The sequence below is a fragment of the Schistocerca cancellata genome, chromosome 6 (assembly GCF_023864275.1).
Source record: "Schistocerca cancellata isolate TAMUIC-IGC-003103 chromosome 6, iqSchCanc2.1, whole genome shotgun sequence".
In the NCBI taxonomy this organism is placed as follows: Eukaryota; Metazoa; Arthropoda; class Insecta; order Orthoptera; family Acrididae; genus Schistocerca; species Schistocerca cancellata.
This window is the reverse complement of record NC_064631.1, coordinates 643,606,976-644,760,408: the sequence shown is the minus strand read 5'-3', so window position 1 is coordinate 644,760,408 and position 1,153,433 is coordinate 643,606,976. Positions and strand designations below refer to the sequence as shown.

At 44.0% G+C, this 1,153,433-nt stretch overlaps 1 protein-coding gene, 1 non-coding gene and 1 pseudogene across 4 annotated transcripts; 1 reads left to right on the top strand and 2 right to left on the bottom strand.

Moving 5' to 3' along the window:
* Positions 1-303,692: 303,692 nt before the first annotated feature.
* LOC126190666 (CD109 antigen) lies at positions 303,693-1,121,840 on the top strand. 3 transcript variants are annotated; one of them, XM_049931109.1, is made up of 32 exons: positions 303,693-303,905; positions 559,620-559,654; positions 670,199-670,238; positions 895,411-895,474; positions 1,018,744-1,018,923; positions 1,037,479-1,037,659; positions 1,044,654-1,044,822; positions 1,045,205-1,045,317; positions 1,045,411-1,045,551; positions 1,045,731-1,045,919; positions 1,046,306-1,046,374; positions 1,054,079-1,054,303; positions 1,057,248-1,057,434; positions 1,057,773-1,057,948; positions 1,062,237-1,062,488; positions 1,063,427-1,063,576; positions 1,063,688-1,063,827; positions 1,067,777-1,067,940; positions 1,068,049-1,068,272; positions 1,084,722-1,084,898; positions 1,084,995-1,085,177; positions 1,085,340-1,085,576; positions 1,092,474-1,092,658; positions 1,093,511-1,093,613; positions 1,093,698-1,093,889; positions 1,094,041-1,094,227; positions 1,094,304-1,094,533; positions 1,104,318-1,104,479; positions 1,104,572-1,104,765; positions 1,104,850-1,105,024; positions 1,119,375-1,119,480; positions 1,119,699-1,121,840. In XM_049931109.1, exons 4-32 carry the CDS (start codon positions 895,467-895,469, stop codon positions 1,119,890-1,119,892), a joined length of 4,893 nt encoding a protein of 1,630 aa, XP_049787066.1. In that variant the 5' UTR covers positions 303,693-303,905; positions 559,620-559,654; positions 670,199-670,238; positions 895,411-895,466; the 3' UTR covers positions 1,119,893-1,121,840. The 3 variants fall into 3 exon arrangements, with proteins under 3 accessions (XP_049787066.1, XP_049787068.1, XP_049787067.1); XM_049931111.1 differs by lacking the exon at positions 1,046,306-1,046,374; XM_049931110.1 differs by lacking the exons at positions 303,693-303,905; positions 559,620-559,654; positions 670,199-670,238 and adding an exon at positions 791,514-791,693.
* LOC126089749 (5S ribosomal RNA) lies at positions 328,376-328,493 on the bottom strand (annotated as a pseudogene).
* Positions 834,435-834,509, bottom strand: Trnas-cga (transfer RNA serine (anticodon CGA)). The gene has a single exon. It is a non-coding gene; the product is annotated as a tRNA-Ser (tRNA).
* Positions 1,121,841-1,153,433: the final 31,593 nt, after the last annotated feature.

The following is a 1,153,433-nucleotide window of genomic DNA, read 5'->3' as shown; positions in this document are numbered from 1 at the left end:
TTGACAGGTACTGCCCAGAGAAACTTGCAGACGTCAACGACGCCTATCGACATTTCCTGATGGATGCCTACTGTCAAGCGACAGTAAATCTTGGTTCGATGTTCTCTGGTCGCTAAGGGTGGCACAAAAGAAGAGCCATTAAGTGTCATCCTTGCCCGAGAATATCAACCTGGCGTATCAAACGAGGATACCGCACGAATTTGACAATACAAACATGGAACCAAATCGAGATGTACGTGACACGAGAGAAACTTCATGAGAGGGCAGAGACGGCGGGATCGCACGCAACAGATGGACAAAAATCCCTACTGACAGCTGCGGCGACGAACCCCCCCCTCCCCCTTTCCCTTATATTGTGCCTCGGAACAGTGGAAGTACCGAGTGTGTCAGTGAACAGTGATTATACGGTTCTTAGTCCAGTGCATATACGTGTGTTTCTGTCAGAGAAACTCTGACTCGTGTGTTTTGCGGGAGTTCGATTTATTGGTGTTTATTAGACTGACTCTTGTATTTTGCAGGTGTTCTATTTATCTTTTTTTAGTCTTTGACTCTTGTTTTTTGCAGGTGTTTTATTTATAGGTGTTTTTTGTTTTAGACGTGACTATTGAACTTTGAGAGCTGTTTTATTGATCAATGTTTGTTTTTGTGTGATGTATTAGATTTGTGATATTTTGTTTCGTAAATTCATTGCTGTGGCATTGCTTCGTTTATCGGTCAGATAGCTTTTTATTCTCATTGAACTGTGATCGATTAGCCTTTGCATGGGTCATATTTACTGTGAGGAACCCCTTAAGGGTAACAATCACATAATTATTGTAGTTTCAGTATAATGACACAGTGCTCATTGTTTGCAAGCTAATTGAAATATAGTAGAGTGATTAAATGAGTGCCACATAGTTATTTTAATTCTACAAATTATTAGTTTTATACGATATAGAATTTTTTTGCGATAACCACTTTGTAAAACATGTTTTTTCTCTTATCATTTTGTTGCTGTTGCGAATTTTGCATTGTAATGTTCTGCTTTTTAATACTGATGTTATTTCATGTTCTTTTTTTTTAATTGCTGTGGCACCTTTGCTATTTTCATAAATTTTACTTGTTAATCAACAGTCATAAATTTTCCTGTGAGCAGTTGGCTCTTGCAATGAGCAAATACTGGTGAACTCCATAAGGGTAACAACCAGAAATTGTTTTCATATTAATGACACAGGAACCATTGTTTTTACTTGCTGACCGAATTAGGTCTACAATATCTTTTAAATAGGTGTCACAGATTGTTTTTTGTTTCCTCCTTGTAATTGGTAGATTCTAAAGATGTGTTGAAATTATTGTGTTTTAGCAAGTAGCTGGTGACCTTTTGCCATTTCTTTATTTTTTTTAGTTTAAGTAGGGTGTGAGAAGCCTGCTTGGGAATGTCCTAGCATGGCCAGAAAATTCCCTGCACAGTCTTTTCCCGGAGCGTTGGGGTTATGAAAGGTCTCTGTTGGATTCCTTTCATGTTTAATTTCTAAAATCTGTTGCCATTTATGGAATAAATTCCTCTTCTAAATGTACTGTGGCGTTTCTGACTATCTGGGAGGAGACTGAGCAGTGGAACGTGTTACTTTTACACATAAACAAGAACGATCTGTCACACTACTACACTTTAAAGCACAGTTTATATGTAATTCTTATATGTAATTCATGTCACACAGTCTCATACGGAACCTACATCCGCTTTCTTTTATATATTGTATATGATAAGATACTGTCATCCCCCTTCCCTTTTGTGTGAGAGGATGAATGAGCATATGTATTTCTAGTTGCATGCTTGAGGGTAGCAGACAAGGCTGTCTGCTAGAGAACAGTAGGACCAACGTCGGAACAGGTAGCTACGCTTCCTAAAAGCAAAGAGGTTTCTATCCTTAGTATGGTCCTGTCCGTCCGTTGTCATGTTGGTATAGGAAGCTGCCCCTCTGGCCACTTCCGTTGGTCTTTGTGAGACCGAGGAAGCACGCTGGGCAGTAGGGAGTTGCTGTGTGGCCGTGGCGAGCGTCTGAAGTGGTAAGATCTCCGGCTAAGCGCGTGTCTGTTAAGTCCGTAGGACAATGGATTTCTTAAGTTCAGCCTAACTGAAAATTTAATCACCTTGATTTCAGGTTTAGCTCTAAAATATCTAATGCTATCTTAAAGTGCAGCGGAGTGTAATTCTCGTGTTAAATTCAGATTATTTTGCGGTAGTTGCTTTGTTACTACTTTGTGAGTAAAGTGGAACCACGTGTTGATCAGTAACTCTAACTAAGTTCATCAATCTTAAATGCGAATGTTTGTGTGATTATAACGTCTCGTCTTGACTATATTTTCAATATAGCAACTTTTCTTTATGTTCAGCTCACGTGGGGTGTACTTTGCGAGACCAGTACCACGTGCTTATATAACTGTTTGACCCATCAGGTTAATAGTAAGACGTTAGTAACCAGTTCAAAGTTTTTCTTTTGTCAATTGCTTTTCGATCTAATGTATTTTAATTATCAAAATTATTGTGGAGTTGTACGCTTTGTGTAAACCAAGTTGACCACGTGAAGCATGTGGTGTAATCATCAAAGTAGCCCTCAGCTATTCTTTTTGCGAAGACTTCACAAAGAGTTAATATGAATTTAGTATACCAGTGTGTGGTAATTACATGACGGACAGGATTGTGGTATGAACGTAATTTCTTTGGGTAAAAACTGAATCTGTTGGTTGTGGTTAATTTCTTCTTGCTTATGTTTCAATGTTCTTCGTGTGTTATTTTATGAATGCAGTGTCGTATGCAGTCTCCCAATCTTGGCTCCATATTTTATGTGTTCCGTAAGATTACAATCTCACATTTTTTCAATCGTAAATAAGGCACCAGCTCAGTTATAACTCACGTATAATATGCTGAAATTTCAATGAACAATCTTAAAATAAATTTCCAAATATAAACTGATTTCTTTCCTTTTATTTAAATTCTCCTTTTTATATATATATATTACCGGTTTTGTCTGCTTGGTAAACCTAGACTAAATATCTGATGAAACAGTTGCCCAGTAATCCACGGTTAACGTCCCCAGACAGATCACGGCTTTTAACCCACTTTCATTGTCTATTAGCACCGATTTCAGCATAGCAAATTAAAGTTACAACCTTACACATCAGCATACCAAATTAAAGCTACAACATTACAGTGTCAATAGTTCCATCACTGTTTTTGCTAAAGGTTGTCCAGCTCCAGAATGAAGAAATGTATCCCGCACTCGAATCACACAGCATCCGAATGAGTATGCCATATTTCGTAATTTTCGACGGATTGTAAACTTTAAAATTTAAATCATTCCTTCATCAATTGAAATGTTTTGACTTAGATTAAACTTTTCTTTAAACTTTTTGGAAAAACAATCAATTGCGAATTGCACTTTGAAAAGGCTAATGGCTCTGAGCACTATGCGACTTAACTTCTGAGGTCATCAGTCGCCTAGAACTTAGAACTAATTAAACCTAACTAACCTAAGGACATCACACACATCCATGCCCGAGGCAGGATTCGAACCTGCGACCGCAGCGGTCGCTCGGCTCCAGACTGTAGCGCCTAGAACCGCACGGCCACTCCGGCCGGCACTTTGAAAAGCCTAGCGCCATTATCCGGTTAATTGTTGCTGTCGGAAAAATGTAAAAATGATCATATTTGTCTGAATAGGTTGCGCGACATCGTTTTTCGAAATATCGGTGTGTCTATCAACGGATTCGTTGACCAGTAATCATCGATCCTTGCTTTTTTTACAATTCCCACAAGGATAGCAAGCCCAAACCATTTTCTAAGTTCGGGTACCGTAACGCTGACAAATTTGGCATTTTTTTAATCCAGATTACTTCTATTGCAATTTTGACTGTAATATTTGTTGGTTTCGTTGCTAATATATTCAAACAGATTTTTCTATTCTAATCATTTCGGCCAGTTGTGCAGTGATACTCAGTGAACCACTGGGTTATCGTATTGTAGCTTTCGCTAGGTAATGTATGCCAGTCTAGGTAAACCAAACCCTACGCATCTTTTGGTGCCTTCTATCTAGTGTTGTTGAGTTAACACTGTGGTTCCTTTTTCAATCAGTGAGCGATTAAACCTGCATATTCTTGTTAATGTTGTTGCCCACAACGCAGGTTCCGAGTGCAAGAGCGTAAACTGTTTTGGGAAGTTATTTGGAGACGTACCAATCTGCTGTAAACTAGAACTGTAGTGAAATTCCGTACCCCTCGTTATATTTCTGATTTCGTGTGAATGTGTTATTTGGCAGAGACTGTGGGCACGGTTATTTCAAAGCCAACTTTCACCATTACTGAGCCGTGGGGCGGCTCCATTCGATCGTGACGGAAATCCAATATACCTGCTGTCCTCGCTGCGTGCATGTTATGGCTTCCGGCGTCACTCCTCCATGTGGAGCGAACTATTGGCTGTGGGACTGGATGGAAGTTTCTGGCCCGACTCCCTCCTGAGCGTGACGTACGCTACGCTACTGTTCGTGCAACGTAGCTGTCAAGAGAGGGCTTTGCGCTATTTCACGCTGGACTTGTGGCATCATTAACTGAATCTGGTGAGCATCTGTTCCAGGGAAAACTTCGAAACTGTGTTCAGACCGGTGTGTTCTTGTAATGCCCCTGGCCGTGCCCTGATTATTCATTTTCTGATGCAGGTTTTCTACCTCAGTGAAGTGTTGTACACACTTGAGGACTAACCAAGGAACTGTGTGTCCCGTTTTGAGTGTTGTGTGGCAGTATTCCGAGCAGTCTGTATCCTGACTTGTGTTCTGCTTCAGATAATCCTTTTTCATGCCAGTTCATTCAGAAGACTGCTAAGACTATAACTGGTTGTTGTGCTCTAGCCGTCGCGGAGCATCTTCAATGAGCTGAGATTGACATTGCGATAAATTTGATTTCTGAGTGTTAAAGTAAGCGAACTGTTTGCGTGATTCGTTGTCTGTACTAAACTGGGCCCCATTAACGTTCGGACGAGCGTTTAAGGTTCAAGTAGCGGCTACCCATTCCGGTCTCTCTTGCGGAAGACATTCCATGCGCCACCTTGAATGATGTATTATTGTTGTCAAATTTTCACTACGTGTAACAGATGCGTTTTCTTCTAAATGTATCAGAAGTTTGCTGAGTAAACTTTACCTAACATTCAATTGAAAGAAATTTTCTTCAAACTTTTTAAGTTTTATCTGATCAGTTAAGTTTTATGTAAGATTAAAATTTCAACGTTTAATGTTTAGTAGAGTCCGTTTCCATTGAGGCCGCTAGATTGTTTTTAATTCAGTCACTCGACTTTTTAAAACCTTAACTGAAACGTTTAATTTGAAATATACGATAAATGGATTAAAAATTGCAATTAGTACACTTATTTGGTAATATAATCATTGTTAGTAAGGGTTTGCTTTAATGCAAATTTTAAGTGTGCCAATTTTCATTTGCTAAAGAAGACTCTGAGAAAAAAGTATTATAGATGTAAAAAAAATCGATTGGGTGACCAATTCTTGCCATTTCCAAATCCATGCTTTTCCTATAACCTCCCCCCCTCCCATACTACTGGTAGGAAGAGCGTGATAGCGAAGATAAAGGAAATCTGGCATAATTAGTCAAATAGAATGAAAAGGTACAATTAAGAGTGAAAGGGTCCTGTAGTCCCCCTTTCGTTATCATTTTATTTGCTTTTCAGTGATACAGAACTCTCTGGCATGCATGAGTGAATGAATGTGGGCGTGTTTCATTTTGCTATACGGTGGTTTAGTCTGCTGCAGAGAATCAGCGGTAGTCGTACAGAATGGCCAACGCTTGTAGTTTTCAGGTAGGCAAAGAGGTTTGGTCCCCTTGTCTGAAAGTTACCGTAGTTAAGTTGGTGGCGGAAGCCTCATCTCTGGGTCTTCTTGACCACGGGGTCACGTGGGAGGCGTTGGAGTGTGTGAGACGGCCAGTCTGCTTCCAGCTCGCCGAGGGTCTGCAGCCGAAGTCTCTTCGAAGAAGGGTGAGTTGACTTAACCACGTGGCGCGTTGTCTCATTGCAAGATGGGAGTTTTAACTTTTGGTCTCGCGATTCATCTTATAAAGATTGATTTGCTGGGTCGCAGCAAGGAATGCAAGGGTTTTGCAGACTTCCAGTTTGATTCCTAATGCAGACTTGACTTTGATCCATAATAAGAACGTAGCACAAAGTTGTTGTATATGTTGAAGCGCCCTCGGTTCAATGTTAATGTTTGTGTGCGTGCACCTGAGTGTGTGTGCATTCTAATATTTTCCGAATCTTGGTTATTTTTGCTTCTTTGTGAATTTTCTTTGTCTCATTACTTTATGTCCAGTGGAAACCATCCACATGGGTTAATATTAGAGTTTGTTGGCCCTCTGCCATTATCATTTGTCTATTCAAATGTGACCTCTGTAAAATGTTAACGGTTCGCGACTGCGCGGTTTGATGTTAGTAAAATTTGGCCTCGGTACGTAGAAATTGTGTCTCCGCGAACCACGTGGGCACACGAGTCTGTTGTGAAACGTATAGCTTTTCACAAGCAATTGCACTTAGTTACCAGGCAACAGCAGTTCTATACATACATTACATCAATGTTTTAAGGAATAAATAATTTTGCCTCCAATCTTATCCAGTGTACCGATGTTACGTCTCCGTTACCTACGCCATTTACCTCGTAGTTTTCCTTGTTAGCCCATCCATAGCGTTTCCATGCGCACAGGTACAGTAATTAGTGTCCCTTTTTATTTAAAACAAATGCTTTGGAACAGGTATTTTTTCAGGAATGTTGCTGCAAACTGCACTTATGCACAGTATTCGCGCACTCTTTTCTTTATTCAATATTCAAATGGCTCTGAGCACTATGGGACTTAACACCTGAGGTCATTTGTCCGCTAGAACTTAGAACTACTTAAACCTAACTAACCTAAGGATATCACACACACCCATGCCCGAGGCAGGATTCGAACCTGTGACCGTAGCAGTCGCGCGGTTCCGGACTGAAGCGCCTAGAACCACTCGGCCACCGCGGCCGGCTTATTCAATATTTGATTCACGTGAACGATGCCTGGATCATATTAATAATTACAGCCCATTCTTTATCAGTTCTTTTGTGAGTTTTTCTTATGAATAAATTAAGTAATTTTCCGACTCAGCACAAGGTCTTATTTGTCGTGTGGCTAAAGTTGGTGGCGACCCAATCTTTTACGTAGATTTCAATGTCAGATAGCATTTTCTTATTCAAAGTGCGCGTGGCTCTTTTAGCCATGAGGATACATTCAAAGTGCGCTTCACGCTTCTTACACATAGCGACCTTTTATACACGCTACTTACATAGAAAAATATTTGATTCTTATTATCTGTGTTGTATTGGTAACATGTCTATTTATTGTTAATTATGGTTCAAATGGCTCTGAGCACTATGGGACTTAACATCGGAGGCCATCAGTCCCCTAGAACTTAGAATTACTGAAACCTAACTAACCTAAGGACATCACACATATCCATGCCCGAGGCAGGATTCGAACCTGCGACCGTAGCGGTCGCGTGGTTCCAGACTGAAGCGGCTAGAACCGCTCGGCCACCCCGGCCGGCTGTTAATTATGGATAACAGGGAAATGACTGGCATTCTCCGTTTAAAAAAGAAATACTGGCTGTACGAGTTAAGAGTGAGAAATCAAGTTACCGAGGAAAACGTCGCGCAACTTGTAAGCAGACTGCTTGGTGCCTTGGACGGTCCGTTGCGGCTGCTTGAACAGGCCAACAGCGAGGCTGCTGCGGCACATGCTGGTCTGTCCTCCGAATACCTTTCTGCAGTGCAAACCAGTACGGAGTTCTTGCAAGACTAGTCCCCACTCCATAAGCAAATAGCGCGTATCCAGTCACGTGCAAGTCGTTTGGAAAATGGAGTCCACGATTTATTCCAGAGTAATGTTGATAAGGAGAACGTTTCGTCACTGGAAGGGCTTCGAGACAAAGTATCGAAAATTTTAATCTTAATTGAAGGCTTGCTTGCGCGGGGAGGGCCGGAGGACGGGAATAACCACAGTGCTCAGTGCATTGTTGTGGACAAGAGTGCTGATACGGGGAGGGATGTGGCGTTATTTTAACAAGCTTCCTAAACCGAGTCTAGAGAGGAAATCACACAATTTTGTCGTTAGTTGTCAAGTTCCAGCATGAAGCGGGATTTCTTAAAAAGTCGCATCCGTCCGTGCTCCTGGCTATTTATCCCTTGACAGAGACAGATTGTATCGATTAGTTGCTCAGGTTATCCACAAACAAGGTTCCTTGGAGGGGTTACATAAACGGATCATTTGTGAGAATTTATCTAGTAGGTGCAGAAATGAGCTAGTTAATAAAAATTATTTTAGAGTTCAGGGCTACCATGAAGGTTTCGTCCGCAGCTCGTGGTCTAGTGGCTAGCGTTGCTACCTCTGTATCACAGGGTCCCGGGTTCGATTCCCGGCCAGGTCAGGTATTTTCCCTGCCTGGGGACTAGATGTTTGTGTTGTCCTCATCATTTCATTATCATTCGGAAAACTGACGAGGCTGGAAATTTGTACGGGCGCTAATAACCACGCAGTTGAGCGACCCACAAACTAAATATCATCATCATCATGAAGGTTTCATCCACTACGTGGAGGAAACTTTCAGCACTGGGCTCGCTCTGTGTTCGGAAAGCACCGAAGTGGATACTATTAATAATGCTTCACCTGGGATAAATCCCTAGGAGAGTTCACGAGTGGTTTTTGCCGGTAATCCTAATAGCTTCCGAGAACTTGATCAGCTGTTGACCACCGGGGATGGATTTCGGTTGCAGGATGGTAAAAAGAGTTGCTAGTGACCGTGAGGTGGGACCAGTAACACCTGTCAATTCGAAACAAGAAGGCAGTAGCCAGGGAGCTCGCCGTTCGGTCAACTAAGGAGGTGACGTGCAAAGACGAAAGCGTCCACCAAATGCAGTTTTTGACAGTTGACATGAAACTTATTTCAGGCATACATATGAATGACAATAACATATTGCAATGCAAACCGCTTCACATTTGCACCAAAAGACAGTTCGTAGCTGTAAATCAAATCTACAATGAAAATATTCCTTCAAAAAGTACATTTAACTATCGACATGCTCTCATTTCCGTGAACCATTTGGACATGTTCGGCTTTGGACGATTTTCAAAATCAAATACGTTGTTTTTTCTTCAAAATAACTTACAGCTTGCTGTATAATGCTTGTTATACTATATCATACTACATATTTGTAACAATTTAGTAAATGATATCACGGAAATATTATACATTGGCATTTGTAACACTGATATTCGTATTGAGTCTCTCATCGAAAGTTCTATTTTTATTCTTCCTCCACATTATTTTAAAAGTTCAGATCACCATAACAGAATACATTGATTTAACAATGGTATTAACTATTATTACACTCCTGGAAATTGAAATAAGAACACCGTGAATTCATTGTCCCAGGAAGGGGAAACTTTATTGACACATTCCTGGGGTCAGATACATCACATGATCACACTGACAGAACCACAGGCACATAGACACAGGCAACAGAGCATGCACAATGTCGGCACTAGTACAGTGTATATCCACCTTTCGCAGCAATGCAGGCTGCTATTCTCCCATGGAGACGATCGTAGAGATGCTGGATGTAGTCCTGTGGAACGGCTTGCCATGCCATTTCCACCTGGCGCCTCAGTTGGACCAGCGTTCGTGCTGGACGTGCAGACCGCGTGAGACGACGCTTCATCCAGTCCCAAACATGCTCAATGGGGGACAGATCCGGAGATCTTACTGGCCAGGGTAGTTGACTTACACCTTCTACAGCACGTTGGGTGGCACGGGATACATGCGGACGTGCATTGTCCTGTTGGAACAGCAAGTTCCTTTGCCGGTCTAGGAATGGTAGAACGATGGGTTCGATGACGGTTTGGATGTACCGTGCACTATTGAGTGTCCCCTCGACGATCAGCAGTGGTGTACGGCCAGTGTAGGAGATCGCTCCCCACACCATGATGCCGGGTGTTGGCCCTGTGTGCCTCGGTCGTATGCAGTCCCGATTGTGGCGCTCACCTGCACGGCGCCAAACACGCATACGACCATTATTGGCACCAAGGCATCGCTGAAGACGACACGTCTCGATTCGTCCCTCCATTCACGCCTGTCGCGACACCACTGGAGGCGGGCTGCACGATGTTGGGGCGTGAGCGGAAGACGGCCTAACGGTGTGCGGGACCGTAGCCCAGCTTCATGGAGACGGTTGCGAATGGTCCTCGCCGATACCCCAGGAGCAACAGTGTCCCTAATTTGCTGGGAAGTGGCGGTGCGGTCCCCTACGGCACTGCGTAGGATCCTACGGTCTTGGCGTGCATCCGTGCATCGCTGCGGTCCGGTCCCAGGTCGACGGGCACGTGCACCTTCCGCCGACCACTGGCGACAACATCGATGTACTGTGGAGACCTCACGCCCCACGTGTTGAGCAATTCGGCGGTACGTCCACCCGGCCTCCCGCATGCCCACTATACGCCCTCGCTCAAAGTCCGTCAACTGCACATACGGTTCACGTCCACGCTGTCGCGGCATGCTACCAGTGTTAAAGACTGCGATGGAGCTCCGTATGCCACGGCAAACTGGCTGACACTGACGGCGGCGGTGCACAAATGCTGCGCAGCTAGCGCCATTCGACGGCCAACACCGCGGTTCCTGGTGTGTCCGCTGTGCCGTGCGTGTGATCATTGCTTGTACAGCCCTCTCGCAGTGTCCGGAGCGAGTATGGTGGGTCTGACACACCGGTGTCAATGTGTTCTTTTTTCCATTTCCAGGAGTGTATTATACACTGGCATTTGTAACACTGATATTCGTATTGAGTCTCTCATCGAAAGTTCTGTTTTTATTCTTGCTCCACATATTTTAAAAGTTCATATCGCCATAACAGAATACATTGATTTAACAATGGTATTAACTATTATTATAAAGATTCTTTGATGAAAATGTCATGGTTAAACATATAACAGACTAATGTTATGAACATTCACAAGCAGTTCCCTCCACCTCTGCGTTCAACAACATGCTCTCACCGTCAGAGGTGGAAGTATAACAAACTTAAGTCCCCTTGATTTCTCCAGTCTTCTCCGAAACCAACGACACCTTTCTTATTGTCGTCTGATACTGTATGGCTGATAATTTCTTCAGCTCGTGGTTAAGAGAACAGTTTCGTAATGGGGTGTTTCTAAAGAGAAGTCCGCTCTCGCACAGCTTACTGGGAGCTCTACAATGCAGTTGCCTTTACATCAATATGAGTGTTTCCCGTAGCTTCCTACTCATATATGAAAATTTGTTTTATTTCACTTATGTGATCTAGATTTCGTTGGCCTTTAGATAGGAATTGCCAACAGCCTTGCCACTGTGGTAACACCGGTTCCCGTCAGGTAACCGAAGTCAAGCGCTGTCGGACTTAGCAAAAGCTTGTATGGGCCACCGTCTGGGTGTGCCGAGTGCTGTTGGTAAGTGGGATGCGTTCAGCCCTTGTGGCGCCAATTGGGGAGCTACCCGACTGTGAAGTACCGGCTCTGGTCACGAAAACTTGAAACGACCCCTTATAATAAAATTAAAAATGACAGTGCCGGAAAAACTCTTACGTTATATGATTTTCAAACAGCTGAGCAAAACAGAACGTACTCACATATTTCTCTCTTTAGTTATTCTGATCATCACTGAACTGACACACAATATTTTTTGCGGAACGCAATCTGACTTTCAATAATCCCTACAAAGAATGGCCCTGACTAACAATAACCTCTACCTTCCATGAATCACTTACAGCACAAAAATCTTCGTTACTCGAACTACTACAATACAGCGAGCGCCAGTACTGCCAGCTAAATAAAAGATTCTAACTACTGAAGGTACTAACTACTGATAGGCATAGTTAGCAAATGCAAGATTTTGATAGAGAACAGCCGTGCGGGATTAGCCGAGCGGTCTAAGGTGCTGCAGTCATGGACTGTGCGGGTGATCCCGGCGGAGGTTCGAGTCCTCCCTCGGGCATGGGTGTGTGTGTGTTTGTCCTTAGGATAATTTAGGTTAAGTAGTGTGTAAGCTTAGGGACTGATGACCTTAGCAGTTAAGTCCCATAAGATTTCACACACATTTGAACATTTTTTTGATAGAGAACAAACAATGTATTATCATAATAATGTTCAAAAGTCATCATATACAGGGTGAGTCACCTAACATTACCGCTGGATATATTTCGTAAACCACATCAAATACTGACGAATCGATTCCACAGACCGAACGTGAGGAGAGGGGCTAGTGTAATTGGTTAATACAAACCATTAAAAAATGCACGGAAGTATGTTTTTTAACACAAACCTACGTTTTTTTTAAATGGAACCCCGTTAGTTTTCTTAGCACATCTGAACATATAAACAAATACGTAATCAGTGCCGTTTGTTGCATTGTAAAATGTTAATTACCTCCGGAGATATTGTAACCTAAAGTTGACGCTTGAGTACCACTCCTCCGCTGTTCGATCGTGTGTATCGGAGAGCACCGAATTACATAGGGATCCAAAGGGAACGGTGATGGGCCTTAGGTACAGAAGAGACTGGAACAGCACATTACGTCCACATGCTAACACCTTTTTATTGGTCTTTTTCACTGACGCACATGTACATTACCATGAGGGGTGAGGTACACGTACACACGTGGTTTCCGTTTTCAATTACGGAGTGGACTAGAGTGTGTCCCGACATGTCAGGCCAATAGATTTTCAATGTGGTGGCCATCATTTGCTGCACACAATTGCAATCTCTGACGTAATGAATGTCGTACACGCCGCAGTACATCTGGTGTAATGTCGCCACAGGCTGCCACAATACGTTGTTTCATATCCTCTGGGGTTGTAGGCACATCACGGTACACATTCTCCTTTAACGTACCCCACAGAAAGTAGTCCAGAGGTGTAAGATGAGGAGAACGGGCTGGCCAATTTATACGCCCTCCACGTGCTATGAAACGCCCGTCGAACATCCTGTCAAGCGTCAACTTTAGGTCACAATATCTCCGGATGTAATTAACATTTTACAATGCAACAAACGGCACTGATTATGTTTATATGTTCAGATGTGCTAACAAAACTAACGTGGTTCCATTTCAAAAAACGTAGGTTTGTGTTAAGAAACATACTTCCGTGCATTTTTGTATGGTTTGTATTAAACAATTACACTAGCCCCTCTCCTCACGTTCGGTCTGTGGAATCGGTTCCTCAGTATTTGATGTGGTTTACGCAATATATCCAGCGGTAACGTTAGGTGATATATATATATATAATATATATATATATATATATCAATTCATGACCTCCATCTTTACAAATTTCCTTTTTCTGGTGGACACACGCCCAGATCGTCCGCTTATAGTAACCTCTCAAAACTCTGGCATCTCTCTCTCCACATCCACCACTGCTGGCGGCTCACCTCCAACTGCCCAACGCTACGTGCTGTTCGCAACCAACTGCCCAACACTACAATAGCGAATATTCCAGCAATGAGTCCATCCAGCCACAGACTGCACACAGCCAGTCAGTGATTTTCATACAGAGCGCTACGTGTCGTTACCAACATAAAAACCTAAACAGCCTACTTGGAAACTGACAACGGCAGGGAGAGCGGTGTGTTGACCACATGCCCCTCCAAATCCGCATCTGGTGAAAACTAGGGCTGAGAGTAACACGGCGGCCGATCGGTACCATTGGGCCCGTTCGGACGGTGTTTGTTTTTAGATAGGAATTTCACGTGTATCACTCTCCAATCTTCACTAGGGATTCTTACTTTACCCTCTGCTTGGTGACTGGTAGACGTCTTTGTATTTTTCTTTTGTTACAGTTATTGGTCTTTTTCGTTGAAGTTTGCCTACTCTGCCAAAAATGTGGTCAGCAGGTAAGTAACTGTGTCCTCGCAATAGCTATTATAAATATTAGTTCTGTGCAATTTTAATACAAGGGAGTACAGAAGCACAAACTGAGGCTAACAGCTGCTCTGTGTGAGAACGTCAGGCGTGACTGGAATGGAAATCATGTGATTGGAGTCAACGTCTCCTACTGGCCGTAATGGAGCAGTTCTCGTTTGCATGAAATTTGTAGGTTGACAGGTTCGTGTTTGTTCTGAATTATGTATTTTTCACAGGCTTGTATCTTGCATATGTTCGGTTTCACTTAAATTGCGTGATGTATTTTGATTTTGCGTATCCTATATGCACTATTCCATTCCATGAGCCCCCTCTCATATTTCTATCTTACTCTGAGTAATTCGATTTTCCTCTCTAATTGCATGCTATGAGAAGTTGCTATTCCTTCACACGCGGACTTCCCATGCAGCATCTCTCGTCACCCGGGTGGTCCGGTGACAGGCGAGTTCTGCTGAGCTTGAAAGGGTTAAGCCGACAGGTGTGAGGGAGTCGAGTGGATGCTTTCCAGATGCCGACAATGTCATAAGAGCGGGAGCGACACGCTCAGAGGGGCCAGAAGGGGCGGCTGGGCTAGAGATTCCGTTACTTCGCAGAAACTTTGTGAAAACACTTTCTGGCGGGCTACCAGCGAGACGTGGGAATGACGTGTGTTCCCAGGCAGTCTTGGCGGGAAAATTCCCGCGTTTTCTGCAAAACCTTAACTGTGATTGGCTTGCTCAGGGCACAGTTCCGTGACGTAGCAAAATCGGCGCAGAAATTGGCGCCAAGTATCTCACTGGTGGAATAGTACTGCGTCATCAATAGAGGGGAATTTTCCGCCAGTTTTCGATTTGCTGATTGGAACGTTTAACCACGGCCACTGTCGTGGTGGCGGGAATGTTCTGTGTCAGCTTGTACAGGTGCTCTTGAGAGGGTCGGCTCTCGCCTTTTGGTCGGAGTAGGTTACAGGACTGAGCTCTCGCTGCTCTGGACAGACTGCCATCTGTTGGCTGTCTAATATACTTTTATTTACTTGTAACTGTTTGACGAAGTTGCTGACGTTTCGACTTCAACGTAACTTTCCGAGTACAGTTGGCAATTGAGCGTTTTGCTTACAAGCGGCATTTGTTGCCTGTCTTGAGCAGTTTTGGCTAAAGTTGACTGTATCGGAGTTAATGTGTGACTTCGCTTGTTAAAATCAATCACTGTACCGTCAGTGATTGTGTGGCGGGCCTTCTTCGTCTCCCTCAGAGGCGCATTTGTATTGATAGGAGGTCTTTAGTCTGGAACAACCAGACCAGGATAATTTGTTTCGAGCTATACTCGCGACATTATCATCACCATGACGGGACGTCGAAGCAACCAGCCAACGCTTCCGGTACGCCAGATCGTGTCCTTGCAGTTAAGAAGACAGCTTGGTAATGTATGTCCAGAGCATCGGCAGATCAGGCAATTTGCTCTGTGATAATCAGAGCTCAGCAGAGCGCGCCTGTTCCCGTCTTTTCTTACTTGGTTCTGTCTTGGATGTTCATTGTCTGAGTTCTCACTACTGTAGCAGCAATTAATGTTGGGTTGGCTGGGTGTTTATCTTAAGATTTGAGGTGCAAGAAACTGGCTCCACATACCACTTCGTCATAAATGTCACAATCTAGTTTATGGACAACTTCACCTTCACAGCATTTATTTGAGTATCCGATTTGATCCAATTTGATGTATTGTAAATGTTTCATGTGTTTTGTTTATGATTTTGAGTTTAGTCATAATAAATCATATTGTTATTTTGGACAGAACTTTCATTCTGTTAATCAGTAGAGCAACCCTTTCTTTTCTCACTACGTTAATGAAACTTTCCTTTATTTAATTAATTTCTATCAAATTAAATTATTGCAGTTGCCAAACTCTTTTGTACTCCACTTGCAGGGTCGATTACAGTCAGTTCGCGTTTCTTCTTAATCCATGTGCAACAGCAAAAGTCGGAGTTAGAATAGCGGGGGGGGCTTAGAGCATCATTTACATATGAAGATTCTAGAAGAATTTAGTGTTAAATACACTGCTAGCCCCGGCACCTCGCACTGTACCTGATTCGTTTAAAATTGTGCACATATTCGTCTATACGTATCAGCTCTTGAATTGTTTTCGTTCCAACCAACCAGGGCACATCGCTAGGGACTGTAGAACTAGACGCTAACGAGGTCAACAAAGAAGTAGAGAGTTACAGAATTGCAATAAAGTCAGGACTGTGAAGCGTGGATTTCCTTTAGTTTGTGCAGTCATTAACCGTGAATGGGTTTGGAGTTTACTTGATTCAGGAAGCAGTTGCTCCTTAATGGACTATCAGTGGTATCAAAACCATAAAGTTCTGCTTTAAGTCCCTACCTTACGGCCAATCAGAGAACAATGCCGGACAGTGAATGGAGAAAATTTGCCAGTAATGGCAATGATACGAGTTGGTATGAAGAACCAGAAATTTTTCTGACCATTGGATTCCCTAGTCGTGAACAGCCTATATTAACGTCTTATTTTGTCTGGACTTCATAACGAAAACTCAATGTGTTTTGGTTTATGCTTGAAGAATTTTCTTTTATAAATTTAGGCCTGAAAGCAAGTATGGGTTGTGTGAGCACGGTATAGGTCGTGGTGTTAACGCTGTTGAAGGGTATGTGAAGGAAGCTGGATCATCTGGGAGAAGAGCAAGCCTTACGGATCTTGAATCTGTTGGAGAAGTTCCTAGATGTGCTCACTGAGCGACTGGAGGTAACCAACAAGATAGAATATGACATTCAGCTCACGGATTAGGCGCCTGTGAAGCAGTTTCCTTACTAAGATGCGGGGGTCAAAGAAAATTGTTGACCATTTGTTAGAGGAAGGTGTGAACAGGCCCTCCATATCGCTTCATGTGGTTCCTCTTTTTTTCCCCCCTTAGAGAGGAAGTCAGAGGTACCGACCAGCCATAGATTGCCGAAGGGTAAATCGTAAGGTGATGTTAGATTCAGTCCCATTTGCTGATCTGCTCAATTGGTTTTCATGTTTTTTGGAAGCCCATTACTTCACGGTAATAGATTTAAACCACGCTTACTGGCAGGTACATTTGCCGGTTAAGAAGCAGGCGCCTTGCAGCCCTCCGTACCGTTTGGAACCTTTACGAATTCACCTGAGTTCCCTTTGGTTTAGCGACCGGTGTGACTGTCCTGTCATGTCTACTAGATTCTATTTTCGGAAAGTTGAGATTTCTATTCATGTGCAATTATTTGGACGACGTTGTTGTTTGTAGTAAGACCTTGGAGGAACATCTCAACCATCTGAAGCAAGTATTACAGCGCTTGAGGGAGGCAGGGCATACCATGAAGCCTACTAAAATCGACTCAGTGTGTTGTGAGATTTTCTTTCCGGGACTTAGTGTGTTGTGATATTTTCTTTCCGGGACACCTGGTATCGGTGCAAGGTGTGAAAATCGACCAAGAAAGGAATTAGGCCATTCGTGGCTACCAAACCCCTAAGGATGAACGAGCAATAGCCAGGTTTTTCGGAATGATTAACTCTTTGACTGCCAGTCCCACCAACTGACGAAACGCAAAAATGTTGGTGGAATACCGATACCGTCAAGTGAAGGGGTGAAATTTCTCTGCTTTTGAATACGAAACCACGCATGCTGGCGGGCTCGATCCGACTTCATGTGTTGCGAGAGACGTTCACTTTCTAAAACAGTCGTTTATTGCACGAAGTCAAGCTGCTGGAGGGCGGCAGCTGGTCGCTCAGTACGTAGAGAAACGAAGGACGTGGCTTCACGAAAGTTTGCGTGAGACGGTGCAAGATTTTGCTGACAACGACAGTGAGGACGACGATATCGACGCTTCACATGATGATCCTAACCTCGCACAGGAAGAACTGTGTCAAACTTCAAGTCAGTATTCCTCCTTTTGATTTCGAAAAACGTTCGTTGACACGTTGCGTTCTTTTCTGATGTTTCTTCATTTTGTGGACTGTGAAACACATTTTTATTTGATATAGACAAACAGTAAAGGCTGCAACAAGAGACGCTACATACGAGTGCAGCAAGGGCAAAAGAGTCATGCGCAAGTAGCCTTGATTCAGAAAAGAATATCCTATGTGAAAGAAATGTTTAAGAATTTATATGTGTAATCCATAAGAAATAGTTTCACGGCGTCATCAACAGTTAATATCACATTTAAATGTTGGCTACTGTTCTTTATACAAAAATATTGCAGAACCATAAAAATGGCCGACGAAATGGCAATGTTTACGTGGCTGGTAGTATAAGTGTTAACTTCATTCCAAAATTCATTCCGTACCTTGCGTAGTTCGCCGGTCCCTTAGACTAACTTCGAAGGAACGGAATGACCTTCTGCTGAACTGAAAGCCAACAAGCGGCCTTTGACATATTCGGGGAAGCACTTAGTAATGCACTGGTGTTGTGAATTCTAGATGCGATCAGTGTTGGGGTAGCGGCGATTATTCTACAGAACGAGGTGCTTGACCGAAGTAGAGATGAAATATTGTGTCTATGAACTGAAGGCCCTCGAAGTATTGTTTGGATTAGAGAAATTCTGTTTCTGTCTCAAAGTATCAAAGTTTTAAGTTTGAGACAAACAAATAAGGCTTGAGCTGGGTCCTCGCGAGGCCTCAGATAACAGGCGGTATAGCCCGTTGGATTGTCCACATTTTCGTATTTCATTTCTCAGTCAAGCCATTAAATGCTCGGATGATGTAGTAGCCGAGGTATTGAGCTGTATGTCTGAGAGCGAACACGCCGCCCCGGAGCGTATTGAAGAGAGTGGAGAGTGTATTGTGAACGCTACTGTTTCCACCAAGATCCCTGCCTTATTTGGAAATTTATACAAGGAGCAAGATGAGGCTGCACAGGGGGAAATTAGAAGGCAGCTAAGGGGCGGTAGGTTGCTGGGCGCTGCCAGCTAAATAAAGGACTTAGCACGTCTGCCATGACCGAGCGAGGTGGCGCAGTGGTTAGCACACTGGACTCGCATTCGGGAGGACGACGGTTCAAACCCACGTCCGGCCGTCCTGATTTAGGTTTTCTGTGATTTCCCTAAATCACTTCAGGCAAATGCCGGGATGGTTCCTATGAAAGGGCACGGCCGACCTCCTTCCCAACCCTTTCCTAATCCTATGGGACCGGTGACCTCGCCGTTTGGTACCCTCCGCCAAATCACCCAACCAACCAACAGCTACCATGATGGGAGGCCAAAGGTTTGTTTGCATAGACAACTGGTCCTGGCAATATTTTCCTACTTTCACCGTGCCCTCTGTGGTGGGCGCTTGGAGACATAGAGCCACCCAAAAACGCCGCCGGCCGGTGTGGCCGAGCGATTCTAGGCGCTTCAGTCTGGAACCGCGCGACCGCTACGGTAGCAGGTTCGAATCCTGCCTCGAGCATGGATGTGTGTGATGTCCTTAGGTTAGTTAGGTTTAAGAAGAAGTTCTAAGTTCTAGGGCACTGATGACCTCAGATGTTAAGACCCATAGTGCTCAGAGCCATTTGAACCGAAAACGCCAAAGAGCACCTAATCTGGCCAACTTGGATTGGGATATGAGAAAGTTGGTAGCTGAGTGCATGTAATGCAAGACATCCAAGCCTAATGCGAACGCCCGTAGGGGTCTGTTAAGTTTGAGTTATGAGGAGAGACCATGGGCAAATTATTTGTTGTTTATTTGGGACTACTTCCGTGGACTAAAAACAGAAACTGGTATAGCTCAGTAAAATGTAAATGTCGTATGACTAGGGCCTCCTTCAGGTAGACCGTTCGCCGGGTGCACGTCTTTTGATTTGACGCCACTTCGGCGACTTGCGCGTCGATGGGGATGAAATGATGATGATGATGAGGACAACACAACACCCAGTCCCTGAACAGAGAAAATCTCCGACTCAGCCGGGAATCAAACCCAGGGCCTTAGGATTGACGTTCTGTCGCGCTGACCACTCAGCTACCATGGGCGGACTACAGCTTCGTAATGATTGAGGACTTCACTCGGTTCCAATGGCTATTCGCCAACCGAGGAATGACCACAGCGGTAACTAATTAACATCTCTAAGCGGTATTTTCTTGTTTTGGCCCACCAAATGTGCTCGAGCAGGGTACAGGAGTGGTGTGAGGAACCTTGTTGCCTCCAGCTTGGGAACGGCCAGCTAAAAAAGTTCTTTTTTTTAAGTTAGTGTCGACTCTCGCTAAAGTCTCACTTGAAAAAATACAGACAGGATGCCCACGGACTGGGTGCATCCTATGTGATAACAGAGGAGAAGCTCCCAGTTGGTGTGGATGGGGTGTTTCCTGGAGCTAGAACGCGTATGGTTGGCGCAGAAAAGTGAAACGACACTCGCTTTGGCTTACAAGCGTTATTCAGACGACTCCACGTGGAGTAACATCAAAAAATTACGGAGCGACTTGATGGTGTGGACTTCAGTCGGGTGAGCTGCAGAGTTAGGGTATCGGCTGCTACAGCCGACCTGTGAAGATTCCGGGTCAGGCCTGCCGATGCCGCCGTCTGCCCGGGACTTTGCCCCAAGACAACGCACTGCCCGCCGTACCAGCTGCGTACACTGCTGTCTGTACCGGACAGGGGTGAGACACTCGCAGCTCAGGCAGAGTGATGCTACCTAGGTATTTGTTCACGAGTAAAGAGGAGCCGTTTCTGACAGCCACAGCCGCTGCTCTTGCAGGCTTAGTGTGCGTATATTACTATTTAGATTCAGATCCATTGTCAGCCTTCTATTCATTTCTGTCAGGTTGCGTTATCCCTTTATTTCATCAAGGCGAAAGTCGCGAAAATCTTTCCACCATCTTTATTTCGCCAACCTCAGTTAATTTCAGTTTTTCATGTTAATTATATATTTTATTAATGATAATGAATGTTAATTATTACTTGTTGAAACTTACGCTTAATTGGAAATAATCATTTTTGTTACCCTTAGCAAGTCCATTATTCCAGTAGATAGAAACCTTACGACATACTAACAGGGAAAATATTTTGATTAATATGCATTTTTGATTCCGCTGCGCAAGGATTTTAGGTCATTGTTCGGAGGCTGTTCTTCTGTGCCAAGGTAAATTCCGGGATAGAATATACATAGTAGGTACCCCGCGCCTCATTTAAAATACACGGCACCTCTCAGAGGAAGTACGTGCAGCCGCACGGCTTGTCTGCTGTAGTGCTAATGATTTATTCACGCAAATCTTCCTCGTGAAGCAGACTGTCTATTAGTGGAAGCTTTATTAGAATCCCTCCAGCAATTTCTGAGAATAGTCTTCACATACAGGCAAAAAACACGCGGAGAGGTACTTTAATTTACAAAAGACGGTCCGTCCCACAGGTAAGGCTGTGGATTTTACCAATGCCAACGGATGTGTGAATTAACTAGCGTGTTACTTCGACTACCTTGTATTTTAAATTTGGCATTGCTGGCCTCACAGACAGCTCGTAAAAACGGAAACTTGAACAGTAAGTTTCAAAATTCGGTCATGAAATGACCGATGAAGCAACTTGCGAACATTAAAAGCGACGGCCGGTGTGGCCGAGCGGTTCTAGGCGCTTCAGTCTGGAACCGCGCGACCGCTACGGTCGCAGGTTCGAATCCTGCCTCGGGCATGGATGTGTGTGATGTCCTTAGGTTAGTTAGGTTGAAGTAGTTCTAAGTTCTAGGGGACTGATGGCCTCAGATGTTAAGTCCCATAGTGCTCAGAGCCATTTGAACATTAAAAGCACCCCGTCTTCAGGCCACAAGTGGCCCATCGGGACCATCCGACCGCCGTGTCATCCGCAGCTGAGGATGCGCATAGGAGGGCCGTGTGGTCAGCACACCGCTCTCCAGGTCGTTAGGATGGTTTTCTTTGACCGGAGCCGCTGCTCTTCGGTCGAGGAGCTCCTCAGTTGGCATCAAGAGGCTGAGTGCACCCTGAAAAATGGCAACAGCGCATGGTGGCCTGGATGGTCACCCATCCAAGTGCCGGCCACGCCCGACAGCGCTTTACTTCGGTGATTTGACGGAAACCGGTGTATCCATTGCGGCAAGGCCGTTGTGAACATTAAGTTTTGTTATAAATTGGGTGAATGTGCCACAGCCGCTTTCAAAATGCTACAGACTGTTTATGGCAGTTCTAATGGCTCCAAGCACTATGGGACTTAACATCAGTCCCCTAGACTTAGAACTACGTAAACCTAACTAACCTTAGGACATCACACACATCCATGCCCGAGGCAGGATTCGAACCTGCGACCGTAGCTGCAGCGCAGTTCCGGACTGAAGCACCTAGAACCCCTCTGCCACAGCGGCCGGCTTTAAGGCAGTGAAGCAGTGAGTGTTAAATGCGTTTTTAGGTCGTACGCAAGGTTTGGTGATGGTAGAGAGCGCACCGAATATGGTCCACTTCTAGGAGCAACATCGACTATTCGAGTCGAAGAAAATGTTCGAAAAGAGACTGAAATTCTTCTGAACGTAAGTAGTGCATCTATCAGGTTAACTTAGGATCTCACTGGGAAACACCTGTGCATCGCATTCTAACCGAAAATTTGAGAAAGAAGCAGACATCTCGTCGCTTTACGCTCCATTCACTCAGTGAGGATCAAAAACATTCCAGAAAGGAACGCTGCAGAGACATGGAAAGGTCGGCCGCTAGGGACGCAGTCTTCATGTGTTACATCCTAACAGGTGACCACTATTTTCTTTGATGGAATTATCCATAAAGCATTCGCTCCACAAATTCAGTCAGTGAATGCAGACTACTACCTGCGTGTTTTAAATCGTTTTTGGGAGAGGTTTGTTCCGTTTGCATCTGAATACTGGAATCAAGAAACACGGTGTTCATTACACGACGATGCACTGGCGCACTCAAGCAAGATCTTCTTGGCTCAAAAGTGCATCGCGATGCTTGAACACACCCCTTGTTCACCTGTTATTTCCAAGATTGAAAATGGCAATGAAAGGAAAATGTTTCGACACGATTTCAGATATACAGAAGGTTACTGCACGCGATTTCAACGATTACGTATCAGAACTGCTTCGACAATTTTCGCAACACTTCCAGTTGCGTATTGATTCACAAGGAGCCTGTTTTGAATAAAATGTCAATCAAACTAAAAATAAACAACGTCTTGCATTTTATTTGACATCAGTCAGCTTTCGTGGGGGACGGACTGTGTATGTACAGGTATGAGTTATCTCTCTGAAGGACACGATTCTCCAACCACTGCGAATAATTTTCCCGTGGGCTGGGGAGTAGTGCGCACTTACATCTTTGTGACATTTGCGATTAAACACCATTGCACTGTTGTTTTTTCTTTTTACGTTTAAGTTGATTTAGTATACAGAAAGTGAAGAAACCACAGTATTACTGTTGCATATTGTGGTCTAGCAGAAAAAAGAAGTGCGTGAAAATTGAGAGGTCTCGCTATCGAAACCCAGTCGGACAACGAAAGTTTTCAGTCTGCTTGTAGTCTGTCCTTCACCTCTCAGCGATATGAGCAGTCGCCAGAAACAAGCGGTCCGGATTCCACGTTAAACTCTTAGGTTCCTTTTCCACAGTTCGACACCTGAGGTAGGTTAGGGAAACGCAAGTTGCAGAAGTGGCATCCAGTCGAGAGACTTTGAAACATCCCCTTCGAAAAATTTATGAATTACTCTGCTTGGATACCCCTTATGTTATTTGATTTTCAAACAGCTGAGCAGAACTGAACGTACTCAGACATTTCGCTCTTTACTTATCCTGATCAACACTAAACTGACACATAAAATTTTTAGCGCAACGCTATCTGACTTTCAATAATCCCTAAAAAAGAATGGCCCTGACTAACAATAACCTATACCTTTCATGAATCACTTACCTCACCAAAATCTTCGTTACTCGAACTACTGCAATACAGCGAGCGCCAATACTGCCAGCTAAATAAAAGATTCTAACTACTGAAGGCACCAACTACTGATAGGCATACTTAGCAAATGAAAGATATTGATAGAGAACAAATAATGAATTTACCTTAATAGTGTTCAAAAGTCATCATATATTTTTCAGTTCATGACATCCAGTCTTACAAATTTACTGTCTCTGATGGACATGGTTCATGGTGTGGGTTCCTGTAGTCATGTCCTAGTTCATGAACCACGGGCAAAGTATGAGTGGCCAAGTAAGTGGTCCCGACAGTCGGGATACCAGTTACTTTGGAATAAGGCTGGGCATCTCGGACATATTCTGAGTCATGGTCACCTTTGTGCTCATACGGCAAAGACTACCAAATCCACCGGTTAGTCCCTCAGCCGTTAGGGGTAAAACCCAATGGGACTCGGGGCAAGTAAGGCTAGCAACCTGCTTCCCTGGTACTCTAAATATGATGCTGGCAATAATCAGAACAAAATGCCTCGGACCTTTGGAGGTGACGGAGTCCCACCTCTAACTGACAAACCAGGGACTCCTAAGATACGACTTGGCAAACAAATGGTAATGAGATGGGGAGCTATTAATATCAGTGGGGGCTACTCTGGGAAGAAGGTAGAGCTGGCAGAAGCTGCAAGTAAGATGGGGCTGGACGTTTTAGCTGTTAGTGACATTCGGGTAAGGGGTGAGAAAGAAGAGAAAGTGGGAGAATACAAGGTCTACCTGTCAGGCGTCAAAGCAGGAATAGCACAATGGGGTGTACGGCTTTACATCAGGAAAGAAATGGAACCCAGCGTAGTTGCAATAAGGTATGTAAACGAACGACTGATGTGGATAGATTTGACAGTGTCTAGCAAGAAAATTAGGATTGGGTCAGTATATTCGCATTGTGAAGGGACAGATCAAGATAAGATGGATAGCTTTTATGAGGCACTCAGTGATGTAGTTGTTAGAGTAAAGGACAAGGACAGTGTTCTGTTCATGGGTGATTTTAACGCCAGGATTGGAAATCGAACAGAAGGGTATGAAAAGGTTACGGGTAAATTTGGAGAGGATATGGAGGCCAACAGGAACGGGAAACAACTCTTGGACTTCTGTGCCAGTATGGGCTTAGTAATCACAAACTCCTTTTTTAAACATAAGAACATTCACTGGTATACTTGGGAAGGCAGGGGAACCAGATCTGTCATTGACTATATAATAACAGATCAGGAATTCAGGAAGGCTGTGAGGGACACACGTGTATTCAGGGGATTCTTTGATGACACTGATCATTATTTAATCTGCAGTGAAATTGGGATTGTGAGGCCGAAAGTGCAGGAGGTCAGGTCCATATGTAGGAGGATAAGAGTGGAGAAACTTCAGGATAAGGAAATCAGGCACAAGTACATAACAGCGATCTCAGAAAGGTACCAGTTAGTTGAATGTAGTCAATTACAGTCATTGGAAAAGGAATGGACAAGGTACAGGTACACAGTACTAGAAGTGGCTAAAGAATGTCTTGGAACAGTAGTGTGTAAAAGTAGGATGAAGCAAACAGCTTGGTGGAATGATACAATCAAGGCAGCCTGTAAAAGGAAAAAGAAGGCGTATCAAAAATGGCTACATACCAGAACCCAGGTAGACAGAGAAAGTTATGTTGAAGAAAGAAACAAAGCCAAACAGATAATTGCAGCATCGAAGAAGAAATCGTGGGAAGACTTTGCAAACAGGTTGGAGACTATGGGTCAAGCTGCTAGAAAACCATTCTGGAGTGTAATTAGCAGTCTTCGAAAGGGAGGTAGGAAGGAAATGACAAGTATTTTGGACAGGTCAGGAAAACTGCTGGTGAATCCTGTGGATGCCTTGGGCAGATGGAGGGAATATTTTGAAGAGTTGCTCAATGTAGGTGAAAATGCGATCAGTAATGTTTCAGATTTCGAGGTAGAATGGGATAGGAATGATGATGGAAATAGGATCACATTTGAGGAAGTGGAAAAAATGGTCAATAGATTGCAGTGCAATAAAGAGGCTGGGGTGGATGAAATTAAGTCGGAACTCATCAAATACAGTGGAATGTCAGGTCTTAAATGGCTACACAGGATAATTGAAATGGCCTGGGAGTCGGGACAGGTTCCACCAGACTAGACAAAAGCAGTAATCACACCAATCTTTAAACATGGAAACAGAAAAGATTGTAACAACTACAGAGGTATCTCTTTAATCAGCGTTGTAGGTAAAATCTTCGCAGGTATCGTTGAAAGGAAAGTGCGAGTATTAGTTGAGGACCAATTGGATGAAAATCAGTGTGGGTTTAGGCCTCTTAGAAGTTGTCAGGACCAGATCTTTAGCTTACGGCAAATAATGGAGAAGTGTTATGAGTGGAACAGGGAATTGTATCTATGCTTTATAGATCTAGAAAAGGCATATGACCGGGTTCCTAGGAGGAAGTTATTGTCTGTTCTACAAGATTATGGAATACGAGGCAAACTATTGCAAGCAGTTAAAGGTCTTTACATGGATAGTCAGGCAGCAGTTAGAGTTGACGGTAAATTGAGTTCATGGTTCAGAGTAGTTTCAGGGGTAAGACAAGGCTGCAACCTGTCTCCACTGTTGTTCATATTATTTATGGATCATATGTTGAAAACAATAGACTGGCTGGGTGAGATTAAGATATGTGAACACAAAATAAGCAGTCTTGCATATGCGGATGACTTAGTTGTGATGGCAGATTCGATTGAAAGTTTGCAAAGTAATATTTCAGAGCTAGATCAGAAATGTAAGGACTATGGTATGAAGATTAGCATCTCCAAAACGAAAGTAATGTCAGTGGGAAAGAAATATAAACGGATTGAGTGCCAAATAGGAGGAACAAATTTGGGACAGGTGGACGGTTTCAAGTACTTAGGATGCATATTCTCACAGGATGGCAACACAGTGAAAGAACTGGAAGCGAGGTGTAGCAAAGCTAATGCAGTGAGCGCTCAGCTACGATCTGCTCTCTTCTGCAAGAAGGAAGTCAGTACCAAGACTAAGTTATCTGTGCACCGTTCAATCTTTCGAGCAACTTTGTTGTATGGGAGCGAAAGCTGGGTGGATTCAGGTTACCTTATCAACAAGGTTGAGGTTACGGATATGAAAGTAGCTAGGATGATTGCAGGTACTAGTAGATGGGAACAATGGCAGGAGGGTGTCCACAATGAGGAAATCAAAGAAAAACTGGAAATGAACTCTATAGATGTAGCAGTCAGGGCGAACAGGCTTAGATCGTGGGGTCATGTTACACGTATGGGAGAAGCAAGGTTACCCAAGAGACTCATGGATTCAGCAGTAGAGGGTAGGAGGAGTCGGGGCAGACCGAGGAGAAGGTACCTGGATTCGGTTAAGAATGATTTTGAAGTAATAGGTTTAACATCAGAAGAGGCACCAATGTTAGCACTGAATAGGGGATCATGGAGGAACTGTATAAGGGGGGCTATGCTCCAGACTGAACGCTGAAAGGCATAATCAGTCTTAAATGATGATGATGATGATGATGATGATAATGGACATACGTCCAGATCATCCGCTCTCAAAACTCCGCCATCTCTCTCCACACAACCACCACCACTGCTGGCGGTTCACCTCCAACTGTGCAACGCTACGCGCTGTTCACATCCAACTGCCCAACACTACAATAGCGAATATTCCAACAATGCCAAACAGCCACAGACTGTACACAGCACAGCCAGTGATTTTGATACAGAGCGCTACGTTACGTTACCAACATAAAAACCTAAATAGCCTACTTACAACTTGTACGCGGTCAATGAGGTACACCATATTATTATTATTATAACAGTCTTACTAATTACGAATGTGTCAAAATAATAATTTTTGATTAAGTGCTTACTCTTCCATTTTCCCCTACATACATGCTTAGATAAGCATTCAGACTTGTAGACTGGTGGAAAAAAGGAAGTGCTTATGAACTATTTTTGCGTTAAATTATTATAATTGTGAATTTGTAAAAGATCGTACATAACGTTTTGTTTATGTCACTTATACTTAAAAAAAGTATTTTTTAAATTGGATTTTTCTTCCTTTATAATAAAATATCGTTATAAGTAAGTAATCAGCTAGTCTGTTATAAAGAAACTGGACACGTCCCGTTGTCTTCTGATGAAAGACAGACTAATTATTGCAGATGCAGTTTTCCGTGAGGGCCGCCGTCGCTTCCACCTGTCTCGGCCCTCTTTCAAAGTAACTGAGCGCTGGCTCCAACAGCACCTGCAGCTGCCAGAAGGCCGAGAAACTGGCGGCGTCTGGCAGAACATCGTCCCCTCCCGCTTTCCACCTCCCCATTTCCCTTCCTCCTCACTCTTCCCGCACCTGCGCCGGCTGCACCTCGGGGCCAGGTCGCGGCAAGTTCGTGGCGACCCGCGGGGAGCGCCCCCGAGTCCCGCCCTGTGTGTGCCAGCCGCGGGGTGCGGCGGCTGAATACCAGTACACAGGATGCAGAGTCGGTTCATTTCACTGCAAGACAGCAATATGGAGCTCCCGCACGTTCCAACAAACAGCAACTGCGCGTCTAAACAATTTAAAACACGTAGACACAGTGCCTCATAATTTTTCAGTTAACTGAATCTGTAATTTTAAAGTAACTTGTTTTATTATTATTATTATTATAACGATTGTTCCCCTTTAGGACAGCGATTGAACTTGAATTCATAATTTCATCTTCGGATGTTTTTCTTCTTGGCTTCCCAAAACCTCCTCATCCTCTCAGAATGCTCCTTCTTCCGTTCCTCTGTCCATTTTTTACCAGGCTGACGCGATGTTCTTTCCCCAAACTTCACACTTGCGATTTTATGCCGGCACTCGGTGCGATCTTCGAGATCTTTTATGTTGATCTGCTGTAGATCCCTCTGGACTTCTTTCAGCCATTCTGTGCCACATTTACTCCTTGTTATAATATCGAATAATTTCTTTGCTGTTCTGGAGTCTTCCATCCTGTAGATATGTGTATAAAATTTGGCTCGGCGCTTTCTAATTTCATCTGTTACTATGTTGATCTTTCTATAGAGCTCGTTTTGTGGTCTCTTCATCCAAATGCCATTTTTGTTGATTGGACCGTAAATCTTCCTGAGAATTTTTCTTTCCTGCTTTTCTATTTCCTTAATTTTAGAATGACCGTGAATCACCATTGTTTCAGCTGCATATATTGCTTCTGGAAGAATCACTGTTGTATAGTGCCTTAATTGTTTTATATGTATATACTTCATTAATTTTGTCGGTATTCAGTATTTAAGGACTGCAATATAATTATTAAAGAAACACTGAAAAATAATACTGTAAAAACTTTGTAGTAAAGACGCTGGCAAAGTCAAAGAAGTTCGTACTGTATAGAATCCAAAGCATCTGCTTAAAAGTTGACAATAACATACTTGAGAGTCGGTAGCAGAGAGAGAGAGAGCTATTCTTCTGTAGCGTAATGGACAGTGTTCCCGAAATGGTGTTTTAAGCATGAAAACCGTTGCAGATGTAAGGTGCCAGGACATAGGCACTTACACGTTAGCTTACCAACATTAGTATTAATAATAAAGGGACTGGCAAGGGCATCAGGTCATGACTCTATTGAATTATGATAAATATGAGGCACTCTCGAGCAGTATTCCCTGCATGTCTGCATGATTGAGCCACTAACTTAAAGCCTTGGTGAAAAGTGTCAGAAGTTGAGAATTGTGGAATATAAAGTGTGCAGATGGCCGTAGCTCGCCGGGCCGCCGTGGGCGGCAGGTAGCGGTCACCGGAAACGCGGGACAATACGGCGCTTTTGGGGATAGCCCGGCACCCGGAGCCACCTGTGCTGGGCAACACGTGGCGAAGACGGGAATTTCGTTTGACTAGGGGCGTTATGACGTACTCGATCATTGGCTAGATCTCAGAAATGCCGTTGGAGGGATTTCGGCGATGATAGAGCGTTCGACATTGGCAGAAACGGGGTATTCTTCCGCCGCGTTTTCGTACGCGTGGGAGACGGGAGAATTGTGGAGAAAGAGGACTTCGCCTTCAGCCATAGAGCGGTACAGACTTGGAGACGGCGTCTTGGCCATCGTCTTCGAAGGGAGATACACGGTCTCTATCGCAGCACTGCACCAACGCGTGTTCCGTGCAGAGTTCTGCGGTTAGGGCTCTTTGTGTGCTCAGAAGCGAGATTTTCACCAACGCTTAACCACTTCCAACAACTTACCTAATATTCTTGATCTGGTAGTTATACTTGCGAGGTGCCGAGTATTTATCAACGCAGCTGCCGGTAATAGGGGCACGTAATTGCAAATTGTTAATGTGCCATTCTCAGGAGCGTGTGGGTGAACAAAGAGATTCACTTTTTTTTGTAAATTTTGTCAGTTGTGGGGAATATCAAATTAAAATGCCAATATTAAAATCGAATTATCGACTTCATTGTAGCTAGCGTTTACCCTGTCCCAGTAAGCTTTACATGTACTCTAGTCACTGCACAGCTTGCCCAGACGGGAAGGAAAGAAGATTTGCAGTCTTCTATGTCAGCGAAGAGCAGTTGAACGGAATGGACAGTGTCTTGAAAGGAGGATATAAGATGAACATCAACAAAAGCAAAACGAGGATAATGGAATGTAGTCAAATTAAATCGGGTGATGCTGAGGGAATTAGATTAGGAAATGAGACACTTAAAGTAGTAAAGGAGTTTTGCTATTTGGGGAGCAAAATAACTGATGATGGTCGAAGTAGAGAGGATATAAAATGTAGACTGGCAATGGCAAGGAAAGCGTTTCTGAAGAAGAGAAATTTGTTAACATCGAGTTTAGATTTAAGTGTCAGGAAGTCATTTCTGAAAGTATTTGTATGGAGTGTAGCCATGTATGGAACTGAAACATGGACGGTAAATAGTTTGGACAAGAAGAGAATAGAAGCTTTCGAAATGTGGTGCTACAGAAGAATGCTGAAGATTAGATGGGTAGATCACATAACTAATGAGGAAGTATTGAATAGGATTGGGGAGAAGAGAAGTTTGTGGCACAACTTGACCAGAAGAAGGGATCGGTAGGTAGGACATGTTCTGAGGCATCAAAGGATCACCAATTTAATATTGGAGGGCAGCGTGGAGAGTAAAAATCGTAGGGGGAGACCAAGAGATGAATACACTAAGCAGATTCAGAAGGATGTAGGTTGCATTAGGTACTGGGAGATGAAGAAGCTTGCACAGGATAGAGTAGCATGGAGAGCTGCATCAAACCAGTCTCAGGACTTAAGACCACAATAACAACACATGTCAGCGACGGACAAATAAGCTTCACAGTTGCTATTCTTCTGTAGCGTAATGGAGTGTGTTCCCGAAATGGTGTTCTAAGCATGAAAACCGTTGCAGACAGGCGAACGAGCACGTATCAGAACACAGTACAAAGCACATGAAAAGCTTTGCTAACTGAAGAAGAGTACTTTATGTCCAACATTATTAAAAGTTGCTCGTTGTAAAAAGAGCCTACAGCCAAGAATGGTCATTACAAAATGCATTATGTCGTACCACCTGCAACTCGCACAGTCTGTTAAGTTTTTAGTTATGTACACGGCTTGGCCAGTGTAGTAGTTTCAGCACTTTGAACATTACAGTGTTTTTTCAGCTTAACTGTAAACCGTGTAATTGCTACTGAGTATCCCAATTCATTAACCATGACTAGGATCCTATCATTTCATCATTACTACCGAGCGAATCATAAATGAAAGAGATAAGGCTATTTCAATGAAGAGAAGATTAATTACGTTTGCAGTTAACTTAAAGCAAGTAGTTCATCAAACTAAATTCAGTACTATTAAAGTTCTTTATGCATTGCAGTGTTTCTACTTCATCCAGTCAATAACTAAATAAAAGATATTCCAAATAATTGGCATACTAAAATACATGTGCTATTTGATTAAAGTGACTTTTCTTATTTTTACTATGTGTTTCTAAATATTTCATGTATTTTTGACTTTCATAACAGTGACATTGCAAAGTTATTTTTTGTTAGGTAATGAAATCACTGCGTTCTTTAGTGAGGTAACATTTATTACGAAAAAGTGATTAGTGGTGGATATTCACGTCACAAAACCTGGCGGCAGATAGCAGTACAGTGACTGACGTCATTTAATACATCTCGCATCTTGAGTTTTGATAATTGCAAGTGTATTGCTAATTAACATTTTGTCAAGCGTGGCTTTTAAATTCAAATTCGTGCGTGTGCATTTTTGTCCCTCTACTACCTTCCTAAATACTTGACATTATTACGTAATTTCAGTTTCAATTCAGTCACTAACAGATAACAACCTATGCTCTCTTCTGGACTGGCAACCGTAAATAACTAATCTGCAATTTAGATTCCATACAGTGAGTAATTTATGCAAAATTACTGCTAGCTACAATAAATCATTTAACTTCTTACAACATTTCCTTTTCAATCGTTGTTGCACGCTGTAGACTGCTGAGCGATAACGTTCGGTTATAACCGTGATTGCATTCTTCCGGTTAGCATATTTCTTCAGAATCGATTCCTTTGGTATGAAATCAGGAGCATTAGGTAACAGCGCAGGCACGTTACACACTCTCTGACTGCTCTGGTTTGTCACGTGAGTTGCAGGATCTGGCATCAGTATACTTTCGTTTTAAGCCAGTGAGAAAGAGCGAAATGCGCAGAGAATAAGTAAACACGAAAGCACCAAGAACGCTGCGGAACGAAACTTCCTGGCAGATTAATAGTGCGTGCACGTCTGCAATTCGAACCCGGACCCTCGCCTTTCTCGTGCATTGCTCTTCATAAAAGTACACCAAGATTTTCTTTAAAGACTTTAGCACAGTTTTAAGAATGCAATGGAAAGATGCGGTGAATGCTGAATTGTTGAAAATTTAGTTTCAGGTGTAGGTTACTACTGACTCACCTGCATAGCCGTGCAGGTCATACGCCGCTTCCGGAATTTGGGGAGTCCAATTAACGGCAACGGCCAGTCAGCATGGACGTGGCGTTTAGGCGCTTTTCCATAACCGATTATCTGAATACCGGGTTGGTACCCAAACGACGGTTCAGTTATACTATTCACAAACAATTCTAATACGTTCTCACACTTTCGCATGAGATAAAATTAGATGCACACAGACGGGATACACAAACTCCATCTGAGGGGGTCGGAGGGGATGGGGGGTGGTAGCGACAGGAAGATGATCCGGCCACCACCGTCTACCACCGACATGACCACATTTAGCATTCAATATGTCGACCACGTCGTGAAGACACGGGATGAGGCCAGGAACACGAGGAAGGAGCGGTACGGTTTACCGTTCGTGTATTTTTGCTTCAGCTGACTTGCTCCTTACCATTCCCACGACACCGCGGGTGTGATTCTAGCGGCGGCCAGTGGTCATCATGTTTTTGGAGATAAGAGTGTATATATTGAACGTAATAGATTGCTATTGTAACACTAGCTAACTAATATTATAATACAGTCAAAACTTACAAAGAGAACAAGAACAGAAACCAGAAACAACGAGAAAGAGAAATTACAGCAACGACTAAAAACGTGTCCAACCCTCTGGAATAAACGTTACAATACTGGATCATTTGCAAGCGTTGAAGCCGATTCTACAACGAAGCTATGTGCATGAATTCATAGATTTCGAGAAAGCCATCTCCTCGTTTTGAGATAAATCTGTACCAACGGCTCTTGAGATCCGGTACAACTTACGTTAGTATATCCAATTATACGTAAGTCAGTCCTTCATTTTCCACCAGAATTCATCAGGACGGGCAGAAATTCAGAATCGAAAGCGACGTTATGCTGGGAGATACCACAGCACTAAAAACTATTCTGAGCAGAGGTACAGGAAATATGTGTCAGTCTTTGTTTTGCTGGTGACTTTGTGCTGTTTGCCTCTAGTGGAAATAATCTCCCAAAAACGAATGGAAGAACTTCATTCAGCAAGTATTCGAATGGCCCTAAAAACCACTTATAATGACACTAAAATAGTTTACAATGGTATGGTGCGAAAAGTGGCAATTGACCCTGAATAAGTATAAGTGTGAAGTTATTCACATGAGTACTAAGAGAAATCCGCTAAATTTCGATTACGCGATAAGTCACACAAACCTGAAGGCTGTAAATTCAACTAAATACTTAGGCATTACAAGTACAAATAACCTAAATAGGGACGATCACATAGATAATAACGTGGGTAGAGACAACCAAAGACTGCGATTCATTGGCAGATCACTTAGAAGGTGCAACAGGTCTACTAAAGAGACTGCTTACACCACGCTTGTCCGCCCTATTGTGGAGTATTGCTGTGCGGTGTGGTGTCCGCATCAGGTGGGACTGACGGATGATATCGAAAAAGTACAAAGAAGGGCAGCTCGTTTTGTATTATCGCGAAATAGGGGAGATAGTGTCACAGACATGATACGTGAATTGGAGTGGCAATCATTAAAACAAAGGCGTTTTTCGTTGCGACAAGATCTTCTCATGAAATTTCAATCACCAGTTTTCTCCTCCGGTTGCGAAAACATTCTTTTGGCACCCACCTACATAGCGAAAAATGATCATCACGGTAAAATAAGAGAAATCAGGGCCCGCACAGACAAATTTAAGTGCTTGTTTTTCCCGCGTGCCGTTCAAGAGTGGAACGGTAGAGAGACAGCTTGAAGGTGGTTCATTGAACCCTCTACCAAGCACTTTATTGTGGATAGAGTAATCACGTATATGTAGATGTAGACGATCAACATATCGAAAAGGAATTCGCACAAGTTTATAACGAATCCATAAAACATTAACCAGGTTTCTACATTTATAACAGTGAAAAGAACGACTGGATGGAATCCAGAAGAAATTATCAAAAGACCAAAAATAGCCTGGAGCGGTTCTGATAAATCCAACAGGATTTGAAAGAGTAGACTTTCGGTGTAAGTCAAATGATGGCTTATAAGCAATATGAACATATTGCCATTTTAGACAAATAGAGCTGAGAAATGGACTTTCAACGAAAACCTTTCTAGAACCAGGGATACATCAGTCAGCAGCGGGGTAATACACGTTGAAAGCTATTAGAAAGTACAGTAAAACATACAAATGGATCAGGCAACTGAATTCAGTAGATGACACAATTGTAGTGTCGCTACCGAGTCTTTGGACAGAAATTATGTCTTCAGTAAAAGTAACGAGAAGTACTGTGGAAGCCACTCCGGAGCGTTGCGTTAGCAACCACGAGTCGATAGCTGCCAGGCTGGTGACACGTGACTCACACTAACAGACACGCAAGGGGGCTGCGGAGACAGGATAGCCGACAGCAGACTTAACTGCACAGTGGGGCGATGTCAGCACTCCGGAGAAAGTTTCACGATAGTGGGCGACGTGACTAGGTGCCGAGTTTTCTCTGCATTCCTTCGCACCATCGGCGAGTTTTTCCCGACCACCTGCGGACGCAGTTTACTATCAACAGGCTGCGGGATTAGATTTTTAGCACCGCAACTGCATCCGGCCCCGCTGTCGTTGTCTCAGACCTGGACAGTCTGTGGGCCGGCGCCCGCACGTCCTCCAGCACAGAGGCCGAGTCCCGTGCTGTCTCCCCGCCGTCAGTTCGCTGCCCAGCCTGCGAGAGGACACCGCCGCTGCCTGCGCCCACAGAGTAGAATTATCTCTGGAGCGAGCATTCGGATGCGTAGAACAGATCTTGTATTGTCAGCTCACATAGCCACCCCCGTCACGTGATCTCGGGACGCCGTAGGTCTGTCCGTAACGCGTCTTGTACGTTTAGAATACCATTACATTGCTGGTACAAAGAGTTTCTTCGTAGGTGCTGTGTAGGACTGGTACAGACACTTCGTAAATATAATAACAATTTACTACTGATACCTCCAGTAAGTCGGCTTTTAATCTTCGAAGAGAAGAATGAATAGGCATTTCAGCTTCTTTGTGACTAGTGTCACAACCCATATGCACTCGTTCCTTTTTTTTTTATATTTGGGACAGCCACCATTATCTTTGGCTTTTATATGGAACTTTATCGTATTAATGGATCTGTTGTAGTAAATTTTTGCTGTGATAGCATTGCAAAACGGCTTAATAGCCAGCCAGTGTACTAAAAAGCCAAATGTATCCCAAATATTAAACATATACAGGGTGAGTCACTTAACGTTACCGCTGGATATATTTCGTAAACCACATCAAATACTGACGAATCGATTCCACAGACCGAACGTGAGGAGAGGGGCTAGTGTAATTGGTTAATACAAACCATTAAAAAAATGCACGGAAGTATGTTTTTTAACACAAACCTACGTTTTTTTAAATGGAACCCCGTTAGTTTTGTTAGCACATCTGAACGTTTAAACAAATACGTAATCAGTGCCGTTTGTTGCATTGTAAAATGTTAATTACATCCGGAGATATTGTAACCTAAAGTTGACGCTTGAGTACCACTCCTCCACTGTTGAAAATGGAAACCACGTGTGTACGTGTACCTCACCCCTCATGGTAATGTACATGTGCGTCAGTGAAAAATACCAATAAAAAGGTGTTAGCATGTGGATGCTAGTGTTGTGATAAGAATAAATAAACGAAGTGTTCTGTACCAGACCTGTACAGAAAATGTATTTATGACAAATGCTAAAACTTCAGTCAGTACAGCGTGTCACAGTTTCCAGATTTCATACACCTCATAGATCTCCATTTCACGTTGTAATTAGAATATTTTAACTTCTGTTTACTTTCAGTTTCTCTCTCTCTCTCTCTCTCTCTCTCTCTCTCTCTCTCTCTCTCTCTCTCTCTCTCTCTCTCTCTCTGTCTGTCTGTCTATCTCTGCCTATCCCTCCCTCTCTCTCTCACACACACACACATACACACACATATACACACACTCACACGCACACGTACACAGTCTGTCTTCTCTATTCTGCAAAACATCCTATCCAATCAAAAGTGGAATATTTCACGAACATTTTGATTTTGATTAAAACACGAAACTTTTTCTTCATGTTACATAGCACCCAATGAGAAGTATAATTAAGTTTAAAGCAAACAAGCTGACCATGAGTTACGCAGGTGTGAGCCATCCAAAATTAAAACGGAAAGAAGCCTACCTGTTACCAGTCTTCCTAATCTTTCTTTTCTTTTTTAGATTCACAACCGTCGAAAAAGTGGCCATTTTTTGAGCTGGGGCTTTCTTTCCATTAATGTGTACGATTATCAAGAAATGACTGCTGCAGATGACCAAAGACGTTGCTTAATATTCCTACAGATTTTCCACACATAATTATAATTTTAAAACATTTATTCAAAAGACAACCAAAACAGCACAATACCGCATCAGTACGTCAAACTATTCAAACAACAGAAACTTTTTCATCTTTCGTGTATATTCTGTTTGTACCTGTAGCAAGTACAGTAATTCTTCATTGCTGTTACGACTAAACAAAGGGTGATGGTTCAAATGGCTCTGAGCACTATGGGACTTAACATCTGAGGTCATCAGTCCCCTAGAACTTAGAACTACTTAAACCTAACTAACCCAAGGACATCACGCACATCCACACCCGAGGCAGGATTCGAACCTGCGACCGTAGCGGTCGCGCGGTTCCAGATTGAAGCGCCTAGAACCACTCGGCCACAACGGCCGGCCAAATGGTGATAATGCAACAAATACCTATTTCGAACTCAGACGCAAGCACAAACAGACAGCTTCGTCCCCAAATCACGTGACACTCGCCGTTTAATGTTAGCAACTCGTACAGAACGCAATGCCCACTCCAGAGATATTTCTACTATCCGCCTGCATCCCAAGGGTACTTACTACCCCTGTGGCGGTCTCGTGTTCCCTCGCGCCCGCCTGCATCGGATGGCACAGCGTCTGCCTCTACATCTCAAGACAAGAAAGCTCAATAGAGAAAGAAAAAGCGCAGAAACTAGTACTATCCGTATAAGCATTATCATATCTGTCTTTACGATTCTCACTTGTCCAGTACTACATCTCTTTAGCTTACTAATCCGATCAGTCTCTACATACGGGTGATACGTGGCCAGCTGGAAAGGGTAGCTAGCCACCTCTCAGTTTTGTTGTAATACATTGCCATGCAAATTTCCAAACTGGCTTTCCTAATTTTAGCCTATTACTGTGCTTAAAATTGCAGCCTGCTCGTACAGCCGAACTCGCGGCGCTGGCTGGACAGAGAGCTGGGGAGTCGGGCCACGCCGCGGGTCACGCCAAAGCAGGTCAGGTCATCAGATCGGCGACTGTGGTGGGCTGTCACAGCGGCCAGCCTCACTCTCGGTTTCCAGGCGGTTCCCCGCGCTTGTTCAGGCAAACGCTGGGTGGCTCCCATAATTCTGCGTCAGAGAATATCATACACAAACGATTCAAATACGACAACACACAGAATAAAGTGTACACGATTCGCAGACAGATGGTGCACGACGTTTCCCTCCTCTTAGGTTATTAGAAAGACTCTGGTCGCAAAGTTAGACAGAAAATAAAATTTTCCAAATTCTGAAAAAGCGGAACCTGTACAAGACGGGACAACAAGACGGAAAAACAAGAAGACTGTGCTTGAAATTCTGACCATAGACGAGATGTGTGTTTCAATTCTGACTATAGACGTGCTGCGATTTTTTTTCTTTGGGGAGTACGATGACAGCGTTAAAATATAACGCGACTCAACAGATGTGATGCGTATATGTGGACTCCTTAATGGAGTCTATGCTGCAAAAGCACGAATCAGTGTATGTGGTACACTGGAGCAAGAGGAATTACTGATAGATAATGTCCATAAAGTCCCACTATCATGTCAGAAAATCGTAACTTGCAAACAGTTACAGACGAAGAAGCTTGGGTTGTTACAAAATCTTCAGCAGGTCTGAGAGAGATTTTCCTTCGTCGATCGCTGCAGATTTGAGTTGGAGGGCATCAGAATGTCAACAGACCAAGAGAATGCGGAATGTAACATCTGGTACGCAGAATCCACCGACTAAAAGAAGTGTAATGAGGTGGTTCAAAAGCTTTAAAGAAACAGGCAGTGTCAGAGATCTTCTCCGAAGCAGACGTCCGCGTGTGTCTCAAGTAGTGGTGGATGCTGTGTAAGATCACAAGAGCACGTGAACAACCTAACATCGACACCTTTGCGGATTTATTGGTCTTTTTTCTTTGAATGCTGTTAAATGTAACGTAGATGCTGCAGCCTGAAAGATGCAGCATTTAAGTCTGCAGCGCTATTACTCCTCTGTACTCCATGAAACTTGGCATCAGGGTTGCGAGCACAGCTTCAGTTGTGCACGTTTTAAGAAGCTTTCGCTCATGAGCAACTCGTCTGATGTAATTACCTTACGGGCCAAATACATACCCATTTGTTAAACAACGTGCTGAAAGATGCAGCATTTAAGTCTGCAGCGCTATTACTCCTCTGTACTCCATGAAACTTGGCATCAGGGTTGCGAGCACAGCTTCAGTTGTGCACGTTTTAAGAAGCTTTCGCTCATGAGCAACTCGTCTGATGTAATTGCCTTACGGGCCAAATACATACCCATTTGTTAAACAACGTGCTGAAAGATGCAGCATTTAAGTCTGCAGCGCTATTACTCCTCTGTACTCCATGAAACTTGGCATCAGGGTTGCGAGCACAGCTTCAGTAGTGCACGTTTTAAGAAGCTTTCGCTCATGAGCAACTCGTCTGATGTAATTGCCTTACGGGCCAAATACATACCCATTTGTTAAACAACGTGCTGAAAGATGCAGCATTTAAGTCTGCAGCGCTATTACTCCTCTGTACTCCATGAAACTTGGCATCAGGGTTGCGAGCACAGCTTCAGTAGTGCACGTTTTAAGAAGCTTTCGCTCATGAGCAACTCGTCTGATGTAATTGCCTTAAGGGCCAAATACATACCCATTTGTTAAACAACGTGCTGAAAGATGCAGCATTTAAGTCTGCAGCGCTATTACTCCTCTGTACTCCATGAAACTTGGCATCAGGGTTGCGAGCACAGCTTCAGTAGTGCACGTTTTAAGAAGCTTTCGCTCATGAGCAACTCGTCTGATGTAATTGCCTTACGGGCCAAATACATACCCATTTGTTAAACAACGTGCTGAAAGATGCAGCATTTAAGTCTGCAGCGCTATTACTCCTCTGTACTCCATGAAACTTGGCATCAGGGTTGCGAGCACAGCTTCAGTAGTGCACGTTTTAAGAAGCTTTCGCTCATGAGCAACTCGTCTGATGTAATTGCCTTACGGGCCAAATACATACCCATTTGTTAAACAACGTGCTGAAAGATGCAGCATTTAAGTCTGCAGCGCTATTACTCCTCTGTACTCCATGAAACTTGGCATCAGGGTTGCGAGCACAGCTTCAGTAGTGCACGTTTTAAGAAGCTTTCGCTCATGAGCAACTCGTCTGATGTAATTGCCTTAAGGGCCAAATACATACCCATTTGTTAAACAACGTGCACGGTTCACGATGTGGCCTTGCCACTCAACTAGAAGTTTACGTCAGTGCCACCAGATGGTAGCACACTGCGGCAGACTTTTCTCCCCGTTCGCTCGGCATAAATCCTGCTAGATGATAACACGCTCCTCAGGTATGCTATTTCACTCACTATACTCCGTCCTCAGGCCACGAGTGGCCTACCGGGACCATCCGACCGCCGTGTCATCCTCAGAAGAGGATGCAGATAGGAGGTGCGTGGGATCAGCACACCGCTCTCCCGGTCGTTATGATGGTATTCTTGACCGAAGCCGCTACTATTCGGTCGAGTAGCTCCTCAATTGGCATCACGAGGCTGAGTGCACCCCGAAAAATGGCAACAGCGCATGGCAGTATGGATGGTCAGCCGTCCAAGAGCCGGCCACGCTCGACAACGCTTAACTTCGGTGATCTCACGGGAACCGGTGTAACCACTGCGGCAAGGTCACTCACTATACACTGTAGTAAAATTAGATCGGACGTCAGTATATGTTAAAGATGCACTCCTTAAATCTACAGCGCTACTGACAGTAATAAAATTAGATCGGACATCAGTATATGTTAAAGTTGTATTGACAGTAAACCTGTTTTGTGGGTTTCTGAATGAGTTATAGTATATTAAGTTATGAATTTTATCATACAATAATTCGTTTGAGGCGCTGAGAATCATAAGGTCCTAAAGCACGTCACTGTCGATTGTGAGACTGTAGCATTTATTCGTGCTTCTGAAATCCATTGATCTTATGGTGAGTCAGGCTTATCGGTGCTGTAGGCCCACAATGTATACATCAAGAGTAACAAAAAGCTGTATTTCTGATTTCTCTGATATTCACTTAAATGAGCGATCGACGGCGGTAGGCTGTAGGCCCTTATGGATCTCAGCGCCTCATTTGTGTTCTAATCAAGTGACCATGTTGGTAGACATTACTACTTGAGTTCAATCATTTCCACAAAAGGCACTTTGTGCTTGGGGTTGGATATTTACTGTGCGGGAATTGGCTTCCGTGTGCAGCGTAAACATAAACTACGTTGAATCTATTTTAAATGCTAAGAGAAAAGTAAAGCTGTGAGAACGAGCCGTGAGACGTACTCGGGTAGCTCAGTCGGTGCAGCCCTTGCCTGTCAAAGCCAAAGGTACCGAGTCCGAGTGTCGGTGCGGCGCAGAGTCTCAATCTGCCAGGAAGTTCCATATGAGCGCAAACTCCGGTGTTCTGGGAACAGAAATTACCAGAAAAAGTTAGCCATAAATGGGCTAGGGTCTCCGAAAACAAATCCTTTGATTGAGAGAGTGACGAAATCAAATAAGTACGACCAAAAGATAACATTTTACAAGGAAGTGTACAGTTAGCACAAGTTGTTGTGTGGGTGCATCGTAATAATATCTCATTTTCAGCCCGCAAGTAACTTCATAAATTACATTTGTTAGGGATCTTGAACATTTCTCCGTACTTAATTATGTACAAAACAAGAAAATTCCACCATGCAGCACATGAATTGCAGAAAGCAACATCAATTGTCTACAAAGTGGTAGATAAACAGGAACGCCTTTTAGCGTCCAAAGTGCAAATGGTACAAACAGTGCAGCTACATGACCGCTCTTACAGTATGCATTCTCATGTCACATGCTGTTCTCCATAGATACTGACAATGACTTCCCGAAAAAGTACCTGTTTTCAGACGAAGTAACGTTTCACATATTTGGACATGTGAATCGCCACAACATTTCGATACGGGGCTCCGAAAAACCACACAACAACATGAACACATCTGTGGCAGCCTATAGTTCAATGTTCGGTGTGGCCTAATGCACGGTGGGATGACATACCCAGTTTTCTTGGCAGAGGAAACCATAACGGGCAATGTTTACCAAGGTGCGCTCGAACAGTTCAAATGGTTCAAATGGCTCTGAGCACTATGGGACTCAACATCTTAGGTCATAAGTCCCCTAGAACTTAGAATTACTTAAACCTAACTAACCTAAGGACATCACACACACCCATGCCCGAGGCAGGATTCGAACCTGCGACCGTAGCAGTCCCGCGGTTCCGGACTGCAGCGCCAGAACCGCTAGACCACCGCGGCCGGCCGCCCTCGAACAGTTCCCGCTACCAGAGGGGAGAGGAGCTGCCGTCCATCATCTGCCAGCTTCATGGTGCTCCAAATGGTTCAAATGGCTCTGAGCACTATGGGACTTAACATCTCAAGTCTCAGTCCCCTAGAACTTAGAACTACTTAAACCTAACTAACCTAAGGACATCACACACATCCATGCCCGAGGCAGGACTCGAACCTGCGACCGTAACAGCAGCGCGGTTCCGGACTGAAGCGCCTAGAACCGCTAGGCCACACCGGCCGGCCATGGTGCTCCTCCAGACAGGTGTTTGAACGTGTGGGATGTGCTGAATCACACGTTTCCTCACAGGTGAATAGGTCATCATGCTCCCATCACTCGACACACACGTTTTCCTAATGCCACACCTTTACACTTCTTTTTGTGGGGTTACGTCAAGAATTGAGTGCACTAGTAAGTGACAATGCAGCGTTGACATTCCATTAGCGATGAGTGGAGCATACCCTCAAATTTTACCGTAACGGAAACAAAAATTTTGAAGGCTTCTAGACAAGCCACGGTATCTGATAGTTTCCAAGCTACAATTTTTTTAAATGACAGCGTCAATTTATGGACACCCTACACAATTATGACCACCACACGTACAGGAATTTTAATGGACAGTAGTATATATACTGCCCATTAAAATTGGAACACCACAAAGATGACGTTCTACAGACGCGAAATTTAACCGAAAGGAAGAAGATGCTGTGATATGCAAATGATTATCTTTTCAGAGCATTCACAAAAGGTTGGCGCCAGTGACGACACCTACAACGTGCTGACATGAGAAAAGTTTCCAACCGATTTCTCATACACAAACAGCAGTTGACCGGCGTTGCCTGGTGAAACGTTGTTGTGATGCCTCGTGTAATGAGGAGAAATGGGTACCATCACGTTTCCGACTTTGATAGAGGTCGGATTGTAGCCTATCGCGATTGCGGTTTATCGTATCGCGACATTGCTGCTCGCGTTGGTCGAGATCCAATGACTGTTAGCAGAATATGGAATCGGTAGGTTCAGGAGGGTAATACGGAACGCCGTGCTGGATCCCAACGGCATCGTATCACTAGCAGTCGAGATGACAGGCATCTTATCAGCATGGCTGTAACGGATCGTGCAGCCACGTCTCGATCCCTGAGTCAACAGATGCGGACGTTTGCAACACAACAACCGGCTCCACGAACAGTTCGACGACGTTTGTAGCAGCATGGACTATCAGCTCGGAGACCATGGCTGCGGTTACCCTTGACGCTGCATCACAGACAGGAGCGCCTGCAATGGTGTACTCAACGACGAACCTGGGCACACGAATGGCAAGACATTATATTTGCGGATGAATCCAGGTTCTGTTTACAGCATCATGATGGTCGCATCCGTGTTTGGCGACATCGCGGTGAACGCACATTGGAAACGTGTATTCGTCATCGCCATACTAGCGTATCACCCGGCGTGATGGTATGGGGTGCCATTCGTTACATGTCTCTGACACCTCTTGTTCGCGTTGACGGCACTTTGAACAGTGGACGTTACATTTCAGATGTGTTACGACCCGTGGGTCTACTCTTCATTCGATCCCTGCGAAACCCTACATTTCAGCAGGATAATGCACGACCGCATGTTGCAGGTCCTGTACGGGCCTTTCTGGATACAGAAAATATTCGATTGCTGCCCTGGCCAGCACATTCTACAGATCTCTCACCAATTGAAAACGTCTGGTCAATGGTGGCCGAGCAACTGTGTAAGGTGTCAGGCAAATCCAACACCTTCCATGAAAACCCTGACATGATAAGTAAATCCAGTAGTATGCCACATAGCTCCGAATAAATCGTGACATTAAATTAACCAAAGTAATATGAGTAACGAATGAGCGTCTCTGTTACGTCAGGACCACCCCCAGCCCATGTTAAAAGCTAGAGCCCTCCAGAAGAAAAGTATAGATCTTACGATAACACAAAAAGGGCCACCCCAGCCGCATGTTTTAGCGTGAGACTTTTTCGCGTCTCTGTTACGTCAGGACCAACCGCCAGCCCATGTTAAAAGATAGAGTCCTCCAGAAGAAGAGTATAGATCTTACGATAACATTAAAAGGACCACACCAGCTGCAAGTTTTAGCGTGAGACTTTTTCGCGTCTCCGTTACATTGCAAACTTTAAAAACATTGCCCCACCACGAAAAGTATAACGTTTCTCATTGGATAGACAGAATTTTTGTAGGCGGAGCTTAAGGTTAACATTTAAACCCTGATTGGTCAGATGAAAACACAGCCAGATAGTTTTTTTAAACCAACTTCGGTAAATTGTAGTAAGGATAAGTTAGGAGAGAGTTGCTTCCGAGACGGCGAGGTGAGCGGAGCTGTGCTGCCCGCCGCCCCCTGACGAACACCGACAAGGTAATGAATGCATGCAATGCCACATAACAGCACATAAAGCTTCACTCACAACTGCAGAAGTCTCATCTGTTACACCCCCTTTTTGCGTAATACTAGAGTCGATCGTCAATTAAAGCTCATGGTTTTCACATTTGCCACTTGAAGTAAAAATCTGAATCGCGATGATTTTTCTGTTATATAGTTATTGAGAAGCCACATCAGCCACTGTAATTTACGACAAGTTAGATAAATAATTAAAGATAATTGAGGGTCACTGTAGACCATTTTGATAGTTTTCTCTTTTGTGAAACTTAATTTAAACCTATATTATAGATGTGATATGGCATAGGTCATCCTTCGATCCATTGTAGAACTTGGAAACCCATTCAGGGAATATTCGTTCACATTTTTGTTGAACGCAGTTGGTTTTTACCATCCTGTATTAAAACATTTCCTTTTATCAATAGTGCAATTTATAAACGATGTTTTGTGAGTAGAATAAAATTTCCAATGGTAAACTTTAAGCCTTCAACCCCTTCCACTAAATTTAGTTAGTATTAAGATTCTTTTACAGGGAGTGCAGTGGCGTTGACACTGAGATCATTAAGTATTTGGTTATATCATCGCTAGTCTCACTGAACTCTTCTGAATTCTACATGTCATGTGTGGTCTGGCGTCTCCTTACCAGCAACAGGTTCCAGGTTCAAAATAGTCAATTCCCTAAAAAAAACACGCTCAGAGCGTCATTGCGCGAAAGTGGTAGGGAGACACGATATAGAACAAACAGACACCACGCAGAATGTTAGAACTGGTTCGTCACAATACGCCAGTCACTACTCTTGATGAACTGTGGTATCGTGTTGAGGCTGCATGGGCAGCTGTAGCTTTTCACGCCATCCAAGCTCTGTTTGACTCAATGCCCAGGCGTATCAAGGCTGTTATTACGGCCAGAGGTGGTTGTTCTGGGTACTGATTTCTCAGGATCTATGCACCCATACTGCATGAAAATGTAATCACATGTCAGTTCTAGTATAATATATTTGTCCAGTGAATACCCGTTTAGCAGGTTCGAATCCTGCCTCGGGCATGGATGTGTGTGATGTCCTTAGGTTAGTTAGGTTTAATTAGTTCTAAGTTCTAGGCGACTGATGACCTCAGATGTTAAGTCGCATAGTGCTCAGAGCCATTTGAGCCATCTGAATACCCGTTTATCATCTGCAATTCCTCTTGGTGTAGCAATTTTAATGGCCAGTAGTGTATATAAGTGAATTACAGATTCCATGGTATGAGAATTAAAGCCGAATGCTTGTATAACGCAGGCAAGCAAAACAATTTACGTAGCAGCGGAAGAGTGCCGCGTTAACAATACTGCGGCAGAACACAGGGCTGTGTTTGCGATGTGTGTTTTCCTGTGGCTTTCCTCTGCGCAAATATTTCATTACGCCGTATCATGCCGTGTCGACCATACCCAGTTGTTCATTTATTTTGTGCAATGTTTCGAGATAATTACGTAATATGTATCCGCCACATTGTTTTTTTTTTCGATATGGCAGAAAATGTAATTACATAGCTTAATTTTATTTCAATTTATTACGACACTAAGCCTTTCAGGACGGAAGCTTATTATCTACGATTTTCCATTTTTGCATTCTACAATGAGATATTAACTGTCCTCTTTATTAGACATTTGAAGCGTAATTCGTTTCTAAAAGGGCGAGAGGAAGGAGTGACGTTAAGGCTGCTCTGCGCAACGGACATGCTCTTTCTCTTCTTTGCCGCAGCTCTGACCACTCTCGAACACCTGGACAGTAAAACAACTTATCTGGCGCTACAAAAGATGTGTGCAACGTGGGAGAAATAATGTTGCTGTTGCGCCCAAAATCTATCCAAGCTGCTCTGTCCCGTGCTAGCCTCTCCACCTCTGTGTGGCCGCTGCAACAAATATCCACTTGAATCTGCTTCCTGTATTCAACCCTTGTTCTCCCTCTATAATTGCATTCAAAAGCCAAAGAAACTGGTACACCTGCCTAATATCGCATAGGGTCCCCGCGAGCACGCATAAGTGCCGCAACACGACGTGGCGTGGACTCGAATAATGTCTGAAGTAGTGATGAAGGGAACTGACACCATGAATCCTGGAGAGCTGTCCATAACTCTTTAAGAGAACGAGGGATGGAGATCTCTTCTGAACAGCATGTTGCAAGGCATCCCACATATGCTCAGTAGTATTCATGGGGATTGTTTTAACTCGGAAGAGTGTTCCTAGACCCACTCAGTAGCAATTCTGGGCTTGTGGGGTGTCGCATTGTCCTGCTGGAATCGCCCAAGTCCGTCGGAATGCACAATGGACATGAATGGATGCAGGTGGTCAGACAGGATGCTTACGTACAGATCTGTCAGCGTAGCATCTAGAATTGGGCTGTGCTCTTGCATGCTCGACCCTAATTGACCTCAGCTTGAGGGTGCTGCTATATTGCGAGGCTTGTCTTCTGGAGTGTCTCCTGTTGGTTGTTGCTGACTGCAGAGAGCCCTCGGTAACATCTGTGGTACCGATATGCGTTGCCAACTTTAGTGTGCCACAGCAATCTCTGGACGATACCATAGTGAGAACAGTCTGGCTCGGGGTGAGACCTTAGTCACAACTAAACGTAGGAACCTCAGAAAATACGTTTCAAATGTCCCAATCTAAGATCTCCATGCTGTCAGAGAAGTATCTAGACATATCAGGGGTCCCATATCACTGCCATATCACTCCATTACAGAGCTTGAACAGTCCCCTGCTGAGATGCAGCGTCCATGGATTGATGAGGGTGTCTCAATACCGGTACACTTCCATCCGCTCGATATAATTTGAAACGAGACTCGTCCTACCAGCAACATGTTTCCACCCATCAACAGTCCAATGTCGGTGTTGACGGGCCCAGTCGAGGTGTAAAGCTTTGTGTCGTGCAGTCGTCAAGCATACACGAGTGGGCCTTCGTCTCCGAAAGCCCATATCGATTATGTTTGGTTAAGTGGTTCGCACGCTGCCTCTTGTTGATGACCCATCATTGAAATCTGCAGCAGTTTGAAGAACGGTTGCTCTTCTGTCACGCTGAACAATTCTCTTCAGTCGTCGTAAATTCCGTTCATGCAGCATCTCTTTCTGGCCGCAGCGATGTCGGAGATTTGATGTTTTATAGGATTCCTGATATTCACGATGCACTCGTGAAATGGTCGTAAGGGGAAATCCGCACTTCATCGCTATCTCGGAGATTCTGTGTCCCATCCCTCGTGCGCCGGCTATAACACCATGTTCAAACTCACTTACATTTTGATAAACTGCTATTGTAGCAGCAGTAACCGATCTAACAACTGCGCCAAACACTTGTAGTCTAATATAGGCGTTGCCGACCGCAGCGCTATATTGTGCCTGTTTACATGTCTCTGTATTTGAATACGCATGCCTATACCTGTTTCTTTGGCGCTTCAGTGTATTACCCTACACACTTTCCTCCAAACTGTCGATTTCTTGGAGTGTTACATTTGTCCTATCAACTAATCCGTTCTTTCAGCCAAGTTGTCTTAAATTTCTATTCTGCCTGCTACTACTGACTGTCTCCTCGTTTCTTTATTCGAAGTACTCCACGCAGTCTTCAACATTCTCCTACAGCAGCACATTTCAGAGGCTTCTCTTCTCTGGTTTACCGAACTTTTTATGGTCCACTTTCACAGCCGTATATAGCTACGCTCTAGACAAACGCTTTCAGAAAAGATTTCCTAGTACTGAAATTTGTATTTAATGTTAACGAATTACTCTTTCCCAGAAATAGTCTTCTTGCTATTGCCAGTGTGCCTTTAATATCGTCTCTACTTCGGCCATCTTCACTTGTTTTTCTTCCCAGATAGCAAAATTTCCTGTACCACTTTTAGAGCCGACCTCTGTGGCCGAGCGGTTCTAGGCGCTTCTTTCCGGAACCGCGCTGCTGCTAAGGTTGCAGGTTTGAGTCCTGCCTCGGGCATGACTGTGTGTGATGTCCTTAGGTTAGTTAGGTTTAAGTAGTTCTAAGTTCTAGGGGACTGATGACCATAGATGTTAAGTCCCATAGTGCTCAGAGCCATTTGAACCATTTTTTTTGTAGCTTTTCCTTTCTCCAGCCTACCAACTAAAACAGGCTGTTCCAGCTGGTCGGCTCCGGTGTGAGCCGCGGAGCGCTCCCTGCTCCAGGGAGCCGCGTCGCTCGCTGTGGCCACTCGAGTGGGCCGGCACGCCGGCGCGTGGCACGGCTGCCTGAGGCAGGCGGCAAGGCAAGCGTTTTGATGTGCCAGCTGCGTCTTACAAGATCGACAACCTCATACTCTTAGCTGATAAGACGTGATGACATGCTACACCAGGAAATACGATGTTCGGGAAATAAATAAGAAACAACTGTTTTATAAGAAATTGCATACTAAATTTATTGGGCCTCTGTAGCTTGATACTTTCTTTTCATTACAAGATCGGAAATATCAGGCGTCAAAGTGTTCGCAGCGTTAATGCGGAGGATAAGCTTCATTGTTACATCCTGAAGAAACGATCGTTTCTTACTATTTACTCTTTTCATTACTGAGTAAAGCTGCTCACAACAATATGTGCCAACATGCACATGACCTGAGTGGCATTGTTGTGAAGCTTGGGAAATGTTTTTTGCTGTAATGAACGATACCATCGTGACAGATCCGACGTGTTGTAGTACCTCTCTTTCAACAAAGTTGAACTTTGCAAATCAATAATCTCTAATTGAAGTGACAATGACAAGCATCGGGGGAAACTGAAAAACGAGTGCTGAACACCTTAAGTTCCATTTCCAAACTAGTGAGGTCTCGGAATCGTGTTTCAAACGACGTGATGAACTGCTTTAACTTTGCTTGGTAATCGCCGAAAGTAGTACCTTCAGGTATTTTTAAAGAAGCAAGACGATTGAAGAACGTTAAATGTTCATTACTCATCTGCCTCTCAAATAAACGTAACTTTTCCACGAACGCTTTGATCTCGTCGTGCATGTCAACGATTAGCTGCCCTTTGCCCTGCAATGACAGATTTAATTTATTCAGATGCATAGTTATGTCAGATAGGAACGCCAGGTCAGATATCCATTTTATATCTTTCAGACAACGCATTTCTTCCCCTTTCATTTCGAGAAAATGGGATATTTCCTCACGAATGGCAAAGAAAACATCAAGAACTTTTCCCCGACTTAGCCAACGAACTGCACTGTGGTAAGGTATATCCCCATACTCCGCTTCCATATCTTTCAGGAATCATTTGAATTGGTGATGATTCATACCGTGACGCCGCATAAAATTCACGCATTTCACGACATCTTTCATTACGCCACCTAGCTCTACAGTTGCAGCACACAGTGCCTCTTGGTGAATAAAACAATGAAGAGTCAAAATGTCTTTCCCGAATTCATCCCTGAGTTTATTTTTCAAACGAGAAGCAAATCCTTGGTGACGCCCAATCATTTGTGGTGCACCGTATGTCGCTACAGAATGGAGCTTATCCCACGGCAAATTCATATTGTCCACTGATTCACAAACAACTTCAAAAATGTCACGTCCTGTTTCGGTGTCATCAAGTGGTACCACATCCAAGAGTTCTTCAGTTACTTTCAGCTCCATGTCGACACAACGCACAAAGACTGCAAGCTGAGCACAGTCCGATATGTCGGTGCTTTCGTCAAGCGCTAGCGAAAATTCAACAAAGCTCTCCGCCTTTTTTCTGATCTGTGTTTCATAATCCGCTGCCATGTCCAGGATTCGACGAGACATTGTCTGCTTCGACAGGCAAACCCCATCAATTGCCTGCACCTCCCTTGGAAACAAACATTCTGCAACTGCTACCATGCACGATTTTACGAGTTGTCCCACCGAAAACGGCTTGCCGCTCGTCGCAATGATGTGAGCGACCCTGCAGCTTGCTCGAACTGCAGATTCAGTAGTGTTTTCTCCGCTCTCATTCACCTGAAAATTATACACGCATTGCAGAACACGAACTATGTTGCATATTTTGATACTCTCCGTATTACGAAACCGTTTTTAAACTTACGTCTCCTGGTATGTCGTTATTAAGCCTGGCTACAAGTTCTCTGCGTGAAACGCCTTCTACTTGATCGTAGTGCGCTGCGTGAAGACGCGTATAATGACGTTGTATATTGTACCTCTTCGCAGAATTAAATACTTTATGACATACAAGACACTGCCGACGACCATCCCTCTCAATGAATAGAAAGGTATCCTCCAATAGAGGTACAGGGCTCCCGCGGCTAGTCATAGCTGTCATTGAACACGGATTATTGCGTCAGTTGCGGCTGTATGCGGCCAGGGGGCAGTGAGTTCGCTTTCCCCCTCCACGCGGGCTCCGAGCTGCCGCAGTGAGCGCTCCGGAGCGCTCCGGCTCCCTGGAGCTCGGTTGGAACAGCCTGATCTAAAATAATTTGTAGGGTCAGAATTCTCTCCTGTATTCCTATGTTTCTCAGAAGCCAATCTCATCTTCCTGAGGTCTGCTTCTACCAGTCTCCCCATTCTTCTGTAAATAAGTTGTGTCAGTACTTTGCCGCCATGACTTATGAAATGACAGTTCGATAATATTCTCCGCCGTCAGTACATGCCTTCTTCAGAAACGGAATTATTACATTACTGTGTGGTGTGAGACTTTCCCGAATGTAATTACTACTTCATTGGTTCACGTGCCTCGCGTCAGGTAATGTCGTGAAAGGGTGCACAACATTTCAACGGCACAACTGCTCGTCATCTTCAGGTGTTTACTGACGTGTTGCTGCAGTGGCTTGCCAGTATGTGTGCTGACTTCCCCCAGGCCTGGGCTACAAGGTCATCATAGATGAATCATAGAGCACGGCGACATCCAGTGACCCCTGCCGCAGAAACAGGCTGCGGTTTTCGCAGGAGCGACGCGGGGAAACGGCGGCGGCAAGTCGCGGTCCAGCGCGCGAGCCGGCTGTCTTGGCATCCAGTCCTAGTTATCCCGACTTCGATTCATACACTCCTCCCCCCCCCTCCCCCCTGTGTTCACTCGTTGCATTGGTTCATCTGCGGCCGACGATCTCTTAGTACCAACAATGCAGCTGCCCATGCCTCACTTGAAATCCTTTGCGGACGAAAGCATGTTTGTCTCTCTGTAGTTCATGCAGTTGTTGGGGAAGGAGTCGCAGAAAAGGTTACAGGATAATATGAGCTTGGGACAAGGATTGAGAGAGGAGAAAGACTAACTGAGTTCTGCAACAAATTTCACCAAGTAATAGTGAATACTCTTCAAAAATTACAAGAGGAGGAGGTATACTTGGAAAAGGCGGGGTAATATTTCAATTAGATTACATCATGGTCAGACAGCGATTCAGAAGTCAGTCACTAGATTGTAAGGCGTACCCAGAAACCCAGGAGCAGATATAGACTCGGATCACATTATAGTAGTGATGAAGAGTAGGCTGAAGCTTAAGACATTAGTCAGGAAGAATCAATATGCAAGGAAGTGGGATACAGAAGTACTAAGGAATGACGAGATACGCTTGAAGTTCTCTAAGGCTATAGATACAGCAATAAGGAATAGCTCAGTAGGCAGTACAGTTGAAGAGGAATGGACATCTCTAAAAAGGGTCATCACGAAAGTTGGGATGGAAAACATAGGTACAAAGAAGGTAACTGCGAAGAAACCATAGGTAATGGAATAAATATTTCACTTGAGCGATGAAAGGAGGAAACTCAGGAAAACAGAAATACAAGTCGCTGACGAATGCAGGGAAGCTAAGAGGAAATGGCTGGATGAAAAATGTGAAGAAATCGAAAAATAAACGATAGTGGGAAGGACAGACTCAGCATACTGGAAAGTCAAAACAACCTTCGGTGACATTAAAAGCAAGGGTGGTAACATTAAGAGTACAACGGGAATTTCACTGTTAAACGCAGAGGAGAGAGCGGGTGGATAGAAAGAACAGAAAATGGTTCAAATGGCTCTGAGCACTATCGGACTTAACATCTGAGGTCATCAGTCCCGTAGAACTTAGAACTACTTAAACCTAACTAACCTAAGGATATTACACACATCCATACCTGAGGCAGGATTCGAACCTACGCCCGTAGCAGCAGCGCGGTTACGGACTGGAGCGCGTAGAACCGCTCGGTCACACCGGCCGGCTGATGGAAAGAATACATAGAAAGCCTCTTTAAGGGGGAAGATTTGTCTGATGTGATAGAAGTAGAAATAGGAGTCGATTTAGAAGAAATAAGGGATCCAGTATTAGAATCGGAATTTAAATGAGCTTTGGAGGACTTACGATCAAATAAGGCAGAAGAGAGAGATCATTCCATCAGAATTTCTAAAATCATTGGGGGAAGTGCCAACAAAACGACTATTCACGTTGGTGTGCAGAATGTGTGAGATTAGCGACATACCATCTGAAGTTCGGAAAAATATATACACAAATCCGGAGACTGCAAGAGCTGACAAGCACGAGAATTATCGCACAATCAGCTTAACAGCTCATGCAACGAAGTTGCTGACAAGAATAATATACAGAAGAATTCAAACGAAAGCTGAAGACGTGCTAGATGACGATCAGTTTGGCTTTAGGAAAGGTAAAGGCACGAGAGAAACAATCCTCACGTTGTGGTTGGTAATTGAAGCAAAGACTAAAAAAAAAAAGACGGGTTCGTAGGATTCGTCAACCTGGAAAAAGCGTTCGACGATGTAAAATGGTGCAAGGTGTTCGAAATTCTGAGAAAAATAGGCGTGATCTGTAGGGAGAGACGAGTAATGCACAATATGTACAAGACCCAAGAGGGAATAATAAGAGTGGACGAACAAGAACGAAGTGCTCGGATGAAAAAGGGTGTAAGACAGGGATGTAGTCTTTCGCCCCTACTGTTAAATCTGCACATCGAAGAAGAAATGATGGAAATAAACGAAAGGTTCAGGAGTAGAATTAAAATTCAAGATGAAATGATATCGGTGATAGGATTCGCTGAAGACATTGCTGTCCTGAGTGAAAGTTAAGAAGAATTACGTGAGCTGCTGAATGGAATGGACAATCTAATGAGTACAGAATATCGACTGAAAGTAAATCCAAGAAAGACGAAAATGATGAGAAGTAGCAGAAATGAGAACAGCGAGAAACTTAACATCAGGATTGATGGTCAGGAAGTAGATGAAGCTAAACAGAAAAGAATCGAAGCATTTGAGATGTGGTGCCAAAGGCGAATGTTGAAAATGGGGTGGAGTGGTGTAAGTAGGCTGTTTATGTTTTCTTTATGTAAGTAGGCTGTTTAGGTTCTTATATTGGTAACGCCGCCGCCACGTAGCGCTCTCTGTATGAAAATCACTGGCTGTGCTGTGTGCAGTCTGTGGCTAGTTTGCATTGTTGTCTGCCATTGTAGTGTTAGGCAGCGGCAGCTGGATGTGAACAGCGCGTAGCGTTGCACAGTTAGAGGTGAGCCGCCAGCAGTGGTGGATGTGAGGAGAGAGATGGCGGAGTTTTGAAACTACATATATTATGACTTGTGATGATATTAAGGTAAATACAGTGTTTGTTCTCTATTAAAAACTTTCATTTGCTAACTATCCCTATCAGTAGTTAGTGACTTCCGTAGTTTGAATCTTTTATTTAGCTGGCAGTAGTGGCGCTCGCTGTATTGCAGTAGTTCGAGTAAAGAAGATTTTTGTGAGGTAAGTTATTTGTGAAAGGTATAGTTTAATGTTACTCAGGGCCATTCTTTTGCAGGGATCTTTGATAGTCAGATTGCGTTGCGCTAAAAATATTGTGTGTCAGTTTAAGCACAGTCGTGTATAATTTGTTCTAAGGGGACGTTTCATGTATAAATAGTTCTAAAGGGGATGTTTCATATGGCGACCCTGCCAGGATACCTCACTGGAATCTTCTGATTTTTTCTTGTAGTTTGTGTATTCAGTGTAGCTTTGTTTATTGCTAGCGCGTAATTGCAGAGAGAATCTCCTTTGCAGTTGTAGCCTTTCATTGTTGTACAGTAAAACAGTTGTGGCATGCATATAGATTTGCACCAAGTATTTCGCAGCTACGCTTGCAATTAACTAGATATTATTTTCAGTGCTATGTTAATGTGTTCTCCTATTTTTGCACTTCAAATTGTGCTTTTCTGTGTTATCGTGTGAAATATTGTGACAATAATGGCGTGTGAAAAACGTAACACTAGGCTCCAAACTAAACTGAGAAATAATAGTGACGACGAGCGTAGCTTATCAGCGCCGCCGAGTAATGAATTTACTAATGTTCAAAGTAGTAATTTGGTAACTGTGCAAAGGGAAATGGAGCGGGCGTCAAATAATGGTGTAGACAGTGAAACAGGTAGTGAACAGGGAAGCATTATCGATCGATCGGTCGGCAACAGCTCGCCTCAGGAATCGGGAATGACAGAACACAATATTGCAAATACTGTAGACTCAGGTTTTGGGTTCTCACCGTTTTTTCAAATGAGTCAAGACACATTTTCCGCTTGTCAAAATGTGAATGTTGCCGGTGCAAATTCACTGCCGAAAAGCACTGAGGAACATGTTTCAGACACCAATGCATTGTTATTACAATTAATACAACAAATGGGACAAACACAGCAAAAGCTTCAAAAGTTAGACACAATGGAACAGAATCTTCAAAAGTTAGACACAATGGAACAAAATCAGAGACAAACACAGCAAAAGCTGCAAAAGTTAGACACAATGGAACTAAATCTTCGGAAGTTAGACACCACACTTGAACAAACACGTGAAGATTTAACTACTGAGTTACATAACATTGAATCGAAATGTCAAAAAGTCTGTAATGACGTAAAAACACAAATTTGTGAGTATTTTCAGCCTATTTTTTCGCGGCATGAAAATGCATTACAGAATCACGAAGCAGCCATAAAAGAACTCCAAACTATTGTTCATGAAAATCATGAGACCTTGTGGGCTAAAATTGACTCAGTTGCATCTACCCATATGGTTACGCAACTTGCAAAAACTCAGGAAAACTTAAAGGACACAGTAGAAAGACACATGGAGGAAATTAGTTCATTATCAGAGAAAGTAGTTGAACTTTCGGATCAGCTAAATAATTTATCTATGAAGGTAGATGATAATCTGAATGACGCAAAACCGGTAGTCTTTAATGACACAGAAGAGAGCGAACAAATTAGGAAACTGAAACAAAATCTGAATCAAATTGATACGCAACATCAAAGAGAAATCCGGGAAGTACAAGATCAGCTGACACAGGTAATACAAGAATTACGTATTTCAGAGGACACTCGCGCTCCAATACAGGAAGAGGGACATAGAATCAGTATCTTTCAAACCCATACAGCCCCTCAGAACTCATCCGCACTTGCTTAATCAAATTACCTGAACATTTACGGCATATTATTTTGGCAGGACGTTGCAAAGACGACATTGAAGCTTTTCAGGGACTCTTACAAGAATTAGAAATTGACACAGACAGTCGCGGGATGCGAAAACAGGAAAACAATCACTACAGGTCACATCCGTCACAATTCCGTGACGACAGAAACAATAAATGGCCACGACAAGCCTATTCTTACAACGTAAGTCGTGACCAAAACAGACACCACCCATATGACAACCACTGGCAGAGTAATAGTTACAGGGAAAGATCACCTTTCTGCGGTAATGACTATCACAGAGACAATCAGAGAAACAGACAATATGGGAACCAAAACAATTTTTATCAAGGGAGACAGAATAACTTCAGACACAATGGTCCAGCACGCAGTTACGATTCAAGGAGAAATTCTCCACCACGTGACCAACAAAACAGAAACTATGTAAACTACCGACAAAACGACAGACCTGAATTTCGTCAGAACTGGCGAGCTTCAAACAGGGAAGAGCCGTCTCGTCAAAGCGAATTTGTAGAAGTTAGGCCTCCTAATCCCAATAACGGCGCGCGCCAACAAAGAGGTAGCAGACAATGACTCGCACCGCAGGCACCCGCGTGCGCCGGCTGGCTCGGAGAAAAATAACATAGACGCAACCTCAAGAAAAATTTCAGTATTCTTTACATTCAGAAAGTCGCCTTTGAAAACTTCATCACCACATCTTTAAAGGACATTGCTCATGAACAAGATAAAGATCCGATTTGGAAAGACATCAAAAGTAAATGGCATGAAAAGACACACACTCAGATTCGGCATTATTACCTGGTTAGAAACAACATACTCTTCAAACACTGCACTGTTGATGACAAGCTATGGTTACTTTGCATTCCAGACGATTTTGTTAATAAGCTCATTTGGTACATTCATTTCAGCTACGCACATTTTGGCCCACGAAAATGTTATCATATTCTTCGAACGACTTGTTATTTTAACAATATGGAAAAGCGAATTCGAAGAGTCTTGTCTATTTGTAAACTTTGTCAAAAGGCGAAACCATCTACTATTTCACATCGTGCTCCGTTGTTTCCTATTATTCCTTCTAAATTAAAAGAATTTGCTGCTGTTGATCTCTTGGGACCCCTTGTCAGAACATCGAATGGATTTTCGTACGTTCTAGTCGCTGTTGAACTTACTTCAAAATTTGTTTCTTTCACTCCATTACGTAAAGCCACTGGACGGTCTGTATCCAACGCCTTTGTTAAAAATTTCTTACGTGAAGTTGGCCACGTTGCTAAAGTCATTTCAGATAACGGACCGCAATTCAGATCTGCTGTTTGGTCCCGCATGCTTCGGAATCATAAAATCAAACCTGTTTTTATTTCATTGTACTCACCACATTGTAACCCGTCTGAACGGATTATGAAAGAAATCAGTAAGCTTTGCAGACTTTATTGTCACAGAAAGCATCAGCATTGGGACAGATATTTACACTTATTTCAAAACGTGCTGAATGAAATGCCTCATGACTCCACTGCTTTACCACCTACTCTTGTACTGAAGAATGTAGAACCTCCGAACAGAATCAGAGAGCTTGTACCTTTCCCGAATACACATAAACTTCGACACAAAGACATAATTGATTTGGCTCTTAAAAATATAAAATCTGCAGCAGACAAAAGGAGAAAACTACACGGTAAAGCAAATGCAAAGAAATTATATATTGGTCAGAAAGTTCTCATTAACGCTCATTCATTGTCACATAAGAAGAAACACTTGAGTCACAAATTCTTTCTAGTTTACAATGGACCTTACAGAATCCGACGTTTACCACATGATAATTGCGTTGAAGTTGAAACTCTGCGTACTAGGAAGAGTAAAGGTTTACACCACATTTCTCATGTAAAACCATTTATTGACAGATAATCTGCTTTTTAACTTAGTCTTTGCAATTTTCACTTCACGCTACTTGTACAATTTGTCACACTGAGAAACTGTTAACATGCAACAATGTTTGAAGTTAAATATCCAGTCAAGAACCAAAAGAACTTATTTAAACAGAAATTACGAATGCATTGTTATTGTGAACAGGCGACACAGTGTTATTGTGTGTGTGCATTCTTGCTTGTTAGTTGCACGATTATGTAACGACTATAAGGCTCACATACTTGGAACATATACCGACACTGCTAATGAAATTTTCATGCAACATTTTGGTTTGCTTGAGAGTGGATTCTGGATTTAAGGTACTTTCAGTGAGATACCAGATGAGACAGTGGTTAGTTTATGTGACAGCTACACGATTTTATCACGACGCTACTAATGAGCGACAATTTACAATGTTGCTTTTGCAGTGTATCTGTTTGATATCTGCACAATTTTTCTGAATTCTTCTGTAAAGTAAAACATGTTTTAGTAGTAACTTTTGTGCTATTGCTACAAGGAGACAGCCTTTTCCGTAGGACAACAATACATTACAGCACAGTACTTTCCTCATCACGGCAATAAGTGTAATAACTAAGTTATCTATACGCAAAGCATTTCACTTTTGTGTATCATGAGGTAAGTACATTGACTTCTGCAGAACTTAGCTTTCGGAGGACAATAACTACGACACTTCCCAGAGATTATCTTACAGCAAGACGCACATTTAGCGCTACAGGACACGTATTTGAGTGATTAATTTTGTACTTAAAACATTTATTTTTAAAGATTTTTGGATTACAAAGAAGGTTTTTCGTGATACATTTCATTCCATTGCTGTAATCTGTAACACCTGAGGGTATAATTACAATAACCTCAGGGGGGTACACGCCTACTTTGTGTACCATGTGTTTGGCAAGCACAAGGAGCCCTAGCTAATATGGTATTTGCTTATACAACTTTACACATCGGTACCATATTTCTCTAACACAAATTACACACCTATCTGATCATTTAACTGAGAGAGAGACAAACTTTTTTACTACGTCAGTGACAGATGTTTACGTGATTACACCGTTGGGTAACTTCACACTTACGAAATTGTATTTTGTCTGTACTTTGTAAACTGTTCATATTTTTTTCAGAACGATTGTGATACTATGAGAGCTTTGAATGATATATTTGGTAAGGGAGAATGATTTTAAGGTACGTTTGAGGCAGATGACACTTTTGACATGAGCAGAGAATTTTTTTTAGGTTTTGAAATTATTGGAGGAAGCTACGACGATTTTGAGATTTGACTGAGGTGTTATGATGTTATTATTACGATGACGATGTGTATTATGCTGCTGAGGTATGTTTATGATTAATAGGCTGATGCTATATGAGTTATTTGATTATGCTACTTATCTGTTATGATGCAATATTGAAGAAGTGTCGACGAATAAGGTAAGGAGTAATGAATAGTGGTTAGGGACGCTGACTTGTGAAAAAGGATGTTGAAAACCAAGAATCGTACTTTAAGAGTTATGAAATGTGTGTGTAGATGCGTGAATGTATCACAATGCCGGCGAAACTTTTTTGGACACTGTTATATTCATAGGATTTGGTTTCTACACATTTGCAACGCAAATTCTCGACCCGTGAAATTTTGTATATGAGACTGTCTCTGTAGCGGAAAAATGTCGTAAATATTTCCATAAGAATGTTAAGTGACCACCTGCACGTGTGTCGTCGGCACACAGCTGTGTCAGACACCTGGAGAACTAGCCATTAGGGTGTGCCTTTCCGGAAGCACAGGTAGAAAAAAAAGGAGGCCTATTCTCCGCTAATGACATTCGTTTCTAGAAAGCATCGCAAAAACGACTTGGTCGAAATTAAAAACATATGATAACACTGTGGAGCTCTTAATTTATGGTATTTACTGAAATGCCTAATAAAATGACAAGAAATATTTTTACATCTGCACGCCTGATTATGACAAGTGTCTTTCTACGAGAGTTGAGAGCTACTGACTTACGAAATGCCACATGACTATTGAATGATATTTTTATGCTTTGGTTTGCGTAATTGCTTATTTCATTTGATATCTGGTTTCCAGCTGTGTTGCAGCATTGCTTCTATAAAATAAAATGCATTTGCTAATGTGAACACTTTCTGTCAACAGATCTATTAAATAATTATTTTATGATCCATATTCTTTAAAAAAGGAGCACTTGGAAAGGAAAGAACAATAAGAAGGAACTAGTAACAGTAACACATAATTTTCTTTTCAAGTACATGGTAATATTTCTTTTTACAATAAGTTGTTGTGGTGCACCACTTTAATTACATAGACATTAAGATGTGAATAGACATTTCCCTTGTCTGCATTGTTGCCTTTACTGTAATATTTTTTCTGCTTGAGCTATGTCATGTTTAGGTATAAGTTGCTGCTGTTTGCCAGGCATAGTGTTATTGAATTTAACTTTGTATTACTCTGTTAAGCTTTTCTTGTTGCTGCACATTGGCTCATATTAGTTGTAATTTTGCATTTTTTCTGTTAAATTAGATTTACTGCTGCTTGCTTTGCAAATTTGCATTTTTTGCATTGCTGTTTGTGTTAATTTGTTATGCTCTGCTGCATTGCCTCGTCCCTTATTTTAGCATCTGAGCTCAGTAGATTTAAGTTAGCTTAAGAGGGGGTAGACTATATAAGAAACTAATTATGATGAATTTATAAGAAATGCATTGAGAAGCTATCAGAAATGGTCTGGCAAAAAAAAAAGGATACTGTACAGTGAAAAAAAACTATTTTTGACAGAGGATGTGAACAGAACACAGAAAGCAGGCTTAGATAGGACTTTTTGGGAATAATGATGAACGAAGGGAGATCTCCATGCAAAATACTGCAGTAAAACAAACCCTGTCCTTTCCTTTTGTGTTATTCCGCTATATGTTTGTGTACCCTTGTGTATTTGTGTTTTTCCTGTCTTTATGTGTTTAGCTGATAAGAGCTATGTTGTAGACATTTTCTAATACTCTGTTATTTACTTTGTAAAGATGTTTAGACATTATTTATTCTGTTTTAATGCTCATGTGTGAAGTTGATGTTTCGCAAGTTATTCTGATCTTTTATGTATTTACTTATGTCATAATTCCTGTAACACTGATGTGTATGTTTATTTCTATTGTTTTGTAGAGCCTATATTACTACAAATGTTATCTGTATTGTTATGTTTTTAATGATGTATTTTGTACCTTTGTAATTGTATTCTTACGTCATAAAATTGTAATTGACACCAGTTCATCATATTATTAACTTGTAAGCATTCATTTCACTGCACACTTTTCTGTTGGTCATACTGTATGGACAATACACATATTGTCCATTTAACTTTGTATTACTCTGTTAAGCTTTTCTTGTTGCTGCACATTGGCTCATATTAGTTGTAATTTTGCATTTTTTTCTGTTAAATTAGATTTACTGCTGCTTGCTTTGCAAATTTGCATTTTTTGCATTGCTGTTTGTGTTAATTTGTTATGCTCTGCTGCATTGCCTCGTCCCTTATTTTTGCATCTGAGCTCAGTTGATTTAAGTTAGCTTAAGAGGGGGTAGACTATATAAGAAACTAATTATGATGAATTTATAAGAAATGCATTGAGAAGCTATCAGAAATGGTCTGGCAAAAAAAAAAGGATACTGTACAGTGAAAAAAAACTATTTTTGACAGAGGATGTTAGTGTTTGCACGTGTGTTACTAATTCAGCAAGGGACTGGATAACAGCATTGCTGGTCCTAAGGACAATTCAAAAAACTTTGTGAGTGCACGAGCGGTGGTTTATGGACTTGCTATATTCTCCGCAAGACTCTTCGATGGTGAATGTGCACCTGCACAGTCGCAACAGATGGCTGCTGGCCGTCTCCACAAGGACTACAGTGGGTCTGCATCTTTGATGGCCCACCAATACCACAATCTCTACCAGGACTACAGTGGGCCTGTCCACAATTTCTACAAGGACTGCAGTGGGTCTGCACCTCTGGTGGCCCACCAATACTCTCTACAAGGACTGCAGTGGGTCTACTCTGTGATGACCTACCTACCAATCTTCTTCAAAACGTCGAATGACTCTGCTGTGGGTTTGCTTTGTTGTTAGCATGTCAAGAGTCAGCACTGTCTTTCCGTTGGAAGGACACCACTACTTCTTCAAGACTGCATGGAAATCCACTACTTCTGTGTGCAATTTTTTTTACTAATGAGACTTTGTGAAAAAAAAACTGTAATTACTATTGTGATGAACAATCTGGACTGTCTTTATGGACTGTGAGAAAATTTTAGCTTTTGACCAACATTGTATTAATCAGTGTGTGCATTTGATATCTTTCTTACTGTAATTATGCAAAAAATTTTTCAAATCTGAATTGGCCACTGGCCAAAAAAATTTGTAAAATTTTTTGTGGGGAGCATGGGGGCTATGTAAGTAGGCTGTTTATGTTTTCTTTATGTAAGTAGGCTGTTTAGGTTCTTATATTGGTAACGCCGCCGCCACGTAGCGCTCTCTGTATGAAAATCACTGGCTGTGCTGTGTGCAGTCTGTGGCTAGTTTGCATTGTTGTCTGCCATTGTAGTGTTAGGCAGCGGCAGCTGGATGTGAACAGCGCGTAGCGTTGCACAGTTAGAGGTGAGCCGCCAGCAGTGGTGGATGTGAGGAGAGAGATGGCGGAGTTTTGAAACTACATATATTATGACTTGTGATGATATTAAGGTAAATACAGTGTTTGTTCTCTATTAAAATCTTTCATTTGCTAACTATCCCTATCAGTAGTTAGTGACTTCCGTAGTTTGAATCTTTTATTTAGCTGGCAGTAGTGGCGCTTGCTGTATTGCGGTAGTTCGAGTAAAGAAGATTTTTGTGAGGTAAGTTATTTGTGAAAGGTATAGTTTAATGTTACTCAGGGCCATTCTTTTGCAGGGATCTTTGATAGTCAGATTGCGTTGCGCTAAAAATATTGTGTGTCATTTTAAGCACAGTCGTGTATAATTTGTACTAAGGGGACGTTTCATGTATAAATAGTTCTAAAGGGGATGTTTCAGTGGTAAGGTAAGGAATGAGGTGGTTTGCACAGAATCGGAGAGGAAAGGAATATGTGGAAAACACTGATAAGGAGAAAGGACAGGATGATAGGACATCTGTTGAGACGTGAGGGAATGACGTCCATGGTACTAGAGGGAACTGTAGAGGGCAAAAACTGTAAAGGAAGACAGAGATTGGAATACATCCAGCAAATAATTGAGGACGTAGGTTGCAGGTGCTTCTCTGAGAGGAGGTTGGCACAGGAGAGGAATTCGTGGCGGACCGCATCAAACCAGTCATAAGACTGATAACCCAAAAAAAGTAAGTTCATGGTATGTCCCGTGTCAAGAGCGTGGCACATTTGTTTAGCTCACCTATTATGATGCGACGTCTATGTTCATCGGATCTATCTTGAAGAGTGCGGCACGTCTAGCTAATGTATGATTTCCCATAGCAGTGCGCGATTTTATACATTCTTGGTCTCCTTCGAACCTAGGTTGTCTTTAAAAGAGTCCAGCATCCTCTGGATTCGGAAGACGGTAGAAGACACATTTTATTCGATGTCTCTTGAACACCATCGCGATCCTAAAGGACAGGTCACCAAAGTAGGGTAGAAAAGCCATCCTCGTGGAGTTCTCCGTTTCTTCTGAGTGTTATCGAGATTTAGTGCGCGCAGGTCAAAATGCATTTCCAATCTACTTATCAGAGTAATCGTTCTGGACTAACTCAGAGCGAAAATGACTAAGCTCTACTGATAAGCTGCCTCGGTCTGAGATATCTCTGGTCCTGTGAACAAGAGTTCGAAATACGCCACTGCGTTGAGGTGGGTTACGGCAGATCGAAGATCTTACACAGTGTCAGTTGCTTTATGGAACACACTGTGCCCCAGGGACCGTCTTCTTTTCTGCGGACCGAGGCATTTAAGAATGGGAGGTCTCCATTTTTCTCCACTTCCATGGCGAAGCAAATGCTCGGATGTAGGGAATTAACCTGTTCCAGAAATGCCGGAAGTGTTGCTGTCCCATATGCTCATAACACAAAGGCATCGTTCATACATCTCCAGGAACATTTATATCTCAAAACCAGGAACTAAAGTACTTTGTCCTCGAAGTCGTCCATAAAAAGATTGGCCACTAAGGGAGACAAATGGCTACCAATAGCAGTCCCGTCGCCTTGCTCAAAATATTGTTCGTTACATAAAATGTAAGTCGAGGTAAGCACATATTTGAAAATGTTTAAGACGTCCTTCTTCAGGTTGGCTCTTTTGAGTCGTAGTGCATCCACCAGAGGCACTCATGGGCGCAAAGAGACCACATCAAAACTCACTGATAAGTCAGTTGGCTCGATACGCAAATTCTTCACTCACTTTACATAATCTTCTGAATTTCGAATATGGTGTTCACGCTTTCCTATTAAAGAGAAACCAGATTTTTGCCAAGTAATATGTTGGGGCTCTTATATTGCTCACAAAGGGGCCAAGTGGAACTCCTTCCTTATCTATCTTTGGCAGGCCACAAAGTCGTGGTGGAACTGGCTGTTGTACTCTTAACCTCTGTTTCAGCTGTTCAGAAAACTGGCTGGATTTGAGGAGAGCCGATGTCTACCGTTGTACCGCATCTGTCAGAACCTTCTGGGGACGATGATATGCTGATTCCGGCAATAAATCCGTCATCTTGCCAAAGTAAGATGCTGCGAGCAGAAAAACAGTTCAAATATTCAAATGTGTGTGAATTCCTAAGGGACCAAACTGCTGAGGTCATCGGTCCCTAGACTTACACTCTACTTAAACTAACTTATGCTAAGAACAACACACACACCCATGCCCAGGGGAGGAGAAAAACAGTAGCATTTCCCTTGTCAGCAGGTAAAATTACTGTGACTATGTAGACTTTCCCCGCGTATTAGTATATCAAATTCTTCTCGGGTTTCCAGCGAGATCAAACCGTCATCTGAGCACAGTATTTCAGCGGTCCACCTGACCGCCTTCATCAGGTGTAGCACAATATTTCAGCGGTCCACCTGACCGCCGTCATCAGGTGAGAAAAGCTACGCTGCTCTCGCCGATAACTGATTCCACTCGCAAATGACTGCACCTTTACATGCATCGGAAGTACAACAGGGCATGCGCTAGATACAGTCCGCACGCGCTCAAACATTCCTGTTTCTCCCAGGAGCAAAAAGAGTTGCAGCGCCTCCGCTGGTGAATATTGTTGAAAACGATATATCGTTACAAATGATTAGTCACTGCCGGCCGATTCAGATGCCGTTATTTCTTCATATCTGATAGAACAGGATTCCACGTTTTACTTGGCGAGTTTCCATTATCACGATTAATGATATCTGCTAATCTGATTTCGACAGATTCTTTAAAAACACAATCCTAGTATCTCGAGGCATGCGCAACTACTTGCGTCTCATTGTATAGCACCCTGTGACCCTCTGTAAGGCAATACTCAGCCACCGCAGATTTATCTGGTTGTAATAATCGCGTATGGCGATGATGTTCAATACACCTGTCGTTGACGGTACCAATAGTTTGGCCAATGTAAATTTTCCTGCAGTATTTTGTAAACACCAGACTTCCTCAAACCTAAATCATCTTTAACAGAGCCAAGAAGTTCTCGAATATTAGCTGGCGGACGAAAAACACATCTGATCTCATATTTCTTCAAAAGTCTACCTATCTTGGGGGACACATTCCCAGCATACGGAAGAAAAGCCACAGACCTAAAGTTGTCTTCAGAAGGTTCAGGTAGAGGTCCAAACTCAAAAGCACGTCGAATTTGTCGGTCCGTATAGCCGTTATTATTGAACACGTCCTTAAGATGTTGCAGCTCCTGTCATAACTTCTCAGCATCCGAGACAGTATATGCTCGTTTAACCAAGGGCCGAAGGACTCTGTACGTTGAAAAGGTGGATGGCAACTGGTAGCATGTAAGTACCTGTCGGTATGAGTCGGTTTCCTGTAAACACTGTGTCCAGGAGTTCCGTTTTCTTGTCTATAAACTAGGACGTCCAAAAAAGGTAACTTTCCCTCCTTTTCAATTTCCGTCGTGAATTTGATGTTCGGATGAAGACAATTAAAAATGTTCCAATAACCGGTGCAAAGAGCCTATTACATGTGGCCAAAGAAGAAACGTATCTTCAACATGTGTTGTGTCAACGTGTACAGTACAGAAGGATCCCACGGATCGCATAAAACGGGCTACGATTTCACTTCTGAAGAAGAGTTCTTTACCTGAGGACACTATCAAAAAACTACGTCCTGGTGCGGCCGTTCCACCTAGATTATACGGTTTGCCAAAGATACATAAGGATGGGGTCCCATTGCGCCCTATTGTTTCTAATTTGGGTGCACCAACTTACGACTTGGCAAAATATTTAGCGTCGGCTCTCAGCCCTCACGTGGGTAAATGTCAGCACCATATTTCCAATTCCATGGATTTTATTCAGCTTTTAATGCTGCTTCGTCTTGGTCTCTCTGATTTACTTGTTCTTTTTGATGTGGTGTCACTTTTTACTCGGGTCCCTCTTGAAGAGTCATTGATTTCAATTAATGAAAAACTTGATTTGGAAATGACGAAGCTCTGCCATCGTGTTCTGACGTCCACCTATTTTTTATTTGATGACAAATATTTTGAACAAACCGACGTTGTGGCTATGGGGAGTCGCTAATCTTTTTGTAGAGGACTTTGAGGATATGGCCCTGAAAACATATTTTTTGAGGCCTTCGTGTTTTCTGAGATATGTTGACGATATTTTTTTTTTTTTTTTTGTTTGGTCACATGGAATAGACTCTTTACACCGGTTACTGGACCGTTTTAATTGTCTTCATCTGAGCATCAAATTCACGATGGAAATTGAAAATGAGGGAAAGTTACCTTTTTTGTTTACAGGAAACCGACTCATACCGACAGCTACTTACATGCTACCAGTTGCCATACGACAGAAGCTGCAACATCTTAAGGACTTGTTCAATAATAACGGCTATATGGACCGACAAATTCGACGTGCTTTTGAGTTTGGAGCTCTGCCTAAACCTTCTGAAGACACCTTTAGGTCTGTGGCTTTTCTTCCGTATGCTGCGAATGCGTCCGCCAAGATAGGTAGACTTCTGAAGAAATATGAGGTCAGATGTGTTTTCGTCCACCAGCTAAGTTTCGAGCACTTCTTGGCTCTGTTAAAGATGATTTAGGTTTGAGGAGGCCTGGCGTTTACAAAATACTGCGGGAAAATTTACATTGGTCAAACTATTGGTACCGTCAACGACAGGTGTATTGAACATCATCGCCATACGCGATTATTACAACCAGATAAATCTGCGGTGGCTGAGTATTGCCTTACAGAGGGACACAGGGTGCTATACAATGAGACGCAAGTAGTTGCACATGCCTCGAGGTACTAGGATTGTGTTTTAAAAGAATCTGCCGAAATTAGACTAGCAGATAATATCATTAATCGTGATAATGGAAACCCGATAAGTAAAACGTGGAATCCTGTTTTATCAGATATGAAGAAATAACGGCCGGATATGAATAATCATTTGTAACGATATATCGTTTTCAACGGTATTCACCAGCGGAGGCGCTGCAACTCTTTTTGCGCCAGGGGGCAGCAGGAATGTTTCAGCGCGTGCGCACTATATCTAGGGCATGCGCTGTTGTATTTCCGATGCATATAAAGGTGCAGTCATCTGCGAGTGGGATCTGTTATCGGCGAGAGCAGCGTAGCTTTTCTCAGCTGATGATGGCGGCCAGGTGGACCGCTGAAATATTATGTTCAGATGACAGCTGGAAACCGGACAAGAATTTGATATAGGTAAAATTACTATTTCTGTGTCCTATGTTAAGGAACAGATTGCTTTTCTTTCTGCAGTGATGATGTTCTACTCCGGTGCGGGCATCCTGGTTATGGCGGAGCACGTCTCTCGCATTATTTCTTCAGCAGTTTGAAGATGCCTCGCTCAACGTCGCCGATAAAGTCCTTAATGGGCAAAGTCTTTGGAGTGGGCGCTATCCCAAGGAAGTGGTTTATACGGACTCCCGTTCACAGGGCAAGAGGTAGTTCAGGTCCAGAACGCATATCATCAGAACGTGGTCATTTTCGTTCTGCGCTTGTCCAGAGCGAGTGCTCTGCTAGGTAGATACGAAATTCATTTCGGCCAGCATACACTAAAACTCAATAACAGTCAGAAGAAACGGAGAACTCCGCGAAAATGTTTTATCTGCGCTATGCTGGTGGTGTGCTCTTTAAGATCGGCAAGCTATTCAAGAAACATAACAAAAGTGTATTTTCCGTCGTCCAGCGCAAGTGGAAACGATGCCGGGTTCTGTTAAAGATAACCTAGGCCTAAGGAGACCAAGAGATAAAATGCCGTGCCAGTGTGGGAAATCGCACAGTGGCCAGATGTGTCGCACTATTAAAGATAGATGTGATGAATATGACTTCACATTAGATTAGGTCGCCCAGAAAAGCCTGCTGTTTCTGGACATTGTCTTGATACAGAACACAGCATGAACTACAGAGAGCAAAGAGCCTTTCGTCTGCCTCAATGTACGAACTCCAACATTAAAGAAGCAGTATAAAAACGTATAACTAACGACCTGATTAATAGAGACAAGGGATTTTAGGCGTCACATTCTTTCTTCCCATGTGGGGCTTTCTATGACCACGTGAGGACCTCTGACAACGTGCCATCATTCGGTGTTGCTATTCCCATATACTCTCAGTGTCGCGATGTCGGTCTCAGGCTTTGGACATTCTCGAGAAGTTTCCTGGTACGTTGCTTGATCATCTCGCTAACGGTGGCTATGTTCAGTTCTCCATGCAAGTCTCGGGTTCTGAGCCATTGGGGAGCTCCCAATATTAGTCTTTAGCATCTGTTTCGGATTACTTGGAGTGCTTTAATATTTATCTGGCATGCTGTGCATAGCCCAATTAGCTAGGTATACCCATACGGAGGTAAAGTCGCAGGGGAAACGACAACTAATTTCCTGAGTCATTTGAGAAATCGTTCTTTTTAGCACACCAACTGTTCTTGTTTCTACAGATAGTTCTCTTTCCCCCAAAGTGCAGTTTCCATCGCCCGCTAAAATGTACACTCCCGTGCTGGAGGCGCCGTTTTTCGGCCGCTGACGTCACACGTGTAATAAATGATTGTCTGGCGACGACGGAGACTTATGTGCGGCTTTTTGTGGACCGCGCCAGCTCTGCAGAGTACTACACTGTGAGGTAAATGGGCGTCCTACAAAATGCAGGCTACCATTCCGGCACTGCATTTACTTAAGCACGACTGTAACATATGTAGCTGTCTGTGCGTAAATCATGTTACGAGGCTTCCGCTAAAGAAATAAACTGGTATAAATTAACTGATTTTCATCAGTTGCATTCTGATTCACTTGGTGAATAAGACACAAATAGAATACGGTGCTGTGTCAGATCATTTTATTCGGCCCACAACGCGTCTCTCTGAACACGCTATCATCAGATAAGTTGTTCTACTTTAACTTTTTATTTCGTTGTTGGGATACAGATGTGAAGTTTTTGCGGCAGTTAGCGAAGTGATGGAATTTTACCTCTAATCGTGTTCCTCTTATTAATATTATTATTACTGTTGCCATTATCATTATTATACTTATTATTGGTAGTAGTGGTATTATCATTAGTATTATTATTATTATTGTTATTATTATTACGTTTATACCAAAACTGCTCCCAGCGGAAAAGACCTCGAACAGCATGTGAGTGGCCCCGTTCAAAGCCGCGCGGCCTGAGCATCATACCAAGTTTTTAAATAAATGTAAAATTTTCACGCGCTCTAGCATTCAAAGATAAATCTTGAATGTTAAATTTAGTACTTTTTACTTAAATAAAATTATTCTGCAATATTCATAGGAAAAAATCTCTACAGTGTGTGGCACACGGATGTAATCACGCCCACAATGCTTAAAAACTCTGAACTCTTGCATAGAGTAGAAATGTATCTGGAGTGAGCATTAAGGTGCGCAGAATTCATTCTGTATTGTCAGTATACATTGCACAGCGATGAGGTGATCTCGGGACGGCGTAGGTTTGTTCATAATGCGTCCTACCAATTTTGAATGTCATTTTATCGTTAGTGGAGACACATTCCCTCCGTAGGTACTGTGGATTTGAAATAGGCGTTCCGTAGACACCATAACAATTTGCACTTGATACAGAATAAAGTGCGCTCCTAGCTTTAAACAGCAAAACGTAACGGCACCGACACGCCAGCGTGCATTCACACCGTCCGTCTCGTCAGGTCACGTTAGTTCGCTTAGCCTAGTACCGAAAGGTGAAAGTGAGTTTACTAATCACCATCCGTGATACAAAAAGTCAGAGTACATTATTGGAATTGAGGAACTAAAAACGTCAACGTTTATTAATGGCCAAAGCAAACTTCATAACGTATGTTCTTTATCGGTTTTGTTAGTTGAAGTGCTGGGAACTGAAACAACCCTTCGTAGTATCGACATTTATTTTCAGGGGAAACTATATACATACAAATATCTAAGGTAATACATATAAAGGAATATATGGAGCCCATTTACCTTATCTATTATGCTTTTTTCCCTTAGTTAACTAATAACATCATAAATAACTGTATTTTTCTCCTTCATTACAGTTGAAAGTAGGTGGGCATACGTAACTGCACACCGTGTCTGCGGGACCTCCAAACAAACACTTCTGCACTCTATCAAAACCCGAGCTGCTCTGTCTCTTCCCTGCTCGCAGCATGACAGACTCTCCATATGCAAAAATAAACAATGGCACAGCTACTGCCATTTCGCTGTTGCTATCGATAAATTTGAACAAAATTCCGGTGGCGATTACCCAGCAGTTTACAATTTTTACATTATAATTACAATTAATTGTATATGTTCACAAATAAATACATTATTACATCCATTACATATTAAATATAGTTTCTATAATAAAGCTTACAGATTCAGAATTCGCATTATATTCCAATTTAACACCAGATATTAAGCAGCTAAAAATTTTGGGTGGTGCAGAAGATATCTTAACTTCATTTTCGGTGTACCAAGTGCCACTGGACGTCCTCGGTTACACATCTGGATATATCCTGCAGACTCTCTAGAGCTCCCTCTAGTACCCCTCTAGTTCTTCCATGGTATCTTAACGGAAGACCTATCACTGTCTTTCTTTTTCCGATCAGTGCTTTCCACATACACCCCTCCTAAACGATTCTGCGGAAAACCAAATTCTTAGCTTTTCAGTCAGTCTAATTTTCAACATCGTGCTATAGCAGCGCACCACATTTCAAACGCTTCGATTCTTTTCTCTCGCGGTTTTCTCCATAGTTCACTATAAGTGAACAAAAATTATTCATTTATTTGTAGCTATACAACTTAGTCATTGACTGTATTGCAGTCTGAAGCATACACCTGTCACATCAGTACATTATTGCAGTGCTTCCATAGATGGCCTCCACATAGTTAGAATAGTTCCTTCCTTCACATAAGGTACGAATTTCATAACCTCTTTTGTGGTTTTGTTCCTGTAAAACGTAACAGAAAATGTAGTGCATCAGAAGTAGTCTTGCATATATTTGTCTTTGCAATGAACATCCTGCAATAAACCGGTAAGTATTCCCAACAATATTCCCAAGATTCGTTTTCTGTAACGTTGCACATATATCTTTGTTGTCAAATTAGACTATGCAGGGCGTATAAATATTTTAAGACATGGTAGTTTAGACTAATTCAAATAAATAATAACTTTGCAAATAACGTGTGTCTAGTTTCTATTGGGTCCCGAGATACAGTTGGCTACAGAGAAGTTTTGAATTCGCGTGTTAATACTCAAGCTGCTATGGGTTTATTTATTGGCTGTCATTTTTCTTTCGGAGTTCAAATTGTGACCTTGCGCTTGAGTTTGCGTAGCGGAATTCTTCAGCTGTGATTGTTATTGTGATTGTGATTGTAACTCACCCGGGAGAACAAAAGGGTGTTGGGGTGCCTTAAACTGTTTGTCGTTTCGGACCGTTTCTTGACCGTGCGCCCTCTCCACACCACGTACCTGGTAATCCCGCGGCGGTCGTACTGTACTGCTCCACACTGCTGCTGGCTTGAGTGAATCTATCTATCGAAATATGCAAGCGAGCCACTCAACGTCAAAACACAACACTGTCCTACGTTTGGTATGAACAACTATATTCTGAGACCATAAGAGAAAGTCACAGGTTACACTGTTTACACTCTAAGTCCCAATTAACAATCTTGGTGATTATCTGTTCACAATATCACTTGGACGAGCGTACGCCTACAGTGTGTTAACTGTAAGACGGCCGAGTTGTGAGGGGAGTGCGGTGAGAGGAGGAAGCAAGCATTGGCTGGCGAGGGGAGAGGAGCTGTTGGGGGGAGGGGGGGGACAAGGCACACCTACCAGTTGCAGTGCTGGAACTACAATTTGCGCGTCACGCTTACACGAAAGCAGACGAAAGGCTTCGAAGTATAACTCACTTTAAGTGTTGTTCGTAAACGAAACTGAAATCGTCATGTACATTAAAATCTATATATATATATATATATATATAAATGAATGTATGTATGTTTCTCTATTATGCGCTCACAAACCATTCATCCGATTGCACTGAAACTTTTGTGAGTTGTTCGCTGAACGCCCGAAAACAATAATATACAATGTTTTAAGAGTCAGGTCATTGCAGCATGCGATTCCCACTGCTCGCAATTTTGTTTTTTCATTTTATTTCATTCGTATTGCCAGGCGTTTGTGGTGATACGCCAGGATGATTCTTGGAAAACTGTTTGAATCTTCTAATGTTACGCATGCTGTGTCCTGCGTATGTAGCAGCTCTCACTGAAGATTTGTAAATGGGGTGAAGCAATTTTTTCTGCTCCCTTTCCCTTTCGCAGCATTCAATCACACGCAATATAATTATTCGAGCATCGCTACGTAATACTGGTTTCCTTCTAACCGTAGGCCTACAGGTAGGCGTTGTTGGCGACTCCCGAGATGGGCCAGCACCTGCCTCTTCACTCATTTTGATAATGTTTAGCACAACTGCACAATAAAAACACGCAGAACAGTACAGCGCAAAACAATAACGAAGCAGACGACAATGGCTACCTTGTACAACACAGTCAGCCACGTAATGTTGGCAGCAGTCGAAACTGCGTGCCTACCGAAGCCTCCCGACGTTTACCGACTTCTACCGATTCAGGACTAGGGACAGGTCTGCCATCTAAAAGTTTACACACTGTACCGAACACGGCGCGGATGATTGTTGATGATGCGAAAGCCGAAAGGTGGCACAAAAGTTCTTTCGTTCGTCACGCATACACAGATACTTGGTACCAGTCCTCCTTGACACTAGTGATGAATTTTAACACTGTTAACAATGTTAAATGTACAGTTCACAGTTCTCAGTTGTACGAGCGTGCGCGTAACCGTCGCGGCGCGGTTGATTGTTGATAATGCGGAAACGCGATGATCGAACGCACGTCCTCACGGTCGCTACAAGACACTGGCACTTGATTCACTCTTTTATGGTAACTAATTTTTGCTGATTCACATCAATTCATTCTCAGAGACCGAACACGGCGCGGATGATTCATATTGTACGGTACGACAGGCAACGAGAGGATACACCAATACGTTATCGGCGGCACTGCTCATTTCTAAATTACTTCTTGACGCACTTTCCTCTGAATCATTTGCATATTTTATCACTTTACTGTAATAGCACTTGTAGCAGAACTTCAACTTCCATACTAACAATGCCTCTCACATGCAGAACTGCCCACAACACAACATAACAGTACCGTGTCCCGCGCTCGACTCTACAGACACGGCCGCCCGCAACGATACTCCGCAACCAAGCCAGCGATATGACAGTTCGCTTACATGATTCGTTAGGCAAGTCTACTGCATCGCTTTAAGCATGCCTCAAGTATACACTGAGACAAAAAAAACGACGCAGCACGAAGGAATTGTCCGAATGGGACGAAAATCGGTAGATGTGCTATACATATATAGAAAAACAAATGATAACAGTTTTAGGAAAATAGGATGATTTATTCAAGAGAAAGAGCTTCACAAATGGAGCAAGTCAATAACGCGTTGGTCCACTCTTGTCGTTATGCAAGCAGTTATTCAGCTTGACATTGATCAACAGACTTGTTGGGTGTCCTCCCGAGCGATATCGTGCCAAATTCTGTTCAGCTGGCCTGTTAGATCGTCAAAATCCGGAACTGCTTGGAGGGCCCTTCCCTTAATGCTCCAAACGTTGACAACTAGGGAAAGATCCGGCGACCTTGCTCGCCAAGCGGTACAAACTCTCGCCATGTGTAGATGGACATTATTATGCTGAAATGTAAGTGCAGGAGGGCTTGCCATGACGTGCAACGAAACGGGGCGTACCGTATCGTCGACGTACCGCTGCGCTGTAAGGGAGCCGCCGATGACAACCAAAGGGGTCCTCCTATGAAATCAAATTCCGCTCCAGACCGTCCCTGCTGCTTGTCGGGCCGTATGGCGAACGGCAGTCAGTTTGGTATCCTACGGCTGTCCGGGATGCGTCCAGACACTTCTTCGGTCAGCAATGGAATTGTCTTCAGTGATGAGTCCCGCTTGGAACTGAGCCCTGATAACGAGCGAAGACTTCTGGAGAGGCTCCAGACAGAGGTTCGGTACTAACCTTGAAACCTTCCCGTCTCCTCTACATCTCTTTTGTTTCGCAACCTCCCCTTTTACAATAACCTATATAACTTTCCCTTAGGATTTCTATCTCTTGCGTAATAATAACAAATGAAATCTTCCCTTTGCAACTAATTCTCTTTCTCAATCTTCGCATACAAATTTAATTGCTGCTTATTAAAAGCGATTTTCAGATTACTTCGACGAAACGTAGAATGTGTCGTCGTCGTGGCCCTCAGCCGTTACCTGCAATAACCCAAAACTGTTCCTTACCTTTTTTTTACTGTTACTGGATCGCCATCTGACTGCTACATCGAACTGCGACATGAATATACTTACTCTGGTTTACTATACTCTATTAGCTGCTGGTGGGCTGTCATAATAAGTGGCTGTATTTATTACCAAAGCTGACGTTATTCTTTAATAGCAAAGCTGACGTTATCCTTTAATTATTTGACTGAAGTTACGTAATTCATAGTTAAACTTTTTCTTGACAACAATAAAATTTTGCAAAGTTTTACATTGATGGTTTTTCGGATGGATTATAATTTGGAATGCAATATTGCTGGCAAAAGTTAATTATATTCTGAATGAAATTATTTTACAAACGTTCAAATGGGACTTACTTTTTACAATAATCTTACAACTAGCATTGCGCAAACATACCTTCAGTAGTCTTGATTTTCTCAAAAAAATAATTCAATAATATTTGTTCCTCTTACGATAATAGTTAGCTTATGTCTCTATATATCCGTTTATAATCTCTTGCAAATCATAGCTTGTGGCTGGCAGACACACTGCCCCTCTCAACCTCTCGCTTCAGACCTGCTACCGACTCGCTTCACATCTCGCTTACTACTGACTTCCTACGAACGCTAAAGAGCGCTCTCTCCCGCCAACAATGCTTTCTGGTGCAGACAATCCCTGCTACCATTACAAAATGTGTCAATGCGCGGTCTTTCCTGCTCTTTTCTTAAAATGTATCCATACGCGGTCTCTCCCGCCCTTTTTTAAATTTTATCAATGTACGGTCTCTCCTGCCAACAATACTTTGGTGCAGACATTCCCTGCTACCAAAATTATTTCCAAAATGCCAAATATTAATTATTCCTACTTAATCGTATTAATAAAACATAAACATCTTTCATAAATTGTGGTTTGACAATAGACAATAGAAATATACACGTCTGCTGGCCGCGGTGGCCGAGCGGTTCTAGACGCTTCAGTCCGGAACCGCGAGACTGCTACGGTCGCAGGTTCGAATCCTGCCTCGGGCATGGATGTCTGTGATGTCCTTAGGTTAGTTAGGTTTAAGTAGTTCTAAGTTCTAGGGGACTGATGACCTCAGATGTTAAGTCCCATAGTGCTCAGAGCCATTTGAACCATTTATACAAGTCTCACAACCTGACTGTCTCACGCCATACGTGCCGACAGCGAGGGGTGATAGTCTGGGGTGCCATTTTATTTCACAGCAGGGCCACTTCTCTTGTCATATGCGGCACCTTCACGGCACAGTGGTAGGTCGACGATATTCTACGCCCCGTTTCGTTGCTCTTCATGGCAAGCCATCCTGGGCTTACATTTCGACAAGATGATTCCCGCACGCAAACGGCGAGAGCTTCTACTGCTTGTCTTCGAGCTTGCCAGACTGTACCTTGGCCAGCAAGGTCGCTCGATCCCTCCCCAATAGATAAAGTTTGCACCACTGTGGACATGGCCCTCCAACGAGCTCGGGATTTGAACGATATAAAGCGCCAGTTTTACAGAATTTGACACAATATCCCTCACGAGGACATGCAGTAACTCTACCAACCTATGCGAACTCGAATGATTGCTTGCCTAAGGGCCATAGGTGGACCAAAGTGTTATTGACTTGTTCAATTTGTGAAGCTCTTTCTCTTGAATAAATCATCCAGTTTTCCTGAAACTGTAATCATCCGTTTGTCTGCGCATGTGTTCACATGTACCGATTTCCGTCCCATTCGGATAATTCCTTCGCAGTGTATCGCTTTTTTTATCTTAGTGTGTAAGTGCAGCACGCTTAAGCGATGCAGTAGAATTGCCCACCGAATAACAATCACAACTGAAGAATTTCGTCACGTAAAATCAGGTGTTAAAAGAGTAGAGTACGCGGATATGGTACTCATGTACTGGTTTTGTAATGGAAGCGCTGCTGTTGCTGCTTATAGAGAAAACGATAGACAATTTCCTAATCGCTGCCGCCAGATTTTCACTAAACCGTGTGTGAGTCGTTGGGTGTCCAGCAGTCACATTTCATGTGAATGTGCAAATCAACAGAGTGTCGATGAACTAGAAGACATTATGCAGCTGGTAGAACGGAGTCGTTCAAAAATTACATGTAGGATTTGTACACATACCGGTGCTCCACATACAACAACATAACGGCCTCTAGCCTCACCAATTACAGGCGATTCAACACCTTCGAGTAGGAGATGAAGACAGAACATTGGCACTTTTCCGTTCGCTAGTTGCAAATCGCCGAATAAACCTTTTAATACTGTTAACCAGAGTCGTAAGACTTCCGCAGGCTACCTTGACTATCGCAAGTAAGTGTAGACTAGTTTTCCTAGAATGCTTGAGCAGTTAAGATCCTACCCGCGTTAACTTTATGCTAAGTGTGCTGCATACCTATCGTGCGTTACCTCATTTCGATCGTTTTGTGAACGTATGCGATCAGTGGCTCACTAGGTTCCCCTAGAAAACGGAAGCGTTGAAACGTCTAGAAACTGAGTTAGGATATGTAAAGGACGGCATAACCTACAGAACATTAGTATGTGACCAGCGTCCTTCAGCGTGCGTCATCTTTTGAAAGTGTGGGAATTGTACAATGGAAAACAAGACAGAAACCACGTATAAGTATTGCAGAACCATATGTCACAATGCAATTGCTACTTGTCTACGAGATCACCTTCAGAGGTGTAGACTCTGTCAGCAATATGTCAAACGTGTGCCTCAGGAACCTTGTAAGTAGGCTGTTTAGGTTTTTATGTTGGTAACGCCACGTAGCGCTCTGTATGAAAATCACTGACTGTGCTGTGTGCAGTCTGTGGCTGGTTGGTCTCATTGTCGGAATATTCGCTTGTGTAGTGTTGGGCAGTTGGATGTGAACAAGGCGAAGCGTTGCGCAGTTGGAGGTGAGCCGCCAGCAGCGGTGGATGTGGGGAGAGAGATGCCGGAGTTTTGAGAGGGGATGATCTGGACGTCTGTCCATCAGAAAGAGTAAATTTGTAAGACTGGATGTCATGAACTGATATATATATTATGACTTTTGAACACTATTAAGGTAAATACATTGTTTGTTCTCTACCAAAATCTTTCATTTGCTAACTATGACTATCAGTAGTTAGTGCCTTCATTAGTTTAAATCTTTTATTTAGCTGGCAGTTTTGGCGCTCGCTGTATTGCAGTAGATTTTTGTGAGATGAGTGATTCATGAAACGTGTAGGTTATTGTTAGTCAGGGCCATTCTTTTGTAGGGATTATTGAAAGTCAGATTACGTTTCGCTAAAAATATTGTGTGTCAGTTTATTGATGATCAGAATAAGTAAAGAGAGAAATGTCTGAGTACATTCAGTTTTACTCAGCTGTCTCTGTATGAAATAACGTAGAAGTTTACCAGCACAGTAATTTATAATTTTTCTAAGGGGACGTTTCAACCTTTCCAGAGATTAGAAAATATTTCGAGGACAACTTCTGGAACAAGTAACGAAACATCGAAATCTACTATGACTGCGACCTCACTTGATGAGCAATCTAGTCTGTCGAAAGCGACATCATCAGATTCATCGGTCATTCCAACGACAGTATCTGACAGAGACGTAGGCGAAATCATCGCTAGAGATGTTTAAGCTTCAGGAGCCTCGTCATCGATGTCAGAGACCAAATTCTGGAGTAAAGCTTTTCATATGATTGATCTTCGCGGGGAGCTCCCGAGCCAACATGCCACAGTTACAAAGTTGCTCAGCGCTGAATATCAACGTGTTCACGCCGTTGTCACAGGTAAGATTAAACAGTCAAATGTTCTCGCTTTAATTTCTGATGGATGGACAGATGTTTTCGGAATCCAAGCGATCAATTTCATTGTCACGACACCAGAACCAGTGTGCTGCAAGAGTATCTGTCCTGATGAGTGCAGAGGAACGGCACAATTCAGCACCTCAAGCTTTACCACAGTAATTCGAGAGGTAGGCGACAATGCAAGAAATGTGCAGGGTGCCTGGAGAATTGTGGAAGAAAAGTACATGCATACAACACGTGTAGGATGTGATGGTCATAGCATTAATCTCCTCATGAAAACCCTCGTAGCTGCACCTGGACTACAGAGGAAATTCCAGCACAGTAAGAAAATAACCAATGTATTCAAATTCAGTCACGTACCTCATGCTCTGTGCTGGAATCGAAGCAGAAAAAAAAGTACGGGAATTCGGCTGTTACTTTGAAATTTTCTCACCAAATCTTTGGGCTGAAGCGTTAACGAGTTTTCAGAGTCTGCTAAAGAACAAAGAGGGTATTTTAGAATCCATTATTTCCCCTTCAATCCTTTTCGATACACAGTGAGAAGCGCCGTGTTGAAGATGAACATATGGGAGAAACATGAACAAGCCAAGTCGCTTACTGCGACCAGTGTCTACTGCCGTCACCTAACTTGAGGCAGACTGTGCCCTCGGATGTGCGTACTCACTTTACTAAAAGTACAGTAGAGATGGAACATCAATAGTTCATTGATGTCTCCAGAAGACTCGCTATGTGTTACATCTATCCAACTGCAAGCCCGTCTGTCCATGTTGCAGCAAACCTGTCACATCCTCGATATAAAGCCACTTGTCTGGATGGTGAGCATGAAAGCCATGCACTGCAGTTCGTCAGTTCTTTGCATCAATTGCTGAGATATGAAGGAGGCCGTATGGTAGCTGATGTCGCCGAATTTAGAGCTTGCTGTGGTTGCTCCATCTCACACGGAGTGTGGGCCGCTGCTGAACGCGTCTCAGCAGCCGCTGAGCTGTCTCGCCAGTAAACCTCTCAGGGCACCACCGTCAACGCACGCGGGGTGCTCCACAGTACAATTAGAAACACTCTTTCTCTTGCAACAGCCAGAAAATTAGCATCAGTCCAATGTAACTAATATAGAAGACACTCAGTCCGTGGCTTCAAAAACTTCAGCAAGCTCCAATCAGAAGTATTGCAGTTCAGCTCGAAGATAGCGAAAAGTGCAGCTTTTATTTTGATCACATTGACCAAAGTCACGATCACGAGCAACAGTTTTTGCTGATTATTAGTTTTGAGTGTCTCAGTACTTTTTTTAATTCGTTATTTTTGTATTGAAAAGTATTCTACAAATTGGAATTAATTTCGGGAAAATTTCGGACAAAACTTCTGTCATGTTTCCGTTACTCATAAAAAACTTTCAAATATATCACTTACAAAAGGAAACTCTTGCGTTTGGTCATCATGAAGAACGTTTTATTGAGTATAAATTAGCAACAATGATTAGATAAATTTTTTATGTTTGAACAGGTAAACTATGCTTGCAGCAAAACTGATCGCTCTGGTTACATAAAACAGCAGAAGGTTCACTATCAACTTATTTTCATTACTTATAAAATGCAGTTTATATTCAACAACGATGTGGAGTTCTAATTATGTTCAAAACGAACAAACGAGCAAAAAAGAAAAAAGAGAAGTCGTTCACTCCCAGTTTCTCTCTTACAACTTTCATTTATGTTACTTTCCCTACCGATGGTATCAATACTACAGGTAATCATGCCATTTCCTATGCCATTTCTTAGCTGTTTCATAACTACCGAATTGTAGCTTTGGTAGGGCGAAACTCTACTGTGAACTTATTTAAATTATGTCATCTTGCTTTCAGCTGTCAGCCATTTTCACTCTTGACAGTATCAGAAACGCTCCTAAATGTACGTTTACATCTGACAGTTGTTGTAGGACATTTATGTCAGAGAGAAATCATGTCTAATGTAAACATATAACATGTGTGAGACTAGTTCTGATCTACCTTCCTACCACAGTTACACAAGGACGCTCTGTGAGTGTTTTGGGGAATTAGTGTTGAACCTAAGACCTGCAAGGTAGGGAGATACCATTTCACGCGTGCAGAGTTCATAGAGTGCAGCAGCACGGACAGTGATGCGATCAGACAATGATCTCGATGTCGGCGTTCCACCACACTCTTTGTAAAGGAAACGTTATTGCAAACATAACTTAGTGTACGGGCTCAAGGCATCACTACTTGTTAGCAAGGTGCAATTTAAAAGCGTTTTTTCATTATTAAGGTTTATCTTTACTATCCATTGTAAGGTGGCATCATTTTGAGCCACATTGCAACTACCACTCCGGAAAGAAGACCCTTTAATAGTATAAACATCGAGACAGGAAACCATAAACGATACTGGCATCGGCTAGGGATCTTAATTTGTAGCAGAATATCTGCACGTTGGGCGATAGTGAAGCGGACGGAGACGGGAGGGTGGCAGGAGAACGGGACAGACACAAGCGAGGCAGGCAGGCCTGAGAACCGAAGACAACAGCGAACGTAAGCTCCTGGAAACCCCAGGCGGGTGGACCGCGGCTTAGCGGTAGCCACGTGGCCGAGGACAAGGAGAAGGCACAGCGGCTCGCTCACAAAACGCGTGGCGGGCGTGTAGGTGGTTTTCCCAACGGCCGGAGCGGGAGCTTCTGGAACAGTCTGGAAGCTTGTAGAAGCTTCGGTCGGTTGCAAAACTGAGATTGGTCGGCGCTCGGAAACGAACGCCTTTCGGCAATATGATTAGCCACGCACATTAAAGGGGAAGAAAAAAGAACAGGAGTCACGAAAAAGCGTAGCGACTGTGAAACACTTGTTCCCTGGGCATCGAGGAGAGAGGTGTGCGACCTCGTTACTGGAACAGAGTACTTGTAGCGAGAGCCTGAGCATCGTTTGGAGCACCACAGCAGCCGCGGAGGTGCCTACGGAAGCTTTTGGTGAGGTAGAATATATGTTATCTCGCTGAGGCGAGAACTTTTGCAGCGATAAGCGTTAGATCACTGTAGTGGTCGTGCATTCGCAACGGCCGTTAGGGAAGTAAAGTAAATTGCTGATCGCGTGTGTTTTTCGTTCTATGCTGAGGCTTCACGTTGCTAGTGGCGAGTGTAGTTCTAAATATAATTGCAATTGCCATAGCTGATGTCAGTATTCCGCGCTTGAATTAACGACAGCGAATATATCACAAGACAGTGCCAGACAGAGCGATTACCAAATGTGAATAGGCAGGGCTAAAATGTTGCTCGTACTGTGTAATCTTGTACAGAGTAAATTGCAGAAGAATAAAGAATTTAACACTACTGAGTGTATCATTTCACAGCTAGTACTTTCCTTGGTCATTTTATTATCTCCTTATTTGTCTATTTCATGTTTGCAGCCACCTGGTGGAGGCAGTGTTTGTAGGTCAGCACATCTGAACATTCTAGCATATACTGAGGATATGCTTAGAAACCAACCAGACTTGCATACGACTAGTTGATGTCACATATAGAGCAAAGGATAACCTTACCCTTCTGGATAGCGTATGAGTGTCAGGGCGACAAATTAGCGTTATAAAATACGTTGTGCAAAATTTTTCACTTATGCGTTCGGCTCGCAGGCTTACCCGTCAGCAGAAAAGAGCAAAAACAGAAGCGGTAGCTTACATCATATGACTTCACGAGATAGCAATCATGATTATAATACATACAGAATGGTAAAACATTTATAGTCTGTGTATTCCCAAACTGTTAATATCAATTACTAACTCCAGAATTCTTTAATAGTAAGCTGGTCGTTAATCATAACTGGGAGTCGGTGGAAAACAAATGAATTAAATACAGTTGGGGCCAGAAACATCAACTGACATAAATGCACAATTAAAATAACCAAATAATGGATGGGGGTCGGTAAAGATCAATCAAAAAGTACACAATTAAAAAAATTAAAAATTCAATAACTTCAGGGTATAAAGCACTAGCTGCAGTAGCTGCCGTCGGTGTGCTGTGGATCTGAAAATCTGTTCTGCACCTGTTAAATATCAGTCTGATACTGTTCCTACGTCTTCGGTGAGGCCGAGACTCCTAGTTGTCCCCTATCTTAGTTAACTGGCATGGTACATGCTACACTCCTGGAAATGGAAAAAAGAACACATTGACACCGGTGTGTCAGACCCACCATACTTGCTCCAGACACTGCGAGAGGGCTGTACAAGCAATGATCACACGCACGGCACAGCGGACACACCAGGAACCGCGGTGTTGGCCGTCGAATGGCGCTAGCTGCGCAGCATTTGTGCACCGCCGCCGTCAGTGTCAGTCAGTTTGCCGTGGCATACGGAGCTCCATCGCAGTCTTTAACACTGGTAGCATGCCGCGACAGCGTGGACGTGAACCGTATGTGCAGTTGACGGACTTTGAGCGAGGGCGTATAGTGGGCATGCGGGAGGCCGGGTGGACGTACCGCCGAATTGCTCAACACGTGGGGCGTGAGGTCTCCACAGTACATCGATGTTGTCGCCAGTGGTCGGCGGAAGGTGCACGTGCCCGTCGACCTGGGACCGGACCGCAGCGACGCACGGATGCACGCCAAGACCGTAGGATCCTACGCAGTGCCGTAGGGGACCGCACCGCCACTTCCCAGCAAATTAGGGACACTGTTGCTCCTGGGGTGTCGGCGAGGACCATTCGCAACCGTCTCCATGAAGCTGGGCTACGGTCCCGCACACCGTTAGGCCGTCTTCCGCTCACGCCCCAACATCGTGCAGCCCGCCTCCAGTGGTGTCGCGACAGGCGTGAATGGAGGGACGAATGGAGACGTGTCGTCTTCAGCGATGAGAGTCGCTTCTGCCTTGGTGCCAATGATGGTCGTATGCGTGTTTGGCGCCGTGCAGGTGAGCGCCACAATCAGGACTGCATACGACCGAGGCACACAGGGCCAACACCCGGCATCATGGTGTGGGGAGCGATCTCCTACACTGGCCGTACACCACTGGTGATCGTCGAGGGGACACTGAATAGTGCACGGTACATCGAAACCGTCATCGAACCCATCGTTCTACCATTCCTAGACCGGCAAGCGAACTTGCTGTTCCAACAGGACAATGCACGTCCGCATGTATCCCGTGCCACCCAACGTGCTCTAGAAGGTGTAAGTCAACTACCCTGGCCAGCAAGATCTCCGGATCTGTCCCCCATTGAGCATGTTGGGACTGGATGAAGCGTCGTCTCACGCGGTCTGCACGTCCAGCACGAACGCTGGTCCAACTGAGGCGCCAGGTGGTAATGGCATGGCAAGCCGTTCCACAGGACTACATCCAGCATCTCTACGATCGTCTCCATGGGAGAATAGCAGCCTGCATTGCTGCGAAAGGTGGATATACACTGTACTAGTGCCGACATTGTGCATGCTCTGTTGCCTGTGTCTATGTGCCTGTGGTTCTGTCAGTGTGATCATGTGATGTATCTGACCCCAGGAATGTGTCAATAAAGTTTCCCCTTCCTGGGACAATGAATTCACGGTGTTCTTATTTCAATTTCCAGGAGTGTATTTGGCTGGATTAGCGCGCGTACATCGTTGGCCTCAAACCACTCGCGAGCGTTAACTGTCGGTGCTCGGTGCAATTCTCCGTACTAGGACACTCTTCAGTTTAACTCCTTATGAGTTAAGACGAGCCTGTCAACAAGTGTTCATATAATTACTCTCGCAATCGTCTCAGTGTGGCGCGAGTCGCCTTGCTCAAACACATGACAATTTGTTGCAAGAGAAGAGTGAATTTTTCTGTCTGCGTGTTGCCTGTATCAAAGCTGGTGGTCACGCTTTTTCTTTCTGGCCAGTCAGAGCGTTTGTACTTGTTAGAACTCCACCCATTGGAGTTTTTGTAGCGTATCAAAGCCGTCGTTTATTTCGTGGGGAAGAGTTTAACTTCTGCTACGTAATACTGAGATAAACAGCTTTTTTCCAAGCGGTTTTTAGCACAGGTAGCTGCAATGAGTCACCAGTGCTTTGAGTGGGTTTTTTTTCCGGACGGGTATCCACCATCTCCAGTTATAATCCTGCAGAAAGGCTTTCCAAAGGGTCGTCGTTAAAAGCTAGATTTATTGGGTGTCTTCCAGGGACAAGGGCGGCTTTTGCAGCCGGCCTTCACGGTGGTTACAGCGTCGCATCGTGTCCACTGGATGTCCCGCTGTGAAAGGTTCGGCCGAACATGGGACCGGCATTGCCATCACAAAATTCTCCTTTCCTCAGAATTGCGTCTTGTGGCTCAGGTCTGGGAAATTACTTGTGTGCAATTCCTAGTGTGAGTGATAGTGGTTTATATTCACGAAATGTCATCTTGCTTATTCGATTTGGCTATCAATAAAATTTGTACATTTTCACTTAACTATGTTCCATGAAATATCGATTTAACCGGCGTTCTTTCACCAATTCAATGGAAGATGTGTTATTTGTCTGACACCTTACAAACAATGAAGACTTCAGTCAGAGAGATATATTTCTGTCATCAGCGATATGTGTCGATACATGTATGCCAACAAAAATGGCTCTGAGCACTATGGGACTTAACATCTAAGGTCATCAGTCCCCTAGAACTTAGAACTACTTAAACCTAACTAACCTAAGGACATTACACACAGCCATGCCCGAGGCAGGATTCGAACCTGCGACCGTAGCGGTCGCGCGGTTCCAGACTGAAGTGCCTAGAACCGCTCGGCCACACCGGATGGCTGTATGCCAACAGATGTCAACATTGTTTATATGCAAATTCAAGGCCGTCCGACAGACATCACAGAAGTTGGCTGCACGTCTACTTTTCTGGCAATGAGCAATACATGCCGAGTGAACAAGGGAACAATGAACAGAGGTTAAACATGATGACGTTCTGACAGGCATTTGTGTAATAAAAAAAGATATAAAGGATGTCTTAAGTCATCTCTTTCAGAGATGATAGCTACAGAGCAATGCTATCGTATGAGATATCGTCTGTTCAAATCGCATGAAGCATTTAAAAGTTGTTAATTCACAGGTTCCTTGTGAAAATGCTTAGACGCTGTAAAATATTAAGTTCGGTAGTTTTAAAGATTTTGGAAATATTTTTGTGACGTTGGATGCGTCTCATTTTCCCGAGATCGCAGATGTATTCATATTTGCTTTATTATGTAACTGTGACTTATCGTTGTATTTGTGAGAGCTGTAACTTGGTCATCTTTCAGAGTGTGCCAAAGTCCGCCATTGTTGGTGCATTCCGCATTCTGCTAAGCGACCGAACGTCGTCCATATTCCTGGTAGCGGCTTCTTCCTGCTCGCTGTTACTCACTGCATCTCTGCACCCGCGGCGGACCTCACTGGTCGCTTCCGCTGGCCCACGGCCCTGGCGCCATCTGCAAGCGTCCAGCTTCACAAACAAATTTCACCTCACCTGGTACCAATTCCAGCAGGCCGATTAGCTCGCCTACATATGTGCAGCGTTACAACACTCACGCACTCTATCTACAAGATGAGAGAAGGAATAGGAAAAGCGACACAGAAATATAGCACAGACGCATAATACACATGCCACAGAGAGCTAAAACACTAAGAAGAATCGCTTCTCTGCTTTTGGCAAGATCAGTGTGTAGTTATTGTTTTTTTTTAATTGTTCAGGCTCAATGCCTAGCGTTCACAGAATGTACCATACTTTATTACATACTATTATATACAGTCATATCGCCAACAAATTTACACTTCATATCTACACCACGACCACGAAACAAGAGACAAATGCTATTATCATGACCAAGTTTACAAGATTTTCTAGTCCTTACACACAATGGCTTGTCAATAAAAAAATATGTTGATGTACGTCCAAGACCACGAACTTGAGACATGGTAATCATGATCGTCCGATAACCCAGAACATCACGAGGAGGTACCTGCTCCAAAGACGTTGCTGTAGACTTCGTAGTTGTATCAATACGTATTATTGCAACAGTCATCCAGCACTGACCAACAGGATTGTCAGTAACAGAAAATGGAAAGTCAAAACGACCTCCTCGAAACACAGTCTGTCCTTTCAACACATCAACCAAAACGGACGAACTGAACGGCCCTGCACCTGGGAGCTGGAGACCGAAGCCCTAGGAATGCAATGGATGCCTAAGGACAGACACTCTCCTGAAGAAGTTCTGTACAGGGCTTTCAGTGGGACAGCATGTGGCCACAGGCTTTGTGAGCAAGAACAGAATCCTCATCACTGATTGGCTGTAACTGGGAACCACTGTAAACAAATTAATAGTACTACATACGTGCAGACTCTGCAGACGTTGCACCATGCAATTCAAATTGAACAGCCAGGCTACATGAACAGTAGACATATAGGTGCATGAAATACAGAACGGAAGCGGAAAAATTACAAGTTCTGAATATGAAGTACCGCTGTGGCTGTCGAGTGAAGTAATCTACTGCTCATTTGTCTCCACAGATGCCCCGGAAGTCAGAGGTGTCGAGAAATATTGCAAAACAGTACTCAGCTCAACAGTACCAATGGAACGGCTCACATGGAGACGTTCAGTGTGAACAAGTGACGTCAACTTCGTTCAACAGGCGTTACAGTGTTTATGATACCTGATTTTACAAACGGCGCGTGTTTAAAGATATGGCTAACATAGGACCAAATTTGTCGATTTCTACTGTAACTCATGACGTTATGCATGGCAACAGAATGTGCGAGTGAAGCAGAATCAATTTTATGATTAGCCAGATCACATTTACTTTAAATCGATACAGTATAGCTGGCATTATTTTCTGCACTGGTTCTGAAACAGTTCATTTTGTTGATCACCAGAATTCTAGAAAATCTCATGTAAAAGGCTTCTGTTGCCACAGAATTGGAAAGGATTTTTTTTTGTCTTCTAGAGACACTTCATGTAGCCATACTGCTATTAGGCAAGAAGCGAAACACGAATGGCCAGACAGCTACAATATAGAAGCGTAAGGTAACAGTGGCGTCGCGTGCCAAAAAGGTAACAATAGAATTAGTCGTGCAGGTACTCAAAGTATACCATAGGTACCTAACCGCACGAATCGATCGCAGAGTGTGACTACGTGTACGCGAAATCTTTCGTCCGAATCAAACGCTCTTTGTTTTCAAGTCGCTCCAAAACGAATAAAATCGTCCAGATTTTGACAGCCGTCGCTGCCGTGTAACTTAGTATGGAACAGTACTTCAAAAACGTAAAAAAAAAAAGAAAGCAGACGGTGTCAATTTCGAAAGAGTCTAAAAGTTTCCACAAGTGGCCTGAAATGATTCATATTTCGAAAACATGAGACGGGCGGTGAGCAGCAGTTCCGCCCGGCTGGAGGGTCACGTGACGTCACTTGGCGACCGTCCCATGCCACCGAGCCTCCCCCTTCCCCTCCGCCACTGCCTCGTGACAGGCGGGCTTCCTGCCTTTTTTCGCGTTGTCCAGAGCACAGCTCAACATTCCGCCTCAGGTGTCCTGTTGCAAATTGTTACGTTGTAAATGAAGCACGCCCGCCTGTTTTGTAATGGAATCCCAAAAGAGAACAACAGGGGGCAATATTCCTCTTTTCAAATTGCCGTTTGCGTCTATACTCCAACGTTCCGTCACGGCCGAGTAGTCTAGTTTCCTTCGCTTTATTTAATATTTGTGTGATGAACGCTGTGTCACTCAGAGATGTTGCTATACAAAAAAACTCCATTCTCTGCACAGCGAGAAAGCCAGTGATCCACTCCTACTGTGACTTGTATAAATTGCTTCCTTAACCTGCGACAACTGTGAATGGCATGTGTAAAAAATGGGTGAAGTCGTCTCTCATTCTTTTACCTACACAGTGTGAACCAGAACTCTATCGAGAAACCTTCAGAGTTTTGTTTAGAGAGGACTCACCGTCTCCGGCGGCTCGTTAAGGAGTTTGTCACTCCGAAAATGCAGACAAAATACCTTCTGCACCATCCAAAATTTTCGCCGATCAATATCCGTTGATAACATGCACTGTGCTTCTGATTCCGAAGCTGTAAGCTGTATTGCAGACAGCATATTTAACACGTAATCCATGTATTAGTGTATTTATTTTTGACTATACATGTGTTGTTGTTGTTGTTGTGGACTTCAGTCCTGAGACTGGTTTGATGCAGCTCTCCATGCTACTCTATCCTGCGCAAATTTCTTCATCTCCCAGTACTTACTGCAACCTACATCCTTCTGAATCTGCTTAGTGTATTCATCTCTTGGTCTCCCTCTACGATTTTTACCCTCCACGCTGCCCTCCAATGTAAATTTGTGGTCCCTTGATGTCTCAGAATATGTCCTACTAAGCGATCCCTTCTCCTAGTCAAGTTGTGCCACAAACTCCTCTTCTCCCAAATTCTATTCAATACCTCCTCATTAGTTATGTGATCTACCCACCTAATCTTCAGCAATCTTCTGTAGCACCACATTTCGAAAGCTTCTATTCTCTTCTTGTCCAAACTATTTATCATCCATGTTTCACTTCCATACATGGCTACACTCCATACAAATACTTTCAGAAACGACTTCCTGACACTTAAATCTATACTCGATAATAACAAATTTCTCTTCTTCAGAAATGCTTTCCTTGCCATTGCCAGTCTACATTTTATATCCTCTCTACTTCGACCATCATAAGTTATTTTGCTCCCCAAATAGCAAAACTCTTTTACTACTTTAAATGTCTCATTACCTAATCTAATTCCCTCAGCATCACCCGAGTTGATTCGACTACATTCCATTATCCTCATTTTGCTTTTGTTGGTGTTCACCTTATATCCTCTTTTCAAGACCACTTTCCATTCCGTTCAACTGCTCTTCCAAGTCCTTTGCTGTCTCTTGACGGAATTACAATGTCATCGGTGAACCTCAAAGTTTTTATTTCTTCTCCATAGATTTTAATTCCAACTCCGAATTTTTCTTTTGTTTCCTTTATTCCTTGCTCAATATAGAGATTGAATAACATCGGGAAGAGGGAACAACCCTGTGTCACTCCCTTCCCAATCACTGCTTCCCTTTCATGCCCCTCGACTCTTATAACTGCCATCTGGTTTCTGTACAAATTGTAAATAGCCGTTTGCTCCCTGTATTTTACCCCTGCCACCTTCAGAATTTGAAAGAGAGTATTCCAGTCAACATTGTCAAAAGCTTTCTCTAACTTTGCAAATGCTAGAAAAGTAGGTTTGCCTTTCATTAATTTACTTTCTAAGATAAGTCGTAGGGTCATTATTGCCTCTCGTCTTCCAATATTTCTACTGAATCCAAACTGATTTTCCCCAGTCAGCTTCTACTAGTTTTTCCATTCATCTGTAAAGAATTCACGTTAGTATATTGCAGCTGTGACTTATTAAACTGAGTTCGGTTATTTTCACATCTGTCAACACCTGCTTTCTTTGGGATTGGTATTATTATATTCTTCTTGAAGTCTGAGGGTATTTCGCCTGTCTCATACATCTTGCTCACCAGATGGTAGAGTTTTGTCAGGACTGGCCCTCCGAAGGCTGTCAGTAGTTCTAATGGAATGTTGTCTAATCCCGGTGCCTTATTTCGACTCAGGTCTTTCAGTGCTCTGTCAAACTCTTCACGCAGTATCGTATCTCCCATTTCACCTTCATCTACATCCTCTTCCATTTCCATTATATTGTCCTCAAGTACATCGCCCTTGTATAGACCCTCTATATACTCCTTCCACCTTCTGCTTTCCCTTCTTTGCTTAGAACTGGGTTTCTGTCTGAGCTCTTGATATTCATACAAGTGGCTCTCTTTTCTCCAAAGGTCTCTTTAATTTCCTGTAGGCAGTATCTATATTACACCTTGTGAGATAAGCCTCTACATCCTTACATTTGTCCTCCAGCCATGGCTGCTTAGCCATTTTGCACTTCCTGTCGACCTCATTTTTGAGACGTTTGTAATCCTTTTTGCCTGCTTCATTTACTGCATTTTTATATTTTCTCCTTTCATCAATTAAATTCAATATTTCTTCTGTTACCCAAAGATTTCTACTAGCCCTCGTCTTTTTACCTACTTGATGCTCTGCTGCCTTCACTACCTCTTCCCTCAGAGCTACCCACTCGTCTTCTACTGTATTTCTTTCCCCTGTTGCTGTCAGTTGTTCATTTATGCTCTCCCTGAAACTCAGTACAACCTCTGATTTAGTCAGTTTATCCAGGTCCCATTTCCTTAAATTCCCACCTTTTTGACTATACATAATTGATTGTAATTATAATATAAATGTTGTAAATTGCTGGGTAATAGCCAAGGGAAATTTATTTTACTGTATCGATAGCAACGACGAAATGGCAGCAGCTGTGCCGCTGTTTATCTTTCTGTATGAGGAGTCTCTGTCGCGTTGCGAGCAGAGAGGAGGCAGAGCAGCTTCAGTTCTGAAAGAGTGTGAAAGTTGTTGTTGGGCGCGCCCGCCGACGCTGAGTGCACCTATGGTCGCGCCAGTGTAGACGCGCCTGTTTTGTTAACTACATCTACGTCTACATTTATACTCCGCAAGCCACCCAACGGTGTGTGGCGGAGGGCACTTTACGTGCCACTGTCATTATCTCCCTTTCCTGTTCCAGTCGCGTATGGTTCGCGGGAAGAACGACTGTCTGAAAGCCTCTGTGCGCGCTCTAATCTCTCTAATTTTACATTTGTGATCTCCTCGGGAGGTATAAGTAGGGGGAAGCAATATATTCGATACCTCATCCAGAAACGCACCCTCTCGAAACCTGGCGAGCAAGCTACACCGCGATGCAGAGCGCCTCTCTTGCAGAGTCTGCCACTTGAGTTTGTTAAACATCTCCGTAAAGCTATCACGGTTACCAAATAACCCTGTGACGAAACGCGCCGCTCTTCTTTGGATCTTCTCTATCTCCTCCGTCAACCCGATCTGGTACGGATCCCACACTGATGAGCAATACTCAAGTATAGGTCGAACGAGTGTTTTGTAAGCCACCTCCTTTGTTGATGGACTACATTTTCTAAGGACTCTCCCAATGAATCTCAACCTGGTACCCGCCTTACCAACAATTAATTTTATATGATCATTCCACTTCAAATCGTTCCGCACGCATACTCCCAGATATTTTACAGAAGTAACTGCTACCAGTGTTTGTTCCGCTATCATATAATCATACAATAAAGGATCCTTCTTTCTATGTATTCGCAATACCCGCGGGTATTGAGAGCACGGTAGGAGTGGACAGAAGGAGGAGGCTGCAGTTCCATCTGCTGGCTGTCCCATAACTATCCGTGGCTGTGGAGACGACTCGGGGTTCTTCTCATCGAGCAGCAGCAACAACAACGGCAGCTCAGCATTGTCGTCGGCTACATTCTTCGTCGTCTGCACAGCCACAACATCGTAAGACCGTTAACTGGCAAACATAGTAATGTAGAGGCTTGTGTCCAGCCAGTTTTGTGTGTTTGCTAATGACCAGTTTCAGTCTAAATTTTCTGCCACAGTAATTGATCGTTCTTGTATTGCGTAATAGAGGCTACTTAAAGTAAACTAAAATTTCACTGCCAGAACTAATAACTAAAGATACAGCACAAATTATGAGTGCGCAATTTCATTTATTCCGTATTTAGCTTAGAGAGTGACTTCTGCTGGTTTGGTATGTATCTTATTGTTGTTTTTTTGAAAGTAAAATCAATTGCTCCTTCGCTTAAAGTAAATTCAGTTTAATCTTTCAATAATCAAAAGTAAATTGCTCGCCTTTTTTTTTAATTTTGCCTTACGTTCCACTGAGGTTACTGAAAGATATTGTTTATATAACAAAATTTTAGCTAAGCCAGTCATTTATTTAACCAGTAATTTCATTCAACGTTAGTTTCAAAATTTAGTATTTCAGAATAAGTAACTGCAAACTCAGAGTTTTCTGATTCATTTATTTCCTCGTGAACTGTTGTGCTTTGGAAAAGCGTCACAACCTTCTGTTGCCACGCCAGTGATTGTTTGCTCAAATTTCTTTGCCATTACCTTCCTCAAGATTCTGGAGATTCATTGCCCTTGCGGGCTGGCGACTTGTTTATTATCCGTTTTTTAGCTAAACAGTGTTTTCTTTGTGTTATCAATGATTTTTGTAGTAAATATTACGTGGTAACCTTTTTCCCCTCAGTGCGGTTTGTGAGCGATTGCACTATATTGCACCCATTTCAAAATTATCACATAAATTTAGCTTGAATTTACAACAGATTCTTTCTTCAGGAGAGTCTGTTGTACAATTTCCTCCAACTAACCGGTGTTATTTTCCTTCGGTAACGATAGCCTTACTAACTGTAAAATTTCATTAGGCGTATGCGGTTACGGTCAGTTATACCACAATCCAGTAGGCCGATTAGGAAGGGGAAGGTTACAACGTGTTGTTGAGCAAATGGTACGCTTAGTTTTACTGTAATCAAAAAACAACTTAATCTGGAAAACCAATATGCAATGTTCATAATGAAATCAATCCCTATGAAATTTACGTGGTCTCGTGAGTACAATAAACTGACATACTTCCTTGTGCAAATAAACAATTAAATAAATTTTCCTTAGCTCTAGAGTCGCAACGGATGTAATCTTGGTATTCTGTTCTCTCCACAGTAGGCACAGAAAATATTCAATCATATCACAGCGTAGTGCAACGCCAGCCGTAAAATACCTTCATACAAATAATATCAATGGATTTGGTGATAAATGAATAACCTTGCAAACGATCAGTGAAAATACTGGATATTGGCTCAATATGCTGCCTGCATTGAAACTGTTACAGACATTAATACTTTCCTGATTCTGCCACATTAATATTTTTGATTCTGATTCAAAAAGATTTCTTTCAGAAAAATTTTCATTGGATTTAAATAAACACGACATGGAAGAGGATAAGGTAGTGATACGGGGTATGCTAAGACTGAATGCTTCAAGTTTGAAATTGTATTCAAAATGAAGTTTCTGCTTCACAAAATCTAATATGCAACTTTTTACATTAACTCAAAAATCAATGAACTTCTCAACTGTTCTACAATTCTCACTTACTGTAGTAATTAAAATCACTTGGACTGTTACATGAGAAAAAGTCCGACATCGTTTGGAAAAACAGATTCCAAAATTTAACATTTCTGTGTCAGGATTACAAAACACACAAAATATTACAAATCGAATATACCTAATCAACCACTATATTAAATCTGATGAAAAGTACCTGTTTCCTACATTCAGGGGTCAGTATTGCATAATTCAGCGAAATCCACATTGCGTTGCTGTATACTTAAACTAGATATGCAAAATTTCAATACCTTACAAATTTGTTCCATTTGCTTTCCCTTATAGTTACACTATAAATTCATTACTCTTCTCTAATTGCCCTGGACAATTGTCAGTATTTGTTAACGATCAGTATCCTTCCATTTTGGTAACCTTAAAGCCTTACAAATTAATAATACACACTTTACAATTTTATAGAAATAACTACGACCTAACATTTATTGGCTCTGTGTGAGCACAAACAGTATCATTCATCACTTCATTTTATAAAAACTGTATTATGCTGCTTCCATAGACCAACAACTAAATTCTCACAGCTTGCCACTAGCATCCCATCTATAACAGAATGCAATGGCGGCTGATACTGTGCTCCTAGTTACAATAGATTCTGCCACTCAGGCTACATCTTTGGTTCAGTGGCGTCAAAGATACAATCTCTTCTACATATGGCAATCGTTTCAGGTCATTTTTCATGAATTATATTACAAAATCAGGCTCCACGTACAAGAGGACTGCTCATAACTTCTTAGCAACAAATAATCCTGAGCAAATAGAGAGCATCATGACAGATACAGATATCAGTGCCCACAACGTTGTTGTAGGAAAGAAATGACTGAATAACGTAACTGCAAAATATTACAAAAAAAGGAAATAACATCAGTTTAAAAAAGTTGACATTTTTCTAAGACACAGTCTCCAGTCCTTCGAATCTGACTATGTAAGCTTAGAGCAGATGTGTTTTCAGTTCAAAGAAGGAGTATCGGCGGCCATTGCGAGATATACTTATACCAAATACATTAATAACAGATGGTACTGACCCCGCACAGTACACAATACAGGTCAGAACACTGTTGCAGAAACAATTAAAAATCATGCCAAATTTCAAAGAACGCAAAATCCCCAAGACTGTCGTAGTATTACAGAAGCTCGTAATTCAGAGCGAACTTTAATGCGAGACGCTTTTAATGGTTTTCACAACGAAACTCTGTCTCAAAAACTAGCAACCAAATAAAGTCGCTCGCTCGTCGAAAGATCACTACCCAAAGACTGGAAATCTGCGCAAGTACCACCTAAACTCAAACCCATACTTTTAGATTTTAGATTTCCAGAAGCCTTTTTACATCGTTCCTCACAAGCGACTTGTAATGAAACTGCGTGGGTTTGGAGTATCGTCTCAGTTGTGCGACTGGATTCGTGATTTCCTGTCAGAGAGTAGTAACTGACGGAAAATCATCGAGTAAATCAGAAGTGATTTATGGCGTTCCCCAAGGTAGTGTCACAGGCCCTTTGCTGGTCCATCGATCGTGACAGGGCCAAATATCTCGCGAAATAAGCGTCAAACGAAAAAACTACAAAGAATGAAACTTGTCTAGCTTGAAGAGAGAAACAAGATAGCGCTATGGTTGGCCCGCTAGATGGCGCTGCCATAGGTCAAACGGATATCAACTGCGTTTTTTTTAAATGGGAACCCCCATTTTTATTACATATTCGTGTAGTACGTAAAGGAATATGAATGTTTTGGTTGGACCACTTTTTTCGCTTTGTGATAGATGGCGCTGTAATAGTCACAAACATATGGCTCACAATTTTAGACGTACAGTTCGTAATAGGTAGTTTTTTTAAATTAAAATACAGAACGTAGGTAGGTTTGAACATTTTATTTCGGTTGTTCCAATGTGATACATGTACCTTTGTGAACTTATCATTTCGGAGAACGCATGCTGTTACAGCGTGATTACCTGTAAATACCACATTAATCCAATAAATGCTCAAAACGATGTCCGTCAACCTCAATGCATTTGGCAATACGTGTAACGACATTCCTCTCAACAGCGAGTATTTCGCCCTCCGTAATGATCGCACATGCATTGACAATGCCCTGACGCATGTTGTCAGGCTTGTCGGTGGATCACGATAGCAAATATCCTTCAAATTTCCCCACAGAAAGAAATCCGGGGACGTCAGATCCGGTGAACGTGCGGGCCATGAAATATGCTATTCAATACCGCTTCATGTTACAAGTATTCTGTCATGCAGTGGAACATCTTCTAGTAAAATCGGTAGAACATTACGTAGGAAATCAGCATACATTGCACCATTTACATTGCCATCGATAAAATGGGGGCCAATTATCCTTCCTCCCATAATGCCGCACCATACATTAACCCGCCAAGGTCGCTGATGTTCCATTTGTCGCAGCCATCCTGGATTTTCCGTTGCCCAATAGTGCATATTATGCCGGTTTACGTTGCCGCTGTTGGTGAATGACGCTTCGTCGCTAAATAGAACGCGTGCAAAAAATCTGTCATCTTCCCCTAATTTCTCTTGTGCCCACTGGCAGAACCGTACACGACGTTCAATGTCGTCGCCATGCAATTACTGGTGCGTAGAAATATGGTACGGGTGCAATCGATGTTGATGGAGCATTCTTAACACCGACGTTTTTGAGATTCCCGATTCTCGCGTAATTTCTCCGCTACTGATGTACGGATTAGCCACGACAGCGGCTAAAACACCTACTTGGGCATCATCATTTGTTGCAGGTCGTGGTTGACGTTTCACATGTGTCTGAACGCTTCCTGTTTCCTTAAATAACGTAACTATCCGGCGAACGGTCCGGGCACTTGGATGATGTCGTCCAGGATATCGAGCAGCATACATAGAACACGCCCGTTGGGCATTTTGATCACAACAGCCATACATCAACACGATATCGACCTTTTCCGCAATTGGTAAACGGTCCATTTTAACATGGGTGATGTATCACGAAGCAAACACCGTCCGCACTGGCGGAATGTTACGTGATACCACGTACTTATACGTTTATGACTTTTACAGCGCCATTATCACAAAGCGAAAAAAGTGGTCTAACTAAAACATTCATATCTCTTTACGTACTACACGAATATGTAAAAAAAAATAAGGGTTCCTATTTAAAAAACGCAGTTGATATCCGTTTGACCTATGGCAGCACCATCTAGTGGGCCAACCATAGCGCCATCTGGCTTCCCCCTTCAAGCTAGACGTGTTTCGTTCTTTGTAGTTTTTTCGTTTATGCTTATTTCGTGAGATATTTGCCCGGTCACTATCAGTGTACCACCCTGTATAATGATTTGTAAGACAGTCTGAGCACTCTCTTAGGTTGTTTCCAGATGACGCTGCCGTTTATCGTCTAGTAAACTCATCAGAAGATCAAAACAAATTGCAAAACGATTTAGAAAAGATATCTGTATTGTGCGAAAATTGGCAGTTGATCCTGAATAACGAAAAGTGTGAGGTCATCCACATGAGCGATTAAACTTCGGTTACACGATAAATCAGTCAAATCTAAAGGCCGTAAATTCAACGAAATACCTAGTAATTACGATTACGAACACCTTAAATTGGAAGGAACAGAAAATGTTGTGGGGAAGGGTAACCAAAGACTGCGTTTAATTGGCAAAACACTTAGAAAATGCAGCAGGTCTGCTAAAGAAAGTTCCTACACTACGTTAGTCCGTACTCAGACAGTATTGACGCAGGGCATCGGAAAAGTTCAGAGAAAGACAGCTCGTCTGGTACTGTCGCGAAATAGGGAAGAGAATGCCGCCGGAGACAGTGGGTTCCTTATAGCAAAATATTCAAAAGATTTCCCAGAGCAACACCTGAAAGTTTGTCGGTGGAGTTTCAGCGCACTCTGTACATTTATCCTATATAGGCGTTACAGTTATTGACTGAACATAATAGGAAGATGAGTCGAATGAAAAAATTTCTCGTACACGAGTGGCACAAAGCTGTACGACTTCCCAGCAGAGTCTAGTCGTCGTGGAGCAACGTCACACCCTCGCCCATCTTCCCTCGACGCTGGGACTGGACAGCCGCTCGTAATCTCGATACTACGCTCCTGTGGCTGTTTGCACCTTATGACAATAATATGCCAGCACCACGCCATGACTGTCCCAAGAAACACCGAGCATCACCTTGTTAGACGACGGTTGGGTCTTCGCCATTTTGCCGTTGACAAAACCGCACGTTTTTACTGTTTCCTTTGCCCCTTTGTCTTGAGGTCATAGTGGCACATCCCGCATTCGTCGTCCCCATGGTGATTAAGCTGTTAAATAACTCATACGGGTCGGTCTGACACAGGGGCGATATTTCCGCTGCCGTATGGGTCCAGTGGGCTTCTTGAGTATGTGTGACGAGTCGTGAAACACTGCGGGTGGCGACATTCGTCGTCTTCAAAATCACGCGCAATTTGTTGAAAACTGGTCTGTGGTCGTTTCTCTCTGCTTTCACTATCGTACCAGTTGTGATAGGCCGGATTCCCAGCAGTCTTTAGCCGGCCGGAGTGACCGAGCGGTTCTAGGCGCCGCAGTCTGGAACCGCGCTATCGCTACGGTAGCAGGTTCGAATCCTGCCTCGGGCATGGGTGTGTGTGATGTCCTTAGGTTAGTTAGGTTTGAGTAGTTCTAAGTTCTAGGGGACTGAAGAATTCAGAAGTTGAGTCCCATAGTGCTCAGAGCCATTTTTGAACCAGCAGTCTTTGGACTCTCGGTTCTTCACGAAGGGATGGTCTGCCACGTCGATATTCGTCATTCAGACTCGTTTGATCACACTGGAACCGTCGGCGCCAGCTAACCACTGTGCCATAAGTGCCGTGGTGCAAAATTGTGGCCGGCCGAAGTGGCCGAGCGGTTCTAGGCGCTACAGTCTGGAACCGCGCGACCGCTACGGTGTTGTTGTTGTGGTCTTCAGTCCTGAGACTGGTTTGATGCAGCTCTCCATGCTACTCTATCCTGTGCAAGCTTCTTCATCTCCCAGTATCTACTGCAACCTACATCCTTCTGAATCTGCTTAGTGTATTCATCTCTTGGTCTCCCTCTACGACTTTTACCCTCCACACTGCCCTCCAATGCTAAATTTGTGATCCCTTGATGCCTCAAAACATGTCCTACCAACCGATCCCTTCTTCTAGTCAAGTTGTGCCACAAACTTCTCTTCTCCCCAATCCTATTCAATACCTCCTCATTAGTTACGTGATCTACCCACCTTATCTTCAGCATTCTTCTGTAGCACCACATTTCGAAAGCTTCTATTCTGTTCTTGTCCAAACTAGTTATCGTCCATGTTTCATTTCCATACATGGCTACACTCCATACAAATACTTTCAGAAACGACTTCCTGACACTTAAATCTATACTCGATGTTAACAAATTCCGCTTTTTGAGAAACGCTTTCCTTGCCATTGCCAGTCTACATTTTATATCCTCTCTACTTCGACCATCATTGGTTATTTTACTCCCTAAATAGCAAAACTCCTTTACTACTTTAAGTGTCTCATTTCCTAATCTAATTCCCTCAGCATCACCCGACTTAATTTGACTACATTCCATTATCCTTGTTTTGCTTTTGTTGATGTTCATCTTATATACTCCTTTCAAGACACTGTCCATTCCGTTCAACTGCTCTTCCAAGTCCTTTGCTGTCTCTGACAGAATTACAATGTCATCGGCAAACCTCAAAGTTTTTACTTCTTCTCCATGAATTTTAATACCTACTCCGAATTTTTCTTTTGTTTCCTTTACTGCTTGCTCAATATACAGATTGAATAACATCGGGGAGAGGCTACAACCCTGTCTTACTCCTTTCCCAACCACTGCTTCCCTTTCATGCCCCTCGACTCTTATAACTGCCATCTGGTTTCTGTACAAACTGTAAATAGCCTTTCGCTCCCTGTATTTCACCCCTGCCACCTTCAGGATTTGAAAGAGAGTATTCCAGTTAACATTGTCAAAAGCTTTCTCTAAGTCTACAAATGCTAGAAACGTAGGTTTCCCTTTTCTTAATCTTTCTTCTAAGATAAGTCGTAAGGTCAGTATTGCCTCACGTGTTCCAACATTTCTACGGAATCCAAACTGATCTTCCCCGAGGTCGGCTTCTACCAGTTTTTCCATTCGTCTGTAAAGAATTCGCGTTAGTATTTTGCAGCTGTGACTTATTAAACTGATAGTTCGGTAATTTTCACATCTGTCAACACCTGCTTTCTTTGGGATTGGAATTATTATATTCTTCTTGAAGTCTGAGGGTATTTCGCCTGTCTCATACATCGTGCTCACCAGATGGTAGAGTTTTGTCATGACTGGCTCTCCCGAGGCCATCAGTAGTTCAAATGGAATGTTGTCTACTCCCGGGGCCTTGTTTCGACTCAGGTCTTTCAGTGCTCTGTCAAACTCTTCACGCAGTATCTTATCTCCCATTTCGTCTTCATCTACATCCTCTTCCATTTCCATAATATTGTCCTCAAGTACATCGTCCTTGTATAAACCCTCTATATACTCCTTCCACCTTTCTGCGTTCCCTTCTTTGCTTAGAACTGGGTTGCCATCTGAGCTCTTGATATTCATACAAGTGGTTCTCTTCTCTCCAAAGGTCTCTTTAATTTTCCTGTAGGCAGTATCTATCTTACCCCTAGTGAGACAAGCCTCTACATCCTTACATTTGTCCTCTAGCCATCCCTGCTTAGCCATTTTGCACTTCCTGTCGATCTCATTTTTGAGACGTTTGTATTCCTTTTTGCCTGCTTCATTTACTGCATTTTTATATTTTCTCCTTTCATCAATTAAATTCAATATTTCTTCTGTTACCCAAGGATTTCTATTAGCCCTCGTCTTTTTACCTACTTGATCCTCTGCTGCCTTCACTACTTCATCCCTCAGAGCTACCCATTCTTCTTCTACTGTATTTCTTTCCCCCATTCCTGTCAATTGTTCCCTTATGCTCTCCCTGAAACTCTGTACAACCTCTGGTTCTTTCAGTTTATCCAGGTCCCATCTCCTTAAATTCCCACCTTTTTGCAGTTTCTTCAGTTTCAATCTGCAGTTCATAACCAATATATTGTGGTCAGAATCCACATCTGCCCCAGGAAATGTCTTATAATTTAAAACCTGGTTCCTAAATCTCTGTCTTACCATTATATAATCTATCTGATACCTTTTAGTATCTCCAGGATTCTTCCAGGTATACAACCTTCTTTTATGATTCTTGAACCAAGTGTTGGCTATGATTAAGTTATGCTCTGTGCAAAATTCTACAAGGCGGCTTCCTCTTTCATTCCTTCCCCCCAATCCATATTCACCTGCTATGTTTCCTTCTCTCCCTTTTCCTACTGACGAATTCCAGTCACCCATGACTATTAAATTTTCGTCTCCCTTCACTACCTGAATAATTTCTTCTATCTCGTCATACATTTCATCTATTTCTTCATCATCTGCAGAGGTAGTTGGCATATAAACTTGTACTACTGTAGTAGGCATGGGCTTTGTGTCTATCTTGGCCACAATAATGCGTTCACTATGCTGTTTGTAGTAGCTAAACCGCACTCCTATTTTTTTATTCATTATTAAACCTACTTCTGCATTACCCCTATTTGATTTTGTATTTATAACCCTGTAATCACCTGACCAAAAGTCTTGTTCCTCCTGCCACCGAACTTCACTAATTCCCACTATATCTAACTTTAACCTATCCATTTCCCTTTTTAAATTTTCTAACCTACCTGCCCGATTAAGGGATCTGACATTCCACGCTCCGATCCGTAGAACGCCAGTTTTCTTTCTCCTGATAACGACGGCTCCTGAGTAGTCCCCGCCCGGAGATCCGAAAGGGGGACTATTTTACCTCCGGAATATTTTACCCAAGAGGACGCCATCATCATTTAATCATACAGTAGAGCTGCATGTCCTCGGGAAAAATTACGGCTGTAGTTTCCCCTTGCTTTCAGCCGTTCGCAGTACCAGCACAGCAAGGCCGTTTTGGTTAATGTTACAAGGCCAGATCAGTCAATCATCCAGACTGATGCCCCTGCAACTACTGAAAAGGCTGCTGCCCCTCTTCAGGAACCACATGTTTGTCTGGCCTCTCAACAGATACTCCTCCGTTGTGGTTGCACCTACGGTACGGCCATCTGTATCGCTGAGGCACGCAAGCCTCCCCACCAACGGCAAGGTCCATCCCTCGGCCATGGGTGTGTGTGATGTCCTTAGGTTAGTTAGGTTTGAGTAGTTCTAAGTTCTAGGGGACTGAAGAACTCAGAAGTTGAGTCCCATAGTGCTCAGAGCCATTTTTGAACCAGCAGTATTTGGACCCTCGGTTCTTCACGAAGGCATGGTCTGCCACGTCGTTATTCGTCATTCAGACTCGTTTGATCACACTGGAACCGTCGGCGCCAGCTAACCACTGTGCCATAAGTGCCGTGGTGCAAAATTGTGGCCGGCCGAAGTGGCCGAGCGGTTCTAGGCGCTACAGTCTGGAACCGCGGAACCGCTACGGTAGCAGGTTCGAATCCTGCCTCGGCCATGGGTGTGTGTGATGTCCTTAGGTTAGTTAGGTTTGAGTAGTTCTAAGTTCTAGGGGACTGGAGAACTCAGAAGTTGAGTCCCATAGTGCTCAGAGCCATTTTTGAACCAGCAGTCTTTGGACCCTCGGTTCTTCACGAAGGCATGGTCTGCCACGTCGTTATTCGTCATTCAGACTCGTTTGATCACACTGGAACCGCCGGCGCCAGCTAACCACTGTGCCATAAGTGCCGTGGTGCAAAATTGTGGCCGGCCGAAATGGCCGAGCGGTTCTAGGCGCTACAGTCTGGAACCGCGCGACCGCTACGGCCGCAGGTTCGAATCCTGCCTCGGGCATGGGTGTGTGGGATGTCCTTAGGTTAGTTAGGTTTGAGTAGTTCTAAGTTCTAGGGGACTGAAGAACTCAGAAGTTGAGTCCCATAGTGCTCAGAGCCATTTTTGAACCAGCAGTCTTTGGACCCTCGGTTCTTCACGAAGGCATGGTCTGCCACGTCGTTATTCGTCATTCAGACTCGTTTGATCACACTGGAACCGCCGGCGCCAGCTAACCACTGTGCCATAAGTGCCGTGGTGCAAAATTGTGACCGGCCGAAGTGGCCGAGCGGTTCTAGGCGCTACAGTCTGGAACGGCGCGACCGCTACGGCCGCAGGTTCGAATCCTGCCTCGGGCATGGGTGTGTGTGATGTCCTTAGGTTAGTTAGGTTTGAGTAGTTCTAAGTTCTAGGGGACTGAAGAACTCTGAAGTTGAGTCCCATAGTGCTCAGAGCCATTTTTGAACCAGCAGTCTTTGGACTCTCGGTTCTTCACGAAGGGATCTACATCTACATCTACATCTACATTTATACTCCGCAAGCCACCCAACGGTGTGTGGCGGAGGGCACTTTACGTGCCACTGTCATTATCTCCCTTTCCTGTTCCAGTCGCGTATGGTTCGCGGGAAGAACGACTGTCTGAAAGCCTCTGTGCGCGCTCTAATCTCTCTAATTTTACATTCGTGATCTCCTCGGGAGGTATAAGTAGGGGGAAGCAATATATTCGATACCTCATCCAGAAACGCACCCTCTCGAAACCTGGCGAGCAAGCTACACCGCGATGCAGAGCGCCTCTCTTGCAGAGTCTGCCACTTGAGTTTGTTAAACATCTCCGTAACGCTATCACGGTTACCAAATAACCCTGTGACGAAACGCGCCGCTCTTCTTTGGATCTTCTCTATCTCCTCCGTCAACCCGATCTGGTACGGATCCCACACTGATGAGCAATACTCAAGTATAGGTCGAACGAGTGTTTTGTAAGCCACCTCCTTTGTTGATGGACTACATTTTCTAAGGACTCTCCCAATGAATCTCAACCTGGTACCCGCCTTACCAACAATTAATTTTATATGATCATTCCACTTCAAATCGTTCCGCACGCATACTCCCAGATATTTTACAGAAGTAACTGCTACCAGTGTTTGTTCCGCTATCATATAATCATACAATAAAGGATCCTTCTTTCTATGTATTCGCAATACATTACATTTGTCTATGTTAAGGGTCAGTTGCCACTCCCTGCACCAAGTGCCTATCCGCTGCAGATCTTCCTGCATTTCGCTACAATTTTCTAATGCTGCAACTTCTCTGTATACTACAGCATCATCCGCGAAAAGCCGCATGGAACTTCCGACACTATCTACTAGGTCATTTATATATATTGTGAAAAGCAATGGTCCCATAACACTCCCCTGTGGCACGCCAGAGGTTACTTTAACGTCTGTAGATGTCTCTCCATTGAGAACAACATGCTGTGTTCTGTTTGCTAAAAACTCTTCAATCCAGCCACATAGCTGGTCTGATATTCCGTAGGCTCTTACTTTGTTTATCAGACGACAGTGCGGAACTGTATCGAACGCCTTCCGGAAGTCAAGGAAAATGGCATCTACCTGGGAGCCTGTATCTAATATTTTCTGGGTTTCATGAACAAATAATGCGAGTTGGGTTTCACACGATCGCTGTTTCCGGAATCCATGTTGATTCCTACATAGTAGATTCTGAGTTTCCAAAAACGACATGATACTCGAGCAAAAGACATGTTCTAAAATTCTACAACAGATCGACGTCAGAGAGATAGGTCTATAGTTTTGCGCATCTGCTCGACGACCCTTCTTGAAGACTGGGACTACCTGTGCTCTTTTCCAATCATTTGGAACCTTCTGTTCCTCTAGAGACTTGCGGTACACGGCTGTTAGAAGGGGGGCAAGTTCTTTCGCGTACTCTGTGTAGAATCGAATTGGTATCCCGTCAGGTCCAGTGGACTTTCCTCTGTTGAGTGATTCCAGTTGCTTTTCTATTCCTTGGACACTTATTTCAATGTCAGCCATTTTTTCGTTGGTGCGAGGATTTAGAGAAGGAACTGCAGTGCGGTCTTCCTCTGTGAAACAGCTTTGGAAAAAGGTGTTTAGTATTTCAGCTTTACGCTTGTCATCCTCTGTTTCAATGCCATCATCATCCCAGAGTGTCTGGACATGATGTTTCGAGCCACTTACTGATTTAACGTAAGACCAGAACTTCCTAGGATTTTCTGTCAAGTCGGTACCTAGTATTTTACTTTCGAATTCACTGAACGCTTCACGCATAGCCCTCCTTACGCTAACTTTGACATCGTTTAGCTTCTGTTTGTCTGAGAGGTTTTGGCTGCGTTTAAACTTGGAGTGAAGCTCTCTTTGCTTTCGCAGTAGTTTCCTAACTTTGTTGTTGTACCACGGTGGGTTTTTCCCGTCCCTCACAGTTTTGCTCGGCACGTACCTGTCTAAAACGCATTTAACGGTTGCCTTGAACTTTTTCCATAAACACTCAACATTGTCAGTGTCGGAACAGAAATTTTCGTTTTGATCTGTTAGGTAGTCTGAAATCTGCCTTCTATTACTCTTGCTAAACAGATAAACCTTCCTCCCTTTTTTATATTCCTATTAACTTCCATATTCAGGGATGCTGCAACGGCCTTATGATCACTGATTCCCTGTTCTGCACTTACAGAGTCGAAAAGTTCGGGTCTGTTTGTTATCAGTAGGTCCAAGATGTTATCTCCACGAGTCGGTTCTCTGTTTAATTGCTCGAGGTAATTTTCGGATAGTGCACTCAGTATAATGTCACTCGATGCTCTGTCCCTACCACCCGTCCTAAACATCTGAGTGTCCCAGTCTATATCTGGTAAATTGAAATCTCCACCTAAGACCATAACATGCTGAGAAAATTTATGTGAAATGTATTCCAAATTTTCTCTCAGTTGTTCTGCCACTAATGCTGCTGAGTCGGGGGGTCGGTAAAAGGAGCCAATTATTAACCTTGCTCGGTTGTTGAGTGTAACCTCCACCCATAATAATTCACAGGAACTATCCACTTCTACTTCACTACAGGATAAACTACTACTAACAGCGACGAACACTCCGCCACCGGTTGCATGCAATCTATCCTTTCTAAACACCGTCTGTGCCTTTGTAAAAATTTCGGCAGAATTTATCTCTGGCTTCAGCCAGCTTTCTGTACCTATAACGATTTCAGCTTCGGTGCTTTCTATCAGCGCTTGAAGTTCCGGTACTTTACCAACGCAGCTTCGACAGTTTACAATTACAATACCGATTGCTGCTTGGTCCCCGCATGTCCTGACTTTGCCCCGCACCCGTTGAGGCTGTTGCCCTTTCTGCACTTGCCCGAGGCCATCTAACCTAAAAAACCGCCCAGCCCACGCCACACAACCCCTGCTACCCGTGTAGCCGCTTGTTGCGTGTAGTGGACTCCTGACCTATCCAGCGGAACCCGAAACCCCACCACCCTATGGCGCAAGTCGAGGAATCTGCAGCCCACATGGTCGCAGAACCGTCTCAACCTCTGATTCAGACCCTCCACTCGGCTCTGTACCAAAGGTCCGCAGTCAGTCCTGTCGACGATGCTGCAGATGGTGAGCTCTGCTTTCATCCCGCTAGCGAGACTGGCAGTCTTCACCAAATCAGATAGCCGCCGGAAGCCAGAGAGGATTTCCTCCGATCCATAGCGACACACATCATTGGTGCCGACATGAGCTACCACCTGCAGATGGGTGCACCCTGTACCCTTCATGGCATCCGGAAGGACCCTTTCCACATCTGGAATGACTCCCCCCGGTATGCACACGGAGTGCACTTTGGTTTTCTTCCCCTCCCTTGCTGCCATATCCCTAAGGGGCCCCATTACGCGCCTGACGTTGGAGCTCCCAACTACCAGTAAGCCCACCCTCTGCGACTGCCCGGATCTTGCAGACTGAGGGGCAACCTCTGGAACAGGACAAGCAGCCATGTCAGGCTGAAGATCAGTATCAGCCTGAGACAGAGCCTGAAACCGGTTCGTCAGACAAACTGGAGAGGCCTTCCGTTCAGCCCTCCGGAATGTCTTTCGCCCCCTGCCACACCTTGAGACGACCTCCCACTCTACCACAGGTGAGGGATCAGCCTCAATGCGGGCAGTATCCCGGGCAACCACAGTCGTAGTCCGATCGGGGGATGCGTGGGACGAGCTGGCCGTCCCCGACAAACCCCCATCCGGACCCCCACAGTGATGCCCATTGGCAACAGCCTCAAGCTGTGTGACCGAAGCCAACACTGCCTGAAGCTGGGAGCGAAGGGATGCCAACTCAGCCTGCATCCGAACACAGCAGTTGCAGTCCCTATCCATGCTAAAAACTTGTGCAAAGAACGTCTGAACTAATCTACAGAGAGCTCAAACAAAACGACAAAATTGAAGCGGTTATTAAAATACAAGATTGCCTAGTAAATGCAGTAATGCTGCCACTTGTGCACTGCTGACACACTGCTCGGCGGCGGAAGGAGACTACGCGATTTAACACTATTCGAGTACTAAAACGTGACGCTACAACTCTCAAATACTATAATACGCCCGAAATTTATGAATTAAACAATGCAAGTACCAAAAACACGCAAAGAAATTAAGAATTAAACTATGTAACAAATGAGTGAGCTAGGAGTATACGACTTGCTGCTGCAGCTGCTTATCCAACGGCGGCAGGGAGCACACTGACTGTGACCAACCGACACTGGCCGTTCAAAACAAAAACAGTTGACAGACGACTACGCGAATTTACACTATTCAGGTACTAAAACGCGATGCTACAACTCTCGAATACTATAATACGCCCGAAATTTATGAATTAAACAATGCAAGTACCAAAAACACGCAAAGAAATTAAGAATTAAACTATGTAACAAATGAGTGAGCTAGGAGTATACGACTTGCTGCTGCAGCTGCTTATCCAACGGCGGCAGGGAGCACACTGACTGTGACCAACCGACATTGGCCGTTCAAAACAAAAACAGTTGACAGACGACTACGCGAATTTACACTATTCAGGTCTGCCACGTCGTTATTCGTCATTCAGACTCGTTTGATCACACTGGAATTGTCGGCGCCAGCTAACCACTGTGCCATAAGTGCCGTGGTGCAAAATTGTGGCCGGCCGAAGTGGCCAGCGGTTCTAGGCGCTACAGTCTGGAACCGCGCGACCGCTACGGCCGCAGGTTCGAATCCTGCCTCGGCCATGGGTATGTGTGATGCCCTTAGGTTAGTTAGGTTTGAGTAGTTCTAAGTTCTAGGGGACTGAAGAACTCAGAAGTTGAGTCCCATAGTGCTCAGAGCCATTTTTGAACCAACAGTCTTTGGACTCTCGGTTCTTCACGAAGGGATGGCCTCCCACGTCGTTATTCGTCATTCAGACTCGTTTGATCACACTGGAACCGTCGGCGCCAGCTAACCACTGTGCCATAAGTGCCGTGGTGCAAAATTGTGGCCGGCCGAAGTGGCCAGCGGTTCTAGGCGCTACAGTCTGGAACCGCGCGACCGCTACGGCCGCAGGTTCGAATCCTGCCTCGGCCATGGGTATGTGTGATGCCCTTAGGTTAGTTAGGTTTGAGTAGTTCTAAGTTCTAGGGGACTGAAGAACTCAGAAGTTGAGTCCCATAGTGCTCAGAGCCATTTTTGAACCAACAGTCTTTGGACTCTCGGTTCTTCACGAAGGGATGGCCTCCCACGTCGTTATTCGTCATTCAGACTCGTTTGATCACACTGGAACCGTCGGCGCCAGCTAACCACTGTGCCGTAAGTGCCGTGGTGCAAAATTGTGGCCTGCCGAAGTGGCCGAGCGGTTCTAGGCGCTACAGTCTGGAACGGCGCGACCGCTACGGCCGCAGGTTCGAATCCTGCCTCGGCCATGGGTGTGTGTGATGTCCTTAGGTTAGTTATGTTTGAGTAGTTCTAAGTTCTAGGGGACTGAAGAACTCAGAAGTTGAGTCCCATAGTGCTCAGAGCCATTTTTGAACCAGCAGTCTTTGGACTCTCGGTTCTTCACGAAGGGATGGTCTGCCACGTCGTTATTCGTCATTCAGACTCGTTTGATCACACTGGAACCGTCGGCGCCAGCTAACCACTGTGCCGTAAGTGCCGTGGTGCAAAATTGTGGCCTGCCGAAGTGGCCGAGCGGTTCTAGGCGCTACAGTCTGGAACGGCGAGACCGCTACGGCCGCAGGTTCGAATCCTGCCTCGGCCATGGGTGTGTGTGATGTCCTTAGGTTAGTTAGGTTTGAGTAGTTCTAAGTTCTAGGGGACTGAAGAACTCAGAAGTTGAGTCCCATAGTGCTCAGGCCATTTTTGAACCAGCAGTCTTTGGACTCTCGGTTCTTCACGAAGGGATGGTCGTCCACGTCGTTATTCGTCATTCAGACTCGTTTGATCACACTGGAACCGCCGGCGCCAGCTAACCACTGTGCCATAAGTGCCGTGGTGCAAAATTGTGGCCGGCAAAGTGGCCGAGCGGTTCTAGGCGCTACAGTCTGGAACGGCGCGACCGCTACGGCCGCAGGTTCGAATCCTGCCTCGGGCATGGGTGTGTGTGATGTCCTTAGGTTAGTTAGGTTTGAGTAGTTCTAAGATCTAGGGGACTGAAGAACTCTGAAGTTGAGTCCCATAGTGCTCAGAGCCATTTTTGAACCAGCAGTCTTTGGACTCTCGGTTCTTCACGAAGGGATGGTCTGCCACGTCGTTATTCGTCATTCAGACTCGTTTGATCACACTGGAATTGTCGGCGCCAGCTAACCACTGTGCCATAAGTGCCGTGGTGCAAAATTGTGGCCGGCCGAAGTGGCCGAGCGGTTCTAGGCGCTACAGTCTGGAACCGCACGACCGCTACGGCCGCAGGTTCGAATCCTGCCTCGGCCATGGGTATGTGTGATGTCCTTAGGTTAGTTACGTTTGAGTAGTTCTAAGTTCTAGGGGACTGAAGAACTCAGAAGTTGAGTCCCATAGGGCTCAGAGCCATTTTTGAACCAGCAGTCTTTGGACTCTCGGTTCTTCACGAAGGGATGGCCTGCCACGTCGTTATTCGTCATTCAGACTCGTTTGATCACACTGGAACCGTCGGCGCCAGCTAACCACTGTGCCGTAAGTGCCGTGGTGCAAAATTGTGGCCGGCCGAAGTGGCCGAGCGGTTCTAGGCGCTACAGTCTGGAACCGCGCGACCGCTACGGCCGCAGGTTCGAACCCTGCCTAGGGCATGGGTATGTGTGATGCCCTTAGGTTAGTTAGGTTTGAGTAGTTCTAAGTTCTAGGGGACTGAAGAACTCAGAAGTTGAGTCCCATAGTGCTCAGAGCCATTTTTGAACCAACAGTCTTTGGACTCTCGGTTCTTCACGAAGGGATGGTCTCCCACGTCGTTATTCGTCATTCAGACTCGTTTGATCACACTGGAACCGTCGGCGCCAGCTAACCACTGTGCCGTAAGTGCCGTGGTGCAAAATTGTGGCCGGCCGAAGTGGCCGAGCGGTTCTAGGCGCTACAGTCTGGAACGGCGCGACCGCTACGGCCGCAGGTTCGAATCCTGCCTCGGCCATGGGTGTGTGTGATGTCCTTAGGTTAGTTATGTTTGAGTAGTTCTAAGTTCTAGGGGACTGAAGAACTCAGAAGTTGAGTCCCATAGTGCTCAGAGCCATTTTTGAACCAGCAGTCTTTGGACTCTCGGTTCTTCACGAAGGGATGGTCTGCCACGTCGTTATTCGTCATTCAGACTCGTTTGATCACACTGGAACCGTCGGCGCCAGCTAACCACTGTGCCGTAAGTGCCCTGGTGCAAAATTGTGGCCCGCCGAAGTGGCCGAGCGGTTCTAGGCGCTACAGTCTTGAACGGCGCGACCGCTACGGCCGCAGGTTCGAATCCTGCCTCGGCCATGGGTGTGTGTGATGTCCTTAGGTTAGTTAGGTTTGAGTAGTTCTAAGTTCTAGGGGACTGAAGAACTCAGAAGTTGAGTCCCATAGTGCTCAGAGCCATTTTTGAACCAGCAGTCTTTGGACTCTCGGTTCTTCACGAAGGGATGGTCTGCCACGTCGTTATTCGTCATTCAGACTCGTTTGATCACACTGGAACCGTCGGCGCCAGCTAACCACTGTGCCGTAAGTGCCGTGGTGCAAAATTGTGGCTGGCCGAAGTGGCCGAGCGGTTCTAGGCGCTACAGTCTGGAACCGCGCGACCGCTACGGCCGCAGGTTCGAATCCTGCCTAGGGCATGGGTATGTGTGATGTCCTTAGGTTAGTTAGGTTTGAGTAGTTCTAAGTTCTAGGGGACTGAAGAACTCAGAAGTTGAGTCCCATAGTGCTCAGAGCCATTTTTGAACCAACAGTCTTTGGACTCTCGGTTCTTCACGAAGGGATGGTCTCCCACGTCGTTATTCGTCATTCAGACTCGTTTGATCACACTGGAACCGTCGGCGCCAGCTAACCACTGTGCCGTAAGTGCCGTGGTGCAAAATTGTGGCCGGCCGAAGTGGCCGAGCGGTTCTAGGCGCTACAGTCTGGAACGGCGCGACCGCTACGGCCGCAGGTTCGAATCCTGCCTCGGCCATGGGTGTGTGTGATGTCCTTAGGTTAGTTATGTTTGAGTAGTTCTAAGTTCTAGGGGACTGAAGAACTCAGAAGTTGAGTCCCATAGTGCTCAGAGCCATTTTTGAACCAGCAGTCTTTGGACTCTCGGTTCTTCACGAAGGGATGGTCTGCCACGTCGTTATTCGTCATTCAGACTCGTTTGATCACACTGGAACCGTCGGCGCCAGCTAACCACTGTGCCGTAAGTGCCCTGGTGCAAAATTGTGGCCCGCCGAAGTGGCCGAGCGGTTCTAGGCGCTACAGTCTTGAACGGCGCGACCGCTACGGCCGCAGGTTCGAATCCTGCCTCGGCCATGGGTGTGTGTGATGTCCTTAGGTTAGTTAGGTTTGAGTAGTTCTAAGTTCTAGGGGACTGAAGAACTCAGAAGTTGAGTCCCATAGTGCTCAGGCCATTTTTGAACCAGCAGTCTTTGGACTCTCGGTTCTTCACGAAGGGATGGTCGTCCACGTCGTTATTCGTCATTCAGACTCGTTTGATCACACTGGAACCGCCGGCGCCAGCTAACCACTGTGCCATAAGTGCCGTGGTGCAAAATTGTGGCCGGGCGAAGTGGCCAGCGGTTCTAGGCGCTACAGTCTGGAACGGCGCGACCGCTACGGCCGCAGGTTCGAATCCTGCCTCGGCATTGGGTGTGTGTGATGTCCTTAGGTTAGTTAGGTTTGAGTAGTTCTAAGTTCTAGGGGACTGAAGAACTCAGAAGTTGAGTCCCATAGTGCTCAGAGCCATTTTTGAACCAGCAGTCTTTGGACTCTCGGTTCTTCACGAAGGGATGGTCTGCCACGTCGTTATTCGTCATTCAGACTCGTTTGATCACACTGGAACCGTCGGCGCCAGCTAACCACTGTGCCGTAAGTGCCGTGGTGCAAAATTGTGGCTGGCCGAAGTGGCCGAGCGGTTCTAGGCGCTACAGTCTGGAACCGCGCGACCGCTACGGCCGCAGGTTCGAATCCTGCCTAGGGCATGGGTATGTGTGATGTCCTTAGGTTAGTTAGGTTTGAGTAGTTCTAAGTTCTAGGGGACTGAAGAACTCAGAAGTTGAGTCCCATAGTGCTCAGAGCCATTTTTGAACCAGCAGTCTTTGGACCCTCGGTTCTTCACGAAGGCATGGTCTGCCACGTCGTTATTCGTCATTCAGACTCGTTTGATCACACTGGAACCGTCGGCGCCAGCTAACCACTGTGCCATAAGTGCCGTGGTGCAAAATTGTGGCCGGCCGAAGTGGCCGAGCGGTTCTAGGCGCTACAGTCTAGAAACCGCGCGACCGCTACGACCGCAGGTTCGAATCCTGCCTCGGGCATGGGTGTGTGTGATGTCCTTAGGTTAGTTAGGTTTGAGTAGTTCTAAGTTCTAGGGGACTGAAGAACTCAGAAGTTGAGTCCCATAGTGCTCAGAGCCATTTTTGAACCAGCAGTCTTTGGACCCTCGGTTCTTCACGAAGGCATGGTCTGCCACGTCGTTAATCGTCATTCAGACTCGTTTGATCACACTGGAACCGCCGGCACCAGCTAACCACTGTGCCATAAGTGCCGTGGTGCAAAATTGTGGCCGGCCGAAGTGGCCGAGCGGTTCTACGCGTTACAGTCAACCGCGCGACCGCTACGGTAGCAGGTTCGAATCCTGCCTCGGCCATGGGTGTGTGTGATGTCCTTAGGTTAGTTAGGTTTGAGACTTTCTAAGTTCTAGGGGACTGAAGAACTCAGAAGATGAGTCCCATAGTGCTCAGAGCCATTTTTGAACCAGCAGTCTTTGGACTCTCGGTTCTTCACGAGGGGATGGTCTGCCACGTCGTTATTCGTCATTCAGACTCGTTTGATCACACTGGAATCGTCGGCGCCAGCTAACCATTGTGCCATAAGTGCCGTGGTGCAAAATTGTGGCCGGCCGAAGTGGCCGAGCGGTTCTAGGCGCTACAGTCTGGAACCGCGCGACCGCTACGGCCGCAGGTTCGAATCCTGCCTCGGCCATGGGTGTGTGTGATGTCCTTAGGTTAGTTAGGTTTGAGTAGTTCTAAGTTCTAGGGGACTGAAGAACTCAGAAGTTGAGTCCCATAGTGCTCAGAGCCATTTTTGAACCAGCAGTCTTTGGACTCTCGGTTCTTCACGAAGGGATGGCCTGCCACGTCGTTATTCGTCATTCAGACTCGTTTGATCACACTGGAACCGTCGGCGCCAGCTAACCACTGTGCCGTAAGTGCCGTGGTGCAAAATTGTGGCCGGCCGAAGTGGCCGAGCGGTTCTAGGCGCTACAGTCTGGAACGGCGCGACCGCTACGGCCGCAGGTTCAAATCCTGCCTCGGCCATGGGTGTGTGTGATGTCCTTAGGTTAGTTAGGTTTGAGTAGTTCTAAGTTCTAGGGGACTGAAGAACTCAGAAGTTGAGTCCCATAGTGCTCAGAGCCATTTTTGAACCAGCAGTCTTTGGACTCTCGGTTCTTCACGAAGGGATGGTCTGCCACGTCGTTATTCGTCATTCAGACTCGTTTGATCACACTGGAACCGTCGGCGCCAGCTAACCACTGTGCCATAAGTGCCGTGGTGCAAAATTGTGGCCGGCCGAAGTGGCCGAGCGGTTCTAGGCGCTACAGTCTGGAACGGCGCGACCGCTACGGCCGCAGGTTCGAATCCTGCCTCGGCCATGGGTGTGTGTGATGTCCTTAGGTTAGTTAGGTTTGAGTAGTTCTAAGTTCTAGGGGACTGAAGAACTCAGAAGTTGAGTCCCATAGTGCTCAGAGCCATTTTTGAACCAGCAGTCTTTGGACTCTCGGTTCTTCACGAAGGGATGGTCTGCCACGTCGTTATTCGTCATTCAGACTCGTTTGATCACACTGGAACCGTCGGCGCCAGCTAACCACTGTGCCATAAGTGCCGTGGTGCAAAATTGTGGCCGGCCGAAGTGGCCGAGCGGTTCTAGGCGCTACAGTCTGGAACCGCGCGACCGCTACGGCCGCAGGTTCGAATCCTGCCTCGGGCATGGGTGTGTGTGATGTCCTTAGGTTAGTTAGGTTTGAGTAGTTCTAAGTTCTAGGGGACTGAAGAACTCAGAAGTTGAGTCCCATAGTGCTCAGAGCCATTTTTGAACCAGCAGTCTTTGGACCCTTGGTTCTTCACGAAGGCATGGTCTGCCACGTCGTTAATCGTCATTCAGACTCGTTTGATCACACTGGAACCGCCGGCACCAGCTAACCACTGTGCCATAAGTGCCGTGGTGCAAAATTGTGGCCGGCCGAAGTGGCCGAGCGGTTCTACGCGCTACAGTCAACCGCGCGACCGCTACGGTAGCAGGTTCGAATCCTGCCTCGGCCATGGGTGTGTGTGATGTCCTTAGGTTAGTTAGGTTTGAGACTTTCTAAGTTCTAGGGGACTGAAGAACTCAGAAGATGAGTCCCATAGTGCTCAGAGCCATTTTTGAACCAGCAGTCTTTGGACTCTTGGTTCTTCACGAGGGGATGGTCTGCCACGTCGTTATTCGTCATTCAGACTCGTTTGATCACACTGGAATCGTCGGCGCCAGCTAACCATTGTGCCATAAGTGCCGTGGTGCAAAATTGTGGCCGGCCGAAGTGGCCGAGCGGTTCTAGGCGCTACAGTCTGGAACCGCGCGACCGCTACGGCCGCAGGTTCGAATCCTGCCTCGGCCATGGGTGTGTGTGATGTCCTTAGGTTAGTTAGGTTTGAGTAGTTCTAAGTTCTAGGGGACTGAAGAACTCAGAAGTTGAGTCCCATAGTGCTCAGAGCCATTTTTGAACCAGCAGTCTTTGGACCCTCGGTTCTTCACGAAGGCATGGTCTGCCACGTCGTTATTCGTCATTCAGACTCGTTTGATCACACTGGTGCCGTCGGCGCCAGCTAACCACTGTGCCATAAGTGCCGTGGTGCAAAATTGTGGCCGGCCGAAGTGGCCGAGCAGTTCTAGGCGCTACAGTATGGAACCGCGCGACCGCTACGGCCGCAGGTTCGAATCCCGCCTCGGGCATGGGTGTGTGTGATGTCCTTAGGTTAGTTAGGTTTGAGTAGTTCTAAGTTCTAGGGGACTGAAGAACTCAGAAGTTGAGTCCCATAGTGCTCAGAGCTATTTTTGAACCAGCAGTCTTTGGACCCTCGGTTCTTCACGAAGGCATGGTCTGCCACGTCGTTATTCGTCATTCAGACTCGTTTGATCACACTGGAACCGTCGGCGCCAGCTAACCACTGTGCCATAAGTGCCGTGGTGCAAAATTGTGGCCGGCCGAAGTGGCCGAGCACTTCTAGGCGCTATAGTATGGAACCGCGCGACCGCTACGGTAGCAGTTTCGAATCCTGCCTCGGGCATGGGTGTGTGTGATGTCCTTAGGTTAGTTAGGTTTGAGTAGTTCTAAGTTCTAGGGGACTGAAGAATTCAGAAGTTGAGTCCCATAGTGCTCAGAGCCATTTTTGAACCAGCAGTCTTTGGACCCTCGGTTCTTCACGAAGGCATGGTCTGCCACGTCGTTATTCGTCATTCAGACTCGTTTCATCACACTGGAACCGTCGGCGCCAGCTAACCACTGTGCCATAAGTGCCGTGGTGCAAAATTGTGGCCGGCCGAAGTGGCCGAGCGGTTCTAGGCGCTACAGTCTGGAACCGCGAGACCGCTACGGTAGCAGTTTCGAATCCTGCCTCGGGCATGGGTGTGTGTGATGTCCTTAGGTTAGTTAGGTTTGAGTAGTTCTAAGTTCTAGGGGACTGAAGAACTCAGAAGTTGAGTCCCATAGTGCTCAGAGCCATTTTTGAACCAGCAGTCTTTGGACCCTCGGTTCTTCACGAAGACATGGTCTGCCACGTCGTTATTCGTCATTCAGACTCGTTTGATCACACTGGAACCGTCGGCGCCAGCTAACCACTGTGCCATAAGTGCCGTGGTGCAAAATTGTGGCCGGCCGAAGTGGCCGATCAGTTCTAGGCGCTACAGTATGGAACCGCGCGACCGCTACGGCCGCAGGTTCGAATCCTGCCTCGGGCATGGGTGTGTGTGATGTCCTTAGGTTAGTTAGGTTTGAGTAGTTCTAAGTTCTAGGGGACTGAAGAACTCAGAAGTTGAGTCCCATAGTGCTCAGAGCCATTTTTGAATCAGCAGTCTTTGGACCCACGGTTCTTCACGAAGGCATGGTCTGCCACGTCGTTATTCGTCATTCAGACTCGTTTGATCACACTGGAACCGTCGGCGCCAGCTAACCACTGTGCCGTAAGTGCCGTGGTGCAAAATTGTGGCCGGCCGAAGTGGCCGAGCGGTTCTAGGCGCTACAGTCTGGAACCGCGCGACCGCTACGGCCGCAGGTTCGAACCCTGCCTAGGGCATGGGTATGTGTGATGTCCTTAGGTTAGTTAGGTTTGAGTAGTTCTAAGTTCTAGGGGACTGAAGAACTAAGAAGTTGAGTCCCATAGTGCTCAGAGCCATTTTTGAACCAGCAGTCTTTGGACTCTCGGTTCTCCACGAAGGGATGGTCTGCTACGTCGTTATTCGTCATTCAGACTCGTTTGATCACACTGGAATCGTCGGCGCCAGCTAACCACTGTGCCATAAGTGCCGTGGTGCAAAATTGTGGCCGGCAGAAGTGGCCGAGCGGTTCTAGGCGCTACAGTCTGGAACCGCGCGACCGCTACGGTAGCAGTTTCGAATCCTGCCTCGGGCATGGGTGTGTGTGATGTCCTTAGGTTAGTTAGGTTTGAGTAGTTCTAAGTTCTAGGGGACTGAAGAACTCAGAAGTTGAGTCCCATAGTGCTCAGAGCCATTTTTGAAGCAGCAGTCTTTGGACTCTCGGTTCTTCACGAAGGCATGGTCTGCCACGTCGTTATTCGTCATTCAGATTCGTTTGATCACACTGGAACCGTCGGCGCCAGCTAACCACTGTGCCGTAAGTGCCGTGGTGCAAAATTGTGGCCGGCCGAAGTGGCCGAGCGGTTCTAGGCGCTACAGTCTGGAACCGCGCGACCGCTACGGCCGCAGGTTCGAACCCTGCCTTGGGCATGGGTATGTGTGATGTCCTTAGGTTAGTTAGGTTTGAGTAGTTCTAAGTTCTAGGGGACTGAAGAACTCAGAAGTTGAGTCCCATAGTGCTCAGAGCCATTTTTGAACCAGCAGTCTTTGGACTCTCGGTTCTTCACGAAGGGATGGTCTGCCACGTCGTTATTCGTCATTCAGATTCGTTTGATCACACTGGAACCGTCGGCGCCAGCTAACCACTGTGCCGTAAGTGCCGTGGTGCAAAATTGTGGCCGGCCGAAGTGGCCGAGCGGTTCTAGGCGCTACAGTCTGGAACCGCGCTACCGCTACGGCCGCAGGTTCGAACCCTGCCTAGGGCATGGGTATGTGTGATGTCCTTAGGTTAGTTAGGTTTGAGTAGTTCTAAGTTCTAGGGGACTGAAGAACTCAGAAGTTGAGTCCCATAGTGCTCAGAGCCATTTTTGAACCAGCAGTCTTTGGACTCTCGGTTCTCCACGAAGGGATGGTCTGCTACGTCGTTATTCGTCATTCAGACTCGTTTGATCACACTGGAATCGTCGGCGCCAGCTAACCACTGTGCCATAAGTGCCGTGGTGCAAAATTGTGGCCGGCCGAAGTGGCCGAGCAGTTCTAGGCGATACAGTATGGAACCGCGTGACCGCTACGGCCGCAGGTTCTTATCCTGCCTCGGGCATGGGTGTGTGTGATGTCCTTAGGTTAGTTAGGTTTGAGTAGTTCTAAGTTCTAGGGGACTGAAGAACTCAGAAGTTGAGTCCCATAGTGCTCAGAGCCATTTTTGAACCAGCAATCTTTGGACCCTCGGTTCTTCACGAAGGCATGGTCTGCCACGTCGTTATTCGTCATTCAGACTCGTTTGATCACACTGGAACCGTCGGCGCCAGCTAACCACTGTGCCATAAGTGCCGTGGTGCAAAATTGTGGCCGGCCGAAGTGGCCGAGCAGTTCTAGGCGCTACAGTATGGAACCGCGCGACCGCTACGGTAGCAGTTTCGAATCCTGCCTCGGGCATGGGTGTGTGTGATGTTCTTACGTTAGTTAGGATTGAGTAGTTCTAAGTTCTAGGGGACTGAAGAACTCAGAAGTTGAGTCCCATAGTGCTCAGAGCCATTTTTGAACCAGCAGTCTTTGGACCCTCGGTTCTTCACGAAGGCATGGTCTGCCACGTCGTTATTCGTCATTCAGACTCGTTTGATCACACTGGAACCGTCGGCGCCAGCTAACCACTGTGCCATAAGTGCCGTGGTGCAAAATTGTGGCCGGCCGAAGTGGCCGAGCGGTTCTAGGCGCTACAGTCTGGAACCGCGCGACCGCTACGGCCGCAGGTTCGAATCCTGCCTCGGGCATGGGTGTGTGTGATGTCCTTAGGTTAGTTAGGTTTGAGTAGTTCTAAGTTCTAGGGGACTGAAGAACTCAGAAGTTGAGTCCCATAGTGCTCAGAGCCATTTTTGAACCAGCAGTCTTTGGACCCTCGGTTCTTCACGAAGGCATGGTCTGCCACGTCGTTATTCGTCATTCAGACTCGTTTGATCACACTGGAACCGTCGGCGCCAGCTAACCACTGTGCCATAAGTGCCGTGGTGCAAAATTGTGGCCGGCCGAAGTGGCCGAGCAGTTCTAGGCGCTACAGTATGGAACCGCGCGACCGCTACGGCCGCAGGTTCGAATCCCGCCTCGGGCATGGGTGTGTGTGATGTCCTTAGGTTAGTTAGGTTTGAGTAGTTCTAAGTTCTAGGGGACTGAAGAACTCAGAAGTTGAGTCCCATAGTGCTCAGAGCCATTTTTGAATCAGCAGTCTTTGGACCCACGGTTCTTCACGAAGGCATGGTCTGCCACGTCGTTATTCGTCATTCAGACTCGTTTGATCACACTGGAACCGTCGGCGCCAGCTAACCACTGTGCCGTAAGTGCCGTGGTGCAAAATTGTGGCCGGCCGAAGTGGCCGAGCGGTTCTAGGCGCTACAGTCTGGAACCGCGCTACCGCTACGGCCGCAGGTTCGAACCCTGCCTAGGGCATGGGTATGTGTGATGTCCTTAGGTTAGTTAGGTTTGAGTAGTTCTAAGTTCTAGGGGACTGAAGAACTCAGAAGTTGAGTCCCATAGTGCTCAGAGCCATTTTTGAACCAGCAGTCTTTGGACTCTCGGTTCTCCACGAAGGGATGGTCTGCTACGTCGTTATTCGTCATTCAGACTCGTTTGATCACACTGGAATCGTCGGCGCCAGCTAACCACTGTGCCATAAGTGCCGTGGTGCAAAATTGTGGCCGGCCGAAGTGGCCGAGCAGTTCTAGGCGCTACAGTATGGAACCGCGCGACCGCTACGGCCGCAGGTTCGAATCCTGCCTCGGGCATGGGTGTGTGTGATGTCCTTAGGTTAGTTAGGTTTGAGTAGTTCTAAGTTCTAGGGGACTGAAGAACTCAGAAGTTGAGTCCCATAGTGCTCAGAGCCATTTTTGAACCAGCAGTCTTTGGACCCTCGGTTCTTCACGAAGGCATGGTCTGCCACGTCGTTATTCGTCATTCAGACTCGTTTGATCACACTGGAACCGTCGGCGCCAGCTAACCACTGTGCCATAAGTGCCGTGGTGCAAAATTGTGGCCGGCCGAAGTGGCCGAGCAGTTCTAGGCGCTACAGTATGGAACCGCCCGACCGCTACGGTAGCAGTTTCGAATCCTGCCTTGGGCATGGGTGTGTGTGATGTCCTTAGGTTAGTTAGGTTTGAGTAGTTCTAAGTTCTAGGGGACTGAAGAACTCAGAAGTTGAGTCCCATAGTGCTCAGAGCCATTTTTGAACCAGCAATCTTTGGACCCTCGGTTCTTCACGAAGGCATGGTCTGCCACGTCGTTATTCGTCATTCAGACTCGTTTGATCACACTGGAACCGTCGGCGCCAGCTAACCACTGTGCCATAAGTGCCGTGGTGCAAAATTGTGGCCGGCCGAAGTGGCCGAGCAGTTCTAGGCGCTACAGTATGGAACCGCGCGACCGCTACGGTAGCAGTTTCGAATCCTGCCTCGGGCATGGGTGCGTGTGATGTTCTTACGTTAGTTAGGTTTGAGTAGTTCTAAGTTCTAGGGGACTGAAGAACTCAGAAGTTGAGTCCCATAGTGCTCAGAGCCATTTTTGAACCAGCAGTCTTTGGACCCTCGGTTCTTCACGAAGGCATGGTCTGCCACGTCGTTATTCGTCATTCAGACTCGTTTGATCACACTGGAACCGTCGGCGCCAGCTAACCACTGTGCCATAAGTGCCGTGATGCAAAATTGTGGCCGGCCGAAGTGGCCGAGCGGTTCTAGGCGCTACAGTCTGGAACCGCGCGACCGCTACGGCCGCAGGTTCGAATCCTGCCTCGGGCATGGGTGTGTGTGATGTCCTTAGGTTAGTTAGGTTTGAGTAGTTCTAAGTTCTAGGGGACTGAAGACCTCAGAAGTTGAGTCCCATAGTGCTCAGAGCCATTTTTGAACCAGCAGTCTTTGGACCCTCGGTTCTTCACGATGGCATGGTCTGTCACGTCGTTATTCGTCATTCAGACTCGTTTGATCACACTGGAACCGTCGGCGCCAGCTAACCACTGTGCCATAAGTGCCGTGGTGCAAAATTGTGGCCGGCCGAAGTGGCCGATCAGTTCTAGGCGCTACAGTATGGAACCGCGCGACCGCTACGGCCGCAGGTTCGAATCCTGCCTCGGGCATGGGTGTGTGTGATGTCCTTAGGTTAGTTAGGTTTGAGTAGTTCTAAGTTCTAGGGGACTGAAGAACTCAGAAGTTGAGTCCCATAGTGCTCAGAGCCATTTTTGAATCAGCAGTCTTTGGACCCACGGTTCTTCACGAAGGCATGGTCTGCCACGTCGTTATTCGTCATTCAGACTCGTTTGATCACACTGGAACCGTCGGCGCCAGCTAACCACTGTGCCGTAAGTGCCGTGGTGCAAAATTGTGGCCGGCCGAAGTGGCCGAGCGGTTCTAGGCGCTACAGTCTGGAACCGCGCGACCGCTACGGCCGCAGGTTCGAACCCTGCCTAGGGCATGGGTATGTGTGATGTCCTTAGGTTAGTTAGGTTTGAGTAGTTCTAAGTTCTAGGGGACTGAAGAACTAAGAAGTTGAGTCCCATAGTGCTCAGAGCCATTTTTGAACCAGCAGTCTTTGGACTCTCGGTTCTCCACGAAGGGATGGTCTGCTACGTCGTTATTCGTCATTCAGACTCGTTTGATCACACTGGAATCGTCGGCGCCAGCTAACCACTGTGCCATAAGTGCCGTGGTGCAAAATTGTGGCCGGCAGAAGTGGCCGAGCGGTTCTAGGCGCTACAGTCTGGAACCGCGCGACCGCTACGGTAGCAGTTTCGAATCCTGCCTCGGGCATGGGTGTGTGTGATGTCCTTAGGTTAGTTAGGTTTGAGTAGTTCTAAGTTCTAGGGGACTGAAGAACTCAGAAGTTGAGTCCCATAGTGCTCAGAGCCATTTTTGAAGCAGCAGTCTTTGGACTCTCGGTTCTTCACGAAGGCATGGTCTGCCACGTCGTTATTCGTCATTCAGATTCGTTTGATCACACTGGAACCGTCGGCGCCAGCTAACCACTGTGCCGTAAGTGCCGTGGTGCAAAATTGTGGCCGGCCGAAGTGGCCGAGCGGTTCTAGGCGCTACAGTCTGGAACCGCGCGACCGCTACGGCCGCAGGTTCGAACCCTGCCTTGGGCATGGGTATGTGTGATGTCCTTAGGTTAGTTAGGTTTGAGTAGTTCTAAGTTCTAGGGGACTGAAGAACTCAGAAGTTGAGTCCCATAGTGCTCAGAGCCATTTTTGAACCAGCAGTCTTTGGACTCTCGGTTCTTCACGAAGGGATGGTCTGCCACGTCGTTATTCGTCATTCAGATTCGTTTGATCACACTGGAACCGTCGGCGCCAGCTAACCACTGTGCCGTAAGTGCCGTGGTGCAAAATTGTGGCCGGCCGAAGTGGCCGAGCGGTTCTAGGCGCTACAGTCTGGAACCGCGCTACCGCTACGGCCGCAGGTTCGAACCCTGCCTAGGGCATGGGTATGTGTGATGTCCTTAGGTTAGTTAGGTTTGAGTAGTTCTAAGTTCTAGGGGACTGAAGAACTCAGAAGTTGAGTCCCATAGTGCTCAGAGCCATTTTTGAACCAGCAGTCTTTGGACTCTCGGTTCTCCACGAAGGGATGGTCTGCTACGTCGTTATTCGTCATTCAGACTCGTTTGATCACACTGGAATCGTCGGCGCCAGCTAACCACTGTGCCATAAGTGCCGTGGTGCAAAATTGTGGCCGGCCGAAGTGGCCGAGCAGTTCTAGGCGATACAGTATGGAACCGCGTGACCGCTACGGCCGCAGGTTCTTATCCTGCCTCGGGCATGGGTGTGTGTGATGTCCTTAGGTTAGTTAGGTTTGAGTAGTTCTAAGTTCTAGGGGACTGAAGAACTCAGAAGTTGAGTCCCATAGTGCTCAGAGCCATTTTTGAACCAGCAATCTTTGGACCCTCGGTTCTTCACGAAGGCATGGTCTGCCACGTCGTTATTCGTCATTCAGACTCGTTTGATCACACTGGAACCGTCGGCGCCAGCTAACCACTGTGCCATAAGTGCCGTGGTGCAAAATTGTGGCCGGCCGAAGTGGCCGAGCAGTTCTAGGCGCTACAGTATGGAACCGCGCGACCGCTACGGTAGCAGTTTCGAATCCTGCCTCGGGCATGGGTGTGTGTGATGTTCTTACGTTAGTTAGGATTGAGTAGTTCTAAGTTCTAGGGGACTGAAGAACTCAGAAGTTGAGTCCCATAGTGCTCAGAGCCATTTTTGAACCAGCAGTCTTTGGACCCTCGGTTCTTCACGAAGGCATGGTCTGCCACGTCGTTATTCGTCATTCAGACTCGTTTGATCACACTGGAACCGTCGGCGCCAGCTAACCACTGTGCCATAAGTGCCGTGGTGCAAAATTGTGGCCGGCCGAAGTGGCCGAGCGGTTCTAGGCGCTACAGTCTGGAACCGCGCGACCGCTACGGCCGCAGGTTCGAATCCTGCCTCGGGCATGGGTGTGTGTGATGTCCTTAGGTTAGTTAGGTTTGAGTAGTTCTAAGTTCTAGGGGACTGAAGAACTCAGAAGTTGAGTCCCATAGTGCTCAGAGCCATTTTTGAACCAGCAGTCTTTGGACCCTCGGTTCTTCACGAAGGCATGGTCTGCCACGTCGTTATTCGTCATTCAGACTCGTTTGATCACACTGGAACCGTCGGCGCCAGCTAACCACTGTGCCATAAGTGCCGTGGTGCAAAATTGTGGCCGGCCGAAGTGGCCGAGCAGTTCTAGGCGCTACAGTATGGAACCGCGCGACCGCTACGGCCGCAGGTTCGAATCCCGCCTCGGGCATGGGTGTGTGTGATGTCCTTAGGTTAGTTAGGTTTGAGTAGTTCTAAGTTCTAGGGGACTGAAGAACTCAGAAGTTGAGTCCCATAGTGCTCAGAGCCATTTTTGAATCAGCAGTCTTTGGACCCACGGTTCTTCACGAAGGCATGGTCTGCCACGTCGTTATTCGTCATTCAGACTCGTTTGATCACACTGGAACCGTCGGCGCCAGCTAACCACTGTGCCGTAAGTGCCGTGGTGCAAAATTGTGGCCGGCCGAAGTGGCCGAGCGGTTCTAGGCGCTACAGTCTGGAACCGCGCTACCGCTACGGCCGCAGGTTCGAACCCTGCCTAGGGCATGGGTATGTGTGATGTCCTTAGGTTAGTTAGGTTTGAGTAGTTCTAAGTTCTAGGGGACTGAAGAACTCAGAAGTTGAGTCCCATAGTGCTCAGAGCCATTTTTGAACCAGCAGTCTTTGGACTCTCGGTTCTCCACGAAGGGATGGTCTGCTACGTCGTTATTCGTCATTCAGACTCGTTTGATCACACTGGAATCGTCGGCGCCAGCTAACCACTGTGCCATAAGTGCCGTGGTGCAAAATTGTGGCCGGCCGAAGTGGCCGAGCAGTTCTAGGCGCTACAGTATGGAACCGCGCGACCGCTACGGCCGCAGGTTCGAATCCTGCCTCGGGCATGGGTGTGTGTGATGTCCTTAGGTTAGTTAGGTTTGAGTAGTTCTAAGTTCTAGGGGACTGAAGAACTCAGAAGTTGAGTCCCATAGTGCTCAGAGCCATTTTTGAACCAGCAGTCTTTGGACCCTCGGTTCTTCACGAAGGCATGGTCTGCCACGTCGTTATTCGTCATTCAGACTCGTTTGATCACACTGGAACCGTCGGCGCCAGCTAACCACTGTGCCATAAGTGCCGTGGTGCAAAATTGTGGCCGGCCGAAGTGGCCGAGCAGTTCTAGGCGCTACAGTATGGAACCGCCCGACCGCTACGGTAGCAGTTTCGAATCCTGCCTTGGGCATGGGTGTGTGTGATGTCCTTAGGTTAGTTAGGTTTGAGTAGTTCTAAGTTCTAGGGGACTGAAGAACTCAGAAGTTGAGTCCCATAGTGCTCAGAGCCATTTTTGAACCAGCAATCTTTGGACCCTCGGTTCTTCACGAAGGCATGGTCTGCCACGTCGTTATTCGTCATTCAGACTCGTTTGATCACACTGGAACCGTCGGCGCCAGCTAACCACTGTGCCATAAGTGCCGTGGTGCAAAATTGTGGCCGGCCGAAGTGGCCGAGCAGTTCTAGGCGCTACAGTATGGAACCGCGCGACCGCTACGGTAGCAGTTTCGAATCCTGCCTCGGGCATGGGTGCGTGTGATGTTCTTACGTTAGTTAGGTTTGAGTAGTTCTAAGTTCTAGGGGACTGAAGAACTCAGAAGTTGAGTCCCATAGTGCTCAGAGCCATTTTTGAACCAGCAGTCTTTGGACCCTCGGTTCTTCACGAAGGCATGGTCTGCCACGTCGTTATTCGTCATTCAGACTCGTTTGATCACACTGGAACCGTCGGCGCCAGCTAACCACTGTGCCATAAGTGCCGTGATGCAAAATTGTGGCCGGCCGAAGTGGCCGAGCGGTTCTAGGCGCTACAGTCTGGAACCGCGCGACCGCTACGGCCGCAGGTTCGAATCCTGCCTCGGGCATGGGTGTGTGTGATGTCCTTAGGTTAGTTAGGTTTGAGTAGTTCTAAGTTCTAGGGGACTGAAGACCTCAGAAGTTGAGTCCCATAGTGCTCAGAGCCATTTTTGAACCAGCAGTCTTTGGACCCTCGGTTCTTCACGATGGCATGGTCTGTCACGTCGTTATTCGTCATTCAGACTCGTTTGATCACACTGGAACCGTCGGCGCCAGCTAACCACTGTGCCATAAGTGCCGTGGTGCAAAATTGTGGCCGGCCGAAGTGGCCGAGCAGTTCTAGGCGCTACAGTATGGAACCGCGCGACCGCTACGGTAGCAGTTTCGAATCCTGCCTCGGGCATGGGTGTGTGTGATGTCCTTAGGTTAGTTAGGTTTGAGTAGTTCTAAGTTCTAGGGGACTGAAGAACTCAGAAGTTGAGTCCCATAGTGCTCAGAGCCATTTTTGAACCAGCAGTCTTTGGACCCTCGGTTCTTCACGAAGGCATGGTCTGCCACGTCGTTATTCGTCATTCAGACTCGTTTGATCACACTGGAACCGTCGGCGCCAGCTAACCACTGTGCCATAAGTGCCGTGGTGCAAAATTGTGGCCGGCCGAAGTGGCCGAGCAGTTCTAGGCGCTACAGTATGGAACCGCGCGACCGCTACGGTAGCAGTTTCGAATCCTGCGTCGGGCATGGGTGTGTGTGATGTCCTTAGGTTAGTTAGGTTTGAGTAGTTCTAAGTTCTAGGGGACTGAAGAACTCAGAAGTTGAGTCCCATAGTGCTCAGAGCCATTTTTGAACCAGCAGTCTTTGGACCCTCGGTTCTTCACGAAGGCATGGTCTGCCACGTCGTTATTCGTCATTCAGACTCGTTTGATCACACTGGAACCGTCGGCGCCAGCTAACCACTGTGCCGTAAGTGCCGTGGTGCAAAATTGTGGCCGGCCGAAGTGGCCGAGCGGTTCTAGGCGCTACAGTCTGGAACCGCGAGACCGCTACGGCCGCAGGTTCGAATCCTGCCTCGGGCATGGGTGTGTGTGATGTCCTTAGGTTAGTTAGGTTTGAGTAGTTCTAAGTTCTAGGGGACTGAAGAACTCAGAAGTTGAGTCCCATAGTGCTCAGAGCCATTTTTGAACCAGCAGTCTTTGGACCCTCGGTTCTTCACGAAGGCATGGTCTGCCACGTCGTTATTCGTCATTCAGACTCGTCTGATCACACTGGAACCGTCGGCGACAGCTAACCACTGTGCCATAAGTGCCGTGGTGCAAAATTGTGGCCGGCCGAAGTGGCCGAGCAGTTCTTGGCGCTACAGTATGGAACCGCGCGACCGCTACGGTAGCAGTTTCGAATCCTGCCTCGGGAATGGGTGTGTGTGATGTCCTTAGGTTAGTTAGGTTTGAGTAGTTCTAAGTTCTAGGGGACTGAAGAACTCAGAAGTTGAGTCCCATAGTGCTCAGAGCCATTTTTGAACCAGCAGTCTTTGGACCCTCGGTTCTTCACGAAGGCATGGTCTGCCACGTCGTTATTCGTCATTCAGACTCGTTTCATCACACTGGAACCGTCGGCGCCAGCTAACCACTGTGCCATAAGTGCCGTGGTGCAAAATTGTGGCCTGCCGAAGTGGCCGAGCGGTTCTAGGCGCTACAGTCTTTAACCGCGCGACCGCTACGGCCGCAGGTTCGAATCCTGCCTCGGGCATGGGTGTGTGTGACGTCCTTAGGTTAGTTAGGTTTGAGTAGTTCTAAGTTCTAGGGGACTGAAGAACTCAGAAGTTGAGTCCCATAGTGCTCAGAGCCAGTTTTGAACCAGCAGTCTTTGGACCCTCGGTTCTTCACGAAGGCATGGTCTGCCACGTCGTTATTCGTCATTCAGACTCGTTTGATCACACTGGAATCGTCGGCGCCAGCTAACCACTGTGCCATAAGTGCCGTGGTGCAAAATTGTGGCCGGCCGAAGTGGCCGAGCGGTTCTAGGCGCTACAGTCTGGAACCGCGCGACCGCTACGGTAGCAGTTTCGAATCCTGCCTCGGGCATGGGTGTGTGTGATGTCCTTAGGTTAGTTAGGTTTGAGTAGTTCTAAGTTCTAGGGGACTGAAGAACTCAGAAGTTGAGTCCCATAGTGCTCAGAGCCATTTTTGAACCAGCAGTCTTTGGACCCTCGGTTCTTCACGAAGGCATGGTCTGCCACGTCGTTATTCGTCATTCAGACTCGTTTGATCACACTGGAACCGTCGGCGCCAGCTAACCACTGTGCCGTAAGTGCCGTGGTGCAAAATTGTGGCCGGCCGAAGTGGCCGAGCGGTTCTAGGCGCTACAGTCTGGAACCGCGCGACCGCTACGGCCGCAGGTTCGAATCCTGCCTCGGGCATGGGTGTGTGTGATGTCCTTAGGTTAGTTAGGTTTGAGTATTTCTAAGTTCTAGGGGACTGAAGAACTCAGAAGTTGAGTCCCATAGTGCTCAGAGCCATTTTTGAACCAGCAGTCTTTGGACCCTCGGTTCTTCACGAAGGCATGGTCTGCCACGTCGTTATTCGTCATTCAGACTCGTTTGATCACACTGGAACCGTCGGCGCCAGCTAACCACTGTGCCATAAGTGCCGTGGTGCAAAATTGTGGCCGGCCGAATTGGCCGAGCAGTTCTAGGCGCTACAGTATGGAACCGCGCGACCGCTACGGTAGCAGTTTCGAATCCTGCCTTGGGCATGGGTGTGTGTGATGTCCTTAGGTTAGTTAGGTTTGAGTAGTTCTAAGTTCTAGGGGACTGAAGAACTCAGAAGTTGAGTCCCATAGTGCTCAGAGCCATTTTTGAACCAGCAGTCTTTGGACCCTCGGTTCTTCACGAAGGCATGGTCTGCCACGTCGTTATTCGTCATTCAGACTCGTTTGATCACACTGGAACCGTCGGCGCCAGCTAACCACTGTGCCATAAGTGCCGTGGTGCAAAATTGTGACCGGCCGAAGTGGCCGAGCAGTTCTAGGCACTACAGTATGGAACCGCGCGACCGCTACGGTAGCAGTTTCGAATCCTGCCTCGGGCATGGGTGTGTGTGATGTCCTTAGGTTAGTTAGGTTTGAGTAGTTCTAAGTTCTAGGGGACTGAAGAACTCAGAAGTTGAGTCCCATAGTGCTCAGAGCCATTTTTGAACCAGCAGTCTTTGGACCCTCGGTTCTTCACGAAGGCATGGTCTGCCACGTCGTTATTCGTCATTCAGACTCGTTTGATCACACTGGAACCGTCGGCGCCAGCTAACCACTGTGCCATAAGTGCCGTGGTGCAAAATTGTGGCCGGCCGAAGTGGCCGAGCGGTTCTAGGCGCTACAGTCTGGAACCGCGCGACCGCTACGGCCGCAGGTTCGAATCCTGCCTCGGGCATGGGTGTGTGTGATGTCCTTAGGTTAGTTAGGTTTGAGTAGTTCTAAGTTCTAGGGGACTGAAGAACTCAGAAGTTGAGTCCCATAGTGCTCAGAGCCATTTTTGAACCAGCAGTCTTTGGACCCTCGGTTCTTCACGAAGGCATGGTCTGCCACGTCGTTATTCGTCATTCAGACTCGTTTGATCACACTGGAACCGTCGGCGCCAGCTAACCACTGTGCCATAAGTGCCGTGGTGCAAAATTGTGGCCGGCCGAAGTGGCCGAGCAGTTCTTGGCGCTACAGTATGGAACCGCGCGACCGCTACGGTAGCAGTTTCGAATCCTGCCTCGGGCATGGGTGTGTGTGATGTCCTTAGGTTAGTTAGGTTTGAGTAGTTCTAAGTTCTAGGGGACTGAAGAACTCAGAAGTTGAGTCCCATAGTGCTCAGAGCCATTTTTGAACCAGCAGTCTTTGGACCCTCAGTTCTTCACGAAGGCATGGTCTGCCACGTCGTTATTCGTCATTCAGACTCGTTTGATCACACTGGAACCGTCGGCGCCAGCTAACCACTGTGCCATAAGTGCCGTGGTGCAAAATTGTGGCCGGCCGAAGTGGCCGAGCAGTTCTAGGCGCTACAGTATGGAACCGCGCGACCGCTACGGTAGCAGTTTCGAATCCTGCCTCGGGCATGGGTGTGTGTGATGTCCTTAGGTTAGTTAGGTTTGAGTAGTTCTAAGTTCTAGGGGACTGAAGAACTCAGAAGTTGAGTCCCATAGTGCTCAGAGCCATTTTTGAACCAGCAGTCTTTGGACCCTCGGTTCTTCACGAAGGCATGGTCTGCCACGTCGTTATTCGTCATTCAGACTCGTTTGATCACACTGGAACCGCCGGCGCCAGCTAACCACTGTGCCATAAGTGCCGTGGTGCAAAATTGTGGCCGGCCGAAGTGGCCGAGCGGTTCTAGGCGCTACAGTCTGGAACCGCGCGACCGCTACGGTAGCAGTTTCGAATCCTGCCTCGGGCATGGGTGTGTGAGATGTCCTTAGGTTAGTTAGGTTTGAGTAGTTCTAAGTTCTAGGGGACTGAAGAACTCAGAAGTTGAGTCCCATAGTGCTCAGAGCCATTTTTGAACCAGCAGTCTTTGGACCCTCGGTTCTTCACGAAGGCATGGTCTGCCACGTCGTTATTCGTCATTCAGACTCGTTTGATCACACTGGAACCGTCGGCGCCAGCTAACCACTGTGCCATAAGTGCCGTGGTGCAAAATTGTGGCCGGCCGAAGTGGCCGAGCAGTTCTAGGCGCTACAGTATGGAACCGCGCGACCGCTACGGCCGCAGGTTCGAATCCTGCCTCGGGCATGGGTGTGTGTGATGTCCTTAGGTTAGTTAGGTTTGAGTAGTTCTAAGTTCTAGGGGACTGAAGAACTCAGAAGTTGAGTCCCATAGTGCTCAGAGCCATTTTTGAACCAGCAGTCTTTGGACCCTCGGTTCTTCACGAAGGCATGGTCTGCCACGTCGTTATTCGTCATTCAGACTCGTTTGATCACACTGGAACCGTCGGCGCCAGCTAACCACTGTGCCATAAGTGCCGTGGTGCAAAATTGTGGCCGGCCGAAGTGGCCGAGCAGTTCTAGGCGCTACAGTATGGAACCGCGCGACCGCTACGGTAGCAGTTTCGAATCCTGCCTCGGGCATGGGTGTGTGTGATGTCCTTAGGTTAGTTAGGTTTGAGTAGTTCTAAGTTCTAGGGGACTGAAGAACTCAGAAGTTGAGTCCCATAGTGCTCAGAGCCATTTTTGAACCAGCAGTCTTTGGACCCTCGGTTCTTCACGAAGGCATGGTGTGCCACGTCGTTATTCGTCATTCAGACTCGTTTCATCACACTGGAACCGTCGGCGCCAGCTAACCACTGTGCCATAAGTGCCGTGGTGCAAAATTGTGGCCGGCCGAAGTGGCCGAGCGGTTCTAGGCGCTACAGTCTTTAACCGCGCGACCGCTACGGCCGCAGGTTCGAATCCTGCCTCGGGCATGGGTGTATGTGACGTCCTTAGGTTAGTTAGGTTTGAGTAGTTCTAAGTTCTAGGGGACTGAAGAACTCAGAAGTTGAGTCCCATAGTGCTCAGAGCCATTTTTGAACCAGCAGTCTTTGGACCCTCGGTTCTTCACGAAGGCATGGTCTGCCACGTCGTTATTCGTCATTCAGACTCGTTTGATCACACTGGAATCGTCGGCGCCAGCTAACCACTGTGCCATAAGTGCCGTGGTGCAAAATTGTGGCTGGCCGAAGTGGCCGAGCGGTTCTAGGCGCTACAGTCTGGAACCGCGCGACCGCTACGGTAGCAGTTTCGAATCCTGCATCGGGCATGGGTGTGTGTGATGTCCTTAGGTTAGTTAGGTTTGAGTAGTTCTAAGTTCTAGGGGACTGAAGAACTCAGAAGTTGAGTCCCATAGTGCTCAGAGCCATTTTTGAACCAGCAGTCTTTGGACCCTCGGTTCTTCACGAAGGCATGGTCTGCCACGTCGTTATTCGTCATTCAGACTCGTTTGATCACACTGGAACCGTCGGCACCAGCTAACCACTGTGCCGTAAGTGCCGTGGTGCAAAATTGTGGCCGGCCGAAGTGGCCGAGCGGTTCTAGGCGCTACAGTCTGGAACCGCGCGACCGCTACGGCCGCAGGTTCGAATCCTGCCTCGGCCATGGGTGTGTGTGATGTCCTTAGGTTAGTTAGGTTTGAGTATTTCTAAGTTCTAGGGGACTGAAGAACTCAGAAGTTGAGTCCCATAGTGCTCAGAGCCATTTTTGAACCAGCAGTCTTTGGACCCTCGGTTCTTCACGAAGGCATGGTCTGCCACGTCGTTATTCGTCATTCAGACTCGTTTGATCACACTGGAACCGTCGGCGCCAGCTAACCACTGTGCCATAAGTGCCGTGGTGCAAAATTGTGGCCGGCCGAAGTGGCCGAGCATTTCTAGGCGCTACAGTATGGAACCGCGCGACCGCTACGGTAGCAGTTTCGAATCCTGCCTCGGGCATGGGTGTGTGTGATGTCCTTAGGTTAGTTAGGTTTGAGTAGTTCTAAGTTCTAGGGGACTGAAGAACTCAGAAGTTGAGTCTCATAGTGCTCAGAGCCATTTTTGAACCAGCAGTCATTGGACCCTCGGTTCTTCACGAAGGCATGGTCTGCCACGTCGTTATTCGTCATTCAGACTCGTTTGATCACACTGGAACCGCCGGCGCCAGCTAACCACTGTGCCATAAGTGCCGTGGTGCAAAATTGTGGCCGGCTGAAGTGGCCGAGCGGTTCTAGGCGCTACAGTCTGGATCCGCGCGACCGCTACGGTAGCAGTTTCGAATCCTGCCTCGGGCATGGGTGTGTGTGATGTCCTTAGGTTAGTTAGGTTTGAGTAGTTCTAAGTTCTAGGGGACTGAAGAACTCAGAAGTTGAGTCCCATAGTGCTCAGAGCCATTTTTGAACCAGCAGTCTTTGGACCCTCGGTTCTTCACGAAGGCATGGTCTGCCACGCCGTTATTCGTCATTCAGACTCGTTTGATCACACTGGAACCGTCGGCGCCAGCTAACCACTGTGCCATAAGTGCCGTGGTGCAAAATTGTGACCGGCCGAAGTGGCCGAGCAGTTCTAGGCACTACAGTATGGAACCGCGCGACCGCTACGGTAGCAGTTTCGAATCCTGCCTCGGGCATGGGTGTGTGTGATGTCCTTAGGTTAGTTAGGTTTGAGTAGTTCTAAGTTCTAGGGGACTGAAGAACTCAGAAGTTGAGTCCCATAGTGCTCAGAGCCATTTTTGAACCAGCAGTCTTTGGACCCTCGGTTCTTCACGAAGGCATGGTCTGCCACGTCGTTATTCGTCATTCAGACTCGTTTGATCACACTGGAACCGTCGGCGCCAGCTAACCACTGTGCCATAAGTGCCGTGGTGCAAAATTGTGGCCGGCCGAAGTGGCCGAGCGGTTCTAGGCGCTACAGTCTGGAACCGCGCGACCGCTACGGCCGCAGGTTCGAATCCTGCCTCGGGCATGGGTGTGTGTGATGTCCTTAGGTTAGTTAGGTTTGAGTAGTTCTAAGTTCTAGGGGACTGAAGAACTCAGAAGTTGAGTCCCATAGTGCTCAGAGCCATTTTTGAACCAGCAGTCTTTGGACCCTCGGTTCTTCACGAAGGCATGGTCTGCCACGTCGTTATTCGTCATTCAGACTCGTTTGATCACACTGGAACCGTCGGCGCCAGCTAACCACTGTGCCATAAGTGCCGTGGTGCAAAATTGTGGCCGGCCGAAGTGGCCGAGCAGTTCTAGGCGCTACAGTATGGAACCGCGCGACCGCTACGGCCGCAGGTTCGAATCCTGCCTCGGGCATGGGTGTGTGTGATGTCCTTAGGTTAGTTAGGTTTGAGTAGTTCTAAGTTCTAGGGGACTGAAGAACTCAGAAGTTGAGTCCCATAGTGCTCAGAGCCATTTTTGAACCAGCAGTCTTTGGACCCTCGGTTCTTCACGAAGGCATGGTCTGCCACGTCGTTATTCGTCATTCAGACTCGTTTGATCACACTGGAACCGTCGGCGCCAGCTAACCACTGTGCCATAAGTGCCGTGGTGCAAAATTGTGGCCGGCCGAAGTGGCCGAGCAGTTCTAGGCGCTACAGTATGGAACCGCGCGACCGCTACGGCCGCAGGTTCGAATCCTGCCTCGGGCATGGGTGTGTGTGATGTCCTTAGGTTAGTTAGGTTTGAGTAGTTCTAAGTTCTAGGGGACTGAAGAACTCAGAAGTTGAGTCCCATAGTGCTCAGAGCCATTTTTGAACCAGCAGTCTTTGGACCCTCGGTTCTTCACGAACGCATGGTCTGCCACGTCGTTATTCGTCATTCAGACTCGTTTGATCACACTGGAACCGTCGGCGCCAGCTAACCACTGTGCCATAAGTGCCGTGGTGCAAAATTGTGGCCGGCCGAAGTGGCCGAGCAGTTCTAGGCGCTACAGTATGGAACCGCGCGACCGCTACGGTAGCAGTTTCGAATCCTGCCTCGGGCATGGGTGTGTGTGATGTCCTTAGGTTAGTTAGGTTTGAGTAGTTCTAAGTTCTAGGGGACTGAAGAACTCAGAAGTTGAGTCCCATAGTGCTCAGAGCCATTTTTGAACCAGCAGTCTTTGGACCCTCGGTTCTTCACGATGGCATGGTCTGCCACGTCGTTATTCGTCATTCAGACTCGTTTCATCACACTGGAACCGTCGGCGCCAGCTAACCACTGTGCCATAAGTGCCGTGGTGCAAAATTGTGGCCGGCCGAAGTGGCCGAGCGGTTCTAGGCGCTACAGTCTTTAACCGCGCGACCGCTACGGCCGCAGGTTCGAATCCTGCCTCGGGCATGCGTGTGTGTGATGTCCTTAGGTTAGTTAGGTTTGAGTAGTTCTAAGTTCTAGGGGACTGAAGAACTCAGAAGTTGAGTCCCATAGTGCTCAGAGCCATTTTTGAACCAGCAGTCTTTGGACCCTCGGTTCTTCACGAAGGCATGGTCTGCCACGTCGTTATTCGTCATTCAGACTCGTTTGATCACACTGGAACCGTCGGCGCCAGCTAACCACTGTGCCATAAGTGCCGTGGTGCAAAATTGTGGCCGGCCGAAGTGGCCGAGCGGTTCTAGGCGCTACAGTCTGGAACCGCGCGACCGCTACGGTAGCAGTTTCGAATCCTGCCTCGGGTATGGGTGTGTGTGATGTCCTTAGGTTAGTTAGGTTTGAGTAGTTCTAAGTTCTAGGGGACTGAAGAACTCAGAAGTTGAGTCCCATAGTGCTCAGAGCCATTTTTGAACCAGCAGTCTTTGGACCCTCGGTTCTTCACGAAGGCATGGTCTGCCACGTCGTTATTCGTCATTCAGACTCGTTTGATCACACTGGAACCGTCGGCGCCAGCTAACCACTGTGCCATAAGTGCCGTGGTGCAAAATTGTGGCCGGCCGAAGTGGCCGAGCAGTTCTAGGCGCTACAGTATGGAACCGCGCGACCGCTACGGTAGCAGTTTCGAATCCTGCCTCGGGCATGGGTGTGTGTGATGTCCTTAGGTTAGTTAGGTTTGAGTAGTTCTAAGTTCTAGGGGACTGAAGAACTCAGAAGTTGAGTCCCATAGTGCTCAGAGCCATTTTTGAACCAGCAGTCTTTGGACCCTCGGTTCTTCACGAAGGCATGGTCTGCCACGTCGTTATTCGTCATTCAGACTCGTTTGATCACACTGGAACCGTCGGCGCCAGCTAACCACTGTGCCATAAGTGCCGTGGTGCAAAATTGTGGCCTGCCGAAGTGGCCGAGCGGTTCTAGGCGCTACAGTCTGGAACCGCGCGACCGCTACGGCCGCAGGTTCGAATCCTGCCTCGGGCATGGGTGTGTGTGATGTCCTTAGGTTAGTTAGGTTTGAGTAGTTCTAAGTTCTAGGGGACTGAAGAACTCAGAAGTTGAGTCCCATAGTGCTCAGAGCCATTTTTGAACCAGCAGTCTTTGGACCCTCGGTTCTTCACGAAGGCATGGTCTGCCACGTCGTTATTCGTCATTCAGACTCGTTTGATCACACTGGAACCGTCGGCGCCAGCTAACCACTGTGCCATAAGTGCCGTGGTGCAAAATTGTGGCCGGCCGAAGTGGCCGAGCAGTTCTAGGCGCTACAGTATGGAACCGCGCGACCGCTACGGCCGCAGGTTCGAATCCTGCATCGGGCATGGGTGTGTGTGATGTCCTTAGGTTAGTTAGGTTTGAGTAGTTCTAAGTTCTAGGGGACTGAAGAACTCAGAAGTTGAGTCCCATAGTGCTCAGAGCCATTTTTGAACCAGCAGTCTTTGGACCCTCGGTTCTTCACGAAGGCATGGTCTGCCACGTCGTTATTCGTCATTCAGACTCGTTTGATCACACTGGAACCGTCGGCGCCAGCTAACCACTGTGCCATAAGTGCCGTGGTGCAAAATTGTGGCCGGCCGAAGTGGCCGAGCAGTTCTAGGCGCTACAGTATGGAACCGCGCGACCGCTACGGTAGCAGTTTCGAATCCTGCCTCGGGCATGGGTGTGTGTGATGTCCTTAGGTTAGTTAGGTTTGAGTAGTTCTAAGTTCTAGGGGACTGAAGAACTCAGAAGTTGAGTCCCATAGTGCTCAGAGCCATTTTTGAACCAGCAGTCTTTGGACCCTCGGTTCTTCACGAAGGCATGGTCTGCCACGTCGTTATTCGTCATTCAGACTCGTTTGATCACACTGGAACCGTCGGCGCCAGCTAACCACTGTGCCATAAGTGCCGTGGTGCAAAATTGTGGCCGGCCGAAGTGGCCGAGCGGTTCTAGGCGCTACAGTCTGGAACCGCGCGACCGCTACGGCCGCAGGTTCGAATCCTGCCTCGGGCATGGGTGTGTGTGATGTCCTTAGGTTAGTTAGGTTTGAGTAGTTCTAAGTTCTAGGGGACTGAAGAACTCAGAAGTTGAGTCCCATAGTGCTCAGAGCCATTTTTGAACCAGCAGTCTTTGGACCCTCGGTTCTTCACGAAGGCATGGTCTGCCACGTCGTTATTCGTCATTCAGACTCGTTTGATCACACTGGAACCGTCGGCGCCAGCTAACCACTGTGCCATAAGTGCCGTGGTGCAAAATTGTGGCCGGCCGAAGTGGCCGAGCAGTTCTAGGCGCTACAGTATGGAACCGCGCGACCGCTACGGTAGCAGTTTCGAATCCTGCCTCGGGCATGGGTGTGTGTGATGTCCTTAGGTTAGTTAGGTTTGAGTAGTTCTATGTTCTAGGGGACTGAAGAACTCAGAAGTTGAGTCCCATAGTGCTCAGAGCCATTTTTGAACCAGCAGTCTTTGGACCCTCGGTTCTTCACGAAGGCATGGTGTGCCACGTCGTTATTCGTCATTCAGACTCGTTTGATCACACCGGAACCGTCGGCGCCAGCTAACCACTGTGCCATAAGTGCCGTGGTGCAAAATTGTGGCCGGCCGAAGTGGCCGAGCAGTTCTAGGCGCTACAGTATGGAACCGCGCGACCGCTACGGTAGCAGTTTCGAATCCTGCCTCGGGCATGGGTGTGTGTGATGTCCTTAGGTTAGTTAGGTTTGAGTAGTTCTAAGTTCTAGGGGACTGAAGAACTCAGAAGTTGAGTCCCATAGTGCTCAGAGCCATTTTTGAACCAGCAGTCTTTGGACCCTCGGTTCTTCACGAAGGCATGGTCTGCCACGTCGTCATTCGTCATTCAGACTCGTTTGATCACACTGGAACCGTCGGCGCCAGCTAACCACTGTGCCGTAAGTGCCGTGGTGCAAAATTGTGGCCGGCCGAAGTGGCCGAGCGGTTCTAGGCGCTACAGTCTGGAACCGCGCGATCGCTACGGCCGCAGGTTCGAATCCTGCCTCGGGCATGGGTGTGTGTGATGTCCTTAGGTTAGTTAGGTTTGAGTAGTTCTAAGTTCTAGGGGACTGAAGAACTCAGAAGTTGAGTCCCATAGTGCTCAGAGCCATTTTTGAACCAGCAGTCTTTGGACCCTCGGTTCTTCACGAAGGCATGGTCTGCCACGTCGTTATTCGTCATTCAGACTCGTTTGATCACACTGGAACCGTCGGCGCCAGCTAACCACTGTGCCATAAGTGCCGTGGTGCAAAATTGTGGCCGGCCGAAGTGGCCGAGCAGTTCTAGGCGCTACAGTATGGAACCGCGCGACCGCTACGGTAGCAGTTTCGAATCCTGCCTCGGGCATGGGTGTGTGTGATGTCCTTAGGTTAGTTAGGTTTGAGTAGTTCTAAGTTCTAGGGGACTGAAGAACTCAGAAGTTGAGTCCCATAGTGCTCAGAGCCATTTTTGAACCAGCAGTCTTTGGACCCTCGGTTCTTCACGAAGGCATGGTCTGCCACGTCGTTATTCGTCATTCAGACTCGTTTGATCACACTGGAACCGTCGGCGCCAGCTAACCACTGTGCCATAAGTGCCGTGGTGCAAAATTGTGGCCGGCCGAAGTGGCCGAGCAGTTCTAGGCGCTACAGTATGGAACCGCGCGACCGCTACGGTAGCAGTTTCGAATCCTGCCTCGGGCATGGGTGTGTGTGATGTCCTTAGGTTAGTTAGGTTTGAGTAGTTCTAAGTTCTAGGGGACTGAAGAACTCAGAAGTTGAGTCCCATAGTGCTCAGAGCCATTTTTGAACCAGCAGTCTTTGGACCCTCGGTTCTTCACGAAGGCATGGTCTGCCACGTCGTTATTCGTCATTCAGACTCGTTTGATCACACTGGAACCGTCGGCGCCAGCTAACCACTGTGCCATAAGTGCCGTGGTGCAAAATTGTGGCCGGCCGAAGTGGCCGAGCAGTTCTAGGCGCTACAGTATGGAACCGCGCGACCGCTACGGTAGCAGTTTCGAATCCTGCCTCGGGCATGGGTGTGTGTGATGTCCTTAGGTTAGTTAGGTTTGAGTAGTTCTAAGTTCTAGGGGACTGAAGAACTCAGAAGTTGAGTCCCATAGTGCTCAGAGCCATTTTTGAACCAGCAGTCTTTGGACCCTCGGTTCTTCACGAAGGCATGGTCTGCCACGTCGTTATTCGTCATTCAGACTCGTTTGATCACACTGGAACCGTCGGCGCCAGCTAACCACTGTGCCATAAGTGCCGTGGTGCAAAATTGTGGCCGGCCGAAGTGGCCGAGCAGTTCTAGGCGCTACAGTATGGAACCGCGCGACCGCTACGGTAGCAGTTTCGAATCCTGCCTCGGGCATGGGTGTGTGTGATGTCCTTAGGTTAGTTAGGTTTGAGTAGTTCTAAGTTCTAGGGGACTGAAGAACTCAGAAGTTGAGTCCCATAGTGCTCAGAGCCATTTTTGAACCAGCAGTCTTTGGACCCTCGGTTCTTCACGAAGGCATGGTCTGCCACGTCGTTATTCGTCATTCAGACTCGTTTGATCACACTGGAACCGTCGGCGCCAGCTAACCACTGTGCCATAAGTGCCGTGGTGCAAAATTGTGGCCGGCCGAAGTGGCCGAGCAGTTCTAGGCGCTACAGTATGGAACCGCGCGACCGCTACGGTAGCAGTTTCGAATCCTGCCTTGGGCATGGGTGTGTGTGATGTCCTTAGGTTAGTTAGGTTTGAGTAGTTCTAAGTTCTAGGGGACTGAAGAACTCATAAGTTGAGTCCCATAGTGCTCAGAGCCATTTTTGAACCAGCAGTCTTTGGACCCTCGGTTCTTCACGAAGGCATGGTCTGCCACGTCGTTATTCGTCATTCAGACTCGTCTGATCACACTGGAACCGTCGGCGCCAGCTAACCACTGTGCCATAAGTGCCGTGGTGCAAAATTGTGGCCGGCCGAAGTGGCCGAGCGGTTCTGAGCGCTTCAGTCTGGAACCGCGCGACCGCTATGGTCGCAGTTTCGAATCCTGCCTCGGGCATGGATGTGTGTGATGTCCTTAGGTTAGTTAGGTTTAAGTAGTTCTAAGTTCTAGGGGACTGATGACCTCAGATGTTAAGTCCCATAGTGCTCAGAGCCGTTTGAGCAAAATTGTGCCGTACACTACCGCCAACTCAGCGTGGATTATTCCATCGAAGTTCCGCTGGAAAACGAAATAACAGCACGATACTCCAACTTTTCATCGAGTAAGCGCACGGTCTGGCTGCTATAGAGAGGGCTGTTCGTTTATTTAGGTCCGATCGGACGTGAAGTGGAAACCGCGATGAAAATCGAAAACGTTCTATTTGCAACAGTTAGTTGCACCTTCTAACTACTTCTATACACAGTCGCCGTTCCGACTTAGGCCGTGTCCTACGTGAGCGACAGAAGTGGGCGACAGCCTCAGGCGACAAAACACAACGGCAGGTGTAAAATACGGAAGTGTCCTATGTGAGCGACATCTGTGTCGCTGCCTGTCTCCCGCTGCATCTGGCGACGTTTGGATTCAAACGTGTTTGAATCTTGTCGCTGTAGCACGCGTGACACAGAGCGACAGCCACGTGTCTTCTTCGCAAAACAGTGGAGCGGACGCGACGGCTGCTATGAATTACTTAACATCCGGTTTTAAGAAAACTATTCGGTGGAAAAATTTGATTCTTCCGCAACCTATAGCTTGATATCCTTAAATGATAAAGGTCAGAATTTATTTTCGTTATTCCCCATAGTTACTGTGCTGCACGAAATTGAGTACATGGCTGCACGAAATTTTTAAGAATTTGCGGAGGTAAAATCACATTGTGTAGACTTCCCGTACAGTTATTTTAAGGCCATCCATTATTGCATATGAAATGTAACCAATATATCTAAATTGTATTTAAATTGAGACCGAAATGACAGCTCTTTTCATTCTTGAGATATTGGTTGTTATTCCACAGACGGGCCGCTCGCTGCGCGTCCGAACCTTTCCTGCGCTTCAGGAATCAAATGGTCGTAAAAATCGTCGTATCTCATAAAAGTTTCAAGGTACCGAAAAGGCGAATTTTGGAAATGACAGCACGCAGAAAGGCCTATTTTATCGTGTGGTTAACACTCGATGCGTTTTTGTAAACGCATGAGCAGAGCGAAAACGAGAATCCCTATAACTTACACCATGAGGTTTTGTCCAAATTTTCATAGCAAAACAAATGGAGAGAAACAGGTAAACAGGGTATCGAAGTGACCAACATGAGGTCTAGTTCGCATGAAAATATTTAACTGCTTGAAAGTAATCAGGGTAAATAACGAACAGTTAATTAATAAGGTGAGGAAAAATTGAAATATTTCACGAAAAGCTGCTAACAAGCTACATACATTAAGTGTCAAAAATTTCATCTGTTCAAGACCTAGCTATTTTGCACATAAAAAGATACATTGGTGTGGTATTTAAATGTGAAAAAGGCTTCCTTCGAATCAAGTCAAACGAGGAGTCGGTTAGATCGTGCTTTCTGAATAAAATCTGAAATTCAAAAATGGAAGAAATCAGTCATACATTTTATAAAATGATTTGTGTAAAAGAAATAAGTAGATCAGAGAAACGTTCTACATGCCTTTGAATGATGCTCGAAATCATGAACGGGAAATGAGGTGCACCAAACGTTTACCTAATATTTTTATTTCATACTTTTAGACAAATCATTACACAAAAAGTCTGACTTTCTTTTAAAAATTTTTGGAAGTTTTACTTTTGCAAGCTCTTTAGAGTAATTGAAATGCTTGGCCTTAACACTGACTGCTGATGAATTACGTTCGCAACGTCAAGTATCTGTAACATTTCATTGTTCATTGTAATTTATTAGGAATTAAATGTGTGTGATATACTGGGATAGGTGTGAAGATCAGGTTCTTTGGAAAGACCTTAAAAATATACTTGGCGATGCAGTTTATAATGAACTATATACACTACCCCTTCACTACAGCTAGTTATTGTTCACCAGTATCAATTTGTGTGCTTATGTTTGTATTTAGCGTAGTTAGTCATGTAATAGTCATTCGTCCGCATGTATTGGCTGTTAAAAGTTCTTGGTCGTATAAAAAGACGTTTGTATTTAATTTTTTGATGAGATAGCCGAATGCTCCTCTGCTCTTTTACGTGTGAATTCGAAGAATTTGTCTGGTGATCTTCATTGTTGACGATAATTACGAAATTCTCCATGGAGATTCCTCTCTTTGTAAATTTCATGCACAGCGTTGCTTTTCGCTTTATTTTCTTAAGTAAACCTAATTGTGTAGCCTTACTCTCCTGCTACAGTATTCTACAGCTTAAGGACGCCGTTTCATAGTAACAGCTGGTTGGCTCACAGCCGTCTTGTAGCGCGACATGGTCGCTCGCACTCAGCACGATGTTGCTGCTTGTCGCTGGGTGTCGCGTATCCAGACGTCGCTCGCTTCTGTCGCTCACGTAGGACACGGCCTGAAGACCTCAGTCGTAACGTTGCACCGAGTTTCCAAAAATCTCGTCATAAAAGGCAACCGCCTGTGTTTTCTGCCAATTCCCTACGCTGGTCTGCAGCTCGTTGTGTGTGCCAAAATGTTGTCGTCATAGCCAGCTGTTAGTGTGAGCAGAGATGGAACTCAGAAGGAGCTAATTACGGGCTATATGGTGGATGATCAAACACTTTCCATCGAAAACGCTGCACGAACATCATCACGGCTCCTGCAGCGTGGGGCCGAAATTGTCACAAAGAAGTAAATGCGTGACCATTACATCATGAGGGCTGTATGAGATAAGGCGAACCGTCTCAGCAGGCCCTCATACTTGTCGGGAATGACTATTGTTCTAGGCATCTTTACGTGCTCACTGTGAGCTCAGAACTGAAAAGAGCCACGTGACAGGATCGATGGGCATACTAGAGACACTGTCCAATAAATCTGTGTAAAGTTTCATCGGATTTTCACTGTGGCTTCGATTTCGCGGCCGATCTGGCCCTGGACAGTACCGTGGGATGAGATTTTCAGTGTGTCCCAGGATCACAGGCATGTACTTGCAAACAGACAAAACATTTTTTTTCTTTATTGTTATTTTGAAACCTGTGTACAGGCAGGCCAGCAGCAGCATACTACACCGCTCTTGGGCCTCAGAGAAACACAAAAGATACAAATGAAGACATTTAGAGAAAAAAATACGGTGGACATATAAACAGAAACAAATACTACTTAAAATACATGGAGCCATTCACAGGCGTAGAGTCCAAGATAAAAATTGTTCAGACACTTCGACACATACAGAGACGAAAATTGCCACACGTGAATGTAGGTGCAGAAAACGAATAACACTGAAACACTTAAGCACAAAACGACAGCACACAAAGAACACGAGGCGTTGAGCTCCGGCGCGTGAATGTTCACTAACCGTGTACAATTCCAGGGACCTGCCAAGAGAGGAGGAGGGGGTGGGAGAGGGAGAACAGATGCCACGGGCAGGGGAGATAGGGGGAAGGGAGGAAGGGGGAAGGGAAGCCCAGGGGAAGAGGGGTGGAAAAGGAAAGAGAAGGGAGGGAGGGTGCCTAAAGGAAAGGACAGAGGAAGTGGGGAGGGGGGGAGGATCAAAGTTGAGACAAAATATTTTTTTTTTCTTTATTGTGATTTCATTCCCCTGCCCCATATGGGCAGCACAATCCGCCGCTCTTCAGCCGAGTGACACGACAACTAAAACAAGAATAAAATAATACATACTTAAGGAGATAAAAAAGGGGAACATAAAACAGAGTAAGGGGAGAAAATGGAGGTAAAAATACACTGAAATGTAGACGTTCATTGGGGACAGTTAAAAAAAGTCACCAGAAAGTTAAAAAACTCAGTTGGCGATTCTTAAAACACAGAGAAGACACTGGATGCACATGCACAGGTTAAAAGTTGGCCACAGTATTAAAAACACTCTGAAACAACACACTTAAAACCCACTTGGAGCACACACGACGAAGAATAAAACTACCAGGTGGGACCTGCCGAGGGAAAGGTCAGAGAGGATGGAAAAGGTGGGGAGAGCATGGGGCAGCTGGGGAAGTGGCGGGATGAAGAGAGGAGGGGCAACCGTGGGTTCATGAAGAGGCAGGAGAAACATGGGGCGGGAGAGGAAAAGGGAAGACAGGGCAGGAGGGAGCGCAGAGACACTGAAAGAAGGCACAAGAGATGCAGGGGGAGTAGGAGGGGAAATCTGCTCAGAAGGAGGGAGACAAAATATTGATTGACCAACTTTATCTTTTCCAGCTGTTACTTAAAACGTTACGAGTACCTTTCGTATATTAACATATTGAACCTTCATTCAGCACTGAATTTTGTAAGTAGGCTGTTTATGTTTTCTTTATGTAAGTTTGCTGTTTAGATTTTTATATTGGTAATGCCACGTAGCGCTCTGTATGAAAATCACTGGCTGTGCTGTGTGCAGTATGTGGCTAGTTTGCATTGTTGCCTGCCATTGTTGTCATGAACTGCTATAGCTGGATGTGAACAGCAGATTGCGTTGGGCAGTTGGAGGTGAGCCGCCAGCAGTGGTGGACGTGGGGAGATAGATGGCGGAGTTTTGATAATCTGTAAGACTGAATGTCAATTATGAATATTAAGGTAAATACATTGTTTGTTCTCTATTAATATCTTTCATTTGCTAACTATCCCTATCAGTAGTTAGTGCCTTCAGTAGTTTGAATCTTTTATTTAGCTGGCAGTAGTGGCGCTCGCCGTATTGCAGTAGTTCGAGTAACGGAGATTTTTGTGAGGTAAGTGATTTCTGAAAGGTATAGTTTAATGTTTGTCAGGGCCATTCTTTTGCAGGGATTTTTGATAGTCAGATTGCGTTGCGCTAAAATTATTGTGTGCCAGGTTAACCACAGTCATGTACAATTGTTCTAAGTGGACATTTCATATGTACAATTGTTCTAAGGGGACGTTTCATATGTCGACCCTTAGCCTAGGATACCTCACTGGAATCTTCTGATTTTTTTCTTGTAGTTTGTGTAATTAGTGTAGATTTTGTTTATTGCTAGTGCGTAATTGTAGAGAGAATCTCCTTGGTAGTTGCAGTCTTTCATTGTTGTACTGTAAAACAGTTGTGGCATGCATGTAGATTTGCACCAAGTATTTCGCAGCTGCAATTAACTAGATATTATTTTCAGTGCTATGTTAATGTGTTCTCTTATTTTTGCTATTCAAATTGTGCTTTTCTGTGTTATCGTGTGAAATATTGTGACAATAATGGCGTGTGAAAAACGTAACACTCGGCTCCAAAGTAAACTAAGAAATGACAGTGAAGACGAAAGCAATGTGTTAGCGCCACTGTGTAATGAGTTAACTAATGTTCAAAGTAGTAATTTGGTAACTGTGCATAGGGAAATGGAGCGGACGTCAAACAATGGCGTAGACAGTCAAACAGGTAGTGAACAGGGAAGCATTATCGATCGGTCGGTCGGCAACAGCTCGCCTCAGGAATCCGAAATGATAGGACACAATATTGCAAATACTGTAGATTCAGGTTTTGCGTCCTCACCGTTTTCTCAAATAAGTCAAGACACATTTTCAGCTTGTCAAAATGTGCATGTTGCCGGCGCAAATGCACTGCCGAAAAGAGTAGAGGAACAGATTCCAGACACTAATGCATTGTTATTACAACTAATGCAACAAATGGAACAAAATCAGAGACAGATGGGACAAAATCTTCAAAAGTTAGACACAATGGAACAAAATCTTAAAAAGTTAGACACAGTGGAACAAAATCTTAAAAAGTTAGACACAGTGGAACAAAATCTTAAAAAGTTAGACACAGTGGAACAAAATCTTAAAAAGTTAGACACAGTGGAACAAAATCTTAAAAAGTTAGACACAGTGGAACAAAATCTTAAAAAGTTAGACACAGTGGAACAAAATCTTAAAAAGTTAGACACAGTGGAACAAAATCTTCAAAAGTTAGACACAATGGAACAAAATCTTCGGAAGTTAGACACCACACTTGAACAAACACGTGAAGATCTAACTACTGAGTTACATAACATTGAATCGAAATGCCAAAAAGTCTGTAATGACGTAAAAACACAAATTTGTGAGCATTTTCAGCCTATTTTTTCGCGGCATGAAAATGCATTACAGAATCACGAAGCAGCCATAAAAGAACTGCAAACTATTGTTCATGAAAATCATGAGACCTTGCAAGCTAAAATGGACTCAGTTGCATCTACCGATTCGGTTACGCAACTTGCAAAAACTCAGGAAAACTTAAAGGACACAGTAGAAAGACACATGGGGGAAATTAGTTCATTATCAGAGAAAGTAGCCGAACTTTCGGATCAGGTCACTAACTTATCTACAAAGGTAGATGATGATCTGAATGACACAAGACCCGTAGCCTTCACTGACACAGAAGAGTATGAACAAATTAGAAAATTCAAACAAAATCAAAATCAAATCAACACACAGTACAAAAGAGAAATGCGGGAATTACAAGATCAGCTGACACAGGTAATACAAGAATTACATATTTCAGAGGATACTCGCGCTCCAACACGGGAAGAGGAACTTAGAAATACGGAAAAGCCACAAAATAATAGCACAGGGCATTTCGGTAATTATGAAAGAAATTGGCAAGGTACACCGAATTTTGAGATGGAACCGCCGAAACGACGTGACAATGACCGACATGCTACTCGCCGACACGATGATTTTGACTATAAGCTGTTCATTACTACACGTAAATTCAAAACATTTAAGAATTCTGGCATCGACATTCATCCACAAGCGTGGCTCCATCAATTCTCTCATTGTTTCCCTCCCAACTGGTCATTGGAGCACAGGTTAGAATTTATGTGTGGCTACTTAGAGAATGAACCAGCTGTAAGAATGCGATCGGTCATTCACGATTGCCACAGTGAAGGAGAATTTTACCATGCCTTCCTCTCAGCATATTGGTCACAAGCTACACAAGATCGCGTGAAACATAGCATCATGATGATGAAACACTTTGAACAATCTGAATTTTCCAGTCTTGTCAAATATTTTGAAGATATGTTGCACAAGAATCAGTACCTATCAAACCCATACAGCCCCTCAGAACTCATCCGCATTTGCTTAATCAAACTACCTGAACATTTACGACATATTATTTTAGCAGGACGTTGCAAAGACGACATTGAAGCTTTTCAGGGACTGTTACAAGAACTGGAAATTGACACAGACAGTCGCGGGATGCGAAAACGGGAAAACAATCACTACAGGGCACATCCGTCACAATTCCGTGACGACAGAAATAATAACTGGACACGACAAGTCTATTCTTACAACGTAAATCGTGACCAAAACAGACACCACCCATATGACAACCGTTGGCAGAGTAGTAATAGTTACAGGGAAAGATCACCTTTCCGCGGTAATGACTATCACAGAGACAATCAGAGAAACAGACAATATGGGAACCAAAATAACTATTATCAAGGGAGACAGAATAACTTTAGACGCAACGGTCCAGCGCGTAGTTACGATTCAAGGAGAAATTCTCCACCACGTGACCGACAAGAAAGAAACTATGGAATCTACCGACATGACGACAGACGATATGATCGTAACGACAGACCTGAATTGCATCAGAACTGGCGAGATTTAAACAGAGCTGGACCCTCTCGGCAAGGCGAATTTGTGGAAGTTAGGCCTCCTAATCCCAGTAACGGCGCGCGCCAACAAAGAAACAGACAATGACTCACACCGCAGGCAGCCGCGTGCGCCCGCTGGCTCAGGGAAAAATAACATTGACGCTAACCTTGAGCAAAATTCCAGTATTCTTTACCGACGTATACCACATGATAATTGCGTTGAAGTTGAAACTCTGCGTACTAGGAAGAGTAAAGGTTTACACCACATTTCTCATGTAAAACCATTTATTGACAGATAATCTGCTTTTTAACTTAGTCTTTGCAATTGTCACTTCACGCTAGCAACTATGTTTTTAAAGTTAACTAACCATCCAGTCAAGAACATAGGTAACTTAGCCAAGTAATTGCGAATGCATTGTTATTGCGAACAGACGACACAGTGTTGTTATTTATACATTCTTCCTTGTTAGTTGCACGATTACATAACGAATATACGGCTTACATACTTAGAACATATACCAGCACTGCTAATGAAATTTTCATGCAACATTTTGGTTTGCTTACGAGTGGATTCTGGATTTGAGGTGCTTTCTGTGAAATGCCAGATGACACAGTGGTTAGTTCATGTGACAGCTACACGATTTTATCACGACGCTGCTAATGCGTGACAATTTACAATGTTGCTTTTGCGGTGTATCTGTTTTATATCTGCACAGTTTTTCTGAATTCTTCTGTAAAGTAAAACATGTTTTAGTAGTAACTTTTGTGCTATTGCTACAAGGAGACAGCCTTTTCCGTAGGACAACAATACGTTACAGCACAGTACTTTCCTCATCACGGCAATAAGCGTAATAACTAAGTTATCTATACACAAAGCATTTCACTTTTGTTTATCATGAGGTAAGTACATTGGCTTCTGCTGAACTTAGCTTTCGGAGGACGATAACTACGACACTTCCCAGAGATTATCTTAGAGCAAAACGCACATTTAGCGCTACAGGACACGTATTTAAGTGATTAATTTTGTACTTAAAACATTTATTTTTAAAGATTTTTGAATTACAAAGAAAGTTTTTCGTGATACATTTCATTCCATTGCTGTAATCTGTAACACCTGAGGGTATAATTACAATAAACCTCAGGGGGGTACACGCCTACTTTGTGTACCATGTGTTTGGCAAGCACAAGGAGCCCTAGCTAATATGGTATTTGCTTATACAATTTAACACATCGGTACCATATTTCTCTAACACATAAATTACACACCTATCTGATCATTTAACAGAGAAACAAACATCCTTTTACTACGTCAGTGACACATGTTTACGCCATTACAGAGTTGGATTACTTCACACTTAAGAAATTGTACTTTGTCTGTACTTTGTGCACTGTTCATATTTTTTTTTTGGAACCATTGTGATACTATGAGAACTTTGAATGATGTATTTGGTAAGGGAGTATGATTTTAAAGTACGTTGGAGGCAGATGACACTTTTGACATGAGCAGAGAATTTTGTTAGGTTTTGAAATTATTGGAGGAAGCTACGACGATTTTGAGATTTGACTGAGGTTTTATGATGTTATTTTTACGACGACGATGTGTATTATGCTGTTGCGGTAAGTTTATGATCCATAAGCCGATGCTATATGAGTTATTTGATTATGCTATGTATCTGTTATGATGAAATATGGAAAAAGTGTCGACGAATAAGGTAAGGAGTAATGAATAGTGGTTAGGGACTCTTGACCTGTGAAATATTTTTATATGAGACTGTCACTGTAGCGGAAACTGCTGTCGTAAATATTTCCGTAAGAAAGTTAAGTGACCACCTGCAGATAATGTGACGTGGGCACCCAGGTGTGTCAGACACCTGGAGAACAAGCCTTTTCAGACGCTCAGGTAGAAAAGAAAGCCATTAGGGTGTGCCAGAGGCACAGGTGGAAGAGAAGGACAAAGAGAGGCCTATACCCCTGTTTATGACATTCCTTTGTAGAGGGCATCGCTAATGCGACACGCTCGTTACTTGAAAACATATGATTTTTGTAATGCGTTGTGGGCACACAGCTGTGTCAAACACCTGGAGAATAAGCCATTAGGATGTGCCTTTCATCGCTAATGCGACACCCTCGTTACTTAAAAAAATTTATGATATTTACTGAAATGCCTAACAAAATGACAAGAAATATTTTTACATCTGCACACCTGATTATGACAAGAGTCTTTGTACGAGAGTTGAGAGCAATTAACTTATGAAATGAAATGTCACATGACTACTGAATGACATTTTTATGCTTTGGTTTGCGTAATTGCTTATTTCATTTGATATCTGGTTTCCAGCTGTGTTGCAGCATTGCTTTTATAAAATAAAATGCATTTGCTAATGTGAACACTTTCTGTCAACAGATCTATTAAATAATTATTTTATGATCCACATTCTTTAAAAAGGAGCACTTGGAAAGGAAAGAACAATACGAAGGAACTCGTAACAGTAAAACATGATTTTCTTTTCAAGTACATGGTAATATTTTTTTTACAATAAGTTGTTATGGTGCACCACTTTAATTACATAGACATTAAGATGACCACTTTAATTACATAGACATTAAGATGTGAATATGCATTTCCCTTGTCTGCATTGTTGTTTTTACTGTAATATTTTTTCTGCTTGAGCTATGTCATGTTTAGGTATAAGTTGCTGCTGTTTGCCAGGCATAGTGTTATTGAATTTGACTTTTGCTAATTTATGCTGCTAGCTTTGCCAATTTGCATTTTTTGTCATTTTTGTTTGTGTTGATTTGTTGTGATGCTGCATTGCCTCGTCCCTTGGTATATATATCTGAACTCAGTAGATTTAAGTTAGCTTAAGAGGGGGTAGACTATAAGAAACTGACTATGGAGAATAGGTAAAGAATGCATTGCGAAGAAAGATTTGGGCCCCAATGAGTATTGTACAATCAGAAATAATTATTTTGAAAGAAATATGAATAGAATACAGGAACGAGGTATAGGTAGGATTTTCTTGGAAATAAATGATGAGGTAAGCAATGTGTGAACATATAAATACAGAAAGCATGCTTAGATAGAATTTTTGGTGGAAGCAAAGGTTGAAATAAGACGAACGATCTATGGAATGAAGGGAGATCTCCAAGCAAAATACTGCAGTAAAAGAAACCCTGTCCTTTCCTCTTTGCTGCTTTTTCCCAATATGTAATTGTGTGTTGTCCTTTCCATTTGTGTTATCCCACTATGTGTTTGGGTACCCGTGTGTATTTGTGTTTTTCCTGTCTTTATGTGTTTAGCTGATGAGAGCTATGTTGTAGAATTTTTCTAATACTCTGTTATTTTCTTTGTAAAGATGCTTAGACATTATTTATTCTGTGTTGTTTTAATGCTCATGTGTGAAGTTGAATTTTTAAGAGTGATTCTGATCTTTTATGTATGTGCTCATGTCATCATTCCTGTAACACTGATGTATATGTTTATTTCTATTGTTTTGTAAAGCCTGCACTACAAATATTATCTGTATTGTTATGTTTTTAATGTTGTATTTTGTATCTTTGTAATTGTATTCTTATGTTATAATATTGTGATTGACACCAGTTCATCTAATCAAGTAACTTGGAAGTTCCATTTCACTGCACACATTTCTGTTGGTCATAGTATATGGACAATATGTAAGAAGTAGGGACTGATAGTGTTTGCACATGTGTTAATAATTCAGCAAGGGACTGGATAACAGCATTGCTGGTTCTAAGGACAATTCCACAAACTTTGTGAGTGCACAAGTGGTGGTTATGGACTTGCTCTATTATCCGCAAGACTCTTCAATGGTGATTGTGCACCTGCACAGTTGCAACAGATGGCTGCTGGCCATCTCTACAAGGACTACAGTGGGTCTACACCTCTGGTGGCCCACAAATACCACAATCTCTACCAGGACTACAGTGGGTCTACTCTTTGATGACCCATCTACCAATATTCTTCGAAACGTCGACTGACTCTGCTGGGGGTTTGCTCTGTTGTGGCCCATTACCTGTCAGCATGTCAAGAGTCAGCACTGTCTTTCCGTTGGAAGGACAACACTACTTTTTCAAGACTGCATGGAAATCCACTGCTTCTGTGTGCAATTTCTTTTACTAATGAGACTTTGTGAAAAAAACTGTAATTACTATTATGATGAATGATCAGGACTGTCTTTATGGACTGTGAGAAAATTTTAGCTTTTGACCAACATTGTATCAATAAGTGTGTGTATTGGATATCTTTGTTAGTGCAATTATGAAAAATTTTATCAAATCATTATTGGCCACTGGCCAAAAACATTTGTAAATTTTTTTGTGGGGAGCATGGGGGCTATGTAAGTAGGCTGTTTATGTTTTCTTTATGTAAGTTTGCTGTTTAGATTTTTATATTGGTAATGCCACGTAGCGCTCTGTATGAAAATCACTGGCTGTGCTGTGTGCAGTATGTGGCTAGTTTGCATTGTTGCCTGCCATTGTTGTCATGAACTGCTATAGCTGGATGTGAACAGCAGATTGCGTTGGGCAGTTGGAGGTGAGCCGCCAGCAGTGGTGGACGTGGGGAGACAGATGGCGGAGTTTTGATAATCTGTAAGACTGAATGTCAATTATGAATATTAAGGTAAATACATTGTTTGTTCTCTATTAATATCTTTCATTTGCTAACTATCCCTATCAGTAGTTAGTGCCTTCAGTAGTTTGAATCTTTTATTTAGCTGGCAGTAGTGGCGCTCGCCGTATTGCAGTAGTTCGAGTAACGGAGATTTTTGTGAGGTAAGTGATTTCTGAAAGGTATAGTTTAATGTTTGTCAGGGCCATTCTTTTGCAGGGATTTTTGATAGTCAGATTGCGTTGCGCTAAAATTATTGTGTGCCAGGTTAAGCACAGTCATGTACAATTGTTCTAAGTGGACATTTCATATGTACAATTGTTCTAAGGGGACGTTTCAATTTGTGTATGGCTTTTACTTTCACTAAGCGCGAACCAAATAACAGACCGCTATTCATATGTATCGGACGTTGCTAGAGTGTGTGTGTGTGTGTGTGTGTGTGTGTGTGTGTGTGTGTGTGTCAGCTTTGCGCTGTTCCAATTCTGGTGTTTGGTGATGTGCACAGTGCTGCTGCCATCCAGTGTGCCCGTCTGGCTCACCGTCAACAGTTTTTTTATTTTTCCGCCTTTCTATTATACATTCACTGTTTGCGTATTACTCGCCCTGGTAAAACGTCTACGCCGTACAAGCGACCGAGATACGGCAACCGTCGGAGTGGGAGTTTTTCGCAATAAAAATAACATCGCGGTGTCGCTCGAGCGCGCTTCCCGCCGAGGCAGTGGCACGGCCGACAGTTACAGCGGCCCGGAGTTCCGGCAAACTGGGTTGTGTACGGCCGCGGCTGCAGCCGCGCGGCAATTATTGGCGGCGGCGGCTGCGGCGGTCCCGTACTCAGCATTCCGCCGGCGCTTGCCAGGATTTGTGGCGCACTTCGCGCGGCCGGCGGGCGAGTGCCCGGGGCTCTGAGCTGCGGCCGAAAGTAAGAACAGGCGAGGCGGGGATAGGGGTGGGGCGATTTCAGCATCCCGTACATTATGCGTGAGGGTCGGACGGAGACTTGTCCCACAACACGTAACGAATACATACATGTACACACACACAGTAAACTCCCGTTTATCCGAAATGATCGGGACGGCGGCCGATTCGGATGGCGAAAATTTCGGGTAAACCGAAGTCCCCCTGTTATCACGCATGAAACACCCTGAATTGCGTCAGTACCGCGAAATATGATAGTAAAACGTGCGTAGGGTACGTAGAATGTTATTGATCTGGTTGCGAATAAGCCTACATAGTTTTGACTGAAAAAATTGTCTCGGCTTGTTAAAAAGGCGCAAAAGTATGATTGAAAATTCAAAGTTTTTAAATGCTGAAAAACAAAGCTAGTTGATTTTAAGCTTTGACAGAAAAACCTACTCTTTTGAATAAAAAATAAACTACTGTACAAAATTAGAAAACAAATCTAGAGATTACTCAAAGGAACGAAGTTTGTCTAGAGGAACTTTAAAGTAAAAAAACAAAAAAACTTTTAACTTATGGACGTTGAAGTTCTAGGAGGTTTCAGAAGGATTTATTTTTTTGTAAAAAAATCTGTAATGTTTTTTTTTATGGCTTGAGAAACTTTCGTTGCGGCAATATATCTACAACGTTGGAAACAAACGTTTTCGGGATAAGTCGCCTTGTAATGATCCCGATAGGAGGAAAAGAAGTATCGAAGTAGACGATACTGAGGATAAATTAGGATTTTTCAGTAAATTAAACTCGAAATAGTTAAATTTCGTATGGGTGCAACTATGATGCAATGTTTTTCGATGTCATTAATACATAATATTTCGATCCAAAAGAGATTCCAAAAGCAAGGTACATTTATTTAAACTGTTTTAACACGAATATTTCATTAGGAGCTGTTATGTTTTGCTCATATAGGCTTATTCAGTGTCAACATATGTGACTACGAAATTGCTCGTTATAAAATTTGGCCAGGAAAACCTGATTATTCAATACACTTAGTATGAAAAACAAATAAGTTTAATAATACTTTTGTACTGTATACTCACGTAATTTACAAATTTGCACTTTTTAACCCCAATATTATGCAAATGAGAAACACTTTGTAATCCAGCTATTTCATTTGGTTGACACTTTTAATTATTTGTAAAGTGCGTCATTTATGTTATTAATCGAAACACCTGAGCACCAGAATCATTCGTAACTATTTCATGTAAATAATTCATTTAATAACAATTTAATTGAATCTAAAAAAAAGAGATAATCTCTTTGGAAGGCTGTAAATACGAGCACTGTCAAAGGCCGGCAGGCAGTTGGCTCAGTGTAGTTGTGAAAGTCACGTCGGTCAGTGTTTTTAGTGCCGGCTAAATCCATTGTATGTAAACATGTGTGGATCGCAGAACCAAAGAGGTTGATGCACAAGATGTAACTGTTTTGTCAGAGACGCCATGTAAACTTTACGTGTGTTTTTTAAAGAGGAAGAAAAACGTATGATGACTTTATAATACCCTAGACAACAAAAGAGAAGAGACATAAACTTTATCTTTGAAACAGTATTATTCAGCGTTGTGACGACCAGCCTGCGAACATCTTTGAAATGTTTTGATGAGAAGTTATTTTATTTACTAACATAAAACTTAATTTTCATCATATTAAGGCAGGGGGCCGTTATAGCCTCCTCCTGTTGGCTGACGTAGTCCAGGGCGGTTTGGATCGCTTCGTAACCGACTGTTCTTTTTCTTTGCTTCGTCATCAGAGAATTCTGACTGGTCACAATTTGGACAATTTATGATCCAAGAGTTTTTTCCAAGACCTAACGAGAGAAATAGAAGGAATTAGACTCCAAGAAGGGATCGGTTGGTAGGACATGTTCTTAGGCATCAAGGGATCACCAATTTAGTATTGGAGGGCAATGCGGAGGGTACAAATCGTAGAGGGAGACCAAGAGATGAATACACTAAACAGATTCAGAAGGATGTACATTGTAGTAGGTACTGGTAGGTACTGGGAGATGAAGAAGCTTGGACAGGATAGAGTAGCATTGAGAGCTGCATCAAACCAGTCTCTGGACTGAGGACCACAACAAGAACAACAGATTCCAAGCTTCAGCAGTCTAATGAATGTCACTTAAAACACCTATTTTTTAGAGCTTGCACAAAATCTTCTTCAGCATCGATCGCATTCCAGCAGCTTGCGTCTGTAATGCTTTTCATCGCCTCAAGAACACCTTGGTCCATCGATTGACATAGAGACGTCACGTTTGATGGAAGAAACACAATTTTGATATCCCCGTCTTGTAGATCATCTGGGTGGGAAGGGGCGTTGTCTACAAGAAGTAGCGCTTTTCGGGGAAGTCCATCTTCCTCCATTATTTTTCTACAGCTGGAACAAACTCTGTCTGGAAGCACTCTTTGAAGATGGCACCGTTCATCCACGCCTTATACTGATTCGTGTACACAATGACAAAGGTTTGAGCTGGTTGCCGTCTAAATGCTTTTGGTTTTTTGGATTTGCCAGTTAAAGTAAGACGCAGTTTATGATTTCCAGTGGCATTACTGCACGCGAAGACAATACGCCTTTCTTTGCTTTTTTATATCCGGATGCCGTTTTTCTTGTTTAGAGGCAAGGGGTTTTGTTGGCAACATTTTGTAACTCAACCTGGTTTCATCACAGTTGTAAAGCTGATAGCCAGTATAACCTCCTTTGTCAATGATTGTGTGCAGTTTCTTCTTAAAATCAGCGATAGTGGCTTCATCCCCGGATAATTCTCCGCTGATGGCAATTTCACGAATGCCATGCCGCTTCTTGAACCGATCCAGCCAGCCATCACTTCCAAGGAATTCTTGCTCCTTTCCTTAAATTAACACATAAAAAGTCATCGCCTTTTGACGAAGTAGGAGACCTGAAACTGGCACACGTTTGGCTCTATTTGTTCGTGCCACAAAAATAAGGCCTCTTCTAACTGAGGATGTGCACTTTTCTGATTGTTTTTCGAAATTTCACTGCGCTGCCTGACGCTTGGATGGAACAAAATTTTTCAGTATATGATCGATTTGTCTTCCAATCAGTAAACGTACTCCTACCGATGTTCTAAACCGCAGTAACTTTCACTGGTGGCTCACCAGCATCAATTCTCTGCAAAGCACGAAGCTTTTATTGTTCCAACGATATCACATTCTCTTTTTGTTTCGCGCCCGTAGTCACATTACCGGTTTTTTTTGTTTTTTTTTTACCAACACTCGACTGATTCCAGAATGAGATTTTCACTCTGTAGCGGAGTGTGCACTGATATGAAACTTCCTGGCAGATTAAAACTGTGTGCCGGACCGAGACTCGAACTCGGGACCTTTGCCTTTCGCGGGCAAGTGCTCTACCAACTGAGCTACCCAAGCACGACTCACTCCCCGTCCTCACAGCTTTACTTGTGCCAGTACCTCGTCTCCTACCTTCCAAACTTTGCAGAAGCTCTCCTGCGACTGATTCTTTTTCGTTTTTGGCCACTTTTATCTCTGGTCATTTTAAAGCATGCAGCACGACTTGACAATTCTCGAGACGCACTAGACAAAGCTTTCGATTTTTGAAATCAGGCTGTGGCAGCCATCGAATGAAAACGTCTATCCCCTGTCCCCTGTCCTATCCAAGACCACGCGGCAACACAACAGTGCATTGTACGTTCACTGTTAAACGCTCGGCTTCGTCTGATGTACCGACAACGGGCGAAAACTGTTTGGCGCCGCACTCTCATTGTCGGTTTCGACAGGGCTATGTCGCGCTGCATAGAGCTGTACTGTACGAACTGTACTTCCAAGAAGTTCCAATAGATGGCATTGGCATGAAACCACGCAATACGAACAAGAAACGTACTAAAACCTCAACCAACACATGCACGAACTGACGACACTCGGACTTTTGACGCTCCAGTGCACTCATCGGCAGTAGACTGCCGAAAAACACCAGCGAGTGCCTGGCTCCAGGTGCAGACGAGTTGAAACTAGTCAATAGAGTAGGGCAACACGATTCTTTTTCCCGATTCGATTCCTACGATTCAATCTCACATTGCGAATCGATTCCTACGATTCGTTCACGATTCTTTCACGATTCATCTAGTCTGCGGTGGCACGGTTCTTACGGAATGCAAAAAGTTCTACATGTTACTCATAGATGGCAGGACATGTCTGAAATTGTCAATGGGGTTAGAATCGGACCGTGTCATGATAAGATATGCCAGAAGTAGTTTATTTATGAGTAAACATGCATATGACGTTACAAGTGTGATTCTCGATTTATACGTGTAATGCCTTAATTGATGAAAGGTCACGTTTGATTTGATTGTATCTATTGTTTTATTTCAGTATGACAGGAAAGAGGAGTCGATTTGTGCGAAAGGTGGTGCAAAATTACGTGGTATGCCAGTTTGGTTGTGTGGCTTGAACGTATCTAACTACAGACGTCTGTTTTATAGTAACAAACTCTAGCAGTGAGGCAGACGTGGTTTGGCTCTTATCATCCTATGTTTTTCTGTGCTAAGATGTCTTTCCAAGTCCACATCATCATTGTAATTCATAACGCAACTGACAGCCCTCCCACACAGCAAATTTAGCTTAACTTTTATTTCTTCTAAATACAAAGCATAGGTATTTTGTCTGGGAACTTGCCGCTGTGACTACTGTTTACGCGAGAAGACGACATACTTCTAAACAGTAGGATTCAATCGTATACAGCGACGTTACTTCACTAAAATTTAATATGAATCTGAACACGATAACATTCGAAAACTCGAACTTGAAACTACTAATTAAAAATCAAAATCCGTATCTAAATGTAGAATTTTATCCGAACTGTCAAAGCCGTTCCCAAGAAACACGAAATTCGCGTTTTTATTTAAAAAATTCTTTTGTGTAAAATCGCGTGCTGTAAGGAAAGACACAAAAAGACAGATAAACATAAAAACCAAAACCTTAACTACATAAAATACGTACTAACACAGTTTTCGAGATGGCGTTATAAAAACACGTGAAATAGCGTTTTTATAATATAAAACTGCGTTTTTACGAATGGAACTATGTAGGTGAACTCAAAAAGCAAAAACCAGTCTAAATACAAAATTTCATCCAAATCGTTAGGGCCGTTTTCGAGATACGCGAAATATAATACATAATCGTATGTATAGAAGGTGTGTGTGTTTTGCATTGCATCTGCAACAAATAAGAGGTACGTATTTATTCATCATACTTGGATTTCTTGATTTTAATCGTCTGTATTGGGAGCTGTGAACTCGCTGTATATCGTTTCTGTCATCACTAGTCCGTGTATTACTCGCGCAAACTAACCTGACGTCGGCGAGGTGGCTGATGGTAGCGATAGTAAATGGGAAATGCCTTTACGCTCGTTCCCGTCAGCCACCGCCAACTGTCAACTTGGTTTTCACGAGTAATATTACGGCCCAAGTGCCAGCTTGGTTTTCGCGAGTAATATTACGGCCCACGAACTTCGTTTGTTCGTTCCGAGCTTCCTTTGTTCGCACGCATCCTCCACTTGACTGCCATCTGGCAGTCATAACCATTCGGCATGACTCGGCATGATTCGGAAGTTGCCTTCGAAAAATAGCGTACTAAGAATCGATGAATCGTTGGAACTTGGAATCGTCACGACTCGGAAACACGCAATCGTTCTTACGATTCTTTCGAACGACGATTCGTCCGTATCACGATTCGATTCTTACGATTCTTTATTTAGAGTCGTTCAAATGAACGACTCATCCACGAATCGCCACAATTCTACTAGTCAAGTGTGAGTCTAGCTAGTCAAAGACGTAGCTGCGCGATGCCTCAGACAGCGCCAATGTGAGCCGCGAAAACCGGAAAAATTTGTTCAGATAAAGTGGATTTCGGATAAACGGGACTTTACTGTACATCTGGACTGAAGAGCCAAAGAAATTGGTTCACCTGCCTAATATCGCATAGGGCCCCCTGCGAGCACCCAGAAGTGCCGCAACACGACGTGGCATGGACTCGAATAATGTCTGAAGTAGTGATGAAGGGAACTGACACCGTGAATCCTCCAGGGCTGTCCTTAAATCCGTAATAGCACGAGAGGGTGGAGATCTCTACTGAAGAGCAAGTTGCAAAGCGTCCCAGGTATGCTGAATAATGTTCATGTCTGGGGAGTTTGGTGGCCAGCGGAAGTGTTTAAACTCAAAAGAGTGTTCCTAGACGCACTCTGTAGCCATTCTGGACGTGTGGAGTATCGCTTTTTCATGATGGAATTGCCCAAGTCCGTCGGAATGCACAGGTGATCAGACACGATGCTTACTTATGTGTCACCTGTCAGAGTAGTATCTAGACGTATCAGGGTCCCACGTCACCACAACTGTACACGTCCCACACCATTACAGAGCCTCTACCAGCTTCAACAGTTCCCTGCTGACATCGAGGTTCCATAGATTCATGAGGTTGTCTCCATACCCGCACACGTTCATCTCTTCGATACAATTTGAAACGAGAGTCGTCCGACCAGGCAACATGTTTCCAGTCATCAGTAGTTCAATGTCGGTGATGGGCCCAGGAGAGGCCCAACGCTTTGTGTTTTGCAGTCATCAAAGGTACATGAGTGGGCCTTCGGCTCCGAAAGCCCATATCGACGATGTTTCGTTGAATGTTTAGCCCGCTGACACTTGCTGATGGCGCAGCACTGAAATCTGCAGCAACGTGCGGGAGCGTTGCACTTCTGTCACGTTGAACGACTATCTTCAGTCATCTTTGGTTTTGCAGGATCTTTTTAGGCCACAGCGATGTCGGAGATTTGATATTTTACCAGATTCCTGATATTCACTCGTGAAATGGTCGTACCGGAAAATCCCCACTTCATCGCTACCTCAGAAATGCTGTGTCCCATCGCTCGTGCGCCGACTATAACACCGCGTTCAAAGTCACTTAAATCTTGATAACCTGCCATTGTAGGAGCAGTAGCTGATGTAACAACTGCACCAGACACTTGTTGTCTTATATAGGCGTTACAGACTGCAACTCCGTATTCTGCCTGTTTACATATCTCTGTATTTGAATACGCATGCCTATGCCAGTTTCTTTGGAGCTTCAGTTTATATGGCTGACCATTGAAATGACAACACCAGCAAGAATAGCAGAAAACGAAATTTTACTTATTGTTTTCTAGTACTTCGGTTAGGATGCTTTGTTGGTGTGTGAACCCAATAGTTCACCAACCTGGATGGGGCAACAGAGGAGCAGTGGGTGGAATCCCGGTAGCCGTATGATGTATCGACATGAAATGGTCGTACATTTCATTAGTGAGTACACTAAAGCAATCGTAACGATGTTGTGTGGTGGCAACACCCTGCAGGGCGTCTGCCGAAGATGGTGGGTGTGCGGGTGCTGAGGTGAGTAGGCAGTCTGCGGCCTCCAGCAGCTGGCTGAGTCGCTCGCCTGGAGAAGCGGTAACGCCAGAGGCTCAGCGGCAGCCGGCTGAGTCGCTCGCCTGGAGAAGCGGTGACGCCAGAGGCTCAGCAGTAGCTGGCTGAGTCGCTTGCCTGGAGAAGAGGTGACCCCAGAGGCTCAGCGGCAGCCGGCTGAGTCGCTCGCCTGGAGAAGCGGTGACGCCAGAGGCTCAGCAGTAGCTGGCTGAGTCGCTTGCCTGGAGAAGAGGTGACGCCAGAGGCTCAGCGGCAGCTGGCTGAGTCGCTCGCCTGGAGAAGCGGTGACGCCAGAGGCTCAGCAGCAGCCGGCTGAGTCGTTCACCTGGAGAAGCGGTGACGCCAGAGGCTCAGCGGCAGCCGGCTGAGTCGCTCGCCTGGAGAAGAGGTGATGCCAGAGGCTCAGTGGCAGCCGGCTGAGTCGCTTGCCTGGAGAAGCGGTGACGCCAGAGGCTCAGCAGTAGCTGGCTGAGTCGCTCGCCTGAAGAAGAGGTGACGCCAGAGGCTCAGCGGCAGCCGGCTGAGTCGCTCACCTGGAGAAGCGGTGACGCCAGAGGCTCAGCGGCAGCCGGCTGAGTCGCTCGCCTGGAGAAGCGGTGACGCCAGAGGCTCAGCAGCAGCCGGCTGAGTCGTTCACCTGGAGAAGCGGTGACGCCAGAGGCTCAGCAGTAGCTGGCTGAGTCGCTCGCCTGAAGAAGAGGTGACGCCAGAGGCTCAGCGGCAGCCGGCTGAGTCGCTCGCCTGGAGAAGCGGTGACGCCAGAGGCTCAGCAGCAGCCGGCTGAGTCGTTCACCTGGAGAAGCGGTGACGCCAGAGGCTCAGCGGCAGCCGGCTGAGTCGCTCGCCTGGAGAAGAGGTGATGCCAGAGGCTCAGTGGCAGCCGGCTGAGTCGCTTGCCTGGAGAAGCGGTGACGCCAGAGGCTCAGCAGTAGCTGGCTGAGTCGCTCGCCTGAAGAAGAGGTGACGCCAGAGGCTCAGCGGCAGCCGGCTGAGTCGCTCGCCTGGAGAAGCAGTGACGCCAGAGGCTCAGCAGTAGCTGGTTGAGTCGCTTGCCTGGAGAAGAGGTGACGCCAGAGGCTCAGCGGCAGCCGGCTGAGTCGCTCGCCTGGAGAAGCGGTGACGCCAGAGGCTCAGCAGCAGCCAGCTGAGTCGTTCACCTGGAGAAGCGGTGACGCCAGAGGCTCAGCGGCAGCCGGCTGTGTCGCTCGCCTGGAGAAGAGGTGATGCCAGAGGCTCAGTGGCAGCTGGCTGAGTCGCTCGCCTGGAGAAGCGGTGACGCCAGAGGCTCAGCGGCAGCCAGCTGAGTCGCTCGCCAGGAGAAGCGGTGACGCCAGAGACTCAGCGGCAACACTGAAGCTAGCAGCGTGAGTGGCCTGTGCCGTGAGACAGCCGACCAGACACGGCTTCACCACTCGGGGCAGGACGCAACGGCAGGGCCGAGTCCCACTGTGCACCCCGGACAGGAAGACATCTCTCATCAGTAGTGCCCGGCATTGCAAGTGGAGGGGGACGGAAACAGAATGCTCGTACTAGCGAAAGTGGCTGAGCCGTTGCACTGGCACAGTCTCGAACAGTGGCCCTCCAGGGTAGAGCGGGCTGACATCAAGTGGGTGTAGGACCGGAGGTGGCCCGTCAGCTGGAGGGTGCTAAGTGCACATCATCGGACTCAGAATGAGCAGTAGACCTGCACTTACATGAGGCCAAGTCTCTCAGTGTCAGCTCGTAGATTCAAGTCAGCTCGTACACTGTCACAGACACGTGGAGACATCTTGTAGATTCGTGTCAACTCGTAGACTGATGTGAACTTCTCCAAAAGCCTGCAGCTGCCATGTTATATGTGCCTATCTAAAAATGAGGGGTATTTATACAGGTTCAACATGTAATTGTCTTGCCGACTCATCGATCCCGTCTCAAAGCCCCAGCAGAACCTGCTGCTTAGGTTCAAAGCAATTGGGCTGCTGTGCCACAGTGGCTCTGTCTTTCTGCTCTGTCGTTGTTATTATGAAGCTGGTCCCTGGGCTGGTCTGGCAATGTCATGACTGTCTGCATTCATACTGGTAGCTGTCACTGTGTAAGCAGGCCACGCCTGATGCACCTTGGCAGCTCTGGTCGACATACTTCCGTGGCCTCTTGCTTTATACGAGGCAACGTGATTATTTTATTTGGTAGTTCCAGAAAATATTGACTGCGGTACAGTCTGAACGTATTATGATCAAATATGCCAGTAATTTGGTGGTACACAGGGAGCGAAACATAATAAACACTGGTGCTGGCACTGGCAACAGGAATAGCCCTAACCCACCTGGACAAGGATGTGAACCTAAGTTACTTGAGAGGTATGGGTACAATACTCCATACTTAATAAACGCTGCTGCCAACACTGGCGACAGGAGTGGCGCTAACCCAGTTGGACACAGATGTGAACCTTACTTACCTGAGAGGTATGTGTACAATACTCCTTACTTAATAAACGCTGGTGCCAACACTGGCGACAGGGGTGGCCCTAACCCGGTTGGACGCAGAGGGGAACCTAATATACCTGAGACGTATGGGTACAATACTCCATGCTGTTTCCAATCTGTGCTAAGGTACGTCACAGTAGCCAGCAAGCAGTGGTGTGCTGGTCTGTCGGCAAGACATATCAAGACGCTTTCAACAGGTGAAAGGTCTGGAGACAGTGCTGGCCAGCGTAGTAACAGAGTACCCTCTGTATCAAGGTAGGTCAGGACAACATGGGCAACATGAGGTCTAACGTCAGCTTGATGAAAGAGGATACAGTACAGCATCCACCTTGTCTCGTCAGAAATGTAACGCCAGCTGTTCAGATTACAGTTTTGCAAACCAGAATTGATCGTCGGTGCCACATACCATCAACCTAGGTGCTAGGCCCACATAAACGATGAATGTAATGTGGCAACGTTCCTTCTCTGAGATCCCACAAATAGACAAGTCCATGTGACACAGCGGGCAGAACTGCATCACGTCTGGAAAAACGATTACTGCCATTTCTCTCGAGCAGTACGACGTTGGGCCCATTACTGTCGACGAATATCGTGTTTGTGTGTGTGTGTGTGTGTGTGTGTGTGTGGTGGATTCTTGCCTTGCTGCTCACTCACTGACTCAAGGTAGGTGGCGTGGCTGTGCGTTACTACACGGACTAGTTAGTTAGCTAGTTAGTTACATCTTCCATAGATCATTTGAACTAATCTTTTGTACAAACGATTTGGAACGATTCAGTTCACAGGATATGTATGCATGATTAGTGTTAACAGTAATGAAAACTTCTTTTTACTGGCTGCCAGTTTTAAGCACAAATTCATCAATTGAATAGAAGGAATTTGCCAGGACTAATTATTTCAAGTTACTTTTAAAACTTGCATTGCTACCTGTCAGACATTTTATGGTATTAGGCAAACGATCAAAAATTATTGTTGCTACGTATTGAACTGCTTTGTAAGCCCCTAACAGCTAATAGTGGGTAATACAGGTTATGTTTCCTTCTAGTTTTGTAGGGATGGGCATCACTGTTCTTCTTAAATTGTGATGGGTTATTCATGACGTATTTCATTAGAAAATATATTTATTGTAATGACGCTGTTAAAATGCCTAGCACCTTGAAGAGGTACCAACATGACGTCCGTGGGTGAACATCATATGACGTCCATAGGTGAACACCACATATTATTCTTACTGCTCGCTTTTGTGCGATTACTACTTTCTTTCTAAGTGATGTGTTACCCTAGAATATTATTCCACAATACACTGATGAGCAGAAGTGTACAAAATTTGTCGAGAGACTGATTCGTTTCTTTCCAGGATTACCAATTTTATGAAGAGCAAAAGTAGCTGAACTTACTTCCCAAGATTTGCGATCATATAAAGAATAAAAGTAACCCAACTTAATTGTTTGAGAAGCTCAGTAACATACTTCCTCCAGTTCAAATTTTCAGCAATATGTGCACACAAAAATTTATAGCATTCTACATTATTTACTGACTCCGGCTCAGGTGTGACATTAACTGTGTGTATGACTCTGTTGTACAGAACTGAATGTGCTGTACTTTTCAGAATGTAGGGAAAGTCCATTTTCTGAGAACTACTTCATAATTCTTTGGAAAATATCGTTAACCATGTATTCTGTTAGGAGGGATTCATTATAACACTGGTGTCGTATGCAAAAAGTACCACTTCCACTACATGAATGTTAAGTAGACAGTCATTCACATACATGGGGAATAAGAGTGGACCAATAATTGAACCCTGTGAGACTCCCTTTGCGATTTTTTCCTCAGTCACTAAAATTTTCTACCCTCCAAAATTTTTTAAATTATTCAGCACCACTTTTTGCACTCTGTTTCTTAATTATGACTCAAATCTGGTGTGTGTAAAGTAATCAGTTCCATAAAACTTGAGTTTTTGAGAGAGAGTAATGTGATCTACACAGTTAAACGCGATGTAAATAATACCAACTAGCGATATTTCATTAAAGGTTTGTAATATTTGATGAGTTATAGTAGAAATAACATTCTCAGTCAAACAATCTTTCTGAAATCTAGACTGGGATATGCTAAGTAAATTGTTTCCATTTGAGTGTGAGACTACTCTTGAGTACATTACTTTTTCGAATATCTGGTAAAAGATGTCAGTGCGGAAATTGAACGATAATTGTTTAAGCCTATCTTGTAACCTTTCTGATGAAGTGGTTTAATAATTTCAAATTTTAACCTGTCTTCAAAACTCCCAGTGCCACTACTTATATCACTGTAGATAATACCTAGTAAATTTGAACAACTTTTGTGAATTCCGTTAGAAATTCCGTGAACACCACATGAGCTTTTGTTTTTTAGAATTTTTATAATTCTGTTAATTTCAGTGAAGAATTTTAGTGCTGCTTCTAACTGGTTAAAGTTTTGCGAGATGACGTTTGTAATGTATTCTCTCGTTTCTTCAACTGAAGCAGTTTATCCTATTTTTGCTGCTTCATTTAAAAAGCGATTATTAAATGTACTCGCAAATTGTGAATTATCGGTCACAACATTGTCATTTAGTTTTATTGTTATGATGTATTGTATGAGTGTCCTGTCTCCTGTTTGACAATATCACATGTAGTTTTAATCTTGCTATATGCACTTTTCACTTCTGTCATGTCTGGACATTTTAATAACTTTCCTTAAAATGCTACAGTATTTTTGTAGAATATAAGTAATGTCTGATTTTGACTTACCCTGGCCTTTACATAAATATCCCTCTTCCTCTTACATGAGATTTTAATCCCTTAGCTACCCATGGCTTACTTTTCTTTAATGGGTCTTCTGGATATTTCTTAGAAAAGTGTTTTTTAATAATTGACTCAAATTTACTGTAGAAAAAATTGACTTTTAATGTACTCTTAAAACTTTGTATCCTGTTCTCATTAATAAGCCTCATTGCTTTGTACGAACCTGCCTCAGTGCTGTAAGGTGCAATATTATTTACTTCCATTAATTATGCATCGTGATTTAGGGTTCATTAACAGTCGGGTATATCTAATGATTTTTCTGACGTTTCGCCAGCACGAGTGGCTGGCATTGTCAAAGCTTCATCCTCCATTGCCGGTGGTGAACTGGAGGCGCGCTCGCGGCCGCAGGCTATATGTACCTGGCGCGCCAACGTCCGAGGGCTTCTCCGCGGTCATTTCCGGTGCGTTTCTCCTCTTGCTACCTGCGACGGTCGTTCGCTGCAGTACGGGAAGCCAGGATCCGTTTACCTTAAGGCTTTCCTCTTTCTTGTTGAAACTGTTCGCGTGTTTTTGGATTTCTACAGCTTCTCTGAACAGGCGCGTGTGATAGTGCTTCTCTACAGACAGAACTTCCGTGTCGGCGAATTTTATTACGTGGTCGGTCTCATTCATTTCTGCACCTGGAAACTGTTCTGAGGAGCAATGGGTACTCCACAAATTACATTAGAAGTGTAACAGAGCCAAACACTCGGCGAAGTAAGGAACCAGAAAAAGAAATGTCGGGTACGGCCTTTCTGCCATACATTCCCAGAGTGACGGACAGAATCGGCCGTATATTGCGCAAACACGGCGTAAAGACGATTTTAAAACCGACAAGGAAGATCAAAGAGTGTCTTAGATCGGCGAAGGAGAAAAGAGACCCACTTGCAATGTCGGGAATATACCGTATACCTTGCACATGCGGAAAAGTTTATGTCGGAATGACTGGACGATCCATTAACACCAGGATCAAAGAGCATAAGCGACATTGCAGGTTGGGGCAGATGGAGAAATCGGCCGTGGCAGAGCACGCACTGAATGAGACCGACCACGTAATAAAATTCGCCGACATGGAAGTTCTGTCTGTAGAGAAGCACTATCACACGCGCTTGTTCAGAGAAGCTGTAGAAATGCAAAAACACGCGAACAGTTTCAACAAGAAAGAGGAAAGCCTTAAGGTAAACGGATCCTGGCTTCCCGTACTGCAGCGAACGACCGTCGCAGGTAGCAAGAGGAGAAACGCACCGGAAATGACCGCGGAGAAGCCCTCGGACGTTGGCGCGCCAGGTACATATAGCCTGCGGCCGCGAGCTCGCCTCCAGTTCACCACCGGCAATGGAGGATGAAGCTTTGACAATGCCAGCCACTCGTGTTGGCGAAACGTCAGAAAAATCATTAGATGAACGTCGGCCGAAGAACCCGAGACAGAAGCCAATAGGCAGTTTGTCAACAAGTGGCCACGAAAGCCTTAACAACTTTGTAGTCGGGTATACATTCATTTTTTCAGCAAATAATACTCCTATCGGGAGCTAGTAGTGCGGGGCAGCTGAGATTCTGCAGATCGTTGAATGTAGCCCTCCTGTACCCATTAATTCCATGTCCACCACACTGTGGCCATATTGCGACATTCGTCTGCAGAAATGTCGCGGAACGACAGATCGCTCTCTCGTTAGCCCACAGTTCTGCTTGAAAGTCTCGTTGGGTTTGCTGCCGGATTCTAAAATCAACTCGAGTCAGTATTTCGGCGATCTGACTGTCCGCCATCTTCAGGAGGACGCTGCTATTGAAGAGTCCGCTGAAAACTGACGCCAAGACTGCAAATCGCCATCCTTTATAGGTCTCCGTACCGTACACTGGCGCATGCACCGTCCATCACAATTCCTGCTGTCCAAGATTGGGCAGTTGGGGCCGCCCACAGTAAAACGATGTATCGCACTGAAAGACTGTTTTCAAACATTCGTATTGGCCGCACTGAGGAACGTCTCGCTTTGACGTGAGATAGTACAGGGTTCCACGTCCTGCTAAGAGAAAAGCCATTGTCTCTATCAATAAAATTGGCTAGGAGCCTAATTTCAATTGCCTCTTTATAAACACTGTTCCGAAAGCCGGTCGTGTTGGCAGCTATCACAGTCTCGTCAAATTTCATCTCGTGTCCCTTGTTTAAGCAGTGTCCTGCTACCGCCGATTTTCCCGGCTGTTGTAGCCTCGTATGACGGCGATGTTCCACGCACCTGTCCTGAACTGTGCGAATCGAACGCCGATGTAAGCCTTCCTTACTTTCACAAGGAATCTTATGCATGCCAGGCTTCCTAAGGCACCAATTATCTTTCACAGAGCCGAGTAGTGCCCTAATCTGGGAAGGTGGACAGAACACACTCTTAATGTTAAAACTCCTTAAAATTCTTCCGATCTAAAACGATATTAGGCTGGAAGACAGTTTCATTAACAGAAACAATGGCTGTCCTCTTGGAAGGATGTGTAGTATTCTACTGTTTCGCATCAAAGCGGAACGTTCTTCGGTGCGACCAATCCGAGGTTCGAAAATGGTCTTTGAGTGCGATATATCGTTGTCGCCAGTGTTCTACTAAGGGCGGCGCCACCTGCCCAGTCTTGGAGGGCAGCAACTGTGATGGGCGGTGCATGCGCCGTGTACGATACGGACACCTATAAAGCATGACGATTTTCAGCTTTGGCATCTGGCATCCCGGTCTACTGTTTAAACTCCAAACCTACGCCCTTCCTGTCAACTACATCCGTCTGATGGCCTCCTTCCTCTCCCGCCGCCCCTCCTATGTTACCATCCATAATGCCAATTCCCACACCTTCTACCCCTCTGCAGGTGTGCCCCCCACCCTCCAACAGTCCCAACGCCTTCTCCAGAATCACCTTGACCTTTTTGCCGCATGGTGTAACCAGTGGCTCCTGAAAAATCAATCCTTCCAAGACCCAGGCAATCATCATAGGTCGTACCACACGCTCCTTCCGGCTCCTGGATTTCTCTCTTACTGTCTGTGCCCGTCCTGTCTGCCTCACCCCCACCCTCACCTACATTGGCCTCACCATTGACCGTCACCTCACCTGGATCCCACATCTCCACTCCATACTTTCCAAAGCCCACAACCGCCTCCGATCCTCAAACTCCTCTCTAGCCAGACATGGGGGTTGCACCCCTCTACCATCCTCCACACTTACAAATCCTTAATCTATCCCATCCTCTGTTATGCCAGTCCTGCCTGGATATCTGCCCCCCCCCCCCAAAATTCTATAAATCCCTCCAGATCCTTGAGCATCATGCACTCTGCCTCACCTTCATATATGCCTCCCGTCCCCCACGCAGATCCTCTATGACCTCATTCCTTTCCTCCTTCTGCTCCTATTCCTCAAACATATCTGCATACTCTACACCTCCCGCCGCCTTGATCCCCCTCACCCCCTGGTTGCTCCTCTCCTGACCCATCCCCGCCCCCTGCCACATCTTGTGTCCCCCCAACCGTCCATCTCTACACCTTTCATCTCCTTTCCTAAGGTGGCTTCTGTCAACTCCCTCTCCCGGATGATGCCCTCTCTCCCTCCATTTATCACTCCTATCAACTCTGATCCTCAGCCCCCTCCTTTCCTCCATCCTTTTCTTGGGCTCCCTCTCACCCCTTCCATCCTCTTTTCCCCCCCTACCCCCTCTCTCTGCCCCCGAGTCCTTTTGCATTTCCCTCCTCTGCCTTTCTCCATTCCCTCTCGCATCTGCCATCTGCCCTGCCCCTCCCCCCCTTAAGAGTCCACTCCCTCCTTTGATTCCCCCCCCCCTTTCGTTTTTCCTCTTCTCCCTCCTTATTTTCCCCCTCATCTGTCCAGGTCCAACCCCCCCCCCCCCCCCCATCTGCCCTAGGCTATGGCGTGACCTCTTTTTGCCGACATTTTAGTGCATTACAGTGAGTGTTCAGTGTTGAGTGTCTTTTCTCAAGTGTTGTGAACGACCACTGGGTGTGCTTTTATATCTCTTGCGAACAGAAACCAGACTGTCGCCATGTTTTTTAATTGTGTGTCTACTATGTTACCTGTCTGCATCCTGTGTATTTTATTCGCTTTGCCAACCCTTTGCTTTATGTTTTAACTTTCCCCAATTTTCCACCTTTTTACAATTTAAGTCCCCGCTTTATCGCCTGCTTTTCTTGTTTCTTAACTTCTTACGTTTTAAAAAGTCTGTAGGCTGCAGAGCAGCGTAATAAGCTGCTGCCAGCCCGCCCCCTTCGGGGGGAATCGAAATACAATAAAGGAAAAAAAAAAAGCTTTGGCATCAGTTTCCAGTAGGACTCAGCAGGAGCAGCGTTCTCCTGAAGATGGAGGACAGTTGCATCGCCGAAATATTGGGTCAAGTTGGTTTCAGAATCCGGCAGGAAACCAGACTAGACTCTCAAGAGTTATTACTCGCCGGCCGCTGTGACCGAGCGGTTCTAGGCGCTTCAGTCTGGAACCGCGCGACCGCTACGGCCGCAGGTTCGAATCCTGCCTCGGGCATGGATGTGTGCGATGTCTTTATGTTAGTTAGGTTTAAGTAGTTCTAAGTTCTAGTGTCAAGTCCCATAGTGCTCAGAGTCATTTGAACCATTTGAGCTTATTACATCAGGCAAGAAGTCACACAATTCTGCTGTTTTCGAATTCTGACACGTGCCTCTAGAAGCTTCTGTTTCTTAGACGAGTTTCTTAACAACTAACGTTCAAATGCGGTTTCTGAATGAGAAACCCGCTGTATAATATTTCCTTGCAACTTACATAGAACGTTGACGGCTTTATTGGTACCTGCTTTGTCTAGTTGCTATGAAATGCCAATCGCTTGCGTATCCATCCATGTTGTACGCTTCACGCCAGTCTGCCTTTGTTGCAAGCCATCCTCGCAGTGCTCCAATTCACGTAGCCAGCAGCGCATTAAAGTAATGGACAGTGTAGGCTTATACGACAAATCTTTGGGCAGGTAGCCCATGTGAGAATAGACGTGGTTGCTACAACACACCACAGTCATCACGATGGAAGTAATTTGTCCTCGATAACAAGGTTCCCGCAGTTTTCCCCCGACTGATCGTGAATGGGACTTGGTGGAGCGCCAACTCTCTCTGTCCTTAACCTGCCGCAACCAAATGAGGAAGACGCTGTTGCTATTCTGGGAGATGACTTCCTCCCCACAATGTTGATGGTATTGAAAAACTATAAAAATGTGGGGTTTCACACTCGATTTGATCCAGCTTAGCCCTCGAGAAGATTTTAGTCACGCAGTACGGCAACAAAAAGTACACGCTCCCAGGCAGAATTATTTTCGAAATGCGCCAACATGTGGGAGACATCTTGGGTAGCTAATCACAGCATTCCAGTCATCAACTGAATAGTGGTTTGCACACGCCCCACTCCAGGAAGTCCACTGAATATTAGTGTAACAGTCAAGTCACCTTTACTGTGAAACATCTCAACAATTTGCCTTTGTTGTCCTCCAGAAAGCTTTGTATAATACATGTCACTCAAACTTTAACACAATTTCAAACGGCCCTTGCAAGTGTTGAAAATTTTGTATTGTTATTTCTGTATATATCTGTGCAGTTACTGTAGTTGGAAACCTTTGAGCAATGCTGAAGATGTTCAAGTACACAATTTTTGATTTAGTATCCGTGCAAAAAATTTTAATCGGCTAGTACAATTACTTGTCGGGGTTGTGGCTTTAGTAGCAGCAGTATTCCTGTGTAAGTCTACTGCGCGATTTATTGGTTATACGGCGAAATAAGTTAGGACTGTCTGGATGACAGACCTTACTTGTAGTTCGCGCCTATTTCAATGTAAAGTTCCAACTACTGATGACAGTTTACTTTACTACTTAACAAGACACGTATTTCTTCAATGAAAACAGTTTTTTTCAGTCAATAGTAACTGTATTTTCTTCACATTTAGAGTGAATCCCAATTAACACATATTTTGTTCGTCTTCGACGCAAATTATGATTCACATTAACGGTTTCGTTTTTTATACAAATACTTTCAGATCATAAAGAGCTTAGTTAAAATAGGAAGACGTGAGAGCATATGTTATCCAGATTAAACGTGTTACCAACTATAACTAACTTTTTTATTACTTGAAATCGATTGTTTAACAACCTAAACTAGTAATCTGATTTATAATTTCCAATCAACAGTAATAAGTTTTTTATTAAACATTCACGTGATTCGAAACGTCATCGCGTTAAGCTTTATACGGTGTAACACAGGTGTCCTGTCATTCTGAAGTACGCCATGCCACTATGTTGTACGAGGCTCGCTCCAAAAGAAATGTACACTATTTTTGTAAAAATACAGTTTTCATTCTGCATGTGTGAAAGTTATACAGTGTGTAGATACATCCTTCCCGCTTGTTTTCAAAATTAGTTCAGCCTGTTCCCGTGTGTGGCGCCGTCACAGCATGTCTTCAAGATGACTGCTACACTTGACGTTCGTCAGAAGCAACGTGCTGTCATAGAATTTCTGTGCTGTGAAAACGAGACAGTGAGAAACATCAACAAGAGGTTGAAAAAGGTGTATGGAGATGCTGCTGTCGATCGCAGTACAGTTAGTCGGTGGGCAAGCAGGTTACGTGATGAAAGCGGGCACGGCAATATTGAGGATTGTCCCCGCAGTGGCAGGCCTCGTACTGCACACACTCCAGACAATGTGAAGACAGTTAACGAATTGGTGACTGCTGACAGACGCATCACAGTGAACGAGTTGTCACACTACGTTGGGATAGGCGAAGGAAGTGTTTGCAGAATACTGAAAGTGTTGGCGTTAAAAAAGGTTTGTGCCACGTGGGTTCCGACGATGTTGACAGTGGCTCACAAAGAAACAAGAAAAACGGTATGCATCGAACTTTTGGAACAGTATGAGAATGGTGGAGATGAATTTCTTGGAAGAATTGTGACAGATGATGAAACATGACTCCATCATTTTTCGCCAGAGACGAAGAGGCAATCAGTGGAGTGACATCATGCAAATTCACGCAAGAAAAAAAATTCAAAACCACACCTTCTGCTGGAGAAGTTATGGCTACGGTGGTTTTCGATTCCGAAGGACTCTTGCTTGTGGACATCGTGCCAAGTGGAACCACCATAAATTCTCATGCATACGTGACCACACTGAAGAAACTTCAAGCTCAACTTAGTCGTGTTAGATCACATCGGTAAAAGTACGATGTTTTGCTGTAGAACGACAACGCACTGCCACATGTCAGTCAAAAAACCATGGAAGCGATTGCAGAACTCGGATGGACAACACTGAAACACCTGCCTTACAGTCCTGACATGTCTCCATGTGACTATCATCTCTTTGCGAAACTGAAAGATTCTCTTCGTGGAACAAGATTTGAAGATGATGACTCCCTTGCACGCTACCAAACAGTGGCTCCAACAGGTTGGTACAGAATTTTACTGTGCGGGTATACAGGCGCTGGTTACAAGATGACGTAAGGCGGTTGAGAGGGATGGAAATTATATGGAGAAATGAAAATATTGTTCCTAAGGGATGTATCTACACACTGTAAAACTTTCAAACATGTAGAATAAAAGATGGATTTAAAAAAAAAAGTGTACATTTTTTTTGGAGTTACCCTCGTATGTTACAAAACGGCATTTCCACTCTCATGTTACTAATAATTAACTACCTTTGGTTTAGTCCGACGATGAAATGCACTGCTTCTGCTCTCTCGCACGTCTTTGTTAGCGAATTACCTTACCTGTCTCATTCACACTTCGACCATTGGCATTAATGTCCACTTAATTTTGTGCTTCACAAATCCGGTAGCTTGCCTTACTTGGTACATGACTCTTCACGACACCCAACCGCAAGTAACTGCGTCTACAGCCTAAGAAATACTGCACATGTTCAAAGGTTTTAGACAATGCTGTATCAAGAAACCGTTGCGTAGCTCAAGTAATAACTTTTCAAAAAAGCTCAGACACAAAACAAGTAAATCCACCTAGCAAAGTTTGTAGTATCGCCAGATACTGTACTCATTCAACCTGTTCCCACTGTGTGTGTGTGTGTGTGTGTGTGTGAAAGAGACAGGCAGAGACAGGAGAAGACATGAGAAATGAGACGGCCGGCCGCGGTGGTCTAGCGGTTCTGGCGCTGCAGTCCGGAACCGCGGGACTGCTGCGGTCGCAGGTTCGAATCCTGCCTCGGGCATGGGTGTGTGTGATGTCCTTAGGTTAGTTAGGTTTAAGTAGTTCTAAGTTCTAGGGGACTGATGACCTAAGATGTTGAGTCCCATAGTGCACAGAGCCATTTGAACCATTTTTTTGGAAATGAGAGCCTTCTCGCCACCGTCAAACAGCTATCATGACAAGTGCGTTAAATTTAATCTCTTAAAAGCAGGATGACCGCGCGTATATTGGAAAATAACACGGCACAATCCGACTGGACTGACCCCACTGTCAGCCACTGTCATTCGACATCATCACTTCGTGCAGTTTTTATTTTAATTAAATGTCCGCAGCCCAGGTAACTGTCTGCTCCATGTTGTGGACCCGATGCTGTGCTAATTCTATCTGCATACTCGTATCTGTGTTTTATTTCCGAGGTGATATTCCCGCTCTGAATTAAATATTCATGACATACAAATTGGCTGCGACCATGCTGTGTCCGACGATGCAAGCTTGTCGCAAAAAAAAAAAAAAATCCCACTTCCTCTGTAACGGAATGCTGCCGTTATGTGAAATTCGCTGCAGCTCTGCACAACGGCCAGTTACCACGAGCGCAAGCTTGTTTCAGCATGTAAGACGTGCATATTTCTATTGTCGGTTGTCAAACCACAATTTATGAAAGATGTTTATATTTTATTAATAGGATTAAGTAGGAATAATTAATATTTGTCATGTTGGAAATAATTGTGGTAGCAGGGAATGTCTGCACCAAAGTATTGTTGGCAAGAGAGACCACACATTGATATAATTTTAAAAAGGGCGGGAGAGAGAGCGTATGGATACACTTTAAGAAAAGTGCGGGAAAGACCGCGCATTGATACATTAATGGCAGCAGGGATTGTGTGCACCAGAAAGCATTGTTAGCGGGAGAGACCGCACTTTGGCGTTCGTAGGAAGTCAGTAGTAAGTAGAGATGGGTCGAACTCGTTCATTCCCGTGAACTACTTCATTCATTTCACTCTTTGCCGTGAAGCGTTCAAACGAAGTAGTTCATTCATGAAGTACGGAGGCCTGGCGAAGTTGCTCAGTTCGCCGCGGCTACGCTCGCTTCGCCTCGCTCAAACAATAAAGCTTCGTAATACTTCATAATTTTACCAACAGATGGCCGAACTATGCAGTAACATGCACGCAACGTTTTAACGCTCTTACAGCGTCTGAGTTAAATAGAGGATGGTCGAAGGGGACAAAGGAAAGATAAACAGAGAAGCCTGTCACATATAAAGAAGGTATTCTTGCTCGACATTTTCTCATGAAGCGCCCAAAATAGTATTTATCTGCCAAATGAAACATTATTTGTTGTATTCACGGACTGAAAACTAGGGCTACCAACGAAATGCAGTACAATTTTATGTTCGTTTTAAAATTTAATCCAAAATAGAATGAGTATGTTCACCACTGTCACAAAATCTATATACCTAAGATAAGTAATTATTCAGAAGTTTTCCTGTAGATTTTATTTTTGTTGAGAATAATAATCCTCCAGATTCAAAACGTAAACTGTCACCTGTAGTCGCTGGTACGATTTCAGGTAAAATCCCTCTTTTAGTGTTATTAGTAAACCTTTTATTTTCATATTGGCTGTGCGTGCTCACACAGCCACCCTCTTCGTTTGTATCTTTAATATTCATTTGTCTGAAAGCGCAGCCAACTGTAGGCTACCCGTAGACGCGAAGTTTAACTGCACAAATAGTCACGGGTAATGATGTCTGCACTACAGGAAGCAGCTGACGCTGCCTTCCCCTCGCCCCTCACCTTCCAAACCCCTCGTAAACCTATCGTTCCCCACAAACACCGCGCGATTCGTCGACAGGCAGTAGAGGGAGAACTTAAGGTTGACAAGTGAAGGGAGGGTGAGTGACGTAGAGCCGATGTAGTAGGGGAGGGAGAGGGGAAGAGAGTGAGTGAACTAGAAAAAAATGTGGAGTGTGCTATCTGTGAAGAGTTTGAAGTACCAGTTCATTGAAATTGAGTGGTTAGTTCACACTTCACTGGAGCGAAGCGTTCATTTGAACGACTCATTCACGAGCTCCCCATCACTAGTAGTAAGCGAGATGTGAAGCGAGTCGGTAGCAGGTCTGAAATGAGAGTTTGAGAGGAGCGGTGTGCCTGCCAGCCACTAGCTAAGATTTACAAGAGATTATAAACGGATGTACAGAGACATCAGCTAACTATTATCATAAGAGGAACTAATATTATTGAATTATTTTTTTTGAGAAACTCAAGACTACTGAAGGTATGTCTGCGCAATGCTAATTGTAACATTATTGTAAAAAGTAAGTCCCATCTGAACGTTTGTAAAATCATTTCATTCAGAATATAATTAATTTTTGCCAGCAATATTGCATTACTGATTATTATCCATCACAAAAACCATCAACGTAAAACTTTGCAAAATTTTATTGTTGTCAAGAAAAAGTTCAACTATGAATTGCGTAACTTTAGTCAAATTAATTAAAGAATAACGTCAGCTTTGCTATTAAAGAATAACATCAGCTTTGGTAATAAATACAGCCACTTATTATGACAGCCCATCAGCAGCTAATAGAGTATAGTAAAACAGAGTAAGTATATTCATGTCGCAGTTGGATGTAGCAGTCAGATGGCGATCCAGTAACAGTGAAAAAGGTAAGGAACAGTTTTGGGTTATTGCAGGTAACGACTAAGGGCCACGACGACGACACATTCTATGTTTCGTCGAAATCATCAGAAAATAACTTTTAATAAGCAGCATTTAAGTTTGTATGCGAAGATTGAGAAAGAGAATTAATTTCAAAGGGAACATTTCATTTGTTATTATTAAGCAAGAGATAGAAATCCTAAGGAAAGATTTCATAGGTTATTGTAGAAGGGAAGGTTGCTTAACAAAAGAGATATAAAAGAGACGGGAAGGTTTCAAGCATCGAATGCACTGTAGCTCTTACATCAACCGCAGGTTCATGTTTGTCTCGGTCAAGTGGAATACGCTCGTTTTAACGCGAGACGTGTTACTGAGAATCAAAAAACCTAGACTTAGGAGCTATGGTATACTGACGTACAATGGCTGGAAAAAAATGAGAACACAGCAAAAGCAGAACACATAAACGTGCCTAATGCGGTGTAGGGAACTCGTTCGCATTCAGAACGGCTTCCAGTCGTCTCGTAATGGATAAATCCAAGTTCTGTACAGTTTTCAACTGAGTACCGTTCATCCTGCAAAACAGCGGCAAGGTCAGGTAACGCTGATGGAGGCGGATGGCAACCACACATCCATCTCTCCGCAGTAAACAACAAAGGGTCAATAATGAGGACACCTGGTCCGTCAAAAATGCGTATGCTGGAGCTCTCCTGAACAATACAGCGGGTTTTGCTTTTAAGGTGAGCACGCAGGCCATTATCCCTTTTCTCTGGCAAAAAAAACAAACTATTTTGGTCCCTAGGCGGTCGGCCGGCCGGCCGGCGCAGCTGCGTGCTAACTCACCCTCCTATGGACTTTCCAGCGGGCTGGCTGCCTTCGCCGAACAAAAACTCCTGTGGCTGTCGTGTCTTAAAAGTTTGTGTATGCCAGCCTCGACTTTTTAATCTCGGTGCGCACTTGCGATTTATTTATTAGATCTGCATATCGATTAAATGGAAATACACTCCTGGAAATGGAAAAAGAACACATTGACACCGGTGTGTCAGACCCACCATACTTGCTCCAGACACTGCGAGAGGGCTGTACAAGCAATGATCACACGCACGGCACAGCGGACACACCAGGAACCGCGGTGTTGGCCGTCGAATGGCGCTAGCTGCGCAGCATTTGTGCACCGCCGCCGTCAGTGTCAGCCAGTTTGCCGTGGCATACGGAGCTCCATCGCAGTCTTTAACACTGGTAGCATGCCGCGACAGCGTGGACGTGAACCGTATGTGCAGTTGACGGACTTTGAGCGAGGGCGTATAGGGGGCATGCAGGAGGCCGGGTGGACGTACCGCCGAATTGCTCAACACGTGGGGCGTGAGGTCTCCACAGTACATCGATGTTGTCGCCAGTGGTCGGCGGAAGGTGCACGTGCCCGTCGACCTGGGACCGGACCGCAGCGACGCACGGATGCACGCCAAGACCGTAGGATCCTACGCAGTGCAGTAGGGGACCGCACCGCCACTTCCCAGCAAATTAGGGACACTGTTGCTCCTGGGGTATCGGCGAGGACCATTCGCAACCGTCTCCATGAAGCTGGGCTACGGTCCCGCACACCGTAAGGCCGTCTTCCGCTCACGCCCCAACATCGTGCAGCCCGCCTCCAGTGGTGTCGCGACAGGCGTGAATGGAGGAACGAATGGAGACGTGTCGTCTTCAGCGATGACAGTCGCTTCTGCCTTGGTGCCAATGATGGTCGTATGCGTGTTTGGCGCCGTGCAGGTGAGCGCCACAATCAGGACTGCATACGACCGAGGCACACAGGGCCAACACCCGGCATCATGGTGTGGGGAGCGATCTCCTACACTGGCCGTACACCACTGGTGATCGTCGAGGGGACACTGAATAGTGCACGGTACATCCAAACCGTCATCGAACCCATCGTTCTACCATTCCTAGACCGGCAAGGGAACTTGCTGTTCCAACAGGACAATGCACGTCCGCATGTATCCCGTGCCACCCAACGTGCTCTAGAAGGTGTAAGTCAACTACCCTGGCCAGCAAGATCTCCGGATCTGTCCCCCATTGAGCATGTTTGGGACTGGATGAAGCGTCGTCTCACGCGGTCTGCACGTCCAGCACGAACGCTGGTCCAACTGAGGCGCCAGGTGGAAATGGCATGGCAAGCCGTTCCACAGGACTACGTCCAGCATCTCTACGATCGTCTCCATGGGAGAATAGCAGCCTGCATTGCTGCGAAAGGTGGATATACACTGTACTAGTGCCGACATTGTGCATGCTCTGTTGCCTGTGTCTATGTGCCTGCGGTTCTGTCAGTGTGATCATGTGATGTATCTGACCCCAGGAATGTGTCAATAAAGTTTCCCCTTCCTGGGACAATGAATTCACGGTGTTCTTATTTCAATTTCCAGGAGTGTATGTAAAATTGACTCTGCCCTATCCAGTTTGGCCTCAAATGAAACGTCTTGATGCGCAGAATACGATGGTGAGCTTGGAATATGTAAGAAATGAAGTTCAATAGACCACACCACCTTACAATGGGATGGGAAGAGACAGACGTACGTCAGTTGTGAACAATTCCGACAGAAAACAAAATCTATATTAAGAAACGACAGCAATTCACCTCAAAAGCTTAAAATAAACAACACAAAATATGAAGTTGACTGCTTTAAATATATAGGAGAATGGATATCAAAGAACGTGAGCAAAAACGTAGTAATAGAGAGTAGCATACATAAAATGGAGAGGGCCTTTCAGAAAACGAGAAACATCTATACTAAAAGAATCTTTATCCTGAAACATAAAACTGAAACACTGTGGAAACGTGGTAAGACGAGAAAAACTCTACGCGGCGATAACTCTTTAACAAATGGTTCAAATGGCTCTGAGCACTGTGGGACTCAACTTCTAAGGTCATCAGTCCCCTAGAACTTAGAACTACTTAAACCTAACCAACCTAAGGACATCACATTCATCCATGCCCGAGACAGGATTCCAAACTGCGATCGTAGCGGTCACGTGATTCCAGACTGTAGCGCCTAGAACCGCTCGACCACCCCGGCCGCCAAAACTCTTAAATGGAACACAGAGAGAGACCTTGAAAAAAAAACATCAAAGAAGAATCCTGAGAAAAATACTAGGACTCAAATGTAGCCGTGAATCAGAATATATACACTTATAAGCCAAAACATTATGACCACTGCCCATCGCGTCGTTGTATGCCATCTGGTGGCATTGCAGACACGTGACGCGGTAACAAAAGAATGTAAGCGGAGCAGATATGGATGGAGAATCACCCTAGCGAAGATATGCGCTGAAAATGGGGAAGTCCATTGCAACAAGCCACTTTGACAAAGTGAGATTATTATTAAGCAGAGCCTGTGAACGAGTATCTCGAGAATGGTAAAGCTGGTCCAGTGTTCATGTACTGCTGTCGGGCACATTCATGGAAAGAGGTACAAGGACAGTGAAACTACCACTAGCCGCTAAATGGTTCGACGTTCACGGTTGTTCACAGAACATGCAGTTCGGAGACTTGTCTGCTCTGTAAACTAGGATGGACGTTGATCTGTGGCATCTTGGCCATACAAGTACAATGCTGGCGCACGTACAAGTGTTTCGGTGCAGTTAAAGGCGCTGCAGTCTGGAACCGCAAGACCGCTACGGTCGCAGGTTCGAATCCTGCCTGGGGCATGGATGTTTGTGATGTCCTTAGGTTAGTTAGGTTTAACTAGTTCTAAGTTCTAAGGGACTAATGACCTCAGCAGTTGAGTCCCATAGTGCTCAGAGCCATTTGTTTCGGTGCACACCGTTTATCGTACATTGTTGAACATGGAGGTCCACAGCAGACCACCCCTAAGTGGTCACATATTGACGCAACGACATCGTCACTTTACGATTGTAGTGGCCACGCAACCATCGCGATTCGACCGCCGATCAACGGAAACGTATCGCCTCTTCGCGTGAATCGCATTTTTGCTGGTCGTCTACACAAACGTCATCATCGAGGCGAACGACAGTTCGAAACGTGCAGCGCTCCATTGACGCAGCGCTATTATGCTACGGAGGACATTCTCCTGAGCTTGCATGGAACCTGTGGCCGTAAAAACCGCTGACAGCTGCGAAGCACTTGCATCCCTTCATGCTTGAAGTCTTCCCCGACGGTGATGTCATCTTTCAGCAGTATAATTGTCCGTGTCTCGGAGCTAGAACCGTGCTGCATTCGTCCGAGCAGCATTATAGAGAACTTGCGTCGATGTCTCGGCGACCAAGTTCGCCTGATGTAAATCCTGTTGAACCGAACTGCGTCGCTATCGGGCGCCATCATTGCGCACGCAGATCAGCGGCCCGTTGTTTACGCAGAATTACATGACCTGTGCGTAGACATCTAATGCCACATACCTCCACAAACCTACAAACAAACTGTCGGATCCCTGACACGCAGAACGAGCAATGTATTTCGTTCCGAAGACGGACTAGCAAGGTATTAAGCAGGTGGCCGTAATGTTCTGGCTCATCAGTGTATTAAGATCTATTGCAGAGCTACATCTGAAAACTGAAACTGGAATAAATGTAATGAGAAAACGGATATTAAAATTCTGTGTGTACATAAGCAGCACGAATAATGATAGAATACCTAAACAAATCTTTGACTTATGAAGCAATTACAAATCCAAAATCACATGCCTTTGAGAAGTAGGAAGAGAGATCGAAAATGTAGGAGTCGGCCTGGACGCAGTAAGAAAAAGAGTACTTTTTAAAGAGGCAATGGAAACTGCGAACTTTCAGGATAGAAAAAAAATAAGGAACAGAAAAAATGGGTACAACAAGAGAAGGAACAACATTATCGAAGAATGAAAGAAGTGTGAGCCCAAAAGAAACTACAATTAAAAATAAAGAAGCAGAAACAATGTTGATTCGTCGTATCCTCCAAAAGCACTATTCGAAAAACAAATATAATGTGATAATAATAATAATAGAATAAAAGAAAAGAAAAAACGGCTAACCCAGGGCAATGTTGCCTGCCTAACGGTTTGCAGGTACAAGACATAACGGTTTCCAAGGGCAACAAAAATTTGATTTTCACTATTTCATACAATTATTGGCCTAATTAAAGAACTAAAAATGCTTTCATAGTCCACTCTTTAAGAGGCATGATCTTACGTTAAAGTTTTAACAAAACACGTTAAGCATAAAAGTTAGAAACTGAGTACATTTCTTGAGGCAGTTCGCAAGTTATCCAGAATATAATCATCCGTTATTTGGGAATGAGAGCACACATAACGACTTCCGTCAAACTTTACATATAGTTTCAAACGGCTGTCTATCTTTTACTCACTGGCACCCCCACAAAATTATGAAAAAAGTTCAGCCATCACTATATTTCCGCTGTTCATGCAGTAAAACTGCAGCTTCGGATATGACGCTGTAATTTATTACTTCTTTACCACAAATTCTGTTTGCTGCACCTTTTGCAGACGGTAACCACATATACCACTGAATATATCTGCAAAATTATACCACTGTGCGACACAGCTCGGCAAAGATGACATTTTACACGTGGCGGTTTACTCGTAACTTTTAATCCGACGGTTTCGCGTATTTGAATGCAACGGAAATTGGAGCGTAATTGCAGTGTTCGAACATGATATTTCATAGTTACCATCCATTTGCATGAGTAATCGTTTGAATGCACGGATGTAGCTGCACGGGCTTTGCACAGGAGACCGATAATGTGTTACAACTGTAATTTAGGTAAATATGAGTATCATATAAATACTAATGTTCTGATCAAACGTTACTCAAACATATCAATATTTGTGATTTCCGAGGGAAATATACTAACAATAATTCATACATAACCACTCAGATTTTTGTATTTTTGTGCATTTTGAGCTTCATGGAAGAGCAAATCTTTCTTTGTAGGTACATTTACGAATGTCATGAAATTCTACATTTTCCTCACACTGCAGCGACTTGTATTTGACGCCTTAACTTTATGTCTTCCAGTTATCCAAATTTTTGTTCATTACAGGGGCGTCTAGGTTCTACTCTTCGTTTCATGTTCTTTTGTCGTCACCAATTGATCTCTTATTTGTACAGCACTTAGCCGGCCGGAGTGGTCGTGTGGTTCTAGGCGCTACAGTCTGGAACCGAGCGACCGCTACGGTCGCAGGTTCGAATCCTGCCTCGGGCATGGATGTGTGTGATGTCCTTAGGTTAGTTAGGTTTAATTAGTTCTAAGTTCTAGGCGACTGATGACCTTAGAAGTTAAGTCGCATAGTGCTCAGAGCCATTTGAACCATTTTTTTTTTTTTTTTTTTGTACAGCACTTATTACTTCCGTCTTGGTACCATGAGTCGTTAAGCTGTTATTGATTTAGTTCTACAACTATACAGATCATATGGGTTGGTTCGTTGAGTTGGGGGAGGGGACCCAACAGCGAGGTCATCGGCCCCATCGGGTTTGAGAGGGACGGGGAAAGAAGTCGGTCGTGCCCTTTCAAACGAACCATCCCGGCATTTGTCTGAACCGAATTAGGGAAATCACGGAAAACCTAAATCAGGATGGCCGAAATCAGATTTCAACCGTCATCCTCCCAAATGCGAGTCCAGTGTGCTAACCACTGCGCCACCTCGCCCGGTACAGATCAGAGGTGCTCAATAGTCCTTGGCACAGAGTACGCAGGTGTTTGTAGCGTGTTAAAAATTAAAGACAGCATTGATTCAGTCTCAACTGATCTTCATAAAACATCGTACGTAACAGTACATTACTTACAGCATAGTAAGTTTATACACAAACACTTGGGGTAACAATAACAAAGAAAAACGTACGCAATGGATTGCCTTCATAAAATGTAAAACTTTACAATTTCACAGCTTATGTCGCTCATCGATGTTACTGTGTTTCACAGTTTATTGCTCCATTCACTTCTTCCATGTCATGTCTTGTCTGTGGGTAGGAGTGGCAAGCTTGGGAAACATTCATTTCTCTGGATAGAAATACAAAATATTTGTATGCTCTTCAAGTCGATAAATTACTTTTTTTTCTGTAAAACTCTGTTGTACACGATTTCAGTATACTCAGATTTAATATTGCTCTCTCTGTTCTGGAAATTTCACTAAGTGTAGTAAAAATCTGGAAATTTTACTAAGTGTAGTAAAAATCAAAGTTTTTTGACTCGTGAACATTGAATATTACATACATCAAAATGGAAATATCAGCTGTATAAATAAACTGTATACTGGTTACATACTGTATGTAAGAATACTTTGCCCCAGTTCAAAGCTCTAGGAAACGCGTTTTGAAAGAATAGAACAAAAGATGTATGCTGTTCTAGGAGGGTGGTTTGAAAAGTTCTCGGAACGGAATAGAAAAAAAAGTACTTACATCAGTGAAACTTTTTTGTTTTTCAATGTAGTCTCCTTGAAGATAAATGTAATTGGTCCAACGATGTGCCAGTGCCGTGATCCTGTTTCGAAAATGAATTCCCTCCAAACCTTGCAAAATAGTTGTCTACTCCGGCTATCGGTTCTTCGTTTGAAGCGAATCTTCCTGCAACACGAAAATTTTCAATTTGGGAATGGATGAAAGTCTGACGGGGCCAAATCAGGTGAATAAGGCGGGTGAGGCACCAGTTCATACCTTAGTTCGTGTAATTTTGCCATGGTGACGGCACATCTGTGCGGGAGCGCATTGTCATGGTGGAAGATGACTTTCTTTCTTGCTAAACCTGGCCCTATTTTGAGTATTTTTTTGTTGCAATTTGTCCATGAGGTTAGCATAGGATTCTCCAGTAATTGTTTGCCCAGTGGGGAGATAATCTACAAACAGAATACCCTTCGCATCCCAGAACACTGATGCCATGACCTTTCCCGCCGAAGGAAATGTCTTTGCTTTCTTTGGTGGCGGAGAATCAGCGTGTTTCCACTGCTTTGACTGTTGTTTTGTGTCTGGGGTATAGTAGTGGACCCAAGTTTCATCTGTGGTCACAAACCGGCGCAAAAAATCTTGACGTTTCCCCTAAAACTGGCCAAACATTGTTCCGATATGTCAATTCTCATGCATTTTTGATCAAGCGTCAAGACTTAAAAATAAATTTGGCACGAAACGCGTTACTGAGCCACCCTGAATCGATACGCGGTTGCTCAGTGCTGTGGTCTGAGCGCGAGCACCTGTGCTGAACTGCTGGACTTCTTGGTGTGCCTGTACCTGCGAAAAGCCAGTTAGTCCTGCAAGACTCCCGGGCACCGTGCAAGAGTCACTCCATGCAAATGTCACTCAGTGCAAGCGTTCCAACCCCGAGATACTGCGCCCCCCTTCCCTCCTCTCCTCCCCCTTCCCCACCTACCGCAGCCACCGCTTCCCCCACCACCGGACACGCCGCGCGCCGTCGGCCTACGGAATCACACCTGGACCCGCGAGAGATAAATACTAGAGGCAGAGAGCTGACAGACAATTGCGTCAGCACCACCTGATGATGGAGGAACGGTTATTCGCCGAAATATCGTGGTCATTCGGCGATCGTATCAGGCTGAATACCCTAGAATCCTTCGTACAACAAAGAGTGTTAATATTTGGAAAAAAAGACCAAGTCCTAGCACTGTATGAACACATAATGCATTATTCGTAATCTGGTTTTGGTACTCTTGCAGTAGCGTGTTTTCAGTTATAATTAATGGATTTCAGGTCCGCCTGTTATGAAAATAAACCCAAACACGTGTCAGCATCTTTGTGCCACCGTCAGTGGTACTTTTATTCAGTTCTCAATTTTTTCTACATTGTTCGTCATGGAGGACAGTGTATACATTACTCTGACGACCTACCAATAGACCGAGCGAGGTGGCTCAGTGGTTAGCACACTGGATTCGCATTCGGGAGGACGACGGTTCAATCCCGCGTCTGGTCATCCTGATTTAGGTTTTCCGTGATTTCCCTAAATCGCTCCAGGCAAATGCGGGATGGTTCCTTTGAAAGGGCACGGCCGACTTCCTTCCCAGTCCTTCCCTAATCCAATGAGACCGATGACCTTGTAGTTTGGTCTCTTCCCCCAAACAACCCAACCCCAACCTACCAATAGGCAGTAGTGTACAGAACATCCTACATAACCCAACAGCTTAGAAAAACATTAAGACCGGAATAAAAGTATCACTGACGATGACACTAGGGTGCTGAAATGTATTTGGGTCTATACAAAAACCAGCTGTTTGCATAACGGGCGGACCTGAAATCCAGTAACATTATGGATCGTTGCTACGTGAAACAAAATAAAATTATTTTAAATGTAAGGAGTGACTTTAATGAGTGAAAAGGATATGTAGTCTCTGAACAGAGTTCTTGCGCTTTAGCTTCCAAGCAGTGATTTCGATACTATCTGGATGTAGAACAACGGTCTTTGAACTCAGAATCTTCACGTGGACGCTCATTCCTGCGCGCTGCATCATCCGCTGTGTTGTAGTTGGACAAAACGTTTCTCTCGATCTGTACGAGATTAAGGATTATTTATCCATTTCAGATTATAATCTTTACAACACGCAATATAACACTGACTCAAGTAGGGAAGAGTCACATCTGCACGAGACTGTAATACTTCATCGGACAACACCGAAATATTCAGAAAAATTGCTTCCTTCATGTAATGTATAACTTTTTCAATCTTTCGCGTGTTGTTGTTCCCGCAAACGTGACACAAAATTTAGTGCTACAGAAATATTTCGTGCGCTTTGTATCAGTACTGCGTACTTGTTCCGGGAAACTGACGCGGATTTGCACACTTTCCCCAAATCCAATGACTGTTAGCTTGCACCTTTATCTATGTTGTCAAAATACGAGGTGTGGCTAGAAAAAAACCGGACTAGTACTGGTGAAACAATAAAACGAATGCAATAAGGCTGAAAGTCACGTGGCCTGTCACGTGACTCTCGCTCCGCCTACTGCTCGAGTTTCATCTGCCTCCTGCACTCAGTCTGCCCGTGGCGTCTGTTTTAAGTAGTTGACGTTTTGTCTGTGCGTCGGAAAATGTTGAGTGTACAGAAAGAACAGCGTGTTAACATCAAATTTTGTTTCAAACTAGGAAAATCTGCAAGTGAAACGTTTGTAATGTTACAACAAGTTTACGGCGATGATTGTTTATCGCGAACACAATTGTTTGAGTGGTTTAAACGATTTAAAGATGGCGGCGAAGACACCAGTGATGACACTCGCACTGGCAGACCATTGTCAGCAAAAACTGATGCAAACATTGAAAAAATCGGTAAACTTGTTCGACAAGATCGCTGCTCTGCTCTGATTGTTAAACGGCGATCTTGTCGAACAAGTTTACCGATTTTTTAATGTTTGCATCAGTTTTTGCTGACAATGGTCTGCCAGTGCGAGTGTCATCACTGGTGTCTTCGCGGCCATCTTTAAATCGTTTAAACCACTCAAACACTTGTGTTCGCAATAAACAATCATCGCCGTACACTTGTTGTAACATTACAAACGTTTCACTTGCAGATTTTCCTAGTTTGAAACAAAATTTGATGTTAACACGCTGTTCTTTCTGTACACTCAACATTTTCCGACGCACAGACAAAACGTCAACTACTTAAAACAGACGCCACGGGCAGACTGAGTGCAGGAGGCAGATGAAACTCGAGCAGTAGGCGGAGCGAGAGTCACGTGACAGGCCACGCGACTTTCAGCCTTATTGCATTCGTTTTATTGTTTCACCAGTACTAGTCCGGTTTTTTTCTAGCCACACCTCTTAAACCACATGCAGCATTCATAAATACAGATAATTTTCCTGAAAACTCAATATTTAGTGCCCTGTTGAAAGACATGTAACTGAATATCTGCAATATTTGTACCTATGAGATTAGGTGGCAACATAAATGCTTGTAGGCAATGCATCACTTAAGATATCAAGTATATAAAAATGTATTTTGTTTGAGACTGCACGTTTCGCTATCTGTTTATATTAAATAAGCACTTTCTTTACTCATTTGTAGCTCTGTCTCAAGTAGCACATCTCAGCAAACGATGTCAACTTTATTCATGATGAATCGGCGTTGTTTACAACTCTTAATTTTACGAATTACGCATATTTATAGGTTTGACCAATATAGTACTTAATTTGTTAGTTTCTGCCGCATCTCATGCAGTTCTTTCATATGACAGTGGAATTTATAAGTAAAACATAAGTGAAATAAAGTAAAATAAACTTTTTGATCATCCTGACAATGTCTGTATCACTGGATATTTTTTGAACTACACAGCAGAATGCTATTCTTCTCTAGAAACGGTCACATACTCGTACGTGCACGCAGAATCGTAAGCTGTTTTCTTTCGCATTACAGTGTAACCGCGTGGCCGCCGTATTAAAGTTGGGCAAGATGCGAGGTACGAGGGTATTCAGATAGCTGGAGGTGGATATACAGCGATCACTGTCCTGAAGTCTCGCATTTGATCTGACGTCAAAGCTATTCAATGAAAAGCTGTGCAGTTAATATGCTATTGAACCCAGCTACCCTGAAGACTTAACACTTTGTGTTCGAGCAATGCACTGGATGATCTACCAGCACTGAACAACACAGTAAGAAATTTTCGCTTCTTATTAAACATTTAAACAGCAGCAGAAGACGAGTCACAGACCAGTAGTGAGTGCAGAGCAGAGGTTGGACCTGCCTTCCCGCTATTCTCATAACCCGCAGACCGCAGGCGCAGTAAGTATGCAAGAGTCAGCAGAAGATGGCCGTCTTCTAGCTGCTGCACGGCGGCAGCTGCCTTCTGTGCATATGTATCTCTTTCAAAGATGTGCAGGTTTATTCATAACTACCTCCCATGTTTCAGAAGACGACTCCGTGAAAATTACCAGATGTACAGAAAACAGACACGTATCAGTGGATAAACATCTCTCCAGCTTTTAACTTACGTTACAATAGCCTCAGATACCCCTCAGATAACTCGCACCTTAGCACGCAGCTTCCGGTAACTGAGGGGTGTGTCGGCCCCAGATAGAATAAGGCCAGCGGACTAACGACGGACGCCAGTTTGGTGTGCCAGCCAGACCAGATGTGGTTTTTTAGGCAGTTTCAAAAATGGTTCAAATGGCTCTGAGCACTGTGGGACTTAACTTCTGAGATCATCAGTCCCCTAGAATTATTTAAACCTAACTAACCTAAAGACATCACACACATCCATGCCCGAGGCAGGATTCGAACCTGCGACTGTAGCGGTCGCGCGGTTCCAGACTGTAGCGCCTAGAACCGCTCGGCCACCCCTGCCGGCTAGGCAGTCTACCCTCATCCGATTAGGTGAACACCATCCTCGCACTCACGTTCCTCCTCAAATACATGATTCGCAGACATTTCGAAAAAATGTTAACACCTTTCCATACGGGGTAACACCGGACGCAGGTATTTGTGGTACACAAATTCCACCGTGGTGGAAGGCGTGGTGACTGGAAGGACTCTGACCCATCCACCCTCTAGCACTAACACCGCCAAGTCCAGATTAACAGGCCAACGCTGGGGAGACACGGGTAAGGCCAGGATGAGGAAAGAGATCACAGTCGCTCAGCAGAGGCGCTGTTTGTGAAGCGGCAGACGGCGTTGCGTGCACACAGTCCAATGGAGGCGCTAGCGCGGTTTGACGGGAAAGGCGCGTCAGCAGCCCGCTTAGGAGGCGTGTTCACCCGGTTGCATATCAGCAGGCGCCAGCTGTTACGATGCGGCAGTTCGCACCGGACGATTTCTCTACACGTTCTTACACGCCTGCCGCCTAGTGCATGTACACCAGTGCGTGTATTACGAATACAAACTTGGAAAAATGCTCTGTCCACTGGTGCCTGTCACTCTTCACCGGTGATGACAAGAGTGGACAAGAAGGACAGTAGTTAAAGAAAGTAACTGAACATTTCCTTACCTACACTTACAAGGGAACCTCCCCATCGCACCCCCCTCAGATTTAGTTATAAGTTGGCACAGTGGATAAGCCTTGAAAAACTGAACACAGATCAATCGAGGAAACAGGAAGAAGTTGTGTGGAACTATGAAAAAAATAAACAAAATATACAAACTGAGTAGTCCATGTGTACGATAGGCAACAACAAGGAGCATCTGAGCTCAGGAGCGTCGTGGTCCCGTGGTCAGCGTGAGCAGCTGCGGATCGAGAGGTCCTTGGTTCAAGTCTTCCCTCGAGTGAAAAGTTTACTTTTTTATTTTCGCAAAGTTATGACCCGTCCGTTCGTTCATTGAAGTCTCTGTTCACTGTAATAAGTTTAGTGTCTGTGTTTTGCGACCGCACCGCAAAACCGTGCGATTGTTATTGAAGTCGCGAGCTATATTCGCTGGATTCATATTGCCCACGGAATACATCTCACGTATTTAATGCACTCTCGTCCAAAGTAGCGAACAGTCAACTGCCAGCCAGGGAGCCTCGTTAGCAAGAATAGTCTCTCCTCCGTGCGCTGTAGTCGACTGGTGTCGTGTGTTTCGATGTTTGTTTAGGTGTAGCGTCCCCATACTATGGCGCAGTTACCTCGCATCAGACGGACAGATAATAATTGTCTAAAAATAAAAAAATTAAACTTTTCACTCGAAGGAAGACTTGAACCAATGACCTCTCATACCGCAGCTGGTCACTCTAACCACGGGACCACGGCGCTCCTGAGCTCCCACTCTCCTTGATGTTGCCTATCTTGCGCATGGACTACACAATTTGTATATTTTGCATATTTTTTTCATAGTTCCATACAACTTCTGCCTGTTTTCTCGATTGATTTGTGTTCAGTTTTTCAAGGCCTATCCACTGTGCCAACTTATAACTAAATCCGAGGGGGGTGCGATGGGGAGGTTCCCTTGTTAGTAGTTAAGTAGCACTTGCCCCCATTACCCTGAAAGAACGCCACGTACACGGACACACGTGAGCGACTAAAGGCACTTGTCTGGAGACGCGCAGCAGACCATGTCGCGCTGAAGACGACGGGACCGCGATCTGGCGAGCACTGCGACTCACACCGCAAGCACTGCAGAGAAATCCTGAGTTCAACCGCGCCCACGACTCAGTACATTTGTCCGAGTTGGTACCAAGGTGCGCACGACTACGTTCCAGATGTGATCGAGAAGGTTTCCGTCAGTTGAGCTGCTGGTTCACAAAACCACGATTCCGGGAAACCATCGAAAATCTTTTACCTAGATGGTCCAACAGCAACTGGAATCCTTGTTCGCCCGAATGCAGTATCTTAACTACCGTGTCACATTGCTCGGCAACAGCAAATAACGCCGGCAGGCGAAAAAGAGCAGGAATGTACTCCAACGAAGTGTAATAGTAAAGCCACTGTGGACAGAAGTAAGAAGGTGAACCAAAGCCCCACTGAGAAAATTTCGGTGGTTGTTCAGGAATATTGTCTGAGTTTCCGGTACAGGGAACCGATGGTCCCTGGAACCTCGTTTCAGAATACTAAAGCATTTAAGATTTATTCGGTCTGATGCCTTTCTTTCTGTAAAAACACGTTCACAACAGTGAAAACCTCTGTGATCACCAAAATGTGCATCACAGAACACAGAATAATCCCAGAATAATCCAGAAATCGTCAGACGGATGCAACAGTTCAGCGTAGCGCCGTCACGCCGGTAGTCTACATCTACATCTACATCCATACTCCGCAAACCACCTGACGGTGTGTGGCGGAGGGTACCTTGAGTACCTCTATCGGTTCTCCCTTCTATTCCAGTCTCGTATTGTTCGTGGAAAGAAGGATTGTCGGTATGCCTCTGTGTGGGCTCTAATCTCTCTGATTTTATCCTCATGGTCTCTTCGCGAGATATACGTAGGAGGGAGCAATATACTGCTTGACTCTTCGGTGAAGGTATGTTCTCGAAACTTTGACAAAAGCCCGTACCGAGCTACTGAGCGTCTCTCCTGCAGAGTCTTCCACTGGAGTTTATCTATCATCTCCGTAACGCTTTCGCGATTACTAAATGATCCTGTAACGAAGCGCGCTGCTCTCCGTTGGATCTTCTCTATATCTTCTATCAACCCTATCTGGTACGGATCCCACACTGCTGGGCAGTATTCAAGCAGTGGGCGAACAAGCGTACTGTAACCTACTTCCTTTGTTTTCGGATTGCATTTCCTTAGGATTCTTCCAATGAATCTCAGTCTGGCATCTGCTTTACCGACGATCAACATTATATGATCATTCCATTTTAAATCACTCCTAATGCGTACTCCCAGATAATTTATGGTATTAACTGCTTCCAGTTGCTGACCTGCTATTTTGTATCTAAATGATAAAGGATCTATCTTTCTGTGTATTCGCAGCACATTACATTTGTCTACATTGAGATTCAATTGCCATTCCCTGCACCATGCGTCAATTTGCTGCAGATCCTCCTGCATTTCAGTACAATTTTCCATTGTTACAACCTCTCGATACACCACAGCATCATCTGAAAAAAGCCTCAGTGAACTTCCGATGTCATCCACAAGGTCATTTATGTATATTGTGAATAGCAATGGTCCTATGACACTCCCCTGCACTCAGTGAACCGATACGCGAGGCGCAAATCTACTGATCCTTCGTCAGTAGCCCTGCCCGCACTGCTGTGCGCCACTGTTAACGTACAAATAAAGTGCCGGAAAAAACAGGTCCGAGACAGAACCGAGCAGTACTCAAAACGTAAAGCGGACGTTCCTGTTCTCAACGGAACATACCGCGAAATAAAGAAATAATTTTTATTTCCAGACAAGACACAACACGGTATGCAGCCGGTATTGACATTGTTGTGCACAAATGTTCGAAGAAATAGATATAAAGATACACTACGTGATCAAAAGTATCCGGACACCTGCCTGAAAATGACTTACAAGTTCGTGGCGCCCTCCATCGGTTCAAATGGCTCTGACCACTATGGGACTTAACATCTATGGTCATCAGTCCCCTAGAACTTAGAACTACTTAAACCTAACTAACCTAAGGACAGCACACAACACCCAGCCATCACGAGGCAGAGAAAATCCCTGACCCCGCCGGGAATCGAACCCGGGAACCCGGGCGTGGGAAGCGAGAACGCTACCGCACGACCACGAGATGCGTGCCCTCCATCGGTAATGCAGGAACTCAATATGGTGTTGGCCCACCCTTAGCCTTGATGACAACTTCCACTCTTGCAGGCATACGTCCAGTCAGGTGCTGGAAGGCTTCTTGGGGAATGGCAGCCCATTCTTCACGGAGTGCCGCACTGAGAAGAGGTATTGATGTCGGTCTGTGAGGCCTGGCACGAAGTCGGCGTTCCAAAACATTCCAAAGGTGTTCTATAGGATTCAGGTCAGGACAATGTGCAGGCCAGTCCATTACAGGGATGTTATTTTTGTGTAACCACTCCGCCACAGAGAGTGAATTATAAGCAGGTGCTCGATCGTGTTGAAAGACGCAATCGCCGTCCCCGAATGGCTCTTCAACAGTGGGAAGCAAAAAGGTGCTTAAAACATCAATGTAGGCCTATGCTGTGATAGTGCCACGCAAAACAACAACGGGTGTAAGCCCCCTCCATGGAAAACGCGACCACACCATAACACTACCGCCTCCGAATTTTACTGTTGGCACTACACACGTAGACTCGCATTCGGAAGGACGACGGTTCAATCCCGCGTCCGGCCATCCTGGTATAGGTTTTCCGTGATTTTCCTAAATCGCTCCAGGTAAATGCCGGGATGGTTCCTTCGAAAGGGCACGGCCGACTTACTTCCCCATCCTTCCCTAGTCCTATGAGACCAATAACCTCGCCGTTTGGTCTCTTCCCCCAAACAATCAAATGGCTCTGAGCACTATGGGGCTTAACTTCTAAGGTCATCAGTCCCCTAGAACTTAGAACTACTTAAACCTAACTAACCTAAGGACATCACACATATCCATGCCCGAGGCAGGATTCGAACCTGCGACCGTAGCGGCCGCGCGGTTCCAGACTGTAGCGCCTTTAACCGCTTGGCCACCACGGCCGGCCCCAATCAATCAACCAACCGCTACACACACTGGCAGGTGACGTTCACCGGGCATTCGCCATACCCACACCCTACCATCGCATCGCCACATTGTGTATCGTGATTCGTCACTCCACACATCGTTTATCCACTGTTCAATCGTCCAATGTTTACGCTCCTTTCTCCAAGCGAGGCGTCGACTGGCCTTTACCGACGTGATGTGTGGCTTATGAGCAGCCGCTCGACCATGAAATCCAAGTTTTCTCACCTCCCGCCTAACTGTCATAGTACTTGCAGTGGATCCTGATGCAGTGTGGAATTCGTATGTAATGCTCTGGATAGATGTCTGGCTATTACACATTACGACCTTCTTCAGTTGTTGGCGGTCTCTGTCAGTCAACAGACGAGGTTTGCCTGTACGCTTTTGTGCTGTACGTGCCCCTTAACGTTTCCACTTCAGTATCACATCGGAAGCAGTGGACCTAGGGATGTTTAGGAGTGTGGAAATTTCGCGTACAGACGTATGACACAAGTGACACCCAATGAACTGACCACGTTAGAAGTCTGTGAGCTCCGCGGAGCGCCCCATTCTGCTCCCTCACGATGGCTAATGACTACTGAGGTCACTGGTATGGAGTGCCTGGCAGTAGGTGGCAGCACAATGTACCTAATATGAAAAACGTATATTTTTGGAGGTGTCCGGATACTATGGATCACATAGTGTAAATGGTCATAAACGCGAAACGTAAGTGCAGTAACTCTGTAGCGGAGAGATCGCACAGGTCACGTTAGCCTAACAAGAGCTCGTACACAGACGTCCTAACCACCATTTATCCCCCCATTCCAACTGTGCATGGAACGAGACGAAATCTTAAACGAGGGGTAGTCGAAAACTGTCGTTATCACCTCGAAAAAATTAAGTCACATAATTAAATTTTTGTTTGTTTGAAAATCGCCACCAACAGTACCGTAGCACGAACCAAAACAAAACGCCACAGTCCACTGATGAAACACAGCACCACAGAGCCTGCGGTGGTTCTTTCTCTGCACTTGAACCCTGGGTTAAGACTGAAGGTATTTGACTGTTATGAATGTTTCCACTCTTGGATCACCAATGGTGTAATCACACTATAGCGACGGTTTCTACTTGTTTACGGCCAACACATTTTCTAACGTTGCGAGTCGGCGGCCATTCCAAAAATCATGGGTCGATCTTGCTGCATTCGTCGCGAGTTTTCTAAAGTTACGGCATCGCTACGTAGTACTGCGTTGCCTGAAAACAGCATCAGAGTGCAACGGATATTGAAATCTACGTTGTTTGTTACTCGTGTCGTGTACGTCTTAATCATCAGATCTAAACGAAAAATCAACTGCGACCATGAAAGTTCGTGAGAGTGTCGGTCCTTCGTTACATGGTGACCTTTCAGTACGATCAATTTTCCTGGATTGGATGAGCAGGCGGCGAACTCGGCCGTAGAAGTCCGCCTTCTGGCTGTTCAGGAAACGCTCCGTTTAGAAAATCAGCTCAACGTCGTTCTGGGAACCCCGCCCAAGCAACGGTTTCTTCATCGGAGGAGCGAGGAATGAGACACTCGCCGCCATTTCACTGTCGGCAGTGCAGCCGGGGTTTAGCGCTCTTTATGCTACCATGTTTAGTGCAGCATGTGATGACACATTTTTCTGAACTTGTGTTCACAAAGTGTTTTTTGCATATAAATTTTAATAACCTTCGTAGAAATGTCCCCAGAAATAAAGCTGCAAGAAAACTACCATAAGAGAAAGAAAATGATATGTGGTCTGAGGCTTTCTCGGCGAATGTGCTGTATCCAAGGTTCTCGGGTGTCCAGCCGGATCCGATCGTCGAAGTTCCACGATATTTCGGCGAATAACCGTTCCGCCATCATCATGTGGTGCTGATGGAATGATCTGTCTGCGCTGTGTCCGTGGTATTTATGTCTGCGGGGTCCCGAGTCGTACCCCGGCGCGGACGGCAGGCGGGGCGCCGCGTGGTGGGAGGGGTGGGGGTAGCTGCAGCCATGCCGGTGGTAGGCGCAGTTCATCTCCGTCCGCCGTAGCGGAAGGATCTCGCGTCCGCTCGCCGTAGCTCTTTGATGGTGTTTAATAATGGTTTCCAGGCCTTGCTAAGCAAGGACACACTGTGAAAGAAGAGAAAATATTCGTCAGTATTCCATACCTGGACCCCATATCACAAAAAATCGCCAACCTTTTCAGAAAAACAAATGTAACAGTTGCATTCTCAACCAATAATGAGTCAGGAAACCTATTCATCCATAAAAAAAATGGTTCAAATGGCTCTGAGCACTATGGGACTCAACTGCTGTGGTCATAAGTCCCCTAGAACTTAGAACTACTTAAACCTAACTAACCTAAGGACAGCACACAACACCCAGCCATCACGAGGCAGAGAAAATCCCTGACCCCGCCGGGAATCGAACCCGGGAACCTGGGCGTGGGAAGCGAGAACGCTACCGCACTATTCATCCATAATGTAAAGTCAAATACACAAACATACAACAACAGCGGAGTGTACAAAGTATCATGCCCCAGTTGTCCTGCTTACTATGTAGGGAAAACAGGCAGAAACATCAAGACCCGTTAACAAGAACGTGTAAATGCTTTCAGGCTCAAGAATTTCGAAAAATCAGTCATTGCACAACATATGTTGGAAACGAAACATGTCATCGACAGTCTAGAAAACAATTTGGTAATACTACATAACGAACCCAATCGTAAGACCCTAAGTCTATTAGAACAACTGGGAGATATACCTCCACAAAATCAAAAAGCCAGAATCTATGTAAAATGAACAAACAGACTTCGCAAGCCATAGTTATTTCAGTAATTTTAAAGACCCATTCTAAAGTTATTTCTTGCATATGTCAATTGTTTAATAGTTATATCTGTAGCTCTACGAATAAATTCATCTTTGACAACACCATGTACAAAACATATGTAAAGTATTTATAAATATGTGTGTGGAAATGTACATCCTGAATAAAGTGACATGTACTAAAACGACGGAGAAAAGAATGTTTGCCGGTACTAAAGTGTTAAAATGCTATCCTTGGATTATGTGGTAAGTTTACACTGTTCCTTTTCCACTATTTTACACATATTTTGCCGTGCGGTTCTAGGCGCTACAGTCTGGAACCGAGCGACCGCTACGGTCACAGGTTCGAATCCTGCCTCGGGCATGGATGTGTGTGATGTCCTTAGGTTAGTTAGGTTTAATTAGTTCTAAGTTCTAGGCGACTGATGACCTCAGAAGTTAAGTCGCATAGTGCTCAGAGTCATTTGAACTATTTTTTTGCACATATTTTCCCCGTTAGACTTTCGAAATTCATAACCTAACATTAAACCTTTTCGTGACAGGAATATGTATTTCACCTCATTCAGGAGAAGAAATAAAACATGTATTGAGACAAATTACACCTGACGATGGACCCACAGGGTCCGAAATGCATCATGTCGTTAATAAAACACGAAAAGTTGTGACTGAAGGCGTTGTTTAATTCATACCTACAATGTTTTAAAACAACCTTGTTCCATCAAATAGTTATGCTCGACAGCCCCGGATTGCTAAGCACGCCGAGTCGACCAGTGTCAATTGTTCTGCCTCTCAGTAATCTGATTTCCTTAGTAAGGGTGCCGAACCGTGCATAGAGCGAAACATCGTTGTGGGACCGCCACGAGTTTCACAGCAGGTGGTGCACAAGTCACCCAACAGTACCGCAGGATGAGCGGCTTCTGCCGTTGGGCTGTCCGCCGCCTGGCCCTTAAGCTAAAAGGGCGACCGCTCCTGAGTTCTACACGGGTGTTCGCTGTTCACAAACAGGGTTTCCAGCCGGTGGTCCAGTCTGGGACTGCTATTCAAGAAAGTTACAGGAAGATTTGCGTGTATCTACAACCAGTGTAAAGAGAAAGCAGTAAGACATTAATTGACAACCAGATCTCCACAATCACTGAAGGTTCCTTTCTATCAATGTGAGTATCCTTCAGCTGGCATCGATCGAACTGAAACCAAGCAAATTAAAGTAGAGTATAACAATAAAACATGAGACGTGTCATTCCAGAAACAGATCGTCACGTATCATAAGGTACGCATTTTAGAGCCAATGTTTAAGGTAAATCCAGGAGAGATGGCGAACATTGTAAGACGTCGTGGTTTCCTGACCTTCATTGCTTACATATTCCGCCCTCACAATCATGTTCCGCACATCAAGACGCTTCATTCGAACCCAAACTCGATAAGATAAAGTCAATGTTGTATGAATTCATGTAAACGATATGCAATTGACAAGTGAGCGCACCGTGGTTGAAATACTCGAGGTTGGCGTGCACACATACATTCCAGACACGACGGTCACAGAGTCTTTTAGTTCGGGAGAGAGGCTGCACAGCGGGATGCCAGGCCCTTCAGAGGACGACCCAGCCCATGTCGGCCGGTGACCGCCTGTAGCTGACAGCGTGGGCCCGAGTGGAAAGGGGGGAACAACCCCGTGTTTGGCTTAAAAGCAAATTCGGCTACATTGTGTGGGAGCGGCCAGCCTACGCATTCTTTACACATAGCACGCAATTTCAGAGATTTTCACAGGGAGACAGCAAACGCCAAAACTACAAGTTTCCGGATTGGTCGCCTTAAACGAAACGTCATTCTCCCGTTTTAGAAGAGCAATGCTGATTGGCAGACGATATTTCTGACGCCTTGAGCTGAAGGAATAATGGAAGAGACCGAAAGATATACTCCTTCACGTCTGGCGTGGAGAGGCGCGGTTCTGTTGACGCTCTTGGAGCGAGAACACGTAACGAGAGCGTGCGCGCTCATATGTGTAGTCGAAAGAGCGAGGAACAAGTCTATCCTCAGTACTTCACTGGGAGAGCACCTCTATCGAGAGCGAATCAAAGGGCGACTCTATATTGAGTCCTTGCGATAAGCTTTGTTCACTGTGTTGGCCGACACACTTATTGTGTGGTGTGAACGGACAGAGTTATAGTTAAACACCTGCGAGCGAATTTTGAGTGGCATCGTGGTGGACTGGTTATCTGACCGGTGTACCACGCCAATAGTTAGATTAGTGGTGAATAGGAATCCTTGACTTCATCAAGGCGTAGGGAGAGTTTGATTGGCGAAGGTCAATCCAGATAGAACGAGAGTTATCTTATTTGTCAGCAGCGAGCGGCGCAGATAGCAGTCATCGCAGCTTACGGTATTGTGTTCTACAGCTATTGCGAGCCCCATATTTCCTCCACAACAGTACACTTCACTGCATTTCACACACGACAGCCTCGACTGTACCTAGTAACATTCTAAAGGATAATTATTCAAGTTGAGTAGGTGCGCCTCTCAGCCATTCTGCCAAGTTAACAACCATCTTAAACTTTGTGTAGAAATTTCATTAGCGAATCCTATCCTTGAAAAGTAACTTCACATTCCGAAAAGAACCAGGATATAACTTGTTCAATTCGTAACTAAAAGTGTCATTGTGATTTCTCAGAATTTTTGCAAAATAAATAATAACTTTCGTTAGTTTCATGTTTTTCTTACACTAACTAGCACTACTCCAGTACCCAAGTATCCCACTAGTTACATAAGAAATTTTGTGAATTTTTGTGTCATTTCCTTACAGCGGACGACTCCAGAAGATATTTATTGCTGAAAGTTTTTCAGGCATTTCTCTTTAGAACGATAGGAGCGTCTGTCAGACTTCTGTAGTAGTGTGGGGGTGGAAATTGCATCTTGCAGGAGCCACAGGGTAAAGGGTACATCTCAGAGTAATCCGTTGCGCAGAATAACAGAATAACAGATCAACCCCACACACCTCAGAACATTTTCAAAATTATTCATAAAAAAATCCCATGTTGCACTTAAGTCAAAATAACTTATTGTACAAGTAAACAAACCAGTTTTCATTAACAGATAATTTTTTGAGATTTTTACATACACTCACTCATCGTGATATTTGACCATTAAGAAAACTTTACACTGTGGCATCTATCCTTTAGGCTAAGGGTGAGATGACGCGCCCTTATGGGTGACATGCCGCATGTTGATATTTGTTGAAATTTATAATTTTTTTTAACAAATAATTGGTTAAAATGTTAGTTTATGATTAAAATAATTGAGCAATAAAAACAAACACTGAAGAATTGGCAAGCAAATCTTTTACTTTTGTTAGTTTTGTTATCTCCATCATTAGTTTTTATTCCTGTTTTCCCTGCCACAGTCAACACAATAAGTATCAAAGATTGCACAATTTTCGTGTACCCCAAGCTTACATGCCAAGCAGCATAACCAGTCACATTTTTTAGTGGTTTCACAATACAATTCTTTGCACTCCTTACATGGTGTCCTATCAAGAGATGCTTTTTTTATGTAGGCCTAGGCCTACGTTTGTCGTAATCCGGATCGTCGAGATCTCAATCGAGGTTTTCCCAATTTAATTTCCTTTTTCCAGTCTTAGCTTTAGCCTCAGAAAATTTTTCTTTTTTAGCCTTTTCAGGTAACCTCTTCTTCAGCTCATCTCTATTTTATTTGGAAGTTAATAAAACTGCCCCTTTCTTCTTTCCTTTCCTGGGTTTCTCTTGATTTAGTTTAGGTATAGGGAAACGACAGCTAGAAATTTTGAAGGAGTTCGCTCAGGCTCAGACCCGACGCTGTCTTTGCTGGGACCAGGTTGTGTTTCACTGTAAGATGGTTGTGAGATGCAAGTTGTGGATGAAGACGCGGTTTGAGGTTGTGAAGGTATCGCCTCGGGATTAGGCGCAATGTTATCTGATATCGAAAAGAGGTAATCCGGAAGAATATTCTCGTTTAGAGGGTAAATTCCTGTAGCCTTGAATCCACTGGTCCCGCTGCCTAATGAGACTGCTTGTTCCCAAGCCCCACAAAGCATAGGGCCAACCTGGTACCTAGTCAGCTTCGGGCCAACATTTTGTTCAACCCAGGTGTTGCTCGCTGCTTTAAAATAAATTTTGAGTGGGGCGAAGAACGACTTCTCAAGAGGCTGGAGAGCGTGTGTAGTGTGGGGGGTAAACAGAGAAATGAGACGTTTTCAGCTTCTGCTAGTTCAAGGAGTGCCATTGATGTGACGTGCGAACAGTGTCCATCAGGAATTAAAATATTATGCCCTTGCGATTTTTGGGACTGAAACACATCCTTAAACCACTTAGGAAATATTTCTTTGTTTATATAAGCAGATTTTTCGTTCATGTAGGCTTTGGAGTCGTCGGGCAGCCCATCTTGGAATTCAGGCTTTAAATGTTTTCCTTTATGGATTAAATATGGAGGAAGAAATCTTCCTCCTGCAGAGCAGCATGCCACCAAGCTTACAGTCTCTCTTTTTTCTCCAGTTGTAACTTTATTATATATCTTTACTCCTTTCTTTGCTACAACTTTTCCTACTTTATTTATTTGTTGGATCCCACTTTCATCCACATTAAAAATGTTCTGAGGCTTATCCCTCAGCTTATACTTTTATGCCTCCTTCTCAAGCAGTTCATAAAAATTATTTGCTGCTTATCTATTGAGCCCTACTTCCTTTGCCATTGACAAGTCCTCAGCCTTTCTAATAGACAGATCAGGGTGACGACGCATAAAGCTTGAAAGCCAATCGTATCCTCCCATCTTTTTATCATTATTAAACTTATGTTCAGTTTTTAAGGTGGCTGCAGATTCATATGCCATTCTTCTCACTGCCCTCTGGCCCAGACAAAATCCAGCATCACCAAGTTTCTTGATGTGTCTGACAAGCTTCTCTTCATTTTCAGGTCCAAGACTACCTAGAATACCACAAAAAAGGTTTAGTGCATTGTTGTTGATATAAAAACAAGTGGTTACTGGTGTAAGCTTGACGATAAATAGCCTGATAATAATTTATAAACAGTAACTAGATCTACAGTAATATATTGATAGAGGTATTTTTTAACTTACTCGTAGGCCCATGGCCAGGTGCATCAGTTGTCCCTTTGTCCATTCTTCTTTTTATCGTTCTTGCTGGTACTCCGTGGTACCGTTCTGCCTCCCGAAAAGGTATATTGCCAGCTTGAATCCTTCTAATAGCCTCGTTCAGTCTTTCTGGATCCCAAAGACCACGAGGTTTAGCCCCTGGTTTGCGTTTGTAAAACGTAGGCATTTTTATCAGACCGGAAAAATCATCCTCTGTTACAAAATTAAATAAGATAAAATAGTCTACTGCAAAATGTTAACTGTGTTGTTAAAAAAATATGTTATAAGGTCTATGAACTCTCAAAATATACATGAAAGGCTCTAAAACAAACATACAATGAAAACAGAACCGTTTATACATTTCTGTAACTTTTGTTACACTCGCGCCGCAAGTATCCCTACTAAAAAAAGTGCGGCATATATACCGGACTTCACTGCGGCATGTATCCCGATCTATGAGGGATAGACGCCACATCCTAAGGCTCTGTGACAGCCAAGATGGCCGGACTAGAATCAAAAGGCACACAACTGAAGTAGCTGTTCGTACAGCTACTCAGATATTTAAATATATGTCACTATTTAGCACCATCTAATAACTAATCGTAACACTTAAAAGATTTTCATGCAAGATTTAGAGACTAGCCTTGTTTGTCAACACTAACTCCGATAAAACTCCCACTATCGGAACAAAAGCAGTTGCCTCGCCGCCCAGAGTCTACTGCGCAACCGCAAAGCGCATACGTGCACACACTGTCCGCTTTTACCAAAACTAGGGGGGTGCGCAGTCTGTACCACATGCGGCAAGTCTCCCGGACTTACTATACTTGAGTTGGCTTCGAATGATCGTTTCTGTCATATCCCTAGATACAGACCTGCCTTCCTGGAACATCCTCTGTTAGGTAGTATGGTTCTTCCCGCAGACATACCTCACGCATATGTTATTATGCTGTGTTCGTGATACGCTTTTTCTTCTAAGTTTTTTCATTCCGAGCATGTTTTTACTCCTCGTCGCGTGTGAACTGTTTTGACAGACTTTTGCCTTACATTACTTCAGCTTTATAAGTCACACCGAAGAACGTTTGTAGAGTATTTATATGTCGAATTAAGTATATATCTCGTTTGTCGTGTACCATTTATAACCGGTAGTGACTGTCTAAGAAGGGCAGTGCTTATTTGAATCTCTGAGTTCCCGAAAAGTTGTATCCAGTCGTGTAACAGGTAGCATACAAGGACGCACAGAATAACGGTTACATCTACATCTATCTTATAAGTGTACCTCATCAGCTTTTAACGTCTGATTGCTTAGAGCTAAATAACAAGCAACAAGTGCTTACTCAGCCATTTCGACACTCGTTGAAGTTGTGAGCAAAGGTAACGGAATCAGTAGTAGGTAAAACAGTACCAACATTCAGCAGAAACATATAGGATTTGGCCACTAGTTTGATTCAGTTGAAGTGATGATCATATTCCGATTCACGAAACGGGCTAATGCCAGTGTACCATGTTTAGTCTGTCAGAGGGGTCGAAAATTGTTCAAGAGCGCAAAACAAACGAGAAAGAGGTTGGCCCAGTCGATGAACCGAATTAATAAGCTTCGACGAATCGAATACATCGCAGCTTTGTACAGTAGATCGATTCCAATCGACACATGGACGGTGTTCATCGAGCAGTTCTCCCGGCGCACTCTCGTTCAACAATGGGGACAGAGGCGGCCGGCCGGCAGCCATTAGGCTGGAGGCTGGAGGCTGGAGGCTGGAGGCTGGAGGCCGCTCCAGCCCGATATGCACGGCGGAATTTGCGGTCTCCAGTGGGTCCGTGCAGCGGTCGTTAGTCCATCTGCTGCGGCCGCTGCCCGCCCGTCTCGCCAAATAACTGCACGCCATTAGCTAACAATTTCCACACGATAAACTATCGTGAAGACCCGGCCGCGTAGCAAACATCATTATCACTGCTGAATGCCTAACGTGCTACCCAACCAGGGAAACACGAACGTTGTCTACCCAGCGCTCGAGTACCTTGTACCTCGTAACTGTTACACACGAATTCACTCGAAATAAAATTTTACGTTTCTTAGAGCTCGTCTACGCGTAACAAATGTATCTCGTGGTGGTATTAATCATACAACCACCTCCGCCCAGCGAGGTAAACTTACACGTGATTCCCCCACCACCCCCTTGTACACCAGTATTTCCACAACTGTGAAATGATATTCTGCTGGCACTGTATTCAGCATGGCGCCAAATGAAATAAGTCGTCCGGCCGTAAATGTTACTGTGCAGATTTTAGGTCAATAGCTTACAGAAACGGTAACGAAAACAATACGCTTCCACATATGTTGGTCACGATAACAGAATTCTCGTACAAAGTATTTCGAGACGCCAAACGTTCTAATAAATGAGTTGACGACGCAAAACGAAGTTGCAATAAAAGTGAAACTACTTTTGTATTCTTTTTGAGTTATACCAGTAGCTGTGTAGAGAAATCAGATACAGATATGCGAAATGACATGGTGGCTCGCGTAAAGTTACAAGTAACACCGAGATACCTGGCAACTGCTGACACTAGATTATCACTGCAGAATACTAGCTGCATTCCTAAAAGCCCAGTTTCAAAGTTTTTACGTTTAACTCTGGTTGCTGTTTAATAGCGCGGAAAGTAGCGCTCTTATCTCAACAGTTATGATTTGTTTTCGTTTTCAGAGTTAATCGCGAGTCTGAGACGTCACAGGTGCTGTAAACGTAACTTTTCCCTTACTTAACTTTATAACCAACTTTGTACTACTGTGCAGAATAAGTCATCAATCAAGGATTGCGCCAGTAAACCATTGTTGCAATTAGATGGGATTTTACTTCAAGCCTATCTCTGATGGGACAAATAATTTTTCAATTTCCATGCGTTGTACGAGGGTGAGTCAAATGAAAACCTTAAATTTGTAATAACAAATCGAAATTTCGCCCCGTTATCCTGTAAGTTGGTAAGCGTGCTACAAACAGCGTGCAGAATGGCCTGTAGGTTGCAGGATAGTGCAGATGCACACATACCGTCGCAGTATCAGTATAGAGATGGCCGCCCCACTTGCAACTTGCTCCAGGGAGGAATAGCGTTCTGTTTTTCGGTTTTTGCGTAGTGAAGGTGTGAAACCTATTGAAATTCATCGACGAATGAAGGTTCAGTACGGTGATGCATGTTTGTCACAGCAGCAAGTCTACGAATGGAGTGGGAAGTTCGCAAATGGTGTGACTTCAGTGGAAGATGCTCCTCGTCCAGGTCAGGCACAACGAGTTGTGACTCCACAGAACATTGCAGCAGTTGAAGCCATAGTGAAGGAAAACCGCCGAGTGACACTGAATGAAATTGCAGCATGCTTACAGATTAGTCATGGGTCACCACACTACATTGTGCATGATGTGCTCCAGTTTCACAAAGTGTCTGCAAGATGGGTGCCATGGCAGCTGACTCCTGAAATGAGACAACGACGTTTCGATGCTTGTGAAGAACTTCTTGGGCGCTTTGAACGAGAAGGTGATGGCTTCCTTGCAAGAATCGTTACTGGGGACGAAACCTGGGTTCACTTCCACCAACCGGAAACGAAGAGACCGAGCTAGAAATGGCGCCATTCCTCATCACCAAAACCAAAGAAGTTTCGAACAGAACCATCAGCAGGGAAGGTTATGCTGACTCTCTTTTGGGACGAAAAAGGCGTCATTTTGGAGCATTACATGCCTAGAGGGACCACTGTCACCAGTGCATCATACACAGGTCTTCTAAAAAATAATCTGCGGCCTGCAATCAAATCAAAGCGACGTGGATTGCTCTCAGCAGGTGTCCTTTTGCGACATGACAATGCAAGGCCCCAAACTGCCTGTACAACAGTTGCAACAATCACAGACCTGCATTTTGTGTGTCTTCCTCATGCACCATACTCACCAGACCTTGCCCCAAGTGATTTCCACTTGTTTGGACCACTCAAAGGTGCAATGGGAGGAAAGAAGTTCCGTTCTGATGAAGAGGTAAGCCACGGTGCATGAGTGGTTGCGCGGACTACCAAAAGGATTTTGTTCTAAAGGAATTTATAAACTTAATAAGCGCTGGAGGACTTGCATTGAGCGTGAGGGAGATTATGTTGAAAAGTGATACAGCTTTGTACCATATTATTTGAAAAAATATTTAAGGTTTACATTTGACTCACCCTCGTAATATTTCCAATCAACTTACAAGGGATATTCAATGAGTAATGCAACACATTTTTTTCTCGGCCAGTTTCTGTTGAAGAAATGTGGAATTCATAGTGGTACGTCGCGAAATATTCCCGCTTCTAGGGCTATGGTTTCATAAAGTTCCGACAGGTGGCGGAGCCACACGTAGCGTCTGTAACGGAGGAGCGTTTCAAGTACGCAGTTTCTTTTGGTGGAAAACCAGAGCACAGCATATACTCATAGTCTATGGACCCTGGAAGGCGAACAAAAGCAGGGTGAGTCGTTGAGTGTGGCGTCTGCCATCATTGCAACAAAGTCGCGCAAACCTGCCCGATCTCCGGTGCGTCGGCCGGGCGCACACAGCTGCCACTCCTGCAATGTTGGTACGTGCGGACACTCTCGATCGAGGTGATCGACAGATGATATACAAACACCTCGCTGCGCAACTAGACGTATCTGTTGGTAGTGCTGACACACTCGTCCATCACTTGGGGTAATCAGAGGTGTGAGCCCGCTGGTTCGTGGCAGCTTTTGCTGGAACATCGTCGCGGTAAGACGATGGCTCCGACGCCGACCAGTAGATGGTGATGACGATGATGAGTTAGGTTGAGGGGGCGCTCGACATCACGGTCATCAGCGCCCTGACGAAAAATCAAGGGGTAATCTCATGGATGGGGACGAAGGCTGTCCCCACATGCAGAGCCGTTTATAACGTACTAAAGTCTGCCGCCCTTCCCCACCAGTTTAGGGATGAGGCCTGACAGTTCACAAAATTTCACCGCTCTTTCAACACTAGTATCAGTATCTGCGAGGACGGTGGGCAGATCTCCAGCGAGACCAAGGGCTGCCCTGTTTTCAGTATACAGGACACACGTAGCCACAATATGCTGAACTGAAAGCGGCACGCCACAAACTTCACAGAAAGGTGGATCCTCCTCCCCCCCCCCCCCTCCGAGGAGGAAGCTATGTGTGAAAGGGTTCAAATGGCTCTGAGCACTATGGGACTCAACTGCTGTGGTCATAAGTCCCCTAGAACTTAGAACTACTTAAACCTAACTAACCTAAGGACATCACACACATCCATGCCCGAGGCAGGATTCGAACCTGCGACCGTAGCGGTCGTGCGGTTCCAGACTGTAGCGCCTTTAACCGCTCGGCCACACCGGCCGGCTGTGTGAAAGGGCTATGCCCGATGCGCAGTCTGGTAAGCAAAACCTCCTTCCAGCGGCCAGGCCGACACGAAGTCCGCCAAGCTTTTGTGGTCGGTTTGAGTCACCGCAGCTTGTTGTCCGACACCTGCATCAATTCAGTCTCCCACTGACGCATGATGCATCTGTCAGGAAATGAGAACATGGCATGTAACGGGATGGTACATTGATGGACAGCACCATCCCAACATGCTTCCTTCGCAGCTTTATCAGCCATGTCGTTACCCTGTATCCCAATGTGACCAGGTACCCAGCAAAAGATGACCTCCTTGCCACGGCGTTGGACCCGCTGTAAGGAATCGAGTGGTACCATGTATGCATACAGGACCGAGGCCGTATCATTGAACGGAGATTATGTTCAAAAGAGTATTTTTGTAGCCAAAAGAGTGGGAAACAATATAGTGTATTTGAATCCTGAATGAAACCAACCTACTTTCAAAACAATGTGTGTCGCATTACAAACTGAGCGTCCCCTTATTATCTTTATGCTGAAATCAAAATACGCTTACAATATTGCCTGTCCTGCAGAACTGTGAACCACCCCAAGTCCACATTTCAGTGACCACGGTCGTGGACTGCATTGTCTTACTGAAAATGACACAGTGGTACTTTCATAGGGATTGTAAGAAACTGAAGGCTAGAATGAGATTCCTATAGCAAGGCTTAAGAATATTTTGGCTCTTTACAAAGTACACTTCTGGCCATTAAAATTGCTACACCAATAAGAAATGTAAATGATAAACGGGCATTCATTGGACAAATATATTATACTACAACTGACATGTGATTACATTTTCACGCAATTTGGGTGCATAGATCCTGAGAAATCAGTACCCAGAACAACCATCTCTGGCCGTAATAACGGCCTTGATACGCCTCGGCATTGAGTCAAACAGAGCTTGGATGGCGTGTACAGGTACAGCTGCCCATGCAGCTTCAACACGATACCACGGTTCATCAAGAGTAGCGACTGGCGTATTGTGACGATCCAGTTGCTCGGCCACCATTGACCAGACGTTTTCAATTGGTGAGAGATCTCGAGATTGTGCTGGCCAGGGCAGCAGTCGAACATTTTCTGTATCCAGAAAGGCCCGTACAGGACCTGCACCATGCGGTCGTGCATTGTCCTGCTGAAATGTAGGGTTTCGCAGGGATCGAATGAAGGGTAGAGCCACGGGTCGTAACACATCTGAAATGTAACGTCCACTGTTCAAAGTGCCGTCAATGGCAACAAGAGGTGACCGAAACGTGTAACCAATGGCACCCCATACCATCACGCCAGGTGATACGCCAGTATGGCGATGACGAATACACGCTTCCAATGTTCGTTCACCGCGATGTCGCCAAACACGGATGTGACCATCATGATGCTGTAAACAGAACCCGGATGCATCCGAAAAAATGACGTTTTGCCATTCGTGCACCCAGGTTCGTCGCTGAGTACACTATCACAGGCGCTCCTGTCTGTGATGCAGCGTCAAGGGTAACCGCAGCCATGGTCTCCGAGCTGATAGCCCATGCTGCTGCAAACGTCGTCGAACTATTCGTGCAGATGGTTGTTGTCTTGCACACGTCCCCACCTCTTGACTCAGGGATCGAGACGTAGCTGCACGATCCGTTACAGCCATGCGGATAAGATGCCTGTCATCTCGACTGCTAGTGATACGAGGCCGTTGGGATCCAGCACGGCGTTCCGTATTACCTTCCTGAACCCACCGATTCCATATTCTGCTGACAGTCATTGGATCTCGACCAACGCGATCAGCAATGTCGCGATACGATAAACCACAATCGCGATAGGCTTCAATCCGACCTTTAACAATGTCGGAAACGTGATGGTACGCATTTCTCCTCCTTACACGAGGCGTCACAACAACGTTTCACCAGGCAACGCCGGTCAACCGCTGTTTGTGATGAGAAATCGGTTGGAAACTTTCCTCGTGTCAGCACGTTTTAGGTGTCGCCACCGGCGCCAACCTTGTGTGAATGCTCTGAAAAGCTTATCATTTGCATATCACAGCATCTTCTTCCTGTCGGTTAAATTTCACGACTGTAGCACGTCATCTTCGCGGTGTAGCAATTTTAATGGCCAGTAGTGTAATATAGTGTATTTGAATCCTGAATGAAGCCAACCTGCTTTCAAAAAAATGTGTCGCATTATCAACTGAGCGTCCCCTGTATTATCTTTATGCTGAAATCAAAATACGGTTACAATTGCCTGTACTGCAGTACTGTGAACCACACCAACTCCACACTTTCAGTGACCACAGTCGTGGAGTGCATTGTGTTACTGAAAATGACGCAGTGTTACTTTCATAGAGATTGTAAGAAACTGAAGGCTAGAATGAGATTTCTATCACGAGGCTTAAGAAAATTTTGGCGCTTCACAAAGTATTTATTTACCTAGTTGAAGACAAAACAGTTTTTTTTTGCCATAGCACTACTGATCACGTACCAACAAACGATTAAACAACTGTTCTGTCGAACGAACAAAAGCAGAATGATATACGATGCGACGCACTTAGCAGCAGTTGCTGAAGCTCTCTGACGGTGCTGTCGGAAGGTGCACGAAGCAGTAGGCTAAACGGCTTCTGACTCTAGGTTACTGAACCCTACTGCAATTCATGCCTGCAGTTGGCATCTCTTCGCAGTTACCGCCAATCTGGACACATGAGACAACATGTGCTCTTGAGTGCCTTCATGGTTAACATTGTTGTTGTGTTGTTGTTATGGTATTCAGTCCGAAGACTAGTTTGATGCAGCTGTCCATGTTACTCTGGCCTCTTGATTTCCGAATAACTACTGCAACTTATACCCTTCTGAATCTGCTTACCGTATTCATCTCTTGGTCTCGGCCGCACGGAGTGGCCGTGAGGTTTGAGACGTCATGTCACGGACTGCGCGGCCATTTCCGCCGGAGGGCATGGGTGTCTGCGTTGTTCTTAACATAAGTTAGTTTAAGTAGTGTGTAAGTCTAGGGACCGCTGACCTAAGCAGTTACATTTGAACATTTTTCTTGGTCTTGCTGTACGATTTTTTGTCGCCGACCCCCTCTATGCTTCCCTCCAGTACTAAGCTGATGAGCCCTTGAGGTCTCACAATGCATCCTGTCAACCTATCTCTTCTTCTAGCCAGGTTGTGCTACAAATTTCTTTTGTCGCAATTCTGTTCAGTACATCCTCAAAAGTTACCTATCTACCCATCTAACATCTACATCTACATTTAAACTCCGCAAGCCACCCAACGGTGTGTGTCGGAGGGCACTTTACGTGCTACTGTCATAACCTCCCTTTCCTGTTCCAGTCGCGTATGGTTCGCGGGAGGAACGACTGCGCGCTCGAATCTCTCTAATTTTACGTTCGTGATCTCCTCGGGAGGTATAAGTAGGGGGAAGCAATATATTCGATACCTCATCCAGAAACGCACCCTCTCGAAACCTGAACAGCAAGCTACACCGCGATGCAGAGCGCCTCTCTTGCACAGTCTGCCACTTGAGTTTGCTAAACATCTCCGTAACGCTATCACGCTTACCGAATAACCCTGTGACGAAACGCGCCGCTCTTCTTTGTATCTTCTCTATCTCCTCTGTCAAACCGACCTGGTACGGATCCCACACTGATAAGCAATACTCAGGTATAGGTCGAACGAGTGTTTTGTAGGCCACCTCCTTTGTTGATGGACTACATTTTATAAGGACTCTCCCAATGAATCTCAACCTGGCACCCGCCTTACCAACAAGTAATTTTATATGATCATTCCACTTCAAATCGTTCCGTACGCACACTCCCAGATATTTTACAGAAATAACTGCTACCAGTGTTTGTTCCGCTATCATATAAACGTAGAATAAAGGATCCTTCTTTCTATGTATTCGCAATATATTACATTTGTCTATGTTAGGGTCAGTTACCACTCCCTGCACAAAGTGCCTATCCGCTGCAGATCTTCCTGCATTTCGCTGCAATTTTCTAATGCTGCAACTTCTCTGTATACTACAATATCATCCGCGAAAAGCCACATGGAACTTCCTACACTATCTACTAGGTCATTTATATATATTGTGAAAAGCAACGGCCCAATAACACTCCCCTGTGGCACGCCAGAGGTTACTTTAACGTATGTAGACGTCTCTCCATTGAGAACAACATACTGTGTTCTGTTTGCTAAAAACTCTTCAATCCAGCCACACAGCTGGTCTGATATTCCGTAGGCTCTTAATTTGTTTATCAGGCGACAGTGCGGAACTGTATCGAACGCCTTCCCGAAGTCAAGATACATGGCACCTATCTGGGAGCCTGTATCTAAAATTTTCTGGATCTCGTGAACAAATAAAGCGAGTTGGGTCTCACACGATCGCTGTTTCCAGAATCCATCTTGATTCCTACAGAATAGATTCCGGGTTTCCAGAAATGACATGATACGCGAGCAAAAAACATGTTCTGAAATTCTACAACGGATCGATGTCAGAGATATAGGCCTATAGTTTTGCGTATCTGCTCAACGACCTTTCTTGAAAACTGGAACTACCTTTTCCAATCATTTGGAACCTTCCGCTCCTCTAGAGACTTGCGGTACATGGCTGTTAGAAGGGGGGCTAGTTCTTTCAAGTACTCTGTGTAGAATCGAATTGGTATCCCGTCAGGTCCAGTGGACTTTCCTCTGTTGAGTGATTTCAGTTGCTTTTCTATTCCTTAGGCACTTATTTCGATATCAGACATTTTTTCGTTCAACCTTCAGGATTCTTCTGTACCACCGCATATCAAAACCTCTCTTCTCGTCTAATCTGTTTATCGTCCATGTTTCACTTCCATACATGGCCACACTCCATATAAATACTTCCAGAAAAGACTTCCTAACACGTAAATCTATATTCGATATTAACAAATGTCTCTTCTTCAGAAACGCTTTTCTTCCCAGTGCCAATCTACGTTTGATATCGTCCCCACTTCGACCATCATCTGTTATTTTGCTGCACAAATATCCAAACTCATATACTACTTTAACTGTCTGGTTTCCTAACCTAATTCCCTCAGATTCACCTGATTTAATTCTGCTATGTTCCATTCTCCTTGTTTTGATTTTGTTGATGTTCATCTTATATACTCCTTTCAAGACACTGTACATTCCGTTCAACTGTTCTTCCGAGTCGTTTGCTGTCTTACCGGGGGGAGCGCGCACGTCGACTTGTAACCAGGCGGCCGCAGCTTGCTTGACACACAGGGGTGGACTCTGCCAGTGGTCAGGGAAGGAATGCGTTTCTGTGCCCCCAGGGCACGTTACTTGGCGCGAAATCTCCACTTTTCCGAATATCAAGATTCTGAGCTAGGGCAGCAATTCCACAGGCCAGCTGACTCGCTGGGCTGGTGTGGGGTTAGGGGAACGAACGTGCAAGTTTTCGACTTGACTCATTTACGAGGTTCGACAGTTAGGTCAGTGATTCCACAACACAGTTTATCCGCAAACTTCCTCGCATGTCGCAGTGAATAAAACAGCGAACGTGTTGGCACTGTGGTTACATCAGACTTCAAAATCGTCTTCCTTCTCTCTGAAGATAGTGCCTTTTATCCTAAGGACCTCCTGCACTATCCTAAGCTGCAGTCCTAGAGCCAAGTGGTAAATTGTGGTGAATAACAGCCTGAGAAAAGGGTTTTTTGTGTAAGGGACAGGGAAGATATGACAGAAGTAATGACTAAAATCTGAGGATCTACAATTTCTATTGTAGGAATTATTATATTCATTGTAATTATATGAGAAAAAATGATTACAAACCAAGCAATTATATTTAGAGCTAATATAAGAAGATCAACAGAATGACTACAAAATAACCCAACTGCAGAACATAGTTGCTCAGAATTACCATTAATCTCTAGATTCTAATATGTTACTTGTCTTAACCGTTACAAATTTTATGTTAGACAGTGGGTTCTGGAAGCAGATTTGCCAGCGTGATTTATGTGTGTTTTGCAAAACATGACTCTTTTATTTCATGAGGGCAGGTGAGACTCACTGAAGTGTGTAGTAAACCGCATGTTTTGTAAGAGGCGATAAATGGAAGTTTTGGGAGTCGGTAGCTATGAGGGAGAGGGTTAAGGTCCTTTACACAACATTCCTTGTCTACACCCACTCCTGCTGACTGACAGTGGCAAAAGTTCTAATTTTCCGTTGTTACGACCAGACCAGAGCCGGTGTCGTGTTGTTATTGGAAGGTCGACCGCAGAGGGCGGGGGGGGGGGGGGGGGGGAGTGGGGGCGATGAGTGATCCTTTGGAGCACTGGTGAGACATCTTTCAGTTAACAACCATTTATTGGGTTAGACTCAATCGTCGGAGACGTGTTTGGAGGCAGCCCGGTCAGGCTGAACGCCTTAGACTCAGTGTCCCGCGAGTGCAGCAAGGTGGAGGTTCCCTGCTGTTTCGGGATGGCATTATGTGCGGCCGGCGTACGCCACTGGTGGTCATGGAAGGCGCCGTAACGGCTGTACGATACGTGAATGCCGTCCTCAGACTGATAGTGCAACCGTATCGGCATTATATTGGCGAGGCATTCGTCTTCATGGACGACAATTCGCACCCCCCTCGTGCACACCGTGTGAATGACTTGCTTCAGGATAACGACATCGGTCGACTAGAGTGGCCAGCATGTTCTCCAGATATGAATCCTTGACGACGTGACCCACCAAACACTCTGAGGGATCTACGCCGAATCGCCGTTGAGGAGCGGGACAATCTGGACCAACAGTGCCTTGATAAACTTGTGGTTAGTAAGCCACGGCAAGTACACGTATGCATCAATGCAAGAGGACGTGCTACTGGGTACTAGAGGTCCGGTGTGTACAGCACTCTAGACCAACCCCTCTGAAGGTCTCGCTGTATGGTGGTACAACATGCAGTGTGTGGTTTTCATGAGCAATAAAAAGGGCGGAAATGATGTTTATGTTGATCTCTGTTCCAGTTTTCTGTACAGGTTCCGAAACTCTCGCAACCGAGGTGATGCAAAACTTTTTTTGATGTGCGTACTTTGAAAAATATCGGAACGCAGCTAGAAAATTCGTGTCTCTCACGAGAAAAATGCATGCACCGTCTGTAGTACACAGGTTATCTAAGCGATATTCCACTTCCATGTCCGGCTCTGCTGCGAGCTCACAGTTCGTTCAGGTCCAGCTCGTAGACAAAAATGTAATGGGGTTCTGCAGGACCCGTTTGTCAGATCTCGCCTGTACAAACCATTGCACACACTGTGCCAAATTTTGCAATTGAATTTAAACTAGTATCCCGGTAAGGGCTTGAAAATTTCAACATAGCTCAAAACTGGATAATACTGTAATATTAACTCGCTTTAGAGTCTGATATGTAGAGAGGGATACTTTGTTTTTTTCCATCTCTCTGTCTCTGTCTGTTCAGTATAAATTCTCCAATTGATTTTAAACTAACTTGCCGATAAGCTAAAGACTTCAAACTTTCGACTTAGCTCAGAACTGAATGGCAATGCAATATTAACTCGCTTTCTTTTCTTGTGCGTGACGGAGAGTAGGTACCCCTGCTCTTTCTCTGTTTCCCTGTTCAAGTCGCGAATGTTTCGCACTTGAGTCAGTCAATAACTAACGTGGGGGGAAAACTGCTTTAGGTGAGTGTGCACATTATTCGATAAACCGCACCTTTCTACTTATTGCCATTTCTAAAAATACGTGATCAACGTGTAAAGAGAATTTTGGAACATACTGTATGCTCATAGGACAGCGGCTAAGCGTGCTTGCCGCTGTTTTCGTAATAGAGTGAAACGAAGAAACTAGCTATAGTTAGGTCCTCCTGTAATGAATTTTAACTAAGGTTTATTACAATCTATTTCCAATCAATGGTTTAGAAACCCCTCCAGCACGGCTCTTGGTGCCCTCAAAACTAGGACCATTCTGGGGAAATCCTGAAGTATTGCAACCCTAGTTGGGGTTCAAAGACGTGCGCACTGGTTCTCTTAGGGATATACACTCCTGGAAATTGAAATAAGAACACCGTGAATTCATTGTCCCAGGAAGGGGAAACTTTATTGACACATTCCTGGGGTCAGATACATCACATGATCACACTGACAGAACCACAGGCACATAGACACAGGCAACAGAGCATGCACAATGTCAGCACTAGTACAGTGTATATCCACCTTTCGCAGCAATGCAGGCTGCTATTCTCCCATGGAGACGATCGTAGAGATGCTGGATGTAGTCCTGTGGAACGGCTTGCCATGCCATTTCCACCTGGCGCCTCAGTTGGACCAGCGTTCGTGCTGGACGTGCAGACCGCGTGAGACGACGCTTCATCCAGTCCCAAACATGCTCAATGGGGGACAGATCCGGAGATCTTGCTGGCCAGGGTAGTTGACTTACACCTTCTAGAGCACGTTGGGTGGCACGGGATACATGCGGACGTGCATTGTCCTGTTGGAACAGCAAGTTCCCTTGCCGGTCTAGGAATGGTAGAACCATGGGTTCGATGACGGTTTGGATGTACCGTGCACTATTCAGTGTCCCCTCGACGATCACCAGTGGTGTACGGCCAGTGTAGGAGATCGCTCCCCACACCATGATGCCGGGTGTTGGCCCTGTGTGCCTCGGTCGTATGCAGTCCTGATTGTGGCGCTCACCTGCACAGCGCCAAACACGCATACGGCGGCGGCGGTGCACAAATGCTGCGCAGCTAGCGCCATTCGACGGCCAACACCGCGGTTCCTGGTGTGTCCGCTGTGCCGTGCGTGTGATCATTGCTTGTACAGCCCTCTCGCAGTGTCCGGAGCAAGTATGGTGGGTCTGACACACCGGTGTCAATGTGTTCTTTTTTCCATTTCCAGGAGTGTATAAAGAAGAAATGAACATTGCCTTGTTTAAGCGACAGTTTGCATTCCATTTTATAGGCAATGTGTCATGATATCCACAAATGCAAAATCGTTTGAATATTCAACCATTTATTTGCGTGGATGCTAAGCATTTTCTACAGAAATTACGCCACCAGCTACATACGTACGCCCCACGTTTTCAGTTCTACAGATCGTGTTATAGCTATTAAAAATTCACAAGAACAAATTTTCAGGAGTATCTTTATGGCGTTAGGAATCTATATGGGACTAGGAGGGAATATTTAATATCTATTAATACGTTTTAAAACCGTGTTATATTAAAAAGTTTTTGTATTTAAACAGTTATTTTTTGCTTATTACTCTTGTGCGTGGAAATTTTTCAGCTGATTTCAAACATTTTGATGAGATTCCAGCAGAACATGTGTAAACTTCAGGTTTATTTCCGTTTCTCTTCAAATGAGTCAGCCTATATATTGCTTCCTCATAGGCGTATCTCGTTAGGAGACCGCGAATGTAAAAACTAGAGGGAATCGAGATCACATGCAGAAATCATTCTTAATTGCGAGACTTTCTCGACTGGAACAGGAAAAGAAGGAAATAGCAGTATACAACGAGTACCTACTCTCCGCCACACACCAGAAAAGAAAGCGAGTTACTGTTGCATCGTCATACAGTTCTGAGCTAAGGCAAAAGTTTCAAGTCTTTAGTTTCTCGGGAAGTTAGTTTAAAATCAATTGGAAAATTTGAACCGAACAGAGAGAGACAGACCGAAAAACGAAGTATCCAGACTCTAAAGCGAGTTAATATTACAGTATCACCCAGTTCTGAGCAATGTTGAAAATTTCAAGTCTCTTGCTTACCGGGATTCAGTTTAAATTCAACTGCAACATTTGTGCCGAGAAAAACAGACAAGAAACCGACCGAACAAAAACGTATTAAAAAGTGGTTGTTCATTTATATATACACAAATCTACAGAGCAGCACCAGATGTTAAATTTTTAAAACCAACCAGAAATTGGTATTTAATGCCACAAGTAAGAAAATTCGTGCAGCACTAGATATTAAATTTTTATAACCAACCAGAAATTGATATTTAATGCCACAAGGACAAATATTCGTATTTCAGTAAGTAAATACATTCATTTTGAATGTACTTTATTTCTAGAAATATACTTTTTATTCACATATCCTTAAAATTAGGTAGTTCACTTGTCTCTAAAAAGTTTTCAACCCCATGTTCCATGTATAACCGAAAAGGGTGAAAAAGTATGTAAATAAAAAAATCAAAACGATTGAACGAACAAACAGTCGACTAAGCAATCGATTGTTAAAAACAGTCGATTGTCCCATACTACTGTCGTGATGCAACGCTGTATGGAGATGTGACGAATGGCCCCTCGTGAGCATAATCTGTTAACGTCATGCCGTGTTAGTCCCGAAAAACACTACCTCGCACAACGTCGGTTTTATCTTCGCCTTTTTCGCCGTGGTGAATGCACATGTTTCCCCCGCTCGCTTTCCCCTTAATGTAGGGGTGGTAATTATACACCAAGCACTCGCCCACGGTGATTAATCGATTGAAGAAGACATCTCGATTGGTGTAACGCAGGTGCAACACTTGCGCTGCTTTGGCCGCCTGCTTGTAAGGACTGAGCACCCAGCGGGCGACCACCTTCGTCCTGCTCAAAATGGTGTCCACGGTGTTGAAAACTGGTCCGTCACTGACTTCCCAGATTGCCCACTGTCGCTTCGGCTGTTATTCGCCGGCCTCAAAGCAGCAGCGCCTCCACTCGTTTGCGACTGCCAGTTCCTCACGGAGAGATGGCCTCCAGCCTCGTTCTCCTTCACTCAGACGTGTTTGTCCACACAGGAAGCGACTGCAACACCCAAATTCTGCGTCATATGATGGTGCGTGGCTGCCGCAGTACACTTCCTTCAACTTGGCGTGTATTTCTGCAGCCCTGTTCCCCTTCGAATGCTGGCAACGAGTTAGTGGACAATACTTCACGTTACCAGTGGGCCGCATCATTTTGCTTCGGCTTTTCTAGCGCCATGCTACGCCACTGCAGTGAAGCGATTTCATTGTTTACCAGCACTGGAGATGTACACTTGCCAACAAACAAAAAGTTAGTTGCGTAATTCTATTTTTTCGAGTGCTAATTCAAACTTTATGACTACCACTGATAATTATAGGCATTCTTGGCGCGAATTACTCTGGAATGCCAATTCCTTCCAACGTTTCCCACATGTTGATGAAGTCAAAAAAGCGATCGTCTTGTGCGTCTCATACTTTAATTAGTGTCAAAATCAGTTGTGAATTAACACAAGCAATATACAATACTGACATTCCTGATGGCACAAGACTTACCTCTTTAGATATTAAAAATTGTATACAAATGTGCCCATCTCTTGTAACATCAACATCATTACTACAGCATAAAATCATGAATAGGTAAGGTTAGAGACCTAATGGAAAATGCACGCACTTTCAGTTATTTTTCGTTTAATGATAAAATTTACTAGCAAAAAGATGGCTTGGCAATGGGCAGTTCTTTGCTTGGTACTGTGGCTGACATTTTTGTCGACTGTATTGAATTACAATTTTTAAAGACAATCCACAAATCGCAAATAAAATTCTCTACTACAAAAGTAACGTGGATGAATCAATAATTTATATAATGGTCCCAACGAAGAGTTAGATGCTGTCACTTACATTTTTACACGTACTCATCCCAAATTAGTTTTTTACAATTGAAAATGGGAATAATAGCAACAATGGCTCTGAGCACTATGGGACTTAACATCTATGGTCATCAGTCCCCTAGAACTTAGAACTACTTAAACTTAACTAACCTAAGGACATCACACACATCCATGCCCGAGGCAGGATTCAAACCTGCGACCGTAGCAGTCGCGCGGTTCCGGACTGAGCGCCTAGAACCGCTAGACCACCGCGGCCGGCGAGAGAATAATATAAGTATAAATTTTCTCGATTTGCCAATCTACAATTGCAGCGATCAGTATCGTTCACAATTTACAGAAAACCTTCTGCATCTGATGGATCATAAATGCGTTTTCTTCTCACTCACTTAAGTATAAAAAAGTATTTTTCCAATCTATGGTTCACAGAGTTTTGAAATTCCCCTTGAACTCACTGATATCCAGATAGAGATAGATATTTTAAAGTAAACTGGCACAGCCAGTCATTTTCACACTAATGCAGTGCGCACTCTACTTCAGAAACTACAACAGTCTAACAACACTTCTGTAGCTCATGATAAAAAATTCACAAAAAGACTTACATGGCAACTGTCTCGGACAGAATAAATAGGTTATTCAAGAACACTGAAATGATCACTGTGTTCATTACTGGCATCCTACTACAAATTAAACTGAGGCACACGACTGGCAACTTTAATAACAGGTATTTAAGTCAGGCGTGTATAAAATATTATTCCAAGACTGTGACAAGCAATACATTGGCCACACAGAAAGAAAATTTTCCTTGAGGTTTAAAGAACATACAGTAGATACCTCTCGCAACAGATCATTCTTCGGCCAATATTTGAGGCAGAGTAAGCATTCAGAAGGCCCGTCATAACGCACCCGAGGGATTACTTCTTAATACCTTTGAGGAAGTGAAAATTTATTTACATTTTAAAAATACAGCGCTATCGCTGTTGAACGAACAGCGTGATTTTAGAGAAATATACTTTTTTGAACTTTTTGACGATTTAATTTAGGATTACTGAAGCCTTTTCGTTATACTTTTATAATAAACAAATCAGGAGCTATGTTTAGTGATAATTAACATTGGTACCAACGATACTAGCTAAGAAGATTATGACTGTTCACATTACTGTAACATAGTTATACCCATGGATGGCAATTCCAATTCTTTTACTTTTAAAGAAATATTTGAGCATTTTAGTAATTTTCATATATACTACAGATTTTGACCAACTGTTTTCTGTAACAGTTATTTACTATTTTACTGCTGCAATTGACACATATTTTACAGACGCTAAATCTGCCTCTTTTATTTACATGTTTTCTGTCGCTAGTTATTTTGATGACAATTATTATTTTATTTTATTGTTTCATATTTTTAGAGAACTTAAGTACATTCCTGCCTGCCTTGTGAGTGTACTGGGTTGTATGAACTGTGAGCTGAGAACAGTGACATTATTCGTTGATTAAATACGGGCTGATGGCAAGTGTTTAAGTTTTGAACTGAAATGGAATAAAAGACTCGTTTCAGAATTTTGACATTTTACTGAGAGAACGAAGTAACCACTTTCCGCCCGAAAAGTATTACAAGAATTTACAGGATAGCTTGCTACCAGAGTTTACGCGGTCTATGCGACGTAAGTACTGACGGCGTTTTCTTCAACGCTGCTTTTATGTCGTCAGCGCAGTACATACGTGTGCGGAGAAACGGGTTGATGATCTGCCGCCGTACTGAGGTAGTTGGAACTTTTGAAGTGGACAGTACGACGAGAGACAGTAATCAAACATTTGAGCCACACTTATAACCCGCCACGCTGCAATTTGTGCTTTATTGGCCCGGGAAAAACAATAATAAAGTGTAGGAACTTTATAAAAGCAGTATTGTCAAGTGAGTCCGTGAAGTGTTTACACGCGTGTGTAAAGCAACTGTAGTAGGACAATAGGCACGAGTGAAAAGAACTTTCGTCAAGAATCGGCAGCAATTGGAACGAGGTGGCAGACTTCGTCGGCGACCACTGAACTACGAGAGGCGGCGTTTGTACTGCAGCAGACCGGCATCTGGAGCAGTTTGTAGCCGTGGCGGAAGCGGTGGCCCGTATTCTGGTCAAACATAGCAGCGCCAGGCGGACGGAACCGCAGTTTCATCTCACTGTGCAGTCAGCCGGACGAGGCCAAAGATGAGTAGTGTTCTACTTAAAGTTTTGTGTGTGTGTGTGTGTGCCAAGACACTTTGCAGGGTGGCCAAAAACAATCAGGGAATGGTAGATGAGAAACTGGAATCAGATATGGGGAGAGTTAAAGTTGGAAACGATTCCATGAGTAGTGGTTTCAGTTTTGTTGAGTCACAAGCTAATACGAGTAGCAGTTTGCCAGATTCAGTGTATGATAATTATGGGACTGATAATGAAAAAATGTGTCGGAACCCAGTGTCCCGTTTATACCTGTAAAACAGGTACCAATGTCAGTTGCTGATGAACAGAAAGATAGTGTTTCAGATATCTTCGCGGGTAGTCTTAAACATATTGGTCAGATGAATACTAATATTGACAATAAAATGAGTCAGATAGGTTTTGAAGTGAGTAAAATGAGGGTTGAAATTAAAAATTCATTACGTTCTGATATAGAGGAATTGTAATCCAGGATGGAAAGTAAAATTGCAGAATTAAGAGATTCTTGGAAAGATGACATGAGATGGTTTCATGGTAGTATTAACAGAGAGCGACTGGGCTTAGACAAGAATGTAATATGGGAATTGTAACAGTGAAAAGTTAACTAACTTAACAGATAAAGCAAGTTGCTGAGGATAATGTTCAGCTACAAGAAAGACTGAATTCGGAACTGGACAAAGTTCATGAACAGGTTCAAAATATAGAAAAATGCTGTGAAGATAGTTAAGTTGCGTTTGAAAGTAAAATTAAAGAAGGAAAAGAAGTGTGTGTTCAGTTTGGTTTGCAAGTGACAAGTAAACTTACTAACATAGGATCTAACATTCATCAGTTCCACGCAAATGTGAATGAGCAGTTAGGTGAGCATGAAAGTAGACTAACAAAATTTGAACATAATATTAACAACAATAACGTTTGTGTAGTATCTAATGGTACATTAGAATCAAATGAAATTGCCTATGTTACACATCGCCAATCTTTGAAATTTGATCCTAGTAAGAACGTTCATCCAAAAGAATTTTGGAGTGACTATGAGGATGTGTTGCCCAAAGTAAGGAGTGACAAAAAAAATAGGGTTTATTTCTTCTAATCTAGTGGGAGAAGATAGAATCTGGGGTAATTTAGCTTGAGATAAATATGAACGATTAGTGGAGATCAAACAGGCTTTTTTCGATGATTATTGGAGAAAAAGAAAACAAATCGAGGTTTTGAATAAGTTTTGGTTCGGGGAAAAGTATGATCCCAAGAAAGAAAGTGGTAAAAGATTTGTACAAAAATGGGTTACGACTTTGTCCTATGGAGTTTGAGAACAAGTTGCCGTTATATTGGCGAAATAAGATCATATCGACACCAGGGATGACATTGACCGGTTTGTTTATTATCTGGAAAGAGTTGAGAACCTTTTGAAACATGAAGCGAGTGCTAGGGGAGAATATAGGCCTCCCGCTAGACCTAATGAAAACAGAGCGAACGTCAATATAAACATGTTCGGCGTGCAGCGAGTGAACAGTATAGAGGAAGAGGGAGAAAAGGAGGTACTGGTGGGGGCAGGTTCATTGACCAAGCCCGGTATTTTGAGTGCAGTCAGCTGCAGGCCGATGTAATGGGTAGGCGCGGACCGGCAGGCGATAGAAATGTCAGAGTTAATGACATCACACGGCAGGAAAACTGTTAGCAGCCTGTGATGACGCTAGCGTTTGCAAACTGAACCCGTACAAAGTAAACCAGCTAGCAACGCCCTTGGTGAGAACGGTACCTACACAACGTTTTGAAAGTAATGTTGGTGAAATCAGTAGGGCAGAGGAGAGTCACAATGAAAAACAATTTGATTATCCAATAAATTCAGTAGCTTTTGTGAGAGGGAAAGTTCAGATAGAGATCACAGGGATCATTTTAAAGGGGAACCAGGTACAGAAAGTAAATACTCAGATCAGGAGGTGGGGGTGAATCAGCACTGCGAACAGATGAGATGTTACCTACAGACTGTGGAATTAATACTACAGAAATACAGGAGGGAGAGGAATAAAGTGTCGAGCAATTTTTTTAATAAAGTGAGTGGTGTAATTTCAGAAAGCGAAGACGAAGAATCGGGAGAGGAAGAAGAAGGGGGAAATGTAAACAGTTCTGACAACACCATAGGAAGGGTTGTAGAAACAGAGTACATTTCAGATGAGGAGGAGGAAGAAGACAGTGATGCTTTTTCCATTTTGAGTAGTTTAGTGAAAGCTGCCCCCCCCCCCCCCCCCCCCATGAACCATGGACCTTGCCGTTGGTGGGGAGGCTTGCGTGCCTCAGCGATACAGATGGCCGTACCGTAGGTACAACCACAACGGAGGGGTATCTGTTGAGAGGACAGACAAACGTCTGGTTCCTGAAGAGGGGCAGCAGCCTTTTCAGTAGTTGCAAGGGCAACAGTCTGGATGATTGACTGATCTGGCCTTGTAACAATAACCAAAACGGCATTGCTGTGCTGGTACTGCGAACGGCTGAAAGCAAGGGGAAACTACGGCCGTAATTTTTCCCGAGGGCATCCAGCTTTACTGTATGATTAAATGATGATGGCGTCCTCTTGGGTAAAATATTCCGGAGGTAAAATAGTCCCCCATTCGGATCTCCGGGCGGGGACTACTCAAGAGGATGTCGTTATCAGGAGAAAGAAAACTGGCATTCTACGGATCGGAGCGTGGAATGTCAGATCCCTTAATCGGGCAGGTAGGTTAGAAAATTTAAAAAGGGAAATGGATAGGTTAAAGTTAGATATAGTGGGAATTAGTGAAGTTTGGTGGCAGGAGGAACAAGACTTCTGGTCAGGTGACTACAGGGTTATAAACACAAAGTCAAATAGGGGTAATGCAGGAGTAGGTTTAATAATGAATAGGAAAATAGGAATGCGGGTAAGCTACTACAAACAGCATAGTGAACGCATTATTGTGGCCAAGATAGACACGAAGCCCACGCCTACTACAGTAGTACAAGTTTATATGCCAACTAGCTCTGCAGATGACGAAGAAATTGAAGAAATGTATGATGATATAAAAGAAATTATTCAGATAGTGAAGGGAGACGAAAATTTAATAGTCATGGGTGACTGGAATTCGAGTGTAGGAAAAGGGAGAGAAGGAAACGTAGTAGGTGAATATGGATTGGGGCTAAGAAATGAAAGAGGAAGCCGCCTGGTAGAATTTTGCACAGGGCACAACTTAATTATAGCTAACACTTGGTTTAAGAATCATGATAGAAGGTTGTATACATGGAAGAACCCTGGAGATACTAAAAGGTATCAGATAGATTATATACTGGTAAGACAGAGATTTAGGAACCAGGTTTTAAATTGTAAGACATTTCCAGGGGCAGATGTGGACTCTGACCACAATCTATTGGTTATGACCTGTAGATTAAAACTGAAGAAACTGCAAAAAGGTGGCAATTTAAGGAGATGGGACCTGGATAAACTGAAAGAACCAGAGGTTGTACAGAGTTTTAGGGAGAGCATAAGGGAACAATTGACAGGAATGGGGGAAAGAAATACAGTAGAAGAAGAATGGGTAGCTTTGAGGGATGAAGTAGTGAAGGCAGCAGAGGATCAAGTAGGTAAAAAGACCAGGGCTCTTATAAATCCTTGGGTAACAGAAGAAATATTGAATTTACTTGATGAAAGGAGGAAATATAAAAATGCCGTTAATGAAGCAGGCAAAAAAGAATACAAACGTCTCAAAAATGAGATCGACAGGAAGTGCAAAATGGCTAAGCAGGGATGGCTAGAGGACAAATGTAACGATGTACAGGCTTATCTCACTAGGGGTAAGATAGATACTGCCTACAGGAAAATTAAAGAGACCTTTGGAGATAAGAGAACCACTTGTATGAACATCAAGAGCTCAGATGGAAACCCAGTTCTGAGCAAAGAAGGGAAAGCAGAAAGGTGGAAGGAGTATATAGAGGGTCTGTACAAGGGCGATGTACTTGAGGACAATATTATCGAAATGGAAGAGGATGTAGAAGAAGATGAAATGGGAGATACGATACTGCGTGAAGAGTTTGACAGAGCACTGAAAGACCTGAGTCGAAACAAGGCTCCCGGGGTAGACAACATTCCATTGGAACTACTGGCGGCCTTGGGAGAGCCAGTCCTGACAAAACTCTACCATCTGGTGAGCAAGATGTATGAAACAGGCGAAATACCCTCAGACTTCAAGAAGAATATAATAATTTCTATCCCAAAGAAAGCAGGTGTTGACAGATGTGAAAATTACCGAATAATCAGTTTAATAAGCCACAGCTGCAAAATACTAACACTAATTCTTTACAGACGAATGGAAAAACTAGTAGAAGCCGACCTCGGGGAAGATCAGTTTGGATTCCGTAGAAATACTGGAACACGTGAGGCAATACTGACCTTACGACTTACCTTAGAAGAAAGATTAAGGAAAGGCAAACCTACGTTTCTAGCATTTGTAGACTTAGAGAAAGCTTTTGACAATGTTGACTGGAATACTCTCTTTCAAATTCTAAAGGTGGCAGGGGTAAAATACAGGGAGCGAAAGGCTATTTACAATTTGTACAGAAACCAGATGGCAGTTATAAGAGTCGAGGGACATGAAAGGGAAGCAGTGGTTGGGAAGGGAGTAAGACAGGGTTGTAGCCTCTCCCCGATGTTGTTCAATCTGTATATTGAGCAAGCAGTAAAGGAAACAAAAGAAAAATTCGGAGTAGGTATTAAAATCCATGGAGAAGAAATAAAAACCTTGAGGTTCGCCGATGACATTGTAATTCTGTCAGAGACAGCAAAGGACTTGGAAGAGCAGTTGAATGGAATGGATAGGGTCTTGAAAGGAGGATATAAGATGAACATCAACGAAAGCAAAATTAGAATAATGGAATGTAGTCGAATTAAATCGGGTGATGCTGAGGGAATTAAATTAGGAAACGAGACGTGTAAAGTAGTAAATGAGTTTTGCTATTTGGGGAGCAAAATAACTGATGATGGTCGAAGTAGAGAGGATATAAAATGTAGACTGGCAGTGGCAAGGAAAGCGTTTCTGAAGAAGAGAAATTTGTTAACATCGAGTATAGATTTAAGTGTCAGGAAGTCAATTCTGAAGGTATTTGTATGGAGTGTAGCCATGTATGGAAGTGAAACATGGACGGTAAATAGTTTGGACAAGAAGAGAATAGACGCTTTCGAAATGTGGTGCTACAGAAGAATGCTGAAGATTAGATGGGTAGATCACATAACTAATGAGGAAGTATTGAATAGGATTGGGGAGAAGAGAAGTTTGTGGCACATCTTGATCAGAAGAAGGGATCGGTTGGTAGGACATATTCTGAGGCATCAGGGGATCACCAATTTAGTATTGGAAGGCAGCGTGGAGGGTAAAAATCGTAGGGGGAGACCAAGAGATGAATACACTAAGCAGATTCAGAAGGATGTAGGTTGCAGTAGGTACTGGGAGATAAAGAAGCTTGCACAGGATAGAGTAGCATGGAGAGATGCGTCAAACCAGTCTCAGGACTGAAGACCACAACAACAACAACAACAGTGAAAGCTGCTAGCAATAAAAATAAGGTGAAAGAGGATCCTGTAAATGTACATTTAATTTCCACGAGAGGGGTAGGTTTTGACAGACGAGATGTGGTGCAGGATTTGCTAGACGAGCTTGAGTCTAAATATCTAAAAATAAATCCAAGACAACCTATAATTGAGGTAAAAGTTTTTAATGAAAAAGTTGAGTGTTTAATATACAATGGTGCCGAGGTGTGTGCAGTGTCACAGGAATTTGTAAATGCTCTACCTGAAAGTAAGGAAGTAACTATTTTGCCAGTAAGTGGGTTAAAAATAATTGTGGCCACTGGTAGAAGCAAAAAGGTAGTAAAACAAGAGTTAATTATACCCATTACTATAGACTGTAGGTTGGGTTCAGATTGAACAGAATTTTTTGATTATTAATGGACTTAGTGTTGATATGTTGGTAGGGTTTGGACTTTGGAAAAATTGAGGCGGTAATAAACGTACAGGGGGAAATTGTATCCATTCCTTTTGTTGGAGAAAAGATCTGCCTATACGTTATTGCAGGACCGTGGTAAACATTGAAGAGATAGATGATAATGTAGAAGGGAAAGAAGCAGGTCCTTCTGGGATAGGAGGAAGTCACTATGTTGATATAAAATCATTCAAGCGGTTGAGTATCAAAAACATACTGGACCTGAAAAAATACTTAATGGAGCAGCAATTAAACAGCAGTAACTAAGAAGCCTCAGGGGGCACGCATTCTTTGGGTTGTCAGGTGTTTGATGAATTCCAGGCGTCCCGAGTTATTGGCAATACTATTTCCTTTTCTTTCCGTGTTGTCAACCTTCCTCTTCATCATTCAGAACTTTTGCTATCATCTTTCCTTCTGCATATCAGTAAATAGTATACATAGTGTAGTACAAAGAATAGAGAGGCAGGAGAAAGCTAGTGTTCGAGTAGATGACTGAAACACTAATTAGAATGAAAGAGAAATGAAAATGAGATGGTAAAGCATAAAGTAATGTGATTAATTTTCCGAAGTCTGTGACATGTAGCGACGTTGTTGTAAGAAATGTGTGCAAGGCAAGAGAGGATTGCCTGCATAATGAGTAAATGGAATGGTATATGAGGTGTTTTGAAAGCCACAGAGAGGTTGGCTTAAGTGTATTTAGTAGTTTCAGTAATGTGTATTTTTCTTGAATATTGTGTACAAGATGGGTTTGAGAGCCACATAAATTGGCATGAGTCATGTTTAGTATTTTTCTATAAGGAATTTTTGTATTAACTGTCTATATATTGCGTATTTTGGTATATGAAATAATGAAAAGCCGCAGTAGTTGGCTAGTAATGTGTATTTGCAGAGCCACTTAAGTTGGCAGGAGTCATGTTCAAATTTTTCTATAAGGAAATTTATGTTCTCTGTATATTCGTATGTGAGAAAAATTTCAGGAGCCACAGAAGCTGGCAGGAATAATTTTCAGTAATTTTATAAAATTGTTTTCTCTTTTTGTAAGGTGTATATGAATGTGTTGCAGAGCCGCAGAAGGGGGCCGGAATGAATTTCAGGGTGTTTAATAATTTTGTATTTCTTTACTTAATGTATAATAATATTTTTCGGAGCCGCAGACGGTGGCAGAAATTTATTTTCAATATATTTAATGATGTTGTATTTTTTCTTGGTGTATAATAGCTGATTTGTATAAAGTAAAGCAGTAAAATTTTTTCTGAAAAAAGGTTAAGAAAGAAAGAGTAAAATTTTGAATCACCAATATTTGTAACGATAACTTGCTTAACGATTAAAACAGATTTTGAAAAAAAGATTTCAGCAGTAGTACCTATATTGGGTAAAATTTTGAAAGACAGTTAATTCACTGTTTACTGAAAAGACTTATGTGAAACTGTGGCTACAGTAAAGATAGGAAAAAAAGTTTTGAAAAAGTTCTTTGAAGAAATTTTTACTATTGAATCAGAGAGTCAAGCTTTGAGAAATATTATTTATTTGGAATAAATGTGTGTGTTTAGTTAGGATGTAAATACTAAGGAGGGCCGCTTAGACATACTGTATATTGCAAGTACAAAAAAGGTGGCAGAACGGGATATGGTACTGAGAGAGAACCTGGTGTTGAGACGAAGCCGGACGCTGTATCCCGGTGACGAGGCCTTATGTGATCAAGGTGTAAGTGTTTGTGGTCCGTACCCATTTGCTTTGTCTGTGAAAGTAGTCGAAACACCCAATTTTATGTCAGAAAAGTGTTAAATTTAGAGATGACCCGCACATCGCCGTGTAGGGTTTAGGAAAGGACACCATTCGTAGTGCCTGAATTATATTTCAGTAAAGCTTTTGGACGCTACTTAAGTGACGAAATAGAATTATTGTCTTTGGTTAAATATTATGTGGAAAATGTAAAAGTTTGATCAGAAAAGAGGTTTTTGTTTCAAGAACTTATGTAAAAATTCCCTTTTATGAATGTTTTATAAGTTATATTGAGAGAAAACATTCTAGCATTGAATTGTGGGAGAAAAGAGTTAAAATTTTTTTGTGTAAGAATTTACTGTATGCCATCAAGCCCTAGCCATTGACTATTGATGTAAGTGTATATAATGTCATAACGTAATCTTAGATACATTGTTTATTTGAGATAGACTTCAGTTCTACATAGATTTTAGTAAGAACAATTTAGATTTAACAGTGTTGGTGTAGCTATCGGAACCATTCTTAAAAAAATTTATGGCCATAAGAACCATAAAATAAACTCAAGAGAATTGTTAGGTTCTTAGGAGGTGTGTAACGTCACGAGTCAATTCGCAATAGCATTTATTGCACTACTTCGCAGTATGCCTTGTGGCTTTGGAGTCGTTGGCAGTGATAGAAACAGCCGCTCGTATCTTAGCGTGACTGAATCGCACCTGTCGCTAGCCTAGCCATGGGAAGCGGTACCTGTGTCAATTCGAGTGACAGAATATTCAAGCCCCTAAGAATCTAAATAAACTATACTAAATATTATTCAATTTAGTTAAAAGTCAATACTGCTCTTTGTTATTAAAAAGAAGATTTTGTAAAAATCTCAGCTTTCTATCTGTCATAGTTCCGGAGACAGAAGAAATTACCTAAAACACCCCAAACCGACACTTTTAAGATTAAAGTCAGTTAGGATTCATAATAGTTTGTCTTTTAGTATCATTTGGAATCATTACTGAAGTTCACAAAACGTTAGGTCAATTTGTTTGAATTTTCATAATTAAAAACATTAACTATTTTTGATTTTCGAAATATAAAATTCAGAAAAGATCAGTATTTCTTTAATGTAAAGTTGTGTGAGTAAATGAGGATGAGTGAGAGTGCGTATGTGGGACATACGAAAAAATTCAATATTATCTCATGTTAAACATTACGTAACTATGTCATGGGAAAGTGTTAAGCAAGCAAGCTGCAATGAAAAATGTAGTTTCTCCACCGTGCTCATAACGTGTGTCCAAGGGTACTTCCTTTTGTAAGAAGGCAGCCAAAATTATTTCAAGATTAGTTTTCCTTTCGTTTCGTTTTGTTAAACATTTTATTAATATTTGCATGTTGAAGTGACGTAAACGCATCTGTGAATGTTGATTGGCGTAAGACAGTTTTAGCGCGAAAAAGAACTCGAAGGATTGTTTTGATTGGCTGGTAATTTTGAACAACCAATCAGAGTTAAGCATTTCCCTCGCTTTATCAAGCAGTTATAGGCCCTGGAAGGAACGGCTGTGAGTCAGTCGTTGTCTAGCTATCGGATGTGCAGGTCATGTTGGACGTGTCCGTCTACATAATAAGTAAAATGAAGAAGTTATTGGTTTCTCGCATCCGGATTGTACTACCATGAAAACAGTTGCATTTACGGACAGATTGTGAAAATCTGAGCTTGGTGAAGTGATTTGTTAGAGAGATAAACGCGTCTGAACTTTCGGCCTTTGTAAAATTCCGTGTGGCATGTTTCATATTCGTCTATGGAGTATCTGGCGAGCAATTTCTTTATTAGAAATCCACTGAAGAGGGACCGAATGTGAAACTCGTATAATATAGCACAGTAATGACTGTAAATCGCGTAATAATTCGAGTCGGACTTAAGTACATTCCCGCCTGCCTTGAGTGTGTACTGGGTTGTATGAACTGTGAGCTGAGGACAGTGATACTATTCCTTAATTAAATACGGGCTGATGGAAAGTGCTTAATTTTTGAACTGAAATGGAATAAAAGACTCGTTTCAGAATTTTGTCGTTTTACTGAGAGAACGGAGCAACCACTTTCCGCCCGAAAAGTATTACAAGAATTTACAGGATAGCTTGCTACCAGAGTTTACGCGGACTTGGCGACGTAAGTACTGACGGCGTTTTCTTCAACGCTGCTTTTACGTCGTCAGCGCAGTACGTATGTATGCAGAGAAACGGGCTGGTGATCTGCCGCCGTACTGAGGTAGTTGGAACTTTTGCAGTGGACAGTGCGACGAGAGAAAGTAATCAAACATTTACGCCACACTTATTTTTATATGCGTAATTTTTGTATTTATTTCCGTATCTATTTTTCTTATAAATTCGACTAAACCAAGCAATAGCATATATCAATGATGTACTGCTGTAGGCGATGAATGGAGCTTACAGAGCATAATCTCTACTAAAGCTTTCTTATTCAGCAGTGACATCATGTTTCTACGGGTCTAGCTCCGTCTGCCGCCACCAGCAGCCATAATGGGTCTAACACCGTCTTTTTTTTATTATTCTAGCTTATATTTTACACGTTTTTAGCCATATTTTCACCCCTCTATACTGGATATGTGAAAGTACTGTATTGCAGCAGCGAAAAGCCTGAAGGTGGCCTCATGAAAGGGCCGAAACCTGTTGCTTGCGAATAAAAACCTGAAAACGCGATCGAGACTGTTTTTTATTTTTAGCATTTTATACCGATCGCTGCTTTGCTCCAATTGCAGAATGCTTTCTAAAATTTTAAACTAGTAATTTAAGTACGCTATTATGTACTTCCCTTTCGTTAAACATTTTTGCGTAGTCCTCTGTCGCTTAGGATATGTTGTTGTTGTGGTCTTCAGTCCTGAGACTGGTTTGATGCAGCTCTCCATGCTACTCTATCCTGTGCAAGCTTCTTCATCTCCCAGTACCTACTGCAACCTACATCCTTCAGAATCTGCTTAGTGTATTCATCTCTTGGTCTCCCCCTACGATTTTTACCCTCCACGCTGCCCTCCAATACTAAATTGGTGATCCCTTGATGCCTCAGAACATGTCCTACCAACCGATCCCTTCTTCTGGTCAAGTTGTGCCACAAACTTCTCTTCTCCCCAATCCTATTCAATACATCCTCATTAGTTATGTGATCTACCCATCTAATCTTCAGCATTCTTCTGTAGCACCACATTTCGAAAGCTTCTATTCTCTTCTTGTCCAAACTATTTACCGTCCATGTTTCACTTCCATACATGGCTACACTCCATACAAATACTTTCAGAAATGACTTCCTGCCACTCGATGTTAACAAATTTCTCTTCTTCAGAAAGATATCTTAGGATATAGGAGAGGATAAATTACCTTTTTTTTACAGAAGCTCTCCTGCGAACCTTGCAGAACTAGCACTCATTCTGGAAACATCACCCAGGCTGTGGCTAAGCCATGTCTCCGCAATATCCTTTCTTTCGGGAGTACCTTTTTTTTAGTTTCGTAATAAACATGTAATGGTATTCTGTAGCTTAACATTGCTACGCTCCTGTAGTACGGCTTCCTGGCGTGTAACGGAGCGCCGCCAAGCGGAAGTCCCAGGTCTGCTGACGGTTGCAGAGCTCGAGTACCGGCAGTAAGGGCAGTTCTGGACAAGTCTGGGTGTTGATGAGGTAAGCGTTGCGGAGTTGGTGTGTGCTGCGCGGCAGAACAGCCCCCAGGGGTGTATCGCTCTGCGTTAGCCGTCTGTCACGCTAGCTGTCAAATGCCTGCTGCTTCAAAACCGCAACCACAGACACTGGCACCTACGATGAAACGTCACTCGCAGCATCGAAAGTCACGCTGCTAAGCGACCGACACACATTCTCATCTGCCATTCCTTCCGAAACTATGCTCAAATGTTCATACAAAATTACTAACACGATTTATGCTCCATAATTACCCCCAGACAGTAATATGACCAAATACTAATACGGTCTGACTTACTACATCGCCGGCCGCGGTGGTCTAGCGGTTCTGGCGCTGCAGTCCGGAACCGCGGGACTGCTACGGTCGCAGGTTCGAATCCTGCCTCTGGCATGGGTGTGTGTCATGTCCTTAGGTTAGTTAGGTTTAAGTAGTTCTAAGTTCTAGGGGACTTATGACCTAAGGTGTTGAGTCCCATAGTGCTCAGAGCCATTTGAACCATTTGAACTTACTACATCTCAATATGTGCCGGCGTAACATTTGCGATACCTGCACGAATGCGATGGCACAGCTCTGGTTGATCACGAATTAGTATCTGGTACAGTCGATTCTAGATAAACCCCAACAGAAAAAAATAAAAGGCGCAACGTCTGGGCTCCTAGGGAGCCGAGCAATCGATAGGCTACCCCTCCCCATCGAAAGCAAAGTCCCAATTTTCCGAAGCCGCTTGTCCCATTTCTTGATTGTTACATACGTGGGAACAGTGTCAGTTAGTCGCAGTCCATACTCACGCCGAAACAGACGTCAGTGTAACACAGCTCGCAGCTTCGAGAGATGATGACGATGACGTTTGGATTGTGGGGCGCTCAACTGCGCAGTTATCAGCGCCCGTACAAAGTCCCAACCTTTTCTCAGCCCAGTCTCGCCCCTTTCAAGAATGATGATGAAATGATGAGGACAACACAAACACCCAGTCATCTCGAGGCAGTTGAAAATCCCTGACCCCGCCGGGAATCTAACCCGGGACCCCGTGCTCGGGAAGCGAGAACGCGACCGCGAAACCACAGCTTCGAGAGAGAAAACACACACAACACCTTCTGCTCTGGATCCCACGTGATTACTAACTTATGTTTACGTGAACAGAGAATATGCGCAAACAGAATTGTAAAACTACACTTGGCTACTGTAAACTACCAAAAGTAAGCGTAGACTACGGTAGCTTTTTTATTACCTTTGGTCAGTTAAGATGTTTCTGCCGCCAACTTACATTTCGCGGAAAGACCACAAAGATAAGATAAGAGAGATTAGGGCTCGTACAGAGGCATATAGGCAGTCATTTTTCCCTCGTTCTGTTTGGGAGTGGAACAGGGAGAGAAGATTCTAGTTGTGGTACGAGGTACCCTCCGCCACGCACCGTATGGTGCATTGCGGAGTATGTATGTAGATGTAGATGTACCTGCGTTACCTGTACATTACGTATTTTGCATCGTGCGTTACCTCGTAACGACCGATTTCTTTACATATGCGATTACTATATTACCAGATTCCCCTAAAAACTGGAAGTGGTAAACCATCCAGCAACTGAGCGAGGATATAGGAAGGGCCGCGTAGTCTACAGAACATTTTTGTTCTACACAGTTATCCCCTTGTCTGTTACTTAAAAATACACAGTATTGAAAGCAAAGTTGAACTTATCAATGTTTAATTCAGGTTTTATTAGAAAAGTGTTGATTTGTAATGGGAAACAGAGGGCTGTTCTACTAAAAATAAATTAATCATATAGCCCTAGAAAACACAAAGTCTTCATCAAAAACGTAAAAAAAGCCACAAAACAAAAATATACCAAACGTTGCTTCAATATTTAGTTGAACGTACATAAAACATGATTCTGTTATCCTTAAGCAATTATGAAATTGCCCTTGATCATGACGAAGAATGTTCTGCTGAGTACAATATACCAATAACAATTATATATATTGTTCAGTGGAAAATCCAGGATACAGTGTAACAATATTATGATAAGGATAATTGCTGAGTCGCAGATAGGCACAATAAAAAGACAGTTAGAAAATGAGCTTTCAGCCAACAAGGCCTTTGTCGGAGATAGAACATCTACATACAAACACTCACGCAAACGGAATTCACGCACACATGACTGCAGTGTCCGGCTACTGAGGCCACATTGAGATGCAACCAGGTGGTGGCGTTATGGAGGAGGCTGGAGTGGGTATGGGGAGGGATAGCAGTGTAGGATTGGGGGACAGAAAAGAACTGCTTGGCGGAGCTTACAGGGACGAGGTGGAGAGAGGTTAGGGCAGCTAGGTGCAGTCGGGAGGTTAGACCGTGGGCAGGGGGGGGGGGGGGTTATCGGAAAAGGAGAGGGGTAAAAAGAGTGTGGGTGCATTGGTGGCATAGAGGACTGTGTAGTGCTGGAATGGAAACAGCGAAAGGGCTGAGGATAAGGAAAAGACTAAAGAAGATTGAAGCCAGGAAGATTACAGGAACGTAGGGTATATTGCAGGGAGAGTTCCCACCTGCGCAATTCAGAAGAGCTGGTGTTGGTGGAAAGGATCCAGATGGCACAGGCTGTGAAGCAGTCATTGAAATGAAGAGCGTTGTGTCGGGCGGCGTGCTCAGCAACAGGTTAGACCAGTCGTTTCTCGGCCACAGTTTGTCAGTGGCCATTCCTGAGGACAGACAGCTTGTTTGTTGCCATGCCCACATAGAATGTAGATACCAACCATTTCCCCCACCTACTCTCCATAGTTACTGCTCATTTACCACACAGTACCTTGCTCATAGCTATTGATGCCAGTTCCCTTTACACTAACGCCCGTGGCCTTGCTGCCATTTAACACTACATTTCCCAATGTCCAATGGATTCCAGATCTACAACCTCCTTCCTACCTGCCATGAACAACTATATCTTCACCCACAATTACTTCTCCTCTGAAAGTATTATCTACAAACAGAGCCAAGGTGTGGCTATGAGTGCTCACATGACATCATCTTATGCCAACCTCTTCAGGGGCCATCTAGAGGAATCCTCCTAAACACCAAGATCCCAAACCCCTCGCCTGGTTCAGTTTCATTGATGTCATCTTCATGATCTGGATTCAGTGTGAGGACACCCTATCCACATTAATACAGAACCTCAATACTTTCTCCCCCATTCGCTTCACCTGAACCCACTCAACCTAGCAAGCTTCCTTCCTTGATGTTGACCTCCACCTCAAGGATGGCTACATCATTCCCTCCATTCATATCAAACCCACCAACTACCAGAAATACCTCCACTTCGACAGCTGCTACCCATTCCATACCAAGATGCCCCTTCCATACAGCCTAGCCACCTGTGGCCGTCGCGGCTGTAGTGATGAGCAGTCCCTCTCTAAATACACTGAGGGTCTCACTGAGGCCTTCACAGACCATAATTACCCTTCTAACATTATACAGAAACAGGTCCCCCATGCCTTATGTGTCCAGTCATCCACCACCACCTTAAGTCCCACCGTCTGGCCCCAGAGGAGCATTCCCCTCGTAACTCAGTACACCCAGGACTGGAGCAACTGAATTACATTCTCCACCAGGGTTTCGACTATCTCTTGTCATGCCCTGAAACGAGGAATGTCCTACCCACTATCCTTCCCAACCCTCCCACAGCGGTATTCTGCTACCCACTCAACATACACAATATCCTTGTCCATCCCCACTGCTGCTCCCAACCCCTGCCTTATGGCTCATATCCCTGTGATAGACCTAGATGCAAGACCTGTCACATACCGGGTGATCAAACAGTCAGTATAAATCTGAAAACTTAATAAACCACGGAATACTGAAGATAGAGAGGTAAAAATTGACACAATGCTTGGAATGACATGGGTTTTGTTAGAACCAAAGAAAAACAAAGTTCACAAAATGTCCGACAGATGGCGCTGGACAGCAAAACGTCAGTGACTGCGCATGACAATGGTGTATAAAAGGAGCTGTAATGAGAGAGAGAATCAGATGCGCCAGCAGTCGCAGCATGTTGACGTTACCTGAAAAGGCGCTTTTAGTGAAGCTGTATTAACAGAATGGGAAATGTGCTAGTTCAGCGTTACGATCCTATCGCCATAGGAAGGGGATTCGAACAGGTAAAGGTCCGTTGACAAATGCAGCTGTGGCGAGAATGATTGCGAAGTTCGAAGACACGGGTTGTTTACTTTAGACGATAGACCCCGTAGTGGCCGACCGAGCACAAGGCGTAATGCTCCTGAGACAGTTCAGGAAGAAATGGAGACTGTAGCGGGTTCGTCTATGCACAGGGAAGTCAGCGCTCGTGCAATCGCACGTCGCACCGGCATTCCATACACTACTGTTTGGTTGGAACTTAGGCGTACCCTCCGATGCTATCCGTACAAAATCCATGGGCATCATGAACTGTTACCTGGCGATTTAGTGAAGCGGAGGGCATTTGGGGTGTGGGCGTTTCAAAAGATGGCGGAAGATGACGATTGGTTGAGTAACGTGTTGTGGACCGACGAAGCTCATTTCACTCTCCGAGGGTCTGTCAACGCCCGCAACTGCATAATTTGGGCTACCGAAAATCCTAAACCGTCGTGTAAACTCCATTGCACGACGAGAAAGTCACGGTATGGGTTGGATTTACCACATGTACCGTTATCGGACCTTTTTTCTTCAAGGAAATACGTGATTCTGGTTTTGTAACTGCTACCGTGACGGGTGAGAGGTACGCCGATATGTTACAGAATCACATCATCCCCAGCCTGGCTGATAAACACCTGCTGTAAAGTACGATGTTTATGCAGGATGGCGCTCCACCCCATATTGCTAGACGCGTGAAAGATCTCTTGAGCACGTCGTTTGGTGATGATCGTGTGCTCAGCCGCCACTTTCGTCATGCTTGGTCTCACAGGTCCCCAGTCCTCAGTCCTTGCGATTACTGGCTTTGGGGTTACGTGAAGTCGCAAGTGTATCGTGATCGACCGACATCTCTAGGGATGCTGAAAGACAACATCCGACGCCAATGCCTCACCATAACTCCGGACATGCTTTACAGTGCTGTTCACAACATTATTCTTCGACTACAGCTGTTGTTGAGGAATGATGGTGGACATATTGAGCATTTCCTGTAAAGAATATTATCTTTACTTTGTCTTACTTTGTTATGGTAATTATTGCTATTCTGATCAGATGAAGCGCCATCTGTCGGACATTTTTTGAACTTCTGTATTTTTTTGGCTCTAATAAAACCTCATGTCATTCCAAGCATGTGTGTCAATTTGTACCTCTCTATCTACATTATTCCGTGATTTATTCAGTTTTCAAATTTATACTGACTTTTTGGTCACCCAGTATATCCTCCCGTTACCACCTACTCGTCTGGTCACAAGCATCACCTATCTCATCGAAGGCAGGGCTTTGAGTGAAATCAGTCTTGTGACCTACAAGCTAAGCTGCAACCACTGTGCTCCATTCAGTGTGGGCATCATAACTAACGAGCTCTCTGTCCGCGTGAATGGCAGCCGACAAAATGAGGCAGAGAAACAGCTGGACCACGCCAATGCTGAGCTCGCCGCCCAGCGTATCCTTCATTTCAATTACTGCTTCACAGCCTGTGCCATATGGATCCTTCCCACCAACAACAGCCCTTCTGAATCACGCATATAGGAACTCTCCCTGCAATATATCCTACATTCCCATAGCAAAAACTGGCCTCAGCCTTCGTTAGTCTTTGTCCTTACCCTTAGCCCCTTCCCTGTTTCCATTCGAGCACTGCACAGTCCTCTATTTCACCACTGCACCCATAGTCTTTTTATCTCCCTCCTTTTTCGCTATCCCAACCCCTCCCCCCGCCCCTCCGTCTAACCACCCGACTACACATAGCTCCCCTACCTTTCTCCATCTCATCCCTGTATGCTCCCCCAAGCAGCACTTTTCCGACCTCCTACCCTACACTACCATCCCTCTCCTTACCCCCACTGCCCGGTTGCATCCCAGTGTGGCGTCAGTAGTCAGAGACTTCGGCCAGGTGTGTGTGAGTTGCGTTTGTGTGATTGTGCGTATGTGGATGTTCTATCTCTGATGAACGCCTTGTTGGCCGAAAGCTCATTTTCTGACAGTCTTTTTATTGTGCCTATCTGCGACTCAGCATCTTCGCTGTACAGTGAGTAGCAATTATCCTGTTCATAACATTGTTTTATATATTTTTTATATTTATGCATGTAAACTGTACTTACGTCAAAATTAATTGCTTCGGTTACATAAAAGTGGAGAAGTTACGTGATAATTTATATTACTCATAAAATGCTATTTATATTCTGTCTCTCTCTTATACGTTCGGCCGGCCGGTGTGGCCCTGCGGTTAAAGGCGCTTCAGTCTGGAACCGCGTGACCGCTACGGTCGCAGGTTCGAATCCTGCCTCGGGCATGGATGTGTGTGATGTCTTTAGGTTAGTTAGGTTTAATTAGTTCTAAGTTCTAGGCGACTGATGACCTCAGAGGTTGAGTCGCATGGTGCTCAGAGCCATTTCTTATACGTTCATTTAGGTTTCTTTCCCTACCAATGCTACCAATACTATTAGTAATCCTACCATTTACCACGTCATTTATGTATTGTACCAAAACTATAGAACCCTAGTTTTGGTGGAGCGGAACTCTAGCCACAAAAAAACACAGAGAACATTTCGAGTTACCATAGTTGGAGAAGCAAATAACGAATAAATATCTCAATTGTCTCAAGCTCCTGGGTTTTATATTATTGTATGTTTAACACAGACACCCTGTACAACAAACCCAGCCTTATGGGCCAGATATATCACCGCACGGGGTAGCCGTGCGGTCTGAGGCTCCTTGTCGCGGCCCGCGCGGCTCCCCCCGTCGGAGGTTCGAGTCTTCCCTCGGGCAAGGGTGTGTGTTGTCCTTAGCGTAAGTTAGTTCAAGTTAGTATAAGCTAGATTAAGTAGTGCGTAAGCCTAAAGACCAATGACCTCAGCAGTGTGGTCCCATAAGACCTTACCACAAATTTCCAATTTCCAGATACATACACGGACAAATATTTTTGAATTGTGTTACCTACACTGTCCACTAACCTGAACACGTAGTGTTTGTGTGGTGAAAGGAATAACTGGCGATGACGTCGTCTCCACCGCTGGACATATCGAAGATTTGCAGCACAGTCAACTTACCTAGAGTGCTGAAAGTTCTTGCGCACAAGGGTTGCACGTATGTACGGTGTATAGTGTGTCTGTAAACTCAAGAGCGAGCAGCGCTTTTGGTGGGGGAGGTGGCCTTTCCCGGAAGAATGCTGCCACTGGCCTACAGGGCACCCAATATGTGTTGCCCGTTACGTGTCCAGCGGTGTAGATCGGCGTGCAGTGATATACGTTGTTTCCGTTCGGCGATCGTAGTTTCCAGTGTCAGTCAGTTAACTTTGTATACTCACTGATATACTTAGGCATCCGGAAGTGATGGATAAAAAGAAAAGAAAATGTGCAGAATACGAAGAGGAGGTATCTGCGGAGTAACTAGCGTTCAGTCGTCTCTAATGTTATTTGTTAAGGAGGCGACAGAAAAAGAACTGTTTGCTAATTTTACCAGTCCCAATCAAAGGGCTGCACTTTATGCAAACGTCAGGACACATAAGGAAGGAACTCGAAAATAACCAGCATGATTTACTGGGATCGCCACGAAACAAAACTAATAATTTCGGGAGGAAACCCATCGTTATCGACAGTTTCACAAAGTCGGTCACACGACAAACGATGGAGGACTTTTACATAAACCAAAAACAAGTGCTGACATTACGGAAACTGCTTACTGCCATGAAACAAAAAATAGATTTTCCTTGGCAGAAAGATGTTTTACACAAGACACTGTGTGAAATGGAATTTACCTGAAAAAGATTTGTAAGTAAACGAAAGATTCTGGTAGAGAGAACATATATAATTGACTGGAGATGTAAGTACCTGATCCAAGTGAGGAAATTAAGGGAGCTAGGCAGAAAATTCTTTTATATTGATGAAACTTGGGTGGACAACAACATTACTTAGAGAAAATGTAGACAGGGCTCTGGCGAAGATAGTATTGTGGACAATGTTAGCGGAATCGTTTGTTTTTCAGTGTGGTGGAACCAGTAGAACGATGCGTGCCGGGTGCTCTGATTGGCTGGTTCCTGTCAAAGCTGTGACCTTCCAGTAAGAAACTCCTGCACCTCCCTGTTTTGGGAAAGTGGCATCGCTCTCGCCGTCTATGAATCGGGAAGTGACTTAACCCTAAAAGAGGTGCGTCATTCTGAGAAGCTTGATATTAGTAGGCATCCCAAATAAAACCTGTTCCCTTCTTCATTCCAAACGATCGTATTCAAATCGACGAGCGAGGGCTTTTATTCTTTCGTAACGTAGATTGCCATTCTTTGCGGCATTACCTCTTTCACCGTGTGACATCGATTTTGATAGATCATTTAGAATTTTGGTTCTTATCGTCGTTCACTGTACGTGCGGTGACGTATGAAACAGTGTTAAGGTTCACAGAATAAGGCTTTGTAGAACTGATGACCACAACTTTAGACGCGCAATGGTAAAAACGCTATGGTCGCCGTACGACTACAAGGTGACGATCGATTCGTTGTGGACTCATGATCCATGTCAGGGCTGGGAAATTTATGTCACAGGGAGGTCTTTCAACGGACATGGTGCTCTGATTACTGAACATCACACGGACTTCAAAGGGAAACGGAGTGAGAGAAGAGAATCGGGACTAAGCGGAGATCATATCTGATAAAGATGAACTCTGTTTTCACGTAGAACGCACTGTCAACAAGTATTAATTTTGCATATCTCTTATAAATTTACGCAAAGCGTTAAAAATCTTTTATAACTTACGCAGTAGCAAAGACGTCTCATGTCGATTTACAATTCGGGAACCGGGAGGGGAAGGCGGGGGCGATGAATAATTCTGAACTGCACCGAATAATCAACCACTCAAGCGGGAGAATAACGGCAAACTAGTGCATACTATCGAAAGACAAAAAGAGTCCTTTGATTGCAGGGCGTCACAGAGGAAGGGAGACGAAGCCTGTTACACCTAGCAAAAGCCCAAATAATCTGATAAAATCCCCTGCGTGGAAACTTTACCATACATGGTTCAAATGGTTCAAATGGCTCTGAGCACTATGGGACTTAACAGCTATGGTCATCAGTCCCCTAGAACTTAGAACTACTTAAACCTAACTAACCTAAGGACAGCACACAACACCCAGCCATCACGAGGCAGAGAAAATCCCTGACCCCGCCGGGAATCGAACCCGGGAACCCGGGCGTGGGAAGCGAGAACGCTACCGCACGACCACGAGATGCGGGCTACCATACATACGGGGATCTGCTTTTGTCTGTAAGTTTAGCAGCACGCGATTGGAGGAGGGGTATAAGGACAGACGGTGCCATGAGAACCAACCTGCGAACAGACAATAATTTCGATAAAATTAATTACATAGAAATGTCACTATCGATACGGGGTTCATTTTAGTCACCTTGTTTAACTGTCTCCAATGGGGAGAATTCCTAACCACGAATCACAGACTGAGGCTCACGAAGTGGTCGATATGCGACCTAACAGCCGTGGGCTGTCACTTATGAGAGTCGTGACAGTACGAATGCTGAAAGTTCGGAGAAAGCGGTTAAATGATACAATGATTAATGACTCATTGCTCCTCACCCCGCTGCACTCCCCAAATGCAACGACACCCAAGCTGTTTACGAACCTCGGTGGACAACCTTTGCCTAATTACGAGCTCCCTTAATTGCTGCACAGAAAAATCCCTCCACCATGCCTCGCGAGAGGTGGGTCTTCAACTCACCTCTAGCTAACGGGTACAACAACGACAAAATTACCTAGTGCGGAACGTGAAAGACGGCAGCGTGTTGTTCTATGCGAACCAATAACCACAATAATTTTTCCACCTGATCAAGTCGCTCCACCACCAGCTCAGTAATATCTCGGAAAAAATAGGCCAGAGGATTAGGCAACTTGGCAAACACAGCATCTAACTTGACAGACGATGTAACAGTACCACCCCCGGGCTGGCTCTCACCCTCTCCCTGACAGCGCAAGTCCCTATCTTCGACCTTCCTCCCATCCAACTCCAAACATGTAAGCTTAAACCGTAATACGCTCGCCAAAGTTCCCAACTCAACGGTTAATTTTTTGTGATGATCTTCCAAATCTAACGCGCTTAAATCCACTATCCGATTAGTTAAATGAATTAACTGTGCCCGCACCCTACGCAGCTGACTGTCACTAGGTTGGGTTCCCTCCAAAAGACCAATAGTGTCCTCAAGCACTTTAATAGCCTCAAACAAAAATTCCATTGCCGTTCCTGTCTCACCCACCACCGTCGACGTGACGCTAACCGGCTGAAGAACGGCAGCGAGCAAACGGGCTACCAATTCCGGAAAACTGCCCTCAGTCGGTTGGCGCCTTATTGCCAACTCATAAAGAAGGTGGTCCTTTCTGAGCAGGCCGAACCCCGGACACTGTCTGACTGCCATTACGATAAGCAGCACAGGGGCCAGTCACTCATGATACGCTATATCTGGTCAAACTCATTTCATATTCCCCAATAGAACGAATTGCCACTCAACATGCATTAACTTACTAGGCGTAGGAGAGACATCGAATTAAACTGAAGTACGTAGTCTGATTTGGACTAAGAACAAAGCACAATCACCGTTTGTTGCGTTATACGCGAATTAAATCGTAAATGAAGTGCTGTTTTCATCAAAGACATTACTACAGACGGACTGAGGACAAGTACCCTCCGCCACGCACCATACGACGGCTTGTTGAGTATGTACGTAGATGTAGATCGATTGCTAAGTCGATGTAAACGCATTGATTCGTAAGTCTCCCTCTAGAATGTAACCTACTTGTACAAAACACTCTGAACTTAACCACAGGCCGTGTTGCGGAGAACAGAGACGCTCAGCACTCAGCGGCCCCGGCAAGAGCGTCCTAAAGAGGCAGCGGAGGCTGCAGGCTGCCCCCGGGAGACGGGGAGCCCCCAGACGCGGAGTGGCAGGATTCCGTTACGTGAGCCTAGCCAGTAGGTCGGACCGAAAAAGGGGAAACCTCCGAGTTTGCAGCACGCTATGTGCTATTGGGGGAAGTTGCAACAAAACGACTATTCACGTTGGTGTGTAGAATATATGAGTCTGGCGATATACCATCTGACTTTCGGAAAAGCGTCATCCACACAATTCCTAAGACGGCAAGAGCTCACAAGTGCGAGAATTATCGCACAATCAGCTTAACAGCTCATACATCGAAGCTGCTTACAAGAATAATATACAGAAGAATGGAAAAGAAAATTGAGAATGCGCTAGGTGACGATCAGTTTGGCTTTAGGAAAAGTAAAGCGACGAGAGAGGCAATTCTGACGTCACGGCTAATAATGGAAGCAAGGCTAAAGAAAAATCAAGACACTTTCATAGGATTTGTTGACCTGGAAAAAGCGTTCGACAATATAAATTGGTGGAAGCTGTTCGAGATTCTGAAAAAAGTAGGGGTAAGCTATAGGGAGAGACGGGTCATATACAATATGTACAACAACCAAGAGGGAATAATAAAAGTGGACGATCAAGAACGAAGTGCTCGTATTAAGAAGGGTGTAAGACAAGGCTGTAGCCTTTCGCGCCTGCTCTTCAATCTGTACATCGAGGAAGCAATGATGGAAATAAAAGAAAGGTTCAGGAGTGGAATTAAAATACAAGATGAAAGGATATCAATGACACGATTCGCTGATGACATTGCTATCCTGAGTGAAAGTGAAGAAGAATTAAATGATCTGCTGAACGGAATGAACAGTCTAATGAGTACACAGTACGGTTTGAGAGTAAATCGGAGAAAGACGAAGGTAATGAGAAGTAGTAGAAATGAGAACAGCGAGAAACTTAACATCAGGATTGATGGTCACGAAGTCAATGAAGTTAAGGAATTCTGCTACCTAGGCAGTAAAATAACCACTGACGGACGGAGCAAGGAGGACATCAAAAGCAGACTCGCTATGGCAAAAAAGGCATTTCTGGCCAAGAGAAGTCGACTAATATCAAATACCGGCCTTAATTTGAGGAAGAAATTTCTGAGGATGTACGTCTGGAGTACAGCATTGTATGTTAGTGAAACATGGACTGTGGGAAAACCGGAACAGAAGAGAATCGAAGCATTTGAGATGTGGTGCTATAGACGAATGTGGAAAATTAGGTGGACTGATAAGGTAAGGAATGAGGAGGTTCTACGCAGAATCGGAGAGGAAAGGAATATGTGGAAAAAACACTGATAAGGAGAAGGGACAGGATGATAGGACATCTGCTAAGACATGAGGGAATGACTTCCACGGTACTAGATGGAGCTGTAGAGGGCAAAAACTGTAGAGGAAGACAGAGATTGGAATACGTCAAGCAAATAATTGAGGACGTAGGTTGCAAGTGCTACTCTGAGATGAAGAGGTTAGCACAGGAAAGGAATTCGTGACGGGCCGCATCAAACCAGTCACTAGACTGATGACCAAAAATAAAAAAATAAAAATGTCGCTGGACACTGTTAGAAGGGAACTTCTCTGGCATGCGCCGCTACGTTTGAAAACCCTCACCCACACATTACCACCGTGAAGAAATTGTTCCGTGCGTGGCAACGAAAAGGTGTAGGTTGGCGATATTTAAAGCAATAAAACAGTATCGTTCCGTGGTATTCTTTTCCCAAGCGCCGGTACAATTCGACAAGAGAGCAGAAACAAACATTCTTAAGACAATAGCAATGCACGAAATACATAAATATGAAACGGGGCAGAAAGACATACCCCTCTCACGTTCAGCGAAGTAACGCTATGTTTTTAAGGAGCTCGCTACAAAGCTGCCTCCTTTGAACAGGCGCAAACAAGAACTCTCTCAACGAAAAACATTCAGACTAAATTTTAAATTTTATGTGAAACAATATATCTTCAACATTTCGCGGCCCTGTCAGCAACTGTATAAATAACAATTTTAGTTATAATAATCGACAGCCTTAGTTGCACCGTTTACCTAGAATTTACCTAGGTTTCAATCGGGATAACCCAACCTTCTTCAGATTAAGAGTAACTACCGTTTGTCCATAGTAGACATCGTCAAGCTAAAACTACAAATCCAAAAATTATATCGTCAGACTATAAAACTTATCTGGAACTGCCTCGACCCCACTTCGCGACCGAGATGCGGCAGCCACGAGTGCTATACTGGAACTCAGATAAGCTTTATAGTCTGGCGATAATTTATGGATTTGTAGTTTTAGCTTGACGATGTCTACTGTGGACAAACGGTAGTTACTCTTATTCTGAAGAAGGTTGGGTCATCCCGACTGAAACCTAGGCAAATTCTAGGTAAACTGTCCAACTGAGGCTGTTGATTATTAATACTAAAATTATTATGTGCAACAGTTGATAACATTATTCGAGAAAATAAATTAAAATAGTCCCAACCTATGGGTTGCGACCGAGGTTTTCGGGAATCTTGCCTCGGTCATAGGGCGATTAACTGGAAGGCCCCTCCCAAATATTGCCACCTGGGACTACCTCTGCCCCAACCCCTAGCCAGCTCAGACATTTCGGTTAAAAAAATAAAAAAAACACGACTCTTTAATGGGCCGGATCTCGAAAGTCCGGCGCTGGTCCTTAGAGCATAGAATGAAAAGGGCAAAAAGAAAAGAGGGCGAGAGAGGAAGGGGGGGGGGGAGGATAGATTATCCAACCTCTCGGCGTGAAGTACCTGTTTCTGCGGACTGCTCCGTTACTTCTTCGACAGTCTGTTGCTATCCTGACGGAGAATGATGGAGAGAAGTCATCCGAAGTGAGTGTGATTTCAGGTGTGCCGCAGCGGAGTGACGTGGGACCGTTGCTATTCACAATATATATATATATATATATATATATATATATATATATATATATATATAAATGACCTTTGTTCATACCGTTTGACATCGGAAGTTTACTGAGGCTTTTTGCGGATGATTCTATAGTATATCGAGAGGCTGTAACAATGGGAAATTTTGCTGAAATGCAAGAGGATCTGCAACGAATTGACGCATGGTGCAGGGAATGGCAATTGAATCTCAATGTAGACAAGTGTAATGTGCTGCGAATACATAGAAAGAAAGGTGCGTTATCATTTAGCTACAATACAGCAGGTCAGCAACTGGAAGCAGTTAATTCCATAAATTATCTGGGAGTAGGCATTAGGAGTGATTTAAAATGGAATGGCCATATAAAATTAATCGTCGGTAAAGAAGATGCCAGACTGAGATGCATTGGAAGAATCCTAAGAAAATGTAGTCCGAAAACAAAGGAAATAGATTACAGTATACTTGTTGGGCCACTGCTTGAATGCTGCTCACCGGTGTGGGATCCGTACCAGATAGGATTGATAGAAGAGATAGAGAAGATCCAACGGAGAGCTGCGCGCTTCGTTACAGGATCATTTAGTAATCGCGAAAGCGTTACGGAGATGATAGATAAACTCCAGTGGAGGACTCTGCAAGAGAGACGCTCAGTAGAGCGGTACGGGCTTTTGTTGAAGTTGCGAGAACATACCTTCACCGAGGAGTCAAGCAGTATATTGCTCCCTCCTACGTATATCTCGCGGAGAGACGATGAGGATAAAATGCGAGAGATTAGAGCCCACACAGAGGCATACCGACAATCTTTCTTTCCACGAACAATACGAGACTGGAATAGAAGGAAGAACCGATAGAGGTACTCAGGGTACCCTCCGCCACACACGGTCAGGTGGCTTGCGGAGTATGGATGTAGATTTAGAATATGGTGCTTACTGTCGAAAAATCGGTCTTATTGAGAGTTAGCATGAAAAGTGCACCTAGAAAGATACGAGAGTCCGGCGTGAGCACGGGGCCGGTGCCTGGCCGGCGGCGGGCTTCCGGCCCTGCCTGGCTTCCTGGTTCCTGGTTCCTGGTCCCTGCCTCCCTGGCTTCCCTGCTCGCGAGCCCCGTGGGAAAGCCACGCCGCCGCCGCCGCAGTCCACACCACTTTGTCCGACCTGCGGCGGGCGTCTGCATGCCGCTCTCCAGCGGCGAACCTATTGTCGACTTCCTTTCATTCTCGCTGCCAATAAGACTGCCGTCGGTTTTCTGTCGTCAAAATAAAGGCTCCTTCCCCTGCCACTACAAAACTCGATCAAAAAGCGTTAACCGCTCGCAGTCGCTCTCCGGGGCCACGGTTTTCCGTTGGCGTTCTGCAAGAACAAACAATAGACGAGCGACACACTTCGTGAGCGGCCGGGTACAGGGACAATTCATTGAACGTTGCTACGAGTATCTCCCCGATTGAGTGTGTGGCCTGCGACAATTTGTGGTCAGTAAGTTCGTGGCTCTGTCCAGGGGTACAGCGCACAGAATAACCATTGTTTAGTACTCAAACTAAACATCAGCGTTTCAACCAAAATAAATGAGTCTTGTTTTGCAGGAACAGCACTTCTCCAGTTTTTGATACAATAGGAGTTATCCGCATTTTCTTGGATACAGAGGTCAATATCCATAGTTTCATGTCGAATGAACAGGTCTACCATATATCCCTGCTCTACATACAGGATCTGAAATTTTCGTTTAGGGCAGAAACGACTCTTCTGGAGAGCTGCTGTTTCTCGTGTGTTTGTGTACGTGATAAGTGTTTCGTCTGTTGGACGCGTGGAGCGCCACTAGCGCCCTTTCAGTGTCCGATAGCATGTAATATTAGTAATTTTCGCCCCACAAACATTAATACACGCTCAATAGTAAACGCCTGATGGCCTAAAGTTATCGAACAGTTGTAAAGTAAAAGAAATGAACCATCGCATAGCAGCGACAGAATCTATTATTCTTTATCTTTGCCGTTCTTGCGCGGTGCCTCTAAACCTCTATGTACATGTATCGATTAATGATATAAAAAAGAATTCTGTTCTTTCAAGACAAATGAGGCATTGGGCGCATCACCTTTTACAGTTTGTATTCCATGAAAGGCGGACGCGGACTTGCTGCGTTCCGCACCGGTATTTTATGCTTTATGTGAAAATATTCAGTAAATATACTAATTGTTATTTTTCCAATCAGAAAACGTGTAGTTTCTTGTAATTGATTACGAACAGACAGCATCAAGAGGACATTTTGACTATTATGTATAAATTATTTAACCACAATGGTTATCTATTGTAATTTAATATGAAAAGGTAAGTAGCATTAAAAAACGTGTGTTAAAGATAAGTGTGCTTATTTTAGTAAATTAACCTTGATTATTTCCATCTCCTCTTTTACTTGAATTATAATTATTTTGTGTTAGTTCATCACCAGAAATTACAATCATGCTGATGGGCCGAACGCAGCACGAGGCAGAAGGAACATTATCGCTATCCTATTATTTCTGAATCAGCTCTTTTTTTTAACTGTGTAGTGTTGCACTTCTTTTAAAGTCTATAAATCTTCTGGTCCCTTAGTGTTGTTCCGGGTATGACTACATCGCGACTATAAAAATGCACAGAAATGATAATGTTTCTTCCGAACGATCTCAACTAAATCAATCTGCTGCTCTTATTCAAAATAATCCAACCAGGTATTTAATGCTCAACATATGTTATTATAATAATGTAAGAAGTCCCTGATTCTGTTGCCAAGTGGCCCACCAAAATATTCACTTTTTCAACATTTTTCAAAAAAATATAAAATAACGATTCTTTTCCTTTTCGCCCCGCAAGAGCAACGCTACAAGCAGCATAGCGTCTCATGAATGATGTTATGGCACTGATGGCTGGGACTCCCCACCTGGGGAAGTGCGGTCGCCGAGTTGCAAGTCTTTTCAGTTGACGCATCGCTGAGCGCCGTGCCTTTCGATGATGATGATGAAACGGTGATGAGGACGATACAGCGCCTGGTGGTGGAGAAAATCTCCGACAAGGCTGGGAATCGAACCGTGGCCTGCTGCATGGCAGACGCGCTGACCACTCAGCTGCGGGGACGGAAATGGCGTGTTGTAACGAGGGGACTGTTTTGTTCGAAGCGAAAAACCGTAAAAGTAGGAGTTAAAATATCGAGCACAAACGAGAAAATGTGAAGAACGCAAGAGTAAAGGGTTAGGAATACATCAACTATGCTTCCAAGGTCGTCACAAAGAAGGCAACTGGTGCTGGGTGCAAGTGAGTATGTTGAATTTTCCCTATCATTACTGTTGAAAACAACGCTTCAGTGTGGCGTTTTAAGCTTTCCATTATTGCCGGCCGATGTGGCCGAGCGGTTCTAGGCGCTTCAGTCCGGAGCCGCGCGACTGCTACGGTCGCAGGTTCGAATCCTGCCTCGGGCATGGATGTGTGTGATGTCCTTAGGATAGTCAGGTTTAAGTAGTTCTAAGTCTAGGGGAGGATGACCTCAGATGTTAAGTCCCACAGTGCTCAGAGCCATTTGAACCATTCAAAATGCAGGTCTGTGATTGCTGCAACTATTGTACGGGCAGTGTGGCGCAGTCGATGCAGTTCTGAGGCGTGCTGCTAGATTTGTTAGCGGTAGGTTCGAACAAAACGCAAGTGTTACGGAGACGCTTCGGGATCTCAAATGAGAATCCCTGAAGGGAGGGCGACGTTTTTTCGAAAAACACTAGTGAGAAAATTTAGAGAACCGGCATTTTAAGCTGACTACCGAATGCATCTACTGCCGAAAACATATATTGCGTGTAAGGACCACGAAAATGAAATGCGAAAAATTAGGGCTCGCGTGGAGGCATATAGACAGTCGTCTTCCCCTCGCTCTGTTTGCGAGTAGAACAGGAAAGGAAATGACCACTAGCGGCACAGGGCACCCTCCCCCACGCATCGCACTGTGGCTGGCGGAGTAGATATACAAAATGTCCTGCAATTTGTGCCGTAAATTTATCATATACCCTTTGTACTCTGCTGTTGCTACAAGGTTCGCACACTCATTCAACGACGGACTTTTCAACTTTATTAATAACTCCTCACAAGTACAATCTGTGGTCTTCTAAATGAGATACTGAACCAGTCTTTAAAAAATGCTACGGTACAACCAATAGGAAACTCGTTTAGTATACTTCTCCATGAAGATTTCGTGCATTATTTCGATATTAAGTGTCTCACTCAAACATTCTATATCTCTTGCTGTGCAATGTCGCTTTTTTTGTTGGATATGAGGGTTTGTGCTCCCCGAGTAATGTGCCTACTTGCTGAGGTGTTGCATTTGCTAACGTACTTTATCCCTTATGCTCTTTGAAGAATTTCCGGGCAGTAAATAAGGGAGCGAAAGGCTATGACAATTTGTACAGAAACGAGATGGCAGTTATAATGGTCGAGGGACATGAAAGGGAAGCAGTGGTTGGGAAGGGAGTGAGACAGAGTTGTAGCCTCTCCCCGATGCTATTCAATCTGTATATTGAGCAAGCAGTAAAGGAAACAAAAGAAAAGTTCGGAGTAGGTATTAAAATCCACGGAGAAGAAATAAAAACTTTGAGGTTCGCCGATGACATTGTAATTCTGTCAGAGACAGCAAAGGACTTGGAAGATCAATTGAACGGAATGGACAGTGTCTTGAAAGGAGGGTATAAGATGAACATCAACAAAAGCAAAACATGGATATTGGAATGTAGTCGAATTAAGCCGGGTGATGCTGAGAGAATTAGATTAGGAAATGAGACACTTAAAGTAGTAAAGGAGTTTTACTATTTGGGGAGCAAAATAACTGATGATGGTCGAAGTAGAGAGGATATAAAATGTAGACCGACAATGACAAGGAAAGCGTTTCTGAAGAAGAGAGATTTGTTAACATCGAGTATTAAGTGTCAGGAAGTATGGAGTGTAGCCATGTATGGAAGTGAAACATGGACGATAAATAGTTTAGACAAGAGAGAATAGAAGCTTTCGAAATGTGGTGCTACAACAGAATGCTGAAGATTAGATGGGTAGATCACATAACTAATGAGGAGGTATTGAATAGAATTGGGGAGAAGAGGAGTTTGTGGCACAACTTGACTAGAAGAAGGGATCGGTTGGTAGGACATGTTCTGAGGCATCAAGGGATCACCAATTTAGTACTGGAGGGCAGCGTAGAGGGAGACCAAGAGATGAATACACTAAGGAGATTCCGAAGGATGTAGGCTGCAGTAGGTACAGGGAGATGAAGAAGCTTGCACAGGATAGAGTAACATGGAGAGCTGCATCAAACCAGTCTGAGAACTGAAGACCACAACAACAAACAACAAATAAGATATCACGCTGCGAACGCGAGCTTTTGTCGAGCCATGGATATTTTGAAATGCTTTGGCACATAACTGACCTCTTCCTGTCCTTTATGTTACATAATATGTAAAACTGTACGCGCATGGGTTCTTTGCTTCCGTTCCCTGTGGTCGTCTGACCTTGAGCTGGACCACTACAGCCAGCGCTTGTAAATACGAATATTGCTCGTCTTTCGTTTCTTTGCTACAAAAATTTGTGAATATCTCTACACGATCTCCCTCTGACACAACTCCATTACACACACTTTGACGCCTGTAAGGAAATAATAATGGAGAAAAATCGTCAAATGACTCTGAGCACTGTGGGACGTAACATCAGAGGTTATCAGTCCCCTAGAACTTAGAACTACTTAAACTTAACTAACTTAAGGACATCACACACATCCATGCCCGAGGCAGGATTCGAACACGCGACCGTACCAGCAGCGCGGATCCGCGCCTAGAACCACTCGGCCACAGCGGCCTGCCAGAGGGAAGGAAACAGGTTAACAGTCACCTTAAATGATTTAGCGAAATCACGGAAAATGTAAGACTAGATGACCGTGTGGAGACATAAAATGCAGTCCTCCAGAACAAGATTCCACGGTCTTATGCCCTCGCTCAGTATGAAGTGTAAGGGAGTGGTAACATAAAGTTTGCTTTATTATCTGCATAAAACGTACAGGTGTAGTATTCCTAAAGACATTATCATCCTAGATAATCATTTGTTGTTGTTGTGGTCTTGAGTCCAGGTACTAGTTATATACGACTCTCCATACTGGTCTATTCTGTTCACTTCTCATGATCTCTACATAACTATGGCACCATACGTTCTCTGAACCTGCTCTACAATTTTACACCTCACACACCCCTCCGTTACCAGATTTGTCATATATTGGTCACTTATTCACTTGTATAATGTTAAGCTTAAGTCTGCTGGAAGCCAATGTGGCCAGTCCAAGATAGGTAATCAGAGACACAATGCAGAAAGTAGACAAGTGTGTTACCGTTTAGGTTACCGGAAATAAACAATAACGACGGAGTTGTGCGAATTGCAAACGCTATGGGCAGCTGTCCCAGGAGAGAAGTTTCACTTCGGAGAATGAAACAGTAGCTCCGCCTATCGCCAGTGTTACAAGGGGTCACAGTAGAAGAGAGTCACAAAAAGGCACTTCTTAGCAGAGGCAGCAAGCTCGACATTTGCCACTGAGTATGGCAACGTCAGTGTGTTTACACAGGTTAGAATGTTCAAACAGCGGTCGCCATGTACGAGAGGCCGCAGGGGGGAGGGGGGGGGGGCAAGTGACGTAAAACATTGTAGTTGCTGGTCGTAAGACGGCCGTTGTGGCCGAGCGGTTCTAGGTGCTTCAGTCCAGAACCGCGCGACTGCTACGGTCGCAGGTTCGAATCCTGCCTCGGGCATGGATGTTTGTGATATCCTTAGGTTAGTTAGGTTTAATTAGTTCTAAGTTCTAGGGGACTGATGAGCACAGATGTTAAGTCCCATAGTGCTCAGAGCCATTTTTTTTTTTTTTCGAATCCTGCCTCGGGCATGGATGTGTGTGATGTCCTCAGGTTGTTTTTTTTTTCTTTTTTTTCTGGCCGTAAGAAGCAGGGGAGGAAGGGCAGCGAGGTTTAGCTTCAGGCCCAACGCTGTTGCTACCAAGCATGGTGTTTGTTAATGTAAAGGGCAGAATGGCCGAAGCCTGTCGAGTTGTGCCGGATTGGCGGTCCAACTCTAGGATGAGAGAAACAGTGCACCGCCACGATCATTTATAAACCCATGTTTTCGTAATCAGACACAGTTCTCAGCCAGGTAGTTGCGGCGCCGAGTCCGCGTCGCTTGTTTTCCTCACTCCGATTGCTGCTCTCAGGATTCGTACTTTACAGTGATGCTAGTGATTGCATTTCTGTTAGCTCTTACCTCACAGACTCACACGCTGACTTCTGTTGTGCAACCAGCTGCGCCCTTTTTCTTTGCTCCCTATCTTCTGTCTGGCCTGTATTAGGTCGCAACATGGGTAAACAATTTCTTGTGCCAGGTGTGGAATTTGGTTGATGATTTTTGAGATAGATAGCTACACTACTAACCATTAAAATTGCTACAGCACGAAGATGACGTGCTACACACGCGAAATTTAACCGACAGGATGAAGATGCTGTGATATGCAAATGATTAGCTTTTCAGAGCATTCACACAAGGTTGGCGCCGGTGGCGAAACCTACAACGTGCTGACGTGAGGAAAATTTCCAACCGATTTCTCATACACAAACAGCAGTTGCCTGGTTTAACGTTGTTGTGATGCCTCGTGTAAGGAGGAGAAATGCCTACCATCACGTTTCCGACTTTGATAAAGGTCGGATTGTAGCCTATCGCGGTTGCGGTTTATCGTATCGCGACATTGCTGTTCGCGTTGGTCGAGATCCAATGGCTGTTAGCAGAATATGCAATCGGTGTGTTCAGGAGGGTAATACGGAACGCCGTTCTGGATCCCAACGGCCTCGTATCACCAGCAGTCGATATGACAGACATATTATCCGAATAGCTGTAACGGATCGTGCCGCCACGTCTCGATCCCTGAGTCAACAGATGGGGACGTTTGCAAGTCAATAACCATCTGCACGAACAGTTCGACGACGTTTTCAGCAGCATGGACTATCAGCTCGGAGACCACGGCTGCGGTTCCCTTGACGCTGCATCACAGACACGAGCGCCTGCGATGGTGTACTCAACGACGATCCTGGGTGCACGAATGGCAAAACATCATTTTTTCGGATGAATCCAGGTTCTGTTTACAGCATCATGATGGTTGCATCCGTGTTTGGCGACATCGCGGTGAACGCACATTGGAAGCATGTATTCGTCTTCGCCATACTGGCGTATCTTTCGGCGTGATGGTATGTGGTGCCATTGGTTACACGTCTCGGTCACCTCTTGTTCGCATTGACGGCACTTTGAACAGTGGACGTTACATTTCAGATGTGTTACGACCCATGGCTCTACCCTTCATTCGATCCATGCGAAACCCTACATTTCAGCCGGATAATGCACGACCGCACGTTGCAGGTCCTGTACAGGCCTTTCTGGATACAGAAAATGTTCGACTGCTGCCCTGGCCAGCACATTCTTCAGATCTCTCACCAATTGAAAACGTCTGGTCAATGGTGGCCGAGCAACTGGCTCGTCACAATACGCCAGTCACTACTCTTGATGAACTGTTGTATCGTGTTGAAGCTGCATGGGCAGCTGTACCTGTACACGCCATCCAAACTCTGTTTGACTGAATGCCCAGGCGTATCAAGGCCGTTATTACGGCCAGAGGTGGTTGTTCTGGGTACTGATTTCTCCGGATCTATGCACCCAAATTGCGTGAAAATGTAATGACATGTCAGTTCTAGTATAATATATTTCTCCAGTGAATACCCCTTTATCATCTGCATTTGTTATTGGTGTGGCAATTTTAATGGCCAGTAGTGTAATTCGTCTGTACTCATCGCGACGTCATGACTGACGGCTTAGAGACTGGTATGAGAAGCAGCACTTGCACTCCAGTGAGAACAGACGGAGCGCGAAGAGCAGAAGGAAGAAGCAGGTGTCGATGCCGTACGACGGAAGACGCAGCCGAGGAAGCGTGTCTTCACGACTACAATACGCCACAGGGGCGCGGAAACGGCTGAGCGACAACGAGACGGAGCGGCGTGGCGGTTGCAGTCCCCTAGAGAACCGTCTGGGCAGCCACACGTGGAGGCAGCAGCAGCAGCAGCATCGCGGTACGGCAGCGGATGGCGCTGGGCGTGCTCACTGAGCGCAGTTTGCTTCTACGCTCTGTGGCTCCAGCCGCAGCCATCGGGCAGCAACGGCCTGGCGCAGAACAGCCGGAGTCGATGCGACACCACAAGCAGTGCGCGGCCACGTCCTGCCCAGCTCACCTCAGTGTAGCGCACTGCTTTCGGTGGTCGCGCTACCTCGACCTGTCTCGCCTCGGCCTCTACACAGCTCGTCAGTAAGCACAGTAAGGCGTGGCCTCACCTAACAACGCATTTGCCGATGGTGGAGCGGCCGCAACTAAAATTACTGTAAAAATTGTTATGTTTATTTATAGACACAATCACATGTTTATGACACAGTCTTAACGGGTTTCGGCCATACAATGACCATCTTCAGATGCTAAAACAATGTTGTTGTTGTTGTGGCCTTCAGTCCAGAGACTGGTTTGATGCAGCTCTCCATGCTACTCTATCCTGTGCAAGCTTCTTCATCTCCCAGTACCTGCTGCAACCTACATCCTTCTGAATCTGCTTAGTGTACTCATCTCTTGGTCTCCCTCTACGATTTTTACCCTCCACGCTACCCTCCAATACTAAATTGGTGATTCCTTGATGCCTCACAATATGTCCTACCAAACGATACCCTCTTCTAGGCAAGTTGTGCCACAAATTTCTCTTCTCCCCAATTCTATTCAGTACCTCCTCAGTATACATACACAATACATAAGAAAATTTACATTAAACCTAAAAATAAGTGCAATATTTAATCACGCTTATTAGTGATCTAACTGAATTTACGCGAAATACATACAGTTCATACCTGAAGGCGGCATACACTGAACACAGGTTCATGCGTTGTCAAACTAGCTATAAAATGTAAAATACCGGTATTATATAGATATAAAATTTGTTAGCTTTTGTTCACCCTCTTTGCGCTAGATGCGCGCGTCCTCTATAAGATAGTCTTAAATTTTTCAAAAGCCTAAAATATACAAATTTACTATTAATATTTAGGTCAAATGTATATAAAATTTGAGATTACAGAACAGGTCGTTAAATCAGTAAAATAACATTTCAGAACAAGGAGAAAACATTGCTATAGATGAAAATAGTAGTAGCACTTATAGAGTGTATTTCTGACGCTCGACGGCGCTGTATTTCCTGCTATTGCCTGTCTATGCCGTTGTCCATTAGTACGGCGGGGACGACACGGGCAGGACGACGAGTGTAGTGCTCTGCTGCAGGTGGCTGGCGCGCTCCTCCGCCTTAGAGGCTGTTGACATCTGCTGCGGCCCGCACTAGGCAGTGCAATACTCGACCGCCGGAAGGCTCCATCCTCGGCTGAAGCACGTATGTGGTAAAAACGATTCGCTCAGATGAACATATCGTCGTAAATGTTGAAGTATGCGTCTGTCGCAAATTCATTCCGTTCATTGAGGAGTTTGTCAGGTTCTCTGCGTCTCGTAACGTAAATCTCCAGTTGCTCTAAAATGTCTAATCGTTTACTTTTTGTAACTTCATGTAGAATTTGAAGCTGTTCGTCGATGTTACCAATATTATGTCCCTCCTCTTGCATATGTAACCTTGCGCTGTCTTATTACTGGGATACGTGTGTTCTTTAAACCTTACATCAAAGGACCTGCCTGTCTGTCCGATATAGCTTTTTTCGCATTCATGACATGATATTTTGTTGACCCCCGATTTACTGTATTTATTACTTTTCCGTGGCAAGTTATGACGCACTAGTCTTTTTAAATTATCGTAAGTCCTAGATGCAATTTTAACTCCGTTTCTTCGGAATATATGTTCGATTTTATCTGTTTTGCCTATGTATTTCATAGTGGCGTACTTATCCTTTTCGGATGTCGGTTTTACCTACCGTTTCCCGCTCCTTTTTATCTTCTTTTTAATTTTGATATGTATGGAGTTAGATATATCTGGGTGATAATCATTTTATGACTGTGTCATAAACATGTGATTGTGTCTATAAATAATCAAAATTTTTTTTACAAAGAATCAATCACGCACTCCATAGACAAAATGTTTTTTTCCCAAAATACTAAAATTACTATTAGTGATGCACCATGCTTTTAATAGTATGAAAACCGCATTAAATGTCTAAGGAATCGAGATTTTGGACACACTACATGTCGGGCGCCTCAGTTTTACCTGCCGTTTATGGTGCTGCAAGACACTGGTTTTGCAACGTGGGACTGGTTTTTGTTTGAATATTTCACTTGCTTGAGATTTAATGCACGTCGCATCGAGAGTGACGAGAATAACTACCTTACGTAAATTTGCTTCTTTCACTTAGGTGGAAACATCACTGGGTGGAAGCATCACTGGAGGGGAAGCCAGTTTTAGTTAGCCACGCTGTGACACATTGGCCTGCAGAGTCGTAGCCTAGTCGAGGTCAAGCACAGGCAGAGAACTGGGGAAAGCAGAGAACTAGGGAAGGCATAGTATATCACGTGAGCGGCGCGTGAGGATGTAACTTACCACTCTTGTGGATGATGCAGTGTTAATAAGGGGGGGGGGGCCATCAAATTATACGACGCTGTACTAACAACCATCAAAAAAGTTTCGCATCACCCTGGTTCCCAGAACTCCTGAAGATAGACGTTGACTGTGGGTATTGTACCACAGACTGTTCAGAGATGTCACGAAACCCGCCCAAAGATGTAAATAACTATTAGACGGAAGGGGTCCGACAGCCGATCAGTTCCAGTCATTCCACCAGGGAGGAGGTTCCATCGCGCCCGCGTTGTTACTTTGTGCCAGGAAGGGCTCTCAACAGCGAAAGTGTGCAGACGTCTCGGAGCGAATCAAAGCGATGTTGTTCGGACATGGGGGAGATACAGAGAGACAGGAACTGTCGATGAGATGCCTTGCTCTGGCCACAGTGAATGACCGCTACCTACGGATTATGGCTCGGAGGAACCCTGACAGCAACGCCACCATGTTGAATAATGCCTTTCGTGCAGCCACAGGACGTCGCGTTACGAGTCAAACTGTGCGCAATAGGCTGCGTGATGCGCAAATTCACTCCCGACGTCCGTGGCGGGGTCCATATTTGCAACCAGGACACCATGCAGCGCAGTACAGATGGGCCCAACAACATGCCGAATGGACTGCACAGGATTGGCATCATATTCTCTTCACCGATGAGTGTCGCATATGCCTTCAACCAGACAATCATCGAAGACGTTTTTGGAGGTAACCCGGTCAGGCTGAACGCCTAAGGCCACTGTGCAGCGAGTGCAGCAAGGTGGAGGTTCCCTGCTGTTTTGGGATGGCATTATGTGGGGCCTATGTACGCCGCTGGTGGTCATGGGAGGCGCCATAACGTCTGTACGATACGTGAATGACATCCTCCGACCGATAGTGCAACCGTATCGGCAGCATATTGGCGAGGCATTCGTCTTCATGGACGACAATTCGCTCCTCCATCGTGCACATCTTGTGAATGATGTCCTTCAGGATAACGACATTGCTTGACTAGTGTGGCCAGCATATTCTCTAGACATTAACCCTTGACGACGTGACCCACCAACCACTCTGAGGGATCTACGCCGAATCGCCATTGAGGAGTGGGACAATCTGGACCAACAGTGCCTTGATGAACTTGTGGATAGTATGCCACGACGAATACAGGTATGCATCAATGCAAAAGGACGTGCTACTGGGTATTAGAGAACCGATGTGTACAGCACTCTGGACCACCACCTCTGAAAGTCTCGCTGTATGGTGGTACAACATGCAATGTGTGATTTTCATGAGCAATAAAAAGGGCGGAAATGATGTTTGTGTTGGTCTCTCTTCCAATTTTCTGTACAGGTTACGAAACTCTCGGAACTGAGGTGATGCAGCCATGCAGCTGATTGGGCAGCCATGGCTACTAGAAATGAAAGAGCGACTGGTATTTGTTGTTCCATCCAGTGGACAACCCCACTGTACAGGGAAGGGAAGCTAGGCTGAGCAGACATGCAACTGCCCAGCGCAACTGGCACTTTCCCTTGAGACGTCGTCGAATGTGGTCGGAGGGCATCCGTTCCTGACGTGAGGACAGGGAAAGGAGATATACTGGTGTGAACACTTTGTTCACCCGGGTCCAAAATGCAGTCAAGAGCTGGCTGAATGCTTCTCGTAAATCTCCTTAGCAGAGAGCGAAGAGAGCCAATTCAGTTAAGTTCTTGCGAGAACAGCGAGGGCAGGTTAACACATGGCATGCTTAACAATTAAAAGTAGACTAGGATGAAGTTAAAATTTATCATCGCACGAAAACGTAGGGCAATATTGTTGATATAGAATCAGCCAGGCTCAGTATAAGATTTTTATACATTTACAGTTCCGACGACACACGGCGGCAGCCAAGCCGACGACGCTGTTCAACACAACGTAAAGAACGCAGCACTCCACTGAATATAAATGTCGGGTCACGAGCCAGTCTTTACTCCAGTGATACAAAGCCCAAAGTAGGGAGACCTGTCGCCCTTGTAGTATTTCCCAAAATTAACGGGTTTCCTTTGTGCGCTCGATGGCCATGTTTAGTTAACATTTGTGGAGAAAGAATAAAATTTGTTAGAGCCGGTAATAGTGTTCAGCTCGACATTCGGATAGTCTTCCACCAGAGAGTCTTTCACTCAGTTAAAATAATGAACTATCCTGAATTTTGTGATACTATTGATCTTTTATATTTTATGTTATTTGAGAAATTTAATATCAGGATACCCGTGTCTGAACAAGCGATACCTGAGATTGCTCTTTTGAATTGTAATGACGCAAGATTTCCAAAAGTGATTCCAATAAATACAATTAGAGGGAATAGTTGTTGTCTTTTCTGAGACAGAGGTCCCCTTCCTACCTCACTGGAATATTTTAGGAACATCGATGGCAGCCATCCATCTGAAGTCTAAATCCTTGGTGAGTAATAACATGTTTCCTCACAGGTCGGGTTCAAACTGCATTGTGTGCGGTAAGTGGAATCGTGCACACAATGCGAACATAGCATACACTTATTACCAACCAGAGGCATGTTTAAAAACGAATTTATAAATAATGTGGACATGGCTTTTGAACTTGTGTATGAAGGAGACCACTCATCAAAATCTGTAACAATCCATATTCAAGGTCCTGCATGAATATAACCGATCGTGCGTGAATTACCATGCATACTGGAAGAAATAAGAAATATTTTGTCAGAAAACAACGCATGTAAGCGTACTTGAGACTTCCAAGCCCGTAAAATGTTCCTAATAGGCGACTGGAGGGAGATTTGATTGCGTATTGGGCCATTAATGAAGACTCACTTCAACGTTAGTGTCATGAGGCTGCCCATGTTGTGATGCCAGAATGACAGATGGTGAGATCCTTGTCATTAGTAGGAAAATTAAGCAGAGCAGTATTCATTCAGGGACTCTATGATTGTGCATGCGAGAGGCAAAAACATCATCATAATTGAGGCTGTTGAGGTAGCTTTGATGGCAGAGTTGTCAGTTCTGTCCACCAAAACGAAAGGATTTGGTGATAAAAGTCATAAGGGCAAAATGGGGAACGTCATCCTTAAGTGTTTGTCATATGGCTGTTGAAATGTTCCACTACCTCGGGAAGCATTCCAATTACTATCGATGTTAAAGATTGCAACGAATAGTAATATCAGCACTTACAGAATTAAGCACACGGTTCTTTGTTGCTGGTTAAGGAATACTTAACCTAAATTTCTTAAATGTAGGTTTCTCCGCTAGGAAAGAGAATCCTTGGTCTCACTGCAGCTGATCTTCCTATATGTGTATGTTGCAATAATAAACTGCAGAATTATTTAGTCATCGACGTTTATTCACGAAAAATACAAAACATTTTCATTGTCCAATCGTTCCATCAACACCAGCCACATTTATTCAACTGCCGTTCCAACTACCCTCCAAAACACATCTCCTCCAAAGAACAAACAATTGACAAAACATTAACATCTTTGGAAATGGAAGATTAGTGATGTAACCACTAAAATTAATATCAATAATTCTGTCACACTAGAAAATGCATAATTAAGATTTGATTAACAATTGGCATAAAACCGAAAGTAGACACTAAGATCTGCACATAGTAATGGGAAGGATAGAAATGGGGAGGTGTCTCCATTTCACTGTGTAGTACACACATCTAATGGTTGCAGAAGTAATGTTAAGTGTAAGACCTGTGGCAAATCAGGGCAGTTAACGTGAGGCTGCCGACTTGTGAAAAGAATTCATGGGGTAGGATCGCCTCAAGCATGTCAAGTCAGTGTCTCCTAAGCCAGTCAGGTGCGAAAGTTGCAATTTGTTGGGACATACAGGTTCTAAGTAAGGCAACGAAGCCAGTTGTGCATGTCACGTGTCATACACAGAGCACATGCCTAGAGAGTGTACTGAGAATGCAGGGTATTCTGTGAAAAATAAGAAGCTGAATTGCGAAAAAATTCAAAATCGACTGTGAGAGTAAGAATGAGTTTGTGGGATTGAATTGCCCACAGAGCAGAGTCCGTTAAAATTGCTTCTAGATAATGGAGCCCATATTAGGTAGTTCATTATGAAGTAGGCCTACCTGAAGAAAGTTTAAAGATTAAAGGTTTTACAAGTCCGCTTGTACAAATGTACGGGATGGCAGTTTTAGATCAAGGAATAGATCGGGAATTAAGGTACAATAGTAGCTGAATGTTTCCTGTATAGGAAATTGATAGAGACTTCTTTACAAAGCATGGTGTAATAATTGATTACGCCATGGGAACCCTGTGGACTGGGGTAGGCCCATTAGATTGTGTACAGAGATAGAAGCCCAAGGCGCAAGTAAATAGGAACACGGGCTTAGAAAGCCACAAACAGAGTTAGAAACTGCAAAATGTTAATGCTGTAGAGTTCATTGTTCTCTTAGTGGCTCAGAGGAGCCAGTAAATAAAAGTACGCCAAGGAAACGGCAAAGTAAACTAGGTGCCGGAGGACAGACGTGACACCGACAGGAAACGTACTATGCAGAACCCAAGGAAGGCCTGGTCGCTGAAATAAAGTTAGGTCCTCGTGAGGAGAGGATTTTGAGGATAAAGATTGCAGATACTAGCCTAAGAGAAGCCACTATTGAGAACCAGGAATTGCAGAAAGCCGTGTACCCACCACAGACGCTGGTGAGAGTACAAAAAAAAGCTCTTGTCTGATTAGTATGTTAAATACACAAGAAGAGAAGGTTTCTATGGAGATGCCTCGAATTGAGGTGGAAGAAGATCCGCCATTTAGCTCAAATCTAAAGCAGACTTTACGCAATGTAGAGAAGGCCTCGAGTGTGAAAAAATCGACCACCAGCTTACTGAAACAGAATGTGTGATTAGATCATCTACACACCGTAGAAAAACAGTCCAAAATAGAGGTGTGTTCTGTTTATAGTGGTATCTTTCATTTGCCAGAGGATAAGTTGTCATATACAGATACAATTCAGCATCAAATAAAATTGATTCCTGAAGCAGAGGGACGAGTAACTTGCTCTCGTCCTTACAGTACACCAGAAGTGCAGAAAGAGGCGTTACAAGAGGAGATAAATCAGATGTAGGAGGGCGATGTAACGGTACCTTCAACAAGTGCCAGCACTTTTTCTTTAATCATGATTACCAAAAAGATGGCTACATCTGGTAAAAAGGAATCGTGGGTGGTAGTTGATTACAAAAAACTGTATCTTGGAACTCTTCCATTTGGTCTGTGTTTGTATAGAAAAACAACAATATGGGTATTGTGAGTCCGCCTTGATGCAAAACACTTTATTATTTGTTTACTTATTTATTCCCCATACTAGTAACGGCGACAAATATCGCCATCATCAGTGGGTTCTTCAAATCTAATGCAGAAAATAGCATAGTTACACAAACACAGTTACACACTTACACATTATTACATTTATACAGTTTTTTTAAAAATATATCAGTAAAAATGTAATAATGGGTTACTGAGTTTGTACAACTATGCTATTTTCTGCATGTTTTAGATTTAAAGAACCCACTGATGACGGCGATATTTGTCGCCGAAACTAGTTTGGGGAATAAATAAGTAATTAAATAACAAAGTGTTTTGCATCAAGGCGGTCTCACAATTCGCATATCCTTGTTTTACAGGAAAGTAAGTGACATTACTGTCAACACAGTCTTCTCATTCCCAGGTATGGATGAAATTTTGGATGGATTGAGTAATGCAAAATATTTTTCAATGCTTGATTTTTAGTGGATATTATCAGGTATATTGGATGAAAAGGACTGAGAACTATTAGGTTTTAGTACATCATACGCCCAGTATATGTATAAAAGAATGTCAGTGGAAGTAGTGGGGCAACCTAAGTGTCACCCCACTCTCCATTGTTGCCAAATTTGTTCAAGATGGCGGCGATGACGTCATCCAAGATGGCGGCACGTAGACTTGGCAACAGCGCATGACGTCAGCCGAGATTGCGGCTTTTGGCGAGAAAATAGGCCAATTGTGCTATGTCCACTAACCTAACCTCCAGAAAAAATGGCGGGAAGTTTGAATTTCGGCGGGAAAATAGTCCAATTGGGCTACGTCCACTAACCTAAGCCTCCAGAAGAAAAAATGGTGGGAAGTTTGAATTCCAGTGGGATACTGGCGTGCTTCTCTTTATTATTATTATTTATTATCATTTATGTTCATTTGTTATCATTTATTATTATTTGAGTTCATTTATTATTATTTAAGGTCATTTATTATCATTTATTATTATTTATGTTCATTTATTATCATTTATCATTATTTATATTCATTTATCATCATTTATTATTATTATTGGCCTACCTCCACTAACATAGAAAATCGCGCCCAGTTCAATCATTTATTATTATTTATTCAAAACGGCTGATTTTAGCGGGAAGAAAGCCATTTCCCTTACAACCATAACAAAAAATCCATCACAAGTTCAAATTCCAACACGATAATCAGTCACACGTACCAAATAATTCACCTCATCCTACGAAGTTTTAATTTTTGTCGCGGTCACTTATTGCTTCACTCGTAAGCTATGAAAATCGCGTCAAATAATAATAATAAAATGCACTTCCACTAATCTAAGTCACCTCCTGTCAATTCGTGGGAAAATGACTGAAGTCTTTATTTCAAACAGTACGGTCATCACTTCTTCTCCAACAGACTTAGTACACATCTGCGAGATCCCAGCAGCATCCACCGTGCTCGCTACGAGGTCCGGAGTCCAACTGTGTGTTAGTTCGTATCTCAGCCACGTGAGGAAGTTGCCGTGACGTCATTTAAGATGGCTGGAAGAAAGCCAATTGGGCCACGTCCACCAAGTTTGAATTTTCGCGGTCACTTATGCTTCCGCTGCTAAATTATTAAAACCTCGTCACTTGTACAACGCTAAGTCACAAGGAGGGAAAACGACTCTTTATTTCAGGCATTACGGTCATGCAGGTGTGTCCCAACTGACTTCTCGGTGCTCACACAGCGAACTCCAGAGCGCAGCGGACGTACGCGCGGCCGGCTGAGCCCGTTCCATCGGCCGCTCCCTGGCCGGCTGACGTCAAGCGAGCAACCAGCGGCGCCCGCACAGCGCAGCGCCCGGCCAGCGCGCCAGGTAGGCGGCAGGCGGCGCCTCAGAGTCCAGCCACAAATGGTCAGCCCGCGAGCACTTAACGCTCGACAGGATGCTGCTTCCCTTTCATGTCCCTCGACTCTTATAACTGCCATCTGGTTTCTGTACAAATTGTAAATAGCCTTTCGCTCCCTGTATTTTACCCCTGCCACCTTTAGAATTTGAAAGAGAGTATTCCAGTCAACATTGGCAAAAGTTTCTCTAAGTCTACAAATGCTATAAACATAGGTTTGCCTTTCCTTAATCTTACTTCTAAGATAAGATACTTCTAAGATAAGCCTCACGAGTTCCAGTATTTCTACGGAATCCAAACTGATCTTCCCCGAGGTCGGCTTCTACCAGTTTTTCCATTCGTCTGTAAAGAATTCGTGTTAGTATTTTGCAGCTGTGGCTTATTAAACTAATTGTTCGGTAATTTTCACATCTGTCAACACCTGCTTTCTTTGGGATTGGAATTACTATATTCTTCTTGAAGTCTGAGGGTATTTCGCCTGTTTCATACATCTTGCTCACCAGATGGTAGAGTTTTGTCAGGACTGGCTCTCCCAAGGCCGTCAGTAGTTCCAATGGAATGTTGTCTACTCCCGGGGCCTTGTTTCGACTCAGGTCTGTCAGTGCTCTGTCAAACTCTTCACGCAGTATCGTATCTCCCATTTCATCTTCATCTACATTCTCTTCCATTTCCATAATATTGTCCTCAAGTACATCGCCCTTGTATAGACCCTCTATATACTCCTTCCACCTTTCTGCTTTCCCTTCTTTGCTTAGAACTGGGTTTCCATCTGAGCTCTTGATGTTCATACAAGTGGTTCTCTCATCTCCAAAGGTCTCTTTAATTTTCCTGTAGGCAGTATCTATCTTACCCCCAGAGAGATAAGCCTCTACATCCTTACATTTGTCCTCTAGCCATCCCTGCTTAGCCATTTTGCACTTCCTGTCGATCTCATTTTTGAGACGTATGTATTCCTTTTTGCCTGCTTCATTTACTGCATTTTTATATTTTCTCCTTTCATCAATTAAATTCAATATTTCTTCTGTTACCCAAGGATTTCTACTAGCCCTCGTCGTTTTACCTACTTGATCGTCTGCTGCCTTCACTACTTCATCTCTCAAAGCTACCCATTCTTCTTCTACTGTATTTCTTTCCCCCATTCCTGTCAATTGTTCCCTTATGCTCTCCCTGAAACTCTGTACAACCTCTGGTTCTTTCAGTTTATCCAGGTCCCATCTCCTTAAATTCCCACCTTTTTGCAGTTTCTTCAGTTTTAATCTACAGGTCATTACCAATAGATTGTGGTCAGAGTCCACATCTGCCCCTGGAAATGTCTTACAATTTAAAACCTGGTTCCTAAATCTCTGTCTTACCATTATATAATCTATCTGATACCTTTTAGTATCTCCAGGGTTCTTCCATGTATACAACCTTCTATCATGATTCTTAAACCAAGTGTTAGCTATGATTAAGTTGTGCTCTGTGCAAAATTCTACCAGGCGGCTTCCTCTTTCATTTCTTAGCCCCAATCCATATCCACCTACTACGTTTTCTTCTCTCCCTTTTCCAACATCGAATTCCAGTCACCCATGACTATTAAATTTTCGTCTCCCTTCACTATCTGAATAATTTCTTTTATATCATCATACATTTCTTCAATTTCTTCGTCATCTGCAGAGCTAGTTGGCATATAAACTTGTACTACTGTAGTAGGCGTGGGCTTCATATCTATTTTGGCCACAATAATGCGTTCACTATGCTGTTTGTAGTAGCTTACCCGCATTCCTATTTTCCTATTCATTATTAAACCTACTCCTGCATTACCCCTATTTGACTTTGTGTTTATAACCCTGTAGTCACCTGACCAGAAGTCTTGTTCCTCCTGCCACCGAACTTCACTAATTACCACTATATCTAACTTTAACCTATCCATTTCCCTTTTTAAATTTTCTAACCTACCTGCCCGATTAAGGGATCTGACATTCCACGCTCCGATCCGTAGAACGCCAGTTTTCTTTCTCCTGATAACGACTTCCTCTTGAGTAGTCCCCGCCCGGAGATCTGAATGGGGGACTATTTTACCTCCGGAATATTTTACCCAAGAGGACGCCATCATCATTTAATCATACAGTAAAGCTGCATGCCCTCGGGAAAAATTACGGCCGTAGTTTCCCCTTGCTTTCAGCCGTTCCCAGTACCAGCACAGCAAGGCCGTTTTGGCTATTGTTACAAGGCCAGATCAGTCAATTATCCAGACTGTTGCCCCTGCAACTACTGAAAAGGCTGCTGCCCCTCTTCAGGAACCACACGTTTGTCTGGCCTCTCAACAGATACCCCTCCGTTGTGGTTGTACCTACGGTACGGCCACCAACGGCAAGGTCCATGGTTCATGGGGGGGGGGGGGGGGGGGGGGAGATAGAATGCGTTCGCAAAATTTGTGAGCAAAGATTTGTTTTAATGTCCACGAAAGATCACAAAAGGTGTGAAGCTGAATCTTAGAACAGGCCAGGGAAATTCCCAAAGTTGTATTAAAACGTTTGCTAAACTAAATGATAGTATTTGGACTCGACTGAGTCAGGACCAATGGTTATTCGTTGCTCCGAAACAGGAATGCTTGAAAATTTTGTATAATGATAACAAACCAACAAACGCACTGGTCAAACGTACAGGGAAACTAACATTTCTTGGAGAATGTAAAGGGTGTGGAACACAAGTGTCAATACAGTCCGAACAAGTAAAAAGAATTAATGTGATCATTGAAGACACAGTAACAACTTTAAACATGGAGACTGATTGCTGTATTATAAATACGAAAAAGAGGAAATTTCGGAATTTACGTATCATTATTCGTCCCAGTCTTTCCTAGGAATTGTAATACTTCACCGTTATTTGTTGTTCTTGAAGATACTGCAAATGTTTTAGAGATTGTTTGAAGTAGATGACCAAAGACATGAGCCATATTGTTGTGGCAGAGTGTATGAGAGGATGACCATAATAAACACATGTGAAGGGTCAGGGATGACACGCATTCAAAATGGATGGCCTCTTTGGTCAAGTAGAGGAAGTAGTGAAGAAAGTACCATTACTTTTGAACACAATGCAGAAAGAGACCCGTTACCTATGGCAACTCCACAGAGAGATCAAAGATAATGCAAGGTACTCCAAAATTCACTTGTTACATAAGAAATGAATGTTGTGAATCATATAAGGAAAATATATACAAGGATCTTGTAAGAATATGTGTTCTTTTCAGGATTATTATTGTAATCACAATATGCAATTTTCTGTAATGAAATAATAATGACATGTAATGCAAAAAATAAATAAATATCGATATGTACATGTTTACATGTATCTTTAATGTGAAAAACTTTTAACCATTGATTTCTACTGATGCTGCTATGTGTATATATCTATGTGTTTGTAGAGTGCAGTGATAAAATGAAACAATGTTTTAGATGGATGTTTATATGCGTGCAAAAGTAAAGTGAAAAAGGCTTTTTCGAAGTGAAAAATGTAAAAAGGACTAAAATGATTAATCAAGAATTTTTTTATAGTGTCATTTTTAGAATTAAGATGTTTTAACTGCAATAGAAGCCAGATTACAACTCGGTTACCAAGTAATTGTTAATAATTTTTTCCGATGGGGAGGGATGTCATATATCGACGCCTTACTCACTTGCAGAATATAAAGGTTGAGGCTATTGGAAGCCAACGAGGCCACTCCAAGATAGGAAATTCGAGACACAATGCAGAGGGTAGGCAAATGTGCTAGCTTTTTGGCCACAGGAGGTAAATACTAACGCTAGAATCCTGCAAACTGCAGACGTTCTGGACAGCTGTTCCAAGGGAGATGTTTCACTTCAGAGAGTTAACTGCTAAGTCCATCACCGCCTAAACTCTTGTCGTAAGGCGTCGCAGTAGAATATGGTCACAAAAAGGCACCTCTTAGCAGAGGCAGCAGACTTGATACTTCGGCAACGTCAGTGGCTTTACACTGGTTAGAGCACTTCAACAGAGGTCTCCACTCACGAGAGGCCTCGGGGTGGAGCCAAGAGACGTAAAACACTGTCGTTGCTGGCCATAACAGCAAGAGCAGTGACGTTCCGCTTCCAACTGAACGCCGTTGCTACCAAACTTAGAATTTGTTAATGACGATTTGTTAATAATGATTCTTTGATGCCTCAGGATATGTCCTATCAACCATTCCCTTCTTTTAGCCAAGTTGTGCCAGAAATTTCTTTTCTCGCCAGCTATATTCAGCACCTCCTCATTGATTACGCGATCTAACCATCTGACCTTCAGCGTTCTTCTACTGCACCAAAGTTCCGAAGTTTCTGTTCACTTCTTGTCTGAAAAAAATGTCATCGACGCTTTGCTTGCGTACATGGTTCCGCTCCAGACAAATATCTACAGAAAATATTACCTGACGTTTGAATTTATGTTCGATTTTCACTAATTTCTCTTTATTAGAATCTCTTTCGTTGCTCTTGCCTGACTGACTTTCGTATCTGTTCTGCTTTGGCTGCCGTCAGTTACTTTTCTACCCGAACCCCCAGGCTGTGGCTAAGCCATGTCTCCGCAATATCCTTTCTTACAGGAGTGCTAGTTCTGCAAGGTTCGCAGGAGAGCTTCTGTGAAGTTTGGAAGGTAGGAGACGAAATACTGGCGGAATTAAGGCTGTGAGAGCGGATCGTGAGTCAGGCTTGGGTAGCTCAGATGGTAGAGCACTTGCCCGCGAAAGGCAAGTGTCCCGAGTTCGAGTCTCGGTCCGGCACACAGTTTTAATCTGCCAGGAAGTTTCATAACAGTGCACACTGCGCTGCAGAGTGAAAATTTCATTCCGCTTCTCGTTTACTATTTTCCTTTCATATCTTTCGTCTCTCGTACCTGCAATCTGGTTTATGCACGAACTGCCGATAAACTTTCCGTGCCTTTGGAATTTCAAAGAGTGAATTCCAGTCAGCACTTCAAATGATTTCTCTAAATCTGCAAATGCTACAAACGCAGTTTTGCATTTCTTCAGTCTATCTTCTAAGATGTTCCATAAAACCTTAAATGTAAGATCATTCGTAACCACACAGGGCTGATGCTGTTTCAGCTTATGAAACGGGAAAATAGTCATTTGTGACAAATATAATTACATTAACAGTGAGGTTGGTCTCACATTGCAAACCACCTGTTGTTGCCACAATGTCGACGTGCTTCAGAATGCCGAGGATTGCAGCAGCGGAAGGTAATGCCTGTGGACTGAAACAGTACTAATTTTGGACTGGAGTTTCTGCTCTACTACGAGCACACCTGCGGCTACCTTACCCTTGTGACAAAACAGGCCGGGTATCGGACAACTGAAAGTGGCCCGCAAATGAGAAAATACTTGCCGGCGCCTTATCCTTGTGGTTTATACTCACAGAAAGGTGTAATTTTCGTTTTGTGTTGTTGAACATTTTTCAAAAAAATTGTGTTCTGTTACGCGTAGCAGTTACAACTACACTCCTGGAAATGGAAAAAAGAACACATTGACACCGGTGTGTCAGACCCACCATACTTGCTCTGGACACTGCGAGAGGGCTGTACAAGCAATGATCACACGCACGGCACAGCGGACACACCAGGAACCGCGGTGTTGGCCGTCGAATGGCGCTAGCTGCGCAGCATTTGTGCACCGCCGCCGTCAATGTCAGCCAGTTTGCCGTGGCATACGGAGCTCCATCGCAGTCTTTAACACTGGTAGCATGCCGCGACAGCGTGGACGTGAACCGTATGTGCAGTTGACGGACTTTGAGCGAGGGCGTATAGTGGGCATGCGGGAGGCCGGGTGGACGTACCGCCGAATTGCTCAACACGTGGGGCGTGAGGTCTCCACAGTACATCGATGTTGTCGCCAGTGGTCGGCGGAAGGTGCACGTGCCCGTCGACCTGGGACCGGACCGCAGCGACGCACGGATGCACGCCAAGACCGTAGGATCCTACGCAGTGCCGTAGGGGACCGCACCGCCACTTACCAGCAAATTAGGGACACTGTTGCTCCTGGGGTATCGGCGAGGACCATTCGCAACCGTCTCCATGAAGCTGGGCTACGGTCCCGCACACCGTTAGGCCGTCTTCCGCTCACGCCCCAACATCGTGCAGCCCGCCTCCAGTGGTGTCGCGACAGGCGTGAATGGAGGGACGAATGGAGACGTGTCGTCTTCAGCGATGAGAGTCGCTTCTGCCTTGGTGCCAATGATGGTCGTATGCGTGTTTGGCGCCGTGCAGGTGAGCGCCACAATCAGGTCTGCATACGACCGAGGCACACAAGGCCAACACCCGGCATCATGGTGTGGGGAGCGATCTCCTACACTGGCCATACACCATTGGTGATCGTCGAGGGGACACTGAACAGTGTACGGTACATCCAAACCGCCATCGAACCCATCGTTCTACCATTCCTAGACCGGCAAGGGAACTTGCTGTTCCAACAGGACAATGCACGTCCGCATGTATCCCGTGCCACCCAACGTGCTCTAGAAGGTGTAAGTCAACTACCCTGGCCAGCAAGATCTCCGGATCTGTCCCCCATTGAGCATGTTTGGGACTGGATGAAGCGTCGTCTCACGCGGTCTGCACGTCCAGCACGAACGCTGGTCCAACTGAGGCGCCAGGTGGAAATGGCATGGCAAGCCGTTCCACAGGACTACATCCAGCATCTCTACGATCGTCTCCATGGGAGAATAGCAGCCTGCATTGCTGCGAAAGGTGGATATACACTCTACTAGTGCCGACATTGTGCATGCTCTGTTGCCTGTGTCTATGTGCCTGTGGTTCTGTCAGTGTGATCATGTGATGTATCTGACCCCAGGAATGTGTCAATAACGTTTCCCCTTCCTGGGACAATGAATTCACGGTGTTCTTATTTCAATTTCCAAGAGTGTATGTTCGCGACAACAAATATAATTAATAATTACATCTTAAAATGCTGTTTATTTATAGCTAAGGGTTAACAAAATTAGACAATGACCGCTACTGGTACAAGTAGGTCCAACTGAAAAGCCAATGAAATTCATGGGGAATATAAATACTCGTACATCCTACATTTTGTGTAATACAAGGTTGTAAATTTTATGCATTTACAACACTGTGTCAGGAAGACGTTTCTGAAAGTATTTGTATGAAGTGCAGCCATGTATGGAAGTGAAACGTGGGCGATAAATAGTTTGAACAAGAAGAGAATAGAGGCTTCCGAAATGTGGTGCTAGAGAAGAATGCTGAAAATTAGATGGGTAGATCACATAACTAATGAGGGGGTATTGAATAGAATTGGAGAGAAGTGAAATTAGTGGCACAACTTGACTAGGAGAAGGGATCGCTTGTTAGGACATATTCTGAGGCATCAAGGAATCACCAATTTAGTACTGGAGGGCAGCGTGGAGGGTAAAAATCGTACAGGGAGACCAAGAGATGAATACACTAAACAGATTCAGAAGGATGTACGTTGGAGTAGGTACTGGGAGATGAAGGAGCTTGTACAGGATAGAGTAGCATGGAGAGCCGCATCAAACCAGTATCTGGACTGAAGACAACAACAACAAAACTATTAGCTTTTGATAAGTTATCTCTCAGTGGAAACTTTGGAACACAGTGTATACGGTGCTGTTAAAACTCCCGAGCCTGGAGAAAATCGAAGTCTAGGATAATGAAATTACGTATAGCACGGGAATATTTGCAACGTTCTGCCGTTTGCAACAGCGACCAACACAATCAGAAAAAAGTATCTTCTTTAGTCCATAGTCGCAATGTTCCGCTTTGCCTGCTGTCTGCCGGTTTCGGTATACAGTACCGTCCTCAGAGCGTGCTATGATAAAAAAAATCACAGTACATAGTTAAAATGATATCGTGAGAAACATTTGCACATTCTCTGTTTCTGTAACAGCAGACGTATACTATAGAAAGCAGCGTTAAAATGTGTAGGCGGCCCTTTACCCCTGGCACACAGCTGCCTCTCTCGCTTCCCGAGTAGACACGTCAAGAACTAAAAGGAAACGTCAGCGCCAAGCCTTAAACATAAGCAGAGTGTCGCCAGAGGTGGGAAGAGTGCCTCCTTTTTGCAAAGTTCTTTGCTTTTCTTCTTAAGGAAGTCACACTGAATGGAATCGTTGCTATCTGGATTTGCTAGTTTCCTATTAACGTTTTATTACAGTGGGGACAGTTTTATTCTTTGTTTTATTACGTGATTTCGTAAGTTTCATATTTTGTTCTATTTTTATTCTTTAGATGCTTTTTACATTGTGGCTGTGAAAGTATCCTTTCAGATGTTTTAATACTCGAACAACTGTGAAATCAGATGGTAAAATATGCGATACTGAGTAACTGACGAACGTTGACCAGGACTATTATCGTAATTACACAACAAATGTTCACTGAATAAAAGGCATTTGATTTTATCTGTTAAATCTGTTTGAAATCACAATGTACCAATTTAACAAAGTATTTCTCACGCATTAAACCTCTGAACTTTACTGACATTATTCTCGTAAATGCACTATGACAATCGCTGTGCCTGACTCTGCTTATGAACTACAGTAGTAATGAAATTTATGGCTTACCTATGCGCAACGGACCGCTCGTCTGCCTCTGCAACCTTCCTTTTATAAAATAGTGATCTGGCTATCAAAGTTAAGTTACACTCACAATCCTCGTGATGTGCTGTATGAGACGGGATTTCATTACGAGGGCTGTCCAGAAAGTAAGTTCTGATCGGTCGCGAAATGGAAACCACAGCGAAAACCAGAAACATTTTATTTTCAACAGTTAGGAACACCTTCCACCTACTTCTCTATATAGTCGCCGCTTCAACTTCGAGTTTTGTCGTAGCGTTGTACCAACTTTCCAATATCCTTCTCATAGAAAGCAGCCGTCTGTGCTTTCGGCCAGTTATCTGCATCGTCTGCAGCTCGTTGTCTGTGGAAAAGTTTGTCTTCATAGCCAGAGGTTCTTGTGAGCAGAGATGAGACTCACGGGGAGCCAATTACGGACTGTAGTGTGGGTGATCAAAGCTTCTCACCTGAAACGCTGCAGGAACGTCTTCATTGCCCCTGCAGTGTGCGACCAAGAAGGAACTGCTCGACAGTTGTGTTGTGTGGGCTGCATGACACAGGCGAAATTTCTAACCAGGCACTCACACTTGGCGGGAGACGCTATTCCCTAGGCATCTTTACGTGCTCACTGTTCACTCAAATCTGAAAAGAGCGACGCGACACGATCGACGGGCGTACTAGAGACACTGCCCAACTTATCTGTGCAAAGCTTTACCGGATTTTCGCACTGGTTTCCATTTCGCGACTGATCGGAACTTACTTTCTCGACAACTCTCGTACTCAAAAATCTTATTCAGCACACCACTTGCTATGTGCAATACGAGTGTGCAGTCAAATAAAACCGTGAATGCAAATGAAAAACGGGGTACTAATCTCGCTGAAAAACAAGTAACTGATGCGACACTTTAAGTTTCAACTGAGCTTTATTAGGTCAGAGCAACAATACAACTTTCCACACTTCTCATACAAGAACTACTGGAAAATTGCTCAAGTCACACCAATACCCAAAAAGTGAAGTAGGAGTAATCCGAATTACAGGCCTATATCACTAACGTCGATTTACAGTAGGGTTTTGGAACATATACTGTATTCGAACATTATGAAGTACCTCGAAAAAAACCATTTATTCACACATAGTCAGCACGGTATCAGAAAATATCGTTCTTGTGAAACACAACTAGCTCTTTATACTCATGAAGTAATAAGTGCTATCGACAGGCAATGTCAAATTGATTCCATATTTTTAGATTTCCAGAAGGCTTTCGACACCGCTCCTCACAAGCGTCTTCTAACCAGACTGCGTGCCTACGGAGTATCGCCTCAGTTGTGCCACTGGATTCGTGATTTCCTGTCAGAAAGGTCACAGTTCGTAGTAATAGACGGAAAGTCATCGAGTAAAACAGAAGTAATATCCGGCGTTCCCCAAGGAAGTGTCACAGGCCCTCTGTTGTTCCTGATCTATATTAACGACACAGGAGACAATCTGAGTAGCCGTCTTAGATTGTTTGCAGATGATGCTGTCATTTACCGACTTGTTAAGTCATCAGATGATCAAAACGACTTGCAAAATGATTTAGATAAGATATCTGTATGGTGGGAAAAGTGGCAATTGTCCCTGAATAAGGAAAAGTGTGAAGTTATTCACACGAGTACTAAAAGAAATCAGTTAAATTTCGATTACACGATAAGTCACAAAAATCTGAAGGCTATAAATTCAACTAAATACTTAGAGATTACAATTACAAGTAACCTAAATTGGGACGATCACATAAATAATATTGTGGGTAGAGCAAACCAAAGACTGCGATTCACTGGCAGAACACTTAGAAGGTGCAACAGGTCTACTAAAGAGACTGCTTACACCACGCTTGTCCGCCATATTCTGGAGAATTGCTGTGCGGTGTGGGATCCGCATCAGGTGGGATTGACGGATGACATCGAAAAAGTACAAAGAAGGGCAGTTCGTTTTGCATTATCGCGAAATAGGGGAGATAGTGCCACAGACATGATACATGAATTGGAGTGGCAATCATTAAAACAAAGGGCGTTTTTCGTTGCGTCGGGATCTTCTCATGAACTTTCAATCACCAGTTTTCTCCTCTGATTGCGAAAACATTCTGTTGGCACCCACCTACATAGGGAGACGTGATCATCACAATAAAATAAGAGAAATCAGGGTTCACACAGAAAAATTTAAGTGCTCGTTTTCCCCGCGTGCCGTTCGAGAGTGGAACGGTAGAGAGACAGCTTAAAGGTGGTTCATTGAACCCTCTGCCAGGCACTTTATTGTGAATAGCAGAGAAATCACGTAGATGTAGATGTAATTCACAAAATGTCTCTTTAGCATTTACCGCTGCAGTGAAAGACAGAACCGTATAGCTTCATTACAAAAAAACCTTACAGAAAAGCTAAACCATAAGCACTGTTACAACAATCAGCATACTCAGTAATTACAGATACAACAAACCAAGTTACATTTAAATGTTATCATTTCTCCTTCATACAATATTATAATCTTCTGCTTAATAACTCTGTTTAAGCATCACATTACAAAAATTGCCCCAAATAATGCTGCCTCCAGTTAAAGGTAAATGCCGCTGGCAGAGGCGTAAAGTTGTTGAATCACCAGCTTGCGTCCACTGTGAGCTCGAGCAAACCTGAGTAATCTTTTGCTCATCTTGTCACAAAACTAACCATCCTCCGTAGACTTGATTCTAATTCTAAATAGTACCAAACGTAGAACCAGAATCGGATGGCTTGTCGTAATATCGGCCAACTTCACTGTCTAGAAGTAAGAAAAACCTTACTTCTTACCTTCTATTTATATTTCATATTGTTGTCTTCAGTGTTATTTCTGCTATACAGGACGTAGTGCGCTATCTCGACAACTGTGCTGAAATTGTCACGTCACAATCTATGTAAATCCGTGTGCTTCTCTAACAACAAAATAGGAATAAAACAAACAGTATTGTGTTCTATCATAGAATAAGGGTCCACTCCTAACCCCAAAAAGTTATTCAGTGACGCTAACGCACTCCCAGGGTGTTTTTGCTGATGTCTGACAAATGTGAAAAGGAGTGGAGAGTCAGAAACTGTCTCATGATTATGACAGGGTGTGGTACTGTGTACTTTGTGTACTTCACCAGGCTCGCAGTACAACGCACAAATTGCTTCATGCTCGAACAAACAGCAGACTTTTTTATTCGCTCTTTTGTTCATTAATTTCCTACATTATTACTGCAACGTGATCACCTACTGTATCCGACGCTCCCGAGTTCCAGTAATTTTAATATCGCATTATATCCCAGTTTTTTGTTCCGAAACAACGTTTTGAGCTGCCAGCTTGACTGAGTAAATAAATATAATTCGTGGCGTCGGCGGGGCGTAGAGGAAAAATTTAGCGCTCTGACAGGAAAAATTACTGCTGCGCAACAAGGGAGAAAGGAAGGTCAAGGTTTAACTTCTAGTCGGCGATGAAATCGTTAGAGACGGAGCAGCGAGTCGGAACGACAGAGACGAGGAAGGAGACGGGCCGCTTACGCTTATTCGCCTTCAGTGAGCTAAAGGCGCGCAAAGGCAGAGGCAAGCGTTTTCCGCGTTGACGCGGCAGCTCGCGGAATTGGCGTCCCATCTGGAGGCAGCAGACGCTGGCGGTAGCCAATGACGGACTGCCACTGTGCCACTGAGGTATGTGGCGGGGCCCATCGAAACGCCTGGTGCGTTTGATTAATCATACCGTGAACCTACATGAAGGAAAGACGAAGTTGAATGAAGACATATCAATTTTTTATTTTCTTTACGATGTACCCTTTCACGTGTTTTCTTATTTCACCATAAGCTGATGGACTACCGTCCATGATTGTTCACTACCTCATTCACATGTTTTCTTATTTCACCATAAAAAGATTTAATGACTACCGTCCACGATTGTTCACTATCTCATTTAGAAAACCGATCGACCAGAACAGAGACTTATTGTTACTTTCATAACAAATTTTAGTATTGCAAATTGTAGTACCTAAACGCAGCTGACTATAATGATAGTACAGTAAGTGTTATCTGATAGTTTTTTTACACTACTGGCCATTAAAATTGCTACACCACGAACATGACGTGCTACACACGCGAAATTTCACCGACAGGAGGAAGATGCTGTGATATGCAAATGATTAGCTTTTCAGAGCATTCACACAAGATTGGCGCCGGTGGCGACACCTACAACGTGCTGACATGAGGAAAGTTTCCAACCGATTGCTCATACACAAACTGCAGTTGACCGGCGTTGCCTGGTGAAACGTTGTTGTGATGCCTCGTGTAAGGAGGAGAAATGCCTACCATCACGTTTCCGGCTTTGATAAAGGCCGGATTGTAGCCTATTGCGATTGCGGTTTATCGTATCGCGACATTGCTGCACGCGTTGGTAGCGATCCAATGACTGTTAGCAGAATATGGAATCGGTGGGTTCAGGAGGGTAATACGGAACGCCGTGCTGGATCCCAGCGGCCTCGTATCACTAGCAGCCGAGATGACAGGTATCTTATCCGCATAGCTGTAACGGATCGTGCAGCCACGTCTCGATCCCTGAGTCAACAGATGGAAACGTTTGCAAGACAACAACCATTTGCCGAAAAGTTCCACGACGTTTGCAGCAGCATGGACTATCAGCTCGGAGACCTTGGCTGCGATTACCCTTGACGCTACATCACAGACACGAGCGCCTGCGATGGTGTACTCAACGACGACCCTGGGTGCACGAATGGAAAAACGTCATTTTTTCGGATGAATCCAGGTTCTGTTTACAGCATCATGATGGTCGCATCCGTGTTTGGCGACATCGCGGTGAACGCACATTGGCAGCCTGTATTCGTCATCGCCATACTGACGTTATCACCCGGCGTGAATGTATGGGGTGCCATTGGTTACACGTCTCGGTCACCTTTTGTTAGCATTGACGGCACTTTGAACAGTGGACGTTACATTTCAGATGTGTTACGACCCGTGGCTCTACCCTTCATTCGGTCCCTACGAAACCCTGCATTTCAGCAGGATAATGCACGACCGCGTGTTGCAGGTCCTGTACGGGCCTTTCTGGATACAGAAAATGTTCGACTGCTGCCCTGGCCAGCACATTCTCCAGATCTCTCGCCAACTGAAAACGTCTGGTCAATGGTGGCCGAGCAACTGGATCGTCACAATACGCCGGTCACTATTCTTGATGAACTGTGGTATCGTGTTGAAGCTGCATGGGCAGCTGTACCTGTACACGCCATCCAAGCTCTGTTTGATTCAATGCCCAGGCGTATCAAGGCCGTTATTACGGCCAGAGGTGGTTGTTCTGGGTACTGATTTCTCAGGATCTATACACCCAAATTACGCGAAAATGTAATGACATGTCAGTTCTAGTATAATATATTCGTCCAATGAATACCCGTTTATCATCTGCATTTCTTCTTGGTATAGCAATTTTAATGGCCAGTAGTGTATTTATAATTAAAAATGCCTGACAGTTGATCCCCAATATTTGCTGTGTAAAGATCATATATTTTAGTCACTCTGTGAGTGTAGCTATTGAAACTACCAATCAAGAAGTATCACAATGCTCAGCTCCCTCTCTAAACTGTTATTAACTTTATCATTACCAAGATAGACATAACGCTAACACTGAAACCACAGTGATACATGTTTGCATGTCTACCTATACCACAGGTGATGAACAGATTGAAATAATTTACGAAAAAGAGATTATTCAGATAGTTAAGCGAGACAAAATTTTAAAATGTGATGAGAGATTGGAATACGGTATAGGAAGAGAAAATAGTAAGAAAATATAGGCTTGGGAGAAGGTATGAAAGGGGAAGCCACCTGATAGAATTGTGCACAGAGCATAATGTAAACATCGCCAACTCTTTGCTCAAGAATCGCGAAAGAGTAATAAATATCTCCAACAGAGTTTTCGAAACCAGATTTTAAATTATAGGCCATTTCTCAGTGCAGACGCAGACCGACGATAAATTATTGGTTACGAATTGCAGTTTACATTTAAAGTGACAGTAAACAGTAACACATTAAGGACGTGGAACGTGAATAAGTTAAGACGCAGAGTTTTTCGATAATCTTAAAGGTACCATAAAGCAAAGACTAACTGACACAGAAGAAAGAATCCACTACAATACGAAAAGGTATCGTTGAGAGAAGAAGTGGCGAATCCAGCAGAGGATGTAAATGGGAAAAAGGCACAGTAGAAATGCTTGGATAAAAATTAATATGTTGAATTTAATTGTCAGGGGAAAATATAAAAATGCGGCAAATAAAATGGATCATGGGGAATAGAGTTGTCTAAAAATGACGTTGACAGAGTCCAAAATCACAACAGTTATTTTGCACTTGAAAAACTCAGATGACGACATTAAATAAGAAAGAAGTAAGAAAACTTTGCTCAAAGGCGAAGCAACTGTCAAGAGCTCATTTGGCAACCCACAACTAAGCAAATAAGAGGAGGCTAGAAGGCGGAATTAAAATGTAGAGAGGAGAGGGGGAGTGGGTATACATACTAATATGGGCACAATGTTAGATTCCTGTGAAATGTCTGAACACGAGAGGCAATACTGATCCTACCACTTAGCTAAATAGACAGACTGAAGAAAGGCAAATCTGTGTATAGCATTTGTATATTTAGAGAAAGATTTTGACAATATTAACTGAAAGACACTCTTTGAAGCTCTGGAGGTATCAACAATAAAACACAGGAACATGTGATTATCTACAACTTTTACAGAAATCGAACTGTAATTCTAAGACTTCAATAATTTGAAAGGGAAGCAGTAACTGAGAAAGCAGAGGTAGAGAGGATATGAAATACAGACTGTCAAAAGCAAGAAAAGCGCTTCTGAAAAGGAAAATTTGTTCACATCGAATACAAATTTTAATGATTGGGTACTATTTTAGAAAGTTATTTGTGTAGAGAATAGCCTTGTATGTAAATTGTAAGTGAAACGTGGACGATGAACAGTTCTGTCAAGAAGACAATGGACGCTTTCAAAACATGGTGATAAATAAGAATGCTGAAGATTAGACACGAAGATCGTATAACTAAAGAAGAGGTAATGATTTAAATAGTGCAGGAAGAGGAAATTATGACACAACTTGTCTAAAAGAGGGTTCAGTTCCCAGGACATATTATGAGGCATCAAGCAGCCCAACAGCAAATAACATCACTTTTAATTAGGTAGGTCAGTTGCGTATTTATTGCCAGAATATTTGTTTAATATAGCCTCTAGCACATATACTTGTGATGTATTTGTGTATACATCTCTGCAAACAGCCTTATGTTAGAGAAATGTTACAACTTTGATGCGGTTTTCTTATGGCGAATGTCAGCAAATGATGAAGTTTAATTACTGTTATGGCCATTCTGCCGTTTGTAGCATTTCCCATAAGACATGTATTCCTTCATGAACCAATAACCAATGACTCGTTACGTATTATCCATGACTTTCGAATGCACTGGCAGTTCTAAAACTATGTAGAAGTCATCGGTAGCAAATGTATACACTTTTACATCTGCTGCCATACGTTTTTTGTGCAGTGCAGGATTTTCCGCTGAGTTCAGATATCATGCGACCATTCTCAGGCATATTAAAGGATGCACGAACGTCGTATGAAACTAATTTTAATTACCGTTTTTGTCGGGAAAACAAGGTTAATCAAACAATAAATACGGTATTTTGCCAACCAATATGCAATCGGCAATTGGATTATAACGCCCAAAGTGGTAACTGTGAAACCAATTATTATGACTGGTCCTTCATAATTACTTGCAAGACTGTGATCAGTGAGACTTGGATACTGAAAACGATTCACATAATATTATATTTGGTACTTTATGTCAAGGTGTTTGACATAAACATTCGATCAGGGATGTAAAATCTTTAGGTAAAAGAAATCGACTTATCAAAGGCTATACATCCTGACTGTAAAAGCTGTTTTAGCGATGCTGGAAAGAGTAATAGGCAATCTGGTGTTGTTGCATGTAATTATAATGTGTTCTAAACGTTGCAAATAAACAAAATGTCTTAAGGCAAAACGAAATAATAAATAAGAAATTTGTTTACGTAGCCATAACCTGCAGCAAGCACATAAATTGTAACACTCCACCCGCCACGTAGCTGGTTTTGGCGTGTGTTCACCCCAACTAATTGACTAACAGATCAACAGAGAGTGCAAAACTGCCGCAATGTCGGATAACGCAAAGAAAGTAATAAGGCTCTGTGACTCCTGATCGAACTGCGGTGGCAGTGTTGACATTAATTGATTCAGAATTGATCCCTTTTAATTAAAAAGGGGTGCACATTGATGTTATATTCAGCTATTGTACACCAGATGCAAATCCTGAACACAAAATTAATTAAGAAAGTGACTTGGGATTTCAACTACTTGATGCAGTCGATTAGCACAGATTTATTTTAACTCACGACCTTCAATCATCACATTACATGGCTCTCCTAACAGGCAGTTGTAATAAATTGCGTATGCGTGGAGTAAAGTGCGATAAATCAAAAGTAATTCCTATCGACTGACCCAGGCGTAATGCGAAGTGCGAGAAGAATTCTACAATACACGGCCCATGAAACCCTCGTGGAAACTTTGCCGACGTGATCCAACAAATTAATCAGTGGGCGGAGCGGGCGCAATATCACCGAATTCATTGTGGCGGAGCGGCGTCGTTGTGTGGACGTCGGCCGACCTCGTGGTGCTGCAAGGCTGCGCTCGTCTGTTCACTCCTAGCTATCGTGCTCAGTACATAGCTGAACCAAAACTTCCTATCTCCAAGCTCAATCGTTCCATTTGCTAAGTCCTAAACTGCAGAGATGCTCACTCTTTTTCAGGCAAGCTGAGTAAAGAACGCCACGTCCGCACTCTAGGCAAGCTGGGAACGGAAGAGCTCTACGAAGATTTCTCAAAGTCCGCTCTTCGCCTCGGTTTCCCCTCCAGCAAAATCACTTACGCCAATTGCAGCGCAAGTCGCGTTAATTATGCGTCACTTCCCAGTGCCGACCAATGCCTGCTCTGGGATGTGAACAAATTCCCACAAAATTTCCCTTCCTCTCAACTTCTGCAATTTAGCTCCTCCCAGGCCACATATCAAGGTTAGCGTCTGCACAAACACCAAGTTTTCCGGAATTCTGACTCCCAGGAGAGTACTTCAAATTCCTTGGTCCTACGTTCCCATCGGAGGCTGGCGTATTTCATTCTGTCGCTCTTCACCTGATTTGCTTCAGACTCTGCGGACTGTAAATTCAGCGTGAAGTTGCTATAGTCACGAACACGCATATTTTGACCTCTGTTGACCACTCCACTGTAGCTTTACGTGGCTTTCTCGCATGTTTCACAGAAAAGGGACGACGGACATTTATCTACAGGCGTACAAGTTCTCCGTCTGTTTCCCGGTACACCAGCATGGAGTTGGGTCAACCACCCACTCACTGTCACTCATCTTAAGGCGGCTGGAGGCTGCGCACCGTTACCACTTTCTCAGAGCTTGAGCTGCCCTAAGCTGCCTATTGTCGCTTCCCTTAGCCGCTCCCCCGACAGCCACGGTCAATTCTGAGTACTTCCCTGCGGTAAACTAGCCTCCAGTAAATCGTTTTCATGTCGTGTGAATTACTTTAAAACCATCACCCGACATTAATTATTCCAATATGTCCATACTCTACCCTCTACAAGATGCATTGCGCTTTGCCAGTCATTTTTGTTCAGCCCTACTGTTCGCTCAACGTGAGTTAGGTGATCTTTAATGACTTCAGTAAGGGGCATAGTTCTTGCCATCTTACAAAATATTCGTTTTGTAAATAACAAATGTCATTTTCTTCCTGTGACGTATTTTATTTGCTCTAGACGCTTTTCACCTTTAACTTTAAGGCACTCCCAGTGGAATCTTTTGATATTTGTAGATTATGAAACAGTTCAGGTCTTATTTTTTCATGTGAATAAGTGATTATCTACCGTTAATCGAATTTTTGGCTGGCATATGCGTTCCTCTTATTTGGTCGCAGGTCGTACATAGCGGTATAAAATCGCTTGCCAGACATAAGCACATTTTCACGTTACAGACTTTTTTCTTCAGAATTTTCATGTTCTTTGGGCTAATTGGTGTGGAGCACAATTATTCTTCTGTCACTAGCTGTGAATATTTTACCAAAAACTAATTTAGAGTCGTAACTACTGTGTGTTCAATTTATGTCTCCTCTTATTTAGTTTGTTTACGTGCACGTTGCCATCCTAATGAAGTATATGCTGAAAACTAAAGCCTGTCCATTCTGTTCCCTTTATATCTGTTTGTGTGTGTGTGTGTGTGTGTGTGTGTATGTGTGTGTGTGTGTGTGTGTGTGTGTGTGTGTGTGTGTAGTTAGAAAGGGTAAGCTATAGGAAGTTGAATGTAATTGTAATATCTGCCAAAGGGTCATTGAAAATTTTCGTGTTCAGCTGATTCGAGTTGTGGTTTAAATATTTTGTGGCGGGTTCATATAAGTATGAGGACAAAGCAGTTGGGTGCTAGTATTCTGATAATAATCATCTGTTGAAATGTTATTCTACTATTTTATCTATTAATGTAAGCAGTGAGTTTACTCTTACGTGAACTCCTCCACAAAACATTTAAACCAAAACTGAAATCAGCTGAGCACCAAACTTTTGATCCACTCTCTGGCAACTATTGCACTCACTTTCAACTTTCTATAACTCTCACTGACTAGCCACACACACATGCCAACATAAGTAGAACAGAAATGAAAACAGATTGATTTTCAGAATATAAATCGTTAGGTTGTCAACATGTACATAAACAAATCAAATAGGATGAGACAAGAGGTGAACACACTGTAGTTACGACTTTAAATCACAGTTTTCGGTAAAATGTCTACAGCTAATGACAGAAGAAAAAAGAGCGAACATGAAAATGTGCTTATGTTCGACAAGCTAAGTTTCAGTTCAACCTCCAGTATGCGGCCAGGTGAGGGAAACCCAGACGTCCGCCAAAAATTCGATTAACTGTAAGTAATCACTTATTCATGTAAAAAAAAAAATATGAACTGTTTTATAATTGCACCTATCACATATCAAAACAAAACTGAATCATTCTACATTCCACCGAAGATGCCTTGAAGTAAAAGGCGAAACGCGTCATGAACAAATAAAGTACACTGCAGTAAGAAAAAAGAGTTTGTTACTTGTTGTGGTCTTCAGTCCTGAGACTGGTTTGATGCAGCTCTCCATGCTACTCTATCCTGTGCTAGCTTCTTCATCTCCCAGTATCTCCTGCAACCTACATCCTTCTGAATCTGCTTAGTGTATTCATCTCTTGGTCTCCCTCTACGATTTTTACCCTCCACGCTGCCCTCCAATGTAAATTTGTGGTCCCTTGATGTCTCAGAATATGTCCTACTAAGCGATCCCTTCTCCTAGTCAAGTTGTGCCACAAACTCCTCTTCTCCCAAATTCTATTCAATACTTCCTCATTAGTTATGTGATCTACCCACATAATCTTCAGCAATCTTCTGTAGCACCACATTTCGAAAGCTTCTATTCTCTTCTTGTCCAAACTATTTATCATCCTTGTTTCACTTCCATACATGGCTACACTCCATACAAATACTTTCAGAAACGACTTCCTGACACTTAAATCTATACTCGATGTTAACAATTTTCTCTTCTTCACAAATGCTTTCCTTGCCATTGCCAGTCTACATTTTATATCCTCTCTACTTCGACCATCATCAGTTATTTTGCTCCCCAAATAGCAAAACTCCTTTACTACTTTAAGTGTCTCATTTCCTAATCTAATTCCCTCAGCATCACCCGACTTAATTCGACTACATTCCATTATCCTCGTTTTGCTTTTGTTGATGTTCACCTTATATCCTCCTTTCAAGACACTTTCCATTCCGTTCAACTGCTCTTCCAAGTCCTTTGCTGTCTCTGACAGAATTACAATGTCATCAGCGAACCTCAAAGTTTTTATTTCTTCTCCATGGATTTTAATACCTACTCCGAATTTTTCTTTTGTTTCCTTTACTGCTTGCTCAATATACAGATTGAATAACATCGGGGAGAGGCTACAACCCTGTCTTACTCCCTTCCCAACCATTGCTTCCCTTTCATGACCCTCGACTCTTATAACTGCCATCTGGTTTCTGTACAAATTGTAAATAGCCTTTTGCTCCCTGTATTTTACCCCTGCCACCTTCAGAATTTGAAAGAGAGTATTCCAGTCAACATTGTCAAAAGCTTTCTCTAAGTCTACTAACGCTAGAAACGTAGGTTTGGCTTTCCTTAATCTAGCTTCTAAAATAAGTCGTCGGGTCAGTATTGCCTCACGTGTTCTCATGTTTCTACGGAATCCAAACTGATCTTCCCCGAGGTCGGCTTCTACCAGTTTTTCCATTCGTCTGTAAAGAATTCGCGTTAGTATTTTGCAGCCGTGACTTATTAAACTGATAGTTCGATATTTTCACATCTGTCAACGACTGCATTCTTTGAGATTGGAATTATTATATTCTTCTTGAAATCTGAGGGAATTTCGCCTGACTCATACATCTTGCTCACCAGATGGTAGAGTTTTGTCAGGACTGGCTCTCCCAAGGCTGTCAGTAGTGCTAATGGAATGTTGTCTACTCCCGGGGCCTTGTTTCGACTGAGGTCTTTCAGTGCTCTATCAAACTCTTCACGCAGTATCATATCTCCCAATTCATCTTCATCTACATCCTATTCCATTTCTATAACATTGCCCTCAAGCACATCGCCCTTGTTTAGACCCTCTATATACTCCTTCCACCTTTCTACTTTCCCTTCTTTGCTTAGAACTGGGTTTCCATCTGAGCTCTTGATATTCATGCAAGTGGTTCTCTTTTCTCCAAAGGTGTTTTTAATTTTCCTGTAGGCAGTTTCTATCTTACCCCTAGTGAGATAAGCCTATACATCCTTACATTTGTCCTCTAGCCATCCCTGCTTAGCCATTTTGCACTTCCTGTCGATCTCATTTTTGAGACGTTTGTATTCCTTTTTGCCTGCTTCACTTACTGCATTTTTATATTTTCTCCTTTCGTCAATTAAATTCAATATTTTTTCTGTCACCCAAGAATTTCTACTAGCCCTCGTCTTTTTACCTACTTGATCCTCTGCTGCCTTCACTACTTCATCCCTCATAGCTACCCATTCTTCTTCTACTGTATTTCTTCCCCCCATTATTGTCAATTTTACCTTATGCTCTCCCTGAAACTCTGTACAGCCTCTGGTTTAGTCAGTTTATCCAGGTCCCATCTCCTTAAATGCCCACCTTTTTTCAGTTACTTCAGTTTTAATCTGCAGTTCATAACCAATAGATTGTGGTCAGAGTCCACATCTGCCCCTGGAAATGTCTTACAATTTAAAACCTGGTTCCTAAATCTCTGTCTTACCATTATATAATCTATCTGAAACCTGTCAGTATTGAAATGTCCCCTTAGAAAAATTATACATGACTGTGCTGAATCTGGCACGCAATATTTTTAGCGCAACGCAATCTGACTTTCAAAAATCTCTACAAAAGAATCGCCCTGACTAACATTAACCTATACCTTTCACAAATCATTTACCTCACAAAAATCTTCGTTACTCGAACTACTGCAATACGCCGAGCGCCACTACTGCCATCTAAATAAAAGATTCAAACTACTGATGGCACTAACTACTGATAGGCATAGTTAGCAAATGAAAGATTTTGATAGAGAACAAACAATGTATTTACCTTAATAGTGTTCAAAAGTCATAATATATATAGCAGTTCATGACATCCATTCTTACAAATGTGCTGTTTCTGATGGAGACACGTCCAGATGATCCGCTCTCAAAAATCCGCCATCTCACTTCCCCACATCCACCACTGCTGGCGGCTCACCTCCAACTGCGCAACGCTACGCGCTGTTAACAGCCAACTGCCCAACACTACAACAGCCAACAACAATGCAAACCAGCCACAGACTGCACACAGCACAGTTAGTGATTTTCATACAGAGCGCTACGTGGCGTTACCAATATAAAAAACTAAACAGCCTACTTACAGTATCTCCAGGCTTCTTCCATGTATACAACCTTCTTTTATGATTCTTGAACCAAGTGTTAGCTATGATTAAGTTGTGCTCTGTGCAAAATTCCACCAGGCGGCTTCCTCTTTCATTTCTTAACCCCAATCCATATTCACCTACTACGTTTCCTTCTCTTTCTTTTCCTACTATCGAATTCCAGTCACCCATGACTATTAAATTTTCGTTTCCCTTCACTATCTGAATAATTTCTTTTGGTTCATCATACATTTCTTCAATTTCTTCGTCATCTGCAGAGCTAGTAGGCATATAGACTTGTACTACTGTCGTAGGCGTGGGCTTCGTGTCTATCTTGGCCACAACAATGCGTTCGCTGTGGTGTTTGTAGTAGCTTACCCGCATTCCTATTTTCCTATTCATTATTAAACCTACTCCTGCATTACCCCTATTTGACTTTGTGTTTATAACCCTGTATTCACCTGACCAAAAGTCTTGTTCCTCCTGCCACCGAACTTCACTAATCCCACTACATCTAACTTCAACCTATCCATTTCCCTTTTTAAATTTTCTAACCTGCCTGCCCGATTAAGGGACCTGATATTCCACGCTCCGATCCGTAGAACGCCAGTTTTCTTTCTCCTGATAACGACGTCCTCCTGAGTAGTCCCCGCCCGGAGATCCGAATGGGGGACTATATTACCTCCGGAATATTTTACCTAAGAGGACGCCATCATCATTTATCCATACAGTAAAGCTGCATGCCCTCGGGAAAAATTACTGCCGTAGTTTCCCCTTGCTTTCAGCCGTTCGCAGTACAGCACAGCAAGGCCGTTTTGGTTAGTGTTACAAGGCCAGATCAGTCAATCATCCAGACTGTTGCCCCTGCAACTACTGAAACGGCTGCTGCCGCTCTTCAGGAACCACACGTTTGTCTGGCCTCTCAACAGATACCCCTCCGTTGTGGTTGCACCTACGGTATGGCCATCTGTATCGCTGAGGCACGCAAGCCTCCCCACCAGCGGCAAGGTCCATGGTTCATTGGGGGATGGGGGGGGGAAGTTTGTTACTTACCAAAGGGAATAATCAATAGCAGTAGGTTCGGAACTTGTGCGGTAGTTTGTAAATATTTATGACTTAAGAGCTCGGTACCTGTGCCTTCCAATAACTGTATTACGCAGTCATAACCTGTGCAGATAGTTACCAAATTACGTCTTATGACATACCAGCAAATCAGTTTCGGTTTAACTTCTGTAGGTCTATTAGAATATTGCAAATAATAATGTGTTCCATGTCAGTGTAATTCTCATTTCACATGCTATTAAATGCCGTTTAAAAAGTTCATCGATCCATTATGAAAAGTTAGTTACTTTCACGTCTCGGTAGATAAATATATTTTGGATATTTATCATGCGACAAAATGCGTGACTCTTTACAAGTTATCATTTGGAAGAAAACACCTTTCGATTTCTCGAACTGTTTACGAAATTTGGGGTTGATACAATCACATGATTCGCGATGAGCAGGGCGAAGCATCGGTCGCATCACGAGCGACCCGCGCAAGGCCACCCCACAGCCCGTCTGCCGACATATGATTCAATATCTCGAGAACGGTGATAGCTACCGTTCTGCTCTCAACTTTAAAAACAATTTCGATAAGTTGACTAAATTTCATCCAAAAGAGAAATCCTTGTAGATTTGCCAGTTTTTGTTCCAGTAAATCCTGTCCTGTTTCCTGACCGTTCAGTTGTTTTTTTTTTTTTTTACATGAGTGGGTTAGTAGCCCTCTGCACAACCCCCAACCTGGAGGACCAGGAGTTTTTATTTTAGGGTACTCTACCCCTGGGAGGGTTGCCTTCACCGCGGCTGAGCGAGCCTCTCCTGCCCGTGCTAGTTTTGGTCCACCCAGGGTATTTTATTTCCCCGGTACCCTCTATATCTAGACAGCATTCCCCTATCCGCCACCTGGATAGGCGCCCGATGGGGGACTAGCAAACCCCACACTGTTTATCAACAGCAAACATGACACTTTTTAGTTTCATCAAAATTCTAAGAAAAAGATCACTTAGTAGTAACTTCAAAATCCGCTTATATCAATCGACCATTATACCTGTGATGTTATATGGATGTGAAACATTAATATTTAGAAAGAAAGATGAAGAAAAACTGTTAATATTCGAAAGAAAAGTACTAAGGAAAATGTTTGGACCTGTATACGCCAAAAATAACATGGAATGGAGAAAAAGAAGAAATGAAGAATTAAGAGGGCTGTACAAACACCGTAACATCGTCGATCTGCTCAAGAGGAGAAGGTTGAATTGGGCAGGCCATATAGCATAAATGACACAGAATAGACTACCTAGAACGGCATTCAGCAGAACAATAAAAGGAACGAGAAAAAGAGGGAGACCCAGAATCAGATGGCGGGATAACATTCGGGAGGACAGGCAGAAGTGGAAGAGGCTCATAGATAAGGCCCTTGCCACATGTAAAGTAAAGTAAAGTAAGTAAGACTAAATTTCATACGCAGTAGTGTATTACCTAAAGTGAACTGTATGCAAAGTCCACGCAGTGCGTTTTTACCTCTGCATGCTCATTAAGATTTCGTGTAATGGATTATATAAATGCGATACAGCAAGTAACCACGACGAATACCGAAAAGAAATTCGGTCCTTCATAGAGGGAAGATATCAAGCTGTGAAATGCAGGATCAATTTTTTTTCACCTAATAGTTTCCTTGAAATCGTATGATAAGTATTTCGTAGCTGCCGCCGCGTCCGCGTGGCCCGGGGTTCCGTACCTGACGTCACGCTTAAAGCTTTCTGTGATTGGAGGCGCAGACCTGCAGCGCCCCACGCGGCAGACGCAGCGGTTCGACATGGGCAAACCGCGACGTAGACGGGGCTTCCGTGGTAAACAAAGGCCTGCCGCGCGGTTCGGTTCTGCAGCGCGGCAGCCATGGAGGTAGAATAAGGGGAGATGGCGCCACAGACTTACTCTGTACGTTGTTTTGAAGCCAGTGGGCGGGGCCTGCCGCCATCTTGGATCCCCCAAAACATTAGCAGACGAGTGTTTAAAATTGCTTCTTGTTCGTTATTTCTGTCCTGTGAACGCGATATTTGTTTTATATAGTAAAAGTTACACTGTTTTAGTGAACAACACAGCATAAGGAACGCAGCTTCAAAGGTTTATCTGGTCTTAAATGCGTATTCCATACAGTAATACGACACGAAAATATGACGCTTCTGGCCTCAGTACTGTAATTTCTTTTTGTTTATACACTTCGAATAACCGAGAAGAGAAGTATGTGCTATGAAAAGCGTGCTTTCGTAATCCATTTCCATTCACTTTCATTGTGTTTGTATCGATAATTGATAAAGCCAGAACTCCAAAAGCAATGATTGATAGTTTAGAGTCACCGATTTGTATTCGTTGCATTTTCAAGTCAAATGCAAATTTTAAATGTTCAAGTTTGCAAGAAACTTACCTTATTTCCCTTTGGTGTCCAACAGATGTATACAGGGATGATATAAACAAGCCAGCTGTCATGTCAACAAAGTGAAAGATTCGTTAAATTACGAAGGAAAAGAACTGAATTTAAGATTGTCAGGCCCATTGTAGTTTACACATCTGCTTTGTATTTAAATTGTACCTACCAAATGACATTCAGTGTGGCAAATAATAGCAATTTACAGGGTAACACGCAACACAGTGATTAATGTAATGATCTAAGCCTGGACTTCGATAGGGAACTTTGCTTTAACAAATATGTAACCCTTTAAGCACCTATAATTTAACCACTGTAACAGGTGTTCCACACATTTTACTGATAATTTAATTAACTTTCATGTAGTTACATGGCTTTTATATTTAAGTATTGCATTTTAAAACATTAGTCCCTATTCCCAGGATTTTTTTTTTTTTTTTTTTTTTTTTTTTTTTTTTTTTTTTTTTTTTTGCCAGGACTTTTCAGTTACTTGGGAATAACCAAACAATGAAGACCAAGTGTATTGCTCACCTCCAGAGAGTTCTTCGCGTTGGATTGATAGGAAATCTAAAGTCAAATCACAGAAATAAAACCATACCGTAAAACTTAACAGTGTATCAGAATTTCAAGTACATGCAAGAAAATAGCGCTTAAATAAGTCCACTTACGAATGAAATGTGATTTGTTTAAACTTTAGACTACAATCAGAACGATTAGTACACCCGTAAGCGACACAAGCCGGCATTTTTTATCAAAAGACTTCATGACTACACGGAATCAAACCACCAGAAGCGAATGTTTTGGGGTAGCTAACATGGCGGATCTTCACTTGGGTCGGCTTCAAGTTTGTGACGTCTTGACAACTCTTATTTTTACCTCCATGGCGGCAGCCCTAGTGGGAACCGGCCTTAACAGACTCGCAGGAAGTCTGAATCCGGAGGCACGGACAGGGTTTCTGTGGTGTCACCGCCAGACACCACACTTGCTAGGTGGTAGCCTTTAAATCGGCCGCGGTCTGTTTGTATACGTCGGACCCGCGTGTCGCCATTATCAGTGATTGCAGACCGAGCAGATCTAGTCTAGAGAGACTCCCTAGCACTCGCCCCAGTTGTACAGCCGACTTAGCTAGCGATGGTTCACTGTCTACATACGCTCTCATTTTCAGAGCTACGGCCTAGCAAGGCACCATATTCAGTTACTATAATTACTTCAAGAATGTATTCTGAACAGATAATTTTGTGAATCACGTACCGTCAAGACCGAGGTTCATCATTAATGGATTAAAGTTAAGTATCAAACTAATTTCGTCCGCTTTCTGAATTGTCATTCCTTGTCATGTTCCAGACCTCACGTCAGTATAGTTCTTCCCTCCTCACGCCAGCCTGCGTGAGCTAAAACGAGTGCATTTCGGCCTCCACTCGTAACACGGTGTTGTCTCTACTGCCAACACAAAAGTTTCTGAATAAGAGACCCTTGCCCGAATCCACTGCCCCACCTCGCTCGAATTTTAAGAACAGTACCAGTTCTTGTTGTTACTCAGGGGGTGGTCGGTAGCAGTGGGAAATATCTAGGGGACGATCTACTCATTTGACAGTAAATATGTACGAACGTAGGTCCGAAAATGCTTAGTTTCCGAGAGATCGAGGCATTGTATTTACGGGTAGTCTCATTTGCGTGGATCTTTCAGATGCTTCTTGAAAGTTCCCGAACATTTGCAACGAGTGTGCTTTTGTTGCCTGAAGCTGCCCTTGTACGCGATTTGCATAGCAGGTTGGATGAAGAAGCATGTCCACATAAACAGTAGGCAAAGCACTGCACAGTGCATGGCGGAGAATACTTCATACCTGCGTTACCTATGTTCTTTCCTATTCCGTTCGCTTGTCGAGCGAGGGAAACACCGACTGTCTGTGTGCCCTTGTACGAGCTCTGACCTGCCTCCCTCTATTCTCACGATCCCTGTACGACACAGGCCGACGGTGCACAAAGACTACACAGCCATCTTCGAATACAGGATCTCTACGAACCGAGGTTTCGCGACAGCTATGTCACGTTTCTTCCATGGATTCCCATGTAAGTTCAAATGTGTGTGAAATGTTATGGGACTTAACCGCTAAGGTCATCAGTCCTTAAGCTTACACACTACTTAACCTAAATTATCCTAAGGACAAACACACACACCCATGCCCGAGGGAGGAGTCGAACCTCCGCCGGGACCAGTCGCACAGTCCATCACCGGAGCGCCCTAGACCTCTCGGCTAATCCCGCGCGGCCCCATGTAAGTACCCCGAACATTTCCGTAACACTTTGGTGTGGGCTGTACCGACCTGTCACACACCGCCTCTGCTTTTGTTCGGTATCTGCTGTGACGCCACCTTGACCATGGATTCAAAATGCTGGAAGAGTATTGTAGAAATGCTCGTACCAGCGTCGTGTATGAGACTTCGTCTAGAAATTCACTGCGTTTTTCCAAAAGCCTTCCAACGAATATATGATTTTCGTTCGCCTTCCCTATTACAGGTTCTACGTGATCGTTCCTTTTCATATCGCTTCTTACAAGGGAACCTCCCCATCGCACCCCCCTCAGATTTAGTTATAAGTTGGCACAGTGGATAGGCCTTGAGAAACTGAACACAGATCAATCGACAAAACAGGAAGAAGTTGTGTGGAACTATGAAAAAATAAGCAAAATATACAAACTGAGTAGTCCATGCGCAAGATAGGCAATAGAAAGGAACCTATGGTCTCAATAGCGGCGTGGTCCCGTGGTTAGCGTGAGTAGCTCCGGAACGAAAAGTCCTTGGTTCAAGTCTTCCTTCGAGTGAGAATTTTTACTTTCTTTATTTTCGCAAAGTTACGATCTGTCCGTTCGTTCATTGACGTCTCTGTTCACTGTAATAAGTTTAGTTTCCGTGTTTTGCGACCGCACCGCAAAACCGTGCGATTAGTAGACGAAAGGATGTGCCTCTCCAATGGGAACCGAAAACATTTGATCTCAAGGTCATAGGTCAACCGATTCCACCACAGGAAAACACCTCTGGTATATTCTATACGACACTGGTGACGGCATGTGCGTCACATGACAGGAATATGTTGTCGACCCACCTAACTTGTACACTTGGCGAATGGGTGAAAAGATTCTTCTACCTTGCCCGATTTAGGTTTTCTTGTGGATGTCATAATCACTCCCAAAAACGTGATGTTAACATAAGAGTTTGTCACATCAACTGCAACAAATAAATGCAACAGTTTCACAGTCGCAGTTTTCCCTGTGCTCTGTCAAAACATATGTTTTTAACGTTTTAAAATTTTTCCGTGTGTAGACTGTCAAATCCTGCATATGTCTAAGCAAATCTGAACATGTCCTGGAATTTTGGAGAGCGAAGTTGATTATGTGTGAGTACCTGAACTTTGATAATTGTCTCAAAATTAAAAATAAAAACTTTCACTCGAGAGAAGATTTGAACCACGAACCTTTCACTCCGCATCTGCTCACGCTAACCACGGGACCACCGCGCTACTGAGCCTAGAATATTCTTGATGTTGCCTATCTTTCGCATGGACTACTCAGTTTGTATATTATGCTTATTTTTTTTATAGCTCCACAGAACTTCTTCCTGTTTTCTCGATTGATCTGTGTTCAGTTTTTCAAGGCCTATCCACTGTGCCAACTTATAACTAAATCTGAGGGGGGTGCGATGGGGAGGTTCCCTTGTTACTTGTTAGTATTGCCCGCAAATGTTTACTCGACGCGAACTTCGCAAAATGTTTACCTCTAATCTGGAAATCGGATACTATACGGTTCTTTCTCTTCGTTATAAGCATTATTTTACACTTATCGACGTTTCACAAAGTGGAAATTTTGTCCAAATCTTTCATCAATTTCTTGCTATAGTCCAGTGACGTTACTCTCCTGTACACACCAGCATCATCAGTGTCAGGGATTTTCTCTGCCTCGTGATGGCTGGGTATTGTGTGCTGTCCTTAGGTTAGTTAGGTTTAAGTTTTTCTAAGTTCTAGGGGACTGATGACCATAGATTTAAGTCCCATAGTGCTCAGAGTCATAATCAGTGTAAACAATCTCGCAGCGCTGCCGATCCTGTCTGATAAATAGTTTGTGTTTGTTGGAAATATTAGGGATCTTATTACGCCTGCTTGGGGAAGACCCGAGATTACTTTCCTTTCTGTGAAACATTCGCCGTCCAGTATGACGCACTGGGTTCTGTTTGTCAAACATTCCTCGCGATGTACTGCCTATGATCGTAATACTCCACGATGTGGAACAGAAGAGTGTGGGGCACGTTTGGGAAATCTACGGGGAGGGAATCCACCTCATCAACTGCATCTCACTTCGTGTGCAATTTGAGACAGAAGGACAGTGTCAGGAGTTGCTCAGCTATATTTTCTTAGTACTGTGGTGTAAAAAATCCACGGTGCCGAATAGTATTGTTAAACAACGTATCAGCGAAAAGAGAGAATTACGAACAGTTTGGACAGCAGGGAGAATGGCGTTCATCGGAGAGGATAAGATCCGTAATCTCGTCGCCTGCTAAACAAAAGTACCACACCCAACGAAAAACTAAGTGGCAGTACCTTAATGAGCGACGATTAATGATCCAAACGCTCAGAGACGGCTCGGGAGAAACATTAACGTAAATCTCGAGGAAAAAACTGTGCAGTTGCGAGTAAGAGTAGCTCTCTGAGAGTTCCTACAAAATTAATTATCTATACCTAGACAGACGGCTCTCCCGTACCAGGGGTCGAGAGCCTCGAACCATTTTTGCCTACTATCGACACTGTTACTGGCAAGATATCGGTCCCGCGAATGTATTAATTGTAACTTTTGTAAGTAGGCTGTTTATGTTTTCTTATTGGCAACGTTACGTAGCGCTCTGTATGAAAATCACTGGCTGTGCTGTGTGCAGTCTGTGGCTAGTTTGCATTGTTGTCTGCCATTGTAGTGTTGGGCAGCGGCAGCTGGATGTGAACAGCGCGTAGCGTTGCGCAGTTGGAGGTGAGCCGCCAGCAGTGGTGGACGTGGGCAGAGAGATGGCGGAGTTTTGAAAGTTTGTAAAAATGGATGTCATGAACTGCTGTATATATTATGACTTTGGTGACTATTAAGGTAAATACATTGTTTGTTCTCTACTAAAATCTTTCATTTGCTAACTATGCCTACTAGTAGTTAGTGCCTTCCGTAGTTTGAATCTGTTATTTAGCTGGCAGTAGTGGCGCTCGCTGTATTGCTGTAGCTTGAGTAACGAAGATTTTTGTGAGGTAAGTGATTTGTGAAAGGTATAGGTTAATGTTAGTCAAGGCCATTCTTTTGTAGGGATTTTTGAAAGTCAGATTGCGTTGCGCTAAAAATATTGTGTGTCAGTTTAAGCACAGTCCTGTATAATTTTTCTAAGGGGACGTTTCACTTTGAAGATGGATAACAAATGACAAAAGAAAAATTTTTCGTGTGATATAATTAGAAATTAACAATTTTCTGTTTTTCTTTCCTTTGCTTGCACAGTGAAACCTTGTTTGTGGCCAAATATCATGATTCTAGACCAACGGGAAGTAGCCTACAGGTTTCGATTAGTGAGTTATATGAGTATCAAAATACGTGACATAACTGGCCGTATCTTTTGAGTGCGTTGCCTTATAAGCTTAAGCTTTCTACACAGCCAAGGGACTATAGACCTTAGTATGTTCTATAGATTTCAACTTGATACGTCAAGCTGTTCCTGAGAAAAAGGGTTTTTAACTGGCGAGCAGACTGAAGTCGGACAACAAATGAAAAAAAAATATTTCTTTCGTATGATGTGGATACAAATTATCAATTTTCGGATTTTTTTCTGTACTTTTATTGTGAAATCGTGCTACTTGCCAAATTTCATGACTCTAAGCCAACGGATACTAGAAGGTTTCAGATAGACTATATAATGGTAAGACAGAGATTTAGGAACCAGACTTTAAATTGTAAGGCATTTCCAGAGGCAGATGTGGACTCTGACCACAATCTATTGGTTATGAACTGTAGATTAAAACTGAAGCGACTGCAAAAGGGTGGGAATTTAAGGAGATGGGACCTGGATAAACTGAAAGAACCAGAGGTTGTACAGAGTTTCAGGGAGAGCATAAGGGAACAATTGACAGGAATGGGAGAAAGAAATACAGTAGAAGTAGAATGGGTAGCTTTGAGGAATGAAATAGTGAAGGCAGCAGAGGATCAAATAGGTTAAAAGACGAGGGCTAGTAGAAATCCTTGGGTAACAGAAGAGATACTGAATTTAATTTATGAAAGGAGAAAATACAAAACTTCAGTAAGCGAATCAGGCAAAAAGGAATACAAACGTCTCAAAAATGAGATCGACAGGAAGTGCAAAATGGCTAAGCAGGCATGGCTAGAAGACAAATGTAAGGATGTAGAGGCTTATCTCACGAGAGGTAGGATAAATACTGCCTACGGGAAAATTAAAGAGACCTTTCGAGAAAAGAGAACCACTTGCATGAATATCAAGAGCTCAGATGGAAACCCAGGTCTAAGCAAAGAAGGGAAAGCAGAAAGGTGGAAGGAGTATATAGAGGGTCTATACAGGGGCGATGCTCTTGAGGACAGTGTTATGGAAATGGAAGAGGATGTAGATGAAGATGAAATGGGAGATATTATACTGCGTAAAGAGTTTGACAGAGCACTGAAAGACCTAAGTCGAAACAAGGCCCCGGCAGTAGACAACATTCCATTAGAACTACTAACAGCCTTGGGAGAGCCAGTCCTGACAAAACTCTACCATCTAGTGAGCAAAATGTATGAGACAGGCGAAATACCCTCAGACTTCAAGAAGAATATAATAATTCCAATCTCAAAGAAAGCAGGTGTTGACAGATGTGAAAATTACCGAACTATCAGTTTAATAAGTCACAGCTGCAAAGTACTAACGGGAATTCTTTACAGACGAATGGAAAAACTGGTAGAAGCCGACCTCGGGGAAGATCAGTTTGGATTCCGTAGAAATACTGGGACACGTGAGGCAATACTGACCTTACGACCTAGCTTAGAAGAAAGATTAAGGAAAGGGAAACCTACGTTTCTAGATTTGTAGGCTTAGAGAAAGCTTATGACAATGTTAACTGGAATACTCTCTTTCAAATTCTGAAGGTGGCAGGGGTAAAATACAGGGAGCGAAAGGCTATTTGCAATTTGTACAGAAACCAGATGGCAGTTATAAGAGTCGAGGGACATGAAAGGGAAGCAGTGGTTGGGAAGGGAGTAAGACAGCGTTGTAGCCTCTCCCCGATGCTATTCAATCTGTATATTGAGCAAGCAGTAAAGGAAACAAAAGAAAAGTTTGGAGTAGGTATTAAAATCCATGGAGAAGAAATAAAAACTTTAAGGTTCGCCGATGACATTGTAATTGTCAGAGACAGCAAAGAACTTGGAAGAGCAGTTGAACAGAATGGACAGTGTCTTGAAAGGAGGATATAAGATGAATATCAACAAAAGCGAAACAAGGATAATGGAATGTAGTCGAGTTAAGTCGGGTGATGCTGAGGGAATTAGATTAGGAAATGAGACACTTAAAGTAGTAAAGGAGTTTTGATATTTGGGGAGCAAAATAACTGATGATGGTCGAAGTAGAGAGTATATAAAATGTAGACTGGCAGTGGCAAGGAAAGCGTTTCTGAAGAAGAGAAATTTGTTAACATCGAGTATAGATTTAATTGTCAGGAAGTCGTTTCTGAAAGTATTTGTATGGAGTGTAGCCATGTATGGAAGTGAAATGTTGACGATAAATAGTTTAGACAAGAAGAGAACAGAAGCTTTCGGAATGTGGTGCTACAGAAGAATGCTGAAGATTAGATGGGTAGATCACATAACTAATGAGGAGGTACTGAATAGAATTGGGGAGAAGAGGAGTTTGTGGCACAACTTGACCAGAAGAAGGGATCGGTTGGTAGGACATGTTCTGAGGCATCGTGGGATCACCAGTTTAGTACTGGAGGCAGCGTGGAGGGTAAAAATCGTAGAGGGAGGCCCAGAGATGAATACACTAAGCAGATTCAGAAGGATATAGGCTGCAGTAGGTACTGGGAGATGAAGAAACTTGCACAGGATAGAGTAGCGTGGAGAACTGCATCAAACCAGTCTCAGGACTGAAGACCACAACAACAACAACAAGCCAACGGAAAGTAGCTTATACACTGAAGCGCCAAAGAAACTGGTGTAGGCTTTAAAGGATGGGGCCCCTCCATGCCCACACCAACGTGGTGACCAAACCAAAAGTTCTACTGTCACCTCCGTATAACGTGTTAGTTTTTTAATCAGGAGTCGCAGGATGCGGGCTGTGATGCTGTCCATGCGTCTGGGTAATATTACTCATTAACCTGGTCCATCAGGAGATAGAAAGTGGACGAAATCGATCGGAGGGTAGCGGTTGTAAGGGCAGAGGAAAAAAAAGTGCCAAGTTAAGCGCCAAGGGAGAAAAACCTCTGCGACAGTAGGACGGGTAGTAATGGCAGGAGCGGCTTGCTAGCTGCGACAGTGCATGCAAGGTGTCGTTATGTTAGTGCGAGGTATCGTGCTTCGTTGCATTTGTCGTTGCGGAAGCTCGTTGTAGGGCTTGCTGCAGTTGCTACGTCCCTGTAACAGTTCAAGGTCGTCATACATTAGTGTGCGATCGGTCATAGGGGTGTGTGTGTGGCTGGTTTGTTGCTGTGTATAGTACGGTTTCCCTACGATTGCCTGTTTTTCGGCGTGTCGAGCATCTGGGGTTACCAGTAGCAGCTGTGTTGCAGGGGCTCGCCAATACTGTCGTGTTAGCGTGCTATGGACCATAGATGTTTAGTTTCTTGCCAATAGTGTCTTTGGTCTATTATGTTTCCACCTATGGTTGTGGTCGTAGTTACCCAGAGAAAGGATAAACGGGTTATGCGAGTGTTTCGTGTTATTGTACAGTCGTGTAGAGAGTTTTTGGAATACCTGCAAAATGGTATCTAGCCGATATTCCCGGTGAAGATCCGCGGTGCGTGTGTAGCGCGGAGCGTTGTTTATGATTCTGAGTACTTTGTTCTGTATGAGCTGGAGACTGCGCAGGCGTGTGGGCGCAGCGTATCCCCAGACGTCATCAGGGGTCGAATAAGTGTTATGTACATGGATCTAGACACCCTCCTATTGAGTGTGGTACGCCTGTTAAGCATAGGGTAGAGTTGTTTGAGCCTCGCGTTTGCTTTGTTGAATGTGGTACTCCCAGAGTAGTTTCCGGTCCAGCCAGACACCAAGGTATTTGACCATCTCGCGGAAACGTATTGAGCGTGCATGTAATGTTGTTGGGTTGCAGTGCTGATGTTTGCGCAGTAGTTTCGGTCTTCTAGTGAACAGAACGGCTTCGCACTTGTCGACGCCATTTCACCAGTCAAGGCTCTGCCGTTCTGAGTGCAGTCTGTAGTTGTGAGTTAATGTTAGACGGCTTCCAATCTTGCGCAAGGATGCATGCGTATTCAAAAACAGAGCGCTGCGTTCGGCAACGCCTAGGTAAGACAACAAGGGTCTGGCGCAGTTGTTAGATCGGTTACTGCTGTTACAATGGCAGGTATCAAGATTTAAAAGAGTTTGAACGTGGTGTTATAGTCGGCGCTCAAAAGATGGGACACAGCATCTCCTACGCAGCGATCAAGTGGGGATTTTCCCGTACGGCCATATCACGAGTGTACCGTGATTATAAGGCATCCGGTAAAACATCAAATCTCCGACATCCCCGCGGCCGGAAGAAGATCCTGCAAGAACGGCACCAACGACGACTGATGAGGAATCCTTCCGCAGATTGTTGCAGATTTCAGTGCTGGGCCGTCAAAAAGTGTCAGCGTGCGAACCATTCAACGAAACATCATCGATATGGGCTTTCGGAGCCGAAGGTCCACTCGTGTACCCTTGATGACTGCACGACACAAAGCTTTACGCCTCGCCTGGGCCAGTCAACACCGACATTGGACTGTTGATGACTGGAAACATGTTGCCTGGTCTGGTCAGACGAGTCTCGTTTCAGATTGCATCGAGCGGATGGACGTGTACGGGTATGGAGACAACCTCATGAATCAATGAAGCCTGCATGTCAGCAGGGAACTGTTCAAGCTGGTGGAGGCTCTGTGATGGTGTGAGACGTGTGCAGTTGGAGTGATATGGGGCCTCTGATACGTCTAGATACGACTTTGACAGGTGACACGAACGTAGGAATCCTGTCCGATCACCTGCATCCATTCATATCCATTGTGCATTACGACGGACTTGGGCAATTCCAGCGGGACAACGCGACACCCCACACGTCCAGAATTGCTGCAGAGTAGGTCCAGGAACACCTTTCTGAGTTTAAACACTTCCGCTGGCCACCAAACTCCCCAGACATGAACACTGTTGGAGCATATCTGGGATGCCTTGCAGTGTGTTGTTCAGAAGAGATCTCCACCCCCTCGTACTCTCACGGATTTATGGACAGCCCTGCAGGATTCATGGCGTCAATTCCCTCCGGAACTACTTCAGACATTAGTCGAGTCCATGCCACGTCATGTTGCGGCACTTCTTCATGCTCGCAGGGGCCGAACACTATATTAGGCAGGTGTACCAGTTTCTTTGGCTCTTCAGAGTATGTTCTGATGAGTCAGTTTTCGAGTGTCAAAGTATAAATGGCCGTATCTTTTTACTGTAGTGACTTAGAAGCTTCTACGATGGTGAGTCAAATGAAAACTTTAAATATTGAAACTTCCTGGGAGATTAAAACTGTGTGCCGGGCCGAGACTCGAACTCGGGACCTTTGCCTTTCGCGGGCAAGTGCTCTACCAACTGAGCTACCCAAGTACGACTCACGCCCCGTCCTCACAGCTTTACTTTTGCCAGTACCTCGTCTCCTACCTTCCAAACTTTACAGAAGCTCTCCTGCTAACCTTGCAGAACTAGCACTCCTGAAAGAAAGGATACTGCGGAGACATGGCTTAGCCACAGCCAGGGGGACTTTTCCAGAATGAGATTTTCACTCTGCAGCGGAGTGTGCCCTGATATGAAACTTCCTGGCTTGGGTAGCTCAGGTGGTAGAGCACTTGCCCGCGAAAGCCAAAGTCTCGGCCCGGCACACAGTTTTAATCTGCCAGGAAGTTTCATATCGGCGCACACTCCACTGCAGGGTGAAAATCTCATTCTGGACCTTAAATATAGTTTTTAAATATTATTTACTGTGCAGAAGTGGTACAAAGCTGTATCGCTTTTCAGCATAATCTCCCCCACGCTCAATGCAAGTCCTCCAGCGCTTACAAAGTGCATAAATTGCTTTAGGAAAAAATTCTTTTTGTACTCCACGCAACCACTCATGCACCGCGTGGCGTACCTCTTCATCAGAACGGAACTTCTTTCCTCCCATTGCGTCTTTGAGTGGTCCAAACATATGGAAATCACTTGGGTCAAGGTCTGGTGAGTATGGTGGATGAGCAAGACACTCAAAATGCAGGTCTGTGATTGTTGCAACTGTTGTACCGGCAGTTTGGGGCCTTGCATTGTCATGTCGCAAAAGGACACCTGCTGACAGCAATCCACGTCGCTTTGATGTGATTGCAGGCCGCAGATGATTTTTTAGGAGATCTGTGTATGATGCACTGGTGACAGTGGTCCCTCTAGGCATGTAATGCTCCAAAATGACGCCTTTTTCGTCCCAAAAGAGAGCCAGAATAACCTTCCCTGCTGATGGTTCTGTTCGAAACTTCTTTGGTTTTAGTGATAAGGAATGGCGCCATTCCTTGCTCGCTCTCTTCATTTCCGGTTGGTGGAAGTGAACCCAGGTTTCGTCGCCAGTAACGATTCTTGCAAGGAAGCCATTACCTTCTCGTTCAAAGCGCCGAAGAAGTTCTTCACAAGCATCAACCGTCGTCCTCTCATTTCAGGAGTCAGCTGCCGTGGCACCCATCTTGCAGACACTTTGTGAAACTGGAACACATCATGCACAATGTGGTGTGCTGACCCATGACTAAACTGTAAACATACTGCAGTGTCATTCAGTGTCAGTCGGCGGTTTTCCTTCACTATGGCTTCAACTGCTGCAACGTTCTGAGGAGTCACAACTAGTTGTGCCCGACCTGGACGAGGAGCATCTTCCACTGAAGTCACACCATTTGCGAACTTTCTACTCCATTCGTAGACTTTCTGCTGTGACAAACATGCATCACCGCAATGAAGCTTAATTCGTCGATGAATTTCAATAGGTTTAACACCTTCACTACGTAAAAACCGAATAACAGAACGCTGTTCTTCCCAGGTGCAAGTCGCAAGTGGGGTGGCCATCTTCATACTGATACTGCGGTGGTATGTGTGCATCTGCTCTATGCTGCCACCTACAGGCCATTCTGCACGTTGTTTGTAGTCTGCTTACCAACTTACAGGATAACGGCGCAAATTTAAGGTTTTCATTTGACTCACCCTCGTATTTTATACACCGCCTGGGGGCCGTCGACTTCACTACGTGCCAACTTGTAAGTGTATACGTTCCCGAGGAAAAGTGCTTTCAACAGAGAGACAGACTGACGGACGGACGGATGGACGGATGGACAACAGAGTTATCCTATAAAGGGCTCTGTTTTACCAACATTCCTGCGATGTAATTTTTGTCTCTAAGCAGTAAAAAATAAGTTTTTCATGATTTTCTGTACATATAAGCGTATCACACGTTCAGAATGAGGTTTGAAACAACAGTATTACCTGTGTCTGCTAGTTCAATCGGACAGTAACGTTGCAAGATGCAAGACGTTGATCTGAGTACAAACAAATATTCGAACTATTTTGTTTTATTTGTTCGAATGATTCCATGATCCTTTTTTCTTTTAAAAGTTCGCACAATCTTCCTCATCCACTACCTTCGTTAATCATTGGGACACGATGCTGTATTTGAATTCACTGTTATATTTACTAAGTCGAATCTTCTTTTATTTTGTAGCCACTTTAATACGCGTGTTTCTTCACTTTACTTTGGTCCGAAACAAACTGAATTTGCTCTTCTACGTATTGTGTCAGTTTTAGTTCCGTAATTTTAAGACAAATTTAAAATTATCAGAAGCCTTGGCAACATCCGCAATTTACCTTTCATTATTCAGTCTATGGTGCTACAATTATGCCATTGAGTTGTTTCATTATTCTATCTGCAGCACTGCAAATGCAATATCAAGTTTCTTTCGCTACAGTCCATTCCGCTGAGGCTCTTTCGTACTCCTATGTCGTCAGTGTATTTCTGATCTTCAGCTGTGGTGCTAGCTACGGTACTTTACAATAAACAGAAGCATTTTAAGTGAGTCCTATAATAGAGAATGGCCAAAATCTTCCGCTTTGTGCGAAAATGATAGCCTGAAATAACGGACTGGCTCTGCTTGACCGCTGCATGTTTCCTTGATAGTCTTTTGTCAGCAAGACTCGCGCCGCCGCAAGAATTGGAATTCCACCGCTAGATGGCTCTGCCAACACAGCGTGGGATTGTATGGCGGTGTGTTGCGTGGTGTTAAATTCGAAGTGGTACAAGTTTTAACAAAAAGAGAATACAAGTGCAAGAATTGAAGTTATTGTGTTGAAGTGATGCGGTAAACGTCCGTTTAGTCGTTACGCAAGTGCGTCAAATACTGTAAGTGTCCGTTTTATTTACTGTGAAAAGGAAAAAAGAAACATTGCAACATCTAAGGAGTGGCTGGCTAGCTGCAGGAACTTCACAACGGAACACAGGTAACTGAGCGCTGGGCGTTGACCGCGTCTATATTTGACTCTGACATTAGATCCCCTTTATTCTCCCGTGTATCGCCTAACATTTGTCGTACTATAATTGGAAGTTACGGTCCTAATTGAGTTCCATAAAACGCAGTTGCTTTCATAAAAAATGTCGGTTTATTCTACAAAATAAAAAGGATTCGGTTGGGTGTCATTGAAGCTAACGAGTGTCCCGGTTAGTTTGTCAGTAGAATGGTGTGTTACATGAATGTTGTGATGAAACCCGAGACAGTTCGCCTTCGGAGATTTCAATGCTTCGGCGCATGATCAGTGACGAACTTTTTGAAAGTTGCGCCACACCATCAGTTATTTAACTGTTGTCTGGAGATAAAGTTCACTCACTGCGTTTTGATGGGGAGCTATTGTAACCCGAAATAGTGCAAATATTTTTGCAAAATATAGAATTAACCAAATCGTGACAGCAATACAGGCAGTATCTTGTTAAACGTTACCCAGAAAATTCTTTAGTCAGAATCATTGTAAAATTTGTTGCATAACGAAGGAGAGTACTTCGGCATCTTTCAAGGTCTTCAATTGCAGAGTACAGCCTATGATGAGGTAAAGGGGGGGGGGTAGAGAAATAGAAATGATTCATGTGGTAATCATTACTTGGCAGACGTAACGGCAAGAGGGTTGCATGAAATCAAACCACCAGTCTGCTTTAATTGGTTTCCGAACGGTTAGAAATTTGCTGTTACGATGAGATAAAAAAAAAAAAAATAAGCGTTCCGAAGAAGCGATACCGATGGTAGGATTGAGAGGAAACAAACAAATCTTAAAAATTAGGTTGCAATTGCAGCGCTAAATCCAATAATGCAGATGTGTACGTAAGCAACATGCAGGTTACAAATTAACCATCAAAATCAAAGTTTGTATTGTAGCTCACGGTTTCAACCATCCAAACCACATGTTGTACAAACAAGGAATGGGCTAGTACCCAAGCAAGCCAATTTCTCGTGATTGTCATGACTTGATATGCAGCGTAAAGAGCACAAGAAATAATCGCGAGGGGTGAGACCTGTTGCCTCCTTTATTTCCGTGTCCAGAGGTAAATGTAGTCATGTATGCATGATAGGGTACCTTTAAATTTAATGTCAACCAGAGGTTTTGGTAGTTGTGCATTATATAAAAGTATTTTCGTGTAACGTAACCAGTAAGCAAGTTAGAATTAACTTGTCGTTCGCGATTGAGCTATAACTTGCCTCTCTCATTAAGGTATAAATACTCAGAAAGATCAGTGTGTTAGATAATTTTTATCCAGGGTATCTAGATGTGTGCAAACTGTCTTACCGAAGGAGCCAAGAAACATATTATTTTGCTTTACATGTTTTGTTCGAAGCCATCGATGTTTCATTCTGCCAGTCAGACTTGTATCAAAAGTTATTTCATGAATATATGTTAGAATTCACACACTAAAGATCACTGTACGCCTTAAAGTAATGGCGGGATTTGGTTGACTCAAGACTGCGTGACAATAAAAGAAATATGTAAGTAGATGATCGTGGCATTTTGTTTTCGGCTGCACATAATAGACTAATCTATGTAAACAGAATAGCTGTTGAGTTACAGAGTATTCTTAGTAGAAAGTATCTGTTGCGTAAATGGAATGGAATGCTGCAGACGTGTGGCGTCAGTGTCAAACGAGCAACGTATTAATTTCTTATGTGGTGTGCAAAAATGGAAAAGTACTTCATGTCTACTTTCGAAATTTTTATCGTGCTATACGCTGAAGTCGACAGTTTAACGGTTATGCATCTCCTGTCTGTACTTTATTGTCCCCACATTTGATGAGGTTTGAATAGTCCACGTCGTCTGATGATAAAACCAGCAACGACTTAAATGAATATTATAAAAGTGAGAGCTACTCATCAGTAATTCTCAGTTATAAGAGGTAAGTACTGATTCAGTATATATAAAAAAAACATTACTTTATTTCATTCTACTTGCTGCCGGCATTTGACGTGCCACCAAGTGAATAAGACAGTTCGTAGTTTTTAAATACTGAATTGCACATGTGCATAACATAAAGCTTATGTGGTTCTTAGTATTTTAACAGAGTTGCAGCTTTAAATAAGTAAAAGTGGAATTTAACCTCGTACGAGTTTTAAGAGGACTGATAGTAAGAAGACAGGAAAGAATTTGCATTTATAGAATGCCATAGCCGTTGCTGTCCACGAGTGAGAAAGACACTGAATCTCTCGATCCAGGGCTGCAACCGCCCGATCTGCTACACTACTGTGTAAGTTAACATAGTCCCAGACGCGGACTAGCATCTCACAGCAACACAAGCTTCTCTCCCTGAGACGACGTGACCCTACATCAAGGTTATTTTCTGCTTATTATCTAGAAGTGTAAACATTAGTGAGATGCATAAAAAACAGAGACAGAAGATACGCTGTCTAAATTATATTGCTTTTGCAACAGTTGACACAAAGAACGGTGTGCAATTCATTTTAACGCTTAACGCTTTTGTCTGCCCTCTGTATAAAACTACAGTTTTTCACTTGTCATGGTTATGAGGAGGTAGGATGTGGGAATAAAAATTTTCTATCGCGTACCGTATTCCAAAAGTAAGAGTTTCATTGTTCGAAAAGTAGATAATTTTGAAACCTTGGAAAAACAAATATTTCATCCAAGGATAAGTTTAGGAGGACATTTTCGACGTTTTCTTACGTATTCGTATTCTGCAGTGTGTCTAACTAGGGACCAACAATATTCTGCCGACATGTTGCAGTTGCATCGCCCTACAAACCTCATTTCCATTACTACAATGCCTCTGTGGAAACGTTCCTCTTGTTCATCACTAGTATCCGTGAAGTTCTGATGGAAAAAATCAAGATGGCAGTGAAGGAAATGTGGCTTTGGTGACATGACACTTTGTTCCCTGGAAACTTTTTATGTTACTCACAGCCTCTTTACAGCCATTTGTGATTTCCGTGAAAGTGCGTACTCGCTGACTTGAACGCATGTCATGCACCTTCATCAGCCGCACTTAACGAGTGGGTGAAACTTGTATCTTGCATAAGCTGTCGTATTTGGGGGCCAATAAATACACAGCCTCTCCCCTCTAATCTTTGCACCGCTGACATTGGGTAACTTTGTCTTCAGGTGTGCGAGAGTTGCCTCTTTTTTTCTGCCCAGCGCTTTTATAAATATCTCCATTAACATCATTTTAAAAGGCAGCCGTAGACGATATACATCTTCAGGGCTTGCTCATTTTACACAGGCGTTTGACTAGGCCACTCTTTACGTACCTGATGTCCTTTCTTGTTGCGACTGTTCCACTAGCACAGAAAGGAGCAGTACTTCGTGTACTCTGGTTGCATGCCAGTCCACAGCACTATTACTTTCAGGTCTACACACAGTTTCCAGTTACACATAACATAGTGTAAGAAAATGATCAAATCTCGCGTAGTTTCGTAAGTCCAGATCTTGTTAAGCGAGTATCCGACTGGAACTGAAGCATATTTATTACCATTATGGAGGAGGACTGCCTGTAAACTTGATTTCGAGGAGTCAATAGTGTGTCTCTACTTCTCATCTACATCCGCACCATACTCCGAAACCCCCAACAGTGTGTAGCGGAGAGTACTCTCTGCTACCACTGATTCCCCCCTTCCCTGTTCCACTCGCGAAAGGCGGTTGGGAAGAGACAGTCTCGGTAAGCCTGTGTGCTGTTTGAAGAGTCATCAGTCTTCTGGCTGGTTTGATGCGGTCCGCCACGAATTCCTCTCCTGCGCCAACGTCTTCATCTCAGAGTAGCGCTTGCAATCTACGTCCTCAATTATTCGGCGGATGTTGAAAGGAGTATACTGGGGCACACTTGTATGTGGCACCAGAATAAGATAAGAATATTGATAAATTAAAATGAAACTAGTATACTATAACGATGAATGTCTCTGATAGGCTTGATAATGCAGATCGCTGACAGTGCGCGATCGCAGAGCCAAAGATACTGCGCAGCTAGTGTTGGAGTCTGTGGGGGAAAGACGATGGAGTTGGCAGTTTTTGTGGTGTGCTGTGTGAAGCCACCAAGAGTTAGATTAATGTAAGTATGTCAATATTGTTGAACATGGAAGCAGACGTCTTCATGGAAATAAGGTAAACATGTTAAATAATTGTGGTTTCTGCTTTTGTCATCGCGTTAGTATAGATGAGTTGGCTGATAATTTGTAATTGTTGAGTAACTCCAGAATGTACGTAAACGGTTTTGAAAAAAAAGGCTCGTTAGATATTTCATTTTTGTAATGCTTTTAAGTGTAATTTGATGATTTGCATTTATGTTGGATCGATTAAGTTATATAATACTTGCTGTTTAAATCTCATAGTTTGTGAATCAGTTGTGAGTAATGTAACTTCAACTGTCAGATGTTTTTGAAAAGCCAACTTAACTTGCAATATAATTTTGCTAAAAAGAAGTGAGTGTTAGTAATTCACCATAATCAGTACCGCCTCCCAGTCCAGGTCATATATTTCTTAAAGAAGTTGGATTTTCTTAAATGTTCTCGTTTATCAGCCAAATTAATTTCATGTACATTTCAAGTATTATGGCTAGCATTGCCCACTGCTGAGCCTGTAGTTAGCATTTACATTTTTTTTATACGAGAGACCAGAATCTATCGCGTTCCACCTTTACTACTCTAGCGGTAAGACAATTTATTTGTTATGTGCATAGGAACCGAAGTTATCAGTTTTGAACAGGGCCAGAAGATTCAGTGCCTAAGGGGCTGAATGTATTGTGCAGTAATTGCATTTCTTTATTGGTATTGGGAGTTGTCCCAATCGATTCGTAAGTAAGCACACCACTTGCAGTTACAACACGCAACACGACAGGTGGAGTTCTGTACTCATTCCACAGATCAGACTTCATTCAGCGTAATCGTAAAGTTTATTATTTCACATTTTTATTCGCCGGCCGTTGTGGCCGAGCGGTTTTAGGCGCTTCAGTCTGGACGCTGCGGTCGCAGGTTCGAATCCTGCGTTGGGCATGGGTGTGTGTGATGTCCTTAGGTTAGTTAGGTTTAAGTAGTTCTAAGTTCTAGGGGACTGATGACCTCAGATGTTAAGTCTCATAGTGCTCAGAGCCATTTCACATTTTTATTAAAGAAAGTTACACTTAGAACGTTACAATGTATTCCAATCTCTGTCTTCCTCTAAAGTGCTTATCTCTACAGCTCTCTCTATTACCATGGAAGTTATTCCGTGATATCTTAACAGATGTCCTATCATCCTGCCCCTTCTACTTAACACTGGTTTCCATATATTCCTTTCTTCGCCGATTCTGCGGAGAACCTCCTTAGTGCTTACCTTATCAGTCCACCTAATTTCAACATTCTTTTGCAGCACCAAATTCAAGTGTTTCGATTCTCTTCTGTTCCAGTTTTCCCACAGACCGTGTTTCACTACCTGTGTACATTCTCAGAAATTCCTCTGTTTGATACTAGTAGAATTTCTTTTCCCATGAATGCCCGTTTTGCCAGTGCTAGTCTGCTTATGTTCTCCCTGCTCCGCCCATCACGGGTTACGATACTTCTGAGGTAGCAGAATTCCTTCACGACATCTACTTCGTGATCCCCAATTCTGATGTAAAGTTTCTCTCTGTTCTCATTTCTGACACTTCTCATTATTTTAGTTTTTCTTGGATTTACTCTCAATCCTTATTTTGTACCCATTAGACAGTTCATTCCATTCAGCAGATCATGTACAGGGCTATTACAAATGATTGAAGCGATTTCATAAATTCACTGTAGCTCCATTCATTGACATATGGTCACGACATACTACAGATACGTAGAAAAACTCATAAAGTTTCTGCCGTCAGAGCACTCGAGAGCGCAGTGAGACAAAATGGCGACAGGAACCGAGAAAGCGTATGTCGTGCTTGAAATGCACTCACATCGGTCAGTCATAACAGTGCAACGACACTTCAGGACGAAGTTCGACAAAGATCCACCAACTGCTAACTCCATTTGGCGATGGTATGCGCAGTTTAAAGCTTCTGAATGCCAATGTAAGGGGAAATCAACGGGTCGGCCTGCAGTGAGCGAAGAAATGGTTGAACGTGTGCGGGCAAGTTTCACGCGTAGCCCGCGGAAAATTGGCTCATGCCAGAACTGGAGACCGACAGCGCCGACTTCATCTTTCAACAGGATGGTGCTCCACCGCACTTCCATCATGATGTTCGGCATTTCTTAAACAGGAGATTGGAAAAGCGATGGATCGGTCGTGGTGGAGATCATGATCAGCAATTCATGTCATGGCCTCCACGCTCTCCCGACTTAACCGGATGCGATTTCTTTCTGTGGGGTTATGTGAAAGATTCAATGTTTAAACCTCCTCTACCAAGAAACGTGCCAGAACTGCGAGCTCGCATCAACGATGCTTTGGAACTCATTGATGGGGACATTATGCGCCGAGTGTGGGAGGAACTTGATTATCGGCTTGATGTCTGCCGAATCACTAAAGGGGCACATATCGAACATTTGTGAATGCCTAAAAAAACTTTTTGAGTTTTTGTATGTGTGTGCAAAGCACTGTGAAAATATCTCAAATAATAAAGTTATTGTAGAGCTGTGAAATCGCTTCAATCATTTGTAATAACCCTGTAATTCCTCATCTCTTTCACTGTGGACATCGATGTCATCAGCGAATCTTATCATTGATATCCTTTCACCCTGAATATTAACCCCACTGTTGAACCTTATTTCTGTTTCCACCATTGCTTCTTCGATGTGTAGATTGGACAATAGGGGCGAAAGACTACAGCCCTGTCTTATATCTTTTCCAGTCCGAGCACTTCGCCCTCCAGCTTTATTGTTCCCTCTTTATTCTTGTACGTATTGTATACCGCCCATTTTTCCCTCCAGCTTACCCTATTTGAGAATGACGAACATCTAGCACCATTTTACACTGTCGAACGCTTTTTCCAGGTCTATAGATTCTATGAACGTGTTTTTTTCTTTTGTTTTCGCGTGTTTCCGCAACGTCAGATCTGCCTCTCTGGTGCCATTACCTTTCCTAAAGCCAACCTGATAGTCATCTATCAGATCGTCAATTATCTTTTCCAGTGTTCTGTGTACTATTCTTGTCAGCGACTTGGAGACATGAGCTGTTGCCTGCTCTTGCTGTTTTTGGAATTGTGTGAATGATGTTTTTCCAAAAGTCTGATGGTATATCGCCAGTCTCGTAACACACCAAGCTTCTAGTCGTTTTGTTGCCATTCCGCCCCCCTCTCCCACCCCACCCCCCCTCCGCCACCAAAAGACTTCAGAAATTCCGATGGAATGGTATCCATCCTTCCGCCTTATTTGATCTCAAGTCTCCAAAGCTCTTCTAAATTCTGATTCTAATAATGGACCCACTATCTCTTTCCTGTCGGCTCCTGTTTCTTCTTATGTCCTCCCCCTCATAGAGGCCTTCAGTGTACTGTCTCCATCTATCCGCTCTCTCCTCTGCATTTAACAGTGGAATTCCCAGTGCACTCTTAATGTTAGTGCCCTTGCTTTTAGTTTCATCGAAGGTTGTTTTGACTTTCCTATATGCTGAGACGTCCTTCCGACAATCGTCTTTCTTTCTATTTCTTCGCTTTTTCATGTAGCGATTTCGCCTTAGCTTTCCTGCACTTCCTATTTATTTCATTCCTAAGTGACTTGTTCGTCAGTATTCCTGAATTTCCTGAACATTTTGTATTTCGCTCTTTCGTCGATCAACTGAAGTGTTTCTTCCTTTACCCATGGTTCCTTCCTTGTACGTATGTTTTTCTTTCCAACTTCTGTTATTGACCTTTCTAAAGCTGTCCATTGCCCCTTAACTGAACTGCCTATGATCTATTTTCATTATTGCATCATCTATAGCCTCAGAACTTCAAACCTGTCCCTTCATTCCTTAATACTTCGTGCCCCTCTTTTTTGCTCACTGATTCTTCCAGAATAGTCTCTTAAACTTCAGCCTACTCTTAATTATTACTAACTTCTGATCTGAGACAGTATCTGCGCCTGAGTACGTCTTACAACTCATTACCTGATTTAGAAATACCTGCCTGTCCATGATGTAATGTAACTGAATCTTCCAGTATCTCCGATCATTTTCCAGGTATACCTCCTCCTCCTCTTGTGATTCCTGACCAGCGTATTCGCTATCACTAGCTGAAATTTATTGCAGAACTTAATTAGTATTTCTCCTCTCTCGCTCCAACTACCAAACCCGTGTTCTTCTGTAACCCTTTCTTCTCCTCCTCCTCCTCCTCCTCCTCCTCCTCCTCCCTACAACCGGATAACAATCCCCCATGAGTATTAGATTTTTATCTCCCTTTACGTAATGAATTGCCCGTTCAACATCCTAATATACTTTCTCTATTTTTTCATCTTCTGCTTGTGATGTCGGCATGTGTATCTGAAGTCTTGTTGCCGGTGTTGGTTTCCTGCCGATTCTGACGAGAACAGCCCTAACACTGAACGGTTCGCTGTAACTCACTCTGCCCTACCTTCTTATTCATAACGAATCCCGCTTCAGTAACACCATTTTCTGCAGCTGTTGGTATTACCCTATACTCATCTGACCACAAATCCTTGTCTTCTTTCTATTTCACTTCACTGAAGCGTGCTACATCTACATTGAGCCTTTGCATTTCCATTTTTAGAATTTAGATCCGCCCTACCACGTTCAAACAAACTTCTGACGTTCTATGCCCAGACTCGTAGAACGTCATCCTTTCGTTAGTTATTAATTTTTTTCCTCATGGTCACCTCCCCGTTGGCGCCCCCCCCCCCCCCCCCGGAATAATCAGGACACTTTCGGGGTTCCCTGTATCATTCTGTAAAATCGGAACAATAGGGTGCTTCCCGCTGACCTAGAATCATGAAACTGGGAAAAAAGCAAGCTTTCACAGTACGAGTAAAGTAAAAAAAATGTGAAACTTGTCAGTTTGTTATTACATCACATAAAAAGTATTTTGCCGTTTGAACATTATTGCATACAAACATAAAATATAAGTTGTTATCACATCAGTAAGTAAATTAAGATATGTTTTATTAAATCTTCTTTCCGTAAATATATAAACTGAACTCCCCTGCTCGCTTCTTGTATTTCGGGGCTAGTCTGAGGAACAATTGTAGAGATTTTTATATTATCGTAGAATTCTCGGGAACGATATTGTCCCAGTATCTAGAAGTTGCATCACAAATATTGCGGATCTGGAAAGTGCTGAGTTTCTCGAGACCGCTGTCTGCGGAATCCATGTTGATTTTTGTACAGGTGATTTTCGTTCTCCAAAAACGTCATAATTCTTGAGCATAAAAAATTGTCGATAATTCTACAACAGATTGACATCAACGTCCTATGACCTTTCCTGAAAACGATTGACTTACGTTTTATTGCGGTTGCCAGGTGCCTTTCGTTGCTCCAGCGATTTACGATACACTTTCGCATAATGTGTGTATAATCTTACTGGTATCTCATCTGGTCCTGACTACTTTATACTGCTAACAGATCGTACTTTCTTTTCTGTCCCACGATCGGCTGTCTCAGTGTCTGCCTTTTCGGCGTTCATGCGGTGGTTGAAAGGAGCGACCGTCTTAAGCTCTCCCGCGGTGAAACAGTTTCGGAAGACCGAATTTAATATTTCGGGCCTCGTCCCTGTTATCTTGCATTTCGGTGCCAGTATGGTCACTGAGTGAATGGAGGATTTCGAACTTCTAACTGAATTTACGGAAAACCAAAATCTCATAAGGTTTGCACTCAGATCGGTTCACAGAGTTTTACTTCCAAAGTCATTGACCTATTTTCTTATTGCTTTCCTTACGCTCATTTTCGCTTCGTTCAGCTTTTGTTTGTTAGCTAGGTTTTGACTTCTCTTGAATCTGTGATGAAGCTGTCTTTGTGTATGTAGCAGTTCTCTATAATATGGCTATTGAGCCACTGTGGGTCATTCCCACCGCTAGGGACGTTGCTCGGAACATACTTGTCAAAGGCGTGTTGAACGATGCTTTTAAAGTTTCTTGCATTAGTACTCTACAGCTCCGTCCTGAGCACCGAACATTTGATCCTGGCTGCTTAGACTTAGACACATTGCAATCTGTGTCGTGTCGCACTTTCTAAGCAAAAATATTTTCCTGCCTTACGTAACATTCCTTGTGAAACCCGTAATCATAGTTACTATTACAGTCTTACGAACACTGATACCTTGATCTACGTTAACTGATTCTATTTCAGTTCAGGTCTGTTTGTTGCTAGATCATCTAAGACATTAACTTCACTAGTTGGTTCACTGATTATATCCTCGGCGAAATTTTCGGAATATATATTCAGAATAATGTCAAAGGAACCCCTGTTATGGTGGCATAACGCTCCCATTCTATACCTGTCATCCCCTGTTACGACGGCAGTATCAGGAAAATTACTAACGATATTCTGCAAGTTCTCTTTGAAGCGCTCTATCACTACGGCTTCTGCCCCAGGCGGTCTATTAAAGCATCCGATTACCGTATTTTACTGACCTTTGTGGGTTACCTTCAACCTCATTAATTCACATTCGCCGGCCTCTGTGGCCGAGCGGTTCTAGGCGCTTCAGTCCGGAACTGCGCTGCTGCTGCGGTCGCAGGGTCGAATACTGCCTCGGGCTTGGATATGTGTGATGTCCTTAGGTTAGTTAGGTTTAAGTAATTCTAAGTCTAGGGGACTGATGGCCTTAGATGTTAAGTCCCATAATGCTTAGAGCCATATGAACCATTTCGAATTCACATTCCTCGATAGGTACTATCGAATTATTTACTGCAATAAATACGCCGCCACCATTGGCGGCTAAGCTAGCCTTACGTTAAGTATTCCAGTCTGATCTTAGGATTTCATTGCTATTCACTTCCTGTTTCAATGAACTTTCTGTCCCTAATGCATTGTAACCTCCAATGAACGACACTAATTCTGGGATCTTTTCCTGCGTCTTCCTGCAGTTTACTAAATCATATAAATCTTTTCTGTAGTCGAGATGCGAGGACGAGCATTCTCTGACAGCATTGTGGCCGATGTAACTTTACCAGATTAAAGTTGCCCTCCAGACATCATCGGAGGAAGAGGAATAGCTTTCAGACTCACTCTTGCGGCTCCTACATGAAGTCACTTGAACATCCCTATCGAGAAAATTACATTTTTACAATCGCGAAACCAGTAGGTCTTATTGTGCATTTGTGAGATTGAAGTCCCTACAGAGATCGTTAAGTTCTCCCTGCGTAATACGGTGAGGTAATGGTTAATTGTGGTGCCAAATATTGGGAATCCGGACCAACACGTGATGTTCTGGTTGCCGCTGCTGTTCCGTTCCCACTGCTGTCGAATGGCGGCTCTATATGTTGTTCACCAATGGTCCAATCGCTTGGTGGCTTAGGAGGTGCAGAAACATCGTGAGGAACTGGTAGCGTGGCTGAGGACATGTTCTGATACTGAATAGCAAGTTTTGAGTTTGCAAAATACCATTTCACTCTGATTTGACTTGACTTAGTTCCTGTCCTTCCCTCTGGAACATCGCGCCGTGGCGAAATTCCTCCACCTGGTACGATTTCTAGCTAGTCCGTTTACTTCACTCCAGGTTTTCCCATCCTGTGAAGCTTCTCTCTCGGTCGTCCTTTTCCAGGTCTGTTTGGGACGACCACGTTTTCTAACTCCTTGAGGGTTCCAGTCCAGCCCCGAACTTTGCAGTCAAAATACAACTCGTGTGTCTTCTTAACTAGAGGAGTAACCTTATTCCTTGTCTTTTCACTGTGTATTCCCCACATATGTAACAGAACATATTGAGGTTATCAACACGTTGTCTAGGCATTATCTACAGAAGTTTCTGACTGGATGCAGTGCAGCATCTACGGGTAGCCCAAGCACTCGCTCTTCGAAATTGAATGAAAACTCACCAGTTGGCCTAACTGTGTGACTTCCGCTTATTATAGCTAACACTAGATAGACAAACATAGATATCGGAATACACAGACAGGAGGAAGTTGTTCTGTTACATGTGTACTGAAACTGATTTCAATTCTGTCCTTCCAGTGCAATTGTCTGGCGGGGACTTTTTTTCTCCTCCGCTGCGGGGCCTTTGTGTAGAAATCTTGCGCAGGTAGCACTTGTTTGTTAGGAGACGCTGTAGAGTGTATGAAGTGAAAGTATTTCAAGTGAAGTGGCGAAATACAAGTACTCTAATCGCTAAAGAGTATTCGTGTATGATTCATACTTGCGTACAGAATCAGAGCGAGCAGTAATGAGATCATTTCAAGAGGAATTGCCTGGTCTTCAAGTTCCTATCGGAGTGCAGTTCATTGACAGGTAAATAAATTTCTTGGGACAGGAAGTGTTCTTGACAGGAAACAAACAGTCACGTACAGAACTCACAGAAGAAACTCTGGACAACATTGGGCGTGTTCTGAAAAGGCCTCGACTAGAAAATTAGATCGACATGTTTGTCAGCAAATGGCTCTGTTCAGACGGCTAGAAAGTGCATTAACCATTAACCACGTGAATCTGCAAAAAAAATTGCGGTTTTCTGAATGGATTTCGAATATCATGCATGACGGAGAAATTGACCCTCACCTAACGTCCTTTTCGGACCAAAGTGGATAAATCACAAAATAACCGTTGTAAGATTTCTAAAGAGCGTAAAGTAATTCACGAGGCGTGTGGTGCGATATTAGCGATGAGAGAATGACAGATCCTATGCTGTTCCCGGAAACAGTTCATTGAGAGATGTGTAGAAAACATTTTGCGGCTTGTTTTTGACCAGTTAACTCAGAGGCAACGTGCTTTCGCGACCTTCCAGCAAGACACTGTGACGGCACATACAGCGGCCTTTTCACTATGGGAAATTCGTGACGTGACGTGTTTCAAGATAGAGTTGTCACAAACAACATTGACCTCCTCGTTTCACCGATTTAATCTCCCTGTGACGTTAAAAGAGAGAGTGTCCAAATCAGATGTACAAATCATATGTACACACTGTAGATGAACTTAAGACTAAAATTAGTCAGGAAATTGCTGCCATTGCTCAGAGGGGAGTGGAGAGTATAATGAGCAGTATCGTAAACAGGAGTCAGAAGTGCTTGAACAACGAAGAGAGTCCCAGCGTCTCCTTGCGTAATATTCGCAAGTAATTTACATTTTTCTTGAAAGTTTTTTATGTTTGTGTTAGAAACAACTGAGGCGAGAAACCGTACTTCAGACCCACCTTTAACTGCTGACCTCCTCCTGTGAGCCACGCGCCACGGGCACAGCAGCCGGCCTCGCCGACAGGTTGCACGCCGCGAAAGCGGTTGCGTTAGCAAGTGATTACCCTGTATATGTCCTAACAGAGGAGAAATTGATATCCATAAGAAACTGCACGTGATGGAGAAAAACTAAAATCGAATGGGAGTTCAGCATACGGAAATCAGTCATGATCGCCTGTTTTCATACAGAGGACAAGAAGTGCAAATATTAGTGATGCGCATTGTAATTTTCAAGCAAGGATAAAAAGAATAGAGTCAGAAGGTGCCAAGTATTATATTGGTTTTGCAACAGCTGACACAGATTCGATAGAACAAGTAGTTAGTAAGAGACTTCTTTCTTGGCTGAATTACGTTTCTCTATGATTCTTCCACTTACGTTAGCTTTTCCAACATCTGTTATAATTCTTATGTGGTCATTCCGCTTAGCGGTCGTACCGGACAATTACGCGTAGAATTTTACAGTAGTTACTGTTTCCAGTGAATATCCAGCAGTAGTGCCATCGAACAGTAATGGACCCCATTTTTCCGGGCGTTCGCGTTATTTGCCAGTGATTGCACTAGCTTTGGTCCTCTGCAGGCAGTCGTGCGCTTCTCAGGTCTTTCGGCGTTGCAACCGTCCTGTAGACAGCACCATCGTTCGTGAAGAGCCTCGACGGTACCCACCAGATTTTTCATATATATTGCAAACACTAACGGCCCTATAACGCTCTTTGGGGTACTACTGGAATTACTTCGACGTACGCCGATTCCTTCCCATAAAGAACGTGTTGATTCTGTTCGGAAGGAAGCCATTAAACCTGTGAAAGATCTCATCTCATAAAGTTCAGAACTTTATCGAAAGCCTTCGGAAAGTCGAGGAACACGTTGTGGACCTGAGTGCCGTCGACCACAACGCTATGACTGTCATAGACGAACAGAGCGGGACCCCACGATTTTAACATTTGTGGCGGTTCCTTGTACTACGATGGACGTATGCCGCAGCCTTTCCGTTTCATTTCTAAATCCTGTCCGCCCCGAAAGCTGAGTGGTCAGCGCGACGGACTGTCATGCCAAGGGGCCCGGGTTCGATTCCCAGCTGGGTCGGAGGTTTTCTCCGCTCAGGGACTGGGTGTTGTTGTCCTAATCATCATCATCATCATCATCATCATCTCATCCCCATCAACTCAAAAGACGTGCACCAGACGACCGGCCTACCCGACGGGAGGCCCTAGCCACACGACATTTCATTTCTAGATCCTGCCGTAGAAACATCACTTCCGACACGTTACATTTTGGCAACTTCAGAACGACACAACGGCAACTCGATTCCCGCGCAGAGGCGAGTTGGGCACGAAGGTCATGGAGGAGGAGCGATTAAGACTTCCCCCTGGAACGTTGGAAATGGAAGTGAAGTCCCATGGTTGTTGCCGCGCGGAATTAGCCGAGCGGTCTTAGGCGCTGCAGTCATGGACTGTGTGGCTGGTCACGGCGGAGGTTAGAGTCCTCCCTCGGGCATGGGTGTGTGTGTTTGTCCTTAGGATAATTTAGGGTAAGTAGTGGGTAAGCTTAGGGACTGATGACCTTAGCAGTTAAGTCCCATAAGATTTCACACACATTCCATGCTTCCTGACAGAACCTAGGGGAACTATGCGGAAGACCCGCACCGCCGTACGTGGCACGGTCCTAATGGAGGTGGTTCACCGTTGCCTTCCCCCGACGGTAATGGGGATGAATGATGGACACAACAACATAGATTCATCTCGGGGCAGGTGAATAATCCGTGACCCCGCTGGGAATCGAACCCGGGAACCCGTGCTCGGGAAGCGAGAATGCTACCGCGAGACCACGAATGGTGGACACGTGGAACGCTAGAATAGAAAAATAAATCGGCGTGCTTGCGCTGTGGCTGACGGGCACCTCTCGCATGAAGTGAAAGCTTTTTACCATTTGCGACGTCCCTCTCAGCAGGTAGAACTGCAAGCTCCCCAAATGTCTTGGTTTCGTGTAAGATTTTCTTTTATCTCTCCAGTGATTTTTCTGTTAATTTCTTTATCTGTCGCCGTGGTGAGTGAGAAACAGTTTTCACATGAAACAGATGTGTAAACAGTTCACCAAGCTGTACATGAGAACTGTGAACTTTAGAAATAGTAGAAATTTATTGGTATAACCGACGCTGTGAGGATGGGTGAGTGAGTCAGAGTAACACATTCGGGAAGACCGCTGCTCGCTGCAGGCAAGCGACCGTGTTCGAAATCGGGCACTTCACAGACTTTTAATGTGCAACAATGTTTGGAAACAGTTCGTACTCCGGTGCGTAGTGGAAAGTTAATTCTGGAAACTATGTACATTATTGACTCTTGTTGAAGAATTCATCCACAAGCGGAGAATAAGCATGCTGGAACAATTATCGTTTAAAAACTACTTATGTTTGTGTGAGACATTTTTTCGGATATTACATACCAGGAAGTATTGTTCACGACGCTATGAATGTCATTGACGAACAGAGCAAGGCCCTACCATTTTTACATTTATGGTTGTGCCTTGTAATACGTTGGAAGCGATGGTTATTCTCAAGATGATAAGACAGTGGGCTAGTCCTCAATGTCCACCTGTTCTGGTGCTTGTCGTAAGCATGAAATATGGAAACATTTTTTTTTATATTTGGGATGTGTCGAGCCTGTGTTCGTGATTAAGCTTTCAAGATCAAATTCCCGTCAATCCCTCCCTTGCTTCCTCCACGGCTACGTGTAGATAACGTCAGCGGAAGGCAGTTTTCATCAGCAATAAGTCTTGTATAGCTCTGCAGTATTAAAATCAGCCTTCATATTGACAATTGCATACACACACACTCTCTCTCTCTGTGTGTGTGTGTGTGTGTGTGTGTGTGTGTTCCAGTGTCTGCCAGTAATTAAGGCGAGCCCTTGGAGTTGGCGATGTGCCATTTCGTAAGGCGATGCGATGCGTCATGGATTTGGGGGGGGGGGGGGGGGGGGATTGCAGCGTGAGCCGAGCTGGGAACTGCTTGTCGCGGTGACCTTGTGTTGTTCTCAGCGGTGTGGCCACCAGGAGGAAAACGGATACCGACTCGGTTTTCCTCTGCAGTTCCAGTGCTTAGCGCTGCAACTCGAGATGAAGCGTAACTTCTGCTCTACCCACAGAACACATTATCTGGAGACTTGCATTAGAAAGAAAAAGTTTTAGCAGCGCGTTATTGTTATGCACGGCTGCATTTGACAGCCTGAATCTCCTTTTACACCATCGACTTTGTATCAAGTGACTATACGAGACAAGTGAGTCTACTGCAGCGCCCCTGGCGTTTTATTCCTGTAGTGAGTCGCGTCTCCCGAGTGGCCATTTTCGTTTGCGCGTCAGCGGCCAAAATTGTGTGTGTTGTGGGAGCTGTCTGCTATGCAGGCTGGCATCTGAACGGCTGAAGTTCGGTTATGAGGTACTACCCTTTTTACGAAAAGCTCGATATATGGTAACAAACGCGCAGTGTGCAACGTACTCGAAAGTTCAGAACTTCACGCCCAGCACAGCCTGTAGGTGACTGACGGCATAGACACAGTGACACTGTATCAGTGCGCAGACACGAGAGGTGCTCGCAGAGCAGAAAGCCGCTTGTGAAAAACGAGTTTAATTGTCAGGTCAGTGGCGTAGTTGGCTGGGGAATCCCACGGGATGGGTTCAGTCGCCCGTTGGAAGGGGTATACTTCTTTATCGCTTTGACCCTTTTCCTTGCGGGTATGTGAGAGTTGTGTCGTATGTGTATATGTGGAGTGCAGGTGAGTGTGATGGATGCGTGTTTTGTGTGTGTGTGTGTGTGTGTGTGTGTGTGTGTTTGTTTGTGTTGCATGGTGGTGATAGAAGGGAGAGGGTGAAATCCGGTGCCGGTACAGAGCATACTTCTTCCGAACAGTACCAAGGGGGCTGCTGAAGTTGAAAGTCCTACTGACGGACGAATTACCACAACAGTGTTACATGCCCTCACTGGGGAGAGGTTTGAAATTTAATCATGGACATTGACCCAAAGACTGGTGATCAGGAAATTTACACCGCCACCTCTACTCCCTGCGAGTGAAAATTTCAGCCACCACCTGTATTCCAGGAGGCACAGGCCACGGAGGCCGGTGTTGAGTCAACTATGCAGTCACAAGGAAGAGGGACTGTCTGCTTACGTGTTCTGTATGTTTCTTCTGGCTCAACTGAAGAAAGGCTGCCGCCGGGGTCGCTGAGCGGTTCTAGGCGCTCCAGTCTAACACCGCGCGACCGCTACGGTCGCAAGTTCGAATCCGGCCTCGGGCATGGGTGCGTGTGATGTCCTTAGGTTAGTTAGTTTTAAGTAGTTCTAAGTTCTAGGGGACTGATGACCTCAGAAGTTAAGTCCCATAGTGCTCAGAGCCATTTGAACCATTTTTGAAGAAGGGTAAATTCATCAAAATACTTTTATCATCCGAGGATTATGTCAAAATGATAGAGAATTTGTCATTTTAATACACTGAAAGTAAATCGCTCAGATTATACACAGGCATAGAATATACAGGTTGTCTCAGGAGGAATGGCCAGTGTTCAGGGATATGGCAGTGGGGTGCATTCTAAGCAAGAGAGTCAAGTAAAGTTCTTAAGTTCTGTGAGCACTTCTTCATCCTCGCTACTGTGAAACACTTGTCTTGTACTGAACAAGTGGCCACAGTTCGCGCGAAAAGTTGAATCAGATCTCTTCATAATTAGTGAGATGTTGATCTCGGGAGACTGACAAGACATTACTGTGATGCGTTATACATATTGGCACATGGTTTCCTTGTACAAAGTAGATTGTGATCGTGTTCCGTAATGTGACTTGGCCTTGTATTTGCCCCTTTTCCCTAAGCAATCCGTAATTTTGTAGTGCGCATTACTTAAGAAAGGCCAACGGCCTTGCCGCAGTGTAACCGGTTCCTGTTAGATCACCGAAGTTAAGCGCTGTCGGGCTAGGCTAGCACTTGGATGAGTGACCATCCGGTCTGCCGAGCGCTGTTGGCAAGCGGGATGCACTCAGCCCTTGTGAGGCAAACTGAGGAGCTGCTTGATTGAAAAGTAGCGGCTCCGGTCTCGGAAACTGACATACGGTCGAGAGAGCGGTGTGCTGGCCACATACCCCTCCATATCTGTATCCAGTGACGCCTATGGGCTGTGGATGACACGGCGGGCGGTCGGTACCGGTGGGACTTCATGGCCTGTTTGGAAAGAGTTTATTATTAGTTTATTACTTCAGAAATATGTTTTAGATGCATTTTTAAACAGACTTACTCTAGTAACGTTTTCCATCTCCTTGCGCAGTTTATAATACAATTCTATTCTGTGATAGACTGTGTTTTGAGTGTTTTGTTTGTTCTCCTTCGGTAAACGTGTAAGGCGCAGTCAAATGAAAACGAGACATATGGAATAAAGTAATCAAACTGCTTATTACTGTATTTTAAAAGTGGTCGCCGCAACATTGATACATTTATCCTAGTGCTAACAAGACGGCCAGTGGCTTCATTGCCTCTGCAAACGCGCTTGTGGCCAGACGTGTGCCTTTTCGTCATAAGCACGTCGACGGCTGCGAGTGCCTTTCCTCGGGCCTCGTCCCACCAGCCCTGCAGCGTAGTCGAGACAACCTTGGCAACATGTGGGCAGCCCGTCCCGCATCCTCCGTACAGTCCCTCTCTTTTCCCCGTGCGATTTCCATACATTTGGAGCCCTGAAGAAAGATTTTCTTCGAACGAACAGATGCACGCCTGGCTACAATCACGATTCCTCAGCCAACTGGAAACGTTCTTCCATGAAGGTATCACCTCTTGTCTCACAGTTGGTGAATGTATTAACAATTATGGCGATTATTTTTAAAGTGCTAAGCAACTTACTGTTTTCCATCTGTCTCGCTTTCATTTAACTGCCCTTTATAAATGCAGTATAAGTCTTGTCGCATGGTTATGATTGGGACTCCAGTATTATAGAAAAGGTTAGTAATGTTTTTCTCCAGATTTGCACAGCAGATTAGTAGGAGTTTTCAACTGATGCATTTTTTAAATAAATCTTTACAATGAGCGTGACTAATAGTTCTGTGTCATTTCCGTGTTGTTTGCAAATTGTGTCCATGTTTTGTACCTTTGATCCCCAGAGCTAAGAATTGAGCGTGTGTAAGAATAGTCATTCACAAGGCATTGGCCTTTACAGATTTATAATGAAACGTTTCCTTAGAAAAATTATGAATTACTGTGCTGGTAAACTTCTACGTTATTTGATACAAAGACAGCTGAGTAAAACAACGTACTCAGACAGTTTTCTCTTTACTTTTCTGATCGTCAGTAAACTGACACACAATATTTTTAGCGCAACGCAATCTGACTTTCAATAATTCCTACAAAAGAATGGTCCTGACTAACAATGTCCTATACCTTTCAAGAATCACCCCACAAAATTCTTCGTTAGTCGAATTACTGCAATACAGCGAGCGCCAATACTGCCAGCTAAATAAAAGATTCCAACTACTGAAGTCACGAACTACTGATAGGCATACTTAGCAGATGGAAGATTTTGATAGAGAACAAAAATGTATTTACCTTAATAGCGTTAAAAAGTCATTATATGCGTTCTGAAGTCATTATATATAATTTTGTGACATCCAATTAAACAAATTTCCTTTTGCTGACGGACACACGACCCGATCGTCCGCTCAAAACACAGTCAGTGATTTTCATACAGAGCGCTACGTGGCGTTAACAACATAAAAACCTAAATAGCCTACTTACAATAATAGATCCTAAGAGTGTAACATGCTCATGACATCCTTTTTACAAATATCAGGTAATCTTAATAGGCAATCAACATGCATCCGTCAGCAGTGGTTTGTGATAGAGATGGGACAGTCTCATCTTTACTTGTAAAGTCCATTCAACAACCAAGATCGCATTTAATAGCTTTTACAAGTAAAGCAGATCGACCTTCATTACTCTCAAAATGAGAAAATTCAGTCTCGTCTTTACGTCTGTGTGTGAAGGGAGTGTGTGTGCGTTATCAGTGCAGTAATAAGCTGAACTTGCTAATGAGGCGCAAGAAATAGTCTTGGGGACGTCTCGTATTCCCTTCCCGGACATAGACGAGAAACCTCATGGATTCGTTAACAAACTTACTCAACTACATGAGAAATATGCTCCCTCGGAGACCGTAAAATTAAGACGGAAACCCACACCTTGGCTAACCGATGAAGTAAAACAACTCGTGAAACTCACGCAGACACTGCAAATCGGATATACAAACAACACCTCGCGCCCGAGAATCACATTGCTTACAAGCAAAAGCGGAACAGTCAGTCTGGCTGTGAGAAATGCAAAACTCAGGCATGCCCATTCATTAACAGACAATAGGAATAGACTATTTGGCCCATGGACAAACTTTCGTGGTCTTGGTATAGGCAAAGCGAAAGATGCAGCTGATCCAATACTCTCACGCGAAGAACTGAACCGGTATTTCACATTACCTGCAACCACAGTAGAACCGCAAACGAAACACTCATTGATTATTTCATGCGGGTAAACGACTGTAGCCACGAATAAGTCTTTCTAAGGGCCGGCCGCGGTGGTCTAGCGGTTCTAGGCGCTCAGTCCGGAACCGCGCGACTGCTACGGTCGCAGGTTCGAATCCTGCCTCGGGCATGGATGAGTGTGATGTCCTTATGTTAGTTAGGTTTAAGTAGTTCTAAGTTCTAGGGGACTGATGACCTCAGATGTTAAGTCCCATAGTGCTCAGAGCCATTTGAACCATTTCTTTCTAAGGCATGTTACCCGCAGTACGATCAAAAAAAGCCATTACTCGTACCAGATCAGCGTGTACTGGTCGCCATGCCATCACAGTCCGAACGGTGCCGCTTATTATTGACCACTGCTGCCCACTATCACAGATACCTTCAACCGCTCATTGACCACAAGTGTTTTTCCCGAGGCCTGGAAACAAGAATAGTTAAGCCATTACCCAAAAAGGACGTTTCCACAGCACCCTCTGACTACCGACCTATTTGAATTCTTCCTGCACTTTCCAAGACCTTGGCGGCCGGGGTGGCCGAGCGGTTCTAGGCGCTACAGTCTGGAACCGCGTGACCGCTACGGTCGCAGGTTCGAATCTTGCCTCGGGCATGGATGTGTGTGATGTCCTTAGGTTAGTTAGGTTTAAGTAGTTCTAAGTTCTAGAGGTCTGATGACCTCAGAAGTTAAGTCCGATAGTGCTCAGAGCCATTTGAGCCATTTTTCCAAGACCTTAGAATACGTAGTCCACAACCAGCTAACAAAGTACATAACTAGAAGCAACCTACTAGAATGAAAATTAATAGTGGTACCATAAGCATCGCAGCAGAACGCGTGCCGTAAAAAAGGTAACAGATGATCTGAAGCTGGCCATGGATGCACTATAGGCAACTATCACTTCTTCTTAGACATCAGCAAAGTATTTGCCACTGTCGGCTTCGACATTTTACTTACCAAATTTAGCAGTTTTAAGTTTTTCGCCAAGTGCAGTACGGTGGTTTCGCTCATAGCCGACGCCTCGCCAGAAGTGCGTTATGTTTGGTGCTGTACTGTCACAATCGAGGCAGGTAGTATCAGGCGTCCCACTGTGTTCGGTATTAGGTCCTATACTCCTTTCGTTGATCGTAAGTTATGTGTCATCAGTTTCGTCCTACTGCAGATACCTCCCTCATCTACGCTGATGACCTTCCGTTGTATCTTAGTGCGAAACAAATTAACCTGAAGACAGCTATCGAGAATCTAAATATCGGCCGGTGTGCGCTATCAGAATGAGCGTTTAGGGTTAAAGCTCAACTTATCTAAGACCCAAGCGATATTGGGTGGTCGTTCTAGGCTCTTTATCCCGAAATATCTGGAATCCATGCTATATTTAACCCCTAAATGGGACAAAAATCAACTTCCCTCCTTCAGGATATAGTGGAGTAATATTAGATGAAAATGTAAATTGGGCTGAACAGGTAACTTCAATGTGCAAGAGGACATCAGCATCTCTCCGTGTCCTACAGATATATAGAAAACTATTCCGTACTGACCTGAAAAAGAAATTGGGTAAAAACTTATACTTCTAGTTGCTGAATACAGTGATGCTATCGTGCAAGGCCTGTCTCGGGAAAGCTCACAGTTCCTGGCTGCAACTGGTTGTGAATGCCTGTGGTCTATACATCTATGATGATCTACTCTTTGATCATATTTCACCATCATATGCATGGATATCCTGGCCGCGTGCAGACAAGTGCAAGATTTCTGTAAGTTACGTCTTCAAATCAAATGTGTGTGAAATCTTATGGGACTTAACTGCTAAGTTCATCAGTCCCTAAGCTTACACACTACTTAACCTGTATTATCCTAAGCACAAACACACACATCCATGCCTGAGGGAGGACTCGAATCTCCGCCGGGACCAGCCGCACAGTCCATGACTGCAGCGCCTTTGACCTCTCGGCTAATCCCGCGCGGCGTTATGTCTTCCTTACTGTCTTATCAGCGTACATTGTCCCCCATATCTTTCCTCTACCTTAACGATCTTGTGTGAACGACATGGCATCAGAGCAAAATCCTTTCTGTCCCATTCCATCGTTGAGCCACTTTCTCGGAAGACCTTGTCAGAAGCAGGAACCCGACTGGAATAACCTCCCGCATTATATTAGAGAACTGAATAACATATGGAGCTGCAAACGACGGTTCATGAAATATTTAGTAAAGAACCGTAACGATTACCAGTACCCCTGTACGCACTCGTCACCGTGGTACATCCTTCTTTGCAGCCGGATCTTCCTCATTTCCCAGTATTCTTAGGTGGTGCTGGCTGTCTCCTTAAATTTCCTTTCCCAGAATTCGCTATATCAGAAAACATCCATTTTGTACACCCATAAATTCTTCTAATATCTGCCACTATCATTATTAATTTTATTACCACCGTTATCATTGAGTCGAACCAGTGGCAGCAAAAGTACAAATACTGGCGCATTAGGTTTATTCGTTCATAGACAGTATTTTTTACTAACATTGTCACTATAGTGACTCAGATCCTTTTCATATAATTTGTCATATTAAAATTGTTTCTTCTTAGGTAACTACGATGTTTGTTTCATAGGTAACTATGATGTTTGTTTCTGAAGTAACTATGATGTTAAAAAAGCACTTTACGGGTGAAAGCCTGGTCCGATGTAAGGGGGGCTTGATGACCCTATTCAGTTCTCGTAAAATAAATAAGAATAATGTAGACAGGGACCAAGCCCCGCAACTTCGTGGACGTGAACTCTAAGTCAGAAGGGTGACTTTCGCCGCCTTTAGTGTAACGCGACCCTGAGCGCTCGTCACTATCCGCCACGTCTGTCTCTCCTACCGATAGAGGCTCCTCCTCAGAAACTGCACTGCTGTAACTTAGGGCAGCGGCGAGGAGCGAAAACTCCGTGTGACTGACGTCCGCAGACTGCATCGGTAAATAATCTGAGGAGGTAGTTTCGGAAGAGGGAGGGGTATTGCTTCGGTGTATCACAGTTTCTAGTCGCCCACGCGATTCCGCGGCGTTTTGTGGAATGAGGGCGCCCGCCCAAGACTGTCGCTCCTGTGGTTGGGTGTGTGAAAGATCGGCGGCACTCGTGTTGTAGAAGACAAGTAATCCCACCTCCCTCTTATAAAGGCCTATTTCACAGTGCGTTGGGTAAAAACGATCCAAATTCTGCCGGGAAGGTTCTAATAAGCGCACACTCCACTGCACCGTGGGAATTTATTCCGAATTCCTGAATATACTCTAGGTGATAGGATTGACACCGACCGTCCGCGAACGACGCCGAGCGTCAGCGTCAAGGATACCCCACAGAACGTCTTGTTGACGAGACGCTGGCGCTGTCTGCTGACTCTTAATATTCTCGTCGCGCTTGCTCTTGTTATTTGAATGGGTTTTAATCTTGTTTTGTCTTCTTTATCTCTGTATTATTCCTAGACTACTTTTTGTGATGCGTTGCGAGTATTACATAAGCACTCCGTCTTCAGGCCACAAGTGGCCCATCGGGACCACCCGACCGCCGTGTCATCCTCAGATGAGGATGCGGACAGGAGGGGCGTGTGGTCTCCCGGTCGTTTAGATGGTTTTCTTTGACCAGAGCCGCTACTATTCGGTCGAGTAGCCCCACAGTTGGCATCACGAGGCTGAGTGCACTCCGAAAAACGACAACAGCGCATGGCGACCCAGATGGCCACCCATCCAAGTGCCGACCACGCCCGACAACGCTTAACTTCGGTGATCTGACGGGAACCGGTTTATGCACTGCGGCAAGGCCGTTGCCGAGTATTACATAAGTACTCTCGTTATTATTCCTACGAGTATTGTCCAACAAGAGACGGACACTGTCTGAAAGCGAAACATTTTCTCGATTTTGCAATACTTCTACAAATGAAATCCTCACACAGTGCTTGAATAAGAACATAAATGAACGTCCTTTACAGCTTTTAAATATGAAAGCTGCTTCAGTGGTGAATCTGGCAGCTCCATTGAGGGGGATAAATTCAGCTGTTCGACGTTAAAAAGAAAACAAGACTGGAAAGATATTGCTAATTAGCGGTATAAAAAGAAAGAGAAAAGGATAAAGCCGTTGGCAGCCCGAAGGTTGGGTTCACCCCAAGATTTCTTTTCTGTGTGTAGTCCTTTCGGAAGTGGTATGGATATTTCTTCCTTCGGCCGTTGAACTAACTTGACCATCCACTTAGGGGACCTACAGCGTAACTTTCATTACAAATTAAGGTCCAAGTCAGCATTTTTCACATCAAACAGCATAGCCAGGAGTGAAAATAGTGATAATACACACAATTTTCTCCAGACCTTTGCGTCCGTAGACTGGCACTTTACCGCTACACCACCGAGCATATACTGCTTTCTAAAGAGTTTTATTCTCTTTGTGTGCGTTTGTATTTTCACGAGCAAATAAATGGGCATTGTATTTGAAAGTTTTATACTTTCCCCATTGTTTCAGTACCCAGCAATGTATAAAATGTACCGTACACCTTAGTCAAGAGTATACATTATGAAATTTGCTGTAACTTCCACTATAATTACTAGTTGTGAGACTACATTCAAACATTTTATCGCGGCAAACCGCATTTCATAGCCTCACTTTCGCCGTTGAGTGCTGGGAATTATGACATGGCGTGGTGTTGATGTTGTGTCTAGTGTGAACATGTCCCCATTAGCGATCTGTGAAATGACGTGACATGACGTCCATTGTGAACCTACCATTGTTCTCTTGTTCGAAATTGTTCCACCAAGCACAGCACTTTCCGGCTACTATACGCACATTTTGAAGCATGTGTAACCAAGCAGTCAGTTAAGATTCTCAACGAACGTCGTTCTCAAATCTCAAATTGTGGCTCATACTCCATGTAGCAGCCGTTTGTCAAGAAAGGAAAGGAAAGCTTGTTATAATACACTGTATTCGTGCGAGATTCCAAAGGCTTCCTCCCGAATAACTCTTAAAAACTGCGAGACATTCCCCGGTTATCCAGCTCCATTTTTAAGCCGTTCTTCAAAATCCGGAGATGACAATTTTTTGACGTTCTCTCCAGGAGTTAACAGTTCGACGATATTTTCTTAACGCGAATATAGCAAAGTGCGTAGAGCAGCCAATTTATTAGCGTATTAAAGCTATAAAGATTACAATTTTGCCGAAATCTTAAACCGAAACACTGGTTTTATAGAAATACAAAGAATACATTGCTGAGCCGGCCGGTGTGGCCGAGCGGTTCTCGGCGCTTCAGTCTGGAACCGCGCGACCGCTACGGTCGCAGGGTCGAATCCTGCCTCGGGCATGGATGTGTGTGATGTCCTTAGGTTAGTTAGGTTTAAGTAGTTCTAAGTTCTAGGGGACTGATGACCTCAGATGTTAAGTGCCATAGTGCTCAGAGCCATTTGAACCATTTGAATACATTGCTGAAATTAAGACAGTAACCGGGAACTGTTGTTATTTACTCCTATTTGTATGCCTGTCAGATCATCAGTCAAAGTGGTCGAAATGTAGAGACTCCAAGAATACATTTACCGCGACAACAGCTATCCATAAGCTTTTTAGTGCAGCGACCAGAAACTGACATTGTCATTCCTCACATTTGCACCAAATACAAAAACCTCCGTATTAAACGCATATCATCGTGTAATGAAAAACCTTTTTAATTAGTAACTTTTTTAGAAGGAATACAGTAAATGGTTGTCGCTTACGTTGTTGACCACAACGTATCTATAAATTACGAATAAATATAGGAAAAATATCTCCAGAGTAATCCCAAAAGTAAGGTCTCCTCATTTTTTTATACGTACAGAACTCTGTGTGGCAGTTGGTCACAATGTTATGAAGAGTGCTTCACGCGCTGTGTGTAAACATGCGCACGCCGCGCTGAGGCGCTCAGTCTTGGCTTGGCAGCCGTTGAGAATGGAGCTCTCGTTCCACGCTAGTGCCAAGTGCGAATTGCGCACAGTTATTCGGTTTTTGAACGCAAACGTCACTCCGCCGATTGAAATCCATCGCCAATTGGCGGAATTGTATGGTGAGTCGTGCATGGATGTCAAAAATATTCGTAAGTCGTGTAGAGAGTTTGCAGCTGGTCGGACTGAAATTCACGACGAACGAAGGAGCGGGAGATGGTCAATTTCTGAGGAGACAGTGTTGAAGGTTGAGCAAAGCATGCATGAAGATCGGCGGATCACTCTGGATGACCTCTGCACGTTGATTCCTGAGGTTTCTCGAAGCACCGCTCACAGAATTTTAATGGAAATATTGAACTACCGGAAGGTGTGCGCGAGATGGTTGCCACGCTTGCTGACTGAGGACCACATGCGGCAACGAGTTCATGCTTCCCGCGCATTTCTTCACCGCCTTGCAGCCGAACAGGACAACTTTCTGGACTCAGTTGTCACGGGTGACGAAACCTGGGCATACCACTTTACACCTGGGACCAAGCAACAATCACGCCAGTGGCGGCATTCTTCTTCGCCAAAGCCGACTTTATGCCCACTGGGACCCACAATTAACGCTGACAGGTACTGTGAGACTCTGAAAAAATTCAAACGGGCAGTTCAGAACCGGAGAAGAGGAATGTTGAGTAAGGACGTACACATTCTCGATGACAACGCTCGCTCACACATCGTTCGGCAAACCGTTGCTCTCTTGCAACAGTTTCAATGGAACATAATCATCCACCCACCCTATAGTCCTGACTTGGCGCCCAGAGACTATCTGCTGCTCCCTACGTTAAAAGAACATTTGGCCAGAAAGCGATTCAGCTCCGACGACGAGGTGAAAGAAGAGGTTCATAACTTTCTGAGCAGCATGGCGGCGAGCTGGTTTGACATGGGCATACAAAAACTGCCACAGCGTCTACAAAAATGCATCGACAGAAATGGTGATTATGTCGAAAAATAGCCAAATGTTCAAGCTGTAAACTGGTGTAAACCATTGTGGAAATGAGCAGGTCTATGTACTTATGAAAAAAAGGAGACCTTACTTTTGGGATTACCCTCGTATTTTGAAGTTGCTACTTGTGATAGACCCACCTGTGCGGCGAAGGAAAGACTCTTACAGGAAGAACCGTGGCAGCTTTCAACTTAAAGTGCAGAAGTGTACCGACGATAGCGAATGCACGGAGATTGAGAATAATAGTCGTCTGTAGAGCACTGAAGCGTTGCCATAGAGACTTATGCAGAACCTAGTTACGTGATTGGCCGTGGTAGACGCGAGAAGCAGGTACCCCAGGTCCGCTTTAACTGTCGGGGCTTTTATTTCGTCTTACAAACTAATGTAGAAGGAAAGTTACACAATAACGGGATGCAGTGACAGTCTGTCGGTTCATATTACTGCTCTGATCCCGTACAACTATACGGTACATTCACACCACTTTACTAGTCAGCGGTGGAGTGTCACGTGTCTGCCTGGTAGCAGTTCTGTAATATCTACGGCTCCCGGTGTTCGACTTTAAGAGGGACCCTAATATTTTCTGACGTAAGTTTAATCGGCTGTTTGCTACAGCAGAGTACCTCTGAAGTAGGTCACCCGTGTGGGAATGACTTCCCGTTGCGAGGCCGTCATAGTCAATGTGCTGTGTATGACAGTAAATGCGTGTTAAGCACGGAGGACAGGTATCGTTCCAAATGTGGCTTCCATTAGCACAGATTCTCCCGTGCTCGATTTGGCGTGCAGCACGATGCGAGTTGCCTTGTTAAAGGGTAGTGATCGCTAATGGGGAGCAATTACGCGGATTGAGAAATGCATTTCTCTGCGCCGCCATTGCGCCACGTGACGTGACCGGCTACCGGAGAGAAAGCCGCGGAGACCACGAGCGCGGGCGGTGTCTCTTGTCTGCGGCGGTGTGCCAGCCAGCAGTCGGTCGTTAGCGAGATTAGCGGCGACCCCGAGCACCTTGTACCATTTCGTGGTCCAGCGGATTGCCGTCTGCAGCGGTTCAGCGCCTCTCGCAGACTTCCCACAACTCAAAGGAACGGCGTGCCTGTCACTTAATACGCTCGCGTAGCCGCAGACCGGTATTCTGGCGTGGAGTCGCTGGTGAGTCCACAGTGACAGAAAGAAATGGAACTCAGTAGTCCGTCAAGTACTGCCGACAACGCGATGCAGATGTCATACAGTGGCGCTGGAAGAAAAGGATGGTACGATCACGGTATCACGTGAAAAACCGAGGAGCCACCAGCAATAGGGAGGCTCAAAAAATCTGAAGATGTCTTTTAACATAAGCCGTAACCGGTCATAATAAATGTTTTTGCGATCTCGACACTTGTTTAAACCAAATTGGACTCCCAACTGCCAGTAATCCCACCCTCTGTGACTGCCTGGATCTTGCAGGCTGAGGTGTTCCCTCTGAAACAGGACAGGCGACTGTATCTGGCTGGGGGACATTGTCAGCTACAGACAACACTAGGAACCTGTTTGTCAGACTAGCCTTCCCTGGGAAGCCTTTCGCCGCCTGTCACGCCCCGAGGTGACCTCCCACTCGACCACGGGCGAGGGATCAACCTCAATGCGAGCAGTAAATGGGCAAGCCCACTGGTGCGGACCGATCGACGGACTCGAGAGTCTTGCTGGACGTCCGTTGGATACCAACGGCCGGCCCACAATAGTGATGCCTATCCACTGCAGCCTCAAGCTGTGTAACTGAAGCCAACACAGCCTGGAGCTGAGAGTTTCCAAAGATCTGGATGCAATATTTTCTGTCTTGCTTGGTAGAGGTAGAACACAGTTTGTGATCGCTCACAGTGTCGGTGATGCTGAGACCGATGGAATAAACGGGTAGTAACTGCGGTCGATGTGGGCGGAGTTCACAAAGTGAACGGTTCTTCATAAACACGGTCCAGTGTCGCTAAAGTCGTCACAAGCGCGTGCAGACAGTCCAGGAAGCGACCAGGTTCGGGAAACGTAAACAGAGGTGAGATCAGTCACTCACTCGCTCTGCTATCATTGGCGGGTACAGAAAGCTTGACAAAGCACCAGTGCGGGGCTGTGGCATGTACAGTGGGCGGGTCCATGTGACGTGGCCGCGGGGCCGGCTGCGAGCCCGGGTTCACTCATCCCCACCCCCTCCAACCCATCCCCCCCCCCCCCCCACACCGCCATGTCCGTACTTGGACTGGCCGGGAAATCCGAATCACTGTAATGTCTTTATTTTGGTTTTTCTCCCTGCAGGTCAGATGAGAACCAAAATCACTGGAAGAGCTTTGGTACTGAAAGCCAAATTGCCTCTTTGGGGTACATATTGGTCTCAGTAGTATAAAAATAAGCCCTTCTTATTTACCTCCCGAAGGCACCCTAGAAAACGGCAATAAATTGTGACTGTGAGGAATGCCAAGTTGCACCGTCTTTCTGAGTTGAAATGTCATGTTTTCATTTCGCCATGGCTGGGCGACTCTTGTGGGAAGGCTTTACGTAGGCGAGACCATGCCACATGCAGCAGGCCCGTACCCAGTAAGGCGATGTGGCGTTCGAACCTACCTTTGCGCTGACCACAGTTTTACCTTTACATAGAATAACCTTTTATTCGACACGTCCTACATGTCACTTTTGTAAAAGTACATTGCATACGACATGCGTTGCCCACTGGAAACTGACAAATTATTTACAAAATTACAGTTTAAACACACTGTACTTACTGTGAGCTGCTTTCAGCTCACTTTGGGGATAGTGAAACGAATTTTGTCCTGCACGCTTCACGAACAGATGTACACGTTCCAGGGCGGTCGGTGTGCGTGCTAACGGGGTCCTCAATCGCGTCGTCTTTGCTTTCTCTCTTTACCGAATACAGTTTGTTCACTGAGTCCGCATTACTGAGCTGCTCGGATCTCTCTTCGTAGGAAGCGCTGTTTTAAACCCCGGCCGATTTTTTCTCCACCCTAAAGTCTGGAAAAAAAAGAGATATTTTTATGCTGAATGAAAATCGTCGTCATCTTCCTGTTGCACAGTTTCCCGCCACTGGCAGTAAGAGCTTGGCACTAAGACCTCTCCATCTTTTCCCGTCTTCCTTGCACACCTCAGTCGCTTTTCTGTTCTTCTCCGGATGCTTTCTTCCATTCCTTTTAGCTACGTCATATGTCTGTCGGCTTTCCGCTTGATGTCCTGCCTTCAGATCTTTATCTCGTGCGTCTTCCTAGGCACCCTCGTCTCATCCATTCTGTTCAAATACCCATTTTATTGTGTTTATCTCAGCTCTACCAGGGCTTCCGCTGAGGTATCCCCGTAACCCTTTTATTTCTCATTCTTACCAGTTCTGTTGCATCTATGTGACTAACTTTGTCCCACTTGTTCCCGCCTTTCGTTTTTCTTCCTTTCCTTCATGACCCAGCGCAAAATCCTTAGTTGTCTGAAGTTGCATATCACTCCTGTAACACTCCCATAAAACTTACCAGCTAGCCTTGCTCATTCGCGTGTGTGTTTATCAGTTCTTCAATTTTCCATTAGTTCTAATTATAACGGATTGCGTCAGACTTGTTTTTCCAATAATAGCCCAACTATGCACGGGTAATACGCACCCTTATAATCAGGAGTTAGCCTTATTGGCTTGTGGCAGACAGGAGGACACGGTGCAGTGGTGACGAGGAGCAGGCACATACCAGTGCTCTGTCGCTGAGCAGACCCACCGGCGCGCAGCTGCTGAGCGGTGGCCTTTGTCCAGTGCGGCGCCGTGCTGCGGTGTTGGGCGGTGCCCAGCACCAGCCGGCCGTAACGGCAGCGCCGCTCTCTGCTCTGCTACGGGCCGATCAGCAAAGCGTGCCCTCCCGCTGCCAGTTGCGCCTAGACCATCCTCCCACGGGCCGCGTTTGTCAGCGCGAAGCACGCCGAGCGTGTTTCCTAGAATGGTTCGTGCGCGGTCGCAAACGAGCTGCCACATCGCACGCAACATGCTCTCCGTCGGCAGTTATCCGCTGTATGCGCCGCACAAACATCACAGTTTGTGCACCAGAGTGGACGCACGTGAGATAGCCACGTTACATAGCTGTATTAGTGATCGTCGGAGATGAGCAGACAACACCACCAAAAAGATAATGGACACCTCTATAGATTAAACAGCGAAGCATTGATGGTAGAGGAACGCTATATACATTACTGTTAAGGCTCGATTCACAAGGTGGGCAACGTAACGCCAACGTCAACGCGGGTCACGTGACGTCAAAATATTCGTCCAATGCTTTCAAATGGCGGGGTTCACACCGTGGGCAACGTCATGTCAACGTCATTTTGCCTGCCGGCCGGTATACTTCGAAAGAATAGTTTGACGTTGACGGTGGGGGTCACATGGTTGGCGAACTGCTTACGATTGGCTGTTACTTTTCTGCCTGTTCTGCGGCTGCTTGCATGGCACGAGTTTGATTCTGCTAGCAGTGTTCTCCACATCGAAAGTTTTTCGTTATAAAATGTTTATATAAAAACATGAACGACGAGAAGTTAATAGAACTTGTTCGCCAAAATGTGGAGTTGTATGACATGAGCTGCAAAAAATTCAGCGACACTTTGTTTAAAGAAGAAATATGGAAGAAAATTGGATTGGTTATCGGTCGCCCAGGTAAATAACTGTATGAATATTGTAGGCCTACTGCAGATTATGTTTATTTTGTATGTAATGTATTTAGATGTATAACATCGCACCTCCATCTATTTATGTATGTTATGTACTCACGATTAGGAGGTGAAAACGCTTAGCAGAGGTTAGAGCCTTCCTGCTTTCCAATTCCACAATTATTCACGAGTCGTGAAAGTTTATTTCGACTATGTTTATATGTAATACTTATCATTCCGAAGCAAATATGAGTATTCTACGCCACTGTCATTTTGGCTAGTAGTTTACGTATGTATAGTATTTATTTACATACTTTCTGGTACTGAGTCTCACTCAACATTTCGTATGGATACAGCTTATATAAGTACAACTGCAGTAAAAAGTTCGATGTTCCACATTCATAAACAGTGTGCAGTTGGTTCTCTGCAGTGCCAAAGTTTATGCAGGACGAACTGTAGCAGATTTAGATCTACATAACAAGGGGCCATAAATTGTGAATGTTTAGCCTATAGATCAATTTGTTGATAGTGTGCAGTATTACAATAAATATTCTGTTCTATAAAATACGTTAAGGTACAGAACAGGAACCCTCAAAGGAACTGGTAAAGCTGTAGCATCAGACTCACCAGTTTTTCTCGTGGAGAAATTGCACGGCGCATGTTTGTGTTTGCTTTCTTGATGCTGCTGCTTATCAAAGACAGCAAATTAAAAAATTGCTTTCTCGACATTGGTAAAAATTTATAAAATGACGTCTCTTCTTCTTCCAGCTCTCTATACAATGTGTGATATTCGCCTTCACACATTCTCTTCAAAATCATTTTCTTCACGCACGTTCGTTTTGATTGCCTTGCCAATTTCCGCTCTCTTTCCTAATCATTTAAAGCAATTGCAATCGTAGCAAGTATATCAAGACTAAATATAATGTCCGCCGTCCTATCTCGTGAACACTTCTGCGAGTTTCCAATAACGCGCCAAAACGTGGTTGAAGTTTTGCCGTCGCTTGACGTTCCGTCCAGTGTGAATGCAAGTGGATTTTTGACGGTTTGTGACGTTGACGTGACGTTGCCCAACGTGTGAATCGAGCCTAAGGTTACGCAAACCCTACCTTTCATCTGTTGAAACGCACATCTGCTCCTTAGTCCATGCTCTTCTGACTGTAGTAGACTGGGCAGCCGTTTTGCACTTTTATGATTCGCTTTACCTGACTCATTCACTAATCTGAGGAGGAGAAAAATAAAACACTCCCGAACAGAGAATCCTCTTATACGTAGATAACATCGAATATATCAGAATTTACTTTTTTTGAGAATCTTTTAGAAAACGTGAAGGCGAAATAAAAATACTTCTAGCCAGCAGGATGCAGACCTCCATCGACCTTACAGTTCACAGTCCGCTTCTGTATCGACTACATTACAGCTGACGTGAAGTATGTCATTTGAGTCTGTGCCTTGAACCTTAAAATGTTCTAACAGAGTTTAACCGCAGTCGTTACCTGACAGTTAGCTGCAACAAATAATACCAAAACTACGCGTTTTTTATAGTTCTCGTATGTGCCGTTACAAATGGCATAATTTCATAGCACACTAGTTTAACACGAAAAACCTTAAACTACTAATATTTTGTATCTTGCATTTTAGCAATTTATTTTCAAAATTAGTACCACGCGTTTTCGAGAGATCTTGAAGGTGCAAGCGCTTTGAATCAATGTATATTCACGGTCTAACGCTTGTGGCTGAGGATGACACGGCTGTCGGTCGGTCCCTTTGAGCCTTCAAAGGCCATTTCGGACTGAGTTTAGTTTTTTGAAACACCACCGGCGAAAGTCGATCGAACGTTGTATCGATAATTGCATTTCTCAGATAATAATCGCTGCATACTCGTTGCGCTTCGACTGTGTTGGCGGGAAAGCTTTGTTCATGCTTGGTTTTATGCTGTGGTAATGGTATTCGTGCAATTGTGTGACGAATTTTTGTGCGATTTAGTGTTTTCGTCGTGAGTTCAACTAGCAGGCGATATCATCTGTCTTACAGGGATGCATATTTTTGCTGAATTTCCTTGTATTATGCGATCGCGGAAAGGTGAAACATTCGCATTCTGTTCCATGTGTTCGTGTGATATAAACATTGCTTACAGAGGAAAACTGAATTAATAAATCGTATTAAATCCCTTAAACACGTCTCCAATATGAAAATCAAAAATAGCAGTAGGAAAATTGAGTCATTTTTACCACTCCTAGAGCTGACCTTGTGTAATAAGAGCAGAATGTTTGTTCACTTTATTTTTAATTGAACATAATATTCCGTTAAGATTTTGCTGATCATGCTGGCTCCCGTTTTAAGAAAATGTTTTCTTGTTCGGAAATCGCAAAAATATACGTTTGTGGTCGTACAAAGACTTCACATGTTTTGAAAGAAATGGCTACAGATTCAAAAATGAACTCATTAGTTGCATGCAACGTGAACCATTTACGTTGGCTACAGACGGGAGCAATGACATGTTAAGCTTTACCCCTTAGTCGTCACCTGTTTTGAGGAAAACCAGGAAAAACTAGTTACTTAGGTTCTGTCTGTCCCAGCCTTGGTGGGTGATTCAACAATACATAATATTGGGAATCTGTTAATTTCAGCCGGCCGGGGTGGCCGAGCGGTTCTAGGCGCTACAGACTGGAACCGCGCGACCGCTACGGTTACAGGTTCGAATCCTACCTCGGGCATGGATGTGTGTGATGTCCTTAGGTTAGTTAGGTTTAAGGGGGGTAGGACGTCAGACGGGCCGACCTGGAGCAGGAGAGAAACCAGAGGACATTTTAATTTCTACTGGCTATACTTTTACAAATAAATTCATAAAACTTTGTCAGCATGACCAAGAAGGATTCAGGACTCACACTCATAGCAGTGGAAGTTCAAAAACGTAGCAAAATACATTTTTTTACATGTGAAATTTCATTATTTTTTCACTTACTAGTGGCTGCATTTGTTTCTGTAGGTACACTTTTCTTCCTAAGTAAGAAATTCTTCGATGAATTTTGCACATCATACAAGCAGTACATGTTGTTGTTGTCTTCAGTCCTGAGACTGGTTTGATGCTGCTCTCCATGCTACTCTATCCTGTGCAAGCTTCTTCATCTCCCAGTACCTACTGCAACCTACATCCTTCTGAATCTGCTTGGTGTATTCATCTCTTGGTCTCCCTCTACGATTTTTACCCTCCACGCTGCCCTCCAATACTAAATTGGTGATCACTTGATGCCTCAGAGCATGTCCTACCAACCGATCCCTTCTTCTAGTCAAGTTGTGCCACAAACTCCTCCCCAATTCTATTCAATACCTCCTCATTAGTTATGTGATCTACCCATCTAATCTTCAGCATTCTTCTGTAACACCACATTTCGAAAGCATCTATTCTCTTCTTCTCACCAGATGTTAGAGTTTTGTCAGGACTGGCTCTCCCAAGGCCGTCAGTAGTTCTAATGGAATGTTGTCTACTCCCGGGGCCTTGTTTCGACTCAGGTCTTTCAGTGCTCTGTCAAACTCTTCACGAAGTATCATATCTCCCATTTCATCTTCATCTACATCCTCTTCCATTTCCATAATATTGTCCTCAAGTACATCGCACTTGTATAGACCCTCTATATATTCCTTCCACCTTTCTGCTTTCCCTTCTTTGCTTAGAACTGGGTTTCCATCTGAGCTCTTAATATTCATACAAGTGGTTCTCTTTTCTCCAAAGGTCTCTTTAATTTTCCTGTAGGCAGTATCTATCTTACCCCCAGTGAGATAAGCCTCTACATCCTTACATTTATCCTCTAGCCATCCCTGCTTAGCCATTTTGCACTTCCTGTCGATCTCATTTTTGAGACGTTTGTATTCCTTTTTGCCTGCCTCATTTACTGCATTTTTATATTTTCTCCTTTCGTCAGTTAAGTTCAATATTTCTTCTGTTACCCAAGGAGTTCTACTAGCCCTCGTCTTTTTACCCACTTGATCCTCTGCTGCCTTCACTACTTCATCCCTCAGAGCTACCCATTCTTCTTCTACTGTACTTCTTTCCCCATTCCTGTCAATTTTTCCCTTATGCTCTCCCTGAAACTCTGTACAACCTCTGGTTCTTTCAGTTTATCCAGGTCCCATCTCCTTAAATTCCCACCTTTTTGCAATTTCTTCAGTTTTAATCTACAGTTCATAACCAATAGATTGTGGTCAGAGTCCACTTCTGCCCCTGGAAATGTCCTACAATTTAAAACCTGGTTCCTAAATCTCTGTCTTACCATTATATAATCTATCTGAAATCTGTCAGTATCTCCAGGATTCTTCCATGTATACAACCTTCTTTTATGATTCTTGAACCAAGTGTTAGCTATGATTAAGTTGTGCTCTGTGCAAAATTCTACCAGGCGGCTTCCTCTTTCATTTCTTGGCCCAATCCATATTCCCCTACTACGTTTCATTCTCTACCTTTTCCTACTACCGAATTCCAGTCATCCATGACTATTAAATTTTCATCTCCCTTCACTATCTGATTAATTTCTTTTATTTCGTCGTACATTTCTTCAATTCCTTCGTCATCTGCAGAGCTAGTTGGCATATAAACTTGTACTACTGTAGTAGGCGTGGGCTTCGTGTCTATCTTGGCCACAATAATGCGTTCACTATGCTGTTTGTAGTAGCTTACCCGCATTCCTATTTGTTTATTCATTATTAAACCTACTCCTGCATTACCCCTATTTGACTTTGTATTTATAACATACAGGTGTATGAAACTCTAGAATTTTCCAAATCTATTAAAAACTGCGGTAAAAATTGAGATAATTAACTATAAAATTTTAGTTTTTCTAAACAAGAAGTTTAAAATGTAACAGTTCATTCATTTTTCATAAATTAAATAAACTGTAGAGTTTCATACACATGTAACTATAGTTTGTATGCTGTACAAAATTCATCGAAGAATCTCTCTTACTTAGGAAGAAAAGTGTACCTATAGCATCAAATGAAGCCAGTATTAAGTGAAAAAAATAATGAAAGTTCACATGTAAAAAACTGTATTTCCTTACGTTTTTGAGCTTCCACTGCTATGAGTATGAGTCCTGAATCCTTCTTGGTCATGCTTTCAAAATTTTATGAATTTATTTATAAAAGTATAGACATTGGAAATTAAAATGTCCTGTGGTGCCTCTCCTGCTCCAAGTCGCCCCTTTTGACGTCCTACCCCCCTTAAGTTCTAAGTTCTACACAATTCTCAATTGGTATTTTGTAATACTCCAACTGTGAAATTAACAAAAAAAATTGGTTCAAATGGCTCTGAGCACTATGGGAAGTTAAGTCCCATAGTGCTCAGAGCCATTTGAACCAATTTTTTTTTGTTAATTTCACAGTTGGAGTATTACAAAATACCAATTGAGAATTGCGTAACGTTCTGTTTAGACAATGCTCCATTCATGATTGGAAAGAAAAGTAGGGTTGCTGCTGTTTTAAGGGAAGAACAGCCATATGTCTGGGTTGCTCATGTCATTTGATTAACTTGGCTGCTGACAAGGGAAGCCCCCCCCCCCCAGATTTAGTTAAAGTTGGCACAGTGGATAGGCCTTGAAAAACTGAACACAGATCAATCGAGAAAACAGGAAGAAGTTGTGTGGAACTATGAAAAAAATAAGCAAAATATACAAACTGAGTAGTCCACGCACGAGATATGTAACATTAAGGCTACTGCGAGTTCAGTAGCGCCGTGGTCCCGTGGTTAGCATGAGCAATTGCGGAGCGAGAAGTCCTTAGTTCAAGTCTTCCCTCGAGTGAAAAGTTTATTTTCTTTATTTTCGCAAATTTAAGATCTGTCCTTTCGTTTATTGACATCTCTGTTCACTGTAATAAGTTTAGTGTCTGTGTTTTGCGACCGCACCACAAAACCGTGCGATTAGTAGACGAAAGGACGTGCGTCTCCAATGGGAACCGAAAACATTTGATCGAAAGGTCATAGGTCAACCGATTCCTCCACAGGAAAACACGTCTGATATATTCTATACGACACTGGTGACGGCATGTGCGTCACATGACAGGAATATGTTGTCGACCCACCTAACTTGTACACTTGGCGAATGGGTAAAAAGATACTTCCACCTTGCCCGATTTAGGTTTTCTTGTGGATGTGATAATCACTGCCAAAAAATTGATGAAAACGTAAGATTTTGTCACATAAACTGAAAAAAAAAACTTTTTACTTGAGTGAGGACTTGAACCAAGGACCTCTCGGTCGGCAGATGCTCACGCTAACCACGGGACCACGGCGCTCCTCAGCTGATATGCTCCTTATGTCCCTTATCTTCCGCATAGACTACTCAGTTTGTATATTTTGTTTATTTTTTTCATAGTTCCACACAACTTCTTCCTGTTTTCTCGACTGATCTGTGTTCAGTTTTTCAAGGCCTATCCACTGTGCCAACTTATAACTAAATCTGAGGGGGGTGCGATGGGGAGGTTCCCTTGTGAGAAAGATGCAAAGAGGTTGCCTGTTAAAATTTATGAACTTTTAGTTGTCATTTTCTATTATTTAGAAAAGAGTTGCAAGAGGAAGGAACGCCTTAAGAAGTTCCAAGAGCTTCACGACAAGGAAACTAAGAAGACATTAAAACATGTCGGCACAAGATGGCTATCTTTAGAAAAGTGTCTACAGAGATTGTTGGAGCACTGGGATCAATTAGTTGGGTTCTTTAAAGATGAGGTGCCTGTTAGTGCTCAGTGTGCATCAAGTAGCTTATCATCGTTTACAGTCCCAAAAGCTGAACTTGTTGGTTCTAAAGGTCATGGAAAGAGGAAGGCTATCGAATCATCGGAATTGGTTGCCCCCAAAGAGATTTGCATCTGCCACAAAATCTGACACTCCTGTGCTGAAGAACAACATTATTCAAACCTGTTACAAAAACGGTTTATGTTTCTCTCTTCAGGCTTAAACAAGGCATACTGTGCTTTCCCGTGCGCAGTCATTCATATATTTTAGAATCTCAGTTCTGCACTTCAGAGTGCTCCCCCTCAATTTCATGACGGACCTGTTGCAGCGGCTTCTTTCCAGGTTTGTTAAACTTAAAAGTTATAAAGAGTTCCTTGTTACAGAAAGTTCAATACCACCTTGTTGAGAATCGGGAGACAATGATGATGTAGCTATTGGCGTTCAGGCAATGAGTGTGGTAAAGAAACTTAATGATAAAGATAAATGGAACTTTCTTCCGTCAGGACTGACTTTTGCTCTGTATGTGATTATATCATAAACAAGTTTCCCCACAGTGATGAAGTAATGAAACATGCAAAGGTTGCAGAAGTTTCCAAAATTGAGGATACCAAGTTTTCTTCTGTAGAATTTCTCCTGGAAAGGTTTACATCATTGCTGCCAATGAAGGGCAGTGAGTCAGCTGAGGATGCAATGAATGTGCTTCAGAGCCAATTTGTGGCCCTGCTACTGTTGAGAGCGAGTACTTGACAGATGATACCAAATAGGATCGCTTGATGAGCATTCGTGGAGCTGATGGTACTCCTAAGTATGATAGGTTATCCAGGCTAATGCTTTCTGTTTTGAGTCTACCGCAGCAACACTGAGTGTGAGCGTGTCTTCAGCTTGGTGAAGAAGACTCGCAATCAGTTTAGGTCCTCCACGTCGAATGAAACTCTTGGATCCATGCCTGTTTTGAAAACAAGAAGCAGTGGTCCATGTCACATGAATAGTTTTCCTTCAGAATATGTTCTGCCAGTCGTAATAGGCGACGAAAAGAACAAACCACTAATAGGGCTAACCCCCCTTTTAGTGTGATTAGTTGGTTCAGGACAGAACTAATGAAGCCTCGGACAAGCGCTGTCATGGTTGGGGACGACGCTTGAACCCTATGCCCGTCCACAATGGTAACGACATTGCTAGCCACACGGAAAATGATTTAAATCCAAATAGAGGTGTTTTGCAGGATATGCTTCCTGCAACCACTCTAGAAGGAAAACAGAGACAGAGGATGAGGTGGTCAGATGAAGTTAACCGACACCTCATGTTCTGTAATTACCAAGCAACAAACTTAGGAACCAACACAACTGGATACAGATCACAAGTATACACAACATTTATTACCAGATACCCAGAATTAAAATTTTTAACAGAACAACGACTAGCTGATCAGATTCGTGTAATAATCAAAAATAACAGGATACCCCAGTCAGAATTAGAAAACATCAAACAAGTACAACAAATGCTGGAACAAAATAATGTGCAATCAGAAGAAGAAGAAAATACACTAATGGACTCAAACATCCCAGAGCAAACAAAGAGAGAACAATATGCATCAATTAAACAATCAGAGGAAACCGAAATCTTAAGACAGCCACAAGAACAAGCACAAATAGAACATGAAGTGACACACAGGTTAGATATAGAAGAAAAATTTCAGTTCACATATATAGAATACAAAGACACAAATACAGACATTAGACAATTCTTGCATAGACCACCAAATAACCCACAAGTCGAAACAACAATAAAAACTATCAACACAATCATACACAACAAAATAAATGAAAATACAACTATGGAAGAGTTACAACTACTGGTTTATTAGGAGCACCCACTACACTAAATATATACGCTAGGCAGAGATCAGAACAAACCAACACACAGAAGAAACCCACAAAACCAGCATGGCAACACAGGCTACAGATCAGAATAGAAAAACTGAGAAAAGACATCGGACAGCTAACACAATTTATAAGAAATGAAATATCAGACAAAAAACGAAAAAGGTTAGGTAAAATCTCACAACAAGAAGCGGTAGAGCAATTAGATGAAAAGAAGCAGAAATTACAAGCATTGGCCAAACGACTTAGAAGATACAAAAAAAAAAATGAAAATAGAAGGAAACAAAACCAAACATTCAACACAAACCAAAAGAAATTTTACTAGACAATAGATAACACACACATTAAAATAGACAATCCACCAAGCATAATAGACATGGAACACTTCTGGAGCAACATATGGTCAAACCCGGTACAACATAACAGGCATGCATGGTGGATACAAGCAGAAACAGACACATACAAGATGATACCGCGGATGCCTGAAGTGATAATTTTGCAACATGAAGTCACCCAAGCAATTAATTCTACTCACAATTGGAAAGCTCCTGGAAAAGATAAAATAGCAAATTTCTGGCTAAAGAAGTTCACCTCAACACATTCACATCTAACTAAATTATTTAACAATTACATTGCAGACCCATACACAGTCCCTGATACACTTACGCAAGGAATAACTTATCTGAAACCTAAAGATCAAGCAGACGCAGCAAACCCAGTAAAATATCGCCCCATAACATGCCTACCAACGATATACAAAATATTAACTTCAGTCATTACACAAAAATTAATGACACAACACAGAAGAAAATTATAAATGAAGAACAAAAAGGCTGCTGCAAAGGAGCACGAGGATGTAAAGAGCAACTGATAATAGATGCAGAGGTGACATATCAAGCTAAAACTAAACAAAGGTCGCTGCACTACGCATACATTGATTACCAAAAAGCTTTTGATAGTGTACCCCACTCATGGTTAGTACAGATATTGGAAATATACAGAGTAGATCCTAAATTAATACAGTTCCTAAACATAGTAATGAAAAATTGGAAAACCACACTTAACATCCAAACAAATTCAAATAGTATCACTGGCTAAGTGGCAAGAGCAAACTGTCATTTAGGCGTGTTTAAAATCAGTTTTTTTGTATTTTTTATTTTTTTTAGTTTTTGTATGTGATTTTTAAATTTTCTTTTTAATTTACTATGGATATTTACATTTTCTATATTCTTTTCGTATATATCGCCCAACACTAACATATGGCTTCATTCAAATTTTTGGACATAAGAGATTGCTTTCAAACAAGCCCTGATGTCACCATCCTCTTCATACTTTTCTGATATTTTTTCCAGCCTTACATCAAGTTTCGTATAAGTTGTTTTCTTTCGTTTGCCTTCCATACTTAATTCTGACCTCATTAATGCACATGCCGAGTTCTCTGCTTCTGTCTACATTTACTGGATCACGTCTTTAATTTTAGGATTCGGTTTCCCGAGAAGATTATTAATTTTGTTGTGCCAACCTTCTACAGCGATGGTGGTACGATGGCGCCGTCTATAGCACTTCCAAAGACTGATTGGGTTTTCGTCATTTTCCAACCATTTATCTACAAAATAGTCGAAAAACTAAGAAAGCTTGGCGATATCCGGTACACGTGAATGTATCACGAGCCAACCATCGCAGACATCTTCATGTCGAAGGAACGTCAGAGAAGCACACATTGGAATTTGCAGCCTTCAGCTGATTCGGAATCAACGGTGACATTATTAGGTTTCCATTTTGGTACATTATCCACAACATTGCGGATAAGACGAATATATATTTCTTTTCTTTTGTTTAGTAAGAATGCAAAGGCCACCGCATACATGTTTGTTTAGTACTTGCTACAACGTTTCAAGGTCTATACATAAAAAAGTCTTGTTTTGTCTTTAGAGCCTCTTTTCCTGCTTTTCCGCAAAGATCCTATCTCCAAAGCTATCATTACTTAAGATAAAACTTCTGCCGTCATTCATGTTTAGTAACTCTGCTTGAAGATCAACTTCTTGTCGTGTATCTGGCTCTTTCCGATTTCCGCATGCATAATACCCTCTTCATTGCTTGCTGTCCTGAAATTTCATTTCGGTAACAAAATCGTACCCTCGATTGTGCAAGTTGCCTAACTCTTAGATATACAGGGTGTTACAAAAAGGTACGGCCAAACTTTCAGGAAACATTCCTCACACACAAAGAAAGAAAACATGTTATGTGCACATGTGTCCGGAAACGCTTACTTTCCATGTTAGAGCTCATTTTATTACTTCTCTTCAAATCACATTAATCATGGAATGGAAACACACAGCAACAGAACGTACCAGCGTGACTTCAAACACTTTGTTACAGGAAATGTTCAAAATGTCCTCCGTTAGCGAGGATACATGCATCCACCCTCCGCCGCATGGAATCCCTGATGCGCTGATACAGCCCTGGAGAATGGCGTATTGTATCACAGCCGTCCACAATACGAGCACGAAGAGTCTCTACATTTGGTACCGGGGTTGCGTAGACAAGAGCTTTCAAATGCCCCCATAAATGAAAGTCAAGAGGGTTGAGGTCAGGAGAGTGTGGAGGCCATGGAATTGGTCCGCCTCTACCAATCCATCGGTCACCGAATCTGTTGTTGAGAAGCGTACGAACACTTCGACTGAAATGTGCAGGAGCTCCATCGTGGATGAACCACATGTTGTGTCGTACTTGTAAAGGCACATGTTCTAGCAGCACAGGTAGAATATCCCGTATGAAATCATGATAACGTGTTCCATTCAGCGTAGGTGGAAGAACATGGGGCCCAATCAAGACATCACCAACAATGCCTGCCCAAACGTTCACAGAAAATCTGTTGATGACGTGATTGCACAATTGCGTGCGGATTCTCGTCAGCCCACACATGTTGATTGTGAAAATTTACAATTTGACCAAGTTGGAATGAAGCCTCACCGTAAAGAGAACATTTGCACTGAAATGAGGATTGACACATTGTTGGATGAACCATTCGCAGAAGTGTACCCGTGGAGGCCAATCAGCTGCTGATAGTGCCTGCACATGCTGTACATGGTACGGAAACAAATGGTTTTCCACTAGCACTCTCCATAGAGTGACGTGGTCAACGTTACCTTGTACAGCAGCAACTTCTCTGACGCTGACATTAGGGTTATCGTCAACTGCACGAAGAATTGCCTCGTCCATTGCAGGTGTCCTCGCCGTTCTAGGTCTTCCCCAGTCGCGAGTCATAGGCTGGAATGTTCCGTGCTCCGTAAGACGCCGATCAATTGCTTCGAACGTCTTCCTGTCGGGACACCTTCATTCTGGAAATCTGTCTCGATACAAACCTACCGCGCCACGGCTACTGCCCCGTGCTAATCCATACATCAAATGGGCATCTGCCAACTCCGCATTTGTAAACACTGCACTGACTGCAAAACCACGTTCGTGATGAACACTAACCTGTTGATGCTACGTACTGATGTGCTTGATGCTAGTACTGTAGAGCAATGAGTCGCATGTCAACACAAGCACCGAATTCAACATTACCTTCCTTCAATTGGGCCAACTGGCGGTGAATCGAGGGAGTACAGTACATACTGATGAAACTAAAATGAGCTCTTACATTGAAATTGAGCGTTTCCGGATATATGTCCACATAACATCTTTTCTTTATTTGTGTGTGAGGAATGTTTCCTGAAAGTTTGGCCGTACCGTTTTGTAACACCCTGTATATGAAGCTCTGTCCTTACGTACAGGGTGCAGAAAAATTGTCAAGAAATGTTAACCCTGGATAGCTGATGCCAGTAGGAACCAAAATTACTATTGTTGTGAGGCCGTCAACGCACCATTTTTAAACTACGGAAACTTGGCGCCACGCGCTCCGACAACCATAGCGCTGCCCGTCAACCGACGAACGGCAACAGGACAATCCCACGGCGTTACGCGATGTTTCCTTAGTTCAAAACCGTTGCGTTATCGACCTACACAACATTAGTAATTTTGGTTCCTAATGGCATCAGCTATCCAGGGTTAAAATTTGGTGGCATAATTTTTCTCCACCCTGTATATAAGTACACACACAATCTAAAGCATTCAGTGAGCTCACAGATCCCTGCCATGCTAAGTTTAAGCACATTATTTGTAGTGACTTGGCAAGACAGCCAAGCCACTATGATTGGTAGCCGAAAGGCACGCGTTTAAGCTCACGCAGCCTGGCGTGAGGTCTGGAACAGTTAAAGGAGTTGAGTCTAGTAAAAATAATACGTGGCTGCTGGAATACTTAACTTTAATCCATAATTGGTGAACATCGGTCTGACGGTACATGCATCACAAGATAAATAGCAAATGATAATGGCGCCTTGCTAGGTCGTAGCAAATGACGTAGCTGAAGGCTATGCTAACTATCGTCTCGGCAAATGAGAGCGTAATTTGTCAGTGAACCATCTCTAGCAAAGTCGGCTGTACAACTGGGGCGAGCGCTAGGAAGTGTCTCTAGACCTGCCGTGTGGCAGCGCTCGGTCTGCAATCACTTACAGTGGCGACACGCGGGTCCGTCGTATACTAGCGGACCGCGGCCGATTTAAAGGCTACTACCTAGCAAGTGTGGTGTCTGGCGGTGACACCACATTATTCCTCACTATGTTTATGGTGTCCTCTATAGCGATGTTGGTACAAAGGGTTACAGTTTCAAGCGATGCAAATCTGGCTATCGTTGGAATGTTCACATCCCTAATTTTGTGAATGAGTCAATCTGTGTTCTTAACGGAGAACTTGTTTTCAAAAATATAGTGTGTATTAAGCAGAGCAAGCAGTTCGTTATTTAATCTACATGAAAGGCTTTTCCTAGAGTTAACAGTAGGCCTGATAGGACATTTTTCCTGATGGCTGTGATCGCAAGTGGGCTACAGTGGATTTCGTAATAACCCTCGTACAAAAAATCGGGGATATGCTAGCTTAAAAGAGTCTCTCGTCGAAGGGACGTTAAGCCCTAATTCTCCTACCTTCCCTCTTGCTGACTTACTATTTCTGTTCACGATAGATTGGTCTAAATTTTTCCAGCAACCAAGTGCGAGATTTCCATGTTAAGTTGCTTCTGGCAAAATACTTGTACCAATGACACGTGAAACTTTTGTAAGATAGTGTATCAGATCTGCATTGCTGAAAAAACTGAATTTTTTAGCGTAAGGCTTCTTCAGCATTGTACATATTTTTTGCCTAGTATGAGTTCAAAAGACTATTCATTCGTCATCAACGCAGGAATTTCTTCGTTTATTATACCCGGCGGTACAAAATTAACGCAATATTTACAATATCCGCAGTTGGAAAAAAATTACCATGTGATTTCCACTGAAGAACTCAGTGAAACATTCTTAAGTAACGGAAAAAACTGTAAAATTTTCGCCGGCCGCTGTGGCCGAGCGGTTCTAGGCGCTTCAGTCCGGAACCGCGCGACTGCTACGGTCGCAGGTTCGAATCCTGCCTCGGGCATGGATGTGCGTGATGTCCTTAGGTTAGTTAGGTTTAAGTTGTTCTAAGTCTAGGGGACTGATGACCTCAGATATTAAGTCCCATAGTGCTTAGAGCCATTTGAACCATTTTTTCCCAACATACCATAAATCAAATTCGTATTCTAACAGACAACCGCCTTACCGCCAAATTTACCGTAAAACATTTAAATACAAATTAGATATCATTACTCTCATTTTTCTGGTCTTCTCAAAGGACTAGTAGTAGGTAATCCGAATAATTTTCTAAAAATCTGCTAATTTTTGTTTCATTTGGGTTTCATACTAACGCAAGTTATTACGGAATGAACTGTTTGAGAGTTCAGTATTTTATTAGATAGGAAGAGGTTTCGTAATTTCTAGGGAGATTGTCATGTAGTTACATTAACTGCTAAGTGATACAATTGGAACGAGCAGAGCCGGCTGTGTCCTGTTTATTGTTTGGTCCAGCACATCCTGCCGAACGCAGGGCCCCCAATAATCCTGGTGCGGCCAGCGTAACCTGACACCGACTGTTTTGTGTCCACCCACCCCTCCCCTCCACCTCAGATCTCCCACTCTTCATTGCTGGCTTTACTTGACTGATAGCGGCCACTGGCTAAATTCCTTGCGCATTTGACGATCGCCCTATTTTTTTCTTTTCTCTTGGGTATCAGTCGATGATGCATTTTGGAAGCATTGCTTCTTCGATATACCCATTGAATGAAATCAATAATTGCTTTTTGTACGTTTACTCTGTCTCTGATTACTTCATTTTTTCACTTATTTTCTCGATATTGTTCATCGTCTCCAGAGATCCACATCTGAAGGTAGTAAATTTTATTTTAGTTGCAGCTGAAACACACATAATAATACATGAAATGTATTAGCAGTTGCAAAGATGGACTACCATCAGCTGTATAATGGAATAACGACAATGAAAACTTGTGGACTAACATAATAATTCATAATCCAATTTATTTTCTTGTTTCCCATTCACGCTAAGTTACGTGTAGACTCAATTAAATTTTTTTAAAACTCTCTGACAATGAGTACCAGACGACTTTTTCTCTCAGAAATCATGTACGTATTTTTGCTGCAAAAAAATAAAAGCAAATAACATTTCTAAAACTGTTCACAGTAATAAACTCTGGTTACGTAACATGAAATAATCTCTTTCGAATTATAGCCCTGAGGCCCGTATCGTAATTTTCCAACATCCCTAAACAACCTGCGCCACGCGCCCAGTATTTGTAAAATGCTTCCGTCAGCTGATTCTTTCTTGTCAAGAGTCCTAGTGCTTCGTCTGCAATCAGCGTCACCGAAGGGCAGCATCACTCCTTCGTACGGCGGGAGTCCCTATCGTCGCCACGGTTATAACTACTACTCATTGCCCATAGCGACCGTGCAAAATGACGTCCATGCACGTTAAACATAAATCGGCAATATGAACGTTCAATGTAAGTCTAACTATGTTCCTCAAGTCGTGACTATTCTTTTCACATACTCAGCATCTTAAATTTGCTACTCAAGAACATCACGGAAACGCGTGTTTATTCTCGAACAACTATCGCAATGAACCATGGTATATACTAGATACTCCGAGACGAACAATACATCAGGGTAAAGGAAGGTTTCATGCCGTCAAATCATTAGTAATTATCAGTTGCAGGATCTGAAGGGAGTAGTTAAAAATATAATAAGAGCAAAAGCATTAAAATAGATAATACTCGTATGTTATAGACGTTATAGATGTACACAAATACATAATAAGTGTCCCAATGCTGCTTCTATCAGTATATTCAGGCTGATCTCAGAGACTACTCTAGGGATTTTGATACGGTTTCAACTAATAGGTGGACTGGCTAAGAAAGAAGGTTTGTGTAGATAGGATACCAGCAAACCCGGCAGTGCTTCGCAATTAATAAGTATGTATGGGAATTGCATGTATGACCTAATTACTCCTCCCAGCGCTCTCTATCTCCTCTTCCCTCTCTCCTCCTCTACCTCTCTCTGTCCATTACCTCCTTCCCCTCTATCTCCCCCTTCAACCCTCTCTAAGTCCATTTCCTTTCACCTCTCACTTTGGGCCTTGGTTACTGGCATTACAAACGAAACCTGGATTGCGAATTGAAGTCGCTTGAAATGAATGGGCAAATCGGTTGGATCATTGGTTGGAGAAAGGCCTCTCCAGCTGTCTAGTCTGTGAGGATAGCAGCTTCAGTGACAGCATTCTGCATACTTTTGTTCTGCAAACGGGTGGAATTACAAAGTTTCAGACGAATCAGATTCCATTATAGTATTCAGACCATAAGCGATAAAGACAGCTTTCCTGTTCTCCTTTAAAACTGAATCCAAGGAAGAAAACAAAAAGCACATTCATATGCATGCAATTTTTGTTGGAAATTATATATAAGGAGAAAGAATGTACATGGTGATTCAGCTGCCCTTTCAAAGGGGTTTGTGCCACCCACAACACATTGACAAACCCCGTGCGCGTTTCCCATATTCTTTCATTCACGTCACGCAAACTATTAGACCTATAGAAAAAAAATGAACAGGATTTTTTGTACGAAATTTTATGTAGTTAAATTTTGTTGTGGAATACGTTTTCGCTGGAGGCCACGGTTTTCGAGTTATTCAGGAAAAACTTGTTTGAAGGCCACTTTTGTAGGTTCACTGGTGGACCAAACTTCGAACATAGAATACATGTCCGAACGTAACACGTGACTGGTCCACCTGCGAACCCTATCGCAGGTGTGACGTGTGGTGGATCCGCCTCCGAACATCAGTCCGGATATATAGTGCGCGGCAGATCCACACTCGAACGCTAACTCGGATGTGGTATATTGTGGATCTGCTCCCAAGACCGCTTCGTACATTGTGCGCGGCGGATCCACCTTCAAACGCCATCCCGTGCGTGGCATATTGTGGATCCGCATCCCTACATTGATCCGGATATAACGCGCGGCGGATCCACCTTCGAACCTAACTCGAGTCTACAACAGGTCCTGGTAGTCGTCCGAAACATATGCATATACACAGACATACAGAAAACGGAGCAAACGCTCTCCAAATGTGGAGGTGACTGGACACACTCATTGCTATACTACACCTCCCGATCTGTGCATTTGGACTAGATTTTGGCAGCTTTTCTACATTTACAAGCAATTTTAGAACACAGAACGAGAGGTTATGTCATGATTGCGTGGATAGAACTGACAGAAAAATCGATAGAATTGCGAAAAATGACGGGTGAATAGCTATAAATTGACCGAATATACACCAAAATGTGGGGTACTTGAGGAAGTACATGCGTATCTTCTGGTTTGCGCGGAACAGTTTGTACGTGGGGACGAGTATGCGGCAGCAAGAGTAATCCGAGAAAACGTCGACATGAAAGCAAAGGGAATTGGGGAAGCAGTCGACGTTTTTTCCGTCGAGGCAGTATTATACAGTATGTCTATTGACGTAGCAGTGATACACATGAGTTGACTACTGTATTTGACGCTTTTCAGGAAGAGCGAGAACCATCCGTCTCTGCACTTACATACATCTGTGTTATAGGATAACGCAGAGTGGATGGGGTGATAGATTGAGATGGAGCTGTAACGAAGTACGATTTAATAGTAGACTGATGATGCTTTCTAGAGAGGTGTGAAGTTGCTGCAAGTCAATTTTTCCACTGTTCAGTCAGGATGCATCAGTCGTGTGACATAGCATGTGTTCGACTCTTATACAGCCACGTCTTCTGTATGTGATTTAAAGCACTGTCTGCTAGCGATCGTTAACGGTAAACCTGTCGGTCATAAGAGGACTTTCATCTTGTATGATGAAACATGGCACATTCCTCTAAACGAACTATGATTTATGTGATGTACTCCATCCCGCTGTCGCATCTTGGGTGTAAAATCAAGACGTGAGCTTCATAACTAAGTTAGCGATAGGTGCTTGTGAGGTGCTGCAATCCCCGTGTTTCCTTTTTCCTGTCAGGTGTGCTGTTTACAGAGTTAGTGACGGAATGATGTAATTTTCACATGTCTGACGCTGCTGCTATGCATTTATCTGTTTTCTTGTAAGAGGTATTCGCCGTTACTAACGATCATTTTATATAGTGCTGATATAGTATAATTTCCGAACCGTGACCGGATGTGAATATTGGGTGCTATACATCTCCGGAAAGCTATTTGTACTCGTATCACACAGAGCCAATGTTTTAAGGAAGTCGTTTTTTTTTCGTTTTATGGTTCGAGAACATAGTTTATCGTAGAGAAAACGGTAAGAAGGATGTATGTCATCCGCTTGAAATATATTTCTTACATTGGAATATTAACAGCGCTACATTCCTTACAAGTGATAGATCGGAAACGCAAGCGATCTAACATTACAGCCCATTTTAAGTGCGGAACGTTGTAGGCTTAGGAGTGCGTGTGTTTATGTTCTCTCTTACCAATACCTTCCAGACACCGATCCTAAGCTCACTTTAGAGTTGATAGCTTGGTTGATTACGTAAAAATGCGTGGAACTCCATCCATCTGGAGCTCCATCACGCATAAAAATCATCAGTTTCTTGTTCTTCTTAATCGTCTGCTGTTACACCCCAACACTTTGAAATCTGTTACTATACATCGATAAGGAGTGCTAACCACCTCGATATGGGCGCACCTCGAGAAATCTTATGCACTTGGATGGGTGGGGGACTCGGAAAGCTCCACTAATTCACGAGACATGGAGTGTACCGGTCTACTTCTGGTCGGTTGCAGATTAATTCGGTAACGGTGCTGCAGGGCGGGTTGGTCAATGACAGTGTGAGGAGGGTCTTTCACTATCTAATATTACCCTAAGGCAGCGCGAATGCTCTGTGACTCCCATACGCAGAGAGATGGATCGTAAATTAAGCGCTATGCTTGAGGTGTTACAAATATGTAGAGTGCTGTCTGTCATACTTTGATGATTTATGTCTTCAAGAATTAATACTGATTGGACATACTGTGCAGTCATCTATCTACATTCACAATGATACTCACAAAGTAGAGAAGGGACGGTTTAGGTATGATACTGAAATAGGGGAAACATGCTGTCATATCATTGGCTGGTGTTGAAACTACTGTAAAATTGTTCGCACTATCAACTATGATGCTTATTATTACAGTATATCTATGGTGTCTTTTCCTTCCCATCCGTGCACTGGCACGCTGTTCGTTACCACATTATGAGTGACTGACAGCGCTTGTTTGAGTTGGGGAATGAGTTTTGTGGATGGGTGACACATTCTGGGGGTTGCTGGCACCGGAACAGTGATAGCATCATTAGTGCAGTATGAGAAATCAGTCGAAATGGAATGCAAAGCCATAATCTATTCCGTCACTGTGACAGATGAGTTTAAATGTAGAGGTTGTCAATCACTTTCGGACATCAGTTTGGAAACTCTCCACAATGCAGTCAAACTCTTGTAGTTTCCATATGTTGTAACTGTCTTTTATTTACAATCATCTACTGTGTGTCGCGTGTTATGGTAGCTGCAGGAACAAAATTATTTACACCGTGGTATGTCTAGTTTTCTGCGAGAGGCCGTGGATCAGAGTGTCTTAATGTCAGTTTAGGACCTGACACAGACCTCGAAGTTGTCAGAAAAACAAAATGTATGGCAGTGTGCAAAGCGTGTTAGAAAGCAATGTTTCAAACAATGACACAGGGTCACAGGGATTGCCTCTTGCGACTTACAGTATAGTCTGTAAGATACGGTCATCCTCCTACAGTACGGGTGATGAAACCTTAAACTGCCCTCTGCAATTGATCAAAAGCTGTATATTTAATAGGATAGCCTTGCATCGGCAGCAGCAGCAGCAGTTTGAGAGGTAATTTGATGATGGACAGGGTGTCCCGTTAGGAATGCTATTCTGGGAAGCGTAGCAACAACTCTTTCTCTACGCCGGATCCACATCGCAGCTATGCGTCATCACGCCTGCAGTGATGCCTAGGTGAGTCCTATATATCGGATGAAGGTGTGGAGCTTTTATAGTTAGTAATTTTTCTCTGTTGGATGGTACAGAATAACAATAACATGTTGGGCTTAGATGTGAATGGACACGGATCTGCTTCGGAGTGTAGCGTCTGTATCTAGTTTGGAGTCATACCCATTTCCACTGAGTGGTCGAAACATTGTCCTGTTGCACTAACTCATGTCGCTCTGTTTCTGCACAGGTTGCAGAAGGTGCTGGATATGGCTTTCTCCGACTTCTGCTCAGTTCTGACTTAAATTGGAACGATCACATCTGCAAAGCTGCAGAAATGGGAACAGTTGCAGGTTGCATAGGGACTGACTAAAACCACATTGGAATTTTTCTGTAGCAGATAGGTTCGAGGAAGGTGACTTGTTTCGAGATATGAGAGTGACAGAAATATAATTAACTTGTGGCCGTGATCCCACACAGGTATGTGATTGAATGGAAGGACTTGATTTCAAATCATAGACATCCATTTCTAGTGGATAGCGTAGCACTAGAGATCTGAAAAGCTAGTGTACATTTCTTACGACCTCAGTCGGCACACCATCTGCTACTGTTTGTGATCCTTCTCAGTCAGTCATCACCTATAACTCAGTGGATGTAATGCAGAACCTCTGACATGGTATTGAGACAGAATACGTTACACATACTGGAGAAATATCTAGCGGCGTGAGGGAGTTGCAGATAGTAGCTCCATACCACGCTCCTTAGCTGAAACACTTTCAAAATTGTGCAGTTTTAAGACGAGATTGCATTGTAGGTAATGTGCAAGCGGACTGCTGGTCTCATGATACACACTCCTACGATCACAGTCCGGAAAAACCAATTCATGCGGGGGTAATGCCATAACTCGATTTATAAAGCCAGTATAGCTTTTAAGTGGATACTTGGGTGCACCTGTAGAATCAAGACCGCTTTTGACAGTAACATACAGTAGTTGTGGTGATCGGCTATTTTAACATCTGATCCTTTCTAAGACAGTGGTAACACTCGCAAGAAAAACTTATGAGACATGTCCACCCATCACTGATTTTATCTCAGTGTTATTTTGTATCATATGGAATCATTTATTAGCCAAGTATTAGTAGTAGTAGGGGATGCGTGATAGGTTCACGTTGAGCATTAGGCTTACAAAGTATGTGTTTGTGTTCAGACATGTGCAAAGGAGATGACTGTGGAATACTGTGATAGCAGAGGGAAGAGTATGTCAGGTCATAAGAATGGTACAGATATTTCTATTTTCAGAGCCACTGCCGTCAGCAGGGTGTATTTCTGATACTTCGCTCATTGTCGAATGACGTTCAATAGAGACTGCAGTCCTAACATTTAGTTGTAAGTCATGTCATAAAATATATATGATGTTGGTTTCTTAGGATGAAGATTCTGTCTATGCGTGCAGTGCAGGTGATCTGTGCTTGAATGATTCACGTTTCCCGTTAGTGGTAGGAGCCGAGCGAATGTAAATGACTTACCCACGTTGTCCTCTAGACGATCAAATAGCGAACTAATAGTAAGTATGCGTTTGGATACCTTTCGTAATCACCTGTATAATTGAGAAGATTGAAAATGGAGTTGTGTTTGCGCTGGACCATTATTACCGCCTATGTAAATTGTTCAGTTCATTGCTTCTGCACATTTCGCGCCTTTATTTAGTTGAGGGAACATGCACTGTGGTGTGTGCATCTATCAGGTGAAAGACATGTTTGCTGTTTCTCTAGACATGAGAAACACGTTATTTGACTTTGTAAATTATACGGATGAATTGGAATCTGTTACGACATCGACATCAATATTAGCGAGTGGAAATATCAGTTTCCTCTATTTTTCTTTTGTCGAGTTTTTTTCACGTAAAGGTCCTCAGACACGGGATAAGTTTCTAGTTACTCAGTGGTCTAGAGCATACTTCACCTCTCTAAAGTTTAGGGTTTGTAGAGAAATAACTTCCAGTCTATATCTTGGGAATTATGTTGCACGAGCAATCGGTAGGATGCTGCCATGTGCTTGATATGGAGAAGTACCGCAGAAATGGTATCATAATATCGCAAACAATGCGAAAATACATCTGTTCTTGTAATCCCAGAGTCCGGAGATGGGTGTAGAAAAGCAATCAAGCAATCAGGTCCAGACCAGAAACAGTTATGCGTTGTGCCAAGGGGAAGCGAGCCCAAATTTGTAGAACAGTTCTGAGAGTGACTTCGATCTGCTGTGGGTGCTCTGGTCATGCGTTTCTGCTGAGGGTGCTCTGGTCATGCGTTTCTGCTGAGGGTGCTCTGGTCATGCGTTGAGGTGGATACCCGCCCGACTTGGTAATAAATATCTACTGCTGTGAGGGGTATATACGGCACTGTCTGTCTTCGCAGTATATGTATGAGTGGTGGAAAAGGGCTAATTTTGTATGGTACAGGATTACAAATTGTGTGTTTACTACATCGAGACGGTAGGTGGTGATATATTGCTGGATTGGAGTTCAGTTTCAGGCTGTAATATACAAGCTTCTGTCCTCAGTGGGAGAGCAGTGTAATTGAGTAAGAGTCTTTCCGGATTTGACGATATGTAGGGTACCCAGTGATATATTGATAGGTTGCAGGTTGGTTTCATGTTCTAATGTTCAAGCTCCTCTTCTCGGTGGTTCAAATGGCTCTGAGCACTATGGGACTTAACATCTGTGGTCATCAGTCCCCTAGAACTTAGAACTACTTAAACCTAACTAACCTAAGGACATCACACACATCCATGCCCGAGGCAGGATTCGAACCTGCGACCGTAGCAGTCCTGCGGTTCCGGACTGAGCGCCTAGAACCGCTAGACCATCACGGCCGGCTCTCCTCGGTGGGAGATCAATGTAATTAAGAGTCTTTCCATATTCGAGGATATGTAGGACGCCTCGCAAGTTTTAATTGTCTGTATGGCGATCTGTGTAAAATAGTTTTTACCTCTGAAAGTCTCGTCTGCAGAAAGAAAGAAAAGGTGGACGGTGCTTTGATACCGGCGGCACCAGTAATTCAGCGGGTAAATTCGATAAGAGCCAATCATAATGCTCGAGTCATTCACAAGACATCTTTTGTGCTGGGATATAGGAGTTTCTATATAGCAGTGGGAATGTTTGTGTGTGTTCAAAGCAGGAAGGGTAACACATGATGGACGGGGAATCACGTTAGGACTGCTAGAAAGAGTGCATTCGATGTTATTCTGCACTCAGAATTTTCGTGCATACAAGCTGAGACATCATGAAAACTCCTCCAAAAGTGCATTTAAAGTATTTCTGGGACACTATGCAATTTACTAGAATTCGACTTGGTTATTATTTTATATAGCCATGTAACTTCAGTATAACATTGAGAACATTGCTAGATGCACTTGCGATGGTATGTAGCTACACGCAGCGATGCGTCAGCCACATGTCATGCATGGTCCAACAGAATCGATACGGAGAAATCAGCTTGTGCAATCCTGGAACGGATTACTGCAGCATCACACAGCAATTAGCTCTTCGCCGGACTGCAGGTAGAAGGAGGGTTCACACCAGCAGGGGCAAACACATGTGCATGTGGGCCACCTTAGAGTGTCTGCACTCTGTAAATAAGTCTTTGTTCCCATCCAGTCACATAATCAATGGCGCCTAGGTGATCACGTATTTCGAGAGGAATTTCTCAGGTGTCAAGTATGAAGGGGTTGCCGCCACCTCATGCTTGAGGGACCCAAACGGCCACCTGTGCATGGCTTGGCAGTTGACGGCCACATCACTTCGCGGGGGCTTCCACTAGCCTCCTGTGTGGTCTAGTGGACAGGGGGCAGCGGGCAGAGCCTGCATGTGTCTGGTGAATTATTTTTGCGAGCAGGTGTGTAGGTTGCACTATGAACTAATTGGACAGTTTACGAGTACTGAGTCCGCAGCTCGTGGTCGTGCGGTAGCGTTCTCACTTCCCACGCCCAGGTTCCCGGGTTCGATTCCCGACGGGGTCAGGGATTTTCTCTGCCTCGTGATGACTGGATGTTGTGTCCTGTCCTTAGGGTAGTTAGGTTATAGGGGACTGATGACCATAGATGTTAAGTCCCATAGTGCTCAGAGCCATTTGAACCATTTTTTTGAACAAATACTGACTGTGTCTACACATCAGTGTACTGCAATATTTAGGAGGAGTTCGCATATCTGTGCTGAAATTATTTCGGTAATTTAGGAGTTGTTGGCGTGTCTGCAGAGTGTTATTTAGGAGTGGTTTACAGGTCTGTGGGCTGTGTGGCGTGACCCCCAGCATGTCAGAGTGTGTATTTGGTATCAGTGTAATAAATATACTATCTCTCAAAATCCTTCTCTAAATCAATTGTTGTAAAATAAATAAAGCACAGCCTTTCCTTACTCATTCTACCACCCCAGCGCAGGCTCAGTCATTTTCGTGCCATTTTCCCCCTCCAGACCATCATCTTGGGCTAAGTCACAGGAGGGATGACAGCACCCTCTGGTGGCAGTGCTGTGAACTATGTCCTGACCTCATGGCAGCCACACTGTTTCCCACCATTTTCCCCACCATCTTAGATTACTGTGCACTAGGTCCAGACCTCGTGGCGAACACACTGGTTGGTGGTACTGCCACTAATTATTTAAATAAAGACTAGTGCTTGCAAAATAATAAAGATTTATGTCCAGCACTGGCTGAGTCCTTTCCCCCTGAATCCCTAAGAGGAGGTGGCGGTCGGATGACTTAGGTTAGTGGAGGTGACCTTTCTTTCCCACCATTTTCTTAGGTTAGTAGAGATACATGATTGATCTATCTTCCTGACAAAATTCAAATTCCCAGCAATCCGTAGGACGAGGTTGCAGTCGGATGACTTAGTTTGGTGGAGGTAGCCCATGTAACCTATCTTCCCATCATTTTCTTAGGTTAGTATAGATAACCGTGGTCTGATGCATTATCCTGTTGGAATTTGAACTTCGCGCCAATTTTCTGGGGGAGGGGAGGGGGTTAGCTTAGTGGAGGTTGCCCAATTGACCTATCTTCCCGCCAAAATCCGACATATTGGATAACGTCACACCCGCCATCTTGGATGACGTCATCGATCTTGGATACATCTGCCAACAATGCAGAGTGCGCCAGAACCCTCACTGCCCCAGTACTTTCGAAATCTGATTTCAACATTCTGGAAAAGCCAAAGTTTTGGATGCAGTTCGCCTGCTTTAAAAAAAGAACACTCCCTTGATCCCCTATTTCTTTTGTTCTTCTTCATTTTTTTCCTTGTAGAATGCAAATGTAGGAGAGCTCCACTCACATCCACCATCTTGCTTTTGCTCAGTATGTTGCCATAGCATGCTCATGTAAACACATTTGGCCCGGAAATGTTTTGCCGCAAACATTGCTGGGCAACAGTGCCTGGAAATGCTGCTATACTTTTGACTGTAATTCGTGTAGCCGTGATATTGCCAGGCATCACTGCCGGCCTATATTATCATCAATAGACAATTTTTACAGTTCGTGTAAACATACTTTTACGTGGTGTACAGGGCAAGGGGACTAGTAATGATCGAATAAGAGAAGTGATCATTTTTTCTGTTAGATGATTTTTACTTAGTACTGTCTTCAGGGACTACGATCGAAAACAGAAAAACGTATTTACAAACAAAGAGCTTAAAGATATAATCACTTCTACTTCACAAAGAATACTTTAAAATAAACTTTAACATAAACTAAAATATGGTCCACAGCCGTGGATCAGCATATGGTACATGTAATATAACAAAGACGCGTTGTCGTACTACCTAAAAGTCCAGGATTAGGCACGATAAACAGGTGAAATTAGCTGTACATGGCTTCTCAAGTCACACCTAACTCTACATATGCGCAGCCCTTCATCTTCGCACATTATGCGACATCGTGTATTATGTATTTTACATTATGTATACATGATATCCCATCTGTAGTTATCAGCCATACTTTATTTTATGTTTATTTTAAAGTATGCTTTCGACAAGTAAAAGAGATACTATTTTTAAATTATATGTTTTTGTCATTTTATATATACGTTTTGAATTGGCTGATACAGACCATATGCGAAAATTTTGTGATTGCGTGAGAGAGAAAATAAAAAAAAAAATATCAAACAGTCATTCATGGTACTCCATACATGAAACGTCGTTACTTACAGGAAGTGATGGAATTTCGTAATAAACAGACTCCCATCACACTTTACCCAGGCTTTGGACTGGCTAAGTGGCAAGAGCGAACTGTCATTTAGGCGTGTTTAAAATCAGTTTTTTGTATTTTTTATTTTTTTTAGTTTTTGTATATGATTTTTAAATTTTATTTTTAATTTACTATGGGTATTTACATTTTGTATATTCTTTTCGTATATATCGCCCAACACTAACATATGGCTTCATTCAAATTTTTAGAGTTAAGAGATTGCTTTCAAACAAGCCCAGATGTCACCTTCCTCTTCATACTTTTCTGCTGTTTTTTCCAGCCTTTCATCAAGTTTCGTATAAGTTGTTTTCTTTCGTTTGCCTTCCATACTTAATTCTGACCTCATTAATTCACATGCCGAGTTCTCTGCTTCTGTCTACATTCACTCGATCACGTCTTTAATTTTAGGATTCGGTTTCCCGAGAAGATTATTAATTTTGTTGTGCCAACCTTCTACAGCGATGGTGGTACGATGGCGCCGTCTGTAACACTTCCAAAGAGTGATCGGTTTTTCGTCATTTTCCAACCATTTACCTACAAAATAGTCGAAAAACTAAGAAAGCTTGGCGATATCTGGTACACGTGAATGTATCGCGAGCCAACCATCGCAGACATCTTCAGGTCGAAGGAACGCCAGAGAAGCACACATTGGAATGCGCAGCCGTATTTCTTCGTTTTCTCTGTGTTCGCAAGTAAGTCTCAAGCCTTGCACTTTCCTCCAGAGAGATCTCTTAATATGGAAATGGCAGCCATGCACTTTAACCGACGGGATCACAACTTTTAGAGCAGAAGTGGCAGCTGATTCGAAATCAACGGTGACATTATTAGGTTTCCATTTTGGTACATTATCCACAACATTGCGGAAAAGACGAATATATATTTCTTTTCTTTTGTTTAGGAAGAATGCAAAAGCCACCGGATACATACTTGCTACAAGGTTTGAAGGTCTATACATAAAAGTCTTGTTTTGTCTTTAGAGCCTCTTTTCCGGCTTTTCCGCAAAGATCCTATCTCCAAAGCTATCATTACTTAAGAGAAAACTGCTGCCGTCATTAATGTTTAGTAATTCGGCTTGAAGATCAACTTCTTGTCGTGTTCCTGGCTCTTTCTGATTGCCGTGTGACTTGGCCCAGAGCATGCATAATATCCTCTTCATTGCTTGCTGTCCTGACATTTCGGCAAAAAAATCGTACCATCGATTGTGAAAGTTGCCTAACCCGTCGGTATATATTTTAGAAATCGAAGTATCTTCCTCTCTTGATCTCTCCTTCGCCTGATTCAACGTCTTTTTTACTTCCAAGAAAGTGTCATCCGGTGCCCGCACATTGATGCTCGTTTGAACTAAGCACGATACAGTCTTTGCTCTTAAGCATTCCTCGGCAATATGTTGTTCCATGTTTCTAGCAGTGCCATGCCACAGTCCCATCTGCTTTGGTTCTCTTTACGATGTACGAGTAACCACCATAGTGGGCACATGGTTTACCATGGGTGGTTGTTGACAGTTCCATGTCGAACGTATAAGCACACAGGGACACAAGACGAACGAGCTGAACGCTCTGAAAGTTAGACTCACTCTGACAATGCACCGTGACTAGTCAAGCGGTCAGTCACTTCAGTGAACGAGGACTTCCGAGTGTAGGTGGGCCGCGCCGCACAGGGATCGTTTCCGGTGGATGACAACTCCCGGGGGGTGCAGGTAGGCTCTGCCTTGGAGCAGGTAGCTTCCATCAAAACTGGGTGCAAATTTCACAGATTTCTGGCTGGATGCGATTTTCATGAATCTATGGTTATCACTTCGAACACCTTCTGTAAATGGACGTTCATGCTACCTCTGTTGACCTTCAAAGACCTTACTGTTAACACATTGGATTCGTCTCGATAGCCGCAATCAAAAAATAAGTACCAAACTATAGCATCCCGTTTTAAAAAAATGGCCTTTCATATCTCTGAAGCGACTCCACCTAGCAACAAAAAAATCAACGTCATATTATGGACACAGTTGTCCCATGCAACTTTGGTCCCACAAACTTTTCAGCTCCAGTTATACTTTCTGAGTTATTCTTGGTGGCGATAGTTAGTGACTCACCCTGTATAAGCCTTGCCTGCACATAAGCAGTAACCTTTTTGTTTTTTGCAATTGGAGTTTAAGGTCTTTCATTTCCTTGGCTTCGAACTCTTCCATTTCCAGTTTTCTTTTTCGTACGCATACCGTAGCAACTGCCTTAAAGGCGTCTTTTCTGTAATGGGGAATGGTATAAGTCTGTGCGATGCATTTACCATTTTTCTTAGGACTTACGGGATAAGATTGTCTGTGGATACCAGTTCTAATTCAGCGATATCTATATCTTACGGTATTGTGGAGGACTGTGTCCTAGACTGAAAGAAATAAGTTTCCCTTGCTTTAATATACAGCACGTCTGTGTAGTACTTAAGTTCTCTTTGTTGGAGTCAGTGTTAAGAATGTCCACGTGGTTTACAGGTAGTTAATTAAAATTCTATGCAGACAGAACATAATTTGGTAGTTAATTAAAACTGTTATGCAGACACAACATAATTTGTAAGAGTCTTTCTGTCTTCATGCCAAGAGGGGTTATCTCACATCAGTCAGTTCTCGTGTTTTCTTATTACCCCAGCCGGCCGTTGTGGCCGAGCAGTTCTAGGTGCTTCAGTCCGGAACCGCGCGACCGCTACGGTCGCAGGTTCGAATCCTGCCTCGGGCATGGATGTGTGTGATGTCCCTAGGTTAGTTAGGTTTCAGTAGTTCTAAGTTCTAGGGGACTGGTGACCTCAGATGTTAAGTCCCATAGTGCTCAGAGGCATTTGAACCATTTATTACCCCAGTAGACAAACAGCAGCATTTTCTTAAAAACCAAACAGTAGCCTTTACGTAATTTTTAGGTAGCTGATAACACATTAACGTGATTGGCACAGATTACAGTGGAGCGCATTGTAAACACTGTTTGTTAGAGTCTAACACACGTAAACACTCTTGCACAGGGTCGAATACACGATCCATCCTGTAGTTGTATGTTGAAGCCTCGAGCTTGGTAATACCATGTTCCTTAGCCAAGGAAGAGCTTCTCCTAGTCGCGTGTCCGGACTCATTACAAAGTCTATAAGGTTGTTACCAATAACTTTGTGTACTCCCTGACTTGCGATTTGACATATACATTTATTATGTATCCTTACTCTACAATTGGAGGTGATCCACGTTAAGCAGCCTATTCCAACTGTATTATCGTTCTGCACAATCACATAGCCATTTCCCTGGCGGTCTCCTTCCATGCAGAAGTTGAAATTTGGTATTAGGTAGTCGCACGTCTCCACTTTGTTAAAAATCCCGGCAAAATTTTGCGTTACGTCCCAATCCAAAAGCTAATAGTCGTCTACATTAAGCTGCTGCAGTATTCCAGGGAGCTCTTCCATTAGAGCATCCCTTTTAACGTCGTCCAATTCAACTTAATATCATCTTCTTCGTGTTTCGAATGGGCCTACTTTGGACCACGCTTGTTCAACTGTTGGGCTTTGATCTTTGCCCAGTACTGTCGCATCCTCTGGCGATGTAACTCCTTCGTTTCTTCTGTCTGGGGGGTACTTTCCTTCGGGGCTTCTTCTGAAATCCTCGGACTTCCTTCAAGGTATTGCGGCGGTGCGGTTACTTTCGTCCATTACCTGCACCTACCTCTGAACTCGTTGCAGCAGATCGCCGCTAGGAAAGCCGAGCAGAAACCTACCGCACTGCTACTGGCTTTAGGCTGTATACAACGTAACTATTCCAAGAATCGGCAAAAGGTCCTCATTTTAAATGAAAGGTGGAAATACTGGCAAAACTTTGGTATATTCTGAACCTTGATAACTTCATTCGGAGCTCATACTACACACGACAGTACCATTGAAAGGTTGGGCTCCTGCTTCCTTAGACTGCTGTAAGCATTCTTTATCTCCAAGAGAAAAGACGCGTGAAGAATACTCCGTTCTGATTGGTCAGTTTTCTTTAAGGCCAATAGAAAAACATAATTCTCCCGCGTTAGTTCGCGCTTTTCATGACTAATCAATCAGCAAGTAACACACTTTAGAAGTGCAATTTTTCCCGAAATAAATATTTAACATCCTGATATTTTGTTTATGCTTTACATTATTAACTGTTTTCATTTGCACTGTTACCATAAACTTACTTAACATATTGTGATACAAAATTCCCCGTCATCTGCATTCACACTATCTTAAGACTTTCACACACTAGTTCGTACAGCGTTCATCAGATGATCCACATATTTACTTTAGACCACATTCGCGCATCATTCACACTTCTAAAAGCGTAAACAAAACTGCACAAACACAAATAAAAAAGTCTTCAAGAAACAAACAGAGCAATTCACAAAAGCATTCTCTTGACCTGTTTGTTGAATGTCTCTGTGCACTAATGGACTCTGGTGGTCAAAATTCTTAATGCATTATAGTTCTTTCTGTTTATTCCTGTCCGCTACTGTCCTGTAGCAGATGAAAATTAAAACTACCTACTCGACTGAGCTCGCTTTAGACCATCGGTCACTGTGCACGCATGAGTCATTCTCCCGATACACAGGCTCTAGACAGGAGCGATATAAGGTGCCACACTTCAGTATGTCCCACAGACTGTCTGTTTTGGAGATCAATTATTCCCAGTTCTTTAATGTCCTTTCCAGTTTCTGTCAGCCAAGTAGTGCGAACCTTCTTGTTTTGCCAAAAGGTGAACGGGCGGTTGGTCAATCTGTTTGGAGGCAATCTTGCAACATAGGTATAGAAAGGTACACTTCTTTTTCTTGCACAGTCTTGATATAATCATAGCCGGCAGGAGTGGCAGGAGAGCCATTTGAACCATCTTCCTGAGGATTGTCCTCTCTCTGACTTCCAATTTCTCCATCAGATCTCTCTGGTTCATGGGAAGACATTCCATGGTATACAGGGGTTCATGTAGTATGACTGATGTGTAGTGCCTAAGTTTCAGGTTCAGGTTGTATGACAGGCATTTTTTGTTGTAGGTGTTCATAGTCAGTCAGTGGGCTAGTTCGAACTTGTTGAATCTCATGGATAATGACGTTTTTCTGATAAGTTGGGTTCAATCCATTCACCGAGATACTTGAACTTCTCAGTCCTTTTGATGTTTCTGTGGTCTAGTAACATCTCTCTGTTAGCTTCTTTGATGTTGGTGAAGAACTCTGTTTTCTGCAGTGACACTTGAAGACCCACTTTGGCTGCCTGTTTTCTGAGGCAGTTTACCTCCATTGTCGCCATTTCAAGAGAATCAGCAATCAGTGCCATGTCATCTGCAAAAGCCAGGCAATCTTCAATCAGTCCTTCGTTCTTATGGCACTGGTAGACACCACTCTGAACACCCAAATTTGTCAGTTCCTTGCGCCATTCGCCCACAACCTTTTAAAGGACACAGTTGAAGAGAGTCCATCCCCTGGTCTTACTCCAGTTTTTATCTCTAAGCTTTCTGAGATCCTATAAATTTGACCTTGGAATAGGTGTTGGTCAAGGTTTCTAGAATGAGTATGCGGGTCTAGTCCTAGTTCCTGGAGTATTTTCTTAAGCATTTCTCCATCAACAAAGGTGACGACCACTTTGTGATTTCTGATCTTGGAGTATGCCAGTACAATTGTAAGGATGACGATCTGTTCAGCACAGGATGGGGTCTTCCTGAAGCCTTCCTGATATTCTCCCAGTTGACGATCCAAATGATCTTCTGCCGTTGTTAGTAACGCCTCGGAGAGAATCTTGTATGTTAGTGGGAAAGAAAAATTTCCATGGTAGTTGTCCAGATCAGTAAAATCTCCCTTTTTGTGTAGTGGATGGATCAGAGCCGTGTTCCAGTCAGGTGGTAATTTCTCTGTTTACCAGATTTCCTGGATGATCTTGGTAAACTTGCCCAAGCCATTGCTTCCAGTACATTTTTAGTGTTCAGCAATGATAGAGGCCTCTCCAGATGCCTTATTATTCTTTAACAGTTGAGTGATTTGTCCATCTTCTTCCAATGAAGGAGGCAGTAAGTCCAGGCTTGATGTGGCCTGTTTGTTGTCGAAATCTTCGCTGGGTGGATCACAGTTGAGAAAGTTTTTAAAGTACTGAGCTAAGAGGTGGCAGTCGTCCTTGTCGTTAAAAACGAGTTTGCCCTGCGAGTCTCTGAAGTGGAGGAATGGCGGATTGTATTTTCTGAGTGTCTGCTTGAATATTCTGAATAAATGTCTGGAGTTATTTTTAGTGAAGCTGGGTTAGTTGGTTTTGTGTGAAGGTCCGTTTGGTTCCTCGAATGATCTTAGCTGAAAGCCTTCTTTGTTCCATAAAGTTCTCGCAATTTTTCTTTGTTTCCTTACAATTCCACTTGCCCTAGAGTGTCTGTCTTTGGGCTATTGCATTGTCACAGTCTTCATTCCACCACGGATGCTTCTTTCTTCTCGTGAGGGGACTAGTTCATTGGCCTTCTTCACAAGATAAGTCTCCTTCAGTTGGTCCCAGCTGTTGAAAGCCGTACTGTTCAGTCTCTGGCTTACTTCTTGTCTGTTCTCAAGTCGCTGTACGTCAAATCTTACAATCTTCGAGGTTTTGTGTACTCTAGTGTTTTTAGGCTGGAGTCTCATTTTGATCTTTGAGAGGTAGTGGTCTGAGTGCAGATAGGCATTTCTTAATACCTTCACGTTTTGTATTTCATTTTGAGATTTTCTTGAAATGGAATCTATCTGGAATTCACCCAAGTTGATGTTAGGTGAAATCAGTCTTCTGCTTCCTTGGTAGGTGTTTGAAGGCTGTAGACTTCATGACCAACCCAAAGGTCCTACACAGATCCTCCAATCGTTCCCCACTGCGGTTGGTTCTCATATGTGCCGGATAGTTGCCCAGTATATATCTGTACTTTTTCTCTCTACCCAGTTGGGGACTGAAGTCACCAAGCAGTACGACGGTGTGTGTCTCTGGAGCTTTTGAGAGAGTATCTTCTGAGTCTGGAATATTTCTGGCTTATTCAGCCATCATATTAGGCTCCAGGAAGCTATTCCCAGGGCAGTGGAGATGCAAGAAGCATAGATATGACGCAATGTGGGATGAGGTACCGGTGACAGATGTTAGATTCGGTACCATTCCCGTGAGAAAGACCGCCTGCATGATGCTGCTACTCTGTGATTGGCTGCTGTGTTCGGCGGTAGGGCGCCAAAACGTTAAACTTTAGTTGCTATTATTAATTAAACTTGTCATCCAAATTACTTCATTTTTTAAATAAACATCTCTCAACAGTCAGCTATCAATCAGTCATTTCAAAATTATTAAAATCAAAGTATTACTAAAACAAAAAACTGACGATATTACTGCCGATGCTCTTCGGTGGCGTTCGGGTCACGCCTTGCTGGCTTGGCGCGCGAAGTGTCTCGGGCAGTCCGGCTCTCCAGTTCTGACCGTTCCAGTAGACAGACATGTTGTCTGTGGCAGGATGTATTTCATGTTATTTTAGCCAGATATAATGACTGTGGAAAGATATGTTCAATACGTTGTGATCAAGAATAGTTTCTCGTGTCTATATCAATAAAAACGCGAGTGGCATCCCAAATGAGTTATAGTTTATCCGTAGCAGCAGTTCCTTACGAAGTTAATTTCAGCCTCAAGAAAAAGAATTCACGACCTGCGTGCTGTTTTCTGCGCTGGGGACATCATCATCATGAAGATAGCAGGTTAGTGAAGTGTACAAGAACTTACGTATTCCACACAGGGCAGTGGAAACAACTAGGCACCTCACGTGTACTGCATGCACAGTACAAATGTGCTCAGTGATACGTCATCTGCAGTAATGCAGAGGAGGTAAAGAAGGATGAAAGTATTAACACTGTCTCACATTTATTCCTTTTTCTTGCCGTAAGTCTTCCCATAATTTGTCAGTTGTGTCTGGATTGCGTCTGTTGTCCTGGTTGGTTGGGGCATGTACGTTGACTGCATTGTAGCCCTTTTTGGCACATTTGAGGGAGAGGATGGATACACGAGTGCTTGGGGAGGAGAAGTCTATCACTGAAACCAGTATCTTGTGACTGATTGTAAATCCTGTACCTAAGTGGGGTTCTTTCTTCATTAACTGCTGACCCACTTTTCCTTTGAGCATCCTGTATCCTTGGGACTCGAAGGCACGATCACCCGTGAATCTGTTTTCCTGTACTGTTGTCAGTACATATTGTGTTGTGTTAGTAAATCGGTCAGATGTTTCAATTTACCAATTTCGACTTCATTTGTTACAGCCACAGTATTTTGTATTTCTTCGAAATGGCTTCCAGTGCTTTCCTTTTTTTCGTGTTCCTCTGGCTGTTACACTTCTGTTCCAGTGTCGGGGAGAAGGTAGTTTCGCCTTGACACCGTGTCTCACAGTGATTGCTTGCTGAATTTACTACGTAGATAATAGTTGATCGTCCCTTTGCTAACTGCTCCTGACAGTCCACTTGATCACAGATTTTAACTACCATATAGTTATCGCACAACGGTTCTGTAAGGGCTGAAGCACAGTTAAATTCTTCGTACTAAGCAGCGTGTCATGTTTGGTGTAATTTACACTACAGATGTCAGTAACAAGGAAGTCCATGTTCCCAGTGATAAGCACAAACTAAAGCGTTCGTCAGTTGATCTCTTCTTCCTCCCTAATAGTTAAAGGGATCTTCAGTTGAAACTTCCGGGCTGAGAGGCCGTGGTCTATGTATAAAATTTCCACCTGACGTTTCGTCTCCATCTGCGGGAATACCGTCGGCATCACGTGACGAGTGGTGGTGCCCTCTATGCGCTCTATAAATGCGAGTACCTGGAGCCTCAGTGGCAGTAGCCGGACGACCTCAGAAGATGTCTCCCGCAGATGGAGACGAAACGTCAGGTGGGAATTTTATATATTTTGACTAAAGTTCAGTCTTGATCACTCATGTATGTTTTAATGATATAGGTAACCGGTTTCGGTTCTTTCTACAGAACCATCATCAGACCCATGGCTCTCTTAGGATGGTAGGCGGAGCTCTCCTCGCTGCTACGCAGCTGCTGCGTAGCAGCGAGGAGAGCTCCGCCTACCATCCTAAGGGAGCAATGGGTCTGATGATGGTTCTGTAGAAAGAACCGAAACCGGTTACCTATATCATTAAAACATACATGAGTGATCAAGACTGAACTTTAGTCAAAATATAACAATTAATTGATCACTGCTTACCAAAAATGTTTACCAAAATTGTGGGAATTTTATACATCGACCACGGCCTCTCCGCCCGGAAGTTTCAACTGAAGACAACACCGGCCGTGAAAGCCTACATTGTATGAGTTACAGCAGGGCTTCCCAACCTTTTCAGCTGGTGGACCCCTTCTTCAGTCGAAAATCCATGGCGGACCCCTAGTCAGTCAAGAGCACAGTAACTTTAAATTTCAGAGCGAAACCTATGGGAACTGAAAGCTTCTTAATGCAAGTTCCACGTTCCCGATGACTCCCCCCCACCCGAAGTATCAATAGTCTTTGGTTTAGAGATGAATGAGAACAACTTGAAGGTCAAAAATCGACTTATGAAATAGGTAGTGCACTGACAAAGCAAGTTTAACATTTAATGATGCCTGGGGCCGCATACGTGCCAGCGAGCGCTGTGATTGGTCGACAAACTTCGCTCCGCGCATGCGTAAAAGGTTTCAGTGCATCTACCGCCGTGAGCCGGCGCACAAACGACCCCCGTATTGTTGCGAAACAGTCGATCAGAGTAGCCGCATTCTCCGGCACTAAACTGTCTATGCGTTTTCACTTAGGAACCGCAAAGGCTGCTTGGGAATACGACCTGAAGTAAAAGTACATACGTTTTTCGCACGAAAAAAAATAGTGATGAATTTTATTTTCACACTTTTATTCAATAATTTTACTCATTATTGTACACGATTTGGTGAAGGGTGGCCGCGGACCCCCTAGAAAGAGCCGGCGGAACCCTAAGGGTTCCGCGGACCACAGGTTGGGAAGTCCTGAGTTAGAGGGATGTTTAGCGCATTGAAGGAAGCCGTGTTAGTACTTTCCACTACCACAGAATCACTGATGGCGGTACTCACGATCACGTGACCCCGCCTCTAAATTTGCTTGTACAAGTGTGGCGCCAGTGTAGCGGCTGCTGCCGTTGCTGGGGAGAGGCTGGTACTGGGTAGTCGGAGCTGCAGGGTGCAGGGCAGACAGGCAGACAGTCTGCGGCACCGGGGCGGGCGTTGGCAGCGGCGGCAGCAGGAAGACCGCGCCGAACATCCGGCGGACGGCAAACAAAACAGGCGCCGCGCCGAGGTCACGCGCGCGCACACACACGTACACATGCACAGCTGCGCGCACCCGCGGCCGACTTGCAAATCGCGGCGCGTCCCCCGCTGATTTGGCAACGACGCTGTCCGGGGGTGGCCGCCGGGCCGGGGGAGGCTTACTGCTGGCTGGGGGTGCATCCGGTTCCCGGGGGTGCGGCTGTAAGGGTAAGGGCAAGCAAGCAACTGCACGACGCGCTCCGTCGGCCAGAAGCAGCGCCCAACTGATTTGAAACCTCGTACGAGACGTATTTATTAGCATTACCCTTGAGATGATTCTTACTCTGTAATACTAAGCTCACCTGCCTCAAAAACTGACTTGTTCTAGCCAGTTACAGATCCTTTACTCATGTTTATCTTTAACTGCGCTGTCATCCTGTCAGCTCTACATGTACATGGATACTGTGCAAATCAAATTCAAGTGCCTGGCAGAGGATTCATCGAACCACCTTCACAATTCTCTGTTATTCCAATCTCGTACAGCGCGCGGAAAGAACGAAGACCTACATCTTTCCGTACGAGCTCTGATTTCCCCTATTTTATCATCACGTGATCGTGTCTCCCTATGTAGATCGGCGTCAACAAAATATTTTCGCATTCGGAGGAGGAAATTGGCGATTGGAATTTCGTGAGAAGATACCTCCGCAATGAAAAACGCTTTTGTTTTAATCATGTCCGTCCCAAATCATGTATCATCGCAGTGACACTCTCCCCCCTATTTCGCGATAATACAAAACGTGCTGCCCTTCTTTGAACCTATTCGATGTATTCCGTCAATCCTATTTCTAAGTGTCCTGCCAATAAAACGCACTCTTTGGTTAGCCTCCTCACAACATTTTCTGTGTGTTCCTTCCAATTTAAGTTGTTTGTAATTTTAATTCCTAGGTATTTAGTTGAATTTACGGCCTTTAGATTAGACTTGTAACCTCCCCCTCACTTATCGACCTTAATGACAGTGAAAAATTAAACCGCGTGTACCTAATGGAAATTTGGGAAAAGCAATCGTCACCGAAGTTGAACTGTCGGTAAAGAGGGAGGAAAGGGTTACATCTAAATGAATGGAAAAATGCAAATGAAACTGGTGGAAATTAATTTTGAAAAGGGGTAAAGTTGATAAAGAAAGTAAATGTGCGGCCGTTACGTTAACAATTAACTAGCGGTAATTAGATATTTGAGATTTGGGGGAAATTACGGTCGCCAGTCCTAAGGACAATTACTATAATAACTGAAAAAGAAAGGTTATTACACATATAATTAGCACTAGAAGCGTGGCAGCTGAAGGTTGACAAGTGTAGTGTGAAAACTGAAAGTTTGTCAGAAGTAATAAATTTCGCTACACTCTGACTTAATTTAGCAAAAGAATTAATAAAACCGGAAAACTGTAAGTTAATTTAGTGACTGAAGTTAATAGTGAGCTTTCTTTCTGAAGCACATCGAAATTCAGTAAAATACGGTTACTCTTGGACTACCTCAACAATCATTTCAAAAGCTACTTGAATCTACGCAATTTAGAAAGAAGAGGTTTAAATTTGAACTTGAATTAAATGATTCTGAACAATTAACAATAGTAAAATTTAGTACGTACCAAGCTGAGCTGCAGTCATAGGTAAGCTAAAATACGGTAACAAAACTCGCACTCTTAATTCGTGCTTGTGTAATCTAAATATTGTAGCCAGCTATGAATACTTTAACTGAACTTTGAAATTAAAGCAGTGAAATGCTATAATATTACTTTAATGCTGGCGTTTGAATTTCAACGGCACTCGGGTTCATTCCGGAAAAGGAAGGGACCCTGCTTGGTAATGCAATTGGGACAATGAGCAACAAATGTTCATGCTAAGTTGCTGTAATTATAGTTACGAAAATGGTACAGTTTGAAAAGCTGAGGTCTGCCATGCAGTTCTAAAACTTTACATGCTTCCAGTCTTCCTTGTTGGTTGATTGAAGGTTTGAAGCCGTCGATCGAGGAGGTGGCGACAGTCACTCATTGTCGGCCGTCGCTGTTGCAGAAGCTGGATGTTGGCGCGCCTTCTTCTCGACACGGTCAACAGACGAAACGGGCTCTTGATGTGCGCCAGCTAATGCTTTCCGTCCGCGACACCATGTCAGAAACTATCATCGCAAGTCGAGCGCAATTACATGCTGCCAAACCCCGAAAGCGCGGCAACTCGCGGGAGCTTCACACAACCCACCTGCTCCACTGCACCACCCAAGCCAGACTCTCTCTGCCCGCGCTCCACGCGGCAGAGTTAACACTACCAAAGATCCTACACACTTTGATTCTTCACACGACCTATCGATGTAATCGTTCGATAGCATAGTTTTCCCTAGGCCAGACCCAGCGTATAAATACAAATAATATTCACAAAACAAACCAATTATACATCGACATAAATGCATATATATATATACAAATAGTAAAACAATTACAATATACAAAGACACAGAAATGTTATATCTTCAGGTAACAAAATAAGGAAAAAATTTGCAGTGCAATAGATGGAAATAGGAGGATATGCATTTCCGGCGTTACAGACTGATTTATCGTGTAACCGAAGTTTAACAGATTCCTTTTAGCACTGATGTGGATGACCTCGCATTTTTCGTTTTTTAGGGTCAATCGCCAATTTTCGCACCATACAAATACCGTTTCTAAATCGTTTTGCTATTTCTTTTGCGCTTCTGATGACTTTATTAGTCGATAAACGACAGCGTTATCTGCAAACAACCGAAGACGGCTGCTCAGATCGTCTTCCAAATCGTTAATACAGATGAGGAACAGCAAACGGCCTATGACACTACCCTAGGGAACGCCAGAAATCACGTCTGTTTTGCTCGATGACTTTCCGCCAATTCCTGCTAACTGTGATCTCTCTGACAGGAAATCACGAATCCAGTCAAATAACTGAGATGATATTACATAGGCACGCAATTTCACTACAAGCCGCTTGTATGGTACAGTGTCAAAAGCCTTTCAGAAATCCAGAATCAATTTGAAATCCCTTGTCAGTAACATTCAACATTTCGTGCGAATAAAGAGCTAGTTGTCTTTTCTAAATCCGTGACGACTGTGTGTCAATAGACAGTTCCCTTCGAGGTAATTCATAATGTTTGAACACAATATATGTACCAAAATCCTGCTGCATATCGACGTTAATGATATGGGCCTGTAATCTAGTGGATTACTCCTACTACCTTCCTTGAATATTTGTGTGACCTGTGTAACTTTCGAGTCGTTGGGTACGAATGTTTCGTCGAGCGGTTGTATTTGATGGCTAAACATGGAGCTATTTTATCAGTATACTCGGAAAGAAACCTGATTGGTAGACAGTCTGGGCCAGAAGACTTGCTTTTATTAAGTGATTTAAGTTGCTTCACTACTCCGAGGGTATCTACTTCTACGTTACTCATGTTGGCAGCTGTTCTTGATTCGAATTCTGGAATATTTACTTCGTCTTCTTTTGTGAAGGCATTTCGGAAGGCTGTGTTTACGAACCGCTTTGGCAGCACTGTCTTCGATAGCATCTCCATTGCTATCGCGCAGAGAAGGCATTGATTGTGTCTTGCCGTTAACATACTTCACATACGACCGCAATCTGTTTGGATTTACTGCCAGGTTTTGAAACAAAGTTTCGTTGTAAAAACTATTGTAAGTATCTCGCATTGAAGTATGCGCTAAATTTTGAACTTATGTAAAATATGGCCAATCTTGGATATTTTGTGTCTGTTTAAATTTGGCATGTTGTTTCTGCTACAGTGTTCTGACCAGATGTGTGCCAAGGAGGATCAGCTCCGTCGTTTGTTAATTTATTTGGTGTAAATCGCTCAGTTGCTGCTGATACTATTTCTCTGAAATACTTCGCTCTGACATACGTAACTATTGCGTAAAAGTATTCAAGTATTCGTTTCTTTTCATTTTTCTCTGGAGACGAGTAACAAATGTATGCCAGTTTCTAAAGCTGTTTTTCCGAATACGGATAAGGCCAGGCCGAGCAAGATCTGCGAACTCTGATACGAGATAGAGCGACAGATGCAATGCTTGCCGGCAGGGAGCAGCTCTGACACACACAGTCGATACTTGACGCAGCGCCGGATCCACAGGCATTAAAAGCTAAAGGCGACTCTGATCGCACAAAAAAAAAACACATTAAAAGGACTAAGTACATGTGTAGGTAGCAAAGATAAAGTATTCCATGTTTTGATGGGCATTAATATGGAGCAAAACAAGAAAAAACGTACATAAAACATGGCCTCTAAAATGCATACCTTAAGAGCTATCAGTGCTTGATCGTCTTTCCCGCTTCGCTGACGCTAGTTGCAACCCCCCTGCCGCTAGATGGCTCCGGATTGTAGCGTGTAATGTGGCGGTGTGTGGCTACTATGTCAGTGCGTTTGGAACAGCGTGCTGTAATCGAGATTCTAATTCGAAGAGTTCGTCCGCACATGGAGGAACCCTTTCCTTCAGCGTAACAACGCAACGTCACGGACAAGCGCTGCAACATCTGCAGCAATCTGACGCATTGGGTTCAGTCTCATCGATCATCCTCCACACGCAATGAAATGCAAATACTTTTTTAATTTCCTGTCGCTGTATGTCCGATTACGCAAGTCTCGTAAACGGCTGGCCCTGACAACTAATTGTTACGCTATCTGACTGCATAGAATGACAACAAAGAATGAAATGAAAATTTTCGTTAACACAATTAATTAATTAAGTCCCCAGCAACTATAAAACCTACGAAACCAAAGCACAAGTATAACTGTTCTGTGTGTGGGAGTGTGACTCAACGCACATCTGGCACGGTTCTTCTTCAACAAGACAAGAATTTTTAAATATCATTCATACTGACGTGATAAAAGAAAATTGGAAATACTATAATTGTGCAAGAAACCCAGAATTACACTCTAATACAAGAACACACGCCAGATGCTTTGTTGACTGAACCTGTAATGAAGCATTATTCAGGACACACAAATAATAAGAAAATAAAGAACAGTAGTTAGTTACCTTAATTTATATTGACGAAAAGCACTCAGGTCATTATAATATCTCCATTGGAACAACATCTACTATCTCTCCCATCACATAGCTGCATAAAACATCGAACAAACACTCACTACTACCCCATCTCATTCCAACTTCAGATACAAGCAGTGTCCACCACAACTGCTCGGCAAGGACTGCCTGCCGCTACCTCTCAATGAGCACTGCCAGTGGAGGCGGCGGAACAATACTCTCTCTGGCGCGATTTTTGGCGCTGTGGCTCAGTGTAGCCACCTTTCATACAGTGTAGCCACCTTTCAACATCAAAGTATAGCGCAGCTGCTAATGGAATCTAAATGGAAATCTGTTTATAAGAACCTTTCCTCAGGGAAGTGTGTTCTCTCATATGTGTGTCTGTTGCTGATGGCGGAAGAAGGAAGAGGATGAAACGTGGTGCCGGCGAAGGGACTGCTTGTCTCGAATCGGAACAACACTGCTCGCTTCCCCTTCGGCCGCTGTATTTTAACGTCTTTGGAGTGCCCATCTCAGTGTGTACACTGCTAAAGAAGAGGAATCGTAGGTGTGGGTTTAACGTCCCGTCGACATAGAGCTCATTAGGACACTGAACATATACTCGGATCGAGGGAAAACGACGTAGGACATCGGCACTGCCCTTTCAAGGAAACCAGCCGGGACGGTCAAGGAAAGTAAAGGCAGACCTGAACCTAGATGGCTGGTCAGGGATTTGAACTGCCGTCTTCCAGAATACAGATCCAGTGCGATGCCTCTGCACCACCTCGCTCGCCGCCGCTCAACTTTTGTAAAGCTTCATACCAACAACCCTTCGCTTTTCTGCTTCAAGACCTTTATAGAAATGTCAGCCATACTGTTACGTAAGTTGGTGTAACCAGCTCGTGAGTGTCGATACCTTTCGAGAGATTTATCCTCGACTGTTACTCTTAAGTCTAGAATCATTACGAAGTAGAAGTAAAATTTATGGAAGGGATATAAATCTGCGATTTCTCCCAGTGTGTTTAATCGTCACGAAAACATCTCAGAGACTCTCATGTTGCAGACCCAGTAAGTGTACATCGCGCACATACCAAGAGTGCACATCAAGAGATGAGTCAATGAATGCACTGTTTCCTTCTGCATGCCTATCTTTTGATACCACGCTGTTAAAATTACAAGTGTACTGTGGCAGAGTGGCACCGTCAGTCAGTACCTTTTACCTACCTTCAATTTTTGACGGAAGCGCTCCTCGCTGGAGTAGCACTCCTGGAAGAAAAGCTGTTCCGGAGAAATGGCTTAGACGCAGCCTAGGGCACCGTTTCCACAACGAATTCTTTTACTTTGCAGTGGAGTGTGCGCAGATTGAAACAATCCGGGAATTTAACACTGCGTGCCAGGGCGGCATCCGAAACCCGAGACCTTTGCGTTTCGCGGGCAATGCTGTTAATGGCTGATCCACCCAGGCGCGTCTATCCTCAGAGCTGTTCTTCCTCCAGCAAGTCTCTCCTCTCTTTCACACTTGGCATTTCTTTGCAGTATCCTTTCTTCCAGGAGTGGTAGTCCTGCTGCAAGGGTATGCAGGAGGACGACTTCAGTGTAGCTGGGAAGCTATGAGAGGGGCAGTGGCGGAAGTAAAGCTGAGAGGGCGGCTCGCGAGTCAGTCATTAACCCTTTGCCTTACGATTTAAGTTCCGTTAGCGTGAGCCGTAAGTGGCTGCAAGGTACGGATGCGCCTTACGATTCCCGGCGCTCACACACGCTAAGGCTGCGGTGCACTACGCCTGGTGGCGTCCCAAGTCGTGCAGACGCCCTCGGGATTTGTAAGTACGTGTGTGAGATACCAGTAACGTGACATTTCTACACGTATCATAAATAATGACGATTAGTTGCCCATTGGAAACGAAACATTCGTTGTCTCAAACGTCACGATATATTCACAAACGTGTTATTTCCCTTTATAAGAAAACATAAATTGATGAAATACATCGTAATAATAATAGTCACAACAATGCAATGATCTAATACTGTATAATATTTTGTTCAAAACACTCTGGGACCTGTTACGTTAGTACGTTGGCAAAAATATTTTCAAACGCAACGTCTTCACAATGACATGTACACGAATTTAATAGTCTTCTATTGTATGATATCATTCAAAACAGTCAGGCACATGTAATGCAACCCTCCACTTTTTGCATTCCCACGTTGTTTCGCTGCGTCGTTTATGCTTTCTGCACACTACACAAGCTCTCGCAGGATTTACTTTTGATGGTCTTGGATCAATATGTTTGGGAAAGTGTGCCCAATGTTGCGCGTGCAGTGTTTGTGGTATATCACTGGACGCTAATCGTCCCTTCCGATTATATTCCGGTAAAGGTGTAGTTTTCAACAATGATTCTGCAATGTGAATCCTATATTCTGCGTAGCTCTGTCGTTTGCCGCAATGTATTTTGTAATACAAAATGTACATGTTAAATAAAGCAACATCTTGCGGTATCCTTTCATACATTTTCTCATCACAGGGAAGCATGCGAGCATCTCATCTTGGCGATCAATTCCAATTATTCCTCTATTGTATTCGACGACACATTTCGGTTTCCACGACGCATTGCGGAGAGGGGTGTCTGTGGCAATCATTTCTGCTGTTGAATGTTTTGCGGAAATCATGTAAACGTCTCGTTTATCTTTCCATTTTAGTGCTAATACTCCATTACAACTCCTCACTGTATATTCTCCCTTCTTTAATTTTGCCTTCAGGAAGTCTGTAGGCATATTTTTCTGTTTGAGCGCACTGTTCCAATCACATTAGTTTTATTGGTGTGGAGAGTTTTGAAAAGTTTCGGTGAAGAAAACCAGTTATCTGAATATAAAACTTTGTGTAATACAGACTATGATAGTTCTAGAACTACACTCTCAGAGGCACTACCACTAGCATCACGTGTGTCACTACCCGTGTGTATCTTAAAATCAAAGCAGTATCCAGTACTTGACTCACACAATTTATAAATTTTAATACCAAACCTCGCTCTTTTTGATGGGTTAAGTTGTTTGTAGGATGAGCGCCCCTTAAATTTCATTAATGATTCATCAATGGCAATATTCTCTTGCATTGAGTACACTTCCCTAAATTTTTGATTGAACATATCTATGACTGGCCTTAGTTTGTGCAGCTTATCTGTGTTGTTGGCTAAACTGTTATTCGCTAGATGCAGAAATCTACTTATGTGCAGAAATCTCCTGAATGGCATCGTCTTCCTAAATACTGGCGTTTCTATAACGGCCCTCCTAGAGCAATACATCTGAATCACGGTTTCCTTACTTCAGCCTATAGGAGACCACTTGGTCTATTTTTCGTCTCTTCTGTTCATTGTTGAGTACGTCTTGTGCATATCTATCCGTCTCAGTTACGATGTTTTCCCAAAATGTACTATTAAATATTACATAGAAAACGTCTAATTCTCTTATGCTTGTAATCGCGTGCTGTAAAGCTGCTTTCTTTATCCCACGAATTTCCGTATACGTCCAGATTGTTGGTTCATTGTCTTCCTTTTGCCACATCCACAATTCTGACTGTTGCTGGTAGGTTTGCTCTTCTTCTTCAGTATCATCTTCAATCTCCAGTCGCTTACACCGTTTTCGTACGGGACTTGAAACGTCGCTACCACTGTCACTGCCGCTGGCAAAATACCCTGCAAAATCATTGTTGGCTATGCCACCACATGTCTCCCTTTCCTCGTGAACACGTTTGCTACACGTCGAGAACATTGTGAAAGTATTTTTGTAATGTCGGCATGTCCGAATGAGGCGAAGAACACTTCGTGTATACGGCGTGTACTGGATCAGCTTCGCAACGTGTCAGAGACGTTCTGTTTACGTTTGACGCGGCTGACGACGTCTCTCACACGACATGTGCTTGTTCGGCGCGGTAAGCTTACCACGTGTCTGATCCGTCTAGGTGATGTTTGGCCAGGTCGGCACGCTACGTCTCTCACACGACATTGTAAGCTAAGGGGTTAAGAGCACTGCCCGCGAAAGGCAAGATATTGCGCGCAGGTCCCGGTTCGGTATAAACTCTAAATCTGCAAAGTAATTTCCCACGTATTACTCGGAAAAGCGAAAAAGCGGTGGGTATAGACGGACACTGCAGCCCCCGCCACTCTCCGAACGGTGGCTTGCGCAGGCGCAGCTGCGCTGTCACATTTTGTTGTTGCGGCTGAAGTCGACCTTGAAGGCGTTTCGGTGTCGTCTAAACATTTGGTGATTGTTAATAAAAATTAGGTGTTCTAGCTCGGAAGTTTCTTCAGTTTAGAGTTTTTGTACTGTGGTATTGGTTTTTAGCACTACGAACCCACAATTCAACCAGTAAGGTTATCGTAAAATTTAGCGACCTGGAAGCAATTTCATATTCCCGGCAGTAGTCCGGAGCTGAGGTTACTAAGTTGGTCATCAAAAGAAAAGAAACTGGACTTGGTGCATCTCAAGACGTGTTAGGTGGCCTTGTAGCATATAAGCAGCTCGGCTATTCGGGAGCAGCGAAACGTGAACACACCGCAGCGCGCATTTTTTAACGTTTTATAAGCCATTAGCGCTCAGGGAGAGTATGCAGGAGTGAGGTCGGCCTTTCATCCAGCCAGAGAGCCCGGTGTGTGTGTGTGTGTGTGTGTGTGTGTGTGTGTGTGTGTGTGTGGGCGTAGCAGCGCGGGCGCCGCCCACGCCCCCGCCTTACGTAATGCCGCAGTGACGGCGCCCGCTCTCTTTGTTTCCGCTTCGCGACCTCCAGGTTTGCAGTGAGCGGTGCGCAGAAGTTGGAAGCACTTGGGATGACGAATCCAGTGATGCATCTTGGAGTATAAAGTGTCTGTAGCTAGCGCCATCGATAAACAAATAAGCTAGCCGGAGCAAATATTGGAGCACACTGGTTGCTTTGCAGCGCTCTAGATGGGATAGCAGGTTGTCACGTGACCTCCCACCGGTGACGTAAGCTGACAGGTAGTGGAGCGGCGCGCTTGTACTACCTGGAGCAGAAAGTCATAGTTGGCCGTACTTACGTGCAATGTCGTGCTCTCGCTCGAAATTAATTGCCTCCAGTTTGACAGAAAACTCAAAAGACAATTGAACATTTAACACGTCAACCTCAATTGCAAATTGAAACCAATCTTTACCCAGGTCTCAGCCAAAATAATTTGGCCATCTTCAGAAGCCAGTGACACTAAACTATTAGTTCCGGCGGAGCTCTCGCGGCCTACCGACCTCGTCCGCGCAGTGGGTCCTGCTGTTTCTCTTTAGCTCAAGTAGCGTAGGTTTATGACTGGGTACTACGGTGCTATTAACTTCAACTCCCGCAATTCCTAATTAGCGTATAAAGTAAAATATTTAAACTTAAACTGTAATTCTCTTTGTGTGCTGAGAAGGTATTTGCATCTATTCTGAAACAATACTCGCGGATTACGACTCAAAGCCTAAACGTGAACGGGCAAGTTAACAGTGTACCCCTCGTACCCACGTAACTCGGCGTCAAGAGTGGTCGTTGAAAACATCCTGGTGGGGACCAGAGTAGTCAGTCACGTCTTCTCGGTGACAGTCGGATCTAAAAACCGACATTGACTGCACGTCCATATCAGCCAGTTTTGGGGCGCGAATTGCGAATGGGGACATTTGGAGCCGGATAGCTCTCAAAACGCCATTTCTCACAATAGGACATAAAGCTACACCTCTTCAGTGGGCCACAGAAGACGCAAACTGCACAGTAGCTAATTTTAGGCATGTAGTGTAAGCGAGGAGTCGCGATTCTCTCCTCCCCCCCCTCACTTTCCCCCCTTCCTCTCCCCCCTTCCTCTCCCCCCTTCCTCTCCCCCCTTCCTCTCCACCCTTCCTCTCCCCCCTTCCTCCCCAAATGACTCCAGGCTTCGTGCACGCGGACGGCTCAGTGAGCTTTTCACCCGCAGTGTGTGAAGCGTGTACTTCGGAACAGAGGTGGTTCTGTGATGTTTTGGACGTGTTTTCGTACAGTGTTTTTGGCCGAGGTACTAGGTTACCGTGAACGTGAACAATGATTCCTTTTTCCCTCCAACACTATCAATGACTAGGTACTGCCGTATCTTCTGTGTCTATTTGGTGAGTGTGCTGTGACGACAGCAGCCGTACTCGCAGAACTGCACGCATGCCGTCTGTCCCTGGTCTGATCAACACTGAGACACTCCGCGGCATCTTGACAGGCCGCTCCAGCACCAGACCCTGATCCCCACGGACCTACTGGTATTTGCAACAGCGGCTGAAACGTAGCAGTCAGCACATGCCCGCAGTTTGGTAGCTCTGCGGCATCTAACCATCAAATACCGGCTTGAGCTGGGTACGATGTTCTTGGATAAAGTAGCGGATTCCCTTCCTCACCGAATTTTGGCCATAGTCGAGTCCAGAGTGGCGGCTAATTCGGTCTCCGTTGTGCGTGTTTGATGTAGAGTATTTGCCCAGTTCTTACTGTTTGGTAGCCGGATTTAATGATGACAGCGCGACCACACAGGGGAACGCGCGCTCCACGCCCGAACGGCACGTGCGATACAACTACTATCGGCGAAGAAAATGTTAGTCGGCGGACCCGGATAAACTCTGTGTAGCACTGTCAACTAATATCTCTTGTGAGAGTCGACAGCCTCATATTCATCAGCGATACAAGGTCTAAAAATCCCAAAAATACACAAATGATACTGCCCTGTAGCAATCCAGTTGAACTAAGCCAATTTCCATTGTCAGACCACGCTAACAATCTCCGTTTTATCTCCGCCTAGTTGTTTGCAACTTTCTCAACAGAGAAAACGCGGAATGTGAGATACAGGTGTCAAAAGTCACATTAGAATCAGTCTAGTTTCCACAGATAAAGATTGGTTTATTACCACATTATTAAACTAACAAGGGGAGACCACCACGTTGGGCACAGATTCACTTCAAACTTTGAACACTTTTAGTAGGCCACTAAAACAACATAATGTGCAAGTAGTAAGGCGCACTACTCTGGCAACTCCGAGAAAATCGAAAGAGAAGTTTTACGTGTCTATTGCGTAGCTTATACATCTGCGCGTAGGTGTCAGATGCTAGAGTTCGTGGTGGCCAAGCATTCGAGACGTGACCTTCGGATGTGCTGCCTTCCCAGACGACGTGGTGCACTTGGTGCGGTCGAGCGACGAAATCGAAGCGACGCTTCAGTGGTTGTGCCGCTACGGCACGGTATCGGGCAGCGTCGTCAACATGCGCAAGACGACATACATGGATGTCGGGAGAGGCCTTCTACACCCGACAGCGATCCCCTTCCAAAAGGTTCCCTCACTGAAAGCACTGGGGGTGTAGTTCTCCAGTACAGTTCGCCGAACTGCGACAGCCACATATCGCCGACTACTACAAAGGACACGGGCGCTGCTCTGTGATAGCAGATACCGCCTGCTCTGTGATAGCAGATACCGCAATATGGATATGATTCTCCGAACGCTTTACGTCAACATTTACCTGGCGTCCAAACGTAATTATTTTGCGCACATTTTACCACTAATAGCCGCCATGGCCCGCACTTTCCAGACGGCATACGGACAATTTGTAAGTGCAGGTCATATATTCAGAGTTCGATACACTACTTTAACGAGGCCTCCACTGGCAGGGGGCCTGTGGTTGACTCAAGTCCACAGCCGCGCGCGGGCATTGTACCTGCAGACGATGCGGCTCACGTGGACCGCGGCCAACAACAGCTTGACGGGGACGCTGCTATAGATCGTCGCGCCGAGGTATCTTCGTCCACTGGTCGCCGTGAGCCACATCCGCGATTTTCTGGTCGAACTGAGTTACATGACCGCTGGACCAAGGTGTGGCGAGCCGTCCACACCCCATACCTGCACACGTACGCTCGTTCCCTGTGGTATATAGTGGTGAACGACAAATTAGCCACACGCCAGAAACAGAAAAACTGCCCTTCTGTTAATGTGAAACTCTAACATTATTTAAGAACGCACATTTTTATAAAAGTATTTGTGGTGTCACCGCCTGACACCACACTTGCTAGGTGGTAGCTTTTAAATCGGCCGCGGTCCGCTAGTATACGACGGACCCGCGTGTCGCCACTGTCAGTAATTGCAGACCGAGCGCCACCACACGGCAGGTCTAGAGAGTCGTACTAGCACTCGTCCCAGTTGTACAGCCGACTTTGCAAGGAACGGTTCACTGACAACTACGCTCTCATTTGCCGAGACGATAGTTAGCATAGCCTTCAGCTACATTTGCTACGACCTAGCAAGGCGCCGTATTCAACTGATATTGAGATTCTATTAATGTATCATCAAGAGCGATGTTCTACAAATGTGGATTAAAGTTAAGTATTCCAGAAGCTACGTACTTTTCTTTATAGCATTCATTACGTATTCTGTTTCAGACCTCACGCCAGCCTGCGTGAGTTTAAGCGCGTGCCTTTCGGCTTCCTCTCATTGTGTCTAGGCTGTCTTGTCTAGACACAACAGTATTAAAACATTAAAATACGAAAAAGCCTACCGTGCTTGCACTGTAATCGATTCACAAGTACAGTGTTAGCCACAATGATTAGATTAGTCTCGCATTGTTTTTATACGCCAGCAGTCACGCCGCGACCGGCCTTTCAATAGTTCCAAGTTTCTGAATTTTTTGTTTTTTTGTTTTTAAGTGGTTTAAGTAACAGACTAATATGGAAAAACGTCTCGTGTTCGATCCCTCGTCAGTCACAGGTTTTTATCATCATCCACTTATCGCTTCTTTCACGTCTTCCAATGTCTGTCAGGGTGGAAAGATGCCGTGTTGCACCATGGTTAGGAATCCACGCTGAAGTGAAGTGTCGAGTCCCCAAATAACTAGCTGGACTAGTTCTTAAAGGTCGCAGGTAGACGACGGCACGCCACTTCCAGCAGGAGCGTGCCTGGCACAGCACCGTGATGTTCGGAACGATTTCCGGATTGGTGATTGGTTGGTTTGGAGGAGGGGGCCGAACAGCGAGGTCATCAGTCCCATCGGACTAGGGAAGTAAGTCCGCCGCGCCCTTTCAAAGGAACTATCCCGGCATTTGCCTAAAGCGATGTAGGGAAATCACGGGAAACCTGGATCAGGAGGGCCGGACGCGGGTTTTAACCGTCGACCTCTCGAATGCGAGCCCAGTATGCTAACCACTGCGCCACCTAGCTCTGTCCAGACTGGTGATTGCGTTACATTATGTTTTTTAAATATTGTAAGGAGGTATCCAAGGTGATTTTTCTGTTTCCGTGGATTTTTTGATGGTTGCTAGGCAACAGAAACCTGTTAACTAGTTATTTCATTGTATTGCGATCGATGCCATTGAAATTTTTACTAATTAATCTATAAGGCATCAAACATAATGAAAGAACCGAAATACACTATGTGATCAAAAGTATCCGGATGCCCCCAAAAACATACGTTTTTCATGTTAGGTGCATTCTGTTGCCAGGTACTACATATCAGCGACCTCGGTAGTCATTAGACATCGTGAGACAGTAGAATGGGGCGCTCCGCGGAACTCATGGACTTCGAACGTGGTCAGGTGGTTGGGCGTCACTTGTCATACGTCTGTACGCGAGATTTCCACAATCCTGAACATCCCTAGGTCCACTGTTTGCGATGTGATGGTGAAGTGGAAACGTGAAGGGACACGTACAGCACAAAAGCGTAAAGGCCGACCTCGTGTGTTGACTGACAGGGACCACCGACAGTTGAAGAGGGTCGTAATGTGTAATAGGTAAACATCTATCCAGACTATCACACAGGAATTCCAAACTGTATCAGGATCCACTGCAAATACTATGACAATTAGGCGGGAGGTGAGAAAACTTGGATTTCATGGTCGAGCGGCTGCTCATAAGCCACACATCACGCCGGTAAATGCCAAACGACGCCTCGCTTGTTGTAAGGAGCGTAAACGTGCGACGATTGAACCGTGGAAAAACGTTGGGTGGAGTGACGAATCACGGTACACAATGTGGCGATCTGACGGCAGGGTGTGAGTATGGCGAATGGACGTTGAACGCCATCTACCAGCGTGTGTAGTGCCAACAGTAAAATTGAGAGGCGGAGGTGTTTTGGTGTGGTCGTGTTTTTCATGGAGGGGGTTGCACCGCTTGTTGTTTTGCGTGGTACTACCATAGCACAGGCCTACATTGATGTTTTAAGCACCTTCTTGCTTCCCACCGTTGAAGAGCAATTCGGGGATGGCGATTGCATCTTTCAAGACGATCGAGCACCTATTCATAATGCACGGCCTGTGGCGGAGTGGTTAGTATACTTCCCTGTAATGGACTAGCCTGCACATAGTCCTGACCTGGATCCTATAGAACAGCTTTGGGATGTTTTGGAACGCCGATTTCGAGCACGGCGTCACCGACCGACATCGGTACCTCTCCCAGTCCAGCACTCCGTGAAGAATGGTCTGCAATTCCCCAAGAAAATTTCCAGCACGTGATTGAAAGTATGCGTGCGAGAGTGGAAGCTGTCGTCAAGGCAAAGGGTGAGCCAACACCATATTGAATTGCAGCAATACCGATGGAGGGCGCCACGAACTTTTAAGCCATTTTCAGCCAGGCGTCCGGATACTTCTGATCACATAGTGTATGATATTGTATACACGAACAAATGGATACCTGGATATAGTTGTACTGAGCACTGAATAGTGCGACAGTGTGTGACATGTCAGATTGTTCTCTAGCGAGATGTAGTGAACACGGCCTGCCAGAGCCTTCCAGTGTGTGGAAGACGCGCCAGATGTGTAAAACTGTCGCGTAGGTAACTGGTGAGTGCTTGTGCGCCGTGGCACTCAGTTTGTGTTGCTGGGAGTCGTGGCAGCTAGAGGAGGGAAGGCCATTGAGTATCCAGCCGACTGGACGGTCACCTTCGTCTCTCACTTTTTAAAGATACCGATGACAGATTTTCAGATTTAACGCAAGATTGCCGGTGGCTAAACACAGACGCCCGTTAAACATTGACGATGAAAATTTGTTTCGGCACCAGTATTCCCACACTTTTGTGTGAGGTCGGGCAGACCTCCAGCGTGCGTCGGAAATTGTGCGCGACACAGTGAAGACAGATCCTTATTGGTTAGAGAAGTGTCTGTACAGTTCGGGAACAGACACTGCTGACGATTTATAGCCGTATTAAATGACGAAATGTAGTCGAAGCCCTTAGGGCGACCGTCCGCGTAAAGCGTTAACTCCGGGAAAGTGCCAGTCCGGCACAAATTTTCATTTGTTTCCAGTAAATTGTACCGTATTCGCAGTTTGCGAATACATTTCGAAAAATTCTCGTTCATTGCATGCAGTGTCCTTGCAGAAGGTTGCCGGTCATCTTGGAATATTCGTCTCCGTTTTCAGCTTTTATAATCGACTTGGCAAGATGTCTGCGATTCAGCGATCACGAAGCTGTTTCCCATTCAGGTCCACGTTTCCCTTCCTTCCAATTCGAGGTGTACGAAGCATTTTTGTATGTGTGGTGTATGTACTTTGAAACACATCCGAAATAAGACACCATGCATATAAATATGTGCATACGCGCCTTGACGGCGGTTGCGCTCACTCGTCCGAACCCTTGCAGGACTCAGCTGAGTAGCTGCTGCGAGCAGACAGAGGGTAATGGGCGGAGGACACGCCTCGCTGTGGCGTGCGGCGGGGCCTGTGGGAAGCCACAGGTAGACGCCAGGGACGCGTGCTTGGCATGTCGGGGAACAGTTGCTCTAGAGGAGCCGAGCATGCGGGTCCGATTCCCGGTCCGGCACAGATTTTTCAGTTTCGCCGTTGCATTTAATGCAATATCCGTATGCACCAAAGGCCTGAAAATTTCTCTTCCATTTTATATATGCGGCTCTACGCCACTTTTCTGCGTCTTAATGGTGTGCATTACTCCACACCAGTATTCGGTACGTTCAGAAATAAAATGGAGAGAGTAAAGATAAATACGTTTCGGGGCGGTGCAGTTAATTAACGAAACTGATGAGTTTCCATCTACCCGTGATGCGCAGAGGGTACGCCGGCGATAAAAATTCCAATCAGTTAACCTTCTCTATGCTCCTGCACGCACGGGCCCAGACCATTCGTCCGATGTGACAGTTCACTGAAGGGAATGGTAACTTCACTGAAGAAAGTTTTTCATTCAAATTATATTTTGCTAAATATTGGTGTTAAAAGGAAAATGTGGAGTACATTTCTCCAAATTTTCGTCGGAAGTTTATTAAGATGTGAACTTCAGGGGGGAGGGTGTGAGAGAATGAAAAGAGCATTTGAGGTAGCAGAAATCTAGTGACGGGACAAGAGATTGGTTTTAACAACAGAGGACAATCGATTGTCTCTCTCTCTCTCTCTCTCTCTCTCTCTCTCTCTCTCTCTCTTTCTTTCAGTCGAATGAAACAATCGAACGCAACTAGTATCTGCGGAGATGTCAGCTACATGAATGTTTTCACTCGGTCTCCTGGTTTGTGTGGTTTCATTTGCGTACTTTTCAGCCTCTTAGGTTATACGTGAACCGTGAGTACGGTTTCCAACTTTCCTGGGGACAAATGTATACGTAAATTCTGTGTACAGGCCCCGGAAGGCCCAAGGGCACTGACGACCGCCGTGTCGTCCTTTCGCTCCCCCTGCGGGTCCGGGGATTAGAATAGGCCCGAGGTATTCCTGCCTGTCGTAAGAGGCGACTAAAAGGAGTTTCAACTGTTTCGGCCTTCCATGTGTTGGTCCCCCTTGGGGTTTGACCTCCTTTTTTCTAAATTTCTACAGAAGTACGAGCCTTTTGGGGAAGGACACCTTACGTGGTGTACCACTGGTCCTCAGTGCACTCAGACCTTGGCACTCAGCATTGCACCGGCGTTGTAACCATACCCACTATTACTCAAATTGGGCCTAAACGCCTTTTGGGTTGTCCCAGTTACGCCCATAGTGCGTCTCCATCTGCACCAGCGATCATGATGGACTTTCCATGGCACCAGAAATCCAGCACGGTAGCCAGCCCGTTGTGGTGGGGTCGTCATGTACCCTCTAGGTTGTAGCCCCCTGACAACACAGGGATCGTACTGCCGATACCTGAGCTGCACCCTCCCCACGTCGGCCAAGGAGTAGATGCCCGTCTCCTTGGGGCATCAGGACTCCCGGCAATGGTCATCCTGCCAGGTGGCCCTTGCTGCGGCTGGGTGGCGCCCGTGGGGAGAGCCCCTGGTCGGAGTGGGTGGTATCGGGGCGGACGTTTCGCACATGAAACGTCACCACGTATCGGGTCGCTCTGCGGCCGAGTCTTTCAAAAGAAAAGGTACCGTTTCTAGTTCTGGTTCTCCTGCCCCTTCCCCCTTGGCCACTCCATGGGAGGAGGGACAGGCCCGCCGGCTTGGAGCGAAGTACTTCCCCCGCTATTTGGTCTGTTCTCGAACCGATGGGGGGACATTCGCCACCTCCAAGCCCATGTTCTTTGTTCAGCACATTGAAGACATCTTCGGGGAAATCGAGGCTCTCAGCAAGATGCGTTCAGGGTCCGTACTTATCAAGACCACGTCCGCCACACAGTCGGCGGCGCTCCAGGCGTGCGACCGCCTAGGGGACATCCCAGTCTCCATTGTCCCACATCTGGCACTCAATAGGACGCAGGGGGTTATTTTTCATCGTGACCTCCTGCTACAATCTGATGAGGAGCTCAGGGCCAACCTGGAGCGCCGAGGCGTGCATTTCGTCCGGCGAGTCCAGCGCGGCCCCAAAGACCGTCGCATCGACACTGGGGCCTTTATCCTCGCCTTCGAGGGGGACGTTCTCCCGGAGAAGGTAAAGGTAATGTGCTACCGGTGTGACGTGCGACCCTACGTTCCGCCTCCTATGCGCTGTTTTAGGTGTTTGCGCTTTGGGCACATGTCATCACGGTGTGAGGCTGAGCCCCTTTGTGGCGATTGTGGGCGTCCTCTTCGTGAGGAACATACATGCACCCCACCACCTCGGTGCGTTAATTGTCCTGGCATCCACTCGCCTAGATCCTCAGACTGCCCCGCATATCAGAAGGAGAAGAAGATACAAGAAATCAAAACTTTGGATCGGCTGTCTTATTCTGAGGCCAAGAAGAAGTATGACCGCCTCCATCCCGTGCCATTGACCACTTCATTTGCCTCAGTTGTGTCCACTCCTTCCGCGGTATCCTCACCCCTCTCCTGTCCCACCTCCGCCTCCTCCGCCCATCAGGGGGCTCTGCCTCCGCCTCCCAAATCCTCCCCTTCCAAATCCTCCTCCCCCGTGGCCCCCACCCCCTCTGCCCCAGGGGCCACCCTTCCTCCTCCTTCTCCCCACACGCCACCTGAGAAGCGATCCTCTTCTCAGGCGTCCATCGGGGAAACGTTCCGGACCCCGGCTTCCGAGGTCCGGCGTTCCAAAACGGACCCCGCGCGTGAGGACCTTCTTCGGGTCCAGCCCACCATCCCTGTGCCTCCTCGGCCTTCCAAGAAGAAGTCTCTATCCCCCTCTCCACCCCGGCGCGTTTCGACTGACGCTCCATCCGTGAGTCGCCGCTCCCGGCCGTCCTCAGTTTCGCCGGGACGCTCTGCTGCCAGGCGCTCAGCTGGCCTTTCGTCGGCAAATGATGCTGCCCCTCCTACACAACCAGGGACAGCGGCCGCAGCTGGCGACCAGTCGATGGAACCGGATCCGCCTCCCGTCGGTTGTAGCGTTGTTCCCTCGCAACCTGGCCCTCCGCGGCCGTCGAGGTGACCTGCTCTTCCCCCGTCTCGTTCCCCCAACTTTTTGACTAGCGATGGCGTTGTTTCATTGGAACATAAGAGGTATTCGATCTCATCGGGAGGAATTACAACTGCTCCTCCGCCTGCACTGTCCGCTCGTCCTTGGACTCCAGGAAACCAAGTTGCGCCCGACTGACCGTATTGCCTTTACCCACTATACCTCGGAGCGGTATGACCTTACCCCTGTGGACGGTGTCCCAGCTCATGGTGGGGTCATGTTGCTCATTCGGGACGACGTCTATTACCATCCCATCCCATTGACCACCCCACTCCAAGCAATAGCTGTCCGCATTACTCTTTCTGCTTTTACTTTTTCAGTTTGTACCATCTACACTCCACCGTCGTCTGCTGTTAGTCGGGCTGACATGATGCACCTGATCGTTCAGCTTCCCCCGCCGTTTTTATTGTTTGGCGACTTCAATGCCCATCATCCCCTTTGGGGCTCTCCTGCATCCTGTCCAAGAGGCTCACTCTTGGCAGATGTCTTCAACCATCTCAATCTTGTCTGCCTCAATACCGGCGCCCCGACTTTCCTCTCGGACTCCACTCATACCTTCTCCCACTTGGACCTCTCGATATGTTCTACCACTCTTGCCCGTCGGTTCGAGTGGTATGTCCTTTCTGACACCTATTCGAGCGACCACTTCCCCTGTGTCGTTCGTCTCCTGCACCACACCCCATCCCCACGTCCCTCGAGCTGGAACATACTGAAAGCTGACTGGGAACTTTACTCATCCCTGGCGACTTTTCCGGACCACGATTTTCCCAGTTGTGACAGTCAGGTCGAATACCTCACGGCTGTTATCATCCATGCTGCCGAACGTTCCATTCCACGTACTACTTCTTCACGTCGCGTTTCCGTCCCCTGGTGGAACGAGGCTTGTAGGGACGCTATCCGTGCTCGACGACGTGCTTTACGCACCTTTCGCCGCCATCCTACGTTGGCGAATTGTATTGAATACAAACGACTCCGAGCGCAATGCCGTAGAGTCATCAAAGACAGCAAAAAAGCTTGTTGGGCCTCTTTCACCGGCTCCTTTAACAGTTTTACTCCCTCTTCCGTCGTTTGGGGTAGCCTGCGCCGGCTGTCGGGCATTAAGGCCCACTCCTCGGTACCTGGCCTGACCTCAGGTAATGCGGTCCTTGTTGATCCGGTGGCTGTCTCCAACGCCTTTGGCCGCTTTTTCGAGGAGGTTTCAAGCTCCGCCCATTACCATCCTGCCTTCCTTCCCAGGAAAGAGGCAGAAGAGGCTCGGCGACCTTCCTTCCACTCGCTGAATCTGGAAACCTATAATGCCCCCTTTACTATGCGGGAACTCGAACGTGCGCTTGCACTGTCCCGGTCCTCTGCTCCGGGGCCGGATGCCATTCACGTTCAGATGCTGGCACACCTTTCTCCGGCGGGCAAAAGCTTCCTTCTCCGTACCTACAATCGCGTCTGGACCGAAGGTCAAGTCCCCATGCGTTGGCGTGACGCCGTTGTTGTTCCTATACCCAAACCCGGGAAGGATAGACACCTTCCTTCTAGTTACCGCCCCATTTCTCTTACAAGCTGTGTCTGTAAGGTGATGGAGCGCATGGTTAATGCTCGGTTAGTCTGGATTCTTGAATCTCGACGGCTACTTACTAATGTCCAATGCGGCTTTCGTCGCCGCCGCTCCGCTGTTGACCACCTCGTGACCTTGTCGACATTCATCATGAACAACTTTTTGCGAAGGCGCCAAACGGTAGCCGTGTTCTTCGACTTGGAGAAGGCTTATGACACCTGTTGGAGAGGAGGTATCCTCCGCACTATGCACAGGTGGGGCCTACGCGGTCGCCTGCCCCTTTTTATTGATTCCTTTTTAACGGATCGAAAGTTTAGGGTACGTGTGGGCTCCGTATTGTCCGACGTCTTCCTCCAGGAGAACGGAGTGCCTCAGGGCTCCGTCTTGAGCGTAGCCCTTTTTGCCATCGCGATCAATCCCATTATGGATTGCATTCCACCTAATGTCTTAGGCTCTCTCTTTGTCGATGACTTCGCGATCTACTGCAGTGCCCAGAGAACATGCCTCCTGGAGCGCTGCCTTCAGCGTTGTCTAGACAGCCTCTACTCATGGAGCGTGGCAAATGGCTTCCGGTTCTCTGAAGAAAAGACGGTTTGTATCAACTTTTGGCGATATAAAGCGTTCCTTCCGCCATCCTTACATCTCGGTCCCGTTGTTCTCCCATTCGTGGACACAACTAAGTTTCTAGGGCTCACGTTGGACAGGAAACTGTGTTGGTCTCCACATGTCTCTTATTTGGCGGCCCGTTGTACACGTTCCCTTAATGTCCTCAGAGTTCTTAGCGGTTCATCTTGGGGAGCGGATCGCACTGTCCTGCTTCGCTTGTATCGGTCCATAGTCCGATCGAAGCTGGATTATGGGAGCTTCGTCTACTCGTCCGCTCGGCCGTCCCTCTTACGCCGGCTCAACTCCATCCACCATCGGGGGATACGTCTTGCGACCGGAGCCTTCTACACTAGTCCTGTCGAGAGTCTTTATGCTGAAGCTGCCGAGTTACCGTTGACCTACCGGCGCGACGTACTGCTGTGTCGGTATGCCTGCCGGCTGTCGTCTATGCCCGACCACCCCTCTTACAAGTCCTTCTTCGCCGATTCTCTCGACCGTCAGTACGGGTTGTATGTGTCTGCCCTGCTGCCCCCCGGAGTCCGCTTCCGTCGCCTGCTTCGACAATTGGATTTTGCCCTCCCTACCACCTTCAGAGAGGGTGAGAGCCCGACACCACCTTGGCTCCAGGCTCCGGTTCATATTTATCTCGACCTCAGCTCACTCCCGAAGGATAGTACTCCGGCTGCAATGTATTGCTCACGGTTTGCCGAACTTCGTGCTCGACTTGCCGGTCACACCTTTATTTACACCGATGGCTCCAAAACTGACGATGGTGTCGGCTGTGCCTTTGTCGTCGGGGCCGCCACATTTAAATACCGGCTCCTCGACCAATGTTCCAGCTTTACGGCCGAGCTTTTTGCTCTCCATCAGGCCGTTCAGTATGCCCGCCGCCACCACCATTCATCATATGTACTCTGCTCTGACTCACTCAGTGCTCTTCAGAGCCTTGGAGCTCCCTATCCGGTCCATCCCTTGATTCAACGGATACAGCAATCCCTCCATTATTTCGCTGATAACGGTGGTTCTGTCAGCTTTCTGTGGGTTCCCGGACATGTGGGAGTGCCTGGGAATGAGGCTGCAGATGCTGCGGCCAAGGCTGCAGTCCTCCTGCCTCGGCCAGCCTCCCATTGTGTCCCGTCATCCGACGTTCGTGGGGATGTCTGTAAGAGGCTTGTGTCGTTGTGGTGGGATGCTTGGTCATCCCTCCAAGGAAACAAGCTCCGGGCAGTGAAACCGCTACCAACTGCTTGGACAACATCCTCCTGACCATCTCGGCGCGAGGAGGTCCTTCTGACCAGGTTGCGGATTGGGCATTGCCGGTTTAGCCTGCTCTCCGGTGACCCAGCCCCGCAGTGCCCTTGTGGTCAGGTATTAACAGTGCGCCATGTTTTATTGTCGTGTCCCCGTTTTAGTCAATTTCGTGTTGTCCTGTCCCTGCCATCTACTTTACCGGATGTTTTAGCTGATGACGCTCGAGCAGCTGCTCGTATTCTGCGTTTTATAACTTTAACTGGCTTGTCCAAAGACATTTAATCTTTTTACTTATTTTGTCTGCATCTTTGTCAGGTCCTTCTTGTGTCCCCTCCATCCCCTTGAGTTTTACCAGATTCCATGTGCTTTAACAACAGTGACTGGGCGCTAATGACCTCAGCAGTTGAGCGCCCTTAAACCCAACCAAAAAAAAAATCGTCCTTTCGCAGTGACTTCATCGGGTGCGGTATGGAGGGGAGTGGGGTGAGCACATCTGTCTCCCGACCGTTGTCAGTTTTCGTGATCTGGAGGCGTCGCCGCTGCTCCGTCAGGCATCAGGCAGCTCCTCAGTACGCAATCGTCGCGAGGCTCAGACGACCCAGTCTGTCTGCCCCCCCTCCCAAGCGAGGAAAGACCCCTGGCACAGCCGGGAATCGGAACGCAGACCCTCCTCCGCATGACACTCAGCCGCGCTGTCCATCCAGCTGTGGAGGGATGCTCAGAGGCAAACAATGTATGAGTAAAAAGTACACTTCTAAAAATTAAATAGCATCAGAAGTTATTTATTTACTAAAATACTAACCTTGTACTTTTGACATTAAATATAAATATTTGGTTGGGCTTAACAGTCTCTCTCTCTCTCTCTCTCTCTCTCTCTCTCTCTCGCTGTCTCCCCTCTCTCATCACCCATCACAGTATAAATGAAGTGAGACAAAAGCTGTGGTGTTGCCTACACTTAAGCCCCATTAGAAAAGATAATAATCGGTTGGCTGTGAATGTTGGGAGTGGAGTGACTTAGAGGAGGAACTCCAGCTCGAATGGCTCAAACCGAATAAAAATCATTTTAAAGGAAGGAATCGTCTGTCTTTTCTACCACCCGCCAAAGACGTTTATCTGTAAAAACCTGTGTTCGACTACATTGTATTGTACCAGATAACGTGGTTGGGGAGTGGAATGTCTGCGACTGAGGATGGGTGGGCAGAAACATTTGTTGATTTTCCGCATTTCAACTCAGAATTCATTAGTCATGTTGGATCCGATCACATTGTGGAGCGCCGGACGTGGTCGCGCTGAGCTATGTGGAAGAGACGGCGACGGCGGTGAGCCACAAAACATCTGACAGTCCACAAGACCAGTGGCGAGCGCGGGCGCCGCAACAGACGTCTCTGTAACTAGAGTGGTCTCTCGCCAGTCAACACCACTGGATGTGAGGACGTTTAAAATGAACGGAAGCATTGAGTAACCATTCAGTCACTCATTTCATTGCTACAGTTCTCATAAAATACGAAGTGGGGAAGGGACTACCATCGAGAAACCACACTGACCTCAGCATAGCCACACACATAGGTACCGGACACTTCATGTACGCAGTTTGTACCTGAATCGGCTACACATCAGCAGACTGTAGCGGCCACACTGCAGCTAAACCCAAGTTACTGAACTACAGTGCTGCCCGTTAACTTAGCACCACACTTAACGTCAGTAGGCACCTATTGCATAATAATACTCACTGTGAGATGTTAACCCCTTTATATTAACACTTTGCCGTCCGCACGTCTCGTATAAATTTATTCGCTTGGCGCCTCTAGCGCTCGTTCGGATTATTTGTTTTTGTCGCCGGCCGCTTGTCACCTTTCCGTTGATGACAAGCTTCAAACACATTTACTTTAGCGCGTTTTAATTTTTCCGGAAATCCTCTATTTTGCCGTATCGTTCCACAAACTCGAATTTTCTTTTCAAGTAACTTCTCTGCAAGTCCTACACTGTTATAAAAATCACTTTCCATAAGAAGGTGTCAATAGTTCCATCACAGTTTTTGCTAAATGTTGTCCAGGGCCGGAATATGTCTTGAACGAGGAAATGTATCCGTACTCGAATCTCACAGCATCCGTGTGAGTATGCCATATCCGGAATTTTCGACGGATTGTAAACATAAAAATTTAACTGTCCACGTCACGGTATCAACCCTTCATCAATTGAGATGTTTTGATTTAGATTTAAAGTTTCTATAAACCTTTTCGAAACATAATCAGTTATGAATTGCACTTTGAAAACCCGGTTGGAATTATCCAGTTTATTGTTATTGTCGGAAAAATGTAAAAATGATAATATTTGTCTGAACCGGTTGCGGGACATTGTTTTGCGAACTATCGGAGTGTCTATCAACGGATTCGTTGACCGATAGCCATCGATCCTCCCTTTTTTTTTTTTTACAGTTCCCATAAGCGTAGCAAGCCCAAATCATTTTCTAAGTTCGGGTCCTGTAACGTCGACGAAGTTAGCATTTTTTAAATCCAGTTTCCTTCTATGGCAATTTTGACTGTAATACTTGTGGGTTTCGTTACTAATATATTCGAATAGATCGAACCCAATATATAATTCTACGATATCCGTGACGCTCTGCGTATCTTTGGGAAATATGTGTGGACACGGAGATCCTTCAAATTTGTTTTTGGTCATCAGTAAATTATAGTCTGTCTTCTTCGTCTGATTCATCCCAATCAGTTGGCAACCGTAGCGTTCGCCGAATTCTTCTTGGACGTATTTCACTATCTTCCGACGATTCTGCTTCACTTTAATTTTTTTGATATCCAGTGTCTTCTTCCCAATCGGCCAAGTCGTCCGGGACGTCAGACAAGACGTTCGCACATTCATCGAAAATAATCGTATCGTCTCTTTCGTCTGCCATGATGAAAGAGCACAAGTACTTATAAATACAAAAAAAAAACTTGTTGACGTGTGCAACTTACTATTACCTAAACAAAACATCAACAGAATGCAAAAGATACTGAAGTGTTGTCGCCGGCCACTGCGCGATACTACGCTCACGGCACCACTGTGGTGTCGCCGGCCGGCCGTTGACCGCTACCACCAAGTTTCCGAACGTTTACGAAACGCCGGACATATGTCGTCGTTGTTTAGAACAATGTTTTTTAATAGACTTTTTTTTCTTGTCCACGTTCTACAATTAGCACAATTTGCATTTCGTGTTTGAACTAGAAGAGAAGAATAGAAATTGGAAATTTGCGCTAAGGACTGTGAGACCAAACTGCTGAGGTCATCGGTCCCTTGGCTTACGCACTGCTTAATCTAACTTAAACTAACTTACGCTAAGGACAGCACACACACCATGTCCGAGGGAGGACTCGAACCTCCGACGGGGGGAGCCGCGCGGAACCGTGACACGACGCCTCACAACGCACGGCTACCCCGCGCGGCCAGAGAAGAATAAATTAAATAAATTAATGTAAGATGAGACTTTGCTGTGGATGGACTATAATAAAAGCTTTCATCGTTGTATCTAATTTCTTTCTAGTTTTAGGTGAAAAACGGCAAATGCTAAAAAATATAATTGCATTTATAGCATTTATAGGGGTTTCTATGCCCAAGTTCGACTGATACGTAAGATGTTCATTTTTTGTATTTTCGCTTTTCTAGTTCTGGGAAACTGCAGTACCACGACATGTAAATAATTACATGGTTAACGTCGACCCTATCTCCACTTTTCAAATAACTACGCCGCCTAACTCTTAGGAATACTAATTATCGTATAAAATTAATTTAACGAATCCAAGGCTAATTGGAACTGCGTTTTTTGTCTTGATAGTATCAAACAGAACTGTCTGTGTATAGGTCCCGAGGAATCGCGCGCAACGAGCGGCAATCATTATGGATGTTCGATCCAAAATTATCAAAGTAATTTCTATAGAAGAGCGATTCGTAGTCCTATCTGCGTCCACTTCTTGCGCTACACCTGCTACTTACAGATTTTCATGCTGACATCCCACCGAAAAGAAAACGGTAAATCAGCTGAAGCAGAGTAACTACTTTCCAACACTTACTACATGTAACGTTATCCGTCATGAAGATGTTCTGATGATCGGTATGCCAAGAACCCCAGATAGCTTTGTATCTGTCACAGGGTTAAACGAGTGCCTGTTCAAAATCGTCACATTTAGTTTTCGTTCTTCAAAGTATCTCATAAGCTCACAATAGTCATTACCGTCTATGTGTGGTGGTTTCATTCGTAGGATAATTACTGTGAAAATCGAGTCAGCGTTCAAAGGGAATCTGATACATCTTAGAATATTTTTCAACTGTGAGCCATAGGATATAGGACTATCGGAGGCTATTAAATTTATAAAAGGAAAGGTAGCACCAAAAGTAGCATCTTCAATTGATTTGCTAGAGAGCGTCACTGAAATGCAGACATACTTGAGCTGGCGGAAAAATGCCGCCTATTCAGTCGCAGTAAAAAAAAAAAAAAAAAAAAAAAAAAACCCTAATTCTGATCTTTCAGAATCAACTGTATTTAATCCAATTTTTGCTGCAGTGGAAACTCTGTATTTGAGGGAAGAAGAAAAAAAAGTCGTTCAGTCATCTTAAAAATTAAGATAACTCACTTTTAAGAAATAGAAATTTGGAAACCACAGTTCACAGTTGTTGGTGCCACCACATGCGTATGTAATTCTATTTTCAAAACAGTCACAAAATCGCTGACATTATACAAAACTAGTTTTGTGTGGACACTTCTAACCAGAGCATAGTGTAGCTTCTTGCTGTGGAGTCTCACTTCATCATGTAGCCTTATTTTACAATACTCAATTAGTACTGCTTTTTTCAGTTGATGAATGTGATTAGCAAGGGGAGAATGGTTTGAAACATGTTTATTCAGCTGATGGAAAACATAATTCCTTATGTCCTGCAAAGCCAAGGTAACTGATTTCTTAAAAGGGGTGTTCAAATTAAAAATGGACATTTGTCTAATACTTTCAGGCCCATTTTGCACAAACATGATCATTGGATACAGTAGATAAGCCACCTCTGTTTTCTCTGTTCAAGATACCGGCACTTGAAATTTTAGAACATGGTGAAATATACCAAATGTGGCACTCGCGTTTTTTGTTCAGTTTCCTATGTTAGGTTCCATAGTGCTCAGAGCCGTTTGAACTTTACTCCACACAGTGAGTAATGACAGAAACTCGGCGCCTTGTCCCGGGTCACGTGACTTAGATGTTAGTTTCAACACAGGCTAACATACACAGTCGCAACGCTTACTGCTGTGAAAATTGTCACCATCTGACAGTTGGTGCAACGCTAGCGCACCAAGCGGCGAGAAAGCAGCCATAAAATTAAAGTTTGTATTTAATCATTTTTTCTAGTTAATTAGCGAAATAGTAAATTTTTGCGTTCCAAGCATTATTAAATTATCGAGAGACATAAATGATCATGAAATACTTGTAAAAACAGCCGAATCTCATCCTACGACATAAGCTACAAAAATGGTTCAAATGGCTCTGAGCACTATGCGAATTAACGTCTGAGGTCATTAGTCGCCTAGAACTTAGAACTAATTAAACCTAACTAACCTAAGGACATCACACACATCCATGCCCGAGGCAGGACTCGAACCTGCGACCATAGCGGTCGCTCGGTTGCAGACTGTAGCGCCTAGAACCGCACGGCCACTCCGGGCGGCCATAAGCTACAACTTAATGATAAAGAAATGCGTTCGAATATGTGTATAATTGTAGCCTACTCCATTGAAAACAAGAGAATAAAACCATAATTCATGCGCGAGAAGAACACACTTCTTTGTTGTCCGTTCTTGTTATGACACACTTCCCTCGACACTTAACGTTTTAGGGAGCCTAATGTTTCACACAGTTTTACACTTCACTCTACTTTCTATACATCAATATTTTTATAAATGTAATTACTTTTGTTTCAAAAGCGAATGTGTTGAAGAGTCTTTCCGCTTGTGGCTCAGATGCAGCAACAGTTGTGGGATTGGTTACGTCTGTGTTGAGGAACAATTTCATTGCTTTTGTTCTATTATCATCAGATCTGTGTGGTTTTTTCTTCGGATAAAGTTGTGGTAACTTGTCAGGTACGTTAAATAATGTAGATATGACATTCGATAACGTTACCTGATTTGACTGGAAGTGTAGCGGAGGGAACTTCACATTTTTGAGTAGATATTCGACGCCTTCTGCAAAAGGACAGGTCTTCTGCTGTGTACTACCAATTTTTTGTCCTTAAAGAACACGACGTTCTCCAATAAATACCTGTAGATTACAAGAAAATCGTAAATAAACTGTTCTGCAGTGCAACAGTTCACACCTCCTAGGATCGTAAGCAAACAAAAAAAGACAAATTTGGTGTCTTCTTATTGTAGCTGCAGTTTATTGCGCTACAGATTCCCCCGTTTGTAAAAACCATTGTACTGATTAATTAATTAATAACTAAACAATTAAGATTCGCTTCCGCTTTCACAAGATCTTGCCGAACTCAAAAAGTATAACGTCCTGGCCGCCTGGCGCGCTGCTGTCGCAACAAAAGAGACGGAGAGTCGTGACTGTTAACGTTTGACTGTGGTTTCAGTGTCAAGACGTCAAGCGCAGTCTATGTTGTCTATGATCTATGGTTCAGATGCCCAGAGCAGATTTTGTGTTTGTGGACATACATTGCCACACTGGTTGCATGAAATCGGGACGATGTAGGTCTCTTCGTGAATCATCCTATAGGTTCGGAATCTCATTACATCGCAACTACAGACAGATTCCCTTTGTAGGTGCCGTCTATTTGATATAGGCTTTTCGTAAACGTCCTAACAGTTTGCATTTCATACCTGGAAAAAATTAGTTCTTATAATTTTCAGGATCAAAACGAAGGAACATTTAATTTCTTTGCGGCAAGTGTGACAGCTTAACTGCAACTATTTCTTTTATTTATGTTACAACGGACGCTATTTTTAGGTTTCATACGAGTTTTTTTGTGCCTGGAGGTCTGTTCAAGCAAAATTTTGTTTTGATAGCATTGCAAAACGAATTTATAGTAATACATTGACTTTGAAACTGTCCCGCAAAACACCGATTTTTCTGAACATTATGGACTGCATCACCTGCTTCACATTATTTTTTCTCTAATTTTTTGTGTATTTATTTGCCCTCTAGCAACACCTCGACGTATTTATTTAGCGCATTTTACGTGCAGTGTCCCACAACATATATAGTATTAGTAGTAATAAAAATTTTATTGGCATTTGACCATTACAGCAGTGGACACACACACACACACACACACACACACACACACACACACACACACACACACACGCGCGCGCGCGCGCGCGCGGTTTTGCGTTTTATTGAATATTTTGCCGACATCTGGCTTTTCAATAAAACTAAAGGGAAAATGTCTACTACACAGTCTCGCTTTCTCTTTAATTGCTATCAAAAGAAATAAACACTATTCAAGCAGTGGGTTTTTATTGCTTTTGTGTGTGTGAACAACAATGTGGAATCCGCTATTAGAAATGTCTTTCCTCAATAATACTGCACATTTTACACCTAAAGTAACAATTTAAAATATCTATTCAATATGGAGCAAAAATAGCACAAAACACAACACATGTTCTCCGTTCACGTATTTCTCGTTGCATCCTGTAGTAACAATAGTAATTCACCAATGCTATGACGAATCCCGAGAAGACAAATTAATCTTCATACATGAAAGAATTCCAAGTCAATCAAATGCATCATGATGGATGTTAGCTATGGTCTCATCAAAATAATCAAGAATAATAATCCTCCTGCCTTCCATCTTTTTTCTCCTCTCTTCCACCCGCTTCATCACACCGGCTCCAACTTTCATCTGCCTCTTAACACACACTCCCACTTCCAGCTGCCTCTTATACTGTGCCTCTTCCACCTCGTACCCTTTTCCATCTGCCTCCTCATAACCCGTCCCTCTTCCACCTCTTTCCTCACACCTTCTTCTTTTTCTATCTTCTCACTACACTTCTCCATCTGCTGCCTACACCTCAACCTCACCTTCCTTTCTCTATTCATCTCCTCCTCTCCTCTCTCCCTGTCCATTTCACACATCAGCCTGTTTTCAGCCCCACCGCCATACAGCAGCACTACTCAGTCGTTGCTGAGATACAGGCTATTTCCTCTGTTTTATTGGCCTGTTAATACATATCGATAAAACGAATATTGCATTAGACTAATTTGGGATCGCTCTATTGAAAGGACAAGTATATTCCACTTCAAAAATCATTTTCTTTGTAATGGTAAACCGTCCGACCCTTCCCTTTGACACTAGGCGTCGCATGAAACATCTGATGAGCCGTATTTGTTTCGGCCGACTGCATCTATAAATTACAAATATCTGCCGAAAGAACAGGGGAAACGCGCCTGACAACTCTTATCAGTTCGTAATGTAGATATCCTGTATTTCTCTCCCTCTTAATGTTCTACTGTTAAGTATCTGGAAACAGCATGATTTTTCTTACTTGTTTCGTTTGTAGATAGTGATACTGAACTTAATTAATATGTTGAATGGGTACTCAGAGGTGACTGTAAACTATGGTTCTACATTTTCCTGGTAAGTGCACGTAAAAAATAGGCGCGTAGTTGATTTGGCGAAGACAAGCGCTGTGTATCTGAAAAAGTTATATGATCAGTTTTCCAGTACTACCGTACAAATATTATGAGTTAGAGACATTAAGTTGCAAATATTTGATGTAATTGAGATCATCCAGGATCGATATGTTCCGTAATAATTGTATACTTTAGACTCTTTTTTTCCGATCTCAGAACAGAATATTTACCGTCTGGTGTGTGCGGTGAACTGGGAAAAACTGCTGTAATCCTGCTTACGTTGGCGCTGTGTGATCATGCTTTGCTGGTGTACCTCTCTGGAGAAATTCCGCTGCTTTATACAAGACCGCTGCACATCGCTGTTCCGAGTCATTAAGTATTCCCTGTGCGTCGATGTCAGGCGCCTGATGTGGGGCGTTCTCAGACCATTACTTATTGATACTGCCTTACAGCGCGCTGTGGAAGGGGCTGACAATACCGAGGTCGAGCGCTACGCCGAAACCTCCACTTGTATCCTCCGTTCGCCCGAAACAGCAGCTTCCGTCCTAACAAAACGGAGCTTTAAGCAGAGGAACCTCGTCAAAGGACGCCCCCCTCCCTCTTTCGTTACGTGCAGTATTTCACAATGAAGTGTACTCTGAAAAGGAATTTTACAATTCTTTGCAGAACGTTCACAGAGCGGATCTCCGTGCTACAGGCCTGAACTGTGCGCCCTGCAGGAACTCTTCACCTCCTGAACACTAGCGCGCAAATTCTTTTACCAGTACAGCTATCCGGACACATATCGTGGGATGATAGGATTCTTCTTCATACCACTATGCACTTCGGTCTGTTCTTGACGAATTATTTAAAGACGTTTCAGTGTGGTTGTGACAATGTTACTTCGCCAAGTAACATTAAGATGCCCTTCCCAAGTTTGCTTGTGAGACAAGTGTGGGCACTGATACTGCGGGCACGTTTTCCGCAAATCTGCTACCTGTTTAAGATAAAGTACGCAACCCGAGGGAAAGCAGAATCTACAGCGTCATAAATGATCTCAGTTGTGTAAAATTTAACGTCTTTTTCAGTTTTTGTGTTTCGGTGCATAAGTGCATAACGGGTGTGTTGTCGTGATGCAGCAGCCAGTTCCCTTGACGCCAAAGTTTGGGCCGTCACCGCCGCACGTTTTCACGGAGCCGTCGCAAATCGTCAAAGTAGTCTTTGGTTAGGTGGGACGAATTCCGTTGGTATCAAAGAAAACGATGATCATGCTCTTCACTTTGCTCTTCACCTGTCCCGCTTTTTTTGGGTCTTGGAGAGCCCAGGCTCTTCCCCTAGGACGAATTGTTGCTTTGTCTCTGGGTCATAACTGTAAATCCAGCTCTCGTCGCCAGTGATAACCGTGACAAGAAGGTTCGATCATCAGATGCGGTCTGACGAAGGTCTGTGCACACTTCAACATGCTTTGCCTTCTGATGTGCGGTCAAAATCCTTGGCACAAATTCTGCGGCGACACGATGCATGCCCAATTTATCAATCAACATTCGTTGACATGTCCCATAACCAATACCCACTTCATCTGCAAGGTCTTGAATGGTTCGACGTCGATTCGCACGAACCAGTTGTTGAAGTTTGACAACAATGTCTGGCGTTGTGCGGCTAACGGGCCTCCCAGTGTGAACATCATCTTTGACGTCTGCACGGCCGGCCCTGAACCGAGCATCCCACACAGGCATACGGCTGATGCTCTGCCCCCCAAACACTTATTGTATCATTGCAAGGGCCTCCATAGCACTTTTCCCGAGATTCGCACAGAATTTAATACACACGCGCTGTTCTGTTCGCAGATCCATCGTAAAATCGCCACACACCAAACACACAGGTATTATGGAAATCACTGTTGACACGCAACACGTCCTCCCAGCTGAATGCCACTTCGCAGACTGACTCATCAGATATGCAGCTCTCACTACCTAGCGGTGCAAAGATTTCCAGATGGCAGCACCAGTCTCGAAAATTTTGGATTCCACCTCGCATGTCGAATCACGAATGCACTTAGATCCTTCCGTATAAAAAGCGATTAAGCGTCATTTTTACAGTTATGATAACCACAGAGATGGGCTTACATCAGATAAACAACGCATGACAATGCGTGAAGCCGAATTTTTGAATGCTGTCAATTACCATTGCGAGTCACAAATACGACATTTTGCACCGTAACGGCGTAACGTAGTGGTTAGCGTATAAAAGTGACGTGTAGAACGTCGAAGGTTCGTACTCGTCAAATGCAGCGACATTTTTTTATTTTTCTAAGTCTACCAACAAACTTTTATTCAGTTAATTCGTTTAAATATATTTTTTTAAATTCCTTGGTTCAAAATGGTTCAAATGGCTCTGAGCACTATGGGACTTAACATCTGAGGTCATCAGTCCCCTAGAACTTAGAACTACTTAAACCTAACTAACCTAAGGGCATCACACACATCCATGCCCGAGGCAGGATTCGAAACTGCGACCGTAGCGGTCGCGCGGTTCCAGACTGAAGCGCCTAGAACCGCTCGGCCACACCGGCCGGCTTTTAAATTCCTTACCGCAGCATTTTCATCATCGTATTAACTTCTCTATTTGCTTTTACTTTTCTTCCAGTCATTCTTTTTTCGTTTGGAATGTGCATGTGTCGCTTAAATCTGCAACCAAGTGCCGATCACGGCTGCTCATCAGTTGGTATCGCGGCGTCTCGTGTAGCCAGTGTGAGGATAGCTCAGATAACCAATGAGAGAGGGAAATTACAGTTCGCTTTTACCGCTAAATCTGAAATTTCGCTGCGGAAGATGGCTGTGCAAAAATACACATATGAAATTTTTCTGTCCTGAGTTTGCTCGTAGAGGTTAACCTGAAACGCCGTTAACAACGCGAACGTGTGATTTTAGTTCTGCCGCAGAAAGCTGATGCTGTTTTCTCGGGTACGTTGCACATCACTCAAGTTGTGGTTAGGTTAGGACACAAAGTTTAAACTGGGCTACAGAACGCGTTTTCTGCCGAAATTCAGTCACTGGTCACCTCAAACCAGCTGTCTACAGAGCATGTCGCATTTTAACCATGACTCACGGCGGCCGCTCCCAACATTGCTCCGCGTTTCACGTGAACAGAGTTCGCGAAGTCATCCGCTATGTTTGTGTGCCGCCTGTAACCGGGCGGTAGCCAGCAGACGGTGTGGCAACACTGTAGTAGCAAGTGACAGACGTGAGCTATCGACTGTTTCCTTTTATCTAGATATTATTATATTGTGACGTGTTGTTCCCATTCAGTGACGACCAATCAAAGTAATTGCCAATATTGCCACACGAAGAAGGCTGGCGTGTAACAGATATCGGCTCGCAAACTAAATAAAGACCCTGCAACTTATGTTTGTTGTATAAGAGTTGCGACAATAAAGTAATGAGTGATTTTCTTTGCAAGATGGGGCAACCCTGTAGGCTTACGTAGGCACAATATCTTTGACCTTGGTCTATAAGCTGCTTCTAGTCCAAGTGGCACAGCGGTGCAACTGCTCAGTCATGTGCTGTAATAAGTTAACATGTGTTTGTGTCTCCCATCACGGAAATGGAGCCGCATAATATTGCGCAACGGAATGCCATTTCTTTTTGCGTTAAATTGGGTGAAAATGCGACGACAACTTACGGTAAGCTTCAGAAGGCTTTTGGAGAGGAGGTTATGTCAAGAGCTCAAAGTTTTTCGTTGGCATAAAATGTTTAGTGAAGCCAGAAACAATGTTGAAGATGAAGACCGCAGTGGACGACCACCAACCTCACGGACGGATGTCAACTTGGCCAGGGTGCGTGAACTCGTACGATCTGATCGAAGATTATCCGTGAAAATGATTGCAGAAGAACTGAACATCAATCGAGAAACGGTTCGTCTAATAATAACTGAAGATCTTGGTATGAGAAAGATTTGTGCAAAAATTGCCCTCAAAAATCGCACACCACAAAATACAGAATTGTTGAGCCGAGTTATCATTGGTGATAAGAGTTGGTTTTTTCAGTACGAATCAGAGACAAAACGAAAGTTCACAATGGTGCTCAAAAGGGATCACCCAGACCCAAAAAAGCTCGCATGTAGAAGTCAAAAGTGAAATGCATGCTTGTTTGCTTCTTTGATTCCAAGGGAATTGTTGATAAAGTGAGGGACAAACAGTTAACCAATATTACTGCAAAGAAATTTTAGAAAGACTTCGTAAAAGAGTTCTTCGTGTCCGTGCCAACATTGCTGATAATTGGATTCTGCGTCACGATAATGCGCCATCCCATACTGCTCCGTCAGTACAGCAATTTTTAACATAAAAACAAATTTCAGTACTACCACAGTCACCTTATTCGCGGATATTGCTGTGTGCTACTTTTTTCTATTTCCAAGAGTCACAACGGCGGTAAATGGACACCATTTTCAAACAACACAAGATGTCCGAAAAGCTGTGACGAGGGTCTTGGAGGATATTACAGAAGATGAGTTCCAGAAATGTTACCATCAGTTGCAGAAGCGCTGGAAAGAGTGTGTGTAATCAGAAGGGAACTACTTTGAAGGAGACAACACTAAACTTGACTAAAACAGTAAGCAACAGTTTATTTTTTTTCACATCAGCCTCGTTACTTTATATTGAAAAATTCATAAGAAGTGTCTTGGTTTCCCAGCTCTCACTGTGGTTCGGGTACCTCCAAATTTGACTCTTTTAACTTACTTTCCCTTATGGGCTAGCAGTGTCTGTAACATTTGGAAACAAATTAATGTTTGCTTCGGATTTGCAAGTGATTGGTTGGTTGGTTTTGGGGAAGGAGACCAGACAGCGAGGTCATCGGTCTCATCGGATTAGGGAAGGACGGGGAAGGAAGTCGGCCGTGCCCCTTTGAAAGGAACCATCCCGGCATTTGCCTGGAGCGATTTAGGGAAATCACGGAAAACCTAAATCAGGATGGCTGGACGCGGGATTGAACCGTCGTCCTCCCGAATGCGAATCCAGTGTCTAACCACTGCGCCACCTCGCTCGGTTTGCAAGTGATGTCATTTCCGTTCCAGATAACTTTGTTGCTCGATACGGCGTTTTTCTGCAGCGAAACAGTGTCCAAAATGTTGAAAATAGCGTAACATGTTTACTGCGCGTGACTATTAAGTACCGTAGGGTAATTTGTCACAAGGCGCCGAAGTGGCAATCAGATCGAAAGCTCGCACGAGATATGAGCAACGCGGCATTTGTTTCGTTAATGAGACGGTTCGAAGGGATTTGGATTTCTACTTAGGACAATTGTTTGGACCCCACGCACACGTGAAATATCGATGTTTCTGTTATCTACACAGGGTGTGAGAAGACGACGAACAGTCGTTGTCGGCACAAATGCAACTCCAGTAGCAGACGGTTGCGTCACTTCAAAGTTTGAAGGCTCACTGTAAACAAACTAAAACTAAACTAAAATCCGCGAGAACAGACCATGCAGATCCAACGGTACCGACCGGCCGCCGTGTTATCCTCAGCGTACAGGCGTCACTGGATGCGGATATGGAGGGGCATGTGGTCAGCACACCGCTCTCCCGGCCGTGTGTCGGTTTACGAGACGGGAGCCGCTACTTCTTACTCAAATAGCTGCTCAGTTTGCCTCACGAGGGCTGAGTGCATCTCGCTCGCCAACAACGCTCGGCAGACTGGATGATCATCCATCCAAGTGCTAGTCCAGCCCGACAGCGCTTAACTTCGGTGATCTGACGGGAACCGGCGTTACCACTGCGACAAAGCCGTTGGCACTGTAAACAAACTACTCTGCCAATTTGAGCTACCGTTGCTTTTAATAATAAAACATAAATTTTAAAACACGGCTAATGACAAGTCGCAGACTCTTCATTGAGCGGTCGTTTGCTAAAAGTGTCGGTCCAATCAACATCTACGCCTACAGTAGGAAGCCTAAAAGAATGTCTGCGATGGACTGGGTGAGGAGCGGGCAAATAATCCTTCCCCTCCCCTCACTATTTTACCTTCAAACCCCTCCTCCCCCCTCGCCTTAGCCCTTGACACACCTCGTTTGTGTGTCCGTACGAAACACATTGTCCTTCCAGCAGACTTCAATGTCAGGCTTGACGTTTTTCATTGTTCACAGTTTATGACCGAGCTCTTCATTTTAGGTATCTCTGCATGTACAGCACCAGTGAGAAACAGGAAAGTCCTGGTGAAACATTCATGCACATTGTTGGCAAGAAACACACGACAATGCAATGAAACCACGTATCGTGATGAAGAACGCATTTCAGTAGTTGCATAAGCAGTACTGGCTTATAACATCTGCTACTGATACTGTGTAGACGCAAACAGAGAATTTGGCCGATGTTATTACGGAAGTTTCAATAGATTGAAGAGGTGAGACCATTTTTGATAAGTTACGTCATGCGGATCACGTCAAGATAGTCGTTTACAGTGTTCAAGTGTGTTTTTAACAATGTTTTCATAACGAAGCATACCATTCCCTTCTAAGCACGTCACCAGTTTGCAGTAGCGTTCCTGTCGCGCGTATTCTTTTCAACTGTGGACAGTGCTCGTGAGTAGAGCGTATAGGCTGTCTATTAGTGAGTCAGCCGAAGTACCACCTGTCGTAGAAAACAGTGTCTGATGTCAAAACTGATTCTCGGCCCAGGGAACACGCCGCCTTCAAAGTCGAATGGCTCGAGAAGGGAACACCACCACCCTGTCTGTTTTGTTTGTTATAGCTGTCAGTCCCCTCGATTTCGGGACGGAGAAAAAAATTATAGCAAGAGGTCCGGCGCACGAAACACGAGCGGTGTTACGCCTGGCTACTTTTACAGCCGCGTTAAATGTAATCCCGCACAAAGCAGGGCGCTCGTTTGGCGAACCAGCAAACTCTGCGCAGCAGGTCACGGCCGCAGCATCCACTGCCGAAAGACGACCTGTTGCATTTTGGCGCTCGTTTTCAGTCTTACAGCTGTCAGCGTCTGAGGATCATCCAAACTTTCTCTCCTGTACAAATTGCTCAGCGGGCGGGACGTGCCTACACAGATTGTAAAAACACGACGTTCTACCGGCGCCAACGAGGTAAATGGCCCTGTGGCGTACGTCACAGCACGTGACTTCCAGTGCCAGCGACCGTCTCCATGGAGGAGAGGGATTTATTGTTTGCGGCCGCTTTGCAACTTCCTAGCCACGCCTTTGCTGCTTCCTAGCTGCGCGTTTAAATAGTCTCATGCCGTCGGTAACATATGACGAAGTTAAGGACTTTGTTGGGTACCTTGTCATTGACATACTGTCCGCCCCGATAGCTGAGTGGTCAGCGCGACGGTTTGCCTTCCTACGGGCCCCGGTTCGATTCCCGGCTGGGTCGGGGATTTTCTCCGCTCAGGGACTGGGTGTTGCGTTGTCCTGCAGACCTGCACCAAGGCGGCCGGACCTGTCCCGTAAGGGGCTTCCCGGCCAATGACGCCAAACGCTCATTTCCATTGACATACTGATTTTCACCATGGATCCGGACGTAACCGAGTATTCGCGATATACACTTAAGCGCCAAAGAAACTGGTATATGCATGCGTATTCAAATACAGAGATAAGTAAACAGGCAGAATACGGTGCTGCGGTCGGAAACGCCTTGTCTGGCGCAGTTGTTAGATCTGTTACCGCTGCTACAATGGTAGGTTATCAAGATTTTAGTGAGCGTAAACGTGATGTTACAGTCGGCTCACGAGCGATGGGACACAGCATTTCCGAGGTAGCGATGAATTGGGTATTTTCCCGTTCGACCATTTCATGAGTGTTCCGTGAATATCAGGAATCCGGTAAAACATCAAATCTTCGGAATCTCTGCGGCCGGAAAAAGATCCTGCGAGAACTGGGCCAACGACAACTGCAGAGAATTGTTCAACGTGATAGAAGAGCAACCCTTCCGCAAACTGCTGCAGATTTCAATTCTAGGCCGTCAGTGTCAGCATGCGAACCTTTCAACGAAACATCATCGATATGGCATTTCGGAGTCAAAAGCCCACTCTTGCACCCTTGATAACTGCTCGACACAAAGCTTTACGCCTCGCCTGGGCTCTTCAACAGCGACATTGGACTGTTGATGACTGGAAACATGTTGCCTGGTTGGACGAATGTGGTTTCAAATTTTATCGAGTGGATGGACGTGTACGGTTATGGAGACAACATCATGAATCCATGGACCCTGGATGTCAGCAGGGTTCTGTTCAAGGTGGTGGGGGCTCTATAAGGGGGGGGGGGATGTGCAGTTGGAGTGATATGGGACCGCTGATACGTCTAGATACGACTCTGGCAGGTGACACGTACGTAAGCATCCTGTCTAATCACCTGCATTCATTCATATCCATTGTGCATTACGACGGACTTGGGCAATTACAGCAGGACAATGCAACACCCCACACGTGCAGAATTGCTGTAGAGTGGCTCCAGGAACACTTTTCTGGGTTTAAACACTTCGCTGGCCACCAAACTCCCCAGACATGAACGTTGTTGAGCATATATGGTATGCCTTGCAGTGTGCTGTTCAGAAGAGATCTCCACCCCCTCGTACTCTTAAGGATTTATGGACAACCCTGCAGGATTCATGGTCTCAATTCCCTCCAGAGCACTACCTGAGACATTAGTCGAGTCTATACCACGTCGTGTTTTCGGCACTTCCGCGTGGTCGCGAGAGCTCCACACTATTTTCAGGAGTCGTACCAGTCTCTTTGGCTCTTCGGTGTATGTCGGGCAAGGCAACTTGTGTGAAATGACAACTTCGTTGCGGCTGGAGTGGCGGGGGGGGGGGGGGGGGGGATGTTCTATGAAGTGACACATTACAAATTGCATTTGAAATTCGTTATGTCAGGCATGTGGAGGAAAGTATTGTGAAAATAATACTGTGGCGGCATCACTGACTACGGGGTAGGTATGAAGAATGTTAAGAAAATAGGAAAATACTTCCGGTTAGCAAGAGCCACAGGGAATAAGTTGCAGAGTATCTAGCAGTCAACATCGGATATTCAGTTCTGGGAACTAAGATGTGTACCAAAAATGGATAAAATTCAAAAGCCCCATCGCACAATACGTCTTACTGTAGTATGTACCGAACAAGTTCGTGAGGGCGAGGAATGACCATGTGTGGTTGAATTGCGGCGTTACAGTTGCTACGGGAGCAGAGAGAGCTTCATCGTAGACTTAAAGTCAAATTATGATTCACAAACAAAAGCGAACGAATTCTAAAGTAAGGTAAGGAGAGCAATGTGAATTATCAAGTAAAGTTTTGCCAAGCGATCTAATTGAAATTGTTAAGAAAGTTTGGTGTTACCTAAACTTATCAAGCTAATCGAAATCACCTGTTCCAATAACTCATTGGTCATGATACTGGCAACGAAACGGAAGATGACTAAGAGAGAGCAGAAATAGCGAATTCTTTCTCCCGAAACTGTTTCATCCCTCAAGATCGTAATAAGTTTTGAGAAAGTCAATTAGAACAGTTAGACAGTGGAAAAGCAACTGGGCCAGATGAAATACCTGCGAAATCCTTATTAGATTACCCGAAAGAACTTGTTGAGCAGACGTTTATCATTGGACGATGGAGCGACAAAGACTACACAGGCATTTAAAAAAAGGCGCACTTCATTCTCGCTTTGAAAGAAGAGCGTCGCACAGATGCACCTAATTATTGGCCTACATCGCTGACGCCAGTCACTAGCGAAATTGTGGAACACGTTTCATACTCGCGCGTTATATTGTTTTGACTGCCTAAGTTTGGTCCACAAAAGTCCGCGTGGACTCGGTCAGCATATATCTTGAGAAATACAGCTCCATGTATTAGCGCGTGAGATCCACAGCTGTATAGGCAGTGGCGCTCAGGTCGATGCCGTGTTCCTTGACTTAATTTCCGGAGCACACCAAGGAAGGGCCTTTACTTTTTACAGTATGTTTAAGTAATCACGTGAATAACGTCGGAAGCTCTTCAATACTATTGGCGGATGATGTGGTTGTCTGTAAGAAGGTAGCAACGCCAGCAGACATTAACGATATGCAGGAGGGTCTGCAGGCGATCAACGATTTGCTGCGTGGGGGCTGACAGTTAACACTTAACGTAAAGTTGTAAAGTGTGCCGTAAATAGGCGAAGTGACTCCATTACTGTTCGACCGCGCTGTTGACGATAAACCACGGCAGGATGCCTAGCAATAACAGTCCGTAGCGACCTAATGTAGAACGAACACATCAAAATAATCCTAGGAAAATCAGATGCCTGACTGAGAGTATTACGGAAGTGTGATTGGTGGTAAGTTCTTATGCGGCAATACACTACTTAATGTAACTTAAACTAACTTACGCTAAGGACAACAAACACACAAACAGACGCACACACACCCATGCCCGAGGGAGGACTCGAAACTCCGACGGGGGGACCGCGCGAACCGAGAATGGCGCCCTCGACCGTTCATCTACCCCGCGCGGTTTCATTGTCGAAGGAAGTTCGTTACAGACCTGTCTCACAGGTTCTAGAGTGCTTACCATCAGTGTAGGAGACTTTCACACTACGTTAAATTAACAGGAGAGAGAGAGGGAGAGAGAGAGGAGAAGATCTAACGAAGAGCGGCACGTTTCGTTACGGGACTGTTAAGTAGTGCGAAAGCGGTACGGAAAGTGACAGACTGCACAAGAGGGGCATTGTTTGCCTCGGAAAGTTTAGTGCCAGAGCGAGGGCAACATATTACTTCGTCCACACGTGTACCGCGAGCAACGAGTAGATCAGAGAAATTGGAGCTCATACGGAGGTTCATCTACAGTGCCCTCTGCCACACACCGTAGTGTGGCCTGCAGGCTGTAGATGTAGATGGGCTTATGGCAGTGCTGGGGAACAGGGAGCGTAAGCTTCAAACTACTTCTGCATTTATCAGAAAGCAGTAGTTGAGACGCCCTGCTAAACCCGCAGGACAGGACAAGTAGTAGGAATTGTGGAAGGGGGCCAGAATGAGCGGCTGTCAGTTACACTCCAAACGTAACACTATTTAGTTGTCCAAACATTACAGCGCGGCTTCTAAGCTTGACTATCTACAGAAAAGTCTTTAATTCTAAAACGGCTGAAGACCCATCAATTAAATACAACTGTTAAATATGTATATATACAGGATGAGTCACCTAAGATTACCACTGGATATATTTCGTAAACCACATCAAATACTGACGAATCGATTCCACAGACCGAACGTGAGGAGAGGGGCTAGTGTAATTGGTTAATACAAACCATAAAAAAATGCACGGATGTATGTTTTTTAACACAAACCTACGTTTTTTTAATGGAACCCCGTTAGTTTTGTTAGCACATCTGAACATATAAACAAATACGTAATAGGTGCTGTTTGTTGCATTGTAAAATGTTAATTACATCCGGAGATATTGTAACCTAAAGTTGACGCTTGAGTACCACTCCTCCGCTTTTCGATCGTGTGTATCGGAGAGCACTGAATTACGTAGGGATCCAAAGGGAACGGTGATGGACCTTAGGTACACAAGAGACTGGAACAGCACATTACGTCCATGTGCTAACACCTTTTTATTGGTCTTTTTCACTGAAGCTCATGTATGTTACCATGAGGGGTGAGGTACACGTTCGACGGGCGTGTCATAGGACGTGGAGGACGCACAAATTGGCCAGCCCGTTCTCCTGATCTTACACCTCTGGACTTCTTTCTGTGGGATACGTTAAAGGAGAATGTGTACCGTGATGTGCCTACAACCCCAGAGGATATGAAACAACGTATTGTGGCAGCCTGCGGCGGCATTACACCAGATGTACTGCGGCGTGTACGACATTCATTACGCCAGAGATTGCAATTGTGTGCAGCAGATGATGGCCACCACACTGAACATCTATTGGCCTGACATGTCGGGACGCACTCTATCGCACTCCGTAATTGAAAATGGAAACCACGTGTGTACGTGTACCTCACCCCTCATGGTAATGTACATGTGCGTCAGTGAAAAAGACCAATAAAAAGGTGTTAGCATGTGGACGTAATGTGTTGTTCCAGTCTCTTCTGTACCTAAGATCCATCACCGTTCCCTTTGGATCCGTACGTAATTCGGTGCTCTCCGATACACACGATCGAACAGCGGAGGAGTGGTACTCAAGCGTCAACTTTAGGTTACAATATCACCGGATGTAATTAACATTTTGCAATGCAACAAACGGCACTGATTACGTATTTCTTTATATGTTCAGATGTGCTAACAAAACTAACGGGGTTCAATTTAAAAAAACGTAGGTTTGTGTTAAAAAACATACTTCCGTGCATTTTTTATGGTTTGTATTAACCAATTACACTAGCCCCTCTGCTCACGTTCGGTCTGTGGAATCGATTCGTCAGTATTTGATGTGGTTTACGAAATATATCCAGCGGTAACGTTAGGTGACTCACCCTATATATATATATATATATATATATATATATATATATATATATATATATATATATATATAGAAGGCTCTAGGCTTTAACCTTAAATAGTATTTAAGGCCAAGCGATGTAAGACTTGCTAGTCAGACAGATTAAGTTTTTAAAAGCGGCTGAAGGCCCATAAATTTAAAACAACATACCTACAATAACCTATCAATAGACAAAAGGCCCAAGCTTTATGACCAATAAGAAACCTTACTTCAAACGGCCCTTGTTTAAAAAAAACTGCAGCCAATTTTCCAAGGCAGAAGGCTCAGAGCTTTTAACCTTAAATAGTGTTTAAGCCCAAGTGATGTAAGACTTGATAAGTAAGAATTCAAAATTTTAAAGCGGCTGAAGGCCCATCATTTTAAGAACAGTGCAACTACGATAAATTTTCAACAGGCAGAAGGCCCAAGCTTTATCTTCAGACAGTGTAAGACTTGTCCAATTTAGAAAAACTTACTTTTAAAACGGCTGAAGGCCTTTGATTTTAAAAACACAATTACAAACATACAAATTCCAACCATCGGCTATGCGCCATTAAAAATACACAATTAAACGCCAACAAGAAAGGTAGTATAGGCAACGGCGCTCAGAAGTTTCCAGGGGGCTCGGTCTCCCCTTGAAATCTTAACATTCGCCTAGGTGAGACGAGAAGTCGGCCCAACTGTACTCGATCCGCCGGCAACACAACCAAGAGACAGTTAGGGACCCACCGACCAGTATACGAGAATTCCAAAGCCAAAACGCTACAGACATAGCCGCCCACAACCAAAAATACATTAAGCTGTCAAAAACTACACACCATGTTGGACAGCGACAACAGGTGAGGAAAGGACACTGCCTGAATTTGCATCAGCGACCAGGGCAGGTAACCGGAACACAGGGCAGGTAACCGGAACACTAACGGCCACAAGGCAGAAAATTCCGCTGGTGCCCTTGAATTTCAAACCGACAAACTCGAACACTCGCTGTTGCTCCCAGAAATACCGCCAACAGCGAACCACCAACCAAGGGGACAACGTGAACAGCCGTGGTTTCGATAATTAAATCACCACTCAACTTTCATGTCCTGGGTCGGTGAACCATGAACCTGGTAGTAGCACTCGGAACAGCCCCCACACGCTCCGACACTGCATAGAGACCGCCAGTGGACCCGACCGACTGTGCCGCGGGGAGACTTGCTTGCTTATCCGGTCCAACCGACCGACTCACTGCCAGTACGCCGACAACATTTAAAACAAGTTGTCAGTGGAAATGACACTAACTACACACACAGTTTGACAAACACTAGAACTTCACTCAGCAGTGACTGTGCAATCATGAAGACAAATCGGGAGTCGATACACACACACACACACACACACACACACACACAACCCATAAGCGATTGACGAGCCAATTCACGCCGTCCAGTAGGACGACCGACCGACGATCCACAAAGACCGTCCCTGGCTTAAGTGATGCGTGGCGGCAACGGTCGGGCGAGCCATGGGCATCCAGGCCTCACTGCTGCTGCAACCCGACTGAACTAGTGCCGCGTTCCAACTCCACGACTGGCAGGTCCGAACTTCCCTCCTGGCACGTTCCAGCTGCCTCCACGACAGACGACAGCCGGGAAGTAATAGCAGTCCAGCAAAGATAACACGTGAGGACTATATCAATAGGCGCTGCTGCTGCCGCTGACGGGCAGACAAAGCAGGAACTCGGTGACATCAGAAATTGAAACTAACATAACGAGGTGGCAACACGAAAAAAAAAAAAACAGGATGTAAAATAAGCCACACACGGGTCAGTAGTGGAACGGACAAAACAGTGCTTTCACCATAAAAATGTTTCACGAAGGTGATGATGGGAAGGTGCGGAGAGTGAAGGCCGGACACATTTTTCAGTTACTGTCCGCGAAATGCGGCGTAAAGGGGTGGATTAAAAGCTGTACAGAGGAAGAAGAAATTATCTGGGCGGACAGAAAGTGAATTTGCTACACAGGTTGTGCGGCCTGAGCGCGATCGTTTCATGGAGTCCAGATCATAAAGCGAGTAGCAGCGCGCAGCAGTATTCGCTGTTTCCTCTGAGTTGGTTACACGCAGCTCTGCAAGACCTGGTGGACAATGACCAACTGCTACGGTCAGCATTCCGACAACAAACTGATGCAAACGTAAGGGAAGATAAGGAATTTCTGAATAACGTGAGGACGTCAGACGAGGCTCGTTTGCAACACAACTGTTGCGTGAAAAAGCGCGCACCTCTTCTTACTGGGCCGACAACACTAACGAAGTACATTAACTACTTGTACAGCCAACGGTGCTCGTAGACAGGGTCGCGAGGACTTCACTTTCCTTAAAACAAAGGTAATCACACTAAAGCGAATTCCATAATTTTTGCACAACTTTATGGCTCATCATTTCAAAGGAGGACTGCAACATTGGACTCTGGGAAGCAGTCGCTGGCGGCTGCGTTGCCGGCTCGTGCTTTCGTTTGCCTTGGAGGCTGCTCTAAAACTCAAATCCCCGTAATGCGCTCGTGTTTACTTTGCAGCGATACCGACGGTTAGCGGTAACTACTGCTGCCAGCTATCCAGCAGCGGGCGACTGCGCCACCTGTTAAATGACTCGTCTGCACGTGGGTTTCGTCGCACACCGTTGCTTTAAGCCCTTAATAAGCGATTAACGATTATTAATGTGGCCTATGAGATCAGTCAGTAAAATACTGATGTATAGAAGACAAAACAGAACGATATAATCGGGAGTTAAGGATATTAGTGCGCGTTTAGCACGCGTTAGAATCGTTGCTTTATTTATAGAAAATTGCTTTCCCGTGAATGATAGTCCTACACACAATGACCCAATCGAATCTAAAATAATTTTCAATACATGCAACTGCGATGAATTTTTTGAAAGTTCTCATGGCTGCCATTCTCTTTATTTCATGTACGATTGTACAATTTCGGCCTCTGGCGATTTTCAAGTATTTTATGGCTGATTCTGTAGTAGTAAAGTAAAAATCATCCATAAAATATTTCAAAATGGCGTAAGGCCGAAATTGTACAATCGCATATGAAATAAAGAGAATGGAAGCTGAAGGCATCATGAAATCTTTCAAAGAATCTACAATAGTTGTGGCACATTAGTTGCAGGCAGTAAACAGTTCACTACATCACAGTCACTGTAAATTCTGCTATGTTCACAGCTCACAAACTTATAAAGCGAAGACTAGCTTCTGAACACCCTATAGGCCTGATCCTGACTCGGAATGAAAACATGTGCCCTCACCCCCAGGCCGTTCCAGCCCACCTTACCCGCGCGGCTCCCAACTCACCCAAGACCGCGATCTCTGCCTTGGGTCTCTCTCTCCTGCGGTTTGCCACGTGACGCACTGCTCTAGTCACATTAACATCCATATACCTGACCATCATTCGTCTACACTTTTCGCAACATATACAAACACATTATACAGTTCTGTACACACTTATTCTACCACAAACTATTGTTGTTATTGTTGTTGTTGTTGTGGTCTTAGCTCCAGAGACGCGTTTGATGGAGCTCTCCGTGTTACTGTTTCCTGTGCGAGCTTCTTCGTCTCGGAGTAACTACTGCAACCGACATATTTCTGAATCTGCTTGGTGTATTCATCTCTTGGTCTCCCTCTGCGATTTTTACCCTCCACGCTTCCCTCCAATACTAAAGTGCTGATCCCTTGATGCCTCGGAACATGTCCTACCAACCGATGCCTTCTTTTAGTCAAGTGTGCCACAAATTCCTCTTCTCTCCAATTCTATTCAGTACTTCCTCATTAGTTACGTGATCTACCTATCTAATCTTCAGCATTCTTCTGTAACACGAAATTTCAAAAGCTCTTATTTTCTTTCTTGTCTAAACTATTTATCGTCAATGTTTCCCGGCCATACATGGCTACACTCCATACAAATATTTTCAGAAAAGACTTCCTGACACACAAATCTATACGCGACGTTAACAAATTACTCATTTTCAGAAACACTTTCCTTGCCATAGCCAGTCTACATTTTATATCCTCTCTACTTCGACCATCATCAGTTATTTTGCTCCCCAAATAGCAAAACTCATGTACTACTTTAAGTGTCTCACTTCCTAATGTAATTCCCGTAGCATCGCCGAATTTAATTCTACTACATTCCATTACGCTCGTTTTGCTTTTGTTGATGTTCATCTTATATCCTCCTTTCAAGACACGGTCCACTCCGTTCAGCTACTCTTCCAAGTCCTTTGCTGTCTCTAGCAGAATTACAATGACATCGGCAAACCTCAAAATTTTTATTTCTTCTCCCTGGACTTAAATTCATACTACAAATTTTTCTTTTGTGTTATTTACTGCTTGCTCAATATACAGATTGAATAACATCGGGGATAGGCCACAATCCTCTCTCACTCCCTTCTTAACCACTTTTCCCTTTCATGTCCCTTGACTCTTATAACTGCCGTCTGGTTTCTGTACAAATTGTAAATAGCCTTTCACTCCCTCTGTTTTACCCCTGCCACCTTCAGAATTTGAAAGAGAGTATTCCAGTCAACATTGTCAAAAGCTTTCTCTAAGTCTACAAAGGCTAGAAATGTAGTATTGCCTTTCCTTAATCTATCTTCTAAGATAAGCCGTAGGGTCAGTATTGCCTCGCGTGTTCCAACATTTTTACGGAATCCAAACTGATGTTCCCCAAGATCAGCCTCTATCAGTTATTCCATTCGTCTGTAAAGAATTCGCGTTAGTATTTTGCAGCCTTGGCTTATTAAACTGATAGTTCGGTAATTTTCACACCCGTCAACAACTGCTTTCTTTGGGATTGAAATTACTATATTCTTCTTGAAGTCTGAGGGTATTTCGCCTGTCTCATACATCTTGCTCACCAGATGGAAGAGTTTTGTTATGGCTGGTCTCCCAAGGCCATCAGTAGTTCTAATGGAATGTTGTCTACTCCTTGGGCCCTTTTTTGTCTTAGGTCTTTCAGTGCTGTGTGAAATTCTTCACGCTGTATCATACCTCCCATTTCATCTTCATCAACGTCCTCTTACATTCCCATAATATTGTCCTCAAGTACATCGCCCTTTTATAGACACTCCTTCCATCTTCCTTCTTTCCCTTCTCTGCTTAGGACTGGTTTTCCATATGAGCTCTTGATATTCATATAAGTAGTTCTCATTTCTCCGAAAGTCTCTTTAATTTTTCAGCATGCAGTATCTGCCTTACCCTTTGTGATATATGCCTCTACATCGTTACATTTGTCCTCTAGGCATCCTTGCTTAGCTAATTTGCACTTCCTGTCGACCTCATTTTTGAGAACTTTGTGTTTCTTTTTGCCTGCTTCATTTGCTGTATTTTTATATTTTCTGCTTTCATCAATTAATTTCAATATCTCATCTGTTACCCAGGGACTATTATAGTCTCCTATTACTATTATTTTATTTTTATTGATTGCACGAACTGGAACAGCAATCGCTCGCCAAAGCTACTTCCTTATTCTTTTTTGCCGGTTTAGCATTATGCTATTCAAGTCCTTCTACAACTATTAACACACAAATTTATTATTAATGGAACATAGAAAATGAAATATGGCTATAAAATATTCACCCAGAGGATAATAGCTTTGTGTTTTTGTGAATGTCTCCGCGTTAGGTGCACAGCTTCATCTGTTTTGTTACAACTAACAACCCCGTGACGAAACGCGCCACCGTTCGTTGGATCATTACCTCTCCCTTCTGATAATCTGACCTGGTAAAGGTCGCACACTGATGAGCAGTACTCCATAATCGGTCATACGAACGTTTTCTGAGCCGCTTCTTTCCTCAATGAATTACGCTTCAATGAAGAGGGACAACGTAGATACTAGAGAGACCTGAGATTAATTTTGCCCACATAGTGCATAAATGTCCATCTACAGGAGATAATTGCAGACACTGATGATAGTTTTCCTTGTATAGAGAGTAAATTATCCAATATTGATACCCCCACTCGTCGCTTCAAGGCCCCTCCGTCTACTACCCCCCCCTCCCTCCCCCCCCCCCCCTACGATGTCAACGACAGTGCGCTAGTAGCCACTTTTGAGTTCTGCTGACAATACAGCGAATGAAACTCGTCTGACCTTCGCCTTCCATTGACGCCCTGATCTTCACTGCTTTGACACATGCTGGCAGAGCGAATGAAAAAGAGACAGGGAGAGCTAAATGTTTATTCCTTCATGCTTTTCTAATGTTTTAAATTGTAACTGTCTTTTGCCTAATCCAGTGGTTTCTACTGTTTCAGGTAAGGAGTAGAGACGTCAACAACATGATGTATACCATGCACCATCCGTTTGAAAGCATATGTCGGTGTGCTCGTCAGTAGTCGGAGCCAATTACGGTAACTAAACTCCTCTACAGTATTACTCATAATTTTTAGAATTTGTTTCTTAGCTGTTGTAGTAATACGATATTTGAACCCTTCAAGCTATTATTGCGTGTGCAACAGTTTAGATGGGACACCTGAACATCTCCCATTGGACCACCGTTGCCGGCTGGTGTGGCCGTGCGGTTCTAGGCGCTACGGTCGCAGGTTCAAATCCTGCCTCGGGCATGGATGTGTATGATGTCCTTAGGTTAGTTAGGTTTAAGTAGTTATAAGGTCTAGGGGACTGATGACCACGGATGTTAAGTCCCATAGTGCTCAGAGCCATTTGAACCATTTGGACCACCGTTGCAAAACCATGCACTCTTTCCTATTCGATATAAAACTGGTATAGTTTTTGCCACCTCCTTGAGAGTATCTTATGAGACTCAATGGAACTTTGTGTAAGTCTGTAATTGCTTCGTGAGTATATCGTGTAATGTAGATCTGATTGATTACCGTACGACGTGGTAGGTGGGGAGACCCTGAGGGTTAGGTTTGGCCGTCTATCTGGATGTCCGTCAACAGCGTCACAAGTCCTCAGACGCTGCGGAGAGGTTTGGAATGTAATGCAAAAACCTAGATTCACGTTTCCCGTCTTTTTTCCAAACCGTTTCCGGCTTTCTTTCCCAGTCCGATCTTATGTCCCGTTTCTGACGACTTCGTCGTCGACAGTTCGTAAAGTAGCGGCGTAGGGGGAGGTAGCTGATTTACTTGGGATAATTTTATGAATGTAATCTTACGAATGGTGAAGATAAATATTCCGCAAGGCGTAGAGAAAGCTATTCCTGCCTGATGTTCACAGGGAAGTTCCGTTTTAGAGAAGAATCGTGATCGGTATGCATTCGACAGCATGCTTAAGTTGCAAAACAACACGCATAAAAACTGGATTTTCTGGTGGTCATACCTCGAGTGCTATTGTTGATAAAAAGGTAGCCCTTGGGCAACGGACCATTTGTATACGCAACAGAAGGATCGTCTTAGTGTCACTATCCTACAGCACAGAGTCAAATTATGGATATTACACACGTTTTCCTGCTCCGACAAATGGAGCAAATCGGGTGGTTCTTTTGGCAATTGCTGTGGTGTACAGTGGGACTGATGGGGACTTGCGGAGCCACCATGGACGAGTCCTCGGAAAACGGCAAAAAATGGATTTTTCCTGTATTTTCGCCTTCACCAGCGGACGAAAACCCAGCCTAGGATTCAAAGACGGTTATGTACAGGAAATGGCTGAAATTTTTATGATTATTTCCGAAGATCCCGATCTCAAACAACCTTGACAATGTTACGGACATCTTTTTCCGTTTCCAAGATACAGAGCATCAAAGTTATACTGCTTTTAGGCGTAAAATTCGGTATGAGACGAACTCTACGTAATAAATAAACGCTGCAAATTGTTCAGATTTTAAACCGTGTATTCTGTAGGTATTTATGTAGAAGAGCCATCTCCCCGTTTTCAAAAATATTTGTCCGCTATCTAGAAACACTCCAAAAACTTGTATTTTGGGTACGAAAACCCAATCGCGGATTCCGAGAAGGCTATGTACAAGAAAAGGCTATAATTGTTAAGATATATTTGTAAGACCCCGATCTCGAACTACCTCGAAAATGTTCTTCATACCTCTATCCATTTCCGAAATACAGACGTTCAAAGGTACGTGACTTGGACACCTAAAATCTGATGTGAGGCGAAATCTTTTTATATATAGAGTCCCTTTAATCCGACTGAATTGGGACCGGACCTTGTTCGGATTACCAGTTTGCTCGGATTGGCTAGAATTACGGTGACGAGTTTCTAGAATAAAGTATACCAAGCAGATAAGTAAGTACACCATGGTAACAATTGGAACAAGTGTGGGAACAATGGCTCACTCTTACTCGCTGCCGTTGTTGTTGTGCATTGTTCATATCTTTGTAGTGTCTGAGGTCAGTGAAATGCCATTTGGCTCGCAAAGCGCTTCGTTATGTTAGTTATCGATCACTGGCACGCATAACAGTTACCATTGTATTCGTTCAGATGTAGTGGTGTACGTATTTTCGTCCTGAGTAAACGGAAACATACAACGGTAACTCCCAAAGATAAACTGAATACTTTGAAGCGGATAGACAATGGTGAGAATGTATCTAAACTGGCAACGGAAGTGGGTGCTGGTAAAGTAACTATTTGTGATTGGAAGAAGAACCGAGTGAAGCTTGAACAGTCCTGTGCAACGTCTTCGGGGAATATACTCGAAATTCGGCAGACTTTGAAACAGTCCCTGTACGATAAAGTGGATGACGCTCTTTTCTTTTGGTTTACGCAGGAAAGGGGAACTCCTTTGAGTGGAGCACTGGTTCAGGAGAAGGGTGTTTACCTGAACAAGTTAATGAATGGTGATGAGTCTTTTAGTGCGAGTACGGGTTGGTTGGACGAATTAAAAAACCGTCATGGAATCCATCAGCTAACAATTACTGGAGAGAAACTTTCCTCTGACCGTGATGCAGCGAAGGAATACTCGGGTGAGTTTGAAAAAATGAGAGAGGGAAAGTATTCTCCCCGACAAATTTATAACGCTGACGAGACTGGCATTAATTTTAGGGCATTGCCAACAAAAGCCTGGCATCAAAAGCAGAAGCCCATGCTCCTGGTTTTAAAATGTGCAAAGATCGTGTGACTTTATCAGCTTGCAGCAATGCTGCTGGTAATCACAAGCTGCCTTTAACGCTGATCGGCAAATCCGCTAGGCCCAGAGCGTTTAAAAACTTCAAGATGAAGTCCCTGTCCGTATATTATCGACCAGTAACCTGTTCAAAGAATGATTTCACGGCCAGTTTGTTCCCTCTGTTCGACGGTTTTCTAAGGAAAATCATTTGTCTCCCCGTGCAAGCCTTTTGATTGATAACGTGCCATCTCACTGAGGAATTATGTGATGGAGAAATTGTGGCGAAATTCCACTACTACAGTCGATGGACCAGCGCGTAATGCAAACATTGAAACTGGTTTAAGAAAATAATTTTTAAGAATGCTGATCCAAGATGAAAGCATTTCTTCAGTGGACAAAATAAAAAAAGACCAATATGAAGGATGTTGTTTATTGAATGTTATTTAAGAGTGCTAATCCAAGATGAAAGCATTTCTTTAGTGGACAAAATAAAAAAGACCAATGTGAAGGGTGCTGTTTATTGGGCCGCTGAGGCATGGCAGAATATTCCAGAAAATACTCTGAGAAAATCGTGGAGAAATCTGTGGACGTCTTTTGAATTTCAGAACAGCCTAGTTGAAAAGGAAGAGGAAAATCTACTACAAATGATACAGACAATCCTTGGATGTGAAGAAGCTAGTGAAGGAGACTTAGATGAGTGGATGGCAGAGGATGGGGCGTGTATGGAGAACCTTACTGACGCTGACTTAGTTGCTACTGTGACTCAAGACCAGGAAAAAGTAGACTCCTGTGATGGAAGTGACAATGAGCCTGAAAGCGACAAAGGAGAGCTGGTGCCACGCAGTGACGCAACAGAAGCCCTTGACATCGCGCTACGTTATTTGGAGCAACAGCCCACTGCTACACTTGCTGATTTGATGTTTATGATACGATGGCGCAACTATGAGTCATATAACTGACTGTCTTCGTTACGCCAAAAAACAAAGGCTGTAGACCGTAGTACGTGACATAAATTTGAGCGTGATAAGTCTACCCATTACTGAGGAAAAGGGTTTTGAACAGTCGTACAGATAAGCGAACAACAAAGTGACCCTGCGAGGTTTCAGTTTGTACCGACTGAGTTACGGAACCCTAAGAAGAGATGGAAAGACGTTCCTACCGGACCTCCTAGCCAGCGTTATGGGAGAGGTGTCGCTGTGTAGACGTATACAGTATGTGCTGCTCGCCCGCCAACCAGCGGCCCCCACAAAGAAGAGAAGAGGAGAGGAGAGGGCGGCCTGCACAGCAGAGCCCAGCACCGCGACGGCTACAGGCGCTGCAGCTCGCGGAGACGAATCACCTCGAATCGTTTTCCGATACAGCCGGCAGTCTTACCAGCTCCGGTACACATAAATTCTCCAGACACTGTATTTTCCTGTTCTTACTTCTGTTTTCAACGTTTCCCGTACATTGACTCTGTACAGTGCTTTTCCCGTCAAGCAGGTTGCGAGACGATGAGCTCTACGTCTGTATTCCACGAGCCACGAAGGGTTGTGTTTTGGAGAGTGCTTCTGGTACTGCTGTCATTCCCTCTCCACACTCCGTAAGAGAGGCCGAGCGAGCGACATGTTGCTGTCTGTCGCGACACTCTGGAGGCTTCATATCTCCGTTCGGCCATCTAGATGTAGTTTTTCCAGGATTTCGCTGAGTCGCTCAAGGCGAATAACGGGATCGTTCCCTGCAAAGGACAAGTCTAATTCCCTCCCCCTATCCTCACTCAATTTGAGCTCGTACTCCGTCTCTAATGACGGACACCAAACCGGAACCTTCCTCCCATTCGCCTGTGTCACTTGCAGAGAACGGCCCTCAGTAGTCCTTCCTGTCAGCTCGAATCCCTCTACATTTCGCCACCACGGTCATCTTTCTAGAGAATCTACTTTTAAGTCTTCCTTCATACAGCCGGCCTCGTATGTGATTTGTGTTTGCAGAGCAAATGCAACGTGTCATAATTTATTACAGCATTCAAATTCATCTGTGAGAGTTGAGTTTTGAAGATACTGCTGAGAATATTTGGCAATCATACCAAAGGCAAGTCGTACTTCCGCCAGTGGGAGAGAATTACCACCAAGGTATGCATTTTATCCCCTTCTTCATTCGTTTCAGGCATTAAAACATGTGTGAGTGCGTGCGTAAAGCAACACTCTCGCATTCGGGAGATGCTGTGTACAAACCCGTACGAAAATCTCTGTGAAAAGAACGTAGCCAATTTCCGTACGCAGCCACGTCCAATTGGAGCTTGTGCACCGTCCCTAATGACCTCGACGTCGACGGCATGTAGACCCTACTTTACCTTCCGGCTTCCAGTCGGAGCTCTGACTACTCGCATTTCGGTGTGCGGCCGTTCTCGGACTTCCAACTGTATCGTTATGCTGTGGGAAAACTTATATCAAAAACTACCAACTCAGTGGCAGTGCATGCAACCGTGTTCTCCCACATACTGGGCAAATAATCTGGAAGGTCCAGCCAGTGCGGTAACTAGGGCATGACGGAATTGGACAGATCGTCTGGCAAGTTGGGAGACCATACTGAAGTTTTGTTGTTAATTTTACACTTTTTCCTCCATAAATTTTCTTGTGTAGTATTAAAGTGCCAATTATTGTAGCGTACGTTCCGACTAGGATCATCGCCTCAGCAGAGGCTATTTGTTTCCGCAAAATACGCTGACAAAGAGTCCCGTACGCACCACTTGTTGAACAGCCAATAAGAAGCGTGTGGGAGTAAATCACGTGCTCACTCCGTGAACGGGTAGGGAGTCCGACCGAGTGAGGACCCTCTCTGTGGCTCCAGCTCCAGCTGGGCATGACGTGCGTCCTCTGTGTTGAACAACAGTTCCATAAGACCTTCTTCACCCCGCCCCCCCCCCCCCTCTCTCTCTCTCTCTCTCTCTCTCTCTCTCTCTCTCTCTCTGGTTAGGAGACGTGTTTCTTGAATTAATTAAATTGTTTTGATCTGCTACCAGTCAAATTATTTATTAATACTTATATTTATTTATTAATACTTTGCTAACTGCTTGGAGCACGTTTCCCTCATCATCATGACCCGACGGAATAACCGAAGAGGGCTGTGCTACGATGCAAACAAACAGATCCTGAAGAGCGAACGCGAAATTTTTGGTGAACTTTACAGCCGCAATGCAGACGTCGCACAGCTGTTCGCAGACACTTTTAACTGCAAGATGCTGTTATGAAGCCACAATTCCGTCGAACTACCGAAGATCGTCCATATCTTCTTCTTTATTCGTGTCAGAGGTACACTAAAGTTAACACATATACAATACATACAAAGAAAACTACACAGTATCCACCCAGAATTGGGCAACTTTGATAGCATTGGGTGCTGCAGACGTTAAGTCCTTCATGCTACAGCTGGTTGGGCACGAGTTACATTTGAAGAGATGCCAGGTTGTCTGCAATTCACCGCATTCACACAGTGTTGTGTTGGCAGTTGGAAGTTCCATTTAAGGAGATTGTCCCTCGATCATGCGACTTCGATACGTAGTCTGTTCAAGGACTTCCAGATGACCCACTTCTCCATGTGTCCAGGCGGCAGGGATTCTTGTGGTGTCATCCAGTTTGACAGGTGTTGGCTTCTTTCTTTCCACTTGGTGAGTCGGGTAGCTACAGCTGATCCTTCTAAGGGCTGTGAAGTTGTTAGGAAACTCTTCCTGGACTTCAGTCTTGGCTTGGCAGGTTGATGTCCAAAGGGTGGATGTGAGGTCACTGTATTTGATTTATGCCTCTCGATGTTAGCGGCGACCTCTCTTCTGATGTCACGTGGAGCAATCCCAGCGAGACATTGAAGTTTGTCCATGGGGGTTGGCCTTAGGCAGTCTCTAACAATCCGACAGCTGTCATTTAAGGCTACATCAACCAGATTTGCGTATACAGAATTGTACCACACTGGCCTAGCATACTCTCCTGCAGAATAGCATGAGGCAAGAGCTGTTGTTCTTAATGTTTGTGGATGTGTACCCCAGTTTGATCCCGCCCGTTTCCGAAGAAGGCAGTTTCTGGAGGCTACTTTCTGCTTCAGCTTCAGACGATGTTCCTTGTAGGTCAGTGTACGGTCGAGAGCGACACTCAAATACCTGGGGTGGAACAATATTCTAGTGCAACTCCATTCCAGAATATTTCAAGTTTCCTGTCGGCTTGTTTATGTTTCAGATGGAATGAACACACTTGCGTTTTCTTCGGATTGGGTGCGAGTTGATTCTTTTCATAGTAAGTACCAAACTGTTGTAGACCCTGTGTGAGCGTTATCTCTAAATCTTCAAACCGATTGCACTGGGCAGCAAGAGCAAGGTCATCAGCATATATGAAACTTTTGCATCCTTGAGGCTGTGGTTGATCGTTAGTGTACACATTAAATAAAATAGGCGACAGTACACTTCCTTGGGGGAGACCGTTCTTTTGAGTTCTCCATCGGCTGTGTTTTCGTTGGAAGTCCACGAAAAAACATCGATTCTGTAGGAGTTTTGCGTTTATCCTCGTCAGCGCGTAGTCGTTAGTCAGGGTGTAGATTTTGTGCAGTAACACTGGTTTATGGTGTCAAAGGCCGCCGAAAGGTCAACAAAAGCTACACATGTTATCTTTCTCTACTCAATGCAAAGTACAAGCAAATGATCGGCCATATTCCAGTACGGTGATGAAAATGTCTTCCCGACTTCACGGGGGAGCCGTCCAGATCACGCCGACACTCGCAGTTCACGTTGTTGGTGCGTGACGTCATTTGGAAAGCTTACGCTAATACGTTTGTTTGTACCTCAGAACGCCTGTTCAACGAAGTAACTCAGTAAGCTCGTTTGCATAGTACTGAAAAAGGGGAGACAGACAAACGTAATTGTGACTGAGCTTTAACTCGCCCATCCGTTATAAGGAAAATGATTGTTTCCTAACAGCGTACAGGATTAGATGGTTTGTAGTTTCGAGCTGGAATTTTGGTGATATCTGATCGAAAAAAGTTCAAAGCTTAAAATTACTTTTTACTAAAATGCTGAAAATAATGAATAGTAAATACATTCCGTTTTGCTTCATTCAAATACACCGATGAGCCAAAAGATTGTGACCACCGCCCACCGCGACGTTGAATGCCTCCTGGCGGTGTTGCGGGCACGTGACGCAGTGAGGAAAGAATGTAAGTGGAAGAGAGACCAATGGGCAGTCATTATAGCGAAGATACGGGCCGCAAATGCGGAAATCCACCGATAAAAGCGGGTTTGACAAAGAAGGCGCCGGTCTCTCCCCCCCCCTCCCCCCCTCCCCGGTTCACCCGTGAGGCGCCCGGTGGGGTTGGACGCCGCCACGCAAACGCCCATCGCCTCGCCCCTGCAGAAATGCAAGAGGCGGTGCACCTGGAGATGGACATCGAGGAGGAAGAGCTGCCCCTGTGCCTGCCGCTCTCAGATCAGCGTAATGTGCAGCCCTTCCTCAAGAACTCTGCGGCGTCCATAAGGGATGGGTCGTACCCACACTGGGACAATCCTTATCCCTTCACGCCGCCGGACAAGCCCAAGCCTCCCCTTCCCCACCACCCTTGCGACCTTCACCACACCCGTCGCTTGTCGCACGAGGTGGTGTCCCGGAAGGAGCTGCGCCTGATTAACGCCCACCCTATCTTCACCCCCCGCGAATGGGAGCATGTCTACCAAGTCGCGGAGAAGTGGGTGGAGGAGGAGTGGCGCTCCGGCAGAAGACAGCCTGCCACTGAAGATCTCGCAGCAGTAGCCTACTTCCAAAATCTACAGAAGTAGCGAGATGGCAATTCCCACGAGAGGCTGTCACTACCACCAGAGAGGGCAACGGAGAAACAGCAGCTGCGCTGCTTAGCCTCTTTCCGACACCGGACTCGATGGACAGTCCGTGAACTAGTGAGACCGGGCACACTGTTGTGATTCTGCGGCTTGAAACGAGAATCTCAGAAACGGCGAAGCTGGTCGCCTGTTGAGGTGCTACTGTCGTGAGCACGCATTGAAAGTGGTTGAAGGCTGGTGAAATAACGAGTAGGCCGTATGGTACTCTTCACGAAACGTAGAGGTCGGAGGATCCCCCACTGTGTAACTCAGGATAGGCAGCGATCTGTGGCAGATCTGACGATGTAGTACAGTGCTGGCGCAGGCACAAGTGTTTCAGTGTTTCGGAGCACACCGTCCAAAGGCCATTGTTGAACATGGAGCTCCATATCACACGACCCCTACACGTTTCTGCGTTGACACAGCTACATCGTCAGTTATGATTACAGTGGGCACAGCGTCACTGAGTTTTCGCCGTGGATCGATAGAAACGTGTCGCCTGTCTTGTTACGCCAGGTCGATGGCTGGGTCCTACCTTGCACGCCGTCATCCAGGCGAATGGCCGCACGAAACATGCAGCGCACCACAGATGCAGGCCGGTGAGGGCAGAATTATGCTATGGTGTATACTGAGTTGGGCTTCCGTGGGATCTGTGGTGGTAATCTAAGGTCTCACGACAGCGATGAACTACGTGAATGCTATTGCTAACCACACGGGTCGCTCTACGCTTGAAGTCTTCCCCGACGGCGGTGACATCTTCCAGCAGGGTAAGAGTCCGTGTTGCAAGGTGAGAATCGTGCTGCAGTGGTTTGAGGCGTGTAATAGTGAACTCAAATTGATGTCTTGGCCAGAAAGTGTGCCTGATGTGTACCCACTGGAACGCACATCGGGCGCCAACTGCGTGCCCGTAAATCACCATCCTGTAATTTGCTGGAATTGCTCGACCTGTGCATAGCCATCTGGTGCTACATACTTCTGGAATCCTCTCAAGCAATTGCAGAATCCGTGCCAAGAAGAATCTCTGGTGTGCTGTGTGTGAAAAGTGGAACAACACGGTAGTAGTCATAAGGTGTTAGCTCATCGGTGTGTACCTGCCTAACAGATGTGGATGGGAGGAGAGGTCAGGTGAGGACTAAACAAAAAAAAAGGGGGGGGGGAATCCTCGGGAACGAGGATCGATGTTTGTCGTACAGTCCAGGTTGGGCCTTGGACAAGAGGTACTAGACTGATGCTGAAAATTTGTGTACTTAAGACTGGTGACCTTCAAAGTAAGATCTGCTGGATCGTCACACGCCTGCATTTCGCGCCTTGCAGTGCCCACAACCTTCCTGCGTGTCATTTCCTGTGAAACTGCACAGTAGCTCCGCCATTTTTGCCTTCCGGCGGAGCGCGGTATGACTATGTATCAAACTGCGCGTTCGTTGTCGTCCAATTAGTCCAGCTTCATGAAACATGTCGTAGTATATCGACACAGCTGAAAATCGATAATTATCATACATTACTACGCCACGACATTATTGCCTAGTAATTTTGCCTACTATTTTTAATCTTTTTGTATACAGGGTGAGTCAAGAGGAAAGGTAGATGTTTTGAGGGGTAAAAGTATTAGTGATTCTTTAAAAGAAGTCATATGAGCATATGTCCTTTTCTTAACATTTTCCGAGGAAACTGATGAAAAGAGTGGGGAACAGGACAAATGCAGGTGATAGTAAATGAAACATTGTGATCTAATGTTTTGTCTAATTGTGTACATTTCCTCACACAACATGTTCAAAAAAATCCATGGTCAACTACAATGCACTTTTCAGCTGTTATAGAGAGCTGTTCGGATGCTGATCTGAGTTCATTCATTCGGTCGTTTACTTGAGCACACGCGTCTAAAAATATCGAGAAGTTTCGCCTTTGTGTCAATTCTGCGCTTGCTTGTGACAGAGAACCTTGAGTTACTTCTTACAGTTACGTTTAAGAAAAAAATTTTCGTTTATCTGTCACACACGTTGTATATGCCCTTCGTTGGATGCATCGAGGGATGTGGCACAGTAGTTAGCACACTGTACTCCCATTCAGGAGGACGACGGTTCAAATCCGCTTCCGAAGATCCTCATGTATGTTTTCTGTGATTTGCGTAAATCGCTCCAGGTAAATGCCGGGATGATTCCTTCGAATGGCCGCGGCGTATCCTCTCCTCCGTTGTCGGAACATTCCGAGCTTGTGCTCCGTCTATAATGACCTCGATGTCGACGGTGCGTTAAACTTTCATCGTGCTTCCATCTTCCACCGGACGCACAACAGACATCCAGACGACCGTCACACTCGTGGTGACCTTGTCTTGTTCTGTGGCTGGCTCTCCTTTCTCTCGTTTCACCACATTCCATATAGCCTTACGTCTGCTGTCTTCATAATGTGATAGGTGCCGTGCTCTCCACATTAATCGCGCCGCACAGCCGGAGATGAATTGCATCTGTTGAAACGGAAAACGCAAGGCGTCTTCTGTTGCTGCGCCGTGGCCACCTTGGGTGGGTCCACATTGGGCTGTGGACGAGCGGGCTAGCTGAAACAGGCGTACCGGAAAAAGTACAACCGGCCCCAAGATAAACTTTTAGGTTCGATGCGTGAGGTAAAATTCAGTCCTAGTTTCCATCTTCATTTATATACAGGGTGTTACAAAAAGGTACGGCCAAACTTTCAGGAAACATTCCTCACACATAAAGAAAGAAAATATGTTATGTGGACATGTGTCCGGAAACGCTTACTTTCCATGTTAGAGCTCATTTTAATACTTCTCTTCAAACCACATTAATCATGGAATGGAAACACACAGCAACAGAACGTACCAGCGTGACTCCAAACACTTTGTTACAGGAAATGTTCAAAATGTCCTCCGTTAGCGAGGATACATGCATCCACCCTCCGTCGCATGGAATCCCTGATGCGCTGATGCAGCCCTGGAGTCTGGCGTATTGTATCACAGCCGTCCACAATACGAGCACGAAGCGTCTCTACATTTGGTACCGGGGTTGCGTAGACAAGAGCTTTCAAATGCCCCCATAAATGAAAGTCAAGAGGGTTGAGGTCAGGAGAGCGTGGAGGCCATGGAATTGGTCCGCCTCTACCAATCCATCGGTCACCGAATCTGTTGTTGAGAAGCGTACGAACACTTCGATTGAAATGTGCAGGAGCTCCATCGTGCATGAACCACATGTTGTGTCTTACTTGTAAAGGTACATGTTCTAGCAACACAGGTAGAGTATCCCGTATGAAATCATGGCGGTGAATCGAGGAAGTACAGTACATACTGACGAAACTAAAATGAGCTCTAACATGGAAATTAAGCGTTTCCGGACACATGTCCACATAACATCTTTTCTTTATTTGTGTGTGAGGAATGTTTGCTGGGCCAGCCGTAGTGGCCGAGCGGTTCTAGGCACTACAGTCTGGAACCGCGCAACCACTACGGTCGCAGGTTCGAAATCTGCCTCGGGCATGGATGTGTGCGAGTCCTTAGGTTAGTTAGGTTTAAGTAGTTCTAAGTTCTAGGGGACTGATGACCGCAGAAGTTAAGTTCCATAGTGCTCAGAGACATTTTGAATGTTTCCTGAAAGTGGCCGTGCCTTTTTGTAACACCCTGTAGAAGATATAGTCTTCTCAAACTGGATGAATCCTTTAAAACACGCACTTACGAGGGTCACTCCAAAAGAAATGCACACTATTTTTGTAAAAATACAGTTTTCATTCTGTATGTGTGAAAGTTTTACAGTGTGTAGATACATCCTTCCCGCTTGTTTTCAAACTTAGTTCAACCTGTTCCCGTGAGTGGCGCCGTCACAGCATGTCTTCAAGCTGGCTCCTACACTTGACGTTCGTCAGAAGCAACGTGCTGTCATAGAATTCCTGTGCCGTGAAAACGAGACAGTGGGAAACATCCACAAGAGGTTGAAAAAGGTGTATGGAGATGCTGCTATCGATCGCAGTAGAGTTAGTCGATGGGCAAGCAGGTTACGTGATGAAAGCGGGCACGGCAATACTGAGGATTGTCCTCACAGCGGCAGGCCTCGTACTGAACACACTCCAGACAATGTGCAGAGAGTTAACGAATTGGTGACTGCTGACAGATGCATCACAGTGAACGAAATGCCACGCTACGTTGGGATAGGGGAAGGAAGTGTTTACAGAATACTGAAAGTGTTGGCGTTAAAAAAGGTTTGTGCCACGTGGGATCCCAGGATGTTGACAGTGCCTCACAAAGAAACAAGAGAAACGGTATGCAGCGAACTTTTGGAACAGTACGAGAATGGTGGAGATGAATTTCTTGGTAGAATTGCAACAGGTGATGAGACATGGCTCCATCAATTTCCACCAGAGACGAAAAGGCAATCAATGGAGTGGCATCATGCAAATTCATCCAAGAAAAAAAAAATTCAAAACCACACCTTCTGCTGGAAAAAGTTATGGCTACGGTGTTTTTCGATTCCGAAGGTCTCTTGCTTGTGGACATCATGCCAAGTGGAACCACCATAAATTCTGATACATATGTGACGACACTGATGAAACTTCAAGCTCGACTGAGTCGTGTTCGACCACATCAGCAAAATCAGGATGTTTTGCTGTTGCCCGACAATGCACGGCCACATATCAGTCAAAAAACCATGGAAGCGATCTCAAAACTCGGATGGACAACACTGAAACACCCACCTTACAGTCCTGACCTGGCTCCATGTGACTATCATCTCTTTCGGAAACTGAAAGACTCTCTTCGTGGAACAAGGTTTGAAGATGATGACTCCCTTGTGCACGCTGCCGAGCAGTGGCTTCAACAGGTTGGTCCGGAATTTTACCGTGCAGGTATACAGGCGCTGGTTCCATGATGACGTAAGGCACTTGAGAGGGATGGAAATTATGTGGAGAAATGAAAATATTAGTCCTAAAGGATGTATCTACACACTGTAAAACTTTCAAATATGTAGAATAAAAGATGGATTTAAAAAAAATAGTGTGCATTTCTTTTGGAGTGACCCTCGTATTTTGGTATTTTAAGCTGTTGCTTCAGGCACACGCTGTTGATAAAGTCCAGACAAAATTCCGAATTTTGAACTCGGACTCCGTAAAATGGCAACGAAAGTACAGGTCGGCACCTGCTTTAGATGCACTTATTTACCCGTGAATCATCTGAGGTACGGTGTTTCGTGCACACAGACATCATCGAAAATCCTTGAGCATCAGCGCTGTTCCGTTTGAAGTGTGGTGTTTGACAACTCATTGGTTTAATAAAATGCCCTGAGTATAATCTGACAACTCGCAAATTGTCGAAGAAATTGTAGCCGGCAAGTTCTCGCCTGCGCAGAGTAAAACTTCGGTCAGGCGCGCGGCGTCGGACGTTTAGAAGTTTGCACAGCAGATTTCACGGTAACGCTGTTCCCCCGCCGCGCCGCCACTCCCCACTTGCTGCTCTTCCCTAAAAAGCAGTTAATTACTCCTACACGGAAGGGCTCTCAGAGTCAATAGCCGGCTGGCCCACTCACTGGAAAAAAACGGAACCCGTGCTGCAGAGTGACGTGGGGTTATAACAGCGGCCGCGCCCTCCGCGTTAAACGCATCTCGCGGCGCCCTCGCTCCGGCTGCTTTGATGCCGCAAACAAACAAAGGAGGGTAGTAAACCGTGCGTGTACTCGCCGTCTTCGTGATTAGCCGTGAGGGGTGTGTCTGGTTGTTGTTGTTCTAGTATGGAAACAAGAGACCATCATCGGCACCGTAGATGACAAGACTCGAGCGGAATACGACACTGCGGTGTGGTGTGGAACTCCGTTTTACGTAGCGTGTGTCACCGCGCGCTGGATGGTCCCCCATCCAAGTGCCGGCCACGCCCGACAGCGCTTAACTTCGGTGATCTCACGGGAACCGGTGTATCCACTGTGGCAAGGCCGTTGCCACAGGAAATGATACTGATCTTTTATTATATCTGTTTTGTGTAAGTTTGTATGCTAATTCCATTTTCTTCGATATTTGCTTGCTTCTGGCGTTACGTAACCCATTTGATTGTTTCCATTCTCCAAAATACTCCAATTTACCAACTCTTTTGATGTTTCCGTGTTGCGTTTGCATATATTTTTCTCTATTGTGTTTATGTTCAATGTATTCCGTTTCTCCATATGATAGTGGTAATCGGGTTTTAGCTGCAGTTGAACTGTATGCACCCTGTCTCTTGCATGTACCCCGTAATTTGTCGGTAGTTGACACTAGCTGCAACTATGTTAGACGAAAGGTGCCTATGTATTAAAGTGGCAAGAACATGGGCGCTACCGGCCTCGGTTGCCGAGCGGTTCTAGGCGCTTCAGTCCGGAACCGCGCGACTGCTACGGTCGCAGGTTCGAATCCTGCTTCGGGCATGGATGTGTGTGATGTCCTTAGGTTGGTTAGATTTAAGTAGTTCTAAGTGACTGATGACCTCAGATGTTAAGTCCCATAGTGCTCAGAGCCATTTGAACATGGGCGCTGAAGTATTGCAATTTTATTATAAATTACGATTACCCTCCGCACAGTAAGTCCATTTGCCAGTGGCGTTGTGTCCACGAAAGTAGGTGAATCTCAAGCAGTGAAGAGCAGGATGACGGAGTGGTGGTAACTGCCGGGTACCAGACGACAAGCCGTAATACATCGCGAGAAAGAGCGGGTTGTGTGCGGAAGGCGATCAGGTTCAGAGAAGCCCGACGAGATCCGTGATCGATTTCTTCCTTCCGCGCGGAGGTCGCACGTAATGGCTTTCCTTCGTAAGCGGAGGCGTGGGGCAGGATGGAGTTCGATTCACGACAAACTGCACCAAACGTAAAAAAAGAATGCGGCTTCCCTATCCTGAGACGTTTTTACACCTTGAGCCAGGTCGAATACATTAAATAATGATAAAACAAAAGCAGTTTTGAGCTACGGGTAAAACTGAAGCTAAACAAAGGCTTTGCGAGCCACTAGAGCGAGACCAATCACTAGATGACAGTCTTTACAGGGTTAACTGCTTTGTAGACTGCCCAGTTTCGGAATAATTACCTTCAGAAGGCAATTTGTTCCCATTAAAACAGATGTTTCTAAAGCTCGAGGCTTAAGCTGCACATATGTTCCACGCCACCTCTTTCCTGTACAAACCACTGTGAGGTACATGGCAGAGAGTACTTTCCACAGCCCCAAGCATTATTTCTTCCCATTCCATTCGTGTTTCGAAAGCTTAGTGTTTGAATCTTATAATTGCCACTGCGTTACACGGAAGAATTGACTGTTGGAATTTTGCCATACCACCATATTTATTTCAGATGAGTCATCAAAATTTTGAGACCAATTACACCCTCTTTAATTGATTTTTTTTTTCAGTTAGCTGCGTGAATAATGGTAGTTTGACTTCGTTTTTCAGGTGCTGTTTCATTTGACCATCGAGTCTTGTCATGTCTTTTTTCTGACGATGTTCCAATTTCATTATTGGAGAGGGAATATTGAAATCTTCTTTCCAAACTTATTTCTATTCTGATTGTCATAATCTTGGAAATGCATCGCTTCTAGATTATTTCTGACTCCTCGTAGTTGTTTTGTTCAGTGGTTCAAATGGCTCTGAGCACTATGGCACTAAACTTCTGAGGTCATCAGTCCCCTAGAACTTAGAACTACTTAAACCTAACTAACCTAAGGACATCACACACACCTATGCCCGAGACAGGATTCGAACCTGCGACCGTAGCGGTCGCGCGGTTCCAGAATGTAGCGCCTAGAAACGCTCGGCCACCCTGGCCGGCCGCAGTCGTTTGAATTAAGGCTACTTGTCTCTGGTTTACATGTTCAAACATTGTGTTACATAATCTGTTTTCCCTCATTGAAGGTAGATATCCGTAATACGAGGGCAGTTCAATAAGTAATGCAACACATTTTTTTTCTGAAACAGGGGTTGTTTTATTCAGCATTGAAATACACCAGGTTATTCCCCAATCTTTTAGCTACACAACACTATTTTTCAACGTAATCTCCATTCAATGCTATGGCCTTACGCCACCTTGAAATGAGGGCCTGTATGCCTGCACGGTACCATTCCACTGGTCGATGTCGAAGCCAACGTCGTACTGCATCAATAACTTCTTCATCATCCGCGTAGTGCCTCCCACGGATTGCGTCCTTCATTGGGCCAAACATATGGAAATCCGACGGTGCGAGATCGGGGCTGGAGGGTGCATGAGGAAGAACAGTCCACTGAAGTTTTGTGAGCTCCTCTCGGGTGCGAAGACTTGTGTGAGGTCTTGCGTTGTCATGAAGAAGGAGAAGTTCGTTCAGATTTTTGTGAACAATTGTGACAGCACTACCAACAGAGATGTCAAGTTGAGCACTGAGTTGTTTGATGGTGATCCGTCGATCATCTCGAACGAGTGTGTTCGCACGCTCCGCCATTGCAGGAGTCACAGCTGTGCACGGCCGGCCCGCACGCGGGTGATCAGTCTTGCTTGACCTTGCGGCGATGGTGACACACGCTTTGCCCAACGACTCACCGTGCTTTTGTCCACTGCCAGATCACCGTAGACATTCTGCAAGCGCCTATGAATATCTGAGATGCCCTGGTTTTCCGCCAAAAGAAACTCGATCACTGCCCGTTGTTTGCAACGCACATCCGTTACAGACGCCATTTTAACAGCTCCGTACAGCGCTGCCACCTGTCGGAAGTCAATGAAACTATACGAGACGAAGCGAGAATGTTTGAAAATATTCCACAAGAAATTTCCGGTTTTTTCAACCAAAATTGGCCGAGAAAAAAATGTGTTGCATTACTTATTGAAGTGCCCTCGTATATCATTCAAGCCCTTCGTATTTTTTACATTCCGTTTCCTTTCGGCAGAGGTTTGTTAATAGCTGCATCGCTGCAGTGTCGCGAAGCTTGAAAGGATAAAGCGTAGTTAAACGACTGTACCTATACTAGTCACGACGCAGGAGTGCCATTGAGTGACAAGCTTTTTGTCCAAAAAATCGCGTACATCATTCTCTCTCATTTGTGGCGCCCGAAAACGGGTAGGGCGCTCCTAACGTTTTTCATTCCAATGCTGAATGAATCAGTAGTTTCGTTTAGTAACGAACCACGAACGTCTGTCACACGCTCAATAATGCCAGTCATACGTGCGCCTCATCATACATGGCACGAAATGCTCGTATATAACGACAACGCTAGCTAATTAACAATAGCGAACATACGGCGACGTGCTTTTAGCCTACATCTCTAATATTTTCGATGGTCGTTGTAAGTAAGTCGAGCGTATCATGGGGTGCGGCTCCTTGAAAGTTTGTACTATTTAAATAAACACTTGACGGTAGTGCGGTTCACTTCTTCGCTGAACTTCGCAGTTTGGAGAAAATTCAGATAACGGAAAAACTTCCTTTTAGTTAGAACCGTCTTCCTAGAAAACTTTCATGCTGTCAGGTAGACGCTGGAGAGTGAATATTACCATAACTTTCGACCCTTATTAACATGTTTTGGGTTCTGAGACGTTACGCCTGAAGTTTCTTATCTGTTCGCAACCACGTAAAGCTCCGACTCCTTTCTCCCCGAAAATATTAAAATAATCTGAATCCCAACTAGAGGTAGCCTCATTTAAATTAGTTAATGCTAACACTCGTTTTATATTCTATTTCCAACGTAACGTGTACATTAAGCAGACAGAATCGTACCAGATAGAGACCCAAACAGGCAGTGTTTCAACAGGCGTTACAATACTGCCAGTCTGTTGTTTTGGGCTGACATTGTGGTGCTGGACCAGAGACATAATCTTTGCGGACGCGATGCTCGGCGGCGTCCGCGGTAGTGTGCTGGTCGTCACGTTAGCGCGAGCAGCTGCCAGCCTCCTGCAGATACACAGAGCGACGAGAGAAATACGTCTGAAATTGCTCTCCGCGGTTTCTGCATTCGCTTATTCACTCCGAGCTGAATGAAGTTAAATTTTTGCGCAACGGAACGTCAGAACATCCCTCACTGCATTTCATCTGCCGGCATTTACACAGATCGCCAACGAGACTTAAGCGTTCTCGGGCAGATAGATTTGACGCTGGCGTTGGTGGTGGTGGGAGAAAAGTGGGTGGGTGAGGGAGGAGAATGGATTCGTCTGCTGGATTTGGAGCTAACCTACTCGTACTATGGCCGCGCTCTCGTGTTTTGGCAGTGGAGTTCATGTCTTCTTGATCTCTCTTGTTTGTTTCTGTGACACGTTGTGAAGATTCGCCCAGGAATATTTTTAATATTGTTGTTCTTCCGCAAATGAAACCACATTCTGAAATCGAAAATAGTCATGGAGGCTGTATAATATCTGGACAAAGAAGCAGCCAGCGCTGTGCATAAATAGGAATATCAGTACATGAAAGAGTTATCGTTAAAAGCATTTCTTATCGGTGGAAAAGTCAGCTCTATTGAAAGACAAAGAACACAGCATTTTGGTCCCATAGAAATTTACCACAAAAACACAGTTTTTATACATTATTTAGTACTTACGACACGAAGCACAACGTATAAGGTTAAAAGTCTTTATACAGAGTGGTTCACGAAGATATGCCAATACTTTAATATGTTACTCTACAAGTAAAACTAAAGAAAAAAGTTCATATAAACATAGGTCCGCAAATGTTTAGTTACGGAGTTACGACTAATAAAAGATTTTCCCTGAAATTTAGCTACTTCACTAATATGAAGCCATCGCAAAACTGTACGAGGTTAAAGTAAAGCACGATTTCCGTTTATTTTGTTGTTATTGATCTGGTGATTCTAATAAAATATGTCGCAGACGTGTATCTGCAGTAGTTTACCAGAACATCCAGAGAAGCAAAGATTATTATGCAAGTAAATTTGTGTACTTTCCATTAAGAAAGTAGAAACGTTTATGTCATTGTTGGCATCCAATAGAGAGTTGTTTCAGTTGTTTCCTAATCTTCAAACGAGTTAGTTATCTGTATTGTTCCGTGAAAGAACGTAATAACAGTATATTTAAAGGAAACAACGTAGTAACTGTTGTAGTTTGTAGATTATTTATGAGACAGGGATGCCTTTCAAATTTACGACAGAGGAATATGCCGATATGGTGTTTATTTATGTGATGGTAATAATACGGCTGCACTTAACGAATATCGCGTACGTTATCCAACTCGGAGTATTTCGAATGTTACTGGAGACTGGTTTTCTACCAAGCGTTCATTATCAGTAGGGGCGCTCGATACGTGAAGACGATGATGAGGATATTGTGGATGCTGTTCAACGTAGCCTGGGTACCAGCACACGTCGTATCTGTCAACGATTAGGCATTTTACAATCTTAAGGTATGGCGTACACTGAAGTACAATAATCTGTATCGTTACCACAAACAAAAAGTGCATCATTTACATCCGGAAAATCCTGCCCTGCGTTTGGAGTGTGCAACTGGTTAAATACTAATCGATGCTTACACAAATACATTTCATTTACAGATGAGGCTCAGCTTACTGGAGATGTTATAAACAATTTACATAACGAGTACGTATGGTCTGAAGTTAACCAGCATGCATGTTCTGGAAAACTACTGCAGATACATGTCTGGGACATGTTTTATTAGTCACCAGATCAGTAACAACAAAATAGTTGGCAATCGTGCTTTACTTTTATCTCGTAAAGTTTTGCGATGGCTTCATAGTAGCGAAGTTGCTAAATTTCAGACAAAATCTTGTATTAGCCTTAACTTCGTTACTAAACATTTGCGAACCAATTTGTGTGTGTGTGTGTGTGTGTGTGTGTGTGAGAGAGAGAGAGAGAGAGAGAGAGAGAGAGAGAGAGAGAGAGAATTCCTAAGGGACCAAACTGCTGAAGTCATCGGTCCCTAGACTTACACACTACTTAAACTAACTTACGCAAAGAACAGAACACACACCCATGCCCGAGGGAGGACTCGAACCTCCGGCGGGAAGGGCCCCGCAATCCGTGACATGGCGCCTCAAACCGTGCGGCCACTCCGCGCGCCGCGGACCAATGTTTATATGAGTTTTTTCTTTAGTTTTAGTTGTAGAATAACGTATTAAAATAAGTTTCCTTTAATTTACGTCTATGGTCACAATCTTTTTTGTTTAACAGATTACCGGTTTCGGTCTTTAACGACCATCAAATGTTAAATGCGGAACATTTGACGATGCCACTATGTCTGCAGTACATTAGGACTTTGTTTTTGTGAAACAGATCTGATGATGGTCATTAAAGACCGGAACCGGTAATCTGTTAAACAAAAAAGATTGTGACCATCGTAAATTAAAGAATGTCGCAGCTTGTGAAACATATTAAAATATTTGCATATCTTGGTGAATCACCCTATATATTGTCTTTTAGATATGATTTGTTTGTGTTTGTAAGCATATATTTTCCCGACCAGATAAATGTCGATAATTTGAAATATTTGGTCGTCATTTTTCCTGTTGTTTCATTTCTCAGCGGTTTACCATACAAACTGTGTCAGTTTCCCTTTGGTCACTAATAAACTCTACTCTCATAGCGAGTTCCTTAATTCGTATCATGGATGCTGTATCAGAATCTCACCTTCACATTGTGCTGTGGTTAGATCTAGGGTGGGATTAACGACGACATGGTGTCCGTCCAGTGTTAGTCGCGTTTTATGATTCAGAGCGGGTTGCTGCCGACCTATCACTCAGCCGTGCTGTTGCGCGGGGAAACCCACTGCCATTAAATAGCAGAGAAATCCGTTCGGTTACACCCTCCCGCCTGCCGCTGTGACCTTCTCCAGTCTCTTACTTGAAAACTCGTTCACAATCGCCACGTTGCACTGCGAGCTGCCTACCTTCTCCTTGGTTTTTTACATTTCGTCGCGCTGATAAACGGCAAAACTTGTAAAAATGTGCGAGTAACGTCGTCCAGTCGAAGGTTGATTTGAACACACATTGCTTTACTGGGCGTGATTCTCTCGGATTCAGAATCAGTTTGATTGACTTATAGGAGGACTTACTGCTACATGGAAACCGAACCACGGTGCAGAATCACGTTTTCCATGTAAGAGAGTCGTCTGCGCGTCCGAAAGAAGCGACGAAAACAGACAGAAAACAGTTCACAGTAGTAACTGGGGATGGAAGTGGTGTCTTGCAGCCACTCAACCACCGACTTAGAGGAGAGGGGAAACAATGTTCCCCGTATCTAATGGTTTCGCGGGTCGCATATTCTTAACGCACAAGGCAACAGCGTGGGAGCGTGCTGCGGCAACTATATGAGCACGTATTTCCTTTGTTTGTTTTTGCTGCCATCGCCGCAAAATAGGCAGGAATGGCAGGAAATTAACTCGTCTATGCCACATTGTAATTTCCCACGTGCCTTCCCTTGCAGAGGCCAAACAGTGCTGGAGCCTCACGGTGCGGCACCAGTATTGTGCGAGCTACGTAGAACGCAGCGCCGATCTCTGCCCATTGCAGATTGAGGGCAGCAGCTTCATAGCATTTTTTGTTCACCGTGAAGAGAAGTAACATCTTACTGTCCAGTGCACTTTTTGTCTAGATTGACTAAAACAGGGTACATAGTTACTTACCCAAAGGAGGAAGAGTTTATCAGCCAATGAAACATCTTCGCGTCGGCGGTTCCTCTTTCAGACCGACGGAAGAGAACAAGTTTCTTCGTACATTCCCAGATATGAATTTAATTACCGGACTGAAAAGCTAGCAGATTGTTTCGACATTTTATCATCATTCCTTGATACAAGGCTTTTGCCTCCGTTTATCCGCTCACGAGAGCTCGGTTTCATAGCAAAAGCAGATTTGCCTGATCTAGTCCTGGTAGCCACAATTCCCCCGGTCACGCAAACTGCTTAGAAACCGTTTCGCACAACCTACATACGTATGAACGTGTGTGGGTATATATAGAAGGGGAGCAGCCAGCTTATGTGTCTTCGATATGTTTCCACATCCTTTAATACGACTGGTTATATAAGAGCATCACATGTCAGACGTTTTTTGAGATTTCACATTGCACTTGAGAGTGGCTACTAAGACGAGTCATGATTGTGTGAAATAAATGAATACAAATATATAGCCAAACAGCGGAAATCTCTTTCCAAAAAAAAAAAAAAAGAAAAAAAAATCGCACTCGTCGGTGAGTAGAATCGACGCCATTACTCAGGTTCCATTCCGGCTCTTCGCCAGCTCACCTTCGCACACTACAGTGATGCGGTGTTGGAACTATCCGTTCATCATAAGAATAAACCTTATGTAAACATTGCACTATGTATCCTTCCGCGTTTACTGGAACCTCATTGGATTTCAGTTTCACGTGGGACTGCAGCCAAGCTGTCTCGAGTACTGTCAACTACGATACGATAATAAGGGTACGTTTTGAGCTGTGCCTTAGGCGCACATTGACTTACCGATAATACGGGACAACAACTTTATCGGCATATTTAACTTGGACAGCACTCGCCGGTCAGCTGGTACAGCTAGCCTGCAGTGACGTGCCCAGCTGCAGTTCACACGTAGAAAGAGACGAGCAGAGGAGCAATACAGCTTCGAATTTCATTTAATTTTTAAGCAGAATGAAATAATACACTGCAAATCTCCGACAATACGCTCCTTATTAGACGACTAGACGAAGACCGGAACACGTTATCGTTTTTAGCTAACATTCTATTGTAATTAAAAACAAGAATAATGAAAATTCCTGACTTGTTGTTGCTGTTGTTGTTGTTGTTGTTGTGGTAGTGGTCTTCAGTCCTGAGACTGGTTTGATGCAGCTCTCCATGCTTCTCTATCCTGTGCAAGCTTCAGCTCCCAGTACCTACTGAAACCTACATCCCTCTGAATCTGCTTAGTGTATTCATCTCCTGGTCTCCCTCTACGATTTTTACCTTCCACGCTGCCCTCCAATACTAAATTGGTGACCGCTTGATGCCTCAGAACATGTCCTACCAACCGATCCCTTCTTCTAGTAAAGTTATGCCACAAACTCCTCTTCTCCCCAATTCTATTCAGTACCTCCTCATTAGTTATGTGATCTACCCATCTAATCTTCAGCATTCTTCTGTAGCACCACATTTCGAAAGCTTCTATTCTCTTCTTGTCCAAACTATTTATCGTCCATGTTTCACTTCCATATATGGCTACACTCCATACAAATACTTTCAGAAACGACTTCCTGACTTAACCACAGGGTAATTTTTCTGCATAAGCTGTGTGTAACTTTATTGAAGGATTTCACCGTATAGTTAAATATTGAAGCCACTGTAGGTGTTACTTACAGCCAGTCGTCTGGTTATCTCTTAGCTCCTTCCTTATCCGAATCCAGAAACACATTTCAGTTCTGGAAGTGTCAAACTCACGAAGTCAACCAGGCACAACATTTTCTCTTCTTCTTTTATGACGAGTCGTTCTATATCCTGCCAGCGTTCGGCAGTGACGTGTGAAAAAGCTGCATGCGTTAGTTCCTGTACATCTGGCAGCTTGGCTCCAGATCAGTTCTGTTGGGTTAAATTGTAATGGTACAGTAGCAAATGTAAAAATCCAGCATTTGTATGATGTGCTCGATACTGTGAAAATGATGGCTTTTCACGTTTCTACTATACTTATCTACCTCTGTGGTGTAAAACGATGGACATAGTGTAAATGAAATTGTACCATTTTCTTAATTTAAACAAATTTTATGAACAGTCTTTCATAAAACATCGATAATCAGTAATTTGTGTTTAGGATGGAAACAGAATTTCGCATCCAATTCGTAATTAGAAACAAGAAAATGTCCATCATTCATTAAAAATGATAAGTTTTATAATTACGAGATGTAGGTATTTCAAATTGAACGAGATAAAAAATTGATACTGGAGAGGTTTGAACCAACGGACGAACTAGAGCGTTTGCTTCATGTCCCATTACGCTACTGACTGCGTTACACGTTTAATGTGGATCTGTTTATCAACTGCAGTATATGAATGCTGGGAAAACTTCAAAGCCTATTATCTCCGTAAACGTAGGAAAAACATTAAGAACAGCCTATTTCTCGGCACTTTTTAACCGTGTTCCACGCGCGTGTTTCACTACGGAACAGAAAGCAGCCTCAGCCACTTTTACACTGCGCATTAACAGCACAACAATCAGAGCACAAAGCTGCAGAGGCTGTGACTGTACACGATTTTTGAAATAAAAACTACGTAGCTAAAGCGTGATTAAGAAAAACGTTGCTGGCTGATAAAACATTTGAATATCTTAAAGTTTCACATAACGTAACTTACTAATAAGATAACTAATACGTAAGTAGGACCTACTTCCAAGAGCGTAACAACACTAGCGTACGTCTGCTACGGCTTCTGAACAACCATCGCGTTTGTGTTTGTTTACATCAGATTTATTCTTATGATGGACGGATTATAGTGTTCTCAATGGCTACCTAGAGGCCAGGCATTGGCGTAGAGTGGGCTGCGCACTTTTGTGTCGACACGGACCTGGCTGCTGCCTGCCTGCACAAACGCCACACGCAGTCCCCTCAATAAAAAAAGAGAGAAACGAAGAAAGAAAGATTGCGTACACAACGTAGATCACGAGAGCGGTCTAAAACATTGAGCAGTTTTTATAACCGGTGTAATCGATTCATTGTCGCTGTGTGTACTATGTCTTGTGGTTCAGAGGGAAACTATTAGAAGCATATCTGTATTCTTTGTTCAATTTCTCACTTGTCCTAAGAACAGTTCTGTGAATCTGTCGGTAGCGCGACTTTCCACCATTCCCAAATCGAACTCTAGAATTACGCCGTACGTCACGGTACTGATTTTATTCCTAGCTTATAATTGAGGTCAGCACAGTAACAATGGTTGCAGCATGAACTAACAGCTGTTAACAGCAGGTGTGCGTTGGACCAATCAGTTGCGAGCAGGCAGTGTGAACGTGTTGCCGCAGTGCGTCAACGATGTGTTGGCACAAACCATAATGGAGCGACATCTCTAAATCTAAGTTCTGAACGTTGTGCAGAATGTTTTGAAGAAGAGAAAAGTGTGTCCAAAGTGGGTCCCGCACACCTAGATTACCGAACAGAAAAGACGACACGTGGTCGCTTGCTGCGGCTTGATTGAAATGCAAAACGCGGACAATTCTTTCGTGCAGAAAAAGCGTCACGGGTGACGAGACTTGGTGTGTTATGAACACGAAGTTCCTACAAACCGCCAAAGTGAGAAATTCACGTGAATGTTCAACGCCTGACTACGTAACCGACATTGAGGGCAGGTGACGTGCGAGTTGAGCAACATCCCAACCAAGAACTTTCCTCACAGTTTGACATGTTTGTAGGAACGTTGTGTGCGTTGTACTCAAGTGGAGAGGGAGTCCGTATAGAACACATTAAGCATTAAAATCACCGTCCTGACTTTCCTCTATTTTTTACTACCCCAGTCTCGGCACTTTTGGGACTGACGGTGTATGTCTGCTACACCTACCTGCACCTGGACTGCGCGGATGGCGGAGTGGTCTCTGTGAACCACTGTACCACTTCCTCCACTTTCCTGCTCCAGTCCCCAGTGGTTCGCGAGAACAGAGGTTGTCGCTAAGCCACCGTGTGAGCACAAACATCTCTGTTTTTCTTTCATGGCGTTATGTGTAGGAGAAAGGGCAGTTTATTGGTCCAATGTTCCACTGAAGTATGCTGCCGGAACTTTTTAGCGGTAAACCAGAGCGATGCCTGCCACCGGACGTCGACGAGCGTCTCGGACAGGCTTCCGCGCGTATCAGACGCGCTGGTCGTAGCACCTTCTCTGTTTGCTCTATAAACCTTTTTTCTTGCATGTCCTAGGCTGGAGATCATCGTTCAACCATCGGTCCAACACCTCATTCCTGGGTGGATTGCATTTCCTCAGGATTCTTTGAACGAATCTCAGTCTGGTATCTGTCTTTGCCATGATTAAACGAGGGGCGTTTGAAAAGTCCGTGCAATAATAAAAACTACTTAGATGTTTGGGGTAAACCTTTTTTATTTTTCGACATAGTCTCGTTTTAGACTTACCCACTTCGTCCAACGCTGTTCTAATATGTTGATCCCTTACGAATATTAGGAATTGTCCAAGTCTGCAAAATAGCTATTAGTTGCTGCAATCACCTCCTCGTTTGAGTAAAATCTTTGTCCCGCCAACCTTTTCTTCAAATTGGGGAACAAATAGTGGTCCGAGGGAGCCAAGTCTGGAGAATAGAGGGGATGTGAAACGAGTTGGAATCCTGTTTCCATTAATTTCGCGACCAAAACTGCTAAGGGGAGTGCTGGTGCATTGTCGTGAAAAAGGACTTTTTTGCGGTCCAATCGCCGGCGTTTTTCTTGCAGCTCGGTTTTCAAACGGTCCAATAACGATGAATAATGTGCACCTGTAATAGTTTTATCCTTTTCCAGATAGTCAATGAGGATTATCCCTTGCGAATTCCAAAAGACAGTCGCCAAACCTTTCCGGCCTAAGGAATGGTCTTTGCTTTTTTTGGTGCAGATTTTCCCTTGATAACCCATTGTTTAGATTGTTCTTTGGTCTCAGGAGTATAGTAATGTATTCATGTTTCATCCACAGTGACGAAACGACGCTTAAACTCCTGCGGAGGAAAAAAATTTGTACCCTTTCGTTCGAGATGCCCACAGCACTAGCAATCTCACGCACCTTAACTGTTCTGTCATCCATCACCATATCATGGAATTTATCAATGATTTCTGGAGTCATAAACTCTACAGGCGTCCAGAACGTTCTGCATTACTTGTGCCCATATGGCCACTCCGAAAATTTTGAAACCACTTATAAACTGTTCTAATCGAAGGTGCAGAGTCACCGTAATATTTATCAAGCTTCTCTTTGTCTCCTGAGGTGTTTTGCCTTTCATAACGTAATATTTGATCACCACACGAAATTCTTTTTCGTCCATTTTTTGACAGTCATTCGACTTCCTTATTCGTACACTGAAGCGCCAAAAAAAAAAAAAAAAAAAAAAAAAACGGGCATAGGCATGCGTATTCAAATACAGAGATATGTAAACAGGCAGAATACGGCGCTGCGGTCGGCAACACCTATGTAAAACAACAAGCGTCTAGCGAATTGTTAGATCGGTTACTGCTTCTACAATGGCAGGTTATCAAGATTTAAGTGAGTTTAAACGTGATGTTTATAGTCAGTGCACGAGCGATGGGACACAGCACCACCGAGGTAGCGATGAAGTGGGGATTTTCCCATATGACCATTTCACGAGTGTACCGTGAATATCAGGAATCCGGAAAACATCAAATCTCCGACATCGCTCCGGCCGGAGAAACATCGTGCAAGGACGGGACCAACGATGTCTGAAGAGAATCGTTCGACGTGACAGAAGTGCAAATTGCCAAAAATTTCAATGCTGGGCATCAACAAGTGTCAGCGTGCGAACCATTCAGTGAAACATCATCGATATGGGCTTTCGGGACCGAAGGACAACTTGTGTACGCTTGATGACTGCACGGCACAAAGCTTTAGACCTTGCCGGGGCTCGTCAACACGGACATTGGAACGTTGATGACCGGAAAAATGTTGCCTCGTTGGTAGAGTCTCGTTTCAAATTGTATCGAGTGGATGGGCGTGTGTGGGTATGGAGACAACCTCATGAATCCATGGACCCTGCATGTCAGCAGGGTACGTAGTTCAAGCTGGTGGAGGCTCAGTAATGGTGTGGGACGTATGCAGTTGGAGTGATATGGGACCCCTGATACGTATAGACACTACTCTGATAGGTGACGCGTACGTAAGCACCTATATCCATTCATGTCCTCTGTGCATTCCGACGGACTTTGGCAATTCCAGCAGGACAACGCAAAACCCCAGACGTCCTGAATTGTTACAGAATGGCTCCAGGAACACTCTTCTGAGGTTAATCACTTCTGGCCACCAAACTCCCCAGACATGAACATTATTGAGCATATCTGGGACGCCTTGCAACGTGCTGTTCAGAAGAGATCTCCACCCCCGCGTACTCTTACGGATTTATGGACAGCCCTGTAGGATTCATGGTGTCAGTTCCCTCCGGAATTACTTCAGACAGTAGTCGAGTCTATGCCGCGTCGTGTTGCGGCACTTCTGCGTGCTCGCGGGGCCCTACGCGGTATTAAGTAGGTGCACCAGTTTTTTTGGCTCTTCAGTGTACTTACAGTGCCATACAGTAATACGTCTTTCCGCCTATTTATGGGTAGTCTGTTTCGTTTTAGCTGCCAGGTACCTCACTTTAAGGTCAAGGGTACCCCGTGCACGAACTCGGCTTGCCCCATCCATACTCAGCAGGCAGAATGTTGTGTGTGTTCGGAACAGACGCGAGAGTTGACAGTGGCCATTTATTTATTTATTTCACTAACGGTACAGAATAACCTACCGCCTTGAGATGTAAAGTGGGTCGGATGCTCCTAAATCTAAGAGCAAAGACTTCTCATTGTTACAATCTTATTGGTATACAGTTGTTAATGATTTTAAAACAGTAATATAAAGAACATAATATATTAAGATTTCCTTGGGGTTACAGCGATTGCTTAACAATTGTTAAGATGGTTCCATATAATTTGTTTCTACCTAGTTGATAAGAATATAATTTATATAATGGAAACGTCAAAGAAAAATAAAAAATTAACTGTAATACAATGAGTGTAGTGAATGTAAGTTGCAGTATTTAGAGGGAAGTGATATAATGTATTTGGTTGTGTAATATAGCCTAAGTAGCATGTTGGTTGATAGTGGCCTATTTCTACTTATTTCAGATGAGAAGGTCTCGGTAGAACTTCGAGCTATTCTCATCTGAAATGGTTTGTACTTGTACTTGTGCTATGTGTGTCTGCATATTGGTATATTACTGGGAGTGTTGCAAGTCAGGACACTACTTGATATTCAGCAGCTGTTTGTTTGTCCTGTTGTTAGTACTTGTGGTATAATCTATATGATACTTTAGATACATACACGTGGTATTATACAGATTAAATACTGATTGAGAACTTCATACGTGGAATACATGAATTTTAGCTTTACATGAGAAATACACTTGTTTGTAATTTGTTGAAATAGAATGTAGTTCAGTGCTACTTGAATGTGTTATTCCTTAAATAACTTAATACATTACATTTTTTGTATTATACATACTTTATACAGAAAATATATTTCATATATAAAATTCATTCATTGTAGCTTTGAATAGAGAACAGAGTATAATTATGTCTGCACACAATAAAACGAGCAGTACATTACTGCTTGTGTGCTGTATACTTTAAACACTATCCAGAATGTCGTTGGGGAAGAGGAGACTCGGAATAAAAGTTCTTCGAGCTTTCTCCTCCCAAGCGACGTTACCAGTGGCCATGTTTGAATAGTGCCTTCGCCCTCGTTAATGGTCACAACGTCAGAACCATATCCGCACCGCTCCTGTGTACTCCGTTAAAGGAACTGCCAGGTATGTCGTGCCCCTGTGTACTCTACTTCCCCTCCCTCCCCCCCCCCCCTCTCTCTCTCTCTCTCTCTCTCTCTCTCTCTCTCTCTCTCTCTCTCTCTCAGCATGATGGTGGTGTGGTATTACAATCGTGGCTGTAGTACCTCAGCAGGCAGATCTCATTTCGACCAGAGATAAGGAGCTTCTGCAGCGGTGTACGTATTGTGGCACGCTGTCCGTGTGCAGCCGCAGTAGCTGTATAAGGCGGCAGCTGGCAGCGACGGAGGAAGCACGCTGCGTGAGCCGGGCCGTGCAGGCGTGTCCGTCTCATTGGGGCCGTGCCAGGGAGCGTGACCCGCGACCCTGCGTGGGCCCGACCGCGCGCCCAGCTGACTCACGCTGCCACTGGCAGGTCTGTGTGCCAGCGCAGTGTCCGCTGCTACAACTGCTGCCAGGGGATGCAAGTGTGAACGTCCCGTGCTTGTAAACTGCCGCTTGGAGTTAACGGTTCCTGTCGTTTTCCTCCGCTTCCAGAAGGTACTACATACACGTAGTCACCGTCGGCCAGAAAGCAAAATGCGTGCCTACGGAGCGTCAGACCAGATTCGCGATTGGATTGAAGACTTTGCGCGGCCATGCTCCGCAGCAAGCTCAGAGATACTAGTGTAAATAAAACTGTCTTTTCTTGCTGCAACAGACGCGTTTCGCCTTTTTCTTGCTCTAAGGCATCATCAGTGGGATCTGTAACGATACAGTTGCATTATTTTTAGATTATCAAACAGTTCACGTCGCGATTTTTTTATGTGAATAAATAATTACTTACGGTTTGCTGTGATCTGCGTGTCCTCTCATGATGTCTGGAGGTCGCGCTATCAGTTGATTACCGACACGTAAGCACAGTTTTATATTCCGAACTTTTTCACACTGGTCACCATGTTTCTCCTTTTTTGTGGTGTACTATTATTATTTTGCCAGTCGATATAGCTATTTCTTCGGACACTGTGCTTTTAACAAAGTAAATATTGTGACTTCATTGGTGTTTCCTCGTCGTTGGTTTGTTTACCTACATGTTGCCAACCTAACGAAGCATATGCTCAAAATCAACATTATGAACATATACTTCGTTAGGTTGGCAACATGTAGGTAAATAAACCAACGAGGAGGAAACACGTAATGAAGTTACAATATTTACTTTTTAAATTCTTCTGGGCCTGCAGCGTCATATATGTCTTTTAAGGATATTATGTGTAGCCAAAACGCTGCTTTGTGTAGCAGTTATTATTGTGACTTTATTTTCATTGGCTATAGGCCTATTTCGGGCCAGAGACCATTTTCAACCACTCTGCAACATATAGTATGGTATTTAGATCTTATATCAGTAGTTTACGTAATAAATAATTATTTTCTACATTTGGCGTAAGACTTACTTCCATATTACGTCGTTGACGCTCTTGTTGCCAGATATCTTACTTGGTGCGTTTTTAAGCAAATCACAGGCGCAATTACACGTTACTCGCTAATTAATGTCTCAGCAGTGGAATTTTTCTTTGTTGGCCAGTATCGTTGGGATCTTGTTAGCATATTGAGTTTGACAGCTTCGAGTTATGTCAGCGATGTTACATGGTTGTAGATTTGTTTTTATAAATCTGTATACACACCCGCAAATATCCAGAAAAAAATTTTAAACTAACAAACCGATTTAAAACATAAAACCTATTTTGATAATTTTATTGAAATTATTGACCACGGATAATTTCATAAAAGGAACACCAATATATAGCTGCGAAGATTTTACTATCACACAACTCCTCAGATTTATAAAAACAAATCTGTAACCGTGTAACATCGCTGACATAGCTCAAAGTTGTCAAACTCACAAAATGTTAACGAAACTGGCCAACAAAGCAAAATTCCACTGCTGAGACATTACTTAGCGATTAATTTATAATTTCACCTGTGCTTTGCGTAAAAACGCACCAAGTAAGACATCTGACAGCAAGAGCGTCGACGACGTATTATGGAAGTGTCTTACGCCAAATGTGGAAAATAATTATTTATTACGTAAACTCACAGATATACGATCTAAATACCGTACTATATGTTGCACAGTGCTTGAAAATGGCCTTTGAGCCGAAATAGGCCTATAGCCAATGAAAATAGTCACAATAATAACAACTGCTACACAGAGCAGCGTTTTGGGTTAATGTACACATAGTATTTACTTTGTTAAAAGGACAGTGTCCGAAGAAATAGCTGTATCGAGTGGCAAAAGCACACCACAAAAATGGAGAAATATGGTGAACTGTGTGAAAAAGTGCGGAATACAAAATTGTGCTTATGTGTCGGCAATAAAGTGGAAGTGCAACCTCCAGACCAGGTGAGAGGAAACTCAGATCACAGTAAACCGCAAGTAATTATTTATTCACTTAAAAAATCGCGACGTAAAGTGTTTGATAATCTAAAAATAATAAAACTGTATCGTTATAGATCCCACTGATGATGCCTTAGACCAAGAAAAAGGCGAAACGCGGCTTGGAAAAATAAACTAAGACGCAGAAAGTAAAGGCGAATATATTTCCAAACCAAGAAAGCTACCAGGCATGTTTCAACACTTGAAAGATGACATACGTTCACATTTCGTGCGAGTTGCGTAACAGTGGCGGTAGTAGCGCAACTATCGAGGATGCAAATCAGGTTTGCTTTAAATAAACGCTTTAGCGGTCGTGAGCGTTGAGACTTGACGCGATCACTTGATGTTAGTCAAGAAAGGCTTTCAGGCGGGAAAGACGCCATTATCAACAGCTCACCCAATTTTAACGAGATAACACAATAGGGTTTGCTATATTACAGAAAGACTTGGCGGAAATGTAGCTACTGTACACGATTTCTGCCAGCGGTGGTCACGAGAATGTATGGTCGCAAGAAGACGGTGCTCCGGGCGGCCACGTGTCGCTACTGAGGTAAGAGCACCGTGTCCGGCATATGGCTGTGGCGCATTGTACTGCATGTGCAGCAGCAATCTGAGGAGCCGTTGGCACCACAGTGGCCCAGGGAACTGTTACAAATCGATTACTCCATGGACAGCTCCGAACCAAACGCGCTGTAGTGTACTTTCCACTAACCACCGCCATTTGAGACTGCACTGGTGTCCAGCGAGAGCTCGTTGGAGGGCAGAGTGGACGTCTGTTGTGTTTACTGATGAAAGCTGGTTCTGCCACTGCCAGTGTTGGGTGTTTGTTGGTTAGAAGGAGTGGAGGTGAGACATGCAACCAAGCTCTCTGCGTGCCATATACACACTGGACTTATACATGTAGTTATGGTCTGGGTTGCGATTTCGTATGACAGCAGAGCACTCTCGTGGTTATCCCACGCACCCTGACTGCAAAACTGAACGGCAATCTGGTGATTCGATATGTGGTGCTGCAAGTAATGAACAGCATTGCAGTGGATTTTTTCCAAAAAGGTAACGCTCGCCCATTTATCGCTGTTCTAACCCAACATGCCGTTCAGAGTGTCCACACATTGCCTTGATCTGCTCGATCAACAGATGTCTCTCCAATCGAGCACGTATGGGACATCATTGGACGACCACTCCAGCGTCATCCACAACCAGCATTCACCGTCCCTGAATCGACCAACCGAGTTCAACAGGCATGAAACTCCATCCCACAAACTGATATCCGGTAACTGTACAAAACAATGGATTCACGTTTGCATGCTTGCACTCAATATTGTGGCGGTTACTCCGGTTATTCGTGTGCCAGCATTTCACATTTGCAATGGGCTACCTCGCGCTTGCATTGACGTGTAACCTTGAAACGTTAATCACTTTAAATGTTACCTAAACAAATGTATCTTCAAAACTTCATTACTGTACATTAATTGCTTTTTTTTTTAGCTAAGAGAGATTTTCAGACGTAAACGCAGATTCGAACGCACCCCAAGGGAGTGTTATTGGACCTCCACTGTGTCCAATATATATACGTTGCTAGTGGGCAACATCGAAAGTCGCGTGAGGCTATTGTGTGTATAGAAGCCGCAACGCGAGAAAATCGTGGTGAAATGCAGGAAGGCCAGCACAAGATGGGCCCTCGGTGCAGGAATAAACAGTTGGCATTCAGCATAAACAAATGCAACGTATTGAGCATAAAGGATGGAAAAACCCGGTATTGTGCGACTACATGAGAGCCGAACGATCTCTAAGAGAGTCGCATCCATTCAATATCTGAGAGACAGCGCACGGAGCTATTTAGTACCGGAACTACGACAAAAAACTAACCGTAGAAAAGTCTGGTGCCAGACTGAGATTCATTGTAAGAATTCTCATGAAGTGTAGTTCACATACGAAACGGGCGCATTACAAAAGCCACGTTCGAGCGACACTTGCGTATTGCCCTGCTTCCTGCAGCGTAAATCTCGCGAGGGTACTTTGAAAGTAAAGTCGGAGGTATCCTCCTGCGCAACATTCACGACTGAAAAGGGGCGGGAGGCGAGGCAAGTGAGTGTCAGTCGCGTACGCTACCAACATAATAAAATTTGTTTCTACTTGGTCCAACTCCATACGCCAAGGTCAGTGGTTCCCGACCTGGGGGGAGGGGGAATTACCCTCTGAGGGGTAACATGAAATTTTCTTAGGGGTTAAAACAAAACTATTCCATTCTGTTTCACTTACGAAACTAAATTATTTTCAAAAGATCATTACTATTATCACAGTTTTGTAGGAATCTAATATTGATTACTAATGTTATCAATAATTACTTTTTCTCAATTAGTACCATTAATGCGATGGAATTTACAAGTTCCTCACTACGCCGCCCACAATGCACATATGTTGCGCTTTGTCCCGTACATCGCATATGATAAAAGTGAGCATATATGTAACAAATGCTACATATCTCAAGTAAATGTCTTCTCCATGTTGTAGATACTACCTGCAGTTGTCCAGAAATGTCTTCGAAACAAACAGATGAATTAATTGACAGCACGACACAGCGTAAGAGCCATTATAGTGCTACAGACGCTATTATTATTATTATTATTATTATTAGTGGCTATAGTCAGGCACAAAGCATTAATAGCATGAAATCATCAAATTTCTGCCATTTCAGAAGTAAGGAGTGCAGCAATCAAGTGATTTACGAACAGTAATTATACTGCACACATCTGAAGATTTTTCATTTTAAATGGGATTGCAGTGTGCAGGTGAAGCAAGTGCCGCAGTGGAGACGAGTAATGCAGGGGAAGTATGTTTCGTAACAAGTGTCTACTCTCACTGTGGATGCTAGCTTTCTTATCTGGAAAGCAATTGGGATTCAGATTCTTAATAAATTCTCATTTCCGGTGACCTTCCGAATACAGCACAATAGACGAAATATTAGTTGGGTTTTGATGCCGGTGTCCAAATAGATGTACAACTGTGGGACAATGACAGTGGTGTGCTACAATGCAAACACATGTTATGTACTCGATGCGTAAGTATATATAGGTAAGGGATCTACACCAGATAATAGACCTGTGACTCGATATTATTGCGAAAAACTCACTTCTTTTCATTAGAACCTTCGTTATTGTGGTCTTCAGTCCAAAGACTGGTTTGATGCAGCTCTCTACACTAGTCCATCCTGTGCAAGCTGCTTCATCTCCAAGCAACTACTGCAACCTACATCCCTCTGAATCTGCTTACTGGATTCATCTCTTGGTCTCCCTAAACGATTTTTATCCCCCACACTTCCCTCCGGTACTAAATTGGTGATCCCTCGATGCCTCAGAACATGTGCTACCAACCGATCGCTTTTTGCATATTTTACCATATTTCTCTTCTACCCAATTCTGTTCAGTGCCTCCTCATTAGTTATGTGATCTACCCATCTAATCTTCAGCATTCTTCTGTAGCACCACATTTCGAAAGCTTCTATTCTCTTTTGGTCTAAACTATTTATCGTCCACGTTTCACTTCCATACATGGCTACACTTCACACAAATACTTGCACTTGCCGATACATAACGAATTCCTTCGTCATTCATTCTCTCTCTCTCTCTCTCTCTCTCTCTCTCTCTCTCTCCCACATACACACACACACACACACACACACACACACACACACACAGTACATGTAATTCATCTTTCATCATTTGAAAAATAAAAGTGTTCCAAGAAAAGTCTTTCATTTTGCAGGTTAGTTAGGCACTAAAGTTGGTGATAATGAGGGGAAGGGGGGAGGGGGGCAGAGGTACTAGCTAATGTCTGACTGCACTCACTGGTAATGGTCTAAGAAAGATTGGGAACCATTGCCGTGGAGACACGGTCAGCTACGATTGTTGTAACTGGAACTGCTAATTTCTAGTGCAGTAGAACGGTCTTCGTTAAACTATTTCATGTGCATGTACGTAATCATGTGGAAGTGGACAGTTTCTGCGGAAACAAGCTAGCAACAGTCGAAACGCTTGGCACAACGACGGAGTCTGGCATGAGAGCCGCACTTGGGCTTGTTAATTGCTCCAGTGCCACGACTGATGAAACAGTTACATGGACTGAACGTCCAATAAGATTACGCCTTCCTCTGCATACTGTCATTTGCCGTAATCCTCATTTCGATACCTTACACCGTCTACGACGTGAAAGATGCTACACCTGACGCTAGCTGCCCTGTATGGATGCCTTCTTTTTTTAAAGAGGAAAGAAGGGGAGAGAGAGAGGGGGGGGGGAGGCGAAGCGTTGCACGAAGATCAGTTTGGCTTCAGAAAAGGCAGTGACATTGGAGAAGTATTCTCTACTTATGCTTAATAATGAAAGCAAGAATAAAAATAAATCTCTATCTTTTCATAGCATATATCATTAATCTTTAAACAGTTCAAGGTAGAGCACGTTATTCGAAATGCTGAAACGAATTGAGGAGGAGGAAGGAGCGGATTGTGATAAAGGGACTACCAATCTGCTATCTACATAAGGGATGTGGCAGTTGTAATAGTGGAACACTGGTTCGTGTAAGGAGGGTATATGGAACAATATTGCCATAGCTGTATATGGGTAAGGCTGTGAAAGAAGTGGAACATATTTCAGTACATGGAAAAATTATAATGAACACCAGTGCAAAGTTTCGTTAACGAGTCCTTACAACCGAGGATACATAAAACTGAAGAAATAAAATGTTCTGAGAGATGCAAGAAACATCTGGCTCCATGGGCGCGTCGCAAGAACGCGCACGGTACATTTAGTATGAAGAATGAATTAACGTACATGTTTGTCCAGGATAGCTGACAATAGTTGTGCGTCATCAAAAGCATGTGAGGATACGCGTTTCTTAGCAAAGTTTAGAATACTGAAAAATAATCGAAGTAATATTTTGTACTGTGTTCTTACTGTGTGTGTGGCTTGGGTCTACCGCTTCGCCGTAGAAACGAAACAGTAAGCGCAGCAGTTAGTGGAAGCAAACAACACAACATAAATAAGAAGAGTGCTTTTCCTAGTGATAATCTTGCTAATAGTAAGTAAATCAGTAACCGGCGAACACTACGCAAGTCTTCTGAACTAAAAACATGAGTGACAAAAAACGGTGGGTTACAGGATATATTGTTCCAGAAATAGGAGACGAAGAAAAATGTACTGTGGCGAAGGGCTGCTGGCTGTACGTGGGATTTCAATTACGAAATGATGGATATTTGACAGGCGAGAAGAGTTATTGAGGGCACCAGTGACTAAGAATCCGCCGAAGTAAGCAGAACGGCGTGAAAATTACGGGAGGTTCTGTAGGTAGCTGAAATTGCTCGGAGTTTTCACTGTTTTCGACGCGGAAACACGTCACAGTAGGTGAGATCGATGCAGTGCAGTGTGCGATTTTCCGCCATCAAAGGCACTGTCTTCAGCGGGCGCGCTGCCGCACCCTGCACCACGTCGTGCTGGTAGCTGGTCAGTCGTCTGTGGCGCACCCCGTTCAACACAATGGCGGCGGCTTCGCTTGTTGAGTACTCACGTCTCATCCTGTCCGTAATTATTAGCGCAGACGCCCTTCCGGAGAGCCTGGCGGAACAGCCTGAGGCAGGACACTGCTGCAGTCAAGTGGGTTCCAGCCGCCTTCAGAGTCCTCTGCTCGTCTCTTGCCTCTTATCACGCACCCGCAGCTGCAACCGTTGTAGTTAAGACCTATCCTCCTCTCAGCCCACCCTCCAATTCGAAACTCTCGGGTTTACTTTCAACACACGCAGTTTGAATTGGCGGTGAAGTAACGAGAATTAATAGAATATACACTGAAGAGCCAAAGAAACTGGTACACCTGCCTAATATAGTGTTCGGCCCCCGCGAGCGCAGAAGTGCCGCAACATGACGTGGCATGGACTCGACTAATGTCTGAAGTAGTGCCGGAGGGAACTGACGCCGTGAATCCTGCAGGGCTGTCCATAAATCCGTCAGAGTACGAGGGGGTGGAGATCTATTCTGAACAGCACGTTGCAAGGCATCCCAGATAAGCTCAATATCTGGGGAGTTTGGTGGCCAGCGGAAGTGTTTAAACTCAGAAGACTGTTCCTGGACACATTCTGTAGCAATTCTGGACATGTGGAGTATCGCATTGTCCTGCTGCAATTGCCCATTTCCGTCGGAATGCACAGAGGACAGGAATGGATGTAGGTGATCAGACAGGGTGCTTACGTACGTGTCACCTGTCACGGTCGTATCTAGACGTATCAGGGGTCCCATATCGCTCGAACTGCACATGCCCCACACCACTACAGAGCCTTCACCAGCTTGAACAGTAACCTGCTGACAAGCAGGGTCCATGGATTCATGACGTGCTCCATACCCATACACGTCCATCCGTTCGATGCAGTTTGAAACGAGATTCATCCGACTAGCTAACATGTTTCCAGTCATCAACAGTCCAGCGTCGGTGTTGACTGGCCCAGGCGAGGCGTAAAGCTTTGTGTCCTGCAGTCATCAAGGTTACACGAGTGGACCTTCGGCTCCGAAAGCCCATATCGATGATGTTTCGCTGAATGGTTCGCACGCTTACACTTGATGGCACAGCACTGAAATGAGGACCAATTTGCGGAAGGGTTGCTCTTCTGTCGCGTTGAACAATTCTCTTCAGTCGTCGTTGGCCCTGTTCTCGCAGGATCTTTTTCCGGCGGCAGCGATTTCGGAGATTTGATGTTTTACGGGGTCCCTGATATTCACGGTACACTCGTGAAATGGTCGTACGGGAAACTCCCCACGTCATCGCCATCTCGGAGATGCTGTGTCCCATCGCTCGTGCGCCGACTATAACACCACGTTCAAACTCAAATCTTGATAACCTGCACTTGTAGCAGCAGTAACCGATCTAACAACTGCGCCAGACACTTATTGTCTTATATAGGCGTTGCCGACCGCAGCGCCTTATTCTGCCTGTTTACATCTCTCTGTATTTGAATACGCATGCCTATACCAGTTTCTTTGGCGCTTCAGTATAAGTAATATTAACTATCGGTGACAGTGAGAGGAGGATGAGGGGGGGGGGAGGGAGATCCCAATAGAGGCACATACTGTACTCCTTTCAAATAGTACAAAATCGTCCGCCGAACTTACCGGGTCCATCTGACGGGATCACCATATGTAGTGACTCATTCACTCGCTCCAGACAATGCTGCTGTGTATAGGCAAATTACAACGCTACGAGCCTTCGTACAAGGACTCGTAGTTAATTCTGAACGTAAATAAACGTAACTTACTGCACATAAACCCGGCCAATGTGGCCGAGCGGTTCTAGGTGCTTCAGTCTGGAATCGTGCGACCGCTACGGCCGCAGGTTCGAATCCTGCCTCGGGCATTGATGTGTGTGATGTCCTTAGGTTAGTCAGGTTTAAGTAGTTCTAAGTTCTAGGGGACTGATGACCTCAGATGTTAAGTCCCATAGTGCTCAGAGCAATTTGAACCATTTTTTTTTCTTCATATAAACAGGTGCAAAGACCCATTACTCCTCCATTACGCTGTTGATAAATCAGTAGAAGCAGTAAAAACCGTAATTTATATAGAAACAACTGTCCGGAGTGAACGATGCGTAACATTAGTTCTAGCAAAAAAAAAAAAAAAAAAAAAAAAATGCCAATTCTAAATTCATTGGAATAATCCCAAGGAAATTTAATTCTTCCCCGAAAAAAAAAAAAAAAATGGCATGGCATACATAAGCCTCGATCTAACAATTCTAGAGCATTGCTTGTCAGTCTGGGACTGAGATACCTCAGCAAGTCCTGTAGCAGGCGGTATAAGAGATATATTAGATCACGGAGAGATTTACTTTTGAAATTGGGAGAGCGTATGTTCAAAGAAGAGTCGAACGATGTATTACTCAAAAATGGTTCAAATGGCTCTGAGCACTATGGGACTTAACATCTGAGGTCATCAGTCCCCTAGAACTTAGAACTACTTAAACTTAAGAACATCACACCCCTCCATGCCCGAGGCAGGATCCGAACCCGCGACCGTAGCGGTCGCGCGGTTCCGGCCTGAACCGCCTAGAACCGCTCTGCCACAACGGCCGGCAATGTATTACTTTCTCTGACATAAATGAAATCAGCAAGACGAGAAAATCACGGAAATTAGAGCTCATACGGAAGTTTAACTACATCGGTTTTCCTTGCGCTCCGTTCTTGATGGAAAAGTGGAGGGGATGGTGATTGAGATGCGTGCAAGAAGTACCCACCGCCTCCTGGGGAATGTCCTCGCAGATGTAGATGTACCTGTAATAAGGAGGACGTGATAATGGGGGGCGGGGGGGCGATGGTATGGGGAAGGATATGCGTGTGAGCTCGAGGGAACAGCGTTGCTTTCTGTAACTAGAAGTACTGCTCAGAGATTTAGCGATTGCGAAACATTGTGGGGAAATATCAACAGGTAGGCGGACTTCCCGATACAAGTGTTCCATGAGACATAATTTTAAAAGAAGCCAACAGTCTATAGCGCCAAATGCAACTGTCAACTGTGTGCGGGGTAGGACGACGACACGTCTACAGAGGCGATGGTGCGCGTCCTCATTGTCCACCTCGGAGTGTGTAGCTAGAGTGGGTATCTTATTTTTAGCTGGTAGTTTACTGGAATGCGACGGAAACCGGTTCTGCGGGATGGCTGTACCTCGTGATTACATACATGGGCGGCTCGGAATCGCGGACGGAGTGAGGTGGCGTGGCTGCCGTAAGCGCTATACATATCCAGTGCGGAGAAATCGCGCACGCCCCACATGTATAAGCACGAGGTCACCACCTTTCCTGCACGCGTCTCGCACCTACGCACTTACCACCTGATGTAAAATTATGTTCTGCACTCTTAAATACGCTCATTCGATGACTTCGTAGTGCGAAAAAGGTTCTCTTCAAACAGCGAAATACCTGGCGTTTCAAAATTATTTATGCAGTTTCGCAACACTGTTACAGTTTCGTACATCAGTGAAAACAGAAACTTGGGGTATTAAGTTTCTCCTGCCCATAGTCGTACAAAAGTTTTTATTTTGAAAAGAACCTTCCTGTTTTACTGTGGTGTATCCTTCACAAGAGTGCACACACCACCTTGGGGATACCCTTTACAGTTACATTCATGATCAGACTTTCCATTTATCTTTCACGAATGTTCGTTTTACTCTGCATCGGTTGCACGAGGAATATCAAAGCAGTAGTGAAACTCGACGGCGATCACGCTGCTATCACTGCTGTTGCTTGCGCACTGCCGCTGTTCACCCAAAGTTGTCAGAAGGGGACGCACAAGAAGCGCCGCTGTAGCAACGCGAGACCAGCACGCTGCTCACGATTCATCCGTCTTCGTGGCAGCTCGCAGCTGAATAATGCTGTGACTTGCAAGTGCCACTGTGGCGTCGCTGCGTCCTGTTAAAGAATGAAATCTTCACAGTGTTCCCGCAGCTGTAAGAATTAAGAAAGCTAGATCTCTGACGTATCCAAGTGCGTGAGTTATGTAACCGGCTATTATGCAATGAAGAACAAGCTGTAAATCTTACCTTGGGAACCGGCGCAAGAACACATGAAACTTTGGAGACTTCTGGTGCTCGACTAAGGTACGCTGCTGTTGCGTTCCAGAAATTCTTACGTAGCGGCGCACTATTCCACTGAAATGGAACGTAGGCTCAGCAGTGAACACTAAACTTGAAAGGAAATTATCTTGCGTCTCCACGTCCAGAATGAATTCACAAAACTCTACACTTTATTGTGAAGACCTCATACTAACTAAATTCTATATGCAGAGAATTGGAAAACAGTGTGCTGCTTGATATTTTATTTTAGTATACAGAGGGCTCCAGAAGAATGTAGACACTCTTTGGTAGTCAGTATTAATGGAACAATATGACAAACTGTTACAGCTTTTGCACGGGGGAAAAGTTATTTTGTGTGTTCAAAGTGACTCCCAATTAGCAGCCAAACAACGTCGATACCGCTGAACTGTTGATCCAACTACGGCTGTCAGTGTGGCCGATGTGATAGACGCAGAGGACGCCTCGATAGTTTCTCGTCGTCCTCGATAGTTTCTCGTAGCTCGTTCGGTGTAGCTGGCTTCTATTACCAAACTTCATTTTTCAAGGTCCCCCCATAGGCAGAAGTCAAGAAGTGTTAAGGTCTGGAGACCGTGGTGGGCACTCAGCAACTCTTCTTCGACGAGGTAGATTTTCATCTAACATCTCTGTGGTGGTGAGATGGAGCGCCACCTTGTTGTAGGTAAAATCTTTCATTTCCGAACACCTCTTAAATGGCAGGCAAAACCAATGTTTGCAGCATATGAAGATAAACCTCACCATTTACGGTACCTTCAAATAAGAATGCGCCAATCAAAGCGCACTATGACGGACCACAGCACACATTAACACCCGGTAAATTAGCATGTTTGTCCAAGTCAACTTGAGGATTTTCAGGAGCCCAGTTGTGACGATTGACAGTACCGTTCAGAACTACTCGGCAGACCAGATAACCATGCCTGCAAAACCGTTCATCCTCGCGGAGCACGGCTTCAGACCACTCGCAGCACTCCATCCTTAGTTCTGGGTCGCCCTCGTTCATAGCATGCAGCAATCTGGGAATGTACACTTTCCACTATGCAGCCTCCATAATTTGCCATACGCTTGATCGGCTCACCGCGCTTTCAAGTGCGCTCTGCTTCACAGATTTGTGATGTGACCTAGTAAAATGTTGCAACATGGCAGCGCTGGAAGCTGGACTTGCTCATGTTTTTGGTCGGCCAGATCTTTCCTTGTGCACATCCTGAACAATATACCGTCGGCTTCAAATTTATCCCGAATACGATAAAATGTTGTTCGCGTTAGTTGCTGAGTCCCGCACGCATTATCCAGTTGTCGTACCTCAATCATATTTTCGTACTACCTGTAGCATTCCAAATTGGCCTTGAGTTGCTCAGACGACAATCTTAAATCATTCGTTGCCGCACTGTCATGTTGTGGCAAACGCGCGCGCTATGGTCTGTTCAGAAAACAATGGACTGCGCTACCACGCAAAATTGCAACGATGTGTCACTTTGTGCCAAAGATAGTAACTATCAAAGTGTCCCTACATTTCCCTGAACCTCTCCGTATAAGCTTATTTCTGCTTTATTGCCTTCATCAGTACATGTCCTAACATTGTAGATGGACATATGTCAACTTTCAGTAAACCATTATTGCCGTCTGTTGTTGACGTTTGTAGTATTTTTTCAGCCACATTGTAAAGTTATTGTATAATTTCATGTTCCACGTATGTGATAATACGTTTGTTACGATCTAAAAGTTCACGTATGTGATAATACGTTTGTTACGATCTAAAAGTTGTAGAAATTTAAGTTTGCCAGATAGTTATGTGTTGTTGTTGTGGTCTTCAGTCCTGAGACTGGTTTGATGCAGCTCTCCATGCTACTCTATCCTGTGCAAACTTCTTCATCTCCCAGTACCTACTGCAACCTACATCCTTCTGAATCTGCTTAGTTTATTCATCTCTTGGTCTCCCCCTACAATTTTTACCCTCCGCGCTGCCCTCCAATACTAAATTGGTGATCCCTTGATGCCTCAGAACATGTCCTACCAACCGATCCCTTCTTCTGGTAAAGTTGTGCCACAAACTTCTCTTCTCCCCAATCCTATTCAATACTTCCTCATTAGTTATGTGATCTACCCATCTAATCTTCAGCATTCTTCTGTAGCACCACATTTCGAGAACTTCTATTCTCTTCTTGTCCAAACTATTTATCGTCCATGTTTCACTTCCATACATGGCTACACTCCATACAAATACTTTAAGAAATGACTTCCTGACACTTAAATCAATACTCGATGTTAACAAATTTCTCTTCTTCAGAAACGCTTTCCTTGCCATTGCCAGTCTACATTTTATATCCTCTCTACTTCGACCATCATCAGTTATTTTGCTCCCTAAATAGCAAAACTCCTTTACTACTTTAAGTGCCTCATTTCCTAATCTAATACCCTCAACATCACCCGACTTTATTCGACTACATTCCATTATCCTCGTTTTGCTTTTGTTGATGTGCATCTTATATCCTCCCTTCAAGGCACCATCCATTCCATTCAACTACTCTTCCAAGTCCTTTGTTGTCTCTGACACAATTACAATGTCATCGGCGAACCTCAAAGTTTTTATTTCTTCTCCATGGATTTTAATACCTACTCCGAATTTTTCTTTTGTTTCCTTTACTGCTTGTTCAATATACAGATTGAATAACATCGGGGATAGGCTACAACCCTGTCTTACTCCCTTCCCAACCACTGCTTCCCTTTCATGTCCCTTGACTCTTATAACTGCCACCTGGTTTCTGTGCAAATTGTAAATAGCCTTTCGCTCCCTGTATTTTACCCCTGCCACCTTTAGAATTTGAAAGAGAGTATTCCAGTCAACATTGTCAAAAGCTTTCTCTAAGTCTACAAATGCTAGAAACGTAGGTTTGCCTTTCCTTAATCTTTCTCCTAAGATAAGTCGTAAGGTTAGTATTGCCTCACGTGTTCCAGTATTTCTACGGAATCCAAACTGATCTTCCCCGAGGTCGGCTTCTACTAGTTTTTCCATTCGTCTGTAAAGAATTCGTGTTAGTATTTTGCAGCTGTGGCTTATTAAACTGATTGTTCGGTAATTTTCACATCTGTCAGCACCTGCTTTCTTTGGGATTGGAATTATTATATTCTTCTTGAAGTCTGAGGGTATTTCGCCTGTGTCATACATCTTGCTCACCAGATGGTAGAGTTTTGTCAGGACTGGCTCTCCCAAGGCCGTCAGTAGTTCCAATGGAATGTTGTCTACTCCGGGGGCCTTGTTTCGACTCAGGTCTTTCAGTGCTCTGTCAAACTCTTCACGCATTATCGTATCTCCCATTTCATCTTGATCTACATCCTCTTCCATTTCCGTAATATTGTCCTCAAGTACATCGCCCTTGTATAGGCCCTCTATATACTCCTTCCACCTTTCTGCTTTCCCTTCTTTGCTTAGAACTGGGTTTCCATCTGAGCTCTTGATGTTCATACAAGTGGTTCTCTTTTCTCCAAAGGTCTCTTTAATTTTCCTGTAGGCAGTATCTATCTTACCCCTAGTGAGATAAGCCTCTACATTCTTACATTTGTCCTCTAGCCATCCCTGCTTAGCCATTTTGCACTTCCTGTCGATCTCATTTTTGAGACGTTTGTATTCCTTTTTGCCTGCTTCATTTACTGCATTTTTATATTTTCTCCTTTCATCAATTAAATTCAATATTTCTTCTGTTACCCAAGGATTTCTACTAGCCCTCGTCTTTTTACCTACTTGATCCTCTGCTGCCTTCATTACTTCATCCCTCAAAGCTACCCATTCTTCTTCTACTGTATTTCTTTCCCCCATTCCTGTCAATTGTTCCCTTATGCTCTCCCTGAAACTCTGTACAACCTCTGGTTCTTTCAGTTTATCCAGGTCCCATCTCCTTAAATTCCCACCTTTTTGCAGTTTCTTCAGTTTTAATCTACAGCTCATAACCAATAGATTGTGGTCAGAGTCCACATCGGCCCCTGGAAATGGTTTACAATTTAAAACCTGGTTCCTAAATCTCTGTCTTACCATTAGTTGTGTATTGAAACATATTTGTCATGATTTATATGTTCCAAACACATAACAGCTAACGTGGCCTACGTGTTAAACTCTGTCGAATGCTCTTTACGAACTAAACAAGCGCAATGGGCGTGGTTTTTCCTGAACGTAAGTGGCCATTGTCTTGAACCGCTGGTGCCGTCATAGTCTTGTCAAATGAGACGAATCTTGTTTTAACACCATGCACGTTCATGGTGAATTATGAACGTGTGAGTGTGATTGATTTGTTCGTGCATAAACGAGTCCACGTCGTGGTTTCAGAAGTACACGAAAAATTACTTTTCAGTATTCACTGGCTTAACTCCGAGTAGGGAAGTAACTGAGCTCCGCCTCCCAAACCGAAAGGTTGGCACCTCCGATTGAAGGGCCCTTCCGTCTCCAGCTTAAATAGTTTTGAAACGAATGTTTTACAGAAGATAAAGCTTCACAGACGGCTATCGGGCCAGGGATGGAAGCATTTCCGAAGCGGCTGAATTTGTAAATAATTCGCGTGCCGCCCTGGTTAAACTATACAGCGCACGTCAAAATGGCGCTACCCAAAACCGGCGCCGTGGCACCTGTGATGCACAATGAGCCATAGACAGCAGGGCTGAACGATAGTTGCCGTGTACGGGCGAATAGATTTGCAGCTGTTGAGCAAGCGGCTGCCCAGATGAGTCAAGGGGCTATACCAACAATGTCTACTCAGTCACTGTTCAGCGAACGATGCTGCGTTCATGCACCCATGCTGACTGCTGTTCTTTAACGACGAACGCAACTGGGCGTCTACCGACTGGCGACAGGTGGCCTTCTCAGGTGAATCACGTTTTATGTTCCATCGGACAGTTGGCTGTTGACATGTACGGCTGAAACTTCTGAAAGCAAACACCCTGCAACAGTCGTCTGTAGGGTCCAGGCCGGCGGGGGGAGCGCTACGGTCTGGGGAATATTTTCGTCGCATTTCCTGGGTGACTTCGTCGTTTTGGAAGACACAGAGAGTCAACACAAGTAAGCATCTATCCTTGGGGATCGTGTGGACCCCTACACTTCGTTCGTTTTTCCTCGACACGATGGTATCTACCAGTAGGACAGTGCAACGTGTCACACAGCTGGCAGTGTACTCCGCTGGCGACGGGACTCCCCGAATTTAAGTCCAATCGAGAATCTGTGGGACCACTTTGAGCGGGCTCTTCGCGCCACGGATCCTCAACTGAGAAAGCTTGAGCATGTCTCCGCGTCCCCTCAGTTACTTCATGTGTCAAGGAGTCTGCGTTTATCACCTACTGCCGAACATGAATTAAGCCTATGAAAAGAGTTATTTGGAATTATTTGAGTGAAGTGGACACAATCAACGCGAAGTGTAAAATTTGTAGGAAAAATTGTTGAGAAAAGAGTACAACTACTTCTTTAAAAGGCCATTTAAAATATTGACCCACTACTGATACCAAGAATACAAGACACTGGGACAGAACATAAAGGTCACTTCATTGTCTTCCAATCCCACCGCCCTACAAGAAGCTTGTAAATGGGTAACTTTGAAAAACTTTGAAATCATCTTTGATGAGAGATCAAAAATGAGGTATGTCAAAGCCTAAATCAAAAGAAATCGAATAGGTGTCATGTAATATAATTACCTTTCATGACCTGTTTAATTTCGTCGCTTTCTCGGATGTCAACACTTAACGCAATTTGTTGTGCCAAACAATCAGTAAACGCCACACTACTTATTCTTCTAGGTTCTCTCACTTGTCACTTCTTTCAGACGTGGCGACGTCAAAAATGACGAGTTCCACCGTGCTTCGAAATCAAAGTTAAAGTGTGCAACCGTGTACAACTGGCTGTAGAACGCTATTTTGTTCAAACTACCTGCAGTGTTGTTATGCCTAAGAAACTTCCTGGCAGATAAAAACTGTGTGCCGGACCAAGACTCGAACTCGGAACCTTTGCCTTTCGCGGGCAAGTTCTCTACCATCTGAGCTACCCAAGCACGACTCACGACCCGTCCTCACAGCTTCAATTCTGCCAGTACCTCGTCTCCTACTTTCCAAATTTCACAGAAGCTCATTCTGGAAACATCCCTCAGGCTGAGGCTAAGCCATGTCTCCGCAACATCCTTTCTTCCAGGAGTGCTAGTTCTTCATGGTTCGCAGAATAACTTCTGTGAAGTTCGGAAAGTAGGAGACGAGGTAATTGCAGAACTGAAGCTGTGAGGACGGGTCGTGAGTCGTGCTTAAGCAGCTCAGATGGTAGAGCACTTGCCCGCGAAAGACAAACGTCCAGAGTTCGAGTCTCGGTCCGGCACACAGTTTTAAAATGCCAGGAAGTTTCGTATCAGCGCACACTCCGCTGCAGAGTGAAAATCTCATTCTCATTCTTGTTATCCCTAGTTACGTCGGCAGTTTACGACCTAACAATAATATAAATAAATTATGCACAGTAATGTTTTTATTAAGAAATAATTACATAGCTTCCACCTCTGATATCTATACATGGGTACTGATAAAACTAACTCAGTGCCAGACAAAATCGACAAGCCTTCAGAGCTTACCGTCAGCCATCTACAATTTGGCGAACACTCACTGGAAGACAGCGGTATCGCTTTCAGGAGGCTGTCAGTGTGTCAGGTTCACTGAGTGCGGTCGGTCACAGCTGTTTTGTGAGACTGACCCACAAAAAGTCCTCGATAGCACTGTGAGGTGAATGGTAGCTGCAACTAGGGGTACGGGCTCTGTACACAGAAGCCCTTCTCGTCTGTGGTCACACCTTGGCTGCTTCCCAACTCGACGCAATTCACTGAGACAGCCGACCACTGTACTGACAAAGCAGCTGTACACTGTGCTGCCTAACTCGTGTTGTTATAGGCTGTTCTTCGAAATAATTTAAGTGGGAAAAATGGTCGAACCAATTATTTACAATTTCGTTCATCTCTCATCGCTGCATTGGGGAGCAAGTCCGCAGCTCGTGGTCGTGCGGTAGCGTTCTCGCTTCCCACGCCCGGGTTCCCGGGTTCGATTCCCGGCGGGGTCAGGGATTTTCTCTGCCTCGTGATGACTGGGTGTTGTGTGCTGTCCTTAGGTTAGTTAGGTTTAAGTAGTTCTAAGTTCTAGGGGACTGATGACCATAGATGTTAAGTCCCATAGTGCTCAGAGCATTGGGGAGCAATCAAGTGTTCGGCACTGATTCGTTCCGGTTCTATTGTTACTTAAACCCAGAAAATGAAAGGGATCGTAACTATGGCCAAAGTATAAAGTCTTCCTCTCCTCTCTCGGGACGTGAAAAGCCACGTGGGCGAGGAGCTGAGCTGGTGATGTGACAGCGCGGAATTCCACTACACTGTGGAGCGTGAAATGAAGGATCCGGCGTGTCAGATTTTTTCCCTTGTCGCAACGAGGCCGATAACGTGCGGCATCGTTTTAAGTCACAAGCAGAACTTACGAGCCGCCATATTGTACTGAGCTAAAGTAAGCTCGCCAGACGAAATTTAGTCATTACAAACATCATTTAATACCGTTTAATTCCGGCCGTGGACTTACAGACCAGACATCCTGGTCTCGTTCAGGATGTATGTCCACAAGGTTGTGCAGGTACGTCGCATCCAGGTTCACGCACCTTGAGGATTTGTTCGCGCAGTTTCACCAAATTTCGGGGATGCTACTGACGACGTTGTACCCGCTGTTCCGACATGTCCCACAGATTTTCTATGGGACTCAAGTCACGTGATCGTGTAGGCCAGTCGAGATGGAACAGGGTGGGGGACTGTTCAGAAAACCAGTCACGTGTTCTTCCAGCCAGATGAACTTTGCTGTTGTCGCCTTGTAAGTGCCTGTGTGAACAACGGCCTCTTGCGAATGACCGACTCCGAATGTTGATTGCATGCACTTCCCGTCGCAATGTCCTCTCCTTACCAGGTTGGGATGGACCTTCATTAACTGTCTGCATTAATTCCTATCGCATTTGGAAGTGGTTTTCATCCACAAGCCATGAAACGCGTCTCTGGTCCCTCTGAACAGTGTCTCTGGTCCCTCTTAGTCAGGATCTTTTTCCAACCACAATTCTAACGTCAGGTTTCGTAGCCTTGTCCGTTGAACCAGTGCTTGTAGAGACTGTAAAAAGTCCGCCACGAAACACCAATAAATGCAGGAGCTTAACACACCATATGGCCATGGGCACGGCCAAGCACGATTGCCCGTTTTTGCCACTCCCAAATACCCACCATCAGCAGAGCGGACCGCTGCGAGGTATACAGAGAGAGAGTCAGTGAGGTTCTGGAAGGTACCAACAGATATGCGGAGCTGTGCCAAGTCCAGTTCCGTGGCCAGCCGCGGTTTGGGATCCATGGCGCGATCAGCCCGATCGAGGTGGTCCCACAGATTCTCGATTGGGTTTTAATCCTGGGAGGCTGATGGCGAGCTGAGTAGGCCTATGGTAAACTAATCCTGGCGCTCTCCGGGCCACGCATGTACACTTTGAGCCGCGTGACACCTTGCATTGTCCTGCTGAGGAGAAACAAGCTGCATCAAGCGGTGGACGTGGTCCCCAAGAATAGATGCGTACTTCTGTTGATCCTCTGTGCGTTCCAGTATGAGGTGATTACCCGGGAAATGCCACGAAAACATTCATGGGGCCATAACGCATGCAGAGTTTTTGCTTTCGGACGTTTCCGATGGAGCATAGAATGTACGAGAGTGAGTCAAATGAAAACCTTAAATATTTTTTTAAATATTATTTATTGCGTGGAAGTGGTGCAAAGCTGTATCACTTTTCAACATAATCTCCCCCACGCTCAATGCAAGTCCGCCAGCGCTTACAAAATGCATAAATTCCTTCAGAAGAAAATTCTTTTGGTATTCCGCGCAACCAGTCACGCACTCCGTGGCGTACCTCTTCATCAGAACAGAACTTCTTTCCTCCCATTGCGTCTTTGAGTGGTCCAAACATATGGAAATCACTTGGTGCAAGGTCTGGTGAGTATGGTGGATGAGGAAGACACTCAAAATGCAGGTCTGTAATTGTTGCAACTGTTGTACGGGCAGTTTGGGGCCTTGCATTGTCATGTTGCAAAAGGACACCTGCTGACAGCAATCCACGTCGCTTTGATTTGATTGCAGGCAGCAGATGATTTTTTAGGAGATCTGTGTATGAAGCACTGGTGACAGTGGTCCCTCTAGGCATGTAATGCTCCAAAATAACTCCTTTTTCGTCCCAAAAGACAGTCAGCATAACCTTCCCTGCCGATGGTTCTGTTCGAAACTTGTTTCGTTTTGGTCATGTGGAATGGCGCCATTCCTTGCTCGCTCTCTTCGTTTCCGGTTGATGGAAGTGAACCAAGGTTTCGTCCCCAGTAACGATTCTTCCAAAGAAGCCATCACCTTGAAGAAGTTCTTCACAAGCATCAACACGTCGTTCTCCCATTTCAGGAGTCAGCTGCCGTGGCACCCATCTTGCAGACACTTTTTGAAACCTGAGCACATCATGCATAATGTGGTGTGCTGACCCATGACTAACCTGTAAACATGCTGCAATGTCATTCAGTGTCACTCGGGCGGTTTTGCTTCACTATGGCTTCAACTGCTGTAATGTTCTGTGGAGTCACAACTCGTTGTGCCTGACCTGGACGAGGAGCATTTTCCACTGAATGTCACACCATTTGCGAACTTCCTACCCCATTCGTAGACTTGCTGCTGTGACAAACATGCATCACCGTACTGAACCTTCATTCGTCGATGATTTTCAATAGGTTTCACACCTTCACTACGCAAAAACAGAATAACAGAGCGCTGTCCTTCCCTGGTGAAAGTCGCGGAAGTGGGGCGGCCATCTTTATACTGATGCTGCGACGGTATGTGTGCTTCTGCACTATGCTGCCACCTACAGGCCATTCTGCACGCTGTTTGTAGCACGCTTACCAACTTACAGGATAACGGCGCGAAATTTCGATTTGTTATTAGAAATATTAGGTTTTCATTTAATTCACCCTCGCAATTCATCTGAAAAGAGTGCAAGTCTCCACTCAGTGGACGTCCAATTACGGTACTGACGTGCAAACTGCAGCGTTTGTCGCCGAGGAACAGCAGTCAACATGGGCGTCGGCAGTGGAGGCCCATTTACAGTATCGCTCCCTGAACGGTCGTTGGGGATACACTGTCGGTAGCACCTTGGTTCTTCTGGGCGGTCAGTTGACCAACAGTCTATTCGCCCTTACACATCTTTGCAGCCTTCATTTGTCTGTCATCTATGGGCAGTTATGCGCCACAGTTGCCTCGCCAACGGTTTCAGACAGCGCCATTTTGTTATGCGCGGTATATTTTAACAACGGCGGCAGGCGAACACTTTATAAACTTAGCCGTTTCAGAAATACTTGCATCCTTGACCCTGAAGCCAGAGATCATGCCCTTTTGGACGGCAGCTAAATCGCTCCGTTTCCGTATTATGACAAAGACTGCACTGTTTTCCGTGTGCCTCCGATACTCCGTATATACCCTCAACTGACATTGCTGCGACCTGCCTCTTTTGAGTGCCTGTTGCACTTTGAGAACATAGGCGGTGATCACGTTAATACGACTGGACCCTGTACAATGTCCGCTTGAAACATAAATGTCTCACAGATGGCTACTGCCTTGTGCTCACGTAGAGGCGTTGCGCTCACTGTTGAACACGTGACTCGATTGCTGTGCCTTCTGCAAAGGCCTAACGTTTCATCTGTGCGCACGGGGATGAGTAATTTTTTTGTGCGGTTAACTTACGTATTTGGATATTTTCTTTATCGTAGGTTACGCGGTATGAATATAAGCTGTTTCAGATCAGTAGCAAATGGAGGATCTCTCGAAAACGCGTCATTCTAGCTACGATTTGTAATGATAAAAGGACAGAAAAATACAAAAAAATGGTTCAAATGGCTCTGAGCACTGTGGAACTTAACTTCTGAGGTCATCAATCCCCTAGAACTTAGAACTACTTAAACCTAACTAACCTAAGGACATCACACACATCCATGCCCCAGGCAGGATTCGAACCTGTGACCGTAGCGGTCGCGCGGTTCCAGACTGTAGCGCCTAGAACCATTCGGCCACTTCGATCGACAGAAAAATACATTTTAGTTGATTAAGGCTTCCTATATTGAATGTTTTTACTGTTATAACCTGTGTGATATGAAAGTATAGCGTTTTAGTGCTACGGCACAATAATGATGCTGTTTGTCATAATTAAATATCAAATAATCGAATTTGTAAATAGTCTTCAGACAGAGTACTCACACATACGGGAGGTAGCAGGTTCGTGTCAGCATCCTTCCTATTACCCCCCCCCCCCCCCCCTTTGGTTTTATGAAAGATTCTGGGTGTTTCTTATCAATTAAATAAAAGTATTACCTGAAATACAGGATGGTAAATAACGCGTTTGCTGCAATTCTCGTTGCAAAGACCAACGAGCAGAATGTTTCCCCAGTGGCCAAAATTTTAACGTTACTACCAGTCCTTGTCAGAAAGTAAACAAAAGTTATATACTGAAAATTTTTCCTCGGTAACTTTGTATAATACGAGTGCAGTTTTAGAGTCACTCACCGCACACCCAACCCCTCCCCGGATAAATTTTCAATGGCTCCTACGGCATAGAATACGAAATGTGACATAGCAATCGGTAGCAATGTTGCGTGTGGATGTATTCATTCACAGAAGACGTGATGACGCTTGCCGGGTCTGAAGTGATGTCTGTGTGAGGTATATTTTGGGTGTGGGGGTCGCCTCCCCCTCCGTCCCGGTGAGCGAGCACGTGCGCAGCATGTGCCTGTGCGGCCGCCCTCCCCCCAGTGCGCCGTGTCGCGTCGCCACCCCATCCGAGGAGCCGGCGACTTCCTCCCCTGCCTAGGGGAGCTGCCACCGGAAGGGAGGGATTTACCCTGTAGTTACAGCAGCAGCGCCGAGTGGCGTTGTTAGGAGGTGGAGGGTGGAGGGGGGGGGGGAGACCGGTGAGCAGAAATCACCGACCACCTCCTGGCAGCCCATCCCCCAGTGTGTCGCCCTGATCCGGTACTCCATCCTGTTGTCGCCCTCGAACCTAGAGCAGCAGCTGCCTTTAAATCCGGTTACTGCGCTGTCGAATTTAATAGGACCTTCGAACACTTGAATAACATTTTTGCGCCGCGCGGGATTAGCAGAGCGGTCTCTGCGCTGCAGTCGTGGACTGTGCGGCTCGTCCCGGCGGAAGTTCGACTCCTCCCTCGGGCATGGATGTGTGTGTTAGTCCTTGGGATAATTTAAGTTAAGTAGTGTGTAAGCTTGGGGACTGATGACCTTAGCAGTTGAGTCCCATAAGATTTCACACACATTAAAAAAAAAAATTAACATTTGTGCGGTAATACTTTATGAGCTGAAAACTGGGCAAAACTTTGCTTATACGTTGATCTCTATTACACACTACAGAACCCCGTCACCCTAGTGGGCAGCTGATGTTTCTGTGACGTTATTTTTAACTCCCTCCCCCCTCCCTCTCTCGGCTAAATTGTTCTCGCAGTAACTGCTCTGGGAGAGGGTATAGAATAGCGCTGAGCGTTAATCAAAGTAGCTACAGTTATTGCGCTCTTTGTCTACTATTTCTTCAACGGAGTCGGAAACAGACGACTGGTGCTCGGCGAAGTGCCCACACCAGAGCTGCCAACTGCATGGCTACAACGCCCGAAGCGTGTAATGCATGTAGAGCTGGCGTGAGAACCGCGCGCAGCGGATGTGCAGGGAAGCGAACACGTGTGTTACAGCTACCGAAGCCGCGTCTTTTAAATCACCAGCGAAGCGACACCGTGAGAAGAAAGAAGTAGGCGACTAGACGACTTCATCAGGCTTATGTCTTACAATATTCGATGTGTACTCTGAGGGACAATACCCAAATTAATTTCGTGAAGGAAAGGGGCAGTGAAATTTAATGGTAGTCGATGAACACTGTTACGAATATTAAAGGACACGACTATCAGGTATCTTAGAATGGTTAACGGGAGAAAATTACTTATGGAGACGAGCGATATTAGACGAGAATGCACGAGATAACGGATAAAGCATTTATTCAATAAGTAGTGCCCCATTTTTCACTGGGTTTAATATATATTTAGAACAATTGCGACCGATGACGGAACCGTAATGAATCATCAAAATCGAGTCTACGTCAGACACTCGGTGCAAACAACGTGATGTTACTAAATTCTTGATCGCGGAAAAAGAAACCGTGGTGAACATCCACTAAGGATGGTGTACAGTGAATGCTAATGATGCAGTTAATAGGAATGTTGTTGGATAGTGCGTAAAGGGAGTTAAAAGCGCCAGGGATTGCAGAAACTAAGCTCCGTGATCGGCCACTTTCTGGACGTGCTGCACAGCCGCTGATGGGGTCACTATTCGTCCATGTCGCTGCATCACAACTCTGCAATGGGCCCTACAGCTTCTGGTGAGCATTGGAACTGCGTGTGTAATGTGTAATGACTGAGACTCTTGAATATTCAAAGGTGTGCTGCAAATGGCCTGCGGACCACAACGTTCAAAGAAAAGCACTTTTGTCTGAACAGTTGGAGTAGTTTGAGACAAATCGAGAGGCCTTGACTTCAGAACGTTACGGGTGACGAAACCCAGGTGCATCGCGTTAAGCCGTTGGAGGATGCGCAGTTAGTCGTATATCAAGCGCACCATCATCTCTGGTGGGTACAGGTTCTCCAACGATTGTAGTGCACTGAGAAAACGGACTAGATGAGAAACAGTGTGCCCTGCTCCAGCGACTTCAGGATCGCATGGAGCACTGCTGAAAACACGGTGTAGGTATGGGGGAGGCGAATCCTGATGACACAGTCGGGGAACACTGCGAAACAGGTAAGGGAGTCCCCGTTTCTAGCTGTCAGTAGACATCACTGTAAAACCGTGATGCCTATCTAAAGTGGCAAACAACCGAGATTGAAGTGGAAAACCTGCGGTACAACCTTTCTTAAAAGACGTCAAAAACCTAAGTTGCAAGTTTAGACCTCTGGAGGAGCCAAGGTGGAAATTTGCCCCAACCCCGATGTAACACATTAAAACCAGCCACATCCATCTATGAAAGGCAGTCCGTGCGAATCCCGTAGGGCCTATTCGCTCATCGCCGATTACCAAAACGGCTCTCCATGGGAGGCCCAGTAGCGATGTGGTATGTAGGCGTGCACGGTCTGGACAGTGTTCTATACGTGAGGCAGCGGCTCAGTAGCCTCAGCGCAGAGGCTCGCCATGGGCCTCGTTTGGGACGACGCAGTGGTCTGGCGAATACACTTCATGGTGCACCATGTCCAACATCTTGAAATAAGAGGGTCTTGCAGACCCGTAACTGTGCACACATAATCAAGCCAAGATCGCTTGAAGACTGTAAAACCGGAGCAGACAAGTCCTGTCTGCCCCCCCCCCCCCCCCCATCATTGTGGCTGTAATGTTTTAAAATACACAGTGCTTTGAGGGACTCCCTTGAAGTTCCGAGTCAAATTGGAGGCCCAGAAACCTCACTGTGTTTTTAAAGTTAAGAACAGTGTCCTTCGTCCTGAACACAGGAAAGTTTGAAACAGAACAGGAAAGATTAAAAAGAATGCACACAGACTTTTCAGTTGAAAACTTAAAACACCTCTTCTCCGCCCATTCATCCAAATGTTGGAGAGTTAGTTGCAACTGACAAGTTGTTGCAGGACTTGAGGAGCAAGAATAGGCACGGCAGTAATCCAGAAATGAAGAACACTGGAGAGGACACTTAACGACTGATGTAATACTGTTTAATAGCTGTGCCAAAAAGTCACACTTTAAAAAGAAACTACCTTAAGGGACACTGTGTTCCTGCTCCAAGCGATCAGACAGGACGAAAATAGCGTGGCGAGAGGAAGAACCGATTAAAAACGCGAAAACATCCAGGAGAACAACATTCAAGGATCTGCCTCCAAGTAGTGTCTTACGCCTTCTCAATTTAAAAAAAATGCCCGTAAGATGATGCCAGTGCAGGAAAGTCTGTAGTATAGCCGCCAGGCTGTCAAAGGCAGAGCAGTAACCCCTCAACCAATACAGAAAGTGACCAAGGAGCTGCCTGGATTCTAAGATCCCGACAAGATGGTGATCGATCATTCACTCCAAGGTCTTCTCCATGTAACTAGTGAGGGCAACACTATGATAATTACATGGGCACGTGCAGTCCTTCCTGGGTTTTAAAAGAGGAATTAAAATTGCTTTCTCCAAGTGTGCCGCGTGGTGTAGCCGTGCGGTCAAGGGCGTCTTGTCGCGGTTCGAACGGCTCCTCCCGTCGGAGGTTCGAGTCCTCCCTCGGGCATGAGTGTGTGTGTTGTCCTTAGCGTAAGTTAGTTTAAGTAGTGTGTACGCTTAAGAACCAATGACCTTAGCAGTTTAGTCCCATAGAAGTTACCACAAATTTCCAAATTTTCTCAGCGTGTCAGGAAAGTGACCGTATACCCAAATGACAATGAAACGGCAAGGAGGATAAAAAACACTTCGCCGTTTGAGGTTTCGCATCATACTATTAATACTATAATGTATCCTGTTGTCAGGAACCAGAGACAGTGCAGAACTACCTCCCACATGGAAAAGGGGCAGTTGTACCCTTCCTCAGTGTTGGACTGGAAGTGCCATCTGCCCCTCTAAGCAAACACTCCGTGGCGTCAGAAAGCTGGATCCTGTCTGGCAGTGGCAGTAACAGTGGCAAAATAGGCTGCCATAGTCTGGGCATTGTCTTGCTGGCTCCTCTGAAGAGTGTGATCCCCAGTACAGCAACCAATGGAAACCTCCCTCCTCTCCTAGAAATCCTCGTGATGGTGTCCCACACATCGGTAATCTTCGTGGAATGATTAATGTTGGTCAGGAACTGTTGCTATAATCTCGTCTTACTATCTTGAAGGACCCAGTGACATGTAGCACTTGCCACCTGAACAGCATGGAGGTTTTCTGCAGCTGGTTGGCACTGGAACCTACGCAGAGCTGCCTGCCTGGTCCCGATTGCAGAATGGGAGTCGCCTCTCCACCGAGGGACAGGCAGCCATTTCCGTTGCCAATAAAACTGCAGAATGGATGCGTCAGCAGTGCAGTGGTGGACCATATGATCCACCCATTCCTGGATGCTAACACGATGTTCCTACACAGGTGGACCCAGATTGGGAATGATTACTGCCATGCAAGTCAACGACCATTTCCCATTGAGCAACGTGGCTAAGGACTGGAGAGCAAAGCGGGAGATTGATAGCGGAAACGGAACATAGTGTAGAAGTGTGTGCTCGGCCTCATATTTAGCAAATACGCACAAGAGGGCAAGAGAACCCATCTATTGCTATGCCCATGGGGCAGGTAGCTACAGAGTCCCAAAGCTTATTGTTGCTGCTGTTCTTCGCGATTATCGATGCATTAAAGGGATACGGAAAGGCCCTCTCTCCCGACCGGCGCCAAAGAAATAATTAACCGGCGATTTTGGAATTGCTAGTGGGAGAGGCAGATGGCCACTTGCCCACAAATTGTTGAAGATAGTAGTGTTCCCATGGCTGTGAACGCTAGACACAATACACGATTTTCAAGCAGTGCACCAGCTGTGTCGTGCCCGATGAACATTCCGTGGTCCACGGTTCGAAAAGTGGTGCGAACAATTGTGAAACGGTATCTCTAGTGCGGTTCCAGGCTGTCTTGGATGCAGGTGGTTGTCACACTGAGCGACTTTTGTAACAGGGAACGTAAACATGGTACGCAATTAACAAATGTTACCCTGTCACGTAGACATTAAAATGTGTTTCTTTCAGTGGTTTATTCGTTATTGGTTTTCTGCCTGTCTCTACGGATGTGTCCACAAAGTTTCATTGTCCTGCGATCACTCGTTTTTCAAAGGGGGCCCCCACCGATAACGAAAGTTTAATTATAGCCGCTCTGTAAGTCACAATCTCACAAAAACAGCTTGCTAAAAAATGAGCGATGCACTTGGTAGCCTGGAAGTTGTCGTCGTTGTAGGTGGTCGTATTCTTGATCATTACGTGGGCTGTAGTTATGAGTCAGCTTCTATTTAAGGCTTCAAAGTCCAAGAATTCTGAGAATAATCCTAACGCAATGACGAAACTATATGCAATGTTTTTAATTAAGTGTCTTCGTATCCACCCCCAAGTTCGATTATTGTGAGAGACGACGCCAGCAGCATCCGAAGTTAGTTACATGTTCCAAGAATTTTTTATCGAAGGGATGTGGAAAGAGTCAGTTTACAGGATATCTGTAAAAGATTAGTTTTAACCTAAATGAAGATGCTGTTTTTCAGTCCTACTAATGCATCTAGATTTTAAAGCTACCAGTCTTTATAAATAAGGATTCGTCTATGGAAAAGGAGCTGTGCAGGAGAAATGATTCTAGTTTAGATTTAACACTTGGTTTTCTGCCTTTCAAACTTTGTATGTCATTAGGCAATTGATCGAAGACTTTCCTCAATGCATATTGAACTCCTTTCTCAGCCCCTGACACCCTTAATAATGGGTAATAAATATAATTTTTTCGCTAGTGCTGTAAGTGTGGATATCATTATTCTTTTCAAATCGTGACGGATTTCGCTAGCGAATGCCTAATCGTTGAAGAGGTATAAATACGAGAGGACTGCAGGTGAACAGCACATGTTGCCCTTGCTGCTAGCTTTTGTGCAACCAGTACTTTCTAAGTGATGAGTTACCCCAGGAGATTATTCCGTAAGACATTTAGTGGAAATAAGCGAAATATCTTCAGATGTTGTTTCGTTTATTTCCAAGACCTATAATGATACGAAACTCAATAGTATCACAACTTAATTGTTTGAGCTTCTAACCACCACTTGCAAAGTAGGTTAGAAATCAGATTAATAATGTTGCTCACGAAGCATATGTTCACTTTATCGGACAACAACAAAATTATTGACTGTGCATAGTATCGTCAGAATGGAAATAATGAAGTCACTGTAAAAAAGTTATTAATTTTGGCACTTATCTTGAATGGATTCCCACGTAGATTTCGTCGTTGTTATGGCTCATCTTGTTGATTCTAGGGTGATTCCACTTTGACTGCTAGAAGGTCCAGATCTGTATTTTAGCAATATTTGAAGGCCTAACAAATGCGTTTTTCAGGAAATTCTTAATGATCAAACAATCCCAGATCAGAACGATGGTATGGTAGACATAATTTTTGACTTGGTGTTCACGATCCACATTTTTATTAAACTTCTTGTAAATTCACATATACTTCTTCTTAATTGTCACATCATCAAGAAAGCAGTTTTGTATCAATCTTCATATATTTAATTTCCACTTTAACCAAACACAAGACTTGACTGTTCTTTTACAAAGCGAAATAACAACTTAACTTCTGCAAAGTGAAACAGAGACTGCTCTGTGCGCATTCGCGCCAAAACGGCTACAATTAAGTCAAATATTATGACAATCTCACAGAAGTGAATACACACAAGAACCATATCACTGTAATGTATCGATACATCGGAGTACCTATACATTAATAAAACCAAATGTGCATATTGTCACAAAAATATGTCTGTTACTTCGCAGAAAAGTAGTGCGATGTTACTGGTATCGAGAACTGGGGTTGGAGTGCCGTAATGGTCACGTAAGTAAAGAACCATTACAAGCTTCAAGTTTTCGTCAATATGTACATCCAAAAATTTGGAGCATTCTACCCATTTCCTGATTCCTGTTCGTGTGTTACATCGATTGTTGCCATGACACTATTTGTTGTACTGAACTGAATGTAGTGTGTGTGTGTGTGTGTGTGTGTGTGTGTGTGTGTGTGTGTGTGTGTGTGTGTGTGGGCTTTCTTTCCGAAATTTAGGGAGAGTCCATTTTCAGAGAACCACTTAATAGTTCTTTGAAAAATATGACTTAACAATTTCTTCTGCAGCTTTCTCTGTAGAGCGATTTATCATAACACCAGTATCACTTGCAAAATGTACAAATTTTCTTCATGTATGTTGAGTGTAAGGCCATTCGTGTATGTAAGGAATAGGAGTGGATCCAAAATTGACCTGTGTTGGACTGTCTTTGTGATTTCTCCTCCGTCACTAAAATTGTTTGAATTATTCAGCAGAACCTTTTGCATTCTGTTTATTACGTATGATTCAAACTTTCTGTTTGTAAAGCCATCAGTCTCATAAAACTTGACTTTTTGTAAGAGAGTAACATGTCCACTCAATCAAATGCCTCGGAAAGATCACAGAAAATACCAACTGGTGATACTTTATTATTTAACGGTAACAATGTTTGGTGAGTGAACGTATTAATAGGATTCTCATTCGAGCAACCCTTCCTAGAATCCAAACATTGGTATGTTAAGTACTTTGTTTCTACTTAAATGTGAGACTGCTCTTGAGTACATTACTTTTTCGAATATTTTGGAAAAAGATGCCAGTAAGGAAATTGGACGACAATCATTTGAGTCCTCTTGCCACATTTTTATAATGAGGTTTAACAATCAGTTACATATTTTAAACCGTCTGGAATAATTCCCTGTACCAATGATACATAACATATATCAATAATAATAATATTACTTATTAATTTACAACAACTGCAAAGTATTATGTTTCAAAGTCGATCATCATATGAACTTCCGTTTTTTAGAATCTTTATGAGTCTATTATTGTCATTGAAGGATCATAAGAAAGGGTAACTTTGATTTTACATAATGTATTAACTATGAGGAAGCTTTACGAACGTGATGGGTGTCACATTTCGTGAAAGCTTTCAAAATAAAATTAAGATGGATGTCAAGACCATTTTAAAAGAATCGAACCGATTTTCTACGTCTATTTCCATCTGCAAATGAGACGTATCTCCACCAGTTCACGCCATAAAAGGAAGTAAGGTCAAAGTGATGTATAGTCGTGCACTCACACCAAAGACAGACGGCCTGTGTTTTCTTAGATGCGCAACAGATTTTTGTTATTGATTAAATTTGAAAGTGTAAAACAACTGGCGAATCACAAATTAAATTTTTGGCGTAACTAGATGAGCCGGCCGCTGTGGCCGAGCGGTTCTAGGCGCTTCAGTCCGGAACCACGCTGCTGCTACTGTCGCAAGTTCGAGGTCTGCCTCGTGCATGAATGTGTGTGATGTCCTTAGGTTAGTAGGTTTAAGTAGTTCTAACTCTAGGGGACTGATGACCTCAGATGGGAAGTCCGATAGTGCTTAGAGCCATAAGTAGATGAGGAAGGAGGAAATAAGATGCCGCTGTCGTTGAAAAAGAAATTGCCTTTGATCAGGACAGTAAAATGTGGTTTAACTGTGGGAAACTCCGGTATTGAAGTCATTAATTATTAGAAAATACAAACTATTCGCTGCAGTATAGCACCCTCTGTTTATTTCTTTTTCAAAAACGTAAAGAAATTGGTGAAGATAAATGATTTTGAGCCTTAGTGGCAGATAATGGGTATTTTGCATACTTTGCAGAATCGTCTTTCAGGGATGAAATCTACTGAATGGAAAAACGTTGGCTTAAGTTGCGTTATCTGAAAGGGGCTATATCGGACAACAAGTGCATGTTTATCGTAAAAACACAGTCTTCATTCCTCCTAATAACTCGTTGATGTAGCCCTAAACTCCTTTTGGTCAACGCTGACGGAAGTGATTTGGCTTCAGACACAGAGCGGACAAAGGCTGTTCTCCCCCACTCCCTCTCCCCAACCTACATTGTTCACGGTTGGCCAGAGAGACTCCGGAAATATGACGGCCAGCGTGAAGAGGAAGGAAGGAGGGCGGCGTATTCTTAGACCGTGGGGCGGCGACTGGTCACGTGCACCCAGCCAGGCGCCACGAGCATGAGGGAACACACAGGCGGCGGTGGTACCTGCCCGGTAGCGACACGTCGCTGTTCCAGCCGTAGCTCTACGTCATCCGGGGTTCCGAAACGGGCGCACTGTGCACGGCAACGAACATCGTGCCAGAAGTGCACTGCGCTATCGCTTCCAGTTTACCTTGCGCCGCGGTTCTAAGTGATCTCGATGTCGACAGGATAATGAAGTCCGATTTTTCCTTCCTCCAGTTTCCACAAATACTGCATCGTCTAAAGATAACACATGTGCTTCAACTTATATCCAAGAGACGCAAATAAACTTCGTTTAATATAGTTTACTCTGAAAATGTAACAAGTAGTAGTAACTGTTAGCCACGGGGCCATTGTTTTCTGGGTTTTCTCCCCACTCTGTGCTTATCCGTTTACGGCAGGAGTCATCATTGTCACAAATTAGTAGCTTCGGGTCCACGCAGAATGTCGTGGCCGGTAGGTGCGTAGACGGCAGGGTATGTGGAGAGCGGTAGTGTTGGGGCTGCAGGCAGGCGCTCCGGGAGAAATTCCAAGCGCTGGAGGGAAAGTGCCGTTCTGTAACTGAATCCTACACTCATTTTAATATTAAGCGGGTCCCCTCCATGCCCACAACTGTATGGCGAGCATTCAGAAAGACCTGTCACCTCTGCTTTGTTTAGACCTCAAAAGAATTCCGCCAAAAATGGAGCGATTTATTTGCGGCCGACTTGTTAACCATTTGTAACTTTCAGAGAAGTGCCACGAGTGGCGAATTTCGAATCAAACTACACATTTCTCTTGTTGTCATTATAAGATTCGCTTCTTTTGCCAAAACACAGTAGAGTTTACACAGTCTCACCTCATTAACATCTTGTGCAGACGCAGTTGCGAGAGCATTCTGAAACAGTGGTTTATTAAGTTTACTAAGTGAGGAACAGAGGAGAAGTAAGGCCAGTATTTTACGATAAAGCACATCATCGCTACAAAACAAACGTATAATGTCTTCACTTATGTTGTTCGAAAACCCATAGCTTTCTCGTTTTATCGATGGCCCCTAAAAATTACATTCTTTCATCGAGAAAGTCAGTAGTTAGTGGAATAACACGGTAGATAATGAAGTTTAACGTGCTGTGATTTGCGAAAATCTCATTTCGTTGTCTCAAACCGTTGATGAAATACGAGAAATGTTGTGGATATTTCACTCTGGTCTTACCAGTGGGGCGGCGCGATCAAATATGACTGTGGTACATCAGATCAATTTTCTCGACGACACATACATACATCCACCTAAGTCTAAAGAGACATCCACCTAAGTCTAATGAAAAATTTTGTATGTTGATTTCATATGCCTAACGTTTTATGTAATATGCACCAAACGCAAAGTCAGAGAGACGCCTATTTTTATTGCAAACTTATTCAAATTTCACGCAGTGCCTTACTGCGATGTAAATATCTCAACAAGTATGACCATTAACGAAATGATAGGCGCATCATGATGAGCCTGATATATAAAGTAGTAAATAACGCAAAAAATGTTTTTTTTTTTCATATAGTTTCTGTAAAACCGTTTGAGAAAGATTGGAGGTCGTGCGCTTAGATTCTGTCATCGCCGACCGGCTGGAAGGTGGCAGACAGTGTCGGCATCCCCTTCCAGACAAACGAATGGTCGCTCCCCTTCCAGATAAACGAATGGACTCGGGGCGACCAATACAAAAATTGGTTACAGCCCATCGGCCACCGTACCCTGCGACGCCTCTTCCTCTGCCACTAGCCTCCATGAACACTGAGATTGCTGTTTTATTATAACATTATTAATGGCAGAATGTAGTTTCCAGGGAGGGGAGAGCAGGGATGCTGGTTTGAGTTGGACCCACTTGACCACGGTTTGCGAGTACGCAAAAAACAGGCAGCACAGGGAACACATGGCGCTCCAGAAAGAACCACACAACCACGGTTGGCTAGAGGCTAGCTCTCCTCCTCCCCCCCCCCCCCCCCCCCGCTTCCCATCACGCCACTACTTCTCGATTGGTTGAAACGTCAAGCAGACAAGCAGAAATACATTTTAATCGAATACTCGAAGTGCAGGTGTGGTAGGTTAGGGTTTACGTTCGACCACGATGATGGTAAACACAGACAATCGTGAAACACTACTGACGTGCAATGGCGGACGCTAGTGAGATTCTGTTCCAGAAACTACCTTGACGAATACACTATGTGAGCAAAAGTATCCGGACACGTGGCAGAAAATGACTTAAAAATTCGGGGCGCCCTCCGTCGGTAATGCTGGAATTCAGTATGGTGTTCCCTCGGCCTTGATAATAGCTTTCACTCCCGCAGGCACACGTTTAGTGAGGTGCTGGAAGGTTTCTTGGGGAATGGCAGCCCATTCTTCACGAAGTGCTGCGCCGAGGAGAGGTATAGATGTCGGTCGGTAAGACCTGGCTCGAAGTCGACGTTCCGAAACATCACAAAGGTGTTCTATACGATTCAAGTCAGGACTCTGTTCAGGCCAGTCCATTACAGGCATGTCATTGTCGTGTAACCACTCCGCCACAGGCCGTGCATTATGAACAGGTGCTCGGCCGTGTTGAAAGATGCAATCGCCATCCCCGAACTGCTCCTCAACAGCGGGAAGCAAGAAGGTGCTTGTAGGCAATGTAGGCCTGTGCTGTGATAGTGCCATGCAAAACAACAAGGGGTGCACTCCCCCTCCATGAAAAACACACCACACGATAACACCAGCGGCTCGAATTTTACTGTTGGCACTACACACGCTGGCAGACGACGTTCACCGGGCATTCGCCATACCCATATCCTGCCAATCGGATCGCCACATTGTGTACCATGATTCGCCACTCCTCACAACGTTCTTCCACTTTTCAATCGTCCAATGTTCACGCGCCTAACACCAAGCGAGGCGTCGTTTGGCATTTACCGGTGTGATGTGTGGCCTTTGAGCAGCCGCTCGACCATGAAATCCAAGTTTTCCCACCTTCCGCCTAACTGTCATAGTACTTGCAGTGGATCCTGATGCAGTTTGGAATTCCTGTGTGATGGTGTGGATAGACGTCCATTACACATTACGACCCTCTTCAAATGTTGGCGGCCTCTGTCAGTCAACAGATGAGGTCGACGTGTACGCTTCTGTGCTGTGCGTGTCCCTTGACGTTTCCACTTTACTATCACATCGGAAACAGTGGACCTACGGATGTTTCGGAGTTTGGAAATCTCGCGTACAGACGTATGACATAAGTGACACCCAATCACCTGACCACGTTCCAAGTCTCTAGACTCAGAACTACTTAAACCTAACTAACCTAAGGACATCACACACATCCATGCCTGAGGCAGGATTCGAACCTGCGACCGTAGCAGCAGCACGGTTCCGCACTGAAGCGCCTAGAACCGCTCGGTCACAGCGGCCGGCTAACGCGTTGCAGAACTTACTAATTATGTGTACTGGATAGTTGTAATTCAACTGACGGTGTTCCGAGTGCTGCACCGCGTTCTGTAAAACATCGCAGACGCTGAAACGTCGAAGGTATGTTCGATAATCGACGCGCTCGCAGAGCATGCCGAAAATACAGCATAACCTCGTTAGCGCGAACTCGCTTACGACGAACTCGCGGTTAACGCGAAAAAAATATTGGTCCCGCCAGGAATACATTAGTTCATATGGTATGTTTTATCGGTTAACACGAATTTCGGTTAAGGCTAATTACGAACTTTGTTTCAGTTCCTAGCGTAATTAAATTTCACTGTAACACAAACTTCCGACCTTAGAGTATTCCATAGCGTAAATTTTTTTTCCGAAATGAATGTAGGACATGTAGCTACAAAGCTAATTATACTTATTGTCGACTCGTTTTTAAAGTATTGTAGGTCGGTAGCCGCGATTATCACAACAGTCAGCGTATGCTGTACGTTGTAAGACATTCTATAATGTGTGCAGCAGCATTTAGGAATGTACTCAGTGCCAGATTTGACAGATGTTCTATTAGCCGTAGCCGTAGCTGAACAAAAACTACAGTTACAACCGGTACCGTAGCACGCGAAAATGGCAAAGAGGAAACAGACAGCTCTAAAAGTACAGTTAAAGCTTAAGATTCTAGATGAAGTGGACCGTGGTATCAAGAAAACAGCAATTGCAGAGCAGTTTGGAATACCTAAATCTACTTTATCTACGATTATTAATAATCGAGAAAAAATTATTAATGCTGCGGCATCAGGTTCTGGAAACAAATCTAAACGACTTCGTACCGCCAAGTATGATGACATCGAGACGTTGCTGCTAGAATGGTTCAATCATATGCGTGCATCTAACATACCTTTAACTGGCCCTGTGATTCAGTCAAAAGCAAATGATATTGTTAAAGATATGGGCGTTGAAGACTTCCATTGTTCTGCTGGTTGGTTGTATCGGTTCCAAAAGAGACAGTCACTTTCATGTGTACAAATTTGTGGTGAAGCAAATAAAATTGACGAAGAAAGTGCGAACAGCTGGTTGCATGAATTCAACGGAGTGAGTGAAAAGTATGCCTCGTGTGATGTGTTTAACATGGATGAAACTGGATTTTTCTACAATCCTTTTCCAAATCACACCCAGGGGTTAAAAGATCATAAGTGTCACAGTGGAGCACGAAGCAAACAACGTGGGACTGTTGTACTGTGCTGTAATGCTGACAGCAGTGAGAAGTTTCGTCCCTGGGTTATCGGTAAATCCGAGAAACCATGATGTTTTAAAAACATAAATATGGACACTTTACCTTGCATCTACTCTCACCACAAGAAAGCTTGGATCGATGGCATATCATTTTGCAAGTGGCTTCTTCGTTTCAACAATCGAATGGTTGCTCAAAATAGACATGTTCTTCTTACATTGGACAGATGTACCGGCCACAAGCCGCCTTCAGCCTTTGGACCAAGGCATAATCTCTCTCATAAAGAGAGCTTATCGTAAGAGACTTGTAAGAGCAGCAGTTCGTGCTGCTGAAAACAATAGTGCAACCCCAAATTGGAATCTGCTTCAATAAAAGCCATCGCAGCAGCCTGGAACTCAGTATCGCCACATCATATTGGGAAGTGCTTTAACAGAGCTTCGAGACATAGCAACACTGAACATGTCCACGAGTTAGAAGATGCCACCTCACCTGTTGGATGGACAGTTCTGCAGGACGTTGCGAACCCTGGGATTAGTTTCGAAGAATTCATTAGTGTAGACGACGATGTTGCCGTATGTGCTTCTGTGGAATGGGATGCGCCAAAAGCTGTGAACGAGGTGTAATTAGGGCCATCAGAAGAAAGTGAAGAGGAAGAGAATACAGATACCATTCCACCTACCCGTCAGGGGATGTTTACAGCCTTGGACTGTTTAGAACGGTTCGCTTCAACATCCGACGTCACTGCTAGGTTTACGGACGCTATCATTGCAATTGGTTGTGAAATTACAAAATATTATCGTTCCCTTGAACGTCAGCGAACCATGACCGAATTTTTCCAAGAAAGTAACGTACATAATTTGTAAGTACTTGGATTTTACAGTCACTTTATAGTGTTATAAGTCTAGAATAACGTGATTCATAGTGTAGTGTATTACACATTAGTGTACTGCTGTATATGCATACTTATTAAAATCTGTGTTTTTCACTTAACACGAATTTTTTTAACATGAACTCCTGATTTTTCGGTCCCTTCGGATTCGTGTTAACGAAATTTTACTGTATAATAGTTCCATTTTGTGCCACCAGGTAGAAATATGGAACTGTAAGCAGTCATACCGTCATATGTCTGCGGGAAAGTGGGAGAAACGATCAAAAAAATGATAACGGTGGTTGTGGCACATTTATTAGGTGCAACAACATGTTCTCAGTATGGTCTACCGACTCAGCAACTTGCTGCGTTCGTAACACTGCAAAGACGGCAGCTGCCCGTAGCGTATCCCGTGTGATCGGAGCGATATGTCATCGTAGGCTATCCTTCAGATCAAGAAGAGTCTGGATACATCCATGATAGGCACCATCTTTCAGATAACCCCATAATCAGAAGTCATACGGATTTAGGTTAGGGGGGTGTGGAAGGACAGACATCCCGAAATTTCCTGGAGATGATGCGGTCGTTGCCGAAGGTTTCTCGAAAGCAAACCTTTCAGCTGGTAAGCGACATGTAGTGCCGCCACATCTTGCACGAACTAAGTGGTGTGGACACAGTTGCGTTCATGCAAAGCTGGGATCACAAGGAGTTCCTTATAACATGAATGTCGCTGGACAAATAGCAAGCCCGCCTTGAAGAAAAGCTGACCAAGAATGAAGGAGCTTGTGAACGTACACCACATCGTCACATAAGCCGAGTGCAGTGGCAGTTCCTGCACCCCGTGGAGTAGAATCCCATATGCGACAGTTCTGTTCTATACCGGCACGTGCTGCAACAACCGATTTGTATTGGCATGTGGTAGACGAAGATACACACACCTGGCTGACTCGCTACAGTGTGTTGTGTTTAATTTATGAAATTAGCTAAGTCTTGAAATGAAGATTTTCGAGGTAGTATTGCGGACGGTGAATGAGAAAAATAGTTTTAGTTGTTGAAGTGGAAATGATGGAGTTGGAAATCCCATTAAGGTTATTTGAAACAATCTTACAGGCAGTCACACGACATTATTTAGGGAAGCAGTTAGAAAACAGAATTAATAATTGTTAGCTAAGTATCTGAATCCCTTTCCTTTTGAATATGAGTCATGTGTCTTGCCATCGCACCAACTTGTGTGCAATGTGAATGGTGAAAATCTTGCTGAAGCCTTTCCTTATGTTGATTTAGTATTTCACAGATTGGTTTTTGTCTTTCTAAGACCCGTATGACGATTCCATTAATGAATTTATATATATATATATATATATATATATATATATATATATATACACTCCTGGAAATTGAAATAAGAACACCGTGAATTCATTGTCCCAGGAAGGGGAAACTTTATTGACACATTCCTGGGGTCAGATACATCACATGATCACACTGACAGAACCACAGGCACATAGACACAGGCAACAGAGCATGCACAATGTCGGCACTAGTACAGTGTATATCCGCCTTTCGCAGCAATGCAGGCTGCTATTCTCCCATGGAGACGATCGTAGAGATGCTGGATGTAGTCCTGTGGAACGGCTTGCCATGCCATTTCCACCTGGCGCCTCAGTTGGACCAGCGTTCGTGCTGGACGTGCAGACTGCGTGAGACGACGCTTCATCCAGTCCCAAACATGCTCAATGGGGGACAGATCCGGAGATTTTGCTGGCCAGGGTAGTTGACTTGCACCTTCTAGAGCACGTTGGGTGGCACGGGATACATGCGGACGTGCATTGTCCTGTTGGAACAGCAAGTTCCCTTGCCGGTCTAGGAATGGTAGAACGATGGGTTCGATGACGGTTTGGATGTACCGTGCACTATTGTGTCCCCTCGACGATCACCAGTGGTGTACGGCCAGTGTAGGAGATCGCTCCCCACACCATGATGGCGGGTGTTGGCCCTGTGTGCCTCGGTCGTATGCAGTCCTGATTGTGGCGCTCACCTGCACGGCGCCAAACACGCATACGACCATCATTGGCACCAAGGCAGAAGCGACTCTCATCGCTGAAGACGACACGTCTCCATTCGTCCCTCCATTCACGCCTGTCGCGACACCACTGGAGGCGGGCTGCACGATGTTGGAGCGTGAGCGGAAGACGGCCTAACGGTGTGCGGGACCGTAGCCCAGCTTCATGGAGACGGTTGCGAATGGTCCTCGCCGATACCCCAGGAGCAACAGTGTCCCTAATTTGCTGGGAAGTGGCGGTGCCGTCCCCTACGGCACTGCGTAGGATCCTACGGTCTTGGCGTGCATCCGTGCGTCGCTGCGGTCCGGTCCCAGGTCGACGGGCACGTGCACCTTCCGCCGACCACTGGCGACAACATCGATGTAATGTGGAGACCTCATGCCCCACGTGTTGAGCAATTCGGCGGTACGTCCACCCGGCCTCCCGCATGCCCACTATACGCCCTCGCTCAAAGTCCGTCAACTGCACATACGGTTCACGTCCACGCTGTCGCGGCATGCTACCAGTGTTAAAGACTGCGATGGAGCTCCGTATGCCACGGCAAACTGGCTGACACTGACGGCGGCGGTGCACAAATGCTGCGCAGGTAGCGCCATTCGACGGCCAACACCGCGGTTCCTGGTGTGTCCGCTGTGCCGTGCGTGTGATCATTGCTTGTACAGCCCTCTCGCAGTGTCCGGAGCAAGTATGGTGGGTCTGACACACCGGTGTCAATGTGTTCTTTTTTCCACTTCCAGGAGTGTATATCCCTCCCCCCTCCGACCCTCTCCCTCCCTCCCTCCACTGGTGTGTGTGTGTGTGTGTGTGTGTGTGTGTGTGTGTGTGTGTGTGTGTGTGTGTGTGTGTGTGTGAAATTGCCAACACGGTATAGCAGTGTGCTTGACCTGGACTTCTGCCGTTGACGAACACCTTAGCAGGTTTCAAGTCTTCTACTACCGACCATGAAGATTTACGTTTTCTGTAGTTTTCCGAAATCGCCTGATCCAAATTGTGGCGTGTTTCCTTTAAAAAGGACAATATTCCTTTCCCAATCTGAGATTGTGCGTCCCTGTCGTATGACGGAGGCGTCCACGGCTCATTAAACCGCAGTGTACATTCGTTTCTCCTGTGCAAAGAACTGGCCACAGAGACTTGCTGGAAGATATGTTTCTCCGTTTCTCTGCCGTAATTTAGATGACAACAGGCCGGAAAAAAATATTGCTTACTAGCATTGCCAGTCAGCAGGAAGAAGATGAATAAAGCTTCATTTTAATTTCTGAATGAAGTTACCGCTACGTAATGCATCGAAAGACGAAGCAGGAATCACTTTATTAGTAAGTTAGGTTTTATTAATTATATATCATACGGTTCTAGTTTCGGCGTTTCCAATCATCATATCATATACCGTGCATCAACATCTGATGCAGTGCATCCGGTCGCATGTGGTATGTATTCAATTGCTTCAACCACATGCGACGAGATACATTGTATCAGTTGTTGACTCACGGGATTTTCTGATGATCGCAAACGCCAAAACTAGAAATGTATGAAGTGCAAAAATTAAAACGCAACTGTAGATTCAACTTGTTAGTACAGATGCCGAAATGACCCCTGCTTCCTACACAAGGTTTGTGTTCTTGCGATGTGCCACGTTGTGCTAAGGTTTTTTTTTCAGAAATTAAAGTGAAGCTTTATTTATCTCTTCGTTACTGACAGTCAATCCAGATGGGCAATATTTTTTCCCTGTTACGTCTCATCTTCAGGAAGAGTATTTATTGCTGTCAGAAGTAGTTTACCCTGTAGTGAAATTGAAGTAGATAGTTCCTGCGAAATAGCATGGGTAGAGATTATACTTAGCAATCGGACTAAACTATTAATAAGATCGTTTTACCGCCCCCCGACTCAGAAGATATAGTTGCTGAACAGTTCAAAGAAAACTTGAGTCATTTCAAATAGGTACCCCACTCATACAATTATAGTCGCTGGCGACATCAATCTACCCTCGATATGCTGGAAAAATTACACATTTGAAGCCGGTGGCAGGCATAAAACGTCATCCGAAATTGTACTGAATGTGTTGTCAGAAAATTATTTTGAACAGTTACTCGAACAGTTACTTGAACAGAACTCGAAGCGTAAATAGTTGCGAAAGCATATTTGACCTCTTAGCAACAAATAATCATTTACAAATATTGAGTATCGTGACGAATACAGGGATTAGCGACCACGAGGCAGTTGTTGCTAGGCTGAATACGGTAAGACCTACAACCATAAAAAAGAAGCGCAAAGTATATCTATTTAAAAAAAAAAGCTGATAGAAATGCTCTTAACGCCGTCTTAAGAGACAGTCTTCACTCCTTCCGATCTGATCATCAAGCATAGAAAAGTTGTGGAATGACTTCAAAGAGATGGTATCGACAGCAATTGAGAGATATATACCACATAAATTAATAAGCGATGGTACTGATCCCCCATGGTACACAAAACGAGTCAGATTGTTGTTGCAGAAGCAGCGAAAAAAGCATACCAAATTTAAAAGAACGCAAAATACCGAAGACTGGCAAAGTTTTGCAGAAATTCGAAATACAGCGCGTACTTCAATGCGAGATGCTTTTAATAATAATACACAACGAAACTGTCTCGTAATCTGGTAGAAAAGCCAGAGAGATTCTGGTCCATAAAGCACACCAGTGGCAAGATGCAATCAGTACCTTCACTGCGCGATAACAACAGTGAAGAAGTCACTGATGACAGTGCCACTAAAGCAGAGTTATTAAACACGGTTTTCCGAAACTCCTTCACCAAAGAAGACGAAGTAAATATTCCTGAATTCAAATCAAGAACAACTGGCAAGATGAAAAACATAGAAGTAAATATCTTTGGTGTCGCAAAACAGCTTAAATCACTTCATAAAAGCAACGCCTTCGGTCCAGATTGTATACCAGTCAGGGTCCTCTCAGTGTATGCTGATACAGTACTCCATATTTAGCAGTTACATACAACCACTCGCTCACAGAAAGATCCTTACGTACAGACTGAAAAATTGCTCAAGTCACACCAATACCCAAAAAGAGAAATAGGAGTAATCCGCTGAATTACAGGCCTTTATCATTAACATCGATTTGCAGTAGGGTCTTGGAACATATACTGTATTCGAACATTATGAAGTACCTCGTAGAAAACGGTTTATTGACACGTAGTCAGCACGGATTCAGAAAATATCGTTCTTGCGAAACACAACTGGCTCTTTATACTCATGAAGTAATGAGTTCTATCGACAGAGGATGTCAAATTGATTCCATATTTTTAGATTTCCAGAAGGCTTTCGACACCGCTCTTCACAAGCGTTTTCTAACCAAACTGCGTGCCTATGGAATATCGCATCAATTGTGCGACTGGTTTCGTGATTTGCTGTCAGAAAGGTCGCAGTTCGTAGTAATAGACGGAAAGTCATCGAGTAAAAACAGAAGTAATATCCGGTGTTCCCTAAGGAAGTGTCACAGGCCCTCTGTTGTTCTGATCTATATTAACGACACAGGAGACAATCTGAGTAGCCGTCTTAGATTGTTTGCAGATGATGTTGTCATTTACCGTCTTGTAAAATCATCAAATGACCAAGACGAATTGCAAAATGATTAGATAAGACATCTGTATGGTGCGAAAAGTGGCGAGTGACCCTGAATAAAGAAAAATGTGAAGTTATTCACAAGAGTACTAAAGGAAATCCACTAAATTTCGATTACGCGATAAGTCACACAAATCTGAAGACTGTAAGTTCAACTAAATACTTACGAATTACAATTACAAATAAGCTAAATTGGAACGATCACACAGATAATGTTGTGGGTGGAGCAAACCATAGACTGCGATTCATTGGCAGAACACTTAGAAGGTGCAACAGGTCTGCTAGAGAGACTGCTTACACCACGCTAGTCCTCCCTATTGTGGAGTATTGCTGTGCGGTGTGGGATCCGCATCAGGTGGGACTGACGGATGACATCGAAAAAGTACAAAGAAGGGCAGCTCGTTTTGTATTATCAGAAATAGGGGAGATAGTGTCACAGACATGATACGTGAATTGGAGTGGCAATCATTAAAACAAAGGCGATTTTCTTTGCGACGGGACCTTCTCATGAAATTTCAATCACCAGTTTTCTCCTCTGATTGCGAAATATTCTTTTGGCACCCACCTACATAGGGAGAAATGATCATCACGATAAAATAAATCAGGGCTCGCACAGATAAAAATTAAGTGCTCGTATTTCCTGGGAGCCATTCGAGAGTGGAACGGTAGAGAGACAGCTTGAAGGTGGTTCATTGAACACACCAGGTTACTTTATTGCGAATAGCAGAGTAATCACGTAGACGTAAATGAATTAAAACTTCAGATCTAGGTAGTCCCTGGGCTGCTTCGATGATTTCAGCAAATGTCGCAGCAATCGTTAAAGTCCCGATCGAGTTCCTCCTCAATGTGTCGTGTGCACCCTCTGTTGCGTAGTGCGGCAAACGTCTGGGACATTCAAGGTGGAAACTACATTGCGTGAGGAACTACACAGAAAGAACAATCACAACATCAGTGAGACCTCTGGTATACGTGAAAGCTAGTAGGTATGTTTCCACACCTGAAAGACGACGTTTATTAAAACCTCGCGCAAGTCGCATAAGAGTGGCGGTAGTGGCCCCACTATGAGGATGGAAATTAGGTTCCCCTTCAATACGCCTTGTAATGGTCATAGAGTGAGTTACCTTTGAGACTGGAAATAATGAGTTTATGTTTTTCAAGACTGCGTTTAAGGCGACAAAGACGCCATTACCGACACTTCACTGAGTTTAAATGAAGTCTTCTGATAGGGCTACGACAAGCTGGGTGTTCCTTCTGCGATATTCCAGAAAGACCTTGAGAGGTGGCATGAGCCCCGTCTCATATTTCTATCTTACTATGAGTAATTCGAGTTTCCTCCCTAATTGCATGCGGTGAGAAGTTGCTATTCCTTCACACGCAGACTTCCCACGCAGCGTCTCTGGTCACCCGGGTGGTCCTGTGACAGGCGGGTTCTGCTGATCTTGAAAGGGTTAAGCTGAGGGGTGTGAGGGAGTCGAGTGGATGTCATTGTCATAAGAGCGGGGGCGACACGCCCACAGGGGCCTGACAGAGCGGCTGGGCTAGAGATTCCGTTACTTCGCAGAAACTTAGTGGAAACACTTTCTGGCGGGCTACCAGAGAGGCGTGGGAATGACTAGTGTTCCCAGGCAGTCTTGGCGGGCAAATTCCAGCGTTTTCTGCAAAATCATAACTGTGATTGGCTTGCTCAGGAGATAGCTGCGTGACATTCTAAAATCGGCGCAGAAATTGGCGCCAAATATCTCCATTGGTGGAATAGTAGTGCGTCGGCAATAGAGTGGAATTTTCCGCCGGTTTTCGAGTTGCTGATTGGAACGTTTAACCACGGCCACTGTCGTGGGGGCGGGAATGTTGTGTGTTCGGCTTGTACGGGTGCTCTTGAGAGAGTCGGCTCTCGCGTTTCGGTCGGGGTGGGTTACAAGACGGATCTCTCGCTGCTGTGGACGGCCTGCCTTCCGTTGGCTGTCTAATATACTTTCATTTAATTGTAACTGTTTGACGAAATTGCTGAAGTTTCGGCTTCAACGTAACTTTCCGAGTACAGTTGGCAGTTCAGCGTTCTACGTACAAGCGGCCTACGTTGTCCGTCTTGAGCAGTTTTGGCTAAAGTTGACTGTATTGGAGTTACTGTGTGACTTCGCTTGTTAAAATCAATCACTGTACCATCAGTGATTGTGTGGCGAGCCTTCTTCGTCTCCCTCAGAGGCGCATTTGTATTGATAGGAAGTCTTTAGTCTGGAACAACCAGACCAGGATAATTTGTTTCGTGCTATACTCGTGACATTATCACCACGACTGAACGTTGAAGCAACCAGCCATCGCTTCCGGTACGCCAGATCGTGTCCTTGCAGTTAAGGAGATTAAGGAGACAGCTTAGTAATGTTTGTCCGCAGCACCGGCAGATTAGGGAATTTTGCTCTGTGATAATCAGAGCTCAGCAGAGCGCGCCTGTTCCCGTCTTTTCTTTCGTGGTTCTGTCTTGGGTGTTCATTGTCTGAGTTCTCAGTATTGTAGCAGCACTTAATGTTGGGTTGGCTGTGTGTTTCTCTTAAGATTTGAGTTGCAAGGAATTGGCTCCACATACCACTTGGTCATAAACGTCACAAGCTAGTTTAAGGACAACTTCACCTTCACAGCATTTATTTGAGTATCCAATTTGACGTGTTGTAAATGTTTCATGTGTTGTGTTTATTATTTTGAGTTTAGTCACAATAAATCAAATTTTTATTTTGGACAGAACTTTCATTCTGTAGATCGGTAGAGCAGCCCTTTCATTTCTCTCCACGTTAATGAAACTTATTTATCAAATTAATTTCTATCAAATTAAATTATTGCAGGTGCCAAACTCTTTTCTACTCCACTTGCAGGGACGATTAGAGTCAGTTTGCGTTTCTTCTTAATCCATGTGCAACAGCAAAAGTCGGACTTAGAAAAGGGGGGGGGGCTTAGAGCATCATTTCCATATGAAGATTCTAGAAGAATTTAGTATTAAATCCACTGCTAGCCCCGGCACCTCGCAACCTGGCAGGAATCTACATGATTATCGGCAGGGGTGGTCACGAGAATGTACGGTAGCAAGAAGACAGGGTTCCGGACGGCCACGTGGCTCTACCGAGACGGAGGGCCATTTATTCGTCACAAGGCTCTGGCGCATCGTAGAGCATCTGCAGCAGCAATTTGAGCAGCAGTTGGTGCCCCAGAGAGACAACAAACTGTTACAAATCGGTTACTTCGTGGACAGTTCCGAGCCGGAACTGCGTTCTACTGACGCCAAACTACCATCTTCAGTGGTGTCAAGCGAGAGCTCATTGGTAGGCAGGGTGAAGGTCTCTGGTGTTTTCTGACGAAAGCTGCTTCTGCCTCGCTGCCAGTGATGGCTGTTTGTTGGTTAGAAGGAGTGCAGGTGAGCACTTGCAACCAACCTTTCTGCGTGCCATACACACTGGACTTACACGTCGAGTTATGGTCTGGAGTGCGATTTCATATGGCAGCAGGAACACTCTCGTGCTTAGTGCTTATCACACCGAACGTTGACTGCAGTTCTGTATGTCATCCTGGTGATTAGATCTGCCGTGCTGCCGTTCATGAACAGCATTCTAGGGGGTGTGTTCCTACAGGATAACGCTCGTCCACCTACCGTCGTTCTAGCCCAACATGCTCTACGGAGTGTCGGCATGTTGCCTTGGCCTGCTCAGTCACTACATCTGTTTGCAGTCTAGCACATACGGGACATCATCGGACGACAACTCTAGCGTCATCCACAAACAGCGTTAACCGTCCCTGTATTGACAGAACAAGCGCAACAGGCATGGTACTCCATACCAAAAGCTGACATCAGGCACTTGTGCTACACGGTGGGTTGGGTTGTTTGCGGGAAGAGACTAAACAGCGTGGTCATCGGTCTCATCGGATTAGGGAAGGACGGGGAAGGAAGTCGGCCGTGCCCTTTCAAAGGAACCATCCCGGCATTTACCTGGAGCGATTTAGGGAAATCACGAAAAACCTAAATGGGGATGGCCGGATGCGGGATTGAACCGTCGCCCTCCCGAATGCGAGCGCAACACAATGCATGCAGGTTTGCCTGCTTGCATTAAGCACTCTGACGGTTATACCGGTTATTAATGTAGCAGCATTACATATTTGTAAGGGCATATCTAGCACTTGCATTAACAAGAGATCTTGCAATGTTAGTCACATAAATATGTTACCTGGACAAATATATTCCTGTAATTTCAGTACTCTACATTACTTATTTTTTGGTGTTGGAATTTTTTTCCTTCATTCTATTTGGACAGTTATCTAAAGTAATTTGACAAAACTATCGAGGTTTCAAGTAAGTGTGTGTAGAAACAAGGAATCACTTTGTTTCGTTAGGTTACATATGGAATAGACTCGGTTCTGAAAGAGACCATAGTCGCGATTCGCGCGCGCGCGCGCACACACACACACACACACACACACACACACACACACACACACACACCGATATGTGCTCATTCAGTGCCACTGGCGGAAGCAGGAAACGGTGAAAAGTACTTCTCTTGCCACATTGCTCAGTAGGCCACAGTGCATTCTGTTATTCTTGACGATGTTATTAGTCATTTCTACAAAGTGGTTGCGGTGCAGGAAGTTCACAGTTTACATGCATCGATAACCAGAAGCGGCGACTGTCATAAATTCCTTGCGCTCTATGAGTCAGCGCCCGGCGCGTCATCTGTGCTCGACAGTAGTTTAACTGCCTGGAAAACATCGCTCCCTCCCCTCCCCCTACACCCACCTACCCGCCCACGCACAACATATTTCGCCCTAACTTCCCTGCCTGGTTGTAGTTGCTTAGTGTTTCCAAAAGGCTCGAACCAAGTCCTCTTAGATACTCCATGCACCAATGCATTATGGAACTACTTCCCTGAAAAATGAGCCTTGCACCGGAAACTGGGATAGCTTCTCGCGCAATAAGCGTTACTCTCGTATTTGCACAAGTGAACACAGCAACAAAAACGTTTGATGTGTAAATGTCGTTTCTTGTTTCACGCATGCAGCCACAACAATGTACGTTCCATGACAGAAACTTGACAGCTTAATCTATCTTGTGGATACCGGGTCGAGGTGTTTGGTTTTAGTGTAAACAGTTTTGCATAAAAATCAGAAGAGATTTCATACCTCCCCGGAATTCAAAGCCACGTTTGCACGACCTTGCTGTCTACAGCACGTTAATCAGACCAGCAAAGAATTTTGGTAGAAGCCGACCTCGGGCAAGATCAGTTTGGATTCCGTAGAAATGTTGGAACACGTGAGGCAATACTGACCCTACGACTTATCTTAGAAGCTAGATTAAGGAAAGGCAAACCTACGTTTCTAGTATTTGTAGACTTAGAGAAAGCGTTAGACAATGTTGAATGGAATACTCTTTATCAAATTCTGAAGGTGCCAGGGGTAAAATACAGGGAGTGAAAGGCTATTTACATTTTGTACAGAAACCAGAAGGCAGTTATAAGAGTCGAGGGACACGAAAGGGAAGCAGTGGTTGGGAAGGGAGTGAGACAGGGTTGTACCCTCTCCCCGATGTTATTCAATCTGTATATAGAGCAAGCAGTAAAGGAAACAAAAGAAAAGTTCGGAGTAGGTATTAAAATCCATGGAGAAGAAATAAAAACTTTGAGGTTCGCCGATGTCATTGTAATTTTGTCAGAGACAGCAAAGGACCTGGAAAAGCAGTTGAAAGGAATGAACAGTGTCTTGAAAGGAGGGTATAAGATGAACATCAACAAAAGGAAAACAAGGATAATGGAATGTAGTCGAATTAAGTCGGGTGAAGCTGAGGGAATTAGATTAGGAAATGAGACACTTAAAGTAGTAAAGGAATTTTGCTATTTGGGGAGCAAAATAACTGATGATGGTCGAAGTAGAGAGGCTATAAAATGTAGACTGGGAATGCAAGGAAGGCGTTTCTGAAGAAGAGAAATTTGTTAATATCGAGTATTGATTTACATGTGCCGGCCGGGGTGGCCATGCGGTTAAGGGCGCTACAGTCTGGAACCGCGCGACCGCTACGGTCGCAGGTTCGAATCCTGTCTTGGGCATGGATGTGTGTAATGTCCTTAGGTTAGTTAGGTTTAAGTAGTTCTAAGTTCTAGGGGAATGATGACCTTAGAAGTTAATTCCTATAGTGCTCAGAGCCATTTGAACCATTTTTTTGATTTACGTGTCAGGAAGTCGTTTCTGAAAGTATTTGTACGGAGTGTAGCCATGTATGGAAGTGAAACGTGGACGATAAATAGTTTAGACAAGAAGAGAATAGAAGCTTTCGAAATGTGGTGCTACACAAGAATGCTGAGGATTAGATGGGTAGATCACATAACTAATGAGGAGGTATTGAATATAATTGGGGAGAAGAGGAGTTTGTGGCACAACTTGACTAGAAGAAGGGATCGGTTGGTAGGATATGTTCTGAGGCATCAAGGGATCACCAATTTAGTACTGGAGGGCAGCGTGGAGAGTAAAAATCGTAGAGGGAGACCAAGAGATGTGTACACTAAGCAGATTCAGAAGGATGTAGGCTGCAGTAGGTACTGGGAGATGAAGAACCTTGCACAGGATAGAGTAGCATGGAGAGCTGCATCAAACCAGTCTCAGGACTGAAGACCACAACAACAAGAATTTTGAGTACTTTAAGCGATGTGTAAGGAGACACGGAGATTTCAAGTCGCAACAGGAATTCGGTCTGACGGAACATTTCTCTTGTATGAGCATCTCGCTTTGATTATCCGTCACCGATGTTCAGCGGCGGACTGGACACTATGCTGTTAGCTCCGGGTGTTGCGGGACGCTCGCAGCAGTTGATTGGTGTAGGGTCGCTGATGCTGCACCAAGTGTTGACCACCTGGCTGCGTCACGGATGCGTGAAGCGAGCAGCTGCGCAACGCCGGCGGCCAACGATCGTGTTTCATTATATATTCATAGGGGATTCCTGTGGGTGCTTTAAACCTAACTCTGAGCAACTGCAGTGTCAGCGTATATTTGCTGCTTTGAAATTCCCCTAACAAATTTTCGTGTTACAGTAACACACAGTTACAGCACTGTGACCCACTCTGTCACATTTGGTGAGCCAAAGAGTTGCTGTAACTTACTGCCATTCTTATAATAACTACATTTCTAAACAACGGTGTACAGCGGTGAGGTGCGCGTGAAATCGCCGTTACTCATGTGCTACATTGCATTTTGAGGGCCTCTTTTTCCAACAGTGGTCCACATTCTGTTGCACTATCAAAATAGCTGTTGGTGTCAGATGTTCTTACAAATATAGTATTTACTAGAGTGATTAAGTAATATCGCTATTTTTGATTGAGGTGGTCCCTTACACTCAGTGGTATTTTTGTGATGACTAATAACAGAGAGCATTCAAATAAACGGTTTAAAAACCAGAGGAGTCGGAAGTGAAAGAGAAGCCGAGTTGCATATTACCAAAATTATTCAAAAAAACGGTACAAATTAACAGTGGAGTCATAAAATAGTTCATGACTACTTGTATTTAGAGCTTTTGAAAAAATTGTCTGATAGACAGCTGAGGAAATAGAAGAGTAAGGAGGTGGTCTGCAGTGTTCTTACTGTACTAATTAACGTTTTCAAAATAAAGTTCCTAATTTATCTGAAATGAAGACTTTGCTATGAGTGTATGTTAATAGTTTTGTCTTGCGACGCTGATAGTTGCTCTTCAGATTATCGAAAACCGTTAGAAAAATTAAACTTGCTCCGCGAGCAACGTAGACGTGCGTTTTGGGAAGGTGGATAGACGACTGGATAAGACACGCCGAAGCAGATAGCTGCGAGTATCTTAAGCCCGTGGTGTAGCGCGTGAGAAAGACCAGAAGGAGCCCTTGCTCCAGCAGTGGGGGGTCTGATGGCTGATGATAAACTGTTTACAACTTCTCTACACTTTCACACAATAATATTGTATCCGCTACACTAGCAGCTTGAGAGGTCAAACGTATCTGTAGCGCATACTTGGTTCTTCCCCTTCGATAATAGCGACACGTGATTAATTGCAGTTGACAGTGGACTTGTCAGATTTTCTCTTAGTAGAGCATGTGTGGAATCCCTTCGATCTTAGTAATCGAACGATATATGGTTGGTTCCTCCATTTCACCACATGCACACTGTCAAGATGGTACAGTAGCGATCTAGTGCGGATGTTTGATTACCTCTAGTTTTATAAACTATACATTTCTCCTGTCTAACCCTGAAGCGGAACTGTCTGCCGTTATTAATTCGTCTGTAGCCGGCCGGAGTGGCCGAGCGGTTCTAGGCGCTTCAGTCTGGAACCGCGCGACCGCTACGGTCGCAGGTTCGAACCCTGCCTCGGGCATGGATGTGTGTGATGTCCTTAGGTTAGTTAGGTTTAATTAGTTCTAAGTTCTAGGGAACTGATGACCTCCGCTGTTAAGTCCCATAGTGCTCAGAGCCATTTGAACCATTTGAATTCGTCTGTAACGAGTGTCAGGTCACTACCAGCAGCTTACAAATTGTGGAAGTACCCTTGTTTACCACGTCACCAAAAATCTTGACAGCACTAAATATCTTCTTGGGAAAGATGAGCTATGAGTCAGTCAGTCAGTAGAGTAGAGCTTTTGCGGCGACCTTGAACTTGCAGTGACCTTGGACTGCTGAATGCGTTGCTCACAAAGCCGTACTACGCAGATGCTATCGGAAATATGGAGCTGTATAGATGGTCTTCGATGATGCAGTGGGAAGTAGCCAACAGAGTCGTGTAGTCTCTTGAAATCCACTGCATTCGCCAGGCCGGAAAACATTTAATATGCTCTAGCAAATTGTTGAATACATGGTTACTAAGGCGTCTGGCTACCTTCTATAGTAATTTTTGCGTTCGTGGAGTAATGTCAGAAACTGCAGTTAAAAGCTTGCATGGTATTCTTCCTTGAGAGAGAGAAACAGTGACAACAAATGGCATCAATACGAGACCTCAGCTAGACCTTCTTATAACTCAATTCTTTATTCTCAAAACGTTATCCCCTTTTGTTGAGTTTACGAAAAAATTGTTTTGTTACTCTTTAATGAAAGAAAATATCCAGACTAAGATGGTTTCTTCATTTTTAAAACCCGTCTGGCTGTAATTCCGCGCACTGCAAATGTGAGTTCAGGCGCATCATTAAAACTGGGATGGGACTTTCCCAATTTCGAGCTATGGTATATTTTATAGTACAAAGAACAGAACTGTCTACTTCTTGGGTTTCATTCCTTGGATTGCTGATGTATAAGGGGTTTGACTGCCTGCTAGAGCCATTTAACTCTATTTTTGGGATCTTGTGAAAATTTAACACTGCATTTAGCAACCACTATTTTAAAGGAAATGTTAAGAGAAGTCAGTCAAACCAAGTTAGACAACAACTGAAAGGCCTAGTGCGAAGAGATATTACGGGCGTTCCTGGCCGAAGACTGGACGTATCAAACTCGTAACGAAAATGGGCATTGAAATGTGATAGCGTTGTGTTCGGTACCATTATAGGCGGAGTAAGGAGTTTCTGTTCGCCTGTCAGTATAATGAGACATTACCATGAATCACCGAGCGAGGTGGCGCTGTGTTAGCACAATGGACTCGCATTCGGGAGGACGACGGTTCAATCCCGCGTCCGGCCATCCTGATTTAGGTTTTCCGTGATTCCCCTAAATCACTCCAGGCAATTGCCGGGATGGTTCCTTTGAAAGGGCACGGCCGACTTCCTTCCCTAATCCGATGACGTCGCTGTTTGGTCTCTTCCCCCAAACAACCCAACCACGAATCAGTGTTAGCATTAGTGGTAGACTATGGAACAAGTATTTGGACAAGCAGTTGGCATCTGGTCAAACCCAATTCTGCAGTTAGCGTACTGTTAAAACTACTCTTACGTTGTTCTGGAGACTGAAACGGCACGCTTGTGGATATTATGACTGTCAGTTTTGTATTTACATTTTACGATAAAGTAACTAACAAACCCAATTGGGAATGTAATAAAACATCCACAGAATAGCATCAGAGCATAATTAGTTCGGTTATGAAGGAATAAAGTTGCGATCCAGATAACACACCGTGATTAAAGTACAGACCTTTCGGTGCAAGACACAGTGTCGTACGTACTTCAGTGAGCTAATATCCTGTTTCTGTGTTTGGCTGATCGAAGACTCGCAGCTTCGTGACTCTTTGAACAATGGCTTTTGCGAGGAACTGCTCTGAAATGTCCGTGCAGTTCGCTTCTCAGTGTTCGTTCGGAAACTGCCTGAGATGAGATGGACCTTCCTCCACACATCTCCACGTCGACCAAATTTTATTGCGTTGATTCTGTTACACTCGATTGGCGGGCGCCTACACATACACCACTTTACTGCCGTGGTTTACGTCATCGGCAGGGGGTAACATTACCGCCCGGTGCCAGTTCTAAACCACCTGTAGTGCTGCAGAGCGACCAGTGTGAGCCCATGTTTGCTTGAATCTCATTGGATTTCGTTTCACGTGGAGCGGAAGTCAAGCTGCGTCCAGTACAGTCAAGTGCGAACATAACGATACGTTTTATGCTGTGTTAACACGCACATAGACTGAACGATAATGCGGGACAACAACATTAACGGCGCATTTAGCTTGGACAGAATTGGCCAGCCAGCTGGTCAAACTAACGTGCAATGACGTGAGCAGTTGCAGTTCACACGTAAAAAGAGACGAGCAGAGAAACAGTATGGCTTCGAAAGTCATTTGATTTTTAAAGTGAATGAAATAATATTCGGCAGAATTCCAGTACTACTGCACGTTCTTAGGTGACCAGACGGAAAGCATAGAATGCTCTCTTTCCCAAGTGACATAGTATTATAATTATAAATAAGAGTGATGAAAACTGCTAACTCAGACACAGGATAGTTGCGTGCGTTAGTTCAAGTACGTCGCAAGTGTAAGAATGCAGCATTTGTAGGGTGTGGCCCATACTGTGAAAATGGTCGTTTTTCACGTTTCTACGACACTTATCACTCTGGTTCGTGTGAGACTACATCGGGTATAAAACAATGAACACGTCCAAATAATGAGTATTTGATTTTTCATTTTTGTCCTAAAAAGTTAAGTTGTTTTTTTAAACAATTTTTATTAACAATGTCATAAATTACCGGTAATTAAGACTTTATATTTGAAATGAAAACAGGAATTTCATGTGCCATATGCAATTAGAATCAAGACGACATGCATTACTCATGAAAAATAATGACGAATTTTACAGTTACGAGATATAGGTATTTCAAATTAAAAGAAACAAAAAATGACCAAGGTGGATCTAGAACCTGCGACCCATGAACTGCACTAAATTATCAATTGACTTCACTACCGATTCCGCTATGCATTCAACATGTATTTTTATGTCAACTGTACCAAATACAGTACCTTGCAAAACTTCAAAGCCGATTTTTTTTCTGTAAATTTGTGAAAACACTAAGAACAACCTATTTCTCGGCATTTTTAACCGTGTTCCACATGCGTGTTTCCCTAATGAGCTGGAAATAGCCTCAGCCATTTTCATACTGCGTACTAACAGCGCAGCAGTCAGAGCACAACAGTACAGAGACGGTGACTGTACACGATCCTTGAAATAAAAACTACATAGCTCAAGCGTGATTTAGAAAAACGTTGCTGGTTGTTAATAATTTAGACTATCTTAAAATTTCATTTAACGTAACTTCGTAATAAGGTCACTAACACGCAAACTGGACCTACTTCCAAGAGCGTAACAGCACCAGTGTGTGTGTGTTACGGCTTCTGACCAATTATCGCCTTTGTATTTGTTTACCTCTGGTTTATTCTTATGATGAACAGAGTATAGTACTATGTCCGGTGAGCTTCTAAACTCTGGTTGACAGAACGGGGGAATTTATCGTAATATGCTGCGGCTTTGCTGCACGCTAGCGTCCCAGTAACGGAAATAGCTGTATTTTAATATGCTTTTTGGTGCCTATTGTTGGTCTACGAGATAAATGGTGAGTTACAAACTGCCGGCAGCACTCGCGTGTGAGTACTTCGTCATGCTTTGGTATTAGGCCGAAACCTCTTGGCGGGGCCTCGTTCTATTGTGCTTAGTTAAAACAGTGACGTAGAAGGGCCGCCGGCGTACTCTTCGGCGGAACAAGATCAAGCGAGCTTAACGTAAATTTCAAATCGGATTTGCCCCGAACTTTGAACAGAATCCGCTTTTAGAAGTGGGGTCTTCCGGAACTTTGACGTAAAACCTCTCTCGTGGTGTGGCGCGTCTCGTTTTAACTGCTGCTAGGGAAAGCGTATTGTGATTCCACCTTTATTTTATTTTTATTTGGCGTGCAACTTGACTAAATAGAAACAAAATGTCGCAAGGTCGCTTTCGATTTCGCCGGGTACTCGGTGGTAACTCACTCTTCCCTGACGGGTAAGTGTTAGTGCGCAAGGATCTGGGAGTAAGGCGTGTCTGCACACGGGACCAAGAGTAGGTCGCTGGTACCCTGGGGCACGCAATATTGAGGACAGTCGGATTGTTCTACGCTCACAGTTAACTAATAAAAGTTTCATGCACAACCGTAGCCTGACCAAATAAATAACAAAGGTTGCTTTTAAAAAGAGGCGTTTGAGAGATGATGTAATGTCTCGCTTTTGTGCGCCTGTCTTATTTCCATTGTCAGTATATTGGTAAGCTCACTTCAGTGGTTCATTACTGCCTCTCATGGTGCCGTACACTTTCAATAACGAGACGGCAGCTGATGGCATGATGATGGCATGCCCTGTATATTTTCTTAAGAAGTACTGTAGTCTCATTTCACTAATTTAAGGTTCAAATGGCTCTGAGCACTACGCGACTTAACTTCTGAGGTCATCAGTCCCCTAGAACTAAGAACTACTTAAACCTAACTAACGTAAGGACATCACACACATCCATGCCCGAGGCAGGATTCGAACCTGCGGGCAGCGGTCGCGCGGTTCCAGACTACAGCGCGTAGAACCGCTCGGCCACCTCGGCCGGCCACTAATTTAAGGGTTGTGTATGTCTCGTGAGATAAGTCCATCAAGACGCCTCCAACTTTCGTAGTCAAAGATCAAACCCATGAGGAGGGGGAGTCGTCTCAGTAAATACAAACAGGACGTTGGGGAACACTGTTGTGGCGCACGTGCGGTGGTTGAAAGGTTACACCACGGAAGGCGGTCTGGTGTGCACCAACACTGTACCGTTGCAGGCACCACAGGTGCACAACACTATTCCCCGATGTCCAGTTTTATTTACGAGGGTTGATTGAAAAATAATGCCTCCACCTTTGTAACTCTTCAACAGTTGACAGCATTGGTATGCGTCAGGTACTGGCTTGTTCCGTAGCCGCTTCTCTAGAGCTCCAGTTGGCGGGAAGCCTTAGCATTGAAGGGTTGTGTTATAGTGTGAAGTATGGAACCCTGCGCAGACCGTCGGTCAGTGCATCGTGCAGTCATTGAATTCTTGACAGCAGAAGGTGCTGCTGTCACCCCAAAGGAGATTCATCAGAGAATGAAAGTAGTTTATGGTGATTGCGTTGATGTGAGTACTGTGCGTCGTTGGGGAGTATGTTTAAAAAAGTTGAGGCGGGAACATCTGACCGGCGTGACAAACAGAGTTGGACGTCCTGTGACAGCAACCACCGAGTTTCACAAGCAAAATGTTGACAGATGGATTCAGGACGATCGTCGTAGAGAAACTGCAAGCACAATCGACATTTCACAAGAACGTGTGGGTAACATTATTGCTTCGCTTGGCTATCGGGAGATCAGTGCACGATGGGTGCCCCGGATGCTGCCTCCTGAAATGGAAGCGCATAGACTTGAAATTTGCCAGGGACTCCTCTCGCGTTACGAGAATGAAGGTGACGCCTTTCTCCATTTAATTGTGACAGGAGACGAAACGTGGCTATACCATTACGACCCGGAGACGAAACGTCAGTCTATGGAATATCAACACAAAGACTCGGGACGCAGCCCTCAGCTGGAAAAATCGTGGCCACAGTGTTCTGGGACGCAGACGGTGTTGTCCATGTTGACTTTCTTGATCGTGGAACAACAATAAATTCAGAGCGTTACATCACAACGCTGCGAACTCTGAAACGACTTCTGAGAAGGGTCTGAAAATAAAAGGGAAATGTTTTCCTGCAGCATGACAGTGCCAAACCACACGCTTCACGCGCAACCACAGCAGAACTTCAGAGACAATCTCACCACCGTGCGCCATCCTCCATACAGTCCAGATTTAGCACCGTCTGACTCCCATCTGTTCCCGATAATGAGAGACAATCTGCGGGGACATCATTACGCTTCTGATGAAGACGTTGAGAGAGCTGTGAGACTGTGGTTGCGGAAACACTGTGTCGACTTCTTCCGTGACGGCTTCAGAAAACTTATTCATCGTCGGCGGAAATGTGTCCAATTGGTTGGTGATTATGTGGAAAAGTGAATATTGGTAATTAAAGATCACATTCTAAGGATTATTCCTTCGTTCAATTTATTAAAATATTCCCATCCAAACCCAGTTAAAGAGGGTGGAGGCATTACTTTTCATTCAACCCTCGTATTTTGACTTCTTCCTCACTTCGCGGGTTTGACTTTTGACTAACAACTTTGGGGCGTCTTGGTGCTCTAGTTTGACGCTTTGTAATGCGCCTGAGGATGCTTGCTGCTTTAATGCAGCGAAACCGGCTTTGACAATAAAGAAATCACGACTTACAGCTGTCTTGCAGATCGTTTTACTTCCATTCATTATGAAGTTTAACGGCTGTGGCTGCCCATTACAAAGGTCTGTGTGATATAGGACAGAGTGCCTGCAAAAAAGCGGGGAGCATAGTTAAGATTAGGATTTAAAGTTCGATCGTCACTGACGTTTTTAGGGGACTTAGATCCTCATAAAAATCAGACGTCTCGTGAATCTCGGATCATAAAGGAGTACCAGAATTGTTGGCAACGTCCATCAGCTTAATGCCAAGTTTATTGACTTCCGCGACGGCATTCGGCATAGTTCGGCACTGTCGTTAAGCGAACAGAACAGGAGCTTACGGAGTGGGGCCACAATGTCCTGTGACACGGACGGTCCTCTTTTGTGGCCTCTAGAAGGAGGCTGATCCAGGGTGTCCAGCGAGCCTCGAAATATTGAAAACCTGCAAAGAGCCGGGAATTTTCAACATTGGGAAAAACCTTAAATTTTATTTAGAAACCTAGATTTTTCCGTACTCTAACAATATTGATATATTAACAATTTAAACCGCCTGTGATATTTCAAATAGCATTCCAGTATTCAAAGGGGATTCTACATGTACACCTAACACCCTTAGATGAACCTGTGCTTACACAATGATTCGTAACTGTTTTATACTCGTCGAGCTGTCGCTTGAGGCGGGGATCCGAGGAAGCTGACTGGTGCTCCCGTGTGAGAGTTGGGAAGAGACAGGAGAATTTATTAGCTCAAAGTCTGGAATGAAGTACAGGTCAGCTCCTATAGCAGAAATACCGGAAGAAGTACGTTTCGTAAAAGCGTTTTATAGAGATATATTCACTATAGTACAATGTCCGCAATTACGTTAAACATGTTGTATCACTTGCTGTTATCAACTGTTAGATCATTGTAGTTGGCAACAGTCGAAAACAAGACGTCGCAGTCACGGAGAGTATGACTTCTACCGATATGCATCGTACAGATCTGTGGGGATGGACAACTTCTTGACGGCGAGAGACTGACGTAGTAAAGTGAGTGGAGAAGTCACAGCCAACCGTCGATTTTACAGTGGGGCAATCTGCAGTCTTTTGTCAATAATCTGTAGCTTGTGAATGCTTGCTTGGCCATTTCGTTGATAGGAGAGGCAATAATCTTGAGTAGTAATTAAATTAAATCAAGGCTGTTGCAACACTGTTATGACAAATGACATTTTAGACATTTGTAATTTATCTCATTTTGCAGAATTTATACAATTATCGGTGTTAAGTAATTATTCACCTTTCTTTTTTAAATGTACTCTCTCCTGTTTGCGTTTTCTTCCATTCGCAACATTACGAGACGTTTCAGCCTGTGCCGATGACGTCGATATATAAATAGGCCATTTAGCATCTTTCCGCTCACACATCGGCACGGATCAAGTTTGAAACACGTAACTGTTCATTGTGTAATGGATACTTACTACAATGCGACACATTGTTCGATTGCGTTGTTGGGCAGTAGTTCCAAGCAGCAAGACAGTTCAATACTAATTTTGCTATAGCCCACGTCACCTAGGACGTCGTTTCCGCGCATAGAGGCGGAGCGGAAAAGAAACATGGGGGGGGGATGAGAACTGCGCATGTGCGGCAGCAGAGAGCTGGCAAAGTCCACATTGTCGGACTGCGTTGCTGTGGACAGCAGTCAGACTCGTTTGCCTGCGATACATTGTATTATACGTTCTAATTTATGAGGGAATAGTAAATTTAAAAAACAATTTCGATCAATAGTCATGAGAGAAATATTAACTCACTTCTTGATGAGGCTGCGTCCACTGCTCCACAGATTTACTCTGCCTGACGTCGGGAAGTGGTAACAGCTGTCAAACAGCCGTGAAGTACAATTTTTCTCAAAATGGCAGTTGTCTAACGACAAGGTCATTGAAACTGCTTGCAATAATTAGACCATTGATTGCGATCTGAACTGCATTTAAGTACAAATTTAATATACAACAAAATTAACTTCAAGCACAAACCGAAATCATTATATTTGCTTGACAAATTTTTAAAAATGTGTAAGGTGTGTGTGTTTGACTATAGTTAAGTGTAATCACTGCGCTTGAAAAAGAATCGGTGGTAGTAAAGTCTAATGTAAAAGGTTATCGTAAAAATGGTCAGTAAGTTGTCATATTTTTCTCTGCTAACGAGCATTATGAGTGTAAACTAACGTCTTCGATATTACAGTGAGAGACCACATTCATAATCCATTGAACAAGCAATCAACCAACCATCCATGAATAACTCTAGGGAATGCTGAAGCCGCCGATATATAGACAAGTAACAGTTACTACCATTTTAGGGCCTTATCCAGTTCGTGCCTTGAAAATGACAGAGGTTTACATGTGGAAATATCGGACTTCTGACGAATTTATCCAGCTGCATTCTCGCTTGTTATAAGAGTATATAACATGGTGGGAGAAACTTAACTTCTCCTTGGGCAATATGCTGGACACTACAGTCTGCGTAATTAAAAGGATACAAAGTCCTAATCAAAAAGGCTAGAAAGTTCTCATTATTATGTATGCAACTGATTGTAAATTGACGATGACAGGTTCAAGGCTTATATCCGTCATCACTTCCCTGCCAAATTTTTCTTTCTGAAGCTTTTCAGCATGCCACACAGACAGTGCCCACGCTACAGGTGGGATGTTGTTTATTGCCTCATGCACAAGCGATTCACTGTATGTTATATTGAAAGTTTTTGTTTTTTTCTCCCACATAGCCTTAAAACTCATTGCCCAAATTAATTCCATGGGGCTACACTGACAGTGACGTGGGTAAACGCAGAACTATGTCACCATATTCACGTGCAAGGAAGTCAAGTTTGCACGTTCTGTCACGTGACTTGTATAAATTAGCGAGCTGCAGGAGATCGGCACGAGCGTGTTTTATAAGGTACTTAAGATTTTTCTTTTTAAGCCAGGGAAAAATATCCGCTTTTCTGGTGTCAGTACTTGATGTTTTCACTTTAAAAATTGAATTATAACTGGCAATCACCGACTTCGAGGCAAGATATGACAAAAATTGTGAATCACGTCACGAAACTGCATGGTAATCACTGCTTGTTTTTTTACACGTAAATACAAGTTCAGTCTCAGAAACAAAACGAGAAGAAGGGTCAGCATGCAGAATAATTAGCTGAGAATCTGTTCCTATGAGAACTTTAAAACCGCCGGTACCATCACTCATTTTACAGCGGATCTTCTTGGAATGATTCTAATTGAATTATGTTTCATCGAGGTAATACACTGTTTAACTACCTCCTTCTATTGTATCGTGAATCTTCGTGCTGCACCTATGTCACTTCTTTAAACTAAAAACTCTCTTCTTAATATGTCTGGAACCAACGTCTTTTAAAATTCTTTACATTTACGAAACGCTTACCACTGAAGCCTGCATAACTATAACACGTTTTTGTGATGTCGGACATTCATCATTCACATGAAGTACTTTAGAACATCGTTGTTAAAACCATCAATTTGTGTCACAGGTTCCTTGCAACTTCGATGCTTTCGAGGCGACACGAAACCAACTGTCTCTACGGTTCCTACAGCTCTGACACTTCCTGTGTGATCTGAGGTTTTCCCGGCGTACAGAAATCTTGAAATCTTCTCGGGTATTCAGCCGGATAGCGTCGTCCAAAAGGCGCGATATTTCGGCAAGTCGACTTCTTCCCATCTTCAGGCGTTTTTGAAGATGGCAAGAAGTCGGCTTGCCGAAATATCGCGCCATTTGGACGACGCTATTCGGCTGAACACCTGAGAAATTTTCGAGATCTGACACTTCCGTTTACAATTCTCTATACAGTTCTCTTGCCGATACCACATGTTTCTGGAGTCCGATCTTGTGTTGTGTTTCCAAACGTCTGCAGTTAGGAGACCTTTCAAATTCACGTTTGAAAAAGTTATAAATGCAGTAAATAATCTGCTTCGCCTGCTAGTGAAGCACTTCACATTTATTGCTGTCACCTGACTTTTTTTTAATCGCACTTAAACATTTATAGATACACATTCACATGCTGCAAGAAAAAAATGAAAAAAATAGTGGAATGAATAATGTGGTTGTCGCGAAGTACAACAGTGCAGCATGTAGGAGCGAGATTCTCGCTCTCTAGCTGTTACTCTCTGCTAGCCGCTCGGAAAGAGTTAATATTATTGGCTGTCAGTGGCTAGTGGAGAGGGATGCGCAGAACGTCTGAAAATTGGGCCGCCTTCTTACATAACGCGAACTTTACAAGAAGTGCGCTGAAAAAAAATTAAGAATGTACCTGAAGAGGAAATACTGTTGGTAAAGGAAAGCACGCGAACATGCATTATTGGCATAATAAACAAGTTACGAGAAAGGTCACCGCTCAAATACAACTTACGGCGTGCGATTTCGTGTGTTTCAATTCAGAAATCGCATTGAACCAGGAAGTCCCTCAAAGAAGACTGATAGTACGTCTTGAAATTTTGGTATCAGACGGAAGAATGTCGGGTTAAGAACTTGAATCTGTGGAGATCTGCAGCAACTGAACACGAGATGAAATGTTGTGAGAAGTGAAAACCGTATTGATAAACTCTGGATTAATATAATCAAATTAACTTCAAAGCCATGGCCAGACATACGAGATTTTGTGCAAATTATTTTAATAATCCCGCATCGAAATGCATCTGTTGAACAAGACTTCTCTGTAAACTCAGAAATTATTGTTGAAAATAACACAGAAAAAAGCCTTATCGCTCAAAGAAACATATATGACGTGGTCCAGGACTCAAATCGAGTTGACAATTTCAACGTCGTCAATCATCTTATACACTGTTCTTGCAATGCACGTTCTTTGTAGAAAGAGAATATGAAACATAAGGGGAAGGAAGTGAAAGAGAAAAGAAGGCATGATAAATGAACAAATGAAAGCAAGCCAAAATCAGAAAATTACAAACAAAAAGAGCACGTATGTAGAGAGAAGCCTCAAAGATTTCGACAGAGATAGAAATTATTCATTTTTATTATGACAAATTTTCCTTTAATCAACAAGTTACAATGTATATCAATTTGTAGAAACAGAATTTGTAATTTTTATTGCCTGTAAATCAAAACCGTACTTAAAATTTTTAAAATGTTTTATTTGTATCTGCGATTTATACTGCCAAAGGAATAACTTATAATTCATTATGCTTATTCTAATAATTATCAATATAGAGTTTTGAAAAAACGATGTTTTAGTTTCAAATTTAATCAAAAAGTAACATGGAAAAGATGTGGCTAGAAAAACCTGGAAAAACCATGAATTTGAAAATGTGATCCACACTTCTCCGACACCTATTTCGTTCCATAAAAAATGTTCAAATGTGTGTGAAATCTTATGGGACTCAACTGCTAAGGTCATCAGTCCCTAAGCTTACACGCTACTTAAACTAAATTATCCTAAGGACAAACACACACACCCATGCCCGAGGGAGGATTCGAACCTCCGCCGGGACCAGCCGCACAGTCCATAACTGCAGCGTCTTAGACCGCTCGGCTAATCCCGCGCGGCCGTTTCGTTCGATCCTCCACGATTATTCTAATTCCGTACGTATCTACACAGATGGATCGAAAGTTAGCGGTAGGGTCGGTTACGCTTTTGCATATGCAAGGGGACACGAGAAGCACTCTCTGCTTAATGCCTGCAGTGTATGTACCGCTGAATTGGGAGTCACAAGAAGTCCGGGGAGTATGGTGGATGGTACAGTACTTACCAGTCCCATCGACCGAACAGAGAAGCCACAGCTTACGCTGTATGCGCGCGCGCATTGTCGTAATGATGGGTGGGTTGCGCAGAAAGTGTCGCCGCTTCTTTCGCAAAGCTGGTCGCAGGTGATGCTCCAAAGACGAACAGTAATACGACTTAAGGCTTTGTGACTTTGATTCGATTCCAAAGATGAAGGAACCACTTCGTGGCATTCGCTTCAGAACTGTTCCAGAGATTCGACGCACCATCAACAGAACAGGCTTTGCTAACGGTATACTAACCCTTCCACATCGCTGGCAACGGGTTCTACCCAACGCCAGGTGACTACTTTGAAGGACAGTAAGACATGCAGACATGTAACTCTTTTGTATCGGCTGTGAATAAATACAGTAGTTGCCACTATTGAAGTTCCAACCCTCGTATAATGTCGAGAGTATATACTAAGATGGTATCTGTTCTTTGGACATGTCCGGAAGAACAGATACCATCGGTGACCATGCAGCACGTTAGTATGAAATTACAATGAAATGAACACCCTTAGCGGGGACAGATGAAAATGTGTGCCCTGACCGGGACTCGAACCCGGGATTTCCTGCTTACATGGCAGTCGCTCTATCCATCTGAGCCACCGAGGACACAGAGGATAGCGCAACTGCAGGGATTTATCACTGGTACGCCTCCTGCGAAATTCGCATTCTCAACGTATTGTCCCGCACTACATTCGTAGTGCCCCCGCCCATTATACTCATTACTACGATTATTACAGATGAAAATGTGTGCCCTGACCGGGACTCGAACCCGGGATTTCCTGCTTACATGGCAGTCGCTCTATCCATCTGAGCCACCGAGGACACAGAGGATAGCGCAACTGCAGGGATTTATCACTGGTACGCCTCCTGCGAAATTCGCATTCTCAACGTATTGTCCCGCACTACATTCGTAGTGCCCCGCCCATTATACTCATTACTACGAACGTAGTGCGGGACAATACGTTGAGAATGTGGGTTTCGCGGGAGGCGTGCCAGAGATAAATCCCTGCAGTTGCGCTATCCTCTGTGTCCTCGGTGGCTCAGATGGATAGAGCGACTGCCATGTAAGCAGGAAATCCCGGGTTCGAGTCCCTGTCAGAGCACACATTTTCATCTGTCCCCGTTGACGTATGTCAACGCCTGTAAGCAGCTAAGGGTGTTCATTTCATTGTAATGTCGAGAGTTCCGCCAGGTTGCAGTGGAATGTAGGAAGATGTGCAGAATAACAGCGACTGCTGCAGGAACTGGTAGTCAACTATTAACCTACCTACAGTGTGACGCGTTGTGTTCAGAAAGGCGAGGAGGTGCATTATTATTCCATTAGGACGATTGCGGCAAATCACTGGACACAGTAGCAACGGTCTAGTACTTACAAGGGAATCTCCCCATCGCACCCCCGTTTGATTTATCGGCAAGATGGCCCAGTAGATAGTCAGTCGAAAACTGAACTCAGTTCAAGCATGAAAACAGGAAGGTGGTGTACTGAACTTCGGAAAAAAAAGCAAAATAAGAGCAGTGAATGGTTCAAGCTTGATCAGTGCCAACATCGAGCGAAGTAATAGAGCCATGGTGTCGTGGAGTGGTTACGGTGAAGCCGGCGCGGTAGCTCAGTGTGTTAGGTCGGAGGGTTATCTGCCCTCTCTAATTAAAGAAAACTGAGTGAATGGATCCACAATAAACTTCGACGGGTGTCATGGGACGTCCGGACGGAACAAATGCAGCGAATAATTAACGAACAAAATGAGATAAAAAAATGTGGTCGCGGTGTTGGACTGCAAAGCGGACGCGCCGTGTTCAAACCTCCCACATACCAATTACTTTTATTTCTCTTTTCTTTTCACAACATAATGAACTGTCCGTCCGGTCACTGAAATGTTTGTTCTCTTTCTATAGTTGTGGTGGTTGTCTTACAATACATTGGTTATAGAATATACGAGGGTGAGTCAAATGAAAACCTTAAATTTGTAATAACGAATCGAAATTTCGCGCCGTTATCCTGTAAGTTGGTAAGCGTGCTACGAACAGCGTGCAGAATGGCCTGTAGGTGGAAGCATAGTGCGTGCGTGCAGATGCACACATGCCGTCGCAGTATCAGTGTAAAGATGGCCGCCCCACTTGCGACTTGCACCAGGGAAGAACAGCGTTCTGTTATTTGGTTTTTGCGTAGTGAAGGTGTGAAACCTATTGAAATTCATCGACGAATTAAGGTTCAGTACGGTGATGCATGTTTGTCGCAGCAGCAAGTCTACGAATGGAATAGGAAATTCGCAAATGGTGTGACTTCAGTGGAAGATGCTCCTCGTTCAGGTCAGGCACAACGAGTTGTGACTCCACAGAACATTGCAGTAGTTGAAGCCACAGTGAAGGAAAACCGCCGAGTGAAACTGAATGACACTGCAGCATGTTTACAGATTAGTCATGGGTCAGCACACCAAATTGTGCATGATGTGCTCCAGTTTCACAAAGTGTCTGCAAGATGGGTGCCACGGCAGCTGACTCCTGAAATGAGAGAACGACATGTTGATGCTTGTGAACGAGAAGGTGATGGCTTATTCGCAAGAATCGTTACTGGGGACGAAACGTGGGTTCACTTCCACCAACCGGAAACGAAGAGAGCGAGCAAGGGATGGCGCCATTCCTCATCACCAAAACCAAAGAAGTTTCGAGCAGAACCATCAGCAGGAAATGTTATGCTGACTGTCTTTTGGGACGAAAAAGGCGTCATTTTGGAGCATTACATGCCTAGAGGGACCACTGTCACCAGTGCATCGTACACAGATCTCCTAAAAAATCATCTACGGCCTGCAATCAAATCAAAGCCACGTGGATTGCAGTCAGCGGGCGTCCTTTTGCAACATGACAATGCAAGGCCCCACACTGCCCGTACAACAGTTGCAACAATCACAGACGTGCATTTTGAGTGTGTTCCTCATCCACCATACTTACCAGACCTTGCCCCAAGTGATTTCCTTACGTTTGGACCACTCAAAGATGCAATGGGAGGAAAGAAGTTCCGTTCCGATGAAGACGTACGCCACGCAGTGCATGAGTGGTTGCGTGGACTACAAAAAGAATTTTTTTCTAAAGGAATTTATGCACTTTGTAAGCGCTGGAGAACTTGCGTTGAGCGTGGGGGAGATTATGTTGAAAAGTGATACAGCTTTGTACCACTTGTGGACAATAAATAATTTTTTAAAAAATATTTAAGGTTTTCATTTGACTCACCCTCGTATGTCTTGTGGTAAGAATACGTTACCGTCTCAGGCAGATGTGATGCATAGTGAGAGCAGGCGAGATACCACGTAGACATCTCACAGAAGTGAAAACAACAAATCATCGGGTGTGAACTATGTTACAAAAAAGGAATTCAAGACTCGAGATTTCCAAAACGGAACTCAACTTCAGAGACGTTAAAAACAAATCTTTTGACAGAGCACAGAGAAACAGTCTGCTTGTTAAACTGTTGCGTTCATTTGTTGCACCTTATGTGACGAACTGTTATGTTTTCATCATTTCGGTGGGAGTGATCACATTCATACAAACACCAAAATCGGGCAGGGAAACGTATCTCTCTCACTTACGGGGCGTACAAATTATATGCGTCGGTAAGAGATTCTTATCATATGACACACATACTGTCGAAAGCCACCTCCTTTCGGCTGCTAATAGAGTAGTTGAGCAGAATCAACTGTCATAATGGGTCCCTACCTTAAACCTCGCTGGTGCAAACGGACATCACACCACCACACAGACACAAATTTGAATACGTGGAGGGGGCGGGGGGCGAAATATTAGTACGAGGGAACTTTAAAGACAGCTCGCCCGCTTTGTCGTCCAATATAGTCACCACTTAACCACGACGCCCGTAGTCCTTCCGGACCGCTGTATGTTGCACTTGTGCTTGGACCGTCCACTGCTTTTTTTTTTCCGCAGTTCAGGACACCTTCCTGTTTTCGTGCTTGATCTGTGTTCAGTTTTTGATGAGCAGTCCGCTGACTGGGCCCTCTTCCCACTAAATTTGAGAGGGGGGGAGAGTGCGATGGGCAATTCCCCTTGTTAGGAAGTTCCGTGTGGAGTGACCTAAATTCGAATGACCATATAAAATGAGTTGCAGGAATAGCAGATGCCTGGCTTTATAACATATCAAGGAAACGTAGTTAATCCATAAGAGAAGTGGTTTACAATCCATGGATTATTGAGTATTGCTCGTTAGTCTGGGACCCGTACCGGGTTGTATTAAAAGGAGAGGGGGAGAGGGAGAGAGAGAGAGAGAGAGAGAGAGAGAGAGAGAGAGAGAGAGAGATCGTGTAGGCGGCTCGAGTAGCAGACGCTACAAGAGCGGCGTTGCGCATAACGGAAACATTTGCTGTTGGATTTCCGAGAGCAGTCCGAGAAGACTCGGGCAGCGTATTAATTCTCCCGATATAACGACTTGCGAAATGACCACGACGGGAAAATCGTAGAAATTAGAGCAGCCCACATTGCGTCCTGCCGATTGTCGTTCGTGCCACACACCACCCGTGAAGGAAAAGCGCGAAGGGCCGGCTTGATAATGGTACCAGAAGTACCCTCCAACTCGCACCTTTTCGGTGGCTTGTGGAGTGTGGATGTAGATGAAGATGTCTTTAGAAACTGAGCGTTGAGAACACTGGAGACGTAACATTGATTGATTAGGACGAGAATCGGGGGGGGGGGGGGAGGAGGAGGAGAAGTCAGACAAGCTCTCAGAGGATGGAACCGGAACAACCTTGAGAATGACTGATTTAAGAAAGCTGGCGAGAATTTGACTTGAGACACCAGGAGAGAGATTTGACGTTCTGAATACGAGTCTGGTGTGTTGAACACTGCATCACCTCGATCGGATCCTCCTCGGCAGTCGTTGTCAGCGACGACCGTGCGTCAGAACCGGACCTGAAATAACGCAGTAGCAGTAAAGTCCCTGCGCCGCTACTTAACAGACGTGGTGGCAAAAGACGCTCTGCCAGTGATTGGCGTTACACTGCAGGTTTTTTTTTCAGTGTCCTTGGGGTTGAGACATACGGCATTGCTGATGGAGACCCGACCGTTGAATGGGACGCTGTAAAGCGCCTTGGTGCTGTCAGAAAGGAGCGTGCAGTGTGCCGGTGCTCGGTTCCTCTGCATTTCTGCTCTCCTCACCACCGTCATCAGGTCGTTTACAAACTTAAAACCGTACACTCGTCATTCACGTAGAACGTAAGGAGGACGATGCACACTGGATATACAAGTACCCGAAATGACGTAAAAGCACAGAGACATGCTAGAGGCGACTAAGCCTGGCCAACATGTTTGACTGGTGCCGCCGAGGTCAACGGCCGCCCCCGGTGCAGCACCGAAGTCGGCGTTTGATGTCGCCGCCACACAGACAGTTGTTCGGACCAGGCCCGAGTTTAGCGCGCACTTTTCGTATTATGCCGGCCATCTGCCAGCCGCAACACCTCTTTGCCTGTGAAATCATTTGCGAAGATTGCCGCCTCGGGGTTCGTGCCTCAGAACTTAGCGCCGCGTGCCGCCAGTTAAGTGCTGCATAGGCATCTGACGGGCTGCCTTCACTTGTGATTACATGTGAACACTTCCCTAATAATAGGAACGCCTTCGACAGGATATAACCCAAGCAGGTCCTTTTCATTTTTACCTCATTTTACGAACATATACTTCTTTAGAAGTCAAATACAAATTTTCATCAATATACTATCAAAAATGTTTTAATTTAACGAAATATTTTCATAAAAATTTAACCCCCTATGGGTTAAATAAAAAAAAACTGTAAATTTACTTCTAGCCGAGAAGCCAAATACAAATTTTCAGGCATTTAACTTCAAAAATTCTTTCGTAATCAAATGTTTCCGTAAAAACTTTCCCCTATTTTACCCTCTTAGGGACTGAATTTCAAGAAACACACAAATATTTTTTTTTATTTCTACGCGAGAAGTCAAACACCAATTTTCATAGCAGTAGCTTCAAGAACGTTTTAGTTGTTCTTTAACGGTCGCAGGTTCGAATCCTGCCTCGTACAGTCGCAGGTTCGAATCCTGCCTCGTACGGTCGCAGGTTCGAATCCTGCCTCGTACGGTCGCAGGTTCGAATCCTGCCTCGTACGGTCGCAGGTTCGAATCCTGCCTCGGGCATGGATGTGTGTGATGTCCTTAGGTTAGTTAGGTTTAAGTAGTTCTAAAAAAAATTCTAGGGGACTGATGACCTGAGATGTTAAGTCCAGTAGTGCTCAGAGTCATTTGAACCAATAATGATTTGCTTTCAAACAAAACTTTCACCAACTATTTCACCACCATGGGGGTTAAATTTTCAAAAATACTGAAACATGTATTTCTTTATTGATGACCTAGAAACGAAATACTAGTTTTCGTGCTTCTAGCTTCAGAATTTCATTAGTAGCGACATATTTTCAAAAAGCATCTCATCGCTTACTTCATCCACTTAGAAGTGAAATTTCGCAAAATTCCTTATTAAACGACGTCTGCATTTCATGTTTCTATGCTTAGCGGTTTGGGTTGCGCGATAATGAGTCAAGTCAGTCGGTCGGGACATCACCTTTTGTACATATATTGTGTGAGCCGTCAGTCCGCGTGACACTCCTCTTCAAACAACTTCACTGCTCACTGTTTCGAACCCTCTGCTGGGACCTTCTTCGGGATTCCACTGGTGTGTGTGCGCCAGCGTCGAGTGTGAAGAAGCCTAAAGCGCCCTAACGATGCAAAAGATTTTATCATGTAGCTTTTATTCAGTGGATCATGCGCACGAAAAATCCGTTGCGGTTTGTATATGTATTACGAAGTCTGCAGAATTTAGTCAGTCTTGAGCTACTTCTATAACTTCGCGCTGTCCGTCTCAATGGTGTGCTTTAAATCCATTTATCATATGAATATAGCAGGCATCCACTCTTAGGCTCTTTTCCGCTTCTTTTATATCTGCGAGCGATTATGTGAATAATGATGACTTGCACCGCTGACGGAGTTCACGTTAAACTATAGCTACCTCTGTAATTTTCTGGGTAAGTTAGATCAAAAGTAAGAGGAAGCCACGAGCATATTACGTTGAGTAGTGGCGTACTTTGTAAAGCTGTGCGGTGTTGAAACGGACCTTGCAGCTTTACCGTTGAGCAGGGGTATACCACTGGCCACAAACCCCTCACTATGACTACCTATGAGCCGAAATTAGGGGGAAAAAGAAATTACATTATTAGTTCTCGTTATCTGATTAACAAACACTCACATTTTTAAAAAAATATTGTTACAACAATCTATTGTGGAATGAATCAATCTCTACAGAGGCCCGCCCTCTTCTCCTTCAGAAAAAAAAAAAAAAAAATTCCAAGAGCGAATGGCGAGGAGGGCCACCACCAGATCAGTTCCTGCGCTTGAGGATTCTTCCATTGAATTAACAGTCTGGCATTTCCCTTTCCTACAATTACTTCCGTGCTAGTCTTCCATTTTAATTCACTCCTGGCACCTACTCCTATACTGTTAACGGTTATGGCTGCAGTGATTGATCCCAACTGTGTAATCAAATAATAATTTGTGCTTCCACTTATTTGTGTGCATGTTTTTTTGTGCTGAGAGTCAATCGTCAGCCTTAGCACCAAGCGTAGATAATTGTCAGTTCTTCGTGTGTTTGGCTAGTTTTACGGCATTGTGAATACTTTCCACACAGCAGCTTTGTCTGCGCACAAGCACACTGACCCTCTGATGTCATTTAAATGTGCCGTGTACAGTAACAGCTTTGTAGTATTTGCTTGGGGACTACTGAAATTGTTTGAAATCTGCAGGAGACACGGGTTCGATTTTCGGCCTTGGTACAAATTTTCACTCGCTGCTCCACTCTGTATATGTAACAAATGGTTCAAATGGCTCAAATGGCTCTGAGGCCTATGGGACGTAACTTCTGTGGTCATCAGTCCCCTAGAACTAAGAACTGCTTAAACCTAACTAACCTAAGGACATCACACACATCCATGCCCGAGGCAGGATTCGAACCTGCGACCGTAGCGGTCGCGCGGTACCAGACTGTAGCGCCTAGAACCGCTCGGCCATATACGTAACAAAATCGAAATCTTAGTTTTTCTCCCCGTCAAAAACTGCATGCCAAGTTATACTGCCTAATCTCCGACCGTGTTATTTGAATACCTGCCCTTCAACTCAGGTTGACCCCAGTTGTGTGCGTAACATGATTTTCTGCTTTTAGTAACACATTTGGAAATCTTCTCTATTTTTCGTAACGCAGTTTGGGGCATCGTCATGCATCCGTTATGAGTAGAAATCGCTATGGGAGTGAGGGCTCTGGCTCTGAGCACTATGGGACTTAACATCTATGGTCATCAGTCCCCTAGAACTTAGAACTACTTAAACCTAACTAACCTAAGGACATCACACAACACCCAGTCATCACGAGGCAGAGAAAATCCCTGACCCCGCCGGGAATCGAACCCGGGCGTGGGAAGCAAGAACGCTACCGCACGACCACGAGCTGCGGACGGGAGTGAGGGAAGACGCATTCAAGAAATTTTGAGTCAAAAGAAAGGTTGCCCACCAAATTAACATTCGGAAGAAGGCGTGTTATTACTCAGTTGACTTCGATTTCATTTGAAATACCATCCTCGTTTACTCGTTACCCTTAGAGACTGAGTTGGTCCTGTAGTGTCACGGAACAACTTATTTCCGCCACATTATCTCTCTCTGTCTCCTTCTTTCGCTCTTTCTCGCCTCCCCCATCCCCAGTGATGTGTAGCGACGACAATGGAAGTAAAAGCCGACCAAATACGTTGAGACTTGGAGTCTCATGGGATTGTGGGGAAAGGTTGAAATGAGATGGGAAAGCGTGACGTTCTCGCGTTGTTGCCGGCATTTACAGCAGAGCCTCCTTCCCGTCCACCCGCTGCCCCTGCCGGCGCCTATCCCAGCCCGCATTTCTCTGCGTCTTTTTCCACGTTTGAGCCTGCGGTGCTTTATTGCCCCTTGCGCTGATCGAAGCGCTCGTTTGTCGGCACACGGGCGCAGGAGGCGAGATTGCGGTTCTCGGGGCCCGACAGTCGGAGAGAGAGAGAGAGAGAGAGAGAGAGAGAGAACAAATATTAGCTCAGAGCGTGGCTGTGGCGCGGTGCCAGCGGACAACAAACAGCCGACGGCCGCAGAGCGCCGCGCCGCGCCGCGACGTGATGTGACGTCACGAGCCCGCTACCTGCTGGCGGGATGGGGCGGGGCGCTGCAGCCTTTGTTCTCCGCTCTTGCTGCGAGAGAGGAGGTGGTATATAGAGTCCCGTTTCGTCCCGAGTGGATGGATGACCTGGGCTCAAGGAGCCGTACCACGCGGAGCTAAAATCGCCCCGAGAAGAATGTCGCTGTTGATTGTGGTGGCTGCGCGAACTGTCGGTTACTCGCGGACGAGTCATCTCCTATTACGATATAAAACTGCGCAGTGAGTTACGGTTACACGCTATACTGTCAGGTACCTAAATAAGAATTTTGTATTACTTGAAATGCACCGAGGAGAAAGCTGCTGACTTGAAGCGCGACCTTTCTGTTATCTATGGTACTTAGCAGTAGGAACGAAAGAAAGGGTCGGATGCTAAGATGCAGAAATATTGATTATCTGGGTAAGTTGTATTAAATTAATTCGTTTACTTAAATGTGGTGGAAGTAATCAGCTTTATTGTAACATCTGCATCTATACGACTCCAGCTGAGGTTTTCAGGGGTTTCCCTCAGCTGTAAGGCAAATGCCGGAGTTGTGTACTCTCCCCAAAACAAACAAACAAAAAAGAAAACAAATAAAAAGAACACAAATAACCAAGAAAGGAAAACAACAAAAGATAAACAAAAATTTATATCCCTTCCCCAAATTACAACAAATAAATTGAGTCACCACAGAATAACGTAAGATAAACTAAGGCTCCAAACGGGCAGTAAGCCCTATATGAGCCCACCCCACCCTTCCGGTGGTGGAATGAAAAGTTAAAAAAAAAAACTCCGCAAGCCACCTGACTTGTGTGTGGCAGAGGGTACCTTGACTACCTCTATCGGTTCTCCCTTCTATTCCAGTCTCGTATTGTTCGTGGAAAGAAAGGTTGTCGATATGCCTATGTGTGGGTTCTAATCTCTCTGATTTTATCCTCATCGTCTCTTGGCGAGATATACATTGGAGGGAGCTTGACTCCTCGGTGAAGGTATGTTCTCGAAACTTGAACAAAAGCCCATACCGAGCTACTGAGCGTCTCTCTTGCAGAGTCTTCCACTGGAGTTTATCTATCATCTCCGTAACGCTTTCGCGATTACTAAATGTTCCTGTAACGAAGCGCACTGCTCTCCGTTGGATCTTCTCTATCTCTTCTATCAACCCTATCTGGTACGGATCCCACACCGGTGAGCAGTATTCAGTGGGCGAACAGTTGTACTGTAACTACATCCTTTGGTTTCCGACTGCATTTCCTTAGGATTCTTCCAATGAATCTCGTCTGGCATCTGCTTTACCGACGATTAATTTTATATGGTCATTCCATTTTAAATCACTCCTAATGCCTACGCCCAGATAATTTATGGAATTAACTGCTTCCAGTTGTTGACCTGCTATATTGTAGCTAAATGATAAAGGATCTTCCTTTCTATGTATTCGCAGCACAGTACACTTGTCTACATTGAGATTCAATTGCCATTCCCTGCACCATGCGTCAAATCGTCGCAGATCCTCCTGCATTTCAGTACAATTTTCCATTGTTACAACCTATCGATGTACTACAGCATCATCCGCAAAAAGCCTCAAGGTCATATATATTGTGAATAGCAACGGTCCTACGACACTCACCTGCGGCACACCTGAAATCACTTCGGAAGACGTCTCTCCATTTAGAGTGACATGCTGCGTTCGTGCAAAAAAAAGAAATAGTCACTGATGAGATGAGATTTGGTACTCGCAGTTTAGTGTAGAACTGGGTAGGCAATGCCGCATACGCAGTGCTCAGTGGCCTACGTAACATTAGGACTGAGACTCGCACACTGGTTAACTTGGAGAACTGCAATAGAAGCCATCTACAAAGGGCGCGAAATTCAGCACACGGAACTGACTGATCTGGATGAAACAGCGACTGTTTCCTGACTGGCCGTCAAGTCGGACTGGACTCGGATGAGGTGGGCAGGTACGTCATTTCATGCTGCTTCCTTCAGCTGTGTACCAGAGTTCTCCAGACGCAGTGTCCACGAGTGGTGACGTGTGGAACCGTGCCGGAGTGAGTGGAGAACGTGCTGGCCGGAACACCGTTACAACACTCACCCACCTTCTGTGTGCAGGTAGGTCGGAACAACACGGACAAATGCGTCACATCGATCTCGAATGTAGAGCACAGCACAGCTATACGCGCGCGGCTGTGTTCATCGCAATGTGTACGCAGAAACGATCCTCGTGCCACTCCTGTGTCCCGTGTACAACACTACAGTCTTCTAGTAGGGCGCAACCAGTGCCGGCGGCGCACATCTCTGGGGAAAGTTGTGAAGGTGGCGCGCCGAGCTGGCAGACCGCCGAGTGCTCCAGGCACCGTCGCGCTGCCCGTGCAGGTGCTGACACGAAGCACATGACTCGGCTGTGCGACCCAGGACAGGTCGAGTGAGCAGTGTCCTTCCTCTCGGGCGCAAGTCGCGTGGGGCCGTTGACAGGCAGCACGGCGTTGAGAATGGCCCTCCAGAATCCGAACAACAGGCACGGGATCCGGACCGGCGCCGGCAGCAGCAGCACAGAGCGGCGGACCGCAGGCCACGGTGCTAAAGTGCTGCACGTGCTGGCACAAGTTTACCCTCTTTACGCGATCTTCTCGCAAACAAACAGCGTTCAAATGCGTTTTCTGAATGAGAAACCTGTGCGTAATCTTTCCTTACATACAGATCGTAAGCGGCGTTGTTTTCACCTGGGTCGTGCATTTGCTTTTTAAAGCTAAACGATTGCATAACCAATAATGCGGTGCCATTATGATAGTGCGTGCCGTGCTAGTGGTGTTGCAGTTTTCATTGCCTGTAGCGTATCTTGCGTTTCCTTGTATGACGTTTACCGAACTGTGCAGGCACACCGATCGTGCGAAAAAGAAAAAAACTGTCTCAACACATCCGTTTCGAATTTATCGGAAGGAAATGGCAGGCCCTCTTAGACTGTTGTGTCGATATTTAGCAGCGCCGCCACGGAGTGGCATAAAGGGCCTCTTGTGCCCCGTACTTAAGCCAGAGCGTAAGGTTCCGTTCCCACAGAATGCCAGGTGTTTGCCCACAGCAGAACTCGCTGAGTGGCTCTTAAATACTGCAAGCTTTTAAATCACGTTCGTTGCTCTGCCGGCACAATCCGCACATGTTGGCCACTCGTATTTCGACCCGTGCTGTTATTCAATTTGATCCACAGAACATGTAGCGTGTCTTTTGATTTTTTTTTCCGCATCACCCGCCTTGCGTGAATTTATTGGCTACATAGCCAAAGATGCGGCGGTCATTTTAGTGTAATCAGTCTCTAAACCGAAGAGTGAGCAGCGCTTCTTTTTGGGGGTAGTACCCTTTGCCGGAAGAAAGTCATAAATGCCTTAAAGCATGACTAAGAACTAGGTTTCAGTCTAACAGTTTCGTGCAACGTGCCGTGATCCACGGGAGTCCCTTGCGTTATTTATATTAGTTATTAATTTTCTTTCTTCGTGTGGTTTCAGAACATTTAGTGGAATATAAAAACTCCATGGGCGTGTTTACGCACTGTGTCGTTAGTGATTCGATAGGCGCGTTGCGTTGTGAAGAAGCCTGTAGTTGCTCCTTGTGCCATATGGTAACTTCCTTTGCAGGCGGATTATAACAACAGGCCATTTTAACGCTAAAACTGCCTTTATTGTGTGCAATTTTACTATTAGAAATTGCGGGACATTAACTTCAGTAGAAGTCGGAAATTCAAATTTTGTGTATGAAGATTACTCAATGCGTTGGGTTAGGGTTTTGACATGCACTGACATCGACGAATCGGTTGTGTGTAGTGTCGCAACGGTATTGTTAAGCTAATTACTTGTTCCATAGATGAAATACACCTTAAATGTTACGATGTGGAACTTTTCAACGGAATAAACATACAACACTCTTGTACATCAAAATAAGAAAATAAAAAAATTGTTTATTCGTATGCATTCTGTTCATTTAAAGGCTACTCTGGTATAAATGGAATTGTTTAGAAAGCTCTTTAATCCAGATTTGAAATTCTCTGCTGTTTGTCTGACATTTTATTTCGATAGGCTGATTGTTTATTTCGATAAGCTGATTGTCAAAGTGTTTAAGAGCTGCCCATTTCACCACTATCTGTGCCAAAAGTACGTATACTCCTTATTTAGTGTTGAGTAACAAGTACATTGTTTTTGTTCTATTGATTTCTGTTTATTATGAACGAGTTTTCGGCTTATTAGGCGACCTTTAGGTTCAAATGGCTCTGAGCACTATGGGACTCAACTGCTGAGGTCATTAGTCCCCTAGAACTTAGAACTAGTTAAACCTAACTAACCTAAGGACATCACAAGCATCCATGCCCGAGGCAGGATTCGAACCTGCGATCGTAGCGGTCTTGCGGTTCCAGACTGCAGCGCCTTTAACCGCACGGCCACTTCGGCCGGCCGACCTTTAGGTAATAACTAACCAGCGCCTGGGGGAGACAGTGCTTCTTAGGTAACCAAACGTTATAGGCGAAGATACAATCACTTGCATAGAGTGTTGTGCATCAAACTTCTTTCTTACTGTTGAAATTACACGTTACACAATGGACAATGTTAAACTACACAATATTACAGGTTAAATGGATTTTTTTCTGAGATACTATTTTAAAAAAATCCATTAAACCTGTAATATTGTGTAGTTTAATTATTTATTGTGCTTAACATGCTCTATTGTGTAAAGTGTAATTTCAACGTTAAGAAATAAGTTTGATGGACAGCACTCTACGGAATAAGCAAACATTAGTAAACACCGTACTTGTTATTCAACCTTAAACATGGAGTTGTTCTACCAAGAAGTAACGGAAGAATGCATAAATAATAGATTCATTAAATGATAGTGGCGGCCGTCCTCTGCAGCCTTCGGCATTGCCACAGAAAGAGCGGCAGTTCCTGAATTAACAAGTTGCGAAATCCGGAACATGATTACATATCCCAGCAAAATGGGACTATATTCTTCTGAAATTCGTTTTCAGTGCTCCTGACTGTTAATAACCAACATAGCTTGCAGTTAATTCATAACGTACTGGGACAGTTTCATTAGCGTACTATCTCAGGCACAGTTGGTTCTATATGGTAAGTAGTTAGTGTGCACTGAGGAAATCTACGGCCTCATTACGCATCTTCAGTATACACAACAGTTTACTTGTATCTGTTAAACACTCGTCTCTACTGCTGTCCTAGTCACACATTTTTGTTGCTATTCGCCGTTTTTTCATTTTTATTTTTTAGATTGAAGATTGTGTATCGATATCAGGATTATGTTTTTGAACTTTTTCTTTCCCATTTCCTCCATCACCCAGTTACCGAGAGAGATGGAGCAGTGTTTAGCCCACTGGACTCGCATTCGGGAGGACGTCAGTGCAAATCCGCGTCCGGCTATGTAGACTCGTGATTTCCCTAAATCGCTCCAGCCAAATGTCGGGCTGGTGCTTTTGAAAGGGCACAGCCTCTGTCCTTCCCCACCCTCGGAACAGTTAGAGCTTGTGCTGCTTCTCTAATGGTGACAAATTTTAAAACCAGATCTTGTCATTCATTCCCCAGCTGCCACAGGTCTCATACGAATTTAGCGTAGACCCATCCGTTGCGGGAACTGTTAGCCGAGCGTATTCTCGCGACCACTCCACCGCTCATGTCAGAGCGTTTGCTCGAACGTGTTCAGACATGCGCGCCAATATAGGTACACGGAAAAAAGTATGATTATTTCTTGGTATCGAGTATTTCTACCGATATCAGCACTTCATAGCGGGTAGCGCATACCAACAGTGGAATTTCGCAGCATTTTTAAAAATTGTTATACGGAAAACAAAAAAGATTGCTTAATACAATTTAAAACTTCCGCAAATCGACTCTCTCTCTCTCTCTCTCTCTCTCTCTCTCTCTCTATATATATATATATATATATATATATATATATATATATATATATATATATAATCCTAAGTGTTTAAGAAACGGAAGGCAGACAGATTCATCTGCATGGATACTCTGCAAATCACATTTCAGTGAATGGCAGAGGGTTTATCGAACCACCTTCACAGTAATTCTCTGTTATTCAACTCTCGGAAAGCGTGGAAAAAAGGAACACCTATATCTTTCTGTGTGCACTCTGATTTCCCATATTTTATTATGATGATGGTTTCTTCCTATGTAGGTCGACGTCAAAAAAAAAAAATATTTTCACACTCGGAGGAGAAAGTTGGAGGTTGAAATTTGGTGAGAAGATTCCGCCACAACAAAAAAGCCTTTTTTTAATGGTGTCCATCCCAAATTCTGTATCATGTCCGAGACACTCTCTCCCCTATTTCGCGATAATGCAAAACATGCTGCTGCTCTTTGAACTTTCTCGATGTACTCCGTCAGTCCTATCTGGTCAGGATACCACACCGAGCAGCAGTACTCCAAGGGAGGACGGACAAGCGTAGTGTAGGCAGTCTCTTCAGTAGATCTGTTACATTTACTAAGTGTTCTGCCAATAAAACGCAGCCTTTGGTTTGCCTTCCCCACAACATTTTCTACGTGCTCCTTCCAATTCCAGTTGTTCGTAACTGTAATTCCTAGGCATTTAGTTGAATTTACAGCCTTTAAATTTGACTGATTTGTCGTTTAACCGAAGTTTAACGGATTGCTTTTAGCATTCATTTGGATGACTTCAAACATTTCATTATTTGGGGTCAATTGCCAATTTTCGCACCATACAGATATCTTCTCGAAATCGTTTTGCAATGTGTTTTGATCTTCTGATGAGTTTACTTGACGATAAACGACAGCGAACTCTGGTTTCGCAGATTGGAGGCTATAGAGAGAGCGTCTGTCTGTATTTGTAACTGGCTGACCAGACGCGCGGTCAGCAGGTCGCCTATCTTCACGGCTTACAGCGACAGAAGTAAAAATGGCTCAGGGTAGACACTGTTCTTATTGAAGCTCAGTTACAACTGCTAGAGAAGCGCCGCAGTGCAAAACAAGCTCGTAGAGAAACTGAAACGCAGCATCTGGGATGTCTAGGAAGTCAGATTTTAAATATTTAATTATAAATATTAATTAAGTTCAGTTTCTAACGGGGCAGTTCTTAATTGTCAAACGAAGTTTTTGTTCTTGTAGAAGACTCTCATGAAAAGTTTCACCAAAGTATGAATGAAATCTGTAAATTCTTTTCTTGTTGCTTCATTCCGACCAAGACATTTGGCTCTTTTTTTATATATGTAACGCTTATTCTACGAAGAGGGTCATAAAAAGTACTCATTATCAATCCAGGGGCAACGGCGTCTCTAATATCAGCAGCTTGGCTATATGGATTAGCTATTAAAACTTTACAGTAACTTGCTTATCTTTAAAAATAGGAGTAAGCTCATTTTGTGACCAATTTCTTACGCATAGCATGCTGTTCTAACTTGTATTTTGCAGGAGACCAGTAGTAAATAAAAATTAAAGTTTTAATATTTTCCGCGAGCGTACCTATTCGGATAATAGTATTCCAGCGGCTTGTGCCCATCCACATGCACACGAGGTTGCAGTCTTTCATTCCGCTGTTGACCGCCTCATATCAACGCCTTTTTCTCCGATTAATTTACAGAATGAAATTGCTATTATAAAATCTATTGGCGGTAACAATGGATATGATCCAAATTTAGCTGATCGCATCTTCAACAAGAAAGCTTCAAATAAAAAGTTACACGTAAGTACACCCTTCGCCAACAAAGCGGTATATAGTAAACTAATTTTTATTCCTTTCCTAGGAAATGTATCGGTTATTTTCGAGTAAATACAAATGTAAGGTAACCTGATAACAGCTCGAAGGAAAACCGTGTAGGTACAATCAACAGTGTCAATGATCCCTTTTCTGATTCAGTTGTTGTATAAAATGAGCTGTGATAATTGCCCCCTGTTACTACACACTGTGAACAGCAATAAAACCAATAAACCACAGGGACGGATTCCTGACTGGTAATGGAGGAAAAAAGGTCCTATGAACATGTGTCCCATAATCCATCGTTGCCACGGTAGATGGCGCTGACGAAGCCCCATGTGTTCCTTGTGTGTTGAAGGTGTGTGATTGGCGCAGCGTACTGTAAGCAGCAGAATGGTTCATTATTCATATCGGGAACAAGCCGAAATGGTGTTTGCGTACGGCCAAGCAGATGGGAACGGTCGAGAGGCAGCACGGCTATACCAAAACAAGTACCCTCACACCCACTAACCACATCACACATTTCAAGACGCCTCCCTGGACGTTCGTCTGCCTGGAAGGACTCATGATCACACAAACGCCCAAAAAAGGCATGAAATAATGTTTTATGTGGTTGGTGTCTGAGGGAGTAGTTGTTTTGGTATAGCCTTGCTGCATTTCGATCATTTCCGTCTGCTTGGCCTTACACGAACACCATCTCGACATGTTCCCATTGTGAATGCCGGACAATTCTGCTGCTTACAGTACGCTTGCCAATCACGCAGCTCTCGACACGCAAAGAACGCACGGCACGTGGACGGAGTAACTGTCACTCGTCACAGCCATCTGCCGTGACGCCTCTATTCCTCCATGTCCAGTCAACAATCCGTCCCTGTGGTTTGTCGATTTTATTAATGGTCGGAAAACTAACAGGGTGATCAAAGTAAGGTATAAAGAACATTTACTGGGAGTCAAGGGTGGTAATGTGCACCACTCCACATTTTATGAACATTTTACTCATTATTAATCATTCCTGTAAAGATGTGGGTGAAACCGTAATTTTGTGTAAGGAGGTTAAAGAGCGGAAATTAGACTTACGTGATGAAGTGGAAATTTTCTAACACACTCTCCATGGGGATGGTAACATGTTGAATGATCAGCTGCAACTTCAGAGTCGACAGTTTCTTGAAGCCGGTACGTCAGACCGGTTAATGTAGGTACTGTTCATTGGTGGCCTCCGTTTAATTCCATTAACATTTTAAAGTGAAGACTTCTACGCTTAGCCCACCTACAGTGGAGATATTTTTTAATGGATTTTATTTGATTTTACTGATGGTCGCACATACAATGTTTCTTGACTTGGGCTTCTTTGCTCTGAAATTTGTCGTCACCAATATGTGATTTAACGTGTAAATAATTTTTGTTTATTGTGCTTTTATCCAGTAGTATCGTACATCTTTTACAACTTGACGATTCTTTCTAACTATGATGTAAAAAAATGTCCTCAGTAGGTCCATGTACTGCTAAAGAACACAATTTTATAGTTTTTGAAGCCACTACCAAGTGTTGTTCTCAAATCATTCAAATCGATTTCTTCTAATTTCCGTTCTTTTCTTTCAGTTGCTTGGTTTAGGACGCTGCACATTCTAATAGGACCAACGTGTCCTTGTAATATAATCCTTGTACCTTCAGCCGTATTTTCTAATGCTAGTTCTTTAAAAGAATCCCTTATTATTCGTTTGCCATTTTAGTGAATCTCCTCGAGGCAAATGGTCTAATCGAGCTTTTGCGACTAAGCCACCAATTCGTGTTAGCTGACGAGTACGCATTTTACGTTCTTTTAACGTCCAGACACACCAGAAATTTGGTTTTCATTATTTTGCAATCATTCAAAGAATTAAAAAAATTGAAATGCTGCCACGATCTGCTTATTAAGAGGTATAATCTAGCGTAGCGTAATTCAGAACAGTATTCACTCAGTATCTGAGAATGAGAACGCTCAGCGACTTCTATCAAACTTTAAACACAATTTCAAACTTTTTCACGCATATGCGCTTAGCGTTAAATATTTAACACATCAACTCATTTCGAAGTAACTCACTTGAAACTGTTTTATACATGGGAGTTCGATTCTTTACAGAAAAGGCGTTTACTGGGTCTACTCTAAGTCTCAAGATGTCGTTATTTTTCGTTCGTTACTTTATCCTTATCGACGTGCTCTGCTTATCGAAGTATTTTCCCTCACAGTGTTTGGTCAGTGTTTCGTTGTCACACTATTCTATATTCGTCTTAATTCTTCGTTTGGCAAAGGGTATTCCAAAATGCTCTTTACAGCTTTGATCGCTTATATTTTCGATATGGTTTTAAACAGAAAGGTTTACAAACGCCTAGACTTGTAGTGGCGGTTTAATAGAATTCAGTGAGCGCGCCATCGGAAACACACGAGGTATCAGAACGCTATTCCAGTCTTCCCACCCACGTCCTCCCAGTGACGTGTTGTGCACACTTGCTGCCGTGATCTGATGCGTGCTCACAGTTGCTGCCTGGATCTCGCGCCTCCGTCTGGCAGACAGTGTTGACTCAGAAAGCCCGAAAGACGAGACAAATGTGATGGGGGCAGCTCATGGGTCCTCTGCTGGCAAACTGGCGACCTGGGAAGCGATTCCCTCAACACAGAACGCGTTAGGAAAAACAAGATTTGGAAGGGCAGGCCCACAACTGTCATCATTTGTCACTTACAAATAGATATTTATTTTTAATTAAAAACAAAGTGCATGAACAATACGTACCAGTGAAATATGCTCAGGAATTCACCATTTAAGATTGACCAATGATTAAAATCAATAGCACCATAGTTGAATTTTTTTTTTTTTTTTACTATTTGAAAAATAAATATCAAACTATCTCAGCTCTTAAGACTGTAACTTAACAGTTAATATTTAATGCGAGTTAAATTAAAGATTTCTGTAAAATACATTCCCCAAGCCATCAACAAGACAGTCATGGCATTACGGTAGGCAGAGACAAATAGCCTTAACAAACGATCAAATTCGGGGCAAGTGGAACAATAGACAAGTGTTCTTCAAAAATGAAGCAATATTTACATGACATTAATTACTAAAAATCAGGACTTTAATAATAACCTTCTTATTCAGGAAAATTTTGTGTGCAAGCCACTGCCTTAGGAAACTTACACAGTAAGGCACACCAGAAATCAGAATGAAATGCGTACAACTGACTGAATTTAAAGCTCACAACAACCAGAAAACATGACCCGCACCGCCCTAGATACAGCAGTCGGTACCGCAAACACCACGGCGTACACCGATAGAGTTCCCGCGCCCGCGGCAAGGCATGCACAATCACGCGAGGCGACACAATAAGCCAAAGCTGTCAACAAGGATATCATAGCCTAAGCAGAAATACGTTAAGCTAAGGTAATCCAAGTCTCTTCTAACGTTACTCGGCAAAAAGGCGCCTTTAGAAGCCAATGCTAAGAAGCCGAAAAATTATTGAGAAGTGCTTTTACACGTTCTCACACAACAAGGCATTCAAAATAAGAAAAATTTACAACACCATTCGCCAATGTAGCTTAGAGACCAAAGCTACCTGTAACTAGAGAAAACGAAGTGAACAAATTAGAAAGTCCGGAATACGTACTTTAAATGTAAGGCCTCACCAATACAGATCCGGCAAAGGGCCGTTAATGCATTCAGTGTCATAATAGATACATTAGCATTACCTTTATAATTGGTGGTATTTAGCATAACCTTTCAGCCACCCAGAAATACGTCAAGTCTTAAGCTTGCACAATAGAATCTAAAACAATCAAAACACATATTAACTATCGCCTCTAAAATCACAAAATTTCATTTTAAGAATAACGCATATCTCTGTAAAATAATAAATGAGACGCAACAAATTTTAAAACTATCCCTGAGCACTAATTATTCTTCCAATTTTACGCCTCAACTTAACCCATAAAACCTCAAAACCACACAAGGTAAACTAAATATACACCAACGCACACTGAGTAAACCGTATGCTAACTCTTCCATCAAATTAAACCGCAAAACATCTGAGAGACCCGTGCAAGTCAGGAACCGAGTGAGCAGACGGGTAAATAATACCGGCGCAGGGCTTGTTTTTCAAAGAGCTGGCCGTCGCCAGGCAGCGTCGTACGCCAGCACTCTGCTCTTAATAGCCCTGCCGCGCGCGCAGCACTTGCTTGTCACGTCGCTCGGCAACGGTAACTCCAGAGAGACTACGCTACAGGCGCACTACCTATCGAGATGCCAGTAGCCTAAATGAGACAAATAAACGAGTCAAAGATTCGAGCCGGCGCGGCTCAGAAAATGCGTCCAGAGCCTTCCTGGCTGTCGAGACCCAGTGAGGAGCAGCACCATTCTGCTGCAGCGTGGTGTCAGGTTGCAGTTCTTCGACCTCAGTGAATGCAGATAAACATGTACAGATAAATATCGAGGTTATTGACACCACTTCAAGGAAAAATAATCCCACTACACGGTCACGAAGTACACCACCCCCACACGTTTACCTCTGCACTGTCGTGCACAATTTCTATGCTAAAGTAGGGGCTCTCGGCGCCGCAGATCCTCACATTGTGTCGTTTTACATTCCGAGAAAACAGAAAGAAAACTTCTTCTGTGAACGTCACCCTTTTCAGATAGTCTGAGTCATCGTCGATGCGACTTAGAAACTCAGTTGCAAATGCTTTGTGCTTTGACCTGTCGTCGGGTTGAAGAGCACGAAGCAGCCGCACCATGTAGGCGTGAAGCTTCTCTGTCCTGAGCAGCGCCCCGGGCACCGTGGTTGGCGGTCGCTGCAACTGTCGAGGCGCCTGACAGAATGATTTCGTTACGCTCCGGATAAATCACCTGTCGACATGTGCATCACCCGTGTTCGGGACGCCCACGAATCGCCCTTTTCACAACACTTCTGGGGTTCCTTGAACGCCGTCTGCCACTGTCTTAGGCACTGAACCCGCATTCGGATGGGCGACGGTTCAATCCGAGTCTGACCGTCCTGATTCACGTTTTCCGCGATTTCCCCAAATCGCCAGGCAAATACCGGGATGGTTCCTTTGTCACGCCCTATTTCCTTCCCCATCGTTGAATCAGTTCAAGCTTGTGCTCCGTCTCGAATGAACTCGATGTCTCTAATGAACTCGATGTCAACGGGACGTTAAACCCTAATCTTGTTTCCTTCTGATGGTCTGACGTGATAGTGGTGTTCTTCCGTAAGGTGTCCGGAAGTTCGGCCGGACATGGGTGTCGGAATTGGTCTCTTTCAACCATTCCCCACCACAGTACCATCTGCTTGGGGGGGGGGGGGGGGGCATTTTCGTCAGTAACTGACCTGCATTAGAAAGAAAAAGCTTGAAGTGTGTGAACATTATGCCGCAAACCCTACATTTGTGCCTGCCCCATTTCTCAAATATACTTGATCAAAGTGGTAAAAAACATCTTTGACCATCCTGTATCCGTATATTTCATTTTACCGAAAAGCTTTCTCAGTATAATTAGTAGTTTTTCATGGTTTTCGTTTGTGATCAGAGGTACAGGTTAGTGGGGGCATCTGCTATGGCATTCATGATGAATGATGCCGGAAGTGGCTGTAGAGGTGAGGACGGGTGAAGGTAGATTACAATATACGAAACACTATCGTAAGATTTTGTTCGATGGAATAGTTAAAACGAAGAGATGGAAAGATGAGCGCAAAATATGGGGAAAAAATGGATCTCTGCATCAGCCATTCGTGGTTCAAAACGCTTGTGATATTTTTGGTTCAATATAACACAGCTGCAGTTGTCAGTGCATTATATGATCTTTATTTCATTATGTCTGATATCGTATCTGAAATTAGAAGCTCGTTGAAATTGATTCTTACGCTGTTCACTTTGTGCAGAGCCGACGAGAAACGATGACTACCTGTTTTTCAACTCTACAGGCCTGACTACAGTGGGGATGGAAGTAACTGAAAGCTTGCTACCTCACGTGACAGCGTTACAGAACACTGGGCAGTGTACACTGGCACAGACCGGTACTTGAAGCAAATTACGTATTATTTGAGGAAAGCGGCTAACAGCGTAAAGTGGAACCTCATTGTTTAGTATAGCGTTCCAGTGTTGACTACGTGATCATCACACAGGGGCAAATGTCTAAGGAAAACAACGCGATAAGGCTTAGAAGAAGGTTAGGCACTGTAGTATTCCTATAAACGGAGCGCTGCTACACGCCAGACCTGGGTCAGAATTACTGAGTGACTGACACATCGAGGAAGGAAGCGAGGACGGGGCAGCTGTCAATGAGACATCCGTTTTCAAAGTTCTGTATTTCCCAAAGTCCTACATGTAACAAATATGATGCCAGTGATGAAGCTAACGTACAAATTGGTTCAAATGGCTCTCAGCACTATGGGACTTAACTTCTGAGGTCATCAGTCCCCTAGAACGTAGAACTACTTAAACCTAACTGACGTAAGGACATCACACACATCCATGCCCGAGGCAGGATTCGAACCTGCGACCGTAGCGGTCGCGCGGTTCCAGACTGTAGCGCCTAGAACCGCTCGGCCACCACGGCCGGCCGGACTAATTGCCTTGTATCTTTTTATACAGGAGATCCACGTGTCGATTCCTCTTGCTAGCTAAGTTATCAATCACGTTATCTTGAAATTTCTGATCACCTGTACTCTGTTTAAGTTTTTTTTCCATGGCAGTTGTGCAGAGAGAACTTAACCTATCATTTGTCATTGATTTGCGAAGGCAATTTTTAATTCTTTTCAGGGTGCCTATACTTCTTTCAGAAGAAGCTATTGTGACAAAATGAATGTAACAATCAATTTTATAAACTTCGTGACAAATATGTTTGAGGCCATTGTCCATTATGGATTTGAGGTGGTCTGCAGGCGGTAAATATATATGTTTGTCAATATAAATGTTTCTTATGCTGTTTTCCAGTCTTTTTTTGACGAATGGGTAAGTCACAAGTCCGTTCAGTTACATTGTTGGGAAATTTGATTTATAACTTACAAACTGATTCTTACCAAGCAACTCTGTAAAACGAATATTCTGAACATCTCCAGGACCTCTCAACCTGTAGTTTCCATTGTTTGATTTTCCCTTCAGTCCCACATCCCTGTGATGTTTTCCCTTGTTGCTTTTGTTTCTAGTATTACTAGGGTCAATTCTTTCTCGTCTTTCCTGCACCTAACATGTCTTTTCCTTACCTTGTTAATATTTCTTAAGATAACATCTTATGGGACTGGATGCCTCACTCAGTAACACTTATTTTACTGTGAAATTTCGTGTTACGCCTTTCAATACACGAGGTCACAGTTTTTTCGGAACTTACATCCTTTAACAAACTGATGGTCCTTTTGATTTAAGCATTGCACATCACCATACTAATATCAGATGCATTCTTGTGTTGATGATCAACATACACAAATATTTCTTCGTAAAGGCAAAACAGGAAACGGTATTGAGTTTTATTTAGCTAAGCAAGCTAGAAGCACTGTTGCACTGCTCTGCATCCCAATGTTCATCATCTGTGGTGATATTTTGGAAAATGTCTTTCAGCTCACGTTGTCTTTACAGCTCGTGAATTTAAATTCCGGCGTGTAGTGCACGTCTGACGCAGTCTAGGTCTTGCTAAAAAATGAATGGAATGCTACAAATCTACACATGACAAGACCAGTTGCTTTAACATTTTTATAAAAGTGTAACAGTACTAGATTAAGTTTGTGAACATCAACAGTGCAAAATTATAGCTAGTGGACATTTTCGTATAATAAAATTTTCAACACTTCCACGTTTACCTGCCTTTACTGAGACTCGAAAACATCTTTGCCTCACTATTTCGTCAGTAACTCCCCAAACATCAAGTGCATTCAGCACAATTTCTAATAAACCCTGAGCAGTTTCGTCACTAAAAACATTGTGCAATCCAAAAAGTCTTTCTATGGAACTGTCTTCTGAACAAAACTTGAAAATTATACTCATTTGTGACTAAAAGAAATACCCAGCATTTCACCTTCTTGCACTCCAACAAACTCAAATCGAGTTTAATGTTTATTTTATGTGGTCATTAACAGCAAATGTCTTAAGAAATTGAATATCCAGACATGATTCAGCAATTGGAAAACTCTTGATTCTGAAAATGCTTTCTTGAATTTTAGTGATTCTCGGCTTTACTGTCGCAGTTTTTTGCCTCACATACTCCGCAAGAAGCTGACGCACGGTCTTCTTAAATCCCAGACCTCTCAGACAAAATGCATGTGTAACAATACAATTTATTTATTAAAGATAAACCTATAGGTCAAGGATACCTTATATAGCAAGAAAACTGAAATTTTCTGATTTGTTCACATCAATTATTTTAATGTCTAAGTGTTGTCTGAATCCCATATCTTAATAAGCGCACTTTGTTTCAAAGTAATCTTGTAAATGGTTCTGTCATCTAACCCGGGGAAGAAGGACACAGTGTTCCCTCTCCATCTAACAACACTTCCTTTAGATTCCCTAAATTTACAACACACGTAACCACTATAATGAGCAGAAGGACTGCCCTTGGTCATTGTTGTGACTTCCCTACTGACAGTCACACTAGAAACTACGAAAGAAAGGTAAACACAGACACTTCTACTTCAACCACGCTTGACGTGGAGAGGGTTTTTCGTAACAATATGCAGCTTGGTAGCGGCTATGAGTAGTACTGTTCAAGCTACAAACAAGAGTGACTTGCGAGCTCGCTATCACATGGTTAACTCTCTAATTACCGCGTGCGTCAGACTCTGCGTGTATTTACTCCTGCCACGTCCAAAAATCTGAAGAATATTGCCTTCGGCCACCTTTTCGTTTTTCTTGAAGTCGAATAAAGCGGACACTTTTGGTCAACTGTATCCACGTCCCCCGTTATTGGGGTAGGCTTTCCTATTTCTGTGATAGACACAGCCTCGCAGCCATGTACTGTGGATAACAGGATGACACATTTTTTCTTCTTTGGTATATAGGATACCAGGGTGCAATCGTGCTGGAATCCAAATAGCAAAGAGCCTCTTCTCGGGATCCCAGATCCAGAAAGTCTGAGGGGATATATTTTTTACTCCGTTTCATTGTACGAAGAAATGTTACACCGTGCTTCAGAAGAAACTGCGCATCTGGATAGCTAGTGTAGTAGTTGTCGCTGGTCACATTTCTTTGAGGACCTAAGGTGACCTGAACCAATCGCTTGGGTATGTCGAACGGTTTGTTTTGTGTAAATGAAGGGCCTTCCCTTTGTTTGCCGCAGTATGTCCCAAAGCCTTGCACATAAAATGTTCTACTGTCGGACAAGGCATGCAATTTCAGAACGTACTTCGCCGGCTTGTCAGGCATGTATTTGATAAACCTACACCGACCTCGGAAAGGGAAGCAGCATTTCATCAATGGTCACTAATTCTAGTAGGGAATAGTTGTCTTTTTCAGTTACTTTCAGAGTCCCTGTATACCTCTATAGTGGCTGCTAATTTGTCATACTTTTCTCGCAGTCCCCTGGTCGCTCTCTCACCAAACCTGATTCTTCTCAGTAGGCACATAAATTTGCTATAGAAAAACGCAGCGCGGTAAGACGACATTCCTGTACCATTACGAGACCAAGCTCTTCGGACATTGTTGCGGTTATTGTGTTGAAAGCACCAAGAATAGAACTCCTTAAAGAGCTTTTATTTCCGAAGAAGTAAACCTAGAATCTCTTTCCTTCGTGTACATCTCCCTTCTGAAATATATAACTGTATGTAACCAACAATTTTGCCAATCATATTTATAGGAATGAATCTCATAAACGCGTCGAATTCCGAGGAAATATTTCTATCCTTGTGGGTCGGGCCTGGCAATACTTTTATGTGTTTTTTTTTTTATATAGTTTTATTCGACAGAGATAGGAATTGCTTATCCAGGGTGTGTCCCCATCTTTCCGACGTAAAAATGGTAATCATGGGATCGAATATCATCTAAGGGATTGGAATGTTCGGATTGTTCTGAGGCGCGTGCGGTAATCCACGTTCACACTTTCTTGCTCCTTTTCACTTTAATCGGTGAAATCGCATGGAGGCTCTACCCCTTCGTCTCAGCCGTCACTCTGCCCACGAAGTAATTGAGGTATGACTTCATCAGATGGCCACTGTGACCGAGCGGTTCTAGGCGCTTCAGTCCGGAACCGCGCTGCTGCTACACACATCAAAAACTATTGAAGAAGAAAATGTGGCGCATTGGTTTCTGGGCAACCCTCGTAGTTTCAGCGGAATTTTTACGATATACTTTTTTTTGTAAATGCATTTGTAAAACAAGGTAAATTGTTTGCAGATCTTATCGTTTACCTACGGTTACAATGTCTCTAATTCTTTATCTTCTTTCTTCTCAATTTCTGCACAGCTTAAAAGAATATTCTCCTCTTCCAACAACGACTGAATTTCCTGATTTACTTGAAGAAATGTGGCAACTAACCACTTCTTATAGAACTTTATTTATGCCATCTTCAGTTGACGTAGTACGTTACATATATGCACCCAAATGCGAAAAAGAACTACAAGTTACAGAATAAAAATTAGTGCACCTAATTGTTAACTACGGGTAAATATACAATTCAGGTTTAAATGGTAGCTAAAAGGATTGTATTATTTTGAACAGGTAAACTGCAGCGCTCAGAATGTAATATTGTGTACTGACGAAGATATTAACTTATTAACGCCAAGTGAAGATGGATGAAATCCCGAAACGCACCGTGAATTTAATGAATTAATATGAAAACGGCTAGTTGCTGTATTTCTTCATGGATAAATTAGCGATTTACCTGAATCCCGGTTTTGTGTTGTTGATTCATTTTTCTTCTTTTTTTTTGTATATAGTGCGCTACACATTTTGGAAGCTTTTCTTCTTCCGTGCTTTTGGCATGTCCATACCGCTTGTAGTTGCTTCTGTTGAGTAAAGGCAGTATTTTAATTTTAAACATACATCCTGTCTCCGATCTCTTCGCTTTTTTAAAGCTTCTATTATCACTGCCGAACTTCTGAAGCTTGTCCAGGCTTGTGAACCACATTTATTGATGCCATTTTTTAAATATGTGTGATGTCCTTAGGTTTAAGTAGTTCAAAGTCTAGGGGATTGATGACCTCAGCAATTAAGTCCCATAGTGCTTAGAGCCATTTGAACCATAATGGTAGCAAAGACATAATTATGTGCATTGCAGCGACGGTCAGCATGAACAACGGTAAAAGCAAAGGGAGATGCGACAAAGTAAATACGTACATGATTGACCGCGAGCGGTATGGAGTAACGCCTGTGCCGATGGTTTCAGTTCGACCGACAGTTTCTCATTGACTATACAAGGGAACAGGAAACAGGCAATAATCGGGGAAGGGCGAACGTCGGAATTCCTGTAAACAGAAAGTGAGGGCACTGAGGACTAACACTTACTTCCACGAAACTGGGGTTGTCGTACTCTCCTGCCGCGGTATTTAGAGGGTAAAATACGGATACACACGTGTGCGTTGGTCAGGTATATCAGTGATGATTTAAGAACAAGTGGCAGAGGCCATTGCAGTAATTGTTAGTTCATATTATAGAAAAGGTTCTAATTTTTACTTGTTTGAAATATGTGTGGAAGTTTGAGGTACTATATGAAGAATAAATTAAAAAGTTTATTAACTAAGGTATTTATCATTGCCAGCATTTACCACAACCAATTGTGAATGTGCCCGTCATCAAACCTGATACAAGCTTCGTTTCAGAACTGTAACATACACTCCTGGAAATGGAAAAAAGAACACATTGACACCGGTGTGTCAGACCCACCATACTTGCTCCGGACACTGCGAGAGGGCTGTACAAGCAATGATCACACGCACGGCACAGCGGACACACCAGGAACCGCGGTGTTGGCCGTCGAATGGCGCTAGCTGCGCAGCATTTGTGCACCGCCGCCGTCAGTGTCAGCCAGTTTGCCGTGGCATACGGAGCTCCATCGCAGTCTTTAACACTGGTAGCATGCCGCGACAGCGTGGACGTGAACCGTATGTGCAGTTGACGGACTTTGAGCGAGGGCGTATAGTGGGCATGCGGGAGGCCGGGTGGACGTACCGCCGAATTGCTCAACACGTGGGGCGTGAGGTCTCCACAGTACATCGATGTTGTCGCCAGTGGTCGGCGGAAGGTGCACGTGCCCGTCGACCTGGGACCGGACCGCAGCGACGCACGGATGCACGCCAAGACCGTAGGATCCTACGCAGTGCCGTAGGGGACCGCACCGCCACTTCCCAGCAAATTAGGGACACTTGCTCCTGGGGTATCGGCGAGGACCATTCGCAACCGTCTCCATGAAGCTGGGCTACGGTCCCGCACACCGTTAGGCCGTCTTCCGCTCACGCCCCAACATCGTGCAGCCCGTCTCCAGTGGTGTCGCGACAGGCGTGAATGGAGGGACGAATGGAGACGTGTCGTCTTCAGCGATGAGAGTCGCTTCTGCCTTGGTGCCAATGATGGTCGTATGCGTGTTTGGCGCCGTGCAGGTGAGCGCCACAATCAGGACTGCATACGACCGAGGCACACAGGGCCAACACCCGGCATCATGGTGTGGGGAGCGATCTCCTACACCGGCCGTACACCACTGGTGATCGTCGAGGGGACACTGAATAGTGCACGGTACATCCAAACCGTCATCGAACCCATCGTTCTACCATTCCTAGACCGGCAAGGGAACTTGATGTTCCAACAGGACAGTGCACGTCCGCATGTATCCCGTGCCACCCAACGTGCTCTAGAAGGTGTAAGTCAACTACCCTGGCCAGCAAGATCTCCGGATCTGTCCCCCATTGAGCATGTTTGGGACTGGATGAAGCGTCGTCTCACGCGGTCTGCACGTCCAGCACGAACGCTGGTCCTACTGAGGCGCCAGGTGGAAATTGCATGGCAAGCCGTTCCACAGGACTACATCCAGCATCTCTACGATCGTCTCCATGGGAGAATAGCAGCCTGCATTGCTGCGAAAGGTGGATATACACTGTACTAGTGCCGACATTGTGCATGCTCTGTTGCCTGTGTCTATCTGCCTGTGGTTCTGTCAGTGTGATCATGTGATGTATCTGACCCCAGGAATGTGTCAATAAAGTTTCCCCTTCCTGGGACAATGAATTCACGGTGTTCTTATTTCAATTTCCAGGAGTGTATTAATATGCGATTCGTTGGCGTAACACCTCGAAAATGTAACTGGGCAAAAGAGACTGCTTACACTACGCTTTTCCGCCTCATCTGGAGTTTTGCTCTGCGGCGTGGGATCCGCCATCAGATACGATTGACGGAGGGCTTCGAAAAAGATCAAAGGGCAGCTCGTTTTGAATTATCGCGAAACAGGGAAAGAGCGTCACGGATGTGATACAAAATTGGGTTGGCTTTCATTACATCAAAGGCGTTTTCCGCTGCGGAAGGACCTTCTGCGAAATTTCAGTCACCAACTTTCTCCTCGTGTATGGAAATATTTTGATGGCGCCCTCTTACATAGGGATGAATGATTATCGTAATGAATACGAGAAATCGTAGCTCGCACGGAAAGATTGAAGTGTTCGTTTTTCCCGCGCGCTGCTCGAGAGTGGAATGATAAAAAAGTAGCTTGAAGGTGGTTCGATGAACCCTCTACGAGGCACTTAATTGTGAATTACAGAGTAATCATTTTGCTTGTAGATATAGATTAAATGTGCAACCATGAAACTCTTGACGAACGCAGAGACGTATGTATCCGTATTAATCAGGCGGGAGGGAACACTCAAGGCAACTAGCCGTGTTTAGCTTAAACAATACTTCTTGCAGCAGCTATCGCGCTGCATATTGTTTGTCCAGTATGGTTTCACAGGGTGTATACGACCCGGGACAACCGGGAGATCCGGGAAAAACCCTGGATATTTTTAGAATTCCGGGAATTTTTCATTGTTTTAGTTTTCAGTTTAATTTTAGCATTTTTGACTGGTAAGAACTGATACTCTAACTAAGGATATTACTGTATCCCGCTACAGCAGAATAATACTTCAACAATAAAATATAAACGAGAGAAAAAACGAAAATAACTTTATTGCAAAGGAAATGCGCCATATACAGCGACGACACACAGTGCTCATGCAAGCGTCTGCCAATTGAAAATGTGTCAAAGGCTTTAGGAAGACTACGCAGTGTCATAACAACAAATTGGCTCCAATGATCGTGAAGTCGCAACTGTTTACATTCGATTTGTTTTAGCAGTTACGCGTGGGCTCATGCGTATGCGCAGTTGAGTCACGTATGAGTAGAAGATTCTCCCGCTTCTGGTCACAGGAATATGGCTGTTGGCTGTGCAAGCAGTCGCAGCAAGCACCTAGATGCTAGCATCCATCGCACGTTTGCCTATCGATTGTTCATATCATTTTGAAACGCTTCCCTGTTGGTTTTTGAACATTTTTGCTCACATTTTAAGTTGATTTCTGAATGAATCATAAGTTGACTTTAGAATGCGAGCATAGTGTACGTGATGTCTCTGTCAGGAGAATCCTCGTCGCATCTAGAAATAAACTTTCCGCAGACAAAAGGGGACGGGGCTACACGAACTGAGGGAGTAAAGCCGAACGGATGAATGCCAATCGCTGTCTGATTATGTGGTTGATTGGATTTGCGAATGATCATCGTTGTTATAATTACTAGCGAAATTCATAGAATCAGACTACCAGAGTGGAAATAAATGACTGACAGGAATAACAGGTGAGAAATATTACGTATTATCTTCTCGGTGTATCAAAGAAAACGAAATTTTGACAGAAAATTTTTGGCCACATCGCTACACTAGTAAGGACCAATAGTACCGTCCCCGGCTAGCAGCCGCGTAGTTCTATTCTGGAAGTAACGCGGAAAACGTATTGTTCGAACACGTAATAACGCCTAACCGGAAAATAATCGCGGGATAACTAAACTTGTGATTCTGGCAGGACTAGTGAAGTTAACCGGCGAACAAATTTTGACAGTGGCAGCAATAGCTACAGAATTGGTGATGACAAGATTGTTTGTTAGAACGAGGAAGGAGAAGAAACGGGGACATCACACAAATTATGGAAAAATAAGACGATTCCAAATTTATATAAAAATTTCGTAATACTACTTTTCGACCTCATGCTTGAGAAGCTGGTGCGTATGAATGAAATAACATAAAGCTTTTTGCTTGTAGTAGCCCTAATAGGCATTTGATATTGGTATTTCGTGAATTATATTCTGTCGTGTTATAAAAATGACCATTTGTGCCAAAACAGTCTCGTTTATTTGGTGTGTTACAAAATTGCTGCCGTATTAGAAAGGCCTATTTTGTTTTATCTAGCAGACATTGACAAAATAGACGTAATCTGATCGAGAAACCACACCAGTCTTGGGTATTTTTCGTATTAACTGCCTTTTCAGTACTAGATAACGACATTTCGATTTTTCATGTAGCAAAACGTTTGACGAACTTTGATGAGGTAATAGATTCTTTCGCAGGAAGGAAAGCACGCCATGTAAAGCTGTAGCAAGATTAGAGATAAAAATGCTAGGAGCTAAGGTTTGAAGAAATGTGTAATTTCTTGCTTATCTCTTGTCAGTATTGATTCTATATATCCTATATTTAATTTTATGTCACACAAAACAGCAACTTATTAGCTGTTAGGCAATAAAGAGTTCAGATTTTCTGAAGAGTTATTGTTCTCTCGATTACAAATAATCCCATTCGCTATTAATTGTGAGATTTTTTTAAAGAGGGGTTGGCTGTCAAACCGGCCGACTGGGAGCAGGAGAGGCACCACAGGACATTTCAATTTCCACTCTCCTGAATATAGTTTGGACGTGCAGTAGAAAAATGCTATATGAAGAGGCGTGGCATTGCACTTTGTCATACTTAAGACCAAACAATATATCTTACATTTCGTCTAATACATATGTTTTATGTTTGAAACTTTTCAGAAAGATGTGCGCTACAAGATGAACAATTTTGAAATTTCGATTTTTTAAAATATTGACCCGATTCGCAAATGTCAGATCCGGGGCTGATGCGCAGAGCAGTCTCATCTATAGTGTGTAGTCTACCTGTGACCCGTGTTTACATTTAGTGATTTTGCTGTTTGCCCCTTCTTTTACTCTCACGTCAAATGAAAACAAAACGGACATCTGTGACCGGGAGCTATCAAGTGAATTAAAACACATTCACATAATTACGGAAGGCTGAAATATGTCATTAGTTTCAGATTTTATTTTATTTCTGACAGTCAAACATTAATCTCCTTGCGGAACAGTGAAGTTAATTTTGTCTGTTTGCTAAAGAAATTAGGCTTTTGTTAATCTTTTCCGCAGAGGCAGTCAGTGTATTTGAAACGAAATGTTTAATTCCACAGTACTGGCTAGTTTCAACTGTTCGCTGCATTTCAAGTGCACGTTTTCATTTTCTAGCACGTATGGCATTATGCCGTAAAAAAGACTCAAACTGATATAATACAGTACTGGTGCTCCAAGAAAATTTACATCCCGAAAACCACACTGAAAAGTTTAATATCAGGTCGAGGTCTATCTCATTGGGAATCTGGACATACGAATGTGCCCTTTAAATATTCACTTTAAATGCGCACATTTTAATATGGTTCACGAAATTCCGATGCTCTTGCAGTGTTCTCAGATGTCTTGTTTCTTTTATGACATAATGTATGATCTTTTAATGTTTTACACGTACGTACATACGGGCTTCCGACGTCATGATAGCTACCCAAGCGCGGTGTCGCCTGTTATCTGCGCTCTCTGGCAACTGCTGAAACGAACCTATTTCTAACAGGTCGCGGGAAAATATTGCGAATGGCGTTTTGAAAAGCGTTACTTTGAAAGTAAATATCATTTTACGTAAGTTGAGCTATGTGCAAGAAGTTATTAAATGGTTCAAATGGCTCTGAGCACTATGGGACTCAACTGCTGTGGTCATAAGTCCCCTAGAACTTAGAACTACTTAAACCTAACTAACCTAAGGACATCACACACATCCATGCCCGCGGCAGGATTCGAACCTGCGACCGTAGCGGTCGTGCGGTTCCAGACTGTAGCGAGTTATTAAATCACAGACAGTTTGACTCTCATTTAAAAATCAACTCTTTGATGACGAGCCATTTAGAAGAATTTCGAAACCTGAAGATCAGACATTTATGTCATTATTAAAAATTCTACTGGCACATTTGTGTGATATATCTTAAAGTGTAACACGCACAAAATAGATCAACAGTATATGCGAAAGCTTAGCTTCTCTTGCAGCTTGAGACCAATATTATATGTGAAAGCTTTGCTTTTCATGTAGCAACACTATGTATATTAATTTAAACTGTTAACTTTCCCTGTTTGTGTGTTCGTGTTACTTAACAGTGATGTTGCTGTTGGCTGACTACATCGCGTGTCCTGTGCTCTGAATATCCGCTGTCATCGGCTGGAGAGATCACGTGACATGAGCTACGAACGACTTACAAAAGCGTATCGAAATCTCGATTCAATGATTCAGAAAGTAACATGCGGTGTTTGGTGGAATTACAATGTGTGCTGTCGTAATATGAAATAATGCAGCGTATCTTTTTCCCTGAGTTTAGTTTTCTGAAGTGCCGGGAAATTGTACGCCCATGTATAAAACCATAACCATTCAAAGGATTGATAAAGGAAAATATACTGTCACCCGGGAGAAAGTATATTTTTAACCGGGAAATCCTGGAAAAATCCGGTAATTTTTTTTTCCTTCTCCGCGTATACACCCTGTTTCAAGACACATGTACTCATCGGGTCTCAACGATGTGTAACACTTTACAATAGAAACGTTCGTGTAAGACAAGCACTTTGGGCCCTTCAGCTGCTTGTGTTGGCGCTTTGGTTTGTGAAACCTTCATCATTTCAACGTGAGATTGCTGGATCCTGACAAGTGTCATGTTACTTTGTCACACTATTGTTACTGCCCGTGTTCGGATTTCATTTGCGGCTACACAGTTCTACATGGTCCCGCTCCTACCAGTCGGTTTTTTTTTTTTTCCTTGTCTGATGTTTCGAAAGCTTTTTTTTTTTCTTTCAATTTTGTTTTTGTAGTGCGCCGGTGGACTCGCTCAAGACAGTTGATAGATACAACCTATAGTGTCGGTGTCAACAGACTGAGAGAACGAGCGAGGTGGCAACGGTTAGCGCACTGGACTCGCATTCGGGAGGACGACGGTTCAAACCCGCGTGCGCCCGTCCTGTTTTAGGTTTTCCTTGATTTCCCGACATCATTTGAAGCAAATATCGGGAAGGCACCTTTGAAAGGGCACGGCCGACTTCTTTCCCCATCCTTCCCTTATCCGATGGGACCGATGATCTCGCTGTTGGTCCCTTCCCCCGAATCAGACATCCAACCAGAATGAGAGACGTACGCAGGTGAGCCTGTCAGAACTACCAAACCTGTCTTCCCCGCCATAAAATTTCTCTCTTTCCAATTTTTATATGCAGATTTAGCAAATATATAATTACACCCTCACGACTCTTAAACGGAATTGAAAATATTTTGAGAAACTCCAGGAAGAAGGTACTTGCGCAAAACTCCTTACTCCTACCATGCTGCGTGGAGAGTGCAGCTTTTCGTGACGGGGTAGAAGGGTAACGGCAGACGCAGACCCGGCTGTGCCGTGGCTTGCGTCCGTCCCAGCGCAAACTTCACCCCGTGGCAGCACCTGTTGCCAGGAGAGCAGTCACCTGTTTCGACTCGGGCAGTGCGCAGGTCCGCGGTGAGCGGCCGCAGGCAGCGCCCTTGGAGAAGGCGGCAGCGGCTGCGTACAACGACTGAACTTTCCCGCGCGCGCCAAACTGCCTCGGCTCGGCGGGCAAACTGGGACGCGCCAGTTTACCTCGTCTTGCAGCAAGCCAGCCAGCCAGCGGGCAGCGTCACTGGAGTGTTCGGGCCGAATCGTAGCAGCAAAATGAAGTCGGAGGACCGCAACAGCATACCGCGGCGCGCAGGTGCGGTGGGGTGGGTGGAAGATGTGGCAAAGTTGGTCAATAGCTGCCTCGGCCTCCGTCACAATATAACTTGACGTCATTCCCGCTTTTAACGTGGCAAAGGCACTCATGATACTAATAATGTTGACGGCGAATGAAATAAAAAAATTTAATCCGATAACACTAATTTATTTACATCATTGTTTATTGTATGGCTTCAGCATAACTTCCAGAAATTACAATTCCGAGAAACACATAGTTTGAAAAGCATTTGTACAAAAATTGAAGGCTTACACGTGTCATGTGGGCGATGTAAGAACTACATAGAAACAAGCCCTAACAACTTTGACAACGTACTAATGTACACGATAATACGTATCCGAAGTGTATACTGATCATTGTATTTCACTTGACACCACAACTGCGAACACAGATATGTACATATGCAGGCGTGTAAACACGGGGAACGGTGGCGGGGCTGTTTCTTTAGTTTGGGGAAGCGTCTTTCTCACTCTGTCTTGCCTTACTCACCCGTGCCCTGTAAGCCGCGCACAATGAAACTGCCATCCAGAAAAGGTCGAGGAAAGGTCCACTAATCCTCCAGTCCCAACTCCGCAACTTGTCCAGCAGGCAGAACAGCCGAGAGCACGTAAGTGCTGTTTTACTGAATGATCTCTACTATGAAGAGAACGAGTTTGTCGAACCAGAACTCAATGTTAAAATTCCTACAGTAGACGGTGACGATAATTTGTTTTTATTTTCTCCCTGACGTAGTCGCAAAATTTTTACTGATGGCCGATGTTGGCCAACACTGCCTGTCTTCAGAAAATGGAATGGAAAACAGAAAAATTAAATTGCGGACACGGAATTTAAAAATAGTGCCTAAGACGCGTTGTTACATTAAGTGAAAGGCTCGGATTATGCCGTTATATAGGCGACACAAGCCGTGCTAGCTTCTCCTTGAAATCCTAGTGCAAGACGCGCGCGTTCCTTATATCTGCCTTCAAAATACGAGTACCGTTTTCTTTGTAATTATAATTCCATGCGTCATTGTCAAGACTGATAAGGGGAAGATACGTCAGCATTGCAAAATGGTATACGAAGTGCCACTAAAGTCTATTCACCGAGAGCTGGGACGAAACATACACGTGAGCGACTACGCTCGTTTCCAGATAAAGAATTCGGTGTTCACGTGATACTTAGGGGTGTGGAAAATCCTTGGCGCACGCTTTGCAGCTGGCGGCGTTCGGCTGGCTGCCGCGCTGTCACAGCGGACCGTGAGAAACCTGGGCAACAATGTACGAAATAAGTTTAACAATAATATTAAAATAATGTTAAACTGAGTTCATTCTGTCGAAGCAGATTTATTTTGATTCAGGTTGCTAACAAAACGCTCCATTCAGACACAATTAATTGTTAATTTTAATAACAATACCAGTAATAATAAATACCAGTAATAATAATGATAAAGGACGAAACAAGGTTCACTCTGTCGAGCTGTTTTCATTGAGGTTTGTAACAAACCGCTCCTCTCTCTCCTCTATAATGCAGTCTAATTGCCAGATTTCAGTTTCCACTTTTTCTACGACATGGAGGACGCACTTGTTCCAATCCTCTGCAGTCACTGTTCTTACTGCTTCTTCTAGCAGTACTTTAACTTCCGGCATTTTGTATGTTTTGTTTTTCGCTGCCTTTGATTCAGGCCCACACTAACTCGATGGCGTTTAATTCACAGTGGTACGGAGGAATTCTGAGAACAGTTTTCCCTACATTCTTCGCCATTTCATCTATTGCATATTCGTTGTGAGCTGCTCTGTGATTTTTATCTATATCTAAAAGTTCTTTCTTCAACATACCGTCTTCGAAATGGATTTTTTTAGATTTTAGCCACTCTGATATTTCGTGCTTATTGGAATTCGCATTGGGAACTTTTTCTTTTCTCCGAGAATGGTACGGCGTGTTATCAAGAACAATAACTGCATTTTCCCGAAGCCGAGGAAGAACATCTTGAAACCACTTCTCGAAAGTTTCAGCGCACATCTCCTCATGATAATCTCCACTTTTCTTGGATTCGAAAGTCCACAAACATCCTTCAAGGAACCCTGCTTTGCTGCCAATGTGTGCGATAATCAGACGTTTCCCTTTACCTGATGGGCCCTTGCTTCCGGTGGATAATCCGGACATAAACGCTTGTTTTGAGGAATTTATAGTGTCATCTACCTAGACGTAACTTTGGGTATGTCCTGCGTTCACACACGTCTCGTACAAATAGTAAATGGGTCTGCCTTCATCTCTCAACCGTTTAATGGTTAGAAGATAACGCCGGCTCCATAAAATGTCATCCCTGTCTATTAGCATGCTACCGTGCCCACGCCGGACATATTTGAAATTCATTACTCTCAATAACTTATAAAATGTAGTTCTCCCAAAATTTCCCAGATCTGCACCTTCGTTCACGACTGTAAGCACTTTGTCAGTTGTTGGCAATTCGTTACGAAAAAAAAAAATTCGTGTACTTTCCTTCGTATCGCATTTGTATCGAAGTCATCAACACTTTTTCAGAAAGTTTCTGTCGTAATTTTCCTTTCTCGAGAGACTTCAAAGAGTGTTTGGCCTTGTGCTCACTTATCACACGATACACTGAAGAACGTCCAACTCCTGTAGCTGCAGCTGTTTTCGAAACAATGTCACTCATCGACTGCTCTGGATGTAATAGTTCCGTTTTATACACATTAAGCGCCATGTGCTTCTCAGAAGAACTTAATGATTTCTTCTTTGCTCGCTTCTTTGGTGGACTCAGAACTGACACGTCGACCTCGCTCGCTGAATCCGTGGATGACATAATAAGGACAGCCGTATGTGATGCTAATGAAATAAGTGAATATATAAAATAAGAAACCATGCGATGCTATCGGATGCGCACATAAACAGTGAATGCTTAACATGACTACAAACACATATACTTAGTCTAATAATCAACAACTAGTCTTTCAAGCGTCTTTACAGATAAACTTAAGATATCCTGAAATCGCCGCTGTACAACACCCACTAATGAGCTCACACCTGCAACTGAGACGGCCACGCTGACAGAGCGCAGCGCCTGCGAACCGCACAATGCATCACTCATAAAGGACAAACGGTTGCACCCATCGCATTCGAAGAAACTGCAAAATTAAATTCAAACCTTTCTGAAACTTTTTTCGCTTACACCCCCACAAAAAATTCAAAGGGGAAAAGTTTGTCGCTTACTATATTTCGGATGATGATTTGGTAAAAGTTATGCATCAGACGTAAGATTTTAATTTATTACTTCACTATTACTGACTCTGTTGGGCAGAAAATTTGCAGACGTCATCAACATATAGTACTGAAGGCAATTATAAAATTATTTTGCTGTGCGACACACAGTTTAGGAGATATGGCGTGATAAATATATAGTAACGCGAAAAAACAACTTTTCCTGAAAGCTTAAATATTTCTCTTTTTCAGTGACAATAAATTTTAGTGTAATGTAAAAAGAGGTGTCGGAAGGTAGTTCTCGGATCACTTTATCATGTTCAGGTGCCAAATTATAAAAAAAACCACGACTTTCATTTTTTAATTTCTGACGCCCGTGCCTTGTACACCCCTCGATGGCAGCGCTGTGGTCACGCGCCTTGCCGTGTTTACAGTACGTCGCTTGTTTCGTGAATGGAGTATAGATCCTGTGCAAGCCTCACCATCCCCGAGTAACTACTGCAACTTACAGTCTTCTGAATCTGCTTAGGGTATTCATCTCTTGGGTCTCCGTCTACGATTTTTACTCTCCGCGGTTCCCTCCAGTACTAAATTGGTGATCCCTAGATGCCTCAGAATCTCCTACCAACCGTCCTCTTCTCGCCAATAGTATTAGGTACCTCCTCATTAATTACGTGATCTGTCCGTTTAATCTTCAGCATTTTCCTGTAGCACCACATTTCAAAAGCTTCTTCTATCCTCTTCTTGTGTAAACTGCTTATCGTCCATGTTTCGCTTCCATACATCGCTACACCTTGTACAGATATTTTCAGAAAGGACTTGCTGACACTTAAATCTATACTCGATGTTAACAAATTTCTCTTCTTCAGAAACGCTTTCTTGTCATTGCCAGTCTATATTTTATAACCTCCCAACTTCGACCGTCATCGGTTGGTTGGGTTGTTTTGGGGGAGGAGACCAGACAGCGAGGTCATCGGTCTCATCGGATTAGGGAAGGACGGGATAGAAAGTCGGCCGTGCCCTTTCAAAGGAACCGTCCCGGCATTTGCCTGGAGCGATTTAGGAAAATAATGGAAAACGTAAATCAGGGTGGCCGTCGTCCTCGCGAGCTCGAGTCCAGTGTGCTAACCACTGCGCCACCTCGCTCGGTAGACTGAATAGTAGGCGTGATGCCTTACAACCTTTTCAATCCGAGCACTTCCTTCTTGGCCTTGTTCAATGTGAGGCAAAAAGATTGCCCGTCCCGAGAACAGGGCATTGTGCATGCCCAGGTTCAGAAGTGCCAGTGTTCACAACTCTAGCGGTCTGTGGACCTTCAGCTTGGTGTTCATATCGTCAAATAGAAGCAATATAATATTTAGGATACAGTATATGTCCTGATTCATTTCAATTTAACTCATCGTATAATTGAGTATAAAAAATGGAAAATTTGTAAGTGCCAAAAATTTAAAAAAATGACTTTTATAGTGAAAAGGTTTGTATAAGCCACGCGTAATGACACGAGAAAGGTTGCAAGTGCCAGAAAAATGCCTACTAGTTTCAAGAGCAGTTCGAAGATAGCAGCACTGTGCAAGCGCCAGCGCGGCTAAGATGGGAAGGGATGTAAGTGCCACCGCCATTATGTAGGTGCCTGTCTCTGCCCATCTTCCTATTCATAAGGAATCATACTCTCATTATAGCATTTTCTGCTGCTGTTGATATTGCCCTATACTCGTCTAACAAGAAATCCTTGTCTTATTTCGATTTCACTTCACTGTCCCCCGCCATCCCTAGATTGAACTTCAGCATTTCCCTTTACAGATTTTCTAGCTTCTCTACCACGTGGAAACTTCTGATATTCCCGATTCGTAGAACGTTATTCTTCCATGAGTTACTCAAATTTTTCTCATGGTCACCTCCTCCTCGGCAGTCGCCTTCCGGAGATCCGAATGGGGGACTAGTATGGAATCTTTAGCCAATGGGGAGGTCGTCATGACACTTTTTCGATTGCATGTCACGTGTACTGTGAATACACGTTATATGTCTTTAATGTAGTGGTTTCCATTGCCTTCTGCATCCTCATGCTGTCGATCATTGCTGATTCCTCCGCCGTTTGGGAACAGTTTCCCACCCCAAGGGCAAGAGAATGCCCTGAACGTCCGTCCGCTCTTCCTCCCTCATTGACAAGGCCGTTGGCAGGATGAGGGGGACTTCTTATGCCGGTTCATGAAACTGACTGTCCTGTTCAGAGTCCGGTCCTGCACCCAGTGGAACACTTACGGATGAGTTAGAAAGTCAGTTTAGGTGCAGACCCCGCGTCCAACATCAGTACCTCCCTTAATTCCGGGTCTTGAGGAAGAGTGCACTGCCATTCCTCCACATATATAGACATAGCTCAGTGAAAGTGTCGCAGAAGAGACCAAGCCGTCGTAAAGACGGAGGAGGCTGGACGCGCTCCGCCTATCAGTCAGTCTACGGATACCACCGATCAGATACTGTTCAGATGCCCGGCAAAACTTTTTTCATGATACTCATTAGAACTATATTTTTAAATGTTTGTACAAGTTTCTCCCTAAGATGTGTTAAGTGTTGTCCACCCAGCTTCTCGTCAATTCTTTCTTCATCTAAATTTTACACAATTTTGTTTTAATTTTACAGGGTAGCAGTTTCTCAGCAGATGTGTGGCGAGTGCAGTAAGTATTAATAACTCTTTCCGTATATTAAGTTTTAGATGGTCCATTATTGAAGTGGGTGTGGGACTGCGGCTCGTCATAAACTTACACATATAAGGAATACAAAAAGCCGTACTTTTTATAAAATATATTAATCACACGACTATGTAACGCAAAGAATACAAAAAGCCTTACTTTTCATAAAATATATTAATCACACGACTATGTAACGTGTACATTTACCGGTCTCACGGATTTCAATTTACACGAAGCGTGCACTCCACCCATCTAGGAACAACTATCCATTATATCTGGATGAATATGACCATTAGGTTAACATTAATGTACCGTGGAAAATGGTCGTGTAATTAATATACGGCTGTTCGTATTATTAAAGCTCGTTATAATGGGTAATAATATCGGAGCATTTAATTTCTATCGTATTCCACAATTCTGTATACTGTTGTAATAGGAACTACCACTTGCTAAATTAATAATCGTTTAAGTCTTTCATGTACTTACACTCTCGCTCCAGACAGTAGACCGTTGGTGCTGTGATTATGAAACTTTTTTTTCATAGAATTGAGCTGTGAAGGCACACCCATCTGATGCATTATACCGCGTCTTGCAATAGTCGTCGCCGTTTTGAACTTCGGGAGTTAACGGAAATTTACGGTACCAATAGTTTTACAGCTAGAACTTCTTTTTAACAGAAATCGTAACACGTCGATTCGCAGTGTGCATCTTTTGCAGCAAAACAAACACTTTCGGTGCTCATCATACATGGAGTAGCAAGAACAACTCATTCGAAGACTCTTGCAAATACTAGGAGGCGATCACAGATGACGCTGTGATGATAAGTCCTTGTTTTGTTTTCTACATCGACATGCACACTCTCCGAATCACGTTTGTGTCTGGAAGAGGATTCCTCGAACGACCTTCACAATTCTCAATAATTCCAGTCGCGTATATGGCGCGGAAAGAACGAACACCTATATGTTTCCGTACGATTTCAGGTTTCCCTTATTTTATCATGGTGATCGGTTCTCCCTATGTACGTCGGCGTCAACGGAATGTTTTCGTATTCGGAGGAGAAAGTTGGTGAGTGGAATATCGTGAGAAGATTCCGAACGAAAAACGGCTTTGAATTAAAGTTGTCCACACCAAATCTTGTATCATTTCAGTGACTCTCTCTCCCCTATTTCGCGATATTACAAAACGTGCTGCCCTTCTTTGAACTCTTTCGATGTACTCCGTCAATTCTATCTGGTAAGGATCTCACGCCGCGCAGCAATGTGCTAAAGGAGGACGGACAAACGTAGTGTAGGCACTCTCCTTAGTAGATCTGTTACATTGTCTAAGTGTCCTGCCAATAATACACAGTCTCTGGTTAGCTTTCCCCCACAACATTTTCTGTGTGTTCCAATTTAAGTTGTTCGTAATTGTAATTCGTAGGTATTTAGTTGAATTTATGGGCTTCAGATTCGAGTCAGTTATCGTGTAAACGAAGTTCAACGGATTCTTTTTGTCACTCGTGTGAATGACCTCAGACTTTTCATTATTTAGGGTCAATTGCCAATTTTCGCACCATACAGATATCTTTTCTAAATCGTTTTGCAACTTCTCTTGAGCTTCTGATGAGTTTACATGACTTCCCGTCGGTTACTACGAACTGTGACCTTTCTGATAGGAAATCACTAATCCAGTCACATAACTGAGACGATATTCCGTAAGCACGCAATTTCACTACAAGCCGCTCTTGTGGTACAGTGTCAAAAGCATCCAGAAATACGGAATCAATTTGTTATCCCTTGTCAGTATCAGTCAAGATGTCATGCTAGTAAATATAGTGGATGTTGTATGAGAGCAGCTTATTCTCTGTGCCTTTCAGTAACATTTAGTATTGTATTTTGTAGTGGTTGTAATCTGACAGTACTTAGAAGCGTTCCTTTCTGCAGTAACTTAACACGAACAAAATAATCGGCTGCCCTTGTAACTTCTTTCAGTATGTAATATCCAGCCTTAAAGCACAGCAACAAAAGTTAGTATTGTGTGAAACCGAATCATTCAAATCTTTATTATTAAAACTAGAGACTAGACTCTGTGTATCATACGTAATACCTTTGTACAAGGTGCTGATTTAAATCTAGTGGTCGAAAAAATGGCTCTGAGCACTATGGGACTTAACTTCTGAGGTCATCAGAAGAACATAGAACTACTTAAACCTAACTAACCTAAGGACATAACACACATCCATGCCCGAGGCAGGATTCGAACCTGCGACCGTAGCGGCCGCGCGATTCCAGACTGTAGCGCCTAGAACCGCTCGGCCACTCTGGCCGGCTTCTAGTGGTCGGATAGGGTTTGTGGTTGACAAATTGCACCATTTTCAGTCATAAAAACGAACAGTGCACGAGACACCGCACCGCACAGTACAGTCCACCTATGAAACTGAAAAAAAGTGCTATGGCGTATTGTATGGTGATGAGTGACGGGGAAACTAAATGCCATTACGAAGATGGCGAGCAACGCTGGAGTAAGCACGAAGCACGCTGGAAATTAAACGTGTGAGCGCCTCCTACTCGCGAAAGAGGACGAGGCGCGCCGACTGCGGCCGCATCACACGCGTGCCGACGTGTCGACTTTGGTGCTACGGCCTTTCTCACAAATTTTCTCGTCACTCGCGATAACATAACTAAAAAATGTAGAACAGACGGACTGTAGGCCAGTCTCATTAAAAAGGTGTATACGATTTCTTAAATGGTTCAGATATGCAATTCACTTTCCTTTGTGCTCTCAGTTTCATTCATACAGTGGTGGAAATATTTATTGCATCACCTCTTACAATTAACAATTTTTGTTACAATCATTGTATAATTGAGCTAAATTTGCCTGATTTCCGTTGATTTCTATCAGAAATGAATATACACAATTTTTGTCAATTGGTTTTTATTCTTAATTTTTGTTTCCATAAAAATGATTGTTTTTTTTTATAATTTAACACTTTCTTGAAAAATGAGTGTAAGTGGATATGTCAGCTATTCTGTTTGCTATTCTGAAATACGAATACTAATGTTGAAAGAAACACTGCAGACTAATGTTGTAACACAACACTGATGGATTTTAGTGTTTGTATCGCCTCATATGAAGACACTGTTGCATTTAATACTTTGTTGCTCCACCTCGCGCCTTAATCACCGCTTGGCATCGTGAAGACATTGAAAGAATTAACTTTTTAATGTAGTCCTCACTCAGTTCATGAAACCACACACGCACAAGGGTCTCCAACAACTCCCGTTTAATCCGTGGATTCTTTTTGGTGATAGCATTTCCCATAACCTTCCAACAGTTCTCAATAGGATTGAGATCAGGGCTGTTTCCAGGCCACTTTAATACTCGAACCCCGTTTTGTCGAAGGAAAGATTTTACCTGAAATGTAGAAGTACGTGATAATTAACCAACAAAGTAATCTGCTTCGTGTTTGGTGCAAGTATTAGTCATAGGACTCACCTTCAAAGCTCTAAGGCAAGGAGCGGAGTCATCTTGAAAAATGCAATTGGAAACATCTCCAAATTGATCTCTAATGGTTGGCATAAGCTTCCTTTCAAGGATGCTTATGTTGGCATCTGCGCTGACAGTGTCATTGAATAAGTCCAGACGACCTACTCCGTAACTGGAAATGCACCCCCAGACCATCTGTCCTTGTGGGTGTTTGACTGTATGCTATGCATGATGGCAAAAGCTCTTCACCTTTTCTTCGACACACAAACACTTTTCCATCTGAGCCATGTAGATTAAATTTTGTCTCGTCTGAAAAGATTACTGTGTTTCACATCTTTTGATGTCCATGTCGCATGTGCCTTTCCCCATTGTAGTCGCTGTAGTCGCATTATCTTGGTCAATAAAGGCTTCCTTCTAGGACGACGGGCTGAAGTCCAGCCTCCAGTAGTCATTCCTTTCAGTTCTCCTGGTTACCAAGATGTCGCACATTTCTTCCCAGTATCGCTTTAGTTCAGTTGATGACAGGCGAAGATAGTTGAGCGATAGCCTTTTCAATACCCTGTCCTGTTTGGCAGTAGACGCCCTTTCCCGACCTCTTCCTTTCTCGCGATCAACATTTCCTTTTTCCCCGTGTTTTTTCAGTTACCTCGAAATCGTAGACTGATTAAATCCTGTCTTAGAGGCTATCACTCTGGTGGTGAGACCAACAGACAAATAAGCAAGTATAGCGGCTTTCTTTTCTGGCCTTAATTCAACGGGTTGGCCGAGCGGTTCTAGGCGCTACAGTGTGGAACCGCGCGACCGCTACGGTCGCAGGTTCGAATCCTGCCTCGGGCATCCACAAAGATAGTGTAACTGGTGGGAGAGTGACAGTGTAGTCATCACTGCTGACATTTATTGTCAACAACTGAGACGTCTTGCAGACGCAGTCCAAGACCAACGACCAGGAAGACAGCTTGAAGTGGTGCTGGTGGTGCCCGCTATAGTCGTGCTGGACTGACAAAAAACACTACACAGTAGTTCGATTGGGAAGTCATTATGCACCCACCTTACTCATGTGGCCTTGCGTCCCCAGATTTTCACCTATTCCGAAAAGCAACCATCACAAATATTAAGTGAGCAGACAGATTTGCGGAATTGCAGGTTGTAACGTAGCTACAGCCAATATTGCTGTGAAACTGGACTCGATAAGCAACCTGAGCTATGAGTAAATGGAATCAGTTTCACTGTCATTTAAGCCCTCCAGGGATCGTTACATGAAAAACTTAAAACTAACATTTGGATAAGCTATCTGACTGCGTTGTTGAACAAGAATTTACAAGTGATACAGAATATGACTTGGGCAACGAAGGAGCATGTTAGTGGTGTGTCAGTGTGTCTGTTTTGGCCCTAAGTTTTCCACTCACATCTTTACATAACTGCCTTTCTCCATGTGGTTTACAGCAATGTGCAGCAGCAGCGGCTAAAGCTTATTGTTACTACGAATAAATTTAATAAAGAGGTGTTTGCGTGGTGGATACTGTCGACTATTAAATAACTTTTGAGAAGGGATTTCATTAATTAAGTCTATTTAAAACTTCAGAATCATCATGAACAAGTATTAATAACGACAATGACAAATGACGTGTCAGTAATGGCTGAGTGTCAGATTAACAGATTATTTCAACATTTCAACAAGTTACATTAACATTTCATAACGACTGCATATTTTTTACATGTAGAGAATAATTATTATTATTTGGATGATTAGGAGGCTTCTTTCACTGACAAGCGAAACATGGGATTATTGCAAACTCGGACTAACAATCACGAGCGTAACACTGCAATTGCTTTTGCGCTATGCTTGCGAATTTTACCTTGAATTTCATCTTCAAGCGTGGTTAAGCCATCAAAATTATTTCTGCAGATATAAATGAAATCAGGCTCTGAGTGTGGTAAGATCTGCCATCACCGACTTGAGGGCAGCGTGATACTTCTGTCTCCGAGTTCTCGACCGACACTTACTCTTCCTCTCTCGCTTACAGACCTCATCTCACAACAAAATCGCGCTCCCATGCTTCGCCGTCAGACTGTTACTATCGATATCCGAGTGCTTACACAATGCGAAGAACATGTTAACTATATTGTTGTATGTAATGGAGAGTTCTGCCACACTCCTCACAAGGTTTTAGCATTTATAAAAAGGTGGTAACGTTCTTGTCAGAAGCCACGTTTCATCATTCAGTCCGCTGGGCTCTAATTGTGTTAGAATATCTGAAGGGATAAGAGGCTTTCGCTACGAGGTGATGGATGTTTAGTCGGGCAGTTGGAGGTGCGGCGGCCTGTTGACAGAGGAAACTGCGCGGAGTGCGGGGCCCCGCCGGCAGTCACCGGATCTCGCCCTGGCGAGGCGCCCTAAGGGCCAGCAGCCCGCAGCCCGCCGAGCTCTCACCCTTTGTGCCGGAACGTCCCACCTAACTAAACACTGAGGGCTGCCAGTGGACGTGCAACAAGTTGCGAGTAAATTTGCTTGTCAGACTTGAGGTTGGCTGCCACCTGCAGCAACACTAGCAACTTCAAACACAGAGGACCGCAAACATTTTCCTGGCACCGTGCTCTTACTGCTCGTTACCGGGCGACAGTCGGAAAACGCAGAGGGGAGCGGCTAGAAATTGAATGAAATGTCCCGTATGAGAGTAAAATACTAAAAAAAGACACAATGAGTACACATCTCCTGCTAACACAGCAGAATATTATTGTGTACTTGAAGAAAAGCTGCCAGTTAGTTCGGAAGAAGTAGAAACGTAATATAGCACCAGGCGAAAAAAGTTGGAAAAGCTGTAAAACAGAGATCATGCTAAGAAGTATCTCTGATAGGATTATCGTGGCTGTTTTTTATTTCATTGTTGAGAGGAACAGCGGGATTATCGTGGCTGTTTTTTACTTCATTGTTGAGAGGAACAGTGAAGTGAAATTAAATTTCAGGACGGGGTCTAATCTGGCAAGGCAACACGTCCCACTGCCAAGACCGCAGAAAACAGCTTAGTAGGAAAATAAATAGCTTAAAAGTATTGTTAAAGAGCTTAAATATCGTACACAGTCCCAAAGTAATCATGTAAAAGTACTGTGCTACAGAAGAGAGAGAACAGATTCGCCAAGTGCCGAAATTGAGGAGCGCACTTATTAAAAAAAAGTGAGCTATCTGGGAACAAGATTACACAGATGGCCGAAGAGAGGTCGATGCAGTCCAATATACCGTCCTTTAGGAAAGGAGATCTAATGGTATCAAACGTGGGCATCGAAATGCGATGGCAGTTTCTGATGAAAATTTTATTAAAGTTGATTGTGGGCCAAAAGGAAGTTGGAGTATAAAAAACCCAAGCATGTGAAGGGCGTTGTTACACAAGGATATTAAAAATGAAATGACCAAGTGAAGTGTGAAGAGAAAAAATAACAAAAATAGCAGCAGAATAAAGATACCTACATAAACCCCGCACCTGTACGTTAAAGAAGAGAAAGATCCGTAAAAACTGCTGAGGGGTAGCGAGATAGAACGTCACATTGAAGGGAGCTGCTGACGGCTAATACCCCGTGCAGAGGGGCAGATATTAAACTACATTAAAGTATACGGTCTGAGCTATTCGGCGTAGAGTATATGAAAAAATGAAAACATTCGCATGAGAGAAGTAGCGGAAGAGGGTACCAAGCGGGCAGTAAAAAAGGAGATCAGTAGGGAAGTATCGCAGACGGCAGGAGCGCTCCACCCACACGCTGTGTGGGCCATCCACACCGCCGTGACCTGACCTCTGCCGCGCCATGGTCGCGACACACACGTCACGCGATGCGCTCTCGTGAAACACGATGCCTCCCGAGAAATACCTGTCTATAGTTGTGGCGAAACATAAAAATTATCACCTGGTCTGTTAACTTGTACCCTTGAGACAAAATTTAAACTACGCCAGCTGCTGTTACTAACGAAGTTTGGAGTCAACTATGGAGAAGTCGTGATGGCACACAGTTTTCACAAGCAAAATGAATGTGTAACACAATAGGTGGCGGCTGGGTCCCTATAGTTTGGTTTCGTTACTTATCGGTTCAGTTTGGAACACTTAGCGTCGATTGTTCTATTATTATTATTATTATTATTATTATTATTGCCAACACCAACAAATTAGCAGTTGCTGTATAATAAGTATGCGGTAAAGCTAAACGTTGCAAGGTGTGTTGGCAACGCCGATTGTGGAATAAGTCAGCCTTTCCTCTCTCACGTCTTCCCTCATCGCACCTCCAATCGGCCTAACGTGTAAACTAATCCCTTAGCTACGCAGCCCACCCTCGCTGCGAACTTTATTCTTATCCGCCACTCGTATCTATACTTCATTTGCCCTTAGAATAAACCTGATGTCGCAAAACACGTCCCCGGGTATTGCTACGGAATTGGAAGTAGCATCTGATATTATAAAATATTGTTTTAGTTTTTTATTGCATTACTGGGAATATTTCCAAGATTTAATAGCCATATAGATTTTTCCTAATCGATGAGTCCAAACTCAAACCAAATATTTGTGTATACTTGACAATGGTTTTCGCAGTGTCAATGGGTGATACACAATTTTTGCCTAAAGAAGCGGTACATTCCACCATGAGTGGGACGTTTGGCAATGCTGCTGTACGAGTATAATCTAAGCTTTCATTGTTGTATAAAAACTCAATGCATTGTTGAAAACTGTTGTAAGGTTGTAACAGTCAGTCGACAGGTTACTATGGAAGTGTGATGTGATTATGTAGTGTACTACGTGCAGTCTTCGTCAGTCATAAAAAGAAGTGTTAGTGCCGAAATACAATGTCGAAACAACAAACTTTAATTTCTTTCTTTTCCAATAAAAGACAGTGTACTGCAAAAGACAAGGACGAGTGTGAGTCTACTGAAAGAAGTGCTTGTGATTGTGACGATGAATTGCCTAGGTCTACCAAGTCTTCAGTTTCCTTTCCATAGTTTTCAAACGATAAATGTGCTATTTCTGGCCCATCCGTAAATTGCAATTCTAAACAAGGTATTGAATGCGAGATTAAGTATCAGCAAAAATGGGAGTGTAAGTACAATTGGTTGTGCTTCGATCACGAGCGGAGTGGGGCTTTCTGCAAATTGCGTGACATGCATTTAAAAAACGAGATCGAAGCTCTACAGAAAACAGGAGGAGTGTTCGTTTCTGTACCTTTCACTAAATTTAATGCAAGGGCCGTTGCACTTGAAAATGGTAGATTACAGGGATTAAACGCTCCAATTCATACACAGATATTTAAACTAAATGAAAAAGCTTTAAACCGCCAAGCATTGTCATGGTTAATTCGAAGTCTGTATTTCCTTAATAACGAAGATATACCCCACACAACAAAATATGAACCTCTAACTCGTAAGGTAGTATTGAAAAGCGACATTAATCTTGACAAGTGGTTAAAATTTCAGAGCGAAAGGTCCACATATCTTAGTAAGTATACTGCATCAGAATTGTTGACTTGTTTGGGAGAGTCTTTAGACTTTCAAGATGAAACACTTCTCCATGACAAATATTTTTCATTAATGGCAGACGAATCTACAAATGTTTCCAACCAAAGTTAACTGTCTTTAGTAGTTCGATATGTCGCACCGTCTCCATCGTTTGAAGTGAAGGAAAGGTTTCTGTATCTGCTTGAGTTGAAAATCACTTCAGTTGAATCCATATTTACAGCAATTGATTCTGAACTAAAGAAAAGAAAACTTCCTTACGACAGATTATTATCTTGTTCTTTCGACGGTGCTGCTAATTTTAGTGGTTCTATCTCAGGAGTCCGCGCTCGGTTGTCAGAGAGGAAGGGCCATAAGCTGCCATACATTCACTGTAGAGCACATTTTTTGTCAATTGCTGCCACCAACTCTAGGAATGAACACCCCATTATAAAACGCACATTACATGTTGTTAAAGACATTTACAAACTTTTTCATGGTTCTTCCAAACGAGAAAATGATTTGCATGAAATTCAGTGTGCTTTTGAGCAACCCGAAGCTGTTGACATCCGATGGTTAAGTACCTATCGCACAGTTCATGCTATTTTCCTAACCTACAAGTCCATTACAATGGCATGCCAACATATACACAAGGACGACGCGGATTTAACAAGTTCAGCTGGAGGAATCTTGTTAGAAGTTATGAATTCCAATTTCATTGTAGGTTTAGTGATTTTAGACGATACGTTAAATGCAGTCTCAAAGTAAAGTTTTGCAGAGACAATCACTTAAAATTTCACAAATCCCTCTACTTATTTCTGGAAATCTGGAACATTAAGACACATCGACTGTCTTTGTGATTGCGAAGGACATGGTGCAGAAAATGAAACTCTTAATAAAATTAAAAAAACGGAGGACGCAACAGAAGTTAAAGATGTGCTATTCACGAAAGTAGAGGAGCAGATTCAAGCTATGAAAAGCGCAAGGAAATTTGTTAAAAGTATGGTTGATGAAATTGAGCAACAGTTTGATGAGAAGGCAATAAAAGTGATAGAACTAAGTCCATATTTTGAAAGTTTTAAAAAATTTCTAGAGTTTAGTGATAATGATTGTAAAGAACGGTGCTTGATTTTGGGACTTACAAACGTCGACGCTGTTATTGCAGACTTGCTTTCTTTTAGGTACGTTGTTAGTAATAAATTAGACGATACGTCTTCTGATGTTGCTTCTTTCATTCTGAGAGCCGACATCGGCATCGAAGCACTACGGACACTCGCTGAATGTGTACTGTGCATTCCCGTTTCGAATTGCAGTGTGGAAAGGTCATTTAGTACAAAGAACAGGGTGACGACAAAATTAAGGAGTAGGATGGGTCAGGAAACGATCAAAGCTTGTGTGAAGATTTCAACTGAAGGGGACGACGAGCCACCAGAAAGTTTTATTGATGGCGTCATCAAGAGATATGCTGTAATAAAGCCTCATCGTATTAGTTTGATGTAAATGTGTGTTTTTTTTGCATGCAATAAAAATATTTTGTTGTTGTTGTTGTTGTCTTCAGTCCTGAGACTGGTTTGATGCAGCTCTCCATGCTAATCTATCCTCTGCAAGCTCCTTCATCTCCCAGTACCTACTGCAACCTACATCCTTCTGAATCTGCTTAGTGTATTCATCTCTTGGTCTCCCTCTACGATTTTTACCCTCCACCCTGCCCTCCAATGCTAAATTTGTGATCCCTTGATGCCTCAGGACATGTCCTACCAACCGATCCCTTCTTCTAGTCAAGTTGTGCCACAAACTTCTCTTCTCCCCAATCCTATTCAATACCTCCTCATTAGTTACGTGATCTACCCACCTAATCTTCAACATTCTTCTGTAGCACCATGTTTCGAAAGCTTCTATTCTCTTCTTGTCCAAATTATTTATTGTCCACGTTTCACTTCCATACATGGCTACACTCCATACAAATACTTTCAGAAACGACTTCCTGACACTTAAATCTATACTCGATGTCACCAAATTTCTCTTCAGAAACGCTTTCCTTGCCATTACCAGTCTACATTTTATATCCTCTCTACTTCGACCATCATCAGTTATTTTGCTCCCCAAATAGTAAAACTCCTTTACTACTTTAAGTGTCTCACTTCCTAATCTAATTCCCTCAGCATCACCCGACTTAATTCGACTACATTCCATTATCCTCGTTTTGCTTTTATTGGTGTTCATCTTATATCCTCCTTTCAAGACACTGTTCATTCCGTTCAACTGCTCTTCGAAGTCCTTTGCTGTCTCTGACAGAATTGCAATGTCATCGGCGAACCTCAAAGTTTTTATTTCTTCTCCCTGGATTTTAATACCTACTCCAAATTTTTCTTTTGTTCCCTTTACTGCTTCCTCAATATACAGGTTGAATAACATCAGGGAGAGGCTGCAACCCTGTCTCACTCCCTTCCCAACCACTGCTTCCCTTTCATACCCCTCGACTCTTATAACTGCCATCTGCTTTCTGTACAAATTGTAAATAGCCTTTCGCTCCCTGTATTTTACCCCTGGCACCTTCAGAATTTGAAAGAGAGTATTCCAGTTAACATTGTCAAAAGCTTTCTCTAAGTCTACAAATACTAGAAACGTAGGTTTGCCTTTCCTTAATCTTTCTTCTAAGATAAGTCGTAAGGTCAGTATTGCCTCACGTATTCCAGCATTTCTACGGAATCCAAACTGATCTTTCCCGAGGTCGGCTTCTACTAGTTTTTCCATTCGTCTCTAAATAATTCGCTTTAGTATTTTGCAGCTGTGACTTATTAAAATGATAGTTCGGTAATTTTCACATCTGTCAACACCTGCTTTCTTTGGGATTGGAATTATTATATTCTTCTTGAAGTCTGAGGATATTTCGCCTGTCTCGTACATCTTGCTCACCAGATGGTAGAGTTTTGTCAGGACTGGCTCTCCCAAGGCTGTTAGTAGTTCTAATGGAAAGTTATCTACTCCCGGGACCTTGTTTCGACTTAGGTCTTTCAGTGCTCTGTCAAACTCTTTACTCAGTATCATATCTCCCATTTCATCTTCATCTACATCCTCTTCCATCTCCATAATATTGTCCTCAAGTACATTGCCCTTGTATAGACCCTCTATATACTCCTTCCATCTTTCTGCTTTCCCCTCTTTGCTTAGAACTGGGTTTCCATCTGAGCTCTTGATATTCATGCAAGTGGCTCTCTTTTCTCCAGAGGTCTCTTTAATTTTCCTTTAGGCTGTATCTATCTTACCCCTAGTGAGATAAGCCTCTACATCGTTACATTTGTCCTCTAGCCATGCCTGCTTAGCCATTTTGCACTTCCTGTCGATCTCATTTTTGAGACGTTTGTATTCCTTTTTGCCTGCTTCATTTACTGCAATTTTATATTTTCTCCTTTCATCAATTAAATTCAATATTTCTTCTGTTACCCAAGGATTTCTACTAGCCCTCGTCTTTTTACCTACTTGATCCTCTGCTGCCTTCACTACTCCATCCCTCAGAGCTACTCATTCGTCTTCTACTGTATTTCTTTCCCCCATTCCTGTCCCTTATGCTGTCCCTGAAACTCTGTACAACCTCTGGTTTAGTCAGTTTATCCAGGTCCCATCTCCTTATATTCCCACCCTTTTGCAATTTCTTTAGTTTTAATCTACAGTTCATAACCAATAGATTGTGGTCAGAGTCCACAACTGCCCCTGGAAATGTCCTACAATTTAAAACCTGGTTCCTAAATCTCTGTCTTACCATTATATAATCTGATACCTTTTAGTATCTCCAGGATTCTTCAATGTATACAACCTTATTTTATTATTCTTGAACCAAGTGTTAGCTATGATTAAGTTATGCTCTGTGCAAAATTCTACCAGACGGCTTCCTCTTTCATTTCTTAGCCCCAATCCATATTCACCTACTATGTTTCCTTCTCTCCCTGACTACTGTGAGTGGTGGAGGGAGCGATTTAAGGGACATGCTAAAAAGGGGTAATGCCTGATCATGAAGATTGTGATGCACCGTCGTCCGTCTGTGACGAAACTGTGAATATGCCGTGACGAATCGAATGTTCCACGAATAAACACGTGTACAGCTGGAACGTTGTTTTTTCCTGTGCCAGTATGTCGATTGGAAACCGTAGAGCCATTTTTGAGGTGAATCGGAGGTGTGGGATTAAATGTATCTAAGACTACTTGAAGCATGCAAGACACGAGGTCCTGACCAAACTGGGGAGTTGGTCTTTGTACTGAACGCGTTTCAGAGTAATCTTCCCTAGTTCGAACTACCCGAGAATCTCCGGAGCAGCCATGTATTTGGAAAACAGCACAGGTTGCGAAAAGGGTGAAAGACCGTACACGCTGAATTACAGACCCATACAGCTGACGTCTCATCCGTTGCAGGATTCCACAGCGTGTTCTTTGTTTTATCATTGTAATTTTCCCGGATGAAAATTAGCTTTCTCCAAAGAATCAACACGGATTCAGAGGATATCCACTCCTGAAAACAGAGGTTGCTTCATTGTTGCAAACAATGAAGATAAATTTCGTTTTCCTAGAGTTCCAAAAAGCGTCATACTCTGTGCCATAAGTACTAACCAACATACGATCATACGGAGTATCTTCGCAAATACACGACTGGAGCCAGCCTTTGTGGCCGTGCGGTTCTAGGCGCTTCAGTCCGGAACCGCGCTGCTGCTACGGTCGCAGGTTCGAATCCTGCCTCGGTCATGGATGTGTGTGATGTCCTTGGGTTAGTTAGGTTTAGATAGTTCTAAGTCTAGGGGACTGATGACCTCAGATGTTAGGTCCCATAGTGCTCAGAGCCATTTCAACCATTTTTTAATGAGACTGGCTGCAGGATATTTGACTAACAGAGCCCAGTGCGTTATGCTGCACGGCAAATACTCCACAGAGATAAAAGAAACATGAATCGTGACCCAAGGAAGCCTGTTACGTCCTGTAATGTTCTCAGTACGCGTAAACGATTTGTCTAGGAAAAGATTGTCGTTGGCCGACCGTAAGGAAGTGCAGAAAGACAAGGATAATATTTCTGCCACAGTTATGAGTGACAGCTATTTTCAGAAGTCGATAAATGCCTATAACAAAGAGAAAGAGGTCAATATTATTTGATTTGAATGTCTGTGGTGTATCTGTTGAGCACATCATATCGTCTGAGTATTTCGGGTTAGTACTAAGACGCGATATGAAATGAATGGAAGGCGAATAGAAGATTTAGATTTGCTTGGAAACCTTCCTTGGAAGTGCGGTGGGGGTGGCGGGCTCTCTAGACACAATCGCATAAAACATGCTAGCGACCAATTCTAGAGTTTTTTTTTTTTGTTTTTTCAGTGTTGCTACCATCAAAATATAAATTATCAATTCTAGAGTGTTGCTCCAGTGTTTGGAGTGTTCCTCAAGTAGGCACGACATCAGACGTGGAATCAGTTTAGAGACTGTGTAAATGACGGGAATGGTGTTTGTTTCATTCGCTTCCATCTACGTTCGGGAAATTAGCTTTTTTGCCCTTAGTGGAGCGACTTTTCCTTTGTGTCAGCTCTTGCTGTGGGTTGTCGATTCCACCATCGCGTCGGATTAGTTGTTGACAGTGAACGAGGCCTGACTCAAGCAGCTGAAATGTATCCCGTAAATAGTATTCCACGATTCCTCGCCGCTATCGAGACTTTTGATTTTCATGTTACTTTATCCTCGTACAGGTAGCTGTGAAATTAGCAACTGATATATTTGTAAAAATGTAAACGCTTTCTCGTACCCCTCTTGGATCCACGCCTGACGAACAGTTTAATCTTTATCTAATTCACTTCAAACGGAGATCCATAAGCCTTGAATTATTATCGAAATGTGTGCGTGTAAATCTTGAGTGCTGTGACAATGATAAAAATGTAAAGTGCATTTAGTCGCCGCTCAAAACGACACAATATGTAATGTTTGTGGATTTTCGTACCATGCTTCTGGCGCAACTAATCCCATTTTTGTATATAATTCTCGTTCCCGCTCTCAAGTACACTATCCATTAAATTAACTACCATCTACAAAATTCCGAACGAACTACAACCCAAAGGGGACTCTTCTAGCCCTTCCTATTACAGTTCCTCTTAATGAAAATGTGCGTACTTGAAATTGCTGAGAGCTTCAAGTAAAGTGCATAATTTTTACATTTCTGTACCTACAAACTCAGTAGCTAATCTTTGCACTACTTTCAGATGGTAACAGGATCTGCCTGGATAGTTCTGCAACTGATTTCAGACAGTGTATCAGCGTAGACAATTACATAAACGGTGAAAGTCTAAGGCTACTGTTGATATTGTCTTCCTGTTCATTAACGTACTACACGAACAACAAGCGTCCCAGCGCAGTCTCCTGGAAAACCACTAATTTCACTCCCACATCTGTCGATAAATCTCCATCTGTGATAACAAGCTGCGTGCTCCCCGGCAATAATCGTCAATCGAGTCCCAGATTTCTTTTGATACCCAACGTGATCTTATTTTTGAAGACAGTGCCTAGTGTGGCACGTCAGATGCTTTTTTAGAAGTCAGGAAATGCTGCGTGCAACTAATTGCCCTCATCCATGTCTTTAAGAATGTCGCGTGAGAAAAGTATTGGGTTTCGCGTGACCAATGTTTTCGGAACCCGCACTTGTTGGCTTGGAGAGGAAGTCATTCTATTCTAGATATTTCATTTTTTAATAGCGTTGCCTGTGAGAATCGAAATGTTACGTTATTGCAGACCATTTCTTGCGTAACATTCACTCTGTCCCTTTAGAAGTCTCACCCACGTACTAATGGTGCCCTGCGACGTCGACAAGATGTACTGACGTTACCTCGGCTTACATGTCCGGCATGCGCACTCTTAACGTCACTTCTTGTTACTAGTACGCTGTATTGTACACGTACTCCCTGCTTTGAATCATTCAGGCTGTTCTCTGTTGGTGTTGCAGTAACGTTGGAAAGAGTGTGGAGAGTTGGTGTTGTCGGTTGTGAGGACCTCAGGTAACTCTCTCTCCCTCCCCTCCCCCCCCCCCGTCCCTCTCTCCTCTCTCCCTCCTTCCCTCTCCCCACCCTTTCACTATCCCCTTTTTTTCGCTGAGGAATGCTTTGTGGTCTGTAATAACGTGCAGTTCCCGCCGTTCATATTGTATAAACCTGCCACCTTTCAGCAAGTCTGCTAGCCCTTGTACGTAACGCGACGTTCGCCCGTGAGCAGCGACCACAATACGTGCGGTTCTCGGCTGTGGAGTCGACAGGAGGCAGGACGGAGGTCACACTGTAGCATAGGCGGCATCTGCAGGCTTTCAAATTCAAAGCTGTACCTAGCGCGCAGAGTGTCCATTGTACGGCGTAACGAGAAAACTTGTGGAAGTTTGCAAAATCATACTTTTGGCACCCGTTCCTAGTAAAACTAGTTAAGCAGTTTCCTGTCCTCTTCACAGTTAGATACGACACCCGTGGGTAACGGAACTAGTTCAGTTGAAATAGTCACAGGCTGACGTGTCTCCGCGGCAGAAGTTTTATTTTTGAGTAAAGCTCCAATTCGTTGGTATGACGATGACGATGACAGATTGTTTGCACTCAAGGAATATGTCTTCCAGCGAACGTTTGTTAATAGTACCTGCATATAAAAAAGTAATAATATAAGCAACGTTTGTCAAAACTGCAACACCATGAAGAATACATGTGTCTGCTAGGTACACAACAGTATACAAGTAGTTCCCATTACAGAACTGCATATGACTTCCGATTTTGATAGATGAGTGTGGTATGAAGGCCTTGCCTACTGCAGTCTGTATCATCGTGATGTGGAGAAAAAAATGTCTTTCCGGGGAACGTGTCACCAGGAAACTTTATTTGTATGTGTCAGGATTAACGCGATTGCTGAAAAGACCGTGACAAACAAGCTGCCGACCATCTGTGGCCCAGACCTCGTCATTTTTGACATTCATAAAATAGGTAAAAGAAGAAAGCATGCGTGTTAATAAAACATGGCTGAGTCTATTGAACAGTTCGCTTCTCGTGTAGCTAAACATCAACTACTAATAAAAGAATTTAATAGTCCACGTTTGCAATTCGCCCTGAGGGTCATTTACAGTAAGATAAAACTATGTGATTAACAGTCCGAAAAGAAAATACAAACATCAAAGTTTTGCATCACCCCGGTTCCCAGAACTCTTGAAGATAGACGTTGACTGTGGATATTGTATCTACATCTACATCTACATGGGTACTCTGCAAATCACATTTAAGTGCCAGGCAGAGGGTTCATCAAACCACCTTCCTAATCCTCTATTATTCCAATCTCGTATTGCGCGCAGAAAGACTGAGCTATATCTTTCCGTACGAGATCTGATTTCCCTTATTTTATCGTGGTGATCGTTCCTTCCTGTGTAGGTCGGTGTCAACAAAATATTTTCGCATTCGGAGGAGAAAGTTGGTGATTGGAATTTCGTGAGAAGATTCCGTCGCAAGGAAAAACGCCTTTCTTTAATCTTGTATCATTTCTGTGACACTCTCTCCCATATTTCGCGTGCTACCTTTCTTTGAACTTTTTCGATGTACTCCATCAGTCCTCACTGGTAAGGATACCACACCGTGCAGCAGTATTCTAAAAGAGGACAGACAAGTGTAGTGTTGGCAGTATCCTTAGTAGGTCTGTTGCATTTTGTAAGTGTCCTGCCAATAAAACGCAGCTTTTGGTTAGCCTTCTCCACAACATTTTCTGTGTGTTCTTTCCAATTTAAGTTGTTCGTAATTGTAATATCTAGGTATTTAGTTGAATTTATGGCTTTTAGATTAGACTGATTTATCGTGTAACCGAAGTTTAATTCGCACCATTCAGATATATTTGCCGGCCGGAGTGGCCGAGCGGTTAAAGGCGCTACAGTCTGGAACCGCACGACCGCTACGGTCGCAGGTTCGAATCCTGCCTCGGGCATGGCTGTGTGTGATGTCCTTAGGTTAGTTAGGTTTAAGTAGTTCTCAGTTCTAGGGGACTTATGACCACAGCAGTTGAGTCCCATAGTGCTCAGAGCCATTTGAGCCATTTAGATATATTTTCTACATCGTTTTGCAGTTTGTTTTGATCTTCGGATGACTTTATTCGTCGATAAACGACAACGTCATCTGCAAACAACCGAAGACGGCTGCTCAGATTGTCTCCCAAATCGTTTATGTAGATAAGGAACAACAAAGGGCCTATAACACTACCTTGGGGAACGCCTGAAATCATTTCTGTATGATACACAGAGTCCCGTTGACTGTTCAGAGATCGTCACCAAGCCGGCCGGGGTGGCCGAGCGGTTCTAGACACTACAGTCTGGAACCGCGCCACCGCTACGGTCGCAGGTTCGAATCCTGCCTCGGGCATGGGTGTGTGTGATGTTGTTAGGTTAGTTAGGTTTAAGTAGTTCTAAGATCTAGGGGACTGATGACCTCAGATGTTAAGTCCCACAGTGCTCAAAGCCAGATTGTCACTAAACCCGCCCAAAGATGTAAACAACCATGCATGAGCAGCGACTATTAGACGGAGGGGGTCCGACAGCCGGTCAGTCCAGTCGTTCCACCAGGAAGGAGTTACATGGATCGTGTTGTCTCTAGTTCAACCACGCCTAGACGGTCAATACCGCGGTTCGATCACGTCCGCAACGTTACTTTGTGCCAGGAACGGTTCTCGACAAGGGAAATGTCCAGGCGTCTCGGAGTGAACCAAAGCGATGTTCTTCGGACATGGAGGAGATACAGAGAGACAGGAACTGTCGATGACATGCCTCGCTCAAGCCGCCCAAGGGCTACTACTGCAGTGGATGACCGCTACCTACGGATTATGGCTCGGAGGAACAGCAGCCACAGGACGTCGTATGCAATAGGCTGCATGATGCGCAACTTCACTCACGACGGCCATGACGATGCCCACCTTTGCAACCACGACACAATTCAATGCGGTGCAGATGGACCCAACATGCCGAATGGACCGCTCAGGATTGGCATCACGTTCTCTTCATCGCTGAGTGTCGATATGCCTTCAACCAGTCGTCGGAGACGTGTTTGGAGGCAACCTGGTCAGACTGAACGCCTTAGACACGCTGTCCAGCGAGTGCAGCAAGGTGGAGGTTCCCTGATGTTTTGGGGTGGCATTACGTGGGGCCGACGTACGCCGCTGGTGGTCATGGAAGGCGCCATAACGACTGTTCGATATGCGAATGCCATCCTCCGACCGATAGTGCAACCTTATCGGCAGCATATTAGCGAGGCATTCGTTTCCATGGACGACAATTCACGCCGCCATCGTGCAAATCTTGTGAATGACTTCTTTGAGGATAGCGACATCGCTCGACTGGAGTGGCCAGCATGTTCTGCAGACATGAACCCAATCGAACATGCCTGGGATAGAATGAGACTTTCACTCTGCAGCGGAGTGTGCGCTGATATGAAACTTCCTGGCAGATTAAAACTGTGTGCCCGACCGAGACTCGAACTCGGGACCTTTGCCTTTCGCGGGCAAGTGCTCTACCAACTGAGCTACCGAAGCACGACTCACGCCCGCTACTCACAGCTTTATTTCTGCCAGTATCTCGTCTCCTACCTTCCAAACTTTACAGAAGCTCTTCTGCAAACCTTGCAGAACTAGCACTCCTGAAAGAAAGGATACTGCGGAGACATGGCTTAGCCACAGCCTGGGGGATGTTTCCAGAATGAGATTTTCACTCTGCAGCGGAGTGTGCGCTGATATGAAACTTCCTGGCAGATTAAAACTGTGTGCCCGACCGAGACTCGAACTCGGGACCTTTGCCTTTCGCGGGCAAGTGCTCTTCCATCTGAGCTACCGAAGCACGACTCACGCCCGGCCCTCACAGCTTTACTTCTGCCAGTATCTCGTCTCCTACCTTCCAAACTTTACAGAAGCTCTTCTGCGAACCTTGCAGAACTAGCACTCCTGAAAGAAAGGATACTGCGGAGGCATGGCTTAGCCACAGCCTGGGGGATGTTTCCAGAATGAGATTTTCACTCTGCAGCGGAGTGTGCGCTGATATGAAACTTCCTGGCAGATTAAAACTGTGTGCCCGACCGAGACTCGAACTCGGGACCTTTGCCTTTGCTGTGAGGGCCGGGCGTGAGTCGTGCTTCGGTAGCTCAGATGGAAGAGCACTTGCCCGCGAAAGGCAAAGGTCCCGAGTTCGAGTCTCGGTCGGGCACACAGTTTTAATCTGCCAGGAAGTTTCATGCCTGGGATAGATTGAAAAGGGCTGTTTATGGACGACGTGACCCACCGACTACTCTGAGGGATCTACGCCGAATCGCCGTTGAGGAGTGGGACAGTCTGGACCAACAGTGCCTTGATAAACTTGCGTATGCCACGACGAATGCAGGCATGCATCAATGCAAGAAGACGTGCTACTGGGGATTACAGGTACCGGTGTGTACAGCACTCTGGACCACCACTTCTGAAGCTCTCGCTGTATGGTGGTACAAAATGCAATGTGTGGTTTTCATGAGCAATGAAAAGGGCGGAAATGTTGTTTGTGTTGATTTCTATTCCAATTTTCTGTACAGGTTCCGGAACTCTCGGAACCAAGGCGATGCAGAACTTTTTTTGATGTGTGTACTACCGATGACGACGAAGTAATAGCAGCAGTTGATGAGTTTTCTTATTTAGTGCCCTTCATGATCACAATTGGACGGACAGGAAAAAAAAAATGTGCAGAGGAGAAAAACAGCCAGTGGTGCTTCAGAGAGTGTTTCGGTTGTGGCTGAAAGGGGACGTTTACATTCGGTGTGTATTCCAAGTTTTGGCTCACAGCAGAGAAGCACGAGCCCTTAAAGTACAAACCACTAAAATACTGGGGCTTTGTTGGGAATTCCTAAGAGAGATAGAAAATCAGCAAGTCTATCAGTGAGGAGACTGGCGTGGAAGACGTCTTTAAGATTTAAATGAAGTAGAGGTCGATGGGACACGTAGCCAGACGAACGGGTGACACATGGACGAGGGAATCTGTCTGTCCCTAGAAATCAAGTTGACTAAAAAACATGGAAGAGCAATATCGATGACAGCAGGCGAAGAGTTCTGGAGGACACTACGTATTGTATTTAGCTAGTCTTCGACAAAACGCTAGAATGCAGTGTGTCGTGTGAATTACGTGCCCTCCTCAGTGGACTGGCTCGTTAACCCACGGGAGGGTAACTTCCCCTGCCAGTATTAGGCCGGCGAGGGTATGTGAGGGGAGACGGCGCCGTCAAGTTCCTGATTGCAAGACTGTCCGCAGTGCCCTGGATTAAACGCCAAACTTTGCCCGCAGTGTCCCGTTAAGGGAGCGCACGTCATGCGGCCATCCGTCCGTCGATAAACTGTGGAAGCGGTCAGTCAATGGTGTCGCCGCATTTCTGTTAAGTGAAATAGCACCAGCGAGCCAGGACGCCAAAATTGACGTTCACCACATCCCAAATGAACATTAGCACCTAAAACATTTCTCCGCAGAATGTAGCTACGTTAGACTGGGAACACCCGAGAAAGACGTCATCAGAGTCTAGAAAATCTACCAAAACTTAATGAACTTTCAGACCAAGAACATCACAGAACATAAATACGTCGGTCACTCTTGGCATGAGATCTGGAGTAATATACACCAACCGCATTTACCAACAAAAGTGCGGTCATTGTGGTACTATTTTGTGAACAGGAAATTTCCAACGAACTCCAGACTACATTCCATTCATCTGGCTGACTCCACTTTGTGTACCACTTGCAACCTAATTAACACAAATGAACAGCAGTTTGTCTGTGGAAATACAAATAACATATGGTTGTCAATCAGAAAAAAAATAGCAACCATGCAGAGAAAACCGCCGTATTTGATAACGCCAACGTGCTTTTTATACCCGGAAGAAGAACTGTACCCCGCCTCGAAGAACAATACCGTCAGCTGGTTGAAGGGACGAGAGCGGTATTTTACCTACTGCCCAGTAAAGATAAGACCGAAGGAGACTTTTGGACGTACATTTACGACCAACATCACAAGATACTTCGCATCAACAATTATTATGATACATACGCCAACTTCCTGGAAGAACAGCCGAACGGAATGGACAGTGTCTTGAAAGGAGGATATAAAATGAACAGCAGCAAAAGCAAAACGAGGATAATGGAATGTAGTCGCATTAAATCGGGTGATGCTGGGGGAATTAGATTAGGAAATGAGACATGCGTTTTGCTATTTGGGGAGCAAAATAACTGATGATGGTCGAAGTAGAGAGGATATAAAATGTAGACTGGCAATGGCAAGGAAAGCGTTTCTGAAGAAGAAAAATTTGGTAACACCGAGTATAGATTTGTCAGGAAGTCGTTTCTGAAAGTATTTGTATGGAGTGTTGCTATGTATGGAAGTGAAACGTGGACGATAAATAGTTTAGACAAGAAGAGAATAGGAGCTTTTGGAATGTGGTGCTACAGAAGAATGCTGAAGATCACATAACTAATGAGGAGGTATTGAATAGAATTAGGGAGAAGAGAAATGCACAACTTGACTAGAAGAAGGGATCCGTTGGTGGGGAAATTCTGAGGCATAAAGGGATCACCAATTTAATGTTGGAGGGCAGCGCGGAGGGTGAAAATCGTAGAGGGAGACCACCAGATGAATACACTAAACATATTCAGAAGGATGTATGTTGTAGTAGGTACTGGGAGATGAAGAAGCTTGCACAGGATAGAATAGTATGGAGAGCTGCATCAAACCAGTCTCTGCACTGAATACAACAACAACAACAACGACGACGACGACGACGACGACGACGACAACAACAACAACTTCCTCAGAAAAATCTTCATGTGAACTCCAGTTCGATGATGCGATTCAGAACATGGAGAAAAGGTTGACAATCTGATATTTGAAAAACACGTACGATCAAATGACGAACATCACTTTCTGGTCTAGACTTGGGTTTCTTCTAAAATGTCAAGGAACCTGTAATTAAATTTAGTTTTATTGCTTTTAAATGTCAGTTGAAAATTCTGTATTACTGTAGAATGTTATGAGCAATAAATTAAACATCTTTACACAGACGTGAAGCCGCGCTGTGTACTGAATTTGTCGCCGGCAGTATTATTGCGCCTGGGGAAGAGTGCTCTTCGGTCGGCATATCGTGACATTTGAAGTCGACGTGCTGAACCAGTTGATGGTTATTTGCACAAATCGTTCACAGCGCGATGTGCTCTCCCGTCTACCGTGACGTCGCTGCGCGTTTCCGGTAACGGCGACGGGAGGACAAGTGCAACAGCATTGGCCTACTCTCAAACAATGTACACCAGAATTTTCCAAAGCGATTCACGTACAGTATTGCTTCGCCGAGTCAACAGCCCATTTAAAGACAGTGTGTATTATGGATCACTACAGTGATGAAATTACAAATCGAATGACCGCAGCCGGCCGCGGTGGCTGAGCAGTTCTAGGCGCTTCAGTCCGGAACCGCGCCACTGCTACGGTCGCAGGTTCAAATCCTGCCTCGGGCATGGATGTGTGTGATGTCTTTAGATTAGTTAGGTTTAAGTAGTTCTAAGTTCTAGGGGACTGAAGACCTCAGTTGTTAAGTCCCATAGTGCTCAGAGCCATTTGACAGCAGTCGTGGGTAGGTTACGTGTATAAGAAGCATGTACATAAACTTAATATACAAATCTTCGTTAATTCCAAATTTATGAAACTACCAATGTGTTGCGGAAGGATAGGACTATTAGACAGTGACGCCAGAATAATTAATCGATCACCATAACTTACTTTTATTAAAAATCCCAATATGGCATTGTCCGTTAGGAAAAGCTGTTTCCATTCAGATCTTGTTCGTGGCCCAAACGGTCGCGAAGGAAGACATTTATTTTCGTGCCCTCGCGTTGCGACCTCATGGGAGAGAGAGAGAGAGAGAGAGAGCGAGCGAGCTAGAAAGGTCCTCGCCCCCGCCGTAAAGACGTGGGGTAGGTCAGTGCATCTTCCGTATAGGACTGCCCGTACAGAGTGTTTTCAGTTATAGACGCACACTACCGAGGTTACAAAACGGCCGGACACACCGTGCTCCGCCTAATTCTTTACTCACTCGTGTTTCATTCACTTTTCGTTCATTTGCCGTAGCTTAAGCCGTCGTCACACTGGACGAGGCAGCTAGAGCGTTGACGTGGACGTGCGATTTCACGAGAGACAGCACCGTCTACAGACGGGACGACTAGCTAACGTGGCCAGCGGCCGTTGTGGGCTTTGGTTTTCATACCACACAGAATTGCGTAACACAGTTTTTCTACGGGAATGGACGCGCGTAAAACAGCTGCGTTAACTCTGTTAGCGGTTGTCGAAGAACAGCCGAGATAATCTCGAAGGTGGAGTCCGGACTAGTCAGTCGCTGAAACAGCGAATTGCTGGTGAAAGAAAACGTAATGCTTTACATGGATATGACATACATAGCAGCAGTTATTCGTTAACTCAGTTGAATTTTCATCCCATTTTCTGTTTTAAATCGAATACAGTCAGGGTATGGCGTCTAATGCGTAACATCTATATACTCGATGTTGCCGTGATAACCAGCACTCTCAAGTAACATATTTCATCATATGGATTTCAAGGTAGATTAGTTTCGTAATTTCATCCCAGTGGAAGAGAAGATTTTTTCCGAAGCTGCTCATCGTTGAAAAAGATATAAACTGGAAAGGTACAAACGTGAACGAGTCCATAAACCCAGAGTTATGTGCATACATTTTACAGAAAATTTCACAACAGCAAAATTTTCCATTGTTTAACTTGTTTGCTTTCTGATGTAGACTCTGCACTCACGTTAAGATTTCTGGCCGCCGTTGAAACATTCCAGTCGTTGACCTTTGCAACAAGAATTGCAGAAAATACATTATTTATAATAAATAACATTGACTTTTGCAATAATACTTCTATTAAACGACTACGAAAGACACAGAATCTTTTAGAGAACAATAGGTTGCAAGTAGGCTGGTTCTGTGTTGGCAGCGCCGTGTAGCGCTTTGCATTGGATCTGACTGCACTTCCTTTGTTAGTGACTGTGGCTTGTCGGACTCGTTCGAAGTTAGTCGCCAGCAGTGATGGAAGTACTGTTGGGCAGTTGGAGATGAACAGCCGGCAGTGATGGATGTTAAATGTGAGAAGTTAGCATTGATGGAGGATAGAAGTCTGAAGTGTTAGCGTAGGCTAACATTCTGGATGTATCCGACTCGGAGATTGAAAATTATTCATGATTATATATCTTTGTACTGGATGTCACATTATTAAGGTAAAAAATACATTTGGTTTGCAACAAAATCTTTCCTTTGCTAACCAAGTGGCTTTAATAGTTAGAATCTTTTATTTGGCTGGCAGTATTGACGCTAAGTTAACATTGATGGAGGATAGAAGTCTGAAGTGTTAGCGTAGGCTAACAATCTGGATGTATCCGACCTGGAGATTGAAAATTATTCATGATTATATATCTTTGTACTGGATGTCACATTATTAAGGTAAAAAATACATTTGGTTTGCAACAAAATCTTTCCTGTACTAACCAAGTGGTTTTAGTAGTTAGAATCTTTTATTTAGCTGGCAGTATTGACGCTCGCTGTATTGCAGTAGTTCGCGTAATGAAGATTTTTGTGAGGTAAGTGCTTAATGAAATGTATAGGTCATTGTTAAGATTTCTTTTTAGTCAGGGCCATTCTTTTGACTTAATTATTTGAAGTCAGGTTGTAATTTTTTTGAGCAGTGAGATTGCGTTGCGCTAGAATATTGTGGGTCAATGTTGACAAGATAAGAAAAAGTAAAGAGAAAGTAGTCTCAGTACGTTCAGTTTTACTCAGCTGTTTCAGAATCAAATAACGTAGAAGTTTCATCGTATCAGTCATTCAGCAATTTAAGTACAGACACACACACCTAAATAAAGAAGTTTCAAGGTGGACGCGAACCTGTTCTCTCTCTCTCTCTCTCTCTCTCTCTCTCTCTCTCTCTCTCTCTCTCTCTGCACAGCTCACCACGCTATTAACTTTGACGTTGGAACCATGCCTCCGTATGTGACAGACCTGTTATGACTGTGCCTACAAATGCCATTATTTGATATGTAATGTCTAAACTGTACCAAAAAGACGCACTTGTGAAGGCTCATCATTGAGCTGTAGCATTGAAACGGTGTAGCTTCGTAGCACACAAGTTATAACGCCAAAAACAAACAAAGGAGGCCTTTACCTACCGATATGCAGTTTCCGCTATTTTATAGCAACGAATCGTTACTAAAACGACGCGTTTTCGAGAGACTCTGAATTTTCTGATGCCTCGAAACAGCTTATATTCATACCGCGTACCGACGTTTAACGCCACACAATATGGCACAATAATGTGTTCTGCTTTTGATGTGAAATGATGTTGCACGTCATTGGCCACTTTCCTGGCCTGACACGCCGGACTCTACATTTCACGCTGCGCAGTGCATTGAAACGCGGAATTGCACTCTGTGACATCACCAGCTCCTCTTCCACGTCACAGGACGACTTTATTATTGGTTCTCTGTTTACGTGAACGCTGTGGCAGCAGTGTGGCCGCCGTGTCTGGTGGACAGAGTCCAGTCTCGCTATTAATTCCGCCGCGTCGCGAGAATACGGAATCGACACACGCTAGAACGGTGGCGCCTGTTTGCTGTCGCTGAGCTGGGTAGCGCTGCGGTCAGTGCCGTCTCTTGCGACGAATCTCTAGAACACTCCTTGGCTAGTTTAACAACCCTCCTCCCTCTCCGCCGAGTGCTATACAACGTAGTGGTTAATTTGCCTACTTTCTTGTAGTTCTGTTCTAATACGTTAGTGTGGAGTAAGCAAACTTCTGTATCACTTAAATACTTTTTGAGTTGAGATATTTTCTAGTGTGTAACAGATCGCTTTGCGCTGATGTCATTAGTGACTCCCATAATGGAAAAACCGCCTCAGATTTCATTTATGCCGAAGAATATATCTAACTTACGTGAAAATTACCCTATTTATTTCTTCTTCGCAAGCGTCCCGCCTGTATATTCAAGCAGTAAGTTTCGGTAGAAACACCCGCAGTATGACATGTACTCCAATACTGCCACGATCATGGTGACAAGAGAATTTCTGTGGAGGTAGGAAACTGATTATCTGAGAGTAGGAAAGCGAGCTACATTTAGTGACAGACTGATCGCAGGAGTCACTCACTGATGACACAACTGTCATACAGCGTGAGGTAAGAAGGTGAGGGGAAACGGTGTTCGAATAGGCGGCTAAACACGTCCCCGGCGTCTCACACCCAACATACCGTCACCAAGACTCTTTATTCTTTATTAATTAGATTCTAACGGATTTAGTGGATACTCCGGCAAACAGCACATTCAAAATCTGCACCCATGTCCGAACCCAGGATTTCCGGGTTACCTGGCAGCGACTCTGTCCCGAGAATGCAGACATTCGCCAAGGACAGAGGTTCCCTAAGATATTTATTGCGATTTTGTGAATGGTTCCTTAAACTTTGATTGAGTCCTACCTTGCACCTGAACGCAACACTTTCTGTCTGTAAAGATCTTGCTGTCAACCTGGTAACAGCGTATAAAATCATTATAACGGATATGTGACGACACTGGATCCTAACATAGACGATTCCAGTACTTCTCCTACGATCATGATAGACTAAGCCGCTTATAAATTGACTTGTTTTTGGGGAAATCTAACGAGAACTAGCTGGACGCAAATAAAATCAAGTGAAGATGTTTTGAAAGAGATCACTGACAAGGGAACCTCCCCATCGCACCCCCCTCAGATTTAGTTATAAGTTGGCACAGTGGATAGGCCTTGAAAAACTGAACACACATCAATCGAGAAAACAGGAAGACGTTGTGTAGAACTATGAAAAAAATAAGCAAAATATACAAACTGAGTACTCCATGCGCAAGATAGGCAACATCAAGGATAATGTGCGCCCAGGAGCGCCGTGGTCCTTGGTTCAAGTCTTCCCTCGAGTGAAAAGTTTAATTTTTTTTTCAGACAATTATTATCTGTCTGTCTGTCTGTCTGTCCGTCCGTCCGTCCGTCCGTCCGATGCGAGGTAACTGCGCCGTAGTATGGGGACGTTACACCTAAACAAACATCGAAACACACGACGCACATGCCGTCACCAGTGTCTTATAGAATATATCAGACGTGTTTTCCTGTGGAGGAATCGGTTGACCTATGACCTTGCGATCAAATGTTTTCGGTTCCCATTGGAGAGGCACGTCCTTTCGTCTACTAATCGCACGGTTTTGCGGTGCGGTGCGGTCGCAAAACGCAGACACTAAACTTATTACAGTGAACAGAGACGTCAATGAACGAACAGACAGATCATAACTTAGCGAAAATAAAGAAAGTAAACTTTTCACTCGAGGGAAGACTTGAACCAAGGACATCTCTTTCCGCAGCTGCTCACGCTAACCACGGGACCACGGCGCTCCTGAGCTTACACTGTCCTTGATGTTGCCTATCTTGCGCATGGACTACTCAGTTTGTATATTTTGCTTATTTTTTTCATAGTTCCACACAACTTCTTCCTGTTTTCTCGATTGATCTGTGTTCAGTTTTTCAAGGCCCATCCACTGTGCCAACTTATAACGAAATCTGAGGGGGGTGTGATAGGGAGGTTCCCTTGTGAGCAGAGATACATCATAGCAACTATCCAAAAGAGGGAAACAAGGCTTTTTGGGCATAAATAAGATACAATAAGTTTTTGAGAGACACGTTCGAAGAAAAATTTTAGATACGAAAACACATGGAAGTACGAGAAAGAAAATAGTCGCAGACCTATTGAAAGCAACAATGTGGCAAATTTATATAGAAGTGAAGATGACAGCATAAAATAGAGGAGAGCGAGTGCCGTGAGAACGCTTAGCCTTTAGAAAAAGAAGAAAATGAAGATGCTGACTCGCTTATTAGGCGTGACTCATCATTTCTAGCATTACGGTGTGTTGTGGTTCTGATCGAAGGGCGGCGCAGTGCATTGGAAAGGTGCAGTGTTTGATGTAGCTTTTTCGCAGTGTCGTTTGCGATCGAGAGCAGGGCGCTTGTGAAAGCCGTTAAGAAGTTGCTGGATTAGCTGCCGACTTGAGTACCCGAAGCAGGCAGGTGAGCAGCGCTGAGCCGCGCCGAGCCGTACACACAGCCTGCGGAGAAGCCTCGCAGGTGGAAGCCCTGTCTAGATGGACAGGGGAACCGAGCGAGAGCTGGCTCGGTATCAACGCCGTTGTCCACGCAACTCCGCTGTATAGGCGCCGTCGGCGAAGCGTCTCATAAGGCGACCGCCCGATTTCGTACATATTTATGTTTCGTGCGGGGTTTGGTCAGAAGTACAAGCAACCGACGTCGGCGCCCCAGATGTCCAAGCGTTTAGAAAGAACAGGCGAGGCGTGAGCCGTTTACGTTAGCATCGTAGTTTCCACGCAGCGCCTGCCGCAGCGGAGAGAGCGCGGAACGGTAATCCGAGGGTCGTGCGGTCGAGTCCCTGTGCAGAAACGTTGTATTGTGTCAAAGTATTGCGTACTTGAACTGCAACTAAACCGAAATGGATGAGTACGCTGTACAATACAGGAACGTCGTCATTACTTCATCAAAATTATAGAACACAGAAGACCCATACGCCAGGAGAGAAACTTCCTTCTGTTAATTGACTCGTGATGACGACGAACAGATCCACAATTATACGGCGAAATTTTTTAAGAGGGCGGTATTAAAGTGATTTCGACCAACTGCATTCCGCTAGTGCAACCCTTCGATGTCTATTTTTGTCGTCAAGTAAAGAATTTGATCAAAAACCTTCAAACTGGTATAACTGAGAGAGAGAAAGAAATCACATCCCGAAAAGACTGCATCAGAATACATTCAATTGAACATCACCATCTAACCTAGCCAGCATTTGGCGAAATGATGCGTTGCGGTTGGTTTGCTGCCAAATTGTGCGTGGACATAAACGAAGTTCGTTTTTCCATAGTAACTTTAAAACATCTACGTAATTGTAAATATCCAGCGTTTATAACGTGTGCAAGATGCCGAGAAAATTAATGCTTCCCCAGTTTTGACGATTAATATCACCCCCCTCACAGTAAATCATCAACTATTAAATAATAAAAGAATCTAATATTATATACGATGTTCTCGTACACGCCCTACAGTCCATTGCTGGAAATTTATTTTCAATTTCACATTTTCGTTTGCTCTTCCTTTTTATGCCTTTTTATAAAAATGATAATGAATGCAATATATTGAATATCATTTCGGTTTATTTGCCGAGTAAGTAACGTAAAAATAGAAATTTTAAAGTAGTTCTCATATAGGGGTTGACCCGACGAACTTCGAATTACCTTTCTGTACTCCTTCCGCTGCGCTCCTGCTCGGGAACTAAACTACGACATTGTTTATTCGGTAACTCGCTTTCTCTCCCGATGCTCAGATGAAGAATGTATCGCAGCTATTGAGAATGTAACACAAAACTGACTCTGGCTTCCATGTACTGGTACCTAATGCACGTGGCCGGCCGGGGTAACGTAACTCGTCCACTTGCTGGTGGTAAACCTTAGGGAAGGTGCACAACGCACATTCAGTCAGCTGTCTTCAATTGAAGGTGTGCGCCTACTGTGTACACCAACGAACAAATCGTAGAAATGCTACTCCTCTGTGGAGAATGTAAGTTAGCAGAACAATAATTGTAACGATGTTTTCTTATTTACAAAGCAGGTGCATGTAGCACAGTGCTGTAGCGCTTTTAAACGGTATATGTGTACCGTAAATGCAGTCCTTGATTAACAACTGCACCAACATTACTGTTCTTTCATTGTGGTTGAAGGTAGACATAACGCAACTCTACAGAGATGATGCTGTGACAACAACCCACCTTCTCAACGGATGTTTCCTCGTCTTGTAACGAGCTGCAGGAAGCGGGAAGCTTCAGCCCAGGGCAACGCCATTGTCGCAGAACTCACACAGACGGAAGTCCCTGATCTTGCTACTGTTTCACTGAATCCAAACGTGAGCACACGACAGCTTGAACAGGAGAATGGCATTCTCAAAACCACTGTACCTCTCATTCTAACACGCCACTAGTTCCAAAATTATCACGTGGAATTACACCAAGAATTGCATAGGAAACATTTCCGAAACATTGTACTGTTCTGTCAGTAGGCACAGCAGCGAATCCTTGCCAACGAGAGCATCTTCTCCGATGTTCTTTTTACCGATGAATATTCCTTATCGAAGTACAGGGAAATGCAAAAAAAGGAACAATATTGTTTCAGCAAAAGCCCACGATAACTCAGGCAGGTGGAACATCAGCGAAAGTGACCAGTTGATGTGTGGTTTGGTATGCTTGATACTACATCTATTGGCTCGTATTCCATCAACTAACATAAATGGCAGAGCGTAAACCAGCTTTGTCACACGAATTCTTCTCCGTCTTCTGCATGAAGTGCCGCTATACTCCGTACGTCGAGAGAAGAGCTCTGACAGCTGGCACCGCGGTTGCCAGTATTCGACACGTACGGGCAGCGAGCCAGCAGCGGGCGGAGCGGGGTGACGACCTTCCCTTCCCAACCTTCGACCTGCGGCAATACTCGGCTCCTTCAGAACCTAACAATGCCGCGTCATTCATTGCAGCATTCCGGTAGGGGCAGCATTCTGCTGACCGATGTGTTCCTGAATGGATTATTTTTTCACATGCGCTACCCAGTGTTTGCCACGTTATACACACACACACAAATATTTTCTTTAATGATGTTGCAGCCATTTGGCTGCAACAATTTTTCGATTGTTATACGATTCAGATTTTGCTGTATTTCATACCAGTCTGGTATCTTTTGACATATAAATAAGTTACTGTACTTGAAAATGGTCTATGGCCGTACTCTGGGTAATTTCTAAGAATGTTTGCCTATCGAAGTCGGAGGGGTCCGAACGATACATATCGATCGTTCGATAGTAAATCGATTATGGAAGTCTCGTGGCGGGTGTTATGATCAATTACTTGTGATCGTCTTTTTTATCAGTTTACCATTGTTCCTTTAGTTCGTGTACATTACATTTCCGCCGTAATTATTTGTGATTTGATTGGGAAATCCACACGGTTTCTGTCGATACCGTGTGTAATGTCTGCTGTTTCTCACGTTTCGTCTGCGGATTGTCCGAAATGGAAAACTCTAATTCCATGCATATCCAGCATAGAAATTTGCTTGACTTTTTGCCGAAAATATGGACTTCTGCCGGACGAGGAAAGGAGGGACTGTGTTGACTGTGGTGCTGCGAAGTCTGTAAAAGCTTCGTAAGAGGAGTGTGGACACTGAGATTCCGTTGCAATTTCATTGCGGACTTTGCGGAAAGCGAACCAGCATCAGGAAAAATATTTGGTTCGAGTCCTCCAAATTATCTATTCAGACGAGCGCAATTCTTGTGTCGTGCTGGATTCGAGATTACACGTTGCAAGCCACAGCATCAGAAACTGAGTTATCGGCAAATACCGTGTGTGACTACTTCGGGTTTTGCCGAGAAGTGTGCTACGTAATAGTGACAATTCGTGGACCGAATAAAATAGTAGAATTAGGCGAATCTCATATTGCTAGACGAAAGAATCAGAGAGGACGACCTTCTAAAAGTGAAGTAGATCATATTTCGGTTTTTGGTGGGATAGAAAGGGAGTCACGCAAGTGTCTTGTTGTGAGGGTATTGTCCCGAGACAAGGTGACTTTAGTGGGTCTCATAAAACATTTCATACTGCCTGGAACAAAATCCATCACGGATTTCAGTCGTACCAGACTCTCAGAGTTGAAGGGATCGACCAGGAATTCGTGAACCACTCTGTGGAGTTCGTCTCCTCAGATGACGCCATTGTCCATACCCAGAATGTAGAACGGCTGTGGAAGTCTGTCAAGTCTACCATAAAAAGATAAGGGCGTCCAGGACAGAGGGACGAACTGTATTTGTTCCAGTACCTATACTTTAACAACTTGCGTTTGCAGTGGAAAGTCGACGCATGCGACACTCTGCCGATGGAATTGCCCCTGTAGCTTATACATCACGCGGACTTTCAGAACAGGATAACACCGACGACGAGTAAGGTAAGTCGTCTCCTTTGAATTTACAAGTGCTCTTCTCTAACGCTTTTCTTTTGTCGTTGTTGTAGTGACAACTTGTAACAACGCGCGCCACGAGACTTCCATAATTGATTTACTATCGCACGTTCTACACTCCTGGAAATTGAAATAAGAACACCGTGAATTCATTGTCCCAGGAAGGGGAAACTTTATTGACACATTCCTGGGGTCAGATACATCACATGATCACACTGACAGAACCACAGGCACATAGACACAGGCAACAGAGCATGCACAATGTCGGCACTAGTACAGTGTATATCCACCTTTCGCAGCAATGCAGGCTGCTATTCTCCCATGGAGACGATCGTAGAGATGCTGGATGTAGTCCTGTGGAACGGCTTGCCATGCCATTTCCACCTGGCGCCTCAGTTGGACCAGCGTTCGTGCTGGACGTGCAGACCGCGTGAGACGACGCTTCATCCAGTCCCAAACATGCTCAATGGGGGACAGATCCGGAGATCTTGCTGGCCAGGGTAGTTGACTTACACCTTCTAGAGCACGTTGGGTGGCACGGGATACATGCGGACGTGCATTGTCCTGTTGGAACAGCAAGTTCCCTTGCCGGTCTAGGAATGGTAGAACGATGGGTTCGATGACGGTTTGGATGTACCGTGCACTATTCAGTGTCCCCTCGACGATCACCAGTGGTGTACGGCCAGTGTAGGAGATCGCTCCCCACACCATGATGCCGGGTGTTGGCCCTGTGTGCCTCGGTCGTATGCAGTCCTGATTGTGGCGCTCACCTGCACGGCGCCAAACACGCATACGACCATCATTTTCGTATGCAGTCCTGATTGTGGCGCTCACCTGCACGGCGCCAAACACGCATACGACCATCATTGGCACCAAGGCAGAAGCGACTCTCATCGCTGAAGACGACACGTCTCCATTCGTCCCTCCATTCACGCCTGTCGCGACACCACTGGAGGCGGGCTGCACGATGTTGGGGCGTGAGCGGAAGACGGCCTAACGGTGTGCGGGACCGTAGCCCAGCTTCATGGAGACGGTTGCGAATGGTCCTCGCCGATACCCCAGGAGCAACAGTGTCCCTAATTTGCTGGGAAGTGGCGGTGCGGTCCCCTACGGCACTGCGTAGGATCCTACGGTCTTGGCGTGCATCCGTGCGTCGCTGCGGTCCGGTCCCAGGTCGACGGACACGTGCACCTTCCGCTGACCACTGGCGACAACATCGATGTACTGTGGAGACCTCACGCCCCACGTGTTGAGCAATTCGGCGGTACGTCCAGCCGGCCTCCCGCATGCCCACTATACGCCCTCGCTCAAAGTCCGTCAACTGCACATACGGTTCACGTCCACGCTGTCGCGGCATGCTACCAGTGTTAAAGACTGCGATGGAGCTCCGTATGCCACGGCAAACTGGCTGACACTGACGGTGGCGGTGCACAAATGCTGCGCAGCTAGCGCCATTCGACGGCCAACACCGCGGTTCCTGGTGTGTCCGCTGTGCCGTGCGTGTGATCATTGCTTGTACAGCCCTCTCGCAGTGTCCGGAGCAAGTATGGTGGGTCTGACACACCGGTGTCAATGTGTTCTTTTTTCCATTTCCAGGAGTTTATATGTATCGTTTGGAGCCCTCCAACTTCGATAGGCAATCATTCTTGGAAATTACCGAACTTTGGATCGTATAACAATAAAATGAGAATTATTACCGCCAGAGGCGTTAATACCATAAAAAAATGATCATGACAATAGTTTCAGCCAAAATAAAAATTACTCACAATCAGATTTTCAGTATTGACAGGGTAAAATAAATTGCACAAATGTTACGTGTAAAATATCGAATAAGGACTTTTCCTGCGGGAGAACGGAAACCCCAAGATCATCGTCATCTGATTGGTCATCTCTCGTTACGACCACATAGTCTTCGGTATCGCCGGCCGGTGTGGCCGAGCGGTTCTAGGCGCTTCAGTCTGGAACCGCTCGACTGCTAAGGTCGCAGGTTCGAATCCTGCCTCGGGCGTGGATGTGTGTGATGTCCTTAGGTTTGTTAGGTTTAAGTAGTTCTAAGTTCTAGGGGACTGATGACCACAGATGTTTAAGTCCCATAGTGCTCAGAGCCATTTGAACCATTCTTCGGTATCGCTGCTGCTGTCCTCGTCGTCTGATAAAGAAATTACAATATAATGAACGGATTCTTCTCTTTCACCTTTTTCTATGTTTGATCTTGTAATCTCTTTCCACGCGTGGTTCACGACGTTCTTCCAATTTTCTGGCGTTATTCGTGTGACAGCCTCATTTACCAGCCTCTCTGTGTCTCACAACGTAAAGGTTTTGTTTCGCTCCGCAACATCTGCTTTTATTTGAACCCAGGTGAGCTCAATTGCGTTATAATGGCAGTGGTATGGTGGAGGACGTATAAATTTGTGGCCGTGGTTCTCTGCTAATGCATCAATCACATAATGCGTCTTCTGTGGCTTGTATCGTTTCACTAATTCCAGAAGTTCGGCTTTCCGCATATTGTGTTCAAAGCCTACTTTATTATCTTTCAGCCAGCTTTCGTCTCTCTCTGCAGCAGCCGTTGGTACCATATTTAATTGTTCAAATGTGTGTGAAACCTTATCGGACTTAACTGCTAAGGTCATCAGTCCCTAAGCTTAACACACTACTTCATCTAATTTATCCTAAGGACAAACACACACACCCATGCCCGAGGGAGGACTCGAACCTCCCCCGGGACCAACCGCCTTATTTTATTGTACAGAATGGTACGGCGCATTGTCCATTATAAAAACACTACCAGAACTGACGTTTGGTAGCAAACGAGTAACGAACTAGTCTTTGAGCGTATCAGCATTAGCTCCTCGTGGCAGTTGACAGTTGACAGAAAGTTTTTTGACTGAAACGTCGTCATAGCAGCGGGCACAAAACCGTTTACAGAGCCAGCATGAACAATAATTAGTCGCTCTCCTTTACCATTTGGCACACTCACAGTTCCGTGGCGTGTGTCGTCTTTCCATGCAACAGAACTTGCATGGCGCACGTTCACCCATGTTTCATCAATCCATATTACATTTTCCGGATTCACTGCTAGCAACTCGGGCAGGAACATAGCGCATGACTGAAAGCAGCGGTCGCTCAGCACTACGGCAACACTAGGGTGTTGCAACGGTAACATAAACAAAAGCTCACGATCTGATTGGCTGTCTTGGATGCGCGAAACACGTGCCCCAAGGCCGCGTCAACTGTCAAGAGTTTTTCTCTCGCCGTATGGAGTATAGGGACCAGGTTGCTTACATCATAGCGACACGACAGACATCCAGCACATACTGCCTTGCGTGCCTGTTGATTCTGAGCCCGAACGTATGTTGCAAATGGACTGGATTGGTCGTGGGGGAACAGTGGATTGGCGTGCTCGGTCTACTGAGTTAACTACTTTCGACTTTTTTCCATGGGGCTGTATTAAGGACGTTATCTTTCACGACATTCCGGCAGTTCCAGAGAACTTGTAGTAACGTATAGTGCTTGTTTGTAATTCATTTCAGAAGGCAGGATTAGAAGGAGCAATGAATTCCTTTCATCCAATACACTTTTCACTTTGTCTGTCTTTGAATGTTCTACTTCTTTTTGTGCCAATGAATGGATTGTAGTACTGCAAAATGATATTAAAGATCCCCGTTTCTGCTTCGTATGGATGTTGCATATACGTTAACATTTTATATGTTGAGTATTGAGAGGATGTGGATTACCGAATAAAAATTAGGATACTATGTAAAAAAAAAGATGTACTGCTGTTCATATCTTTGCAAAGAACAAATATGCAATGTGTAGTATCTATTTCAATTTCGCTTAAATATACAGATTAATTATTGAGAAATCATTTTCCTTATTAGCGAATGTTTGAGTGTAATATGTGGTCATGTCGACCAAGAGAGTCTATTGCTGATGCGAGGACATGTCCCAGTGTTTGTTTCAGTAGTTAATCTCTATTTCGCCTGCCCTCTTCTTTGCGATGAGTTAGTGGTCGTTACAAGTTCTCGTTTTTCATGAGATAGCCCTTACTGTACGAAGAAACGATTGGATTGTCGACTCAGGACTGGAGCGGCCAGTAGATTTATATTGACGAAAAACACAACGCCAAGTCATTATCAGTTTAAAAAAGCACAGAGAATATTTTTTGTGATTTTTAGGACATTACTGTAATCCAGTGTAATGAATATTTGTTAAAATATTTTTGTGGTTTCGAGATGATAATCCAAAGATGATCGCTGCTGCTCCGATGGAGGCACTGTAAAGTTATCTTTGCAGGTCATAAGAATGGAATCAAACGAACTTGCAAAATTACACTCTGAAACAAAGTTACAGCAATACTGCGGATTGCCGGTCGCGCTGCAAGTTTTTTTTCCTACATGTACCTTTGAAGCAATATTCTATTTAACATTATAAATAAAAATTTAAAAATCAAATATTCGGACCTGCGGTAGGTGAGGAGGGACGCCCTGTATGTATGTTCGAAGACATCGTAAAATGTATTCAACCTCTCTTAGGTCGAACGTTGTGAAACACCGGAATGTGACTTGGAAAGTGGGTTTATTTTGTTTCAAAGGTACTTTTATCGAGACAGTTTTTATATCTGAAACAGGAAAGTACGTTAGGAAAACAGCTCGATGTGGTACAGCTGTAACAATGACAGAAGGAACGGAGGTAGAGCAGTATTTAAGAGAAATCATTTCTGCGTCCTGTAGAAAATTTCGCAAGGAAAACAGGAGGTTTTGTAACCGTATAAAAACTTGAATTTGCAGTTGGCTGGTAAAATGCAGAACTCACAAAAAACAGAAGTTTTCCCTGCGTCGGTGTAATAAAACTCCCCGTTACATGGACACTGTAGGCCAGGTAAGGATTCGAATCCGTATCATACATTCTTGTTGGCTACTTGCTAATGAACTGTGCCACAGCCTCGCTTCACGGTTCATATCTGCTTCAGGCCTGTGTTCTTCGACTTCCGTTTTCACCCTACTATTCGTAATGCCCAGATAGTGGGATGATCTCCGATTAGGATGTGATTTTTGAGCAGAGTTTCATATCATAAGAATCGGTAGGAGAATACTGATGATCTTCTGTAGTATTCAACCAGTTATCACTTTTCGAGAAAAGGAGCGAACGATGGATGAACTAACTTTTATTTTATTTTACTATTTAATTTAATATCTATATATTTTTATATATCTTTTTCAAGGACGGAATTTTTCAGTCTTTGTTCGATTTCTACGTTTATTACACGAATAACAGGAACAAAAGACCGAAAATCTGTTATTTTTGAAACCTGCTATTAACAGTTAGGTTAAACTGATGTTGGAAAAATTTGTGTAGCCGAAGACCGATTGTTTCAGCCATAACCGCCATCCCTACTCGCGCATGTTTTCCGTCACTTTTCCTACATGCAGTTGCTGTTCGCCGTGATGGTGCCTTCTGCGGTAAGCGTTTTCTCTTAAGGAGCCTCACTAGTGGAGGGGTATCCTTCTTTCCTTGGCTTCTGACCTTCCTACGTATTCGTCGCCGGGCATCCTGCTGCCGTGCCGTTAAGACTGCACAGTAGCGCTTGAACTTCAATCGTTTAGAGAGAGCACCTTCCGTCTCATCTTCTACATCAAATATTCTATAAGCCGTTCATCATAAGAATAAACGTGATGTAAACATTGCACTATGTATTGTTCCGCGTTTGCTGGAACCTCATTGGATTTCCGTTTCACGTGGGACTGCAGCCAAGCTGTCTCGAGTACTGTCAAGTACTATAGCACGCTTTGAGCTGTGCGTTACGCGCACATCGACTTAGCGACAATACGGGACAACAGCTTTACCGGCGCATTTAACTTAGCACTGCCCGGTCAGCTGATACAGCTAGCCTGCAATGACGTGGCCAGCTGCAGTTCACACGTAAAACGAGACGAGCAAAGGAGTAATACAGCTTCGAATGTCAATTAATTTTTAAGCAGAATAAAATAATGCATTTTAAATCTACCACAATACGCTCCTTAGACGACTAGACGAAAACCTCTAACACGTTATAATTTTTAGCTAACGTAGTATTGTAATTAAAAACAAGAATGATGAAAATTCCTGACTTAACCACAGGGTAATTTTTCTGCATAAGCTGTATTTAACGTAAGAGGGTATTGAAGGATTTCACCGTGAGTTAAATATTGAAGCCACCGAAGGTATTACACAGTTGTCTGGTAATATCTTAGCTCCTTCCTTATCCGAATCCGAGAAATACATTTCAGTTCTGGAAGTATCACCTACTACGTTGATAACGAGCCTACAAACAACAGAATCCACGAAGCCAACCAGGCGCAGCATTTTCCCTTCTTCTTTTATGACTAGCCGTTCTATATCCCGCCACCGTACGGCAGTTATGCGTGAAAAAGCTGCGTGCGTTAGTTCCAGCACGTCTGGCAGCTTAACAGTCTTGTTACTTCTCGGGCCAAATCCCGCATCTCGGCTCCAGATCAGCTACATTGGGTTCATATTGTAATGATACAGTAGCAAATGTAAAAATCCATCATTTGTATGATGTTCTCGATGCTGTGAAAATGATTTTTTTTTTCATGTGTCTTCGATACTTATCCACGTCTGTGGTATAAAACGACGGACATAGTCCAAATAAAAAGGATTTGGTTTTTCATTTTTGCCTTAAAAATTAAATTGTTATGTTTTCTTAATTGAAACAACTGTTATGAACAGTTTCATAAAACATCAATAATTAAGAATTTGTATTTGAAATGAAAAAAGGAATTTCGCGTCCAATATGTAATTACAAATAAGAAGACGTGCATTATTCATAAAAAATGACGAGTTTCATAATTACGAGATGTAGGCATTTCAAATTCAACGAGAAGAAAAAAATGATACTGGGGAAATTTCAACAAACGCATGAATAGCTGCATTTGCTTTACATCCCATTACGCTACCTACTGCGCTACACGTTCAGTGTACGTTTATCAACTGCATTATATACAACGTTGGAAAAACTTCAAAGCCGATTAACTCCGTGGACATTAAGAACAGCCAATTTCTGGCCACTTTTTAACCGATTTCCACGCGTGTGTTTCACTGCGGAACAGAAAGCAGCCTCAGGCATTTTCATATTGCGCATTAACAGCACGACAATCAGAGCACAACGCTGCAGAGGATGTGACTGTACACGATTTTTGAAATAAAAACTACGTGGCTAAAGCGTGATTAAGAAAAACGTTGATGGCTGTTAATACATTTGAATATCTTTAAGTTTTATTTGACGTAACTTACACTACTGGCCATTAAAATTGCTACACCACGAAGATGACATGCTACAACCGCGAAATTTAACCGACAGGATGAAGATGCTGTGCTATGCAAATGATTAGCTTTTGCAGAGCATTCACACAAGGTTGGCGCCGGTGGCGACACCACCATCGTGCTGACATGAGGGAAGTTTCCAACCGATTTCTCATACACAAACAGCAGATGACCGGCGTTGCCTGGTGAAACGTTGTTATGAGGCCTCGTGTAAGGAGGAGAAATGCGTACCATCACGGTTCCGACTTTGATGAAGGTCGGATTGTAGACTATCGCGATTGCGGTTTATCGTATCGCGACATCGCTGCTCGCGTTGGTCGAGATCCAATGACTGTTAGCAGAATATGGAATCGGTGGGTTCAAGAGGGTAATAGGGAACGCCGTGCTGGATCCCAACGGCCTCGTATCACTAGCAGTCGAGATGACAGGCATCGCATCCCCATGGTTGTAACGGATCGTGCAGCCACGTCTCGATCCCTGAGTCAACAGATGGGAACGTTTGCAAGACAACAACCATCTGTAAGAACAGTTCGACGACGTTTGCAGCAGCATGGACTATCAGCTCGGAGACCGTGGCTGCGGTTACCCCTGACGCTGCATCACAGACAGGAGCGCCTGCGATGGTGTACTCAACGACGAACCTGGGTACACGAATGGCAAAACATCATTTTTTCGGATGAGTCCAAGTTCTGTTTACAGCATTATTATGGTTGCATCCGTGTTTGGCGACATCGCTGTGAACGCACATTGGAAGCGTGTATTCGTCATCGCCATACTGGCGTATCACCCGGCGTAATGAATGGTATGGGGTGTCATTGGTTTCCCGTCTCGGTCACCTCTTGTTCGCACTGACTGCACTTTGAACAGTGGACGTTACATTTCAGATGTGTTACGACCCGTGGCTCTACCCTCCATTCGATCCCTGCCAAAACCTACATTTCAGCAGGATAATACACGACCACATGTTGCAGGTCCTGTACGGGCCTTTCTGGATACAGAAAATGTTGACTGCTGACCTGGCCAGCACATTCTCCAGATCTCTCACCAATTGAAAACGTCTCGTCAATGGTGGCCGAGTGACTGGCTCGTCACAATACGCCAGTCACTACTCTTGATGAACTGTGGTATCGTGTGAAGCTGCATGGGCAGCTGTACCTGTACACGCCATCCAAGCTCTGTTTGACTCAATGCCCAGGCGTATCACGGCCGTTGTTACGGCGAGAGGTGGTTGTTCTGGGTACTGATTTCTCAGGATCTATGCACCCAAATTGCGTGAAAATGTAATCACATGTCAGTTCTAGTATAATATATTTGTCCAGTGAATACCCGTTTATCATCTGCATTTCTTCTTGGTGTAGCAATTTTAATGGCCAGTGGTGTATTAATAAGATAACTAATACATAAGTAGGAACTACTTCGAAGATCGTAACAAGATCAGTGTACGTCTGCTACAGCTTCTGACCAATCATCGCGTTTGTGTTTGTTTACATCAGGTTTATTCGTATGATGAACGGATTATAGTAGTCTGACTTTTCCCATTTAGTTGTCGCGGCATTTGATTGTGTTACACATTAAGATTCGTTTTCTCAAAGGAAGCACAGTTTTCAGTTAGTTCATTTGTTTTGCAGCTCTGCCTAGCGAATAGGAAAAGATAGCGAAATCCTCTGCGATGTCCAGACAGGCGATCTTGCAGCACATTTTGACCCAGTTTTCGACCCTTTCATGACACACTTCAGTGTCAAACGCAAGTAGAAAGACTGTCGAAAAAATGGTTCACTGATATTACAACTTAACAAGTGTGATTACGTGCGTTAACACTTAAACACTTACGTTAACATTGCCTTCGAAAGTAGTGTTCCTGCAGTGCTCGTGCATAAGCGGGCACGCCATTTCTGTATCTGGTGTTACACCACCAGCCTCTTTGCTTAAAAGTGGGTCCCAGTAAGGTGTTAAGAGTTTTCGCATTATCCTTAGCAACACGGGGAGACTGCGAGAGGTTAAAGCCCTGAGACGTGTTGTAGCGTGAGCTCAGTTGCAGAGAGTGTTCGAGTCGCTTACTGACTCAAAGTTTTATTGGATAAGGAAGTTTCATGAATTTCTTCCAAAAATACTGTGTACCATATAAGGCTGTAGAGTTTTCCTCATTCCGCGCACAAGGTGGCAGTGCTATAGTGGAATACCATGCCGGAGCATGCCTCCACTAACGTTAACAAAATACAGGCAGATAAATAGGAGAAATATCATGACGCCCTTTGTCGTTTATAGATGTTAGGCAGTACATAGTGCGAGACTATTCACAAATATCATCCGCACAACGACGAAGGAGAGAAAACGGGAGACAGGAGGAACACAACAGTTATGTTTGTTGTGTGCAAATTATTTAATTTTTTTTTTTGAAAAACTGCCCCTGCAAACAAAGGGGAGAAGGCTAATACAATATTTATTAAACATAAAAAGGGCAAGTGTGGACTAAAATCGAAGAACAACTAATACAGGGAGTCGATTGCAAAAGATCATGAGCTTGGAGAAGACAAGAAAATATATCTTCCTTGTTTACATGTGTTCTTGAAATTACGCTAAAAGTATTTTGAATATATGTTTCGAGTACAACACTGTATTTATTGAAGACAGTTTCTATCACTTGGAATTTGTATCTTTCGCTTCTGACCACTCTCACCATTAACCCGAGGAGGCACACTGCTCTTCCGCAAAACGTGCATAATATTAGCGCCATCATAAAGTTCGCTTCTATCATGTGCGAATGCCCTGAACAAGCGGTTTATGAAGCGGAAAGTGGGGACTCGACTCGGCTTGGGTGAATGTGAGAAGTGCCCACCTTGCCATGAAGAGGTGTGTGTACCTTTGAGGTTTTTTAGCGTTTAACAGACGTAGCTTCCCTGGCGACGTGAAGTACTGCATATGCAGTTCTGTACTAGGAAGTTGGAAAGCAAACTCATATAATTTAGTATTGTACACACGAATGCAGTATGTGGCAGGAACGACAGATTTTTGTACGGGTTTTAGGGTCAGGGAGCGGATGTTGGTTGAAGTTATCTTCGCGCAGGTGTCGCCTTTGTGGGATTGCGAATACCTCTGTAACTGACGTTTCAGTCAGGTGTTCCCAACAAAGAAGTAGGATTCTCAGCCACATATGTAGTAGCTCACTGAAACGGAATTTTTCCAGATAGACTGAAATGTGTTGTTGTTAAACCATTACATAAAAAAGGGGATAGATCTGATGCTAACCACCGCCCAATCTCACGTCTGACAGCTTTATCCAAAATTTTTGAAAAAGTAATGTATTCAAGAGTAGCATCACATATTCGTAAAAATGAAGTACTAACAAAATGTCAGTTTGGTTTTTAGAAAGGCTTTTCAACAGAAAATGCTATATATGCTTTCACTGATCAGATATTAAATGCAATGAATAACCGAACATCACCCACTGGGATATTTTGTGATCTCTCAGAGGCTTGTGTTGTGTGGACCATGACATTCTTCTAAATAAGCTTAAGTATTGTGGTACGAGTGGGACAGTGCACAAATGGTTTAATTCATACTTAACTGGAAGAATGCAGAAGGTTGAAATTAACAGTACAGATAATCTACAAAAACCAGCAGAGTCCTCTAACTGGGGAGGTATCAAGAATGGTGTGCCACAGGGTTAAGTCTTGCGTCCATTATTGTTCTTAATGTATATTAACGACTTGCCACTCTATATCCATGAAGGTGCAAAGTTGGTTCTTTTTGCTGATGACACAAGTAGCACACCCAAGAAGCAAGAATCAGCTGAGGAAATTGCAAATAAAGTCTTCCACAAAATTATTAAGTGGTTCTCTGCAAATGGACTCTCAATAAATTTTGAGAAAATACAGTTTACGCAATTCTGTACAGTAAATGGCATAACACCATTGATAAATATAGAATATGAGCGGAAGTCTGTTACTAAGGTAGAATACTCAGAATTTCTGGGTGTGTGCATTGATGAGAAATTGAATTGGGAGAAACACATCGATGATCTGCTGAAGCGGTTAGGTTCAGTTACATATGCTATTAGGGTTTTTGCAAATTTTGGTGATAAACATATCAGTAAATTAGCCTACTTTGCCTATTCTCATTCACTGCTTTCATGTGGCATCATATTTTGGGGCAATGCGTCATTTAGAGAGAAAGTATTCATTGCACAAAAGCGTGTAATCAGAATAATAGCTTGAGCCCACCCAGGATCACCTTGCAGACATTTATTTAAGGAACTCGGGATATTCACAATACCTTCGCAACACATATTTTCCCTTACGAAATTTGTCATTAATAACCCATCCCAATTCAGAAATAACAGCAAAGTGCATAGCTACAACAGTAGAAGAAAGGATGATATACACTATTCTGGATTAAATCTTACTTTGGCACAGAAAGGGGTGAATTATGCTGTCACAAAAATGTTTGATCATTTGTCAAATCGTATTAAAAGTCTGACATATAGCCAACCAACATTTAAAAGCAAATTAAAAGAATTTCTGAATGACAACTCTTTCTACTCAATAGAAGAACTCTAAGATATGAAATAGTATCTGTAAAAAAAAAGATAATTAATTAATTATTTTGTGTAAAGAAAACTTATGTTAAGGTGACACGTTCCACATCATTACGAAATGTATTCATGATCTATGGAACAAGGATTTATGTACGTATCTGTATATGTCGGGACCAGCGGCCGCAGATCGCAGTTTCTTCTCGACTGGGACACTGCTATGTTAACTGTTTCTTAGGCACGTTCAGAGCCTTCGTCAAGCGCGGCTGACTGCTCACCCGCCAGCACGCCCCCCCCCCCCCCCCCCCCCCTTGCTACAGTCTGTCAGTCACGTTGGTATTTTCCACAATGAGTCTTTCCTCTCATACCGGCTAAGCTATCCTGGCATTACTAAAGACCCGCCCTGACATCTTCATTTCCGTCTCTTACCTCCCAAATTGGATAGATATCTTGCGGGAATATCGCATATGGAAGAACGCCGGAGAATGGTTTTGCAAAATGAACGACGGGGCACGGTGTCCGACGTAACCTCTACTGCACGCCGCCGCAATACGTAACACGTAGCACGTAGCAAGGTGGCATCATTGTTAGCACAGTGGACTCGCTTTCTGGTGGATGGCGGTTGAAATTACGTCCACGACATCCATATCCAGGTCTCCCTTGATTTAACTAAATCGGTCAAAGAAAATGTCGAGATTGTTGCTAGACACGGGCCCGTTTCCTTCCTCGCCCTTCTATTCGAGCTCTTTCAAGGTCACAGTCGATTTCCATTGCCGTCTACTCGAATTAAGCTAGTGCTGGTCTCTGACGAGACGTTACATCGTCACCTCCAAATACGTTCTGGTGGCGCTGTAACAGCGTCTGCGCACGTGCGGGATCACGCGTTGCGGCTGACAGATGACGCTTCCTTCCTCCGGTCGCGGCAGGCATTAAATCCACGAGCCCGGCGCGCCTTCCTGTGCAGTCAGACTGCAGGGCCAGCAGCGGTCGAGTGTTATTTATGGAGGCGCGCTGTGCGGGAGTAAATAGAGCGACTACCGAGTCCGCGCCCCCCTGCCCCTCTAAGGATTCCTGCAAGGCGACCAGAGCCTCCTCCCCACAACCCCTTCCGTGGCTGGTGCGTCGAGAGAACATTGTTACTGTCACTGCGCGACACTTGTTTGTTACGTTTCCTCCGCGTCAACTTTGCGTCGAATGTACGAGTTGATGGTAACCATAAACTACATGTTGCCGTGCGGCGGGAAACGTATCACTGAATCAGAAAGTGGCTCGTACGAGGGGCGTTTGAAAAATCCGCGCAGAAATAAAAACTACTTACGTGTTTGGGCTAAACCTCTTTCATTTTTCGACATAGTCTCCTTTTAGACTTATGCATTTCGTCCAACGCTGTTCTGATTTGTTGGTCCCTTCCGAATAATATGAATTGTCTAAGTCTGCAAAATAACTACTAGTTGCTGCAATCACCTCCTCGTTTGAATAAAATCTTTGTCCCACCAGCTATTTCTTCAAATTGGAAAACAAGTAGTAGCCCGAGGGAGCCAAGTCTGGAGAATAGGGGGGATGTGAAACGAGTTGGAATGCTATTTCCATTAATTTTGCGACCACAACTGCTGAGGTGTGTGCTCGTGTATTGTCATGATGGAAAAGGATTTTTTTGCGGTCCAATCGCCGACGCTTTTCTTGCAGCTCGGTTTTCAATAATATTCACCTGTAATAGTTTTACCCTTTTCCCGATAGTCGATGAGGATTCTCCCTTGCGAATCCCAAAAGACAGTCGCCATAACCTTTCTGGCCGAAGGACTGGTCTTCGCCTTTTTTGCTGCAGATTCTCCCTTGGTAATCCATTGTTTAGATTGTTGTTTGGTCTCAGTAATGTATCCATGTTTCATCCACAGTGACGAAACGACGCTTAAAGTCCTGCGGATTCTTCCTGAACAGCTGCAAACCATCCTTGCAACACTTCACACGATTTTGTTTTTGGTCAAGCATGAGCAATCGCGGAAACTATCTTGCGGATAGCTTTCTCATGTCCAAATGTTTATGCAAAATATTATGTACCCATTCATTCGAAATGCCCACAGCACCAGCAGTCTCACGCACCTTAACTCTTCTGTCATCCATCACCATATCATGGATTTTATCAATGATTTCTGGAATCATAACCTCCACAGGGCGTCCAGAAAGTTCAGCATCACTTGTACTCATATGGCCACGCCGAAAATTTTGAAACCACTTATAAACTGTTCTAATCGAAGGTGCAGAGTCACCGTAATGTTTATCAAGCTTCTCTTTAGTCTCCTGAGGCGTTTTGCCTTTCAGAAAGTAATTTTTAATCATCACACGAAATTCTTTTTCGTCCATTTTTTGACAATCGCTTGACTTCCTTGATTCACACGAATGCCAAACACAAAGAAATACACCAATATGGCTGAAACTTGGTGTGCATTCTTTCCAAAGATGCTACTAACTAAACATGACCTCGATATGCACCAGTGATGCCATCTCTCCGACTTTGCACGGACTTTTCAAACGCCCCTCGTACGTGTAGCTACCCACGAGCGAGGAAAGAACGAAGTATAATGCTGCCACTACAAGAGCATGCAGTATCTCAAACGTGAACTGGGGACAGCACTGTCAACATTCTTTGACCTGACGCATTAATTTACAACCTATCCAGCAGTGCTTCGTAACATTTCAGTTCTGTGATATTCTCCTGGCGTGGGCGTACGTTGACACCAGTCGAAGGAGGAATGTTAAGACTTGGAGGTTATGTCGAATTGAGGTTAAAGAAGTAGCAGTAACGTAGTATGACAACTGAGGAAGAAAACAGATAGAGTGGCCTGTTTAAATTGAACGTCTCGAAGGTCGTCTCTGCCAATGTCTAAACCTGCAAGAAACTTGAATCTGGTTGACGCGAAGGGAATTTGAGTCCTTCTTCCCTAATGCAAGTTCAGCATCTTAACTATCGCGCCAGCCAACGGCGCGGCGCTGACAGACTGCGAGAATCAGTGACGTATTCTGCCGGCCGGTGTGGCCGAGCGGTTCTAGGCGCTTCAGTTCGGAACCGCGCTGCTGCTACGGTCGCAGGTTCGAATCCTGCCTAGGGCATAGATGTGTGTGATGTCTTTCGGTTAGTTAGGTTTAAGTAGTTCTAAGTTGTAGGGGACTGATGACCTCAGATGTTAAGTCCCATAGCGCTCAGAGCCATTTGAACCATTTTTTTTTTACTTAATCTCGCCGGACGAGACGTTTGTCACCCCTCCTTAGACAACACGCTCCTCGCTTCGGAGTGCTGCAGACTGTTTGTAACTGGTAACAAGCGCCGACGTAATCCACGACGGTAGAGCACTGTGTGTGTGTGTGTGTGTGTGTGTGTGTGTGTGTGTGTGTATGTATGTGTATGTATGTACTAGTCCATTGTACGCAGTCAGACCAGCAAGGTTTGTCGACGTGGAGACGTGATAGAATGGAAGAAACACACTATCGCGGTTGGGAGTGCCCGCAACCACATATTGAATTAAGCTGCTCAGTTTGGTGGTGTATCAACGCTTACGGTGTAGTGCATCTACTAGAAATGGTGTGCCGCTCACAGCGACATAACACGACGGAAGAAGGGACCTGGACCGGCGACGAGTTTAGCGCCGTGGTAATGGCTGTCGGTTTCAGATCCGACCAGAATCGCTGCTGTCAGTGAATGAACGTCCGTCTCGACCAGTGTCCGGGCGAGCGCTGTAAATTGAACTGCAAGTTGTGGGCACTTGTAGTAGAAGCAGCAACATGCCTCGCACAAGATCATTGCTCACAGCGGTGCGCCAAGTTGCAAGTCTTCAGAGGGCCGAACGGCACAGATATCTGGACAGCGGCTCACTGGACGCACAGATAATGGATGCACGGAGTCGAGTGCAGCTCCAGGCCAGTGAGGCTTACATTATGGGATGTTTGGAGGGTGTAGTTCAGACGAGAGGTTGTTCCGTGATGCTCTAGTGGTGTTTCTCTTACCCTCCACTCCTCCAGGTTAACGTCAAAGTATGTTCGTGGCGAGTGTGCCCTGGACACTCGCGACAACAGCCGTGCCGACAAGGGCTGCGTGCGTTCCTCAGTTTGACGAGCCCTCAGGGAAGTCTACTGGCGCGCTAAGTCACTCGATTTGAATCACACTAAAAAAAATTGGGGTTACATATCGAGTTGTTCTGTGGCAAGTTTGCATTGTGCGATGCATTTAGTACAGAGGATTGCTCCTTCACGCAGCAACTGATGCAAATACTTCCTAAAGCAACACTGATCAAGGATGGAATGAGTCAGCATTTTGCACGTATCTCATCTAGCAAACTTCCAGTCAGTATTTCGTGGTAAAGGCGCTATCACTCGATCTTTCCCATGGGAATGTTCTCCGAGCTGTTTAATTTTGACTTCTGGAGCTTCCTGAAGTCCTATGCGACCGATTACATTGGCCACGCAGATAGAACCTGTACTTCTGTATTTTAGGAGCAATAACTGAAATTTTCAGCAAGCTGTGCCCGTCTGTTGGCTCTTTATTCTTAAAAATCAAGACAGACACAGTATGTCCTAGCTGTACAAAGGCATAGATACAATAAAAGCGCCGCTTACCGGTTGAAATGGTAACCATGTTGGCATACATTTTTTCGTAATGTACTAAAGCCGTTATTTCTTGCTCTTTGCAAACGATCACTTGATGTGGCATTTTAGATGTGATATAGCTCTGTAGTTTTAAAATTTGTCACTTCTTATCGTTAAAACAATGGGGGACGTAAAGTGACCACATATACTATGTGATCAAAAGTATCCGGACACTCCCAAAAACATATGTTTTTCATATTAGGTGCATTGTGCTGCCACCTACTGCCAGATACCGCAGATCAGCGACCTCAGTAGTCATTAGACATCGTGAGAGAGAGTAGAATGGAGCCCTCCGCGGAACTAACGGACTTCGAATCTGGTCAGGTGATTAGGTGTCACTTGTGTCATACGTCTACACGTGAGATTTACACACTCCTAAACAGCCCTAGGTCCACTGTTTCTGATGTGATAGGGAAGTGGAAATGTGAAAGGACACGTACAGCACAAAAGCGTACAGGCCGACAGTTGAAGAGGGTCGTAATGTGCAATAGGCAGACATCTATCCAGACCATCACACCGGAATTCCAAACTGCAAGTACTATGACAGGCGGGAGGTGAGAAAACTCATCACGCCGGTAAATGCCAAACGACGCCTCGCTTGGTGTAAGGAGCGTAAACGTGGGACGATTGAACAGTGGAATGACGTTGTGTGGAGTGGCGAATCATGGTACACAATGTGGCGATCCGATGGCAGGGTGTGGGTATGGTGAATGACCAGTGAAGGTCATCTGCCAGCGTGTGTAGTGCCAAAAGTAAAATTCGGAGGCGGTGGTGTTATGGTGTTGTCGTGTTTTTCGTAGAGGAAGCTTACACCACTTGTTGTTTCACGTGACACAATCACAGCACAGGCCTACATTAATGTTTTATGTACCTTCTTGCTGCCCACTGTTGAAGAACAATTCAGGGATGGCGATTGCATCTTTCAACACGATCGAGCACCTGTTCATAATGCACGGCCTGTAGCGGAGTCGTTACACGACAATAACATCCCTGTAATGGACTGTCCTTCACAGAGTTCCGATCTGATCCTACAGCACACTTTTGGGATGTTTTGGAACGCCAGGACTCACCGACCGACATCGATACTTGTCCTCAGTGCAGCACTCCGTGAGGAATGGGATCCCATTCCCCAAGAAACCTTCCAGCACCTGATTGAACGTATGCCTGCGAGAGTGGTAGCTGTGATCAAGTCTTAGGTGGGCCAACACCATATTGAATTCCAGCATTACCGATAGAGGGCACCAAGAACTTGTAAGTTATTTTCAGCCAGATGTCCGGATAGTTTTGATCACATAATGTATCTGTTCACAGCGAGTGTGAAAAAATAGTGTTGCGAAAGAGGGCGTTACACCAAAAGGTTTTTGTTCGAAACATGTTACGATTTTCGTAAAGACTTAATTAAAAAACAATGCCCTTCATCGCTTCGTTCGAAATTTTATAATCAGTCACATACGGAAAAGACTGATGATACTTGATTTTCTTCATTAGTTACTGCAGTATACAGTACGTTTCTTTACTGTCGTAAAATCAATCCGCAGAGAACGTAATAAAAGACAAAATCTTCAAGTGAACAATTAATACAGTACAGCTATTGTTGCAAGCGCAATACGCACATTGGTGTGTTTGTGGTGTCCGTCATGCAGTGCGGCCTATTATCAGTCTGTGTCGTGACCTTAAAATGTATACACAGAGGCGTCGGTTGTAAACAGCTGAGACGTTTAGCGTGGGAACATAAACACTTTCAGACATAAAAAGGACAAATCCTCAACTTTAAATTTAGTGTCAGTCCTTGAGAATGAAGATGGGAGTTCGTCGAGAAAAGCGATTAAAATAGCAGAAAACAAAGAGCTTGAAGAGGCCATGTTAAAGTGGTTTTTGCAGCAGCGACCATTGGGAAACCCTCTCTTAGGGCCGATTGTTTGCGAAAAAGCGTCAGTCCTTGAGAATGAAGATGGGAGTTCGTCGAGAAAGGCGATTAAAATAGCAGAAAACAAAGAGCTTGAAGAGGCCATGTTAAAGTGGTTTTTGCAGCAGCGACCATTGGGAAACCCTCTCTTAGGGCCGATTGTTTGCGAAAAAGCAAAAGTTTTAGCAGATAAAATCGACAGTTTGTCGTCATATAAAGCAGTGGTGTTCAAACGTTTACTTTGCCTTGACCACACTTGAAGACGACGAACATATTTGTGCCGCACATAATATAGGTCCTGGATTTTAGGTTGAATGTGTGCCGTGTAACTGAAGGTGCACATATTGAACATTTGTAAGAAAAACTAAATTAGTTTAGCTTACTGCTGTAGTACACCATTGAAACTGGAACATTCCTCTGTGCACACCCTGTACAACCAGCTCATCTGTGGTGTTCAGTACAAATCCTTACTGGGGTTAAAATGTGTATATATTATTCCTCCACATCTGAAACCAGATGCAGCACGCCTACTCTGATGTATGCTGTAGTCGCCGCAGTGCCTGTACCATCGGACATACACTCATGTCCGAAGGAACACTGCATCGTACTTGGGAACAGTTCAACCACTGAATAACTTACGAATCATTGATGGTTGAGGCACTACCCAACGACAAATTTTTCAATATTACTTACCAATACCTCTTTTTTTTTTACGTCTTGAACGATTCCAATCGTGTGGAGGTGAAAATATAAATTTCCGCCACAGCATTCTTTGCCATATCGAATGTTCCTCCTGTATATTCGATTTTAATGAACAAGTAACTGTGAAAAAGATGCGGTCACGATGGACTCCAAACCATTTGACCGAACGTCAGAAGTTTGCTCGTATCTACTAATTTACGATAATCTTTAAAAATCTTTAAAAATTTGATTGAAGAAATGCAGAATCCACGTAGAGCTCAGAAACAAGAGACGAAACTTGGATGTAAGCTGCAGACATCTGTTCCAAGATGAACTGACACCAACAAAAGTGGTTCGTTTGGGAATCACTTCCAAGGCAATGGTCGCTTGTCTCTTTGGTTACAGTGGACATGTCGCGACCATTCGTTTCGACGACAGAGGAGCAGCTAATACTGAGTGGTGCGCAACAATTTATTTTCTGTAAGTCATCGAACGAAATCAGGAGAACCGACCGAAAACGTCGCATCATTCTTCATCGTGGGAATGTCATTCGTCGCACAGCGCGTCGCCTGTTTGGTTATTTGGCGGAGGAAAATATTAAGTTAATATTTCATTGCCAGTATTCAAATTATTTATCCCTTAATGACTTCTTTTCTTTTCCTTATGTCAAACAAAGATGCGTGGAAACCTATTTTCATGATATCGGGAGATCCTTCCAAAGTCATGTTGTCGAGCTGCCGACACCAGAACGGAAAAATGAAAACGCCAGTCCCAGTGCAGGTTGTGTGTCTCCAGCGGCTTCCAAGGGCGACAAATGTTTCTTTTTCAATATTTCATAAAATTATTGACCAAATTTAAAATTCTGTCATGATCTACTCATTACTCATTAAGAGGTATAACAAATAAGCTGGTTACGAAAGTTAGAGACAGTGTGTAACTCTTGAGACATCGTAACTCATGCGCCAAATTACCGAGCCTATATTCATCTAGTACTGTATTCGAGAGATATACTACTTTACGACTTCCAAACAAACGTCACACATGATTTTAAAACTTTGTGAAAATTATCTCACTAACACCCCCCACGAAATAATGAAAAAAGAAAAGTTTATCGGTTACTACATTTTGGTTGTTCATGCACCAAAAGTTCAGCATCAGGTACGACGTTTTAATTTATTACGTCTTCACTACTAATTCTATTCGCAACACATTTTGCAGACAGTGGACTGTGGAAAAACAGGGACAGAAGAGAATGGAATCATTTGAGATGTGGTGCTACAGAAGAATGTTGAAATTTAAGTGGAATGATAAGGTAAGGAATGTGGAGGTTCTATGCACAATCGGCGAGGAAAGGAATGCTTTGCAAACACTGAGAAGAAGAAGAAGAAGAAGATGGGACAGGATAATGGGACACCTGCGAAGACAGGAATAACTTCATGGTACTAGAGGGAACTGTAGAGAGTTAAAACTGTAGAGGAAGACAGAAATTGGAATACATCCAGCAAAGAGTTGAGAACCTAGGTTACAAGTGCTACTCTTGAGATGAAAAGGTTGACATAGGAGAGAAATTCGTGGTGGGCCGTACCAAAGCAGTCAGCAGAATAGTAACTCAAAGGAGGTCCACACATCCCACTGAGTATAACTGGCAAATTACGTCATTGTATGGCGATAGCTAAAGAGATAGGACGTCATAAACATTGAGATGCGAGAAAAACTAGCTTTTCTAGAAATTGAGAGTATACTCAAGCAAAGTTTGATAGTGATAGTATGTGGCGAGTTTATCAAATGTTTCCCAACCTTTTGTCGCTTACAGCCGCCCAAAACACACACGGGTGTTCGGTTCCTTGAAGAGTCGAGGGTGGAGTTACTGGCGTATTGAGAACAATTGGTTGAAACACACTGAAAAGAGAATGAATTTTAAAGGCAAATATTTTGAGAACAAACAGAACTGCTTGTGTCAAACATTATTTTTGCATTGTTTTCGTAAAGACTTAAAAAGGGTGCCCGTGTATAGCATTACTACAGATTCTTTACTTTTTTCTCTTATTTTCTTGCATCAGATTATCCGTTACAGTACGATGTTGTGTCATCCCACGTATTCTTCGTTTTACGGAGCTTCCCGAACGACCGTTAACTCCCAAGGGTTTTGTCTGGCTTTGCAGTGATCCCCATTAGGAAAGGATTACGCTTATGAAGCAGCGGCTCCGGAATAAATTTAGGAGGGGGCTGCCGACTTCTGCGCGTAATAAAGTAATCAAGTGAAAGAGCAGTTAGCTCTGTGTGAATGAATGAATGAATGTCGCGGCATCCCTTTGTCGCAGCCGAAATGAGTTTTGGCGGGCGGTTGAGTTATCGACCGGGCTTGTCAGCCTTACCATTATGGAGGTGTGGTTCACTACGCGCGGGGGAGCTGGGAGACACAAGAGGCATCATTCAGCGAGCAGGAAGTAATATGCGGCGTAATTAGTTGCGCGGAGTGGGGCGCCTCCCCTCCCCTACCTACCTCCACCCCACGCGCCGTGCGGCACGCGAGGTGGGGGCGGCCGCCGCTGCTGTTGTGCTGTTCTGAACGCACGGAAGGTGCGCGATAGGTGCTTCCCCGTCTGGCTGTGTGTTGTGTAGGTTGCCGTGAATGCCGCCAAGCGCGTGCTTCACGTGGCGCCCGACGTGTTGAGCGCGTTTCTCTGTGTTATTCTCATGCCGGCCTGCATTAAAGCTTCTGCCGGTGGAAATGTTTGTGGATTTTGTAATAGGAGGCCCGATCCAAAAGTTCAGTGTAAAGGAAATGATGTCATAGGAAAAAAGAAAAGTGCAGCAGACATGCGTGAGCGCTCTCTCTCTCTCTCTCTCTCTCTCTGTGTGTGTGCGTGTGTGTGTGTGTGTGTGTGTGTGTGTGTGTGTGTGCGTGTGAGAGAGAGATGTTTGGGAAGCCTTCAGAGCAGTTAAAAAATGATCCTATCTACAACTGTTAGCTAAATAAACCGCTGGCCATCAAAATTGCAGCACCATGAAGAATAGAAAATAAAGAAACTTCTGGGCATCACATCGTGATCCTTGCCCGTTTGGTTTTTACGCGGACACTATCCAACATTTTAACAGGCAAACGAAGACGAATTCATGTTTAGGATGTCGGTCAGAAAACGTGATTCATTCGCGGGGAATTGGCTTATATTTTCCCTTGTGCTCCAGCAACCGTCTTAGTGTATTAATCAATGCTAAGTGGACATGCTAACATCTCATGCCGTGTGGTTTATAACGCAAAGTATTCGTGATCTTCGCGTTCCGATATCGATTCGTAAACTGACGTAGTATGAGTTCATAACCCCTCAGGGGACAAATTTCATCGCAAGACTGTACATACTGAAATTAGTTTATTTCGTAACACTGAGACTATGAGCTGGATTTATATAGAAATGTAAGCAATCCATTATCTTAAATTAGTCGCTAAGACTGCTGCAGATTAGATTGTTCAGCCTTTTAAAACAAAATCTCCGTCACTTTTCTCAATTTAGTACTCATGGTGGAGAAACAAACTTAGTCTGTAGCTGTTTGGTTTGTTGCAAAATATCGTGTATTGTGTAAAAATTATGTGCTCTTACTTCCAGTCTAGAGAAACATTGTGGTAGATCATGTTGGGCAGGGGGAAAGGGGGGACGTCGGATGTATGAAAGAAAGGCTAAGTGTTAGTTATGTGTGGCATCATTTCAGTCTAACATTAATGTGAGACAGGAAATAACTTGCTGAAATGCTCTTTATGTTTCTCTGTTCGCCGGAAGTCTCGGAACGTTGACGAGATTATTTATTTGAGTATTTATCAGCGAACATTAAAACCTGTTTTTCTTGTCCCTTCAAACACAGCTGACAAAAATACGTTTTATGCAATACCGAAGCAAACATGAAGTTAGTCAGTGCTTAACTTCTTACATTTTAATTCCCAGAAGGCACCGCTTCACCGTGCAAGCAACCCCAAGCCATAAAAATCACAAGATCCGATTTTTGAAAACTTGAGATAAAGCTTGCAATGAGAAATATTTCTTTTACAAAATACTGTTTTCAAATTCAAGTTTTTAAAAGTGATTTCTTATCATCAAAACAATAAAACACGAGATTTAATATAAACAACAGGTGCAACAGTGTTTGTCCCTGTATCTTTGCTTCCTAGTTCTGCTCGACACATACCGGCACTAGTCGGTAGTCTTGGTGGCTGTGACGTCAGGTTTTGAACTGCTGCCAGCCGCAACGTTCAAACAGTTGCAGTATAGCTTCTCAGTGAACGTGTGCCCAGTATTGCTTAATAAAGCATTTAGCAATGAATGACGATATTCCTCTCACTTCGGGGTCACATGCAATTCCGACGTCCTGAAGGGTTAGGAAAAATAAAACACGAGCTGTATGTTTTGTAACTGCTGTAGATTTCATTTTATTCTGTTCATTGAGCGACTGTGAAGAACCCCATGTGATATGAAACTACACATAATGTAATATTGCAGCTGATCTTGTCCGAAAGCGAATAACAATGGGCAGGGCTGTTGCCCCAATTTGGCAGTAACTAAGTTAGTAAATTCAGATTTTTCAATCACTTGTCTTCTGTGAACACTTAGCTTGTATACCCCGCACAACCTGTTTTGACTCATTGTAGAGTACAACCACATAACTTAACATTTTATTAAAAGAACCCTCATGCAGAGCTGTAATATTTAATTCGTAAGTAATGATCAGTGTTTACTAAGCAAAAAGATAATGTGAAACGTAATTTGGGTACTAAAATTGCAGCTAAAATATCATGATTATGATGTTTTAAATAGCGCATATCAGTTTTGCAAGGGAAATACGTGTAATTTTTGTAGTAATGAATGTAAAATAAAGGGTGACCCAATCCTCCACGCAACCGTTTGGAGGACTGTGTTGTTCGATCGGCAGCCAGCGAACCAGCGAGCTAGCTGGTGAGGAGGCAGTACGTTTGCACTCCGCTGCGAGGCCTTTGTTGGAGCAGGTAGCACGCAGTACGGTGTACTGAGTAAAATACACGTGTTCTATTCGCCAAAGAGTACAATTCGTATGCGTGTACAGTGCGAGCAGTAAGCAAATCAGTTAAAGAGGAATTTCCTGATGTTCAGGTTCCTAATCGGAGTACGATTCATCGATTGATAAATGAATTTTTCCGAAGGGGGTTGTGTTATTGACAGGGAACATAAACATCAAAAGGAAACACAGATATATTTCTCAGCAAATTTGAATTTTCAGTGTCTCTGCTGAAATTGTTAAAAGATGTGTGTGAATTCCTAACGGACCAAACTGCTGAGGTCATCGGTCCCTAGACTTACACACTACTTAAACTAACTTATGCTAAGAACAACAAACACACCCGTGCCCGAGGGAGGACTCGAACCTCTGGCGGGAGGGTCCACGCAATCCGTGACATGGCGCCTCAAACCAGGCGGCCACTCCTCGCGGCGAAATGGTTACAAGTTACTGAAGTTGCAGCCCTATGAAATAATTGCAGTGCAGGAACTTAAACGTGGTGACCCTGCAAAAAGGTTGTGGTTTCGTGTACGGATTTTTAATAGGGTGCACGAGGGAGAAGTTGACCCTTACCTGAATTTCTTTTCCGACGAATCACGTTTCCACCTAAGTGGATGCGTCAGTTCACTAAGTAACTGTTATTGGAGTCTGAAAAGTCTAACGTAATTGTGTCAAGCAGTACGATATGTAATATCAGTTGTACAGAGTTTATGGAAATACAGCGCGCGTGGTCTAGTAGTCTCTACGTAACTGCTTTTCAGTAATTTCCTACTGATTGTGGCGCAATATCCATTCCCAAGTGCGAACTTGGAGAACAGTCGTAAATTGCACTCAGCCTACTTTGGCTTTATATGGCGGCGAACAAATCACCGAGTTTCTGTTGTTTATTGCTGCCGTATAACGTCTCTGACATTTATTGCTGGTAACTACACACAAAGAAGTGCGTCGGCTGTGACAGTGTTTGTGCAGGGCAGCTAGCCTGCACCAGTCACTGAGTGCTGGGCACTCAGTGAAGTTTTCAATGGCGCTGAGCACTATGGGACTTAAAATCTGAGGTCATCAGTCTCCTAGAACTTAGAACTAATTAAACCTAACTAATCTAAGGACATCACACACATCCATGCCCGAGGCAGGATTCGAACCTGCGACCGTAGCGGTCGCACGGTTCCGGACTGAAGCGCCTAGAACCGGTCGGCCACAAAGGCCGGCTGAAGTTTTCACTGTTCGCGTGTAACCACGATTGGTCAAGGAGATAAGCGTTTCTAATCCTCGCCGTTTTAAGTCTCTCTACCGATGTGACGCCTCCTTCGTCAGTTTCAATCAAATGGTTCAAATGGCTCTAAGCACTATGGGACTTAACATCTGAGGTCATGAGTCCCATAGACTTAGAACTACTTAAACCCAACTAACCTAAGGACATCACACAGATCCTTCCCGAGGCAGGATTCGAACCGGCGACCGTAGCAGCAGCGCGGTTCCGGACTGAAGCGCCTAGAACCGCTCTGTCACAGCTGAAATTCAATCCAGTCTGAATTTCGTCATTTGTACTTTCATTGTGCACACTCCGTCCTGAACAGTCCGTGCTGCGTATTCCAGTCTTCGACTTCCTCTGCAGCGTTGCCATCCATCAGCTACTCGCGATAACATTAAGCTCTCCGCACACGGGACGTGTAAGTGTTCGTAGCTGTGGAGGAGGTAGAATCTTCTGTTGCCACTGCGGTGTCGTGCGAAGAACCGAGGTACTGTGGCAAAGTTGCTACTAGCCGACCACAATATTACAGCATTTGGCCGCCCGTGACCGGTACATTGGCGACTAAGGAAAACGCATCTCACGGTAAACGCTTTCACGATAGTTGCGCTTATAAATATATATGAGATGGTTCAGCATGTCCTCTTGAAACTTCACGATAAAAACTCTCGGTTAGCTCACCGAAACGCCCCCATTCCCAGGTGAAATAACACTTGGGGTCGACCAGTACCTCGCGACGGAACCACAAATAAACATAGGCGCTGCCAGGAGCAACGTCGAGTGGCGGGAGGGGGGGGGGGGTGGAGTGGACACGTCCTGAAGCACGGCATGCTCGCTTACGTATTAGCACAGTGTCGCCAGCCCAGTCTGTAATCATCGCCGATGACGACAGTATCACATCTCTCTACCGAGGCACCAGTGCGACAGTTGTGTCATACAGAGCTCTGCATAAATATTTATCGTCAGTTTGTTTGCACTTTATCGTTTGAGAGATACAGAGGCAAGCGAGTGTACCGGGAGTTACACCAGTTCACTACAAGTAGCGTCACGTCACCATAACGCGTCTATGTGTAGCGCACGAGTATTGCACCATAATTAAGAATTGAATTAAAAAAATGGTTCAAATGGCTCTGAGCACTATGGGACTTACCATCTGAGGTCAACAGTCCTCTAGAACTTAGAACTACTTAAACCTAACTAACCTAAGGACATCACACACATCCATGCCCGAGGCAGGATTCGAATCTGCGACCGTAGCAGCCGCGTGGTTCCGGGCGGAAGCGCCTAGAACCGCTCGGCCACACTGGTCGGCATTAAATTAAAAGTTAAAGTTGATTTTTCAAACTTTGTCAACATATGCTTTAGTGTACTAATGTTTAAACTGTCAAGTATCAGATTGATTAGGTCAATATTTTACCTAAATACATCGTTTTAAGAAAAAAAAGTGGCGCTAAATAATAAAGCTAGGAAGCCAAAAATTGGTCATAATGTGTACATGTATGTCAAAATTAACTGGTACAAGTCTCAACGTGATTAAAGCAATATTTTGGTCAGAATCCGCAGTTTTAAGAGAAATTGAAAGCCCTAAATATTAGACTTAGAAATGCGAAAATTTGTATGTTGCTTCAGTTCTACATAAAAATAAGAACTGCGTGACCACATTAAGCTACCTCTAATAGTTTTCGACTAATTTACTGAAAACTAAATTTGGAACAAAATGTCCTTGTTTGTAATAGATTAAGTATCTGTTATATTAATGCTAGAAAGTTTTGGTTACAGCACGTGATGAAACCTATTAAATAATACAGCTATAACAAGTTTTACGATCTTGATGTTAGTTACAACCAATACAAGTTCTCCTGAAGTTGTAGTTCATAGGTCATGTTCTACTGTCAGTTCCGTTCTAAAAATTCGAGAAGGCAAAGTTTTAATGTGGGCGAGCTAAAACTTTCTCTGTGACCAAGTTACCTACATGCATGCAAAAATTGCGAAGATTCTAAATTAATGCATGACACTGTTATTAAATATCGTGTGTCCGAGAAAGCGGCCGTTTAGAGCTGCTGCCGTGTGCATAGGGTGGCCAAGACGCAAGCTATCGTCTTCACGAAGAGGCGCACGATGCCGACACAACTGCGCCTGTATAACACAGAACTGTAGTGGCAAGACAAGGGGCGTTATCTCGGAGTAACTCTCGACAAGAAGTTAACCTGGAAGCAACACGTGGAAGATGCCCGCAACAAGATGGCACAACGACTGGGAGCGCTGTATCCCATCATCGAGGGCTCCGATCTTTCCGTAGCTAGCGGCCTCCTCATTTACCGCATGATCATACGCCCACTCTTCGATATGCGTGTGAAGTTTGGGACAATGCAGCGAGAACGCATCTCCAGCGACTCCAGGCTCTGCAGAATAAAATTCTCAGGCGGGTGTTCCACGTTCATCCGCAATTTTCGCACAAGTACCTGCACGAAGCAGCTGAAGAACAAGAAGTGCTCCAGCGGCACCAAGAGAGTGTAAGCCGTTTCTACCACAAAGCCAGAATGTCAAATAAGCTCCTCTTCAGAGACCTGGGGGAAGCACCTGATCCGCAAGAACGATATCGACGGCCTATCGCACTGCTTGACAGATGAAGAAGCAGTGCCCATAGAAGAAAATTAGCTCCCTAAAATCTCACGACCTCACCCCGTGCCCGCACACACACAAGCCACACTGCAAATAAAGATGACAAAACTACACACAAACCTATCATGCAGTAGGAAATGCCAAAAGGTAAACCCTACACCAAGCAGCTAGAAGAATAGCCTCAAGAAGCGGGCGGAGGGCGGATGACAACAGGTATTTCCTTGGTCGTCCGCTGCGCCACATATATAAATACTGCCCGAGAGACAAGACTAGGTTCTGTACTTCCACCGTCGGAAAGTGGCACGGAACTTAAAGTTCCACCGCCACACCTTCAACGTGCTGTGCTCGGCTGTTATTAAGCTCTTGCTTTGAGTCCACTCTCACTTGTCCACCGAGACAGTTGGACCGGATCTGAACCGGTGACGCTGTGTATTAGTAAACTGCCACAAGGAAAAAAAAAAGAAAAGAAAAAGCTAGGTTTCACTTCGCACCCAGCCACCGTTAAGATCCGCGTCAAACGCCGGAGTGCGCCCTGCCTCAGATGACGTCAGAGACAGGCTGTTACAAAACGCTTATTTTCAGTAATAACAGAAAGTGAACCCGCGGAGGAATGTACACCGTCCTGGATCGCTTAGATTTCGCTAAGGTAACTGTTACTGTGCCGCCCGTTATGTTTTTATTTTCATTATCAGTAGTGAGAGCGAAAGTCAATTTAGTAGGAACTTACCGTAGAGGTCGCCCCTGAACTACTCACAGTGCAGTTTAGGATAGAGAGATTTACTATCATTATGATCATTATGAATATTACAATATTGTGCGAGTGAAACTTTACCACATATATGTATCATTTATAACTCAACAATCTTCATTTATAACCATAGTCCTGATCCTGCTGAGCAAATAGAGAGTACAAACTTTTCTTTCAGTGGTCTGGACAAGAATGTGGACTTGCAGACTGGGAACTATGGTCAGTATGTTCTCCTTCGCTTTCTGGCTGACCACAGAAATTGTTGCCAGGCTCTCGTAAAAGACGGCGAACAATATTCACAACAATTCAAATTTCCTTCTGTGACTTACGTTTATTATCATTGTTCTCATCAACCAGCTGCCCCCCCCCCCCTCCTCACAAGTTGTACTGTGTGAGAAGACATTGGTACCTCGTTCAGTATCAAGTTGTACCGGGTGGTTATAATTTAAAGTGGAGCTACTCACGGAGGTCCAATGTGGACTGTAATTGTCCTATGGCAGCGAAACTTGGTAGATATTCTAATGCGGAACCTATTTGCACTGAAAAAAATAGTTCTAATTTTGGCCACCAGGCGCAAATCTGGCGCTGTGAATGTAAGAAAGACGTATTTTTCCATGTGTAATGGATTACGAAAGGGACATGGGCAGAAAAGATCAAAGAAATGAGACAAGCACAGGAAACGGCGACGAGATGCCGTACAGCGCCCCATTTGCACGTGGTAGCCAAAATTGGAACTAATTTTTTCCGCCATTAATCGGTTCCTCATTTACACATTAGCGTTTCTAGGAACTTTCGGTGCCATACAATAACTACAGCCCATGCGGCAACTACAGCCCATGCGGCACCACTGTGACTGGCTACACTGCAATAATCGCCCGGTACGTTGATGTTCAGTGACAGTAAGGAAAACCCGTGACATTCCTGTGCACATGGGTTGTTACAAAGTTAAATATTTCATCTTGTTCAAGTTGTGATAAACCGATCTGATATTTTATATGTTGTAGTATATCGAGGCCCCCTCCAGGAGTAAAGCTCTGCATCGACGGGTTTCATTTCGTCCCGTACAACATTCGCAACGTGGTATTTCACTTTCCAGAGCATTCTGAAGCGTGGTAGGCTGAATCAGTCAGATTTCTGCTTCGTCGAGAGGAACGTGGCCAGTAAGATGCAAGTTCGCTTTCTACGTCACAAGCAGAACTTACGACGCGCCATATTGGATTACGTCGTTTGCAGTTAAGCCAGCTTCTGGTGGGTTTTATAATATAACTTGCGACCTGTGAATAGATACTTCATCAAAATACCAACACTTTGACGCTGCGTGTAGAAAACGCGTCGTTTTACTACGATTTGTTCGAATAAAATGACGAGAGACTTCATAAGGGGGGGAGGGGGGTTAAAATCTTACCTTATTTCGCTGTTTTCGGATTATAGCTTCCTTGGTATGGGATTATACCGTTTCAAGCTACCAAGGCACTGAAGATTTATGAAACAATCGTTCTGATTCCGATTTAATGACGTTTCCGCCGTTACAACTTTCTGCACAGTGTAGTATCAAAAACATAAACGCACATACCACCAGTAAAAAAAAAGTGTAGTATTTAATATTAGATATGTACAAAGAACAAGAGCGCTCCCTCATATATACTCGGCGAGTCACTAACTATTGCTACCTATAATAGCTCAGAAAGTGTGATAGTAGCTGAAAAGTTTGTGGGACAAAAATGCTGCATGGGACAATGGGGTCATAATATGACGTTGGGCTTTTGTTGCTAGGTGGTGTCGCGTCAGAGATATGAAGTTGTCAACTTTGTTTTTTTTTTTTTTAATGGGGTGTATAGTTTGTTACTTATTTTATGGTATCGGCTATCGAGAAAAATCCCATGATATATAACAGTAAGGTCTTTGAAGGTCAACGAAGGTCACAAAGGTGACATGATCGTACATTTACAGAAGGTGTTCGAAGTGACGACCATTGGTATCAATGCAGTGCTGCAATGTTCTTATCATGGATTGAGTAGGATTCCTTATCACTTCGGCACTTATCGAAGCACATGATCTGACAGTTCTCTCCCGTATAGTATGCTAATAGTAAATAACGTGCCATTGACATGTAAACACCATCCGACATTTTCGCAATACTACGGAGACATGGCTTGTTTCTTTCAGGAGTACTAGTTCTGCAAGGTTCGCAGGAGAGCTTCTGTAAAGTTTGGAAGGTAGGAGACGAGATACTGGCAGAAGTAAAGCTGTGAGTACCGGGCGTGAGTCGTGCTTCAGTAGCTCAGATGCTGGAGCACTTGCCCGCGAAAGGCAAAGGTCCCGAGTTCGAGTCTCGGTCGGACACACAGTTTTAATCTGCCAGGAAGTTTCATAATGAAATTATCTTAAGCTCATATTTGTCCGGCTTGGTTGGGAGATACATCGTGAATGGGCATCTGCCTCGGAAGCCAAGGAGTGTCTTGTCAATGTTTAGGAGAGCAGAGGGAGAGTACAGTTCTTGACTATGCTCTACAAACATACACCATAAATCACGGAATGCAGTGAACTTGTCTGCCGTTCTTCTTTGCAATCTAGTACGTTGGTCATCAAATCTTAGGTTACTGATGAAAAAGTCGAATAGGTTTTTCGTCATAACGCCTCAGAAAAATGGGGGCCCGTATACTACAGACCACGCTTCAACAGAATTGACGTGCGCAGTTTTTAGAGCTCCACTCATAAAAAGTATACCAAATAATGCTTTTATTTAGTTTTTTCTCCAGTATACCATTGCAGTGATGTGAATTATGCCCTTGAATCGGCAATTTTTTGCTTTGTTTACGTAACTATTAGTGAAACCATGTCATTAGTAAACAGCAGTTCAAATAATTTCGGGGGAGACGTTTCATTTGTTGGCTGGGTCGGTGCACCTGGCACTTGTTCCACTGTATTCTGCGCTGGCACTCTCGACGCTTTTTTATGAACGGGGTGTGTGTTCCAACAATACGCATTTCTGCCACGCAATATTGTCCTTGCTTGGCGATCACCTTCATCTTATGAATCAACCTCAAATGGCGTGACATCGAATTCGTCATCCTCCTTGTCGTCTATGGTATGACAGTCTTCAGGTTCACTCACATCTTCGTCTGAGTCGCTGTAATACGCGTTTTCAGCATCTTGGCGCTCAAATTCTCTTATCGTTTCCTCATGAGTTCTTAATACAGGGTGACACACGGGAGGCGGACGGTTTTTAATGAAATAATACTCAGCCAGCTTCAAAATTAATGCATGTTTATTTACACAAAATCAAAGCTCATTATTTGCCATTATAGTTTACAAAGTTGTGAAAAATAATGTCGCCAAGGTGATGTCCATCTTTTCGAATGCAGGACTCAAGTCTCTTCTCAAAATCCTCCATCACACGGACGAAAATCTCTGCAGGGATGGCAGCAATGTCTTGAATGATTGCATTCTTCAACTCGTCCAAATTTCGTGGTTTGTGGTTATAGACACAGTTCTTAAGGTACCTGCACAGAAAAAAAGTCACATACTGACAAGTCGGGAGACCTGGGAGGCCAAGGAACATTGCCAAAACGTGAGATAATCCGGCCAGGAAACATGCGTCTAAGAACTGTCATTGAAGTGTTTGTGTTGTGCGATGTTGCCCCATCCTGCTGGAACCAAACGCGTTTTAAAGGGATTCGTCGTCTTCTTAGTTCTGGTGTCAAGAATGTTTCAAGCATACGAATGTAACGAACCGAATTAACAGTAACTGTGGCCCTGTTCTCTTAAAAGAAAAGGTCCAATAATGCCAACAGAGCCAAGAGCACACCAGACTGTTACTTTTTCTGAGTGTAGAGGACGCTGGTGGATAAGGTGTGGATGCTCTGGAGCCCAGTAACGTAGGTTTTGCTTATTCACGGTCCCGTTTAAATGAAAATAAGCTTCATCGGTCATCAATAAAGCTTCATTTTCATTCGATGCCAAAATCACCTGCATTCCGTAAGTGAAGTCTTCTTGTACAGCAAAATCAGTTTCCTTAACTTGTTGGACAATGAGCACTTTTTAGGGATGGAATTTTAATTCTTTATGCAAAATTCGTTTAACCGATTCACGATTAATTTGTAACTCACTAGCATGACGTCTAGCTGACCGTCCTGGGCTTCTGGCTGCCGCTTGCCTTACCCTTTCAACATTTTCTGGTGTCGTTGCTCTGCGTCTTGGGCCAGGATGCTTCGTATCCAGTATGTTTCCAGTTGATCTGAAATTTTCCACCCATCTGAGGACTGTGTTACGGCTCGGAACAGCTCCATGTCGACCGACATTAAACTGCGCACGAAACAATCGCTGCGTAATAGACTCACCACTTTTCACGAAACTGTCATAGACAAACACTCGACGTCTTGTGTGGATCAGAACTATCCCCACCATGACCACCTCCCACCACCCCACCGCGCCCTCAGTACTACGCAGTTCAAAGCCGTCCGTCTCCCGTGTGTCACCCTGTATTTTGTCAGAAGACATTTTCTGTGTCTGCAATAGAAAGTACCACCTATTTTGTGAACAGCTAGATTTAACATATATAAAAGGCGGGGGGGGGGGGGTTCTTTTACCCCTACGGATAACTTTCACACTTTAGCTGTTAAAGGATGATAGAGAATAAAGTCTGAGATATTATAGACTCCACATCGTGAACAATACTCAATGGAAAGGTAAACAGTGACTCCCGCTCAAGAAGCGTGTAGTACCAACATAGGATAAAATATTAAATGGACTGGGGTAATTTTTTACCGCGCCGTGTTATTCTACGGTTAAATGTTGAGGTATTGCGTAAGGTTGGAGTACAGTAAGCTCGCGTCTTCCCTTGTTCGATGGTCGCAAATCATCTCCAGTTCCCACCGGGCTCTCGGCGCTCCTCCGATATTTTTTCCTCCCTGGTTTCTGCCACTACAGAGGCGGCTGGGCGAATGACTGATGCGGCGACTCTGCGGCTCAGAGACGAACAAATGTGCCGCCATTAGTCCGGCCGACCACGGTGCGGCTGTGTCTCTGCAGCTTTTTGCCCGGCGCCAGCCGCGGCCACGCAGCAACACTGCACGTTGGTAACCCACGAGAAACTCGGCTATTGTTCCGTAATGGGGCATTGTCTTCCTGGCTCCTGTCTTCGCCTGCGAGGAGCTATTAGTAACTGAAGAAGTGAAAGGCAAATTAGCCAGTATTCGCCACAGTGTCCCTTTTAGTTTCCTCTCTTTGCGCCGACAGATATAAATCAGATTTTAGTTTATTTCGCCCTATCCTCGTCATTTCCCATTTCTTATTATTACCTGTGTAAATACGGAGAATACCGTATTGTGCTGCCATGATGATTCTGGTCCAGAACGAATAATGTATTCTGGTAGCCTGCAACTTCGTAGATATATTAAAACGGGGGGAGGAATTAACGTCTCGACTATGTCGTTAGAGACGGAGCACAGGATAGGATTGGGGAGTGAAGCTGACCAAGTCCTTTTCAGAGAAACCATCCCGTCGTTGTAGGCAATTTAGGGAAACCGCAGAAAAGTCTCAGGATGGACAACCGAATGCCTTGTATCTCTGCGCCACTGTGTCTCTTCTTGAAGAACGGAACTCGAACTCTCACTTTTATGGACAACACACATAATAGATGGCATATTGTGGTGTAATAGCAATTTTACTGTGTTAATTTTCCCCGCCTTATTGACGTGCTCAATTCGTCAAGCTCTTTCTCTTGAATAAACCGTCCCAACTTTTCTGAAATTCTACTTATTTTTTTGTAGAAGTACATTCCTTCAACCAGTTTCCGCCCCACTGTGATAATTCCTTCGTGGTGCGGTTTTTTTTAAGACAGAAGAATGTTTCTGTTTTATGCTGATACTCTCTTCGTTATTTAGTTGCACGGTAATGTAGTTGGTTGAGTGAGCATTCTGTTCAGGTAGTGCAAATAAAGAGTTATTGCTACACGTCGTTGATGAAATTTATTTCTGCTTACCAAAAATTTGTCATTAACTTACAACTTACGAAATCAACTACTGTTTTCGGTCGATAAAGGAAGGTGATGTCTCCGCTGAGTGCACACACTTACTCTGGAACGACCCAGTAAATATTACAAATCTTTGTGCATTTTCACCTGTGGGAATGATTCTGAATAAACAGCTTGTTTCGCCATTAAGTTTAAAAACTGCACGTTAATTCCAAGTATCACTGTTTATTGCCCAGTTATTTTGTCCACTTTGGAGTCCATCCTCTCCTTCCTAATTCAATCTGTTGTCCCCAGTAGCATTTTATGAGGATTTGAGAGGAGCGAAGATTACAGTCAACTTCCTAGTTTACTTGGATTTTCGTGTAGAGGTGGCTCCAGTTATTCTTGTCTAGGGGTCTGATTCTTGAAGCTGAAAATGTCACATTTTAGGTCCTCACAGTTGGATTGATCTAAATAAAGATTGTTGTTGCAGGATTTTTGTTTGTACGTAAATCATTTTTTCTCGCAATTTAGTATATGATAGTCTTTTGATTCTTTACATTAACAAAGCCTAAATTACATTGTTCGCACAAAATATAAAAATACGTCCGGTCACATCAGAGGCATGCTCTCACACTTTGCGGAAATAACCACATTCCAAACGGCTTAAAATTTTTCTTAACAAATGAATTTCTACTGGTTTCTGTTACATTATTGGTTTCGACTATTATTTCATAAATGAATCCAGAAATCAATATAGTAACCATTACAGTATTGCGTAATTATTAATATAAATTTTAAGTGCGCCAATAATTCGTAATTTCAGATGTTTCTAAAAAATAATTTTAACTGTACATTGAGAGCTAGTACTTATCGATTATAACATCGAGACAACATCACTTTATAAAGTAATTCAGTTTCATAAATTTTAGCTTGAAATAAATCATTCTGAGTATAAAGTTGTATGAAAGTTTTCAGAAAACCAACTGAGACAATATTGGCCTGTCCAAAATTCGAAAAATAATACTGCTGTCGACAGCTACGGTCGAGGAAAAGCAATGCTAGAGAAGTATGTCCCGTTACCATTTGAACAAAAGCTGATACTATACAGTAATACCTGATGACGTCTATGGGAGGTGAGGGATGGTTCAAATGGCTCTGAGCACTATGGGACTTAACATCTATGGTCATCAGTCCCCTAGAACTTAGAACTACTTAAACCGAACTAAACTAAGGACAGCACACAACACCCGGCCATCACGAGGCAGAGAAAATCTCTGACCCTGCCGGGAATCGAACCCGGGAACCCGGGCGTGGGAAGCGAGAACGCTACCGCACGACCACAAGATGCGGGCAGGTGAGGGATGCTGCGATCTCTGATCTCACAGTTTGGATTTCGTTTTGAACGTCGCAAGATCTACCGTTTAAGTTGTTGATGACGTTGGTTGATGGCTCTCTGTAGTATAGCAGCTTCTGGAAATAAAATGTGGAACAGTTCATGGCGGGATGTACCGCGTGGTTATAATTAAACTGTTCAAAATGTGTGCGAAATCTTATGGGACTTAACTGCTAAGGTCATCAGTCCCTAAGCTTACACACTACTTAACCTAAATTGTCCTAAGGACAAACACACACACCCATGCACGAGGAAGGAGTCGAACCTTCGCCGGGACCAGCCGCACAGTCCAGGACCGCAGCGCCTCAGACCGCTCGGCTAATCCCGCGCGGCTGCCGGTTATAATTAGACTGTCGTGTTCCGAGTGCTGCAGCGTGAACGGTATACATCGCAGCACATTGAAACATCGTAGGTGTGTTCATTAATCGGTGCACTCGAATGTGAAATGTTTCCTGTTTTGACGTCAGTACGCAGTTTGTCGCTTGGAAGCGCGTGTTTATGCCATTTGTGAAGTGACTTGGTGTAAAGGGTTAGGGAAGTTAGTAGTTTTCGTACCAAACGCAATGCCTATTGAGAAGAAAGACCAAGGACTGCTGGTAAGGTTGTTTAATAAAAACAGCAGCAATAGCAGCATTGCATTGCGGGAATATCGCTGACAGAAACACTTGCGAAGAGGCCCCATGTCAATAAATCGGCTGAAGAATATGATCAAGAAATTTGAAGAAACAGGTGGATCAGGTGGTGCAGCAGGGGGGGGGGGGGGGGGAGGCGGCACGTCCCCATGGCAGTTGTTGAGAGGAGTCGCTGTAGCCGACCGTGCACCAGCGCGTGTCTCAAATCCTGCAGCCAGTGCTCGAGCCGTGTCTCGCAAATTCTCTCCCTCCTGGTCAGCAGTTCGAAAGACTATGCGGCGCGTTTTACACTGGTATCCCCACAGTATTCACAATGTGCACCAGATGCAGCCCCACTGCGGCGTTGTAATCTTTGCCCTTCGTTTCTTGACGCCCTCGTGGCCAGGACATATAATTTGGACGGACGGAGCACATTTTACTCTGCACGGTGCTAGGAATGCGCAAAGCTATTCCGCCACATGTTCTGCAGGAACATTCACTGCACTCAGGTTATGTGACTGGTGCGGTTTGAGGAGCTCCTCCATTCTCGGTCCGTTTTTCTTCAAGGGGATGACACCTCGCGGGTGAAAGATTTACTTCGAGAAACCTTCGGTAACGACCGCATCGTCTCTAGGCAGTCCGTCTTTCCAGATTCCCCATCCTAAATCCATATGACTTCTGGTCGTGGGGATATCTGAAAGATCGTGTCTATCAAGGACGTATCCGAACTGTTCCTGATATGAAGGATAGCATACGCTGCAAGCAACTGGCAACTGCCGGCCGGTGTGGGCGTGCGGTTAAAGGCGCTTCAGTCTGGAACCGCGTGACCGCTACGGTCGCAGGTTCGAATCCTGCCTCGGGCATGGATGTGTGTGATGTCCTTAGGTTAGTTAGGTTTAAGTAGTCCTAAGTTCTAGGGGACTGATGACCACAGATGTTAAGTCCCATAGTGCTCAGAGCCATTTGAACTGGCAACTGTCGACCGTGCCGTGTTACAAGATGCAGCATGTTGTTGAGTCGGGAGGCCATATCGAACACACCGTGTAACTCGTGTCCACACCCAGAATCGCCTTTCTCATGTGTTTGATCGTTCCTCCCCTTTTCCTGCACCCACGCCACGTTCTGACCACTTACAGTGTCATATTTCTACCTGGTGGCAGTAAGTGGAACTGTCATTTTTTGAGCATGCTCTGCGAGCGCACTCATTAATGAACGTACCTACGATGTTTCAGCGTCCTGCAATGTATAGAGTCAACACTGCAGCACTCGGAACACCGCCAGTTTAATCACAACCTCTCGGTATATGAAATGAACTCATGTATCCATTTCGTTCGTCTTAGACAGTGGTAGCCAGCTTGGTCCCTACCGCCCACTACTGGCCGTTTCGGGTTCCGTGGTAAGCGGTTGGAGTTTTGAAAACGTTTTCATTAGGTTTTTGTACAGTTTTGACATAAAATACCTGGTAAGTAATTATTGGTATATGCTTTATCTTGCTGCAACGCGGCGATATTAATTTCACAAAGTGAAGTTACTTCCCTGTTTCGTAAATCAGCATTCCTGTGGAACTGGTGGAAGCTTAGAAATTTTATAGCTGGCAGAGATACAAAAGTGCGCAGTAGGTGAAAACGATTGATTGCCCCTTGTCTGAAATAGCACATTTTGTATTTTAGAAAACATGTTAAACTTTATTGATTGTGAAGTACAGGGAATTAGACTTACTACACCCTCACAGTGTGTACGTGTATATATTCCTGCTTTCAAGCACTATTTGTAAAAACGTTCTCCCTTTGTCTAAGTGCAGTTCACCAAGTACTTATGCTCCGTAGCAATTCCTTTTCGCCCCACAAACCAAACATCATCAATTCCTTTTAAATGTTGCTCCTGCAACCCCGACAGTTTTCACTCATCTCAGAATACCTGCCACACACTTATTAATTTTTAAGGTCTTCCACGGTAGCTTCAATTGTCTCACTCGCAGCATGTCACCAACCATTCCGAAAAACGTCATCTCTTTCGGCTGTCTTCAAATCCTTCTTCCTCTGATTTTTACATCCGTGTTAGTTTCTGTGGCATTAACTCTCAAATTTCTTAAAATGTCTGTTTGCAGACACACAAAATTGACGTATTTCAGATAACGAATTATTGACAAAAATTGACAAACACGAAAAAAATTAGGACCTTGCCGTTGGTGGGGGAGGCTTGCGTGCCTCAGCGATACAGATAGCCGTACCGTAGGTACAACCACAACGGAGGGGTATCTGTTGAGAGGCCAGACAAACGTGTGGTTCCTGAAGAGGGGCAGCAGCCTTTTCAGTAGTTGCAAGGGCAACAGTCTGGATGATTGACTGATCTAGCCTTGTAACAATAACCAAAACGGCCTTGCTGTGCTGGTACTGCGAACGGCTGAAAGCAAGGGGAAACTACGGCCGTAATTTTTCCCGAGGGCATGCAGCTTTACTGGATGATTAAATGATGATGGCGTCCTCTTGGGTAAAATATTCCGGAGGTAAAATAGTCCCCCATTCGGATCACCGGGCGGGGACTACTCAAGAGGATGTCGTTATCAGGAGAAAGAAAACTGGCGTTCTACGGATCGGAGCGTGGAATGTCAGATCCCTTAATCGGGCAGGTAGGTTAGAAAACTTAAAAATGGAAATGGATAGGTTAAAGTTAGATATAGTGGGAATTAGTGAAGTTCGGTGGCAGGAGGAACAAGACTTCCGGTCAGGTGACTACAGGGTTATAAACACAAAGTCAAATAGGGGTAATGCAGGAGTAGGTTTAATAATGAATAGGAAAATAGGAGTGCGGGTAAGCTACTACAAACAGCGTAGTGAACGCATTATTGTGGCCAAGATAGATACGAAGCCCACACCTACTACAGTAGTACAAGTTTATATGCCAACTAGCTCTGCAGATGACGAAGAAATTGAAGAAATGTATGATGAAATAAAAGAAATTATTCAGATAGTGAAGGCAGACGAAAATTTAATAGCTATGGGTGACTGGAATTCGAGTGTAGGAAAAGGGAGAGAAGGAAACGTAGTACGTGAATATGGATTGGGGCTAAGAAATGAAAGAGGGAGCCGCCTGGTAGAATTTTGCACAGAGCACAACTTAATAATAGCTAACACTTGGTTTAAGAATCATGATAGAAGGTTGTATACATGGAAGAACCCTGGAGATACTAAAAGGTATCAGATAGATTATATAATGGTAAGACAGAGATTTAGGAACCAGGTTTTAAATTGTAAGACATTTCCAGGGGCAGATGTGGACTCTGACCACAATCTATTGGTTATGACCTGTAGATTAAAACTGAAGAAACTGCAAAAAGGTGGGAATTTAAGGAGATGGGACCTGGATAAACTGAAAGAACCAGAGGTTGTACAGAGTTTCAGGGAGAGCATAAGGGAATGGGGGAAAGAAATAGAGTAGAAGAAGAATGCGTAGCTTTGAGGGATGAAGTAGTGAAGGCAGCAGAGGATCAAGTAGGTAAAAAGAAGAGGGCTAATAGAAATCCTTGGGTAACAGAAGAAATATTGAATTTAATTGATGAAAGGAGAATATATAAAAATGCATTAAATGAAGCAGGCAAAAAGGAATACAAACGTCTCAAAAATGAGATCGAAAGGAAGTGCAAAATGGCTAAGCAGGGATGGCTAGAGGACAAATGTAAGGATGTAGAGGCTTATCTCACTAGGGGTAAGATAGATACTGCCTACAGGAAAATTAAAGAGACCTTTGGAGAAAAGAGAACCACTTGTATGAATATCAAGAGCTCAGATGCAAACCCAGTTCTAAGCAAAGAAGGAAAAGCAGAAAGGTGGAAGGAGTGTATAGAGGGCCTATACAAGGGCAATGCACTTGAGGACAATATTATGGAAACGGAAGAGGATGTAGATGAAGATGAAATGTGAGATACGATACTGCGTGAAGAGTTTGACAGAGCACTGAAAGACCCGAGTCGAAACAAGGCCCCCGGAGTAGACAACATTCCATTGGAACTACTGACGGCCTTGGGAGAGCCAGTCCTGACAAAACTCTACCATCTGGTGAGTAAGATGTATGAAACAGGCGAAATACCCTCAGACTTAAAGAAGAATATAATAATTCCAATCTCAAAGAAAGCAGGTGTTGACAGATGTGAAAATTACCGAACAATTAGTTTAATAAGCCACAGCTGCAAAATACTAACGCGAATTCTTTACAGACGAATGGAAAAACTAGTAGAAGCCGACCTCGGGGAAGATCAGTTTGGATTCCGTAGAAATACTGGAACACGTGAGGCAATACTGACCTTACGCCTTATCTTAGAAGAAAGATTAAGGAAAGGCAAACCTACGTTTCTAGCATTTGTAGACTTAGAGAAAGCTTTTGACAATATTGACTGGAATACTCTCTTTCAAATTCTAAAGGTGGCAGGGGTAAAATACAGGGAGCGAAAGGCTATTTACAATTTGTACAGAAAGCAGAGGGCAGTTATAAGAGTCGAGGGACATGAAAGGGAAGCAGTGGTTGGGAAGGGAGTAAGACAGGGTTGCAGCCTCTCCCCGATGTTATTCAATCTGTATATTGAGCAAGCAGTAAAGGAAACAAAAGAAAAATTCGGAGTAGGTATTAAAATCCATGGAGAAGAAATAAAAACGTTGAGGTTCGCCGATGACATTGTAATTCTGTCAGAGACAGCGAAGGACTTGGAAGAGCAGTTGAACGGAACGGATGGTGTCTTGAAGGGAGGATATAAGATGAACATCAACAAAAATAAAACGAGGATAATGGAATGTAGTCGAATTAAGTCGGGTGATGTTGAGGGTATTAGATTAGGAAATGAGACACTTAAAGTAGTAAAGGAGTTTTGCTATTTGGGGAGCAAAATAACTGATGATGGTCGAAGTAGAGAGGATATTAAATGTAGACTGGCAATGGCAAGGAAAGCGTTTCTGAAGAAGAGAAATTTGTTAACATCGAGTATACATTTAAGTGTCAGGAAGTCGTTTCTGAAAGTATTTGTATGGAGTGTAGTCATGTATGGAAGTGAAACATGGACGGTAAATAGTTTGGACAAGAAGAGAATAGAAGCTTTCGAAATGTGGTGCTATAGAAGAATGCTAAAGATTAGATGGGTAGATCACATAACTAATGAGGAGGTATTGAATAGGATTGGGGAGAAGAGGAGTTTGTGGCACAGGTTGACTAGAAGAAGGGATCGGTTGGTAGGACATGTTCAGAGGCATCAAGGGATCACCAATTTAGTCTTTGAGGGCAGCGTGGAGGGTAAAAATCGTAGGGGGAGACCAAGAGATGAATACACTAAGCAGATTCAGAAGGATGTAGGTTGCAGTAGGTACTGGGAGATGAAGAAGCTTGCACAGGATAGAGTAGCATGGAGAGCTGCATCAAACCAGTCTCAGGACTGAAGACCATAACAACAACAACAATGTTTCGTCACTTATTTGAAATAAATACCTTTTCTTAATTTGATCCATTAGAATGTTTTGTGAAACCTGGCGACTGTGAAAACAGTGGGTTTGTGTATAAATAACTTTTCTGCTCCCAGTCACAATTTTCTTTGATTTATATTTTGCACGACTGCTAGCAGAAAACGACTCGTTTTCAAGAGCGAAAAATGGCGTAGCACACAGAGAAAAACACACATGAAAAATGGGATGCCGTTCATCAATGGCAGCACAACAGATTTGATCACCAAATTGCCGCATGCGATAAACGCGAGAGTGCTCCTGCTGTCATACGAATTCGCACCCCAGACGGTAACAACTCCTGCAGGTCCAGTGTTTCTAGCATGCAGACCGATTGGCTGCAAGCCCTCAACTGGCCTCCTGCAAACAACCAACAAACTGCCTTCACTGACAGCGAGGCAGAACCAGCTTTTATCAGAAAACACAACAGACCTCCACCCTCCCCTCTCATGATCTCTCGCTTGACACCATTTAAGTCGTCCGCCCCTGTAGCTGAGTGTATGCCGGCACGGTAGCTCAGCGTGTTCGGTCAGAGAGACGGTTGGCCTCTGTAATAAAAAAAACTGAGTGGAAGGATCAACCACCGAACTTGAACAGGATGTCTTGCGACGTCCGCAACGACCAAACACAACGATCATTGGAGAGAGGAAAAAAAAAAAAAAAGTGGTCAGCGTGACAGAATGTCAATCCTAAGGGCCAGGGTTCGATTCCCGGCTGGGTCGGAGATTTTTGCCGTTCAGGGACTGGGTGTTGTGTTGTCCTAATCATCATTTAATCCCCATCGACGCGCAAGTCACCGAAGTGGCGTCAAATCGAAAGACTTGCACCAGGCGAACGGTCTACCTGACGGGAGGCCCTAGTCACACGATCACTTAAGTCGTAAATGGCGATGGTTTGGGGCCAATGGAAAACACGGAACAGAGCGCCTGGCTCGTTTCTGTCCTTGCAGTAACCGATTTGTAACAACTCCTCGTGTCAGTGCGGTGCGAACTGCTGCTTTAAATTGCTGCTGCAGATGCACTGTGATGCGCCAGACCCATACGCCGAACACGATGGTCTTCTCTCTCAGTGGAGCTACGTGGCCGTCCGGAACCCAGTCTTGTGGCTGTCCAGCATTGCCAGCAATCATGTAGAGTGACTACATTCCTACAAAGTCTTTCTGCGATATCACGGAAGGAGCGCGCAGCTTCTCATAGCACTATTACACGACCTCGTTCAAACTCTGTGAGCTGCGGATAATGGCGTCTTTGCCGCCTTAGACGCATTCTTGGTCAACATCAACTCACTACGTCCAATCTTAAAGTTGACTAACCGCTGCAGCGTGTATTTAAAACAAACTTGATTTGCATCCTCATAGTGCCACTACTGCAGCCATTCTGCGACCGGCGCTCCCACACTTACCAACATACTGTGCAGAGCGTCGACATCTCGATCACCAGATCTGTCTCCAATCGAGCACATACGGGACATCGTGGGACGACAATTTCAGCGCCATCCCCAACCAGCGTTCACCGTCCCTGTATTGACCGACCGAGTGCAACAGGCATGGAACTCCATCCCACAAACTGACGTCTGGTACCTGTACAACACAATACACGCACGTTTGTATGCTTGCATTCAACTTTCTGGTGGCCACGCAAGTTATTCATGTACCACCGTTTCATATTTCGAATGGTTTTCCTCTCGCGTACAGTAATCGACAAACTTACGGCGTTAATACCTGAAGTGTGTTATGTAGGAGAATGTATTTCTGAAATCTCATTACTCTGCAGTAATTATTTCTTCGTGTTGCAATTTTATTTTCCGTCAATGTAAATTTGACGTGGACGGTAGGAGGAAGGCCTAACGAACAGAAAAACAACAAGAACAGTAATCATAATGGTGGCGGTGGTAATAATAATAATAATAATAATAATAATGATACGATTGTCGTCCGTAGTGTCTTGTTAGCAGAGCTGCGGTCGGTTGCTTGTGAGAACCACATTCCACTTCCAAGTAGAGTACGAACAGTTTTTACGAGAGTGTACACCGCCGTGAAGCGTTCTGCCTGACGTCGTAATGCCATATCAGGTGCCACGATGTCGATATTAGGGTGCGAAATTTGCAGCGCCGGTTGCACGAAGCAATACCGCTAGAGTCTGTATGGTGCTAGACGCAACTGCTGCTAAGGTGTGTCGGTGCTGGTATTCAGGCACACGTTATAATTGCGGCACATCTGTTGAGCGGGCAGACTGCCTTTTTAAAGGAACGGGACAAGCTGCTCCTCTAATTAGTGTCGCTCGGCAACACGCCCCGGTTTTAAAGCCGAGTTTTCGCGTGCATCCCTGCAAAAACTTTCCGCTGAACACGGAAGAGTGGCCATGCTGGCGGCGACATTCAGTATCTCTCCACTGAAAGGCGGCGGTCAGTTGCCGCAAAATGTTTATTACCAAAACTGTGGAAAGCTTTTCCTTTTTTCACTGTTTTATATTTTATATAAATATTGTACTGCAAGTCGTGAGTCGTTAAAAGGAATATTACCGAAGTATTTGAAGAATTTTAAAAGTTTCCTCGTCATAATGCTACTTTGGATAGGTTGTTGTTGTTGTTGTTGTTGCTGTTGTTGTGGTGGTGGTGGTCTTCAGTCCTGAGACTGGTTTGATGCAGCTCTCCATGCTACTCTATCCTGTGCAAGCTTCTTCATCTCCCAGTACCTACTGGAACCTACATCCTTCTGAATCTGCTTAGTGTATTCATCTCTTGGTCTCCCTCTATGATTTTTATCCTCCACGCTGCCCTCAAAGACTAAATTGGTGATCCCTTGATGCCTCTGAACATGTCCTACCAACCGATCCCTTCTTTTAGTCAAGTTGTGCCACAAACTCCTCTTCTCCCCAATTCTATTCAATACCTCCTCATTAGTTATGTGATGTACCCATCTAATCTTTAGCATTCTTCTGTAGCACCACATTTCGAAAGCTTCTATTCTCTTCTTGTCCAAACTATTTATTGTCCATGTTTCACTTCCATACATGACTACACTCCATACAAATACTTTGAGAAACGACTTCCTGACACTTAAATCTATACTCGATGTTAACGAATTTCTCTTCTTCAGAAACGCTTTCCTTGCCATTGCCAGTCTACATTTTATATCCTCTCTACTTCGACCATCATCAGTTATTTTGCTCCCCAAATAGCAAAACTCCTTTACTACTTTAAGTGGCTCATTTCCTAATCTAATTCCCTCAGCATCACCCGACTTAATTACATTCCACAATCGTAGAGGGAGACCAAGAGATTAATGCCCTGGATAGGTTATCTTTAGAAAATCAGCCACGTTCAAAACGTATTAGGTTCATCTGCGGCGCCTTTAGATACTCTGATGCTCGTCTTCTGGCAATAAGTTGCTTTGTATTTTGATATAAATTGTTTTGTTCTTTACTAAAACATGTAACTGAATGACAAGTATTTGCTTGTTGTAATTGCGCATTTTGAGCTGAATCATGCAAATGACATGTTTTCTAGGACTTCAGGTAATACCTCTGGAATAGCAGCAACAACAAAAATTACTTTCAGCTGATCTAATAGCCGTCCATTAGTTACAATGTTACTGTAAATGTTATTTTTCAGACATTATGTTACGTTACATAAGAGCCAGGAGGCTGAAATGCGTTAGAGGTGATGAGTAAGCGTCTCAACCTCGTATGTATGTGTATATGTATGTCTGTATGTAGTCAAGGACGTAAACAGTGAGAGACAAGTGAACGGATCATTTCCCACCACACAGACGTATCGGTTCAATATCAGTGCGAAGAAATTCAGAACTTGCAATTGACATTAAACCATATGTCGTGAGATCTCGAAATTATTTTGCTGTTGATAGTAAAAGAATATGTACACATCTCAGTCAGGGACATTGAAGGTAGTGAATACCTTATGCAAGAGGACGGCATTAGTATGCTTGCCGCGCGGGATTAGCCGAGCGGTCTCAGGCGCTGCAGCCGTGGACTGTGCGGCTGGTCCCGGCGGAGGTTCGAGTCCTCCCTTGGGCATGGGTGTGTGTGTTTGTCCTTAGGATAATTTAGGTTAAGTAGTGTGTAAGCTTAGGGACTGATGACCTTAGCAGTTAAGTCGCATAAGATTTCACACACATTTGAACATTAGTATGCTTGCGCTGATTAATGAACACAACTTTACAGTAGTAAGAGCTTAAATTTGTAAGAAATTGCACTTCTTTACTCCCCCAGTCTACAAAGCTAATATGATTAATCCCCACTCCATCTGAGATCCAACATACTCTTGTATGCACCTTTAATTTTAATCAGAGTTTCACGTGATTGGTTGCTTCATTCCATTTGTTTGCTGTTTGTCCTATTTGTAGTAAAAATAAACTGCCGATTGTAACTTAAAGAGAATAGGACGAAACCCTTGGTGGAGCTGAACATAAAAAATAGTTAATGTTTGTTGAGCAGTCGAGGGCGCGCTTACAATAGAACACTGTGACTTAACGAGACTTGGGAGATTCCCGAGACTGCAGTGAAATCATAACGGAGAGTTAAATGGGTTTTGAGTCTGAGGAAGTGCGAACAGGGAGGCAAAAGCTTGTAAATAGTTTCCGCTAATCAAGTATGGAGAGGGCCTACGGGCAGTGATAAGATTAATACCGGTAACGAGAGACTGCGTTTTACCAGCAGCACGGCCGCTATGGACCGCAGGTAGTTGGACTCTAAAGCTGGGGCGGTCAAGATTCCGGCTCGTGGGCCGTGCCTGGGCACGAGTGCCTTAGCTCTGCACGCTTTCCCGCCGCCACGCCAAGCCGCCTCAGCATTTAGTGGAGGAAGAGGGGACACTACGAACCCACTGCTTTCAAATGGCAGTCGCAGTACGTAAGACTCGGTTTCATAGTTCACATTTCTCAACAACAGATATCAGGAACAAAACCAATTTTTGGTTTTTAATATATTTTTGGCATGCTGAAGATACAATATAACTTCTGTTTGTTACACACTGCTGCCATACGGGCACATGCAGACGATTTCACAGATTTACTCACTCGAGTTGCCATGTAATAGTGACTTCTGTAGTCTCATACTCGAAAGAAGGTCTTTCACACAAATAAGTCGATCGAAGTATTGTGGCTACTTTTGGAGACGTGAAAATTCTAAGGAAATCAATGTCGACGTCCTGCACCGTTTTAGTGTAAAAGAATTTGTCATTGAAACGTGAATTAGTCTGCACGTCAGTAAGCTACATCCGAAGATGCAATAGCGGCACTATCTACTGAAACGGATGGCCGGGCGGGGCGGGGATTTGGATCGTTTTCCTCCCGATTGCGCTCGCGGTTGGTATCAAACGCGTATCAAGTTCAGATCTGGGTTGATCAGTCCAATGACTTCTGTACTCAACAGTGTCAGCATGCGCAGGAGGGATGTCTGTGTTAGTACGTATTGTAGTGTGGAGTCTGAGACGGCGTTGCCGCTTTTCTTATCGTTCTGCAGTGTGTACCCAGCGAGGCGCCCCAGTAGTCAACTTACTCGACTCACATTCGAGAAGACGACGGTTTAAATCCTTATCCGACCACCCTGATTTAGTTTCTCCGTGATTCGCGTAAATCGCTCTAACAAATGCCGGGATGGTGCCTTTGAAAGGGCACGGCCGATTTCCTTCCCCATCCTTGGATTAACCTGTGTTTATGCCCCGTCTGTCCCGATGTCGACGGCACGTTAGACCCATATTCCCTCCCTCCCTCCCTTCCTTCTACACAGTAAAGCCTAGTTTACACGACGACACTAGGTTGCAGGCATCTTGCACTACCGGCCACTGCGCATGCACGCCGCGCGTTTGCGCAACTTGTTGGTGAAACTAAGCACTTTCGGCGTGTTCCACCTTTGGCGACACTAGTTGCATGAGTTTTGAGGTTGTGTGTGTTCGTAGAGTGTAGAAAAACTGAAATATGAAGTGGGGAACGCAGAATAATGTTTGTTTTTTGCATATCTATGCTATGCATAGGCGTTTGCGCAACTTGTTGGTGAAACTAAGCACTTTCGGCGTGTTCCAACTTTGGCGACACTAGTTGCATGAGTTTTGAGGTTGTGTGTGTTCGTAGAGTGTAGAAAAACTGAAATATGAAGTGGGGAACGCAGAATAATGTTTGTTTTTTGCATATCTATGCTATGCATAGGTGTTTGTGGGATTTCAGTGATAGTGATTACAGAAATAAGCAATGTATTGCTGCCGCTGAGACCGTATTGTGCGATCATAACATAGATGGTTTGACAATATCTGAGCTGTAGGGCAAAATTTATTCATTTAGGAGCACATATACAACTGAATTAAGAAAAAATACAAGCAAGTGTAAGTCTAACTGTGGCAATGCTCTCGTCTACAAGACTAAAATCCCATCGTTCGAGTTAGCTTACTCTTTAAGGAATATTGTTGACAGGAGGGAAGGCTATACAAATTCAAGAAGCTGCCTTCTTTATTCAATATTCATCTATTTAAAACGTTGCTGCAGTGCTCCCCATTCTCATATGTTAGAATTTTGAAATATTGCCACTGTACAGATCAATCTTCAAGAGAGTAATTTGCAAACCATTCTCTTCTTAATGCGGCCTGCTTCGAATAATTATTGTCGCTAATGTTAATAATTATTACTGACAATGTTAATAATTATTGATCTTAATGAAAAAGCGTCATTACCAACTAAAACCGTATCTTATAGCATGCCGAGTGTTTTTCGATTGTAATGGACGCAATATTGTATGTAATTTCAGTTCCGGCGACAGTGCTTCATGCATAATTACTCTATTTAGAAGAGACGTGAACAGTTCTGGTGACATTCCAAGTTAATTAAAAGAACTTCTTGGATCTTCCGTTATACATTATTTCAGCAAGGATGCTGAGCAACCGAGCTGACGTCTTTTCTTCATCCAGTCACGAATCGAAACACATTTCTTGTTTTTCTCTTATGTAGCGATTCTACACAACAAGCTTTAACTCCATCACAGCTCGTGCGACGTGCAGCTGCCAAAACTTTCAGACACGACTCAGGGACCCACAGAACGACGAAATTGAAGTGTATACTGGTGTCGCCGTCTATACATTCATATATGAAACCACTTGCGTGCACCTCATTCCCCGCAACGAGCGGCACAACCCAATGTCGTCGTCGTGGAAACTAGGCTTAACGCTAGCCTCCTGAGGGGGGGGGGGGGGGGGCTTCCTGGGGTATTAGTCATTGTTGACTTTGAATAACATCTATTCTTGTGCAAAGTACGTACGTGGTTGTTTGTATTTGCGCCGTGACATTTCATACCTTCCTCTTAAGTGTCGCTTTTTCAGTTATGGTAAGGATGTTTTCATAATTTTTCTTAGCGTTATGGTGGTGAACACAGTGTTGAAGTTCCGTTTGATTTTTCCTGAAGATTCAAACATTTAAAATGAAAGAAAGCACATCGAGGAGCTCGTGTTTGATACATATGCTCGCAAACCTAATTTTCGCGTTTATCTCCCTTCTTCTCCTCGCTGTCGAAAAGTTCCCAGTGTAAGTGCTTTCCGTTGCCTACTTCGGTCGGATAAATTCGACTTTGTTAATAACGTTAATGCAGCATGAACAGTAGTGTGTATACATATTGACAAATAGCAGTAGGTGTTGCTGTCAGAAACATGTGGGTGTCGTTTGTCCCACGGTGCTGGTGGCAGGAGTGCGACGACGAAGTCTTTGATGTGATGTGCGTGTACTGGACTCGTTACGGGAAAGGCGCACCGTCAAAGGGGCTGTAATCGCATTTCTGTTTTCAAAAGGGCACGGTGTAAATGCATGCGGAGATGGCCCTTGCTCCAGACACCACAGTCAAAAGCTGTTAAAATGGCGGTCAACATCAGATTGCCAGAAAGGAACCCTACAGGACAGGACTGGCGTGCTTGTTCACCAACCGCTTTGCTGTAAAACGTGGACAAAGAACCGTAGTCGTTTGCATACATAATTATGTCCTGGAACTATTCAGTCTGTTTGTTACCGTTGTTGTTACAATGCGACCGCGAATGGCGCAGGCGGACAGCACGGCACAGTTTTTGTTCACCTATTCTGTACATAGAACATTGATTTCAGAAACCGAAATACGTACTGTAGTTGAGGGCTTCAGCGTGTTGCAGGACTGATGCCATGTTTGTTCAGCCCTGCACCTGTTGCTACCTGACAACAATGTTTATGCGAAAAGTCGAAGTTGCAGAGTAGTTCCCTGCCGAGTGGTGATACCAGCATCTGCCGACGACAGGAATGACTGCTTGAGAACGGGTCTGCGCCATCTGCACTAGTCCCAAAGAACGGAGGCTAAATAACTAAAATAAAATCAAAGTGTAAATAATAGATTTCACGTATCAGTCGTCCTTTATAAATTTTTATTGGCAGATCTAGATTTCAGCTAGAAACTAGCCGTTCTCAATGCACTATCAATTTTGATCAATGCATGTAATGCCCGTTGGTCGGGCTTCATCCACAGTTCATTGAATACTACATGTATAGCATCTGCCAATAAAATTTAAAAAGGACGACTGGTAGCTGAAATCTATTATTTACAAGTCAATATAACAGTCACTGAGTGCAACAGCCTTCTGAATGGAAGGTAACCTGATGAAAATCAAAGTGTATCTGCGGAAAGTCTGTTTCTAAATCAAATACTTTTTTATTTATGGATTCTTCCGTCGCTTCTATATAGAACAATGCCATATTGAGGGTTGAATAATACTTAGGCGGTTTTTTGTTCTGCTAATTTTTATTTGTATGAACTAGTTTTCGGCTTATTAGGCCATCTTCGGATACCTACTTGTTATTGTTTACAAGGAGCTTGTGTTCTTATGAACCAAACATTCTGGACTAAGATACAACGTACTTACATACCATCTTTAGTTGTGGTATTGTCTTTGGAATTTTCAAACGGGTCTTCTGACTTTTTGTTCTTTAAAACTGTTCTTTCACATAATAAATCACATTTTATGGTTTGTCGGTACTATGTATGACAACAATTCGAATTATTTAGAATACGCATTATTACAAAATTACAATTTTTTGGTATTTTTTGTGAACATTTGCACTTGACACTAATTGCTGGTTGTACAACAGCGAAGTTTTCTATGGGGGTTACTTTTTGTTATTAGAAAAAATTGTGCATTATCACATACCAAATATTACATTGTTACAGTGGAGTTACAGTTAGGATTGTACACACATAAGGGATATTACATTATATTGGGGTGAGAATTTGTTTACTATTGTGACACTCTGTGGTTAGTTCAAATGATTGAAATGGCTCTGAGCACTATGGGACTTAACTTCTGAGGTCATCAGTCCCCTAGTACTTAAACCTAACTAACTTAAGGACATCACACACATCCATGCCCGAGGCAGGATTCGAACCTGCGACCGCAGCGGTCGCGCGGTTCCAGACTGAAGAGCCTAGAACCGCTCGGTCACTCCGGCCGGCCTTTGTGGTTAGTAGCAGGTTTACTGTATTGTGTAAAGTTTAAGATTGGTGATGTGTTCAGTTGCAATTTGTCATTTAGAACCATCTGGGGATTTAGGGCTAAGTGTTTGTTAATTTCAAGTGCTTCTAGTTGGCTGAGTTTTCTGCCGTTGTTGGCTATATGTAGCACTTCTTTGTGTGTTAGATATTTGTGTCCTCCTTCGAGCACATGTTCAGCAAAGGTGGAGTCTGTTTTATTTAATATCCAGCTGCGTTCATGTTCAGTCAGCCTTGTTGATATGGCCCTGCCCGTTTGACCAGTGTACAGTTTATTGCAGTCAGTGCAGGTTATTTTGTAGACCCCACTGTTGCTTAGTTTATCTGTTTTGTCCTTGCTGTTGAATAGGAGATTAGCTGTTGTGCCTCTTACATAAAGTGATGTTTTATAGTTTTGGTATTTCAGTGTTTTGCCTAGTTTGCCTGATAGCTTACCTAGATATGGAATAGTACACCAGTTGGTTTTTTGGTGTTGTTGTTATTGCAGAGGAAGATTTTCCTTCTTTGTTTCTTGTGCAGGATTTTGTCAACTAATTCAGTGTTATAGCCATTGTTATATGCAATATATTTAATGGTGTCTACTTCTGTTTAGAAATTTTGTTTTGACATAGGTGTGAATGTGAGTCGATACACCATGGAATGGAAGGCTGCATGTTCGTGTGTTATTTGGTGTTGTGAACATGAGGGTATTACTGTGTCTGTTGTTGTGGGTTTTCTGTAAATTTTAAAAGTATGTGTATTCGTGGTGATATCTATGTTAAAGTCTAAAAAGTTACTGGATTTTTCACCCAGCTCCATGGTGAATTGTATGTTTTTGTGTTCTGAATTTAGATGGTCTAGGAATGTGTTCAGTTGTCTGTTGCCGGCCGGAGTGGTCGTGCGGTTCTAGACGCTACAGTCTGGAACCGAGCGACCGCTATGGTCGCAGGTTCGAATCCTGCCTCGGGCATGATTGTGTGTGATGTCCTTAGGTTAGTTAGGTTTAATTAGTTCTAAGTTCTAGGCGACTGATGACCTCAAAAGTTAAGTCGCATAGTGCTCAGAGCCATTTGAGCCAGTTGTCTGTTGGTACCTGTCCACATACACAGTACATCATCTACGTATCTGTGCCAGTATGTAATATTATTACTAAGGGGTTCATTTTCTAGGAACTGTTTTTCGAAATTGTCCATGAATATTTCAGCTAACAGGGGATTGAGAGGGGACCCCATTGTCAATCCTTCTAGCTGTTTATAAAGGGTACCTTCAAATTGGAAATAATACTTTTATCAGCTAGGGATCCGTGGATAAAATTCTTCTTAAACAGTAACGGAACCTATGGTGAGCGAGGCTAGGATCTGCATTATCAGTTTTTACGCGACGAGCTGGCATGGGCCGCGGCTAAACCGAGGCCACGCAGACGCCATGTGCTGAAGCACGTGGTGTAATCTTACCCTCCCACACATCACCATTAAATTTCTCTTAGTCTCTTCATTATTTTCAAAAGCTTCGAGAGGCGTAAGATTTACAACGAAAAACTTTTTACTCATCTTATTTTTCTCTTCTTTTAGTTGGCTTCTGTCATTGCGTCTAGGGGTACATTCTTGAGGCTGAAATTTTGATTTTTAACCTTGTGGATTCCTGATGACTAAATAACGAATGAAGATTTGCCCGTATTATCAGAATGAGATTTTCACTGTGGCAGCGGAGTGTGCGCTGATATGAAACTTCCTGGCAGATTCAAACTGTTTGCCGGACCGAGTGCTCTACTTGCCCGCGAAAGGAAAAGGTCCCGAGTTCGAGTCTCGGTCCGGCACACTGTTTTAATCTGCCAGGAAGTTTCATATCTTTGCCTGTATTATTCTTGAATTTTATTCTGTCACATTTTTCAATGTCACACCGTCTTTACAATTTCCACTTCTATCACACCACAAATTACATTATTAGTGACACAAACAAAAACACGTCCGATTCCATCAGAGCCAAGGCCACTACTACTTACATTCTGCGGTACTCCCAGTATTCCAAAGAGTTTACAAAGCGAAGAAGTTCACGCACTTTCTTGACAAAGGAAGATTCATCACCAAGTTATAACATTATTTTATAAATGAATCCAGAAATAAATTTAATAATTAGCGTTAGATTGTGCAATTAATAATATGCCAGATATTTCTTAATCTGAAATATTTTTTAAAAAAGAGTAATTTTAACTCAGTACTTATCGATTGTAACACATTAATTTCTTTTTTACATTTTAGTCTGAAATGTAATACATCGTGTACAAAATCAAATGAAATTCTTTCAGGGGGAACAGCCGAAAATGCTCACCTATACCAGATTCGAGATTAATCGTGGTATTGGCTGCTTCTAAAAAAAATTAAATTAAAAAAGGTTGTCCCATTACAATGGACAGGTGACCATTGCTGAGGGTGATTGTAAAATATCGCGTAAAATAAGAGGGAGTAATCACTCGTGACTTCACAAGGTAGCTTGAACAATGGTAGTGGGTAGGAAATTAAAAAGAATGGGTAACGGTGGTCGTAATAAGCCAAATATTTCTGGAGTCAACGCTAAGCCACGCCTGATGTCACCATTAATAGGTGTCCAGATAGTTTTGAGCAGGTAGTTGTGAGTTAACGGGCGTTGCGCTCTCATTTAAGTATATGGCCGAAAGAGTGAGCTACAGGAGTTGTGAAACGAACCCTGTCGTCCAGGACCACGTGCCACAAAGGGCGCAGATTCACCACGAGATGGGGAAACTCACAGGACATTGAGGCATAAGCGCTGTAGTGTGAGAGTGTCACAGACGAGAACTTACGTCATAGGGAAACCCAGGAGAAGACGTGTGTGGCCAAGGAGGCGTAGCAGTGTTAAATACGGCGGACCTAAATTCAGCCATAAAGCGAAACATTTATGAAAAGTATTTAATTCCGTAGTAATGCAGGGAATGAAGCCACAGTAATTTTAATCTGCGACCCTCCATACATTTTCATGACGATCACAATAAAACTAGAGTATTGATCATATCTATAATAGTTTAGGATTTACTGTTAAAATGAAATTAACAAGTTTTGTAACAAAGATCTGAATGCTAAAATTTGAACGCTTTGGTCGATCTTAACGATCGACATTACATCATTAAAATGAAAACGTTGTAAATATCAACTCCGTAACTTTATTTGTTTAAAAGATACAGAAAATTTAAATTATCTGTATTTACATTGCATAATTTCCTCCACGCAAAACGCATTGAACGATGGCACACTGACACCTTATTGAATCATTAGGTAGTAGAATATTTATTGTAAAGGATAGTGCATAATACTTACTTTTGTTCTTTATTTATTTATCAGAAAGCACATTGGTGCAAAGCTACTGGCCGTGGCATTCAAAGCTAAGGAGGAAATTGTATTGGTTTTATGTAAAAGCATTCAACGTTTATTATTTGTTGTTGTGGTCTTCAGTCCTGAGACTGGTTTGATGCAGCTCTCCATGCTACTCTATCCTGTGCAAGCTTCTTCATCTCCCAGTACTTACTGCAACCTACATCCTTCTGAATCTGGTTAGTGTATTCATCTGTTGGTCACCCTCTACGATTTCTACCCTCCACGCTGCCCTCCAATGCTAAATTTGTGATCCCTTGATGCCTCAGAACATGTCCTACCAACCGGTCCCTTCTTCTTGTCAAGTTGTGCCACAAACTTCTCCCCAATTCTATTCAATACCTCCTCATTAGTTATGTGATCTACCCATCTAATCTTCAGCATTCTTCTGTAACACCACATTTCGAAAGATTCTATTCCCTTCTTGTCCAAACTATTTATCGTCTACGTTTCACTTCCATACATGGCTACACTCCATACAAATACTTTCAGAAACGACTTCCTGACACTCAAATCTATACTCGATGTTAACAAATACTTTATCTTCTAAGATAAGTCGTAGGATCAGTATTGCCTCACGTGTTCCAATATTGATACGGATTCCAAACTGATCTTCTCCGAGGTCGGCTTCTACCAGTTTTTCCATTCGTCTGTAAAGAATTTGCGTTAGTATTTTACAGCTGTGACTTATTAAACTGATAGTTTGGTAATTTTCACATCTGTCAACACCTGCTTTCTTTGGGAATGGAATTATTATATTCTTCTTGTAGTCTGAGGGTATTTCGCCTGTTTCATACATCTTGCTCACCAGATGGTAGAGTTTTGTCAGGACTGGCTCTCCCAAGGCCGTCAATAGTTCTAATGGAATATTGTCTACTCTCGGGGCCTTGTTTCGACTTAGGTCTTTCAGTGCTCTGTCAAACTCTTCACGCAGTATCATATCTCCCATTTCATCTGCATCTACATCCTCTTCCATTTCCATAATATTGTCCTCAAGTACATTGCCCTTGTATAGGCCCTCTATACACTCCTTCCACCTTTCTGCTTTCCCCTCTTTGCTTAGAACTGGGTTTCCATCTGAGCTCTTGATATTCATGAAAGTGGTTGTCTTTTCTCCAAAGGTCTCTTTAATTTTCCTGTGGTTCTCTTTTCCTCAAAGGTCTATTTAATTTTGCTGTAGGCAGTATCTATCATATGTCTCTACATCCTTACATTTGTCCTCTAGCCATCCCTGCTTAGCCATTTTGCACTTCCTGTCGATCTCATTTTTGAGACGTTTGTATTCCTTTTTGCCTGCTTCATTCACTGCATTTTTATATTTTCTCCTTTCTTCAATTAAATTCAATATTTCTTCTGTTACCCAAGGATCTCTACTAGCCCTCGTCTTTTTACCTACTAGATCCTCTGCTGCCTTCACTACTTCATCCCTTAGAGCTACCCATTCTTTTTCTACTGTATTTCTTTTTCCCATTCGTGACAATTGTTCCCTTATGCTCTCCCTGAAACTCTGTACAACCTCTGGTTTAGTCGGTTTATTCAGGTCCCATCTCCTCAAAATTCCCACCTTTTTGCAGTTTCTTCAGTTTTAATCTGCAGTTCATAACCAATAGATTGTGGTCAGAGTCCACATCTGCCCCTGGAAATGTCTTACAATTTAAAACCTGGTTCCTAAATCTCTTTTCTTAGCATTATATAATCTATCTGATACCTTCTAGTATCTCCAGGATTCTTCCATGTGTACAACCTTCTTTTATGATTCTTGAACCAAGTGTTAGCTATGATTAAGTTATGCTCTGTGCAAAATTCTACCAGACGGCTTCCTCTCATTTCTTACACCCAATCCATATTCATATGTTTCCTTCTCTCCGTTTTCCTACTCTCGAATTCCAGTCACCCATGACTGTTAAATTTTCGTCCCCCTTCACTATCTGAATAATTTCTTTTATCTCATCATACATTTCATCAATTTCATCATCATCTGCAGAGCTAGTTGGCATATAAACTTGTACTACTGTAGTAGGCGTGGGCTTCGTGTCTGTCTTGGCCACAATAATGCGTTCACTATGCTGTTTGTAGTAGCTTACCCGCATTCGTATTTTTTTATTAATTATTAAACCTACTCCTGCATTACCCCTATTTGATTTTGTATTTTCAACCCTGTATTCACCTAACCAAAAGTTTTGTTCCTCCTGCCACCGAACCTCACTAGTTCCCACTATATCTAACTTTAACCTATCCAGTTTCCTTTTTAAGTTTTCTAACCTACCTGCCCGATTAAGGTATCTGACATTCCGCGCTCCGATCCGTAGAACGCCAGTTTTCTTTCTCCTGATAACGACGTCCTCTTGAGTAATCCCCGCCCCGAGATCCGAATGGGGGACTATTTTACCTCCGGAATATTTTACCCAAGAGGACGCCATCATTTAACCATACAGTAAAGCAGTATGCCCTCGGGAAAAGTTAGGACTGTAGTTTACCCTTGCTTTCAGCCGTTCGCAGTACCAGCACAGCAAGGCCGTTTTGGTTAATGTTGCAAGGCCAGATCAGTCAATCATCCAGACTGTTGCCCCTGCAACTACTGAAAAGGCTGCTGCCCCTCTTCAGTAACCACACGTTTGTCTGGCCTCTCAACAGATACCCCTCCGTTGTGGTTGCACCTACGGTACGGCTATCTGTATCGCTGAGGCACGCAAGCCTCCCCACCGACGACAAGGTCCATGGTTCATTGGGGGGAACGTTTATTATGTAATGGATATTATTGTTACTTTATTTAGAACGTGAAAGTGGTCAAGCGTTGGTTATTTAAATGTGTTAAAATGTAAAATAATGTAGAATAAGCTGTAGCCAACCAGATGGACGGCTTCAGGAAAGCAACTGCCCTAGTCAGTTGAGCGAGGATATTCGGCGCGTGGGAAACGCGGCCGGGAACGGGCAGAGAGGATCAGCGCGGGTGCAGACGCGAGAGCGGACAGTTCGGCTGGAGACACCACAGGGTACAGTTCGAATTGAGACGCAAAAGCGGACAGTCTGTCTTTAGGCAGGAAGTGAGGTATCGCGGGACTTCGTCTCTGAGCGGTGAGCAGCCGTGCGCCTGGTGTGAACTGGAGTATTGGACTTGTAATTCGCGATGAGATAGTGAATGATAGAACTGTGTCAAATGGATATGCGCTCGAGTGTAATAGTAATTCTAAATACGACCACTTTCGCTATTAGTTTTCTTTCTGAATAAGCATTATTCTAAGCAAATCGCAACTCTGTGGCCTACATCATTTATGGGTCGTTGATTTAGTTCCCCACATTACTATTACGGTTATTGTATGTTATATTAACTGTGTATTTCGCAGACTTGTCGTCAGCCAGACAATGTAACCAAAAGGTCACAAGTGTGTAATTTAGGGCGTGTAATGTGACACGTATGGTTCAAGCCCTAGACGAGTTTGAGCCAAGACATTTCGACGAAGAGGAATCGCATGTGAGCCCCAACATCTGTGGGACATTAGCTCGCATATTTCAAAGATTAAACAGTGCATGTGCTTATCAACAGTTGGGTTTGATTTGTACCTCGATATTCGTAACAACGATTTTGTCATCAGTACTAGGCAAGTTGCACTATTGAGCAATACAGTCATTTAATATTCAACTAGACATCGACTACCTGCCTGTTTTCTAACCCTACAATTAGCAAATCATACGGCAGGCTTAACCGCCCACTTGTGCGTCTTCAACGCCAGTAGCAAACGCCGTGATAGGTACTCATTGACATCAGAACTTGGTGACAGATACGAAGTGTTGCCGGACTGGGGCTCTAAAGTGGGATCCTCGCTTTTCGCGAACTTCACAGACTTGCGTACCATATGGGTGTAGCACTCCTGGAAGAAAGGATCGTCTTCCTTATGCAAAGGGCATAACACAAAATGCAAAAACAAAGGATCGAAAGACGGTAGTGAAACTAGAATGATTTTACGCGAGTGAATGCCTTGCGCTGGATTATAAGTTAGAAAAACTGGATAATGTTAGGGAGATGAATCACTAGGAAAAAAGTTTAGATCCAATAAGGAGCAAGAAAACGTCGAAACTAAGAAGCTGTGATGGAATATATCAAAATACAGAAAAAATAACAAACAAAAGAAGACTGACATTTTTTGGACATTTATCTCCGGGGAATGCAATTAACAAGAAGCTGGGTCTGAGAAGTTAAAGAGAGATATAGAAATACACAGTATAAAATCATAAGAAACAGAGATTTTCAGAGGGCAACTGTTGCTCTTTGAAGGGTTCTAAGGTAGAATGAGTGAGAAAGACTACATGTGAAGTGATCTGAGGGGGAAAAAAAGTATGGCGAAAACATTACAGAATACTGAAGGACAGGAAAAGATTGAATGACAGAGATCTGAAAATGGTCATAACATTCCTAGCTGGCGAGAACGGATGGGGACAAGTAATTCTCTCTGCATTGCTGGTGTGTTGATTATTTGTAATGATTATCAAACCGTGCTTAACTGTAAATATCTTTCGTTTGGGGGGGGGGGGGCGAAGAAAAGAAAAACCACTAGAATGATATGTCCTTGGGTAAGTGTTTTGTTCTTATAAGATTCATATAATTATGTGCATAACGTTGTAAAACCGTGCTTGTCTAACAGTGAAATTTAAATGTATCTGATTTAATCAAGAATCAGGCTCGCCCGTGAGAATCAGTGCTGAATTTAATGCAACAAATTTACTAATGCTGTCGCCGGCCGGTGTGGCCAAGCGGTTCTAGGCGCGTCAGTCTGGAACTGCGCGACCGCTACGGTCGCAGGTTCGAATCCTGCCTCGAGCATGGATGTATGTGGTGTCCTTAGGTTAGTTAGGTTTAACTAGTTCTAAGTTCTAGGGGACTGATGACCTCAGACGTTTAGTCCCATAGTGCTCAGAGCCATACTAATGCTGTCATTTACAAATTTACTAATGCTGTCATATATTTAACACTGGATCTGAAATTGGGGCATTTGAGAAACATCATTGATAGGGATTGAGCGTGATAATAAACTCAAGGTTTAAGTACGCTCTGTGGTTCTTTACAAAAAACAGTTGGAGCTATAAAACATTAAAAAACAATTAAGTGAGTTTGAACTTGACAATGATGTACATTCCAGTGAAAATTGGAAACTAAAACTCTGAGGTGACAGAGTTACTAAATGAAGTGTAGTTGATCGATAATTTCTCGTGTGACTGTACGAACTGATTTGCAACTTCATTATGTTGATCACAGTGTTGTTTGTCTGCAACAATTATCCAAAAATACCAAAGATCTGAGCAAGCACTGGCGAATATGAGAGAGGGAAACCTATCTTGAAAATTGAACTACAAAACTCTGGCTTGCACTAATGTTGGAGCTGTAACCAACACTTACTGTATTCTTCAGTGTAATGTGAGCAGAGTGTCTAAGTCTCCAAAAAGCACATTCCTCCGTTCATCGCAATAACAGAACTTGTTCACCAATCCTTTCAAACACTACCCCAGCCTACGAGTTGCGTAATTGTTCCTTTGACACAATTTTGCGCAAGGAAACGGCGAAACGTCGACAAACCAATGAACTGCTTTTCTTCCCCTCTTTTGTAGGAAACTTCCCGCCAAGTGTTACATCTTCCTGACTCCAGATCTAAAATACTAATCTGGGGCTCATTCAGTCACCAACTGGCCTCACATTGCAAGTCCTACTAAGATGTTTAGAAACTGTCCACGAGTCTGGTCGTCAGCTTTACTGCAGCTTCTGAGCACTAAATAGGTCAGAGCTGTTTTGTCATGTTGTTTTAGGTAAGCCAAAAGTTGCATATCCGCTCAAGTACTTCTTTTGAAAAGCTGCTAGCGCATACCATCCGCTGACAGAGTTTCATCTCGTAAAACGAGGGCTTTTTACCTGGGCTGTGCGGCAGACAGTCGTATAAACCGGACACTGACCTACCTCTGCCTGCTCACCGCTTGGCGAGAGGACTCTAACCACCCGACGCGCCGAGGACGCTGTACTTGTAGCTATGTTTCTGCGGAGGGCCGATGTGCCCGTGGCTCGTTTCGGTAGGTCGCACTACGCATCACAGTCTGTCTCATATTCACAACACTCCGCAATTCCGAGACCCGCCCATAAAGCAAGCTGATATACACATTTTTGTGTTAGATTAGAGAAGGGTAAGAAGAGAAGTGAAATCAGCTCGTACAATCACTGTGATATCGTGACTCCTGTTAAACAATTTTTGCTCCCTTCCAGTTGGATAATTAAAGATGAATAAATGAAAAGGGGTGAGCCAAAGGGCTCACTGCATTTTAAGGTGTCATGTCTGACACAAGGATAAAAAATGACTTGACTCTCTAAAGTGCCACGATATCTTCAAAATAGAAAATACTTCGCATGAGAGATTCGGTTCTGCTATGACAGTGTGAAACATTAATTAAAGACAGTAATAAGGCTACTCGAACTCTTCGTACTAACTGTAAGAAAAAACCCTCAGTGTTATGTATTGTATGTTGTTGTGGTCTTCAGTCCTGAGACTGGTTTGATGCAGCTCTCCATGCTACTCTATCCTGTGCAAGCTTCTTCATCTCCCAGCAGCTACTTCAACCTACATCCTTCTGAATCTGCTTAGCGGATTCATCTGTTGGTCTCCCTCTACGATTTTTACCCTCCACGCTGCCCTCCAATGCTAAATTGGTGATCCCTTGATGCCTCAGAACATGTTCTACCAACCGATCCCTTCTTCTAGTCAAGTTGTGCCACAAGAACCTCTTCTCCCCAATTCTAGTCAATACCTCCTCATTAGTTATGTGACCTACCCATCGAATCTTCAGCATTCTTCTGTAGCACCACATTTCGAAAGCTTCTATTCTCTTCTTGTATAAACTATTTATCGTCCATGTTTCACTTCCATACATGGCTACACTCCATACAAATACTTTCAGAAACGACTTCCTGACACTTAAATCTATACTCGATGTTAACAAATTTCTCTTCTTCAGAAACGCTTTCCTTGCCATTGCCAGTCTACATTTTATATCCTCACTTCTTCGACCATCGTCAGTTATTTTGCTCCCCAAATAGCAAAACTCCTTTACTACTTTAAGTGTCTCGTTTCCTAATCTAATACCCTCAACATCACCCGATTTAATTCGACTACATTCCATTATCCTCGTTTTGCTTTTGTTGATGTTCATCTTATATCCTTCTCTCAAGACACTGTCCATTCCATTCAACTGCTCTTCCAAGTCATTTGCTGTCTCTGACAGAATTACAATGTCATCTGTGAACCTCAAAGTTTTTATTTCTTCTCCATGGATTTTAGCACCTATCCCGAATTTTTCTTTTGTTTCCCCTACTGCTTGCTGAATATACAGATTGAATAACATCGGGGAGAGGCTACAACCCTTATAACACTACCGTCTTTCTGCTACTGCTATACCACAACCTCGATGCTGGAGGCAGGTTGTGAAATAAAACTGTCTTATTAAAGCAATTATGGTATAAAGCAACAGAGCAGCGTTACCCTCTGAGAGGAATTTTGTTATGTTTACCGTGTTGTACCTAACGGAGGTGGCTTATCGGAAATGAAAGTCAGAATTACGTAAATATTTGAACAGTAACAAACAAAATTTTGCCTATCTGCACTGTTTAACGTATAAAGAAAACGGTCGCCAGCCTAACTAGGCAAGAGAATGATTAACATTCTCGTTCAAGAAAATAGTTATTAGTAATTTTAACGGATAAACACAACCTATACTTTGTCACACGCGAGTGCAATGAACTCTGACACATACATATGTTTACGGTAAGATTGAAACTAACAGTTAGAGCAGCACAAACTATTTGCAAAATTATAACAGATACCGAAACACACTATTACTTTCAGGGCTTACACAAACTGAATGGTCTTTATAAAGTTATTACTATTCAATGCAGAATCATTAATTGGATATAGGTTAAGTCTCTCTCAGTTAAATAATTTACTATTTAAAAATGAAAGTTAATTGTAATCCACTAACACGTTGCTTCTCACTATCATTTGAATAAAGAAATTATGGTTTTCCTAATTAGTGGTCTTTCCGTTACTTGTTACCGAGCATTAACACAATAGACAAACTGTGGATCCTGTTATACTATTAATATGCACTTCTAATACACAAGAGAGACAAACACTTAGCAAACATGAGTGTATAACGTTTCACAACTGCAGTTTTCCACTTTTATTACCATGAGACACAAAATTAACATATATGTAAGATACTGACTCACCTTCTGCGATTTACAACAGGCAGTAATGTGATCATTTACTAAGCCTCAGTCTTAAGAACTTTTAATTTGAAGTTGGCAACAACACAGTAATAAGCAGTTTTACTAGGAAAATTATTTTTATCAAGCATCATTAACTTTAACTCACTCTCTTGCCACATTAACTTTAACTTTCTTTTTACTATGTTCAAGAGGCATCAATTAGCAAAACACTGGGCTTTAATGTTCTTTCAGTAAGCACACTCGGAAATCACTTTAGTTCAAACGGAGAGGAACCTGAGAGGTTTTATGATGAGGAGAAAATTCAAGGTAGGTACATAAATTCAGATATAAATTACCTTATATTTGAGTACATTAACACATCCATTAAGCTGATCCTTCACTGTACATCATTGTAGCATTCCGATGCAATGATTGAGCAGTGTGGTGGCAACTGCATGTTGGTAGGTGGAATTGCAGGTAGAATTGCTGGACTCTGTCATTTCTTGGTGGCGATGATAGACACAAATTCCAGAATAGTTCCAGCTATTGATCCATCCATCCGAGGCATTGGAAAGCGGCAGGAAAAGCCTTTCTCGGAACCAGCACAATATGCAACACTTTACATGGCAGTGCACAGTTTGGTAGCTCGTTCCCGACTCGTAGCTCGTCCCCGACTGACTCTTGTTCCACCCTTTCTACCTAGGCCAACCACAATTTGCGCGCGCTACACAGTTCCGTTACTGAGGGGAACCACAACAACTTTTACATACAGAATAACTAAGAACCCTAAGTGAGGATCAGCAGTTCACATAACAGCAAACAAATACAATAAATAAAACATAACATTTGCACATATTGACATTTCTACCAAAAATTATTCACACAAAATTACAATTATATACAGTAAGTTTTGTTCCCTCCAAATGGGACAAAGAATTTAAATGACAGATACACTACTTTGCATAGAACCAAACCATGACGTCAAAGTTTTTACAAAGAAACGAGTATACAGTTTTGTGTTATCGATTCAAACAAACACATTTACAGAAGCTCAACGATGTAATATTAAATAAAACAAAAGCAAAATAAATCAGTAGAGTATTAGAGCTCCGTCAGGGATACTTCAAGGAAACATCCATAACACCTAAGTGGTGTTGGGTACTTGAAGTGTCTCATTTCCTAATCTAATTCCCTCAGCATCACCCGACTTAATTCGACTACATTCCATTATCCTCGTTTTGCTTTTGTTGATGTTCATCTTATATCCTCCTTTCAAGACACTGTCCATTCCGTTCAACTGCTCTTCCAAGTCCTTTGCTGTCTCTCACGGAATTACAATGTTATCAGCAAATCTCAAAGTTTCTTCTCCATGGATTTTAATACCTACTCCGAATTTTTCCTTTGTTTCCTTTACTGCTTGCCCAATATACAAATTGAATAACATCGGGGACAGGCTACAACCCTGTGTTACTCCCTCCCCAATCACTGCTTCCCTTTTATGTCCCTCGACTATTATAACTGCCATCTGGTTTCTGTACAAATTGTAAATAGCCTTTCGCCTCCTCTATTTTACCCCTGCCACTTTCAGAATTTGAAAGAGAGTATTCCAGTCAACATTGTCAAAAGCTTTCTCTAAGTCTACAAATGCTAGAAACGTAGGTTTGCCTTTCCTTAATCTTTCTTCTAAGATAAGTCGTAGGATCAGTATTGCCGCACGTGTTCCAATATTTCTACGGAATCCAAACTTAATTTTCTAACCTACCTGCCCGATTAAGGGATCTGACAATCCACGCTTCGATCCATAGAACGCCAGTTTTCTTTCTCCTGATAACGACGTCCACTTGAGTAATCCCCTCCCGGAGATCCGAATGGGGGACTATTTTACCTCCGGAATATTTTACCCAAGTGGACGCCATCATCATTTAACCATACAGTAAAGCTGCATGCCTTTGGGAAAATTACGGCTGTATTTTCCCCTTGCTTTCAGCCGTTCGCAGTACCGGCACAGCAAGGCCGTTATGGTTAGTGTTACAAGGCCAGATCAGTCAATCACCCAGTCTGTTGCCCCTGCAACTGCTGAAAAGACTGCTGCCCCTCTTCGGGAACCACACGTTTGTCTGGCCTCTCAACATATACCCCTCCGTTGTGGTTTCACCTACGGTACGGCTATCTGTATCGCTGAGGCGCACGCAAGCCTCCACACCAACGGCAAGGTACATGGTTCATTGGGGGGGGGGGGGGGGGGCGTGTTGTAAGTAAATAAAAATTCTGTGAAAGCATGGTGTTTAATTGATTATGAGCAGAACTGTCCTGAAACAATTGGCGATATCTGAACTAGGACAGAAAATAAGTTCATGTTTTTTGTTTTTCCCAACGAATGTGTTTCTTGCTCTATTTGAGTTTTATGAAGGTTTGTTCCTCTTGGTGTCATCTTAAGTTCGCCTGCTGTTTCTGCTTTCCTGTTACGGTGCGCTTGGCTTATCTTTTACTTTTTGCTGGCCACGGAATTGCAAGGCGCCCGCGAGGCCCACAGTAAACAAAAGTCCGCTTTCGTAGGAAGTGCGGCGAACTTGGCTGGGCTGGTGGCTGAGTACTCTGCGCGAAACCGGGCCAGCGGTGTAATATTCAGCGCGGTGCAGCCAATAAAAGCGGAAGGAGACTGACTTAATGCCGCAGTGCTGTGCGGTTCTGCGGAGAGGTAAATACGCTGGAATTGTTATTGTGTCGAGCGGCCAGGTGCACTATGAAACGCTCTCGAATATTGTTCCAGCATCTCAAGGGCGACGCTGGCTGTACCTGTGGGTACCTTAGAGAAAACGACTGTCTTACAAACATTTTGCTTGCCCCAGCAAAGTGAATTTCCTGCATTCAGCGGAGCACCACGTTTCCTCGACTCCTCAGGTGTGTGTCGCTCTGTTGGTGATGACTCATGAGAAGCTTACGTAAAATTTAATATACTCATGCTCATAAATTAAGGATAATTACAGAATGTGGTGGCACGCAACGTGGGACTACACAAAACTGGCGCTAATAGCATAGGCCCATAGGGAACACACACACGACACAGATCTGTAAGTCCACGGAATTGTTGATAAGTTGAGAAAACCGTATCGAAACAATTGTGCTACGAAACGCCACTGTTTCCTGTGCATATACCCCGACATCAGTATGGGGTATTATCACCATGCACACGTACACAGGCCGCACAACGGGTTGGCATGCCATGGATCAGGTGGTCGAGCAGCTGCTGGGGTATAGCTTCCCATTCTTGCACCAGTGCCCGTCGGAGCTCCTGAAGTGTCGCAGGGATTTGAAGACGTGCAGCGATAGGTCGACCGAGAGCATCGCATACGTGCTCGATGGGGTTTAGGTCTGGAGAACAGGCCGGCCACTCCATTCTCGTCTGTGAACATAACCTGGGACCACTGTTCCAATGACCATATACTGTGTTCTTGAAACCAGGCTTTCCTTGCTCTCCTGTGACCAGGGGTCAGTGGTATGCACCTTGCAGGTCTCCGGGCGAATAAACCACATCTGTTCAGTCGTCTGTAGACTGTGTGTCTGGAGACAGCTGTTCCAGTGGCTGCGGTAAGGTGCCGAGCAAGGCTACCTGCAGTACTCCGTGGCCGTCTGCGGGCACTGATGGTGGTGTTGTAGACTGTGGACGTCCCGTACTGTGGCGCCTGGACACGTTTCCTGTCTGCTGGAATCGTTGCCATAAGCTGGAGATCATATTTTGTGGCATACGTAGGGCCTGTGCTACGACCTGCTGTGTTTGATCAACCTCCAGTGCCCCCCCCCCCCCCTCCCAGTATTCTACTCCTCATAACGTCATCAATATGTGTTCTTTGAGTCAGTTTCAACACATAGTCACTATTAGCACGTCTGAAAACGTCTGCACACTTAGTCGCTGCACCGTATTCTGACATGCAGAAACACACCTCTGCGTATGTGGACTGCTGACAGCGCCACCGTGCGACGACCGCACTCAAGCGGACCGCATGGTCATACCCTGAGGTGATTTAAACCCGCAAACCGCCCACCAGAGCGTTGTTTCACCATGTATCAGCATTATCCTTAATTTACGAGCATGAGTGTAGATGATCTCAGATCAGTAGGCTTAGGCAACAGGTTTGCACACGATAGTCAGAAACCCTGTGGAATAAGCTCCTGTCATTATCCACGCCACAATTGTAGTCATCATCCCCACCGTGGCATCGAATCTGGATGCCATTATGTTTGCAATTCTGTTCATTATGCCGTAAAAGTTGACTCATTTTGATATCTAGATGAACCCACTGGACTTCTGTGGCTCTGGAGGTTCTTTATACTTCTTATCTCTTCGTCAAGACTTTTTACCTGTTTTGATACGTCTCTCTCGTCTCATCCTGGATCAAGTCTTGGATGGTGTGTCCTGAATCACGGCTGGGAGAGACTTACTAGCTTTCTTTATTCGGGGATCCATATTTAGCAGCGGTTCATCATTCGCTCATATAAGATTATGACGTAGCTAACGTTCCCCGGAAACACGTCATTTTCGCATCTTCATAGTCATCTGCAATAAAACATAAATACCGATCAAGGTGTCGCAGTAGCAATACGATAGATTCACATCCACACATTCAGGGGGTCGGCGGTTCAAAACCCTAGGTTTTCCGAAATAACTAAAGACAGGTGGGGAGGGGTTGGGGAGTTGCTTATGTTTCCTATTAAGCGGTCACAGGCAAATTTATTTCCCCGATCCCTTCGCCCCTGAGTTCCTTCTTTCTAGTGTAATTTGTTAATAAAATTGCTCGAACCATGCTGGATTTCCAGGGAACGACTGTGCGCGAAAATTATTGCGTAAATATCAGAGCTATTACAGTACGTTAGTGTTCGAAAAATAAATGAATGTTTCGTGAGCGAAAATTCGGTAACGGGGACAGTATTTAAAAGAACTGCGGGCCCTTTCATACCATTAATCTCTGCCGAGGCTGCGTATTGTCCACCGGATCGTGGTCGGTAGCTGTATCGTCAAGTTCTCCCTACCGTAATTGAATTCGACATCAGAGTAGGCGTAATGTTTGGGAAACGGCTAGCAGCAAGTGGCCTAACGCAGTTTGGTCAGCGGAACAGTTTGTTGTGGCATTATAAATAGAAAGAGCCGACCACGTTTTATACATATTATTTCAGTTAAAAGGCTGCTTTTGTACCTGTTTGCTTGCGCCCATTGGGAAATGCTTGAGCAGTTTTCTAAATGCACAACAGTCGACTGTTACAATTTAAACCTTTGATGAAGTGTGATTCGAGGCTGTGGAGAGGCCTTTGTCAGTAACTGCCGGGTCTCGCAACACAGAGTTCAAGATTTTAAAGCATACTGCATTCGAGGTATACGGTGACCCCTTACTAAACGAAATACTTTTGTATCATAACCCGTTTCGATTTGTCGTCATCAAATGATCTGTTTAGAAAGAAAGAAAAAGGAGAGACAGTAAAATCAAACTAACTGCGATATACAACTGCACAAAATTGCGTTCCATAGTAACTCGCCAAAGTACGACTAAACGGGCCGACAGAGGAGCTCACACTATGGGAATAACCTACGTTCCGATACCTGGAACTGTAGACTACTACACTTAATTGTGTTAACAGTTTACACCGAGCTGACGAAAGTCGTGGTATACCTCTCCATGCCTTGTCGGATCTCTTGTTGCCCCGCGTAGTGAAGGCACTCGACGTGGCGTGAACTCAACAACGCGTTGCAAGTCCCCTGCAGAAATACTGAGCCATGCTGCCATAATTACGAAAGCGTTGCCGGTGCAAGATTTTGTCCACGAACTAACCTCTCGATTACGTCCCTTGAATGTTCGATGGGATTCACGTCGGGCGATCAGGCTGGCCAGATGGTTCAAATGGCTCTGAGCACTATGGGACTTAACATCTGAGGTCATCAGTCCCCTAGAACTTAGAAATACTTAAACCTAACTAACCTAAGGACATCACACACATCCATGCCCGAGGCAGGATTCGAACCTGCGACCGTAGCGGTCGCGCGGTTCCAGACTGAAACGCCTAGAACCGCTCGGCCACACGGTCGGCTCTGGCCAGGTCCTTCGCCCGGAATGTCCAGAATGTTCTTCAAAACAGTTGCAAACGGTTGGGGCCAGCTGCCTTCGCGCGTTGACATCCATGAAAATTCCATCGTTGTTTGCCAAAATAAAGTCCATGAATGGCTGCAAATGGTCTCCAAGTAGCCGAACATGACCGTAACTAGTCAGTGATCGATTCAGGCAGTCCATTCCGTGGAAAAACAGTTCACACCATTGTGGACCAAGCAACAGCTTGCACAGTACCTTGTTGACAACTTGGATCCACGCTGTTCCTGGGATCCGTGGCACACTCGAGGCCTACCATCATATCTTCTTCTTGTTGTGGTCTTCAGTCCAGAGACTGGTTTGATGCAGCTCTCCATGCTGCTCTATCCTGTGCAAGCTTCTTCAACTCCCAGTACCTACTGCAACCTACATCCTTCTGAATATGTTTAGTGTATTCATCTCTTCGTCCGCCTCTATGATTTTTACCCTCCACGCTGCCCTCCAATACTAAATTGGTGATCCCTTGATGCCTCAGAATATGCCCTACCAACCGATCCCTTCTTCTAATCAAGTTGTGCCACAAATTTCTCTCCTCTCCAATTCTATTCAATACCTCCTCATTAGTTATGTGATCTACCCATCTAATCTTCAGCATTCTTCCGTAGAATCACATTTCGAAAGCTTCTTTCTCTTCTTGTCTAAACTATTTATCGTCCATGTTTCACTTCCATACATGGCTACACTCCATACAAATAGTTTCAGATACGACTTCCTGACACTTAAATCTATACGCAATGTTAAAAAATTTGTCTTCTTCAGAAACGCGTTCCTTGCCATTGCCAGTCTACATTTGATATCCTCTCTATTTCGACCATCATCAGTTATTTTGCTTCCCAAATAGCAAAACTCATTTAGTACCTTAAGTGTCTCATTTCCTAATCTAATTCCCTCAGCATCACCCAATTTAATTGGACTACATTCCGTTATCCTCGTTTTGCTTTTGTTGATGTTCATCTTATATCCTCCTTTCGAGACACTGTCCATTCCGTTCAGCTACTCTCTCAGGTCCTTTGCTGTCTCTTACAGAATTACAATGTCTGCGAACCTCAAAGTTTTTATTTCTTCTTCATGGATTTTGATACCTACTCCGAATTTTTCTTTTGTTTCCTTTACTGCTTGCTCTGTATACAGATTGAATAACATCGGGGAGAGGCTACAACCCTGTCTCACTCCCTTCCCAACCACTGCTTCCCTTTCATGTCCCTCGACTCTTATAACTGCCTTCTGGTTTCTGTACAAATTGTAAATAGCTTTTCACTCCCTGTATTTTACCCCTACCACCTTTATAATTCGAAAAAGAATATTCCAGACAACATTGTCAAAAGCTTTCTCTAAGTCTACAAATGCTAGAAACGTAGGTTTGCCTTTCCTTAATCTTTCTTCTAAGATAAGTCGTAAGGTCAGTATTGCCCACGTGTTCCAACATTTCTACGGAATCCAAACTGATTTTCCCCGAGGTCGGCTTCTACCAGTTTTTCCATTCGTCTGTAAAGAATTCGCGTTAGTGTTTTGCAGCCGTGACTGATTAAACTGATTGTTCGGTAATTTTCACATCTGTCAACACCTGCTTTCTTTGGGGTTGGAATTATCATATTCTTCTTGAAGTCTGAGGGTATTTCACCTGTCACGTACATCTGGCTCACCAGATGGTAGTTTTGTCAGGACTGGCTCTCCCAAGGCCGTCAGTAGTTCTAATGGAATGTTGTCTACTCCCGGGGCCTTGTTTCGACTCAGGTCTTTCAGTGCTCTGTCAAACTCTTCACGCAGTATCGTATCTCCCATTTCATCTTCATCTACATTCTCTTCCATTTCCATAATATTGTCCTCAAGTATATCGCCCTTGTATAGAACCTCTATATACTCCTTCCACCTTTCTGCTTTTCCTTCTTTGCTTAGAACTGGGTTTCCATCGGAGCTCTTGATATTCATACAAGTGGTTCTCTTTTCTCCGAAGGTGTCGTTAATTTCTTGTAGGCAGTATCTAGCTTACCCCTCTTGATATATGCCTCTACATCCTTACATTTGTCCTCTACCCATCCCTGCTTAGCCATTTTGCACTTCCTGTCGATCTCATTTTTGAGACGTTTGTATTCCTTTTTACCTGCTTCATTTACTGCATTTTTATATTTTCTCCATTCATCAATTAAATTCCATATTTCTTTTGTTACCCAAGGGTTTCTACTAGCCTTCATCTTTTTACCTACTTGATCCTCTGCTGCCCACCATCAGATGTGACGTAACGAAATAGGGACTCACCTGACCAGGCCGTGGTTTTCCAGTCGTCTAGGGTCCAACAGATAAGGTCATAAGTCCAGGAGAGGCGCTGCACGCGATGTCGTGCTGTCAGCAGAGGCACTCGCGTCGGTCGTCTGCTGCCACAGCCCATTAACGCCAAATTTCGGCGTACTGTCCTATCTGAAACGTTCGTCGTGCATCACACATTGATTTCTTCGGTTATTTCACGCAGTGGTTCTTGTCTGTTGCCGGCCGGGATGGCCGAGCGGTTCTAGGCGCTACAGTATGTATCCGCGCGACCACTATGGTCGTAGGTTCGAATCCTGCCTCGGGCATGGATGTGTGTGATGTCCATAGGTTAGTTAGGTTTAAGTAGTTCTATGTTCTAAGGGACTGATGACCTCAGAAGTTATGTGCCATAGTGCTTAGAGCCATTTGAACCATTTTTTTAGTTAGCAATGACAATTAGTCTAGTTAGTCTGTTAGCAATGACAATTGTACGCCAACGCCACTGCTCTAGGTCGCCAAGCCAAGGCGTTGTCCGTGATAAGAGGCTTTGCCTGAAATTTGGTATTTTTGGCACACTATTGACACCGTAGATATCGGAATATTGAAATCGCTAACGACTTGCGAAATGGAATGACCCATGCATGACTACCCTTCCGGGTTCACAGGCTGCTAATTCCCGTCTTGCGACCATAATTACTTCGGAAACATTTTCAGATGAACCAGGTGCGTAAAAATGACAGATCGGCCAGTGCACTGACATTTTACAGCTCGTGTACGCGATAGTTCCACCATCTGTATATGTGCATGTCGCTGTCCCATGACTTTTGTCACCTCAGTGTTAAGTCGCGCAACTGTAGTTTTTAATAATAATCATTTTGAAAAGAGGTATATAGCTCAACTAGTTTTATATCGTGAATATTTTAATCGTACGTTATTTTAGCGATTTAAAAGTTACAAACTTTATACTTCTATTACTTAGTTGACTGCAGCCTTCAGTTTGACGAATCAGAGCGCAGACGTGTTGTTACTGTGTTTTGGTATGGTAATTTAGTTTCCTACTATGTTACTATCCGTCTTTTTTTCCCTTTCGTTTTAAACAGAACACCTGTCATGACTTCTTAGGAAGTCGAAACCTGTTATGTTACAATTTGAATGACCAGCGGCTGAAAAAAAAAATTTTAAGTAAATTGTAAACAGACCGTAAAGTCCACTAAACCGTGATGAAGTAGCCCTCTACTGTTCTGTGATAAATTGGTGCATTTATGCTCGCTTCTTGTTCAACGTAAACCAAGTAATTATTGATTTGCAGGACATACCATATAAACGTACAGGATGTTCACATGAATTCTCTCTGATTTCCAAGTGCTGTTTGAATAAAAAGCGAGAAAGATACTTGCGGTTTGTGGCATCGTAACTCAAAAAGTGCTGTACGAAAATCGCGATGGCTGCTTGGTTCGTCCAATACGTTTTGCCCATCGCTGTGAAAATGTTCAATCCAGGAAGTGACCAACATGTGAACACCAGTGCGGTGGGCCTACGTCCTGCTGGAAGGTTACATTCGGCTGAAGGGGAAGGAGCTGATTCACAACGGATCGCTCAGCCGTGTCCAGATGAATGGCTCCTCTTAACTCTTTGCTCGATGAAAGAAAAAAAATCCAGCTATGCTATCATTCATAGGTGCGCACAACACATTCACCTTTTCGCTACCTCTGACATGTTCCCGAAACCCGAAAGACTTTTCCGGACGCCAGATGCAAATATTGTGCCTAATAACATTCTCACGGTCGCAGGTTCGAATCCTGCCTCGGGCATGGATGTTTGTGATGTCATTAGGTTAGTTAGGTTTAACTAGTCCTACGTTCTAGGGAACTAATGACCTCAGCAGTTGAGTCCCATAGTGCTCAGAACCATTTGAACCATTTGAATAACATTCTCATATGTGTGGCATGTTGCTTCGCCAGAGAAAACGACATTTCCTAAATACACTAGTGTCCAAAATTAAAGCAACAAACAGCTATTTTCCTGTGTCGTGTCTAATTAACGGTATAATCGTACAACATGTCAACAGATATCCGTCCAGTCATGTTCTGCATGGAATTCCGGTCAATTGACAACAACGTCAACGAAGACGTCAGAGCACCTATCAAAGAGGGTAGTGTAACCTGGTAGCCCCACATCAAAAACTGTTCAAATGTGTGTGAATTCCTAACGGACCAAACCGCCGAGGTCATCGGTCCCTAGACTTACACACTCCTTATACTAACTTACGCTAAGAACAACACACACGCCGGCCGAAGTGGCCGTGCGGTTCTAGGCGCTGCAGTCTGGAACCGCGAGACCGCTACGGTCGCAGGTTCGAATCCTGCCTCGGGCATGGATGTGTGTGGTGTCCTTAGGTTAGTTAGGTTTAACTAGTTCTAAGTTCTAGGGGACTAATGACCTCAGAAGTTGAGTCCCATAGTGCTCAGAGCCATTTGAACACACACACACACACACACACACACACACAAACACAAACACACGCACACGCACACGCACACGCACACGCAAACCTCCGGCGGGAGGGGCCGCGCAATCCGTGACATGGCGCCGCAAACCACGCGGCCTCGCCGCGCGGCTGCCCCACATCGACAGTGGCGGTGTACACAGTCACAGACGGTGCAGTGTGGCACAGAGAAGACCCCTACCAGACTCCCTGCATTGGAGGGCCATGGTGTTGTTGTGGTCTTCAGTCCAGAGACTGGTTTGATGCAGCTCTCCATGCTACTCTATCCTGTGCAAGCTTCTTCATCTCCCAGTACCTACTGCAACCTACATCCTTCTGAATATGTTTAGTGTATTCATCTCTTCGTCCGCCTCTATGATTTTTACCCTCCACGCTGCCCTCCAATACTAAATTGGTGATCCCTTGATGCCACAGAATATGCCCTACCAACCGATCCCTTCTTCTAATCAAGTTGTGCCACAAATTTCTCTCCTCTCCAATTCTATTCAATACCTCCTCATTAGTTATGTGATCTACCCATCTAATCTTCAGCATTCTTCCGTAGAATCACATTTCGAAAGCTTCTTTCTCTTCTTGTCTAAACTATTTATCGTCCATGTTTCACTTCCATACATGGCTACACTCTATACAAATACTTTCAGAAACAACTTCCTGCCACTTAAATCTGTACTCGATGTTAACAAATTTCTCTTCTTCAGAAACGCTTTCCTTGCCATTGCCAGTCTACATTTTATATCCTCTCTACTTCAACCCTCATCAGTTATTTTCCTCCCCAAATAGCAAAACTCATTTACTGCTTCAAACGTCTTCATTTCCTTATCTAATACCCTCGACATCACCCGATTGAATTCGACTACATTTCGTTATCCTCGCTTTGCTTTTGTTGATGTTCATCTTACATCCTCCTTTCAAGACACTGTCCATTCCGTTCAGCTGCTCTTCCAAGTCGTTTGTTGTGTCTGACAGAATTACAATGTCATCGGCGAACCTCAAAGTTTTTACTGCTTCTCCATGAATTTTAATACCTACTCCGAATTTTTCTTTTGTTTCCTTTACTGCTTGCTCAATATACAGATTGAATAACATCGTGGAGAGGCTACAACCCTGTCTTACTCCCTTCCCAACCACTGCTTCCCTTTCATGCCCCTCGACTCTTATAACTGCCCTCTGGTTTCTGTACAAATTGTAAATAGCCTTTCGCTCCCTGTATTTTACCCCTGCCACCTTCAGAATTTGAAAGAGAGTATTCCAGTCAACATTGTCAAAAGCTTTCTCTAAGTCTACAAATGCTAGAAACGTAGGTTTGCCTTTCCTTAATCTATTTTCTAAGATAAGTCGTAGGGTCAGTATTGCCTCATGTGTTCCATCATTTCTACGCAATCCAAACTGATCTTCCCCGAAGTCGGCTTCTACCAGTTTTTCCATTCGTCTGTAAATAATTCGTGTTAGTATTTGGAGGGCCAGAAACAGAATGAAAGCAGGGCAGTCGCAAACTGATGTGGCCCGAAAGCTTAATGTGAATCTTTGTTGTTTCTCCGGTGTGGCGAAAGTTTATAGAAACCTAAACAGAATCCAGAAGACCAGGGCAGGGCCGGCCACGTGTGACTTCAGAAGAGATGGCCGTTATTTGGCTCTAAAGGCACGTCGTTACCATCTTAGTACTGCACTGAAACTGGCATCCGACCTCGCAGCATCCACTGGACTTGTATCGAGGCAAGCGGTGTACAGAATGCTTCGCCAGAGTAACCTTTATTGTCGGATACCTTCTGTTTATGTACCTCTGATGCGTCTTCACAGAAGGGAACGTCTAAAGTGGTGTCGTCAATATGCCCCGTGACGGTCCAACAGTGGGCCAATGTTCTTGTCGCATATGAGTCCCGATTTGGTCTGCAGAGTCACTCTCGACACATTCACATCTGGAGGGAACGTGGAACACGATTTCGGAATCCAAACATCCTAGAAAGAGACCGCTATCGAGGAGGATCCGTAATGGTGTGGGCAGGGATTATGTTAACCACTCGAACATCTCTCCATAAAATTGTGTGGGTGCATCAGCAAGGTTTAACTGGTGTCAGGCATCGTGTCGAGGTTCTGGGACCTCATGTGCGTTTGTTGCGAGGTGGTGTGGGTGAAGAATTCGTATTGATGGACGACAATGTTTGACCTCATAGACCACAGGTGGCTGATGTTTTCTTGGAGACGCAAGGTACTGCATGCATGGCGTGGCCTGCTCGCTCTCCCAGTTTGAACCCCATGGAGCATGTCTGGGATGCGCTAGGTAGAGAGGTTGCATCACATCAGCATCCACCAACCACTCTCCCAGACTTGCGAGCAACTCTGCTCACAGCATGCCCCTATTTTGCTGCCGGAGGTGCAAACACCCCTTGCTGAGTGCATTAAGCAGTTGTCGGAATGTGTGTATCCGTTAAGTTGCCGGCCGCGGTGGTCTAGCGGTTCTAGGCGCTCAGTCCGGAACCGCGCGACTGCTACGGTCGCAGGTTCGAATCCTGCCTCGGGCATGGATGTGTGTGATGTCCTTAGGTTAGTTAGGTTTAAGTAGTTCTAAGTTCTAGGGGACTGATGACCACAGATGTTAAGTCCCATAGTGCTCAGAGCCATTTGAACCATTTGAGCCATCCGTTAAGTTGGAATAAATGAACAACATTTTGTCTATCGTTATGCATATTGCAGTTGTTTACGTTCTATGTTATTGACATTGTTTCTACTTTACTATGAGCCGTTTACACTGCTTTGTGGCAAAATAAACGCAACCTTGCAAAATTTCCGTATGTTGCTTTAATTCTGGACACCAGTGTAGTTGGGTTTTGCCCGATGCGGTCCGACATCGCAATAACAGATTTGTGGCAAAACTGCAATTCGTTTCCCTTGAGTCTTCCATTTTATCACGAGTACGTTTTCTGCTAGAGCCTGCCTGTCTGTTTACAATTTACTCTCCGGGTGGCTAGCAACGTGTCATGCTAAGACCTGGCTCCCTCTGAAATTCACGACGGAAATTTCTGCGGACAACACTGGGTGATTTCGTTTCGCATACCACACGAAACGTCAGGCTCTCTCTGGAGGTGTGCTCATGTCTGGTAATTCTTTAGCACCAGAAACAAAACGAAAGAAATCGTTTAGAAGAAAATCTAGCACAGAACTTTTTGAGTTGCTTTACATGATGCCGTATCTCATAGTTTTCTTAACTGCATTTATAAACTAGATAGGTGTCATATGAACACCCCGTATTTATCTCATTTTAGATATTCATTATTGAAAGGAACGCAGCTGAGGGAGTGAAATATTGACGAATGTGTGTTGCATTTGTTGCAGGTGAGAAGTGACTGCCGCCACAAAGCCGTCCTTGGAGGCAGTAAGTGTCCAGAAATATTTCTCATATAACCATGCTAACGTAACTCTTGTAACATAAAACAGGTCACGTATATAAGTGTGCCAAATGAGTGCAGAAGGGGCAACTCTGCCGCTTTTCTACAGGAAAAAAAGTCGAAACCGACGTGCAATTTCATCATTTCGTGTTAACGATGCATTTCATGAATTGTGTTCAGGAGCTTCTCTCTGTGGTTTTTTTTCTTTACTGATTTCCGATTAATATATAGTAATATCACGACCATTCCATTGGGCAAGTAAGTGGCATTACTGGTCCACACGAAATACGCTCGTTTAGCGCCAGAAATCGGAGATCCTGATGCAAAATTCCAAGGCGACACGTAGTGTGATAATCATATCTCAGACATCCATAAGTAGAGTCAGACAGTGATTTAGCTACAAAAAAGTTGTTCTCCAAGAAGTATTTCCCCACCCAACAGGTCCTCCGCTCGCGGTGTTGTGGTCAGCGCCTCTGCCTGTAGATCGCGCGTCCCGGGCTCGATTCCTGGCCGGTTCCAGGGTTTTCATCGCTTTGGGACTGCGTGTTCTCCTAATCGTTTCATCTCATCGTCGTCTCAAAGACGTGCAAGGCATCCGAGTGCCATCAAACACTTGCGACAGGTGGCCACGTAACCCCAGACGGGTATGCATGCCATACAGGCCACTGAGGATGAGGTGCTTAGTACATAAAAAGAAGGAAGAGCGTATGGCATGAAAACAAACAGCCGTTTATTTCTCAAAGAAGAAGAAGAAGAAGAAGAAGAAGAAGAAGAAGAAGAAGAAGAAGACAATATAGAAGCAAGTAACGTACGGCAGAAAACTGTTTCCATGAATTCACATAGATTTGCTATTCTGTATTGCTTCTAAAATATTTCCTTTTATACTTCCTTACTTCCAGAAATATGTCATACTTGAGATCAAGCGTCGTTCTTAGATTACTTCTTTTTAGCATTTCAACTTTTTCAAACGTACAGTTCGGCACAAGACATTCATACTCGCATAGACAGTCCGGTAATGCTAGACCTATGGTGTTTTATATAAAATTTTATAACTAAAAGGCTTAAGTTACAAATATTCGTAAGTTATACCGTATGCTTATAGTTCTTATCATTATTGGACGTATACCTGAACAACTTTTTGCAAAGTCTGCCCTAAATTTCCTTTCATTATCTATTTCATCACTATCTGTTTTTAAGAATTTTCACATTTATGACGTTTATGTGTTTTTCGGTTGAGACTTTCAAACCTGTTCGCTGGCCTTCTCTTCCAAGTAGTCCTATTTTGCTTTTTCTTGTTTTAAATTGTTACTGTTTTAAACAAGGTACAGTTGAAGAGGAGTGCAGATAAATGTCGCACCATCAGACAGCTGCATTTATTTTTCATAGTTGTAACTGTTTTCAGACATGAAATTTATACTTTGCCTTGTATGTAAAGTCCCTTTTTATTCTCTATTTAGCCTCTTTTTGTTTCTTAGTACTGTGGGTGCTCAGACATTTTTTTTCCACTGAAGTGAAGTATCCATATCTCGTTTATTCTCCCATGTGTCTGCAATAAGCTAGAAAACTCCTTATTTATAAAGTAGTTTCCGCGTAATTGAGGTGAAAATTAAACCGCGAAGCAGTACATACATTACATGAGACAGCACACGATGGTTTCATCTAAAAATGGTTCAAATGGCTGTGAGCACTATGGGACTCAACATCTGAGGTCATCAGTCCCCTAGAACTACTTAAACCTAACTAACCTAAGGACATCACACACATCCATACCCGAGGCAGGATTCGAACCTGCGACCGTAGCGGTCGCGCGGTTCGAGACTGAAGTGTCTAGAACCGCTCGGCCACGGTTTCATTTAAAAGTCACCAAGGACGTGAAGAGAGATGAATAGCATGTTCCCGGCTGGAAAAAAAATAGTACTTCCTTTTAGACGTTTTCAGCGAACTAAAGATTTATTGTTGCAACAGTGGATATGGAATACATGAAATGACAACATTTAGAAATAAATAGTACAAGCCGGTTCTGAGGTACCAGGTATCGGCCCATGCTGAAGCACCCATACTAGTATGTGGCGTAAGTCTTCGCAGGTGGCACTGCAGGTGCTGACTCTGGCATGCAGTCGATCGTACAGGTGGCGAATACTGTCGTGGGATACGTTATGGCCGGCCGCGGTGGTCTAGCGGTTCTGGCGCTGCAGTCCGGAACCGCGGGACTGCTACGGTCGCAGGTTCGAATCCTCCCTCGGGCATGGGTGTGGGTGATGTCCTTAGGTTAGTTAGGTTTAAGTAGTTCTAAGTGACTTATGACCTAAGATGTTGAGTCCCATAGTGCTCAGAGCCATTTGAACCATTTTGGATACGTTATGCCACGCCTGCCCGACCTGTGCAGGTAGTTCTGTAACAGTTGTTGACTTACAAGTCACACGAGTCACTTCTCATCCCACGATAGCCACACACGTGTTCTACTGGAGACTAGTCCAGAGATCGTGCTGCCCAGGGAAGTTGCTGCAGGTGTTGCAGAGCACGTTGAGTTTCACGGGCAGTATGTGGCCTGTTGGAACAGCGCATCACCTACCTGTTACAAGAATGGCAAAGAACGGGTCTAACAACATTCTGCACTTGCCGAGCACTGGCTAGCGCCCGCTTTAGAAATGTGAACGAGAGTTGTAGCTTTTCGCAATATGGCCTGGGGTGGGACCGGTGTGTCTTGGACGAATGCGCTCCACGAAACAGTGCTCACCAGATCTACGGGGCAAACGACCATCACTTTGGTACAGGCAGAATCTGCTGTCATCGCTGAAGACCACGGCGCGCTGTTCCATCTTCCAAGTGATCCTCTGACGGCACCAGTCGAGCCATAGACGTTGATGCTGTGGCGTTAGTGGAAGATGGGCTGGACATGTCCGTAGCCCTAGTCCCACTGCTAATAGCCGGTTCGTAGCAGTTGTTGACATGTCTGGGCTCAAGCGCCCTCTTATCTACGCTGTGGCAGCTGTACAATCTGCCGCTGCTGCCTTGACAGTGCGACGGTCCTGGATGGCGTCTGTGGTGCGTGAACGCCCAGAACCTCGTTTAGGGGTGTGAGAACGTTCGCGTGACCACTGGTACCAGCATCGCTGGACAGCTGACGCAGCACGTCCAGCTTGTGTGGCAGTACTCCGAAAAGATCGTCCCGCCACTCGAAAGGCCGCAATTTGACCCCTTTCAAATTCGTTCACTTGGCTGTACGAAGCAGGAGTACGTCTCCGTGGCATGGCTGCCTGCTTGTTTCACACATTTGCAGCACCCTGAGCCTTCTGGCTGTAAGCACTCCGTGTTAAAGAGGAGGCACAGACGGCGCTCTGGTAGCTATGCCACTGCGCTGTCTGTTGGCGGCATATGCCATCATGGGATCAAAATCGAGGTCGTCTTTCCAAGAGTACTCCCCCCCCCCCCCCGGTAGTGTGTTTACAATCCATGCGCTGCAGTTTCTTCTCGGGCTCATGCCTATTTAAGTCACGCTGTAATTTTACGAAGGATCATCCCTTCAGGCTCCTTGTACCGCCGGACAACGCTGAACTGGATGTGTGTGACATTTAAGACACTCATCTCCTTGCTTCGTTTTATTACGCCTGTAACACAGCTGCCGTCTTCTTATTTCGTCGTGTCCAAGCGAATCATCGTGCTTCGATTGGTCTGGGTAAACATTGTCGTGTTTGGAGAGCATGTAATATCTCCGCCATCTAAAAAATAATAATTTGTTATTTCATTTGATTCCATTAAAAAGATAGGGTCACGCAAATATTCCTAATTAATTTGTGAAAAATCTGCCAAATTAAAATTTACACTCTCGTTTCTTTTTATTCCATGAGTATAACTGCGTTAAGTGGTTTCATTGATGAAATATTTTGAAATAATAACTGTGAAAAAACATGAAACAGACGGAGGAAGTATTGCTGCGAGTGTGTTGAAAAGCTGTTGGATACGACGGAGACATCTTGCAATATTTTCAGTGCAACAATTCACACAGTTATGCCGTGATCGACGGATATAACGGGGAAGGTATCTGGAGCTGATGCCAGTAGAAGTCAAGTATTCTCTTCCCCTCTTCCTCCAACGGAGAAATCTTCAGCCTTTTTTGAGCGGACCGGTCAGCGCTCCAGCCGATCTTGGACCTCGCGGGTGCGTTCTGAAGTCACTGAGGTGAGGGTTCTCCACGTGACGGCGTCGTTCACGCAGTTTCGCGAAGCTGCTTCACGTCGTGGAAGAAAACGCTGCCATGTAAAAGGAATGGCATCGAAACAGAAGATGACAGACAAAATGAAGGATACGGACACAGCAGTCATTTGCAATCCCACTGGTTTTTCTAAAATTATTCTTGGATATCCAGATTTCACTTATAAGTAGCCATGTTCAGTGGTTACATCAGACGCATAGGAAACCCAAAGTATTGCACTGCAGAATCTGGATACGCAAGAATAACAAAAAGCCAGTTGGATTCAGACTGTTTGCTGTGTCCGTCATTAATTAAATGGTTCAAATGGCGCTGAGCACTATGCGACTTAAACTTCTGAGGTCATCAGTCGCCTAGAACTTAGAACTAATTAAACCTAACTAACCTAAGGACACCACACACATCCATGCCCGAGCCAGGATTCGAACCTGCGACCGTAGCGGTCACGCAGTTCCAGACTGTAGCGCCTAGAACCGCTCGGCCACTCGGGCCGGCGTCATTAATTAATTAATCTACGGTCTCTCGTAGCGGTCGCGCAGTTCCAGACTGTAGCGCCGAGAACCGCTCGGCCACTCGGGCCGGCGTCATTAATTAATTAATCTACGGTCTCTGTTGCACAATGGTTCGTTATGGAATCAAAATTGATGTACAGAGAAAAAGGCCGAAATGCTAATTCGACCTTCAGAATTTGTTTCACTGCAGAAGATTGTAAAGTGTTCTTTCCAGTCACCACGCGAAAGCGAAATGACAGATAATGAAATGAGTGATAGCGGAACGGAAAATAACATTAAAGCGCTCAGCACAGGCAAGCCATATAGGTCGGATGAGATACCAGTGCAGTAACTTCACACAGATTTGCCACAAGTCGGATGAGATACCAGTGCAGTAACTTCACACAGAGTTGCCACAAGTTATGAAAGTCAGGGAATTTCAAACGTATCAGGGAAATTTGAAAAAAACACCGAAAAATCTTCTTTTTGTCTCAGTAGCATGAAATTGTTCGTTTACTGAGATGTCATGCTTCGTCGCTGGCTGGGCGCAGCGGAGTGCGTGCTCAGCTTCGCTACTCTCTCATTCTTTCTGCTTCTCCCCCTCCCACCCCGCCGCTCAGCTTGAAGTCAATGCTGCCACCACTACTTGCTGCTAGACTAGCAGCTGCGGATGAGAGGTTGGGAAGCGTGAGGAGTGGATTGTTTGGATCTGATTCTCAGTGATTGTTGACACACCGGCATGAGACAAGGGTCATGTGTGCGTGAGTTGTCTTGAGTGACAGTGTGGACGTGTGTGCTCTCTCGTTTTCTGACAAAGACTATGGCCAAAAATTTAGTTGTGAGAGAGTGATTGTCCTTTCTGTGTGCCTGTCTGCCGCTCAGCGATCATCTTTACGGTGAGTTGCTACGTATCCGCATTAGTATTGGTTCTCAGAGTGCTTGCGCAAGTTATCTGTTGCGTGCGTGATCACCGCGGTCTCATTTCATCAACATGGTGCCTGTGACACGTCAATAGCTGGCAAAAAAAGTGGACTTCCATAACTGGCAAAAACCGTAGGCCATATCTGTTCGTATCTGTAACCGATCGGACATGCCGATCTGAAGCCCATAGTTTCTCTCTAACATGCGCGCCCTGCCTGTCGGATCTAGTCCCACCGATCTGCCCGCAGGCCGGGTCTGTCTGTGTGTGGCGCGATGCAGCGGATTTTCATGGTTTATCCGTGGACCCAGGACTTAGAACTACTTAAACCTAACTAACCTAAGGACATCACACAGATCCATGCCCGAGGCAGGATTCGAATCTGCGAACGTAGCAGCAGCGCGGTTCCGGACTGAAGCGCCTAGAACCGCTCGGCCACAACGGCCGGCACAAAACAAAAGTAGATCATAATTTGAAAATAACACTTAATGTCTTGTAACATAAGTAAAAATTACACAATAGCGCAAAATTGTGTATATGATAATAGTTGGGTTGTATCTACACTCCTGGAAATTGAAATAAGAACACCGTGAATTCATTGTCCCAGGAAGGGGAAACTTTATTGACACATTCCTGGGGTCAGATACATCACATGATCACACTGACAGAACCACAGGCACATAGACACAGGCAACAGAGCATGCACAATGTCGGCACTAGTACAGTGTATATCCACCTTTCGCAGCAATGCAGGCTGCTATTCTCCCATGGAGACGATCGTAGAGATGCTGGATGTAGTCCTGTGGAACGGCTTGCCATGCCATTTCCACCTGGCGCCTCAGTTGGACCAGCGTTCGTGCTGGACGTGCAGACCGCGTGAGACGACGCTTCATCCAGTCCCAAACATGCCCAATGGGGGACAGATCCGGAGATCTTGCTGGCCAGGGTAGTTGACTTAAACCTTCTAGAGCACGTTGGGTGGCACGGGATACATGCGGACGTGCATTGTCCTGTTGGAACAGCAAGTTCCCTTGCCGGTCTAGGAATGGTAGAACGATGGGTTCGATGACGGTTTGGATGTACCGTGCACTATTCAGTGTCCCCTCGACGATCACCAGTGGTATACGGCCAGTGTAGGAGATCGCTCCCCACACCATGATGCCGGGTGTCGGCCCTGTGTGCCTCGGTCGTATGCAGTCCTGATGGTGGCGCTCACCTGCACGGCGCCAAACACGCATACGACCATCATTGGCACCAAGGCAGAAGCGACTCTCATCGCTGAAGACGACACGTCTCCATTCGTCCCTCCATTCACGCCTGTCGCGACACCACTGGAGGCAGGCTGCACGATGTTGGGGCGTGAGCGGAAGACGGCCTAACGGTGTGCGGGACCGTAGCCCAGCTTCATGGAAACGGTTGCGAATGGTCCTCGCCGATACCCCAGGAGCAACAGTGTCCCTAATTTGCTGGGAAGTGGCGGTGCGGTCCCCTACGGCACTGCGTAGGATCCTACGGTCTTGGCGTGCATCCGTGCGTCGCTGCGGTCCGGTCCCAGATCGACGGGCACGTGCACCTTCCGCCGACCACTGGCGACAACATCGATGTACTGTGGAGACCTCACGCCCCACGTGTTGAGCAATTCGGCGGTACGTCCACCCGGCCTCCCCCATGCCCACTATACGCCCTCGCTCAAAGTCCGTCAACTGCACATACGGTTCACGTCCACGCTGTCGCGGCATGCTACCAGTGTTAAAGACTGCGATGGAGCTCCGTATGCCACGGCAAACTGGCTGACACTGACGGCGGCGGTGCACAAATGCTGCGCAGCTAGCGCCATTCGACGGCCAACACCGCGGTTCCTGGTGTGTCCGCTGTGCCGTGCGTGTGATCATTGCTTGTACAGCCCTCTCGCAGTGTCCGGAGCAAGTATGGTGGGTCTGACACACCGGTGTCAATGTGTTCTTTTTTCCATTTCCAGGAGTGTAGATAACGCTTGAGAATGGGAAACGGATCGAAATCTGTTGCGGTTAATATAAAAATAAGAAGCAGCTGCTCTTAGTATTACAACAGTATCCATTTCAGACAATTTGCTGAGGTTGTAGAACAGCTTACACAGGAAATAATCTATCTGTTGATGCTTCAGCATAACGCGTCGGTTTGGGACCCGAATCAGGTAGGATTAATGAAAGAAGATACGGAGAAATCCAGAGTAGGGCATCGCATTTCATCACAGGTCTGTCTAGTAAGTGCGAGAATATGGCGGAGATGGTCGTTAAACTGCTGTGTGCCGGACTTTGCAAGAGGGCCAGTGTACAAAGGGAGACGTTTTCCAAGAAGTCAACCAGGACATTTCTTCCTCCTAGATACGACTCGCGAAATGACCATGGCAGAAAAATAAGAAAAATACGAACTCGGAGGAAGTAAAGCGGCTTATTGAGTAGGAATATAGATGTAGACCACAACGGAACATATGCTACTATGTGCGGTACAGAAATGTTACTGCGGCAATAACGCCATACGGCAGTTCCATATCCGGCTGTGTACTGCTACGAAATCGAAATCGACTCGTCACTTCATACAGTGTCTTTAGTTCTGAGTAGTGAACCATGGCTGAAGTTCGGCTGAAATGACCGTTTTTGGGGTGTGTGTGGGGGTGGTGGTGGGGGGGGGGAGTATGTCTGTCGCAGCCACACTTACTCCTTCATTTCTGCACGTTCTGTGATTTAACTAAGGCTGGGGTCCAATGAGGTGCTATAATATGGTCAGGACAGTGAACTAGCAGTTGGTGGGAGCGGCGCTCAGTCAGACTCCTTGCTGATATGGTCTTGTGCGTTCCCTTCCAGGCGACTGCCTCTGTACTTCCTTCAGTAAGATAACGGCCATTTTCCTTTGCAGCCTTGCACAACCCGTTCCTGTGACTCTAAAGGTACCGAGCCTGACGGGCCCTCCATGCAAAGCATTACTGCATTAGCTCTGTAAAAGGAAAGAAGCAGTATGTTAACTGCGGTTCGTGGCCTATTACTTCATTATACGCACGCCAGGACTTACAATGGAAAACCACAAACTCTGTAACCCAGCGAGATAAAATAAAGTCTGGCAGTTTTTGTCTGTTGTGTTGCTGTACCGTATAAATGTGATTGTAGTTTGGTTTGTGTTGTTTGAACATTTGATAAGTTGCATTCGTGGAGAGTGCCGTTGCTCAGAGCCGTCTTCGGCGAGCAACCAGATTTATGTGTAGGGTTTGAATGTTTCATGAGGAGCAGGTCTTGCGCCCCAAACTGAGACTGTTCGTGCCGCATTTTCGACTTCACAATCAAAAATACACTGCCTGGTCCGACCGTCACTTGCCCCGTGTCCGCTCATAAAAGTAATTGTGTTGTCAAACTCATTGTTAGTGGTCATCAAGCTCCAAAAGCTAACGTAAATACTTTTTGTTATAGCTTCTACGTTCACTGAAACCTGCACTGTAAAAGAAGCAATTACGACATGTCAGTGGATATTATGAACATCATTGTCATAGGATGTGCACTTATTGCCTCTCTCGACATGACCAGCTTATACACTAACGTCCCATTGACGAGACGCTTGAGAGTATAAGAAAAATCCTGACAGGCATGATAAAATTACTATTCGTGAAGCTTAGGAAACTTTGAAATTAATACGGTTATCGTTATACTTAAGTTATTTCACCACCAAAAAAGAGGGACTGGCCATGGACAATTCCCTTTCAGATACCCTAGCGGGCATTTTTATTAATAATTAGGAATTTTTTTTTAGCTTTCACCTCGATGTAGCGAGGAATATGATGCTTTATCACAAGTACGTATTTGACATTTACGAACCCCATCGAGGTAGCAAAAAAATGGTTCAAATGGCTATGAGCACTATGGGACTTAGCTTCTGAGGTCATCAGAACTACTTAAACCTATGTAACCTAAGAACATCACACACATCCATGCCCTAGGCAGGATTCGAACCTACGACCGTAGCGGTCGCGCGGTTCCAGACTGTAGCTCTTAGAACCGATCGGCCACCTCGGTCGGCGAGGTAGCAAAGACGGCGTTAGTAAATTTGCACTTGCCTTCAGATGCATGCTGAAATCCAGTTCATTGTTGAGCTGGAAGATTAATGGAGTTTAAATTTTTAGGATTTAACAGTCACTGGGGAGGGGCCTAATCTACTAACATATTTATTGTAAGCCTCGCCAATGGTTTTTAAGTGTATTGCATGCCCTTGCATAGATAATTTCCTGGTTGCACTTTATATGCTACTTACTGATTTTCATGCATTGGTTCATCCCCCTATACATGGATCTTTTCCTCCATTTTTGGTTTACCTTTTTTTGTTTTTCATCTCTGTCAAGCCCTTCGCTTGGTCTTTTTTCTAAAAAAACTTTTACCCCTTCCTTCATGCCCGCCCCCCCCCCTCTTTATGTTTGTATCTTATTGAGATACTTAGCTTTGATAAACAATCCATCAGCACTTTGTCAACGCGTTACCTTCACTCAAATTCTGGCATACACAAACGCTAACGTAAACGATTTTTGTCTCTCTCTAAGTTTCCCATTGCAGTTACATACACTGAAGTCTCTATGCTCCCTGTTCTTGTTAGGTCTTGTGAAAAATGGTATTTATTTTAATGATGTACTATATTACTCTTTTCACTATCTGTGAGCACACGTAATAAAGTTCGCAATGTGCATCACTCTCTCCCCTTTTTCTCCCATACGTATTTAACTATGTGTACTCTGTTTTACTAGACTAACTTTATAATATTCTTTCATTTATAAAACATGATGCATACTGATTTTCAGTGTCATGTAAAACGACACACGAGTATTGTGCCGCCCAGCTTCCTCTGCTCCCCCCAATACTTAACAGTAGATCTCTGTTTTATATTCTCTCGTTTTGACATATTTGTAATGATGTATTTTATGGTATTGGTTGTATTACTTCCTTTTTAGTATGCGTTCCTTTTTAAATATTTTTGTGTTTGTATTTGACATGTTGAACGCCTGTGCGTTGTGCTACCATGCACGCCGCATCGCGTGGTGGCCATTTTTGTTACCTTGTACGTAACTTCGTATTTGCTTACTCAGTTGTACTCTCAAAAGTGGTTACTTGTACACGACGCCGTACTATCTGCCGTAAGCCCCTTATCTCCTTTGGGACGCTCATTTTAATTCATGTTCTTGTAAACTTTTGTCAGTTTATTATTTGTTAGCTATTGTGAATAGCTGCGTTACTCGCGTGTTTTGTAACCTATCTGCAGATATTCCGAAGATTAGTTTACTCGAAACGCTTAAATAAAGCTGAGTCCCTGAACATCAAGTAACTGAATTTTTCTCCAGCGACCGTAACATTAGTGTATAAATAAAAAAAAGTATTTCAAACGAATGAATAACTTTCGTCTTAGCAGCGGCCAAAAATTGTCTGGGAAGGCAGAGATAAGGATATATATCACAAATAACTGATGCACGTGTAGCAGATGAGGAGACAGGACAATTAATAGTGACGGGCTGCATCAAACCTTTCGGGATTTGAACTCCGGCGCTGTCTCGTGGGAGTCCAGTGGCTTGATCACACCGCAGCCTAACTCGATCGGGAGCACATCCTACGGAGGACCAACAAGTTTCCTGACAGGTTCGGACCAGGACTCGAACCCGGAGGCTTTGTATTTCGCGGGAAAATGCTCTACCGATTGCAAGGTGAAATTTTATTCTGAAACAACGAAGTGCATTTGCCTGTAAGCATTAAATCAGACTGGCAGAGTTATGTCACAAAAAAACACGACAACAATCAAGCATTGCACCTCATACGTATGGACTAATAACTGGACATTTATTACCGAAGTGGACCAGCAGCCCACGTTCGCCTTGCGCTTTCGGCTTCGCTAACAGTCTTTAAACGTTTAAATAGAGTACCCGTCGGCGCTGCATTCCGTCTGTCCTCTGCTGCTGACAGCTGTCCATCACGCATTTCCGCCGGGAAATGGATTCGCAATTTCGGCCAGTTGAGAGCGAGAGAGAGAGAGAGAGAGAGAGAGAGAGAGAGAGAGAGACTGTTAGTGTAATCGTCGGAGTGACTTCAGTTGACGCACATTCAGCGGGCGTCTGTTGCGAGAGCGAACGAGCTCATTTTACACTCTGTGTCTGTAGTAATTTACCGAAATCGCACTCACATCTGTCGCTTTCAGTGATGCGTTTGTGATTCAAGCCTCATCTCTCTCTGTAAGTTTATCACTTCGTGCGGTAAAATGACAATCCCATAAATAGTTTCTGCCCAGCGATTGCAATATTTGCAGCAAAAATTTCGTTTTTAGTTGCATTACGTCAGTCGTAACTCACGTATCTCGCCGAGACGGGACTTTGTAATGTGGAAACTTGTAGTAGGATACAAAACGGTAATTTTAGGTTTTTAAATTTTGTTATTCAGTCGCGTAACAAACTTATACAGCGTGTCGCAGGAGGATTGGCCAATATTCACGTATGTGACAGGAACGATCATTCGAAGCAAGAAACTTCAGGGAACATGGGCTCCAAGGGGCATACCATGCTATGAGCACTTCTTTATTACAGTGTTATGATCAATTCTTCATCTTCGATACTGTGAAACAAATAGCTTCCACTGGAAGCTCTTTACGTCCCATAGTTTGGGAAGTGTTAGTATAGACCAAAACAAGAAAAAAATGTCCAGGAAAGATGGGCACATAGGCCTTGGTACCTTAACAGCACTTGCTCATCTTCGTTACTGTGAAATACATCTCTTCCACTGAACAAGTGCTCCTAGTTCTTAAGGTACCCAGGCATGTTAGAGCTCTTGTTAACTGGACGTTGTTGCTTCGAATGACAGTTCTTGTCGTATCCACGAATACTGACGGTTTCTCCTAGGACACCCTGTGTGGTTCAGTCGTAAACTCTGCGACATTGCCCTCAAATCATTTCAGATGTTCCGGTAGAATGGTGAATACAAGTGAATACGTGCCGTCAAAAACGTTGTAACCCTCAAAATACAAATTGTACAGGAGGCGCGAAAAACCATTAATTATGCAACAGATTTACGAACGGCAGAAATAGCATTCACAATCACTTGAAATGAGTCCATTACTGCTTAATGTGTACAAGTTGTGGCAGTACGTGACCTTAAAAGCAAGATATTACAGATTTTCGTTCGGCATCCATGCAAAAACGTTGTAACTCTAACGAGAGTAGCACACTTTTGTGGGTACAACGTTTATACCACTGATATTATTTAACCTCTAATACTGTTTATTGGGTTTATTCTGATTAGGCGTAAATACAATTTGCATTATACAATGTCGGAGCTTCTGGGTGTTTGACTGAAGGTGGAAATATTGCTACAAAAGAAGGGTTTGCAGTGATAAACGTTCACATTTTCATTTCACAAGAATATAGCGAAACAGAATCGATACTGCACACGCAGTTTAAACGAAACATTATTAATAGTTCCCACTGTGCAATACGATTATTCACGGCACACAAGACGTATTGTTGCAAACTTACGTTTTGCGTGACCGACCATGAGACTGTGACTTTACTTTATCTTTAGGTTCTCATAAAACTCTCGGTATTTTTCAGGAATATATCTACATATGTCTAGCGATTAGCTTTCTTTTACGCAGAGACAGGTAATGGCTCACCATAAAGTCTAGGTAGGTCATTCAAGCTAAACACCACCGGCGGAACTGTAATACTGTTTTTACCCCTGGAGCGTTTTGCTAAGTTTGCTGAATGCCAAGGGTGCAAGTAATTATGACTCTTGCGGCGTTGAAGTACTGTTGGGGAATCTGAAGATATCTTCATCCAAACATAATCCGTTATTTTGCATTTTGGATCTTTGCGGACGTGCTTTTCAATACAGCTTAAATCAATAAAATCGTCCTGCTCAATGTAACAAACCAGAAACGAGTTGTTTGGTCGTGCAGTAGCTATTACGTGAACCCATTCAAATGGTTCATACACAGAGTAGTTCTTCTTATTTATCCCAATTAATGCGAAATCCCTGTCACAAGGCAAAAAGCTGTGTCCTGTGATTAGAAACTTTTGATCCACGGAGGTGTAATACTTCATGTTCAGAAGATTTTGATACAAAACAATAGTTTTCCAGTTATTGATCTGTCCTGTACATCGATCTGACCACACCACTAAAGTTCTTTCTTCACACGGGTTTAGTACTGAAGATGTAGATGTTACGTACTTCAGAAGGCACGAAATAATTTCAACTGATCCCCGCTTAGCAACAGTTTCAGGTCAAACACACATCCACACCTTATTGTCACCAACGTTATGTATTGCCTGTTTGTAGGTTGACAGCTGGCGTTGATAGAAAACCGCAGAATGAGTAAGGGTAGGACAATACAGCACCTGTTTGAGGTCTGTGCATATCGAAACATAGGTTTTGTTTGTTTTAGCTTTTGCTGTATCCTTCTCCAGCATTGAATACGCTGCTTCCGCATGTAAATGGTGCAGTTTGCTTTCTTCGTCGATTTTCTTTCTCTCTGTTTCATTTTTACTGTTAACTAACTGCAGGAACAGTCTGTCACAATACCCACATGAATCCGAACGTGGTACTCCAAAGCGAAATTTATATTGTCCCCTGAAAACATCTCTGTAAGCTCTTTCACTGCCCTGTACTGTCGTATTATCTTCTTTAGAGTCGGCAAAGTTTAGAAATATTCAAATCGGATCTCAGGCAGAGGTTTTCATTCTTATGTCTTGAGTAGTTGCTTTTTTTTTTTTTTTTTTTTTTTTTTTTTTTTTTTTTTTTTTTTTTTTGTTTTTTGCTTCTCAATGTGGTTTCTTATCACGTCCTTCAAGCTGTCCTGCAGCGTATTTGGACGATTAATATGCTTACCCCTTCTGTCTTCTAACGGCACGCCACAGTTCATCTTCCCTTGGAGCATTTGTACACGTCTAGCGGTAATCCTATATACCATGCACAACGTTTTTTGACATACCTGAATTTTTTCTGCTCCTCTTCTTAAAAAGTACTTGAATGTGCAGTGTCTGCGCGAAATGGTTTGATGTGTACTATTTCAATGCACGACGAAGCCAAATGTCTGGTTTGTGCATTATAGTCTAAAGCGTAGAATTCTTGAAACAGCTCTCTGTTGTCCTCCATTTTTAGTGTTTTACTTTCGTTTCACAACCGGTTTTCGGCTTTTAAAACCATTATTCAGAGATTATAGAGAAAAGTTGCTACATGTATAAAAATGGGAGTGAATTTACTTGTCTTTGCACATGTCTCTCCTTATGAACACAAACTAATTGTCAAAACACCTAAAACAGTTAAATTTTTTGTGAACGAAAACGAATGGAAACAAACAACGTGAATTTGCTGTCATGTTTATACGTATGGCAACTTTCTGGACGTTCACTAGGTAATGGTTTGTCTATAACAAACTGGCTGTGAAACGAAAGAAAAGTTTAAATAAATAACAGCCTGTGCGGGAACAAAATGTCGCATTCATTCAGTTGGTCAGATAGCAGTAGTCACCCTCATCTTACTCGGCGCGTAAGGCTATAGCTTTGCTGCTGCTGCTGCTCTTGCTCTTGCCGGTGGCGCACCTGGAATATTCTACAAAGACCAACTGAATTAACTGACAGATTAACTCACAGCTGTAGTTATCGCATCAAGGCAATTAGGCGAATACGTGGTGTGAAAGCGAGAGTTAGGCATATGTCACCCAGTGCCCACTTACTGAAGATTGGCAACTAAGTGGACTTACCATATCACTTAGCGTGGCACTCTTAAGCAGACCGGACAAAAAATGAGTCCCATGTTGCCCTCCCCTCCCCCCCTAGGAGGCACGACGCCAAAATATTGCGCAACGCCGCCTCTAGCCTCGGTGGTGGTACCGTTTGCAGCGCTCCGATGTGACCACAGCGTTCTCTTAAGGCAGCTGACTAGTATTTTGCCGTAACACGTTGCGTCCCGTGACACTGTCGTATCTTCCCAGTCACCCCTACCAGTAACAATTAATCTCTCATTTCTTCGTTTCGACTCGACCATCTGAGGACCACGTTTATTTCTTCCTATCTTTATCCGTCAAATCTGGTTTCGCAGGACAGAGTGGATCAGGTTGTCGAAAGGGGCCAAGGTCGATTACTGTTAGTTGTACAAGAACGCACACACAACTTTATTCCTCAAACCGATGCTCAGTTTCTTCTTCAAAACAACAAAGATCAGTGCACGACTGAGGGCCCAAGTAACTTCTCCAGAATAAATTTACGTGATTGCTTTTAAAACACCAGGATTTAGAGTAAGGCTGAAGGCATTACTTAAGTAAAATTACAGTATCTTCTCACTAAAGGCTGAAATAATATTTCAGATCAGCTAAGGAAATTCTTCAAAGCCAAGCATTTACAAATTCCGGCTAAAGGTCATATTGAGGAAAATTCAAGTTAATTCTTCGGCTGAAACGCAGTTAAATAAAAATTTCTTTACATAATAAAAGAGAGACTTTAAAGATAAGCCGTTACACAGTACAGCAGAAAGACATCTTAAGAAAACTTGAAGTATCTTGTCGGCTGAGGGCCCAAACAATTACTGAAGAATAATTAAAGACAACCTTAAGTTAAACATTTACAGAAAACGGCTGAAGGCCGTTTCAAGAATTCACGACAATTAAAGACAAAGCTTACAGACAAGGATTTACATACGAGGGTGAGTCAAATGAAAACCTTAAATACTTTTTTAAATATTATTTATTGTGCAGAAGTGGTACAAAATGGTTCAAATGGCTCTGAGCACTATGGGACTTAACATCTATGGTCATCAGTCCCCTAGAACTTAGAACTACTTAAACCTAACTAACCTAAGGACATCACAAAACACCCAAAGTGGTACAAAGCTGTATCACTTCTCAACATAATCTCCCCCACGCTCAATGCAAGTCCTCCAGCGCTTACAAAGTGCATAAATTCCTTTAGAAAAAAATTCTTTTGGTAGTCCGTGCAACCCCTCATGCACCGCATGGCGTACCTCTTCATCAGAACGGAACGTCTTTCCTCCCATTGCGTCTTTGAGTGGTCCAAACATATAGCGTCGGGCCTTGCTTTGTCATGTTGCAAAAGGACACCTGCTGACAGCAATCCACGTCGCTTTGATTTGATTGCAGGCCGCAGATGATTTAGGCATGTAATGCTCCAAAATGACGCCTTGTTCGCCCCAAAAGAGAGTCAGGATAACCTTCCCTGCTGATGGTTCTGTTCGAAACCTCTTTCGTTTAGGTGATGAGGAATGGCGCCATTCCTTGCTCGCTCTCTTCGTTTCAGGTTGGTGGAAGTGAACCTAGGTTTCGTCACCAGTAACGATTCTTGCAAGGAAGCCATCACCTTCTCGTTCAAAGCGCCGAAGAAGTTCTTCACAAGCATCAACAGGTCGTTCTCTCATTTCAGAAGTCAGCTGCCGTGGCACGCATCTTGCAGACACTTTGTGAAACTGGAGCACATCATGAACAATATGGTGTGCTGACCCATGACTAATCTGTAAACATGCTGCAGTGTCATTCAGTGTCACTCGGCGGCTTCAAGTGCTGCAATGTTCTGTGGAGTCACAACTCGTTTTGCCTGACCTGGACGACGAGCATCTTCCACTGAAGTCACACCATTTGCGAACTTCCTACTCCATTCGTGGGCTTGCTGCTGTGACAAACGTGCATCACCGTACTGAACCTTCATTCGTCGATGAATTTGAATAGGTTTCACACCTTCACTACGCAAAAACCGAATAACAGAACGCTGTTCTTCCCTGGTGCAAGTCGCAAGTGGGGCAGTCATCTTTATACTGATACTGTGACGGTATGTGTTCTTCTGCACTATGCTGCCACCTACAGGCCATTCTGCACGCTGTTTGTAGCACGCTTACTAACTTACAGGATAACGGCGCGAAATTTAGATTTGTTATAACAAATTTAAGGTTTTTATTTGACTCACCTTCGTATTAAAGCCACAGATTCTGAAACAAACGCGGCTGAAGGCCTAAATACAAAGCAACAAGAATTTTAAATGAAACACGGCTGAAGGCCTAATCTTACAGTTGTTACGAAGTTCGTCTGAAGGCCATATACTAAACATAAAACAGACAGTATTAATACACGGCTGAAGGACTGTCACAGTACCTGCGACCAAATAAAATGACAATCGCAAACAACAAACAGTGTTGATCAGAAGTGTTCCAATGGTCGGCCTGGGGAGGAAACTCTAACCACAGTTTAGGTGAGACAGACAGCCAAACGTGACACTAAACAATCTGGTTTGCAGCGTGACGTACGGACGTCTGACGAACCAACCAACCGCCTAATCAATTCCCTTCCACCCGACCAACAGCACGACAAGCAAAAGTATCAGTGAACATGAGGATCGCAGCAGGATTACGTCTTAATAACTGGCATATAAACGCAATCAAGACACAATAAACACTCAAAAGAGAAAAAGAGAAGAGCACCAAGCTGTCGAACTACACGCCGTGCCTGACGGTATCAGCACGGCGAGGAAAACACACTGCCGCAAAACTACGCTAACGACCATGGCAGGTAACCGGAACGTTAACGGCCACAAGACAGAAGATACCGCTGGTGCACTTCACTAATAAATTACAAGCATTTCAATGGTTAAACACAATACAGGAAGACGGCTGCAAAATTTTGCCGACTCCAGCACACCATAACGTTGCTGCTTGCGGGGACAGCCCAGGATGCAACAGCCATCAATCAACGAAGAGATGTCACAACGGTTGAGCTTTCATGACAGGTTCACTGATTACTCAACTACAGTATGCAGGAGCGGTGGGCTACGAACTTAGCAGATCTCGCATCTAGTGCCACACAACTCTGGCCGCGCGTGCACGCCGACAGCGGACACGGCTCAATCCATGTTCATTAATCTTTCATTCCCAAACATTGCAGAATTTACTGGGGAGTTGGCTCATTAAACACAGGGAGGAATTTGGAAGAAAATCATTGAACCGTTATAAAACAGTGTCATTTAAAATCACACAGTTACGTTAAAAAATTTAATGTGTTCGTATGAACCGCTCAGCTAAAATAGTTCTCTTTGACGTATTGCCGTTTGTCGAGAAAACCTGTTCGATGTCTGGACTCTTTCATGATGTGATTGCCTACTATTCAAGGGAGGGCGTTTAACGATTAAGTCGTAAAGACTCCGAACAACTGGAAACCATTAAACTTGAATATAATCCACATAAACAACGTAAGTTTCGTCTTCCGGGTCCAGCATAGCTAATTGATTTTACCCCACTCGAAAAAGTATCATTATGTATAAGGATGCGAAATATTAGCAAATCTACGAAAACAAAGAACGATTCTTGAAACAGGCACCGACAAGTAAAACCAAGTCAAATGTAATTTTCACACATTACAACCACGAGTTACACGCCACTTTCACTCGGCAAATAACAATGCAAAGAAAAATATATTAGCCTTCTTACTAGCACGAAGTTCTTCATCACTTAAATCGATAATACTCGGCGGCACCAAAGTATATTGCCGTATTAAAAATACGAACATCGTGTGAAAGAGATTAAGGCACTGAGTTACTTGCCAACACAGTGTATTTGCCGTTTCTCGGCCGTCGATATTTATTAATGTCGAGAGTCTTCCCGTTGTTTGCAGCGGCTCTCCGAACGCTTTCAGTGTGAAAGTGCTTAACTTATTTTCCTCGTAAGCGTAAAACTCGTTAGTGTCGCAAGTGAGTTCAGGCGTGACTCGCAATTTATGTCTGGCAGCGTTACCGTTCCTGTTTATTAACGTGACGCTGTTCCAGGGTAATGGAATTTCTCGAGGAATTATTCGTCTAGCTGGCTAATATCCAGGGAAAGTTCCTCAGCTTTTTATCTTGCGACGAGCACTTCGCCGAACGCTTCCACCTCAACGAATAGTGGAAGTTTTGAAGTAAATACTTGGCAATTCTGACGGGGTGAATATTGTTTAGGTTCCAGTGCGCATTCGGTCTGTCGCGTAGACACCGACCGAAGGAAGCTTTCGCAGACACAGATGGTCTTTTTATCTATCAAGAAATTGGTTACTTTGTCGTAGTGAAATACCAGAAGATATATGCTTCATATATGTTATAAGTCTGTTTGTCAGTATTGTCATCAAAATCCGTCCGCTGAACAGTACTTGAAGATCTTTTACAGCTGCGCTTTCTCTGAATGGATTAAAGTGGTTGGACAGAAACATGAGAAACAAAACACATTACCATACCTAATTCGGTGTATGAAAACCGTTGACATTCAAAACAATTTCCAGTCTTCTCGCAATGGGTAAAGGCAGATCCTCTACAGTTTTCAAGTGACTCTTATACCATTCTTCCTCCAAAATAGTGGCAAGTTCACGTAACGATGATGGGAGTGCGTAGCGATCACACAACCCTTCTCTCCAAAGTAGACGACAAAGTCTCAGTAGTATTGAGAACTTGTGGTTTGCACCGAGGGAAGCTGCGACAATTCATCCTCATGCTCACTAAACCAGGCATGGACCATGTGTTCTGTGTGAGGAGGGGCCCTCTCTCCTCGGAACACAGATTCGCCGTTGTGTAACAAACGTACCACTGGATGGACCTCATCAGCCAAAATACTAACATAATCATTAGCAATAATCCGACATTCCAGAATAACCTTCAGGTTCACGAATTGCCAGCCCAAATATTCACCTAACCCCCGCTTATTGGGATGTAAGCGCAGTCAGAAGTTGGAAACAGTGTGAAACAACTCGTACGACGAAACGGCACTCTCCCATTGCCCCGTACTCCACGCTTTAGCCCTTCGGCACCACGTTTCCCAGCTAAGGCACTAAGTGATTGATGAGTGGTTCTGGAAATCCACCTCGCCCTGTAGTTCCCTGCTCCTAGAGCTGCCTTCCTGTTGTTTTGATGCTGACAGGTTTCGCAAGTGCTACATCCTGTTCTGAAATGATTTTTGCACTCTATCCTGTGCAAGCCTCTTGATCTCCGAGTACCTACTGCACCTTCACACATGTGATTCCGCGTGCTGTGTTCATCTCAAGGCCTTCTCAAAGATTCTTACCCGCCACACTTCCCTCCAGTACTAAGTTTGTGATCCCTTGATACCTCAGATTGTGTCTACCAACCGACCCCTTCTTTTAGTACCAAAAATTTCGCTTCTCGCCGATTACATTCAGTACCTCCTCATTACTTACGTGATCTTCCCGTATAATCTTCAGCGTTCTTATATAGCACCACATTTCAAAAGCTTCTATTCTCTTCTTGTCTAAAGTGATTATCGTCCATGTTTCACTTCCATTCATGACCACATTCCATACAAATACTTTCAGAAAGGACTTCCTGACGCTCAAATGTATACTAGCCAGTCTACATGTTATATCCTCCCTACTTCGACCATCAGCAGTAATTTTACTTCCCAAATGGCAAAACTCGTTTATTACTGCAAGAGTCTCGTTTCCTAATCCAATTCCCTCACATCATCTGATTTCATTCTACTGCATTCCACTTCCCCGTTTTGCTTTTGTTGATGTTCGTCTTTCAAGACATTGTCCATTCCGTTCAACTGATCTTCCAAGTCCTTTGTTGTCTCTGACAGAGTTACAATGTCATCGGCAAACCTGAAAGTTTTTCTCTTTTCTCCCTGGACTTTTGTTTCCCTTATTGCCTGCTCAATATTGAATAACAACGGAGATAGGCTACAACCCTGTCTCGCTCCCTTCTCAACCACTGCTTCCCTTTCGTGCCCTTCGACTCTTACAAGTGCCATCTGGTTTCTGTACAGATTGTAAATAGCCTTTCGCTCTCTATATTTTACCCCTGCCACTTTTAGAATATGAAAGAGAGTATTCCAGTCAACATTGTCAAAAGCTTTTTCTAAATCCACACATGCTAGAAGCGTAGGTTCGCCTTTCCTTTACCAAGCTTGTAAGATAGGTCGTAGAGTCAGTATTGCCTCGCGTGTTCCTATATTTCTCCTGAATCCAAACTGATCTTCCCGGAGGTCGGCTTCTACCAGTTTTTCTGTTGAGCTGCAAAATATTCTTGTTAGCGTTTTGCAGCCGTGACTTATGAAACTGATAGTTAAGTAATTTTCACGACTGTCAGCACCTGCTTTCTTTGGAATTCCCCCCTGCGGGTTCGGGGGTTAGAATAGGCCCGCGGTATTCCTGCCTGTCGTAAGAGGCGACTAAAAGGAGTCTCACATGTTTTGGCCTTATGTGATGGTCCCCTCTCGGGTTTGACCTCCATCTTTCTAAATTATTCCGAAGAGCGAGCCAATTGGGGAAGGGCGCCTTACATGGTGCACTGTATCCGTCGTGCAATTAGACCTTTAGCCGTCTTTCTCGTCGTTGCAATGGTGTCCCGCTCGTTTTCGATCTCTTGGGCGATTACCACACTGCACTCTGCAGTGTTTCTTTTAACAGCGACGACGACCTTGGCCATTTTTGCACCTAAGATCCAGCACGGTAGCCAGTCCGTTGTGGTGGGGCCGCCATGTACCCTCTTGGTTGTAGCCCCCTGACAACACAGGGATCGCTCTACTGATGCCTGCGCCGTTAACTCCCCACGTATGCCAAGGAGTAGATGCCTATCCTCCTGGGGTATCAGGACTCCCGGCAACGGCCATCCTGCCAGGTGGCTATTGCTGCGGCTGGGTGGCACCCGTGGGGAGGGCCCTTGGTCGGAGTAGGTGGCATCAGGGCGGATGACCCGCAATGAAGCGTGGTACATCATCTCTCGCTGGCGGCCAGCCGCCAGCAGTCTCTAAGCGTTCTCGGGCTCAATTTAATGCTGAGAAGTACGATCCGAAAACGTTCCCCTCCCTGGCCACGCCGTGGGAAGAGCGTAAGTCCCAGGATGGAGGTAACAGTTATTCGCCCCGATTCTTAGTTTGCACGAGAGCTGATGGGGAGTCTTTTCTCTCCACAAAGCCTCAGTTCTTCGTCGAGCATTTAGAGGACAAGTTTGGGGAGGTGGAGGGCTTGTCTAAAATGCGCTCTGGCTCAGTACTGATACAAACGGCATCCTCCGCCCAGTCACGCAGGTTACTTGCTTGTGACAAGTTGGGGGATGTTAACGTTACTATTACTCCACATAAGAGTTTAAATATGGTCCAGGGTGTTATTTTCCATAGGGACCTCCTTTTGCAGTCTGATGACGAGCTGCGCGCCAACTTAGAACGTAGAGGTGTTCATTTCGTCCGGCGCGTTCATCGGGGTCCGAGGGACAATCAGGTTGCTACCGGTGCCTTCATCTTGGCCTTCGAGGGTGATACGTTACCGGAAAAGGTCAAGGTGATGGTCTACCGATGTGACGTCAAGCCCTATATTCCTCCCCCGATGCGGTGCTTCAAGTGCTGGAAGTTCGGCCATATGTCTTCCCGCTGCACTTCCAGCCTCACATGTCGAGATTGCGGACGCCCATCTCATCCCGATACTCCATGTGCCCCGCCTCCCATCCGCGTCAACTGCGGGGAGCACCATTCACCTTGCTCGCCAGACTGCAGAATATTCCAGAAAGAGCGCAAAATCATGGAATATAAGACCCTGGACCGACTGACTTATACTGAGGCCAAACGGAAATACGACCGATTACATCCAGTGCGAATGACAACTTCCTACGCCGCTGCTACAACACCTGTGCTAGCCCCATCAGTTTCGCGCCTTCCGGCCGGATCGACGAGTGGTACAACTCCTCCTGCCCCCTTGCCAGTGGGGGGCTCTACCCACCGGGTTGCTCCTGTGCCACCTACCTCAGGAGCAACACCATCCCCCCCATCGGGGACGTCGGTCCCCGCTTCTAAGCCGGAGAAGTGTCCAACTTCTTCGGCTTCTCACGCTCGCAAGGGGTCCCTTGGGTCCCTCCCTTCCCAGGTTTCCACCGGCGGGAAGGCTGACGATCGACAGTGGCGTAAGTGCCCACAATCTGCACGTCGAAGGGCTTCCCGATCCTCCTCAGTCCCGGAGACTGAATCGGTGAAGCCCTCCCAGCCAGTTAAACCCAAGGAGCAGCGTGAGAAATCAAAGAAGAGCAGCTCTAAGCCCAAGGAACGCGCGGTGGTAGCCACCCCATCGCAACCTTCTAGCTCTGCGTCTGGGGACGAGGTGGAGATTCTGGCGTCCGCTGAGGACCTCGATCTCGCCGGTCCCTCAGACGCCGTGAATAGCAATAGCACTAGCACGGGTGCTCAATCGGAGGCAGCAGGTGACCCAGCGGCGTAATCTGCCGTCCCAGTCCCGGCACGCCTTTCTCAGCCATGGACAAAACCATCCTCCAGTGGAACTGCAGCGGTTTCTTCCACCATCTAGCTGAGCTCCGCCAACTTATCAGCCTTCACCCTTTCCTCTGCATTGCTCTGCAGGAAACTTGGTTTCCAGCAATGCGCACCCCCGCCCTCCGTGGCTATCGGGGTTATTATAAGAACCGAGCAGCTTATGAAAGGGTGTCTGGTGGCGTCTGCATCTATGTCCTTAACTCTCTTCACAGCGAGTCTGTCCCTCTACAAACAGCTTTAGAGGCTGTCGCTGTTAGGGTGTGGACGCCGCAGGCTCTTACCGGCTGCAGTCTTTACCTTCCACCGGAGGGTGATGTCGCGCAGCATTTCCTGGCTGCGCTGATAGCCCAATTGCCGCCGCCTTTCTTATTACTGGGCGACTTTAACGCCCATAACCCTCTGTGGGGTGGGTCAGTGGCAACAGGTCGAGGCGCCACCGTTGAGCATTTATTGTCGCAGCTCGATCTCTCGATTTTGAATGATGGTGCCTCCACACACTTCAGTGTGGCGCATGACACCTACTCCGCCATTGACCTTTCAATCTGTAGCCCTAGCCTCTTACCATCTGTCCACTGGAGTGTGCATGACGACCTGTGTGGTAGTGACCACTTTCCGATTTTTCTGTCACTACCACAGCGTCACTCTTCTGGGCGCCCTAGCAGATGGGCTGTGAATAAGGCTGACTGGGACTTGTTCTCCTCCACTGCCGCTATTGAGCCTCTCTCAACTGATGCCATTGATGCGGTGGTTACATCGGTCACCGCCGGCATCGTCACTGCCGCCGAGTCTGCCATTCCCCGTTCTTCTGGGTCCCCTCGGCGGAGGGCTGTGCCTTGGTGGTCGCCTGAGATCGCTGAAGCGATTAAAGATCGCCGGCGGGCGCTCCAGTGTCACAAGCGACACCCCTCCATGGACCACCTTATCGCCTTCAAACGGCTGCGTGCGCGGGCCCGCCTCCTTATCCGCCAAGGCAAGAAGGAGTGCTGGGAGCGGTATGTGTCCACCATTGGACTCCATGTCACTCCATCGCAGGTCTGGGCCAAGATTCGACGGGTCTTCGGCTATCGGACCCCTGCCAGCGTCCCTGCGCTCTCACTGAATGGAGCAGTTTGTACTGACTCCGACGTCATTGCAAACCGCTTAGCAGAGCATTTTGCTATGAGTTCCGCTTCTGCGAATTACCCCCAGGCCTTCCGCTCCATTAAAGAGCGGATGGAACGTCGGAGCCTTTCTTTTCGCACCAACGCTTCTGAACCCTACAACGCTCCATTCAGTGAGTGGGAATTTCAGAGTGCCCTTGCCGCTTGCCCTGATACCGCTCCTGGGCCAGATCGCATCCACTGTCAGATGCTGAAACACCTTTCAGTGGACTGCAAGCGACGCCTCCTCGACCTTTACAACCGTCTCTGGGTCGAGGGTGAGTTTCCGTCGCAATGGCGGGAAAGTATTGTCATCCCCATTTTGAAACCTGGAAAGAACCCTCTGGAGGTGGACAGCTACCGTCCCATTAGTCTCACCAACGTTCTTTGCAAGTTGCTTGAACGGATGGTGAGCCGGCGCTTAAATTGGGTGCTGGAGTCTCGGGGCCTTCTGGCTCCGTCTCAGGGTGGGTTCCGTAAAGGCCGCTCCGCCACCGACAATCTGGTGAGCCTTGAGTCGGCCATCCGTACAGCCTTTGCCCGCCGTCAGCACCTGGTCGCTGTCTTTTTCGACATGCGGAAGGCGTACGATACGACATGGCGTCATCACATCCTTTCTACGCTTCGTGGATGGGGTCTTCGGGGCCCTCTGCCGATCTTTATCAGAAATTTTCTGTCGTATCGTACCTTCCGCGTGCAAGTCGCGGCCTCGTATAGTTCCTCCCTCGTCCAGGAGAACGGGGTACCCCAGGGCTCTGTCCTCAGTGTCTGCCTGTTTTTAATTGCAATAAACGGTCTCGCTGCGGCAGTAGGAAATTCTGTCTCCGCTTCCCTGTATGCTGACGACTTCTGTCTTTACTATAGTTCTATTAGCATTGCAGCAGCTGAACGTCAGCTACAGGGCGCAATCCGCAAGGCGCAGTCTTGGGCTGTAGCGCGTGGTTTTCAGTTTTCGGCTGCCAAGACCCGCGTTATGCATTTCTGCCGGCGCCGAACGGTCCATCCTGAGCCGCGGCTTTATCTTGCCGACGAACTTCTTGCTGTGGTGGAGACCCACAGGTTTTTGGGTGTCCTTTTTGATGCCCGGTTGACTTGGCTGCCTCATATCCGGCAGCTTAAACAAGCGTGTTGGCGGCATCTCAACGCCCTGCGTTGTTTGAGCCACACCCGCTGGGGCGCCGACCGATCTACCCTGTTGCGGCTCTACCAGGCGTTAATCCAGTCTCGCCTGGATTATGGGTGCCTAGCTTATGGCTCAGCATCCCCATCTGCGTTGCGGGTGCTGGACCCAATTCTCCACAGCGGGATACGCCTTGCCACTGGTGCTTTCCGCACCAGCCCTGTGGACAGCGTACTAGTGGAGGCAGGTGTACCTCCACTGCGGTTCCGACGCCAACGTTTGCTGGCCGCTTATGCTGCCCATGTTTTTAGCTTGCCCGGGCATCCAACTTATCGTGTCCTGTTCCCGCAGTCAGTCGTCCATCTGCCAGACCGTCGGCCCCGGTCGGGTTGTCCGATCGCCGTACGCATCAAGGAGCTTCTCTGCGGGCTTGGGTTTTTCCCAGTTCCACCTCCTTTCCGGGCGCCTCTGCGTACACCCCCGTGGTGTGTTCCTCGCCCTTGCCTTCGGCTCGACTTGGCACAGGGCTCGAAGGACTCGGTCCCTCCAGAGGCCTTCCGCCGCCGCTTTTATTCCATCCTGGCCACGTATCAGGGCTCTGGAATTGTTTACACCGACGGTTCGATGGTTGCTGGTCGTGTCGGGTATGCGCTAACTCTAGGGGACCATTCCGAACAACGGTCCTTGGCGGCTGGCTGCAGCGTTTACACTGCTGAGCTAGTCGCCATCTTTCGTGCCCTAGAGTATATCCGCTCCTGCTCAGGTGAGTCCTTCGTTATCTGTAGCGATTCCCTGAGCGGTTTACGAGCTCTCGACCAGTGTTTTCCTCGTTCTCGTCTGGTGATGGCTATCCATGAGTCCCTGCATACTCTTGCGCGTTGTGGCCGCTCTGTGGTCTTTGTGTGGACCCCCGGTCATGTCGGTATCCCGGGCAATGAACATGTTGACCGCCTGGCGAAAGAGGCCACGAGTAAACAGTCTCTGGACGTTGGCCTCCCAGAGACTGATTTGCGGGCAGTCCTCCACCGAAAAGTTTTTGCGCTTTGGGACGCTGAATGGCGCAATCGGATCCTGCCCAATAAACTCCGTGCCATCAAGGAGACGACGACTGTGTGGCGGTCATCCCTGCGAGCCAACCGCAGGGACTCTGTCGTCCTTTGTCGGCTCGGCATTGGCCACTCCCACCTGACACACAGTTATTTACTGCGCCGGGAGGACCCTCCTGTATGTCGCTGCGGGGCGGCTTTGACAGTGGCCCACATTTTGTTGGCCTGCCCCCTTTTAGCTGTGGTCAGGCAGACATTTGCGCTGCCTGATACGCTCCCTGCCCTCTTATGTGATGACCCTGGTATGGCTGACTTAGTTTTCCGTTTTATTCGGGCAGGGGGTTTTTATTATTTACTCTGAGTGTTTGTTCTGTTCTTTTGTGTTGATTCTGGCCATTGGCCTACGATTTTACGCTGAGTTTTTAATGTGTTCTCGGTGGTTGGCTTTTCCTTTTTATCTCTATGGTCGGCCAACCACTGTCACACTCTGTGTGATTTTAATTTGTTTCGTCTGATCTCTGTAGGAGTATTTCTTGTCCTGTGTCGTCTGACGTCTTTCCTGTTGTTCGTTTTTTATTGTCTTTGGGTGGTTTTACTTTTTTTGGAAAAAGGGACCGATGACCGTCGCAGTCTGGTCCCTTTAATCCCCCCCAAACCAACCAACCAACTTTCTTTGGAATTGGGATTATTATATTCTTCTTGAAGTCTGAGGGCATTTCACCTGTCTCATACATCTTGCTCGCCAGATGGGTTTTGTCATGGCTGGCTCTCCCAAGTCTATCAGTAGCTCTAACGGAATGTTGCCTAATCCCAGCACCTTCTTTCGACTTAGGTCTTTCAGTGCTTTATCAAATTCTTCACGCAGTATCATATCTCCCTTTTCAACTTCCCCTGCGTCCTCTTCCATTTCCATAATATTGCCGCCCGCATCTCGTGGTCGTGCGGTAGCGTTCTCGCTTCCCACGCCCGGGTTCCCGGGTTCGATTCCCGGCGGGGTCAGGGATTTTCTCTGCCTCATGATGGCTGGGTGGTGTGTGCTGTCCTTAGGTTAGTTAGGTTTAAGTAGTTCTAAGTTCTAGGGGACTGATGACCATAGATGTTAAGTCCCATAGTGCTCAGAGCCATAATATTGCCCTCAAGTACATCTCCATTGTATATACCCTCTATATACCCCTTGCACCTTCCTGCTGGAATTCTTTGCTTAGGACTTTTTTTTTTATCTGAGTTCTTAATATTCATACAGGTGGTTCTCTTTTCTCTAAAGGTCTCTTTAATTTTCTAGCATGTCTTACCCCTAGTGACACATACCTCTACATCCTTACATTTGTCCTCTAGCCATTTCAGCGTAGGCATTCTGCACTTCCTGTCAGTATCATTTTTGAGACGTTTGTACTCCTTTTCGCCTGCTTCATTCCGATATTAGTTCGAAATAAAATCGCTGAATGCGAATAACTTGGCTTCAGATGTGTTTGGTGTACATGTCCTACCTGTTATTGACATGAAAAACTGCGCCGGACAGGTACTCGAATCCGGGTTTCCCGTGCACGCATCCCGGGCCGACCTAAACTTCGTTCATCTATACCGAAGACAGCCGAAGCCAAGTTATTCGCATTCGACGAATTTATTTCGAAATAAACTCTTATTGTTCGTCACAATCCTGACAGTCTGTCACGATCACGCTACACACACTTTCATCCGCGGTGTGACGTAGCGGCTGATGATTTCCCGCTTTCGCTATATGCGGTATAAATCTGTGCTACACTGCCACTCGAAACTTGGTTACGAAGCACACACGCACCATGCGAGCGCCAGCAATTTGCCTACGTTCAAATTCACGTGGCTCCGACATACTACGTTTACAACTACACACACACACACTGTTCCTACGTCGAATGTCAGTTGCAACGGGTTGGGCACATTGCGCTGGTGCCGTTCGTGGTCAGATACTGCACCACAATCTGAGGCTTGGCTGACATCTGCCTATCGTTGTTCCATCTGAAGTCAGCGTGTAAACTCTCGAACGCGTCGTGGGATGAAGTAAAAACAGTGACTGCCGCAGGTAATTCTTTTGTTTGAACTTTTTTAGGCTTAATGCGGTTGAACATTTTAGGAAAAAAAAATTGTGAAGTTTTTGCCTAGGCTGACAGATTTTCGTTTTGCGGTGTGACCACGACAAAGTATATGGTTATTTAATTTAAACTATGCTGCAAACTCTTTTTCGAGACGCGTTTCGGATTACACTGCCGAAACTTTTCTTTTTAGTGTGATTGACGTGTTGTTCCATTTGAATTTCTTAAGGCAGTTTTTCTGAGCGAGAATATATATTATTCCAGTATTTGCTGCCGAAAGTTGAAACCAAAATTGTTGTCATTTCGCTTTTTTTATGCAGAGTTTCAACTATCGTAAACCCAGTTTGTTGACGGTAAAGGGTTAGAGTACTTCTAATCACCGCATAATTTACGTCAGGCGTTCATAAATTAATTTATGAATGAAATTTTCACTCTGCAGCGGAGTGTGCGATGATATGAAACTTCCTGGCAGATTAAAACTATGTGCCGGGCCGAGACTCGAACTCGGGACCTTTGCATTTCGCAGGCAGACCGTACTCTTCCCTCTTCCATATTATTTTCCCTTTGCCTCCTATTGGTGGATTCTTGAACAGTTCGGTCACTTGGTAGGAAGTTCATTATGTCGAAGGTAGCTGAAAATTTCAAATTACAGTTCAGTACCATGCTATGCTCTTAAGCAATTTGCAGGATGGACTGGACAGAGGTGTGTTCGCAAGACAGCTATCGGAAACAATAAGTTGATCAATCGGGAATTTGATGTTGTTGTCGGGTTTTTAAAGCACTAGTGAATTCCTAAATTGCTTCTTTCCACTACATTCGGAAGGAGGAGGAAGGGCTTACTGTGTGATAGAATCGATACAACAACAAATATCACTGCAAGACAGAGTCCACTGCGGTGTATTAAGAAGATTAAACACAACACACCTAAACCACGATCCATTCCGTAGCAGTAGCAGTAGTAGTAGTAGTAGTAGTAGTAGTAGTAGTGGTGGTGGTGGTGGTAATCATAGGTAGATGTTCGAGATCGCGGAAACACTTGCACATCCCGCGCACTCGTGCCCCAGTGTCCACACACAGCACGCCTGCCTCCCGTACACCAACAGCGCCAGTACTCAAAGGTGGGAAAAAACCGCCACGATGACTGCAGTCGCAGTTATGGACACATGTGTGTGCCAGAGAGCACCACCCTGACCATAGAAGGCATCCGGGGATAATTGGTGCTGTAGGAATTCGGATGTTATCAGTACAAGAAGCTCCAACAGGTGGCAGTGATCGATACTGAGTCGCTCAGTTTTCCATGGAGAACACACATGGTCGTGGAGACAGCCTAACGCATACCGATTATTAGTTTACTACGCAGCTATGCGAGGGCCGCCACTGGGACTTGTCCCCACTGCTGTGGGCTAGACCCTATTAGCACGCCGGTCGGAACTTTTCTAATGCCTCTAAGCCGTAAATGATGTGAAGTCTTCCTAACTTTCCCGGTAAGGAACACCACCGTGACTCCTTGTACTGTCTTCTCCACTACCTCGTGTTGCAAGAGAAAGTTTAATTCGGGGCTGGCCTTATACAATGTACACAGTTGGCAGAGCTGCGACAACGTATTCTATTTTCCATCGAGTGGTCTAACGACATTCCTGTCGCATTAACTCAGCTCACCCTGTTTCTCCACAGGGTGGGTGGTAGAATAGCATTCTTGGACTTCACTGAGTTCTGACTTAATTTGGGATGACCACATGGGCAGAACTGCAGGGGGGCGGCGCAGAGACTGAGAGATACAAAATGCAGAGAGAATGTCAAAAACCACGCTGGCGTTTTGGTGTATGGGGTCCTTTCGAAACAGATGACTCGTTTCGAGATATGACAGCGCCATGAATATGATTCACCAGTGTCTGTAATTATTAAAAATGATCTCCACACGAACGAATTCAAGTATGTGGTTGAATAGAGACTTGATCCCACATCATAGGCAGCATTTCTACCAGGAAGTGTAACACTATAGATCTGAAAATCCGGTGTATTGGTCATATGATTTCGTACATTTCTTATGACTTCTTCACACAGCACACCATCAGCTGTTAGTGAACATTCTCAATCAACCCATCATCGTCCCGCGCCTATAACCCAGTGGATATATCGCAGAATCTCTGTTAAACTGCCTTCATGGCACCGAAATAGAATGCATTACAAACACTGTTAGCTTGAGAAATATCTTGCGGCAGCATGAGGGAGTTGCAACTATCGTCTTACTACCATGTTCGTTACCCGGGACACTTCCTAAATTCGGTGATAAGAGTGATTTTATTGCAAGTTTATGCCGCTAATGACATGTACCCGCACGTTTGGTGTGTTAATAAAGACCCCGCGATTACCGTCTATGTTCACAGTTGCGGTATTTGTGTGGAAATCACTTCATTTGGAAGCAATACCATACCCTCGATTTATAAAGCATATGTAGTTTCTAACGTAGATATCGTTGGCGATACTTGTGTGTGCGTACAGAGCCAAGACCGCTTTTTTTTTTTTTTTTTTTTTTTTTTTTTTTTTTTGCAGGGTGACAGTAACAAGGTCGTTGCGATCGTGTTTTTAACGGCTGGTCGCTTATAAGACGATTACGTCTCTCTTCCTAAGACACGCTGGTACCACTCACTAGAAACGCAAATGGAGCATGTCCATCGATAGCGGATTTTCGCTCAATGTTGTCTGATGTAACCAGCATTCAGTTAATGGCGAAGTATTTCAGTCAGTGGGAGATGTCTGATAGATTCGCTGCTATCAGGAGGCTTATAAAGTATGTGTTGGGATTTAGAGTTATTGTCGTCTGTATTCCGACATGTGCAAAGGAAATTACTGTCTGGTGGAAGGAAGGTATTAATTTGATGTGGAAAACTGAGATTTCAACGCGCATTGATTGCCGTAAGGGGATGAAAGATTTTGCGTAGAAAATTTAAGCCCTTGCACTAGGAGGATATACACTCCTGGAAATTGAAATAAGAACACCGTGAATTCATTGTCCCAGGTAGGGGAAACTTAATTGACACATTCCTGGGGTCAGATACATCACATGATCACACTGACAGAACCACAGGCACATAGACACAGGCAACAGAGCATGCACAATGTCGGCACTAGTACAGTGTATATCCACCTTTCGCAGCAATGCAGGCTGCTATTCTCCCATGGAGACGATCGTAGAGATGCTGGATGTAGTCCTGTGGAACGGCTTGCCATGCCATTTCCACCTGGCGCCTCAGTTGGACCAGCGTTCGTGCTGGACGTGCAGACCGCGTGAGACGACGCTTCATCCAGTCCCAAACATGCTCAATGGGGGACAGATCCGGAGATCTTGCTGGCCAGGGTAGTTGACTTACACCTTCTAGAGCACGTTGGGTGGCACGGGATACATGCGGACGTGCATTGTCCTGTTGGAACAGCAAGTTCCCTTGCCGGTCTAGGAATGGTAGAACGATGGGTTCGATGACGGTTTGGATGTACCGTGCACTATTCAGTGTCCCCTCGACGATCACCAGTGGTGTACGGCCAGTGTAGGAGATCGCTCCCCACACCATGAAGCCGGGTGTTGGCCCTGTGTGCCTCGGTCGTATGCAGTCCTGATTGTGGCGCTCACCTGCACGGCGCCAAACACGCATACGACCATCATTGGCACCAAGGCAGAAGCGACTCTCATCGCTGAAGACGACACGTCTCCATTCGTCCCTCCATTCACGCCTGTCGCGACACCACTGGAGGCGGGCTGCACGATGTTGGGGCGTGAGCGGAAGACGGCCTAACGGTGTGCGGGACCGTAGCCCAGCTTCATGGAGACGGTTGCGAATGGTCCTCGCCGGAACCCTGGAGCAACAGTGTCCCTAATTTGCTGGGAAGTGGCGGTGCGGTCCCCTACGGCACTGCGTAGGATCCTACGGTCTTGGCGTGCATCCGTGCGTCGCTGCGGTCCGGTCCCAGGTCGACGGGCACGTGCACCTTCCGCCGACCACTGGCGACAACATCGATGTATTGTGGAGACCTCACGCCCCACGTGTTGAGCAATTCGGCGGTACGTCCACCCGGCCTCCCGCATGTCCACTATACGCCCTCGCTCAAAGTCCGTCAACTGCACATACGGTTCACGTCCACGCTGTCGCGGCATGCTACCAGTGTTAAAGACTGCGATGGAGCTCCGTATGCCACGGCAAACTGGCTGACACTGTCGGCGGCGGTGCACAAATGCTGCGCAGCTAGCGCCATTCGACGGCCAACACCGCGGTTCCTGGTGTGTCCGTTGTGCCGTACGTGCTTGCTTGTACAGCCCTCTCGCAGTGTCCGGAGCAAGTATGATGGGTCTGACACACCGGTGTAGATACTGACATTTTAACTTGAGACGCGACCAAGAGCCACAGCCATCAGGAGCAGGTATTTCCGATATTTCGCTCGTTGTGAAATATCGTCAGCTCAAAGCTACAATCGTAATATTTAATTGCAATTACAGTGATAGACCTGCAGCTGGTTTCCTAAGAGGGCTCTGCCGTTTGTTCTGGTTCGTGGCGGAGGTAGCCGGTGACGGGGATGAATTGATATTTACGTCTTAAGACTGTCGCGAGTGGCAGGTACAAAGAAAAGTTGCGGCCGGGCGCCTAGTCGGTTCCAGCCCACAGTAGCGGGGATAAGTCGCAGTGACGGCCCACGCCATGCTCTCTGGATAGCTGTGTAGTGAACTTATAATTATTATGCGTTGGGCTGTCTCCAAGATCATGTGTGCTCTCCGTGTAAAATTAAGCAATTCAGCATCGATCACTGCCAAGTGTTGGCGCCGAACGTATTGATAACATCCGAATTCCTACCCTCCAGTCATCCCCGGATGCCCTCCATGGCCGGGGTGGTGCACTCTGGCATACACACGCGTCCGCGACTGTGGCTGCGGTTACGGCCTGTTTTTTTTTTTTTTTTTTTTTTTTTTTTTTTTTTTTTTTTTTTTTTTTTTTTTTTTTTTGCGACCTCTGAGCACCAGCGGTGACGGCTCACGAGGGGGCAGGCGTGCTACCTGTGGAGATTGCGGCATGAGCGCACAGGATGTGCGAGTGTTTCAGCGATCTCCGACGTCTAGGCATGATAACTACTACCACCATTACTACTGCTACTACTAATACTACTACAACAACTACTACTACTGCGGATTGGATCGTAGTTTAAGTTTGTCGTGCTTAGTGCTGCTCAATACGTTTCAGTTGATTCTGTTTTGCTGTGGCATTTACTGTTGCATCTATCGTATCACACTAAACCCTCCCTCCCTCCTTCCAAATGTAGCGAAGAGAAGCTATTTTGAAATTCAATAATACCATAAAAATCCAATTACGAGGTCAAATTCACAATTGATCAATTTATTGTTTCCGATAGCTGTATTGCGAGCTTGCATCTGGCCAGCAAATCCCGCAAATTGTTTAAGGACATAGCATGCGACTGAGCTGTAATTTGAAATTTTCAGCTACCTCCGACATAATGGAGTTCCTACCATATGACTAACTGTTCCAGTATCCACCAATAGGAGGCAAGGGAATAAAGATCCGGAAGGGGGAAGAGCAGGAAAATGGGCAGTTACAGGATTGAAACCCGCCGAATATACCAGTCCTAGTATCCACCAATAGGATGCAAGGACAAGCTGGCCACACACAAAGTGTATCGTTTTAGCTACTTACTCAATCAATCTGACAGAGTTTGGCAATATTTCCAAGACATCCACAGATAGGGATTTACCAGGTATCCACTAATTTGTTCACAAAAAAGGGGGGGGGGGGGTTAGTGTGGCACACGAGAGATGCTACCTACTTCTTCTTGCATTTGTTTGTTCCATCTGCTACAGGTTTCCATAGCAGTGGAAGGGTGGGGACAAAGGGATGCACCTAGTTCCAACGCCAGGTCTGCGTGAGTGGTGACGGGGTGCAGGAGATGGGGATGGAAGGGAGAGTTGCCGCCAACTGATGTGTTTTCCGGGGATTAGCGAGATTTCCTGACTGCGCGCCGCACGAGCTGGCAGCGGTGGCGGGGTCCGAGCGCGCGTAGTGCCATCTGCAGCGAGAACGCCGGGAGTCGGCCGGCGACGGTCAAGCGAGGCGGCGGACCACTCGCAGACACCGGGGGCGGCGCCCGGCCTGCGCAGGTGCCGCGTCATCTTGCGCGAGCTCTGCCGTACACTGCTCACCTACGTTGGACTGCAGCGTTAGGACGTTCATTTACTGAGAGTACCTAGATTGTGCTCCAGTTTAATACCAGAGATGTCGTCAGATATTTAAATTTTGTTCTCGTTCACTTACAGGGCTTTGTTCAGTACGGACTGCGCACATGCCGAGTTCATAAGCACACGACAGTGATGAACTTCGAGACACAATGTTAACGACTGTGCTACTGGAATAGTATATAACAGAGGCACGCTCGAAATGCACGTATTGGCAGGTGAGAGTCAAACCATAATTATCTGTCAGCTGTGGTGTGACGGCGCACAGAATGTTGATATGCCCTTGATCGACTCTGCAAACGTTGTCTTGGGTAATGTGGCAAAAGTACATCTCCAAATGCTGCAAACCCTCCGGAATAAGGCACTTTTTTTTAGGATTTTTCAGGTGCCTACAAACTTTCCATTATGCTGTACCGACGATGCAGATCAAGAATTATAGGTAATGGAAAGATCTAAGACAGTTTTATTCAAGGAGTGAAGGTAATGTGGCAACCCATAAATTCAACAATTAGGTCCCTGAGACCAGTATGTAAGGCCTCAGATACGAAGACAGAACGTCAACAAACAAATCACAATCGTGAAGATACACCAGTAACGACGAGCTATTAACAAATGGTTCAAATCGCTCTGAGCACTATGGGACTCAACATCTATGGTCATCAGTCCCCTAGAACTTAGAATTATTTAAACCTAACTAACCTAAGGACAGCACACAACACCCAGTCATCACGAGGCAGAGAAAATCCCTCACCCCGCCGGGAATCGAACCCGGGAACCCGGGCGTGGGAAGCGAGAACGCTACCGCACGACCACGAGCTGCGGACGGCTATTAACACAGTCATCTATCCTGCTGGATGTAAAACAGTGATTAGAAAAGACAAAAGCTGCACACCATTCCAAATTAAAGAAAAAATGTGACTAACCGAAGTTCTTTTATGACCACTTCGTCTGTGTTACATAATATTACAACAACACAGAAGGTTTTCTGCTGTTGGATAGTGTAAAACTACGTAGAGGGACCTAATGTCATCGGTCTGTTGTGCATGGTTCATTCATTTTTATTTATTTACTTATTTTTTTGGGAACTTTTCGGATGTTTCGAGAGTACTATATGGTTTGAGATGGTCTCTGTCTCTGTTCCACCGTTCTTATCGTATGCAACTGGCCAATAAGGCACACATAGAAGTAAAAGTGATACACTGTACACCCTTTCGGAACTAATAGTTCCCTACTCAGGGAGAAGGCAAAACAAAAAGAGCAGGTCACCCAGACCCCAGAATGTATTCAGGGTAAGGTATCTCTCTTATGTCGTCTAGGCTCCAGCTGTTACGCGCCTGCCCCTCTAAGAATGTCAGTCCAGCTGTTTTATAGCTGATGTGTGTATGCTGCAAAAGGGCTCTGTTTTTCCTCTGATTCAATCTTAAGTAGAGTCTACAGAGGAAATTCCCGTCCTGGCTGATCTTCATGGTTATTAGCGTGTCCACCCTCTAGTACAGGAAAGACCATCTTGCCAGTTACGACTTGCTGTCGGAAAGGCTCGTTTGGCGTCGAGTGTGCAAACACTCACAGGGAATGTGGACGGTAATTTCGTGCAACATCTTACCAGTGAGTGGATTCCATTCCTGAAGTGCATTTAGGAATTTACGAACTCAGAACATTTCCAAGTTGCAAATTTTCGTTGGTGTAGGCAATAGATGGAAATTACTGGATGACAACGCGGTGAATGCTTCAAAATTCTCTCTTCAGGTACCACAGATTCACCGTTGTGAATCCACCTTTACGTGCAGGTGATTGTATCCTGGTGAGTGATATTAGGTTAGTATCAAGGTCTCTTATATCGCGTACGTCGGTGTCCAAATGGTTCACAGGTCTCGTGTACTATTCGCCAGTTAATCTTTTTATCCTTTACAAGGTTAACAGCATGTACAACTGTACACAGTATCAAATCGTGCCACAAAATAGATTGAATTCTCTGTGTAACGGGTCACGTATGGCTCTGATATTCATTTTCATATTTTCTGAACATCTGTTTTGAACAAACACTGTAAACAAAGGTTTATCATAGTTCATTATTCGTGTAAAATGTTTGCGTCAATCTTTACAAGCATCGATTGTGTAAGACCATATCCTTAGCTGTCTATGATATTTGTAGTGACAGCAATGTTAGGACTTCATTCGTGCGAAGATCTGGCCACTTTTGAACCCTGGTGGTCATCTCATAAAACACACTCAAATGCAATAAACCTTTACCAGTTTGTAGGACAGATTATCGAATACAATAATATCCTGACTCTAGACTAATCCACTTACTCGCTTGAATAAAACACATGCAGTACGTAAAGTTTGAGAAGCCTTACAAACCAAACAGTTCTGTAGATAAACTTGAGTAATGATTGTTACCAGCACAGGTAAAACAAAATTTTCAGTTATTCGCCAACTCTGTGCCATACTGAGAGCGCTCGCCTCGTTCTGGTGCCTAAAACGCAGATATTGCAGTGCTTGTGTTATTCTGATTACGGTGCGAAGTTCCTTTGGACATGCATACATGTTCAAAGAAACTTTTCATCATACTCAGAAAGTTTGCGAAAAGTTAGAAACTTCTCCTAGGCGGATTTTTATTTTGCATTATATTTATCTAGTTATTTCAACGCTAGTAAACTTCAGTTTTGTACTAGACGGAAATATTTGAAGCAGACCTCCAGTAGGAATTCCACAAGCGAGAACAGCAAAATATGGACTCTACATGTGCGTTTATCAACTGCCAGCGTGGGAGTACATTAATGCCCGGCGAATGAATCGCCATTCTATGGACTTTAAAACTGGCGTGAGAGCTAATTCGGAGCAGCGCAGCTTTGTATACTATTAGCAATCGAACGGAGGCAACAATTTAATGGTTCGCGAACAGAGAATTAGCAATTTCTGAAATTTAAAATGGCAAACGTTTCCCGATAGCGACATTATTCTATTATGTGATTACGCATGTATTTGACCAAGATACCAGCAAATGGACAAACAATTGAAGCGTGACGCAGCGGCAGCCTGCCTCGTATTTTCAGCGTTATATGGCCGACAGATGGTACTGTAACCATGTCATGTTGTGCTCACAGTCAGCAACACGTAACGCACCGAAAGTATGCCCTTTACGGGCCGTCCTGTTTGCCAACTTCGAGACGTGCACTTCCCAACTGCTTCACAGTTGGCAGGAAGATTAGAGGTTAAAGTCCCGTCGAAGATGGGGTCATTAGAAATCGATAAAAATATTTAGAGGTATCTGGACGGTGTCGACTGGAATACACTTCTTGAAATTCCACGTTGAAACACAGGAAGCGAAAAGTTATCTACTATTTGAACAGGAACCAGACTGCACTTAGTAGAGTGAAAGTGTGTGAAAGAGGAGTTGAGATGGGAATCGGACAGGGTTGTAGCCTGTCTCGCCGATATTATTCAGTCTGTGCATTGAGCAAGCAGTAATTGGAACCAAGGAGAAGTTTGCAAAGGGAGTTACTGTTCAGGGAGAAGAAATGAGAACTTTGACGTGTGACGACGGCATTGCAGTTTTCTCAGAGACTTGGAAGACTAATTGAACGGGATGTGGATAGTGCTTTGGGAAGAGTATAAATACATGATGAATATCAGCAAAAGCAAAACAAGGATAATTGAATGTACAGTACTCAAATCAGGTGATGCTGACAGACTTAGATTAGGAAATGAGACTCTAAAAGTAGTGGATGTCTTTTGCTACTTGGGCAGCAAAATAACTGACGATGTCTGAAGTAGAGAACGTGTAAAATGCAGACCGGCAATAGTACGAAAAGCATGTATGAAAAATACTTATTTGTTAACATTGAATATAAATTTAGATGCTAGGAAGTCTTTTCTGAAGGTATTTGTAAGCAGTTGCCTTGTACGGCAGTGAAACCTGGACATAAACGGAATAGAGACTTTTGAGACGTAGGGTTGCAGCTTTTGAGACGTAGGGTTGCAGAAGGGTGTTAAGTTTAGATGGATAGATCGAATAAACAGTGGAGAAGTACTGAGTAGTATTGGAAAAAATAAATTTGTGGCACAACGTGACTAAAAGAAGGAAGGAATGAGTTTATTGAAGACATCGTGAAGCGTCAAGGAATCGTCGTTTTGGTAAAGACGGGAAGTGTGGCAGGGACAAATGGCAGAGGGATCCCAAGTCTCGGGTACAGTAAGCACCTTCAACCGGATGTCGGTTGCGGTAATCACGCAGAGCTGAAGGAGGCCTGCATGGGACAGAGTAACGTGGAGATCCACACGAAACCAGTCTTCGGTCTGAAGCGCCACCTTGTCGCATTAGAGTCCATAATGAGCTCGTAGTCAGCGGGACACCAAAGCGACGAGCGCTGCTTCGGGTTGCCTCCCTGACCCCGTCCTTTTCTCCCCGACTCAGCAACACCGGTGCCACCGAGGGTTCCTGGCATAGCTTCTACGTGTTGTGCTATCGGTACAGGGAATGCCGGACATTTGCCACGCGGGATATTTGCCACACTTGCCCCTTCGCCAGGTAGCTTGAGTAGCGATCCCTCAGGTAAGGGACGCCCTTCCTCGTACTTCATCTGTCCACTTTCATACCGCCGTTTCCACATCTTACTCGATACAACCAGTACGTAAGGGACCTTCTTCTTCGACATCTTGGCGAAATACAGAGCTTCTTTTCCGAAATCGAAATATGTAGAACTTTTGGGAAACGAAAGCATTTCTGACGATTATGTCAGTGTCCCAAAAGTTATAAATATTTCGATTTCGGAAAAGAAGCTCTGTATTTCGCCAAGATGTCGAAGAAGAAGGTCCCTTACGTACTGGTGGTTTCGAGTAAGATGTGGAGACGGCGGTTTGAAAGCGGACAGAAGAAGTACGAGGAAGGGCGTCCCTAACTGAGGGATCGCTACTCAAGCTACCTAGCGAAGGGGCGCAAGTGTGGCAAGTGTCCTGCGTGGCAAATGTCCAGCATTCGCACTCAAGAAATGAGGAGGAGTAGGAGGAGGAGGAGGTGGTGGTGGTGGTGGTGGACATAGAGGAGGAGGGGAGGGGGAGACAAGGGACCCAACCATTCGGAGCAGGTAAAATCGTGGTAAATGTCCGCCGTGGCAAATGTCCACACACCGGTACAGGTGGTTCCGTTGCATAGGCGGCTATTTTAGTGGTATTCTGTGGCCAGTCATTAGTCGCTTGCCGGTGAGGGAAAGAAACACTACAAGCCGGTGTGTCGTCAACGATGACGTCATTGTAAGCGGAACAGTAAGCCAGTTTGAAAATGAGCGGAGGAAATGGAGCGGGGGGCTCAGAATGTGGCTAGTTTGAGAAATTATCCCTGATTTCAGATAAGGTAAATTACAATGTCTTCAAAAATAAAACTGAGTGTCTTAATGACTACCCCACCTCGATGGGGAGGTCAGAGGAAGACAAGGCTAAAGGCTTGAGATACACCTCATAGAAGCTACTGTGTTAACCACCAACCACCGACGCAATGATTGCGTTACTACTGCTGCTACCCCTAATTGCGTTCGCATCTGAAACGAATCTGCAGAATACATGTCAAAAATAGACATTCAAATGGCTCTAAGCACTATGCGACTTAACACCTGAGGTCATCAGTCCCCTAGACTACGTGAACCTAACTAACGTAAGGACATCACACACATCCATGTCCGAGGCAGGATTCGAACCTGCGACGTAGTAGCCGCGTGGTTTCCAGACTGAAGCGCCTAGAACCGCTCGGCCACAGCGGCTGGCAAAATCGACGTCACTTTAACCAAGTACGAGTGGTACTCCTAACGTTTTAGCTATCGCGTCGAAACGTTTCAAGCAGTCATTATGAAACTTCGCGAAGGCGTCATCTGGAATGCGTGACACGCGAGGGATTGCTCATCTGAGGAGAGAGGAACACGTCACTGAGAGCGGTGACACGTGAATACAGGGGTGTGGCGAAATTTGATCCCCCAAAGAAGCAGCAGAATTATCCCCTTGGACAGCTTGCCGCGATGATTCACCTTCACGGCCTCCCATAACTTCGTTAAGAGATTTCGGTAGGGTGGCTGTGTGACGCTTAACTCTTCGATCGTAAACCGAAAGCACCACACCAAGAACCATTCAGCATCACCTCGACCATTTGTGGGTGCATCTTTTATCCTTCTCATCGGTGGCGTCCACGTGTTTCCACGGCTCTCATTCTTCACTTCTCGGGATCATAGTGGTACTCCGTTTCACCGATGACACCATCTGGTCCTAGCAGCTTGCTGATTTCAGGATAGCAGAAACGTACCTGCAAACAGACAAAAAGTTATGTATGTTCTTTTACGAAGTTGAAATTAAAAGTTTGTGACTACTCATTGTGTGTAACATATTTTAAAAATAATGGACACATACTATATATGACTTTAAATTTTATAGATTGTCAGATGATGACATAAATTATCGAAATCAATAGCAGCTTAATGCCAATGGTCTTCCCGCAGTTATCAAACAGGCTCCCGTCAAATCACCGAAGTTAAGCGCTGCCGGGTTCGGTCAGCACTTGGATGGATGACCGTCCCGGTCTGCCGAACGCTGTTGGCAAGCGAGACTGAGAAGTATGCTCTGCTCACGAAAACTGACAACGGCGGGAAAGCGGCGTGCTGACCACACGCCGCTCGGTATTCGTATTCAGTGACTTCTATGGTCTGTGGATGACACGGCGGTCGGTCGGTGCGCCTTCAATGTCTGTTCGGACGGTGAAGTACCACATCAAAGTTTTTAGGAGCTTCGTGGTACTATACGTATAAAATGTCTTCTATAAAATCTGTGGAACACAACATAAAGAAAATTTTTAGGCTGAACCGTTTGGCATCTTTCGTTCCAGTCAGTTAGACGGTCTCGTGACGCAATATTTCATTACCAGTTATTCGGCGCCCTTCACCCCTGACTATGAACGCGTTATGGAATTCCCAACAAAAATACACTAAAATATTAAAACCCTATCTCTCCCTGAATTATATATATTTTTTTTGTCATTTTACTGAGTCTGCTGAAAGCTGCCGGCCTGAGATATGACTAATTTGAGCGCTAAATAATGCAGAGGGACCCCACCTGTGCTGCGGTGTGCGAGTGGGTCGGAATTAGCCAAATAAAAGCGGCCGTGTGCGTGGAACCGAGTAAAAGCTTAATGCAGGTGCAATCCGCGCCGGCCGCCGCCGCGGCTGCCATTGGCCATGCGCGCAGCGACGTGTTTATACACGCGCATCACCTGCCAACATTTTGCATTCGATGCGGGCGCACATTTTTACGGCGACCACGTCGGGACTGGACTGCAAAAATATTACGGCTGTTTGAACATCGGCGCGCGCGAGCAGCCGACCGCCCGCCGAAGCGGCTGCGAACTGCTGGACCGACGACGGCCGGGTTCATTAATTCAAACGAAGTTACGCCGCCGCTGTCTGTGCGTCCGGCACTGCGCCGCCGCCGCCGCCACCACCCTGCGCGCAGACAGGCGGAGCTGGACGAGGCTACGACGAGTCCGCCTTCTCGCGACTCCTCGCAGCTGCTCTCAGAACGCGTTACTTATTTAAATATTTCTGCAGTGATACTATGAACTGTATATTTACGTGAATTTCCTGTCTCTTTCACGATATGGCAATACGCTGAGTAACCGCTGATTTCAAGTTTACTCCCAACATGTGCCGATTAAATACCACAAACTAAAAAAAAAGGCCTGTCGCGAGGTTCACAGTTCTCTCTGCCCTGCACTGTTTAATGTCGTTGCGACTTGCCAGAAACTGTCTCTGCTTATTTATGTACGCTGGTCACATCGGTCTTCTATTCGAGAGGTAGCAGAGAATTCCAGTACGCGCAAGCCAAAGCCAAACCCACTGAAGACATAAAGTTCCAACATTGCATTTGAGCAACAAATACACAAACTACTGGCCGTATGTGATATTTAAAGACAATATACAGGTTGTATCAAAAAGAATCATCCAGTTTGGCACGTCTATGTTTCCGAAACTAATACTCATATACAATGAATTTTATTTCTTGATGAACAGGAAACTCAAAAAGTTTTGTTTCGTATCTTTTCATAGGTATTCAATATGCCCACTTTGAGATGCACGGATATGTCAGTGCGGTATTCACATTACTCCCACACTGCAGAGAGCGTGTCTTGGGTTACAGATTCCACAGCTGCTGTTATGCCGTGTCCCAGTTCATTCATTGTTGTCGATAACGGAGGCACATAAACAGTTTTCTATAACTCCTCCTCCCCCGCTCCCCTTTCCAAGAAATATTCACATACAGTCAGGTCGGATAACCTTGGAGACCAGCAATGTAAGGCTGGATCATTTGGTCCAGTGCGACCGATCCAACGTTCAGTAATCCGCTGATTTAAAAACTCCCGCACTTCCAGATGCCAGTGTGGCGGTGCCCCATCCTGTTGGTAAATAGTCGTTCGAATCAGTCTCCAACTGTGGGAAAAGGAATTTCTCAATCATATCGAGATATGTGCTTCCTGTAACAGTGTTCTCGGGAGAGAAAAATGGACCATACACATTTTACGGTGAAAATGCACGAAATACATTAAGTTTAGTATGGTTGCACGTGTAAACGTCGACTGCAACAGACGCCAGACGGACATGGGGGGCATGTTGAGCTCTCGAGATGCACGGCGAACGGATTTCTGAGGAATCCTTGTGAAACTTATGGTGGAGATCCTTGTTAAACTTATGGCGGATCCGCTGGACGTCTGTGTCAGACACTCGGGGACGGCCCGGCGAATTGCCTTTACACAAACAACCTGTTTCTCGAAATTGTTCATGCAATCGTCTAATGCTCTGTGGTGTAGGAGGATCCACGTCATACTTGGTATGGAAGTCACGCTGATCAGTTATCACTGACCCGCACTGCGCAAAACGTAGAACACAAAACGCTTTTATTCTTCAAAGTCAGTACCGCCATTAGACTGTTTTTTATGTGCAGTGTTACATTTACACGATCATGATTTCGGCTTTAAAGCGCCATTATCAAATATTTTAATGTTAGGTGACTGTCATTCAGTCAAGATGGTATACTCAGTGATAAAACAAAGCAGTAGGCTTTTACCAGAAATACTGACCCTTAGACAATGTGTCTAATAGTGTTTTTTTAAATACGACAGTATGCCATCTTAGGCACTGTATAACATTAAAACACTTGATAATGGCACAGTGAAGCTGAAATCATGCTCGTGTAAATGTAACACTGCAAATGAAAAACAGTCTAATGGCGGTACTGACTTTAAAGAAATATGACTGTGGCCCCACATCATGAAAAAAAAATTATTAAAACGATTTCTGTTGTCCTGACACCGTTTTTACTAGAACTGAAGTGGGCGCACGCTGCTGCTACCTAGTGGGAACCACGTAAAACTCGAGAGTTTGCTCTTTCCAACAGTACATTGTTCGCGCACATGTCTCAAATAAGATAATAGTTATGATTCTTTAAAATCGTATGACTTTCTTTATACGTCCTGTATTACAATGCAGCAACCATCCAAAGAACCTGGGAGCCACCTGGGTTAGGCCAATTTCCTACTGACAACGTCTTCGGAAAGCAGCTGTCAAAATGAAGATCTAAAATAATTTATCGGAAAAAGTAAAAGAAACTTGTTGGGCAGGCGATACAAGAACTTTGACGGAACAGCGCTGGCTTCAGTTCATTCGCCGGCGGTGTACAGTTCAGCTGTATGACTCAACAGTTCGCACACCTATCTGGCGGATTTTCAGCTTCAACAGCTCTTGCGCATCGTGTCAGGTACGCTTCCGTCTACGCCTCTTGAGTAGCTCCGAGCGCCAAGCAATTACACCAAACACTCGCGCGGATGTGAAGAACGCGTAACACGCAACGTTCTGCAATCAGACTGAAGTGTCGCCAAGCAGTCTGGAGAGCCGCCACGAACTTTGTTAGGGTCCCAACGTCTTCGATCCTCTGGCTGTCTGGAAATCTGACTGGTCACCCTGTTGTTGTTGTTGTTGTTGTTGTTGTTGTTGTTGTTGTGGTCTTCAGTCCTGAGACTGGTTTGATGCACCTCTCCAGGCTACTCTATCCTGTGCAAGCTTCTTCATCTCCCAGTACTTATTTCAACCTACATCATTCTCAATCTGCTTAGTGTATTTATCTCTGGGTCTCCCTCTACGATTTTTACCCTCCACGGTGCCCTCCAGTACTAAATTGGTGATCCCTTGATGCCTCAGAACGTGTCCTACCAACCGATCCCTTCTTCTAGTCAAGTTGTGCCACAAACTCCTCTGCTCCCCAATTCTATTCAATATCTCCTCATTAGTTATGTGATCTACCCATCTAATCTTTAGCATTCTTCTGTAGCACCACATTTCGAAAGCTTCTTTTCTCTTCTTGTCCAAACTATTTATCGTCCATGTTTCACTTCCATACTTGGCAACACTCCATAGAAATACTTTCAGAAACGACTTCCTGACACTTAAATCTATACTTGATGTTAACAAATTTCTCTTCTTCAGAAACGATTTCCTTTCCTTGCCATTGCCAGTCTACATTTCATATCTTCTCTGCTTCGACCATCATCAGTTATTTTGCTCCCCAAATAGCAAAACTCCTTTACTACTTTAAGTGTCTCATTTCCTAATCTAATACCCTCAGCATCACCCGACTTAATTCGACTACATTCCATTATCCTCGTTTTGCTTTTGTTGATGTTCGTCTTATATCCTCCTTTCAAGACACAGTCCATTCCGTTCAACTGCTCTTCCAAGTGCTTTGCTGTCTCTGACAGAATTACAGTGTCATCGGCGAACCTCAAAGTTTTTATTTCTTCTCCATGGATTGAAATGCCTACTCCGAACTTTTGGGAGTAGAAAATTCGACTATCATCAAACTGTCGGACGTCAGCCTGCCCCGTGTCCCCACGTGGCACAGATTGACGAACCTAGTGAGACGGCTGACGGTGAAAACCGTTTGTGAGGGGGGGGGGGGGGCCTCTGCGAGGCGCGCGCGGCTGCCTGCTGCTGTGTGGAGGTGGCGCAGGCGGCGACTGCAGTCACACGTGTGTACTCCGTGCAGGACCGACGCTGCCGCCTGCGCGCTTTCGACGGGCCCCTGAAGCACATGACTGGTCGGAGAAGCGGGACACTCAGCTGCGATTTTTTGCTCCCCTTTAGGCAATTTGAATAGTTATTTATGAATTTCCTAGTTTGAGACTGTTATGCATTTTTGACTGTCTAAGAGCATCAGTAGCTGACTAAATAAATAAACACAGAGTGACGAGATGATTGTGTATGTAGTTCTCACAGTACAAGCCCAATACTCTGGGTTCGGCTCCTCGCTGCGCCATGGACTACTTATAACTTTTTCATGTTAGTCGATTCTTACGTCGCTGTTTTTTAAATGAAAAGCACAAAAATGTTGATGTTCTACTTATTTACTTGCCTGAAGACATTGCCTTGTAAGCTGAAAACCCATTACCTAAATTACTACCATAGTGCTTTTCATTTATCAGTACAAGGCTTTCCGTGGTTTTCTTAATAACCTTCAAGTGAAATGATAATTAAATCAAGACCTTACGCTGTCGACTGGCGTTGATATACATCAACGGGGATAGTTTGAAAATGTGTGCCCTGGCTGGGACTCGAACCCGGGATCTCCTGCTTACATGGCAGACGCTCTATCCATCTGAGTCACCCCTGCTTACATGGCAGACGCTCTATCCATCTGAGTCGCCGAGGGCACAGAGGATAGAGCGACTGCAGGGATTTATCCCTTGCACGCTCCCAGTGAGATCCTCATTCCCAACTTATTTTTAAATGCCCACACACTACATTCGTACTGCCCCTGCCCATTACACTCATTACTCGCGGCAGACAATCTTACTGTGTCCCATAAGAGTTCGGGCAATGCGTATGCATCCGCACAGGAGGAGGAGGTCAATGGCCGGTTAGCCTTAACTATATGAAGATGGTATCTGTTCTTTCAGACATGTCCTATACCAAAAATGGTTCAAATGGCTCTGAGCACTATGGGCCGTAACTTCTGAGCTCATCAGTCCCCTAGAATTTAGAACTACTTATACCTAACTAATCTAAGGACATCACACACATCCATGCCCGAGACAGGATTCGAACCTGCGACCGTAGTGGTCGCGTGTTCCAGACTGTAGCGCCTAGAATCACTCGGCCACCCCACCGGCTGTCCGATACCATCTTCATATAGTTAAGGCTAACCGGCCATTGACCTCCTTTCAGAGAGCTGTCCGGAAGAACAGATACCATCTTCATATCTTCAAATGGTTTGTAAAGAAGGCGAAGACTGGTATATAAAAAGCTTTTTCCTCTTTATTTTGTGATAACGTGTTCTATAGATTTTTATCGAAAGAATATTCTACATAGCAACCTAGCCAGAAAAAAATGCTTAACATACTATTTTCGTGAAGTATGTGACGTGTTCTGTACGGAGATAGCGTTCGATCACCAGAGACTGCTCTGATAACTCCAGTCGTCCATGGCGGCGCTCGTCATATCGATCTCTCGCCCTTCACTTCTTGGCCTCTGACATGAAATCTTCAACGTAGTAAAGGAAAACTAATTCCTTGTTTGTTCCTTCGTGCAGGTTTCTTCGTGTACTAACAAGAGTGGAAACGGTTAACTGATAGTTAATTTCTTCGCACATATTATCAGAATGCCAGTTGACTCACGCAGCTTGATTGGGACTTCTTAGTAGTCGATTGTATTATGAATGTTCGCATCTGAGAGTTCGATCTGTTTTCTCAGCTCGGAAACACCCAGGAAAAGCTGTTAAGAATATTTCTCTATCTCGATACTAAATTCGGTATTAGATCCCTACACTATCAGCAAGTGTGTGCAGTTGACGGTCTGCTGACTGCAAAGTACTCACATCAGAAGTTTCACAACGAAGAAACCACTGTCTGAGTTGAAGCTGTCCGAGCTAACTGCTCAAACTACTGTTGGCTGTGTAAATGAAACGTGACGTGATCTACCATACGGAATGACGAGGTCTCCAGGTGCAGGTAATAAATGTGGATAATCCTTGCGTGTTGAAATGCATTTAAGTGAGGTCTTGAAGCTGTGACGAAATTTCGGTCTGATGCACGACAAGTTTACTTTCGGCTCTGTCTTACTGTTGTGGTACGTAATGCAAGCTGTTGTTCAAAACTACAGAAGTGGCCAACTGCCTGTGAAATGTCTGTTCCGTAGCGGAATTCAGACTTTCCACGTGAGGACGCCTCAAGTTGCTAAGTTTCAGTAACCTGAGACAGTCAGCTCCTGCGTTCGTTGGCAAGTGTCCAGCCTCCGCATCCACAACTGCTGTGACTTTCCCACACCGTCTCTCTCTCTCTCTCTCTCTCTCTCTCTCTCTCTCTCTCACTCACACACACACACACACACACACACACACACACACACACACACACACACACACACACACGCGCGCGCAGAGTGAGTGAGAGAGAGAGAGAGAGAGAGAGAGAGAGAGAAACAGGCCTAACAAGGCTTCCCATTTAAAATTCAAAGGTAGACATGAGCTGGTAGCCCCCAGGCAGCTGGCAATTCTAGGGGTTAAAAAACCGTACAGGGAGGTTAAAAATTGGGTCACAAAGCGCCGCGTGTTTGGCGCTGCAAACGGATGTCAGTGTGTTGGCGCGGCAAGGGCATACAACAAATGAAAATGGATGTGTGTCAAGAACAAAGGGGTGCGCACTCGTTTCGGAATTCAATAAATCGTTCACGCGATGCCTGCGGGGAAATGCGGCAGCGTGGTTTACATTCCGGCGCACTCGCGTGGCGCCAAAAATCGCGCCGTGCGTGCGCGCTTAGCTCACGCACGTGATTCACTGCTGCCGGCGGGGGCGCACAGTCAGTCGCCGCGTGATTGCACCGTCACGGCTACAGCGTACGTAAGACAGCGACCGATCCGCTTGTGAGTCAGAATTCACTCCACCGGCAGCACCTGAACGAAAAAGGCGCCTCTGGTACAGAGCTGTCGTTTAGTGCGCCGCGCATGCGTGAATGCGTAGTTGAACGCCGCGACCAACAAAAATTCCACCGAACAATCGACGGGTGAGATAAGCCCTCTTCACTATAGTACTTGAACATCTTTCTAGGTCGAGATGCCCTTGCTCTTAATTCTTACCGTGCACTTCCCTTCTTCTGCTAACCGACGATAATCGTGCTGACATGGTACTTCAAAGCACGATCTCCTAATAACACGTCATCGATTGCTATAGCCCAGTCCGTTTCCACTGAGACCAATCAGACATTAGGTAGTAGCCCCCCCCCCCTCCACACACACACAGTCATCAACATAACATTAGTACCTACCTAACTGAGCTATAGAATGAAAAATAATTTTCCAGGATGAGATTTTCACTCTGCAGCGGAGTGTACGCTGATATGAAACTTCCTGGCAGATTAAAACTGTGTGCCGGACCGAGACTCGAACTTGGGACCTTTGCCTTTCGCGGGCAAGTGCTCTACCACGCGAGCTACACAATCACGACTCACGCACAGCTTTATTTCTGCTAGTACCTCGTCTTCTACCATCCAAACTTTACAGAAGCTCTCCTGCGAACCCTGGAAACATCCCCCATACTGTAGCTAAGCCATGTCTCCGCAATATCCTTTCTTTCAGGAGCGCTAGTTCTGCAAGGTTCGCAGAAGAGCTTCTGTAAAGGTAGGAGACGAGGTACTGGCAGAAGTAAAGCTGTGAGGATGGGGCGTGAGTCGTGATTGGGTAGCTCGCATGGCAGAGCACAAGCCCGCGAAAGGAAAAGGTCCCGAGTTCGAATTTCGGTCCGGCACACAGTTTTCATCTGCCAGGAAGTTTCAAAAATAATTTAAAATGACAGAAGACAAATCATCATTGTTTTTAGGTATTTTATTAAACTACCACTTCATGAGACAATGAGACAATTAGTAATGCTTATTTGTAACAACTTCTTTTTTCAGAGTGATGAAGCAATTCTCAGTGCATTACGAGTGCTACATACGACTCCTCCTCACAAAACAAAGGTGTCTGTCCACATCTGTTGTAGACACTTGTTACAAAACTTGCTTCTCCTGTACCACTCCTCTCCCTAGAGACACTTGTTTCCCCACGCTCTGCACCTACATTCAGAATCATCAAAATCAAAATGTGTGCAGTATATGTAAGCCTACTCTTTGTGCCGACCGTGGTGCCCGAGCGATTCTAGGCTCTACATTCTTGAACCGCGCGACCGCTACGGTCGCAGGTTCGAATCCTGCCTCGGGAATGGATGTGTGTGATGTCCTTAGATTAGTTAGGTTTAAGTAGTTCTAAGTTCTAGGGGACTGATGACCTCCGAAGTCAAGTCCCATAGTGCTCAGAGCCATTTGAACCTACTCTTTGTAAATCACTTGATTGCTGGTTCAAATGGCTCTGAGCACTATGGGACTTAACATCTGAGTTCATCAGTCCCGTAGACTTGGAACTACTTGAACCTAACTAACCTAAGGAGATCACACACATCCATGCTCAAGGCATGATTCGAACCTGCGACCGTAGCAGCAGCGCGATTCCAGACTGAAGCGCCTAGAACCGCTCGGCCACAGCGGCCGGCACTTGATTGCTGGACGCGTTACTTCTGAACTGGCTGGAAGTGGAAGACTTCAGGCTGCCAATACAGTGCAGGCCCTGCAACAGAGTAGTAGCCGTTACAAAGTTAATGTGTTGTGCTGTCAAATAGCTCGTTTAGTGGTCCATTAATTTCGGACGTACAGCCGCATAAATTCCTCTTCGTCTTCTTCTGATATTTCGGCTGAACACCGTCCAGCCATCTTCAGAGTGAGCCGAACGACTGACGCTCCATCACTCGCTCCGGCCTTTAAACAGGCGCTCCATCACTAGCTCCGGCCTTTAAACACGCGGACCGCTCCACTACACATGCGGCCACAGATACGCGAGGTGCCACAGTTGTTAATAGGTGACAAAAGAGGTGGAATATATGCATGAATTAGACGTGTGGATGCGCGGTCGGTCCACGCTGGGATATCGATGTATCACTGCGAGCTGTACTGTGGCAACGTCTTTCTAAGTTTCTTACAGAAAGTGCCCGATTCAATGAGTCATCGAAGCTGAAGTCCCTGTCTCAATTAATTAATTTCGTCGCCAACAGAATTCCAGTTGCTTCTTTCACTATTGAATTCCAGAAAGATGAAGTCGACGCTAAAATTTTGACGTTATCGTGCACTAGAGAGTGCCCACTGTCAATACAGTGCTCTGCAAACCGCCGATTTATTGCGTTGTAAGAGGCGAGTGTACCTGCGGTGCTCTGTGCATCTCTCATGGACTGTACTTGTCGTCTTCCAGTGTTTGAACGGCCACACTTGCAGGGATCTTGCAAAGCCCCAGGATTCCAGAACACCAAATCATCTTTAATGGAACCCGGGCGTGCTATTATCTTTGGTGGAGGACGACTGACTTTGGTGGAGGGTGGAAAATCACTTTCACTTTGTGTTTGCTGAGGATCCGTCCTATTTTTGACAACAGGCTTCCCACATACGGTAGGAAAGCCATGGATTTAATACTTTCCGTGTCTTCTTCTGCATTACTTATGGCCACTGTTGGTTTCATCCGGAGTGCCTTACGTATCTGCTCTGGGGAATACCTGTTGGCTTTAAAAACTCTCTTCAAGCTCGTCCTCCAGACTGCTCTCGTCAGCAATGGACGTGTGCTCTGTGTACCAGAGGTCTGAGAACACTCATCGTCTCCGAATGATGATGGCAGCTATAAATCCATATGCGCTGGTTTCCGATTAGCTGCATGTCCCAAAGTGCCATCACCTCTGCGTCGTACCAAAACATCCAAAAATGGAAGGCATCCCTCTTCTGCGATTTCTATTGTAAACTAGATTTATCTGTGGATGGAATTCAGATAGTTCAAAAGTTCTCGTAATTTGTTTTCACCGTGGGGCCACTCTACAAACGTGTCAGGAACACACCTCTAAAATACTGTGGGTTTCGAGCCAGCATATTCCTTCAGCACCTTTTCCTCGACGTCCTCCTTAAATACGGTGGGCCACCAAGGGCGACAAAGGCCTTGTCAAAAAATTTGTTATTAAATAAAAAATATGGGGAGGTTATGACATGTTTAAAGATAGCTGAAAATTCTTTATCAAAGGCTTTGACAGTAAGATATAATGACTATGAAAGGGGGAATCTTTCTGGATAACGACACTACATCGAAACTGTCTAGTATATTTGAAATGTTCAGTTTCAGTGATTTTAGTTTGTCGGTGAATTCCGCATGGTTGCGTAGGCATGGGTGATGAGCACATTTTCACACAGAAGGCCTTGATAACGACGCTAAGTGTTTGGCACAGTCATAGGTTGGAGAGCCAGTGTTAAATATCAGACGCATCGGAACAGTTTGTTACTGATCTTTGGAAGTTTACGTAAAACGTCAACGAGAATAAATTGTCAGTTCAGCTGTCAAAAGCACGCTTTTTCAGTACAAGCCGCTTGTGTGGTACAGTGTCAGGCTAACCACTTGAAGTTCGATGCGCCCCGAGGTGTCAAGTAAATGCTTGCGCAGAAGACGATTTGGTAGCCCAGCCTGACGAGCAAACACCGGATACTTGTCGGCTTCACGTAACAGGATGAGCTGTAGATACCTGCAGTCCTGCCGATACAGTTAAATAAGTGCTGTTTTTCTGGGGGGATGCGTACCCCTAAACTTTTTCATCGACAAAGTAGCTTTTTTATGATGTTGAGAACATGGAAGAGTGCCAAAGATTTATTTCACGGACGTAAATTTTTTATTTCATTGTTTCGTGTTGGTAATTGCAATACAAACCATACCAGTGCAGTTTTTTGTGGGAAAATCGATGTCATTGACTGTTTCAAGCATTTCGAACCGTTCTCGACAGCTGAATCGTTATCAGCCAGTTCGACAAGCCTGTGGTGCCTTCGCCCGCTAATAGTGGGCGATATTTGTTCTAAAAGGATATGGGTAAGCTCAAACGCCGAGCTACCGATCGATGTCTCTACGGTCCCGCTACCATGATGATGTTGATGACGTCATGGCTAAAATCAGACGTGTGGTATCCCATGCTTCAGTTATAAGTAATTTTCGCTGCATTATATCCAATGTCGGAGTACCCTCAAACTGTTTTTTTTTTTTTAATAAAAAAAGCACTGATGCTAATAGACACAACGCGTATTTGGTGGAGCGCTGTAGCGCTTGTCGCGTTTTGCTTTCTGAATCTGTGAGCAGACGGCCAGGAATATCAGTGAGTTTGCCGACCAATCTGTGCGGCAGTGGCATTGTCGACCGACCAGGCACGCGAGGCGCCCGCGGTATGGCAGTCGCCGTGGCGCACCGCACCGCGGCCGGCTGTCGATGGCCGCCGGCTGCAGCGATTGATGGCCGCGCGCCCTCAACGCAGGCTGCCTGGCTGGCTGCGGGCCGCGGCACGCTCTCCTCCGCCGTGAGCTGTCAGCCCCCACATTGCTCATAGGCGGGCCGAGTCAGGCGAGAGGGAGGACGTAATATGAAGTCCGCTGTTAAAGTGTTTCAGGCTTCATCCACCCGCAACTATACATCACCTACCTCCAGCAACAATCAACCTCTTGACGTCCATACATAATGCCTGTTTGAAACTTCATTACTTTCCCAAACCATGGAAGCAGGCTCGCATAATCACATTATCCAAACCAAACAAGGACCTACTATTTCCGCAAAAATTATAGACCAATTTCACTGTTAAACTTTTTAGGAAAGATCTTACACTACTGGTCATTAAAATTGCTACACCACAAAGATGACGTGCTACACACGTGAAATTTAACCGACAGGAAGAAGATGCTGTGATATGCAAATCACTAGCTTTTCAGAGCATTCACACAAGGTTGGCGCCGGTGGCGACACCTACAATTTGCTGATATGAGGAAAGTTTCCAACCGATTTCTCATACACAAACAGCAGTTGACCGGCTTTGCCTGGTGAAACGTTTTTGTGATGCCTCGTGTAAAGAGGAGAAATGTGTACTATCACGTTTCCGACTTTGATAAAGGTCGGATTGTAACCTATCGCGATTGCGGTTTATCGTATCGCGACATTGCTGCTCGCATTGGTCGAGATCCGATGACTGTTAGCAGAATATGGAATCGGTGGGTTCAGGAGGATAATACGGAACGCCGTGCTGGGTCCCAACGGCCTCTTATCACTAGCAATCTAGATGACAGGCATCTTATCCGCTTGGCTGTAACGGATCGTGCAGCCACGTCTCGATCCCTGAGTCAACAGAGGGGGAAGTTTGCAAGACAACAACCATCTGCACGAACAGTTCGACGACGTTTGCAGCGACATGGACTGTCACCGCGGAGACCGTGGCTGCGGTTACCCTTGACGCTGCATCACAGACAGGAGCGCCTGCGATGGTGTACTCAACGACGAACCTGGGTGCACGAATGGCAAAACGTCATTTTTTCGGATGAATCCAGGTTCTGTTTACAGCATCATGATGGTCACATCCGTGTGTGCCGACATCGCGGTGATCGTAAGAGGTGCATTCAAGTTCTAAGGACTCCGATTTTTTTTTTCTAATTAACTACTCAACCGAAATCAATGAAACTGGCGTTACTTCTCGACGTAATCGCCCTGCAGACGTACACATTTTTCGCAACGCCGACGCCATGATTCCATGGCAGCGGCGAAGGCTTCTTTAGGAGTCTGTTTTGACCACTGGAAAATCGCTGAGGCAGTAGCAGCATGGCTGGTGAATGTGCGGCCACGGAGAGTGTCTTTCATTGTTGGAAAAAGCCAAAAGTCACTAGGAGCCATTTCAGGTGAGTAGGGAGCATGAGGAATCACTTCAAAGTTGTTATCACGAAGCAACTGTTGCGTAACGTTAGCTCGACGTGCGGGTGCGTTGTCTTGGTGAAACAGCACACGCGCAGCCCTTCCCGGACGTTTTTGTTGCAGTGCAGGCAGGAATTTGTTCTTCAAAACATTTTCGTAGGATGCACCTGTTACCGTAGTGCCCTTTGGAACGCAATGGGTAAGGATTACGTCCTCGCCGTCCCAGAACATGGACACCATCATTTTTTCAGCACTGGCAGTTACCCGAAATTTTTTTGGTGGCGGTGAATGTGTGTGCCTCCATTGAGCTGACTGGCGCTTTGTTTCTGGATTGAAAAATGGCATCCACGTCTCATCCATTGTCACAACCGACGAAAAGAAAGTCCCATTCATGATGTCGTTGCGCGTCAACGTTGCTTGGCAACATGCCACACGGGCAGCCGTGTGGTCGTCCGTCAGCTTTCGTGGCACCCACCTGGATGACACGTTTCACATTTTCAGGTCGTCATGCAGGATTGTGTGCACAGGACCCACAGAAATGCCAACTCTGGAGGTGATCTGTTCAAGTCATTCGGCGATCCCTCTAAACAATTCTCTCCACTTTCTCGATCATGTCGTCAGACCGGCTTGTGCGAGCCCGAGGTTGTTTCGGTTTGTTGTCACACGATGTTCTGCTTTCATTAAACTGTCGCACCCACGAACGCACTTTCGACACATCCATAACTCCATCACCACATGTCTCCTTCAACTGTCGATGAATTTCAATTGGTTTCACACCACGCAAATTCAGGAAACGAATGATTGCACGCTGTTCAAGTAAGGAAAACGTCGCCATTTTAAGTATTTAAAACAGTTCTCATTCTCGCCGCTGGCGGTAAAATTCCATCTGCCGTACGGTGCTGCCATCTCTGGGACGTATTGACAATGAACGCGGCCTCATTTTAAAACAATGCGCATGTTTCTCTCTCTTTCCAGTCTGGAGGCAAAAAATCGGAGGCCTTAGAACTTGAATGCACCTCGTACATTGGAAGCGTGTATTCGTCATCGCCATACTGGCGTATCACCCGGCGTGATGGTATGGGGTGCCATTGGTTACACGTCTCTGTCACCTCTTGTTCGCATTGACGGCACTTTGAACAGCGGATGTTACATTTCAGATGTGTTACGACCGTGGCTCTACCCTTCCTTCAATCCCTATATTTCAGCAGGATAATGCACGACCGCACATTGCACGTCCTGTACGAGCCTTTCTGGATACAGAAAATATTCGACTGCTGCCCTGACCAGCACATTCTCCAAATCTCTCACCAACTGAAAACGTCCGGTCAATGGTGGCCGAGCAACTGGCTCATCACAATACGCCAGTCACTACTCTTGATGAACTGTGGTATTGTGTTGAAGCTGCATGGGCAGCTGTACCTGTACACGCCATCCAAGCTCTGTTTGACTCAATGCCCAGGAATATCAAGGCCGTTATTACTGCCAGAGGTGGTTGTTCTGGACACTGATTTCTCAGGATCTATGCACCCAAATTGCGTGAAAATGTAATCACATGTCAGTTCTACTATAACATATTTGTACACTGAATACCTGCTTATCATCTGCGTTTCTTCGTGGTGTAGCAGTTTTAATGGCCAGTAGTGTAGAAAAACTCATCCAAGCAGAACTGAAAAAAATCCTCAAGGACAATAATATAATCATTCCAGAACATTTCGGATTCCGTGAAGAACATAGCACAATCCACCAGGTGACCAGACTTGTTGGACATGTCAAGCCAGGAACATAAGACGCAGTACTGGAGCGGACCTGCTTGACATAGAAAAAGCATTCGATAGAGTGTGTCACTACGGCCTCATCTTTAAACTACGTCAATACAACTGCCCCAATCATCTCATTCACACAATAGCATCATTTCTCTGCAACAGGACGTTCTGTGTTCATGTCCCAGGAGCGACTAGCAACACCAGAACAATAGAGGCTGGGGTACCACAAGGATCAATCCTGGCACCTATTTTCTATTCGATTTACACAAATGACATCCCCAAACAACTAGGAGGTCGCTTATTCCTATTTGCTGATGAAATTGCAGTGTACCGCAGCAGTTCTAATCTCCAATACATCGTCAGAAAAATAGAGCAACATCTCCAGACCATCCAGCAATGGGCAAACCAATGGAAAATTACCGTCAATGCGGAGAAGACGCAGGCCATACTTTTTACTTATAAAAGAATACCTCCTAACCTTCACATCCGGTTCAGCGACAAAGAGCTTCCTTAGGCAGACTCAGTAAAATATCTTGGCATCAAGCTGGACAAAAAAATGACATTTCGAGACCACGTCACAGACATCTGCAACAAGGCCACAGGAACGATCTTCAGACTCTACCCAATCATTAAAGGCAGTAGAATCAACATGACAGCCAAAAAGAAGATCTTCAAAACCATCACTGAACCAGCCGTCACCTACGGATCCGAAATCAGATCAATGGCCGCAGACACCAATATCGCAAAAGTACAGGGAGTCCAAAACAAATACTTCAGAATTGCTGCTGATGCTAGCTGGTATCTATCAAACAGAAACGTCTACACAACTCACAGTATACAAAAAATTCCAGAAATCATCCAAAAGAAGTCCATTAAATTTTTCCACCAAACCTCAGACTCCAACCACCTACTCAAAAGGAATCTGGGACAAAATCCACTTGACCCCAGAACTAAGTTCCCCATCATGACAAATACCAGGAACTGTAACGTACGAATTTAATCAAATCATATAAGCTACAGACACCATAATACACACACACACACACACACACACACACACACACTCAGACACTAAACACTTACATACAATCACGACGTTTTCATCCCATCATTTCGTTACCATCATCACCAGACAAAAGGCAGGGATCACATCAGATACGATCCTTTGAACACAGCGGTTCATTACCCATCAGACCATCTCGTCGTCGTCGTCGTCGTCGTCCCCTGTCATCCAAATGGTTCAAATGGCTCTGAGCACTATGGGACTCAACTGCTGTGGTCATCAGTCCCCTAGAACTTAGAACTACTTAAACCTAACTAACCTAAGGACAGCACACACACTCATGCCCGAGGCAGGATTCGAACCTGCGACCGTAGCAGCAGCGCGGCTCCGGACTGGAGCGCCTAGAACCGCGCGGCCACTGCGGCCGGCCCCTGTCATCCGAGCGGTTGTCTGTCTCCCTAGCTGAGAGATCAGCGCGGCTGACTGCCTTGCGTGAGACAGGAGGGGTGTCGGTTGCCGGCCGGGTCGGTGATTTTATCCACTGGTCGACTGAGTGTCGTCGTCATCGTCATCATCATCATCGATCGACACGCGCAAGTCGCCGAAGTGGCGGCGAATGAACACTCATCCACCAGGCGGCCGAACAACCTCAGATGCCGTCTCCCTGCCAACAACGACATACAGTCATTTCATTTTTCATTTGGATGAACGTTTGAAGGAGGAAGGCAACGTGTCCAATTTTGACATTTTTGAGTTACGCATTGCTTGTTGTAGCCGAGACAAATGTGCCAGGGAGTAAGAGGAGAATAAACTAGAGCGCACACTTCCCCGAAATCTTCTCAGTAATTCTGGAGACGATAAAAAAGTAAAAACGCAGCAGCGTCTTACGTATTTGTATATTACACGTTTCATGTTAAAAGCTGTGTTGTGGAATACGAAATGCGCGGATAATTTCACGATATTGCTTCACTTTGAAAAGATCTGTATTCATGGGTTCTGCTGGGAAAGAGAATTGCACACCATAAAGGAAAGAGCCTACAGAAAATGTTTTACTGAAGATTTCAGTGTGCTTCTCCACATAAAAAAGTGCTTGCTAAATATGTGACGAAATTGAAATTTATAACCAGATTGAAAATGAAGGACAAAGAGATATATTGAAAAATGCTCTTGAGTTGTAAATCCAGGGGTAGAGGCAGCAAGTGAGAACCTCAGCGAAGCTAAAGGACTCCAACGAACTGCTCCCATACGTAGCCCGTGCGGTCCATACGTTCTACTCTGTTTCGTTTATGTAAGTGATTTCATCCCCATTGATTTCAAGCATTTAATGCCAATGAATTTAATTTAACTGATTTGCAACCCGATGGCAGCGTAAGCTCGCTCCTGCGCTCCAACAAGTCCATTCCCGTAAAGGTACTACTTTCGAACAGATAATCTCAGCACGATGTTCCAGTGCCTGTGTAATTCTGATTACGATGCAAAGTTCCTTTGCATGGGAATACATTCAGTGTATTCCCAATTGCGAATACGGACAACAATTAACTGTAGAATGGAATGACAACAATGAAAATTTTTGCCGGATCCAGTTTCGAACCCGGATTTCCCCACGTCACATGACATCCGTTGTAGTTCATTGTTTTTTTTTTTAATTATTATTACGGAGAGCGGTCAGCACCGAATACGCGAGCTACCGTGCCGTCATTAACATTTGGTCATCCATGCACAACTCACGGACGCAAACTTTCATATGCCGTCAGCCATGCATGTACGACCTGGACTTCTGCATCCATTATGTACACACATCGAAAAAAGTTTTGCATCACCCCAGTTCCCAGGACTCCTGTACATAAACGTTGAATGTGGATATTGTATCACAGACACAGTCCCTCTGACTGTTTAGAGATGGCACTAAACCCACCCAAAGATGTAAACAACCATGCATTAGCAGAGCCTATTAGAGAGAGGGGGGTCCGACAGCCGATCAGATCCAGTCATTCCACCAGGAAGGAGGTACACGGCTCGTGTTGTCTGTAGTTCAACTTTGCATAGACGGTCAATACCGCGGTTCGATCGCGTCCGCATGGTTACGTTCTGCCAGGAAGTGTCCAGGCGTATTGGAGTGAAGCAAAGCGATGTTGTTCGGACATGGAAGAGATACAGAGAGACAGGAACTGTCGATGACACTCCTCGCCCAGGCCGTCGAAGGGCTACTACGGCAGTGGATGACCGCTACCTACAGATTATGGCTGGGAGGAGACCTGACAGCGACGCCACCATGTTGAAAACTCCTTTTCGTGCAGCCACAGGACGTCCTGTTACGACTCAAACTGTGGTCAATAGGCAGAATGATAAGCAAGTTCACTCCCGGCGTCCATGGCGAAGTCCATCTTGGCAACCAAGACACCATGCAGCGCGGTACAGATGGGCCCAACAACATGCCGAATGGACTGCTCAGGATTGGCATCACTTTCTCTTCACCGATGAGTGTCGCATATGCCTTCAGCCAGACAATCGTCGGAGACGTGTTTGGAGGCAACGCGGTCAGGCTGAACGCCACACCCTGTCCAGTGAGTACAGGAACGTGGAGGTTCCCTGCTGTTTTGGGGTGGCATTACGTGGGAGCGACATACACCACAGGTGGTCATGGAACGCCCCGTAACCGTTGTGCGATTCGTGAATGCCATCCTCCGACCGATAGTGCAACCGTGTCGGCAGCATATTGGCGTGGCATTCGTCTTCGTGGACGACAATTCGCGCTCCCATCGTGCACATCTTGTGAATGACTTCCTTCGGGATAACGACGTCGCTCGACTAGGGTGCCCAGCATGTTCCTATCTAACATGTCTGGGATAGATTGAAAAGGGCTCTTTATGGACGATGTGACGCATCAACCACTCTGAGGGATCCACGCCGAATCGCCGTTGAGGAGTGGGACAATCCGGACCAACAGTACCTTGATGAACTTGTGGATAGTATGCCACGACGAATAAAGGCGTGTATCAAAGCAAGAGGACGTGGTACTGGGTATTACAGGTACCGGTGTGGACCACCACCGCTGAAGGTCTCGCATGTATGGTGCTACAACATGTAATGTGTGGTTTTCATGAGCAATAAAAAAGGCGGAAATGATGTTTATGTTGATCTCTATTCCGATTTCCGTACAGGTTCCGGAAGTCTCATAACCGAGGTGATGCAAAAGTTTTTTTGGTGTGTGTATATTCCCGTACAGGTGAGCAAAGTAAAAGTAAAGCGTCTTACCTGTTCAGGAATATGCATAATGGATGTACGAGTACAGGTCGTACCCGCATGCTTGGCGGCATATGCAAGTTTGGGTCTGGCCGGGAGTCGTGCACGGATAACCTGTGGTAAGGCGACAGCTCAGAATAAACGGGAAATCCGTATTTCAGTCCCGGTCCGGTACAAATTTTCATTGTCGTCATTCTGTTCTACTGCTGATGGTTGCCCGTATTCGCAATGGCGAATACATTGAATCAGATAATCTCAGGTTGTCTATTCGGTAAAATGAAAAGGAAACCTATATGTATCGGTAGCACCTGAAGGGCTCATAGGTTGTTGAGCTGTGCACTCTGCATAAGATGGAGATCCGGATTCTGCGCGCGCGAGCACTTGTGTGTGTGTGTGTGTGTGTGTGTGTGTGTGTGTGTGTGTGTGTTTTGAGAGAGAGAGAGAGAGAGTTCCATCACGCTGAGAAAACTACAAGACCAATAATAACGCTCACAGGAATACAATAAGTCAGCGCTCTTACCGTGGCCTTCAGTCCAAGGAATGATTATGTGGCACTCCACCTCTGGTTGTAAGCCAGCGCCATGACGTCTGCACAGGTAGTGCAACCTCCCACTTTTTCTTATATTATGTACTATTATATTGGCCAGTCGACACTTCTAAGTCACTCGACTATCGCTTAAAGCATGCCAGCCACATTCTCCTCTTTGTTTGGAACGACTGCTTTAACAGGTAAGACAAAAGCAAAACTTAACACCGTCACTAAAAGTTCGCCTACTGAAGTGACGTATTCCCGCATACAGGCAAGTTTTTGATCGGGGAACTGCGCGAGCCGTTCTTATGACCAAACACATCTCACGTACTTTTAGAATCGACACTACTTTCCGCGGAGATTTAGCAAGTTATTAAGACTGGAAAACAGAAAATGGCGTATGAAAGTCAGGTATAGTCACAGTATAAATTCGTCGATGGGATCGATGTGAAAATGTGCGGCTCGTATCGTAATAAAACGGAGCAGAGTATTATAAAAATGAGGCCATTCGACAAATTTGACGGCTATGAGTATCTCTTTCAGACTTTTTGGCATCCTTCATTTGTGAGTCTAGTTCTGCTTAGCGTCCGATGGGGTCAACGTGGATAGCGGTAACGAGTGGGTGAGAACTTTGGTCGTTAATGCACATGAGGGAGGAAGCGGGTCATACCGTCCGCGGTAGTTACCCCACTTCGGCAGAAGTGCATTAACGCAGCCATCAGGCGGTACGTCCCCCAAGCAGTGGTTGTGCTAAGGTTTACTGCTCTCACGTTGCGGATTCCGCTCATAGGCTTAGAATATAACAAAACTTTTCCCTCGCTTTACTATCCTATCGTCAGGAACCGTGCGCCATCACCTCTCGTTCTACACGATAGTAAGACTGCAGCCGTTTGCATACGCTTGTACCCAGCCATGTGATAGCATTTCACTGATCACTTAGTGGCGGGAAGTTGCTGTTTTAAGAGTACATGTCTTTCCGTACTCAGTACGGGCCCGCATCGACAGGTCCTCTATGTTGCTTCCACTTTTCTAACGCTACGTGCCACGCAGACTAGCGCGGCGTTCAGTGAGGATCAGCACTGAAGTAAAGTTTAGTACCAGACAAGTTTTCCAAACGGTAACTAACTGTTGCTGTGAATTAACACGGCAGAGAACGATCGTCAGTTGTTCTCTTCCTTTCACAAATCATTCATCTTCAGACATAAGCAAGAACAGTCAGATCTATGAATTATTTGATCTACAGTTGAAATTTTTCATACGAAGTAAGTTAAGCGTAGTGTAATTCGGTACGGCGAAGAAACACCCACAGCTATAAGCGCTGTTGCCAACTTCCAACCGCCAAGTGCAAACGGCTTCCACTGCGATAACACAGAGGCGTTGGCTTAGAAACTTAAACAAAAACGCGTTATCTGATTTTTTGTGGCAGACGCACGAAGAAACCTCGCCGAGACCCTTTATTTTAAGGGATCTTCTCCTGCCCATACCTTCCATACAAGTGGTAAGTTGAAATGGCTCTGAGCACTATGGGACTTAACATCTGAGGTCATCAGTTCCCTAGAACTTAGAACTACTTAAACCTAACTAACCTAAGGACATCACACACATCCATGCCCGAGACAGGATTCGAACCTGCGACGTAGCGGTCGCGCGGTTCCAGACTGAAGCGCCTAGAACCGCTCGGCCACCCCGGCACCGGCAAGTGGTAAGTGACTGACACACTGGAATCGTGTTCGCGAACGCCCGGTTTCAAATCTACGTGCAGCCATCCGAAGTTATTCGCTTAAGGCAAACTTGGGTAGTTTCTTTTGACGAGAATACGGTCGATTTCTTTTGCCATCCACATCATGTCCGAGCTTCTGCTTCATCTCTAATGACCGCGTAGTCGATAGGACGTAAAACCCCAGCTTTCCTTCGTTTTACAGATTTTCAGACTCCCTTTCATCACACCCTGTTTTCTTGGAATTGTGTTTTCTCGACATTTTTCTGTGAAACAAAATCGTGTGGTCGCGTTGTAAGCATCGCGGCATATGTCCCACATTCATGGTGCGTCATGTGCCCGTTTTCATAGGAACAGATTTTCACCAAAGATCTTAGCGAAAGACGCCATTACTGACCCTTATACCCTACAATGTTTCTATTCGAGAGTCTAAACACGAGTTATAAGATACCAGGTCCGTATGTACTAGGACCTATTATTAAAAATTAGTCGTGAAAAATTTCTTTGTCTTACCTCGGTTTCTGAATCCTAATGTCTTAAATTTCACCTCTGTTTTCCGCTCCTGAAGTAACAAAATTTGCAAATCTATTGGCCTCGCCAGCGCTTACAACAATAATTTGCGTCGCTCCCACAACGACGGCTGCGAAGGAGTTTTTTGGAAGTGCGGCGTCAGTCAGACGTCCCCCCCCCCCCCCCCTCTCTCTCTCTCTCTCTCGCCGCCTCATCTGTCCTGCTTTTTCCTTACTGATGACGAAAACACCTTCCATCAAGGTTCGTTTCAGCTACCACTGCACGCGACCTATCATTGTCCTCTGCTGTAGAACAGCGTTTCCTACCAACATTTCGTGTAAAACCTAGTGGTGCATATCGGAATAGTGGATGTCGGTATTCAAGACGTAGCTGTACGTGTTTTTATGCTGTGGACATAAAAATAAAATCTTTGTCGTGGTTTCTGCCCAAGAGCATCACCTCATTTTCACGATTTATATATCGTGAGAACATGAGCTAAGCTGAAGTGACATTATTCCTCTAAATCCGAAGCCCATGATGAAGGAACGATTGGACGCGTCATCAGACGTCGTTTGTGTCTCCCATACGTGGGCGTAAGCTAGTCAGTATACCTGCAACTGCAGGTTAGACTTCGTGCTCACTGGCGGCTAGTTTATCCTCCGTAAAGATGTACGACCGCACCGTCCCACATGCCTGTGACAACGAGAGCTAACTGGTACTGCGCCAGGATTATTTCTAGCAAAACTTTGGTATTCGCAGTTGACCCATTTAGTGGACTACATGAATATTGGTCGTCAGGTTTCCCTTTTTCACCCGGTCGTATTGACACTGATCTGCCTACAGCAGGTTGGCTTTGGTTCAAATGGCCCTAAGCACTATGGTACTTAACATCTGAGGTCATCAGTCCCCTAGACTTAGAACTACTTAAACCGAACTAACCCAGGGACATCACACACATCCATGCCCGAGGCAGGATTCGAACCTGCGACCGTAGCAGCAGCGCGGCTCCGGACTGAAGCGCCTAGAACCGCTTGGTCAGTAGGTTGTACGTGGGGCTGCTTGCCTGAGCAAGGTGAAGTAAACTGTCGGCATGATGTTTCACTGATTACGCGGGTCTCGCTTTGGAGTTGAGGGCCAGCACTCCTCCTAGTTGGGTTTATCCAGACGTAAACACGGCGTCCAGCGGGGCAGCTCACGTTTTGGTCGCTTTGGCCACACGCGATAAATAACACAGTTTGCCGCGAGGAGCGATTCGGCGCGCAGATAAAAATAGCCATTAACGCTCTCTGCGCGTGTTGGATGCTTCGCTATCAACATCCGAATGGGAAATGTGGCAGCTTATTGATCTTCGCCATCGCTCAGAACCGGCGTTCTACGGCAGGCCTCGTTCCATAGCTGTAACTCACTTGTCTATAATTAGCGACGCCGGGGTGCCGGCAGCTGTCACTGCCCAGACACGCTCTGTTCGCAGACCGTACACCGGAGCTGATAAAGTCGACGGATGTATTGTGAGTTATTCATTCCATTTATCCAGTTAAAAACTTTCACAGTGCAATACAAAACCCAAGTTAAAATTAATGTCTTACTGAAGAATTACAGAGAATAAGTTTGCCGTTCATGAAGTAGCATATGAACGACAAACATGATGGTACAAGTGGCTTTCGTTGTTGTTACACGAGGTTTAGCAGTTAAACAACCCTTACCGTATTCCCATGGTGTTTTCGATTATTAAAGTAAAATTAGATTCTTGAAGACACCAATATTATATGGACAGACCGAAGACACACTGTCTGTACTTGACCCAGTTATTAAAGTATTGCAAAATGATTTAGACAAGGTACGGTGCCAGTTTGATGCAAAAAATGGTAGTTGACAAAGTGTGAGGTCTTCCACAGGAATAGCAAAAAATATCTGTTTAATTTCGGTTACACGATAAATCAAACAAATTTAAAACGTGTCGATTCTGATAAATACCTTAGGGGCTCAATGTTGTGGGGAATGCTGTGTTTTATTGGCGGAACACTTCTAAAAGACTGTATCAGTTTGCTAATGAGACTGCCTGCAGTACTCCTGTCCGATGTCTTCTGGAAGATTGCTGGGCAGCACGGTTTGCTTAACAGCAACGACTGACAGAGTACGTTCAAACAGTTCCAACAAGGGCAGCTCGTTTTGCATTAGGAGAATGTCACGGAAGTGATATGTGGGTTGGGACGGCAATCATTAAGACACAGGCGTTTTTCGTTGTGGTAGAAATGATCATCGTACATAAAAAAAGTGAAATCAGAGCTCGCTCGGAAAGATTTAAGTATTCGGTTTTCCACAAGTGTTATTCCAGGATGGAACGGTCGAGAAAAATGTCAAATCTGTTCTGTGACGCCTTTGCCAAGCACATAAGTGACTTGCAGAGTTGTCGTGTAAGGAAATACCCTTCGTACATTCCATTCCCTGTATACATCTCATTTCCATACATCCACGCTTGGCTTGCGTAGTGGACGCGGGTAAACTCTTCGAAGCTTGCCATAACGCTTGTCCAGTTATGTAAAAGAGCTGTCTGCTGCCAACTGCAGCATAAGCCAAAATATTCCAAAATTTGTGTAAGAGTAGCAAAAACTTACATGAGGTTTTATACAGAACGAGGAGAAGAGTAACCCGACCAATACAAGCCGCCCACTCTTTTAGGTACGAATGAAAGGTTGGAATTTAACGTTCCGTTCATATCGAGCTTATTTGGCCTTCACTAGGGAACCACCATGTCACCCACTTGAACAGCTTTGGGATAAAAAGGCAAATGTAACTGGGAATATAACCCACAATAGGGTGAGTGAAAGAGGATTTGAACCACGCTTCTTCCGCTTATGAATTCATTACCTGAGCAGTTACCCTAAATAGATGAAAACGAACACTGAGAGGGTCGCTGTGAGGAGGACTGGGCAGCTGGTTCTTTCCGCGTCGGCGCCCCGTCACAGACGGTAACCACCACAAACGATCTGGCCTTCGACTGCGCGCCGCACCCTTAATTGTTTTCCTCCCAGTGAGCCTGCTCAGTTCTCGAAAGATGCAGAAACCCAGGGTGGTGGTGATATTTGGTTTGTGGGGCTCTCAGCTGCACAGTCATCAGCGCCAGTACAAATTCTCAATCTGTACACAGTCCAATCTCACCCCTTTCACGAATGATGATGATGGAATGATGACAGCACAAACATCCAGTCCCCGGGCAGAGATCTCCAACCCGGCGGGGAATCGAAGGTGGTACCCCCTGATCCAGAGGCAGCAACGCTAGCCACTAGACCACGAGCTACGGGCCAGAAACTCAGCGTCCGCTTTCTTTCTTTCGTGTTAGACTTCCATAGTGAATTTACCACCAATTCTCTGAGAGTTTCTAATATCGAATATAGAGCTGTCCCAAGGAAATTAAAAAAAAAAAAAAAAACGTTAGGGACTTAAAAAGGAAGTTAGCGACTGACTTGGTATGCCAGAGAGTACTAAAATGGGCAAGAAGGGAGACCACTTGGACGCGACGTCCCTGGAGGAAGGCATCGCACGTTTCCGTATCACCAACAAATAGGACAGCACTCGATTAGGTACCTCACCTCGATCTTCTGTCGTACAGCGAGTTCGGGAGTTCGCTCACATTCCACGGTCACTGCACTGGTGGTGGTATATTGAATAATTCATTCTACAATAATTCATTATAACCATACTTTAAAAACTGTGTTTCGTGATACACGTGGTTATTCGGCGCCACCAGAATTAATCATTTGTGATGAGAATGTTTTTCTCAGCGACGCTCCTTGATAAATGTTTCTCTGAGAACCGAAAACACAGAAATACTCAACCACCTGAAGGCGATCGGCCTATACCACACTCTCCTCTCTTCGGAGCTACAACGAAACAAATAGGTGCAGTGCTGAGCAGAGACTGTGTTTAACTTTGGAGTGCCCCAGAAAATTAGAGAGATGCTGCGCCCAGTGAAAGACAGTTTTACACTCTTTGCATGTTGAGATCAGACTGTGCGACATCAACTAACACCGAGACAACGTTTACTGTTGCTCGGAAACGATCGCTCGGTGCTCAAGAGACTACAGAGCAATCAGCTGAGCTGACATCTAATGGAATCAGCATTGCTGCTAATGTTTCTCCAGCGTAGCAGCGGCTTAAGCTTTGCTAGCGTATAGCGTGATCCGAAGGCAGCAAACCGCAGTCTTTCTTTTGTGTTAGACTTTCATAGTGAGTATCGAATATAGAGCTGTCTCAAGGAAATTTTAAAAAAAAAAAAAAGGTTAGAGACTGACTTGGCATGCCAGTTCGTGGTTGTTAAATGCTGCTGCTGCTGCTAAATGCCAGTTCATTGGTATGCCAGTTCGTGAAATCTCCGTGGCATAATTCGGCCAGCTACGTACAAAAGTATCATGTGCACTGTTAATAAGACAGTTAAACTGCTGATGACGAGGCAGCGTCGTTGATCTCTGACGCGGCATTCGTAATGTTTTCCGTGATATACTTAAATCGTTCTGGACTCGTGGTGGAAGCACATGGAGGCAACCACTTCTCCCCATGCTCCTCCAACTCAGCAAATGCCCCGTCCACAATACGCACAAAATCGATGAGTCAGTAGAGTCACAATCCCTATTTTGTAGTGCGATACTGACTGTGTGTGTGTGTGTGTGTGTGTGTGTGTGTGTGACGATTTCATTACGAACGGGAGATTTTACTTACTTCCACCGGCGCCCCAGTGGTTTCGAAGGCAAGTGCCCGTTCACTAGATCAGCCGCAAGCCGTCTTACGGTGTGTGGCAAAGGGTATTTTTGGCACTGTCATCTCTCTCTCCCCCTCCCTCCCCACGCCCGATCCCCCGTTCGTGTCCCATTTGCGGATAGTACGTGGGGAAAGTGGCTGTCGGTGAGATCTCTTAATATGTTAATGCGCGATACGTTACGTTTGTTTACGTTCGGAGTCAGCTTCCAGTCCTTACACCCACCGTCGATTCTCTGCAGGCATTTCTGCAGTTCACTGCAGTCTTCTCACGTTGCAACCGTCTAGACGACAACGTCATCCGCGAATAACGTCACGGAGCCTCCAGCATTATCCACTAGGTCACTGATGTAAATTCTAAAATATAATAGTCCTACAACACTCGCTTGGGGTAGCGCTCAGGGCCTTAGCATTCTTTTGTTGGGTACACGTTTGGTAAGCCCAGAGTTCCAGAGTCGCCGACTGCTAAATGCCGCCATGCCTTGTCACCTTAACATCTGGACATGCTTCAGCAACCACTGTACGGTGCAACAGTGGAAGACTGTGTGGCACAATGAACGTCCAGATTACGAGGATGGTAAGAACTTCTGTAACAAACCTTGCCATCTCAAGGTGTGCAGCACATTGACGAGATGCGTGGCTGTTGAGGTAGAACAGAGATAGAACAATCCTTGGCGTGCAACCTCTGCGACAAACTGGCGCGGGATTAGCAGAGGGGTCTAGGGCGCTGCAGTCTTGGACTGTGCGGCTGGTCCTGGCGGAGGTTCGAATCCTGCCTCGGGCATAGATGTGTGTGATGTCCTTAGGTTAGTTAGGTTTAAGTAGTTCTATGTTCTAGGGGACTGATGACCTTAGAAGTTAAGTCCCATAATGCTCAGAGCCATTTGAACCATTTTTGACTACAGTGAAACATTAATGGGTTTTGCAGTAAACACATTTTAAAGTACTACGGGGCTATACCCTCCATTGCAAGGATGTCCTGACTGGGTAAAGGGCCAAGGGAGAGGCTGCTCCACTTGTCAGATCCGCACACCAATCCTCCCATTCTCCCCTGGCTACTGCCCTGCGACCAGCTGCAGTTGAAATTCGTGTGTATCAGGGACCACTGTTCGCTCGCTGTATTTATCTCTGCAAGATGTGATAGACTCTGAGGCTCTCTCAGATCTTATAGATCAACCCCCCTGACCATTTCTTGTATTGGGAGACGTCATTGACCATCATGTACTGTGTGGCTCAACCTGTAGTTGCCCTTGGGCTCGAGTTTTGGGCTTCCTCAATCCAGACACTCCCACTCATTTCCCTGCTGCTATTGGGTCATCCTCAGCCTTCATTCTCTCTCTCTCTCTCTCTCTCTCTCTCTCTCCCTCCCTCTCTCCCTCCCTCTCTCTCCCACCTCTCCAGCCTTCGCACTGTCTGTTCAGCGGGAATTCACTGATGACCGTCATTCTAGTGACTGCATCCCTTGTCGGGGTTCACCTACTAGATGGAGCTCTCCCAGAAGGGACACAGCCATGATGGAAGATCATCAGAGCCATCTGGACGCTGTTCAGCCAGTTGGCTGGTTTTAATGACACGACAACGTCCAGGAGTAGGTGGACGACGTCACACGAGTGATCCACCGCGCCGCTGAGTTCTAAATCCTGAAGTCGTCTGGTAATTTTCGGAGGCAGCCTTTCTCTTGGTAGACTTAAGAGTTCCGGTCGGTAAGCTAGGTCAGACATGTGGATCTGCGACAATTTAATTGCCACCCAACGGTACAAAACCTCACAGTCTTGCGATCTTCGAAGGCCAGAGCTCGATGCATCATGAGGGAGAGAAAGAAAAGATCATGACAATCGTTCCTGAACTCTGTCAATCGTCCCAGTTGTTCCACAACAATGTGGAAAATTTCCAGTAAAATACTCGGCTACCTGTAGCGGCGCTGTTGAAACAGGGGTGCCTCTGAACAACACCTAGAGACATCATGTAGACAATGGTGACAGAGTATTTTGCACTGACTGCAGCCACTGCCAGCCAAGATCCAGGTGTTCTGTTGTTACCGTGCCACCACGGAGAGGATCGAATTGGACTTTTGGTTCACCAGTTCGGAGTCTAACAACTGCCCGTTCTCCATGTGGAAACTGGAATCGACGTTGTCTGATGCTTGTGATACAGTTCTCGGTAGCGATCAAATCTAGTGCAGCATGCTCCAGCACTTGCAAACGGCGTCAGAGGTAATCCTTTTGCGTTGTTTTAATTCAATATGGCTGACAGGCCAATTTCCCTAACTCCTGGCGAGAGGCAATTTTAATATCTCTCCTCAAAACATGAAAGGATCAAACATGTACCAGTAGTTACCGGAGCTTCCTGTTAAGGAGCTGAGTAGGAAATATCGTAGAGCGCATGGTCAATCATCGTCTCGTCTGGATATGGGACACCAGGTAGCTCCTTAACTGCTCCCAGTGAGGATTCGGGAGATGTCTGTCATCTGTCGATAACCTGACCCTGCTAGAGGCAGACATTCAGCGGGCTTTCCTAAGTAACGAACATTATGTAGCGGTATTTTTTGGGCATCAATAAGGCTTACGACACTACTTGGAGGCACAATATTCTCAATGAGTTACATCGGTGGGGCTTTTGTGGCCATCTTCCCGTCTTCATTTGTTCATTACTCTCAAAACGCCTTTTTAGGTACAGAGTCGGTTACACGCTGTCATTTCTGTGCAGGCGTATCGTGTTCCCCAGGGTAGTGCCTTTTAAGTGCCATCTTTTCTGCCACAGTCATTACTAGTATAGTGTCCGCATTAAGGAGTCCTGCCCAATGCTCGTTATTTGCGGCCGATTTTCCAATTTCTGCTCTTCCTTCAGTACTGCAGCACCGAGTCGTCAGTTGAAACTTACAGTTGAAGGGTTGGAGACCTGGGCTCCAAAGCCTTTTTACATTTTCTGCTGAGAGCTGTGTGTATGTGTGTGTGTGTGTGCGCGCGCGCGCAGCTCGCATTTTAATCGTTCTCGTTCGATTTTTAATTTCCCTTAATTGCTTATGTGGGTCACAATTCTCCCCTTTAATGATTCTGTAAAGTTTCTGGGCCTCTTTTTTACTGCAAACTGTCATAGTTACCACACTTGAGAGACCTGAAAGCCAGACCCCTGAAAGCACTGAATATTCAAGTCTTGGGGATCAGGCAGGGCACTCCAGTTTTACAGGGGCTTCGTGCGATTGCGGTTGGACTATGGACGCACAGTGTACGTGTCAGCGAGAACTACTTATCTGAATATCATTGACGCTGTACACCATGAGGGGATCAGTGTGGTCACCGTTACTTACCGGACCAGCCCCATACCCCGTCTCTGTGCTGAGGCTGGCGACCCGCCACATACCATCTGGCTGTACCTTCTCATGGTGGGTCAGGTGTGTACATTCCTGGGTACTCCCAGTTCCGCAACACATCATACCGTTGTTTGTCCAGCTGTGGAACCCCTCTTTACCAATCGTCGACGGACAACAACGGCGTTTAGGATCCATAAAAAGTGCGTGCTGGAGATGTAAGCCGTACAGGCTCAAATCCGGGGCTTTAACCGACTGCCACGCCTGGTTACTGACGAGGCCCAGAGTAATTTCAGATTTAATGCAGTATGGGGGAGGCTGCACTCCAGCATGTGTTAGGGTGCACTCCAGCATATGTTTGTAATGCGAAATTTTCCGACATTCTAAATGACTACCGCAACTTTGTAGCTCGTTCACGGATGTGTGTGACCAACGTTGTCTGTTCCTGATAGTGTTCTCAAGATTCAGTTGCTTCCAGACTTCATTATCTTCGATGCCGAATTATCTGTGATATTGTGTGGGTGCTGGAGCCCCAGTTCAGTGTGCCACCCCCCCCCCCCCCCTCATGCCGCCACACTGTTGAGCTCCAGTCATGAGAAGAGTAGTGGTTGGAAGTGACAAAATAAGCTACGTCTAGTGAAGCCCACGTCGCGGCCGTGGCGTACCTCGGAGTGAACGAAAGAGGCGTACCTCCAGCCATGCGGACGGGATGAGGAACTCTTGACTCGTCCTCACGCCTGTGCCTATGACCCATGATTTTAGCTCCGGCTAGTAGGCCCTTCAGTGTGTGGTGCTTGTGGCATACATATCACTGTGCGCCATATTTTACAAGACTGTATTTTATTTTCGGACCATATGACAGCGGCAGATTTACTGACAGATCTTCCCACTTTTTTAAGTGGCATTGAAACGAAAGGTTTTGAGATTTGTCTGACTTGTTTTCTAAGATTCTCAGGAAATGTTCTTAATGTGCTAAGGGGGCAACTGGCTCACACATGTTTCTTGTAAGTGGTCAGCCAGTGAACCCTGTTCTGTTACTTTAGCTCCTTTGCCGCTTATGTTTTAATCCAAAGTATAGCACGTTTCACTCTTTCCCCTTTGTCTTGACGTGTGAGATGGTGATAGCGCGGGTCAACGCGAGTGGCGTGGAAGGTGTTAGCCATTTTGTCGGCATTAGTTTCTTTCCGTATTTGTAAGGGCGCTGATAACCTCGACAACGAGCGCCCTTAAACTATAAAAAAAAAACACACACACACACACACACACACACACACACACTTATTTTAATTCGGTGTACGCAGGCCATGCTGTTGAGGAATTTTGGAGAGAGGCATACTTCTTAGGTTCCGTTAGGCAACTTTGAACGAAGCGTGACAGGAGGTTGGTTCGAGCAGCTGCCACGGAGCGCCAGATAGGTGCTACTGCACACGCCCAGCTACGATGACGTAGGAAGCCCATGCTCTTTTGTTTTTTCTGTGCTCGTACACTTTTCGTAGCATTTCCGTTCGGAATTTCATACGTGCTGGGGGCATCATGTGATCATGTGCGGCACTACAGCATGTTGTTCTGAGGGGACATAACTCAATACACACAACAATGCAGTTGTTTTATCATATCCTACCCAGATAAGGAATGCAAAATAAATAAGCAGCTCTTGGGGGTAATATTCAATTTAAAACTAGACTCTGCAGCTCAGAGTACCCTAATATTTGTTGTGTGGTGACTTTACGTAGTGTTTATTATTCTTCGTATTCTGAAAAACTGTTATGTAGCATTTCCAATCAGGTTTCCATCTACACGGCGCTTCAAAAAGCTAGAAAAAAAAATAAAATTTCCTTGCGAATTTTTTTAAAGAATGTTGCTAGTATACAGCATAACTAAAGACAATAAGTTATTCCATGACTATTTTAAACTGTATTTAAAAAATTAACAAGATTATCTGTCAAGCTATATATTTGAGTCAAAACATTTTATTCACTACTACTGGCCAAATTTGCCTGCTTGGTCGTCTTCCAGTGAACATTTCCGGATGTTCATACATATGTAGCATAAAGACATGTTACATACTGTCATAAAAGAAAAAGGACGTCAGAGAATACTCCAAGGACGTTGGAATTTCGTAAATCATGCTAAAGTGCATAATTCGGCTAAAAATGCACACTCGAATGTCCAGATTAACACAGAAGTACTAAGTGTTAAGTTATCAGTGTGGTTTTCGGGGTGCCAATTTTCTTGGAGTACCAGTACAGTATTGTCATGTTAGTATCTTTATTACGGCATAGTGCCATGGGAGCCAGAAAATGAAAATGTACTCTTGAAATTGAGCAAACAATTGAAACTGGCCAAATAGTTTGGAATGAAACTCATCGTTTCAAATAAATTGAGCGCCTCTGCGGAAAAAATAAATAAAAGCTAAATTTCTTTAACAAAGCGACAAAAATAACTTTATCGTTTTGCAAGATGATTAATGCTTGATTGCTTATTCGGTTCGAATCCTGCCTCGGGCATGGGTGTGTGTGATGTCCTTAGGTTGTTAGCTAGGTTTAAGTAGTTGTGAGTCCCATAGTGCTCAGAGCCATTTGAACCATTTGAACACCTCTCTCTCTCTCTCTCTCTCTCTCTCTCTCTCTCTCTAACAAATCAGACCGCTCTGCGCATGCGCGATTCTGGCAGCTTGGGCGCACCAGAAAAATGTTTGCATCTACTGTCTGTCTGCTTGCTGCTGCTGCTCTTACAACTAACAGCCACATTTCCTGCAGCCAGGAGAGGGAGAAGGAGCTGCTGATATCGTGACGTAAGCTCCGCGCATGCGCACCTGCCCGCTGGCAACTGCTCCGTGGAACCTGCAGGCAGACCGTGCGGGTGGGTAATCGCTGCTCCGCGTTGAGCAACTGGTGAGTCAGCGCTTGTAAATGCCAGCAGCGGCCTCGAGACCTCCCCTCACAGGAAGCAGTCCGCGGAGACGGCGATTACCTGCGCTGCTGCTGCTGGCGCCGCAAACTCGCACGCCTTCCCTGTTCAGGGGAAACGGCGCAGTCGCGTTCTCTAGATGGAAGCCACAGCCTTCAGACGGGCGCCGAAACAATAGCATCCGCACGCATGAGCTGTGTGAGAAGACTTAAGGCCTGGCCAGACAGAATGCGGCCTGGCCGTCCGGCCTGTGTCCTTGAACCGCAGCCGGCAGGCCGCACCGTTGAATCTCTCGTTACTGTATGGCGGCGGTCACACAGATTGCGGCTTTGACGCACCGGCATGCGGCCTGCCGCACCGGCCGCCGCCAGGTTGTCACAGATTGATATTACAGGTTCGCCGCAAGTCGGAGCGGCTGCTTGCCTCTGTTGGCGCACTCAACTGTTCTGTGGTCACACTGGAAGCAGCGGCGTGAGGCGGTTTTTGTCTTGCAGCTCGTAGTGCATGCATCATGGGCACAGAATGACTTAAGGCCTGGCCAGACAGAATCCGGCCTGCCGCTGCGACGGACGGCGCAGCGGTGGACCGGACCCGTCAGCGGCCAGGGACGCCACACAGGCAACGGCCGGCCGCAGCGACTCTTGATGCGTCAGCTGTTACACTGGGGAAGGGGCCGAAACCCATTACGAAGCTTGCATGCGTAGCGCAATTGTCTTGCGTTAGACGATTTGGAATCTTCACGCGGGACACGTTATCATTGTGCGAATTCATTTTTTTTTAATTGCAGAAATGAGTAGCTTGCACTAGCGATACGAAATGGCACCAAGAAGAGGAGATGTTGGGTGCACGACATTGATAGCAAGAGAGAAAGCTTAGGAGAATACCATCGTCTGTGTATTGATCTAGAGTCTGACGAAGATAGGTTCTTCAAATATTTTCGTATTTCACGAGAATGTTTCGAGGAAATGCATCGCCTGATAAAAAGGTAGTACCGAGAAGTGCACAACGAACCGGAGAAAGCCAGTTGATACAAGGCACAGACAAGCCGTTTGTTTGAGGTAAGTTTTATCGGTTGTGGCCTCTTTGTGCTTGAAATAGAAGTCATATAAATTATTCCATTTCGGTTTTGCTGTATCATATGAAAGATTCGGCGGAAGAAAGTGCTATCCCACAACGTAGTTACGAGTGGAGTGATAAATTTATTTGCAGTGTTTACGAATACAGCAAACGATAGTAACATCTAGTTCCGTATGTCCCGCTAGAGAGACCATTCTACTTAATAAATTGTTTTCTTTCATTGTATTCATACCACTGTCATTGAATTTAAACATATCTTTGGTCGTTAACTTATCCATTCGTTCTATCGGCATAACAAATTTTAATCTTTTCCAGATACTTGACTACAGGCGACAGTCACCAGACCATAGCTTTTACTTTTCGGATAGGACGTTCAACAGTCTCAGATATTGTGAAATAAATGTGCCAGGCAATATGGACTGTTCTACAGCCCAAGTATTTACATACTTCTACAACAGAGATGTGGAAGAAATCTGAAGGAGGATTTCTAGAACTTTGGGGGTTTCCGAACTGCCTTGGAAGCATAGACGGAAAGCGTATCAGGTTAAAATGCCCGAAGGATAGTGGATCCCAGTTCTTCTGTTACGAACAGTTCTTTTAGCTAGTTCTCCTGGCGATCGTTGATCCATACTACGGAGTTTACAGTAGTTGATATTGGAAGTTATGGACGTCACAGCGACAACACTATTTCTCAGAATTCAGCTTACTATCATGAGTATATCGAGGGCAAAAGTATTCTACCTCCAAATCGCGTGTATCAGACAAAAAGTTGTATTCTCTCACCTCCTCTGTAAGTCTTTCTGTGTCTTTCTGTGTCCATGATGCATGCACTACGAGCTGCAAGACAAAAAGCGCCTCACGCCGCTGCTTCCAGTGTGACAGCAGAGCGGTTGAATGCGCCAACAGAGGCAAGCAGCCGCTCCGGCTTGCGGCGAATCTGTAATCTGTGACAAACCGGCGGCGGCCGGTGCGGCAGGCCGTATGCCGGTGCTGCAAAGCCGCACTCTGTGTGACCGCCGCCATACAGTAACGAGCGATTCAACAGTGCGGCCTGCCGGCTGCGGCTCAAGGCCACTGGCCGGACGGCCAGGCCGCATTCTGTCTGGCCAGGCCTTTATAGAGGAGGTGAGACAATACAACTTTTTGTATGATACACGCGATCCTGATTTGGAGGTAGAATATTTTTGCCTTCGATATACTCTTGATAGAAAGCTGAATTCTCAGAAATAGTGTTGTCACTGTGACGTCCATAATTTCCAATATCAACTAGGCCCCTACTGTAAACTCGTAGTATGGGTCAACGATCGCCAGGAGAACCAGAAAGAATTGTTTGTAACAGAAGAGCTGGGATCCACTATTCTTCGGGCATTTTAATCTGATATGCATTCCGTCTATGCTTCTAAGGCAGTCCGGAAACCCCCAAAGTTCTAGAAATCCTTCTTCAGATTTCTTCCACATCCCTGTTGTAGGAGTAGGTAAATAATTGCGTTGTAGAACAGTCCATATTGCCTGGCACACTTATTTCACAATTTCTGAGACTGTTGAACGTCCTAACCGAAAAGAAAAAGCTATGGTCTGGTGACTGTCGCCTGTAGTCAAGTATCTGGAAAAGAGTAAAATAAATTATGCCGATAGAGCGAATAGATAAGTTAACGACCAAAGATATGTTTGTTTAAATTCAGTGACAATGTTATAAACACAATGAAACAAAACAATCTATTAAGTAGAAAGTTCTCTCTAGCGGGACATACGGAACTAGATGTTACTAACGTTTGCTGTATTCGTAAACACTGCAGATAAATTTATCACTCCACTCGTAACTACGTTGTGGGATAGCACTTTCTTCCGCCAAACCTTTCATATGATACAGCAAAACCGAAATGGAATAAATTATATGACTTCTGTTTGAAGCGCAAAGAGGCCACAAATGGTAAAACTTACCTGAAACAAATGGCTAGTCTGACCCTTGTATCAGTTGGCTTTCTCCAGTTCGTTATGCACTTCTCGATGCTACCTTTTTATCAAGCGATGCAATTCCTCGAAACATTCTCGCGACATACGAAAATATTTGAAGAACCTATCTTCATCAGACTCTAGATCAATACACAGACGATGGTATTCTCCTAAGCTTCCTCTCTTGCTATTAATGTCGTGCACCCAACATCTCTTCTTGGTGCCATTTCGTATCGCTACTGCGAGCTACTCATTTCTGCACTTAAAAAAAAATCGTCTAACGCACATTCGCGCTACGCATGCAAGCTTAGTAATGGGGTTCGGCCCTTTCCGCAGTGTTAACAGCTGACGCATCAGGAGTCGGTGTGGCCGGCCGTTGGCTGTGTGGCGTCGCTGGCCGCTGGCAGGTCCGGCCTCCCCCTGCGCCGTCCGTCTCAGCGGCAGGCCGGGTTCTGCCTGGCCAGGCGTTTACCGATAAATTTTACAGGAAAGTGCTTCATAAAAAAATATGCTAAGTCCTACAGATAATGTTACACGTGTAACTATACAGGGTGGTCCATTGATAGTGACCGGACCAAATATCTCACGAAATAGCATCAAACGAAAAAACTACAAAGAACGAAACTTGTATAGCTTGAAGAGGGAAACCACATGGCGCTATGGTTGGCCCGCTAGATGGCGCTGCCATTGATCAGACAGATATCAACTGCGTTTTTTAAATAGGAACCCCCATTTTTATTACATTGAAACCTTCGCATATCCTCTATATCTCTTTGGTTAATTATAACCTTCCCTTTTACAATAAACTATGAAACCTTCCCTTTGAAATTTATTCTCTTTCTCAATCATCGCATACAAATTTAATTGCTGCTTATTAAAAGTGATTTTCTCATTATTTTGACGAAACATTGAATGTGTCGTCGTCATGGCCCTCAGTCGTTATCTGCAATAACCCAAAACTGTTCCTTACTTTTTTTTTTTTTTTTTTTTTTTTACTGGATCGCCATCTGACTGCTACATCGAATTGCAACATGAATATACTTTCTCTGTTTTACTATACTCTGTTAGCTGCTGGTGGGCTTTGATAATAAGTGGCTGTATTTATTACCAAAGCTGACGTTATTCTTTAATAGCAAAGCTGACGTTATTCTTTAATTAATTTGACTGAAGTTACGTAACTCATAGTTAAATTTTTTCTTGACAACAATAAAATTTTGCAAAGTTTTACGTTGATGGTTTTTGGGATGGATTATAATCAGTAATGCAACATTGCTGGCAAAAATTAGTTACATTCTGAAAACGCCTCAAATATTTACTGTTGGTAATGAAATGATTTTACAAACGTTCAAATGGGACTTACTTTTTACAATAATCTTACAAGTAGCATTGCGCAAACATACCTTCAGTAGTCTCTGAATTTCGCAAAGAAAATAATTCAATAATGTTAGTTCCTCTTGTGATAATAGTCAGCTGACGTCACTGTACATCCGTTTACAATCCCTTGTAAATCATAGCTAGTGGCCGGCAGGGACACCGCTCCTCCCAACCTCTCGCTTCAGACGTACTACCGACTCGCTTCACTTCTCGCTCACTACTGACATCCTACGAACGCTAAAGTGCGCTCTCTCCTGCCAACAATGCTTTCTGGTACAGGCAATCCCTGCTACAATTACAAAATGTATCAATGCGCGGTCTTTCCCGCTCTTTTCTTAAAATGTATCCGTACGCGTATTCTCCCGCCCTTTTTAAAATTATATCAATACTTTGGTGCAGATATTCCCTACTACCACAGTTATTTCCAGCATGACAAATATTAATTATTCCTATTTAATCCTATTAATAAAATATAAACATCTTTCATAAAATGTGATTTGACAATAGACAATAGAAATATACACGTCTTACAACATATTCGTGTAGTACGTAAAGAAATATGAATGTTTTAGTTGGACCACTTTTTTCGCTTTGTGATAGATGGCTCTGTAATAGTCACAGACGTATAAGTGCGTGGTATCACGTAACATTCCGCCAGTGCGGACGGTATTTCCTTCGTCATACATTACCCGTGTTAAAATGGACCGTTTACCAATTGCGGAAAAGGTCGATATCGTGTTGATGTATGGCTATTGTGATCAAAATGCCCAACGGGCGTGTGCTATGTATGCTGCTCGGTATCCTGGACGACATCTTCCAAGTGTCCGGACCGTTCGCCGGATAGTTACGTTATTTAAGGAAACAGGAAGTGTTCAGCCACATGTGAAACGTCAACCACGACCTGCAACAAATGATGATGCCCAAGTAGGTGTCTTAGCTGCTGTCGCGGCTAATCCGCACATCAGTAGCAGACAAATTGCGCGAGAATCGGGTATCTCAAAAACGTCGGTGTTTAGAATGCTACGTCAACATCGATTGCACCCGTACCATATTTCTATGCACCAGGAATTGCCAAATGTTCAAACGTACCTACGTTCTGTATTTTAATTTAAAAAAACCTACCTGTTACCAACTGTTCGTCTAAAATTGTGTGCCTTATGTTTGTGACTATTACAGCACCATTTTCGTATTTTAGCTATTTCACCCTTGAACAGGATGAAGACAACACCATACCTTTTCTTGACATAAAAATATGAAAACAGAACCAAAAGGTAGTTTTCAATGTTTACAGAAAACCTACTGGCACTGACACCACTGTACCAAACTCCTCAACACATCCCTCCTCCCACAAAAAAGCTGCTTATAGATCAATGCTGTACAGAGCACACAAATTTCCACTTCAACATACAGAACTCCAATAAGAAATAGAAACCGTAACATGTACTGCAATAAACAATGGACATGGCCCTTCTCTAATTAATACCATGTCACAACAGATAAAAAACATACTGAACAAACAACATCAAACTACACTCACAACTGACAGTGCCCCAGCAGTCAAATATGTAAAAATTCCATCTCGTAGAATAGTATTTGACAAATTAGCAAGACTATTCAAAAACACAGAAGTAAAAATCAGCTTCAGCACCGACAACAACCTAAGTAGGAAGCTTATTCACAATATAAAACCACCAGATCTAAGTCTTGATGCATCTGGCATTTACAAAATTACCTGCTGCCAATTTAATAAATATTATATCGGCCAAACAGGCAGAAATTTCGGAACGCGATTCAAAGAACATTTAGACTGCTACAGGCTTGATAAATGTAACAAATCAGCAGTAGCAACTCACATTAAAGACACAGGCCACCCTTTGAAAATCGAAGATAACCTCGAAATTTTACACAAAATAGGAAAAATTAAAAGAATGGATATCATGGAAGAAATGGAAATTTTCATACATAACAGAAAGCATAGAAATAACATTCTTCATGAAATAACCGAATTCAAAAAGTCAAAATTCTTCAACAGTCTTAATCCAGTTCTAACTCAATAGATTCAAGGTATGTAAATGCAAGTAATTGACTACAAATCTGTCAGTACCATGAGTATCGATACAGACTCACATGCTACAGTCCGCCATCTTGTGTTGTGTGTATAACATCGAAGAAATTTGTGCAGTGAATTGCGTTGGCAATCAGTGATATAATGTGCAACAGTGTAATGTCAATCAACAGCTCCGCCATTACACCAGTGATGCAAGTGAAGCAGCAAGATGATGAAAGTGTAAGTGATCAACTGTCATATAAAAGCCTTTCACACTATTTTCATAATACGTAACTTATTCAAATCTGTCTGCATCGTATACAGGCTGTGATATACATAGTCAACCACAAAGAAGGAAACGAGCAGAAGACATCACTGATTTCGACTTCTAGCCATACACTGCCCACCCCCCCTTCCCCCAAATGCCACACCAGCAGCTACAGTAAAAAACAATGGACAAAGTGTTCTACATTAATCTAGTTTAAGGCTGTTTATTTTAAAGTAACATTTCTCTATATGTATGTATGTATAAACGCCTGAAGATGAACAGAACATGCTCGAAACGCATTGCAGAACATGCTCGAAACTCGTTGCGTTATGTTAGATTAAGCATAAAATAAAAAGTGACTTTCGCCGATGACATTGTAATTCTGTCAGAGACAGCAAAGGACTTGGAAGAGCAGTTGAACGGAATGGATGGTGTCTTGAAGGGAGGATATAAGATGAACATCAACAAAAACAAAACGAGGATAATGGAATGTAGTCGAATTAAGTCGGGTGATGTTGAGGGTATTAGATTAGGAAATGAGACACTTAAAGTAGTAAAGGAGTTTTGCTATTTGGGGAGCAAAATAACTGATGATGGTCGAAGTAGAGAGGATATAAAATGTAGACTGGCAATGGCAAGGAAAGCGTTTCTGAAGAAGAGAAATTTGTTAACATCGAGTATAGATTTAAGTGTCAGGAAGTCATTTCTGAAAGTATTTGTATGGAGTGTAGCCATGTATGGAAGTGAAACATGGACGGTAAATAGTTTGGATAAGAAGAGAATAGAAGCTTTCGAAATGTGGTGCTACAGAAGAATGCTGAAGATTAGATGGGTAGATCACATAACTAATGAGGAAGTATTGAATAGGATTGGGGAGAAGAGAAGTTTGTGGCACAACTTGACCAGAAGAAGGGTTCGGTTGGTAGGACATGTTCTGAGGCATCAAGGGATCACCAATTTAGTATTGGAGGGCAGCTTGGAGGGTAAAAATCGTAGGGGGAGACCAAGAGATGAATACACTAAGCAGATTCAGAAGGATGTAGGTTGCAGTAGGTACTGGGAGATGAAGAAGCTTGCACAGGATAGAGTAGCATGGAGAGGTGCATCAAACCAGTCTCAGGACTGAAGACCATAACAACAACAACAACAACAAAAAGTGACTGGTAGCAGAAACTTGAAAAAAATATTCTGTATACAAACTATGCAACCTAAGGCGTTTCGACTCAACCCAATATCAGAATCTGTTAGATGAGAGAGAAATAGGTAAGTAATTTTATCCAGAGTACACAATTTTATGTACATGTACCGGGTGATCAAGAAGTCAGAATAAATTTGGAAACTGAATAAATCACGGAATAATGTAGATAGAGAGGTACAAATTGACACACATGCTTGGAATGACATGGGGTTTTATTAGGGAACCAAAAAAATACAAACGTTCAAAAAATGTCTGGCAGATGGCGCTTCATCTGATCAGGACAGCAATAATTAACATAACAAAGTAAGACAAAGCAAAGATGATCTTCTTCACAGGAAATGCTCAATATGTCCACCATCATTCCTCAACAATAGCTGTAGTCGAGGAATAATGTTGTGAACAGCACTGCAAAATGGCTCTGAGCACTATGCGACTTAACTTCTGAGGTTATCAATCGCCTAGAACGTAGAACTAATTAAACCTAACTAACCTAAGGACAACACACACATCCATGCCCGAGGAACCTGCGACCGTAGCGGTCGCTCGGCTCCAGGTTGTAGCGCCTAGAACCGCACGGCCACTCCGGCCGGCTGAACAGCACTGCAAAGCATCTCCTGAGTTATGGTGATGTTGTCTTTCAGCATGCCTAGAGATGTCGGTCGACTACGATACACTTGCGACTTCACGTAACCCCAAAGCCAATAATCGCACGGACTGAGGTCTGGTGTCCTGGGAGGCCAAGCATGACGAATGTGGCGGCTGAGCACACGATCATCACCAAACGACGCGCGCAAGAGATCTTTTACGCGTCTAGCAATATGGGGTGGAGCGCCATCCTGCCTAAACATCGTACGTTCCAGCAGGTGTTTATCAGCCAGGCTGGGGATGATGCGATTCTGTAACATATCGGCGTACCTCTCACCCGTCACGGTAGCAGTTACAAAACCAGAATCACAAATTTCCTCGAAGAAAAAAGGCCCGATAACGGTAGATGTGGCAAATCCAACCCATACTGTGACTTTCTCCTCGTGCAATGGGGTTTCCACGACAGTTCTAGGATTTTCGGTAGCCCAAATTCTGCAGTTGTGGGCGTTGACAGACCCTCGGAGCGTGAAATGAGCTTCGTCGGTCCACAACACGTTACTCAACCAATCGTCATCTTCCGCCATCTTTTGAAACGCCCACACCGCAGATGCCCTCCGCTTCACTAAATCTCCAGTTAACAGTTCATGATGCCGATGGATTCTGTACGGATAGCATCGGAGGGTACGTCTAAGTTCCAACCAAACAGTAGTGTATGGAATGCCGGTGCGACGTGCGACTGCACGAGCGCTGACTGCATAGACTGCATAGACGAACCCGCTACAGTCTCCATTTCTTCCTGAACTGTCTCAGCAGCATTACGCCTTTTGCTCGGATGGCCACTACGGGTCTGTCGTCTAAACAACCCGTGGCTTCGAACTTCGAAATCACTCTCGCCACCTGTTCGAATCCCCTTCCTGTGGCGATAGGAACGTAACGCTGAACTAGCACATTTATCATTCTGATAATGGAAAAAATGGAAATGAAGTCCCATGCTTCTTTACAGAGCGTAGGGGAACGATGCGGGAGACCCGCACCGCCTTACTAGGCAAGGTCCTAATGGAGGTGGTTTGCCGTTGCCTTCCGCCGACCGTAATGGGATGAATGATGTTGATACAGCTTCACTAAAAGCGCCTTTTCAGGTAACGTCAACATGCTGCGACTGCTGGCGCATCTGATTCTCTCTCTTTTTTTTTTCAGTGTCACAGTGTTGTTGAACAGGCTTATCGGCTTCGCCGATTTTCCGTGTATTGATGTAGTTGTGTTTAGGTAGTGCTGTTGGGGCACCATTTATTCACTTTGGGGGTCAGGATTGTGATTTTTGAACTTAAAAGTTCACCAATCCGCCGCCCTTGGTGGGGTACTGCGCCTTGCAAGAAGGCTTGGTGTTTGATTCTCCTTCCTCTCCTCTTGGTCCGTGGTGTTTGTTGCGGCTGGGATGCCGCTTTCCTCTTTGTCCATGGTGGTTCAGCGTCTGCTTGCCGCTAGATTGTCTCTCGCAATACGATCTACTTGGTCTGGTTTAAGGTGGTTGGTGTGGTTGAAATTGCTTGTGACTGGGAGTTGGGGTGTGTTTCCTGATTTAATCTGTGGGGGCCTCTGTGATGGATCGTGGCACTCTCTGTTTGTGCCAGGTTTTAGGTCTTTGGGTGCCTACGTCTGTCAGGTGTCTGCAGCTATTTATGATGTTGTCTATCTTTTGCAAAATTTTTGTAGTCTGTTTCCTAATTGTTTGATCAAGTGTGTCCATCTCCAGCTGTTCATGTAATTGGGATATTCTAGTCCAGTAGGGTGCTCCTAGGATCCACCTGAGCACCTTGTTCTGCACTACCTGCAGTTCATATTTCCTTGTTGGGCAAGCCACTGCCCATGATGAGCATCCATATGTCATTGTGGGCAGCACCGTTGTCTTATATAGTGTCCGTTTTGTTTCAGTTTTTAAGTTCTTGCTCTTGAAGAGAGGGTAAAGTGCCTTGGCTAGGTTCAGGGCTTTTGTTTTCTTCTCTCTGATGTGATGGTGGTACAACAGCTTTCTGTCCAGCGTCACACCTAGGTACTTGACCTCGTCCCTCCAGGGTAGTTCCTGGGCGTTGAGCCGCAGATGGTTTTGCAGGATTGGTCGCTTTCGGGTGAAGTAAATGGCGGTTGTTTTTGCGGCGTTTAGCTGAAGTTTGTTTGCTCTACACCAGTTTTCCACGCGATTGAGCTGTCGTCGTAGTCTGCCAATGAATACATGCTGCCGATGTTCACTGGTGTAGAACGCCGTGTCGTCAGCGAATTGGGCGATGTGGACTCCTGCCTCCAAGAGAATGTCGTTGACGTAGATGTTGAATAGAGTTGGCGAGAGGACAGACCCTTGGGGGATGCCCGCCAACAGCTGGCGACGAGAGGAACGTTTGCCATCCACCTCAACCACGAAATGCCTCTCGTTTAAGTAACTGTCAAGTAGCTTGGCGTAGACGTCTGGGATAGATGTTTGATGTAGTATCTTCCAGATTAAGTTGTCATGCCACACCTTGTCGAAGGCTTTTTCCCAGTCAAGGAACACGGCTGCGGTAGACTTCTGCAGGTTCATGTTTGCTGCGATGTGTTCGGTGACGCGGAGCACTTGGAGTTCTGCTGACACCTTCTTTTGGAAACCGAATTGCTCGGCTCTTAGTGTGTTATTGTCTATCAGGGATGGTTGGATACGCTGTAGTAAGATCCTCTCAAACAGCTTCCCCATGATCTGAAGTAAGCTGATAGGTCTGTTGTTTGAAGGGATTTTTGGGTCTTTGCCGGCTTTCGGACGAAAATAAAAAATGCTGCAAAATAGTAATGGGAGATTGGAACGCCATTGTGGGAGAAGGGAAAGAGGGAAACATAGTAGGCAGTCATGGTCTTGGAAAGAGAAATGATAGAGGTGAATGGTTAATTGACTTCTGCAGGGAAAGGCAGCTGGTAGCGGCAAACGCATGGCTCAAGAACCATAAGAGGAGGCTCTACACTTGGAAATCACCAGGGGATAAATACAGAAACCAAATCGATTTTATACTGGTAGAAGAAAGATACAGGAATGGAATCAAGAAGGTGCACACATTACCAGGTGCAGATATTAATAGTGACCACAACTTACTTATGGCAGAAATAGAAATAAGAATGAAAAAACTGAAAAAGGCGACAATGGTGAAGAAGTGGGATCTAGAGAAGATAAGGTCCAACAAAGAACAAATTACAGAAATGCTGTCCCGGGACTTTCTAAACACATTACGAGACAAAGAAGCACCTGATAATGCCAACGAGTACTGGAATATGCTGAAAGAAGGAATCATTAAAGCAGGACAGCAAAATATAGGATATGTAAAAGGGAAAATGTAAAAAAAAAACCATGGGTCACACAAGAAATGATTTCCAAGATGGAGGAGAGAAGAAAATTGAAAAAACAAGAACACTGAAGATGCAAGAAAGATATACCGAAGGTTAGATAACGAACTGCGTAGAGAAACAGAGCAGGCTAGGAAAAAATGGCTAAAAGAGTAATGTGATGAAATTGAAGAACTGGACAGGAAGGGAAGATACGACTTACTATACAACAGAGTAAAGACTATGACATGGGAACAAAACAGAGCAGGAAGTGCTACTATGGAAATTTTGAGTAAAGACGAAGAGGTAGTGTACAAAGATCGTGACGATGTCCTCCAGAGATGGGAAGAATATATAAAAGAGCTGTATGACACAAATAGCAAACCAGAAACTCTCGAACTTGAATCACACAACAGTGTAAGTGATGAAGAGAAAGGACCGACCATCATAATGGAAGAAGTAAAGTCTGCCATTGCTGCTATGAAAAATGGTAAAGCAGTAGGTACAGATACAATACCGGGAGAAATACTAAAATGCTTGAACCACAATGGAATAAGAGAAATATTGAGGTTATGTAATAAAATATATGACAGTGGTGAATGGCCTGAGGACTTTTTGACAACAGTAATGATTCCATTACCGAAAAAACAAGGAACCAAGAAATGCAGCGAGCACAGGACAATCAGCCTCATTTCACATGCAGCCAAAGTGATGTTAAGAATAATTAATAAAAGACTTGAAAAAGTAATAGAGGAGAATCTCGGCGAGGAGCAGTTTGGCTTTAGACGGAATACGGGCACCAGAGATGCAATAGGGCTCCTACGAATCTTGGGAGAAAGGTTTATTGAAAAAGGAAGAGACCTATATTTGTGCTTCATCGATTTAGAACAGGCATTTGACAATGTGGTTTGGGACAAGCTGGCGACTATTATGAGGGAAAAGAGAGTGGACTGGAAAACCAGAAGACTTATAAACTCATTATACCTTAATCAAAAAGTTTCAGTTAAAGTGAGAGGAGAAAGTACAAACTGGATCAGACTAGGGAAAGGAGTAAGACAAGGATGCTGTTTATCACCTACTCTTTTCAACCTGTACTTGGAAAATATGATTGACCAATGCTCATTAGATGACAAAGGAGTAGAAATTGGAGGAAGAAGAGTAGGGTGCTTGAGATTTGCTGATGACATGGTGCTTCTAGCCACAGGGGAAAAAGAATTACAGGATTTGGTGGACACCATTGCAACTAACGGAAAAAATATGGAATGAAAATTAGCACAAATAAAACAAAAGTATTGGCAATAGGAGGAAATAAGGAAATAAAAATTGTGCTGAATGGAGAAACACTAGAACAGGTGCAAAATTTTAAGTATCTTGGAAGCAGGATAGACACCGACTGGAAGTGTACCACAGAAATTAAAACAAGGATAGCAATGGCAAAAGAGGCGTTTTATAAGAAAAGGAGAATCTTCTGCAGCGGCCTTACAGAGAACTCAGAAAGAGACTCATAAAATGTCCTGTATGGAATGTTATTGTATATGGCGCTGAAACATGGACTATGAGGAAAAAAGACAGAGAAAGGCTTTTGAGATCTGGACATGGCGGAAGATGAAAGGAATAAGTTGGATGGACATAGTAAAAAATGAAGAGGTACTGAGAAGAGCGGGAGAGAAAAGACAGTTACTAGATGTAATAAAGAGAAGAAAAAGAAATAGGATTGGGCATATATTAAGAAAGAATGACGGACTGATAAAAACAGTTTTAGAAGGTTATGTAGAAGGGAAAAGAAGCGAGGAAGGAAGAGATTCCAGATACTGGATGACATGATGGACGGTACAACATACAGCAGCCTTAAGAAGGAAGCAATGGATCGCAGAAAATGGAGAGGCAAAGGACCTGCTAATATAGCAGATAACTGATGATGATGCCGGCTTTCGGTATGGTGATTAGTTTAGCTATTTTCCATGAGGAGGGAAAATACGACAGTTGCAAACATTTATTGTATATCCTGGTTAGGAGCACTATTGGCTTACGTGGAAGATTTTTTAGATGCATATGGGTTATTTTGTCGAGACCAGGTGCAGAACCCCCCTTTCTCTTTCGTATTTCCCTTCTGATCTCAGTTGGGGTGGTTAGCTGCGGTGTTGTGGAGGGTGGCGTATTCCTCAATGTATCGATGGTCTGTTTAATTCTGTCTTCTTGGTCTTGGTCGTCGCGTGTCTGTACGTCGTGGGATGGGAGGGTGTTTTGCTCTTCAAAGGTGTCAGCGAGTAACTCGGCCTTCGACAAGGCGTCGTAGATTGTGCCCTGATTGCCTGTCATGGCCCTTTTGGGTGGTTGGGCGGCTCTTATGTTCTTTACAACCTTCCATTCGTCGGTGGTCTGAAGATTGAATGATTCCATATTGTCCGCCCATACTTCCGCACGCCACTCCGTTAACCGTTTCTTTAGCTCGCGCATTAGTTTGTTGGCAGTAGTACGGTCTCTTGGGTCGCGAGTTTGTTGCCAGCGCCTTTTGACTTTGTTTTTGATGTAACGGAGATCACGGAGGAGGGATGGGAGTTCGAATTCATTGCTAGGTTGGTTGGTTATGGTTTTTGACTGGCGCGAAACTGTTTGGATCTGTGAGGTGAGTGATTCGATCGCTGAGTCGATCTCGTCCGTTGTTCTGAGCTGGATGTCTGGGCGGATGGTCGCTGTTAGGGAAGTTTGGTATAAGTCCCAGTCGGTTTTGAATGTTTGGTGCTGTGGTGGCGGTGGTGGCATGAGTCTGTGGAAATTAACCAGTACAGGCTTGTGGTCAGAGGATAGGTCGTCCTGCACATCCAAGTGGATGTTGTCTGCTATTCCCTTGGTCACAACGATGTCCAGGACGTCAGGCCTCTGTTGTAGCAATAGCGGGACGTGGGTGGGGTCGTCAGGGACCCAGAATATGATCTGAAGTGCTTCTTCTAGGCTTACTAGTTTGTTGCCACTCGGGAGTTCCAGAATGGGTGTTTTGCATTTAAGTCTCCCCCCAGTAGCACCCTTGGATGGAGGTCAAATATCTGGCGTAGCTCATTTTCCCGAAGTTCTCTGTTTGGGGCTAGGTATGCAGCCCCAATCTGCAGAACTCCGAGGGTTGTGTTGATTTTTAACAGGGTGGCTTATATTTCTTCTAGTGCAGGGGTTTCTACTATGTCGTGCGTAATGTTGTTTTTGATAAAAATCGCTGTGCCACCGCCTCTCTGGTGTTGTCTATCGGTTCTGTAAGTGGCCATGTTTCTGAGTCGGAAGGTGTCAGGTGGACGTAGGTGGGTTTCAGTTACGAGCATTATGTCGATGTCGTTTTCAGTGATAAATGCTTGTACTTCAGTCTTTTTGATTTTTATGCCATTGGCATTCTAGATGCATAATGTCATGTTCCGTTTGGGTGTTCTGCGTCCCGCCATAACTACTCCATGGTGAATACTGCCTCCATCAGTATTAGCGCTTTGGTGGCCTTGTCATTTGTTTTTCAGAGTTTTTGAGCGGTGAGTTTGACTGTGTTCAGCAGTCGCTGCTTGTCAAAGAGCTTGAGGGTGCTGAGTATTTCACCTATATCTGCTCCCAGTTCAGTATGAAAGGGAGTTAGGCCTGGTTCTGTGTTTTGTGGTGGTGCTGGTTGTTCGCTATTTGGCGGTGGTGCTGGTTGTTCGGTTTCTGGAGTGGCTGGTTGTTTAGTTTCTGGAGCAGTTGGCTGATTTTTGGTACTGTTGTGGTTTCCGCTGGGTGGCTTCTTGGAGGTGTGTAGCTTCTATTTGTGTTGGCTTAGTTGTTGATGGTGGCACTCGCTCGACTTCGGTGGATATTGGGCTGTGCCCTGGCTCCCTTGGCTTCGGGATTGGCACATGTTCCCTGGGCTTGGGGGTAGGCGGTGGTTTCGAGGGCCCTTGGATTGGCGTATTGGTATTATCCCTGCTTTCCACCTCGGTGTGCACTGGTGTCAGTTGCTTCAGTGAGACTGCGCTAGCATATGTGCGGGCTGTTGCTTGATCGAGTTGCTGTTGAGTCCTACTGCTTTCTGGTTGTGGTGTTTGGGTGGTAAATTGCCTGGCCTCTTGGGTTCCTGTGGTTTCAGGTGCTCCTTGGCGCTGCACTGCATTTTGGACTGGCTAGCCCGCTGTATTGTGTGTGTGTGTTGTACGGATCGTGTAGTTGGTAGGAAGGGTTTCAGCTTGCTTTGATAGACTTCGCAGCCTTTGTAGTTTGCGGGGTGCGCTCCATTGCAGTTGGCGCACACTGGGCTGTCTGATCGCGACTTAGTGCAATCTTTCGCCTCGTGTAGGCCCGCACAAATCAAGCACCTGGTGGGGAGAGTACAGTAGTTCGCCGTGTGGTCGAACCTTTGGCAGCGCCGGCACTGCCTTGGTCCAATTCTGGGCTTGTATGATTCGATACGAATCTTCATCCCCAGGAGGAAGCGCTCATCATATAGGCGGTCGACTTCGGGTCTGGGTGGTGTGTTTATTTGATAAGTTCCTTCGTGAATCAGTTCCCTCGTTTCATAATTCCTTTTCTTGTACTCAAACACTGATACTATTTCGTGGCCTTTTTCCTCAAGTCCAGTTTTTTCGTCTTCCTCGGGCGTCCGCGGGGGGAGGCCCCTCATCACGAATCTCCTTTGTCTGTCTGCGGCCAGCTGGTGTGTGAAATGAGGAACATTTTCCCCTCTGAGGAATTTTTCCGCAGCGCGGAAATCTTCGACAGAGTCAAAGTGATACTTGGTGTTATCCCCACGGAAGGTTGCTTTTAGGGGGCCTTTTAGTTTGGTTTTCAGGATCTTGTAGAGTTTGATATAATCACACGGCTGGTGGGCAATGATCGGTGGTATCGTGGGAAAGCGTGTGTGCTGGTTTTGACTTTCATTATCGTGTGGTACTTCCTCTTGTGGTGCAGTTTTTGGTGACTCGTTTCCCTCTTTGGGCTCATTTTGTGTGGCCAGTGCGCCAGAGAGTTCTTCTATTAGGTCAAGGACCTGGTACAGGTTTTCAGTTTCGATGGACAGGCACTCTGGCACCGGTTCCGGAGAGGATCTGGGTGATCGCTTACGCCTAGGTGATCTGGCATTTTGCCAGTCGCCTTCGGCCCCTTCCTGTGATGGATCGTTACCGCATGGGGATGGTGTTTCTGCGGTGTTGTCTGGTGGTTTCTGAGTGGTCTGGTTGCTCCTAGTTTCTTCCATTACACGTGGTGGCATGTATTTAGGCATTACATTGAGGTGGTTGATGGACCCAAACGGTGGAGATGAACACACCTGATCGCGAAAATCTTCACTAACCCTAATCTCAGGCCTGGCCTGGCAGAACGCGGGCTGACCCCGCCGCAGCAGGGGGCCCTGGCTCTACAGCGTACCCTAACACTAACCAGCCCTAAATTCCAGTTGTCCGGAATTACTAGACGCTATCTCTCATTACAGCTCCTTTTATACACGATTGTCATGCGCAGTCACTGACGTTTTGTTGTCCAGCGCCATCTGTCAGACATTTTGTGATTTTTTTTTCCCTAATGAAACCCCATGCCATTCCAGGCATATGTGTCAATTTTTACCTCTCTATCTACATTATTCCGTGGTTTATTAAGTTTTCAAATTTGTACTGAATTTTTGATCACCTGGTATATCACGTTATAGATTAAGCAACCATTGCACCTAAAAATTTTGGTAGTAGGCATACTGTCCTTTTGTATAAGTAAAATCGTTAAACAAAAAAATTTCATATAAAACCGTCAAATCAAACGATAGCGGTAATATTTGTTAATTTTAAAAGGGCATATCATTCAGTCGACAGAGACTAGCTCCTCAAAACCCTGAGTGAATTTGCAGTATGTTGGAAAACTCTGCAAATAAACTCTTACAACAGTTGTAAAAAAACAAAAAAAAAATGGAACGCCTACGGCCGTCCTTGTGAACTTATTTGTTGTTTACCTACCAGTTTCGGCGCTCAGTGAGCCGTCTTCAGGTCTTTGTTTAGGCTGAAGGGTAGCTACACAATAAATAAGATCATACGTTCGACAGTGGAACGGTAGAGAGACAGCTTGAAGGTGGTTCATTGACCCTTCTGCCAGGCAATCTGTTGTGAATAGCAGAGTAATCACGTAGATGTAGATAAGGGCGGCTGTAGGCATTTCATTTTCTTACAATACTGAACGGCCGTGATCCCCAAGACCTCCAGTCAAAAGGAAGGACCTACAAAAATCGTACAGACGTGTTTTGAAAGTTATTTCCTGGAACAGCTTCTGGTCCCACCCGAATTGTATCGAGAGTGAGGCAAGGAGACGGTTTATCACCATTATCATTTAACTGTGTCCTGGGAAAAATTATAAGAGATTGGAAAATAGAGGAAGAAAAACAAGCTTAATAACTACATAAAACTGGGTAAATCGAAAGAAGCAGTAAACTGTTTGTCCTTTGCAGATGATCTGGTAATGGATGACAACTTAGAGATAATGTAAAGAAAAGACATGGGCTTGTGAAGGAGAGAGCGGAAGAGGCAGATCTACAAATATCGTTTGGAAAGTGAGAATACATCAGCAGTGAAAGTAACTCACCAAGAAATTTAAAAACCATGCATGGCAGCATCTAGAAAACGGAGAACGTTAAATGCATGAGTGAAAATATAAACGCAAGAAGGGAAAAAACCAATTAAAATCAGAACCGAAAAAAATGAAACGAGCATACATAAGTGAGGAATCTGTACACTATAAATGATTTTAAATTAAGTCATTATGATACAGTTGTAAAACGGGAGGTCATTGTGGGGCAGTAACACGACTTTATTACACAATGGCTTTGGAAGATTTGGAAAAGAAAGAAGAATGCTCCGAAAAATATTACGGCCAATCAAGAACAATGATGGCTGTTGACTTTTGAGACCTAATAAAGAAACATACTCATTGTGCGCTAAAATAACGTCTGAGATCAGCAGCGGACGTGTTAGACCCTTTCGACGTCTAGAGAGAATGAAGGAAGACTTATGAGCAAAGATGACCCACACATTCTTCCAAATTATGAAAAGACACAGAAAATAGGTCGGAAGGAAGACAAAGAGAGGAAATGCAGACTGGAGACTTTACACAACAGAGGCAAATTCAGAGTCGAAGTCAAGTATTTAAAAAAAAAAAAGCCTAACAGAAAAACAATTGGTGTCAAATAGTCAGGTGAGAGGAAAAAGAGATTTAGGGGAGGATGACGGCAAAGAGAAATAAATGGTTATCTCGATGTGGTCCTTACTTGGCCTCTAAAGAAAAAAGTGTTTTGGGCTTGTGTGGCGACGGAACCATTTGAACGTGTTGATGATATTACACAAGAGAGAGCATAATAAATTAGTCGTATCTTCCATTATAAAAGCATGTAAAAGCTATATTATTACTTTCTTTTAGAAACTAGCCCCATCGTCACACTAAAACTAACTCCGTCCGAACACACCTTGAGAGACCCAACGGTACCGACCGGCCGCCATGTCATCTTCAGCACACAGACGTCACTGGATGCGGATATGGAAGGGCGTGTGGTCAGCACACTGCTCTACCAGCCGTATGTTATTTGACGATGTCGGAGAGCCTACTTCTCAGTCAAGTAGCTCCTCAGTTTGCCTCACAAGGGCTGAGTGCATCCCGCTTGCCAACAGCGCTCGGCAGACCGGATGGTGATCCGTCCAGGTGCTAGCCCAGCCCGACAGCGCTTAACTTCGATGATCTGACGGGAACCGGCGTAAACACTGCGGCAAGGCCGTTGGCCTCATCGTCACACTAGTACATATTATTTGCACAGATCAGGCAGGAAACAGAGATACAAGTGAATGTTGTGAAGAAGAAAGCAAATATAAGGAGGGGAGTAAGGCAAAGATGCCCATTATCACCATATTTGTTCAACTTATTTATTGAAAAAAAAACATTGAAAAATTGAAAAGAATAACCAAAGGTATTAAAATTAACGGGGAACGAATACACTGTATCCGTTTTGCAGATCACATAGTAGTACTTGCTGACTCAGTGAAGGAAATTGAGTTTATGTTGCTAAAATTTGCCAAAATCCTAAGAGAATATAATCTAAAAATAAATAAGAAGAAAGCAAAAACTATGGTAGTAGGGAAGACAAAAGAAAATGGTAAAGATAATATTAAACGAGATGATGATGTTCTAGAGCAGGTTGAGAACTTCGGTTATTTGGGGAGCTCAGTCACTGACGACAATAAATGTATCACAGATATAAAGAGAATAATAGCCTTGGCAAAGCAAGCTCTCCAAAATAAAAGGAATTTAATAAAAGACAATCATATAAGCCTAGAAAGTAGGAGAAAGTTTGCCAAAACTTGTATCAGGAGTGTCTTTACATACGGATGTGAAGCGTGGACTCTGGGAAAGGCAGAGAAAAAGAGACTGGAAGCAATGGCAATGTGGATATGTAGAAGAATAACGAAAACAAGCTGGGTAGATAGAAAAAGCAATGACCAGGTCTTAAGAGAAGTGAATGAGAACAGAACGCTGCTAAATTATATAGGAAGAATAAAATAGAAATGATAGGGCACATAATGAGACACAACCAGTTCCTAAAGAGTGTATTTGAAGGAAAAGTTTTAGGGAAAAAACCAAGAGCAGGCCAAGAGCAACGTATTTCAATTACATTAGAGAAGATATGGGGATAAAATCATAAGAAAAATTGAAGAGAATGACAGTGGAGAGAGGGACGTGGCTAAATCGAAAAGGCATAGCCTTCGGTTTATGATGATGAGATCTTATTTATACGAATTGACTCTACACCGAGTACTAGAGACTTCAGGCGTTACGTTGGAACTTTTAACGTGGAGAAAAGCGTGGTGCCTCACCTGTCGCGATCTGAGCCTGTCTGGACACCCTGGCAGCGCACGGCTCCTAGCTGCTTCCAGTTGAGAAGCGCGCGAGTCGCTGCCGGCGGTAAACAAAGCCGGAAACAGCGGCTGCGGCCACTGTGAGGCGTTGCCATAGAGACGCGTACGGCTTCGCCTTCTCAGGTGATCGGCGGTGGCGGGAGTTGCGCCGAGCCCACGTCAGCTGCCGCGGCTCTTCTCGCCGCGCGGACTGTGTACATAGTCCATGGCGCGTTTACACACTGGCACCTAGAGAGACACTGTCTAACGGCGTCCATTTAATGTTCTGTGTTTCGTTTTATTTTATATATAAATACATGTAGAAGTGTATGCGCTGTTTAAAATGACTTCTTATTCCTTTCTCCCTTATCATATTCTGATGTAAAGTTCATTAAATAAAAAGTGATCAAGACGGAAAATTATGTTAATTGGATTGTGTTATTGCCTCCGCCAAATATCGGTCACTCACAGTATCAGCCTTAAAATAGCCATCACGGTCTTCGCTCAGAATTTTTCCGGCTATATGTGCCTACATTGAAAATTTACACCAACATTTTGACAAGCTAAAGCAACTTTCGTCTCTTTTTCTAATTTTGCTAATACGTTCTTAGGTGAAAAATTCAGTTCTGCAGCTAGTATAATTCGCAGTTCCATGCACAATAAATTGAAATGCAAGTTTGTGTTTGATGACGCGCTTTGAAGATTGTATCACGGGGCGGTGAACTCCTACATCTACGTCCATACTCGGCAAGCCACCTGACGGTGTACCTTGAGTACATCTATCAGTTCTCCCTTCTATTCCAGTCTCGTATTATTCGTGGAAAGAAAGTTAGTGTCGGTTTGCTTCTGTGTGGGCTCTAATCTCTCTGATTTTATCCTTCTACTCTCTTCGCGAGATATACGTAGGAGGGAGCAATCTACTGCTTGACACCTCGGTGAAGGTATGTTCTCGAAACTTAAACGAAAGCCAGTACCGAGCTACTGAGCGTCTCTCTTTCAGAGTCTTCCATTGGAGTTCATCTACCATCTCCGTAATGCTTTCGCGATTACTAAATGATCCTGTAACGAAGCACGCTGCTCTCCGTTGGATCTTCTATATCTCTTCTATCAACCCTATGTGGTACGGTTCCCACACCAGTGAGCAGTATTCAAGCAGTGGGCGAACAAGCGTACTGTAACCTACTTCCTTTGTTTTCGGATTGCATTTCCTTATGATTCTTCCAGTGAATCTCAGTCTGGCATCTGCTTTACCGACGATCAACTTTATATGGTCATTCCATTTTAAATCACTCCTAATGCGTACTCCCACATAATTTATGGAATTAACTGCTTCCAGTTGCTGACCTCCTATATTGTAGCTAAATGATAAAGGATCTTTCTTTCTATGTATTCGCAGCACATTACACTTTTGTTACAACCTCTCGATATACTACAGCATCATCCGCAAAAAGCCTCAGTGAACTTCCGATGTTATCCACAAGGTCATTTATATATATATTGTGAATAGCAACGGTCCTACGACACTCCCCTGCGGCACACCTGAAATCACTCTTACTTCGGAAGATTTCTCTCCATTGAGAATGACATGCTGCGTTCTGTTATCTAGAAACTCTTCAATCCAATTACACAATTGGTCTTATAGTCCGTATGCTCTTACTTTGTTCATTAAACGACTATGGGGAACTGTATGAGACGTCTTGCGGAAGTGAAGAAACACGGCATCTACCTGGGAACCCGTGTCTATGTCCCTCTTGAGTCTCGTGGAGGAATCCGCGAGTAATACCTGGTGTATTATGCGCTGCGCCGTTGGTCGTGAAACCACTTGAATTGTATGACGCTGCGGTTCCACAATTAGCATTATGAACATCGAGGTACAGTACGTGTCGCGGCATTTTGCTGTTTTCTGTAATCGCGCCGAGTTTTGTGTGGGCGAATCGCGAGTGGTTTCATGGCGGAGGTCTGTGCGTGATTAACGCGACCCTAATGAGATTTCTGGAGGCCGTAGTGTGCTCTGGTGGGAAAGACTGACGTGTCAGGAAGTCAGTACACGTGGGGAGTGCTGTCCCGTACAGTCGAGTGCTAGACAATAGTCTTACTTTAGACATTTTATAATTAAACATGTAAACAATTTGTTTTAATTATATTTGTGTAGTTTTAAACGTCAAAATCTGGACTGACAAAGCGACAACTCTTTGCAGTGCATGCCGAACGATATCGTGACGTAATTAATAGTGGACTCCTAGTGGTAAGGAGCGGAATTCAAAAGTTGTCTAATCCTTCTGTCGTACACTTTATTTGCGTGGACACCGCGAGTAACTTCAGATGAATTAAAATAATTTTGAGCCGTACTGCCTCTATAGCCGCCCTCAATCCCGAAAGCGTTGCCCATGCAATATGTGCGGGAACTGACCTTTCGAAATGTTCGATGGGTTTCATGTCGGGCGATCTGGGTGGCCAAATCATTCGCTTGAGCTGTCAGTATGTTCTTCCAGCCAACCGTGAGCAATAGTGGCCCACTGACATGACGCGTTGTCGTCCATAAAAATCCCATTGTTTGGGACATGAAGTCCATGAATGGCTGCAAATGCTCACCAAGTAGCCGAACTTAAGGGGATCACACCCTGCCTATCTAACCCATGTTAATTTAGGCATTTCTGAAAAAAACTATTTGATGCAGGACCGTAATATTTTTACTGTATGTTATATGATGCTAATAGTCAACTGCACTAAACTCTACTTTATCCATTTTATAGTTTGTAAGAAATACTTTTTTAAAATTTATTAACAAAAAATATTGAGTTTTTCTGCAGAAAATATTTCTTCGTGAACTTCCTAATGGGGGAATATTAATGAATGTAGTACCAGAGGTGGATTTTTATGTTATGCAGAGTCTCTGAAAATTTCATTCGTTTATCTATGATAGTTTGTGATATAATGAGGCATATGTACTGAAAATTTTAGTTTGTGGGAAACTGACTTTAAAGAAAAAACTTTTGAAATTTGTTACTTACAGTTAATTAAAAACTGTTCTGCTGCATATGGTGACCCTTCTTTGGCCTCTATCAGGTCTTCCAGCTTCTTTTTCACCTTACTGGATGTTTGTCTTGCTTTCTTGGCCATACTCGATGCCGACCTGTCTGTATCGGCTATCCTCATTTTATCGCAATGTTGCAGCCCAGCCATCATATCTTCATCAGGATTAATTCCCAGCTTTTTCAGTACCCAACACTTCCCAATATTACCACAATTGAATGTAATAACAGCATCATGAACTCCTAGTTTCATTGTATGCATGCCTACAAATAGTTTTAGGAAGGCGGTTCCAAATTATGCTGTTGAAACATTCATTTGGGTTCTGTGTCTGCCCATGCAGACATTTCCGCAGAAGGTCAGGATGAGCCAAGTCTCTGAAAATAGGTTTAATTGCAGTAATAACAGCAGCAGGAAGAGAATGCTGGTGAGAATAAGATTCTCCAGTTGCCTGAGCCACATTGTATTTACACCACGAATTTTGAAGAATTACAACTAGAAACATTGTTGCGATGCGACATAACCTCTTGTGCAGAAAGCTTGCTAAACTTGTTTCCTCTGAATTGTCGTTTCTTGAAAATGCCTTTACGTTTCGTCATCTTCAATAAACACAACAAAACACACGTAAACAAGCCTTGCAGACGTAAGTATAACAACTACTCGCAATCACACGTGAACAAAACTAACCGCATGTTTGAAAGCGTGTTGTTTACAAACAGCAGAAAAAAAGGATACTGACTGTTGCATTCCAAGGATAGCCAACACACTCGGGAGTAAGAAAAATCCCTAACGTGCAATGTAGGGGATATAAAATCTAAAATATATGCAGAAAAGTGGATGACAGAAAATTGGGCGTGGCACATAAACACACGTGGTAGGAAAATGCTCTTTAAATGCTCGAAAAAAAACTTTTTTCAGCAAAATCCTTTTCAGAGTACTTATATGAAACCTTAATCCATCGAAATATGATGAAAACCGAAAATCGATTTTTTTCAACATGAACCACCGTGTGTTCCCATTAACCGTTTTCAGTCAATGTTTGGTTCAGGTGGGCCAGAGGACCCAGTACATTACATTTCATGTAAGCACAGCCCACACCATTACAGAGCCAGCACCAACTTGCACGGTGCCTTGTTGACAATTTAGGCCCATGGCTTTGTAGGGTCTGCGCCAGCCTCGAACCCTACGATCAGATCTTACCAAACGAAATCAGGACTCATCTGACCAGCCCAACGTTTTCCAATTGTATAAGGTCCAACTGATAATTGCCTCGAGGACAGGACAGGCGCTGCAGGCAATGTTATGCTGCTAGCAAAAGCTCTCGCATCGGTCGTCTGCTGCCACAGCCCATTAACGCCAAATTTCGCCGCACGTCCTAACGGATACGTTCGTCATACATCCCACATTGATTTCTACGATTATTTCGTGCAGTGTTGTTTGTCTGTTAGCAACCATACCCAAACGCCGCTGCTATTGGTCGTTACGTGAAGGCCGTCGGCCGCTGCGTTGTCCGTGCTGAGAGGTAATGCCTTAAATTTGGTATTCGCGTCATATTGTTGACATAATGAATTTCCAAATATTGAATTCCTTAACAACTTCCGAGATGGAGTGTCACATGCGTCTAACTCCAACTACCCTTCCGCAATCAAAGTCTGTCAATTTCCGTCGTACGGCCATAATCGTGTCGGAAATCTTTCCACATAAATCACCTGAGTACAAATGACAGCTCCGCCAGTGCACTGCTTTTTATAGCTTGCGTACACGATACTACCGCTAACTGTGTATGTGCATATCGCTGCCCCTTGATTTTGTGACGTCAGTGTACAGAAGTTTACTCCTGAGAAGCAGAGAGGGTAGGTAGCTGTTACCGTACAAAAAATGGTTCAAATGGCTCTGAGCACTATGGGACTCAACTGCTGTGGTCATAAGTCCCCTAGAACTTAGAACTACTTAAACCTAACTAACCTAAGGACATCACACACATCCATGCCCGAGGCAGGATTCGAACCTGCGACCGTAGCGGTCGTGCGGTTCCAGACTGTAGCGCCTTTAACCGCTCGGCCACTCCGGCCGGCGTTACCGTACACCCCAGTACTCTTTCCGGGTGGAGAGCTGACGCACACACACACACACACACACACACACACACACACACACACACACACTGCACGCACCACTGGACGAGGTGTCAGCTAGAACTGAAGTCCCTCTCACCTGGGCACTTACGAAGCTACACCGGCAGTATCCGTGAAAGGGTAGAAGCATAAGCAAAGTGACTCCGAGGCCTTAAAAGATTAATTTTTTTGGCTAATAACGTGTTACGTCGCAAGGCTGGACGATACACTGCGTTAATTAATTAACAGCAGAAGCACGAGCCGTCAGTTTTCCAGCTTACACAGCGAGCTGTTTGACATATTACGACTACGTATCTTCTGCTTTGCAAGATTGTGACCCAGTAGTGTAGTATTTAGGTCTAGATGATATGGCGCCAGTAATGGGGAAACCGATTTCTTACAAAATTTTGTCGAAAGAATGCAGAACTTCAACAAAAGCCCGTACCGAGCTACTGAGCGTCTCTCTTGCAGCAGAGTCTCCCACTGGAGTCTGTCTATCATCTCTGTAACGCTTTCGCGACTACTAAATGATTCTGTAACGAAGCGCGCTGCTCTCCGTTGGATCTTCTCTCTCTCTTCTATCATCTGGTACGGATCTGTCCGCAGCTCGTGGTCGTGCGGTAGCGTTCTCGCTTACCACGCCCGGGTTCCCGGGTTCGATTCCCGGCGGGGTCAGGGATTTTCTCTGCCTCGTGATGACTGTGTGTTGTGTGATGTCCTTAGGTTAGTTAGGTTTAAGTAGTTCTAAGTTCTAGGGGACTGATGACCATAGATGTTTAGTCCCATAGTGCTCATAGCCATTTGAACCATTTTTTTGGCATGGATCCCACACTGGTGAGCAGTATTCAAGCAGTGGGCGAACAAGTGTACTGTAACCTACTTCCTTTGTTTTCGGACTGCATTTCCTTAGGATTCTTCGAATGAATCTCAGTCCGTCATCTGCTTTACCGACTATTAATTTTATATGGTCATTCCATTTTAAATCACTCCTAATGCCTATTCCCAGATAATTTATGGAAGTAGCTGCTTCCAGTTGCTGACTTGCTATATTGTAGGTAAATGATAAAGGGTCTTTCTTTCTACGTATTCGCAGCACATTACAATTGTTTACATTGAGATTCGATTGCCATTCCCTGCACCATGCGTCAATTCGTTGCAGATCCTCCTGCATTTCAGTACAATTTTCCATTGTTGCAACCTCTGGATATACTACAGCCATCATCCGCAAAAAGCCTCAGTGAATTTCCGATGTTATCCACAAGGTCATTTATATATATATATTGTGAATAGCAACTATCCTACGACACACTCCTGCGGCACAGCTGAAATCACTCTTACTTCGGAAGACTTTTCTCCATTTGAATAATAATAATAATAATAATAATAATACATCGAATGGTAGTTACACTTCACTTTAGAAATATAAATACGATATGTACATAATTTACCACCTTACAGAAATATAATTTGTCACATTTGCTGTAGTGTCCAACAAGTCCGAGAGGTTTCCATTGCTTGATTTTTGAGGGCACTCTTCAACTGTGTGTCTGACAGCTTGTCCTGGAAACCCACTGGTGCATTCTGCAGTGGTTGTATTTCCCCATCTGTACAAGAGATCTCCGCATTTACCATGGTTAGTCCACGTCGTGTTGAGTGCACTCCGTGTCTTTGGGGGTAGATCAGGTTCCCTTGATTTGTTGTTGGCTTGTGGGAAACTATGCATTTCTGGTGGAATGTTATTAACGCCGTTCTTGTGTCGAAACTTCGTGGAGACTGAAATTACGGTCCAGCATATCGTTAGCTTTTCTAAGTGGAAGATGTCTGGAGCGGAGTCTATTGATTCGGATAGCAAGATGTCCTCGCCAATTGACACCTCGTAGTTACTGTAGGTCTCCTTGTATCGTCTAAGTCGGATATTCTTTCTTTCCAGGGTAGGCGATGGAAAGTGGCTTGGAACAGGTAGCCACAGCTGTCGACAACAGCCCACGCATACTGTCCGTTACTCACAGTGTAACGTGCGTCAACCTACGGTTCGTCTAAATAAACCACTGGCCGCTTTAACCTGAAGCTTCACTCTTTTTTTATAAGAACTCTACTGTAGAACGCTGTCATTGCAAGTGTGTTATCTCTCCGGACATGACGACTCGTTCGTTGTGGGACATTTGGAAATCACATCCCGTCGATGGAACAGTTTTCTCTGTTTCTTTGCCGATATGAGAGTCCACTTCCGTGCAACAGCAGTTGTGAAATTTTTGCCGAGACTGTATTTCCTTGTATTGCTGATAACATTGCAGAAATTGGTGTCTAATAACCAGCCTACACCATCAGTGACATATTTAATATCAGTGTCTGATTCCTGTGCTATGTAGGTGACGGCCGAACGAGAGAACTTACTTCATCACTGTTTGTGAGGTCGAGATGGCGGGTGTTCGCTGTGCAGTTGGGTGCTAGCAGCCTGCGTGGCTTCTGAACGCGAATCCTGCTGATCTATACGGTCGGCTCTTAACATATGGCCGCTCCCCTTCCAAGCTGAAGAGAGCCAACACTTGATCGACAAAACGGCGGGAACTTCGGCAGTACTACTCTTCGCGAAGTGAAGGCGTCAGGGATCAGCAGCCGAATACCCTAGCTCTCTCTGCCACACTGTCGGAAAAAAAATCAGAGCACCACAAATAATGTAGAGGAGTAAATTTCGGGAATACATTTGGCTCAAATGGCTCTGAGCACTATGCGACTCAACTTCTGAGGTCATCAATCGCCTAGAACTTAGAACTAATTAAACCTAACTAACCTAAGGACATGACACACATCCATGCCCGAGGCAGGATTCGAACCTGCGACCGTAGCGGTCACGCGGTTCCAGACTGAGGCGCCTTTAACCGCACGGCCACACCGGCCGGCCGGGAATACATTTCTCAAGGTTACATATTTACGTTATTAGCATTGCAATATCACACCTTAACGTAAGCGTTAGGTAAATCAATGCAAATGTGAAATGTTGGTACGTTAACCGATGTAACCGCCAGAAAAGTGAGAGCAAACATACAGACTTGCATGCGTTGTGTTGTACGGGTGCCGTATATCAGTTTGTGGGATGGAGTTCCCTGCATGTTGCACTTGATCGGTCAATACAGAGACGGTTAATGCTGTTTGTGGATGACGCTGGAGTTGTCGTATGATGGTGTCCCATATGTGCTCGATTCGAGACAGATATGGTGATCGAGCAGACCAAGGCAACAAGTCGACACTCTGCTGAGCATGTTGGTTTACAACAGTAGTATGTGGGCGAGCGTTATCCTGTTGGAACACACCCACTGGAATATTGTTCAGCGAATTCTTTACAGAGGAATGGAAAAACTGGTAGAAGCCGACCTCGGCGAAGATCAGTTTGGAATCCGTAGAAATGTTGGAACACGTGAGGCAATACTGACCCTATGACTTACCTTAGATTAAGGAAAGGCAAACCTACCTTTCTAGCATTTGTAGATTTACAGAAAGCTTTTGACAATGTTGACTGGAATACTCTCTTTCGAATTTTGAAGGTGGCAGCGGTAAAATACAGGGAGCGAAAGGCTATTTACAATTTGTACAGAGACCAGATGGCAGTTACAAGGATCGAGCGACATGAAAGGGAATCAGTGGTTGGGAAGGGAGTGAGTTGGGGTTGTAGCCTCTCCCCGATGTTATTCAATCTGTGTATTGAGTAAAGCAGTAAAGGAAACAAAAGAAAAATTCGGAGTAGGAATTAAAATCCATGGAGAAGAAATAAAAACTTTGAGGTTCGCCGATGACATTGTAATTCTGTCAGAGACAGCAAAGGACCTGGAATAACAGTTGAACGGAATGGACAGTGTCTTGAAAGGAGGATATAAGATGAACGTCGACAAAAGCAAAACGAGTGACGCTGAGGGAATTAGATTAGGAAATGAGACACTTACAGTAGTAAAGGAGTTTTGCTATTTGGGGAGCAAAATAAATGATGATGGTCGAAGTAGAGAGGATATAACATGTAGATTAGCAATGGCAAGGAAAGCGTTTCTGAAGAAGAGAAATTTGTTAACATCGAGTGTAGATTTAAGTGTCAGGAAGTCTTTCTGAAAGTATTTGTATGGAGTGTAGCCATGTATGGACGATAAATAGTTTGGACAAGAAGAGAATTGAAGCTTTCGAAATGTGGTGCTACAGAAGAACGCTGAAGATTAGATGGGTAGACCACATAACTAATGAGGAGGTATTGTACAGAATTGGGAAGAAGAGAAGTTTGTGGCACAACTTGACAAGAAGAAGGGACCGGTCGGTAGGACATGTTCTGAGGCATCAAGGGATCACCCATTTATTATTGGAGGGCAGCGTAGAAGGTAAAAATCGTAGAGGGAGCAGATTCAGAAGGTTGTAGGCTGCAGTAGGTAGTGGGAGATGAAGAAGCTTGCACAGGATAGAGTAACATGGAGAGCTGCATCAAACCAGTCTCAGGACTGAAGACCACAACAACAAGGGCGCGTGAGATAACCACGAGAGTGCTCCTGCTGTCATAAGAAATCACATCCCAGACCATAACTCCAAGTGTGGGACCGTGTGTCTAGCACGCAGACAGGTTGGCTGTTAGGCCCTCCCTCAACTGACCTCCTCCTAACCAACACCCGGCCATCACTGGCGCCGGAGCAAAAGCAGATTTCGCCAGAAAACATAACAGACCTCCAACCCGCCCGCCATTGTACTCTCCCTTGACGCCACTCAAGTCGGAAATGGCGGTGGTCTGGGGTCAATGGGCCGGCCGCGGTGGTCTAGCGGTTCTAGGCGCGCAGTCCGGAACCGCGCGACTGCTACGGTCGCAGGTTCAAATCCTGCCTCGGGCATGGATGTGTGTGGTGTCCTTAGGTTAGTTAGGTTTAAGTAGTTCTAAGTTCTAGGGGACTGATGACCACAGATGTTAAGTCCCATAGTGCTCAGAACCATTTTTGGGGTCAATGGAACGCACGTTACAGGGCATCTGGCTTGGAGCTGTCCTTGAAATAACCGACTTTTAACAGCTCGTTTGTCATTGTGGTGCCAATTGTTGTTCGAATTGCTTATGCAGTGCGATGCTCCAGAGGCGTACGCCGAACACAATGATGTCACCTCTCGGTAGTGCCACGCGGCCGTCCGGAGCCCGGTCTTTTTGCAACTGTACATTCTCGTGATCACCGCTGCCAGCAGTCGTGTATAGTGGCTACATGCCAGCCAAGACTTTCTGCAGTATCACAGAAGGGACATCCAGCTTCTGGTATCCCTGTTCAAAAAATGGCTCTGAGCACTATGGGACTTGAGGTTATCAGCCCCCTAGAACTTAAAACTACTTAAACCTAACTAACCTAAGGACACCACATACATCCATGCCCGAAGCAGGATTCGAACCTGCGGCCGTAGCGCTCGCGCGGTTCCAGACTGAGTATCCCTGTTACACGACCTCGTTCAAACTTAGTGATATGTTGATAATGCTTCTATATCGCCGTAAAGGCGTTCTCGACTAACTTCAACTCACCACGTCCATCTCAGAGTTAACTAACACTGACAACTGTTATAGCGTGTATTTGAAACAAGTAGCACCACTCTTATGCATTTCGGGCGAAATCTGAATTGACATCTTTCAGATGTAGGAATACGCCTACTGACTTCCGTTTATATCGCACAACTCCTTCTTTATGTTCTTCGTTTTCATCAGTCTATTTGTAAAGTCGGGCACCGCACAGAAGTGCGCGTCCGCAAGTCATAAGTAGGTTCGAGCAGCCAACATGAGAGCGGAAGGGATCGAATCGTTGGTTCAGCCCGTGCCGGAAGGTCGTTCGGTCTCTCTGTCTCTCTGGTTGGGACACCTGTACTGGCGCGAATCTTCCGACGAGGGAAAACTGGTTTGCCCACGCCGCCACCTGACGTCGTTTCACGCTCGAACGTAAGGGCCTGGAACTGTTACAGAAATTCGCCGCTTTGAGCATTTTCTGTGTGAAGCAACTAGAGAATGAAAGAATTATTATGCCACCTCCATTTGATGGTTGTCTATGTAAGCAATCCTTGGGCGATACTCGTTCGCTGGGGAAACTTACTATGACTGCATAAAATAATCGATTAAAAATCCTTCCGCTATCAGATTATTATTAGTGAGTTCGAAATTTTGTAGGCAGGTCGACTCTGTGGTTCGATTTATCAAGCTTACTTTATTTGGCTCTCTTTCTTTGTGACGGGAATCGGCCAGCACAGCAGTTGTGGCCACGCCCTGAGCTTTGTGTGCCCGCAGGAAGTTTCTGCACTGCAACCTCCTTCGCTGTTTCATTCAGGAATTCCATACGGGAAGAATGATTGTAGGTAAGTCTGTGTATTAGCTCTAACTCTCCGAATTTTTTTGTAGTGGTCATTTCGTCAGATGCGTCTGGGAGGAAGTAATATGTTGTCTCTTCCTGGAAAGTACTCGCCCGACATTTCAATAGTAAGCCTTTCCGTGAGGCACAACGCCTCTCTTGTAGCGTGTGCCACTGGAGTATGTTTACTGTCTCCGTAACGCTCTCGCGACGGTTACACGAGACTGCAATGAAACGCGCAGCCCTTCTTTGAAGTCTCTCTCTCCCTCCCTCCCGTTAGTCCTACCTGGTAAGGATGCCATAGTAAGCAGTAATCAAGAATCGGTCGATCAAGTGTTTCGTAGATGAGCTACATTTCTTTAAGCTCCGTCTTATGACTCCCTGTCTGGCGTCTGCTTTTCATATTGTTTATGTGGTCATGCCAGTTAAGACCGCTCCTGGGCAGTTACTCCAAGATAGTTTACGGCAGATGCTGTTTTCAGCCATTTGTCATCAATAGTGTAGCTGTATGGTAGTGAATTTCTTCTTCTATGTAGGCACAATATGTTACATTCATTTACACTCTGCCAGCCGTTGCTGCATTCTCGAGTTCTTGCAGGTGTTCCTGCAAATCTATACTGTCTTGTGGCGTTACTACTTTCTCATACACAACCGCATCATCTGCGAAGATCTTTTAAAAGCTTCCGACGCTTTCTACTAGATCATTTGTGTGTAACGCTCCTACCACACTTCCTGTGGGACACACAGCTTTACGAATACACCTGTCGCTTTTGTTCCGTAAAGAGCGACATGTTGAATTCCGCCTGCAAGGAAGCCCTCAATGCAGTCGCAAACCTGGCTCGATACTCGGTAAGCGCGTATTTGTCCTTGTTTTCCACTGCGGGACGGTGACAAATGACTTCCTGAAGTAGAGGAACAGGGTATCAGCCCAGAGCGCCGATTTCTACAGTGCTGTGGATCTCGGGGAGGAACAGAGCGAGCTGAGTTTCGCGAGATCTGTCTGCAGAACCCGTGTTGATTTGTACAGGGGAGACTTTCGATCTCCGGAAATGTTATAATACGGGAATAACTGCGCTCTTTTCGAGTAGCTCGGCACCCTTTCTTGATCCAGCGACCTACCGTAAATGTAACATTTTACTGTTAGTACGAAACAAAACTAAGCCGTATTTCTGCTTATACAGTACAGAATTGTAAGGAAGTTAAATTAACGCTAATTATAAGAAAAATGTTGCTGTTCTTTTCCTTGCAGTTTGATGCCTAACCTCATCGTGGCTACCACATACTGCTGCAAGAAATCACCGACGCCTGCGTCTACAAACAGATGTGTGAAAGATACCTCCGAGCTGTGGTGGTGGTAGTGAGTGTAACTGTCGAAACGCGTAACGGATACTGACTTGTTGCACGACATAGAATTATGTGGTTTCCATTGTTCTTAACGGTCGCAGTCTCCACAACATACAACTTAATGGGGGATATTATTGTAGATAAATAAATCCTCAAATAAAAAGGAGATAATTGTAAGAGGACCTAGTAGTGCTGCAACCTTGAAAAGAAAAAAAAAGAAACTTAGTCTTTTCCCAGGACATCATTGACAGGAACGATAATTTATCCGAAGAAGGGGAAAGAAAGCTTGTTTTCTTCAATAACTGAGCTAAACTAGAATATTGAACTTTCGGAAGAAATCATTTTTATATGTGATTTTTTTGGTAGTCACTGAAATAAAGTGTAATTTAATATTGTGAATTTCTATCTTTGAGACTGTACGTGGAACATTTAAGTTTTATGTAGTCGTAAAGATGGACCTTACAACAAGCAAAATAAGAATTATAATGTACGTCAATAAACACAGTTTTCAGAGTAAATGTTGAAACACAGAAATGATTGAGAGCTGGTTTCTCAGGATGGGGCACGATAAAGTTACGATTGTGGACGGGGCCGTACTCAGTTACGGTTGCGCAACAAATACGTAAACTTATTTAAAGACATTAAAATTTTAAAACAATCTCTTAAAGAAACACAATTGACTGTATGACGGCTGAAGGCGTTAAAAAATGGCTCTGAGCACTATGGGACTCAACATCTTAGGTCATAAATCCCTAGAACATAGAACTACTTAAACCTAACTAACCTAAGGACATCACACACACCCATGCCCGAGGCAGGATTCGAACCTGCGACCGTAGCAGTCCCGCGGTTCCGGACTGCAGCGCCAGAACCGCTATACCACCGCGGCCGGCTGAAGGCGTTATCACAGAAAAAAATTCCACAATTTTAGGGCCGAAGGCCACCAACAATAATCTCAAACAACAAACGTCTGAAGGCCTGAATTGGAAGTCATAAGAACAATTCCAAATAGCACATATTAAGAAAAATACTTCGCTCTAAAACAAAATGTAACACGGCTGAAGGCCTTATTATACGAGGGCTATCCACAAAGTACATTACGTTTTGGAATTAAAAATAAATAAAGTATTGGAAATTTTTTTATTACATACAGATAAAAGCCACACTTAAATACTACTTTTCTACATAGTTGCCATTTAAATTAAGGCACTTATCGTAGTGATGGACGAGCTTGGAAATTCCTTCGTCGTAAAATTCGGCCGCCTGCGCCTTCAACCACGTGGTTACCTCTTCTTTTGGGACAGAAAAGTTGTGATTTTTGTGGATTTCCTGGAAAGAGGTACTACAATAAACTCTCAAAGGTAATGCCAAACTCTGCACAACCTCAGAAGAGCAATACAAAACAAGCGCAGGGGAAAGTTGGGCTCAAAGATCTTGCTGATTCACGACAACGCCCGGGACCACACGGCAAATGCCACTCGTGAAGTTCTCGAATCTTTTAAGTGGGAGTTGTTTCCTCATCCGCCGTACAGTCCCGACCTGGCACCGAGCGACTTCCACTTATTCGCAGCAATGAAGAAGTGGTTGGCTGTGCAGCGTTTTGGTGACGACGCACAGCTTCAAGAAGAGGTAACCACGTGGTTGAAGGCGCAGGCGGCCGAATTTTACGACGAAGGAATTTCCAAGCTCGTCCATCACCACGATAAGTGCCTTAATTTAAATGGCAACTATGTAGAAAAGTAGTATTTAAGTGTGGCTTTCATCTGTATATAATAAAAAAAATTTCCAATACTTTATTTATTTTTAATTCCAAAACGTAATGTACTTTGTGGATAGCCCTCGTAAAAGACGTGAGATTACTACTCAGCTGAAGGCCACAAACAATTTCAAATAACAAATGGCTGAAGGCCTGAATTAGAAGTCAGGAAAACAATTCCAAATAGCACTTCTAAAATAAATCCCTTGCTTTTAAAACAAGTTTGCTTGGGGAAAAAAAAGGAAACTTACTGTAACACGGCTGAAGGCCTTATCACGAAAGAAGTGAAATTATTGCTCGGCTGAAGGCCACACCAACAATAATTAGAAAATTACGAATATCCTAAAAACAAACACCACAATCTAAGGAATCAGGAGAAGTGGTTCTCAGCAAGTGTTCCAAGGGTCGGCCTGGGAAGGTAACTCAATCGTAACGTAATGTGAGACAGGCAGCTAAGAGTTGTACTCACGTAAGAGAATGGCAACTCAAACTATGGGGGCAGCTTAAGTGTCGACCGACCGACTAACCAATCCGCCTAACGTCCGATCACCAGTACAATGAGGGAATATTTTTAGGCAAGGGCGAAGAGGCAGGCAGCACTACGTCTCCAGAAAACACCCAAGGCCGAAGGAAACACTAGGACCAAGGTAGACCTACTAAAAAAATATGCAGAGTACAATACAAGAGACAGTCGAACTACACGCCGTGTCGGACAGCCTCAACACGACAAGGAGAGGTACACTGCCAGAAAAGTATGCTAACCTCCAGGGCAGGTAACTGGGGCGTTAGCGGCCACAAGGCAGAAAAAAACCGCTGGCTGCACTTCACTAATAAGAATAATACTACATCCAAAATAACAAATAGAGAAAGATGGCTGCAATATTTCACCGCCTGGAAACACTTCACTCGTTGCCGCCAGGCTCAGCGGCCCTGGGAGCAGCAACCCGTCGACCAAAGGCGAGATCTCAGAATAGTCCAGCTTGCATTAGCAGTTAACTCTTCACTCAACTTAAACGCCTAGGGTACCGCGTGCGACGAAGTCGTCGCTCTCGCCGCTACCCCTCCTTGAGCCGGCAGTGGCAGCACGCCGCCAGCAGCCCCGGCTTGTCCTCGCGCTGCTCGGACCTGCTCGCTGCTGCGCCCCAACCGAACTGATGTCCGATCGCAAGTCCTCCCCAAAACCAGTACGCAGACAGCATTGAAATAACTGCTCATTCAAACCACAACATACACACGTATCCAGGAAAACAATTCCACCAACAACTCACAACACTAAACCAGTCACTGTGAAACAACACGGACGAATTACAAGTCGGCACCAACACAGAGAAGCCAGAAGCAGTCGGAAGACCACATGCACGTCGTCCGCTGCGACGCCGACCGAACGACCTTCCAACGGTCGTCCCCACTCAAGTCAGGCACGGAAAGATCCCAGTATAAATCGTCAACTGACAACTTATTGCCATGAGGTTACTTCGACGGGCGGACACACACACACAAGTGAAAGTTGCACTACTCGAAAAATCACAGTCCATTCAACTAAAACTCGCTGAATCCGGTCCTTGACGTGGTCGTGCACTCTCGCGATCACATCCTTTCGTCGGACATTGCACGTGTGTCGCCAGCGGTCGGGCGAGTACTGGCTGCCGGACCTCACTGTTGCTCCGTCCCAACTCATCTCGCTCGACACACGTCGACCCGGAAATACTATAGGTCTCTCCTAAGATGGTACCACAGTACGCGCTATCGATAAGCGCTGCTGCTGCCGCCAATCACAGACAGACAAGGCGAGCAAACGTAGTGGCGCCAGTGAACACACTATGAAAACGAGACGCTACTACCGCTAGTACAAGATGCCCAGCTATGAACGGTATCAACGCGAGCCGCACACGGCTCAATGATCTATCAAGAGATGCCACGAAATGCTCCTATCAGTAAGAGTTAAAAAATTGTGCGAAGGAGGTAATAGGCCTACAGTGGAATTATTCCGGGAACAAATAACATATTTTTACGCCAGATGTTATGAGAGCTTCTCTCAGAAGAACTGCCCTCCGCTCCGTGGTTAAGCTATAAAAGTGAGTATTCATCTGCACCGCCGTTTGTGTGCTACAATTTTTTTTCAATTATCAGCGTTATCACAGGCATGCAGCGCGCAAGATTTTAGAGATGTGAAGCATATCTGGAGCGTAACCTCAGGCAGGTATCGCACCCAGCGCTGATTTGACGTTCGTGCTACGAGGTTAAGGGAACCACACCATGGCTCAGGTGGAAAAAAAAAAACTTTTTTCGGTTTTCATCATATTTCGATAAAAATGTTCAAATGTGTGTGAAGTCTTATGGGACTTAACTGCTATGGTCATCAGTCCCTAAGCTTACACACTACTTAACCTAAATTATCCTAAGGACAAACACACACACCCATGCCCGAGGGACGACTCGAACCTCCGCTGGGACCAGCCGCGCAGTCCATGACTGCAGCGCCTTAGACCGCTCGGCTAATCCTGCGCGGAATATTTCGATAGATTAAGGTTTTATTTAAGCACTCTGAAAAGGATTTTGCTGAAAAAAAATTTTTTTTTGAGCATTTAAAGAGCATTTTCCTACCACGTGTGTTTATGTGCCACGCCCACTTTTCTGTCGCCCACTGTCAACCCACCCACTGTCAACTCTAAGCCATATGGAGATGCCGTTATTAGCAAAATAGAATGTGTAGGCCATGTTCAAAAACGTTTGGGAACAAGGCCGAGAAAACTAACTGTCTGTATGAAAGGAAAATAAATTATAAGATGGAAAATTGTTGACCGGACAGGGTCGGTTAACTAAAACTGAAATATAAAACGTGCAGATATACTATGGGCAGGCAATTACGAGAAATAAAGAAAATCTGGAAGCAATTAAGCGAGATGTTTGGGCTATATTCTTCAATATCTACTGATGATAAGCCATGTCATGGATTGTGTCCATCAGGAGAAAATTTGTCGTGCAAATACAATAGGGCTCAGGCATCTGGAAAATCTTATTCTCACCAGAAATTAAACCTATTTTCGGAGACTTCGCTCATCCTGACCTTCTAAAGAAATGTATGCATGGGCAGACACAGAACCCAAACAAATGTTTCAACAGAGCATAATTTGGAACTGCCTTCGTAAAACTGTATTTGTAGGCATGCATACAATGAAACTAGGAGTTCATGATGCTGTTATTACATTCAATTGTGGTAATATTGGAAAATGTTGGGTACTGAAAAAGCTGGTAATTAATCCTGGTCAAAATATGATCACTGGGCTGCAACATTGCGATAAAATGAGGATAGCCGACGCAGACAGGTCTGCATCTAATATTGCCAAGAAAGCAAGACAAACATGCAGGAAGGTGAAAAAGAAGACCTGATAGAGGCCAAAGAAGGGTCAGCATATGCAGCAGGACAGTTTTAATTAACTTTAAGTAACAAATTTCAAAAGTTTTTTCTCTAAAGTCAGTTTCCCACAAACTAAAATTTTCAGTACATATGCCCCATTATATCAGAAACTATCATCGATAGATAAATGAAATTTTCAGAGACTCTGCATAACATAAAAAGCCACCTCCGGTACTACATTCATTAATATCCCCCCTTTAGGAAGTTCACAAAAAATATTTTCTGCAGAAAAAACTTAATATTTTTTGTTAATAAATTTAAAAAAAGTATCTCTTAAAAACTATAAAATGGATAGATTTTAGTATAGTTGACTCTATTAGCATCATGCAACATACAATAAAAATATTAAGGTCCTGCATCAAATAGTTTTTTTCAGAAATGGGTCAAATACTTACCTAAATTAACATGGGTTAGATAGGCTGGGTGTGGTCCCCTTAATACACTTATACACTCGAAGGTAGAGTAACAGAGTAGATACGCCACGAGACAACTTCACAGCGTTTGACAAGTGCGTCACTGATACACAGAAAACTCGTCTGACTCCGACCTGATGGTTTGCTCGCTGGCCGGCCAGGGTAGCCGAGCGGTTCTAGGCGCTACAGTCTGGAACCGCGCGACCGCTACGGTCGCAGGTTCGAATCCTGCCTCGGGCATGGATGTGTGTGTTGTCCTTAGGTTAGTTAGGTTTAAGTAGTTCTAAGGTCTAGGGGACTGATGACCTCAGAAGTTAAGTCCCATAGTGCTCAGAGCCATTTGAGCCATTTTTGATTGCTCGCTATTATTTTCCGCCGTGGGGGCAGCGGCCTTCTCTAAGAATATCCGGTCCTGCGTCTTCGTTGACTTTCGCAATTCAGGCGTTGCATTTCCGCCCTGGCGTCTTGTTAACGAAGTAAGAGCTTACGGAATATCGTGCCAGTTGTTTGGCAATTTGAAGTGTCGTTCTTAACGGTGCGAAATCAAGTTTGTTTGGGTCTGCATCAAAGGATTTTAGATTCGTCGTAACCTAAAGAAGTGGGCCCAGGTCGTCGTGCGGAAAACACTCTCAGAGCACCACCTCCTCCGGCCTGAGTTACGGTAGCTCCTCCACGCACTGCAGGCTGAACGCCGGTGCACTCGGCGGCTCGTCGTTTGGCAAGAGGCAGGGCGACAGCGCGGTCACTTGTCAACTAGCGTCCAGCTCCCGTAATGACGACATGCCGCTGGAATGACTTCGTACAAGGTACGCGACTCCGAATTTCCACTGCGCGCTGTGTCCGTTGTGTTGTTCGCTCGGAAAGTGGTTAAGATGGACCTGACAGCGGCACCTCCTGTCGGACTGTGAACTGGTTGTAAACGAAAGCCGTGACACCGTGCCCCGTCCATGTCAGTTGCTTGAGGCCTTTTTTTTTATTAACACTGTTCTTTCGCCGTGTTACATGTTTGCAAGTGATACACCGTTCCTTGTACACACGTTTTGGTAGTCCTATACACCAGCAAATCAGGCAATTCCATTCACGGTCGTAACCCCTCCAAACATTCGGAGTTCCCGCCTGTCACGAGTCTTCGGTGACCCGTCCTTACCACTGCCCGGCACGAACACACAGCTTCACTGCTTTAACTTCACTGACGTCGGCGGTACCTCTTCTGCAGCAGTGCAGAGCGACGTAAACTGGAACGACCACACAAAAGAAGTTCTAGGGACGAAATACTGAAGAAGGGTGATCACTGGAAGAAGGCTACCACGTAATTGAAAATCATTCACGATAGAGATAGCTGGAAAAATCCTTGCTCGTCGTGCTGACACACTAATCTGACAGGGAGCAAGTCGCCATCACAATGAATCCGGTATGCCGTGATGTATCCCTGGAATATTAAGTGTGGTTCCGCAGCCAGGCTAACAATGTCTACTCACCCAGTCACTCGCTGAGCATACGGGCATAGAGACGGTGGATGACGGATGTTCGAAGTCCTCAGTTCCTGCCGCTCTTTGTTTCGAAAACAACCTGCTGATTGTCGATGCTGTCCAATCATTCGCAGAACGACCTAATGTCTAAACCAGTGGTGGTCGGCGTTGTCATTACCGCCCACAATAGTGGGCGTGCCAGCTTTCATGGTGGCCAGTAAGGCCGCGCGGTCTAGGGGCCGTGTCACGGATTGCACGGCCCCTCCCGCCGGAGGTTCGAGTCCTCCGTCGGGCATGGGTTGTATGTTGTTCTTAGCATAAATTAGTTTAAGGAGAGTGTATATCTAGGGACCGATAACCTCAGCAGCCTGGTCCCTTGGAAAGTCACACATCAGTTCAATTCAGTTGCGGTCGGTAGGAGTTTTATGAACATTATTATTATTATGAACATTATTATTATTATTATTATTTGCTTCAGTTTGCTTTAGCTTTACGTCATAAATTTTTATAACTCTGATTCGTACATTTTGTTAGGTTACTTCCATACTTTGTTAATCACCATTACTGTAGAACCAGTAGGCGCTTAGGAAATGTACTACTAGCAGAAATACCGGGAGGCTTTAATTAAACTTTCCTTATTTAACACCTTGTAACACGGAATCTAATTACCGTAGGAGTATAAAACTCGGGAGTATTACTGTCAAGGACATCGGGAAGAGAAATCGTGCAGAATCTATTCAGTTGAAACACTTGTAATGTGCTTGCTACGGTACCATTACTCCTACAAAAGGGGCGCAATATGGCGCCCATCAGTGTCCAGATGAGTCTCAAAGCGCAGAATTGCATTCTGGACAGCAGAACGAAGCATGTCCGTAGGCATGCTGGCTACCTCTTGATATGCTGCGCTTCAGATCAGTACATATGTGAATGTTCCCCCCTGGTAAACCGTGTTCTTCAGGTAGCCCCCACAACTAGACTGAGATCAGGTGACCGTGCCGGCCAAGCATTTGGAAACGATCGGCTGATAATCCGATCGTTTCCAAAACTGTTTCGTAGAATCAGGTGAGCTTCACGGGCGACGTGCGGTGGGGGCCCCTTCTTGCATGAAAACTGTCGAGTTCAGCGCGTCTCTCTCCTGTAGGGCGGCTGTGACATGCTGGCGAAGCATCGCTGGCCAGTCGCACTGCACGTCTTTGGTCCTTGAGCTCCAGTTTGTTCAAAAAAGTATGGGCCAATGATGAACGTAGCCGTGTAGCCACACCATACGGTGACTCGTTCACCATACAGAGGAACTTCATGCACAGTGACTGGAAGTGAAGATTCCCACACTCAGCAGTTGTGAGTGTTCACCTCACCCGTCAGAGAAAAATGAGCTTCGTCTGTCGTCCGCAGCTCGTGGTCGTGCGGTAGCGTTCTCGCTTCCCACGCCCGGGTTCGATTCCCGGCGGGGTCAGGGATTTTCTCTGCCTCGTGATGACTGGGTGTTGTGTGCTGTCCTTAGGTTAGTTAGGTTTAAGTAGTTCTAAGTTCTAGGGGACTGATGACCATAGATGTTAAGTCCCATAGTGCTCAGAGCCATTTGAACCATTTTGAACCTTCGTCTGTCCATAGGATGGTCCAGGGCCAGCCCTCGTCAACTTAAAGCCTTGCGAGAAAGCGGAGAGCGAAGTCAACACGGCGCTGTGCGTCCAGTGGTGCGAGCTGCTGTACGATATGGATCTTGTATGCATACCATTTCAGAAAGGTTCGAAGCACCTTCCGTACAGTGGACCACGGGATGTTCTACTGTCGCGACACAGCACGCGCACTGCCTGACGATCGGGAATTGCGCGCAGCGTTGTCTGCCATAGGAACAGCGATTTCACCAACCACCTGTGGACCAACCGGTCGTCGGTCTCTTACCGGAACGACGCCCAGTTCTCCAGTTGGTTTGAACTTGGCCATCATGCTCCGCACAGAAGGTGGAGAAAGAGGACCCTTCCATAATCCTTTCGGCCAGCGAAACACTCTAAGTGCAGCTGCAGCGTTACTGTTGTTTTAATAATAGAGCTTCACCAGTAATGCTCTGCTACTTACGTCCAAGCTCATATTGACACGTCAACAAGTGCACTGCGACTGGTCAGGTGTGTGAGACTGTGAATCACGATGACTGATCACGGCACCTGGTGGCCGTAGTTGGAACTGGACGGTGGCCTGTGACGCATGGAAATGAAGCACCCCATAGCCTGGACATTAATACTACGAAGTTTGGTATTCGTACGGTAAATAGTTTCCGTATTATAACGTGTTAAACAGAGAAATTTTAATTATAACCACCCGATACATAAGTGGACGGTAGCTAAAAAAGTCGGTAACCCACTGTCTAAACTGTGTTGTTGGCTGCTGTCGTTTATTGCAGCCGCGTCCAAGAGTGTGTGTGTCACATCGTCACTTTTATGCCACGGGGGTATATGTGGTGGAGCTTCCATTAAAGATGCTCTGAACTTCTTCAAGGTCACCCTGATACTGGATCACAAACTGGTTGACAGAATATAGTATCGTACCACGTCTCACTAATGGAACATAATTGTGTGTGAAAATCTGTTTTGACCCTTTTCCGTTCGTACTTGGATCACATAAATTTATTTTGATTTAGTAGCACTTTTACCATTTACCTCATTATAGAAAGTAATCGCTCAATACTTCCTATCATCATTTAGACCAGGTATTGCTATTCGAGAATATCCAGGTATTCTCTCTGTAACTTCGTTTGATTCGGATAGAGTTGTCTTTTCGTTACGATTTCTGCTTCATGCTGTTGCCGCAATAAATCCCTCTCCTCCAGTGGCATGCCTTTGATTAATGTTGAAAAATTTATCTCTGAGACATTATACATACGGATCAGGGTAGAAGCTTAAACAAACCTTAAAGACTTTTGCCCTTTTATCTATAATAATCGTTTACAGGATGAGAGCCCAACTGTTTCATGTAACTGGTATAGCGCAAAAATGGACACCATTAGGATAAGTAGACTCCATCGAGAGTCTGGAGTTCTTTTCTGATTGCGCAGTCACTTATTTTAATATTTGCGCCTCTGCGACAGTGTTAATAAGGAGAAATGTTCTAAGTGATTTGCCTTCCGATATCAGTACGGTATGTTAGCGTCTAGACAGGTTAGTTTCTTCTGTAAACTGACGTCCGTAAGTGTAAAACTTCTTAACAGTAAGAGAACAGATGGCATTTGACACTGTAGCACATCATTTGCTACTAACGTGGGCACGGTGTAACCTCCCCCCCCCCCCCCCAAAAAAAAAAAAATTATGGATAATGATTCTAATTTTAGTGTAACCTCAAAACAAAATTCTTTCTCATTTGCAACCTCCGTAGAAAATTCTTTTCACATTAACCTCAACACAAAAATTCTTTCTGATTTAATCTAAGCTCAAAATTCCTAAACCTCTCAACTGTAAAAATTATAATTATGTCGTTCACATTCAGTGTAACGTCCCAATAAAAAAATAAATTCAGTAACCTGGTAATAAAACAATGTAAGTAACCTCTCAATTAAATTATCGCTCACTTATGACTTTTCAATAATTCACTGTGAATTTAACCTGGTAAATTTTGGACGACAGCAGTGCTGCGTCATGGCCCTGAAAGATCATTCCGAATGAAAAAAGGAAAAATTCTTACCTCAATGAAGTCGCCGGATATATCTGCTCTTACAATAAATTTTTTCGGCACGGCTCTGTGCAATGCTGGCCGACCTATCTGTCATTTATAAAAGGGAGCAACTGATTTTTCTATTGCAACACTCGGGATGATCATGGATGGGAGAAATTAGTAAATTCTTTAAATTGAAATGAATGGTTGTTAAAAGTTACTTTTTATGAGGAAGATTATTATTACGAGAGTTTTAAAACATTTACATGCGACTTGAGATAACATTACTACATATGCGCGAGGCTGCTTTTTACCTTGTACAATAATACTCAGGCTCAGGCATCGCTGCACCGCGACTGCCCAGCCAACACGATACACCAGACCAGAGCAGACTCCAGACTAGCAACAACTTACTGCTACAGCTACACAGTTCCTACTGCAGTCAACACTGCTCTCTGGTCAGAGACCTTGCATAGCGCAGGCAGCGCATGAGCAATACATCGAAATTACATCTGCTCGGACCTCTTACAACGGTCATTTGCACGTATGTGATCGGCTCGACGACAAATAGAATGAAGTACGTTATACTGCATGGCGAAATTTCCACATGAATGAAAGTTTACGTCGGGTGCGCCCTAAGGCAGCGTAGTAAGTCCCCTTACGTCCTAAATATGCGTAAACAATTTATCAGACATCTGGGAAAATACACGGCAGTCGGCTGTGTGTGCTTTCGTGTACAGACAGGGAAGTACTGCTCGCAGGCCGACCGTAAGGAATTGCAGAGCCGAACAAAATTTCCACTCGTTGTAATGGATGGCAGCAGTCTTTAAACGTGGATCAAAGTAAGAAAATATCTATTACGAAGAGAAAGAACATGATGGTATATGATTACTTGATTAGTGGTGAACATCTTCAGCAAGTCATACCATGTAGAGTATGCAGGGCAAATACAATGAAGCTATATGAAATGGGATGATAAGCTAAAATTAGTATTAGAGGAACCAAAAGAAAAACTTAATTTATTACATGTGAGGTTTCAGAGAAAACCTACTGCGTCTGTAAAGGGCACCGCATACAAGGCATCAGTGGTTCGAGTTGTATTAAACCTTATCATGAAATCATAACAACAATCAGAACAACAAAGAAATTTGAAGAGCAGCTGCTAGTACCGTAACAGGGTGGCACAGCACATGCGAAAGTGTGGCAGAAATGATCAATGAATATAAATGGGGAAACCCTCGTTTGTAAATTTGGAGGATCTGTACCCGAAGGAGAGTGTGCGATCTTTACGCTGCCTACATTGTGTGTCTCGCGTAGGAATCGTGAGAATCCGTTAGAGATCAGAACTACCGCAGAGGCAAGTACACATACACAGTTATTTTCCCGTCGGTCAATACGCAATGGGACAGGACAGAAAATCGATTAACAGTGGTTCGTTGTATCATCCGCCAGTGCACTGTACGTTGGCTGCCGGAGTATTTATGTAGGCTTAGTGCAATTGCTTTTTACGTCTGCTACTGTGGACAGGTGAGAAGTTAAATCAGGCTTTAATTTTAGTCCAAGAGGATTGTACAATGCTTTCCATTTCCTGACAAGTTCAGGTTATACAGTATTTTAATGGCACAGTATCTCAGAGCGGCCTTATCATTTGCTGTCAGATGTTGCAAGTTGTTGTATTGTGTGTGACTACCGTAAGAAGTGAAAAGGGGAGTGAAAACAACGGAGAGAAACAGTAAACGCACAGCAGAAACTCTAGATAGCATCCTGCCCGTAGGCACCTACTTGCCGCTACCAGGGACGGCAGCGAACTGGCAGCGTCCAGCGAGTGCGGAGAAAGCAGGCTGCCTCGCTCTCCTGTCGCGCATGCGCAGTAGCAGCCGACGCCCAGGGCGCTGTCGGCGCGTGAGCCGAGCGCCAAAGTGTTTAGTTGTCTGCGGACTGGCGGCAGTGGAGGTAGCGCGAGTGGGCGCCGTGATGTGAGTTTCCTCAAGAAAAACCTCGACTTTGTTCCCGGATTGCGTAACAATTTAGTCGACAATGAACTACAGTGTTAGGTGCAACATCAGCTCCTGAAGTGCGCCTGCTGGTTAGAGTTTTGGAGTCGTGATGTCACCCGCCACCACGTGGGTGTAGGCGCCAAAACAGGTACGTGTTCTCCACTTTCACAACGCCCGACAACCGTATGATTAAGGTAGTCCTAAATTCCCTTTTACAGACGTACGTCTTACAATATTCGGTTTGTAACTAAAAAAAAACGTGCTTGAAGTTCAAAGCAATCGTATCAGAAGTCACCCACTCAAGAACTCTCTCCTTGGAGAAAATACTGATGATTTGGTAGTGCTCAGTGCCTAAGAACGGAATACGTTAGTAGGGGAAAGAACGGTCGTTTACCTTACACTGAAACTAAATTTCTGTAAGAATGGTGTGTGTGCGGTTAACTGAAAATCAGTCAGCTGTTACTCCTTTGTTTGCCATCATTTGGTTCGACTTTAGCGTTAAAAAGCGAAGTTTACCTTACAAGGTTTCGGCATTTCACCTAGTTGAGAGGCGTCTTTGACAAACACTCTATATGTGTTAAAAGGCCAGCTCGAACCACGACCGTATAGAATCGCTGGATAGTGACGCTTAGCGGTAATGTTCTCATAGTCACGCGACGCAAGGCCCACAGTTTGGTCACGGTGAGGTAATTATTACGCTCTTTTTAACTCTAGCGACGTTGTGTTTACTTCACGAAGACGGAATTCGGGCTAGACGCAGTTTTGTCTCTGTTTTTCACTCTTGTCATTGCGGGTGACCGAACCTTATTTATATTTAAAAAGCCTGAAGAAGAAAAACAAGTAAGCGCAATTCAAAATAAGGCTATTTTTAAATAAATTCATTTTGTAACACACATCCTGCATGACCTGTGCTATGAAATGAGCAAGAACTCTTGAAAAGTTTACCGAAATGTTTTTATGTCACAGCATGTTGAAAACCAAGTGACACTCAACAAATATAGGAAGCTGGGAACGCTCAGTGCTGTCTGTGGTGAGGTATTGCGTCTACAGCCGGAAAGAAACAAAGCACGCGCAGATGTATGTAGGCAAGCGGTCATTCCACCCGCGCTCCACACGCAATTCGGAACATGTGGCACGCCGTGCCAAGTGCCCTCTGCCATACAATTCACAATGGTTTGCGGAGTACGTACGAGCCGTGTTTCTTAAGTAAGTACCATTCTGAACTAAATATAAAACAAGTTGATTTTTCGTAGCGATTTTATCTTCACATGAAAGCCTGTTCTTTAGTCTAATTTTCTACATAATTGCAACCAATAATAAGGCAGTTATCATGTCGTACAACCAGCTCTGAATACCTTCGTCGAAGAAATATGCCGCCGCAGCATAACTTTTGGACATGTCCGAAAGAACAGGCACCACGCGGAATCCGGGGCTGTGATGCATGTTACGTAAATTGAAGGAGGAGGGGGGGGGGGGGCGGGAGGGAGGGAGGAAGGAAAGGAAAGGAACTGTCAGCTGCATCAGCACTTCGTGAGTCAGTAATGAGTGAAGTTCGCCCACTTAGTTCCTCCTCATGCACAATGATAAGGTCATATATAAAATCTCTCACCAATTTGGTTCAGGAGGCATACTAGTTCGAGGACAGTATTCAGAGATGATTATACGATACGACAACTGCCGTAATATTGTTGCAAATTATGCAAAAAAGCAGATTAAAGTACAGGCTTTATGTAAAGATGAAATTACCAAGGAAAGCCTTTACGTTATATTTTTATTTCAAAACGGTACTTACTCAAAATTATGCGTAGTGGTGCTTGCCAGCGGCGGTGAGGAAATTTGCGTTGTTATTTACTAGTACTCTTATGCCGTAAATTCTTTTCGTAATTCAGTGACATGTTTCTTAGCGGAAAGCAACTGTTGCAACCTGCATGCATCTGGCCGTCCCAGTAAATTGCCTCAGGATTAGAAGTACTTTTATTACTTTTTATTTCTTCTGTGCATGTTTTAGTGGGCAACTGTTCACAACCGAACGTAAAGATAGCTTCCGTTTCAGTTGAAAATACCAATGGCTTTATATTGACAGCTTGTCATTTAACGCTGTATTTGCGCACTATTTGCGTATCACATGACGAATTAAAATTGGGATTTAATTATGAGCCTTACGTATGTGAAGTTCGGTTTCCTTGTGGACTAATTACGGAGCACAGTTGATTTTTCTTCAGTTGTGATATCGAAGTTATTCTTTTTAAGTACACGCAGTCCAAGTGTAGCTAACAGTATTCAGTAGTAGAGGATTTTGCCAGCTGATACCAGTTGATAATATTTTTACAGAAGCGAATGAAATGTTTACCTTGCGAAGCAGAGCCTTTCGGGTAAAATCGCCTAGCTGTCTCTGTGCTAGCGCAGTACTTCGTTACACAGAGGGGCCAGTCTCTTCATATCCCTGAATATTGATAATTCCAGCTGGGACACCCAGTCTCAATTCATTATTTTCAATTTATACATAATTCCAAACCTCTTCGAAACTTTTTCTCGCTGACAACCCCCAGTAGAAAATAATAAAAGGAGCAAAGTTTGTAGCTTACAACATTGTAGATGATGAAGTAAAACTTCAGCATCATACATGATGTTTTAATTTATTGTTTCTTTGTTACTAACTATTCGCAACACATTTTTGTCGACAGTATTCACATATCGTACTGAATGTCGTTCTCGCTTCCCACGCCCGGGTTCCCGGGTTCGATTCCCGGCGGGGTCAGGAATTTTCCCTGCCTCGTGATGACTGGGTGTTGTGTGCTGTCCTTAGGTTAGTTAGGTTTAATTAGTTCTAAGTTCTAGGGGACTGATGACCATCGATGTTAAGTCTCATAGTGCTCAGAGCCATATGAACCATTTTTTTTTTTTGACTGGTTTGGTCAAGTGCGCGGTAATAAGCGCCCGTATCCCCAACCCGGCCGGGAATCGAACTCGGGACCCCGTGATCCAGAGGTAGCAACTCTAGCCACTAGATCACTAGCTGCGGACTGGGATTTCGAGTGTGTAAAGATTCGGCGACGGAGGTTACTGGCTTAGGACTAAGGAAGAGGTACCACGGTCGAAGTTTCCATAATGTGAAAACCTACGGATAATCTGTATGCTCGCGGAAGTAAGCCGCAACCTAATTTTTCGCGGTCGAATTGTGGGGGATATGTGCGGCTTATATTCGGGCGACTGCTGTATTTGAAAGCAAGCACGGACACAAGAAGTGAACTTCAACCTTTGCGTCGTTTAGTGCTACAGCAAGGTATGTGGTGGTGGGAAGTGCAGGACAGGGAATGTGTTTTTCGCGAGATGCCCGTTTGAAGGCGACTCCACGGGTGAGACTGTCAAGCGTGACTGGCAGGGAAAGGAGAGCACACACACACACACACACACACACACACACACACACAGAGAGAGAGAGAGAGAGAGAGAGAGAGAGAGAGAGCACAGCGCAGCCTCAGCGTCTGCGGCGTCGCCTGGCGCACGCCACGCGTTAATTGGGGCAGCGTAACGACTTTACTGGGCCGCCGGTCACCCGCCCCCACCCCTTGCTCCACCACGCCATATCTGAGCGGTAGGGGGGGAGGGGGAGGGGGGCGAGAAATGCGCGACGCAATTTCGTCAGGGGCCGGGCTGCTGCAGGTGTCGCAGCTGATGACGTCAGCGCCGCTGCTGACACGCGGCTGTATGTATATATTTTAAAAAAAGAGGGGAGGGGGGACTACGGCGGTGGCTCCAATCTGCGGACGGTTGCGACTCCCTGACAGTTCGACAGTTTTCTCTCGTCCCGTAAACCGTTCATGTGGAAGAGAGAGAGAGAGAGAGAGAGAGACGCGTCCGCGCTCTAGTGATTTTTACGCCGAATTTGAAATAAATGAAACTTTTGCCGTTAGGTCAGTGGTTGCCTGGTTTGTCCCCACGTAGCCAGCCATTTATCTATTGACTGTGGTATAAATTTCGTGTGTTCATCGAGAAAATAACTCCCATTTCGCGAGATAACTACATTATTGCAGAACGTGGCTGCCGTGTGATTGTTTATAATGGATGAAGCAAACAGCGCTATTCGTACAAGTCAGCGACAGCAAATGTTCCGGACGGTCGTGTCTCCTAAGCTGCTGTCTGTCGAGATCTTGTAGAGCGGAAAACTTATGAAGCTTCATTTCTCATCATGTTAGGACAGCTTACCTGTACAACAGACATTGTGTATCCCTTGTACTGATAAAAGCAAGCAAGTACTCTGAAGAAAAATTTTTAAATTCCGAAATCGCAACCGCTGGTTTCCAAATAAAATAAACCGAAGTCAAATTGTGGTTAGTGGGTGCTGTGAAGTATACGTATTCTGAGATTTCAGCCGGCCGGGGTGGCCGAGCTGTTCTAGGCGCTACAGTCTGGAACCGCGCGACCGCTACGGTCGCAGGTTCGAATCCTGCCTCGGGCATGGATGTGTGTGATGTCCTTAGGTTAGTTAGGTTTACGTAGTTCTAGGGGACTGATGACCTCAACAGTTAAGTCCCACAATGCTCAGAGCCATTTGAACCATTTTTGAAATTTCAGTTATTTTTACCTATACGATGGGAAAGCAATTGAGACATGCGGGTGCTTGTTTTTGACTGCATGACATTCTTGTTCATTTCACAGGCCACGGAACATCGCTCTACGCGTTGATCTCGTGGTGCTCCAACGTATTACTCAACATCCGTGGCCTCCAGACTCGCCAAGATCCCACCTCGCAATGCACAGCAGAGTCTGTGCACCATTATGTGTAAAACCGTCAAACTGGTTTTAGTATAATTTTCTCAAAGAGTAATTGCTGCAGCTACCAAGGGAGTGTCAGAAATAAAGTACAAAAGAGGTACTTGTATCCCGCATAGGTGCTTAAATCCATAAGATTTTATCCTGAGTTTCGTTTATAACGGCCCGCTCCTCGTTAGTTGCGTGTATGCTAAACGTACTTTCTAATTGTATGATTTCTTCTGCCCGCCGGCCGTTGTGGCCGAGCGGTTGTAGGCGCTTGAGTCTGGAACTGCGCGACCGCTACGGTCGCAGTTTCGAATCCTGCCTCGGGCATGGATGTGTGTGATATTATTCGTATTAAATCAAGTGAAAGATATATTTTTTTCTTTTCTCATTCGTAGGCTTTCGCGTAAAGTTTCATCCGGCATGCGATGCGGTAACCCAGACATTATATAGTGTTTCATCCTCTCACCTTTTGTTGCTGAAGCCACCCCTTTCTTTTTTTTTTAGTTCTTTCCCTTACAGGTGAACGTTTTTTTCGCATCCTCTGTACTTTCTCAGTAAGTGTATGTCCTTCAGACTACGTTCACTACGTAAACACAGTACTGTTTACCTTGAGATGCGGTTGGACTCAACGGATTACAATATTTCAGTATACTGGACAATTCACAGTTGCTGTGACTCCAAGGATCCATAAAAGTTATCGTATTCATTGTGCAAAACGTGTTGCATTTATCGTGGAACAAACTTTTGTACGCATAAGATACCATTAGCCATCGATACCCTCCTTCTTCTCGCGTTCTTCTGTTCGTCTTGATTGCTGTTCGGTGGAAGAAATGGGATCACCAGGCTATAAATAATGTGGTCAGCGAGTTCTTCCTCGAGTTGTCTCTCTATTATAGGTTTATTAAAAGGATTACAAGACGCGTCTCGGAAGTGATCAGGGGCATTAATATGCAGCGCCAGTAGAAAACTTCTGCCACAAGGAGGAACGGTGTGCATTGACATTTGGTGTCATTGCATCCATTCATTTGTCTGTGCAATTATTTTCAAAGCTGTGGCTAGCTTCATTGCCGACATACCTAGTAGAGGACAGTACTGTTTGCAGGCGCTTCTTTTACCACCTGTACAAATTAGTACGGAGATAATGACGCCGGCCTTTGTGGCCGAGCGGTTCTAGGCGCTTCAGTCCGGTATCGCGCTGCTGCTACGGTCGCAGGTTCGAATCCTGCCTCGGGCATGGATGTGTGTGATGTCCTTAGGTTAGTTCGGTTTAAGTAGTTCGAAGTCTAGAGGACTGATGACCTCAGATGTTTAAGTACCATAGTGTTTAGAGCCATTTGAACCATTTGAGGCTAATGACGCGCCAGAGGTCCAGGTGTGTGGTTTATTTAATCTGAAAAAGCCAACATGTTCCAGCTCCTAAAGATAATGCCATGGAGCATCAAGAACTTGATAGTGCGGTCGTGCCTTCACGAAAGATGTTGTTTTAGTCAAATAAATCGCACATTTGGACAAGTGCGTACTGAAATAGCGGTAGTTTCAAGATTTTAAACATGGCTGCAATAGCAACTGTTGAAATTCTTCACGATAGAGGATGACAGCCAAAACTGTTGCAGGATAAAACTTTATTAAAATTCTTAATTTTAATAAATTTTTACCCTGTGCAACTGTTTTGGCTGTCATCCTTTATCGTGAAGTGATAGAGATGCATTATGGCTTCCCATCAGACACCTAAACCAATTACTGTACCTCTCCGGAGATCTCTAAAGTACCACATTTTTGCCATATGGTTCAGCAGCCGCTCATGAAAAGGCACGGAGCTCGGCACTTTGTTCATCTTAGACTTTCTCCCTGTAAGCAAAATCGACACTTAAGAATCGCATGGGTAACCCGTTTCTGAAATCCGAGGAAGTTACGGCCATAAGAGCTATCTATATAGTTGACTGTGTTAATTTTTGCGTCCAGGCCGGTGTGTGAAATATATGCAATACACTGATAGGTGCCCGATTTTTCGTTAAGGTGCCCAGTTTTTCGTTGAGGAGCGACATAGGATAATCGTTAAGTCGCGGCAGGAATCTAAAGAATAAATACGTTCCGCTTGTTACCCCACCATGTATAGCTGCTCCATCTCGTATTTCTCTCCGGCTTGCTGAGTCGGACACGCGTCACTCTGGCTTTGTTGTGATGGGGCACACGTTGGCGCGCGCCGTGGCAGCAGTGGTGAAAGAGGAGGGGGGGTGTCGCACCTGTCCGGTTAGCGCAGTGGCCTGCCGAAGCGTCGCGTGTTGTGTGTGTGTGTGTGTGTGTGTGTGTGTGTGCGGCGTTGCAAGTTCGCCCTCCGGGAAACGCTCTGCGGGGTTCTACTGGAGGTAGGTGGGCGGCCGCGGCCGCTGGAAGTTCACTGTGCGTCCGCGCCGCCCGTTCTCCAGTTGTAAACACGGCACCTGTAACCTGTCAAGACATGAATATTTTGTAACACCGCAGCTGTCCTCAGCAACACAACAGCAACGTTTCATCTCCCTAAACTGACAAAAAGAATCTCTACTACCGTCTAATCGAACGTACCTCAAGCAATTTTCCCGCTAATATTAAAGTTCAGATACATTTCAACAACTGATGCAAGAAGTTCAGGAAACGGGAGGGCTTACCTTGTTCTAGCCTACACGGGACTTTCATTGCGAAAACCATTCAAAAAAGGACGTTTGTTGGGAAAGCATTTCAGGTTACGCGTATTCGGAAGAACAGAGCAAAGTACTTCATATAAGAACTGGCGCGGTGTGTAGTTTCCGTCGTCCACGCCCTTAAGTTCAGACTACTACGTTGCAGCCCCACCCCCAACTTCCCTTTATTAAGGAAATGACTATTTCTTGGTACGTCACGTTATGTTCATTGAACCCATCTCTTCTCTTAGCCAAGCAGTGTCATAAAGCTTCCCTGTTCGTTTATTATTCGAGCTACGCGCCTAATCTTCAGCATTCTACTATATCACGCGTGTCAGATACTTCCTAGTACTAGCGTCTCATTTCCTAATCTGATTCCCTCAGCAGCACCTGAATTAATTCCACTACATTCCAGTGCCCTCGTTTTTACCTTATTTGTTTCCACCTTTTTGAAGACACTATCAGTTCTGCTCAACTATCGTGCAGCGGCGTTGCTTCCGAAAAAATTTCGAAGTTTGCCTTGATCTCAGGGATTAAAGATATGATGAGCGTAAAAGTGCCATGTAGTAACGTAACAACAAAAGGTTCTCGAACATAAATTTTTATTTGCGTAACACTTTCCAATACTGAATAAATTAAGAGCGAAATTGAAGATCTTGTAAAAAAAAAAAGTCAAGAATACGCTATTTTCGACCTTACTTTGCAAACCTGGACTGTATAAACCTTAACATACTGGGCTCATTAGAAATACCCTGATTTTCACCAGCTAAAAAGTGTAAGATTGTCCAATGCGGAGTAACACTCTTAGATAATTTTGTATCAGAGTTGGGCACGAAAATCGCGGCATCAAAAAAATTTTGAAATTTTGATTCTCATATCGCATAGAACAAACGCACGCGGAACATTGAACTTAGCTCGGTGGCTCAAGGATGTGGCTTACAAAATTTCATTCATGTACTATTTTCCAATAATCTGCAAATTCGTCGAAAAATTTAACGATTTTTGTGAATAGTTGAAAATAATGTAACTTCGATGCTTTCGTTATAAATGCCGATTTATATTAAAACTTAATGACCATTCTCATTTGAAACAACTTAACAACTTATTTAAGCCGCCCCCCAGAATAGTGGACAATATTCCCATCATGGGTCAACAGTGCAACATGAATTGAGACAAACTAGCCGGAAAATGGCTGTGCGAATAAAAGTTTTAGCTTTGGCTTCTTATATCTCCTTGATTAAAGGCATGATAAACATAAAGTTTTGGAGAACAACAACTTAGTAACAAAAAGTTAAGAAAACATGAAACATCATTCACGTACTGCTTTTAAATTTGTACAAAATCAGTTCACTCTTGTTTTTCGTAAAAATTAAAAAAATTGATTACATTCGTTTTGCTTTTAGAAAATCTGTTTCATATAACTGATTTCAAACTAATGACAGTTGCAAACACCATGTTTTTAAGCATCTAGAAAACCACGTTCGATTTTCCAATGTGGGCTAACAATCCCTGAGAATGGCGGACAAATCTGAGAGAACGTATCACGACGACAGGCGACACTGCAGCAACCTGTTGCCTTTGTTCCGTTGCACGTGATTCCTCAATCGACAAGTAATGTCGCACTACATTGCATTGGTCCATGGCGACGTTGACACTACCGATTCAAGAACATGAACCAGCGACACCATCGCCGTCTTGGTCATTCCCGATTGCCGTGAAATCATAGCCACGGGTGGGTCTCTTCATACATGGTCCGAAGCCCCTAATTTGGTTTCTTAATTTAGATTCTAATGCTTTGTGGTGATACCTATCCGCTTACAAAGCCATTTGCAAAGTACTCTTATCTCTGATTCTCAAAACCGTATCTCATATAGGCAGCAAGCAAAAAGAAATATCAATTTTGATTTTAAACTTACCATGAAGTCGTCGCAATAGATGTGCTTGAGACGTTCTGTTTGTGAGTTAACGAGCAATTCGCTCTCATATAAGTATATGGCCGAAAGAGTCAGCCTTCAGGAATTGTGAAACGAACCCTGTCGTCCAGGACCGCGCATGCCACAAAGGGAGCAGATTCACAACAAGATGGGGGAACTCACAGGCCTCTATTGTCTATTGAGGCCTAAGCGCTATAGTGTGCGAGTGAGACAGACGAGAACCTACGTCATAGGGCAATCCAGTAGAATCCGTTTGTGGGCGAGGAAACGTAGCAGTGTTAAAAAATATGGCCACCTAAAATCGGCCATAAAGGGAAACTATTTAATTCTGTAGTAGTGCATGGAAACAAGCCACAGTAATTTTAGTCTGCCATCCTCCATAAATTTTCATGGTCATCCCCAAAAAACTTGAATATTGATAGTATCTATAACAGTTTAGGATTTACTGTTGAAGTGAAATTAAAAAGTTTTGTAACAAGGACCTGAATGTAAAAATCAGAACGCTTTGGTCGATCTTAACGATCGACATTTCATATAGAAGCGTATCATTAAAAGACAAACGTTGTAAATGTCAACGCCGTAACTTCCTGGCACTTAAATCTATACTCGATGTTAACAAATTTCTCGTCTTCAGAAACGCTTTCCTTGCCATCGCCAGTCTACATTTTATATCCTCTCTACACCGACCATCATCAGTTATTTTGCTCCCCAAATAGCAAAATTCCTTTACTGCTTTAAGTGTCTCTTTTGCTAATCTAATTCCCTCAGCATCACCTGAGTTACTTCGACTACAGTCCATTGTCCTCTTTTTGCTTTCGTTGATGTTCATCTTATATCCTCCTTTCAAGACGCTATCTCTTCCGTTCAACTTCTCTTTCAGGTCCTTTGCTGTCTCTGACAGAATTACGGTGTCATCGGCAAACCTCAAAAGTTTTTATTTCTTCACCATGGATTTTAATTCCTATTCTTTTTTTAATCCTTTACTATTTGCTCAGTATACAGATTGAACAAAATGGGGGACAGCCTACAACCCTGTCTCACTCCTATCTCAACCACTGCTTCCCTTTCATGCCCCTCGACTCTTACAACTGCCATCTGGTTTCCGTGCAAATTGTAAATAGCCTTTCTGTCCCTATATTTGATCCCTGCCACTTTCAAAATTTGAAAGAGAGTGTTCCAGTCAACATTGCCACCGCTTTTTTTCAAGTTTACAAGTACTAGAAATGTAGTATTGCCTTTCCTTAATCTATTTTCTAAGATAAGTCGTAGGGTCAGTATTGCCTCACGTGTTCCAACATTTCTACAGAATCCAAACTGATCATCTCAGATGTTGGCTTCTACCAGTTTTTCCATTCGTCTGCAAAGAATTCCTATTAGTATTTTGGAGCCGTGACTTATTACACTGATAGTTCCGTAATTTTCACACCTGTCAACACCTGCTTTCTTTGGGATTGGAGTTATTACATTCTTCTGTCTCATACATTTTGCTCACCAGATGGTAGAGTTTTGTGATGTTTTGGAACGTGAGAAAAGAAAATCTTTATATTGTGTGTTGATTCTGATTGTCTATGCGTGACTGTTTTGTTCACTTTTCTGTGAGTGTTATACGATGCCCAAAGATATATGCACAGAAGTATCTCCTGCCTGGTGACGTTTGAAGACGGCAATTGATGCCGATATCTCTGCCTTAGCTAATTTTGCTTTGATTTTACGCGAATATACGCCAGAATGATTAGTGATGTTCTTAGGCGAGAAATTAGTTTTAATCAAATAGCTTTTCTGAAAACTAGAACTCTGAGCAGTGTATGTAGAAGTACCGTTTCGAAATTAGTCATCGCAGATTTTCAATGTTTTAGCGGGACGCTCGATATATAACTGTTGGGACGAAATCCTTTATTAAACAGGAGACACAGAAAACAATTAGGTGTGTCATGCCTTCACGAGAGCATTCCTTCCTCACCATAATTCGGTAAAAAAGCTGCGATCATCCGTCATTTACAGCTCACACATCATGTTCCTTTGTGTTCGTGAATCGCCTGCAGGATCTCAGTTTTAATCACGCTTTCCTTAGTTCAACAGTTTCACTGACCGTTATTTTTTGAGTCGTTTAAATTCACATTTTCATGTATTTGACATCCAGAAATAGCTCACGCCGATCCATTTCCCGTTCACCCTCCTACAGCTGCCTATCGTCATTATACACAACATCCATGCATCAGGTTTACAACAGTTACATACAAATTAACACATTTCCAGATAACTTAGATGATATCGAAGAAAATGGAAAGTATAAACAAGCCTGGAAAATCAGCTCAGAAAGTGCATGCCCCTCGCTCTGTTGCACAATGCAAGAAACCTATAAAATGGGACCAGGAGACTTTCGGACGGTCTGTTGTAAATTTACTCTGGCGTCTCGCCCCTGGGCAGGTAAATTCCGATGTTGAAAATTTCTGACGCCGCGGAGAGTCGATTCGGCTACGTTACGATATCTCCCCCCGTCAACTTCATGTAGAGGTAACGGCGTGTGACAAGAGGACTGGTACGGGAAAATGTCAGCGCGTTTTTCTGCGAGTTACAACACAACGAAGACAATATCACTTTGCAAAGAAGGAGAGTTGTTTTGTGTAAAAATATAGTGAAGGTGGTTTTGTGTAAACCTATAGTGAAGTGTCGTGACTTCCGATGTTAATGTGCGCGTCGTGTTGTCCAGACGCACTATTGCGCTGGCTCCTTAATTCGTGGCAGCCTTGTGTGACCGTGCTGCCTGCTACAGCTAAATCGGGTAATGAACGGTCTTCGCGATCAGAACACTTCGATAGCTGTACTTCCTCCATAACGCGTGGAAACTACCAGTAATTCAGTGCTAAAATTTTATAGAACTAACATTTAGTAAAATAACGGCAGGCAGCTGTTGTGAAACTTACTTGGAAGATAAGAAGTGTGTGCCGGGCTCCGTGACGATCCTATATCTTTCCATGTCAGAATACGCCGGCCGCGGTGGTCTAGCGGTTCTGGCGCTGCAGTCCGGAACCGCGGGACTGCTACGGTCGCAGGTTCGAATCCTGCCTCGGGCATGGGTGTGTGTGATGTCCTTAGGTTAGTTAGGTTTAAGTAGTTCCAAGTTCTAGGGGACTTATGACCTAAGATGTTGAGTCCCATAGTGCTCAGAGCCATTTGAACCATGTCAGAATACGTACTATGTTTTGTGACTTTTTTGTAAGCTGAGTGACTGACGCTACCGCAGACTATTACTACAAATACCGGTGGTTTATTAACTTTTTATACCTGGGATTCACATTCATCTAACTTTATAAAAGACATCATATTTACGCCAGTGACTGTAACTTTTATTTCACGATTGCAATTTCGGCCTTAGGCCATTATCAAGTGCAGATTTTTTCTGTCTTTGCGCCATGTCACCTTAAAATGAGCTGACACATTTATATGTCGTTGTCATTACTATTAAGTACATTTGTGACGCTGTTACATATTGCGAGCACACACATCCATGTCATAAAACAACATAGTCTGTGGACACTCATGTTCGTTCGCCCATCACTAGTCACTTAAGCACTGGTGGGCTACCAGTAGCATGTAAATAGTAATCTGCCGCTGCAGTTCAGTGCGTAAGTGACTACTGATGGGCTAACGAACATGAGTGTCTGCAGACTATGTTGTTTAATTAGGTATGGATGTGTGTGCTCGCAATATGTAACAGCGTCACGAATGTGTTTAATAATAATGACAACGACATATAAATGTGTCAGCTCAGTTTTAAGTTGACGTGGCATAAAGCCAGAAAAATCTGCACTTGATAATGGTCCAAGGCCGAACTCACTGCCCCCTGGCCGCGGGCAGCCGCAACTGACGCAACAATCCGTGTTCAATGACAGCTATGATTAGCCGCCGCAGCCCTGTACCTCTATTGGAGGGTACCTTTCTATTCATTGAGAGGGATGGTCGTTTGATTTACAAAATTGATTTACAAACTTCAACTTTGTTGAAAGAGAGGTACTACAACACGTTGGATTAGTCACGATGGTATCGTTCATTACAGCAAAAATCATTTCCCAAGCTTCACAACAATGCCACTCAGATCATGTGCATGTTTAGATATATGTATTTTTGTGAGCAGCTTTTCTCAGCAATGAAAAGAGTAAAAAGTAAGGAACGATTGTTTCTTCAGGATGCAACAATGAAGATCATCCTACACATTAACATGCGAACACTTTGACGCCTGATATTTACGATCTTGTAATGAATAGAAAATGTCAAGCTACAGAGGCCCAATAAATTTAGTATGCAGTTTCTTGTAAAACAGTTGTTTCGTATTTATTTCCTGAACATCGTATTTCCTGGTGTAGCATGTCACCACGTCTTAGCAGCTAAGAGTATGAGGTTGTCAATCTCGTAAGACGGAGCTGGCACATCAAAACGCTTGCCCTGCCGCCACCTCAGCCAGCCGTGCCACGTGTCGGCGTACCGGCCCATTGGAATGGTCACAGCTAGCGACACGGCCCCCTGGAGCAGGGAGCGCTCCACGGCTCACAACGGAGCCGACGAGCTGGAACAGCCTGGTGTACGGTCAGTGCACGCCATATTGGCTTCCCGCGCTGACTGCTTGCGAAACTGCGTCACGTCATTAGGAATACAAGCGAGAACACCACATGTGCGTTGTTAATGCAAGCAGATTCCCAAACCCATATGTTGCTTGTTAGCTATTTTTGTTCCTGGCCGTTTTGAAGTACTATGAGCAAAAGTAGAAATCATTGTGCTATTACTGGACTCAGAAGTAATTGCTATAACACCGCAGACGTCGTCGTCGATTTCCGAGACAGAGGACAACAGCGCAGGTGGTTGTGTCACGCTGGAAAATCCTGTTATTGTGAATAATGCAAGGACTTGTTCACGTCATTTCTTCCCCGAAGATTATGAACAGGACTTAAAGATGAGCCTCTGGGATTATCTTTGGGGGGAAAAAGGAGGGCGACATTGTCGGTGTGCCGCGCAAAAAGTTCCAAATTGGCATGGAGATGCATTCGAGGTTGTAGCAAGCACCAGCGAAGACAACGTACGCATAGCTGCCAGATATTCATTCTCTTTGCACACACGTTTCTTTGTTCTATAAGTTGTGGAATTACTCGCGCATTTTTTTTGTAAATAGTGATTGCAGACGTTTCATTCCTACGACGACGATGATGACAGTAATAGTAATAATAATAATATTCTAAACTAGATTAGTTTTATTAATAGGTAACACCAGCAAGAGATAGCTGATACAGATGGAGAAAGATAGACTAAAAGCTGAAATACAACTGCTGAAAAAAGAAAACCGCGCTTTGAAATATAGCAACGGGGCCCTGAAAGCCAGGTGTTTCGAAGTACGTTGCGGAAGTGTAAGGATGTGCTTCTTCTGCAGTTAAACAACAATTAGAGGCACTGTACATGGGATTTCGTCCGTGTTTTACACTATGCCTCGCAATAAAGGAGCGTGTGTAGTGGGGCGCGAAAGATTGCTAATGCACTTATAAAAAGAGCTCTCCCACCGAAAGGTTACAATTAGTTGCGGAAAAGGAACCACCCTTTTCCTTGCAGGTCTAGACTTCACAAACGGGCCAAAGAATTTAAATGCAGATCTGGAATTCTGAAAGAAGTGCAGGATCTTACGAAAGCTAAGGCAGAAAATTCAAACTTCCAGAGAAAATAGGAGTTCTATGTTCTGACGAGATGAAGTTAGAGGGTCGCATGTTCTGTGACTCATCAGATGACGTAATTTTAGGTCGAAACAAAAACGTTTTGGTGGTTATGATTCGTGGTTGTCGTCATTAAGGTAATAGCCTGTATTTTGACGAATCAGCTATTCCAAAACAAAACAAAGCAGTTAGTAGTTACTGGAGCCCTAACTGCAACAATAATTTGTGATGTGGGCAGCAGGAACTCAAAGGTCTGGAATGAGCTTGAAGTTTCCACACCAAAAACTTGCTTTCCAAACTCTATGGGCCCAGCGAGAAGAGTGTGGAATTTCTGTGAAGCCCCGCGTCTGTTAAAATTGCTTAGAAGCCATGTTTTCAGACGATGGAGTAACTCTGCCAAATATCACAGAGTTCAGTTCAGCAGTCGTGGCTGCCGCATCGCGGTCGCGAAGTGGGGCCGAGGCAGTTTCAGATAAGTTTTATAGTCTGACGATAATTTATGGATTTGTAGTTTTAGCTTGACGATGACGACTGTGGACAAACGGTAGTTACTGTCATTCTGAAGAAGGTTGGGTTATCCCGACTGAAACCTAGGTAAATTCTAGGCGAACGGTGCAACTGAGGCTGTTAATTATTAAAAATAAATATCACAGTCTTGAAGACGAAGCTGTCTGAAAATCTGTTAAGAACACAGCGCAGGGCTTTAAGCATCGTGCATCACATTATGGAGACTCACGTAGTAGTAAGAGGTGGTGTTCGGTAGAATGTACGAATGGCATCACAGCAGTTTCGACACCGTTGTGTCCAGACAATATCTTCTAAACAAGGAACAGAAAGGAAATCTAATGAAACTGTTCAGTTACACCTTTGATGTTTTAAGCTTCAGGTTGTTCTAGGACGAGAAGGCACCTTTCCGAAGTGGCTGTGGCCTTAATTTTCAAAGATAGAACACGCAAAAAACGATTCCTCAACGTTTGTTCTAACATCCGTTGTGGAAAAAAGCAAAGCTTGCTGACAAACACAAGGGATTCATAATTTCAGTAAACAGTTTGGACTTTGCAGTGACATAAAGAATATGGGCTAAACCAAAACCGTTTTGGAGAAATTTTTTCTAAAATTCGTTGCTGGGGCGCATTTTAAAGAACCCAACATATTTCGAAGTGAAGAATAAAATGTAGATTTTAATGTTGACTATAAACACAGAAGGCGTCCCCTTGTCAGCAGATACATACATAGTGAGATGCCGTCACGTGGTTCTCCAGCAGAAGAAACTGAACAGGACTTAATGAAGCTCACCACAAGCGAGTTGTGTATCTATGTAGCTAGAAATATGAGAGCTGGTTTGGATTGCACTGATTTCATCGAACGAGATCGAGGTCTGTTACAGTTTCCTAGCGATGCATCAGCAACCAGTGGTGACTGCCAATCCTAACCGCATGGTTGGAGGCGCCACGACACGGACTGCGCCGCCCTTCCCGCCGGAGGTTAGAGTCCTCCGTCGGGCATGAGTGTGTGTGTGTTCTTCTGAGCATGAGTAGTGTTTTAAGTCTAGGGACCGACCTCAGCAGTTTGGTCCCTTAGGAATACACACGCCCGCGTGCGAATCCTAAGATGCACTGAAATATCTGCGGATTACATAGCTTTTAAATGCAAGGAAATTTACGGTTCCTGAGCTAGTTTCTCCCTACGTGAGGACAAGAATCTTCATTAGAATAAGGCATCTGAATGCGAAAGGTGAAACAAAACAGAACTTGCTACGAAGAAAAATCTTAAATGGATTGCGCCGTTCTCTTGGGCTGGAGCTAGTATTTATGAACGCAGTATGTTATAGCTCTTGATATTAAGTCTTTGAAGGTGTCTATTCTCGTAACATACCAGTGTTTATTTTGTAAATTTCAGTTTTAAGCGATGCTTAATAATATGCGTCATCAGTTAACAACATGCAGTTCATGAGACTGGTATTAAACTCCTGTGGTAGCACACTGTTGCCGATGATGTCATAAGTATTGGCTCGTAGCGACGCGACGCCCCTGTGTGTCCTACCTGATTGTTTCTAGTTGCAATGGTGAAGTTATTGGCCGTCTAGTAATGTATCCGCTTCTAGCGGCGTTGAATCTTTGCCCTCTGACAGTGCGTTTTGCAATTGTGATTGTTGTTTCGTGCGCGCGCTTGACGTGGCATCGCAGTAGCGACCGGCGGGCAGCGTTGCCAGTTCGTGGGGAATTCCCCAAACTGGGGAAATTGGGTTCGATTGGGAATTTTGTGTGTATTGGCATTATGCGGGGAACATGCGGGGATTTTTACATTTTACTATTTATTAATTCATCGTAGCTGTTATTACATCGATAATTTGACGTTTGGTATTGCTGATGTTAATTCTAATGATTTTCAAGACATGAAGCTCAGAATGCGTTTCATGGGGACGATATATATAATACTTAAGCGAGACTGAACATAACAGTGACTGAACGCATGCGAGAAAAAACTATTGAGCGCATGCGTAGAGCATAGAGCAACGCATCACGCCAGATAAAAAAAAAGTTTTTGTGGCCTTTCGAATTACTTGAATTTATGTTTTTTCTTGTAAATACTTAAATTTGTAAAGAATAAAAGGATATTATGAGCATTGGAATTTCTCCTAATTTTTGGGAATTTGGAATACTGGCATTGGCAAGCTGCTGGCGACTAGTGGCGGCGGTGGAGGGGACGGTACTGGTTGGCCGCGCTCGGTGAATGCAGCCGCGTCATACGTGCGTGTGCGTGCGCGCGCGCGCGCGTGTGTGTGTGTGTGTGTGTGTGTGTGTGTGTTCGGGCCAGTGATCCAAACTGCGTCGTCAACACAGTCCCCCCAGCAGTGAATCTGCCGCCGTCCTTGGTCAGCCGCATTCCCGGATAATGGATCCGGTCTTCCTATTCGCGCCGCGTTTCTGTGGTCTCAGAGTTTGTGTGTAGCGATTGACTTTGTGTTGTGGCATACGGGACGTTGCTGGAATATGAGTGTAGTTAAACTAGTTCGAAACGAATACGAGCTTCAGTAATAAATTGCAGTCAGTGAACCTTACATTGTCCGCTTCCTAAAAATTACCGGTAGGAGACAGTACATAATTACGTCCTTGAGGTGAAGAGAACGGAGGCACACCAGCCGCTCGTGTTTTGACTGAAACGAGCAGGAACCTTCCTTTGGCATGCAGTTCTTCTGCCGACTGAATTATAGAGGCACGACGCACGACCTGCCCTCGCTTTTCCGCATGTTTCTTGCTTGTTGTGTTTAAAAATCGTCGTTTACTTTGGAAAATATAGCAGTGGGGTTTGTTGTAGCTTGTGCTTGTTAACTTTTTAGTGAGCAATTGCTGCAGGTATCACATTCACGCAGCTAGTTCACGCATACAATAGTAATGTGTGGAAAGTATCAAACCTAATTTAAGAATATCTAAATTCTGAATAAAGAAAACGTTTAGGTAATTAGACCGACTAAGGCATTGTCGGTCAGTATTTAAATGCAGTCAAGTCCGATGTTTTGATTTGGAGTTGTTTTTGCGTTATTAAGGTTAGAGCATGTATTCTGTACCTGGAATCTGTGCACACTATCGCAGATGAGGAAGTTGCAGTACCGTTTGCTCGCGCAAGTTGCTGACGCTGCTTTGCATCTATTCTGCGTAAGCCTCTTAATTCTGATGGGGTCCTCCCCCGCCCTTTCTGCAGTAAAGATGTGGCCACGAAATTAGTTCACCACAGGCACCATCACTGTGTCCGTCGACTTAGTCGGCGTTCTCCAGTGCAGCCGGATTAATCCGCCGTCAGGTCCGTGCATCGCATGCCACGCAACGAAAGACTATCTTGAGTTTAGACCGTGCGTGTTCAGTGGCAAGCCCACACCCGTGTGTTGTCTCTGTTTGTTTCTGGCATCTTTGTTACGAAATGAATTAACGCAATCCGAAAGCCACTCTGATGCGATAACAGAGGCTACTTTTTAGGGAGTGCGAATACTTCGAGCGTATTCATATACGAGAGTAATTAGAAAGATTTAATTAAGTAGAAAAGAGAATTTTCGTACGTAGTCTTCATTTTACGTGTCCACACACCGGTGCAGTCAGTACCTGGTGTATACGATCTGCCTGCGCACCCCGTCTGCGAAGGTCACTTTTGTAATACAGACTCGGTTGTCCTTTCTGCCGTGGTCCATGCAGTTGTTTCTTGTTTTGTTTCAACTGTAAGATACAATCGTCATCAAATTCTGACGAAGCACGACTATTTGCCGGAAAAATATCAGTATAGAAGTAAAAGTCGAAAGTATTTTACAACCTAAAGGTAGAGCACGCGTTGCTGCGTGACGTACGAGCGGCGTTTGAAAAGTCCGTGCTATGTCTGAGAGATGGTACCACAGGCAGGTATCAACGTCATGTTTAGTCAGTAGCATCTTTGGGAACAACGCACACCAAGTTTCAGACCAATATTCTTTTTGTGTTTGGCATTCCTGTGAATCAAGGAAGTCGAGTGATTGTCAAAAAATGGACGAAAAAGAAATTTCGTTTGGTGATTAAACATTACTTCATCAAAGGCAAAACGCCTCAAGAGACTAAAGAGAAGCTTGATAAACATTACGGTGACTCTGCACCTTCGATTAGAACAGTTTATAAATGGTTTCAAAATTTTGGAAGTGACCATATGGGGACACGTGATGCTGAACGTTCTGGACGCCCTGTGGAGGTTACGACTACAGAAACCATTGATAAAATCCATGACATGGTGATGGATGACAGAAGAGTTAAGGTGCGTGAGATTGCTAGTGCTGTGGGCATCTCGAATGAACGGTTACATAATATTTTGCGTAAACATTTGGACACGAGAAAGCTATCCGAAAGATGGGTTTAGCGATTGCTCTAAAAACGGAATCGTGTGAAGTGTTGCAAGGATGGTTTGCAGCTGTTCAGGGAGAATCCGCAGTACTTTAAGAGTCATTTTGTCACTGTGCATGAAACATGGATACATTACTATACAAACTACTATGCAAAGAACAATCTAAACATTGGGTTACCCAGGGAGAATCTGCACCAAAAAAAAGGCGAAGACCACTCCTTCGGCCGGAAAGATAATGGCGACTGTCTTTTGGGATTCGCAAGGAATAATCCTCATCGACTATCTGGAAAAGTGTAAAACTATTACACGTGAATATTATTCATTGTTATTGGACCGCTTGAAAACAGAGCTGCAAGAAAAACGCCTTCGATTGGACCGCAAAGTCCTTTTCCGTCACGACAGTGCACCAGCACACACCTCAGCAGCTGTGGTCGCAAAATTAATGGAAATAGGATTCCAACTCATTTCACATTCTCCCTGTACTTCAGACTTGGCTCCCTCGGACTCCTATTTGTTCCCCAATTTGAAGAAGTGGCTGGCGGGATAAAGATTTTATTCAAACGAGGAGGTGATTGCAGCAACTAATAGGTATTTTGCAGACTTTCACAACTTCTATTATTCGGAAGGGATCAACAAATTAGAACAGCGTTGGACGAAGTGTGTAAGTCTAAAAGGAGACTATGTCGAAAAGTGAAAGAGGTTTACCGGAAACACTTAAGTTGTTTTTATTTTTTTCAAACGCCCATCGTAACGTCTAAAGAACTCACATACTGACATAAGAAATAACGGTGCATTGCAAACTCCTAATAGCAGTAACACAAAAAGATCGAGAAATATTCATTCTGTCTTTATTTCCTGTTATAAAAAGATAATAAATGAACCATATATACACGTCAGGTCGAAACAATGAAATGAAAGGGAGGTACATATCAAACCTATGTCATCAGTCACTACGATAGTTAGTCACAAACGGTGGCGGTCGAGTTTAGGCTTGTTCTGCGCCTTAGTAATGTTCTGAACGCTCTCTTCTGAATGCTGTAGCTAATGCGAGCATCAAACGTGATCGTAGCTTGTTCTTTAGTGAATTTCTATTTCATTTGTTGCGAGTTGTCATCGCCGGTGGTGGTGGTAAGTGATAAATTCTGGATAAGCAATCGAGAGACATAATTTGCAGGATAAGCGCTTCCTGCAAGTGGAAAGCACGCGCATGCGCGTGCCACAACTGTCGCTTGTAATCGTCAACAATGCTATTTCCGTCCGTGCTTCCGACCTGCGCGAACCGCCATCGTTCGTGTATCTGACTATAGTGAGGAAAGACGGAACGAAAGAAGTAACGGTACTTTACAATGTACACCTTGAACAGCAAATAGTGAGAAACTGACAGCCAACACTGGCAATTTTCCCATTATCTTCGTATACTAGTGAAACGTATGTAGCGATCAATACATAGCGGGTACTGCTCGGCCATCGGAGGCCGCCTGCTACGCTGCGTGAAGACGAATTACACGGCTCTTCAACTTGCGGTACGATACTTTTCATTATATGCCTTTGTTTGTTTGCTAGTCTTACATAGTTTGATTTTTCTTGTTTTTAGACTTGAAGATAATGCCTGTTTATTCAAAAATGGCTATAGCACTATGGGACCTAACATCTGAGGTCATCAGTCCCCTAGACCAGGGGTCTCCAAACTACGGCCCGCGGGCCGGACATCCCCGGTATCCGGCCCGCCAAATATTTGAGGTGGTACCTATACTGCCAACAGTTGAGTTTAGAGGCCTATCGCGACCAATACACCGCGACATTGGCTCTGCTACTCGCTACAAGACTACATAACTAAACTTATTGTTGCACCGCTTGAAATAACAATGCGGTGACATACTCTACCTCTGCTACGTCTTGCAGTAATAGTGTTGCTAACAATGATTTTGAGATTTCGTTAACTTTGCAGGACGCTTTCGTGAAGAATGTGCAGTGACATACTTTCTTGTCGGTGAAATTCGCCAGAATAAAATACGCCAGAATTTCGGTCAGGTACGTCCACCAATCAAAATTATGTAATTAAATAAAAATCGTAGTTCGTTTCAGTGCTAGCTATTCCCACAACCTTAGATTTTTGCCATTTCATCTTTCCTTTAGCCTTACATTACGGTGATCATGGAGTGCTAGGGTGCTTTAATCCCACTAGGTAGATCTTGGCTCTTATGACTTCGTGGAGGAGTCAATGTGGCCCGCGGACTAAAAAGTTTGGAGACCCCTGCCCTAGACTTAGAACTACTTAAACCTTACTGACCTAAGGACATCACACACATCCATGCCCGAGGCGGGATTCGAACCTGCGACCGTAGCAGCAGCGCGGTTCCGGACTGAAGCGCCTAGAGCCACTCGGCCACAGCGGCTGGCGCCAGCTTGTTGTGTAGATCGGTTATTGTGCCATGAAAACCTGTGATTCTTCTCCGGATAAATAAAATAGTAAGTTTCTTGTTTTTCGGGAAATTTCTTCCCGATCTCGTTATTTTACGTGAACCGCCAACCATCCAGCACCTTCTTCAGTGTGCTGAAGACGCGGTGTTTCTATAGCGCCAGATCAGGCACGTAAAGGAGTAGGCACCCAGAGCCAAGACTGTGTACAGTGTTTACTTTTGCTTTGTAGATGACGCTGCCGTGAGGTACGATCACACACGTAGACAGCCAACTGTAGTCGCCGCCTTTAACGAATTGCACGTTCCGGTTCGCCGTCCAGGATCCATAGTAGTCAGTACTTTTCACAATTTCGCTAAGTAGCGGAGTCTACGATCGGACCGTTCACACTACAAAGCAACGCTAACACCACTCCCCTACGGAACGGTTGTTCATTCAATTTCTTACATAGAGGCGACCGTGTATCTTTTCATTCAGATTTTGTTGTTTCCTCTGTGACATTCAGCGATGTCACAATTTGTAGGAGAAAAGGAAGAAAACAATATAACATCCCGTGCGCGTCGTGAACTAATGGACCGAGCGGGAGCTAGCTTGCTGCACGCAATGAGTCATGACCGCAGAGTAACATAACACGTATAATACTGAGCTTTACCGTACACCAAGTGAGATCAAACTTCGTACAATCTTTCGTAATGATAGTAGTTCATGGCAGTACGAATTCTTTTAGTTAAAACCCTGGATGTGTAACTTCCCTTGTGTGGTGAAATAAATAAAAAATTAAATTTATTGATGTATTGAAAAGAGAAGAAAATTATGGACATGGAACTTTTACTTTAGAATTTTTGAAAGGCTTTTTTACGGACTGTATTGACCGGCTTGAATGCGGACAAATTCAGTGCTACGTGAAATTTGCCTGTAATATAATTTACAATTCAGATTAATGATATTTTTGAATTCTACGTCATTGTTGATTCATTCAGAGTTCTCACCTTACGTAGAATTAGTCCTTCTGCCACAATATTAATTCATTAGTCGCCATCGATGTTCTTCTCTTTGTTGACCGTGTGTATCTTCCTAAGTCCCCATCGGTTTACTTCACGAAGACGGTGGAAACCAAGGAATACAATGCTAGGTCGCTTTAAATAATTATCGTAAAACTTCGATACTTCTTACTATTTTTTATTCACAATACAATAAGACTTTTTCTGCACACAAACCATAAATACTAACAAGAGCCGGCAGCGGTGGCCGTGCGGTTCTAGGCGCTGCAGTCCGGAACCGCGGGACTGCTACGGTCGCAGATTCGAATCCTGCCTCGGGCATGGATGTGTGTGATGTCCTTAGGTTAGTTAGGTTTAAGTAGTTGTTAAGTTCTAGGGGACTGATGACCTAAGATGTCAAGTCCCATAGTGCTGAGAGCCATTTTACTAACAAGATGGCTGCCTTGCCCCACATATCAAAAATTACGTCCATCCCCTACAAGGTAACAGTCGAAAGTCTATCTTAACTCCTTCTTGGAGTATGAAACAAAAGAGAATCCAGTATGAACATTACAGAGATTATATTCTACATTCCTCTCAATTTAATCTCTGGCGCAGACTGAAGTCGGAATGTGTCATTACACTTGATGTGGACCAATTTCTGACATGTTGAAATATTTTGTGTAGAAATCAATGGACAAGGTTGACTGAATACTCGACCCTAAATAACCGAGAAAAGAACAATTTTTGTTTGTTTTGAAAACACAAAAAAATACTTAAGAATTTAATTCTTCACCGGTGTGATAGTTACTGCTCAATAATGGTAATTTGATTTCTTTTGTTAGAGTGAATGAGGGAATAAATGGGACATGTATGTGAAGTATGAATCATTGTAATTGTGGGTAACGAAGTGCAAGTAACAGTGTGAGAATCGGATTGTGCTGCTCTGATATGAGAGATATACACCTGGGGGGAAATGATAACTGAATAGCAGCCGGTTTTCAGTCGGTGGGAAATACCAAACTTAGCTTCACTCCATCAGACGATTAAAGATGATCCTAATTTCATTCTATTTGCTTTTTGAGGCTCTATTATTTATAATTTCATGAAGTTATAATTTTCTTGTGGAACTGGAATTGGATGGTGGGGAAGTAGCGGATTTTATGGTTGGTTGGCTACTGTGGAACTCGGTCAGACAGAGAAGAGGACTTTCCTGCTGGAGGCGGATTTCGCGCGCGAGTCACGGAGTCGGTCGCCTGCTCCTACGGTGGGAGCTAATGTTCCCAGGGGCTGTATTCAGTTTTGTCAGATCTGGGCACTGGGCAGCTGTGAATTTTAGGTGCGTTTGATTTATTAGGAAATGATTAACGTCAGACATAGATAATGTTCACTGAAATCTGTTGTTTTATTTGTGTGAACTGAGACGTTCTTCTACGGGACGAAAATTCCACAAGGCGTGCTGTTCAATCTTAACCGAGAACTTTTCAAATCGGGTCTGGGTGAAATTCTTAAACTTGCTACTAGAGATAAAATGGAACTGTGAGTGTGAAAGGCTTATTACTAACAGTGTTAATTATCGTTTTCACGTTTCTGGAACTGTGTGCTAGGATGGAATTTTTAGCAAGAGAATGTAGAGAGAATTGATTATATATAACGGAATTGTCGTGCAAGGACTTCTTGTTCATCTGATAGTACTAGACAGCCCCTTTGTTGTCACGTGCAGTACAGCTAAATTGCTGTCAGCCTCTTTTACTTGGGGAACCTCCCTCCCTACACGTCGCTGTTGTGAGAACCGCCCCGCCCCTCCGCGCCGTGAGGTTTAGCAGTGGGCCACCCCGCCCGGTCAGGGTTCTTTCAAATACGTAATACTGGAACCAGAAACTATTCGTTGTTGAGCGGCTGTCGCCGTGGTATGCAAACAACCGCGTTTACGTATTTCATGTTGGCTGACATTCGAGACGCGGAGGATGACCTCGTAACTGGGAAGAATACTGGCGTGGATCGTGTCGAACTGTCTGCATTTTTAGAAACTCTTCGTTCCGACCCTGAGGACTGTGTGACGCCGACCGGTCGGCGATTCGTCCTCTGGTGAGTAGCGTCACTTGGACTCTGTGTGGAGGGGTACCACAGCACCCTACCACTGCAGACCTCGCAGCCCGTCTCCTTGTATGATGCGGCCCGCGCACAGATTCTTCTCCTGTCTCAACCTCTTCATCTCACAGTAGTACGTCCACAACTATTTGCTGGATGTGTTGCAGTCTCTGCCTTCCCCTACTGTTTTTACCCTCTACAGCTCCGCCTAGTACTTTGGAGCTGATTCCCTGATGCCTTAACACGTATCCTACCATCATCTCCCTCCTCCTTGTCAGTGTCTTCCATATGTACCTCTCTTCGTGGATTCTGCGGAGAATATCCTCATGCCTTATCTTCCCAGTCCGCGTGGTTTTCAGCACTTTATGTAGCGCCACGTGTCAACGAACTGAACTCGCATCCTCCATATGGCAGTCAGACGAGCTAACCGTTCAGCTACCGGGACGGACTCGTGTCGAAAATGAAACGTACACACGCCGAAATCACGACTGTGAAATAATCTAGTTCTGGAGCATTCCGCGCTGTTCGTGGCACAGTGAAATTTTCTTCGCCAATATTAGGACGACGGAGTAGTAATTTTAGCGGCGTAAAATTTATGATCCCGAACTCCGCACCGGTGCTCCGGTTTAAATTCCAAACATCTGTCTAGTGTCAGGTCATGGTAATGGTAATCTGTCCGCTTAATGGAAACGTTAAGGTCGGATGCTCCTTTTCTTTTTCCCTGCCGCACGAACGCACGCACGCTTGCTTTGCGGCTATAGTCTGCCGGTAAACTGAAGAGCGAGCGAGTCTCCACTCTGCGAAACCAGCTACGTCACAAGGCGTTTCTACAGGATGGTTCACAGTGTAGAACTGACCATGCCGCGTGCGCTTCAAATCTGTGGCGAAGACGTGTACAGATATGCTGCGTTTATTTTTAGACATGTGCATTAAGACCATAAGGAATACAAAAATGATAGCTTCTTGCGAAACACAACATTATAGAGTAAATAATATTAACATAAGAACGGAAGTCAGGATTCTAATACAATCATAGAACCAAATGCCTGTTCATGTGAATGTATGTTCCGCTATTGCTATTCGTAAAACGAACCCCGTACCGTATAATGCAATCAGTCTGTAGAATTTAAGGCTTGTTCTTATTTTGTGTTTCTACTAAAAGGTAGAAGGTTACTTTGAAGGGCTGCATTGAAACGTAACAATTTTTGCAACACAAAGAGTGTTTAAAAAGTAAGCAGAAATTTATAATTTTGTGTGTTGTATTAGTCCGATTTGCACTACCTTTTCGTCACTGTCTTCGTAAACATGCCTCAAAAGTATGTGTTCAATGTTATGCGTATTGGGTGTTTACTCTGTTGTCAGCTGTCAGGAAGGTTACATGTGTTTTTGTAGCATTAACGATTATTTGTTTTATATAAAAACTATTTAGAGAATCTGTATTAAATTTTGTTATAAGAATGAAGTTTATGAAATTTTTAGAAATGGTAAATATGGCTTTTTGTGAGCCTGTTATGAGTAAACCAAGGGCAGACAAGTGGTATAAACATTTCAAAGCAGGCCTTAAAGAACAGCGGTTTTACAAGGCTGGATGAGATTCAAAATGCAGAGTTAAGAGACCTATACACTATCCCGATGAAACAGTTCCTAAAGCACTGACATAAGTGTATAGTATGTAATGGGGAATATTTTGAAGAGGATAATATTGCTGCAAATTAACAAATAAAGATCTTACCAAAACATAAAAATTAATATGTCAACGCACCTCGTATGTCAAGCTTTTTACTTAGAAGTCCAGAATCGGTGTACATGTTTCGAAGGAAATTTCAGTAGTGTTTAGAATAGGTATTGCGCACATGTTTTAAGCAGTATGTCATAGAATCAGGTGAATAGTCACCGAGATAGAGATTTAGTGTTCCATAAGCAGCAAAGGTTTTACGTGATTATGAAACTGTCTGTAACGACGGGTTTCTTCCCAAAATTATGCGTTTTCCTTCGTGACGATTCCAGTAAACCGCTTATTTTTCCATACCTTACTTATGCGTCCTATTAGGTGAGGCCGACGTTTGCATAAATTGCAGCCCTTTGATTGGGACTGGTAATATTAGCCAACAGTTCTTTTTGGGTCGCCTCTTTAATACACGCTGTAATAACATTAGAGACGATTGAAAGCTTGTTACTCCCCAAATACCTCCTCTTCTTCGTATTCTGCACATTTTGTTGCAATGCTAGACGATTATCTATCACTTCCGGATAACTCAATGACACTCGCAACTAAGATCCCGCAAACACAAAAGACGTATATCGCTGCACGCTGATCTACACCGCTAGACAGGTAACGGGCAACAGATTTTGGTTGCCCCTATAGGTCGGTGGCAGCGTTCTTCCGGGAAAGGCCACTTCCCCCCACAAAAAGCGCTGCTCGCTCTTGAGTTTACAGACTGACTATTCAGACTACGCGCTGTTCCGAAGGCTCGCGCGCGTGCGTTCGCTCCAGCCCTGCTTCGCTTCGCCGTCGGCGCGATCGCTGCCTGCCTGGTATTTCCGGGGCTTCCCCGAATAACTCCGGCGTGTGCTCGCAGACAGCCTGCACCCTCTCCGAATTTAGGGCCGGATACAAGTGCTTCCGTCGCAAACCGTCCAGCTTTAGGATGAAACTTGCAAGCAACGTAATGCCCAGCGCTGCCGTTCAGTGAAAGGCTCGGCGCCTTAGAGTGAACAAGCTAACGTCGCTGTTACAAGCGGGTTGTGAACGCGCCCCTAACGTATCCATTTTTCTTGTTTCATGTAGCAGAACACTGCAGAACCACAGTCAAAATATTCTACGTCTTCACAAGTATTCAGGGAACTGTTCATTGTCCGTTGAGCTTTTCGTTTCATTGCAACAGCGACTTTACTTCCGCAGCTCACCCCGCTTGTCTGGCCTGCACAAACGTCTGAAAACGGACGACTCGTTGATGTCTCAGGATGAATCCTTTCAAACGATTTTTTTTCCTTTTTAAATTGCGGAACCTACATACCCTATTACGGGGATCTGACTAGTCACGCCCCGATCCTTAGAACAACCTTTTTTGTAATGACAACATCCTCCGGAGTAGACACTGTCTCTTCTTCCAGCCGCTTTGGTTACCAGTCTTTTACCCGGTTTTAATTGCTTGTAAGTGCGCGGTTAGCCCTATTTTATGCCGTACCGTATTTTCCTTTTTAGAAATAGCACTTCGATGAAGGCGTGACCTTATCCTTCATACTAGCTGATGACGAAAGTACAGTTGAACACGTTTTTGTGCTTCCTACGAGAGACTGGGTTTCATTCTCTTCTGTAACACTTTGACTATAACGGTTTCGCGGTGCGATGCTTCTGGTATGGGGACACCACCCGCCTACTCACCTTGTTATTTGTCTCGCCGTATTTCACTGTTGTCGGCGCAGCTGATGTTCATTATGCTTTGAGCCTTATCACATTTACTATTACAAATATCCCCGCTGGAATGTGTTATATATTGCGCTGCCTTCTTAGCCATTCATCGGGTTGGCCGGGGGGGGGGGGGGGGCAGGTTCCTCTCGCGACAGTCGAGTACTGGGACAGAACTCGTCCGCTCTCTGACCAGCATGCCAGCCCACATAGTTTCACTTCTCTCTTAAGTGCTTAACATCTCTGATATTAATATTGCTGTCAGTGCCTCGGTTTTATCACTCCTACAAACTATCATAATTCCATCAAAATTGTGATCGACGTCACTAATTCCAGATGGACGATGTCTTGAACGAGGCGCTGGAGACCTCGTTGTTTAGTGCTGTAACTCCCCTCCCCTCCCCCACGCCTCCCCACCCAGCAAATAGCGCATGCCTGAAGATCTGGATGCGGGACTATTTTATCTCTTGTATGTTCCACTCAGGAAGACGCCATCTCCGTTAAGCTGCACAGTAGCGCTGCGTGTCCTCGGGAAATGTAGTGGCTATAGTTTCCTCTTGATTCCCAGCCGTTCGCAGTATTAACAGTCCGCCCCAATAGCAAAATGGTCAGCGTGACAGACTGCCGTCCTAAGGGGCCCGGGTTAGATTCCCGGCTGGGTCGAGGATTCCGCTCAGGGACTGGGTGTTGTGTTGTCTTCATCATCATTTCATCCCTATCCGGCGCGCAGGTCGCCCAATGCGGCGTCGAATGTAATAAGACCTGCAGCAAGGCGGCCGGACCTGCTCCGCTAGGGTCCTCCCGGCCAATCACGCCAAACGCTCATTTCAATTTGCAGTACTAACATAGCAAGGCGGCGTCAGCTGATGTTATAGGACCAGATTAGTCAATTATCTAGACTGTTTGTTGTCCGTGCGACCGGTGAAAAGGCTGCTGTCCGACTTCGTGAACTGTTTGACTGCCTTCTCCACACATAAGCCGCTGATGTAGTTTCACCTACGGTACGCGGATACCTGTACCGTTAGGCTGCCATCTCCACACACACCCCTGTGATGTGGTTCCATATGTACCGATGGGGCACGCAAGCCACCGTACGCCGGTAGTCCGTAACGGAAGTGTCATAATAACAGAAGTTATTAACAAAAGTGAATGTATCTCCAACATTAATTTCACTGTTTTGTTGAGGGGCATTATGGTATTTCTCGCAGTTGTTTTACATTAAAAGACTGTTATTCTAGGATACTTGGAATTGGCAATTATGCAAGTGAAACTTAATGTATGAACTCGGAAAGCCTATTTGGTACCCAGTGTATCCATTCCTTCCTGTTTTTCCTCTTCCTCCTCACTGCACCTACGGAACGTCATTTTCCGTAGTCGGGAACGATAGCGAGATATGCCCACGCGCAATCACAAATTAAATCTTCCGGGAACAGCGTCAGTAGGTGGCGATATCGAGTATTAGAATCTCTGTTAGGATTGGTTCGATGGCGTCACTTTGCCCTACTGGGCACAGATGTTGTCAGCGAAATCGAATCTCTCTGCCGTCCGGCGTAGCAGCGCGTAAGTTCTCCTACAAGCTCTGTTTCCAATCGGATATTTCCTTATGTAGGCAGCACTGTGCCATTTGAGGCACGTTGAACCGGCCTCTGCTATTCTTCTGCTTGCTTATCCCCCTGTGTATTCTAACTTCACAGACCCACCATGTCAGTGGTTCAAGAGATCGAGGATACAGCGTGGAACAGATGTTAATTTTCCAGTGTCTTGACGTTTGTTCGTTCGTGTTATCTACGTGTGACTCGAAGAAATTTCGAAATAGTAAATAGAAGTATTTTTTTTTAATGAGCAGTACTGCCGTCAGATGACAGTCTTAAGCGTAAATGAAGCTAATCAATGAATTCATCAGTTGATTTCGTTGTTAGTCTCTTTTTGTTTTCGTTCCTATTGCCATTTGTCCACTAAGTGAAGTGTGCGGCTAGGAATGATGGCGTCTTTGTGGCGTGACGCACTTCGGTAGGGAAACGTACGGAACCCTGAGTATTCAGGCCAGAGTGATAGGGCTACGCCAAGAATTACTGTAAGCAGTTAGTTTAGTGCTTCGGACTGGAGAACAAACGTGAGATAGTACGTGAAAAAGGTTTGTCTTGGACATACCGTAACTCAAGTGGCCCAAAACTGTCGCGGTGTTCGTAAACACGTAAGCCTACCTTGACTCGTGGAGTGCGAAGTTGTTTAGTTTGGATGGGTGCATAGTGTTCTTGTGATAGGAATACTTTGATTCGCAACTACAGAGCTGGGCGTGTGGTATTAAGGCAGTGTTAGGTATTTATAGCTATACCAGTAAACTCCCGATTCTTTAAATAATGGAACTCCAACGTATATAGCAACTTCAAACGTCTGATTATTTTACTGATCAGTTAAAGGGTTAAATATTTGAAGTTAAGCATGCAAGGGTGAAAAAAGTTTAGAAAGGGTTGGAAATTATGCGTAAAGGTTTGTTGCAACTCGTGATTTCATTATGAAATACTCGATGAGTATAGTGCGAGTAATTTGCGCTCGGTTTTAAGTAAAAACTAGTGTTCCACTCGTGTCAGTGTTTATGACGTATGTGTCTTGAACTAAGTGTCGCATAATCTAATTTTCCTGTTATGGTTACTGGTATCTGTGGATACTGTATGCAAATTGCGTTGCGAATAGAGTCGGTAACTAATAAATAAAAACAAATTGTCTGATGCTGAATTGTTAGTGCGTGAACAGTGTAAATGTAGTAAGGAATAAACTTTTTTCCTTTCACGATTTTGGGCGGAGCGGTTCTTGGCGCTTCAGTTTGGAACCGCGCGACCGTTACGGTCGCAGGTTCGAATCCTGCTTCGGGCATGGATGTGTGTGATGTCCTTCGGTTAATTAGATTTAAGTATTTCTAAGTCTACGGGACTGATGACCTCAGGTGTTAAGTCCCATAGTGCTCAAAGACATTTGAACAATTTTTTCACGATTTTGCGTGGGGAGGGTGTCTGCGAGAAAAAGTTATGTAGGTTTGAAACTGTCTATAAAGTTCGTTGCAAGCCGCTAACTGCTCTCATCCTCATTCGCATACAGTCCGGGTATATGCGCACCCTCAGTTACTCTGCATCAGAACAAGCACACGGTTTCTAATCCGCCTTAAATAATGGCACAAGTTGGGATGCCAACCTGGGAGGAGCCAGTGCACCTGCTTGTCTGAAGCCACTCGCGGAAGAAAGACCAGCGGTTCACCGACCGATACGCGGGCCCCACTCCCACTATGATGAATGGATGTAACTCTGCTTGCGCGGATTTCCGTACGTTTTTAGCATTGTAGCCTGTGCATTGAAATGTCTAAAGAATATATCGAATTTTTGATTGCGAGTTGCTGCCACCAACCGTCTTGCAGTTCTGGAATCGATATACAGTCACAATATTGCTCTGAGTTCGGCGATTAAAATCGAATCGACGTCCTTCGATCCAGATGTTTTCTGTTTCGACTAATGTGCCCGGTTAGTCTTTCGAGGACTCATAGACTAACGCTAAAGTGACGACAGTATTTCATTCTATTACACCAGTTAACCATACAGTCGTAGTCGGTGCCATGGTCTTGAAATAGTGCCGGAGGGAATGCACACCATAACACCATGAATCCCGTAGTGCTGCCCATAAAACCATAAGAGTACGAGGGTGTGGAGAACTCACCTGAACAGCACGTTGCAAGGCAACGCAGATACGTTCAGTAAGGTTCATGTCGGGGAAGTTTGGTGGGCAGCGGAAGTGTTTAAACTCAGAAGAGTGTTCCTGGACCCACTCTGTAGCGATTCTGGACGTGTAGGGTGTCGCATTGTCATGCTGGAATTGCCCAAGTCCGTCGGAACGCAGAATGGACACGAATAGATGCAGCTGATCAGACAGGATGCTTACGTGCGTGTCACCTGTCTGAATCGTGTCTAAACACTTCAGCTGCACGCGCCCCACACCATTACAGAGAAGTCTTCTGTATGATCTCTCATAAATGTATTAAGGTGCTAGTGATACGAGTAATGGTTGCCAGTTACAACATCTAAGAAGTGTATCAAGTGGGCGAGAAGCTTCTTATAGCTTATTTCATATATATTTTACTTAGTCTGAAAAAACAGCCCCCTGCTGACGTGCAGGGTCCATGGATTCGTGATGGTGCCTCCATACCCGAACATGTCCATCCGCTCGATAACAATTTGAGACGAGACTCGTCCGACCAGGCAACATGTTTCCAGTCACCCACAGTCCAATGTCGGTGTTGACAGGCTCAGGCGAGCCGTAAAGCCGTGTGTCGTGCAGTCGTCGAGGGTAAACGAGTGGGTCTTCGGCTCCGAAAGCCTATATCGATGATGCTTTGTTGAATGGTTCGCACGTGACATTTGCTGATGGCCCAGCATCGAAAGCTGCAGCAGTCTGCAGAAGGGTTGCACTTCTGTCACGTCGAACGATTCTCTTCAGTCGTCGTCGGTCCCGTTCTTGCAGGATCTTTTTCCATCCGCAGCTCTGTCGGAGATATGATGTTTTACCGGATTCCGATATTCACCATACACTCGTAAAACTGTAGTACATGAAAATCCCCACTTCATCGCTACATCGGAGATGCTGTGTCCCATCGCTCGTGCGCCGACTATAACACCAGGTTCAAACTCAGATGAATCTTGATAACCTGCCATTATAGGAGCAGTAACCGATCTAACAACTGTGCCAGACACTTTGTCTCATATAGGAGTTGGCGACCGCAGTGCCGTATTCTGCCTGTTTACATATCTCTGAATTTGAATACGCATTCCTATATCAGTTTCTGTGGCGCTTCAGTGTATAAATAAACGTTATTGTTGTAACACCCCCGGGGGTACAAATGGGGGTGGGGGATCCTTAAACTGTTTTCTCCCTTCGACCGTGCGCCCTGTCCACACCACGTACCTGATAATCCCGCGGCGGTCGTACTGTTCTACTCCACACGGCTGCTGGTTTGCCTGGAATTATGTATCTGAATATGCAAGCGGGTTGAGGGGAGCCACTCAACGTCAAGCGCAACACTGCCCTGCGTCTGGTATGAACATCTGTATTCTGAGACGATACTGCTTACCTTCTAAGTCATAAGTTTTGATGCCAACTTCACAGGTGATTGTCTGCCCACCAAATCACTTGGACGAGCGTACGGGTAACCGAACACTCGCGGATGATTGTTGATGATGCGAAAGCCGAACGATCGAACGAGAGTTCTTATGCTCGCCACGCATACATAGATTTCTTTTGGTACCAGCCCTCCTTGATGCTAGCAATGATATAACACTGTTCGGTAAAGTTAATTTTTCAGTTCTCACTTGTACGAGCAACCGTCGCGGCGCGGCCGATTGCTGATAATGCGGAAACGCGATGATCGAACGCACGTTCTCACGCTCGCTACAAGACACTGGCACTTGACTGCACTCTTTTATGATAACTAATTTCTACTGATTCACATCAGTGCATTCTGGGAGACCGAACACGGCGCGGATGATTGATGCTGTGCGACACGCAACGAAAGGATACATAAATAAGTTATTGGCGGCACTGCTCATTCTTAATTACTTCTTGATGCACTTTCCTCTGAATCACTTCCATATTTCATCACTTTACTGTAATAGCGCTTGTTGCAACACTTCAGCTTCCATACTAACAATGCCTCTCACATGCAGAGCTACCCACAACACAACATAACAGTTCCGTGTCCCGCGCTCGACTCTGCAGACGCGGCCGCCCGCAAAGATACTCCGCTACCAATCCAGCGATGTGGCAGTACGCTTACAGTGTGTTTTACGCTGTCGTTCAGGAGTATCACTCATGTCTGTAGCACATTACGACTGTGAAAAGGAACAGTGGCGTTGAAGGCACCTGCGATATCACTTGTAATGTATGTTAACCTAGGTTCAAAGTCTGTGATTACCAGAATAGCGCGTCATTCCCCGAACCGTCTGTCTATTCAATAACCTGAAGCGGACAGCGGAACCCCTCATCGTTACCTGCAGTCGTTAATCGCAGCGGAACAGCGAGAAACGGGAGAGAATGGCGCGGACGAGGAGAGTTATGAAACGGTGCAATTACAGTGGCGCGAAGCAGGTGGGAGAGGAACGGTTACGTACCAGGGTGCAGCGCAGCCAAATGAGCGGCGCCTGCCCCCGTTCTGCCGTCCGTCAGTCTGCAGCTGCCCCTGTGTGTCCGTCCTCGGCGGGGCGGAATGGTGCCAACCCAGTAAAACCGACAAGGGATACGCGCAGGTGTCGCAAATCGCCGCCCCTCCGCAGTTAGCGGATCAGCGCGATAATAACGACGCCTGCAGAAGTATTGTCTATGGGTTTTGCGTCAGTGATGGAGGCATTCCGGCTGCCAGCAACATAATAATTTCCTTCAGCTTGTAAATTCTCTGCCTAATCTGGAAGGAAATGTTTCGACAAGAAGACGCGCCGATCTCGTAACCGTTTCGCAAGAAATACGGCATATACATTCTGTGCATTACCTGAGTTGAATGGAATTATTAACATGAAAATGAATTTTTTTAAGACGTAAAAGAGCTTACATATTTCGTGCGTGTAAAGACAGAGAAAATGCATCTGTTCCTAGGTATAATTTTTGATAATACTTTCCATAAGAGTGGCCAGTTGAAAAAAAAAATTCAAAATGTTGCACTTCTCTCGATTTGGGTCGATGTGCAACTATTTGCATTCAATGGAAAGTTTTAGTATTTCTTTTTATAGTGAATAAAACAAGTAATTTATCTTATATATTCTTATTTGTTGTTGATTCTGGCCTTTTCATTTAGAAAAAATTATATTTTTTTTATGGAGTCGAAAGCAACAGCGTTGGTTTGCTAATACGATAGCGTTTTTGTCTTTAATTTACTTGTCCTGTCAAGAGTTATTTAAAAGTTTCGGTATTTGTGTGGTATTTGTTACTTATAATCCGTCTTGATTGCAAAAAAGTTTATTCACATGACCGGTTTCGGTTCCTCTAGAACCATCTTCAGATCTGCAGGAGTAACCCGGCTTACTTCAGATTTGCAATTTCGGTTACAGAAGTAACCCGGGTTACTCCTCTAGAACCATCTTCAGATCTGCAGGAGTAACCCGGGTTACTTCAGAGGGGTGAGGAGGGGAGCGGGAAGACAGTCCTGCCATATGCTCACTTCGGCATGGTGCACATAGGCAGTGGAAATATTGCCCATCCCAAAAATACGGCCTTACTGTACACTGAATTTTATCATCACTGAGTAGTGTTCCGTTTTTCGCCGTTTAAGCGATCCATCTCTTTTCGTTAGTACATAATAGTTTTCAGTTACATATATCTGTACAATTCTTTTCTTTTGTTTATTCTTTTGTCAAGAACAATGCACACCGGTCAGCCATTAGCCACTGGGATTATATCTTCTGCCTGCACAATGTTTTCAGATCGTAAGGGTAGGGAATAAGGAAGTAAGGAATCACGTGATCTAGGAGCAAGGCAGGAAAGGAAAACAAGATTATCTGCTTGCTGCCTGTTATGCTAACGTATCTCTACGATCTGTTGCAAAAAGTCGGAAAGGCGTTCACTATCGTTACATGGATATGGATGTAATAAGAGACATTATACTATGTACATGTGGACATCACATTTCCACTGCAAGCTAGAAACAGTCGAAAAGGCCTCATAAATAATAATGTTTTAATTGGATCGCCGTGCCGAGAAACAGAATTTCAATGGTTGCGCACACATTATCAGCATTAACGAACTAGTTATACTACAGTGGTATTATTACGAAAGTATGAGTATCCTGGAAGAGTGCGATGATTAGGTATATTTAATTTGTTGAAATGTATTGCTGACAAAGGCAGATCTACTTCCATGACAATGTTTTTCGAACGACGTGAACTCCCGCTCACATGGCGCACGTGGCTTGCTTCCGCTTTCGTGTTGCGCGCTTTGTTCTCAGCTGCTGACAGTACGCTGGCCATTGTGTTGTGCGACAGATCAATTGTTAATTTTTCTCAGTAACAACTATTTTATTCGCGAATCGCCGTAGTTCAATAACCAGCATCTGGAATGTGCGTATCATTCCGCCTGAAGAGAACGTTCGTCGTTATTGTAACACTGCTCAGATCAGGAGAAGGAATAAAATTCTTTGTTAAGTTTCCATTCCAGTTGGTCAGTGTTTAAAATACGAGGTGTTTCGGGGATGCAACCAGAATTGGCAATTTATTTTTGTGTGAATTGTTCACTTTTTCTCATTCGAAGAAGCATCACCATTTATGAGTAACGTCCACATTTCTCTTGTTGACACGTTTAATTGTACTTCCTTTGCCAAAACACAGTGTAGCACAAACTTATCTCACAGCAGCTATTGGGACAGAATTCTCAAACACAGTGCATCATTAAACAAGTAATTGGCAATCAGAGAGCTCAAGAGCTTACGAAAAAGTCATAGTGTCGTTTTGCAGTAACATAAGAGAAGAAATTTCATGTTTATTTTCATACTTGGAAACTCTTGTTTCGCTAGTTGTCGAAGACTTTTTTAAAAATTACAGTCACTGAAGTGAAAATAAATAAAAAAGTATAACTTCTGATATATTGCCATAGATAAAGTTCCGTGTGTTTACGAATTGGCAAAATACTCTCCTCCTTGTGTGCCATCATTCGCAAGAATCTCGATTCGATGTCTGTGAGCCGTTTAGGAGATATGAGGGATGTTGCGAGTATTTCATTCACGCGGGCGTGAGATCGGGAGTGAGCGCGCTACATAGGGTCCATTTTCTCGAGATCAGAGGTAGATAGAGACCCTCCCAAGTCAAAGAAAAATTCAGTATGTTAGCTAAATTTCATATGCAGCAACATATGGTGTAATACGCACCAAACATAAAATCATAGGGACCCCTAATTTTCATTGCAAACTTTTCGAATTTTGCGTAGCGTCTTACTAGAATGTGTATACCACAATAGCCGGCCTGTGTGGCCGTGCGGTTCTAGGCGCTTCAGTCTGGAACCGCGTGACCGCTACGGTCGCAGGTTCGAATCCTGCCTTGGGCATGGATGTGTGTGATGTCTTTAGGTAAGTTAGGTTTAAGTAGTTCTAAGTTCTAGGGGACTGATGACCACAGATGTTAAGTCCCATAGTGCTCAGAGCCATTTGAACCATTTTTATACCACAATAAGTATGACCATTAGCGAGATGATGGGCACTTCGCAACGAAGCTGACATACAACGCTACAAGCAAGGTAAAAATGAAATCATTTTACTGGATAGTTTCCGTAAAATCGTTTGGGAAAGATTACAGAGTGCGCGCGCTTCGTTACTGTCAGCGCAGAACATCCAACCAGCGCGTGCAAAGTATGTGTAGCCGTCGCAATATGCGTTGCACCCTGCGACAAGTGCTGTACGCATCTCAATTTGCGCTTAGCCAAGACTGTGCTGTGAGGCGCCGGCCGTCTTGTGCTCCCCCCTCTCTGCCATACACCGCACACCCCAGTCTGGCGAATGGCAACGCCGTGCTAAAAACCACACTTGTGTCGTCGAATTTCTCCAGAATCCCCACTGTAAGCCGGATCAAAATAACAAGGTGATGGGCAGCTAATTCTTTACACAAGACGTACTGTAGCACGAACCGACCCAGAGAACGACACTGGTCACGACGTTTGGTCACGACTTGGTTTGTTCGCCGTTAAGAAATCGCTCACGGACGACCATAACGACAGTTGATGTAACTGTTGCTGTTCGTTTTCATCGTGCGCTGTTTCTTTGTGATTATTTTCTTAATACACACAAATATTTTGTGCAAGTAACACCGAAAGTGGACAACAAAGCGATAGTGCCTTTTGTGTTGCTATTGCGCAAAGTCAGTACTGTTGGTTATCGGGAAACTTTGGTAGGAACTCTTATTAATCGCACAGCTGTTGCTGCCGCGGCCATATTAGCGTGGGCGTAACGACGAACCGCCAACATCGCCGTCTTACACGTTATGCACGGTACACCAGTACAGCGGTAGAGTGGCCTGTGTTCAAAAAGAAAAAAATATCAGAAAACGCGAGATCCTCATTTTCATTTGTAACACCTCGTAATCTGACGTAGGGGGCAGCACTGTATGACACTGTGCAACTGCAGTCACTCGTCCCTTCGAGTACAGCGTGCAGTATAAGCGCGATGATGAGAGCAGCCAAGTGAGAGTAGTGACGGGCCGAGCTGTGGGACGCTCTAGCCACGTGTTTGCGACAGAGATGGGAACGGTGTTGAAAATCGTAATTACATTTAGTGATTATTCCGTAACTTTGTAATGGAAAGTGGTACTGAATGTGTTATGTAGTACAATATATTTTTTATGACGTTAGAATTTATATTTGTATAGTTGCCATGCATTAATATTTTTTATACCGAACAGTATAGTAGTGCGTTTCATCTCCTTCGATCACCTACGATTATTATCCGCAAAGTAGTTATAAAATTTTATTGCAATCAAATAGGAAAATTACAGGAACATTATTTTTAGACATAGTCTCCATGCGTTTTAACGCTCTAGGTCCACCGTTGTACAAGCTTCCCGATGCCCTCACAAAAGAAGGTTCCTGGTTGAAATGCGAGCCAGGAATGCACCGCTTCTTTCACTGCTTCGTCCGAGGCAAATCGACGGCCCCTTAATGCCTGTTTGAGTGGGCCAAACAAGTGATACAAGGGGCAAGCTCGGGACTATATGGAGGATGATCCAGTACTTCATATTTGAGTTTCCGGATCGTTTCAGCAGTGTTGGTAGCAGTATGCGGACGGGCATTGTCGTGCAACAACACAACACCTTTTGACAGCAATCCTCGACGTTTGCTTCGAATTGCAGGCTTTAGCCTGGCAGTAAGCATCTCCCTGTAACGTACACTTTTTATTGTTGTGCCCCTTTCCCCATGATGTTCCAGTACTGAACATTGTGCGTCCCAAAAAACCGTAAGCATCAATTTTCCTGCGGACGGTTGGGTCTTGAATTTTTTCATGCACGGCGAATTTGGCCGTGTACTCTCAGACTCGTAATGATGGATCCATGTTTCGTCACCAGTAATGATACTGTATGAGAAGTTGTCCCCTTCGTTACCATAGCGATCCAAATTTTTTTTTTTTTTGCAGTTGTCCAAACCGAAGCGCCTTTGTTTATGCAACTGTGTGAGTTATTTTAGAACCCATCTTGCACAAACTTTACGAAACTCAAGTCTGTTGCGGATGATTTCGTAGGCTAATTTGCAGACGATGTGCCACTTCGTCAATAGGTAATCGTCTGTCTCACAGAATCATATGACGTGAACGCTCAATGGTTTCTTCATTTGTGGCGGTAAATGGTCATCCGGCTCCTTCATCGTGCGTAACACTTGTTCGACCATTTCGGAATTTTTCAATCCATTAGTAGACACTCCGTTGTGGCAAAATACTGTACCCGTGCTGTACCGAATGTTCTTCGATAAATTTGGGCCCCTGATACGCCCTCCGATCACAGAAAAACGGATCACTTAACATTGCTCTTCTCTGGTGCAAATAGACAGCGGAGCAGCGATAACGAAACTAATCTAGCAGCTTGAAAATGGCAAAGATATAACAACAAATAAACAAAGCATGCGTTATCAATGTAAAACGACAGCGCTACCAAAATAGAAATATAAATTGCGGATAATAATTGACTTACCCTCGTACATTATCTTAAAATGAAGTTTAGGGTGTAGTGTTTTGATTTGGTCCAGATCTCATACCACGAGTGACTACTACGTTTTTAACAAGGATGTTAATATCCTTACAGGCGACGCTTGGCTAGTATCATAGAGCCGGGCCTTTTAAGCTCGTTTCGACATGTAATTCTAATTTGTAACAACTGTGTTTGCCTCACCGTCAGTTTGAAAGGCTAATTTTATAACTTCTTATAAAGTCATTGTTCATTGTTTCAGCGAGTAGTGTAGAGTGCACTTTGCGGGAAATTTTCGAAACTCCACTCAAGCAGTTTCATTTGGTGTACGGCGAAAGGGTTGAATATTTGAACAAGTTGTTTTCTGCCGAAATAAATAAACGATTTAAACTTCACGGAGACGTAGATCAAGAACTGTCTTGAGGATTCGGTGTTAATGTGGATATTTTTAAACAGTACTTCGTTGATCACTGCCAGTCTCGCGAAAACGTTGTAGAGAAAATGCCATGACAGACGTTCTACATTGGTTGCTTGTGTCAACAGATTCTTAATTTCTAATTTGTGATTAAAACCTTTAATTAGTAAAAATCTAAAGCATTGTCATCCGTGGTTACACAATTATTGTTACCTTATTATGCACACGCTGTAGTTGAATCTTCAGCGGATATTAGCTCAGACAATTGAAGCATAGAACTGTTTTTAACGAGTGTAAGTAGTTGATGATTGTTACACAATGAATCTCAACGTATTATTTTTCATATGATAGAAACAGTGATTTTTTTCGAAATCAATAATTTAGAATCTTTGAGCTGATTTATGAACCAAACCATTACGAACCTGTTTTTTTGTCGAATGTATAATTTTTTTATCCGCGTTTTCCGCGAAATGGGCCACTGTGCAGTGGTATACATACTCTTCACCATGCACTGAGAAGTTTCTGTATAGGCCCAAGCGGCAAAGTCCCTATTAGATTCACGCCGTATTTTACCCCACGAATTAGTTAGTTACTTGCACTTTTCTTGTTACATCTCGTATCTCGATACGATGCTCTCTTCCTTGTGCAGCTGCCACGCTAGTTACGTCCCACATCGGCAGAAAGGAGGCAGAGAAATGAGCGAGGAAGAGAGAGAGAGAGAGAGAGATTCTAGATTCTGGCCGGCGGAAGGCATTTATCGGCGGCGGTCTTGGGGAAGCGGCAGCGCGTCGCAATATCCGCCTCCTCCCAGCAACTTCGTTTTCGTTCCGCCCTCAGAGGATGTGCCGATGATCGGCGCCAAGCAGCCAGTTGCCTTCCTCCCTCCCTCCTCCGCCAGCTGGCCGCGGGGAGCAGAAGGTCGCTGCTGCGAGTACAGCCCGCCGCATTTCATTTTTATTGTTCGGCGTGATTCCTATCTCTCGACACTAGTGTCTGGTCTGGTTCCAAAGTCGTAAAACTGAACAGGGTCCAGTTCTGTTGATGAAAACTGCCCTTTGCAATTAATTTCCAGGTATTTCTTTCGTAAGCATTTACCGAGACATAGTGGCATTTGAAGGGGTAGGCTGAAATATCGAGCGAAATTTGTAACTGGATCGAGGATTTCTTTGGTAGGTAGGAGGACACAGGAGATTAGGAGTGTCACCGACAGATGTAGAAGTAACTTAGGGTGTGACCCAAAGAACTGTGTTAGGATCCTCAGCGTTGGTAATACATTGGCCTTATAGGCTTTTCGCAGATGATGCGTTTACCTAGAACAGAATACTGTCTGAAAAACATTGGCACAGATAGTCACGTCTCGGTAAGATTTTAAAGTGGTGTACAGATCGACAAACAGCTTTAAATCTTTGGAAATGCAAAATTTTGAACTTCACAAAAGGGAAAGAAACTATGGCTCCAATTGTAGAGAATCAAACTTGGAAGTGGTCAACTCATACAAATACGTGAGTTTAACACTTTTGAAGACTAGTTTACAGCGCCTGCAGAGGTGCTTAAGCCGTCATTGTTCATGCGCTCCGTACGTCAACTGAACAGGTAGAAACCCTAATAAGATGCACTATTTGAAGTACCTTCTGCCATGCCGCGCGGGATTAGCCGATCGGTCTTGGGCGCTGCAGTCATGGACTGTGCGGCTGGTCCCGGCGGAGGTTCGAGTCCTCCCTCGGTCATGGGTGTGTGTGTTTGTCCTTAGGATAATTTACGTTAAGTAGTGTGTAAGCTTAGCGACTGATGACCTTAGCAGTTAAGTCCCATAATATTTCACAAACATTTGAACATTTTTGAACCTTCTGCCATGCACTTCGAGATGGTTGGCAGAGTATGGCTATAGAAGAAAGAGGCAACCCCAAACTTAACAAGGATTATTCTAGAATGAAATTTTCACGCTACAGCGGAGTGTGCGCTGATATGAAACTTCGTGGCAGATTAAAACTGTATGCCGGACCGAGACTCGAACTCGGGACCTTTGCCTTTCGCGGGCAAGTGCTCTACCAACTGAGCTACCCAAGCACGACTCACGCCCCGTCCTCACAGCTTTAATTCCGCCAGTACCTCGTCTCCTACCTTCCAAACTTCACAGAAGCTCTCCTGCGAACCTTGCAGAACTAGCACTCCTGGAAGAAAGGATATTGCGGAGACATGGCTTAGCCACAGCCTAGGGGATGTTTCTAGAATGAGTCGTGCTTGGGTAGCTCAGTTGGTAGAGCACTTGCCCGCGAAAGACAAAGGTCCCGAGTTCGAGTCTCGGTCCGGCACACAGTTTTAATCTGGCAGGAAGTTTCAAGGATTAGTCTAATCACACTCTGTGTAGTGTTTCCGAATGTACCATATGCTGAAAACAAGTAGTTCCACTTGTAACGTTAGAAACCACTGTCTAATACAGTGGTCATCAGACCTTTTCGCTCGAGAGCCAGTACTGACAAAAATGTGGGGCGGCACCTCGGGCCGTACACTCGTGTGTGTACCGATGTTATTGATAACTGGTAATGCACGTAAATTGGTATGTTGCCCCCTCAGAGTGCCGAAACTCTCAGCGACCCCAAAATTCTGACACGGTAACTAATCGACGCAGTAGTGTTGTGTTGTCTGTGTGAGCGGATGATTTAGTGATTAATAATAGTAATTGTATTTATATTTGAATCCAATACGAGACACGATTACAGATGTATAATAAATGTTTTGAATGTCATTTTTCTTCTTCTCATTACGCTCTGTTACTACAGCCTTAATTAATTCAGTGTTCCTTGCTACAAGTAGGTACCACGTTTGAAGACGACCGTCTCTGTACGCATCAAAAATGAATTCCATAGCGGGTGAACGGTAGAAGTCGCGCGCACCCGTGACTGTTCAGTACCTCTGACCCAGCGGAGGCAGTACCGGTCGCCCCTCTGCCCCTGAGTTTTGAGCGGCAAGGTTTACTTACCTCACGGTCGAATTCACAAACGCGAATTACAATTTTAAAACAGTACTCTGTATTTCTGTTTGTTACTGAACAGAAAAACTGCGTTCTGAAGGAGCTCTTTAAAGTTTCTTGACGTTTCTGGATTCATCTGTTAGTTGCTACGTGCATGTCGTAAAATACGCCAGACATCCGTGGGCGGCTGGTGCAGTGTGTGCCGCTGTGGCTGTCTAGCGGGTGGAGCACGGCATTCCGGCCGTGGCGGTCTCGGGTTTAATTCCGGATACGGGCGGGGACTTTTCGTTGCAGTCCGTTCAGGACTGCTTTCTGCGAAGTACCCTCCGCCCTCCCCCTCATATCCACCCTCCCCCTCCTATCCACCCTCCCCCTCTTATCCACCCTCCCCCTCTTATCCACCCTCCCCCTCTTATCCACCCTCCCCCTCTTATCCACCCTCCCCCTCCTATCCACCCTCCCCCTCCTATAAGTGCCACCCCACCTGCAGCTGCGCCGATATCCGAATTAGACGGCTCGACTTTTCTACGAAAAGTCACAGCAGTCCGAAAATAGGCTTGTCTCGAATCTCGGGAACAAACCACACAGAAGGGGCACAACGAGATGGCCCGACCTGCTAAGGCAGTGAGAAACTGCCACAGAGAAGTATATCAACCACCACAAAATGCTCAAAACACAATAGGACCAACACAAACAATAGGACCACTTAAAATAAACTTTAGAAAGTACAAGAATAGTGCAAAGCACTTAACTTGCTTAACCTAGAGGTAGTCAGGGACTATCCAGTTAGGTAAAGAGCGAGCTGGCGTGGCCACAGACTTCGCTCTTATTGGCCTTGCCAAACATGCAGCAACGAAGACTGGTCTCTTGGGCGCAGGGAGAAATCGCACCGACCGTGATTGTTTCCCCATTAAAAACCAATTTTTAATAAAAGTAATTGTGTTAGTACGTTTATCAGGGCGCAGATTTATCCGCTAACTTTCAGACAGTGAAATAACACAAAAATTTCGCAGTTTAGAAAGTGCTGAGGAATTCTAGAAACTTCAAGCTATGTTAATCGGAACACTTTCCAGTTGTGTGTGTGTGTGTGTGTGTGTGTGTGTGTGTGTGTGTATTCTTAAGGGACGCAACTGTTGAGGTGATACGTCCCTACACTTCCACACTATTTAAACTCACTTATGTTAAGAACAAACACACACACACACACACACACACACACACACACACACACACACACACTCCGCCGGAAAGGGCGGCGCAATGCGTGACAGCAACTGGAAGCAGTTAATTCCATAAATTATCTGGGAGTAGGCATTAGGAGTGATTTAAAATGGAAAGACCATATAAAATTGTCAGTAAAGCAGATGACAGACTGAGACTCATTGGAAGAATCCTAAGGAAATGCAATCCGAAAACAAAGGAAGTAGGTTACAGTACACTTGTTCGCCCACTGCTCGAATACTGCTCACCAGTGTGGGATCCGTACCAGATGATAGGGTTGACAGAAGAGATAGAGAAGATCCAACGAAGAGCAGCGCGCTTCGTTACAGGATCATTTAGTAATCGCGAAAGCGTTACGGAGATGACAGATAAACTCTAGTGGAAGACTCTGCAAGAGAGACGCTCAGTAGCTCGGTACGGGCCTTTATTGAAGTTTCGAGAACATACCTTCACCGAGGAGTCAAGCAGTATATTGCTCCCTCCTACGTATATCTCGCGAAGAGACCATGAGGATAAAATCAGAGAGATTAGAGCCCACACACAGTCATACCGACCACGAACAATAAGAGACTGGAATAGAGGTACTCAGAGTACCCTCCGCCACACACCGTCAGGTGGCTTGCGGAGTATGGATGTAGAGGTAGGTAGACATGGCGCCTCTACCCGCACGGCTATCCCTTGCTGCCACTTTTCAGTGCTTGCAATGAGGGAGTGATCACGCAGATGTGCTTGCGGCCTTACCTGCCTTATAAAACATTCAGCATAGACGCGACGAACCACGGACTGGCCGTAGCTGCTACGCACAACAAATACGACACGGTTCGTGAGTCTACTCCGGTAACAAAATCAGTCAGGGACTTACAATGCTTTCAGGACGGTCTATCCTGAAAGGCGTACTTTTAGACTTACCCATTACGTTTTTTAGACTTACCCAGTATGTGTTCACTGTAGTTTAATGAATTGAAACGCGAGACCCCAAGATTACTGGGAGACCCCAAGGTTATTGGTTTGCGTTCTGCTAGCTGCAAATATTTTCTTTATTCACCTTCACCTTTTCTAAAAGATTCAGAGACCTAAAAGCATGATCTTTACCGCTCAATGTCTATGGATATAATAGCGTTCAGTGGTGATTTGGTACGATGTCAGGAAACACGGACCAATGAATTGTAAGATCACTTTCTATGTCACTGCCTGATTCGATTATCCCGTATCTGTATCTTTATTTATTCGTTATTCGTCCAGAAAACTTTAGATACATACTGCTGAGCTGCGTAACTCACTTCACCGCTGCAAGTGGCACTTTGCAAACTGGGTGGGCCAGCTTGTCCAGTAGTGTTCTCCCTGTCGGGAAACGTTGCGACTTGAGTGAGCGTAGCCGGACGTCGTGGCCGAGCGCTTCTAGGCGCTTCAGTCTGGAACTGCGCGACTGCTACGGTCGCAGGTTCGAATCCTGCCTCGGGCATGGCTGTGTGTGATGTTCTTAGGTTAGTTAGGTTTAAGTAGTTCTAAGTTCTAGGGGACTAATGACCGCCGCCCGATGTGGCCGAGCGGTTCTAGGCGCTTCAGCCCGGAACCGCGCTGCTGCTACGGACGCAGGTTCGAATCCTGCCTCGGGCATGGCTGTGTGTGATGTCCTTAGGTTAGTTAGGTTTAAGTATTTCTAAGTTCTAGTGGACTGATGACCTCAGATGTTAAGTCCCATAGTGCTCAGAGCCATTTGAACCATTTTCGATACCCAATATCAATAATACCCTTAATTATCCTTCAAACTTTCCTTGTTGGATTAATAACAGGAACAATAATGGAAAGCTGGATTAATAACAGGAACAATAATGCAAAGTTATGGGCGAATATTTCTTTGTTTAAATTGCGTAAGTGTTTTAATTTAAAATATTGTCCATCGTCGGTCCCCAGAATCAGCCAGTAAAGGAAAAGTCAAAGTATTAGAAAAATCATAAACCCCTAACGTCAGACTAGAGGATTCCCCAACCTTAAGACAAAACTTGATTACATAACGATGCTTTAAATTCCGCTGTTCCGTTTGGGTAACACACAATAAAAACACAACTTCACTGACGGCACTCTCAAGAATCTCGTGATGGCTTCACGAAGCTGAAGTATCTGGAAGGGTTGAACACACCGGTCTACAGAAGTACGACAACACAGCGTCGCCAGATCCCTCAGTGTTGCCAGTCTCACTGCTTCTCTCACACATCTCGTACGCTCGAAACTTAAATGTGCCGTTGCATCACCAAGAGGTGTGCAACTGAACTACGTGCGCTTTCTTCGTAAATATTGCTTATGATGGGTGCACAAACTCGGATATTCACACAGGCAACAACAGCAGTAACACAAACACACACACACACACACACACACACATACACACACACACATTTTCTTATTTCGAGTCTTCTATTGCCCATATTCAAAAATGTAACTGCTGCATAGGAACTGTGATCTAAGAAAATTGACTTTAGAGTTTTAATAAAACGCGAGAATGATTAAATATTTTTTATCGTCTGTAGAAGTGTATTGTAGATTTGTATCGCACTATTTGTACTGTAAGTTTTAGAAGCTGATGACTGGACATGGAACTTTCCTTTTCGCTTTGTTCATGTTCGCGGGTAATAAAGTATTTATTTAAGTGTACTATAGACGGAACGATATGTCCATTGTATCTACAAGGGGGGGGGGGGGGGTGCTGTTTTAATGCACCTAACGTAGCAGTTTTAGACGCGTCAGAGACAGCCAACTCCTCGGCGCTAGAGAGCACTACGTTCCCATTTCTCTTGTGTGCTGTACTAGCCCGTTTCCATCCAAAGTGGAAACCACGTTCGGCGTCCTTAACGATGAGAAACGCGCCCCGTGTGAGGACGGTTGAAGTGTTGACGTCGGTTTTAGCAGCGAGCAGCCTTCCATTAACTTTTGCCGTTAGCAGTTCGAGAAGTTTTCGCAAAGGTAGACTCCTGCTAAAAATGACACATAGGCGACTGGACTGTTGAGCAGAGAAGGAACATCGTGGCTCTGATGGCGTTTGATGTCGCATAGTGTTCACAGCGTAAGCCGCCCTCATCGTGGCGACTAACAGCATGATACCCTGTCATAAACTGTAAGGACGGAACTACACTATCATATTTCGTCGGCAAAGGCCTTGACGTGCATTTCAATAGATGCTCAGGAAGGTGGCCGCTTATAATACGAAGCACAAGTCTTTCCTATATCCTGCAAAGGCAGTCTTAACGTAGGCCTAAGACTGCGATTTCTTGGGACAGGAGAAAGCTATTCTAGTTTACAGTATTGCACTCAAATACCGCTGTGCACGTGCGCGAAAATAATACCAGAAACGTGTGAAGCTATTTGTGAAGCACTGGAGGAGGAATATCTCAACAAAGTAACTGTTTAGTGCACAATATAGCTTAACAAGCATTCTATTCATGAAGTCGTTGTTAAAAATGGATTACAGAAGAATATGTGGCCGTATACCTCACAAATTGCCCTCGTCCTCTATCCCTGGCTGCTCAAACACAGTTTGAGTACAACCAGAGGTGAATGGCTGTGGTGATAATGTTCCACCTCGTCAGAAGCTGATTGATCTCGCTTGTTGTGCCTCTCGCAGATGCATTCCCCCCCCCCCCCCTCCCTCCCCGCGCCCACCCCCACCGAGAACGCTATCTCGTCTGTTGTGCGTCTCGCAAATGTATTGTGCGGTGTCATGTCGAAACATTAACGTTTGCAAGTAACAGATTTCCTCTATTTCCTCACATGTTAAGTTGATTGAAAAATAACTGAACGAACATCCCTTATGAGATCTAACGTCGGTATCTCGGTAAGCGTGTCTACATAAACCTCACTTCCCTTGCACCACTGAAATGAGAATGACCTCATTTAGGGAAGCGAAGGGTTATGTTTCACTGCATTCCCAGTATACTCGGAGTGCTGGTGCCTTCAGTTTTTAACGGCTGAAACGAACTCTCATATCTGACGTAGAACACCATTATATAATTTGTTGCCGTGAAACTTCCATGAAGTATTAGGAAAAGGAGAGGGTCTAACAAGGGCATAACTTGAATTTTAAACTGTAACTAACTCACCACGTAACCATCAACAACAAGTGCAAAAAAGGTATGGATAAAATGCAAAGTTAGGAGCTTATATCTATAACAAGCTGTTCTTTCTAGTGATTACGTAGTTATGTGCCCGACGATGCCTTGGCTATCTACTCGATATTCTTTGTAACGTACGTGGATTTAAACTCCCCTCCCCTGTTTCATCTTCATAAAATGCGTATGCATATGATGATGATAAATACTTCCATGTTCACTTTTTTTCTTTCAGTGTTTTAACAGAGATTTTCTTTACACAGCGTGTATTTTGCACCGCATTGCAGAGAGAACACGCACTGTTCTACATTGCTTCAGGTGCAAAAATTTTGCGTTAAAAAATCAATCAGCGAGATAAACGTACCGTGTATTTATTTGTCGAGGTAATGCGGTTCCTAATTAGCACATCCAATTACAGATTGTTGGCAAATTATTGTCACACAGTAGCATTAACGTATATTACGGATAGCGGCAACGATCATTAACCGGTGCAAAAACCTTCCGCGTTGCCAATTTTTGTTTTGTTTGCGTTCGAATTTCGATCTTAACGGGGTGATCGCGCTTTGCAGATGAAATGGAATGATATCGTGTTTCGTAAATCTGCCAACCTGCATTATCAGTTTTCGCCCTTAAATGACGATTTTCCGTTCCGGTGCTTCCCTGCTGGCGCGAGTAGTCCATGTGGTGACGGGAAGAACCAGTTGTGATTCCGTGAACGCAAATAAGTGTACTTCAGGATTTTTACCTAGAAACATTAAGGGGACAATCGCGAATAGCATTGCAGTTAGCGGAAAAGTGTTGCCCCAGTCTGCGGCCGACATTCGAGAACAATTTATTGCGTAGCGTTCTGTGTTGAAGTTGTGTGCGTCTTTCGTAATGGATTAGTTTACCGTATCGACGCTATGATGCGGAAAATATGCCGGCTCTTATATCTGCATTTGTACTCAGTAAGACTTTTGTACATCGTCAGTTACAAGTAATAAGTCAAATATCTAGCTTTTCCTGTGACTAAATAACCGTATTAAATCAAGACTTGGCTGATGCACATTATTTGATAAAACTTTTAACGTGCTATTTTTCATTATCACTTACCCCAGTAACACAACTGTAGTAGACGTAATTGCGAGGTATGATCAAAAAATTCCAGAACATTCGTAATTTCGTGCCAGTGATGTGTCGGAGCGAAATACGGTTGGCATCCTTGCACACGCCTGTGTTTAATGTGTATGTGCTGGAAATTACATTATTGCATGTCTGTTAGTTACTGATCAGTGCTGTATTGAGTAGAACGTTGGTTCAAATGGCTCTGAGCACTATGGGACTTAACTGCTGTGGCCATCAGTCCCCTAGAACTTAGAACTACTTAAACCTAACTAACCTAAGGACATCACACACATCCATGCCCGAGGCAGGATTCGAACCTGCGACCGGAGCGGTCAAGCGGTTCCAGACTGCAGCGCCTAGACCGCACGGCCACACCGGCCGGCGAGTAGAACGTTGTGTCGCACGGTTTGCGAATTTCGAGATGGCAGAGGTAGAAGAGCAAGCTTCTGCATTACATTTTGCGTGAAACTCGAGAAAACCTTTACAGAAACACACCAAATGATGCAGAAAGCCTACGGTGATGAGTGCGCAGGCCATACTCGGTGTTAGGAATGCTTCATACCCGAGTGCCAGACGCAAATAATAATGACCCTCGCTCGTGTCAGAAATGTCAACGAAATTGTGCGTGCCAATGGAAGATTGACTGCCCAAGAGATTGTAGGAGAATGTAACATTTCAGTTGGATCATGTCACGAAATCCTGACACAGCCTCATGGAATGCATCGTATTGCCACCAAGTTCGTCTCACGGCTCATGAGTCAAGACCAGAAAGACCTTCGCCTCGCAATCAGCGAAGAGCTTTTTGGATCGCGAAAAAGAGAACGAAGTGTTCCTTAAGAGAATCATCACTGATGATGAGACGTGGCTCTATGGTTATGATGTTGAGGCGGAGGTTCAGGTCTTCATAGTGGGTCGGGAAAGGTTCTCCAAGACAAAAAAAAGCTCGTCAAATCAGTTCAAATGTCAAACCCATGCTGATAGTTTTCTTTGACTTGGAAGGATTAATTCATCATTCATCATCAATTCGTGGCGCAGGGGCAAACTGTTAATCGATGGTACTATCGGGACATGTTGCAACGCTTGCGAGAAAATGTGAGAAAGAAACGGCCTAAAATGTGTAAAATCCCCTTTGGAAAATTATTAAATGACTGTGCTGGTAAACTTCTACGTTATTTCATGCAAAGACAGCTGAGTAAAACTGAACGTACTCAGACAGTTCTCTGACACAATATTTTTTTAGCGCGACGCAATCTGCCTTTTAAGTCCCTACAAAAGAATGGCCCTGACTACTCGAATTACTGCAATACGGCGAGCGCCAGTACTGCCAGCTAAATAAAAGATTCTCTGAAGGCACTAACTACTGATAAGCATAGTCAGCAAATGAAATATTTTGATAGAGAACAAACAATGTATTTACCTTAATAGCGTTCAAAAGTCATATACATAAAATTTTGTGACATCCAATTAAACAAATTTCCTTTTTCTGACGGACACACGTCCAGATCGTCTGCTCAAAACTCTGGCATCTCTCTCCACACCCACCACTGCTGGCGGCTCACCTCCAAATGCGCAACGGGCAAACTGAAACACGCAACTGTTTCGAAACAAATGAAACAGTACAATGTAATGTTTCGATACTCTGTTTCGAAACAATGGAAACAGTTTGTGTTTTGTAATCTAATAAACCTACACATTTTATCATCTTGAATGTCTACTGTATTAGTATGTCCATATAAACACAAATGAGGTGCAAGAGCGCTAATCAAATCGCAGAAAATATGAAAGTATCAGTTAGGCGTCTTGGCAGTTTCGTATTTCATGCAGCAAATGCGCTGCTTTCGTGTCGTGTGACTTTCATACTTTTCAATCGGCTGAGGACAGCCATAGCTGAAGACAGAAGAACCACCACGAACGGAACTGGAGGTGGGAGCAAACTGCAGAAACAACGGATATGCTACTGGGATTCCCACATTCCGTTGGTATGGGTAATATACCAATCCCGCTCGTTTCCATGCACACAAAGGGAATCATTGTGGATAATAGGCACAGTGACTATAGACTCACAAATAATGACAAATAATTCGAATAAATAACAAAACATAACAGGAAAAAATTTTGTCTTTCAAGGTGTTTCGAACCGTTACTATAAATTCAGCATGCTTCCCAGCCCTTCCCGTTCACCATTACACTATCAGTGATATGACAAACAGATTGCTTGCAATTATACCTACATCAAATTTATGTATATGTCTAATAACAGTCACTCTACGCCTTTTTTTATTCAAAATGTTGTAGTTTTTACTTGCGTTTCTTAATATGATTACTGTACATGAACAGAGAAGCGTATGTTATAAAAAAAGTGTAATTTAACTGAATGATTTTCACATATTTATTATTTTGAATGTTAATAGTATGCGTTGTTTTATTGTTTGGTTAGTGTTTATAAAGCAGATGTTACGCCATTTCGGAATGAACAGTCAGCTAGAAACGAAGCTTTATTTTCGCAAATCTTAAGCTTCATGCTATTGCTTGTCAAAAAGATTTTGACACTCTTAAAAGTGTTTCACGAAGTGGTATGTTGTGTTTCAGTACCTGTGCCGAGCCCGAATCTCGTCCGACACAGAGCGGAATGAAACATCACTGTTTCGATACAGTTAGTCCGTTCCAAGCACTGGTGGACTGAAACAGCTTTATTTTGAAACAAAGATGCAGTTTCTGTGTCTGGCTCGAGATCGAATCTGGTCCGGTTGTCCGAGACAGGGGCGGAATGAAACACTGTTTCGAAACAGTGAACCACAGCCGTTCCGAAACACTGAAACAGTTCCACATATCGATACACTGTATCGAAACATAGAAACAGTGGCCAAGTGTACTACTCACAAATGTGGCGAGACAATTCACGGCTCTTGGAACACGGTAACACACTCGTCCATTCGTTCCTGTTAGTGCGCGACTGTTGCACGAAAAACGAAACCACGGTCCTACCTCATCCTCCGTACTCTCCAGACCTGGTCCTGCCGACATTTTTTGTATCCAAAGTTGAAAACCTCGTTGAAAGGACAAAGACGTGCAAATATAGACGAACTAAAAGAAAATTCACAGGGGGACGCTTCGCGCGATCCAGTAAGAGGCGTACCAAGGCTGCTTCCGGAAGTGGTAACGACGTTGGGAGGGGTGTATCGTTTGTGGAGGAGAGTATTTCGAAGGAGACCAGGCACATTCATTAAAAGGTAAGCGTAGAAAAATTTTGTGGACAAAGTTCCGGAATATTTTGAACGAACCTCATATTGCGGCGCGGTATTGTTTCTTGTCGACGTTTCTGGTTTCAAACTTGCCACCTTATAACATTGCCAAGTGTATACGGATTAATTTTTGCTTGTTTTCGTTTATAATGTACAGAACTCAGCACAGGAAGTAAACAACATAAACACAGATTCTGTATTTTTCTTTTGGGGCACACAATATTTGTATAGCATGGCAGTCCTATGCATTATCCGTCATCATTGCTGTAGTCCTTGTAAACCTATCAGAAGAAAGTACATACGAGGGGCGTTTGAAAAGTCCGTGCAAAAATAAGAACTACTTACGTGTTTGGGGGTAAACCTTTTTATTATTCGATATAGTCTCCTTTTAGACTTATACACTTCGTCCAACGCTGTTCTAATTTGTTGATCGCTTCCGAATAATAGGAATTGTCCAAGTCTGCAAAATAGCTATTAGTTGCTGCAATCACCTCCTCGCTTGAATAAAATCATTTTGCCGCCAGCCATTTCTTCAAATTGGGGAACAAATAGTAGTCCGAGGGAGCCAAGTCTGGAGAATGGGGGGAATGTGAAACGAGTTGCAATCCTATTTCAATTAATTTTGCGAACACAACTGCTGGTGCAGTGTCGTGATGGAAAAGGAATTTTTTGCGGTCCAATCGCCGGCACTTTTCTTGCAGCTCGGTTTTCAAACGGTCCAATAACGATGAATAATATTCACCTGCAATAGTTTTACCCTTTTCCAGATAGTTGAGAATTATCCCTTGCGAATCCCAAAAGACAGTCGCCATAACATTTCCAGCCGAAGGAATGGTCTTCGCCTTTTTTTGTGTAGATTCTCCCTTGGTAACCCACTGTTTAGATTGTTGTTCGGTCTCAGGAGTATAGTAATGTATGCATGTTTCATCCACAGTGACGAAACTGCGCTTAAAGTTCTGCGGATTCTTCCTGAACAGGTGCAAACAATCCTTGCAACACTTCACACGATTCCGTTTTTGGTCAAGCGTGAGCAATCGTGGGATCCATGTTGCGGATAGCTTTCTCATGTCCAAATGTTTACGCAAAATATTATGTACCTGTTCATTCGAGATGCCCACAGCACCATCAGTCTCTGCTGTCATCCATCACCATATCATGGATTTAATCAATGATTTATGCAGTCGTAACCTCCACAGGGCGTCCAGAACGTTCAGCATCACTTGTGCCCATATGGCCACGCTGAAAATTTTGAAACCATTTATAAACTGTTCTAATCTAAGGTGCAGAGTCACCGTAAAGTTTATCAAGCTTTCTTTAGTCCCCTGAGGCGATTTGCCTTTCAAAAAGTAATGTTTAATCACCACACGAAATTCAAGACTTGCTTGATTCACACGAATGCCAAACATAAAGAAATAGACCAATATGGCTGAAACTTGGTGTGCGTACAGTACATGATACATAAAAGCACAAAGCAAAAACGAGGATTTTTAACGAAATCCTAAGGGCATTGCTTATAGGGTACAACATTTGGCAGCAGCTTTTACGAAGCATTAGACATTGAGCGCGGGCTCGATGGTGCTACAAAGCGGGCGATGATTGCAGACGAGATGAGGTCACTGATTGGGTGCCGCCTGCTGCACTATGTAAAAGGCACATCGGCAGGTGTAGTGGAAGAGTCGGTGATGGAGAAGCTATTTTAAAATTCTGATTTTGTAACTGTTGTGAAGATTGATGAAAGAGACAGGATTAGAAGAGTGCATGATACGAAGCCCCAGACAGAAAACAGGAGGAGGATAAGGAGGTAAACATCCACTCCGGGCTTTGAATTGTGGCGTATTTCATAAAGAAGCAGGAGCAGTGACTTACGCCCCAGTCGTGTCATCGCCCTCGCAGTGAGCAGCCTGCCTCCTGGCGAATTTTTCAGTTTATGACACAAAGAGCAATGTCAACGATGTTTTCCGTGGTGGAAAGTTCTTAAGCTTTGAAATAGGCTAATTGTGGGTGCTGTCTCATCAGCGTTAAATTGGCTCCTTCGTTATTTGAAAGCTGTGGCGGCGATTCCCAGACCGGGAAATACGAGGGTGAGTCAAAGGAAAACCTGAAATATTTTTTAAAATATTATTTATTGTTCACAAGTGGTACAAAGCTGTATTACTTTTCAACATAATCTCCCCCACGCTCAATGCAAGTCCTCCAGCGCTTACAAAGTTCATGAATTCCTTTAGAAAAAAATTCTTTGAGTGGTCGAAACATATGGAAATCACTTGGGGCAAGGTCTGGTGAGTATGGTGGATGAGGAAGACACTCAAAATGCAGGTCGGTGATTGTTGCAACTTTTGTACGGGCAGTGTGGGGCCTTGCATTGTCATGTTGCAAAAGGACACCTGCTGACAGCAATCCACGTCGCTTTGATTTTATTATAGGCCGCAGATGATTTTTTTAGGAGATCTGTGTATGATGCACGGGTGACAGTGGTCCCAATAGGCACGTAATGCTCCAAAATGACGCCTTTTTCGTCCCAAAAGAGAGACAGCATAACCTTCCCTGGTGATGGTTCTGTTCGAAACTTCTTTGGTTTTGGTGATGAGGAATGGCGCCATTCCTTGCTCGCTCTCTTCGTTTCCGGTTGATGGAAGTGAACCCAGGTTTCGTCCACAGTAACGATTCTTGCAAGGAAGCCCTGACCTTCTCGTTCAAAGCGGCGAAGAAGTTCTTCACAAGCATCAACACGTCGTTCTCTCATTTCGGGAGTCAGCTGCCGTGGCACCCATCTTGCACACTCTTTGTCAAACTGGAGCACATCATGCACAATGTGGTGTGCTGACCCATGACTAATCTGTAAACATGCTGCAATGTCATTCAGTGTCACTCGGCTGTTTTCCTTCAGTATGGCTTCAGCTGCTGCAATGTTCTGTGGAGTCACAACTCGTTGTGCCTGACCTGGACGAGGAGCATCTTCCACTGAAGTCACACCATTTGCGAACTTCCTACTCCATTCGTAGACTTGCTGCTGTGACAAACTTGCATCACCGTACTGAACCATCATTCGTCGATGACTTTCAATAGGTTTCACACCTTCGCTACACAAAAACCGAATAACAGAACGCCATTCTTCCCTGGTACAAGTCGCATGTGGGGCTGCCATCTTTATACTGATACTGCGACGGTGAGTGTGCATCTGCACTATGCTGCCATACAGAGGCCAGTTTGTACGCTGTTTGTAGCACGCTTATTAACTTACAGAATAACGGCGCGAAATTACGATTTGTTATTACAAATTTAAGGTTTTCATTTGACTCACCCTCATATTTTTACTAAGCGAGGCACACAATAATAGCCACTCCACTGCAGGACCAGTGTATTGGATTGGGCGTAAATTTGAACGATGAATTCCAGTAGTACATGGGATGAGCTCACAGCCATACAACAACGGCTAATTAACGTACAAAACAGCGAATCCTCGGAACTGTTGGTATGTCGAGGAGACCACACGGCGTTCGGGTTTCTGTACTTTTTTTTTTTTTTAATTTGTGAGACGTGAAGTTCAGAATTCAGATATCACTGTCCCATAGCAGTTCGATGCAACTCTCAAAAATTCTCAAGAAACTCAACTTTGCGTATTTGTAACATCTCTAACATCCTAAAGCAGAGGTAGAGTGGTTCTGTGGCAGAACGCAACGTCTGCCACTTGGGGTCTTACATTCAATCCTTGGCTGATGGAAACTTTTAAACAAAGATGAATGGTTTAGGAGCATTTCTTTGAAGCGCAAAATATATAAAGATGGAAGAAATCAATAGCGCTAGAAACTGGTAATAGTTGATCCATCGCTGGTTCTTGTCTTGTTTCGGTCGTTATTTTTTTTCGTTTTTTTTCGTTCAGTTCGAATGTATACGTCATTTAAATACAAAATATATGCAAATTAACACGTATCCGACTGTCATTTTAATTTCAAATGCATGTTGTCGTATTTTCAGTTGGACACTAAAACCCAGTTTCAAGGCGAAATATCGTTCCTGGGCTATCAATCTTTTATAAAAGATTGTTAATAAAGATTGCTTAAATTTTTTTAAAAATTGTTATTGATTCACTTCGCGGAAATGCTCATGGAACATGCGCCCTTGTTTAGAAAAAATTACCACTGCCGGAAGTCGAACCTGGGCCGCCACCCCCCCACATGGTAGGTAGGGCATTAAAGTCGCAGCCGGCACGGTAGCTCAGTGTGTTCGGTCAGAGTGTTAGCTACCCTCTGTAACAAAAAAAAAAAAACTGAGCGAACAGATCAACGGAGAACCTAAATGGGTGTCATCGGACGTCCGCCGAACAAATTCAACGAACACTATAGAACAAAAAGTGATTAAAAAAAAGGTCGCTCAGAAGATTCGGAGTCGATTTTCTCGAGAATTTTTCAGAGTTGCTTCGATCTGCTGTGGCGGAGTGATATTTGAGTTCTAAACTTCACGTACTATAAATATAAAAAAATTACAAAAATCTCGTTGCTGTCTGGTCTCCTTGCGAGCCGCAGGATGCGCGTTCCGTTAAAGCCGGTGCGTTGCAGTGAAGAACAGTAGCTGCCTGTTGTGTACTCGGCAGCAGTGAGATTGGATCGTGGTGAATGGAGGTGTATGCTCTTCGCAAATGAAGTCAAGTCCAGTTGGCAGAATGTTCTCATTACGCATTAGTTCGGATAGGGAGTGGTTGACAATACAGCCACTGGTATACAGAAAAAAGACCGCTTTGGCAGTTGTGAGGTGCTGGAGTGAGGGAGACCGTGTTTTATGGGGATACGGAGCTCCACATCTTCCCCTGAGGTTGGACGAGATCTGGCGTTCGCTGAGAGAGAGGTAAAGCCGCCCTCGCACGGGACGTGATTTTTCTGTCGCGAAGCTCGCCAGATGCGGTGTCCGTCATTGCTGTACGTTCTGAAACGACCTGCTACATCTCACGGAACCTAACGTAACGTGCTCCTCATCATGATTTGCGATCTCAGCGCCCTCCAGCGGCAGTCTGCGGCATCTCGCGCTTAAATAACTTAGTTTCTGTACGAAAATGGATGCGCCTAAAATAGCTAGGTGCTTTAACTCCGTTATCGAGTGTCGAAGAAAAGCGGAGAGAATTGCGAAGAAGATTCTGAACATCTCGATGGCTCGAACAGTGAATAATATTGTACGACGATGCGATGTACACTTAGAAGAAGTTGTTCGTTAACTCAGTTGAATCTTCATGTCATATCCGGTTTTAAATTGAATACACACTGCGCAATAGAATTAAAGGGTCACTTTTTTCGAAAACCCGTAATTGTCTCCCATTGCGACGCATAAGTTTGAAATCTGTCTCAAAGATGCCCACAACCTTCCTCCTTGAATGTGCGAAAGCGTGGCGCCCTGCGACGCCACCATCTGGCTCTGCGTCGCTTCAGACAGCGACGTGTCGGCACGTGCAATTAAAAAAAAAAAATAAAATAAAAAAGGGTCCAGAGCTCAGACGTTAGTATGACGTGTAAAGTGGGTTGATGATGTCCCGTTGGCACCAAATTACCCAACAGTTCTGCGCAACGCCGCAGGGAGGGTCGACACACACCGTCTTACCCACATTGTACTGTCGCGTATTCCCCACCGCACACCTTTCTTTTACTTTATATGCTGTTTATATGGCATAAAATTTTAATTAATTTTATACTGCTTGTTGTTGCGAGCACGACGGATAAAATACGATTCTCACTATTAGCTTCTGCAGTTGAAAATATTTTAGCTTTATGCACTTTGACCTATTATGTGGGGATACGCACAACACTGAAAGATTTCCTGCTGTGGACGTACGATATTTAATTTGCAAACTATTTTTATATAACACTGATCTGGTTTGTTAGATATGGAACATGGTATCATTACTGTAACTAATTATGGAATAAAAAAAGTGCCCTTCGCTATTTTCATCTCTTGATGCACAGAAAATTACCCTTATTACCTGTACGAAAGTTACAGTATGTTATGTTCACTAAACGTAAAAGCTTCAGTGGATTTTTTTAAATATATGAACACTATTAACTGCCACGACTAACAAGAGAGCATGAAACTAAAAAAAAAGGATGAAATTTGATTTTTATGTTATTAGCCAGAACAGGTTTTGCACAGCAGTCTTTGATCATACACAAGTAAAATTTTATCACTCATGAATTATTTACGTAACTGAAAACATAAAAGCAGCTACCCAGGTCCACCTGAAAATGACATAATAAAATCCACAATTTCCCTCTGAAGTCTCCAGGAAGCTCAAAGAGATAATTTTAATGTACCGTTACCTGCCCGCTATATTGCGGGAAAACTGCTTTCTTTCCATTTAATTTGAATTTGCCGCGGCAGCGGCTCCCGCGATCGCTGCACGGCTCTGCCTCATGAAAAATTCCTAATATGCTGAAAACTGCTAAGAATGTGGAATGAAATCTTGGGCAAGCTAGCAATAAATTATTACATATTTCTATATTCAACAATTTCTATATTCAAAAAATCAACATAAATTGAACGTACACACCTTTTACAAATATCAGCCTCCAGTGGCGTCTTTCTCGATCAAAGGACAAAGGAAGGCTACCTAAGCATATTGTACAAACATAAAAATAAAAAATTGTTATTTTCATTTATAAAGGTACGGCCAAACTTTCAGGAAACATTCCTCACACACAAAGAAAGAAAATATGTTATGTGGACATGTGTCCGGAAACGCTTACTTTCCATGTTAGAGCTCATTTTATTACTTCTCTTCAAATCACTTTAATCGTGGAATGGAAACACACAGCAACAGAACGTACCAGCGTGACTTCAAACACTTTATTACAGGAAATGTTCAAAATGTCCTCCATTGCAGGTGTCCTAGTCGTTCTAGGTCTTCCCCAGTCGCCAGTCATAGGCTGGAATGTTCCGTGCTCCCTAAGACGCCGATCAGTTGCTTCGAATGTCTTCCTGTCGGGACACCTTCGTTCTGGAAATACAAACGTACCGCGCCACGGCTATTGCCCCGTGCTAATCCATACATCAAATGGGCATCTGCCAACACCGCATTTGTAAACATTGCACTGACTGCAAAACCACGTTCGTGATGAACACTAACCTGTTGATGCTACGTACTGATGTGCTTCATGCTAGTACTGTAGAGCAATGAGTCGCATGTCAACACAAGCACCGAAGTCAACATTACCTTCCTGCAATTGGGCCAATTGGCGGTGAGTCGAGGAAGTACAGTACATACTGACGAAACTAAAATGAGCTCTAACATGGAAAGTAAGCGTTTCCGGACACATGTCCACATAACATCTTTTCTTTATTTGTGTGTGAGGAACTTTTCCTGAAAGTTTGACCGTACCTTTTTGTAACACCCTGTATATAATCTACAACCATTCATACAGAAGTGAAATAATAATACAGATAAATGTTTATTTTTATTATTTCTTTTATATATTCTAACGATTTTGTAAATGTCTTGCCAGGAGACGTCACAGTACCCCTTCTTTTGACGCCTCTGCGATGGAGGTCGGAACTGTGACGCCCAGCGTAGAAATCACGCAGTGGCCGAGGAAAACACTTCAGACACACCGCCGCTCACAAGGGAACCTCCCCATCGCACCCCCCTCAGATTTAGTTATAAGTTGGCACAGTGGATAGGCCTTGAAAAACTGAACACAGATCAATCGAGAAAACAGGAAGAAGTTGTGTGGAACTATGAAAAAAATTAGTAAATATACAAACTGAGTAGTCCATGCCAACATATGCAACATCAAGGATACTGGGAGTCAAGGAGCGCCGTGGTCCCGTGGTTAGCGAGAGCAGCTACGGAACGAGAGGTCCTAGGTTCAAGTCTTCCCTCGAGTGAAAAGTTCAATTTTTCATTTTCTGTTTATGTGACAAACTCTTATGTTTTCATCACTTTTTTGGGAGTGATTATCACATCCACAAGAAAACCTAAATCGGGCAAGGTAGAAGAATCTTTTTAGCCATTCGCCAAGTGTACAAGTTAGGTGGATCGACAATATATTCCTGTCATGTGACGCACATGCCATCACCAGTGTCGTATTGAATACATCAGACGTGGTTTCCTGTGGAGGAATCGGTTGACCTATGACCTTGCGATCAAATGCTTTCGGTTCCCATTGGAGAGGCACGTCCTTTCGTCTACTAATCGCACGGTTTTGCGGTGCGGTCGCAAAAAACAGACACTAAACTTATTGCAGTGAACAGAGACGTCAATTAACGAACGGACAAATCATAACTTTGAGAAAATAAAGAAAGTAAAATTTTCAGTCGAGGGAAGACTTGAACCAAGGACCTCTCGTTCCGCAGCTACTCACGCTAACCACGGGACCACGGCGCTCCTGAGCTCATATACTTCTTGATGGTGCCTATCATGCGCATGGACTACTCAGTTTGTATATTTTACTAATTTTTTTCACGGTTCCACACAACTTCTTCCTGTTTTCTCGATTGATCTGTGTTCAGTTTTTCAAGGCCTATCCACTGTGCCAACTTATAACTAAATCTGAGGGGGGGAGGGGGGGGTGCGATGGGGAGGTTCCCTTGTCAGAATCGACACGAAAAGGCCTCAGGGTCCGGCGTTTCGCCATCAAAACGACAGTTAGCGGTGCGGTGAGCAGCAGGATAATCTTTGATGGTGCTGACATCACCCTGCCACTTCAGCTCTTCTCTAAGGACGTCATGGGCTAGCGACACCATTGGAACGACATATCATACCTCTGGAGTGAAGTGCGGCACCAGTTTTTGCTCTGGTGTACAGGATGGAACCGCTGCCGACCGTTCAAAACATGACGAAATCTGAACGTGATCCAAAGCAGCAATTGGTTTCTTTCGCCTCTTCAAAGGTACTGCTTCACGCCATGCTGTGGCGCGATTACGGAGGGGTGCGACATCGACGCATGCGCGAGTAAAACGGCAGAGCGTCCCTCTAAGAAGGCCCTACCAGTTCCTCACAACCTCAATGGCCCCTCTACACCCCCAAGTTTATCGAGAATTTTAAAAATACGCCTTCACACAGAAAACCTTCGAAGTAGGGCTAGGCACAGGCAGGACGGCAACTGGCATCCCATGTGTACCAAGTGGTTGCCTACCTGCACGTCCCTCAACTGAACATAAGTGTTCGAACAAAGAACTAAGACAGACTTCAGGAACAAGTGATATTCTTTCAACGTATCAACTTTCCTGATAGACTATTTTATTCTATACTATTACAGATTCAAACGGTGTACAGGTTTTCTTATTACAATAATTCTCACATCTTCGTTATACAGTAATAGCTATTATAGGTTTTGACAGAATTTTAGAGTTCACTTTTCTTTTTGCTTCTACACAAGCATTCACAGTTTAAGAGTTGACTTTGTTGATGACTTTTTGTTTTATATTTTTCTTTCCCCTCTTGTATCTGTGGTTACATTGTCTGAAATTGGTTTTCCAATGGATATGACGCACGAGTAGTAGTACATGTTAGTCGCAGCTACTTGCTACATACTACGTTATCGAACACAGGCTTTTGATTTGACTTAAATGCATGACTCTCGTTCCTGGCTTCCTCTTTTTAGCGGTCCTTGCATTGCTTCACGCCTCAATCACACCATTAAAACCGGTTCGCCTTCCTCCTTTATCACACTCACGCTTTGATTATTTAGTTTTTTTCCATATTAATTTTTAAGACAGATTTTCGGTCTTCATGACGTTTCTCTACAGTATGACCACCGTACGTGATACTATTGTTTGTGCGACATGATTCAGCGTTATTTTCAATGAAGGCTCTCGTAATTAATACAATTTAGCAATTTTTACTGTGTTTCGTAATGTTGTATTTAGTTTAAGCGGTTTTTATTGATACAGTTAACAGGTAAAGCACAGTTCACAGTAACCGGTATTTGTGTGTCATACATTTCATTTTACCGTCTTCGTATTTTATATCTCTTTCTACGGGGTGTTCAAAAAGTCTCTCCGCAGTGCCGTTTGATTGTTAGCCGCGCGTGCCGTATGATAGTTCGCCTGATTGGGTTACTTCCCTTCAAGTGGACTCCCAACATTCCACTGTTTCATTTTCTCAGCCAGCGTCAGTAGTATCGTTGGTGTGTGATGTTATGTTTTGGCGTGAACGTTTTAGTTCCTTTGTTCGTTTGTTTGGTTTTTGTCACTGTTAAAATGCTAACCATTGAAGAACATGTGTTTTTTAGTCGAACAAGTGTTCGAAGTTGGCGGTAAATGCACCGTTTCAGTTCGTCAAACATTTAATTCAGTTTTCCCGGAGACAATACTTTCTCATCGCGATACTGTCCGAGATTCGATTTGATTAACAAATTTCGAAGTACGGGTTCAGTGACAAATGCACCGAGAAGTGGTCGTCCTAGTGTTTTGTCTGAGGATAAACTACTCGATATTTCCGATAAAATGTCCATGAACCCGCACAAGTCAGTAAGAAAACTCGCCCAAGAAATCGATGTTAGTGTCGGGACGGCCCATACAGCTGTAAGGAAAAAATTAGAACTTTTCCCATACAAAGTGACAGTCATGCAAGAACTGAAAAATACTCATCATGGCGAGAGACTGCATTATTATCAGTGGTTCAAAAATTTCGTTCAACAAAACGGCAGGGATATTCTTCATGAAACGTTTTCACTGATGAGGCATGGTTTCATTTATCCGGGCACAGGAACTCGCAAAATTCTCGTATGTGGAGTACAGCAAATCCATTGTGTATCCATGAGGAACCACTTCATTCTGTGAAAATAGGAGTTTGGATTGCAATTTCTAGACGTCAGATTGTAGGCCCCATATTTTTCAACGAACCAATAAACACTCAACGATACTACGGTGATATTCTGTACCCATCCATAGGAGAAATTGTGTTATGTGAAATACTGAACGGTTATTTTCAACAAGATGGTGCAACCGCGCATACATCTCGCGTTCAGTCACTGCTTGCTGATGTTTTTTGTGATCGCATAATTTCACAGGGACGTTGGCCTCTACGGTCGCCTGACCTAACACCACCTGACTTTTTCTCCTGTGGTGCAGCGAAAGCAACTGTCTATAAAAACCGTCCAAAATCCATGGCTCTGAGCACTATGGGAATCAACTGCTGTGGTCATAAGTCCCCTAGAACTTAGAACTACTTAAACCTAACTAACCTAAGGACAGCACACACATCCATGCCCGAGGCAGGATTCGAACCTGCGACCGTAGCGGTCGTGCGGTTCCAGACTGTAGCGCCTTTAACCGCTCGGCCAATCTGGCCGGCCCAAGATCCATCGGATGAATTGAAAACTGCAATATTTGTACGTTCCAGGCTCACCTAATTATTTATACGCACGATGAAGGAGCCGGACAACCGTTTACCGCCACAAATGAAGAAACCATTGAGTGTTCACGTGAAATGATTCTCTGAGACACACGATTAACTATTGACGAAGTGGCAGATCGTCTGCAAATTAGTCACGTTTCTGCGTACGAAATCACCCACAACAGACTTGGGTTTCATAAAGTTTGTGCAAGATGGGTCCCAAAACAACTCACACAGTTGCATAAACAAACGCGCTTGGATATCTGCAAATAACATTTGGATCGCTATGGTAACGACGGAGACAACTTCTTAGACAGGATCATTACTGGTGACGAAACATGGATCCATCATTACGAGCGGGAGAGTAAAGGGCAGAGTATGGATCGTAAATATCCAAATTCGCCGTGCAAGAAAAAGTTCAAGACCCAACCGTCCGCAAGAAAACTGGTGCATACGGTTTTTGGGGACGCACAACGTCCAGTAGTGGAACTTTATGGGGAAAGGGGCACAACAATAAAAAGTGTACGTTACAGTGAGGTGCTTACTGCCAGGCTAAAGCCTGCAATTACAAGCAAACGCCGAGGATTGCTGTCAAAAGGTGGTGTGTTGTTGCACGACAATGCCCGTCCGCATACTGCTACGGACACTGCTGAAACCCTCCAGAAACTCAAATATGAAGTGCTGGATCATCCTCCATATAGTCCCGATCTTGCCTCTTGTATCACTTGTTTGGTCCACTCAGACAGGCGTTAAGGGGCTGTCGTATTGCCTCGGACGAAGCAGTGAAAGAAGCGGTGCATTCCTGGCTCGCATTTCAACCGAGAACCTTCTTTTATGAGGGCATCGGGAAGTTTGTACAACGATGGACCAAGAGCGTTGAAACACAAGGCGACTATGTCGAAAGACTTAGGAGTGTAAGTTCTCTTCGTCTTTATCAAAGCAGGAACAAAATCGGAGTCATTAACATTACATTCAACAACAGAGATAATAGCAATCAGAGATGATGCAATGGCAGTGTTCGTTTTCCGTTTGCAAGGAGTAATGTCTTTGGTTCCTACACACAGCACAGTATATGACACATTTATTTCTGTAACAAATATGATATTACACAGTGTATGGTTGAAACTGGTCAGGCCCGTTTTACACGATAGAAGAGCTCTGTCAAATATCTAATTATGTTTTGCAAAATCTTCGACTATGTACTGGGGTACTTTGATAGTACTTTTTGTAGAAGTTGGAGCATGGCCCCAGCTTGTATAAATGTATGTAGTGTAATACAGGCCTAATCGTGCTCTGTAATTGTGCCTAGAATAAGATGTAGTATATGGGTCTTGATTGGTTTTGATACAGACTGGGCAGTGTCTGTAGTGCAGAAGGCAGGTGCATAGGGCAGTTAGCTGGCGGTACTTGTGTCGGTGACGACGCGGCTCACTGTCGTGTGTGGCGCAGGCTCGTGTGCTGTCTGATTGCGCGCCTGCTACGTGTATCAGCCAGTCCCCGTCCACTATAGACGCAGTTGTGCACGGCGACCTCCGCAGCGAAGCGCGCTGCGCCTCAATGGGAAACCCGCAAACCCAGGCAGAGCCCTCAACTGTGGAAGCGGCGTGATAGGAGAGGCCGCGGGTGTGATAGGCCGCCCTGCGCGCTGCTAATTGAGTGTGGCGCGGCGCGCCGTTGTGAGGAGGGGGTGGGGGTGGGGGTGAGGATTGATCCGCCGCGGGCGCCGCTAATTGCCGCGTATTGTCCGCCCGGTGGCCGGCCGCGGGGCAGAGCCGGCTCGCGAGGGGGAGCAGACGTCAGAAAGGGTACTACGTCCGTCCCGTCACCAGGTAGCTCGTATCTCGCGCAGGGAGCGTGCCAGCTGCAAGTGCTGCACTCCAGGCAATGTGCTTGAAGCAAGGAATGGTTACACATGGGGCAGCGTGCTGGTGTACTGCACTAGTTCGCGGACTGGCATCGAGTCCGGTGATGAGGGGAGGGTAAGCAGCATGGCTGCTGTTCCTCCGTTGATCTCTTGATCTCTCGGGTGGTTAGATGGCCTACATCTACATCTACGTGATTCCTCTGCTATTCACAGTAAAGTGCCTGGCAGTGGGTTCAATGAACCACCTTCAAGCTGTCTCTACCGTTCCACTCTCGAACGGCACGCGGGAAATTTGGTGTCACCGCCAGACACCACACTTGCTAGGTGGTAGCCTTTAAATCGGACGCGGTCCGTTAGTATACGTCTGACCCGCGTGTCGCCACTATCAGTGATTGCAGACCGAGCGCCGCCACACGGCAGGTCTAGTCTAGAGAGACTCCCTAACACTCGCCCCAGTTGTATAGCCGACTTTGCTAGCGATGGTTCACTGTATACATACGCTCTCATATGCAGAGACGACAGTTTAGCATAGCCTTCAGCTACGTCATTTGCTACGACCTAGCAAGGCGCCATGTTCAGTTACTATAATGTATTCTGAACAGGTAATATTGTGAATCATGTACCGTCAAGAGCGACGTTCATCATTAATGGATTAAAGTTAAGTATCAAACTAATTACGTCCGCTTTCTGAATTCTAATTCCTTGTCATGTTCCAGACCTCACGTCAGTGTAGTCCTTCCACCCTCACGCCAGCCTGCGTGAGCTAAAACGGGTGCATTTCGGCCTCCTCTTGTAACACGGTGTTAACTCTTATGCCAACAGAACAGGAAAACGAACACTTAATTTTTCTGTGCGAGCCCTGATTTCTCTTACTTTATCGTGATGATCATTTCTCCCTACGTAGGTGGGTGCCAACAGAATGTCTTCACAATCGGAGGAGAAAACTGGTGATTGGAATTTCATGAGAAGATCCCGCCGCAACGAAAAACGTCTTTGTTTTAATGATTGCCACTCCAATTTACGTATCATGTCTGTGACACTATCTCCCCTATTTCGCGATAATACAAAACGAGCTGCCCTCCTTTGTACTTTTTCGATGTCATCCGTTAGTCCCACCTGATGCGGATCCCACATCGCACAGCAATACTCCAGAATAGGGCGGACAAGTGTGGTATAAGCAGTCTCTTTAGTAGATCTGTTCCACCTTCTAAGTGTTCTGCCAGTGAATAGCAGTCTTTGGTTTGCTCTACCCACAATATTATCTATGTGATCGTTCCAATTTAGGTAATTTGTAATTGTAATTGTAATCCCTAAGTATTTAGATGAATTTACAGCCTTCAGATTTGTGTGACTTATCGCGTAATCGAAATTTAGCCGATTTCTTTTAGTACTCGTGTGAATAACTTCACACTTTTCCTTATTCAGGAACAACTGACACTTTTCGCACCATACAGATGTCTTATTTAAATCATTTTGTAAGTCGTTTTGATCATCTGATGGCTTTACAAACGGTAAACGACAGCATCATCTGCAAACAATCTAAGACGGCTATTTAGATTGTCTCCTATGTCGTTAATATAAATCAGGAACAATAGAGGGCCTATAACACTTCCTTGCGGAACGGCATATATTACTTCTGTTTTACTCGATGACTTACCGTCTATTACTACGATCTGTTACCTTTGTGTCAGGAAATCACGAATCCAGTCGCACAACTGAGGCGATACTCTGTAGGTAAGCTGTTCGGTTTGAAGACGCTTGTGAGGAACGGTGTGGAAAGCCTCTCGTTTGAATTGGCATCGTGCTACTTCCTGAGGTGTCCGAAGTAGTCTACGGCTGCTTGGTCCTCCGGGGCAGGCTTCTTTCTGGCGGAGCGCCACTCTTCCTTCACCCCCTTCTTCGCGACTTGTTAGACATGCTCCCAGTCGCGCTGGGTGAAGACAGGATGGGTGTTAAGAAGACGCGGCTCCTTCCGGGACACCACCTCGTGCAGCAGACCACGGGTGTGCCGAAGGTCGCACGAGTGGTGGGGAATGGGAGGTTTGGCATGTCCGGACGCGTGAAGGGATATGGGTTCTCCCAGTGTGGGTACGACTCATCCCTTAGAGGCGCCGCTATCGTTTTGAGGGCTGCACACTGCTCTCATCTGGGAGCGGCAGGCACAGGGGCAGCTCTTCCTCCTGTGATGTCTCTTCCTCGTCGTGGGAGGAAGCGGACGGCTGGTTAGCGTCTCCACCGCGGGAGGCAGAGCGGGCGACTCCACGTCCGTCTCCAGGTACACCGCCTCCCGCATTTCTGCAGGGGGGCGGGGCTGAGGACGTTTGCGTGGCGGCGTCCACATCCTCCGGCCGCCTCAATCGGGTGGGGAGGGGGGGGGGGGGCAGGCGCCTTCTTCTTAAGGACTCGCAGCTCCTCGCGCAGCTGCTGGAGCTGGCGATGGGCAGCTGCAAGTTCGTCCTTGATGCGGCCCTTTCGGCCGCAGAGGCGGCTTGGAAGCCGGCCAGAGCTTCGTCGATGGCGGCTTCTAGGCGGCGCGACCCACTTCTACATCTACATCTACATCCATACTCCGCAAGCCACCTGACGGTGTGTGGCGGAGGGTACCTTCAGTACCTCTATCGGTTCTCCCTTCTATTCCAGTCTCGTATTGTTCGTGGAAGGAAGGATTGTCGGTATGCCTCTGTGTGGGCTCTAATCTCTCTGATTTTATCCTCATGGTCTCTTCGCGAGATATACGTAGGAGGGAGCAATATACTGCTTGACTCTTCGGTGAAGGTATGTTCTCGAAACTTTGACAAAAGCCCGTACCGAGCTACTGAGCGTCTCTCCTGCAGAGTCTTCCACTGGAGTTTATCTATCATCTCCGTAACGCTTTCGCGATTACTAAATGATCCTGTAACGAAGCGCGCTGCTCTCCGTTGGATCTTCTCTATGTCTTGTATCAACCCTATCTGGTACGGATCCCACACTGCTGAGCAGTATTCAAGCAGTGGGCGAACAAGCGTACTGTAACCTACTTCCTTTGTTTTCGGATTGCATTTCCTTAGGATTCTTCCAATGAATCTCAGTCTGGCATCTGCTTTACCGACAATCAACATTATATGATCATTCCATTTTAAATCACTCCTAATGCGTACTCCCAGATAATTTATGGTATTAACTGCTTCCAGTTGCTGACCTGCTATTTTGTAGCTAAATGATAAAGGATCTATCTTTCTGTGTATCCGCAGCACATTACACTTGTCTACATTGAGATTCAGTTGCCATTCCCTGCACCATGCGTCAATTCGCTGCAGATCCTCCTGCATTTCAGTACAATTTTCCATTGTTACAACCTCTCGATACACCACAGCATCATCTGCAAAAAGCCTCAGTGAACTTCCGATGTCATCCACCAGGTCATTTATGTATATTGTGAACAGCAACGGTCCTATGACACTCCCCTGCGGCACACCTGATATCACTCTTACTTCGGAAGACTTCTCTCCATTGAGAATAACATGCTGCGTCCTGTTATCTAGGAACTCCTCAATCCAATCACACAATTGGTCTGATAGTCCATATGCTCTTACTTTGTTCATTAAACGACTGTGGGGAACTGTATCGAACGCCTTGCGGAAGTCAAGAAACACGGCATCTACCTGTGAACCCGTGTCTATGGCCCTCTGAGTCTCGTGGACGAATAGCGCGAGCTGGGTTTCACATGACCGTCTTTTTCGAAACCCATGCTGATTCCTACAGAGTAGATTTCTAGTCTCCAGAAAAGTCATTATACTCGAACACAATACGTGTTCCAAAATTCTACAACTGATCGACGTTAGAGATATAGGTCTATAGTTCTGCACATCTGTTCGACGTCCCTTCTTGAAAACGGGGATGACCTGTGCCCTTTTCCAATCCTTTGGAACGCTACGCTCTTCTAGAGACCTACGGTACACCGCTGCAAGAAGGGGGGCAAGTTCCTTCGCGTACTCTGTGTAAAATTGAACTGGTATCCCATCAGGTCCAGAGGCCTTTCCTCTTTTGAGCGATTTTAATTGTTTCTCTATCCCTCTGTCGTCTATTTCGATATCTACCATTTTGTCATCTGTGCGACAATCTAGAGAAGGAACTACAGTGCAATCTTCCTCTGTGAAACAACTTTGGAAAAAGACATTTAGTATCTCGGCCTGTAGTCTGTCATCGTCTGTTTCAGTATCATTTTGGTCACAGAGTGTCTGGACATTTTGTTTTGATCCACCTACCGCTTTGACATAAGACCAAAATTTCTTAGGATTTTCCGCCAAGTCAGTACATAGAACTTTACTTTCGAATTCATTGAACGCCTCTCGCATAGCTCTCTTCACACTACATTTCGCTTCGCGTAATTTTTGTTTGTCTGCAAGGCTTTGGCTATGTTTATGTTTGCTGTGAAGTTCCCTTTGCTTCCGCAGCAGTTTTCTAACTCGGTTGTTGAACCACGGTGGCTCTTTTCCATCTCTTACGATCTTGCTTGGCACATACTCATCTAACGCATATTGTACGATGGTTTTGAACTTTGTCCACTGATCCTCAACACTATTAGTACTTGAGACAAAACTTTTGTGTTGAACCAACAGGTACTCTGAAATCTGCTTTTTGTCACTTTTTCTAAACAGAAAAATCTTCCTACCCTTTTTAATATTCCTATTTACGGCTGAAATCATCGATGCCGTAACCGCTTTATGATCACTGATTCCCTGTTCTGCGTTAACTTTTTCAAATAGTTCGGGTCTGTTTGTCACCAGAAGGTCTAATATGTTATCGCCACGAGTCGGTTCTCTGTTTAACTGCTCAAGGTAGTTTTCAGATAAAGCACTTAAAAAAATTTCACTGGATTCTTTGTCCCTGCCACCCGTTATGAACGTCTGAGTCTCCCAGTCTATATCCGGCAAATTAAAATCTCCACCCAGAACTATAACATGGTGGGGAAATATACTCGAAATATTTTCCAAATTATCCTTCAGGTGCTCAGCCACAACAGCTGCTGAGCCAGGGGGCCTATAGAGACATCCAATTACCATGTCTGAGCCTGCTTTAATCGCGACCTTCACCCAAATCATTTCACATTTCGGATCTCCGTCAATTTCCTTCGATACTATTGCACTTCTTACCGCTATAAACACGCCTCCCCCTTCACTGTTCAGCCTGTCTCTGCGGTATACATTCCAATCTGAGTTTAGGATTTCGTTACTGTTTACGTCTGGTTTCAGCCAACTTTCTGTCCCTAGTACTATATGGGCGTTGTGATCATTTATTAATGAGAGCAGTTCTGGGACCTTTCTATAGACGCTCCTGCAGTTTACTATTAGCACATTAATATTGTTATTCCCTGTTGCATTTTGCCTACTCCTATCTTGCCGCGTCTCAGGAGGCGTCTTGTCGGGCCTAGGGAGGGGATTCTCTAACCTAAAAAACCCCCATGCGCACTCCACACGTACTCCGCTACCCTTGTAGCCGCTTCCGGCGTGTAGTGCACGCCTGACCTATTCAGGGGGACCCTCATCAGTGTGATTGGGGGGGGGGGGGTTGTCTTCCCTCCCGGCAGACACCGCAGGGCGTGTCGAGGCGGAACTCCTTGAGGTAGCCGCAGCCACGTTAGCGGCGTGCGACCCGCCGTAGTTCACGCATCTGCAAACCACGTGGCTTGGGGTGTAAAGATTGAAACGAATTTAGGGCTTCGGGATCCACGGAGGGCAGTTGCAATTGTTCCGACCTCGGTTGTACATGCAACTAGACGGAAAGCTCACATCACGGCATTTAAGAGGAATACAACTGATGGTAAGCAACGCATTTCCTGCGGAACGTTCTTGCGTTTTGTACGATAGTTGTGGTTTCATCGGTCGTGTACCCGCAAGAGAACCTGACAGCTCACGATAAACACTAATATCGCATATCAAACCAAAATTATCTTGGCTAGATATCGCAACAGATGATGTTACTGCGGTATACGAAAGAAGAAAAGGTAGACACTGCATCTGTGAGTAGTGTAAATACTCTTACATTGACTTCCGACAGCAGCACATTAACGAATCAAGCAAGATATTATATTCACTTTGTTCAACAGCGTCGATTACCAACTGTTTCACATTTGTGCATGACCTTCACATTTCTCTCGTAATATGTGACAAAAGGCACACTGAACTACTTTAACCATTCAGATAGCTGTTGTTTATTCAGAGATTGCTGAACTGTTGCTGAAAATTTAACAGATTCTATTACGCTTTTTGCCGTGGAACAAATCTCCCACTGTTTCGCCTATTTAGTAAAAGTACAAGCTGCAACGAGAACGAACTGGATTTTTCCCACTGTTGCAAAAAGAAATGTTTCAGAAAACTGTGTTACTGTTAATGAAGGTGCGCAGTACACCATTATGTTTGCACAGCTCTGCTTTTTCACTTTGATTCACCCTCCTGTCGCAGCCTCTCAGTAGGAAATAAGATACTGCACATGCCGCTTATTAACGCTGTACATATAACGTGATCATATTGCACAGTTAAAATAAACATATTTACCCACCGTATTTTGACTTTAACCGCATAAACATGGCTGATTAACACTAATTTCTCAGAAACACTTGCGAGACACTTGCTCCCACGACACGTCAAAAACGTAATTACAGTTTTGAATGTCAGTTGCCTTTCTTTATGGTGGGAGACTTGAAATACGATTCCCATTTTACATTCTGGAAGCCAACATAAATTAGGCTTGTAGTGTCTGACGTAATACCCAAGACTTGCACTGTGGAGTACAGCTGACCTCTCGGTCTCTCTTGCACAGTTTTCCGCTCGTGATGCTAGAGGCGCTCGCAGTCACAAATACTGCATTCGCGCGCTCCCTGTGGGCATTTCTCCTCCATGTTCCCTATTTCATTTTAAGCGTAGTAAGGTTGACGCTGCTGTAAGCCAGCTAGCAGTCAGGATTATGACGGACTCTTTAGGTATCAAGACGGCGGCAGCCGAAATGTGGAGCGGCCAGCGAGGTGGAAGTGCAAGATCTTACAATTGTGTACCTTTCGTTTCAGAACTAATTCAAAGCCAAAGAAAGGTGCTGAGTCATCATCTACTCCTGGAGTGACAGACAAAGGGTTTATTTATTTATTTTTTAAGGATTTTCGAAACTACCCGAATCACTTTGTCTATACTAGAATGTCAGTAGAATAATTTGATAATCTTTTGGAAAATACAAGAAATTCTGTTGTGGGTATTGATATTGCCTAGTGCGTTACCTGCCTTACGAGTAGTAACATTCCCTTCCCCCAAAGCGACAGATGGTCGCGAAGCGTGATAACGAACGCTCCAATAGAATGCTCGTCGCAGTTGAGAGTACAGACAATATAGCGATTCACGTTGCAAGCTTGCTGGCTGGTCCGTAACTGTGTTGACTAATATTAAACTGTTCAAATGTTAACATACGACTCCATATAGGCCGCCGACATTCTCCGCACTCACAGCTACTAACAGTGATTTCAGTGACTCCAAAATTAAGCTAAAATATTATTTAGGATCTCCATGTAATGTTGTCAATCATTGGCCGACTAAACCTACCAATGAGAAACGCGCCCTGCGCACGCAGGCGCGAAACACTGAAGCTAATATAGTGTCCTGTATTTACTGCGAGTGGATGTTTTATGTTCTTCAACTTGGTAAAAACATTATTAGCTTAGAAAATCGTTTACGTGCGATCTCGTGTGTGTGCACGATTACTTTTGGTCATTAAATTTACAAAGCACGAGGTAAGTAACCACCTCCTGTTGACTTACGGAAATTCCAAGAATTTTCCTGGACCTCGTTACCAGTTGATCAGTGGTCAACGCAGACCTCCACGTGAAACGATTCGGGAGGACCAACAAGTAGAGCTGTTAGCTTGTCCGTCGCAGTAATCGTCAGTGCAAGAACATTCATCATCAAATGGAAATTAATTTATTAATTAGTTAAGCACTGGGGTAGTAAAAAATACCGGCGCCGCTACACGTCGAATGTGCATAAACAACTGGAAAAAAACTTCAATCGTTGATGGAACTAAGGGAACGCAGCCGTATGATTAATTACAAAAAAACAAATTGCCTCCGATTGCAATGAAATCCCTTTTATTTTCGTATACCACGATTATTACGAGATTTCTGGTCTTTATCATCCGACATAACGAATAAAAAAGATTTTAAAATACGGAAATGTGTCGTTATACCACCTATCAAAGTCTTATATCTGTGAGATTCTGCATTTATGTGGAGTCGATGTTTGAAGGTTAATGAAATAACTAAATCTGCATACGTACTCCGGAACTCACAGTTCGGCGCATGACGGAGGGTACCTTATAGTACTGCTAGTCACACCCTTTCCCTGTTCCACTCGCAAACGGAGCGAGGGAAGAACTACTGTCAGTAGCATACGGTACTTGCCCCTTATTTTGCCTTCGAGGTCCTTACGCGAGATGGTCCATCGTTCTGCAGTCTGTCCCAAATGCCGGTTCTGTAAACTTTGTCAAGAGTGTTTTGCGCAAAGAACGGCGACCCTACCGGTAACGAATCTAGAAGTACGCACGGCTGTGAATTGCTTCAACATAACCTGTTGCCGATCCTAAACCCTGGTGACGTCTCCTTTACACACGAGCTGCACTTTTCTAGAATTCTCCGAATAAATCCAGGTCGGCCATTGGCCTTACTTACAACCAACTCTTTTTTTCTCAAGGTCAGTAAAGGCCTGCTATGAAGAGTTGGCCCACAGGAAAATTAAAGAGACCTTTGGAGAAAAGAGAACCACTTGCAAGAATATCAAGAACTCAGATGGAAACCCAGTTCTAAGAGAAGAAGGGAAAGCAAAAAGGTGGAAGGAGTATACAGAAGGTCAATACAAGGGCGATGTACTTGAGGACAATAATATGGAAATGGAAGAGGATGTTGATGCAGATGAAATGGGAGATATGATAACTGCGTGAAGAGTTTGACAGAACACTGAAAGACCTGAGTCGAAACAAGGCCCCGGGAGTAGACAACATTCCATTAGAACTACTGATGGCCTTGGGAGAGCCGTGCTGACAAAACTACCATCTGGTGAGCAAGATGTATGAAACAGGCGAAATACCCTCAGACTTCAAGAAGAATATAATAATTCCACTCCCATAGAAAGCAAGTGTTGACAAATGTGAAAATTACCGAACTATCAGTTTAATAAGCCACGGCTGCAAAATATTAACGCGAATTCTTTACAGACGAATGGAAAAACTGGTAGAAGCCGACCTCGGGGAAGATCAGTTTGGATTCTGTAGAAATGTTGGAACACGTGAGGCAATACTGACCCTACGACTTATCTTAGAAGAAAGATTAAGGAAAGGCAAACCGTTTCTAGCATTTGTTGACTTTGAGAAAGCTTTTTGACAATGTTGATTGGAATACTCTCTTTCAAATTCTGAAGGTGCCAGGGGTAAAACACAGGGAGTGAAAGGCTATTTACAATTTGTACAGAAACCAGATGGCAGTTATAAGAGTCGAGGGGCATGAAAGGGAAGCAGTGGTCGGGAAGGGAGTGAGACAGGTTTCTAGCCTCTCCCCGATGTTATTCAATCTGTATATTGAGCAAGCAGTAAAGGAAACAAACGAAAAATTCGGAGTAGGTATTAAAATCCATGGAGAAGAAGTAAAAACTTTGAGGTTCGCCGATGACATTGTAATCTGTCACAGACAGCAAAGGATCTGGAAGAGCAGCTGAACGGAATGGACAGTGTCTTGAAAGGAGGATATAAGATGAACATCAACAAAAGCAAAATGAGGATAATGGAATGTAGTCGAATTAAATCGGGTGATGCTGCGGGAATTAAATTAGGAAATGAGAGACTTAAAGTAGTAAAGGAGTTTTGCTATTTGGGGAGCAAAATAATTAATGATGGTCGATGTAGAGAGGATATAAAATGTAGGCTGGCAATGGCGAGGAAAGCGTTTCTGAAGAAGAGAAATTTGTTAACATCGAGTATAGATTTAAGTGTCAGGAAGACGTTTCTGAAAGTATTTGTATGTAGTATAGCCGTGTATAGAAGTGAAACGTGGACGATAAATAGTTTAGACAAGAAAAGAATAGAAACTTTCAAAATGTGATACTACAGAAGAATGCTGAAGATTAGATGGGTAGATCACATAACTAATGAGGAGGATTACCAATTTAGTATTGGAGGGCAGCGTGGAGGGTAAAAATCGTAGAGGAAGACCAAGAGATGAGTACACTAAACAGATTCAGAAGGATGTAGGTTGCAGTAGGTATTGGGAGATGAAGAAGCTAGCACAGGATAGCGTATCATGGAGAGCTGCATCATACCAGGCTCTGGACTGAAGACAACAACAACAATAACAACAACAGTTGCGAAAAAAGAGTTCTTACATTGAAACAATGTCCATATATATCATATTTCCTTCTTATGTGTGCTATGAATTTGTCCTGAAAGTTTCGGCTTATTTTCTTTCGCACCCTCATGAAAATGCAACCTTGCCCCACGTTTTGTTGTTGAAGATTACGGAACTGTAGATAAATGGTTGTCATAGTTTACATGTTATGTGAAGTATTGTTGTGATGTCGGCAGTTGTGCTTCTGGTGGTTGAGCGCATAGAGCTAGGATAAGATTTCATGCCAAGCTTTTGCGGGAACTCCACAGAATATGTTCGGTCCGTTCGCTCGGTTTATGAGTACCGAGCTGCTCACGTTGCGTGCAGCACGCGCGAAGTTTGAGCTCCAGTTGGCGGGATAACTTGCGGCTGCCACCTCATGCACATGCGCCTGTTCTACTGAGATATTGGCCGCGCTGTGGCGTACTAGTATTTGCCGACGACGACGAGGAGGTGGTGGCCTAATGTGTCGCGGAGAGATGTCGTCTGTACTGGAGCGCGTTTCTTAGTGGGCGGGGCGAGTTGCGAAAGCTGAACCAGGACAAGTTTGCAAAAAGAAATTACGAGAACAAAGGCTCTTGTAAATCGTGGAGACAGTGAGAGGAAATTGTAACGCCATAAACCGAAGTTGTACATGGACTTATTTTCTGTGTTAATGCCGTGAATGTTTATCAATTTCACAGTAACAGTGTGTAAAGCGCACTATTTTTTCTTCAGTTACAACAAACATTTTTTGAGATTTGCTTTGCAGTGTTACCGATTTTTGCATACGGTACTCTGGCGACCAAGTGTAACCTACGTGGTATGTATGTTTGGAGGCTCTGCATACAATACCCGGGGGAGAAATTGTGCCATGCGACTGATGGGTGTAGCAAAATGAAACTTTCGGTCTTCTTTTTCTTCGAAGCATCGCCCATTGCAGCAGTGAATTAATTATTCTCTTGAAATCCTTATTGCAGTAACGAGAAAGCCGTGTCACTGTCACAGCATTTTTAATTTTTTTTCTAATGAGCAGGTAACCGCCAGTAGAGCAAAATGAATGTTTGAGCATACAGGCGGTCTGGCATATAAACGAAATTGTGTCTTGTAATAGTCTTAATGTAATGAAATATCCTCGTTTACTGCAAACGAGTCGCACTAAATACGGCCTCTCCATTCTGAGTGCGTGCTCTGACTGCGCTGGTGTTCACTTACCGAGATAAAGATCTCTCTTTGTTAAATCAGTTGTAACCTAACAATTTCCACTCTTTACAGTTTTTCAGTAAACAAAAAACCCACCGATGATGGCACAGAGGTGCTGATAGATGTCTGGGTGAAAGGAAAAAGCAGTGTGTTTGCAAAAAAGCGGAACCCATATCCAATAATTTAACTGCAAATGCGGAAAGAAAGGACGAGAGCTAAAAACCCAAAAGATGAATATAAAGACACGAGTTGACAGGCTCATTCAGTTAATGCAGAACCATATTGTATGTCACCTATATACTCTGTGTGTGCTGCTTTTAATTGCGCTCTAGGATATTTAGTGTGTTACAGTATTTTCCGATTTTTTTTCCAGCTGAAGCTTCTTTTGTACCTTAGAAACAAGCACTTCTTAAAGCCGTCCTTCATAAATTATCTGTTATCCAGAGTCATCGCACACAGATATAGATATACACCGTACCATCGTAATACAACATTTGTCGATCGAACGAATGGCATCAATATTTTTCTGGCGTAAACCGAATGATTAAAAAGCTGTAATGACAACTAGGTCGAATTTTCCCACCGTATTCCGACTGCGCAAAGCATTAGAACCTTTCTGGCGATGTTTCCGTTAGGGTGTACAATCTCCCGCTGCCGCCGCCGCATAAGACGGACTGTTTGAAAGAGACGGTGGCGGCTGGAGATTGCCGATGCAGCATGTGGAGAAATAAATAAAATTAAATGTATTGATTTTTTGAAAAGAGAAAAAAATTATGGTTATTTAACTTAAGAATTTTTGAAAGGCTTTTTTGCGGACTTCATTGACCGGCTTGAATGCGGACAAATTCAGTGCTTTGAATGCGGACAAATTCAGTGCTGCGTGAAATTTGCCTGTAATATAATTTACAATTCCGATTAATAATATTTTTGAATTCTACGTCATTGTTGATTTAATCAGAGTTCTCACCATGGATGTAGAATTAGTCCTTCTGCCACAATATTAATTCATTAGACGCCATCGATGTTCTTCTCTTTGTTGACCGTGTGTATCTTCCTAAGTCGGCATCGGTTTACTTCACGAAGACGGTGGAAACCAAGGAATACAATGCTACGTCGCTTTAAATAAATCTCGTAAAACTTAGATACTTCTCACTATTTTTTATTCACAAGACAATAAGACTTGTTCTTCTCGTCGCACAAACCATAAATACTCACAAGATGACTGCCTTTCCGCACACACCAAAAATTACGTCCATCCCTTCAAGGTAACAATAGAAAGTGTATCCTAACTCCTCCTTGGAGTATGAAACAAAAGAGAATCCAATATGAACATTTCAGAGATTATATTCTACATGCCTCCCAGTTTAATCTTTGGCGCAGTCTTTAAGGTATTGTATGTCTCTGCGTCGGAATGTGTCATTACAAGCACAAAACACCCCCGCGGCAAGCGAAACGCCTGGACGTAGCCGCCAGCCCTAGGGGCGGTGGCCGTGTTTTGGACGTGTGCACCTGGGACACGCGTTTGACACAACCTCGACTTTATCCCGCTAGGACAGGTCCCATGTCGCTCGTATTTCTTTGCTCAGCAGCCGTTATAAATCTCCGGCAGCAGCTTTCCTGCAGATTGTTCGATGCTCTCTTGCCAGAGAGGCCGAACGACTGCGACATGTCTCGTATCGTCGAAATCCATCCCACTTTGCCGACTGACCGGAAGTGACCTAGCTGCCAGCCGTCTTTTTAGGAACAAATTTGTTCAGTTTCGGATTTTCTGTTCGGGTTCTTAAGGTTTTGTAATGTTGATTAAACTTTACCGATTGTGATTAAGAGAAAAACACCGGAAGAATAGGCCAGCCGTTCGGGTGCCTACGTACTGCAGTGCGCATTTCGTAGAGCTTAGAATTATTCACTGACGTCAGAGGAGCGAGGCCCCAGTATTGATTGTCACGGAGTTGATACCTACTACTTTTTGCTTCCTCGTGGAGCAGGTGTACTCTAAGGACGTCTCATGGATAAATCGTCAAATGGAAGGAACGTTGTCTGAACATTTATTGGGATGCATATACGAGTAATAAAATATTATTGTATGGGCCAAAATCGATTACTTCACAACGCGCCAGAAAGCATTGGGTAACAGAAGAAAGTCCTAAATTGATCGGTGAAAGAAAGTTGTACAAAAATGTTCAAGAGAAGACAGGTGTGCAGCAGTATAAGTTACATGCGATCGAATGAAGCAGAAAGAATTGATAAGGTCCGGAAGAAGTGCGAGAACTAGCGCACAATGTGCTTAACGTCCCATGCATCAAAGATTGTGGCAAGAATAAGGTACAAAAGAATGGAAAAGAAAGCCGAATATCTGTTGGATGACGATCAGACTGATTTTAGGGAAAAAAATTTTCTAAGGGCATTAGAGACGCAGTCCTAACATTGCGGTTGATAATGGACGCAAGTTTGTCGACCTGGCAGAAGCGTTCAAAACTCCGACAGAAATAAGAGTAAGCTACAGGGAAAGACAGTTAATATACAATATCTACAAGAACCAAGAGGGAGCAATAAGAATGGGAGAGTTAGAACGAAGTGCTCGGATTGAAAAGAGGGTAAGACAGGGATGCAGTCTGTCGCACCTGATGTTCAATCAGTACACCAAAGAAGCAATGGCGGAAATGAAGAAAGGCCCAGGAGTGGGATTAAAATTCGGAGGAAAGTATATTAATAATAATATTCGCTGATCACGTAGCTATTCTCTGTGAAAGTGAACAAGAATTACAGACTCTGTTGAAGGGAATGAACAGTCTAATGAGTACAGAATACGGAGTGCGACTAAATCGAAGAAAAACGAAAGCAATGAGAAATAGCAGAAATGAAAGTAGCGAGAAATTTAACATCAATATTCGTGATCACGAAGCAGACGAAGCCTGTTACCTTGGAGGCAAAATGACCAATGACGGACGAAGCAAAGACGTACAAAAGGAGACTAACACAGTCGTTGAAGGCGTTCCTGACCGAGAGAAATTTGCTGGTATCAAATGTAGGCTGTAGTTTGAGGAAGAAATTTCTGAGAATGTGCGTTAGGAGGACAGTGTTATATGGTAGTGAAACGTGGACTGTGGGAAAACCAAAACAAAAGAGAATGAAAGAATTTGATAAGTGGTGCTGCAGAAGAATTTTGAAAATTAGGTGGCCTGATAAAGTAAAGAATCAGCGAAGAAAAACAATACGTGGTAAAAGGAGGGGGAGAGGGTGATAGAACATGGGTTAGGGTGTCAAGGAGTAACTTTCATGATGCTAAAGGGAGTTGCACAAGGTAAAAACTGTAGGGGAACACAGAGATCTCAATGCATTCAACAAATAATTGAAGACGTATGACGAAAGTGCCACTCAAAAGGTTGTCAGAATAAAGGAATTCCTGGTGGGTCACGTAAAAGCAATCAGAAGAATAAATAAATAAATAAAAATTATCGGTGAAGATCCTCGCGGAGCTTTCGACGTCGTTCACATACGAGTACGTAGCATCGTATATATCTACATGTTAATTACAGTCCTTACGGGACTCTACAATGCACGGCGGAGGGCACATCGTACCAGTATTATCAATTTTCTTTCTTATTCTACTCGCGTATAGACCGGGGGAAGAAATGACTCTCTGTCTGCCTCTGAGGGCGCCTTGAGATCTCTTAAATTATTCTCTTGGTGTATACGATGTGAGCGTAGTGGTCGCTCAGTCTTCGAATGGAAGTTTTCTACATTTACCTATCAAGTTTTCGCGGGAGCTAAATCGTCTCTCGTGTGTACGGCAGGCCACGGTGGCAGGGGCTCTGGAACGGAAGTGCCAGCGCCTTGTTCGGGATTTAATTTACAGTTGCATCGAGTTTTCCCAAAACGATTTCAACAAATTCCAGTCTCCCTAATGTATTGATTTTACGTCATCGTCCCATTCCATATTACAATGCCATCTCTGCGCGTTAGCAATGGAGATACTATCGAAGACAGTGCTCCCAAAGTAGAGTTACCAAACACAGTCTTCCGAAATGCCCTCACAAAAGAAGACGAAGTAAATATTCCAGAATTCGAATCGAGAACAGCTGCCAACATGAGTAACGTAGAAGTAAATATTCTCGGAGTAGTGAAGCAACTTAAATCACTTAATAAAAGCAAGTCTTCTGGTCCAAACTGTATACCAATTACGTTCCTTTCGGAGTATGCTGATACATTAGCTCCATACTTAACGATCATATACAATCGTTCGCTCGACGAAAGATCCCTACCCAAAGACCGGAAAGTTGCACAGATCACACCAATATTCAAGAAAGGTAGTAGGAGTAATCCACTGAATTACAGGCCCATATCGTTAACGTTTATATGCAGCAAGATTTTAGAACATATACTGTGTTCGAACATTATGAATTACCACGAAGGAAACTGTCTATTGACACACAGTCAACATGGGTTTAGAAAAGATCGTTCCGGTGAAACACAACTAGCTCTTTATTCACATGAAGTGTTGAGTGCTATTGACAAGGGATTTCAGATCGATTCCGTATTTCTGGATTTCCAGAAGGCTTTTGACACTGTACCACACAAGCGGCTCGTAGTAAAATTGCGTCCTTATGGAATATCGTCTCAGTTATGTGACTGGATTTGCAGGCAACAGAGCATGCACAATGTCGGCACTAGTACAGTGTATATCCACCTTTCGCAGCAATGCAGGCTGCTATTCTCCCATGGAGACGATCGTAGAGATGCTGGATGTAGTCCTGTGGAACGGCTTGCCATGCCATTTCCACCTGGCGCCTCAGTTGGACCAGCGTTCGTGCTGGACGTGCAGACCGCGTGAGAAGACGCTTCATCCAGTCCCAAACATGCTCAATGGGGGACAGATCCGGAGATCTTGCTGGCCAGGGTAGTTGACTTACACCTTCTAGAGCACGTTGGGTGGCACGGGATACATGCGGACGTGCATTGTCCTGTTGGAACATCAAGTTCCCTTGCCGGTCTAGGAATGGTAGAACGATGGGTTCGATGACGGTTTGGATCTACCGTGCACTATTCAGTGTCCCCTCGACGATCACCAGTGGTGTACGGCCAGTGTAGGAGATCGCTCCCCACACCATGATGCCGGGTGTTGGCCCTGTGTGCCTCGGTCGTATGCAGTCCTGATTGTGGCGCTCACCTGCACGGCGCCAACCACGCATACGACCATCATTGGCACCAAGGCAGAAGCGACTCTCATCGCTGAAGATGACACGTCTCCATTCGTCCCTCCATTCACGCCTGTCGCGACACCACTGGAGGCGGGCTGCACGATGTTGGGGCGTGAGCGGAAGACGGCCTAACGGTGTGCGGGACCGTAGCCCAGCTTCATGGAGACGGTTGCGAATGGTCCTCGCCGATACCCCAGGAGCAACAGTGTCCCTAATTTGCTGGGAAGTGGCGGTGCGATCCCCTACGGCACTGCGTAGGATCCTACAGTCTTGGCGTGCGTCCGTGCGTCGCTGCGGTCCGGTCCCAGGTCGACGGGCACGTGCACCTTCCGCCGACCACTGGCGACAACATCTATGTACTGTGGAGACCTCACGCCCCACGTGTTGAGCAATTCGGCGGTACGTCCACCCGGCCTCCCGCATGCCCACTATACGCCCTCGCTCAAAGTCCGCCAACTGCACATACGTTTCACGACCACGCTGTCGCGGCATGCTACCAGTGTTAAAGACTGCGATGGAGCTCCGTATGCCACGGCAAACTGGCTGACACTGACGGCGGCGGTGCACAAATGCTGCGCAGCTAGCGCCATTCGACGGCCAACACCGCGGTTCCTGGTGTGTCCGCTGTGCCGTGCGTGTGATCATTGCTTGCACAGCCCTCTCGCAGTGTCCGGAGCAAGTATGGTGGGTCTGACACACCGGTGTCAATGTGTTCTTTTTTCCATTTCCAGGAGTGTATATTGTTTTAGAACATTATGAATTACCTCGAAGAAAACTGTCTATTGACAGACAGTCAAAATGGGTTTAGACAACATCGTTCCTGTGAAACACAACTAGCTCTTTATTCACATGAAGTATAGAGCGCTATTGATAAGGGATTTCAGATCGATTCCGTATTTCTGGATTTCCGGAAGGCTTTTGACACTGTACCACACAAGCGGCTCGTATTGAAATTGCGTGCTTATGGAATATCGTCTCAGTTATGTGACTGGGTTTGTGATTTCCTGTCAGAGAGGTCTCAGTTCGTAGTAACTGACGGACAGTCATCGAGTAAAACAGAAGTGATTTCAGGCGTTCCCCAAGGTAGTGTTAAAGGCCCTTTGCTGTTTCTTATCTATATAAACGATTTGGGAGAGTCGTTTATCGACTAATAAAGTCATCAGAAGATCAAAACAAGCTGCAAAACGATTTAGAAAAAATATCGGAATGGTGCGAAAAGTGGCACTTGACCCTAAATAAGGAAAAGTGAGTGCTGAAAGGAACTCGTTAAACTTCGGTTACACGATAGATCTGTCTAACCTAAAAGCTATAAATTAAACTAAATACCTAGGTATTACAATTGTGAACAACTTAAATAGGAAGAAATACACAGAAAACGTTGTGCGGAAGGCTAACCAAAGACTGCGTTTTATTGGCAGAACACTAAGAAAATGTAACAGACCTACTAAGGAGACTGCCTACACTACACTTGTCCGTCCTCTTTTAGAATACTGCTGCGAGGTGTTGGATCATTACCTCATAGGACTGACGGAGTACATGAAAAAATTCAAAGGAAGGCAGCACGTTTTGTATTATCGCGAAATATGGGAGAGAGTGTCACAGAAATGATACAGGATTTGGGCTGGACATCATTAAAAGAAAGGCGTTTTTCGTTGCGACGGAATCCTCTCACAAAATTCCAATCACCAACTTTCACCTCCGAATGCGAAAATATTTTGCTGACACCGACCTACATGGGGAGGAACGATCACCACGATAAAATAAGGGAAATCAGAGCTCGCACGGAAAGGTATAGGTGTTCATTGTTTCCGCGCGCTATACGAGATTGGAATAATAGAGAATTGTGAAGGTGGTTCGATGAACCCTCTGCCAGGAACTTAAGTGCGATTTGCAGAGTATCGATGTAGATGTAGATTAATATCTGTAAATACTTACCGGGGTGTGGCGAGCTTAAGACGTTCACCACTTACGTAGTAATGGGAAACTATCACGTTCTTTCTGTTTGTCACTGAAATTTTCTTGCGTTTGTCCACAACTTAAGGTGCTGTAAACAGCGCCCGAAATTACTTTTACATCTGATATCCTTTGACGCCGAACTGCCGTTTTTTTTTTCTGCTCTCTTCCTGAACGGCCAGAACCCGTGTGCAACCAGTCTCGCGAGGCAAACTTGGAAACAGCTTAAACGAACCATCGGCGACACGGCGACGCAGTGGCGCACGTCGAATAGCCTGCACCGGGCGTGACTGGAAGGCCACACGACGTGCATTTAGCGCAGCGCTTCACTGGGAGTCCACGGCAGCGTGCGGAGCGGAAAAGGCGGAAATTAGTGGCGCGGGACAGACAGAATTGCAAAGCGCGCACAATTACCGCAGCGAAAGACCGCGGGCTGCGGCGTGGCACTCGGTGGCCTGTGCGCCGCGATCGCGAATTGCATGCAGTCCCTAACGAGAGAGAAAACACTGTGCAGCGGGCGGTCCGAACACACGCCTGCACTATTTGTGTCGTAACGCACAGCCCCGTGCTTCTGCGGCTCAAACCGACAGGACGGGTCCCCGCCTTTTGTTATGCACATCCGAGAAAAATTTTAAGCGGAACCGAGGACGACAGCGAACCGTCTCTACTGGAAATTTGTGTTCGAATTGTGCGTGACAGGCCGGTACCCAGTGGGTGGACTGTGCGGCGAGAATGTAGTGCTCGAAGAGTCGGCCACTGCCTGGGCTGTGACATCATCGGTGGCGGTAGCCACCGGCCACGCCCCGGCGCTCCATGTAGGGCGGCACAGCCGTTGCTGCGCCTGCCCAAGAGGCAAAAGCTCACCTAGCACTCACCCACCCACCCGCTCCTCATGGGTCGAGTCGGCGGGGTGACAGCAGCGACGGAAACAGACGACGGTTGCGCTGGCGTTAGTCACTCCACGACAGTGGCACTCCGAACGGCTGAGTCACAGATTTGACCTTCGCCCGCGCGATCTGTAACGTACTGTGGCTGCGTTGTTAATTTTGAGAGAATGCTGTAAGATTCGTTGATGGGAGGCGTAGGTTACGTTCATTTGGTGTCGTTCTTATCCTTTCCGCATCTCAGTTAAATGAAAGGCTTTAAGTAAAAATTCCGAGTAGGAATTAAAATACAGGGAGATGAAATAAAAACTGAGGTTCGCCGATGACATTGTAATTCTGTCGGAGACAGCAAAGGACCTGGAAGAGCAGCTGAACGGAATGGACAATGTCTTGAAAGGAGGGTATAAGATGAACATCAACAAAAGCAAAATGAGGATAATGGAACGTAGTCGAATTAAGTCGGGTGATGCTGAGGGAATTAGATTAGGAAATGAGACACTTCAAGTAGTAAAGGAGTTTTGCTATTTGGGGAGCAAAAAACTCATGAACGTCGAAGTAGAGAGGATATAAAATGTAGACTGGCAATGGCAACAAAAGCGTTTCTGAAGAAGAGAAATTTGTTAACATCGAGTATTGATTTAAATGTCAGGAAGTCGTTTCTGAAAGTATTTGTATGGAGTGTAGCCCTGTATGGAAGTGAAACATGGACGATAAATATTTTAGACAAGAAGAGAATAGAAGCTTTCGAAATGTGGTGCTACAGAAGAATGCTGAAGATTAGATGGGTACATCACATAACTAATGAGGAGGTATTGAATAGAATTGGGGAGGAGAAGAGTTTGTGGCACAACTTGAATAGACGAAGGGATCGGTTCGCTGGACATGTTCTGAGGCATCAAGGGATCTCCGATTTAGTACTGGAGGGCAGCGTGGAGGGTAAAAATCGTAGAGGGAGACTGAGATATGAATACACTAAGCAGATTCAGAAGGATGTAGGCTGCAGTAGGTACTGGGAGATGAAGAAGCTTGCACAGGATAGAGTAGCATGGAGAGCTGCATCAAACCAATCTCTGGACTGAAGACCACAACGACAGCCACAAGTTATTTCCTTACGCCTTTCACTTCTTTTATTGGGGATTCGTTACCACCGCTCTACAGTGCACATTTTTATCTTAAAATGTACGCTAGGTATGTATAACATACTTTTAAGTACGCTTCTGTATTACACGTTTCCCCTGTTCCCAGCCCCTTGTCAGGATAAAAACATCAGGAGGCTAAGACCAGAGCTACGATATTTACTAGGTGTAGAAGTATGAAACCGCACTTTCCCTTTAGATGGTGATAGCCGTCAACGTAGGGCCCGTCGAGACCGCGTCTGCAGCGCCATCTGCTTCCTGTAACGCCTGACGACGAATGTCAACAAACAGTAACCCAAATTCCATACACCGGTATCAGTTTCAAACCCGAACGTGTCAAGTTTTGTGCCGACGGACTACGATTTGCGTACAGCAATCGTTTTCTGTTATCATGTGAAGAAAACTTTTGCGACGCATCTAATGCGTATCCAAGCTTTCGGCGAACATGCTCGTGGGAAAACAGTGTCTCGAGTGGTTCAAAAAATTGAAAAGTGGTGATTTTGACCTGAGAAACGACGAGTACGGGACACCACCGAAAAAGTTGTAAGACAACGAATTGCAAGCCATATTGGATGAAGATTTCAAACACAACAGGAACCCGCGGAACAACTGAATGTGACGCAGAAAGCCGTTTCTCTTCGATTGAAAGCTATGGGAAATGTGCAAAAAGTGGGGGAAATGGGTTCCGCATAAACTGAATTAGAGACAACAAGCAAATCGAAAGACAGTTTGTGAAATGCTGCTCGCCACATACAAAACCAAGTCGCTTCTCCATCGAGTAGTGACAGGTGACGAAAAATTGATATATTTTGTAAATCCTAAGCGTCGTAAATCGTGGGTGAATTAAGGCAAACCTTCGATATCCGCTGCAACACATAATCGCTTTGGAAAGAAGACAGAGATCTGTTTTTGGTAGGATCGGAATGGTGTCATATATTATGAGCTGCTAAAAACTGGTGAAACCGTTAACAGTGAGCGCTACCAACAGCAAATAGTCGATTTCAGTGGAGCATTACGCGAAAAACCACCGGAATATGGAGAAAGGCAACAGAGTCACATTGCTCCATGATAACGCCCCATCACACACAGCGAAACGGATCAGGGAAACTGTCGAGGCGTTCAGTTGGCAAATACCAGGACATGCGGCTTATTCTCCAGGCTTGGCTTCTTCTGATTATCATCTATTTGCATCACTGTGACACGCTCTAGCCGAACAACGCTTCAATTCGTATGAAAATGTACGAAAATGGCTCGCTGACCGATTCGCTTCAAAAGAAGAACCGTTTTTTTTGGTGTGGTATTGATATCCTACCGGAGACATGGGGGAAATGTATAAATAGCAATGGAGATTATTTTGAATAAAATGTTGTTTTATCAGTTTCAAACAACAGATATGTAATTACTGCAACCAAATTCTGGTTTCATACTTCTACACCTGGTACATACATTGTACGTCCAATAAGTTCGGAATCTGACTTTATTCGTGGCGTAAAAGAGGAGTCAGTGCTTTAACCTTAGTGGCAGCTTGAACTAACTACCAACAATGAATGTGCATTCGAGCATTCAGTTGTGAGCAGGTAGTTGTATTAAGCAGTGGTCACTGGACCATAATACAGAGTGTTTCCGTAAGAACGTGCAAAAATTTAACAGGACTTAGCGTTTGCTCCAGTAAACAATTTGAGATATCGAACCTGAGATCGGAAAAACCAGCTTAAGGAGATATAGAAGTAAACTTGTCTACCGCTTTGTTTTACGTTACCATTTTCCAGCTTATTTACATCTAACATGCGTAGAAGTTTATACATACTTAGCTGTTTATTTACGTGTACATTCTTTTTCTGCCCTAGTAAAAACGATAATTTTTCGTTATATGTATAATGCTTGGTTTAATACGCAAAAGTGTCATAAATGAATTATTTTCCACATCCGTGATACTTCTCATAACCCAAAATGGTTCTTTCCAAGCATTCTCCACATCAGTGATGCATGTCAAGTGTGACAGTATTCTAAAATGTCTGCAGTGTAACGAATGCGCAAGCGTCATTAATTTACACACATACAATCCTTTCATTCTTCCTTGGGGCCTTTGTCCCGCTTCAACGCGGGGTCAGCCCTGTTACTATTGATTTGGCAGTGGTAGTAGCTGAGGGGGCCCGGATGCTCTTCCTACCGCCACCCCGACCCCCCCCCCCCCCCCGCCCCCACCCCCAGGACGGAATTAGTGACCCTAGCTGTCTGCTTCTAGTGTAAGCCATGTAATAGTGCGAACGTTTTCAAATGTCGGTGAGTCGTGTAACTGAGACGGTACGTGGGGACTAGCCCGGTATTCACCTAGCGGGATGTGGAAAACAGTCTAAAAACCACATTCAGGCTGGCCGGCATACCAGCCCTCGTCGTTAATTCGCCGGGCGGATTCGATTCGGGGCCGGCATGCCTAACCGAGTCCTGGAAGCAGCGCATTAGCACCCTTATATATATGAAGAGGAAAAAAAAAATTTGCATCCACCCATGAGCGAATACCGTGACCTCTCATAACGTATTCCCGCGCACTAACCACTTTATTTTTTTTAAGTGGACTGGTGGGGGCTCGGGGGGCAAAGTGGGCAGGGGTCGAAACTTGAGGCCCGGCCACAGTGTCCCCCTCACCACCACCGAGCCTGTGGTGCTTAGGGAAGTGGGAGACACAGGAATCAACAGTAGTGGAAGGCGTTGTTATTTATTTATTTGCATGTGTTTTTGTAAGATTCACTAATAGCATGAAATTATGGGAACACATATGCGAAAGAGAAAAGAAATATATAAATTCTGGTTAAAGAAAAAGAAAGGAAAAAGGAAAAGCAAAAAGAAATAAAATCCGCGCAATCTGCGACGCGCTCTCCCATCCGCGGAGGTCAGAAGTAGAATAGATCGTAGGCGGTTGAAACTCTGACACCGTCGGGGGAGGAGGGGTGGGTGCCCTCTGAGCCAGGCACCCCCCAACTCAGTGGAGGTCTAACAAAGACCGCTCGAAGATAGTTAGCAAATAATGTTCGGTAACGTGGCGTGTTTTCGAGAGCTGCATGGGCTGTTCGTAAATAGGTCCAGAAGTCGAGGCGGGATTTAGGTCCCTCATGAAAGAGATAAGCGACCGCCCACACTTTGACCCACGTAATAGCATGACATTTGGCGGCGGGAAAATGTCGGTCCTCCGGGTATAGAAACATTCGAGGTTCGATTGTGTCTGGTGGCACCCGGAGATAGCAGGCAATGAATTGCTGCACGAAGCGCCATACATCTTGCGATGAGGCGCATATCAGACGGTTTTCATCAGTGTCCAGTTGCTGGCAAAGGAGACAAAGAGGGGATTCTGACAAGCCAATGTTGTGCAGGCGCTGCTTCGTGGCAAATTTCCTGTTGACTATGTGATACCACAGTGCCCGGACGTTCGTAGGGAGGAAGGGCTGGTGGACGGTAGTCCAAACTATGGGCCACTGGATGGAGGGATGTTTGGTCTCCATCACATTCCGGGGAACACAGCGCAGCAACAGGCTGTAAAAATCCTTAGTCCTAGGTGGGCGTGTATCTGGGAGACTGGTATATATGTAACTGTAGTCGTCGAAAAAGGTCGAAATGTGGGACAAATAAGGCACGATATGGCCGACAGACACCGGTGGTGAGGTAGAAGCAGGTAGGAGGACCTCAAGCAAGCTGCGTGTTAGAGATGTACCCTGGCCCGTCAACTGTTTTCTCATGGTCCTCATGTACAAGGCTTCAGCTCGCATACGGACATTGACGAGCCCGACGCCACCATACCGTGAGGGCAGGGTAAGTGTCTCATAACGGACTTTAAACATTGAACCAGCCGTGAGATAATAGCCAAAAGCCGCCTGAAGGTTGCGCCCAATTGCAGTTGGCAGAGGGAGAACTTGCGCGATGTGAACCAATTTTGATGCCACAAAAAGATTAATAAATTCAACCCGTTGAAGTGTGCCCTGGCGGCGCAAGAGGTTCTGGCGGACGTCGTTGCGGATGACGTGTAACAGGCGACGGAAATTCGTTGCCGCTGTGCGTGTGACCGTGGGGGTAAAGGTAATGCCCAGGTACCGGAAAGTCCGCACAAGCGGCAGGGAAGCCACTTCACCCTCCTGGAGGCCTCGTCCAATATGCATTGCAGAAGATTTGGCGACATTCATGGCACTGCCAGCGGCAGCCCCATAACGGGTAACCAATTTGAGGACTTCGCGAATCTCAGAGCCGGAGCGAATGAGGAGGAGGAGGTCATCAGCATATGCCCGACAGCGAAAAGTGTGTTGGCGTAGGGTGAGGCCAGAGAGCTTGGTCGTCAAGCCCCCAATAAGGGGCTCAAGGGCAATGGCATACAGGAGGGTAGAGAGGGGGCACCCCTGCCGTATCGAACGGCAGATAGGTACCGGCCCTGCTAAACGTCCATTGACTTGGACACGTGAACTGGCACTGTCGTAAAGACGCCGGATGACGTCGAGAAACGGAGGGGGTATGCCCATTCGGGCTGCCACCGAAAAATGGAAACGATGACGCACTTTATCGAAGGCGCTGTCGAAGTCTATAGCGACGACCGCTGCCCGGAGCCTGCAGGCCGCCGCTATCGCAATTAAGTCGCGGCATTCCCCTGTGGCAGTCTGTATGTTAACCTGTCCGCCAGGCGTCGTTTGTTCTGGCGAGAGGATATGAGGGAGTGTAATTCGGAGCCGCATTGCCAGTAAGCGCGCGAAAATCTTGTAATCGGCATTGAGTAGGGTGAGCGGTGTGTAACTCGTGACCCTCGAACCACGGGCTGGTTTGTGGACTGGTATAATGATGGCCTCAGCAAAGGCGGGTGGGATTGCTTGGTCAGATGTCATCAGTTCTTGATACATAGTCGTCCACCGTGGTGCCATGAGGTCCCGAAAGGTACGGTAAAACTCAATCGGTAAGCCGTCAATGCCGGGCGATCTGTTGACTGCACCCTTGGCGACTGTGTTGTTGACTTCGTCTAGCGTGACCGCCACTATCAAAGCATCCGCCTCCGTGTGGGGGAAGGTGCGCGTGACGTAATGCAAAATGGAGTCGTCTGCTGCAGTTTCAGCGTCTTCATCACTATAAGTACGACGGTAGTGCTCGACGAATGCGTGGACGATGTCATTCTGAGTGGTCACCTGCGTTCCATGAGGCGTGGTCAGAGTGCTGATGATCTGCCGACGACGTCTTCGTTTGTCGGACACTATATCATGCATGGATGGAATTTCTAAATCCGCGTGAACGTAGCGCCGCGTCCGTATCACGACCCCTTGCAGTTTTCGGCGTGCCAGCGCAATTATCTTCGCCTTAGTTCTTTGCCGTTCCAACTGGTTGTCCGGGTTTGGCGGTTGAGCATCCAGATCTCGGAGAATCGCGTAATAGAAGTCAACAGTGGTGCGATGCCAGTCGGCCATGTCCTTCCCGTATCTCATCAGTGTCCTCCGGATCGCCGGCTTGGCGCAGTCCAACCACCATGTCAATAATGTCGAGTGGTAGCGGGGAAGGCGTCGTTCACAGGCTGTCCACGTTTCAGTGACTTGTTGGCTACACGCCAGGTCATGCAAGTGTGAGGTATTGGGTTTCCATGGCGCACGGCTGCGCCATACTGATTGCGGCGGAAGGAGGACCGTGCAGATGTAAGCGCAATGGTCGGAAAAGGCCAGCAGCCAGCGTTCGGCGCCCCGTATCGCAGATCTAAGAGTTTGTGAGACATATATCCTGTCTAGTCGGCTTGCGGAATGACTTGTAAGAAAGGTATGGCCAGAAATGTCGCCGTGTTGTACTTCCCAGGTATCGTGAAGCAGGAGGTCTCGCACTACCATACGTAGCTCCTGGCATGTAGTATAGTGGGGAATCTGATCTTTAGGATGCAGAACGCAGTTAAAATCACCTCCTAGTAGGCAATGGTCATAACGCCCTAAAAACAGGGGAGCGATTTCCTTGGAATAAAACTGGGCTCTTTCATGCCGTCGGTCGGTGCCTGAGGGAGCGTAGACATTAATGATGCGTGTCCCCATGGCACTGAGTGCCATGCCCCGAGCTGATGGAAGGAAGGCGACATCGGTCACAGAAATCCCGTGGCGGACGTAGATGGCCACCCCGCGGCCCATAGGATCACTCGCGGAGGCATGGGCGGTATAGCCATTGACATCCGGGAGACTAGCCAAGTGAACTTCCTGCAGAAGGGCGAAATCAATATCCGAAGCCCAGAACATCTCCTGCATAAGGCGGATTTTCACCCTGAAACGGATGTTGTTGGTGTTGATGGTTGCTATCCGGTAGGCCTGGTGTCGGATTGCTGGAGGCTGGTCCACTCCGCCGTCCGCGCAAGGGTGTGGGCGTCGCAGCGGAACGTTATCCCACTGGCCCGCAGGGGAGTCTCCACGCTCATTACGTCTTCGTCAGCAGTAGCGGGTTCTGAGGCCTCGTGCTGGTCGACGGTTACGTCCTCCTCGACTTGTAACGTTTCCTCTTGGCTGGAAACGGTGCGACGTTTCGGGGAACGTTGTTTCCTTGTGCGACCCTCCGTGTCCGACGACAAGGGAGTCGCGTCGGTCTGGCAGAAAGGCCGCTGTAGGAACGATGAGCGAGTCGATCTCCATCGTGTTTCCGAGATCAGGGTCAGCGTCTGGTTGCGCCGGCGTCTTCGGAGCGGCGTCAATGGCCGGCCGAGGCGGCGGGTCGTCCGAGGCGCTCGCCGTCGGTGTCTGGTCGGGCTCGTTGGTGGCGTCGTTTGTGGTGACCGGGCGACGTGGCAAACTGGTAGGAGAAGCTAGAGCAGCGGCATAGGTCACCGGTAGCACTGTAGGTTGCGACGTGGGTGGTTCTTCGGCAGCTGGAAGTTGCGTAATACGCCGTTGTAGGCATTCGGATCTATGGTGGCCTTCTTTGCCGCACCCGGAACAGGTCCGAGGCTGGCCGTCGTATATAATTATTGCACGGCATCCGCCGATCTGTAAGTAGGACGGGACGTGGCTTCGGAGATCTATGGTGACCTGTCGGACCCCGTTTAGGACAGGATACGTCCGAAACTGTGTCCACTTCTCCGCAGTGTGGCCGTGGACTGTGCCGTATGGGCGTAGTGCCGCGACGACTTCCTCAGCTGGAAGTTCGAATGGCAATTCGAAAATGCGTATCGTTCGCATACCTAAGCCTGCGTGGTCGACAGTTACCTCCCCCACATTACCATCAGCGTGACAGAAGCGGAGCCCCTGTTTGGTCTCACGTAGTATGCGTTCGCACGCCGCGTCGTTAATGATTTTCACATAGACCGTGCTGCTCACGATGGACAAATGTATGCCGATAATATCGGTCGCCGGGATCTTCACTTCCTCTAGCAGAAAACGCTCCACCTCGAGTGCTTTGGGTCGGGCATAATCGTTGCAGAAAGTAAATCGGAGTGTTGATTTACGGTAACGGTTCGCCATGGATCGTACAAGGTAAGCCGGCACTTAAGCAACGGCCGTCAGAATGTAAACAAGGCGAGCTCGCGCGCCGCACGAAGTCAACACGTACGCGTCCGCTCTGTTGCCCTGCCGAAGGCAGACTGGCCTCGGCTACCCTGGCGGGTCAGTTTCCACATATACATATAGTCACTAACTTAATGCACAAACTTATAAGTATGTAATCCAGTGCCAATTTTCTATACCTAATAAAAGTAGACATTTTAGAAGATAGGCCTAAGGAAGCAGTGTCGCAAAACTAACATGGCTATGCGTATAACTGCATAAAAATACGTGATAGCTGAAATACTATGCTAACAAGGGAACCTCCCCATCGGACCCCCCTCAGATTTAGTTATAAGTTGGCACAGTGGATAGGCCTTGAAAAACTGAACACAGATCAATCGAGAAAACAGGAAGAAGTTGTGTGGAACTATGATAAAAATAAGCAAAATATACAAACTGAGTGGTCCATGTGCAGGATAGGCAACATCTAGCATAGTGTCAGCTCTGGAGTGCCGTGGTCCCGTAGTTAGCGTGAGCGGCTGCGGAACGAGAGGTCCTTGGTTCAAGTCTTCCCTCGAGTGTAAATTTTAATTTTTTATTTTCAGATAATTATTATCTGTCCGTCTTTTGGGAGTGATTATCACATCCACAAGAAAACCTAAATCGGGCAAGGTAGAAGAATCTTTTTACCCATTCGCCAAGTGTACAAGTTAGGTGGGTCGACAACATATTCTTGTCATGTGACGCACATGCCGTCACCAGCGTCGTATAGAATATATCAGACGTGTTTTCCTGTGGAGGAATCGGTTGACCTATGACCTTGCGATCAAATCATCTCGGTTCCCATTGGAGAGGCACGTCCTTTCGTCTAATAATCGCAAAGTTTTCGGTGCGGTCGCAAAACACACAATAAACTTATTACTGTGAACAGAGACGTCAATGAACGAACGGACAGATCATTACTTTGCGAAAATAAAGAAAGTAAATTTTTCACTCAAGGGTAGATTTGAAACAAGGACCTCTCGTTCCGCAGCTGCTCACGCTAACCACGGGACCACGGCGCTCCTGAGCTTACTCTGTCCTTGATGTTGCATATCTTGCACATGGACTACTCAGTTTGTATATTTTGCTTATTTTTTTCATAGTTCCACACAACTTCTTCCTGTTTTTTCGATTGATCTGTGTTCAGTTTTTAAAGGCCTATCCTCTGTGCCAACTTATAACTAAGTCTGAGGGGGGTGCGATGGGGAGGTTCCCTTGTAAGTAGGCAAGCACGCAAGCAAATTGATAGTCTAAATGTAACTTGTTAGGCCTACTCTTGATGTGAGTCACAGTACACCGTCAAATTAAGTATTTACTCATTTAAATTGTTTTCAAGCACCATTTGAGGAGGAGAAAAGATAATGCATCATCTTATACACTAGTAAAACGTAATTGATTGTACTGAATGACAGTTATTGGTATTATTACAAATGACACAGGGCATCAGAAAAAGGAGTGTGTACTTTGTAACTCTATTTAAATACGTAAAGTTTATGCAATCGTATAATGTGTGTATAGTCGTCACCTAACATTTCTTTCACTCATCACCAGATTACGGGGGGGGGGGGGGGGGGGGGGGCAAAGATGGTAACATCTTCAGTGTCAGGTATATAAGGTATACACTGCTGAAAACAGACCTTTCGTGCAGCGGCGCTGTATGTGGGTGATTGTTTTTACCTAGAGACAGTGTGGACGTGTTCTCGGTTGCATAAGCGGAGTTGACTCCTTCGCAGCCATTTCCTCATTTGTGGAGAGTTGTTTTCGTAATTCGTTGCATGATGGATTCCTCCCAGTCAGCACAAGAAGCGGTTGTGCGATTACTTCGCGCAGGAGGAGGGCGGCATGATTCACAGGTTTATTGCGAGCTGAAAGTGGTGTGCGGAGAGCGGTTTTGCGCACGGTGCACAATATCCCTGTGTGGTGTCAGCGTTATGAGGCGGGATTGCGCGGCCAATAAAACCCTTGAGCATCTTCAGAAATTTCGATGGGAAATCCTGGAACATCCTCGTCACAGCAAGTACACCGCGTCCTGTGAGTCTCGTATCTTCGGTCCTTGAAAATAATCTCTGAAAGGTCAGAGTTTCACTTGTGACAAAGAAGGGCGGGACACCTTGGAAAACTTGACCCCCCCAAGCACCTACACTGAAGCCATCCACTCCCTTCCTACACGCTGGTATCGCTGTACCAATATCAGTCGCAATTAAGTACAGATGTACTGTTCAACATGAAGTGTAATTATAATTCTGTTACTAAAATTTCTTTGCATACTGCTGTCGTCTCCTTTTGGTTTGGGTACACCTTAAAATAAAAGCTATGCTTAAGCGCTTCGTTGACGATGAACTGATGGCCTGATTATGTTTAAATATTGTTACGTCTGATAGTTTTGTATCACGAGTTGTAGGTTTTTGTCTGATGATCATAGCGTCAGCCGAAACGTCCTAGTAGATGAGGATGAATTTGTCAATCTAGACAGCTGTATTTGCAAAAACCCTGTGATGGGTCCTTTTAGAAGGACGTGGTCGGTTTCCTACACACACACACACACACACACACACACACACACACACACACACACACACACACACACACACACGCGCGCGCGCGCGCGCTGACGTGCTGATCTAAAAGGATCGTCCGTCTTCGGACGATGACGGTCGTCGGCGAAGCGAAAACTCCGTTCAACTTTGCGAAGACACCCTTACCACGGTGTCAGGCCTACAACGAGCGCGCCAGAGCCCCGATATGGCGCGTGTCCCTCCTGCGGCTGACCCTGGGTGTGGGTCTGGACCGGTAGCAACAGCAGGGCTATCCTTCACCGGCAGCAGGCGCCGCCGCCACGCGCCCTCCCGATAACATTTACATCTGACTGCGGGAGCTGCAGCTGCTGCGACAGCCGGCCACACCCCAGGGGTGGGCAGCTCCCTACCCTCTCCCCCCTACGTCTCTCTCTCGCAGGTCTGCTGCAGCCGCTGCCGTGGCGCCGACATTTCCATAGGCAAATGTGCTCGACGGGCTGCCCGCTTATCGCCCGACCAGAATGGGCTGCGTTGTCACGTATCTACCCCGTCATCTAGGAATTCACTTTGCGGTTCGCTGTGTTCGGGTGTCTCGAACTCCAAGGCTGTGGACACAGTGGCGCCAAATAGACGTCGGTGAGTTCCGCCAACGACGGTCATCGGCCGAAGACGGACGATCTTTTTAGATCAGCACGTGGGCAATCGCAATGCAGCCCATCTCATCGCTCATCTACGTCTTCATGGATACTCTGCAAATCACATTTAAGTGCCTGGCAGAGGGTTCATCGAACCACCTTCACAGTTCTCTATTATTCCAATCTCGTATAGCGCGCGGAAAGAATGAACACCTATATCTTTCCGTACGAGCTCTGATTTCCCTTATTTTATCGTGGTGATCGTTCCTCCCTATGTAGGTCGGTGAAAACAAAATATTTTCGCATTCGGAGGAGAAAGTTGGTGATGGGAATTTCCTGAGAAGATTCCGTCGCAACGAAGAACGCCTTTCTTTTAATGATGTCCAGCCCAAATCCTGTATCATTTCTGTGACACTATCTCCCATATTTCGCGATAATACAAAACGTGCTGCCTTTCTTTGAACTTTTTCGATGTACTCCGTCAGTCCTATCTGGTAAGGGTCCCACACCGCGCAGCAGTATAGGCAGTCTCCTTAGTAGGTATGTTACATTTTTTAAGTGTCCTGCCAATAAAACGCAGCCTTTAGTTAGCCTTCCCCACAACATTTTCTATGTGTTACTTTCCAATTTAAGTTGTTCGTAATTGTAATACCCAGGGATTAGTAGAATTTACGGCTTTTAGATTTGACTGATTTACCGTGTAACCGAAGTTTAACAAGTTCCTTTTCGCACTCATGTGGATGACCTCAAGCTTTTCGGTATTTAGCGTCAACTGCCACGTTTCGCACCATTCAGATATTTTTTTCTAAATCGTTTTGCAGTTTGTTTTGATCTTCTGATGACTTTATTAGTCGATAAGCAACAGCGTCATCTGCAAACAACCGAAGACGGCTGCTCCGATTGTCTCCAAAATCGTTTATATAGATAAGGAACAGCAAAGGGCCTATAACACTACCTTGGGGAACGCCAGAAATCACTTCTGTTTTACTCCATGACTTTCCGTCAATTAGTACGAACTGTGACCCCTCTGACAGGAAATCACAAATCCAATCACGTAACTGAGACGATATTCCATAAGGACGCAATTTTACTACGAGCCGCTTGTGTGGTACAGTGTCAAAAGCCTTCCGGAAATGCAGAAATAAGGAATCGATCTGAAATCCCTTGTCAATAGCACTCAACACTTCATGTGAATAAAGAGATAGTTGTGTTTCACAGGAACGATGTTTTCTAAACCCATGTTGACTGTGTGTCAATAGACCGTTTCCTTCGTGGTAATTCATAATGTTCGAACACAATATATGTTCTAAAATCCTGCTGCATATAAACGTTAACGATATGGGCCTGTAATTTAGTGGATTACTCCTACTACCTTTCTTGAATATTGGCGTGACCTGTGCAACTTTCCGGTCTTTGGGTACGGATCTTTCGTCGAGCGAACGGTTGTATATGATTGTTAAGTATGGAGCTAATGCATCAGCATACTCCGAAAGGAACCTAATTGGTATACAGTCTGGACCAGAAGACTTGCTTTTATTAAGTGAATTAAGTTGCTTCACTACTCCGAGGATATTTACTTCTACGTTACTCATGTTCGGAGCTGTTCTCGATTCGAATTCTGAAATATTTACCTCGTCTTCTTTTGTGAAAGCATTTCGGAAGGCTGTGTTTAGTAAATCTGGTTTGGCAGCACTGTCTTCGATAGTATCTCCATTGTTATCGCGCAGAGAAGACATGGATTGTTTCTTGCCGCTAACATACTTCACATACGACCAGAATTTCTTTGAACTTTCTGCCAGGTTTCGAGACAAAGTTTCGTTGTGGAAACTGTTATAGGCGTCTCGCATTGAATTCCGCGCTAAGTTTCGAGTTTCTGTAAAGGATCGCCAATCTTGGGGATTTGGCGTGTTTGTTTCGTTGTTTCTGCAACAGTGTTCTAACCCGTTTTGTGTACCAACGAGGATCAGCTCCGTCCTAGACTACGGACGACGACCGCTGGAATTCACGTCGTCAGTTTTTCTTCAGTCGAATCGGCCGACGCTCTCTCACACGAGATATTGACTCCGAGAAGCTGATAGGTTTCGAAAGTAGTAGTTTGTGGCATTCTGAGGGTGAAAAATACCGTAATCGGGATATAGCTCGGAATCAGAGAACTGAAGTCGCAGCTTTATTGGAAATGATAACTAGGCAAAAATCTTTCTCGGAAATCTTAGGCATAAATTACAACCTCAAAAAATAATTTTTTGGGGTGAGGTAGGTGGTGTACTGGTATCTTACACTTAAGGTCGCTGTAGTGACCCCTTTTTTGGGCTGTCTACGAAGTATTATTATTTCGATAGGGTGGTGAGGAGGTTGAATGGAGTGATTTACAAATGTTGTGTATGCGTCTCAACTCTACAGTGCTTTAGGTCTTATTCTAAAATTTGTGTTTGTCTTTTTCGCACGTGCTGAATGACTGTCAATGTAGTGTGAGTGCCACATACTTCTTTGGCTCAATTTATTTGAAGTTGTGCAGTTTGTAGTCTCGCTTTTTGTTGTCAGTACGAATCATCATGTTTCTCTTTTCATCTCGTTTGTATGGTTGTGAAACTTGTCTGGTTATTCCAGTAACAGAGGAAAGAGTGTACAGTAGTCACCAGTCTTTTTTCGAAACACATATACCTTAGTTTACATGCATTCGGCGTCCTTTTAATAGCTAAAGTCGCGATGCAGAACTCTTCTCGAAGGACAGAGGCGGCGTTGGCATCCATTACGCCCGAGGAGGTTAAAATAGCTTGTACCCTCCTTCATAAAACAAATTCGAATTTACTCACAAGGGGGCCCTCCATACTGTGAAACACGGCTTTTGATGCGCGTCAAATATGTTGTAGAGGCACTTGCACTGAGTACCTGGCTATCTGGTTTTTTAGCCAGGTACTCAGCGTAAGTGCCTCTACAACATATCTGAAGCGCATCAAAAGCCGTGTTTCACAGTATGGAGGGTCCCCTTGTCAGACTTTCTTGACCACGCCAAAAACTGACCGAGGAGGTCGGACGCACTGTGCCCAATCCGTCGGCCGACGATATTGGGCAGGATCTGGCGACTGCGTCTGCCGACCGCTGTCGCTGTGTCACTCTGGTGTAGGAGGCACGGTCAGGTATTCGTCTGCCCCGCAGGGATGTACGATAAACTAGGAAACGTAGTCGCCTCTTTAAAAGAGCAAAATGGACTCCTAGGAGCGCAGATAGGTGTGCTACAAATCGTACCATGCCGTCACGTCACAATACAGGGCTAACGTAAGTGGTGTCTATATATGCCAGTCGATGGTATGGAACTGCTGTGGTAGGATTGCATTATGTGAAGACGCGACAGAAAGATAGAAAGAAGCTATCGTATTGTGACGTGTCCATGACCACACCGTGAATGAAATTGAAGGTTGGGTGGGGGGGGGGGGGAGGAAAGGAAAGGGGTGCTTCACGATGTCAGCGGCCACGAGCGAAAACCTGTGTTAGACCGGGATTCGAACCCGGTGTCTTCTGCTTACTAGGCATCTACATACATACTCCGCAATCCACCATACGGTGCGTGGCGGAGGGTACCTCGTACCGCAACTAGCATCTTCTCTCTCTGTTCCACTCCCAAACAGAACAAGGGAAAAATTACTGCCTATATGCCTCTGTACGAGCCCTAATCTCTCTTATCTTTGTGGTCTTTCCGCGAAATGTAAGTTGGCGGCAGTAAAATTGTACTGCAGTCAGCCTCAAATGCTGGTTCTTTAAATTTCCTCACTAGCGATTCACGAAAAGAAGACCACCTTTCCTCCAGAGACTCCCACCCGAGTTCCTGAAACATTTCCATAACACTCGCGTGATGATCAAACCTACCAGTAACAAATCTAGCAGCCCGCCTCTGAATTGCTTCTATGCCCTCTCTCAATCCGACCTGATACGGATCCCAAACGCTCGAGCAGTACACAACAATAGGTCGTATTAGTGTTTTATATGCGGGCTCCTTTACAGATGAACCACATCTTCCCAAAACTTTACCAACGAACCGAAGACGACTATCCGCCCTCCCCACAACTGCCATTACATGCTTGTCCCACTTCATATCGCTCTGCAATGTTACGCCCAAATATTTAATCTACGTGACTGTGTCAAGCACTACACTACTAATGGAGTATTCAAACATTACGGGATTCTTTTTCCTATTCGTCTGCATTAATTTACATTTATCTATATTTAGAGTTAGCTGCCATTCTTTACACCAATCTCACATACTGTGCAAGTTGTCTTGTATCCTCCTACAGTCACTCAACGATGACACCTTCCCGTACACCACAGCATCATCAGCAAACAGCCGCACTTTGCTATCCACCCTATTTAAAAGATCATTTATATAGATAGAAAACAACAGCGGACCTACCACACTTCCCTGGGGCACTCCAGATGATACCCTCACCTCCGATGAATGTTCACCATCGAGGACAACGTTCTACTACTTAAGAAGTCTTACTACTTAAGAAGTCTTCGAGCCACTCACATACTTGGGAACGAATCCCATATGCTCATACCTTAGGAGTCTGCAGTGGGGCACCGAGTCAAACGCTTTCCGGAAGTCAAGTAATGTGGCATCCGTCTGATACCCTTCATTTATGGTTCGCAAGATATCATGTGGAAAAAGGGCGAGTTGCGTTTCGCAGGAGCGATACTTTCTAAAGTCGTGCTGATGCATGGACAGCAACTTCTCTGTCTCAAGGAAATTCATTATATTCGAACTGAGAATATGTTCGAGAATCCTGCAACAAACTGATGTTAAGGATATTGGTCTGTAATTTTGAGGATCTGTCCTTTTACCCTTCTTATATACAGGCGTCACCTGCGCTTTTTTCCATTCGCTCGGGACTTTACGTTGGGCAAGAGATTCGCGATAAATGCAAGCTAAGTAAGGAGCCAGTGCAGTAGAGTACTCTCTGTAAAACCGAATTGGAATCTCATCAGTTACGTCAACTGCGCGGCCTGTCTCGGTACGCGCCACGGCCGGCCGATCAGCATCCCCACCCAGAGCCGCCTATCCGCCGTCCCCGTCCACATCCACCTTGTTTGCTACTTTGACATTCCCGCAGGAGGTCGAACGTGATTGCGCACTAGCATTGAAGGTGGTGGATTTATAGCCCATCGTGGCGAATCAGTTACATGAATGCGTTGTGTCCTCGCATGCATATAATCAAATAAGTGAGTGAAGTGCCCGATTTGTTGCTGTAGCAGCGCTGAGTGTCCAACCTATCTGCAGGCAGCGGCGTACCACTTGCAGCCACGTAACACGGCGCAAGGACAATGGTCGTATAAATGTGTCGTCCTAACCGACAAGGCCGGAGACGAGTTTCAGAGCTTGTCTCAACGGCGATAGGTTCCTAACCAGGCGGGAATTGCTGCATTCTGCTCTGAACGAATATAGGATAGTCGTGCTGGACGTCAGAAAAGAAGGTTGAAAGGTCGCTTTTCCTAACTTGTAACAGTATAAAGCCATCGCATTGTACATCACAAGCAGCACCGAGCTGGCGCTATATTTACATGTAAGAGAAAATGTGTGTGTATTCGTCACTGAAGAAGTCTCATTAGACTAAGGCTTAAATTATATAGCAAAACTAAAACTGCATTTATTTAGTTACCCAAGAGAAGACATAATCTCAAAATCATTAATATAGTAAACTGTGACGCTTTAATGAATTATTTAATTAGAAATATGTTATCTTTGTTTGTTGGCAGGTTCAGTGGTCCGCAGGCTGATTGAAAAGGGATTTGGACATCACCGGTCGAACATCATGGGGAGGTAAGTGATTAACCAGTGGATGCGACACGCAGCGAAATATAACGAGCAGTTATTCGTGCTAGACTGACCGACACGAAAAACGTAACACATCAATTTCGTACAAAAAAGTGAAATTTGTTTTAAATTTCTGACACTTTTATAAAACTAATCCACTATCTTATGATAGAATATTGTGGCGTGGTCCCATCTAAGCGTCGAACAATGAAAAAAGAAAGACTATTATAAACAAATTTAAGAAATTAAGCCAGATATGCGCACTTTAGGGAAATTTTGAGTAAGGTCATAATGCTAATGCACGTCAGTTCTGATGTTGGACACTCCGCATTTTACTTCACTGAACCTCGGAGACGCTCTCAGATACTTCTGTTCCCGTCTTCAAAAGCGTGTATTGCCACCTGTCGCACTAATGATAGCATTCAACCTTTCAGGCATCCCCCTCACTAATGCGGTAATGTCCTGTTGATGAATCATATCCCAATCTTCCAGACGGGCGTTCCGTAGGTCCTGTAGGGTCTCTGGACACTGTTGGCGGGCTCATCTCCCCAGCCGCCGGTCCCAAACGTGCACAAGTGGATTCAAATCAGGGTTCCGAGCAGGCCGACCCGTAGCATGAATCCCTGTTTCATCCAAGAACTCTTGCACATTTCGCGCAACATGTGGGCATGCTCTGCCCTGCATTACTATAAAATCGTCACCAGTAAATGGAGCGAAAGGCACAACATGCTCCAGAAGGTTTTCCTCCGCCTCCCGATGTGCGGTAAGGATACCATGCTCCACGAAGATCAGATCCGTGCTTGCAGCTGTATTGATTCCTGCCAACACCATTACAGAACCACGCAGAAAAGGCATCGTAGATGAGAATGTGCAAGGAGAATACCTTTCCCGTGGCCTTCTACAGACCCCTCTCTTCCATCAGGTGATCGGAGGCCAAATCGCGACTCGTCGGTGAACAACACTTAATCCCATTGTTGTACTGTCCAGTCAAGATGTTCCCTTGGGAAACGAAGTCGAGCAGTGCAGTGCTCTGTGGTGAGTTCCGGACGTGTAGCAGCTCTTCTGGACTGAAGGTTGGCTTCTTCCAGTCTTCTTCAAACAGTTCTCTCACAAACATTGACCCATCGAACATGGTGGAATGGATTTCGTTCTTCAGTAGTGGTGGTGTGACGGTTTCAGAGAACTTAAAATTGTAAGGAGCGATCATCTCTCTTTGATGTTGCTCTTCTCGGGCCTGTTCCTGGTCTCCTTGCAAAGCCTCCAGTTTCCACGTAGCTTCGTGCGGTTCTGGATATCGTGGAAGGTGTAGTCCTCAGCACTTCCGCAACGTAATGTAAGCTGCAGCCATTTTCCACCAAAGCAACACCTTACGCAACTTGTTCAGGCCTTAACGGCATGTTTACTCTACGAAACCGATTACGGCAATCGCTGAAAGATCCGACAAACACATGTGACTGCATGGGGAACAATTGAAGGTACAACAATGAGCGCTACAAGGGCAGGAAAACGTCGCAGACATTCAGTGATGTCTTTTGCAAGTTGCACCGGAAAAAACGATTGAAGCTTGTGCACTAAACAATCAACACCTCATTGTTTGCTCGCAAAGCGACGCCAATAACATACCCGTCTCAAAAAATTAGTTGAAGTACTTCGCTTTGATTAAGTAGATAATTACACAGCGATTACACATCATTTATTGAGTGTTGCGTTTTTCATGCCTGTCAGTGTATTTGTTCAGGACGACCTGTCACAGATGTTTACGGTTTGCGTGGAGCGGAAGAAGCAAGCCCCGCCGCACCCAAGTCTCGCACGTGGGCTTCCACCGATCCAGAAGTGCAGGGCACTGTTCCCGGACGTTGTGAGCGAGTAGTATGCTGGATCGACTGGGTCGTTCGCGTCATTCCTTCCTTCCGACATTTCCAGTTTTTCACAACTAGTAGGCTGTTTCTCGCTATGCCAAGTATTTACCGTGAAAAGGCAGCAGCGCAGCCGTGCCACCGCACGCACGTATTCGAATTTGCTACATCTGGAGAAGCAGCAGGGCGCAAGGGTTCTGAGGGGCGGTGGCGGCGGTGGTGTACCGGTCATACAAAATTAGGTTTCCAGTAGTTCCCGAAAGTAATTAAAACATGAGTGTCACACTGGATCCATAAAACCAACAACTCCCAGGATTCCAGGAAGGCAGTTTTAGAGCGAAAATTGGGTTACTTCAATTACAAGACCTCAAATGAACGGCAATAGAATTATCTAAACTTGTAAACAGTATTTCCACGTATTGTGAATGCTAAATGTAAGTTCCATGGTGCTCGGTAGTACGTTGCACAAATTATGTTATGTGAAATGGAACGAGACGTTGTGCTCAACATTTCTTGAACATTGCAAACCGAAAATAAGACCCACGCTTTACCTTAAGAAAGGGAACGGCTCGTCTTTTCTCATTTGCGTAAAACCTGGAAAAGTTAATTATAAGTTTGTTACCGAAGTAATTCGAAAGTCTGTAAATAAAGGGCACACACGGGCATGAGAGAGTGAAAAGGAAGGGAGGGGGGGGGGAGGGAGGAGCGCTGTAATGTCCCGCACGAGCAAAGTTTAATAATTTATCGTAATTGCAGCTTGGTGCTCCGCATTAGCCCAGTACACTCGGAAAAGAAAGTGAAAAATGGCTCTGAGCACTATGTGACTTAACTTCTGAGGTCATCAGTCGCCTAGAACTTAGAACTTGTAACCTCCCCGCAAAAATTTTGAAAATAAATGACAATACTTAAATGTTAATGGGAATGGTGTTAACCGTAAGCTCCCAGCAAATTCTTACAAGACAATACAAATATTAATGTGAATAGACCCAAGTGTGATTTCCCAGCAAAAAAATAAAAAGAAAAGTCTATGATATGAAAACGTGCCAAAAGTTATTTCCCCATAAGATTTACGAATAATAATGACCCAAGTGTTGTTGAGCTCCCACAAAACATCGTTAAATTGAAATAAAAGCGACTGTACCTTCGCTACAAAAATATTGAAAAATAATGGGCCAATGTAAACTCGACACAAAAATTGAGAAATGAACATTCAATTGTAATGATTTTTTTCTTTTTAATAATGATTGCTTTGAAAACAGAATTATTATTGGGGCATTTCTTCAACAAATTAATTACAGTTACAATGCATTATTAGCTTAGCGCAATGCTGCTTCATTACCTTATTTAACAATATACCTCGTCCTGAATCGTGACCAGAGACCCATGTCGATCCCCGCCGACTCCTCACACACTACAGTACTGACTGACTACTGCAGACAGAGTGCAACTGAACTACATGCTCTCGCGACTCGCTACGTACCACAACTGTTCCTGCCGGCTCGCTACACGCAACTGCTAACTCACAACTGAACTCTCGCGCGGTCAAGCGCAGACTAGCAACGATAAATAACTCTCTGGTCAGAGATTCTCTCATGGCTCGCCATCGCTGGTACTGAATACATACGTGTTTCAAACTAATTAAACCTAACTAACCTAAGGACATCACACACACCCATGCCTGAGGCAGGATTCGAACCTGCGACCGTAGCGGTCGCTCGGTTCCAGACTGTAGCGCCTAGAACCGCACGGCCACTTGAGCCGGCAAAAGATAAAGTGACCGTAGATTTTTGTGCGGTGTTTGGTTTTACCTGCCTCATGTTTATTGCGTTGTACCGGAAGTCGCTCAGCCCCCAGCCTGTCTCTTGTTGAGAGGCGGCCAACTTGCACCCCACCCACCGCGTAGCTGTTCCCCAGTCAACCGCTGGTGCGTTCCGGGCCGGGAGGGCCCTGTGTTAACAGTGGGTGAGAGAGGGAAGGGAAGGGAAGGGAGGGAGAGAGAGAGAGAGAGAGAGAGAGAGAGAGAGAGAGAGAGAGAGAGATGGTACTGACAAGGGAACCTCCCCATCGCACCCCCCTCAGATTTAGTTATAAGTTGGCACAGTGGATAGACCTTGAAAAACTGAACACAGATCAATCGGGAAAACAGGAAGAAGATGTGTGGCACTATGAAAAAAATAAGCAAAATATACAAACTGAGTAGTCCCCGCGCAAGATACGCAACGTCAAGGATAATGTAATCATAGGAGCGCTGTGGTCCCGCGGTTAGCGTGAGCAGCTGCGGAACGAGAGGTCCTTGGTTCAAGTCTTCCCTCGAAAGAGAAGATTAGTTTCTTTATTTTCGCAAAGTTATGATCTGTCCGTTCGTTCATTGACGTCTCTGTTCACTGTAATAAGTTTAGTGCCTGTGTTTTGCGACCGCACCGCAAAACCGTGCGATTAGTAGACGAAAGGACGTGCCTCTCCAATGGGAACCGAAAACATTTTTTCGCAAGCTCATAGGTCAACCGATTCCTCCACAGGAAACCACGTCTGATGTATTCAATACGACACCGGTGATGGCATGTGCGTCACGTGACAGGAATATGTTGTCGACCCCCCTAACTTGTACACTTGGCGAATGGGTAAAAATATTCTTCTACCTTGCCCGATTTAGGTTTTCTTGTGGATGTGATAATCACTCCCAAAAAAGTGATGAAAACATAAGAGTTTGTGACGTAACCTGTAAATAAAAAACCTTTTCACTCGAGGGAAGAATTGAACGAAGGACCTCTCGTACCACAGCTGCTCACGCTAACCACAGGACCACGGCGCTCCTGACCTCAGATTCTACTTGATGTTGCTTATCTTGCGCATGGACTACTCAGTTTGTATATTTGGCTTATTTTTTCATAGTTCCACACAACTTCTTCCTGTTTTCTCGATTGATCTGTGTTCAGTTTTCAGGGCCTATCCACTGTGCCAACTTATAATTAAATCTGAGGGGGGTGCGATGTGGAGGTTCCCTTGTGAGGACTCTGTTCCCTGGCCTAATACTGAGGCCAGCCTAACTTGGTGTTCAGCATAGGCCCTGTAAGGGCCCAGTAGTTTTTCAGGAGTTATAACGACCACAAAAGCGAAATGGAAACTGCTCGTATCTTTTAAGTCGATAGTTCTCATTCATAGTCAGTTACTGCACGTTACTACTATTCACAATGGCTCAAAGTAATTTTCTATTTTTAGAAGTCCTGTTGCTCGCGGTGGAATCGCTACTATTCAGTTCCTAACCACTTTTTCACACTATACTATAACTAGTATGTATGACTCCCATGCCCTGAATATCCATTTCGTAAGTTCTCGGTTGCAGACTTCGAAATTTTTACGAGAAACACGTTTCTATTTGCTGTCGTTCCTTTGTTGGAAAAGACGCTTTCAGCGAGACCGTAGCGCGATTCCGTGTTGTTGTTTTTGTTTGCACTTCCGTAACGCTCGTGCTTTCTCTGATACACTGGTCGTACCCATCAGGGTATAATATGTTACATGTCAAGTTTAACTGGAGTATCTGGGTACAAATGCCCTGTTATTAGGATTACGGGCACGCGGCATCCGCATATGTTTAGGTATTAAATTAATGCGAAAAAATTACATAAAAGTAGTGCTACTAAAAGTACAGAAGTAAGAGAAATGTAATAAAAATATAGAATGAGTAAACCAAGGAAAAAGGAAGGCAATGAAAAGTAGCAGATATCAGATCAGTGATAAACGTAACATCAAAATTGAGGTCCACATTAGACACAAGGTGTGAAAGTAATCGGCAGCCTTGGAAGCGAACAGAGACGGTGGCAAGTGGGAGGGAGGGGGGGCTATGGGGGCTATAGCCCCTCCAATGGAGTATCATATTACACTGGATAAAATGACTTCAGAAATCAGCGAATATATTACTTCAACAGATTCAGTCATTAATTTTTTTATAATTATGTAGCAATATAGGTTGCAATGTACTTCACACACATTTTAAGAAAAGAATAAGAGCGGCAAATAGCTTACTATCTAAACCAACAAAAATCATTTAACTTAAAATGGGCGTCTTATTATTTATTAATATACATTGCCGTTGTGGCCGAGCAGTTCTAGGCGCTTCAATCCGGAACCGCGCTGCTGCTATGGTCGCAGGTCGAACCTGCCCCGGGCATGGATGTGTGTGCTGCCCTTAGGTTAGTTAGGTGTAAGTAGTTCTAAGTCTAGGGGACTGATGACCTCAGATGTTAAGTCCCATAGTGCTCAGAGCCAGGACCCCAACCCTCCTTTTGTGAAGCGTTATTCCATTCCCCCAAACGCCCCCCCCCCTCTTTTGACCGACTTCTTGAATCGCCCCTGGAAGCGAAATAAGACATGGCGGGCGGGCGTAGGGAGGCGGATGCAAGAGGCGGCCTAGCAGAGGCAGAGAGGCCGCTACTCGCCAATAGAAGCCTACATGCGTCACGCGCAGACCTTATTCTGACTAAGGAATTCCTTAGAATGAGCGTTTGTCGCACGGCACTGTACGGAAGCGGGTCACGGACTGGGAAAACGGGAAGAGAGAAGAATCGAAGCGTTTCACATGAGGTCCTGTCGGAGGGTGTCGAAAATTAAGGAAGTCGACAAGATAAAGAAATGAGGGAGTCCTCCACAGAAATGAACCAGAGAGGGTTAAATAAATCCTCTGTGCTCAGCACACAACCCTGTTCCTCTCGAGCAACACCGAGAGGACCTTTGCAGATCCGTCTTACCCTCCGGACGGACAGATTGAAACGGAGGGGGAGGGGATTTTTGTCACTGTTGTGACGTCGGGCGAGAGACAGCGGCTTGTTTGCACGCTTAACTGCCATTAAATCCTCCTAAACATGACTCAGTTTTCTGGCTGACATATCAAAGAAAGACAACGTCTGCACCGCATTGTACGTTAAACTGTAACATGATAAAATCACACGCGAGTTGTGAATATGCTGTAAGAATAGTTCGCCAATTGCAGAGACGTTACCACTTATTGACCTCCAGTTACCTATTCCTAGTGATGTACTTAGTGTTTAAAACCCCGGAAGCATTCTTTGGTGTGTACTGCAAATTTTTTGAGAACGAAATTGCGTTATTATGCCAGTCGTGACTCGGCACGGTGCTTTCGCTGGAAACGTCGGGTAATGGACGGAGGAGCATACGGCAGGCGCGCAGAAGCGGAGGCTGGCTTTGAGTGCTTTTGGCTGAGACCTGTTACCCCTCTTCTCGACGTCACGGCTGTGGTTTTCAGCTATTTTCACTCAACACGCCTCACCCTCGCTTCTTCTTTCGCAGCAGGTTTCTCTCTTCCGCGCGCAAAGACACGCCGAGAAGGGGAAAGCCATCGCCTTTACCGTTCCAGACGTCCTCTCTGCGTACAGTGGTCTTTCCAGGGTGCGGAAGAAAAGCTCCGTCTTCGCAGGATACTGACCCTAAAAATGTAGGCGTGTGAACGTGGAGCAGTTGGAGTATCGTAAAGATGACGCTGTGGACACGTTGAGATTAACCTGTTCCTGGCTAACAGTCGTCCTGCAAGTAGCGAACTGTACCAGCGCAGCTTTGAACCGTGTGGTGGTAACCTTTCTCGTCGCAGCTGCGAACTGCAGAGAAGGACGCACTCTCAGGAACTGGTATGACGAATGATCCAAAATCACTTTACAGTATGTCGAAATATAAATAAAAAGTACTAATTATTTTTCTCTTAGCGTAGCTCTCGCAGTAGTTTCGTTGCTAAATGTAGTTGCCATGTCGTTAATCTCTGAAGAGCGTAATTTTGACCTGATTGTTGCTTTTGTGGTGTATCGATTATATTCGCTTGTGTATAATTGTTTCTTTTTTCAAATAATTATACACAATATCTGGGCGAGAATCAAAATGAAGCTCAGCATGTTAACAAATGTTCAAATGTGTGTGAAATCTTAAGGGACTAAACTGCTAAGGTCATCAGGCCCTAAGCTTACACACTACTTAACCTAAATTAACCTAAGGACAAACACACACACACACACACACACACACACACACACACACACACACACGCCCGAGGGAGGACTCGAACCTCCGCCGGGTCCAGCCGCACAGTCCATGACTTCAGCGCCTTAGACCGCGCGGCAGTATGTTAACATATTATTATATTTGGTGATGTAGGATTTGCTTAAAATCAGAAAATAATAGTAATAAAAAATTATTTTCGACGTTCCTTGACTCCCCAAACTGCTAATGCGGTAGTAATTTTTCAAGCCTGCTTTTCTTCAGAGCCGATAAATACGCGTGGCGCAACAACCGTACAGCTTTTACCAACATTTTGCCCCTCTGTTGGTTTATTTTGTCCTGTAGTTCCTGCTGTCTGTACATCAGTCGGATAGTGAGGAAGTACAGGAGCAGCTGCTTGTAACACTTCAAGGGCTTGCCTCAACTAGGCTACTAGATAAGTTGGCAATACAAACCAGTAATTGTAGTATCATTCATTTTATGGAATTTAGCGAGGAACAGGTTGTTAAATGAATTGTTATATTTATTTAGCGTACTACATACAATAAAGCATTGTTAACCGATAGGTACACTTCCATGTGCGTTATTTTCAGCGTTTGTCATTAATGAAAAGTTCATAAATTTTTCAAAGTTGCAGTCATAGCGTAAAGTTATCACCATAATATGTCCTTGCTCTGTTTTAAAATTATCGACGTGTTCCACTATGTGCCAGCATACTACGAGGGTTGCCCAGAAAGTAATGCACCGCATTTTTTTCTTCAACAATCCATTATTGAACATTATAAGAATTACACACACGAAATAATGGTGTTTTATCTACATACCCTATTTTTCCACGTAATGTCCACCCCATTCTGTGGCCTTCCTGTAGCGCGAAACAAGGGCGTGTATGGCCTGTCGGTACCAATCCTTGTCCTGGTGACGGAGCCAGTGCTTCACTGTGTGGATCACCTCCTCGTCGTCCTCAAAATGTCTTCCACGAATGGCTTTCTTTAATGGATCAAACAATTGGAAGTGCGAGGGGGCTAGGACAGGGCTGTAGGGTGCATGGGGTTACACAGTACGACCCTGTTTGGCGATGTGTTCAGCAGTCCGCATCGGCTTTTTCTTTGCTCATTGACAGACGCAGCGCCGACTGCCGAGTCGTAATGCGTCTGTCCTCACGAATGACATCAGTTCGCTGCAACATGCCTGGTGTGACAGCCGTGGATGGTATCCCCGACCGCTGCAAATCGTTGAGCCTCGCCGAACTGCCTTCTGGTGACCTCACCCTCCGTGTCCAGCGACTAACTGTACTTTTGACGACAGCAGATGCTCCATAGACCTTGCACAAGCGTTTGTGAATATTCCCCACAGTTTGTTTCTCTGCAGTGAGAAATTCAATGACTGCACGTTGGTTGCAACGCACACAGTTGGCGCGTTGACTCAGGAGACTTCAAATAATGCGTTCATTACGAATCGCATTCGTAGCATTGTTTTCGACTGAGAAAAAAAATGCGGTGCATTAGTTTCTCGGCAACCCTCGTACTTACTGTTGCTCCACCAGTGTGCCTCCTTTCCTTGAGCAGAATGTGCAGGATGTCCGACAGTGTGGGAATATTTCAGAGCTCGTAAGAAAATGTTATTCTGAATTTTTTTTTTTTCGTATGCCTCGCAGTCACGCTAGTAGCGTGAGTCCCACATACCCAGGTGCCAAGCCAGCCTGTCTTTGAGCTGATGATGATGATGATGATGTTTGGTTTGTGGGGCGCTCAACTGCGTGGTTATCAGCGCCCGTACAATTACCCAATCTTTGCTCAGTCCAATTTCGCCACTTTCCTGGATGATGATGAAATGATGAGGACAACACAAACACCCAGTCATCTCGAGGCAGGTGAAAATCCCTGACCCCGCCGGGAATCGAACCCGGGACCCCGTGCTCGGGTCTTTGAGCTCAGCTGAGTTCATTCCAGTAAGGACTGTCGACAGCGCGCGCTTTCCGGTGTTCTTGCTGAGCAGACCAGCCACGCGATAGCTGGCCAGCAGCACGCACACACACACACACACACACACACACACACACACACACACACACACACACACTCTCTCCAGCCGCCGCTGTCTAGCCGACTGCCGCCCGCGCCCACCTGTCTCTCTGCTCTCCTCCAGCGTGAACCATCCTGCTCTCATCGCGCTCTTCCCGTTCCTGTATTCCACCATCACTCAGACTGCCGTCTCAGTGCGGCCTGGACGCGCCCTCTTGTATCACGAGTACTGAGAATACGGTCAAAAGTATACGCCATTCAGCTCTCCTTCCCAACGCCCTCCCTGTCGCATCCGTGACCAGGCGGCAACTTCTTCTGTGCATGTACTAGCTGGCGCGACAACACTGCTATTCTCGTTACAAGAAAATTTCGTGCTCCACCACGAGTCCAGGTCTTATATCGGCTGCTTCTGCGTCGTTCGTTGCTGGGCGAGCGCCTGTTAGCTTCCTCAGCCACAAAAGCTGGTGTAACGGCACAGGTAGCGGAAGTACGAGGTGCATTCAAGTTCTAAGGCCTCCGATTTTTTTTTCTAATTAACTACTCACCCGAAATCGATGAAACTGGCGTTACTTCTCGACGTAATCGCCCTGCAGACGTACACATTTTTCACAGCGCTGACGCCATGATTCCATGGCAGCGGCGAAGGCTTCTTTAGGAGTCTGTTTTGACCACTGGAAAATCGCTGAGGCAATAGCAGCACGGCTGGTGAATGTGCGGCCACGGAGAGTGTCGTCCATTGTTGGAAAAAGCCAAAAGTCACTAGAAGCCAGGTCAGGTGAGTAGGGAGCATGAGGAATCACTTCAAAGTCGTTATCACGAAGAAACTGTTGCGTAACGTTAGCTCGATGTGCGGGTGCGTTGTCTTGGTGAAACAGCACACGCGCAGCCCTTCCCGGACGTTTTTGTTGCAGTGCAGGAAGGAATTTGTTCTTCAAAACATTTTCGTAGGATGCACCTGTTACCGTAGTGCCCTTTGGAACGCAATGGGTAACGATTACGCCCTCGCTGTCCCAGAACATGGACACCATTTTTTCAGCACTGGCGGTTACCCGAAATTTTTTTGGTGGCAGTGAATCTGTGTGCTTCCATTGAGCTGACTGGCGCTTTGTTTCTGGATTGAAAAATGGCATCCACGTCTCATCCGTTGTCACAACCGACGAAAAGAAAGTCCCCATTCATGCTGTCGTTGCGCGTCAACATTGCTTGGCAACATGCCACATGGGCAGCCGTGTGGTCGTCCGTCAGCATTCGTGGCACCCTCCTGGGTGACACTTTTCGCATTTTCAGGTCGTCATGCAGGATTGTGCGCACAGAACCCACAGAAATGCCAACTCTGGAGGCGATCTGTTCAACAGTCATTCGGCGATCCCCCAAAACAATTCTCTCCACTTTCTCGATCATGTCGTCAGATCGGCTTGTGCGAGCCCGAGGTTGTTTCGGTTTCTTGTCACACGATGTTCTGCCTTCATTAAACTGTCGCACCCACGAACGCACTTTCGACACATCCATAACTCCGTCACCACATGTCTCCTTCAACTGTCGATGAATTTCAATTGGTTTCACACCACGCAAATTCAGAAAACGAATGATTGCACGCTGTTCAAGTAAGGTAAACGTCGCCATTTTAAGTATTTAAAACAGTTCTCATTCTCGCCGCTGGCGGTAAAATTCCATCTGCCGTACGGTGTTGCCATCTCTGGGACTTATTGACAATGAACGCGGTCTCATTTTAAATCAGTGCGCATGTTTCTATCTCTTTCCAGTCCGGAGAAAAAAAATCGGAGGCCTTAGAACTTGAATGCACCTCGTATCTCGCCCAAGCACAAGGCGTGTGTTGTAGTCGGTACTCCTTAGTAGAGTCTACATCTACGTGATTACTCTGCTATTCACAATAAAGTGCCTGACAGAGGGTTCAATGAACCACCTTCAAGCTCTCTCTCTACCGTTCCACTCTCGAACGGCGCGCGGAAAAAACGAGCTCTTAAATTTTTCTGTGCGAGCCCTGATTTCTCTTATTTTATCGTGATCATCATTTCTCCCCGTGTAGGTGGGAATGTTTTCGGAATCGGAGGAGAAAACTGGTGATTGAAATTTCATGAGAAGATCCTGTCGTAACGAAAAACGCCTTTGTTTTAATGATTGCGACTCCAATTCACGTATCATGTCTGTTACACTATCTCCCCTATTTCGCGATAATACAAAACGAGCTGCCTTTCTTTGTACTTTTTCGATGTCATCCGTCAGACCCACCTGATGCGGATCCCACACCGCACAGCAATACTCCAGAATAGGGCGGACAAGCGTGGTGTAAGCAGTCTCTGTAGTAGACGGTGGATGACTTGAAACGGGTGATTCAGAGTGATGAATCACGCGACACCCTGTGGCAGTCCGGTGGAAGGGACTGGGTTGGGCGATTGCCTGGGGAACGTCACATGCAGTTACCTGTGGTGCCAACAGTAGAACTACGGATGAGGTGGTGTCTCTCGTGGTTAGGGAGCGGTCCTCTTACTGCGCTTAAGAAAACGCTAAACGCGGAAGGATACGAACACATTTTACAACATTGAGTACAGTAGAGAGACAGTTCGCAGACGGTGATTGATTCCTTCAGCGTGACGGTGCATCCCATCACAAAGCAGCGTCTGCGGAGCAATCGTTGGACAGCAACATTCCTTAAATGGACTGACACGCCCAGAGTTCCGACTTGAACCCAGTGGAACACTTTTTGGACGAATTAGAAGATTGACTTCATTTCAGACCTCAGCCTCCAACACCAGTATCTTCTCTGCTCTCTGTGGAGGAATGGCGGCCTATTTTTCCTCAAGAGCAGACATAGTAGATATCTCGTTGAAAGTGCCGCCAGCAGAGTTCGAGCAGCTATAAAGGTGTTGACATACCCTATACTAATGTCCGCCAGTAAGTGTCCGTCCAGATACTTCATGATGACATAGTTCGCCTATATACAAAATCACGTTATCTGATCGGTTGAGCCGGCCGCTGTGGCCGAGCGGTTCTAGGCGCTTCAGTCCGGAACCACGCTGCTGCTGCTGCGGTCGCAGCTTCGAATCCTGCCTCGGGCATGGATGTGTGTGATGTCTTTAGGTTAAGTTAGGTTTAAGTAGTTCTAAGTCTAGGGGACTGATGACCTCACATGCGAAGTCCCATAGTGCTCAGAGCCATTTGAACTATTTGATCGGTTGAGGTAGATGCGCGAAGCAGCCATGCCTAGTCCACTGCAACTAACGGGGATCTACTCGCGCCTAATCTGCTATAGGCACACGAAAATTGGAGAGTTTAAAAAAAAGTGTCTGAGAGTTTTTTCAAGGTTTGCATTTTTTTTTTAGCAGTTAATATCTGTATTAACAAATACTGCCTGATAGGGGAGGAACCCAACTCGATAAATGTCAGCATACGCTCGAACTTCGCTGCTGTTATGCGTAACATAGAGTTTGCGTGCCTAAAATCTGTTTAAGAGGACATTACTATGATTGGTTTTCAGAAAGGCACTGACTTTTACGTGCAATGATTCGTTTCGTGCTGTCCCTTATATTTCGTGTTTAGGGAGCTAGATCGTTCTAATCTCATGTAAGTCCCAGCATCATAGCGGCAGTTTTCCTCGTAACATTGAACGTTCACTTTGGTGCCTAGGTGTTGGTTTTGGATGACATTGACTTCTCATAGAATTCACGTAATCTGTTTCGAATTTATAGTGCGAAAAAGGTTCCACAGCAGTAGCGGGCCTGTTCGGGACATCAGCGGTAGTTGTTACAATTCTTCTGTAACAATGTGTCATCTTACCCTTGTGTATTGTTTTACCAGCTTCTTGAAGTGCGTGTACACCAAACAGGAGTTGTTGCTTCAGAATTAATTACGTAGATGGAGAAGAGGCAGATAAGTAGTTGCAGGTAAACATGCGTTTGTCTAGGAGGAAATTCGGTCCGCTAAAAATTACAGTAGTTTCCAGCTATATCTGGACAAAATTTCAGCCTGCAACTACCGTTTAATGTAGAGGCATGCAGAGCTGCGCACTTCGCGAAACGTATAAGCGTGCTGTCTTTCGACTACAGGATTAATTAGCCGGTCACCATAAAATTTGGGAGTAAGACTGAGTAGATAGATGCGTGTAGTGGGGGACAAGCACCGAAGCTCGACCGTAGGTAAAGCACCTGGCGGCTGGTTGCGACCCATTTTGTAGGGTGTCCGGAGACTGTCGTTGTTCTACTAAGACACATAATTAAATCCTGTTAAAATGTTTGGGACGTATATCAGGCGGAACTAAAAGAGGATGTCGTCTATACAAAGAATAGAAAAGAAAAGGTGGTGGGCGCAAGCTAGTTCGAGTGACGAGATAATCTTACAGATGTGTTTGAAAATGTTAATTCGAAAAAAGACGCAGTTCACATCCCGAGGACCTGCTTAGGAAATCTCTGGAACAGTCTTTCAGGCTAGAAACGACGAATATTCCGTAGTGCATTATGTATCTATCCAGATAAAAATAATGCAGATAAAATTAAACGAATGACATCAAGCGCAGGTGACAGACAGTGATTGTTCCAACGCTCCTTTCGTCAGGAAAGCGAGAATAAACCTAGATACACGCTACGGTAAAAAAAGTATCCTCTGTCACACACTCCACAGTAATTCGTAGAGTATATAATCCGTTCATCATAAGAATAAACCTGATGTAAACAAACACAAGCGCGACGATTGGCCAGAAGCCGTAGCACCCGTAGACTGATGCTGTTACGCTCTTGGAAGTAGGTCTTACTTATGTATTAGATATATTATTACTAAGGTACGTTAAATGAAACTTTAAGATATTCAAATGTATTAACAGCCATCAACGTTTTTCTTAATCACACTTTATCTACGTAGTTTTTATTTCAAAAATCGTGTACGCGCTGTTAATGCGCTCTATGAAAATGGCTGAGGCTGCTTTCTGTTCCGTAGTGAAACACATGAGTGGAACACGGTTGAAAAGTGCCGAGAAAAGACTGTTCTTAATGTTTTTCATAAATTTACCGAGATAATCGGTTCTGAAATTTTCCCAAGGTTGTATATAGTGTTTTTTGGATAAACAAACCCACATTGAACAAGTAGCCCGGTCCGTAGCTGCCGGCACGGTAGCTCAGCGTTTTCGGTCAGTGTGTTATCTCCCCTCTGTAATAAAAAAAATTGAGTCACTGTATCAACGATGAACTTGAACAAGTCTCATAGGACTCGGGTAGGTGCGCCGGTCCCGGATTGAATCCCCCTGGCGAATTACCGACGAGGGCCGATGTGCAGGCCAGCGTGGATGTTGTTTTTAGGCGGTTTTCCACATCCCACTAGGTGAATCCGGCCTGGTCCCCATACCCACCTCAGTTACACGACTCGCAGACATTTCAAAACTTTCACACTATTTCATGGGACAAAGGTCCGAAGAAGAAGAAGAAGAAGAAGAAGAAGAAGAACAAGAACATGATGATGATGATACAAATCATATTTCTAACAAAGGTAAATAGTCTGTTATGAACTCACTTTCCACCCAGACATGTCCTGGTGATTCTTCAGTAACACAACACTAAAGCCGAAGAAAAAACTGCTCAATATGTTTAAAATAACAAATTTTTGGTGTAAATAAACAACACTAAAATGAACAAGAGGGCCATACCGAAATCCGAAACCTCTCGGTACAATGTCGAAAAATCGGCAGGAGGACCGATCGCTAACTGGTCTCAGAAGCTTACTGAATAGGAACTTCGGATAAAGAACCGAAAATGACGTCACTAACGAGGTTAACCTACCGCACCGACCGGTATGAACGATACAGAATATGGCCCCTGGCCCGCACCGGTCGCCTTAGGTTAGCCGGACCTGCTGCGGCGTGCAGTGTAGCCCTACAACTAATTCACCTCCCCTCACACCATCTAAAAGCCGCCAAATCACTCGCCTTCATACGCGCAATATACATACATTATGCATATAAATGTTCGCTATGCCAAGCGCTATCCAAAACACTCAAACCCTTTTGAGAATGAAATTTTCACTCTGCAGCGGAGTGTGCGCTGATGCGAAAATTCTTGGCAGCTTAAAACTGTGTACCGGATCGAGACTCGAATTCGGGATCTTTGCCTTTCGCGGTAGAGCACTTGCCCGAAGGCAGAGGTCCCGAGTTCGAGTCTCGGTCCGGTACACAGTTTTAAGCTGTCAGGAAGTTTTACTCGAACCCTTGTCTCCGTGATCAGTAGAACCAGAGAAATGATCCGCTGAAAAATCGCGTTTTCATGCGCGGCATTTTAGAACAGTTTGGTATCGTGGGCTGTCGAGCACAATCCGATTTCAGTATTACGTTCGTTGTTAATCAGGGATTCATTATTTTTATTGGGAGTCAGCGCTTTGTTTAATTTCTCCTTTGTTACATTTTCGAGCGAGTGATTGTTAGATGTAGGAACCTCGTGACACTCCGCACAAATTGACTACAAATTTTTGAAAGTAATATGCCTATGTTTGTTTCTTAACAACATCAATCGTTTAGTCTCGGTTTCATTGCATTAATATTTTGTAGTTTTCGCGTGAGACCGATAGATTTCTTTTTAAACAGCAAAGGCAGTCTTTTTAACTTTTACTCTGTTTGCTTGCAGTTGGTCTTTTTGCTATGGTTCTTCGCATTCTGTTTGTGCTGCTGGTGCAGCGCGCTAACTTGCTAGACAGGAAAGTGAGGCAGACATGGTTTAGGCAGTTGCCCTGCTACACCGGCAAGCCTTGCGTGTGCGTTTTATATGGCGTTCCACGCTCGTTTAGGCAAATGCTGGGCTGGTGCCCAATCTCCGCCACAGAAGATGCGACACACGGCCAGCTGAAGTACGGTAACATAGCACGAAGTTGCGACGCTCCAGAGACAGACGGCACACGCGTCTTCCTCCCCGCAGCTTGCTCTAGTGGTAACGCCAGCGGCGTTACCCGGTCGATCTTTACCTAATTGGATAGTGCCTGACTATCTCTAGTTTACGCAAGTTAAATGCTTTGCACTATTCCTGCATTTCCTAATGTGTATTTTAGGTGGTCCTATTGGTTTTATTGGTCCTATTGCGTGTTGAGCATTTTATGGTGGTTAATATACGTCACTGTGGTAGTTTTTCCCTGCCTTAGCAGGTCGGGTCATCTCGTTGTGCCCCTTCTGTGTGGTTTGTTCCCGAGATTCGAGACAAGCCTGTTTTTGGACTACTGTGACTTTTCGTAGAAAAGTCGAGCTGTCTAATTCTATCCTTAATTGTCTGTACGCCTGTGATGTTATGTAGCTCCCTAGTTGGGAAGTCACGCGGTAGTTTCATGATCATCCTAAGGATTCTACCCTGGAGGCCCTGCAATCTTCGGATGTGGCAGTCTGCCACTTGCCGCATACTCCGTTACCGGCCTTATAAGGGCGAGAAACAGCGTAATACCGCAGCGTGTGGGTAGGGTTGTCTTCGGGTTCATGATCGGATAAAGTGTTCTCAATCTTCCATTGGCTTTACCCCTAATATCCCTTACGTGTGACCACCACGTGAGGCGTCTGTCGTGGGTCACCCCGAGGTACTTCGCCGTGCGGGTTCATGGGATGGGGCCTCCCATTATCCGCACTTGCCGTAGGTCGATGGGGATCTTTTTTTCTCGTGAAGATGATTGCCTGACTTTTGCCGGCACTGTATTTAATGCGCCACTTCGTGGCCCATGTGCCTAGAGCGGCACATGCCGTCTGCAGGCGGCGGCGCATGAGGTTCGCATTCGTGTTTATGGTATACAGCGCGGTGTCGTCCGCGTATAACGCGAGCGAGACTGTTGATCTTTGGAGCGTCCGAGGTGTACAGGGAGTACAACAGGGGTCCGAGAACAGAACGCTGCGGTACTCCCGCCTGTATGGGCCTTGCTGTGGACATGCCCGCTCCCGCACGGACATTGAACGTTCGTCCACTGGGGTAGGACTCGATAAGACGGACGTGTGGAGTCGGTACCCCCAGTGTGAACAATTTGTATGAGAGGCCCTGGTGCCATACACAGTCGAAAACCCTAGAGACATCAAGCAGCACGGCCCCTGCGTACTGCCGATTCTCCAGGGCAGTCATCGCGTCCTCTGCCAGACGTAGCAGCTGTTGCTCGGTGCTGTGTCCGCGCCGGAAGCTTAATTGTTCCGGCGGGATCACCTCTTCCGCGTTTACATGCAGCATTAGCCTTTAAGAGCACAGGCGCTCGAATATCTTAGAGATTGACGGTAGAAGGCTGATCGGCCTGTAATTCTGCTGGAGCCTGATGTCTTTGCCTTGTTTTGGGGTAGCAACCACCTCTGCATGTTTCCATGCAGAGGGGAAGTTGCCGGTCTGAATAATTCGATTGAAGATCGCGGGGATGGGGCGAATGGCTGTTTGAGGAAGCTGAAGTAGTATAGCGTTTTCCAGCTGGTCGCAGCCACCAGCTTTCCTCGGGTTTAGCTGCTTCAGTTGTGCCTCTACTTCCTCCTCTGTGAATTCTTCGATGTCTTCTACTGCTTCCCCCTCGAAAAAGACTGGGAGCCTTTGCTGCACTAAACGTATGTGCTCCTTGTCAATGGGGTCCTCTACAGGTGTGAAGTTTTCCGCAAAGACATCGGCCAGGGCACTGGCCTTGGCGTCAGGTTCGCAGATCACTTCACCCTCGTATTGCAGGGGAGGGATGCTTTGATCTTTCCTTAAGAAGTAATTGGTCATTTGCCATGCTGACCAATCGTTTATTTGCAGGGTAGCTATTTTCCCTTCCCATTCCCTATTTCGGTGTCCCTCCACCGCCACTTTCAGCTCTCTCCTGAGCCTGTTGAGGAGGCGCTTAGTGGCTGGACTTCGAGTCACCTGCCATTCACGGAATACTTTACTTTTGTTGGCTATGGCGTGTAATAGTTCTGGGGAGAGCTGGCGGGAGAAGTCTTTCATTCTTTGTGGGCCTCTGGGGGATGCATTTTCTACAGCCTGTATAGTTGCTGCATTAAATCTTCTGATGGCCTCATCAGTACTTACGTTAGCAGCGCCATCCGGGCTAAAAGTTAACAGTCGCAAATCATGAAAACAGCGAGCCCCCAAGCTACGGGATGAACGCTAGGAAACAAGGGCGTCGTACGCTGTTTTACAGAAACAAAAGTGTTTGAAAAAGATTAGAGTATGCCCACAGACGCACGTGAAACGTACCATGTTCTAACTCTTAGAAATTTAACCGACTATCATATCTCATTGCACAAGATACGTGTGTTTCTTTTTTTTTTTTCTTTTTTTTTTTTTGGAAGAATCGGGTAGGCAACCTAATTTATGTTTTTCTGTTGTCTTTAAACGGTTTAAACGAATTCTCACAAGTTTCCTTAGAAAAGCCGAGGTCGCTCCCTTCCCCAGTCTTACAATTGCCCTTGTCTTCGTCCTGTCAACTGTACATAGAAGACCAACGTTCGTTCCGTCCCACAAAATTTCTTCCCTAGAGTAATTCGCGTTCCTAATGGGACGCGAATTAAAGATTTACGATTGGAGAATCTGGTTTCCTAGATAAGTGCCCCAAATGTCGGAATGACGGGGGATCCTGAACTGCGTGAACCTCATCACTGTCAGTGTCGTCGTCGTTTCATCCGGTGGAACGAGCTGGCGTCACACAAGAACCACTGCCCAAGTTCCAAGAGAAAGTCTTGCGAACTAAACTGACGACACGAAGCAGAATAAAATGCTCTCTGTGGCAGCTTTCACTTCGCGCAGACCCCAACCCACCGCGCGCCTCTTTGTGCTGCGTGTTTCGCATTGTGGCGGCGGTGTGCCTCGCCAGAAGCAGATAACGCTGGCTGCCCCAGGCGCCAGCGCGTTGTGTTGTGTAGCTCTGCTTTGTGGGCGCTCGGGGCATCAACACCGGCTGCACCTGCGCCTGTTGGCCGGGAGAAAAATTGCGTGCATTATAGGCGCGGATGGCGCACTGTGTCCGTGGCCCGGGTAGCCGCTGACTCACCGACACCGGACGGTCGATGTGCGCGCACGTGAGCCAGCCGGTGGCGTGCGCGGCGCCGCATGAAAGGAAAGGAGAGGAACAGAGAGGGAAGGAGTCGGACGAGTCAGAGCCGGCGGGGTAGGGGGGGGAGGCCGTTTGACTGCCCGCGGCTGTCAGGGGGCCCGCCGCGCCCGTTCGCTTCGTACAAATAGATGCGCCCGATCCCCGGGGGCGCTTATGCAAAATTCAGACGCGGTCCCCCTCCCCCAGTGTGGCGGCCTCCTATTCAGACGCCTTCATTCCGTTTTTTACCAGAGGGCATTCCATGCGGTCCTCTCGACAGGCTTCGTATGCGATCGCTACACGTCAACTCTCCCTCTCGCTCATTTCCTCTGCAAATACCCTCGTGTGACACACAGCCATTGATTGCTGCTGGTTTCATTTCGAAGCTGGAGGCGATGTGGGGGATTCTAAAGCACTGGGTTAATGTCCGCCCACAAGTGTTAATCACGGGGCCTCTTCCTCTCGGGATACGATGCGACATTGCTGAAGAATTAATTGGACAGGAAATGCTAGAGAAATTAAAAAAAAAAGTGTAGCAAATTTATATTCTTCTTAGAATACTGGTGATAAGCTGCGCGAAGGCGGCCCCTGTGGCCGAGCGGCTCTAGGCGCTATTGTCTGGAACTGCGCGACAGCTACGGTCGCAGGTTCGAATCCTGCCTCGGGCATGGATGTGTGTGATGTCCTTAGGTTAGTTAGGTTTAAGTAGTCTTAGGGTACTGATTTTTGTGTTAGCAGAAGAGCCAACACCGTGTTACGAGTGGAGGCCGAAGTGCACGCGTGTTAGCTCACGCAGGCTGGCGTGAGGAGGGAAGAACTATACTGACGTGAGGTCTGGAACATGACAGGGAATGGCAATTCAGAAAGCGGACGAAATTAGTTTGATACTTAACTTTAATCCATTAATATGAACGTCGCTCTTGACGGTACATGATTCACAATATTATCTGTTCAGAATACATTCTTGAAGATATTTCTTTTAGTAACTGAATATGGCTCCTTGCTAGGTCGTAGCAAATAACGTAGCTGTAGCAAATGACGTAGCTGAAGGCTATGCTAAACTGTCGTATCTGCAAATGAGAGCGTATGTAGACAGTGAACAATCGCTAGCGAAGTCTGCTGTACAACTGGGGCGAGTGCTAGGGAATCTCTCCAGATTAGACCTGCCGTGTGGCGGCGCTCGGTCTGGAATCACTGATAGTGGCGACACGCGGGTCCGACGTTTACTAACGGACCGCGGCCGATTTAAAGGCTACCACCTAGCAAGTGTGGTGTCTGGCGGTGACACCACACTGATGACCTCAGATGTTAAGTCCCATAATGCTCAGAGCCATCTGAACCAATTTATGCTGCGGGAGGAGCATAGTTCGCTGGAAGGATGCGCTACTGTAACAGTGAGGAAGACAGAAATGAAACCATTGAACTTTCACGTTGCACGTGTATTTTGAAGATGGATTAGTTGATCGAGCAAGGAATGTAAAGCCGGTGCAACTACCGAACGATAAACGTTGATTGATGAAGAACCCGACCTACCGTTCCTCTTTGGTACAATGGTCGGTTACGTAACACAATGCTAGTGCGCTGAAAACTGTGGAAAGAAACAACGGGAGACTGGCAACTTATCACGAAAACCTGTGAAATCGCGAATTCCGGGGGAAACTGACGTGTCAGGCTGCAGAATTTCTCGCATTGTCCGGTTTCAAGCCAACAATGACCATGATGTGACGACGTCAGGTCTGAAACATGGCTCATCATTGCTTGAGAATGCAGTCCTTCTTATTAGCGTTCTTGTTTCTGCGGCGTTTCGAACTTAGCTGCCATCTAGTGGCGGACAGAAGTGGGAGAAGGCTTAGGCAGGAATATATAGCATTCCTTTGCATCCTAGATACCAGAAGTTCAACTTGATCCACTAACTCGATACAAACTTTTCACTTTTTATCTTACTTGTTTGCCATGTAAAAATGATTGCCTTAATCGTTGTGTCATTGATGTTCGGTGTACATTTGCCACAACTGCTATTCAGTTACTTTAACATGTTGTTAATTGCTTTCTTCATTTCCTCTTACAAATACAATATCATCAACAAAGCTTATGCGCTTGATCATTCTTTTCCCTATTGTCACACCACACTTTTGCCGGAAGCAGTTTTTACTGAATCACGTTTGTGAAGATTAAACAGAGTAGCTGGGAGACAACGTGCTTGCCACTGGTGGTAAAATGTTTCGGTATTTCGTTCCAGTGACAGCAGTTCGAAGCCTGTTCCTGCTAGGATTACTCACATACTTGAGGCTGACGCACCGTGACGCGATATGGTCACGAGTGTTGTCGGACGACTTGATAAAAGTGTAAATCCTTAAAGAACTTTCAGTAACCTACAAAATGGCTCTGAGCACTATGGGACTTAACTACTGAGGTCATCAGTCCCCTAGAACTTAGAACTACTTAAACCTAACTAACCTAAGGACATCACATCCATGCCCGATGCGGGATTCGAACCTGCGACCGTAGCGGTCGCGAAGCTACAAGACAACTCAAAACATTTCATAGAGGATGCTAGCAAACGACAGCAACTACGTGAAACGAGCCTTAAGGTTAATTACCGAAGTAACAACTTGATTACAACAAAGAATAAACTGTCTCAAGAGTTCATTAATTTCTCTTATTCGCACCGGTTAATTAAGAATAGCAGGGTGACCAGATTGTAACTTAAACTAATAAGTGTAGGCCGACGCTAATTTAGCTAAAAGTTTAAAATTATGTAATGGGTCGGACCTCGAACCCACTTATATGTCTGTGTGCTATGTGGACGTTAAGGAAAAAAGCGCTGGCGGATTGGATCTGTGTGTTTGTCCAAGGCGCCGTCATTATCTGGCTCAAGTGGTAAAGAGAGTTGTCTCTCCAAGGATTGATCCAGCTTACTGTCCCAGCCGGGCTCTAGGTTTTAAATCCGTCTGGCAGATCAGCAGACAGATCCTGTGAGCGTGGTGGCACTTGATTAGTATTAACATCTTAAATGTTTGTTCGTCATCTCTGGACAAACATTCGGTCGCAGCTACTGCCTTGTTGTTCAGTGTGTCCCCCCTCAAGGACTCAGGTAGCTGCGCCACAAATCTATCGATCCGCAGCGTGGCTTGCGCCCCCAGTGATACAAATCGTGTTTTCGTCCGCTCTGAGTGCGTGTTACAGTACAGCGGTGGACTCGGTGTCCCCTTCTCTTTGCGACTTCTGGTTTGACACGCTGTAAACACTCCACTGCTATTATACAGGGTGTCATAAAGTCCGGGAACACTTTCAGTTCTTTATTGCCCAAGAACTAAACATTGTGCAGGTGTGATACGTAGTGCATTTTGAAGAGAAAATCGTTAACGTCGATATGCAGCAGGATTTTAGGACATATATTGTGTTCGAACATTATGAATTACCTCGAAGGAAACGGTCCATTGACACAGAGTCAATATGGGTTTAGAAAACATCGTTCCTGTGAAACACATCTAGCTCTTTACTCCCATGAAGTGCTGAGTGCTATTGACAAGGGATTTCAGATCGATTCCGTATTTCTGGATTTCCGGAAGGCTTTTGCACTGTACCACACAAGCGGCTCGTAGTAAAATTGCGTGCTTATGGAATATCGTCTCATTTATGTTACTGGATTTGAGATTTCCTGTTAGAGAGGTCACAGTTCGTAGTAATTGACGGAAAGTCATCGAGTAAAACAGAAGTGATTTCAGGCGTTCCGCAAGGTGGTAGACCCTTTGCTGTTCCTTATCTACATAAACGATTTGGGAGACAATCTGAGGAGCCGTCTTCGGTTGCTTGCAGATGACGCTGTCGTTCATCGACTAATAAAGTCATCAGAAGATCAAAACAAACTGCAAAACAATTTAGAAAAAATATCTCAATGGTGCGAAAAGTGGCACTTGACCCTAAATAACGAAAATTGGTTCAAATGGCTCTGAGCACTATGGGACTTAACTTCTGAGGTCATCAGTCCCCTAGAGCTTAGAACTACTTAAACCTAACTAACCTAAGGACATCACACACATCCATGCCCGAGGCAGGATTCGAACCTGCGACCGTAGCGGTCGCGCGGCTCCAGACTGTAGCGCCTAGAACCGCTCGGCCACTCTGGCCGGCAATAACGAAAAGTGCGAGGTCATCCACATGAGTACTAAAAGGAACTCGTTAAACTTCGGTCACACGATAAAACAGTCTAATCTAAAAGCCGTAAATTCAAGTACGAACAACTTAAATCGGAAATAACACACAGAAAATGTTGTGGGGAAGGCTAACCAAAGACTGTGTTTTATTGGCAGGACACTTGGAAAATGTAACAGACCTGCTAAGGAGACTGCCTACACTACGCTTATCCGTCCTCTTTTAGAATACGGCTACGCGGTGGGGGATCCTTACCAGGTAGGACTGACGGAGTACATCGAAAAAGTTCAAAGAAAGGCAGCACGTTTTGTATTATCGCGAAATATGGGAGAGAGTGTCACAGAAATGATACAGGATTTGTGCTGGAAATCATTAAAAGAAAGGCGTTTTTCGTTGTGACGGAATCTCCTCACGAAATTCCAATCACCAACTTTCTCCTCCGAATGATAATGAAAATATTTTGTTGGCACCGACCTACATAGGGCGGAACGATCACCGCGATAAAATAAGGGAAATCAGAGTTCGTAAGGAAAGATATAGGTGTTCATTCTTTCCGCGCGCTATAGGAGATTAGAATAATAGAGAATTGTGAAGGTGGTTCGATGAACGCTCTGCCAGGCACTTAAATGTGATTTGCAAAGTATCCATGTAGATTTAGATACAAACATTCGATATACGAACCATGAGTGACCCAGCAGACGTCAATATGGTAATCGAATCCTTGCCATACCCGTCCCAGCGTGGCATCTCCGAATGTGGCAGTCGCTTCCCGTATTCTCTCTCGGTGCTCTGCTGCATCACGTGGTAGAGGCGGTACATACACCAGATCTTTAATGTTTCCCCTCAGAAAAAAGTCCCACGGAGTGAGATCTGGTGATCGGGGAGGCCATTTCATGAAACAGGTGTCCCCCCTGCTGTAGCACGGGCGATCCATCGATGCGGCAGCTCCGTGTTCAGGTACCCACGAACTTCACGATGAAAATGGGGTGGAGTCCCATCCTGCTGAAAGATGAACGGAGAGTCCGATTGCATTTGAGGCATCAGCACTTGCTGCAACATATCTTTGGACGCCTCCCCATGTCTCTCGTACGCGCTCCACATTCACATCACTCACACTGGGACGTCCGCTTCTCTTTGCCGGGCACAAGCAACCCGTCGTAACGAATTTGTTGTGCCAGTGGTAAATGGCGTTCCTTGTTGGTGGCTTCTTACCGCACTTGGTTCTAAACATTCGTAGCACACTGTTGTCTCCAACAGACAGAAAGCTCGTTCCGCACCTGAACTCGCCATGTTTGCGACTAGCGCTGACTATCGGCAAATTACCAAACTACGCTGTGGCGGTATACATGGAAAAAATGAATGAAAGAAAAAAAAGAAAAAAGAAACTTGAAGGCTTTCCCATCAAAATGACATTATGTATAATATCTGTAGAAAGATTGGTTCTTGTGCAATAAATAATTCAAAGTGTTCCCGGACTTTATGTACACCCTGTATTTCTGATAGTTTTTTGAGTTGTGAACTTATTGAACGTAGTCTTGCACCTATTTCATTTAACACAACGCTTTCGAGCAAAAATCCAGCTTTTGAGCCAAACGGTAGACGTACGACATGGCGAAACACGTGGTTTTGATTAATCACGAAATAGTAGTGCGTTGAGATAACGGTCTGTGTAGGCCGGTTTACGATACTGCAAATGAGTGTGTCCCATTTACTCCTCGTCTTACATACAGAGACACTGGGAGTGATATTTCGTCGTTGGCGCCAGTGCAAATCTGATCGCGGACATAAAGTAGGATATATCTGTGGGGTGAGTATTCAGATCACTGGCGGTCCGATACCAGCTGTCTAAGCGTGTCAGCCAAATCAAGTCCAACCGTAACATGACTGCCAAGAAGTGTCACTAAAATGCAAAAGAAAATAATTTGCTATTCTGTTCAAGTCCAACCGTAACATGACTGCCAAGAAGTGTCACTAAAATGCAAAAGAAAATAATTTGCTATTCTGTTGTAGCGTTTGAAACATAATGCTTGATCCTGATACTGATAGCCTGCTCAGAAAATTGATCTGGCAGTGTGGTTTAATTTATACTTAACTCATAGCTTCCGTTGTCCTGCAAAAGAACGACTTCAGATGCAGCAGAAACCAATAAATTAGGCACTGTACTATCACACCTGTAAAGACGGGCAATTCATGAACTCAGTAGTTGTAAACAATGGAGACACTTCCGAAATAAATTTGACATCGTCTGTTCAGATATGTCACAAGTGATAAATATTACGTGTGAGCAAAGCAAGTACTTACTAAGCATGTTGGTCGTTTGGCATTGTTGGCCGGGAGGCCCCATCTGGGGATGTTCGGCGGCCGGGTCACAAGTCTCATTTCACGTGACGGCACATTGGGCGACTTGCGTGTCGGTGATGATGAAAGGATGATGACGACAACAAAACACCCGGGCCCGCTGCATGGTAGGCAAACACGTTACCACTCAACTAAGCAGGCGGACACTTACTAAGGACTGGCTGATACCAAAATGCGCCAGGGAACCCACATCTCAGTCTAAAACGAAATACATTCTTCCATACCTGATGACTGAAGCTGTTCATTGCCTACTAACATTTATGTTGCCAAATAGTGTCATAGAGACACGTACTGCAAATGCGAAATTATGTCTTTTTCCACGGTGCATTAAATATTGAGTATTCGGGAAAATTATCTGCGTTTATGGGTGCTACATCTGATTTATTGTGACAACACAAATAGACCTCTATGTACACGGTAACAGTTATTGGATTTCGAGAGTAGTGTTGCAAAGTTTTTCAATTTCCTGAAGGACGCACACAGTACAGATGCAAAGCGCACAAAATATTTCTGGAGCACTAAATTTCCTGTTACCGCTTGCAGGAACAAAACTACACGAAAGATTGGAAAATTTGTACAGTACATGAAGGAAGCAATTATTCTGAATATGTCGGCGTCATGTAATAAAGTATTAAAGTCGCGTGGAGTTCTGTCAATTGTCTACTTCAATCAGTGTTGTGGTCCATGACATACGGCGTATAAGCGGATATGGGGTAAATAATCCTTAATCACGTACAGAGTGATCGAAGTGACTACAGCATGGCGGACAAGAGAGCAGTCTGCGGGAACGCTGCAGTTCCACACTGAGGGACCAAAGTTCTGCATCCAGGTAGCATAAATATCATCGAACAGAATTTTTATCGCCAACATTCCCTCACAAGTCAGGGGAATTTGAGGTACTTAATTACCTATGAAAAGTAATTTTTAGAACTTTTACGTACTTTTATTTGCATCCGCAGCAGAAACAGTTAATCGTTGTTGCTGTTACTAGTAAATAAATTTGTAAAATAAGTACAGATAGGTGTAATATTAAAGGTTTGTGTTTTCGTTCAAATGCTTCAAATGGCTCTGAGCATTATGGGACTTAACATCTGAGGTCATAAGTCCCCTAGACTTAGAACTACTTAAACCTAACTAACCTAAGGACAGCACACACATCCATACCCTAGGCAGGATTGTAACCTGCGAACGTAGCAGCAGCGCGGTTCCAGACTGAAGCGCCTAGAACCGCTCGGCCACAACGGCCGGCTGTTTTCGTTCAAAATGTAAACAACGCATATGACGAAAAGTCACATGTCATTTACCGTTTGACGTTGGCAACATGCATTGCTACACCGGTTACATGCGACACTTACGGTCTGACGTCACAACATGCGCTGCACGCTGTGTAGAGTGGCAGTATCTTAGGAAGGAGCTGTCGGGTGCGTATACTATAGCAGGATTTTTGTTGTTCAACGTAAGCCCCGTGCAGATTTTGAATTTCATTGTATAGCTAGTACAGACAAATCCCGTTTAGAAGTACCGTGGAATTTGATTTGTACACGCGTCTCATGGGCACCTTAACAACTCAGAGTTTTAAACATGGCTGCTTAGTTCAGTGGCCGTTTATAAATTTGGGGCCCACCTCCTATCAGATCCAACGCCTTCTTCGTGATAAATCCAACGCCTTCTTCGTGATAAATACAACTGTAACATTGCCTTTTCTACCAATAACAGTTTGAAAATAAAAAAAACTTCATTCATAATTTAAAATCGACTCGTTCCTCTTTAGAAATTTCTAGCGTCTATAAGATTTTCTGCGACTCCTGCTCTTGTTACTACATAGGACAAACAGGACGTGCATTTACAACCAGATACAAATAACATCTTTTAAGAAAAAATGGCACTAGCACCCAGAATTCGTCTTTTGCCGACCACCTTCTGATTACAGGTCACGGGCCTAAAGCTATTCACGATATCAACATTTTGCTCACCGAGAAGAAAGGGCGTAGATTAGATATTCTTGAAGAATCAGAAATTTTTAAACACCTTTCTCGAAATGATAGCCTCATTCTCAATGAGCAGCTGCAGTTGTGTAATAAAAACTTCTTCAACGGTATAAAGCCGTTACTTGATATTTAATTTCGGGTTTCCTCGTGCAGTTACCGAAATGTTTTTTTCATCTAAGCCAACTCATAATTTTTCGTTTATTAAATGGATTATATTGGCTGCATTTCATATTATATCATTTTCTACAGGCTGTGTCTTTCAGCCCTTTTTGTTATTTTCTATATTGGTGTTTTCATACTTTAAACTATACTTATAAGCTCTGATGCAGACAAAATGTTACTTTATCTGCTGCTGTTGAAAACAAAATATTGCCTTCTACATCATGTACTGAATAATGTTCATTTATAATATTCGCCTGTCTTCATTTGAACGTTAAGTAGCCAAGTTGTACTTGCGGCACACTCAGTGCAATGTTCACCTACTTGCAGTTCTTAATGCGGGCGCCTCAGTCTGATGCTACCTGTAGTTCGACATATGCGAGCATCCCGTAGTGGCTTGCTTTTCACTCATTCTGCTTTAACATTATGAGTAAAGCTTTTTCGCTTAATATTTATTTTATACTTGACGTGTAAGTACTGCTTCTGTTTGTACGGTTAATCAGTTTTCAGTCTTCAAAGAGTATTTCTATGCTTTTACATAGGCAAAAAGTTACCATGTCTGCTGTTGTCAAATAAAACTTTGCCTGTTAGTTCAAGTACTAAATACTGTTCATTTTAACATTAGCTGTCTATATTTTAAATGTTAACTAGCCTACTTATATTTACGGCTACTAGATGGTGTAATGTTCACCTACCCGCACTTGCTAACTCGGGCGCCCCGGTCTGCTGCCATCTGTGGCTTTATTCATAGTGGCTCGCCTTTCATGCATTCTTTTCAAAAATTTTTTTGACTAAAGCCATTCTGGCTTGAGATTTATGTTATACGTGACATGTAAGTACTGTTTCGTTCTTGTACTGTTAGTCAGTACTTACACTTTTATATAAAATATTTTTCCCATAAATTTGTACTTATGTTATAGGCCAATTTGAATATTTAATTTCTGGTGAAGTGTTGAAACCTGGTCAATAGACTAAAAAAATTGTAACGGTAGGCTTATTTAGTTTAACTTCAATTGCATCTTAACAACTTTCATTGTTATCTGGAATCAGCTTGGCGTAAAGGATTTGAAGAGAGAAACGTAAAGGCTTTTCGCTTGTGTGAGCCAAGTGCCCCAGCTCAGATATGGCGATTTTTCTTAAACCTGATGGAAGGATAGCAGCCGTAATTTTGTAGGTTTGAACTTGATCATATTGGCGAGTGTTTGTTTTCAACGGCGGCATTGGAAAATGGTTTCCTAGCACGCCAATTTGAAAGTGTCCGGAAAAACTTCGAATCTCGAGGTACGACATACAACGAAGTAGCCGTTTAAAACACTGAAATATTTTTATGGAACGAGATTCAGTCGGTTTTTAGTTTGTGTTACAATCTTTTTAATGTATGTTCATCCGTAGGGGAACTAAAATATATATCGCACGTAATCATTCACCACATCATAGGACACAGTAGTATAAAATAAGCACAGTTATTCGGAAAACTGAATAATACGGAGGAAATGATTCGGATTACATACAATACATACATTTTATCTGCAGGTGAACTTTGTTCGAGATGTGTACACATTCGACGGATATTCTGCCACTACATTCCCACATTTATTCAGCACTTACTTAATACTTATGTGGTCGTACGTTCACATAAACTACGCCTTCATTGTATACTTTCATCACACTCCGTCTCGATATTATTCAACACATAAAACAGCTCCTCTTACAAGGGAACCTCCGCATCGCACCCCCCTCAGATTTAGTTATAAGCTGGCACAGTGGATAGGCCTTGAAAAACTGAACCCAGATCAGTCGAGACAACAGGAAGAAGTTGTGTGGAACTATGAAAAAATAAGCAAAATATACAAACTGAGTAGTCCATGTGCAAGATAAGCAACATGATGGATAGAGTGAGCTCAAGAACGTCGTGGTCCCGTGGTTAGCGTGAGGAGCTGCGGAACGAGAGGTCCTTGGTTCAAGTCTTCTCTCGAGTGAAAAGTTCAATTTTTTATTTTCAGACAATTATCAAAGTTCAGGCACTGACACAAAAACTTCGCTCTCCAAAATTCCAGGACATGTTCAGATTTGCTTGAACATACGCAGGATTTGACGATCTACACACGGAAAAATTTGAAAACGGTTAAAAACAGAGCACAGGGAAAACTGTGCGACTGTGAAACTGTTGCATTCATTTGTTGCAGTTTATGTCACAAACTCTTATGTTTTCATCACTTTTTTGGGAGTGTTTATCACATTCACAAGAAAACCTAAATCGGGCAAGGTAGAAGAATATTTTTACCCATTCGCCAAGTGTACAAGTTAGGTGGGTCGACAATATATTCCTGTCATGTGACGCACATGCCGTCACCGGTGTCGTATTGAATACATCAGACGTGGTTTCCTGTGAAGGAATCGGTTGACCTATGACCTTGCGATCAAATGCTTTCGGTTTCCATTGGAGAGGCACGTCATTTCGTCAACTAATCGCACGGTTTTGCGGTGCGGTCGCAAAACACAGACACTAAACTTATTACAGTGAACAGAGACGTCAATGAACGAACGGACAGATCATAACTTTGCGAAAATAAAAAAGTAAACTTTTCACTTAAGGGAAGACTTGAACCAAGGACCTCTCGTTCCGCAGCTGCTCACGCTAACCACGGGACCACAGCGCTCCTGAGCTCAGAGTGTCCTTGATGTTGCCTATCTTGCTCATGGACTACTCAATTTGTATATTTTGCTTATTTTTTTCATAGTTCCACACAACTTCTTCCTGTTTTCTCGATGGATCTGTGTTCAGTGTTCAAGACCTATCCACTGTGCCAACTTATAACTAAATCTGTGGTGGGTGCGATGGGGAGGTTCCCTTGTTAGTAGTACAATCTGTGGGTAAGCGTTTGTGATTCTTATACATGTAAAGTAATTTCTGTCGTTACCATATTTCGATTTGCATCTGTAGCAGCCAACAAATGTGTGAGAACGGGGCAGTCACATGTAATACTAAAGTTCAGCGTTAAATGTAAAAAGTGGTCTCATAGTGTCTCTTTCTTCAAGAGACAGCCCATTTCGTTCATCTGATCTTTTTAGTTCTTTATTGTATCAGAGAATTACAGAGCCATCAGAAAAGGTAAAGGTTTTATTGCTTCTCACTATCTATAGCTTTACATAATAATTAGTGTTTTATCAAGAACTATCAGTCAAGACAAAAGAATTACTGGCAACAGGAAAGAGAACAAACGAGCTTTTTCGTATGTGTACAAATCTTCGCTTGTTCGAGGCTCATCGTTTAAGGAGTCCATGTACAATAATTATACCCTCCATTCCAGTCAGCAGTTTCATCGCGCTAACCACATCAAACGAACGCCCAAACGTGCTGTGCAGCACAGCAGGTACCGCAGCGTCCTGCGAGAAGCTGTTGAAACGAAACGACTCTCTAGTCTCCAGTTCGCGGCGCCCTCTCCTCCTGCCCGGTAATTACGCACAATCGGGAAATCTCGCACGTGCCCAGGCCCTGCCCACGCGCTCCGTGTTTATGCGACGCACGCGCTCTCCTGGTGCGCGACGGTAATTGCACCGCCGTCGCCAGAGCAACTGTTAATCACTGGACTCGAATCAATTTGCTGCCTCGTTGTCTGTGCGCCGGAATCGTACGGCGTTTACAAAGACCCGTTTATCATCCACCTCGCTCTTCGCAGTGCCCTCGGCAACCTCAGCAAAAGGATGGAAGGTGGCGAAGCACAGAAACGTGAATCGATATCAAAACACTCCAGCTTCTCTGTCAACATTACGGGCTGTTCCCACTTCAATAAACCTCGCCACGTCCTCCAGCTCACTAAGTTCCCACATTTAACACAAATCTACTGCCGGACGGCAAGACCGCCTTCGATAAAAACCATCGTACATTTCGCAATACAAATTCGCAACTGTACATAAGGTATAAGTAGAGAATAGTTTCAGCCTGCGATAAAGTTAGCACGCAATGGAACTCGGCGTCTGTTCCAAAAGGCGTTAGCTACAGTTCTAGACTCATGCTTAATGAGCAAAATAGGAGCGTACGGTTTTATCAGACCAACTTTGTGATTGTATCGAAGAGTTCTTAAGAAAAAGAATAACGGAGAGATATCTTCAGACGTAAAAGTATATTCGGGAGTACCCCATGGAGGTTTAATAGCACCAGTATTGTTCGCAATGTAACGTAAGTGACCTAGTGGAGAAAGTTCCAAAGCTGTGAGATTGTTGTGCACGTGGGAATCGCAACGCTAGAAAACTGTAGCGAAATTTGGGAAACTGCAGAGGGTCGACGTTTGGAATGGTGCAGAGATAGGCACGTATCATAAACGTACTGCGTGTCAGTAGGCAGAAAGACATTATTGAGTACTCGATTGTCGATGAAGCAATGCAAGCAGCCACATCGATAAAATTTTGTGAGTGTGCGCACGGAGCCATTTAAAGTGGCACGACCACACATAACTAATCGTAATTTTTGGAAATTTGTGGTAAGGTCTTATGGGACCAAACTGCTGAGGTCATCAGTCCCTAAGCGTACACTGCTTAATCTAACTTTAACTTACGCTAAGGACAACACGCACGCCCATGCCCGAGGGAGGATTCGAACCTCCTACGGGGGAGCCGCGCGGACCGTGATAGGACGCCTCAGACTGCTCGGCTTCCCCGCGCAGAATAACTGATCGTAGAAAAAGCTGATGCCACACTGAGTTGAGTTGAAATAATCCTTAGGACGCGTCGTCCTCCCACGGAAGAGGTAACGTGCAAAGCCGTAGTTGGACCGATACTTGAATATTGCTCGTCAGTATGGAAATGTGAAGATCCAGAGAAGAGCAGCACATTTCGTAACCGGTTCGTTGAATAAGCGCGGAAGGTTCTGCGAGATGATCATCGTACTCAGATGGCAAACGTTAAGAGAGGGATACTGCGCATAGTGCTGTGGTTTAGTGTTAAACTTCCGAGTGCGTACGTTCCTAGAACAGTTATCCAATACATACAATATATTGCTCCTGTGTATATCTCGGAAAAAGATCACGAAGGTAGAGTTAGAGAGATTAGAGCTGAGAAGGGTGCCCGCGAGTTCAGGGCAACTCCTGAAATCCTGTGGCTGTGGAACATTAGGGGAACTGTTTCCCGTCCATGGACAGTCTTTTTAATTCAGTCCCTGCCTCTCTTCTCTAGACCTAGCCACAACCCTCTATTCGGCGCTGCTGTTTGGCAGGCAGAACCTCTTGTAACCAAATTGAGCAAAACCAGAGAAGAAAATCCGCGACGTCTTTGAAACACACAGAATACCTAGTACATTGAAAGTTTTCCAGAATGCTGCTTAGCTGAACTAGAGCACTACTTGTCTCCCCACCTCCATTTCTCACGGGATAGCAGCTAATATGGCTCTCAGTCTCAGACAACCGATCTAAGGAGTCAGAGGACGTAAGTGGCAACGATGCTGGAACTAGGTGCCGAACATCACGCGATAGTTGCTTAACTTGTTGACGCACATCGTCTACCGTTGCCAATTCTGCTACGTTAATTTTTTGGGTGTACGATGAATGAGACATTTTCTGAAGTTGTTGCTGAAGAAAGAAAACAGACTTACGGCTTTCGTTGTTTTTCGGTTGGGCAGCTGTGCATTCCTTTTCGTTGCTGCCCTATCACCAGCCTTGTATGACAGTTGTTCCGTGAATTTGTTCTTCTCTCAGAAAAGTCCTCGTCATCATCATCATCGTCATTATTATGATGATTATCATACAACAGCCACAGATTTTAGGTTGCTGTGTAAATCTCCATATCTCGCCATCAAGACAAATCCTATTGTTGATGACATCGACCAGTGTTGCTGCTACCGCTTCAATGTGCATCTTCATAATGTCGATTCAGCGTGTCTCTCTACCGGCAGAGCCTCGGGATTCAATCCTGCTGTCATTGTTGGTCCCAGCTTTTAACGTGTGTCCAAGTCACTTGGTGTCAAGACGTTTTGACTAGTAACGCCGTCTTCATCGCAGCCATCCATCTCACCTCTTCATTTCTTAGTTCATTTGTGTTAACTGTACTGTTGACGTTAGTAACGTCATATCTGGCGCCTGTAGTCTGACGACTAACTTTTGAGATCATATGTTTCTGTATTATCATATGTTAGACTGGTTTGAAATGGGTGCTGTACGTAACAGGTTTTTTTTTTTTTCCTATGGGATCCCATAAGAGCGGTCTAACGTAATGGTATAAGGTTGAGTTCTTTCATACCCTGTTTGCAGTCAGTTACATGATTATACCATCTCGACAAAGTACACTTCCAGGGCATGCAGAGTTTGCCACATTTTCCAGAGGGTAATTGCCCAGCTTGATGTATGTTGGTCGCCCTTCCCTATTCAAAACCGCTACACAGTTTGTGCTTCGCTTACTTTGACACCGTGTTTCTGGAATTCATCCATCCTCCTCCCCGCCTTCAGCAGGACTTCCAGCTCTGTTTCTGCGCAGATGACGTCATCAGCACAGGCCGGGGTTTTAAGCTGTGGGCGGGCGTTCTTGGTGTCTTCATTACGTCGTCCGTGACAGTGATAAACAGCAGGGGCATAATAATGGCCGTAGTAATAATTCGAACCTTCCGTTGTAGGAAAGTGATGCCGTTGCAACAGATTTTGTTAAAAGAGCTGCTGTTAAAAGGGCCGTTGGTTGTTTCGTCGTAATGTGTGCAAACTATCTCGTATGCGCGCTTTCGCCTCGCATCCGTGGGCGAGACGCGCGCGCGGAATACAATTTATAGCGGCGGGCGCGTGTCGCCGCATCCGAGTGGCTGTCTGCACACGTCCCCCCACCCACACCATCACCCCCAACCTCACCCCACCCTCACAACCCGACACAACGCAAAACACACACACACACACACACACACACACACACACACACACACAGAGAGAGAGAGAGAGAGAGAGAGAGAGAGAGAGAGAGAGAGCGTGTACGTTATTGCATCCTACCTGGCTTTGGGCATTCGGAAATCGATTTCTCATACCGATGGCCAATTTAAATCGCAGTAACAAACCGACCTTGTCTGCACACGTTCTGCCAGCAACAGCAGAGCTTTCTTTCATTTCATTCATTTTGTTGTGAATTCACACAGGAGGCAGATGTACGCCGGCCAAGACACGGGTTGATCGCCTTAACTTTTCCGTCTGGAGGATGATGAAGCGAGGTACATTTTATCCTGTTACTCGTTTAACCCGCAGAGATTTTGTTTATGAACTACAAAGTTATTTTTAACTTCATTTTCACTTCGGACCCGGCGGTAGAGCAAAGTGAAAGGATGCTGCTACTGCCTGCAAGACTTAGTGAGTGGGGAGCCGTTGTGACTCAGGTAATAACGCCGTGAAAATATTCCCCTTCTTGCACAAAATTTTGACCCATGAATGAACAACAACGTGATCTGATTAATGTTGATAAATTGTCAGGTAGTAAGCACATCTTGGCAGCCCAGCGGAATATATGGAACGGTCTTTACTTCGTGTTAAAGTAATACAGACTTATAACCGAGACGTCAACCATTCTAAACGCAACCTGTAAGTATAGTTGCGTCTTCTGTTGTAGAAAAAACGCGAGCAATGCAGATGTAATCAGCACTTCGTGTTGTCTAACACTAGTAGCAAAAAGCATGAATCACAAAACAGCCAACTCTCGGTGTTTTCAGGAGTGCAGCACGTCTCTCGAACTTCTCTGCATCTGAAACCTACCTTATTTTGGCTGAAAATTGCATACAAAATGATACTCGTATGTGCGGTTTACAAGTCTTTATCAGTTCCGCATAACGCAGAGTGTTTCCAATGAGCAGTTCTCTCATCGGCTAATGACGTGACTAAAGGATGATGGAGCACATGTAGGGTCAACGTAAAAGTCGCAAGATTGGGAAATAATTGTACGAGGAAAGTAATTAAGGATAAACTTCATTTATTATTTAATAAATGAGCATCAGAATTCAAAAACAGTAGGTACATATGACCAAAAGACTGCGTGGAAATGCAATACCACATTTTCTCAAATACAGAAAATATGTTCCATACACATTGAAGCCAGAATAGTGCTACTTAATGAGTGAGGAAGTAAAATGGTAGTATTGCGGTTTTCTTTCTCGTCAGTGCAAAATTACGGCAGTGCAAACCTAGCAAGCTACACTCTCACCAGAAACCCTGAATACTGCAGCTTCGAAATGTCCATCTCAGCAATACGTATTACAGTAACGTCTGAAGCTAAAAAAAGAAAACGGGTTACCACGCTGTACTAGGGGAACACGGCAGGACTCTATCAAAACATTGTTTGCGGATATACTGCTTAACCAAAGACGACGGGAGCATGGAATAGACAGTCTTTGAGGCGTGCAAGCTCGTCTGACAATATATACTATGAAAGACTGTAACAGATAGCTTTGATATGTGCATATGTGAGTAAATTTTTGAAGTTCCCTTTTAGATTCATGAAAGTAAGAGCTGCTCTAATTGTGCTTGGATGTATGAATTGATCCCATTCTGTTAATCTATGTACATTATCATCTTCAACGAGGCAGGAATCGCAGTTTGGAGAGAGTGTCAGTTTTAACAAGTGTCCCGTTTATTATTACTCACGTGAGCTGATCTCAATAACAATTTCTTTCCTAGTGAGCTCCAAGTTCAGAACACGAGGTTTGGCGTGGCGTATTTTGCTGTCTCTCCCATTAGCACGTGCTGCCTGTGATGGTGTTACGGTCCACGTTCGCGTTCTCCAACGTAGCCCATCTCGTTTTCACTTTGTTGGCATCTCTGCTCCGAAAATTCCTGTACGGTTAGGGATATTTCGGTAGCAAGTTGGTGATGCACCTTTCTAGCCAATTGGTCTGCGCTATTGCCGTGTTCCATTCACTGTGTCTCAAATTTTTCAGTCGCCACGTACGGTGAAATTGCGTAACTTCAGTGTTGTTCTCTCGGAGCGGTTGTTCTCTTAATATCAGCGTGGAGGTAATTAATAGAGGAATGAATGTGGACAAATAATCTTTGATTTCACTGGTCTGTTTTCCTTCCGAACAAATAATTTGTCAATGCGGCGAGTGAAAGCTTTCTCCCTTACGAACTTTTCTCGTTAAGTTCGGTTAGTGGCCATAAACGCTGCCTAGTGGGCACAGATGTCTGGAGACCTGCGGCGTAGCAGTGCCATATTGTCTCGAGACGAGGTGTCACCAAAATTTACAGTCGCCTGCAGACACTTCTGAAGTTAAGTCTCCAGGCATAACATCGAATAGGCGCGCACCATAAGATGCAGACGTATTTCATGGAATACGCCTGTGTTAGCGACAGTGAGGTTCTGTTGTGCAAATTGCGTTTGAAAGTTGATAGTTATTGTTAAAATGGCCGTATCCTGTGTTAAATATAATATTGTTCGACTAAACGTGAGACAGAAATTTTGTTGCACGGATCTGTTCGTGTTCAGTTTGTATTGATTTAGTGGTGATTTAATAGCACCCCTAACTCTGAAGAATGCACGACCGTAGTGCGTTTCCTTGTTAAATGCCAATCTTTATTGAAGGACAACGTTACAGGCGCGCCACTCACAGTGCTAGAACTGGCGTAAGCATAGTTTTTGAAGAAGAACAGATACCTTTGAAGAAAGCCGTTCGGAATCAACTCACATGAACATGTACTCCGGTTACAGGTACCGACACTACAAGTCGCTATCCAGTATGGCCCATGTCCAAACGAGGGGGAGCCTCTCAAGTTGTTCAGGTGGGAGATCCCTCCATTGTTCGGTACCGTGGCGGCATATCTCTGTGGCCTTCTTGCGATCCCACAACTGTTTCGAGCAGCAGTTAGCACCCCGTGGCGGAAAGCGTGGCCGGCCAGTTGGCAGTAGGCCTCGGTGAAAGACGACTTACCGTGCCGACGTGCTGCTGTCGGACATTGGAAACGCCCATACGATCTCTGAAGTCTATGTGTACTGGATGGTCCAAAAGGCTGCGCCCAAATTGGAGGAGCTGATAGGGGGCGTGCGATGCCTGGTGTACTTGCTACAGGATGCCAGAATTTCGTACGAAGAATGTTGAATGTGGTGGTCGCCATTTTGAAACCTTCCGTAATTTACAACAATGCTGAATAAACAATACATCATCTTTGCTGAAGTTAACGTCGCATATGTGTTGATTGTCCTCGTTGTTCCTGACATTCCAAAGCCGTCACTGCTTTAGGATTACTTCCAAGACCTCAAGGTCCTATTCCAAACTTCTTATATTTGGACTCCTACCAGCTCCTTCACTTTGTGCGTAATCTACTGAATGAACTTCTATGAGAGTCGCAGGTAAATTCAACAAAACACTGTAAGAAAAGAAAACCGCTGCAAAGCAGTTATCCGAATGGGACGAATATCTTTTGATTCGATGTACGTGTACAGACAAATAAATGATTACAAATACAGAAAAACTGGATGATTTGTTCAAGATAAACAGCTTCACAAATTGAGCAAATCAGTAACATGTTGGCCCACCTCCGACCATTATGCAAGCAGTTATTCGGCTTGGCATCGATTGATAGAGTTCCTGGATGTCCTCCTGAAGGGTATCGTGGCAAATTCTGTCCAATTGGGCGCGTTAGATCGTCAAAATCCCAAGATAGTTGTAGGTTCCTCGCCATAATGCCCCAAACGTTCTCAAGTTGGAAGAGATCCGGGCGACTTTGCTAGCCAAGGGAGGGCTGGGCATGGACGAAAGACGAGAAACTATCGCCGTGTGCGCGCGGGCATTATCTTGCTGAAATGTAAGCCCAAAGTAGTTTGCCATGAAGGGCAACAAAACAGGGCGTAGAAGAATCGTCGTCTTATCGCTCTGCCGCATGGGTGCCGCAGATGACAAAAAATAATTCTGCTCTGAAAAGAAATGGCATCCCAGACCATTACTGCTTCGCTGGTATCACACCGCTGTCCGTGGCGTCCTCGCTGGTCGTCGGGGCTCAGTTCGCTGCCGGACTCATCACTGAAGACAATTCTACTGCTATCAATCAGTGCCAAGCTGAATAACAGCTCGCATAATATGCCAGATGTGGACCAACACGTTTCTCACTTGCCCAATTTGTGAAGCTCTTTGTCTTGAATAAAAGATCCAGTCTTTTGAAATTAGAATCGTTTGTTTCTCTGTTCACGTACATCACATCTAGCAATTCCTGTCCCTTCGGACAATTCCTTCGTGGTGCGTCGGTTGTGTTTCTTAGAGTGTTCAAGGGACTCGTGCATACAGGGCGTAACTTACTTCGCGGAAGTAATAAACGTGCTTCTGACACTACAGGTCCCATTACAAACATAACGGCAAAAGGAAGCTCGCGCGTCATTATTGGTGTGGGAACGACTTTTAGTAACGCTGTTACATAACGAGTCACCACTGATAATATTTGTTCCTACTAAGCATGTACTCGTGTGTTGACCGAGAGGAAGCTTACTAGCAAGAGCTTTGGGTTTCGCTTTTGACAGGAGTTTTTAACTCTTGGTCATTCTTTTTACTGCCTGCCGGAGTGGCCGTGCGGTTCTAGGCGCTACAGTCTGGAGCCGAGCGACCGCTACGGTCGCAGGTTCGAATCCTGCCTCGGGCATGGATGTGTGTGATGTCCTTAGGTTTAATTAGTTCTAAGTTCTAGGCGACTGATGACCTCAGAAGTCGCAAATTGCTCAGAGCCATTTTGAGCCATTATTGTTACTAAAAACTGCAGAAGGTTTACAAAGTTCCCATGCCTCGTCTCTTGGTTGTACGGTTTCCCATGTGCTGCTGGGGGTGGTATACTGTTTCAGTAATTACATTATTTTCTCCTTCCTTTCATTTTTTTTTCCTTTTAAATTTCAGTCACTCCCTTAGGTTTAATTCACATGCAGATCAACGAGAAACAAGTACGTGCAATGTGATATAGTGTATTTTTGATCGCCAGTGGTACCCCCTTCGACTGACATAGAGTTCCGATGGCAGGAGACCTCAAAAACGAGATCGCTCGTACTGTGGATACCTGCTTAATAGCGAGTTGATCCAACTTTGAAACGCTGTACAGCAGCAATTTCGCGTGGCACGGACGCATAGAAGTCCACATCTTGTGTAAGTTTAAAGCATTCGCGATAGATTACCGTGCTTCTTCGCATGAAGGAGTATTTGAATAGCAGACAGATAAACGCCGAAAATAAAGCTGTTAAAGAAAGAGGTAGAGATAAGCTATACGGTTCGTCGTAGGTGGCGGCTAGTTTGAAAGCAGTGCGTAATGAACACTCGGAGCTCATACGGCGGCCCACCGACAGGCATTATTCCTGCGCACCGTTCGTGTGTGGAACAGAGGGGGGGGGGGGGGTGTAAAGATACGTAGTGGTACCGCAGTACCCTCTACCACCCATCCACCGTGAGGTCACTTGCGTTATGTGGATAAAGATATAGCTCTCTGCCGTAGTCGCAACATTTTAAGATTGAAGGACGTGAAAGAGCAGCTCACCGGCTGGCACACACACACACACACACACACACACACACACACACACACACACACACACACATTGTGCTGCCACCTTCAGAAGAGATTTGCTGGAAAGCTGTGGTCCAATGCCTATTCTCTACAACACAAGAAAGGTATTCCGTTCTGCTTCTGGAATGTGTTCATGACGTTAACCGTTAAACATTTCGACGCAATTATTCACACAGATAACGCCAGTAGTCATGCAGACAATACTGACGTGTCTGAGAAGATACCGCAGCGTAATTGTATACACCGGTACCAGTTTCATGCATAGTACATCGTGTTAGTGACTCAGTCCTGACGCCGTTCATGACACGATGGCACATGAATCACTCGTCGAGCTGTGTCAGAAAACTTACGAATGCTCTGTGCTAATAACCGCCGTACTATATAGTTAACTGTTCTAGAGCTTACATCGCTGTTCCGGCGTTGGCTTATCTCGGCTTGCAGGGTCTCTTGTTGCGCGTCACTTCCTGGAGCATGGAGCACCAAGTGCTGTAAATACTGCTTGTTGTAATGCTCACGGTCACCTTTCAGGCACATTTCCACGTGTTTAGAGGCATCGTTTCGCATAGCTCTTTATTAGATGCACGAACAGTTGCGGAGCTACCAACAGTTTTAGTTGTCGAGAATCCCTTTGAATGATCGAACAGCGAAGATATTTCTGTATGTAATCACTGCAACTAATGCCCTCATTAGGTATCTAATTGTAAGACCTTACTCGGCAGCAACGTGGTACTACCCCGAGTTGACAACCGGCAGTCACCATTAAGAGTCCGGTGCTCATGTGGATTGGACTATCCGTGAGATTTTCACACTGTAAGCTTGATTCTGTTCTGTTGAAATGTGAACTTGCAGTACACTAGAGCACACGTCTTAGAGTTTAAAATAATAATAATAATAGTTATTTCTTCGTAATTGCGTATTTCCAGATCATCTTGGCCAATTTGTTTTTTCGCGTATATGTCCGTGTTCTCATTTAGTCTGTCAGTTCATTGGTCCGTGTGCGCAACTGTTGAATTTTCCTTTCTTCCAAATCTTGTCTTCATTTCAGTGACTCGCTCTTTTCCTTAGTTTGTTTGTTTCTCTCTGTTTTTCTTTAGGTAGTCGGGTGAACATTTGTTGTTGTTATATGCATCGCTAATAAAGCGACCGTAGTACGTAATATTATAAAGAGTGAAGAAATGAAGGCAGATCACAACAGGCGTATTCACAGTTAGTACGTGTATCGTGCTGATGTTTACGCTAAGCTGTAGCGGAGAGATTTTCGAATTTCTCAAGTACAGTAACGCAACTATGCAATTTTTTTCTGTGGCATTGGTAAGAGTCTTCGAAAAGGACTTCCAACGCAACATTTGTGGACCGTGATACGAGTAACAAGAGGGGTAACAAGAGGGATAACAAGGCGTCAATCCATTGTATCGCCGTAAGGAGAAAGGTCCCACAAAAATTTACCTTACTCTACTGTGGTAGGGGGTTTGATGTGTAGCAGTACTACTCACAAAGAAAAAAATAATCGTGTATCCTTTTTTTTGTACGATAGCTGAAATTTCACGACTGCGCCTCTTATAAGTCAAACGTAAGGCCCCTCTCCCTATTACGAACGACACAGAGTACGCTTGTAGGTGGCGGGCGCCGTTGGCCTCTGTTGATGTCGCAGCGAGACGTAGGTGTGGCAGCGAGCAGCGCCCTCGCCGACTGACGCTCTTGGCGCCGCAGCAGGGCAGCGGGTCGTCGGCCTTTGGCTTTCGGAGGGAAAGCGCAGTCTGTCGCGCGTTGCGCCAGGCTCAGTGTCGGCGAACGACTCGTGACGTCACAGGGGGCGGCGCCGACACGGCTGCGCCAGCTGACGTCACCTGCCGTGACGCGGTTCGTGCCGACTTCTGGGCGCGACTCCCGCCACGCGCCCCTGTATCTCCGCACGTGGCTACAGTTCAGTAACTGTGCCAGGGCGGAAAGTCCTTGGCAGTGCAGTCGGCGGCCCCCACCCATTGCCGTGTTTACCTCCTCCGTGGTAGAGTGCTTAGCGCCGGTGACTAATAGCGAAGGTCCGCCTAACGTCACGAACTAAGTGAAAAGCTAGTTCATTGGAATGAGCGGCGAGAGGTGACGTGCGAGTCGTCGCAGTGGATTTACGTGCAAATTCTAGCACTCGGCTTCGATCCACTCGACACTTTCCGCTTCGTTTTCCTGTTACTCGCAGCTGACCCGTGACCTGTAAATTACTGTGTTCAGCCGGCCGCGGTGGTCTAGCGGTTCTAGGCGCTCAGTCCGGAACCGCGAGACTGCTACGGTCGCAGGTTCGAATCCTGCCTCGGGCATGGATGTGTGTGCTGTCCTTAGGTTAGTTAGGTTTAAGTAGTTCTAAGTTCTAGGGGACTGATGACCACAGATGTTAAGTCCCATAGTGCTCAGAGCCATTACTGTGTTCATTCATCCGTGACCTACACACAGAGGAAAGTATTTTGCTGGATTCACAGCGTGCCGTTTAGTGTCGGAATATTATTTGTGTAGGTTGCACTTTAGAGGCTAAATATTGGTGTATCGTTAGTTGTGAAAAAAAAATTGGATCGTAAAGTTAAAATGTGCTAACCGTCCAAGTTTGAGGGCATTACGTTATAAAAGGTCGTTCACTGCTGACCGAGAAATGGAACGGAAAGAGATTTTGCCAAAATGTTGTTTTTCGACATTATTTACGCTGTGAATGATCACTCTGTCGTATGACTCGACAGTTATGTAATTTTTGGACTTTACTTGATAACTATTGCAAAATATCAGTCCGTAGAAGTCCACATATCTCGAAGCGCAGGTTGGCTAAAGTAAAACTAGTCCGCAATTTTTTTCTATATATTATTTCGCTAAATAGGTTACCCTAGTAAATCAACCGCAAAACGAAGGTAGTGACAGTTGCTAGAAGCGCGCCGAAATAGAGTTATCCTGATAGGAACAGGGGGATTTCCCCTGCCAGACACCGCAAGCTGTGTGAGGTCATTCCCTCACGGTTGTTACTGAAGAGGCCCGCCAGGAGCGAGGTATGATGGTTTGTGAGGTTGGTGGGGCGTGGTTCCCACTGCTGTTGTTACAGGGTCTCGTGCCTAGTGAAGACAGATACTCACGTGGAAAAGAATCAGTTTCCCAGGCAATTTAGGACGACCTTTTTCGAACGTTGTTTCGTAGATCACACTTCAGCACTATCCAGTAATATATAGCTCTGATATTTTGTTTGTTTGATCCAAAAATAATCAACCGGAATAACTTTCTGTAACCTCTGTGTGAGATCCACCATTTGCCTGAATTGGTTAGTTAAAGGATACTGCAGTATACTCCAATGTTAGGACAAGTGTTTGAATTCCTCGCTCCACCGCTGTCGTTCTGTAATAGCTTTCTAAGGTTTACATGAGCATTTTCAGCTTTTTGTCGCCGAGGAAAGTGATACATTTTACGAATTTACACGTACTACAAAAATTTATCTCCGCGTTAAAGGCTGTAAAAAATTGTTAGATCGATGATTGTATTTCTTTTTGCGGAAATAATGTACCATGAAGCGCGGCGCCATTCTTGTTGTGCGTGATATCGAAACTGCCTCTCTAACAGAGTGATGGGACACCGAATAGGGATAACGCTCGCAATTTTTCGCAGTTCTGGAGGTTACTGCAGTTAGAGACGGGAAGTTCGGCTCCTTGCTGGCCATTAATCTTAGACAAGAGAAAATTAATGATATCGCTCTGAACTTTCTTCGAACCAAGCAGCACTGGTGAGAAATGAGGCTAATACTCGTCGAGGGAATTAGCGATATTCTGCCGCCGCCGCCCCCCCCCCCCCCCCACTCCATTCTACCACCGCCCTCTGCTGAAATACACGCAAATGTGTTTTGCTTCTTAGTTTTGAAATACTCGGAAGACAAAACATTAACTGTGTGAATAATGACGAATTGAGGATCAGCTTCAGATTTGTTCTTTTTATTCTGATTTTAAAATCTCTCGCTGTCAGTACAGTTAAACTGCGATGATACCAACGCACCATACCCACCAAATGGCCACTGGGTACACGCAGTCAAAAAAAAGTCCATTTGTCTCTGAATACGAATGTGATATGGTTAATGCGACCTTTCCCGAATATTATTTTTGTTTATTTCGTTCAGTTCTTTTCGGTCCTTTACGATCACCAGTTACAGAGGTTGGACAAAAACAAGAAAGGCACTGTCATTCGGTGTTGGAAACCCGTTGGCATTCAAAACAGCTGCCAGTCGTCTTGAAATGGATAAGTGCAGGTACTGTATGGTTTTTAAGGGAGTATTATACTATTCTTCCTGCAAAATAGTAGGAAGTTAATGTAACGATTTTAGAGAGGGATAGCAATTACTCACCTTTCTTTCCAAAGTAGACCACAAAGGCTCAATAATACTGATGACTATAGTGGCCCGAGCAGACGCTAGAATTAATGATCTTGTTCACAAAACGATTTCTGGACGATGCGAGCTGTGTCAACAGGTACCCTGTGGTCTTCAAACAAAGCGTCACTATTGGGGAACAAACATTGTGCCATGGGATGGGCCTAATCTTCCAGAATTTGCCCATAATACATTGCGGTAATCCGATCTTTCAGAGTAACCCTGGGCCCCCAGGAATAGCACGATATGACAACCCACATCATCACCGAACTCCCGCCATGCTTCACTCATGGGGCATAAACTCCCGGAAGTTGAAAGGAGTATGGAGCAAGACTCAGCCGACCAACTGACGTCCTTCCATTGCTCCATAGTCCAGGTTTCATCGTTTCGGTGCCGGCCTTTGTGGCCGAGCGGTTCTAGGCACTTCAGTCTGGAACAGCGCGACCGCTACGGTCGCAGGTTCCAATCCTGCCTCGGGCGTGGATGTGTGTGGTGTCTTTAGGTTAGTTACGTTTAAGTAGTTCTAAGTTCTGGGGGACTAATGACCTCAGCAGTTAAGTCCCATAGTGCTCAGAGCCATTTGAACCATCATGACTTCGGTGCCACGTTTTCCTGTTACGGACATTTATATCGCCGATGAGAAGTTTTGGAATTCCAGCTAGCGCTCTTATTCCCAGCTTCTGGAGCGCCATTTGTATGTCGTTTCCGTGCCGACAGGGTTCGCGAGGGCGATATTCAGTTCTGCAGTGACTTTCGCAGCTCTCGTCATCTCGTCACAGTAATCTTCAATGACTGACTGTCACGAATTCTCAACACACACTTTCGTCCGCATTCAGTCTTAGTGAATGATGTTTTTTCCCCCAGCATTTGCGCGTGTTTGTCGCAGCGCTGCCAAATTTTTATCCAACCCCTGCACTACGAAGGTTCACACTTTGATACTGCTTACTGTTGCCTGTGCAATACCTAGAACGAAATGCAGCTATACATTCGCATACCTCTCATGGTCTTTTCTGCAGTTAACTACTAAACGTCAGTATCATGACAAACACATTAAGTCACACCCAGTTGTCACCACTAATTACAGTGTGTAGCACGGCACATACACTAACCCATGAGATATTAGAAGAGCTGTAATACACCCCTCCCACCTCCCCCTCCAGAAATGAAATGAAACGTCGTGTGGCTAGGGCCTCCCGTCGGGTAGACCGTTCGCCTGGTGCAGGTCTTTCGAGTTGACGCCACTTCGGCGACTTGCGCGCCTATGGGGATGAAATGATGATGATGACAACACAACACCCAGTCCCTGACCGGAGAAAATCTTCGACACAGCCGGGAATCGAACCCGGGCCCTTAGGAGTGACATTCCGTCACGCTGTCCACTCAGCTACCGGGGGCGGACCCCCCTCCAGATCATACATAGGACAGTAAGTCTTATGTCACATTTACCCGGCATCCGGCACCGGCTAACCGGTTGTGAGGGTGAGGCGCTTACGGGACGTTTCACACCAGGCCGACAAACGACGTGAAAGGCTGAAAGACAGCCGACGGCCGGGCCGAGGCTGTGGGATGCCGGAGGCCCCCACTGTGTCCGCCCGGTCAGTGTCGTGCGGCAATACCGGCGCAGGTGGTGGGGCATGCAGAACAGTACAGCGATACACGTCTGCCCGACAACTATCGTGTGCCGGCCAGCTGTGGTTTGCTTTGTTGGTGGTTACCAACATATGGTTTTACAGCACAAAATTTCGATCTCCTACTGCTCTCCAATACTTTTCAAATTGAGAGCAAAACTGAATGGTTTTCTAAAAACATTAACTTCTATACCACTAGACCATTTAACTTTTCCGCTTTTCATGACGCTATTATTGCAGACAGGCTGAAAACCATTTTTTTGTAACAATTAGTAATGTGATGTACCACTTCAGATAGTATTCTTGTTTCAGGCAAATTAGTTACGAAGAAGTGGGCTAATATTCGTGATTCCTGAAACAGAAGTGAGAGGATGTATAAGTCATATGTAAAATCTGGTAGTAAGAGGCAACCACCCAGAAAGCATATATACAGTCAACAGCGTCAGTTTATGAAGAAAACCACAGAAGGACGTCTGCCGACAGTTTCCCATTCACTGACAATGACGAATTTACGGAAAGATCACTTTTTGATGAAAGTTTTTCGGTCACTGACGACGCTCAGGATCGAGAAAATGGTGGTAATGAGACGATCACAGAGGAAGCACGTACTTTTAATCACGCAATAATAATAAAAGGAAACTTGACCCTGTAGAGGTAGAGCTGATTAATGCGCTACACAGAAAGCCCAATCGGCATATGTCACTTTTTCATCGGTATAGTTTCAACTGGTAGCCTTGGGAGAGCCAGCCCTGACAAAACTCTACCATCTGGTGAGCAAGATCTATGAGACAGGCGAAATACTCTCAGACTTCAAGAAGAATATAATAATTACAATCCCAAAGAAGGCAGGTGGTGTCAGATGTAAGAATTGCCGAACTATCAGTTTAATAAGCCACGGCTCCAAAATACTAACACGAATTCTCTACAGACGAATGGAAAAACTGGTAGAAGCCGACCTCGGGGAAGATCAGTTTCGATAACGTAGAAATGTTGTAACACGTGAGGCAATACTGACCCTACGACTTACCTTAGAAAATAGATTAAGGAAAGGCAAACCTACGTTTCTAGCGTTTGTAGACTTAGAGAAAGCTTTTGACAATGTTGACTGGAATACTCTCTTTCAAATTCTGAAGGTGGCATGGGTAAAATACAGGGAGCGAAAGGCTATTTACAATTTGTACAGAAACCAGATGGCAGTTATAATAGTCGAGGGGCATTAAAGGGAAGCAGTGGTTGGGAAGGGAGTAAGACAGGGTTGTAGCCTATCCCCGATGTTATTCAATCTGTATATTGAGCAAGCAGTAAAGGAAACAAAACAAAAATTCGGAGTAGGTATTAAAATCCATGGAGAAGAAATAAAAACTTTGAGGTTCGCCGATGACATTGTAATTCTGTCAGAGACAGCAAAGGACTTGGAAGAGCAGTTGAACGGAATGGATGGTGTCTTGAAGGGAGGATATAAAATGAACATCAACAAAAGCAAAACGAGGATAATGGAATGTAGTCGAATTAAGTCGGGTGATGTTGAGGGTATTAGATTAGGAAATGAGACACTTAAAATAGTAAATGAGTTTTGCTATTTGGGGAGCAAAGTAACTGATGTTGGTGGAAGTAGAGAGAATATAAAATGTAGACTGGCAATGGCAAGGAAAGCATTTGTGAAGAAGAGAAATTTGTTAACGTCGAATATTTATTTAAGCATCAGGAAGTCGTTTCTGAAAATATTTGTTTGGAGTGTAGCCATGTATGGAAGTGAAACGTGGACGATAAATAGATTGGACCAGAAGAGAATAGAAGCTTTCGAAATGTGGTTCTAGAGAAGAATGCTGAAGGTTAGGTGGGTAGATCACGTAACTAATGAGGAGGATCCGACTGGATCAAGCCGTAAAAAATTTTTGCGCGTACCTAGAACATTTTCTACGATCACACTCTTGGCAGTACGTGATCCAGACTCCAGTACACCGACTGGCTGCTCTGTGTTTCGCTTACTTCTTTAGCCCTCCAGTATATTTAGCTTGTATACCTTCAAGGTCTGCTGTACATCCAGCCTGGGTCGAGTTAACCGGTGTGTGGACCGCTCCTCTAATTGTTTGTGCCTGCTGCTACAGTGATCGTGTACATTTCTTATCTGTTCTCTGCAATGGATTTCCACTGCTTTCCAGTTTCTCTGTTTCCTTGTCTAGCTTACAACCCTAAGAATTAAAAGTTTTATCAACGACGATATTTTATGGTCAATGTTAAGATCTTCGAACGTCAGGTTTGAAACTTGGTTACTGCGGGACAATTTCTGGTGTAATTAAAATTAGAAAACTCTTGCCTAACGCTAGAAAACTCTTGCTTAAAGCTAACAAACATTGCTTAATGCTAGAAAACATTTGGTTCATAGCTTGCAAGACTGGTTGAAATCTTACGCCCTTGTTATATGTACTCGCGCTGCCAATGCTTGCTACCCCCACATGGATTGTTGGCCGCGCTTCTCCTTTTAATATCCTTTTTAGCACTACTCTCCAATGCCGACCCTGGCATCCTGTCAGAGCTACCGACCGCTATACCGTGAGGATACTCTGTAGTGTTCGATAACAATTATTCGGGTTTAATAACATTTGCACTCCTAAACTCGGCAGGCTCCATCGTCTCTAAACACGCAACTCAAATAGGTTAAAAAGTATGTCGAAAAGCGTATTGTTTTACCTCGATCACTACTTCACTGCACCAAAATTGCGACAAGGCTGTTTTTTACGTCTAATAATTTTGGTATAACAATCCATTCTTTGGCGCCACATGGACGGTAGTAGGATAGGAATGTAGCAGTATACGTAGCTCAAATGACTGCGATTGCTTAATCGTAAGTACTTGTTAGTCTTCCAGCTCTGGATATGCAGCACCAAAAATAAAGACTTCAGATAAATTTTTCAGTCAAAACTAAGTGAACCTGCACTCCATTTAGACAATCTGTATGCCATATTCCCCCTTTTCTCCAGATACAAAAAAAGTACATGAATTACAAAGTTGCTATGGCTTTCGTGGCCACTTGTTGACAAACTGCCTATTGGCTTCTGTCTCGGGTTGTTCGGCCGACGTTCATCTAATAATTTTACTGACGTTTTGCCAGCACGAGTGGCTGGCATCGTCAAAGCTTCATCCTCCATTGCCGGTGGTGAACTGGAGGCGAGCTCGTGGCCGTAGACTATACGTACCTGGCGCGCCAACATCCGAGGACTTCTCCGCGGTCTTTTGCGGTGCGGTTCTCCTCTTGCTACCTGCGACGGCCGTTCGCTGCAGTACGGGAAGCCAGGATCCGTTTACATTAAGGCTTTTCTCTTTCTTGTTGAAACGGCTCGCGTGTTTTTGTATTTCTACAGCTTCTCTGAACCAGCGTGTGTGATAGTGCTTCTCTACAGCCAGAACTTCCGTGTCGGCGAATTTTATTACGTGGTCGGTCTCATTCAGTGCATGCTCTGCCACGGCTGATTTCTCCACCTGCCCTATATTAGAAGTGTACCAGAGCTAAACACTCGGCGAAGTTAGGAATCAGAAAAACAAATGTCGGGTACGGCCTTTCTGCCATACATTCCCAGAGTGACGGACAGAATCGGCCGTATATTGCGCAAACATGACGTAAAGTAGGAAAAGGAAGAGAAGTAACCGTAGTAGGTGAATATGGATTGGGGCTAAGAAATGAAAGAGGAAGCCGCCAGGTAGAATTTTGCACAGAGCATAACTTAATCATAGCTAACACTTGGTTCAAGAATCGTGAAAGAAGGTTGTATACTTGGAAGAACCCTGGAGATACTAGAAGGTTTCAGATAGATTATATAATGGTAAGGCAGAGATTTAGGAACAAGGTTTTAAATTGTAAGACATTTTCAGGGGCAGATGTGGACTCTGATCACAATCTATAGGTTATGAACTGTAGATTAAAACTGAAGAAACTGCAAAAAGGTGGGAATTTAAGGAGATGGAGTACAATTGACAGGAATGGAAGAAAGAAGTACAGTAGAAGAAGAATGGGTAGCAGAGGATCAAATAGGTAAAAAGACGATGGGTAGTAGAAATTCTTGGGTAACAGAAGAGATACTGAATTTAATTGGTGAAAGGAGAAAATATAGAAAGAGAGTAAATGAAGCAGGCAAAAAGGAATACAAACGTCTCAAAAATGAGATCGACAGGAAGTGCAAAATGGCTAAGCAGGGATGGCTAGAGGACAAATGTAAGGATGTAGAGGCTTATCTCACTAGGGGTAAAATAGATACTGCCTACAGGAAAATTAAAGAGACCTTTGGAAATAAGAGAGCCACTTGTATGAACATCAAGAGCTCAGATGGAAACCCTGTTCCAAGCGAAGAAGGGAAAGCAGAAAGGTGGCAGGAGTATATAGAGGGTCTATACAAGGGCGATGCACTTGAGGACAATATTATGGAAATGGAAGAGGATGTAGATGAAGATGAAATGGGAGATATGATACTGCGTGAAGAGTTTGCCAGAGCACTGAAAGACCTGAATCGGAACAAGGCCCCCGGAGTAGACAACATTCCATTAGAACTACTGACGGCCTTGGGAGAGCCAGTCCTGACAAAACTCTACCATCTGGTGAGCAAGATGTATGAAACAGGCGAAATACCGTCAGACTTCAAGAAGAATATAATAATTCCAATCCCAAAGAAAGCAGATGTTGACAGATGTGAAAATTACCGAACAATCAGTTTAATAAGCCAAAGCTGCAAAATACTAACACGAATTCTTTACAGACGAATGGAAAAACTAGTAGAAGCCGACCTCGGGGAAGATCAGTTTGGATTCCGTAGAAATACTGGAACACGTGAGGCAATACTGACCTTACGACTTATCTTAGAAGAAAGATTAAGGAAAGGCAAACCTACGTTTCTAGCATTTGTAGACTTAGAGAAAGCTTTTGACAATGTTGACTGGAATACTCTCTTTCAAATTCTAAAGGTGGCAGGGGTAAAATACAGGGAGCGAAAGGCTATTTACAATTTGTACAGAAACCAGATGGCAGTTATAAGAGTCGAGGGACATGAAAGGGAAGCATTGGTTGGAAAGGGAGTGAGACAGGGTTGTAGCCTCTCCTCGATGTTATTCAACCTGTATATTGAGCAAGCAGTAAAGGAAACAAAACAAAAATTCGGAGTAGGTATTAAAATCCATGGAGAAGAAATAAAAACTTTGAGGTTCGCTGATGACATTGTAATTCTGTCAGAGACAGAAAAAGGACTTGGAAGAGCAGTTGAACGGAATGGATGGTGTCTTGAAAGGCGGATATGAGATGAACATCAACAAAAGCAAAACGAGGATAATGGAATGTAGTCGAATTAAGTCGGGTGATGTTGAGGGTATTAGATTAGGAAATGAGACACTTAAAGTAGTAAAGGAGTTTTGCTGTTTGGGGAGCAAAATAACTGATGATGGTCGAAGTAGAGAGGATATAAAATGTAGACTGGCAGTGGCAAGGAAAGCGTTTCTGAGGAAGAGAAATTTGTTAACATCGAGTATAGATTTATGTGTCGGGAAGTCGTTTCTGAAAGTATTTGTATGGAGTGTAGCCATGTATGGAAGTGAAACATGGACGATAAATAGTTTGGATAAGAAGAGAATAGAAGCTTTCGAAATGTGGTGCTACAGAAGAATGCTAAAGATTAGATGGGTAGATCACATAACTAATGAGGAGGTATTGAATAGGATTGGGGAGAAGAGGAGTTTGTGGCACAGGTTGACTAGAAGGGACCGGTTGGTAGGACATGTTCTGAGGCATCAAGGGATCAGAAATTTAGCATTGGAGGGCAGGGTGGAGGGTAAAAATCGTAGAGGGAGACCAAGAGATGAATACACTAAGCAGATTCAGAAGGATGTAGGCTGCAGTAGTTACTGGGAGATTGGAGAAGCTTGCACAGTATAGAGTGGCATGGAGAGCTGCATCAAACCCGTCTCAGGACTGAAGACGACAACAACAACAACAACAACATGACGTAAAGACGATTTTCAAACCGACAAGGAAGATCAAAGAGTGTCTTAGATCGGCGAAGGAGAAAAGGGACCCGGGAATTTACCGGGTACCATGTACATGCGGAGAAGTGTATGTCGGAATGACTGGACGATCAATTAACGCCAGGATCAAATAAGTCACAGATGTAACTCCACAAGAGTACGACCTAACATTTATATCGGATAGCTTTCTTGAAAATAAACTACTGTTAACTTACTTCTTATTAATAATAAAATAAAGGGAAACAGCTACTGCGAATGGGCTGTATGAAAGGCGCAAAGCCTTAAGGCGGCCTGCCTCGCGTTTCAGGTGTAACTGGTACTAAGTGGCGATGAGTGCGTGTACAGCCGTACCGTGCAAAGTGTGTGCCTCGCTGTACGGACGGCAGTGTGCCGTGTTGTGCTTCGGAGCGTAAGAGGTAGAGCCGGTACTGCACTCAGCGCAAATGAAAAATTCATCAGTGGGCGGGTGCGACGTTTAACATTGTGTATTCTTCTCTACCCAGTGAACAGAAGAATACGGAACAGAGGTGAAGTGGGATCGCTCTAATGCAGCTTCAGCAGTTCCGAAAACCTACTGTGCCCCATTCACAAACTTGGCTTCGCATTGCTATAAAGTGTAGAGACGGAAGCTGGCGGCAGCGGCTTCTGCTCGTGGCGGTCTGAACGTCTCCATCCGTTGAACGCTTCACCATCGGCATTGTTTCCTGTTTTCATTTTGCGGGCGCAGTCAGTCTAATTAGTGCTACGAATTTGTGTTTTTCCATTTGGATCTTTATAATGAATGCTGAAGAACATTCTTTTGGCAAGTGTTAATTTTTTCACAATTTGCAGCACATAAAAACTGAGATGACAGAAATTACAAAATACCACAAGCATGAAAATTAATTACAGCATAACTCATGAAACGAAGAATGGTAAACATTAAGTGGACGCTTGAAATACAAAACAAAGAAGTACTATAAAGGAGGAGCATTAGAAGCGAAAGCAATAGGAATAGAAAGACTGGAATACGCAAAATAGATTTTAGAGCATGTCGGGCGTAGCAGTGACGTACAGGCGAAAATATTGTCACAGGATAGGAAAATGCGGGGAACACCCGAAAGGCTGGTAGCTTAACAAGAGGAGCGTGATCAGGAGAATTTGTATCGCTCCATTTGCATCTTTTTAATGAATGCTGAGAAACATTCTGCCGTCTGTAGGAAAAAGAGACCTTTACAGAAGAGAAAAGCAGCCGTATGAATATCAAGAGCTTAGACGACAAGCCATTATCAAGCAAAGAAGAGAAAAGTGGAAGCAATATATAAAGCATCTATATAGGGGGAAGAATTAGTGTAAACAGAAAAGCGGATGTACCTAAAGATTAGCTGGGAGATATGATACCACGAGAACGACTTGGTAGAGCACTTGAAGACCTAAGCGGAAACAAAGCGCATGGCGTGGGCGAGATTCCCTCAGAATTGTTGAAATCTTTGATAGAGCGACGCATGACAAAATTATTCCACCACCTGGCGTACAAGATGTATGAGACAGGCGAAATACCCTGACTTTAGGAAGAATGCACTAATTCCAGTTCGAACGAATGCAGATGCTGGCAGGTTTGAATACTACCGACACAGTTTAATAAGTCGTGGTTGTAAAATAATGGCACAAATTATTTACAGAAGAATAGAAGTAGAGGTAGAAGCTGACCTCGGGGAAGACAAGTTTGTCTTTCAGAGTAATGTAGGAACGGACGAGGTCGTAGTAGCGCTACGAATTACTTAGAAGACAGGTTGAAGAAAGCCAAACTTATGAGGACATGAAAGGGAATCCGGAATTGAATAAGGAATGAGACAGAGGTACAACCCATTCCCAATGTTATTCAATGCATACATTGATGAAGCCAGTAAAGGAAATCAGTCAGAAGTTTGGGAAGGCGATTAAAGTTCAGTGAGAAGAAATAAAAATTTTGCGGTTTGCCGATAACATTGTAATTCTGACAGAGATGGCAAAAGACTTGGAAGAACACTTGAATGGAATGAATTTATCTTGAATGGCGATTATAAGATGAACAATAGCAAAAGTATAATCGAATTAAATGTGGCGTTGACGAGGGCATTAAGCTGGGAAGGGAGAAACTGGAAGTACTCGTATTAGGAGTTTTGCTGTTTGGGCAGACTGCCAGTAGTAAGAAAAGCGTTTCTGAAACAGAAGATGTGTTAACATCTGATATCAGTTTCAGTGATAGGAAGTCCTTCGTAAAAGCAGTTGTATGGAGTGTAAGCTTGTAAGAAACTGGAACGCGGACGATAAGCAGTCCAGAGAAAGCTTTTGAAATGTGGTGCTACAGAAGAATGCTGAAGACTGGATGTAAATGAGGAGGCACTGAAGCAAACGGGGAAAAAAGAAATTTATGGACTGTTTGACTACAATGACTAGGTTGATAGAACCCATCTTGGAGCGACAAGAAATGTTGTGAATCTTGGAAATGAAGTGTGTGCGTGGCGGCGGGGGGTGGGGGAAGAATGTAAAATTGTAGAGGGAGGTAAAGGCAGGCTGTAGTAGTTATTCGGAGCTGAAGAGGCTTGCACAGGATAGAGTAGCATGGAGAGCCGCATAAAGAAACAATCCTTCGGACTGAAGACGACCACAGCAACATTTCATATTGAAACATTGTAAGGGATCCGTGATCCCACGAACATGTAGGCTAGTATCCTACACCCTGGTCGATAGCAGACAGGAGTCGATTGTCGAGCGCTGCAGGAGGCAGTGAGATGAGTGCCGAGTGAGTAGTAAACGGTAAATTCACCGGAGTATGACAAATGAGCACGTCCCCCTGATCGTCGTGGGGTTGACCCTCATCGATACCGATTCACGAGTGATATAAAACCAAAAGTGACAAGTGCCGAATTACGTGTTTTGCGTCGGCCAGAAACAACAATGGATTGCAGTGAGGATTGTTGTGAATGTTAACCATCATCATCGCGTGTGACGAAGTACTTAAAATCAGCAACCAATAAAAGATGTAACAGTAATTAAACGTGTAAGGCGAAGGTAGCAACTGCCTCAGAATTTGTGTGTTAATAGAAAATACATGTCAGTTTGTACCTTGCTACCTTTATGGAGAAGAGAAGTTTGTGACAAAACTTGACCAGAAGAAGGGATCGGTTAGTAGGACATGTTTTGGGCATCAAGGGATCACCAATTTAGTATTGGAGGGCAGCGTGGAGGGTAAAAATCGTAGGGGGAGACCAAGAGATGAATACACTAAGCAGATCCAGAAGGATGTAGGTTGCAGTAGGTACTGGGAGATGAAGAAACTTGCACAGGATAGAGTAGCATGGAGAGCTGCATCAAACCAGTCTCAGGACTGAAGACCAAAACAACAACAACCTTTATGGTCTTTAATAATAGACAAACTTTCAATCATCAACTATTCCGTTTCAGAAAAGCCGCACTCTGTTGAAATACCCCCGAAACCACAGCAGAAAAACCGATAGCCTTTCATCCATTAAGCACACGGTCATATAATCATAGTATTAACTGTTTAGCGGCTTCGATAAATCACAAAACCCAAATAAAGGATAAAACGAGGGTGTTTCAATACAAACCGTGGAGGGACCTAGACGTTAATACACCGCAGACCGAACAAACTATCGCGGTACTACTGTACGATCATAGTATTGTGACCGTGGCATTCCTCTCCATGGGGCGCGGAGGGGAGGGGAGGGGAGGGGAGGGGGCTGAGATCCGTTCTTGACCTGCACAATTTTTCGTGCAGCGGGAGGGATCCTGGGAGTTACCTGTGCACTGTTTGTAGAAGAACGATGTGCCGTTGGCATGTCTGCACCATTTTTATGCTATTTTCCGCATTTCCTACGTTGTACCGACGCACGGATTCGAAAATGACTGTTGCAAAACTAAATGAGTGTGATTGATCACTGTGAATCCTCGTTCAGTCACCCGCTGACCGGTGGCGTCGCGCTTTACGCCATCTAAAGCGTCACGAACCACCAACAGAAACGGTTGGCTTACGAGGAGCTGATGGAGCATTGTTTTTAGACTACGAGCCGTTGTGTTGGTGGCACCTTGCATCTCACGAGTGGTTCCTGCCGCACTTCGCTGCAACCAGCGTTGCACAGTGCTCGTCCGTCAGCGCGTGAGGTCTGTCTGGTGTTGGTTTAGGTGTGGCTGTCCCTTCGGTTTTCCACTTCACACTCTCATCACCAACTGTCGAATTTGGTAGAGTTAGGACGGTTGATGCACGTACTCCGCGCCTTCATTTATTCTGGGGGGGAGGGGGGGGGGGTCGGTCCGCCTTCCGTCACATCTGGTGGTCAGTTCCGCATTGCACAGGAATGTCCGCATACTTGTAATCAGATATTCTATGTTTGTATATAAAGACTCAAATTATTTTACCTTTGTATACTTTTAGCTTAAGAACTTGTATGTGTAGACTCTTGAATGTGATACTCCACACGAAACTACCGTGAGAATAAATTTGTCTATAATCTCCGTAGTACATGTTACTGTACACATGTCTAAGCTTATTCACTCATTTTCCCGTAACTCGGATATCTGTGTTAACTGTTCAAATGTGTGTGAAATCTTATGGGACTTAACCGCTAAGGTCATCTTTCCATAAGCTTACACACTACTTAACTTAAATTATCCTAAGGCCAAACACACACACCCATGCCCGAGGGAGGACTCGAACCTCCGCCGGGACCAGCAGCACAGTCCATGACTGCAGCGCCTTAAACCGCTCGGCTAATCCCGCGCGGCTGTGTTAACTGTATACAGTTATAACCACCCCTGCCTGTCTCGTCAGTGTTGCCAAAAATCGAAATAAATGAAACAAAAGTAAAGGCTTTTTATGGGAGCATTTCTACGGTCGCGCAGATAAGCACCATCCAAATTGTTTGCGGCCGAATTTTGGGGAAATTGTGCAGCTTATATTGGGGGCAGTGCGGTACATCAGCATCGGGTCGCCCCTTATGTGGCAACGAAATGTTCCAGTAGTCTCTACTTTGCGAGTCGCAAAGCGCCACTGTCGGGGAGAATGTGAACTGAAACTCCTTGTCAACTTCTGTGTATAGCCCTTTCTTGTTTGATTACTTACTTCTCTGTTGCCTGCGTGCCGGCGCTCGTGTGCAAAGACAGTAAGTTAGAAATTGGCAGTAGATGATAACGGCGCTTAAACGAAGTTTCCACTCTCGGCCTGCAAGATAGATGTTCCTGAAACGAGCGCCTAAATTTGCATGGCGTGCGTGCGGTGATGGAGTTAGCGGCGAGTTTTATTGCCGCTTTATCTCTGGGAGGCTGTCGGCCGCAACTTGGCCGCCACGCCGAGGCCACCCTAAAGGCACGCCGAGCCGGCTGTGCCACCACAGGCTGACCGACCGTGGTCCGTCTCAGGAGAGGCAGAGGCGTACATTGGTCGCCACTGCCCTAAGCTGAATTGTAAACCAGTTCATAACATTTCGTAATGTATGGCAATATTGATGTATTGTAAGAGCACAGGTATCGATACCATTACGTTGTACCGAATCCAGCTAGGGAGTGGACCAAGTTTTCGGGGCCTGCAGATTGACACGCGTGGGCTATTAGTATGCGGGCCTCCCCACAGAGTGACCGGCTACGAATCGCTGCGAGAAGGCAGAGAGGCACGCATAGGAGCATGGCGTACGAGGTGCGACAATAAAGTAATGAGACTGATGTGAAAAAAATGTTGCTTACCGTTTTACTCAAGTTTAGTGTTGTCTCCTTCATTGTAGTGCCCTTCTGATTGCACACACTTTTTCCAGCGCTTCTGCCATTGATGGTAACATTTATGGAACTCATCTTCTGTAATATCCTCCAAGACCCTCGTCACAGCTTTTTGGGCATTTTGTGTTGTTCTAAAATGGTGTCCCTTGACCGCCGTTTTGACTCTTGGCAATAGAGAAAAGTCGCACGTAGCGATATCTGGTGAATAAGGTGGCTGTGGTAGTACTGAAATTTGTTTTGAGGTTAACAATTGCTGTTGTGGTGCGAGACTTTTGGGGACCATTTTTGCACAAATCTTTCTCATATCAAGATCTTCAGTTATTATGAGACGAGCCGTTTCTCGAATGATGTTCGGTTCTTCTGCAAACATTTCCACAGATAATCTTCTATCAGATCGTACGAATTCACGCACCCTGCCCAAGTTGACAGCCGTCCGTGTGGCTGATGGTCGTCCACTGCAGTCTACATCTTCAACATTCGATCCGCCATTACTAAACATGTCGACGAAAAGCTTGAGCTCTTGACATAACCTCCCAAAAGCCTTCTGAAGCTTACCATAAGTTGTCGTCGCGTTTTCACCCAATTTAACGCAAAAAGAAATGGCACACCGTTGCGCAATATTATGCGGTTCCATTTCCGTGACGAGAGACACAAACACGTGTTAATTTATTACAGCACAACTCACAACTGAGCAGTTGCATCGAAGTGCCGCTTGGACTAGAAGCAGCTTATAGACGAGGGTCAAAGATATTGTGCCTACGTAAGCCTGCAGGGTTGCCACATCTCGCAAAGAAAATAAGTCTCATTACTTTATTGTCGCACCTCGTATTTAATATGTGCCGTGTGGAAAAGCATATTTCATCGACTTAATGACCTTTTACTTAACTCGAGACATAATAAATCCAGTGTTTATCGTAACTTTTAAATTTCAGGATTCCTCTTCATGGCGGTAGCAGATACGGAGGACAAGTGTCACGTAGGCACACGTTTATGGACGTTATCACGGTGATATGCGTAGCCCGGGAGTGGCCTAAGTTTGTAACGTTCTTTAAAAAAACATCTTTGTGTTATCCAAATTTACTGTGTTGTGTTGTTGAGCAAATGGTGTGTTTAGCTTTACTGTAATCCAATGAAAAATTAAGCAGCGTAATCTGGAAAACCAGTATTTAATGCCTATAACGAAATCAACCCTCTGAAAGTTACTCAGTCTCGTGAGCACCTAGTTCTATGGCCCAAACTATTCAACAATTTTCACTTACTGACGTAGTTAACAATACTTGGATAGTTACATGGCATCGTTTGACAAAAGATTCCAAAATTTAACTTGCCCGTATCAGTATTACAAAACACACGAAATATTACAAATCGGGTATACCTAATCAACCTATACATTAAACCTGATGGCAAATACTTGGTCCCTATATTGAATGGTCAGTACTGTAAAATTAGCAAGAGCCACATTGCGTTGCTGCATACTTAAAACTAAATATAAAAAAATTAATACTTTACAAAACTGTATTATGCTGCGTCCATAGGCCAACAGCTAAATTCTCACAGCTAGTCACTAGCTTAAACTCTTACATCCTACCTTTAACAGAGCTTCAACAGAGTGCAACGGCAACTACTACTGCGCTTTGCGCGCCGCTACTTAACAATCGATTCTGCCGCTCAGGCAACATCTTTTCTTCAGAGGTGTCAAAGATACAACCTCTTCTATATGAAATTTATTACAAAATCGGGCTCCACGTACAAGTGGACCCCTCACAAGTTGTCAGGTAATGCTATGTACAAATACACCGATGTCGAATCAGCACGACAAACGTGAACAGTTTATAAAATCGCGCAACGACCGGGGAAGTTACATACTACACGTGCGAGTGCTGGTCACAGAGTTTAGTCACCACGTAATTAGTTTCCGGTGGTGAAACTGCAGAAACCATATTTCCCTTCTTTATATTTCTGGCGCCCTTCGAGAATACCTATCCAGTGTACACATGAAGTACACTGGAGAGCACATGTAACAAGCAGCAGTATGCAGCCTTGTTTCGAATGACGCAACGTAAACTGCCTTGCACGTGGTCTGCTGCTGTGGAAAGGCGTCTGTGCTCTTCACTAACAACAGCTGTGTAACTAAACAGTTCACCTGAAGATGGTGGCGTGAACCATCGAAACGCATAGTGGCTAAATAAGTGGCTGACATATGAAAGTGTTTTATTTATATTTATCAGCTGTCACAATCACGGCGCCGTCCTTTATGGACAAAAATATTAATAAATTACCTGTGCAGATTATACTTCGCCTCGCCCCGACATGTTTGTGTACCTGCAATGAAACTGTTACGTAAGCAAGATGATACGATCTTCTGCTCATGCGAGAGCCCGCCGAAAGGCTTGTAGCAGAAGCATCAGCTGGAGAGGGGCTGTTTCTGCCGACGCACGCTCGAAATCTAATGGTCAGCGGGCTGTGAGAACTATGGAACTTCCTGTTGTTCCAAGAACGTAGTTGTAGTTAAAATATTTACCAATTTCCGAGAACTACTGAATTGTATAGAGCAGACCTCATAGTGAAGTTGTGTGTGTAATAAAATACAGGGTGTCCCAAACAGAAATTAACCGATTTTAACTTTTAACAATATTGAGACAAATGTCACTAGGTAACCGAAACAGCGCTAGATGGGGCATGGTCCAGAGTTTCAGAAAAAATTCGCCAGATGTCGCTACGAGTGCTGACCTGGAACGTCCAGCCAGTCTCGCGCAATATGGCGTCCGCGCAACAGAAGGCGTGTTGTGTTATTTGAGTCGTACTTAATCAGTGATCGCAGTTCAGCGGGCGTTCCATATTCGATTTCGTGCTAAACCAACATCACCAAAGAACATTCAACAGTGGTACAAACAGTTTGAAGAAACAGGGTGCCTCTGTAAAGGCAAAAGTTCTGGCCTGCCACGCGTTCCTACTTTTTTGAGGAACAAACCGTAACAGGACAATCATATCTTGCAATGCTACGGAACTGGCTATTCCCACAACTTGACTCTGACAATTTCATCTATCAGCAAGATGGAACACCAGCGCACTGGCACAACAACGTGCGCAGTTTCCTCAGTGCCAACGTGCCTCAACGTTGGATAGAGCGTACGGGACCGCGTGACCAGGCTTTACACTCTTGGCCTCCTAGGTCCCTTGACTTAATACCATGTGATTTCTTCCTGTGGGGATATGTTGTACAATGTGTTTACGTTCCTCCCTTACCTCGTGACATTGATGAACTAAAAACCAGAATATCAGCTGCCGTAGCTTCGACTAGTTGTCGTCCGTGCAGCCAGTGGAGGACATATTGAACATTTATGATGGATTTTTATAAACTTCTGTCTTTTCCGAGTAATTTAGCATGCAATTTGTTGGTGTTAAGGCCCGTTCTTCCTAATAAACAATTCTGTTTAAAATCGGGTCATTCTTTTTGGGACACCCAGTATACCTTGGAAACAACGTCTACTTGAACGTCCACTGCCTTCCTACTAATCATCTGTGTGGAGAATATAATTATCATAAAATGGAAAGGCGATACACGAGATCATGAAGAAAGAAAAAAGTGTATAATTTCAAATGTTTACCTTATTTCTACCGAGTGTACGTTTTACACTGGCTACATGCGGTTAAACTCACGGTCGGACCTCGCTGTGATGCAGCGTTTAATTGTCCGCCCGTAACCTCCAGTCTGGAGCGCCTGGCGCACGTAGCGAGCGATGAGCGACGAAATTTGCATACCATCTGCTCACAAAACAGTTTCATAAACGCTGCACCTGCATACCGGAGAGAGGCGAAGATTAATCTGTACATGTATTGTCAAAGGACTAAGTTTCGAGAGGACACTTCAACGTTACCGGTACGCATCTATTCTAGGACGAGACAAAGTTTAATCTCTACAGGTAATATCAAGAGATTCGAGAGGAGACCGATCCCGTCATACTTTGGCACTATTTCGTAGAAATTTTTTGATAGCTGAGCGCGCTTTGGTGCCTCGGATCCTTTAGCTTGCACCAAATCAAGTTTCACGGTACACTGAAAACCGACGTTGTCGATGAGATTCTAAAAGATAACGCCATATTTGCTGGCACTGAGAGATAATAGTTTCTACGAAACGGACACTGTTTCATCGACCGCGGCCTTGCCTCTAGCCGTTATAACGGCAGTGTGATTAGATCTTTGTTGACGCTTCTTGCAAGAGGCTTGTACTGGCGATGAATTTCAACAATATGGGACAAAATACAGGGCAGTGTTTGGGCTCTACCGACAGACTTCAAAGCTTGATCCGAATCGTCTGCCAAGCGTTTTCGTGCGGCCCCAAGTGGCTCGTTACGTAGCACTTAGCACATTTCCTGGCGCCAGTTGTCTTTGTGACAAAATTTGCACTGATATCACCTGCACGCCACTAAATAGTAAAGTTTTCTTATAGTAAAATACAGGGTGTTTCAAAAAGGACTTTTGAAAATTCATATAAATTTATTCATAGTACCTACAGAGGTGATTCTGGTGACATTTTATAGGGAAATGCATCAAGTTTTGTCTCGCGTAGTTCGCTAGAGCCGAATCGTAGCGTAAGGAGCGCTAGCAGCTGTTGGGTTAAACATGGCTGCCTTTACATGGATCCTGAGCGTGCTAGCTGTGAGTTTTAGTTTGGAGAATCGAAGCGGCGACAACAGTTGAGCGTAATTTCCGTACCAAGTAGGCTACAGATCCTCCTAGTAGTTCTACAATTTATAAGTGGCATAAATGTTTTGTAAAAACAGGGTGCTCGGTAAGACACAGGAAAAGCATCAGGTCGTTGAAGGAGTGAGACAACATTTTGTCACCAGTCTTACGAAATCGATCCGGCGTTGATCTCGCGAGCTGCAAATCCCACATACGACTGTTTGGTGTGTGTTGAGAAACAGTTTGCATCTGAAACCGTACAAATTGACGACCGTACAAGCAGTGAAAGACCCTGATAAAATTGCTCCCAATAACTTCCGTACGGATATGTGTTAAGTTGATTATATGAGGGTGAACAAATCCTGGACAAAATCGGGGGCGTTGTTCAACTAGTAAACCATCAGAGAACAAATATGAAAACATCAAACATTCAGATACCGTAATTTAGGTTAAAAGTGAAACAAACTCATCTACCCATGTAGTACTCATTAATTCGTCCATCACGCCATTCATTTTCTGTGTGTCTGAGTAATCACCACGCTACACAACACACAGCGTTTAAAGGAGGGGAATATCAATGCCAAAATCGTTCAATATTCTGACTTCGTTTTAACATAGTTATAATCGCAGCGAAGTAATGTTTTGGTCCCAGTGTCTCTGGGGAAAGGCCCCTGAGGTTTGCGTGAATTGCTCGTTACAATTTTTAGTTTAGTGTCTTCACTCCGTTTACCGTGTAATAATCCTGTCAGTGCCAAAAGGTACATTTTGCTGATTGTCTTGAAGCTGCGAACAGCAATCTGTTGGTGGTGTGTTTTTCAAACTGTACAATTTACACCATATTCCTTTTCGCAGCTGCTATAGTGATCTAACTGATCTTTCAAACTGTTAGAAACTTGCATCGTTTCGCTTTTGCAGCTGTACTGATTTCCAGTTTCAGCTTTCAAATCGTTAGGCTCTTCTACAATTTCACTTTCGTTGCTAATTTCAGTATATATATATCTCCGTTGTGGGCGTGTAGCAGATCGCTGTAAGATTGCATCGGTCATCATTGGTTTTTCAACTTCATCTCCTCGGCAGGCTTTTAACTTTTTCGTTTGAGAAAGAGCTACTTCTCGACACCGTGGTTTCAACCTTATCACAAACGTTTAAGAGCCGCGGATGTAAGAAAAACCAGCACAACGTTCTACATTAATGGAAATACGGCTTGTGTGAAGAGGAAATCAAGTGCATTAGCGAGATAACTGACGTACACTGTTGTAATGTCCGAGTCACTCTATATTGGTAGTGTACTTGTACTCCTATACTGCGTCAGTCAGTCAGAAACAGTGAAAAAAAAGAAAAGTAAGTTAGTAAACAGCTTTATTGTTGTGAACGCAAATTGGGGGAAGCTCATAGTGAAGGTAGCGCGCATTCCAGAGCGCAGTCTGCCGTAGCTGCTACTGCTCGTAGAGAGAAACAGCACACACAGCACCGGTGGTATCTGTGCCGGCCGCCGCGCGCTGTAGCACGCGCGTTAACGCTAAACAAGAAAGCGTACGATATGTTTGCTGCCACGCTTCTGTTCGCTTCTCCTTAAAGAGTTTCCGCGGCTGAATTGATTACAGTTATAAGAAGACATTTTTAAAGAAATAATTCAAGCCAGTTTGGAGCACCCCCCCCTCCCCCTAAATAGGGCCTCCCTTAGTATGCAAGCACCCTCCCCCCTCTCTGTTCTCTGCCTGCTGCTCATGGACTCCAGTGTGTCGTGGTGGATGTTTCTTTTTTCGGATCTTCTGTCAAACAACCAACGTTCAAATGCGATTTCTAAATGAAAACCCGCTGCGTAATATTTCCTTTTCTACACAATGTAGACGGCGTTTCTTCGCCTGCTTCGTGCGATTGCGCTGCAAAGTTAGTCATTTGCGTGCCCCAGCACGAACACTCACTCAGATTACAATTACTTAACTATTGAGGGGATTGCAGTGGTGAACGGGGGAGAGGACAGTGTTTTCGGCGTGCAGTCAACTACGTTTCTCGAGACGCCGTGCACGTACGTACCTGCAAGCTGGCAACACGGCGAGAGAGAGAAAGAAAGAAAGAAAGAGAGAGAGAGCACCGCTGCGTTATGGCTGACCACTACTACTCGACTCGCTGAAACGTCAGTCACAGAGTAATGTTAAGGGGAGTACACGGGCGCCCATACTATAGATAACGGGCGGCGGGGCGATACCTAGGAGGCATGGAGTATTTGTAATATTTTGGAAGGCAAGTGGGTAAGTAGCCATAAAAAAGTTCCAATGCCGATTCTGTTATAAACAAGCGCAATAATACCGACCTTTATCCCATTTTCTTGAAAGACAGTATATTTTTTTCCTTTCCCTGAGAGCAAGGGTGGATTGGGGAGGGGGAGGGGGTCATTTCACACACACACACACACACACACACACACACACACACACACACACACACACACACACACACACACACCTGCCTCCGCATATGGGCAACCTTTCCTGTCTGACGCTTGTTGCGTACCTACTTCATAGTGTTTCAATTCTGATGGCTGAACCGTTATTTATCTTCAAAGAATATTCTTAAAATTTTCTTTTATTTACTAGCGATTCATCAAGAACATTACCACATTTAATCACACTATGTGAGCGTGGAAGTAGTTGCCAGGGAGTAACTGATGAAATCATAATCAAATTGCCTTTAACAACTGGAAATTTTATTCCTAAAAACATTTTTTTTAAGAAACAGATTTAAAATTATGAGCAGAAAGCACCCTCTAAATATCAAGTTACAATTTATTCAGAGGCAGAAAGAAACAAATTTTTGAGTGTATGAGCTTTCGGGCTGAGAACCTTGCCGCTCCATTTTGACACGGCCGTAGTCACGACCGCTCACAACAACCTCTGAAAGACTACACAGGTGCAAATCTGCAACACACCAGATTACTTTAAACTAAAAGTTTTAACAATTCACACAAGCACACAAACTATGCACCCCATAGGAGGGATAGAAATGGTACAAAGCACTAAAATTAAAAGATCTAACTTGCCACCGAAGGTGCAACTTGATTTTAACTTCTAAGAAAAGTCTTACGGTGGAAGGGTGGCAACTTTATATACTAAAATGGCCATTTAAATAAAAGCCCATGAAGTGCAATCTTATCTAAAATTATACTGGGTTGGCCAAACGAGTTAACATGCTCTACAGTACACATATACCGCCTCTCAAGATGATAGGCAAGATAAAAATATATTTCAGGAATTAGGCCGTTACACTCCAAGCAATGAATTCGTCAACTCACCGAATCCGACAAACATGACAGAGGCAGCTACTAACGTACGGCAGATTGATAGGGAGATTACCGAACAACACGAACCGCAGGTTGCTCTAACCCGCCCCTACTCCACAAGGGAAAAACGGACCACCCAATTAATAAAAAACCACCTTCCCGCGGGTGGGCAAACGGAGAAGAATGGTGGGACGACCCCAAAACAAAGTGGCTGGTGACCTCACCAAGAAAACAAGTAGAATTTAAAAAGTAAATGAAACATATCACGCATCACTTACTTCTAATAAACTGCGATTTCTGGAGAAACCTGGCGCAGCATCTCCAAAACGCTCTCCCGAACCGTCCGCTGCCAGCCGCTTCAGCGGACGCAGGAAGGCGCACCGATCTCCCGTCTCACGGCGTCGCCGCTCGCACCGGCCAGACCGATGTCGTGGGTTGACTCCTGTTCCTCTCGTGTCGGCCGCGAAGCCACTACCCCTCGCAATACGGCGCGGCCCACTGGACTCAGGTGGCGACCTCACATGCGCCGACGCTCAAGGCGGACAAGTCATCTTGTGCCTCAGTGCACGACCGACCAACCAACCGATCGATCCAACTGCCAATGACCACTGCCTGAGCAACTCGAGCAGACTTGCGGCCTAAAGCGCAGACTCAGATGCAGGAACTAAGTCCCGACCGGGCGACCACTCGCTGAATTGTCTTGCGGGCGGAGTGGAAAGACTCATTTATTCGGCTTTAAAGATTGATCCAAACGAAAGACATACTAACATTCCGGGCGACAGACAGACACTAACTGCCCCACAAATTCGGTCAAGAGACAGACTAGCAAGCTGGGGAGGGGAGACTGACCCCAGACTGACTCCAGACTCACCCAGACTGACCAACTCGCGAGCTCATAGCGCCCCTTAAATGCACGTGAACAGGCTACCTTCCCCCTTTCCCACCAGAGGGAGACACGAAAGCTGCGATTGCCACAGTGGCCCACCAGAAACGGAGGGCGACTGCTTAACACAACGCGCTCTTCAAAACATCAATTTTTACCACTGCTCAATGGCCACCAGTGTGGTTTATACACTGTAGTTAATACCGCTAACAGATGCTCGTCAACGGAACTTTTCTCTCCATCTTGATAACTGTTGGCTTCAGTCATCTTTTGTAGATCGAAGTTTACGACCTCTGACGTTTTGAGCAACAAAACTCTCACTCGATTGATGGTAACTGACGTTACTCGTGTGGAGGGCTGGTGTGCCTGAGCGTTTGCAGACTCGCTTTCCCAGAGACTGATTGGCGGGTCTGCGCGGAGCTTGGTGGTAGCCGCCCGCGCCTGATGTGTACCTATGTGCGGCAGCTCCGGCTGCAGGTGGCCCTTTTTCTGGCCCTTTGGCCGCCCTGCACGTGCGCCCCCCGCTCGGCTGGCGTCCTTTTGTGAGGAGGCGGGCGCGATACCCCGTGGCCCGCTTTGATCTGGCGCGCCGCCTCTTATGTGCGCAGTCAGTCCCGAGGCTTCGGAAACACAGTAATTGAGAGATGCATCGGAGCCGAGCAAAACGACGTCGGACGTCTGTCTCTCGCCGAAACGGAAAGGGTCGTCTGCGCGTGACGTGCTGTCTAGCCTCCTCTTCTCTTCCTGTCATTTTGTCCTTGTCCAAGAATCGTACTAACAGGAAAACTCTCCATCGCAGAGAAAGAATCTGTGCAGAACTGAAGCAAAATAGAAAAAGTGAACGTCCTGGATCAAGATGTATAACATCGAGGGAACTGGCAGTGCCACGGCGTCGTGGTTATGTCGTCATCGTGTGTGATGAATAGTGAGAGGAGCGGAGATGCCGCTTGACCTTTCACACAAACAAAAAGTAAACGGATGTGAGCTGTGTTACAACAAAGGAATTCAATAGTCAAAAGTTCCAAAAAGGAACGCTAGAGTCATAACATGTGGTATTCTTTAAAACAAACAGGAGGTACGTACGTCTGGAGGTCGTCGCCTTGTAATCATAGGATCCCACTGTCGAATACCAGTGAAAATATACACACATCAAAAAAAAGTTTTGCATCACCCCAGTTCCCAGAACTCTGGAAGATAGACGTTGATTGTAGATATTGTATCACAGACACAGTCCCTGTGACTGTTCAGAGATGTCCATAAACCCGCCCAAAGATGTAAACAACCATGCATGAGCAGCGCCTGTTAGACAGAGGGGATCCGACAGCCGATCAGTTCCAGTCATTCCACCAGGAAGGAGGTACCACGGCTCGTGTTGTCTGTAGTTCAACCATGCCTAGACAGTCAAAACCGCGGTTCGATCGCGTCCGCATTGTTACTTCGTGCCAGGAAGGGCTCTCAACAAGGGAAGTGTCCAGGAGTCTCGGAGTGAACCAAATCGATATTGTTCAAACATGGAGGAGATATATAGAGAGATAGGAACTGTCGATGACATGCCTTGCTCAGGCTGCCCAAGGGCTACTTCTGCAGTGAATGACCGTTACCTACGAATCATGGCTCGGAGGGACACTCTTCAACGCCACCATGTTGAATAATGCTTTTCGTGCAGCCACAGGACGTCGTGTTAAGACTCAAACTGTGGGCAATAGGCTGCATGATGCGCAGCTTCATACGTCACACTATTTTTCAACAAACGTTAAATGTATTCACAGTTGTGAATGTGGACAACCGTCAGCTGTATAACGGAATGACTACAATGAAGCTTTCTCCCGGACCGCGACTCTAACCCGGATTTCCCGCTTGTAGCGGGCGGTCGCCTCACCATTTGGCTACGCGAGCACGACTCAACGGCCAAACGCAAAGTTCTGTATGTCGTCAACCACCTGTCTACAACTTGTACTCGCACAGCCATTTCGTATATTCCCATATAGGTTATGCAGTTCTAATTGAAAGACCCCTTGCTCGGTGTTGGCGGACAAATACGAATTACATACCTGTGTTGTTCCGAAGTACAATGCAACGTTCATTCGTGCATACGTACATATATGCATGAAGAAACAGGCACTGTAACGATGGCAGCCCGTATGAAATACATGATATGTACTGAATGAAATGGTTGCCACCACATCGAAGTTTGGGGCCTGCCCCAGAATCGTGTTCGGAAGCCTAATTGTAAGGCGGCCGCTTGCCATAAGCGGGAAATCCGGGTTCGAGTCCCGGTCCGGGAGAATATTTCATTGCCGCCATTGATGGTTGTCCATATTCGCAACTGCGAATGCGTTTCTTGTATTTGGTAACGGCTGTAGTCGCTGCAGTGCCTGCTTTTCGGACGTCTTAAGGGGACCACACCGCGGTTCAGGTCGAAAAACATCGATTTTCGGTTTTCTTCTGCCCACGTTCTTCAGTTCTGAAGTACGTTCCCAGCTGCAGAGCCGTTTCGCTGCCACACTGTGTTGCACCTGTCATCCGTACCACGGCACAACTGCGTCTGCTGGAAACACCGGGACGTTTTTGTACACTCTCGTGACAACGCGCCACCCTTGTCGCGCAGTGGTCTTGACGGTGAGCAACACGTGTAACTCACTTTTTGAAGTCAAAACGTAACGGAATTAATTACATTTAGATTTGTATCAGTGAGGACAGTGGAAAATTTGTGCCGGTCCGGGCTTGGAACCCTGGTCTCCTGCTCAGCAAGCAGATGCGCAGACCACTACGCGACCCGGGTGCAGCGGCCACTGCAGCCGCGCGGACCGCCTTAGCACGCCTGCCGCCAGACCAAAATTCTCAGCTTACCCGCCCACCACTGATGCAGTGCCTCTTTCCCATTGTCCCCATTACTCGCGGCATTTCGCTGGTTACCGTAAGAGTTCGAACGTGGTGTCCACCTGCACTGAAAGGATCGTTGGCCAGCCTCGCCTTAATTATACAGTGTGTCTGAGAAAGGACTTTTACAACTTTGAAAATTCATTTAAATTAATTCATAGTACCTACAGAGGTGACCGTAGTGTCAATTTCGGGACAAATGCATCAAGTTTTGTCTCGCGTAGTTTGCTACTGCCGAATCGCACCCTAAGGAGCGGTAGCGGCAGGGAGTCCTCTAGAACTTAGAACTACTTAAAGCTAACTAACCTAAGGACATCACACACATCCATGCCCGAGGCAGCTTTCGAACCTAAGACCGTAGCAGTCGCGCGGTTCCAAAATGAAGCGCCTAGAACCGCTCGGCCACCGCGGCCGGCTGCGTGCTAGGTAAGACGTGGGACGTCATCAGGTCGTCCAAGCACCTCCGACGACGTTGTTCAGCGAGTGAGAACGTTTCGTCAACAGCCCTACGAAATCGACTTGGCGTGCAGCGTGCATCTCGCGAACTGCGAATCCCACTTACGAATGTTTGGCGTGTGTTGAGGAACCGTACAGATTGACAGTCGTACAAACAATAAGAGACAGTGATAAAATTGCCCGCAAGAACTTCTGTGCGAATATGTTAAATCGATTACATGAGGGTGAATGTATCTTGGATATAATCACCTTTTCTGATGAGTCGAGTAATCACTGAAGTGGTAAGGTTAACACACACAACTGTAGGATTTGGGGCAGTGAAAATCCACACCAAACATTGAAACATCTTCATGATAGTCCTAAACTAAACGTTTCTTGTGCACTGAGCAAGAACAATGTGTACGGTCCCATTTTTTCCGTGAGAGGACCATCAATGCGTTACCTGGGTATGTTACAACAGTTTTTGATACCACAGATCGATGAGGATGACCAAGAAGAAAATGTATACTTCACGCAAGATGGTGCACCACCCCAATACCTGGCTGACCTCCGGGATTTTCTCAGTGACTGCTTTCCAGGTCAATAGATCGGCCGTGATACGCCAATTGCGTGCTCCCACATTCCCCAGACCTGACAACACTCGATTTTTAAAATTGGGATTCATCAGGGATATCGTGTTTGTACCTCGTGTGCCGGCTTCTCTACCTGAACCTAGAGCAAGAATTTACGCTGCCACTGAGCAAATTGCTACAGCGAGTTTGGGAAGAAATTTACTTCCGGTGGGATGTGTGCAGGATAAACAACGGAAGCCACACACAACATCTTAAGTTTAAGGTCAAAAAACTAGATGTGTTTCCCTACAAAAACACTAAACCCAGCTCTGTATCTTATTTCAATAAATTTTTATGAATTTTTAAAGTTATAAAAGTCCTTTTTGAAACACCATGTACGAGGGTCACTCCAAAAGAAATTCACACTTTTTTAAAATCCATCTTTTATTCTACATGTTTGAAAGTTTTACAGTGTGTAGATACACCCTTTAGGAACAATATTTTCATTTCTCCACACAATTTCCATCCCTCTCAACTGCCTGACGCCATCTTGGAACCAACGCCTGTATACCCGCCCGGTAAAATTCTGGACCAACCTGTTGGAGCCACTGTTTGGCAGCGTGCACGAGGGAGTCATCATCTTCAAACCTTGTTCCACGAAGAGAGTGTTCAGTTTCCCAAAGAGATGATAGTCACATGGAGCCAGGTCAGGACTGTAAGACGGGTGTTTTAGTGTTGTCCATCCGAGTTTTGTGATCGCTTCCATGGTTTTTTGACTGACATGTGGCCGTGCATTGTCGTACAACAGCAAAACATCCTGCTTTTGCCGATGTGGTCGAACACGACTCAGTCGAGCTTGAAGTTTCTTCAGTGTCGTCACATATGCATCAGCATTTATGGTAGTTCCACTTGGCGTGATGTCCACAAGCAAGAGTCCTTCGGAATCGAAAAACACCGTAGCCATAACTTTTCCAGCAGAAGGTGTGATTTGAATTTTTTTTTTCTTGGGTGAATTTGCATGATGCCACTCCATTGATTGCCTCTTCGTCTCTGGTGAAAAATGATGGAGCCATGTTTCATCACCTGTCACAATTCTTCCAAGAAATTAATCTCCACCATTCTCGTACTGTTCCAAAAGTTCGCTGCATACCGTTTTTCTTGTTTATTTGTGAGCGACTGTCAACATCATGGGAACCCACCTGGCACAAACCTTTTTTAACGCCAACACATTCAGTATTCTACAAACACTTCCTTCCCCTATCCCAACGTAGGGTGACAATTCGTTCACTTTGATGCGTCGGTCAGCAGTCACCAATTCGTTAACTCTCTGCACATTGTCTGGAGTGTGTGCAGTACGAAGCCTGCCGCTGCGAGGACAATCCTCAGTATTGCCGTGCCCCCTTTCATCACGTAACCTGCTTGCCCACCCACTAACTGTACTGCGATCGACAGCAGCATCTCCATACACCTTTTTCAAACTCTTGTGGATGTTTCCCACTGTCTCGTTTTCACAGCATCTACATCTACATCTACATCTACATCTACATTTATACTCCGCAAGCCACCCAACGGTGTGTGGCGGAGGGCACTTTACGTGCCACTGTCATTATCTCCCTTTCCTGTTCCAGTCGCGTATGGTTCGCGGGAAGAACGACTGTCTGAAAGCCTCTGTGCGCGCTCTAATCTCTCTAATTTTACATTCGTGATCTCCTCGGGAGGTATAAGTAGGGGGAAGCAATATATTCGATACCTCATCCAGAAACGCACCCTCTCGAAACCTGGCGAGCAAGCTACACCGCGATGCAGAGCGCCTCTCTTGCAGAGTCTGCCACTTGAGTTTGTTAAACATCTCCGTAACGCTATCACGGTTACCAAATAACCCTGTGACGAAACGCGCCGCTCTTCTTTGGATCTTCTCTATCTCCTCCGTCAACCCGATCTGGTACGGATCCCACACTGATGAGCAATACTCAAGTATAGGTCGAACGAGTGTTTTGTAAGCCACCTCCTTTGTTGATGGACTACATTTTCTAAGGACTCTCCCAATGAATCTCAACCTGGTACCCGCCTTACCAACAATTAATTTTATATGATCATTCCACTTCAAATCGTTCCGCACGCATACTCCCAGATATTTTACAGAAGTAACTGTTACCAGTGTTTGTTCCGCTATCATATAATCATACAATAAAGGATCCTTCTTTCTATGTATTCGCAATACATTACATTTGTCTATGTTAAGGGTCAGTTGCCACTCCCTGCACCAAGTGCCTATCCGCTGCAGATCTTCCTGCATTTCGCTACAATTTTCTAATGCTGCAACTTCTCTGTATACTACAGCATCATCCGCGAAAAGCCGCATGGAACTTCCGACACTATCTACTAGGTCATTTATATATATTGTGAAAAGCAATGGTCCCATAACACTCCCCTGTGGCACGCCAGAGGTTACTTTAACGTCTGTAGATGTCTCTCCATTGAGAACAACATGCTGTGTTCTGTTTGCTAAAAACTCTTCAATCCAGCCACACAGCTGGTCTGATATTCCGTAGGCTCTTACTTTGTTTATCAGACGACAGTGCGGAACTGTATCGAACGCCTTCCGGAAGTCAAGGAAAATGGCATCTACCTGGGAGCCTGTATCTAATATTTTCTGGGTTTCATGAACAAATAATGCGAGTTGGGTTTCACACGATCGCTGTTTCCGGAATCCATGTTGATTCCTACATAGTAGATTCTGAGTTTCCAAAAACGACATGATACTCGAGCAAAAGACATGTTCTAAAATTCTACAACAGATCGACGTCAGAGAGATAGGTCTATAGTTTTGCGCATCTGCTCGACGACCCTTCTTGAAGACTGGGACTACCTGTGCTCTTTTCCAATCATTTGGAACCTTCTGTTCCTCTAGAGACTTGCGGTACACGGCTGTTAGAAGGGGGGCAAGTTCTTTCGCGTACTCTGTGTAGAATCGAATTGGTATCCCGTCAGGTCCAGTGGACTTTCCTCTGTTGAGTGATTCCAGTTGCTTTTCTATTCCTTGGACACTTATTTCAATGTCAGCCATTTTTTCGTTGGTGCGAGGATTTAGAGAAGGAACTGCAGTGCGGTCTTCCTCTGTGAAACAGCTTTGGAAAAAGGTGTTTAGTATTTCAGCTTTACGCTTGTCATCCTCTGTTTCAATGCCATCATCATCCCAGAGTGTCTGGACATGATGTTTCGAGCCACTTACTGATTTAACGTAAGACCAGAACTTCCTAGGATTTTCTGTCAAGTCGGTACCTAGTATTTTACTTTCGAATTCACTGAACGCTTCACGCATAGCCCTCCTTACGCTAACTTTGACATCGTTTAGCTTCTGTTTGTCTGAGAGGTTTTGGCTGCGTTTAAACTTGGAGTGAAGCTCTCTTTGCTTTCGCAGTAGTTTCCTAACTTTGTTGTTGTACCACGGTGGGTTTTTCCCGTCCCTCACAGTTTTGCTCGGCACGTACCTGTCTAAAACGCATTTAACGATTGCCTTGAACTTTTTCCATAAACACTCAACGTTGTCAGTGTCGGAACAGAAATTTTCGTTTTGATCTGTTAGGTAGTCTGAAATCTGCCTTCTATTACTCTTGCTAAACAGATAAACCTTCCTCCCTTTTTTTATATTCCTATTAACTTCCATATTCAGGGATGCTGCAACGGCCTTATGATCACTGATTCCCTGTTCTGCACTTACAGAGTCGAAAAGTTCGGGTCTGTTTGTTATCAGTAGGTCCAAGATGTTATCTCCACGAGTCGGTTCTCTGTTTAATTGCTCGAGGTAATTTTCGGATAGTGCACTCAGTATAATGTCACTCGATGCTCTGTCCCTACCACCCGTCCTAAACATCTGAGTGTCCCAGTCTATATCTGGTAAATTGAAATCTCCACCTAAGACCATAACATGCTGAGAAAATTTATGTGAAATGTATTCCAAATTTTCTCTCAGTTGTTCTGCCACTAATGCTGCTGAGTCGGGGGGTCGGTAAAAGGAGCCAATTATTAACCTTGCTCGGTTGTTGAGTGTAACCTCCACCCATAATAATTCACAGGAACTATCCACTTCTACTTCACTACAGGATAAACTACTACTAACAGCGACGAACACTCCGCCACCGGTTGCATGCAATCTATCCTTTCTAAACACCGTCTGTGCCTTTGTAAAAATTCTATGACAGCACGTTGCTTCTGACGAACGTCAAGTGTAGCAGCCATCTTGAAGAGATGCTGTGACGGCGCCACTCACGGGAACAGGTTGACCTAAGTTTGAAAACAAGCGGGAAGGATGTATCTACATACTGTAAAACCTTCACACATGCAGAATGAATAGTGTATTTTTGCAAAAATAGTGTGCATTTATTTTGGAGTGACCCTCGTGTATGTATTGTCTGCTCTTTCGGACATGTCACCGCAGATGTCACTGAATTTTCGGCCAATGTGGAGGAAAGAAGACGTGCACTAGGGTTTTGCCGGGGAAAGCAGTGTAAGATTTCCACTATGCTCGCAATGTTACGTTGGTACCGGGGTATTCTTGAAGTTACATCAGCGGCGAGTGGCCATCCCTTCCGTGGATTGTCCGTGACCCTCGCTGCATGCAGCAAAAGTGCCCTGGACACTCGACCGCAGTCTGTTCGCCGTGGTGCACTCGCCGCTGTGTGTGGGTGAGGACAGTGCTACGCGAATACGTGACGGCGTAAATGTAGTCTTTTTTTCCTGTCGGAAACTGCGCTGTGCGCTTTGCAGTGAGCGGTGAAAATGCGCAGACACACAGGGCGAGCGGGCCGCCGTGTTAATTGAACGCAGCCGGCGACCTCTTTTACGCGCGGCCCCGTCATTTTTTTTTTTCCGGGGCTGCCGGAATTGGCGCCAGGTAATAATACGCTCGCCTTACAGCGGAAGCTCATTCCAGGTTTAGCACGAAGATTACGCCGTGCATATCTGAACAGGAGTCATCAAATCGAAAGTAAGAGCTACACTGTCGAACGCAGTCGGTCGCCGCGGCCACTGCTGAGCTTCCTGCTTTATGCAGAACACCATTTGCCGCGGCTGTGGGGCGTTCTGTGCCGTTGCCAGTTATTTTTAATAACGCATTCGCGAATTTACATACATTTGTAAAAAGAAGACGAGAAGGACAGTAATTGCGTACATAGATTGACTCCACAGCGTGGGCGCCGAAAATTGGCCGACAGTATCCCTGCTGGTGGTCGTGTTACTGAGTACATTGCGGTCAGGTTGCCTCCATGGGATGCTCTCCAACTGTTCCGTGCTTCTTTGTAATGTGCGACGACCACACAATGCTCAATAACTTGCTCGGTGTTGTAGCACGGAGTTTATAGTCATGGTCAAGCGGCACTCGATATGCTACGAAGACATGTATGAACACACAGAAAATGTGGAGGCGGTCGTATTGTTCGATCGAGGAGATTATTTCGGCGCTGAAGTACTACTAGAAGCAAAGTGGGAATACGATGGACGTCGTTGTTGATAAGAAGATTTTGGAATATCCAGTCATAATTCCAGAATAGAGTGTTCTCTCACTTTCTTGATTCAACGTCTTTGATTCTCCCCTGTTTCTCACCTAATTCAGCGGCAGTCCTGCATTAGCGTATACTATGCTTACGGTTGACCAACAACTAACTGTTTATGTTGCACTGAATTTTGTTTACTTCTGACTAGTTTTCGGCTATTGGACCATGTTCAGAAAACAACTGACTAGCGTCCGCAAGGAACACCGCGTCTTATATGAAGTAAATGTTACAAATAAAGATAGTCTACGTGCACAGAATGTTGTGCACCAAACATTGTAAGTTACACTCTATGTAAATAAACACTTGTAGAGTATGACATGTTTAGTGACATTGATTGACAACCGTCTGATTGAACACTAGATACTTATGTTGTACAGCAAACATGTTTTAGAATGTAAATTACAGTTTAAGCAGTGCACTGTATTAAACACGGTACATGATTAAAATGCATGGTATTACAGTATTACTTGTAATACTGTTGTAATGTTAAAGTTCGTGAGGTATCAGGGTAAGGAATATGAAAATCTCGTAGCAGTACGAATCATTGTGACACGCTGTCGGTATGTGGCAACTTGATTACATCATGTGAAGCTTGGAAGTGGGGATTTGCTTTTTTGTAATTGATCATTTAGAACCAGGTGGGTATTTTGAGCTAAATGTTTGTTTACCTCAAGTGCTTCTTAGGAGCTTACTTTTCATCCTTTGTTGGCTATATGTAGCACTTCCGTGCGTTTGGTATGTGTGTCCTTCCTTCAGAAGAGTCTGACCTATTTAATCTCTAGCTGCGTTCGTGTTCCGTCAGCCTACTTGCTGTAGCCCAGCCTGTTTTACCGGTATATATTTTGTTGCGGTCATTGCAAGTAATTTTATAAACACCAATATTTATTAATAAATGTGTGTTGTGCTTGCCTCTTACATAAAATAGACGTTTTATAATTGCGGGATTTGAGAGTTTGGTTTTGAGAGTGTTGCCGCTGAGGGGGTATACACATACGGCACGCTGCTTCTTGTGTAAAGTGTTATCAGTTAAGTGAGCGATATAGCCATTGTTGGATGCAGTACATTTAGTGATGTCTTATTATGTTTGAAAACTGTGTTTTCACACTGGTATGGATGTTTGTGTGTTATTGGGTGTTGTGAACGCGAGGGTGTTACCGTGTCCGTTGTTGTGATTTCATATAAATTTTGAAACTGTATGTATTCGTGGTGATATGTATGTTAAGGTCTAAGAAGTTAATGGATTTTTCACCAATATCGATGGTGAACTGTGTGTTTTTCTGTTGTGTGTTTAGATGTTCTAGGAACGTATTTAGTTCTCTTTTGGTACCAGTCCACAGACACAGTACATCTTACCAATATTTGATGTTATCAATGAAGCGTTCGTTATATAGGAACAGTTTTTCGAAATGGTCCTTGAAGATTTCTCCTAAAAGAGGTCTGAGGGGAGACCCCATTGCCAAGGCTCCTAGCTGTTTGTACAAATAACCTTAGAATTGAAAATAATTGTGTTGCAGACATGGCTTGGCTGGGTGGCCACTGGTCGTACGTCTCTTGCGTGTACATGCGCGGTATCGTTTTCTGCTGTAGAAAAGGCCCTGTTTTCTCGGCGTGTCGTCCGCGACGCCTTTGACTGTTCCCGTAGAATTTGGTTTTAGAACTTTGGCACGTTCGCCTGAGTAAAGATGACGGATAATTTTCATGCACGTCTAGAAATGGACGACGACCAAATCCGAACGTAGACATATGGCTCACACGGAGAACGAAACTTAAGAGTTGTGCCCAAAGCCATGGTGATGCTCGGACGGCGCGGTTGATAGGGCGTAGTTCACAAAAGGAAGGCAACTAAATCTTTCGTGTGAAATTTAATCTGAGGATTCCGATATTCTACCGCAGTTTCAAAAACGAAGACGAATATATTTGTAAATACTTGTTAACTGAGATGTTCGCTATAGTCAAACAAAGTGGAGGTCAAATACAGTCTCACTAACACTGAATTAATTTATTATTTAATCAAGTGCAATGCAGCACATGTTGCCTTCGTGGAAAAAAGCTATGTGCCTTGCTTTGCGCACCCCCTCCCCCACACACATACATCCATTGTGTGACATCATATTCGCCTACCACAGAGGGTGGGTTCACACTAGCCTATTACTTCTACTCAAAACATTGTATATGACCAAGTTGGTAGCATATTTCCAGTAATTATATTTAAATGGAGCCTCGTCATACCAAACATTTCCGGGAAGGTCTTAATGCTGGACAACGACAGACAGTTCAACTGTTGCTTGTAATATATTGTTAATTACAGTTATATGAAAATGTGAGCGCAGGTAATTGATGAACTGCAAATGTCATTGAGGAATACTTGTCTTAGGGAGTTTCTTTGTCAAATTTTTGAATGTTCACCTCCACTTTAATGGATAAGTGAAACAGAAATAAACTTTGTTCGTCTTATAATTCAGTACTTATTTGTAGTGTAAATGTTTTGGTACAAATTGTGTCCCGCATCAGCGAACCATCCGCGAATTTCTCGTTATAGTAATGTCAGTACAGAGAAATGCAACGTGCACACAGAGAGCAGAGCCGGGTTTAGGCGGTTTTCCCACGCCCGTTCAGGCAAATGCTGGACCGGTCCACAAATCTCGTCTCGGAGAGTACGATACGCAAACAGTTAAAATGCGATTCACACACAGAAAAAAAGTTTACAGGACTCACACACAGGTGGTGAGAAAGTCTTACCTCACTCAGGTTACCTGGACGACTCTGGCGTCAGGCTATCCTGCTTCGAAGCTAACTAGTAAATAAAGTTTGCCAAATCCTGAAAAACGGGCCCCGTACTGCACGGGATGAACGCCAGGAAATAGAAGAACGACAACATTGTTATTCGAAACGTGTATGGCGTCACGCAGGTGCCCAGCTACCGCCGGCAGAAAAACCCACGCTCAACTTCTAACCTCTAACTTTCAAGAAAGGGAAAATTGAATGGTAGTCCAGCGATGTTTTTGACGCAACATTGCGTTCGTACGAACGTAATGAGTGAACGCGAGGAGTGCGTGGAATGACCAAAAAGCCACACTTACTGCGCTGTAAAATTTCTTGACGATGTGCGTTTCCGTAATACAAAATATCGTTCCAGAAATGGTGGTCCACCGGTGGGTAGAACGCCAGTAGAGAGTTGCAGGTGTGATGGCTGCAGTCCCTAGACTGGATACGGCTGTAATATTCTTCTCGCGCAGCGCCTCCGCGACGTTAATTTACGTAGCGCTGGGAGCGAGAAGACTGACCTAATTACTCCGAAGGAAATTGTGTCTTTCAGCAGACGATTTTCATTACGAGAGGTGTGCGTCATACAATTTTACGAGCGAATGCCATGACTCTCTCTCTCTCTCTCTCTCTCTCTCTCTCTCTCTCTCTCTCTCTCTCTCTCTGATACCCTTCCCTCGTTACCCTTTTAGTGGAAGGTGGAGCAGCGAGGAGAGGGCAACCATTTGCTCCTCTCCTATGTAGTGCTGCTAGCAACATAAATTCGAAGCAGCTATAAATACAGAGATTGAGACTACAACTACCGAACGCACAAACTTTCCTGTGATCGAACTTGGAATTAGCGTATAAATTGACGTAATAAATATGTTGCTGCGGTGTAGAGGCCATTTTCACAAAAATACTAGAGGAAAAAATGGTGCAGTTGTAACCTCATTTCCGCACAGCGCTATTCGTCATTTTTTCCGTATTGAGTTCCAGTCGTTGCGAGCTCTAGTTTAGTTCTTATTCCGTATTTTCTGTTGTATGTGGGGAGTGTTACCCGCAGCTATCGTATTAAACTTCCGGAAATACGTCACTGAAACATATTACGGTAATACACTCTTATATTCTCTACCACCATTATAACGTACATAAGTAATGTTGAGGCACAGAAACGGCAACAGAAAAAGAATAGACATATCCTATGCAGGTCATTCGCAATTTTGTGATACGAACATGAGACAGAGTGTGAAACAACACGATCCCGTGACATTAATGTGAGCACCTGTCAGAAACCTGAATAACGACCTTTTGCGAAGGCTTTATGCAGGAAGTGTGTTGGTGAAATTTTGGAAATTACCGACAAAGATGTGGGGCCGTGGCGACTCCAGTGCCGTGAGACTATATTTCTCGATTGTGGATTCATGGCGCGAACAGTCCGATTGAGGTGGTCCCACAGGTTCTCCAGCGTGTCTAAATCGTGGGAGCTCGGTTGCCAGGGGAGTACGGCAAACTCATCCTGGTGCTCTCCGAAACACGCACGTGCACTTGGAGGCGTGTGACACATGCATTGACCTGCTGGTAGATGCCATCCTGCTGAGGAGAAACGAACTGCGTGTAGGGGTGGACGTGGTCCCCAAGAGTAGATGCATTCTTGTATTGATCCATTGTGCCTTCCAGAATGACGGCCGGCCGCGGGGGCCGAGCAGTTCTAGGCGCTTCAGTCCGGATCCGCGCGACTGCTACGTTCGCAGGTTCGAAACCTGCCTCGGGCATGGATGTGTGTGATGTCCTTAGGTTAGTTAGGTTTAAGTAGTTGTAAGTTCTAGGGGACTGATGACCTCAGCTGTTAAGTCCCATAGTGCTCAGAACCATTTCAACCAGAATTACGAGATCACCCAGGCAATGCATGGAAAGCATTTTCCAGACCATCTACGTCTACATCCATACTCCGCAAGCCACCTGACGGTGTGTGACGGAGGGTACCTTGAGTATCTATCGGTTCTGCCTTCTGTTCCAGTCTTGTATTGTTCGTGGAAAGAAGGATTGTTGGTATGCCTCTGTCTGGGCTCTAATCTCTCTGATATCCTCATTGGCTGTTCGCGAGAGGGAGCGATATACTGCTTGACTCCTCGGTGAAGGTATGTTCTCGAAACTTCAACAAAAGCCCGTACCGAACTACTGAGCGTCTCTCGTGCAGAGTCTTCCACTGGAGTTTATCACCTCCGTAACGCTTTCGCCATTACTAAATGACGCTGTAACGAAGCGCGCTGCTCTCCGTTGGATCTTCTCTCTCTTCTGTCAACCCTATCCGGTACGGATCTCACACTGCTGAGCAGTATTCAAGCAGTGGTCGAACAAGCGTACTGTAACCTACTTCCTTTGTTTTCGGATTGCATTTCCTTAGGATTCTTCCAATGAATCTCACAAGGGGAAGGCCTCAGACACGGCCAACCGATTCGGTTCAGATTTGGTAGGTCGCTTGTATACAACCTAAAACGAAGGAATCTGACATATTTTGGGTCAACACCCCCGCGTTTTTGAGAAAATCACCCCTAAAGGTTATGACGAGTGAGCGACTCAAAGTTGGTGGGATCGATACATAATAGTAAATAGAGCATTTTTCATCACCAGGTATGGGGTCCGAAAACGCATACTTTTGCAGAAATCGACGTAAGAAACATTTACATCTGCCGCTTCTGTACCCACATGGTCAACGCTTTTCGCCGACAGCACCGATAGCGCAACGGCGAAGGTAACTGGCTGCGAATCCCGAAGAAACGTAGTGGATGTTATTCTTTTGGTTTGTATTTTTCCATATCTCAATTGATAGGGATAGGAGGGTTAATAATAATAAATAATAATGTCGTGTGACTAGGGCCTCCCGTCTGGTAGACCGTTCGCCTGGTGCAAGTCTTTCGATTTGACGCCACTTCGGCGACTTGCACGTCGATGGGGATGAAGTGATGATGATTAGGACAACACAACACCCAGTCCATGAGCGGAGAAAAATCTCCGACCCAGCCGGGAATCGAACCCAGGCCCTTAGGATTTACATTCCGTCGCGCTGACCACTCAGCTACCGGGGGCGGACCAGGAAGGTTAATAAGGTAATAAATCAACAAGGGATGATAATAAGGTAGGCAAATAAATTCCTCAAATTTCTTGGGATAGTAAACAACTAAAGTGTTACTCCAGGTCACTTTGCAATGGCTCTTCCAGTCACTGTTACGTGTCCTCACTTTTCTTCGAACAACTAGATGGATAGTACTTGTCATATAAACATTCGAAACAAATATACTCACGGCACCAAGAGCATCTAATGAACGCAATCTTTCGACAGCTGCACTGTTCCTTCCTCTTGATATGACGAAGAGGCAACCGGGACAACATAACACTCCCCGCGTGTATTCTATCCCGTGCCTCGCTGTAAACAAGCGTCGCACGGTTGGCTATCTGTCGTCCCTCGTGAGGAAGTCGCAGCACTTTTATTCGGAGTTGTTTTCATGTGACAAGGCTTAAAAGTTTAATACTTTACTAACTCACGGCGTTTGGGAAATTAGTTTGTCTACCTTATTATTATCATTCCTTATTGATTCACTTACCTTGTTAGCCCTCCTATCCCTATCAATTGAGGTATAGAAAAATACAAACGAAAAGAATAACATCCGCTAGGTTTCTTCGAGATTTTTTTTTCGTTAGAGTTCGGTGCAGTTGTTCGTGGCGGACGTCCCATGACGCCCGTTGAAGTTCGTTATTGACCCATTCACTCAGTTTTTTTATTACAGAGGGCAGGTAACCCTCTGACCGATCACGCTGAGCTACCGTGCCGGCTGCTGTCGGCGACAGGCGTTAACCATATGAGTGCAGACGCGGCAATTGTAAAAGTTTCTTACCTCGGTTTCTGAAAAAGTATGCGTTTTCGGACCCCATAGCTGATAATGAAAAATGCTCTATTTACTATTATCCATCGATCCCGCCAATTTTGAGTCGATCGCTCGTCATAACCTTTAGGGGTGATTTTCTCAAAAACGTGGGGGTGTTGACCCAAAATATCTAAGATTCCTTCGTTTTAGGTTGTACACAAGCGACCTGCCAAATCTGAGCCGAATCGATTGGCCGTCTCTGAGGCTTTCCCCTTGTCAGTCTGGCATCTGCTTTAGCGACGATTAATTTTATATGGTCATTACATTTTAAATCACTCCTAATGCCTACTCCCAGATAATTTATGGAATTAACAGCTTCCAGTTGCTGACCTTCTATATTGTAGCTAAATTATAAAAGATCTTTCTTTCTATGTATTCGCAGCACATTGCAGTTGTCTACATTGAGATTCAGTTGCCATTCCCTGCACCATGCGTCAATTCGTTGGAGATCCCCCTGCGTTTCAGTACAATTTTCCATTGTTACAGCCTCTCGATATACTACAGCATCAGGCCGGCCGGAGTGGCCGAGCGGTTAAAGGCGCTACAGTCTGGAACCGCACCACTGCTACGGTCGCAGGTTCGAATCCTGCCTCGGGCATGGATGTGTGTGATGTCCTTAGGTTAGTTAGGTTTAAGTAGTTCTAAGTTCTAGGGGACTTATGACCACAGCAGTTGAGTCCCATAGTGCTCAGAGCCATTTGAACTACAGCATCATCCACAAAAAGCCTCAGTGAACTTCCGATGTCACCCACAAGGTCATTTATGTATACTGTGAATAGCAACGGTCCTACGACACTCCCCTGCGGCACACCTGAAATCACTCTTATTTCGGAAGAGTTCTCTCCATTGAGAATGACATGCTGCGTTCTGTTATCTAGGAACTCTTCAATCCAATCATACAATTCGTCTGATAGTCCATATGCTCTTACTTTGTTCATTACACGACTGTGGGGAACTGTATCGAACGCCTTGCGGAAGTCAAGAAACACGGCATCTACCTGGGGACCCGTGCCCATGGCCCTCTGAGTCTCGTGGACGAATAGCGCGAGCTGGGTTTCACACGATCGTCTTTTTCGAAACCCGTGCTGATTCCTACAGCGTAGATTTCTAGTCTCCAGAAAAGCCATAACGTAATAACATAATACGTGTTCCAAAATTCTACAACTGATCGACGTTAGAGATATAGGTCTATAATTCTACACATCTGTTCGATGTCCCTTCTTGAAAACGGGTATGACCTGTGCCCTTTTCCAATCTTTTGGAACGCTACGCTCTTCTAGAGACCTATGGTACACCGCTGCAAGAAGGGTGCAAGTTCCTTCGCGTACTCTGTGTAAAATCGAACTGGTATCGCATCAGGTCCAGCGGCCTTTCCTCTTTTGAGCGATTTTAATTGCAGCCATAACGCTCCTTCCTCCTGCCTTTCGTCGATAGCTGGAGGGCCGTACACGTGAACGGCCGTGTGGCCGATGGAACCTGATACGTGATTCATCCGAAAAGGCCGTCCATCGCCACTCGGTTGACGTTCAGTAGCGGTACTCGCGTGCAAATGTCAGAATTCGTCGCCAGTGGACAGCGGTCAGCATGGGTGCATGAACCAGGCGCCTGCTACGGAGGCCCATGCGCTGCAACATTTCCTGAACAGTCGTTGGCTCATGTGGGCGGTCAGCTGCTCGAGCGTTGCACCTCTGTTCGCCTGTACACTCGTCCGCAGCCGTCGTCGAGCCCTGTCATCTGAGGCCCGTGGTACACTGCAGTTGCCTCGGCGCCGGCTTTGGATAGTGAAATTAACCGTTTCGGAAATGCACCCTTGGCCCGAGAGCCAATGATCGTGTCCATTTGGACGTCAGATAAATCGCTACGGTTCCGCATTACATCAATGGGTGCACAGTTTTCCACGTCCCCCCGACAGGCTTTATGTACCGCCTATTGCTAGTAGTGCTGCCACATGCCGTCTATGGGTGGTTGTTGCACGTTGACGTCGAACAGAGGCGGTGGTCACGTTATTGTGACTGCGCGGTGTGAGACTGTTTTATTTGCTCGTTGTCTCCTGCTCTGTCCTCCTCCAACACCGTATCTCGAAAGCTTGCAGTCGTTTCATTTAGACCTTCGACGTTTATGCCGCATTCGTATACACGCTCCACGCAGAAGCCGGTGCACTACCACTGTCATACCGGCGGCGACATCCTACTCAGTAGGTATGCTTGTCGGCTTTCTTCCATGCCAGGCCACCCAATCTTTGACCCTTTTTTTGATGACATTATTGACCGCCAGTACGAGAAGTATATTTCTTCTCTGCAGCCTCCTGGCGTCCGCTTTCGTCACCTGCTTCAGTAGCTGCAGTTCACGCTTCCTGCCACTTTCCGAGTGGGGGAGAGCCCTTCACCACCTTGGCTTCAGGCACAGGTTTGTGTTCATTTTGACCTCAGCTCGTTCCCGAAGGATTCGACTCCCGAGCTGACCTATCGCTGCAAATTACTCGAACTTCGCTCACAACTTGCCGATAGCATATTTTTGTACACTGATGATTCAAAGTCCGTCCACAGTGTTGGCTGTGCTTTTGTCGTCGGGGCTGATACGTTTCAATACCGGCTTCTCGACCAGTGCACAATTTTTACCGCAGAGCTTTTTGCTCTCTATCAGGCTGTTCAATACGCCCGGAGACATCAGCTCACTCGCTGTGTGACCTGCTCTGACTCCCTCAGTGCCCTTCAGAGTCTGGATGATACAGATCCAGTCGACCCCATCGTTCGACGGATCCAGCACTGCCTCCATTTTTTCCCGCATGGGGGAGCCCAAGTGATGTTCATGTGGGTTCCTGGCCGTGTTGGTGTGCCTCGGAATGACGCTGCTGATGCTGCAGCCAAGGCCGCAGTCTATTTCGGTCGCCTCATACTCTGTTGTTCCCTCGCAAGATATTCTAAATTTCTCTATCGGCGTATCACGTCACTTTGTCATGACCACGGGTGCTCCCTTCATGGGAACAAACTCAGAGAAGTGAAACCTCTCCCAACAGCATGGTCGACTTCAAAATGGTTCAAATGGCTCTGAGCACTATGGGACTTAACATCTGAGGTCATCAGTCCCCTAGAACTTAGAACTACTTAAACCTAACTAACCTAAGGACATCACACACATCCATGCCCGAGGCAGGATTCGAACCTGCGACCGTAGCGGTCGCGCGGTTCCAGACTGTAGCGCCTAGAACCGCTCGGCCACTCCGGCCGGCAGGTCGACTTCCTCCCGGCCGTCTCGCCGTGAGATAGTAATGTTGGCTCGGTTGCGAATAGGTCACTGCCGCTGTAGTCACCGCCGCTTGTTGAGTGGCGACCCTGCCCCCCGATGTTCTTTCTGTAGCCAACCATTAACAGTCGGGTATTTCCTGATCCCCTGCGCCTATTTTAGTCACTTACGTCTCAGGGTCGGGCTGCCGCCCGCTTTGCCGAACATTTTAGCGGATGATGTGCGAGCTGTGGCTCGCGTTTCAAGTTTTTTTAAAAAGCAGTAATATGACAATAGAGATTTTTGATTTCTACCTGGTGGCTCCGGTCGACGTCTTTTAGATACTCTTCACGTTTTAAATTTTTTTTTCCTTCCTTTCTGTATTGGACCTCGCAACGGTTTTTTACCCTCGCGGTCGCAGCATTCTATGGTTCTATACTGGGCGCTTACGGCATTAGATGTTTTGCACCCTACAAACCCCCCCCCTCCCCCCCAGCGCCCGCCCCCCCCCCACAAAAAAAAATGTTGCTGATTCATAATGAGAGAGGAGGAGGCACTGTTTGACGCCAGTTTTATTGTTTTCCAGGTGGGTGATTCTTTTGCCCCGGCTATATTAGCTTTCACATTCTACGTGCTACAGTTGGCTGTGATACACAACTTAGGAGACAGCTTCAAGTAAAGATTGCACTACTTCCAGGGCTAGTCAAAAAGTTTTTAGTTATTACTTCGAAATAATGAAGGTGCGATCACGAAATGGTTATGATGTTATTCCTTGTGTTATTTGCCCATCGATGCGATACGTATTTCCCAGGGATGGGTGACTTGGCGGAAATGAAGGCTGCAGCAGTGAGCATTGTAGCTGTTGAGGAAACGCTGCACGACCAACACTGGCTCGACTTAATGCTCCGAATGCCTGCCACGCAACGCTGTCTCCACCCGAGAAAAAAGGGCGGAGCCGCTGGGTGGGCGTGTTGGGACGACACGGTGACCGAGCAGTAGATGCGGCCGTGCGTGTTCCGTGCTGCGGGACGCAAGTTGTGCGGCGGGAGCCGCCCGCCGCTCGCACGTTCTCCCGCGACGCTTCTTCTCGACAGCGTCAGGTGGTTTCCGGCAGTGTGAGATCCTGTGACGGATGCCCCTTACGGCCATAATATGTCACCCCCAGACCACGGCAGCCCTAAAAGAGACCCTCAGCTTCACGTTGCACGATGTTAGTCTGCGTCTACATCTTCCTCGGCGATGTGTGCACAGCTCGCGTCCCTCCCTTGTCACGGGGCTGTACCACTCGTGCGGGGTGACTGGCCGGTTAGGGAAGCGCCCAGACGGACCCGCCGGGGCAGCTGCCTCGCTCAGGAGGGCTTCTTCCGTCGCCGAACCCAGCGGGCTTCGACTTCAAAATGTCTTCCAGTTTCCTGAAAGTGTGTGAATTCCTAAGAGATCGAACCGCTGGGGTCATCGGTCCCTGGACTTTCACACTACTTAAACTAACTTATGCTAACACACACACCCGAGGGAGGACTCGAACCTACGGCGGGAGGGACCGCGCAATTAGTGACTTGGCGCCTCTAACCACGCGGCCCGGTTTCCTGAAAAAATGATCCACGATAATTTCAGTTTTTCCACTATTGCCTCGATACTCATAGGTCAGTTTTTTAATACCAGTATCTCCACTTTACAGCCCCTAGAGTAAATTAGTTTTAAAACGTCATTACTATTATCACTATTTGGTAATGCCGTAATTCTGATTATATAAATCAGTACCAGTAATACCATTTTTTGAATAGTAAAATTAATACGTGACACAATGTGCTAGAGATTATAGCTTGTGAAACGAATTCATGAACATCTTCCTTACATAGTCCACCCGCTACGCAGTGGACGGACTATGGTAGTCTGTACCATGCATCTATAACAGTAAAATTGAGACACACATGTGAAATAGCTCATTAAACGTTTTCTCAGAGTTAACGTAGTTTCCGCGATTGATCAGAAATTCCATCGTTTTTCACTTCGCAGCAGTAAACAAACTAATTGACGGCACAACAAAACGGTAACGATGTTCTGGCTACTACATTGCTGTAGGGCCTGCACTATTATTATTATTATTATTATTATTATTATTATTATTATTATTATTATTATTATTATGTGTGGGCGTGGTCAGATAAAGAGCATTGGTAACCTGAAGTCAACCAGTTTGTGCCAGTTCAGAAGTAACGAGTCCAGCAATCAAGTGATTTCAAAACAGTAGCCCCGAGTTTTTATTTTTAATTTGCTTGATTTTAAATTTAGGTTTTCACGGTGCGGGTGGATCATGTGTCGCCAGGGAGAGGAGTGGGACGGAGGAAGTAGGTTTTGTAACAAGTGTTTGCTCTCATTGTGGACAGGAAACTTCCTGTTCTGAGAAGGAAATGTAGGTGCTACTCACGACGCGCAGAGAATTCCTTCACTATTCTATTAGAAAATTAGAAAAAGGTCGTTACAAGTAGACAGTACCAACTGCCTCACTGTTACAGAAATAAAACACCTACAAAAACTAAATGTCATTTATGTTTCGTCATTTCAAAAATGAAAGTGTTCGAAGAAAATTATTTTTTATTTTAAAGTTTAGGTGGGGTTGATGATGGGACTGAAAAATGGGCTGGGGTACTAGTTAATACCTGATGGTACTCGTAGACAATGAATGGTCCCAGAAAGGTTGAGAACCACCGCACTGCTGCCTGTACGGCGTACTCACAGGCTAAGAGCATCTGACGTAGCAGTCGGCGTGGGATGGATGTTTGTAAACTACGAGTGATGAATGATTCGTGGTAGTCTTCTCAGATACAGATTTATTCCACGTATGTATTAATTACAAATTGCGAGCCATTCGTCATTATAAGAAGCAATGAGTAATCAGAGAAGGAAGTAACGCCAGATAATACGTAACCGTAAAAGTAGACACACAGAATATTTGTGTACATTCTCCATGCCTGCGCGTTCACGCATGATTCCCCTCACCCCCACCCCGCACCCGCGGCGTAGCCTACCCAGTGTCACTCTTCTTTAGTCCAGGGACGCCTGTTGAGGGCAGCAAGCTTGGCGTTGTCTTCTGCACGATAACCTCCGGTGTCTGTCGCGATGTGTCACCGAGGCGACATGCAGAACCGTCTACAGTAATGCCTCGCTTTTCGTATCAGGTGGCGTTTTGCGCATCGAGAAATGCAGGTTTGAACCAATCAAGGGCAACTATCGTTGGCACACCATGAATGTCAAAACTCTGAACTTGTTGCTGTCTCCACTTAATACTGCATATGGTCCTCATACGGCGGCTGAAGTGGTTTGCGAACCGAGTCATTGAGCAAAAATACTTGTGTACTCCTAACTCTGCGAAAACGAATGGACTTACACTATGTGATCGAAAGTATCCGGACACCTGGCTGAAAACGACTTAAAAGTTCGTGGCGCCCTCCATTGGTAATGCTGGAATTCAGTATGGTTTGGCCCACCCTTAACCTTGATGACAGCTTCCACTCACGCAGGCATACGTTCAATTACGTGCTGGAAGGTTTCTTGGGGAATGGCAGCCCATCCTTCACGAAGTGCTGCACTGAAGAGAGGTATCGATGTTGGTCGGTGAGGCCTGGCACGAAGTCGGCATTCTAAAACATCCCAGGCCTCTGTGCTGGCCAGTCCATTGCAGGGGTGTTATTGTCTTGTAACCACTCCATCACAGGCCGTGCATTATGAACAGCTGCTCGCTCGTGTTAAAAGATGCAATCGCCATCCCCGAATTCCTCTTCAACAGCGGGAAGCAAGAAGGTGCTTAAAACATCAATGTAGGCCTGTGCTATGAGAGTGCCACGCAAAAAACAAGGGGTGCGATCCCCATCCACGAAAAACACGAAAACACGAGCACACCATAACACCACCGCACACTTTAAGGATGTTCGCAGCCCAAGGAGCACAATAGGCAGTGCCCCGGTCCACTTTCGTTTTCGTTCGACGTGACGCCGCAGAGCTGACGATATAGGCGGTCGACCGTGCCTTTTCCCGCAGGGTGGTAGGTCGTGGTGTGTACCGTTGACAGTGCCTTGGAAAGATAAGTTTCAAATTGACGTCCTCGGTGAGTAGTGATGCGTATAGGCACGCCAAATCGAGCGATCTCTCTCCCCCCCCCCCCCCCCCCCCCCCAAAGATTGTCTGCGCTACCGTCTCCACTGCGTTATCTGTCACTAGGAACGCTTCTGGCTACCTGGTGAATCGGTACAATATTGTGAGGCAGTAAGCTGTAGTCTTCAGAAACTACGAGAGGACCTACAATGTCAACGTCGATACGTTCAAATCGTTGGTTAGTAGGTACAAATGCGCCCAGTGGTGTCTTGACATGTCGCCAGAATTTATTCCTTTGACATGCCATGCAGCTCTTGACAAGTGCTTTGCAGTTGTTGTGCAGTCCGGGCCATACAAAATTTTGCCCGACTAATTTAATGTGCCTCAAACTGCGGGTTGTGCTAGACTGTGTCCCCAGCTGCAGTTGCTCGAGTTGGGAACTGTTACGGTACAAAATTGATGATCGTGGAAATCTCGCAGTACAGTCTGGCATTTGTTTCAGGTGTGATTAGTTGGCGTAGTTCGTCCCGATTTTTGCGCGAGCAGCGTCCGTAATTCCTCGTCATGCTCTTGCGCATGTGCAAGAGCATCGAAACCTATGGCTGGAGCTTTCGTTTAGATCTGTGCTGTTGTATGCCCCTGTACGTTCAAGGTTTCAACATGGGTTAGAGCATCTGTCACATTACAGTTGCTTTGTACATAAACAATACGAGTTTAAAATTGACCAGTGTAGTCTAATTGTCTCAACTGTTTTGGAGAGCCGGCCGCTGTGACCGAGCGGTTCTAGGCGCTTCAGTCCGGAACCGCGCTGTTGCTACGGCCGCAGGTTCGAATCCTGCCTCGGGCATGGATGTGTGTGATGTCCTTAGGTTGGTTAGGTTTAAGTAGTTCTAAGTCTAGGGGACTTTTAAGTCCCAAAGTGCTCAGACCCATTTGAAACATTTTTTGTTTTGGAGGTGTCTTGCTCGTATTCACCTCAAAAGCTTGAGTCAAACGCTTGTGGTCTGTATAGATACTAAGTTGTCGGCCTTCCAAGTGATCTTTGAATTTTTTGATAGCAGCGTGCGCAGCATTTAATTCTCGGCCGTATGTCGCCCTCCGTTGTTGGGATGGTGACAGCTTGTGGCTGTAAAACGCGAGTGGTCGCCGGCAATGGTCTGCCGACTGTACTGCTGTGCTGACTGTACTGGTCCATTAGCGGTAGTGTAGTGTCTGCTGTTGTCATCTTTACGGGCGGGAAGGCAGAGTCTGCTTCGCTCGTCCACAGTAATTTGTCGTTCGGTTTTGGTGCTCCCTTAAGTAGTTCATTTAATGGAGCTGTGATTCGAAATGAAGCACTCGGAAAGGTTTGAGACACTCAGAAAGCGAGGAAACTCTCTAAGCAATTATGGCTTTTGTTCTATGTTGAGGAGGGAGGCTGCCATTTGTGTCTACAGCGTACCCCAGGAAATGAACTTACGTTGCGGCAAAAACACCGCATAGACGTCCCGCCTGAAATGATCCATGTGTGTGAAAGTAAGTGAACTCTCTATCTTGACGGTTCAATCCCGCGTCCGGCCATCCTGATTTAGGTTTTCCGTGATTTCCCTAAATTGCTCCAGGCGAATGCCGGGATGGTTCCTTTGAAAGGGCACGGCCGACTTCCTTCTTTGCCATTCCCTAATCTGATGAGAACGATGACCTCGCTGTCCGGTCTCCTCCCCCAAAGAACCCAACGCATTGTCGTTAAAAGCTAAAAGAGTGATGTTTTATTGGTATCGAGCGCTTAACTGAAGAAGAATTATTTCACGTGTTATAAACACAACACTTTTTAGAGCCCATTGTTTTCTCACTTCTCTAGAAAGAATAGTGAATAAACCTTCAAAACACTGGTAAGCAAATATTACTGCGCTTCGCCGATAAACGCCCAGAGTCGACGTTTATTTCGGGACCTGATTAATATCCACCCATTGGACGGGTAATGACTGTTAATGCATGTCCTCGCTATGCATTATTAACATCAGCATCCTCAGTTGTGTATGCTATGAGCCAATAATGCACGGTTCGATCAGTTAATCTGCATTGCCAAATACTCAGCTGATTTTTTCCTGTACTCCGCTGCATTTAATTTCACACACATAATTAAAGGTAAACTCATTTCGTAAGTGGGCCCGCTATTTCAGTTATACTCAAATCCGCACCATTACCACATTTTATTGATTGCATGACAAGAGAAGTATTGGCATTTTTCCCCACAAATTTTTGTTATTTTGCTTACGTTGTCCAGAGACATGCATGTATGCCTATGAAGCTAATGGTTAACACGGCAGTCGTCCATCTTGATTTGACGGCTGAAAAGGAAGTCTGTGAATAAAGAGATTAAAATGGTTTGTTGCTTTCTGGAATTATTTACATCCCCGACCTCTTTTTAGCCTCTATTCCTTTGTGTACTTCAAGATTCTCTTATACTGATGGAAGACAGTTATAACTTAACATTCACGACCTGTTCGATTAGTACTGCATTGATCTACTGAATATTGTGTCTTGTGTCATGTAATATTGGCTGTAGAATATGCTGTTCGAAGTTTGTCGCTGCAGTTTCTGATGTCCATATACGATGGCTATGCGGAGAGTAAGGCCTTATCGCTCGTGAAATGGTAACCACAGTCAAAATCAAAAATGTTTTATGTGCAACAGTTAGCAACTTCTCTAGATAGTCGCTGCTCCGTAGACATCTGACGTAGCAATGTACCAACTTTCCAGTACCCTTACCATAGGAGGCAGCCGCCTGTGCAAAAGTGTTGTCTTCATAGCCAGCTGTCCAGATGAAAATCAGAGGGAGCCAAGTCCGGGCTGTACGGTGGGTGATCAAACACTTTCCACCAAAAACGCAGCAGGAGCGCCCCCATTGCACCTCCAGCGTGCGAGCGAGAATTGTCATGAAGGAGGACACGCATAACTTTGTGTGGGCTGCATGAAATCGGACTAAATCTCTCAAAGGCACTCATACGTGGCGGTAGACACGATTTTCTAGACTCCTTACGTGATCGCTTTGCGCTCAGAACTGAAAAGAGCGACGCGGTATCGACAGGCATCCGACACTGTCCAACATACCTGAGCAAAGCTTCATCGGATTTTCCGTGTGGTTTCCATTTCGCGATCGACCGGTCCTTACTTTCCGGACACCCCTTGCTTATGTTATGAAACATGAGACATAACTCTCCAGAGAAAGCTCCCTAGTACGAATCAGTGAGACTGCAGTTTCGATGCTTTCGACCAAAATCAAGTAATTTCTTCCGAGACTACAACATTTTCTTGGCTCGCTCAAACACCATCTCTCTGTTTAACTTTTCAACAGCCTGAATTTTTTTTATTGGGCTTTTCGGCGCTTTATTACGCCATCTTCAGGGCCCCTGACCGACGTGTAGGAGAATTTGGTCCAGTCAAAATAGGCGTTAGCATTCAGTGTCTGGTATCCGTAGATTTTTGAGACAGCGATCACTTCCAACGTCAGCTGCCAAGTTGTGTAAGCAGCCGTGGAGGATTGTGAGTTTTACTTATACTGGTTTTATACAGCTGACATCTACAGGATCTTATATCTTTGGGTAAGAAACTTCCTGGCAGATTTAAACTCTGTGCCGGACCGAGACTCGAACACGGGACCTTCCCCTTTCGCGGGCAAGTGCTCTACCAACTGAGCTACCCAAGCACGACTCACGACCCTCCCTCGCAGCTTCAGTTCCGCCAGTACCTCTTCTGCTACTTTCCAAACTTCACAGAAGCTATCCTGTAGAGATTGCAGAACTAGCACTCCTGAAAGAAACGACATTGCGGAGACATGTCTTAGCCAGAGCCTGGGGAATGTTTCCAGAATGAGATTTTTCACTATGCACCCCTTCGGGGTGTTATCCGGCTTGGCTCATTCAACAGTCCTATTTTGTACATTTTGACAAGCATCTTCTGGATTTACTCAATTTTATTTTGAAAGTCCACGAATGTGGTTTGACTCCTAACATGTACAGCCTCCCGAAAGCTGAGATTCCGTAATTCTCCATGTATAGCATGGAAATTTAACTATTGTATGAGTACCTGTCATTGGTGTTTTTGGTGAGTGTCAACACTGTGGTCCCGTATTTCTACCATTTCAAAATTTCATACAGTGATTTGTATTCTTGACAGATAAACTGAAGATGCGTCTGTATTGACGTGAAACCGTAGTTGTGAATGAAGCACGTTCATACAGCTGTGCGGCTTTTGCAAACACTTCGTCATTCTTGACTTTATAATTTTTATAATTTGTGGTCGCTCTCCCCAGAAAGTTGTTTGTGTAACATGACCGATCGTGGTGAGAATGTATTAACTTCTGTCATTAGCATGTGATCCTGCTGCCCCACCACCCACCACCACCACCACCACCACCACCACCACCACAACTACGTTGGCGTTCCGTTAGCGTCCGCATTTGGGATGCACTGTCATTTTGACTTTTCGTTCCGCAACGTCCAGTGTAGACCTACATACACACCAACACTGCGGCAGTGTGAATCACACGTCACGCCACAGGCCGGAATTCCTGGTCGGAAACGTCACACGGATGTCATGGCTTTAATAAAGTGCGTAGAGAGGCGAAAGCTGTCGCCTTTACCTTGAGATGGACACTGAGGAGGAAATGATGCCCACTGTTGCTGTTCCACTTGCAAAGAGGCTCTTTAATTTCTAAGAACTGGAAGCATTTCTCGAGAACAGACCGAAAGCAGTCTAGTCCTTACACTCTTCTTGTGTGGTGCTTCCCTACGGGCAGTTTCCAGCAGCACAGTTTCTTAATACCAACCAGCTTGATTAGCATTTTAATTTGCGTGGTACCCGAGGCACGCAACACTGATTTCTTTTCTCTTTTATTTTCCGCACTCTCCGTTTTATTAAGTAATTGACCAATTTGCTGCTCAAATAGCTTTCGCTCGGCTCTTAACAAAAGAACACCGCTATTGTACGCTTAAACTTCTTGTGTGCGTCGACCGAATACAAAATTTTCGGCAACTTTAATAGTGTAGCAACTTCGGCTCCCTCTCGAGGCAGTCACCTAAAGAGGGGCCGCCGTGGTTAATATAATGCACACCCACACCCAGTGTCGGGGAGGGCGCTGCTTTAAATGACCGTCCAAGTTCACGGGTGGGGGGGGCTAGGATTTAACGTCCCGTCGACTGTGACGTAATTAGAGGCGGGGCACTAGCGTGGATTGGGGAAGGCGAATCGGGAGTGCTTTTTCAACGGCACCGTCCCGGCATTCACCTGAAAAGATTTACGGAAATATAGGAAAACCTGAATAGGAATGGGCGGTCGGGGATTCGAAGTTTCGAGTTCCCGTGCTTTCACACCCTTGAAATACTGAAAGTTGCAGGAATAAAATACTGGGAACGGAAAGTCACCTACAACTTGTACAGAAACCAAGCTGCGGCTGTAAGAGTCAAAGAACGTGAAAAGGAAGCAGTAATGGAGAAGGTAATGAGACAGGCATGTAGCCTGTCACCCATTCAATCCGGACATTGAGCGAACAGCAAAGGAAACCGAGGACACATTTGGAAAGAGACTTAGAAGTTCCGGGAGAAGAAATAAAAAATTTCAGTTTTGCCGATGACATTGTAATGGTGTCGGAGACAGTGAAGGACTAGGAAGAGCAGTTGAATGGAATGCAGAGTGTCTTGAAATAAGGATATAATACGAATATCAGCAAAAGCAAAACAAGGGTGGTCGAACGTAGTCAAATTAAAGCAGGTGATTCTGAGGGAATTACATTAAAAATGAGACACCAAAAGTAATCTATCAGTTTTGCTATTTGGGCAGCAAAATAGAGAGGACACAAAATGCAATCTGGTAATGAAAAAGAAAAGCGTTTCTGAAATGGTTTCCGATACGAAATTGTTAGGTGATCATTGTTTGCTTGTTCTAGTACAAGCTGAAAGCGCAGCACCGCAGCAAAAGCAAAATGGCGCAGCCCCTTGATGAATTTAGTAGATCCTTGTATGCGTATCGAGGGAAATAACGCTGCAACAGCGAATACATAGTTGGTCGAACTTCACTGCGACAATGCACCACGACATTGGACAATCTGAATCGGGGAGAATGGAGCAGAAGACCATCTCTCGGTGAAATGCGGGAACCGCCAGAGATGGGGGGGCCTGACGGGCGCATCACAATCGAGGCGATAGAGGGAAACTTGAAAGTCAGTCTCGGATCAGTTATCTTCTTGCGCGACATTTTGAAGATGGCAGAGGTCGCCGCCCCTTGCGCTCCGGGACTTTTTTCTGACACGCTATCATAATTCCCTCCGAAGCGACACAGCAGCAGAATTATTGAAGGTTAATCCAGGTGACTGGACGCCTAATCACAACGGATGGGTGATGTGTGCGCCATGACGACCGCGAGAGGGAAGGGACAAAGCGAGCAGTCGAAACTTGTGAATTCATCGGCGCCGAAGAACGCATATCCCCACACTGCCATAGACAAAGGAATGCTTAGTGTTTTCCGGGAGTGCCGCGGTTTGGCGCTGAACACTTTATGCTCGTAATGGTTGAACTGTTAAGGAGAGCACTGCCGACATACCCAGACCCGGTTACAGGAGGATGTCAAGACGAAGCGCTGCTAGAAGATGTTGGAAGGAGGCAGGGCCGAAACCAAGCGTGGATCGTTGCGTAGAAAAGCTCACGACTGACTTCACCATCACTGAACATACTATCAGTTAGTAAAGACTTTCGTGTCTTGACCTGTTGCATAGCCTCGCTGGAATCCAACTTACCTCTCGAAGAAAGTCGGGGTTCAACAGCCACCTCTCGAAGAAAGTCGGGGTTCAACAGCCCTTAAGCGGGAAGGCAACGTCCCAACTCTTGTGAACTGAACTGTTAACAATTCGAAAAGTAACGAGTATTCTCTCCAAAAACTGGTCGAGTATGTGAAACTTCCGAAATGAGTCACTGAGCACTGTAACCAGGCCGCGATCAACCGGTGTACTAGATCAGGCAGACTCCACGACGCATGCCCCAACTGTACGTTTCGAACGCAGTCGGCCGCGCGGCTTCCCACGCCTCTGCTTTCTGGACGGTGCTTCAGCTTGTGCCCCCTGTCGCCCATTTATTGGCCGTAACTTCTTGCGTTGCGGCACTTAGCGTATTGCCGCCTTGCTCTGAAACGTACCGGTTGTTGCTTTTTTTTTTTACCAGCCTAAAATTGGTACTTTGATGAACAGATCACTACTTGTGACTACGGTTGTAGCAGTGCAAGAACTTCGTGTGTAATGTATTAGAAGCAAATACTTATCTAATGACTGATGATTTTTATTATTTTTTGTGTCCCGATTTTAACGTCGCTGCCCCGCCGATTTTCTAAACCACCCATCCCTAAGCTCCGATTTTCTGCAAATTGCATCTCGCAACAGGGATTAGCCCGAGCGGCAAAGCCCTACAGACACCGCCATCACCCTTTTGTTCATCTGCTTCCAGTCTAAAAATTCAGAGACCGTTGCGTGTCAGTCGAGACGTGGTTCGCGATGGTGCCACGTTTCACGGTATAAGTGTATATGTTTAGGTGTGGATACACTTAATCACGGGATAATTGTATATTTTTATTGTTTAAATTATGTTTTATAATTTCAGTTGGGGTGGCTTTGTGGGCTAGCATGAGACTTAATTAACTTATACCGCGATAATACTCGTACGGACATCGGCTGCCCCGAAGTATGTACGATTTAATATTTTTTAAACACAACGCGCGACTCACCGCCTTCTAATAAATAGTTTGCTTGAGCGCTGCTATTTGGAAAAGAAAATGCGTATTCTTACGCAAACTGCAATTATTAATATGGGTCTCATGGGCTACTGGTTATTTATGTACCAAACTACACAAAGATTAACTGAGATATTGCGGAATGTAATGATTTTCAATATTTCTTGTTCATTATTTGCAACGCAAAACTGGAGAGAATCTCATCTGTCTTTAGGCAGCCAAAATGAAACATACTGAACTCTTTCAGTATTGTAAATCTTAATAAAGGAAATCTATTTTTACTCTGTTAACTCAGAATATTGTAAGATCAAGGTAGAGAAACCTCTCATTTACATTTAAAATTATGACATGAAATTTTAATTAAATAATACAGTCAGCGTAATGGCCGACCAAATCCTGCTAGGGGAGATGAGCTCCCTGCACTACGAAGTTCTGTATAAACTTTGTTAATTATAATTAATAGCTGCGATCATGAGAGGTTACAACTAAGTCAGTAATACACACTCTAATAACAATTAAGTATTGTTGTTGTTGTGGTCTTCAGTCCTGAGACTGGTTTGATGCAGCTCTCCATGCTACTCTATCCTGTGCAAGCTTCTTCATCTCCCAGTACCTACTACAACCTACATCCTTCTGAATCTGCTTAGTGTATTCATCTCTTGGTCTCCCCCTACGATTTTTACCCTCCACGCTGCCCTCCAATACTAAATTGGTGATCCCTTGATGCCTCAGAATATGTCCTACCAACCGATCCCTTCTTCTAGTCAAGTTGTGCCACAAACTTCTCTTCTCCCCAATCCTATTCAATACTTCCTCATTAGTTATGTGTTAAGTATATTTTACTAAATTACAACCAAACTTACATTAAATATTATCCAGCGCTACAATGGCGGCCTACCTCTAGACGAAACAAAAACAGGAGCGCTATCAATAAAGCAATCGTCTCTGGTAATGTTCATTTTTGTTACACAGATTATACAAAAACTGTTCCCTTTTTTAATGGCATCGATATTTGTGTTTGGATGATTACTGAAGATTAGATGGGTAGATCACATAACTAATGAGGAGGTATTGAATAGAACTGAGGAGAAGAGAAATTTGTGGCACAACTTGACTAGAAGAAGGGATCTGTTGGTAGGACATATTCTGAGGCATCAACGGATCACCAATTTAGTATTGGAGGCAGCGTGGAGGGTAAAAATCGTAGAGGGAGACCAAGAGATGAATACAGTAAACAGATTTAGAAGGATGCAGGTTGCAATAGGTACTGGGAGATGAAGCTTGCACAGGATAGGGTAGCATGGAGAGCTGCATCAATTGTCTCTGGACTGAAGACAACAACACCAACAACAACAATAATAATAATTTACTTTCTTTACTAGTTGTTATACATCCCGCAGACGTACTTAGTCTTTAGATAATTTATGGTTCACACATCTCATAAAAAAAAAACTTTTCCCTTTCTCCAAATGTCCATTTATGTGACGTACCGTCACACACGGTCAGAGCGGTGTTTGGCTGTCTGTAGTGACCACGTCACGTCGCGATTTTCTCGTGGCAGTCCGCGCTGTGCCAGTGGTATCCACTACTGTCTGTACGAGGGTGTGTGAGACGCTCCGTCCAGAGCGACGGAACATTGTAGGGGTGACGTGGGGCATTCTGCTCCTACGCCCCTCCCTCCCACCCCCCCACCCCCCCACCCCCTAATACTCCCTCCCTCCACCCCTTCTGTCGGCAGGTAGCGGCTGATTCACACGCGGCCCGTGCTGGAATGCCAGATGCCCAGTCCCAAACCCCTGCGGCTGGTCTCACATTTCTGACTGACCTGTAATTTCTGGCCGCTCTCAGCACGACATTGCCTACAGCGCCTCTCCGCGACTCGTGACCATATCGGTTGGACCCTAGGCGACTGGAAAATCGTAGCCTGGTCAGATGAGTCCCGATTTCAGTTGGTATCAGCTGATGGTAGGCTTCCAGTGTGGCGCAGATCCCACGAAGTCTTGAACCCAAGTTATCAGCAAGGCACTGTGCGCCGGTCGGTGTGGCCTACCGGTTCTAGGCGCATCAGCTCGGAACCCCACTCCTGCTACGGCCACAGGTTAGAATCCTGCCTCGGGCTTGGATGTGTGTCATGTCCTTATGTTAAGTCCCATAGTGCTTAGAGCCATTTGAACCATTTTTGAAGGCACTGTGCAACATTGTGGTGTCGGCTACCTTTACATGGAATGGATGTTTGGCTTCTTGGAGACGATTTGAAGTCGTTCATGGACTTCGTGTTCCCAAACAACGAGGGAATTTTTATGGATGACAAGACGTCATGCCACTGGGCCCCAGTTGTTCTGAGTTGGTTTGAAGAAAATTCTGGACAGTTCGAGCGAATGATGTGGCAACGCAGCTTACCCGACATGAATCCTATCGAATATTTATCGGACATAATCGAGAGGGTAGTTCGCGCACAAAATCCTGCACCAACATTTTCAAAATTATTATAGCAGGCTGTAGAGGCAAGAAGGCATATTATTCCTCCAGGGGACTTCCAACGACATGTTGAGTCTATGCTGCGTCGAGGCAAAAGCAGCTCCGACACGATATTAGGAGGTTTCCCATGACTTTTCTCACTTCAGTGTAACTTACCTGAACGGTCAATGCTAGACAAATTTCAAATTGCTATCTATTGGTTTGTCTGGTTGCGTTAGACGTGACTTTTCTGTGATGTATACTGGGTGAAGATAGACCATTGAAACAACTAGCAGAAAGTATCACGGTTCCATTGATTTCTTGACATGGGGTGATTAGCCGTACGGCAGTAGAGCTCCGCGCAGATTAATGTGGTGCGCCGGCGCAGAGACACGTTCTCCTTCGACCCGAGTCGAGTCGACGGATACATCTCGTCGAACTGTATCGGACTGTGATAGTAGGACATATGTAAATGAGAGGCCGAAAAAGTGGATTTAGAGCAATTAAAACAGCGTTTCTTACTAAATAAATAGGGACACATTGAAAGTAGTGGCAGTACTGTGAACTTAAGATATATGGGAAATTATTTAATGAATAATTTAAATTGTTTGTTAATATTTGCATCTATAGAGGCGAAAACTGAGGAATATCACAGAAATTATTGTTTGTAAATAAACGACGGTTCATAAAAGAAAACTGAGAACAGCATAATATTTCTCGGAAAATTTCCCTGTGATTTGATGTGCGTGTATAAAAAGTTAAACTTGAGTATTTCAGCAATTTTCGCTTACAGTAGAGTAAACTAAATTCAGTGGTGCTAGATCGAGGTTTCCTGGGCGAACAGCGGCATCTTGGAGGGAGTCTTAGGTTCTTACGCCGTTGGAGGCGGTCAGACTGTGTTAGGAGAAAGTTTTATCTGATGAGCGGTGAAATAGCTGCTAGTTCGCATGTGTGAATTGTTCAGAGTTCCTACATTCGGACACATATATTTCGGCAGCTGATGAACTTGTTACCTTTCATGTTGCGTCTGATACAAGCCTCACTTATAAGGTTTCAGTGTGTAGTCAGTGTGGAATTTATAGTTTGAGGTACTGTGGAACTTTAACGGTTTCCAAAGATAACTCACGCAATTAATCGTGTCTTATTCAGCCGCCACCAAGATCTTAAAAAAAACTCAGTCAGACTCTGAAATTAATTTATTGTGAACTGTAACTTTGGATTATTCTTTGTTCTTACAGTAAAACAGAATCACGTCGTGCATTCACTCGTACATACACAGGATGGTACTTCTGTTAATGTGTGCAGATTTGCTTTCCAAAACACCTTTCAAATTTCGTCTGGTTGGCTAGATCGTGCTGTTACTTCTTACAAACAAAAAGGATAGGCCGCTCCAGATAATCGTGGTAAATGTGAACCTGCAAACAAAAATCCTGCAGAAGTCAAACGTCATGTTGAAGAACACACAGAATCTTTCCCAAGCTACCACTCACACTATTCGAGAAAGGAGAATCCAAATCGAGAATACCTTAATCCCGAACTGAACATTGCCAAAGTGCATCGTTTGTATTTGGATTGGTGTAAAGAACGAGATTACACCCCAATAAAGGAATCTCTTTACCGTCAGGTATTTACATCAGATTTCAATCCTTCATTCCATCCACCGCATTTTGATGCATGTAAAAATTGTGAAATTAAGAAAACAAAGCTGAACTGGCGAGGTCCCAAGTGAAGGATGATGTGGAATTGGCCAGATCTGCTTCTGAGACACGTGTTACAGCATTTGATTTGCAGTGTGTTCTTTCATTTCCTGAACTCCCAGGTTCTGAGATACACTGTCTACGGAGTTAAGCTGCTTCAATTTCTGTATCCACAATGTAGTGGAAGACAAAGCTTCCATTTATTTCTGGACAGAGGCACAAGCAGGTAGAGGATCCCAAGAAGTTGCTGCATGTATTTTGCATTATGTGGAAAATCTTCCCTCGCATTTAACGAAATTGGTCTGCCATAGTGATACTTGTGGGGGACAAAATCGTTATTTCAATTTGTCTCTTACGTTGTTGCATATTGTCACGAATCCAGAGATTAGTGTTGAGACGATTGAGCCGAAATTTTGTGTATTAGGAAATTCTTTCATGGTCTGATCAGGATTTCTCATGTCTAGATAATGGGATGAAGAAAGAACAATATATTTTTTATGTTTAAAGTCTTATTAGAATCATTGGGGCGGCATAGCAGAAAGGAAACAAATTTCAGGTCACTCATCTACAGGAAGACGATTTTAAAAGCATCAAGCCTTTGAAAGATAAAACTGTTAAGAAGAAGAAAATATGTATGGACGATGACAAAATCAACTGGCTGAAGATACAGCAGCTGACATTTTACGAGGAAAAACCTTTTGAAATCAATTTCTCTGAAACAGTAAATTGAGATAAGCCATACAGGTCCATGTATTGCAAGAAAACCAGAAAAGGACGTCAAAAACGTCCACCAGGTTGTGTCACGCTTTTGAAGTTACCCGAGGTGAAAAAAAACCTACAATAACATCACAGCTTTTATGAAGATGATATTGATTCACAGGCTGCATTTCCAGAGTATGATACAGACATATCTTTGAGTGAAGAAGGCGAAAGTAAGTGAGTGAGTGCTTGTTTGCTGGGAGAAATGTCTTGTAACTTTCTAAGGTAATATTACAAAAGTGTGATTATTTCGAGTACTAATGTCAGTAAAGAAAGTTGTACTTTGCATCTCATGTTTGTAGCAAAATGTGAAATGTTGTTTATTTTCTTTAATGCATAATGTTTATTTAATTTAAATACTGTTATTTCCAACATTTTTCTTTAAACTATGATAATGCAGGTTACTTCATCCTGGCAGTAAATACGTATTTTGTTCGTAGAGAACAACAATGACGTATAAAAATACAAAAATGTGGAATACACGAATAAAGTTTCAAATTTTTCTTGGTGGTAAAATGGTGTAACTCACAATTTTGGCACTGAAAATGCAGTTTTTATGTTCATGTAGTGAGCAGATATTTACGTTTAATAATATCACTCCAAGTGCAAAGAACAATTTTTGTAGCTGTAATAGTTAATTTATACAGTTTCTTTACCTTTCACTCCAGTTTTCTAAAAACAGGAAAGTAGTGGGTTACATCATTTCTGCAACGAACCTTTCAGCTGATTTCCTATGTATCAAAAACACAGCTCTGTAGCATACTATAATACAAATGACAATACCTATAGGTGAATGTGCAATCACGATTAATTAAGGCAATAATATAAATAAGTAAATTAATAGCTATTTATAAGCTGTCTATTGAAGGTTTCACTTTTATTCGAGTATTTTTCGGAAAAAGAAAATATTTATTAGGCGCGAATTTTTGCCTAGGTTTTGTTTACATTATCGTATACTGTAAGTTACTTGATTATTTCAATAAAATACAGTTTGTGTTATTAGTGTATTCTTACAAGCTATCCATTTGTCACTCCAGTAAGCAGCCGAAGTGGAAAAGTTCGGAAGTAAGGGAAAAGGTCATATAGTGTAGGCTCAGTTCTTTGTTTACTTTTGTTTCGTCGGGTAAACAATAGTGTTTTAATCGTTTCAGTTTCTCCGGAAGGTTTGAATTAGTACCCTAACTTCATGCCTATATTTTGTAAGAAATTTAATATATTAATTGAGTGGTCTAGCAAGTTATTCTTGTTCAGTTTATACTAAGGATAAAATTAGTGTCATGAGTGAGAGGTGTATGTATGGCTCGCTGTAGATAGTTAGTTCCGGGGTGTGATGTGAGCGTTGTTGCAGTTTCTTTCATGCCGGTGCCTGAAGTTGCGTGGAAACTGGTAAATAAACAGAGATCATTGGTTGTGTAGGATGTGCTGTAGAGATAGGCTCTGGCTCTGACCACTATGGGGCTTAACATCTGAGGTCATCAGTCCCCTACACTTAGAACTACTTAAAACTAACTAACCTAAGGACATCACACACATCCATGCCAGAGGCAGGATTCGAACCTGTGACCGTAGCAGCAGCGCGGTTCCGAACTGAAGCGCCTAGAACCGCTTCTGCCACACCGGCCGGCCGTAGAGATAGGAAGTTAGTGCAACAAGAGGAGAAGGTTGCTGCCCATCGGATGGAACTAGATAAGCCGTAACAAGATCTGCAAAACGTAAGAGGGAGAAATGTGACAACAGGTTGTAGAAGAAATCGGAATAGGACTTTCTCAGACAGTTTTGTTGTTAATATGGAAAACAGGTTTGATCTGCAGTCACAGTTGGAAACTGAGGAGCCGTAAGTATCTTACGACGTATAAAGTACACAACAAACTTTCAAAACGTGTTTGAGGAGTAAGAAGTCAGGAAAAGCTGTGAAGAGGAAGTAGTTTTATTGTTAGGTAGTTCACATGCTAGAGGTGTTGCAGGATGAACTAGGGTCAGGTTATCAGGTCACAAGCTTTTTTAAACCTAGTGCAAGTCTGGGTCAAGTGATAGAGGATGTAGATTCACTTTGCAGAGCCTTCACAAAGGAAGACTTTGTAGTAATAATGGTGGAGCAGGCAACAGCATAGATGGGACTCTAGTTATTCAGTTGAGGGTGACCTGGTGAAGATAGCTTCAGCAACCACACCAATAGGGAAGACCCCCAAACCTGATCCAAGCAGCCGTTCCACTTCTAAATGAAGGACTATCTAGGAACAGTTCTGGTGTTAACATTCTAATGCATTACGTTGAGAGCAAGCAATTCAGAAATCTAAGTAGTTTTATTGTGAGAAAAAGATAATTACATCAGGGAACAAAGTAAAAACTATATGGGATATAGTGAAGACGGAGGCGGGTGAGGCGAGAAAGGAAGAGCAACATATAACTCCAAAAATAAATGAGACATAGGTAATAAGTACATGTAGTGTTGCAAATCTCATGAAGAAGTACTTTTGTTTCTTTTGCTGGCAGCTTGGGGTTATCTGGTTGAGTAAACAGTGCAATGGAGTATCTAAACCAGCCTCCTCAAGTAACTTAAGTAAAACGGAAAAGACACTCACGTCCCCCCAAAGAATCATGAAACCCTTAAAATCAAAGTTTCTAGTGGTTATGATAACATATTAACAAAAGTTAATCTAAGTGTTTATGTAAGTTGAGTCCTATCTTAAGTTATTTGTGTAATGAATTTATGAACCATTTCCGGACTGGGAAAAATATGCTGAAGCTAAGCCTCGTTACAAGAAGAGGGATGAAGAGATATACTGGCAAACTTTTCACGTTTGTAGGCTTTTTCAAAAACATTCGAAACGGTTGGGTTCAAGCATCTCCTTAAGCATCGGACTGCATGTAATGTATTATCCAAGTCACAGTTTGGGTTCCTTAAATGTTCAGATATAGAGGAGACTATTTACACGCACAGTGAGAATTCACATAATTCATTAGATAACAGATTAGAGGCTACTGGCACTTTCTGTGACTTGTCAAAAGCCTTTGACTGTGTGAATCACAGCGTTCTCTCAAGTAAATTAGAATAATATGGTGTCATCGGCAGTGCTGCGAAATGGTTTGAGTCTTACCTAACTAACAGGAAATAAAGGGTGTCGTTGCCCAATACATGTGGAGTAACCAGTCAGTCTTCATCTGATTGGAAATTAACTACATGAGGTTTTTCTCAAGATTTCATCATGGGTCCGTTTCTTTTTCTTGTGTACGTTAATGATCCCTCGTCTGCTACATTGCCAGATGCTAAGTTTGTTATGTTTGCAAATGATATGAACATTGCAATAAATAGCGAGTCAAGCATGGATTTAGAAATGACTGCTCATCAAATTTTCACTGTCATTAATCTTTGATAAGACCCACTATATGCAGTTCAGAAACTGTGAGATATTTCCCTCCAGCATGTGTAAACCGTATGAAGCTGCTAAAATGGTTTTGAAAAGGAGACTACTCACCTTATAAAATCGGCAACATGAATACACTTTGACGTGAACAAGTAAAAATTCTTACAGAATTCGCTAAAAGGGATGAGAGGGGTCGACAACAGTTCAAACAGTTACGTAGAATTGTATGCACGTGCAACAATAAAAGTGAGAAGACAAATTTTAGGCGTGTGTAAGCTCTTATATAAACAGGGGACTCCTCGTCCTTGCTGAGATAAACGGCAAATGGAGCTCTCTTGCAACTGAGTAGAGGTAGTACATTTTACAGAAAGACGTGCCAACACTGGTATAATAGATTTCGTGTCAGTGCATCAAGAAGAAAGGCACAAACACTGAGGAACACAGAAATAAAAGTCCAGAAGCAAATTAAGAGAGTAACTAATTAAATGATAAGTCAATTTTTTCCTCAGTTTTGTCAAGGTGTACACACATTTAAATGCTGCAGTTCAGGATTATCACCGATTCGTTAATACGGTGCGTAACGGTCGTTTTTATCCGCCTGCCCAGTAGTGTGTATAACAGGTCGCACATCGACGAGCATCAACTAAAAATAACGAGATATTGCTCGTTTCCTAGGGAGGAGGAGGTGGAGCTCTCTGAAATCTACAGGAAATTAAAAATGTGTTAAAGTAAAGTGATTTAAGTACAGGCCGGGCGAGCTGGTTCAAGGAGCATTGCCAGCTGTGATTCCTAGCAGGCGAGATTCTTGCAGCCTCCGCTGCAAGCGCTGTGCCATCTCTGGAAATGTTGGACCTGTTTTTTTACTGCTTTGGGTTGTAAGACTTCTGAAACACTGACACGGAATTCCGTGCGGGAAAAGTGGTAATCACAACCCTCGTACCTTTGCATTATCACAAGGATTACACATTGTCTTTCGGTAATGCATGGCCAGGTTCGTTTTTTTTTCTTTTTTTCCTCCCCGTATTCTCACCGTTGCTATCCCCACCATCATTCAATACGCTGACGTTCTTAGATGCTCCGTCATACTTATTTTCAATTTATATTTTTTTCCCCCTTCGTTGTTCTGATTTTTCGGAAAGTTGTGCAGTGCGGTAATATTTCGCATGGATTCTTACCTTACCGTCCGTACCACGGTCATTGTGTCACAAAGAGCGTGTTGGTTCCTGTTCCATCATGTAAAAACTAAGCAGCCCGGATGCAGCGTTGGTTCCGGACATGGTTTCCGTAGTATCCGCGGCGCGTCTCGTTGCTCTTCTTTTCTCTCTTTCAACGGATCCGATCCGGAAAAAGCCTGTGCTGCGCTGTGCAGTGGCTTTAGTCGAGAGCGCCAACGTCGAGTTGGAAAATCTCCGTGAGCGGAAAGATAAAGGCGCGGAGGAAATTATCACTTTTCGAAAGCGATGGGTCTCGAAATAAGCCCTGTTGCGCGTAATCCGGTGGGAGGATTATGCTGTTGTATTATTCAACTCTCGCAGCTGGCGTATTTCAAGTGTCTAGCTTCTCAGCTTAATACGTTCGTTTGTGTTTTATTGCCGGGATATAAGTTACGAGTAAAAAGCCACTCCATGCGCTCGTGTGCAATTTGTCAGTGATTTAACGTGGTCGACACAGTAGGTAAACACTTGACACGTATCTGCTGCCTCGTGTAAGCCAGCACCAGGAGACAATAAGGAAACGCATGTCACTGGTATTGCGCAGACGAAAAGTGTCCATGAAACATTAGATCATGACTTGCCAATCGTTTCTTATGTTAAACAGTGAGTTGTTGACAGAAAAATTTCGTATGCACCTAAGTATCTCTTGACCACAAATAAGAGTATTGTTATATTTTTAAGATGAGACAACTTATTTGATGCCATGGTTGTGCAATAAAGTTCTGATCTGTGTTTGGCGTCCCGTACTTTTCGTTTCAGAATGCAGTTTTGCACTTCCCGTATTCAACACTCAAAAAATGGTACACATTTAAAACAATTGCTTCCACTAGAAATGGAATGTGGAAGGGAAAGTGATACTCGAGAAGAAATGGGTACAGTTCATGTACTACGCGCGTCGGAGGGGGAATGACGCCAGTGCGTTATTGAGATCAGTGTGGATTGCATTGTGACGGAACAACTCTTATGCTTATAAAATTAATAGAAAAGAGTCTTGATCGCCCAGTCGTTTATTAAAAATATGACCAATTTAGGCCTGTAGTAGCAGGCCATCTTCAGGTAATGCACCATACAGCTGACGATGATGACGCTTGCAACAACTGTGCTGACCGAAGTAGAAGTAAACTGTCGCTGTTTACTGCTGCTGTGCCGAAGTGACGGTTTTGATAGACACCGCCACTCTCTATTGTCTACTTGTACTGTTAGCTGCTAGAGTTCTTGCAGCACTAATTTGTAAGAAGTGTGTTCTGGCTGTGCAAGGCGCTTCCTGCACTTCAGCAAGGAGCGGATCTTAGTTTCACATTGAGTGGAATTCGAGGAGCGATTAACTTTACAGAATGGTTAATAACCCAGCCTGCCGTCAGTGTAAGCTTATTACAACAAATATCACCTGTCGTTCAAGTAGCAGACAATACCTCTTTCAGTGTGACACAATCTACGAATAGATACAGTCGGCGAAATTATAAACGTGTGCGAATGCCCCGATTATTCCTCCAAAGTTACTCCTTTCCCGCTCAAGATAATTTTACTTATTAATTTATGGAAACCGCACAAACACGCACCTAAATCGGCAGCGATCAGAGATACTAGTCCATGCACACTTTATACGTGTATGGTTTGCAATAGATTCTAATATTATGGTTCAAGTCGGCACGTCAACGTATATGCTACTTTTTATATCTTTTACAACTGTAACATATGTTCTTGTAATAATCACTAATTGAAAAAGATTCTCTGCGCCACACCGTCGCTGTGAACACAACAAACGTCGTGGTAAATACGTGCAACTATCTAACCAATCGTATGAGGTTCAAAAAGTTCGCTGTCGTACGGTATCTTGTTAAGAAGTAAACATTCCAAAATAACGTGCGATCGGAAGATCCATCTATGCGCGCCGTTGATCCGTTTGTATCGTCGTGTCTACATTAAAATGAAACACACTGATCAGACGAAACGTTATGTCCACTGCCCATCGCGACGTTGGATGCCGCCTGATGGCATTGCGGGTACGTTAAGCAGTAACAAAAGTGTCGAAGCGGACCAGGCACGGACGGGGATTCACCATAGCGAAGATATGGGCTGCAAATGGGGAAATCCATAGAGGTAAGCGACTTCGGCAAAGGCAGATTATCATTAAGCAGAATCTGTGAATGCCGGCCGTTGGTGGCCTTGCGGTTCTAGGCGCTGCAGTCTGGAACCGCAAGACCGCTACGGTCGCAGGTTCGAATCCTGCCTCGGGCATGGATGTGTGTGATGTCCTTAGGTTAGTTAGGTTTAACTAGTTCTAAGTTCTAGGGGACTAATGACCTCAGAAGTTGAGTCCCATAGTGCTCAGAGCCATTTTTGAGAATCTGTGAACGAGTATACAGAAAACAGCGAAGCTGGTCGAATGTTTACGTGCTACTGTCCTCAGCATATACGGAAAGAGATCAAAGGACAGTGAAACTACCAGCAGGCGCTAAATGGTTTGAACGTCCACGACATTTTACAGAACATGGAGTTCGGAGGCTTGTCTGCTCTGTAAAGTAAGGATAGGTGGTGGTCTGTGGCACCTCTGTCGAGAGAGCGCAATGCTGGCGCACGCTCAAGTGTTTCAGAGCACACCGTTCATCGTACATTGTTCAACACGAGCTCCGCAGCAGACCACCCCTAAGCGTTCACATGTATGCAGTGGGCACGGGACCATCGGGATTCAACCGTGTATCAATGGAAACGTGTCGGCTGTTGGGGTGATCACGTTTTTGTTACCCTATGTCGTCGCCTCCGCGAACGCCGTCATCGAGGTGAACGGCGGCTCGAACCGTGCACCGCGCCAGGGACGCAGGCTAGTGGGAGCAGCCTTGTGCTGTGGAAGACATTCCTCTGCGCTTGCATGGGATCTGTGGCTGTCATCGAAGACACGCTGTCAGCTGCGAACCACCTGTATCCCTACGTGTCTTCCCCGATGGCGATGTCAGCAGCATAATTGTCCGTGTCGCGGAGTCACAACCGTGATACAGTCGTTTGAAGAGCATTATAGTGAACTCACGTTGATGTTTCGGCGACCAAATTCGCCAGATGTAAATCCAGTACAACCCACGTGGGTCGCTGTCGAGTACCAGCGGCCCGTTATTTACTCAAATTACGTGACCTCTGTGTAGACATCAAATACCACGTACCTCCACCAAACAGACTGTCGGATCCCTGATATGCAGGATCAGTGACGTATTTAGTTCCAAAGACGTGCAAACAAGCTGTTAAACAGGTGATCATAATTTTTTATCTCGTCAGTGTAGACTCTGCATATCACTTAACAGATCACCTACATATAATGCTTTGTTATTATCAGTCAACATGTCAATAAATAATTACTTCCGGTACTGGTTTATTGAAGAAATCAAATTTTCATAAATAATACGAGGGCTATTCAGAAAGTAGGGAACGTTACGGCATTTTAAAAAAACTAAGTACAAGAAATACATTTTGTTATATGTATCTGAAAGAGCAACTGACATACTACTTTTCCACCTAGTCACCAAGCACACCGAGGCACTTATTTTAGCGGTGGACAAGCTTTGAAAGACATTCGTCGTAAAATTCTGCCGCCTGAGACTTCATTCAGCCAGTGAGTCACGCCCGCCTGGAGTTACGCGTCGTTGCGTTGCAAGCCAGTTCTTCATGTTGGGGAAACAACTGAAAGTCGCTTGGTGCAAGATCGGGGCGGTAGGGCAGCTGACGGACAATTTGAATTAGGGAGTTCTTTAGTGCGGTTTGCCGTGTGAGGTCCGGCATTGTCGTGCAAAAACAAAATTTTGGACGTCGCTTTCCACGGCGTTTGTTTTGAACTGCTCTTTTAAGGCTGTGCAAAGTCTGACAGTACCGGGCAGAATTTATGGTTGCTCCACGTTCGAGAAAATAAGAAGCACACCTTGCCTATCCCAGAACACTGTCGCCATCAACTTCCTTGCTGACAAGGTTTGCAAACATTTTCTTGGTTTTTGGGGGGACTGTGTGCCCCCACTCCATGGACTGTAATTTTGTCTGTAGCAGCAGCAGCTTTATTCATCTGCAGATCTCTTTTTACAAGGATATAGGACATGTCAAAGTATTTACAAGTTTAGAACAATTTTAAATAAGCTAATTCGTATACACATATATTTATAGACTTTTAGTTAGACACAAGCATTACATTTACTCGTTGAGCCCAGAAAGAGGAAGAGGTGTTAGTATTATGCTATGCATAGCTTCGGGTAGGTATTTCCATAAAAGAAAAAAGAAAGGAAAAAACGTAAAGTGGAGGTGTTTTGTGGAATATTGGATGTTATATAATCATTATTATGATTTATTTGTACAACTTTTTTTTATAAAACCCCTATTTTGTTATATCTAAGTAATCCTTCAATGTATAAAATGTATTCAATAACAGGTACTTTTTACCTGCCTTTTCAAATAATCTCTTTTGGTAATTATTGTTCAGCTTTATTCCTTGGTAGAAAATGCTGTTTTGAGTTTTATGTTTATTTTTCTTCGTAAATGTAAGTTGAGTCTATCTGTTGCAGCTTGGTCATGGACAGAGCTGTTTGTGCAGTAATCACCAATGTTATTTTTGTGGACAATTGACTAGTAAATGTATTCACATGGAGCCATTAAAATCCCCCAGTGTTTTGAACAGATCTTTACAATGAGCTCGACTAGTATTTTTGGTTATTATTCTTATGGCTCTTTTTGCTGACAGCAGGGAAATGCGCTGGTAATTTTCTATGTTTCTGTATTACCTTTCTTAAGCAAAGATACAACTCTTGCCTGTTTTAGCTGCTCTGGAAATGTCCCTGATGTGAAGGATTCATTTATTATATTTGTTAAGGGGCCTCGTATAATCCTTATGCATTGTTTCAGTACACACATTGATACTTCATCCAAGCCTATTGACTTTTAAATTTTTAGTTTTTGAACAGGTATTTTGGGCACCCATCGTGCACAAAATTTGTGGTAGCCTAGCTTTTGAGTGACAATTTCAAACAAAGTCCATGAAACTTGTGGAAAAGAAAGCGAAAGCTCCATTATTGTGAAGCGACGGTTTTCACGATCGTTTCATTAACTTTAGCGACAAGATCGTCAGTCACAATGCTCGGGCGTCCACTCTTGTCTTCATCATGAACGTTGGTACGGCCATTTTTAAACCGAATGCACCATTTCCGGACGGAACATTCACTTATCACGTTGTTTCCGTACACTTCACGATAAATTTCTATAGGTTTTAGGTTTTTTGCCAACAAAATCCTTATCACAAACCGCACCTCACAACTGGCGGGATTTTCGATTGCAGCGCACATTTCAAATACGAATATGGAAAAAACCAGACGCGCAGAGACGTTCCTGCTGTCGCGGATGGATGCCGACCGAGCTGCTGAGCACGCACGTACCAAAATATACGCGATCGGCGCCTAGCGGCGGCAGACGAAAACGTTCCCTACTTTCTGAATAGCCCTCGCAGCTAGCATCAATTAGTACCCAGAGATGTAACTAGCTACTTAGACAGCGCTACAATAGTCTCTCGCTACAGAGTATGTGTAATAAAATCACAAAATAATAAATACCAATAATCGGATATCACTAATCAAAAACAATAATAAAAAATAAAATGTCGGGAACTTAGCACAGATATCGGTAGCTTGTATTTGTGGAACTTTGTTTCAACCAGCCCAGCGAATGCAATTCAAAGGATATACAGGTACTTAGAAACGACAGAGATGATGGAAAAGGAAGAGGAGTAGCAATTTTAATTAGAGACACGGTTAAGTTTTAATAATTGCACATTACTATTAGAACAGATTACCTGGCAGTGGTCGCCGTAATTTATTCTCCTAACGGCGTGTTCACCATTGAAACCATTTACGTGTAAAATATGAAATCTGTTGTGCAGACGTCAACGCCCACCACTCACTATGGGGTTGCGAAATAGGCGTCGCGGATACAGCAAATACGCTTAACGAATACAGTATCACATTAAATATATTCGCGGTGTATATATTGACCGTGAGAGAGAGCCTATCTAAATTGAAAACCGGTAGAGAATTACCGCTGCAGATAAGCTAGACGTGCGCCGGAAGCCGGATAAATGACCGCCGCCTCCAGACGCGATCCGTTGTAAATTGAGACGGCGGAAGGAGGAGGAGGAGGAGGTCCCTGACTGACCATGCCTCGCGACGCCGTTGCCAGCAGCATTCGACTGCGAAGCGCCAACGGTTGCAGGCGTCGTCATAGAGACGAAATCGCGTTTCCTTATTGGTTGAGACTGGCCCAGAAAGCTGCCGCGCTTGCCCACTGCCAAGTGTCAGGGATGAACGTACGACGACTCAGCCATAGTTTGTAGCGAACTGCTACCTGGGGTCGCAGAAGCACACTAAACGGCCCCAGTGAAACCACCGGCAAATCTGAGTACCGTTAGGTAACTGCCTGCCGCCAGAAAATGGAACCCCAACGAAGGAAAAGACAAAAGACAGGGAGAAGAGAGTCCGCAACTCACCAGAAAATACTCCGGAAAATGCTCTATTATGGAAGTCACTTTGGACATATAACAGCTGTTTCTTTAAAATAATGACTTCCAAGGTCGTTAAATGCATCCAAATGACACCCTTTAGGAATTTAATGAGAGACATCAAGATGTTGATTTACACATCCATCCTACTTATGCCAACATTTTAAAAATGATAAACGAGTTTTTTTATTTACTCGTTTGGCTAGTGTAAAAATTCGAATAGGTGCCACATTTAATCTACTTCACACCTAACTTTGAGTATTTATTATGAACTACTTTTTCTTTATCCCAAATTTTATGTTTAAGTTGATTGTTAATACAGAAGACTACTCTCGTTTTTATCTCGAGAGAAAGAAAAAGAGCTACGTAAAGGCATCTTGTTGATAACGGAGTGTGGGCACAGTTCGTTTATGTCACTTTCCATGTTTCAGAGCAGTCTGCTGTTTTGGCGAAATGTGTGAGTCGTGACCTCGTGGAGCCAGATTAGAAACAGCATTATATGAAGGACTTCCTTCTGACACGCATTTCTCGTGGTTTCACCGTCGCGCCCAAAGTATCCTTTTCTCGTCAAGAACTAATTATAGCTGTCGAGGAGATTTTAGAACGAGAGATTCGGAAACAAGTGAAGCACTTGTCTGCATAGTGGAATTAGCATGATAAACAGTTTAATTTATAAACAATTTAATTTGAGAGGAGATAGTTTCAGGAGTACCTTATGTACGAGGGCGTGCTGAAAAGAATGCCTTCGCAGTTCTTATGCTGTTTTCAATGTCGGTTGAGGTACCACATGTCGTGCATATTACTCGGTCGACTTTCCCGCTTCGCTGATGCAGGTTGCGACCATCTGCCGCTAGAGGGCTCCGAATTGAAACGTGTAACGCGGCGGTGCGTAACGTAACTACGTCGGTGCGTGAGAAACGGCGTGCTGCAATCGAGTCTCTAACAGCAGAAAACGTGCCTCCACTTGAAATTCGTAGAATGACAGCTGTGTGCGGAGATGATTGTATAAACGTCTGCAACAATCCGACGTCTTGCGTTCAGTTATCGATCATCCTCCACACAGTCGCGGCTAGACCCCACACAAATTTCATCTGTTTCCGAAACTTAACAGAATATATTTGAGAAACCCACTATGCGATGAAACAGTAATAGCGAAGGTCAGGTTGCGTCTACGTCAACAAAGTCAAAAGTGACGGTATCAACAAACTGGTCTCTCGTTGGGAGCAATGTGATCGTTGCCGTTATAACTGTGTTGAGAAATAAGTATGTAGACATGAAAAATACAGATGTAGAATGTTAGTAAAGTTTTATTTAAAAAAACTGTAAGAGCGTTCACTTAAAAAATAGGGAGGCATTTTTCAGCACGTCCTCGTATTGAAGATCTTTATCAGACGGATTTATCTTTCTTCAAGAACTGAAGTCCACCCTCAGTCACCAGTAAAACTGACAGCACTCAAAATGTCTCACCGAGCTGGGTAGCGCAGTGCTTAGCACGCTGGACTCGCATTCGGGAGGATGGCGGTTCAAAGCCGCATTCGTCCATCCTGATTTAGGTTTTCCGTGATTATCCTAAATCGCTTAAGGCAAATTCCGGTTTGGTTCCTTTGAAAAGGCACAGCCGCTTTCCTTCCCCATCCTTCCCTAATCCGAGTTTGTGCTACGTCTCTAATACCTCATTGTCGACGGGACGTTAAACACTATTCTCTTCCTCAAAATTTCTCACATCAAGAATTGCTTATAAACGTAGGGGAAATATATAGCAGAGCGGAACTTCATGACTGACTTGTGAGCGAGGAAGAATTTTTGGAATTAACAAACAGTATTTTTCCCCAAAATTTTAGCTTATTTCGTTCGCACACTCTTTCCTACGTTTACTGCTATGTTTCCGTTTAACGTTCTTAAGTTGGTATATTCCGAATTTACATTTGCGGATTATATCATCGGGTAAAAAGAATGAAAAAACTTCCTCTGTTTTTCATATTCTCTTCGAAACGAAAAACAGATTGGTTATTGGAAAACAGACTACAGAAATAGCCCTCCTCTTTAGGTAACTCGTTTACGCACAAAATTTCAGCGACTTAATTAATCAGAGGTTGTTATGACTACTCTAATTAGACGAAACCATTTACGTCATGTCTGAGGCGTCAGAATTCCTCATCATTATCTGCAGGAGATGCGCAGTGACAAGAAAACAGGCTGTTGCCTTCAGAATTTCGCCTCCGTAATTAGTGCTCTGCTGTCGGTCGTTGCAGGAAGGTAGACCGCGAAATCGCATTCCTCGTCAGAGCTGCGCTGCGTGTTTACACGTCTGCCACTCGAGCGTGCGAGCTGAGAGGAGAGGAGGGGGCAACGGCGTCTTCGACAGCGTGTTCGCGTTGCCGGTACAGACAGATCGCCAAACGACTGCGACGGTACCGTCACTTTATAGACATGTATGAGTGAGTAGCTGGAAAAGAGTGAGATTTTTGTATGTCGCTTTACAACCTACCCTGATGAAATGGTAAGGCAGTAAAACCATTACGGGCCGAAAATCGATATTTGTTGAAGTCCGATTGTGTCCTTGAGGAATGTGGCTCCTATTGGCTTTTATGCGAGCGCGAAGGTCAGCTATATTATCTACTGCACAAGCTGTAGGCTGGTGGTACACCTGAACCAATCTATCAGTGAACTACTTAATTCTTAATTAGCTTTAGAGAAATAAACTAAATGAGATGTAAGCTGAGTACTTTTGAACTAATAGTCGTGAATAAGAAATCAGATATTTTGTTTAAACACGAAAGTTGAAGGGAAAAAAGCAAAAAACCTAGACTAACCTTATGAGCCCGCTTTATAAAGTATGATCACAGAATGAATGGAAAAGGAGCAATGCGCCTTCGAATGCCGAAGATAATTTCGGTTTCCACCCAACGCAATTAAAAGAACAGAAATATCGTTTTAGAATTCCCTGTTATCGAAATTAGCTTCACAGTTAGCTGCAGCTCAAATAGTCTCATATGAAGTGTGAATACAACAATCAGTACAAGAAATTAATTTACAGTATTTACACGTGTGGAGACGGAAGTATTTAGCCAGATAATATTACAGCAACACCGTATCAGGAACAGTATGGTGATTTTTGTCAGCGTAAAGAGTGTAGATTTTGGTACACATTTCTACAAAGAAATCTGACTTCATTTAAAACATGTTGAATTAGACAGTATAGTGCTTAAAGCAGCAAACAGTTTGAGGGCCGCACATGAGCGTGGCACTATGCGGAGCGCAGGTTAGGGGTCGTCCTTCTCACGAAAAACTGATTGTGGTCTGTTAGGAGTAAACAGTTCTTTCCAGTTTCTAATAAATTTATTGTACCTCCAAAGTGCAATGAATTTTCTAACGGTATGGTTTTAGGTGTATACACTGAAGTGACGAGTGAAAATTTGTGCCAAGGCCGGGAATCGAAGCCGAGTCACCTGCTAGCCACTGAGCCACCGTGGCAGAGCGGTGGGCGTAACGTCAAGGAATACCCTGGCACGCCTTCCTCCTCGATACAAGTTATCACTGCTGCCCAGTCCACACCAACAGAATTGCCAAGGCTCTCTGTGTTGTGGAATAGCACCTCAGCATCGAAGGTAAATGGGGATCCAGCCTGGAATTTCCGGCCTTGGTTCAAATTTTCACTCGCTGCTTCAGTCTATATACATAAAATCATATCTGTATGAGATCAGTGAAGTCTCCGAAATTATATCATTTCATTTCTAACAATATACTTGCTAAATTAAAAGTATCCTATACGACCTTCCCATAACGTGAGCAGACCAAGGTGGTACACCGAGCGGGGTGGCGCAGTGGTTAGACACTGGACTCGCATTCGGGAGGACGACGGTTCAATCCCGCGTCCGGCCATCCTGATTTAGGTTTTCGGTGATTTCCCTAAATCACTCCAGGCAAATGCCGGGATGGTTCCTCTGAAAGGGCACGGCCAACTTCCTTCCCAATCCTTCCCTAATCCGATGACCACGCTGTCTGGTCTCCTTCCCCAAACCAACCAACCAACCAAGGTGGTACCACTGGTGTCAATTTCTGTCTACATCTACGTCTGTGCTCTGCAAGTCGCCTTTTGTGTGTGGCATAGGGTACCTGCCTTTCCCCCGTCTTTGTTCTATTCGCCAATGTCACGTGGCAAGAATGATTGCCGACGACACACTTCCGTATTAGCTCTAATTTTCTCGGTGTGGCCATTTTCGCTGGAGTTATTTGGGAGGAAGTAATTTGCTGCCCGACTCTTCCCGGCACATGCTCTGGTAATTTCAGTGGTAGACCTCTTTGTGATGCACAACGCCTCCCTTCTGGAGCCTGTCATTGGAGTTTGTTGCGCATCTGCGTAGTGCTCTACAGCCAGCTCAGCGAGCCCGTGACGAAACGCGCCGCTCTGCACCTGTTGTGTTAATTCAACGTGGTACGGGTCACGTGCGAATGAGCGACACTGTAGGGACTAACCACAAGTCGGGTGTGTTTGGAAGCCGCTCCTTTCGTGGACGAATTAAGTTTCCTGTATATTTTGTGGACACTCCACCTTAGGTCGCACTGTGCGGTTAATCCAGGGTATTTTACGGTGGTTCGTGTTTCCATTGCTATGCTGTCAGTAGCGAAATCGAAAAGTAATGGATGTCCATACTTGTTTACGCATGATGCGTTATAGTTATTTACGCTCAGGGTCAGCTGCAAGACCCTGTGCCGTTCACTGATCTATACACGCCTTCCTGCATTGCGACTTTCATACAGATAAGCGTCGTCCGCGAATGTCCTCCAGCAAGTCTATTAGATCTTAGTTCGCTGCTGTCCTGTAGCGTCGCTGCCTTCTTGCAGACAGCCGCATATCTGCGAATAACATAGAACTTCCGACGTTATCCACTTGGCCATTTGCATTTACATATATAGTAAATAATTCCAATCCCCAAGAAAGCAGGTGTTGACAGGTGTGAAAATTACCGAACTGTCAGTTTGGATTCCGTAGAAATATTGGAACACGTGAGGCAATACTGACCCTACGACTTATCTTAGAAAATACATTAAGGAAAGGCAAACGTACGTGTCTAGCATTTGTAGACTTAGAGAAGGCTTTTGACAATGTTGACTGGAATACTCTTTCAAATTCTGAAGGTGGCAGGGATAAAAATATAGGGAGCGAAAGGCTATTTACGATTTGTACAGAAAGCAGATGGCAGTTACAAGAGTCGAGGGACATGAAAGTGGTTGGGAAGGGAGTGAGACAGGGTTGTAGCCTCTCCCCGCTGTTATTCAATCTGTGTATTGAGCAAGCAGTAAAGGAAACAAAAGAAAAATTCGGAGTAGGTATTAAAATCCATGGAGAAGAAATAAAAACTGAGGTTCGCCGATGACATTGTAATTCTGTCAGAGACAGCCTAGGACTTGGAAGAGCAGTTGAACGGAATGGACAGTGTCTTGAAAGGAGGATATAAGATGAACATCAACAAAAGCAAGACGAGGATAATGGAATGTAGTCACGTTAAATCAGGTGATGCTGACGAATTAGATTAGGAAATGAGACACTTAAGGTAGTAAATGAGTTTTGCTGTTTGGGAAGCAAAATAACTGATGGTCGAAGTAGAGGGGATAGAAAATGTAGACTGGCAATGGCAAGGAAAGCGTTTCTGAAGAACAGAAATTTGTAAACATCGCGTATAGGTTTAAGTGTCCAAGTCTTTTCTGAAAGTATTTGTATGGAGTGAAGCCATGTATGGAAGTGAAACCTGGACGACAAATAGTTTGGACAAGAAGAGAATAGAAGCTTTCGAAGTGTCCTGCTACAGAAGAATGCTGAAGATTAGATGGGTAGATCACACAACTAATGAGGTATTGGATAGAATTGGGGAGGAGTTTGTGGCACAAATTGACTATAAGAAGGGATCGGTTGGTAGGACATGTTCTGAGGCGTCAGTTGATGACCACTCAAGTACTGGAGGGCAGCATGGAGGGTAAAAATCGTAGAGGGAGACCAAGAGATGAATACACTTAACACATTCAGAAGAATGTAAGTTGCAGTAAGTACTGGGAGACGAAGCTTGCATAGGATAGAGCTCCATCAGACCAGTCTTGGGACTGAAGACGACGACGACGACGACGACGACGACGACAACAACACCACATAGTAAACAGTAACGGTCCTATCGCACTTCCTTGGGGTACTCCTGAAATTACCTTGCTGTCTGTCGATTTTGTTCCTTTAAGAGCAAATGTTGATTTATGTCTGCACTAAGTCCTGAATACGATCACAGATGTGTTAGTTATTCTGTGTTCACTAAATGGCAGTGCGGGACGGTGTCAAATGCCTTCCACAAGTGAGGAACACGTCAACCTGAGCGCCGTTGTCTACAGCGCTATGTATCTCTTGGAGGAACAGAGGAGCTGAGTTTGCCAAGACCTACGTTCACTATTACAAAGAGCCGCGCGGTGTAGGGGCCTTGCCACGGTTCGTGCGGCTCTCCCCGTCGGAGGTTAGAGTCCTCCTTCGGGCATGGGTATGTGTTGTCCTTAGCGTATGTTAAACTTAGATTATATAATGTGCAAGCCTAGGGACCGATGACCTCAGTAGTTTGGCCCCGTAGGAACTTACAACCATTATTATAGACGAGATTTTCGTTCTCCCAAAATGTCATGAGACGTGAGCATAAAACATGTCCCATAGTTCTACTACAGATTAACGTCAGCGATATAGTCGTATAGTTATGTGCCTCTGTCCTATGACCTACTTGGAAACGACAGTGGCCTGCGCTTTTTTCCAGTCGCTAGGTACCTTCCGTTGCTCCGGCGATCTATGATAAATTGTTGCCAGCAAGGGAGCAAGTTATTTCGCATAATCTCTGTAGAATCGTACAGATATCATCTGGTCCATATGCCTTTCCGTTATTAAGCGATTGTAGTTGCTTTCCTATTTCGCAGTCGCATAAATCAGTATCTGCCGTTTCGGCGTTCGTGTGATGATTGAAAGGAGGAATCGCGTTACTATCTTCAGTGGTAAACGGTTTCGGAAGACAAAATTCAATATATCCGCCTTCTTCTGTCACCTTCCCTCTCCGTGCCAGTTTGCTCACTGAGCGACTGAATGGAGGTTTGTGCTGTGCTTCCTGACTTTACATAAGCCCATAGCTACTTATGGTTTTGTCAGATTGGTTGGCAAAATCTTACTTTCAAACGCTTTTCGCATTGCTCTCATTTCCGCGTCGTTGAGCTTTCGTTTCTCAGCTAGGCTTCGACTTCGCTTACATGTGCGATGCTCTCTTTGCTTCGGCAGAAACTTTCTAACACGACTATTAAACAATGGGTCTTCTCATCCCTTAAAAACTTGTTCGGGACACACTTGTCCGAGGCGTATTGAACGATGGTTTTGAATTTTATCAGTTGATGTTGACTACTGCCGGCTGGTGTGGCCGAGCGGTTCTAAAAAATGGTTCAAATGGCTCTGAGCACTATGGGACTTAACTTCTGAGGTCAGTCACTTAGAACTACTTAAACCTAACTAACCTAAGGACATCACACACATCCATGCCCGAGGCAGGATTCGAACCTGCGACTTAGCGGTCGCGCTGTTCCAGACTGTAGCGCCTAGAACCGCTCGGCCACCCCGGCCGGCACGGTAGAAGAGCTTTGTCAAAAATGTAGTTATGTTTTGTAAAATCTTAGACTATGTACTGGGGTACTTTTATGGTGCTTTTTAAAGAAGTTGGAGCATGGTCCCAGCTTGTACAGATGTATGGTGTGTAATACAGACCTAATCGTCCTCTGTAATTGTACCCCAGTATCCCAGTACATAGCCTAAGATTTTACAAAACATAACTAGATTTTTGACAAAGCTCTTCTACCGTGCCGGCCGGGGTGGCCGAGCGGTTCTAGGCGCTACAGTCTGGAACCGCGCGACCTCTAAGGTCGCAGGTTCGAATCCTGCCTCGGGCATGGATGTGTGTGATGTCCTAAGGTCAGTTAGGTTTAAGTAGTTCTAAGTTCTAGGGGACTAATGACTTCAGATGTTAAGTCCGATTGTGCTCAGGGACAGTTTGTGGCCGAACTGTGTTAATTAATCTTTCCCTTTTTCCTTGTATTTTCTAGTCGCCTTCTCATTAAAAATGCAGTAAAATATAGGATTAGTTCTAGAAAGGTTTTGATCCGTCATGTTTATAGATTCAGAATTTTGCAAGTGTTAGACTGTATTATTACAGCATTTGATTGCTGTTTGGCTTAAGAAATTTTTGAAAAGGCAAACTTGAAGTTGCTTCAACTGTTTTTTCTTGTCCTTTCTTTGACGGAGACTGTATGGGCATCTGAAGGAATAGCAAGCACTTTTCTAGGTATCGGTGCAATAAAGGGAGGTGACACTGCATCAAAACACCTGTAAGGTATCTGCAAAGAAAGGGTGCGCATAATTTCAGAATTGTACTCAGCATGTTCCCCGCCATGTTGCAGGACGGCAGCTGGCGCGATGTGGGCGGCGCTGGCTCTGCTGCTGGCGGCGTGTGGGGCTGCGCGGGCCCAGGACACCTCCACCACCCCCGCGCTGCAGCCGTGGCAGCCGCAGCAGGGGGGCGACTGGCCGAGAGGGCAACAGCCCTGGGACTCCGCCAGCAACGTCATCATACACGAGGCGTGAGTGGTCGCGCGGTACTGCGCCTGCCTGTTTTCTCTGATGAGTGCAGTGTAATGAATGTTAAGTCTCGTACTCAGTCGTTGTTATACTTTTGAATGTCTTTATTATTGCCGTGACACACCTCTGTAGCAGAGGTTGCTAACTTGTGCTAGTGCAGCGGTGCTCGATTAGATTAGAGATTAGATTTACTTTCATTCCAATTGATCCGTAGTGAGGAGGTCCTCCAGGATGTAGAACATGTCAGAGAAACAATAATACAAGACAAATATTTACAACTCAAACAAATAAGTTAATGTACCATTCCACAGGTCCCAAGTGGAATGATCGTCATTTTTTAAATGAACACTATATGAAAGAATCATTGTACAAATACGAATGCACTGAATTTAAAATAAAAGTGTGTTTATTCATTTATTTATTAATAAGGTAATAAAGTGTAATACAACTACTGTAATACTTATTTACAATGAACACATTACTGCACTGAAATTGTGCAGAAGTTAAATTATATATACAGGGTGTTACAAAAAGGTACGGCCAAACTTTCAGGAAACATTCCTCACACACAACGAAAGAAAATATGCTATGTGGACATGTGTCCGGAAACGCTTACTTTCCATGTTAGAGCTCATTTTATTACTTCTCTTCAAATCACATTAACCATGGAATGGAAACACACAGCAACAGAACGTACCAGCGTGACTTCAAACACTGTCACAGGAAATGTTCAAAATGTCCTCCGTTAGCGACGATACATGCATCCACCCTCCGCCGCATGGAATCCCTGATGCGCTGATGCAGGCCTGGAGAATGGCGTATTGTATCACAGCCGTCCACAATATGAGCACGAAGAGTCTCTACATTTGGTTCCAGGGTTGCGTACACAAGACCTTTCAAATGCCCCCATAAATGAAAGTCAAGAGGGTTGAGGTCAGGAGAGCGTGGAGGCCATGGAATTGGTCCGCCTCTACCAATCCATCGGTCACCGAATCTGTTGTTGAGAAGCGTACGAACACTTCGACTGAAATGTGCTGGAGCTCCATCGTGCGTGAACCACATGTTGTGTCGTACTTGTAAAGGCACATGTTCTAGCAGCACAGCTAGAGTATCCCGTATGAAATCATGATAACGTGCTCCATTGAGCGTAGGTGGAAGAAACTAAAATGAGCTCTAACATGGAAATTAAGCGTTTCCGGACACATGTCCACATAACATCTCTTTATTTGTGTGTGAGGAATGTTTCCTGAAAGTTTGGCCGTATCTTTTTGTAACACCATGTGTATATATATATATATATATATATATATATATATATATATATATGAATAATGCACACTTTTTGTACAAGACTAAATGACTTTAAATCATTGTGAAGATTCTTATTTCTACTATTGATTCCATGAATTAAGCTGTTGGTTTGAAAAATTGATATTTTTAATGACAAATTTCATTAAGTAATAAATATATTTGGAAGCAGTAGTTAGTATCCCTAGTTCCCTAAACAGGCTTCTGAAGGATGCTCTTGAGTTCACACCAAATGTAACACTTACTGCGCGTTTTTGTGCCCGGAAAACTTTAGCTTGGTTTGATGAATTACCACAAAAAATAATCCCATATGACATTATGGAATGAAAGTAAGCATAGTATGCTAGCTTTTTCATTTTTATGTCTCCTATGTCTGACACAGTTCGCATTGTAAATAGAGATTTGTTAAGACGCTTCAGCAGTTCTGTGGTGTGGTCCTTCCAGTTGAATTTATTATCAAGCTGTAATACTAACATTTTAACACTGCCCACTTCTTGTATCTGCTTGTCATCGTATTTCAGGCATATACTCGTGGGACACCCCTTACTAGTTGTGAACTGCATGTAGTGTGTTTTTTCAAAGTTTAGTGACAAAGAATTGGCTAGGAACCAGTAATTAATGTCCACAAATATTTTACTAGCCGATCTTTCTAAGACTACACTTGATTTGCTATTTATTGCAATGTTTGTATCATCGGCAAACAAAACGAACTTGGCATGTGGTAATGTTACTGATGAAAGGTCATTGATATACACAAGAAAAAGAAAGGGCCTAAAATGGAACCTTGTGGGGACCCCTCATGTAATTAGTTGGATGATGCCTGATAGCTTGATACATGTCTCTTTCTTAATAACACCCTTTGTTTCATGCCATAGATATAAGATTTGAACCATTTCCTGTTACACTATAATATTCTAATTTACTTAAAAGGATATTGTGATTTACAGTCAAATGCCTTTGACAGATCACAAAAACTACCAGTTGCCTGCAATTTTTGTCTAATGAGTTAATCACATTTTCACTGTAAGTGTAGATAGCCTTCTCAATACCAGAACCCTTTAGAAATCCGAACTGTGACTTTGACAGTATGTTATTTGAAATAAGGTGGTTATAAAACTGATTCTACATTACTTTCTATATAATTTTTGAGAAGGCTGGCAAACTCGGGGGTATTTCTCATCGCCAATATTTGGCTGACGAGGTAAGGAAATGTGTGTGAAGTTCTGATCACCTCGATTTCACCAAATTCCTCAACTGAATTCCGGTTCTCTCTGCATTGTCACGTGGAGTCAGTTTATCACTCTGCCAAAGGTGATCCATCGGTGATGTTGGGCTCAGGAGACACTTTCCTGCTGCTTGAGAGGACAGCAGTACGTGTCAGCAGCACAATTTGCTCTCGCTCTTAAACGGTTGTATTTAAGACACTTCACATCCACGACCGACACTCCCAAAATATCATACACCGGACTCTCACGAGTAAATGGTTGTAGTGCCTGTATTTCGATTAGAGAATGTTTCAAAAAGGACTTTACAATATGAAAAATTCTTATAAATTTATTGAAATAAGATACAGAGTTGGGTTTAGAATTATTTCGTATGGAAACACAAGTTTTTTTTTACCGTAAACTAAAGGTGTATGTTACCTCCGTTAGTTATCCTGCACACATCCCATCGGCAGTCAGTTTCTTCCCAAACTCGGTGTAGCATTGCAGGTGTAACTTGCTAAGTGGCGTCATAAATACGAGAGTAATCCCAAAAGTAAGGTCTCCTATTTTTTTATAAATACAGAACTCTGTTTGTGTGGTAGTTGGTCACACTGTTACGAAGAGTGCTTCACGCGCTGTGTGTAAACATGCGCACGCCGCGTGAGCCTTGGCTTGGCAGCCGTTGAGAATGGAGCTCCCGTTGGATGTTACCGCCAAGTGCGAATTGCGCACAATTATTCGGTTTTTGAACGCAAAGGGCACTGCGCCGATTGAAATCTATTGCCAGTTGACGGAAGTGTATGGTGAGTCGTGCATGGATGCCAAAAATGTTCGTAAGTGGTGTAGGGAGTTTGCAGCTGGTCGGACCGAAATTCACGACGAACAAAGGAGCGGGAGACCGTCAGTTTCTGAGGAGACAGTGTTGAAGGTTGAGCAAAGCATGCGTGAAGATCAGTGGATCACCCTGGATGATCTCTGCACGTTGGTTCCTGAAGTTTCCCGAAGCACTGCTCGCAGAATTTTAATGGAAACATTGAACTACCGGAAGGTGTACGCAAGGTGGGTGCCACGCATGCTGACCACATGCGGCAACGAGTTGATGCTTCCCGCGCATTTTTTCACCGCCTTGCAACTGAACAGGACAACTTCCTGGACTCAACTGTCACGGGTGACGAAACCTGGGCATTCCATTTTACACCTGAGACCAAGCAACAATCACGCCAGTGGCGGCATCCGCCAAAGCCGCGGAAATTCAAACAGTCTGCCGGTGAAGTCATGACAACGGTTTTTTTGGATCGGAATGGGGCACTGACTTGCTGAAAGTTCAGGTAGAGAAACCGGCACAGGAGGTACGAACACGGTATCCTTGATGAATCCCGATAGGAAAGAAATCGAGTGGTGTCTCGTCTGGGGAGAGTGGGGGCCATGCAGTTGGTGCCCCAAGGCCAATCCACTGACCTGGAAAGCGGTCACTGAGAAAATGCCGGACGTCAGCCAGGTAGTGAGTTGGTGCTCCCATCTTCCATGAAGTAAAAACTTAATTCTTGGTCATCCTCGTCGATCTGTGGTATCAAAAATTGTTTTAACATATCCAGTTACACTAACCTCTTGATGGTTCTCTCACGAAAAAAGGGGGCTGTACAGTTTGTTCTTGCTCAGTGCAAAAAAGACGTTCAGACATCACGAACATGTTGCAATGTTTGATGTGGATTTTCACTGTCCCACATCCTAGAGTTGTGTGTGTATGTGTGTAACCTTGCCACTTAAGTAGAAAGTCGACTCTTCAGGAAAGATGATTTTGTCCAAGAATCCTTATGTAATAGATTTTACATATCCGCACAGTTCTTGCGAGCAGTTTTATCACTGTCTCTTTTGCTTTTACGATCGTCAGCCTGTACGGTTTCAAATCAAACTGTTTCTAGTTACACGAAAAAACACAGCTAGCACACGCGGGCCCCGTGAAAGCAGACATCTTTAACGCAACACCCACTGGCGCTCCTTAAGGTGCTACTCGGCACTAGCGAACTACGCGAGACAACTTTATGTATTTCCCTACAAATTTAAACTAAAATCACCTCTGTAGGTACCATGAATTAATTTATATGAATTTTCAGAGTTGAAAAGTCAATTTTGAAACACCCTGTACATCTAATCATAGGGCAGAAGTTCGGATGTGTTACCTTTGATGTACTCTTTCTACGGGGTCAGTCAAACTATTCTCCCAACCATTTTCAATAACAAGCGACGAACAATCAATTATCTTTAACGGTAATAAGGGAAAGGATTAATTCGCCCCAACGCTTCCGCATTTGTCACACCCTTCAGTGTAAACCACAGAACCAGCAAGTGTAACAATGAGAGAATATTTGTATTAAATATTTGCTATATAACTTATGAATTACTGAATAAACAATAGAAATAAAAAATTAGTCCTTTTTAACATTTCTAAGAACATAAACAACTAAGATCAACAGTTAATAAAGTCCCATAAACTTGAGCAAGGATCACCTTTTCAGTCTCTGAAGTCAGTAGGTGACATAGGACAATCAGACGTAGATTAAATGTTACACCATTAAGGGCGATCACTCATTAAGAATAACCACAAATTAAAGAAGATTCATTTAAAGCAATTAACATCAATAGCAAATAAGTCATGTCTCAGCAAATTTATCAAAACCAAATCTTTCAGTTCTATAACAATGTTGGATCGTGGAATACGCCGGATTACCGACACAGAAGGCTAAATTTTACCAAACAGCAATTTCTCCAAGCCTAGAACTATCTTAATAGTGTACAATACCTAGGTTATCCAGAACTTATCTAGTTCGCCTTTCTTGGGCATAACGGTGGAGTAGATAATTAACCTCTTATTTCATTCTCCTGGAACATTGAGAGGCAATAGACGCTCGGGCAACTCTTACCCCAGCGTGGCTCGGGAAAGAGGATGGCTCCACCAGAAGGAGGAAGAAATATTTACCCGAACTGGAAAGGGAACTCGTCTAACACGAGCCACTAGGTTGGACGAAGACCAGTTGGCGATTTCTAATGATTAACCAAAGCTTGCTGGCCAGCGGACGAAAATTACAGAGGCAAAGGTAGCTTTATTTGTACTAACAAGAAATGGTAACTCCTGCAAATGAGATTCCAGCAGAACTACTACCGTAGTATCAATATGGGACATCGGAGCTGAGGAGAGCAAGTCAACAACGGTCTCTACCCAATAGGCCCAACATTTCAGACAGACCGAGCAACCGACGTCAGTCGTGGCTAGGCGGATTACCAAATAGAAACTCTAGCACTACCTTAAATATAATTAATTAGAGCACTTAAATGCCACGGGGACTAAACTCCTTAACACAAGAACATATACACAATAACGACTAAAGTTAAATATGCCTACGTTCTAAAACAACAGATATTGGCGAACATTAACATAATCTCGCATTTCAGACATCCATAAAATTGTGTCTCTCTCTCTCTCTCTCTCTCTCTCTCTCTCTCTCTCTCTCTCTCTCTCTCTCTGCCAGACAGTACAAGGTTTTTAACATTTTACAGCGCGCTTATCTAAACAGTGACCTACGCCGTCCAACGGTTTGCAGAAGGTCCACAGTCAAAGATTTTTCTTTTTTGTTTCTTTACGACGCGCGACTGAAGTCAGTGTGGCGTTCAAATGCACGATCATGTAAGGGCGTAGTAACACACACGCAAGGCAATATCCGATCACAAACTCAAAGCAGAGAATCGTTGCCACACAGTTATTAATAGCTCCCACAACACCGGGAGATTGGCCCCGACAGACGATGGCTGTTGCGCTAACTAGATGAAAAATCTTACTTTCAGTGACGACACCACCTTCCGGAGGTTATTGGCAGCTGCAGACGGACTTCATAGCTTCGCCAGCCCATGAACGGAAACCAAACGTTGTCCACAGATTTACGGCCTCTTGTGTCCTCACGCCCTGGGTTTTTCGGCCCATCCACACTTAGCATAGAGGGACCGAGCGTCCCGCTGCAGAACGGTCATCGAGGGCCAAACACTCGTCTCAGCTGCTTCCTCAGCCCTCCGCACGGCACACAGCGGCTCCTCCCAGCGGGCGGCGTAGCAGAGGCTCCACAACGCCCTCTAGGAAAGCGCGGAAACTCCAAACAGGAGAAAACAAAGGGAAAAACAGGAACCGTGGCAAACGACACGGCTCAACCTTAATATTATGGTGCGAGCACAAAGTTGCAGAACTTTTCGATGCTGCTGGGAACACTCTTGGATACAACTTGTCGAGCTATTGGAATAGCTGTTCAAAACTAAATAGTCGTCCCTTTTTGAAACATGTATGGAATTCGCATCGAGCATTATTCAACACAAATATTAAACGACCTAACTGATACATTGCAATTTATCTTTTACTTATTTATCCTACAAAGACAGCCACAGATTTATCGTCACAAAATCTTAACCAGGACCGACGAAGTATGGCCATCGTTTCCAACACACATTCCGTTTACATGTGAGGCATCTTCCGGAAGACGAAAACCGAATTTTGGAAACCGGTTTTCACTGTCGTGTTTACATGTTAAAGTCTTTTCGTCTTCGTGTTTACATGTAGGAGTCTGAAGCGGATTTGCTAGCCCTTTTGAATATGGCGTCTGGAAAACAACTGATCGAGTTTCTGAATCAGTCAACACAATAGTTATTTCTCTTCAAAATCATTTACTTCTCTTCACTTAAATATTACAGGTAGATAGCTTCGTCCTCAGTCTAATATTTATGCTTCTCCTTCACTGCACAAAAAGTCCGTATTAATCGAATATTCTGAAAACAAGACGTAACTTGACAGGCCAAGCACTTTTCAAAACCGGTTGCATTTACATGGGAGCGAAAATCGATTGTGGATTTGGAAAAACAGCACCTAGAAGTGGATTTCCAGAAGAGAATTTGAAAGGTTTACATGACTATCCAGAAGCGGTATTGGGAAATCGGGTTACGAAATCCGGTTCTGGGAGCGCCATGTGAACGGGGTGACAGGAAAATTTATTCCGTTAAACTGAAGCTAACATCCCGCTAAATGCTTATTACTGTGTTATTTACCCTTCTAAAAACAAAATTTCAATGCACTAATAACTTATAATGAATTTTTTGTCATCGTCATTCCATATATTATTATTATGATTATTATTACTTCTAAAAGACATGGTCAGCACCTTTAAGATGATCCACAGATCTTATTGTGCAACAGTTAACCACAAATCAACTTAATGCGGCTTCTGCTACAGAAAATTCATTGGAATGCCTCACTGCCTGTGAATCTAGTTTCAGCTGTTCCTGAGCAGAACAGGGTACTTCAGCTTTTACATGCTTTTTGCGTGATACAATAAATCCAACAGGCGCGAATTTAAATTTCACAGGCAAAATCGACATGTCGCACAAGGCGGATTGACGGGGATCTCAACAAGCCAATCTTTCAATTGTTTACTTCTAATCCACTCTATCCTAAGTTTTTGGTCTATTTTTTGTTCTTTTTTTTCGATATTTGATGACGGAGCTAATAAAAAATTGCCCAGATGCGAGCAGGAGCTGGCCGCTGTGACCGAGCGGTCCTAGGCGCTTGAGTCCAGAACCACGCTGCTGCTACGGCCGCGGGTTCGAATCCTGCCTCGGGCATGGATGTGTGTGATGTCAGGTTTAAGTAGTTCTAAGTCTAGGGAACTGATGACCTCAGATGTTAAGTCCCATAGTGCTTAGAGCCATTTGAACCATTTTGCGAGAAGGACTCGTGCAAACTTAATTATGGGGGAGAGATCATTCATCCGATGAATCGAGAATCTCGATGAGTTTTGCTTGTTATCGACATTGATCCCAGTAATGCCAAGACTTTCAAGGATGTTTTAAGTCGGATAAAAATGAGGAAAGAAATTTCGTTTCGTGTGCCATCAATATAGTTTCCTGATTTCTTCCTGTACATTTACTATATGCGAGCATCAAAATATGTGACATAAATGGCTGTATCTTTTCTTTGCACTGACTTAGAAATGGTCCTGGTGGAGGTTCGGGTCCTCCCTCGGGCGTGGGTGTGTGTTTTTGTCCTTCGGTTAATTTAGGTTAAGTAGTGTGTAAGCTTAGGGACTGATGACCTTAGCAGTTAAGTCCCATAGGATTTCACACATATTTGAACTTTTTTTTTTTTTTTTTTTTTAACTTAGAAGCTTCAATTTTTTTACGCAACCAAAGGGCCGCAGACATTAATGTATGGCATTAATTGCAACTTGAAACGTCTTCCCCTTCCTGAGAAACGAGTTTTTTAACAGTTGGACATACAAACATATGGGCAAAAAAAGTGATTCTCTAAGGGTTCTGTTTTTACGAGTGAGATACGGAACCCTAAAAGGTAAAGTAAATCGCTCGGTACACCGCAATCGACTGTACCATACAGGATAACAATTTAACACTATGAACTGTTCTAACGCGACAGCCAAACTTCGGTGAAGGGTAATTTGTAAATACAATGTAAAATTCCACCCTTAAATGTGTGAGAGGAGGAAAGCATTTCAATTACCACTGACGCTGAGCGTGAATAAAATATACAGTTTCTGTAGTTCTGCCTATAATTGGACAGTGGTAATAGTGAAGTCTCTCTCTTACCATCGGAGCAATTTAATAGTTTGGTTCTCCACCATTCACAAGTGAAAACTGGGAAATTTCAATCACAGTTAATAAAAGTTCACATATTAACTTATGTGCTCCATATGATGAGATACTTTAATTTGATGTCCTTGGGGGTTGTCACTTCAGAAAGTCCCAGAGCTCGACAATGCTGATGTACTAATTTTTAAATAAAACATAGAGTATACCATTTTTCTTGTCACCGATTTGGGTGTACATTGATGAGATATACATTTCTAGTCTGACAGCCTCTAAAAGAGTCTCACAAATAGACCTTCCGAAAGGCAATAATGCAGACTCACTGACTCTGACTGTCTTTTACATGCCTCTTCCTTACTGACTCCCGTGGCTCATGCGCCGCTCCTTTTATTATATGCATCTAAACTGTTGAATACATTGTTAAATGTGATGATAATTATGAAGTCCCATACACCGGGAAGCGTAGGGGACGATGCGGTAGACTGCACCGCTGACTAGGCAAGGTCCTAGCGGAGGTGGTTTGCCATTGCCTTCCTCCGACCTTAATGGGGATGAATGATGTTAAATGTAAGATTTACAAAATAACAATTAAATCATCAGATGATTTTCGTTACTTACACCAAAATCTCTGCAGATGACTAAGAGGTTGTAGAAATGTATGATGAGATAAAAGAAATTATTTAGATAGTGAAGGTAGACGAAAATTAAATAATCATGGGGGACTGGAATTCGATAGTGGGAAAAGGAAGAGAAGGAAAGGTAGTGGGTGAATATGGAACGGGGGTAAGGAATGAAGGAGGAAGCCGCCTGGTAGAATTTTGCACAGAGCATCATAGCTAACACTTGGTTTAAGAATCATGAAAGAAGGGTGTATATGTGGAAGAGGCCTGGACACACGGGAAGGTTTCAGATAGATTATATAATGGTAAGACAAAGATTTACTAACCAGGTTTTAAGTTGTAAGACATTTCCAGGGGCAGATGTTGACTCTGCCCACAATCTATTGGTTATGAACTGTAGATGAAAAGAGAAGAAACAGCAAAAAGGTGGGAATTTAAGGAGATGGGACCTGGATAAATTGAAACACCCACAGGTTGTAGAGAGTTTCAGGGAGAGCATTACAGAACGATTGACAAGAACGGGGGAAAGCAGTACAGTAGAAGAAGAATGGGTAGCTTTGAGAGATGAAATAGTGAACGCAGCGGAGGATCAGGTAGGTAAAAAGACGAGGGCTAGTAGAAATCCTCGGATAACAGAAGAGATACTGAATTTAATTGATAAAAGGAGAAAATATAAAAATGCAATAAATGAAGCAGGCAAAAAAGGAATTCAAACGTCTCAAAAATGAGGTCGACAGGAAGTGCAAAATGGCTAAGCAGGACAAATGTAAGGATGTAGAGGCTTATCTCACGAAGGGTAAAATAGATACTGCCTACTGGAAAATTAAAGAGACCTTTGGAGAAAAGAGAACCACTTGCATGAATATCAAGAGCTCAGATGGAAAAAAAGTCCTGAGCAAAGAAGGGAAAGCAGAAAGGTGGAAGGAGTATATAGACGGTCTATACAAGGGCGATGTTCTTGAGGACAATATTATGCAAATGGGAGAGGAGGTAGATGAAGATAAAGTGGGACGTATGATACTGCGTGCGCCGGCCGGAGTGGCCGATCGGTTCTAGGCGCTACAGTCTGGGACCGCGCGACCACTACAGTCGCAGGTTCGAATCCTGCCTCGGGCATGGATGTGTGTGATGTCCTTAGGTTAGTTAGGTTTAAGTAGTTCTCAGTCTAGGGGACTGATGACCTCATATGTTAAGTCCCATAGTGCTCAGAGCCATTTGAACCATTTGATACTGTGTGAAGAATTTGACAGAGCACTGAAAGAAGTCGAAACAAGGCCCCAGGAGTAGACAGCATTCCATTAGAACTACTGATAGCCTTGAGAGAGTCAGCCCTGATTAAACTCTACCATCTGGTGAGCAAGATGTATGGACAGGTGAAATACCCTCAGACTTCAAGAAGAATGTAATAATTCCAATCCGAAACAAAGCAGATGTTGACAGGTGTGAAAATTACCAAACTATCAGTTTAATAAGTCGCGGCTGCAAAATACTAACGCGAATTCTTTACAGACGAATGGAAAAACTGGTAGAAGCCGACCTTGGGAAAGATTAGATTGGATTCAATAGAAATATTGGAACACGTGAGGCAATACTGACCCAACGACTTACCTTAGAAGATAGATTAAGGAAAGGCAATACTACATGTCTAGCATTTGTAGACTTGGAGAAAGCTTTTGGCAATGTTGACTGGAATACTCTCTTTCAAATTCTGAAGGTGGCAGGGGTAAAATACAGTGAGCGAAAGGCTATTTACAATTTGTACAGAAACCAGATGGCAGTTATAAGAGTTGAAGGGCATGAAAGGAAAGCAGTGGTTGGGAAGGGAGTGAGACAGGGTTGTAGCCTATCTCCGATGCTATTCAATCTGTATATTGAGGAAGCAGTAAAAGAAACAAAAGAAAAGTTCGGAGCAGGTATTAAAATTCATGGAGAAGAAATAAAAACTTTGTGGTTCGCCGATGACATTGTAATTCTGTCAGAGACTGCGAAGGACTTGGAAGAGCAGTTGAACGGAATGGACAGTGTCTTTAAAGGGGGATACAAGATGAACATCAGCAAAAGCAAGACGAGGATAATGGAATGTAGTCATATTAGATCAGGCGATGCTGAGGGAATTAGATTAGGAAATGAGACACTTAAGGTAGTAAGTGAGTTTTGCTATTTGGGAAGCAAAATAACTGATGATGGTCGAAGTAGAGAGGATATAAAATGTAGACTGACGATGGCAAGAAAAGCGTTTCTGAAGAACAGAAATTTGTTAACATCGAGTATAGATTTAAGTGTCAGGAAGTCTTTTCTGAAAGTATTTGCATGGAGTCTAACCATGTTTGGAAGTGAAACATGGATGATAAATACTTTGGACAAGAAGAGAATAGAAGCTTTTGAAATGTGGTGCTACAGAAGAATGCTGATAGGTATATCATGAAACTAATGAGGACATTCTAAACAGAATTGGGGAGAAGAGGAATTTATGACACAACCTGACTAAAATAAGGGATCGGTTGGTAGGACATATTATGAGGCATCAAGGGATCACCAATTTAGTTCTGGAGGGCAGCGTGGAGGGTAAAAATCGTAGAGGGAGAGCAAGGGATGAGTACACTAAGCAGATTCAGAAGGATGTAGGCTGCAGTAGGTTCTGGGAGATGAAGAACCTTGCACAGGATAGAGTGGCATGGAGAGCTGCATCAAACCAGTCTCTAGACTGAAGTCCACAACAACATACCAAAAAAGGGTCACATAGTGCCCTACATATTCTGATATGCAGTCTGGAAGTGTTTACTGAAATTCATAGACAATTTCAATGAATTTGCAGTACAACAATTTAAATTACATTTTATACTTAAAAACAAAGATAATGTGACTTACCAAATGAAAGTGCTGGCAGGTCGACAGACACACAAACGAACACAAACATACACACAAAATTCAAGCTTTCGCAACAAACTGTTGCCTCATCAGGAAAGAGGGAAGGAGAGGGAAAGACGAAAGGATGTGGGTTTTAAGGAAGAGGGTAAGGAGTCATTCCAGTCCCGGGAGCGGAAAGACTTACCTTAGGGGGAAAAAAGGACGGGTATACACTCGCACACACACACATATCCATCCACACATATACAGACACAGACACAGACATGAATTTTGTGTGTATGTTTGTGTTCGTTTGTGTGTCTGTCGACCTGCCAGCACTTTCATTTGGTAAGTCACATTATCTTTGTTTTTAAGTATATTTTTCCTTCGTGGAATGTTTCCTTCTATTATAACCATATCATAAATTACATTTTAGTTACTTATAAACAAATTACTTGTTATCGGTGCTTTGGTTTGCTCTTACATAGAGTTATCGTTTTAAACTATCATAATGAATGAACATCATAGCTTTTCAGAATAGGGGAGAAGTAGATTTTGAAGAATATGTGGTGCAAGATGGCTGCTCGGTTCACATCACATTTCAAAGTTGGATTATTAACAAACGGTTTACTCCCCTAGTTGCTGATAGAAATCGGATAACACTTTAATGTGAGATTTAATCTCAGATACTAATTTGTACTAATTTTTTAAAAGGCAAGTTACTACTGGAAATGGACATAGACTTAACGATAGAAAGTCCAGAATGTTTAAAATTCGGGCTAAAATGACCTCTTCATAGGCTGCTGACTTGAGGATGAATTTCAGACAGGTAGGGGGAGGTAGCCCCTTTCGTATGCGAAAAACAAAAAACTAACACTGGGAAGGAGTGTTCTGCTGTATGCAGAAAAAAAAAATGAAATGATGATATGTCAGTTATTGGCTGGGATTTCCGCTTTGGTGTTCGGCCGCCGTATTGCAAGTCTTTTTAGTATGCAGAATTGCATTCTAATAATTTAGTCATAAGAGGTTATCGGAGAATGAGATCAAAGCACTGAAATGTAGTCTGATGCATGTGTTATTTTTTGGCCTTACGGGCTATCATGATTTAAATTTGAGAGGAAAGCGTAAGCATGCTATTTTTTCAATAACATTGTAACTTTGGCCGAATCCCATTACAATAATTATGCATATAAAAATTCTTCGCGGGACAAGTTGGTATGTATATATGGCATGTTTCGTAGGTGCTATGTAATGTGCCCGCATCATCGACATGGATGTATGAGAAGAAGGGAGGATAAATTGCAATCTCATCACAATTTAATCGTAAGATCTAGCTGGAGCCATGTCGTTGCCAGTCTAGGAATTTTCACACTAAATGTAGTTTCTGATTATATAACGGAAACAATGAATTAAACAAAAATATTGTTGCAGACAACCATCAAAAAGTCTGATAAAAAATCTGTTAACCGCAAATACAAATTTCACCCGCTGATAGTGCGTAAAATCCCTTAAGTTTGGAGGGAATTCCACTAACTTCGCAACCCTGAACATGGCTAACGCCGCTGGTGCTTATGTAACATCCAACATAATGTGACATCAAACATGTTACTTGAATTGCACATAATTAAATTTACAATTGAAATTTATGTGCTTTTATAAAACAGATTACAAAATTTAGATGGATAGTGATAACAATTGTGACATAATTAGTAAGTGAAATAAATCGGTTTTCACTTCGAAATTTCATTAAATGTGTACTGGAAACAATTGGTTGATTGCATTCTTTAATTGCTTCGTAATCACGCCATGACTTCCGATACTGACATGATTTCAGTGTCTGTCCTTAGGTGTACCTTTATTCCTACTGCTTTTTCATATCCTGTTCTCACAATAATAATCTGCGTTTTTACATTTGGTCTAACATAATTTGAATTTAGAGTACAGCATTTGTATATGTTAATCATATTGTGCACTTAATTAATTTACCACTACATCTATACCTGCATCTGTACTCTGCAAACTACAGTGACGTGAACGGCAGAGGGTACATCCCATTGCACCAGTTATTAGGGTTTTGTGGGAAGAATGATTTATTGAATGCCTTTGTTCATGCAGTAATTACTCTCATCATATCTTCACAATCCCTACGTGAGTGATAAGTAAGGGGTTGTAGTACAGGGCAACAATTACTGAACTACATGAAAACAAATGTAAATTTGTTACAAACTTCGCTGTGCAGACATTTTATTCAACATGTAAATGTCGCTACAGATATTCGGATTTAGTTTATGACATGTGCAATATGCCAGCCATCATTGGCGATTATGTTGCACAAACGAGTAGCAAAATTCTGCATGATCTGTTGCAGTGTCGGAGCATCGATGCTGTCAATGACCTCCTGAATGGCTCTTTTCAGCTCAGCGATCATTTTGGGGTTATTGCTGTATACTTTGCGTTTAATATAAGACGCACAAAGGAGTCGCATGTGTTCAGATCCGGAAAATATGGTGGCCAATTGAGGCCCATGCCAGTGACCTATGGGTACCCCATAGCCAGAAGGCGGTCCCCAAAGTGCTCCTCCAAGACATCAAACACTCTCCTGCTTCGATGGAGTCGCGGTCTGTCTTGCATGAACCACATCTTGTCGAAATCAGGGTCACTTTTGATAATGGGGATGAAATCATCTGCCAGAACATCCGCGTACCATTTGTTAGTAAGTGTGCCATCAAGGAATATTGCACCGATTATTTCGTGACTGGACATGTGACACCACAGAGTCACCTCTTCTAACTATAATCTATCATATATCCATCGAACAAGAAACCATGCCCACTTCTTGGAAGAAAGCACAGATTACACCCATCTATAAGAAGGCAGTACTAATGATCTACAAAACTATTTCCAACATCCTTGACATAGATTTTTTGCACTATCTTAGAACATATCCAGAGCTCAAACATAACGAGAGATCTTGAACAGAATGATATCCTCAATACTAACCAGCATGGGTTCCGAAAACATCAGTCATGTGAAACCCAACTCACACTTTCCTCACATGAAATACTGAAAGCTTTGCATCAAGGCAGTCAGGTAGATGCAGTATTTTTTATTTCCAAAAAGCTTATGACTCAGTGCTACACTTGTGCTTACTGTCAAAAGTATGATCATATGGGATATCAAATGAAATTTTGTCTGGATTGAGGACTTTTTGGTAGGGAGGACTCAGCATGTCACCTTGGATGGAGTGTCATTGTCAGGTGTGCCACAGGAAACTGTGTCGGGACCCTTGCTGTACATGTTATTTATTAATGACCATGCAGACAATAATAATAGTAATCCAGGATATTTGCAGATGGTTTAGTTAGCTATAACAAAGTCCTATGTGAGAGAACCTGCATAAATATTCAGTCATATCTTGATAAGATTTCAACATGGTGCAGAGACTGGCAACTTGCTCTAAATGTTCAGAAATGTAAAATTTTTTGCACTTCACAAACCAAAAAAATGAAGAATCCTATGACTATAATATCAGGGGGTCACTGTTGAAGTCGGTTAACTCATTCAAATACCTGGGTGTAATACTTTGTAGGGATATGAAATGGAATGACCTCATAGGTTCAGTTGAGGTTAAAGCAAGTGGTAGAATACAGGGGAATTGCAATCAGTCTACAAAGAAGATTGCTTACAAATCACTCATGGGACTGGTTCTAGAATATTGCTCAAGTGTGTGTGTGTTGGGGGGGGGGGGGTATTGAATGTATACAAACAAGGGCAGCATCACAGAGGTACTGAAGAAACGGAAGTGACAGACTCTTTGAGACAGATGAAAATTATCCCGAGAAAGTCTGTTAACAAAGTTTCAAGAACTGGCTTTAAATGATTACTCTACAGATATACTACAACCCTCTATGTATTGTTCACAAAGGGATCTTGAGGTAGAGTAATTACTACATGCATAGAGGCATTCAGTCAGTCATTCTTCCCTCACTTCCTACTGTAATGGAACAGGAAGAAACCCTAATAACTGGTACAATTAGATGTAATCTCTGCTATGTTCATCACTGTGGTTTGCAGAATATAGATGTAGATGATAGTATTTCATTCTCCACAATGCTTGCCATTGATGTGTTCATTATGTACTGTCCCATTCTGCTACATTACAAACTTGCCAGCTGCAGCCATAAATCTCATATCAGTTAACTTCAAATTAAGTGAAATATTGTAAAAATAACCACATTGTTTCATTAAAAAGTCACATCAAATAGTATTTTGCGAAGAGTCAAATGTCAAGTGCACACATCAGGATTTAATTTTGCAATACACCTGGTCAAAAAGTGAGAGGAATTAAAAAGAATCATTATTGTTGTAATTCTATGTGTACATCTACATCCATACTCAGCAAGTTGCTGTGAAGTGCTTGGCAGAGGGTACTCCCATTGTAACTGTTATTATGGCTTTCTCCCATTCAATTTGTGTATGGAGTGCAGGAAGAACAATTGCTTAGATGTCGCTGTGCATGCTTTAGTTAGTCTAATCTTTGCAATCCCTATGTGAGTAATATGTAGCAGGCTGTAGTATATTTCTAGATTTGTCTTTTAATGCTGGTTCTTGAAATGGAATACATTGCAGTTATCTTAAGGCATTTGCCAGTTCAGTTTTTTCAACATATCTGTGACGGTGTTGCAATCTCCTTTATGGACTGATTGTCGTTCCCCAGTTTTCTACTGATGAACCAAAGTGTAGATTGAAGTAAGTTCACTGAAAGGCACTGAATTTAAATAGAACCAAAGTTTGCATGAGCTTTACCTATTATTAAGCCTGTGTGACTACACCATTTCATGTCCCTACAAACTGTTAAATCCAGATGTATGTACAGGTTGACCAATTCCACGTGAGACTCTTAGATATTGTAATTTCAGGTTGTTACATTTTTTGATTTTGTGATCTGTGTAGTTTTACATTTCTGTACATTTAAGCCAGTTGCCAATCTTTGCACAATTTTGAAATCATATCAAGATCTAATTGAATATTTGTGCAGCTTTTTTCAGACTTCGTCATGATAACTTCTTTACCGTTAATATTGTTTGGATGGTCATTAATGAAGGACATGAACACCTGCACACCTGCAGCCGCTTCTTCATCTGCTCATCATTCCGTATCCAAGATAATGCACTGCATCCTCTGTACCAAGAAATCCCGACTCCAATCATAAAATTTTGTTTGATACTTTGTATACTTGTCTGTCAATAATAATCTTATATCTACTACTGAGTTAAATGCTTTTCTGAAGTCAAGAAATACTGGCTCGATCGACTATTTGATCTTTGACTTTCAGGATGTCATTTGGCAAAAGTGCTAACTGGATTCCACATAAGAATTGTTTTTGGAATACTTGTTGGTCGACACTATGATTTCAAGTATTTGCAAGCATAGAGTAACCTGTGCTGCTTCTTTTCAACCTGCTATCTTCTTCGTGTAATCCTATAGTTTTGCATATATCCAAATAAGCAATTTTTGAATATTCTGGATACTTATTGCATATAAACTTCGAGACATTGTGGTCATGTTCTGCACTTATGATCAAACTCCAGTCTTGACCATAAAATATTTATTTTATTTCTTCATTGTATGTTTGGGCATTATGCCTTTTTCTAAAGGAACTGAATGTAAAAGGAGACACACATGATGAGAAACATACCTACATCATAAACTGTATACAGTAGTATACACAGCAGAACTTGCACGTACCAGAACACTGTCGATACAAAGTTTCACAGAGTACATATTTTACAGTTGTGTAGAAGCACACTTGTGTATATGCCATTCACTTCATGTATATATCATGACATAGCAGAAAGTATATAAAATATCTGAAGGACGTGTGTGTTTAAACTTTTGCGTGTTTGTGTTTTACAGTTAATTACAGAAGAATGATTATTTTCAGGACATACTTTGTAATTGCAAGTAGAATGGTTCGACCGGGCCAAGTGTACAAGGTTGCAGTCAACGTGCTGCAGGCTCAGCAGCCGCTCACAGTGCGCGCCTCCATCCAGAGGGACGGAGTTGAGCTAAGTGCTGACAGCAAAGATGTCAAAGAAGGCATTCCAGAGGCCCTGCTACTGAAGGTATGTTTCTATTCGTCTCTCCTGTTTGTGGTGCATTTTACAACTCAAACAGAGAATAGCTGGTGGGGAAAATGCTGACAAGATCTCTCTCTCTCTCTCTCTCTCTCTCTCTCTCTCTCTCTCTCCTCCCTCCCTCCCTCCCACCCCCCTTCCCTTCCCTTCTTTTCTTTCTTTATATCTTTATTTTTGTTTCCCATGTGTTTATGAGCTTAAACACATGTCAGAGCAGATACAGTACATTTGTTTTGAGCTTAATTCAGATTATTAGTCAAGATTAAAACTGATACACAGATGAAAGGAGTTTACACATCCTTAGCATAATCACAACTGAAGTTGCGTTTTTGAGGGACAGTTGTGAGTAGTTGATAGAATGAATCGAGGAGTACTTAATCTCTGGCAGCTACAGCAGTGAAAGTTACTGAGTGTTCCAGCAAACATGCTGTTTGTAAGAAAATTTCTACCAATTCAAGACACCTAAACCGTCTTAACATTCGAACCTACATTAGTGAAAGAAACATCATCATGTAAAGTTGCTATGTCACTGCCTCAAAGTTTGCTGCACTGTTATCGTTCCAAGACAACCTATTTTTACCAGACAGGACTACAGTGCTTCTTACTTGTCTGTCTGGCACTAAATGCTTCATCTATAAGGTCAGAGGTCATCTTTCCTCATTCATTATACACTTCCGTAGTTAAACATTTAAATTGTCTATAACATGCTATGGATGGGATTTCAAACCTTAATCTTCATTCATTCTTTTTGCTTATAACAGTGATATGGGGATGTAAACAACAAAATTCATTGTAACACATTTGTTAAAAACAATGATGCCATACGATCAAAGTTTAGTAAACTGATCTAGCTTAGAATGATGAGGTTTTCAGTTATTTTGTGATCTTGTTGACATTTAAATCAGTTTAAAGGAACTGAACACCCAATTTAAATATTTTTACCCTGGTATTCTCCAAATGAAGAATCATGGTAATATTCACCAATGAAACAAATTAGTTAATCTTCGCTAAATTTGGATTTCATGAATGAAATGGCTGAAAACACACAGTCTCAATGCATGTTGTTGGATTCAATTACAAATCCACTCTTCAGGTATGCATCATTATATCAGATTAGTTACTAAAAGAATATCTTGTGACACTTTTTCAGAAGCTTTTCTTCTATACAGAATGTACTACATACAGTGTGACAATACGGAACTATATGAAATAAAATTGTATTAACTTCTGAATGGTTTGTGTTAGGACGTCCAAACTGCATGGTTGGCTGTGGGGCATGATGGGAATTAGTATGCGCATTTGTACAGATGCCTTGTTTGGTTTTGTGACTTTCATTTGGATGGGTTCATCAATAAGCAAAATTGGTGCCTTTGGGGGACTGAGAATCTGCATTTCGCGATTGAGAAGTCTTGTCATCCTCAACGGGTGAATTTAGTAATGTCCAGTCACAGAATAATCGGTGAGATATTCCTTGATGGCCTGGTGACTACTGAACAGTACGTGAAGGTTTTGGAAGGTGATTTCAGCTGCATTATCCAATGTGACCCTGATTTCAACAAGATGTGGTTCATGCAAGACAGAGTTCGAGCCCATGGAAGCAGGATTGTGTGTTATGTCCTGGAGGAGCAGTTTTTGGACAGCGTTCTGGCTCTGGGGTACCAGAGACCTCGATTGGCCGCCATATTCTCCAGAACGGAACACATGCAACTCCATTTTGTGTGGCTGTGTTAAAGACAAGGTGTACAGCAATAACCCCAAAACCATTGCTGAGCTGAAAACAGTTATTCAGGAGGTCATCGAGAGCATCGACCTTCCAACACTTCAGCGGGTCATGCAGAATTTCACTATTCATCTGTGTCACATCATTGCCAATGATGGCAGGCATATTGAACATGTCATAACCTAAATCCGAACATCTGTAGTGACATTTACATGTTGAATAGAGTGTGTACACGACATAGTTTGTAACTAATTTATGTTTTTTTTCATATAGTTCAGTATGTCACCATATAGCTTAAACAATGACATTTTGTTGTAGCTATCTTAGAAAAGCTGATGAAAGCTAGAAAGCCTAGAGAACAACATGCAAAGAAGTCAATAATTCTTACTACAAGGGCCATTTAATATGTAATGTAACATCTTCTTTTCATGAAAGCAGATTGGTTTCATCCAGGATTTCAATACACCATATTATTCCCCACTCTTTTGGCAACAAAACCCTATTTTTCAACATTATGTCCGTTTTATGTGATGGTGTTATGCCACCGTGCTGGGAGGGCCTGTATGCACACATGGGTGCCCCTCTACTGGTCGATGTTGGAGCCGATGTCAGGCTGGATTAATAACCTTCCCATGCTCCACATACTGCTTCCCACGGAATGCATCCTTCATTGGACCAAAGGGATGGAAGGTGCAAGATCTGGGCTGTAGGGTGGATGAAAGTAGTTTCTTCAGTTTCCCAAGGATAGCGCAACACACTTCAGAGTTGATCATTGCACCCTGAGGGAAGACATCAAAGAGAATAACCTCTCAAGAGTCCCAAAAGACTATTGCCATGACTTTACAGGGTGGGGGTGTGGCTTTGAACTATTTCGTGGAGGAGAGGTGGTGTTGCACCTCTCTGAGGATTGCTGTTTTGTTTCCAGTTTGAAGTGATGAACCATGTTTCATCATCTGTGACAGTGTTCAACAAAAAAATTGTCATGATCAGCCTTGTAACATGCAAGCAGTTCCGCACTTAAGGTCGTTCATTACTGTTTAGAGTCTTCTGTCAGGGGACGAGGAACCCAGCAGGCACACACCTTTGATTGTCCCAACTGGTGGACAGGTATGTCAGCACTACCAATAGAGACGTCCAGTTGAGCACCGCGGTGTCTGATTGTGATCTGTTGATCACTCAAACGAGTGACTGCATGTTCCCACGTAGCAGGAGGGACAACTCTGTGCGACCAGCCGGCACGTGGGAGATTGGTCAGGTTTACGTGACCTTATTGTGATGATAACAGATGCCTCGTCCAGTGACTGATGGTGTTTTTTTGTTCACTGCCAGGTCTCCATAGTCATTCTGCAAGCACCTATGAATATCTGTGTTGCTCTGGTTTTCCGCCAAAAGAAACTGAATGACAGCTGTCTGCTTAGCATGCATTTTCTGTACAGATGCCACTCTAAGGGTTACGTATAGCACTGCCACCTGCTGAAACTTCATGAAACTAAAGGTGCTGAATTAGGAATATTCCATGACATCCCGCAACAAATTCCGCAGTTTTTCACCCGAAATTATAAATTAAAAAAATAGCATGGAACGTTATTTATTGAATGCCCCTTGTACAAAGTGAAACTGATTGTATTCCTTACAGTGTTGGTTCCTACTTGAGCTAATTCGTACAGTTACATAAACAGATTGTGCTGTCCCATTTAACTTTATTTAAAAGTCACAGTTACACCCATCTCTGCATTGTTAAGAGACTGACTATGTATTACCATCATGTACATTTGCACTTCAAAAATCAAAGTCTAGTGGGTATAAGCATGGTGTGTTTCTCTCTCTCTCTCTCTCTCTCTCTCTCTCTCTCTCTGTGTGTGTGTGTGTGTGTGTGTGTGTGTGTGTGTGTGTGTGTGTGTGTGTGTTCATGTTCATGCAACTAACACTTCACATCCATTAAATGACTATTTCATTAACAGCTTTTTTGTGCATATAATAAACAGTTTATATTCATGTTTTCTTGACACATTGACACCATAAATGTTTTTTAGTCATTGTTTTATAATATTGTCTGTATTCATGCAGAGATGCTGAGCCACACAGCTCGGTGCATTTCTAGCTGAAAAAACTGTGGCTTCTTGCTTGCCAACAATATAAACAATGTGGCGAAACCACGACAGCTATTCGCACGGAGTTGGACACAAGTAGAGTTGAGTAATCTGGACAGGAAATTTTTGACAATTCACCACACATTCCACACTTGAAGTGATATTGATGTGAGGTAGTTGCCCAAAAGAGCAGGTAATAGAGGACTTTCGCAAGTGAGGCAGACAGTGGAAGGAGAGAAGCGTACAATGGCAGATTATGTTAAAGATAATAGAGGACCAGCTCTGACTGAAGCAACAACAGAAAGCTTCTCAAGATATAGCAAACCAAGAATCAATACCAGAAAGTTATACTCCATTGCAAACTGTCAGTCTGTACAGTAAAGTGCTGCATGGACTGTTCTTGGAGAAGACTAAAGGCAAAATAGATAAATAAAAGACCAGGTCCAAAATAGATAAAGAAATGACATAATATTGACTGACCAACAGAACATTAAAGAAAGAATCGGGAGGACTCATTTTTGCCGCAGTTAGAACTAACACCCTCAAAGCCAGTATCGAGAAATTAGCAAAATACCCAAAGTAAGGCTCTAAAGCAGCTGACTGAACAATTGGACATATCTTGAGCGCAGCAGAAAGATTGCTCAGGCTGGTAACAAAGCATAGATACCAAGATGGGGCACAAATGGTCCACAGGGACTTGACATGAAAATTACCATCTCATGTTGGCAAGAACTGGTGGGACAAGAAGCCAGGAAAAATTGTCAGTAGGAAAGTGTCACTTTGCTGTGGCACTTCTGAATTTAGTCAGACTGAATGCTAGAAAATACACCAGACATGACCTTTGTGGAGAAGAAGAAAGTGTAGATCATTGACCTTGCCATCCCACATCATAACCAACTCGCTGACACCTTGGAAAACTTTCCAGTTTTGAGGACTTGAAAATTGAACTACAATGACTCTATCATAAACCAATGAAAGTGGTCAAATTGGATCTTAGCACACTGGGAGAAATGCCAAAATATCTTAGTGGACACGGAAATCTTTGGCACTAATAAAATTATGAAAAGTCATTTTACTGGCATCTGAACAAATTATCTGCTGATATATCACACAGTCTTTGACCATTGTGAAGTGCTGGACTAGTGACAATATATGAAATCTGGTGTAATGAACTCATCTGCTGTGTTTACTGTGATGAACAATATGTATAATAACAATAAACATCATCACCATCATTATCAAGAAAGAACATGTCTCAGATGTGACAAACTATATGCTTATTGAAAGTGTGCACACAAATTTTTGTGTCTTCTGATAACATTCATTGATAAATGTTGGACTCTGACATAAATCTGGGTGTATGCTGGGTTTGTTCAGAAATAATAATTCACAGCATACCAGCAGGTGGTACACGGTATACACTTGATACCTACTGACAGAAATAAATCTAGGGTTGTAAAGTCAAGGGATTACCATAACCATATCACAAATCTTACTTAACTATCTGCTTCTTTGTTTACTGCCATGTGTCAGACATGCTCATTTACATCCCTGTTAAAAGATCATTGAGATAGCTTCACATAATGCATTCCTTTACACAGTGAAGAGATCTTCACAAATAGATTAAGAAATTCTAACCAGAACTCGAATAATATGCATCATAGTGGTGTGCTTAATTTCATAACTGTATGTTTGCAGGTCACTTGATAAAAATGATGGTCTATGAAATGCACAGTTGCTCTGAGTTCTGAATGCCTTTACTCACCCTGTGTGATGACATATTACATCTTCCATTCGTTTATAAAACCTTTTGTTACTTGAGCACCTTACCCCTTATTTAACAAGTTAATGTGTCCATTCTGTATGTTTTAGACAACCTATTGTTACTTGAGCACCTTACCCCTTATTTAACACATTAATGTGTCCGTTCCTTATGTTTTAGATAAATAATAATAAAAAGAACAGCCTATGGAGGAAAATGACTACTGTTACTAACTTTGAAGTGAATATTGTGTACACTTTATTGACTTGCTTAGTAAGCGAAAAATAACAAACGTAAAGGCTTATCCCTACCAATCACACTGTCCATTTCCATTGTTTGTAACATTTTTACAGCTATAAGACATACAAGGTGTGTAAATAAAGAATTTTGATGAATCTTTTCCCTCTTGTTTTATTCCAACAGTATTACAATTGAGTGTTGTCCCCTTCTAAGTACTTGCCTTCTGAAGCCACACAGCACTGGAGACGGTTCTTTCACTCTTCACTGCAATACTAGAACTCAGATACTGGAATAACCTTCAGCTGGTTAGATACAATCATTTGAGTGTTGCCCAGGGCCCCTAAAGGTGTGTTTTCAATCTCAGTAAGAGAAAAAATTCACAAGGACTCAAGCCAGGTGAATAAGGAGTCTTGACAAGCCACAAGAATGTTCTTACTGACCAAGTCATGGTTACTGAAATTGTTGTGTGACAGGATGCATTGTCTTGATGCGACACCCAATTGTAATTTATGTTTGGTCTCTGATGGACAATGATGTGGCTCAAATTCAACAGTGTCCCAATCATTCAAACTGTCAAACGATGATCTGCACGCACAAGATCCTGGACTCAATCGAAATTTGCATCAGATCTTGAAAGCGAAGACCTTCCACTGTGAGGTTCATTTTCAGTTGGCTGTCTTCCTTCTGCAAATGCCTTGAACCACCAACTTACCTAAGCTCTTGACAAAACAATGCCTCCGTATGCCTTCCGAAGTTTTGCAAACATCTCTGTTGCTTAGTGTCCAAAAGTGAAGCACAATCTGATCTCACATTGTTTCTCAAAATTTGTGCTCTCATTGGCAGAATGCACAAGCAAAACCTTCTCCACTAAAAAGCGCACTACCACGACCAACATGACACTAGTGCAGGCCAAAGTGCACTGGAGGCATGTCAAATATTCACCTCCCTCCAAGCATGGCATCACTAGCGTTGCTGGATCAAACACTATGCCATCAGTCTCATTGCTTTATTTTCACACCTCATTGACAATTTATTAAAAACTGAACTGAACTGTGTCTGCATAAAAGTTTTGTTTCTTAACTATGTATCTTCAAGTTGAGTAATGTGTGTAAGTGTTGTGTTTACACAATAGTTTGTGACTTTTGACGGTATTCGGTTTGTTTATTTCAGATACCACCTACAAGTGTCTTTGGTGTGTACAAGCTGCGAGTGGAAGGCACATACGATAATCTGTTGGGCGGCTCTGCATTTGTAAATGAGACTCGTTTAACTTTTTCCCAGAGGTCCATGACTATCTTTATTCAGATGGACAAACCTGTGTACATGCAGGGCCAGACAGGTGCATATAAAGCTTTGGTTATTTATTTTAATTGATGTTCATACTACTAAAATGCATTATCATGAGAAAGTCAGTGCTCGCTTGTATGATTTAATTCTGTTTGTTGATATATTTTTAATTTTGGTGTTGAGCAGTGAGGATATCAATACTTTTTCTAAAACTGTCAGAGATGCATGTGAGGTGAGTCCCTGAAAGACAAGGGCAGTGAATTTATGTTATTTTATGCTTCATTTCAAGCGGGGAGGGGGGGGGGGGAAGAACTCAATGCTGTTAGAAGTATAAAACATGTCCTGGAGTACAATTAATGGTGGTAAATTACTGGCTAAAATGCAGTGCAATGAAAATAAGGATATGAGCAGTAAGAAGATATATTATTTTACAGTAAGATTCCGCACGATTCCAATCAGCACATCACTCAAAGCATTTGATGGAGCTATTGATGTATACATGTTGGACCCCAATAGAATAATAATGAGAAGATGGCTCTCTCGTCAGGTATGTGTAGAATGAGTAATAGTGGATGTGAGTTCCTCATCGGTCTTAAATATTATGTACTGTATTTTTTGACACATCACCTGTTCGTTGCAGTCAAATTTGGGAAGTGTAAGTTTATCCTATCAGCTGTCTGACCAGCCCGTATTTGGTAACTGGACCATACAAGTGACTGCCCAAGGTCAAGTTGAAGAAGCAACTTTTCTCGTTGAAGAATACTACCAGACACGATTTGAGGTGATACGCTACAGATACACAAGTTTTATATTTGTTCTAAAGCTCATACACTCTGTTTTATCAGTTAAATTTTTATCAAAAATTGATATATATAGAGCAAGTGTAATGTGAGACTTTAAGACAGCATTAACTTTAGCAATGTACAAAAAATTTAATACTACAGCTATGTTTTGTTTCAGGTTAATGTGACAATGCCTGCCTTCTTCTTTACATCAGACCGTTATATTTATGGCAGAATTATGGCAAATTATACAAGTGGTGGTCCAGTGCGTGGAAATCTCACCATTAAAGCTACTATTCGCCCTATACGGACAGAACGAAGGACACAACTGAAAGATTTCCGACCCGTTGAGAAATATTTTACCTTCGTGAGTTGGCTTCATGGTTCAAAGCAGTCTGTTTTATTGAACATGGTGATGCTGTTGTGTTGTAGAAAATATTTGAGTGTTTTTTAATTTTGCATGGTATTTTTGTGCTTTTATGCTTAAAATGTGAAAATAATGTTTACAGTTACATAAATTTCTGTAGTTATTATGCATAACAATGTGAGTAATAATTGAAAGATTAGTCATAAACATGTCATTGCATTTTTTTCCATCTGTTAATTGCGTTCACTTTCAATAGCTGAGTCCTTGTGATTTTATTGCTAATGTTTTAGTTTTTTAGTTCTTTTTTTCTTTATTATAACTGCATAAATTAAGCATGGTTGTTGTCTTTACTGAAAATAAATGCATGAAATTAAATTTGCTTGCAGGATGAAACGCTTCCATTTTGGTTTCCAACAACAAAAAAAGAGTATTACTCCATACCTCATCTCAAATTTGTAAGTCTCTAGCAATTTCACCACATCAGTTATTAAGTTTATTTTTGTGATTACATATAATATAAACACCTGCTGCTCTTCAGAAACAGTAATAAAAGATTAAAAACAAACCAAATAAAGACAAATAAAAGGATTGCTTACCTATAGGAAAGATGCATAAAAGGATTGCTTATCAATAGTAAAGATACATGTGTAGGTAATGTGCTTGGTTTCAAGCTTTATAGAACCAGTGGTCAGTTACTAATTTACACAGCTCATTTAATTTTGATATATGACTGAGTACTTAAGTATTGGATTTCAGGTGTTGTTTGACCAACTTTGTGATTAGTTTCAGGACATCTTCTCTTGCAGAACTCAACACATCATTCTTAACCAGGGAAAATCATCAGATATAAAAGTAACTTTGCTCTTATGCTGAGGAAGTGCTATGTGGTCATTACTGATTACAATGTAAATAAAAGATTTTGTGGATAATGTTAGAAGTTCTGTGATGCTTTGTAGAATTAAAAGTCACAACAGTTGAAAAGAGGTATCAAATGCAGAAGTACCTGCAGAGGACTGATGACTGGTGTAACAAATGGCAGTTGACCCAGAAGAAGATAAATAAATTTAATGATTGCACGTAAATAGGTAATAAGAGTGATTAGTTTCAGATTACAATGCTGACAATAATTCACTGAAATGGTCACCATCAAAACAATATCAAGGTAAAATCATTTTTAGAACCAGAAGTGCATCCACCGTCTAAGGAAAGCAGATGCCAGACTGGAATCTGTTGTAGGAATTATTAATAATTGTAATTCGCTCATGAAAGAGTGAACCCACAAAACCCACATTTGTTAGTTCTTAAATATTGTTTGTGAGTCAGGGACAACATGTCAGGTTAATAGGGGAAGTAGAGACAAATAGTAGTGTGCGTTGACACCTCCAGTGGCAAATACTGCAAGAGAGACATTCTGTGTCATTATTAAAATTACAAATGCATAGTCTCAAGAAGAGCTGGGTAACATTTTACTTTCTCCCAAATACATCCTGTGAAATGTCTTAGTAAGATCAGAAAATTTCAAGCTCATAGTTGTTCTTGCCAATCACTGTTTGCCAATGGAACGGGTAGAGATGGAGATGTAGCAGTGGTAATGGATGTACCCTCTGCCATGCACTGTAAGATGGCTTGTAGAGAATAGCTGTAGATTACATGATTCTGTATTATAACTGATGAAGGGTGTTAAAGAAGTTGGTGAAACTGTTTCACAGGCAGGTTGAAAGAGTTTAGGATATTGGTTGAATGAAGTGTTGGATTGTACAGTTTAGACGAGAAGTGGAGCCTGTATCTTAAAGCCTGATTTAAGATAAATATTAAGCTTATTGTGGATTCTGTGGATAGTAAAAACAATTCATTGAGAGAAAGCAGATCTGAAAATATTCAGTGTTGGAATGTACAGAATTGTCACAGTAACAAGAAGGTGTAGCATACGTCAATAGTGAAATGAATTCCACAGAAACAGTTTGCAATTTTCCCAATCTAGTCTACATCCAGACAATAGCTTTTAATCCATTCAACCTTGTTAATTGTCATGAAATTCAGAAGTAGACCTACATTTTTTTTGGGATGGCTTCATTAAAAGAAGAATGTGGTGCAGACCTATGTTATGTTCCAGTTGCCTTTTCTACTCCAAGTGATGTTTTCAATAATCTTTTGCTTTCCGTTCATCTCTCTCTCTCTTTTTCTCAACTGTTTTTCTATGAAACTTATAAATGTGATCATGTTTTTTTTCCCTTTCTCTCCAGTCTCTCCTCATTTCTCCCCTTCTCTTTCATATACTTTTCTTATTTTTGTTTTATGAATTCTTATATGTTTCTGTTCTCTTTGTGATTCTCTCTCCTCCTATATCCACATGAAGGGATCCATGTGCCAAGAGTTTGAAATTACTATGGAACATTAATATTGCGTATTCAAGTTTTTAATGTATCTATGTTCCTCTAAGAACCAACAAAATATTCAATAAAAATTGCCTTTTATAGTTGACTGCAAAGCTACTGACATCTTTTTTAAAAATTCTGAATGTGCTTTTTATTTGTCTTTATTTCATAACATTCTCAGTTTTATTACTGTGGGCTGAGTAAACACAGATCTATTGTATGTAGAACAAATACATAAAAACTGTGGTTTACTTTTGTAGATACTTAAGAAAATGAGGTAATTGACAAGTGATATCAGTAAAAAAGCTTGTAGTACTTGCTAAGTATAATGGTTTTTTGATTTTAAAATGGAACAGTATCCATGAACGTATAAAATAACTGAGGAAAGTAGTTATTGAACAATAATTTTATTGAAATCATAGATTAACTTTTCCTCTTATTAAGTGCATAATTTTAATGAATAACAATTCATTGATAAAATGTAACAGCAATATTATGAAAAGGATGGTTCCTACTCATCATATAGCAGAGATGCTGAGTCACAGCTAGGTACAGCAAAGCAAAAAGACTGTCAGACAAAGCTTTCTCCAAACAAGCATTCATCAGAATAAACAAAAACAACAATTGTGTGTGTGTGTGTGTGTTTTTTGTCTTTCCTGGTGAAGGCCTGTTTGGCTGAAAGCTTTGTTTCACAATCTTTTTGTTGTGCCTATCTGCAACTCAGCATATGGTGAGTAGCAGCTATCCTTTCCATAATAATGTTGTTATTCCATCCTGTATTTTCCATTGTTTGATCGAATGTAACTGGACTGATACAAAATCTACTAACCAAGCAGCAGCGGGAGAATGCATACGTATAAAGGTTATGGAAATTTGTGCACATTAAGTTACTGTGTGTGATGAATGACAGATTTGACTTTCAAATTTTCCTGGCAGGTATGTTGTAAATAGCCTTCACAAGTTTGCTGCCAGGTGACGACAAATTCCACAATATTTCTTTGGACTAAGTGTCATGCATCTTCAGGTGGTTCAACTGTGCTGGTGGGTAGATATGACTGATGGTATCCGCATGTTGGCACTCTGTGTATAGAAAACACCCGTGTGTAAAGCGCAGGCGTGGAAATCACACATGCTCAATAATTTGCAGATAGATGGAGCCATACTCAAACACCCTCTGTGAAAATTGCAGAGTGGCCCTCCTGCTCGTGTGCTTGTGCTGTATGCTGTGTTTACAAGCCCATACTAGACCAATGTTATGATGGGTCTGTAATCAAAAATCTCTTGATTTTCTAGTTATGATTTAATAGCGGCCAATGCAGGGTTCCAGATTGTGCGCAGTTGAACTCCCGCACCCCATTGATGAGATAATCAGCTGTGTGGATAAGTATTGCTTCCTTACTGATGCCATCCCAGAAAGATGATGCCAGGGATAAAACTTCTGTTTTTTCGTAAATCATGTGATTCCCTGTATTCAGACAGTGTTTTGCAGTTGCCAACTTTTCCAGTTGGCGTAAGTGTGAATGTCGCTGACGTTTTGCAGCGTTCTTGTTCTGTACGACATGTCGGGCCTATATATGCCATCTGATATTGGCAAGGAATCTTGTACCCACCACGTTTCCTCAGGCCAAGATCATCCTTAACTGAATCCAACAGGTTCCTCAGTTTTGCAGATGGTTGAAAAGCATACTTAATGTCCTATCTTCCGAGTACTCTTCGGATTTTTGATGACATGGCATCAAAATACGTCAAAAAGGTCAAAGTGGTACATTTCTTCGTATCTTCATTCTGCTCTGTAGGTTGAAGTCACTTCGGCCTGAATGCATCATGTATCTGTCTCTCATATTAACTATTTTGTCAGAATACTGCCTTCAATTGTTTCATTTCACTCGACAGGCTATCAGGATCAGATACCGCTGGAGCTCGAGTCAAGGTGCGGCATGTGTTGTACGCCTAATCCCTTCGTCAGCATCCTTAGGAAGTTTTGAAACAGCCTGTTCTATTACACCAATCACATGTCGGAAGCTCCAGTTAAGAAAGCCAACTTTAACATCACCTCAGCTGAAACAAATGCTCTGCGGGAAATGAGAGGAGACCCAAAACATCGCCATCTTACCTGCTGACAAAGGAAATGCTGCTGTGTTTCTCTCATGCACAGAATATAATAGCAAGATATACAAACTGCTCGACGATCCTGCATATCGTAAATTAAAAAGTGATCCAGCTGGTAGGATCCAGAGAGAGACTTTCAGCACAAGTCACCAACATCAACAGACTGCAGTTCCTCCTAGACACTAAGGCCTACCCAAGATCCAAAAGAATGAGATGCCTCTCCGTCCCGTTGTAAGTAACGTAGCAGCACCTACTTATTTTATTGTCAAATATCCGACATCACTATTGGGACCTCTCATAAGCAAGTGTGACCGTCATATTCGAAACTCTGAAGATTTCACAGGTCGCCTGAAAACTCTTAGATTGAAATCATCGAACCGCTTAGTAAGTTTTGATATTGTGTCTTTATTTACAATGGTTCCCTTGCAGGACTCTTTAGAGCTCATTAGCAATGAGTTTGAGGAGAACATAGTGGCATTATTTAAACATCTGCTTACTTCAATATACTTCTTATTTCATGGCCAGTATTTTGAACAGGTGGACAGTGTCGCCATGGGAATCCCCCTGTCTCCTGTTGTGGTCAGTTATTTTATGGAGGACTTTGAAGAAAAAGCACTACAGTCAGCCACTCTCAAACGCTCTCATTTTCTGCAGTATGTGGATGGTACATTTATGGTGTGGCCATGTGGATTTGACACTCTACCTATCTTTCTTCAGCATTCAAATTCGCTCCATACCTATGTTTCTTCAGCATTTAAATTTGCTCCATCCAAATATAAAAGTGGAAAAAGATGGTACTTTAACTTTTCTTGATGTTTTTGTATGAAGGAAAGTAGATGGAACCTTGGGATACAGCGTCTATTACAAGCCAACACATACAGATCTACATTTACAGGCCACAAGCTGTCTTTATCCTGCCCAGTGCGATAGTGCATTATGTACATTGGTTCATAGATTGTGAGCAGTATCTGATCCTGAAAGCCTGTTGAGTGAAATGAAACAATTGAAGGCAGGATTCTGACAAAATAGTTAATATGAGAGACAGATACTTGATGCATTCAGGCCCAAGTGAGTTCAAACTACATGTACCACTTTGACCTTTTTGAAATATTTTGATGCCATGTCATCAACAATCCGAAGATTACTCCGAAGATAGTAGATTAAGTGTGCTTTTCATTCATCTGCAAAATTGAGGAACCTGTTGGATTTGGTTAAGGATGATATTGACCTGAGGAAACATGGTGTGTACAAGATTCCTTGTTAATGTGGGGTGGCATACATAGGCCAGACATGTCGTACGATACAAGAAAGCTATACAGGGCGTTACAAAAAGGTACGGCCAAACTTTCAGGAAACATTCCTCACACACAAAGAAAGAAAATATGTTATGTGGACATGTGTCTGGAAATGCTTACTTTCCATGTTAGAGCTCATTTTATTACTTCTCTTCAAATCACATTAATCATGGAATGGAAACACACAGCAACAGACTGTACCAGTGTGATTTCAAACACTTTGTTACAGGAAATGTTCAAAATGTCCTCCGTTAGCGAGGATACATGCATCCACCCTCCGTCGCATGGAATCCCTGATGCGCTGATGCAGCCCTGGAGAATGGCGTATTGTATCACAGCCGTCCACAATACGAGCACGAAGAGTCTCTACATTTGGTTCCGGGGTTGCGTAGACAGGAGCTTTCAAATGCCCCCATAAATGAAAGTCAAGAGGGTTGAGGTCAGGAGAGTGTGGAGACCATGGAATTGGTCCGCCTCTACCAATCCATCGGTCACCGAATCTGTTGTTGAGAAGCGTACGAACACTTCGATTGAAATGTGCAGGATCTCCATCATGCATGAACCACATGTTGTCGTACTTGTAAAGGCACATATTCTAGCAGCATAGGTAGAGTATCCTGTATGAAATCATGATAATGTGCTCCATTGAGCGTAGGTGGAAGAACAAGGGGTCCAATCAAGACATCACCAACAATGCCTGCACAGACATTCACAGAAAATCTGTGTTGATGACGTGATTGCACAATTGTGTGCGGATTCTCGTCAGCCCACACATGTTGATTGTGAAAATTTACAATTTGATCACGTTGGAATGAAGCCTCATCTGTAAAGAGAATATTTGCACTGAAATGAGGATTGACACATTGTTGGATAAACCATTCGCAGAAGTGTACCAGTGGAGGCCAATCAGCTGCTGATAGTGCCTGCACACGCCGTACATGATACGGAAACAACTGGTTCTCCCGTAGCACTCTCCATACAGTGATGTGGTCAACGTTACCTTGTACAGCAGCAACTTCTCTGACGCTGACATTAGGGTTATGGTCAACTGCACGAAGAATTGCCTGATCCATTGCAGGTGTCCTCGTCGTTCTAGGTCTTTCCCAGTCGCAAGTCATAGGCTGGAATGTTCCGTGCTGCCTAATACGCCGATCAATTGCTTCGAACATCATCCTGTCGGGACACCTTCATTCTGGAACTCTGTCTCGATACAAACGTACTGCTCCAGGGCTATTGCCCCGTGCTAATCCATACATCAAATGGGCATCTGCCAACTCCGCATTTGTAAACATTGCACTGACTGCAAAACCACGTTCGTGATGAACACTAACGTGTTGATGCTACATACTGATGTGCTTGATGCTAGTACTGTAGAGCAATGAGTCGCATGTCAACACAAGCACCGAAGTCAACATTACCTTCCTTCAATTGGGCCAACTGGCAGTGAATCGAGGAAGTACAGTACATACTGACGAAACTAAAATCAGCTCTAACATGGAAATTAAGCGTTTCTGGACACATGTCCACATAACATCTTTTCCTTATTTGTGTGTGAGGAATGTTTCCTGAGAGTTTGGCCGTACCTTTTTTGTAACACCCTGTAATGAACAACAGTGACATTCACGCAAACGCCAACCGGAAAAGTTGACATTTGCAGAACGCTGTCTGAATACAATACATTGCATGATTTCTGAAAAGACTGAAATTTTATGCCCGGCATAATTTTTCTGGGATTGTGTCATTAAGGAAGCAATACATATCGGCGCATCTGATAATCTCATCAACGTGGTGCAGGAGTTCAACTGAGCACAGTCTGGAACCCTGCATTGGCTGCTATTAAATCACAACGAGAAAACTAGACCCGTCATAACATTGCTCAGGTGCGGTTTTTTAGTGAGTGACATCTGGCTGCAATGTTAGTAAACACAGCGTACAGCACACGCTCGTGAGGGCCACTCTGGGATTTTCCATAGTAGACATTTGAGTATGGTGCCATCTATCTGCAAATCATTGCGCTTTCATGATTCTGCACTTGCACATTCTTCGCGCATGTATTCTCTATACAGGGGTGTCGTCGTGTGGACACCGTCAGTCATACATAGCCACCAGGAGGTTGAACCAACTGAAGATGTTGGACAGTTGCTCTGAGAAAATATTGTGGAATTTGCACGTCATCCGGTGGCAAACCCGTGAAGACTGTTTATAAAATGAAGGATGTTTGAGCTGAAACTGACTTCACTATTTGACCTTATTTAAATTTTTAATTAATAAAATTTTGGACTGTACTGTAAGTAATCAGCTCATTCTATGTGAATAATCATCATTCCCTATAAAATTCAATTAACTTGATAAACCATTTTAATTGTTGTGTTTTTTGCAGTTTGATGGTGTTTATGATTTTCGATATGACATGACAGAACTTGAACAATATGTCCCACAGTTGGATGGTATGGAAGTTGTTATAACTGCAACTGTTGGTGAACATTTTCTGAATGAAATTATAGATGGTTACTCAATTTCGAGAATTTATAATTCCTCAATTAAAGTGGGATTTCTTGGAGGCTCACCCCAAGTCTTTAAACCAGCAATGCCATTTACGTGTTATGTAAGTAACAAATAAATACTCAGTATTTCGATTTGACTGTCACTAAGTAAACTCACTCTCTCTCTCCATTCTGTTTGCTTCATTGTAGACATTTTTTATTTGACTGTAAATATAACTGTCTTTGTGTTGTGAATTTCATGCATTTCAGAACTGTTTCATATTGCAATAACAGACCAAAATTTTTAGTGCCTAGCACACTCACTCACATTCAGGATGATGATGGTTCAAATCACCATACAGCTATCCAGATTTAGGTTTCCTGTGATTTTTGCAAATCATCTAAGCAAATGCTTGGATGCTTCCTTTCAGTATGAGGCAGTTGATTTATTTACCCATTCTTCCATAATCGGAGCTTGTGCTATGTCTTTAATGACTTCGTTGTTGACTGCACAGTAAACTGTAATCTCTTCCCTCTCATCATACATCTTGCTGTTACACCATATTCCTTCTGCACCCTCAGAGTTCATAAAATATGGTAATGTTTTGGTTTGGATGTGGAATTGTGTTGCTCTGTATAAAGAACCACATCGTAGTTCTTGAGTACTTCATCTGCTTTGTTTGTCGCCTTTGTTTTTCCACAAAATATTTATATTCTGTATATTGGTTTAAAACTTCTACAGTTGCACTAATACTTCAAATAATTTAACATATTCATCAATATACTATATTAGTTAGATAGTTTTTCAACCACAAATAATTTTTACAAGCCAGTTGTATGTTTGTTTTACATATATGGTGGATGTACATTACCACTTCACAGCTTAGGGATTATACTGAGGTACAAGTCACACATTAGCCATTTGAACCATGCCATCTATTTTGTTGTGCTAATGGCCATGCCGATGTGGTGACACCGGTTCCCATCAGATCACCAATGTTAAGCACTGTCAAGCTTTGCTAGAACTGGGGTGGGTCACCTTCAGAGTTGGCCAAGTGCTGTTGGCAAGCAGGATGTGTTCAGCCCTTGTGAGACCAATTGAGAGAGCTACTTGATTGAGAAGTAGCAGCACCAGTGACGAAAGCTGACAGTGGTCCGGAGAGCGGTGTGCTGACTACATGCCCCTCCGTATCCACATCTGGTGACACCTTAAGGCTGAGGATGCCACAGCATCCAGTCAGTGCTGTTGGACCTTCAAGGCCTATTCGGACAGTGTTTGTTTGTGTTTTATCTAATTTGTTAATTAGGTACAAAACTAACAGCTACCACAATCATAGTAATTTGCCATTGCTGTTTCACACAGTAGATTGGGGTTGGAGTGGGGGGGGGGGGTTGAGTACATTAATTCAGACATTTTCTGTTTGTATTGTGTAAACTTATATCTATAAGTGAATTTTCATTCAATAATATACTCAGTCCTCTTTAGCAGCTCGTGGAGTGTCTGTTGGGAATTCAAAAACAGGTGATAGATGGGTGGCTATTGTGGTCTAATAGGTAGAGCACTAGACTTCAGTCCTGAAAGCCCTGACTGAATCTTCATTTGTGTCTGTCTTTATTGCTCCTTTGTGAGTAAATTTTTTCCTCCATGGTGTTTGTTTGGCTTAGAATGTGTTTAGCCTTTTATTGCTCTAATTCTGTAGGGGCTTTTCCTCATCATAGTTTCTCCAGAATGTCCCCTGGTCCACTCAGCGTGCTGGCAAATGAGTGTTGGGGATCTTTCCTGGGGGTAAAGATGGCTGGGGCAACGGGCCCAGTCACCCTCCCCCTCCCGCTCCTAGTGCCCATCGTGGGCTTGCACTATAGACTTTACTTTACTTTACTTTACATTACATTACTTTATATAGGTGACAGATAGAACAACAAATACTCACAAAATGGCACTCATGGTTCCGACTATTTTCCCTGCACCTACTCATAGCATTTTGACTCTGCAGTATACTGATCAGACTATGTGATCTTCTGACCCCATTTCATTACTGTTTTTTTTAATATTTTGCTATAGAGCATATAACACATTTTAAACGTTGCTTCTTTTTCCGTGTGAGCACAGCTTGCAATGTTTCTATTCAATCCAGTAACCTAGATCTTCAGTGCTGGAATCTTGTTTCCTATCGTCAAGTGAGGTCATTTACTACCGATGTCATCATATACTATGTTAGTTTGCAAATTTGTGTTTTGGGTGTTCATTGTAATTTTTTGCTTGTTTCCTTCTTCTGTATTGCTGTCCAATTACCTCATCTGTGTTTAGAGCTATAACCTGCCATTACTGCAACTCTTAACTTCTTGGTGGTGGTGGTGGTGGTTAGTGTTTAACGTCCCGTCGACAACGAGGTCATTAGAGACGGAGCACAAGCTCGGGTTAGGAAAGGATTGGGAAGGAAATCGGCCGTGCCCTTTAAAAGGAACCATCCCGGCATTTGCCTGAAACGATTTAGGGAAATCACGGAAAACCTAAATGAGGATGGCCGGTCGCGGGATTGAACCGTCGTCCTCCCGAATGCGAGTCCAGTGTCTTAACTTCTTGACTTCACCTTTCTTTGCCTTATAGGATTTCTCAGACTTTAAAGTCTCATAATTTGCTGGCATTTAATGAGCTGGCGTCTTCCATGTTTCATAGATAATTTGCTCGATTTCTGTTAAACTGATGTTGAATGAGTAAGTTTATTGGTTATGTAAATTATATTTTAATTTGTATCAGTTACAGAGTACTAATTACAAGTGTACCATAATTTACTATCAAAAGTGAAATGACCACATTTAAACTATACTGTGGTAAGTTGTTCTCTCTTTGCACCACACCTCTGCTTGTGACTAGGTCACTTTCCTGCTTAATTCTTGAATAATTCAGTCATCACTAACAAGTTAGCATTGCTGTGACCTTATTTGTGTCTGTCTTTATTGCACATTTGAGAGGAATTTTTTTCCTCCATGGCTTAGAATGTTTTTAGCATTTTATTGCTATAATTACGTAACTCACCTTTCTCCCTTCAATGTTTTCTTTTGCAGATTTCAGTTTCTTTTCACGACGGTTCTCTTCTGTCTCGTGAGCGACTTCTTTCAGGTAGAATGAGTGTAAGGTCAAAAGTAAACAAACAAGGATCAGGAGGTGGCTCAATGGATTTGAGGTTTCTGAAGATGTCTGCTGAGAAGGATGGTATTTGGGAGTTGAAAGTGGACCTGAAAGAAGAACTAGGTCAGTAGCTTTAAACAAATCATGTTTTTTCTACAAAAAGCTGAAATGGCCTAAGTGACACATTGTCATTGTTTGAATTCTTGTGTTTCCATGCTGAGTATCTGTATTAATGCAGAGGAGAAGCATTGTTAAGGGGTAGATGAATAATAAATCAGCTCTGTGATGTACTATTGAAAACTTCAGTCATATGATTGTGATGTATCATCTTGAGGAAGTTATATACTTATTCATTTTAAGAACTGTAGTCTGCACTTCTACATCTGGAGATTACAGTAAATCAGTTGTAACATAAGGCGCCATACAGCCTCAAAGGCTATTGATATGTTAAATATTTTCAGGTTATGAAGATAATGCCAGGTCACGACAGCTTTTGAATGAAATACATTCAATGGAGATTACTGCATACTTTGATGATGTTAACGGACAGCAAGCACAGGCCAGCCTACTTTTGCTGTCACATTTTTCACCAATGAACCATCAGATCAAAGTGTCAACGTCTACCACTGATGCCAAGGTAAAATACTTTGTTGAAAGCTGTTAGTGTGTTAGATGTAAGGGATAACAGAAAAAAATTATGTAAGTATTTTGTCTGCTATTTTGTAATGAAGCTCTCTGGACCTTTTGTAGTATTTTATCATTCTAGAAATTTTTATTGTTTTAATATACAAATCTGCCATTATTTAATTCAACACACAGAGCCAGGAGTAAATGTTAATGCTAATTGTGAGAAATCATATCCTAGAGGTTTCAATGTCTTTAGCATCTGCACAGTCATTTTCTATTAACTGTAACTTTCCTCCTTATCCGCCCTGATAGGCGAGCATTTATAGCGCCTGCTTTCAGGAGACAAGGTGGTGCATCAGCGGCTTGCGGTAAAAGGCAGGGGCCAGTCTGCCAGCAAGCCTGGCTGTGTATTTTAGACTGTTTTCCACATATACTTAGGTAAATGCCACTTTGATTCCCAGTTTGCATCTCAGTTACACAGTGTACAAACAGTTTGAAAACAGTGTCACATTTGACCGTGCGATATACATTAGATGCAGACAGAAGGCGTACCCTAGGGGTGAAGCTACTAGTAACTTTAAAATGTCTTTGAGAGTGGTGGCGAAATTGGAGAAGTATTGTACCAGTCCTGACCTGGCATTGGTTGGATGCATGGCACCGGAGTAGATGGGTGGATACCTTTCCTTCTTTTTGAAAGGTTCAGAAATGTAGAGACTTAAATGTTGATTTTTAATTTGTATTTCTGTCATCTCTGCTTCAGTTAATGTACAGTGGACACTTTGTAATTGTAAGTAACTATTCCATATGTCCTAGTGCTAGTGTGACTGACAAGTGTGTAATGAGTGTGGGTTCAGCTCCCAGAGGCTTACTGAATTTTTCTTAATACACATGAGGAAGAAAGTGTTGAGGAATATATACTGTCTTAGATGCTCGAATGAGAGGGCACATTGATTATACACTATATGATCAAAAGTATCTGGACACTTGGCTGAAAATGACTTACCTAGAAGTTCGTGGCACCCTCCATTGGTAATGCAGGAATTCAATGGCCCACCCGTAACCTTGATGACAGCTTCCACTCATGGAGGCATACGTTCAGCCAGGTACTGGAAGGTTTCTTGGGGAATGGCAGCACATTCTTCACAGAGTGCTGCACTGAGGAGAGGGATCGATGTCGATCGGTGAGGCCTGGCACGAAGTGGGCGTTCCAAAACATCCTAAAGGTATTCTTTTGGATCAGGTCAGGACTCTGTGCAGGCCAGTCCATTACAGGGATGCTATTGCTGTGTAACCACTCCGACACAGGCTGTGCATTATGAACATCTACATCTACATCATCTACATCCATACTCCACAAGCCACCTGACAGTGTGTGGCGGAGGGTACCTTGAGTACCTCTATCGGTTCTCCCTTCTATTCCAGTCTCATATTGTTCGTGGAAAGAAGGATTGTCGGTATGCTTCTGTGTGGGCTCTAATCTCTCTGATTTTATCCTCATGGTCTCTTTGCGAGATAAACGTAGGAGGGAGCAATATACTGCTTGACTCTTCGGTGAAGGTATGTTCTCGAAACGTCAACAAAAGCCCGTACCGAGCTACTGAGCGTCTCTCCTGCGGAGTCCTCCACTGCAGTTTATCTATCATCTCCGCAACGCCCTCGCGATTACTAAACGATCCTGCAACGAAGTGTGCTGCTCTCCGTTGGATTATCTCTATGTCTTCTATCAACCCTATCTGGTACAGACTCCACACCAGTGAGCAGTATTCAAGCAGTGGGCGAACAAGCGTACTGTAACCTACTTCCTTTGTTTTCGGATTGCATTTCCTTAGGATTCTTCCAATGAATCTCAGTCTGGCATCTGCTTTACCAACGATCAACTTTATATGATCATTCCATTTTAAATCACTCCTAATGCGTACTCCCAGATAATTTATGGAATTAACTGCTTCCAGTTGCTGACCTGCTATTTTGTAGCTAAATGATAAGGGATCTTAGCTAAATGATAAGGGATCTATCTATCTATGTATTCGCAGCACATTGAGATTCAATTGCCATTCCCTGCACCATGCATCAATTCGCTGCAGATCCATCTGCAAAAAGCCTCAGTGAACTTCCAATGTCATCCACAAGATCATTTATGTATATTGTGAATAGCAACTGTTGTGGACTGACAAGACAGCCAGTCCACAGTGACGGGTAACCGAAAGGCACGCGTTTAATTCACGCAGGCTTGCTTAGGTCTGAAACAGGATACATAATGAATGCTATAAAGAAAAGTACGTAGCTGCTGGAATACTTAACTTTAATCCAACATTTGTATACAGCATTCTGGATGATACAAGTGAGACTCTCTCTAGAAATGGTTAATGGCGCCTTGTTAGGTCGTAGCCATGGACTTAGCTGAAGGCTATTCTAACTGTCTCTCGGCAAATGAGAGAAAGGCTTCGTCTGTGTAGTCGCTAGCAAAGTCGTCGTACAACTGGGACGAGTCCTAGTACGTCTCTCTAGACCTGCCGTGTGGTGGCACTCGGTCTGCAATTACTGACAGTGGCGACACGCGGGTCCGACATGTACTAATGGACCACGGCCGATTTAAAGCTACCACCTAGCAAGTGTGGTGTCTGGCGGTGACACCACAGCAACGGTCCTACGACACTCCCCTGCGGCACACCTGAAATCACTCTTACTTCGGAAGACTTCTCTCCATTGAGAATGACTTGCTGCGTTGTGTTATCTAGGAACTCTTCAATCCAATCACACAATTGGTCTGATAGTCCATATGCTCTTACTTTGTTCATTAAACGACTGTGGGGAACTGTATCGAACGCCTTGTGGAAGTCAAGAAACACGGCATCTACCTGTGAACCCGTGTCTATGGTCCTCTGAGTCTCGTGGACGAATAGCGCGAGCTGGGTTTTCTCATGACAGTCTTTTTCGAAACCCATGCTGATTCTTACGGAGTAGATTTCTAGTCTCCAGAAAAGTAATTATACTCGAACATAATACGTGTTCCAAAATTCTACAACTGATCGACGTTAGAGATATAGGTCTATAGTTCTGCACATCTGTTCGACATCCCTTCTTGAAAACGGGGATGACTTGTGCCCTTTTCCAACAGGTGCTTGTTCGTGTTGAAAGATGCAGTCACCATCCCCGTATTGCTCTTCAACAGTGGGATGCAAAAAGGTGCTTAAAACATCAATGTAGGCCTGTGCTGTGTTAGTGCCACGCAAAAAACAAGGGGTGCAAGCCCCCTCCACAAAAAACATGACCACACCATAACACCTCCGAATTTTACTGTTGGCACTACACATGCTGGCAGATGATGTTCATTGGGCACTCGCCATACACACACCCTGTCATCGGATCGCCTCATTGAGTACCATGATTCGTCTCTCCACACAACATCTTTCCACTGTTCAGTCGTCCAATGTTTACACTCCTTACACCAAGTGAGGCGTCGTTTGGCATTTACTGGCATGCTGTGTGGCTTATGAGCAGCCGCTCGACCATGGAATCCAAGTTTTTTCACCTCCTGCCTAACTGCCGTAGTACTTGCAGTGGATTCTGATGCAGTTTAAGAATTCCTGTTTGATGGTCTGGGTAGATGTCTGCCTATTACACGTTACTACCCTCTTGAACTGTCGGCGGTCTTCGTCAGTCAACAGACGAGATTGGCCTGTAAGCTTTTGTGTTGTATGTGTACCTTCACGTTTCCATGTCACTATCACATCAGAAACAGTGGACCTAAGGATGTTTAAGGAGTGTGGAAATCTCACGTACAGACATGTGACACAAGTGACACCCTATCACCTGACCACATTCAAAGGCCGTGAGTTCCACAGAGCGCACCATGCTGCTCTCTCATGATGTCTAATGACTACTGAGGTCGCTGATATGGAGTACCTGGCAGTAGGTGGCAGCACAATGCACCGAATATGAAAAAAGAGTGTTTTTGGGAGTGTCTGGATACTTCTGATCACATAGTGTATGTTGTGTTTACTCTTCTGTATGGACAGTTCAAGCAATAACTAATTTTCTCAGTGACCTTATTGGCTCTCATGTTTGCACTTTCTAGACAGCTGGTCCTTAAGGCAGTTTCCAGAACCTATAAGCCTGCATAAATTAATAACATTTAATAATTAAAGAACATAATACTTCTCAGTCACACTTTTGTTATAAATGTGGTGTGGCAACAGATAGGTCTTGCACTGCCTAATGTATCGGGTGGTACTGGTTCTTTATTGCTGTGCGTACTGAGTGTGCACTATTGATAACTGTGATATCTGTCTTGGCAGGTTGGAGAATATGCTATCTTCCATGTGCAGAGCAATTTCTATTTGGAGTTCTTTAATTATATTCTACTATCAAAGGGTATAATACTGCACACTGGACAGGAGAGAATGCAGGACAATATTTGTAGCTTTGCCATTACACTGAGTGCGGAAATGGCACCTGCTGCCACCATTCTTGTCTACTACGTCGGTCGATATGGGGATATTGTGGCGGACAGTCTCACATTTCCTGTCAATGGAATTTCTCGAAATAATGTAAGTATTATAAATGTTATTTTCATGCTTGAGTTACAAAATTCTGTGTTCTTATTGCGTTTTATTTCTTATATGAAAGTTTGTGAATGGTTTTCAAATGTAGAATATACATGTAAATGAAAAAGTTATGTGCAGTTTAGTCAGATGAAACACACACACAAAGACAAAGACAAAGAGAAAGAGAGAGAGAGAGAGAGAGAGAGTGCGCGCGCATGACCTGTAAGTACCTTTCCATTTCATAAAAAAAACTTTAAGGAACTGTTTTTATATCAATAACCTAGATGTGAAACCATAACCTATGTGTAAAATTGGAAAAATCATGTAATATTTCAGGACACCCACTGAAGATGCCTTGTAAAAAAGGCGAAACACATCTGGGTGCAAAAATAAAAATAAAAATTTCGATGTGCAGCATGCAAAAAAGGCATTTTCTTTGAAACAACTGCAATTTAGATATTTCCTTTGTATGAAATTAACATCGCTGGTTAATTTATGAGGATGATATATTTCTGGCTAGCTCACCAGTATTTACTAACTCATGGTTTCAATTACATGAACACATTGTAGTTCGTCCGTCAACCTAATGCATACAACACATTTATTACCTTCATATGCAGCTATGTGACTCTGGTTAGGACAGGTAAATGCTTGGTATGCTTGACCACAGAATGGTGGCTTTGCTTGCCCAGTGTCAGAAAATCCTTGCCAACCCATGCAAGTGATAATTCTTACAACTCATCAAAATTTTAGTGACAATGCTGTAACTCAGTTGCCTTGTATATGCAGCTATTCAGTTTTTGAGGTTCCTAGTGACATGATGGTGTGTGTGTGTGTGTGTGTGTGTGTGTGTGTGTGTGTGTGTGTGTGTGTGCGCGCGTTTTGTGAATTATTAGCAGTTATGGAGGTTTTCTTTTGTGTAACGACATGTGTGATTTTAGTTTACAGTGTTCATCAACAACAGAAAAGCAAGAACTGGAGAGAAAGTTGAAGTTGCTATTTATGGAGAGCCTGGGGCTTACGTAGGCTTATCAGGCATTGATAGAGCTTTCTATTCCATGCAGGCTGGTAATGAGCTAACATACGCTAATGTAAGTTTAATTGCATTCTGTGTCTTGTTCTTAATTATTCATGATATTTGGTAACATATTTATTTCACTGTTACAGTTGTTATACTAACCTCCAAAAAATTATTGGTTTAGGTACTGACAAAAATGGCTACATTTGATGAGGAGACAAATGGTACTTTAATACAGACATGGACATCTCATGCTGGTGACCCAGATGAAATAGCATATTTTCCTTCATCCACATTTGGAATTGATGCCAATCGGACATTTGAGTAAGTTCTACTGCAATTTTTAACACAAAAATAGCTTCAGTGAGATATTCTCAGAAGCCTCTATGAATACACCTATCTGGTCATCATCTAGCAGAGACAGTTTTTTCCGATAAATTTTGTCTTTGTGTTGGCGCAGAAATGAAGCATAATGGAACACATTTGTACTGGCACTCAGCGCCTTAAATTCAATCACAAGAATTTGCTTGAAATCACAAAAGATTATTATGATAATGTTGACCTAGTGAGTTGTTTTCTACTGCAGATGTATTCAGTATGCTCCACTAGATCAACTCCCTCATTGAAGGTGGTATGTAATAGGATACTGCTGTTTCATCCATTGCAACAATGAATTTCAAAATTTATGCTTATTCTCTTTACGGAGTTAAGAAAAGTCTGTGTGTCAGTGGATCTTTTTGTTCTTTCTCTTAATGCGGCATGCTGCATACCTCTGTATTGATTTGGTCATATCATCACTTGATAGGATTCAGTGGATGGAAGATCTTGGTAAGAGATGTTTGTTGCAGATGTTTATGGAGGCTGTGTAGAGCATGGAAAAGTAACAGTTTTATTGTGAATTTTTAGCAGTCACTGACAGTATTTAATTAATCTGACTTTAACATATTTTATAACTTCTTTGCTAAGGAATACACACAGTGAACTCTGAAATATTTTCTAAACTTCACAAAACTATTATGAAGCATTTTCATTTTTCTTTTTTTGCGAGAAGTTGTTGTGGCAGCCCACATTCACACCTCCAAGCATCTTTCAAGTCAATTTTACTCCACAGAGAGTTATATTCCATAGTACACTGGTGGATACTTACATATCTGTTTATTTTAATTCTCACAACATAGCAGTATACTTCAGAAAGTTGAGCTAAAGCACATACAGTTATCAAACATTGGAAATTCTGGTAGGAATATCAACACTATAGGAAAAGACAGATTGCTACTTAGCACAAAGAAGACGTGTTACATTGCAGACAGGCATAATTAAAAGACACATAAAGCTTCCGGCCACAGCCTTCATCAGTAAAAGAGAAGACACACATCATTCATACACAAGCAAGCACACCTCATGCACACATGGCAGCCAGCGTCTCGTACCGGATTGCAACTGTCACGTGGGATGCAAGCAACATTCGGGATGGGGCGGGTAAGGGGAAGGCATTGTATTGTACAGTTGGGCAGAGAGACAAACACTGTCTGGTGCAGTGTGCAGGGACTAGACTGCCTACAGGTGCTGTGTGAGGAGGTTGTGAGGCAGGGAGGTGGGGAAAAAAAGGAGAGGAATGGGGAAAGACAGGCAGATGTGTTGGCAGAGGGTAGCAAATAAACAGGGTAAGAGATGAGAATGCGGAAGAGATGATAGGACAGAGCGGGTGGAAACTGTTGGGTGGAGGGTGTGGGGACAGTATGTTCCTAAGGCTGAGGCAAGGATAGTGTTGTAAGGGTAACTCCCATCTGCACAGTTCAGAAAATTTGGTGGTGGAGGAAAGGATCCAGATGGCTTGGATAGTGTAGCGGACATTGAAATCAAATGTGTTGTGTCAGCTGCATGCTGCGCCACAGGGTGGTTTACTTTTCTCTCGGCCGCAGTTTGGCGGTGGCCATCCATCCTGGTGGACAGCTAGTTGGTAATCATGCCAATATAAAAAGATGTGCAGTGATTGCACCGGAATGGTAAATGACACGTCTGCTTTCCCATGTGGTTCGTCCCATGATGGTGTAAGATAAACATGTGACAGGACTGGAATAGGAAGTGCTGGTTGGATGGACTGGGCAGATTTTGCACCTGGGTTTTCCACAGGGTTTTCCTTGTGGCAAGCAGTTGGGATTTGGAGTGGCATAGAGATGGACTAGGATATTGTGTAGATGGGGTGGACAATGGAACACCACTTTAGTATGGATGGGAAGTATCTCAGGTAGATTGTCTCTCATTTCAGGGCATTATGATGTGTAATCAAGGCCCTGGCAAAGGATGTGGTTCAGTTGTTCCAGTTTGGGGTGGTACTGGGTGATGAAGGGCTGGTTCTTGGAGATGGGGAGAGGATTGGGGTATGAGAGGAAATAGATCTGTTCATGGCCAAAGTCTAGGGGATGTTGCCTATCTGTGAAGGTATTGGTGAGACCCTCAACATCCTGGGCAAGTGAGCTTTTGTCACAGCAGATACACTGCCGCCGATTGGCCGGGGTATTATGGGCGGCATTTTGTGCTGTGAAACGGATGACAGCTGTCAAAATGCAGGTACTGTTGGTGGTTGGTAGGTTTAGTGTGGACAGAAGTGCAGATAGAGACATTGGAGAGGTGCAGGCCAACACCTAGGAAGGTGGCATGCTGAGTTGAGGAGGACCACTTGAAGCATTTTGAGGTTGTGGAGGAGCGAAGTTTGGGTGTCTTGGCCCTCAATAGAGATCATAAAGATATCACCAATGTACTTGAACCAGACTATGGATTTGGCATTTTGGGAGGCTAGGAAGGTCTCCTCCAGATGGCCTGTAAAAAAGATTGGCATAGGAGGGTGCCATGTGGGTGCCCATGGCTGTGCTGAGGATTTGTTTATATACCTTCCCTTCAAAGGAGAAGTAGTTGTGGTTTAGGATGAAGATTGTAAGGTGAATGAGGTAGTGAGTTTGGAGTCTGAAGGACGTTGGGATAGGTAGTGTTCAGTAGTGCTAAGACCATGGGCATGAAGGATGTTGGCATATAGGGAGATGATGTCAACAGTGACGAGTAGGGATCTTGAAGGTAAAGGAGTTGTCGTGGTGGAGAGTCGGTGAAGAAAGTGTTTGGTGTTTTTGACGTGCGAGGCTAGATTACGGGCGTTTGGTTGGAGGTTTTGGTCAGTGAGTGCCAGAACTCTTTCATTGGGGGTACGATAACCAGCCACAATGGGGTGTCCAAGATTGTTTGTGGATTTTGGGGAGTGTGTAGAAGGTGGGTGTGCAGGGTGTCATAGGGGTGAGGAGAGAAATGGATTCAGGGGAGATGTTCTGGGAAGAGACTAGGGCTTTAAGCAGAGATTGGAGGTTGTGTTGGACTTCTGGGATGGGATCACTCTGGCAGAATTTATTGGTGGAAGAGTGAGATAATTGGCAGATGCCTTCTGCCGGGTAGTCACTGCAGTTCATAACAAAAGTGGTGGAACCTTTGTCTTCAGGTAGGATGATTAGGTCAGGATTTATCAGTTATCATCCATTCATCACCAGTTATTTGCTCAGAATAACAGGCTATGGGCTCACTTTTCTTTCAGACTTTATTTATTTATTTATTTTTAGTTTTTTCCAGGTACATCATTCCTGTTGGTTTTTTCTTCAGGAAATCCACTAAATTATGTAACGACAATTATAAAGCTACACTGTAGGGTTGAAGTTGAAGAGAGACTTGAAAGTTTAACATCAAACTACTACTTTTTTTGGGGGGGGGGGGGGGGGGGTGGCAATGGTAGAAAATTGAATTTCTCTGTGCATAACTCCTTGCAAAAATCAGAAATTAGCACATGAATCCTGTGGATAATTCACACATAACAGTCCTCATACTTTGTGCTTTTAAAAGAACATTCTTTGTTCTCATTCTTTTTCTGTAAAACAAATGACTTATTCACATAAGTAATTCCTACTTTTTTGAGTGTACCGGTATCATTTGACTGTTGAGCTGTTTAGTGAGTGAACCTTGCTTTACTGTAGCAGCCTTCAGGTGATTTCAACACTTTCTTGTTGTTGAGCAAAATGAAAGTACCTGAAATTGTCTTGCTGCATAGCTGATAAAAAATTACATTTATTTCTCCACATCTCATAATGATCATCCTGTCCCTGCTTCCACAATCTGTTCCACTTCTTGTTCAAGTATTTACCTCATAGTCAGTTTTGCTGTAGTAATGTAAGAGAGTGTGTTTTTTGAATATTGCTACATAATTTCAGACACCATTAGCTCTATTATTTTGTTGCAGATATGCAGGGCTAGTGGTTTTCAGTGACGTAATTGTGCCTCGTCGTCCTGATAACTGTAACCTTACTGCCGGGTACGCAGAATGCCTAAATGGCCGTTGCTATCGAGTTGAGAAAAGATGTGACGGTAGATATGACTGTGAAGATGGCACAGATGAGGCAGGATGTAAGTTTTGTTGTACAGAATTAGTCTGTTCCAAGAAATCTTTTAGTTTCTTTTGTTTTTGTTTTTATGTACGTTTTTTGCAGCTTTTAATATTGCTTGATTTCACAGGTACAAGGGTCAATCAGAATGACTTGGCACTTTTCAGAAAGTTCAGATTTAGCAGAATACAGCGTCAATATGACAATGTCTGGATGTGGAAGGACATTAACATTGGTCCTCATGGGAGGTACATCTTCAATCTGCGTGTTCCTGAGCGACCTGCTCACTGGATGGTTTCAGCGTTTGGGATGAGTCCAACCAACGGATTTGGGATGCTTCACAGGTCACTTGAGGTCTGTATATTGTCTTCATCAAACATATTGGAGTGTATGTCTTATTTTCTAGTTTCTCTTAGATAATGACATGGGAATGTTAAGCAACGCAGTTACGTGGCATACAGTACTTTAATTAAAGTAAATGAAATTCATTGCCTGGTCATATCACCATGAGATATTGTGGGTCCCTAGACAAACTTCTGCCAGGCCCTACAATCGTTCTCAGCCCATGTGTGTTAATTATCTGTGTTAATTATCTCAAATATTGATTCTCCATATTGTTGTTTTAGGAGTAAACAGTAAATGAATGCTGCCTGCACATGCACTGTCAGTAACTTGTTTATTGATTGAATTTACCATATTTGAATAGATACAAATATAAGTATATGGAGCAATAAAAGAAGCTACTAAAAGAAACAATCTTTCCAGCATGCTTTATTATCCTGATTTAAAAAGTCAGGTTGAAACTTTCAGTGTCAGCTGAATGATTTCAGACAGCTGTAAATGGAACACTGAATCTTCTACTCTTACACTGAAGTTAATTTTAGAAGCAAGTTAATGCTCTATTGATGTTGTTGTGGTCTTCAGTCCTGAGACTGGTTTGATGCAGCTCTCCATGCTACTCTAACCTGTGCAAGCTTCTTCATCTCCCAGTACCTACTGCAACCTACATCCTTCTGAATCTGCTTAGTGTATTCATCTCTTGGTCTCCCTCTATGATTTTTACCCTCCACGCTGCCCACCAATACTAAATTGGTGATCCCTTGATGCCTCAGAACATGTCCTACCAACTGATCCCTTCTTCTGGTCAAGTTGTGCCACAAACTTCTCTTCTCCCCAATCCTATTCAATACTTCCTCATTAGTTATGTGATCTACCCATCTAATCTTCAGCATTCTTCTGTAGCACCACATTTCGAAAGCTTCTATTCTCTTCTTGTCCAAACTATTTATCGTCCATGTCCATGGCTACACTCCATACAAATACTTTCAGAAATAACTTCCTGACACTTAAATCTATACTCGATGTTAACAAATTTCTCTTCTTCAGAAACGCTTTCCTTGCCATTGCCAGTCTACATTTTATATCCTCTCTACTTCATCCATCATCAGTTATTTTGCTCCCCAAATAGCAAAACTCCTTTACTACTTTAAGTGTCTCATTTCCTAATCTAATTCCCTCAGCATCACCCGACTTAATTCGACTACATTCCATTATCCTCGTTTTGCTTTTGTTGATGTTCATCTTATATCCTCCTTTCAAGACGCTATCCGTTCCATTCAACTGCTCTTCCAAGTCCTTTGCTGTCTCTGACAGAATTACAATGTCATTGGCGAACCTCGAAGTTTTTATTTCTTCTACATGGATTTTAATATTTACTCCAAACTTTTCTTTTGTTTCCTTCAGTGCTTGCTCAATATACAGATTGAATAACATCGGGGAGAGGCTACAACCCTGTCTTACTCCCTTCGCAACAACTGCTTCCCTTTCATGTCCCTCGACTCTTATAACTGCCATCTGGTTTCTGTACAAATTATAAATAGCCTTTTGCTCCCTGTATTTTACCCCTGCCACCTTTAGAATTTGAAAGAGAGTATTCCAGTCAACATTGTCAAAAGCTTTCTCTAAGTCTACAAATGCTAGAAATATAGGTTTGCCTTTCCTTAATCTTTCTTCTAAGATAAGTCGTAAGGTCAGTATTGCCTCACGTGTTCCAGTATTTCTACGGAATCCAAACTGATCTTCCCCGAGGTCGGCTTCTACTAGTTTTTCCATTCGTCTATAAGGAATTCGTGTTAGTATTTTGCTGCTGTGGCTTATTAAACTGATTGTTCAGTAATGTTCACATCTGTCAACACCTGCTTTCTTTGGGATTGGAATTATTATATTCTTCTTGAAGTCTGAGAGTATTTCGCCTGTTTTATACCTCTTGCTCACCAGATGGTGGAGTTTTGTCAGGACTGGCTCTCCCAAGGCCGTCAGTAGTTCCAATGGAATGTTGTCTATTCCGGGGGCCTTGTTTCGACTCAGGTCTTTCAGTGCTCTGTCAAACTCTTCACGCAGTATCGTATCTCCCATTTCATCTTCATCTACATCCTCTTCCATTTCCATAATATTGTCCTCAAGTACATCGCCCTTGTATAGACCCTCTATATACTCCTTCCACCTTTCTGCTTTCCCTTCTTTGCTTAGAACTGGGTTTCCATCTGAGCACTTGATGTTTATACATGTGGTTCTCTTATCTCCAAAGGTCTCTTTAATTTTCCTGTAGGCAGTATCTATCTTCCCCCTAGTGAGATAAGCCTCTACATTCTTACATTTGTCCTCTAGCCATCCCTGCTTAGCCATTTTGCACTTCCTGTCGATCTCATTTTTGAGACGTTTGTATTCCTTTTTGCCTGCTTCATTTACTGCTCTATTGATAACATTGCTAATTGATCAAGTTTCACTTTGCCTAAAGCTGATCTTAAATGGTTCTTGATTAATGCTAATTTAGTAAGTCCTCTCGCCTGTAGCATCAGTGATAGGGTAGTGGAAATCCTGACTGCAATCCCATGTTCAGGAAACAAAGATTGTAACCTCAACTTACAAATTTCATTTAGACGATTAATGGAAAATCTCATATAAAGATGTGAAACAAATACTAACAGAGAGATAGAGGGGCTGGCCAGTACTTACCTCAGCTCAGTACAGCCGATAGATACTTCATGTTGCTTCATAGCCTGGGTTGTGAGTAACTGAATGTCCTTTCCCTTCTTCCCTTTCTTTCCCCTCTCTCCTCCCTGATGAAGGAACATTTGTTCCGAAAGCTAGGAATGTAAATTTTCGGTTCTGTTTTATGTGTATCTATCGGCTGTACTGAGCTGAGGTAAGTACTGGCCAGTCCCTCTATCTCTCTGTTAGTATAAATTTCATTTAGAAGAAGAAATGGAAGCCCTTTGTTTTCTCTTGTCTTTGTCAAATCTCGAAAAGTATCTGCTCTCAACATTTGTATATCTCTGATGAAATTATCACTCAGATCATCAGTATAAATTCTAATAATTTTTTAGTTGCATCACTATCATCCAGAGTTGTACTTATTTTAAAAATGGCTTCAAAATTTGCACAAATATTCTCGTGTCTACACAGAGAATCTATCTGAGATATATTCTTGCCTATTAATATGTCAAAAACCTCAAATTGAAATTATTGTTCTTCAGTTTCATGTGCTCTTCTAGTCCCCGTATCAAATCCAATAAAGAAAACCTTCCTTAAGGGTATTTTTGTTCTGTCACTGCAAATACAAAAATGCGCAATTTTTTTCACCAGACCTGTTTCGCTTTATTGAGGTAAAGCATCATCAGTGATCTGTAATTAGTTTATTTACATTTTGATTTGATTTTAGGTTGAAAAACAGTTTGTTAAGAATATGTTGATTTGTACTCAAGGTGACTTACACTTGATTTCTCAGTTACATCAGGAAATGCCATCTGCTAGCACAACATTGTTATTTTGCGTCAGACACGGATAATTTTCCTCTAATTTTTAGTTGATCTGCAGCACTATGCAGTTGTTATGTTTTCCACAACACCCTTTTATGCACACCACAGTATTCTGTTTGTTTTTGTACTTCTGAGTATGTGTTGTGGTTTGTGTTTTTTTTTATTGCCAATATAGTGTCTTGGACCTATAACTTTTTTTATTGTTAGATTATTTTATGTGTGTAATTCTATTAGTTATGTTTCTCTGTATTTATATATTGTGTAAAAGTAGGGAAGGAATAGTGATTTAGGGATTTTTTCCTTTTTTTCAGTGTAGGGGAGGGGGAAACCATGATGAGTGGACATAAGTGTATAGCAGTGTGATGGAGTGTTGAGTTAGAGGAGAAGGCGAGGAGCAAGAAGTGAAATGATGTACTGTAGTGAGTGGGGTGGGGGGAGGTGAAGGATGGAAAGGCTCTTTTTCATCTAATTTCATCAATTATTTTATATAGAGTCTGGTTTCCAATATTTATTTGGTCGCTGAGCAACTGTTTATTTTGTGTTAATGTTTTTTTGTGGAAATTTTCTTGGAAAGGGAGTAGGTGTCTGTCTTTACTGATTTTTATGATATTCATAACTTCTTCAATATTGCTTGGTTTATGGTGTTCTTGGTTTAGATGATCTGCAAATGTTGAATCTCTTGTACCATATCTAAATACTCTGGTGTGTTCTTTATATGTTGTATCGAATGTCCGCCAGTCATTCCAATGTATATCTTCTCACAATCTCTGCAACCTCCCCCCCCCCCTCCCCCCCCAACCACACACACACACACGCGCACACACACACACACACACACACACACACACACACACACACACACACACAATATTTCATTTCACTTCTTGCTCCTCACCTTTTCCTCTAACTCACACTCCATCACACTGCTGTACACTTATGTCCACTTATCATGGTTTCCACCTCCCCTACATTGAAAAACAAGCGGAAAAAACCCAAGCAATATTCCTTCCCTACTCTTACACAGTATATAAATTCACAGAAACATATCTAACAGAATTACACAATATAATAATCTAATAATAAAAAAAATTGTAGGTCAAAGACAAAGTAGTGGAAAGGTTATGTTGGCAGCTCTACAAAACACAAACCACAACAAATACTTAGAAGTACAAAAACAAACAGAATATAGTGATGTGCATAAAAATGTGTTGTGAAAAACATAAGAAATGCATAGTGTTGCAGAACAACTAAAAATTAGAGGAAAATTATCAGTGTCTGATGCAGAAAAACAACGGTGTGCTAACAGATGGCATTTCCTGATGAAAGCGAGAAGTAAAGTGAAAATCACCGTAAGTACAAATCAACATATTCTTAACGAACTATTTTTCAATCTAAAAGCAAATCAAAATGTAAATAAATTAATTACAGATCACTGATGATGCTGTATGTCAACAAAGGGAAACACATCTGGTGAAAAAAAATCACACATTTTTGTAGTTGCAACGACAGAACAAAAATACCCTAAAGAATTGTAAAGCAACTATGGGCACTATGGCTGCATAAATGAACAATGAAAACCTTCCTTTTCCTTCTTCTATTTTTTGAAAATACTTCCTCAGTCCCAATTTCAGGGGCCATTTTTTAACTTTGGTTAAGATTTCAGGCCAGAGATGTCTTACATCCATATCTATGGTAGTTGTAAGAGCTTCAGTATTTTTCATTTCATTATCAAGGGAAGTTTCTTTTGACAGCAGATTTAAACTTCCTACATGGGCTAAGGAAGCTTATGTTACTTCTGGTAATTTTTCTGCTGTAGATTTCACTTCCTCAATTCTTGCCCTCCATCTTGTTTCAGACAGACCACGAAAAGATTGACTCTGTGGGGCTACAGTGAAGAAATTGTACAGCTGGTACAGACAGTTGAAGAATGTACCTTCTACTTCATTACTTCTTGTAGCATGTAATCCTACTAAGTTCAGAGTATGAGCTGCACAAGGAGAAAATGTTGTCAGCAGATAAATGTCTCTACTTTTTGCTTGCACAGCTTTTCTTTGTCTAGCAGTATTTGATATGTTATCAAAGCACTGACCTAAACAGTGCTGTAAATCAATTGCATGCTTGTTAAATACATCTATGATAGCATTAGTAATTGCATCACCTGTCTTTTCTGCAAATCAAAATTTTCCAAAAGCCTCCCATGAATTTCCCAGCCACGCGGGATTAGCCGAGCGGTCTAAGGCGCTGCAGTCGTGGACTGTGCGGCTGGTCCCGGCGGAGGTTCGAGTCCTGCCTCGGGCATGAGTGTGTGTATTTGTCCTTAGGATAATTTAGGTTAAGTAGCGTGTAAGCTTGGGGACTGATGACCTTAGCAGTCAAGTCCCATAAGATTTCACACACATTTGAACATTTTTTAAGTTTCTCATTTATTTTCTTTGTTGTTTAAAAAAATAATAGAATTCTGTTTGGTCTTGGACACATCTGGAGTAGCATCACAGAGGAAACCTCTGGCGTGTCGTGCTTTTCTTCTAAGATTTTGTTTATCAATATATTTCAGACATCAATCTCGGAAAGGCATTTGCCGAGAAAGTTACACGATTCCCTGTAGAAACTAAATTTTTATTTAATTCACCAGCAATGCTCAGAAAATGATTATCAAATACTAGAGAAATATTTGATTTATCAGTAACAGAAATATTGTTACTACATACTGACTTTATATCATTGACCTTGTTGTTACTACAAACTGACTTTATATCATTGACCTCGTGCTGCTTACCAGACACTTCCTTCACAACTGACCATATGGTTTTAATTTTATCATGTGAATTAGCTATTCTATTTGCATACCACATACTCTTTGCCTTCCTAATAACATTTATAAGCACCTTACAATACTGTTTGTAATGGGCTACTGTTGCTTGATTGTGACTACTTCTAACATCTTGATATAATTCCTGCTTTGTTCTACATGACATATTTATCCCACTAGTCAGCCACCCAGCCCTAGTACCCCGTTTAGAATGTTCTAATGGAAAGCAATTCTCAAAGAACAAGAGAAATGTGTTAAAGCATTATATTTATCATCTATGTTATCAGCACTATAAACATCCTGCCACTCTTGTTCTTGACAACGTTTAAAGAAAACTCTCTATTGCTGTTGGATTAACTTTCCTACATAGTTTGTAATTATATGGGGCATTTGTTTGACTTTCAGTGTTAAAATTTGTGCATCATGGTCTGAAATGGCATTCACCCTTTTACTAACAGGTTGCCCATCTAGTAATGAAGAATGGATAAAAATATTGTCTATGGCTGTGCTACTGTTCCCCTGCACCTTATTTGGAAAAAAATATTGTCTGCGTCAGATCATATGAATTAGGAGATCTACCAACATCCTTTTTCTTGCACCATCATGTACAAAATTTATATTGAAGTCACATAACTAATTTCTGGTACTTCCTGCAAAGTGAATCAAGAACCTTATCTAGCTGAAGCAGAAATGGGACCTATAAACAACAACAATTAGATGTTTAGTTACACTAAATTCAACTGCCCCTGCATAACATTCAAATATCTGTTCACTGCAGTGCCGTGATGTGTCTATGGATTCAAATGGAATGTGGTTTTTAACGTACATAGCCACTCCCTCACCCCACAAGGAAATCCTTGAAAAACAGCCAGCTAATCTGTATCCTGGTAAACGAAGCCTCAGAATTGTTAAATTATTTCAGTGGCGCTCCAACATACCAATAATTTCAGAGTTAACATCTATAAGCAGTTACCTAACTTTATCACTAATGTTGTTGTTGTTGTGCTCTTCAGTCCTGAGACTGGTTTGATGCAGCTCTCCATGCTACTCTATCCTGTGCAAGCTTCTTCATCTCCCAGTACCTACTGCAACCTACATTCTTCTGAATCTGCTTAGTGTATTCATCTCTTGGTCTCCCCCTACGATTTTTACCCTCCACTCTGTCCTCCAATACTAAATTGGTGATCCCTTGATGCCTCAGAACATGTCCTACCAACCGATCCCTTCTTCTGGTCAAGTTGTGCCACAAACTTCTCTTCTCCCCAATCCTATTCAATACTTCCTCATTAGTTATGTGATCTACCCATTTAATCTTCAGCATTCTTCTGTAGCACCACATTTCGAAAGCTTCTATTCTCTTCTTGTCCAAACTATTTACCATCCATGTTTCACTTCCATACATGGCTACACTCCATACAAATACTTTCAGAAATAACTTCCTGACACTTATATCTATACTCGATGTTAACAAATTTCTCTTCTTCAGAATCGCTTTCCTTGCCATTGCCAGTCTACATTTGATATCCTCTCTACTTCGACCAACATCAGTTATTTTGCTCCCCAAATAGCAAAACTCCTTTACTACTTTAAGTGTCTCATTTCTTAATCAATTCCCTCAGCATCACCCGACTTAATTCGACTACATTCCATTATCCTCGTTTTGCTTTTGTTGATGTTCATCTTATATCCTCCTTTCAAGACACTGTCCATTCCATTCAACTGTTCTTCCAAGTCCTTTGCTGTCTCTGACAGAATTACAATGTCATTGGCGAACCTCAAAGTTTTTATTTCTTCTCCATGGATTTTAATACCGACTCCGAATTTTTCTTTTGTTTCCTTTACTGCTTGCTCAATATACAGATTGAATAACATCGGGGAGAGGCTACAACCCTGTCTTACTCCCTTCCCAACCACTGCTTCCCTTTCATGTCCCTTGACTGTTATAACTGCCATCTGGTTTCTGTACAAATTGTAAATAGCCTTTCGCTCCCTGTATTTTACCCCTGCCACCTTTAGAATTTGAAAGAGAGTATTCCAGTCAATATTGTCAAAAGCTTTCTCTAAGTCTACAAATGCTAGAAATATAGGTTTGCCTTTCCTTAATCTTTCTTCTAAGATAAGTCGTAAGGTCAGTATTGCCTCACGTGTTCCAACATTTCTACGGAATCCAAACTGATCTTCCCCGAGATCAACTTCAACTAGTTTTTCCATTCATCTGTAAAGAATTCGTGTTAGTATTTTGCAGCTGTGGCTTATTAAACTGATTGTTCGGTAATTTTCACATCTGTCAACACCTGCTTTCTTTGGGATTGGAATTATTATATTCTTCTTGAAGTCTGAGGGTATTTCGCCTGTTTCATACATCTTGCTCACCAGATGGTAGAGTTTTGTCAGGACTGGCTCTCCCAAGGCTGTCAGTAGTTCCAATGGAATGTTGTCTACTCCGGGGGCCTTGTTTCGACTTAGGTCTTTCAGTGCTCTGTCAAACTCTTCACGCAGTATCGTATCTCCCATTTCATCTTCATCTACATCCTCTTTCATTTCCATAATATTGTCCTCAAGTACATCGCCCTTGTATAGACCCTCTGTATACTCCTTCCACCTTTCTGCTTTCCCTTCTTTGCTTAGAACTGGGTTTCCATCTGAGCTCTTGATGTTTATACAAGTGGTTCTCTTATCTCCAAAAGTCTCTTTAATTTTCCTGTAGGCAGTATCTATCTTCCCCCTAGTGAGATAAGCCTCTACATCCTTACATTTGTCCTCTAGCCATCCCTGCTTAGCCATTTTGCACTTCCTGTCGATCTCATTTTTGAGACGTTTGTATTCCTTTTTGCCTGCTTCATTTACTGCATTTTTATATTTTCTCCTTTCATCAATTAAATTCAATATTTCTTCTGTTACCCAAGAATTTCTACTAGCCCTCGTCTTTTTACCTACTTGGTCCTCTGCTGCCTTCACTACTTCATCCCTCAAAGCTACCCATTCTTCTTCTACTGTATTTCTTTCCCCCATTCCTGTCAATTGTTCCCTTATGCTCTCCCTGAAACTCTGTACAACCTCTGGTTCTTTCAGTTTATCCAGGTCCCATCTCCTGAAATTCCCACCTTTTTGCAGTTTCTTCAGTTTTAATCTACAGGTCATAACCAATAGATTGTGGTCAGAGTCCACATCTGCCCCTGGAAATGTCTTACAATTTAGAACCTGGTTCCTAAACCTCTGTCTTACCATTATATAATCTAACTGATACCTTTTAGAATCTCCAGGGTTCTTCCATGTATACAACCTTCTATCATGATTCTTAAACCAAGTGTTAGCTATGATTAAGTTGTGCTCTGTGCAAAATTCTACCAGGCGGCTTCCTCTTTCATTTCTTAGCCCCAATCCATATTCACCTACTATGTTTCCTTCTCTCCCTTTTCCTACACTCGAATTCCAGTCACCCATGACTATTAAATTTTCGTCTCCCTTCACTACCTGAATAATTTCTTTTATTTCATCATACATTTTTTCAATTTCTTCGTCATCTGCAGAGCTAGTTGGCATATAAACTTGTACTACTGTAGTAGGTGTGGGCTTCGTATCTATCTTGGCCACAATAATGCGTTCACTATGCTGTTTGTAGTAGCTTACCCGCATTCCTATTTTCCTATTCATTATTAAACCTACTCTTGCATTACCCCTATTTGACTTTGTGTTTATAACCCTGTAGTCACCTGACCAGAAGCCTTTTTCCTCCTGCCACCGAACTTCACTAATTCCCACTATATCTAACTTTAACCTATCCATTTCCCTTTTTAAATTTTCTAACCTACCTGCCTGATTAAGGGATCTGACATTCCACGCTCCGATCCGTAGAATGCCAGTTTTCTTTCTCCTGATAACGACGTCCTCTTGAGTAGTCTCCGCCCGGAGATCCGAATGGGGGACTATTTTACCTCCGGAATATTTTACCCAAGAGGACGCCATCATCATTTAATCATACAGTAAAGCTGCATGCCCTCGGGAAAAATTATGGCCGTAGTTTCCCCTTGCTTTCAGCCGTTCGCAGTACCAGCACAGCAAGGCCGTTTTGGTTATTGTTACAAGGCCAGATCAGTCAATCAACCAGACTGTTGCCCTTGCAACTACTGAAAAGACTGCTGCCCCTCTTCAGGAACCACACGTTTGTCTGGCCTCTCAGCAGATACCCATCCGTTGTGGTTGTACCTACGGTACGGCTATCTGTATCGCTGAGGCACGCAAGCCTCCCCACCAACGGCAAGGTCCATGGTTCATGGGGGAAACATTGTGTTTCCAAGTAGAGAAGGAATTAGCGTATTTCATCAAAATACAAGAGGTATTATCACTAATACCTCTTGTATTTTGATGAAATGCGCTAATTCCTTCTCTACTTGGAAACACGATGTCCTCTGAAGGTGAGCCCTTAGTTAGAGGGACTCCCTTTAAGCAGCTATACCTATCAGCTGACTTCAATCCACTCACTGTCACCTATAAGCTTTGCCAGCCTCCTGTTCCCATACCTATTGATGCGCAGGCCATCCCTAGTGAAACCTGATCTGCTGATAGACTCAAATGGTGCCACTGAAATGTGATCCATCCCCTCTGCCATCAGCGCCCTTTCCAACCCCTTGTTAACACACATTAAGATGAGGTCGATCATGATGCTGAAACAGTTGCACGAAATCCACATTACTGCCACCAGTTTGAGTAGCTATCTTTACCAGGTCACTACCTGCATCATATTCCCTGTCCATATCAAGGTTGTTCCCTGCTCCATCCACTATTACTTCTTGATCCTCCTCCATAAAATTCCTACATAACTCCCCTATGCTGTGTCACCTGAGCCAACCCTGCACTATGCTTCACCATGCTGGTGATCTGGTACTCACTCCCCAAAACTTTGTGCAATTGCTGGCCCACACCTCTAGTGTACAAACTACCTAGCAGCAGAACCTTCTTCTTTCTGTTAGACTTTGCAGCTGACCTAGGCCTCGTAACTGCTGAGGACTGCTGCATGTTCCATACATCTACAGCTACAAGAGGCTTCTTTCCACTCAACTCTGACAGTTGGTCAAATCTATTGCATATACTCAAAGTATAACTGTCTGAATACCTCCTCCTTCTTGCCAACTGCCAGTTCCCATTTCCCACCACCCTTTACCCTCTTCAACCTATTTAGTTCCTCCTTCACGCATTGTAACTACACATGAAGGGCACAGATCTTATGATCCTGCTCCTGTATCAACTTATTTGTACTACAGATTCTCCATTCCCAAATCCTCATCTCACTAGAATGCCCACTGGCTTCTGCACTGCATTCCCCCCCCCCCCCCCCCCCCCCCCCCCCCTCCAAGGAAAATACAAACATCAAAAAAAGTTTTGCATCACCTCAGTTCCGAGAGTTCTGGGAGCTGTACAGAGATCAACATAAACATCATTTCCACCATTTTTATTGCTCATGAAAACCTCACATTGCACGATGTACCACCATACAGCGAGACCTTCAGAGGTGGTGGTCCAGATTGCTGTACACACCGGTACCTCTAATACCCAGTAGCATGTACTCTTGCAATGATGCATGCCTGTATTCGTCGTGGCATACTGTTGGTCCAGATTGTCCCTCCTCAACGGCGATTCGGCGTAGATCCTTTCAGAGTGGTTGGTGGGTCACGTTGTCCGTCAACAGCCCTTTTCAATCTATCTGAGGCATGTTTGATAGGGTTCATGTCCGGAGAACATCCTAGCCACTCTAGTCGAGCCGTGTCGTTATCCTGAAGGAAGTCATTCACAAGATGTGCATGTGGGGCCACAAATTGTCATCCATGAAGACGAATGCCTTGCCTATATATTGCCAATAAGGTTGCACTGTTGGTTGGAGGATGTCATTCACGTATCGTACAGCCATTACGGCACCTTCCATGACCACCAGCGGCATATGTTGGCCCCACATAATGCCACCTCAAAACATCAGGGAACCTTCACTCGCTGGACAGTGTGTCTCAGGCGTTCAGCCTGCCCAGGTTGCCTCCAAACATGTCTCTGACAGTTATCTGGTTGAAGGCATATGCGACACTCAACGGTGAGGAGAACGTGATGCCAATCCTGAGCAGGCCATTCGACATGTTGTTGGGCCCATCTGTACCACATTGCATGGTGTCATGGTTGCAAAGATGTACCTCGCCATGGACGTCGGGAGTGAAGTTTCTTAAGGAATAGAACCCAGTACGTTGTCCTCGATGGTGAGTGTTCATCGGAGGTGAGGGTATCTACATAAATTATCTTTTGGATAGGGTGGATAGCAATGTGCGGCTGTTTGCTGATGATGCTGTGGTGTATGGGAAGGTGTCGCCGTTGAGTGACTGTAGGAGGATACAAGATGACTTGGACAGGATTTGAGATTGGTGTAAAGAATGACAGCTAACTCGAAATATAGATAAATGTAAATTAATGCAGATGAATAGGAAAAAGAATCCTGTAATGTTTGAATACTGCATTAGTGGTGTAGCGCTTGACACAGTCACGTCGATTAAATATTTGGGCGTAACATTGCAGAGCGATATGAAGTGGGACAAGCATGTAATGGCAGTTGTGGGGAAGGCGGATAGTCATCTTTGGTTCATTGGTAGAATTTTGGGAAGATGTGGTTCTTCTGTAAAGGAGACCGCTTATAAAACACATACTGCTCGAGTGTTTGGGATCCCTATCAGGTCGGATTGAGGGAGGACATAGAAGCAATTCAGAGATGAGCTGCTAGATTTGTTACTGGTAGGTTTGATCATCAAAGAGTGTTACGGAAATGGTTCAGGAACTCGGGTGGGAGTCTCTAGAGGAAAGGAGGTGTTCTTTTCATGAACCGCCACTGAGGAAATTTAGAGAACCAGCATTTGAGGCTGACTGCAGTACAATTTTACTGCCGCCAACTTACATTTCGCGGAAAGACCACAAAGATAAGATAAGAGAGATTAGGGCTCATACAAAGGCATATAGGCAGTCATTTTTCCCTCGTTCTGTTTGGGAGTGGAACAGGGAGAGAAGATGCTAGTTGTGGTATGAGGTACCCTCCGCCATGCACTGTATGGTGGATTGTGGACTATGTATGAAGATGTAGATGTAGATGTAGAAGTTGCGCATCATGCAGCCTATTGTGTGTAGTTTCAGTCGTAACACGACGTCCTGTGGCTGCATGAAAAGCATTATTCAACATGGTGGTGTTGCTGTCAGGTTCCTGTGAGCCATCATCTGTAGGTAGTGGTCATCCACTGCAGCAGTAGCCCTTGCGTGGCCTGAGTGAGGCATATCATCGACAGTGCCTGTCTCTCTGTATCTCCTCCATGTTTGAACAACATCACTTTGCTTCACTCTGAGACACCTGGACTGGCACAAAGTAACAATGCAGATGTGATCGAACTGCGGTATTGACCGTCAAGGCATGATTGAACCACAGACAACATGAGCTATGTTCCTCCTTCATAGTGGAATGACTGGAACTGATCAGCTGTCAGACCCCGTTCGTCTAATAGGCGCTGCTCATGCATGGTTGCTTACATATTTGGGCGGGTTTAGTGACATCTCTGAACAGTCAAAGGGACTGTGTCTGTGATACAATATCCACAGTCAACATCTATCTTCAGGAGTTCTGGGAACCGGGGTGATGCAAAACTTATGTGTGTACTTTGAACAGATCTCACACCGTAACCCACTACTCACAAACATACGACGGAGCCCACACTTCTCACTCATGGTAAAATTTTACAGTTACTGGAAAAAGCTGTATGTCTAAGTTATGTGATCTCAGTTACGGTACACCAGTAGAACTATTCATAGAACTAACAATAGGGGTCTTGAAATTCTCTGTCTACTAAGAAAGCAACTACTTGTATCAATACTCCTACACCACGGCTAATACTAATACCAACAAAACTGCACAAAATTATTAGGTAAAACCAAAAATTCAAGTGGCCACTGGAAACTCAAAGAAATTAAAACACTGAATGAAAATTTTACTGAAATATTTCACTAGATTTCAGTAGAAAAAATAAGAAACATCAGCTGAAAACTAAGGCACAAAATTTACTTAGCGACTTTAACGCACAGAAAACTCTAAAAAAACAGCGAACGAGCATTTCCAAAAGTTTATTAAATCATTATTTCGCCATGAAACACCACTGAAAACTATTAAATTGAATAACAATATAACAGTGCCCAAATAACTTTGTCAATACTTGGCTTTATAATTGCTGCAGCTGCATCTGCATGCCGCAAAATGTAAACACACTACTGAGGGGTGAGGCTGGGATAAATGACATAAGCACACTCACGAATAACAGACCACTCCAGTCAATAACACAGGAAGAAAGACTGAGATTAATGAACATCCACTAATAAGTTACTTGTACAGCAAGTATTAAAATAAATAAACTTTAAAAAGTGGTCATGCCAAACTTGGAAATATTCCTTCAACACAAGAGTTACCTCAGGATTACGAGGATGAATTGGATGTGACACTCAAATCAACATCTTCAACACGTTGTCCCTGTGTGTGCCACATGCTATTGGAACACCATTGTTTTGGAACTCACACTTGTCTTTCGATGAATAAAAGTCTATCGTTTGGGCGCACAGGAAAAAAAGTTTTTGCTCTTCACTATACATATCATTATCAATGTGGCATTGGGAAAAGCTTCGAAATAAATAATCCCTTTTCTGAGTGCATTCATAATCAGATCATTGCCCATACATATCTGCAATGGTTTTGTTAAACTTAGAAAACAATATGTAGTACTCAGTTTTCTTAGCCATATGATTCAGCACTCCACAATCGGTGATCCATGAGTTGTTGTCCAGTTCTGCACTCATTACTTCACCAGTGAAAGCCTGATCAGGCATTTCGCTTTTATTTTGGTTAGGGTCATTTTTTGTTTTTGTTGAACAGTTGGCTGCATTTTTTTGTTATTTTATTTATTTACTTTTTTAAATATGGTCAAATCCACCACAACCAGAACATTTAAGCTTCTTTGCATTTGTTGCTTTTTCATATTTATTTGATGAGGTATTATGTGCATTTCATGTGTCTTTAATATTTACTTGATTGCAAACATTGCACCAACTCATCTCATTTCTCCCTCCAATAAGAACAACTACTTCTGCAGATGTTAACACTTTCAGTAAATGTTTTAGTGTCTGTTGATCTTCAACACTTCTGCATCATGACTGTCGTAGACTATCATAACTGTCAGGAAGTGTTCTAAGTGGTCACAGCATTAATGCTGAGTCATCAAGTTTCACTTTGAGTTGCTGCATGTGTAGAACTAAGTTTTCAAAATGAGCAAGATAATTCTGACCATTGAGTGGAGCTTGCCATGTTTCTTGTTCAGACACGGCATATAACTTCTGCTCCGTACCTCTTGCACTCTTGCGTGCAATTCAAAGTACCATGACTTTTGTTTCCCTAGTTCTGATGACTGACTCACTGCACGATCAGCTTTGCCCCATGTTTTTAGTGCAACCTTAAGTACTTCTATTCATGCTGCTGTGCATCCAGTAACGAAGGCAACGGTTTTCACATGCCACCAATACGCACCTCATATGTGCTGTCTGACACACATTATACGATTCATATTCCAAACTTCCACATGGTCCAATTTTCAGCTCTCCACAGTTTTTTCATGCATTTGAAACCATTGTAGCGCAGTAAAACGGTTGAGAGTTACAGCTGCAAAAATCCCATTCGAGAAGGTGCCAGCAAATTGTTCACATACAGTATGAACCACGCAAATCAAACAACACACGCAAATGCAGTTCTTGGTTCATGAGATGTAAAATTACAATACCCAATTTCTTTCTTGAACTGGGGACTGGACCTGTAACCTTTTGTAGAAACTTAAAGAAAAGGGCAGAACATAAAGCACATGCATGATGTAGTCCACAAGCATGCCCCATGCTTGAGAGAAATGCTATATTGCAGAGAACTGAATATAAACATTCCACTTCAAGAAGCAATACGTTTGTTGATTCATCTAGGAACTTAATTTGCTGAAATATCAGGAAGATGCTATAAAAATAATAGAAAACTCAATTTTTGGCTACAGTTTGCTGATTTTGTTTTCATGATTCTTCTCTGTTCTTTTCCTGACTGTACTCTTTAAATCATCTCCCATTTGTGTTCCTGTGTTGCAGTATGTTGGTATACGGCCATTCTTCATAAATGTTGAGATGCCAAACACTTGTCGTCAGGGAGAACAGGTTGGAGTGAGAGTGACCGTATTTAACTATATGACAACTGCCTTAGAAGCTGTTGTTGTCTTGGCTGGGTCACCGGACTATAAGTTTGTCCATGTGGAAATGAATGGTATTGTGAGTAACTGTTGACTGTTTTCAAACACTATATTTAATCCCTATGCATTTCAGTGTCTTACTTTGTGTGTGACCTTATAATTTTCTTCTTTGCAGGTAAGATCTTATAATCCTAGGACATCTTTCAATGAACACCAGTTCTTCATTTTCATCAAGGCTCAAGATGCAGCTGTTGTTTATGTTCCTATAGTGCCCACCAGATTAGGTGACATAGATGTAACTATTCAGGCTAGTGCTCTTATTGGAAAGGATTCAGTGACTCGTAAACTTCATGTAGAGGTTAGTGTCCAGTTCTTACACTAATTATGTTACTTAACCTCTCATTACTGTAACTGTTACGTTTTATGGAATACTCGTTTGCTACAATGTTCTTTCGTAAATGAAAAATGCTATATGATTTCATTTGTCAATGAAACTGATATATAATTACTCCCGTTACAGGCTGATGGGTTGCCACAACATAAGCACACATCTGTACTGCTTGACCTCAGTAATCGTGCATACGTACTTCAGTACCTGCATGTAAATGTTACAGAAACACCAATTATTCCGTATGAAGAGAGCCGTTACTATGTGTTTGGTTCTAATAAGGCATTTGTCTCTGTAGTTGGTGATGTGGTAGGTCCAATATTCCCTACAATGCCTGTAAATGCAACATCACTGCTACATCTACCAATGGTAAGTGGACAGTTGTCATGTTTTTCTATTTGTGCTGCACCCTCTCCTGCTCTTCCTTTTCTGCATTCTTCTTACTGATTTTACTTTATTGTGATGTGTGTTTGTGTGTGTGTGTGTGTGTGTGTGTGTGTGTGATTGTTATTTATCCATACACTTCTGCTTCATCATTCAGTTCCTGTTCCTATTGGCTAATTTTGTAACTAATGTTTGTTTTTCTGTTATTGGCTTCTCATACCTCACAAACCCCTTAAGAGAAATAGCAATATTATATTGATCACAGGGACACATTTGTGTTTTGCTTTTAAGTGGCTTATATCAGATAAGCTGACCATTAGTCCATAGTGATGCATGGCTTCCGTGATACTATTTGCTGCAGAAGTGTTTATATACCTGCAGATATCTGTCTTTTTGGTTCGTTATCTGAAGAACATTGATGAACAACCGATAAAATTGAGGGAAGGTTTCCACAGTTGGCGGCATTGTTGTTTCCTATGTTCTTAAATAAATTCATAAAATCACAACCCCAAATGCTACACTAAATAAAATTATCTTGTTTGTTAAGTTGTTGTTGAATGAATTTCCTTGGCAAACCCAATATTTGTTTCTTGTCAGCAGAGGACATCTTCTGGGGAAACTATAGGAGCATAAAGGGGAGAGATGGTCAGAGCAGCTGTAGCAGAACTTGCTTTGCAGGCATGAAACCATTTAAATCTCATATCCTGGTGGTTGTCAGACCATTCTGTGTTGGTAATGTCAGTTGCTTCCCTGTCTAGCCTATCATGACAGTAATCTCAGTCACAAATGGAAAGTGTTTGGCATATTGCTATCATCTTCTGCTAATGAAGAGGGAGTGCATCAGCAGATGCTAGTAGTGGGCAACATTGACTGCCATTCCATAAAAAAATTTATCAGCTGGTGGTACTAACTTCATTAATTAAGGAAATAAACAGAATTGTAAACATTCTCCAAAACAAATACTTATATTGTGTATATAGAATGTAGAACAGAATTCTCGAGAGTTTTTGTTAGTCAGTAAGGCAGTCCTTAGTGATAATATATGCAGGGACCTGAAAATGTGGTGCCTGTTGCTTTTCTTTTTATCAAAATTCACATCTATTTTTTTTTTAACTAGATGTACAAATTTACAAGATCGTCATGCTATGTGCCTGAAGATGAAGCCTCAGCACTTTGAAACTGACTGGTAAAAGAAAATGGCTACTGGGCAGATTTTTGACTGGAATGTGTACTTTTGCAAAAGCTTCAACAGTTTTTTTTTTTTCCTGAAATAGCCTGTGTTTTTTTCTTTTGGCTCAATTTAAGCTTTCAGCAAATGATTGTTACTGTTGAGGAGCAGTGAGAAGCAGTGAACAGAGTGAGTTACTGTTGTAAGAACTTTCTTGACATTATTATTTCTTTCCCTGACAAATTCAAAGTTTCAAAGTATCAAAACTTTTGAGCATTCTACCGTATTCACAAACATCTGTTAAATAATTACAAATTACAAAATCTGCCGAATTGGTTTGGACCTCTCATGGGCATTCAGAGCTGTGCAACCCATATTTGAAAATGCTGTAGGTAGAACCGACAGGGTACTTAGCCTAGAAGTAAAACAGAAGATAACTGTTCACACATTCGGGGAAGAATTTTGATGTGGTCGAAATATGTTGACAAGTTTTGTTTTCCAGTTGCTACAGAGCAGACTGCACGCACTATGAACTGGCATTCGGCTGTGAGTGCAGACAAACTGGATTTAGGACTGTCAGAGGGTAGAGGAGCGGTGCGGAAAAATGAGCCCTGCCTCCCTGTCACAGGCAGCAGCCTTTAGCAGGACTCATGCATTGTCACAGGAGTCACCAGTCTCTTCTGCTGTTGTGAGGGTTGTAACAGAAATCGGTGGTGGACCGGGGTTAGTCTTTTCACTCATTTCAGTCTTTTCACTCATTTCAAAATAAGAAAGGAAAACAATGAGCAGTGCACACTATTCGACCATCCACAGCTGGTATGGCAGAGCCTCGAGCGCACTGATAAGCTGTTGCATTTGTGTATCTTTTTTTTAAAAAACACATTCTTGCACACATTAGTTTTCCAAATTGGGGTTTGCCAGATAATGTGCAGTACCAGTAACCAAAAATTGGATACGTTTTTGATATTTATAAGCAGCAAAAAATTTCTTTATAACTATCTCTGATAAAATAGTTCACCTGGATATAATTTTTAGTGAAGTAGCATCTATTGGGTAACTACACATTTTTGCATTTCGAGGCAGAATTTGCATCTATATTCATATTTATCATAAAACGCGAATTTTGTGAGTCCCTATATATATGTAAGGAATCACTAGCACGAGAGAACTTTGTCAGTTAGATTAAAATATACTATTAGTAAACCTCTTTTACAAACAAAATGTAAAATCTAAATACTTATCATACAGTTTCCTTAAACATTTGAGGAAGCAATGAATTGATGGGTGGTGTTATATTTTAATAGCAACTCTTTACTTAGTGCATCACAATTTGGGTACCATCTAGATTACCCAAGATATGATGATGTTTATGCACTGACTCACCAAATATTGCAGCCTTCTAATGACAAAATGTCAGCAGCTAGTATTTTTTGTGATTTATCCAAAGCATTGGTTTCTGTAGGTCATGAGCTTCTTGTAGAAAAAACTGAAGCCTTATGGGATTCATTGTGTGTGGATTCATGAGCTTCGTGTAGAAAAACTGAAGCTTTATGGGATTCATTGTGTGTGGATTCACTTTTACCAAAAGAAGTACCAAAAACTGGCTCTGAATAATTCTGGAAAGTGAGAAAATTTCAGTGACTGCAGAGACATGCTGAATCGACTCCTGCTGCATTTAAATTTGTGTCCACTCCTATTCTTTAAATATGGAATGACCTTCCACGTAATGTACATCATATAGAGTTGATCCTTTCTGTAGATAACTATAATGTTATAATTAATAGCTGAGGGAGACTGAAACACAGTAAATTGCTAATAATCTCTTCAAGCGATTGTTAACTGGTCCTCTGCATATGCACTCCACCTGTAATTTCATGAAAGTGCAGGGATGTTAGTGAACAGGATAGAATGCTTCAAATTTTGGAGTCTTTAAATTAATGAAAGTTTGAAGTGGTTGAAACATGATGTTGAGCTTATCAAATAGTTAAGTGTAGCCCTTACTGTTTCCGTAAATAAGGATTTTTGCTTAAATTAAGACCCTAAATTGTGGAGCTTAATTAATTTACATGGATTAGTTATTAAAAATAATGTAATTGAACCTGAGTGCAAGATTTGCAAATTAATGATTAATGAAGTGTTGTGTGTGTCAGCAGTAAATAGATGAAATTACAGTCAGTGTTTCCACAAAATGTGATTGGACCACAACTACTTGTCTCACATACCCATTACAAAGCACTGTGACAAAGTAATCATTACATTTATATTCTTAGGATTAAAATCGTAAAACAATGATATGCACGATGAAATTAAATAAATTCTGTCATCAACTGCAGTTGGGCGTTGAAATGAAGTCAGTGGCGACAAGTGAAAATTTGTGCCAGACTGGGACTCGGACCTGAATTTCCCCAGTTTAAATAAGCGGTTGCTTTCATCACTTAAGCTATTGGAGCATGCTTTACATCTGACTCAAATTTCCAATCACAGACTACTTGGGTAGTGTACCCTGTCCAACATACTCATTGCTTGGCGCATCACACTGGATTCCTGCGAGATTTCAGGACAGTGGGTGCATCTGCACTGAAATGACCTTAATGGCCGTCAAGCCTCACCTTCCATCAGTCCATATGTCCTTGAGCTTCCTTATTGTGCCTACAAAACTCTTGATGGATTTGCCCTCTTTTTGTGATACAATATTTAATTGTCCTTGGTAATATTTACAACTGTTTTTCCTCGTACATTGCTGTAAAAAGCTTGTACTCAGAACTTCAGATGTCTGAGCATTCCTTAACTCTTTGTGATACGTGACATACATTTTCACGTCTCCCACCCACTGTAAATAGACTGTAAGTAACAATTGTTCCTCTGTCCATCAATCCAGCTTTTCAGCTGACAATGGGTTGACCACAAAGGCTAACACATTCTTTCCTGTTTTACCTAAGAAAGGCAAAACTAGAGTGGCAGTACTGGCATTTAGGATTCAGGCTGACAAACTGAAAAGGACCTGTTCCCACTTAATGCGTCTAGCTATTTATGGAAGTTCATGTCATCTATCCACATTTGTGCCATCAGTTCTAACAAAACCTGAACTGCCTTCGTAATGTTAACTCCATGTTCCCCTTGTTTGCTCATTGTTAAGTCTGTGTCTACAACAGTATGAAACAATACAAGAGGGACTTTATACTAATATCACCAATGCAGTTTTTACTAAAGACACTCCTAGACTTTATGCCTGTTTGCCAACTGTGCACCTTCTTTACAATCTCTGGTGTAATGCCCAGGCTTTTTACATTTAAAAGAGATCACTGCTGATAACTGGGCACATGAAGCACTGCACCCCAGCAAATTACACCGCCCACATCTAAACTGAGCACAAACTACCATTCTTTGTCACTAAAATCACTTGAGCCACCAATAGAGTTTATCTTCACCAGTCAACCTTCCAACCAGCCCTCCAGTCCAAATGACTAGACATTGTCAACACATTTGCATGGAAAAAAAGCCAAAAACAGTTTATGTTCGGCTTCCTTCTGAAACTGAGTGTGATGGTGTCAGGGGTACAGACACTATTAATGACAGGATGGGCATTTCCAGATCTCATGTGCAGGGCGATGGGTTATGTGCTACCAGCTCTCTGGCAGTTTGCAGTTGTGGAGCTCATTTAGCAATAACATTCTTTATTTAGTAAGATGCTTGAACAGAGATAGTGAAATCTCGGTGGTGTGCATAGGTGCCCCATGCAGCAGCTGCTAGCTCAGCATAGCACACACCATTGTGTGCTATGCGGAGGCAGTGTGAGGATGCTGGGTGGGAGTGCTGCCTCAGCGGGTTAGCAGACACAAGCCTGAAGTCAGGCATGCACCAAGCAGCAGGTGTATGTGCTAGAGGATCACTCCTCCAATCAGTCGGACATGCTAGTGCACAGGCCCTGAACCCAGGACGCTTCAGAGATGCCCAGAGCCAGGCAGTCATCCTGGAGGATGACCTGTTAGATGACAGCGGCTCGAGCCCCGAAAATATCGGGTCTAACAGTGGCCCATAGACCAACAGTTCAGGGATGACACTGCTAGATGCAGACAAAGCTGATAGGACCACACAGGACTGACATCTGGTATGGAGTATGTCACAATGTCAACAGTACTTGAAGACCAGTTGTGTGAGCTAGGGTGTGAGCGGCAAGTGTTTGTAGTTACTCTGCTCGACTTTGTTGTGACAGGGTCCCATTTTCGTCATGTATGTGACTGAGGCAGTGCAATATTGGGGACAATGTGTGGAAATTCAGCTCGTCACCACAGTTGGTGGGGTCTTGTGGCAAATCATTATTTTCCATAGATGAATATTTAGTTAAACATTGTAAGCATGTTTAATATAAAAATCTGTTTACTTATTAAATTTAAGTCACTGTGTCATTTACTGTGTTGTAAATGGCCAGCTTGCAATGTTGCACACAAAGCATGCATAGCTTGTAAAATAACTTGACCCATGTCATTTTAATATAAATGGTCTGTGGAACTCATAACTAACAGCCACCTGCACTTGAATTTCAAAAACTTAATTTTACACCCCCGTGTTAGTATACCTCGCCCCGAAATTTCAGTTCGAGCAGCAGTGAACCACTGTGTGCAATTCATGAATACATCATTCAATCATCCCTGTACCTCCTGCCTGCTTACACAAAATATGTACCCTATAGATGGGGCCAAAATATTGGGTTTACCAAAAAAACTCATTCAGCCATTATTTAATAGCTTAGAAAATGTAATTAATTGTTTCCTGTGGTATTCACGTCGTGTCACAGTTAAGCAGATAGTACCTTGCACATCCATGGTCATAATCAGCTCAAAATTTGAATAAAATGTTCAGAAGTGCCTGCAGTGTAGGAGAAAAATTTTAGTAGAAAACGAAGCAAAGTTTGAAATAAACTTCTTGTTCAAGAGAAGGAGGCAGATAAAAATTATTAAAAAGTAAAGGAAGAAAAAGAGGCCCCAATAAAGGATCTTGAAAGCTATGAAAGGATACAGGAATAATAAAGTTCTAGCAGCCAAAATTAAGTTTCTGAGCACTAATAGTATGCTGCAGGCAGTCAACCACAATTACAAGAGTTGAACTTGGAACTCACAGTTGATTGCAGACTATAACAAAAATCAAGAATAAAAACTAAGAAATGTGAGAGATAATTTGGGACAGATGTGAGGCAAAATAGTAGCAGTCATAGTATCAGCAGTGGTGTAACCTTTTCTAGAATCTTATAAAATGGGATACAAATGCTGATGCATAGACATAGGGCGAATGCAAAATGAAAGTACAAAAAGGGAGAAATGTAAATATGTGGAAATAACTTAAAGATCCTTACAGGGAAGGTACTGTGTTGCAGAACAATTATGTAGAATGATTCAAAGCATTCACCAGTTTATTAAAAGACGTAGGTTGTTGAATTGTTTAAGGATGGCCTTGCATCGTACTTTTGGATATTGAAGTTCCTTGTGATGTCCTATTGTTAGTCGCATGGCAATGTAGCATTGTGCTGTCTTGTGCCTGTTTAAGCTATTGTGTGTTTACTTTCTTTTCTCTGAACTATTCCATTTGTGTGGCTGGTGGAGTTTTATCTTGCCAAGATTTTAAATGTTTATGTTAGATTACATTTATATTGTTTTTAAATTTTACTCACAATGCTGAATTTGAATTTTCATATTTAATCTGGTTATTACTTTTATTAGGACTCTGCAGAACAGAATATGTTCAGCTTCGCTGCAAATCTGTACACTACAATGTATATGAGACTTATCAACCAAAGGAACAGAACACTTGAAAAGCAGTCTTTCTATTACATGAATATTGGATACCAAAGGCAGTTGTCATTTATGAACAAAGATGGATCTTTCAGCTTATTCAGAAGTGACTGGTAAGAAGAAACTGGACAAGATTTTCATTGGATCTTATGTTACTCATTAGCAAAGTTGTTAAACATTGTTTGAGATGTAAACTTGTTTGCAAAGGACTTTTTTCTTCATTATTCCCCCTTTCCTGTGGTGCGTCTGATATATGCTTACCTTTCTATTGTATGTCACAAATAAAGGCGAAAATGTAGCGTTTAAGTGATCATGACAGACATTATACTTGTTAACAGTTTTGAAATATGTTTTTACATGCCTGTCAGACAGCAGTGAGGAACAAATTAATTATATTTAATAATAATGTCAATACAGCCATAGTAAAATATGTCTTTGCTATTAAAATGATTACTCTCTTACCGGGAACATAATACTTAAAAGGGGAATGTGTCTTGCTGTTACTTGTGTATAACTATCATTTCTCTGTATTCTGTATTGATGATAAGCTTCAACACCTAAACTATTTACTTTACCAACTGCCAAGTCAATAGTCAGTTAAATGAACTTTGAATTTTTTTAAATTTATGGTGTTGGACATTGCATCTCATACTTTTATGATGATTCAGAATAACAAGATTTTCTGCTGTGAAATATGCAATATAATGAAATTTTTGGTTGATCAAAACTGTATGCTGCCCTGGGACTCAAACACAGATCACTACATGTCACAGGCAAAACACTAATTATCATTGTTCCAGTCCAGCAGGCAGTTTTAATTTGCGAAAATAAATACAATTTTATATCTGAAGGTAACTCCTGTGCTAAGAGTAATACTGTAAACACTATGCTCATGAAGTAATATATAAAAAAAAGACTATATATTGTGCAACCAAAGCATTTCTAGACTGTATGATGTGTTACAGGAATCATTCTTCACCAAGTGTGTGGCTGACGGCATTTTGTGCACGTATGTTTCAAGAAGCTAGCTTTTATGAGTGGGAAAATTACATTTATATTGATCCTCAGGTAAGGCAGAAAAAAAGTTGTCTATATGCTATCAAAATTAGGAATACCATTTGGATTTCTAATGCCAATGTTCTATGTGTGCAGGTCATATCCAGATCAATAGCATGGATTCTCCGGCACCAGACGAGGGAAGGCGCTTTCTATGAAGTTACATGGTTGCCTGATAGAAAAATGAATAGTTCACTAAACTATGATAATGATGCTGTGAAATTTCGCAACATCTCACTCACAGCTCATGTGCTTATAACACTGGAGACTGTAAAAGATCTTTCAGGGGTAAGAGATTCTCTGCCTCCTCCTCCTCCTCTTCCTCCTCTACTGAAGCAGATTGAAATATCATATTTCATTAATTAAGTGTAACTCAAGTTACATATTCAATGAAGGGGTATGGTTAATCAAATCTATAACAATTGTATCATCATTCTAGGGTCTGGGATCTCAAGTTGCATTTGCGCAAGGTAAAGCCATACAGTGGCTCGAGCGAAATCTGAAGTTAATAGATGAGCGAGGGGACCCGTATGAAGTAGCAATTGTGACATACGCCTTGATGTTGAGTAAAGCGTCGACAGCTGAAGCTGCATTTAGCATCTTAGCAAGACATGCAAGGACAGAAGGTATAGTGGAATCATATTACTGTTCAAATAGACTTGATAACTGAAGTATCCCTAAACTAATGAAATTTAATTTTAGGTGGTCTGACATACTGGGGCAAGATAAGGGTACCACAACCTCCATATAAATTAGAAAATCAAAAGCCATTCTTCTTGCCAAGGCTTCCATACATTTACGATTCTACAAATGTAGAGACCACAGCGTACGCTTTATTGACATATGTGGCTCGTCAGGAGGTGAATCTCGACTATATTGTGAAATGGCTGAATTCTCAGCGGCTAACAGATGGTGGATGGGCTTCAACACAGGTACTCCTCATGTTGTATGTTAAATGAAAATGTAATTGAATATTGATGTCGAGAAAATGAAAGCTGCATGTAAAGTTCACCAGTATGAACTACCTGTATTCATGATGACCAGTATTAACTACCTGTACTGATTCGTATTTAATATTTTCTTTTTAAACTTATCTGGTACTGTTTCTTTTTGGATTTCCTTTCACTGATTTGTTCCAGATTTTTGAATTACATTTACATTGTCTAGAATGAATTTTTCACTCTCCTGTGGGGTGCGCGCACGCTCTGCTGCAGTGCGAAAGACTGCTAGGCTGGCAAGATATGCAGGAGAAATTTTGCGAAGTTTGAATGGTAGGAGATGAGGAACTGGCAGAAGTAAGGATGCGGGTGTGGTCTTGAGTGGTGCCTGGATTGTGCACTGTTACGCGTGCAATACTAGGGTACTGTGTTGGTGTAAAGTATTAGTTTCAGCGATCTGTTGAAGTATTGACCCTGGCTCATTGTCGTAATACTTGTAGTCTTACAGTAAATGACATGTAATGTTTTTGTTGCAGGTTTGCAAAGATTGTAATTCAGAATAATATTTACAAAGCTTCTTTAGGCATGTAATCCACAATGTTTTCTTCTTCGCTTGCACCTTAGTTCTGCCGTTTTCTCAGGGTAGGTGTGGTTAGAATTGGATTTGGCATGGTTAATTGAAAGGGGTGGCCAGATGCCCTTCCTGTCACCACCCCATACCCCCCGGGGTGGAATCGGTGTACCCTAGCTGTCTGCGTCTAGTGTAGACCATGAAAGAGTGCGAATGTGTTTCATATGTCTGCGATTCATGTAACTGAGGTGGTATGTGGGGACCAGCCTGGTATTCACCTAGTGGGATGTGGGAAACCACCTAAAAACTACATCCAGGCCGGCCGGTGCATCGGCTTACATCGTTAATCTGCCGGACAGATTCGATCGGGGGCCGGCATGCCTACCCGAGTCCAGGAAGCAGCACATTAGCACTCTGTGCTAACCTGGCGGGTGTGTAATCCAAAATGTATCCTTGCTAAATTAATTAAAATCTGTTATTTGTTCACTTCATTCTGTCATCATTGGGGATAAAAATGTTTGTATTAGATACAGCGTTAGTGTTTCTTTGCAGAAGTTGTAGTGCTGTTTTTCTGTTCCATTGATGCTCTGTAAATGAAAGAAATGTTTGTCTCCATAGCTGAGTGGTCAACATGGCAGAATGCCACGCAAGGGGCCCGGGTTTGATTCTCAGCTGGGTTGGAGTTTTTCTCCTCTCAGGGATTGGGTATTCCATTGCCGTCATCGTCATTTCGTCCTCATCAACATGCAAATCGCTGAAGTGACGTCAACTAAAAAGACTTGCACCAGGCGAATAGTCTACCTGACAGGAGGTCCTAGCCACACACACACTTCAACTAAAGAAATAACATTTGTGCTGATAATTAAGTATCTGCCAACAATTAAAAGATTACATTTTCAAATTCATTTAGGTGATTGACCACATGCGGTTTATTGCATCTATAGAGGGAACGACATTGACAATAATTTTAGTAATGCTTGTCTTTAGAGATTTTTGATGGTTAAACGATGTCAAGTCTTTTGCAGTATCTATACTGACATCTCTTTACATTAAAAAACAATAATTTTAAAGTCACTATAAACCTGTATCCACAAAAACGCACACATTTCTTCTTGAAACTTTATATACACACGTCACAAAATATTTTATTCCATATTTTCACTGGCAAAAAAACTATACATAATTTTAAATGAATAAAAGTGCTTGTAAACCTCTTATATTGTAATCTCAAATGCAGTGGTATGTGGTGGTATGATAACACAACTCAAAACCTACTCAACAGTAGTTGATTAAAAATACAAAGGAATCATTTTCATTTCATTTTTCTAACAATAAATTAAGAATATCCACTGACAATGCAGTTCGCTGAAGTTGATTCTCCTGCAATCACATATCTGCACTGTGCGTCCATGTTATTGTCAGCTCGATTGACAGACTGTGATTTGCATAGGAAGGACTTATGCAGTGGACATGAAACATAAAATGAAACTAGAAATCATTTGTTACATTTTATAGAAAAAATTAATAAAATATAAAATACATATTATTTGTTGCTACTGGGTGCTACTGGGTGCAACTGAAGGAGGAAAATATGTTTCACTGCACACAATCTGTGATTTTGAAGTGATTCAGTTGGTAAGAGCATTGACCAAGAAAGTTTCTGGTGTAGCACATAGTTTTAACCTACCATGAGGTTTGGTTACATTTAATAATTGTATGGATCTCAGTATTTTGCTACTAGCCTTATAAAGGAGGCGTTGATTCGCAGACAGGCACAGTGAAAAATAAAAGAACTGCTAAACACTTAAGCTTTTGGACAAAAAAGTCTTCCAAAATAGAAAACACACACACATTCACACAAGAACAAATCACACACATATGGTCACTGTCTCTGGTGCTGGGACCCGACTTCGAATGTGTCTGAAGTGAGCAGCAATCTGCTGGGGTGGCTGGTGGGGCTAAAGAGGAGATATGTGGCAGAGAGGGGAGGAATGGCAGGATAGGAGTGGGGAAGCTGTTGTGCTGCCTGTGGGAACATGCAGGAATGTGGTAGGGACAGAATAGGGCTGCTAGATACAGTGTCAGGAGGATGTGCGATGGGGGAGGGGGGGGGGTGAGTAGAGAAGGGGGAAAGACTCACTGGTGCATTGATGGGATAGAAGGCGTGTGTAGTGCTGGGAGAGGGCAGGTGGGTGGATGGGAACTAGTGAAGGTTGAGGCCAGGGGGGTATGGGAGCAAAGATGTGTTGTAGGGGAGGTTTCTCCTGCACATTTCAGGAAAGCTGTTCTTGGTAGGAAGGATTGAGATGAGACATGCTTAGAAGCAGCCATTGAAATGAAGCACATTGTGTTGTGCAGCATGTTCAAGAAACTGGGTGGTCCAGCTGTCTCTTGGCCACAGTTTGGCAGTGGGCAGTCAGCCTGTTAGTTGTCAAGCCCACATAGAAATTGGCAGAGTGGTTGCAGCTTAGTTTGTAGATCACGTGGCTGCTTTCACAGGTAGCTCTGCCCTCGGTGGGGTACGTGATGTATGTGACAAGACTTGAGGAGATGGTAGTGTGAGGATATGTGGGACAGGTCTTGCAGGGATATGAGCCATGAGGCAAAGAGTTGTTGGGAGCAGGGGTGGAGTAGTGATGGGTAGTGATATTGCATTGGTTTGTTGGCTAGTGGAATACCTCTGTAGAAGGGCTAGGGAGGATAGTGAGGAGGGTATTCCTCATCTCAAGCCACAATGAGAGGTAGTTGAAATCGTGGCGGAGAATACGATTCTGATGTTTGTTACCTTAAACTATTATATTTTTCCCTTCTAGATGTGCCCAGCACTTTTATCATGTTTTCCTCTACTGTTGCACTTGGAATACAGTTGTAGACTCCCTTTGGTTTCAGTAATTGAGGCACCTGTATTTTTAGACAACCTCAGCATTCTTTGTTGCCTAATTTCACAGCACTAGTCGGTTTGCTTATTAACCTGCTAGTTATGATACTTGACTGTTATTCTCTGTTTCTTTCTCTTTCATATATCCTCTATACTGCTACACATTTCATTTTATAAAGGCTTCTGTATAGTTCCTATATGCTGTTACTTTCCCTTTCTTATAATACATATTTGCTTGTTTCAAGTTTTTTTTCCATACACTTCTGAGTATGCTACACACATCTTGATGTGGTATTCATGGACACAAGGATTTGTCTTTTTGTAGTTTTTCCATTGCAATTTTATATTTGAACAGCTTTCTTCATTTTCACCTTCCATAAGAGCTTTCTTAATTTTCATTTTCTTTGCTTCCAGCCCAGCTTATTCTTTTCACACTCTTCTCCTCAACATCTTAAACAAATATACCGATTTTTTTGTTCATCTTACCTCATCTATTACTACTCTAAATCATACTACAGACACACACATTGTTTTGTTGCTCCATTTGAACCAGTCAAAAATAAAGGAAAGACAACCATCCACCTATAGCACAATGATGTATGGAACGATAAAAATGTAACAGGTAACAGCGTTCACACTAGCTTTCAAGTTTTTACCCTTTTTCTGCTAAAATATACACAGCCATACAATAGCTACACAGGAACCCAAATGCACCTTCCTGTGGCAATAGTTCTCAATAAGAAAATGGATTTTATTTTTGCACTTTCCTCTACCATGCTGTCGCAGTGGTACTGAAAACAAATCTCTACCATGCTTCCTTCATGGAATGGTCATAGTGTAAGTTGTTCTTAATAGTTTATTACCTAATACTTTGCAATGTGAACAGTGCATCTCTCATAGACAACTTCAAAAAAATACAAAACAGGTGACACTCCAGGTAGGAATATCAGCAATGTGAGGAAAGATAGATTGCTACTTACCGAAAAGATGACACGTCAAATTGCAGACAGGCACACTTAAAAGGCACTTACACATGAACTTTTTGGCCAGAGCCTTTGTCAGAAAAATGAGAAACACACGCCATTAATTCACACAAGTGAGTACACCTCATGAACACATGACTGCCAACTCCAGCAGCTTGGCCCAGGGTGCAGCTATCACATTGGATGGAAGCAGCAGCCTTGAGGGGAAGGGGAAGGGATAGAAGTGTAGGGGTGGGGTGGGGGGGGGGGGGAGGAGACGAGGAAAAGCTTGTGGTGGAAGGAAGGATCCAGATATGGTGTGGGTAGTGAAGCAGTCATTAAAATCAAGCATGTTATGTTCAGCTGCATGTTGTGCCACACTGTGTCCTGTTTCGTTCTTGGCCACAGTTTGACTGTGGCTGCTCATCCTTGTGGACAGCTGATTGGTAGTCATATCAATATAAGAAGCTATGTAGTGGCTTCAGCAGAGCTGGTAAATGACATGGCTGCTTTCACAGGTGGCCCTGCCTCTAATGGGGTAGGATAAACATGTAACAGGACTGGAACAGGAAGTGTTGGGTGGATGGATTGGGAAGGTCTTGCACCTGGGTCTTCCACATGAATATGATCCTTGTGGCAAGGGGTTAGGGTTCATAATGGTGTAGGGGTTTGGAATGGTTTAGCGATGGATTAGGCTGATCTGGAGGTTGTGTGGACGACGGGGATGGGAAGGATCTCGGGTAGGATGTTCCTCATTTGAGGGCATGGTGATAGATAAAGCCATGGTGAAGGATATGGTTTAGTTGTTCCAGTCCAGGGTAGCATTGGATGATGAGGGACACCTTTGTGACTGGTTCTCATGGGTGGCAGGAGGATTGGGGGTGTGAAGGGAAATAGCACGGGAGATCTGTTTGCAGACAAGGTCTGCGGGAAAGTGGCTGTCTGTGAAGGCCTAGGTGAGACCCTCAGCGGCTGGTAAGGGAATTCTTGTCACTGCAGATATGCTGTCCCTAGGTGGCCAGGCTGTATGAGAGGGACTTATTGGTGTGAAACAGATGACAGCTGTCGAAATGCAAATACTTTTGGTTGTTGATGGATTTAATGTGGACAGAGATACAGATGGAGCTGGGTTGAGGACCAAATGAAACAATGTCATCAATGAAACTGAACTGGACTACGGGGTTGGCATTGCGGGAGGCCAGGAAGGTCATCTCTAGATGGCCCGTAAACAGGCTGGCATATGAGCATGCCGTCCAGGGGCCCATGGCTTTGCCGTGGATTTGCTTGTATACCTTCCCTTCATGGAGAAGTACGTGTGGGTTGGGATAAAGTTAGTTAGTTGTATGAGCAATGAGGTAGTGGGTTTGAAGGCTGAGGGACATTGGGAAAGTTACCGTTCAGTAACGGTACAATCATGGGCATGAGGGATGTTGGTGTATAAGGATGTGGCATCAACAGTGAAGTGCAGGAATCCAGGAGGTAAAGGAGTGGGGATGGTGGAGAGTTGGTGAAAGAAGTGGTTGGTAATTTTGATGTGGGGCAACTGGTGGGAGGTGTTGGTCAATGAGGGCCAAAATTCTTATAGTGGGGGCACAAAACCAGCCACAGTGGGGCATCCAGGACTGTTGGGCTTGTGGATTTAGGGAAGCATGTAGACATTGGGTGTGTGAGGTGTCACAGGAGTGAGGAGGAAAATGGATTCAGCAGGGAGGTTCTAGGAAGTGCCTAATGCTTTAAACAGGGATTGGAAGTTTTGTTGAACTTCTGGAATGGGATCACTCTGGCAGAGTTTATAGGTGGATGAGTCAGATAATTGGTGGACACCTTGTGCCTAATAGTTACTGCAATTCATAACAGTGATGGAACCTTTGTCTGTAGGTAGGATGATTAGGTCAGGATTTGTTTTGAGGTTGTGTATGCCTATTTTTTTTGCTGAAATGTTGGTGTTCTGAGGAAGGGACCTGTGGAAGGATGGTGAGGCTAAGTTGGAGATAAGGAATTCCTGGAAGATTACCAGCAGGTGGTTAGGTAGCCAGCGGGTAGTGAAGTGGGAGGTTGGAGGATCATGGTTGGATAGTGTATGAACGATTAGTGAGTTCATTGTTGGAATTAGGTTGGTTTGGTTGAAGGACTTGGCAACAAATGAGTGTTTCCGTTCCAGGGATCAGGAAAGGAGAGTAAGTCTTTGACAAGCCCAACATGGTTAAATTTGAGTGTAGTGCTAAAGGTGAGGCATTTTGATAGGACTGGAACTTCCTGTGGAGCAAGGGTTTTGGTACAAATGTTAACAACAGTGTTAGGGAATGTTTGGGCTCTGGATTCAGTCGAGTATTGATAAGGAGTTATCCAGCTCCACTCATGACCATTAACGCCTATTTTGTCCATTTCTGCATCACTCCAGCTTTCAGTACCAGTTCAAAAAATTATCCCCTTCCCTGGGTAAAACCGAGTCCCACATCCTATTTCTTAAATTCTGCCTAAACCGTGGAACCCCCCCCCCCCCCCCCCAAATGGCCTAACCATAAAAATTCCTCTCCCTGGATCTCACCCCTCCTTTCCCAATGTCCTTCACCTTTTCAGATTCTGCCTGTCCATAGCCCTCATGAACCTGGTACTGCCAAATCTCTTCTCCATGGCATGGGCATCCCAGAACAACTTCTGCTCCCTCCGCAGGAGATTGCTGCTGTGCAATCCCTGCTTCATACATCAGATCTCTGAAATTGAATCCCTTACTCTCCAGAAGCTGGATTATCCAAGCTGCTGACATCTTACTGCCACCTTGGGGGGCACCACTATCCAACACCTAATCCTACCAACAGTGTTCCTCCTTGTCCACCCCTCATAGCACCTAAACCCTGCCTAGCTGACCTTTTCAACTCGTCACTTCCCCCCAAAACTTCCTACAGCACTGCCAAATCCACAGCTGAAACATACTCGAAACACCGTTGTTAACCTTTCCACCAAAACCCTCAGCTCCGCAGAATTTTCTGTCCTATCAAAATGCCTCTCATCTAGTCCTACATCCAAATTTAACCATGCTGGACTTGTCAAAGACCTACTCCTCTTCTCCCAATCCCTGCAATGGAAACACTTTTTTGCTGCCAATCCCTCCAATCTAATTCCAAAACTGAACCCTGCCAGTCTCAGTTTGCATCAACATCCAGCTGAACACTACATGCTTGATTTCAATGGCTGCTCCACTGCCGAGCCATGTGGATCCTCCCCTCCATTACAATCTTACCCCAACTGCACAGATGGGAGTTATCCTTACAACACATTCTCTGATCCTGTGATTATCCTGTCCTCAACCTACAGTAACATACTGTCCCCACACACTCCACCCAACAGTTTCCACCCCCTCTGTCTTATCACCTCCCCCCCCCCCCCCCTTCTTGTCTCCCACCCTCTTTGTTTGTTGCCCTCTGCCAACAAACCCGCCCCTCTTTCCCCAACACTCTCCTTCTCCTCTCTGTTATCCCCACCCACCTGCCACCACAACCTCCTGATGCTGCACTTGTTGGCATTATAGCCCCTGGACACTGCACTAGATAGTGCTCCTCTCTCCTCCCACTATTGTACCATCCGCTCCCTCTCCCCCTCCAGACTGCTGCTTCCATCCCACGTGATAGCTGCATTCAGGCCCAAGCTGCTGGAGTTGGTGGTTGTGTGTATGTGCTTGCTTGTGTGTATCAGTGATGTGTTATTATGAATGAATGATAGCCAGCTCCAATGCTATGTAGATTGTTTATATTTTATATCATAGCAACTGTCTGCAACTAGACCTGTCATATTTACAGTAAGAAGTAATTTATATATTGTTTAAAAAGTATAAGAAAAACAAGAGTAAGCATTTAATGTGTTTATTTATAGCTGTAAAAAAATGCTGTAAAACCTAGTGACATCAGTGCACATTTCAAATGCGAAATATTGTGAATGAATTATTGGTGGATCAAACATGATCATTGGATGCTCTTTTATAGACCTGACCACCCCCCCCACCCCCCCCCCCCTCCATTCCCTCCTTGGGAGCAATGGGGATGGAACATTTGATGGAGGAATGGGTGAAAATGCTGAATTTTAAACTGTAGGTGTTGTGTGTGAAGCAAGAACAAACTTCATTCATTTACAGTGAATAGAAGCCACGCAAAATATGTACATAATTTGTGTATACAATAAGTATTCTACTAATAAAATACTGATAACGAGCCAAAGGCTTTTTATAGGTCGAATTTGGAAAAAAAAAGATGCCTTGAGGTAGATAAAGCAATGTGTGTAAAATAGGGGAAAGTTAAAGGTGATAGAGTGAGGAAACGGTAGGTGATACAAACTGCAGAAGTTGTGGGAGAGAAGTGTGAAAGGTGGCCTGTGGTGACAAACTAACTTAGTCATCCAGATAGTTATAAGAGCTAAACTGGTGTTGGAGAACCAATATTTTTTCTAACAGTTCCTTTGTTACTTACAAATCTTCAAATCGTCTCTCTGTTGCATCTTAAAGTTACAGTGTACTTATCATTATTCGATACAGTTATGACAATATGCTCAAGTATGGCATTGTAGACACAGGCTGTTTGCAAATTTTGGCGTTTCCTAACACACGAACATCTGAGTATTGCAAACTAGCAATTTTAAAGTGCTAAAAACTCTTTATGCAGCCAGTAATTTCTGAAAGGAAAGTGAAATGGACTTATTTAACTGCTGGACATTTGCTCCTTATTGTAATAGTCATACATATGAGTAGGTGGAGAGATTAATAAACAAGTAAAAAAAAAAGTATAGAATAGGTAGACAAACTTGAAATTGTAAAACTTATGGATGTTTCCATTTAGGCTATAGCTACATTGAAATAACTGTACCGTTGCTGAGAAGCAACATATGAAACAGGGAAGAATCGTGGATAAATGTAGAAGATCATTTCTTTTAGGTTAGACATTAAGGAAAACCATGATGAAATGTTACATCCAGGGTAGAAGTTTAAGTAGATTTTGTGATTAATCAATTATTACCTTTGTACTGAACGCACTTGCGATTTAATGACCACTCATTATCCCAAATTCTGGAAAATTGTAATGTTCTTTTTTTGTGTAAGAGTTCTGCCAAATACATTGATTTGGTTCCAATTATAATGAAAGGGAGTGTCAAGTTTTGATAATTAAAATATGAGCACTAAGCATTATCTGTATTTTCCTTTCCATAACACTGAGAATCAGTAACTATTTTTTTACAATATTTTATTCTTAGATTACCTAAAAAAAAAAAAAACCTAATGAAGGAAACTTTTTCCCTTTGTGTCTGCATGAACTTGTTACAATCGAACTAGTCATTTCCGCAAAGTTTACAGTGAAACAGTAAGATTTGTTCAACTTCCAGGATACTGTGATTGCACTGAAGGCTCTGATTGAATACACTACCAGGTCAAGGTTGCGTGATGTATCCTCACTAACAGTAACGGTTGAGGCAACAGCACTTCAAGGAGAACGTAAGACACTGTATGTTCATGATACCAATATAGCAAACCTTCAAAGAATAGAAGTAAGTAAACATCAACAGTTGTATCTCATACTCTTGAATGATGAGACATCAGCCACACAGATATCATTTTTAAACTGTCATATGTGTTACAGATTCCACATGCTTGGGGAACTGTTAAAGTTCAGGCTAAGGGAGCTGGTTATGCTATACTTCAAATGTCTGTACAGTATAATGTAGATAACCCCAAGTTCCAGATACAGCCGCCTGTGAAAGCATTTTCATTAAGAACAAGAGCTGACTTCCATGGCCGAAACCAGTCACATATTACTTACACCAGCTGTCAGAGGTATATTGGTGGTGATAGATAATTATGGGCTATCATACTGTAGTGATTTTTTGTGAGACTAAAAGACTTTTAACTTTTTTCCAGATGGACAAATCTTAATGAGTCTGTTAGGTCAGGCATGGCTGTGTTAGATGTGGCAATACCTACTGGTTATATAATTCAACAACAGAAACTTGATGCATATATTCTTTCAAGACAAGTGCGGAATTTGCAGAGAGCACGTTTCTTGGAACAAAAAGTTGTGTTTTACTTTGATTATGTAAGTATTAACAGTTCTCTTTTAATTATTTATTTATATCTGTAATTTTGTCACCAAGTCTGTCCTTCTATCCAACAAGGGATGGTCAGATATGTCATACTGAAACCTAGTTGCATTCACCACCCCACAAATGGTAGTAACCTTTTGCAGGAATTCAGTGTGTGGAATTTTAGCTGCTGATTGGAAAATATAAAGTGCGTTATTTTTCACCTGAATTTTCACGCGGTGTGACACTGTGCTGTCTTGTCACCTGCTGCATTTGTTTGCAGTACTGAATCTATTAATTGAAAACAATCAAAAGAATACTAAATTTAAGACACATATATATAATACTAAACTTGTTTAGACAACTAAAAGTTACATTTGTTCTTTAGCAGTCTTTTCAGATTGGTAAGGAGTACACACACAAATAAAAGATTTCCAACACATCATCATTTTAATGTAAAATATTGATACAACATTCCATAACATATTTCTTATGCACCAGAAAAGTTGAACTAAATATGACATTTGAGATCCGTGTGACCTTCAGAGAAATATTTATGTTTGTACACAAAACTGGACCCCAGCTGGGAATGAATTTGGTGTACATCTACACATTTTGAACAATGCATTGAAAATTTTATGAGATTCTTAAACCAAAGAAACAAAACTTGATCAGGTACTGACAACAGAAACTTAAAAAAAAAGTACTGTTGTAATAATAGATTTGAAATGGCAGTGATCATCTCTTTCATGATATTCTCTAACATTGTGTAAAATGCCTTCACTGGGGAAGAATTGCATATAGCAGTTGAAGTACTTTTTTCATACCATATTTCTTGCTTACAGTAAGTTTGAAACACAGCTTTCATTTATAGGGAAGTATCATATCTTGACAAGAAACTGGAAATAAGGCAATTTGAAGTCTTAGAATGGAAGAATAAGGTGGAACATGGAGAAACTGTTTTCTTTCACATTTTTTCAGTGTTTGATGAGTCTGCTACAGAGTTTTTTTGCACAGAAATGTGACCTTTGAAGACATGAGACAAAGTGTTGCCTTTATTTTTTAGGTAATCATACACAGGTATATGGGGAACATTCAGGCTTATAACAGGCAGTAAAAAGTATGAACATATAAATGTGCAGATGGATGCTAACTTTCTTTGAACGTATTTGTTTTTTCAAAACCAGAGTTATCTACACTAATAATAAATCAGTAAAACCATCATGTCTATCTGTTTGTCTTTGAGCACATTAATCTCCAAAGCTACAAAACAGATTTTTATGGGGTTTTCCCTGGTAACTTCATTGTAGCTAGGAGCGCCATAAAGGCTACATGTAATCTAAATTAGATCACAGAAAAAAAGATATTCATATACCGTATTTACTCGAATCTAAGCCGCACTTTTTTTCCGGTTTTCGTAATCCAAAAAACCGCCTGCGGCTTAGAATCGAGTGCAAAGCAAGCGGAAGTTATGAAAAATGTTGGCACGTGCCGCCACAACTAACTTCTGCCGTCGAATATATGTAGCGCGACACAGGCATGCTTTGTAGGCACAAAAATAAATACTGGCGCCAAAACCTCTGTGTCAGTAAATAAATTAAAAAAAAGAAAAGTGGAAGACGAGTTTTTTTTCTCCGCCGCGAGTTTCGACCACTGCATTTTCATACATTATCCAACGAAGTAAATACAAATTCCGTATTGTTCATCTTCGAATGTAGCACAATTTCAGTGTACTACGAAAATCTGACTGGCAAGACTGTTTGGGATGTTTGTCAATATGGCCAACTCCACGTTCTGAATTTTTTCCTATCTGTGAGAAGAGATGGTTGCTAATAGGAACCTGATGAAATTTGAATCACATACAGTATTCTCTTCACCATAAGAATAATACGAATGTAAACATTTTCCCATGTATTCTTTCGTGTTTGCTGCTATCTCATTTAAATCCTGTCTGCCTAATAAACTACGAAACTAGAGTGAGACAACAGTAAACGCGGAAGAATATACATATCGTGTCATGTTTATATTCGTATTATTCTTATGCCTAATAATGATACAGTCTGAAATGAAGCACGGCAAGTGACTAGATTTTTAAATCTAAGATGATTCTAATTTCTGTGCAGAATTTGATGTAATAAAGAAGCGGCCGCAAAGATTTTCAAACGGAGAAAAATTTTCGCCTAACTCTCGTTCAGAACATGTTCTATCATACGCAGTCTATTATTTGATTCTTGTTGATCATTATCAAAGAAAGCAGCAGTGTAAGTAACAACAAATAGCAGTCTCTTGCCATTGTTTCGCTAATGAGACGATTCCTCTCTTTTTTGTTTTAATTGTACGCGGCGGTAGCGCGCACAAAAGCAAGGCATGCCGCGAGCCGCGACAGGCCGTAAACACGCACTATTAGAATGCGACAAACAATGCATGACACAGTGCAGTAATGCATTTTCAGCTTAAGAGTGACGCAAACACCTATAACAAAGAAAACGGCACTTATCAGATCAAAGCAAAATAGGCAATCGATTCAAACCAGACAAAGCACGTGAAAAAGGAATGGTACCCGTATAAATACGGACGGAGTGCCTGACGCATAGCAATGGCTACGTGGTAAAGCTTAACTGCTAAGCTTACGACTCGAACCAAACTACTGTAGCTGTATTGTCATTCATTCGAGCTAAATTGTGTCTCATAGTACAATGGAACAACTTTGTTTCGATTTGGAGGTGTGGCCTAAAACTTTTCTCTCCCCTTGAATTTCGAGTCTCAAATTTCAGGTGCGGCTTAGATTCGGGAAATTTTTTTTTTCCTTGATTTCGAGTCTCATTTTTCAGGTGCGGCTTAGTTTCGAGTGCGGTTTAGATTCGAGTAAATATGGTACATATTATAAAAAAGTATGTATGTATGTTACACATCTCCTCCGAAACCAGTGGACCGATTTCAACCAAACTTGGTACACATATCACTTACCGTCTGGAAAGCATCCCTGTGGGGGGCAGGAACCACCTACTTATCAAAGAGGTGAGGATGCCAGTGAAAAAGAAGTATAGACCACAACATGTGAATACCCAGATTTTATTCATCCAGTATCTGAGAATGAGAGCACTTAGTGACAGGCAACAAATTTCACACATAATTTCAAGCGTTTAGAAAACTTTTTCTAACTTAACACCCCTGCACATTATGATGAAAGGAAAACAGTTTAGTGCTTACTACCATTTTTGCTGTTCGTGCAGTAAAACTGCCACATCAGATGTGATGTAATGACTGTTACATTTATTGATTTTTTGCTGTTAATTCTATTCGCAACACATTTAGCAGACAGTATCCACATATGCTAGCTAGTCTACAATATAAATGTAGAGTTACAAAAACAGAGGCCTCTTTTGTATTTGTAACAGGAGCCTCAATCACTTGAGCTACAAACACAAATGCATGTATTTCAGTGATACATATAGGAACGGTAGCATAGGTATTACATAATTTTTCCACATAATATCCATTTACTCCAATGGATTTTGTCAACCGAGGGACAAGTTTTTTAAATACCTGCATTTTAGATGTCTCCCACCAACTCCTTAAACTACATGAAGATGGTATCTGTTCTTTTGGAATTGTCCGAAAAAACAGATACCATCCCCATATAGATAAGGCTTACTGGTCAGTGATCTTCTTCAGTATGGATGCCCTCACATTGCTCAAACTCTTACGGGAATTGGTAGATTGACTGTTGCGAGTAATGAGTTTAGTGGGCAGGGGCACTACGAATGTGGTTTGTGGACAGTAAGTTGGAAATATGGGTCTCATGTGCCCTCAGTCGCACTATCCTCTGTGTCCTTGAAGGCTCAGTCAGATAGTGTTGCCACATAAGTAGTAGATCCCGGGTTCAAGTCCTGGTCGGGGCACACATTTTCAACTGTCCCTGTTGATATTTATCGATGCCTGTAAGCATCTAATAGCCTGGATTTCATTGTAATTTCGACTCCTTGAACTGTTTCTCCACTTCAGTTTTCACTTCCTCATTTCCTGAAAATGCTTTCCACCCACATATTCCTTTAGTTGAAGGAGAATGAGTGTGGCGCCACTGCATTAATTGTCGCTTGCTCTCTGGGGTATGGCGCTAAACCCACATTTCATCTGCCATCACAATGGAGTCAAGTAAAATCTTTTTGTCACCGCAAAATGATAAGGAAACGTTCATGTAGTTTTGACTGTTGGTGTTGTGTGCTACAGTAAGCATCTTCAGAATCCATCGCACACACAGATTGCAATATTCCAGTCGATCTCTCACAATTTTATGAACAGTGTTTCGAGAAACATCAGGACAATGTTTGTCCAGGTCATCAATGGTCACATGGCGATCAGAACGAATATGCTCTTAAGCTTTTGCACCAGTTCATCAGTGACCACAGACAGGCATCCACTTTTCTCTTCTTCATGAATTTCCGTTCTTCCAGAAGTGAAATTCTTTATCAATTTTGTCACATGTTTCCATGACTGACACGATTTTGCAACAAATCATCCTGGTGCTCATACCCTTGGCATTCAGATACTGTATCTCAGTGCACATTTGGCACTTTCACACTTGGCGGGAAATGAAATGAGTGCGCTTATCCTTAGCCGTCACCATAACAAGAGTTGGAACACTACTAATGGCTGTTACCACTCATTCATTTCAGTGTGTGACACCATGCACAACAGTGGTACTAACTGTGAAAATCTCGATTCTCTGGTGGAGCTATGGGCCTTGTAACCTTAGTTTCCAAATGTCACTTGTACTTACTTTCAACCAATACACTAGCACTTTTTAAGAGTGTTGTGGTCCAGCAGTGGCAAGCAGAAAAACTTTCATAATGTTCCCCATCACCTGCACGGTTAGACCAAATAAATTGTACAACATTTTTTAAGGAAAAAAAAATCACAGAAAACAGAAATAATTAAAAAACTAATGTTTTCCTCCATTTTTATATCAGCCTTGAAGAAAATTTTATTCTAAATATGGTGTACTTGTCAAAACAAAGTGAGATAAATTGATTTTACGTTGATGTTAACTGTGAGTGACATACGGCATTTTGAACCATTCTCTTGTAACAAAATGTATCAACTGATTTTGTGAGATTTATGCAAAAAAATTACCTACCTTAATTTTGCTTTAGCCTTAAATATCTAATTGTTTTGTCTTATCTGTCTTCTCTATAATACAGAAAGCATTTCTGGAAGAGAATAATTTATTACTATCTCTTCTCTTCTCAGTATAGAGGGCCACTGTAAATGAGCCATTCATTTTCAGAGTTCTATATTCTTCAAACTATTTTGTGCACAACAAAGATTGATGCATGAATAGGACTATGAATTCCCAAGTTTGCATTTTGCACTCTACTAATATTCTAGGAGTGCTCCTTTGGTCACACATCCAAGTGGTAATCCAGGTTGTTCCATACTTCATGTAGTAGTTGTTCCATACTTCATGTAGCAGCAGCCTGTTAATGGCCATCACAGCAACACTGATGAGTTCTCTGAGCTGTTCCAGTATTCTTGACAGTGTGAGTGTGGCTTCTTAAACATGGTCCTTAATGTCCCCCGAAGGAAAAAGTCACAAGATGTTAGGTCAGGTGACGTGGTGGAGGGATGAGGGGCGAAGGGAATAGAGCCGTATAGTCACCACCATTATGCTTGATCCAGCAATGTGTAAGTTTGTTATTTATGTAGTGACCAACATTGATGATCCAGTGAGGCGGTAACTGCCACTCCAGAATCTTCCACACAGTTTGCTGCGGCATTCCATATTTGTGGCTCGTGTGGACTGTCACATCCTCAGACATCAAGGAATGGTCAGTTTGGTAATGGGAGGAAGTTGAGAGGGGGATTGTTGAGGGATACCGAGGCTCGGATAACGAAAAGAGGTTCAAGTTGATGTAGACTGCAGCAGAGATGCGGAGGATTGCACAGACTAGCATGCACAGCAACATCAGTCCAGTCTTTTCACTGAAGGCCATATCAAGGCCAGATTGTTTTCATTTGCATAATGTTGCCCAGTTTTGACACTAAAAGTAGGACCACTTTGTTTACATAGCAGATCTATTTGTGGGGCTAAACCGACATCTCACACTTCCAATGATAGCCCCATGATTCTCCCCAGCATTTAGATATGAGGCAAAGATGTGTTTCAATGTGTAGGATCACCAAAATATGATAAAGATACCACGTAGATTTTACTCCTCTTTCTGCAACTAGAAAAAGGTGGGTATAGCATAGCTAAGAAGGTGCTTGGATGCAGATTGTAACAAATCTTATAAATTAAGAGGCGGTGGTTCACCATACTGAGCTAGGGGTGATGTTTCTATGGAGTCCCTTACAGATGGTGCAGTTAATACTTAATGAAAGACTTTAGGTTATTGGAACATTTGTATAGAATCATCAAGGTGTTACTGGTAGAATGGACTGCTATCTTAAATAGTGTTCCATCTGCATCTGAATGTGACTCAGTGAATGAAGCTAATATAAATTACAATCCAACTGCCGAGAAGATACTGATTAACTTATGGAAACTTTGTATGATAGATAGTTTTGACATAAATAGCTGTTTAGTTTGATGACTGATATTTATTCACTCTTGCATGAAACACAATTGTAAAGAGAATAAATAATAACCATGCCAACCAAGCAACGATTCCTTTATAATCAGTGGTAACTTCAGTCAATCATTGTGGCGAAGTAAATCAATCGATGCCACCAGATCAGCTCCCCCTTCCTCCCACCCTTTTTTGTTTTTGACACTGGGTCATGGCGAACTTGCACTTGACTTGTCTCCCAGTTCTTGTGAAGTCGGGTGGTGCAGGCTTTGGGTGTTCCTGTTCTGCTAGTGTTGCTTTGGTGTCCTCTACATTGGAGTGAAGTGACGAGGGCTGACCAAGGAGTGCACCCTCCTAGGTGTACACGTCAATTTGGGAATTGTGGCTTTATCTGGAGACTTTCCTTCAGGATCCAAAGTAAGGTTAAATGAGTTGTGGATGCACTGCATCATTCCTGTGCACAAACAACTGCTAGTCTTCATGTTTGACAGGGCCGGTAGACTCAGTGTTTCCTCATTCCGAGTTGTTGCATGAACTGTGTACATACCTCTGGAACAACTGGTGTGATTATTCTCCTGGAAACTGCAGCTGCTCACCATAGACTAATGGTGCAGGGAGCATTGTGCTTCTTCTTTCACTATCATTCTCAATCTTAGTGTGCTTTCGATCACAACGAGGGGTTACACATTAGAGCAGTTTTGAGCTTGTGGTGGAACCACTTACACCATCCCTTTGACTGGCAGGGTGATAGCCTGTAGTGTGCATGTGGTTGCAGCCACACAGTAGGAAAAGTTTTCGGAAAAGTTGGGTTTGAAATTGCTCCTCACAGTCTGTGGTTATATTTTCTGAAAAGCCAAACCTGAAGAACCACATCTGCACCAATGCTCACAACCATCTCTGCAGACACATCCTGGATTGTGGCAACATCTCGTCACCTGGTGAAACGATTGATGATCATGAGTGAATAATGATGTCCCAAAGATTATGGCAATGGGCCGTCAATGTCCACACATATGGTAAAATCATGCTGATGGCATTGTAAAGTGAGAGAGAGGCACGAAAATGTGGTTGCCGATCTTATTACGATGACGTAACAGGTGTGCACGTGCCTGTGTGCGACAGTCTTTTTATGCTCTGGGACACACATGCCATTGTTGGAAACTAACTTGGCTGCTGCGGCTCGGATTCCTGGGTGAGCCAGGTTATGCAGTGCATTGAAAACCGATGGTGGTGATGTCCTGGTATGTAGGGTCACTGCCTCCCATTTACTGCATCACACCAAATTCTGTCCGACAAATTTGGAGCTGACACACATCTGAGCTGCAACTCTGTTCACTGCTCCTGTATAAGATGGTGTAAGAGAGAATCTCACTGTCATTTAGATGCCATCTCTGTCCAGTGAATTGAGTTTAAACTGCTACAGTTCCAAGATGGTCAGTCTGCGACCAAGTTGTCTTTCCCCGCTTTGTGAAACACGTCAGGTGGGAATTGTGTGATATACACGTACTTGACATGCCTGCACATCACAGTGAGCTGAGGTCTGTGTCTTGCTTAAAGGTTTCTGGTAGCAGGTAGCGATCTGTAAAAATTGTGAAATGTCTCCCTTTGACATAGGGCTGGAAATGCTTGATGGCTAAGTAAATAACAAGCAATTCATGGTCGAAAGCACTCCAGTTCTGGTGCTGCTGCATTAAGTTCTTAGAAAAGACAGAGTGGCCGTCATTTGCCATACATTTTTTGTTGCAGAGCTGAATCTACTGCTGTTGTGCTCGCATTGATCATAAGTACCAAAGAGGAGCTCAGTCTTGGGTGTTCCTACAATGTTACCTGTGACAGATGTTTCTTAAGGTTGTGGTAAGCTGCCTTGCCCTCAGGACTTCATGATTGCCTGTAGTATACAGGATGTTCATAAAATCCAGGAACTCTTTCAATTATTTGTTGCACAAGAACTAAACATTGTACAGATGTCATACATATTGCATTTTGAACAGAAACTCTAAAAGCTTTTTTACAAACATTCAATATGTGAACCATGAGTGACCCAGCGGACATCAATATGGTAATCGAATTCTTGTCATACCCATCCCCGCATGGCATTGTTGACTGTGGCAGTCGCTTCCCATATTCTCACCCGGAGCTCTGCTACATCACGTGGTGGTAGAGGTGGTACATACACCAGATATTTAATCTGTCCCCACAGAAAAAAGTCCCACTGAGTGAGATCAGGTGATCCGGGAGGCCAGTTCATGAAACAGCTGTCTCCTTCTGTAGCACGGCCTATCCATCGATGCAGCAGTTCCTTGTTCAGGTACCCACGAACTTCACGATGAAAATGGGGTGGAGCTCCATCCTGCTGAAAGATGAATGGAGAGTTCAATTGCATCTTAGGCATCAGCCATTGCTGCAACATGGACAAGTAGGAATATCCAGTGACAGTGCTCCCAGCGAAGAAGATTGGCCTGTACAGTTTTCAACATGACAAGGCACAAAAAACATTTACCTTTGGAGAATCGCACTTAAATTCAATGCATTCTTGAGGATGCTTTATACCCCAGATTTGACAATTTTGCCTGTTCACTTTCCCATTAGTGTGATAAGTGGCTTGGTCCCTAAAAATTAAATGATCAACAATGCCATCCCCATCCTCATTCCATTGTTGCAACTTTGAACAAAACTCAAAATGCTTGTCTTTGTCGTCACCATTGAGCTTCTGCACTAGCTCCAATTTAACTTGTTTCATAGACAACTTCTGTCCCAGGACTTTGCACACTGTCATTGGTGCCATTTGGAGTTCACGGGATGCACGACGCACCAATTTCTTTGGACTCCTTATGAATGTCTCTCATAGGCGCTCCACATTCACTTCACTCACACTGGGACATCTGCTTCTCTTTGCCAAGCACAAGCAACCCATCATAACAAATTTGTTGTGCCAGTGGTAAATGGCCTTCCTTGTTGATGGTTTCTTAGTGTACTTTGTTCAAAAGTTTCGTTAAACAGCTGTAGCACATATGTTTTTGTTGAACTAACACACACAAAGCTTGTTCCGCACCTGAACTCGCCATGTTTGTGACTAGCGCTGACTATCAGCAAATTACCAAACTATGCTGTATCGGTATACATGAAATGGGGTTCTCTTCAAAATGACATATGTATGATATCTGCACAATGTTTGGTTCATGTGCAGTAAATAATTTAAAGTGTTCGCTGGCCGTGGTGGCCGAGCGGTTATAGGCACTACAGTCTGGAACCGCTCGACCGCTGTGGTCGCAGGTTCGAATCCTGCCTCGGGCATGGATGTGTGTGATGTCCTGAGGTTAATTAGGTTTAAGTAGTTCTAAGTTCTAGGGGACTGATGACCTCAGAAGTTAAGTCCCATAGTGCTCAGAGCCATTTGAACCATTTTGAAAGTGTTCCCGGACTTAATGCACACCCTGTATTTGCGTGAGAATAGTGCTGTGATTGGTTACTGGGCAGCACACAGTTTGAGCAAGTGGCATCAATAATAACTCAGCACAGTGATGTTTGACATGCTGCTCTGTTTAAGTAGAGAATGCTGAAATGTCATCTGTATAATATGTAGTGTTTCTGGGTCCATATGGCATAAAATTGTGCTGAAACAATCCTAGTGGTGTAATCACTGCTGCTTATTTATTGTGGGGTGGACTCATGAGAATTTGGGAAAATGGCTTGGTGCAGTCTGCAACACTGAGTATTTTGGTGTTGCAAATAGTATTTGTAAAATCAGCCACTTTGGATATGGGGTGCCCTGTAGCCTCCACATACTCTCCGTGATCCTTTTTACGTGTCATATCAATTGGAGGGATCCAAGGACTATCAGACCTGGTTGCAACACTCACTTTCAGAACTTAGTCAAACTGTATTTACACTGCTAGGCACTCTCTTTAGACACGGGAAGTGATCAGGTGACCCGGTGTTATGGGGACGTAATGTGGAGTAGTGTGTGTGTGTGTGTGTGTGTGTGTGTGTGTGTGTGTGTTTGCTGGTGTCACTGCTGTGTTTAGTGAGTAGTGGAAAGTCCACAAGCTGGTTACAAAAAGTACTTCCTCAGATAGTGTTGTGGTGTTGCCTGCAGTATACGAATTGTTAGGACTCACAGAGTTGTTCTTGCACGATGTGAATGTGTGCGCTATGTTACTGCTGGTATGAAATTGAATGATAATATCCCCCGTGCAGATGATGTGGTAGAGGGAACAGACACTTTCATGTGAGAAGCTGTAGGCACTACATTTGACCTGATGTGGAAGTTAGTATCTTCTCTGTGGGTATTGGTACCAATCAACGATTTAGCAGGTTGGACATGAGTCGAAAGTTACATAGGAAGTCTGCACCGATTATACTGTAAGCTGAGAATCCACGTGGCAACATTAACTGTTTTCAGTGTAGTTAGGAATTGTGGAATTGTTGGCCACAGCAAGCACATATTGTGTTGTTACAGTTAGTGTGTTACTGGTCCTTTGTAGATAGACACTACAATTGCTCTGTCAAGTCTTGTGGGGCAGCATTGTTTCTTTTTTTCTGGCTGTTACTTTGTAGTTGTTTTCAGTATGTTGCTAATTTGCATGTTGAGTGTTGTTACTTGTGCAGAAATTTCACCTAAGCTGTTTGCGATGGTGTCTGCATTTTTTGCTAAGGCTTGCAACAGCAAGTCTGGTTGTGACATGACAGCACGAAAGTTGGCTGGAATTTTGCAAAGTCATAGCACACACAAAGATTTATCAGGCAGAAGTTCAGGGCCCACTGATTAACGTAAGTACTTGACGACTTGTGATGGAGACTTGTCACCTGTCTTATTATCTGTGACAATGTCTTGTAATCGATGTTATGGTGACAATGTGTAATGCTGTGGAAGAGCTTTCTTTATTGCAGTGTAAATTAGTTATTTGAGTGTTTCTTCGGTTTCTTATATCTCTTCTGGGTCCAGATGTGAAACCACTATATTAAAATTACCAGTGTTATGTGACACACTGCGGTGATGAAATACACATTCAACCTGCATGAACTGGAGTTGTGGTTGTTTTGGTGAGAATGTGGGAAGCTTAACGTCTCTGTTTTGATTGTATAGACACACATTGTGTGGTTTTTCATCTGTTGTAACATTTTGCAGCAAATTAATAGTCGTAGGAGGTGATCAACTCTGCTTAGCTGCATGTTACTTAGTATAGTAAATAGTAGCATAGCAAGGGGCTCTCCTGAGTAATTTCCTGTTGTGACATTTGACATCTGATACTATTCAGACCTATTCTGGCAGCCTTGTTCAATGCCTGCGGGAGCAGTCTTAGGTGTCTGCTTTAGGAGTATGAACCTACTCCACAAAAAAGTATCAGAAATGATATTTAGGTACTGTGAATGACAGGAATTAACTACAGAACTCAGTTAAAAGTCTGATTGATATTATTTCTCTGTGAAGGTATATGTGTGCAGTTACAAAATTGCTGAAAACTATTTCCTTACAAATTTGCTCAGAAATATCTCCACAGTATCCAATATACTTTTATTTCATTTATTTATTTTTGTATGCAGTTTGATTGACTGTTGTGTGGTATTGGATAAGTTGTTAACTAGATTTCTTTATAAAAATTGCGATAGCTCCACTTTGGATGATTAATTCATAAGAATTGTTATGTAAATTTTAATAATGACAGCTGACTATATACTCTATCCTGCATCAGAAATTGTCGTCTCACTAATTTTGCCATCAGTATGTTGAAATTTATTTACAGTAGTGTTAGCTGCCACCAAGTTCTCAGATCCTTCCACACTTGGTAGCTTCCAAAATAGACTGTTTTTGAAATGATTCCATAACTGTACTTTATGATTTATTCTCATTTGATTTGTGCAGTTTCAGCCATCAGCCATTTTGAAATACACTAGATGTCAATTATGAATATGGAATCAACCATGATTGCAAATATTGCCAAATTTTAAATATATTAACTATTTTGCTCTCAAAAGTGCAGTCTCAGGTCATGGATTTATATACAAAACGTTGTAGGAAGGCCTGAACTGTACAATTGTACTGAGAATAAACCAAGAAGGTGAGAGTTGCAGGCAGTTATGAAGTTGTTTACAAAGTTTCTTTCAACTGCAGACCTATGTTTGAAAAAATTTCAGGTGATCCTATTCACAATTAGTTTAATACCCACTGTTCTGCTATGGTGGACACAAGTTCTTCATGCTCAAAAGTGAATGGTGAAATGGGCAGTGCAGGGGGGCATTTTTGTGTTTGTATCAAATGTGCTGCACACAGTACACAGTCTGTTTATAGATGATGTTTTCTGTGGAAAACCGCATAATAAAAACCCAAGCTGTACTTACCAAAGTTACGAGTAGCAGCACACACTGGCACTCGGAGGCAGCTCGAAGAGACCATCCACACTGAGGGTTGCCTCAGAAAGCCATAGAGCACACAATGTTCAGAAGTGCACAACAAGCCAAGATTTCTGTTGCAAAAATAGTTTTGGAAGGAACTGGTACTACTGACATATCAGAATATGAAATAAACTGACTTCATGTTGTAACAGTATTATGAAAAGGATAGTTGCAACTCACCATATACTGGAGATGCTGAGTCGCAGAGATGCACATCATAAAAACTGTCAGAAAGTGAGCTTTCAGCCAGCAAGGCCTTTGTCTGAAAAAAGACTACATACACAGACACTCCCACACAAACTCAGTCTTGCCTCAGCAGCCAGAGACTGTTGTCATATGTGTGTGTGTGTGTGTGTGTGTGTGTGTGTGTGTGTGTATTGTCTATTTCCGAAGAAGGCCTTGCTGGCCGAAAGCTCACTTTCTGACAGCTTTTTGTCGTGCCTATCTGAGACTCAGCATCTCTGGTATGTGGTGAGTAGCAAACTATCCTTCTCATAATATTGTTACATTCTACCCTGGATTTTCTTTTTTTTTTTTTATTTTGCCTGACTTCATTTTGATTACAAATACTTCCAGTAAGCAGAAGAAGTGTGTCATGAAAACTGTAAAGATGATATCTGAGTGGAGGTGTGACAGTGTGTTGAATGTAAATCACAGGGAGCCACGGTTGCTGACCTTAATTATAAAGTTGTCTGTGATCTAGAAACATGTTGGCCGCATCTTGTGCCATTAATGTACTGATATGAGATGCTCTTATGCACTACTCCTGACGTGTAGAAAGTATAAGAACAATACATTATTGATGACTTGACAGCTCTTTACTGTGGTTCCCATGTGGTTGAGTAGTAAGATTATTAATATTGTACTTTGAAGGAAATATCACAAGAAATTATTGAAATAACTGTGAAGAAATTAATCATTAGATGTTTACTTTCTGTTTTCATGTGTGGAAAAGATTCTGAGTAATAATCAAATGCAGTAGTTGTATGAAATAACATAATCTTATTTAGAGAGATCAAAGTGGCTGTGAAATTGTCGGTAATTGAAACTAACTTATTTAAGAACAGTTTCAATACTAGTTTCTGATCCTAATGGAATATTATGTTATGATCAATGGTTTCTACTAGTTAGTTCTGAGATAACATACGTTTATTCCTTAGTTAGAAAGCTATTAAACATTATGCTCATAATAGAATTAAAGTGTAACGTGAAAATGAAGTGTTCAGTTTTATCCAAACAAATTGAAAAATTGATATACAAACAATACAAAAAGTGTACTGAGATGCTGCACAGGTAATTTAAAGAAGGCTTTTCCTTTCCCATCTTTATGAATTTTGGTTTTACTGGTTGCATTTTTTATCTTCAATCTTTTGTCTCTTCTCATATGAAATTTGTATTTCAGTTGGATCACACAGATACTTGCATCAATTTCACAATAGAACGATGGTATCCGGTGGCAAATATGTCTCGTTACCTTCCGATAAGGGTTTACGACTACTATGCTCCAGGTAAGATCACCTCAGTTAAGCTTTTGAGTCTACCGTAGGTGCAACAGTAGTTCTCAAGTCATTTATCAATCTACACTTCAACCATTCCAATCATTTTGTTAGATATGATAACTGTGTGAGAGATAAGATTTATTTTTGTTTATGGTGTTGGCTTCTTATAATAATGTTGGTAGTAAATACAAATGTGGATGTAACACTTTGTACTTTTATTGTTGCAGAACGCTTCAATGAAACAGTATTTGACTCACTACAGACATATTTGCTAAACATTTGTGAAGTTTGTGGAAGCAGCCAGTGTCCTTACTGCCCTATCTACAATCTGGCGACAACTATATCTGTGTCATTTACGGTCCTCATTTTCACAAGCAGCATAATTCTACTGAGGCATGTGTATTCCTTTTCTCATCTGTAACAAAGAGACAGCCTGTAAAGGCAGAAAGAAACACAATTGGCAGGATGCAGAAACATTTGAAGTTTTGCATTTAGGAATTGTGAGGTGTCACAGTGCTACAGCAATGACAGTTTTTTAAACAGATATCTTCCATTGGGTGTAGGAGCAGCAAGCTAAAGGAGAGAATTTTGTATTGGAGACCAAAGTTGTTGAACTGATGTATTTCTCAGGTGATGTACACATATAAGACTATGTGGTGATGGTAGCTTTGATGTAAAGAGCTATTAATTGTTTGGAGTCATGATTGGACATCAGGAGAATTTAAAAATATTAGAAAGTTTCAGTGTAAGCAGCATATTGAATACACTTACCTGAAGCTTCATTTTTCTCATGAATGAACCATTGTAATGCCCAACGTGGATTTTATTTTCTCCTGTGATCCAGATTTGATTTATGATATTGTGGGTACAAATGGATGATAAAACCTTCTATAAGTTTCTGTTGTATGTAAAAATACATGGTTTGAACTTAAAACTGTAACACATTTAAGTTTCAAATTGTAATACATTTAACATGCTTCAAAATAGCTTTCATGATATGACTGGTGGATGTTTGTGATATAAATTGTGCTGATGGTACATGTGTATTTATAAACAAAAGTGTGTGCACTGCACACATTATTGAGGGGGGGGGGGGGGGGGGGAGTTATGAGTGTGAAGATGCGAGGTACAGTTTTTGTAACAAACTAACTGTATTTAACTGATGCTTATTTGGTTTGAACAGTACACGCAAGAGTACACTGTGTTCGTGCTCTTTGCTCTCTTCACGTACAAGTTGGGTATCACATTTAAGGCTCAGCACATTATTTAAGGTCTCTCCAGTGACTTATGGAAATAAGGTCCAGAATACCTCTTTGATTCAGTTATGCAGTCATTTATTCATCTTAAAAAGCTTTTTCAGCTATTTATCCATGTTTATACTACACTAATTGCCTAACTTCTGTGAAGAAAATCAGTGTTGTCAGCAGAGTGAAACTATACTAAGTTGTATGTAACAGAGTTGTTTTATATCTCATAGTATATTACCAGTTGGCACATCAGTGGAAATTTTATTTTTTTGATAGAGAAATTTTGTGATTTCACATAGATGTCTCAAGCAACTAAGAAATGAAGACCACAGAAATATGAAATGTTAATCGCGGTTATCATATATCTTAGTGTCAGTGTTTCTGAGAATTATATGCTAAGACTTATTGGCATGTGCATTTGTATGCCATTTGTGTGTGTGCATCTGTGGCTTCAGAAACTTGTAACAACTAAGTTTATTCTGTTTACTTGTAAACAACTACTTCACACTGAACATACAAATTTAGGTTGCTTAAGTAGGAGCTGCATTATTTGTTTCAGTTTCGGAAAATAGACAGTACTATGTCCACTGTAATATGTAGTGCACAGTTAACACAAACTTTTGACTGCCAGAAAAGACATGACATTTCATGCATGTGTTGACACGTAATAGAGAAGTGAGGGTTGGAAGAGGTGGGCTTAATGAGGACAGGCAGCCACTGACCTACAGATTGAATATGGGTGGTTCATAGACACACATTAACATTTAATATTAGCTAACTTTCAAAATTTTGTTCGTATGTAAAAAATTATCCATATTTCATGCGTATTTAATAGTATGCCTGCCCTAACTTTATTTAAATGGGTTTTCCATCATGGAATTTCAGTTAATATCATAAAAGTGTGTAAGGAATAACCCTTACACTGTGCACATACGAAAATGAGAAGTTTAACTGAAAATGAGAAATTTAATTGTAAATGAGAAATGTAATTGAAAATTAGAAATTTTTGGTATTAGGGAAAGTTATGTGACAAAAAGTCTAGGTGATAGAACATGTTTTGATACTTTTTTGCTTTTAATAGCATCATGTAATTGCAAAATCACCTGTCTCCCCCCCCCCCCTTCCCTCCCCCCCCCTCCCCCCAATTTTCTCTCTCTTGGTCTCTATTTCACTGTCTTCCTGTCCTCTCCTGTGCCCATGCTTGCTACCCACACACACACACACACACACACACACACACACACACACACACACATTTTAGCACATAATTCGATATTTATTGGGAAAACATTATCTATTCCTTTAAAACAATTAACAGTGTAAAACAGATGCTTTAAAATAACTGAATGTGGTACAAGTCGGGAGGTAATGTAGGGACCAAATCAGAAGAAATTTCTCTTGCATTATTTAAATCAAATGTAAGGACTTGGTAGTTCCTCTTAACCTCTCGCTTTTAGAGCATATATAGCTCTAACTTAGTCTCTCACATACCGTCCATAACTCAATGACTGTGTCATTGATTTTTATTATTTTTAGTTTTTTTGTTTATTATTGTAGAGTAGGAAATTTAAAAAAAATCTTCCAGATTTTATGAATGTTTACATGTGAATGGAATTATACAATTGTATAAAGCCAATATGTGAAGATAAAAGATATGAGTTAAAAGTTTGTATTGTAAATATTTCATTAGTGTATTAAAATTCATGTAAATTCAAGAAGCTAAATATAACTCTGTGATTCTTTGAATTTTGCTCAGAATGTTGTTGACAAGGGTGAAAAAAACGCACTAATAGAACCTTTATTTAAATGTGTGGATTTTGTAGTGTGACTTTTTTTTTTTTTTTTCTTCATGTCAGCAGTGTTCTCTTCAGAAAATGTAACTTATATGGTATTATGTGTTGAAATGAGAATAAATATTTTTTGTAATAACTAATAAAGTATTAACATTTCTTATCATGTGCCAGAGTACTCACTGCGTTTACCGTAAGCAACTGGTTTACAAAACTGTGTGCCGGACCAGTCCTGTTCCATTTGTGCCATCCAAGCATTCTTCACAGTCAACTGTCTCTTTCTTGTCAATTTGTTGTATGCTCTTAACATTATGTAAAGGAATGAAACTATGATTGATTTTGACTGATAGTTTTTCAATTGTATTTTATTAATGGAACATTTTTGTCTTTTGACCGTCAAATTTTCTCTTTTCTTGTCTTGCTGCATCTCCATTGTGTTGGGTTGTGGGTATGTCCTTCACTGTACCCGAATATTTGTCCTAGACTGCTTTCCGTTCTTTTGAATTACAAAGTCCTTTCAGTCAATGCACTGTTAGTTGCTTGACTACAGACACCATCTTTTATGTACTTCTCACCCCTCCCCCCTTATGAAGGAAAAATGGTGGAATTGTTGTAATGGGCACAAATCTGGATACCCTCACTTTGCTTCAGTAATGATCAGTTTCATCATGACATGTTGTTTAGCCTTCAGCTTGTATTTAGGTCAGTGCAACTACAGGGTGCAGAAAAAATACCGCATTTGGCGGCCTGCATGCAGTTCCTCATCCTAATTAAAAACAAAAGTTTATCTAGCAAAACCTAGTCTCACCAGTTGATTTAATAGAAATGCGATTTAATAAAAGATGTTCTGGCAATGCTGTAACTGCATGCATCATGATCAAGAACAAGTAGCATGAACTCTACATTGTACCAGAGCTGTCCCATCAATTTCAGTGAGATGAGGCAATATTGTGGGGAATGGATGCACAGACTCGCCAATGTTCAAATCACATGCGTAGCAATCATCATCATTATCATCATCATCATCATCATCATCATCCCACCTCCCCCCAGTTAAAGCATCAAATTGTATCCAACAGTGGAAAATCCAGGATGGAATGTAAAAATACCAGAGAAGGAAAGTTGGTACTCACCATATAGCAGAGTTGCTGACTCGCGATAGGCACAGCAAAAAGATTCACACAATTATAGTTTTTGGCCATTAAGGCCTTTATCAGCAGTAGACACACACACACACACACACACACACACACACACACACACACACACACACACACGTTTCGTGTGTGTGTGTCTGTGTGTGTGTGTGTATGTGTGTCTACTGCTGACAGAGGCCTTAATGGCCAAAAGCTATAATTGTGTGAATCTTTTTGTTGTGCCTATCGCGAGTCAGCAACTCTGCTATATGGTGAGTACCAACTTTCCTTCTCTGGTATTGTCAAATTGTATCCAATTTATACCTCCACAATGCAGTATATTCTGCATTTCTTTCTGTTACTGTTACCTTTATTTAAACATTAAGAGATAACAAGAACTTCTCACAGATGGAAATAACCACCTTGTTTCATCCGTGAACCAAAAAAAAAGCCAATAGAATATGATAGTGGATAGAGTAACATTATCTGTAGCCAATGAGGTATGAAAAACGCAACGGGTATTCTACACTAGATTGCACATGATGTAGACTTATAAGCAACATTCACATTAGAGAAGATGTTCAAAGTTACCACCCCAGATTCAGAAACACTTTGTCACCCTCTGTATTGTACTTTGCTGGACCCTAGGCAGCCCAATTGCCCCCACTATTGCCAAAGCAACATGTACGCAAGCTTTCAGGCCCTGGACATCCACAGGTGGAGTAGTATATACATGTTCCTTTAAGTGTCCCCACAAATAAAACACTAGTGGATTAAGGTCTGTGGTATGTGGAGGCCAGAACATTGGACCTCTAGACCAATCCATTTCCCTGAAAATGCTTCATTTAAATAGGTACACACAGTCATTCCAAGGTGTGGTGGTTCAGTATCTTGCTGAAACTATAGCTGCCATCAAATGACAAGTTTTCTAATACGTCAAGCGAAGTATTGTAAATAAATGTACAATATGGGGTCTGGTAATAGCCACGATTCCAAAAGCACTCCTCTCACAGGTTTATGCCAAAGCTTGCCTGAAAGCCATATTCGTGAGTGATGTGTGGTTTGTGTTCTGACCAATAATGGCTGTTGTAGAGGTTTAAAATACCTTCCCGAAGGAAGCTACAGTCATCAGTCGATATCATATTATATATAAAATGTTTGTTTTCTTCCACCTAGTGCTAAGGCCATTCACAAAACTGTAATCATTGACTGCAGCCTTTTGGCCAATGGTGTTGAGTTAACATGTAATAATATGGATGAAGTTCTTCATCGCCCAATACTTCAACGGCCAGTATTTGAGATTGATGGATTGATTGATTTCTTTATTAATTCATGTAACAATTTACATTGTGTGGATTTCGTCAGCAAAATCATATACAATACAATATACCTACACACACAAAATTAGTATTTACGCACATTTTTGAGGTATCTTAAATTAGTTTTATATCCTTATGTAATTTGTAATTTTCTTATAGTACTGTACAATTTTTGATTTCATATTATAATTATTTCCTCATGTATTACAATGCAGGCTACTTTAATTACACTACATGTTTTAATTCAGATAGTGCATTACTGCGTAATAACTTTTATTTAGTAAAAAAATTTTTAATTTTGTTTTGAACTGTCCGATTGTGTCAATGTCTTTTATTTTTTGGGGTAATTTATTATATAATTTAACGGCATTGTACAACAAGCTCTGCTGAGTTTTAACTTTATTTTTCCTCTCTAGATGCAGATTGTATTGGTTTCTAGTTTCATAGCTGTGTACTAAAGAATTTTTCATATTGTTGTTGTTGTTGTTGTGGTCTTCAGTCCTGAGACTGATTTGATGCGGCTGTCCATGCTACCCTATCCTGTGCAAGCTTCTTCATCTCCCAGTACTTACTTCAACCCACATCCTTCTGAATCTGCTTAGTGTATTCATCTCTTGGTCTCCCTCTATGATTTTTACCCTCCACGCTGCCCTCCAATGCTAAATTTGTGATCCCTTGATGCCTCAGAACATGTCCTACTAACCGGTCCCTTCTTTTTGTCAAGTTGTGCCACATACTCTTCTTCTCCCCAATTCTATTCAATACTTCATCATTGGTTATGTGGTCTACCCATCTAATCTTCAGCATTCTTCTGTAGCACCACATTTCAAAAGCTTCTATTTTCCTCTTGTCGAAACTATTTATCGTCCATGTTTCACTTCCATACATGGCTACACTCCATACAAATACTTTCAGAAACGACTTCCTGACACTTACATCTATACTCGATGTTAACAAATTTCTCTTCTTCAGAAACGCTTTCCTTGCCATTGCCAGTCTACATTTTATATCCTCTCTACTTCGATCATTATCAGTTATTTTGCTCCCCAAATACCAAAACTCCTTTACTACTTTAAGTGCCTATTTTTCATATAGCAGTCAATATACACAGATACAAGACATTTTTAAAAATGTCTGCTTGTGTCTGTGTATATGCGGATGGATATGTGTGTGTGTGCGAGTGTATACCTGTCCTTTTTTCCCCCTAAGGTAAGTCTTTCCGCTCCTGGGATTGGAATGACTCCTTACCCTCTCCCTTTTGTCTTTCCTTCTCCTTCCCTCTTTCCTGACGAGGCAACCGTTGGTTGCGAAAGCTAGAATTTTGTGTGTATGTTTGTGTTTGTTTGTGTGTCTATCGACCTGCCAGCGCTTTTGTTTGGTAAGTCTCATCATCTTTCTTTTTAAATATATATATATATATATATAATACTTTGAAAAATGTATTCACAGGGGACAGTTAGGATTTCCAGCTTTTGGAAATGTTCAAGGCAGTGAGCCCTACTGCCACTCTTGGTTATTATACGAATTGCTCTTTTCTGTAATTTGAAAACTATTTGAATATTTTTACTGTTGACTCCCCAAAATATTATTCCATAGGTAATAACAGAGTGGACATAAGAAAAATATACAGATCTGACACATGTAGTATGACACACTGCAGTCAGAATTCTAAGAGCATAGCATGCTGTAGCGATTCTGTTACTAAGTATTTTAATATGTTCTTCCCACTTTAACTGACTGTCAACATGCATACCAAGAACTTTTGTGTAGTCTACACATTCTATAGGTTCATCATTTAACTTAAAGTTGTTATAGTGTGTTTTTTTGCAGACATAGAAGCTAACAGCATTTGTTTTTTTAAGATTTAGTGTTAGTTTATTATTGGATGCCCACTCACGTACACTGTTTAGTGTTTGTTCGGCTTTTTCTTTTAGTGCATCTGGTGATTTGTCACTGATTAGAACATTTGAGTCATCTGCAAACAATATTGTTTGTCCATGCTTGATGCTCTGTGGGAAGTCATTTATGTAAATGAGGAATAGTAATGGGCCAAGGACACTACCCTGTGGGACACCTATATTTACATAATTTGGGTCTGAAGTATACTTTACAATATAGTTTGAGCAACTTGAAATATGTGAGATTTCAGTTATCTGTCTTCTATTTTTTAGATATGACTGGAACCACTTTTTCACAAGTCCCCTTATTCCCAGTTCATCTAACTTATTTAACAATATGTTGTGGTCTACTGTATCAAATGCTTTAGTTAGATCAAGAAATATACCTGTTATGTAGTTCCCTTTATCTAATGCTTCTAGAGTGTGTTTTGTGAGGTGTGCTGTTGCTGATTCTGTGCTTTTCCCTGATCGAAATCCAAACTGGTCAACAGACAGTAAGTTGTATTTATTTAAATAATTCATTAGCCTATCTGTCGTAATAGTTTCTAATATTTTTGCAAAGCATGATAGTAGAGAAATTGGCCTATAATTTTCAATTTTTCCTGCATCACCTTTTTTGAAGAGAGGTAATAATTTCGCATATTTTAAATAGTGTGGAAAGTAGCCCTGCTTGAAAGATAGATTTATAATATCATCTAAAGGTGGAAGTAGACTCTTGATACAGTCCTTAATTATAAAAATGGGGCCTTCATCCAGACCAGCTGAGTTTTTGTTTTTCAGTTTGCTGACTGCTTTATAGACTTCTTCCTCTGTTGTAGGGAATAACACCATTGAGTGTGGTACACCATTATTTGGCTTTTTGACCTGAGGGGCTGATAGAAAATTTTCCTGTAATTTTATTCCTATGCTACTAAAATAATCATTTATATAGTTTGCCAAATATATTGGGTCTTTTATTAGAGTCCCTGCCTCTTTGATTTTCAAGTTTGAAAGATTCATTTTCCTGGTACCAGTTTCCTGCTTCACAATCTTCCATACTGCCTTATTTTTGTTTTCAGCAGAGAGCACCAGTTTGGAGTTATGAGCTCTCTTTGCTGCAAGCAATATTTTCTTATAGGTTTTCCTATATCTTTTATAAAAGAGTGAGAAAGCAGGATTAGTTTGGCTGTGTTTAATGGAGCTCAGGTACTTTAGTGTTTCAGACGATTTTTTGATTCCTTTTGTGATCCACTTGCTTTTTCCTGCTGTTGATAAATGACATAATACTTTAGGAAATGTTTCTTCAGAATTTAATTTAAACAATGTCATGAAATTTTTGAATTTTTCATTTGCATCTACCTCTGAGTATACCGAGTCCCATGTTTGTCCTGCTATCTGTTTGGCAAACTCATGTCTATTTTGTTTAGAAAAAATTCGTCTGTAAATATGCATTTGCTTTGTTTCTTGTGGAGCCACTTTTATATTAATGATTTGACCTGAGGGATAAGATAATCCTAGCTCTGCTACCACTACCCCACAGTTTTCTTTGCCTAAATCTGTTAATACCTGATCAACAGCTGTCTTTGAGTATTTTGTTATTCTGGTTGCACTGTTAACCATTGGAACTAGATTGAAACTTTGAGCAAGACTTTGTAATGAGTCCCATGTAGAATCAGGATTCAGTTTATCCACATTTAGGTGTCCACATATGAGAATGTGGTTCTTTGGAGTGGATATCTTGTCAAGAACATGATTAAGTTTGGAGAAAAAGATGTCGAAGTCTCCACTAGGAGATCTGTATATACATAAGATAATCAAATTCCTACACCTGTATTGGTTCCTGATTTCAACTGCCGCCAGTTCAAAATGTTGCTCTTCACTGGTTACACATAAATTGCTTCTGGTCTTTTACTGATAATTTTGTTTTACATAAATACAACACCCTCCACACTTCATAGAAGTCCTACAGTATGCACACGCTAAATTATAAGACTGCAAGACTAATTGATTAATTTCAGCCTCATTGCACCAATGCTCAGTGAGACAAACAACTGAGCACTCTGTAGACTCCAGCTCCACTTCTAGCTGTTGGGTCTTATTTGCTAGGGAACATATATTTTGGTGAACAACTGTTAAGTCATTTTTTCCAACACTATTTGCATTCCCACTTTTTTTCTTTTAATGTCGTTCTGTTTTGGTTCAACTGCTTCCTTATTACAATTACACTCACATTTTTTGTTCACATATGGTATTCTTGGATAGTCACCCCCTGCCGACCGTATTAGTTTCCCTTATTTTTTATAATTTTACATAAGTCCAGGAGCATTTTACTGAAAGTGCCTTGCAATATCACAAGTACTTCCCAAGGTGACTGGTAAATGGATTCAAGAATCATGCCATCTGTTTGTGGAATACATCTACCGTATTTACTCGAATGTAAGCCACCCTCGAATCTAAGCCGCACCTGAAAAATGAGACTCAAAATCAAGGAAAACAAAATGTTCCCGAATCTAAGCTCCACCTGAAATTTGAGACTCTAAATTCAAGGGGAGAGAAAAGTTTTAGACCGCACCTCCAAATCGGAACGAAGTTGGTCCATTCAAATCGGAACGAAGTTGGTCCATTGTAACATGAGACACAATTTAGATCAAATGGATGAAGATACAGCTACAGTAGTTTGGTTCAAGTCGTAAGCTTAACAGCTAAGCTTTACCAAGTAGCCATTGCTATGTGTCAGGCGCTCCGTCCGTATTTATACGGGTACCCTTCCTTTTTCACATGCTTCGTCTGGTTTGAATCTATTGCTTATTTTGCTTTGATCTGATAAGTGCAGTTCTCTTTGTTATAGGTGTTTACGTCACTCTAAGCTGAAAATGCTTTATTGTACTGTGTCAAGCATTGCTTGTCGCATTCTGATAATGAGTGTTTACGACCTGTCACCGCTCGCAGCATGGCTTGCCTTTGTGCGTGCTACCACTGCTTACAATAATAGAAAGAGAGGAGTTGTCTCATAAGCGAAACAATGGCAAGAGACTGCTATTTGTTGTTACGACTGCTATTTGTTCTTACTTACACTGCTGCTTTCTTTGATAATGATCAACAAGAACCAAATAATAGACTGCGTATGATAGATGTTCTGAAAGAGAGTTTAGCGAAAATTTTTCTCCGTTTGAAAATCTTTGCAGACGCCTCTTTAGTGCATTACATTCTGCACAGAAATTAGTCACATTAGATTTAAAAATCTAGTCAGTTGCGGTGCTTCATTTCTGACTGTATCACTATTCAGCACAAGAATAATACGAATATAAACATGACATGATATGTATATTCTTCTGCATTTGCTGTTGTCTCACTCTAGTTTCGTAGTTTATTAGGCAGACAGGATTTAAATGAGATAGCAGCAAACACGAAAGAATACATGGCATAATGTTTACATTCTTCTACCTTTTGTTTTAATTTATTTACTGACGCAAAGGTTTTGGTGCCAGTATTTATCTTTGTGCCTGCAAAGCATGCCTGTGTAGCACTACATATATTTGACAGCAGACCTTAGTTGTGGCAGCACCTACCAACATTTTTCAGGACTTCCGCTTACTTTGCACTCGATTCTAAGCTGCAGGTGGTTTTTTGGATTTCAAAAACCGGAAAAAAAGTGCGGCTTAGATTCGAGTAAATACGGTAGTCCTTGGATGACCACTGGTTATTACTTGTGGATGAAGATTACCAGTTTCCTGAAGGTGTTGCCCCATGTGACAAAAACCATTGTTATTGGAATGGTGCCTTTGAGGGTACTGTGCAGCATACACTCAAGCAGCAGCAGCTTGGTTACCAGATGCATCCAGCAAAGAAAACATTTTGATGTATCATCGTTTGTATATTTCATTGGGGAGATGCTGTACATGAACTTGACAGAACCAGGTATAGTTGTGCACTGCATGGTTAGTAGATACATGCATGCTGTTTAAAAGATCGCACTGTCATGTGATAGGCTATTGCCATGTGAAAAAATGATGTTCTGCTTCGTAATGATGACAACTAGGGAACAGACATCCAAAAAGTAAAAAAGGAACCTGACGAGTATTCAAACTATAGTTCCATGGTGGATGTGGGTTTGATGTTGCAGCAGTGCACTCAGCGAGCTACAACGGCTGGTAAGGTAGCACAGGGTGATAAACTTTTTTTCTGTACATTGTGATGCTCTGCACGATGTGACAGTGTTGGAAGCTCCTCGTTTTTATACATTCTTCAACACTTGCCCAATCTGATTTTGCTAGATAAATTTTTGTCTTGGATCTGGATGATGAACCACATGCTGATGTGGCAGGTGTGGCGTTTTTCTTCACCTTGTATATCTCCAAGTTCACATGATGTTTTCTATGGATTAATGAATATTTTTTTCATTCTGACGTATAATTGATGGACTTTGGCTAGGAAGCGACAACTTCAGGTATGAATAAATTAGTAGTAAGTATTACAGTCTTTACATGCTACTAGTCGTCATATTTACACAATATTTTTGTAACTGGTTAAGAATGTGGCTTATATACCCAACATTAACTTTGGAAACTGCAGGTTGGAATATCAACAAGATTCTGGTCCAAGCTGCCAGGGATGATTGTCATGTCTGCGTGAGGTGTGATGGTCGTGTGTGCAAGGTGTGGTTGGATGTGTAAATGGATGTATGTGTGTTTTCATTTCTTTTTCTGATGAAGGCTGTGGCTGAAAAATAATGTGCAAGTGTCTGTTAATTGTACCTGTCTGCAACTTAATGTGTCACCTTTATGGTAAGTAGCAATCTGTCTTTTCCTTACTTTGTTGTTAACATTAACTTTCTTAGCCTCTCAAAGATTTTGAAGGACCTCTTCAGGCTGTAGAAGTAATGCATTAATAGGTATTCTTTTAATACTGCTTCAGATTTTTTAGACAATTTATTACTTTAATTTCTTTTGGCAACTTAATGTAAACAATTTTACTGTAGTGTAATGTTCCTTTTGGCACAATATGATTTTTATTTGAAGCATGTGAAAATCAGTTTTGTGTCTTCTGCTGTGATGATGCAGATGTTAATTTTTGAGGAGGACACTAGGATTTGTAATTGGATATTTTTTAATAAACATTGCACTTTCAAAGTTGTGAATACATGGAAGATGAAGAATCCCCATCCTTTTAAATAGTAGTCTGCAGGGTTTTGTTCCTTTCTATTCCAGCCATGATTGTCTCTCTCTCTCTCTCTCTCTCTCTCTCTCTCTCTCTCTCTCCCCCCCACCCCACCCCACTACCCCCCAAGTTTTCGGTAGGATGGAAAGTTACCACAGAAAGTGATCACATACCTCAGAACCAAATGTATATTAGTGTAGTAAACAGTCATTAGACAGTCCTTACAACAACAGTGTTCAAGCACTCTCATTACATAGCACATGAGGCTTAGTCTCTTAAATTTGCTATCAATGTTAGTATCCTGTTTAAGGTCATCTTGGAGCCAGATCCCGAGAAATTTTGTATTAGTTACACTTGCAGTACCAATGTCTGATATCTGAATTTTTATATCCTGTTTTCTCTAGACATTATGAAAGTTTAATGCTAATGTTTTACTTTTATTTATTATTAGTTTTTTTTGGTTGAACCAGTTCACATCACTAGTTAATGTCTCTTATTGTGTTGTCTGTAACATTTCTGCCTCGTTCCCACTGACTAAAATGGTTGTGTCATCTGCAAAGCGAATAGTGCTATGACACTGTTTTATTAATACTAGGTCATTTATATATACCAAAAATAGATGGGACCTGATACTGAGACCTGCCGTACCTTACTTCTTTGTTATCAGAATAGTGTCTGGTTGATTTATTATCTTCTTGAAATCATTATTTATACTACTAGCCTGCAGCCAGTAAGATACAGTATGAGCCAGTTGTTAGATATTCCTCTGATTCCAATACTATCAAGTTTCTGCAAAAACAAGTTATGGATGTCAAAGGCCTTAGACAGATCAAACTGTGCCAGTTACTTTTTCTCCAATATCAAGTTATTGGAGCACTTCATTCAGAAATTTAAATAGTGCTGTTTCTGTTATCCAGCCTTCCTCGAAACCATCCTGGGCTGTGGAAAATATGTTGCACTGTTCTATAAAATTATATTTATAAAATTTTTTTTCTAATATTTTCGAAAATACAGATAGCAAAACGATAGGTGTATAATTAGCTATATCTTCTTTCTTACCGTTTTGGAATTGTAACTTACTGGCCATAATCAAATAATAGAAATACAATTATGTGCCTGGTAAATGTATTGAGGATCGAAAAGATCCACCATGGTTTAACAACGAGATTTATAAAATGCTGAGGAAGATAGTCTGTTGCACTCTTGGTTCAAAAGAGAGTGTGTAAATCACAACAAGCAAAGGCAGAGTTGTGCGTGTGTCAAGAGGTCTATGTGCGAAACATACAACTATTTCCACCGTCTTAGCACGTGGTCTCGCGGTAGCATTCTTGCTTCCCGAGCACGGGGTCCTGGGTTCGATTCCCGGTGGGGTTAGGGATTTTCACGTGCTTCGAGGTGACTGGGTGTTGTTGTGTCATCATCATCATCATCATCATCATCATCCATCCCCATTATGGTCGGAGGAAGGCAATGGCGAACCACCTCCGCTAGGACCTTGCCTAGTACGGCAGTGCGGGTCTCCTGCATTGTCCCCTACACTCTGTCAAGGAGTATGGGACCTCATCATCATTATCATCATCATCATCTTAGCAAAAGATCTGGAGAGTACCTGAAGAGATTCTGGTCTTATGTAAAATCGATGGGTGGGTCTAAGGCTTCCATCCAGTCATTTTTTGACCGGTCTGGTGTGGCAGTTGAAGAAAGCAAAACAAAAGCTGAAGTTTTAAATTTCACATTCAAGAAATTGTTCATGCAGGAGACTCATACAAACATACCATTGTTTGATCACTGAACAAACTCCTGTAGGCATGACATATTAATAAGCACCCTTGGTGAAACAACTGAAGGAGTTGAAAACAAATAAGTTATCAGGTCCATCAAATCCCAGTTTGGGTTTTCAGAGGGTACTCTACATCATTTCCCCCTTGTTTCATTTGTATTTAATGTGAATCTCTAGCCCAGTGCAAAATCCCAAGTGACTGGAAAAATCCACAGGTGGTTTCTGTGTATAAGAAGGGCAAAAGAGTGGACCTGCAAAATTACAGACCAATATCCCTAACTTCAGTTTGCTGCAGAATCCTTGAACATGTTCTCTCTTTTGATTGTAATAAACTTCCTTGAGACTGAGAAGCTTATGTCCATGAATCGGCATGGTTTTAGAAAGCATCACTCGTGTGGAACTCCACTTGCCCTTTTCTAACATGATATACTGTGAACTATGGATGAAGAGGAACAGGCAGATTCTATATTTCTAGATTTCCGGAAAGCATTAGACATGGTGCCCCATTGCAGGCTGTTAAAAAAAAACGAAGGTATGAGCATATGGAATAAGTTTACAGAGTGAGTGGCTCAAGGATTCGCCAGGAGTGCCTTAGGGAAGTGTGATAGGACTGCAGTTGTTCTCTGTATAAGTAAATGATTTGGCAGACAGGGTGGGCAGCAATCTGCAGTTGTTTACTGCTGTTGCTGTGGTATATGGTAATGTATCGAAGTTGAGTGACTGCGGGGGATACAACGTGACTTAGACAAAATTTCTAGTTTGTCTGATGGATGGCAGCTAACTATAGATGTAGAAAAAGGTAAGTTAATGCAGATGAGTTAGAAAAACAAACCTGTAATGTTTGGATACAGCATTTGTACTGTACTGCTTGACACAGTCACGTCGTTTAAATATCTGGACAACGATGCAAAGCGATATGAAAACAATGCAAAGTGATATGAAATGGAATGGGCATGTGAGGATTGTGATAGGAAAGGCGAATTGTCGACTTTGGTTTATTGGGAGAATTCTGGGAAAGTGTGGTTTATAGGACATCAGTGAAACCTATTCTTGAGTATTACTCGAGTGTTAGGATCTGTACTGGTTTGGATTAAAGGAAGACATCAAAGCAATTCAGAGGTGGGCTGCTAGATTTAGTTACTGGTAATTTGAACAATACAAAGTGTTAACGGAGATGCTTCGGGAACTCAAATGGTAATCATTGGAGGGAAGGCGATGTTGTTTTTGAGGGACACTATTGAGAAAATTTAGAAAACCGGCATTTGAAGCTGACTGCAGAATGATCCTACTGCTGCCAACATACATTTTGCATAAGGACAAGACAATAAGATATGAGTAATTAGGGCTCGTATGGAGGCATATAGACAATTGTTTTTCCTTCATTCTATTTGCAAGTGGTGCAGGAAAGGAACTGACTAGTAAGAGGTACAGCATACCCCCAGCCATGCGCCGTAAGGTGGGTTCTGGAGTATCGATGTAGATGTAGATGAACAGTGGCTTGAGTTTCACTATCTTTAAGCAGTGGGAAGGAAAGATTCCATTTGCGAATGAACTGCTGAAAAGATGGGCCAATGGTACTGCAATGAGGTCATCTGTATTTTTAATGATATATAATCTGGAATCTCATCTGTGCCTGTTGAAAATTTTGTTCTTAATTTATTAATTACTAGCATAATTTCTTTAGGGTCTCATGGGGTAAGAAATAGGGAGTCAGGGTTTCTATTTAGATTTGCTGGTGATCTGGAAGAATTTTTATTTGAAGATTTTATACCACAGAGTAATTGTTCATTAATATTTGTAAGTTATGGATTAAAGGGACTGGCTACTTGTTTTGTTGTAATTTGTTTACTATATTGGTCTTGCTGGAGGTTTATGTTTTCTTTTTGGGGTAGGGGGGCCTTAGTTGCTGTTTGACTGTCTTCCACACATCTTTCATTTTGATCCTGGCCGTTATTAGGTGATGATCATTAGCCATTTTTTTAGCTTTTTTTGTGTCATGCACCAGAAATTGTTCAGTAATATTTTGTATTTTTGACATTTCATAGCGTCTCCTATTTGAATACCTGTCATTAGCCAAGAAGAATTTACTTTACTAGCTATTAATTTTTGGTTTTTAACTGGAAAAGAAATATTGAAATAATGCGAGAATATTTGCATGAACACATCAAATTTTTTACATGTGCCCTCATTCCATGTTTCTTTTTTCATGCCTGAGATGTTCTATGTTTTGATTGCTAAATTTTCTACTTTTTCTTTTATTTGTAGTTCAATACTGACACCAGATGTTTCTCTTGGGAATTCAATAAATTGTGCATAAAGATCACTAAAACTTGTATGCATATTTCCAGTTTTGTATTAATATTTATCTGTATTTATTAGTGCATGATCTATACTACTTGTGGACGATTTGGTGACTTTGTAGGGGATTAAAATGGTTTCAAGGAAGGTAGTTATCTTTCCATCTGGACTTCTATATATACAAATAACAATTATATTTAAATTAGCTAGCCCTCCGTGTGTAGAGGGTAGATGTTTTTCTACAAAAAGTGATCAAATGGTAAAGCCCTCTATCCTTGAAAGCAATAACATATTCTCTGTTAACCACTGTCCACTAATACACATAACTGACACTTCTTTTAATTCATCTGGTAACAATATTTCCATCTCCCTAACTTTATTTGCTAGGGACTGCACATTGTTGTGAAGGAGCATAAATTTTGACGATCCTTATTTATGTGGTTGGTTAGGCCTAACTTGACAGCTGCACATGACATATCATTCATTACACTTTTACTGTTGTATTTTATTTCTAGAGTGATGTTTTACAAGATGAATTTAACACTTGATGATAAGTTTAATCACTTGACATAAAAAATGTTGATTCTTTCCTGTTGCGTGTGGGACGAGTTGTGTGTAGTGACATGGTGTTTCAGCAGTGATTTTTGAAGTTGTAATTTGGGGCACATTAACTAAGATCCTCTTCTTGCTGCGAAAGCTTTGTCGGGAGTCTTTGGAGTATTTGATACTTCAATTGAAACTTACCATTGCTGCTGCTATAATGAGAGATTGCACTAAGCATGGCTGATTTTGATTTAATTGTTTCAGAATTATATCACACAGTGCTGCTTTGCCTTTCATGTTTCTAAGCATTCCTTGGGAAGTGAAATCTTCCCTTTTTGACTGTCTGCATTAATATATGTTACATTGCTGAAGAGGTTGCATATTTTTCTGAACTGTCATTTAGTTGCTTTTGCTTCTGTTTCTGCATTTATAAATGATGTTTTCATGAGGTCATGTCTCATAAGTATGCTTATTGTAATAAAACTTTCATGTTGTAATCTTCTCCTTCCTTCCTTCTTCTATCTATTGTCCACATTTAATAATGCCCAGTCCAAGTAATTAATCAGTAAAGTCTTTTATGAAGATTTGTGAGAAGCGAAAATAACAATAAACTTTTAAGTTTACTTAGCTTGTCTTGTTGAGATGGCCGTGCGGAGTGACCGCCATGTCGCGGATTGCGCGGCCCCTCCCGCCGGAGGTTCGAGTCCTCCCTCGGGCTTGGGTGTGTGTGATGTTCTTACCATGAGGTAGTAGTTTAGCACACACACACACACACATACACACACACACACACACACACATTGAGATAGCCCCCCAGTTCTTGTCTAAGGGTCTGATTCTTGAAGCTGAAAATCTAACCTCAGGTCCGCGTAGTTGGTTTGAACTAAATAAATTGGAAAATTGCTGTTTCTGAATTTTTTATGTAAATGTATTTTTAACTGAGTTTCTCACATTTTAGTATTTTATTTTGATTTTTCACATTAACAAAGCGAGTATTACATTATTCACTCCTATTATACAAAAATACTTCCAATCACATCAGAGGCCAGCTTATGACTCTCACACTCTGCGGAAGTAACAATATTCCAAAGGATTTACAATGTTCCTTAACAAATGAGTTTCCTACTAGTTTTTGTTACATAATTAATTTTGATTATTATTTCATAAATTAATCCAAAAATAAACATAGTAAATAGTACAGGATTCCATAATTAATAATAGAAGTTTTAATTGTACAAACAGTTTGTAATTTCAAATGTTTGTAAAATAAAAAAGAAGTTTAACTGTACATTCAGAACTAGTACTTATCAATTACAATGTCGAAACTAAAATATTTTATAAAGTAATTCATTTTGATAAATTTTAGCTTGAAATATATCGTTCTGTGTATAAAGTTATATGAAAGATTTCAGAAAAGCAACTGAGATAATATTGACCGTCCAAAATTCCATAAATAATACTGGATATAATAGAGGGAAACATTCCACGTGGGAAAAATATATTTAAAAAGAAAGATGATGAGACTTACCAAACAAAAGCGCTGGCAGGTCGATAGACACACAAACAAACACAAACATACACACAAAATTCTAGCTTTCGCAACCAACGGTTGCCTCGTCAGGAAAGAGGGAAGGAGAAGGAAAGACAAAAGGATATGGGTTTGGCCCAAACTCTTTGCCTTTACAAATGTCTGCTTGTGTCTGTGTATGTGTGGATGGATATGTGTGTGTGTGCAAGTGTATACCTGTCCTTTTTTCCCCCTAAGGTAAGTCTTTCCGCTCCCAGGATTGGAATGACTCCTTACCCTCTCCCTTAAAACCCATATCCTTTTGTCTTTCCTTCTCCTTCCCTCTTTCCTGACGAGGCAACCGTTGGTTGCGAAAGCTAGAATTTTGTGTGTATGTTTGTGTTTGTTTGTGTGTCTATCGACCTGCCAGCGCTTTTGTTTGGTAAGTCTCATCATCTTTCTTTTTAAATAAATAATACTGGTATTGACAACTACTGTTGAGAAAAAGTAATGCTAGAGGAGGATGTCCCATTACAGTGTCCATAATGTTTTACAATCTTTCCCTTAAAGATCACAAGGCAAACTTTGCCTCTTTTTGTAAATGTCATTTGGTCCAGCTGAAATAATGCAAGAGTTACAACTTTCATTGTTAATTTATGTGCCAATTTATGGACTAACATCTAGATTTGCTGTTTTCAATAGCACACCAATTCTGTTTCTGCACACGATATTAGGGTCATATAATAATTTTCTTTGAGAATATTTTATTTTGTGTGGAATTTGCGATTACTGTAAGGCCTATTTGATTTATTCGCACGCTTTGGTCATTGTTTTCCAGTACCAAACTATAATTATTCATGTGCATGCATTTTTGTTTACTTACAGTTCTTTGCACCAAATTTTTGACAGATGGCTTTATTCTATAATTTGCTGCATTTGATTTTTGCAAATTGTTTTGATACACTAAAGTTTCACAGTTTTTTGATATTTTACTTCCTGAGTGCAATTTCTTTCTATCACTGTTTCCCATTTGTCTGTAGTGGTCACATCCTTTTGCTTCATCAGCATCTCACTTTTCTTAATTTAAGTTTCTTTGTATCCAATCTTAAGATTTATGAATTGTAAACTGGTTATACATTAGTATAGCTTTGATAACTTGACCTTGCAATTCACCTTTCTTTTTTCCAATGAATTTTGCTTTTTCCACAGAGATAAACGATTTACTTTTACGCTGTCTGCATTACTTATTGTAGTTATTGTTCACCTTGTTCATATTTTTTCCACGATAGTTATTTACACTGGACTGTTGTTCGCTTTATGGTACACTTTTCACCACAGATGCATACAAACACTTCGAAAGTTACTGTGTGTCAGAAATATTATCTCCTCGATCTGAAAGCTGATTGGTGAACATCCCTCTTACTTTATTGCATTTTATTTCATTTATCTGTGTCAGGAGAGAGTGAAATGTGTGTCTACAAAAGCTGTAAATGTATATCGTAGTGGCATATGATGTCACAGCATACACACAACATTTAGGAAATGCTCTTAATTATGTGACTTAATAGTAGATATGCTGACTGGTTCTGAAGGGAAGATGCAAGAACAATGTTTGTTAACAGATGTCTGTGGACTGTAAAGCTAAAACCTTCTCCAGATGCACATTAAAAGTTTGCTTATCAACAACAAACTGTGATGACAAAGAACTTAAAGGTATGTACCATCAAGTACAACTACTAAGAATATAAATAAAAACAACAGTGTTTTAATAATGGGAGACTTTAATGCCTACATGGGTAGCCACTGCAATTCGAGATGAGTTGACAAATTTGGACTGGAAATAAACAGTAGAGGTGAAAGTCCACTAGAATTCTTTGAAACTAAGAAATTGTGCTAATAAACATGTGGTTCAAAGTTCCTAACAGGAGAAGGTATACATGCCAAGCACAAGAACATAGTGCTAGATATCAAATAGATTATGTTCCACCCACACAAAAGTACAGAAGCCAGATAAATTGTACTCATTCATATCATGGTTTTGACATTGATAGCAATCACAGTTCCTAACAGGAGAAGGTATACATGGCAAGCACGAGAACATAGTGCTAGATATCAAATAGATTATGTTCCACCCACACAAAGATACAGAAGCCAGATAAATTGTACTTGTTCATATCATGGTTTTGACATTGATGGCAATCACAGTTCCTAACAGGAGAAGGTATACATGGCAAGCACAAGAACATAGTGCTAGATATCAAATAGATTATGTTCCACCCACACAAAGATACAGAAGCCAGATAAATTGTACTCATTCATATCATGGTTTTGACATTGATAGGAATCACATAATAGTTATAGGAAGTGCAATATTAGATGAAAAGTAACAAAGTAAAACTAGGACTACGTTATTTCTAAAAGGAGTAAAGACACAGCTGACAAATTTTGAGTGGAGGTAGACAAGATATATCAGGAAACTATAACCTTGGAGAAAATAAGAAGTAGTGCAGAATGTTTTACAAAAGAAGATACAGAAACCAAGGAAGCAGTGGCTGACACAAGGAATATTGGAATGGAATAGACAGGGGAAAGAAGAAATCAATTATGTGCTGGTAGAAAAATGTAAATGAATGAGACAAATAAATAGATCCTTACAACTTAAGTGTTAAATGTAGAACTCGCAGCAACATAATTAAAGATAAAGAAAGGCACCATTCTATTTTAACCAAAAAAAAAAAAAATAGTAGATGGGTGAAGAGAATACATTGAAGAACTATATGAAGCAGAAGATGTCAGAGGTGATTTCAGATTTTATAAGCACATTGGAAAAAGTAGTGAATGAATTCAGAGCATTGAGTCAGAATTCGACAATGCTTTAAACAGCTTGAACAACAACAGAGTGATGAACAGACAACATTAATGCTTATCAAAGAATACCGGAGAAAGAAGAACAACTGTACATATGTATATGTGTGTCTGCAGTGACGATAGAATGCTATCAATAGAATTAATAAAAAGTAAAACAGTTACCATACTTAAGAAAAGGAAGGCCAATGATTGTTCAAATTACAGAACCTCGGAATTACTAAGCCACTATACTCAGTATTGTTAGGAAAAGACTAAAAAGATAAAATAACTAGTATTTTGGAGAAGACCAATTTGGATTTAGGAAAGGAAAAAGAACCAGGGAAGCTATAATTGCGCTGAAAACAAAATTAGAAAGAAGAGTTTGCCCATGGGCTTGATGCTATTGAACACTGTCTCTCCCATCACCCTTCATACGAGGTACTATCCAGAATTTTTTCGGGACTGGTGCTGCCATCTGTTTAAAACCTTACCTTTGGACTAATGGTCACCATCACTCTCGAAGTAGTTCCCACCCGCACGTACACACCGGTCCCAGCACTTCTGCCACTGGTCAAACGTTTTCTGGAAGTCCTGTTCTTTGAGGGTGTTTATTGCCTCCAGCGATGCTTCTTGAATCCTCTCTAGAGTTTTGGACATGGCCTTTCAAATTGAGTTTCAGCTTTGGGAATAGCGCGAAGTCGCAAGGTACCAAATCTGGGGAGTATGGTGGGTGGGTGGGATACAACCACCATGTTGTTTTTGCCAAAAAGGTCCTGGTGAGCAAGGATGTGTGACAGGGCGTGTTGTCGTGATGCAGCAGCCATTTCCCTTGACGCCAAAGTTTGGGCCATCATTGCTGCACATTTTCACGGAGCCATCGCAAAACATCACAGTAGTATACGGAATTCACTGTTTGGTTGGGTGGGACGAATTCTTTGTGCACAATTCCCTTAGTATAAAAAAAAAATGGTGATCATGCTCTTCACTTTGCTCTTCACATGTCTCCCTTTTTTGGGTCTTGGAGAGCGCGGGCTCTTCCACTGGGATGATTGTTGCTTTGTCTCTGGATCATAACCATAAATCCAGCTATAGTCACCAGTGATAACCCATGACAAGAAGATCAGATGCGGTCTGACGGAGGTCCCTGCACACTTCAACACGCTGTGCCTTCTGAGCGGCAGTCAAGGTCCTTGGCACAAATTCTGCGGCAACATGATGCATGCCCAGTTCATGAGTCAACATTCGTTGACATGTCCCATAACCAATACCCACTTCATCCGCAAGGTCTTGAATGGTTTGACGTCAATCTGCACATACCAATTGTTGAAGTTTGGCAACAATGTCTGGCACTGCGCGGCTAACAGGTATTCCATTGTGAGCATCATCTTTGACATCTGTACAGCTGGCCTTGAACCAAGCATGCCACTCAAACACATACGTACAGCTCATGCTCTGCCCCCCAAACACTTGTTGAGTCATTGCAAGGGTCTCTGTAGCACTTTTCCTGAGATTCGCACAGAATTTGATACACAAGCACTGTTCAGTTTACGGATCCCTCGTAAAATCGCTACACACCAAACACAGAGTATTACGGAAATCTGTGGACACGCAACACATCCTACCAGCTGAATGTCGTTCTGCACATTGACTCATCAGATATGCAGCTCTTCCCACCTAGCAGTGCAAAGATCTACTACTCCTACTTTCCAGATGGCAGCACCAGTCCCGAAAATTTTGGATTCCACCTCGTACTCCAGACGAACTACCTCATTCCTCATACACATTTCTCACTATCCTTATACAACTACTTCTTCTTTGAAGGGAATGTGTACAAACATATCTACAGCACAGACATGGGCACCCACATGGCACTCTTCTATGCCAACCTGTTTATGATTGATCTAGAGGAAACCTTCCTGGCCTACCAAAATCCCAAATATTTGGTCAGGTCCGCATTTATTGATATTTTCATTATTAGAACTCAGGGCCGAGACATCCTATCTACTTTCCTTCACAATTTCACCACCTTCTCTCCCATGCACTTCATCTGTTCATTCTCAACGCAGTGCGCCACCTTCCTGGACGCTGACCACCTCCACTCTGATGGCTCCATGCACCATGCACACATCTGTCCACATTAAATCCAACTGACATTGGGAACATCCTACCCGAGATTCTTCCCATCCCTCATGGAGCGGCATTCCGTCGCCCACCTAACCTCCACAACACCTAGTCCATTCCTATGCCACTCTCAATTCCAGCCCCTTGCTACACAGATCATATCTGTGTGCAAAACATGCCCAATTAACCCACTCTCCTTCTATCCCATCGGAGGCTGCGCAACCCGTGAAAGCAGCCATGTCATTTACAAGCTATCTGAAATAGTTACACAGCTTTTTATATTGGTGTGTTTAACAGTCAGCTGCCTACCAGGATGAATGTCTACTGCCAAACTGTGGCCAGGAGCAAAGTGGACCATCCTGTGGCATAACATGAAGCTGAACATAACAGACTTGATTTCAGTGGTTGCTTCACAACCCAGAGCATCTGGATCCTGCTCTCCACCACCAGCTTTTCTGAACTGCGCAGATGGGAGTTATCCTTAAAACACATTGTCTGCTTCCAAAATTATCCTCGACCTACAATAACTTGCTGTCTCCGTGCCCTCCAGCCACCAGTTTCCGCCTCCCTGTCCTATTACCCCCTCCCAGTTTGCACCTCCTTACCCTTATTGTGTGCTGCTGTCTGCCAACGCACCCAACAGTCCTTTCCCCTTGTTTTCTTCTTACTTCGCCCCCCCCCCCCCCCTGCACACACACACACACACACACACAGCCTCCTGACACTTGGCCTGGCAGCCTTTTCTTGCTGCCTTCTAGTCCCTGCGTGCTCCGCCAGACAGCGCTCTTCTCTCACCTCACCTGTATCCTGTCATCCCTTACCCTTCTGTGCTGAACTCCTGATTGCTGGTTTCGTTCAAAGCAACAATTGCAGTCTGGCTAGAGATAGTGGTCATTTGTGCATGAGGTGTGCCAGCTTATGTGAATTTGTGTGTGTGTATGTGTTTTTTCATTTCTTTGTTGAAGAAGCCTTTGGCCGAAAACTAAGTATGTAACCGTCTTCTTGTTGTGCTTGTCTGCAACAGAACCTGTCACCTTCATGGTGAGTAGCATTCTATTCTTTTTAAAGTTGTTGATATAGATCAAACAGAAAAGTAAGGGCACACATTGATATAAAAAGTAAATGCTAATACGAGTAAATGAATTTTGCTACTTGGAAAGTACAATAACAGAAGTATAATGGATATTAAAAGAAGAATTGCAATGACTAAACAAGCATTCAGAAATAAGAGAAAATTATTAATAAACAACCACCCTAATATAGAAAGAAGAAAGAAATTAATCAAGACATTTAGTTGGAGCACTTTAAACTATGACTGTGAAGGACTGACTCTGAGGAAACAAGAAAAAGAAAAATTAGAAGCAATAGAGATGTGGCTATATACTGCAAGAAAATCTAATAAACAAATACTCAACGAAATTAAAGAGAAAAGGACACCGATTGATATGTTGAATTTGTATCATAACAGCATCATAAAAAACATCTAGAAGGCAAAATCCTGAGAAAGAATGGAAGAGTCAGGCCCGGAACATCCTTATTACAAAGTGTTATCAGTGGAATGAACTGTACTAGCTACAGCCAAGCTGTACACATGTGAGGGACAGAGAAGACTGGCTACATAACCAAGGCAATGCCTTTAGTGTCGGATGACACTGATGGTGATTAATGTTTGTTTGTTAGTTGCATGTTCTATGGATCATTTTGCATGATAGATTGTAATGTGTGTGTATGTCGTGCATCACTAAAACTTCCTGATCTTTGCTATGGTGAAATGCATCTCTTCTACCGAAAAAGTGCTCATAGCTAGACAAATTTTTCTTGTTTCAGTCCATACTACTTTGCCCAAAATATGGAAACCAAAGAGTGTGCAGTAGAAGACATTTGTTTCTCAGTAACAAAGGTGAAATGTTCATAGCTCGTAAGTGATGCATTTTGGAGCCCATGTTTACTAGACTTTTTTGCTTCGAATGATTGTTCCTGTCATACCCCTGAGTGCTGGCCACTCCTCCTGGAATATCCTGTATAAAATGTGGCACGATCATTGTCATATGTGACCATACCAGTCATCCAGTATGTGCAATAAAAGTTGACCAGTATATTGATCCAGTCATTGTGTTCCATAGATTCCATCAAGAAGGAGAGCCTTCAGGGAAGTGACAGAAGTCAAGGTACATATTAACAAATGACAAACAGAGCATAGAAACTTAATCTGTGTGTTGCGTTAACAATAAACTATCTCTCTACAGCTTATGCTATTCTTGATTGTGCGAGCCAAATTTAATCAAGTTAGAAAGAAACCTGTTACTTCGAAAAAGTATCTGCTGTTTGTGACTTTTCGTGCTGTGTACCTGTTGTTGGTAACTTAATGTTTACTTTATTGCACAGGTATGTTTCAAAGAAAACAGATACCTGCAGTTCTACATGCAGTGTATCTAATAGAACATTTCCATTCCTGATTCTAGATATTCAGATGATTTTTAACATCTGTGCAGAAGAGATGGCTAGCTGTTGGGGTAAAAATTGGCTACAATATATATTCAACATTAAGACTAAGTTCATTTCCCAAATTTGTCATTTGAAAACTACAGTGTCATGTCACATTTCTAGATGAAGTTTCAACTTGACACATGCCAGGACATAACAATGGGCAATCTCTGGTTCTGAAGTAGCTGAAAAAAGAATTTGCGAGTTATTTGCTTCACCAAAATTTGCTGCAGCCTGCTGAGTTCTTGACAGTGTAGCTACTCATTTGGTAATGCTAAGAGAACTTGTGAGAAATTCAGGTTGACATGATTCTCTCTTTAAAAATCACATGTTATTGCAAAATACTGTTACAAAACTGGCTGACAAAAACTGTCTGAAAACTGACACCCACCTGGCTGATTCACCAATCCTTATATACACTACTGGCCATTAAAATTGCTACACCACGAAGATGATGTGCTACAGACGCGAAATTTAACCGACAGGAAGAAGATGCTGTGATATGCAAATGATTAGCTTTTCAGAGCATTCACACAAGGTTGGCACCAGTGGCGACACCTACAATGTGCTGACATGAGGAAAGTTTCCAACCGATTTCTCATACACAAACAGCAGTTGCCAGGCATTGCCCAGTGAAACGTTGTTGTGATGCATCGTGTAAGGAGGAGATATGCCTACCATCACGTTTACAACTTTGATAACGGTCTGATTGTAGCCTATCGCGATTGCGGTTTATCATATCGCAGCATTGCTGCTCGCGTTGGTCGAGATCCAATGATTGTTAGCAGAATATGGAATCGGTTGGTCCAGGAGGATAATATGGAATGCCGTGCTAGATCCCAACGGCCTCGTATCAGTAGCAGTTGAGATGAGAGGTATCTTATCCTCAGGGTTGTAACGGATCGTACAGCCACATCTCGATCACTGAGTCAACAGATGGGGACGTTTGCAAGACAACAACCATCTGCACGAACAGTTCAACGACGTTTGCGGCAGCATGGACTATCAGCTCGGAGACCATGGCTGCTGTTACCCTTGACGCTGCATCACAGCTAGGAGCGCTTGCGATGGTGTACTCAACGACGAACCTGGATGCATGAATGGCAAAACGTCATTTTTTCAGATGAATCCAAGTTCTGTTTACAGCATCATGATGGTTGCATTCATGATTGGTGACATCGCGGTGAACGCACATAGGAAGAGTGTATTCGTCATCGCCATAATGGCGTATCACCCGGCGTGAGGGTATGGGGTGCCATTGGTTACACGTCTCGGTCACCTCTTGTTCACATTGATGGCACTTTGAACAGTGGACGTTATATTTCAGATGTGTTACGACCCGTGGCTCTACCCTTCATTCGATCCCTGCGAAACCGTATATTTCAATAGGATAAGGCGCGACCGCATGTTGCAGGTCGTGTACGGGCCTTTCTGGATACAGAAAATGTTTGACTGCTGTCCTGGCCAGCACTTTATCCAGATCTTTCACCAATTGAAAACGTCTGGTCAATGGTGACCGAGCAACTGGCTCATCATAATATGCCAGTCACTACTCTTGATGAACTGTGGTATTGTGTTGAAGTTGCATGGGCAGCTGTAGCTGTACACGCCATCCAAGCTCTGTTTGACTCAATGCCCAGGCATATCAAGGCTGTTATTACAGCCAGAGGCGGTTGTTCTGGGTACTGATTACTCAGGATCTATGCACCGAAATTGCGTGAAAATGTAAACACATGTCAGTTCTAGTATAATATATTTGTCCAATGAATACCCGTTCATCACCTGCATTTCTTATTGGTGTAACAATTTTAATGGCCAGTAGTATATATATATATATATATATATATATATATATATATATATATAGTTATAATAGAAGGAAACATTCCACGAAGGAAAAATATACCTAAAAACAAAGATGATGTGACTTACCAAATGAAAGTGCTGGCAGGTCGACAGACACACAAACGAACACAAACATACACACAAAATTCAAGCTTTCGCAACAAACTGTTGCCTCATCAGGAAAGAGGGAAGGAGAGGGAAAGACGAAAGGATGTGGGTTTTAAGGGAGAGGGTAAGGAGTCATTCCAGTCCCGGGAGCGGAAAGACTTACCTTAGGGGGAAAAAGGACGGGTATACACTCGCGCGCGCGCACACACACACACACACACACACACACATATATATATATATATATATATATATATATATATATATATAAAGAAAGATGATGAGACTTACCAAACAAAAGCGCTGGCAAACATACACACAAAATTCTAGCTTTCGCAACCAATGGTTGCCTCGTCAGGAAAGAAGGAAGGAGAGGGAAAGACAAAAGGATTTGGGTTTTAAGGGAGAGGGTAAGGAGTCATTCCAATCCCGGGAGCGGAAAGACTTACTTTAGGGGGAAAAAAGGACAGGTATACACTCGCGCACACACACACATATCCATCCGCATATACACAGACACAAGCAGACATTTGTAAAGCTTTAGTCGGGGCGGAAGTACAAAGGCAAAGGTGATGTTGAAAGACAGGTGAGGTATGAGCGGCGGCAGATTGAAATTAGAAATTAGTGGAGATTGAGGCCTGGTGGATAGCGAGAAGAGAGGATATGCTGAAGGGCAAGTTCCCATCTCCGGAGTTCTGACAGGTTGGTGCTAGTGGGAAGTATCCAGATAACCCGGACGGTGTAACACTGTGCCAAGATGTGCTGGCCGTGCACCAAGGCATGTTTAGCCACAGGGTGATCCTCATTACCAACAAACACTGTCTGCCTGTGTCCATTCATGCGAATGGACAGTTTGTTGCTGGTCATTCCCACATAGAACGCTTCACAGTGTAGGCAGGTCAGTTGGTAAATCACGTGGGTGCTTTCACACGTGGCTCTGCCTTTGATCGTGTACACCTTCCGGGTTACAGGACTGGAATAGGTGGTGGTGGGAGGGTGCATGGGACAGGTTTTACACCGGGGGCGGTTACAGGGGTAGGAGCCAGAGGGTAGGGAAGGTGGTTTGGGGATTTCATAGGGATGAACTAAGAGGTTACGAAGGTTAGGTGGACGGCGGAAAGACACTCTTGGTGGAGTGGGGAGGATTTCATGAAGGATGGATCTCATTTCAGGGCAGGATTTGAGGAAGTCGTATCCCTGCTGGAGAGCCACATTCAGAATCTGATCCAGTCCCGGAAAGTATCCCGTCACAAGTGGGGCACTTTTGGGGTTCTTCTGTGTAAGGTTCCGGGTTTGAGGAGATGAGGAAGTGGCTCTGGTTATTTGCTTCTGTACCAGGTCGGGAGGGTAGTTACGGGATGCAAAAGCTGTTTTCAGGTTGTTGGTGTAATGGTTCAAGGATTCCGGACTGGAGCAGATTCGTTTGCCACGAAGACCTAGGCTGTAGGGAAGGGACCGTTTGATGTGGAATGGGTGGCAGCTGTCATAATGGAGGTACTGTTGCTTGTTGGTGGGTTTGATGTGGACGGACGTGTGAAGCTGGCCATTGGACAGGTGGAGGTCAACGTCAAGGAAAGTGGCATGGGATTTAGAGTAGGACCAGGTGAATCTGATGGAACCAAAGGAGTTGAGGTTGGAGAGGAAATTGTGGAGTTCTTCTTCACTGTGAGTCCAGATCATGAAAATGTCATCAATAAATCTGTACCAAACTTTGGGTTGGCAGGCCTGGGTAACCAAGAAGGCTTCCTCTAAGCGACCCATGAATAGGTTGGCATACGAGGGGGCCATCCTGGTACCCATGGCTGTTCCCTTTAATTGTTGGTATGTCTGGCCTTCAAAAGTGAAGAAGTTGTGGGTCAGGATGAAGCTGGCTAAGGTAATGAGGAAAGAGGTTTTAGGTAGGGCGGCAGGTGATCGGCGTGAAAGGAAGTGCTCCATCGCAGCGAGGCTCTGGACATGCGGAATATTTGTGTATAAGGAAGTGGCATCAATGGTTACAAGGATGGTTTCCGGGGGTAACAGACTGGGTAGGGATTCCAGGCGTTCGAGAAAGTGGTTGGTGTCTTTGATGAAGGATGGGAGACTGCATGTAATGTGTTGAAGGTGTTGATCTACGTAGGCAGAGATGCGTTCTGTGGGGGCTTGGTAACCAGCTACAATGGGACGGCCGGGATGATTGGGTTTGTGAATTTTGGGAAGAAGGTAGAAGGTAGGGGTGCGGGGGGTTGGTGGGGTCAGGAGGTTGATGGAGTCAGGTGAAAGGTTTTGTAGGGGGCCTAAGGTTCTGAGGATTCCTTGAAGCTCCGCCTGGACATCAGGAATGGGATTACCTTGGCAAACTTTGTAAGTAGTGTTGTCTGAAAGCTGACGCAGTCCCTCAGCCACATACTCCCGACGATCAAGTACCACAGTCGTGGAACCCTTGTCCGCCGGAAGAATGATGATCGATCGGTCGGCCTTCAGATCACGGATAGCCTGGGCTTCAGCAGTGGTGATGTTGGGAGTAGGATTAAGGTTTTTTAAGAAGGATTGAGAGGCAAGGCTGGAAGTCAGAAATTCCTGGAAGGTTAGGAGAGGGTGATTTTGAGGAAGAGGAGGTGGGTCCCGCTGTGACGGAGGACGGAACTGTTCCAGGGATGGTTCAATTTGGATAGTGTCTTGGGGAGTTGGATCATTAGGAGTAGGATTAGGATCATTTTTCTTCGTGGCAAAGTGATATTTCCAGCAGAGAGTACGGGTGTAGGATAGTAAATCTTTGACGAGGGCTGTTTGGTTAAATCTGGGAGTGGGGCTTTAGGTGAGGCCTTTGGATAGGACAGAGGTTTCGGATTGGGAGAGAGGTTTGGAGGAAAGGTTAACTACTGAATTGGGGTGTTGTGGTTCCAGATTGTGTTGATTGGGATTTTGAGGTTTTGGAGGGAGTGGAGCTGGAAGTGGGAGATTGAGTAGATGGGAGAGACTGGGTTTGTGTGCAATGAGAGGAGGTTGAGGTTTGCTGGAAAGGTTGTGAAGGGTGAGTGAGTTGCCTTTCCGGAGGTGGGAAACCAGGAGATTGGATAGTTTTTTAAGGTGGAGGGTGGCATGCTGTTCTAATTTGCGGTTGGCCTGTAGGAGGATGCTCTGAACAACCGGCGTGGATGTGGGAGAGGAAAGATTGAGGACTTTTATTAAGGATAGGAGTTGATGGGTGTGTTGATTGGCTGAGTGGATGTGTAGGTGAAGGATTAGGTGGGTGAGGGCAATGGATTGTTCGGTTTGGAACTGGTATAGGGAATGATGGAAAGAAGGGTTGCAGCCAGAGATGGGAACTTTAAGTGTGAGGCCTTTGGGGGTGATGCCAAATGTCAGACAAGCCTGAGAAAATAAAATATGGGAGTGTAATCTGGCTAGGGCGAAGGCATGTTTGCGGAGGGAATGTAAATAAAACTTAATGGGGTCGTTGTGGAGGTGTTGTGAGGGTGACATGGTACTAGAAGGTGGAGAGTGGAACAAGAGGCTGAAATGAAAATAAATATAAAAATATATGGGGAGAGATAAAGGTAAAACTAGAAAGCAAATGGAGATCTGGTGTGAAAAAAGGCGAAAAAGGGTTGGTTAGAGCTGGGCTATGTTGATGCTGTGGTGAACTTGTGTAGGTAGATAATGATGTGCATAAAGGTTAGGTGGTTGTGTTGCCGCCAAAACACGTTAAAGGGTGGAGAAATACGGGAAAATTTCGAAAAAACTACGTGAGGATGTATTAAAAGGAGTGGTTTGGTGGTGGCAGATTATGGAAATGAAGCTAACAATTGTCTGATGACGAAATAATTACGTTAAAACCTGTGGGAAGTGGCTAAAAATGATCGGTGATGTGAGAAAAACGGAAATGAAAATAAAGCAAAAGTTATTAAAACTAGCCGAAAAGGTTGTTTAATAGCCGAAAGGAACTGTTTGTGAACTGGAAACGGTGGATTTTATAGCAGCAAAGCGGAAAAAAAATGTTTTTTGGTTATGGTTTTGAAGTGGGTTACGTATTATTACGTATTATTGAGTATATATCGGCGGGATAAAATTGTATACTGGATTACGGTAAAAAAGGAAAAGGTGAATAGAAAGTGAAACTGCGGGCAAAAACGGAAGGAGGAAATAAGACGACAGAAAAGACTATGAAATGTAACAGTGACAATAACAACAACGATAACAATAACAAACGTGATTGTTGGGTTCAAATTAATGATATGAATATAATAGAGGGAAAGATTCCACGTGGGAAAAATATATCTAAAAAGAAAGATGATGAGACTTACCAAACAAAAGCGCTGGCAGGTCGATAGACACACAAACAAACACAAACATACACACAAAATTACACACAAAATTCTAGCTTTCGCAACCAATGGTTGCCTCGTCAGGAAAGAAGGAAGGAGAGGGAAAGACAAAAGGATTTGGGTTTTAAGGGAGAGGGTAAGGAGTCATTCCAATCCCGGGAGCGGAAAGACTTATGCTCAAGTATCAGTAACAGTTGAACGTGCACAGAGATATTTGTATGCTTCCTAAAGTCAGAATGAAGTTAACAGTAGTATATGAATCAGTACAGTCCATTTCCATATAATTTGTAAAAAGAAATAAATGGATGAATTACAGAAAATTATAAAGGAAAAAAAAGTATATATTCTTCTTATACTCTTGTCTCATTGCTTGATAAGATTTCAGCCCATTTCTGGTAACTCCTCTTTACAGTCTCTTTATATTACTGTGATGCTTCCAGGCACACAGTCTGTGTTCAATAATTTCTGCAAATACATGCAACTGACTTTTAGTCTCTGTTCACGACTGCAACGTATACAGCATAGTGTACAAAGAAGCAGAACAGGAAACATTTAAACATGGCTGATTCTCAAATACCCACATATAGTGCTATAAAGGCAAAAATTTCATTGTCACTACACAAATATTGTGTCATAGACAGCAGCTTTCTAGCACGTTCAGTTTTGGCAAATTCTGCCAGTATGGCATTTGTGAGTAACATGTACATTCTCGAATATCGCCTCCAAAAGGAATAAAAGCTAAAACATGAACTTAATGATTAATAATTTCCTTCCTTCAGTTTCTCAATGAGGTTGAGAAGTGCAGCCTTGTGCATGGAGTTTCTATGAAGCTCACAATTTGTGGCTTTGTTTGTCCTCAGAACTGAAAAACAGTGAAGCTCACATAATACCAGGTACAGAAAACTGGCTGAAACCTTAAATTGATAGCAGTGAGATTTTTGGAGAAAATTTAAGTGGTCTATTTGTCCCAGTAGACAAGAGACTCAATCCACCGACATAGAAATTGAAGCTGCATGTTAAATTTTTTGGGCAAGATTCAGTATCAGGTGTGGGTGTAAAATGATAATTGGATCCCTCTATCACCCATCTGACCCATGTCCTGATGTAATTGAAAACTTTAGAGAAAACTTCAGTTCACTTCTACATAAGTTCCACAATCTACTGTAATCATCGGTGGAGACTTTAATCATCCAACAATTAACTGAGAAAATTACAGTTTAGTTAGTGGTGGTCGTGATAAGACAACCTGTGAAACATTACTAAATGCCTTCTCTGAAAACTAACTAGAACATATAGTTAGAACCTCACCCTCAAGATGAAAATATATTGGATCTAATGGCAACAAACGGACCTGACCTCTTTGAGGATCTCCACATTAAAACTGGTATCAGTAACCATGATGAGGTTGTTGCCAAAATGATTGTCAAAGTACAGAGGACAACTAAAACAACAGAAAGATAGATATGTTCAGTAAACTAGATAAAAAGTCAATAGTGCCATACCTCAATGAGAAACTCGAAATTTCAGCACAGGTCAGGAAAATGTAGAGGAACTGTGGCTCAAGTTTAAATGAATATTAGACCTTCGTGGAGGTAT

What these genes read in the sequence shown, in the direction of transcription:
- LOC126190666 (XM_049931109.1), top strand. An exon ending in CAGAGGCCCTGCTACTGAAG is followed by an intron (nt 1,037,660 to 1,044,653) that starts GTATGTTTCTAT and finishes TGTTTATTTCAG; the next exon opens with ATACCACCTACAAGTGTCTT. An exon ending in CAATGCCATTTACGTGTTAT is followed by an intron (nt 1,054,304 to 1,057,247) that starts GTAAGTAACAAA and finishes TTTCTTTTGCAG; the next exon opens with ATTTCAGTTTCTTTTCACGA.